This window comes from Marmota flaviventris, chromosome 4 (assembly GCF_047511675.1).
Source record: "Marmota flaviventris isolate mMarFla1 chromosome 4, mMarFla1.hap1, whole genome shotgun sequence".
NCBI classification, from domain to species: domain Eukaryota; kingdom Metazoa; phylum Chordata; class Mammalia; order Rodentia; family Sciuridae; genus Marmota; species Marmota flaviventris.
In genome coordinates, this window is record NC_092501.1 from 28,545,853 (window position 1) to 29,579,567 (window position 1,033,715).

At 39.0% G+C, this 1,033,715-nt stretch overlaps 5 protein-coding genes, 1 long non-coding RNA gene, 1 other non-coding gene and 1 pseudogene across 20 annotated transcripts; 6 read left to right on the plus strand and 2 right to left on the minus strand.

The window, feature by feature from the left end:
- Positions 1-20,425: 20,425 nt before the first annotated feature.
- On the plus strand, positions 20,426-684,979 carry Hpse2 (heparanase 2 (inactive)). 3 transcript variants are annotated; one of them, XM_027930190.2, is made up of 12 exons: positions 20,426-20,715; positions 23,752-23,909; positions 103,050-103,211; positions 419,533-419,706; positions 435,103-435,274; positions 460,520-460,567; positions 528,567-528,660; positions 543,619-543,725; positions 550,796-550,910; positions 659,181-659,326; positions 666,393-666,539; positions 684,814-684,979. In XM_027930190.2, exons 1-12 carry the CDS (start codon positions 20,426-20,428, stop codon positions 684,977-684,979), a joined length of 1,779 nt encoding a protein of 592 aa, XP_027785991.1. The 3 variants fall into 3 exon arrangements, with proteins under 3 accessions (XP_027785991.1, XP_027785992.1, XP_027785993.1); XM_027930191.2 differs by lacking the exon at positions 419,533-419,706; XM_027930192.2 differs by lacking the exons at positions 103,050-103,211; positions 419,533-419,706.
- LOC114088721 (small nucleolar RNA SNORA18) lies at positions 55,669-55,805 on the minus strand. The gene has a single exon (XR_003582041.2). It is a non-coding gene; the product is annotated as a small nucleolar RNA SNORA18 (small nucleolar RNA).
- Positions 286,798-287,180, plus strand: LOC114088551 (cAMP-regulated phosphoprotein 19 pseudogene; annotated as a pseudogene).
- A 7,966-nt stretch (positions 684,980-692,945) lies between the features above and the next one.
- Positions 692,946-716,262, plus strand: Hps1 (HPS1 biogenesis of lysosomal organelles complex 3 subunit 1). Of its 4 annotated transcripts, none has more exons than XM_071611011.1 (20): positions 692,946-693,009; positions 694,380-694,494; positions 695,937-696,053; positions 700,043-700,225; positions 700,447-700,589; positions 701,702-701,810; positions 704,041-704,201; positions 704,627-704,732; positions 705,109-705,210; positions 705,364-705,433; positions 707,224-707,273; positions 708,553-708,720; positions 708,802-708,981; positions 709,425-709,486; positions 709,890-710,024; positions 710,114-710,178; positions 711,147-711,292; positions 713,388-713,501; positions 714,950-715,032; positions 715,535-716,262. In XM_071611011.1, exons 3-20 carry the CDS (start codon positions 695,937-695,939, stop codon positions 715,695-715,697), a joined length of 2,157 nt encoding a protein of 718 aa, XP_071467112.1. In that variant the 5' UTR covers positions 692,946-693,009; positions 694,380-694,494; the 3' UTR covers positions 715,698-716,262. The 4 variants fall into 4 exon arrangements, with proteins under 4 accessions (XP_071467112.1, XP_071467113.1, XP_071467114.1 ...); XM_071611012.1 differs by having other exon boundaries at positions 700,088-700,225; XM_071611013.1 differs by lacking the exons at positions 704,041-704,201; positions 704,627-704,732; positions 705,109-705,210; positions 705,364-705,433; positions 707,224-707,273.
- Positions 716,263-718,164: 1,902 nt separating this feature from the next.
- Positions 718,165-743,710, plus strand: Pyroxd2 (pyridine nucleotide-disulphide oxidoreductase domain 2). 2 transcript variants are annotated; one of them, XM_027929956.2, is made up of 16 exons: positions 718,238-718,453; positions 722,413-722,432; positions 724,803-724,896; positions 724,966-725,039; positions 728,877-729,032; positions 730,824-730,977; positions 732,791-732,852; positions 732,944-733,041; positions 734,851-734,992; positions 735,343-735,477; positions 736,751-736,823; positions 737,048-737,204; positions 739,794-739,948; positions 740,815-740,921; positions 742,598-742,718; positions 743,403-743,710. In XM_027929956.2, exons 1-16 carry the CDS (start codon positions 718,327-718,329, stop codon positions 743,477-743,479), a joined length of 1,752 nt encoding a protein of 583 aa, XP_027785757.2. In that variant the 5' UTR covers positions 718,238-718,326; the 3' UTR covers positions 743,480-743,710. The 2 variants fall into 2 exon arrangements, with proteins under 2 accessions (XP_027785758.2, XP_027785757.2); XM_027929957.2 differs by lacking the exon at positions 743,403-743,710 and having other exon boundaries at positions 718,165-718,453; positions 739,879-739,948; positions 742,598-742,712.
- A 1,205-nt stretch (positions 743,711-744,915) lies between these two features.
- LOC139705412 (uncharacterized) lies at positions 744,916-749,860 on the plus strand. Its single transcript, XR_011707301.1, has 3 exons — positions 744,916-745,313; positions 745,419-745,493; positions 749,582-749,860. It is a non-coding gene; the product is annotated as an uncharacterized lncRNA (long non-coding RNA).
- Positions 749,861-841,552: 91,692 nt separating this feature from the next.
- On the plus strand, positions 841,553-861,457 carry Loxl4 (lysyl oxidase like 4). 3 transcript variants are annotated; one of them, XM_071611015.1, is made up of 16 exons: positions 841,553-841,631; positions 844,311-844,483; positions 845,545-845,843; positions 846,473-846,651; positions 847,512-847,717; positions 849,373-849,411; positions 849,542-849,761; positions 850,292-850,475; positions 850,641-850,795; positions 851,504-851,671; positions 852,720-852,882; positions 855,073-855,316; positions 856,413-856,528; positions 856,975-857,111; positions 857,490-857,601; positions 859,590-861,457. In XM_071611015.1, exons 2-16 carry the CDS (start codon positions 844,410-844,412, stop codon positions 859,658-859,660), a joined length of 2,367 nt encoding a protein of 788 aa, XP_071467116.1. In that variant the 5' UTR covers positions 841,553-841,631; positions 844,311-844,409; the 3' UTR covers positions 859,661-861,457. The 3 variants fall into 3 exon arrangements, with proteins under 3 accessions (XP_071467116.1, XP_027786221.2, XP_071467117.1); XM_071611016.1 differs by lacking the exon at positions 841,553-841,631 and adding an exon at positions 843,298-843,733; XM_027930420.3 differs by lacking the exon at positions 844,311-844,483 and having other exon boundaries at positions 841,561-841,631.
- Positions 861,458-862,638: 1,181 nt separating this feature from the next.
- On the minus strand, positions 862,639-956,162 carry R3hcc1l (R3H domain and coiled-coil containing 1 like). 6 transcript variants are annotated; one of them, XM_071611017.1, is made up of 9 exons: positions 956,101-956,155; positions 929,031-929,153; positions 898,977-899,069; positions 894,712-896,514; positions 879,540-879,715; positions 874,306-874,376; positions 872,435-872,530; positions 871,848-871,988; positions 862,639-863,438 (listed from the first exon to the last, which is right to left on the minus strand). In XM_071611017.1, the coding sequence occupies exons 4-9, from the start codon at positions 896,497-896,499 to the stop codon at positions 863,371-863,373; spliced, it is 2,340 nt and encodes a 779-aa protein (XP_071467118.1). In that variant the 5' UTR covers positions 896,500-896,514; positions 898,977-899,069; positions 929,031-929,153; positions 956,101-956,155; the 3' UTR covers positions 862,639-863,370. The 6 variants fall into 6 exon arrangements, with proteins under 6 accessions (XP_071467118.1, XP_071467119.1, XP_027786126.2 ...); XM_071611018.1 differs by lacking the exon at positions 956,101-956,155 and adding an exon at positions 945,353-945,449; XM_027930325.2 differs by lacking the exon at positions 929,031-929,153 and having other exon boundaries at positions 956,101-956,162.
- Between the last annotated feature and the right edge of the window lie 77,553 nt (positions 956,163-1,033,715).

Genomic DNA, 1,033,715 nt, shown 5'->3' on the forward strand with positions numbered 1-1,033,715 from the left:
GAGACATCTGGTGTCTGGAAATGACCAGCGGACATTTCCTCTGGTCAATTGCCCAGGGAGAATGTGAATCTCTATCCAGCTCTGTGGTGACCCACACAGCACCTGACATGGGCGTGACCTGCCAAGATGTCAATCAACCTGCTGACTGCTAGACATCATGGAGTGAGACTCCGCCTTTGAAATATTATCTCTGCTTTTGATGTACCTCCTTAAATAAACCACCAGAGCACTTTGTCTTTGTCTACTTCGAGAACCCTTGTGGACTAGATCTAACAGGGGCTTCGCCTTTTGTAAATATACTTCTGAATGTTTGTGCTTTCTTATTCACTAATTATTTGAGATTTTAAGTTTTAGGGTGGTTTTACACCCTCCTTGGCAGGAAAAAGAACCCCCCCCAATGAGATGCTGGCCATTGACCCTCCCCCCATAGCCTTTCTTGTGTGTGTGTGTGTGTGTGTGTGTGTGTGTGTGATACTGGAGATTAAACACAGGGGTGCTTTACAACTGAGCTCCATCCTTAGTCCTCTTAAATTTTTGAATTTTGAGATAAGGTCTCAAGTTACCAAGTTACCAAGGCTGGCCTTGAACTTGCCATCCTCCCACCCCAGCCTCTCAAGTCACAGGGATTACAGGCATGTGCAACTGCACCCGACTAACCTTTCTTTTCTTTCTTTCTTTTTTACCATTAAAAAACCTTTTGTATTTAATTATGAGTATTTTCAAAAGAACCCCCCCCAATAGAGTTGTCTACTAATCCCTGTGTATCTATCACCCATATTAAATAATTATAATTATTTTGAGAATCTTTTTTTCACTTGTCCTACCTTCCTCTCACTTCTTTTTCCTAGAGTATTCTAAAGCAAATTCCAACGTATGGATTAGAATAATTTATGAATAGTTTTGGATGAATCTCTTATCAAGTCTTTATTATTTTTTTTTAAATAAGAACTATGACAGCACGAGTTTTTGTTTCATCTTTGATGACTTAGTTTTTGCTTAAAGGGAATTTTCACAATAGGAAGATTTTAAGACATGAAAGTTGAAGTGTGTAGATTGGGGCATGGGACCATATTAATGAAGGTCAGTGTTGTTGTTAAAGGGAATTTTAGTCCTTTTAAAATCAGATATAGGTAATCAGATGATCAAAACTCTGATTACTCCTTATATTGCCATATTATGTTTAATTTCTCTTACATGTAAATAGTCTTCTGGGCCTCCCCATCATTGGTCTAGGGCTTGAGGACATTTTTCATAAGACCTACTGGCCTGGTGATTGTTCCTAGGGTATTTCACTGCATAAAACTAGGAAATGTGATTTTATTATTACCAGGGATTGAACTCAGTAGCACTCAACCACTGAGCCACATCTTCAGCCCTTTTTTGAATTTTTGCTTAGCACCTCACTAAGTTGCTGAGGCTGGCTCAAGATACTCCTGCCTCAGCCTCCGGAACCGCTGGGATTACAGTTGTGTGCTACCTTATCCAGCTCAGGAATTTGATTTTTTAAAAAATTAAATACATTCTGAATACTTAGTATTAGAATTTCTGAACTCTTCGTCATACTCCCCATTCAATTTCAGAACTATAGGATTTTAACTTGACCTCATCTGTCTGATCTTTTTTTTTTTTTTTGGTGGTACTGGAAATTGAACCCAGGGCTTCCCACATACTAGGCAAGCCACTCTACCATTGAGCCACATCTCAAACCTGTTTGTTTGATTTGTTTTGTTTTTGTTTTTCATTTTTTTAAGATGTAGATGGACACAATATCTTTATTTTATTTATTTATTTTTATGCGGCGCTGAGGATCAAACCCAGTGCCCCAGGCGTGTGAGGAAAGCATTCTACCACTGAGCTCCAGCCCCAGTCCTATGTTTGTTTGATCTTTAATATTAGGTGTCGTTCTAATTATATTTCCTTTCTTATATGCTGAGGATCCTAGTTTTTGTGAATGCTGAATATGATAGAATAAAATAGAATGTCTCAAGGCAGGGGTTGTGGCTTAGTGGTAGAATGCTTGCCTTGCATTTGTGAGACCCTCAGTTCAATCCTCAGCACCACATAAAAATAAATAAGTGAAATAAAGGTATTGTGTCCAACTACAACTACAAAATAGATATTAAAAAATAGAATGTTGCTTTAAAATTAATTTGCTTTATCCCACATTTTACATGTACATGTACCAGTTTAAGAATAATACCAATACTACCACTAACAATTTTGATTACTAGACATGTATAATACTGGGCTTCACAACCACTTGTAATAGTTCTTCTCTGTGTGGTTATACCCTACCTGTGTACACATTTGGGTTGTTTTATTTCATTTTATTTTCAATTTTTAGGGCTTACTTTAAAATTTGGTTTTCTTTCATATTTAAGCAAAATATTTATATGGTTCTAAAGTCAATAAAAAAGCTACATTTAAAATTTCAATATTTTTATTTAATTTCTTAGTCTACTTGTACTTTGCTTTTTCTCAGTTGGCTTCCTAATATAAGTAATATTAAATCAGCTGGTAACTTGCATTCTCTCATTCCTTTTCTCCCAGCATCTCATGTGAAGTACTGTCTTTTTGCTCCTGGTTAATGATTATGAGCCAGTCAGCAGACTTACTCTGTATTTTTTCACTCTCTTTTCATTTTTTGATAGTTGTTTTGGATATTCATTATTAGAGTATATAGCTGTTATCTACTATGTTCTATCTCATAACCATTTTAATTCTCTAAAGTAGATATATAATTGATGCTTACAATCAGTTCTTAGAAGTCTGTAAAGTCATTTGAGTTGACTAGAGTTTATTTTCTAATGTATTTCCCTGGAAGGGCTCATGGGAACTTTCTCTGAGTTCTTACATGTCCCTAATAGTTTTTCTATGGCCTTTATACTTGAAAGTCACTTTGGCTTTGATGTAAAATCCTTGACTCACATTTTTTTTTTTTGTCCTGGAGTATCTGTGTTATTTTATTATCTTCCAGAATAAAACATGTTTGTTGAGACCTGATGATAAATTTGATTTTTTTCCCCTCAGAAGTAATTTGGTCTTTTTCCTATCCCTGAAGGACATTTTCTTTTTGTCTTTATCCAGTACTTTATTAGAATATATTTAGCTATTGGCTATTTTGTGATATAGTGTCCTTTCTATCTGATGTTTAGTTTTTTTGTGAGGAGTTTTATTTAATTATCATTTCCATATTTATTTTGTTCTTGGTTTTATTTTTTAGCAACTTCTTTTATGCTTATGTTAGATCTTTTAAAATCTGTTTTCTTTACTTCTCTGAAATTCTTTTTTTCAGAATAATAAGCTACTTTATCTCTTTTTTAATTGGTTCTTTTTAGTTATACATGACAGTAGAATCCATTTTGATACAATTATACAAGCATGGAATATATCTTGTTCTAATTAGGCCCCCAGTGTTGTGGATGTACATGATGCTGAGATTCACTGTATTCATATATGTACATAGAAAAATTATATCAGATTCATTGCACTGTCTTTCCTTTTCCTATCCCCCTCCCTTCCCTTCATTTGAAATTCTTTTTATCTTTTACTTTTCATTTTCATGTCTTTTTCTTTTTATCTATTTCTTTTAAGGCAATATATTTTTTATTGATTCAGTTCTTTTGAACTTCATTTCTGAAATGATGTTTTTCTTTTACTTCTAAATCTTTTCTGAGTAATTGTGATTTATGCTTTTTCATATATTTCATCATTTTCTTTTGTGTTTTAAAATATTAGTTTTAATTCTTCATAGTTTTCATGGGCATGTATTTTCTGACATGATTTTATCATTTTGGGGAGATTATAAACTTCTGTTTTCTTTTTCTTATTTTTTTTATGAGACTGATTATGATTCTTTTTATTATTCATTTTTATGCAAAATTAGATTCTCTGAATAAAAATTTAGAGAATTTTCCTAAAAGGAAGGAGTCGTGGAGACCCGTTCTAGCTTTACAACTCTAGGGCTTCCTCATTTGTGTGTGTATGTTTAAAAAGTTTGGCCTTTGGCCTAATGATTTTGTTTCCCTTCTCCAGTTTTATCTGAGCTTTCTATTTCCTTTGCTTCAGTTCTCTATGTACTGCCCAATATAGACTCTATTCTTAAATGTTTCTCAGTATGTTGTTTTTTTAAATTTGTGGAAGTTTTAGCTGGTTGGTTTTGAGTTTACAGGATGCAGAGTGCCTCAGGCCCTTCACATTTCACATGGATGCTTGAAACCACTCAAAAATCAGGGTATATAAAACCTGCCCACTTTTTTTGCTGTTATTTTCAAATATATCTACTCTTCTTTCCAGTGGGGGGGTGGGTGGTGCGAGTGTGTGTGCAGAGAGAAAGGAGAAGGAACATGAATAGGAATGTTAACACAGGTGATTTCTGGGAAGATTTCTTGGAGTCAGATTCTCTGTGTCTTACTTTCTAACTATTTCAATGAAAAGTGCTCAATGAAAGTGAATTTAAATATTGGGGGAGACTTAATCTTTATGTATTAATATATGTTGTATATTAAATTAGAAATCTGTAGAGAAAATAAAATAATCAATTTTACTTTTGAAAAAGCAAATTAATTTTAATTTATTCAAAAAGAAATTTTAATTTTGGGGGGTCTTTCACTTTCTTAATTTATTCCTGAGTATTTTATTTTTGTGTATGAGGCCACAGTAAATGGGATTGCTTTTATGATTTCTTTCTCAAAAATTCTGAGAGTTAATATCCAGAATATATATAGACAGCTCAAAAACTTAACAAAAGAAATCCAATTTAAAAATAGGCAAATGATCTGAATAGATAATTCTCAAAAGAAAAAATACTAATGACCAATAAAGATGAAAAAATGCTCAATATCATTTGCCATAAGGGAAATACAAATCAAACCTATAATGAAATGCCGTCATCCCAGGAGAATACTTACTATAAAAAAGACAAAAAATAACAAGTGCTGGTGAGCATATGGAGAAAAAGTAACCATTAAACACTGCTGGTGGAAATGTAAATTAGAATAGCTACTATGAAAACAGTATGGAAGTTCCTCAAAAAACTAAAAATGCAACTACCATATGATCCAGCTATATCACTCCATGGGTAAATATCTGAAGGAAATAACAGTCAAAGGAGATACCTGTATACCCATGTTTATTGCAGCACTATTTACAATAGCTATGATATAGCATCAGGATAGATGCCTGTCAACAGATGAATGGATAAAGAAGATATGAGATGTATACACAATTGAGTATTATGCAGCCATAAAGAAGTAGTGAAATCATGTCATTTGCAGGAAGACAGATGGAACTGGAGGACATCTTGTTAGGTGAAATAATCCAGACACAGAACAAGTATCACATGTTCTCTCACATGTGGGGGAAAAAAGAATGCCTGAAAGTAGAAGAGAAATTACTAGGGGCTATAATGAGTGTTGGGGGGTGGGACTGGTGGGGGGAAAAGGGGAAAAGGGGAAGGGGAAACAAGGTTAGAAGAAGGGAGGATTGATATCACCAATGCAAAATGTATGCATGTATGGAAATCTCACAGTGAATCACATTATTTTGTACAATTGATATGTGTTGATAATTATAAAGAAGGGAAATAAAATTTGCTTTGTGCAGATGAGCCAAGTGTCATTTAGATATGGAAATAAAGCTTAATAAAAATGTTAAAAAGTGAATTTCAACATTGTGTACATTGACAAGACTGGAATCCTAATTAGAATAAGGTATATAAGATATATTTTCATGTTTGTATAAATATATAAAAATAGAATCTAGTGTCAGGTACAACTGAAAAGAACAAATAAAATTTTTTAAAAATGTTGCTGGGTGCAGTGGCACATGCCTATAATCCCAGCAGCTTGGGAGGCTGAAACAGGAGGATTGCAGTTTCAAAGCCAGCCTCAGCAACAGTGAGGCGCTAAGCAATTCGGTGAGACCTGTCTCTAAATAAAATACAAAATAGGGCTAGGGATGTGGCTCACTGGTTGAATGTCCCTGAGTTCAATTCCCAGTAACCATCCCCCCCCCCATTTTTTAAATGGTAAAAAGACATGCTACATTTATTTAAATGTTCATTAACTCTAAATATAATCAGAATATCCCAGTGATTAAGAGCCTAGCCCCTGAAATAACAGACCTTGATTTGAATCCCCAAGCTTCTACTTACTAATCATTGACTTTCATTGACTTAATTAATAGATCCAGTTAGTTCCTTTTTTTCCTTTTAAAATTAGGCAATTAGAACCCATTTATGTTTTTATAAGGATTAAATAAGGTAATGCATTAAAATGCTTTGCATAGTATCTATACTTAATATGTGCTTTAAAAAGTCGAATAAGATGGGCCAGGTGGTACATGCCTGTAATCCCAGAGGCTGAGGAGGCTGAGGCAGGAGAATTGGTGAGGTAGAAAAATTGCAAGTTCAAAGCTAGCCTCAGCAATTTAGGGAGGCCCTAAGCAACTCAGTGAGACCCTGTCTCAAAATAAAATACAAAAAAGGGCTGGGGATGTGGCTTAGTGGTCAAGTGCCCCTGAGTTCAATTCCTTGTACCAAAAAATTAAAAAATAAATAAATAAAAAATAAAATTGAATAAATATTATCATTAGTCTGTTGGCTGGAGATGTATTTCCTATCTGAGATGATGGAAGAAGGGCTTATAGTGACATCAACTTTATTTTCATGTTGAATTTTCCTTCAGCAATAATAGTTTTTTTGCCTGCTTGCATGGTATTATACATATGTATGCTTCCTTCCTTTCTTTTCTTTTCTTTTCTTTTTTTTGTGTGTGTGGGGGTACCGGGAATTGAACTCAGGGGCACTCAACCACTGAGCCCTATTTTGTAATTTATTTAGAGCCAGGGTCTCACTGAGTTGCTTAGTGCCTCGCTGTTGCTGAGTCTGACTTTGAACTTGAGATCCTCCTGTCTCAGCCTCCTGGTATGCTTTCTCTTTAATAATGACTTTGTTTTGATTTTATCATGCTTTGTACAGAGTAGGTACTAAATATTTGGTAAATGTTTTTTCTTTACAGAATATGAGTAGCACATTACATGTCTTAAAATAATTTTGTTCTGGTGAAAATTTGGTTCTGGTGGGCTGTGCCCAATATTGTTTTTGTGAAGCTCATGCTTTTTCATCACCATGACTTTAGGACTTTCAGCATCTAGGATGGCTACTGCTCAATTTGAGATTGCTGCTTCATCTACTAGTATGTTTCACAAAGACACATACGCACATCTGTAAGCCTTGACTTTCTTTTATTTATATATGCAGCCGAATGCATTACAATTCTTATTACACATATAGAGCACATTTTTTCATAACTCTGGTTGTATACAAAGTATATTTACACCAATTCATGTCTTCATACGTGTACTTTGGATAATAATGATCATCACATTCCACCATCATTTGTAATCCCATGCCCCTCCCTTCCCCTCCAACTCCTCTGCCCTATCTAGAGTTCGTCTATTTCTCCCATGCTTCCTCTCCCTATCCCATTATGTATCAGCCTCCTTATATCAGAGAAAACATTTGGCATTTGTTTTTTTTTTTTGGGATTGTGTAGGCCTTGATTTTCATATTTCTGATTAATCCATTCTATATTTTACAAATGCTTATTTACCATCAGTAACAGAAACCCTGTAATTCCTTATTCTTAGAAGTCTTCATCAATTTCTTTTTTCTTTTGGCTTTGGAACATCATCTTGTTGATATATTGGTATTGCATATTTCTGTCTTCTTTCTACCAGGCTGTATTAAGTGCTGTGTGAAATAAAAAGATGAGTTTCAGTGGAATTTTAAAGAAATGAAGAAGTTTCAGTACTTAATTATTAAAACTTAGATAAATTTAGCTTAGAGAAGCAGAACAAAGATAGTTTTGTAAGGTCTTGTAAAATACTGGAGCTAGGTTCTGTTTAGCATCCAGATGATTCTGATTCTACTGGGTCTGTGGATGGAACTTAAATATCAAGACCTTAGAGCAAAATTATGATTTGCTGAGGTGTGTAATATGCTGTTAAAGTACGTTTTGACTTCTACCAACACTTTTTATATGACTCACTTTTATAAAATGTCTCAGATCTGGCAAATTATTTGTATTAAATATAAAGATTAAAGAAATCTGGTATTGCTATACCGCCTGATTCATACTTCCTGCTTAGAGTTGCTTTTGCTATTCTGGATCTTTTATTTTTCCATATGAATTTCATGATTGATTTATCTATTTCTACAAGAAATGCCATTGGGATTTTGATTGGCATTGCATTAAACCTATAGAGAACTTTTGGTAATATCGCCATTTTGATGATGTTAGTTCTGCCTATCCTTGAACAGGGTATATTTTTCCATCTTCTAAGATCTTCTTCTATTTCTCTCTTTAGGGTTCTGTAGTTTTTATTGTATAAATCTTTCACCTCTGTTGTTAGGTTGATTCCCAAGTATTTTATTTTTTTTGAGGATATTGTGAATTGGGTGTTTTTCCTCATTTCCATTTCAGAAGTTTTGTCGCTGATATACAGGAATGCCTTTGATTTATGCGTGTTGATTTTATATCCTGCCACTTTGCTGAATTCATTTATTAGTTCTAGTAGTTTCTTTGTAGACCCTTTTGGGTCTTCTAGGTATAGAATCATATCATCCGCAAATACTAATAATTTAAGTTCTTCTTTTCCTATTTTTATGCCTTTAATTTCTTTCGTCTGTCTAATTGCTCTGGCCAGTACTTTGAGAACTATATTGAATAGAAGTGGTGATAGAGGGCATCCCTGTCTTGTTCCAGATTTTAGAGGGAATGCCTTCAATTCTTCTCCATTCAGAATGATGCTAGCCTGAGGCTTAGCATAGATAGCTTTTACAATGTTGAGGTAAGTTCCTGTTATCCCTAGTTTTTCTAGTGTTTTGAACATAAAGGGATGCTGTACTTTGTCGAATGCTTTTTCTGCGTCTATCGAGATGATCATATGGTTCTTATCTTTAAATCTATTGATGTGGTGAACAACATTTATTGATTTCCGTATATTGAACCATCCTTGCATCCCAGGGACTGCAAATTGTTGCAGCCAATTTGGAAAGCAGTATGGAGATTCCTTGGAAAGCTGGGAATGGAACCACCATTTACTCAGCTATTCCCCTTCTTGGACTATTCCTTAAAGACCTTTAAAGAGCATACTATAGGGATACTGCTACAACGATGTTCATAGCAGCACAATTCACAATAGCTAGATTGTGGAACCAACCTAGATGCCCTTCAATAGATGAATGGATAAAAAAATGTGGCATTTATACACAATGGAGTACTACTCAGCACTAAAAAATGACAAAATCATGGCATTTGCAGGGAAATGGATGGCACTAGAGCAGATTATGCTAAGTGAAGCTAGCCAATCCCTAAAAAACAAATGCCAAATGTCTTCTTTAAGGATATAAGGAGAGCAACTAAGAACAGAGCAGGGAGGAAGAGCATGAGAAGAAGAACACCATTAAACAGGGACGAGAGGTGGGAGGGAAAGGGAGAGAGAAAGGAAATTGCATGGTAAAGGAAGGAGACCCTCATTGTTATACAAAATTACATATAAGAGGAAGTGAGGGGAAAGGGGAAAAAACAAGACAGAGAAATGAATTACAGTAGATGGGGGTAGAGAGAGAAGATGGGAGGGGAGGGGAGGAGAGGGGAGGGGAGGTGGGATAGTAGAGGATAGGAAAGGCAGCAGAATACAAAATACACCAGTATGGCAGTATGTAAAAAAGTGGATGTGTAACCGATGTGAATCTGCAATATGTATAAGGGGTAAAAATGGGAGTTCATAATCCGCTCGAATCAAATGTATGAAATATGATATGTCAAGAGCTTTGTAATGTTTTGAACAACTAATAATAAAAAAATTAAAAAAAAGATTAAAGAAAAATGAGAACAAGATTTATTTCCAGTTTTTAGCTTCATTGAGGATAGATTAGGAAGCATGTTTCAATTTCTTATTAAGGCCTTTAGTTTATAATAACTATGTTCCTAAACATTTAAAGAATTTGGATTCAGAAAATTAAAAAATCAGAGCTTCTTAATACATAGGATGACTGAGATGAACTTATATCTGACCTGAGAGCTGCTTCTTTTTCACTGGAGTAAAGGAGTAAACTTCCTTCCAAGATTGTTTTCCTGATAAATGGAGTTTATTTAAAGGTTTTAAAATGCTTTCTGTAACCCTTTAAAGGAGTTCTTTGGTGCCTACAGTGGTGATTGAATGTAGCATGTGCAAGTGTGAGAGCATGTTCAGGTGTGCTTCCGTTCCTTAACTGAGACGAAATCTTATTAGGAAATATTTCCTAATCTCTAAAACCAGGATAATGTATTTAAAAAAAAAAAAAAAAAACAGATTGTGAAATAGGTAAAGAAGAACTCAAACTACCACTATTTGCTGATGACATGATTCTATATCTAGAAGATCCAAAAAATTCCACCAGAAAACTTCTAGAACTAATAAATGAATTCAAGTAGCAGGATATAAAATCAACACCATAAATCAAATGCATTCCTATACATCAGCGATGAATCTGCTGAAAGAGAAATTAGGAAAACTACCCCATTCACAATAGCCTCAAAAACAAAACAAAACCTGGGAACAAAAGAGGTAGAAGACCTCTACAATGAAAACTACAGAATTCTAAAGCAAGAAATTGAAGAAAACCTCAGAAGACGGAAAGATCTCCCATGTTCTTGGATAGGCAGAGTCAATATTTTCAAAATGGCCATACTATCAAAAGCGTTATACAGATTTAATGCAATTAATATTAGAATCCCATTGACATTCTTCATAGAAATAGAAAAAGCAATCATGAAATTTATTTGGAAAAATAAGAGTCCCAGAAAAGTCAAAGCAATCTTTAGCAAGAAAGTGAAGCAGGAGGCACCACAATACCAGACCTTAAACTATACTACAGAGCTATGGTAACAAAGATGGCATGGTATTGGCACCAAAATAGACTTGTAGACCAGTGGTACAGAATAGAGGACACAGAGACAAACCCACATAAATACAGTTATCTCATACTAGACAAGGGTGCCAAAAAATTCACTGGGGAAAAGATAGCTTATTCAACTAATGGTGCTGGGAAAACTAGAAATCCATATGTAGCGAAATGAAATTAAACCTCTTTCACCTTGCACAAAAATCAACTCAAAGTAGATCAAAGACTTAGGCACTAGAACAGAGACCCTGTGCCTAACGGAAGAAAAAGTAGACCCAAATGTTCATCATGTCAGCCTAGGATCGGATTTCCTTAACAAGACCCCTAAAGTGCAAGAAATAAATTCAAGAATCAATAAATGGGATGGATTCAAGTTAAAAAGCTTCTTCTCAGCAAAGGAAACAATCAATAATGTGTAGAGAGAGCCTACAGATTAGGAAAAAATCTTTACCACATGTACCTCTGTTAAAGAATTAATCTCTAGGACATATAAATAACTCAAAAAACTTAATACAAACAAACAAATAACTTAATCAATAAATGGACCGAGGAACTGAACAGACACTTCACAGAAGAAGAAATGTGATCAATCAACAAATATATGAAAAAGTGTTTAACATCTCTAGCAATTAGAGAAGTGAAAATCAAAACTACACTAAGATTTCTTCTCACTCAGGTCAGAATGGCAATCATCAAGAATACAGGCAACAATAAATGTTGGTGAGGATGTGGTGAAAAAGGTACACTTATACATTGCTGGTGGGACTACAAATTGGTACAACCACTATGGAACTCAGTATGGAGATTCCTCAGAACACTTGGAATGGAACCATCGTTTGACCCAGCCATCTCACTCCTTGGGTTATACCCACAGGACTTAAAATTAGCATACTACAGTGATACAGCCTCATCAATATTTATAGCAGCTCAATTCACAATAGCTAAGCTATGGAACCAACTTAGGTGCTCTTCAATAATGAATGTATAAAGAAAATGTGGTATATATACTCAATGGAATATTACTCAGGAATAAAAGAGAATAAAATCATGGCATTTGAAGGAAAATGGATGGAGCTGGAGAATGTCATGCTAAGCAAAATAAGCCAATCCCACAAAACCAAAGGCTTAATGTTTTCTCTAATATGTGGATGATAATTCACAATAAGTGGGGGAACTAGAGAGGAATAGAGTTACCTTATATTAGGTAGAGGGAAGTGAGGGTAGGGGAGGGGAGGGGATGTGGAGATAGGAAGAATAGTGGAACGAAAGAGACATTATTACTTTGTGTATATATATGACTGCATGACTAATGTGATTCTACAATATATACCCTCAGAAAAATGAGAAATTATATCCCATATATGTATTATACATCAAAGTGCATAAATGTATTCTAGTGTCATGTATAAACTAATTAAAGCAAATTTTAAAAATTAAAAATTAAAAAAAAGATTGTGAGGTTGATGGGTGGGGAGAGATGGTGGTGGCGGAATGTAAAACATTTCGCCAGCAGATGGCACTCTAACATTTCTACAGCAGGCAATCCTTAACTATTCCCAGATAAGAAAGTAAGCAAAACTGTACACAAAGCATGAAACACTCCAGCCATTATTGTATGCAGAATTACATATTTATCAATTAATAGACAAATTGATATTATTTCATAACCATATATGATTCATACATTTTCCACCAAACCATTAATAGCACTTATTAAATGGATATATATTTTTTAACATGATCATTTTTCCATCCAAACTGCGAGGTTAAGAGAAAGAATGCTCTTATTTATCTTTAGATCTTAATGGCAAAAGGGAAAAGACACAATTTTGGCTTACAGTTAGCACTCAATAAACATTTCTTTCCAGAAAATTTGTTAAGTATTGCCTTGAATGCAGGATAAAGTTTATGAACATTGGTCCATGAAAAGCATTTAAAAAATTGTTTCCGTCTCACAGTTACATCATAGGCATAAGCTCTAATATGTTTGATGTATGTATGTCTTTTGATATTTTTGTTTCATTGTAAAAGATGTTTTGTGTGTGTATTTAATTTGCATTAACATTATTGTGCTGTAGGTACTGGGTTATTTTTGTGTTCCTCATGAATCATTGTATTTAAATCCTATCCATATTGTTGTATGTACATTAAGTTCATTGCTTTTAACAGCTACCATTCTCATTTTGCCTATCCATTTCTCTTATGCTATACAGCTAGGTACCTTCAGTTCTCAGCTATTCAACTCAGTGCTTTACTGATCATTCTCATTCAAGTCCTGTATGAGCCTTTGTGAGTTGCTTTGAGTTATGCACAGTAGTGGGATTTCTGGGTCTTAGGGAGCACACATACTTAATTTCATAAAATACTGCAAGATCTCACTCTTTCAGAATGGCCCAGCCAGTCTACATTCCCCTTAATCTCCCTTTATCCAGAATTAGGCTTTATCTGATATTTCAAATTTTACCAATCAGGTGATGTAACATGAAATTCTTGGGTGAAAATTATCTGTTGAAAATCTATTAAAACTAATGGGATATTTCACATTTACTTTCATATTTCTTCCCCTTTGAGGATGGTTCCTCACTATCTAAGCTTTCACTGTGTAAATTTAGGAATGAAATAGATTTGAATATTTTTTAATACATTCCTTAGAATCTGAACTCTTTCTCTTCATTATCTTCTCAAAAACTAGGAATCAAATAGATTTAAATAACATGTATCCCTTGCCATATAAATTTGCTGTAGGAAAGCAGAAACTAAATTGAGTTGAATAGGGAGGGATCTAGGATATGCTCAGGTCCCATTCCAAATCAGCTTTAAGAAAACCTCAGGTGGGCTGGGGTTGTGGCTTAATAGTAGAGTGCTTGCCTAGCACAGGTGAGGCACTGGATTCAATCCTCAGCACCACATAAAAAACAAATAAGATTAAAAAAAAATCTCCTCAGGTGATTTTAATGTGCAGCCAGGACCTCGTGACCTAGACTCTCACTTTATTTTCTTATCCACCTCAAAGGGAAAAAGATGATGATGATGTTGATGATGATGATGATGATGATTTTTGGATACTGGGGATTGGATTCTCAGGGGTACTGAACCACTGAACCACATCCCCAGCCCTATTTTGTATTTTTATTTAGAGACAGGGTCTCACTGAGTTGCTTAGTGCCTTAATTGTTGAGGCTGTCTTTGAACTTGAGATCCTCCTGTTTCAACCTCCCGAGGTGCTGGAATTACAGGCATGTGCCCCGGAGCCTGGCAAGATTATTTTTAAGTAGCACATAAAATACTATTTTAATGTTTTGTCTAGGCTTCACAAAATTTGAAGAGGAACTTAAAATTTAAATGTGTGAAATTAAACATACTTTCTAAGAGTCATCAGCATGTCATTGTTTCTAGGTGACTGAAAGGCCTAGAAGAATTGGAAAATTTTGGTGAGAGTTAGGACTAGTAAGGTTTACTATAACTGGCATTGAATTAAGGAAAGATTTGGATCTGCTTATGTGAGGACCTAACAACTCCAAAGAATTAGGAATATAGATGTTAATTCAGGTAAATTAGTCAAAATGAGTAAGTATGTAACAGTAGAGTCTATCACCCGTTTTGATCATTGAGGAGAGGACAGGAGAAGTGGCAAGCCTGCTATTATCAAAATTTGTTTAACTCTCATTATGAACATGGTGTTATAAAATGTCAAAGTATGCCATTTACCCAGGGAACCAAAGAAAATACAATCACAGCTAGTCAACACAATTATGTTCCTGGCAAACATTTTATTTATACATCCAATTTCTAAATTTTGAGACTTGATATATATATATCTATATATCTTTATAAATATTCATGATTTATATATTTCACCTTCTTAGAAGTCATCTGTACCATTAATTAATACTCAATTGTCTGACTAGGAAAATGGTATGAATAAATAATGAAGCTATAAGAAATGTGAAAGACCATCTGAATTTGTTTCTCTGGGACATTAAACATAAAAATGCTCAAATGTTTTCAATAACAAACATAACAAAAACAGTAGTCATCAGAAGAGCTGACTTTAGTTTTAAATTCTTCAAGAAATAGCTTGAACTTTTTGACTCTATTTTCTTACCTAAATTATGAGGATTAAAACCTGTCCTAAGTACTATGAAAATAAAATTAAATAGTAGTCATGTAATAAATAAGTAGTATGCATGTAAGTTATTACAATAATTGGGGCTTAGCGAAGATAAATTACTTGTTTATAAAAGTCATGCTAGCAGATAGTAAATTGTGAAATAGATTTTAATCCAAGTCTGTCCGCCTCCACTTCCATGCTTTTTCCAGTATGTGATGCATTTTCAAAACTGAACGGGTTAAGAAGGGAATATGATTGATTCTTCAATGGTCTTGACCAAGACGTAAGTAATTTTAATCTGTTTTCCTGTTTATTGGTTTTTCTACATACAGCAGTCCTTTAAATAACTGTCATCCCTACCCTGAAACCTGTTAAGGGATTCCAAACAGAGCTTATTATTATTATTATTTTTTTGCAGATGTCTTCCTTCACATATTTATTTTCATTTTCTTTTTTTAAAATTTTTATTTATTTTTTTAGTCATACATGACAGTAGAATGCATTTTGACATAAAATACATACATGGAATGTACACACATCAATCATATTGTCTATTCTATTCTGCTGCCCTTCCTATCCTCCCTACTCCTCCCCTCCTCTCCCATCCTTTCTCAAACAGAGCTTTTTAGAGTCAACTACATTTATTATGGTTATGATCTTCCCTACAAAAGTTTACTGCTTAATGGCAGTGATGGGATGAAAGATCATACAGCCTATTGGCTTATATGATGAGGTGGAACAGCCGTGGAGTTACAAATTCCTTTCTCCTTCAACTTGCCATATGAAGCAAGTGGTGTCATTCCTTGCTCTTTCAGACAGGATGGAGGTAGTCTTTGATGATAACATAACACACTTTGTAACCAGTACTGTCCTTACCTATTCCTGTCCCTTTCTTAGTGGAAAATTGAAGAAGGCATGTAGAACCTATTTACCTTTTTTTTTCTTTTAGGTACAAATCACTGGAAGAGTCTGTGTGGTTAAAATGTGTGGTATTTTCTTGTTTTAACTGCTGCCTTCACTGACAATGAAAGTTGACCTTTCATTTTAAGCTTACCATTAAGATACATACATATTGCTTTATTCTCACCCCAGTCATCAGTTAAGATGGTATTTTTTGTGGCAAGTGTGGGAAATAGGTAATAAGAACCAACAATAAACAAGTAGCACAATTGCATAATATATTAGAAATTATAAAGTACTTTCTTCCTACATAACCTTACTCCATTCTTATCCTGCTCTTGGATATTATATTAATTTTATGGAGCAGAGAGCTGAGGCTTAGAATGGTTTAAAAATTTACTCAAGACCACAAAGTCGGATTTGATAAAATCAGGACTTAAATTTAGGTTTTCCAATTCCTAGTTCAAGGCCCCCCCATACACTGATAAGTAGAGTATGGTGATTATGAACACAATATAGGCTTTGGAGTGAGGCAACCTTGGCTTTCAATTCTTTGTTGCCACTTACTTGCTACCATGAGAACATTGCATAACATCTGAGTCTTGATTTCTTTGTATGTATTCTGTATGTAATAAGGAATTATATCTACCTCTCAGAGCTTTTGAAGAAGATTAACGAGATGGTAAATGTATAGGCCTGAGTGCCATGATTGACCCTAGGGTTTTGATAACAGTCATCAGGGACAAAAGGCAGGTGAATGATGAGACACTGAACTGATGCTGTATCTTCATGCTTTCTAGTCCTGGTTACAGTGGCACATAATTTTTCTTGGTATTTAACAGCTAAGTACAATTCTTTCAGAAGGAAAAAACAGACAGAAATAACTAGGCTTTGATTGTTTAGAATGAAAGGGAGATGGCATATAGAATCAATTAGTGTGACAGGCTGAAATTGAGAAAAAGGAAGAGGATAAAATCAGAAGAAATCATTTTAGTCAAGATGACCATTATTAAAAAGCACTTACATCTTGGAAAAACACTGGATGTTACCAAGTAGAATTTAAGTCATAAACACAAGATACACTGGTATTTCCAGTTACCAGTCCTAGTACCCATGTTGGTCACTGATACAGTTCCACTTGTCAGATAAAATGATAATATAGTGATTTTTTGAATAAAGCTAAATTTGTTTGGTTTTAACACTTGCTCTCTATTTGGATGTAGCTTTTCAGCTTTTTTTAAAATGTAAACTGGTTTTTTTTTTTTTTGAAAATGATAGTGATAAGTAGTTGATAGATTTTTTTTAAGGTCCTTACTAGACAAAATAAAAAGTTGGCAAACTAGTATGTTTCTCCCATTAACTAATACTTATTTTGAAGCCCCAGAATCTAGAAAACAGTGAAACAGTTAAAGTTTTCTTTCAGTTCTGAGAATCTAGTCTCCTAGATGTCAAAGCAACCTATACAGATCATTAAAAAATTAAGCAGATTGTCTCTAAGGAGATATCAACATATCTATTTCTTAACAGTTCATATTTTATACAGACATTATATTCTTGTCCCCTAGGAAATTATGTAAGATAGAACAGAGAAGGAGATTATTGTTATCCAACACACAGAAGATAGGGTAAACACACTAATCTAATATATAAATGACTAACAATCATTAATTTAGGGGTAGATGACAGACAAAAACCATGATGGGGGAGAAGTAGATGCAAAGAGTAGCTGGGAGATCTATACCCAAAGTAGACTAAAGGCCCAATCAGATCATCTTGAAATCAACCAGGGCTATCTGGAACTCCTTAAAACATCCCCTGATGTATTGAGGTTGGATATGACTATAGAATTTCAGTGGTTAGACTAGAGATGGTTTTCATCAGTAATTAAGAAAACAAACATTTTGTTTTGTTGGTTTTGACTTCAATCCCATATACAGGTTCTGATGTAAACATTAAATACAGGTTAAAATAACTAGGCACCAAAATATTCTAGAGTAGTTGAGTCAGTAAAATTGTGAATATTTGTAATTAAGCAGGTTCTTATATATTCAAGTTCATCCTTAGTCACAGAAGTAAGTATTTTTGAGAGGAACATTTGTTATAGACATATAGTGGGCAAGTGATTTATTTCATTCTAATGATCTCTGCTGGTCTCAATTAATGTGGCTTGTAAAATTGCATTCACTTGTAAGCCAGGGAGTGTTTTGGCCTTTGGAAAATCTGGCTCATTGTTAAAAATATGTAATTTGTTTCAATTCTGAACATAGCAAATAAACTAATGGCCTTGCAAAATAAGTATTTCTGAAGTAGATGGCCAGGAAAATGCTAATAACTGGGAAAACAAATTACCAGAGTCCCAAAACAATTTACTGACAAATAAAAGTATTTTTTTTTTCATATTCTTAAGAGCAGTATATGACTTCAGTATTTTGAACATGAGTTGATTGCCCATTAATATATTTTACAGATATTTATTGAGTCCCTACTAAGTGCCCAGGTTTGTTTGATACAAAAATAAAGGTTATTTATTACTCATCAGGCTGTCACCGTCTCTGGGAGGTTCTCAATAAGCATTTAAAAATTAGCAAGTTTCTACTGGAACTTACACCAAATACCACACCTACAGACACACACATACACATATCTTAAAGGATCTGGGCATGTTCGAAATTTTCAGGAACTGAAGGAAGCAGGCATTAGAACTGGAGCCAACATCTAATACATGTTGTTACAGCTTGGTTTTAAAAATCACTTTTAAGTTATGACTTGGAGCTTCTTTCTCCTTTAACCTCATTTCATGTGGTCATGCTTCTGGAAGGTCCTCATGGCACAATAAAACATTAACTTCTAGATTTCGTGGGTACTTGGGTTGGTAGAGGTTTCTCGGGGAGTAAGCTGAAGGTCATCTACTTCAGCCCTTTTCAGATTTGATAATACTATCTAGTTGAGGGAAAACGGAGACAGGTTGGTATTACAGTGTTTGCTGAACTCTGAGACTGCCCTTTGAACACCCACCTCTGGGGAAAACCTATCGAATTTGTTTGTGTGTTTGATACCAAGGAGACCCTGGGATGCTTCTGTGTACTCATAACTGCATAGAGTAGTTCTCTTCATCTGCCAAGTAGAAGGCCTATTGTTTTCCAGAAAGAAGCTGAAAGTGGGGCCTACCACAAACTCTGCCTGGCCTTTTGCCTACGTTGCAGGATGGACCTAGAGTGCAATCTGCTGTTGTGGATGGGAATTCCGCGCTGAGGGGGAACCACGCTGTTCAGGGCTGGTCTCTGGCATCTGGGAGTTGCCTGTGGACCAGCTTTGACTAGGGGCTGAGTTTAAAGCCTCTGTAGCAGCGTCTTTCTGTTCCTTTCTGGCACAATACAGACTCACTTCCCTGCGAAAAGGCAAAACCCAAGGGTCGTCCTTAAGGAGGGGCAGATCTGCCTGTGCAGCGAAATAGCATGGCCAGAGAGCATCTCAAACGTATGCAGAGCTGCCCTGTCTTAGTGCAGTCCAGGTCGCTTTGACTTAATCAAAGCCAGAGTATATTGAAGGCCTTAAAACCGTTAGTTCTTGGTGGCTGCAAGAAGAGCCCAGCAGAGCTATGGCACAGATTGGGCGTTGTTTTTCTTTCTCTTTTTCCTTCCCTTCTCCGAACAGAGAATCCCTTTGACTTGGATATTCTGTTTTTACTCTCTGGCCACCCTTTGCCATATCAAGGTCAGAGGATACTTCTGTGGGGGCTGCCCCATTCGTCGCGGAGGTCCTGGCTCCTAGTCACGGAGTTTCCCTCTGTGCTCTGTTCTTTGACAGGAATCACAGTCGCCTCCCCCAAATCCTTGCAACTTAACAACCCTTGCGTTTGCTGCTTCAGCCCAGAGAGAAGGGCCCGATCGGATGCTATGCCTGATGCTGTCAGGACAAACAGACGTGCAGTCTGTGCGAACTCTTTGCGCGGTAGGAGCTTATGCTTAAACCGCTTTCTCCAAAGCCTCCCAGCAAGGGAAGTAAAAAGACGTCCCGACGCCCAGTGCCCAAGACTACTACTGTACTGCATCGGTCCCACCGTCCTCTTTCCTGACCCTGGAGGGTTAAATCAGGAGGGTACAACGCCACCCCTTCCTCCTACTTCCCGCCTCCCCCCACCCCTCACCTTTAAAAAGTTAAAAAATGTCTGCAGTCGAAATCTCTTAAAGGGGCGGTGCTGGTGAACGAGTACTCTTGGCACGAGTTGCTGAGAAGGCTGGCTAGGGGCGTGAGTTCGCTCCACCAGCACCAAAACACTGAAGGAAAAAAAAAAAAAAGAAAAAAGAAAAAAAGAGAGAGAGAGAGAGAAAGCGCGAAAGAGAATGGGGGGGGGGGGGAGGAAGGGAAAAGAGGGGGGAGGCAGACAGACACACACTTTAGATAAGGACAATTAGTCACCAGCGAGACCCAGTAGGGAGAGAGGTTTAAATCAGAGGGATTTAATGAGGGTGCTCTGTGCCTTCCCTGAAGACATGCCCTCCAGCAACTCCCGCCCCCCCTCGTGCCTAGCCCCGGTGGCTCTCTACTTGGCTCTGTTGCTCCATCTCTCTCTTTCCTCCCAAGCTGGAGACAGGAGACCCTTGCCTGTAGACAGAGCTCCAGGTTTGAAGGAAAAGACCCTGATTCTTCTTGATGTGAGCACCAAGAACCCAGTCAGGACAGTCAATGAAAACTTCCTCTCTCTCCAGCTGGATCCCTCCATCATTCATGATGGCTGGCTCGATTTCTTAAGGTAAGGCAGGGGCTTCGATGGATCATTTTTAATTTTAAGTAACCCCCACCCCCATTCTCTTTCTATCCTCCACTTCAAAGGGGGAAGAAGAAGAAGAAGGAAAAAAAAGAAGAAGAAGAAGAAGAAGGAGAAAATAAGTCAAGCGGATCTCTCTCAGAAGAGAAAAAAGGAGGTTTTCCTCCTCCTGGAATATTTGCTGTGAGGCTGTAACTAGTGATTGAGAAAAGCAGTGTTTTCTATTAAGATGCACATGTTTGCAATGCAGAAGGCATTTCAGAAACTTATCAGTTATGACTGAAAAAATGTTGTGCTTACATATATCCACAATTAGCCTCCCCTTCTCCTTCTGAAAAAGAAACAAGAGGTTCAGGGCAGTTACAAAAGCGAGGAAAAGATCTGGAGCAACAAAGACCTGAGAGGAATGGGTGTGTGTGTGTGTGTGTGTGTGTGTGTGTGTGTGAGAGAGAGAGAGAGAGAGAGAGAGAGAGAGAGAGAGTGTTTTTCCAAGCCGGAATTGCACGAAAGTGGAATTTTCCACGGAAAGATCTTCGTCAGTTGTCTCCCATTCCCAGAAAGAAAATGAATTTAAGGAGAGGCTTGAGCAATTGCAAGTTGGATCATAGCTTTAAAATTTTATTTTATATCCTTCACTGTCATCTCCAGACTTCAGGATTTTGCAAGGCGCTTTTTATAGACAGAACGCACACCCCACCCCCGATCCCCCTCCTTCAGTCTCCTGCAGTAACTTCATAGTTAAAAAAAAAAAAATCCTCTCGTGGGTCATAGCGTACATAAGAAGGGCGATAAGGGTCCTAGAAATGCTCGGGGGAAGTTTCGGAGGTTTGAACCCGGCACCGGCACCAGCACCAGTGGGTTAGCCGACAAGGGAGAGTGTGATCCCCTTGGAATCTAACTGGGCTCTCACTCTTCCCGGTTATTACTATTAAGCAGTTAAGCAACCGCAGTCGTTTCCCATCAGGGACAAAGTTGCAGTATTAAAAAAAAAAAGAAAAGAAAAGTAGAATAAATAAATCATCTAAAATATCAAATCCAAGTGTTGATTTTTAAAAAAATTCCCTCCAAATTGGAGCCTCAGCTGTGGGCTCCACCAGAGTCCTGAGAGTTCTCCATGCCATTCCTCTGCCTCAGGGCCGTGTCCGCTGCCGGTCTTTCGTGAGTATTTTTCACTGCTTCGGAAATTCGAGTTTTGTTTCTCCGGATGCGTCCGCCCCTCAGCTTTCGGGCGTCTTCCTCTGGCCTTGGCGGAGTCTGCGGACGCGGCAGGTAGCTGGAGCCGCCACGTGGAGCGCTCCTTTCACGTGGGGGGAGCTAAGCCAGATGACTGAGTGGATGTTGCCGCCGCAGCGGAGGCCGTTTCGGTCCTGCGGGTGCTTATGGTGGGAGGGCGGGAACAGCTCTGCCCCGCCAGGCTTCCTCTTCGAAAGCTCTTGTGCTGTAGAGCGTGTATCATCAGAATATGGGGTGCAGCAGGGTTTCCGAAATGCACGCCCCACTTGCATTGCGCTCCTCCAGGTGCGCAAACTCCTCCGGGTTTTCTTTTCTTCCTTCTTTTTTTCTTTAAAAAATATTAGCCCGTTCTCCCCAAGTACTTGCCCGTTGTAGAAAAACTACTGGAAGGCAGCTTTTCCGGGAAGAAACCCGGACGGGAGGGGCGCATTTGCATTGGTAGAACAGGCTTCTTAGAGGAAGGTGGTTGGAAATGCCGCGTTTCCTTGGGGCCGGACTGGCGCGTACTTCTGCTCTGCCCGCAGCGGGTTCACGCGACGCCCTAACTGCGCGCGCCCTGGAACTGGATCCTGGAGTCCACTGCCAAATCGTCCTTCTTGCCACCGAAACTCTCAGGCTAGTTACGTCTCTTCTCAAAAATTCTCTATAAGCCGACTCTCCGTTTAGTCTCTCCTGTGTCCACCTCCTTTATCATGCTCTTTAATTTCTGCATTTTGATTTGGAGTTTTCAGAACCGTAGCCAGCAAAGCTTTAAAAATAATTTACAGACCTGGAACTCTCGTTAACAGCATCTGCATGGTTCCTCACCTACTCTTTCTTAAAACAGCAGCGTTTAGTTTCTAAAAACCTGTTGGTGGAAATCCTGAACTTAAATAGATGTAAATGTTGTTGTTTTGGTGGTGCCCCACCGAATTTCACCCAACCGGCAGTTCCACTTTTCTGCAAACTTCTTTACTCAGCACTCCCAAACTGACCAAGTGGGAAGGAAAAAAAGAGCCCAAATTAAGGTGTTTGAAGAAAAATGTTACCTTTCTTGCAGGCTGAGCTATCTCAGGGACCAAAAAGACATTGCTTTTACGGTGTGCGCGCGCGCTCGTGTTCTGGAAAGGCAAGGATTTACTCAGAGAATCTCTCCGCCCCGGGATTTGGGAAACAATGAAGTTGTTATAATGTAAAAGGAAAATCAAAATTTTCACTTAAAAAAGTCGGAATCCTCTTGACCTCAGGTGCTAGGCCTTCTCCGAGAGAAAAAAGTCAAGGTTTCACCTTAAGAGATTCCCATGCTCCTGGGGCCGGGGAGGCGATGCAGGCTTGCTGTGTGAAAGTTTGGCAAAGGTCGGGGGCTGGCGTTTGGTGGGTTGCGCGTCTAGGTCTGGAGCGCTTTCCTGGCAGTGGCAGAAGCCAGGCAACTGAGCGTTGGCCCCATGTTCTCAGTACAAGCAAGTGTCCCTCTAGGCACATACACACACTGTAAGCAAATGTAATCTCTAACCCTTTGGAAATCAGTACCTTGGGCATCCAGGTGTCGGGTGGGAAGGGGCCGTAGTGGACAGCCGGGCACCGGAGGCATAGCATGGGGAAGTTGTGAGGCCGAGGGCAAAGTGGACTAGGGCGCCAGGCGCATGCAAAAGACGCCGCGGAGCAGCCCCTGGCCGTGTGACCCTGAGCTGGGGCGGGCACAGAAAACCCGCCAGGTCTCCCTCAGGGAGTGAGAAGAGGGCCTTGCTGGTGCCATGCCCGCTCTAGCCTTCTCCTGGGATCCTTTCCTCTCTTTCTCTACCCTTGCAGCTCCAAGCGTCTGGTGACCCTGGCCCGGGGACTTTCACCCGCCTTTCTGCGCTTCGGGGGCAAACGGACGGACTTCCTGCACTTCCAGAACCTGAGGAACCCGGCGAAAAGCCGCGGGGGCCCGGGCCCGGATTACTATCTCAAAAACTATGAGGATGGTGAGAAACTTGGTCCCCATTCTTGCAGGGTGGGAGAAATTTGGGAGTCGGAATTGAGCATCCGGGGTGTGTGTGTGTGTGTGTGTGTGTGTGGATGTAGGGGGCAGATTTGGAGGACGGCCTGTCCCCTGAAAAACTGGAAGTCGAAGGCCAGGGACACCCACAGTGTGAGACTCCTGACTGTGCAAAGGAGGATCTCCAGGTCGTCCTAGTACCAGCTGCCTGGCTTTTGCTGGGCGCAATCTCCAAGGCCAGAAGCTGATAACTAAAACTTAAGGCAGGCTCTGGATCTGGGGGGAGAAAGTGCAGCAGCCTTCTTAAGAAAATTCAGACAGGTTCACAGATTACTGAATTGTCAGAGTCATAATTCATTCCCTAAATTCTAGGCACACGTGCCTTTTTGTTTTTCTTATTTCTTGCCTTCCTGGAATGAGGATACAGAGATTTAGTCTTTTTAGAACCCACTCTAAAGTTTTCTGGAGCAATGCTTTGCCTTTTACACTCACCCCTTTTTGAGGAAGGTTTGAAAACCGCAGTACTGGATTATTCTCTGCCCTTCAAAGAGCCTAATCTTAGAGTCCTATTTTCTCCCTTAGCTGAAAAAAAAAAAAAAAAAAAAAAAAAAAAAAAAAAAAAAAAAAAACCACACCGCAAATGTCAGCCTTCTTTCCTGCCAGAGTCAGATGAGTTTGGTGTTAGAAGGGCTTTGAAAACTACAAATTCTATTCCACGTGAGAGGCCGGTCTTTTTAGGTTTGAGCAGTCTCATTTTTTACTAAGGGAAAGATGAAAATGGTACTTAAAAATTTTTGTTTAGAAGGTTTGGTGTTAATATCTATCAGCATTCTGTGTGACTAGTGGGACATTCTTTCAAAGAGGTGTGATGGGAATCCATGTGTCCAGCCACTGATGCTGTTAAAATTGGATAGAAGATGCATTAGTGTTGGTTCTTGGAGGGTTCTTTCCTGCTGTCCCTTCTCACAATTATGTAAACCACAGTTTTATTTTTTAAGGGTAGAGGATCAGGTTTTAAGTTTTGTAAAAATCTTGTCCTTACACACCAGCTACAAGGAAATATCATTGTGTTTCTAGGATTTTACTGAATGGGACTTCTGGAGAAATATTGGTATCTATTTAAAGAGTGGCTGAGAAACATTTTATAAAAGTTCAGAATAGAGACAGCAAGGCTGAGGCTTCTTGAGTTTGAAGCATGAGTAGTACTTAGTGTATTTTTTTTTTAAAATAACATTTGCCAAAGAGTGGAAGTGTTTAAGGCTACATCTTTTCAAAGGTAAAAGTCATTGCCATAAAAATGTGGATTGCAAGTAGATTTTGCTGTCACTCAGCATAAAATACTGAAAGGAAAAAAGATAACCCTAAACAGCAGCTCTAATGGTAATTTGACCCAGAGCCTTATAGCTCCCAGGGTCACTGTCAGCTCAATATCAGACGGACACAAGAAAGGCTATATTAATGATTTTCCTGATGGGACAGTTTTTCTTTGAATTCATTTAAACTACTTCCCCTTTAGTTTGTGGAAAATCTTGTAAGAGCCTCTGGGATTGCTGTGGGGAAAAACAACTTCATAAATTAGAAATTGGCCTTTTTCTCCCAACTTCATACCTAAGATTATATTACCAATTCATTGAGAACAATGAAATTTGCTTAAAATGAAGGATACAATTTATTTCCCTTTGTAGAAGTAGAAAGTGGGCATTATGAGGAGAAAAGAAATTGGCAGAAGGCTGTGCCACATAAAACTTCATGGAATTAAAGTAAGCAAACAAACCAGGAGTAGAAAACATCTAATAGGCCATCTTCTGTCTTCTTGCAACTTCAGGGTCCAATGCAGGATCATTTCTTATTAAATCTTTTTTAAAAATTTTTTTCATCTAACCTCATATTAAATATCTCTAAGAATGTAGTTTTTACCACTCCTTGAGGAGAGAGTTCTGTCCCATAAATTTTTGCCTGGAATTTCTCCCGAATTTTCTTTTAATAAATATTCTCCCAAATATTTACAGTGATTCATTTGCATGTTTTAGACATCTCTCTTCAAAATATTTTTTTGTCTTTGGTGTGAATGTTAGCTTCAAATAAAGATTTCCTGTTAGCTGATTTTTAAAAAATCTAGACTACCTGGATTTAATTCTTAAAACTTTCTTTAAAGTCAGTCCTTCCAGACACTAATCTGTTTTATTGCTCCTTGCTGAACTCCTTTTGATTTATGTCTCCCTGGTAATAAGATGCTCTGAACTATATCAGTATTTGAGGCCTTAGCAGAGTTAAAGAGAGTAGGAATGCCCTACTTCTGCCCTTTGATGCTCACATATCTTTAAATCACCCATGTTGTCTTTGTTGTTGCATTGCAGAAATCAAGGCAAAAATGTTTTTGGTATAATCTCAACAATTTTGCAAGCATTATATTTTCTTTTTGACTTTTTATCCACTGGTAATTCTCATCATGAGCATCTAAAAATAATTTGGTTGTCTTAGTAAGTGGCCCTGTAATAGGCACTTTGGGCATCAAGGCACTTTATTAAAAACGTGTGTACTTATACATAATACAGAATAACAATGTACATTTTGAGTAGTAAGATACACCTGCTGGTACATTATGAAATTCAGTGATAGAACAAAGAGAATATGGAATTTGGGCTTAGTAAGTTTGCACTACAGGCCTGGCTCTATCAGTTATGAATGTATGGCCCTCAGCTTGTTTGCTTCTCTGTAACATATGGATGATGATAATACCTGTTGTGCATTGCTTCTGTGAGGGTTCCAAGAGATAATGTGTGTAATGTGTTGACCGCAAAACACAAGGTGAAGGATTCATACTTTATTAAAGACAACTTCTGGAAATTTGTAACATATCATTAATGTTTTAAAGTGGGATTAAGAAGTGAAAAAGATTAGGTAAGACTGAAATTTATACAGAATGAAGCTGGTTGATTTAATGAATCATTTGAGAAAATTAAGACAATATAGGAAGACTTTAAGGCACGGAGGTAAGAATATCAAGTGGCCTTTTTTGTGGAGATGAGAGAAGAGATTACTTTTTAGTTTTATATATTGAAATTGAAAGGAAGTGATAGTTTTAGCTTGGGCAAAAACCATTTTTTTCTCTCATTAATTCATTCATATTGCTTTCCTAATGTGATTTTTTTGTTGTTTTCTCCTGAATTAATAATTCAATTAATGACATGTGGCTTCCATTTTCCAAATACTTTTTGAGCACATTAAAGCAATTGCATTTTCTCTAACTTTGTAAGGCCACTGTTTATATATCACTTTGGCAGTTTCTCTGGTTACACCTTTAATTCAATTACTTATTCCACTCTATGCTTAGGCACTTTGGATTTCATACAAACATGGTGATGATCATAAAGGAAGTAAAAATAGGGTAGTTCTTCATACCCTGGGAGTTGTGCCTTTGCCTGACTTTCTGTCTTTTCTGTGGTATGTTATGCTTTACTTTTTCCCAACAAAGAAATCTTGGGCTAATTTTTTGTTCTTAAGTTTATTTTGCTCCGTCTGACCCTGCTTATAATATAATCAGTATGTTTCATTTGTATGCTTGTCTCTTTATGGCCATAACCACATATCTAATTAAGATGTATAGCATTTATTATATGCATCAACAACCAGCTTAATATTTCTAAAATTTTGTATCGTGTCACTCTTTTGCTCAAAAACCTTTTGGATTGCTTATAAAAATTTTTCAAATTCTTTTATGTGGCATTCACACCTTTCACATTTCACTCTTGGCTTACTTTGTTTTGCTCTATGTTTTCATTACTTTTTAATATAGGTCTCCATCATTAGTCACTGTCCTTATAACACCTTCACTATCCCAACCCCCTACTTAGGATAGCCTATGTATTTCTGCCTTTAATGACATTCTCTTAACTCTTTTCAAATCTCAGCCTCAACCCACCAATTCTTAAAGGCCCATTGCAAATGTTTCTTATTTACATAAATTCTTTCATGAATAGGGTGCTCCAAGTAATCTTTTCCCCTCTGGACTGTTGAAGGTTTTACTCTGTGATATTCATTTGGACCTTTCTGTGTTGTTTTTATATTTAACTTCTCATATTTATATTTATTTTGCCTTTCTAAATAATGTAAATTCGTCATGGTAAGGGACCACAACTAATTATTGTATAAATGTCTGGCATTATATATGATACATGGTAGGTCTTCAATAAATAGTCTTGGGTACATGGTAGTTTAAGAATACAGTGGAAGGCCCTGGGAAAATGGAGGTAACCAATAAAGAAATGAAAGAAAATACATGAAGATCCCATTCATTTTTTGCCTTGAGGGTATATTCCCATGAAGTCCATTGTTGATGTTTATTTTAATAACATTCTTCTTTTTAAAAAAATATTTATTTTTTAGTTGTAGTTGGACTCAATATCTTTATTTATTTATTTTTATGTGGTGCTGAGGATCGAACCCAGGGTTAGTAATATGTTCGGCGAGCGCTCTACCGCTGAGCCACAACCCCAGCCCTGGCATTCTTCATTCTTTTAATCATATATTTTTATCTTTGATTGTCAAAGTTGTCTTGGTTTTGGGCTATACATTAAGTTAACTTTACCATTCTATTTAAAGCTTTGCATTGGAACCACAGGCTTTAAAATTTTTTTCTTTTATTTATTTATTTTATTAAAGCTTTATGGTTACACATAGTAGTTGGATTTGTCCTGATAGACTCATACATGCATGGAAATCGATTTAGTTCATGATCCTCCCTTTTCCCTCCCATCCTCCCTTCTCGCTCCCCTCCTTCCACCACTCTATAAGGCTTCCTTTCCTTCATGTATTAATTTGTATTTGATTGGTTCTTTTGTAATCTTATCCTTCCCTCTCCCTTTTCTTTATTTTACTCTAGCTTCTGCATATGAGAGAAAACTGCAGGTTTGTTTTTGATTGTATCTGTTTTTGTTTTTGCCTTTACTTTTGCTTTTCTCTGTTAGCCTTCTGTGCCAGATTTTCCAATTCTTGATGTAACAGTGCTTTCCCACAATTTTCTAGTTTTTTAAAATCTTCATTTGAAGACTTTGTCTTGAAAGAGCTTTTGAAATGCTAAATGATGAATGTGAGTATACTTTGCAAACCTTAAAGTTTAAAGTTTAACAACCATTATTATCGTTCTCTTTTCTTCAGGAAGTTTTCATGAAGGTGGAGTAATTAACTTTTTCTTTCTATTCCCATTTTATCAATCAAGACGCGTCACATAAGAATAGCACAACTGCTGTCTTACGTATTTGCTTTGAATTTATCCAACTTTCATTATCTTATTTTATTTCACATGTTTCTTGAGATTCAGTTACATTTAAACATATTTATATATCATCTATTCTTTATTTAGTTTTTATGCAGGACAGAGAATGGCAGAATATGAAATAAATAAAAGATATTGTCTCAAATCACCATTAGAACACATCAGTAATAATTATTTTAAACAAAATCTGCAAATCATTGTCGAAATTAGTATTTGAAATGTCAGAGAAGAACAGAATATTTGCATAATCTCAAAGCATATCTCCCGTGATATTTATTAATTAATTACTCTGATAGTTTTAGTACATGTTCATAAATTTTCTTCTTTGGTGAAGAAGAGTAACACAAAGAATGTATAGGATGGAAATAAGTGGAATACAATAGTTTATTACAGTATAACAAGAGATAAATCCTGTCAGATTTAGGTGGAAGTTAGGTTGGGCTTATGAAAGATGAATAGATTTGAAGAGGTAGAGACTGAAAGAGAGGACATTTAACTCAAGAGAAAGCCTGGGACAAAGCCTGATATGTGTTTGTGCAGCAAAATGACCCCCCCCTCCGCTGCATGTAACGTACATGTTAGAAATTATCTTTAGTTCATGTGCTAGAACCACTTTAAATTCTTTTCTGTGGAAGCCTATTTGCATATTTTTGTTCATTCAGAAATATTTGTAATTAAAGAAAAATATGGAAAGTAAACTACATGTTTAAATTTTCCCAAGCAAAATTCATATTGCTAGAATTATGTCTTAATTAGGTTTTAAGATGTTCTAATATATATTATATATATATAATATATATTATATATATATTTGAAATATTTTGTTAGTTGTTAATGGACCTTTATTTATTTCTATGTGGTGCTGAGAATTGAACCCCGTGCCTCATACATGCTAGGCAAGCACTCTACCACTGACCCATAACTCCAGCCCCTCTAATATATTTTTGTTAGCTTTAAAATATGTAATTAAAAAAGGAGAGTCTGGCATGGTAGCACAATCCTATAATCCCATTGATGTGGGAGGCTGAGGTAAAAGGATCACAAGTTGGGGGCCAGACTTGGCAATTTAGCAAGACCCTGTCTCAAAAAAAGAGTTGGGGGGCCTTGGGGTGAAGCTCTGTGGTAGAGCACCCCAGAGTTCAATTTGCAATACCCCCAAAAATGGGGTGGGTGGGAGAGGGAGAGGGAGAGGAAGAGGGAAAGTAAGTACATGTGTGAGTGAAAAAGTTGGTTGGGTAAATTCAAATCCAATTTTAGGAATCTAGATTTTAGGCATAGAAAAATAGAATTGATTCTACAGCAAAAAAAATTGTGTTATGACTTATTTTACTTCACTGAAGAAGGGAAAGGCACATTTTCAACATGAGCTTTCAATGTTGCTTGCCTTCCCTTATCTTCCCTTTCCCATTCTTGTCCTCTAGCTAAAGGGTGTTATAATAACTGTACTTGAAAAGATTTAAGTTATGAAGCAATATTAAAATATAGATAATTTAAAATTGAATTATTAATTAGATTCTTATAATGCAGGGTTTATAAAATAAAGGTTTTGGAATTTATTTGATACTTTTAATGTTATGCTTCCTTCTTTTGTACAGTTAAAACAGATTTGTACCAGGCACAGTGTGGCACATGCCTGTAATCCCAGTGGCTTGGGAGGCTGAAGTGGGAGGATTGGGAGTTCAAAGCCAGCCTCAGCCAAAGCAAGGTACTAAGCAACTCAGTGAGACCCTGTCTCTGAATAAAATACAAAATAGGGCTGGGGATGTGGCTCAGTGGTCCAGTGCCCCTGAGTTCAATACTGGGTATCCCATATCCAAAAAAAAAAAAAAAAAACCCAGCCAAAAAAACAAAGAACCCCGATTTGTGTTTTCTAATATTCATTCATTCACTCACTGAGTAAGCATCTATTTCTGAGCTTCTAGTTGATACTGAGTCAGGCATGATAAATGAGATCTGGGTATCATTGTCATATCATTTACTACCAACCTCTTATCACTTTATTGGTACCAGCCAAAATTAGTTTTAGAGACTTTTAGACCTAAGAAAATCTTCAGCTCCATTTGGCATTTCATGATTTTTCTGAGAGTAACTTTTAAAGAATTTGACATAATTCAATACTGTGTTTATGGGTGATAGTAATTACCTGAAGTTTTATTGTATGCTGGAAACAAGATGGATGCATTTTCTGAAATATCATTGAAATTTGGTACCTGGGTCCTGAATATGAGTTGCAGTTTATTGTGCTTCTGTGAATCTGAATGTGGTATCTAGCTTAATTATCATGTCATTTAGTTATGTCATTTACTCATAATTTAGTCATTGTGGTCATGTAGTGCTGGAAGAGGCAGGGACAAGGAAACATTAGGCTTTAGTTTTTTTGGGTGGCTTAATTTATTCCAATGAATCAAAAAAGCCAGCAAATAACCCTTCAAACACAAACTATGCTATTTTCATCAGTATCAAATATCATTATTTCTCCTGCTAAATTCATTTAAATTCTCTCTCTTCCCAAGCACTACTGATGGTATGGGGATCTTTTGATAAAAGCAGTTTCTTTCAAAATTTCCTGGGCCTATTTAGCCTGCTAGTCTCATGGTCTGGGCTCCTGGAGTCAGGTGGCTTTTCTGGGACCCTTTAATCAAAATAGATTAGATGTTAACAACCTTAGCTTCAGTCCTTCTTCATGCCTTAGTTAATCTCTCAGCTGTCTCAATGGATTGGAACTTTGTGCACTGTGTATACATGTATTTGGTGACAGGGAGAGGGAGAGAAAGGGCAAGAGAGACAAAGCAGGCAGGGGAAGTATGGGAATGAGAGAATCTGGCATTTTATTCTCCTGTCCTTGTGTGTGGATGGTGATTTAGACAAAATGAATACAAATTTCCAGACAAGTGGCTAGTGCGTTTAAGGTATAAATATCCTGTACAAGTTTGTTGAATTCCTTTCTTCTTTCACTTTCATCATCTAATTGAATTGGGTCAAATTCTATTCAGTTTTCTTCACTTTATTTATTTATTTTTTTTTTTTTAATTTTTTTTTATTGGTTGTTAAAAACATTATAAAGCTCTTGACATATCATATTTCATACATTAGATTCAAGTTGGTTATGAACTCCCAATTTTACCCCAAATACAGATTGCAGAATCACATCAGTTACACACCCACGTTTTTACATATTGCCATACTAGTGACTGTTGCATTCTGCTACCTTTCCTATCCTCTACCATCCCCCCTCCCTCCCCTCCCTTCTTCTCTCTCTACCCCATCCACTATAATTCGTATCTCTCCTTGTTTATTTTCCCATTCCCCTCACAACCTCTTATATGTAATTTTGTATAACAATGAGGGTCTCCCTCCATTACCATGCAATTTCCCTTTTCTCTCCCTTTCCATCCCACCTCATCTATCTGTTTAATGTTAATCTTTTCTTCCTGCTCTTCCTCCCTGCTCTGTTCTTAGTTGCTCTCATTATATCAAAGAAGACATTTGGTATTTGTTTTTTAGGGATTGGCTAGCTTCACTAAGCATAATCTGCTCTAGTGCCATCCATTTCCCTGCAAATTCTATGATTTTGTCATTTTTTAGTGCTGCGTAATACTCCATGGTGTATAAATGCCACATTTTTTTTATCCATTCATCTATTGAAGGGCATCTGGGTTGGTTCCACAGTCTAGCAATTGTGAATTGTGCTGCTACGAACATCGATGTAGCAGTATCCCTGTAGTACGCTCTTTTAAGGTCTTCGGGGAAAAGTCCAAGAAGGGCAATAGCTGGGTCAAATGGTGGTTCCATTCCCAGCTTTCCCAGGAATCTCCATACTGATTTCCAGATTGGCCGCACCAGTTTGCAGTCCCACCAGCAATGTACAAGAGTACCCTTTTCCCCGCATCCTCTCCAGCACTTGTTGTTGTTTGACTTCATAGTGGCTGCCAATCTTACTGGAGTGAGATGGTATCTTAGGGTGGTTTTGATTTGCATTTCTCTGACTGCTAGAGATGGTGAGCATTTTTTCATGTACTTGTTGATTGATTGTATGTCCTCCTCTGAGAAGTGTCTGTTCAGGTCTTTGGCCCATTTGTTGATTGGGTTATTTGTTTTCTTATTGTTTAATTTTTTGAGTTCTTTGTATACTCTGGATATTAGGGCTCTATCTGAAGTGTGAGGAGTAAAAATTTGTTCCCATGATGTAGGCTCCCTATTTACCTCTTTTATTGTTTCTCTTGCTGAGAGAAAACTTTTCAGTTTAAGTAAGTCCCATTTGTTGATTTTTGTTATCAACTTTTGTGCTATGGGTGTCCTATTAAGGAATTTGGAGCCCGACCCTACAATATGTAGATCGGAGCCAACTTTTTCTTCTATCAGACGCAGAGTCTCTGATTTGATATCTAGCTCCTTGATCCACTTTGAGTTAACTTTTGTGCATGGTGAGAGGAGGGCATTCAGTTTCATTTTGTTGCATATGGATTTCCAGTTTTCCCAGCACCATTTGTTGAAGATGCTATCCTCCCTCCATTGCATGCTTTTAGCTCCTTTATCAAATATAAGATAGTTGTAGCTTTGTGGATTAGTCTCTGTGTCCTCTATTCTGTACCATTGGTCCACCCTCCTGTTTTGGTACCAGTACCATGCTGTTTTTGTTACTATTGCTCTGTAATATAGTTTTAAGTCTGGTATCGCTATACCGCCTGATTCGCACTTCCTACTTAGAATTGCTTTTGCTATTCTGGGTCTTTTATTTTTCCATATGAATTTCATGATTGCTTTATCCATTTCTACAAGAAATGCCGTTGGGATTTTGATTGGCATTGCATTAAACCTATAGAGAACTTTTGGTAATATCGCCATTTTGATGATGTTAGTTCTGCCTATCCATGAACAGGGTATATTTTTCCATCTTCTAAGATCTTCTTCTACTTCTCTTTTTAGGGTTTTGTAGTTTTCATTATATAAATCTTTCACCTCTTTTGTTAGGTTGATTCCCAAGTATTTTATTTTTTTTGAGGATATTGTGAATGGAGTGTTTTTCCTCATTTCCGTTTCACAAGTTTTGTCGCTGATATACAGAAATGCCTTTGATTTATGCGTGTTTATTTTATATCCTGCCACTTTGCTGAATTCATTTATTAGTTCTAGTAGTTTTTTTGTAGACCCTTTTGGGTCTTCTAGGTATAGAATCATGTCATCTGCAAATAGTGATAATTTAAGTTCTTCCTTTCCTATTTTTATGCCTTTAATTTCTTTCGTCTGTCTAATTGCTCTGGCCAGTGTTTCGAGAACAATATTGAATAGAAGTGGTGATAGAGGGCATCCCTGTCTTGTTCCAGATTTTAGGGGGAATGCCTTCAATTTTTCTCCATTGAGAATGATGCTAGCCTGAGGCTTAGCATAGATAGCTTTTACAATGTCGAGGTAAGTTCCTGTTATCCCTATTTTTTCTAATGTTTTGAACATAAAGGGATGCTGTACTTTGTCGAATGCTTTTTCTGCGTCTATTGAGATGATCATATGGTTCTTATTTTTAAGTCTATTGATGTGGTGAATAACATTTATTGATTTCCTTATATTGAACCATCCTTGCATCCCAGGGATGAATCCTACTTGATCATGGTGCACAATTTTTTTGATGTGCCTTTGTATCCGATTCGCCAGAATTTTATTGAGAATTTTTGCATCTAGGTTCATCAGAGATATTGGTCTGTAGTTTTCTTTCTTTGAGGTGTCTTTGTCTGGTTTCGGAATCAGGGTGATGTTGGCCTCATAGAATGAATTTGGCAGAGCTCCTTCTTTTTCTATTTCCTGAAATAACTTGAAAAGTATTGGCATTAATTCTTCCTTAAAGGTTTTGTAAAACTCTGCTGTATACCCATCCGGTCCCGGGCTTTTCTTGGTTGGAAGTCTGTTGATTGCTTCTTCTATTTCATCTATTGTTATTGGTCTGTTTAAGTTGTGAGTATCCTCCTGACTCAGTCTGGGTAAATCGTATGACTTAAGGAATTTATCGATGTCTTCACTATCTTCTATTTTATTGGAATATAGGTTTTCAAAATAATTTCTAATTGTCTTCTGTATTTCTGTAGTGTCTGTTGTGATATTGCCTTTTCCATCCCGTATGTTAGTGATTTGAGTTCTCTCTCTTCTTCTCTTCGTTAGCATGGCTAAAGGTCTGTCGATCTTATTTATTTTTTCAAAGAACCAACTTTTAGTGTTTTCTTCACTTTAATACAGTGAAATATAATAGTTTTGCTCAATTCAATAGAAATTTTTTGATTATCCATGATATGCCAAGATTGTGCTAGATATTGGGGCTACCAACAGGAATAAAATGTGAACTGTATTCTTAAAGTGCACAACCTAATTTCCTAGTACTTTCCAGGATCATCTTTCCATCTCACTCAGACTACTCTTGGCTTAGTCTGTTCACTCTGCACTTTGTAAATGCTGTATCCCTCACCTTGAAACATACATCTTCCCTTCTCGAATTCAATTTTTTTTTTTTTTTTTTTTTTTGTCTTTCACAGGTCTAAGTACCCTTTGTGAAAATATGTTAATCTCTTCCTTTTCCTCTGTATTTCTCTGGAGTTCTTCTATAAATATGCAATTTTTGAGTCCAAGTGCTCCAGAATTTATGTTTGACTCACTTAAGCACATGAATTTTGTCTTTAGAAATTTATAATGCAAACACACTGGCATTGATAAACATGAAAATTCAGATAGACATAACCATCATCACACTACCTGGAACAGACCCAATAAGTCAAAAGAAGTATTTATGTTATTTACATAGTTAATCCATTTGTTTTGTTTTTTTGTGGGGCAAATAATGAAGAATGAAAGACAGGAGACTGCATATTTAGAAAAGATGAGGTGCATGTACCATCTGATAAGATAGTTTGAGAGACACAATATTCACATAACTTTTATTATAATGTATTGTTATAATGGTTCTATTTTATTATTAGTTATTGTTGTTAATATCACTACTCCTAATTTATAAATAAAACTTTTTTTGCCGGTGTATATGTGTAGGAAAAAAAATAGTATATGTAGAGTTCCATACTACCCATAGTTTCGTGCATCTGCTGGGGATCTTGTAATGTATCCCCTTCAGATAAGAGGGGATAATAATGTGTCTAGTTTGTGTTAAGGGAATTGGGGATTAAACTGGCACTTTATTTTCACTGCGTCTGGAAAGACAAAAGTGCCTTGAAAGATGAAAAATGAGGTTGGAAGGTTGTGAAAAGGCAAATTATCCAAATTTATGGCATTATTTCTGAAATAGTGTGAAAGAAGGGATATTTCTCAGCAGCTTAATAATAGTAATAGTATAATAATTATATTCAACTTTATTGAGTGCTTATTTGTGCTAGGTAGTCTTAATTTATATACATTAACACATCTACTCTTCTCTTCAGTCCTATAAGAAATATCTTGTTTATTTCATTTTACAGGTGGGGGAACTGAGGCACAGAGCAGTTAAGTAAATTGCCCAAGGCCACCTATCTAATGAGTTGTGGGGCAGGGACTCAATGGTGTTGGCCATTAAATAGCAGGCTTAAATGTTGCTTATGCTATGAGCTTTACAAGGAGACCTCAGTACTAATCTCGATTCAGCTGTATGTCATTGGGCTAGTTGTTAACTTTCCTAAATTCCTAAATGAAGAAAAATGATAACATTTTCTATACATAATGTCTAATTCTGATATTCTGTAAATTACAGATGTCAGAATCATAAGACACATAGGAAGTAATGGTGATTAGACCAACATAGGAGATATTCAAAGGCTAGAGGATGTAGAAAAAGCTATAAGGGATGTGGAAATTCAGAGAAGGGGGCTAAGTGAGAACCTATGCTAGTCAGGAGAGGAATCTTGGGAGAGGGATCTGGGCTGGCCTTAGGGAGGAATAATGATAATGCTAATAATAGCTACTGTTTGTTGAGATATTCTTATTTTACATTTGTTTTCTCATTTAATTCTTTTTTTAGGGGGAGGGTACTGGGTTCAATAACTCAGGGGCACTCAACCACTGAGCAACACCCCCGGCTCTATTTTGTATTTTATTTAGAGATAGGGTCTCAGTGAGTTGCTTAGTGTGTCGCTGTTGCAGAGGCTGGGCTTTGAACTTGTGATCCTCCTGTCTCAGCCTCTTGAGCTGGGATTACAGGCATGTGCCACTGTGCCTGGCTCATTTAATTCTTAATCTATAGGAATTTTTTTTTTTTTTTGTGTGTGTGTGTGAGAGAGAGAGAGAGAGAGAGAGAAAGGGGGAGAGAGAGAAAGAGAGAGAGAGACACGTACACAGACATAGAATAAACAGATACACAGAAAAGACATAGGATTTTGATAGATGAGTATATTCACTATACTGTGCTTAGATAAGAGAGGGATCCAGTGTTTTATTCATGTATTGTTTTTATTGTTTAACTTATTCATCCACTCATTTATCTGGAACCCAAAAGTCTTGTGAAGCAAAAAAAGAAAAAAAAATAGTGCTTTAGGTTGATTTTCCCTTCAGTATATTTGAAGGTCTTACAGGATAGGAGACAAAATCATTGTTAGATAAAACAGTGAAAGAATAATTATAAGGAGACACAAAAATAATTGAAAGAAGTGGCTGTCACATTTTTAAGCTCTATTAGAGTGGCATAATAACTGGCAATATGAGTTGAATAGAACTTATAGTTTCTTTTGGAAGGAGGTGTATTTTGGAAGTACATACATTGAAGGGGATTATAAAAATGGAGATCAAAAGTGTGATTGATGTAAGGAGATTGGTGGGAAAAAACAGAAATAAGAATTTTTGAAAAAATTCTGGGGAAACTGAAAATATTTAAAAAATTTCTGGGTAATTTTAGAATTAAGTTATCTTGTATTTACTTACTGGAACCATATTCTACTTTTCTATTCCTTCAAATTCTAAGCCGAGTGATGCCTTATGGAAGGATAGGGGAGCTGGTAAAGGTGATATTTCAAGAAGGCCCTTCCTTCATACTTCCTCCAAGTTCTTGAAGTCTTTGTCTTAAGATTTTGTTAAATTTAAGCAGAGAACCTTATAGTACTTAAAATGAAGTAAATTAAAGATCAAAGAGGTTATATATTCTGCACCAAGTCTCAGGGGTTAAGTAAATGTGCTAGTAATTGACTGAGTTGTCAGTGAATCCAGGACCATCACATTCCTAAGTTTGTAATTTTCACAGTTCCTGTTATAGCACAGTAACACACTGTTCCTTATTTCTCTACCAAGACAGATTCAAAGGCCTTTACTTTAGGTGAAATGCTTTTGTGTTTGCCTCAGTTTGATTTGAATATCTCTTTTAAAAAAGGGCTAAATGATAATTATTGTTGATTTCCCTGTGGCTGTTTCCATGTGGTTTGGACACTTATCATCGCAAACCTATTCTGTAGCCTCTCATCTGGGTCTCTATCTTCATATTCTCTCCACCTTACTGTCCGGTTAGTCTCTGAAGCTCTGCTTTCTTTCTGTCATTGCCTAGAGTGAAAACTTCAGGGTCATACATTCCTTGTCTACTAGATCAAGGCCTCCTTAACTGTCCACCATCTTTTGAGGCTCTCTGCAGTCAAGCCCACCCTCCTTGACCAGCTTCTTCCTTCAGTCTTTCCATAGGAACCTGAGTCCATTCATAAGCTGATGGTGTTGCTTTGTGTTAGTGTTCCTACCTCTCTGCCATTCTCTTCATCTCTAACCCGCTGAATCCCCTGCCCAATCATCCCTATGCCACTTTCTAGCTATTTCTATATGTCACCTACTTTCAAAATTCTGCTTAAGTTTGTCTTCTTTCTCTCTGATTCTTCATTATCTCAGTTCAAGTAATTCTAATAAATTTTTTTTTAATTTTTAAAACTTTTTTTGGGGGCCTGAATGCTTAAAGCATTTATTGCCTAAAAATAATTCCTGTAGTTATTATAATATTCTATCTTTTGCTCTCAGGTTTTTTTTGGGTGTATTTTTATGTAGACTTGTCTCTGTCCCTGGTTTATTGACCATTTGAGCAAAACAATTATATCAATTTCAGCAGTTTCTACAACATCTAAATATACCTTTTGCTTAGTAGCTATTCAGTGAATACTTATTGACTGGTTATTTCCCACTTACTTGGCAGCTTAACATACTAAAGGAAGCAACATCTCTTTCATTCATTGTTCCTGCTTTTATTTATTTATTTTTTAATTCATAGGATTTTTCTGGTTGATGTTTAACTTCTTTATTCATTTCTTTTTAAAGATTTATACTTTTTTATTCATTCTATTACCTACCAATGCAATGTATGCTCATTAATACAAACTCAATAATACATACATCAAATAAAAAGTGAAAGTCTCTCTTTTGTATTCTACTCCCAGTCCCACTTCAGAGATATAATCATTTTTAATAGTTTGGCATATATATTTTCAGATCTTTTGTCCTTCATACAGAAGTATATAAATTTTTAAATATACACATGGGATCATATTGTGTTATCTAGAAAAAATTTTTTAAAAATTTTATTGGCACATTATAATTATACAGAATACTGGGCTTCATGGTAACATATTCATACATGAACACAAGATAACAATATAATTTGGTTAATTTCCATCTTCAATACCTTCCCTTTTTTCTCCCCCTTCCCTTTTCTGGTCTCTTTTGTTTATTCTACTGGTCTACCTTCCATTAGAAAACTCTTAGCTGGTAATTTTGGTCCATTTTTCATTGGCTAAAGAATAATCTGAATGTGAATGAGCTTTATTTAGTTATTCTCTTTCATTGGTACTTTTTTGTTTTTAAGAATTTATCTGTTTGCTATTTGTAGTGTCTAACAAAATGATGCTGAAGTATTACATCTCTCTTCAAATTAGAATTTGATCTAATTTTTCCCCCTAACATCTATTTATATACCCTTATCCATCTTAATCCTTTTGTTATAATACATTCTTTGGGTAAATGAAAATGGCTAGAGCAAAACAAACCCTACCCATCAAAATATGTTTTCTTTTAATAAAACAAGTGCTTTGTAAAGTTATGGATGCAGATGGAAAGTGACACTAAAAATGTTTTGACCTCTTGTTCAAGTAGTATATCACTATGTGATTTGAAAGAGATCCTGGCTGGGAATTTTTGATTCTCTTTGAATGTCACTCATCTCATTAAAGCTGTTTCATAAATTTGAATACTACTCAGCCCATGAAGAGAGATTTATAAAGAGCTGGCATGTTCAATTAGAAACAGACTAAAGAAGACAGAAGGCAACCATTTTTGAATAGTTTCTGATCAGTCATTTGCATGAGAAAAATAATTATATTTTACATTTGTAATATTCCTTAAAAGTTAAAAAAAAGAACTCCTTACATCCTCACAGCAACTATATATGGTAATCTTATTTCACATAGACATCTCCATTTAATAAATGAGAAAATAGACTCATTGAAGTTGTTCATAATAACATGGTTTTAAGTATCAGTGCTGGGATTAGAACTTCTACCTTCAGGCCTGACACTCTTTTAAGTATCACAGCTAAATCATCACAGAACACAAGTACTTATTCCCATTCAGTGGCCATAGGTATTTATGTTCTGTGGTGGTTGATCCAATGTGAAACAGCTTATCTGGAAGGCTAGAATGGGTCTGTGGTTTCTGTGAAAGGTCACGTCTGCTTGTAGGAAAGCTGGGGTTCATTTTAATCATGGCTTCTTGCATGGTTTTGAACTATTCTCCATTGACAAATTCCTAAACAGTTTGTAGAATGCTATTCCTGGAGACATAGAACTTGAACCCCAGACCTTCTTTAGACTGGGGCCCAAACCTAAGATATTGTTAGAATCTAGTCCACAACATGTAACAGAGGAGAATTTGAGAGTACTCTGTGGGATGCCAATATCACTGCTGAGACCTCCAACAAAGAAAAGATGTAAATGTAGACATTCATTAGCTATTACAATGCACCCAGTGAAAGTATGGGATTGTCTGTTTGACTGCTACAAAGGAGGCCCATAGTGAGTAAGCAGAGAAGCTGGAAATAGATCTTGAGCTTTCTGGTGACAGTCACTAAACCATGCACACTTTTAAAATTGCATATAGTCACTATTGAGATAAGTCTGTATATTTTTTCAGTGATCTTGATAGGCATGCTATTCTTGGCTGGGTGTTTATTTCCTTGTAATTTTTTGGAAAACCATATTGTGGACTTATTTGCCTGACCATTGTGAACTGCCTGGGAAAAGTAGACTCAAGGTAAAATCAGTGAGATGTAGATTCAAAAGGAACTATGGTCCCAGGCTTAGCCAAGTTAAAATCCTTAGGTGAAATTAAACACGTAACCTAAAACCATTGAACAAATAAATGCTATTGTTTCATAGAACATTTGTAGACGCAAATGAATGGCACCCCAGTCCAAAGGTCAGGATTTTCAACAACTTGCAGCAGAAAACTTACACTTATTAAATGTCTTCACTAGGGGTTTTGTGTTAGTAGATGACTGAGGTCTTTTGTTTCTTATGTTTTCCTCATGGCAATAAAGTTGAAATTTAGCAAGCTTTCAAAATGAAATTTCTCATAGAAGTTATAACCACAAGTTTTAAGTTTTCATCACCTAAATGTGGAACACAACAATTGAAAACTTTGGGGGAGGGGAAAAGAGTTTATAACACATGTGGTGTGTATCAAGGACCAGTGTAAATCAGGAAGGTGTGGTAAGGGGGATTTCCTGTGTTACAGAACTGTTGAAATAAGGCTTGCCTACCCTCCACCAATAAATTCCAAATGAAGGTGTTGGCCTTTCAGACACCATGTAGACGTGGTTTGCCCCTTACCTGACACTCTGTTTCCTTGAAGCTGGGATCAACAGTTTGTAGCTAGGAAGAATTTGTCGTTGGGGATAATGTGTTCTTTGATTGTGGCAGGTACCTACCTGTAGGATGGAGCCAGACCAGTACATTGGAGCCTGTTTTTAAAATTATTTTTATTCTTTTTTTTTTTAGTCCTTGCTATAGGAATATTCATTTCTAGATTTCCAGGCATGATAATAATAATTACCATTTATTGAGTGCTTATATGTCCCTATTGCTAGACCTAGAGCTTTTTAAAGGTGATAGGATTTAGTTCCCAGAACCCCATTAAGTTGTACCATTTGATAGATGCTTAGAGTTGTTCCCAATTCTGGCCGCCCATTAGAATTAGCTAGGGGAATTTTAAAACATATTGGGTTCTATCCCAAAGCTCAGGAAATAATGCCAAGAGTTAATAAATGGAATAGCATCAAATTAAAAAACTTTGACATAGCAAAGGAAATAAGAATGTGGAGAAGCTACAGAATAGAAGAATCTTTGCCAACTACTCTTCTTACAGAGGATTAATACCCAAGATATACGAAGAACTCAAAAAACTTAATACCTAAAAAATAAACAACCCAATTAATAAATAGGCGAATGAACTAAATAGACATTTCTAAAAAGAGAAATGCAAATGGACAACAAATAAAAGAAAAAAAACGTTTAACATCATTAGCAATTAAAACTATACTGAGATTTTCTTATTCCTGTCAGAATCATAGCCATCAAGAATATGAACAATAATAAATGCTGGAGAGGACATGGAGAAAAAAGGAACATACTTACACTGTTGGTGGGATTGTAAATCAGTACAACTGCTATGAAAACCTGTACAGAGATTCCTCAGAAGGCTAGAGGAACCATATGACCCAGCTATACCACTTGTTGGGATTAATTCTAACAAATCAGATACATGGATACCTATGTTTACAGCAACACAATCCACAATAATCAAACTATGAAACCAACATTGGTGTCCACCATTGGATGTATAGATAAAGAAAATGTGGTATATTTACACAATGGAGTTTTATTCAGCCGTAAAAGAATAATGACATTATGTCATTTGTAGGAAAATGAATGGAATTTGAGAATATTACATTATGCAAACTAAGCTAAACTCAGAAAGTCAAGGGTCCTATGTTTTCTGTCATATATGAAATCTAGAGAGGAAAAGGAAAAGAATGGTGTGGGGAGATCTCATGAAAATTTAAGGGAAATCAGTAGACTAGATGAAAGGGACCAGGAGAAGGAAGAGGGGTGGGAAAGGGGAAATACTAGGGAATGATACTGACCAAATTATACTGTTATATTGTTTGCATATTAAGAATATGTAACAATAGATCCCACCATTATGTACAACTGTAATATACCAATAAAAATATGGAGAAAAAATATATTTGGGTCCTAGACTAGTTAAATATATCTCTAGTATCAGCATTTCAATTAAAAAAAAAACCTTCCCAGGTAACCCTAAAGTGCACACCAGAATAAGAACCTCTGGGTGAAGTGATTTGCCTGAGGCACCCTACCTGGTCTATGGTGGCATTTGGAGCTAGAGCCCAGGCATCAAGTATTTTAGTGATGCCTACACTTTTAATGTACATATGTATTATATGGTGATCTAGTAAAAATGAGATGCTGTATATCTGACAAACTTCTAGGTGATGTCTATGTTGCTGGCAAAGGGGAGCAGCAAAGCTTTGCTACTGGTTACTAATATTAGCATTTATGGGAGCCCAAAGGAAAAAATGTTTACTGGAAGACAGTAGCAAAATGGGGAGCTGGGAGAGAATTCTCATTCATTTTGCTTTAGTGATGATGGCAGGCCAATTAAATAAACATCCCAACATTTTCCTAGGGCCATCCTAGACTTTTCTAGAGCTAAATAATCTGTTGCAGGTAGTTGTTGCGTTCTTGAAAACCCTTTTAAATGTCAAGACTGTAAGATTTCATTTTTTTTTTGCTAAGATTTCATTTGTTTATTTGTCAGGTAAGAGATGTGGTTGTAATTGTTAAATGGATCAGTTGTTAAACTTTTCCTCTTCTTGTTAAAGGGGGCTGAAACAGGAGTTCAGATGGATGAGAAATTTCAAGAAAGCTGTACATTTTCACAATTAAATGTTACTTTCCTTAATTGCCTACTATGTAATCGGCACTTTACTATGTTTCCCTTCTAAGGATACAGAAATGAATAAGACACAGTCTTTGTCCTGATACAACTTAGATTTTAGTGGAGAAAATGACATAAAATAGATAACGATATTGTAGGAATGTGAACAGACAAATTACTGAGGAAGAAGCAGTAATTGTAAGAAATATTTGAGGAATATTTTGTAGGTGTCCCAGATGAATTTATTGCTGATATTGTTTTTGATTATTGTAAACATTGGTTAGTGTTTAGATTATTAGAACATTGTTGATATTTCTAAAGGTTTCTTCTGTGTTTAGAATGGTTTTATAATTTTGAGATTAAAGATCCAGGTGATTCTCATCGGTTACATGCATAACTTTTTAAAAAATTAAATGTATTTCTTATGGAATATCAGTAACACCATCAGTTTGAATTTATTGAATAATTCCAAAGAGCTTGGAATTATGCTAAAAAATTTAACAGCATTGGCTCATTTAAATTTTTTAACAAACAGCTTTATTGAGATATAATTCACATTCTATATAATTCACATGCCATTTAAAATTTACTGTTCAGTGAATTTTAGTATCTTAACAGAGTTGTGCAACAATATACCACAATTTTAGAGCATTTTCATCACCCTGAAAGGAAATTTTGTACTCCTTAGCCATTTTCTCATAATTTGTCTTTCCCTACGACAATAGACAATCACTAATCTACCTTTTGTCTGTCTGGATATTTCATGTGAATGTAATCATACAATATGTGGTCCTTTGTTTTTGACTTCTTTTACTTAGCATGATGTTTTCAAGGTGCATCCCAGTTGTAGTATGCACCAGAACTTAGGTTCCTTATTGCTGAATTACATTCCACCATATGGATACACCACATTTTGTTTATCCATTTATCAGTTTAATGAAGATTTGGGTTTGTACTTTTTGGCTCTTATGAATAATGCTGTTATGAACATTTGTGTAAGCTTTTGTGTAGACATATGTTTTCCTTTCTCTTGAGTCTATACCAAAGAGTGGAAATATATGCAGGGTCTATGGTAATTCTGTGTTTTAAGGAACTGACAAACTTGTCCATTGGCTCTACCATTTTATGTTTGAACCAGCGAGGTATGAGGATTCCAATTTTTCTACATCTTTCCAACACTTGTTATTGTCTCTTTTTGATTCTGACCATCTTAGAGGGGGACATGAAATAGTATCTCATTATGGTTTTCATTTATATTTCTAAAGATGGGTAATGTTGAGCATCTTTTCCTTTGCTTTTTGGTCATTTGTATGTCTTTGCCAAAATATTTATTTAAATCCTTTGCTTAAATTGTTATTTGTCTTTTTTATTATTGAGTTGTTAGAGAATATGTGTGTGTGTGTGTGTGTGTGTGTGTGTGTATTCCAGCTGTAAGTCCCTTATGAGATATATGACTTGCATACATTTATTTCCATCCCATGGGTTATTTTTCACTTTCTTGATTATGCCCTTTGAAGCATGACTTTTAAAAACATTTTTTGATAATGTTTCATTTAGTTTTCGTGATATTCCCATTTTATAGAAGAGGAATTCAAGGCTTGGGAATGTTAAGTCTCTGCCTAAAGCTCACATAGAAGCCAAGTGAGTGATATATACATGTAATCCCAGGGCTGGGGAGGCCAAGGCAGGAGGATGGCAAATTCTAAGACAGCCTCAGCAATTTAGCAGTTACCCTGTCTCAAAATAAAAAATAAAGAAAAGGCTGGGGATGTAGCTCAGTGATAGAGCACTCCTGGGTTCAATCCCTATTGAGGGAGAGGTAGGAAAGCCCTTTATAGATAGTAGCAGAGCCAGGATATTATGTCCTCCCCTAACCCCGCCTATCCCAGCCATCTCAGGCAGTTTAACTTTAGCACTTAGTTCCTTATGCCTCCTTCAGATTAGTTTTTCTAAAAATGTGAACCCAGGGGACAAATGCTCATGGGAAAACATAAGCCTTCTAGGCCTCTTTTATTGGCTTTGCTTGTTGACAGTGACATTGAATACAACATTTACCTCAATTTGAAAGTTGTGTTTGTGAGTACCTCAAAGGGAATTTTTTTCTCTTGTTGAAACTCAGGGAAATATGATGTTTTCCTTTGGCCATGGACTTCCTGTCTTGTGCAGCAGAAGACCAAGGCCAGAAGTGGTCTATTTAATCATTGTATGATTATTTATCAGAGATTATTTAAAAAGGAATTCAGTGTTAGAGACTTCTTTTTTTAATTTTAAACATCAGAAATTTATTGGTTGCTCAAAACATTACATTGATCTTGACATATCATATATCATACATTTGTTTCAAATAGGGTATGGATTCTTATTATTCCCCCGTGTACAGATTGCAGGATCATGTTGATTATACAGCCACGTTTATACATACTATCAAACAAGTGTCTGTTGTATTTTGCTGCCCTTCCTATCCCCTTCTTATGCCCCCTCCCCTCCCCTCCCTCTACCCCATCTACCATACTCATTTCTCTCACTCTCTCTTATTTTTTTCCTCCCCTTCACCTCACATCCTCTTATATGTATTTTTGTATAACAATGTGGGTCTCCTTCCCTCTTCCGTGCAGTTCCCCCTCTCTCTCCCATTCCCTCCCACCTCTCGTCCCTGTTTGATGGTAATTTTCTTCTCATGCTCTTCCTCCCTGCTCTGTTTTGAGTCACCCCCCTTATATCAAAGAAGACATTCGGCATTTGTTTTTAAGGGATTGGCTGACTTCACTTAGCATATTCTGCTCTAATGCCATCCATTTCCCTGCAAATGCCGTGATTTTGTTGTTTTTTAGTGCTGAGTAATATTCCATTGTGTATATATGCCACATTTTTTAATCCATTCATCTATTGAAGGGCATCTAGTTTGGTTCCACAGTCTAGCTATTGTGAATTGTGCTGCTGTGAACATTGATGATGCTGTATCCTTGTAGTATGCTCTTTTTAGGTCTTTTGGGAATAGTCCGAGAAGGGGAATAGCTGGGCCGAATGGTGGTTCCATTCCCAGCTTTCCAAGGAATCTCCATACTGATTTCCAAAATGGTCGCACCAGTTTGCAGCCCCACCAGCAATGTACAAGTGTACCCTTTTCCCCACATCCTCGCCAGCACTTGTTGTTGTTTGACTTCATAATTGCTGCCTTTCTTACTGGGGTGAGATGGTACCTTAGAGTGGTTTTAATTTGCATTTCTCTGATTGCTAAAGATGGTGAGCATTTTTTCATGTATTTGTTGATTGATTGTATATCCTCCTCTGAGAAGTGTCTGTTCAGATCCTTGGCCCATTTGTTGATTGGGTTATTTGTTTTCTTATTGTTTATTTTTTTGAGTTCTTTGTGTACTCTGGAGTAGGGCTCTATCTGAAGTGTGAGGGGTAAAAATTTGTTCCCAGGATGTAGGCTTCCTATTTACCTCTCTTATTGTTTCTTTTGCTGAGAAAAAACTTTTTAGTTTGAGTAAGTCCCATTTGTTGATTCTTGATTTTAACTTTTGAGCTACAGGTATCCTATTAAGGAATTTGGAGCCCGACCCCAGGAGGTGGAGATTAGAGCCAACTTTTTCTTCTATTAGATGCAGAGTTTCTGGTTTGATTCCTAGCTCCTTAATCCATTTTGAGTTAACTTTTGTGCATGATGAGAGACAGGGATTCAATTTCATTTTGTTGCATATGGCTTTCCAGTTCTCCCAGCACCATTTGTTGAAGATGCTATCCTTTCTCCATTTCATGCTTTTATCACCTTTGTCTAATATAAGGTAGTTGTAATTTTGTGGATTGGTTTCTGTGTCCTCTATTCTGTACCATTGGTCTACATGCCTGTTTTGGTACCAGTACCATGCTGTTTTTGTTACTATTGCTCTGTATTATAGTTTAAAATCTGGTATCTCTATACCGCCTGTTTCACTCTTCCTGCTTAGGATTGCTTTTGCTATTCTGGGTCTCCTATTTCTCCAGATGAATTTCATGATTGCTTTTTCTATTTCTGTGAGAAATATTGTTGGGATTTTGATTGGCATTGCATTAAACCTGTAGAGTACTTTTGGTAATATCACCATTTTAATGATGTTAGTTCTGCCTATCCATGAACAAGGTATATCTTTCCATCTTCTAAGGTCTTCTTCTATTTCTCTCTTTAGGGTTCTGTAGTTTTCATTGTATAGGTCCTTCACCTCTTTTGTTAGGTTGATTCCCAAGTATTTCATTTTTTTGAGGATATTGTGAATGGGGTGGTTGTCCTCATTTCCATTTCAGTGGAGAGACTTCTTCAGTGATTTTTTTTCTTTTTTCTTACTGAAGGGTAATGATATTTTATCTTCAGGGTATCTTTTTCTCTTCTCTGCCTTTTGGATTTTCCTTAGAAGTCTCATTTTGCTTAAGGTGGGGGAAAAATCCTATTTTGATATCCAGTATTTTCCCTAAAAGAATGTTTCTTTTAGTTAGTTCATGAATATAATAAAGACTTTTTGATGCAGCACCAACTTTCTTTCCTGCTTCTTTAGCTCCTTTGTTATTTTCTACTTTGACTACCTGTTATTGTCCTGTTCCAGACTTACTAAAATGGTAACCTCCTAAAATGACTCAGTGGCACTAACTTCTTTCAAAGGAAAGGAATAAACACTTCTTGAGCATCTACCTCTGCAAGGAAATTTATATATTATTTTTAATTGGGCAATTAGAAATTGTTTGTATTTATCATATACAACACGATGTTTCAAGATGTACATTGCAGAATGTTTCATTTGAGCCAATTAACATATGGGTTACCTCACACACTTATTTTTTGTGGTGAGAACACTTAACATCTGCTCTCTGAGAGATTTTAAAGAGTATAATACATTGGTAGTGACTACAGTCATCTTGTATGATAGATATTTTGAATTTTTTCTTATTCTAATCAAAATTTTCTATCTTTTGATCAACATCTCCCCACCCTACTACCCTTCATGTCACTCCTGGTAACCAAATTCCTGCTTTCTGTTTCTATGAGTTCAACTATTTTTAGATTCCACTTGTAAATGAGATCATGTTGTATTTGTTTCTCTTGTCTCGCTCATTTCACTTATACCATGTCCTCTAGGTTCATCCATGTTATCACAAATGACAGGATTTTCTTTTTCTTTTTTTTAAGGCTGAATAATATCCATGTATATGTATATGAGATATATTTATATATATATCTATATCTGTCTCTCACATTTTCTTTTATTTATCCATTATGAATAATGCTGTAATGAACATAGGAGTCAAGGTGTCTCTTCAATATACTAATTTAATTTTCTTTCACTTTATACCCTGTGGTGGAATTACTGGCTCTTATGATAGTTCTATTTTTAATATTTTGAGGACATTTTATATTGTTTTATATATACATCTGTGCTAATTTACATTCCCACCAACAACATACAAGGGTTTCCTTGTCTCCATATCCTTGCTAACACTTATCTTTGTGTTTTTTTTTTTTTTTTTTTTTGGTGGTACTGGGAATTGAATCAGGGGCTTGCACATGCTAGACCAGTGATTTACCAGAGCTATACTCTTTTTGTTGTTGTTTTAGTACTGGGGATTGAATCCAAGGGTGCTTTACCACTGAGCTACATTCCTGTCCTTTTTATTTTTTATTTTGGTACAGTATTGCTAGGTTGCCCAGGTTGTCCTTGAACTTGTGATCCCTCTTGCCTCAGCCTCCCAAATTGCTGGGATTACGGCTTGGCAGCTCTCATCTTTGTGACTGGCAATAGTTTTTCCAGCAGGTATGATTTCACTGTGGGTTTTAAATTATATTTCTCTGATTATCAGTTATGATGAACATTTTTTCATGTTCTTACTGGACAATGTATGTCTTCAGAAATGACTATTCAGGTATTTTCCCTGTTTTTAAATTGTGCTGTTTCCTTGCTTCTGAATTGAGTTACTTATATATTTTAGATATTTAACCCCAATCAGATGTATGTATGGTTTTCAAATAATTTCTCCTATTATGTAGCCTCTCTTTTCACTCTGTTGATTATTTTCTTTCCTGTAGAAGGAATGTACCGTAACACAATAAAGGCCATATGTGACAAAACCACACAGCAGAGAAAACATTCAACTTTTGGCTTTCTGAGTCTGGATTATTTAATATACCAGAAAATTCCATAATTTCATTATTCTTTATGGCTAAGTCATATTTCATTGTGTATACATAACACATTTTCTTTATCTATTCAGCTGTTGAAGGACACCTTGATTGGTTCTATATCTTGGCGTTTGTGAATCGTGCTGCTATAAACATTGATGTGGCTGCATTACTGTAGTATGCTGATTTTAGATCTTTTGGATATATACTAAGGAGTGGTATAACTGGATTATATGGTGGTTCCATTTCTAGTTTTTTGAGGAATCTCCATACTGCTTTCCAGAGTGGTTGCACTAATTTGCAGTCTTACCAACCATGTATTAGTTAGTGTACCTTTCCCCCCAACATTCTTGCCAACACTTACCATTATTTGTATTTTTGGTAATTGCCATTCTGACTGGAGTGAGATGAAATCTCAGTGTAGTTGTTTTTTTTTTGTTTTGTTTTTTGAGGTTTTTTTTTTTTGGGGGGGGGGAGGTACCAGGGATTGAATTCAGGGGTACTTGGCCACTGAGCCACATCCCCAGCCCTATTTTGTATTTTATTTAGAAACAGGGTCTCACTGAGTTGCTTAGTGCCTCTCTTTTGCTGAGGCTGGCTTTGAACTCAGGATTCTCCTGATTCAGCCTCCTGAGCTTCTGGGATTACAGACATGTGTCATGTGCCCAGCTTCTGTGTAATTTTGATTTGCATTTCCTTGATTCCTAGAGATGTTGGACATTTTTTTTCATATATTTGTGGGTCAGTTGTACTTCTTCTTTTGAGAAGTGTCTGTTTAATTCTTTCACCCATTTATTATTGGGTTATTTTTTGTGTGTCAAGTGTTTTGAATTCTTTATATATTGTGGATATGATTGCAGTATCTGAGAAGCAGGTGGCAAAGATCTCCCATTCTGTATGCCTGTCTTCATGTTCTTAATTGTTTCCTTTGCTGTGCAAAAGCTTTTTAATTTGATTCCATCCCACTTATTGATTTTTAAATTTTATTTCTTATGCTTTAGGATTCTTGTTACAGAAGTTGGTTCCTGTATCAATATGTTGGAGTGATAGGCCTACATTTTCTTATAGTAGTTGTAGAGTTTCAGGTCTAATTCCTGTTTGATACATTTTAGGTTGACTTTTGTTCAGGATGAGAGATAGAAGTCAAGTTTCATTCTTGTACATATAGATTTCTAGTTTTCCCAGTACTATTAGTTAAAAAGGCTATCTCTTCCCTAATGAATGTTTTTGGCACCTTTGTCTAGTATCAGATATTTGTATTTATGTGGATTTATTTCTGTGTCTTCTATTCTGTTCTATTGGTCATTGTGTCTGTTTTGGTGCCAGTACCATTCTGTGGGATGCCTAAAGCATCAATTTTTTTTTTTTTTTGCTCAGGATTGCTTTGGCTAGTCTTATTTTTTTCAAATGAATTTTAGAATTACTTTTTCTAGTTCTGTAAAGAATGTCATTGGTAATTTGATGGGGATTACAGTGAATCTATATAATGCTTTCGGTAGTATAGCCATTTTAATAATATTGGTTTGGCTTATCCAAGAACATGGAGAGATCTTTTCATCTTCCAAGGTTTTCTTCAGTTTTTTTTTTCTTTAGTGTTCTATAGTTTTCATTGTAGAGGTCCTTGACATCTTTCATTAGATTAATTCCCAAGTATTATACTTTTTTTGAGGTTACTGTTAATGGACTTTGTTTTCCTAATTTCTTTCTTTTAATATTTTTAGTTGAGGATGGACACAATGCCTTTATTTTATTTGTTTATATGTGGTGCTGAGGACCCAACCCAGTGCCTCACACATGTGAGGCAAGTGCTCTACCACTGAGTTATGACCCCAGCCCTTCCTAATTTCTTTTTCAGCAGACTGTTGGAAAACTGGATGGCCATATGCAAAAGAATGGTATTATATCCTTATCTTAAACTATACACAAAAATCAATTCAAAATGTACTGAAGACTTACATCTAATACCTGAAACTGTATTATTTATAGAATAAAACATAGGGTAAAATCTCTATGACATTGATTTTGGCAATGATTTCTTTGTTACACCACAGAAAGTATAAGCAACAAAAGGAAAATTAGACAAATGTGCCTACATAAAAAAAAATTTCCTGCACAAAAATGATACAACATCATGAAGTGGCAAGCTATGGAAGTGGAGAAAATATTTGTAAACCATATATCTGAGAAGGGAATAGTATCTAAAACATAAAAGAAACTCCTTAAACTCAAAAGCAAAAAACCAAATAACCTGATTGAAAAAAATTGGTAGAAGGCGTGCATAGACATATTATCAAAGAAAACGTACTTATGGCCAAGTACATGAAAAGATATTCAACATCAGGGAAGTGAAAATTAAACCATGATGAGCTATCACATCATACCTGTTATAATGACTACTATAAAAAGGTGATAATAAGTGTTGGCAAGGATGTAGCAGAATTGTAACACTACACTGTTGATGGGAATGTAAGATGGTGTAAGTCTTTAGGGGAAATAGGAAGACTCCTTAAAAAATTACAAATAAAACACCATATGATCCATCAATCCTGGATTTTTATCCAGGGTATTTATCCAAAACATCCTTGGTACTTATCCAAGAAAATTGAAATCAAGATCTGAAGAAACATTTGCAATATCATGTTCTTTGTAACAGTATTCACAATAGTCAAGATGTGGAAACAACCTTAGTATCCATTGATTGATGAGTGGGTAAAGAAAATGTAGTGTATACATATAATTAAATATTATTCAGTCTTAAAAAGGAGGAAGTTCTACCATATGTGATAACATGGATTAACATGGAGTATATTATGCTAAGAGTAATAAACCAGTCACAGAACAATATTTAAAGATTTTACTGACAAGGTATTTAAGATAGTTAAAGTCATAGAAGCAGGGTATCAGGGACTGGGAGGAAGGGGAAAATAGGAAGTGCTATTCAGAATAAAATTTTATTTATGCTCTCTGATTCAAAGTTCTAGAGATCTGCTATACAACATTGTACATATAGCTAACAACACAGTATTCTATACTTAAATTTTTGTTTATAAGGTAGCTCTCATGTTAAGTGTTTTCACCACAATAATATAAAAAAGGTTTCAATCATAACAATATTATGAAATGCTAAATTTTATTAAATGTATATGTTAGGGGTTGAAAGTGTTGTTCCCTGTAACTGTTTTTGGCCTCCTAAATTGTAAGCACTATGAAAATAGAGTCCACATCTTTTATTTCTTCCATACCCCATCTTCTAAAAATGGTGAACCATATAGTGGATAGTTGATACTTTTGATTAATAGATGGGTCTATAATTTATGAAAAATAAGGACCTTAAAACTACACAGTGGAACTGATATTTTTAGTACTTTCTGTGTACCAGATACTGTGCTAAAGGTTTAATATCATTTGTTTCATTTAAATATTTATAGAACCCTGAAAGTTGTTTCTCACCTTTTAATGATAAGGTATCTTTTTTCTTTTTATTTATTCTTTTTAGTTATACATGGCAGTAGAATGTATTTTGACATATCACACATACATGGAGTATAACTTCCCATTCTCGTGGTTGTACATGATGTGGAGTTACACTGGTTGTGTATTCATATATGAACATGGGAAAGTTATGTCTGATTCATTCTACTGTCTTTCCCATTCCCATCTCCTCTCACTTCTTCCCATTACCTTCCATCTCCCTTCTCAAATCTGGTGAGTGTCCACTTCCCCCCAACCCCCATCATGAGTCAGCATTCACAAAACAGAAAGAACATTTGGCCTTTAGTTTTTTTGGGATTGGCTTATTTCACTTAACATACTGGCAAATGCCATAATTTCATTCTTCTTTATGGCTGAGTATGCCCTTGTGTAGATACACCACATTTTCTTTATCCATTCATTTGCTGAAAAGTATGAATTGAGCTGCATTGAACATTGATGTGGCTGTGTCACGGTGGTATACTGATTTTAAGTCCTTTGTATGTATGCCGAGACATGGTATAACTGGATCAAATGGTGATTCCATCCCAAGTTTTCTGAAGACTCTCCATACTGCTTGCCAGAGTGGTTGCAACAATTTGCTTTCCTACTGACAATGTATGAGTGTAACTTTTCCTCCACATTCTTGCCAAAATTTATTGTTACTTGTATTCTTATAATTGTCATTCTGCCTGGAGTGAGATGAAATCTGTGTAGTTTGAATTTGGATTTCTGTAATTGCTAGAGATGTTGAACCTTTTTTTAAAAAATATATTTGTTGACCATTTGTATTTCTGTGAAGTGCCTGTTGAGTTTTTTTTGCTCACTATTTATTGGGTTATTTGGTTTTTTTTTTTTTTTTGGTGTGAAGTTTATTGAGTTCTTTATATATTCTGGAGATTAATGTTCTATCTGAAGTGCAGATGGCAAAGATTTTCTCTCATTCTGTAGGCTTCTCTCTTCATGTTCTTGATTGTTTCCTTTGCTGTAAAGAAGCATTTTAGCCTTTTAGTTTGATACAAATCCATTTTAGTTTGATACAATCCCATTTATTGATTCTTGATTTTACTTCTTGTACTTTAGGAGTCATGTTGAAGAATTTGGTTCCTAAGCTGACATTATGGAGACCTGGGCCTACAATTTCTTCTAGTAGGTGCAGGGTCTCTGGTCTAATGCCTAGGTCCTTGATACTCTTTGAATTGAGTTTTTTGCAGAGTGAGAGAGAGGGATCTAATTTCATTCTACTACATTATGGATTTCCAGTTTTCCCACCACCATTTGTTGAAGAGCCTTTATTTTTTGGCATTTTTGTCTAGTATGGGATAACTGAATTTGTGGGTTTGTCTCTGTGTCTTTTATTCTGTACCATTGGCCTTTGTGTCTATTTTGGTGCCAATGCCATGCCTTTTTTGTTACTGTAGCTCTATAGTATAATTTAAGGTCTGGCATTGTGATGCCTCCTTGCTTCACTTTTTATTTTTATTTTTTAGCTATTTTAGCTTTATTTTTATATCTTCAATATATGTATTTAATTCCATACGGATTACTTTCAAACCTTTTTAAAAGAACTGAGGCTTATCTACTTGTTTCAACAGCCTTGCCACCATTCTTTTTCCACTTGAATTATGGAATAATGATGATTTTACAATTCTCTTCCTAGGATATTTGGAATTTAATTTCCTCAAGTACTTGACTTTAGGATCCAAAAAGGAGAAAACAAATAGCCAGAAGCAAAATAAACAAAGCCTTATACTTTGGGTATAGATGGATCTGCCTGGTTCTCAAGTACTGACACTTCTCTAAACATCAGTGAGTTCAAATCAAATCATGTCCATTCTTATTATCACATTCAGTAGTGCAAGTGTGGGATATGCTGATACCTAAGATAAAAAGAAAAAATAGGTCTTTTATACTTTTTGTCTTGTACTTCTTTCCCACGGACCTAAAAAAAAAAAGTCCTATGAGTAAAGCAAAACTACAGAATTACTCTATGAGGCATTTCCAGTGACGAGTGGCTCCAAGAGAAGCTCCATCGGGAGGAAGACCTCAACCTGTTTCACTTTTCTTGCTGAGGATTGCTTTGGCTATTCTGGGTCTCTTATTTTTCCAAGTGAATCTCATGACTGCTTTTTCTATTTCTATGAAGAATGTCATCAGAATCTTAATAGGAATTGCATTAAATCTGTATAGCACTTTTGGTAGTATCGTTATTTTGACAATATTAATTTTGTCTGCCCAAGAACAGGGGAGATCTTTCCAATTTCTAAGGTCTTCTTCAATTTCTTTCTTTGGTGATCTGTAGTTTTCATTGTACAGGTCCTTCACCTCTTTTGTTAGAATGATTCCCAAATATTTTATTTATTTGAGGTTATTGTGAATGGGATAGTTTTCCTAATTTCTCTTAGTTGATTCATCACTGACATGCAGGAATGCAATTGATTTATGGGTGTTAATTTTATATCCTACTACTTTTAGGAATTCATTTATGAGTTCTAGAAATTTTCTGGTCTTCTAAATAAGAATCACGCCATCAGCAAATAGAAATAGTTTGAGTTCTTCTTTTCCTATTTGTAATGATGAAGTATCTTAGTTTCAGAAATAAGTGAGTTATGTGAGATGTCATTAGTAAGGTTTGATTATTTTTTATTACTCCAGAAATATATTTCTTCAGCCTCCATAAATTATTGTTAACCTGGAAAAAATTTACAATAGTGAGCATTTTAAATGTATAATTTAGTGGTGGCATGCCTAGGTAGTATTGAATCTAAGAAGAGGATATGTCCTATCTTTTTTTGCTTTTGTCAGATTAATATTTTACATTAGTATTTCTAAATTGTTTTTACATGATATTTCACTGTTGGCTAAATACTTTGAATTTACATCCATTCCTCTATATCCATGGGAATTGGTTTTAGGAACTTCTGCAGATACTAAAATTTGAAGATGCTCAAATTCCTTATAGAAAAACAGTGTAATGTTTACATATAACCTGTGTACATCATCCTGTATACTTTAAATCATCTCTAGATTACTTATAATACCTAATAAAAGTATATAATTCTTATATTAAGAAATAATGGCAAGGGAGTGTGTATATTTTCAGCACAGATACATTGTTTGAAAATATTTTCACTCAGAGGTTTGTTCAATCTGTGGATGTAGAGGTATGTGTCATCTAATCTTCAAAAAATTCTATTGTGTGGGTTCTCTTAGTATTTCAACAAAGAAGAAACCCACTTAGAAATCAAATGGCATTCCCAGGTTCACACCGCTATTAATTCAGTCAGAGAGAAATTTGAACTTGTACTTTAAACACCATGTTTAGTACTCTTTCTCTTGTAAGGAAGATAGATTGTGCATAGACATGGAATGCAATGCTAATTAATGTTAAACATATGTTTAGAAAACATGAACATATTCTTGTGGTATAAAGTAGACTTGAAGAACTAACTCATTTTCAGCCAGAAAACAAAATTTTCATCTCTTTTAATATATTTGTAGAGCAGTGTATCCCTTACTTTCTGATGACTCCTGCAGAGTTGTGTGTGTGTGAGAATGTTTTTTTTTAAGTGTCTAGGATTTTTTTACTAGAATTTTATAACTGTGTGTTTCATTTTGGTAATAATCTAATGTTATACATTCTGATTCATCTGAATGAACACTCATGTTATGGGATTTTATTATCTATATTATTGGCATTGGGATTGTGTTGGTGCCAAGTTATACTCCTTTAATTGTTTCGTGTTCATGGGAAAACAGCAGGGGCAGACTTAACACATGGACAGTATAATTAGATTGGAGCCTATGAAGGCAAAATCATGTCAGAGAAGGCTCTAGGAATGAAAGTTTAAAATAGTTCATATAAAGAAAAAAATAGTAGAGTAATTGAGTGATTCATACAGGTCACTCCAGATTGATGATGATGATGATGATGGTGATGATGATATGATTATGGTGAAGTTAATACTTATTGGTTACTTGCTTTGTTTTAGTTACTATTCTGTTCAGTTTATAAATATTAGCTCATTAAGTTATAATAGCCCTATGAACTAAGAAAAATAATTTTTGTTTCCCAATCTTCTATGAGGAAACAGGCATAACTTGTGTCACAAGTCTTAGTCATAGTTAGATTACAAGTGGTGATTTATTAATAAAATGGCACCATCTGCCATGTTAAATTGCTGCTGATAATTTAAATGTTATGAGTTTTTCCCTAACTTGTTTCTATTGAACTTACAAATTTGTTTGGTTTTTGGAATTGCTTAAGAACTCTAGGTAAAGGCTGGTTTTTATGTTTTTTAAATGCTAAAGAAATATGATGATGAGAATAATTTATTTCCATCTTCAGGGTAGTCCATGAGAATTTCTTTTTTCTTTATTCATCTTTAAAAAGGGGATCTGATTCTTTGGTTTGGAAGACATTGCTGGGGCATACCATAACTACTCTATTCTACTCTGCCCTCTGTTGTCCTCTGTCATAGTGGCATGCTACTTCTTAGATCTAGAGACTGAAATAGTGGACTCTACACTTTAAAATTTTTTTTTTAGTTGTTGATGGACCTTTATTTTATTTGTTTATTTATATGTGGTGCTGGGAATCGAATGCAGTGCCTCACACAAACGAGACAAGTGCTCTACCTCTGAGTTACAACTCTAGGCCCTGGACTCTACACTTTTTGATAATGTCTTTCTGTTAGTGAAATCCTTTTGAGCATATTCATAAATTTTTATTTGTATATTTATTTGTAAATTATGTGCTTACATTTGGATACTAATTATAATGTATATGCAAAATCAGAAATTATAACATATTAAACCGTCTAAATAGATATTACATTTTTTCCTTTTCAGATTTCCCTGTGCACACATAATTCATTTTGGAGACTGCTACTATAGAAGACAGAGTTAGTTTAAGTCATAAGATTAGATTTTGTTTCTGATGCCAATGGATAGGCCAAGTCATTTCTTGTACCTGAGTCTGTTTATTTTTAAAATTTGAATTCCATAGGCTATTTTTTTTCTGGTAAACAACTTAAAAACTTTGCTCTTTCTTAAAATACTAGGATTTTAGGCAATGATTAGTGTAAATATTAATTGTAGAAATTAGGCACTTGGACATAATCCTAGCCAACACTACCCACATTTTACTTGTGATGGATTAACTCCTTGGAGTTTTTAGCAAATGATGTTTCTGTAATTCTGATTATCTATGGAACTGTCAAATTGTGAAACATTGAGATAAATGAAGTTAAATAGACTTCTTCAAGGAGGTTTTAATATATTAATATGTAGTGCAAATCTCCAAGGGAGAGATAAAAGTATGTGATTTCATGAAATCAGAGTTCTACAGAACATTTTTTGAGAAAGTCTTTTTCTTAGATTTTTTTTTTGGGGGGGTCATAGTGGTATAGCAGTTGAGGACTTTGACTTTAAGGTTAGGCCTATATTTGAACTCTGCTGTATTTTAACTAGCTTGGACAAGTCATTTAAGCTTTCTAGGCCTTAATTTGTTTGTTTTTTTAACCTGTAAAGCAAAAATGATATATGCTGATATTTACTGAGTATTTCATTTCACCTTCAGAGAAAGTTTATGAAATAGATTTTCTCATTATTTTCATTTTATAGATAGATGTGGAAAGTAAGGAACAAAGATTATGCAGCTTTTCCAGTGTCATTCAGCTTATAAGTAGCAAAGTAAAAACTCTAATTCAGGCTGAGCGTGGTAGCACATGCCTGTAATCCCAGGGGTTCAGGAGGCTGAGGCAGGAGGATTGGGAGCTCAAAGCCAGCCTCAGCAACAGTGAGGTGCTAAGCAACTCAGTGAGACCTGTCTCTAAATAAAATACAACATAGGGCGGGGCTGTGGCTCAGTGGCTGAGGGCCCCCCGAGTTCAATTCTTGATGCTCCCCTCCCACCACCAAAAAACAATCCAGTTCAGGTAGTTTGACTCTAGAACCTGTGCTCGTAAGTATTGCTCTATAAAACTGTCATGTTGTGTTATTGTAGAGTTATGTCATGTAAGTATTAGCACAGTGCCCAATGAATAGTAGGTACTTAATAAATGGTAGTTATTGTGTCCTTTTAGATGAGTCCCCACCTTGTTATCCTGTAAAGTGATCCTTGACACAAATGACTCTGTATTGAATAAAGTTGGAAAAACTTCACAGGGAGACAGACAGTGGGGGAAGGGTAACAGAAGGATAGCAGAAGGTAGGGCAGCAGAAGCATCAACCCAGGCTAGTTCTCAGGATTGGAAGTACTCTTTCTGCTCCTGAAGCTGACCTCACTGACTCGTAGGCCCTCTTCTGTTAAGGAAGCAAGAACACTGTCAGGCAGAAGTGGCCAATTAATTCAAAGGAAGGTGATATGTTCTAGGATCTTTCTACTGTCTCAAAAATGATCCATGTGAGATGTACTGCCCCCTACAACCAGTCAGAGCCCATTCAGAAGATAATATTCTACTTAAACAAAAACAGGCATATAGGCAAATAAAACAACAGAAAAGCCTTTGCCTAACATGGCATTGATTATCTGTGCCATGCAGTCAAGTAGGTTCTTTCAAGAACTTTGCTTTGGTGCTTCCATAATTTAGGGTTAAGATATGGGTCTGATATCATTTTTGTATAGCTCACACAAGGGAATCATCAAACTTTGCAACAGAGAGCACTTTATTAAAATTTCCATACAACTACAAAATGACAAAAATTAAGTTTGTGCTTTTTAATGAGGCCTTCACCTATTCTCCCAAACTTACTCTTTTGCTCCTCTGTTGTCTGCTCTGACATGTGGAAAAGGAAAAAGGTAGGTGCTTCTGCCATTTGGGGGAAGTGTGGGATCTTTCGTTTAAAATTGCTCTTATGTGTGTTTTGCTTTTTTGGCCTGTTTATATAACTGTAAGAAGCCAGAAGCCAGTGAAAACAAAAATCATGAAAATATCCATGAGACGTGCAGAAGCAGCCTCCTTGAACGATAAACAAGCTCAGCTGCAGGAAGATCTGTGGTCTGATACTCATTACTGAAAAACTTCCACTGGATGGACAGTTTGTCCCTTTGAGTTAATTAACTTTAAGAGTTCTCTGTCCTCTTAGAAATATACCATTCCAGATTGGCTGAAAGCATGTTTATTTTGAACATTCATCAGTAATTCTGGGTCAGCTACATCACAGCTTGGTTTGTTTTGGTGCCAGCTGCATGTGGCAGAAGTTAATTAGATATCTTTGTGGTGTTAAAACGGGGAAAAGTCATGTGGTGGGAATAGGATTCTTGTAGAGAGAAGTGAGTATGGAATTTCCAGCTTTCTTCAGGCCTGAGAAGTCATGAGCACACAAACTAGTCCATATGGGTCCACGAGAAATTCAAAGGCTTTTTCCAAAAATAAGTTTCTCATCTCTGCAAATGAATTTCCATTTCAATATTCTAAAAATATTTAAACAAATCATTTTTCTTGTCCTAAGATTCTTTTTCTAATCCAGACTGACTCTGTTTTTCAACTTCTATTTGAGTTCTACCTTTGCTCTAAAATGGTCTCTTTGCAATGGCTCTGCTAAGCTTTCTTTTGTCTGGGGCTCCCCCATCCCCACCATGTATTATACTGTTTGTGCTTTTTCAAGTGTATTTGGTATGTGTCTCAATTAGATTTAGGTGAGAAAGTACCTTGTGAGTAGATAGAACAAGTGACAGCTTTTGAAAATGATTTGAAAAAAAATTCTTCCTCCTCCTCACTTTTGGTCAGCATTATTCTGGTAAAATTTGCCTAATTTTAAGCATATACTTTGGTGAATTTTGACAGATATAGTCATTTGTTGACTCCTGCTTCAATCATGATGATACATGATTCAGGAAGATTTCTATTCCTCAAAAGTATCTTCTATGCTTTTCACAGTTATTCCTCTGCCTGACTCCTGGGCTTTTTTTTTTTTTTTATTTTCCACTTTGTATGATGCTTTGGAGATTCATCAGTGTTGTTGCAGTTATCAGAAATTTGTTCCTTTTTATTGTTAAATAGTATTTCATTTGTTGGATATACTGCAAATACTTATTCATTTACCACTTGATGGACATTTGAGTTCTTTCCAGTTTTTGACTATTTCAAATAGAACTGCTGTGAACATTCATATCTTTTCATGAACATGTGTTTTTTTATTTCTTTGGGGTGAATACACAGGAGTGGAATTGTTAGATTCTGTGGTGGGGTTTATGTTTAACTTTTAAAGAAATTAATAGACTTTACCCCAAAGTTCTTGGATGGTTTTGCATTTCCCCAACAACATTTGAGAGTTCTGATTGCTCCACATCCTAATCACAGTTTTTTTTTTTAATATTTATTTTTTAGTTGTAGTAGGACACAGTACTTTTATCTATTTATTTTTATGTGGTGCTGAGGTTTGAACCCAGGGCCTTGATTGGGCTAGGAGAGTGATCTATCGCTGAGCCACAACCCCAGTCCTAATCACAGCTTTTTGTAGAGTCTTTTTAATTTTAAAAGTACTCTAGTGAGTGTACAGTGGTACCTCATGTTTTCATTTGCATTTTTCTAATAATTGATGATGTTGAGCATTGAATTATTTACTCATTTCCCCCTACTTGTGTTCTTTGGTGAAATTGCTGTTCAAATCCTTTCTTAATTGTAAATTGGGTTGTTTATCTTATTGTGAAAGTTTTTAATGGATTTCAGATACAAGTCCTTCATTAGATATTTATTTTATAACTTCTTCTTTTGTATCTATTTTGTCTTTTTGTTTTCTTTTTTAAAGAATTTTTTTAGTTGTAGATGGACACAATACCTTTATTTTATTATTTTTTATGTGGTGCTAAGGATCAAACCCAGTGCCTCACATATGCTAGGTGAGTTCTCTACCACTGAGTCACAACCCCAGTCGTCCTTGACCCCTGTAAAAGTTTTAAATTTTGATGATGTCCAATTCATCATTAAAAAATAATTTGTGCCTTTTGTATCCAAGGACTTATAAATAATCAGAGCCAACTTTCAAATACTGTTTTTACTGCTTAATGCATAGTGTAAATTTATTTCTTTTTCTACCCCTCATGCTGTTGATATAATTTCACCTAAACATATGCTATATGTTTTTATTTTGTATTCAGTTATCTCTTAGAGTAATTAAAAATAAGAAAAATTACTTTGTTTTACTTTAATTTATTCCCCTATGAACCCTATTTTCTTTCATATTTAGGTTTTTGATATACATCATATTTCTTTTGCCTGAAGATCTTTTCTTTAATATTTCTGAAAGAGTAGGTATGTTGGCAAGGAATTTGTTTGGGGAAGCTTGTCTTCACTCTTGAAGGATAATGGAATTCTGGGCTAACATTTTTTATTTTAATTTTTACTCCATTTCCGCACACTCCTTTTTTTCTGGATTTGACTATGATAGGCCTATGGTGTGTGTGTGTGTGTGTGTGTGTGTGTGTGTGTGTGTGTGTTGTAATTGTTGTTGTGGTATTTATCCTGCTTAGTGTTATTTGAGTTTATTGAATCTGGCTATGGCTTATTGTCTGTCATTAGTTTTAAAAAATTCTCTGCCATAATTTCTTTAGGCCTGTTCCAGTTATGCATTTAACATCCCATTTAATATTGGTCTGTCCTTGGGATATTTTGTTCTGTTTTTGGACTTCTTTTTCTCTTTGCATTTTATTAGTTAATCTCTATAGACCTATCTTCTCTTACTTGCATAGTTCTAATAAAATATCTACTCTTCTTATATATATTTTCTATACTTAATGTATACTTTGACTACTTTAAATATTTTCCTCTTTATCTCTAGTTTTTCAGCTGTTTGATTTTGAAGTGACTCAGTGTTGTTTTCTTTCTGTTTCTTCATCCTGGGACTCTCTGGGTTTATAGTTTCCACGTAATTTAGAAGGTTTTGACCATATTTTTTCAAGTATCTTTTCCTTCTATTCTCCCATCCCTTTTTTTTTTGTTGTGGGCACCAATTATTTGTATGTTAGGCCCATTAGTATTGTCCAATAGCTCAGTGATGCTCTATTAAAGATTTTCCAGTATTTATTTCTCTCTCATATTTTGGATAGTTTGTGTTTCTATGTCTTCAACACCATTGATATTTTCTTCTGTAATAACTAAATTGTTGTTAATCCATTTAGCATACTTTTCATTTCTCTCATTTATGTTTGTTTTTGAAATTCAGCTTTTTATATCGTTTAGAATATTCATCTTTACTCTTGTACTTTATTTTCTTCTTGAGCATACATATTAAATATAATTTTAATAGCTTTTTTTGTATCTTTGTCTACCACTTTCATCATTTGTGTCATTTCTATGTCTGTTTATATTTCAATTTCTCTCCTCTGTGGCTAATATTTTCCTGCTGCTTTTATGGCTTGTAATTTTAAATTAAATATCACATTTTGTACTTAATGTATTTAGATGCTGGATTTTCTGACAGTTCTTTAAAAATGTCTGTGGGTTATGAGGTCTTTTCAGTTGGCTGTCCAGACTGTGTACTGTGGTATGAACATGAACTATTCCTAGTCCTGTGTTAACTGTGATGATTGTTCTACTTAATCCTGCCTGGTAGTTCTTTTCCTTAACTTGGCAGTTTTCTCACATACATGTATAGGTTACCCAAAGATGGGAAGGGACTCTTCTGCAGATCTCTGAAGGCTAGAAGTTCAAGATCAAGGTGTCAGTCAGTTTGGTTTCTTTTGAGCCTGTCTCTTCGGCTTGTAGATGGCTTCTACCTTTTCATTATCTTATTACATAGTCTTTCTTCTGTGTGTGCATGTGTCTTTGGCATGTGTCCTAATCTTTTCCTTCTTCTAAGGAAACCATTTGGATTGAATTGGATTAAGACTTACCCTAAGGGCCTCATTTAAACTTAATTAACTCTTTGTGGCTCGGTTTCCAAATACAACCATGTTCTTCTGAAGTACAGGGGTTAGGGCTTCAATATATGAATTTGTCAAGGGGCACAGTTCTTCCTATAACAGCTAGTGTTTCCATAAACACAGCAATGACACACATCCATTTATTTACTACAAATATTAATTTCTGTGACTTGATTTATAAATGTTACCAATATAAGACTGGACGTGGCTGATCATAAGTATTGGTGCATTTATTAAATTTACAAGATAGGGCATAGCATGATGGTTATCACCATAACAGAGAGGCTTGCTCCCATAGTATGACCAGTATTGTCCATACATCCCTTCTCTGTGTATCTCTGTTGTAAGAGTTATAGAAGCTACAGAACTAGTCTATGCCATAGTCCTTAAGGAATTTAGATATAGTTGGAATTTTTTAACAGAACTTCCTTAAAACTCAAACAAATCATAACGGGAGAATAGTAGAGTATTACTTTAAAATAGTATTGGAATTCACATGCATCCACATATGTTGGATATAATGAGGTCTGAAGAAATAAGACTTTGTGGCAAAGATGGAATTCAAGATTTTCTTTGAAAGACGGGAAATTTTAAATAAGCTAAAAAAGAACAAAAGTAAGGGAAATAAAATATTAATCTTTGTTAAAAAATTTTCATTATCTAATGAGAGTGGATCAGAGTATCATTTGTGAAAAGTGGAATTGTTTCCACTTCCCTATCACTTAGGTATGCTACCTTATTATTTTCATAGTGATTATAACTCTTCTATGCTTTTTGAGATGCTGTAGTACAGTTGTTTTCAGTTATGAGTTTTAAATATACTTTTTAGTGTTTATTAAACAAATCTCAGATCTTAATTTGTAAGCCAAATAAAATTTTCTGAAGTTTCTCTTAACCACAGTAGTTGAAGGGATGAGTGATAAACCTGCCTTGGTTAAGGGCATCACTGTTCACCTAGTATCTTAAGGAAATTTTGAACTTATTTTTGACTCTTTCCTGAGACTAATCTCCATGTTAGTTTGGTCACCAGGTATAGCTGTTCTTACTTCTAAAATCCTCTTTCTTGCCACTGTCGTGGTACTAGCTCTTCCTATGGCTTTCCTGAATTATCATAACAAAATAGGCTTCCTTATCTCCTAGTATGTTCCTCAGATTGCTGTCAGAGTTGTTCTAGTGAATAGCCTTCAGTAGGTCACTTCTGTAATTCAGAGCTTCTGACTTCTCTTCAGAGGCTAGAGGATAAAGCTCAAACCATAAGTTTGTTCTCAGCCTTTTTCCCCCAACTTTCTTTCTACTCTTCTATACTGTAGTCTTATTATTCTAAGTATGATGGCAAGTGGAAAAGGAGTATTCTCAGCAGGGAGCAGAATTAGCAAAGTCATGAAAACACATTAATGTGTTTGAATTCTCCCAAGCACAACTGAGGACTTCAATTTACTCTTAAAGGCAAAAATGTCATCCCTTTTTATTACATATTCCCTGACTTCATCCACTTTTTTTTTCATCCACTTCATCCACTTATACAATTATAAGTACTTGCTACATTGTTTCAGAGTTATTCTTGTTTTTGTGTGTTTCCATAAGAGGCTATGATTTCCATGGAGGAGGGACAAGTGTTTATTCAACTTTTTATTCCTCTAATATAGTACACTGTAGGAGCTCATATGTTTATTTGAATTGATCACTGGCATATATAACTAATATTTTCGCTTGAAAGCCTAGTCCAAGCTTGTCCTGTAGGTCCCCCGAGGCTGCCACTAGGAGGCTCCAAAACCATCCACATGAAGAAATTTGATTTGCCTCCAGGTTAGTCAAGGAACTGATAATGCTTGACAAATTTTATCAAAAGTTCAGATGTCTAAAATCTAAACCTGTTGTTTTAACTTTTTAGAATTCTGTTTTTTTTGGTTGACTTTGGCATTGGTAGCTTTCAATGACAATATCCCTTTGTATAATTTACAACTAGATGTTGATAAAACAGTAATATGAACATTCTACTCCTAGCCAGTCTATCCATGCTATGGAATGAAATGCAATTCTCAAAGAGGCTAAGTGGGATATTTTTTCTGGCACAGAACAAAGGCAAGGGATACTTACTTCATAATCCAGGACCTAAATATTTCTTGTCTTCTTCATCAAGAAGGATGTATTAAGGTTCTTTTCTATGCCTATCATTCATTTAACTTCCAAAGACTTTCAATATATAGAGTCCAACAAAAATTACCATCTAGGATTACTGCTTGCTCAGTCACCAGAGATGTCAAGCTGTTGTCTGTAAGTGGCATTCATGACTGCTGTTTTGGTGTAGCCAATTTTAAATCATTTTTTAAAAGATTGTCTATGTAGTATACACAATGGAATATTACTCAGCATTAAAAGAGAATAAAATTATGGCATTTGCAGGTAAATGAATGGAGTTGGAGAATATCATGCTAAGTGAAATAAGCCAATTCCCCCAAACCAGGAGCTGAGTGTTTTCTCTGATAAGTGGCTGCTAATCCGAAATGGAGGGATGGGGCATGGGATGAGTGGAGGAACTTTGGATTGGGCAAAGGGGATGGGGGAGGGGGTAAGGGGATAGGAAAGATGATGGAATGAGATGGATGTCATTATCATAGGTACATGTATGATTGCATGAATGGTGTGACTATACTTCATGTACAACCAGAGAAATGAAAAATTCTGCTCCATTTGTGTACAAAGAATTGAAGAGCTTTCTACTGTCATGTATAACTGATTAGAACTAGTAAAATAAAAATATGTATTAGATGAATTAAAAAAAAGATTGTCTATGTAGGGTGCCATTGATATTGAGATAATTGAAGAACTTTTGAGTGATTTTTACTGTTGGAGGTGAACTTTCAGAGTTACAGCAATATCTTCACATATGTTTGTTTTTTCTCTCCAGATCTAAATTAAAGACTTAATGGAGGAGCTCATCTTCCTTGAGGGTTTCCCCAGATTATAACAGCCACTCTTTTTTTTTTTCTAAATTTATAATAAGTAAATCTTAGAATTGAAAGATCTTTAATTCATGTAGTTCAGTCTTCCACCCAATGTGTGAATTTTTCCAAATATGGTTTAAAATGGCCTGGGTACACTGAGTGAACCAGGAAATGTCTTGTTTTGGCCTAAGTAGGTTATGTAAGGTATTCTTGTTTGAGCCCAGTCTTCTTCTAAGAACTAATTCTTTGCTTCAGGCTTTATATATCAGTGCTGACAGTAATTTATGGTTACTCTGAATTCTTTTATTTAACACTATTGTGAAGAATCAGTCAGGCCAAACAAAATAACTTTGTGGATGGAATCTCAGCAATTGCAGATGAAAGAAATGAAGTAGATGTGATACATACTGATCCTTTGCTTACATTAGTATTAGATTCAGTTCTGAAAAAACTTTCACTTGAAAATAGACTTCAAGTTGATTGGGTATAAGTTCTGGTATACAGATGAAAAAATCAGAGCTGTGGTCAATACTGTGAGGAGGGCCTTCAAAATATTTAGCAGAGGAATGATTTATGCTGATTAGTTGTGGGAAGGCTCTGCTGCTGGGTTCAGCCTCAAACCCAATTGTATTATATGTTTTCATGAACATTCTTGAGATGTAACTGTGATGTCTTCATCTGGGAATGATGCAAAACTAGAGAAGTAATGCAGACCACAGAGGAGGGAGCTGGAGCAGAGACTTGAATATTCATGGACATCTGCCAAGTATTCATATATATTTGCATACATTTAGTTAAAGTGGATAAAAATACTTGCTGAGGCAGATCCTGCCAGAGTGTCATTTGTTCTTCTGGGTGATGTAATGGGAAGAGCACCAGCAGTCAGGAAGCTTGGATTCCAATCTTTGGTACAAAAGCAATGAAACCTCAGGCAGAGCTCTTCATCCCTGGTCCCAGTTTTTTATTTGTGAAATATAAATATATTTTACTACCTACTTTTTAGTCTAGTAGGGGAATCAGCAAAGTATAACTTGAAGACCAAATTTTGTCACCACCTGTTTGTAAAAAGCTTTATTAGAATGCAACCATGCCTGTTTACTTATATATCATCTGTGGCTGCTTTTGCATATCAATAGCAGAGCTCAGTTATTGTAAACAGAGAGTTGAGGGCCTAAAATATCTAAAACATCTACTGTCTGACTCTTGTAGAAAAATGTCTGCCTGCCTGTGTTCTAGAGAACATTTGAAAAAATTGGGGAGTTTTCAAACATTAAGACGGAGGATACTGTTGGTATTGGGTTGGTGGGGGCTGTCTTGGTCAGCTTTTTTTGTCATGGTGACAAAATACTTGAGAAAAGCAACTTTAAAGAGGAATGTTTATTTTGGCTCATGGTTCCCTAGGTTCATATTTGACTGATTCCATTGCTTTTAGGCCTATGGCAGAATATCATGGTTTGGGTTGTGGTAGGGCATGGTGGAGAAAAACAGTTCATCTCACAGAGCACACACTCACATGTGTGAGCAAAAACGTGTGAGCCACACAGACAGATTTGGGGATAAGATATATTCTTCAATGGCATGTTCCCAAAGAACCATTCCCTTCAATTAGGTCTCACTTCCTATAGTTTCCACCATCTCTCAATAATCCATTTAACTATCGATGAGGTTAGACCCCTCATGATTCAATAACTTACTAAAAGCTGCACCTTTTGAACATTGCTGCTTTGGGGACCAAGTCTTCAACACATGGGCCTTCTTTGGAGGTCATTATAGATCTAAAGCATAACAGAGGCCAAGAATGTCAAATATCCTGTAGGACAGGGAATAATGAAGAGCTGAATTGCCTGAAATTCCAGTAAGTCCCTCATAAAGATTCCTTCTTCCATTTGATTCTAAGGAGAGGCACTTTGGAAAGCTACAACTCTTAGGCCACTAAAACAATTTATTATATCACTCTCAACCTGAGATAAGGTATCTACCTGGGAACTTAATAATTTAGTTGTAAAATGTTATAAGCATTCTATTTATAATCAGGATGAAGCCAATGATGACTTCAGGTTATTTTTAGTTGGAGATTCTAGCCTGCACAAAAATGCTATCAGTTGTGAAGGGTCTGAAATTTTACCTTACTTATAAGCTAACAGAGATAACTTGCCAGAATTTCATGTGTGTTGGCAAGAGAGATGAGACTCCTATGTCAGAGAAAAAATAATTTATTTTCACAAGAGCAAAGATCAGAGTATCAGCATTTGTTGTGCACTGGTTTCTTGAGTTCCAGTTCCCACAGTGCAACAAGAAGAGGCTAGGTGATTGTCTTAGTCCATTTTGTGCTGCTATAACAACACCATAAGCTTGGTAATTTTAATGAACAGAAATTTGTTTGTTAACAGATTTGGAGGCTGGAACGTTCAAATCAATGTACCAGCCTCTGGTAAAGACCTTTTTGCTGAATGAGAACATGGTGGAAGTCATCTTATGGTGGAAGGGCAAATAGAGGGTTAGAGAGGGAGTAAACTCACTCCTGTGATAATACCATTAGTTGATTCACGAGGGTGGTGCCTTTGTAACCTATATGTCTTTTAAAGGTCTCACTTCCAAATACCATCAGAATGGCAGTTGAATTTCAGCATGAGTTGGGGGCATCAGATATTCAAATAATTGCTGCAATGGATTGTATTACAGGAAGAGAACCTGGGTTTAGAGAATACAAATATTTCATAATGGGTAGTAAACAGACTTTTCCTTTAAGGGAAACTTATCTGTATTGTATTGGACAGTAAGCACGTCTACTACCATTTTCCTGGAGGGAGACAATATGTTTATCTTGAAAGGCTGTTTACTATGCAGATATAACTCAATAGATAATCTGAGACAAAAGTAGTTGGTGTCTCTGATTGTAAGATTAGGGTTCTATGTCTTCCAAGAAATAAGAAAAGTAAATAAAATGTATAAAAATATACAAGGAAAAAACCAAATTGTTATTGTTAGCCAGATATATTGCCTGGATCATGCCTGTAATCCTAGCAATTTGGGAGGCTGAGAGAAGAAGATTGCAAGTTCAAGGCTAGCCTCAGCAACTTAATGAGGCCCTAAGCAACTTAGTGAGATCCTGTCTTTAAAAACAAAATAAAAACCAAAAAGGGCTGGGTATGTAGTTCAGTGGTAAAGTGCCCCTGGGTTAAATCTGCAGTACCCCCAAACCCCCAGAAAACAACAAAAATATGTTCCCTCCCCACAGTGAATTTATGAACATTTAGAGACAAATAGCTGGAAATCAGAGTTTACCAAGATTGCTGGATTCCATCTCCATATACCCAAGTTAGTTGATTTTTTTGTTAAGTAGGGACAGAAATTTAGATCATTTATTATAAAAGTTATACCATTTATAAAGGGAGCAAAAGCCAAAGTGCACATGAATAAATCTAACAAAAATTGCACCAAGTTTTAATAGTGGAAATTGCAAAACTTTGTTGAATAACATAAAAAGAACACTTACTTAGAGATACATCATGTCATGGATAGAAAGACTAAGTATCTTGAAATTCTTTCCAACTTAATTTATAAATTGAATACAGTTAAATCTCCTAAAAGCTAGGTGTATGTATGTTTGTGTGTTTGTAATGTATTTAACAAGCAGACCATCTTAATAGATATAGAGAAAGCATTTGATAAAGTTCACCACATCGGAAGAGTAAGGAAGTTCCCTAACCTGATAGAAAGTCTCTACCAAAAGTTTACAGTTCTCTGTGCCTTCACTTCCCAAGTGGGCAACTAGGAATCCCTGCAGTTTACCTTTGTTTTTAATATTTCACTTTTTTCCTTTTTCTTTTTTGTCTTATTATTGGTACACTGAGATTTTTAAATACCCCAGACCAAATTGCCACTTATAATCTACTTTTCACTAGATTTGTGGATACTCTGTGAGTCATTCTGGGTATAGGAGTGAGACTGCAACACAGACTGGGGAGAAACTCAGGGTGATCATGGCAGTTGCCGTTCTTATCAGTCTTCAGAACTGAGATTAAAGTTGGACAGGACACTTTTATTGGAAAATGGTGATCTGATCTTTGGGATAAAGAGCATGGCTGTTGGAGTGGGGTAGAACTGGACAGATCAGAGTCAGGTGGAAAGCAGTGAACTCTGTGCATCACCTCCCCCATGCCCAGAAGAAACTGGAGGATAGATTGATATGTTCCACAAACCTCCCTACAGCACACAGACTTGAGGTTCTCTGAAGACTTGATTCAGATTGGTCTACAGGTGGAGCCAGCGAAGGCTGACCAGCAGCCCTACCAAACTTATGCTCCCACTCCCACACACAATCACAAAGTCATATAGAGGGTAAAGGCTACTTTGAATGAATCAACACTCCCTCACTAGAGGCTACCAGACAAGGACAGGGTGGAATTCACCATTCAGATTCCCCTAACAAGTTTGGCTAATTTGGGTCAGAGCTGAGAATAAATAGCATGATAATTTATACACAAACATTCTCACGGTTGAAAGATTTTAAAATTGCACTCTTGGGAAAAAAGGTCTCCATTTCAAAAAACCTCAGCAAGAAGAAAATGAAATCTCTGTATGACAGCTATTGCATTAACTGCTTGATATTAACTGCTTGATTTTCAGTGTCTTCCCAAAGTTTATCATAGTTTATCTAATTTTATGTTTGATCAAGCAATTAATTCCTTTCTCAGTACCTCTTTTCTTCTCTTCCATCTCCTCTGTTCCCTTCTCATTCATTCTTTATACTTTCCTCATTTTAGCTTCTCTCATCTTTCTGTGACCCTTTTCCTTTATTTTTTCTTTATTTTTATCCATTATTCCAATTCAATTTAGCATACTATCATTAATCTTTCATTCCATATTATTTCTCACATATCTCTTTGGTTAATAGAGTTGTAAAGATCATTAGTGATAACTTTTATAGTATATGTTGATGTATGGTTGCTCTTAAATTATTATCCTTACTGGTGGTTAGTCATTCCTTTCAAAGTGACACTGATAGTCAAAATTAACAATTTGATTACATTGGTCAGATATGTTGAAGCTAATATATATCTTCATCCCAGGACTTATATTATAAGAGACAACTACTTATTAAGGGACCTCAATAGTTAGTAGGGTTAGGGTTAGGGTTAATGATTGTCAATGATACAACATGAAAATGCAGGGAATAGCCCTATGAGCATGTGTTATAGAAATGTACTACAAAATGCCTTCCTAAGCAATGTAATGAAATAAATACTTCCCAAATAAAAAAAAAGAGGAGAAGAAATTCATCTCAACAGACATGCAGATATAGACCCCCTCCAAAATATGAGGAAACAGACCAACAAGACACCTCTAAAAATTTATAACCTCCTGTAAGTTAATCTACAGATATTGATGTGGATGAAACCTAAGAAAATTATAAAAGTTGATTTTTATGATGATCAGCCAACTAATAGAAGATCTAAGGAATGAACTAAGAATAAGAGAAAGTTGCAGGATGTGAAAGAATATTGCAATTAAGAGAGATTCTAAAAAAGAACCAAATAGAAATCCTGGAAATAAAAGACTGAATAAATAAAATAAAAAATTCAGTTGAAAGTCTCACCAATATATTAGATCATGAAGAAGAGAGAATTTTAGTCCTTAAAGAAAAGTATATGAGCTTGAATGCTCAGCAATAAAGAAAAAAAATCATTTTCAGAATGTACAGAAATTCTGGGGCAACATTAGGAAACTAATAAGAATCAATGGAATCTAGGAGGGAATTGATCTAATAACAATGATCACTTTTCACTGAAATAGTAGAAAAATTTCCCAACCTTGTGAATGAGATGAACATTTTATATACATAACTCAAGAAAATCATGAACAGTGAGCTAGCATTGCAAAGGATACTTAAGGGAATACTATACACAGAATATAAAAACAAAGAGCAGAGCTTGGGAAAGCATAAATCTCATTAGAAGAGTAGATAAGCAAATGAGATTTAGGATCTAATTAAATGTTAGAAATAAACCAAAATGACAGGAAATAACAAACACCTCTAGAATACAATGATTATAAATGGTCTCAACTCTTCAATTAAAAGACATCAGCTGGCAGAATGTACTAGGAAATAAGACAACTATATGTTGTCTTATATCTTCTCAGGCCAAGATATCCATAGACTGAAAGTGAACAACATATACCAAAGTCTGAAAGAAGATAGATGCCAATCAAGCATCTTATATCCAGCAAAATTAAGCTTCAGATTTGATGATGAAATAAAAACCTTCCACGATAAACACAAATTAAAAGAATTTACAATGAGAAAGCCCACACTACAGAATATCCTCTGCAAAATATTCCATGGGGAGAAAATGAAGAACAACAATGAAAATCAGCAAAGAGAGGAACTACACTAAAGGAGAATCCAATCAAAGGAGAAAACAAGTCAAGTTAAAAACCAAAAATAAACCAAAAATGACCAGGAATACAAGCAATATCTCAATAATAATCATGGCATTTGCAGGTAAATGGATGGAGTTAGAGAAGATAATGCTAAGTGAAGTAAGCTAATCCCAAAAAACCAAATGCCGAATGTTTTCTCTGATATAAGGGCTGATTCATAATGGGATAGGGAGAGGGAACATGGGAGGAATAGACGAACTATAGATAGGGCAGAAGGGTTGGAGGGGAAGGGAGGGGGCATGGGGTAATTAATGATGGTGGAATGTGATGATCATTATTATCCAAAGTACAGGTATGAAGACGCAAATTTGTGTGAATATACTATGTATACAACCAGAGATATGAAAAATTGTGCTCTATATATGTAATAAGAATTGTAATGCATTCTGCTGTCATATATAAATTTAAAAAATATGCTATATACACCCCCCCAAAAAAAAGAACTCAAAAAACGTAATGCCAAAAAAATCCAATCAATAAATGGGCTAAATGGGCTAAGGAACTGAACAGACACTTCTCAGAAGAAGATATATAAGCAATCAACAAATATATTAAAAAGTGTTCAACATCATTAGTAATTGGATAAATGCAAATCAAAACTATGCTATTATTTCATCTTACCCTAGTCAGAATGGCAGTTATCAAGAATACAAGCAGTAATAAGTGTTGGAGAAGATGAGGGGAAAAAGGCACACTCATACATTGCTGGTGGGACTACAAATTGGTGCAGCCAATATGGAAAGCAGTGTGGAGATTCCTTAGAAAACTTGGAATGGAACCAGAATTTGATCCAGCTATCCTACTCCTTGATCTGTACCCAAAGGACTTAAAATCAGCATACTGTAGTGACATACCACACCAATGTTTATAGTAGCTGAATTCACAATAGCTAAACTGTGGAATCAATCTAGATGCCCATTGATAGATGGATGGATAAAGAAACTGTGGTATATATACACAATGGAATATTATTCAGCATTTAAAGAGAAGAAAATTATGGCATTTGCAGGTAAATGGATGGAGGTGGAGAATATTGTGCTAAGTGAAATAAGACAATCCTCAAAAACTGAAGGCCGAATATTTTCTCGGATTAAGAATGCTGATCTATGATGAAAGGGGATGGGAAGAATGGGGGAACTTTGGATTGGTAAAGGGGAGGGGAGGGAGGAGTTATGGGGGTAGGAAAGATGGTGGAATGAGATGGACATCATTACCCTAGGTACATGTATGATTGCACGAATGGTGTGTCTCTACATCCTGTACAAGAAGAGAATTGAAATGTTGTGTTCTATTTGCTTATGATGAATTGAAATGCATTCTGATGTTATGTACAACTAAGTAGAACAAATAAAAAAAGAAAAATATGATCTATGAAATAAGACATTGATAAATTAGACTTAGACTTTAAAAAAATTGTTCTGCCAAAAAGACTTCTTAAGAGAATGAAAAGTTGTAGTCACAGACTGGGAATGAATATTGAAAAATCACAAACTGATAAGGGATTTGTGTCTAGAACACATGAAGAACTTTTAAAATTGAAAAGATTAGAACATAAATAACAAAATAAAAATGAACAAGAGGTATGAACAGATAATTTACCAAATAATGTATATGGATGGGAAAATATATACATGAAAATAATGCTTAACATTATTGTCATTATGAACATGGAAATTAAATCTACAATGAGATACCACTACAAATCTATTAGAATGTCTAACAAATAAGCAAAACTGAAAATACCAAATGCTTTTGTGGAAGTTGAGGAACCCAAAGTGAACTACAGATTTGATAAATGAATCTAATCATATTGTGATCACCAACACAACCACATTAAAAGCTTGGAGAAGAAAGGATGTTACTTAAGTAACTATTTTGACTGGATATTTTATATGATACAAAAATTCTGTACTATAGTTGGTAAATTTATTTCTTGGGGAGTATGGGTTAGCAATTCTAAAACTATTTCCCATGTATACTGCTGTTGAATAAATAAGCAAATACAGTTGATGAGAACTAGGTCTCTCATTTCCAGAAGAAGAAATTACAAATAAGCTAATAGTAAGGCTTGAATGAACCTGTTAGTAATTAATTGGAGTTAGAGGCATTATGTTTTTTTTTATTTTAGTAGATATAAAGATACATTGATTCAGAGGTACAGATACATACATATGTGTATCTATGCATACATAGATGCATGTAGGTATCATTTAGTAAACATATAAACCTTTTTTAGCTGTCTCTATTCGAGAGTCCTAGAGGTAATGACAATTGTAATAGCAGTGAATACATGTTTTCCCTAGATCTTGTTTACTATATACCATTCTCCAACAAAAGAAACCATTCTTAGAGAAGTGGATGATTCTAGGGTGGACTGAGAAAATACAAGATAAGCCTGAGACATTTGTAGTGCCAGGAAGTGCTTTACAAATTAAAATGAAGGGCAGGCACAGTGGTGCATGGCTATAATTCCAGCTACTTGGAAGGTAGAGGCAGGAAGATTGCAAGTTTGAGGCCAACCTTGGCAACTTAGCAAGACTCTGTCTAAAATGAGATAAGATAAAATAAAATGAAATAGATCTGAGATGCACCGCTGTTGTCAAGTGCCTCTGGATTCAATCCCCAGTATACTAAAAAAAAAGAGAGAAAAAAAAAGATACATGTTAAAGGTCACAGAAACCAATCTGAAAGAACTCCGAGTAGCTAAAGCTAGAAAGATAATGTAGATATATAAGTATACTATTTGATATATGAGTATACTAATTGAAGAACTTGGGATGGTGGTTATCTTTTTGAGTGTAGAGAAAGGAAGGTAGACTGTCATTGCAGAGGTAAGCAGAGTTGGGATGGGGGTGTAGCTTAGTAGTATAGCAGTTTGCCTAGCAGGCATGAGGCCCTGTGTTTGATTCTCAGTTCTGCAACCAAACAAAAGAACAAAACTAGAGAGGTAAACAGAAGACTTCAAATGTTTCTGGACTACTTTATTTCTTTAAACAAACTTGAAGCATATATGGCAAAATATTTTGTAAGGGAATAGCTGAGTATGAGGGTATATGCATGCATTGGGCATTCTTTGTACATCTCTCTGCTTGGAACACTTTGTAATTCAAACTATGTAAAAATGATTTTTTTCTAAAGATGTTATGATGAATGCCTCAGGGATCCATTGATCTGGATTTATGGATACTGTGCTGGACTCTCTTAATCATCCAGATATGAAGTAGACAGTAATAATTGGAGCTGAAAGGAAGGAGACAAATTTAGAGAAATTTCAAAACCAAAGTAGGTAAACTTAGTGACCTAAAGAGAAAGAGAAAGGAATGAGAAATTATTAGGAATTAGAGACTGGGAAACTGGAGAAATTCAAAGACAGGGCAACTAGATGGAGGAGAAGGGTATATAATGAGGACTTGAGTGTGGGCCTGTGCTGGGAGCCATTAGCCAAGTAGGTATGACAATTTCCTTGCCAGCGTACCCCATGTTGCAGTGACATTGAATGTAGGTGACCTTGCTCAAGGACCAAGGCGGATTAGGGTGTTCCCGGTTTAAGGGTTTAAGATAATCGGGTTTAGGGCGTTCCTGGTTTAGGTTCCAGGTTTAAGGTTTAAGATTATTCCTGCTGGGAATAGGGCATATCCTGCTGCCTGAGTTCCCCTTGAGTTCTCACGGGATTCAGACAGTATTTTTTGGGAGACAGAAGCCCAGAGAAGGTGAATTTGGGCAGAGAACGTGGATTTCCCCACAACGTGTTTGTAAAGTGCCGGTGACAGTTCAGGAATAAAGAGTTGCTGTTTGAATCTACAAGCTGTGTGGTGGCTCGTGATTGTGTGCCCAGCCAGACTGCGGCATCTGTGCCCAGCCAGACTGCGGCAGGCCTGCAGGAGCTCTGGATTATTCCAGAGGTCTGTGAATCTTTTAGTGGTCTGAGGCTTCCTCAGGATCTCCCACATCCTGCAGTTGTCAGAGTGGCTTCATTGAGGCCTGGAGAGAATGGAGTGGTTTTAGTCTCAACCTCTGTCAGTTTGTGTGAGGGCAGTCAACAAACACATTTTCTCTCAAGCCTGAATCTCATTTTTCTGGATTCAGTACTGCAATAGCAGCATAAAATATTATTTCAAAGTGGCAATAGCTAATTTCATATACTCTGAAGAGAAAACAGAATGTGCACTGTGTAACAATGGTATTGTGGTTCCAAGGTTGAAGATGATTTGTTTTATTTTATTTTTTTGAGGCAGTTTCTTGTTATGTTGCCCTGACTGGTCTTGAACTTCTGGGCTCAAGCAATACTCAGCCTCCTGAGTAACTGAGACTCCAAATGCATGCCACCATATCTGACTTAACTGGGGATTGAACCCAGGAGTGCTTTACTCACTGAGCTGTATCCCCATTCTTTTTTATGTTTTATATTGAGACAGGATCTTGCTAAATTGCTGAGATTGGCCTTCAATTTGTGATCAGCTTGCCTCAGCTTCTGGAATATCTGCGGTTCCAGGCATGCACCACTGTGCTGGGTTGCAGCTTGTTTTAATATTTGAAAAGCCATGTAGTTCTATTATTTTTTTTATTTAATTTTTTAAAAATTATGGTAAAATGTATATAGTGAAATTTACTATCTTAACCATTTTTAGGTATATGGTTCAGTGTTATTAAATAGATTCATAACATTGTGTGATCATAACATCATCCATCTTTAGAATTATTTTTATCATGCAAAACTGAACTCTGTACCCAATAACATAACACTCCTGTGCCCCACCCCAACCCCTGACAACTACCATTTTACTTTCTGTATAAATTGAACCTCCTCTATGAACCTCATATAAGTAGAATCATAGTTTTTTTTTTTGTGTGTGTGTGTGTGTGCATGACTGGATTACTTAATTTAGCATAATGTTTTCAATGTCATTCATTCATGCTGCAGCATGTGTCAGAATGTCTTTCCATATAAGGCCGAATAATGTTCTGTTGACTATATATACCACGTTTGGTTTATCAGTTTTTTTTGTTGATGGACTCTTGGGTTGTTTCTATCTTTTGACTATTGTGGATAGTGCTTATATGAATATATTATTTTGTTTTTGTTTAAACAGTTTTTTTGAGGTACAACATAATACCAAAAAGTTTACCCATCTTAAGTGTATAGTTGAATTGTTTCCATGAAACATATCGTTTTATAACATTCTTATGCCTGTTTGTAATCACTCTGTAGTCCTGTACTAATCCTAGGAAACTTCTGATATGATTCTGTCTTTAATGATTTGCCTTTTCTAGAAATTTTACATAAATGGATTCATATAATACATAATCCTTTGTGTTTGGCTTCTTTTACTTAGCCTAATGTTGAGGTTATCCCAATCTAGAATTTGTCAATAATTTGTTTCTTTTTATTGCTGAATATTATTCCATTTTGTGAATCTACCACTTTTGTTTATCCATTTACCAGTTGATGGACATTTGAGTTGTTTCCAGTTTGGGCTATAATGCACAATGCCATTATGAGCATTCATGTATGAATCTTCATGTGGATATGTTTCATTTTTCCTGGGTAGATTCCTAGGAGTGGATTTATTGAGTTGTACAGTAAGTTTTTTTTTTTTTTTTGTAAAAAACTTCCAGAGTGCTTTCCAAAGTAGTTGTTCCATTTTACATGTTCCTCAGCAGTGTATGAAGGCTTTACTTCTTAACACCCTTGACAGCACTTGGTATTGTCAGATTTTTGGATGATAGCCATTGTAGTGACTGTATAGTGGTACCTCATTGTGGTTTTAATTTGCATTTTCCTAATGATTAATAATGATGTGAATATTTTCATGTGTTTATTAACCATTTGCATATCTTTTTTCCTAAATGTCTATTCAGGTCTTTTGCCTTATTTTAATCATTGTCTTTTTATTACATTATAAAACTTTATATACTTTTGTATTTACCACATAACATAATTTTCAAATATTTTCTCTCAGGGGCTTGTCTTTTCATTTTATTAATGATACCCTTATTTTGTTTTAATAATATATCTTATTTAACCAAATATCTCCAAAACAGTATCATTTTAACATATAAGGAATATAAAATTTATTAATTACGTATTTTGCATTTTTTCATATGAAATCTCCTGAATTCGGTATGAATAAACTTGCAACATTTTAATTTTAATTCAATTTTAATTTTAATTCAAGCTACAAATTTGATCAGAAAAACTAGATCTGTATTTATATTTCACACAATACATAGTTGAAAAAGTTGTTTCAAACCCAGTTAATAAATGGGCAAAAGAACTAAATAGACACTTCTCAAAAGAAGAAACACAATGGCCAACAAATATAGGGAAAATATTCAATATCTCTAACAAGCAGAGACATGCAAATCAAAACTACACTGAAATTTCATCTAACTCTAGTCAGAATGGCAATGATCAAGAATATAAACAATAATAATGCTGGTGAGGTTGTGGGGGGAAAGGTACACTTGTATATTATTGGTGGAATTGCAGACTAGTACAATCACTCTGGATTATGGAGATTTCTTAAAAAACTGGGGATGGAACCACCATATGACCCAGCTATTCTACTCCTTGGTATTTTCCCCAAAGATCTAAAATTGCTATACTTGAAATAGTCATCTCAATGTTTATAGCAGCCCAGTTCACAATAGCTAAATTATGGAATCAACTCAGATGCTCGTCAGTAGATGAATGGATTAAGAAATTGTGACACACACGCACACACACACACACACACAAAATGAAGTTCTACTTAGCCATAAAAAAGAATGAAATTATGGCATTTTCTGGTAAATGGATGGAAATGAATAATATCATGCTAAGTGAAATAAGTCCAACACAGAAATTCAAAGGTTGAATGTTTCTTTCATATGTAAAATAAAGGAAAGGGAGAGGGAAGGAAAGGATAACATAAAGAACCAATGAAATATAAAGTAATAGATGATTGAAAGGAAGTCTAGTTGAGTAGAGGAAGGAGAATGGGAGAGGGGAGGGAAAAGGGGGAGGGAAAATGGGGGAAATTAAGAACTTGAAATTGGTTTCCATGCATGTATGAGTTGTCGGGATGAACCCAACTACTATGTATAACTCTAAAACTCAAAAAAAAAAAAAAAAAGAAAGAAAAATAAAAAGTAGTTTTACATACCCAATTTATTTCTGACATACTTTAAAGTTTTCCAATAATTGAGTTGAGAGAACTACTTCTGAGTTGATAATTTTCTTTTCTTTTTAAAAATATTTACATCCACATTGTCAAATTTAGTTATTACTTTATTTTAGAATTGATGTAACTTCAAAGCAAAACCCCATCAGTTTCAAAATTGTCAGTTTGAGTAATTCACTAACTTTTGTATCAATTCAGTAATTTTTTTTTGTAGTATTGGGGATTGAACCCAGGGCCTCACACACACTAGGGACAAATGCTAGTTTGTCTGAGTTATGCTTCCATCCCTTCTTTTTTATTTAGCTATTTATATTTATTTATTTTAAGTTTTTGTTGGTGCATTATTATGCATTATAATTGGATTTCATTGTGGTATATTTGTACATGCACAGAGCATAACTTGGTTTATTTCATCCCCTGTATCTTCCTTTTCCCTTGTTTTGTCCCTTTTTCTACTCTACTGATCTTCTATTTTCCTGAGTTAATTTTTCTTTCCTTTTTTCCTCTCTAGTTTCCACATGTGAAAGAAAACATATGGCCTTTCACTTTCTGATTTTGGCTTATCTTACTTATTTATCTCCAGTTCTGTCCATTTTTCCTGCAAATGCTATAGTTTCATTTTTTATGGCTGAGTAAAACTAATAAATGCTGGTGAGGATGTGGGGAGAAAGGAACATTTGTACCCTGTTACTGGGATTGTAAATTAGTACAACCACTAATTTACAGGCTAGTATGGAGGTTCCTCACAATACTCAGAATGGAACCATCATATGACCCAGCTTTGGGTCAACCACTCTCCCAACCCCTAACAACCAATATTTTATTTTTCTGGTTGAATGAATTTGACTACCCTAGATGATTCATGTAAGTGGAATCACAATTTTTTTTCTTTTTTTTTTTTGAGACTGGATTATTTCACTTAGCATAATGTCCTCAATGTTCATCCACTCATATTGTGGCATGTGTCAGAATTTCCTTCCTTTTAAGGTTGAAAATATTCTACTGAGTTTATACTCCACATTTGGATTCATTTATCTGTCAATAGTCCCTTTGGTTGTTTCTGTATCTTTTGACTGTTATGAATAGTGCTGCTGAAAAGAATTAAACTTGGCAAACTATACCAAGATATGCATACACATGTTTATAGAAGTACAGTTCATAATGGTCAAGTTATAGAACCAATATCCATTAACTGTTGAATGAATAAAGAAAAAGAATATCTATCTCTCAATATACAAGATGGAATTTGTTTTATTTGTTCTTTTTAGTTGTACATAGCATTAGGATTCATTTTGAAATAATTATAAAAGCATGGAATATAATTTGCTTGAATTCAGTCCCTAGTACTTCTCCTTTCCCTCCTCTCCCTCCCTCTGTTCCCTTCTCTCTACTGATCTTTCTGCTATTTACCTATAAATACATATTTATATTCATTTATTTATATATTATATATATTTAGGTAGTGTCTTGGGGATATACATAATGAAATTCACTGTATTCTATTCATATATGTACATAAGAAAGTTAGATCAGATTTGTTCCACTCTTCTTATCCTATCTTTCCTCCCTCTTCCTCAAACCCCTTCCTCTACTACATTGATATTTCTTCTATTTTGAAGAAATTGCTCTCCATTATCTTCTCTCTTTCTCTTTTTGGATTAGCTTCTACATGTCAGAGAAAACATTCAAACTGTGACTTTTGGGGGGTGGCTTATTTTTATTAAGCATGTTAGTCTCTAGTTGCATCTATTTGCCAGCAAATGCCATACTTTCATTCCACAATGGAGTTTTTAATGGTATTTTTTAAAGAGTAAAACCTTTTACTTTTGAAGTTCACTTTCCTTTTCCCCCATTAGGACTTACATTTTTGTTTTCACAACTATGGAATATTTATCTAACTTCTAAGAATGCAAAAGTTTTTCTCTTATGTTTTTTTTTTCTAGAAAATTTATAGCCTTTGTTCTTGTATTTATCTCTATGATTCTTTTTGAGTTAATTTTTTGTTTATATTGTGAGATAAAGGTCTAAATTCTTTAACAAATATTCTGTTATTTAACAAAATATTTAATAAATATTTTGAAATTATATTAGATTATAATCTTATAAAACAGTTTTTACATGCACTAATTTCTTCTATGGGTATTCATATATATTTATATGAAATTTTGTTGGATATATGAATTTGTATAACCAATATAACTCAGAATACAGAACTCTTCCACCACAAAAAAGCAACCTCTCCTATGTGCATTTTGAAAATCTGATGTAAATGGTATCATACCCTATTTTATATAATCTTGTGAAATTATTCTTTTCTTCTGGTTTTGATAATTTGAGATTTCTTTGTCATTTTAACTCAAGATTTTTCAATTATTTTGAATTTCTCAAGAAAAAGAAAAATTTCATTTTTTCTGTTTTGTTTCACTGATTTCCAATCTGATCTTTATTATTTTATTTCTTTGATTATTGTGTTTATTTTTCACAGTGTTCTAATTTATAATAGGAGCTTAGCTTATTAGTTGGTTAGATTGGTTATTGATATGAAAGCTTTATTCTTTTTTTAATACCTTAATTTTACTTATCTATTTTTATGTGGTGCTGAAGATTGAACACAGTGCCTCACACATGCTAGGCAAGCGCTCTGCCACTGAGCCACAACCCCAGCCCAGCTTTCTTCTTTTCTAGTATAATGCTATAAATTTCTCTCATAGCACTTTTTAAGCTGTGTCCCATATATTTTTTGAAATTACATATGACAATCTGTGTTTTTTGATTAGAGTGTTTATTTTATTGACGTTTAATGCGATAATTGATACAGTAGGATTTTGTCTATAATTTTGATATTTCCTGCATGTCTTTTTATTGTTGCTTTGTTTCTATTAAATAAATGATTTAGATTTTCAAAAAGATTTTTAAAGATTACTTAATTATGCTGTTAATTTCTATCTGTATTATTTTCAGTTATTTTCTTATTGATTGCTCAGGATAACACCCTGTATCCTATCACAGTCAAATTTAGAAATTTATGTCTAAGTATGTTGTATTTTTTTCATACTTAAACTATTTTTAAAACTATGTTTTAAACAATTTTTCAGTTGTTTGTTGATAGTATATAGAAATATAAATGATTTTTTACAGTTGACCTTTTGCAACTGATTATATGCAGTTGATCTTAATAAATTGACTTATTAGTTCTAAAAAAATTAATATAATTTTTATAAAGTATAGCAATTTTGCTCCAATATAGCTGTCTCTTCTATTCCTCTATTGTGCTACTTTTTTTGGTATATTCCATCTGCATATACTACAGCATTATTTATTTCTAATATAATCTCTTCTCATATTTTAAAGAAATTGAGAGTATAAAAGATAAATGCTTTTTTATATTTGCCTACATGTTTACCATTTCTAGTGTATTTCATTTCTTCCTCTGATTACCTGGTATCATTTTGTTTCAGCCTGAAGATCTTCTTTCTTTATTTCTTGTTTTGTAGGACTTACTGGCAAAAAATTCTGTCAGTCTTTTTTATATAAGAATTATTTTATTTTGTCTTCCATTTTAAAATGATAGTTTTACTAGTTATAGGATTCTTGGTTATCAGAATTATTTTCTTTAAGCACTTTGAACATGTCATTCTACTGCTTTTTGGCCTTCATTGTTTCACAGTAGAATTCAGTTGTGAATTTTATTGCTGGTACCTTTTATGTTTTTTTCCTTTCTGCTCTTAAGATTTACCTTTTTATGTTGGTCTTTCAACAGTTTTAATATAATGTGTCCTGGTGTGGCTCTCTTTGTGATGAAACTACTTGGGGTTTGTTTTACCTCTTGGATCTGTGGATTAATAATCTTCATCAAATTTGGGATATTTTGATCATTATTTCTCCCAGTGTTTCACTTTGTTGTCTCTGGGACTTTGTGTATATGTGTATGCATGTTCCCAGAGAGGACAAAAAAGAGTTATTTAAAGAAATAATACATATATACATATACACACAATCTAATATATATGTACACATGTATGTATGTATAACACATGTATGTACACAATCTAATGTATTTGTCATATATTTTAGTGAGACCTTAGCTTATTAGTTGATTAGATTGTTCATTGATTTGATTATACATGATTATTTAATTTTACATGTTGATTATATATGATGTATATGTTAGATTGCTTCATATAGTTCCATAATTATCCAAGGCTCTGTTATTTTTTTACCTTGATCTTTTTTTTTCTGTGTTTTTTTTTTTAGGTTAGTTCACTTTAATTCATCTATCTTTGTTTATAGTCAAGTTCTCTGATTGTTTTTCTTTTTTTAAAAAAATTATTCTTTTTAGATATACATGACAGTAAAGAATATTTTTACATATTATACACACAAAGAGTTTAACTTATTCTAATTAGGATCCCATTCTTGAGGTTGTACGTGATGTGGAGTTTCACTGGTTGTGTATTCATATATTAACATAGGAAAGTCAATTCCAATTCATTCTACTGTCTTTCCTATTTCCTTGCCTCTCCCTTCCCTTCATTTTCTTTTGTGTAATCTAATAAACTTCTGTTCTTCCCTCCCCACCCATCTCTGAATCCGCATGCAGAGAGAATATTGGCTTTTGTTCTTTTGGAATTGGCTTATTTTGCTTGGCATGATATTCTCCAGTTCCACCCATTTACCAGCAAATGCAATAATCTCATTATTTATGGCCAAGTAATATTCCATTGTGTATATGTACCAAATTTTCTTATCCATTTATCTGTTGAAGGGCACCTAGATTGGTTCTATATCTCAGCTGTTGTGAAATGAGCTGCTCTAAACATTGATGTGGCTGCCTCACTATAATTTTTTGATTTTTAAGTCCTTTGGGTATATACTGAAGAGTGGGATACCTGGGTCAAATGGTGGTTCCATTCCATGTTTTCTGAGGAGTTTCCATACTGCTTTTCATAGTGGTTGCACCAGTTTGTATTCCTAGGAGCAATGGATGAGTGAATCTTTTTCTTCATATGCTCAACAACATTTATTGTTACTTGTATTATTGATAATTGCCATTCTGACTGAAATGAGATGGAATCTTAATGCAGTTTTAATTTGCAATTTTCTAATTGCAGAGATGTTGAACATTTTTTCATATGTTTGTTGGTCAATTGTATTTCTTCTTCTGTGAAGTACCTGTTCAGTTTTTTTAACCTATTATTGATTGGGTTATTCATTTTTTTGGTGTGAAGTTTTTTTTGCATTCTTTATATATCCTGGAGATTAATGCTCTATGCGTGGTGCAGGTTGCAAAGATTTTCTTCTGTTCTGTAGGCTTCTTTCTTCATGTTCATGATTGTTTCCTCTGCTGTGAAGAAGCATCTTAGTTTGGTACCATCCCATTTATTAATTCTTGATTTTACTTCTTGTACTTTAGGAGCCTTGTTGAGGAATTCAGTTCCTAAGCTGACACGTTGGAGAGTTTGGCCTACAATTTCTTCTAGTACGTGCAGGATCTCTGGTCTAATGCCTAGGTCCTTGATCTACTTTGAGTTGAGTTTTCTGCAGAGTGAGAGATAGGGCTCTAATTTCATTCTACTTATATAGATTTCCAGTCTTCCCAGAACCACTTTTGAAGAGACTATCTTTTCTCTAGCGTATGTTTATGGTGCCTTTGTCTAGTATGAGATAACTGTATTTTTGTGGGTTTGTCACTGTATCTTCTATTCTGTACCATTGGTCTTTGTGTTTGTTTTGGTGCCAATGCCATGCCATTTTTGTTACTGTAGCTATGTAGTATAATTTAAGGTCTGGATTTGTAATGCCTCCTGCTTCACTTTTCTTGCTGAGAATTGCTTTGGCTGTTCTGGGTCTCACATTTTCCCAAGTGAATTTCATAACTGTTTTTTCTGTTTCTATGAAGGAATGTCATCAGAACCTTGATAGGAATTACATTGAGTCTGTATAGTACTTTTGGTAGTATGGCCATTTTGACAATATTAATTCTGCCTAACCAAGAACACGGGAGATCTTTCCATGTTCTAGGGTCTTCTTCAATTTCTTTATTTAGTGTTCTGTAGTTTTCATTGTACAGGTCCCTCACCTCTTTTGTTAGATTGATTCCCCAATTTTTTTTCCAACAGCATTGTGAATGGGACAGTTTTCCTGATTTCTCTTTCAGCTGATTCATCCATTGTGTATAGGAACATCACTGATTTATGGGTGTTAATTTTGTATCCTGCTACCTTGCTGTATTCGTTTATGAATTCTAGAAGCTTTCTGGTGGAGTTTTTTGGGCTTATAAATATAGAATCATGTTGTTGGCAAATAGGGATATTTTCATAGTTTGAGCTTTTTTCTTTTCATATCCCTTTAATTTATTTTCTTTCTCTCTCTCTCTCTCTCTTTTTTTTTGTCTAATTGCTCTGACTAGAGTTTCAAGCGCTATGTGGAATAGAATTGGTGAAAGAGGGCATTCCTGTCCTGTTCCAGTTTTTAGAGGGAATGCTTTCAATTTTTCCCCATTTAGAATGATGTTGATTTTCCTATGTTGAACCAACCTTGCATCCTGGGAATGAACCCCACTTGATTATGGCACACTATATTTTTAATATGCTTTTGCATGTGATCTTTCAGTATTTTGTTAAGAATTTTTGCATCTATGTTCATCATTGATATTTGTCTGAAGTTTTCTTTCCTTGATATGTCTTTGTCTGGTTTTGATATCAGGGTGATACTAACTTTATAGAATGAGTTTGGAAGGGTTCCTTTTCATTTCATGGAACAATTTGAGGAGGACTGTTGTTAGTTTTCCTTTGAAGGTCTGGTAGAACTTGGCTGAGAATTCATCTGGTCCTGGGATTTTCTTTTTGGAAGTATTTTGATTATGTCTTCAATTTTATTGCTTGAAATTTATCTGTTTAAATTTTCTATGTCCTCCTTATTCAATTTGAATAGGTCATATGTCTATAGACCTATAGGAAATTTGTCTATGTCTTCAAGATTTTTTATTTTATTGGAGTATAGATTTTCAAAATAGTTTCTGATTATCATCTGTATTTCAGTAGTGTTCATGGTGATATTTCCTTTTTCATCATGAATTTTAGTAATTTGAATTTTAGTAATTTTTAAAAATTTTTTTAGTTGTCAATGGACTTTATTTTGTTTATTTGGCTGAGAATCGAACCCAGTGCCACACCTGCTAGGCAAGGACTTTATGACTGAGTCACAATCCCAGCCCAGTAATTTGAGTTTTTCTCTTTTTCTTCATTAGCTTGACTAAAGCTTTATCAATTTTGTTTTTTCAAAGAACCAGTTTTTGTTCCACTGTTGTTTTGACTTATTTCTGGGTTTTGTTTCAACTTCATCTTTGATTTAATTATTTCCTTTTTTCTACTGCTTTTGGTGTTGATTTGGTTTTCTTTTTAGGGCTTTGAGATGTAAAGTTAGGTTATTTATCTGGTGACTTTCTATTCTTTTAATGAATAAGTTAAATGCAAAGAACTTTTCTCTTAGAATTTTGATATGTCACTCTTCTCAGGTACCTCTGAGTATTTTTAAATTTCATCCCTGATTTCTTCATCTATCAATTAGTTATCCAGTAGCATATTACTAGTAACAGGTATTAGAGTAGCTTCTATTTTTATTTTATCATTAATTTCTAATGTTATTCCATTATGATCTGATAGAATGCAAGATATTATCTCTTTTTTTTGTATTTGCTAAGTGTTGCTTTGTGGCCTAAGATGTGTTATATTTTATTTATTTATTTTTTAAAAATATGTACTTTTATTTTTAACCTTTGTTTTATTTATTTATATGTGGTACTGAGAATCAAATCCACTGCCTCACATATTAGGCAAGTGCTCTACCACTGAGCTACAATCTTAGCTCATATATTGTCTATTTTAGAGAAGTATTCTTGTGCTGCTGAGAAGAAAGTGTACTCAGTCATTGGTGAATGAAATATTCTATATATGTCTGTTAATTCTAAATTATTAATTGCATTTTAAAATTTTTTAGTCTTTATTTAGTTTTTGTTTGGAAGATCTATCCAGTGATGAGAGGCATATTGAATTCACCCAGTATTACTATGTTGTGATCTATTTGATTCTTGAAAATATGAAAGGTTTTTTTAAATGTATGTATATGTTCCATTGTTTGGGGCATAAATATTTAAGATTTTTTTGTTTTATTGATGTATAATTCTGTTAAGCAGTATGAAATGTCCTTCTCTGTCTCCTCTGATTAACTTTGCCTTGATATCCACTTTATCTGACATGAAGATAGAAAAACCCTTGCTTGTTTACGAGTTCCATGTGAATTATATATTTTTCCCCATCCTTTTACCTTCAGTCTGTTGATGTCTTTGCCTATAAGGTGAGTCTCTTGGAGACAGCATATTGTTGGGTCTGGTTGTTTAATATAATTTGTCAGTTTTTGTCTTTTTTAGTTATGAGTTTAGGCCATTTACATTCAATTTTATTATTGAGAAATGATTTTTATTCCATGTTGTTTTGACTTATATCTGGGTTTTAATTTGAATTTGTTTCTCCTTTGATGGGCATTTCTTCTAGTGTAGTTTCTCCCTTTTCTGGTTTTCATTTTTATTTTTCATTTCTTCATGAAATATTTTATTGAGTCTGTTTTCTAGAGTAGGCTTCTAGTTGTGAATTCTTTTAACCTTTGCTTATCATGGAAGGTTTTTATTTCATTGTCAATTCTGAAGCTTAATTTTTCAGGGTTTAGTATTCTTGGTTGGCATCAATTTTGTTTCTTTTGGTACTATTCCAAGAAGTCCTAACTTTGAGGGTCTGGGTTATGAAATGATCTGAGATATGGATTGGTTTCCCTCTAAATGTGACCTGTCATTTTTCTCTGCATTTACTCTCTTATCTCTTTGTTGGAGTGATCAATTATTGCCTGTAATTGCTCTCTTATATTATTTAGTACTTTGCAGATCATTTTAATTATATACATTCTGAACTCCTTCTCTGACATTTCTTCTACTGTACTGTCAATGAATTCTATTATTGTAGCATCTTGGTTTTTTGGGGGTATTTTCTTCCCTTGTTTTTTCAAGTTGTTCATGTGTCTTCCTCTCTAGCAGTATGGATCTGAGGTATTAGTTTCTACACTATAATCTTGTAGTGTCCCTGTAGGTTACCAATACCTCACCTGTGATATAGTAAGGCCTGCAGGGACCTTGGTGATGGTCTTCCCAGTCCTGGCTGTTGTCTCTAGATGGAAGCGGGCAGGGACAGCCACAAGTTGGTAAGTGGATGGCTGCAGCACTGTCGGTTTTCTCCTCCATGCGTAGGGCCAGGGTTGGTCTCCTCCACCTCCTCCACGCATTGGGCTGGGGTTGGTCTCTTGTCATCCTTTAAAATTCTATACTTATGGGTTGAGGTTTTAGCTCAGTGGTTGAGCACTTGCCTCGCATGTGTGAGGCACTGGGTTTGATCCTCAGCACCACATTAAAAAAATAAATAAATAAAACAAAGTTATCATGTCCATTTACAATTAAAAAAATGTTTTAAAAATTTTATTCTTATTCTATATGTTAGGTGTTTTCATAGTAACATGCCTTGGTGTAGGTTGCTGTAATTTTGTATATTTGGGGTCCTGTATGCCTCCTATATTTGATTTTCCATTTCATTCTTAAGGTTTGGGAAATTTTCAGATATTATTTGTTTGAAAAGACTTTGAATTTCTTTGCTTTCTATCTTTCTCCAAGACTTCATCTACCCTGATAAATCTTATGTTTGTTCTTTTCATGTTATCCCATATTTCTTGGAAGTTCTGTTTATGGTCTCTTAACATCCTTCTCCATGGTCAACTCTATTCTTAATATTATATATTTTGTAATCATTTTTTGAAAGTCTGTCTTCCAAGTGGTCTAGTCTGGTGGTGATACTTTCCAATGAGTTTTTAATTTGGTTTATTGATTCTTTCATTTTGAGGATTTCTGCTTGATATTTTTTTTTTCAGAATCTCCATCTCTACTTCCTGTATTTTCTCCCTTACATATATATATATTTTTTACCTTGCAGATAAATTTATTATGAACATTCTAAACTCCTTCTTTGACAATTATTCCACTATGGTGTCAATGTTAATGAAGTATTTTGGTTTGTTTGGGGTGATTTGTTCCCTTGCTTTTTCATGGCCTCAAAACCATCTAACAGTTGGTTTTGAGGCCATAGAGTTACTACCCTGAGGACTTACAGTGTCCTTGAAGGTTTTCAGTATTTCATAGTTTAGGGGGAGAGAGATAATAACAACAACCCGCGCAAACAGTTTACATTATTAAGCCAAATAGTTCTTGCTTTGACATCTACAACATTGATTATCACAATAATCAGAAATTATATGATCAGTTATTGCTCATGGTAAAAACAGTAAGTTTATAAAAGGGTTTACAATTTCCAGTGGTGAACAGGGATATAACCGAAGTGATGTAGGATGTGATAATTACGAGAGAGGAGAGAAAGTAGAAGTGAAAAGTTAAAGGAAGAGTGAAAGAGACATCAATAGATTGGTTGTTAGCAGAGGAAAAGAGAGAAAGAGTTGAGGAAACAGATAAGTGAGAGAAAATAATGTATAAAATAAAAATTGAAAAATAAAAAATAAATAAAAGAATTTAAGAACAAAATTGATATAAATTTATATCTTAGTCTTCAAAATACTGATTCATGAAAAATAATTGCCTTCAAAAAATGTTATACATGGGAAAAAATAAACAGATCTGAATATGTATATGTATCCAGTTAAAGATAGACTTCATTAAAAGGATAGAAGAAGAGATTGGGGGATAGAAATGGGTTTGTAGATTCAAGAGGTGAGTAGGGCAAATGCAGAGGTGACATAGAATGTGTTTATGAGGGTAGAGAAGAAAAAATAGAAGTAAAAGAATTTAAAGGAGGAGTGTATGGGAGAACAATAGAGTTTGGCTGTTAGCAAGAAAAAAGAAAGACATAGAAGCAAAGGAAAACAGTGTTGTAAAAGAAACAATAGAAAAACAATCCAAAATATACTAATTAAAAACCTTAGGCCTCAAAAAACAGAGTTCAGAAAAATAAGTACCTTCAAAAAATGCTAAAAATGAAGAAGCAGAAACAAACATATATGTGTACAAATGTATAAGCGTCCATTACGTATCAATCAGTACATTCAAAAGCAAAACAAAACAAAATCAAAATAACAGAATAGTCAATGAGAGTATGAGCAGTTGTCTGTGCCAAATCGTCTTTCCATGTCTCAGCTTCCCTTCTCAGCAGGATGGTGTGAGGAGCTGTGGAAGATACTTCTGGCTTCACTTCCTGGGTATAGTTGTGGTGGGTTTGTAGGAGATGAGTTTCTGCAAATGAATCTTCCAGGGGTGGGGATTAGATCTGGTATTGTCCCTGGTGTTTTTGTTGTGTGGGGAGTTTTCAGGCTGTTGTTGAATCAATGTACTTCTAGCCCTGGACCCCACTACTCTCCCCAGGGCATCATTTGTGGGAAGGAGGAGTTGGTCCTTCCCTGGTTCTGTTGTTTGGGAATACTGCCCTTTTTGCCCTCCCAAGGACTGTTTCCAAGCACTGAGCTCAGTCACTCCACCCATTCAGATTCTCCCTGTTGCTTGGTCCTGCTGCTGCCATGTTCAAGGGAGCAGGGTAGGACTGGCTTTCTCTAACCTCTCTTATCTCTATTACACCCAGACAAAGTGATCTCTGTGCCAGAAATTCTCTGCGCTAGAGATTCTTCTGATTTGCTAGGCTCAGTTTAGATCTCACAGTTGGTGTCTGCTGAATTTATGTATTGGTTTTAGCCCTGAACCCATGTATCTAAATTCCTGGTCTGAGTTGGTGCTGCCATTGCATGGAGGTACCAAAATGTCTCCAGCTTAGGCTCCGGTGCACCGCAGGCAGTTAAAAGTAGACTTCATTAAAAGGATAGTGACTTTCTTCACAGTTTAATGAGCCGAATAGCCCCTGAGTTGGCCCAGGGCAGGCTGGCCCTCCAATCCTGGGATTCCCCAAGCTAAGGATTTCCCAGCAGTTTTCAGTCTTTTCTGACCTTGAGTATTAATTTTCCCTGCTCTTGCCAAGAGCTCAGCTCCAATTCTGTTTCTTGTTCTTATCTTATGTACCTAAAACTTCCTAGTCTTCCAGGCTGTCTGTCCAATATTGAGTATCAGTGAAGTGCTTTTTTCACTCTCCTCACAGAGTACTAGTTTTCTCATTGTTTGAGTCCCAAGTCACAGAGCTGTAAGAAAAGCCGTTTCCTCCTAATCCACCAGCCTGCCCTGAATCTCTTTTTTTCTTGGCATCTCAAATCTACTTCTTAGCCCATCTGGTGCATTTTTCATTTCAGTTATTCTACTTTTCAACTATAGAATATCCATTTGATTCTTTTTAAAATGTTTATATTTTTAAATTTTGGTTTTCTATTTATTGAATCATTTTAAATTTTTCCCTCATTAGTTAGTTAAGCATGGTTTATTTTATTTTTAAAAATATTTTAGTTGTAGATGGACACAATATCTTTATGTATTTTTCATTTAATTTTATGTGGTACTGAGGATTGATTTATCTACTGGACTCACCTAGAATTAGTTCTATTAAATGCATCTGTTCTTAAGCATGGGTCAGCCCCTGACTTAAAATTTTTTTTTTTTGGCATGGATTGTAATATTTTAACTGAACATGTTGAAAATGTCATAGGCAACCCATTGTCTATTTTTTTCCTATCCCATTGTTGTTGTTTTGCTTTTTCTTTAGTGAATTACTTGGATTTAGTATGCCTTTTCTGTATTTTTTTTGTGGTTTTAGAATTGTAAGACTGAACAAGAGTTGTAAACTATATTCTTTACATATTTTAAAAATTCTTAATTTTACTTTAAGTTTGGCTTCCTATGGTTTGTTACTGAGTCTACAAGATTAGTGATCAACAAATGAGTGTTCATATATTCTATTTCAAACACTTTGAGCCCAGAAGGCTTCTACTCTCTACTGATGAATATCTGTGTGGTAAATACATTCAGTTTTATGGGGAATTTTATGTCTTCTTCAGTTTTTACCTTAGCCCTGGCCTCTTGGGTTTCCCCTGTTTGTATAAAGTCTTTCTGTTAGTCAGTTATGTGTGAAAAACTTAGGTTAATCTCCCCAGTGTGCCCACAGTCTTCTAATCATCCAAGGTTGTATGGAAAGTTTATATAGCTTCTATACCTTTCAGAAAGTCCCTATTAAAATGTTTGGCAGGCCTGTCAGTTTGTTGATTGTCCCAAGTAGAACTACAACCTTAGGCTTGCACAAGTGTGGGATACTAACCGTGGCATAACTCATGAAAAGATTTATGGAAGAAATAATAGAGAATGAAAATATAAATATTTTCATACTTACATATACAGAAGTATTTATAGACACTAACTTGATTCTAGGATATCGACTTTGGTGCAAGATACTCTCTTCCTTGTTGTCTCCATCTGGGTATATGTCAAGTCTTTTGGCATCCTTGGATTATATATCAGGTGAGATCACAGAGAGAGAGGGAGAAAGGAGTATGGATAGCTTTATATTTGGGCCAAAATGTAGAAGTACTTTGATTACAACAAATAATATAAGCAAGAGGGGAGAAGTGGTAGGGTGAACTATTAGAAGGTTAGTGATAATCCTGGTAATCAGCTTCCCAGTTTGATAGGCCAGGAAAGGAACTGAGACTCAGTTTTAAATGTTGAGTCTGTAGTTTTATTTCTATTTGGTAAATTGGTTAAATTCACACCTAGGTCTTCTGGTTTTGAGTCTTTATTCTTTATTTTATATCTAGTAAAGAACACAAGAAAAGCACAGATTTTTCATGGAGACATAAAACAAGAGTTAAAAATGACCTATAAGAATAATCATATATACCAATAATTACTTTTTGATATTATAATTATAGTAATATAGTATTGTTAACAACAACTAAAGCATGCTTAATATGTTTTTGCTACTATGATAAGTTTGCTACAAAAAAGTTAGTCATTTAAATTTTTTAAAATCAGGAAAGGCATTGAGAGAGAGACTCAGCTCGTGTTGTACAACTGAGGTCCAAACTTTGTCTGAATTCAAAACTTTACCTTTTAAAATTTTTTTAAGTTGTAGATGTACATATACCTTTATTTAATTAATTTATTTTTATGTGGTGCTAAGGATCAAACCCAGAGCCTCACACTTGCTAGGCAAGCACTCTGCCACTGGGCCACAACCCCTGCCCCAAAACCTTACCTTTAAACATCGTGCTATCTTGCCTCACATAATAGTACCTAACCCTGTACCTGGCAGGTATGTATGCATGTATTTATTTACTTATTTATGGTACTGGGGATTGAACCCAGGGGCACTTCACCACTGAGCTACACTCCCACCCCCTCTTATTTTTTATTTTGATACAGGGTCTTGCTAAGTTGCTTAGTCCCTTGCTAAGTTGCTGAGGCTGGTCTTGAACTTGTGATCTTTCTGCCTGAGCTTTCCGAATTGCTGGGAATATGGGCATATGCCACCTTTCCTGGCCCTGGCAGGTTTTAATGTCTGTTGTAGAATCATTTTATTGTACTTGTGTTACCTAATCTCTGCTTGAATATCTCTGTGGATGGAAAACTCTCACGTAGCCCTTTTCCTTATCTGATTGTGTCTTTTATAAGATTTTCTCATGTGGAAATAAAGAGCCTGTTTATTCTTGTGTGTTTGGTTGTCTGGATATACACTTGATTGAATTACCCCTTCTGAATGAAACAAGTTGCCTTTTTCCCCCCCTTGATCAGGATCAACACTTGGTTTTTTCACCATTTTAAAAATCAAATTTATTTCCCATGTTTATGATTTTCTTTCAGTGCACTTGAGATAATCATTCTCTTTTTGAGACTATACAGCTAGAAATAGATATAATTCCACAAGTAGAATTAAAAAAAATTTTGTTTTAGTTGTAGTTGGACACAATACCTTTGTTTTATTTTTATGTAGTGCTGAGGATCAAACCCAGCCCCCACATGTGCTAGGCAAGTGCTCTACTTCTGAGCCACAACCCCAGCCCCGCTTCCACAAGTAGAATCATAATAACAAAAATAATAGCTACCCTTTATTGGTTCTTAATATGTGGGATGAATAGTGCAAAATTCTTTGTGTTTTTACAGTAATTTATATGAAGAATTTGAGGCTTAGAGAGATGTTTTAATCTACCCTTTCTATGACAAATAAGTGACCACAAAGACAGAATCTGAAGCAAGTTCTGCTTGCAATTGAAACTCTTCACTATGTTGCAGTTGGCTTGCATTGGATGCAGTACCACTATGTTGCCTCTGGTATTCTAAATGTTCTAGTTCTATTAACTTATATTAAGACTGTGTCAATCATTTTGGTGATAGTACCATAATACTGACATATTAAGGTCATATACAACTAAATCCTACAAATCTTAATAAGATCCTAAATATATGAGCTTCTATTTTTTTCTGACCTTCCCATCTTATCTTTATATTTAATTTTCAATATAAACACAGTGCTTTATTCCATATTTTTATTGGTGCATTATAGTTGTACATAATGGTGGGATTTGTTGTTACGTGTTTGTACATGCACATGATATAACAATATAATTTGGCCAATATCATTCCCCAGTATTTTCCCTGTTCCTCTCTTTCTTCCTTTCTCTGGTATCTACTCTACTAATCTCCCTTTGATTTTCAGAAGATTACCCCAACTTTTTTTTTTCCTTTTTTCTCTCTAGCTTCCACATATAAGAGAAAACATATAACCCTTGACTTTCTGAGTTTGACTTATTTGATTTAACATAATGGTCTCAGTTTCACTTATTTTCCTGCAAATGACATAATGTTCTTTATGACTGAATAAAACTATATTGTGTATATATATATATATATATATATATATATATATATACCACATTTTCTTTATCCATTCACCCATTGATGGACACAGCTGATTCCATAGCTTGGTTATTGTGAATTATGCTGCTAACATGGGTATGCATGTATCCTATAGTATGATGACTTTAATTCTTCAGGATAAAGACCAAGGGGTATTATAGCTAGATCATATGTTGGTTCCATTCATAGTTTTTTGAAGAACCTCCATAATGATTTCCATAGTGGTTATGCTAGTTTACAGTCCCACTAACAGTGTTAAAGTGGTCCTTTTTCTCCATGTCCTCTCCAGCATTTATTATTGTTCATATTCTTGATGGCTGCCATTCTGACTAGAATAAGAAAGTCAGTTCCCGAATAAAGAGCTTAATGATGCATTTCAAGGCCCTTGAAAAATAAGAACAAATTCCAAAACCAGTAGAAAAAGGAAGGAAATAATTCAGATCAAAAACAAAATCAATGAAATTGAGAATTTAAAAACCACGAAGGATCAAGGAAACAAAGAGTTGTTTCTTTGAAAAGATAAACCAAATTGAAAGCCCTTAGCCAAACTAACAAAATGAAAAGGAGAGACAGCTCAAATTAATAAATTTGAGTGTAGTTTTAATTTGCATTTCCCTAATTGCTCATGATCTACTGAATTTTGTTAAAGACTTTCTCTACATCTGTTGAGATGATTATGTGATTTTTGTCCTTAATTCTATTTATGAGATTAATTACCTATACTGATTTGCATATGTTAAACCATTCTTGCCCTCTTGTGATAAAACCAACTTGGTTGTGATGTAAAATATTCTTATATATTGTTGGATATGATTTGTTAATATTTTATTAAGGATTTTTACATCTAACTTCATCAGGGATATTTGTCTATAATTTTCTTTCATTGACGTGTCCTTATCTGGTTTTGGTTATTAGTTTGGTACTGGCTTCATAGAAGTGTTCCATCCCTTTCTATTTCATGGAATAATTTAAGGATAATTGGCATTATTTCTTCTTTAAAGAGCTGATAGAATTCAGCTGAGGATCCATCTGGTCCTGGGTTTTTCTTTTTTGGAAAAAGAATTATTACTGCTTCTATGTTAGTGCTACTTGTTGGTCTGTCTAGGTTTTCTGTTCTCTTAATTCCATTTTAACAGTCATATGTGTTTATATGTATCTATTTCTACTAGGTTTTCCAATTTGTTAGACTACAAGTTTTCAAAATAGTCCTCAATGATCTTTTAGATTTGTGTGATGTCTGTGGTGATTTTTTCGTTTTCATCTCTAATTTTATTAACTTGAGCTCTTAGCAGTAGAAGAAAGGAGAAAAAGAGAAATAGAAGTCAAGCCAAACAAAAATATACAAACCCAAACCTGTAACCCTCCAGACAAGGAAGAAAATAATAACTTTTGTAAAAAAAGAAAAGCTAAAAATGAAAAAAGAAACATATATGTTTATATGTATTTATAAACCAGTTAGCACAGCAAGAACACACACACATACACACCAAAAAGAAAAGAAAAGGAAAAAAATGATTATTAATGAAAAATTAAGGAATAGTCTCCACAGAGATGGTCAAAAACAGTCAGTGAGAATAGATGGTCATTATCTGTGCCCAACTGTGTTTTCCATTTCTTGGGCTACAGAGAGAGAGAGAGAGAGAGAGAGAGAGAGAGAGAGAGAGAGAGAGAGAGAGAGAGAACGCACACACACACACACACACACACAAGGGCTGGTGGTTGTTAACCTCTTCTTCTGTTTGTGTTGCTCACTAAGCTGCCAGCTGGAATAGCCCCCAAACTGAAGCTGGTTGAAATAATTATCAGGTTCTCTCTTACCAGTATAAAGTAGCATGGAACGGGAAATACTGTGGATTGAAGTTTTGTCTGCATGGATGAGATAGATGTACTCCCTTCGTGGGGTTGTTGCAGAATTCTATGAGGGGAGTTCTGGAGCCTGGGGCTTAGATCTAATCTGGCTTTAGGGACTTTGTTGGGTGGTATTTGCTCTGGAGAGATTATAGCAACACATTTCTAGGGACAGGTAGGTTCTGATCTTTGCTGGGAGTGTGGATCTAAGGGATGTCCCAAGAATTCTCCTTGAGGGGCAGGTGAGTCAATCTTTCACAAGCTCTGCTGTTGATGCATGCAGCCTCCCCAGACTTTGTCCCTCAGTGGATTCACACTTACCTCCTTATTTTTCCTACCCTTTTTGGGTGATCATGTGAACTGCCAAACTTTAGAGAGAAAACAAGTTATTCTTTTCTCTTACTTGAATCCGACTGGGTTCTCTGTGCCTGTTTCACTCATGTTTTCCTGGGTATACCCTAGGCCACATGGTATGCACTTGCTGGGAGACTATGGCAATGTTTGCTATGACCTCCCAGGTTTTCTGCAGTAGTAGTCTAGAGTGTGGCTTCCTCAAGATGGCTCCTGCTGTTGTGGGATAGATGAGGCTGGACATTGAGGAATTAGCAGAAAGCAGGTTTATTGGCTGCAGCCAGGTCCAGAGGGGAAAAAGGCTTTTGCTACAGTCAATCAGTCTCCCTGAACTCCGAGTTCAGAAAGTTTCAGAACTTTATATCCAGTGTACAGGGTGAAGGCCTCAGAGTCTCACAATCTACAGTTGTTTACTCCAAAGCAGCTTTTTTCCACTGTTTAGGGTATTGAACCCAGCCTGGAAACAAGAATGCAAATGCCTCTGTGGAAGCCTTGGGTTAGTCTTTCTTATCATGTCCTGCTTCAGCAATACACTTCCCACCTGAAAACTCTATTGCAGAAATTCTTGCTGATAGTCTAAGAACAACAGTTATGGTGAGGGTCTCTGGAGAAGCTTAATTAGGATTTTCTGGGGAGAAAGGGATGCCACTACACTTTCTTATCTGTTTGCTTGCCATTTGAGAAATAGAGAGGGCTTTTCAAACATCTGCTTGCTATACAGCCCCTGAATCAGCTAAATTTTGGCTATTTTTCTGATCTACAGATTTTTCTGTACCAAATCTGTTCATTGTATTTCTCTCTCTGTGTTCTCTCTTCCCTCTGTGGTGAATGAGTACCACTGCTGCTGTCTCAGCTGCTATTGCAATGACTTAGCTCCAGAAACTCTTCTTTAGTGTTCACTCAGTGCACCTGAATTTCTGAGTCTCTAAGGCACTCTGTCCAATATTGAATTTTAGTGAAATTCCTCTTTCATCCACTTTTCTGAGAAGCAGTAGTCCTGTTGCTTGAATTTGAAGCCACAGAACAACTGAAAATGCAGCCTTCCTCTAATCCACCATCTTGAATCTATAAATGCAGCAGTTTGTATTCATATCTTCACCTTCATTTTGAAGATTTCATCCCAAGGTTCAAGGTTACCAAGATAATTTTGAATTTTGAGTCTTTCATCTATGATATTAACTCTTCCTTCAGATATATGACCATGTACATCTTTGATAAATATCCTTGCTTTGTGTTTATGTAGTCTTTGATACAATTTCAAACAGGTAAGGTTGAATAAAGAATTTATACAGTATATCTGTTTTCTTTCCAAATGTTTTTGAAAGGTACTTTTCTTAGATCTAGAACATATCTTTGACCATTTTAGTAATTTTCTTTTCTTAATATTAATGGTATGATAATATTGGCACTTTATTCAAGATTCTGGTTGGAATGATGGTGAGATCAGTTACAATTGTTGCTTCCTATGTGCTCTGAGCAATACATTTATTAGATGGGAAATAGAGTTTAGATTTCTATCAGAAGATACAAGGATAATTGATATTCTTCTTCACCCTTTATGATTTAGTGTAATTTTTGTACCTTTTCTAAGAAACATCATATACATTTCTTTCCAGATAGTCTGATATACTTTTATAATAATATAATTCAGCTTTTCTTTTTAGTTCATCACTTTTGTTGTTTAATATGATTCCAATATTAAGCTCATGAACTATTAAAAAGGAGTAATTTCTTTTTTTCCAATTTTTATTGTTATATTATAATCATGTACAATAGTGAGATTTATTATTTCATATTAAAAAATGTACATAACATAGTTAAGCAATTTTATTCCTTAATGCCTTCCCTTTCCCTCTCCTCTATCCTCCCCCATCTGCTTGCTCTACTCTACCAATCTCCTATTGTTGTTATTTTAATTTGTGTATTATAATCATATATATGTATGGTATGTTCATACATAGATATAGCATAATTTGGTAGATTTCATTCCCCTGTACTTCTCCATGCCCTCTCCTCTTCCCTCCCTCTTGTTCCCCTTCCTCTACTCCATTGGTCCTCAGAAAGGAGTTACTTCTAAAAGAGCACTGGACTTCTAAAATTCCCATATTTGGTTATTGACCAGGCTGTGTGGATTTGAACAAGTTACTTAAGGTTTATGGATCTGTTTCCTCATATATAAAATAGGTATATTATTATTATTATTTATTGTTCAGGATTACAAAAACAGGTTAGGATTTACAAAGCAGGTAATTGACAATTAGTGGCTTATGTGAATAGTGTTTGTCTCATATAAAAAGAAATCAAGAGATGGACAGTCTATTTAATATAGAGATTAGAGAATTTAGGCTCTTTTTAATGTATATATTTTTAGTTGTATATGGACACAATGCTTTTACTTTATTTATTTATTTTTATGTGGTGTTGAGGGTGGAACCCAGTGTCTCACAAGTGCTAGACAAGAGCTCTACCACTTAGCTACAACTCTAGCCTCAACTGTAGGCTCTTTTAATTTTCCTGTTCAACATCTATTTTAGTCAGCTTTTTTTTGAGTTTCTGGGGCCAATGAACCTGATGAAAACAATTTTAAGGAGAGAAAGTTTATTTTGAAACTTATGGTTTTAGAGATTTCAGTTCAAAGACAGATGGCTCCATTCCATGGGTCTTGAGTTGAGGCATCATGGCAGAAGAGTGTGGTAGAGGAAAGTGGCTCAGGATATGATCAGGAAACAGAAAGAAGGTCTGCCCAACAAAGATAACATATATACCTCTAAGGCATGCCTCCAGGACTACCTCCTCCAACCACCCTACCTGCTTATTGATTCCACTATCCCTATTAGGGGATTAATTCACTGATAGGGTTAAGGCTCTCATAACCCAATCATTTCAACTCTAAACTTTCTTGCATTGTCTTACACATGAGCTTTTGGGGGACACCTCACATATAAACCATAAAAACATCCTTAGCATGTAGTTTTTTGGGTTCTAGCTTCTTGAATCATGGGCACAAAATGCCTAGTAAAACCCTGGTCCTTATGTCTATGTTTCATGTATAAAGAATAGGAAGAACTAAAAAACTAAAAGACTTTTCTCTTAGTGAGGCTCTGACTCTTAATTTGGCAAGGGGGGTTCCTCTTTAAGATGTATTTCTGTAACTCACTGGCCAGAACTATGTAGCACAGGCACACTTTATTTCAAGGAAAACTAGGAAATTGTACACTGTACTTTTCAGTGTCTAGACTAGAAGAAGGCAAGGAAGAAGGGATTGTGTTTACAGTTTGGGTCAGCAATGTCTGTCACTTTCATAATATTTTGATGATGAATATGATGAGACAATCTAATTAAAAAGTTTTATAAAGGTATAATCTAAATACACTATTCCTTTTGCCTTCTGTTGAGAGGAAATGACCTTCATAGTCACTAGTATTCAAAGTTGTATTATTATTCTCCATGAAAAAAAGGGGAAATGATATTAAGAAAAGGGCCCTGGAGATAAAAAAGTCTTGGAGGTGAGCTAAGAAGGAGAATGTCTGAGTAGACTCTTTAATGAGGTCAGAGAGAGCTAAGAAACAGAAATCTCCAAAGAATTTGTAAATAACCAGAGGAACTTTGAGTATGTGTCATGGAGTTGAAAATCCTGCAGGGTTAATACTTCTGCATTTCTTTAGTTTGATGAAAACTCTTGTAGCTTACAAATTGTGTTATTTGGGGTAAAATAAACCTTTGATGTATATATATATATTTGTTTTATTTTAGATTTTGCTTTTGTTGCCAGTCTTCTTTCTTTCTTTTTGTAGACATTGTTCGAAGTGATGTTGCTTTGGATAAACAGAAAGGCTGCAAAATTGCTCAGCACCCTGATATTATGCTGGAGCTTCAAAGAGAGAAGGCAGCTCAGATGCATCTGGTTCTTCTAAAGGAGCAATTCTCCAATACTTACAGTAATCTCATATTAACAGGTAAGGCAACTGGAATCAGCTAGAATCTTAGAGCATTATATATTGATGATCTTCATCAGTTAGCAAGTTGATGCTTGGGGATACTAGTGTGGGATTCAGATGAGCCTACATCTGTCTCCACCCACTATATCACATTTTTAATTGTGGTGATTCTTGTCTTTCTAAAACAAATAGTTCTTATAGTTTTCAGATGTATTTTGGCTTGAAGTTATGGACGATTCAGCATGTGTTTTCTCAAAAGACAGAACCAATGACAACCTTGAAGACTTATAAAAATATGACTTTCTAGATGTGTGCCAGTAGATTTGAGAAAATTACTAAATTTGGTATCTTATAAGAAGCAGTTATTTTCCTCTTTCTGTGCATGCCCTTTGTATGAACCCAGTGAATATAAAGATGAAATGTTAAAGAGATAATAATCTTTAGGCAGAGCTGGGAATGTTCTATTCCTGATGGTGTTTGAAAATATTTGGGGAATTTGATTTTTTTTTAACGAGTAAAGAGGCTATGAGACTGAGTCATATTCCCTTACTTCTTAGTTCTAGGACGGAAGTGCCTATGTATCAGAGCTGCAAGGAGAATCAACTTTTGGCAGGGTTGTCTGCAAACTTTGCTAGTAAAGAACATGCTTAGTTGCATGTCTTTATTAGGCTTTGGAGAAGACTATAGTAACAGATTTGAATGTGAGAATCATTTAGAATTTGAGATAAACTAAAAAGAGCAGTCCAAGTTACCTCCATCTTTTTTTTTTTTTTTTTTTGAGAACATGCAAGGCAGATCTACATATTGATCTGAATGAACTTTAACAGGTCAAAGGCATGTGTTTTGCCTTGTTTATGAATAGTTTAAAAACAAAACAAAAATAGAATGTCTGATAGGCTATGAACATTCACACTTACTTGATTTGTGAACTCTAAGTTAGGAAAATTTTAACTTTTTTTACAGGCTTCCTGGCATTTCACCAGGAATTGCTGAGTGGCAACCAAATTGTTTTGCTTTTGAAAAAGCACAAGACTCTTCCAACTTTTCATCTTGTACCTGGTGGAAAACCCAACAGCATGAGATGAAAGCCAGATTTAAATGTGGCTTTGGTGAGCAGAGAAGAGGATTATGGATTTCATAAGTATAGGCCCTGTTTTTTGCTCGTTGATAGATCATTAAGGAGGGCAAACTTAAAAGTGATTTATGGCCAATGCATATATTTCCCTAAATTGGTTAGTGAAACTGAGTTTAAGTTTAGATGTTTGGGAAGAACAGATTTTTCTCCAAGATTCTTTACTCTACCTCAAATGTATACATGTATATATGTTTACTATTCTCCAATTCAGGGATTGGAAATGACACATTTTATTTTATTTTAATATTTTTTGACATGTATTAGAGGGGTCATACCCTGTGTTCTTTAATGTGGCATATAAAGAGCTTAGGGTAATTCTAACCCTAAACTGTGGATCCAGAGTATGGCTTGAAGGCATATTATCTTTGAAAACACAAGTGTTCTATTGAGTTCAATGGAATCTTTTCTAATTCTCAGTAACATAATCCCTTTGGATGTTTATTCACAATTCAAACTGTTGGAATCAACATTGTCAACTTTTACCCTGACAACTTGCTTACTTTCTACTAAACAAACTTACCCTAGAGAAGAGCCTCTTTCCTGCTCTTACTTCTCCCAAGCTGCTTCAAAGAGTCCTCAGGCGTTTTCCACATTTTTCACCCAAATGCCTGTGCAGAGTGGTACCTTGCAGCAGACAGAGCATTTGGTATGCCCTGGTTTGTTTACATGAAAGTTCAAAAGGTTTTGGTTCCAGGTGTTGGGAAGACATGGAGTCATTTCAGTGTAGCACCAATGGTAAAACTATTTTAATGTCCTTTAACTAAGTCTTTGATTTTACACAGTGTGGTTTTCTAATTGTTATGAAGTTTAATCCTTGATTTCTTGTATAAATCTTGAGAACATGGTCTCCAGACAGCTAAACATAATATTTAAACATAACTAAACTAAGTTTTGTAAATATTTCCCTTTTCGGTGATGAATGTATATTGGTAAGGAGGGTGAGGTTGAAGGGGCAGGGACCTCAAACGAAGTGACTTTCTTTACCAACACATTTAGAACACCTACTCTAGGATTTCTACTTGGTGATGATCTACTTATTTTGTGTAAGTCTGGCATAATGTGTGAAATATTTGCAATGAAAGTATTTATATGGGAATATGATGAGGAAACTGGGTCACTAAAATCTAAGAAAACATGAGTTTTTCAAACCCTTCTTCCCCCCTAACCTAGGTATTTACGGAATTTCATATATATGAGGAGAAGTGTGTGATTGTTTCCTGGTCAGCTTGAGGCATATTCTTTATTTTTAAGATGGGCCAACCAAGATTCCAATATAGTAAAAAAATTAATAATGTGTTTGCAATGTCAGATGGTTAAAAGCATGTCCTCCACCTCACAAGCAACTCCTCACTGTTAGGTGTCCCACCCTCAGCTGACATGACTCTCAGCTGCTGAGGTCAGAAGCATGTGTTCAATTCTACATTTTAACTAATAATTCCTTTTAAACAGATAAGGGCAAGTGATATTCCAGCCTTAAAAGTCTTCTAACCACTTACAAAAAGGAGACAATTCTATAGTCCTTGGTGATAACCTAGTTAATAGAAAGTAATAAAAAAATCCCAAACTTTATCTTATTGAAATATTTCTTTTTACATCATATTTTTTAGAAAAGTAGATTGTTTTTATGTGTTTCTACATGGTTTTAGATTTGTTTTAATGTTCTCATGTGAATGATTTACCTGGTTTTAAAAATAATATTAGATTCACCTAACTTAGGGAGTTTTTGAAATAAACTCTAAGGTTACCGGAAGGTGATGGAACTACTGGAATTATTTTAAATGGCTATGAGCCATGTGCTGCACTTTTCACGCTGACTTGATGGCATGGATATGTATGCTTGTCCTGAAGATCCCTGAGTATGAGAGTGTTGTCCCTGTGCATGTCATTAAAAGAGTGACTAATGAAAGGGAGAACTGGTGAGAGCCTTTAAGAAAGAACAGGGATCAGATGTCACACACCTCTTCATGTTATCATGATTCTTAATACAGGAATGCTCTATAAATTTTCTGAAAATGTTACATACATAATGAGTGAATTCACTTGAAGACTACTTTTTAAGGGATAGTGTTGATGTTTTTTTTTTTTATAACTTTTACAGATTCAGATTCAGTTATTTGTCTCCCCTCCTCCTCCCTCTTTTTCCCTTTTTGAAGGTATACATTGAATTTTTCTGAGTGATCCCTGTACCATAATCAAAGGGAAAAGATAAAAGTTAAGTCAGCCTTAAGGGGAATTAAATTTTCTAGGATTTTTGCTTAGAAATTCTAGAAATTTAGAAATTATATTCCTGGAGGAATAGTATTCTGGATAATATGTAGAGCATCTTAGTGAATTACCATGAAATGAGTTTTTTTAAAAATATTTTTTTCTCTGTGAAGTTATCTAGTTAGCCTCTGTAGCCAGGCAACTTGAAGCCAGTCATTATAAATGAGTGGCATTATTCAAGACACATTTTATTTTGTCATGTTATTGGTTGCCACTTTTGGTTTTATACCTTTCTTCAGTCACTAAACCCTCAACTAAAGTGATAGTCCTAAAGTTGGCTTTCTGTGTAACTGTAGCATATGAATTGAATAAGAGATTGCACTTCCCTGTTGTGGCCCATTCTGTTAACTTCAGTGAAGCAAAGGAGCTCTCAGTTGTGTAAAAACTGTTCTTTCAGTTTGCACAAAATAAATGCTCAGGTAACTAACTATTTCTAGCCATGCCTAAAGCTGCAGTAGCCAACCCAGGACAAAATCTATTTTTGACTAAAATTCCTTCTTGGTAGCATCTTTTGTGATTATCCCAAACTAAAGAGCTCTTTTCTTCATTTTCACTGCATTTACCAATTGTTTATGCCATTACGGGCAATTGGTGGAAGTGTAAAATAATTTGTCAATGCATTTTAATTATGTTTCAGAATTAATTTTGTTAATGGTTTGAAAAACATCACCTCCCTTCTTTGATTGACTCTTATTAAAATGAGTTCAGTTATTGTTGTTCTTGAGATCTTGGGAGATCCATCTGCCTCTATATTTTACTAATTTCCCTACTTAAGTGAATCTACTGTAAACTTATCTGCCCAAATTATATCATTAAGTATTCTATATTTTTTTCTACTCTATCCCATATGCTTGGATCAGTTTCATGTCTCCCATTTGCCAAGTTTTCTTTTAGGGTCATTGAAAGCCATTTTAAAATCCCTTCATATAGTAACATCACATCTTAAATTCACGTGAGAGGACAAGGAAAGAAAGTATATTTGCCTATTAACATGAAGCCAGGTGGGTGTGATTGGATGTGTAGCAAAACCAAAACCTGAGGATAGCAGAGTTTTTAATATCAGTTTTTTTCCCCCATGGCATTTACTGCCAACTTTATCAAATAAAATAAAATAATGTTTAAAAATGACCTTGAAAAGTGATTAGTCTGTAGCACTGTGGGCATTTATTTGCATGTTTATCAACATTTTATAGAGGGATGTGAAGTAAAGTACCAAAGAAAATCTTCTACAGGGCTAGGATAGGTATATGATATATATCATACATGTATATATACCATATACACTGGGAACTATTGATGTAAGTTCTGAAGTTCAATGGTTGGAGAATCGGAGCTCTGATGTCCAAGGGCAGGAGAAGAGGAATATCCCAGCTCCAGGAGAGAAAAAGAACAGAAATTGCCTTTCTCTGCTTTCTTCATTCTCTCGAGGCCCCCAGCTAATTAAATGGTGCCTGCCCACATTGAGGGCAGACCTTCCCCACTTAGTCTAGTCAGACTTACACACCAGTCTCCTCTGGAAACACCCTCAAAAACATACCTTTACGAGTTCTCTAGTTACTTTTTAATCCAGTCAAATTGACACATAAAACTAACCATCACACCCTCTATAATGTGATATATTTTATAAGTAACTTAACAAACAAAATCTTTGTATTAACACATTCTTTATAAGTACTAAAAATAATCATCCTAACTCTTCAAGCACACTTGATGGGAATTTGTACTTTTGAAGTAATGTATACATATATTCAGTCTCTCTGAATTCTGATTGTGGTTCTGATTTCACAATTCTTGAATAAAAATTAAAGATTTCATTTTAAAGTCTGGCTAAATATAAGTGAATTTTCAGGATCTTTATCCAAAACAGTGATTCTCAGGTTTGGGAGGATAAAGGCTTCTTTATTAGGGATCAGGAGAAGGAGCTTACTTTTGTTGCTGCTCATTTTCTGCCTGGCTGGGGAATGAGTAATCAAAAAAACTGGATTTAATTTGCAACAGTATTTACTAAGTGCTTACTGTATACCACTATTTCCTGCTACCACTTACAAGTCAACCTTTGGGTACTTCCTCTTCAGACTTCCTAATGCTATTTCCAGGTCAGTTGTCCCCTTCCATCAGACCCAAGCCCCAGCAAGTCTACCCACTTTTGGATATTGGCTTATCTTCTCCAGGCCAAGCAGTTATGGTCAGCGTGTCACTGGCTCTGACATCCAAATTCTTCTTTATCTTGATAATTTGTTTCTTTACTTACTTTTCTCATAAGTAGGAGCTGAGAGGAATGGAAAACTGAAAGGAATTCTCTCATCCAAACTCTTCTGTACTAAGTGTTTAATTAAACCTGTAGAATTATAAGCATGAGACTGATTTTACAAAGCAAATGGTCTTCCTGTTCCCTTTTTCTTTGTTATAGAAAAAAAATTCCCCCAAAGTATATGTCACTGAATTTACCTGAGAAGTGCCTTTGTCTTAGAAATTAACTTTTCTCCCCAGTCATTAAAGTAATACATGCTCATTGATGAAAACTTTTGAAATGCTCAAACTTAGAGATAACAAATGATGTTCAGTCCTCTGTAGCAATAGGTTCCATATCCACAGATTTAAACTGTGAACTGAAAATATTTTAAAAAATTTTGTCTATACTGAAAAGGTGCAGATTTTTCTTGTCATTATTCTGGAAACAATATAATGTAATAATTATTTACATAGGGCTTGTGATGTATCAGGCATTAGAAATGTATTAATCAGCTTTCAGTTACTATAACAATACGCCTTACACAAGGTACTTAAAAGAACTTTATTTAGCTCATAGTTCTGGAAGTTTAAAGTCCAAATGGAATTTTGCAGGCATAGTGGTAAGGGCTGCCTCTTGGCTGAGTGACCTCATAGTGGATAGCAATGGCAGGAGCATATGCAAAGCAATAATATTACATATCAAGTTAGGAAGCCAGGCAGGGGGTGGGGGAGAAGTGAGTGGGGCTACCCTTGCTTGCTTCATCATACTCCTCTCACAAGAACTACCTTTATTAGGGCAGGTCCCTCACTCCATGGCCTAAGAACCACTCACAAGACCCCACTTGTAAAGATTCTACCACTTCCCAACATTATTTACTCTGGGGTACACTTGAATCATAGCAATAAGTAATGTAGAGATGAAGATGATTAGATGATTTAAAGTATTTAGGAGATTGTACATAGGGTATATTCCATTTTCTATAAAGGTCTTGGGTGTCTATGATTTTGGTATCCAAAAGATATCCTGAAAACCAATGTCTCATGAATACTGAGGAATGAGTAAATATGTATTTTTATATATTTAAAATATAATTAAAATATTATATATCTAATTCCTAATTAAAATTCTGTGTTGAGAAATCCCCATCTTAGAATTCTTTAAAAATGCTCTGAAGGCCATGTGATATTCTTTGTTATTATGCTAAGTGTATTTTTAAATGATATTGGTTTTTAATAGTTTACTTGTATGATATATAAAAGTTATGTAAATTCATTGCATAAATCAAAAAAATATAAATCATCCCAAATCCGATTACTGAGAGACTGACTGGCATACTTTATGTATGAATTTTAGCATACTATAACCTGTTTATTAAAGGATAACTAATTTATATGTATTTAAATTATATACAGTCATATACCACATAACAACATTTCAGCTGATGATGGATCACATATATGATGGCAGCTACACCATATAGCTGAGGTATAATAGGCTGAACCACATAGATTTATGTAAGTACAATCTGATGTTTGTTCAATGTGAAATTACTTGATTCATTTCTCAGAAAATATTCTCCTCATAAATGATACAGGCCTGTACATATTTAAAATATAAATACAGTTTCAAAATTTAAATTATTCCATGTGGAGAGTTTTAAAAAAATTTTATTATATAGTTATCCTAATTTGTTATACATGACAGTAGAATGCATTTCAATTCATAGTATATATATAGAGCACAATTTTCCATTTCTCTGGTTGTACACAAAGTAGTCACACCATTTGTGATGTAAATAGTTTTTGATGGTTAAATAGCATATAATGGATCTTTTTTTTACTTTATCAAATGTTTTAAAATTATTAAAGTCATAAATATTTAGTTTTAGTAGTTAAATAAATAATCAGAGATAAATAGAGAAAGTAAAATAATTTCTTTCCCTAGACTTCAGTTTCTGCTTCTAAAAGCCAACCATTTTTTGATGTTTATATGTCCACACTTTAAAAAAATATTATAATATCAATATAATATAATTATATTATGTTTGCATGTAATGGTTTAAAATTGTTCTTAGTGAAAAGGATCCAAATATAACCATTATTTTATAATATTTTTCCCCACATATATCATGGCATATCATAGGCATCTATCTAGGTCAATTCATATAGTTCTAACTGCCCCCCACCTTTTATTTTTGTAGTACTGGGGATTGGATCTATGGTTTCTCTGTCAGTGAGCTGTACCCCAGCTCTTTTAATAATATTTTGAGACATGTTATTGCTGAGTTTCCGAGGCTGATCTCAAACTTGCGATCCTGTTGCATCAGCCTCCTGAGTTGCTGGGGTTACAATCATGTACTGCCATGTCCAGCAAACTCATTCTTTTTAATGATTTACATTATATTCTATATAGTTGAATATAACAATTTATTTAACCATTTACCTATTATATACATTAGTACATTATTCTCTTCCTTACTCTTCACACATTTATGTACATGCTTATTTTAGTAAATTTCTCACAGTGGGATGTTTGATTCAAAAAAGTGTGTATTTGAAAATTTTATAAAGTCATATTTACTGAGGCATAATTCAAATGCAGCAAAAAGTAATTTTGACATATGTATATTCTATATAGTTATGTAACCCACCACCACCACCATAAAGAAATAGATTTGTTACCCTAAAATGTTCTCATGTTTCTCTTTGCAGTCTCCTCATACCCATTTTTTTCCTGCATCTGAACTAACATCTGTTCCTAAATGTTATGTAAATGGAATGAAAAAGCAATGGTCATGTGTCGCTGATTTCTTTCATTTAGCATGATATTTTTTGAGGTTCATTCATTTTTGCATATGTCACGATTTCACTCCTCTTTTTTACTGAGTAATATTTTATTTTATGGATATTCTATAATTTGTTTATCCTTTTACCTGCAATGAGCACATGGCTTGTGTCTAATTTTTAGTGATTATGAATAAAGACACTATAAACATTTTTCTCAGATCTTTCTGCTGGAATGTATTCATTTCTCTTGGGTAATACCTAGGAGTAGGATTGCTTGGTTTTATATTAAGTTGCTTTTTAACTTTTTAAAAAATTTGTTCTTATTGGTTATACATGACAGTAGAATGTATTTTGACATATTACACGTATGTGGGATATAACATCTCATTCTTCTGGTTCTACATGATATAGAATTATATTGGTTGTGTAATCATATTTGCAAACAGGACAGTAATGGCCAATTCATTCTATTATCTTTCCTATTCCCATATCCCCTACTTTCCATTCATTCCCCTTTGTCTAATCCATAGTACTTCTATTCTTCTCTAACCTTATTCTAAGTTAGTATCTGCATATCAGAGAGAACATTTAGACTTTGGGTTTTGAGGATTGACTTATTTCACTTAGCATGATAGTCTCCAGTTCCATCCAAATGCTGTGATTTCCAAATTATGGCAAATGCCATAATTTGATTTCTCTTTATGGCTGAGTAGTATTCCATTGTGTATATCTATCACATTTTCTTTATCCATTCATGTGTTGAAGGGCATCTAGGCTGATTCCATGGTTCAGCTATTGTGAATTGAGGCATTATAAACATTGACTTGGCTGCCTCACTGTAGTATGATTTTAAGTCTTTTGGGCATAAACCAAGGAGTGGGATAACTTGGTCAAATGGTGGTTCTATTCCATATTTTCTGAGGAATCTCCATACTGCTTTCCATAGTGGTTGGACCAGTTTGCGTTCCTACCAGCTATGTTTGAGTGAATCTTTTCCCCCACATCCTCATCAACATTTATTGTTACTTGTATTCTTGATAATTGCCATTCTGACAGCAGTGAGATGGAATCTCAGTGTAGTTTTAATTTGCATTTCCCTAATTGCTAGAATGTTGATGTTTTTCATATCTTCCTTGACCAATTGTATTTCTTCTGTGAAGTGTGTTCAGTTCCTTTGCCCATTAATTGATTGGGCTATTTGTTCTTTTTTGGTGTTAAGTGTTTTGAGTCCTTTATATATCCTGGAGATTAATGTTCTATCTGAGGTATAGGTAGCAAAGATTTTCTCCCATTCTGTAGGCTCTCTCTTCACATTCTGGCTTGTTTCCTTTGCTGTAAAGAAGCATTTTAGTTTGTTTCCATCCAATTTGTTGATTATTGACTTTCTTCTTGTGCTTTAGGAGTCTTGTTGAGGAATTCAGTTTCTAAGCCAACACAATGGAGAGTTGGACCTACTTTTTCATCTAGTAGGCAGGGTCTCTCATCTAATGCCTAGATCCTTGATCCACTTAGATTTGAGTTTTGGAAATCCATATGTAGCAAAATAAAATTAAACTTCTATCTCTCACACTTCACAAAACTTTTTAACTTTAAAAGTGTCAGCAGTATGTGTTAGTTCTAGTTCCTCCACATCCTGCTCATAGTTGGTATTGACTGTCTTTTGAATTTAATAGTTCTTTAGTGTAGGTAATGGTATGTCCTTGTGATTTTAATTAATTAGCATTTCTCCCTTATGATTAATGAGATTGGGCATCTCTTCATGTCATTATGATCCGTGTGTCTTCTTTGTTGAATTGCTTGTTCATGTCTTTTATGCATTTTTTTAAAAATTTTTTATTGTTGGCTGTTCAAAACATTACATAGTTCTTGATATATCATATTTCACACTTTGATTCAAGTGGGTTATGAGCTCCCATTTTTACCCCATATACAGATTGCAGAATTACATCAGTTACACATCCATTGATTTACATATTGCCATACTAGTGTCTGTTGTGTTCTGCTGCCTTTCCTATCCTATACTACCCCCCCTCCCCTCCCCTCCCCTCTTCTCTCTCTGCCCCCTCTACTGACATTCATTTGTCCCCCTTGTATTATTTTTCCCTTTCCCCTCACTTCCTCTTGTATGTACTTTTGTATAACTCTGAGGGTCTCCTTCCATTTCCATGCAATTTCCCTTCTCTCTCCCTTTCCCTCCCACCTTTCATCCCTGTTTAATATTAATCTTCTTCTCATGCTCTTCGACCCTACTCTGTTCTTAGTTACTCTCCTTATATCAAAGAAGACATTTGGCATTTGTTTTTTAGGGATTGGCTAGCTTCACTTAGCATAATCTGCTCTAATGCCATCCATTTCCCTGTAAATTCTATGATTTTGTCATTTTTTAATGCAGAGTAATACTCGATTGTGTATAAATGCCACATTTTTTTTATCCATTCATCTATTGAAGGGCATCTAGGTTGGTTCCACAGTCTTGCTATTGTGAATTGTGCTGCTATGAACATCGATGTAGCAGTGTCCCTGTAGCATGCTCTTTTTAGGTCTTTAGGGAATAGACCGAGAAGGGGAATAGCTGGGTCAAATGGTGGCTCCATTCCCAGATTTCCAAGAAATCTCCATACTGCTTTCCAAATTGGCTGCACCAATTTGCAGTCCCACCAGCAATGTACAAGTGTACCCTTTTCCCCACATCCTCGCCAGCACTTGTTGTTGTTTGACTTCATAATGGCTGCCAATCTAACTGGAGTGAGATGGTATCTTAGGGTGGTTTTGATTTGCATTTCTCTGACTGCTAGAGATGGTGAGCATTTTTTCATGTACTTGTTGATTGATTGTATGTCCTCCTCTGAGAAGTGTCTGTTCAGGTCCTTGGCCCATTTGTTGATTGGGTTGTTTGTTCTCTTATTGTCTAATTTTTGGAGTTCTTTGTATACTCTGGATATTAGGGCTCTATCTGAAGTGTGAGGAGTAAAGATTTGTTCCCAGGATGTAGGCTCTCTATTTACCTCTCTTATTGTTTCTTTTGCTGAGAAAAAACTTTTTAGTTTGAGTAAGTCCCATTTGTTGATTCTAGTTATTAACTTTTGTGCTATGGGTGTCCTATTGAGGAATTTGGAGCCCGACCCCACAGTATGTAGATCGTAGCCAACTTTTTCTTCTATCAGACGGCGCGTCTCTGATTTGATATCAAGCTCCTTGATCCATTTTGAATTAACTTTTGTGCATGGCGAGAGAAAGGGATTCAGTTTCATTTTGTTGCATATGGATTTCCAGTTTTCCCAGCACCATTTGTTGAAGATGCTATCCTTCCTCCATTGCATGCTTTTAGCCCCTTTATCAAATATAAGGTAGTTGTAGTTTTGTGGATTGGTTTCTGTGTCCTCTATTCTGTACCATTGGTCCACCCGCCTGTTTTGGTACCAGTACCATGCTGTTTTTGTTACTATTGCTCTGTAGTATAGTTTGAAGTCTGGTATCGCTATACCGCCTGATTCACACTTCCTGCTTAGAGTTTTGTTTTTGCTATTCTGGGTCGTTTATTTTTCCATATGAATTTCATGATTGCTTTCTCTATTTCTACAAGAAATGCCGTTGGGATTTTGATTGGTCTTTTATGCATTTTTAAAAAATTAATAATGAGTTTTGTTATTTCTGGGATAGAAGTCCTTTAACAAATATGTGATGTATAAATGTTTTACTTGGTCTATGATTTGTATTTTAATTTTTAACAGTTTCTTTGAATCAGCAAAGCTTTTAACAGTGCTCAAATATAAAATTATGAATTTTTCTTTAATGGTTAACAATTAAAATTTTAATTCCTCTTGCCAGTTTTCAGAAAAGATTGTGGCAATTCCTGTTCCCATTATTCGTGTGTGAGAGCAGTGGTTTCCCAGCATTCTCATTAGCACTGGATGTTAGTGCTCTTTTTAATTTGTTCCAGTCCTACAAGTTAAAGCCATCTCAGTGTTGTGGTTTTATGACTATAGCCTGGTGAATTTATTTTCCCATATTTATCTGTGATTTACATTTCCTCTTTGGTGAGTTACCTATTCATTTTCTTTGCATTTTTATTGGGTGTTGATATTTTTCTCATCGATTTATAATTGGTCTTAGTGAATTAAAAATGTTAATGTATCGCAAACCATTTTCTTCCCCTAGGTAATACTTATTTTTGTGTTCAACTTACAACTTTCAATTTTTTTTTCTATTACTGGAATTTGTTTGTATACAATGAAATGTAGATAACATAATTTTCTTCCAAATGGCTATAACCACTTTTGTTTATACCGTTTTGCTGATAGTTTTTGAAACTGAATTGAAACACTATATATGTTACATATTTTACTTTCATATATATTTATACATAATTATGAACTTTCTTTTCAGTTATTTTGTATTCATTATTTCTGTGTCAATGCTATACTACTTTGATAAGGCTTAGATAAGGCTTTTCTTTTTCAAGGTTTCTTGGCTATCCTCATATAATTATTTTTAAAAATGAATTTATGATTTTCTCTAGCTCAAAAAAATTCATCACTGGATTTTGATTAGAGTTTCCATCAGTTTATATCCTAATTTGGACCTTTGTTTTTTATTTATTTACTTATATGAGGTGCTGAGAATTAAACCCAGTGCCTCACACATGCTAGGTGAGAGCTCTACCACTGAGCTACAACCCCAGCTTTATCTTAATTTGGAAAGATTAATATTTTAGAGTGCTATATTCCATTTAACTACATGTTATTCTTTCTGTTTGTTCAGTTCTTGTTTTAGACCATGTGATAATAATGTATAATTTTATTTGTATGCCTTTCTTATTAAATTTATGCTTTAATGTATTATGGTTTTATTGATAGTAAGAGTGAATTTCTTTCTTTTTAGAATTTTTCCATATTATATATTTATCTTATATATTTCCTTCACCACATTTTATTATTAGTTTAGGTATTGAGTCTTTTGTGTGTTTTTTTTTTTTTTGTTGTTATTGTTGTTGGTTTTGAGGATTGAACCCAGGGCCTTGTGCATGCTAGGCAAGCACTCTACCAACTGAGCTACATCTCCAGCCCAAGTCTCTTGTGATCTATAGGTACACAAAAGTAGTTCTATTTATTTTCTAAATTTTAACCAATTATTTTCCTTTTAATATCTTAAAACCTCTAAAGCCTCTATTGAAAAATAGCACTTATGCTTGCTTTTCACATGATTTCAATGAAAATTGAATCATTATTTTGTTTGCATAGACTTCTGAATGTTTTCCCCTTAAAACCAATATGTTAAAGTCAAAATAAGTTTATATATTTATTTAAAAAATAGAAATGGTTTCTGTTATTTCTGATTATAATAGGTATAAAATATTTTATTAATATATTCCAGACTATATTTATTCATACTTACATACAAATGCATACATAAGTCATAAACATAGAAACTCATGCATACATGTACTTTTATACATATCAAAGTAATTAAATATGCCTGTTATTTTGTAACCATTTTCTCAGTAAAATTTTGTGGATATATTTCTGTCAATAATTATAGGTACATATTATTGTTATTTTTTTATTAGAGCATTATAGTTAAACATAATGGTTGGGTTTATTGTCACAAAATTATACATGCATTTACTGCATTTTAGTCCCCAGTGTTCCCTACTTTCCCTCTCACTCAATCCTCCTCCTGTTATCATTCCTCCTGTTATCATTCCTTTCTTTCACTAATTTATTGATTTTTATTGGTGCTTTATACATATACATAAATGTAAAATTCACTGTGGTATATTTGTACATTCACATAGTGTGATTTTGTTAAATTCATTCCTCATGTCCTCCTACCTCCCTCTTTTTTTTCTAGCTTTATTTATTTATCTTTAAAATAGTTTTTAGTTGTCAATGGACCTTTATTTTATTTATTTATGTGGGGTGCTAAGAATTAAACCCATTACCTCACACATGCTAGGCAAATGCTCCTCCACTGAGCCACAACCCCAGCTTTTGATCCCCTTCTACTCCACTGTTCTTCTCTGTATCTTTTTTTTTTACTTTTATTTGAAAAATATTTTATATTTTTATTAGTTGTTCAAAACATTACTTAGCTCGTGACATATCATATTGCATACATTTGATTCAAGTGGGTTATGAACTCCCATTTTTCCCCTGTATACAGATTGCAGAATCAAAACGGTTACACATCCACGTTTTTACATAGTAGTGTCTGTTGTATTCTGCTGTCTTTCCTATCCTCTACTATCCCCCCTCCCCTCCCCTCCCCTCCCATCTTCTCTCTCTACCCCATCTACTGTACTTATTTCTCTCCCTTGTTTCCCCCCCCCTTTCCCTCTAGCTCCTCTTATATGTAATTTTGTATAACGATGAGGGTCTCCTTCCATTTCCATGCAATTTCCCTTCTCTCTCCCTTTCCCTCCCACCTCTCATCCCTGTTTAATGTTAATCTTCTTCTCATGCTCTTCCTCCCTGCTCTGTTCTTAGTTGCTCTCCTTATATCAAAGAAGACATTTGGCATTTGTTTTTTAGGGATTGGCTAGCTTCTCTTAGCATAATCTGCTCTAATGCCATTCATTTCCTTGCAAATGCCATGATTTTGTCATTTTTTAGTGCTGCGTAATACTCCATTATGTATAAATGCCACATTTTTTTAATCCATCTATTGAAGGCATCTAGGTTGGTTCCACAGTCTAGCTATTGTGAATTGTGCTGCTATGAACATCAATGTAGCAGTATCCCTATAGTACGCTCTTTTAAGGTCTTTAGGGAATAGTCCGAGAAGGGGAATAGCTGGGTCAAATGGTGGTTCCATTCCCAGCTTTCCAAGGAATCTCCATACTGCTTTCCAAATTGGCCGCACCAATTTGCAGCCCCACCAGCAATGTACAAGTGTACCCTTTTCCCCACATCGTCGCCAGCACTTGTTGTTGTTTGACTTCATAATGGCTGCCAATCTTACTGGAGTGAGGTGGTATCTTAGTGTGGTTTTCATTTGCATTTCTGTGACTGCTAGAGATGGTGAGCATTTTTTCATGTACTTGTTGATTGATTGTATGTCCTCCTCTGAGAAGTGTCTGTTCAGGTCCTTGGCCCATTTGTTGATTGGGTTATTTGTTATCTTATTGTTTAATTTTTGGAGTTCTTTGTATACTCTGGATATTAGGGCTCTATCTGAAGTGTGAGGAGTAAAAATTTGTTCCCAGGATGTAGGCTCCCTATTTACCTCTCGTATTGTTTCTCTTGCTGAGAAAAAACTTTTTAGTTTAAATAAGTCCCATTTGTTGATTATTGCTATTAACTCTTGTGCTATGGGTGTCCTATTAAGGAATATGGAGCCCGACCCCACAATATGTAGATTGGAGCCAACTTTTTCTTCTATCAGACGCAGAGTCTCTGATTTGATATCAAGCTCCTTGATCCATTTTGAGTTAACTTTTGTGCATGGAGAGAGAAAGGGATTCAGTTTCATTTTGTTGCATATGGATTTCCAGTTTTCCCAGCACCATTTGTTGAAGATGCTATCCTTCCTCCATTGCATGCTTTTAGCCCCTTTATCAAATATAAGATAGTTGTAGTTTTGTGGATTGGTCTCTGTGTCCTGTATTCTGTACCATTGGTCCACCTGCCTGTTTTGGTACCAGTACCATGATGTTTTTGTTACTATTGCTCTATAGTATAGTTTGAAATCTGGTATCGCTATACAGCCTGATTCACACTTCCTGCTTAGAATTGCTTTTGCTATTCTGGGTCTTTTATCTTTCCATATGAATTTCATGATTGCTTTATCTATTTCTACAAGAAATGCCATTGGGATTTTGATTGGGATTGCATTAAACCTATAGAGAACTTTGGGTAATATCGCCATTTTGATGATGTTAGTTCTGCCTATCCATGAACAGGGTATATTTTTCCATCTTCTAAGATCTTCTTCTATTTCTCTCTTTAGGGTTCTGTAGTTTTCAGTAGAAATCTTTCACCTCTTTTGTTAGGTTGATTCCCAAATATTTTATTTTTTTTTGAGGATATCGTGAATGGTGTGGTTATCCTCATTTCCATTTCAGAAGATTTGTCGCTGATATACAGGAATGCCTTTGATTTATACGTGTTGATTTTATATCCTGCCACTTTGCTGAATTTATTTATTAGTTCTAGTAGTTTCTTTGTAGACCCTTTTGGGTCTGCTAGGTATAGAATCATGTCACCGCAAATAGTGATAATTTAAGTTCTTCTTTTCCTATTTTTATGCCTTTAATTTCTTTTGTCTGTGTAATTGCTCTGGCCAGTATTTTGAGAACTAAATTGAATAGAAGTGGTGAGAGAGGGCATCCCTGTCTTGTTCCAGATTTTAGGGGGAATGCCTTCAGTCTTTCTCCATTCAGAATGATGCTAGCATGAGGCTTAGCATAGATAGCTTTTACAATGTTGAGGAAAGTTCCTGTTATCCCTAGTTTTTCTAGTGTTTTGAACATAAAGGGATGCTGTACTTTGTCGAATGCTTTTTCTGCGTCTATCGAGATGATCATGTGGTTCTTATCTTTAAGTCTATTGATGTGGTGAATAACATTTATTGATTTCCGTATATTGAACCAGCCTTGCATCCCAGGGATGAATCCTACTTGATCATGGTGCACAATTTTTTTTGATATGTTTTTGTATCCGATTTGCCGGAATTTTATTGAGGATTTTTGCGTCTAGGTTCATTAGAGATATTGGTCTGTAGTTTTCTTTCTTTGAAGTGTCTTTGTCTGGTTTAGGAATCAGGGTGATGTTGGCCTCATAGAATGAATTTGGAAGAGATCCTTCTTTTTCTATTTCCTGAAATTACTTGAAAAGTATTGGTATTAATTCTTCTTTAAAGGTTTTGTAAAACTCCGCTGTATACCCATCCGGTCCAGGGCTTTTCTTGGTTGGTAGTCTTTTGATGGCTTCTTCTATTTCCTCCTTTGTTATTGGTCTATTTAAATTGTGTGTATCTTCCTGCCTCAATCTGGGCAAATCATATGACTTAAGAAATTTATCGATATCTTCACTTTCTTCTATTTTATTGGAATATAGGGTTTCAAAATAATTTCTAATTATCTTCTGTTTTTCTGTAATGTCTGTTGTGATATTGCCTTTTTCATCCCGTGTGTTAGTAATTTGAGTTATCTCTCTTCTCTTCGTTAGCATGGCTAAGGGTCTGTCACTCTTATTTATTTTTTCGAAGAACCAACTTTTAGTTTTATCAATTTTTTCAATGGTTTCTTTTGTTTCAATTTCATTGATTTCCGCTCTGATTTTAATTATTTCTTGCCTTCTGCTACATTTGCTGTTGTCTTGCTCTTCTTTTTCTAGGGTTTTGAGATGAAGTGTGAGCTCATTTATTTATTGGTTTTTTTTCTTTTTTTGAGGAATGAACTCCAGGCAATGAATTTCCCTCTTAAAACTGCTTTCATTGTGTCCCATAGATTCCGATATGTTGTGTCTGTATTTTCATTTATCTCTAAGAATTTTTTGATTTCCTCCTTTATGTCTTCTGTAACTCATTGATCATTCAGTAACATATTGTTCATTTTCCAGGTGATGCAGGATTTTTCCTTCCTTCTTTTATCATTGATTTCCAGTTTCATTCCATTATGATCAGATATGGTGCATGGTATTATCTCCACACCTTTATATTTACTAAGGGTTGCCCTATGGTATAATATATGGTCTATGTTTGAGAAGGATCCATGTGCTGCTGAGAAGAATGTATATCCACTTGATGATGGTTGATATACTCTCTATATATTGGTTAAGTCTAGTTTATTGATTGTGTTATTGAGTTCTATAGTTTCTTTATTCAACTTTTGTCTGGAGGATCTGTCCAATGGTGAGAGCAGTGTGTTGAAGTCACCCATAATTATTGTGTTCTGGTCTATTTGATTCTTGAACTTGAGGAGAATTGTTTTATGAACGTTGCAGCACCATTATTTGGTGCATACATATTGATAATTGTTATGTCTTATTGGTGAATGCTTCCTTTTAACAGTATATAGTGTCCTTCTTTATCCCTTTTGATTAACTTAGGTTTGAAGTTGATTTTATTTGATATGAGTATGGCCACTCCTGCTTGCTTCCGAGGACCATATGAGTGGTATGATTTTTCCCAACCTTTCACCTTCAGCCTGTGTATGTCTTTTCCTATCATATGAGTCTCCTGAAGGCAGCATATTGTTGGATCTGTTTTTTTAATCCAAGTTACTATCCTATGTCGCTTGATTGGTGAGTTTAAGCCATTAATGTTTAGATTTACTACTGATATATGGTTTGTACTTCCAGTCATGTTTATTTATTTATTTATTTTAATTTGGCTTGTTTTTCCTCTTTGGTTATTTTTCCCCCCTTTACTGAGTTACCTCCCACTGTTAGTTTTGGGTGCTGTTTTTCATTTCCTTTTCTTGTAGTGTTTTGCTGAAAATGTTTGCAGTGCTGGTTTTCTGGCTGCAAATTCTTTTAACTTTTGTTTATCGTGAAATATTTTAATTTCATTGTCAAACTTGAAGCTTAATTTTGCTGGATACAGTATTCTTGGTTGGAATCCATTATTTTTCAGCATTTGAAATACCTTGTTCCAGGATCTTCTCGCTTTCAACATCTGTGATGAAAAATCAGCTGTTAACCTAATTGGTTTACCCCTGAATGTAATCTGCCTCCTTTCTCTTGTAGCTTTTAATATTCTCCTTGTTCTGTATGTTGGATATCTTCATAATAATGTGTCTTGGAGTTGATCTATTATGGTTTTGTATGTTTAGGGTCCTGTAGGCTTCCAGGATTTGGCAATCCATTCCATCTTTCATATCTGGAAAGTTTTCTAAGATTATTTCATTCAACAGATTGTTCATTACTTTGGTTTGGACCTCTATATCTTCTTCTATCCCAATGACTCTTAAGTTTGTTTTTTTTATGACATCCCATATCTCTTGGATGTTTTGATCTTGGTTTCTTACCAGCCTTTCTGCGTTGACTATATTCTTTTCGAGTTGGTAAACTTTGTCTTTATCTGATGTTCTGACTTCTATTTGATCTAGTCTATTTGTAATATTCTTATTTGAGTTTTTGATTTGGTTTATGGTTTCTTGCATTTCTAGGATTACTGTTTGATTTTTTAAAAAAATCTCTATCTCCTGGTAGAGTTCATTTTTTGCTTCTTGAATCTGCTTATGCAATTCATTTTCAAAATATTCTTTCATTGTTTGGACTTGCTATCTAATGACTTCTTTACGATTCCATTTCATCTGAGTCAGGTATGCCTTGAGTTCTTTCTCTGTCCATTTTTATGATGCTTCTAGGTTCTCCTGTAGATTTAGGTTGTCCTGCATTGTTTGTAATCCTTTTTTCCCTTGTTTTTTCATATTGTTCACGTTACTTTCCAACTCTGTTTAACTGCTGTGTTTCTATTTTCTCCTATAAATTTGTTTTGTTTTGTATATCTCTGTGGTCTCTCCTTTGTGGTGGGAGACTATGCCTAGACATGTTGGGCTTTATTGTAATTTAAAGCTGATTCATTTGATTCATAAAATGCTTATGGATTCTGTAGGCATACAGTGATCTGTTGTTTGGTCTTAGGACTTTATGTTTAGGTTGGGTGCTATGATGGTGTGAAGTTTAGTATGTCTTGGCTACTTTGGAAGATTGTTCTACTGAAGGGGGATATTAACCGGCGAATGGATCAGGGTATTTGGTAATAGATATTTAGGAGCCCTATAGACAGCCTTGAAACAATCACCTATTTGCATTTAGAAAATTACATGTAATGAAAGTTGTAATGCTTGGGATGAAAGTTAGGGGGAAGGGGAAGGAAGGAGTCCTTAAAGAGAAAGAGGGAGAGAAAGATAGGTAGAATAGAGGAGAATGGAAAGAACAATAAAAATTGAAAAGGGAAAAGAAAGAAAGAAAGGAAAAGATAAATGAAGTTTTAGAGTTCTATTTTCTTCTCTTCCAGTAGGCGCAGCTGTGCCCTCCAAGCCGAGCTTCTGCTCTCTATGTGCCTGCAGCAATCCCTGTAAGGCGACTCCTCTTCCCCTACTGGTCGTCTCTCTAATCCTGTTAGTCCAGAGCTGTTTCTCTTCTCCGTCCCCTCCCCACCTTCCTCCTGCCAGCCAGCCAGGCCCCGCTCACCAGAGGCGATCTTCAAAGATCTGGTTACACTTGCAGCCCCACTGCGTGCCCTATTTCCCGAATGACTGAGCACTCTCTCTGTCATTCATCCAGACCCCAGGGTTGTGGAGCTGTGATCTGGGAACCGACAGTTTAATTTGTCCGGACCCCTTTGGTGGCCACGCCTCTGGGAACTGGCGGCTAAGGCCTTGGGTGTCACCGCTGGTGGTAGGGGGAGTTGGGGGTCGGGAGTCCCCTCTGCTTCCCTCGGCCCCATAGTCACGCCCACATCGCTGGCGGTAGGGGGAGTTGGGGGACGGGAGTCTCCTCTGCTTCCCTCGGCCCCTACAATTACGCCCACAGAGCTCTGGGGCGAGATTTTTGAGGTTTCCCAGCTGTATGTATCTGGTGGGGGTGGGAATCACATACCTGCTAAAGCCGATTCCGCTGGGAAGGGATCCTGTCCGCGGTACTCTGGTGACGTCAGCTCTCTGCTATGGCGGCCCCGGACTCCTTGCCGGAGTGTCCGATGGGAGGGGTGGGTCTGGCCTGTCTCTGGTCTGTCCCAGTCTTGGATTCAGTTCTGGTTCGCTTTTTCATGAAGGCTTGGTTAGCAACCTCTTCATAGGGTCTCTCCAACGCACAGTGCTGAACCGCCTCCTACTGTGCTGGTCGCCAGGCAGCGGCAGCGCAGAGTGGCCCGGACCTCCACGCTGTGTGGCCGAAATTCACCCATCTGGGGCAAGCTGTCACCTCCAATAATCCCAAATTCACCAGCAGGTCTTACTTCAGCAGAATTTTGCTGGGAGTTTCTCAGCAGGTAGAATCTAAACGTTCTAATGCATCTCTCTGTCCACGTGGTTGAGGAGGTACTGAAAGCGCTGCCTCCCCGCCTGCTGCCATGTTGAGTTCCTTCTTCTCTGTATCTTTTTGATATCCTGTTCCCACTTTCTTTTCCCCTTATTTTTCTCTAGATTCTGCATATGAGATAAAACATTTGACCCTTAATTTTCTGATTCTGGCTTGTTATTCAATGGCTACATTTGAACTACATTATGTGTATGTATCATAATAATTTAATTGTTCTGTTGACATATACCATAACTGCATTTAATTTTTTATGACTATAAATAGTGTTATAATGTACATCATTACAAATATGTCTTTGCACAATTCCTAAATGTGTGATAGCTTTGTCAAAGGAGTGTTCAATTAAAATTGTAATATATTTAGCAAGTGGACTTCCATAAAGGTCATGCCAGTTTATACTCAACCAGCAATGCACAAGAGAGATCATTTATTTTGTCTCTTGATAATATTGATTATTTTCCAGTCTTTCATTTATGTCAATATGGTAGACAATAATTTATTTGACATTATTGCTTTTGATTATATATCATTCAATAGTAGTGAGGTTAACTGTCTTTTTACATTCTTTGTTATTTTTATTTCTTTTATGAATTTTCTATTTCTTTAGGTCACTTTTTTATTGAGGCATTTATCATGTCTTCCAGAATTATGAGATCTTTTTATGTATTAAGGGTAATAATTCTTTGTCATGTTATTACCAAAACAATACTCTTGGACTTTTAAATTTTGTTTTTGCTGTATGTACTCTATGTATCATTTCATAGCCTTTATGTTCCCCCATCCACTGCCCTTTTCTTCTTTCTTTACCTTTGCCTTGCTGCAGTTTGGGGATGGTCCTGCCATGTTCTTGGTGTATGAGATCCAGAATTAGGTTTCACAGTGGTGTTTTGGACTCCTGCTCTGTGGTGATCTTTGAGAGTTGCACACTCGTACACTGTCCCTGAGTCACATGGCTTCTTGCCTTGTAGGTTGCAAGGCTGTATATTTATCCTCCTGTCCTGCAGTTCTGCTCTCCCATTATCCCTGCCACTTCCTGTCAATGTTGAATCTGGAAGCAACCCAGCTGTACCTCCCCTCCTCCATGTTTTCCAATTAGTGAGTCTGACTCTAGTTCTCCATTTCTCACAGGGAACTTTTATCTACATTATCTCTTAACAGTCAAACTACTGGCTGTTACTGTGACAGTGATGAGTTTGGAAAGTCTGGAGAAGGGACAGGTTTAGATATGGCAGTCAGGCAAGACCCTAACTGAGACTTTCCAGCTGCATAATCATTAGTATATTTTGAGTTTCAACATCTCCATCATTAATAGTTGGGGAGTAATATTTGCCTAACTTTTATCTTGGGGTTATTTTTGGGAATTATCATTTTAGAGGGTGTCAAAACTGAATGAATAGTGTACAATTTTATTTGAATAAAAAGATGATGAAAGTGAAAATACTTCATAAAAGGTAAAAATATGCTTCATCACTTTATAAATGAAGGAATCATAGTGGTTACTTGGTGAAGAAATGTGCAGGTGGTTGCTAGCTTTAATTCCACATAGCATGCTAGTTTAACATGTGAGTTTTGGAGTTAGACTGTCTTGACTTTGAATCTAAATCAGCCACTTATTAGCTCTGTAAGGAAAGCTATGGAAAAAAAAATTTTCAACCTCTCTGGCTTTAATTTCCTCAGGAGTGAAATGGTGATTGTATTAGTACCTACCTAGAAAATTTCTTGAGGATTAAATGGGGGTTATATAGTTAATACATTTAGCACACTGTTTGGCACACAGTAAGTATTCAATACATGTGAGATTTTATTATGGTTAATCTTAACCATGCTTCCAAATGTAAGTATCGCCCTTGGGTAGCTTAGCTGCTTTTCTAGTGCTAAAATCTCTCTGCTTTTAAAATCACAGTTGACACTGTGTGCTCAAGTGGAGCCAGTCAGAAACATTTTGAGTTCTGCTATTATCTTGTAATTTCATGATAGATAAATCTCCCACTACTCTGAGCCTTGGATTTCTCAGTAATCTAGGATGTTTGTAGGGATTCATGGAATAAAGCACGAAGAATCATCCAGTCCCTGGAAAATAAAGATCTGAAAAATGTGTAATGTGGAAGCACTGTTTATAATCTTTTGGCTACGCATTTTGAATTTCATGAGGGCATAATACCAACTAGATGAACATGCGTACTGGAATTTTTTGGCTTACCTAAAATTAATCTGAGAACAGAAATTAAGTGGTATTTTACAAATTTAGAATGAGCATGTTGCTGTTATTAGCAAATGAAGTGTCTTCCTAAGTTAGTGGCCAGTCACAAATGCACAGTCATAAGTTAGAAATTACATGGTTAGAAGTTTCTATTTTCTGTATCCACTTTATAGTTTTTAGGTAAAAATATATAATTTGTTGCTTGAAAGCCCTTTTACAAACCATCACATAACCATAATTTTAAAAAATAATTTTATTTATTTATTTATTTATTTATTTTTTGAGTGGGGCTGAGGATTGAACCCAGTACCTCACAAGTGCGAAGCAAGTGCTCTACTGCTGAGCTATAACACCAGCCCCTGAATAATTTTTTAAAAGATCAAATTCTTATTAGATTTTAACCTTCATACAACTACATTTTATAAATATGTTCAGAAAAAAACAACTTAGGAGCAAAAGATATATAAGAACAATAGCTGTAAGTTGTACATTAAAAGCATTGTGTGGGCAATTAATATAGAAAATCACTAAAGGATACATTTTTTAAAAAGTGCTCTTGTTCTGCTTTTCTTAAAATTAAACTTGTGAGCATTGATTGATTTATCTCCTAAGTTGATATAAAAAAAGTTGGTCTTTATGAATTCCAGAATGAGCTTCTTTGTTTATAAGAGCATTGGTTTGTTGGAGATGTTTTACTTCTCCCTTTCTACCTTAGTTTGTAAAAGATGATGTAGGAGGGAAGGAGTCCTTTGAGTTCACTTTTAACCTTAGCTTTCATGTTCCCAGGCTGAGAAGCAGTTTCTTGCAGGTTTCTTCGTTTAGTATGATGGCACTGTTTCAAAGCACCATTAAACAAAGTCAGCAAATTAAATGCAGACAGGTCTGGCTGAATCCAGAGGTGAATTTCAGAGTATTTAGGTCATTGCTTTCCAAGGTCAGGATGTGGGGGGGAGAGGATATAGAGGCACTCCACAAAATATGCAAGGAAGTTCACTGGGTATGGGAATTTTGTTAATAATTATGCAAATTTTCAGAATATTACTAGTTTTGTATATTTCTGTTTTATTCTGAGAATAGAGTGGGAATTTCCTAAGTCTCTACTTTCCAATGTAGTTCAGCATACAGCAGTCCACATTGCCCAGCTAAATGGATTTAAAGGGATTTTTGAAAAGAAATTGGATTAAATGTAGTACTAATAATGTCAGCACAAGGAATAAGAAAATTGCAAATTTGATGGTTTGCTTTTTTTATATGAACTCTAGTAAGTCACATAATGGAATAAAAATAATCTGACAAGGAGATGATCAAAAAATGTCTATATTATCAAAAAGACCATTTGAGATTTGGATTTACATAAGCTGCTTTTAATGAGTCTTCCTGAATGCTTTTATAATGCCCAGAACATAATTATTACTACTATTAAAATATAGGAACAAAAGAAGCTTTTGAACTTATTAAAATAAAACATGAAAAATGTAAAATATTGCGTAATTTTAGCTGATTAATTTAAAATTTCTTTTTAAAAAATTTTTATTATTAGTTGTTCAAAACATTACATAGTTCTTGACATATCATATTTCATACATTTGATTCAAGTGGGTTATGAACTCCCATTTTTATCCCATATACAAATTGCAGAATCACATCGGTTACATATTCACTTTTTTACATATTGCCATACTAGTGTCTGTTGTGTTCTGTTGCCTTTCCTATCCTCTACTATCCCCCCTCCCCTCCCCTCCCCTCCCATTTTCTCTCTCTACCCCATCTGCTGTACTTCATTTCTCTCCCTTGTTTTTTCCCCCTTTCCCTTCAGCTTCTCTTATATGTAATTTTGTATAATGATGAGGGTCTCCTTCCATTTCCATGCAATTTCCCTTCTCTCTCCCTTTCCCTCCCACCTCTTGTCCCTGTTTAATGTTAATCTTCTTCTCATACTCTTCCTCCCTGCTCTGTTCTTAGTTGCTCTCCTTATATCCTTAAAGAAGACATTTGGCATTTGTTTTTTAGGGATTGGCTAGCTTCACTTAGCATAATCTGCTCTAATGCCATCCATTTCCCTGCAAATGCCATGATTTTGTCACTTTTTAGTGCTGAGTAATACTCCATTATGTATAAATGCCACATCTTTTTTTATCCATTCATCTATTGAAGGCATCTAGGTTGGTTCCACAGTCTAGCTATTGTGAATTGTGCTGCTATGAACATCGATGTAGCAGTATCCCTATAGTACGCTCTTTTAAGGTCTTTAGGGAATAGTCCGAGAAGGGGAATAGCTGGGTCAAATGGTGGTTCCATTCCCAGCTTTCCAAGGAATCTCCATACTGCTTTCCAAATTGGCCGCACCAATTTGCAGCCCCACCAGCAATGTACAAGTGTACCCTTTTCCCCACATCGTCGCCAGCACTTGTTGTTGTTTGACTTCATAATGGCTGCCAATCTTACTGGAGTGAGATGGTATCTTAGGGTGGTTTTGATTTGCACTTCTCTGACTGCTAGAGATGGTGAGCATTTTTTCATGTACTTGTTGATTGTATTTTGACTTGTTTATGATGTAATTATATAGTAACATAATTGGTGCCTGAATAGTGTGTGTTTATATGCCTATTATATATGAATGATATCTGCTCAAAAATATTTTACTGATAAGTATATGCAAGCAAACATATTAAGAGGCCCTCTAAACAATCTGTGAGGTCCTTTGTTTCTCAAAGCAACATAGGAGACTGACTATGAGCAAATCTGGGTTTGGATCCTGTACTTACCATGTACTAGCTGGGTGAACCTTGGGCAAACTACTTAATCTCACTTCCATTTTTAAAATAGGGAAAATAATATAAGATTTTTAGAAAATAATATAACATTTTTAGTAATGTTATCTAGTGATTACTATAAAGCCATACACTCAATAAGTGGTAGTTGTTACTGTCATTATTATTATTAATATAATGTTTGCTCATACTTTAGGAAATCATCTATCATGTCTCAGATACTATCATAAAACAAAGTGAAAAAGAATTGATTGAATCCCAAAAGATGTTAAGTCCTTAAGTTTTGTGGTTGTCAGAGCTATTTTTATGTATTCTGAATGATGTGTGTGTCTTTCAGTGTAAGGATCTAGGCTTTATAGGAAATTTCATTATAGAGACTATGTGACTCTGGACACATGAACATAATGTTCTACACTTCTCCTGAGCAATTTTAGTCTCTGCTAAGGTTCTCAAGAGGAGAAATGCAGTCATTCTACAATTGTCTTTTTTAGTACTTTTCCTGTTCCTTTTGAGTGTAATGGATTTAGTTGTTCTATTTTTCCTGTTCATTTTCTTAGTCTGAAGAAAATTTACAGATCTGCAGATAAAGCTTCACATATAATCTGAGGTGAGAGTGGAAATTGATTGGAGTCAAAGTGATAAATTGTACTATGCAGCAGGGAAAAATAATTTTTCTTCATTTGGAATAGCCATCTTATACTCCTGTGGTTTATGTTATAAAATACTTTATTACAGTATTACTGTAGTAGGGAGAAATTGTTGGAGTTGAGAGACCTGGATTTCAACTTTTTTGTTTGCTTCATGTGTATTCTGCAGCAAGCCTCAGCTTCCTCTTTTATAAACTTGGAATAATATTATCTGCCTTTTGTGATGTTTATTCAACCCATGTTTGAGTACCTGACTTGTGCTAGCACTGTACCACTCACTAGGGACATATTAATAAGACTTGATCTAGTCCCTGTCCTAATGAAGTAGTGTAGTTCAATATGGAGATAAGTGTGCAAATGGTTCAAGTTCACTGTAATTTTGGCTGTCTCAAAGGGCCAGGAGTGTGAGTTGGCCTAGAGGAATTTGAAGGAAGTAGTGCTTAAAATTTCCCACTGTTACAGTGAAATATTCTGGTTGGTAGCCATTTTGAAAATTAAGAAAAGTTTTTGATAGTCTCTTATACCTTCAAATAAAAAAGTAGTTTACAGGTATTACATTTTTTTTTCAAAATTTTCAAGTATTTAATTTGAGTTTTTATAGCTTTTTTTTACCATACGATTTATTTTTATTTTTTTTAGTCATACATGACAGCAGAATGTATTTTGACATATAATACATACATGGAATGTACATACATCAATCATATTGTCTATTCTATTCTGCTGCCCTTCCTATCCCTCCTACTCCTCCCCTCCTCTCCCATCCTTTCTCTCTATCCAATCTAATGTGACACACTTTTTTTTCCCTCATCACAACATCATATATGTATTCTGTATAACAATGAGGTTCTCCTTCCATCTTCCGTGCAACTCCCCTTCTCCCTCTTTTCCCTCCCACCTCTCTTCCCTATTTAGTGGTAGTCTTTTTCTCATGCTCTTTCTCCCTATCCCATTTTGAGTCACCCCCCCCCCCTTATATCAGAGAAGACATTCAGCATTTGTTTTTTAGGGATTGGGTAACTTCACTTAGCGTAATCTGCTCTAATGCCATCCATTTGCCTGCAAATGCCATGATCTTGTTATTTTTTTAGTGTTGAGTAATATTCCATTGTGTATAAATGCCACATTTTTTAATCCATTCATCTATTGAAGGGCATCTAGGTTGGCTCCACATTCTAGCTATTGTGAATTGTGCTGCTATAAACATTGATGTGGCTGTGTCCCTGTAGTATGCTCTTTTTAGGTCTTTTGGGTATAGTCCGAGAAGGGGAATAGCTGGGTCAAATGGTGGTTCCATTTCCAGCTTTCCAAGGAATCTCCATACTGCTTTCCAAATTGGCCGCACCAATTTGCAGTCCCACCAGCAATGTATGAGTGTACCTTTTCCCCCACATCCTCGCCAGCACTTATTGTTGTTTGACTTCATAATGACTGCCATTCTTATTGGAGTGAGGTGGTATCTTAGAGTAGTTTTAATTTGCATTTCTCTGACTGCTAGAGATGGTGAGCATTTTTTCATGTATTTGTTAATTGATTGTATGTCCTCTTCTGAGAAGTTTCTGTTCAAGTCCTTGGCCCATTTGTTGATTGGGTTATTTGCTTTTTTGTTGTTAACTTTTTGAGTTCTTTGTATACTCTACAGATTAGAGCTCTATCTGATGTTTGAGGGGTAAAAATTTGTTCCCAGGATGTAGGCTCCCTATTCACCTCACATATTATTTCTCTTGCTGAGAAAAAACTTTTTAGTTTGAATTCATTCCATTTGTTGATTCTACATTTTTTTAATCACACTGAATTAGAAGTACTGTATATATAAGTACCTTCAAATATGATTTGGAATTAATATTGTTGAATGACTATCTTTTCTTCTTCTTTGTGCTCCTTTGCTTCATTTTTAAACAAATATATTTATTCTTTTTAGTTGTGCATGATATTATAATTTACTTTGATATATTTATACAAGCATGGAATATATATTATTCTAATTAGGATCCCAGGTGTGTGGATGTACACAATGTTGATATTCTCTGTGGTGTATTCATATATGTACATAAGAAGTTATGTCAGGTTAATTCCATTGTCTTTTCTATTCTATTCCTCCCCCTTCCCTTCATTCTCCTTTGTCTAATCCACTGAACTTTTATTCTCTCCCCTACTCTTACTGTATGTTAACATCCACACAAAAGGAGAAAGAACATTTGAATTTTGGTTGTTTGGGATGGGCTTATTTCATTTAGCCTAATAGTCTCTAGATCCATTCATTTGCTGGCAAATGTCATAAAGTCATTCTTCTTTATGGTTGAGTAATACTCCATTGTGTATATATATTCATTCATCTGTTGATAACATCTGGGTTGGTTCCATAGCTTAGCCATTGTGAATCATGCTGCTATAAACATTGATGTGCTGCGTCAATGTAGTATGTTGATTTTAATTCTTTTGGATATATACCAAGGAGTGGGATAGCTGGGCAAAATGGTGGTTCAACTTCAGGTATCCCCATATTGCTTTCCAGAGTGGTTGCACCAATTTGTAATCTCACCAACAATGTATGTGTGTACCCTTTTCCCCACATCCTTGCCAACGTTTATTGTTACTTGTATTCTTGATAATTGCCATTCTGTTGGATGAGGTGAAATCTCAGTGTAGTTTTAATTTGCATTTCTAAAATATAATTGCTAGATATGTTGAACATTATTCCATATATTGTGGATTGTTCATATTTCTTCCTTTGAGAAGTGTTTGTTTAGTTCCTTTGCCCATTTATTGATTGGGTTATTTGGGGTTTTTTTTGTTTGTTTGTTTTGGTGTTAAGCTTTTTGAGTTCTGTATATCCTGGAAATTAACACCTTATCTGAGATGCAGGTGGTAAAGATTTTCTCCCATTCTGTAGGCTCTCTCTTCATGTTCTTAATTGTTTCCTTTTCTGTGAAAAAGCTTTTAGTTTTATACCATCCCATTTATTGACTCTTGATTTTACTTTTTGTGCTTTAGGAGTCTTGTTGAGCAAGTCTGCTCCTAAGCCAACATGTTGGAGTGTTGGGCCTACAATAGTCTCAAAAACAAAACAAAACATACACATATAAAACCTTGGGAATCAATCTAACAAAAGAGGTGAAAGACCTCTACAGTGAGAACTACAGAACACTAAAGATAGAAATTGAAGAAGACCCTAGAACATGAACGATCTCCCATGTTCTTGGTTAGGCAGAATTAATATTGTCAAAATGGCAATACTGTGAAAAGTGCTATAGAGACTCAATGCAATTCCTATTAAGGTTCCGATAGTATTTTTCATAGAAATAGAAAAAGCAGTTATGAAATTCATTTGTCAAAATAGGAAACCCAGAATAGCCAAAGCAATCCTTGGCAAGAAAAGTGATGCAGGAGGCATCATAATATAGGATCTTAAATTTTATTACAGAGCTATTATAACAAAAGCCAGCATGGTATTGGCACCAAAACAGACATGAAGACCAATAGTACGGAATAGAAGACACAGAGACAAACCCATATAAATACAGTTATCTCATACTAGATAAAGGTACCGTAAGCATACATTTTAGAAAAGATTGCCTTTCAACAGATGGTGCTGGGAAAACTGGAAATACATATATAGCAAAATGAAATTGAACCCTTATCTCTAGCCCTGCAAAAGACTCAAAGTGGATTAAAGACCTACATATTTTTCTTTATTTCTTTCTTTTGTCTCTGTGAGGAGATTCATTAGAGTCTCAGCCCTCTTCCTTCTTAGGTGTTAATCCATACTATTATTCATTACTTGAAGTGTCACACAGAGTTGGTTCTGGTTTTGTGAGATCTGTAGCTTACAGAACTTCTGAGGTTCTCTGTAAGAAAAAGCATACAAAATAATCAAAAAAATATGAAAGCATATAGAAAGATCTTGATTACTGTAAAACAATAGTAATCAAGATTGTGTGTTAATGTGTGAAAAAAATAGACAAATGGACCAATGAATCAGAATGAAGAGGCCAGAAAAAAAAATTAAATTAGCTGATCTTTGACAAAGGAGCATGCTGCAGTCTGGCTGGGCACCAAATCACGAGCCACTCAAGCAGGAACAAACTTTATTTTTGAAACTGCCGCCAATGCCCCGTAAGCTCCCGCTCCCGGCAAGATTGCCTACCGACCCATGTGGTGTTCTCCTGGACCCCAACAGGAAGTCCCTCCTCCGGAATTCCCTCCTACCGCACTTCCCCAACCAATGGGAACTCTCCAGGAGTCCGTAGCAGGCCGAGGTGGACAGCAGGAGTCCAATATCCATATGAATGCAGATCTTAACATAATCATATCATCTCAATGGCTTGCTGGTGGCACCTTTCAACCAAAAATGCCATGCATCATATTACTTGGCTGTGGCTCTTAGTAGGAGCAAAAGCAAATACATGAAGAAAGGATAGTCTTTTAAACAAATGGTCTTGGACAAGCAGGCATCCACTATGAAAAAAAAGAAAGAGTTTGGAAACAGATCCTGTAACTTTTGTAAAAGTAACTCAACACAGATCATAAACCAAGGTGTCAAAGGCTAAATTATGAAACTTTTAGAAAATAATATAGTAAAAAAATCTAGATGACCTTGTGTTTGGTAATGAGTATTTAGACACTCATGATCCATGATGGAAAAACATTGATAAGTTGGACTTCATCAAAAGTTAAATCCTCTGCTGTATGAAAGACACTGTTAAAGAGAATGACTAGTTAGGTCCAAAAATTCTTTATTTTTTGAATAAAGAACTCTGAATTCTATATTTTATTATTATTATTTTTATTGATGTTATTGTTTTAGTACTGGGGATTAAACCCGAGGACACTCTGCCTCTGAGCTAGACCATCTGCCCTTTTTACTTTTTATTTCGAGACAGGGGCTCACTATAAATTGCTGAGGCTAGCCTCAAACTTGTAATCCTCCTGCTTCAGCCTCCCCAGTTTCTGGGATCAATTATTTATTTTTAATTTGGAATAAAATAATATTTTATGTTTGACTTTATAAAAAATGATCTTTCCTTTCTTTAAACTATAGTATATATTTCAAAAGTGAATTTATTTATCTTTTGTAAACTTATCAGAAATTTGTTTTATGAAAGGGATAATGATCAATAATGATAATTTGAATGATACTTTTATGAATATTCTTGGTTCAATTTTTAGATTTTCTAATTTTAGGTTTTCTAGTCAATTTTTGGATTTCCTAATCCATTTTGGATTTTTCTAATCTGTTTATAAAAAGAGATGAAACAAAAGTAGCATTTTCTTCTGTCATCAGGATTTAAGTTTATTTTAGTCAATAAAAGTCTTATATTCAGTTGCCAATTTCCATTTACTCTGAATGGGATTACTGTTTCTTAACTAATTTCCTGAAAATTGGACTTTATACATTCTCATAGATGAATCTTCCTTCTCCTTGAATCTTTACCTTTCCAATGCATAGAAATCATAACTGAAGAGAGGAGAATGCTTATTATTCTGTTCTTCTAAGGCAAGGAGGACATGGTATACCTTTCAAGGGTGGGACATTTGCATATACCCTGAAGAACAATTTTCACATTTGTGATATGGCTGCTGCTCCATTCTCTTTAGAGGGCTCTTAGAAGAACCAACCAGGAGCTGAGAATGCAACCTCATTTTCAAGTGGGCTGAGCCAAAGAAGAGTATATACTATGTAAGAAACAGTACAGTAAGCTAATGGTAATGAGCAGGCGTTCTTTTAAAATAGCTTTAAATTTATATTCCCTTAGGAGAAAACACCCCCAGACTAACATCCTTATGTTCTGGAATCAGATAATCCTGTTTATGTCATAGACAGATGTTTATTTTGGATACAAATTTATTTCCTTGTATAATGATTTTTGGAAAACAAATTTATCTATCTTTTCCTAAAAGATTTTAAAATGTATGCTTTCATAACCTTTATTGCATCACAGATTCTAGGCCTACACTTTTTGATTCTCCATTTGAGTAGATTCACAGAATCTGATTTTCATGGGACCTCACACAACTAAACAGTATCATACTCAATAGTGATGTTTACTGCTTTTATGTCTTCCAACTTAAATTTTGTATTTGTAATAACTCTTATGATTTTTCTTTATGAGCTAGAAGTGCCTAACCTAGTGTTTCAGTTTTATTTTTAATTATTCATGGCATCTTCAAACTCTTTGTAGAAGGAAAAATGTAAAAGAAGAACAGGGCCCACATTGGTTATACAGCTAAAAAACAGTTTGAGATATTAGGTGGGTAGTGAATGCTGCCATTTTTGTTTTTTAGAAGAACACTTTTCACGGGAAAAGGCAGTAAAGGGACAACCCCATATAGCACAAGAGCTTCCTGTTTAGCATTATTATTCCATTATTGGAGTTGCCCCAGTTTCAGCTGGAAAATAATCTATTCCACCCCATGCTTGTTGGAAATGACCCTTGTTTGCCTGGATGAAGTTCTCATTTCAGCAGTTAGTACTTTGGGGAAGAATTTCAAGAAATTCATTAAAAAAAAAAAACTAAACAGATTAAAAAATCTTCCAAATTAAGTAAAATTTGTAGCTGAAAGAGTTATTAGAAATTAAGTCCAACAATGCCATATTATGGTAAATAAACTGAGGCTCCTTGTTCAAAATCAAACAGCTAGTTGCTTAGGCCAGACTAAAATCCAGTCTTTGGTTTCATGAGTTCATAATTCTTACTAGTATACTGCAAAATGCTTTCTCTTCTGCATATGAAATATTATTTTTCCCAACTGAAAAAGAATTATAAACTTAATTTGTATATGTATTCTTAAAGTTTTGAGTCACCATTCTATTGGATGCTGAGGTACATACTCATAATACATACTCATAACATACTTTCTCATATGTTAGTGTTCAGCCTTAGATGAGCCTACTTTATGGACAGGCAGATTCAAGGCAATACACATATTAAAAGTGTCTTATTTTTAAGAATAGGGAAAATATGCTGTGGGACTCAAAGTAATTCATTCTGGAGGATATGGAAAAACTTCACTAAAAGGGTATCTAACCTATTGTAAAATTTATGAGAGGATCCAGTTTAATTTTATTGAAAATGTGGCATACTTAATCCTTTAGGACCTCTTGAAAATTTCAAATTTGTATAGTAAAAGTATCACTTATAAGAGTTTTTAGTAGAATTGTTCACCTAGGTGATAATACAAATTACCCATGAAATCTTAGGTATAGGGATTGGAAGAAACAGATTTCCAAATATGAGGGATATACTGTATGTGTTAGTCAGTTTTTTTGTCACTGTGAAAAATACCTGAGAAAGTCAAATTTAAGGAGGAAAGATTTATTTTTGACTCAGTCTTCAGAGGTTTAAGTCCATGGTCATTTGGCCCCATTATTTTCTGCCTTTCTTGAAGTAGAATGTGATGACTGGGAGCATGCAGTGGAGCAGAGCTGCTCACTTCATGGCAGCCAGGAAACAGGAGAGAGAAATCAAGGAAAGGTCTGGAGACAAAATATCCCCTTTCAGGGCATATCTTCAGTAACCTACTTCCTCCACCTAGGCCTTTCTGCTAAGGTTTCCACCACCTCCATTAGTCTATTCAATTATGAACCCAGTAATTCATTGATGAGGTGAGATCCCTCATGATTTAATCACTTTCCCAAAGCCCACCTCTGAACATTGCTGCATTAGGGACCAACCCTTTAATGAATGAGCCTTTGGGGGCTATGCAAGATCTAAACTAAGATACAGTGTTACAAAAATAAACTGTTTTTGTCTGAATAATGTCTTTTCTCTCTTTTTAACCCAGCCCTCACAGGTAACTTAGTATGCCTTCTCTGTGTAGTTTATGCCTATTAGTTTGAAGTTACAGAATACCTGGTCAATACTTTTTTTTTGTTATTGTTACCCTCAGAGTACACTAAGCTTTTTTTAAACTGATTTTTTAAAAAAAATAAATGATAGCAGAATGCATTACAATTCTTATTACACATACAGAACACAATTTTTCATATCTCTGGTTGTATATAAAGTATGTTGACACCAATTCGGGTCTTCATACATGTACTTTGGATAATGATGTCTATCACATTCCACCATCCTTGCTAATCCCCTGGCCCCTTCCTTTCCCTCCCACCCCTCTGCCCTATCTAGAATTCATTTATTCCTCCCATGGTCCCCATTCCTATCCCACTATGAGTCAGCCTCCTTATATCAGAGAAAACATTCGGCATTTGTTTTTGGGGATTGGCTAACTTCACTTAGCATTATCTTCTCTGATGCCAGCCATTTACCTGCAAATGCCATAATTTTATTCTCTTTTATTGCTTAGTAAAATTTCATTGTGTATATATGCTACATTTTTTTTATCTATTCATCCACTGAGGGGCATCTATGTTGGCTCCACAGTTTTACTATTGTGAATTGTGCTGCTATAAACACTGATGTGGCTGTGTCTCTGTAGAATGCTGTTTTTAAGTCTTTTGATATAGACCAAGGAGAGGGATAGTAATCTTCATCATGTGGGATTAGGCCCCAATTTCCTGATTAAGACTCCTATAGTGCAAGAATTAAAACCAAGAATCAATAAAGGAAATGGAATCAAACTAAAAAGTTTCTTCTTAGCAAAACAAACAATCTATGAGGTGAACAGAGAGCCTACATCCTGGGAGCAAATTTTTACCCCTAACACATCAGATAGAGCACTAATCTTAGGGTATATAAAAAACTCAAAAAGCTAAGTACCAAAAAACCAAATAATTCAATCAAAAATTGGCCAAGGACCTGAACAGACACTTCTTAGAAGAGGATATACAATCAGTCAACAAATATATGAAAAAAATGTTCATTATCTCTAGCAATTAGAGAAATACAAATCAAAACTGCTCTAAGATACTATCTCACTCCAGTCAGAATGGCAGCTATTATGAAGACAAACAACAATAAGTGTTGGCGAGGATGTGGGGAAAAAGGCATACTCATACAATGCTGGTGGAACTGCAAATTGGTGCAGCCAATATGGAAAGCAATATGGAGATTCCTGGGAAATCTGGGAATACATTAAGCTTTTAATGGATGCTAAAATTCATTTCAGGTAGGTTTCCAGCTTCCTGTTTTTTTTGTCTTTGTATTTCTTTGTTTTTATCTGTTTTCTTTCTAGTAGCTAAAAATAGCAGGTCTTTTTTCTTTTTTAAATTCTACAGTAACTCTGAACTTTCTTTGGAAAATTCTTCATCTAGAGAAAAAGATAGCCTGTTTTATTTTATAGGAGTTAGATCTGTGTTTTTTATATCCTGCTTGAAAAAGAGAAACAGATTTAAGCTGCTAAAAAGATCTCCTTACAGTTAGTGTCCTCTCACTTCTCAGTGGAATGTTAATATTTACAGAAGACTAATAGGATGCTCTCTTAGAATGAAAAATCTAGGAGAGACTTACTGTTTACTTTGTCCTCTTTCTTATTTAGAGAAAACCAAATATGCTAAATGAGCAAATCCTTGGGAGGTACATCTAGAAGTTTATGAGCTCCCATAAAAATTTCAATAATATGCTATTGTTATTTTGAATAGTTTTTTTAAAATCAGCCATTTATTAACTGAAACGCAAAGGTATGTAAAGTAAAATGCTAGGTGCCTTAGAGAAAAAGAAGTTGAATATATGTTCTTGATTTTCAGGGTAGCTACAATAAAGCGTTAAATATTGATCTAAAAATAAATGCCCATTGAAAAATATGACTTAAGATTCAAAGTTAATAGATAAATGTGAAATTAAATTATAATTTTACTTAGGGTTGGTTGGGGGGGCAGTAAAAGAGTCTATGGTGAGACTACTAATTTACTTTTCAAATTAAGTGGGAAATAGGAGGATAAATTGCTAAGAAATGATAAAAGGGTAGAAAACCCATGGCAAAATTAAAAGAGTATCAGAATAGCTGATTAGTATTGGAAGATACGGTTAACCTTACAGAACTGAGGATCTCTGTAAGGGAAAACTTAAAAGATTTTATTCCAAAAGATGTCTAGTTTATTACCAGATTGATGTCAAAGTAAAATAAATTTTCTAAAAATGGTACACTTTCTAGAAAATTTAATGAAGAGTAGTGAATTATTTTTTAAAATTTTATTTTTATTTCTTTTTTTCCATTTTTTATTGGTGCATTGTAGTTGTACATGATGTAGTTGTACATGTTACATATTCGTACATGCACACAATATAAAAATATAAGCCAGTCAATATAATTTCCCATTATTTCTTCTTTCCTTTCCCTGTCCCCTTCCCTCTACTGATCTCCCTTCAATTTTGATGCAGTTCTTCTGCCTCTGCCATCTGTTTTTTCATTTTTCCTTTCTTCTAGTTTCCACCTATGATAGGAAACCTATGCCCTTTGACTTTCTGAGTTTGGCTTATGCCACTTAACATAAAGTTCTCAAGTTTCATCCATTTTCCAGAAATTGACATCATTTCATTCTTTATTGCTGACTAAAACTCCATTTTTGTGTGTGTGTGTTTGTGTGTATGTGTGTGTGTGTGTGTGTGTGTGTGTATCATATTTACTTTGTGCATTCATCCACTGATGTACATCTAGGCTGGTTCCAGAAAACAGTAGTAAATTCAGAAAGTCTATTAGGTATAGAATCCTGGCTTTAACACCAGCAGCGGGACTATGGAAGATAATCTCTTTAAGCCTTCGTGTTATTGGTATAGAATATGGATCATGGTAGTATCTCCTTTACAAGATGGTTGTGAAGATTGAGTAATATGTATGCGTAGGGCTTAGCACAGTGCCCAGCTTATAGTAAGCTCTGAAGCAAGTGGCAATCATTATAAATATTATAGAACAAAAATTTGGAAAAAGAGTAATGGTTTAAAATATAATAATAATACCACATTTTAATGTTAACATTGTTTTACTATTATGTTAAAATTAGTATTGTTTTTATACTGACATTTTAGATAGCTTTTGCAGATTTTAAAAAAGGTGAAATATGGGGGATCCACGATGGCAGGCCAGAGGGAGGTAGCATTCTGTGTCACTCCATGACCCAGGTCTCAACTAGTGGGAATACTGCTTTGCTGAGAGTGATAGAGGACCCCTCCAAAGCTGATCCCATGCAGGAATCACAGCCGCTGTGCCACAGGGGGCCCCAGGCCTCAGTGTTAGAAAAGGACTCCAACTCCCAACTACTCACCCACGTAGGTCTCATGGATGCCTTAGTGGGACTACCTGCATCAGCACTGGTGCAGAATTCCCAGGTGCTGCTCCCACAAAGGACACTCAGCTACCCATGTGCAGGAACTCTGGCCACCACTCCCGTGTGGACCCCCATCTACTAACATAGGGCTCCCCTGGTCGCCTCCATCTTGAGACTCAGCAGCTACAGCCATAGTCCCCTACCCAGGAGCCTGCGTGCTCCTGGGGACATCACAGGCTCTAAAGAAAGCCAACAGCCACACACTGCATGCTACAGAGGTCATCTCTGAATGCATTTCACAATGCCATCGCCCCACTCCCACCACCTGACCCAACACCCCATCACTAAAAGCAGCTGCCTCCATCTTGGGTCGCCTCCATCACCATCTTCAGTTGGGGCAACTACCAGGTTGGAACACTGGTTAGCCAGGTGAGGTATTGGAATGCTACAGGGGCACTATAAGCCTATAGGGTAAAAAACGATAACACCTCAGATCCACAGAATGAGAAAGGAAGACACAAGTAACATGAAAAGACAAGGAAAGGAAGTGACCCAAACAAATCAAGATACTACATTGTTAGAATCCATGGCCAGCACAGCAGATGAAATGTCAGAGAAGGAGTTAAGGATGTACATAATTAAAATGTTCTGTGAATTAAAGGATGATGTAAGAGAGCAAATACAGGCAAAAAGCGCTACATAAACAAATACAGGAAACAAAAGATTACTTCAATAAGGAGAGGGAGGTCCTAAAGAAAAACCAAACAAATCCTTCAAATGAAAGAAACAGTAAACCAAATTGAAAGCATCACCAACAGATTAATGCACTTGGAATATAGGACCTTAGACAACAAAGACACAATATATAATCTTGAACTGAATGTAGACCACACAGTGAAGATGGTAAGAAACCATGAGCAGAACATTAAAGAAATATGGGATAGCATAAAAAGACCAAATTTAAGAGTTATTTGGATAGAGGAAGACATAGAGTTCTAAACCAAAGGAATGAGCAATCTATTCAATGAAATAATATCAGAAAATTTTCCAAACATGAAGAATGAATTGGAAAACAAAATTCAAGAGATGTACAGGACATCAAATGCACCAAAATCACAAGAGATCCACACCAAGCCACATTATACTGAAAATTCCCAACCTATAGAATAAGGAGAGAATCTTAAAAGCTATGAGAGAAAGGAATCAGATTACATATAGGGGAAATCAATTAGTATATCTGCAGATTTTTCAGCCCAGACCCTGAAATCTAGAAGATCCTGGAAAAACATGCACTAAGATCTGAAAGAAAATGGATGCCAACCAAGAATTTTGTATCCAGCAAAATTAAGCTTTAGATTTGATGATGAAATAAAAACCTTTCATGATAAACAAAAGTTAAAAGAATTTACAACTAGAAAGCCTGCACTACAGAACATCCTTGCAAAATATTCTATGAAAAGGAAATGAAAAAAATAGTGAAAATCAGCAGAAGGAGGTATTACACTAAAGGAAAAGCTAATCAAAGGAAAAACCAAGTCAAGTTAAATAACAAAAATAAAAATGTCTGTGACTACAAATCATGTCTCAATAATAACCCTGAATATTAATGGCCTAAACTCACCAGTCAAAAGACATAGACTGGCAGATTGGATTAAAAAAAATAAAAAGGCCCAACAATATGCTGCCTCCAAGAGATTCATCTCACAATCTATTCAATGAAATAATATCAGAAAATTTTTCAAACATTAAGAACGAATTGGAAAACAAAATTCAGAAAAATTTCCAAACATGAAAAATGAACTGGAAAACAAAATTCAAGAGGCATACAGGACATCAAATGCACCAAAATCACAAGAGATCCACACCAAATGACATACACAGACTGAAGGTAAAATGTTGGGAAAAAACATACCACTCACATGGACTTCAGAAACAAGTAGGGGTTTCCATCCTCATATGAAATAAAGTAAACGTCAAGCCAAAATTATTCAAAAGATATAAAGAAGGACATCTCATAGTGCTGAAGGGAACCATACATCAACAAGACATAACAATTTTAAATGTATATATGCCCCAAAAAATGGAACATCTGTGTTCATCAAACAAACACTTCTCATGTTCAAGAGTAAAAATGACTGCAACACAATAATTCTGGGTGACTTTAACACACCTCTTTCACCACTGGATATATCTTCCAAACAAAAGCTGAACAAAGAAACTATAGAACTCTATAATACAATAAATAACTTAGACTTAACTGACATATATAGAATATTTCATCTTTCAATGAGTGAATACACTTTCATCTCAGTAGCACATGGATCCTTTTCTAAAACATACCATATATTATGCTACAAAGTAACTCTTTAACAAATACAAAAAATTGGAGATACTACCATGCATTTTATCAGATCACAATGGAATGAAATTAGAAATCAATGATAAAGCAAAAAATAAAAACTATTCCAACACCTGGAGACTTAATAATATGCTACTGAATGAACAATGGGTTGCAAAATACAACAAAGAGGAGATTAAAAAAATTCTTAGAGGTAAATGAGAACACTGATACAACATACCAAAATCTCTGGGAAACTATGAAGGCAGTACTAAGAGGAAAGTTCATTGCATGGAGTTCCCTTAAAAGAAGAAAAGTCAACAAATAAATGACCTAACACCACACCTCAAAGCCCTAGAAAAAGAAGATCAAATCAACACCAAAAGCAGTTGAAGACAGGAAATAGAGACCACACTATCTCTAAACTATAATTGATTATATTTTTAGATATATTTTTAGATTATATTTTGAGATAAGCAGTGGTTTGTTTAGGTTTCCTATAGACTCTTAGTCTATGGAAATTTTGGTAGGTCAGATGTGTCTAGATAGTGTTCAATTTCTTCTATATTTTCCAATTTATTGGAATATAGGTTTTCAAAATAAGTTCTTTGTGGTCCTCTGGATTTCAGAAATATTTGTGATTTTTCCTTTTTCATTTCTAATTTTATTAATTCATTAATTAAATCTTAAAATTTAATTAATTTTAAGATTAGTTTGGGTATGGATTTATCAATCCTATTTCTCTTTACAAAGAACCAACTCTTTGTTGTATTTGTCCTTTGTATTTTTTAATTTTAATTGAATTAATTTTAGCTTTCATTTTTATTATTTTCTGTCTTCTACTGATTATGGAATTAGTTTATTCTTGCTTTTCTATGGCCTTGAGATACAATATTAGATGATTTATTTCCTTCCTTCCTTCCTTCCTTCCTTCCTTCCTTCCTTCCTTCCTTCCTTCCTTCCTCTCTCTCTCTCTCTCTCTCTCTCTCTCTTTCTTTCATACTCATTGCTATATACTTAGGTACTCCTTGCTATCTACTCCTATATACTTAGGTCTTTGTACTGTCCCAGATTTTTTGATATGTTCTATCTCTGTTTCCTTTGTTTCAAAGAATTTTTTGATTTCTTCTATGACTTATTCCTTGTTCAAAAACGTATTATTCAGTCTTTATATGTTAAAAAAGATTTCTGTTTTTGTCTTGTTATTAATTTCTAATTTCATTTCATTATTTTTCTGATAGGTTTTAAGGAATTATCCTTTTTTTATATTTACTAAGACTTTCTTAATTCCGAAAATATTATCTGTTTTGGAGAAGGGTCCATGTGCACCTGAGTAAAAAGCAAATTCAATTGTCAGTGGATGATTTTCTATAGATGTTTATTGGATTCATTTGATTAACAGTGTTTTTTTAGGTCTGAAGTATCTTTACTTAATGTATTTCAGGATGACCTGCCTATTTTTGGGAGTTATGTTGAAATCACCTAGTATTATTATATTGGGGTCTTTATTTATAATCATTGTATCATTGTTGTTGAATAGTTCCTGTAACTAATAAGAAGTGACTTTTTTCTCTTCTGTTTAATTTTGGCTTGAAGTTTACTTTGTTAGATATGAGAGTAGCTACTCCTGCTTGGTTTTGCTCTCCATTTGCATGGTATATCCTTTCGTCTTCAGCCTTTAGATATCTTTGCCTTTAAGGCGAGTCTCTTATAAACAACATATGGTAAGATAGTTTTTTTAGACCACTTTGCTAGTCTATGCCTTTTAATTAGAGAGTTAAGACCACTTAACATTCAGTGTTATTACTGAAAGTGATTCAGCCTTGATTGTCTTTTAATTCGCTATTCTTCTGTTGAGATTCAAGCATTTGCTGGCTCTGATACTTTTTTTTTATTCTTCTGCATGTAATATTTCACTAAATGCTTTCTGTGCCTCTAGTTTTGTAGTCATGAATTCTTTTAGATTCTGCTATCTCAGAAGATTTTTAATTTCATCCTCAATTCTGAAAAATAGTTTTGCCATATTATAGCAATCTTGGTTGGCAACCATTATCTTTTAGGGCTTAGAATATCTTTTTTTTTTTGGTACCAGGGATTGAATGCAGGGGACTTAACCACTGAGATACATCCCAAGCCCTTTTTTATGTTTTATTTAGAGACAGAGTCTTGTTGAGAGTTGCTTAGAGCCTTGCTAAGTTGCTGAGACTGTCTTTAAACTTGTGCTCCTCCTGCATCAGTCTCTGAGTCACTAAGATTACAGGTATGCACTACTGTACCTGGCTCAGGGCTTAGAATATCTTTCTTAGCCTTCCTGGCTGTTAAAATTTGGGCTAAGAGATCACAGAAAGTCTAATTTGCTTATCTGTAAATGTGATTTGCTGTTTTATAAATCTTTGGACTGAATTGTGCAATCTCCTTCAATGTCTTTGATGCTTCTCTCCTGTTTTAACTTGGTCTGTTTTTTGTTTCAACTATTAAGGAAGCAAGCTTGTGAGTTTTCCTAGGACTATTGGTTTTAAAGAAATATTTAATGTCATTGATAAAAATGTTGGTCTGTAATCATATTTCTGAAGGATTATTAGCATAAAAAGAAAATATAGTAGCTTTTAGTGCTTTAAAATCCATAGTTAGGATAAAATCCAGTTCTTGATTTAAAAGATTATTTAGACCTAGGGAGAGCCCTGTGGAAGGGAGACATGGACAGAGATGGCTCTGGTGGGTTGGAGGACTGATGGACTAAAGCAATAGTTTGCAAACTTAAGTAAGAATATCCTGGGGAACTCATTAGAAAAATGGAAATAAGTAGACCATGGTCTCAGAGTTCTTGGTTGGAGGCAGAAAATTCCATTTTTACTAATAAGCATCTCAGATATTTGTGAATGCAGATAGGTCTTTGATAATATTGTGAAAAATCTGTGCTATAACCTATATAAAGTTTACATCATAATAATAGAATATGACATATAGAAGAAAGAATGTTTTTTAGAAACTTTATTAATAACTTAAATACTTGGGCTGGGGCTATAGCTCAGTAGCACTGGGTTTGATCCTTAGCACCACATAAAAATAAATAAAATAAAGGCGTTCTGTCCATTTGCAACAACAACAAAAAATTAAGAAATATAATTTGAAATATTTTATCACTATGTTAAAATATTCTTTAAAGTATCTTTCTTATTTATACATTTACTGATTGGCTTATATATTTCTCACTTGAACATTTACACTTCAATTTGACTTAGCATTTATAGATTAATATTAAATTTGTAAAAGGAGAGTATTCTGATTATGAATTGCTGCTCTCCAAAAGCTTTGTTGCAGAAGAATGTCCCTAATGCTCTATGTTCTTCTTAGGCATATTCCCCTTATTTATCCTGAATGTATTTATTGAGGATCTGCTATGTGCCATGCAATGTTTTATTTTTTTAGAGAGAGTGAGAGAGGGAGAAAGAGAGAGAGAGAGAGAGAGAGAGAGAGAGAGAGAGAGAGAGAGATTATTTTAATATTTTTATTTTTCACTTATCGGCGTACACAACATCTTTGTTTTGTATGTGGTGCTGAGGATCGAACCCAGGCCCCACGCATGCCAGGCAAGCATGCTACCACTTGAGCCACATCCCCAGCCCCCATACAATGTTTTAAATGCTGTAGAATATAATAATGACATTTTTAGAAGAAAAGAGAAAATGTACTAAACAAACAAAACCCATATTCTGTTAAATGATGATGATTGCTCTGAAAAAGTAAAGTAGGAAAGAGAGCTAGGGAATGCTGGGTAATTGTTCAGTTTTAAATAAGCTGTTGAGGGAAGACCTAAAATAGTTGGGGAGTAGATCATAAAAGGTAATAGGGAGAAGTGTACAAGGCTGATAGAGAATCATGGGGAAAGACTCTGAGCCATGAGCATGTGTACTGTGTTCCAGGAACATATAAGAGCCCAATGTGCTTGGAGGGATGTAAACAAATAAAGTGTAGTTGGGGGATATGTTCAGAGAGTTAATGAGAAGAATTTGGGAATTTGGGAATGGGAGGGAACAGATAGTTTATGGTCTTGGGAATTTTTCAAGTGAGAATAATGATCTTAAAAATCACCAGAAGGCATCACAGCATTCTGAGTTGAGTTTTAATAGCCTGGTTAAGAATTGCCACATAGGACTATTGATGTAATAAAATAGTTTTTTAGGGTAAGGGTCATATCTTATTCCTCTTTGAAAAATCCAGGGCCTGCTGAGTAAGCATTTAATACACATCAGTTGAGCCGCGTTTCAAATGAACTGCCAGAAATAGGGTTTAAAGTTGAATCTCAATAAGAATTTTTAGAAGAAATTAAATTGATTTTGATAATAAATGGCATAGTTCAACCAAGTTTTGGTAATCCATTCTTGATATAAACTCCTGTCCTCAAATTAAAGTTCAAGGCCTAACTAGTCACAAAACATTCCTTTTGGATTAAAAGATATGTCTTTTTGTTAGTAATTTTGAAAACTGAAATAGTGCATGTTTTAGGTTTTTATTTTGCACTGAACATATTGCATTAAATAGCATGTTTATTGTCATTAAGAGATGTCTATGCATTAAAAACTTACAAGGAATCAGGGCTTAATTTAGCACTTCTTAATCTTATTGAACTCGATGGATAGGTTGGTAGAGGGATATAGATAACTATTGAATTTGCAGTTTGGGCGAGATCAGATAATGGGTTATCAGGTATTTCCTGAAGACAATGAGAAGCACTTGCATTTTATTAATGAGAGTTTCATTATCAGATTTAGAGTTTAAAAGGATCACTCTGCCATCTGTATGGAGGCTGCAGAGTATTCAAGTTAGGGAGACAGAAAACCAGAGTAATAAGAGACAATTGCAGCTGTCTAGGGAAAAAATAAACAGATCTAAAAGATTGTTGAACTCAAGAATAAAGAAAGAACCCAAGATATATTAAGGAGATAGATATGAGAAGTCTTGGTAACTGAATGCATACATGTATTTGTGTATATGTATGTGGTCAAGATCAGATGGAAAATGGAAATGAGGACAACCACTCCATTCACAATATCCTCAAAAAAATAAAATACTTGGGAATCAACCTAACAAAAGAGGTGAAAGACTTATACAATGAAAACTACAGAACCCTAAAGAGAGAAATAGAAGAAGATCTTAGAAGATGGAAAAATATACCCTGTTCATGGATAGGCAGAACTAACATCATCAAAATGGCGATATTACCAAAAGTTCTCTATAGGTTTAATGCAATCCCAATCAAAATCCCAATGGCATTTCTTGTAGAAATAGAGAAAGCAATCATGAAATTCATATGGAAAAATAAACGACCCAGAATAGCAAAAACAATGCTAAGCAGGAAGTGTGAATCAGGCGGTATAGCGATACCAGACTTCAAACTATACTACAGAGCAATAGTAACAAAAACAGCATGGTACTGGTACCAAAACAGGCGGGTGGACCAATGGTACAGAATAGAGGACACAGAAACCAATCCACAAAACTACAACTATCTTATATTTGATAAAGGGGCTAAAAGCATGCAATGGAGGAAGGATAGCATCTTCAACAAATGGTGCTGGGAAAACTGGAAATCCATATGCAACAAAATGAAACTGAATCCCTTTCTCTCGCCATGCACAAAAGTTAATTCAAAATGGATCAAGGAGCTTGATATCAAATCAGAGACACGGCGTCTGATAGAAGAAAAAGTTGGCTACGATCTACATACTGTGGGGTCGGGCTCCAAATTCCTCAATAGGACACCCATAGCACAAGAGTTAATAACAAGAATCAACAAATGGGACTTACTCAAACTAAAAAGTTTTTTCTCAGCAAGAGAAACAATAAGAGAGGTAAATAGGGAGCCTACATCCTGGGAACAAATCTTTACTCCTCACACTTCAGATAGAGCCCTAATATCCAGAGTATACAAAGAACTCCAAAAATTAGACAATAAGATAACAAATAACCCAATCAACAAATGGGCCAAGGTCCTGAACAGACAATTCTCAGAGGGGGACATACAATCAATCAACAAGTACATGAAAAAATGCTCACCATCTCTAGCAGTCAGAGAAATGCAAATCAAAACCACCCTAAGATACCATCTCACTCCAGTAAGATTGGCAGCCATTATGAAATCAAACAACAAGTGCTGGCGAGGATGTGGGGAAAAGGGTACACTTGTACATTGCTGGTGGGACTGCAAATTGGTGCAGCCAATTTGGAAAGCAGTATGGAGATTTCTTGGAAAGCTGGGAATGGAGCCACCATTTGACCCAGCTATTCCCCTTCTCGGTCTATTCCCTAAAGACCTAAAAAGACCATGCTACAGGGACACTGCTACATCGATGTTCATAGCAGCACAATTCACAATAGCAAGACTGTGGAACCAACCTAGATGCCTTCAATAGATGAATGGATAAAAAAAGATGTGGCATTTATACATAATGGAGTATTACTCAGCACTAAAAAGTGACAAAATCATGGCATTTGCAGGGAAATCGATGGCATTAGAGCAGATTATGCTAAGTGAAGCTAGCCAATCCCTAAAAAACAAATGCCAAATGTCTTCTTTAAGGATATAAGGAGAGCAACTAAGAACAGAGCAGGGAGGAAGAGTATGAGAAGAAGATTAACATTAAACAGGGACAAGAGGTGGGAGGGAAAGGGAGAGAGAAGGGAAATTGCATGGAAATGGAAGGAGACCCTCAGGGTTATACAAAATTTCATATAAGAGGAAGTGAGGGGAAAGGGGAAAATAATACAAGGGGGAGAAATGAATGACAGTAGAGGGGGTAGAGAGAGAAGAGGGGAGGGAAGGGGAGGGGAGGGGGGATAGTAGAGGATAGGAAAGGCAGCAGAATACAACAGAAACTAGTATGGCAATATGTAAATCAATGGATGTGTAACTGATGTGATTCTGCAATTTGTATACAGGGTAAAAATGGGAGTTCATAACCCACTTGAATCAAAGTGTGAAATATGATGTATCAAGAACTATGTAATGTTTTGAACAACCAACAATAAAAAATTAAAAAAAAAAAAGATCAGATGGAGATCAGGCCATTAAGAATGAAGAGCCTAGGATATGTCTCAGGTTTCTGAGCAGTTTCAGATTGCCATTCTATCTTTTTCTTCCATTTGTATTCAGGTGTACAAATGTCCTGGAATTATTAGAGTTTGCAGTAAAATTCAGAAAGTAATAAAAAACAAGAGAAAGCACAACAATTTAGTGGCTAAACACTAACAGTCAAGTTTTAGAGTTGAGTATAGTTTTCATTCTAATACTATTAACTATTTTTAAGATTATCAACATTAATTGAAATATCAGTTTTATTTTTTCTTTAATTAGAAGATGGTTTTATATATTAAAAAATCTCATTTGGTGTTGTTCACTGGGAATATTAGCAGACCCAGGAACTTAAAAGACATAAAATCTCATTCTTTGCTTAGATTGAAAGGCCACACAGGATGATGTTACTCAGCTAAGTAGTTCTTCATTTGATCATAGCCTTCCTGCATCACTTCTAGTATTGTGTGCACATTTAAGAGAAAGAAAGCCAAAAATCAAACCAGTCTTAACAAATAGAATTTCAGCAGTCAGTTTAGGAATATGCAGAGGATGGTAGTCTGCCCTCACATGCATATCCAGAATTTCCATTGACGTCAATACTTATTGCTCACACGTATCCAAGGGCAAAATCTGGCCCTTAGAAATTAAATTAAATAATTCCCTCTGTGGTATGCCAGAAAGTATCACAAATCTGCTGAGAGGGACAAGCTACTAACCATGAAAGGGAAGTTTTTCTATGGTAATGTCAACAATGACAAATTAAAATGACCCAGGGATGCAAAATAATGGGCCCTCCCTATTACTGTGTAAGTTTACAAATATTATGATCTGCAAATGTGTTTTCAAGATACACATAATTTTTCAAATATGCAGGAGATGGTTTCAGTGATGTTTTTATCCTTTGCCTGTTGTGTGTATTTAAATGTAATGATATTAAAATTCTAACCCCTAAAATTCCCAAATCACTTTCGTTCTATAATTTTTGACTTGGAGTAATACAGAGAAGACCAAACTTTCTCTAAACTAGTGCTATATTTCATACACTGGTGGATGCATTTTACATTATGGATGTATCTGGAGTTTAAGAACGACTGGGGATCTTAAAATAAGAAAATAAAATTCTGCAAGATTTTCTGATTTGCTGGTTAGATGGAAGAAAGTGCTTGTTAATACTCAGAAGGACAGAAATGGTAAATGGGAGAGAGTCATCATTTATGTCACAAAATATGGCAAACACATTTGCTTTTTGATTGAAAGATGGAGTTAGGATAATATGTTTTATATATGAAATCCAGTTAAAATATATTAAGAAGTCATCATTTAAGTTCTTTAGATAAAGTACTCTTCTTTATTATCATATATAGGATTTCTAATGCTGATTAATAATTTGTCCTTTCCCCTAAACCTTCTATTAACAGTTACATTCTAATGTCTAACTCTTTTAGGCTAGTTTTAGGGATGGCACCCTAAGCTAAAAACCAGTCCCTACTGGGTAGTCAGCATCTGTTGAGGAGTCAGACATACTATACTCTGTACAGAAGACAGAGTATTGTAAGTTCTGTGAAAAGACATGTAAACAAAATTCTGGGAAAGAATGAAGTGGGGAAAAGAGCTCAAATGTATCAACTGTTTTGCAAAGTTCTAAAGTAATCTGGATCATCTTTGATGAGCTTTGGAAATGAATGAGGTTCTGATTGGTAACAGAGGTGTAGCCCAGATAATCTAAATTTACCAGTGGCTTGGGAGGCTGAGGCAAGGGGATCGCAAATTCAAAGCCAGCATCAGCAAGAGCGAGGTTCTAAGCAACTCAGTTAAACCGTGTCTCTAAATAAAATACAAAACAGGGCTGGGGATGTGGCTCAGTGGTTGAGTGCCCTTGAGTTCAATCCCTGGTCCCCCCCACAATATAAAAAAATAAACTTAATCCATCAGGATGCAATTCCAGTCATTTTGTAAAAAAAATGGTCTCACAGATATTACCTCCAAGCCTCTTATACTCACACTTGATTTTTTTTCATCTTCTATTTACACTTTTAGTTAATATGACCCTCCACCCATCAAGTAAACTGGTTTATGAACCATATGATGGATATCATAGAAGGGATTTATGTGAAAAGACTGATGTAAAAGTTCTTTGGATGAGAAAAAGACAAATGAAGGAGGAATCGCTTTCAGCTTGATCTTCTTGTTGGTGTTTTTTTCTGCTTAGATATGATGTAGGTTTCTAGCACAGGCAAGTAGCTAGTTCCAATCTGGCAAACTTTAGTGCTGGGAAATAAGCTTGGGCCTTGGTGTTAGTCCCAAATACATAGTCTTGAACAAATTACTTCTCTGGACTTTATTTTCTCTACTTTGAAAATGAGGAGTTGGTGTAAATAAGTTCCAGACTCCCTTCCTCTTTCATGATTCAATACTGAGCAATCATGGCTATACCTAGGAAGAGGTTTTTTCTTTGCAGCTGCTGGGATGCATCTCACCATGGATCTACTGCTTGTGACATGCCCTCCTCCTTCCTTTTGTCTCACACCTCCCAGCCAAGTAAAGGCTGTTGGAGAAAGGTAGTAGAATTAAAGGGAATGAGAGTTGCTAGAGGTAGGGGGAAATTTGTTAGTCGAAGGTGTACTTTGAACTGGAGGTTTGATAGATAATAGGCCAGGAGAGGAAGAATGACAAAATAGGCAGGGCTGATCCTTCTCACTGCTGAGTTGCTTTTTCTTTCTTTATGTACTTTACCTTTGTCAGGCAGTGTTGACCAGGGCGGGTTGGTCCATTGGTTGTGTGTGTGTGTGTGTGTGTGTGTGTGTTTCTACTCTATTAACTTCTTTAGATGCAATCACTCTGCTGGAAACTAAAGGCACATATTTAGAAGGGGTGCTATCTCTGTTTTACTAGGTTTTTGTTTTTTGCTTTTATTTTTTGTTTCTGTTTTTCAAAGTTTTGTCCCTTGAGAAGAAGAAATTTGAACTATTAACCTGGTACAAATCCATTTCTAACTAGTGAAGTCAACCTCTACAGTAGAAGTGGGTGGTGCCCAGAGAGGTTCAGCATTGGGGTTACTTGCTGAAGTGTCTAACTTTAAAAATAATCCTTTGAGTATAAGGGAAAACCCACATCCTGAGAAGGTTTGGATTCTTCCTCTGTGAGGAACTTTGATCTACCTAAGAACTAATGTGTACCTGGTGGTTGATTAGTGAAAGAAGCAATGCATAAACAAAAGGCCATTTTACATCTTAGTTTTTCCCCAGAACTTTTTGTAGGGGAATAAATGCATGACATCATTGTTTTTCCCTAAATTCTCTGAAACTGAAAATATGGACTTCAGTGCCCTTAAATACACTGGTTACCAAGAAAAGCAAAAGCTTCTCTGTGGCATTCTGTTGACATTCTGAAGCATTACTCTGCTTAGCATTTATTTCAGGATGGGGAGGAATTGAATTTTATGATCTTCATTACAAAGGGCACAACAAATAAATCCTAGACTTCTGACCTGGCTGTGAATGGCAGCCTTTTTTTCAATATCTGCATCTTTCATCACATTAAAAATGGGGTAACTAGGTCTGAAATGACTCTTGAGAGAAAATCTTGAGCAGTTACTTAAAAAAAGACTTTCACACATTCCCATAAAGCTTTGTGGGTCTTTAGTTCAAATTTGCATATAAACAATGCTCTCTGGCTCATAGACATTTTCACCCTTTTGCAAAATTCACATTTGTCTTCTTTGATTTTTGTTCTTCTTTCAAGTTATTTTCTTTCCATTATTGACACCCGAAGCATATTTATTGGAGGAAAAGCATGTCTCTCTTAAATTTTTTTTCGTAGAAAAATAAATGAAAAGATAGTGGAAACAGGATGGATAACTTGGTTAATTTAAAACCACTTCTGATCTGCACTCCTCCTTTTTAATCCTTTAAGCTTAGGCAGAAAATCTGGGGTATGGCATTACTTAAAAGAGGTAAAATACAGAAGGCTGGCTGCAAATTGTGAAATGCTATCTACCCGTAAGATTTTATAAAAATAAAAAGGGTAGGGCCTTAAAATACCTCCTAAACTTTCTATGTGATTTACTTTGGGTACTTGAAAATGTCCTATTTTTCACAGACATTTTTGATTTAAAAAATTGTAGGTTAGTGTCCTTGAGATATCTAGTTTACACTTTCCTTTGGGCAGAAATTCACTTAAATCATCTTAGAAAGATACTTCTGTTTTAATGAAAATCTGCTATTATTTTCTGCTGTTGGAGAAAGGTAGTAGAATTAAAAGGAATGAGAGTTGCTAGAGGTAGAGGGAAGTTGTTAGTCAGAGGTGTACTTTGAACTGGAGGTTTGACAGTTGCAGGTCAGGAGAGGAAGAGTGACAAAATAGGCAGAGCTGATCCTTTTCACTGCTGAGTTGATTGTTTTGCTTTCTTTATATACTTTATTTTTCATTTCCCTTTTTGCAGGCTTTGCCAATATTTCACATTCTTTGTAATGTAATTCCAATTTTTGATGTAAGAATTTTCTGCCATAATTAAAGGATATTCCTTTTGTACCATTCTTAGTGGAAATAGCCATATCCTGGTATTCCTATAATGGTCATTTAAATTCTTGAAGGCTCAGATTCTCTGGATGAAATATGCCTGATTTCTTTAAATTTTCTATGTAGTGTCTGTTCTCTAAAACATTATTCCTATAAATGTCTTCTCAATTCCCCAAATAATGTTTTAGTTGTAGAAATTTCTAATTAAGGCTTGCTTTAGTGCTGTAAGTTGAATTTGTACCTCTTTGTTATTCTTTTCTTTTATGTATTTCTCTGTAGAGTAATTTTTCTTGCTATCAAATGATATAATTTACTTTTAGACATTCAGGTATTTTAAAATTTTGTATATTAAGGCTCTAGGACTTAAATTAGGACCTGGGTAAATGTGAACTCCAAGGTTTTTAGAATGTGGGGTGAAAATAATAGCAGAACCAATAATATTTTTGTTCACTGTGAATCCATTTTTTAATTCATCCAACAAATAATGTGTTTATAGTATGTGCCAGGTACTAGAGAGTTAACAGTAAGCATAGAGAATAAAAACATCTGCCCTCCTCTAGCCAACATTCTAGTCAAGAATTTCTTATTTTCAAATGTTTTTGTTGACACTTATGAGGTCTAAGATTATAAGTAAGGCTACATATGTAAGGTGGGTGATGATAGCATATCTGTGCAGCATACCTCTCTCAGTAATAGAGTTAAGTGGACCCTTAGCTATTAGTTTCAGAGAAAGCAATAGCAGCAGGCTGATTGCCCAATATTCAGGAGCTTAACTGTGTTGCTCAACCTCAGCAAAAACATGGAGCAGGCTGAGTGACAACTTTTTTCCCTTTATGTCTCATTTTTGTGTTCATGAATTATTCCATTGTAATTGTCTCTACTGTAATTGTCTTTTGGGAAGTTTCCAGGTGCTATACAAAATACTTGAAATCTATTTGATTTTCTAGTATGTGTGCATTTTATTTTTCTTTCTTTATTTACTTTTTATTTTTTTGTCACTGGAGATTGAACCCAGAGGCATTTAACTCCTGAGCCATATCCCCAGCCCATTTTTGTATTTTATTTAGAGAAGAGTCTCACTGAGTTGCTTAGGACCTCGCTAAGTTTTGTAGGTGAGGACTGAGACTTAGAGAGGTTTTGAGTTCTCAATTCAGCATCTAGACTAGAGGACAGATGGTTATGTTGTAAGAGAATGAAGCACTGCATGGAAGAAGTTGGGCTGCCATTAGTCTTTATATTGTGTAATGCAAAGTTTTAAATACAAATAGAAGAGCATTAAACCTGTATGCAGAACCACAGGAATTAAATGACTTGTATTGTGGTTTGTGTATGCATATATATTTTGTTTCTTTACCAGGGGATATGCTGTACAAGTCTAAATCATCAGGTTTTTTAAAAAATCATTAGATGTGTGCATACTTTTAGCTTACCAGTGAATAAGAGGCCTCAATGGATAAGGAACTTGGGGTTATACTATCTTTCGCCTTTTTATGTCATCGTTTTCATTGCAAGTGCTTGGCTAATACAGGGAAGGATTTTAAATAAAAAAGGATCTGATAGGGTTCCTTGATTGTTTGTTTCTTAGAATGCCACTGCTTTCTTTCTGTGCTTGAAGAAAATTCCAGTTTGAATGAAAAGTGAGACCATTCATGCTTATTCAGTCATAGATGTTACATGTTTATTTTGGACTCTGATTCTTACTAGATATCATCATATTGTGGATCTGTTGAGATTCGGTGCTCACAAAAGATCATGAAGACCATATGTGAAAGGGTTAGAAAGGAATGGCAGAATATATGCGTATTGTACATATCTTCTCTACTCATATTCATACTTTACTGTTGGATCTCACAAGACAAAAGTTCAAAGATACCATTATTAAGAATTTCAAGGTGACAACAGCAGAGCATTAAACCAAGAATGGAGCCCATTTAAGCACAGGGCCTTGAGTATAAGGTAAGCATGTTATGGAAACTGCAGAGTGTATGGCATATGCTATATACTGATGGGACAGCAAGAAAAAGTGGAAAACATACATATCATGTGCATCCTTTCTGTTCACATGCATGTTCTGTTGTCATATCAGTCGTCACTTACAAAAGCTTAAAATATAAAAATATTGTGAATTTTAAGATAGAAACAATAGAGAAGTAAACAAAGCATGAGGTATTTTTGAGATAAGTCCCTGTGTGACTGCACATGTTGCATGACTATGAAGATTTTCCTAGTGTATTCATTAGCATTTCTGATGCTTGGAATGATATGACTCAAAGGTTGAATTTAGTTGGGACTATTGACTTGTGCACCTATACCTGGCCTTTCAGTGTGACTTGGGCTTTTTCAGTGTGGTGGTTTGGTTCCATGTGATCTCTCCATTAAAGTGACCTTTCTGAGAGTAAGTATTCCAAACAACCAGGTGGAAGCTTTTTGGCTTTTAATTACCTAATTTTGATATTATATAACCTCATTTTTACTATACTGGAAGTATGGTGGCTAATAATCAACTCAGATTCATGATTATGCACATTTCAGATTCAAGGGAAAGAGACATGGAGCCCAATTATTGATTGAAGAATGTCAAAACATTTGGAATCATGTCTCAAAACTGCTTTAGTGCCTAAACTTATTAGGTGCCCAGGTGACTTAACACTCCTCTTTATTCTTATTTCCATTCTAGTTTCTCTCATCTCTTCTCTCTTCCTCCTCCTCTTGGCATGCAACATTTTTTATGCATGTTGAATAGAAGAAAATATTTAGAGATTTGGAGAGAGACAGGAAGATGAGTAGACATTAAGAAAGGGAAAGAGAGGGCTGGGATTGTGGCTCAGCGGTAGAGCGCTCGCTTAGCATGGGCAGGACCCGGGTTCGATTCTCAGCACCACATTAAAAAAAATAAAATAAAGGCCTCTCTCTCTCTCTCTCCTTTAAAAAAAAGAAAGGGAAAGAGAGAAAGAGTGAGATTGGCACTCATGTCCTTATTTTACTGTGTCAAGTTATGGCAGTAGTTAAGAACTGCAGACATGTAGATTATAGACATGACAACCCAACCTTCATTTTGAGACATATTCATGATTATTCACATTTCCATTTCTTCCTGTTTATTTTCATCTACATGTCTCTGAATATAAATATTTCTATTAACCCTGTTCTTATGTTCTGTGCTCTTTCTTCACTTCTCTACCAACCCTACTACATTTCCTGTCTTCTAGAATTTACGCAACACACCTTCAGATATTCTATAACCAACATTGTATAAGAGATAGAAACTTATTCAAAATAAACTAAACCAGGATGTGGCTGTAAGAAGAATTTTTGTCTATGTGAAAAAATCTGATTGTATATGCTAAGAGAATGCATTTGGCAAAAGCATGGGCTTCAGGGGAAACTGATAGAGCTGATTTGTATAAAGCATCTTTAACCCATCTGTCACTTGAATGATGACTTCTGACTCAGTCTCCTTATTTGAAAGGATATCATTTGAATGTTTCCCTGAATCTCAAATAACACTTTCAAAACAGCACTTTGGTTTGTTGAGTAGAACTAAATCAGAAATATGTAGACTTGGAATCACTCAGTTTACAAGATGACTGAGCATTGTCAGGGTAATTCCAAATAAAATGATATGATAGATTCTAAATATTATTTTCCCACATACCTAAGACTACACAATTCTAGGAATGTTACTGTCAATACCAAAGATGCCCCAACCCTAATAACGCTTATGGCATTAAGAATCAATGTATACTGGTTTTGTATTCGAAGCAATTATTTCCCACATGCCATAGTCTCAGTTATATTATTTACTACATAGAAGGCAACAAACACATTTCATATTGCTGTTATTGGGGTTTTGGACAAGATAATTCAAACTAGTACATTAAAGAAGTTTCCCACAATGACTATTAAGCTAACAACTTAAAAAAATAAACAAAATCTCTTTAAAATAAAGAATTATTGATCAGTAGAAATGAAGGTTAGGAGGGTCTGGATTCTTTTTTTTTTTTTTTGCCATGAACACATCGATTCAATAACAAAAGATGAAGACATCCAGAAAGTAGTTGAGAGGCTATCATAATCTGTGAGAGCACGAAGCTAGCCACATTAAAATGGCAGAGAAATTCAGGAAACCCTCTTACCAAAACTCTATGATGGCAGAACACCAAACAATTGAAAGGAAATTACCCCTGTCCCTCAAATCCCAGTTTGTCCTTGAGGAAGGAAAAAGTTGGATGGTATGTCCAGTATCCCAGCTTGTCTAGGTCTATCCAAAGCACTAGCTTCTGTCTTGAATTTCCCAGGACACTAATAGAATCTGGTATACTCTTGCTGCCCAAGGCCCAGTGTGAACAAAGACAGCAGTTTGAACTAGCAGCCACCATATCCATCCACCTCATTCAGCACAGAGCAACAACCAAAAATACACATCCTAACTTCTCCCTGTAAAGGAAATAATTGGACAATGCATCCAATGATGTAGCTTTTATAGAGGCTGTGTAAGAGACTGGCTTCAGTATTGGATGCTGACTGAACCCAGCATACTCTTATTTGTGGTGTCTTCTAAGAACAAAGAAAGCAGTTTGGATTAGCACAAAGATTTGAAAATCCCCCAAATCTCTGGCTAAGCTGATTGGTGAGGCCATTCTCTATACAAGGTCAATTTATAATGACTGGAGAAGGTAACTGTTTCCTCTAATGCACAGATACCATCACCAAAAAATAAAACAAAGAAACAGGGAATATGTCCCAAACAAATAAGCTAGATAAGTCTTGTGAAACAAATCTCAAATATATATATATATATATATATATATATATATACACACACACACACACACACACACACATCATTAGGATTTGTTATATATATTTGTGTATGTATATATGTGTGTGTGTGTGTATATATATATATATATATATATATATATATATATATATATAATCTGACAAAGAATTCAAGATAGTCATGAAGAAGATCAATGGAATAAAGAGAACAACACATAAACAAAGTGAGAATTTCAACAAAGAGATTCTACATACAGAGCTCTTGGAGCTGAAGAATACAATAAATGAACTGAAAAATACACTAGAGAGCGTTATCAGCAGATTGGATAATGCAGAAGAAAGGACAAGCAAACTTGAAGACAAAAAATTGGAAATTATCCAGTCAGAGAAACAAAAAGAAAATTGAGTGGATAAGATTGGACAAAGCTTAAGAGACTTATGGGACATTATGAAGAGGACCAATATACACATGATGAGTGTCCTAGAAGGAGGGGAAGATGGAGAAAGAATGGGACAGAAAACTTATTCAGAGAAATAATGATCAGAAATTTCACAAATTAAGTGTAGAAAATGGATATCCAGATCCAAGACTCCCAGGGGGCCTCATGTTAGATGCATGCAACCAAATCCATACTGCGACATAATTTATCCAAATTGTTGAAAGTCAAAGACAAAGCATGAAGAAAAACAGCAAGATAAAAATAACATGGCACATAAAAAGGAACCAACAGAAGACTATTAAAGATTACCAGTATATTTTCTAACAGAAACCTTGCAGGCCAGAAGGGAGTGATAGAATACAAAGTGTGTGGCAGGGGGTGGGGTTGGGGGGAAGCCACTGGGTTCCATGGTGCATGCCTATAATCCCAGTGGCTCAGGAGGCTGAGGCAGGAGGACTGCAAATTCAAAGCCAGCCTCAGTAACTTAGTGAGGCCCTAAGCAACTCAGTAAGTCACTGCATTCTAAATAAAATACAAAATAGGGTTTGGGATGTGGCTCAGTGGGAGAGCCCTCCTGGGTTAAACCCCAGTCCAAAAAAAGGCCAATTCTAAATAATGTAACTGATGAAACTATCCTTCAGAAATGAAACAAAGACTTTCCTGACAAAGAAAAGCTGAGAGTACATCACCACCAGACCTTCCCTTAAAAAATGTTAAGTGTTTTTTTTTTTTTAATCTTAAAACAAAAGAGTGCTAAACAGTAGTAGGCATGCATATGAAAGTATAGAACCTGATGGCAAAGGTAAATATAAGACAAACACAGAACAGTGTAACACTATAATAGTATGGTTATAGAGCTTTTAATTCTGTAAAGATTAAAATATAAAAGCATGGGCAGAAGAGGAGCAGCGGCCTGCAGAGAGACAGAGCCGCCCCCTCCCCCTGCGCCGGCAAGGTAGAGGGAACTGTGACCACCCACAGAGCAGGCCCAGCGGCCTGCTGAGGGGCAGAGCCGCCCCCCACCCCCTGCGCCTGCCAGGTAGGCGGAACTGTGACCACCAACAGAAAAGGCCCAGTGGCCTGCGGCGGGACAGAGCTTCCAATCACTCCTGCAAGGTAGGCGGGCCTGCGACCCACCGGCAGAAGAGGAGCAGCGGCCTGCTGAGAGGCAGAGCCGCCCCCTCCCCCTGCGCCGGCAAGGTAGAGGGAACTGTGACCACCCACAGAGCAGGCCCAGCGGCCTGCTGAGGGGCAGAGCCGCCCCCCACCCCCCGCGCCTGCCAGGTAGGCGGAACTGTGACCACCGACAGAAAAGGCCCAGTGGCCCGCGGCGGGACAGAGCTTCCAATCACTCCTGCAAGGTAGGCGGGCCTGCGACCCACCGGCAGAAGAGGAGCAGCGGCCTGCTGAGAGGCAGAGCCGCCCCCTCCCCCCGCGCCTGCAAGGTAGACGGAACTGTGACCACCATCAGAACAGGCCAGACCTGCAACCGACAGACAGAACAGGCCCAGTGGCCTGAGGAAGGGTAGGAGCCGCCCCCCCCCCCTGCGCCTGCAAGGTAGGCGGACCTGCGACCCACTGGCAGAACAGCCCCAGAGGCCTGCAGAGGGGCAGTGCCGCTGCCTGCGCCTGCAAAGTAGGCAGAACTGCGACCACCTACAGAACAAGCCTAGCGGCCCGCAGAGGGACAGAGCCGCCGCCCATGCCTGCAAGGTAGGCGGACCTGCTACCCACCGGCAGAGCAGGCCCAGCGGCCTGCTGGCGTGGTAGGCACATTGCCCCAATTGGAGGAGGGGCAGAGCCGCCGCCCGCGCCTGCGAGGGAGACTTTGCAACTATAGAAGACCAATATAAATATATAGGGGGAAAATTCAATAGCACAACTGTTTCACCAAGTAGAAAGGAACGCGAACAGTATGAAGAGACAAGGAAAGAAAGGACCACAAGCAATGCAGGTCAACTCAATGTTAGAAGAGGTAATAGCTGCAGCAGATGGAATGTCAGATAAAGAATTCAGGATATACATGCTTCAGATGATCTGGAGTCTCAAGGAAGACATCAGACAGCAAAATCAGACAATGAAAGATCACTTCAACAATGAATTACATAAACCAATCCAAGAAGCAAAAGACCAACTATACAGGGAGATAGAGGTTATAAAAAACAAACAAACAGAAATCCTAGAAATGCAGGAAGCAATAAACCAACTTAAAAACTCAATTGAGAATACTACCAGCAGAGTAGAACACTTAGAAGATAGAACATCAGACAATGAAGATAAAGTATTTCAACTTGAAAAGAACATAGACAGCTCAGCAAGACTGTTAAGAAACCATGAGCAGAACATCCAAGAAATATGGGATAACATCAAGAGACCAAATTTAAGAGTCATTGGGATACAGGAAGGGACAGAGTTTCAAACCAAAGGAATGAGCAATCTATTCAATGAAATAATACGAGAAAACTTCCCAGACTTGAAGAATGAGACAGAATCCCAAATCCTAGAAGCCTACAGGACGCCGAATGTGCAAAATCATAAGAGACCCACACCTAGACACATTATAATGAAGATGCCCAACATACAGAATAAGGAGAGAATTTTAAAAGCTACAAGAGAAAGGAAGCAGATCACATTTAGGGGTAAGCCAATCAGGATAACAGCTGATCTTTCAACACAGACTCTGAAAGCTAGAAGATCCTGGAATAACATATTTCAAACACTGAAAGAAAATGGGTTCCAACCAAGAATTGTGTTTCCAGCGAAATTAAGCTTCAGGATGGAAGATGAAATTAAAACCTTCCACGATAAACAAAAGTTAAAAGAATTTGCAGCTAGAAAACCATCTCTTCAAAACATCCTTGGCAAAACATTACAGGAAGAGGAAATGGAAAATAACAATGAAAACCAACAGTGGGAGGTAGGACAGTAAAGGGGGGAAAAATAATCAAAGAGGAAAACAAACCATGTTTAGTAACATAAATAAACAAATATGGCTGGAAGAACAACCCATATCTCAATAATAACCCTAAATGTTAATGGCTTAAACTCACCAATCAAGAGACACAGGCTAGTAGAATGGATCACAAAACAAGACCCAACAATATGCTGCCTACAGGAGACGCATTTGATAGGAAAAGACATACATAGGCTGAAGGTGAAAGGTTGGGAAAAATCATATCACTCATATGGATTTCGGAAACAAGCAGGAGTGTCCATACTCATATCAAATAAAATAGATTTCAAGCCAAAGTTAATCAAAAGGGATAAAGAGGGACACTACATACTGCGTAAGGGAACCATACACCAACAAGACATAACAATCATAAATATATATGCCCCAAACAATGGTGCAGCTATGTTCATCAAACAAACTCTTCTCAAGTTCAAGAGTCTAATAGACCACCATACAATAATCATGGGAGACTTCAACACACCTCTCTCGCCACTGGACAGATCTTCCAAACAAAAGTTGAATAAGGAAACTATAGAACTCAATAACACAATTAATAACCTAGACTTAATTGACATATATAGAGTATACCACCCAACATCAAGCAGTTACACTTTTTTCTCAGCAGCACATGGATCCTTCTCAAAAATAGATCATATATTATGTCACAGGGAAACTCTTAGACAATATAAAGGAGTAGAGATAATACCATGCATCCTATCTGATCATAATGGAATGGAACTGAAAATCAATGATACAAGAAGGAAGGAAAAAGAATACATCACTTGGAGAATGAACAATAGGTTACTGAATGATCAATGGGTTATAGAAGACATCAAGGAGGAAATTAAAAAATTCTTAGAGATAAATGAAAACACAGACACAACATATCGGAATCTATGGGACACATTGAAAGCAGTTCTAAGAGGAAAATTCATTGCTTGGAGTTCATTCCTTAAAAAAAGAAAAAAAAACCAACAAATAAATGATCTCACACTTCATCTCAAAATCCTTGAAAAAGAAGAGCAAAACAACAGCAAAAGAAGTAGAAGGCAAGAAATAATGAAAATCAGAGCTGAAATTAATGAAATCGAAACAAAAGAAACAACTGAAAAAATTGACAAAACTAAAAGTTGGTTCTTTGAAAAAATAAACAAAATCGACAGACCCTTAGCTATGCTAGCGAAGAGAAGAAGAGAGAGAACTCAAATTACTAGCATACGGGATGAAAAAGGCAATATCACAACAGACACTTCAGATATACAGAAGATAATAAAAAATTATTTTGAATCCTTATACTCCAATAAATTAGAAGATAGTGAAGGCATCGATAAATTTCTTCAGACATATGATCTGCCCAGATTGAGTCAGGAGGATATAGACAACCTAAACAGACCAATATCAATTGAGGAAATAGAAGAAACCATCAAAAGACTACCAACTAAGAAAAGCCCAGGACCGGATGTGTATACAGCAGAGTTTTACAAAACCTTTAAAGAAGAACTAATACCAATACTTTTCAAGCTACTTCAGGAAATAGAAAAAGAGGGAGAACTTCCAAATTCATTCTACGAGGCCAACATCACCCTGATACCTAAACCAGACAAAGACACTTCAAAGAAAGAAAACTACAGACCAATATCTCTAATGAACCTAGATGCAAAAATCCTCAATAAAATTCTGGCGAATCGGATACAAAAACATATCAAAAAAATTGTGCACCATGATCAAGTAGGATTCATCCCTGGGATGCAAGGCTGGTTCAATATACGGAAATCAATAAATGTTATTCACCACATCAGTAGACTTAAAAATAAGAACCATATGATCATCTCGATAGATGCGGAAAAAGCATTCGACAAAGTACAGCATCCCTTTATGTTCAAAACTCTAGAAAAACTAGGGATAACAGGAACATACCTCAATATTGTAAAAGCAATCTATGCTAAGCCTCAGGCTAGCATCATTCTGAATGGAGAAAAACTGAAGGCATTCCCTCTAAAATCTGGAACATGACAGGGATGCCCTCTCTCACCACTTCTGTTCAACATAGTTCTCGAAACACTGGCCAGAGCAATTAGACAGACGAAAGAAATTAAAGGCATAAAAATAGGAAAAGAAGAACTTAAATTATCACTATTTGCAGATGACATGATTCTATACCTAGCAGACCCAAAAGGGTCTACAAAGAAATTATTAGAGCTAATAAATGAATTCAGCAAAGTGGCAGGATATAAAATCAACACGCATAAATCAAAGGCATTCCTGTATATCAGCGACAAATCCTCTGAAATGGAAATGAGGACAACTACTCCATTCACAATATCTTCAAGAAAAATAAAATACTTGGGAATCAACCTAACAAAAGAGGTGAAAGACTTATACAATGAAAACTACAGAACCCTAAAGAGAGAAATAGAAGAAGATCTTAGAAGATGGAAAAATATACCCTGTTCATGGATAGGCAGAACTAACATCATCAAAATGGCGATATTACCAAAAGTTCTCTATAGGTTTAATGCAATGCCAATCAAAATCCCAACGGCATTTCTTGTAGAAATAGAGAAAGCAATCATGAAATTCATATGGAAAAATAAACGACCCAGAATAGCAAAAACAAAACTCTAAGCAGGAAGTGTGAATCAGGCGGTATAGCGATACCAGACTTCAAACTATACTACAGAGCAATAGTAACAAAAACAGCATGGTACTGGTACCAAAACAGGCGGGTGGACCAATGGTACAGAATAGAGGACACAGAAACCAATCCACAAAACTACAACTACCTTATATTTGATAAAGGGGCTAAAAGCATGCAATGGAGGAAGGATAGCATCTTCAACAAATGGTGCTGGGAAAACTGGAAATCCATATGCAACAAAATGAAACTGAATCCCTTTCTCTCGCCATGCACAAATGTGAATTCAAAATGGATCAAGGAGCTTGATATCAAATCAGAGACACGGTGTCTGATAGAAGAAAAAGTTGGCTACGATCTACATACTGTGGGGTCGGGCTCCAAATTCCTCAATAGGACACCCATAGCACAAAAGTTAATAACTAGAATCAACAAATGGGACTTACTCAAACTAAAAAGTTTTTTCTCAGCAAAAGAAACAATAAGAGAGGTAAATAGAGAGCCTACATCCTGGGAACAAATCTTTACTCCTCACACTTCAGATAGAGCCCTAATATCCAGAGTATACAAAGAACTCCAAAAATTAAACAATAAGAGAACAAACAACCCAATCAACAAATGGGCCAAGGACCTGAACAGACACTTCTCAGAGGAGGACATACAATCAATCAACAAGTACATGAAAAAATGCTCACCATCTCTAGCAGTCAGAGAAATGCAAATCAAAACCACCCTAAGATACCATCTCACTCCAGTTAGATTGGCAGCCATTATGAAGTCAAACAACAACAAGTGCTGGCGAGGATGTGGGGAAAAGGGTACACTTGTACATTGCTGGTGGGACTGCAAATTGGTGCAGCCAATTTGGAAAGCAGTATGGAGATTTCTTGGAAAGCTGGGAATGGAGCCACCATTTGACCCAGCTATTCCCCTTCTCGGTCTATTCCCTAAAGACCTAAAAAGAGCATGCCACAGGGACACTGCTACATCGATGTTCATAGCAGCACAATTCACAATAGCAAGACTGTGGAACCAACCTAGATGCCCTTCAATAGACGAATGGATAAAAAAAATGTGGCATTTATACACAATCGAGTATTACTCTGCATTAAAAAATGACAAAATCATAGAATTTGCTGGGAAATGGATGGCATTAGAGCAGATTATGCTAAGTGAAGCTAGCCAATCCCTAAAAAACAAATGCCAAATGTCTTCTTTGATATAAGGAGAGTAACTAAGAACAGAGTAGGGTCGACGAGCATGAGAAGAAGATTACCATTAAACAGGGATGAGAGGTGGGAGGGAAAGGGAGAGAGAAGGGAAATTGCATGGAAATGGAAGGAGACCCTCAGGGTTATACAAAAGTACATACAAGAGGAAGTGAGGGGAAAGGGAAAAATAATACAAGGGGGACAAATGAATGTCAGTAGAGGGTGCAGAGAGAGAAGAGGCGAGGGGAGGGGAGGGGAGGGGGGATAGTAGAGGATAGGAAAGGCAGCAGAACACAACAGACACTAGTATGGCAATATGTAAATCAATGGATGTGTAACTGATGTGATTCTGCAATCTGTATATGGGAAAAAATGGGAGCTCATAACCCACTTGAATCAAAGTGTGAAATATGATATATCAAGAATTATGTAATGTTTTGAACAGCCAACAATAAAAAAATTAAAAAAAAATATAAAAGCATGAAAAAAGTACTAATATAAAATCCATGAATAGTCATGCAAAATTGAAAGATGTAAATTGGGTCATCAATAATATAAAGTATGGAGGAAAGAGAAGAGAAAGTTGAGCTTTTTATATGTGATTGAAGTTAAATTATGAGCTTAAAACAATTATATGTTTAATATATTTTATGTGTGCACCATGGTAAGCACAAAGAAAACACCTATAGAATATTTATAAGAGAAAGAAAAAGAAAAGCAACCAAAGTGTATCAATAAAAAAAAGAAAAGAAGAAAAAAAGAAAAACAAAGACAACAAGAAAAGAAGAGGGACAAAAGAACTACATTCCAGAAAACAACAAACAGATTGGTAATAATAAGACATTTCGTGTAAATAATACATATGCAAATAGATTAAATTTCCCAGTCAAAATATATAATGTAGTTGAATGGATTAAAAAAAAAACAGATCCAACTGTATGTTATTTATAAGAGACCCACTTTAATTTAAGGATACATATAGGGCCCAAGTCAATAATCTATGTAAATGACAATTAAAAGAGCAGTGGTGGCTACACATATATCAGACCAAATGAACCATTAGTTATAAACCATAACAAGAAACATAGGACATTATATAAAAATTAAAGGGTCAATTTACCAGGAAGTTATGAGAGTAATAAATGTGTATGCACCCAACATTAGAACACCTAAGTATTTAAAACAAGCATTGACAGAACTGAAGGGAGAAATAGATGGCATTATACTATACTATAATATAGGAGACTTCAATATCCTACTTCTAATAATTGATAGTGGAAGGAGAAAGGGAGATGGGGCGGGGTTGGGGGCCACGTTTAAAAACACTATAGACCAAATGAATCTAATGTACATATGTGGAACATTTGATCCAACAGCAGAATACACATTCTTGTTAAGTACACATTAAACATTTTCTAATAAGCCTTTACAAATATAAGAATATTGAAATCATACCAGTATCTTTTCTTACCATTGTGAAACTAAACTGGAAATCAATAATAGAAGGAAACTTTGTGATAATTAAACAACACACTCCTGAACTAGTATGTTGAAAAAGAAATCAAAAGTTAGAAAATACCCCCAGACAAATGCAACATGTCAAAACTTATAATTTGAATAAAAAGTAGCAAAAAAAGGGAAGTTTATGTCTACATTGAGGGAAAAGAATGATCTTAAGTAAACAACATAAATTACTTTTCAAGAACTAGAAAAAGAAGAATAACCTAAGCTAAAAGTTAGGAAGGGGGGAAATAAAGGCAGAGCAGAAGTAGAGAGTAGGAAAGCAATAGAAAAGATAATCAAAATTGACAAAGCTTTGACTGGATTAACCAAGGAAAAAAGAAGGCTCAAATGAAATTATGAAAAGACAACATTACAACTGATACCACAGAGATTATAAAGGATTGTAAGAGACCATTCTGAACAATTATATGATAACTAGTTTCATAATCTAGAAGAAATGGATAAATTCCTAGCAACATCAGTGTATCGAGACTTATTCATGAAGGAATGGAAATGGAGCAATAATGAATCAGAGGATTGAACTAGTAATCAAAAGCCTCTCAATAAAGATCAGATGGTTTCACTTTTGAATTCTACCAAACATGTACAGAGAATTAATGTCAGTTTTTCTCAGACTCTTTCAAAAAATTGAAGAGGAGGGATCACTTCCAAGCCCATTTTCTGAGACCAGCATTACTTTGATACCAAAGAGATACAAGCACACTATAAAAAGCCTACAAGATAACATTCCTGATGAACATAGATGCAAAAAAATCACCAAAAAGCCAGGAGGGGTGGTGCATGCCTATAATCACAATGGCTTGAGAGGCTGAGGCAGGAGGATCTTGAGTTCAAAGCCAGCCTCAGCAACAGCCAGGTGCTAAGTAACTCAGTGAGACACTGTTTCTAAGTAAAATAGAAAAAAAGGGCTGGATGTGGCTCAGTGGTTGAGTGCCCCTGAATTCATTCCCTGGTACCAAAAAAAAAATTATCAACAAAATACTAGCAAACCAAATTAAATAGCACATGAGTAATATCATACACTATAAGCCAGTAGGTTTTGTATATGGACTCTAAGCATGATTCATCATACAATAATCAATTTATGTGATCCGCTAGGTTAATAGAATGAAGGATAAAAATCACACAGTCATTTCAATAGATGCAGAGAAAGCATTTGACAAAAATCATCACCCTTTCATGATAAAAACTCTCAACAAACTAAAAAAGAAGGAAATTATCTTAACATTATAAATGACATGTATGAAAAGCCAACATCTAACATCTTGTTTAATGGTGAAAAAAATGACTGCTTTTTCTCTAAGACTGGGGACAAGGTATAACCTCTGTTCTCATCACTTCAATTTCACATAGTACTGGAAATGCCAGCCAAAGTAATTAGGAAAAAGTCATAAAGGGCATCCAAATCAGAAAGGAAAAATTTACAATTATATGTTTTTATATTACATGCTCTTACACATTGAAAACCTGAGGGACTCCTCAGAAACTTTAGAATTAGTAAGTGAATTCAGTAAACTGGTAGGATGCAAAATCATTGTACTAAAATATGCTTTGTTTCTTATATTTTAACAATGAATTATATGACAAGGAAATTAAGAAAATAATTACATTTATGAAGCATCAGAAAGAATAAGAAATTTAGAAGTAGACTTCCCTAAGGAGAATATTTTCACACTGCATATTAAAAACATTGATGGAATAAATTAGACACAAGTAAATGAAGATATCCCATGTTCATATACTGGAAGATTTAATATTGAAATGTCCGTATTACCCAAAGAAGTCTATAGATTCAATAACATCTCTACCAAAGTCCCAATGTCATTTTGACATTTTTTATAGAAATAGAAAAAAACAGTTCTAAAATATGTAATTTACCACAAAGGACCCTGAAGAGCAAAAACAATCTTAAGAAATACAAATAAAATTGGAGACATATCACTTCCCAATATCAAACTATATTACAATGCAGCTGTGATTAAAACACTATGGTAGGGCTGGGGACATAGCTCAGTTGGTAGTCCTTGCCTCACATGCACAAGAACCTGGTTTCAATCCCGGGCACCACAAAAACAAAAAAACAAAACAAAACAAAAAACCCCACTATGGTATTGGCATAAAGGCAGACATATATGTCAGTGAAACACATTTAAGAACCCTGAAATAAACCCTGTCAACCCATACCCGATCATCTGAACTTCACCACCTATGCCAAGAATATATAAAAGGGAAAGGATACGGTTTAAACAATGGTGTTAAGAAAACTGTATATTCATATATGGAATAATGAAATTTAATCTTTTACTACATACACAAAAATCAACTCAGAAAGTAGATTGAAGATCTGAAACTGTGTAATTAATAGTAGAAAACAGAAGGAAACCTTTGTGGCAATGGCCTTGTCATTGATATCATGGATAGCACACCAAAACACAGGCAACAAATGCAAAAAGAAATAAGTGGGACCACATTAAGCTGAAAAACTTATGCACAACAAAGGAATTATAGAGTAAAATGTCAGCCTATGGGATGGGAGAAAATATTTGCAAATCTTATATTTTGATAAGTGGTTAATACCGAAAATATATAAAGAAGTCAACTTTGTAGCAAAACAAAAACAAACAACAAAACTGGATTAAAAGATGAACAAAGGACATGATTACATTTCTGAAAAGAATACGAGTGACCCACAGGTATATGAAAAGGTGCTCAATGTCACTAATCATCAAGGAAATGCAAATCAAACTACAATGAAGTGTCACCTCATTCCTGGTAGGATGGTCATTATAAAAGAAAGAAAACAAAAGATTAACAATTTTTGGTGAGGATGTGTAGACATTGGAACTCTTATACTCTTTGGGCAGGAATGTAAAATGATTGCAAGCCAGTATTATATTTCCTCAGAATATTAAAAAATAGAAATATGTTATCCAGTAGTCCTGCTTCTGGGTATATATACAAAAATTGAAATCAAGATATTAAAGAGATATTTTTACTGCCATGTTTGTTGCAACATTATTTACATTAGTAAATAGGGAAACAATCTAAATACCCCAAAACTGTGGGGACAAGTGCATGGAGTACTGCATACATGGCATACGTAAAGGGCGTCTGAGTGGCAAACCACTCCCCCGTGCTAGGCATGTGAGCAGCAGCCCCACTCCTCAATTGGTCGCTACAAGGACAGTTAGCAGAAATTGTATTGGTGGCTCCCTGTAATCTGCGTAGCTACTTCCTAAGTATATATACATGGTAACTGCACAATAAAATCAGACCCGCTTCCTGCTTAGTCTCTGGAGGTCTTAATTAGTGACTCCACAGCCACACACTCCTCTACCCACTTCCGTGGACCTCCTTGCTGGATGAGAGAGCGCCCCCACACACAACAGATGAATGAAGGAAATGTGGTAAATATATTCAATGGAATATTATTCTGCCTGAGAAAAGAATGAATCACTGTAAGGTGCAACAATGTGGATGAACCTGGAGGACATTATGTGAAGTAAGCCAGTTACAGAAGGAAACCATATGATTCCACCTATATGAAGTATCTAAAATAGTTAAACTCATGGAAGTTAAAGAGTAGAATGGTGGTTGGCAAGGAGTAGAAAAGAAAGGGAAATAGGATCTACTTTACAATGAGTGTAAAATGTGATTTATGCAAGGTGAATAAGCTCTAGAGATCTGATATTTAATATTGTGCCTATAGTTAAAAATTCTATATTATGTGGCCCCTTCCAGTCAACTGATATTGAACAGATTTTTTAAAAGACAGAATTCATAGCAAATATTCTTATTACAATCAAAAAGAAATAATTTTTTTAATCTCAGTAGCCTAAGGCAGTATTTTCATTTTTGTTCTTTTTAGTTAATTACAATATTAATACCATTTTGTCTTTCACTTTTCCCACGGACTGTAACAGAGTGTGAAGAACATGGCTTTCAGAGCCAGAAAGGTGTGGAATTAAATCTTGGTACTATCATGTGTAATTTCTGTGGTTTGGGTCAAGAAGGTTACCTAGCATGGCTTTCAGTTTTGATTGTCTGTAAAGTGAGAATGACAACCGACATCCAAATATCCTTATATCAGAGAAGACATTCAGCATTTGTTTTTTTTGGGGATTGGCTTACTTCACTTAGCATTATATTCTCCAACTCCATCTATTTACCTGCAAATGCCATGGTTTTATTCTCTTTTAATGCTGAGTAATATTCCGTTGTGTATATATACCACATTTTCTTTATCTGTTCACCTACTGAAGGGTATCTAGGTTGGACCCACAGTTTAGCTATTGTGAATTGTGCTGCTATAAACATTGATGTGGCTGTGCCCTGTAGTATGCTGTTTTTAAGTCCTTCGGGTATAGAATGAGGAGTGGGATAGCTGGGTCAAATGGTGGTTCCATTCCCAGTTTTCCAGGAATCTCCATACTGATTTCCATATTGGCTGCACCAATTTGCAGTTCTACCAGCAATGTATGAGTGTGCCTTTTCTCCACACCTTCATCAACACTTATTATTGTTTGTGTTCTTAATAGCTGCCATTCTGACTGAATGAAATCTTAGAGTAGTTTTGATTTGCATATCTCTAATTGCTAGAGATGTTGAACATTTTTACATATATTTATTGATTATTTGGGCCTGCTTTTTCTTTTATTATGTGCAGGGTCTCTGGTTTAATTCCTAGGTCCTTGATTCACTTTGAGTTGAGTTTTGTGCATGGTGAGAGCTTGGGGTTTAATTTCATTTAGTTGCATATGGATATCCAGTTTTCCCACCACCATTTGTTGAAGAGTCTGTCTTTTCTTCAATGTATTTTTTTGGCACCTTTATCTAATATAAGATAACTTTAATTATGTGGGTTAGTCTCTGTGTCCTCTATTCTGTACCATTGGTCTACAGGTCTATTTTGGTGCCAAAACCATGCTCTTTTTGTTACTATTGTTCTGTAGTATAGTTTAAGGTCTGGTATAGTGATGCACCTGCTTCACTTTTCCTACTAAGGATTGCTTTAACTATTCTGGGTCTCTTATTTCTCCAGATAAATTTAATAAGTGCTTTTTCTCTTTCTTTGAGGAATGTCATTGGGATTTACTTGGAATTGCATTAAATCTGTATAGTGCTTTTGATAGTATGGTCATTTTGACAATATTAATTCTGCCTATTCTAGAACAAGGGAGATCTTTTCATATTCTAAGGTCTTCTTTAATTTCTTTCTTTAGTGTTCTATAGTTTTTGTTATAGAGGTCTTTCACTAGGTTGATTCCCAAGTATTTTATTTTTTTGAGGCTATTTTAAATGGGGCAGTCTTCCTTGTTTCCCTTTCAGAGGATTTGTCAGTGATACACAGAAATGCCTTTGATTTATGGGTGTTGATTTTGTATCCTGCTACTTTGCTGAATTCATTTACTAGTTCTAGAAGTTTTCTGGTGGGATTTTTTTGAATCTTCTAGGTGTAGAATCATGTCATTGGCAAATAATGCTAATTTGAGTTCTTCTTTTCCTATTTGTATCCCTTTAATTTCTTTCATCTGTCTAATTGCTCTGGCCAGTGTTTCATGAACTATGTTAAACAGAAGTGGTGAAAGAGGGCATCCCTGTCTTATTCTGGTTTTTAGAGGGAATGCTTTCAACTTTTCTCCATTTAGAATGATGTTGGCCTGGGGCTTAGCATAGAGAGCTTTTATGATGTTGAACTATGTTCTTGTTATTCCTAGTATTTCTAGTGTTTTGAACATGTATGGGTGCTGTATTTTGTTGAATGCTTTTTCTGCATCAATTGAGATGATCATATGATTCATATCTTTAAGTCTATTGATGTGATGAATTATGTTTATTGATTTCCATGTGTTGAATCAAACTTGCATCCTTGGGATGAACCCCACTTGATTGTGGTGCACTATCTTTTTGATGTTTTTGTATTTGATTTGCCAGAATTTCATTGAAAATTTTTGCATCTATGTTCATTAGCAATATTGGTCTGAAGTTTTCTTTCTTTCATGTGTGTTGTCTGGTTTTGGAGTGAGGGTGATATTGGCCTCATAGAATGAGCTTGGAAGTTTTCCCTCTTTTTCTGTTTCACTAAATAATTTGTAGAATATAGGTTCTTCTTTATAGGTCTTATAGAAATCAGCTGTGTATCCATCTGGTCCTGGGCTTTTCTTGGTTGGTAAGCTTCTGATGGCATCTTCCTTGCTTGAAATTAATCTGTTTAAATTGTATATATCATCCTGATTCAATTTGGATAACTAGAAATTTGTTGATGTATTCAATATTCTTTATTTTATTAGAGTACAAGTTTTCAAAATAATTTCTAATTATTTTCTGTATCTCTGTAGGGCCTGTTGTGATATTTCCTTTTTCATCATGTATGTTAATGTCTGATTTTTCTCTCTCCTTGTCTTTGTTAGCATGGCTAAGAGTTTGTCAAATTTGTTTATTTTTTTTCAAATAACCAACTTTTTGTTTTGTCAACTTTTTCAATTGTTTCTTTCATTTCAATTTCATTGATTTTAGCTCTGGTCTTCATTATTTTCTGCATTCTACTGCGTTTGGTGTTGATTTGTTCTTCTTTTTCTAGGGCTTTGAGATGTAGTGTTAGGTCATTTATTTGTTGACTTTTTCTTCTTTTAAGGGATTAACTCCATGCAATGAATTTTCCTCTTAGTACTGCCTTCATAGTGTCCCAGAGATTTCAATATGTTGTATCAGTGTTCTCATTTACCTCTAAGAATTTTTTAATCTCTTCTTTGATGTGTTTTACAACCCATTATTAATTCAATAGCATGCTATGTAGTCTTCAGATGTTGGAGTAGCTTTTATTTTTTATTTTATCATTGATTTCTAATTTCATTCATTATGATCTGACAGAATGTAGGGTAGTATCTCTACATTTTTTGTATTTGATAAGAGTTTCTTTGTGGCATAATATATGGTCTATTTTAGAGAAGGATTCATGTGCTGCTGAGAAGAAAATGTATTCACTCGTTGATGGATGAAATATTGTATATATATTAGTTAAGTCTAAGTTATTGATTATATTATTGAGTTGTATAGTTTCTTTGTTCAGCTTTTATTTGGAAGATCTAACTATTGGTGAAAGAGGTGTGTTAAAGTCACTCAGAGTTATTGTGTTTTGGTCTATTTGACTCTTGAAGTTGACCAGAGTTTGTTTGATGAATGTAGATGCTCCATTGTGGGGTGGAATCTATTTATAATTGTTATGTCTTGTTGATGTATGGTTCCCTTGAGCAGTATGAATGTCCTTCTTTATCCCTTTTGATTAACTTTCACTTGAAGTTTACTTTATTTTATATGAGGATGGAAATCTGTGCTTATTTCTGCAGTCCATGTGATTGGTATGTTTTTTCCCAACCTTTCACCTTCAGTCTGTGTATGTCTTTTCCTGTGAGATGAGTCTCTTGGAGGCAGCATTTTGTTGGGTCTTTTTTTTTTTTTAATCCAATCTGCCAGTCTATGTCTTTAGATTTGTGAGTTTAGGCCATTAACATTCAGGGTTATTATTGAGACATGATTTGTACTTCCAGCCATTCTTTTTTATTTTTGGTATTTAACTGACTTGGTTTCTCCTTTGATTATTTTCCCTTTAGTGTAATACCTCCCTCTGCTGATTTTCATTGTTGTTTTTCACTTCCTCCTCATAGAATATTTTGCTGAGGATGTTTTGTAGTGTAGGCTTTCTAGTTGTAAATTTTTTTTAACCCATGTTTATCATGGAAGGTTTTTATTTCATCATCGAATCTAAAGCTTAATTTTGCTGGATATAAGATTCTTGGTTGACATCCATTTTCTTTCAGAGCTTGGAATATGTTTTTCCAGGATCTTCTAGATTTCAGGGTCTGGGTTGAAAAATCTGCAGATATTCTAATTGGTTTCCCCCTCTATGTAATCTAATTCCTTTTTCTCATGGATTTTAAGATTCTTTCCTTATTCTGTATGTTGGGCATTTTCAGTATAATGTGCCTTGGTGTGGATCTGTTGTGATTTTGTACATTCGGTGTCCTATAAACCTCTTGAATTTGGTTTTCCAATTCATTCTTCATGTTTGGAAAATTTTCTGATATTATTTCATTGAATAGATTTCTCATTCCTTTGGTTTGGAACTCTATGCCTTTCTCTATCCAAATAACTCTTAAATTTGGTCTTTTTATACTATCCAATATTTCTTGAATATTCTGCTCATGGTTTCTTACCATCTTAACTGTGTGATCTATATTCTTTTCGAGATTATATATTTTGTCTTCATTATCTGAGGTTCTGTCTTCCAAGTGCATTAATCTCTCAGTGATGCTTTCAATTTGATTTATTGTTTTTTTTCATTTGAAGGATTTCTGTTTGGTTCTTCTTTCGAATTCCCTCTCCTTATTGAAGTAATCTTTTGCTTCCTGTATTTGCTTATGTAGCTGTTTATTGAAATGATCTTTTGCTGCCTGTGTTTGTTCTATTATATCATTCTTTAATTCACAGAAGATTTAAATTTTGTACATTCTGAACTCCTTCTCTGTAATTTCTTCTGTTGTGCTAGCCATAGATTCTAACAGTGTAATATCTTCATTTGTTAGGGGCACTTTTTTCCCTTGTTTTTTAAATTTTGTTTGTATGTCTTTTCTTCTAGCACTGCAGATCCCGGAGTTATGATTTTTTAATGCTTTAGCCTTCTAGTGCTCCTGTAGGATTCCAATACCTCTCCTTTGAGGGAAAGTACAATGTTAACAGATCCCAATACAACCTTAAAACAAAAGGTGGCTATTAAGGCATTTACAGTTTTTTCACAATATACAGAAATATTGAGTTCAATTAATTTCTATAGTATAAACAGTAGGTTTGCAAAAGTTTTTTTTTATGCTATCCAATATTTCTTGAATATTCTGCTCATGGTTTCTTACCATCTTAACTATGTGATCTATATTCTTTTGCAGTAGGTTTCTGATGGTGGACAAAGAACTGAGGGTGAGGTGTAAGAAGAGATATTGAGGAGGTAGAAGGTGAGGTTATAGAGTTGTTAGATCTTGGGAAGTGTTAAAAAGGAATCTAAAGAAGATGTTTAGTAGTAGAGGAAGAGAGATGAAGTGATTTTGGGGAGACAAGTAAATGGGAGAATTATAGAGCACATAAAACAAACACACACAAATATTAAGAAAAATGTAAAAATAAGAGATAAAAGAATGTACAACACAACTGTATAAACTATTTAGACATTCTAATCCTCAGTATCCTAATTCATGCAAAGTACTTGGTTTCACAAATACTGGGGGTGTGAGTGCAGGAGAATAGAGAGGGAGGGAAAAAATGTCTTGAAGGAAGAAATAAGGATTGTTTTGGTTGGAGTTCAGTATGTTTTCTGCTTTCCTTCTCATCCAATAGGTGATGTTTTCTGATATTTGCTGGTAACTCCACCCTCAGGATGTTGAAGGTTACCAAGGTGGGAGGGTTGGTGTTAGGTGCAGGGCATCTGGAAGTGGAGTATGGCATCCGCCAGTCCCCGATAAAAGACTGCACCCCAAGGATCTCCTTTAGGCCTGCTTGTGTAATATGGCCTTATCTACTTATATCGCCTATAGACCTCACCGTTCCTGGTCTCTAATTTAGTCTCTAAATTGTATCTCTCTCACTCTCTCCCTTTCTGCTTCCTAATTGGGGACCCTTCTCTCAGGAGGTCTTGTGGATTATACTCTGGGGGTTGCAAACCTGTCTTGGAGAGCCATTTTGTATTGGGTAGTCACTGTGTGGGGTTAGTGCCTGCTTTGAAGAGGAGGGAGTTGGGGATTATGGATACCTGCCCAACTGGTGCTCCAATCTGGGACTTGCCACAACTAATGATGGCCACAAAGGTGTCCCTAGATGGAGACTGCTACTTTCAGCAATGGAGTGTCAGGTTGGATTGTGAGGGGCAGGGCAGTAGCATTGGGTGATGTGTTCAAAGATGCACCTCAGACCCAGTGTGGGCTCTGTGGATGTAGGCAGGGCTGTCCTGGGCCTGCCTGTGCTCTGTGCTGGCTCAGTGGGGACTCCCCAGCCTCTTTTTATATGTTATTTTTAGACAGAATCTTGCTAACATGCTCAGGGCCTTATTCAGTTGCTGAGGCTGGCTTTGAATTTACAATTCTCCTGTCTCAGTCTCCCAAGCCACTAGGATTACAGGCATGTGCCACCATATCCTGCAATAGTTTCTTTTTATTGCTGAATAATAGTCTGTTGTATCAATGAACTACAATTGGTTTATTCATTTACCTGTTTATGAACACCTGGGTTGTTTCCAGTTTTTGATTATCAAAGATGAAATTGTAATGAATATTCTTATATAGATATTTGTATGAACATATGCTTTTATTTTTGGGCAAATATCTGGGATTGAGTTGGCTAAGTTTTGGTCTAACTTTTTAAGAAACTGATAAACTATTTTCTAAAGTGCTTGTAGTCATTTTACATTCTGCTAGTTCATATGGGAAATCTAGTTGCTTCACATTCACTAATACTTTATATGACCAGTCTTTGTAATTTTAGCCAGTCTAACAGATAAGTAGTGGTATCTCATTGTGGTTTTTTTTTTTTTTCATTTCTCTAATAAGCAATGTGGTGCACACTGTATCATTTTTTTACAGAGCTGGGGCCTTCTGAAAAACCGAGGCAGCGTGAAAATCTCCTCTTTAGACCCTGATTTTTGTGATCAAGTCAGAAAGACTCCAGATATGTTGCTCAGAGTAACAGGCATGAGCTTATTGACAGGATAGAAAAAAAGAAAGGGGAAACTCTTAAGGGAGAGAATGGGTCCTCTTAGAGAGTAGAAGAACAGTGTGGCCCTCCTGCACTCTACTAATGGGGATCCCAGAGAAGTTGCAGAGAGCCCCACCCAGGAACACCTCTTGACTGAAAGCAGGATGACATCAGACTTTAACTGTCATGACAACTCTAGGTCACTTTGGTCCAGTGCTAGTATGATTCTTAACCATAAATTCTTCTAGATTTTATGATTAGGAGGAATAATCCTTATATCTTTGAGTTTCAGGATCTGGTCTATGAAAAGGGTCACAAAAGACTCCCCCTTGAGGATAACTTGGGTTCCTCTTATTTATCTATCTATTTATTTATTTATCTTAATGGATATTTGGGTACCTCTCATCAACATTATTTTGGGCCTGCATTTCTCCTACAGATAACAGATAGTTTACTAAGGAATGTAACATGTCCTGTCCACTTAGGCCAGGTAGGGTTGAAGGTAAATTTCTTCTTGGAAAAGAAAGCATGTGGAGGTCAGTACAGTGGGCTCATTTATGTATATATAACTTTATAGAATTATTCCCTTAACCTCACCCTTCTACACTTGCATTTGTCTGTCCTTTCTCAACATTATTCACCATTAGTAAGCTTCTTTGGTTTAGTACATATTCTCAGTTTTGATGAAGTCCATTTTTAAAATATTTTTTTGTATGTGTGCATAATGCCTTTGGTGTTTTTACATTCTTAATTCTTTTTTTTAAACATATTTTTTTAAAGAGAGAGAGAGAGAGAGAGAGAATTTTTTAATATTTATTTTTTAGTTTTCAGCGTACACAACATCTTTGTTTGTATGTGGTGCTGAGGATCGAACCCGGGCCACACGCATGCCAGGCGAGCTGCTACCGCTTGAGCCACATCCCCAGCCCCACATTCTTAATTCTTTTAAAAATGTTTTTAGGCATCTTTCTCTAAATTGCTCTGGATAATAGTAATACAAAACCTTGCTGTACACTTTCCCCACATCTCCAATACCTAGATATACAGACTCTCCTTTCCCTACCTCTGTCCTACTTTTCCTCTTTGTTATAGACAAAATACCCCAATTTTGTTTCTCCAAGGAAGCAATTTTTTTTTCAGGTTACTAAAAAAAAGCTGCTATACTGATAGTAGTTATAATGTCTATAGCAACCCTCTTTAAATGAGAATAGAAATGACCAGTGTGAGTATAAAATCAGATGATACATGAAAACACTGAGTACTAAGTAAAGGATGGATTTTGCTATGATCACCATTGTCATTTCATGCTGACTTAATCACTTTGTAGCATCACTCATATCTGAATAAAATTGAGCATTGGTGTTTTATAAACATAATTAAAATGAGGATATAATTAATGTAAGCATATAAGAGGGAAGAAGAGAGGGAAGAAAAAGTACCTTTATGGGATAGACTCTTAAATATGTATTTTTTAAAAACTGGAAAATAACTTCTCTTCCATAGAGATAATAACCTAACATACAAGTCACCTAAACCGATAAGGATGTCCAAATGTACAAAATATGTAAAATAACTTGAGAATTGAGAGATCTTTTATGATTTGATCCCAATATTGCCCTGTAAGCCAAAAAGTGTCCCATCTTTTCAGACCTTATAGCCTTTTCAGGTATTTCTTCTTAATTTCCCTGTGAGATGGTCTTAAATAGATAAAGGACTTCTGAGATCAAGGTTGGTTTTACAAATTTCTTCTTTTTTTCCATATTTTTTTTGTTGGTGAATTGCAATTGTACATAATGGTGGGATTTGTTGTTACATATTTAGACACACACACATTATAACAATATAATTTGGCCAATATCATTCCCCAGTATTTCTTCTTTCCCTCCTGTCTTCCCTCCCTCTCTATTCTTATCTTCCTTAGATTTCATGAAATCCCTCACCTCCCTTTTATTTTTTCTTCTCTAACTTTCACATATGAGAGAAAACCTATGACTCTTGACCTTCTGAGTTTGGCTTATTTCACTCACCACAATATTCTCAAGTTACATCCATTTTCCTGCAAATGACATAATTTCATTTTTTAGTGGCTGAATAAAATTCCTTTGTGTGTGTTTGTGTGTGTGTATATACACACACATACTATATATTCCATAGTAGCCAAACTATGGAACCAGCCTAGAATGGATCTCTCTCTCTCTCTCTCTCTCTCTCTCTCTCTCTCTCTCTCTCTCTCTATATATATATATATATATATATATATATAACCTTTTAAAAAATCCATTCTAGGCTGGTTCCATAATTTGGCTACTATGAATTATGCTGCTGTAAACATGGCTATGCATGTATCCCTATAGTATGATGACTTGACTTCTTTAGGCTACACACCTAGGAGTGATACGTTCCATTCCTAGACTTTTGAGGAATCTCCATACAGTTTTCATAATGGTTGTACTAATTTACAATCCCACCAACAGTATAAAAGTGTTCCTTTTCCTCTAAGTCCTCTCCAGCATTTATTAATGTTTGTATTCTTGATGTCTAGCATGTCAAACTTTCCTAAGATGTATTAGGACAACATTTTAAGCTTCTTTGTTGGCCTTACTAATCCATTTGGAGCTGGGTATGGGGCACACTCCTGTAATCCCAGTGACTGAGGAGGCTGTGGCAGGAGAATCTCAAGTTCAAGACCAGCCTTGGCAATTTACCAAGACTCTGTTTTTTTTTTTTTAAAGAAAGAAAAAAGAAAGGGACTAGTGATATAGCTCAGTGATAAAATTAATAGGTTAAGTCCCCATTAATCTCCTCCCCATTAACTCACCAACCAACCAACAACCAACCAACCAACCATCTGGAATCCTATGGTTCTAGGTTTTGTTCAGAACAAGTATCGAGAGTATTCTTAGGGATCATAGAATGAGTAGGGACACATTTCCTCCTTCTCCATTTAGTGAAAGAGTTTATGAAGTATTGGCATTATTTCTACCTAAATGTTTAATAAAAGTTTGCCAGTAAAGCCAGTTGGGTCTGGGCTTTTCTTTAAATGAAGATTTTAATTACTAATTTAGGCTTTATTAAGTATTGGCCTGTTCAAATTTTCTGTATCTTCTTGAGTCAGTTTTGTTAATTTTTGTCTAAGGAATTTGTCCATTTCTTCCAAATTGTCTAACTTGTTTATATAAACTGTTCAAATACTCCCTTATTATATTAATAATTCTGTAGGCTCAGTGGTGATGTGTCCTTTTTGATTCCCAATTCTGGTGCTTGCTTATTTGTTCTCCTCTGACCTGATCACTAGCTCTTGTCAAAAGACTGAAAAATTTTGGACCATTTCAGCAGCATTTTTGGGTTTTATTTATTTTTTCGTTTCTGTCTTGTTTTCTGTTTAATTATTTTCCACTCCAGTCTTTATTATCTCCTTTCTTTGCTTTGGGTTGAATTTACTCCTCGTTTTCTGGGTTCCTAAGGTGGAAACAGGTTAATTTTGTGAGATTATTTTCCTTTTCTAATAGAGGCACTTAAAGCCATAAATTCCCCTTTAAGTACTGCTTAGCTAAAAATGGATAAATTTACTGCTGATTATTTTTACCTCAGAAGATATAGTAGTAGTTTCTAATCTTGGTTTGGCAGAGACTATCCAGATATTTATTCTGTTTGGACACTGGGTGTTGAATATTTACTGCCCTGCCAAAGCTACAATCTTCAGTGGCATACACACTTTTGCTAGGAATTCCATTTTGTCCCAAACATTTGTCCTCTAGAGGAAAATCTTAGAAAACCATTTCCCCAGCTGTCTGTTTATACTTATCCACTTTCTGACCTGCATTCAGGGTTTTCTATGACTTCTTATTTTAATAGTTGAATTATTTTCCATGATCACTTGAAGCTGAAGAGAAATAAAGAAATGAGAGAAATAATATTCCAAATGATGAAAGAAATGGAAGTTACAAAGGTTGGATTTTGTTTCTAACTTCACTACTCATTAGTTTTGTTAAATTTTGTCTAATAAATTTATCATTCATCCAAATTATCTAATTTATTATTATATTATATTAATTGGTGGGGAAGAGGTTAATGGGGATTAAGTTCAGGGGAACTTTACCACTAAGCTACATCCCTAGTCCTTTTATTTTTGTATTTTGAGACAAGGTCTTGGTAAATTGCTAAGGCTGGCCTTGAACTTGAGATCCTCCTGCCTGACATTTGGATTAAGAAGGTAATGTGAATTCAGAGGCGTCTGGAAGTTATTTGTCATACTTGCTTCCTCCACCTCCCACACTTTTGTCTGGTTAATGCCCATTCAATTTTGAAGACTTGGCTTATATAGTTCTTCTAGAATTCTAAGAGCCTTTACACTTTGCTAGAACTCCTCTCTTATAATACCCTTTCTTAAACTCATCATGGCAATTACCATACTTCATTATACTGCTTGCTTTTTTATTTGTTCTCCATGTTCTTTGAGGACAGGGTCTATCAATTTGGTTTTCATTAAACCCAATATTGAGCATTAAATAAAATAAATTTCTAAAATTTAGCTTTATTCCTTTGTATATATTTTACTCATCAATGTAAATTTGTTTTTTACAACCTTTCCTGAAAGCAGATTTTGTTGGGAGGGAGTTAGGGGTACCTTGAGAAGTGGTACCAAATTGAACTGGGCACAGAAAGAGGAAATGGGCACACTGAAGGTAAACTTCACTCCCCCAAGTATGAACTAGTGCTGCTTCATTTACCTCCAAACTAAACATGATTTTTCATAATTCTTGTTCTTTGATAAAATTGTAACTTTTTTATTATTTTCAGTGACAAAGTTGAAATAATATATGTTTAATTTGCTGATTTCATAAAATTGAACTTGTAATCTTGTATTTGGGAGAAATATGTTTAAATTTAATATGATGTCAAAGATGGGTTTATGTTCTAGGAATAATATTAATATCCATTATGTGCTTTAAAAATGATAATAATAATAGAAAAGAGGTTTATAAGGAAATTCTCTTATTATATTTGCTGTGTTTGGATCTGGAATATTCCTCCAAAGGCCCATATGTCAAAGGCCTGGTTCCTAGTGTGTGTGGTGCTAGTGGAAGGTGAGGCCTAACAGATCTTCAGGTGAGTTGGGGCATGCTGTTGAGGGGATAATGGGATTCTGGCCTTTTTATCTTTCATTTTTTGCTCTGGAAAATGAAGTGAGCAGTTTTGCTGTGCCACATACTTCTTCCATGATGTACTGCCTTGCCACAGGCCCCAAACAACTGAGCCAATCAATCATGGAATGAAATCTCCCAAATTATAAGCCAAGAGAAAAACTTTCTCTTTAAGTTGATTATCACAACTATTTGTTATAGTAATGGAAAGCTGACTAATATTCTTCCTAAAGAAAGCTGTAATTCTATCTTTTAAACTGGAATTACCATACCATATTCTTATGCAAAATGAAGCCTTGTAATAACATTTTTAAAAATTTTATGGACTCTTAAATAATCTGGTGAAAAACAATCTTCACATTTGTATATCATCTTAAATTTATTTCGGTTGCTAGGTATAACTTTAGAATAATAACATCTGTAGTATGTTTTACAATCAGCAAACATTTTTTAATTTAAAAATTATGATAGAAGTCTATGTTGGTTGAAGGAAACTATAGGACATACTGTATACATAGTATATCCTGATTGATTCTCCCCCTATTCTCTGCCTTTTTCCTCAGTTGTATTTACCTGGAATAGATATCATTAAGAGTTGTATGAACATTTATACCTTTAACTTACCTGTTAACTTATAAACATATTTATGTGTATGTATGTATATTAATGTGTGTGTGTGTGTGTAATGTTATAGAAAAACTGACCATATATATATAAAGTTATAGGCAAACTTCCTACCTAAATGTTTTTTGCTCCCTCCCACTCTGAATGTATAATTTTCCCTTATATCCTTTATATTATTATCATTAGCTTTTCAACTCCTGCCAAGCCAAAGAATGGTATCTCCCTATCTCCCTGTTTAGTGAATTTTTTTAATTGATCTGAAGAAGTTTTTGAATTGTTAGGTATAGGAAAGTTTTTGTTAAATATTTTCTCTCAGCCTACTATTTATCTTTTTACTTCTGTAGTATATTGTTCAAAAATCATTTTTATTTTGTCAGTTCTCTAAGATATTCACACATATTCTCTTATTCATAAAGAAAATCTGTGAGAGTAAGAATTATCATAATCATCACAGGGTTGAAGGAGCTGAGGTTCACAAAGTTTCAGTGACTTACCCAAGGAGGAATGGCTCACATCTAGACCTACATTGCTAGAAATGCACACTCCATCAGGTGAATAAGACTAGGTGAATAGAAATAAGAAGCCACAGAACTCAAAAGGCTTTAGTACCACCCTTGCTTCTTCCCAGATTGACTGCTCCTCTGGGCCCAGCCATTGGTCAGCAGTATTTAAGGACTGTGTGTCTAAATCAGCAATAATAGTTTTACAATGGCCTCTAGGTGATTCTGTTGATATTAGGTGTTTGTAACTCCTTTGGCTTCCATTTGACACTTTTCCCTTCCTTGCCTCTTCCTGCCAACTTTGTTTTATGGCTCTTGGCACAGATCTTGGATATTAACTTTGCTTACTTCATAACTTCTGGCTCTGACCATTGGCTATTCCTATGGACAGATTATTGGCTGAAATCTCAGTGGCTCCTCTGATTCCAAATCTAAGGTTTTGGCACTGGTTGAAGGCCATAGTGCTGATACTGGTCTCTGAGGTCTTTGTATAAGTGGGTGACAGAGATGGAAAATTGGGAAAGAGAAAAATAAACTATTTTAAAATACTCTCAAAGTGTTCTAATGAAGAGATTTAGCTACTGGATACCAGATATCTATGAGCAAGTAGGTTAGGGCTGGAAGAGTCATACATTTCATAATTTTTTTTTGATTTAAAAGAACTAATTATAGGTAGTTTTTTTTCAGCATGGATTGAAGTCATATAAATTCTCCTTAGTCATTCTGATACCTGTGGTTGAAGAGGAACAGGGAGACTAGAAGCCAATGTGAAATTTAGAAGGCAAAGTAAGACCCATGTGATTATCATCAAATAAAAAGAAAAAGAAAAAGAAAAAGTAAGCTATTAGACATCATGGATGGTACAATACTATTGTTGTAAAATAAAAAACACTACCCTAGAATATTATATTCGTGAGTATTCTTACTTATAAGCAATAAAAACTAACTCTAGCTAATTGAAGGAGAAAACATCTTTATAGGGATTTTTGGAGGCAAATTTTTAGAGCAGTTGTATTTTGTTTGTTTGTTTTCCCTCTGCTCATTCCTCCCTCTTCCATATTCCCTCTTTTATATTCCCTAGCTACCACCATGAGTTTATTGTTAGGCATATATTATTCACTGTCTCTTTCTAGCCATGGGGCAAAGTCAAAATATTCTCCCCAATAGTGTTTAGTAGGTGGAAATTCCTTGTATTTATTATTACCAAACACTTGTATTTTAAATCACTTTATGCAAAATATCTCATTTAATTCTTAGAACAACCCTATTTGTGGATAGAAAACATAAGACAGAGAGAACTTAAGTATGTTGTCTAAGCTCTGACAGCATCAGAGCAGGGGGTTCCAGAGCCTATGCTCTCAACCTTCTTAACCATTATTCTATGTTGTCCCTCTTAGGTGAAAATATGGGAGAAAGTGGATGTTTTCTTCAACAATAGCTAGTTAACATGTATTATGGCTAATAGCTACTGAGTGTTTTTGTATTTCAGGGCATGTACTATGTACTTTGCTTATAAAATGTTACTTAGTATTCATGATAGTTCTTTATGGGAGCCGCCATTATTATCTCTATTTTATATATGTAAAACGAGAGTTAGAGAGGTACAGTAGGTTACTCAAGCCTTTATACTCAGTACTGGCTGTGTTAGAATTCAAGCATACATCATTCTGATGCCTAGAACCTGTATTAATTATTCTGTGTGCTTATTTAAGAACAACAAAATTCAGCTGTATTTAGTTTTCCAAGTAAGCCTATAGTTATAAATTTGGATGTAAAAAAGAACCTTTAAGATATTTCTGAGACAGTAAAAACAGGAATGAAAACATATCACTTGAAGACTTGGTGTGGAACTAGTGTGTTTCAGTGGTCATCAAATTGGGCCATCTGGGAGACAATACACTAGGATAGAGTACTAGACCTGCCACCAATTCATTATGTGACCTTTTGCAAGTTAGCTCCTTCTCTGAACCAATATAAAATTAGTGCATAGGATTATATCTTAAAGGAACTTTCTGATTGTAATGTTCATTGATTAATGCCATAGAACAATTACATGAAGGAGATGTTTCAGAGTTTGACTTTGCCTGATTATCCAGTCTGACTTTGTGTTGTTGCTCTTTTGGGATTCTTTTTCCATTTGGTGGATTACCTTTGCTATTGCAGGCAGATACCCTTCCTGCCCAAGTTTTCCCTAACATCCTCATTCTGTCTCTGATATGTCATCCTTTTCTTTCAATATCTGGATTTCTTCTCTCTAGGCCTCTGTACATGGGACCATGCCATTCTGTAAACCACTACTCCATTCTACAGCAGTCTTTGATTTCTTTGAATTGTTATCTATACCTGTCACTAGATACTTAGTTACCCTTATTCTTTATTGTTGCCCTTTTAAATTTTTTTCTGTAGAATTTTAAATACTATAAGTTTAACTTTTTAATACTCAGTTGACTTTAAAGATATATCCCTCAGTACATGCGTCATGGGCATTCTTTATGGCTATATTATTTATTATATCCTTTGTGATTTAGTTCTATTGTTTTCGTATTTTTGTAATATCATACTGCCATACACTTTTTTAAAAAGATACTCTTATATCTGTAGGCTTATTTTGTTTTTTGGAGGGGGAGGAAAAGAGAGGGTGGCATTTCATTATATTATTGCTTTTTCTAACCTTTTTCCAATTTTCTTCTAATTAGACAGGAAATTAAGTTTTCTCATAATTTCTCCAAGCTTTCATTTTTATTGTATCAATATGGGATTCCATATTGTCATAAATTTTATATATGTTGAATTATGTGAACAATTTGTAGTTATTCTATTACTCTTTAATGTGTGTCTTATTCCTCCATGACTGATAAGTAAGTTTGTTGAAGGCAGGATCATATCTATAGTAGCAGTTCCTGGTCTGGTGTCTTTATCTACGTATGGCTTCTTCAGGAAAAACTGAAAAGCATTTGCCTACCATGGCAAAGGGAACCCACTAAATTGGAAAAGAATCCAAGAAGAGGCCAAACAGCATAATGTTAGACTGGAGAATCAGGCAAAACCAGCAGTTACATCCAACTGTATTTTCTTTTAAAATGACATATGAGCCAAGGTGCCGTGGTATGCCGCAGTCTGGCTGGGCACAATCAGGAGCCACTTGTCAAAAGAAACTAACTTTATTTTTAGAACCACACACGCCAAACAAAACAGCCTCTCAGGAAAAACCCTCAGAGCCTCAACTGCCACCACCGGCTTTTCACAAGCCTCTCTCTCCCACACAAGCTTCTCTCCACCTCCCCCAATCCTCCTGCTCTTGAGGCCGATTGGCTGGGTCACATGGGCGGAGCCAAAAAGGTCCCCCAATGAGCAGCTCCGTGGTCTGAAAGGGCAGGGAAACAGCCCAATGAGCATCACCTCAGAGGAGCCAATCAGCTAGATGTTGCTGGGGCCGCTGTGAGCCAATCATCAGCCGGCAGCTGGAAGTTTGCTGGCAGCTGGAAGTTTGCTGGGGCCCCTTCGGCTGTGGCTCTCAACAGTGGTACACACCAGAAATCCCTGTGGTTTAGGATGCTGAGGCAGGAGGATCACGAGTTCAAAGCCAGTTTAGCAACTTTACAAGGCCCTACGCAATTCAGCAAGGCCCTATCTCTAAATAAAATACAAAAAAGGGCTGAGGATATGGCTCAGTGGTTGAGTGCACCTGGGTTCAATTCCTGGTACCAAAAAAAAAAAAAAAAGACAAATGAATTCATTGTTCCTGGAAAATAGGTCTATCAAGATAGAGATGCTCATTTATTTTGGTGGATGTATTAGTTTTAAATTAAAAAAAGAGTGAGTGAGAGAATAGAAAGGTACTGATACCTGTATTATCCTTTATCATCACCAAAGTAAAGCATTTCCAAATACTTAAGAATGTTCATGCTCATCAAGAAACTACCCTTTCTTGATAACAATGAGAATATAAAAGATATATGAAAAGGATAGGCAAGTAGAAAATTCTTGAAAGTTTTAAAGTGAGAAAGGTATTTATTTCATATACATCTATTTATTTAGACCTCTGGGCATCTGTTGCTCCTGAGAATGAAGTTTACTAGTCCATCACAGTTCAACAAAACACTTCAATTTTTTAAAAAAATATCTATCCTGAGTAAGGTACCATGTGATTCTTGCTGCCACCATTGTTCAGTTCTGGAAGTGAAACTTGGATAATGGTCTTTGCTGGTATAAAACAGAGATTGGTAAACTATGACTCAATCTGATCCATTGTCTGTTATTGTACAGTCTGCAAGCTAAAACTGATTTTAACATTTTTTAAAAAAGAGAATATTTAATGATGTGAAAATAATATGAAATCCAAATTTCAGTATCTGTAAATTGGCATACAGCTACACTCTTTTATTCACATATTATCTATCATTGCTTTTATGCTACAATTACAGATTTGAGCAGTTGTAACAGCCTCTATGGGCCCACATAGCCTAAAGTAATTATTAACTGGCCTTTTAAATATAAAGAGAGGAGACAAAAAGTAGGGAAAAAATGAAGAAGAAGGTAGGGGGCATAAATGTGGATACAGGCTAAATTCCTTTCCTGGTACCTTTTATTTCTTCCCTTGCTCCTGTTACCCAGTAAACTTTGTCCTCCTTTCTTTTTCACCCACACCCACTCAACTCCACCTTCATGATCACAAACTTTTGATTTTAGGTTTTGTGAAAGAAAACCAAAGTCTTCATTATTATGCAGGTTTGTGCTTGCTCTTAATTTTTAAATTATATTTTCCTTTATTGCTTTAAATCTGGAATTTAGACCATCTGGGAAAGAAAATTGAGGATCTTCCTATGCAGGTTCTTCATTTGGCAACAGCTAAAAGTAGCATTAAGCCTAGTTAAGAGAAGTGAGACTGAAAATGAAGTTTTGCTGGCCTGAACTGAGAAATTTGGATCAGCTCCGACAGATTAGAGCCTTTTTGACTACCATGCTGGGAATCCTATTTTGTTACACTGTACAGAAAACTTGTAGAGCTCAAACTCCAAACATGCAATTCTTTGTGAGAAAACAATACAAAACTAGAGACTCAGTTTAGAGGAGAAGCTGAAACTGATTCAAATAAGATTTCATTAACTAATTTGGGGAGCATTTGAAGCTACTCTGAACTATACCTCCCCCTCCTTTTCTCATCTCCACTGGCACTCTGAGAATCAGATCACCTGGGGAAAGCAGATTTAAAAAATTCCAGATGGTGTGTGCGCTGCTCCAGCTGTGTAGAATCTCTCCCAGTCAGGCAATCTGCCTCTCTGCCGGAACCCTCTAAAACTGTGCTGCCCATTTGTCATGCTTCTCCAATTGCAGCCTTCTGGATAGCTTCTCTTTGCCTTGTCTGACTCTTCCTTTCCAGTTTTTATCATCCCCCTCCATGAGCTAATGTAGTAACATCTCTTCATCGGCTATAAATCCATAGAAGAACCTGATATAAAATATAGTTTCATGAAGCGAAATTGGAAAACATCTGTTTTTTTACCCATAAGATTCAGTGTTCACTTGTCTCATATGACGACGTGACTGTGCATGTGTGAAAAAGAAAAGAAACAGGAAGAGGGGAGGGAAAAGCTAGCATGAGGGTGAGTAAGAAAGAATTCATGCAGGTTTTTACAGCCAGCTGGACAAAATAAGTTCATCTCTATGTCAGAGTCCTAGGTTAACATCAGAAGGTCAATTTTATTCGCTTGAATGAACTTGCTGGGACTATCAAAGAAGCATTTGCTTCTGGGTAGGTCCTGGCCATTGCCTTGATGACAAGCTTTGTCTGGAGTTATTCCCAGCTTATGGTGCCAAAGCCTGAAAGGTTATAGTCTTTTTTTTTCTGGTCTTCAGAGGATTCAGGTTGATGTTCCCTAGAAGCTAAGAACTATGTAGATGAACAGGGAATAAGCGATTGGTAGATGAAACCCCCTGTGCTATTGGGTGCCTGCTGCCCTCATTGTGTCTTTCAGTTGTAAATATACCTTTCCTAATCTGTAGAAAAATAAATGAATTTTGGAAACTTTTGTTTAAATGAATGTTGGAATACCCCATTTTAGCTATGTTATGATCTATAATTAGGTTCAGAGAAGGCATATGGGTCACTAGAATTTTATTTAACTTAATACTTGGTATCTTTTGAAATTTAGATGGAAAATTACATAAATTGGTAGGAACTGAAATTTCTTTTCCCATATTTTCACTTATAAAATTGAAGTACAATTTATATGTACTAAAACAATATTAAAGATTGAAGTACAATTTAAATAGGACAATTGGATATCTTGAAGGTACAACTTGATCAATTTTGATAAAAGTATACACCTATGTTACCCACATCTCAATTAATATCTAAAACCTTTCTGTCACCTAAAAAGTTCCCTGCTATTCTATTCCAGTAAATTGTAAGCTTCCAAAGACAACCACAGTTCCACACATTATTTTTCCTGTACTTAAACTACATTTGTACTCTTTGTATCTGGCTTTTTAAGGTTAAGATAATGTTCAATATTCATCCATTTTATTATGTGTATCAGCAGTTCATTTAAAATTTTTTTCTAAGTTGTTTTTTATTGTATGAATATCCCAAATAGTATATGTTTTCTTATGTTAATTTATAATGTGTTTTCAGTTTTGTAGAGTAAAGGTTTTCATTATGATAAAGAACAATTTATCAAAATCTTCTTTTATGGTTCTGTGTCACATATAAGAAATCTTTGTCTACTATCCATGGGCACAAAAGTTTTTCTCCTCTGTTTTCTTCTAGACAATTTTATAGGTTGAACTTTCACACTGAGGGCTATGATCCATTTCACATAAATTATACTGAGGTCTATGATTTAGATTAACTTTTCCAGGGAGAGATTAATGTTTATTTTTGCAAATGTTTATCCAGTTGTTCCAGAAATACTTGTTGAAAAGACTATTCTTTGCTGACTTAGTTATGTAGTTGAGGATTTAGGCTATTGGTCATTAGCATTTTTTCCCCTCTAATGTCCTTATCAAATTTTGGTAAGAACATAAGGTTTACAAATGAGGTGTAAGCATTAGTTTTTTTTCTTTATTTTCTCAAAACTATTTTTTTTTAAATTGATGTTATGTTTTCTTTAAAGGCATAGAATTCACTAGTGAACCCAGTTGTGTCTTAACAGGTTTGTGGGAAATTTTTATATAATTTAGTTTCTTGAACATATATAGGGTTATTCAGTTTTCTACTTCTTTTTTAGTTAATTTTGTTAAGTTATACATTTTTAAAAGTAGTTTTCTCATTTTACTTAAGTTGCCAAATTTATTGGCATTGAGTTGCTCATAGCTTACTCTTAGAATTCTCTTAATGTCTGTAGAATCTGTAGTGATGTTTAAAAGAAACCATTAAAAAATTATTTTTCAGGCACCAATCAAATACTCAAGTTTTTAAAAATTTTGTAGACATTCAAATTGAGCATCAGGAGGTATTTTCAGTGCAGTGGTGTTATTAAGAATACACACCAGTTCAATTTGGTGGATTGAAAGACTTTGCTTTGAGAGTATGAGGGTACTCTGCTCCCAGAGGGCTGCCTAGGGCATTGTTTTCCCAGGATTCCTTTCATCATATTCAGCCATCTAGGTACTGAGGCCATGCAGCTATGGTCTAATGGGGACTGGCTCCTGTTCCTGTTAGCAGCAGACCTTGGTATATTGCATATGGTGCTGATATTGCAGGCATGAGAAATTTACAGATATAGGGTTATAGAAATTTCTACCAAGATTTCAGAGGAAGCCCTAGGAGGATAGGAAATGTGTCAGGGTCTGAATCCTTGTATATAGTCCTTGGGAGGGCAGAGTGTGAAGTTGTAAGAGTGAAGCCAAGACTGGAATAATGACTCCTGAAATGTAGAGATGCCAGGAATATGGAACATCTACCAAGGAATGCATCAAGCAGGAAGCAGTACAAACCCAAGTGGTAAGCCATGTGGGCTTCAACCAGCAAACCAATAATGGCAAGGCCGCTCAAGCCCTTTGTAGTTCACGTCTTGCTATGTGCCCTTGTTGTAAGACATGGAACTACTACAGGATTTAAAGTTTTCCCACTGCTTTGGTTTGATCCTTCCTTCCTATCCCTCTATTCCTCTCTTTTGGATGGGAATGTTAACCCTGTTCCTGTCACACCTTGTATACTGGAAGTATGTAACTTGTTTTTGGCTTTTACAGGGGCTCACAACTTGTTTTGAGTCTTAGGAGACTTCAGACTTGGACTTTTGGATAATGTAGGAACTCTTGAGACTTATGAGACTATTGGAGATGGACCAAATGTATTCTGCATTGTGAGATGGACATAAGCCTTTGAGGATTGGAAGCTATTATGGTTTGAATCTGGAATGTCCCCCAAAGGCTCAGATGTTGAAGGCTTGATCCTCATTGCAGCAATGTTCAGAGGTGGAGCTTTTAGGAAGTAATTGAATCACGAGGGCTCTGACTCATCAGTAGGTTAATCCATTGAGGGATTCATCATTTGAAGGTTTCATTGGGAAGGAGTGGAAACTGTAGGATGTGGGGCCTAGTTGGAGAAAATCAGTCACTTCGGGCATGCCCTGAAAGTGAATAGCTTGCACCTGGTCCCTCTCTGGTTCCCTACTTTCCTTTATTTCTTCCTTCCTTTTTCTCTGTTTCCTGGCCTCCATGAAGTGAGCAACTCTGCTCTGTAATGTGCTTTCTACCATGATGTTCTGTTTTAACACAGTTGCAGAATCAATCTAGTCAAGTGACCATGGACTGAAAACTATGAAACCATGAGCTGAAATGAGTCTTTTCTCCTCTAAGTTCATTTTATTAGATATATTGTCACAGTGATGGAAATCTGACTCACACAGTTGTAAATGTATGAATGTATTTCTGGGCTTTCGGTTCTCTTTCACTGGTCTTTGTGTCAAATTTTAAGCAAGTACCATACTATTGCTTTGTAGTATATTTTAAAGTAGTGTGACTCCTGTAACTCTCTCTCTCTCTCTCTTTTTTTGCTCAAGATTGCTATGGGTATTTTGGGTCTTTTGTGGTTTCATGAAAATATTAGGGTTTTAAATTTTTTTTCTGATTTTTGTGAAACACATCATTAGTATTTTGATCAACTTTGCATTGAATCCATAGGTGATATAGACATTTTTAACAATATTCACTCTTCCATGAACATGAGATGTCTTTGCATTCTTTTGTTCTTCTTCAATTTCTTTGATCAATGTTTAATAATTTTTACTGTACAGATTTTTTACCTCCATGGTTAAATTTATTTTTAGTCATTTTCGTTGTTTCAATTTCATTAATTTGCCTCTGATTTTAATTTTTTTCCAGTCTTCTAATGCTTTTGTTCTTCTTTTTGAGCTCTGAGATGTAATGTTAGGTTATTTATTTGTTGATTTTCTATTCATTTAATGAATGAACTCAATGCAATAAACTTTCTTCTTAGCACTGCCTTCATAGTGTCCCAGAGATTCTCATAGGTTCTCTTACTGTTCTCATTTACCTCTAAGTATTTTTAAATTTCATCCCTGATTTCTTCTGCTATCCATTGGTCATTCAGTAGTGTAATATTTAGTTTTCAAGTGTTAGAGTAGCTTATACTTTTTATTTTATCATAGATTTCCAATTTCATTCCATTATGATCTGATAGAATTCAAGGTATTATCTGTGTGTGTGTGTGTGTGTGTGTGTTTTGTATTTGCTATGAGTTTTTTATGGCATAAGATATGGCCTATTTTGGAGATAGATTCATGTGCTTCTGAGAAGAAAGTGTATTTAATCATTGATGGATGAAATCTTCTGTATCTGTCAAGTCTGAATTATTTTATTTTTTATTTCTATGGCTTCTTTATTTAGTTTTTGGTTGGAGGATCTATCCAGTCGTAAGAGTTGTGTTAAGTCACCCACTATTATTGTGCTGTGGTCTACTTGATTATTGAAATTGAGAAGGGTTTGTTTGATGTATATAGATGCATACATTATTTGGGGGCATAAATGTATACTATTTTTATGTCTTGTTGATGTATAATTCCCTTAAGCATTTTGTAATTCCCTTCACTTTCCCTTATGATTAATTTTGGCTTGAAGTCCACTTTATCTAATATGAGGATAGAAACCCCTGCATGTTTACGTGTTCCATGTGATTGATATGTTCTTTTCAATTCCTTTTACTTTCAATCTGTAGATGTCTTTGTCTATTAGGTGACTCTCTTGGAGACAGCATATTGCTGGATCTTATTTTTTAAATCCAGTCTGCCAATATATTTCTTTTTATTGATGAGTTTAGACCATTTACATTCAATGTTATTATTAAATGATTTTTTTATTCCCTGTCATTTTGATTTATTTCTGTTTTTAAATATCAATTAGATTCTTTTTTGATTGACTATTCTTCCAATGTTGTTTCTCCCTTTGCTGGTTTTTAGTTTTATTTTTTACTTCTTCTTTATGAAATATTTTGCTGAGAATGTTCTGTAGAGAAGGACTTCTAGATGCAAATTCTTTTAACTTTTGTGTATTATGGAAGATTTTTATTTCATCCTCAATTCTGAAGCTTAATTTTTCTGGGTGTAATATTCTTGGTTGGCAACCATTTTCTTTCAGAGCTTGGTATATATTATTCCAAGATCTCCTAGTTTTGAGAGTCTGAGTTGAGAAATCAGCTGAGATCTAGATTGGTTTCCCTCTAAATGTAACCTGTCATTTTTCTCTGGGAGGCTTTAATTTCTATTCTTATTCTGTATGCTGGACATTTTCATAATAATGTGCCTTGGTGTGGGTCGGATATAATTTTGTATGGTTGAGTTCTTGTTAGACTCCTGTATTTGATTTTCCATTTCATTCTTAAGTTTGGGAAATTTTCTGATATTATTTCTTTGAAAAGATTTTATATTTCTTTGGTTTATATCCCTGAACTTTCATCTGTACCAATAAATCTTAAGTTTGGTCTTTTCATTGTTGTCCTGTATTTCATCGAAGTTCTGTTCATGATCTCTTGACATCTTTTCTCCAAGAAAAGATGTCAAGATTTTATATATATATATATATATATATTATAATCTTTCAAGATTATATATTTTGTCTTCATTGCCTGAAATTCTGTCTTCCAAGGAGTCTAGTCTGCTGATGATGCTTTCCAATGAATTTTTAATTTGGTTCATTGATTCCTTCATTTTGAGTATTTCTGCTTCCCCCTCACCCCCAAATCTCCATGTCTTTGTTGAAGGGATCTTTTGTTTCATGTATTTTCTCCCTGAAGTCACCCCATACTTCTTTTTTTATCTTTCCAATCAACTTAACTATAATCATTCTAAACTCCTTCTCTGACATTTCTTTCACTGTAGTATTGATGGATTCTATTATTGAATTATATTAGTTTGTTTGGGGTAATTTGTTCTCTTGCTTTTTCATCTTGTTTGTGTGTCTGCCCATTTAACAGTGTGGTTTTGAAGCAACAGAGTTTATATCCTGTGGATTTACAATGTCCCTGAGGTTTCTAGTACCTCACAGTTTAGTTTAGGGGGAGACAGATAATACCTACAACCAATGCAAACAATTTACAGCTTTAAATCAAATAGTTCCTGCTTTGGCATCTACTATGTTAATTGTCACAATAAACAGAAACGTTATGATCAGTTATTGCCAACAGTAAAAACAGCAAGTTTACATATTTTTTTTAATTTTAAGTTTTGAACAGGGATAGAAAGAATTGATGTAGGATGTCATGGTTGTGAGGGAAGAGGAAAGAAAATAGAAGTAAAAAAATAAAGGAAGAGTAATAGGGAGATTAATAAAGATTGGCTTTTAGCAGAGGAAAAGAGAAAGAATCAAGGGAGATACATAAGTGTGATAAAAATGTATAAAGTAAAAAGTTTTTAAATAATAAAAATAAAAGTAAAATAATACAAGAACCAAACTTATATTTTCTAATCAAACATCTTAGTTTTAAAATACTGATATCTGAGAAATAATTACCTTTAAAAAATGCTGGGAATGAGAAAAAAGAAACAGGTATAAATATTTATAAGTGTCCATGAACCATTCAGGTCACAATTGAACAGAGAGTAGAAAAAGAAAGAAAGGAAGAAAAAAGAAGAAGAAGAAGGATATTGATGAAAAGTTAAAGAATTGTTATTATTGAAGTTCAAGAGATTCTCAGCTTCCTTTCTTAAGTGTTTTAGGTGGATTTGCTGGTGTGTGAAGGTAAATCCCGTAGGCAGGACTCCTGGGGTTGGGATTTAAGCTTAAGTGTCCAGGATCTTCCTTGAATGGCAGATTGGGCTGATGTTTTTAAATCAGCACACCTCCTGGGCTGGGCAGTTGCTGGTCCACATTAGGAGACTGTCCTGCAGGAAACCCCCTGGATTTCACTCATGCAATGGAGGGGCCAATTCTTTTTCCTATTAGTCACTCATCAGCTTGGTGTTTTGTGGACTCTTGGGTTCAGACTTCAAATGCAATCAATTTCTCCTCTGCTCTTTTGAATTTTCAGCCAGCTGCATCTCTCCCAGCTAGACACAACTCTCTCAGCCAATCTTTCTAGTGGCCATTCTGGAGAGGGATGAGACAAGCCTGGTGTCTTTCCCTGACCAGTATTCCCCTTGTATAAACCCCTTCCCACATTTGATTTTCTCCTGGTCTCTTAGGCACACACTATGCTGTGTGGTGTGGGTTTGCCAAACCTGTTTTTTTTTTTTTTTTTTTTTTTAGGTTAAGCACAGTTATGAGGATTTGGTTCCCCAGCTGTCATTTCCCTCTGGTGGCACTTCAGAATGGTTCCTTTGATTTTTCTGGTAGCTGGGAGAAATGCAGCTTCTTTCCCACACAATAATGCTGTTCAGGACAACTTTTGGATTTGTCAGGTGTCTTTTATCTCTGATCTCTTTGTATCCAGACAAAGCTCAGACCTCCTAAAAATGTGGGTTTCTGCCAGGCGTGGTGGTGCACACCAGTAATCCCAGTGGCTTGGGAGGCTGAGACAGGAGAATTGCAAGTTCAAAGCCAGCCCTGGCAACATCAAGGTGCTAAACAACTCAGTGAGACCCTGTCTCTAAATAAAATACAAGATAGGGCTGGGGATGTGGCTCAGTGGTTGAGTATCCCCTGAGTTCAATCCCCGGTACCAACCAAAAAAAAAAAAATTGGGTTCCTTTAATTGACGTATTGCTCTACTATTTATCATAGGGGAGATCACATCTGCTGACACTATTTCAGATGGCTGCAGTGCTGAGTATCTCTTCTTTATTTTGTTATATACAACCACCTGAGTCTGAGATCTGCTTTGAATTTTCAAAACTAATTTCCAGAAAAGTTCCCCTTTCTCATCTTGCTGAGAAGCTGCATGTCTGAATTCTTGGTTCTGTGCCATGGAGCAATCAGGAAAGTGATCTTCTCTAATCCACCATTTTCAGTTGGATTTCTTAATTTCTTTTCAATTTTTTCCTTTTTACTCTTGGGGATAATTTCAAATGTCCCATATTTGAGATTATTTGAGTTTTTTTTTAATAGAACCTCCTGTCTCCTGTGGAAACTTTCTATTGGATTTTTCATATTAGTCATTGTGTTCTTCATTTCTAGAATTTAAAAATTATTTATTTTTTGTCATTTTTCTCTCTTATTTGTATATTGCCTTTTAAATTTAATTTTATTCATATATTCTTGTAATTCATTGGACTTCTTTAATAGGATTCCTCTGAAAACATTGTCATTTCATAGATCTCCTTTTCCTTATTGTCCATTTCCTTATTTCCATATCTTTACTAGTTTGTTTTGGAGATGTCATGCTTCCATGCTTCTTTTTATTCCTTGTGTCTTCTCATTGATGTCTGAATATTTGATGATACAATCACTTTTTCTGGTTTTACAAGTGTTCTTTAGCAGGGAGGGACATTTACTAGTTTTACTTGTGATTCTGTATGGGCCAGCTGTTAATGACCTCTTGTATGAGAGGGCCTATGACTGAATTATTCTGCTCAGGAAGACCACTGGCCTATCTCTGTAATTGTGTAGAACTACTGCTTTCTTGGGTACTGCAATCACCTATGATTGGTTCAGACTACAGGGTGTATTTCTGGCCAGTTGGTACCGTCATTTGAGTTCTTTGATTGGGTAGAGTAGTTGCAGGCTGGGTCCCACATTTAGGCAGTGTTGTTGTTTGGGGGGGATGGGACCAACTGCTATCTAGGTAGAAAGGCATGATTGTTGCCTCCCTGTGAAGGTGGAGAATTGTAGGTTTTTAGGTTGAGCTAAATGTTGTTTAAACTCCAGGATAGGCTGAACTAGCCCATACTCTTTGATGAAGTGTGTTGTGTTGGTTGTTCTGGGTAGAATGTCATTTTAACTCCTGGGAGTGGCAGAATTAGCTTCTGTTTTTTTTTTCTTTTTTGCCAGATTGCACTGTGTTTGGTCTCTGTTTCTCCTGGTGAGAACCTAGGGTAGATTCTTAGAGTATGAGGCTAAGTAGGCCTGTAAGATGACTACTAGGGATTCACCCATTTAAAACTTCCAAACACTTCTGGGAGTGACCACCTTGACTTTGTAGTTGGGTTGTCCTATTGGCTGATGCCTCTAATCAGGTGCCACTGTTGCCAGGTACAGAAAGTTATCACCAAGATTCGCATGCTGGTCATTGAGAGTTCCCATTCCTTGGTGTTTCCATCTGACTTCAGGTGTTCTATCCATGCTTAACCTCCTGTGTTTCCTATGAGATTAGATTAGATTTGGCTTCCTGGAAAGAATTCTAGAATGCTGGGAAACCTGGATTTCTGCCTCAAATTGTCTTTGCTCACTGTAGAAATCATGAGCCCTAAGATTGTCTTGGAATGGCATACTCACTTGAGGGAACTCTTCTAATGTGACTTTATTCCAGATTGTGCAACTGGCATGCAGGTATCTGTCTTATTCTTAAGTTTTAGGGTTTTCACAGGGTATTCTTGTCTGTGGTTAGTTATTAGTTGAACTTTTTGTGGACACAGAGAAGCCTGGAACATTCTATTCCCCCATTTTATTCATGACACTTCTCCAGTTTTGACCTTTGGAATATATACATTTGTGTGTATCCATGTATGTGTGCACACGTGTGCATGTGTATGTATACACTTAGAATGAATAAAAAGTTCATTCCTTACATTGTGCCTGTTTCTCAAGAACCACCCCTAGGACATCAAAGTTCTCTGGAAACTTTATAGTAATGCTTATTTCAAGTGTACCAGTTCTACATCATGAACACTAGGAAAGTGACATTAGAGTTATTGAAATAACATTTGAAAATTAGGGCACCAGTTATAGACTGGTCAGAGATAGACTGATTTTAAAGTGAGAATTATGGCACCTGGTTAAGATATGTTTGTTACTTTTATAAACATCTTCATTTTCCTTTTTTTTTCTTTTTACATTCTCAGGTGTTTTGTCTCTGGTGTTCTCTGAGTTATAGCTATCCTAATAGGGTTTTTGGGAGAATACTATTTACTATAATGTAAGTTAAATAAGAATAGTTTTTGGAAAATCTGGAAATTTAATTACTACATATATTATTTATATGTGTGTGTGTGTGCATATAAACAATCTACTTATAAGCTGGAGTGGCTCATTGTCATTAAATTTAGTCCACAAATGTTTATGTCTATATAAAGTAGAATTATGTTGGGGGATTCTACATATGTCAATCTTGTATGATTATAAAAAGATACATGTGTGTGCATGCACATACATGTATATAGGGGTACTATTTACCCTCATTTTATGGAGAAGAATTTGACAAACAAATAAAAATTCATGAATATTCCTTAATAAAAGATTTAAATTTTAAGATCTTTAGCACTTACATACTCTTTTGATATCTGACTTAAATATCAGCATTCATTTTTTTAAACTTCCATTCCATCTGCCATAAAAATAAGAATTATAATAATCTTACCTTTATTATTAATTATTTTAAGTAAAGTGATGCTGACTGACATTGTTTCTGACCAGCATTATCTAAGTAGAACAACATTTATAAAAGTGGAAGATATAGATTCTCCTGTCAGAGGGATCTCGGTCTCAGTGAAAAAAATAGTAATCTAGAAAACACAATACAGATAGCAACACAATTCAGAGTGCCTGATTTTGTTGTTGTTGTTCTTCAGCGTTATGACAGTACCTTTACCTAATTATTTTAAATTATTCTTAGTCCATATTTACTTTACTTATAGAATACCTCTTTTTGGAATATACTCCAGTCTAACCCAAAGAAACCTTAATAGCAAATGAATGGGTAAACACATGAAAACAGCCTACTCAGAAAACACCTGCAGCAAACACCAGAGGAATAGTAGACAACTTAATTAGCCTATTCACCTGACTTCCAAGGTTTAGTGATTCTAGTAAGATAAAACTCAAAAATCCATTGATAAAACTCATCTCTGAATAAAACTCAAAGACCTCTCTCAGAAAATGACCTGTCATTCTCCCAACAGAACAAAATGCTTTTATCACTTTCTGTCTTTCTTTGAATCCTACTTTATGGATTGGATTGGGGCCAATTGACGTCCTTTTCTCAAATCAGAATCGGCTACTACACTTTTTGAAATTTCAAAGCTCAACTCTTAAAAAAATGCTACTAATTTAAGTTTTAAAAATGTGCTTCTTGGGTGATCTCAGAAGTGTTTGTCAACAACTGAGTTATTAGATAAAACTGAGATAGTCATCAGGTGAGCAACAGCTTATTTTGTATATTTTTTGGTAAAAAAATTAATAGTTCCTGATTAAAGGGACACACATAGGAAAAGAAAATCTCAAATTGGCTCTATTTGCTGATGATATGATTCTATACCTGGAAGACCTTAAAACTTCCACCAGAAAATTCCTAGAACTAGTAAATGAATTCAACAAAGTAGCAGGATATAAAATCAACACCCATAAATCAAAGGCATTTCTGTATAACAGTGGCAAATCATCAGAAAGGGAAATGAAGAAAACTACCCCATTCTCAATAGCCTCAAAAAAAAAAAAAAAACACCCTGGGAATCAACTTAACAAAAGACCACATTTCCAAAAGCACTATACAGATTTAATGCAATTCCAATCAAAATTCCAATGACATTCCTCATAGAAATAGAAAAAGCAATCATGAAATACATCTGGAAAAATAAGAGACTCAGAATAGCTAAAGCAATCCTTAGCAGGAAGAGTGAAGCAGGTGGCATCACTATACCAGACCTTAAATTGTATTACAGAGCAATAGTAACAAAAACAGCATGGTATTGGCACCAAAACAGACTGGTAGACCAATGGTACAGAATAGAGGACACAGCGACCAACCCACAAAACTCCAATTATCTTATATTAGACAAAGGCACCACAAAACCTGCATTGGAGAAAAGATAGCCTCTTCAACAAATGGTGCAGGGAAAACTGGAAGTCTATATGCAACAAAATGAAATTAAACCCCTATCTCTCATCATGCACAAAACTCAACTGAAAATGGATCAAGGACTTATGAATACAACCAGAGACCCTTCGTTCGTGTAATAGAAGAAAAAGTGGGCCCTAATCTATAATTTGGGATTAGGCCCCAACTTCCTTAATAAGACTCCTGTGGCACAAGAATTAAAATCAAGAATCAATAAATGGGATGGACTCAAACTAAAAAGCTTCTCCTCAGCAAAAGAAACAATCTGTGAGGTGAATAGAGAGCCTACATCTTTGGAGCAAATCTTTACCCCTCACACATCAGATAGTGCACTAATCATTAGGGTATATAAAGAACTCAAAAAGCTAAGCAACAAAAAAACCAAATAACCCAATCAATAAATGGGCCAAGGAACTGAAGAGACACTTCTCAGAAGATGATGTACAATCAATCAACAAATACATGAAAAAATATTCATCATCACTAGCAATTAGAGAAATGCAAATCAAACCACTCTGAGATTTCATCTCACTCCAGTCAGAATGGCAGCTATTATGCATACAAACAACAATAAGTGTTGGCAAGGATGTGGGGGAAAAGGTACACTCATACACTGCTGGTGGGACTGCAAATTGGTGCAGCCAATATGGAAAGCTGTATGGAGATTTCTTGGAAATTTGGGAATGGAACCACCATTTGACCCAGCTATCTCTCTCCTCGGTTTATATCAAAGGACTTAAAAACAGCATACTACAAGGCACAGCCACATCAATGTTTATAGTAGCACAATTCGCAATAGCTAAACTGTGTAACCAACCTAGATGCCCTTCAATTGATGAATGGATAAAAAAATGTGGCATATATACACAATGGAATATTACTCAGCAATAAAAGAGAATAAAATAATGGCATTTGCAGGTCAATGGATGGAGTTGGAGAATATAATGCTAAGTGAAGTAAGCCAATCCCAAAAAACCAAATACTGAATGTTGTCTTTGATATAAGGAGGCTGATTCATAGCAGGATAGGGAGCGGGAGCATGGGAGGAATAGACAAACTCTATATAGGGCAGAGGGGTTCAAGGGGAAGGGAGGGGGCATGGGATAATTAATAATGGTGGAATGTGATGATGATTATTATCCAAAGTACACGTATGAAGACACGAACTGGTGTGAATATACTATGTATACAACCAGAGATAAGAAAAATTGTGCTTTATATATGTAATAAGAATTGTAATGCATTCTGCTGTCATATATAAATAAAAAAAATTGCATAAAAATTAATAGTTTCCCACATTCTAATGTTGATTGGTGCCTTGACCTTTCCAAATATTTAACCTGTGAAGATATTTGAGAAGCCTAGGACTTGCTTGCTCTTTCCCTTTCTTAAAAATGCTAGCTTCCACTTGAATTTACCAATGGAAACTCACAACTCTCCATAGCTGCAAAGGAGCAGCTGTCTTAGCAAGTCCACAAACTTTTGGGACTTCCTATTATCTGGATGTTTTTAAGGTCTTAAAATTTGTAGAGAAAATGAAATTTTTGTTTATTTGTTTTTAAATGAAGAGTCTATATTATGATAATTGGCTTCACCTGTTTGGAATCAGCCCTTCCCATTTTTCACTTAACATGTTGCTGCACATGTTTGTTTAATTCCTCACAGAAATGTGAATGTCATCAAATAAGAAATGTATAATATTACCATTTAAAAATAAATAAGCAGTTGGCATTTTCAGGAGAATCATTTCCATGAAATTCCAAACTTTATGAACTAATTTTAAATGTTTTCAAGCCAATTGTTTCAAGGATTTGAAAAAAATATTGCCATTAAATCTTGGTTAGATGACTAATGGTAAAAGATTGTGTAGTTTCAAAAATTTTGTTTTGGATCATCAGAGATTAAGCACAGAAGAGTATTTTCTGTGAAATTGGAAGAAAGGCCAGGGCAGTATAATAAATGTTATATAAATGTTAGCAGTTCTAAAAGAGGTTGGTGTTTTGGAAAGATCTCATTAGAAATAGGAGAACAGATAATACCACTAAAATAGTGTGAGGCAAGTATTTCCTCCAAATGACAATTATAGAATTCTGCCATTTATGACTATAAATTACCAAATAATGACCATTGATCTCTAGTCAACCAGCTCCTGGGTAAAGATATGGAAAGAAAGAGCCAAATTGTTCAGGTTTCCTTGAGAACTTGTCTGGAATTTCTAGCAGGGCAGCATAGCTACTCCTATACCCTTGAATGAAGAATAGTCCTCCTGTATCTGGGAAGGTCATCTTCTTCCACCAAGTGCACAGCTTCAGGAGGGGCACTCATAGAGAGATGAGGGAGGAAGGGGACACCTGCCTACCCAGCCAGATCAACAAAATCAACACTGGCAATCAATGGGGTGACAGATGTCATAGCCAGATCGCCCTTACATCTTATCCAGGTTTCTTTAAAGCTGCTTCATATAATGATGATTCAGTAGAAGACCTGTCCTATGGACTCTTAGAATTATATGAAGATTTTTCATGAAAACTCTATATACTCCACTATAAAGAAGAATAACAACATGTTAAATTGGGGTTTGCTACTAAGGCAACAATATACAATACATATTGCATATTAAAGCAAAATACCAGTCCAAGATGCAGAAGGATATGCTTGGAAACTAGTCATAGAATCTTTCTCTTCACCCTTATGAAGGGTATTATAGTTAAATATTTGAAGAAAATTTTAAAGGAAGTTTTATTTGAAAAAAAGAGTATTGTGAATCTTTTTCCACATCTCTTTCCTAGGGGTGAGGTGAGAATGCTATTCTCTTCATGTAAGGTCAAGAGAGAAGGGCTGTTTGAAGTCATTGATATGAATTGCCTCCCATTGTGTGGGGGAGAGGGACTTAGTGAACTCACTTCTTGGTAGGAAATTTAGATAATAAAAAATAGGTAGGCTTTCTTTATTCATGGTGGGTTAAAGGAAAATTGTTAATGTATTGTGATTGGCTTGCATTCCCAGAGTATTTGTTGGGGAAGAATACAGAGTGTTTCTTGTGGATCCAATGTGTGGTTATAGGAACAGGAGGCAGTGTAGAGACATACAGTTCATCAGAAAGTCCCAGAGTGTCAAATAAGAGCAAATAGCAGAGGTGGACTACTGTTTTCCTAGAGCTTGAGGAGGGAGCAAAGGATTTCCAAAGTAGAATGCATTCTTCTAAGTCAAGGATATTTTGCAGGGGAGGAGAGAGAGGAAGTTTTAAGCCAAATAACAATGATGATGATGATGATGATGATGATGATGATAATAATAATAATAATAATTATTATTATTATTATTAAACAAGAATTTTCTTTCTTCCCCTACTTCTCCTTACCCTTGTGCAATTATTTGGACAGAAGATAGATATAATTTTGAATGAAATGTAAAAGTTTCATTATAACCTGGGATCAGACATATTTGTAAATTTTGAGATTGTGATTGAGTCTTTAAAATGACCATAGATTATTTTATTACCTGAGAGTGAGAATCAAAAGCCATGAAACATCTCAAGATTCTATCCAGGACATAGGAATGCTTGTCCCATGAAATGTATTTGGAAGGGATATGAAAGACAAAAGTTAGGATATTATCCTATTATCTCTTGAGCCTGCTTGTTCTGTTAGATGGTTTTAGAAAGTTTTTTTTTTCTCCTTCAAAGTTTGAAAATCATGGCACAGAATCAATTTAGACGAGAATAGTGTGATAACTAAGTGCATAGGTTCTTGAATTAGACTAGGTTCAAATCCTGGCTTTGTCACTTTTTAGCTTTGTGATTTTGGATGAGTTACTTAACTTTCTTAGAACTGTTTTGCTTGTGGGCAAAATGAGGATAGTAGTAGTAGCTACTGCAAAAGGTTGTTGCTAGATTTAGATTAGATAATGCAAGTGAAATCCATTCCCTGTTGTCTAGCTCAAAATGTTAGCAGTATAATAAGTTTAGACTTGGAAGAGATTAAATTTTGCAGTGAGGGCATTTGGTCTTATAGATTTTAAAGTAATAGCCAATTGTGGGCTACACTATTTAAAAAACTTTTTGCTGTCAAAACTATTGTCAAGGGCCTGGGGTTGTGGCTCAGTGGTAGAGTGCTTGCCTAGCATGTGTGAGGCACTGGGTTCAATCCCCAGCACCACAAAAAACAAAACAAACTAAATAAACAAAATAAATGTATTGTGTCCATCTACAACTAAAAATAAAAAAAAAAAACTATTGTCAAAGTATTTTTTCAATATAAATTATTAAGGATTATTATTTGTATTATGTTTTTAAATTTTCCCATGAAAACCATTTGTGTGCATATACACATATATGTATATCCTTGTTTACTGATGCATTTATTTTTGTAGATTTCTCAAGTGGGATGTCTGGTTAAAAGGTTATATGTATTTTTAAATGTTATCAATGTTATAAAGTCAGATTTATTTAGATATACTTTACATGCAGCAAAAATGATGTTGACAAATTATAATATAGTTAATAGTCATGTACTACATCCACCATCAAGATATACAAGATTTTATTACCCTGAAAAGTTCTCTTTTCTACCTTTGCAGCCACATTTGTAGCCATGTTGTTTTTTTGTGTGTAAGAATGACAACTTGGTTTGTTAAAAAGCATTGTGGTAATAGTCATTTACCCTTAAATTCTATAATATGCAATTGTTTTTCATTTGGTATTATAGAGAATAACTATGACTTTGTTCCTTTATATATATATTTTTTGTTTCTTGAATGATTCAAAGTAATTTTGTCTAAAATTGAAATAAATTTAACCAGAAAGACATGAAATCTAAACAAAGAGATTAGGAAAACTTTACTGAATCTCCTTAAACTAAATCTGAATAAATAGAGCAACATTTCATGTTTCTTGTGATGAAAACTATCATTTATTCCCAAATGCTGTGTATTTCATCTTTTATCATATCAGGAGAAATATACTTAGTTGCTGTACCATTAATAATACAATTCTAATTTGAATCCCAGAAAGTTTTCAGGGGATGAAATTTGGCAAGTTGATTTTAAAGTTCATTTTAAAAAATAAATACATGAGAGTAGCTAGAAAATGTTTAAAAAATAAAACGCTAAGGTCTTTAAAATACCGGAATACTTAAGATTGGTGGGACAGAATATGGAAAAGGAAGCATATATAGGGATTTAATTTATAAAAAATGGATTATAACATTTCAGATTCATGAGGAAATGTAAGTGCTAAATATTTGATTATGCAGCTTATATTTTATTTTCTACTTCACATCTTACACAAAAATCCCAGACAGTTTCAACTCTAAATTGAACTGCTCTTCTAATTAAAGAAATGTAATAAAAACATGGAAGTATATTTTTAAACTTGTATAAATATGTACATCATAAAACTTAGAAATGATGAATGAAATGAGTAGCAGATTTGACTATATAAAACTGTTTTATAAAATGTTTATAAAAATGAATAAAAGATTAGAAGAAAATGCATGCAAATATAGAATACAAAATATTGGTAAGGATGTATAAAATGGCCACTTCTGGTGGGAATAGGAATTGGCATAAAAAATAAGATTTTTAATAATCCTTACTCTAGTACTCTATGGAAATACTATACCAGTTAACAGATACTAGAAATAATTATATATGCATTGATAGAGGAATGATTAGATAAATTTGTACATCCATTCAGTTGAAATAAATATAACTGTTAAAAGGAATGTGGTAGAACTCTATATGCTGATATGGAAAGAGACCTATGATGTACTTGAAAATAAGCCCATGCCTGCCACCGCTGTCCTCACCAGCAGCGTGCATGTGCTCTGGCCTTCCCAGAGCTGCTCCTGCCTGGATCCCTGGGTCCTTGTCCCAGGGTGTCCCAGGCCCCTGCTTTTCCTGCCCACTCTCCTGTCAGTGAGGTACAAGTGAGTTTCTTTTCATAAAGAGGGAGAAGAATTATCTCTTGTCTGTTAACTCTGTGTGGTAGCCCATTGTCCAGGTGATTGTGCTTAGCTTCATTGCTCATTGTTTCTATATGAAAGAAGATTTTTAACAAAGGGAAAAACAACAGCATTTTCATTCATATCTATGGAGCAGCTAACCTGTCCCTACCCTGGCTTTGCTACACAAATAGCCAGTGTAGAGCAGCTGACATGTAAATACTGTCTCATTTTACACCATTGTATTATACCCGTATATGGTGGATTCTTTTTCAGAAAATTTTCTTACCTGTTAGTTGTCTTATTTTCTGGGTTGTCTTTTAACTGAGGCAAAAAATGCTCATCTGCTAGCTGCTGCCTCTGGCCAGCCCTCCTGGCTCCCTGGGACCCAGGTCGATGGGGCTTTTGACACCCACTCTCACCTCCTGGGTGGGGGAAGCACCCCTTCTCTCACTCTGTCAGGGTTCTCTTGTTTTTGATTAAGGAAGCAGACCCCACCTCTACCTTTATAACCTGTAACCCTCACCCCTGTGTCCTATGCTGCTGCTAATGACAATACAATGGCTTACTCTGCTATTGGAAAAACATTTTTTTATGTAATTAATGTGTGCTTTCTTGTTTATACATGCCTGATTTTAAAAGGAAAAAAAATGAAGTTTGGAGAAATATCTTTATGTCATGACCCAATTTTTAGAAAAAGGAAAATATTTGTATGAAGATCTATGTGTATATAGATGTATGTATATAATCTATAATCTACTTATATAATCATATAATTATGGAATCATACATATTAAAAAGTCAACAGCAGTTAGATCTAGTATATGGCTTTTAAGGTATAGAGATATTTATGATTGAAAATAATCTTTGAAGAAAAATTAAGGGTAAGTAAACGTATAGTCCTGACTTAAGTTATTTTAGTTTGGCCAAGTCTAATGTGAGCTAGTCAGATCAAAGAGCTGACTTCTTGTCTTTCCTATCACTCTTAGCATTAATACTAATTAGTGTTAATACTAATTAATACTAATATTGCTTGATTCCACAACTTTCAGAGATTGTTTCCATTGAACTTTCTGCCTTTCACTTTTTCTTTAGATTATCGTTCAATATTATTATTATTTTTCTCAAATTGCCCCTGCTTTGATCTTTGGGAGCACCTTCAGGTTGACTCTGGCATCCTTTTGACATGTCATTTTTTTTTTTTTTGAGCACAAATTGTCTTTCTAGCAACATAAGATGCCCCAGGCTCATCTGTATTTCCCCTACTCTTATTTTGTTGGTATTAACTACAGTATATTTTTCTAATGTTTCCCTGGTTTCTTTTATTGAAGAATAGTATTTAGAGACCACTAACTGGATGCTAAGTGTGCTCATTGCTACTGGGATGTCACTGCTTCTAGTTCTGTTATTGAACAAAGCTTGGAAAATGTATGTCTGCCCACTAATGCATAAATGTGCACACATATACACATACACTCATATCTATGTTTATTTTTGTATCACATTCGTGTACACACACATGCACACACATACACATATAATACCCTTGGAAGTATTTGTCACAGTTTACATTCTATCTTCCTCTGACATTCTGTTTTTTTTTAACGTTTGGAATCAATAAAATTTACTCTTGATGGAATACAATTTTATGGATTTTCGTGAGGAATGCATACAGTCATGTATCCCACCATCACGACACAATTCAGAATAGTTCCATTACCCACTGAATTCCTTCATAGTGCCTGTTTATAGCTAATCTCTCTTCTACTCTTAACCCCTGGCAATTACAGATCTGCTTTTTTATTCCTATAGTTTGACTTTTTCCAGAATGTCATATAAATAGAATCATGCAATTATATAGCCTTTTGGATCTGGTTTCTTTCACTCAACAACATGCATTTATGATTTATCCAGGCTGTTGCATTAATCATAGTTTGTTCCTTTTAATTGCTAAATAATGTTGTATTTTATAGAAGTATCATAGTTTGTATATTCCGTTTATCTAGTGAAGAGTATTCAGATAATTTCCAATTTGGGCAATGATGAATAAAGTTGTTATAACCATGCACATATAGATATTTTGGTGAACATTTAAAAAAATCATTGGCATTTGATTCAGTTAGTGGAGTAGGATTTATGGGTCAAATGGTAAGTGTGTGTTTACCTATGTAGGAAACTGTTTTCTAATCTGATTATACTATTTGCCTTTATACCTGCAGTTTTGAGAATTCCATTTACTCTGTATCCCTGCTAGCACTTTCTATTGCCATTTGTTTTAAGATTTTAAAATAGGTTTACAGTGATATATCATTGTTTTATTTTGCATATTTCTAATGACTAAAGATGCTGTCTTATCATGTATTTATTTATTATCTATATATTCTTTTTGGTGATGTGTCTATCAAGACTTGGGATTTTAAATTGGAAATAATATTTTTCTTTATTTAAAAGTAATAAAAATTTGTTGAATAAAAATTAGCAGATACATTTAACCCTCCAAAAGTAAATAGAAAGCACCATTCTACTACCTGGTAATAATCATATTTTTGCACTTTTCTGTAACTTTTGCTGTTCATGTAGATGCAATATATATGTATTTAATCAAATTCATACTGTGTCTATATGTCTATTGTTTTCTAATATGCCTTTTTGAAACTTAAGTGTTAAATAGGTTTAATAATGTCCCCCTCCCAGGATATCCATATCTCAATCCCCAGAAACCATAAATATGTCACCTTTCATGAAAAGGGGAATTTAGATTGTGAATGAATTAAGGTTTTTAATAGTTGATCATAAAATAGGGGGATTGTTTTGGATCATGTAGGTAGACATAGTGTAATCACACGGATCCTTAAAAGTGGAAGACCAAGTATAAATCATAGAGATTATATGTCTCATGAAAAGGACTTGACTTGTTGCTGGCTTTGAAGACGAAGAAAGGAGGTCATGGGCCAAGGCATGTAAACAGCTTCTAGATGCTGAAAAAGGCAAGGAAATGGATTCTTTCTTAGGGGTTCCAGAAAGGACTGAAACCATCACAATATCTTAATTTTAGTCCAGCAAAACTCACTTCACACTTTTTGTTTCCATTAATGTAATAAAAAGTTCGTTTAAGCCACTCTTTAGGGGGGAGTGCCCCTCTACCCTGGGTGCGGTGGGGGGGGGGGAGCTCCCCCCCCCAGCACCCAGGGTAGAGGGGCAATTTTTTTTATAACACTAATAGGAAGAAAGTCAATATAAGTATCAATATAATTCTTCTACATCAATTTTTCATCTACTATTGATTTTTTAAAATTGCAATATCAGAAGCACAACTAAATATTAAAATAGATAACATGAACTTGAAAGGGAATAGAGAAGGAGATTGTATGTGAGGATTCTGAGGTACTTCAGTGGAATCCTTAGAGTTCCATAGAATTCACTTTGAAAATGATTGATTTTTTTAATGATTGAATAGTAGTGTAATTTTCTACTTTTATGGACCAGTACTTTCATATGTGATGATGTTTTTCTCTTTCTATTTCTTCAAGCAGTAGGTGTCAAGAGGGGGCCTCATGGTCTCAAGAAGTGATAGCACAGGTTGAAGACATTTTCTAAACATTGTGCCATGTGCAAATATGTGTATGCTAAACCTAGATACAACAGCTGTTTCTCACTTTCTTACAGATGTGCTCCAAACATTTAGCAGTGTCTATGAAAAACACTTCTAAAATTTCATATTTATGATGTGGAAAGTGGAGATTAAGATTTTTGTGCCCATACTTGAGTGAGATATATGTGCTGTGATTCATTCAAACAAAAAGTAGAAACATAGATTGATTTGTGAATATTTTGTGAATGTTGTCATTGCTCTTTTATTTAATAAAACAGTGGGAATCCTGGGAACTGAAGTCAATAACAGCTTTCCATATTTTATCTCCTGGCATTTTCTATATAAGCCTAGAAAGTTCTGAGCCAGTTTTTTTTTTATTGCTAATGTGTCACATTTAGATGGACCTATCAACTTAGCTTAAAACTATTTATCATTGAATTGTAGGACTTTATGGCCTTACCTGTTTGTTTCTCAATATTGCCCTGTAAATAATCCAGATAGTATAAAAACCAGTTATTTTCTTGTTTTTATAGGTTTCCATGATTCTACTTAGAATTCTCTCCCATCCTGCCTCCTTCTTAATATACTGAAGGCCTCAGCATTTTTTAAGTCCTAGTTCAAATTCTGTCTCTTTACATTAAACATCTTATTTTCTCTGAATAGGAAGGAAATTGTCTGTTTAATGGATAGGACAGTACCATGTATTATGGAACTTTGAGTATATATATATATATATATATATATATATATATATACACTCTTTGAGAGGAAACTTCTAAATTATTTATTTTCATTCTTTTAGGATCTAATATAAATTTTAGGTTCTGAAGAGATATTCCATAGGGTTACATGAGGTTAATATTGGAGTAGAAAAACTAGGACCATTTACATGGATCCTCACACAGAAAAGTTTTTACACTTGAAATATTTTGCCATCTTAGTTTCAGTTTTCATATATATGCCTTTTATTTTTATTAATATATTTTATATTTTTACCATACCAGTTTTAGTATTTCATATTGAAGTGTAAATGCAGTGGACTGTGTAGAGAAAAACAGTACATCAGTCTCCTTGGTCAATTTAGAACAAAGAATGAAAAAATTTAAATGTACCAGTTATGACCTCATTGTATAATTGAAGGACATCTCAAAAAATTATTGTTCTCTTAAGTCTTGAAAAGCTAAGGAAAAAATGAAGATTCTTCCAATGTTTCTTGTTATACTATGGACAAATTCTTTCTTGTTAAACACATTTCTGTTTCTCCCTTCAGCTGCTCAACATAAGCAAGAACTGACTTTCAAATGAAACCAGATGGGACTTTCACATATAACTTTTATCCCCACATTTCCACTTATTCATGGGGAATAAGGGATTGGCATCAGCTATATTCATTCATTAAGTCATTCAACAAATGTTTGTTGAGCACTCAGTATAATGTCTTATCCATATATCAGTAACTAATGCAAAATCCTTGTCTTCCCTGAGCAACCACTGTGTTGGGGACTTTTCCAGATCATTAATCTATTATTTTCTCATTGAAAGTTCATGCTTTCTTATCTTCTTTTCTTCCCAAATCTTTGCTGACCTCAGCTACCATATTTTATTTACTTCTACCTTTCTTTGTAACTCCACCTCCTTTTTTCCTGTACATTGTACTTTAGAACCCATGTTTTCTGGATGCCTAACATTTTCAATTTATTCAAGTGTTATTCTTTGTCTCCATCTATGCATTGCCATTTCTCATCAGAATTTGGAGGTTGGTATCAAGAGATTGGAGACTTTTGATTCCATCCAAGATGGAGTAATATCTACAATACCAGAAACTACCTGAAGCATCCACAATACCAGACAAAATACATGGGATAATGGTTTCAAAGACAGCACATCATGTAATATGGAATAATGACCTATGAGAGAGGGGTAAAAAATGAGATAAATCCTATAGTTGTGCTAGCTTATTGCTTGGAGAGTTTAGATGTCAGTGCAGGGAGCAGGAAACAAGGTTTAGTCCAGTGCTTCTCCTAAGGTGAGAAAATTACTGTAGAAGTCCAGGAAAACCAAGGTAGCTAAGTTCACAGGTGAAGAGAGAGAGAGAGAGAGAGAGAGAGAGAGAAGAAGAGGAGAAGAGGAGAGAAGAGAAGAGAGGAGAGGAGAGGAGAGATATGATGGGGGGGGGTAGTGAGAGGGCTTCATAGATTTTGGAGAGTCCTTACTGTGTCTTTATCTAATTACTGACCAGTATGTGTGTGTGCTAAAACTGTCTGAGGCCAGGGAATTTCCTCCCGAAGACGTAGAGGGAACAATCTTCAGGGTTTGAGATAATAATATTAATAACTAGTTTATATTCTCACCAGCTAGAGTTAAAAACCTCATAATTATTGAGACATGGAATAAATTACTCAGCAGGGTGTTCCCTCATTGGTGGGGAAAATCATTATTAGACCAAAGTTTGTTCTGATGCTTCTTAAAACTAAAACTCAACCTTTGAAAGAATCAAACTGATTACAGCAAGAAGGAACTCATGAAAGTTGTTGAGTTATTTAAGCACTCTGGGGACTCATTTCTGAGCTAGGCATGCACGATCTAATTCTAAACACTATATGAAAAACTTCAAGAATCCAATTAAGGGATAGATTACTGATCTTTATGATTTGTTGGGGGTACAACACAGAAATATTAAAACAGCACTTAAATGTTTTGAAAGCAGAACTATCATTGAAACCCTATCAAAGGAGAGCTGGTTTGAATTTATGGCCTTAACTCACTTTTTTAGATTGTCTACTAAATCAAAAAATATCAATATTATCCATAAGATTAAATAAGATCCAGAATTACATACTATTCAAAATTTCCAGGATATTATCCAAAATTACATGGAATACAAATTACTAAAACAATCTCATCTTGTGTTGGAAAAAAACCCAATCAATAGATGCAAATGACAAGATGTGAACAGATGTTGCAGTTATTTGGTAAAGACTCCAAGGTAGCTCTTACAATAACACTGTAACAAAGTAATCATTCTTAAAACAAATGGAAATATAGATTGTCATAAAGTTTAAGAAATGGAAAATATAAAGTAGAGGCAAATAAAAAATTTCAGAAATAAAAAATACAGTAATTGAAAATTTAAAAACATACTATTGAAGCTTATTAGAAGAGTGGAGATGACAAAAGTGTCAGTAAATGTTAAGATAAATCAAGAGAAACTGTCCAATTCAAACAATAGAGTAGAAGGACTAAAAAATAATTTGACAGAGCCTCAGGAATATGGGGGTCAATATAAAAACATCTAATATTTGTGTTATTGGAGTCCCAGAGGGAGAGGAGCCAAAGTGCAGTGTAAACAAATATTTAAAGTACTAGTGTCTGAACCTCATCATAAACCTGCAGATTCATAAAGCTCAGAGAACCCCAAACAGTATAAACTCAAAGAAATCTGCACCAGATACATCATATCAATCTGTTGGAAGCTTAAAGCAATAAGGAAATCTTGAAAGTAGTCAGAAGAACATGATGTATTTTTATGAGGGAACTACAATTTAAGTAACTGCAGATTTCTCATTTGAAACCATGGTGGTCAAAAGGAAGTAGAACACCATTTTTAAAGTACTGAGAGAGAACTGTCAACTGAAAATCCTATATCAAGTAAAAATATCCTTCAGAACACAGATGAAATAAAGATATTCCCAGACTAATGAATAATTTATTGTCAGGTGATAACTATATTTATGTGGGTATGTTTCTTTGCCTTCTATTCTGTTCCTTTGGTCTTCCTGTCTTTTTTTTTTTGTAACAATACTATGCTGCTTTTCTTACCATAGCTTTGTTGTATAATTTAAAGTCTGGTATTGTAATATTTCCTGCTCTACTTTTCTTGCTGAGGATTGCTTTGTCTATTATGGGCCTTTTATTTTTCCAAATGAATTTCATAACTACTTTTTCTATTTCTATGAAGAATGTCATCAGAACATTAACAGGAATTGCACTAAATCTGTATAGCACTTTTGATAATATGGCTATTTTGACAATATTGATCCTGCTTATCCAAGAACTTGGGAGATTTTTCCATATTCTAAGATCTTCAATTTCTCTCTTTAGAGTTCTGTAGTTTTCATTGTAGAGGTCTTTAACCTCTTTTGTTAGATTGATTTCCAGGTATTTTATATTTTTTGAAGCTCTTAATTGATTTATCACTGATGCATAGGAATGATATTGATTTGTGGGTGTTAATTTTATATCCTGCTACTTTGCTGAATTCATTTATTAGTTCTAGAAGTTTTCTAGTGAAGTTTTTTTAATCTTTAAAATATAGAATCACCAAATAGTGATAGTTTGAGTTCCTCTTTCCCTACTCATATTCCTTTAATTTCTGTCTTCTAATTGCTCTGGCTAGAGTTTCCAGGACTGTGTTGAATAGGAAGTAGTAAAAGAGGGCATCCCTGCCTTGTTCCAGTGTTTAGAGGGAATTCTTTCAATTTTTCTCCATTTAGGATGATGTTGGCCTTGGGTATATACAGCTTTTACAATATTGAGGAATGTTTTCATCATCTCTAGTTTTTATAGTGTTTTGAAAATGAATGGATGCTGTATTTTGCCAAATACTTTTTCTGTATCTATGAGATACTCATGTGATTCTTGTATTTAAGTCTATTGATGTGATGAATTATGTTTGTGGATTTCTGCATGTTGAACCAACCTTGCATCCCTGGGATAAACACCACTTGATCATGGAATACTATATTTTAAATATGTTATTGTATGTGATTTTCCAGAATTTTATTAAGAATTTTTGCACCTTTGTTCAATAGGGATATTGCCTTGGAATTTTTTCATGTTTTCTTTGTGGTTGTGGTATCAGGGTGATACTAGCTTCATAGAATGAGTTTGGATGGGTTCTCTCCTTTTTTATTTCTTAGAATAATTTGAGGAGGATTGATATTAGTTCTTCTTTGAAGGTCTGGTAGGACTCTGCTGAGAATCTGTGTGGTCCTGGGCTTTTCTTTGTTCGTAGACTTTTGATGGCATCTTCTATTTCATTGCTTGAAATTGATCTGTTTAAATTTTCTGTGTTCTCCTCATTCAATTCTGGTAGGTCATATGTCTCTAGAAATTTATTGATGTTTTCAAGATTTTCTATTTTATTGGAGTATAAATTTTCAAAATAGCTTTGGAGTATCATCTGCATTTCAGTAGTGTCTATTGTGATATTTCCTTTTTCATCATGAACTTTAGTAATTTGAGTTTTCTTTCTCTTTCTCTTCATTAGCTTGACTAAGGGTTTATCAAATTTATTTATGTTTTCAAAGAAACAACTTTTTCTTTGTTGCTTTTTAAAAATTTTTTTGTTTCAATTTATTAATTTTGATTCTGATTTTAACTATTTCTTGTCTTATACTACTTTTGGTATTGATTTGTTCTTCTTTTTCTAGGGCTTTGAGATGTAATATTAGGTTATTTCTTTTTTTAATATTTTTTTAGTTGTAGGTGGACACAATGCCTTTTTATTTTATTTATGTGGTGCTTAGGATTGAACCCAGGGCCTCACACATGCAAGATGAGTGCTCTACTGCTGAGCCCCAGCCCTAGCCCCTAGGTTATTTCTTTGGTGATTTTCTGTTATTTTAATGAATGAGCTCAGTGAACTTTCCTCTTAGAACTGCTTTCAAAGTGTCCCAGAGATTTTGATATGTTGTCTTGTTATTCTCATTTAACTCTAAGTATTTTTTTAATTGCATCACTGATTTCTTCTGCTATCCATTGGTCATTAAATAGCATAATATTTAATCTCCAGATGTTAGAGTAGCTTCTATTTTGTATTTTATTGTTTATTTCTAAATTTTATCCATTATGATACAATAGAATGCAAGATATTATCTCTATTTTTTGTATTTGCCAAGAGTTGCTTTGTGGCGTAAGATATGGTCTCTTTTAGATGGATGGTGGTGATGGTTGTATGACAGTGAACATACTTAATACAACTCAACTGTATGCCAAAACATGGTTAAAATGATACATTTTATGCTATGTATATTTTACCACCATTTTAAAAAAAACTTTCATCAAAACTGTTATGCTCTGAAATAGTTTTGGTAGGCCTAGCTCATTACCAGAATATATTCTTTGAAATACTCTGATAATGAACTAGAAGTCTTTAATCCTTTGATTTGTACTATGATGACCAGTATATTTATTTCACAGCCAGGAAAAAAATAGAGTTGGTCACAATTTGTGTTATGTCCAGATACCAAAAATAAAAAAAAATTACTTGGTTTCACATTAAAAAAAAAAAAGACATGGTCTCATTTAAAGAAAGATCCATGTGCTTCTGGGAAGAATGTATATTCGCTCATTCTATATATGTCTGTTAAGTCTAAATTATTAATTGTATTTTTTAATTCTGTAGGGTCTTTAATTTAGCTTTTGGTTGGAGGATTTATCCTATCATGAGAGAATCATGTTTACGTTATCCAGTATTATGTTGTAGTCTATTTTATTCTTGAAGTTGAGAAGGGTTTGTTTGATGTACATAGATGTTCCACTGTTTGGTGCATAAATATTCATTATTATTATGACTTATTGTTGTATAATTCCCGTAAGCAGTATGAAATGACCTTCTTTGTCCCTTCTGATTAACTTTGGCTTGAAAGTTAATCTGAAAGTTAATCTACTTTATCTGATGTGAGGATAGGAACTCCTGCTTGTTTTTCAAGATCCATATGAATGAAATGTTTTTTCCCATCCTTTCCCTTTAGTCTGTAGATGTCTTTGCCTATGAGGTGAGTCTCTTAGAGAAAATATATTGTTGGGTCTTATTTTTTTGATCCAGTTTGCCTGTATGTGTCTTTTGAGTGATGAGTTTTGACCATTTACATTCAGTGTTATTATTGAGATAGAATTTTTATTTCCTGTCATTTTGATTTATCTGGTTTTTAATTTGAATTAGTTTCTCCTTTGACTGACTATTCTTCTAGTGTAGTTTCTCCCTTTGCTGGTTTTCACTTTTATTTTTCACTTCTTCTTCATGAAATATTTTATTGAATGTTTTGTACCGCAGGCTTTCTGGATGCATATTCTTTTAACTTTTGTTTATATCATGGAAGGTTTTTATTGTCATTCTAAAGCTTAATTTTGCTGGGTATAATATTCTTGGTTGGCATGCATTTTCTTTCATTGCTTGATATATATTTTTTCAAACCACCTAGCTTTGAGGGTCTGGGTTGAGAAATTAGCTGATATATGGATTGGTTTTCCTCTAAAAGTGACTTTTCCTCCCCTCTGCCACCCTTTAAAATCCCATCCTTATTCTGTATGTTAGGCATTTTCATTATAATGTGCCATGGTGTGGGTCTGTTTTAATTTTTTATATTTGGAGTTCTGTAAGTCTCCTATATCTGATTTTCCATTTTATTCTTTAGGTTTGGGAAATTTTCTGATATTATTTCATTGAAAAGATTATGCATTCCTTTGGTTTCTATTGCTGAGCCTTCATCTATCCCAGTAAATCTTGAATTTGGACTTTTCATGTTATTCCATATTTCTTGGAAGTTATGTTCATGGTCTCAACATATTTTCTCTGTGGTCAACTCTAGTTTTAAGATTATATATTTTGTCTTCATTGCCCGAGGTTCTGTCTTCCAAGTGGTTTAGTCTGTTGGTGTTGCTTTCCATTGAACTTTTAATTTGGTTGATTGATTTTTTTCATTTTGAAGATTTCTGCTTTTTTTCTTCCCAGAATCTCTAGCTCTATATTGAAGTGATTTTTCACTTCCTGTATTTTCTTTCTGATATCACTCCTTACATTGTTCCTTACCTTGCAGATTATTTTAACTATGGACATTCTAAACTCCTCTCTGATATGTCTCCACTGTGGTGGTGATGGATTCTGTTATTGGAGTATCTTGGTTTGTTTGGGGCAATTTGTTACCTTGTTTTATGTTATTTTTGAGTCTGCCTATCTAACAGTATGGATCTGAAACAGTAGAGTTTCTACCTTGTAGACTTATAGTCCCTGAAGTTTTCTAATACCTCACTGTTTAGGAGGAGTCAAATAATAACAAAACCAATGCAAACAATTATACAGTATTATACCAAATAGTTCTTGCTGTGATGTCTACAAAATCGTCACAATAAACAGAAATGATATGTTCAGTTATTACAAACAATAAAAATAGTGAATTGTTTACAGTTTTGAATGGTGGACTGGAAGAGAACAGAAGTAATGTAGGATGTCATAATTATGAGCGGGGAGGAAAAATGATAGAAGTAAAAAATTAAAGAAGAGTGAAAAAGAGAACAATAGAATTTGGCTGTTAGCAGAAGAAAAGAGAGAACAAGATTCAAGGGAAACTGATAATTGAGACAAAATATATATAAAGTAAAAAGTTTAAAAAATAAGAATAAAAAATAAAAGAATACAAAACAAAACTGAAATATACTAATTAAACTTCCTAGTCCTCAAAAAACTGATCCATGAAAAATAACTGGTTTCAAAAATGCTAGAAATGAGAAAAGGAAAAAAAACAAATATGAACATGTATAAATATCTATGAGCCATTAAGTTCACAATTAAGCAGAGAAAAAGAAAAGATCTTGATGAAAAGTTTAAAAATTGCTTCCTTTGGAGTTCAGAATATTCTCACCTTCCCTTCTCAGCAGTTAGGTGGGGTTGTCTGTAGTATGATGTTTTCTCCACCCTCTGGGTGGGGTTGGTAGGGAGGTAATCCTATAGGTGGAACACTTGGAGGAGGTGTTTATGCTTAGGTAGGCTCTACTGTGGGGGTAATGGTCTGGAGATTCTAAATCAGCGCACTTCCAGGGTTCAGCAATTGCCCGTCTACGCTGGAAGACTGCACTCCAGGATCTCCCCTGGGTTCCACTCATGTGAGAGGGGCCAGTTCTTAGTTCACTATGTCACCTGCAGACCCCAAGTTTCCTAGTCTCGGGTTCAGTCTCCAAGCTGTCTTTCCTGCCCCCGTCCTTCCGAATTCCAGGCCTGGTGCCTCTCTCACTGCTAAGCAATTGGATTAGAGAGGGAAGGGGTGAGCTGAGCAGATTTCCTTGACCAGTTGTCCCCTGTTTAATTTTCTCTCCATGTTTAATTTACTCCTGGTCACTTAAGTACACTCTATGTTGTGCAGTGTGGGTTTGCTAGGCCTGTATTTTGAGCCAGGTTCGGGTTTGCCAAGAATTGTCTCCTGCACAAGGGCTGCAAAATTGTTTCTTCCTCTGTCTTCAGCATGTCACAGGTAGAGATGCAGTTTCTTTCCCATACAAGGATATTGTACAGCACACCTTTCATTTAATCGAGCAATATCTTTGATCTCTAAACTCTTCATACCCAGACACGCATTAGTACTACCCAAAATACTGCTTCCTTTAATTTTGTTTTCCCTCCATTGTGCTGGTGGAGGGACCACTCTGGATGATGCCTCTGGCTGCGGCAGTGGCTGTGTCGCTGGAGATTTCTTCCTTATTTTATTATATACAGCCTCATGAGTCCCTAATCTGCTTGAGTGTCCAATATTAAATTCCAGAAAAGCCTCCCCCCGCCCCCTGCAACTTTATTTTTATTCACCCACCTTGCAAAGAAGCTACCAGTCTGCTTTCTTGGTTTCACACCATGGAGCAGCCAGGAAAGCAACCTGCTCTATTCCATCATCTTGAAACTGCCCCCTTCACCTTCTAAAATCACCAGAATTTAAATATTTTTCACTTAATGGTTTCCCATAAATCTCAGAGGCTGTCTTAATTCATTTTTTTCCTTTCCTCCAACTGCTTCTTCTTTTTCCTTTTGTTCTGGTTTGGATATTTCAAAAGACTTGTCTTCAAGAAGTTCAGAAATTCTTTTTTCTGTTTTAGTCTGTTTTTCAGGATTTTAAGTATATTTTTACTTGACTTACTTTATTCCAACATTTATCATTCTTTATTCCAACATTTCTTTGTGATGATTTTGTCATGATCTCTCTCTGCTGAGTTTTTTATTTTTATCATGATTTGTTTTTCTAATCTCATCATATTATTTTTCTGTATTCTCTTGAATCTCATCGAGTTTTTTCATAACCATTATTCTGAATTCTTTATCAGGCAATTTCATCGGTATCATTTTCCTCGGCATCTCTTGCTAAGGAGTAATTGTGTTCTTTTGAAGGTGACATATTTTCTTGTTTCCTACATTGTGTTCCTACACTGAGATTTGCATATCGGTCAATTAGTTGTTTCTATGAGTTTCATAATGTGGATTTCATAGTAAATGCCTCTTGTCCTCAGGTCCAACTGGGAGTAGGGTTGATTGAGGGACACAGCCTAGTGTCACCCACTACACTGCAGCATTGAGCATCTTGGGCTTTAGAAGTTGGTGGCAGAACATATAAATTCCTTTTTTGAAGCGAAGCTACAGGGTAGAGCCTAACTGGGCTCCAAGCCTATGATAACTCAGAAACTCTCCTGTCACTAGGCTGCTTGTCTAAAATGATGAGATCCATTTAGAGTCTTGTCTTCACCCTTTTCCCTGCAGTAGGGTGCCTCCTTGCCTGTGGAGCAGGGGTTTCAGTTTGCATTGTGCTTTACTACACTCTCTATGCTGCTATCCCAGGACTCTGTGTCTTAAAAGTTCTTGTCCTCCCCTTTCTGGATTCCAGTGCCCCTTTCCTCAAAATGAAACTATTCATTTGTTGTTCTGGTTCTTCTTTGTAGAGGAGAAGGTGAGTTCTAGGCATCTGTATTCAGCCACCTTGCCAGTGCCTCCCTTAGAACTTTTGAAGTTCAAAACAAACACTTGTTCCCCCACCCTGAATCCTTTTAGCATAAAGAAGCAATTGTAAAAGAAATATTGTTTTGAAAGAGTGAAAATAATAACTGAGCCAGACAACTTGAGGCTTGGAAATGAGCCTTTCAGGATCTGAGGCATAGAGTTAGTGGAGAGACCATTGTGTGTACACCATAATGAACATAATATCAGATATAGAGATTTTGAGATAAAAAAGCTACTGGGGAACCATGAACTCATTTATATGAATGATGTGATACTCATATTCATTCTTTATGTAAACCTTAGGTGTTCTCAGCATATGTTTCCTCATTAATAAGATAGAGAATAATGGTAATAGCTATCTCAAATAGCTTTTCTGAGGATGTAAAAAGATGATAATATAGATCACTATCAGACCTGATATAGTAAAGGAATTATAAATATTAGCTATTAAATTTAATACATTAAAGAAAGCGATTATGTATACTGGTAGCAGAAAATCTTTTAGAAAACATTTGGAAGTTGGGGATGGGAAGGCAAAAAGTGTACCTTTAGGCGGATATGAAGGACTTGGGGAAAAGAAAGATTTACTCATGGAAATTTATATGAAATGATATTAGGACTGCCAGAAGCACAGTCTGATCTGCACCAAAAGATAGGTCTTGGAAGATGAGAGAGGAAATTTCTCTATTCCTACATAATCATGAAAGTAATGAGGTAGAGTATTCCCTGGATTTGGGAACAGAGACATGAAATGGTAACCCTATGTCAACAACCTTTAGGGATCAGTGGCAGGAATGGTTTCCACCTCTGAAACAGAAGTGCAATCTTGGGCCCTAGTTACAGCAAGCAGTTCTTTGTCTTCTGCTAATGGGCAGGGAGTTCTGGAGAATCACCTCTGTGTATTTCTGGGCTCTAGACTCATGGAGAAACCATGATTTTCTTCCTTTGATTTCAGATGTGTAGAAAATTGATTACTTTGGTTGCTTTAACAATATACTCACTTCTAAAGTCTAGAAGATTGAAGATGATTATTCCTTTGCCTTTGAACATAACTAGATTTGAAAGCATTTGTCAAATACTATTTGGAAGTGGCTAGGCAATGCCTCAGTTGATACAGTTTCTAGTTTTACTTATGATTTTGTTAGGATGTGTGGCAGTTACTATTAGTTTTCTACCTAACAGTTATTCCTGCCCTTCTTTATTTTATTTTTTGGTATTGTGGAATGAACCCAGGGGCGCTTAACAACTAAGCCACATTCCCAGCCCCTTTTTTATATTTAGAAACAGGTTCTTGATGAGTTGCTTAGGGCCTCACTAAGTTGCAGAGGCTGGCTTTGAACTTGAGGTCCTCCTGCTTCAGCCTCCTGAGCTGCTGGGTGTGAGCCACCATGCCCAGCCCCACCCTTCTTTTCTTCTAAAATCACCTCAGTTTTGCTCAGGAACAGGCAGCTATGAGTTTCAGAGGATGCTTATTCTTTTCTAACCGTAGGTAGGTAGATCTTGATCACTTTAAGTGAACCATGATTGGTTCTAATATCTTTGTCAATGATTGGTTTGGAAACAGACAAAAAATTTTTAAAACAAAGAAGGTTAGTGTGGGGCTTCTGGGAATGGGTTCTTTCTTTTAAAAATAAATACAGGGGGATATATAGTTCATATTCTGCATCTAGACACACTGTGTGAGGAGGTGATGACTGCAATTGTGGTAGGCATTCTGCTGTTATTAAGGGACAAGCCTGAGGACAAAAGTTAACACTCTAAGGACAGTACAACAAAAATTTGTAACATTGAAGATATCACTGAACTACTCAATTAATGATCCTAAAAAGTGCCTTACCTCATCTTCTCTTTTTATATAAGACACTGCAATTTGTTATATCATTTTTCTCTGTTATTTTATGCCGAAAGTACACACATTACTTCAGAGTAGGACCCTTTAGTGAAATACTGTACATCTTACCCTGTTTAGACCTCCAAGGAAGCAATAAATACGGTGCTCAGGAGTATGAGATTTGAAGTGAATCAGACCTATGTTTAAATCTTTGCTCTTGTCTTTTGTTAGCTGAATAAATTTAGATAAGTAACTAAATCTCTTTAAGCTTTTATTTTTCTCACCTAAGAAATGGAAATAATAATAATAGATATCTTACAATGTGATAGTGATTAAGTACAGGAATGTATTCACAGATTTAATATATTATCTGTCACAAACTAAGTTCTTTAGAATTATCATTATTAATGTTCAAAGATGCAGATTGATGCTATAGTCCATGCCATTTTTGCATTCAGGAAATATTGATTAGGTATGTAATTTGTAGTTTGAATATTGAGAACAGCTTTCTTTTCTTTTCTTGTCTTTTTTCCTGTGGGGACAGCAATCTGAGTTGTAAGTTGTCTTTATGGGAGAAAGTTTTACAGGAAGTTATAAAGCTTTTAGTGGGGGGATCTTGTCTCCTCCAAGATCTGTAGAGGAAAAAGGGTAATACCTGGTTCTGCAACTTTACTTTTGAGATAATGCTTAAGAGGCCCCTGACTCTACTCTTGAAGCCATCAATCATCCTTCTCTGCCATAAATGATTATTCTAGTTTGCCAAGTCATATCCTTGACCTCTGAATTCCCTAGCCCTTAAGCTGTTGTTTCATCATTTTAAACCAGTAGTACACACAAACACACAAAAATAAACACACCCTGTCCCTTTCTTAGGTATACTTCAGCAAAGAGCAAACAATTTATAGTTGTGATAGGAGGTAAAAAAAAAAAAAAAAAAAAAAAATTTGGAAAGCCCTGTGTGGGGAAGCTTCTATAAGACCACCTTGGAAATAGAAAATCAGATCATTTTTCAGTCCAGGCAAAGCACACTGAAATGCACTGGAGAACACAGTAAAAGAGCTTGGCTGGGAGCCAGGTGACCAGTATTCTGTAATTGACTTACTCTGGAACCTTCGAAAGTCACTTTACATTTCTATGTCTATTTACTTATTCCTAATTAATGACTATACATTCATTGAAAAATTACTTGATTTATTTAACATTTGTGACCATTTAATGCATGGATTATATAGTCATTTGAATAATTATTTTAGTTAATATTTTGATTATTTAATTACATATTGCCGAGAGATCAGGGACTGTGTCTGGTTCTATTCACTATTGTTACTGCTTAGTGCAATGCCTAACAGAAAAAGTGCTCTAAAAATAATTATGGAAAAAATTATGAAAAGTAATGAATCTGTAATATGATTTGGCTCTGGGAGAGGATTACTAAAGTCCTTTCTTGTTATATAAATAAAGAGAATGTTATATCTCCTCATGCCCTCCTTAGTGTAAAACTGAATAATATCTTTTTTTTTCCTGATAAGGATACAAATAACATTTTATTTGAGAAAGGGGCAGACCACCTCAAGATAGTAAGGCACTAAGGCTGGTGCAGTGGTACACACCTGTAATCCTAATGGCTTAGAAGGCTGAGTCAGGAGGATCTGGAGTTTAAAGTAACTTCATCAATAGTGAGGTACTAAGCAACTCAGCAACACCCTGTCTCTAAATAAAATACAAAATAGGGCTGGGGATGTGGCTCAGTGGTTGAGTGCCCCTGAGTTCAATCCCTGGTACCCCCTCCGCCCCTTATGTATGTGTGTGTGTGTGTGTGTGTGTGTCTGTTCGCGCGCGCACATGCCCGCGCGTGTGCCCGCACATGTGTATATGTGTATATATATAGAGAGAGAGAGGGAGAGAAAGAGAGGATAAGGCACTAGAAAGAACTTTTGAGAAATCTGGCTATTTTAACCTGACAAGAATGAATTTGGCAAGGCTTGAAAGTACCTGCATACGTGCACTTATCTTAGACTAAAGTAGGATCATATAAAGAAAGGTAAGGCCATTAAACTGGACTATTTGTTCTCAACAAGGAGTAAGAAAACGTTCAATTCTTTATGGGTTGAAATAAATTTGGGGATTTCTGTAAAGGACTATAGGGAAACTGAAGGATTCTGCAGGAGAAATCAAGATGCCTCTGATGCAGAGTACATCTTGAAGTAATATGCAACTCTTGATGACACCTCTTCAACACTTAGTAAATCTGACCCTTCCTTTCATCTGTCATTATACTAAATCACATGGCCCAGCAAGCAACTAACACATTGCAACCAAACTTTAGAATTGCAGACTAGGAACATGTGCTCCCTCAAATTGATTAGTGATATTACCAGTGTTTAAACCCATTTCCTGTCACCTTGGAGGAAGGAGGTTACTTGACAGGAAGTCATTCTGCTGTCATCCAGCCAGGCTGCCAATGCAACTCTTTAAACTTGCTGGTGAGTAGAGAGGCAGCCAGCTTTACTCTGGTCTAAAGCTTTTTACACATGTTAAGTATTGCAGATTTTAGTGTATCATGGAAGTACCTAATTTTGATACTAATGGAATGTGCATTTCCTTGTGATTTCTAAGTTCCCAAAGGTTTTAGCAAATGTTGACATGGAAACTGCTTTAGTTAAAAATGAGCTTATTTTATGCTTAAAGGGTCATTTTGCATTAGCTGTGTCTTCAAGTTGATTTTGAAAAATTACCACTTTGGGGAGTGGGCAAAAAGAAACCCCAAGAGGCAGCACATTTCCTCTAATAAATTCAAACAACTTTTTCTTTGTATTGAAGATATTATTTGTCATACATTTTCCTTGTCATATTGAGCATTCCCAGACCATCATTTAAAACAGATTGGTAATTTGGCCCTTAATTTTGGCACCTGTACATCTTTTAAATCTCTGGGCTGTGTTTGGAGACTTTACTATTCTGTAAGTTAATACCCTTTTAGGGCCTAAACACCACCATTAACAGCAAATTGGCCTCTTAGGATGTTGGATAGAACCATTTTTTATATTTATTTGTTTAATCTTTATTAGCCAAACGTTGTCCTGCAGCTCTAAGGGAATGATTTGCCCATGAGACTTAGAGACATGTTTAAATCTTTCCTTATAACTTCAGGGTTAGGAGAGAGTTTGATCACTGTAAGTACTTTAGGCTGCTTGTGACTTCAACCTCTGTTTCTAGGCAGCCTTGAAAATCCAGCCTTAAACTGCTCCCATTCCCTGGCCTACAGGCCTAATGAGTCCTAGATTTTCATAGCTAGAGAGGACCATCGAGATCATCTCATCAAAGCTACTTATTTTACAGGTGGGGAAACTGAAATCCAAAGAGAGGAAATGATTAATCTGCTAGAGTTTTAAGTTATTTCTCTTCCCAAAGGTTTATTTCCTCCTTTTTTAAAAAATAGTGCTAGGTATCAAACCCAAGGCCTTGTACATGTTAGGCAAATGATCTACCACTGATCTATACCTCCAGCTCAATATTTCTTCTTCTTCCTCCTCCTCGTCTTCTTCCTTCTGAGATTTAACCCAGAGTCATCCTTATCCCATTTTGTTTTTTAGTTTGAGATAGGGCATCCATAAGTTGCTAAAACTGGCTTTGAACTTGTAATCCTACTGTCTCAGCCTCTAGAGCCACTAGGATTACAGGCATGCCCCACCAAGCCCAGCAATAATTGCTTCTTAATAGAAATCTTCCAACAAGTTTTAAGAACCAATAGAAAGAAGACCTAAGAGAAAAGATTGCTATTTATGAGGTTTCATGAATTGTTAGTAGGGAGAAACTATTCATAGACAGGGAAGCTCTTAAGTAGGTACCTATTTTTTCTACTTTTCCTTCTTATTAGTATTAAGTATTCTTCTAATTGTGTAGTTAGATTCCTTAATATTGAAGGTATTTCTTTTCACATAAGTCTGGTGTGTTTACTTCAGAACAACACCTGAGCACATTATCTGGCAAGAAGTAGATGCTCAAAACGTGTATCGAAATATGCACCAAAGTGGCTTTAAAGAAGCATCCAATGAAAGGTAGTATTCTATTGAAAGAAGAAAGTTATACTGAGAAGTCTAGATTCTCAACTCCTGATTGTGACTCAGTCAAGCTTGATGCTTGCAAAGTTAGTTATCAGTATTCTGTAATTGTGCAACTAAGACTCATCCTCTGTGGGGTTAAAGGTATACTCATACATTGTTGGTCGGACTGCAAATTGGTGCAACCACTCTGGAAAGGAGTATGGAGATTCCTCAAAAAGCTAGGAATAGAACCACCATTTGACCCAGCTATCCTACTCCTCAGTATATATCCAAAGGATTTAAAACCAGCATATTACAATGATGCAGCCATATCAATGTTTATAGCAGCACAATTCACAATAGCTAAGCTATGGATCCAACCTGGGTGCCTTCCAGAAGAAGAATGGGTAAAGAAACTGTGGTATACATAAACAATGGGGTTTTATTTTGCCATAAAGAAGAATGACTTTATGGCATTGCCAGTAAATGGATGGACCTGGAGACTATCAAGTGAAATAAGCTTGTCTTCAAAAGTCAAAAGTCAAATATTTTCTCTGATATGCTGAAGCTAGTCCAAAATAATGTGTGGGGGGAGACATAAAAAAGAAAATAATAGAAAAAAAGATCAGTGGAGTTGACAAAGGGGAGGAAGGGAAGGGAGGAGGGATGGGATTGGTAAAGGCAGTGGAATGAATCTGACCTAACATTGCTCTGTACCTATATGAATATACCACGATGAATCTCACCATCTTGTACACATACAAGATGCTACTTAAAAAAAAACAACTATAAGTAAATAGTAGAAAGATCAGTAAATTAGAAGGAGGGGAACAGGTAGGGGGAGGAAAAGAAAGGAAAGGGAAATAGTGGGGACTGAATTAGAAAAAAATTCCATTCCATACTTCTATAACTATGTCAAAATAAATCCTAAAAAGAACCAATAAAAATGAATAAACATTATCAGATAAGCAAACCGTTTAGAAAGTAAAAAAAGAACAGGCCATAAAGCAAAGTAATATTTTAAAAGTATAAAATGCTATTTTACTTTTAAATATATACACAGTTGTACTTCACAGGGAAAATGCTACAAAAATTTAAACTTTTGTGAATTTAACATAAAAGCCAATAAAAAATTAAAATCTTCCAATTTTTCTAGGAAAAACTTCAACTGAAAATAGTATAAAGTCCTTTGTATAGTCATTCTTTTAATTTCATCTTATGAAATCTATAGATCAATGATTTTTAAAATTTCACATGTAAAGTGTTGTAAGATCAGGGCTGGGTGTGGTAGTGCACAACTGTAATCCTAGCAGCTCAGGAGGCTGAGGCAGGAGGATCATGAGTTTAAAGTCACCCTCAGCAATTTAGAAAAGCATTAAGCAGCTCAGCAAGACCCTGTATCTAATAAAATACAAAATAGGGCTAGGGATGTGGCTCAGTGTTGCATGCCCATGAGTTCAAACCCCAGTACCCCCAAAAAGAAAAAAAGTGGTATAAGATCAATATAAATGAACCCCAAATTTTATATATTTAAAATTGAATTCAATATCTTCTCAAATTAAGTTCATATTTCTGCTGTCTCTTCTGAATATCTTTTCCTAGCCTGGTCAAACGTTGACCATCCTCCCAGTCCAGGTCAAATATTACCTTGTGTAACATGTTTTTGGTAGTCTCCAAAAATAAAACTCAGAGAGAGAAAAAAAGACTCATCCTCTTGAGGGCTTTGTTTCTATCCTGAACTGTTTGACTAATCTTTTGCTGACTCCTGACTGACAGGGAATGGAATGGAATGGGAAAGGAATTCTAGATTCTTAGATGTAGATGGTTTTTTTTAGAAGTAGTCTAGGTCCATCTACTCTTTGACCTTTTCTTGATTTCCTTTTGTAGTAAACCTACCAAACTGTTAGCCTGGCTTTGCTTAAACATTTCCATGCTAGTGTGGCTTCCCATATGATGAAGTTGCCAACTCTTTTATATATGGTTTTGACATTGAACTTGCAATCCTGCCTCAGCCTCCTAAATAGCTGGAATTACAGGCATGCATCACAGTGTACAGCTGCCCAGTCATCTTTGAACTGACTTAGAAAGTTATGCCTATAAAAGCGAGTTCTTATCTTTAGCTATGTACTGCTTCCTTTAACATTTCTACCCATTTTTGGTAGTTTTGATTTCTGGAATTATAGGAGTCATGTCTGAACCCTATTCTGAAATATTGCAAGTTAATGAGCCTGTTTTTCCCCAAGCTTGGTAGGGTTTATTATTAACAGAATTACTGCTTCTAAGGGAAGATGATTTCTGAACAGGCTGATTCCATGTTCAATTTTCTTCCCAAGTATGTTTTATTTAGATTTTTAAAAGAGGTAGCCAATAAATACATTTGGATTTCTTCCTGGTCTTTTGGCTTTCCAAAACAATGATTGCTTTATGTCTTGGTTTGTGACTTTGAATTACGGACAATTTTCGTTTGATGTCCTCTTCTAGTAAAGAATGTCATTCCCTAAAGAATCTCACTTGAGTTTTTAATTTTTTTTTTTTTATTGGATGACAGTTGTGGTCACAATAGAAAGGATTCTAAGGGTCTGTTACTAAAAATTGGTCTGTAGGTAATTCCACTTTTCAGTTCAAAATAATGAATAAATAGACAGTGATATAGAGTACAAATTCCCACCTAAACCTTTTTGGTGACCACAACTGGCTAAAATTCTTGTCTAAAAGTTAGTAAAGGTTACAATGCTACTCAGAGTGTGGCCCATAGATTGGTAGCATTAGTAGTATCATCTAGGAACTTGTTAGAAATGAATTCCCAGGGTCTACCCTAGACCTACTGGATCAGAATATTTAGAGAGAGGCCCAAGAATTTGTATTCTAATAACTTTTCAGGGGATTCTTAGGCACATGAAACATTGGTATGAATTAGTGTAAACTTTGTAGATCACCATTCAACATTCACTGAAATGCCCAACAATCCTTTTTGTTCTTTCCTGATTATTCTTTAGCTTTGTCAAAATTCAAATACTTGATACTCCATCAGATGCTAAACTTAATTTTCTACTGAATTTTGCTCACAAAATTCACTGTATTATGAATACTACTTTTTTTCTGTAAGACTCAGCTCAAATGGGGCTTTTCTAAAGAAGACGTCATGAAGTCCTCTGCTGTAAGTGGCTCTTTCTTCCTCTGAAACTGTCATAACATTTGAATTTCCCTACATATTGCATTCATTATTACTTGTCTTTTCTATAAATCTATATCCACCTCCTTACACATCCCTCATCTCAATAATATGTTTTTGTTTTGCTTTGCAGTGTTCGGGATCAAACCCAGGGACTTATAAATGCTAAGCAAACACTCTACCACTGAGCTACATCTCCAGCTTCTAACTATAGTTCTAAAGGAGAGATCTTTTCTATAAGTATGTAGTTAGAGATCAAGAAATGTTTCTAAATCAAATGAAATAATCTATATGGACAGCAACACAAAATTTAGAGATCTGGGTTTTGGTGTACGCTCAGCCATAATTCAGTTTGAAGTCTTTATGTTAGTCTCTTCATCTCTCAGGAAGTCAGTGTTTTTATCAATAAAGTAAAAGAGTTGAACTAGTTGCTTGTTCTCAAACAATGGTCTATAAATGAATGCTAGTCTGTGGTGGAATTTTCAGCAACTTAGGATGAAATAAGAATGAGGTTAAAGATATGTAATTTTCAAGTTTCAACTTTATGCTCTTTGTGTATGTTGTTGTTTTAAAATGTCATAACATTGTGATAATTGATGGTAGTTACCATTTTAAATGGCTTTACCTTACAAAAGTAAATGACAGGAATAGCAACCTTATTTTAGTTTCCCCCCAAATATCTGTATTTTAAAATATTACTGGTGCATGAAATCCATAGTATATGAATTTCTAGCTTCTGTGTTCTTCAAGTCTCCTCCCAAGGTTAACATAACCCCCATGTAGAACCAGATACTATAGGAACTTAAGATGAAAATTCTTTAACAGATTGGCTGCCTCATTTCTCTGATCCACTGATGAATTTGTACTTCTGGGTGACAGAAAATCATGCAGCTGCCAGTAACTCTGCTCTGGGGGAGATTCAAAACTGGGCCTGATGCTTAGTTTTCTAAGAGTGTTCAAAGGAGCTATAAAGGCTCATTCACTGGAAAATTACATAATTGAACCATAATGGAGATTTTTCATAATTCCTTATAGTTTTTGGCTCATATTTAACAGGGCAATTGGAATTTTCAGGTGTAAATTAAGAAAGTGGTGTTAATAGTAAATGACAGTTCTAAAATGGTGCATGTTTTCAGATACAGGGCTGAATTCTATTGTAACAATAAAGGGATCATTTAAGAAATGCTTATCAAACTCTCCTCAAGATTGCTTCATTCAGTTTCTATTTCAGTCCCTGTATTCATTCCAGTCTCCCAATATTGCTTTAGTATTCAAACAGCCTCAGGCTTTCAAGGAACTTTCTGTATCTAATTTTACAGTAGCATATCTCTCGATTATTAACACATTAAAGGCAATATGCTTCTAACCTAGAAATCTGATGCTAATGGGCTTTGGAATATTTTATTTAAAAAACATTTTCCAAATGTGGCTGGGAATTGTTCAGTTTCTTTATTCAGAACTAAAGTAAACATTAATTCTGCCAGGAAAAGACTGTATGGTATGGCAGAAACATTAGAGTTTGGGAGTTTACCTGTCAATCTTGTATTTTCATGTCTTTTGTCCAAACAAGCCTACAAACTAATTGACTTCTGTTCCTTTCCTCTTGGCCTCTTATTTTTCAGAACATAGAAACTCAAATTAAAACAAAGATAAAATTCCAGGAGAAGCTGGTATTGATCAAGGTTTGGATTAAATTAAATTAAGTGCTTTTTATTGAACTCAGCAGGATTAGTTATTAAATCCAGAAGGCTTTACTCTTGCTAGTGTAAAAAAAGAAAACAATGACTCATACTGTGGCACAGATTTTATTGGGAAATTAAAGCACTCGTTTTCTCTTATTCTATTAAAACTTTTGCAGACAAACTCATGTAAACAAGATTAGGAGATGGAAAGCAGTGAGGAGTCCTTCTGGGCTCTGGTGTTTCTTGGGTTCTACCTTTCCCTTGAGAGAATTTGGGGAAAATATATTATCTGGGAAGAAAACAGGAAGGCATACTAAGATTGTTTTGTTGTTGTTGTGTTGTTTTATTTTTTGTGTTTTGAGGATGTAAGTTGCCAAAGTGCTTCTTTGTTTATGAAGGACTTTGTATTATGCATACAGGGAAAAGGAGGGAGCATCAGTATAGTGTAGTATAAAGAGCATTAGCCAGGAAGTTGGAATCTCAACTTTAGGCTCACCACTTAAACATTTGGCCTTGAACAAGACACTTACCTTCATTGCTTCTGCTTTCTTGGCTGTAAAACAAGAGGCTAGACTAGATAGGCTTGAAAGGTTCTGCTCTCATTTTGTTATCTATTTCTGGTTCTGTTTTGTGCCTATGGGAAAACATCATGATCTCTAGTGTCTCTAGTAAATATGGCAGTTAACCCAGTTACCCAGACTGGAATGAGAAAACTGTGATCCCTGGGTATCTTGAGATATGTGTGTGTGTGTGTGTGTTTGTGTGTGTGTGAGTGTGTGTGTATATATATATATATATATATATATATATATATATATATACACACATACATGTACACACATATATGTATGCATACTATATATAAGTACACATACATATATATTTCAAAACTGAATTGAAATCCAGGCTGATATCAACAACAGGACAGAATAGGACTTATCAGTGTTCATTCTTCCACAGAAACATCAATTTGAGTAACTATTCATGCATGAAAATACCTTCACAAGACTAAGGAAACCAGGTAAGAGATTACAACACCTAGATATACCACAGAATAAGAAAAGATACATTGAAGAGGATAGAAAGAACAGTTTTATATTACCTGTGTCTCCTCACCTCCAAATCTAGTCAATACAACATAAAGACAAATATCTTCCCTTTGAGGGAAGGACAGAAAAGTGAGTACTAGATGATGCCTCAGATTCTAACATCAGGCCTCCCCAGTAAAATTTGCCACACAATTCCAGACTCCATAGTAGTATTTACAGACTGAGCTTCTGGGCCCATCCTGGTGCTAAACTGGTACCTGTTGACCGAGCCTTTATGGATATCTGCTCTGCTTCAAGCCTAAACTAGCACCGGTCCAGCCCCATGTAACCCTAATCATTCAAGCTGGCACTTCTAGATCCAGCCTCCAAACTACCTATGGACACAGGCTCCAAGACCATTTATTAACAGGCCAGACTCTGGGGCTGATATCACGCCAGTTCTTCCGGACTCAAATCAGATCATCACCTATGGACATAGGCTACAACTCTGTCCATTGCCAGACCAGTCCCTGTAACCCCATTCTTCAGGCTAGCCCCTATGGTCCCATATTCCAGCAGACCCAGAATTTAGGACTGCTCTAGCAAAGCTTGGTGGCAGTCTATCTGCCACAAGGCACAAGGACCATCCCTATAGACTCAGAACCTAGGAATGCCCCATGGATTTAGGCCTCGGCCTCACCCTGGTGCCAGGCCAGCTTCTATAGATTCTTATTCCAGGTTTATTCAAGTGGACCTATACTCTTTACAGTAACTTGCTGATTCCTGCTGACTTAGGCTTAAGGCCCATCCCAGTATGCCAGGATCCAGTTTTCAGGCCATCCCTCAAGAATAAAAGCTTCAGATCTACTCTTAAGGACCTAGGTTGCAGATCTATCCCTGAGGATCCAGGCCCAATCCCATGGATCTCTAAACCAGGCCTATCTAGAGGATGACTCAATTACTAGTCCAACCTGTCCAAAGACTTTAGCAGTAAGCCCACCCTTGGACTGATAAAGGATTTTCCCATACAAAGTCAGTCTGCAAAGAACAAGGGAACAAGTCCCTAGTTCTTCAAATTCACAGACATCAACATAAGGTAACAAGAAACACAAAATACCAAGGAGGTATAACACAGCCAGAAGAATACAATCATCTTCCCATAGCTGACCCTAAAGTAATGGTTGCAAACTGCCTGAAAAGGATTCAAAATAATTAAGTAAACTCAGCAAACTTCAAGAATATACAGAGAAGTATTTCAATAAAATCAGTAAAGCAATAACTAAAATAAGAAATTTAATAGATTAAAATTATTAAAAAATTAAGCAAAACTGCCAATATGATGAATAAATGAAAAAATGCAATATAGAATATCAGTAGCAGGCATAATCAAGCAGAAGAGAGAGTATGAATGTGAAACAAGGCTGTTTAAAGATAAATAGTCAAAGAAGAAAGAGAAAAGGAATTAAAAGAAATGAAGAAAGCTGGGATTTATAGGACAGCGTCAAAAGAGCCATTTTTTTGAGTTAAGGAAGTTTAAGAAGGAGAAGAGAGACACAAAGGAATAAAAACATCATTTAAAGAAATACAGAAAAATTTCCAAATTTGGTGGCAGATATAAATAATCAGATTCAACCCAAACAAGAATTCATCAAGACATTATAATTAGGGCTGGGGTTGTAGCACATTGGTAGAGCTCCTGCCTAGCATGTGTGAGGCACTGGGTTCAATCCTCAGAACCACATAAAAATAAATAAAATAAAATCAACAACTAAAAAAAGGACATTATAATCAAACTGTTAAAACTCAGTGACAAAGAGGGGCTCCTGAAAGTAGCAAAAAGAGAAGCAGATGACATATAAGGGAATTTCAATAATGGACAGCAGACTTCTCAGCAAAATTCTTATAGTCTGGGAGAGACTGAAATGTTGTATTCAAAGTACCAGAGGGGTGGAGAGAAAACTGCAAACCAAGAATACTGTACCTGTTAAAGCTGTCCTCCAGAAATGAAGGACTAATAAAGACTTCCAAGCAAACAAAAGCTGAGGGAACTCATCACCACCAGACCTATCTTAAAAGAAATGCTTAAAGGAAGTTCTTCAATATGAAAGAAAAGCACTCTAATTAGTGATATAAAAAACAAATGAAGGCATAAAGTCCACTTGTAAAAATAAGTATACAAGTTCTGGATACTATGCTACTATAAAAGGGATGTATAAATCATATCTTTAATATGAGGCTTAAATGACAAAACTAATCAATAATAGAGTAATTTTAAAGGATACAAAAAACAAAAGTTTGTGACATCTAGAATATTAAATAGGGCAGATAAAAGTGTTGAGTGTTTTTAAGTGATCAAAATTAAGTTATCAGGGGTTGGGGTTGTGGCTCAGTGGTAGAGCACTCACTCGCCTAGCTCATGTGAGACCCTGGGTTCGATCCTCAGCACCACATAAAAATAAATAAATAAAGGTCTTGTGTCCAACTACAACTAAAAAATAAATATTTAAAAATTAAGTTATCAGTTTAACCTTACCTGTTATAACTATGAAATGTCTCATGTAAGCCTCAGGTTAGTCACAAAGCAAAACCTACAGTTTATATACAAATGACCAAAAGTAAGGAAACAAAGCAAACCACTAGAGAAAAATCACTTAATCACAAAGCAAGATAGAGAGGAAAGGAACAAGGAATCTCCAAAACAGCCAGAAAAAAATAGCAAAATGGCAGTAGTAATTCTTTATCTATCAATAATTACCTTGAATGTAAATGGATTAGATTATTGAATCAAAAGACATAGGATGGATGAATGGATTAAAATGAATGAACAAAGCAACAACAACAACAACATAAAAAACAAGATCCAAGTATTTGCTATCTGTATATCTGCAGATATCAAGTATATCTGCAGGAGACTCACTTCACCTCAAAAAGTATATGGCTGAAAATGAAGGAATAGAAAGATATTCTGTGCAAATGGAAACCAAAAGAAGCAGAGGTCACATCAGATAAAACAGACTTTAACTCAAAAATTATAAAAAGAGAAAAAGTAATTAGATACAGGGGAAGGGGTCAGTTCACCAAGAGGTTATACTGGTAAAATATATGCAGTCAACACTGGAGCTGCTAAATATATAAAGCAATATTAAAGAATCTGAAGGGAGAGATAGACTACGAGTATAAACAGGGAACTTTAATATCCCTCTACTGCAATAAACAGATTAAGACAGAACATCAATAAGGAAGCATTGGACTTGAACAACATAATAAACCAAATATACCTAACATATAAATAACATTCTCTTCACCAACAACAGAAAACACATTCTCAAGTTCATATGTATCCTTGTCCGTTATAAATCATTGTTAGAGTACAAAATAAGCTAGAGATTGAGTAAAAAGATTAAAATCATACCAAATATCTTTTCCAGCCACAATGATATTTAAGTAGAAATCACTTAACAAGAGAAATGTCAGGAAATTCACAAACACAAAAATTAATAGCATGTTTTTGAACAACCAATGGATCAATGAAAAAAAATGAGAAATTAGAAAATATCTTGAGTCCAATGAAAAGAGACACACCTAATATCAAAACTTATAGGATGAAACAAGTTAGTTGTATGAAGGAAGTTTACAGCAATTAAAAAAAATCTCAACCTAATACAACATTTAAAGAAAACAGAAAAGAAAAGATATGCCCAAAATTAATAGAAGGAAGGAAATAATAGGCTAGAGAAACAATAGAAAATATCAACCAAAAGGAAGAGTTGGTTTTTGGAAAGATAAATAGACAAACCCATAGCTAGACTAAGAAGAAAGAGAGAAGACTCAAATTAGTGAAAAAGAGACATTACAACTGATACCTCAGACATACTAAGCATTCTAAGAGGCTATTATAAACAATTATACACCAAAAATATTGGATCACTTAGAAGAAATGGATAAATTTCTAGACAATACAACACACTAAGACTTAATTATGAAGAAGTAGGACATCCAAACAGACCAATAACTAGTAAGGATATCTGGTCAGTAATAAAAAATAGACTCCCATTAAAAAAATGCCCATGACTTGATGATGTCACTAATGAATTCTGTCACATTTAAAGGACAACTAATACCAACACATTTCAAACTCTTCCAAAAAATTGAAAAAGAAGTAATACTTCCAAACTCATTTCAGGAGGCCAACCATTTCCCTGATATCAAAGGCAAACAAGGGTACCATAATAAAAGATAATTATAGGCCAATATCCTTTATAAAGATAGATGCAAATATCCTCAATGAAATAATAGCAAACCAAGTTGAACAGCACATTAAAAGGATCATTCTCCATAATCAAGTAGGATTTATCCCAGGGATGCAGGTTTTGTTTAATATATACAAATCCGTAAGTATGCCATGCCACATTATTTGAATGAAGATAAAAGATATAATTTCAATAGAGTCTGAAAGAGCATATTACAAGATTTCAACATCTTTCATGATAAAACTCTCAACATATTAGATATGGAAGGAATTTACCTCAACATAATAAATATATGATAAACCCACAGCTAACATCATAACCCATGGTGAAAAGTTCCTTTGAAAGCTAAGTAGATGAAGATGCCTACTCTTGTCTCTTCTATTCAGCAAAGTTTTGGAAGGCCTAGTCAGATCAGTTAAACAAGAGGGAAAAAAATGAAGGACATCCAAATTATAAAGGAAGAAATTAAATTGTCCTGTTTGCAGATGACATGATCTTATATATAGAAACCCCCAAGGATTCTATCAAAAGGTTATCAAAACCAATAAAGGAATTTAGTAAAGTTGCTGGATACAAAAATCAATATATAAAAATCTGGGCTACTTCAATACTTCAACAAAGAAATCTGAAACAGAATCAAGAAAATAATCCCATTCATAATAGTTACCAAAAAAGTAGAAATAAATTTTACCTTAGAGGTAAAAGACCTATACACTGAAAACTATAAAACATTGATAAAAGAAACAGAAGACACAAATAAATGGAAAGATAGAATTGATAGAATAAATATTGTCAAAATGTCCATATTACTCACAGTGATTAACAGATTCAATATGATCTCTGTTGAAATTTCAAGACCTTTTTTTTGTTGTTGTTTTTTGCTGAAATAGAAAAAGCAGTCCCAAAATTCATATGGAACCACAAAAAACCCTGAATAGCCAAAGTAATCTTGAGCAAAAAGACAAATGCTTCAGGCGTCACACTATCTGACTGAAAAGACTATAAAGCTACGGTAATCAAAAAATCATGAGGTTAGTACAAAAGCAGACCAATGGAATAAAATAAAGAGCTCAAAAATAAATCATGTAATTATGACTGATTGATTTTTGACTAAGGTGTCCAGAACATAATGAGGAAAGGACAGTTTTTTTCAATAAATAGTGTTGGGAAAACTAGATATAAACATGCAGAAGGATGAAATGAAACCCACTTCTCATACCATATTCAAAAAATCAATTCAAAATGGATTAAATAATTGACTTAGCTGGGCACGGTGGTGCATATTTGTGATCCCAGAGATTGGAGGGCTGAGGCAGGAGGATCTAAAGGAAGCCAACCTCAACAATTTAGAAATACCTTGTCTCAAAAAAAAAATAATAAAAATAAAAAGGGCTGGAGATGTAGCTCAGTGGTAAAATATCCCTGGGTTCATTCCCCTGTATTAAAAAAAATTAATTATTTAAACTAACTAATGATTTTAAAATGAGAAAAGGACCTGAATAAATAGTTCTTAAAAGAAGATGTAAGATGTCTATAAGGTATACAAAACAGTGTTTAACATCACTAATCAGAAAAATGCACGTTAAAACCACATTGAGATATCACCTCAGACCTGTTAGAATGGATATTATTAAAAAGGTGAAAGGTAATGAGTGTTGGCAAGGATGCGGAGACAGGGGAATTCTTGCATAGTGTTGGTGAGAATATAAATTAGTGTAGTAGAGCCATTTTGGAAAACAGTATGGAGGTTTATTAACAAATTAAAAGTAGAACTATCTTTGATTTAGCGATCTCTCTACTGGGAATATATCCAAAGAAAATAAAATTAGTGTGTTAAGGAGGTGACTTCACACTCACGGCCATTGCAGCACTATTCACAATGGCCAGGATACAGAATTAACCTAAGTGTTTACCACTGGTTGAATGGATAAAGAAATTGTGTTAATATGAACAATGGAATCCTTTTTAGCCTTTAAAAAAGAATATCCTGTCATTTGCAACTGCATAAACTTTTAAATTTATTTAATTATTTATTAATATCAGTATGGACTATGAGTATTTATTTATTTTGGGTACTGGGGATTAAACCCAGAGGTGCTTTACCACTGAGCCATATCACTAGTCTTTTTTTGTTTTGAGACAGGGTCTCTCCAAAGTTTCTCTAAGAGGCTGGTCTTCAGTTTCTCCTACCTTGGCCTCCAGAGTTGCTGGGATTACAAGTGTGTAGAGGTGTGCCCAACAGGATATTTATTTTATATTTTGAGTTTTTAATCACTATTAATTTACATATTTCATTGTCTAAATTGTTTCAGCTTTGATTATGTGATACTTTTCCAGTTAGTTTCTCTGTCCCTTAGAAATACCTCATCATTGGAAGTTTTTGTTGTAGACCATATGGCCTGTAAAGTCTCAAATATTTTACTTATCTGATCCTTTACAGAAAAAGTTTATGAACTTTTTATCCAGACTCTTCTATGTTTTTTAGGAAAACACTGTAGCTATAACTTGATGCAGTATAAATTTCCAAGATTTTCATATTTAAATTCATGTTATGCTTTTTCACTCAGACCTTGAACTTAACCCTGAATTATAATAACCAATGATACCTCAACAAGCCTTTCTTAAACAATCATGGATTTGGGTGATTATGTTCCTTTGGTTGGCTGTTTCTTCACCTAAGTACTTGATTAGTTTTAAAGCGCCTTTTCTGTCCACAGTTTTTTTTCATTGAAAGGAAACATTTTAAAATTTAGATGCATCATGTCTTTATTTCTTTTACTAATTTGTACTAAAAGAATTCATACAATAACAGCCTAAGTTGTTTAAAGAGTTATGTACTTGAGAAATTTTTTGTTGATAGCACCAGTTCCACCATATAGAAGGAATTAGGTAGAAAGTTTAACATGAAGCTAAATATGTTGTCTATAGAGTTCTGCACAAGTCCATCAAGCTTATTTCCTTGGTAAATTTAGTAAAATTGGAAACAAAGTTTCCAGTAGTGAAATGTGAGTACTTTAACCCACTTCTCCTAAGTGTTTACTAAGCCGTATGTATGCTGTGACCTGCAGTGAGAGAAAATAAATATCAGGCTCCATGGTGGTTTCATATGTCTCAACATCTGGGTTTAGGCACAAATCTTATTTTAAAATGTTTTTCACACTCCAACATGATCATCCTACAAAATTAGTAAAATTGTCAATAGAGAGTGATTAGAGAAATGGAGTGATTTATTTCAAATAATAAACATATTAAAGTCCCAATGAAGCAACATTAGTTTTATAAGTTCAAATTGTAGTTCACCCCTATAATGTCACAGATAGGTGGTATGGATAAGGCTGACACTCATATACTTTCTCTGGTATATTGAGACCAATATTCTATATAATGCCATGTGCACAGGGGACTGGATTTGACCCACAGTATAATCTAATTCATATTACAGCATAGTGGTGCTATATAATAGAATTTTACTATAAAAATAAATTTTAAAATAATGGACTGAAAAGGTTAAGGTTCTCTCAGGTACATTAAGCTTAGCACATAATATAAAGTTTTATTTTTTTTCTTGCATTGCCAATCTTTTCAAATGAGTAGTCTGTCCCTTGACTTGCCCTTTCGATCTACACTCTCATTAGCTCTCTGAAATATGCCTCCCCTGTCATTACTTGCATAAATCTGAACTTTGAAGTTACTAGGAGCTCCTAACTGCCAAATCCAGTTTTCTTTTCCTAGTTGCAGTTTTCTTGATTTGTATACACCATTTGTTACTGTTTCACACCTCTGAGTGTGTATTTTGTTTTGTATTTACATCTTAAAGTATTTTTTATTTCTTAAGTTTGGTTCTTGTCTCCTTAATGTCTTACTTCTATTAAGGAGCCTATTATCATCAGGGTTAGTAGAGTCCAACATTTGATTCACCTTTTCTCCTATTTTCGATACCAGTAAGTGAACAAGTTCTAATAATTCTTTTCTTCCACTGCCTTTTTACTGTGTGCTCTGCATTTTTGTAAGTATTAAGTGCTGTCCATTGTGTGTCAGGGATGTTTTATTTTTCTCGTCTCCTCCATTCTCTACTACTTTATTGTTCCGCATCTGCACTGCTACGACAACCACCTCAGACTCTTTTCTCTGCTTTATTCTTTCTCCATTAATCAATTTATCATAACCAAGGACAAATGAAATTTCTTTTTGGGGATGGGGTGAGGGTGGTACCAGGGATTGAACTCAGGGACACTCAACCATTGAGCCACATCCCAGCCATATGTGGCTCAAGCGGTAATGCGCTTGCCTGGCATGCGCGGGGCGCTGGGTTCGACCCTCAGCACCACATAAAAATAAAATAAAGATGTTGTGTCCACCGAAAACTAAAAAATAAATATTAAAAATTCTCTCTCTCTTAAAAAAAAAAGAGAGAGAGAGACAGGGTCTAACTGAGTTGCTTAGTGCCTTGCTTATGCTGAAGCTGACTTTGAACTCACAATCCTCCTGCCTCAGCCTCCAGAGCCACTGGGATTATAGGCTGTGCCACTGCACCCAGCCCCATATGACATTTCTTAAAAGTGAATTTCATGACATACAAGGAACTGTAGTGGCTACCCACTATTGAGAGAATAAAGTATAACTCGTAAACTTAACAGTGGAGTGATTCCATGATCTGGTCTAAGCCTGTCTTTAGTGTTAACTTCGTCCTTCCTATATAATTCCATTTTGTTCATAGAACTCACCTTTTGTTTGGCATTCTCTGATTGAAAATCATGGTAAAGTCTAGTTGAATTTTTTAAAATGCCTTCCCTATTCCATTCCACTGCACATCCTTCAAGTCCCAGGTCACATCTCACTTCCAGTGAAATTGCTTCAGTAGAGAGTAGCCCATGAAAAGGCAGCACAGGGTACAGGAAAATATTTAAGAGATTTGAACTCAGGGGACTTATCTCTGCCGATCATCTTATGAGTGACTTTGAATGAATCACTTAAGACTATACAATTACCATCATATGGATGTTGGGAAGATTAAACAAATAGAAACATGTAAACTTGCCAGGTATCACATCTTGGCACCTGGTAATTGCCCACAAATGTTTGTTGCATCTGAATCTTGAAGAGTCAAATTGTTTGCATGATTGTTTGCATGTTTTTCCTTTGTATTTTTACTGCCTACTATTGTGAATGATCTCTTCATGATCTCTGCTTGCCTCACTCCAATCTCTATACTATAAAGAAGAGTACTTTGGTTACACCATGTGGCCAGTGATTGATAGGCTTTTTTACGTGATGACATAGGCTTTAAATATAACCATTTTTCTCCTTTTCCCTCAACTTTATCATCCTCAAAGGTCCTCATATATACACACCCATGTATTTAGAGTTGAGCAGTAATAGATAAATCTATTAACTTGCATTACCTGGAATTCTCCCTCTGACTTGTCTTGCCCTTTGGGCAGAACCGAAGGGAATAAAAACTTGTTCATCAGGCTGGGGATATAGCTCAGCTAGTAGTGCTTGCCTCACATGCATAAGGCCCTGGGTTCAATCCCCAGCACACACACACAAAAAAATTGTTCACTGATAATGACAAAAGGGTTTTCAATGTTGGAATCATTCTAGTATCCTCTGGTATTCAGGAGATATCACTACAACCTTAAAGGCCTTGTGATTGGGTAGAGCATACCTTTCACACGGGTTTTCTCTTACTGTGGTACAAAACTCTGAGTATTAGGTTATCCTTACTTGACCTTTCATATAATAAGTGCATGACTATCAAGGGAGAGGTATTGAAATTTAACACACAAAGTCTTATGTAATTCTGAGACTGATGGGGGAATTAATGGAAGGCTGAGTGATCTCGTTCAATTACTTTGTTCAGAAAAAAATGATTTGAGGTCTAGCATCCAGAAGAGTTTGGAGCTAAATGAGGGAGGATCTATGTTTTCAAGCAGTTAAAGCCAAGGTGTGATGATTATTTACAGGTGTGTTCATGCCCTTTTTATAAAAAGCTTTCACAGGCAGATAATACTGGCCCAAATTGTGAAGAATCTGTGGTGTTCTTTCATCTCTTCAACACTTAGAATTTCCCTCTAGGCTCAACAAAAACTAGGTGAGCCTCCATTAGGAAGATAATTTAGGGCAAAATTAAATAAAAAACCCACTCAATTGTTCTTTTTTAATTTGGAAAAAAAAGTTTTCAAAAATTACCTAGAAGGAGAGTGTTTGGATGACAGTGTGTTTATCTGTGGTCTCCTACCTCAAATCACAGATTTCTCTGTTCTATTTGCCTGTTATACAATGTATCCAACTAAGTGTTGGCATGACCTTCTGACATTAGAATAAAGACTTTGTCTAATTTCAGCACAGTTAACTTTGCATGTGGTGTAGTACCTGTAATGGAAACTTCAGGACGGAATGGCTTGGGTGTGGCTAGGTAATACATTTTACCTATTGTATTATAAATAAACTACTGCCCCTGATGGAAGGGAAAGATCACTGTGCTGTGCGACATGCCTTCTGTGAGACAAGACTCTGACCACTAATGACACTTGTGCTTTTCATTACGACAGAGGTGTTAACCACATCATGCTGGCTGTGCTCCAGTCCCAGCCATTGCAGCCTTCTGCTTCTGCAGCCTTCCTCATCTTTGCCTCAGTTGGCTGTAGAATTCTTCACTTCCTGTCCTAAACTTTTGTGAGGTGTCATGACTGTTAAACAGCTGCCAGGTTGCAGGCCAGATGTGGCTGTACTTTAGTGTGCATGAAGTGTTCCTCCTATAAAATATTAGATAGTTTTTAAAAATCTGTTGAAGGTTTGTAAACCACTTAGGATTCTTTCAGATAAGAGGGCTACTTGTATATTATTAAATTGTGTGTAAAAAATGCACTAAAGTATAAAATACAAATGGTGGAAATACTGTAGTCCTTTTAATCTCCTGTTTATAAGTTGCCAGCTTCTTTGAGAGGAACAAGTGGATATAATTCAACTAGACTTTTAAAAAAAAACCTATAACAAGGGTTTTAATTCAAGGCCTCTAAAATGTAATAATTGCATTGAGTTTAGAGTGGGAAAAGTTTGTTTTGACTATAGTAGGGACATTATCTAGGGACAGGAAACAAAAGGAAGGAATAAATGTATACTTAGGTTATTATGAAGGTATAATTTACACATAGTGAAGTACAAAGTTGTTAAGTAAGCAATTTGATCAGTTTTCACAAGTGCATACCCTTGTTATCCTAACCCTACTGGCACCCTGTACATTGCCATCACAACCAGAAAGTTCACTTTTGCTCCTTTCCAATCAATGCACACCCATTCCCACCTTTAACCAACCACTGGTCTGATTTTTGCCACTATGGATTAAATTTGTGTCATGGTTTGGATGTGATGTGTCCCCTCAAAGCTCATGTGTGAGACAATGCAAGAAGGTTAAGAGAAGAAATGAATGGGCTATGAGAGTTTCAACCCAATCCGTGAATTAATCCCCTGATGGGATTAACTGAGTGGAAACTGAAGGAGGGAAGGGTGAGGCTACAGGAAGTAGGTCACTAGGGGGAGTGTGCCTTTGGGTTATACATTTTGTGTCTGGAAAGTGGAGTCTTTCTCTACTGCCTGATCATCATATGAGCCACTTCCTTCTGCCATGAGGTTCTTTCTGCCTCACCTGGAGCCCTATGGAATGGAGCCTGCTGTCTATGGATTAAGACCTGAAACTGTGAGCCCCCAAAGTAGCTTTTACTCCTCTAAAATTGTTCTTGTCAGGTCTTTTTGTCCGCAGCAGTGAAAAAGCTGACTAAAATAGAAATTCATACCAAGAAGTGGAGTTGTTGTTGTGACTAACCTAACCATGGGGTTCATAAGTTTTTGGAGCTTTTTGGAATTGGTGGGAGGAATTTTGAGATATTTAGTAGTGGAAGCTGGAAATGCTTTAGATTGTTGTCAGCAGAGCTTAATGGGCGATTCTGGTGTGAGCTCAGAAGACCAGAATGCCAATAAGACTGTGCACAGTAAAGATTGTTCATGAGGTTTTAGAGGAAAAGGAGGATACTATTGGTTATTGGAGTAGAGACCATTCATGTTATGTTTTGGGTGAGAAGTTGTCTTTCAGTTTGCCTATGTCCTGAGACTTTCTCTGAGGCTTATTTTAAAAGTGATGGACTTTGTCATCTGGCAGAAGAAATTTCTAGGCCCCATAACATTCAGGCAGGGGCATGGATATTGCTGGTGACTTTTAGCCTAATTTATTGTGATCAGAAAGCAGAGCAGAAAGATTTGAAAAACTTGGACTAGAAAAGCAGGAGTAAAACTGGGGCTAAGGAATTTGCAGTTGTTAAAGACATTACTGCCATTAAAGAAATGCTTAAGGCTTTGAGATTATAAGAAAGATGGCTTGAGGGCATCTTGGGAATTGGCAAGACAACACCAATCTCAGGCTTAAGGGAGTAAAAGTAAAAATTCTCTTGAGAAGAGAACAGTGGGACACTGTTCTTGCACAAGGGGGCCTAGGAAGTTTTGTCAATGTGCTCAGCCACTCAGACACTCAAAGGCTGCTGCAGCTAGGGTCCACAAGGCTTGTCTGCTGCTCTAGATGGCAGCAGACCTTGACATCAACCATGGGGGGCGGTTCTGCAGGACTGCATGAAGTTGGAGTTTGGGAGTCATGGAGACTTCCATGGAGATTTTAAAGGAAGGCCTGGGAGGCCAGGCAATGCAGCAGGGTCTGACTCCCTGTGAGTGCCCCTGAGAATGCAATGTGTGGAGATTTGAGGAGGAAGCTGAAGTGTCAGTGGAGACCTCTGAGATTAAGATATGTCAATAATAAATGTGGGACATCATCAGGAAAGATGCAGGAACTGAGCAGAGACAAGCCAACAGAAAGGCCACTTGGGCTACAACCAGCAAAGCCACAGAGATGGAGCTACATAAGCCCTTTAGAGAGAATGTCACAGTGCCATGTGCTCCAGATGCCAGTCATGGAACTACAGGACTTATTGCCCAGCTGGATTTCTGTCTTGCTTTGGTCCCATCACTTCTTTCTATGCCCTATTTTTCTGAATGGAAATATTTACTCTGTATCTTTATATATATTGGATTCTTGTAAATTGCTTTTGATTTTTACAGGTGCTCATGAGGGAAGTTTGCCCTGAGTCTTAGAGGAGACTTTGAACTTGAACTTTTGGGCAATCTTGGAACTGTGGACACTACGGGGATTCTTAGAAATGGATTAAGTGTATTTTACATTGCGAGATAGTCATGAACTTTTGGGACCAGGGTCAGAATGTTATGGTTTGCATGTGAGGTGTCCCCCAAAAGTTCATGTGTGAGACAATGCAAGAAGATTTAGAGGAAAAATAATTGGGCTATAAGAGCCTTAACCCAATCAGTGAATTAATATCCTGATAAGTATTAACTGAATGGTAACTGAAGGTGGGTAGGGTGTGGCTGGAAGAGGTGGGTTATTGGGGGCTTGCCTTTGAGGTATATATTTGGTGTGTTGAGCCTAGTCTTTTTCTGCTGTTCAATCATCATGTGAACTGCTTCTCTCCACCATACTCTTCTGTCATGATGTTCTGCCTCACCTCGCACCCAGAGGAATGAAGCCAGCTGTCTATGGACTGAGACCTCTGAAACTATAAGACCCGAAATAAACTTTTCCTCCTATACCATTGTTCTGGTTAGGTATTTCAGTCACAGCAGTGAAAAAGCTGACTAAAAACAATTTGATAATTCTAGATCTTTACATAGAGTCATGTAACATGTACAGTTTTTTTGTGTGTCTGGCTTCTTTTGGTACAATGTTTTTGAGATTCATCTGTATTGCTCTTTATATAAATACTTCATCCATTGTTTTTTGATACTATTTTTTGATACTATTTTTGAGCACTATTTCATTTTATGAATATGCCACAGTTTATTTATCCATTATCCTCTTATGAGCATCTGAATTGTTTATGATCTTTGCTACGTTGAATAAATCTCTGCCATTCTTTTTTTGGGGGGAGTTACTGGAGGTTGAACCCACGGGCACTTAATCACTGAGCCACATTCCAACCTTTTAAAATATATTTTATTTAGAAACAGGGTCTTTCTGAGTTACATAGGGCCTTGCTAAGTTGCTGAGGCTGGCCTGGAACTTGCCATCCTCCTGTCTCAGCCTCCTGAGTTGCTGGGATTACAGGTATGCACCACCATGCCTGGCTCTGTGGCCATTCTTAAGGCTTTTTTCGGCATAAGTTTTAAAATTCTTTTAGCTTACCTCCCTTTGACCAACTTGTAGGGTTAGATGTTCTCTTGGCCTCTGAAAAACATCCTGGCTTTTGCTCTAAGCAGGTAGAATGTTCACAGCCAGTCAGCTATTCTTAAATAGGTCCATATACTTCTTTCAAGTTGAGCAGCATTCCAGCCAAGGCTTGGCTATTTTTATACCCATTCTGCATCAATGTTGTGATTATTGCACTTACATACTTTGGTTAAAAAGTATGTTAACCAACAAAACAAAATCCAAAGTTAGAATTGTGGAGTAATAGGGTAGTTAGACATAGGTTTAATATTTTTAGGAAACTGCCCAACCATTTTCTAAAGTGGTTCCATTTTATAATCTTACCAACAATGTCTGAGTATTATGATTGTTCCACATTCTCTTCAATACATATTAATTCCTTTTTATTTTGCTAATTCTAATTGGAGTATAGCTGTATCTCATTTTTTAAACTTTTATTTTAAAATAATTTTGGATTTACAGAAAACTTACAAGTTCCAATAAAATCTTCACACAGCTTCTGCTAGTGTTAACATCTTACATTTGATCAAAATTACACAGTGAGACATTGATCAAAACAAAGAAATTAACACTGTTTCAATACTACTAATCAACCTATAGATTTATTTGGATTTACCCAGTCTTTCTGTTTCATGATCCAATCCAGGGTACTGCATTTCATTTAACATCATTATAGTTTTAATTTGTACTTTCCTGGTGACTAATGATGATCATATTTTCATATGCTCATTGGCCACTTATAAAATTTTTGGTAAAGTGTCTGTCCAAATGTTTTGCATGATTTCATTTTGTTTTGATGGTTGTGGGTGTTATTTACCTTTTTATTACTTATTTTTAAATATTTCTTTTGTGTTTTTTTGTGTAGGTCCACTGTCAAATATACATGTTGTTTTGTGTATTTTATTTCTGGTCAGTGACTTCTTTGTTTATTTTTTCATATTTTATTTGACTTATTTATTTTCTTTATGTTGTGTTTGAATAAGCAAAAGTAAACACTTAAGAAGAAAGTATAATATTAGAGTTCTCATGCATCACAAAGAAGACTCAGATTTGATATTTTTACAATTAATCTGGAGGGAAGAACATACAATGACTCCCCTCAAAGATCTTATTTGAACTAAGTTTGTCTGGACATTGAAATATAAATGTAGAGTATATCAGGAATAATAATAATAATAATAATAATAATAATAATAATAATGGTAATAGTAATTTCTGATTCTTTGTTGAGTACTTATTATGTAGCACATCCTTTGTACATTGCCTTATATGCATAATTTCATTTTATTCTCACAACAACCCTATGAGATAGGATTATTTAATTTGCATTTAATGAGGACAAACCAAGACTTAAAGAAGGTAAATAATGTGTTCAATTATTGCTAAAAAATGGTGAATTCAGGATTTAAATACAGGCAGTCAGATTCCACAGCCTGTATGCTTAATTTCTGTGCTATTCTGGCAAAAAAAAAAAAAAAAAGTAGTAGTCAGTGAGCTTCAGTGTGACTACAAATATGGAAACCAGGAGATAGAGAATGCTGTTCCTGCTGTCATTTCTGTGGAAAAAGGAGTATATTGATAATTCTCCAGAATATACTCTTTCATGTTTGGGTAGACCTGGTTCCTCTCTATCTAGGACACCATATTCAACTTTTTTTGTCACTATACTTCAAAACAATGGAATCAGAAAGGTCAGATAAATAATATAGCATGAGGAGACATGATGGTGGTGAAGATGTTCCACACTTCCATGTCTACAGATTGGAAGTGATATGTGATGCTGAGAGGGATGAAAGGACCATCCTTGAAGCTTCTTTCTTGGATGGGAGCTCAAGTAAAAGGAAATAAGAATTTTTTAACACAAATTCTGGAACTTCTTAACTGAATAGGTAGTGAAGGGTAAAAATGACATCTTCAAAGGAAAGATTGAAAAGTTTAATGAATGGCAGTTCCATGAGTTATTTAGGGAATCTAGGCGATGAGAGGAAGGAGAAATTCCTAAACTTTGAAATTGATGTTCATCAGGACATTTACCTAAATTTTATGATTAGTGCTAAAATAGAAAACTGCGTAATCTTAAATGCCTGAATTTTCACTGGTAAATGACTGGATGGAGGAACCATCATTCTAACTCAATATGGTTCTAACTCAAATCTTTAGAGGGATTGAAAAGATCAGAGAAGGCTATTATGATTGGAGGCTTGGAGAAATTAGAGTTTGTTCAAGGGCAAACAGCTATAAAGAAATATATCCAGGATTGGAAACCAATGCCATTTTATTTTAAACCCTGTGTTTCCAACCAGTAAAATACACAGACATTTTAATTCTCATATCACATTTCAATTTATTCCACACCTGATTACTATTAAGAATACCTGCAGGAAAGAGGGATACTACTTTTTTTTCCCCTCAACTGCTTTGTGCCTCCTCTATAGACATCATACTACTCTCCTAATACATATACTAATTAAAATAGTATTATGTCCCCCCAAAACCATCACGAATAGAAAATGTTATCAGTTGAAAATGTGCTTAATACACCTAACCTATCAAACATCATATCTTCGCAGCACAGTATCCTGTAGAGTATTGGCTGTCATGTGGCCAAGAACTGCAGTCTACTGTTGCTGCCCAGCATTGTGAAAAAGTATTGTATTGCATATTGTTAGCCCAGGAGAAGACCAAAATTCCAAATACAGTTTCTACTGGATGTGTATTGTTTTTGCATCATCATGAAGTTGAAAAATCATAAGTTGAACAATTGTGAGTCATGGACCATCTATGTTTGTTTCTTACATCATAAGCTTTTGACTGGAAGGGTTTTCTTGTTTCTCTTTATTTTTTCCTTGAATCTAGAAGAATGAACTGTACATAGTAGGTGCTCAATGATAAATTATTCAGTTGAATTAAATCCCATTTTGTGTTCTAATGATTTGACAAACAGGAAGGGCTATGGCTTGGAAATACAATCCTCATTGCCTCAGCTTCCTTATAGATTCTCCCAGTAAATGATTGGCAGTAACATGATTTCATGCTTGTCTTCTGGAATATATTAACATTTTCTATTTTAAAATGTCTTATTTTTGGCCTGTTTAGAGGATTATTACTAAGAAGTTTTATAAAAAATAAAGAAAAGAACCAAGCTAGTTACTATAAAAAATGACTATTTAAATTATAAAATCAGTCCTAAAGAAAAAGAAGAAAGTTAAAAGGGAAAGATATACTACTTCCCCAAAGCCCAAGGGAACAATAAAATATTTTGTACAGTAAAATATATTTTTATAATTTATAACATTTCTTTTTAAAAAGTAAACTTGACTAATATATGAGTTTATTTTGAATTTTGGAAGATGTGGTAAAATACTGTATCTTTTAAGACAGTAAAATGTGATTGGGAATGAAGATAAAGATGAAAATGAGTCTTTTTTACATGGGTATAAAGGCATCAGTGCTGTATCACTTTAGAGAAATATATGAGGAACTGATCAAACTAAAGAGATGGTTGAAGCCTGGAATGGTCAGGGAGTGTTTCAGATACAGTGGAGTCACTTGGGGGTAGTCTGCTTCTGAACTGTTCCCAAGCAGTTTAAGGATGTTGAAGAAAAATATACAACCTTGCTAAGTGATCTCACTTTAATTTCATGAAGTTGAAAAGAATATATGAATGCAAGGATAAAATTAACTTTTTTCCTTTTTTTTAATGGTTCTTTTTAGTTATGCAAGACAGTAGAATCCATTTTGATACATTGGACAAGCATGGGATATATCTTATTCTAGTTAGGATTCCATTCTTATGGTTGTGCCTGATGGTGGGATTCTCTATGATGTATTCATATAAATACATAGGAAAATTATTTGGGGTTCATTCCACTGTCATTCCTTTTCCTGTTCCCTCTATTTCCATTTGTCTAGTATACTGAATATCTCTTCTTCTCTTCTTCCTGCTTATTGTGGGTTAACATCCACATATTGGCAAAAACATTCAACATTTGTTTTTTTTTTTTTTTTTGGATTGGCTTATTTCACTTAGCATGATAGTCTCCAGGTCCATCCATTTACCTGCAAGTGTCATAAAGTCATTCTTCTTTATGGCTGAGTAGTATTCCATTGTATGTATGTATACACACACACACACACACACACACACACACACACATCACAGTTTCTTTATCCATTCTTCTGTTGAAGAGCACCTAGATTGGTTCCCATAGCTTAGCTATTATGAATTGTGCTGCTATAAACATTGATGCAGCTGTGTCACTAGAGTATGCTGATTTTAAATCATTTGGATATAAACTGAGGAGTGGGATAGTTGGGTCAAATGGTGGTTCCATCCCTAGTTTTTTGAGGAATCTCCATACTGCTTTCTATAATGGTTGCACCAATTTGCATTCCAAGCAGCAATGTATGAGTGTACCTTTCCCCCCACATTCTCATCAACATTTATTGTTACTTGTATTCTTGATAATTGCCATTATGGCTGGAGTATGGTGAAAACTCAGTGTAGTTTAATTTGCATTTCTCTAATTGGTAGAGATATTGAACATTTTTTTCATATATTTATTGACCATTTGTATTTCTTCTGAGAAGTGTCTGTTCAGTTCTTTTGCCCCTTCCTTAACAAGACTTCTAAAATGCAAGAAGTAAAATCAATAATCAATAAATGGGAAGGCATCAAACTAAAAAATTTCTTCACAGCAAAGGAAACAATCAGGATCATGAAGAGAGAGCCTATAGAATGGGAGAAAATCTTTGCCACCTCCGCCTCAGAGTGTTAATTTCCAGGATATATAAAGAACTCAAAAAACTTAGGAACAATAGCATTGACTTTTTAAAAAGAGTATTGATGAGCACACAAAAATTGCTATAGAAATACATCACCCAGAAGGGCAATTAGTTTTAGATATATTGGCAATTGAGGGTTGGGGAAGGTCACAGAGAGATAAATAGCCACTAGACAGGTCATGAATTAGATGAGATGTTAACAAAAGTTATCAGTATTGGAAACAGAGTTTTTAACTTTCAGTAGTCTAGTGTTCTTTTACCTAAAAGCCAATTTGAATCTATTAGTAAGGCCAGAAAAGAGTAAATAGAAGAAATTAACATTTCTTAAACCTGTCATTAAATTAGACACTATGCTAGTTTTTCATAAATGTCATTCCAATAACTCTTACGCTAAACTTGTGAGACTGTGAGCCCCACTTTCCAGATTAGGATGTTAAGGGTCTTGTTCCAGATCTTACATTAATACATGGGTAGAGCCAGGGTTAAACATGCCTGCATCTGAAGCTCACGTTTTCCCCATTTATATCACACTGATTCTGACACCTAGAAAAGGGAACTTTGGACAGGAATTTTGTTGATAGAAATTTAAAAAATACAGAGGTACAGGGCAAACGGAGAGCATAAAAGAATAAAGATATCTAAAAAGAAAAGGGAGGAGCTTGGGCAGTCTTAGAATCTGTTTGACCAGTTATATTTTATTCAAAACCAGGTTATGTAAGTGTGGAGTTGATTCTTCTTGAGTTTTTTGTTTTTGTTTTGTCTTGTGGCTGGTGTACTTGAGTTTTTCTCTAAATATTTCATATTCTCAATATTGGTAAATTGCTACGTAGCATAAACATATTCCCATCATTGGCTATGAGGGATAGCTACTGAAATAGTTGGGATTTGGAATGGTTCTAATACATATACTTTTTTCCAGATTAGTAGCTAAACCACAGCAGGAATCGAAGCATAAAGGAAAAACATTTGAGATGTCAACCAGAATGTACAGTTACTAGACATAAATAAATGTTCTTTTTATTTAACATTAAAAGTTGAACAGTGAAGTAATACTAGGTTTGATCATATCAAAGTGCCAATATTCTAGCACTGTTAAAAATTGAAACAACAAAAAAATAATTTAGTGACAGTAAATCTTTATGGTGTGTTTCCATTAACATAATTTTCCCATTTAAGTGTTAAAGCAAAACTGAAAGAACCTTATCCTTTTAGAGATGAAGCTAAGAAATGTTGAGTTGTCCAATGGTGCTTAGGCTGCACAACAGCAGAGTTTAAGTTTGAGCTGGGATCTTTCTGACTCAAAAAAATCTGCCTTTCAGAAAATGAGGATTATAGTTATGGAGAACTACAAAAAGAAAGTGCTTGTAGTGATAATTACTTGTCTGTGGTGTTCATCTCACATGGAATGTATTATTTTCATTTGAATTAAGCCATACAAAAAGGGGTATTTTGCCTCCCTAGTTGCAGGTGACTTACTGGTTTAGAACAACCATCTTCATCTTTTCTGAGGCTAATCCATTTTAGCTTTCCCTCTTTCTACTTGCAGACTCCTTTTCTGGACATTTATGTTATTCAAATATTTTTGGGGGGGGGTGGGAAATAGGGAGAATGTTTGCAACACATTGTCAGTAATAAAGGATTTCTTGGTTTTCTATTTGCTATTCCTTTTTTAGTGATTTCCTATAGTAGTTATTATCAATAAAGCTGCACAAACACTGAATGAGTGGATACTGAACCATTATCACTGGGAAAACAGGATTAGGTTTCTATGAACTTCCGATCACATCTTTAACAACCAGTTGATACATACCTTGTTTTATATATGTGTGTTTAAAGACATCTAATACACAGTAGTATAAGTAATTATATACATTATTTCCTTATAATATTAGCTGAGAGAGGCGTCCTATTTTCTTGACTGAGAGATTTGGATAATATGATTGTAAATTCCTTTAGCTTTCAGCCTCACAACAATGCTGTCCAATAAGCTTTTAGATGGTAGGTCATCATCTCATGAATCCAGAAATATGGTTAAATTTTCTTTCTCAGGTATAAATCAGCAAATTGTTTTTTCCTTTTTTTGGTTGTATACTGTTAATTCCTTACCATTGCATTCATGGCCAACAGCACTCCAGCTCGTGACTGAAGGAAACTTCTCTTGCATACACATTTTTTCCATAAGGTTCATCATAGCTTTCTTGAACTTAGGAACACTATACAGCACTTAAGCACTATGATTTGGATCCATAAATAGTGAAAAATCATGAAATGAAGCACAAAAATATGAAAAATGTGGCACTAAATAGGCCAAGAAAAGGATACTTACTTATATTTTGAGAGTTAAAATAAGAAGGTACAGCTTCCCCTTGTTTGACATCAGTTGGGAACATGCATGTCTCCAATTTTTTGCCATTCTACAAATGTCTGAAAATGACCAAGAAAGCTCAACTAGTATTCACATTGAGGTTACAAATAAATTTTAAGCAAGTAGACAAATTTGCAAGTACTGGTTCAGGGAAAACAAAGATCAGCTATGATGGGATTTATTGCAAACCACAGTTTTTTTATGTTTTGCAATTCTCAGGCCTTTTATGAATCTTTGAATGACCCAGGAAGAATTAAAAAAAGTCTTAAAGTGCTACATGCTTTATTACTATGTATTTCACATAATAGCCTGTAAATAAAACTTGGAAATTTATGATCAGGTTACTATTAAGTGAACAGAAGCTGAAGTTAGCAAAATATATTAATGAGAAGTGCAAATAATGCAAGAAGCTACTGGTTTGTTAAAATTTAACTGTGGCAAAACAGCATCAAATTGCCAGGTTAATTTCACCAGTTATCTTGCTACTACCCTATATGTCATTTTTTTTGAAGGCCTGCTGAAATAAGATGATTCATTTGAGACTATAGCCCTTTTTCCTTATGTTCACACAAAGGCACTTGTTTATTTAAAAAAATTATATAAAAAATATACTTAATATTTGCAAATTTTAACATTTGCATAACAAATTTGGTGTAGTGGCTAAACCTCAGGTTGTGGAATTAAGTCAGATTAAAAATCAACCTTTTATTAGCTCTGTGGATTTGGGCCTATTTACTGTCCTTGAGTCTATTTCTCCTTTGTAAAAGTGGTGAAATAATGGTATATTGTTTTATATATATTATAAATATATAAAATATGTGATTATATGCATAAAATTTACAAAATGTATGGAGTCTATGTTTCATATATACTATAATACTTGACATATAATTCATATTCTTAAATAATTTTAGGTAATATGGATTAATTTGTAAAAATGCTTAGCTTAATACCAACTAAATATCAACATTTCAGAAAAAGTATATATATTTTTATTTTTATTTTTTGGTACCAGGGATCAAACTCAGGGGCAGTCAACCACAGAGCCACATCCCCAGCCCTATTTTATATTTTATTAGAGACGGGGTCTCACTGAGTTGCTTAGTACCTCACTATTGCTGAAGCTGGCTTTGGACTCCCAATCCCAAGCCTCTGGGATTTCAGGCATGCACCACTGCACCTGGTAAGGTATATATTTTTATAAATAGCCTATTTTAAATGAGAATGCAACAATTCTCTATGGAAGGAAAAGTGATTCATCCCTGTTTATTATGATGATGATGATGATTATTATTTGTTTTAGAGTAAAGTCACAGAGAAGTTGCTTGCTTCTCAAATTATACTGCCCATAAGTCTGGGTTAGGCATCCCTCTTATGAGTTTACAGTGAATCCTTTTTTGACAGTTCTGAAGGCCAAATTAAGGTGTCATCAGAGCTAGACTTTATTAGAAGGCTCTAGGGTAAATTCTACTCCTTACCTCTTATAGCTTCTGGTGACTTTAGGCATTCCTTGGTTTGTGACTGTTACTCCAGTCTCCACCTCTGGGGTCATATTGCCTCCTCTATTCTATTTATTTTCCTGTGTGTTTCTCTTATGAGCATACATGACATTGGACTGAGGGACCACTTATAATCCAGGATGATTTCATCTCAAATCTACAAGGACCCACTTTTCCAAATAAAGTAAGATTCAAAATTTTCAGAGATTTGAGGTGTATATTTTGAGCAGCCATTTTTAGCCAAGCACAGAGAGCAACAGCTGTCAAGTCCATTTTTATGATAGTACGAACAGTTCCTTACTTCAGGTGTGAGGAATGGTTATGTTGCCAACTTTCAACAGAGAAATGGCAGTGTGTACAAAAACAGCTCAGCTAAACTTAAGAAGTTGTCATTTTAGAGTATATTACATTCTGAATATCTTCCCAGCCACCCAATTTTTCTTATTGAAAGAATTTAATATTCAGCTTTCACCCCTATCCTAGAAAGATAGAAGGCAGGCTCTGGAACCAGATTGCTTAGTGGAATGCAGGCTCGGTACCCCATTGTTTACTAGCCATATGACCTTAGGTAAGTCTTACCTATAAAATGGAAATCATAACAGTACTTACCTCATTAGGTTGTTGTAAGGATTAAATGAGCTGAAACATGTAAAGCATTTGAACAGAGCTGACACACAGCAAGTACTTAACATGCAATAACTATTATTAGCTATTGTTGTACTTCCTTTCTTGGGGATACAGAGAAATATAAGACATTTTCCCTTTCCATGAGGTCTGTAATATCTTCTAAGATAAAGGGACTAATATAGTTGAGTCTTGGTTGTAAGATGATAGAACAAAATTCTGTCCCAGAGGTTGTTGTCATAAATCTTTAATCAAATAAGGAATCCTGAACTTGGTAGGGGAATAAACTAGAAGGGTTAGGCAATTGAAGAGTTTTAAAGAAAAAAATGGACAAAATGTGGCAACTTTATTCTACCTTATTATGATGGGGGAGAGGAAACCATCTTTTTCTTAGCTTCACTCTATTTCTAAAACCTGCACTGGTTAACCTTTTTCCTTAAGGTGAATGAATTATAAGTACCTGTAAGGGCAAATTGTTTACCTGAGAAGACAACAACAGAGACTGAAATTAGAATAGGCTTTTTCTAATTTGTTAAATCTGAAAAAGATTTTCTGAATCTGAACCTTCTAATTTTTGAAAAAGTATCCCAGGTTCAAGAGTTTGTTCTACTTATAATTGCTAACTGAAGACTGATTGCATAGATACTAATAACTTCTGCATAGATACCAGAAGCCTATTCTAATTTCAGTCTCTGTTGTTGTCTTCTCAGGTAAATAATTTGCCCTTACAGGTACTCTCCTGCTCTTCAATTTCTTGAAATACATGAATGAGATCTCAAACATCTCTGATATGAAAGGGGAATTTCTTGAATAAATTACATATAATGATAGTTTTCTATAAATATTTTTTCTCCTTCTCATTCCTCCATATTATGGAAATACAAGAAAAAGCCAAGAAAGAAGAGCAAAGCCTTATGAAAAGGTGGCTGTTGTTTCTTTGAACAGATAGTGTGATCTCACAGTAGTTTTTCTCCTTTTCATGTATGCAGCAGAGTGCACATTGATCAGCCAAATATATTAGCATTATAATCTAAGCAACTGTTTCAGTTTTTCCATCAGACCTAAGAAAATTTTGTGAAAAGCAGTCACACAAACACAAGTGAAACTGGACTCCACTTAGGAAATAATGTTGAAGAAGATAAAATTGAAACTAAATTTGAAGAACACTCTTATTTTCAAAGTTCAGACTTCATCTAGTTGTTGTTCATTCAAAGAAGAGAACTCTAAAATTTCATCTCCTATATTGAACACTAAAATGCTAAAACTGATATGGTGAGGATCAGAATGACAACACGAATAGCATTAAGTTTCCCCACTAATACAGATTTGGTTTGTTCTTAGTCAACATTAGTTCTTGCTTCCAGAATATTAGTATCTATGCAATCAGTCTTCAGTTAGCAATTATAAGTAGATCTTTTTTAACAGCCAAAGAGAACAAGGGAATATAATTTGTGTAATTAATAGATTGTGCTGTTCATCAACATAATGGATATTCATGATAAATATATTTGTGCTTAAAGTTGAATTACTATGCCTAACATACAACTCAACATTTTCTACAATTTTAAAATATAATCTATTTATATGATTACCAGGTAATACTTTTCTCTAAAAAGATGCATCATTCTTTTAAAATCCCACATTAAAGATAAAGATAAAACTATTTGGTATTACAAATCATCCTATTTACTGGTTCAATTCCCCTTAAGTTTTGAATCCCTCTTTTGTCAGGGATTTTGTTATATTATCATGGGCATGGTGGTGTTAGTAGTAGCAGTAAGGAAGATAAAGTGATTGGATGTGTTTTTTAAAAATTATTTCATGTTTTCCACTTCATACGTTATAGGTAATTTGAAAAGTAGAAAAATTAGAAAACATCACCCAAATATACTTTTGGAAAATTCCAACATAAAGCATAGGCTGCTTAATTTTTTCCCCTGAAAAAATTCTATATTCTTGTTCTTATAAGTTGTTCACATTTGGTAATTCTATAAACTATGAATTAGTAAAATGAATGGACAAATGAATATGACTAAACAGTGATGGCAAAAACATAAAATGTTTGGAGGCAAGGAAGTATCAGTGAGAGGATATAGGGGTGTTCATGCACTGCTAGTGGGACTGTACACCAATATAACCATTTTGGAAAACAAATGGAGTGTGTTGACTTTGAAATTCCGCTATGAGTTTATTCCTGTATGGAAATTCTCATGTGAGTGTGTAAGGAGACACATACAAGGATATTTGTTGGAGTTTTATTCATGCAGGGAGTTGGAGCAATCTGCATGTTCATTACCAGGCGAATACATAGATAAAATGTAATTGCATAAATAAGAGTATTATGCAGCAGTTTCAGGCAACCTATTTGTTGTTATATGTCGCAATGGTGAATGGATCATAAAAGCATTGTGAAAGAGACAGTGGTATATAATATCATTTACATAAATTCAAAATACATGTTTTCACAGTAGTACACATTTATAAAAACACATAAAAGGAAAATATATTAAAACACTTAAATGGTTATCTTTGTTCAGGAAGGGGGATTGAATGTGATATGGATATAAAAAGAAAAAAATAAATGAAAGAAGAACTGGTCTTTGCAATGATCAGTGAAGATAAGGTGCCATAAACAGAGTATAATTAATAAAATCTTCTGCATTTTAAATCATGAATGAAATAAAACAACAAAAGCAATGTTATAACAATTACAGAAAAAAATTAAAATATGTAAATACTCTACAAATTCTAAATTGTTTGAAAGAATAGATTTTGTTTTTCTTGTTAGTCTTTGTAACTGTTGTGCCTGGCTCATAATAGTAATGTTAAGATTTTTGTCAATTTAATTAGTAAAATGAATGGACAAATGAACATGACTAATAATTTTTCATGAATTCTGCATTTCTTATGGTTATTATTATCAAGTTTTAAACTTCTCTGAATCAGGAAAGCCTCTTAGTTTTGGTGGCTTTGTGCACTGTATCACAAACTGTGCAAATGGGATCAGAGGCTTCTTTCTGAAATACAGATTTGATTACACCATGACTAAATGCTTTGTTGGTTCCATCTAAACTTTTAGTGGGAAAATGGCTTTTTAGAACTTAACAAGAGCATGATTGACTTCTGACTACACTTATTTTTTTATTTTTTCAATATTTCCTTTTTTATTAGTTCATTTTAGTTCTATATACTATTAGAGTTTATTTTGACATAATTATACAAATGTGGAGTATAATTTGCTCTAATTCAGTCCCCAATACTTCCCCTTTCTCTTTTTCCTCCTTCCTCCTCTTTCCTTTCCTCCACTGTACTGATCTTTCTTCTATTTGTTTTAAGTTGTTTAAAAATTAGTATCTGTATATGTACATAGGAAAGTTTGGTCAGATTCATACCACCATTCTTCCCTTTTCCAGTTCCTCCTCCCTTCTCCTAAACCCTCTTCCTCTACTCTTTTATTTTCATGCCCTTTTCCCTTTACTTCTTCCCTAATATTGGTCTACCTTCTGCATATCAGAGCAAACAATCAACCTTTGATTTTCCTGGTCTGGCTTATTTCACTCAGCATGAGGACCTCCAGTTCCATCCATATACTAGCAAATGCTATAACTGCATTCTTCTTTATGACTGAATAATACTCCATTGTGTAAACAAAGCACATTTTCTTTATCCATCTGTTGATGGGCACCTAGGTTGGTTCCATAACTTGGCTATTATGAATTGTGCTGTTGTAAATGTGGCTGCATCCTTACAGTATGCTGGTTTTAGGGTTTTGGGTAAATATTAAAGAGTGAGATTGCTGGGTCATATGGTGGTTTCATTTCTAGATTTTTGAGGAATCTCTAAACTGCTTTCCAGAGTGGTTGCACAGATTTGCAGTACTACCAACAATGTATGAGTGTATCTTTTTCTTATTCACATCCTCAACAACATTTATTATTATTTGTAATCTTGGTAATTGTCATTCTTACTGGAGTGAGATGAAATCTTAATGTAGATTTGATTTACATTTTCCTGACTGCTAAAGATGTTGATCATTTTTTTCATGTTTTTTTATTGTCCATTTGCCTTTTTTCTTTTGAGAATTATCTGTTTAGGTTTTTTTTACCCATTTATTGATTGTGTGTGTGTGTGTGTTAAGTTTTTTGAGTTCTTTATATATTCTGGATATTAATGTCCGATCTCAGAAGCAAGTGGCAAAGATCTTCTATCCTGTAGGCTCTCTCTTCATGTTCTTGTTTCCTTTGCTGTGCAGGAACTTTTTAATTTGCTGTTGTCCCACTTATTGATTCTTGCTTTGATTTCTTGTGCTTTAGGAATCTTGTTAAGAAATTTGATGCCTGTGCCAATATGTTGGAGTGTTGACCTTAGGTTTTCTTCCAACAGTTGCAGAGTTTTTAGTTTTAGTTTTTAGAAGACAGTTGTCTTCTGTCTTCAGTTCCTTGATCTAATAGTGTAATAGTTCTTTGATCCATTTTGAATTGACTCTTTGTGCAGGGTGAGAAATAGGGATCAAACTTCATTTTTCTATTTATGAATATCTAGTTTTTCCAGCACCATTTGTTAGAGACTATCTTTTCCCAAAGTATGTTTTTGAGACCTTTATTAAGTATCAGATGGCTTTTTAAAACTTAACATGCACTTAATTGGCTTCGACACTTTTTTTTCCTTCATCACTTTCCTGAAGCACCCTGTCCTCCCTGCCAAAGGGAACTTCTTTCATTTTGCAATATATGACTTTTTGTTAGATGACTTCTTGCCTCTCCACATCTGATCTTGCAATAATGCTTTTTCACTCTCAAAATTATGGGATGATTGCAGGTACTTGGTACAATAAACAGAATCTATTTTAGGTGACTTATTTGTGATGAGCAGTCATTATTCATGGGATACAGTGATAATAGAAAAGGGTAAATACTTAAGTCAATGGACTCTTTAAGTATCACCGTGTCCTTCATTTTCACTGTCCCTAATTAACCCTTACCTTGATTTCACTACTTAGAGAGGCTTCAATAATTATAAAATGTCAAAGGTGACCTTTGAGGTCACTTTTGGTGTAAATTCCTAGGACACTAGTTAGGGACTGAAGGCAACAGGGGAAGTAACTGGCTTAATGTCACAGTGTCTTCTGTCTTCAATTAAAGGTACTTTCTAGGAACCATATCCCACTGCTTCTTAATTAACCTGAAGTGAGGACCCAACACAAACACTTACCTAGGAAAAATTTTAAAAAGAAACACAAAGAAAAAAGGGTTAAAGAGCAAACTTAACCATTTGCTTCTTTGCAGAATATTTCTTTTCCTACTGAATAGGGGAAGTCTGAACAAAAGTAGTTGGCATTGGGCATCAGAAAAAAGCAACTGGCTTATCTGGTCTAGAAATGAAATATGGACATTTTCTTTGTGATGCTGAAGAGCAGGTGGGGAAAAGAAAATGTAACAATGGAAAATCCTTGGGTTACTAAGACTTGACTTAAATAAAATGGCTTTACATAGTTTTCTCTAAGCCAAGGTAAATTTTTCTTGGTGCATAAACATATATGACATGCTTATTCTTGAGTAGTTTGTTGTATGAGGAATGAGAAGATCAGACAGGAGTCTCATTGGAATTTGTGCTCTCTCATTTTTAAAAATTACAAATAACCATTTAATTATCCAGTAATGTAAAATGACTTTGATGTATGTAAAAACAGAAAACAAAAACCAAAACAACTTATCCCAGAGTTTCCACAATAGTAAGTTTAAGGAATTCAGGAAATAGTAATGGTAAGAAATCTGAACAATGTTGTTACAGGGATCCAGACAGTGCTAATTGCCCTCAAAGTAAACTAAGTATATACTTAGAGTGCCAGCAAAAATAGGGTCACCAGATTTTTTTAAAAAGAAGTTTTTTGTTTTAAAAGGCATAAAAATGGCAACCATGGAAAAATCAGAAATTTGTTAGGCTTCCTTATTTTTCCTTTATAGCTTAGTATTGTTTTTATTTAATTACATGGTGGGGGGTATGTAAGGAGAGAAAAGTTCATATTTTTCAGTGCTAAAAAGGTCTTAGTCCTTAATCTGAAAAATTCATAATTCAAGCCAGGAGTAAGTGAGTCATGTGTGATGCACTTTTTTTCCAGTATTCTCCAGGGACTAAGAATTTAATCTTGACTGGATCAGATATTCCTTCCCCTCTTGCTTCTAGCCCCTGGTCAATTTGGAAAGACACCCACCATAATTGGGTTGTTTCTGAACTCTCCCAAGTTAAAATCTTATGAGGCATCTATTCATAACAAGTGGTAGTTTGGGGTCACTAGTTGTTGCTCAGCTGAATCATCATCCAAGTATTTTACTTTATTTGCTTTACCAGTTCATTATTTAAATTATTCTTTTTCCTAAACTTAGCTTAGCCTCCATGCAAGGCTTGACCACATGTGAAGTTTGACATTTTAAAGGTCAGCTGGTTTGAGTTATTTGTATGTAAGAGTCAACAGTTTTAGTTTTTCTTTTTAAATGGGGAAATGTCTATTGTTTTTTCCACTTGAAAAATTAAATAAAGCATACAAATATCTCATGAACTTTTCTCAGACTTTCCCAGAAGGAGTTTAAATTTGTGCTGAGATAAATCACAGGGAATTTACAACCTCAGATGGTTTGGAGGCATTTCACATTTTATAGTTGAAGGGTTAAATAAGAGGAAACCTGTGGAAGGAAGACTTCCCTTGGTTAAATGCCGAGAAGAAAATATGACTAATTGGTGTCTGTGTTATAGCATCTACAGTATCGAACTCCAGAGAACCGACCACATTTGGGTTATGGCTGAGGTTGGACTAATATGGTTGTATATGCTAAGCTATTTCTGAGATGTTCTGTTCCATCTGAGCTTACTCTAAGCTCCAGCATCCATATCAGTTTTTAGCTAAACCTCTGTGGAAACTGCCAGCTAAGTGCTCAGAAGAAAAATGATTGGATTCTACTACCTTCTAGCTCTCTCCTCTAAATGGTGCTTCTGATGCAAAGGGTAATCTTAGAATATAAAGCAGATATAAGCTTCCTATCATGAAATCCTAACTTTTCACCATACCCTGGAAGAACTTTTCATGATCTGAACTCTGGCCTGGAAGGATTGTAATGTCAGCTGAGTTGAGGGGGATGGACAGAGAAGGAGCGGAGAGCATCTCCATTGGTTGGTAGAAAGCAGTGATCAAAATATTGCACCACCATTTAACTCTCTTCCCCTTTTGTCACCCTGGTAGTTTCTTTTCTTTCTTTCTTTTTTATTTATTTTTTAGTTGTAGTTGGACACCACACCTTTATTTTGTTTATTTTTATGTGGTGCTGAGGATCGAACTCAGGGCCTCAAACGTGCTAGGCAAGCACTCTACAGCTGAGCCACAACCCCAGCCCACCCCAGTAGTTTCTGTGCTACTATGAAGTCTTTCATTATAGTAGCAACAGCTCACGTTCAATGCTATTATTGGTACCTTTAAAAAGAAGTTTGCCATTTGGTAGAATGTACTCAGGAGAAGGAACTTCTTTTCCCCTTCTCTGCCATTGGACCTAGTTTTTGTTGGGAAAAAGTATAAAGGCAGCCGCACCCCAGGAAAAAAACCCAATATGGCACCAATAGCTTCTCTTCCTGCTTTTCCCTTTCCCCACCGGGGGGAACTCTCCCTCGGGTGCCAATATTTCAAATCCCGCTGGCGGGGAACCTTAGCCCCAATAAGAACTAATTTCGTGGGCTCCTTAACTGATATCTGGAAGAACTTGCCAATAAACAGGTGACCCGTCATTTATCTAAGCCCTGCCATCTCTCCTTAGATCTATATAAGCCCACAGCCTTTTGCAATAAAGTGGAACTTTCTCCCGTGATTTGTCTCGTGCACTTCTTCTTTCAATTTTTGTCTAGTCCCTTTCTTTCTGTCTACCTCATCACCTTTTAAAAGTTACTTTAATCTGCTGTTATTTCTGTCCTTAGGACCTTCACATAAGCTGTTCTTTCTGTTGGAAATTTCCTCCCTTCTTTGCCTTGCCAACTTCTCCTTATCCTTTGAAACTCAGTGTAACTCAGTCCTCATCAAAGAGGATATTGAATGAATAATGAATGAATGGGGAATAGAAAAAATGACAATGCAGAATAGCAGCCTTCAAGATATATTCTGAATATGTAAAAAGTTCATAATGTAAGACAGCTAATGTGTTAAGAGACTTGCGTGCTTAAGAGGAGGCAGTGACCACTTTTAGCTGAAGGTTGTTTTTTTTTTTGTTGTTGTTGTTGTTTGTTTGTTTGTTTGTTTCATATATAGGCCTCACAAAGTAGGTGAGTTTTGAAGCAAACTTGTTGGTAGTCTTTGAATAGGCATAGAAGAAGGGTATATACAAATGGAAGAATGTGGGAGTTGGACTCGAGTTGGAGAGGCTGGAGAGAGTGATTTAACTTTAGAGATGGAAGATACCTTATATTCAGATTTCAGTGGCCATGATTGAAAGACTAACCATCTGTTGCAGAGGTTAATTTTTAAATTTAGCGTATATTTATTTCAAATATATAAAACATTATTATTTATCTTTATAGTCTATGAAAACAAATTGAGATTCATAGAGGTTAAGTAACTTTACTGAGATTCACACAACTAGCAAATAGTATAAACTAATATTTGAACCCTTTTCCTCCTTACTAAAAGTCTATTTCTCTTTATATTTTACCATACTATTTCTTGCAGATAGTCCCCAAGTAAGAATCTTGGATTGGAAATAGATTATGGAGAACTTGAGGTGAAAATTGGAGCTTCTCCTTGGGATGACATTATCTGTTAAAAATCTTATTTCTGATCAGGGGAATTACATGTTAAATATTTCTTTTTGATCAGGAAAATAATTTATGGTAGGCATGCATACCATAAATTAGAGGCAGAGTTTGTTGACAGAGATACTAGTAAGAAAAGTATTTCAGTGGTCTCTGCATGAGGCAATAAATGATCCTATCTGGAAAATGGAAACATGGGAAGCAGTTATGAATCTTAGGAAGAAGAGATAAGGTGTAGCTCAGTGTGCTTGCCTAGGATGCAAGAGGCCCTGGGTTCAGTCCCAACAATACACACACACACACACACACACAGAAATATTAGGAAGATCAAAGTAGAGTTAATTCATAAGGGATAAATATAATGTGCAGGAGAGAGAAGCCAAAGATGATATTGAGGTTTTGAGTGAGCTAAGGGAAATAAAGATAAACCAGGGAGTGGCATTGATTTGGAGGAAAATATAATAAAATTGGGTCATTCTTTTGATGATAGCAAGACATGTAATTATAGATGTTCTGCAAGGGTGTTAGGATACTATTGGAGCTTGGAAGAGAAGTCAGTGCTTGAGAGATTCATTTAATAATTGATTAATAAAAGAGGTAGCACATGTCTTACACACAATTGAAATCACTGAGGAATACAGGGTTTTGATATAGAAAAGAGCAGAAGACTGAGAATAGATACTTAGGGAATACTATCATCTACAGAGAAGGAGAGGATGAGATACTTAAAACATAAATTGAATGATTAGAAGGTCTAAAAGTCAGACTAGAGGAATATTATGGAAAAGAAGGAAAAGCTTTAAGAAATCAAATGTAATCAGTAAGGTAGCAGATCAGATGCTTGATATTTGCAGATAAAACGGCTTCTAAATTATTTTAAAACAATAATCTATTAGCTAGGAAAAGAGCTAAAATGAAAGTAAGGCCAATGAATACCAAGTAACTCAAATCAATTCCATTTCCAACAAACTCCTTTACTTATAATGTGTAATTGTTGTTTTCCTTCAAGGAACTTAGATCTATATACAAAAACAAAAAAAAAAAAAAGAAAAAAAACTTGAAATAGGAATTGCTTGTATTATACATTCATGAGAAAGAAAACAGAAAGTAACTTGAAATAAAATAAAATCTACATTAGGAAAGTATAGGCAGTTGAGAGAAGAGCAAAATCAAAATTCAGGAGGATCTGTCACAAGTCCTTGAATGGGCACTTTAGAGGGGAAAACCTTCTGTGTGGATTCATTGAGCTATGCGGGTATCCCTTGGTTTTTATTCCTTAAGTTGTGTGTACATTCACCTGTGTTTCCCATTGACTTACATTATGACATGAAATATTTTATCTCTACTTGACATTGTCTGGAATAGATCCTAATGAGAGTTCTTCCCTAGGTTAATAACTGTATCTTGACTTTCAGTCCCTAGCTTATAAAGGTATCTCTTAAGCCTTTTACAGTCTATACTGTTTATGGTTCTGTGACTAATTCTGTACTGGCAGTAGTCACCATTGATGTTCTTCACCTAAAGAAACATTTGGACACATCTTTTATGAAACTCTTTGTTTACTTTTAAGTTATGGAATGCTTCTACCTGGACAGAGTCTGTAAGGGGATGTTGATACACATATTTCTATATTTCTCAATGTTTCTCCATTACTAGTAATTCATGTGGCTGATACATAGAAACCCAGTACAAACCAAGATGGCAGAAGAATGATAGGATGAGTGAGAAGATGAAAGCCAGGGACATTATTCAATATACAAACATCCTCAGTGCTGAAAATAAACAGAAGAGACTGGAAAAAATATTCTACAATATTAGTGGCAATTTGGGGCTGGGGATGTGGCTCAAGCGGAAGCGTGCTTGCCTGGCATGCGTGTGGCCCGGGTTTGATCCTCAGCACCACATACAAACAAAGATGTTGTGTCTGCCAAAAACTAAAAAATAAATATTGAAACTCTCTCTCTCTCTCTCTCTTTAAAAAAATATTAGTGGCAATTATCTGAAAATGTGGGGACTGTGGAATTTTATAATTTTATTTTTATACCTTTTTTCCTTCACTTTTTGTATTGTCTAAATTCTCTGCAACTATCATGATTTAACTTTTAAGATCAGAAGAAAAGTTTAAAAAGAGCCTTGTTTATTTTATTCCACATTCCCTAAAATGCTTGAACATGATGGAATGTTAGGAAAGCACATCTTTATTGTCTATTATCTGATCTTAAACATTGAGTAATGAAAATTGGACTACAAAGAAATCTCATTGCTCTGCTTGTTGTGGAGGTGTTTAAAGTTATTACTAGTATTCCACAAATGGGATTGAATTATGCTTCTAATTGTTCCCATATCAAATATTCCCAGAGAATGCATTCTGTATAACCTAAAGGACATCTTCAAAACAAGACAAAGCAAGGTCTCTGTCTTCCAGGAGCTTACACTCTATTTAGGGAAAATGAGAAATGTACGTAGATAACTATAATTCAGAGAAGATTAATTCATGCTATATTAGAGGTTCAAAGATAGCTTTGGGATTGCAGAGGAGGGAGAGATTAGTTCTGCATTGGGGTAATATAGAGATACATTTAAAAATTTTCTGTTTTCAGATTATATTTAGTAATTCCCAAATTTAATCATTCTTAATTCACTTTCATGTTTTTTACTTATTTTCATATCATTTTATACTTGATACATCTTCTTTAATAGTTCAAATAAATGAATTTAGAAAGTTAACTTTATTTTACTTCTATAAATGGAAAAACAGTTTGCTCACCATAAATAGACAGTAACTAAAAATAAAGACAGTATAAATAAAATGGTGTTGTTAAATTCTATCTAGGTAATGTTGCCTGTTCCTTGGCTCTGAGACTGAGTCCTTATAAAAAGAAAGCTTAGCAAGTGTTAGAGAGGTGCTAATGACATATTAGCATGGCACTGAGACACGATTCTTAACAAAAGAGAAATTCAAAAAGATCTGAAAATGGAATGACTTTCTTCCTGTGTGATTCAATGTTATTTAATGCCTTGCCCTACTGCTGTGGTACCAGTCTCACTGTTTTGGAAATACTTTGGTGGATCCACAGACCATATTTTAGGTTTGATGGATATGATCTCAGAAGAAAAGAGGCAGAGTTCACCAAAAAAGTGACATCAGAGGCTATCTGTGGCAAGGATATCCCTGTGGAAAAACTGCAGAAACATACTGGCTTTTATGATGACAGTAGAAAGAGGAGAAAAGAAAAGAGGAGGAAGACTTGTATTTTGTGTTCTTATTTTCCTGCTCTTGTAGTTCCTTTTATTTAAGAAGAATGAATTGTGTCAGCTTTTCTGTACCACTAATGCCTTCTCCCTAGTTGCCTCAATCTAGAAGAAGCCCTCTACCTCCACCCCTTTGTGTATCTGCTTTAGACTATAAATGCCTCTGCAAATATGACTAATGGTGCCTTTTTGAATGCAGATAAAGTTTGTATACTGAAAATGGACTTTATTAGTGAGGTTTGTTGGAGTTTATCAGTTCAGAAATGCAACCTCTCAAATGCAGATCATCAAACACATTGGTATCATTTCACAAAATATCTTGGGCACAAACAGTGCTTTGATGCTTTGTAACCCAGATAAAGCTGTCAGTCAAGACAGAAAGTGTTATTTACTTTTTATGGGATAGACCTTTGAAGAGATATGGGTGTTTGGATTTGGCAGGACATCAGCAGCCACTGGGATTCCTTTCCCACAGGACATTTCACCCACCAGAAATAATTTTGACAAGAGACTAGAGAGAATCTCTCTTAGTTCTGTGAAGAATGTGAAATTATTATATTTATAAGATCCATTTTTTTATCTCAGAAGGACCCAACTTTAAACTTGTTATACTTTAGAGCAGAGTAATAATGAAAGCGCTCTTTTAGAAAGTATAAATTCACATCTCACACTACTGTTCATGAAACATGATCAATATCCTAGTTGTCCTCTTCTTGGAGTAATAATAAATATTACCTTCCATGCTTGCTATATTAGACACTGTTTTTCACTTTATATACAATATCTGTAATCTTCACAACAACTCTGTAAAGTAGGTATTTTCCTCACTCTCTGATGAGGAAATCGAGGATCTTACAGAATTAGTTAGAGCTAGAAGTAGTGAGAGTCACTATTTTCTAACTCTAAGTCTGTGTCTTTAAACTTATTTACTAATTTGATATGATGTTTCAGGTTAAGCATGGCAAGAATATAGTAAAATAGAAACATTATAAACTTGTAATATCAATGTAGCTTAAGTTTACATCTTCCTTTATCCTCTTTTCTACCCACTGTGGCATATAAGCATCACACAAATATAAAAAGCTGTTAGAGCACAGGGTTGAGTTCAGTAGATTTGATTTGAGTCCAGCTTATTAGTTCTCAGGCACTGGCAAGAAATTCTATTTCTCTAGTACTCAATTTCTTTAGCTATAAGTCAAGTACAAATAATGCCTATCTTTTATGGTTGTTATTAAATGAGATAAGGTTAAGTAAAGTGCCTAGTACATTACCCAGCATATAGTAAGTACTCAATAATAAATAGCATAAATAATTATTGTCATCATTAATTTATTTAATCCATGTCCAACTTTTCTTTTCCATTAGATTCTTTTTTTTTTTTTTTATCCTCCACAGGTCTCAGTGTGGACTCTTGTGTTTAAAAAAAGTCTCATTATCTGTTCAAGTAATCTTTTTACAATTCCCTCCCAGGTTCTACATATATATTCAAAATGTTTTCACATGCAAATTACTTGACCTGTTTTACCTTTTGTATATGCATATAAATAGGTGTATGTGTAATGTGTGTGTGGTGTTTGTGCAAATGAGTGATGTATAGAGACAATGAAAGCCCTCTGAGACACTACCATCCTTATAGGGCATTATTTTTGTTATAAACCTGCTGATCTCTTGGGAATAAAGATCCATCTTTAAACAGATGAACTTTTTAGAAGTTCAGTCACTGGAAGATCAGTGAATCAGATTGTTAAAGCTTACAGAGAACAAACGCTGGATGGAGAGATAACCCTTCCAGCTGTTTCCTTTCTTTTCTTTGCCAATGTGAGCACTCCCCATAAACCCCTGTATGGAATCTAGAGGAAACAGGAGGGAAACTGTTGAGGTGCTTATTTTATTGCAAACAAAGGTTAATATAGTCTTTTCTGAATATTTTTCTTGGAAGCCACAAATGTAATCTTGACTGATATGTTTATTTCGAGGGAATTTAAGATGTAACTACCTTGAATTATATTTCTACTTACAACAGGCTATATGATCTTCTTAGAGCCCAAATGCTTCAATGCAACAATTGGGAAAAGATGATAAGGAAGTTGGGGGAGGAGGAATAAGACTCAAGAACCAGAGCTGTTTTATTGATGGAGTGTGTGGAATCAGTAGACAACTATGTGGGCATGCATTCACAATGAAGAGACTTAGGTAAATTGAATGTTTGATGGTCTCAGGCTAAAATGACCTTATCCCAGTATGGATGACTTTTTCAAAGGGATTGGAAGGACTCTAATCTCTTACCATGACCTTTTATAAAATCTAACAAGACAACTTACTGACAACATTCTATGCCGTTCTTTTCTTCATTCAGTTTTTGCCAGTGCCCTTCTTTCTTTTGATTCCAAAGATACACAGAGTTCTTTCCCAGTACAGGGATTTTATACTTGTTATTTGCTTTTACTGAAATATTTCACCTCCAGATCTTTCCATGGCTCCCTCCCTCCTAATTGAAGTCTCAAAGAGGCCTTTCCTGACCTCCCTCAGCATGAATTATAGTTGCTTCCCAATGTCCTTCTCCTTTTCTTCTATTGTTTGGTATTGTCACACATTGAACACTATATTCTCCAGCCACCTGTGGAGCTTATGTTGCCCTGTGATTAAGTTCTGGTCAATGAAATGTGAATCAAAGTGTAATGGGCTTTTGAAAAGCATCCTTGAAAGGAAAGGGTTCATTCTTTTCCTTTTTTCTGTCCTGTTACTTGTAACATCTGTTGTGATGACTCTGCTCTAGCTGCCATGTTGGACCATGGGAGAAATGTCATTGACTATATATAGTAAGCTGAGTCCCAATGAATTTTTAAGTCCCTAAAGTAGCCCTGGACTGTCTACCTCCAGAATTCTTTAAATGACAGAGGAATAAACTTTGTTTACTTAAGCCATTGTTATTTTGCAGTCTTTTATATATTCAGATAAATTTACTGCAAACCAATTTAAGGTGTCCTTCACCTGACATAGCATTATTCTTTGATTTGGATTCTACATGGCACCTTCAATAACTTGAAATTCTTCCTTTCTTCCTTTCATTTGTCTCTTCTACCTTGAATGTAAGTTCTGTAAGGAGAGACCTCATCTTCCTTGTTTATTGTGGTGTCCTTAAGGAGAAAAAATGCATAATAAGTACTTAAAAACATTTTTTATGAGTGAATGAATACTGTAGGCTAAAATTCCTTCTATTCATGTCTCTACAAGCATTTGTCTCTGTGATTCTGTTTTTAAGTTGACCAGTGAATCACACCTTCTTTTTTTATTAAAATAGGTATTTCTAGTCTTAGAGTTTAGTTGCTACATATCACCAAGATTGTCTTAACCATCTCCCCTAATTCCTCAAGCCCCCAAATAGTCCATCTCATCTTCATGCTCATTATGAAGTTTTGTCCTTTTTCTTTCAACCAAGCAGGCTCAAAAACCTTCAGTTAGGCTAAGTGAATGATACAGGGTACAACAATACAAAGACCTAGGCTAAGGGTAGGGAGGGCCAGACCTAGGCAGAATGAAATGCAGAGTAAAGTGGCTGATAATATTCTTCCTAGGTACCTGCCATGGTGGACAGAAGCATGGCAAGGTAAGCCTGCATTGATAAGGCTGAAGGGTCATAGAAAGAACTGGATTAGACATGTCTGATGTAGATAAGGCCAATCAACAAAGTGAAGAGTCTCCTATGCCAAGGACATCACTAATTGAATAATAGATTTCACTGAAATCTTAGAACTGAAGCCTTTTGGGGGCCTCTCAGAATTGCCAGGTCAGCCTTCTACCAAAAAGAAGCCCAATTCTGATTGCTTAAAAATATCCCTCTTGTCCATCAGGAGAAGACTTTGGCATCCCTCACCCCCACCCCATTAAGCGACAGTTTCTTACACTTATCCTAAGCTCTGGTAGAATATGGGGAGGAGAAGGTATGGGTGCAGTGTCATGAATCATTCTTCTTTGTTAGAGCTTATTACCACTACTGCTGTGGACTGAATTGTGTCCTTCCTGTCTCCCCAGATGCATATGCTGAAGCCCTAACTCCAATGTGACTGTATTGATGATAGGAATTTTAAGAAGTAATTAAGGCTCAAAGCAGTTATGAGGGTAGAGTCCTAATCCATTAGTATTGGTGGCCTTAAAAGAACAAAGGGGAGGGTAGAGAGATAGAGATAGAGATAGATTGATAGATCCATAGATAGATAGATAGAGAAGGAGGGAGGGAGAGAGAGAGAGGGAGGGAGGGAGGGAGGGAGGGAGAGAGAGAGAGAGAGAGAGAGAGAGAGAGAGAGAGAGACATACATGCTGGAGAGATCCATGAACATGCACCAAGGAAAGGCCATAGGAAGATATAGGAAGGAGGTGGATATCTATAAGCCAGGAACAGAGCCCTCACCAGGACCCCATCACACTGGTACCCTGATCTTTCTTTCTCCAGAACTGTGAGAAAATTAATTTCTGTTCTTGAAATCACCCAGTTTATGGTATTTTGTTATGGAAGCCCAATCTGTGACCACTTCTTTATCATCAGAGCCTTTGTTCTCTGTGACTGATAATATTCTTTGGCCAGAGCAGTGGGAATTCTTTCTATGTCTAAAACGAAAGCAAACATATCAAAGTAATTCACATGAAGTTGTAAATGGCTAAGTTTAACCAAGAGAATGAAGGATTTGTTATTTTAAAATGAGTTTTGTTGCAATCTATCTCCCACTGTTTTTCACCCTCCCAATACTGACCCATCCCCACCCCCCACACACTACAGATGTGTATAAACACACACACACTTGCAAATCCTTTTGATTAAGAAATATTCCCTCAATAGCCCTTGGCTTTCTTGAGCACTTTCTTTTACACACAGGGGAGTGGTGGGACAAAGGAAAAAGAGGTGATCTGCATAGCACCTCACTTATCAAAGAGTGCCTACCTCTGAATAATAGATTATTCTTTTCTGATCACAAAAAGTGAAAAACAAATTTCTATAATACAGAATCAGAAGGAAGTCACTCATCACCCCCCTCTGAACCTTTATCAATCAAATAAGCAACATTTAGTGTAGGGCAAAACATTTGGTGTAGTGCTTTTAATGTTGGAATCGGCTACCTGGCTTGAATTTTGGTGTCATAGTATGTCTGTATGAACTTGGGCAAACCATTTTACCTCTCCAAGGCTTTATTTCCTCATCTATAAGATGGGGCTTCTAATAATACCTCTTCAAAGGGCAGTGGGGATTTAGTTGTATAATGTGTATTAAGTTTGTAGCAGAAAAATTTCACTCAAGTATGAATAAATGGTAGCTTTATTATATTTTTAAACTAATCATCTCCTGTTGAGGACAGTATACTTGGAAATAAAAAGATAAATAATATTCTTTTCCTGTCTTCAGGGAGCTTACATGTATGAAAAACAGCATGCAGAATTCCTGTGAAATCAAGAGGCACTCAGAAACCAAATCTTTAAAGACGTTTTCAAAATTCCTGTTTTCCAGTAAAGTTGCTGTCATGTTTTCCTGCACACACAGTTTATCTGTCTTCTTAAACCTTTTGAAGTCAGCTACACTAGGCTTTTTTGCATCTTTCCTCCTGGCCTTATATAAAATATGGCCAAATATTATACTTCATGTATTATTTTTTTGTCACTTCCCTGGTGTTTCTCCAAAATAGACCCTTTTCTTGCATACAAAGTGGGGAGACTTCTTTGGAAGAACATCCAGTCCAGAGGATTCATGTATCACACATGCCAACTTTGTCATTTCTTCATAAAGACAGTATTTTTTTTTATAAAAGCAAAATGAAATAGTTCTGTAAGAATGATCAGAGAGTATCATAATGGTACCAATAAAAATACTTTTTCTATTATTCTCCATTAGAATTGACTCTATAATATTTCTGAAGTCAAACTGCTTTCATCTTTTGGATAAACAGGATTATTGCAGTATGATTTTTGGTTTTAAGAAAGAAAAAGGGCCAGAGTTTGTTTCCTTAAACTGATAAAATGGTACTTTCATCTTCTACCCCATCTTGCACCCCTGTTCCTTCTCTAATTAAACTTGCAGTATAAGAAAGGGGCTATCCACAACTTCTTTTCACTTATACTTTCAGGCCTGACTTGGATAGCCATCACATGGACTTTTCTTTATTACAGTCTCTGACCTAAGGTGGCACGGAAAGGTAGACAGAGGTCAACATGTTTAAACAGTAATGCCAATAATTAGAACAAGTCAGGGGGTTGGAATTATTTCTACTTCTTAATGGGCTCAATGGTACTTTGTAGTTTTTGGAAGAGATTTCATGTTATCAGGTAATGATTTAACATTTGAACTGCTTATCTCTTTGAATGAATTATTTGAGATGGGAATGTTGACTTGTTTGTTGAGGATACTCATGACAAAATTGCACTGAAAATAGAAAGGTGCTGTATTTTCTCACATCACGTAATAACATAGTGAAATGCCAGGTTAATTATATTGTCTCTGTAATTGCATCCTTTTTGAAAATCAATGTGAGTGAAGTTGGTACCATCAGATATGGTCAGAAACATTTAGAAACATTGATAATATAGCAGGAATATTATATATGTGATTGTGTCAGAAAGGATAGGAACATTTTACCTTTTTAATTTTGATCATTTGATGAACATTTACTGAGCACCTCCTATTGTATTTAGGTGAGTCTAAGATTTCAGTTGTGGCTGCACCATTACTTTGAGTACCACTAGTGTCTCAGGCAACATATTACATGGCTCCCACTGATTCCTGCATCCTAGTATTCGTGCCTTTTGGTACCCCTGAAGTGTAGGTTCAGCCCTAGTGATTTGCTTCCAAATAAAAAAATATGGCAAACAAAATATGGGAAAATATGGCAGAACAAAATATGGGAAGTAACTTCATGTAGATTACAAAAGACTATGGCGTTAATCTTGCTAGGTGTTTCAAATTTTTTCACTGGTATGACCAAAACACCCATAAAGACAACTTAGAGGAGGAAAAGTTCATTTGGGGATCATGGTTTCAGAAGTTTTAGTTGGCAGCACATCATGGTAGAAATATCCAGTGGAGGAAAACTGCTTCTCTCAAAGTAGCAAGGAAGCAGAGAGGGGTTGAGGCAATGAAGGGGCCATAGGGAAGATGTACCCTTCCAAGGCATACCCCTAGTGACTCACCTCCTCCAGCCATACCCCACCTGCTTAAAATTACCATCCAGTTAGTCAGTTCAAATTATGATGGACTGATTAGTTCACAGCTCTCATAATCTAATCATTTCACCTCTGAATATTCTTGCATTAATAGGATCTTTGGGGGACACTTCATATCCAAACCACTACAAATTCTCCTCTGCTCTCTGCTTCTTTCTGTGTGCTTCTCTCACTCTCTCTTTCTCTCTCTCTCTTCCCCCCTCCCTCCATCTCTTGCACTCTTCTTTGTCTTCTTGCATTTTTGTTCTGTAAAAGCAAGCTACCATGTTGTGTCTTGCTTTCAGGCAGGAAAGGCCCATATGAGGGACCCAGAAGCAGAAGGCCCAGTTAACACTAAGATGGAATCACAGTTATTACTGAAGAGTCTCAAGAGTTTTGTTTTCTAAAATAATATAGAAAACCTGATCTTTCTTTGGTTTGAATAAATAAAATATGGTTACAACCTATCAAGTATTTTTACAACTTTTTTCCTCCATTTGCTGCACTTTGGCTTTCTTGTTATTATTTTTCTACTTGATACCTGCTGGGGAGTGATATTGGCCAAATTATATCATTATATTGTGTGCATGTATTAACATATAACAACAAATGCCATCATTATGTTCAACTATAATGCACCAATTTAAAAAATGTGAGAAAAAAACCGAAATGACCTTTTTATTTCAAGTGACAGAAATACAGCTCAGATCAACTTAGGCAAACAAAGTAGAAACTTGTCTTCAGAAAGGGATGAAATTAAGGCTAAAGGATTACTAACACCAAGGACTATAGTGTCATAAAATTGTCACTTTTCATGTATAAACTCTGCTATTCTCTGATCTGCTTAATTTATTAAGACTGGCTTTTGATATATCATATTTCACACTTTGATTCAAGTGGGTTATGAACTCCCATTTTTACCCCGTATACAGATTGCAGAATCACATCAGTTACACATCCATTGATTTACATATTGCCATACTAGTGTCTGTTGTATTCTGCTGCCTTTCCTATCCTCTACTAACCCTCCTCCCGAACAACCAACAATAAAAATTAAAAAATAAAATAAAATAAAATAATTTGATGAAAAAAAAAAAGACTGGCTTTTATATGGCTGGAAACTTGGTTACAGCAGCTCCTATTTCTTACATCTGTAACAGCTCTGCCACCAGAGTGGGACTGAATTTGTTTCCTGGCTCCTATTTAATAAATGCCAGGGAAAGACATTGAGTAACACTGGATTCAGGAAGGGTCAGGGGTCCACATTTGGCAACTCTCAAGTAAAACTCCCTGGTTAGTAAGAGTGTTATGGTGGGGGGGAGTGGGGGGTATTGCTCTCTCTCTCTTTTTTAAGGATTATTATTAAAGTTAGAAAAAAATTCATCTGAAGAACTTGGTTATATTATGTTGTTATTTCTTTCTATGGCTTTAAAAGGAAGTCTCACCTATATATATCTAAAATAGAAACTATAATCCATCTTCTGTCTTTATCACTGGCCAATTTTGAGGATTGGACAGTAATGAAATATTGCAATGTAAATGATAAAAGCAAAGTAAGACAGTATTGCTTAATTGTTTCTCTTTCAGTATCTTTAAGTTTCCACTAACAAGAAAAAAAAGATTTAAGAAAAACTTTGAAAAGAGAAAGTTATTACCCTAAATCCCATTTACTTAATGTGTTTTTGCACATTCTGTTCTGAGCCTATTTTACAACCCCAAAATATGTATAGAGTTATAAACATATTTGCCTATCACTTTTTATTGTGCTTTTATTAGGATGCAAAAAATATTTTCTGACTTTTTAGATGGCAATTAGAATGATCATATAATGACTATTTATTATTCCATAATGTTAATAGTTTATAAGTTATACTGCATTGTTGGATTGAGGGTAAAGGAAGAAAGCAATGGAGAATCTTTCTGCATCAACTATAAATGTGATAAGTAAGGAAAACTATCAGTCAATCAAATGTCAGTAAAAGGTCATTTTAAGGCAAAAAGAATGGATTCTGGAAACAACAGAGTGGTTTTTATGTTTCCATATCTGTAAAGACAATTTGAAGAATTATAAAGCTTGTGCTTTGTGATCATTTAGAACAAAAAAAATGGGGATCAGTAAGAACCAATTTTGTTCACTAAGGAGAAACCCTATCAAACTAAGTTTGCTTCTTTTTGGGGTGGGGTCAGTGCCTTGATTTATCTGGAAATTCCATAACCAAAGGATATATTGATTTCAGCAAAGCAATTTTAAAAGGCTTCCCTGTCATACATCTTGTGGCTAAAATGATGAATTTGCACCTAAGTGAGTTTGCAGTTGATTGAGCAACCATTGTAGTATGACAGCAAAACAATCTAAAGCAATCTTAGGCCCCATTAATAGATGTGTAATGTCCATAAAAAAAAGGGCATAATGGTCCCTCAGTTGTTAAAATTAATAATGCTTGGTAAGGTCCCTGGCTGTCAGGTACCTTTTTTCTGTTCAAAGTCAGCACTATGGGGAAGATAAAAGAACAGATGAACAAACTTAAGAGGTCAAGGTGAAGCAACTTGAAGCTAACTAAGGATTTCAGATATGGATGAAGAGTGGACTTTAAGCCAATTGACAGACCTTGGTAAGAGTGTCAGACTAGATATAATTAGTATATTATGGTTTCTCTGAGGAATGGTATTGTATCTCATTGACTTTTTAAATTTCTTCTCATCCCTAAAGCCTAGAACAGAGAAAATACTCAGTAAACAATTAAGGAATAAATGGTAAAATGTATATCACAAATTGGATTGCCTTCCCAGCTGAGAAGATGCTCTATGAAATTCCTCTGTATAATTCCTCTGAATTAGTGTAAATGAATGCTACTACCTCTAGCATTATGCAAAGAGAATGTTCCAATAACGGAGTGTTTATAATTACCCTATCAAACTCTTCCCTTTTTTGATAAGAAACTGAAACCCTAGAGAAGCCAATATGCTTGTTAAGGATCCCATAGCTAATTAGAAACATAATTGGTTAGGAAATGCTGGTATCTTGGACCAGCAGCAGCAGAGCTCTTTCCTTGCCTCCTTCCTGCTCTCTTGCTCCCTATATCAGCTGCTTTAGAGACCATTCCTTAATACATTTTCCATCTGATCACTTGATATAAATGGACTCATGTAATCCCTGTCATTACACTTTGCCTTCCAAATTAATCTGCATTCTTATTGTTATACCTATTTAGTCATCAGCATTCTCCCTGAACCCTTCATTTATCTGAAATTTTGGTCATCAACCATATTTCTAGTTTTTTTTCTCTTAAAAAGCCAAAGATAATGGTTTCATTAGTTATCTCTTATTGTATAACAGACTACTTTAAAACTAAGATGTTTTAACTACAAACATTTATAATCTCAGTTTCTATGGAGAAAGAATCTGAGAGCTACTTAGCTGAATACATCTGGTTTAAGCTCTCTCACGATATTTCAATTAAGATATTGGATGGCTGCAGTCTCATCTGAAGGCTCAACATGAAACATCTATTACAAACTCATTAACACAGTTGTTGGCAGGCCTCAGTTCCTAAGTGACCATTGGCCAAAGGCTTAAGTTCCTCACCACATGTTCCTTTCTGTAGGTTGCTGAGTGAGATGGAAGTCATTGTCTTTTATTACCCAGTCTTAGAAGTTACATACCATCTGCAGTTCATTATTTGTCACACATACCTTCTTGGTACAATGTGAGAGGATGTGAATATCAAGAGTTAGTGATGGGGCTGGGGTTGTGGCTCAGCAGTAGAGTGCTCGTCTCACATGCGTGAGACCCTGGGTTCAATCCTCAGCACCACATAAAAAATAAATGTGTGAAATAAAGGTATTGTGTCCAACTACAACTAAAAAATATTTTTTTTAAGTTAGTGATAATTGGGACACATCTTGAAGTCTGGCTCCCACAAGGGTATAGGGATGCTCTTTGTAGAAAAATTAAAAATGTATTTTAAAAGGTAATACATTTATGAAATCCAAAAATCAAAATAATATAAAAATATTTAATACAATTTCCCGTCTGACCCTCATCCTTTCCCGTTTCCCAGGTAATCACTTAATAAAGTTTCTTGTATATTGATTTAGAATAGATGCTGGAAAATTTTGTAAATAAAGAGTCAGGTATTTTAGGCTTTATGGACCATACAATCTCTCCTATAACTACTCAGCTCTATTCTTGTAGCATGAAGGCATTCATTCATTTGCAATAGTAAACAAGAGAACAAATAAAACATGACAAATAAAATATGACAATAAAACTTTATGTATCAACACTGACATTTGAATTATTAAAAATAACTTTCTAATTTCCTGTGTTGTAAAATATTATTCTTTTAATTTTTAACTGACATTTTAAAAAATGTAAAAATCATTAGCTTGGAGGCTATATTAAAATAGGCTGATATTGCCCATTGGCAATAGTTTGCTTACCTTTATTCTAGACTTTCTTTATGCAAAGAATATATGAATATATAGCCAAGAATATATGAATATATAGTCTTATAAGAATATATGAATACAAGAATATATGAATATATAGTCTTAGTTTTTCTCCATTAGGGTCATTAAATGATTCTGGATCTCTCCAGAGCAAGCCTGTTATCTACAGTTTCTGAATTTTTTGTTGCTGGAAGTTCTATTTGCCATAGGTGTTCATCAGCTGTTCAACATGCATACCTCTTTATAAGACTCTTCCCCTTTTTTTAGGATGAGGAAATACTTAGTATATAATATCCTGAATCAATAGGGCCAAATCATATCTTGGAGCATATCTTGTAGACTCTATCAGGTGTTATCTTGTCCACCTCCCTACTCCTTTCTCTATTTTAGACAATGAATCTGAAGTATAGAGTTTAAGGAAAATTTTTATTTTACTAAGGGGAGAGGTATTACCACAACTCAGTCAAGAAGTCTTATGTTGGTATAGGTCATAAATAATGGGAAAATGAAAAATTAGAGAATTGCAATGTCCATTGTCATTGAAGCTTCCAATTTCTATTCCTTCGCCTGGTAATTGACAGTGGCGTGTTTCTAGAAGCTTGTGTCTGCAATTCTTGTTTAAAAGACCATGTTGGATGTAACATGACTATTAATAGAAATGTGGCTAATAGGAAGTTGATGGCTTCTAGGGGACATCAGAAGTCACAGAGGACCCAGGAGTGATGGGTTTGTGCTAGAAAGGGGGATTTGATGGCAACTGCATAAATAAAGCATAAGTTTCTGTGTCTGGTTCTTCCTTTTCTTTTCTCTTAAATTCATGGTTTGGGGCAGGGTTTTAGTGATATGGAAAGAAAAAGGATGAGTAAGGGACAACATGTATTATAACTTTTCATTTAATGTGTCCTAATAACAGTCTTTTTTTCCACCTTGTGGGCTTGGTAGAAAAAGCATGTCTTGTATTTAATAGTGCCTTGAAGACATGTTGATGTTTTGTTGTTAACAACTGTTGTTGTCAGTGCTAGGAAGAGGATGATTAAAAGGGAAAGCAATAAGAAGCTAATAAGGCAAGTATGTTGGTGACAATTTGAGGAGACCAAACTTTTTGTACTATTCCCAAAGCTAATATGAAATATGCCTCCTTTTTCTCATGCTTCATGTATTGATTGCTGATTGTGGAGGTGGGGGTGGGGAGTAGACTATATCAGATCTGTCTCCAAGAGTGGAAAATCCTGGCTGTATTACACCATTTTCTTCCTTCACTTGAGCTGTGTACTCTATATATTTTATTATTCTCTAGTAATATTTTATTTAAACTTTGCTTCCTAACTTTAATCTATTTTTTTGGGGGGGTACCAGGGATTGAACTCAGGGGCACTCGACAACTAAGCCACATCCCCAGCCCCTATTTTGTATTTTGCTCAGAGAAAGGGTCTCACTGTGTTGCTTAGCACCGCACAGTTGCTGAGACTGGCTTTGAACTCGCAATCCTCTTGTCTCAGCTTCCCAAGCCACTGGAATTACAGGGATGCACAACCATGCTTGGATACCTTTAATTCTTATATAGTGGTTTTCTTCCCTCCACCTATTCTTCCTACTGGCTTAGTGCCAATTTAAAAATCAAACTTCTTTTATTATTTGTTTTTTGGTAGCACTCATTTTTTTGCTTCATAAATTCACTCAACAAGCTATTATGTCCAGACTAAAAGCATGACATTGAGGAGAGGGTACTGAGCTACATCTCCAGACCTTTTTACTTTTTTAATTTTAAGACAGAGTTGTTGTGGCTGACCTCAAACTTGCAATTCTCCTGCCTCAGCCTCCTGAGTCACTGGAATTACAGGCATATGCCACTATTCCCAGCTAAAACATACATTTTGAGGCTCACTTTCTAGCAAGGAAAGATATAACATAAAAATAGATATTATCACTAAATAAATATCGTATTTTGAAAAATAGTGTCTCATCTCTTACTTCCAAGAAGATAGTATAAAATTTATTTTCCTTATTTCTCTTGACAACTCTAACTAAAAATCCCTGGATATTGCATATATAATACAAATATAATGGAAAAGTGAAGAGAAGTTGTCAGACAGACCTCAAGGAATGACATGATGGTGAGTTCTCTGGAGTTTATTTTCCCCTTATATATCCCAGACTTGAAACTGAAGCATCCAGTAACCTGGAAGTACCAATGACTGTAGACCAAAGAAGCTCCCCTCAAAATTCACTTATCTCTAGCCAAAGGACTAATAGAACAATGTAGCTAGACAAAAAACTTACAGAATAACTACTCTGTCTTAGCCACCACCACAAAAATTTGCCCTACTGTTCATAATAACAAAGGCCAGATGGAAAGCCTAGATTTCCACCTTCATGAGCATTTAATGTGGTTCCCCACCACTCTTGCCAGGATGGTGTCTAAGTAGGGAAACTGGACTTTCATTCCCATCGCCTGGTATTGATATGACTTTTTCCCCTTTTGCTGCAGTGTCAGCGGAGCCTTTGGGCAACAATAACTAATACCCCTACCCAGAATTAATGAAGAGCCTTCCTTAGGCATCAATATAGGCTTAGTGGTCAACTTGGACTTTTAACTACACTTGGCAATAATGCAGCAGTGCCCTCACTTCCCATGCCAAAGCAATGCATTTAAAAAGCCAGTAAAAACAGGTTTAAACTGGGTGCAATGGCATGCATCTGTAGTTCCAGCTATTCAGGAGGTTGTGACAGGAGGATCCTTTGAGACCCCCATCTCCAAAACAAAATTAAAACCAAGAAAAGCAACAATAACAAAACCAGAATGTTTAAATAAGATCTAGAATTTTATAACATGAAAATTTCTAGGTTTCAATAGAAAATTGAAAAGAAATCAAGATCTCAAAATGAACAACAACAAAATAGACAATCTATAGATAAAAAATTAGATTTAACTAAGAAAAATATTATAATAGTCATGAAAGAAATGCTTCAGTGAGAAGCATTTCTCACTGAATTTTGAAACAAACGAAAAAAATATAAAATCCCTACAAAGTAATGAAAGGCATAAAGAGGAACCAAATGGAAAATTTAAACACTAAAAAATGCAACAACTGAAACAAAAAGCTTAGTTGATAAGATTAAGAGCAGAATGGAGAGAAAAGAGAAAAGAACTTAATGAACTGGAAAATATCAATAAAACACAACTTCAAAAAGGTGGAAGAGAAGAAGAGAACATCGTCATTAGAGTTTTGGAGAGAACAGGATGAGGATGATAAAGTACTTGAAGATATAATGGTTGAAAATTGCTAAGATTTAAACCTGAAGATTCAAAAAGCTGAGTGAACTTCAAACTAGTCTAAAGAATCCACACCAAGATACATCATGATTACACTCTGAGAACTAAAAATAAACAAAATGTCTTAAAAGTAACTAGAAAAAGTGACATCCTATGTATAAAGAAAAGCAACTCAGAGAACAGCATATTTCTCATCAAAATCCCTGGAGGCAATAAGGAAGAGGCATGATATTTCTCACGAACTGAAGAAAAAAAAATCAACTCAGAAGCCAATACCCAGTGAGAGTATCCTTTAAGAATAAAGAAGAAATCAGGACATTCTCAGATCAAAGGATAAAAGAAAATAAAGAGAATTTGTGGTGAGCAGACCTATTCTAAACAAATGGCTAAAGGAAATTCTCTAAATGGAAATGAAATGACAAAACAAGAAACTTGGAACATTAGATAGGGAGAACGTAGAAAGCAAAAACATGAGTAAATACAATAGGCTTTTCTCCTCTTGAATTTATTTTTTTTGCATATAAAGCAAAACTTATAACAACTCTGATGAGATTCTAATGTAGGTAGAGAAAATATTTGAAACAAAACAGAGGAGGGTAAAGAGATGTAAAGCGAGTAAGATTTCTTTATTTCACTTGAACTGGTAAGATGATAACACCAGTAGACTAGGATAAGCCACATGTATGTATTTTAATACCTACAACAACCAATAAAAAGCTATAATGAAGAGATACATTCAAAATCACTGTAGATATGGGCTAGGTAGAGGGAGTGCTATGCCTGTGGAAGTCCCTGAGGCAGCCTCAGCAGAGGAGAAGTAGGAAATGGAAAATAAAATGACTAGTCTGGAGAAAACTGAAGAAGCAAAATTGAAAGCAAGGTATCCTCATCCGGGACAAAAGTCTGGAAGTTCAGATTTTTTTAAGGAAATTATTGTAGAAAGGGCAAAAAATATTTTGACTCTGGGAATTGCAACATAGCAAAAGCAACGATGAAAAACAAGCAACTTCCCACTGTAGCCCCAGATAGTACAGAGGTCACTGGTGACCACATTCCCTCTCCACAGGAGCTTCCTCAATGGAAACCATTCCTTGTTGCTAGCAAGCTGGCTGGCTGATTAAAAGAGCTGACCTGCATGAATTTTCTAATTCCCATTATTTCTCCTTCATATGTTATTTATTCACTTTTTATTTCCTTTCATTCACTAAATCATTTGAGACTGTTGGCTTTGCAGGTAGTGATAGTATATGCTGTGATTGTAAGGGAAAATACATGTGAAGAGGTTTTGATTAGTTTTAACAGTGCACTGATGAAAAGGATGCGTTAGAGCAACATAAGTAATCTACTTGAAAATATATATCAATGTATAAATCCCTGAGGAAAACTAACATAAATACCTATACATGAAACTAAATCAACATACAAGACATTGAAGAGGTGAAGATTACTATATGATTAAGAGCTGGCTTTTTGAATCTCAACACTTGGAAAAGGGAAACAAAGACTTTTCATGTCATTAGAGAAAAACACAATCAATTTGGAGGAAAATAAATGTAAGAACAAGAACAACAACAACAAAATTGTATATATTACCTAAGTCCTAGTGTAGGACTGGTTCCAACAAGTAACAAGAAAATTTTACAATTTTAATGTTTGGGTCTTCCTCACTTCATCTTAATTATAGCTATGTATGTTTCTTTCATTTAATGTAGCCATGTAACCTCTGTATTGATTTTGATTTTTTTTTTTTGATACTGGGGATTGAACCCAGGGGTGCTTAACCACTGAGCCACATCCCCAACCTTTTTTAATATTTTATTTAGAGACAGGGCCTCTGTGAGTTGCTTAGGGTCTTGCTGAATTGTTGAGGTTGACCCTGAACTCAGGATCCTCTCACCACAGCCTCTTAAACCATTGGGATTACAGGCTTGTGCCACCATGCCTGACTGTATTGATTTCTTCTGATTTTCCTTTTGGATTTTGTAAAGCAGAAGTTTAAGACCATAAGTTGGAAGAAAATTCACATAATTCAAACATAAATAGAAGGGACTCCAAAAGATTTGTATAATTGTGCTTGAACTTGAATGGCCTTAAGCCTGTTTGAGTTTTAATAATAGAATTTTGCTTGGGCAATATTTGTCCATTCTGGTGTGATTTATGTGACTTCAGTACTTAACAGCTGCCCTTGAAGCTGGTATTCTTATTTAGTTCTTTAGTGTTAAAACCTTTTATTGTTGAAGATGTGAATGAAGTATGCATGTGCATCGACTGTTGAATTCACTTTTGTGCCATTTTTGTACATACAGTAGTTTTACACAAAAATCACTATAAATAAAATAGAATTCTTTTTAAAAAAAGTTTAAGTAGGGGCTGGGGTTATGACTCAGAGGAAAAGCACTCATCTAGCAAGCGTGAGGCACTGGGTTCGATCTTTAGCATCCCATAAAAATTAAATGGAGGCATTGTGTCCACCTACAACTTAATGTTTAAAAATGTTTAAAATGTTTTAAAACAAAAATGTTAATAAATGTTTAAAACAAAAAGTTTAAGTAACTAAGAAAGGTAAGAAGAAAACAGAGAAACCAAAAATATAACAGGAAGTAAGAAATGAAATGGAAGGCTTTTAAGCCCTAAGATATCAATAAATATACTAATTAAAAGACAGAAACTGGAGCAATAGATTCTAAAACATGACCTAACAACGTGTTATCTCCAGGAAACTCATTCAAATGCAACAATATAGGCTGGTTGAAAGTAACAGAATGAAAAAACAAAGTATACCATGAAATATTTAATCAAAGGAAATCAGAACTAGTTATAATAATGAAACCAGAATTGAAGACAGGCAGTCAGTGCAGATAGGCAAAGGTTCCATCCACAGAATGGAGGTCAATTTGGGTCCAGGAGATGGGGTCTGAGGAATAGAAATGTCAATGCCTTCAGAGGCCTTCCTCTACCCTTATCAAGATAACCTGCCCTTGCTCCAACCTGTTCCTAAGATAACCTATTCCAGGGATTGTCTCTCCCTACAGGGAGTTGTGAAAGTTGTTAATTAATGTGTCCTGGGTCCCCTTCCTGCCAGAATCACTCCACCTTGGCCCCTCCAGCCCATCTGCTTCTCACGTTTTGGCCAACTCATCTGGGCCATCTCCTGGGCCTAGTCACATATGCAGGAAGGAGAGAGATAAGAGGAAGAGAGCAGGAGAACAAAGGAAGCCTAGGATATATAAAAAAGGAAAAATGCTCTCACTTCTTGGAATACCAGGATACCAGTTATGTCCCCCTTCTCTTTCCCAGAAGAAGTCTATGTTACCCCTTTTAAAATAAAACCTGCTTTATATGCTTGCCTCTGTGTACTCCTCTAATGTTACACTTCAACATGTGAGGAATCAGAACTTGTTACTGTTAACCGGCAGTATCAATAATATCAGACAAAAAAGACTGAAGCAAAAAAAGAAAAATTACCAGAAACAGAGAATACAGAGTGATAAAGGTTCAATACACCAAGAAAACATAACAATTCTAAATGTATATGAACCAAATAATGGAGCTGCAAAGATATGAAGCAAAACCTTATAGCACTGAAAGGAGAAATAAATTAATCCACAATTATATTTGGATACTTCAACACCCTCCTCTCAAAAATTGGTGGAACAACTAGACGCAGAATCAACACTACATATATATACACCTCAGCAGTACCTAACCAAGAGAATTTAATAGATTTTTAATAGACTTTTATAGAGCATTTCACCCAACAATAGTAGAACACACATCCGTTTCCACAACCCACAGTCTAGATACTCAAATATCAACGTAGACCATATCTTTGGCCATGAAACAAACTAAACAAATTTAAAAGAATTGAAATTATACAGATTGTGGTATTCAGCTGTAATGGAAAGAAACTAGATATCAATAGCAGAGGGATGGCAGGCAATTTCCCGAAATTTTGGAAAAAAATCAATAAACAACACACTTTTAACAATTCATGAGTCAAAACAATAAGTTCCATGAAGTTTAAGATAGTGCATTATTAAACTGCATAAAAAAGAAAATAAATCAACGTGTTAGATGCAGCTGAAGCAGTACCTAGAGGAAGACTTAAGCGCTAAAATGCATACATCAGAAGAGTCTCCAGTCAATAATAATAATAATAATAAAAAAACCTAGAGGGAGAGCAATATAAGCTAAAAGTTTAAGGAAGAAAATAATAAAATAAGAGCAGAAATAAGTAAATCTGAAAAAGAAAAACAATAAAGACAAATCAGTGAAATAAAAAGCCAGTACTTTGAAAAGAACAATAAAATTGACAGACTAACAGAAAAAAAAAGAGAGATAAAACACAAACAACTCTATACACATAAATTTGACAAGTTAGACTAAGTGGACCAATTCCTCAAGAAACATAAATTACCACAACTCAACCAAAACAAAATAGCTAATTTGAGTATCTGCATAGCAATGGAGAGAATTGATTTTATAATTTTAAAACTCCAAGACAAACATTTCTATTATCTGATGATTTATTTGGAGAATTAAATTGAGTTAACATCAATCTTACATAATTTTTCCAGAAAATGAAAGAAAGCATTTCATATTTTATTTTATGAACATTTTTATTAAAACCAAAAAGTACAAATAATTTACAGAACAAAGTCTAAAATTAATATAGATGAAAAGAACTCCTTAATAAAATATTAACAAATAAAATCCAGCAATATATTTTAAAAATATACTTCAGAATCAAATGGGGTTTATTCCAGGGATGCAAGACTCTTTCAACACTTGAAAAGCAATCAATGTAACCCACTCTATTAACAGATCAAAGAAGAGATTTGATATATCAAGTGATACAAAATAGCATCTGACAAAATCCAATATTGCCTATGATAAAACTCAGAAAAATAGGAATAGAGTGGAACTTTATTAACTTGATAAAAGATATCTACCTAACCTATATTTAATATACTTAAACCCATACTTAACAAAACCTATACTTATATGCATTTAGTAATGAAAGACTATATGCTTTTACCCTGAGATTAGGAGCAAGTCAAAGATGCCTGTTTTTACCACTCTTATTCAACACAATGCTGGAAATTTAAAACTCTGCAATTAGGCAAGAGAAGGAAATAAAATCCATATAGAACATAAATTAAATAAATACTGTTCCTATTTACAAATGACATGCTTGTCTACGTAGAAAATCTGAAGGAATTTACAAACCAAAATCAAAACAAGACCTGAAAAATGGGCTTATCAAGGTTGTAGGATACACAGTCAATGTATAAAACTTTATTGTATTTATTTATATACACCAGCAATGAACATGTAAACATTAAAATGAAAAAAATAGAGTATCATTTATAATTGTTTGAAAAAGTGAAATGCTTAGGTATAAACCTAACAAATATGTATAAGTTTTGTATATTGAAAATTATAAAATACAAATGAAAGAAATAAAAGAAAATCTAAGTAACAGACAGATACCATGTTCATTGATTGGAAAACTAGATATAGTAAAGATGTCAATTTCCCACAATTTGGTATACAAGTTTAACACAATTTCTATCAAAATTTCAGAAAAAATTTTGTAGATACAAAAGAATTATTCTAAAAGTTACATAAAAATGTAAATAAAGTAGAATAAATAAATGAATTTTGAAAAAGAAAATAAAGTAGAAAGACTGACTTACTAACTTCAAGATTCTTAGACAACTACATTAATAAAAAATTGGCAGAGGGAAGGACAATAAACCAGTGGACAACAACAGAACCTAGAAATAGCCCCACACAAATATGCCCAATTGATTTTTGACAAAGGTGTAAAAGCAATTCAATAGAGGGTAGGTTTTTCAGCAAATGGTGTTGGAGCTCTTGAGCATCCTAGGGGGAAAAAAAAGGACCTCAAACTTCATCTCATACCTTATATAAGAATTAACTCAAAATTGATTACAGAATTAAAGTGCAAAACTTAGAACTATACACCTTCCAAAACAAACAAAAAATCTTCAGGATCCAATATTGACAAAATCCAGGATCTAGGGCTAGGCTGGAAGTTCTTAGACTCAACACCAGAAACCACACCTAGAAAAATTGATAAATTGTAGTTGGAGTTTGTTAAAATTAAAATTTGTTCTGTGAAAGGTCTACTTAAGAGGAGAAAGAGACAAACTATAGGGAGATGTCTTTTTGTTTTTTCTTGCCTTCCTTTCTTTCTTCTTCCCCTTCCCCTTCCCTTTCTTCCTTTCACAGTACTGAAGTTTGATCCTAGGCTCCCACATGCTAGATAAGTGCTCTACCACTGAGCTACATCTCCCAGTCTAAAGAAAAACTGTAGGTGGGAGAAAATATTTGTAAACCACATATCTGACAAAAGACTGGATTCTAGAATACAGAAAGAACTCTCAAAATTCACCAAACTAAGTTAGAAAACTATCAAAAGACGGATATTTCAACAAAGAGGAGATACAGATGTCAAATAAGCACGTGATATCTGATATTATTAGTCAGGAGGAAATGCCAATTAAAGCCACAATGGGATATTAATGAGATATCTGGACCCATCAGACTGGCTAAAATTAAAAATAATGATAACAACAAATGTTTGTGAAGATGCAAAGAAATATTAATTGCTGATGGGAATGTCAAATACACAGTCACTCTGGAAAATAGTTTGGCAGTTTGTTAAAAGAAAATTAAGCATGTTTTTTAATTTGGCAGTTTGTTAAAAGAAAAATATAAGAAATATTATCCAATAATTATATTCCTGGACATTATCCTGGAGAAATGGAAATATATTCACACAAAAACCTATGCAAAATTGTAATAGCTTATTTGTAATAGTTCAAAACTTTAAACAACCTAGATGTTATTCAGTAGGTTAATCTTTGAACTACTATGGTGCATTCAAACCACGGAATACTGTTCAGCCCTGGAAATGAATGGACTATTGACACACAATATCTTGGATGACTTTCTGGAAAATTATACTGAATGAAAAAAACAACTAATCCTGAGAGGTAAACATATTATGAGATTGCATTTACATAATCTTCTTGAAGCTAAATATTATAGAAATGGAGAACAGGTTAGTGGTTGCCAAGGGTGAAATTTTTGATGGAGAGCAAAGAAGAAAAATGGATGTGGCTATAAAAGGAGAACTTGAGGGATCCTTGAGATGATGGAAATGTTCTGTTTTATTTGTATCCATTGTCAGTGTTCTAGTTATGATGAAGTACTATAGTTATAAAATATATTATCATTGGGGAAATTGGGTAAAAGGCACATGGGATCCCTATGCATCAATTATTTCAATTACAAGTTTAGTTAAAATGAATTTATAATTTAGTTAAACAAACAAAGTAGTTCAAGGTAAAGGGGACTGGGGATTCTGGACTTATTTGAAGAAAGAGGGTATGATTTTAGAATGTTCAAAGAATGTCTAATTCAAACAGTGACATATGAGCTAGGATCATCATAGTTCATTTTCTGTTGCTAGTAACACAGTGTTACAGACTAGCAAAATTTAAAGAAAAGAGGTTTATTTTGGCTCATAGTTCTGAGGGGCTAAATTTGAGGGGCCACACTAACTAGTTTTCTTTATCAGTTTTTCATTACTATGACAAAATACTTGAGATGATCAAGGTTTCTGAAGAAAAGGTTTATTTTGACTGACAGTTTGAAAGGTTTTAGTCCATGGTTGGTTGGTTCTGTTGATTTTGGGCCTGTGGCAAGACAGAACATCATGGTGGGAAATGTGTAGTGGAACAAAACTGCTCACTTCCTGGCAACTGGGAAGCAGTCCAGTATCCTATTATTCTCTTTTAAGAGCACATCCTCAGTGGCATAAGTTCCTTCCACTAGGTCCCACTTCCTAAAGGTTTCACCCTTCCCGATTGTGCCACAGACTGGAGATGAAGCTTTCAATATATGGGCCTTTGGGGAACCTTCCATATCTAGACCATAGAACTAGAATATAGAAAGAAATAAAGGATAACAGGTAGCTCAGAGAGCCAGGTTTGGATTCTAATGGAAACATTATCCAAAATTGAAGTAGTTCCATAAAGCCCCACTTTCACTTCTACTGGCCATTGTTAAAGCAGAACATACCTGTATCCATGGGTTCTGAGTATTAGACTTCAGATCACTCCTGCTGGTGCCCATTAAAACTACATGCCTTCACCATCACTTTTACGAGAACACCAGTTCCACATACACAGTGCCACTCTCTTCATGCTTTTCTCTATATAATTCAAATCTCATGTGGTTGTTTCTGATTGGCCATTATTTGAAGGAGAATCTGAGAAAGTAAGTTATTTCTGCTATTTTCTTGAAATGATATTCATAATGTGAAATTTCCCTTAACATAGGAAGAATTTTCAAAAGATGCTAGGCAGCCCAAAATGACAAACAACCATAACGGTAACCTGGTGTTTTACATAACCCTACTCTTGCCCAGTGCAGTCCCCCGAAGTGCACTATCCAATTTAGTAGCTACTAGCAACATGAACTTAATAAGCACTTGAAAATATTTATTTTGAGAATAAAACTTAATAAGCACTTGGCTAGTGTGTATTGAGATATGCTATAAGTGTAAAATACACGAGATTTTGAAACTTGGTATAAAAAAATTAAAATTTCACTAAAAGTTTTATATTAATTACATGTTGAAACAAGTTTTAGTTATGTTGATAATTAATTTATATTGTTATTTAATGTAATAATTCTTATTTTTACTTCTTGTGTTTAATAGAAATTTTAAAATTACAAACCTAAGTTACATTTGTGACTCACCATTATAATTCTGTTGGACAGAGCAAGTCTGGAGTACAGATCTTGAATTTAGTGCTTCCTTATAGCTAAACACTTGCATGTAGTAAATTTTCGCTTTCTAGTTTATAATTACCAACTTTTACCTTAAAAGAGGAATAAAAGGGTATATAATAGAACATCATGGAAGATATTCACTTAATAAATTTTCCTTCACTCAATGGAGAAGGTCTGTGACTGCACTGATTTCATAAAATTTCATCACAGGGCACTGGTCCCAACTCCTGAAGAATAGACTTTGAAAAAAGAATGTCTGTGCTGATAAGTGACGTCACAGTTGGGCAAAGGAATATGTGCTAATGAACCATGCAAAGCTCCAGTCACTAAAGTTTGGGGTTTACAGATGTGTTTTTATGGATCCTTATTTACCATGAACATTTAGATGGTAATTGGAGCACAAATCGTCTGTTAAAATAGTTATTTCAGCTTTCCCCTGACCATCATAATCTTCTGGTAATCCCTCTTTTGGCCCTCTCCAGCTGTCTGTCCCTTATTCAGAGAGAGGCCAGCTTCCCCTTTGCTATCGTGAGTGAAGGCTGAACCTTAATGTGTGGCCACTTACATAGCTTCTCAGCTTTCTCGTCAAAAAAGAGGCCAAACCATTTTATATGACCACTGGCTTCTCCAAGTGTGGATAAGCAACTCTGTCCACATCCAGAGCAGATGCTTCTGCTAACAATGATGACATAAATAAATAATTTCCAGTTACTGAGTACTCAGTCCATGCCAGGAACTGTACTAAATGCTTTATCTGCCTTGGCAGATAGCAACAATCCTCACAACAAACATGCAAGGAAGGTACTATTACTATACTCAATTTACACACAAGTAAACTGATGATCAGAGAGAAGAAGGGAAAACGTTTCTGAAGTTACCCAGTTTGAGCACCTAATGGAGCCAGGATTTAAACCAAGTGTGTAGGAGAAGTATACTTAACTACTATGCCAGACTGCCTCCCTTGACTGGAATTCTTATGTGTTGACTTGAGGCAATGTCATCCAAATATTCTACTGGCAGCTGGATGAAGCTGCTTGCAGCAGGAAAGGCAAATTCTCCTGAGAGGGTAGATGAATGTGTACTCCGGAGGAGACTATGTTGTCTGCCTGTATTGCCTGTGCCCCTGGGGCTCAAAGAGGAGACTATGATTATTTAAGTTGAGAATTCACTCAGTTCAAAATAAAATTCTTATGGATAGAGTTTTCACTATTTTTAGTTCAATCCAGCTTTTATGGGAAGTTTAATCTAATTTAATTTAATTATATGAAATGTTAGTAAAAGATGTTCTGGAAGTTAGAATAGAACATATGACCCAAGGGAGGTGGGTAAGTCAATAATAAAATGTCTAATTGTGGGGGCTGTTGTAACACTGGGGTAGGTTGTATCATCTTAGAAAACCCTAAGGGTCAGTTAGATTTCTGTTTCCCAGGGGTGGTTTAGGTGTGAGATTCTCTGAGGAGGAACTCACATTTCCTTGTGATTCTTATTCTTAGTAAACTTACTTAAACTGTCAGTTCAGGTCTTTTTGAGAAGCAGACACCAAAAAGGGTGTCTCTCTTGGACGTATGTGAATTTTATTTTGAGAAACATCCTGGCAGAGTTAAGTTTGAAAGGTGTAGGAATAGACAGCAAGAACCTTCAACTGGTGATGCACGTCTGACCCCTATGGAAGGAGAAGGAGGAAGAAAAAGAACTGAGCAGAAGGAGCCTCAAGCCACAGTGAAGTTCTGAGTCCTGGCCAGGCTGGTAGGGAGCTTTAAGCAAAAATTCCCCATTAGTGAAACCCCATATTGTAGGGGACTGGCCTAGCTCTACTGCACCTTCTGTGCTTAGTCATTGTCTGGGTCAGGGGGGAGGGGTTGGGATGGAGAGCCTGGCTTCAGTGTGAATGCTGCCATGAATCTAAAGGTACAGCAGCTGGAGCCCATCAGAAAGCTATGCTTCTAGCAGCAGGTTCTCTTGAAGGGATCTGAGCAGGGCATCTCAATGTCTGCCCAGTTACACATTGCCTTGCCAAACGAACATTGTCTTAAAATTTACTATCAGTGTCAAGTGAATCAAGAAGCAGTCTTTTCATTTCAGTGGAATTTTCTTCTAAAAGTAAATGCCCTAAAATCTAAGTCATTATCTATAAAAATCCCTTTATCTCTTCCTTTCTAGACACCAGATCCAACTTTCTAGACTTTTTTTTAATCTGTTAAAACTTTGCCATGTTTGTATCTAATAATTTTTCTAAGTATTTCAAATTTCTATCTTTATGTGAACAGAAAGAACACTCTTATACATACTTCTCAATTTTATTTTTCTATAAACATTGACTAATCTAAAATGATTGTTAATTTTGTCTCTTGAATATAGTTAAAATTTATCTTTTCTCTGTTCCTTGTGCTGTTACGTTAGCTGTTTCCTCATCCTAACTTTCTTACACTTTTTAGCAGCTTTCTATCTATCCTCCTTGCCTCTAACCTTTTTAGATCTAACCTTTTTAGAGAATTTCAATGACTTACTAGCATTTAGAAGGAAAAAAAAAAAAAACATCCAAGCTCCCCAGCATTAGAGGCCATTCATTCACAAACTTATTTCTGCCCCCCTTACTAAATTTTATCTTTTATTCCTGCTCCACTTTCTCTTCAGTGGTATGGAATCAATTGTATTTCTGCACACTGCCTGCCTATATAAATTTCTTTCACAGGATATACTTATCTTTGTCCATTTGACACACGACTACCAAAAATCTGCTCAGATACCATATTCTTTTTGAAGTTTTTCCTGATTTCTGGTCATCCACTCCTCTGCAGTCTGTAATTAGAAGCTCCATATTTTGTATTATAGCTACTTATTTTCTTCTCTCAAAGGCCCAGGCTGAATTAGTTTTGTTTACCACCCTTGCAAATAGTGCAGTGCTTAGCCCATGAGGGGTATTCAATAAATATTGGTCTAACAGAACCAAAATTTAATTACAGTATTTGTATTGCCCACAGTGTCCACCACAGAGTCTTATTGAACAGATATTTGTGAAATGAATAAAATGAAAATATACTTAAGGAATCATAAGAAACTCAGTTTCAATATTCAGTAAATGAATTTGTTGACATTGAGGTTTACATCTTTTTTTATTGGTGCATTTTAGTTATATAGACTAGGTTTATTGTGGAATGTTTATATATATAATAACACACTTTGATATCCACCCAATATCACCCTTTCCATCATCTTTTCTCCCTTCTCCTTATCCCAACCCTTCCCCTCTAATAGTTTCTCTCTAATAATCTCTGCTGCCATCATGTCTTTTTTGTTTTTTTCCATCTCTCTCTAGATTCCATATGTGATACTTGTCTTTATGTATTTGTCTTATTTTACCTAAATAATAACCTCCATTTTCCTGCAAATGTTCTTCTTCTTCTCCTTTTCTGTTTTCCTTCCTTCCTTTCTTCCTTTCTTTCCTTCCTTCCTTCCTTCCTTCCTTCTTTCCTTTCTTCCTTTCTTTTGATTGAACCCGGGGACACTTAATCACTAAGCCACATCCCCAGCCCCCTCTTCTTTTGTTTTGAGACAGAGTCTCACTAAGTTGCATAGGGCCTTGTTAAGCTGATGAGGCTGGCTTTGAACTTGGGATCCTTCCTCTTCAACCTTCCAAGTCATTAGGATTACAAAATGTTCTGCTGTCTATGTATCATACTTTTTTGATCCATTCATCTATTGTCAGGCATCTAGGCTAATTTCATAACTTGGTTACTTTGAATTGTGTTTCGATAAACATGGGCATGCAGGTATCTCTATGCTGACTTTAGTTCTTTGGGGTCTATATGAAACAGTGGAACAACTGGGTTATATGGTGATTCTATTTTTAGTGTTTTGAGGAAACTCCATAATGATTTCCATTGTGGTCATACTAATTTACAATTTTACTAATAGTGTCTAAGGGTTTCTTTTTTCCTACATCTTGGTCAGCATTTATTATTTTTTATATTCTTGTTGATAGCCATTCTGACTGGAGTGACATAGACTATCAACATAGTTTCGATTTGAATTTCCCTGATGACTAAAGATGTTGAACATTTATTTATATAATGATTGGCAATTTTCCATCTTCTTTTGAAAAATATCTATTTGGTTTACTTGGTTTATTGATTGAATTTTTTTCTGTTAGTGTTAAGTTTTGAGTTCTTTATGTATTCTGGATAGTAATTCTCTGTAGGAAGAATAGCTGGAAAAGATATTCTTTCATTCTGTAGGCTGTCTCTTCACTCTTTAAATGTTTTCTTTGTGGGCAGAAGCTTTTAAATTTGATGCAGTCCCATTTGTCAACTCTTGCTATTATTTCCTGAGCTGTTGGAATCCTATTTGAGAAATTGTTGCCTGTGCCTATGTCTTGAAGTATTCACCCTGCTTTCTTGTAATAGTTTCAAAATTTCTAGTATTATATTTACATCTTTGATCCATTTTGAGTTGATTTGGGTACAGGATGAGAAATAGGATCTAGTTTCAATCTTCTAAATATGAATATCCAGTTTGCCCAGCACTATTTGTTAAACAGGCTATGTGTTCTTCAATGTGTGTTTTTAGCGATTTTTTTCAAGAATAATATGGGTATATTTGCATCGGTTTGTCTCTGTCTTTTATTCCATTGATCTAAATGCCTGTTCTTATGTTAGTACCATGCTATTTTGTTACTATGGCTTACCATTTTCCTTACTTGAGAGCATTTGCCTTATTTGCTTTACTGCTGTGTCCACATCATTTATTTTTGTTATATATATATATCATATATGTTATATATAATATTACATAATATTATATAATTGAGGGCCTGAGCAATTTTGCAAGAATGGCTATCATTTTTGTTTCTATGTAATCTATACTTGAACAGTTATACTGGGGTGTATCTGCAGAAAAATGTTCCTGGTGACGTTTGACTGTTCTTCATTAAAATACCTTATGGGTTTTGCTATCAGAAAGACTTAAAGAGGGCTGGGGATGCAGCTTAAGCGGTAACACGCTGGCCTGGCATGAGCGGGGCGCTGGGTTCGATCCTCAGCACCACATAAAAATAAAATAACAATGTTGTGTCCACCGAAAACTGAAAAATAAATATTAAAAAATTCTCTCTCTCTCTCTCTCTTTAAAAAAAGAAAAAGAGAGACTTAAAGAAATCAAACTTCCTGGTTCCGTGCTTATCATTCTCTCTTATACAAATGTTGCTAGATGTTTATTTATTCATTAATTGTTCAGCTTATAGTGGTAAGTAAATAGTCCATGAAAAAATAATAAATAGTAATCATAAGAGTAGGTGCCTATTATTGTGGGTTTATGAAGACACCAAATTAGTTGACTTAATCTCATAACAACTCTATGAGGAAAAAATATTATTTTTCTTTTAAAGATGAAGAATTTGATACTCAGGGAAGTTAAGTGGTGGTGCTAGGATTTGAAGATAGACTTTTCCACAATTGAGTCTAGAATCATGTCTTTTAGAATAATTCCCACCCCACTCATCTGAATATTACTGATATAATTTATGTTTGTTGAGTTTTTCTACTCAGTCTAGGAATATGATGATAAAAACTACTAAATTAGATAATGCCATACAAAATAAAATTCTGGAATCAACATCATATTTACTGAATACCTAATACATATAGTTAGACCTATATAGAGCAGTTGTAGTTCTTCTCATTTTGCTCATGAGGATTATTACTATACATGCTAGTGTTTCTTTCTCAAATTCCTCCAATTTTCAACAAACTAATAGTGAATTGGTGTGGGAAGAATGTCTACATTTAAATTGACAGTGATAAAATAGTCTTGGGTAGATCTGTCTATTTGGATAACATTTATAAATGGCTTCCTCCTTTTCTACTTCTCTTTCCGAAAAAAGCAAGAATCAAAAAGCCTGGCATAATCTGGAATAGTTGCCAAGTCCCCATGTGAGGCCTTTATTTTGCTTTTAATAAAGACAGACCACAACACAGCCCAAGGGGGACTTCAGCCAGACCTATAGCAACCTCATTTCCTCCCAGTATTAGGCATGGTGAGAAACAAATGGTTCTGAAGATATAAGCTCTAGAGATGACTGAAGAGAAATTTGGACAAGAGTAGCTGGGGCTGAGGTATGTGTGGTGGCAGGGGCCAAGTCTATGTGCTAAGGTTAATCAGAACATATGATCTGACTATCTCCTAGAATATAAACATCCCCAAACTTAATGGTTCTATTTATGTTGAAAGAAATTAAGAAACAAACTTTGTTATGTTATTTGGAATAAATTTGTGCAGATGGTAAGCAGAGCCAGACACTGTTTGAAGTTTTGTGACAAGCCAGGAGCATACATAAATATGATAACTTTTCCTTTTAGAAAGTACTTGATTTTATCAGCTTGTTTACCTATCTGTCACAAAAGAGGATAAAACCAAAAAACACTTGCATAGACTGATACCTGAGAAATGTGTTTCTGGTAGCTGAGAAGCAACAAGAGAATCATATATCAGTTTCCTGCTCTTTGTTAAGTGCAGTAATAAACTAGTTCTTTGAAAATCACCTAACTAGATGTCAAATAGAATGTGACAGTGGACAGATTTATAGCAAAAAGTAGACATTGTCTGTGTAACAAATTGCTTTCTTGCACCAGTATTTCATGCTCTGTGCAGATAAATCAAAAGCAATTTGTCACATTCTCAAAATTCACTCCCATTAAGTTGTTAAACAAAGCAAGTAATTTCAGTACAGAGTTTTCCATTCTTTAATCTTCAGCCCAAGGACACCACTTAGGCCTCTGACAAACCTGGATAGTTATCACAGTCGGAGCAGAACTGGTTAAATCTTATTCTTCCTTCCAACAAGGAGCTAAAAGTAATTGCAAAATATTTCATCCCCCTTGGCTCTGTGTGTAGATTTAAAATTAAATTGGTTCTGGTAAGCAAGCTAGAACAGGGCAACTAAATTGAATTTTCTGAGGAATGTTGTGAATCCTATGTGAAAAGAAAAAAAAAAATTAAAGTTTGTATGTTTCCTGCTATCCTTTCGTTTTATTCTTTCTCCTGTCCATTACATTCTTTCTGTACTCTTCTTCCTATTAGGATAGCCTCCATATTACCTCCTTTGGAGATGTTTTTTTTAATTATAATTTGTTCTTTTTAGATATACATGACAATAGAGTGTATTTTGACATACATACGGAGTAAAACTTATTCTAATTGGGATTCCATTCTCGTGGTTGTACATGATGTAGAGTTTCAGTGGTCGTGTATTCATATATGAACATAGAAAAGTTATGTCCATTAGATTAGACAAAGGGGAATGAAGGGATGTGAGGGGGCATGGAAATAGGAAAGATTGTAGAATGAATCAGATGTAACTTTCCTTTGGAGTTTTATATGCATTTCTGCACATGCAGATTTCTGTGAAAGTTCCTCTCACTCTTTTTGGTCCCCCTTTCCAAATATTTATTCTTGCCACAACTGCAAATTTTTCCCTTTCTCTTCTCATTCATACAGTTTCTATGGAATGAAATTATTGTGAACATTTTAGCAAGTTTGCAGAGAGGAAATGCAATTATAGAAAAGACCAGAGACTGGGGCATGTTAGTCTGTTGTTATGTTGGTAAAGCATAGTCACATACTTTTGATGATATTAACAGTCAGTAGATCATGACATTCTGAAGAAAATTCTAGAATCATTCCCTTAAAACTGAATTTTTCCTTTTTTCCATTTTTTTATTTTAAAATTTATTTTCTTACTGCTTGTTCATTGTATAACATGAAAACTTTAGAAAAGGATATAGAATAATATAAAAATTGCATGTAAATTTGTTGAGGTACAAAGAAGTATTTAGAAGGCAAAATAATCTTGCCATCAAAAACAGAAGCTATTAGTGATTTGGCACATTTCCTTCAGTGCTTCCTGTTCTTTTCAGAACATATTACTTTGTAAATTGTTGAGATTATACTGTGTATACACTTTTGGATATTGCTTTATAAGTTCTATTAATTTTTTTTTAAGTTGATCTTTGACATAGGGTCTTAGTATGAAGCCTGTCACATTACCTCCCTGCCTTGATTCTCTGAATGCTTAGTTAGTAGGGAATATGGAATGTGCTAAAATTCAATCAAGTTTGACAGCAAATGGATATCCATCTTCTATTTTCCTTTTGCCTTTGAGTATAGAGGGAAGGTATCTTTATGTTCCTATGGTTCAGATTTCTTGGCTTTAACTAGGGTGATTTTTCATGGGACTGGGTAACTTTTCTTATTAAGCATTCATTCCTTATGTAAGAAGATACTGGATCAGACATACATCTGATGTTATAGCAAGTTACTAAGTGTGGCTGTCCTGGATTAAGAAGTGCTTGCTATTTGGCCTCTGGGCAACATGTTGGAGCAATCTTAGTTTTTATTTTATGGTTCCTTCCAGCAACATAAATGCCCCAATTGATTCTAAATTGTGTTGGTTGGAGAATTCATAGTGATTTTTGTTTTGTTTTGCCTCTTATTTTTATTGAAGAAATATTACTAGTTTTCACAATGATTAAATCTTCAGTTTTCACTTTCTAAAATTTTATTTCCCTCAAAGATCCTATGGGAAAATGAAAAAAAATAAATTGACTTTATTCCCCTCAATTATTTATGGATTTGAGCTCTACCAATCATTCAGTAGATTGTTTATTTTTATTGAAGAATCTTCCTCTTACATTTTAGTCCTTAGATACTTCCCTTTCAAAAGATCTGTTTAAATTTTTTTAAAAGACCCATCTAAGATGCCCCTAGTGACAGCTTTAATTTTATTTCTTTTGCTCTGATTCATGTGTCTTCAAACCATGGCGCTCAATCAGTATTCTACATTCCTGGGCATTTTGAGTGGCGTTTGAACTGCTAATTTGGGTAGATTTTAGACTATTTTTCCTCAACAATGGAGAGTTTTTAGGTTGGTATTTTCTGGGTTTTCAGGAAGAACCCCAAAGCTAGTGTTATGATTTAGATATAAGGTGTTCCCCAAAACCTCATGTGTGAGACAATGCAAGAAGGTTTAGAGGTGAAATTATTGGGTTGTGAGAACCTCGACCCTCTCAGTGAATTAATCCTTGATAGGGGTTAACTGAGTGGTAACTGAAGGTAGGTAGAGTGTGATTTGAGGAGGTAGGTCTTTGGGGATATCGCTTAGGGGAATATATTTTGTCTCTGGAGAGTGGAGTCTCTCTCTCTGCTTCATGGTGTCATGTTCCCAGCTCCTCCACCTCACTCTTTCACCATGATGTTCTGCCTCACTTTGAGCCCAGAGGAATAAAGTCAGCCTTCTAAGGACTGAGACCTCTGATACTGTGAGCCCCCAAATAAACTTGTCCTCCTCTAATTGTTCTTGCCAATCACAGCAACATAAAAACTGACTAAAATGGATAGGAATATGTCAGTCTTCTTTGAGGCCAGTTCTGTTTCCAAGTATTTTTGGGCTCTGCTTCATCTCTGCTGTGCACTCATAAGATTTATACATAATTTACTTCACTACATGAAGAATGGTTTATGAGTGATTTCTGTCCTAAAAACTTATCTAAAAATTGCTTCCATTAAAAAGATGAACTTGGGACTAGGGATGTGGCTCAAGCGGTAGCGCGCTCACCTGGCATGCGTGCAGCCCGGGTTCGATCCTCAACACCACATACAAAGATGTTGTGTCCCCCGGAAAATAAAAAATAAAAAAAAATTACAAAACCTCTCTCTCTCTCTCTCTCTCTCTCTCTCTCTCTTTAAAAAAATAAAAAGATGAACAAAATATAATTTTGTTTAAATTTTAGGGACAGAGGCTTTAGTCATCTCATTTTGGTTTGAGCACTTCTCTGTGGGCTATTAAAAGTTTCCTTATAAAGAGATAGGGTTATTTTATCATTTTTGCAACTGATGTTGTTGCTGTTTATATTACAACTCTACATTAAATCTGAGTTACTTAATATAGTTCTTTAATATTTTTCTTTTGAGGATCTCAAATCTTTGAATGGAGAATCTTAACTGTAGAAGGAGATATAAAAAGGGAGAATGATCTAAACTCACCTCAAATCACATTGATAGAGGATTCTATTCTATTTGTCATGATGCTTCAGAGATAGATGTTCACAGTTCAGTGGGTTGACATTAGATGTTCACAGTTCAGTGGGTTGACATTAGAGGTGTTTTTTGTAGAGAACAAAGTACTTGTTATATTTATAGGATTTTCCCTTCCTCTGTATCTTCCTTAAAATACCCATTCAATTCATCTCCAAATCGTGTTGATGGTAATTATCTCATGAGCACCCCTTGAATCTGTTTCGTTAGCCTCAGTGCCACTGCACTACCAATACATTTGTTACTAAAATTTATTAAATAATATCTAGTCCGATACTACAAAACATATTATCGGCTTGAGTCATTGCCACTATGGTCAGTCAGTTACAGGGAATCTAAGAGCTGTAGCAGTTGGAGAAGTGGGATCATGGAAAAGGTGTCCAAAGATCACCAAGTGAAACAACAGGTGGCTGCAGCCAACCAGAAAGCTCAGGCTGAAATTGAACAGTACCACTTGTGGAGGGAGAAAGAATTGAAGGCCAAGGAAGCCGCTTCACTGGAATCCATGGCAGTTGTAATACTGAGGTGGAGAAGGAGACCCTTGAGAAGATGATCATCCTCCAGACAAGTTTTCAGCAGAACAAGTTGAAGCTTAGATGACCTCTTGGCCTTTGCCTGCAAAGGTCAGAAATCCATGAAATCTATCACATATATGGATGGAAGAAAGAAGTACCTACTTCATGGATTGGTATTGTATGTGTCCTCATGTAATATGAATCTTTAGCAAAGCTCATGTTCTTTTCTGATCAAAAGACATTAAATTATTTATGTATGCAATATAGTGGGTCTCATCACTTTTTGGAGAGTAGCAAATCTAGCTTTCTTATACAGACTTAATACTCCAATATATCATCTTTTAATATATTTCTTAGAGTTTTATTAATAGAGGCTGTCTGGTTTCCTATGACATTCAGCACAAATAACATATGTATTAAGTTGAGTTTTTCTTTCTTAGATTGAGGAGAAAAATTATTTTAAGAAAGAAAGGGATTAAATAATTATTTTTCCCTTATACTTTCTTGAAGTTTAGGGGATTTATCTAGAATTAGTGTTAAATAGTTGTTTATAACTTGTGTGAAGCAATAGCAGCTTTAAGTTATCCATTCTGACTGATTTGAACAATGCATACTAGTATACTTGTTTTGCCTGCTTTTAGATGTTATTTTAATCAAAATAACTAGGAGATAGAATATAAGAACTTGCTAAACATTATTATTTGGTGTACTGATAATCCACTTAGAAGTAAAGACAGTCAAGTAAAAATAAAACAAAACCCACATTATCATATTCAATCCTCATAACAGTTCTGCAAAAAGTATATTATTATCTTTATTTTACAGAAGAAGAAACAGAGGTCTGGGAATTATTTAAGTTGAATACCCCCCCACACACCAATTATTTAAATTAAATAAATTAAACACATTTAAGTGACAAAGCAGGTTTTAAATGCATATCCACTTGGCTCCACAACTACTTCAATATTGCCTTCTAATTTCCATAGCCTTCTAATTTTCCTGTTACCACCTCATTCCCATTTCTCTTTCCAGTCTTATTTTGCAGTGCTATTGTATATTAAAACATACGAACATCAGTGAGCCTATTATTGCTTTTACAATGAACTTCAGACCTCTTGTTCATTTCAGCCTGATTCTAGCTGGACCCCTACTGCATCTTTGACTACTTTCCTTTCCCATTCACTATCTTACTACCTCCCAGGTCCTTATGCTTTAGCTGCACCAAACTTGTTGGCATTATCTGAATGGTTAATTTTATCTGCTGTTTATGTTGCCTAAAACACATTCCACATGCCCATTATGATGTGGTGACTCCTATTCATCTCCCTAGACCAAGCCCCTATGTCACTTCCTTTATGAAACTAAAAGTTTCAGCTTTCCTAGCAGAATTAGTAACTCTGATCTCTGCACTTCCATTACACATGCAAAGAACTTTAGTTATCTATGTGTCTATTCTCCCTCACTAGACTGTGAGCACCTTAAGGGCAGGAGTTATCTTATTTTTGTACTTCTTTCAGCTTCAAACATATTCTGCAATGGGCACTGATTAATGTACCATCCCTAGAAAACTTGGAACCACATCATGTCTTGGTCAAAGAAATACAATTCAAAGACTAGAATAATGTTTGTCAAGGTCTTCGTTCCCCTCCAAACTACTTCTATGCCCAACAACTTGTTTCTCATTGCCATCTGATTTTTTCTCCTCCTTCTTTTCCCTCCTTCTCTGCTAAACTTGTCTTGCTTTTCTTTGGCCTTCATTCTGTCTTCCTATTCTAATTTTTTATATTCCTCATCATAAAACCTCAAAGAATATTTTTCCAGCAGAGGTAGAAAGTTCTTCAGTGATACAGTAGCAAAGTGAAGCTGAGCAGGCAAAAACTCAATGCCTTCAATTAGGCAAAGTCTTAAAGGAAGACTATGAATAATACACCTTCATATCTGTAAAGATTCCCTCCCCCCCTTGTTCACAATGTGTTTTGTGTTGAATTTGGTCTAGTGGAAGGGTAACTGGATATGACTGGCTGACTTCAATTCTAGATCTTGTTCTGCATCATCCAGAGCCTTAAATGAGGTATGTAATATAAAAAGTACTTTGTAAGATATAAAACAATACAAGAACATTGAATGATTACTGTTTCTCTGGGCCTGTTCTCAGTTGCATTGAGAATTCTCTCTTTCTACCCTGACTTCTTCTGTCTCATCTAGGAAGATGCTGCTGCAGAGATTTTTTTAAGTTTACATTTTGTTTAGCATATAAGCTGAAAAGTGCATAAAACATGTACATATGATTTAGTAAATGAAACCATATAACTCTCAAGAAATAGAACACTGCTGGCACTCCCCAAAGGCCTCCACATATCCTTTTGCTGATCTTTCAAACTTTTGGCACTGGCCTTTTTCTATTCCTTTCAGTCATAACTTCTCTTTCCTGATGACTCAGAATTCTTCTTGAGCCCGATGATGCATTGAGGTCAGTGAAGGTATCTGGCCAGGGAAAGTTTTGTCTAACAAAGTAGCTCTATCTCATTCCCCCTCCTCCTCCTGGAGTTCAGGGGCTACTCCTCTTTCCCTTCACAACTATCATCTTTTTTCCTTGTGCTGGGGAAGGTAAGCAGACTGTGGCTCACTGCCCTCCTATTAGCCCCGTGGCATCAATACTATTGTGGTGCCTTTCTTTCAGCATAATTAGATACCATTTTTATGAGCACTTCTTGCTTCTCACAATAGCATTAGAGAAAACATTTGAAAACTTGAAAAACAATAAGAAGTATAAATGAGTGTGAAGTGATTATAGTGAAATAGTTTATATTTCTGTGTTTTCTGTATTTGAACATATTTTAATCTTGCTTTTTTCACATATATTATAAGCCTTTGCTTATGCCATTTAAATTCTTTACTAAAATTATTTTAATAGTTGCCTAATATCCTGTCACATGGATATAGTTTACTAAACATTTCTTTATAAATGACATTTGTGTTCTATTTTTTAATTTTATGAGTAGCCTCGAAGTAAATATCTTTGTGCTTAAGTTTTTCTTACATTTCAGTTTTTTGGCTTAGGTACATTACCCAAACTGAAATTATTGATTTAAAAGGTAAAAGTTTCCAATTTTTTTTAACCAATTGTAGAAGTATTAAATGTTCCTTATTGACATTCTGGAAAATAATAAAGAAAATTACAAAAGTTACCTTATCAATTTCTGAAGTAACAAATAAATCCTGAAATATCAGTGGCTTGACACACAAAAAAGGTTTATTTTTCTCTTGGAGAAATGAGGATCAAGCCTTATGATCCAGGGACACAAGATACTTCTGCATGGGGACCAGGATACTTCTCTTTGTGGCTCCACCATTTTGTGGCCTTAAAATAATCTTGCTATCACAACTGATAGTAGGAAAATGTTGAAGATCACACGTGTAATGAGGCTTAGAAGTGACACTGACTTGGAGTATATATGTCATTGGTTTTTAACATGTCACTCAATTTTGTTTACTGGAAGTAACTCCTGTTAATATGTTTCATTTTAATCTCTTTATATAAATATATGGAATATTAAGCAAAGAAGTGATTACTTTGTATATACTTTCTTGTATCCACTATATTGCCTATCATTTTAGAAATCATTGATCTTTTTGTTATCTTTATAGCCTTGCCTTTTTCATAGCATTATGCATTTAGAATTCATTTATGCCTCTTGTTTATTACTAACATATTTTCATCACTGAACAATATTCTACCATATGGATGTACTATGACTATTTATATATTCATCTATTGAAAGACAACTTGGCTGCTTCTAGTTTGGGTCAAATATGCATGAAGCTATTATAACATTTACATGAAGGTGTTTTGTGGACAGAAATGTTCAAATTAGTTGGTTTAATATCCATGAATGTGATTTTCCTATTTTCTCCTAGAAGTCTTCATTTTTTCCTGTTTGTCCTAGAAGTTGTGTATTTTTGCATTTTACATTTAAATTTATGATCCATGTTGGGTTAACTTTTGTGTAAGGAAAAAGAACTGTATCTGACTTCAGTTTTATTGCATATGGATGCCTCGTTGTTCAAGCATTATTCATTGGAAAGACTATCCTTTCTTCATAGATCTGCCTTTGCTTCTTCATTAAAGATTAGTTGACTATTTGTATGAGTATACTTCTGGACTCTATATTCTGTTCCACTATTTTATGTGTCTGTTCTTTTCCCGTACCATGCTTGTCTTGATTATGGTAGCTTTACTGGTCTTGAATATTGTAGGCTTATGCAGACATACTGCAGTCTTTAAAATGGATAGTATGAGTTTTTTGACATTGTTCTTCAGTATTGTGGTGGCCAATATAAGTCTTTTGCCTTTGCATGTACATTTTAGAATCAGTTTGTTGGGATCTACAAAATTTCTTGGTAGAAATTTTATTGGTATTGCATTGAATCTATAAATTAAATTGGGAATCTTAACAATGTTGAATCTTCAATCCATGAATGTGGAATATCCTCTTATTTATTAAATCTTCTATGATTTTTTTCTTCAGATTTTTGTAATTTTCAGCATATAGATCCTTTACATATTTTGTTGAAATTTTTCCTAAGTATTTAATTACTGATGCTTTTATAAGTGGGTTTTTTTTAAATTTCAAATCCTGACTATTCATTGATGGCATAAAGCAATTGAATTTTTATAATTCACTTTTGAATCCTGTGTCCTTGGTATCCTCACTTGTTATTTCCAGGATTTTTGTTGTTGTTGACAACTTTTGGGATTATATACTTAGACAGTCATCTCATCTGGAAGCTTACATAGTTTTATTTCTTCCTTCCCCATATGTATGGCTTTTATTTCCCCTTCTCATCTTATTACAATGGCTTGGACTTCCACTATAATGCTAAATAGGAAAGCTAAGAAGGAACATTCTTGCCTTGTTCCTAATTTTAGCTACAGGAATTTTTTAGTAGATCAAATTGAGGAAGTTTTCTTCTATTCATACTTTGCTCAGGTTTTATAAAGAATCACAAGTCAATATTTATTTTTTTCTAAATACTTCTGTATAAATTAATATGATCATATGATGCTTTTTTCCTTTTCAGCCTGTTGATGTGGTAGATTATAGTGTTTTCTGAATATTGAGCTAGCCCTGTACACTGAGGGTGAATTCTACTTTGTTGTGATGTATATTTCATTTTATGCACTTTTGTATCAATTTGCTCATATTTTGTTTGGAAATTTTGCATTTAGGTTCATAAAAGAGCTTGACCTTTAGTTTCCCCCCCCTTATTTTGTCTTTATATGACTGATGTTAAGGTAATGGTGACCACATAGAATGAGTTAGGAAGTGTATCTCCTTCTATTGATTACAGCAAATTGGTATAATTTCTTCCTTACATGTTTGATAGGCTTTACCAAGGAAATCATGTCTATATGGTGCTTTATTTTTTTTGAAGGACATTAATTATCAATTCAGTTTCTTTAATAAATATTGGGAAATCTATTTCTCTATCTGTGTTGGTCACTTTTTCCTCACTTTAGCCAAAATACCCAACAAAAACAACGTAAAAGAAGAAGCATTTATTTTGGCTCATCATTTCAGAGATTCAGATCATAGTGGGCTAGTTCCATTGCTCTGGGCCCTCAGTAAGGCAGAGCATCATGATGGAAGCTAGAAGCCCCTGGCAGAGGAAAGCTACCTGTATTTCATTGCATATCATTGCTACTGCATTAATACATACTCATGAGTATTCCATGCATTCTAATCTTTCACCAAAGACAGTTTAGTAATAAATGATTTTTAAGTAATGCCAGCACAGTTTTTTTAAAAAATAAATAACTTTACATAATGGTCATATCTCACATTTTTGCAAGTAAATACAGCATAAAATCTGCTACAATGATGTGGTAAAATATAGGACTGACCTTATTGTGATAGAGAAAGAGAGAGAGAGAGAGAGAGAGAGAGAGAGAGAGAGAGAGAGAGGGAAAATGAGGTTGTAAGGAAGATGAACCCTTCTAGAGCATGGCTCTAGTGACCCACCTCCCCTAGCCATGTACTACCTGCCTGAAGCTACCACCCAGTTAGTCATTCAAACTAGGAGGAACTGATTAGTTTACAGCTCTCATATTCCTGCATTACCACTGGAGCTTTATGGGGAGACCTCAGATCCAAACCATAACACCTTCCTTGTTTGGATTTTGGTAATTTGAGTCTTCCAAGAAATTAGTTAATTTCATGTCAATTATCAAATTTTGGACATAAAGTTTCACCTAACTTTCCTTTATTATCTTTTTATTACTTATTGGTTTAGTAGATATACCCCCTTTTTTCATTTTATTGGTAATTTTTGTCTTCTTTCTTTATTTCTTAGTTAGCCTGGCTAGAGGTTTATCAGTTACTGATAATCTCCAAGAACCAACTTTTGGTTTCATTAATTTTTCTTATTGCTTTCTTGATTTCAATTTAATTAATTTCTGCTCCAATTTTTATTTTTTCTTTTGTTTTCTTTAGACTAAAATTGCTCTTTATTCTCTAGTTTTATAAAATTGAAATTTGATTACTGATTTTAGATATTTTTCTCTTTTCTAATATATTTAAATTTCCCTTAAAGTAGTAGCACATTTTCTAAATCACCATTTTTTTCCAGATTTCAGACAACCATTTGAACATGATTAGAACTACTCCCTGTTGCATTGGCTACTTCATTAAGTACAGCATTTCTGGTAGCATTCTCTATAGCCAAAAAATCAGCTGATTTTAAAAGTATTTTTCTCTCTCTCATCAAGCACCATAAGGATCTTTCCCCCTACATATTCCCCAAAAGGCACAGTTAACAAGGCTTTTGGTGCACAAACCTTTTCCTTTTGGGTTCGACTTTGTAATTAATTGACCACCTGGAAATAAACTCAGATGTGTTGTGGGGAATGAGAGGTATTTAGATGAGGCACAAGAAAAACTAATATCTCCTTTCAAGGAAATTCCTTTAGAAGAGATATTTTGGATGAGTGTTTAAGCAGTTTGGGGTGACACTCAACATTGGGGTAAAGCTCCTCTTGTTAACAGCATAGTCAGAATAGGTTTAGGAGAGATCCCGGTAAAATGAATTAAATGACAAAGAATTGAACTCAGATTTCAACTACATAGACCTTGTGGCTCTAGTGTGATCTTTGAAACCCCAGTTAACAACTGTATAAGTTTAAAACATTGAGCCTGTGTTGATAACCAACAGTTTAAAATTTTGTTCAGCTTTCTCTATTATCTACATGTAATGATTTCTTACTTGAAAAATGAGTTTTTTAAAAGCCTTGTATTTTTTTTTGTACTGGGTGAACTCATGGGTGCTTAACCCTGAGCCACATCCCCAACCTCTCCCCATCTTTTTAAAAAATTTGAGACAGAGTCTTGCCAAGTTGCTTAGGACCCTGCTAAGTTGCTGAGGCTGGCCTCAAACTTGCAATCTTCCTGCCTCAGCTTCCTGAATTACTGGGATTTCAGGTATGTGCAACCACCCCCAGGCAAAGCAGTGTACTTTTAATATATGTAGTTTTAATAATTAACTTTTTGTTATTCATAATTTCAGTGTTTTACTGTAAGAAATTGTGATGGTCTATAGATGGTAAACTCTCCTAGTTTCTTTCTTTCTCTATTTTTGCCATCAAATTTATTTCATCCTCAGTTTTGAAAAAATTGTTTTATTTTGAGTATAATGCCAGGTCAGTAGCTATTGTCACTTTAAGGTATTATTTCACTATTTTGGTGGGGTTTTTTTTGTTGTTGTTGTTTTCTGCATCTGAGAAAGCCAGATGACAATCTACTTGAAATTTCTGTGTATTCCACCTTTTGGTTCTGCCAAACCTTTTCAGTCTAACCACAATGTTCTCAACATAGAAAACATATTTATCGTATTTTCTTCCTGATAATTTCAATATCTGACATCTGGTTGGGTCTGATTCTGACATCTGTTGTTTTGCTCATTGCTTGTTGCTCATGCTGCCCTATATTATCTTGATACTTATTTGGGGAGATTCTTTCAGTCTTGAATTTTTTTTTCCTACAGAGAGCAAGTGTTATTTTGCCAGATATCTTTGGGCATTAGTAGTTCATGACTACTTAAAATAATTTCTAAAGATTGAGGAATTTTTTATCATCCATACCACTAGTGTGAATTTAGTTTACGTGCTCATGTGAAAGCAAGTCTGTGGCATGTGTTTTCAGAAAAGATATATTTTCCTCCATCTATTCATTTCTTGTCAAGGTTACTTTGTTTTGCTGTCGATTTGAGGGGAAGTATTATTTTCTGTTTTAATTTTTTTCTCATTAACAATTTACAATGGTATAACCCTTGAACAACCCGGTTTTATGGAGGAAACTTCTGATTCTCTCCTTTGAGAAGCTCTAGTCATGTCCTCTGTGCTCTACTCAGCAATATCATATCAGGGCTCAAGGTCTCAGACTTTGGTGGATGTTTCCAGGGTTTATGGCGTTAGTGCTTGCTTGTCATATTGAATCCCCCAATTTCTGCCCTTTGTGTGACTGTGTTTGAATTACTTAACCTTTTTAACTGCATTCTAAAACTGAAGGTGATAATGATACTTACTTCATTGCATTATTTGGAAGAGTTAAATGAGATTTTATACATATACTCTCTTACGCACACGCACACACACACACACACACACACACACAAGCTTCCCCCATCCCACCCTGTGCTAGTAGAGAACACAATTTTACAAAGGTTTAATGCTAAAAATAAAAGAGTGTTAATGGCTTTTTCAACAGTGTACTATTCACTTCTGTCACAGAAGTTAGTCATAATTTTTGGCTTCAGGGATAATTAAAATCATTCAGGGGAATGAGAGACTTGTCACAAGGCAATTTATTTTAGTTGTCAGTTAACCAGTTGATGAATTAATTTGTGGTTTTAGGAAGTTGGAACTGAAACACAACTCAGCAGAAGGGAATTGTCCCAGTTATGTCTTGTTTGTTCCACAAGATATCTCTAAAGGATAATGAAGAGCTCTTTCTTCTGAAGTTCGTAGACTGGGATGTCCAGAGAGAAAGGTTCATGTTTGCTCATTTTTAAATTGTTTTTTTTTTTTTTTAGCTACTCCCATCCCTTGCATTTGGTAAACACCCAGTAAATAGTTGTTGAATTAAGTAGAAGATGGACTTGGTGTGGTCAGGATACACTGAAGAGTTTTTATTCTAAATTTATTCTGAAGCTCATTTAGGATAATTAGGATTGCATGGGGGCCTTGGTTGTCATGCTAAGTGTTGGCAGTTAAGGATTTGGATAATACAACAGAGATATAGTGCAAGTAATCCTGAGGACACTCATTTTTTTGATAACTTTCATTTCTGTAATTTTCTTTTTTCCTCTTCCTTTCATTTAATTTTGAGAAGATTTTTCAGTTTTTTCTTACCTTTTTCTATTCAACATCCCCAGTTTTGTGTCTGAAATATCTGTGACATAATGCTGGAAATGTAAATAATATTTTTTAAACTCTCAATTTAAGAATGTAACTGTTAAGGATTAACAGCTGCTGACCTAAGACACCCCTGCTGTGCCTGGAGGTCTTTTCCCTGTGCATGGCCGCTGCTAACTCTGATGTTACCTGTGAGGTCTCTGTTGCTGATGCCCAGAGGTCTCTTCTCCAATCCGTTGCCACCTACACTGCCACCACCAACATCACTGTCTCTGATATTGCTGCTCCCACCTGGAAGTTGCCTAGAGGTTTTCTTTCTGGGCTGCAGCTGCCCTGCCACCACAGACACTGCTGCCACCGTCCCCCACCCCAGAACACCTGAGTGACACTGCCCCCACAGCTGCAGTTGCAGCCGCTGCTGCAGCTGCTGCTGATGCTCAGTCTGCTGCCACCATACACCACGACTTCTGCTACCACTGCCTAGAGGAATGCTGTAGGGGAGACTCCAGGTCTGGTTGCGCATGGCCGCACCCATCTTGGGACACTGGCCAGGTCCTGAGGCCAGAATGCCAGCAAGTTGACCACTACAAGAGCCTCTGTCTGTGGACTCTGGCTGCAACCGACCTGCAGGTTCAGTGTGGGGGTGCCTGCGGGTTTGGAGGTGCCTGAGGTCTTCCTGCTGGGAGTGCTGGTGGCCCCTGTCTTGCTGCTGCATCTCAGGGTTGCTCCTTTACATGAGCGTATCCCTGGTCTCTCTGAAACTAGGAGCATCACTGAGATCTTGGGACTGCAGGGTGGCCAAGCCTGAGGTATCTGAAGCCCAGATCAGTGGGATAGTGACTGGGTCTGTGAGGGCTGATGACAGACCCATGAGACGTCAGAGACACAATAAGAAACTTCTGAATGCTAATGGAGACAGTTTGATTTTCCATGGAGATTTATTTTATTTTTTGATTCATTTATATCTCTACCATAATTGGAACAAGGTGTTTTTTATGCGTCAGTGTGTGGAGGATAATGATATATGAATAGAATTTTGCATTTTTGTTGTATTCTTATGTCTTAATTTTTTTTCTTTGTTCATGTTCTTCCTCACACTTGTCTGTTTTTTTGGATTTTCTTCCCAACTTTTCTCCAACCAACAGCCAGTCTCTGTCAGCTCATCTTTCACTCTTCCTGTGAATTTTTGCTTTTAGCCTCTCTCTTCTACCCTTGCAAACATTGAGTACTTTGCTTCTTCTATTCTCTCATCCACCATTTGAAATTGTAAACTGTTTTAGCAAATTTCTATTTATACCATAGATAGTTCAGAGATGAAATCAATGAAATCAAAACAATTGAAAAAGTGACAAAACCAAAAGTTGGTTCCTAGAAAAATGAATAAAATAGATAAACCCCTGGTCATGCTAATGAAGAGAAAAAGTGAGAAATTTCAAATTACTAAAATATAAAACGAAGAAGGAAATATCACAATGGACATATCTGAAATACAGAAGATAATTAGAAACTATTTTGAAAATTTGAACTCCAATAAAATAGAAAATATCAAAGATATCGACAAATTTCTAGAGACATCTGACCTACCCAAACTGAATAATTTCAACAGATCAATTTCAAGTAATGAAATAGAAAACACCATCAAAACCCTACCAACCAAAGAAATCCCAGGACCAGATGGATTCTCCACTGATTTCTACAAGACTGTCAAAGAATTAACACCAATATTCCTCAAAACATTCTAAGAAATAGAAAAGGAGGGAACCCTTCCAAACTCATTCTATGAAGCTAATATCACCCTGATACCAATACCAGACAAAGACACATCAAGGAAAGAAAACTTCAGACCAATATTCCTGATGAACATAAATGCAAAAATTCTCAATAAAATTCTGGCAAATCACATAAAAAACATATTTTAAAGATAGTGCACTATGATCAAGTGGGGTTCATGCAGGGTTGCAGGGTTGGTTCAACATATGGAAATCAATAAATGTAATTCATTATATTAATAGGCTTAAAAGCAAGAATCATATGATCATCTCAATAAATGCAGAAAAGGCATTTGACAAAATGTAGCACACATTCATGTTCAAAACACTAGAAAAACTAGGGATAGTAGGAACATATCTCAACATTGTAAAAGCTCTCAATGCTAAACCCAAGGCCAACATCCTTCTAAATGGAGAAAAATTGAAACCATTTCCTCTAAAAACTGGAACAAGGGGCTGGAGTTTTAGCTCAGTGGTAGAGCATTTGCCTCGCAAGTGTGAGGTACTGGGTTCCATCCTAGCACCAAATAAAAACAAATAAAGCCATTGAGTCCATATACACTAAAAAATAAAAAAATTAAAAAAAAACTGGAACAAGACAAGCATGTTCTTTTATACTGCTTCGATTCAAAATCATCCTTGAAATTATAGCCAGACAATTAGAAGAAATTAAACAGATACAAATAGGTAAAGAAGAACTCAAACTATCACTATTTTCTGGTGACATGATTCTATATCTAGAATATCCAAAAAGTTCCACCAGAAAACTTACACAACTAATAAATATATGCAGCAAAATAGCAGGATATAAAATCAACACCCATAAATCAAATACATTCCTATGTATCAGCAATAATCCACTCCATTTACAAAAGCCTCAAAAATAAATAAATAAAAAATATCTGGGAATCAATCTAACAATAGAGGAGAAAGACCTCTACAATAAAAAATACAGAACACTAACAAAAGAAATAGAAGAAAAACTCAGAAGATCTCCTATGCTCTGGGTTCAATCCTCAGCACCAACTACAAATAAATAAGTAAATAAAGTATTGTGTTCAACTACAAATAAAAAATAAATATTCAAAAAAATGCTCATACTGCCAAAAGCGTTATACAGATTTAATGCAATTCCTATTAAATTTCCAATGACATTCTTCAGTGAAATAGAAAAAGCAATCATGAAATTTATTTGGAAAAATAAGAGACCAGAATAGCCAAAGCAATCCTTAGCAAGAAAAGTGAAGCAGGAGGTACCACAATACCAGATCTCAAACTATTCTACAGGGCAATAGGAACAAAAACAGCATGGTATTGGCATCAAAATAGACTTGTAGACCAATGGTACAGAAGAGAGGACACAGAGACAAACCCACATAAATACAGTTATCTCATACTAGACAAGACTGCTAAAAACATTCACTGGAAAAAAGATAGCCTATTCAACAAATGGTGTTGGCAAAACTAGAAATCCATATGTAGCAAAATGAAATTAAACCTCTATCTCTCACCTGCTCGAAAATCAACTCAAATTGGACCAAAGACTTAGGCACTAGAACAGAGACTCTGCGTCTAATAGAAGAAAAAGTAGGCCCAAATCTTCACTTTGTCCGCCTAGGATCTGAATTCCTTAACAAGACCCCTAAAGTGCAATAAGTAACATCAAGAATCAATAAATGGGATGGATTTAAATTAAAAAGCTTCTCCTCAGCAATAGAAACAATCAATAATGGGAAGAGAGAGCCTACAATGAGGAGAAAATCTTTACTACATGCGCCTCTGATAAAGTAATAATGTCTAGGATATATGAAGAACTCAAAACACTTAACACCAAAAAACAAATAACCCAATCAATAAATGGGCTAAGAGACTGAACAGACACTTCACTGAAGAAGAAATACAACCAATCAACAAATATATGAAAAAGTGTTCAACATCTCTCGCAATTAGAGAAATGCAAATCAAAACTACACTAATACTTCATCTCACTCCAGTCAGAATGACAATCATCAAGAATATAGGCAACAATAAATGTTGGCGAGGATGTGAGGAAGAAGATACACTCATACATTTCTGGTGGGACTGCAAATTGTTATAACCACTATGGAAAGCAGTATGGAGATTCCTCGGAAAACTTGGAATGGAATCACCATTTGACCCAGCTATTCCACTCCTCAATTTATACCCAAAGGACTTAAAATCAGCATAGTACAGTAATGCAACCTTGTCAATGTTTATAGCAGCTCAATTCACAATAGCTAGACTATGGAAGCAACCCAGGTGTCCCTCAATAGATGAATGGATAAAGAAAATGTGGTATTCAATAGAATATTACTCAGCTTTAAAGAAGAAAATGAAATTACAGCATTTACCTGTAAATGGATGGAGTTGGAGAATATCATGCTAAGTGAAAGAAGCCAATCCCCCCAAACCAAAGGTCTAATGTTTTCTCTAATATGCAGATGCTTATTCACAATAAGGGGGGGCGGACGAGAGAAGAATAGAGTTACCTTAGATTAGGTAGAGGGAAGTGAAGGGAGGGGAAGGAAGGTGATGTGGAGATAGAAAGGATAGTAGAATGAAATAGACATTATTACTTTATATATATATATATATATATATATATATATATATATATATATATATATATATATATATATATTACTGCATGACCAATTTGATTCTACAACATGTACATGCAGTAAAATGAGAAATTATATCTCATCTATGTATGATATATCAAAGTATATAAATGCACTATACTGTCATGTATCACTAATTAAAACAAATTTAAATTTTTTTAAAAAACTACTTAACTGCTAATATAATTTCTTCACATTCTATGAATCAGTTAGAAATGAATGATCCATATCTGTCATCTTTAAACTGATTATATTCTATATGATTTGCATTATTTATTCATTTTATTCTTAATTATTTCATGCTTATGGGATCATTTTGTGGTTTTGATGATTTGCTATTCAAATGATTTTTGTTAGTTATTGGTACTGATTTGGATATGGTTCTTGATATTGTATGGAAAGCTCTGAGAAATAAAACATTTGAATGCACTCTAGAACTCAGATCATAAAAGCTTTGTCTGGAATTTTTGAAGTAATAAGATTTTATGAAACAGGGTAAGGTTTTTCTGATATTCATAAATTTTATTAATGTATCTCTATGAGAAAGTAGAGTGACAGTAAAATTAAGGAAATATTATATGCATTGAATGTGTACGTGTGTGTTTATTGCAGTCAAATTACATCAAGAAAGTTACTAATTTTTATTTCTTTCTGAGTTCAGTTGACATTTGGAGTAAGTACTTTGGTGGATTGTCCAGAAAAGTTTAAAATCTAGCCCTGTCACTAAAATAGCCATATCAAAAGCATCTCCTATAAACACTGTGTGCACCCAGTGAAGGGATGTATAAGGTTCTACCTAGGTATTAGACTTGGTTGCTTTTGTAACCCCAAAAGGAGTCAGAACTTTCAGTTATTAAATATCCTTTACCTAGAAAGTTTTGTGCTGTCCTTTCCTTTCCTTTCCTTTCTTTATTTTTGTCTACTCAATTAATTTTAATTTTTTTGGTGGGGACGCATACAGGGGATTGAACTCAGGGGCACTCAATCACTGAGCCACATCCCCAGCCCTATTTTGTACTTTATTTAGAGACAGGATCTCACTGAGTTGCTTAGCACTTTGCTTTTGCTGCGGCTGTCTTTGAACTCAAGATCCTCCTGTCTCAACCTCCAGAGTCACTGGGATTACAGGCATGCACCCCTGTGCCCAGCTCACTCAATTAATTTTAAAATGCATTACATAACAATATCACACTAACCTTGAAACAATTTAAAAATAAAAACATGATAATTCAGTTTATTCAAATATCAATTAATTTCATTTTTCTGTGCTCCTTCTTTTGCCCTCAAATATAAGAATGCATATTTATACACCAAAATGTACAGTTTAGGTCATGCTTTTTTCACTTATATTTGTATTATACATATTTTCCCATAATATCATCTACCCTTTATAATAATCACTTCAATGGCTTCTTAATTCCTTATCAGGATTTTACACTTTTTGGTTGAACATTCTGATTTTTTTTGCAGTTTTTTCACCCACTACAGTCAGTAGTATCACAAACTATCTCATTAAGTATCTTTGTTTCTTCTTCATAATTTTATCTTAAAAATAAATTCCCCAAAGCAAGGTTATTGGGTCAAAACATAATAAAAAGAGTAGCTTACACATTTTTAGTACTTTCCAGTTGTCAGGTTCTGAATAGGGAAGGCTTTAAACTGAATTTAATTTTCACAAAACCCCTTTGAATAGCTACATTATTATCTTTATTTTACAAACGGGATAACAATGCTAAACAACATAAGTAAATGGGCATTGGAACCATTCTACTCTGAAAACTAGAGATTGCATCTGGAACCACTGTGTGAATCTCATGTTCTGGATATATTTTACAAAATTCTTCTTCTAAAGGGCTTTATTACTTTATAGCAGTTCTCTAACCTGTCTTATCCACCCAAGCTGTGAATGAGAGTACAGAATCTCATGAACCTTAGGAAGGGTTATAGAGCCCCCTCACCCTACCACCCCCTGCCCTACATTCTGCCCAGTTTTGTTAATTTAATAGAAGCCAAAGGTATCCCATGGCTAGTAATGGAATTTCAGAACTGAACAAGAACTCCTTGAATGCCATCTTACCAGTTAATAAACAGGATCAGAAAAGTGTAGCCATTTGTTCAAGACCAAACAAGATTGCTCAATTCCCTAAGCAAGTGCCTTTTGCAGTATACTGTGCTGCCCTCCAACTGTTTGTGTCTTACTTCTTGGTCCTTGCCCACAAATAACAACCACAAATTTTGCTGAGTGAGCCCAAGAATAAAAGTTTAAAAGCCCAACCAAAACCTCATGTCTAAGACTGAATTGACCTCATTTTCAGTTCATGTATAAAAGGAAACAAAACAAAAAACCCATTCATATTATTTTGAAAAGAGAATGTGGTTGATCTGACACTGATGAGACTGGCATGATTACTAATTCTGAGGATATAAATAACTAGTTTTCACATATTTTTAAAGCAATTCCAGATTCAAAGAAGTCTCAAATTTAATTGGCTTCTCATAATTCCTTGTTTTTGTTGGAGAAATCTATTTCATAGTTAGCAAGAGATTTACTTAATAAGGCCATATGGACTATAAAGAAATACTTTTTGATAGATAGGTGAATTATGCATGTTCAGTGTGTTTATACCAATAGGCTTGAGGAGAAAATGGAAAGGTAAATGAGCACTTAGTATGTACTGTGTTTGTGCTTAACATATCTTCCTTTATATAACCCCCACATAGAATATATTATTATCCCCATTTTACAGACGAAGCCCACAGAAGTTAACTGACTTATTCAAGGTCACAACATATAATTAGGAGTGAGTTGTTATCTATATGATTTCACTACAATTTTTTCTCCCATTGAAACTCACTGATATTTTTCCTTAATTTTCAAGTCTGAAAATTGAAAGTCAACTATAATTATAATTTTAAGTAAATAGGCAAAAATATTTATCTTTTCCTTTCCTCAGAAAAGGTATTTTTTGAATAATGTTCCTAAGAGTAATTCTGAAGCAATTTTCTTAAGTAGGAGGATATAAATTATCAATTATAACAACAGATTTTTATGGAAAATAAGTATAAATATAACAGAAGGTTCTGTTTACTGCATTCCTTATGGTCTGATTACCAGGCACTGTTGGACTTTATTGAGATCATATTATCGTGGGGTAGGTTTGTATGTGTGTGTTTAAAGGCCTGTCCCTATTAATTTCTGTAATAGTTGTTTGTGTGTGTGTGTGTTCACACTTTCATTTTAAATTGCTTTAATTATATTTTCCTGTGTTACATTATTTTCACCATGGCTTAAATTTCCTGTTTTCCAAAGGATACATCTGACTAGGTTTGGTAAAAAAAAAAAAAAAAAAAAACTATTTTTTTTTTTATCTCTTCCCTATGCAATTCCTCTTACTTTCCCCTTGCTGGGTTGTCCCTTTATGTCTCAATATTACACCCCTTCTGCCCCTTCTCACTTTTTGCTATTTTTGTTAGTTTCTGATCTGCTGAATTGTTTTCTTTAAAGCACATCCTCATGAATATTTCTTAGATTAATTCCACTTTACTTTTGACACCTCTCACCCACCCCCACACACACCTCAGTGTTCCTTCTTTCCTGATCCACGACTTTCATAATGTCTGTCTATTACCCTTCTCACTTCCTCATTTACTAGACTTGCTGATCCTGTGTTGTCAGCATGGTTCACATTTTTTAAACCAGAAACATCTGCATGGGGGAGGAGATGCTAATAATGACTAATTAAATTTAGCACTTTTTATGTCTTAGACCCCTTAACCAGTGTGATTTAGTGCTTTCATACAACAATTGAGCTAGTAGGTAATATAAATTTTTCCCCACTGTAGAAACAGGGGCCTAATGATTTAAGGAAATGGAGGTAAACTGAGATTCAACTCTAGAATTCACTTGGCATTAAAACTGACATTATGATCCTTAGTCTTGCCCTGAAAAAAATTAACATACTGTATGTTTTTGTTCTGAAGAGTATTTAATCAGAGGTGATAATGCAGATTTTGTGATATAAGAAAACTCATTATTTGGTATGTTAATTATTTGAAATTTGTGGTATTTTGACACTCGCTATTGAGGCTCAGTACTTTGGTATCTCTATATACTTATAAACTGTTTACACTCAATTAATTGCTGCTGTCTTCAAAATTCAGTAGATTGAGAAAGATCTAATCATATTTATTGCTAATTGCAAATAAAAACCATTGAAGTTGATATTACTTTTGAACAGTTAATTATACTATTAAATGTACCAGATACTTGATTTATTCTATCACTGCCCTGTTCAAAAAATGTTCTGCCTTCTCATTCCCTGCTGATTGAAGGAAGCACTCATAGAACAGCACCTGGTGAACTCTGCATTAAAATACACGCACATCCATTCTGTTCATGACTTGGACTTCTTTGAGCTTCTCAAACTTTATCTTCTCTCCTATCTCCACTCATTTCCTCTTCCTCCTCCTTTCAGTACTGAGGATGGAACCCAGGGCCTCTCTACCACAGAGCTATAACCCACCCCTTTTTAAATTATTATTTTAAAAATTTGAGACAGGGTCTCCCTAAGTAGCAGAGGCTTGTCTTGAACTTAGGATCTTCCTGCCTCAGCCTTATTACAAGTGTGTACCACCCAGCCCAGTTCCTTATCACTAATTCTGATTAGCTTACTCCTCAGTTTATTCTTTTACCTATCACTAAACCTGTAATGTGATAGGACTTCATAACTTTGTTGAATGGATGAATCTTGATATCCCTCTTAATGAGTCCTTTGTTTTTCTCCTTTAAACTTTCCTCTTTGCATGAGCTTTCTCAAAAGCCTTGGTAGGCTTTGTATGTGGGTCATTAATATGTCTCTCTTTTGTCCCTTAGTAAACCTTTAACTCATGGCTAGACATCATATGTGTTATAGTGTTAAGAATCTATACATGACAGATAGAGTATAATTTATGTGATGATAGGTAAATGTTATAGTAATGAATTATCTTTTAAAAGTTTTTTTATTAGGTTAGATTGACATGCCTTTTATTTAAGCAAATAAGGTAAAAGTGGTTTAACTTGTGTGTTTGGGATACGTCTTGTATATAATGCATGTATATAATACATATATAATATGTGGATATCTATTCTGTTTCCTCCAATGAATGAAACACCATGTGGCAGGAGATTTATGATTAAGAAATATGAGAATTCATTGCAAAAGTAGTCGTATTGGAAATAATATTTTATCCACAAACACCTTTCTAGAATTATTTTATGTATCTTTATGTCCATACATCACATGATACTTTTGAGTGTCTTTGTATCCTGAAGTTTTAACAAGATGCACATAGTTTGTTTACTCTTTTGTAAAAATTATGGCTACTAAGAATATTTATTTTTCTATTGCAGGCCCTTCATTTAAAACTTTTATCATCTTTCAGGGTTTGTACTCTTGTCTCCAATTTCACCATGATTATAGAGGTCAAAGTAATTTGATAGTTTGAATGGACAAACAAAACCCAAACCAAAAAAACTGCAGGTAGCCTTCATTTCACATGCTCTGCAAAACTGAGTAGATGTTTTCCAATTCTCCTATCCATACCAAAGCACATCTTTTTTAGTCTCTCCTCTACTATTTTGATTATGTGCCTAGTTAATACTTTAGGGCTTATGAAAATGAAATCTATATCTACATAGATAGATAGATAGATAGATATAGATAGATAGATAGATAGATATCTCCATCCCACATATGGAAAAATAAACCACCCCCTTTTGTCTACATCCCAGTATAAGTGATAGGAAAATCACTGGATTTCACATGGTACCAAGATAGAATCAGGTGCTTTCTCAAGCTATGGAACCAACCTAGGTGCCCTACAACAGATGAATGGATAAAGAAAATGTGGTATATATACCCAATGGAATATTACTTAGCCATAAAGAAGAATGAAATTATGGCATTTTCCAGTTAATGGATGGAACTGGAGACTATCATGCTAAGTGAAATAAGCCAGTCCTAAAAAACCAAAGGCAGAATGTTCTCTCTGATATATAGATGCTAACCTACAACAAAGGAGGGGAAGACTAGTAGTTCACTGGACTAGACAAATGGGAATGAAGGGATGTGAGGGGAGATGGGAATAGAAAATACAGTAGAATGAATTGAACATATCTTTCTGATTCTTATGTATAAATACATGACCAATTTATCTCCACATCATATACAACCACAATAATGGGATCCTAATTGGAACAAGTTATATTTATTCTATGTATGTATAGTATGTCAAAATACACTCTATTGTCATGTATATCTAGAAAGAACAAATTAAAAAAGCAAAGTTTGGTTTAAATTAAAATGATCTCTTCTTTGTTAGTGATGTTCCAAGATTTTTAATATAAAGTATATTTATGAATATTTAGCCACATCATTATTGCAGTGCCAGTTATTACATAAATATGAAATGTCCAAATTAACAAGCTCAAATATTTGGAAGGAAATCTCATAGTTAGAATGAGGAAGAATTAATATTATGGGAGTTTTCTTAATGCAAACTAATTCAATCTGTTTAATGAGCAGTACTAACTTTCCTATACCCTACACATGGTTGCTCAACACCTTGCCTATAGCAAACTCTAGGAAAAGAGGCCCTAGTTTATCTCTTCTGCCCGTCTCAAGAGGCAGTTCCTTTTGCTTCTTTGCTAAAAAGGACATCTGGCTCATTAATGACTCTGAAAAAAAAAACTGGAAAATGGTAAATCTAGATAAAAACTATAAAATATTTTGTTTTCTGCCTATATTTTGTCTTTGTGTACATGTCTAAATCATATTTTGTGTCCACATGGTACCAAATTGAGTCATAAATATGTACACATAAAATTAAAATGATGGATCCAAATGAGGAAAAAAAAAACAGGTGCTTTCTTTCCCTGACTTCCACAAAAATGTTAATATTACTGGGTTCTGGTCTGTAAAAAAAATTCTGTGTACTTTTTAGGTAAAATAACTAGATTTGTAGGCAGGTTGCCATGTTGGTTGGCTTCTACAACACTGACCAATAATAACAATTTAGAACTGGGAAAGTTTATTTGGTGCTCATGGTTTCAGAGGTCTCAGTATAGAGATGGCCAATTCCATAGCTTTGGGCCTGAGGTGAGGCAGCATATCATGGAGGAAGGACCCAACAGAGAACAACTCAAGGCAGCAAGGAAGCAGAGACAGTGCCCCCAGTGACCCACCTCCCCCAACCATGCCCCACCTGCCTACAGTCCATTAATCCATTCAAACTAGGATGGACTGATTAGGTTACAGCTCTCACAAGTCAATCATTTCACCTCTGAATATTCCTGCATGAAAAGAAACCTCAGAGCTACACTTAACAGTTGGTAATAGTTTAATAGCACTTAATTTATTTACAATTTAATGGCATTTAATAGTAAACATTTTAAGTTAAGGTAGTTATATTATGTATTTTATTTTTGTTTAAAATAATTTTCCCCTTGATTAAAAAATATTTATTCACTTTGAAAACAAAATATTGTGGCATTTAATCAGAGCCTTGAAGAAGGATTTAGATATCAGATTTAGTAGGACATGCCATTCCAAGCAGAAAACAGCCTAAGCAAAGGATTCTGGAAAACTCTGCACTATAGGCAAACAGGTAAAATGTTGGCTGTTTTTGATAGAGTTGACAATTCTGTGATCAGGAATCCACTGTGCCTTATTAATAAAATTGGAGACTTTCTATTGTAAAGACATCAATAATAAACAGAAACTCACTGAAGATACAAAATAGTAAAAGCGAAAGGGTAAACTGTTGTCTAAACAATACAGTTCTACCAATGGACTTCTTTCTCTTTTTGTCTTACCTCTCTATTCAGGAGAGAAAAAATTAAATCTACAATGAATCATCTTCCCCTTCCATCACTGTTCTCAACTATTTGGGCATTTTGTTAAGTCTTTTCTGTGGACTAGGATTAAAGACTAGTTAGAAAAGAAGTATGTAGGTAGATAAGAAGTAGGACTGTTTTCTGTTGAGGCCTTTTCCATAACTAATAAATGTAATATAATCAAATACCTCTAAAAGGACTGGAACATAAGATCATCCTGTTCCACTGTCTCCTAATATCTGGGTAAAATAGAATGAAATTCCTCTTTTTCTTCTTACAATTATTAGGCCCATTTCTGGTGATCAGTACAAGATAAAATCACTGTTATAAATTTTAACTATTCTTAAAAATAAGGAAAGTGAAAAATGAGATTTAATTATTATGAAGGGTAAACTGATAAAGAACTAAAATAACCAAAAATTAAATGTGCAATTTTTTGCAGTGCAAAGGATTGAAAATGCACTATTTTATATACTTCCAAAATCAATGTTATCATTTTTTTAGGATTTTCAAAGGCCTATGTCCTACTATAGGTTAAGTAGCAAATATGCAATGATTGGGGATATTGTGGGGGCAGGTTTCATTCAACTTCTAATTTATACAGTGTCTACTGTATTCTCCACGTGTTGCTCTGGGCACTGCATATACAGAATTAAACAAAACAAAGTCCTAGCCAATGGAAATTACCTTCTAAATTTAAGGGAGTTAAAGGGAAGAAGACTAACTTTAGGGAGAAGTAGAATCCAAACCACAGAGAATATAATATGTAATAATTCCAAGGGAAAGTATGTGAGTTCTAGTCTTTAAAATTGACCTGGAACTTTCACTTCCAGCCAAGATGGAATAATAGGAACCAGAATTGCTTTCCTCATTTAAACAACTAAAAAGCTGGACACAGGATAAAAGATAGGTTTCAGATCTTGGACAACAGGGAGCATAAGACTGTGATCACTAAGAAAGGGAAATAAACTTCTTCCACTTGTTGCCTAGAAGTAGTTTTTAGGTTGCAGCCTACATATAGCATGCTATGGAATACATAATGAAAAGATCTAATTTTTTCTTGTAGTCATTGAAAGCCTCCTGAAGGAAGCCATGTTTTTGCTGAGACCCAAAAGATTCTTTAATTCATTCAGTAAATATTTATTGAGAGTCTGTCATGTGCATGCATTGTTCTAGGTGCTAGGGTGGCCGAATAGAACAGAAAATTAGGTTCTTACTCTGAGGGAATTTATTTTCTGGTAGATGAATAAGATAAACAGGACAACATGGTGAAGAGTAAAAGAATGTTCTAGTCTGAAGAAAGAAGTTCAGTGAACCAGAAACTATTGAGATTCTAGTATATGCTGGTGATTAAATATGTAGTTTGATTAGAATGGAACTAGAAGGAATTAGTGGTTAAAGAGCTGCAGTGAACCTGAAGAATGATGCAAGGATCAGAGCATGCCACAGCTTATAGGCCATATCCTAGTAGTAATGGGAATCTACCAATGCTTTCTAGGATAAAAATAGATTGGGTCTATTTTATATTATTAAAAGATCACTTGGAGTCATCCAGGTCTAGAATGAACTGGAATGGGCTAGAGGAAGGGAGTTTAGGAAACTAATATATATACCCCAGTGAGAGATTACAGAGACTTGATTACAGTTGCCAGTGGGTTGTAAAGACATAGACAATCGGGTGATACATTAAATATCTAGGGAGAGATGAAGAGGAGGCAGAAAAGTCAGGAATGATTTTCCTGTTCATGTCTTTTCAACTGGGAAAATGATGCTGTTTATCAAAAGAGATAAGTCTGAAGAAGAGCATATTTGGAAGGAGGAAAAATAAGTGTAACTTTGAACATACTACACTTGAGATACCTCTGAAATATCCAAGTAGAGTTGTCACGGTGGGGAATACATAGGTCTAGTGCTCATCCATCAACATATGGGAGGCTTCACCATATAGATGATAATAGATGCCATGGATTTAGATAAAATTAGCCCTGTCACTCATGGTATGTCTAAGTATACTCATTTTGTTGTTGTTGTTGGCTTCTCTGTATGCTCAGTAGTTCTTTTAAGGTGTTTCACACATGTCTGTATACTGTAAGAGATACTCCAACTCTTTGATTTCCTTCAGAGTACTTCTACTTTTTAACTCTTTGTATACATTTTTATATATAGTGCTGATATCATCAATATTTTTAATAGAGGAACCAGGAAGCATTATTCCTGTTCAAGCTGATGACTGGTTTCTCTAACAGGTATATCATTCCACATTTGAGGCAATGGATTTCTTAGTAATTAGCAGGAATTCTGTAGGACTGTTGAAGGTTTTTTTCCTGCTATGATGTGTATCCTGGCAAAATAAATATGCATTCTCTTATTGGAGGAGGCAGCCAAGAATGTAGAGATCTGGGAAATCCCTGAAGTAATGAGCTCCGCAGTGTAAAGACCCATGTGAATCATTTTTAGGCACAAGTTGATTGAGCTTGTGCCTGGATTGGCAATGTTTATGGAGCAAACATCTATGACCTTGGTGAACCTCATGAAAATGGACTTATAGCTAACAGTTTTTGAGTTAATACTGGAAAACAACTGTAGCCAACCCCCCTCCTGTGTGTGTGTGTGTGTGTGTGTGTGTGTGTGTGTGTAAGATGCATTTCTGCAGAATTTGACTCCAACAGAGAACATGAGTTTTACATTATGGTTGTTTGCCTTTCTGTACATGACTTTGCCTTCAGTCTTGCTCTTGCTAAAGCTGCAGTGCTGGTCTACTCTGATGTTTCTTCAGTGCAGCTGGAGGCATGTCTTTTGGCAAGGTTCTGTGTTTATTATAATCTCTGTGATGTGCAAAAGTAAATTTCTTCTGTAACTTTCTCCTTAAATACTTAGAATTATGAATGTGGTTTTAATTAAGGATTTCAAATTGAAACATTTCCTTTTTCTTAGGACAGTTTTCAGTTAGAATATTTTAGGATTTTGAGAAATACCAGATCCCTGGCTCAAAAAGTGCAAAAATATACATATATGTATATCATCAGTCACTCTTTAAGCTGCCATAGTGTGGCTAAGGTCATAGGGCATGGATTTAGATCATAGTTACAATTAAGTATTCTGTAATTAATTTTCCCCTTTATTTTTTTAAAAAATTCATTCTAGTTTGTTATATATGACAGCAGAATACATTACAATTCATATTACACATATAAAAACAATTTTTCATATCTCTGGTTGTATACTAAGTTTATTCACACCATTCATGTCTTTATACATGTTCTTAGGGTAATGATATCCATCTCATTCCACCCTCATATCTACCCCCATACCCCCTACCTTCCCCTCCCACCCCTTTGCCCTATATAGAGTTCATCTAATCTTCCTTTGCTCCCCCCTTCCAACCCCAATAGGAACTAGTCTCCTTATATCAGAGAAAACATTTGGCATTTGGTTTTTTGGGATTGGCTAACTTTGCTTAGTATTATCTTCTGCAACTCCATCCATTGACCTGCAAATGCCATGATTTTATTCTCTTTTATTGCTAAGTAATATTCCCTTGTGTGTATATACCACATTTTATTTATCCATTCATCTGTGGAAGGGCATCTAGGTTGCTTCCACAGTTTAGCTGTTGTAATTATGCTGATATAAACATTGATGTGGCTGTGTCCCTGTAGTATGCTGTTTTTAAGTCCTTTGGGTATAGACCTAGGAGTTAGATAGCTGGGTCAAATGGTGGTTCCATTCCCAGTTTTCCAAGGAATCACCATACTGCTTTCCATATTGGCTGCACCAAGTTGCATTCCCACCAGCAATGTATGAGTGTGCCTTTCCCCCCACATCCTCACCAACATTTATTGTTGTTTGTATTCTTAATAGCTGCAATTCTGACAGGAGTAAGATGAAATCTTAGAGGAGTTTTGATTTGCATTTCTCTAATTGTTAGAGATGATGAACTTTTTTCATATATTTGTTGATTGATTGTATATCATCTTCTGAGAAGTATCTGTTCAGATTCTTGGCCCATTTATTGATTGGGTTATTTGTTTTTTGGGTTTTTGTGTGTGTGTGTTTAGCTTTTTGAGTTCTCTACATACCTTAGAGACTAGTGCTCTATCTGATGAGTGAGGGGTAAAAATTTGCTCCCAACATGTAGTCTCTCTGTTCACCTCACTAATTGCCGCAGTCTGGCTGGGCACAATTCACTAGCCACTTATCAAGCAGAAACGAACTTTATTTTTAGAACACACATGCCACACCACACGAGCTCTTCAGGAATTCCCTCAGAGCCCAACTGCCACCACTGGCTTCCCACAAGCCTCTCAACCCCCCCCCCCCACTCCTCCTGCTCTTGAGGGCAATTGGCTGGGTCACAGTATGCAGAGCCAAAAAAAGTCCCCCAATGAGCAGCTCTGTGGTCTGAAAGGGTGGGGAAACAGCCCAATGAGCATCACCACAGAGGAGCCAATCAGCTGGCAGCTGGAAGTTTGCTGGGGCCCCTACTGCTGTGGCTCTCAACAACTGATTGTTTCTTTTGCTGAGAAGAAACTTTTTAGTTTGAATCCTTTCCATTTATTGATTCTTGATTTTAATTCTTTCATTACAGAGTCTTATTAAGGAAGTTGGGGCCTAATCCCACATGATCAAGGATTAGGGTCTACTTTTCCTTCTATTAGACACAGGGTCTCTGGTCTAATTCCTAGATCCTTAATCCAATTTGAGTTGAATTTTGTGCATGGTGAGAGATAAGGTTTGATTTCATTTTGCTACATATGTATTTCCAGTTTTCCCAGCACCATTTGTTGAAGAGGCAATCCTTTCTCCAATGTATGTTTTGGGCGCCTTTGTCTAATGTAAGATAATTGTAATTTTGTGGGTTAGTCTCTGTGTCCTCTATTCTGTACCACTGGTCTACAAGTCTCTTTTGGTGCCAATAACATGCTGTATATGTTACAGTTGCTCTGTAGTGTAGTTTAAGGTCTGGTCTGGTATAGTGATGCCACCTGCTTCACTCTTCTTGCTAAAGATTGCTTTAACTGTTCTGGGTCTCTCGTTTTTCCAGATGAATTTCATGACTGCTTTCTCTATTTATATGAGGAATGCCATTGGGATTTTGATTGGAATTGCATTAAATCTGTAGTGCTTTTAGGAGTATGGTCATTTTGATAATATTAATTCTGCCTATCCAAGAGCAAAGTAGATCTTTCCATCTTCTAAGGTCTTCTTTGATTTCTTTCTTTAGGGTTCTGTAATTTTCATTATATAGATCTGTCACCTCTTTTGTTGAATTGATTCCCAAGTATTTTATTTTATTTTTTTTAGGCTATTGTAAATGGTTAGTTTTCCTGGTTTCCCTTTCAGAGGATTTCTCACTTGATATACAGAAATGCCTTTGATTTATGGGTGTTCATTTTATATCCTGTTACTTTGCTGATTCATTTACTAGTTTTCTGGTGGCACTTTTTGGGCCTTCTAGATATAGAATCATATCATCAGCAAATAGTGCTAATTTGAGTTCTTCTTTTCCTATCTGTTTCATTTTAATTTCTATGGTCTATCTAATTGCTCTGGCCAGTGTTTCAAGGACTATGTTAAATAGAAGTAGTGAAAGAGGGCATCCCTGTCTTGTTCCAGTTTTGAGAGGGAATGCCTTTAATTTTTCTCCATTTAGAATGATGTTGGACTGGGGCTTAGCATAGATAACCGTTATGATGTTGAGATACATTCCTGTTATCCCTAATTTTTCTAGTGTTTTGAACATGAAGGGGTGCTATAGTTTGTCAAATGCTTTTTCTGCATCTATTGAGATGATCATATAATTCTTACCTTTAAGTCTATTGATGTGATGAATTACAATTTATTGATTTCCGTATGTTGAATCAAACTTGAATCCCTGCAATGAATCATACTTGATCATGGTGCACTATCTTTTTGATATGCTTTTGTATTTGATTTGCCAGAATTTTATTGAAAATTTTTGCATCTATGTTCTTTAGAGATATTGGTCTGAAGTTTTCTTTCTTTGATGTGTCTTTGCATGGTTTTGGAATCAGGGTGATATTGGTTTCACAGAATGAGTTTGGAAGTGCTCCCTCTTTTTCTGTTTCTTGAAATAAATTGAAAATATTTGTATTAATTTTTTTAAAGTCTTGTAGAACTTGGCTGTATATCCATTTAGTCCTGGGCTTTTCTTGGTTGATAGGCTTCTGATGGCATCTTCTATTTCATTGCCTGATATTGATCTGTTTAAATTGTATATATCATCTTTATTCAATTTGGGCATATCATATGACTTAAGAAATTTGTCAATGCCTTTGATATTTTATATTTTATTGGAGTACAAGTTTTCAAAATAATTTCTAATTATCTTCTGTATCTCTGTAGTGTCTGTTGTGATATTACCTTTCTCATCACATATGTTAGTAATTTGAGATTTCTCTATCCTCTTCAGTAGCGTGCTAAGGGTCTGTCAATTTTATTTATTTTTCAAATAGCAGATTTTTTTGTCAATTTTTTCAATTGTTTCTTTTGTTTCAATTTCATTGATTTCAGCTCTAATTTTAATTATTTCCTGTCTTCTGCTGCTTTTGGTGTTGATTTGTTCTTATTTTTCTAGGGCTTTCAGATGTAATGTTAGGTCATTTATTTGTTGACTTTTTCTTCTTTTAAGGAATGAACTCCATGTAATGAACTTTCCTCTTAGTACCACCTTCTTAGTGTCCCAGAGATTTTGATATGTTGTGTCATTATTCTCATTTACCTCTTAAGAGTTTTTAAAATTTCCTCCTTGATGTCTTTTGCAACCCATTGTTCAATATGGTGCATATTATTTAGTCTCCAGGTGTTGGAGTAATTTTTATTTTTTATTTTGACATTGATTTCTAATTTCATCCCATTATGGTCTGATAAAATGCAGGGTTGTATCTCTACTTTTTATATTTGCTAAGAGTTGCTTTGTGGCATATTATATGGTCTATTTTAGAGAAGGTTCCATGTGCTGCTGAGAAGAAAGTGCATTCACTTGTTGAAGGATGAAATAATCTATGTATGTCAGTTAAGTCTAAATTTTTGATTATATTAATGAATTCTATAGTTTCTTTGTTCAGCTTTTGTTTAGAAGATCTGTCCAGTGGTGTTAAAGTCACCAAAGATTATTGGGTTGTGGTCTGTGTGACTCTTGAATTTGAGAAGAATTTGTTTGATGAACATAGCTGCTCCATTGTTTGGGGCATATATATTCATAATTGTTATGTCTTGTTGGTGTATGATTCCCATGAGCAGTATGTAGTGTCCTTCTTTATCCTTTTTGCTTAACTTTAGCTTGAAGTCTACTTTATTTGATATGAGGATGGAAACCCCTGCTTGCTTCTGCAGTCCATGTGAGTGGCATGATTTTTCCTAACCTTTCACATTCAGCCTGTGTATGTGTTTTCCTATCAGATGAGTCTCTTGGAGGCAGCACATTGTTGGGTCTTTCTTTTATTTTTTTTTAAATACAATCTGCTAGCCTATGTCTTTTGATTGGTGAGTTTAGGCCATTAACATTCAGGGTTATTATTGAGACATGATTTGAATTCCCATCCATTTTTGTTATTTAACTCGACTTGATTTCTCCCTTGATTGATCTTTCCTTTAGCGTAATACCTCTCAGCTGATTTTCATTATTGTTTTTTGTTTCCTCTTCATGGAATATTTCACCAAGAATGTTTTGTAGTGCTAGTTTTCTAGCTGTAAATTCTTTTTTGTTTATCATGGAAGGTTTTTATTTCATCATCAAATCTAAAGCTTAATTTCTCTGGATACAAAATTCTTGGTTGGCATTCATTTTCTTTCAGAGCTTGATATATGTTGTTCCAGGATCTTCTAGCTTTCTGGGTCTGGGTTGAAAAATCTACAGTTATCCTAATTGCTTTTCCTCTATATGTAATTTGATTACTTTCTCTCATAGCTCTTAATATTCTCTTCTTATTTTGCATGTTGGGCATTTTCATTAAAAATTTGCCTTGGTGTGGATCTGTTGTGATTTTGTACATTTGGTGTCCTGTAAGCTTCTTGAATGTAGTTTTCCAATTCATTCTTCATGATTGTGAGGTTTTCTGATATTATTTATTTGCATAGATTGTTCATTCCTTTCGTTTGGAACTCTATGCCTTCCTCTATCCCAATTACTCTTAAATTTGGTCTTTTTATGCTCTCCCATATTTCTTGAACTTTCTGCTCATTGTTTCCTACCATTTTCACTATGTAATCTACATTCTTTTCAAGATTATATATTTTGTCTTCATTGTCTAATGTTCTATCTTCCAAGTGGTCTACTCTGTTGGTGATACTTTCAATTGAACTTTTAATTTGGTTTATTGTTTCTTTCATTTCAAGGATTTCTGGTTTTTTTTTTAAGAATCTCTCTATCTCCTTATTGAAGTAATCTCTTGCTTCCTGTATTTGTTTATGTAGCTTTGTTGAAATGACCTTTTTCTGCCTGTATTTGCTCTCTCATATCATCCTTTAATTCACAGAACATTTTAATCATCTACATCTCATTCTTCTCTGTCACTTCTTTTGCTGTGCTAGCCATGGATTCTAATAATGTGATATCTTGATTTATTTAGGGCACTTTCTTCCCTTGTCTTTTCATGTTGCTTGTGTGTCTTCCCTTCTAGTGCTGTGGGTCCAAGGCATTATTGTTTTTCCTATAGGTTTATAGTCCCCCTGTAGGGATCCAATACTTCTCCTTTGTGGGAAAGGACAATGTTAACAGATCCCAATATAAACAATGTACCACCTATAAAAAATCCATTGCTATTAAGATATTTACAATTTGGTCACAATGTACATAAATGTTGAATTTGATTATTATCTATAATAAAATCAATAGGTTTGTAAAAAGGTTTACAGTTTCTGACAGTGAATAATAAACTGGTAGTGAGGTATAGCATGATATGCTGAGGAGGTAGGATGTGAGGATATAGAGTTAGTATATATTAGGAAGTGTGATAGGGAAATCTAATGAAGATGGTTAGTAACAGGAGAATAGACAGGAAGTAATTTTGGTTAGACAAGTACATGGGAAGACAGTAGAGTTCATAAAACAAACACACATATGTATTTAGAAAAATAAAGGATGTTAAAATAGTAAAAATTGGAGGAAAAAAGGGGCATATACAGCACCAGTATAATATTCAGATGTCCCAGTCCCCAAAATCCTAGTTCATGCAAATATTTTGTTTCATATATGTTGGGATATGAGGGTGAGAGAATAGAGGGGGAGAAAAAAAAGAGAATAAATAAATAAATAAATAAATTCTCAAAGGAAGAAATCAGGATTGTTAATTGCTTCGGTTATAGATCAGTCTCTTTCCTATTTCCCTTCTCCTCCAATAGGTGAGATTTTCTGTTGTTAGTAGGTATCTCTACCCTCAGGATGGTGCAGGTAACCAGGGTGGGAAGGCTAGTCCTGGTGCAGAGCACCTGAAAGTGAGGTATGGCACTCTCCAGTCCCTGAAAGGAGACTGCACCTCAGTGGTCTCTTTTTGGGTCTGCTCATATGACTTGAGTGCCAGATCCTATTTTCCTATCTTGCCTGAAGATTTCCCAGATGGTGGTCTCTCTGTTAGTTTCCAAGCTGTTGCACCATCTTCTTCTAGGGACCTCTCTCTCTGGGGCTATCATATGCAGCACCCAGGTTGCACTGTGCACCCGTCTCACTGAGACCTGTTTTGTGTTGGGTAGTTACTGTGCCAGGTTACCAGCCACTGGGAATAGGGGGGAGTTGGAAAGCTGGAGTTCCGATCTGGGAGCTGCTTTCACCAAAGATAGCAAGGAAGGTGACCCAAGATAGAGGTGGATCGATTCCAGTGCTGGGGTGTCGGGTCAGGTTGGGGGAGCCGGGCAATGGTGTGCCATGTGTTCAGAAATGAGTTCTGTGGCATGCAGAATTGGGGATTTGGTCATCTTCAAAGCCTGTGGGATGTCCCCAGGTATAAGCAGTCTACCACTCACAGGGGACTTGGCAGTAGCTGCAGAGTTGTAAGATGGAGGCAACCAGGGGAGCCTCACATTGGTAGATGAGGGTCCACATATGAGTGGCAGCTGGAGTTCCTGTGGGTGGGCAGCAGCTGATTGTGCTGCATTTGTGCAGAGCGGTGTCTGGAGGTTCTGCGCCGGTGCTGATGTGGTGATCCTGCTAATGCACCTGCTAGCTCTGCATAAGTTGGGAGTTGGGAGTCCTGCTCTAACACTGAGGCATGGAGCCCTGTGCACTAGCACAGTGCTGGTGATTTCTGCATGACAGCAGCTGTGTAGGAGTCCTTTATCACTCTCAGAGAAGCAGTGTTCCCACTAGTTGATACCCTGGTCACAGAGCAACACAGAATGCCGCCTCCCTCTGGCCCACGATGTTGGATTCCCTTGCCCCTTTTCAATAACTACAACCTATTTGCAGATTTGGAAAACCTTTCCTAAATTATGTGATGGGTGTTTTTCCTTTATGTAACCTCATGCCTGTTAGGAATAGGTCTTACTATCCTAGCTTTTAGATCAGATACTGTCTTTTCATCTTACAGCCTCTGAGAACCTCAGGAGCTTCATATATGTAAATCAGATGCCCTACTCTTACCAGGTGCAAAATGAATGTTGAGTATTAAATGACTCCATTTGCTTTGTTTCCTTCTGATTATTAAACATATAAATAAATGTGCTTGTTTTATACATTGAATTTACTGCAGAGTTTTCACAGAACTCTTCTGGAAGTTGACTGGAGGTAAGGAGACTTGTTTTTCAGTATATTGCCTTTTATACCATTAGTTCCCCTTATGTTTAATTTAAAAAACAACAAAGTTGTTGTTTAAAACAAAATCAATATGAATATAAGCATTTAGCTGGTGAATTATGAGAAATAGTTTCTCTCCTTGGAGTTTGTCTTTTTGTTTATTCCTGACATTGCTTTTTCAGCCCTAAGTGGTCAATTCTCTGTAACATCAATGAGAATAAAAAGAATTCAGTGTCAGAAATTAATGCTGGAAAAAGATTTGTACCCGCTGCTGTTTCTGCTCTCTCTATTCCATAGTTCTGCTCCCTTGAGAACAGCTCTTTTGACCCAGTGATTTTTTTTTCCCAGGAGCATAGCTTCCTCTGATTCCGGGTTTGGGCCTCCACTTCCCTCTCTCTGTAGTCTCATGACCTCAGCACAGGCTGCAAGCAGCTGCTCAGTAAGAACACATAAAGAATGATGAATTCATAGAATTGCCTGGGTTTTCAGGAGGTCTACTCTTGCTGGAAGCAGTCAGCTCTGTGTTTATGGATAGGGGTTCTATAGCTTCCCTTAGTTGATATAGTCCAGTCAAGTCATTACCTTTTGTAGTGGGAGTATAACATTTCTGTCAATGACTTGGATGAAGGTAGATAATGTGTATGTAACAGAAAGGTGGGAGGGCTATACTGATTTTAAAAATCAGTATTCCAATATTGTAACCATAGTTCACATTGCAACTAAATTCAGTATACCAAGATGGACTTAAATATACATATAACCAAATGACTCATTACTTGATGGAATAGATGATTTGAGTATGGTCTGTGTGGAAGAAAATGAGGGTTTTAGGTGGGGTGATGAGACTTAGAATATTAATGTTTAGGCTGGTTTGAAGTAAGAATACATAGAATGGGACTATGATAATCCCAACCAACCATACCCTATGTGAACTGTTGATTTCTCTATTGACCTATTATTTTTGAGGGTAATACTAATAAACTACATTAATAGTAGGGTAGTAAAAGTTGAGAAGAACTTGAATCATTATGATGATGTTTAATTATGATAGTTGGTATTTATCAGTTTTTATATACCAAACATTCTATTGGGCACATGGATTAACTTTGTTACATAAAGGTGATAAATTATTGTTTAGCAAATATTCACTTCTCTCATCCCCTACATCCACTGGAAGATTCTGTTTCTCCAACCATTGATATTGAATGTGGCTACGTGGCCATGTGACTTTTTTGGACTACAGAGTTTACTTCCCCTCCTCTTGATTTTGAGCTTAGGCACACGGCTTTTTGACTTAACTTTTTGTTAAGCTAGCAAATGTGACAGAAAAAAAACTCCACCTTTTTTGTGTTTTCTTAGTTATGTTTGCTTTCTTACACTTCTGCCTTTCACCAAGAGATGCATATGCCTTGGGAAGTTGCTGGCTTGAGAAAGATGTTTCTTTTCCTCCACATACTCTCCAGCATTTATTTTTATTTGTATTCTTGATGGCTGCTATTCTAATTTGAGAGATGAAATCTCATTCCTGGACCAGACTCAGACCTCAGACCCAATCTGCAGCTTTTGGAGTATTTTCCAGCCTAGAGCACCCTACATCAGTCGAACTACAGCCAAACTATAGACGAGGTGCTAGGAGTAAATGCTTATTGTTACATTGAGTTTTTTAGATGCTTTATTATGCAGCACTATTGGGGCAATAATTAATTGATGAGTATGGCAACAACTTCGGTGTCTCAATGGCTTATAGCATGCACTGAATTGTTTATTTTTTTTTCTCAAAAGTCTGAGCTTCAGTTGTAGCTTTGCTAGCTTTGGCTTCAGACTGAAGACTGGTTTCAAATCAGCTTTGTATATTTTATTATTTTCCTTGTTTGAATGACCATCTGAGATATAGTCCAGTATCATCCCTCAGTACTTCCCTTTTCTTGCCTCAATTCCTTCCACCTGCTCCTTCTTGTCTACTCTACTGATCTCCCTTTGATTTCCATGAGATCTCCACCAACATCTTTCTTTTTCTTTTTCCTCTCTAGCTTATATATATATATATGAGAGAAAAACGTATGACCCTTGACTTTCTGCATTTGGATTATTTCACTTAATATAAGGCTGTCAAGTTTATCTATTTCCTTGAAAATGACATGATTTCATTTTTCTTTGTGACTGAATAAATCTTTAATGTGTATATATGCCACATTTATATATATATATACCTTCTTGGAAGGTTTTTATTACTGCTTCTATTTCATTGCTAGTTATTGGTCTGTTTAGGTTTTCTATGTCCTCTAGATTCCATTTTGGCAGGTCATATGTGTCTAGAAATGTAACCATTTCTACTATGTTTTTCAGTTTATTGGAGTATAAAATGTTCAAAATAGTCCCTAATGATCCTCTGGATTTCTGGGATATCGGTAGTAATTTCTCCCTCTCATCTCTTATTTTATTAATTTGGGTCTTCTCTATTTTGCTTTTAGTTAGTTTGGTAAAGGGTTTATCAATCATTTATCTTTTCAAGGAACCAGATCTCTGTTTCAATGCTATTTTTTTCTATTTCATTGATTTTATCTCTGTTAATTATTTCCTTCCTTTTACTGGTTTTGGAATTGGTTTGTTGTTGATTTCAAGGGTCTTGAGATACATCATTAGGCTGTTTATTTGGGATCTTTCTGATTTTCTTATGTAGGCATTCATACCTTGAAACTTTCATCTTAAAACTGCCTTCACAGTGTCCCAGAGGTTCTGGTATGTTGTGTCAACATTTTTATTTGATTTTAAGAATTTATAAATTTATCCTCTGATTTATTCTATCACCCATTCACCATTCAAAACTGTATTATTTAATCTCTGCTGCCAAAATCTGCTTGGCTCCAATGTAGTCATTCTTGTTCTGTGTTCAGTGTACCTGATTTGTGAGTCTCCAAGAGAGTCTGACTCTCTGAAATTGAATATCAGTAAATTCCCTCTTTCAGAAAGCTCATCTTGCTGAGAAGCAGTTTTCCCATGGAGAGCTGAATTTTGGACTACAGAGCAACTGGAAATGTAATATTCTTCTAGTTTGCTATCTTCTGGGGATTATTTTTACAGAAGATCAAGATTAAGCAAACTGTGCAAGTATTTTTAAGTCTCTGATAATATCACTTCAGCTAACATTTCACTGAGTTAAAGCAAGTCATTTGACTAAACCCAACATTGTTAAGACAGAAAGGAATATTTCTCCCACACTGGTAGGCCCTGGACAGATGACAAAGAGCACACATGCTTAATTCTAACCCAGACAGGGGATGAGAAGTTTGCATCAATGATCATTCAATCTAGCCTACTACTATACACAAATAATCTGAATCTTTAAACAGAACCTTAGAATCAATACCATTACTATTCCTTTTTAGAGATGGAAGAAATAAATACAGAGAAGATAATAAGTATCCAAATATCATACAGTCAGCAGGCTGACTATAGGATTTGAACCTTCAGAGTATGATGCCAAACACTGAATGCTTTCTTACTATGATTCACCTCTTCCCAAATATGTTCTTTGAGCAACATCTAAAGCATTCAACTGTTTTGCTTGGAAAGGAGAAGTCATGTGTTGACCATCCTCCTACTTTTGAAAGGCTATCATATGGCAGAGAGAGATAAGGTTTGTTTTATGTTTGCTAAAAATACAAGTACCCTTGGTAGGAGTAGTAGAGAGTGGGATCAAAGGGATATAAATCTGAGCACAATTTTTAAAAACTATAATAGTCAAAAATAAAAAATTCATTGTTCCCAAGCAAACACATAGGTGACCACTAAACCTGAGTATTACAGAGATTTCAATATTGTATGGAGAATCAGGTTAGCTTATGAAAGGGTTAATGCTTTAAGGATCCTTTCAGTCAACAATTTTTTTAATTATGTGAAAATTTAAATTATTCTTAAAGTAGACATTCTCCCTCAGTTAATAAAAGCTTTTGTTACAGTAGCAATAAGCAGAGTTTTCTAGTATTCAAAAATGGTAAGAAATGTTTTAGAGCTAGCTAATAATTAAGAATCTTATCTTGTGCTCTGAGTCAGCCACGCCCCATTTCATAGTATTCCAGATGTGGGGAACAGACTTAGACATAGATTATTTATGATACTAAAGTACAAAGGCAGTTCTTTGAACTGGAAGCCACTAACTTACCTCCTTGTCTCAGTATGGACACCAGTTTCCTCTTAGTGCAATGGGAGTATTAGACAAGATACTCTCCAAGGACTTCCAACTTGTCTGTGAGTCTGCATATTAAATATAAAGAGCTTAAGGATTTTTTTGATCACTTAAAAAATAAAAGTAACTTAATGCATCCAAAATTTACACTGTTGTTCTTTAAAAAAATAAAATAGCCTCATCCATACACAACCATCTTGTAGAACATCAAATGTGCAAAACAAAATATGATTTTTATGTCTTCTAGATAATACACAGGAGTCTTTTTTCCTTTTCTTTATCACTTTCTCTGCTTATTCCTTCTCTCCACTGAATTTTGAGAAACTTTTCATTTTAAAGTTGATAATTGGAACAAAACTACAATAAAAAAGCATTTAAAGATTCTACTAAATATTTCAAATTAAAGAAATTTTAACAAGAAAATATGCTAAAATATGTGTCTGAAGCAGATTCCATATTTTCATGAAATTCTAGCCCAGCAGAATAATCTGTTATGTGATCTTTTCTTTTGTTGACAGGGTCACATGCTAATAACCCCCAGAGTTGCTATACATGACCTTTCCCTGTTACAGTCTTTTGCATTTACATATAACAGAAGCAGTCAGCTGAAAGCCAGAGGATGTCACAAGACAAAGAAATGTTTGGTAACAAAAAAAGCACTACCCTCCAATTTATATTTTTCGGGAGAGAGATCTTGAGATCGCCAATGCAATGACATTTCAACCTTTTGTTGCTACTGAATGTGATTATTGGAATAGAAGTATTAATTTTTTCGAGCAGATGTGTTGTAAGGTTTAAGTAGCATCCTTAATATAAAAAACTTATTTGTTACAACAAATATGAAAGGGCTAGCCGGGCACAGTGGTGTACCAGGCTCAGGAGGATCGAGAATTCAAAGCCAGCCTCTGCAACTTAGTGAGAGCCTGAGCAACTTACCAAGACCTTATCTCTAAATAAAATATAAGAAAGGTTGGGGATGTAGCTGAGTGGTTAAGTGCTCCTTGGTTTAATCCCCAGTACCTAATAATAATAATAACAATAAATCACTTTACTGAAAGTATATTATGTGCCAGACACTAATATGTCCTATCATTTCATAGATGAGAAATCTGAGATCCAAAGAGGAAAAACTATGCCCTTAGTATCTTCTACACGTAACTCATTCATTCAGCACAGCACACTGCAGAGTATCAGTTGTTCATCTTTTTGATGACATGGCTGACAGGGACCTGCTACTTGCTGCTACCACCTCACATGTTGGAAGAGTTACTGCATGTTGCTAGCCTGGGAGAAAAGATCAAATTCAAAATTAAAAGTAGAGTATCTAATGAATGATTGGGTTTCCTGACTTGTTTATCATGTTGTGTTCTCTTGTTTCCATGGTTGTAATAAACATCTTTAATTTCCATTTAGTCACAATTTTTAACATACAAATTAATTCAGTCAACTTCCCCATTTCTGAGTATAACTTTTAAACACAGAGTTAAGAATGAATCTATTTTTTTGAAGAAGTGAGATTTTGGAAACTTCACTGCTTTGGTTTGAATATGGGTACCATCATCCAAAGGACTTTATGGTAAGGTCCTTGGATCCCAGGATGGAGCTATTAGGAGGTGCTGTGAATCTCTGAGAATTGGAGCCTACTAGGAAGTTCTTAAGTCATTAAGGGCAAAGCTTTGAAGGAAATTGTGGGACCTTGTCCTATCATCCCTCTCTGCCTCCTGATTCAAGATATAAGTGGTTTGCTCCAATATGTGCTTCTGCCATAGTGTATGGGCTCAAATCAGTGGAACCACCTGATTTTGGACTGGAACCTCCAGAACCATGAGCCAAAATAAACTTTCTCTCATTATAAGTTAATTTCTTCAGGTATTTCATTATAGTACTACAAAGCTGACTAACAAGCACATATGTAAAATTTACACCTCTGAAAGAGGAGCCTCATCTTCTTTGCTACAACTTCTTGTGAGCCAGTGGCTCCAGTTACTAGAGGCAGTTGGGTAGATTATGGCAGGCTTCCTCTTGGGATAGTGGGATGCCATAAAATTATAGCTGTAAGTGACCTTACTGATTTTTTCATTTTGTAAATGTATAAACTTGGGCCCAGAAAAGTGACTTGCCCAAAGGAATGTACTGATTAGTACATCTACAAAATGAAATTGAGACTAAAATACCGTGTTTCTACTATGAAATCCTTCTTGTTAGTAACTATAGACTCTTAGAGGCTTTAGATAATGCAGTAAAGACAGAGACCAGGATGCTTTACAGAATCTTAGAAACATTCTTGTCACACATCAAGAGTAATGAAGATGATAACTTGAGATTGTAATAAAGGAGCTGTTTTGACAAATGCTTATATAAATTTTAAAATTATATGAATGAAAACTATCCCTTTGTAGTATTTAATAATTATCCCTAAGATTAGCCATTTTCTACCTTGTCTCCAACTCACATCCCATGAGTGGTGGCAACCCTGTTATTGGAGTAATGGGAAGAGCAAGCTTGCTCTTAAGATCTACCCTATCAGTTTGGAAATATTTGCTTTTGTAGGGTCTACATAGTTAATCTTCTTGTGAGGTCTTGGGAACTTGTGATACATCCATGTTTGGGAACTGAAGAGAGCCGTATTCACATATGGCAGTTCCTTGGCATTAAGGATGCCACATATGTAAGTCAGAAATATAGCAAAACTGCCAAAGTCCTACGTATCTACTAAATCAGAATCTCCAAAAATGTGTGCAAGGGAACTCTAACTCCACAGAATTCTCCACAGAAAGAGGTTGAGACTTGAGACTTGCTACAAATTATATTCTCCCCTTGGAAATTTTTAATTCTTGTTCACGTATTACGGGGTCTGAGAAGTCCTTTAATAAGAAATTTTAACTTTTTATTTACTGTTTTTCTCAACATGTTTTGATGTTTGAACTTACTTTTTTTTATCTCCACACATTATCTTTAACATTCTGTGAAATTTAACATTCTGTGAAATAAGCATACGGCAGAATATATTTTGGGAAATAGTGAACTAAAAGAAATGTAAAGGCAAATTACTCTAAGACACAAAGGAATTTATGTAATAACCACAGGCACTATCCATTGATGTGGAAGTTAAATATTGATCCCCAAATACATACATGTCCTCATCACCAGATTCTATGACTTCTAACTTGTATGGCCAAAGGGAGTTTGCAGATGTAATTAAGTGAAGGATTTTGAGAATATTATCCTGAATTATTTGGGTAAAACCTAAATGTCATCATAGGACCCTTCTTTATAAGAGGGTAGTAGAAGGAGGTTTGACACAGATTAGGAGGTAGGAGATGTGACAATAGGAGCAAAGTGTTGGAATGTTTTCAGGAAGGGATCATGAACCAAGGAATGCAAGTGACCTCCAGAAGCTAAAAAAGATAAGGAAAGAAATTCTGTTCAGAGCCTCCAGGAGGAACCAGCTCTGCCAATACCTCGATGTTAGCCCAGAGAAATTGATTTCAGACTTCCAAACTGTGGAACCATTAGAGACTATCTTTGTTATTTTAAGCCTCTAGGTTTGTGATAATTTGTTACAGCAATAATAGGAAACGAATATAACTGATAAAGAAAAGCGGTATATTAGAAAATTAGAACTAGTCTTAACCTGAAGAATGGTTAGCAAGGAATAGTAGATATTTTTGTTCCAAACACCATGCTTTAAATTGGGTGCCTGATATACCTTATCCCAATTCCAGTCTATTACACCCCTTTATAGACTCCTTTATAAAACCTCCTGATTTTTAGACTAGTTATTTCCTCCCAACATCAGATGGTAAATGGAAAATATATGTGCATAATAATAAATATTAACATGAGAAAAGTAATTTTATAAAGATGTTTTTACATTCATTTGAGACTTCAGTCCCCCTATTACAAGATGTCCTCAAATATATATGGTTGATATTGGCTATGCACTAAACAAACAATATTCTTCTTACATAGATTTACTATTAAATTTTAAACATATATACATTTACTGTAAACATACTGAATTCTGAGAATCTTTTTATTTTATATGTTTCTTAATCAACAGACTTTAAAGTGTGATTGCCACACACACACACACACACACATACACACACACACACACACACACACACACCCTCATCTATACTTAACATTAATAAAGCCTGTCTGACTTTATGTCTTACCTTGGCCTTTTACTAGTTGTATGGTTCTTCACGCTTCATATAACTCATTTGTAAAATAAGGAGATTAGTAATACCTATCGCGTTGCTTTGTTAAGGGATTAAATGATAAAATAGGTACAAAATGTTGATGATGGGACCCATACTATAGTAAGTTTTCAAACATATCAGTTATTGCTATTAACTAGTTAGTACTCAGTAAACACCCACTAATATTCAGAGCTCTTTTTGTTGACATTCAACATATAATACTGATTTCTGATTAGAAGTCATGTGCCTTTGTACTTATTGTGTGGTTGTTTACTAAGAATGATGTATGATATCACTTTAGTCACGAGAAAGATGATACTTCTCTTTTATGTAATTATTTTTATAAAACTTTGACCTTCTACTAACAATAAATTAAAATGCGGCATAAATAACAGATATAATGGATGATATGTTCCAAATTTATTCCCTTTGTGCATTTCAAATTAAAATTCCAGTTAAATTTTAATTCAATTTATGCATAAATCCAATTAAAACAGGGTGAGGTCTGCTGATCCTTTAGTTTTCTGAAATACCTCTTAGAAATAACTCCTTTGGCTCATTTTCTAGAATAGAAGCCAATTAGAAATTTTTTTAAAAAGCATCAATGACAATTTAAAATATGGAATCTATTTTTTTACAGAAAGTAAAAACAAATATCATCCTGAAAGCTTAGTATCCCTCAATAAAGCTAAAGAAAAGAAATTATTCTTATTTATTTTCCTTTTTTGCATAGTCATACTTTTTAAAATAAGGCAATATCCCTTATGAACATTATTAAACTGCTTTTTCAAATTTATTTTGATTGCCTTTATTAGAAAAACACATACAAAACGAACCCTTGTTACTTAACAAATTTCTACTACTATTCTCAAAGTTCCTCTAAGGAAAGAAATAGTGCATTTATAGTATCTTACCCATCAACAAAGTTTTCTGCTAAAATTGTTTATGTATTCTTTTACCCACCTTAAGTGCTATTTATTCACATTTGTCTTTTTTGAAAACAATCTTATTTAGTTACATTAATTAACATAAAATAAACATAAATATCTAATGTGTCCAATTGATAACTTTGGATATGTGCATACATTCATAAAACTATCACTATAATAAAAATAGGGAATATGTCTATCGCCCCAAAAAGGTTTCTATGGCCTCTTTTTCATCCTTCTGAATACTGGATGATCATGCCACCTTTGTCAAAGTCATTTTTCCATATATGTGCATTTATTTCTGGACTCAATGCTGTCCCATTGATGTAGTTGTCTTTGTAACAAGACCATACTGCTGTTAGAGTTTAAAATCATTCTGTGCATTGTCTAACCAGTTGTTGATCCCACCCACTGTGTTTTTCATCTCCCACATTGTAGATTTTATCTCTAGAAATTCAATTTGTCTTTTAAAAAAATCCTTCATGTTTCTACTTAACTTTTTGAATACGTAGAATACAATTACAGTAATTGCTTTGATGTTCTTCTTTGCTAATTCTAACATCTGTTAATTCTGGATTGTTTTGAACTATTTTTCTTTATTTTGGGTCCTGTTTTTCTGTCTCTTTACATACTGACTAACTTTGATTGAATGCCAAACATTATGAATTTTATCTGTCAAGAGGTGTATTTTTGTATTCTCATACCTCATTTTGAGTTTTGTTTAGGGATAATTGAGTTATTTAGAGTTGATGTGATCCTTTCATGCTTTGCTTTCATGATTTGTTAGGCAGTTCTAGAATGTTAAGTCTAATCCTGACGTTCTCTATAATGGAGGCAAGACTTTCTGAGTATTCTATCTAATGCCTTGTGAAGTGTGAATTTCCCCATTATAGCTGGTGTGAATAAGCTTTATCTTCAGTGTTGGCGAGCATCATGCACTATTCCCCTTAGCACTTTTGGATGGTTCTTTCCCTGCTCTCAGGTAGTTTTTTTTTTTTTTTTAATACCCATATGTTGATCTGTATCCTGAATATTTGAGGACCTTCTGCAGATATCCAGTGTTCTTTTCTGTGTAGCTCTTCCTTTCCTAGTACTCTGAAGTGGGTCCCTTGTTTTCCCCAGACTCTCATCTCCATATCCTCAAGTCAAGAAGTCTATCAGACTCCCTCTTGCTTTGCCTTGTACCATGACCCATGAACTGTTTTAAGGCAGAATACTGAGAAATTATAGTACTTGCCTTATTTGGCTCTCATTTTTCAGAAGTCACTGTTCCTTTCTTGCCTAATGTATACTGTTTTGAAAATTATTATTTCATATTTTGAATCTGGTCCTTATTATTCCATACTGGCTGGATTTAAAAGACTCACATTTTCTTTTTCTTTTCTTTTTCTTTTTTGAGAGAGAGAGAGAGAGAGAGAGAGAGAGAAAATTGTTTTTTAATATTTATTTTTTAGTTTTCGGTTGTCACAACATCTTTATTTTATTTTTATGTGGTGCTGAGGATCGAACCCAGCGCCCTGCACATGCCAGGCGAGCGCACTACCACTTGAGCCACATCCCGAGCCTTCACATTTTCTTTTAGAGTACACTTAGAGACTTGGAAATTTGGAAATATTTTACAAATCATTTCATCTACCTCCTATTTTTAAAATCTATAATTTTATTTTATTTTTATCATCACTTTAATTATTTCTGGTTGAAAAGAAAAGCTTCACAATTATAATTCAGTTCTTAGTTCTCTAATTAGGGATATGATTATTGTGTTTCAGTTGAGATTATTTCTTGAACAGTTTTTTAGTGTTAATGTTTCATGCATCTATCTCTTGTGACATTGATAAAAACTGTACAAAAATTTAAATTATTTAACAATTAAATATCATTGCTACCTGCTAAAATTACCCAAGAGTAAAACCTGTTTTATACAGCCTCTAAGGAGTTAAAGAAGTAAATGGTCTGAGAATCACATATATCTTTAAATTATTTGGACTACTAAGAAATAAAAACTTTAAAAGATTTTTTGTGGGGAGTGGGGAGGGGCACTACCTGGGATTGAACTCAAGGACTTGACCTCTGAGCTACATCCCCAGCCCTATTTTGTATTTTATTTAGAGACAGGGTCTCACTGAGTTGCTTAGTGCCTTATTTTTGCTGAGGCTGGCTTTGAACTCGAGATCCTCCTGCCTAAGTCTCCTGAGCTACTGGGATTACAGGTGTATGCTACTGCATCAGGCTGAAGACTTTAAAACATTTTAAAATGTGAAGTTAAATAATTCACATTTATTCACAAATGTTGAAAAACTCTTTTACTGACAAGCCAACAAAGACTTTCCAGGCCTAATCAAATAATGAGTATCAGAGAGAAAACCCAGCACTACATATAGCAGATTCTCCTAAAGCAGAACTCATGGCTTTCATACTGTCATTCTTTAAGGGCAACTTGTATTTGTGCGTATCCTATTGGCTGGCATGGGGAATTTAACATGTGTAGTGTTTCTATAGTCCTTGTGTAGTATTGGTGGATCTGACATACTGAAAAAATTTGTTTAGCCTTTTTATATTAGTCACCTTCATATTACTACACCAAAATACCTGAGGCAATTAGGTATAAAGAGAAAAGGTTTATTATCATGGTTCTGAATGTTTCAATCCAAGATCTGGTGGCCCCATTGCTTTAGGTCTTTGGTAAGAGTGCCTGATAGCAATAATAAGGAGTGCATGTCAGAGGATACTGCTTACCTTATAAGCCAAGAAGTGGAAAAAAGAAGAGGAGACTGGGATCTCACAATCCTCTTCAAGGGCATGCCCCCACATACTGAAAGCCTCTCATGAGACCCTACCTCCTAAAGGTCTACAGAATCTTCCAGTAGTGCCACCCTGGGACCAAACCTTTAAACATGGACCATTAGGGGACACTCATCTAAAGAAATCATAACAGACTCTCTCAACTTGGTGTGTTTATCTATTAAATGGGCAAAACAAAAGTCATTATAGTGTAAGTGTTAAATAAAATAATGAATATAAAATTCCAGTGAAAGCAATATAGCCCTCAAGTTGTTTAGAAATTGTGGGAGTATGTATGTGAAAAGGCTTAGTTATTTCAGTGACTCTGTAGCCCTCCAAAGGGCTATGGTATAAACAGTATAAAAGATATTTGTAGTAAATATATGGTATTAAAATTTATGGATAAGGGAGGATGATTAAGAAAAATAAATGTCCAAAGGGCTTCTTGGGTCAGTGGTGGGGGTGGAAATAATTTTTAAAATGTTGAGAAGCCCTACTTTAGTCCAATGTTTAGCTATTATCATTATTAATTTATTATTTGGTTGATCAGTTAGAACCCAGTACATTTTTTATGTGAGATTAATGTTATAAATCAATAGTTTCAATGTGGACTACAGGTTTCTGGAGCCCTCAGAACTAGAGGAGGTCTTTGAATCCACTTACACAAAAATTCTTACCTATAGGCTAAGCAAATTTTATTTTTTTATATAGTATGTATAATATATATTAATATATGCACATATTTTGTAATATGTCAAATTTCAAGTGTATTTATTTCTATTATAATGACTAAAAACAAAATTCATTCAAAACTTTTGAGTTGATAGCAGCTTTCTTCATTGTGCATTTTCTTAAGAGATTTTTTAAAAATCTAGCTATCATCATTTGAGAGCTTAAATATAAGATGCTTTTCTATTAGAAAGGTCTCCTTATACTTGGTGTAAGTTTGGTAAGCACGAGAGTTTTTTAGGCCAGCCATTCAAGGATTACTTAACCCACAGGGTGGCTAAACTATCCTACTAATTGTAGGCTTGAGCACTTCCGAGCTAAGCCCCTTCTAAACTTGAAACAGGAGGCTACAGAAGAAATGGAGGCGGGCTGTAGGTTTCCTCTATTCTCTGGTGTTGAATAGGGTGAGTAGAAGAGCCAAGAAACAGCAAAGCAGCAGCTATATGTATGTTAATAGTTACAGGGCAAATGTTCCTAAATTAGGACATGCACACACACACACATGCAAGTGTGTTTTGTTGATTTTGTTTTTTGTCAGGTCTACTTGTATTCTCTAGCCACAGAATTACTGACAAGATCTACCAGAAGTAATATCAATGATTTGGTGTATTGGAATTTCCTATATCCTATTAACTGCTTTGCAATTTTCTTTTTCATATTTCTTCCAAGGCTTGAGTCTCATTGTCTGTGGTATTTGGAGAACTCTGGTCATTGGGGAACTCTGGTCAACCAAAATTTCTCCTTTTCTGTCTCTTTTCAACTAATGTCACATGTTGTGTTCCTAAAGGAATCAAGAATTTCCTTTCCACTTACAAATAGCATTGTTTCTATGCTGATCCCAAGAATCCTAGTCAGATCTTCTTGACAGTGGTCTCTTCCCTACTCTATTCTTTAGGGACTTCATTGCAGAATTCCAGTGTTTTATTTCAAAATTTTCCGTAGAGATTCTTCTCTGTTTGCTGAACTCTAGTATATCCTTCCACAATCACTCTCCCTTAGGCAGAGAAGAGAATAATTGATGATTGATAGTAACCTTAAAAAGCTAAATAGTTAGAATTTATCATACATATTTTAATAACAAGTCATTATTAAAGAAGTTATTATTAAAATTTTTATAACAAGTTATTATTTGCTGTGCTCTGTGTCCAAGTTCTACTGTACATAGCATAAAAGTTAAATAACTGGACATAGATCTAGTAAGTACAAGTAAGTGCCAGGACTTCAAATCAGACTTTTTGAATCAAAAGTAGAAATTTTTTTAAAAAAATTTCTGGTAATTGAAATTTGAAATGAAATGTATGAGACCTCTAGTTGCTACCAATGTGAAGATCATACATAAAACCATTTAATTCTCTCCTATTTTCTCCCTCTGCCTCTCTTCTTGGACTTATACTGTGGGCCTGGGCTTATGGTATGCATGTGAGAGCCAGGGTACTGAAGAAGTCACCAAGTTCCACACAATGGTTATCTGTCTAAGTCTTGGCTTCAACCCAGCTAATATTCCTGTTATGGAGTATTTCTTGAACCAATATAAAATTAAGAACACATTTTTTTCAGTTTGAACATGTATTTTTCACCTTCATATTATAATGGACAATTCTCTATTCCTGCAAACACTGGAAAGCCTATGTTTTAAAGATCCACTCCTTCCAGGTGTTATTTGAATCATAAAACATCTTGCAGTAATAACTAAAAATTACCACATTCCTTTCCAGTGGTGATACAAGGTCAGGCTGCTGCCCTCTGAATCCTTCATTCTGTATCTCTTCTTGACAGTGCCTATGATCATTATCTTTTGACTGTCCAGTGACACTCTGGGGTGGCTGCCCTATTATGTCTGTTTTATCCCAGATTCCACTAGATCCTTTCTTGACCTCATAGCTATCAAATTTTATCTTTTACGTTATGTCAACAGGCAGGGGTTGAATTCTGCTAAGGTCCTACCTTACTACAGGGATAACTGATGACATAGTAAGTAATAATAATGGATGAGTTACCATTTATTTCAATATGGTTTTCAAGGCTTTGCTGTGCTCTGTGTCCTAGAAGTCCTATGATAAACTAGGGGTCTCTTAAAGATGAAAGAATTCTAGAGTCCCCTTCAAAAGGGATGGTTTCATCTATTTTGTAAGTTGGATTTCCATGTAGGATTTCATTAAACAAAATATTCAGTGAATAAAATAAATGCTGGCTTATTCTCAAAGAAAGATGAAAGCTGGAGCTTCTGTTTCCCTGGCTAGATCTTGTGTGAATAAAAGAACTTTTCAAGCTCCCTATTTGGCTATAAGTAAGGCTTGTTTCATTTGGTTGAGAGGGTCAGGAAAGATTACCTTGATTATGTTTAACTCTGAACAGCAAATAAAATCCAGCTATCTTTCACAATAAGAACGTGTTAGTGTCATCGTTGTCAGCTGAGGAATTGTTTCCCTTACAATGTTTCATTTAGTATCAGGAGCCAGCTGCCTCTTCATTTATCCACTCATCAGAATACATTTATCAAGAACCTATTATGTATGAAGAGTGAACCATTTGCTTCCTGCCCTCAAAGAGCTTGAAATCTACATTTTATTTGTGTATCTACCTGGGGTGAGGTGATCAGACAAGCAAATTAGAATACAGAATAAAATGAACAGAGTGCTTTTATAGGTACACAGAGGGCTGTTAACATAATTAATGTAGTTATTTTGAATTTGTGGGTATAAGAAATCTGGGGAAAGACTTTCATCAGAATGTAGGCATTTGAATTGAGTCTTAAAAGTTGAAAGTACTTTCATAAGTTGAAAAGGGGTTGCAGATGCTTCTTCATTTATATCCCAATAAGCTCACTGTAAGCTCAATGTATCCTACTTTGAAAATGCATCTAATTCACCTAGCCTATTGAACATCATAGCTTAGTCTAGCCTACCATAAACAGAATGCTTCCATTATCTTCAGTTGGACAGAATCATTTAATGAAAAGCCTATTTTATAATACAGTAGTGAATATCTCATGTAATTTATTGACTCCCCATATCCAAACATACCACAACATAGTACACTGTAACATATCAATGTTTAACTTCATGATTGTATAGCTGGTAGAGCTGCACTCACCCAGCACCATAAAAGAGTATTGTACCACAAGTTGCTAGCCTAGGAAAAGATAAAAATTCAAAATGTAAACAATGTTTTCTACTGTATGTGTATTCATTCAAAAAGCAAACCATAGTAAGTTGGAAACCATCTGTATGTCCTTGTGCTTAGTGTCTAAAAGCAAAATGTCTGAAATGGGCTAGGTTGCCAGTATTTATATCCTAACGCTAGCACTTCTTAGAAGTGTAACTATAATAAGTTATTTTACTTTTCTGGACCTCAGTCTTCAAATTTTTTAAGATTATAAATGTTAGTTCTTTTATTATTTTAATGTAGAGGAAGGGTATTTCAAATTGATTGAATAGCATAAGCGAATCCTTGGAAGGATTTGGCCTGATATTCAGAGCTTCCTCAACTAGAAGTGCTGCCAAAGTTCTCCAAAGAACTCAGAGCACAAACATGAGATTCTATTAACACCACAGCATAGTCACATTTTAAATGTTATAGGCTTTTGTCCATCAACCAGGGAATGTAATAATCCTTTATTATGAGAACGAGTATTTTAGAGTTCTCTACTCTAGAGGGAGAAAAAATTCTTATGGGAATTGTCTCACATGGTTATAGAGACTGAGAAGTCCCATGATACACTGTCTGTAAGTTGGAAACCTGGGAAAACTAATGGTACAATTCAGTTTGACTCCAAAGGCTGAGAACTATGGAAGCCTGTGGTTAACCCCTAGTCTGATTCTGAAAGCCTGAGAATCTGGAATGGGTGAGGACAGATGGTATAAGTCCTAGAGCTCTTCAAGAAGAGAGAAAATTTACTCTGCCTTTGCTTTTTGTTCTATCTGGGTCCTCAAAAGACTATATGATATCCACTGACATTGGTGAAAACAAATCTTTATTTAGTCTACTGATTCATATGCTAATCTGTTCCAGAAATACCCTCATAGACACACCCAGAAATAATGTTTTACCAGCTATCTGAGCATCCCTTAGCCCAGTCAAATGGACACATAAAATTAACCATCAAGATCAACAAACTTTTAATGTAAAGGGTCAGATAGTATGTAAATATATGTGTTTAGGCTTTGTGAGCCATATGGTCTCTGTTGAAATTCCTCACTTCTGTTGTTATATGTGAAAACAACCATAGACAATACATGAATGAGCATGGGTGTAATTCAATGTGATTTTATCAGTGGGCACTAAAAGTTAAATTCCAAGTTATTTTCATGTAACATGAAATATTAGTCATTTATACAATTTTCAGCTACTTAAAAATGTACAAACCATTCTTAGCTTGTGGATTAAACAAACAAACAAATAAAACCCAAACAGGTGGTAGGCTTGTAAATCATACTGCTGATCCCTGTTTTGTAGCATGATTCCCATGGTGAAATGAATTATGCATAGTGAATAATTGACTTTGAAACAGAATTTCAAAAAACAACCTGTTGGTAAGTTGGGATCTGTGTGGCCTCTACACTGACTTCTTCCTGCACAGTCCCCTCTGCTAGTTGATATATATATATATACAGGCACTCTTATTATGAACATAGATTTCTTGGGAATCATTCCACTCAGAAATAATCTGCAGTACCAACTCAAATTTACTAGTAACACTGAGTTTAGAATCCTTCTGTAGAATTGCAAAGAGTATTTTTCAGCAGCTTTGAATCTCCAGCTTTCAGCTTTTAATATGGACCACTGTTTCTTCTCTAAATATACTTTAACTTCTTATTGATTTATTAATGAAATCTGTGGCTTTAAGTCTATGGAAGCCAAGCTACCAAATATAAGAATGCAGCTAGTTGCCAAACATAACACAGATCTATAAAGTTGCCAAGGAACCAAAGCTTAATAATTATGCCTCAGGTTTTTTGTTTGTTTTTTCTAGCTGCTAATTGCCAGCACTTATTACTCTATTCCAGACTATTGGGCCCCAAAGCAGCAGAATTTAAAGTTTTGGGGTCTCAATACTTGAAAAAAGAGCTGAAAAAGTCTTTCTTTTGCCTTCATATCTTTTTAAAAAATTTCATTTGTTTTAATTAGTTATACATGACAGTAGAATGCACTTTGATACATCATATATAATTGAGTATAATTTCTCATTCTTCTGGTTGTACATCATGTAGAATCATACTTGTCATATAATTATATATGTACATAGGATAATAATGTCTGATTCATTCTACTATCCTTCCTACCCTTATATCCCACTCCCTTCACTCCCCTCTACCTAATCTAAAGTTACTCTATTATTCCCTAGCCCCTGGCCCACTGTGAAATAGCATCTACATATCAGAGAGAACATTTGGTTTTTGTTTTGGGGGGATTGGCTTATTTCACTTAGCATGATATTCTCCAGCTCCATCCATTTACCGGTGAATGCCAGAAGAAGAAATACAATTGATGAACAAATATATGAAAAAATGTTCACCATCTTTAGCAATTAGAGAAATACAAATCAAAACTACTCTATGATTTCATCTACTCCCAGTTAGAATGGCAATTATCAAGAACACAACAACAATAAGTGTTGGTGAGGACGTGCAGGAAAAGGTACACTCATACATTGCTAGTGGGAATGCAAATTGGTACAACCATTATGGAAAGCAGTATAGAGATTCCTTAGAAGAATTGGAATGAAACCACCATTTGATCTAGCTATCCCACTTCTCGGTTTATACCCAAAGGACTTAAAATCATCATATTACAATGATTCAGCCACACCAATGTTTATAGCAGCTCAATTCATAAGAGCTAAATGTAGGTGCTCTCCTTCATAATTTTAAAGATAATTTTTATTATAGTAAAATAGTCATAACCTAAATTTCAATTTTAATAATTTTTAAGAGTACTGTTTATTGGCCTTAAGTACAGGCACTTTGTTGTGCAACCATATATTTTGAAAGATGCTTTGCATGTAGAATTTGAGGCTAACAATTCCCTTTTCATACCTTGTCTTCTGGTTTTCAGGGTTTCTGATAAATCTAACACTACCTTTGTTGTTATGTAATACAATCCCCCAACCCCATCTGGTGCCTTTAAGATTTCTTCTCTCTTTGGTTTTCAGAATTTTGACTATGATGTGAGTTTGAATAAATGTCTCTAGAGGATTTTTGTTTGTTTGTTTTAATCCAATTTAATGATTTTTTAATCAATTTGTTCCTGCATTTGTCCACTACTGTCACTGAAGCCTTTTATATGCTAATTATAATTGTTTAAAATTTCCTATCTGATAATCCCAATATCCGAATCATCTCTGAGACTGATTGTGTTGATTTGTTTCTTGATAGAGAATTACTTTTCTTGCTTCTTTGTCTCATTTTTTTTTATTGAAAGCCAGACAATCATATGTAGGACAGTGGAGGCTGAGCAAAGTAGTGTTCATGCTTGAAAATGGGTACACTTCTCTTTCAGCTAGGCCTTTAATATGAGTAGGGAGTGTTTCAGTCACTTTCATGAGGAGTTTAGCTAGGTTTGGATTTTATCATTGATGAGGCTACCTCATTATAACACTAAGGTCAAATTCCTGTAAAGATCACCTGCTCTTGAGTGATGGCTGGCTTACCTGAGGGAGTTTCTTAATGTTCTTCTTCTACCTTCAGCTTCAGTCTTTTCTTGTGAGCTGACACCTCAGAAAAGATCTTTCTGCCCATTCTTGCCTCCTCAAAAGTAGACTGTTGATATTTAGTAGTCAGTGTTTACTAGCTTAGTTGGGAAGACAATGTGTAGGAAGTTCAGCCTGTTTCCCTGGTTCAACCTTAGTTTTGGATAGGCACTCTGTTTCTGGGTGTCACAGGCAGGATTTTCTCACTGATCATCTTGTTTCATTCCAGGTGATAGGAAATCTAATGGTCTAGATCCAGGATTGTTTTCCTGCTTCAGTGATGTGGGAGTGGGTATTTTCTATACTCTTTCCTCAGTTGCAATGAGTTTTCAGCTATGCCCTGAGAGTAATAGAGTATACTCCCCATCTCCTTGTAGCTGAGGACATTTGTACCTTTGAGAAGATAAGGCAGAAGAATATGAGCAGAGCTTTTTCAGAATATTTGTTATTCTCCCTTCACCTTCCAGGCCTGAACCACCAAGTAGGTCTCCTTTATCTCCTGCCCCATCTCCTTCCTCCCAGCAGTTAACCCCCATGCACCCAATCATTTTGAACCATTCCCAGTGAGATACATTGAAGAAGAGCCCACAAATGAATGCAAAACTTCCTTTGTGTCTGAGTCTCCCAGGGGGTTAATACTCTCCGCCTTTTGAAATTTGTTGAACTTTAGTTTTTAATTGAGCTCTTACAAGCTTCACATTTACTATTCCCATGCCCTGTCCCAGGTCAGTAAGTGTAGGCAATTCATCTCTCCTTGGAAATGCCTGTGTTTCTGTAGAATTCATGCTTGCAGATTGCCCGGAGAGTCTTGAATTTTCTCTGATAGGTTCAAGAAACAATTTTGTCTATCATATGGGTTTGCTTATCATCAGAATGGGAGCAAAGCTCTTGTCCAGCTTCTTGTATCTAAGCTGACATTAGAAGTATAATGAGTGGATTACTAAACTTTTTAAAAAGATGTTTAATAACTTCTCTCCCTGTTAGCTTTATTTGTTCCTATAAGTAAATATGATATATAAGAATAATTTAGAATTATTTCCTATAAAACTAAACCACAAGTAAAAAAAAGTCTGGCTTTATTTGCCCCTCAGCTGATAGTGAGTGTCCCTCCCTCTTAGTGTCTGTGGACACTGACACTAAGGAATGAATATATTCCTCAGTATGTTTCTTACAATCAGAGGCTCTCTTTTCTTCTCTCTAGTGAAATTTCAGCTCTTTAAGGGCAACAGTTGTGTATCTATTATTCATATTTGTTCTTCCTCACTTCCCCCTAACATAGTATCTTATGTGTAGTAAAGGTTCATACATATTTGCTGAATTTCAATCAAAGAAATTTGTCCTCAATTATAGGTCACTGCACCACTGGGTCTTTTAGAGTGTCATTTTATTTTCTTAATGGAATGCTGAAAAGTCATGAGTTGGCCTTGACAGGCAAAGAAATGCTGACCTGCTATGGCTAATGATATATTTCAAAAAGTAACAGAAAAAAAATGTATATCAATCCTCTCTGTGTAAGCAGCACATTTAGCAATTCATAATTGAATTTCTTGTAAGTGAACCTTGAGACAGTTCTCTCTCTGCTTGATTATGCAGTAAACCATTTCTCATAAAACATCATCAATTCATAAAACAGTCTTTGTGATACAAAGTATGCATGAAACATGTAGCCTTGAGGAAATAAGAGGAAGAGCAGAGGCATTCCAGAAACCTTCACTTTTAGATTCTCATTATTGTCTTTAAAACCTTTAATTCTCAGAGTAAAGGAAGACAGGCATTTTTTTCTAGTTATATTATTCCAGAGCACTTTTCTTAATATAATTTTAAATAGTTTTTTGAATTATTGAGATACATAAGTCTTGCCTAGTATCTTGGTATTATTGATTAGCTTACCTCAATAAAAGAACAGAGGGAAGATAATAATCCCTTTCACTTGTCTAGCCCTTTGCAGTTTAAGAATTTCACATACCAGAACATGGAGTAATACATGACTAAGCCACTCATACATTGGTAAGAAGTATGATTTGGACCATCTCTTCTGGTTTAGCATCATAAATTCCCTCTTTCCAGTTGCTCTGTTTTTGTTGGGACTCATATATATTAATGTTTCAAATGTATAAAATAGTTGATGCTGAGGAAGAGATTACTATGGGCAGATAGATGGGTTCATGAGGAAGATAGAATTTTGTTATGGTTTAGACATGTGGTATCCCCTACAAGTTCATGTGTGAGATAATACAAGAACATTCATAGGTGAAACAATTAGGTTATGAGTGTTGTAATCTAATCAGTGGATTAATTCATTGATATGGATTAAATGGGTGGTAATTGTAGGTAGGTAGGGTGTGGCTAGAGGAGGCAGGTTACTGAGGGTGTGTGTCCCTTTGGGGAATATATTTTGTCCCTGGTGAGCAGATTGCTCTCTCTGCTTCCTGGTCACCATGTCATGAGCAGCTTTCCTCCACTTCGCCTTTCTGCCATGCTGTTCAGCTTTACCTCTGGACCAGAGCTATGAAGTTGGCTGACCATAGACTGAACCTCCCCAAACAAACATAAGCCTCAAATAAACTTTCCTTCCTCTACATTATTCTTGTCAGGTATATTGGTCACAGCAGTGCAAAAACTGACTTAACATAAACTTACTTTTTATTTGCCATTTTAATCAAGACTATGCATTTCATTATACCAAAACATTTTTCCTAATGATATATGTGGAAAAGGGAGGAGGTGAGAGTAAAAGGGTAGTAATAAGAAAGTGAGAGGAAAAGAAGAGAAAAAAGAAAATGAGAATAAGATAAAGATGGGAAGCTTTATTTCTATTCACTGTCAATATTAAAAGTAATATGGGAGGGGGAGGGAAGAGGCATGGGAGTAGGAAAGATGGTGGAATGAGATAGACATCATTACCCTAAGTACATGTATGAAAACTCAAATGGTGTGACTCTACTTTGTGAACAACCAGAGACATGAAAAAATTGTGCTGTATATGTGTACTATGATTTGAAATGAATCCTGTTGTTATGTATAACAAATTATAATAAATAAATATTTTTTTAAAAAAAGCAATATGTTGGCTGGAGACCTGGAATCAGAACTGAAGTATTAGAGAGCTTTGTTTGCAGAAGCACCTTACTTCTCAGAGAGGAATGGAACAAATGGACTCAATGCTTTATGGCAAACTTAAGACAGGAAACATTTCCCCTTTGAGCTTTCTTCAGAAGTCCTACACAAGTGCCTAGAACTTTGAGAGGAAACTTGGCTATTCCTTCTTGTTTAACAGTGAGAATAAAATGGCTTGGCCTTTCATCATTTGCCTTTTGCATAATAATTTTCAAAAAGATTAATAACATGGATATTTTTGAAATTTTCTCTATGGATTACATTTCTAACTATTCAGATATGTGACTTTTACCATTTGTGCTTAATTTATATTTTAAAGCATTTGTTTTGGAGCTCAGCCAGATATACATATAGCCTGACAGAGGGCCTGAAATAGACAAACAAATAAATAAATGATAGGCAAAAAAATGAGGCAGTGAATGTAATATGCATACGAGTGATTTCTCAGATCTTTTTTAAGGAAATCAACAAGCCTCTACTTGCAGATGGTATAAGAGTTCATCTTACTTTTTACCAATTTATTTTTTCAGTTTCTTCCTTCAGTTTGTAAGTTACTAAGGGGGAAAAAAGGAGTGCCATAAGGTTTACAAAACTGCCATTAAAGAGGGTTCGTTCTTTGAATGTAAATTTAAGTGGGGGATGCTGTAGCTGGGTATCAGTATTGTTTTCAAACTCAGTCTGATATGGGTTCACAATAAATCCTAAATGTCAGAGTCATTTTTTGTTGCTCCCCTTTGATTACCTTCTAAATTACAACATCTATTTCTCCCTGCTCTCTTGTAAGGCAATTTAAGGAAAAAGCATCATCTGATTGGTGCAGTTTAGCATTCGCTTTATTTGGACATAATTTGGCAGGCTTCAGCCTGGGATTGGCTGAGTGGTCAATTGCTGAGGTTCTCTGGGGCTCAGTTGCTTAGCTACAAGAATATATTCTTAGGTTAACTCATATATCTCTGGGTAAACCGCTTAATAATTCTCAGCGTCATCATATGCTGATCTTGAATCTGAAGGTGAATGGTGAACTGAAGGGATGACTTTGCTAGACCATGCAAGAATGGGCTTGGCTAACTTGACCCATCAGTTCTCTTCTTCTATAATTTATATTTGCTTGAAATTTCTTGAAGATTTTGAAGTTATTTTGCCTCTGTAGATTTACACTCTCTGACTTGCATAGATCAGTGTTATGGAATTCATCTCCTGGACTCATCAGTGTGAACTATGTCATTGAGAAAACAATGTGCCACTGTAATAATTGGCAACTGCCTTAACGAAACTCACTTAAAAGAAGCATTTGTTTACTTTAATATGCTTCTTTGTTGGCTCAAGTTTCAGTAACTTTTTGACTTTGCAGGTCTTGCTGAAAGTTTTTTTTTTTTTATTAGCGTTGAAGCTATTCAAATTGTGCATTTGTTATTCCAGAGAGAGTTCTAGCAGATGCTACCCGATTCTTGGATTTCCTGGATAACAAGAAATGGCTGTGTGCAGGAGATACGAAGCAAAGCATATCTTCATGGGTGACATATTCACCTAAGGCCTTTTGCTTTATTTTCCCCCATGTTCCTTTTAATCTAATCACAAACTTCAAACTCAATTTTAATTTTCTTCATAGTCAAGTAATTGTGTGTTGGATCTACATGGAACATTTTGCATTTTTATTTTTATTTTTATTTTTATTTTTTTTTTTGGTACCAGGGATTGAACTCAGGGGCACTCAACCACTGAGCCACACCGCCAGTCCTATTTTGTATTTTATTTAGAGTCAGGGTCTCACTGAGTTGCTTAGTGCCTTGATGTTGTGGAGGTTGGCTTTGAACTCTCAATCCTCCTGTCTCAGCCTCCTGAGCCACTTGGGATTCAAAATGCTTTTAGATAAATAGATCTAAAGTAGTGATCCCAGGAAGTTGGCAGGCAAGGCATGACATAGTTATTAAAAATTTAAAGTTTGACTTCCTTCCCTTTAAAAATTAGCAAGTTGATATAAGCTTTTGACCCAGCTTATTTTCTTGTTAAGTTATAGAAAGACAAGTCAGTTAGTTTATAATAATATCATATTCTCCTACAGAATCAGCCATGACAAAAACCCATCTGATGGTGAATAAACTCTAGCTGTACAAAGAATCTGTAAAGTTATCGTGCTTGATAGGAAACAGAAATCCCATACCACATGCCAGGCCCAAGGTCTCTTATTCTGCATCTGTTCAAGGGGAAAATACTCTGAGTGGAAAAGAATTTCTATTGGTTGGGAAACACAACTATTGATAATTAAAAGCTTTCATTCCTCTACTGAGCAGTCCCAAGACAATCAGTAGGAGCTTGTGCTCCAAAGACTCCAGCTGCTTTCAGCCTGCAAATGACCCAGTTCCCAACTTTATTTTAGTCCATAACACACCTGTGCACTAGCCAGGACACACTGGAGAGTAGACGGGAAGTCCCCTGTCCAGCCTGCTCCCAGTCACATCAGAGACAGACACCAGGTGTGACTGGAAAATAATGAGGCTAGCTTATAAGCAAAACAAGATGATCAAACCTAAGATGGGATTTATTCATCCAATTGAGGATTGTTCCTCAAAGTGATCACCATGGAAAACATAAAAATAATGCCATTGCTCATAATACTTTTTGAATGTCTCCTTGAGAATGGCCTTTAGAGATTATGGTCTTCTCATGAAAGTTTGCTCAATTTTATACTCAAATACCAATGAATAAAAACATTGTGATTTATTCTGCAGATCTGGTGCTTGGAACAGAGGTAGACAGGAGATGCCACTAAAGACGTCATCACTGCCACCAACTACCTGTAATAAACAGTAAAAGTAGTTGAGAAACTGATGATGAAGGACACTTTGGGGATACTTATCCACTCTTCAGCTCTAGTCTTGATTTGAGTGAAGAAAAAGGAGTAAAGGAATGAGCTCTCCTGCCCTGAGCCTATGCTCTTAACTCAGTTGTCAAGTTGCCTTTTACTTCCCTTTCTCTAAGTCTTTCTCATCCCTACTCAGGTCCAAGGCAGAGACAATTGCCCAGAATTATCCTCCCTGTCTTGTTCCTAGCTATCCCCTAACCTTTCCCTACTTAGTTATGACCCTGGAAGTTACCTTCACTTTACTTGTGTCACATTTGACAATGCTTTCAGCCAAGAAATTAGTCTTAATAGCATTTAGCAGCTGACTTATCTTGCATATAATTGAAATAAATATTTTTGATTTGATATAGTTTACTAATGGAGAAATGTGCTTGAAAGAGGTTGGGATTTTCAGTCAGAACACCAGAGCGAGAATGTTGCTATTCTCAGTTAATGTCACTACTCTCAGCTTCAGAATTCTCACCTGTAAAATGGGAATAGTAATACCTACTTCTTAAGAACCATATAAATTTTATATAGATCCCAAATGTCTCCAAACATAAGGATTAAATATTAAAAATATGAGTCAGATGTCATTATCCTAAGTACATGTATAAGACACAAATGGTGTGAAAATGTTTTGTGTACAATTAGTGACTTGAAAAATTGTGCTCTATATGTGTAATATGAAATGAATTGCATTCTGCCATCATATATAATATAAATGAATAAAGAAAGAATAAAAACATGTTTTTAACATAAACCAACATAATACCTGGAACATATTGTACATTTAATTAGCTAAATTAAAAGCAAGTTCTTCAGAGAGGCTAAGTGATTTTCTTAGTTTATATGACTGATTGATATCCTGCTATAGACATGGATTCAAGTGCATTAAATTTGTATGATAATTACTAATCCAGGTGCTGACTTTTTCATTTCATTAACTTTCCTATGAACAAGTCAAATACTGACAGAAGTCTAGATTCTCTAATCTGTTGTCTAGTTCTAAGGATATTATTGTTGGAATACCAGTATCATTTAAATAATAATCAAAATCATATACAAAAATGAATACCATCATAAACTCAAGCATAGCCCACAATAAAATGCAAGAAAATTTCTAAATGAAGATTCCTATAGTAGTGAGACTAGCCACTTCACAAACATCTTCTTATTCTTCTGGAAGCTTTAACCTTGCATGTGCCTTCTGAGGAGGCAGATCACGTCTGAGGCAACTCTCTCCCCCTCTTTTATTCTACTCAATCCAGAGAATATCAAAGCTGGAAGAGACCTCAGAAATCATCTATTCCATTTCCTTAGTTCACAAGTGAGGAAACTTAGGCCCAGAGTGGGCAAGTGACTTACCTAAAGCCACATAGTTTACAGGTGGAACCAGATCAATTAATGAGTGATTTAAATGAGCCCCTACCACGGCAGTCTTTAGAAGCACAAAGGAGTTCCAATTTCCTGATGAAACTACAATCCTAGGAATGAAAGAGAATCTGTCTTTAACCAGAATTAGACTTGAAGTAATAACACTTTCTAAAACTGGAAGATATATATGCATCTAAAATTGAGTCAGGAGACTCGGGGTTTTATTTGCTTTTCCTCACCAAGCAATAAGCTCTGCACTTGGAAGCCTTGGAATCGAAACATTCCAACACACTCTTCCCAACCTGGGAAAGGAGTAATGCACAAATACAGCCACTAGAGAAGGGGAGATTTGTTGGTAGTTTTGTTGTAGAATGCTAGTTTTTCATGAGAAATGTTGTTATGTCTACTTTCAACAGTGAATATTGGGATGGGAATAGCTTTTAGCAGGAAGTAGTTTAGGGAATTTGAAGAACTTTCCATTTCTTTTCCTGTTATTCTTTATGTTATGGTTTAATTTAATTATTGAAATTTTATATAGTTCCCAAACGTCTCCATTTTCAAAAATAAGTACCCAAATCCCAAAGCCAAATACAAATGCCTTTTGAATTAGCTATATCATTGTTTCACTCCAACTTTGTAAAATAATTGAGAATGTGTTGTGTTCTATCTTGGAGTGTCTTTTTTGGTAACATCCATTTACTATATCCCCCAATATAGTATTTTAACATACAACATGTCTTATTGACATGACTATAAAATAGTGAGGCAGAGTATTTGACAAGTCTATCAAAAACATTTCATCCAACTGGACATCGTTCCTTGTAAGAGTAGCCTTATGAATATAGAAACCATAGCCATAACAAGCTTGGCGGCTGTACTGTGTTGCCTCTTCTAGGTAAGCATGCACAGGAAAAGTTAGTATCTCCTGATTACCTGCTCCATGTCTGCCTTTAGACCACACTGTTTCTGTATACTAGTTTCCATTGCTTTAATATATGCAAATATTTCGAGAAATCTGTAATGAGTCAGACAAGGAGATATAGTAGTGAACAAGGAAAATTAAATTCTGCCAACAATCATGGAATGTACATTCTAATAGGGGAAGACAATGTAATTTTTGCTATATCCTAAACAACTCTCATGATAGCATATTACATTAAAATTATTGCAAAGACATCTTTATTGAGAATATGCTTAGATGAAGTGATTGTTAGTCCTAATTCACTCACTGCTACATTTCTGGAGGCAATGATTCTAAATGTGCACCCAGGATGCATAGAAATTAGGATGAACCTTACCAATACTATCAAGGGCAAACGGTAAGTTCCAGAAGATTACTTATAGTATGACTATAAAAAGTCTGGATATAAGCTGGGTGTGGTGGTGCACACCTGTAATCCCAGTGGCTCGGGAGGCTGAGACAAGAGGATTACAAACTCAAAGCCAGCCTCAACAATTTAGCAAGGCCGTAAGCAACTTAGCAAGACCCTGTGTCAGAATAAAAAATAGGTTGAGGATGTGGCTCAGTGGATAAGCAACCCCTAGTCAATCCCTTGTATAAAAAAAAATGCCAGGATATATATTTTTTATAAAAAAAAGTCCTGTGGAGTCTATTTCTGTCCATCTAACCTATCTAACCCATCTCCTCTGTTCCTACCAGAATAAACCCTACTTGGGCCCTTATTATCTTTTTCCTATTAAAATAGTCCCCAACTGCTATTTTTATTTCTAGATAATTATCTCTGCCATCAGTTTTGTCCTGTGTTGTCAGATTAATTCTCCCTTTGTGTTTTAATATTTTATGGCATTCCTCTGCTCAATAATATACCCATAATATCTATGGGAATCCATAGTTATTAAAAAGTTTAAACTCAATTGCTTGTTCTTTAGATCTTTTGCCATCTGCCTCTCTACCTATTTCTAACTATATTTTCTACTCTTATTTATCCATCCTATACTCCAGCCCAGCTGGAGTATAATTCACTTTCCTTTGTAAATATCCTGTGAATTGCTGCTCCATCCTGATAGTTAGGAGATTTTCTCAATTAAAAGATAGTTTATTTACTGGAATTATTAATAGACATGAAATAAGACAACTTGAGTTTAAGATCACCAGCTGTAGGATTTTGGATTAGTCACAACTACAACTCCCAATGACCTTATCTATGAAAAAGGAAATCCAACTAAAAAACCGTCATAAGGTTTTAATAAGAATGTACATATTTTTAAAATGCTTTAAAATATTTTTACATGTAATTAGTTTCTCCCATTTCTGCTTTTCATAGATTATCTTAACTGCTATTCCTGGAAATTTTCTTTAACCTTTACCACTTCTTCCTCCATCTGAATGTAGATCTTCTTTGTGAATTCTAGTAGCACTTTCACTATGCTTTAGTATATATGAGCTCCACAGATGGACCCATATTGGGCATTGTCAAATCTCTGCCTCATAGAGGTCAGTAAGGGTTCAGGAGGCCAGTAGTGGATAAGATGGGGAAAGGACACCTTCCCAGATCCTCTTACAATTGTTTGAACTCTTATTTCTGTGAGGAATGCAAAAATGAATCAGGTCTGATCACTTAACCTATATATTTCTTATTTTACTATTTATGTGTATGTTGTTTTCCTAATAAATTGTAAGGATTTGAAAGACTGGGTCCCTGGTAATTTCATCTCTGTTTCCCCCTTCTTCAATTTAGTATGGAATCTTGAACATTGTGAGTGTGCTTTTATACTTAATAAATGAATGATGAAGTCAAACTCATAATTATAAAAGTACTATTCGCTTTTTTATGCTCCATTTCTTTGTCTAATCTCCATCTTGTCTTTCAAAAACAGAATACTGGTGAGATTGTAGAAAGGGTTTGAATCTTATAAGATTCATAGTCTATATCAAATACAATAGCAGTGCTAGGTGAGTTGGACTGCCAGTCATCAATATTATGAGAAAATTATCTCTCCTAAATTCTGCATTTAAATTTTCAGCCTTAATGTTGCATGGATATAGGTTTCAGCTTTAGTTTATAAAGTTTCCATATTTTAATTATGTATAGATGAATAAGTGAATGTTCTTTATATGGCTCATTTCCTACATTAGTAAGATATATTGTAGCAAAATGTGGATCCCATATTTTTCACTGGCCTAGTTCTAGGGTTGATATATTATAGTTTTATATTAACTTTTCTAGATGGTTTATAAATTTTAAATATAAACTGTATCATAAGTTTTCAATGTCCTCTAACCTCATGAAGACTATATGGGATCCACAGGTGGACCCATATGTGTATTGTGGGTAGAGCTCTGCCTCATAGAGGTCAGCTGAAAGCTTAAGGACAGTAGTATGGATAAGATGAGGAAATGGGCATCTTGTCATATTTCTTTTTTTAATATTTATTTTTTAGTTGTACACAATACCTTTATTTTGTTTATTTATTTTTATGTGGTGCTGAGGATAGAACCCAGGGCCTCGCACGTGCTAGGCGAGCACTCTACCACTGAGCCACAACCCCAGCCCCATCTTGTCATATTTCTTTACAATCATTGGAATTCTTAGCACTGTTTTAGATGCTGTGAGGAATAGGAAAATGAATCATGCCTGGATTCTTCTTTAAAAAAAGAGAACAAAACTGTAAAAAAGGTAACGATACTACAGAGGAGAAATAATACAGTGCGTTCAGCTTTTATGTTCCCTATGCACATTATCATTATATTTTAGCGTAGTCAATCTTTACAATAAGAGGATAAAAGGCACACTACTATCTCAATTTTACAGAATGGAAAGCTGACACTCAGAGAAATCATTTGTCTATGGTTACACAACAAGTAATCTTTGGATCTGTAATTTAAACCTAGTTATATCTGATTTGAAAGTGAATTATATACAGCAGGATTTGAGCTGCAGGTGAGTAGTACCAACTACTTCAGGAAATACTCCCAACTTGTATTTTTAGAAACATTTTCTAAAGGAAAAATGCCATATACTTTCTTAGCATCTTTTAAAAGTTATTAAATATTTCAAGCATACAGAATAACAAAGAATAATATAATAAATATTCATGTATCTGCCACACAGCTTTGTCATATATTAGTATTTTACCAAATTAGCTTCAATTAGGTTTCTTTGTGTTACTCTTTGATCCATGCTTTTATCTCTCCCTTGTCCTGATTTTGGTATTTATTCTGAATTTGATATTTTTATTTCTATGGATAGAAAATAGAAAGCAATAGTATTGCCAAGGAATGGCATTGGATGGCAGTTTTATTGCCTTCCATAATTTTTCAGTATCTGCCCTATTCTTTAAAACAGGCGATTGCTATTTTTTTTAACCTTATGTGAAGTTTAGCCCAAATGCTATTCAAGCTCCAATTCTAACCAGCTTCTGCTTCTAAGGCTCCCATACAAAAATTCTTGTAATCAATGACTGAAAATAATGCATCCATTTTTTTATGTTGCTGTTTCCATACTATGAGTATTAAAGACTGCTGTCTTACACTGTGACAGTATTTAATGGGTCAATTTAGTTAGGCTAAATTTTCCAGCTATTTAGTCACATACTAATCTATATATTTCTATAAAGGTATTTTGTAGTTATGATTAAAGTTCATAAGCTACATACCTACATAATCTGTGTTGGTGTCCTCAGAGATGAAATTTTGTTCATGGTCAGCAGCTTCAGTCTGCTCCTATGAGGTCCAGCCTACCTTTTCTAATGGTCTATCTCATATTTCAGACAGCTAGCCAGATCCCTTAATTATATGAATCTTGAAATAAACCTCTTAATATTCATCTCCTACTGGCTCTGTTTTTATAACTCTGATCGATACATATACTGTACTGAAAATTCTGGTAGGGTATCTGTTTTCTTCCTTTCATCTTTAATGATAGTTATGTCATTATTATTTGTTAATAATTCAAAAATTATTATTTTGAGTTATTTGTCTCCTCTCTTACTTTCTTATCTTCTAATATTGAATAGTGTATTACACGTAATAAGTACACAAACATTTGTTGAATTGAATGTCAAGAGCCATTTCTAATGTGTTAGTTCTAAAATACTAGAAGCTTATAAGCAAGAACCAAAGAGTTTGTAAGAAAATAGCATGAGATATAAGAATAGATACTCTCAAATGAGGTTTGAAGGGAAAGAGTTAAGTGCATTAGCTTCTTTATATCTGGCCCAAAAATCTGTGAATTCTTATCAGAAGCTCTTTGAAAGTTTTTCAGATTCATGAGGTTTCCCAAGAACCCACCGTGTGTGCCAATCTGCTGCAAAGAGGCAGATATACAGATAAATACAAGGTTTGGTGCTAGAAATTTGGATAGCAGACTTCAACAATCTGAAGAAGGGAGGAGATCACTTTATAACTCAGATCCTTTTCAAAGGTGGGTTTCAGATTATGTTAAAGAACAAAATTTCAAAAATGTGTTTTAAAGTCTTAATTGACTTTTATTAGTGATTCATGAACTGTACTGCATTCCATCTGTGAAACAGAAAAGCACTTCACTGAACTTAGCAGAGGGCATGGACTTTACAGGCAGAAAAAGGCTGAAGAAAGCAGAAAAGCAGAAACAAGGAACAGACAGCAGACTGGTCGTTTCAAAGTTACTGTCCTTATATGAGTTAGAGCAGAGGGACTTCTTTATGATACCAGCTCAGGTTGACTGGACTCTTTTTGAAGGTTTTCTGTGAATCTTTTTTTTTTTTTTAAACTGGCCTGTTTTTAGTTCTGTTTGATTATGTGCCACCTATCATGAGCAACTGTTTGATCTGGTCTGTTGGGGGCTAGTGTAGACACAAGGTCTAAAACAATGACCTCCATAAATTTTATTTAACAAATCCAAAGAAAAGGTGTGAGAACCAATGATTAGAAAGTCACAGATAGGGGCTAGGATTGTGGCTCAGAGTGAGAGCGCTCACCTCGCACGCATGAGGCACTGGGTTCAATCCTCAGCACCACATAAAAATAAAGATATTTGAAAAAAAAAAGCCAATGGAAACCTTTAAAAAAAAGTCACAGATATAGGAAACCAAGAGCTACATAACTGTTACCTAATCTTCTTTTAAATATATGATTAAAGAGTAGTCTCTTCAAGTTGTAATACATCTATCATTATAGTATAGTGGCTAGCCATACAGGCTCTGGGACACATTCCTCTATTTCCAAATGGCTGAATGACATGGTAACTTAACTTATTTTATTCATTCTAAGAAGGACTCTTTTGGCTTAATGTGTCATTATAAGGTAAACACCTTTAGGTCAAGTAGGAGAACCATTTAAGTCATCCTGAACCCCCCTCAGTGTTTTCTGCCCCAATTAACCTTCTCCTTACCTCTAACCACTTTCTTTTATTTCATTTTATTTTTATTACCCAAGTGTCCATACCCACACACTATAGTTTGTCTTGCTTATTTTTAAAAATAAATTTCATGTTTTTGATGTCTTTTAAGATTTCTCTTCATTCTTTTCTGTTCCTTACAGTATGTCTATGGAAGAATCCAGGGCAGAATGAGCTTCCTATAGTCTGATTCTGCTGACTACATATTTATATTGTAGTTCACCATGATTTCTGTTCTCGGTATTTCCTGAAAATTGATAGCTTGATTTGGAAGATTGATCAGACAGATTTGATCTATTTGTCCAGATCAACAATTCTCAAACATAGTTTCAGTATTCTCTCTTTGAAGACTCCCCAAAGCTTTTGTTTATGTGATTATATTTATCAATATTTGCCAAATTAGAAATTAAACAGAGATTTTAAAATATTTATGTAATCATTCATTAAAAGTAACCATAATAAACCATTACATACTAACAAATCATAATTATAAAATCATAAGTAATTTTGCAAAATGGGAAAAAGTGGCAAAAAGACTGACATTATTTTGCATTTTTTGGTAAATTTCTTTAATGTCTGTTCTAATGGAAGACAGCTGGATTATCCTATCTACTTTTATATTCAATTTGTTATAGTATCTTATTTGAAGTATATGAAGAAAACCTGGCCTCACAGAGATGTGTACTGGAAATATAAGGACCCCAGAGATTTCTTAAAAGGGTTTCAGAGTCCTTAGACTTTATCTTGAGAACCTCTGAGAAAGTCTGTAGGTGGATTACAGTTTTTTCATCAAAGGAGATATGATGTCTGGTTGTCTCTCTTGTTTATGGTGAGAACAACTATTTATGCTCAGTGCCCAAATGCATTAATTCATATTCTCTGTCTCTGTCTCTCTCCCCACCCTTCCTGGCCCATGAACAGAGCAGTTTCCTCTACCAAGCCTTTCTGCCATGATGTTCTGCCTCACCTCAGGCCCAGAGCAATGGAGACAGTCCATCATGCCATCATGGACTGAACCTCTGAAACCATGAGTCAAAACAAACTTTTCCTCTTCTAAGTTGTTCTTGTCAAGTATTTTGGTAACAGTGAGGCTAAGCTGACTAACACATGTTACACAAATAAGATTTATTTATTGTTTAAGTTTTCCTTAAAGCATGTTGGGAATCCCACTTTATCCTGTTAGATCATCTAAAACACTGGTCTCTAAGCTTACTTTTGCCAGGGCTATAAAAAAAATCTGAGGATTGTACCAGATGTTTTAAAGGTCTTGGTTCAAAAGTGGTTTCTATCACTTCTATTTACATTTCCCATTAGATGAATTGAATTACATGATTACAACGAAAGTGCAAAAAATGCTGGGAAAAAGCAATCTTCCATTGATCCTACAAAAAGGTGCTGGGATGAATACAGCAGTGCCTTAACATCTGTGTCTCAGTTTCCTCATCTATAAAATAAGGATAATAACAAGACCTACTTTATAGGGTCATGTTAAGTATTAAATAAATTAGTATATGTGAAATGTTTCATACAGTACCTGACATATTATAATTGCTCAATAAATGGTACCTATTAGTAACGATATCATTTCCATAGCAGTGTTTTAAAATGAATTCCTAATATGTTCCAGAAGTGTGAAGCATGGTTATTCCTTAAAAGGTATTCCTCAGAACATGCTCAGATTCAAGAAGCACAGAAGGTTTTGGCAGATATATCCGTACTCTAAATGACGCCCATAATGAGGACGTCTCTTTTGAATTCACCTTGCATTGTCAGGTCAAATAATAAAGATATCTAGGAAGAAAACTAGTTGGTAGTCATCTTAGGTTTGCTTTTTCCCCAAGGAATGAAGTTCCATTTTTCTCTAAGAGCCTCATGAATTTTTAGGTGCTTGGAGAGCTGTCTGCTTCTTGACTATTTGAGAATGCTTTTAAAGTTTTCCAGAAACTGCTGTTTGTTGATAAATCAGAATAATCAGAAAGAAGAGTATTAGTGAAACTGTAAAAGTAAGAACAAGACTTTATGCAGTGGTGCCAGCTGTCATCCCACTTAGGAACACACATCATAGATTTCAATGCTTTTCAGACATCTGCTCTCTTAGCCATATAAAACAGTCGTTCTGTCAGCAAAACTCCTGGCAAAAGAGCTCCATTATTTCAGAAATCACATTCCCAGGCCTGGTGCCTGTATTCCTCTCCATAGTTGTGGATATGGAGAAGTCACATAATATTCTCTTGCAAAATTAGCTCATGACCTAGTACTTGTATGCACATTTTCTTACCCCATAGCTGAAATTCAAGCTTCTTTCTACATTAGCTAAATATGTAGCACCAGATCAATGGTATCTGAGCACCCTCTCTCCTACTCTAAAAAAGAGTAGCCACCTTCTAAATCCTTTCCCACATTGATCATGACCACAAGTTGTCTCTAATCATCTGGTACAGATTCTTAGCTACCTCACCTAGACTTTTAGAATCCTCCAAGCTGAACTCATTCCTCATGACAATTATCTAAACCCTTAACATTTCAAGATTGAACACAGATCTTGCAGTTTATTTCAAGCTGTTTGTCAGCTTTCACTTGAACCTAGAAACCATTGTTGTCATTTGAACTCTTTACCATCTGACGATTGAAACCAGACCCAGGCTGGTCTTCCAAGCTTTTTAATGACAAGAGATTGAACCCAGACCTCATTCCTGACATCCAAAACTCTTACCATTTGAGAATTAAACTCATTCCCAAATATTGTCCAAGCCCCATGCCATTTGGGGACCAAACTTTAGGTCTTAGAACTTTTATTTAAGTTCTTCACAGTTTCTGGATTTAACCCATGATGCTCATATGTTATCAAAGCATTGTATCAATTGGATATTGACTACACACCGCAAGGCAGACAGCCAGCTCTTTAGCAGTTAGATATTGAACCCAGACCTCACTGAGGATTGTCTTCCAATTTTTGTGCCAGCTGGATTTCGAGCCCAGTCTGTGGCTGCCTTCCAACCTCCTTATTGATGGGGGAGAAATAAAGGTCCCCAAACGATTTTAAGTATTCTATCCCAAGGGATCAAACTTATCTGTGGTCATTATCCAACCTCTTTACCAGCTGCGGATTGGACTCGGCTGTCAAAAACCAAGCGGAAAGATTGGTTGAAAGCCTATTTATCTTTTTCAGCTGCTAAAGATCCTGAATGATGATATTAGTAGCTCTGAGGAGCAGTACTTCTCAAAATGTGGTTTTCCACCACCTGCATCAGAATCACCTGAGGCTGCTTATTAAAAAGCAGATTTCTGGGTCCTATCCCAGATCTTCTGGCTCAGAATCGTCAGGCCTGTGGCCATGGAATCTGCATTTTTAGCACTCTATTTGATTCCCATGCATAGTAAAATTTGAGAACCACTGGCCTTTAGCAAGATCTCCCATATCTGTTGAAGAACAATCCCAGATCTCTCAGCTGCCATCCAGCTGCGCACCAGCTGGGTCTAAAATGCAGGTTCTTATTAATATACTCTATCAGTGCATTACTTTATTAGCTTGAATGTATAAGCCAAGTTTTTCCCAATGGTTACTCAGTTGCGCTAGTTTATAGGATGGGGCTCATTCCCCTGGTTCCATAAATATGGAGGGAGGGAAATAGGTTGACTTTGGTACAGTACACCAACTCTACCACAGGGTTCTGTCCTGCTCATAGAGGACCACCAGTATTGCACTTTGCTTTGAGAGAAGCACACCAGCAGGCCAGAATGTGTGTCCCTCAGGAATATCCCCTTCCACAAATTAAAAAAGGCTAGTACAGCTGCTGTAAAATTGAAAACTATTTCTCCCTCAGCTTCCCTCCAGTAGACAAGTTGGTCAAATTGGCATAGCAGGTGGGACCTTAAACTTCTTGCCCATCCTGTTTCTTCCTGTTCTCTTGTTCTACCCCTCCCCCAATATAAAAAAATCAGAACATTTATAAATGTACTATTTTATAAGGAAATGCAGAGGAGTAGAGAATGAAAAACAAACAATCGAGATGTTAACATCTGGAGCAGACCAAATTAAGACCTAAGAACTCATTACTGTGGCAATTACTTACTAGGTCTGGGAAACTTAAACCTAAATCTGGGTTGAAATTTTTCAGGCATGCCTTAATATAAAAATAACTTGGGAAAAAATTTGCATGAACTATTGTGAATCAAATTGAATTTCATGTCCACTATTGAAAATGCATGGCCTGCTTTCCCATTGATTCTGAGGAGAGAATCATATTCTCCAGGGCCAAAATGTGTGTGTTTGCTTTTGACCAAGGGAGGTTAGGTTCAAGAATACTTTAAATCATAGTCTTTTTCCCACACACAATATGGCTGTTTTTTAAAAAAAAAAATCTCTTGATTAAAGCACAGTTATAATTCTCATAATGTTAGGAGTTTTGTTAATAAACCTTGCATGAGTCTACACAATGACTTTTCCTATAGGATTCAATTTAGTAGGTGTCAAACATAATTCTTGTAAATTCCTTACCCTCTGCCAGGAGGATGTAACCGCTGAGGCCCAGTGTTCTGTTATTGAACCCACTATTTTCAGGCTAAAGCTTTTTATTTCTAAATCATAGGTGTCCTTTTCTCAATAGGTATGATGGTCTAAAATAGTCCCCCTTAGGTCCTATTCCTTATTCTGGTTTCTTCTTTTTCTTCATTTTCCCTTGCTCTTTCACCCCTTCCCAATCCAATTGCATTTTTATTGTTTTCTGTATTCCCCACTGGAGATATAATCTCCTTTATGACAGGGACTAAGTCTACCTCATTGATTGCCATTTTCTCAGGTCCTGGCACATAGTAGGCAATAATATTTATTAATAAACTTCCTGACAGCCTAATAAATTAATGAATGAATGAGAATAGTCAGAAAAGAAAAAAGTAATTTTTAAATTCCTGGTAGTTATCAGAGAAAAATGAGAGGTAAAAATTTCACAAGCAAAGATCACATTACAAAAATCACTTTGAAAATGCAATCCAATCCTTTTACCAAAATTATTAAAGCTGAATCGGTTTTGTTTTTTCTATGAGTGTGTGTGTGTATGTGTGTGTGTGTGTTTACTTTTTAAAATTTTTGCTTTTAACTGTGGTAAAAATATGCTAACATAAAACTTACCATTTTCATCATTTTAAGTGTTCGGTTCACTGATATTAAGTATAAGTGATTGTTGTACAACCATCACCATTTCCCATTTTCAAAATCTTTTTCATCTTATGAAACTGAAATTTTATACCTATTGAAAAAAACTCTCCATTTCTATCTTCCTCCAGCCCTTGACAGCCACCATTCTACTTTCTGCTTCTATGAATTTGACTACTCTAAATACCTCATATAAGTAGAATCATACAATGGTTGTTCTTTTATGATTGGTGAATTTCAAGGAACATAATGTTTTTAAGGTTCACTCATGTTGTAGCATGAGTCAGAATGTCTATCCTTTTAAAAGCCAAATAATACACACACACACACACACACACACACACATATATATCACATTTTTCAATTCATTTATCCATTGATGCTGCTATAAAAGAGTGTAAAAATATTTAAATTAATAAATAATTTAAATCTTTGCTTTAAATTATTTTGTGTAAATGCTCAGAAATGGAATTGCTGGATCATATAGTAGGCAGAGGCAACATTCTATCACCGAGCTACATCCCTAGCCCCTAATTCTTCTCTACATCCTTTCCAGTTAACATTTGTTTTCTCCTTCTCCTTGTTCTTTTCCTTCTCCTTTTTTTCCTGACAACTCTCCTAAATGATATGAAATGGTATCTCACTGTGGTTTTGATTTTCATTTCATTGAACATCTTTTCCTGTGCTTACTGGCCAATTACATATCTTGAAAAAAAAATGTATATTCAAGTCATTTGCCTATTTTTGGAATGAGTTGTTTTTGTTGTTGATTTTAGCGGTGCATGAGGCTTATTCGTGATAATGTATCAAAGTTAATACAGAGGGCAGGATAATATAGCACAAATAATCTCTACGAGAAATCACATGGTTATGAATTCTAGCTCAGGCTCTACCACTTACTTAGTTTTGCAACTTTGGAAAAATTCTTTATTCTTTCTAAGCTTCACATCCTTGAATTTTTCACTCTGCTTGACTTTCAAGGTTGTGGCCATCCCAGAAGGCAATATATATGAACATTCTTTGAAAACTACAAAGCCTTACCCAGAGAGGAAGTATTGTATGTTAGGGTTCTTTAGAGAACTGGAACCAATAGAGTGTGTGTGTGTGTGTGTGTGTGTGTGTGTATGAGAGAGAGAGAGAGAGAGAGAGAGAGAGAGAGAGAGAGAATATATATAAAATATATGACAGAGACAGAAAAAGTCAGAGAGAGACAGAGACAGATTTATGTTAAGGAACTGATTCGTGATTTTTAACTCCAAAATCTAGGATTAGACTAGTAGGCAGAACATGCAGGGAAGAGTTACAATTTAGGTCCAAAGGGAGTCTGCCAGCAAATTTCTATTTCTCTGGGAAGATCAGTCTTTTTATCCTGTTGAGGCCTTCAACTTGTTGGGTGAGACCCATCCACATTATGGGAGGTAATCTGTTTTACTTAAATTTGCTGATTATATGTTAATCTCATTACCTTCATAGAAATTTCTGGACTGATGGCAGATATATTCCTTGGTGGTACCACTGCCCAGCAATCTTAAAGCAACTTATAACTGTTAATTTTTGCTACATGAAAAAAAATCTGTAATTCACCTAGCCTTTCATTTCCCTAGTACTTGAATAACTGTCATTACTGTTTTCCCTTTGTAAGTATATTTAATCTGTCGTTTTCTCAACAGCTTTCTGTCCTTTTCTGTTGAAGGTTGTTTCTTTTGCCATATAACAAACCACTCTACTAAACCTAATAATTTCAAAGAATATAATAGTGAACAAGATAGACAAGGTCTTTGCATTTTTTTTGGAGCATAGATTTTAGTTGGAAGATAAGTACATGAAATACTATAATAATATTTCAATGATTAAACTATAATGATGTGTTAAAAAGACTGAAAATGAATGCATTCAGCTTTCAGGAACAGGTGAATTTAATTAAGCATAACAATTAATGAGGAGTTTGGAGTGGATAGTTCTGTATGGTTAATTTAGTGTTCAGGGACATCATCAAGAACACCAGGGCTTTCATCTTTTCCTTCTTATGGTCATACAGTGGCTGTAGCTGTCTAGCACCACAAAGTGACTGAGTGAAATTTTTTTCAGAAATAGATTTTCCTCTTATTTCATTGATTACAACTGTGTTACATGCCCAGGGTTACATTCATCCTGGCAATGGTAAAGAGCCACCTATAACTGACTTAGGCCAATTAGGATTCATTGCCTGGGGCTGGAGCCGGTTTTCTCTCAAACACCAGTCTGCAAAGAAGGAAGATGAACTGGCTTCAATTTGAGAGATTAAACTTTAAGTTGGAGATTAGAGAATGCCTTTTCTGAATAGGTTTTATTTAAACTAAAATATGAATGGCAGGAAGCAATTAGCCTTTCTCAAAAAAAAGAAAAAAGAAAGAAAGAAAGAAAAAGAAACACTCAGGGTCCAGATAATTGTCTTCTTACCTAGTTCCCCAGCCTTTCCTTAAAATCATTATCCACGTATCTATCCCAGATTTTGCCTGTGAGATTCCCTTTAGCTATTCACTCTTCTCTCTTCTCCCTTCCTTCTTCTGAGAATCTTTTCCACCAAGAAAGTTTAGCTCCCACTTCTTTGGGAAAATTTTTACCTCTCCCCACCTCACAACCATCCAAGAATTAGGTCACATTTGTTTGGATTTATAAACTCTAAAGAGCCATGCATCTCTCTTTCATTGTACTTATTACAATAGCACGGTTAGGGGTATGTTACTTGAGTTGTATCTACTACTCCTGACACTGCTGGCTGCAAGAACACAGCTACCCTATCCATTTTTTTTCCTCCAAATTATGTCCCTAATGGCTAGCACAGTGCCTGACACAGTCAGCGTTTAATAAGTGAACAACAAAGGGAGGAAGGGAAGAATAGAGGTAATCACTATCCTTAACAAACATACAGGCTTCTGAGAAGATAGAGAAATGAGTAAATAATTGCAGTGAGGGTTGCTAAGTGCTATACTAGAAGTAAGTCATTAAGAGTTTTAAGAGTAGAAGCAACAATTAACTCTGCCTGAAAACCAAGCAGACTCATTGAGTGGAATCGATGTGGCAGCTCATATCATTTAACTATGACCTCTGATGGCCCAAATTAATACTTTAGGGAAATAAAATAATTTTAGGAGAATAATTATAGGAGAAGCAGAATGTGACTAAACCGGTCTCCAGTTAATGGAATTATAAAAAAAAAAAGATTTGAAATTAGATAGATTTCTGAATCATTTAAAGATTAGCTCCTTCATTTTAAAGATAAATGAAGTAACACTTTTTTAACCTAGTCAGCTCTCTATGATAGTAAGAGGCATCAGTACACACACCCCAATCTTCAAGTACCGTGAGAAACAAAAATGAAGTTGTTTGAAGTTATTTTAATTAAATTTTAAGAAAATAAAATAAACATGCAGAAAAGTAAACATACCTGTGTAACAATAGCCCAGGCGAGGAAACAGATCATTACTAGCACTAAGCTCCCTTCATGACCACTCCCTCACAATGAGCTTAATCTCCTGTTCAAAGACAGCCATTTTAAAAGCCACAGATTAGGGCTGGGGATGTAGCTTAGTGGTAAAGTACTTGCCTAGCATGTGTAAAGTCCTAGATTCCATCCCTAATACTGAGGGGGGAAAAGAAACACAATAATTTTGAACATTATACACATGAAACACTGAGTATGTGTTCTCTCTTGTTGGGCTCTTTTCACAACATTGTTTTTGTGAGATTCATGCACATTGTACCATACAAATATAGTTCTTTATGCTTGCTATGTTGTATTCTGCTATTTGAATATATCAAGTTAATATATTCTATCATTGATGAACATTTGGGTTGTTTCCAGGTTGAGCTATTAAAATTGTACTTCTATATAAGAAGGTCTAGAGACATCTCTGGTTTTTGGTAAACATGTCTTCACATTTCTCTTGAGTAAATCCCTAGGAATGAAATTATCAAGGTATAATATGATACATCTATCAATCAGATATATAACCACTTTATCCATGGTTTTGCTTCCTGCAGTTTTAGTTAACCCACAATCAACCATGATTTAAAAATATGAAATGGAAAATTCCAGAAATAAACCATTTCATAACTTTTAAATTGAGTGCTTTTCTGAGCATTGTAATAAAATCAAATACCGTTCCATTTCCTCTGGCCTAGGACATGAATCATCTCTGTAAGCATCCCATGAAGGCTGTACATGCTACCTGCTCATTCATCACTTAGTGGCCCTTTCAGTTATCAAATTGCCTGTCACAGTATTGCAGTGTTTGGGTTCAAATAACCCTTATTTTACTTAGTAATGGCCTAAATTACAAGTGTAGGCATGCTGGCAATTTGCATATATCAAGGAGAAGCTGTAAATTGCTTCCTTTCAATGAAAAGGTAGAAGATCTCAACTTAATAAGGAAAGAGGTGGGGGGAGCATATACTGAGGTTTCAAGGATCTACTATAAAAATGAAACAGTATATCTATTGTTTAGAAATTTCTGCAGTTTCAGACATCCACTGAATGGATGTCACCTTCTACTGCATTAGGTTTTAGATATTGCCTAGTAGTTTCCCAAAGTAGTTATCTAGCTTACACATATTACCTCATGGTTTTTCTGCATCTTCACCATTGTTGGGTATTCCTGGTCTTTCATTGCAGCCATTCTGGTTATGTGCTCTTAATATCACATGCTCTTAATTACTGTAGATTTATAAGTCTCCATATCCAGTAAAATATATTCTCCAACTTTGTTTTTCTCCTTTATGATTGCCTTGGCAATACTTGGTCCTTCATATTGCCATATAAATTTTAGCATTAGCTAATCAATTTCTACATTTCTACATAAAACCTGCTCATGATTTGATTTGGCATACATTCAAAACATAAATCAGTTGGGGAGAATTAATATTGAGTTTTACAGCCCATGAAGTGATTTGTGCATTCATTTACCTGCAGTATTTCATAGTTTTTCTGCAATAATATTTAGCAACACTTTGAATGTTATTTTTGTAGATGTATTCTATATTTTTAAATTTATTCAGGTAGTTTATATGCATTATTCTATTGGAAATAGTCTCATGTTTTTGTAATTTCATTTTCTAATGGTTGGTGGAATTATAGAAATAACAATCGATTTTTAAATATCCAGTGATCCTTCTTAATTCACTTACTCTAAAAAATTTTCTATAGTTTTTTTTCTTTAAATGTATACAACAGTGTCACCTGTAAATAATGACAGAATTTAATACCAATGGGCATCTTCATTTTATTTCTAATCTCAGGAAGAAATCTTTTACTTTTTTATCATTAGTTTGAGATATTTATAGACACTCTTAATCATGTTAAATATTTTTTCTTCAGTTCTAGTTTGTTCAGAATTCTTATTGTGAATGAGTATTGAATTTTAGCTATGTTTTTGCTTTAAGACAATTATGTAATTTTTATTCTCTATGGTGAATTACATGGGTTGATTTTTGAATATTAAAAAGCTTGCATTCCTAGAATAAATTCAATTTAGTTTTGATGTATTATCATTATACAGTACTAGATTTTGTGTGTTAAGCTTTTATTTGGGGTTTTTACATCTAGTTTCATGGGCCTGACCTTTATTTTTTCTTTCTTGTCATGCCTCTATATAAGGATTTGTATCAAGATTATGTGGGTTTAACAAAATATATTGGGAATAGTTTCTTCTTTATTTTATGCTCTGATAGAGTCTGTAATACTGGTATTATTTCTTCCTTAAATTAACAGAAGAATTTTACCAAGGAAGCAATCTAGATAGAAATATTCTTTGTGAATAATGTTTTAAATTACAAATTAAACATATAAATGTAGAAGTATGAAAAAATAAACTAGAAAACAATCCCTTTTGCCATAAAATTTGAATTAGGACACATGTTAAGTTTCCAAATATAATTTTATGGATTAGAAGGCAAATATCAAAAAATTTAATAGAAGCCGGGTGCAGTGGCACATGCCTATAATCCCACCAGCTCAGGAGGCTGAAACAGGAAGATATCAAGTTCAAAGCCAGCCTCAGCAAAAGCAAGGCACAAAGCAACTCAGTGAGACCCTGTCTCTAAATAAAATACAAAATAGGATTGAGGATGTGTCTCAGTGGTAGATTGTCCCTGAGTTTAATCCCCAGTATTCCCCCTAAAATTAATAGATAATAACTACTCATTTTTATTTCTTTTTGTGTCTATTTTGATAAGTTCATTTTATAGGAATTTGCTCACTCATTTCATCCATACTTTCAAATAATTGAGATTGTTAAAATTTATTCTCATTATATTATTAATATATACAGGATCCACAGTGATGTGCCAATTTTAATACATGATATTGTTATTTGTGTGTTCTCTCTCTTTCTCTTGTTTAGTGTTGCCAAGAGTTCACCAATGTTATTAATCTTCTCAAAGAACTATCTTTTGGCCTTGTTTTTTATTTCATGTCTATTTTCTATACATTGATTTCTGCAACTGTGTTTATTACTTTCTTCATTGTACTTCCTTGGTTCTGATTTGCTTTTATTTTTGTAACTTTTTAAAATAGAAGCTTAGAAATTTCTTTAGACCTTCTTCTTTTTTTGTTTTTGTTTTGTTTTGTTCATTTGTTGTTTGTTTTTGCTGACTGGTGATCAAACTCAGGGCCCTATGCGTGCTAAGTAAATGCTCTACCACTCCAACTCAACTTTCTTATTTTCTAATATTCCATTTAACACTAGAACTTTTCCATTTCCTTCTGTACACTGGCTTAACTGGACCTCCCAAGTCTTCATGTAATTTTTATTAATATTCAATTTAACTTTTGCCCTTTGAAATATTCCTTAACTTGTGGACTATTGAAAAGAATTTAGCTTAATTTATAGTTACCTTTTTCATTTAATTCTACTGTAGATAATATACTCTTCAGTTTTTTCAGATTTGTTAAGGCTTGTCTTGTAATCTAGCATATGCTTTGTTTTGTAAATATTTATTGAAAAGCATATATTTTTCTGTTTGAAGTTCTATAAATATCAAAAAATGTGAATCTTATTGATTTTGTCCCTTAAACCCTATGTTTTTTATTGGTAGTTTATCTGTTTCTAAAGGTTTTGCCCACTCTCAATTTTGGACTTTATTTTATATCCTTTCAGGTTTATTAACTTTTGATTTATACATTTTAAGTCTATGTTTTTATTGACATGAACACTTAGAATTACTTAATCTTCTTGGTAGAAGATTAACTTTTTAATCTTTAGTTTTCTTTATTAATTATCCATTTTCTTTATTAATTATCCATTTTAACAAATCATCACAAATTTAGTGACTTTAAACAAAATAAATTTATTATTTTACACTTCTAGATATCATAAGTCTAAAGTGAATCCCCCAGAGCTGTGTTATTTCTGGAGTATCCAGGAATGAATCTGTTTCCTTGACATGTCCAGGTTCCTAGAGGCTGTCTATATTTTTTGGTTTGTGGCTTTCTTAAGCTATAAAGCCAATAGTATAAAATATTCAAGTCTGTTTCTTTTTGTGTTGCTGTTGCTTTTGTGACATTGCCTCCTAACTTTGACTCTTCTTACATTCCTTTCATGGGAATCTATGATTACATCAGGACCATCTGGATGGATACTCCAGAATAATCTTCCCATCTCAAGATTCTCAATTCGATCACATATTCATAATTCCTTTTGCCATATAAAGTAACATTATATGTTCCAGGGATTAGCATGTGCATATTTTGGTGGGGAAAGAAGAGGCATTATTCATTCTACCACACCATCTTTAAGATTTCATTATCTGATAGACATACACACATAACTTTCTTTTGTTAGCATTTGCATGAGATTTATTTTTCCATCCTGCTACTTGTATCTTTCCCTGTCCTTAAAATTTGTCTCCTTTTAGCAATCTATGATGAGTATTTTTTTTTGTCTGCTGTCAGTGTTGGTCTTTTGATTTGAATTCCTATTCCATTTACATTAAATGTTGTTACTGATATATGTGGGTTTACAGAAATATCTTAATGTTTATTTTCTAATAATCCTGCCTTTTAATATAAAATAAAATAACAAATGCTGGTGAGCATGTAGAGAAAAAGAAACACTAATACAGTGTTGATGGGAATATAAATTAGAAAGTATGGGGGTTCCTGAAAAACTAAAAATAGAACTACCCACATGATCCACTTATACCAATTCTGGGTATTTATCCAAAGGAAATGAAGTCACCATACAGTAGAGATACCTACATGTCCATGTTTATTGTAGCATTATTCACAGTCATCAACATATGGAGCTAGCCTAGTTGCCCGTCAACAGATGAATGGTTAAATAAAATATGGCATGTATATACCATGAAGTGTTATTCACCCATAAAGGAGAATGAAATTATGACCTTTTTCAGGGAAATGGATTGAACTGAAAGACATTATGTTAAGTGACATAAGTCAGACACAGAAAGACAAGTGTAGCATGTTTTTCTCTCTTATGTGGAAACTAAACTAAAAATGACCAGGAAGTAGAAGAGGTACTATTAGGGAAGGGGAAGAGAACCAGGGGCAGTGGGTGGGAGGGAGGGCAAAAGTGGATAGAAAGAAGACCCAACATGATCTAAACATGATATATGCAAGTATGGAAATGTCACACTGAAACCCATTAATTTGTACAATTAATATTTATGAATAATTATAATAACAGTTAACCAAATAACATTTACAATTACAGCTTAAATCATGAAATGATTATAGATGTAACAACACAATATGTATAAGATCTGTAAGCTGAAAACTATAAAATACTGATAAAATAAATCAAAGAATATTTGAGTAAATGGGAAATATTTACTATGTTCTTGGTTTTCAGTAATCACTGTTAAGATGTCATCCTGATCTTTAGAGTGATCTTTAGAGCAATCACAATTCTAACCCAAATTCAACAGGATTTCTTGTAGATATCAACACACTTATTCTAACATTTACTTGCTTATGGAGTTGTTCCGAGGATCAAATGAGATAACTGTACATGAAGAGTTTACAGCCCAGCATTCATCAAGCAATAAAAATTATCTATTATAATGAAAGTTTTCATCATTCCCTTTGGCCAGTGGATGTGTTTGATCTTAATTTCCTGTAATACACAGAATTCTATCTTCTTGGGCATTAGTCCTCATTCATTTCTTTTTTTTTTCACTTTAAATTTTTTCCCTGTACATAATTAACAATGTCAAATACATTATTCTAACTACATTGTTTAACTTCAAGACTTGCATCATATTGTAGTTTGTTCTGTAGTGATAACCTTATTGTTTTTATAATGAATAGATGACTAGTATAAATAATTAAAACAACACAGAAAAGAATAAAAAATTGGTAATGATCATGAATAATCCCTCTCTATAAATAACCAATGAATCTGGAAAACAAGATTCCAGACATTTCTGTATGCATATGCATAAATTCAATGCCATGTTGTAGGAGTTTTTATAAGCAGTGTTGTAAGAGTTTTAAGCAAAGTCAAATGCTTGCCTTTCACTCTTACAGATATAATGTGCATACCTTGGACTGAAGTGAGTAACCAGAAAACACACCAGAGTATGTAGTGTTAGCCCTCATTCATTTATGTCTTCATTAATTCTACAAATATTAATCAGGTACCTACTATATACACAACATTGTGGTAGACTGAAAAAACAATTAATAAACACCTGTGAAAACTACCTTCATGGAATTTTCATTCCATTAGCAAAATAGGTATTAAACTACTTTTTACAAACTCTGTAATTACATTGTTGAAAAGCATATTGAAGAAGTAGGGAATACCATCAATGAGATGAGAAGGAGGTTTGACCTAGGCTATAAGTATTCTTTGAAAAAAAAAAAAACATTTGAAATAGATGTATGGGTGAAGTTGGGAGGGAAGAGGATCTAGGAAAACAAACGACCCAGGGATAGGTCCTGAAGCACTAATAGAAAGGCAGTGTACTTGGAGTACAGGAAATGAAAAAGATATCCTTGGAGAGAAAGGCAAAGGCTGGATTAAGCAGTGCCTTTGTTTTGTTTTGTATCAGGGATTGCTAGCAGGGCACTTAACTACTCAGCCATATCCTCGTCCTTTTTATTTTTTACTTTGAGACAAGTTCTCACTAGGTTACTTATAGCCTCACTAAGTTGCTGAGGCTGACCTTGAATTTGGGATCCTCCTGCCTCAGTCTCCAGGGTTGCTGGGATTACAGGCATGTGCCACCAAACCGGCAGTGCTTTTGAGCACTCATTATTTAATGAGCAACGGGCAGCCATTAAAGGGCTTATAGCAGGTATTTGATAAAAGGATGATTAACCCATCTATCCCTGCCTTCCTGCATCACAGCCATATTTTGAGAACCCAGTATGTATAAGGCACTCAGTTGAGTGGTGAAAATAAAGCAATGAAGTCTCACATACATTTATATGAAGCTAATGAAATTTAGACTTCTAGATCCATCACTTGCACAGGCTTTATAAATACTTGTATTGGGAAGGGAAAGACTAGTTGCAAACCAGATACATTTCAGTGTGAACATTGCTGGTAAATTCTCTACAGACACCTCAGAAGAGAGGGATCTTTGTCTCTAAATCATCAATGATCTGTTATGATTTATTTTCTCACTCTAAGTGTATATACATGTTAATGTTATTTGGTATTTGTAATTTTATATTCTCTTTTAACTAGGCTTCCTAAGTTGTATTTGTTTGAGGATCCACAAAACATACATTTACCCTGATTCCAACCCTCTTGCTGTCTTATGAGGGAGGCCAATAAGTAAAGAACTTCAATATAGTTTGACATTGCTATGATAGGGAAAGACAAATGATCCAGATATGGGCAGCTGTGGGGATGATGGAGGGAGACAGCTAAATGCAGGGAACATTGGACCCAAAGAAAGAATCAGCATTAGAAAAGCGAAGAGAATTAGGATAATTGCAGATTCTACCTAGGGGAATAGTAGGCGCATCTTTGGGCCAAACAGAATGTAGCTCTTGGTTGCCATAGAAATACAAATCAACTTCCATTACTATTTTACAGAAAATTATGAATCTGGACTAAACTAAAGGGCAAGAAAATCTTTTATGTTTTTTCTCCATCTGTTCTGCCTATAATGGGAAAGATCAAAGAATTAAGTAAAACCTTGCCAGGAAGTAACAGAAGGCAATCCTAGATAAGGCTGGTAGGAAAAGCACTTAGTTAAAGTCAGTGCCTTGAGAGAATAGGTTAGATAAGTGCATTGTGCCTTCAATATGTAGCATACTTTGAAATATGGACATATACTTTTTCTATTCCTTAGCATTTAATGCTCCCAATAATATAATTCTTCAAGTCCATGCAGTAGTAAATATTTTAGTTGTTAATATTATTTTTAAAAGATATTTTTTCAGGTTATTACAGTATATTGAAGAGTAAGGCATGATTGTTTACTCTTGTTTCTCCTTGTTGCCAGGGTTAGGCTTAGTTTGGTTGGCCTGTCCAGTCATCTATGGATCTACAAACATGTATCCCTAAGTTCATAGACAGAAACAGCTTTCAAAACCCAGAAATGGAGTCTTATTATACTTATTGTTCATCATCTCACTTTATCTGTCTTATTTCTGTCAGTATAGGTTGATCAATCTTAATTGTTTCTATTGGTTACTTATATCAATAGTGTGTTAATTTCCAAAAGCTTAGAAAACATTTTAAACATTTGCAAAAAAGCAAAGAGAATTTGTACAACTCAGGTATCACACAATATAAACATTATCAGTTTATGACAGTTTTGTTTCTTCTACATTCTCATCCTCTATTCTATCCATTTGAAAATAGACATTAAGGTTATGACTAAGATTTTCCCAAACAAATGCAACAATAGTAAATATAGTTGTAAATTTGCCTTTAGATGTTTATTACCAAAGCCTTGAGCCCCAGATCACTGGGGTCAATTAGAGTATTCTCCAAAGAATCATCTGGGAAGGTAGGTGTCTTGCTTATATGAGATTACAAGAGAAAAACTTAACAAAAAACTAAAATCTGAAATTTAGCTGTTTTATGTTGCTGGGGGCTTGGTTTTAATGGAAACCAGTCATTAGAGATAAATGTTCTCAGTTAAGATAAGCTGTAGCTTACATGTTAAACTAATAAACTGGAACTTCAGAGCTATGTAGCTAGGATACTAATTGGAGACTATCAAGACTGGAATTTTATGGCACCTTTGAAGGGTGCTCTAAATGTAATTATGGGAATATAAGTTTTTATATAGAGACTGTAAAAATTAGGTAAATGTGAGCTGTATTTGTGAGAGTGCAGATTGCATTCAGATTTTGTTAATGTGATTTCTCTGAAGATTATCAGATGTTTGCATTATTCAGACCTAGTTATAAAATCACATGCTTTACCAATAAAGAAAACTTTGTATTTTTCTGGCTCAGAAAAAGAATTTATGTCTTTTAAATCTTTGTTGTTAGTTGAAGACTTGTAAAGCATGGCTCTTAATTCCTAGAGGAGTTCAAAATTCTGATTAAACATTATAAGCTACAAAATATATTTTATTGACTAAGTGAGCTATCGCATTAATTATGTTGTGAAATTATAATGCTTCAATTAGTGAAGTTGGGAAAAGAGCAGAGCAAATAAAAGAGACATTTTTAAGGAAGAATTACTCTTCTTGGAGTTGAGTTGAATGAAAAGAGAGCATTTAAAATATGGAAGAATGAGGCTATAGTTTAAGATAGATATCATCAAAAGAAAAGAAGATTTCTGGGAGGGTTGATGATGAGTTAAGTTTTAAATTTTCTCCTTTTGAGGCTCAGGAGATTCTTGGAGCCAGAGAATTGTTGGCTAGAAATGTTGATTTTAGAGCACCTCATTTAGAGATGTAGGCTACAGTAATTTAAATAAGTCATCCATTGGAGCTTGTAAAAGTATTCAAGTCAGAGGAGTAGGTCTTGGAATATCTCCATGTGTAGGGCACAGAAAGTTAGGGTGAGTCTGAGAAGAAACTGTCAGAGATGAGAGAGTCTAGTGAGAGCAGTGATCCTCAAGAGTGTCAGCCCTTTCCTGTGTTCTTTGCAATGACTTTATCATTAAAGGGAAGTCAAAGGTATTTTTTACTTTCCCACTTGAATAAATAGTTGCAGTGACTGGAGAAAATCCCTATTTAGGATACTGAAGCTTATTTTATTGCTTTTGTAATCATTTTATAATTAAATACTATCACTACAATATAAAGAACTCTTCATTTTTTCTACAAATACCATTATCATATTAGAAATTTAACTTAGTTTATATGTCTCACCTAGATAAAGTACAAGGGAGCAATAAAGAAATGTAAAGAAAATACTCCAAGTAAAACTCCAGAGCCATCACATTCATAAAATGGAATCCATCAATGAGCACAAGTTCTAGGAACTATGTGAATACTGGGGGCAAGTGAACTAACATTTATTGAGTACTTGTGGCCTGATATTACAGAGTGTCCTTTAAATTTTACAAAAGAGGGGTTATATGATACTCATTTTTCTGAGGAAACTGAAGCTTAGATGCAAAAGAGTCACATCCTACTTGGATGAAAATTGAGGTGTTAGATGTTTGATGTAAAAAGTAAGATTCTCATAATCATTGAATGTGAGGGTCAGAAGAAGTTTAGAAGATATAAGAAGAGTAAATACAATAGTGTGAGTGTACTGAATGCCATTGAACTATGCACTTAAAGTGGTTAAAATGGTAAATTTTATTCATTTTTATTTTAAAACTCCCACAAAAAAGAGTGGCATATTGAAATTGAAAAAAGAGTGAAAATATTGAAATTGAATGTGGGAATTTTTTATATTTTTATTCACTTTTATGTTTAAATTTACTTACAAGTTTAAAAAATTTAATAATCTTTGAGAGCAAACTTAAAGGTTTACAAAATCTTTTTCAAAGCAGAGAATTAGGGACATAAAATATCTATTGTACAATATCCATGTAATAGTATGGTTACTTGAGAAACTTTACCCCTCTAACCAAATACTGACCATGAGATCATCATCATAATAGATTCTAATAGTTTTAGTACTTAATGTTTTTTACAAAGCACTTTTATATTGAGTACTGTATATATGTAATATTTTTATGAAGTAGGTCTTATCTCTCTCCTTTTACTGCAGTGAATTGCCCATGGTCTCCTGGGAGTTAAGAGGCAAAGCTAGGATTCAAATACAAATTTCTTGACTCTCATGTTCAATGAATGCTCTGCTTCCTGCACTCCCTGCATGGTGTTAATTTTGTAGTGACATCTTTATGATTTCTCTTCCAGTGTTCTGGAGCTCTAAGCCTAAACTGTTTGCTCATCAGTCGTGTCTCTGGAAAGTCAGTTAACTTTAATGAATTTTATTTTCCTCATTTGGAAACTGACGGCCCTGGACTAGATGAGAGTTTGGTTCTTTATTTCTAAATATGTGCAGATTTGATTTGATCATGATTTAGGCACTGTAGGGGTATCAGTGATCTTATGGGAAGCCGTAGTCCTGCTGCATGTTCTAGGCCACATGCAGAGAGTTTTGTTTTTATTTCTGAATACCCTATTTTAAGGGAAATATAGATAAGACAATTTTACCAGAGAACAACCATAGTCCATGTCCTCAAGGCCATCATTATCTACTAGTTACATTCATGTTTTAGAAATTCATGCTCAATTCCTATCCTCTTTCACTCCTTATGTTTTCTATATGAACTTTTCCCCCTAATATTTCCTTTTCTACTATTCCTACTGACAAAATTTCCAACCAAACTTTTTTTGTTTGCCTCTTTTTTGCTTTTATTTTCATGACCAAATAAATTATACAACCATTGAAGAAAAATAATCTTTTAGAGACCTTGTGATTGCCACAAATGAATTTAAATTTCCTAAATGTTTAACACTTTTTTTCACATTGCCTAAATAAAGGCAACTTATTTATTTACCTAATTATTCCATGCATTTTCTTAATGATATAGATTTATATTCAACATTAGTTATTTTTGTTAGAAGTATTTAAACATAATTTTTTCCTTATCATTAATAACTCACAATCTGTTTTCCTTCTCTTTTGTTATTTATTTTTTTTTTTAGTAACTTGAGACTTTTTTCCCCCAAGGATGTATTCAGGATATTGAACAAGTACGGAAATCCTTCCTGTATTTGTATTTACTTCATAGAAATTAGCTTACAATTACTCTTATTTTTTAAATTAAAATATTTTGTCTTCTAAAACATTAACATACATTGTTTATTCCTAGAAACATAGATTTTAAAATTCCATCCCTCTTAGTATATGAGTTATGGAAAAAACTGACATTTTGTACTTCCTTATATGAAAAGGAGACTAAAGAGGCATGAAAATTAAATGGAACATGTGATCTTGGGTTTGATCAATAAGATTTCTATAAAGGAGATTTTTGGAACTAATAGCAAAATTTAAGATCTATAACAGAATATAATATCTATTTTTTCCTTGAGAATTATATTTATATTTAGAAAGTCTTTTATGGAGAAGCAGTATAAAAATCCAAATGTTTAACATAATTTTCTGATTTTGATCATTATATTATGGTTATGTTAGTGAAAACTTCCTGACTTTGACATTTGTACTCCCGTAATTCTCCTTGATCTTAGAAAAATACACTAAAATATTTTGGGGTTGGGGGGCAAAAAGCCATTCATTTCACCTCCTGAGATCCCCCACTTATAACTTTTTCATGATCTAGCAGCCTCAGCCTGCTTCTGTGATTTTTTTAGAACTCATGTCCTACTTCCCACTTTTTTTCATTAGGATTCAACAACCTTGGCCTTCTTTTTGTTTCTCAAGCATTCCAAGCTTGTTCTGCCTTAAAGCCTTTGTACTGCTATTTTTTTCTGCCTACAGCATTCTCCCAGATCTGTACTTGGCTGGCTTCTCTTCATCATTGGGCCTTGGCTCAAATGTGACACTTCAACACCTCACCTCAGGGCAGCATTCTCTGACTACTCAAACAAAAGCACTTCTCAATTACATTAACCTGCTTTCCTGTCTTCATGGGATTTATACTTATCTGAATTTATCTTGTTTATTTATTGCCTGTCACCTCCCTTACTTCCCATTCTTCCATCCTTACCTACTTAGAAAATAGGTCAATACAAGCAGGACCTTGTCTGTCTTAATAACTGTTATCTACTCACTGTTCAGAATCATTCCTGGCACACAGCAGGTGCTCAAAAATATTTGCTGAATAAATTTACATGTACAAAGACTAGAAAAATAGCAGCAGAAAGTAATGTAGGGAGTGTTAAAAAAAAAAAATTGAACGCAATTAGCCAGCTGACTTCACAATGGAAAGTGCCATGACTCCAGAAGAGTTAATTCCTAAAGTGCTGTCTGCCATACTGATGGCAGCATCTTCTACCTAGAGGGAGGGCTGAAGGGATAAAGGCATAAAAGAATTAGGGAGAATAGAATTTCCAAACTTAACCAGTGTGACAGTTGGAGAACATCTAAAATCCAAACAATCCTGGGGTATATGGAGCAGTAGACAAAGGGATCTCCAGGTTTGAGGAAATAGGGCATTCACATACTTAGAGAACAACCCATTGGCCTGAAGGCTCATCCTAATGAAAAATTTCACATTCCGACTTATATTTTGTCTGTGAAGTAGGCATGTCATTATTACTTTGCCACATTTTGAGACGTGCTGGAGAAGAGCTAAGGCAAGCATTTGTTTAATAAAGGCACTAAGTAACAACATTCCTCATTTCATCTTCTTCCGACCTTTTCAAAGCCCTCCTTCAAAGCTGTTCTCTTTGAGGCTGTATTTACTCCATATTAAATGTCTCTCTGAGTAAATTCTTTGGGGAAGGGCCAGTCTTCATGGTGTTCTTGCTAATGCAAGACTTTGGAGTTATCTATAAATGACAGGTCTCCTTTGTAACAATTGGTTGGAGCAGTAACCACCACTCTGACCCCTGGGTGGCAGGAACCATTTCCCATTCTTCATTTTTTTTGTAGGAATTTGTATGGAGCTGGGCTTCATTAGACTCTTTTTAATGCATAAAAATGCCAACCACACTTCGAAGGCATGATTTTTTCAGGCACTTGTAAGTTCAAAAATACCCTTTATTCTTTCCAATTCAGTAAGAAGGCTGTTCCCCATGGAGGCCTAGCCACAAAGCAAGTTTGAAGTTTTCTTTTGTTTGGTTTATGTGGAATTATTGATGAAGTAGCTATAGAAGCCCCTCCACCCTTTTTTCTATGTTTGGGGTCGGGGAAGTAAACAGGAACAAAACTAAAATTGTCTTCATTTTATCTTTCCTTATGTTGAGAGGAATAAAACAAATTTTGCTTAGATTTATACAGATACAAAAACCAATACTATTTTCACCTTGATGACAAAAAGATACAAATGAATGGCTAAATATTAGATTTAGCTGGGAATGCAGCTCAGTGGTAAAGCCCTTCCCTAGCATGTGCAAGGCCCTGGATTCAATTCCCAGCACACCCCCACCCCCATAAAAGAAAGAAGAGATTAGATTTATTGGTTAAAAATAAAGTTGTATTGCATGTGATGAGATTGTATTCTAGCAGAAATATCTTTCTACTTGAAATAATATGTATAGAATTTTGCCCATGTTTTCTTTTAACATTACATTATCTGAGATAGCATGGAAAATATTCAAACTAGTATAATTTCAAAGAGCTATTATCATTTTATACATGCTAGAAAAATAAAGTTTAAAAATAAGTAGAAAACTTAAACTAGAAATTACATAACAGAAAGAATAATTCCATTAGAGGAGTGTGGAATTAGAAATCAGAAACTTTGTTCCATGAGTCTGTTTCTGTGCAATGCTAGACATATCTTGTGATCTTTCTAGACCTTGAGTCAGACATCCACTCAATGGGCAAAATAATATGAAAAAGAGGTATGGAAGTATTTTGGAAAGAAATAAGTGCTATAATACCAAGGGACTGAATTGTTATTTAATTAAGTAGAAGTAGCTGTGCAACACAACTGCATTTGTTTTATAGAGGTAATTTTTCTGTGAGATTATTGTTATTTAAATAATATTTTGATCAAATATTTTAAACTTATGTATAAGGCAAACAAACCCTTATTCACAAAATAATTCCTTAAAGAAAAAAGTCCACTTATTTTCCCTCCTTTTTTTTCATAGTAGATGTACTAAACATATAGACTGTATTCACTGCTTTGTCTTTTGCAACACACTCAGTCCTAAACCTCAAACAGTCTGGCTTCCACTTCCATCACTGTTCCTAGTTTTCTTGGAGTTCATTAGTCATCATCTGATCGTCAAATCAGACAGCCCTGTTAAGGCTTTATACTGAGTGTCTGCAATAGTATTGCATTGATTCCTTCTCCCAGGTTCTCATGCTCCCACCCCCAACTCTTGTTAATTTGGCACTGATTATATTTTCATGTTCTAAAGGGAAAAACAATGATACATTGTGGGAAAACGATAAACCTGAAACAATGCTATATATAATTTATGAAACATAAGATAGTCTCTTTGTTTTTTTTTTTAAATCTTTTTATCTTTTAGTTGTTTATGGATCTTTATTTTATTTACTTGTATGTGGTGCTGAGAATCGAACCCAGTGCCTCACATGTGCTCGGCAAGCGCTCTTCCACTGAGCTACAACCCCAGCCCAATCTCTTTGTTTTATGGCAGTAAATAAAAATTTTAAAAAACAAAAAACCTTTCAGAATATTTGATAGAAACTCGAGAAAAAGAGGAACTATGAGTGCCATCTTGTGGCAAGGCATGCCCTACCACATTCAATTTGGCATACCTTGTCCTCTACCCCTAAAATTTCAGCAGTGTCCTTTCTGTCTCTGGGTCATCTGACACTAAAGACCACTAATTTTTAAAACTGTTTTATCCCTAGTCTGTGACTAGTTCTCAGTCTTTATCTTCCATTTTGTTCTTTAGTTTTTCAAAATCCAATATTATATCACCTTGCTATTTTGAAAACCTTCTTCCTTAAATATCACTGTTATTACCTCAACTTGGTTCTTCATTCTGACTTCCTGTTATGTGTTCTTGATAATTCCACTTGTTTCACTGTTTGCCCATGTGGCTTTATACAAACTCAGCCCTTAGTAGAGTTGCTAGATAAATACAGATGCCCAGTAATATATGACCCAACTATTACATGTCACGTGTTTATATTAGGAAATTATTTGTTGCTTATCTGAAATTCAAATTTAACTGGGTATTTAGCCATTAGTCTTGTCTTCTTTTCCCATTTGTGGTAAACACAAAGCTATAGTGCTCAGATTCCTCTTCATAGAAGTACTTGCTGCCCCCAGCTCTCAGCTCCTTCAGGGTCTGCCTCAGCTGCAGAAAGCTGCCTTATCCCAGGTCAGCCCTTTTCCAGGCACCCCATATCAGTGATTGAATGGGATGAGGCCATGAAGTCCCAACCGTTGTGGCCTGATTCAAGACAACTCTGACAGGCTATATATACTTCAAAGTTCCCCACCAGGTTGGACATTTTCAGTTTGCCTTGCAGTCTGAATTCTTCCTATATCCAACCTACTTTCCTACATTCACTTTTTTTTTTTTTCTTGTGATGCTGGGGATATAACCCAAGGCCTCACACATACTGGGTAAACACTCTACCACTGAGCTATATTCCCAGCTTTTACCTTCATTTCAAAGGTATTGATCATTAATAAACATTCAGACTCAGAGTTTGCTCTTGAAGAACTCAATCTGCAATACTCATCATCTTCCTCTTTCTTATGACTGTGATCCCCTCCTTTTTATTCCTCATCCAACAAGTATCTATTGAGTTCCTACCATGTTCCAAGAACCAAGAATCGTATCACTTGGGTTATAACAGTGAGCAACACACATGCACACACACACACACACACACACACACACACAGTCTAATAGAGTTCACGTTCTATTGGGGAAGACAAATAATAAAATAAACAGGTAAAATGTATTCTAAGTTGTATAGTGACAAGTGCTAAAGAAAAAAAAGCAAGAGAAGGATAAAAAATGTACATGTGTGATATATGTGGGTATTTGTTTTCTGGGGTATCAGATGTGTGTGGACATTTTGGATATGGTATCAAAAGAAGATGTATTATTCAGAATAAGTTATGCTTTGCTATAACACTAAATCTAGGTATTAGTGGTTTCACCCAACACAAATTTAGCTTTTTTCATAAGAAGCCTGATGTAGGCAATTCATCACCTCGTTTGGCAACTCAGGAACCCAGGCTTCCTCCATATTGTGATGCTGCCACATAGACTGAAGGAAATGAAGATAGATCAGTATCCAATAAATGCTTTGGCCTGGGAATGATGCATCTCTCTCCTGCACACATTTCCATTTCCAAAACTAAGTCATGTGCTTCCAGACTAGCTATAGGGAAGCCAAAAAAATGTCCCCTTGCCTGCACGAGAAAAAGGAAATGGTACTGTGACTATACCATTTTTGTTTCCTGCCACAGAAGGCTTTGCTGAAAAAAGTGACATTTGAGTAAAGACCTACAAGAATTTTCCCAGAATTTTTGCTTTATTTTAAGATCTATTTATTTCAACTATATTATCACTCATGACCCCTATTCTATTGAATTCTTGCAGTGCAGTCACCTTGAATTTTTTTTTTCGGTTCATGATATTTATTATGGGGGGTTGTTTACATTGCATTATTTTTTCACATTTTCTATCTAACAATCAAAAGTCTATCTCATGTCTGTAATATTGCATTAACCTCCTATATTCTATTTCTGTCTCAAGTCCTTTCCCACTCTTCATCCCCCTGTCTATCTTCTGTGCCATAATTGTAGTGAAAGTTCTGGAGCAAAAATCCTGATTTATGGTTTTTCTTAAAATGTATTTATTTATTTATAACAATCCAATGTATCTGTGATTTACAACTAACTACTATTATTTTTACATGTCTTAAAAGAGCAAGATTGAAAAAATAGGAATAAATAACTTCCTAATTAAAGTTAGCTATTTATTAGTCCTTCCCAACACTGATAAAATTTCTCTAAGAATTAGAATTTTTTTTTTTTTGCTTGACTGTGGTTTGATTGTTAAATTTAAACACTTTGCAAATTTCTCTCAGCTCTTAAACTATCCGCCCATAATTTACCAGAGAAGACACTGCCTGCTTTCTGAGCACTCTGTAAATAGCTCTGAGAATCTCCTATTTTGCCTTCCTGTGTATACTTTCTTTCCCTTTCCCTCTCTATCCTATCCCTCCTTTTATTCTCATAGAGAAAACATTTTTAAAATATTTTTAATTGTAGTTGGACACAATACATTTATTTTATTTATTTTTTTAATGTGGTGCTGAGAATTGAACCCAGAGCCTTGCGTGTGATATTATTTCATTAAAAAATTGTGCATCCCTTTAGTTTGTGGTTCAGAGCCTTCTTCTAGCCTAATGAATCTCAAATTGGGCCTTTTAATATTGTCCCAGCTTTCTTGAATATTCTGTTCCTGGCCTTTTAACATCTTTTTTTCTCTATAAACCTCTTTTTAAGATAATATACTTTGTCTTTAAGGCCTAAAAATCTATCTTTAAAGTGGTCTAGTCTATTGGTGATGTTTTCCATTGAATTTTTAATTTATTTATTGATTCCTTCATTTCAAGGATTTTCATTTGGTTCTTTTTCAGAATTTCTCTTTATTGAAGCAATCTTTCAACTTCCTGTATTTTCTCTCTGATTTCACTCATTACATTGTCTTTTACCTGTCGAACAGTTTAACTATGAACTTTCTTAGACATTTCCTCCATTGTAGTGTCAATGAGTTCTATTTTCGAAGTTTTATGGATTGTTTGGAATGGTTTGTTCCCTTTTTTTTTTTCATATCGCTTGTGTGTCCATCCATCTATTGGTATAGTTCTAACTTTTTCTTTTTAAGCAAAGAACTACTTTGTGAGCTTCTTTTTTAATAAGAGCCTTGGGTTGGGTGATTATCCAGATACTGATATTTTAATTCAGTGTTTGAACTCTGCTGATCCCAATATCAGCACCACTTTAAGAGATGCTACTGTGCCCTATTTAGTATAATCACTTCTGAGCCAAGCCTTGTTCTCTTCAACCTTATAAAAACAAAATCTTGTGATTGTTCTCTGTTGGTTCTCCAAATTCAGGTATAAATCTATAATAAAGTTCTGGAACAGGTCAAAAATTAGTTGTTAAATTTAGTTATCTTACTATAAACTTAAGTGAGGGCTAAAAGGAGGAAGAAAATAATGGACAAATAGGAGAGGGAAATAGAAGGAAAGAATGGGGCAGGGAGGAAGGAAAGAAGGAAGGAAGGAAGGAAGGGCGGACAGGAGGGAGGGAGAGAGAAACAGAAACTATAAAAGGGTAATTTACTCCAAGGTAGAAGGAGAAATAGAATTATCTAAGGTAGTAGTGGATAGTAAAGAGGATGAGTAGAGACTAAGAGAAGCAGGTATAAACTAGAGTTAGGTAAACAAAGACAGGAAGATTGAGTACAATTAATGCTTTCAACCATTAGATGAAATACATTCAAATGGGTTGAGGATACAATGTTAGATATTGGGTTAACAATTATCTTTCAAGTTAAGGAGTTATTTATCTGATCAAAGTTGACAGAGTCCTTTACAGTATACCATGTCAAGGTGAAGAAAATTCTTGTTGAATCTGGGTTTGTATTTCATTGGGGTTTGGACATTTAGCAGATGTCCATCAGTTTTTTGGGTACAGGTTTCTTCCAAGTTGCAGGGGCACAGGAGCCAGTTCCCTAGTTCCTATGAATCTCCTATGAGCAGCTTTGGGTTTGTCAGCTCAGGGGCCTGCAGCTGACTGCTCAGGGGGTGCAGTTTTGTGAGTTGGCTGTTGGATGCAGGCTCTGAAAGCCAAAGCTGCTTCATTGTTGTCTGAATCCTGCAAGTGTACACTGCCCAAGGCTTTCTGTCCTTATCTGGGTTGCAGAGGCTGAGCAGGGTTAGGTGCACTTCCTTGGCACAGGTCCCCACCAACCCATTCATTCCACTTCACAGTGCGTGGGAGGGTGGAGGGATTTCAGCAATTTATGGCTAGCAGAAGTTCTTCTAGAAGTTCTTTCTGGCTGGATTCTTAAGAGGTTCCACTGCAGGGGACTTCCCACTGGTTTAATTTGCAGCTGTCTGGCCGTGGAAAGATGCCATGCTGATTTAAGAGGGGGACTGGTGAGCTGAGAGCTCCACAAGATGTCTGTGGACCCCCGCTCAGCTTTCTTTTCACAATTTGGTTTTAAGCTGTTTGCGCTGTTTGAGGAGCCTTCTGTTACCTTTGTGCTTTAAATTTTGTCTGTCTTTCCAACAGACAAAAGTAGATGAGCTTAAGAGAATGTCTGCTTCCCCTCTTTCTCTCTCTTTTTTCTTTTATCCCTTCCCATCCACAGGTTCAGGTTCAGGTTCAGGATTAGGGCACCCTGAGTTTGTTTTCTACTCTGGTAACCTATCTTCCAGTCTCTCTACATTTCAGACGAAATAATAGAAAACCTTAGAGCATTTGTTTTTTCACCCACCTCTCAATTCTGCTTTTCCTTCACTGCCTCCTTTCTGTGTCGAGGAGATCGGGACCCACTGCCTAGCTTGCGTCCATGATCTTTACCCCAACAAGTTGTTTTGTTACGAGGAAATGTCTCCTGGAAGAACAGTTTGGCAATGGTGACTGACTCCTCTCTCTCTCTTTCTCTCTCTCTCTTCTCTCTCATTCCCTCCAAAAATTTTTATTCTGAAAAATGTAAACCCTTGAGGAAAGTTGAAAGACTACATTCATCAACTGTGTACATTGTGCCACGGGTGCTTTCTCTCTGTAATTTTTCGCTTGAGAATAAGTTGCGGACATGATGACAATTTTACTCCTACATACCTTAGCATGTGTCGCCTATCAATAACCACAGTTTTATCTTACTATACCTAAGAAGCCTAACATTTATACTCAATATCATATAATACACAGTTTGTACCCTAATTTTTTCTATTTGTCCTAGTAGTGTCCATGGTAAATTTTCCTACCTCCTTCCCTGCCACTTCCAGTCCAGGTTCATGCATGTATTTAATTTGCTTATCTCTTTAGTCTTCTTTCAGTCTAGAACAGTTCTTCCAATTTTATTTGTCTTTTGTGACACTGATATTTTTGAGAACATTTTTGAAGAGCCCAGCTCAGTTTTCTTGTAGAATGTGCCTAAGTCAGATTGTTTACTTATGGTTAGATTCTTTTTAAATATATTTCGCAATACTGCATAGGTGATGTGTAGATGTGCTTTTTATAAAGCACCACAGGCAGCAGTGTGGAGAAAAGATTACTGGGTGCCCAATGGTGGGGGGCCACATGGAGTCTATTCAGGTGAATGATATAATGGTTTGAATGAGAATAATGGTGGGGGAACTTAAGAAGGTCAAATTCTGGGGAAGATTTAGAAGACTTAAAGATCAGTTTTCACTGTGGTAGGTGATAGGGAGAAACCTATGATAATTTCAGGGTTACTAAGAAATGAATGCATCCATCAGTTCAGGAAATATCAGAAAATAAATAGGATTATAGGCATGGCTGATGAGGTTTTTTTTTTTTTCCTTTTTCTTTTTTCACATGTACCATTGGAAATGCCCAAGAGTCATTTGGATGAGGTCATTGATATGACCAGTCTGGAGTTCAGAAGAGCCCTAGACTAGAAATTTAAATTTGGTACTAAAACACTAGCATATATGTAGGAGGTAAAGTCATAGAGATGGATCAGATTGCCACACTATGGGTGACAAAACATTCTTAATTAAGATTTAGCAGTCCAATGCTCCTAGTCTAGTGCTGTTTACCAGTAGTTGTTGCTCCATTTTTCAGACTTTTTAAGTTCTAAGGTTGTTCCATTAACTTGTGTTTTAGACATCAACTAAATCCAGCCAGATTTATTGGGCTTTGTTGTGGATTGCATTTGCCCCAACGACTAGATAATCACTGGCTTTGACCTCTTAATCACAGTGATCCATGTTTCATTCAGGTACCCTTAAGTAAGTGTGAGGCTGTTTGGAGAGTGACAGCTTGGTTAAAATGGAACTGCCAGACCTCCCCAATTTTGTTTGGTTCAGTCTCACAATGTGCTGAGGCACATTATGCAAATCAACCAAACACAATAAAGATGATCATACATTCCCCGTGCATGTGCAGATGTGTTTCTGCAATCTGGATTGCAATTCTATGATGGAATAGTTCCAGACTGACCTAGCAGAAGAAAGGAAGAATGTTCTCTCAGCTCCATTCAATACTTTATCAAATCTGACTGCTGTGTTTTTGCCTGGAGCTGTTAGCAAATGGAGAAGAGTCAAGATTCAATTGTTTCTCTCTACTCCAAGAAATTTTCTGTACTCTCTTCACAGGTGAAAACATAAGTCACCAACAAGACTTGAGAGTGTTGTATTTGACAGTCGTGGATTCTATTACCAAAAACTTTGTTATTTCTGACACACTTAGAATCGTGTTGGATGAATATATTCAAAATGGAAATAATAATTATTATTCTCTAAAGAGGAGATGAAGGAGACTGGGCAATGGAAGAGGAAAAGAGAAAGCCTAAAGACTTCTTGCAGCAAAAGAGGAGGCTGAGTGTAGAGGGGAAGGATGAGTGTTCAGCTGCCAATACCTGTAACTTAACAGCTGACATTTTCCAGATATCACTTCATGGAAGGCAACACCTGATTTCACTTAAAACTGCAACATCTGCCCTGATGCTTTCCCCTGACCAGCCCCATGCCTGACCCGCCAGCACCACAAGGCTAAGAGAAAGGAGGATGCAATTATCGGGTGAATGGGGGTTGGGATGAGTGGGAACTTCTTGAGAGCCAACATTAGAATTCTGATCTTATTGTGCAGCTGACTTTGGAGGTTTCTCCCACATATTAACAACGGAGACAAGTGCCAAGAAGCAAGAAGAGCTGGAACAATCATTTCAACATAATGGGATTTTTTGTTTTGGTGGTATTGTTTTAATAGCTGTGGCTCTCTCACTTCTGCTTTCTTGAATCATCAATACTGCTTGATAATGTGGAGCAGTTAAGCATTTTTCTCTTCAGTACTATATATCCTTGCCAAATAGAACTGAAAAATATGATCAGGGCACTATTATTCAATCATTTTCTTCTTTCCTATTTTGGTCCTTACTATCTTCTCTGCTTTACACACATGCATAAACATAGCACATGCATGTAGGAATATATATGTATACATACAAACATATAAAATATTAAAAGTTTACATATATATGTATACACACACACACACACACACACACACACACATATATATATATATATATATATATATATATATATTTATTTATCCAAAAATGATCTGAATTTTCTGTTGATAGTTTTACTCTAAAAGATCTTCATTTTAAGGCTGGACTAAGACAAAAAGCCCAGAATTGCAGCCAATGCAGAAAACTTCAAAATCACAGAACTATTTGGTGATTTTTTTAACAACAAAAATATATTTGTTGTTTTTGCAGTCTGCTGTTTTTCACTTAGCAATATTATCAGTATTTTTCTCATATCAAAATGTTTTTCTCTAGTGCCTTTATTGAGTTCCATTCTACAGATTTATTTATTCACTCCTCTATTTCTGGAAATTTAGGTCCCTTCTTCTCCTCCTCCACTACTACTTCCTCCTCCTCCTCCTCCTCCTCCTCCTCCTCCTCCTCCTCCTCCTCCTCTTCTTCTTCTTCTTCTTCTTTTTCTTCTTCTTCTCTCTCTCTGTCTTCCTCTTTATCATTAAACAAAGCTGTGATCAACATTCGTATGCACTCTAGAGTCTATTTCTTTATATTTCTTGTGACAAAATTTTTAGAAGTTGTGTTTTTTAGACAAAGGGTCTGTACATTTTGAGAGCTTTTGGTACATATGGCCAACAATTCCTTCCCTGAGGAGTTCTTAAAGTCTTATTAGGATTATCCAATTTACAATTTTCATATGTGGATCCATGTAGAAGCAGGAGATTACAAGTTACAAAGAAGATCATTATTATGTATCCTAAAAGTGTCTAAACTGGGGCAATTGGAGTAGCCATCACTGAAGACTATGCAAGAGTAATAACTGTTTAATCTTCTGGACTTGCTTAGAGAAAGAGAGCCCATCTAAGAATTAGGCCTCTGATTCTCTATTGCTGGCACACTAATTGGAGCATAGGTAGTGCTCATATCTAAATGAACCAACCCACAGGAAATAAGATGCACAGTACTTAGATTCTCATTTGAAAAAACAAATCAGGAAAATAACATGGAGATAATATTATAGTAGAAAATAATATACTATAATGAGATAAATTCTTTCATATGTCCCTACTGCGTTAAATATTTCCAACATATAGAATGTACTTGACTGCTAGGTAGTAGTTCACTTATCTCTGGTAAGAATCTTAGAAACAGACTACCATAAGTAAGTTTTTAAATGGAAGGCAGGCAAGTGGAAGTTAAGGACTTCCATAATAAGAGGAAATAGATCTTCTCTAACCAAAATCTTCTCTTAATCAAAACTTTTCTTGGACTCATGAACTTACTTCAGCCTAATGAAAGAACTATCCTTACAATCTTAGTCTTTCCTAGAAATCTCCAGTATTTAACAAATTCTGTGTTCAGAATTTCAATCTTCAAGCAATAATTCTCATATTCAGCACTCTTTGTTAATGATGTTTTGTCTTAAAAATTAGTACACACACATGTTCAAGTGATATAATATTCCTCTTCCTTTTCCACACACATTCTTGTAATGAGTCAAATCAATTTACAAATAACAAGCATCTAGTTTGCATTACACAATTCTAGGATTCCACTTATCACCTGACCTCTAGAAGTTCTACTCTAATATTAGGACAATGATGGTGCTTTGGGTCTCAAGGAATTATTGTTCATTCAGACACTGTGTTAAATATTACTCAGAATGTCTGGATGTTCCCTTTTCCTCAGTTTAGTCACATGAATAAATGGGCACAGATCCGTTTGGGGAAGGAGAATTATTATAATATGTAATATTGCAGCATTCTTCATAGAGACATGGCTATGTCTTCAAAGGATTCTGTATATAAAAATTGGCTTTGGACCAGGAACTTAGCAAGAGATCAGGATTTTTCATTGGGGCAATGACACTCATATTCTTGCTCATCCATTTTTGACATTTTGTGATTGTGACATTAAGTAACACTTATGTTAGCTGCCCATCTTTTTGCTTCTATGGATATCATGCTCTGTTAACTATCTTCACTACTCCTTGCAAGTCAAGCCCATTGGTGCCCCAACTAACCTTGCTAGCTGTTACGGTAATTGCAGCATTTTGGCTTCTAGAAGTTAAGCATCAACATCTGAGATCTTGTGCTCTTTTCCCCCTCAAAATCATCCCGTAGTTATTGATAAGCCTACACTTAGCCTGCAGATGGAAGCCATCACTGAACTTCTTAGTGATTTCATGCTCCTCTAACCAGCACAATCATAAAGGATGTTTTGGTGTGAATGGTATCCTTTGGGTTCTCTCCTCAGACATAAATCTCTATTGGGCCTTCTGGCCTTATTAATATATCCATTCTGACCTTCCATGAGTGTCTTTTATATCTCCCTCTACCATATGTCAGGGTATCTGAGGCACTTCTCCTTTGCACAATGTAGCCATTCCTTTTTTCAGGCTTCTAAGTCATGCTAGCAGCAATTTCCCCATCTCCTGATATTCTTGCCAGGGTACTAGCTCCCATGTCCAAGAAAGCAGTCCAAACCCAGTCTTATATCCTGGGCCCCTTGATCAAACACCTTTGAAACCCAGTTCTAGAAATACTTGCCTGGCTCCTATTGATGACTCTCACAACCCCTCAACTGCATAATTTCTACATTTCATTAGTTGGGTTATTCTGGGCTTTAATCTTAATTATTATCCTGGTAGCCAGAAAGATATTCCTGGTCTTGTAGATGGAGGCAACTCCTGAGGTGTCACCTGTTGCCTTTCAGAGGAGAGGATTCTGCAGTGTCTTCTAGCACAGGGTGGGTCCTACCTCTTATAAGGGAAGTAGGAGCCACCTTGTAAGCTTTGAGAGTTTAAGGGGTCTTCAGCTTTGGTACCTGGAACATGTACCCAAACATCCCTGTCCCATATTCAGGGTACCAAGCATTTCAGTAGTTACCTGATAGCATAACAAACCAGCTTCGATTGAACATTTAAACACCTCTGATCCTATAACTCCATCATATGTCCAAGTGTCTGCTTAGCTGTGTGCATTCTTCTACCACATAATAAGGAGCCCTTAATGACTAGGGAAGTCCTCTAACTTTCACCTTTACCCATTTTTTACTTGTTAATTGCCCTCAGTTTTTTTATTTTTCTTCATGGCCTCAACACAATTTTGTATAACCTGAAACTGCTGTCTGTACACATTTTTCACATATTTCAAATCCCTGAGTTATCTCAGTTGCATCCCTCTACCTGGCTGTTTTCTATGATCACCACCAATAAAATCCTTAGCAAATAAAATGTCACCTTTTGTTAGGAACTATATTTATCTATCCCATTCAGGATAGCCTTATTTTTTGCCTGCTGGTTGGTAGAAGAGCCATTCCCAAATCTTCTTCTTACTTCCTGTTTTCTTGGACCATTTTCACTATCATATGCAGTAGTTTGTGTGTTCCAAGAAGTGGACACCAAGAGAGGATTAGATATACCAAAGATTGGGGGCAGTGGAGAGTTGGTGATGATGAATAAAGCTTCAGACCAATTTACTATGATAAAATGAGTCTTACAACACAGTTCCACAATTGTCTGTGGGAAGAGTTCTGCAACTACTAGCCTACCTAAGGATACCTACCTAAGGATCCTTGGCTATCATTCTCAATCATTGACCGAAAGCAGCTCATGGGAAGTGTGACATTATACAAACACAGTGGTAAAGGCAGAAGAGTAGCAAGTGGAACCATTAATCAATTATGAGCTCTGCAGAAGGAGATCTGAGTGGTACATTTTCATGGTGGCCCTATGCATGTGGGTACACACCACACATACATGCACAGATTGTTATAGGGATAAGACTCCATCATACCATTACTACTATAATTTCTTATTCAGAATGGGTTCGAATAACCATTCTTAGCCAGTCTAAATAAATGATCCCCTATTTGTGCCTTTGTTTCAAATGTGATGAGCGTTCAAATTTTCCAATAGCTGACTGACAAGTGAATGTTTGGAATACAACAAAGATTGCCATTGTCATGAGAGACGACTTTGTCTTTGACAATTTCTGGGCACTGTGAGATACAAATTACCAAGTGTGTGCACTACCACTATTTCAGTGTCTTGAGCAATGAGAACTTTTTATGTCCTTTCTGGAGAGATACCCTTTAAGCTTAGCAACAATATTCTACTTTCACATCCAAAAGAAAAATATAAATGTGGCTTTCCTAGATGACCAATATGACCAGAGCATATTTTTGTCTCATTATTCTATCCCATGTTGATAATCTGCTGGTTGTGTTCATGTTACTGTGACACAGCCTATAAATTCCTTGAAATTGAGGACCATGTCTTATTTTTTATTACACTTGGTATTCCAATAATCAATTCACTGCCCCAAACTCTTTGGTGACCTCTTTCTTTATCCCTCTTCTTCCTTCCATGGGCCAGATTTTTATAGTTTTAGAACCACACTCTTTGGAGAAATGCCCCATATCTCTGTATAATCATTGCTCTTCCCTGCATTATTTATAACTCACTTTCCTTGCTCATGGGAGGGCATAATCTGTCCTAGACCCTAAATGGTTTTAAGTAAAGTAAGAAGTGTTGTACTTCTTATTGCTCTATGGTAAAAATATCACTATCTCAGTGGGACCTCTGCCAAAAGACGGGTCAGTGTGTCATAATGACATCTTAAGAAATTTTGTCTTAAGAAAATATTTAAATTTTTATCAGGCATTTCATCAATATAATTTTCTTTGGCATTTGTTGCTAGTGAATTATTGGGTTCTTTTGGAAGTATAATATTACCTTGTTTTTCATTTTGTGTGTGTATGTATGTGTGTGTGTTTAATCTTGTGTTGAAATTTGTACATTTGGTGAATCAGTTATCTCTATCACTTTTATGGGGTGACCTTCATAGTAAAGAGTTTTTTCTTGAAGATGTGTCTTGGGGTATCATATGGTATGCACTGTTGACTTTGGTTTCAGCTGAGCACCAAAATTTTGTCTCTCTATAGCATCTTTGACTGAAATTTATGATTATGAGCATAGTTCATGCCATGTCAGAGTTGAAGAGACCCACTATCTCCAGAGGGTCCCCAGTGATAGTTACTCTAGTGACTCAGGCAAGTGTGGTACACACAGGAGTGGGAGTGGGATGCCCATTGCATAACCACTCTGACAAGGGGAGTGGTGGCACCAGTCAGATGATGGACATTTCCTTAGGCACTGTTGAGGCAAGCTGTACTTCTGGCTTGGGTCTCTGGCACTGGCAGCTCCAGAAGTGGTGAGGGACTTGAAGCACATGACTTCAAACCAGAGGGTAGCATTGGCATACAGACTGCATGAGGCGAAGTGCCAAGGGAATACACATGTCCACTCTGTGGTGTCTGTGGTCATCCCTGGCACCAGTGTGCACCAAGACAGAGCATAGGGGTGGAGCAATAAGAACTATGGTGCTGGCTCCCCACCCTGGCAAAATTCTGCACTTAGATATATCATTATTTGTTTTGTCATTTAAATTATCTCAGCTTTGATCATTGGGGAAGGACTCCTTCAGACTAACTTCTATATCCTTGTGATATACTTCCATCATTTCTGAGCACTTCCTTAATTTTGGGTACCCTAAAATGTCTGAGGTACATCTTGTAATCTTGTATTTTCTCTGACCTAATACCCCTGGCATCAGCCATTTCCTTCTCTCTCTCTCTCTCTCTCTCTCTCTCTCTCTCTCTCTTTCTGTGTGTGTGTGTGTGTGAGTGTGAACTGTTAGTTCTACTGATGCCTGCAATTCCAACCCAACAGTACAGAGTTTATGCTGGCCTTCTCCCTTTGTAACATCTTTCTGCAATATAGATTTTTTTTCTAATTTATTTATTCGGTTCCCATTTGACAGAGATTGTTAAAATTATTAGCAGTTAAAGAGAGCACTGCAATGATGTTCTTTGTACATTTATTTTGTACAACTTTTGCAAGTATTTATACTAGAAAAATGTCTAACAGTGAGTGGCTTTTCTTGGTCTCAGACTGTCCATTTAAAATTCTGATAGATATTTCTAAACTATCCTCTAGAACTACTTACTATTCATATTTTTTAAAAAAACTTGTTTCTTAAGGGTACATTTCATAAAAGCAGTATCAGTCTCTATTGTCTGTGTCTCTTATAATCTTCTCTTTTTGTTACTTGGATGGGTTTCTAATGGGATCCAAAGGTCCTACTAAATTCACTGGCACTCAGTTTCCCTTTAATCTAGTTGATTAATGCAATAATTACTCTCAAGCACAGAGTCTTCTGATAATGTTGTAATTTTTATTCACACACATTTCCCAAATCTCATTCTCCTTCAAACAGCTTCATTTAAATTATAGGCATTTATGCTGATTTCTTTATAACCTAGTTAAGGTTTTAGTGCCCTGACTAACTTGGAGACATTTTTCTTCCTATTAAAATTAGCTCTCAGTTTAGAGATAACTTCACTCTTTCTGAAATGTTTCTGTTTTCCTCCTAGGCAATTTTCAAGCTGTTCTGTCTTAATAGCTACAATTAAAGTACTCCCTCCCTGCATTCGTTATACTCACTAACTCAGATGATTCCTTATTAACTGAGAGTTCCTCTCTGAATTACAAGAGGCTGAATCAGTTCAGTTTGCCACACTCTGCTTTCACTCTTGCATTTCTCTCACTTTTATGGCTTCCTTTGTTTTTACAGCCTTTTTAGATGTTCACTCATGCCTCATCAGTATTATTCACTCTAAATTGAACACTTAAAGCAATGAGTATATTATTTTAGAGCATTTAACAGCATGTGGTAATAGATATAATCTAAAGAGAATTTGCTATAATGAATATTGATAATTGAGGTTGGATAGTTTAGGGTACGAATTTTAAGTGGCATTGAATGGGCCTAAATAACACCTGTATGAGTTGGATATTTAATAAGGTTTATTAAGTAACAGACACTGAATTGGATGCTAAAGAGACAGAAGTGGTTCTTCTCTCTGGCAAAGGTTCCAGTGTGCCTTGAGACTGAAAAACAGGGCTGAACAATGGTAATATGATTGGCTGTTGCTGTAATGTGAGCAGGCAACCAATTGGGAGAGATCAGAGGAAGAAGCCCCAAGGTCTCTGGCTTGGGGAGTCAGGGAAGCTCTCACAGAAGCCACTGATCTAAGTTATGAAGAGTGAAAAGAAGAAAGGCTATTCCAGGCAGAGATAACAAGCATGGAGTCAAGGAAAATGTGGTTTGTCAAAGAATGACAAGGAACTCAAACATGTCCCAAATTTCCTCAGACTCTAGTGTTTGAGAAACTCTTTGGACCAAGGGCAAGCATGAATCACACAAAATTTACTTAATTTGTTTTAAGGATTCAGTTCAATTTGGTTTTTTTGTTTTGTGGTGCTGAGGATTGAACCCAGGGCCTCATGCATGTTTGGCTGGCATTCTACCACTGATCTACTGACCTACATCCCCAGTCCATTTTTACATTTTTATTTTGAGACAGGATCTTGCTAAGTTGCCTAGGTTGACCTCAAACTTGTGATCCTCTTAAATCAGCCTCCCAAATAACTGGGATTACAGGCATGTGCGACTGAGCCACCAATCCTGTTCTTCTCTTAACTGGTAAAAAGAGTATAGTATCACTCTGTGACTTTGCTTCTCTCAAAACTTTCACATGAAGGGAGATAGCATTTTCTTTGTGATTAAGGATTTATGCAACTGATCCTTAACCTTAACTCTGGGAAGACAGTGCTGGTGATTCCAAAAAGAGAAATGGTTGCAGTAGTGTCCTTTATTCTACTTATGAGCACATGAGAATCTGAACAGGTTATCAAACCACATGAACAACAGGTAGAGCTTAAGCAGTCCTAGATACTTTGCTTCAGCTGTCTCCTAACCCCCAAGGAAAAAAAAAATTATGTAATGGAAAAGGGCTTATTTGGGGTAGGTTTAATGCTGGGAATGACTTATAAGTATTGAGTTATGAAAAATGTTTAAATGCCTCTTTTTGATAGAACTCAGGAAACAAAATTGGAAGCAAAAATTACTGAGAAATTTACTATTAAATTCCCAAAGGATACCTATGGCTCCATAATTTCTATAGAAAACAACTTAGAGTTGGTCATGAGAAATGGGGCCATGTCTATAAGCTTTGCTTACATAAAAGTTTTTGTAAAATAAAAACGTATGTTTTCTCTGTCAAAGTGGGGTTGGGAGCAGGGTAGCCATTGCTTTAAGGAAAATAAAAACAGGATGAAAGTGTGAGAAGCTAATCCTAGATAGGGAGTCAATGGAGGTGAGAATTAGGAAAGGTTTAAATGCTCTGCAGAAAGAAGAGCAGGGGGCACAGTGGGGGAAAGATGAAGCTCCCTTGAGTTTGCTGCATCTGTAAATTTAAGAAACCTTATGACAGCTATTTCCCTTCTTTACAATAAGAGTCTCCCTGCCTCTCCCAGTCTTTCAAAATGTTTTACTCAGTTTTATATCTTCAGTTGATACCTCTTCCCCTACCTCAGGATTTACATATTTTGTCCATACAAATTCTTTACTTATGTGTCTAAAAGCATCTCAAATTGATCCATGTCCAAAGCCAAAATTCTGATCTCTTGGTTCTCCCAATCTTCCATATTTCCTTATAAATATCAAAGTCATCTTTCTTTTGTCAAGCCAAAATCTTTTGGCCAAAAAGTTTTCCTTGACTCATTTTCTCCTCGCCTGATCCTACACATCCAACCCTTCAGGAAATTTTACTGGTTATGTTTAAAACATCCCTGGAACCCAAACACTTCCACCACTCCTGCTATCACCTGGCCCAAGCCACTGTAATCCCTTACTTGAATTATTGCTAGAGACTCCCAACTCATTTCCTTGCTTTCACCCTTACTCTCCCCACCTCTTCCAGTCTTTTAAATGTGAGTGGGTCATGCTCAAAAACACCTAGTGGTATCTTGTGTCATTCAATATCAGAGCCAAAGTTTATACAGTAGCTAATAAGGCCCTTCATGATCTGGCCCTCCTACCACTGTGACCTCATCTCTTGCTATTTTTCTTTTATTCATTCTGGGGCAGCCACACTGGACTCTGCTGTTTTTAATATCCATCAGTCTCATATCTATCATTGGCCTTTTCCCTTATGGAATTTTTTCCATAGTTATCCGCTTGATTTACCTGTCTTGGGTCTCTGCTTAAATGTTACCTTGTCATGTGGTGTTTACTTAAAATAATATTGAAGCCTGTCTTGGCTCTACCAATCTCCTTCCCTCCCTTGCTTCCACGCTAAATATGATCCCCATGTGGGTAGGGCCTGTTTTCTGTTTTGCTCATTGCTACAGTGCTTGGTGCATAGTAGGTGCTCAGTATATATTTGTCAAATAAATTGATGAGTTAATGAATGTCCTACTTTTGTTTGTTGAATTATCTGTCTCTCTTATTTCTGAAGTTTGAGGTCCTGAGGAAACTCAAAGAAATAATCTGTCACTCATATTTTAGTCTGAATTCATTTATCCTTGTCTACTTTGTCTTAATATAAAGCCTCATTGAAGAAACAGCTTTTTGCCAAAATAGGGCCTTGGATATTGAATTTTTTAAAATCAGTTTCTGGTGCTTCTCTAGTTACTAGTTTATTCTTTTTTTCCTTTTAATGCCATAGAACTCTGACAAGCAAGTTGAAGATACATAGTCTATACCTGGTTCTCCCTCTAGTCATTCTTTAAGTTCTCATCTTCACCTCACATTAGTCTGTAATCTCACTGCTTGATTAATGTAGTAGACCCCATCCTTTTTCCCCTCTGTTTGTCATTAACACCTACTGTTATTGACCAGCACCTGCTTGTAACGCTCTTCTTTAGAGTTCTTAAAACTGGATTTCTGGATCTTCTTCTTTAATGTCTCCCCCCCACACACCATTCTGACTCTTATGTGTGGACATTTCTTAAGGTTTTGGTTTTGGCCATCTTTCTACATGTCCTTCAGAAGTCTCAAGATCTTTCAGAAAATCAACTACCAGCACTATATAGATGGCCCCAGAACCTATGCTGTCTTGTATCTGGCTTGACTCCAGTTCTTCCCCTTCCCCTCCTGCTCCTCAAAAGTCTATCCTATGAAATATAAAGGCAGCCTAACTAGAAGACAGGGAGGCACTGGCATCCTGGTGGAGAGAGTAGAAAATCATCTTTAAGTATCTACTTGTTTGGAGGGAATCTGTATATTTGTTGAGCATCTACTAAATTTTCTATCTTCAAATACTTGTACTTCTCTAATAAACTCTAGATCACATCTCTTGCCCCAGCAATAGTTATTTCAGATCTCTCTTTCACTCCATTTAATTTTTTTTATTGTTGGTTGTTCAAAACATTACATAGTTCTTGACATATCATATTTCACACTTTGATTCAAGTGGGTTATGAACTCCCATTTTTACCCCATATACAGATTGCAATCATTTAATTTTATAATAGATCACTTTTATGCAAAAAAAAAAAGCTATAAGAACTCTTCAGCATGACTTCAAGGCAGAAAATTGGCATGCGTGTTAGATTCTTTGAAAGATATGATGAGATATAGCACCTGACTTAAGGATTTATCAGTTTAATTGAAAGAACAAGCCAAATCACTCTTTGAGAAGTGAATGAATCAAAAGGCTAATCCCAAGATAAGACAATGTCTGTCACAGGAGATGTCACAAGGCAGATACCAACAAGTGGTATAGACCCTGTGTTTGAGGTCACTTTAGGGGGTTCATTGTTTCTAAATGGTTTCACAGAAAAGGCAAAACATAAATTTATCCTTAACAAAGTATTCCCCAAGCTTTTAGCATTCTAGTTGTTGATTTTTGTCTTGTTAACAAACCATTTAAATAATTTCTCCACATTGTTCATTACATTGACTTTTATTTTTTTCTAAATTACATTTTCCTTGCCTTAAACCATCAAGTCATGAATTCACAGGTTTGGTGTGCTTTTGTGTTTGATGTACATTCACTTTCCTAACACACATGCAGTAAATATAGGCACTATCATTATGGTTTTTTAAAATTAATTTATTTTTTATTTTTTTCTTTAGAAATGCATGACAGTAGAGAACATTTTGACATATTATGCATATGTGGAGTATAACATTCTAATAGGATCCTATTCTTGTGGTTGTACATGATGTGGAGTTATACTGCGCATGTATGCATATATGAACATAGAACACTTATGTCTGATTCATTCTACTATCTTTTCTATTTCCATCCCCCCGACTTCCCTTCATTCTCTTTTGTCTGATTCAATGAACTTGTATTCTTTTTATTTATTTTGTATTTATATATGACAGCAGAATGCATTACAATTCTTATTACACATAGAGAGCACAATTTTTCATATCTCTGGTTGTATACAAAGTATATTCACACCAATTCATGTCTTCATACCTGTATATTGGATAACAATGATCATCATATTCCACCATCATTAATAACCTCATGCCTCCTCTCTTCCCATCCAACCCTCTTCCCTATCTAGAGTTCATCTATTCCTCCCATGCTCCTGCTCCTTATTCCACTATGAATCAGACTCCCTATATCAAAGAAAATATTGGCATTTGGTTTTTTGGGATTGGCTAACTTTACTTAGCATTATCTTCTCTAGCTCCATCCATTTACCTGAAAATGCCATGATTTTATTCTCTTTTATTGCTGAGTAATATTCCATTGTGTATAAACTTCTATTCTTTTCCCCTCTCTCTTATTGTGTATTAGGATCTGGATATCAGAAAGGACACTCAGCCTTTGATTTTGGAGGATTGGCTTATTTCACTTAGCATGTTAGTCTTCAGGTCCATTCATTTACCAGCAAATGCCATAATTTTATTATTCTTTATTGCTGAGTAATATTCCATTGTGTACAGATATACATTTTCTTTATCCATTTTTCTGTTGAAGGGCCCCTAGGTTGGTTCCATAGCTTAGCTATTGTGAATTGTGCTGCTATAAACATCAATGTGGTTGCATCACTGGAGTATGCTGATTTTATGTCCTTTGGGTATATGATGAGGAGTGGGATAACTGGGTCAAATGGTGGTTCTATTCCAAGTTTTCTGAGGAATCTCTATACTGCTTTCCAGATCGGTTGCACCAATTTCATTCCCATCAGCAAGGTATGAGTGAACCTTTTCCCCCTGACATTCTCACCAACATTTATTGTTGCTTGTATTCTTGATAATTGCCATTCTAACCAGAGTGAGATGGAATCTTAGTGTGATTTTAATTTGCATTTGTCTAATTGCTAGAGATGTGGGACATTTTTGCACATATTTGTTCACCATTCATATTTCTTTTTCTGTGAAGTGCCTGTTCAGTTCCTTTGACCATTTATTGGTTGGGTTATCTGGGGTGTTTTGGTGTTATTTTGAGTGTTTTATATATCCTGGAGATTACTGCTCTATCTGAGGAGCAGCTGGCAAAGATTTTCTACCTTTCTGTAGGCTCTCTCTTCATGTTATTGAGGGTTTCCTTTGCTGTGAAGAAGCTTTTTAGTTTGATATCATCCTATTTATTGATTCTTGATTTTATTTCTTGCACTCTAGGAGTCTTGTTGAGGGATTTGGTTCCTAAGCTGACATGATGGAGAGTTGGGCCTACATTTTCTTCTAGTAGGTACAGGGTCTCTGGTCTAATGCTTACATCCTCCATCCACTTTGAGTTGAGTTTTATGTAGGTGAGAGGTAGGGGTTAAACTTCATCCTACCACAAACCGATTTCCAGTCTCCTCATCACCATTTGTTGAAGAGACTATCTTTTCTCCTATGCATGTTTATGACGCCCTTGTCTAGTATGAATAACTGAATTTATGTGGATTTGTCTCTGTATCTTCTATTCTGTTCCATTGGTCTTCATGTCTTTTATTTTGTGCCAATACTAAGTCTTTTTTTTTTTAACTATAGTTCTGTAGTTTAATTTAAGGTCTGGTATTTCGATGCCTCCTGCTTCACTTTTTCATGCGAGGGATTGCTTTGGCTATTCTGGGCCTCTGTTTTTTCCAAATGAATTTCATGACTGATTTTTCTATTTCTATGAAGAATGTTATTGGAATTTTAACAGGAATTGCACTAAATCTGTATAGCACTTTGTGTAGTATGGCCATTTCTACAATAATTTGGCCTATCCAAGAACATGGGAAGTTTTTCCATCTTCTAAGGTCTTATTCATATTTTTTTCATGTTCCATAGTTTTCATTGTAGAGGGCTTTTACCTCTCTTTTTTAGATTGATTCACAAGTTGTTTTTTTTTTTTTTGAGGATATCGTGAATGGGGTAGTTTTACTAATTTCTCTTTCAGTTGATTCATCGTTGGTATATAGGAATTCAATTGATATCTCAGTGTTAATTTTGTATCCTGCTAATTTGCTGAAAGTGTTTATGAGTTCTAGAAGTTTTCCAATAGAGTTTTTTTGGGTCTTCTAAATATAGAATCATGTCATTGGCAAATAGGGATAATTTATGCTCTTCTTTTTCTATTCATATCCCTTTAATTTCTTTCCTTTGCCTAATTGCTCTGGCTAGAGTTTCAAGGACTATGTTGAATAGAAGTGGTAAAAGATGGCGTTCCTGTCTTATTCCAGTTTTTAGAGGGAATGCATACAATTTTTCACCATTTAGAATGATGTTGGCTTTGTGTTTAACATATATAGCTTTTACAATGTTGAGGTATGCTTCAACTATCCCTAGTTTTTCTAGTGTTTTTAACATGAATTTATGGTGTATTTTGTCAAATGCTTTTTCTGCATCTGAGATAATCATGTGATTCTTGTCTTTGGGATTGGCTTACTGACTTGGAGTTGGCTTATTGATTATCTATTGATGTGATTAATTACACTTATTGATTTCTATACATTAAACCAACTTCACATCCCTTGGATGAACCCCATATGATAAGCATAATGGTTTTGCCCCTATGACCAATAGCCCGGATAAGAGCAATTTTAGAGAAAGCAAAGATTTTTTGATGCTTGTGGTTTCAGAAGTCCAGTTCATACACTGCCAGCTCCACTGCTCTGGGGCCAAGATGAGGCAGAAATTCATGGGAGAAAGGTGTGGTGGAGGAAAACAGCTCAGGACTTGTCCAACCAGAAGGAGAGAGCTCTGTCTGCTCAACAAGGACAAAATAAACCCAAAGGCACCCCTCAATCATCCACCTCCTCTAGCCACACCCTACCTGACCATAATTACCACCCAGCTAATAGAGTAAAATGGATTCCTGCACCAATTAAGTTAAAGCTCTTCTAACCCAATCATTTCACCTCTGAACATTTTTGTATTGTCTCACACATGAGCTTTGGGAGGACACTTAATATCTAAACTATAACACATTATATAGAGATAATTAGTTCTAGGAAAAAGCTACATAAAGCAAATTAATCTCCCTAAAATTAATATCAGTCATTCATATCAAACAAATCTGCCAGAATTTTAGTTTATAATTAAAACTAAAAATTATAAAAATAAGAATGTTTCAACACAGCTAACACATTGTAAGCTGTTATTGAAATTATGAAAAATTTGGATAAGCAAGATGTGATTTAATTGAACATTGAGTAAAATAGCAAAAGTTCTGTGGCAAAAATATTAATGGACTTTAAAATGGACTTCTCCTGATCTTTAATATGAAAATTATGTTTGAGATCGTATTATAATAGTTATCAGGTATTAGGGAACTCCTATTTAAAAGTGATCATATCTAAATCTCATAGTATATTAATATGAGTATTTAGTTGTAGATATATTAATCCAATAATAATTACCAATTCTCTTTTATATACAGAGTAATATTTTCCTGAAAATATGTTTAGTCTGGCCAATTTCTCAGCCTGTTCTTTTGTATGGTTTCACCACCTTCCTCTCCAATGGTCCCAACCTCATTGGTACAGAGAGAAGAAAACTTTTTCTTTTAAAAAAAAAGTTATAATTTTTTTGTATCTTACCCAAGTAGGCCTAAAAGTCTTATCAAAACTTTCCATTGTGCAAATGGTATTGAGGTATAATATGTAGTATATTAAAGTACAGGTATAGGTTTTTTCCCTCTTCCTATTTAAATTTTTAAAAATTACTTTTTGTACAACAATTCTTGAAAAAAGTTGTTAACTTTATCTCTTGAAATTAGTCCAATTAGTTCCTTTCCATGAATTTGAGAATCTGATAAGGCAAATAAATATAAGTAGTGTTTATTAAGTAATTTGTTTAAACCAATATGAGTCACAATTTTTGATAGGTAGGTTTTTAGGTTTAATTTGAATAAAGTTTATAAATTTTCTTTAATTAACATTATTTTGAATATGAAAAATTTATTAGTGGCATTTAAATTAAATTATAGCCTATGATACAGTTTACACAAGACTTTTAAAAATGCCATTTTCTTACTGAGTTGCATGTATATAATTATAAAATTATTATACACATGTGTTGGTTTTATGATGATTTTAATAGGCCTATAAATGCATTTTGCTTTTGCTGTTTTGGAACTAAAAATAAATAAGTTTGTCTCTTTAATCTGAATCCTATGCTCTTTGTTGTTTTGCCTAGTTGCTCAATTCTGGGTAGAATGTGAGATAGTTCGAATGGATTTTATTTTCAAATGAAATGAGACAATTTCAGTGCTTATTCCTAATGCTTCTTAAAAAATGCCTTCTTGCACATGTAAGAAAGTGAAAGTCACAGCCTTACTGCATCTCACTTCAAATACTAATAATGAACTCAATCTAATGACCATAGTTCTACTTTAAAAGACTAAAAGATCTATAACAAAATTGCTTATAAAACAGCCTTATTCTCTATGCATCATCTTTTGCAAACCCCTGGTGACCTCTTGTGGAACTTTTGTGTTTCATGAACCTCATTTGACAAACTCTGTTCTAGGAGCTTGGATAATGAATATGAAGATAATGTGAACCCCTGTACATAATTATTAACCTAAAATATTTTTAACAATAACATATCACCCTAAGTCATGTTACCCATACCTTAAGAAACACTGCCTAAAAGAACAAGTAAAACCTGGATATGCTACAAAACTGAATAAGGGCAAGCCAAATGAGGAAAATATTTAGAGCAAAAGTCAACAGGTCACAGAATTCTATAATACATTGAACTGGTTGACATCAACAAAGAACCCTGAGAGAAATAGAAATGCCTAACATTGTAGGAAAAAAAAATAAGGGTGATTCATAGAGGTCTTGAACTGAGGAAGAAAAGGGTTTTGAGAATATGCTAAGGTTTCGAGGGGTGAGTGAAACTGATGAGGGTGATTGAGAGAAGATTTATTGGCAAGATGGGAAGAATCTAGAAGGAGACAGGAAAATACAGACATAGTTGTAATTCATGCAATTGGAAACAAGGACCGGACAAGAATGATGGCAACAGAAATGAAATGAGATGGTTATGAGACACGTGGGGTTATAGAGTTGATGTTATTTGGGATCAGCTTGAAATGAGCATATCCTAGTAATGGTTATGGTATTTCCATACTCAAAAATATTAGAAACATGGACTTGACTGGCATTTTTTGAAAGTCCTGGTAGGCTGCGTTTTTTCCTAAGACTCATCAGACACTATTCCTGCCATGTCCTGCAGGATATGCAACAGTGGCAGATCTTCTGATTTTTCCTGAAAAAGTAAAAAATTCAGCTACTCTGGAATTGTCTCATTTTAAACATCAGCAATTCAATTGTTTGTTAACAAAATAAGATGGCAATAAGAGTAGGTTAGACATGATTGCCAACTTGCAGCTTCTGGAATTCTCTGGGGGCTTTTTGATTGTTTTTACTTTTACTTTTTATTTTTATTTATTTATTTTTGCTTGTGCTGGATATGGAACCCAGAGCCTCACACATGGTAGGCAAGCACTTTACCACTGAGCTACACCTCCAATCCCCTTTGTGCTTCTTTCTAAAATCACCTTAAACTGCATCTCACACCAAAAGGAAATTGTCCCTTTTAGAAGCCTGTCTGTGCAATTTCTTATTAGCAGGAAGCTCATAGAAAGGCCTTTTTTTAGCAGCTAATATTTTCCTTTTGTTGGATATTGATTTGAAAGTTATAAGCCTTTCTCTGCTTCTTCCCAGCCAGGTCTCTAGACAAACTTTATAACTTTGCTGATTGCTCTGGACTCCACCTGATATTTGCTCTAAATGCACTGCGTCGTAATCCCAATAACTCCTGGAACAGTTCTAGTGCCCTGAGTCTGTTGAAGTACAGCGCCAGCAAAAAGTACAACATTTCTTGGGAACTGGGTAATGGTAAGTAAGGATATTATTTCCTCTGAATTGGCAAGATAAAGGAGAAGAAAATAAGTTGGTTTGGGATATAATCTCAATCATCAGACCGTCTCTAGTATACTAGTCCAGAAATTATTTGGGATATTTAGTCCACTGAGTTAAATATGCATATAGTAAAAGACCAAATAGTTAAGGACAGTAGACTTGGTGAAGCCACTCCATTTGCATTTACAGTTATCTTTCTAAAAGATAAGGAAAATGGTACAAAAATGAGGAAAATATGGTCAGTGACTTGTGACTAACAAGTTGATGTTAACTAGATACAAACTCTCAGCACAGCCTGAGCTTCAATGTACAATGTTCATTCTACAGAATATTGGCCTTACAAGATGATCCTTATAAAATCATAATTCAAAAGAGCTATGCTCAAATATATTTGAGGAATGCTGTATGGTACAAGAACCTCTTGAGGGTTCACAATGTACATTAGCATGTAAAGTCTCTGAGAAGTTCTGCTACACAGAAATCTGTTCAACATTATTTAACCTAGCATTTTGTAAGCTGTTTAATCAAGGTAGGTTTTTCCCCCGATTGGTACCCAGGGGCTCGTAATGACTGAGCCACATCCCCAGATGTTTTTACTTTTTATTTTGAGACAGGGTCTCGCTAAGTTGTTTAGGGTCTTGCTGAGTTGCTGAAGCTGGCTTTGAACTCTCAGTCCTCCTGCCTCAGCCTCCTGAGCTACCGGGATTATAGACATGTACCACCTCAAGACTATTTTCAGGTGTATGTAACCTGTGTAGTCATATAGGACCCCTCAGTTAGAAGAGACTCATTCTTGGTTTACTGTTCTGCTGTTGCCATCTTGAAATTTTTGATAACTTTTTAAAAAGGGGATTCACACTTTTATTTTGTATGGGGTCCTGAAAATAATGTAGCTATTCCTGATTAACCACTGAATTATTTGTATGTGTGTGCATGTGCATGCTCTATGCTGTGTGTGTGTATGTGTAACATCTGTTATTGTTCTTTCCATGAAACAATAGTCCATGGCAGAGTTTGATATTTCCAAAATTATGTTTTCTCAATAATATATGTTTGTGCATGATATATACACTATTCTGTAGATTCCATGACTCTCTAATATTGAGTCAATCGATATAAGTTAGTTAAAATTATGGACAGTTATAAATCTGAAAATTCTGTTTCTCTAATTTAAAAAAAAAGACTTTTTGGCAAAACTTAGACAAAAACAATTTGGTCTAACAAAAGACTTTTCTTAAAATTACTATTACAAATTTATTTCAACATTTTTGCTCATGGCCTTGCATGTCTGTAGCTAATTCATATTTGTTTGTATGTATGTATGCACATGCACACATATGTGATTTATATTCACACATAAATTTACTGCATTCCAGAATGTGAAGTTCTCATAAGATGGTAAAGGAGAAGGGTCTTGTAGGGATAATGTCCTGTTTTCTTATCAGTAGCCATTAATTGGAATGCGGGGAATGTAGCTTTAATGTTACCCCCCTCATTCTTTTTTCTTTCATCTTCCCTCAGAATGGGAGAAATCTTGGGAGAGTTCAGGTAGAGAGCTGTAGCCTCTGCTGAACAGCACAGTACATGGTCTGCCTTCAGTCTGTCTTTATTTGTTTGCTTTGTAAAAATCCTGTGATACCTAAATAAAACTGTTTTGTAAAAAAATCTCAACTAGTTATAGATAAGTCTAAAGCAATTAAAACTTCTCTATGAGCAACTGATGGAAATGATTCCTCTAGATGTTTTGGGATCTCTGAGTGTGAGAGCTTGTTAAACTTAATATTCAGTTGACATACCTGGAGTGATTTGGTGTTAGGATGGGTTGAAGGACCCATATTTCTATATACTTTTATGTCTTCTGAGATTTTGCCCTTACCCATTCACCTTCTCCCCTCAAACTATGCTAAACAGCTCAGAGATGGAGCTAATTACTTTAAAAGAATGTTAGTCACTAAGCCCTTCAACTCTTGATTCCTATCTTCAAGAAGGCCACTTCAGGCCCTTAACAAAGAGAATCATTTATGAGAAGGAAAGGCTCTGTCATAGATAAGACAATAGGAATATAAATAAGAATAAATAGGAATATAATCAGATCCATTCAATGAGGTGGAAAGAATGCAGTAATGCTGTTGAGAGCATTCCTGTAGGTAATTTTCTGTCTCTAGTCAGGAAGTCTAGAGTTAAGCTGCATTGTCAAACCCCACCCACCATCCCCACCACCTACTCTTTTAAAAACTTCATTTCTATTTTTTATATGATTTTAATAAATTATCTGCCCATCTAAGCTTGCCTTTTAGGAACTGAACAATAATCATTTTGTTCTTTGTTTAATTAATTTATCAACTACTAATAGTTTTCCTTGTGCTAGAATCATATCCTTTCTGATATCCAGTGTATTCTGCCCACAATTATTCCTGTCAGAAATGATCTGCATGGTCATCCTCTGGCCTAAACGTATTTCCCCAGTCTTCTTTCCATTTCTTCTTTGTAACCTTATTTTGTTTTGGACAGAGGTAATAGTGTAATCTTTATGTTCCAATCTCAAGAAGGACAATAGAACTAGTCAGTCTTCATCACTCATTCTTTCCATATACTTATACCCTGTTAACAAGCATTTTATCTTTAGAGAATATCTGGTGTTGGAAAAGCCAAATAGGCATTTCTTTGTTTGCTTCTCCTAGAGTGGCTAAATTTCAAGTGACTAACCTACTTTTTTTAATCCTTTGAAATTAGTGAATATCAAAGCAAGGTATATGTAATATCAAGAGATAAAGCTTAAGAACATTTAGGATGTCAAAAATCTATGAAAGAATGACTTTCCTGATACAATATTTCATTCTGTGGTAAAAATGTTTCCTTAAATATCCATAAATTATAAACTTTGTAACTGATTAATAGTAGGTGATGATTATAATCTTTTGTATTTCTGTTAACCATCAATGAATCAAAAATAAGGAAAAACTGAGAAAAATTTGAAGTGGAAACCCAAACTGTGGACATATATAAGAATTTCAGTCAAACTCTGAGGAAATAGCGTTTGCTCTTTAGAAGAGAGAAAATAATAAAAATTACCTTAAGATAATGTGAAAACTTTAATTGAATGACCACCACAATACATTATGAACTATAAATGTGCTTCTCAAACAGATCTGCCCATTTCTATAAGAAAGTATAAACTACCATAATTAATTACTCAATTAGTATCATATATTTATACCTACATCTCACCTATATATATTTACCCATTATTCTCTGATTTTAATTTCATGACTCAGGTCCTTGGAGCCTGTCCTTTGAGTGATTTGATAAAGTCAAATTTATTACCTTAGCAATTTTAGCCCTTTAGAGATGATGATTCTGCTTATTCTGGAAGTCCAGTTTTATTTATTCTGTCAACATCTATTGAGCTTTTACTCTGCAATAATGTGGATAACTGTATAATATATTTATGCACATTTAAAATCAAATGTACATTTATACATTTTGAACACATGTACTTGTGTATATATAACAATAATAGCCTTGTAAAAGCCAAGGGTTGAACCACAGTCCTCAAATACATTGCCAACTATTTATGAACCTAAGTCACAGATCAGAGCTTTAGAGAACTGTCTTTTTAGAGGTGATAGTTTGATGGTTAAAGAAGGAGAGGAAGGGAAAAGAGGCTTACTCTTCTCCTTTCCCTCTCCCTGTGGGCTTCTCACCCCCTTCACCTTCTTCCTCTCAGTTCTTTCCCATATACTCTGTCCACATGCATACTCTCATGGCATTTAGTCATTCTTGTGTTTCATATGTATGTATTGGATATGTGCTTTGCAAAATATTATGCCAAGCTGAGGTGGAAATTGGAAGATATCCTTGAGCTCCTGCTCTGCTCTCTACTGTCTGGCTTGGCAGAGCACCTTGGGACAGAGTTAATAAACAGAATCAAGATTCTTGTCTCCTGAAGTTTATTACCTAAATGTAAAAGCAGGATAATCTTAAAACTGTTGAACTACATAAAGCTTCCTGTGCTAAAACTGGAGAAAGCATTTATACTTTGAAAGGAGTAAATAATAACTCAGGGAAGTTGATAAGCTGACAATTAATGTATGCTAAGAATAAAAATTGATGCACATAATTTATGATAAATTCATCATTTACTTTTGTAAGCACTTAAGTTAATTATCCTTTGGTTATTAAGGGAAGTTAGTAATATTTTAATTACATAAGTTCTTTATCTGAGTTTATTATTATAGTGGAGAATCTATATGAGATACCTAATTTAGGTATCTCACCTAAATTCTGGTTAGTGTCATGGTCAGGTAGTTAAGGAAAACACTTGTAATGTAGCTGCTCTGTGTGTGTGTGTGTGGGGGGCTATTGATCAATCATTGATATGACAAGGGCTACATTTGTTATTTTCACCAATCTGAGTCACTGTTGCAGTGTAGTAAACATGTTAAGGGACATAATAAATACTTTTCATCACCTTCTACTCATTTCCTAAATACCTGCCCTTTTTTGCCCAGCATCATTTACTGTGAAAGGGGACACAGCCACCTGACATGATCTAATAGAACTCTTGCCTGCTTTTTTTAAATAGCACATCAGTGACCTCAAAGACATACTAGCGATTTCTCTATCCAGATGAGGTCAAAAGGTATAGCAATCCTGATTTGATCTTTTTTTTTTTTTGGCCTATATTGAACACACACCACAGGAAGTGAGGCCAAATTCCATATCATTTAAAAGAGTGTGAGCTGTGATTAAGACTATGTGGCTTTCCCAAAAAAGCAAAGCCGTATAAAGAGGTTAAGCAGTTTAGTTGTTATCAGGAGGGCTTTGCAGGGAGGGGAGGATGGGCAGGACAGATAAAGAAAGGAATGAATACACTGAGCTCGTGGGGTTTCTCATATGGTGAACTTATTCTATGTGATGTTGTAATAATGGATGCACAATATTATGACCCTTTTAGAACATGGAATAAACCCTAATGTAAACTATGGACTTTAGTTGCAAAATAATATACCAGAATTAGTTTATTAATTGTAACAAATATAGTACAAGAAGGCATCATAATAATAGGGAAAGTGTTGGGGTAGTGGACAAGCTACTCTCTGTACTGTTCAATCAACTTTCTATAAACTTAAAATTGCTCTAAAAATAAAAATAAGTGCATTAGTTAAGAAAGTTGACTGTGAGCCATGATGAAAACCAACTTCTTGGAAATATGAACAGCATTTACTATATCGATTTCACTTTGTATTAAGTACAACAAAAGAAGCAGTTAAAAGAATGTTGTTGAATGAAGGTTATAAATAGACATGCCTCTAAAGAAGGTATACATAAGGCCAATAAACACATGAAAAGATGTTCAACATCAATGAAAAAGTGTATCAAACCCACACTTAGATTTCACTTCATGCTTACTAGGATGACCAGATTTTTAAAAAATAGAAAATAACAAGTGTTGGAGACAAGAATGACAAGAATGTGGAGGAAGTAGAACCCTGACACATGGCTAATGGTAATGTAAAATAGTACAGCTGCTATGGAAAACAGTGTGGCAGTTCTTCCAAAAGTTCAACAGAGTTACCATATAACCCAGCAGTTCCAATCTTAGGTGTACTGTTTATCCAAGAGAAATGAAAATATATGTTCACACACAAAGAAAAACTACACGTGACTATTTAGAGCAGTATTATTTGTAATAGCAAAGAAACAGAAATGGCCTAAATTTCCATCAGTTGGAATGTAAATAAAATGTGGCATAGCCATCGAATGCAATATTATTACTCTATGTTCTAAAAAGGTCATAATATTATGCATCCATCATTACAAATAGGCATGTCTATTTATAACCTATAAAATGTAATGAATTATGGTTGGACACATTCTATAATATGGATGAATCTGGAAAAGATAACATTAAATAAAAAGGACAGTCATAAAAAAACACATATTATATCATTCCCTTTATGTGACATGTCCAGAATAGACAATTTATGTAAATAGAAAGTGGATTGATGGTTGCCTAATGGGAGGGAGGGAGGAAAGCAGGGGCATGGGGGTTTAATCTGGGATGATTAAAACGTTCCACATTTTGTTATGATTGCATAACTGTATAATATACTAGAAACAACTGAATTATATACATAGAATTTCCAAATTTTTATGGCATGTGAATTATATCTCAATAAAGCCATCACCACAAAATTTCATCTGTTTATTTTTATTTTTAAGGGCATAACAATGCATATTCCTTACCACTGACTAGTGACAGAAGATTTCCTTAGGAGTTTTACATTTGTGATTATTAACTATCATCATTCTATAGTGCACAATATAGTGCATAGTATTTAGTTTATGTAGCACTTCCAAATAGACTCTTCTATTGGATCTCAAAATGCTAATTAAATAAGGTGCTGGATAAAGTAAATGTTATATAAGAAAAAATATATACTTCAGAGAAGTGAAGTGAATTTCTAAAAGCAGCAGTAAGTATTAAATCTATACTAGGAACTTGAGAATTCTAATAGAAATCTTTTTCTATTACCCTATGATTTTTTTTTTGTTTGTGGGTGGGGGGTTATTTTGTTTTATTTTAATAGTATTAGACTCCTTGGCTTTCTTCATTTTGTCTACCTTTCATTCACTCAACAAATGTTTTTTGATTGTCTAGTATGTTTTTTAGGTTGGAGAGACACAATAGTAAATAACAGATACAGCTGCTTACCTCTTGGTAAAGGAGATAAATATTAAATAGCACTTGGAAACAATTGATTATTGTCTTTTCTCTCACACCATTTTTGCCCTTTAGTAATTCAAACTTAAATGTTCAATTTGACTCTATTGTTTTTCTAACAATAAACATTAGTGTACATATGAAGATAGTTATGACCCCTTGTTTCCTTTTCTTACTATTTAGAGAATATTTTTATGTCTACCATTTGTCTTTGTGTTAGTCAGCTTTTTATCACTATGACAAATACCTGAGAGGAGGAAAAATTTATTTGGGCTCATGGTTTTAAGGTTTCAGTCCATAGATGGCTGGCTACGCTGCTTTGGGTTTGAGGTTAGGCAGAACATCATGGTAGAAAGATGTGGCAGAATAGAGCTGCTCAGAACATGATGGCTGGGAAACAGAAAGGGGAAGGGGCTAGGGAAAAAGTAGAGTCCCCATAGTATGCCCCCAAGGACTGGTTCCTGCAACTGGGGTCCACTTCCTATAATTCCCAGCACCTCCCAATAGTCTATTCAGCTGTGAATCTCTCAGTGAATCTCTCATCCATTGATGAGATGAGAGCCCTCATGAATCAATCACTTCCCCAAAGCCCCGCCTCTGAACATTGCTACACTGGAAACCAACCCTTTAACTCATGAGCCTTTGGGGGATACTTCATAACCAAACCATAACAGTTCCTTTACTTCCCATCCCTTCTTTTCATTTGATAATTAAATTATTCTTAATAAATTTAAAGATTTATACAATCATTTCCACTTCTGGAAACTTTCATCACCCTCAAAAGATCCCCATAAAGCTTTCATCTCTTTCTTAGGAAAATAACCTAAGAGGGGCGGAGTTAGTAGGTCTTAGGATAAATTTATTTTCATTTTTTAAGAGGTGGTCAAACTATTTTACAAAATACTTTTCCAAAGTTTATGAAGTTCCTTTTCACATTTCTGTCACCAGTGTATGAGGGTTCCAGTTTTCTACATCTTTGGCATGATTAATTATTGTCTATCATTTTCATTTTAGCCATTCAAGTAGGTTTGAAGTAGTATCTTAATATAACTTTAATTTGCACACTCCTGGTGACTAATGATAGTGAGTGCCTTTTCATGTATTTATTAATCATTTGCACTTTTTTGGTGTAATGTCGACTTAAAGTTTATCCTATTATTGAGTTGTAGGAATTCTTTTTGTTGTTGTTGTTGTTTTTTTTTTAGTTGACGATGGACACAATACCTTTATTTATTTATTTATTTTTATGTGATGCTGAGGATCAAACCCAGTGCCTCACATGTGCTAGGCAAGCGCTCCACCACTGAGCCACGACTCCAGCCCAGGAATTCTTTATATACTTTCAATATGTTTTTAAATCAAATATATGACTTGAAAACAGTTTTTTCTCATTTATAACTTATCTTTTCACTTAGCTAATGGAATCTTTGGGAGTACAAAAGCTTTGAATTTTGATTAAGTTCAGCTTATCTATTTTTAGAAAATTTATGGATCATGCTTTTGGTGTCATCTCTTTGCCTAACCCAAAGTCACAGAGATTCTTTGCCTTATTTTCTTCTAAGTTTTATAGTTTGTAGTTTTGGCTCCTGTATTGGGCATGAATCAATTAGGAGTTAAGTTTCGCATGTGATATGAAGTAAGGTTCTAAATTAGTTTTTTTGCATGTGGATTTCAAGTTTCCCAACACTTTATTTAAAAGACAACCTCTTTCCCAATTGAATTACTTTAGCACCTTTATCAAAATTTAATTGACTTAAGTGGTTCTACTTCTAGACTCTTACTTCTGTTTCACTGATCTATATTTCTGTTCTTCTGTTAGGACTATATTGTGTTTTTACAACATCTTTACAGTGTTAAAATTGTCAAGTGTTAAGTTCTCCAACTTTGTGCTTTTTTGAAATTGGTTTGGCTTTCCTGCATGTTTGTATTTCCATGTAAATTTTAGAACTAGCTTGTTAATATCCTCGATAAACCTTGCTAGGGTTTTAATAGAGTATTGAATCTACAGATCAATTTGGGGAGACTTACCATCTTAATTTAGTGTCTTCCTATTCATGAACCTAAGTTATCTCCCCATTTATTTAATTTTGGGGGGAGTACTAGGGATTGAACTCAGAGGCACTCAACCACTAAGCCACATGTCCAGTCCTATTTTATATTTTATTTAGAGACAGGGTCTCACTGAATTGCTGAGCACCTTGCTTTTGCTGAGACTGGCTTTGAATTCATGGTCCTCCTATCTCAGCCTCCCAATTGATTAATTTTTATCTCTAATCAATATTTTCTAGCTTTCAGCATATACAATTTGCATTGCTTTTGCTAGGTTTATTCTTAAGTATTATTTTTAATGCTAATGTGAATGGAATTATTTTCTTAATTTCATTTTTGAACTGTGTATTGCTAGTATTTAAAAATAACAATTTTATAAATTGTTCTTATATTCTCCAACCTTGCTGAACTTGTTTTTATATATTTAAATTTTTCCCCACACGTGTGGATCCCTTAGGATTTTCTGCAAAAAAGATCATGTTGTTTGAGAGTAACGACAGCTTTATTTCTTCCTTTCCAGTTAGGATGCTTTTAATTTCTTTTCCTTGAGAAATTGCACTGGCTAGAACATCTAATACAAATGTTGACTGTTAGTGGCAAGAGCACATTTTTGCCTTGTTCCCAATCTTAGTGGAAAACATTCAGTATCTCATCATTAGGTATGATGATATTAACTGTAAGTTTTTTCTGATATCCCTTATCAGGCTGAGGGTTCCTTCTATTCATGGTGCATTGAGAGTGCTTATTGGGAATGGTGGTGACTTTTTCCAGCTGCTTTTGTACCCATCTATTGAGATGATAATGTGATGATATTGGTCTTTCATTCTATCAATATAGTAATTTATATTAATTGGGTTTTGATATTAAGTCAACCTTGCATTCTGGCATAAATCCTATTGGGTCATGGTTTATGATACTCTTTCTGTGTTGCTGGATTTGATTTGTAAATATTTTTTTGAATGGGGATTTTTGCATCTATATTTAAGAGACATATTCATCTTTAGTTTTCTCATAATGGCTTTGGAATGGGAATAATATGAGTTGAGAAGTGTGACCTCTTTCTCTATATTCTGGAAGAGTTTATGAAGGATTGGTATTTCTTCTTTAAACATTTGATGGAATTCACCAATTAATGTACCTGGGTCTGGGCTTTCTTTATGAAAAGATTTTTTTAATTACTAATTCATTGATTTTTATTGTTATATGTCTATTTAGACTTTATATTTCTTGAGTCAGTTTTAATAAATTGTGTCTTTCTTGAAATTTTTGCATTTTACCTAAGCTGTCTAAATTAGTAATATAAAGTTGTACATAGTATTTTCGTATCAATTTAATCACTACGAAGTTCTTTGTGGTGTTTCCTCTTTTATTCCCTATTTTGGTAGTCAGTGGCCTCTTCTTTTTCCCTTGGTGGCTCTGCCTAATTGTGTGTCAATTGTGTTGTCATTTTAAAGAACCAATTTTGCTTTCATTGACTTGTCTCTATTTTTGAATACTATTGATTTCCACTCTAATTTCTTTTATTATTATTTTATTCCTTCTTCTTATTTTGGATTTAGTTTTCTCTTATTTTTCTCATTCTTACAGTAGAATCCTTGGTTGTTGGTTTGAGATCATTCCTCATTTCTGACTATCATATTTTCCCTAGCCACTGCTTATGCTGCATCCCATATGTTCTTATGTTATATTTTTATTTCACTCCAGTCTAAATATTTTTATTTCCTTGTGATTTCTTCTTTGACCCATGGATTATTTGTTTAGTTTTCAAATAAATTTCTCAAATTTCGGGTGTTGGATTCTAGTTTAATTCAGTTGTGGTCAGAGCATATACATTGCATGATTTTAATCCTTTAAAATTTATGAGATTTGTTTTATGGCTTAGCATGTGGTATATATGGAAGCATATTCTACCCTACATTGGAAGAGTGTATCCTGCTGTTGTCCAGTAGAATGTTCTATAGATCAAGCAGTTCATTAGCCAATGATGATACTCAACTCTTTTATATCTTAGATGATTTTCTGTCCAGTTGTGTTATCCATTATAGAGAATGTAGTACTAAGTATCCTTGTAATATTTTTGAATTTTCTATTTCTCCAATTTTTTCAATTTTGCTTCCTGTATTTTGGTGGTTTTGTTAGGTATGTCTATATCTTCCTGAAAAAATTGAGGTCTTTATTCTCATTACCAGATACCCTTTTATCATTATAAAATGTTCTACAATGTTTCTAGTAACATTTGTTCTTAAAGTCTATTTTGTCTGATATTCAGAAGTGTAGTTGTTCCCACTGTCTTGATAGTTACTGTTTGCATGATATTTCTTCTTTTCCATCCTTTTGCTTTCAATCTATTTGTTTATTTGAATCTGAAATGTGTCACTCTGTTAGGATTTTGTTTTTGTTTTAATTCAGCATGACAATTTCTAATTTTAATTATAGCTTTAAATCAATTTACATTCAATATTGTCTATATGGCTGATTTACATACGCCACCTTGCTATCTTTTTTTCTATTTATCTCATGTTTTGTTTGTTTCTCTGTCTCTCTGTTACTGCCTTTCTTATGCAAAAGAAATATTATCTAAAGTACCACTTTCATTTTTTGTTTTGTTGTTTTCTTAGTAGTTTCTTGGTATAATTCATCTTAACTCATTACCGTCCACTTTAGAGAAATACTAACTTAATTTTAGGTTAATATAGAAACTTTGTTCAAGTATAGTTCCATTTATCCCCTCCTCTGTGCCATTATTATTCTAAATATTGCATCTTTGTATGATAAAGACCGACAACACTTTATCTATTTGTTTTGTGCAAGTGTCATTTAAGTCACTCAAGAGAAGAACAAAGTCATGTATATTCTCAACTTTTATATTTACCTATATAACTACATATACTGATGTTGTCTATTTGTGTGGTTTTGAATTGCCATATGTGGCATTTCCTTTCAATCTGGACTTCCTATTTTATTTATTTATTTATTTATTGTGGTACTGGGGATTGAACCCAGGGCCTTGTGCATGCAAGGCAAGCACTCTACCAACTGAGCTGTATCTCCAGCCCTCCTTTTTAATTTCTTATTTTTTTTCACGTGATTTAAATGGTTTAATTTAAATTGGGTAAACAGCTGTTGAGGGTTGTTTTAAATGTAAACAAATAAGGAGGTTAACAGATCTATTTGTTTACTTTCACCTTTCCTTTTTATTATATTTAATAATTCTGTTCAGGATAATGTAAATTTTTCAGAAAATTGTTTTCTTAGTACCTTTTGGAATGTTACATATTTTTTTTTTAGCCATCATTGCCAGAATTCCTATCTTCATCCCAGTGCCGGTAAAGACAAAGATAAAACCAAACTACAGCTTCTTCGATAGCTATCACAGTAAACTGTATAAACTGATGCATCAATGAATAATAACTCAACAAGTAATGCTCAGTCAAGGAGTCAATTTACTTTGGGAGGAAATGGACATATTGATAGATTCCTCCGCTTTGAACTGCTTACAGAACTTGCCTGGACTATGTATCACTTGTATACATTGTGAACTATCTGTTGGTGCAGCGAATTGTGGTAATGCTGGAGTATCTTTGCTGATGGTGTCACCGGTGGTACAATTTTTCAGAGGAGCAGTCAATTGGCTTAGTGTCGTGACATTTCTGTATCCTCCTCCCTTCTGCTAATGATGGTCTAAAATTTGGGGGCCAACAGAGGTGAGGCAAAGAACCTCACCGCCCCACTGGCACCAAGGCCAAATTTGGGGGCCAACAGAGGTGAGGCAAAGAACCTCACCCCCCCACTGGTGCATAGGCCTATCCACAAGTATGGCTGTATGCTGGACCAGTAGTCAGTGACGGGTAAGATCCAATTGCAGTGGTACCAACCTAAGACAGGAGGCTGACGCCTTGAGGTCAGCTCATCTGATGACAGGTAAGAGCCATATGTAGTATTGGACAGCTTAACAGGCACGGTCCCTAAGCCACATGCTTGGTGCTTAATTAAACAGAAGGGGGGAGATGCTGAGAGCCATAGCCAAGTAGGAATGATGCATGGCATTTTTGATTGAAAGGTGACATCAGCAAGCCATTGAGATGATAATGGTTATGTTAAGATGTGTATTCAATTGGATATTAGACCCCTGCTGTCCGCCTTGGCCTGCTACTTTGGAGCTCTCCCAGGGATTCTCGGAGAGTTCCCATTGGTTGGGGAAGTGCAGGAGGAGGGATTTCTGGAGGAGGGATTTCCAGTTGGTGTGGTGTGTCCTGGGAGAAGGCCACGTGTGTGGCGTTCGTGGGAGTTTTGGAAATAAAGTTTGTTCCTGCTTGAGTGGCTCGTGATTTTGTGCCCAGCCAGACTGCAGCAGTAACCCAAAGTTCTTGTTCTCTATCAGGTGGGGCATGGATAGTTAAGGGCATTCAGCATCAAAGCAGTCCAGAGGTCCATGGTGGCAGTTGACAGGTGACTGGACAAGGCATACATATGGCAGGAATCATGCAAATGGCCAAAGTTGTAGTAATTTCCTGAGTTCAGTTTCCTTTTTCTCAAAGTGTACCATGATGCAGCAACCTGTACTGTTCAGGCAGAGAAAGTGGGAGTTTCTCCAAAGCAAAAAGAACTCCCCAGCAGCTGCTGGGATGGTCCTTCAGTCCCTTCTTTGCTTACAGGAACAGTTCCTCTGGTTCCATCAGAGGCAACTCTCCTGCAGCTGGCTTTCAACAAGTTCACCAGCACCAGGAATCCTCAGCATGGAAGTGTGGTTCCTTGGAGAGCCAGGCCTTCCCAAGAAAGCTGGAGTGGGGGCTGCTCTGGGGTCCCTTCTAGGTGCCAAATTTGTTGCCAAAATTTGGTCCTTGTCCCTGAGACCAATCCAATAACAAGGACATGGGTTTGAGAAAAAGGAAAAAGAAGGTTTATTGCTTTGCCAGCAAAAGAGAAACATAGAGGACTGCTTTCCCAAAGCAGGAACAGGGGGCTTTTATAGAGGTGATTTAGAGAAAATGAGATTAGGGAGGAGAGATCAGGAAGGAAAGAAGGTCGGGGAAAGAAGATCAGGAAGGAGAAGGTCTTATAACACACATTTGCTCACATGTTTTTCTTGGAATATATAAATTTTGCATTCAGTTCTGAAGAATACTTTGCTGCATGTAGAATTCTTGGTTAACAGGGTTTTTTCTTTCAGTATTTTGAATGTGTCATCCCACTCTCTTAAGGCCTCCATTGTTTCTGGCAAAAACTCAGCCATTAATCTCATTGTGTTCTCTTGCTTATGATGAGTCAGTTCAATTCAAGAATCTGCCTTCTTTTCTATAGTTTATTTCTCTTATATTCCTATTTGATAAGTCAATAACATTATGCTTTCCTTTCATTCTTCATTATTCTCTTTAGTTCTTTGAATATATTTATAATAGAAATTTTGAAGTCCTTGTTTGCCGAGTGCAACAGTAAGACCTCTTAAGAAATAATTTCTTAGAACAGTCCTCCTCCTCCCAATATTTGGGTTACACTTTCCTATTTCTATGCATGTCATAATTTTTTGTTGAAAATAATATATTTTAGATAATATGTTGGAGAACCTCTAAATTATAAATCCTCCATACCAGAGATGTTTTTATTGTTTCTTTTTGTTTGTTTGTTTAGAAACTTACATGGACTAATTATATATAGAGTCTGTCTCTCTCACATTATGTAGCTACTGATAATTCTACATTTTTTAAATTTATCATTTAAAAACGTTTTTAAGGCCAGCTTCTAGGTATTCCCTCTAGCCCACTCTAAATTGAGGACTCTTCATCAAACAATGGAAGAAATTCTCATCTCTGCAGGCCTTCCAGAGTTAGAAGAGATGGTGTGAAGAAGGCATATCACAATATAGCTTAATTGTGGGTCAATGTTTGATCAGAGATTGTGCTTCCATCTTTTGCCAGTAGATTGTAGGTGGATTGTGGAGTGGGGGGAGTACAGTCAACATTTAGGCAGTTTACAGGTCTGACTGGTATACTTGTGTATGTGTGTGTGTGTGTGTAAACTTCCTTCTCCTTTCTGTTATAACCGATGTGATTCTGCAATCTGTATTTGGGGTAAAATTGGGAGTTCATAACCAACTTGAATCTAATGTATGAAATATGATATGTCAAGAGCTTTATAATGTTTTGAACAACCAATAAAAAAAAATAAAATAAAATAAACTTTAAAAAACGATAGCAATCAGTGAATTTAGGGCCAACCCTAATCCAGTGAGACTGCATATTAATTGATTACATCTTCAAGGACCCTATTTCCAGATAATGTCATGTTCTGAAGTTCTGGTAGACATAAATTTCGGGGGACACAATTCATTATGAAGTATTGCCTGAAAATCAGCATGGTCTCCTTTGTGGATTAGGTGATCTTTTGTGAAGATTGCTTTGAAATGAGTGAAACTGTACGAGGACACTGCTAAATTGACTTCTTTCCTGGGATAGTTCTTCAACTTAGATACACCACACTTCCTTTCTTTGGTTATTTTATTCATTCTGTTAAGGAAAAGGCAGAGGTCTATGGACAGGAAAGGGTTGGCAGAGTCTGGCTCTTCCCAAAGCTAACTTATATGTCTGTTTTTAACCTAGAGCCAAATAACTATCGGACTATGCATGGCCGGGCTGTGAATGGCAGCCAGTTGGGAAAAGATTACATCCAGCTGAAGAGCCTCTTGCAACCCATCCGGATTTACTCCAGAGCCAGCTTATATGGCCCTAATATTGGGCGTCCAAGGAAGAATGTCATTGCTCTCCTAGATGGGTATGTCAGATTATTTAGGTTTCCTTATGACATTGTTCATTAAATGTAATGATCTAAAGTATTTGTACTTTTTCCTGGTTATATTCAATCTTAAGAGTAAAGGAGATTTTTTTTTTTTCCATAATGGCTTACTCCAGTCTAAACTAGGGATTATTCATCAAACAATGGAAGAACTTCCATGGTCAGAAGAGAGTGGTATGATGGGGGAGACACATCACAATCTCTAGGATGGATTGGAAGGGATGCATTGTTTGAAAATTACATTTAATTATAGCGTTACATACCATCATTTTGAATTTTATAAAAAGCAAAGCAGAGCAAAACAAAACTTTATTCTAATGGCCTCTATAAAAAGTAAAGTTTGACAAGCAGAGCTAGGTTAAAAAGTTGAAAAGCACTACAAATATTTGTAGATTACAGAACAACTGAACTGGTAGATTTATTAGCAGATATTCTGGAGAATTGCTACCACTTGATTTCTTTGGTTGTGAATTAATCTTACAATCATTTTTTAAAGCTTCTTCCTCAATCCTGGTGGTGGACCAGACTTGATCTGGATAATCTGTGTACATTGGGACCAATCATTCAGGGTCAGAGGAAATGCCTGATCATGAATTTATTACCAGTAAACATGTAGAATTACATTACAGGGAGCCACTGTGGTGTGAGGAAGGCTGAAGATAGATACAACTTTAATCAAGATCTAAATTAGAGACTAGAGCAGGAGGGGTGGGAGCAATGAGATTGGGGGATTTAGGAGCTCTTCTGGAACACAGTACCCTGTGTACCAAGGCACACATTGTAAATGACATTTTGCAATAGTCGGGAATAGGATAGGTTATTCCTACAAATCAAAGATAAGTAAGACTTTTTCTAGTGATGTGCACAGACCAAGTGAAGTTAGAGAAATGATATACAAGTAGAAACAGAGATATACAAGGAAAGGGAAAACTTTGTCTCCTGAATGGCCCTTATAGCTTGATGGCCCTTGTGATTTCTCTTTTTTTGGTTCTTGATAGAAGCTTATAAAAAGATTAAACATTACTGAAGGTTTGAAAAGGCAAAAGGATTCATACTGTAGCAACATTAACAAATTGAAATTTAATTTTAGGTGTTTTTCTCACCCACGTCCCTGGGGCTGGTGGAATTTGGGTTTCCTCTACATGATGCAGGTTGGCTGTGAAATAAAGCTAAGAAAAGAAGGTGAAAAAAAAAAAAAAAAGCACACAGAAAGTAATTTTGAAAAGGGAGGGTGGGACGACTCTTTGACCTTAGGGGTGGAGCTTCCACACTGGAAAGAGAGAGCAAGACCCCACGTTTGCTTTTTTATATGAGAGAAGCATCAAATGTTTTTCCATAGAATGTTCTTTGCCTTTTAAGGTAGGAGGCCCAATGGGTTACGCCCAACTCTGGAGCTACTGCAGCTCTCTCCCTGGCCCAGCAAAGACTGAGTTCATGTGCATTGTGTAATCCATTAAGTGGGAGGAGCCACTACTGGGAGCTAGCTGGGCCGGTGACCTGAGCTGGGTTCACAAGCGCTGGCTACATCAATAACTAGAAAACGGGAAAGAAGCTCCCAACGCACAGAAATACCTTTTACTTGCCGGAATCAGGGACGGCTCTTGACCTTAAGGGTCTGTTGGAAAGAGAGAGACTATGCCACCATCCTATTTATTGAAGAAACCCAAATGAGGCAAGGGATTGGGTTTCAGGGGGGTGTATCCCATCTCATTGAGTGACACCCACTCCCAGAGCTTCATTCCCAGGCTGAGCGGAGGTGAGGTCCACCTGAAGCCTGTTCAACACCTCCATCGCTCAAGGCTAAGGGTGTGTGCTTATCTCCTTTGTGGCTACCCACAAGCTACAAAATAACTTGCAATGCCAAACCAAATCTCCTGGCTCAAGGCGGAGTGAAGACACTTAAATAGTTCAAGGGTAGCCACCCTTATTTCAATGCTGCTGTCTTCCCCACTCTTCTCTTCTTGCCTTCTATTATGATTTAGATATGAGGTGTCCCTTAAAAGCTCATGTGTGAGAATGGACAAAGGTTTAGAGGTGAAACAAATGGGTTAGAAGAGCATTCACTTAATCAGTGTGTTAATCTATTGATATGAATTAAATTGTAGGCATGTGGGGTGTGGCTGGAGGAAGTAGGTCACTGGGAGCATGCCTTTGGGGTTTATATTTTATCCCTTGTGAGAGGAGCTTTCTCTCTTTCTCCCCCACCTATTCCTGATTTCCTGATTATCCTGTCCTGCAGTGCTTTCCTCCTCCACACCCTTCCCCCATGATTTCTGCCTCCCCTCAGGCCCAGAGCAATGGAGTCAGCCATCTGTGGACTGAGACCTCTAAAACCACCTGTGCCAAATACAGTTTTCTTCCTCTAAAATTGTTCTTGTCAGGTCTTTTGGTCACAGCAGCAGCAACAAAAACAAAAAGCTGACTGAAACACCTTTCATCTCACGAGCAACTTCTACTTTTTTTGTAAAAAAAATTCATGACCTTACCCACAGATCAGCTGAGCTTCCCTTTGCATACTTTCACTGAAGTTTGAAATTATTCTGTGTATGTGTGTAGTGGAGGAGATGGACAGGTTGGTTTCATTTTGCCTATTATAATTAGGAGATAAGGATCACGAGTGTAGAATTTTACTCACATTTCTTAGATAAATAATCAAGCAAAGCTAATGACTCTATCATTAAGTTCACATGGTTATTCTTTTAGATTATCATTCTTTAATTATTAGATTAATATATTTTCACAGGACCTACAACATCCTTTCAGTAGCGTGACACTCTAGTACTCATACATTTGTTCTGCAGATGTTTCTTTTTTCTTTTTTTTAAAGAGAGAGAGAGAATTTTTTAATATTTATTTTTCAGTTTTTGGTGGACACAACATCTTTATTTTATTTTATGTGGTGCTGAGGATAGAACCCAATGCCCCGTGCTACGGCTTGAGCCACATCCCCAGCCCCCCTGCAGATGTTTCCTGAGAAGCTATATTCTGGGTACTATATTAGGAACTGGTAATAAAATAATAAAAACAAAAACCTGCACAGAGTGATTTGCTGAGTTAAGGGAGACACAGGCATTAATCAACTAAACTTAAAACTAAGCTAATACCAAGGAGAGATACATGATTCTGTGAGTGAGTATAAGTGCTGTACTTAAGTTAGGGAAGTCATGGAAGGGTTACCTCAAGTGACATATAAGGGGAGGATGAGAGGTATTTAAGGTCTAATTTAAAGGATGAATAGATGTTAACTACACAAAGTGAAAAGTATCAGTGTTTTTGTTAGAATGAAAAGCATGTGCAAAGGCCCTGAAGATGAAAAAATGGCTAGGTTGGCTAACAAAAGATATAGCTAGAAAAGAAACTAGGAGTCATGTTACATAGGAGCTAAAAGGCATAATGAAGGGCTCGCAATTTCTTCTAAGCACATTCTGAAAAACGCTGAATGTTTTTAAGCTGGGGAAGGAAATCATCAGATTTATCCCATAACTAGTATGTTGTGCCTAGTATGTGGCAATTGGGTTGGACAGAAAGCAGGAAAATTAGTGAGAAGTTTTCTACAGCAATGCAGAGAAAGAATGATGGGACCTAGACTAGGATGGTGGCAGTACAATATACTGTTAACAGTAGAATCCATGGGATGTGATGGTGTGTTGGATAGGACCATAACGATGCGACAGAGATGTTGTTGGGGGTGGAGACTCAGACCCTGGGAAACAGATTCAGAGTCACAGCAGGGGGAGATGATGCAAGGTGCAGTTGGAATAGTAGGCCTTCTTTATTCAGAGGCAGCAGCAGCCCCCAGCCTCCAGCTCCAGCTTCATTATTAGCCCAGCCAGTTCCATTAGCCTCCTGAGCCATTTCCACAGACCTTTTCTATATGCAGGTCAGAGAAACAAGGCACATTGCCAGCAGGTTACATAAGTGGGTACATGCTCACAAGCAAATGTTTATGACCTTGAGTACATAAGCTGGATCAGGATGTTCATGACCTTGGCCTCATAGTAAGGCTCAGTGAGGGAGCTTAACTGTAGCGTCTTGAGCCTGCCTGAAAATCCACTCCTTTAGGATCCCTCACTGTATAATCTAAGCGTTTGAAGTCTTCTACAAGATCCCTTAGTGAGGAGGCCACAGCACTGTATCCATATGCATTAACAGCTATATAAGCCGCCACAGCATACAAACAGCAAAAAAGCCCCATCACCTAGGATTACTAAAAACCGGTTTTATCCCATGTTGTTGTGACAATAAAAGTCTTTTTCCCAGCCATGTCAGTTGTCAAGGGGACATAGTCTGGCTGTCCCTTGAGTGGTCTGGCAGTAGGACTCACAGGCACTGCAGAGCATACGCAGCAGGCAGAGGTGTTTGCTACTCTGGCATAGGCATGTTCCCAGTTCACAATAGTGTTGGTGAGGACACACCTATAGACAAAAGGATAATGCAATTAGGGGGACTAGTACAGATAATCCTATACATCTTGGAGAAGTCAGGCCAGCTTTTAGTCCCAGGAAAGCCCAGGAACTGCCTGCGGAGGCCTCCCTGGGTGGTGATACCATATACTCATACAGCTTGGTCCTGAATTTCAGCAGACTCTGTGTGCACCCAGCACTGGGTAGCTCATAATTGGTCAAAGGGAAATAACAAAGGTACCTTTTAAAATCTATGTCCCATGTGCAGGATCTGGCCAAGATACATGTATGTGCGTTGGGAGGCATTCACTAGTCACCCATGGTGTCACAAGGAGATCACATTCTAAACCTTCTCCCCATGGGACTAACAGAGCTACCCAGGGAAGGTCAGGGGAGGACTTTATTGTCAAGGGCCATGTTGAATCCACAGTTTCCTTCTATTCAATCCAGTGGGAGCAGGCAAAAGAACATCCTCTTGCTTTCCAAACCCAGACTTAAGTACAACATTCTTTGTTGTCACCTAAGCCTGTATTGATGCTGCTGTGCAGTGCAGCAAAGCCTCCACAAGAGCTGGTCCTCTTATCAGGGATGGTTATTCAGAGCTCTCACAACTGTCCCCAGACACTGTGACCACTCCTTCCTAGCAGGTGAGTTGACTGCAGTCCTAAGTCCTCTCTTACACAGGCCATTATGACTTTCTATCATGCCTGCAGCCTGTGGGTGATATGGGAGGTGCAGCTTCCATTGAATCTACAACTGAGTACTAGAGTCACCATGCACATCTCAACCCATGAAATGGGTGCCTTGATCACACTCTATTGTGATAGGTTGACCATATAAGGCCGTCAAAACAGTCAGGCCATGAACCATAGTACTCAGATTTGCTTGATTACTGGGCCAGGCAAACAACAAGCCTGTAGCCATATCCCCTGTCATCAAGGCAAACATGGCCCCTTTCTGACTTTGGTAAAGGGCCAATGTGGTAAACCTGCCATTGTGTCAAGAGCATGCATTCATGCATTACCTGGCCATCTGTGACTTCAAGGCATCAGAGGTGTGGATATTCCTGGGCACAAACCACACATGCCTGGTAGGCCTCTACTAGGGTACTCTGCATTAAAGGCAGACCCCACTGTTTGGCTAGGTTCCACATAGTTTTCACACCTGTATGCTGTAGGCAGTGATGCAACCAAGATGCCCAATTGGTGAAAGGTGCCTGCCCTAACCACCACATCCTAACCATCATTCCCTGGGCTAGTCAGGGAGCATGGCCAGTAACACAACCTACAGTCACCAGTTCCTGTTGGTTTAGCTCTCAGAGCTCTTGCCACAGAACTTGCCCCCAATACACCACACAACTGTCATACATACCACTATGGAGGATTCTTCATTTGCTATCACCAGTTAGTTCAGCTCACTGACTGTTTTGTCTTGTACTGATATTAAACTAGACAGGGTCTGTCTCTGGTCCCACAGCTACCAACATCCACACAGGCAGTTGTCCATGGCTGGCATCATCAGTGTACCAAACACTAGGCAGTGTAAGTGCTTCCAAGGTATTTGCTTCTTTCTGGTTCAGTTACATAAGTAATAAGACCTAGGCATCTCCTGAAGTCTCTTATCTTTGCCAGCTCCTAGAACATCTGGCCTTTTTCTTGGCTGCTGCTGGCTCCTGCACACCTAGGCTCTCTCTTGGCTTCTGCTAAGTCACAAGGTTGTGCAGGATCAATAACGTATAACACATAGGGTGTCTTGCCCCTGTCGGCTACCAGTGCCCCTAAATCTCACAGATATAACATCAAAGCAGCCAGGGGCTCTCTTGGCCTCTGTCCAAATTATTTTCCGAAGTCCACCAACTTTGCTTGACAGGCAGAATGTGGTGAACTTAGTTAACTGGGCTGGCACTGTGGGTGGCTGCTCATTTGAGACATGGCTGCTGTTGTTTCATTTTCTGTATTATCATTGGCTGGGCTTATAGGTTAATCTTCTCCTCCTCCTCCCCAGACTCCATCAGCTCTCTGGGGAGGCCAAGGGGTGTTTCCAAGGGACAGAGATCCTCCTCCAGTTTCCAAGGTTTCCAAGGCCTCTTCCATATCTCGCAACTCCCTCATCTTGGCAGTCTCTGGTAAAGCTGCATCACTGTTTGCTCTCAGAGCTGTAAGAAACATTTATCTCATGGCTCCAGCGGCTGTGTGCACAGCTCCTCAGGCAGTTTCTCCATTTTCTCCACACTGCTGCTGCCACCTTTCCCCTTGGTTGTGGACAATGCCTCAGCTCCATTACTTTATTCACAGTCCACTCTGCCAGGTCCATATTTACCACGGTCAATCAGAATCTCTATGCTCACAGGGAAACCTCCACCGTATCCCATCTCTACACAGGAATCCATGCTATTGGGACCTTGGCAACTGAGTGCTGCTTGGTAGCCACAGGGCCCTCCTGTCTACTGAGGTTGATGCATTTCTCACCTGTGGAATAGCCTGCCCACTACACCAAATTGTCAAGGTGGAGGCTCAGACCCAGGAAAACAGATTCAGGGTCACAGCAGGTGGAAGGTGATGCAAGGTGCAGTTAGAATAGTAGGCCTTCTTTATTCAGAGGCAGCAGCAGCCCCCAGCCTCCAGCTCCAGCTTCATTAGCCCAGTCAGTTCCATTAGCCTCCATAGACCCTTTTTATATGCAGGTCAGATAAATAAGGCATATTGCCAGCAGGTTACATAAGTGAATTCATGCTCACAAGCAAATGTTTATGACCTTGAGTACATAAGCTGAATCAGTGTGTTCGTGACCTTGGCAACATACTAAAAACATAGCCTGTTGTAAGGGCTCAGTGAGAGAGCTTAACTGTAGTCATCTTGGGCCTGCCCGACAGATGTGCAAATAATTGGGTAGATGGTGTTGTCATTCACTGGGATGAGAAGACTGGGGAGTGACAAGATTCTGGGAAGAAAATCATGATATTTGATTTTATGTCATATTATTATGCTTGAATCTAAATAGAGATATCAAGAATGTCATTGAATGAGTGAAGAAATCAAGATCTCTACTAGAAATACCAATCTGGGGAATCATTAGCATTGAAAATTGGATTTAAAGCCATAGGAATGGAGGAGATAAGTTAGAGAATTATAGAAAGAGCAGAGATAGTGGCTTAGGAGAGAACCCTGAAGAACTTGCATATTCAGAAATGAAAGAAAAGAGGAATGCTCTCAGTGTGAGATAAAAAGGGAGGATAATGTGCATTAAGAAAAAAGAATTTTGAATATATAAAAAGTGCTTCTAGGAGGTCAGGAAGTCAACTCTTAGGAATATAGAAAAGTACCTTTTTGGTTTGGCAATATGTAGATAGTTGGTGGCTTTGAGAAACAGTTCAGAAGAGTGGTAGGAACTGAACTTGGGTTGCAATAGTTTGAAAAGTAAGTGGAGGGTAAGAATTTGAAACCAAAATGTAGACAACCCTAGGGAGATTCTTTTTTTACTGTGAAGAAAAATAGGAAAATAAAGGGAGAACTGTAGTCAAGGAAGATGATGATGTTTTTCCTCTTTAATGTGGTAAATAGTAGAATAGGAATGTAGGTTAAAGAGATAAACACCTGTTCTGGTTTGGATATGAGGTATCCCCCATATTTCCTGTGTTAATGCAGGGATATTCAGAGACGAAATTATTAGATTATGAGAGGTGTGAACTAATGAGTCTATCATATTTTGAACAGACTAACTGGGTGGTGACTGTAGGCAGGAGGGGCATAGCTGGAGGAGACCGATCAGTGAGGATGTGCCCTGGAAGGGTGTGTCTTTTCTGCAGCCCATTCCCTTTCCTCACTCTGCTTCCTGGCTTCCATGAATGGAGCAGTGCTTCTCCACCATGATGTTCTGCACACCCCAGGCCCAGAGCAGTGGGTTTGACTCACTGTGGACTGAACTTTGAAACCATGTGCCAAAATAAATTTTCCTCCTATAAGTTGTCCTCATCAGGCATTTGGGTCACAGAGATGAAAACTGACTATTGCAACTTTTGAGAGGAGAAGAGCTAGATGATACAGGAAAAAGAGAATATAGCCAAAGTTAGAAGTCCTTTAGGATAGAAATGATGGAACCTAAAGGGACTGACTTTCATTGAATTAAGGGCAATTCCTCAAGGGTAAAAGAAATAATTAAGAAACAAATGTTTCTTTATAATACAGATTTTTTAAGTCATAAGAGAAACCTATCACCACTACATTAATTGTAGTTAGGGCATCTAGTTTGTGTACATGGTACAAATGTGAACACACAGATATTGGTTTGTATGAATAAGTTAAGCAACTTGGATGCAATAATAAGCAAAGAGGAAAGAGATGAGCATGTGACTGGGGTGTCATGGTGGCAAAAAGTGGGCTCCACTTCCTTCATATCAAAAAAACTAAAGTAGGACACAGAAGACTAGCAAAAATCTTCTAGGACAAGAAAAAATATTGATAAACAAGTTTATTTTTTTAATGCCAGAAAAAAATGGAGAGCTATCTTTCTTGATGTACATTACTAACTATATAGTGAAATATAACTAGAAACATATAAACATCCCCAGCAACTTGAACTAACAACAAAAATGTTAGCACTCTAAATTACCATCTCTTTGGTCTTTTCCAATCCTCCTGGTTACACAGATATAAATTTACATAGTTTTAATCATTGTATATGCATCATTTTGAGTTCTGCATTTTTTACTCATTGCTTCATATGGCCCTTTCCTTATTTCTACATAATTCTCATATTTGTCATTCTTAATAGCAATAAAATATTCCATTGCATTAATGTATAAAAGTCTACATAAGCATTCCCTCACTGTTGGGCATTTGGGCTGTTTCCAGTTTTTGCCTGTAATATATAGTCCAACTATAAACATCTTTATACAAATAGTTTTTTATTTCTTTTGAATTATATCCTTGGGCTATGTTCCAAAAACTTGGGTTTCTGGGTTAAAATAGATGATAATTTTTATGGCTCTCATATTTTCTGCCAAATTTCTTCATAATTTAACTAAGTTGTAGGGCAGCAAGGTATTAGGGGGTATGTTTTTCACCAATCTCCCACAGCAATGAGTATTGCCATTTTTATTAATTTATTCTTTTTTAAATCTGAGCTTTATTGTTGTATATAGTAGTTGGGTTTATCCCTACAAACTCATACATGCATGGAATTTGATTTCAGTTTATGATCTCCCCTTTTCCCTCCCAAATTTTTCTCTCCATTCTCCTTACTCCACTCTACTTCCTTTTGCTCATTTATTTATATTTGATTGGTTCTTTTTACGTATGTATAAAGGTGAAATTCCCTGTGGCATATTTATATAGGTACATAACACGATTTTTTAAGAATTCATTCTTTTTTTTTTTTTTTTTGATACCAGGGATTGAACTCAGGGTCACTTGACTACTGAGCCACATCCCCAGCCCTGTTTTGTAATTTATTTAGAGACAGGGTCACACTGAGTTGGTTAGTGCTTTACTTTTGCTGAGGGTGGCTTTAAACTCTCTTTAAATGATCCTCCTGCCTCAGCTTGCCCAGCTGTTGGGATTACAGGCGTGTGCTACAATGGTTGGCTCATTCTTTTTTTTTTTTTTTTAATTAATGAAAGATCATGCTGCATAGCTGTTTAAATTTGAATTCTGTTAACAATGAAAAGAGCTGAATATTCTCTAAATCTTTATATTGTCTTTTTTCATCCTATCCTGTTTGTTTCATAACATGATAATGATTTTTCCTGAGTCCCAGACCAGATTATTTTAGATTTAGTCCTCTTCTTTGTTCACATAATTAATTAATACTGTTATTTCTGAATTCTTAGTATCACTCATAAATCATTTTTTTCATTTTATTTTAAACTTTATCATTTTTCCTCTAAACAATTTTCTGTATCTAGTCTCAGATTCTAATAAATTCCCCATATAGATTTCTGAATAGTTTTTTGTTTGTTTTGTAAGGCAGCATCTGGTGAAGTCATTTTTGTCTGAAATCAAAACCCTTTCAGGTGCATTCCTGGCCTTCAGGGTCTCTGCCTGCCTACATTTGTATCTAATAAGCAGTTGCACTCCCTTGTACAACCTGCCTGCTGGCTACATCAAAATGTATGTGAACTAGAAGACGCCATATTCTTTTTACCTTTGCACCTTTTTATTTTCTGTCATTTAGTTTGGAATATCAGCCCATCCTTCTTTCATCTTTCCCTAGACTTCCCTGACATCTTCTGGCAGGATTTCTGTGGTCCCCTTTGGCCTTGCAGGACTTATAACATTTTATTTATTTATTTTTCTGTTATAGTATTTATCAAATTGATGATAATTTATATGTTTACATATTTGCCTTCCTTATAGACTGTGGACTAGGATCAGGACCCTGATACAATAGGCATTTTATAAATCTTATTGAATGAATAGTATTTATCTTATTCAACAACTGTCTCTAAGTTTATCTAACATGAAAAATAGTATGCATAATTGTGACTGAAAGGAATTGTAAATTGTTAGATAGTGATTCAATATATTATGGTGATTTGTATAATTCACAATGATTTCCTTTAGTTTATACAGCCAAGTCAACTTTTAAGCTGTTTTACTTGGATAGTTGAGGACTAAACAGGTCTATCTTCTTCCCCATGAGGATATGAACTCCATTAGGACAGAGAGAGAATCTTCATGTTTATATTTATAGGGAGCAGCATATTGCCTAGAAAATGGGGAGGGCTTAATAAAATGTTTGTTTTATTGTTTTCATTTCCTTATTCATGAACTGCCTATTCCTAGTTATTGTGTTTTATCTAAACACATAAGTAATTGTTCTTTAGGGTTACATCAATTTCCTCTGTTTTTCTTTTTGTAAACTTTTATGTATTATTATCCATATAATGATAATTTTATCTTAATTTATTATACTCTCTCTGTCTTCTTTATTTTATTTTATTTTTTATTTTTTGGTACTGAAGATGGAATCCAGGGACTCAGGCATGCTAGGCAAGCACTGCCGCTGAGGTACATCCTCACCCACTTTTTAAATTTTCTTTTAGTTTGAGTCAGAGACTCACTAAGTTGCCAGACTGGCCTGAAACTTTCGATCATCCTGCCTCAGCCTCCCAAATACCTGGGATTACAGTCACATGCCATCATGTTTGGTGCTTTTCTTTTCACCTTGAAGCATTTTTTAAAATTGTTTCTGAAGTTTATTATAATTACTCCTATGTTGATCAGCAAGTCCTGTCCACAAAATAGAAATCCCAGTCAAAAAAGAGACTTATAAAAATCTTGCATATTCAACAACAGAGAAAAATCTGCATTTTCAGCCTTAGTTCTTCACAATTTTAAAGTATGAATGGATAGACAAAGATCACAGGTCAAAGAAAGAAACAAATAGCACAGATGAAAAAAGTAAACAGAGCTGGGCGTGGTGGTGCATGCCTACATCCCAGCAGCTCTGGAGGCTGAGGCAGTAGGATCACAAGTTCAAAGCCAGCCTCAGCAAAGGCGAGGTGCTGAGCAACTTGGTGAGACCCTGTCTCTAAATAAAATACAAAATAGGGCTGGGGATGTGGCTCAGTGGTTGAGTCCCCAGTACCAATAAAAATAAACAAATTTAAGTAAATTAAACAATTGACCTGAGAAGAATTATAATTCAGAGTAGTACTTTAAAAATATATAATTCATAAGACATTGTAAGATATTGCACTTATAAAATAAAATTAGATTTATATGAAAAAGTACAATCAGAACAAAAGATATTTTGGAAACTAAATATATACTTGCTACAATAGAGTCTAATACAAGTTAGGCAATGCTTTCTTAAATCCAACACTGTCTCGGTATGTTTTGTGCTTCTATAATTCAGTAACTTATGAAGAACAGAAACTTAGTTTCTCACAGTTGAGAAACTAAGTTTCTGTTGGGAAGATCATGGCACTGGCATCTGGTACAGACCTTCTTGTGTCATCCCATGGCAAAAGAGCAAAGAGAGAGATGAAGTCATCCTTATATAAGGAATCCACACCTTTGTTGATAAACTTGTTCCCTCAATAATAACATTTTAATCTGTTCACCTCTTAAAGGTCCCACCTCCAAAGATCCCTCACTGTTGCATTGAGAATTAAGTTTCTCAAGGTAAGGCTTTTGGGGTACACATCGAAACCATAGTAAATACTTAAAAGCATCCAATAAGCATATCAATAGAATACTGATAAATTAGGTTTTATAAAAATTAAGAACTTTTGTGCATCAGACACTACCACTAAGTATCTGAACTGACAACTTAAAATATGGGAGAGAATATTTACAAGTCATATATATGATAAGGGACCTGTACCCAGAATATGTATAAAGATCTTTTATAATTCAACAACAAAAAGACAAATAACCTAATTAAGGTATGGGCAGAAGTCATTTGAATAGACATTTTTTCCTAAGGAGAGATAAATGATAAGCAAATAGATGCTTAACACTATTAGTTATTAGGAAAATGCAAATTATTTGTTTCTTCTTATTGTGATGAAATGCCACTTCACATCTATTAGTATGTCTGTAACCAAAACAGCATCATATAACATGTATTAGACAGTATGTAGAGAAATTGGAACCCTCATACACTGCTGGTGGGAATATAATATGGTACAGCTGTCTTGGGAAACAGTCTGGTAGTTATTCAGAAGGTTAAATATAATTACCACATAAGTCAATAATTTCACTCCTAAGTACATATCTAGGAGAAATGAAAGCATATGTCCACATAAAAACCGTTGTATACAAATATTCTTAGTAGCATTATTTGGAATAGTAAAAAATGGAAACAATCCGAATATCCATCAGCTGTTGAATGGAATATTATTAGACAATTAAGAAGAAATGAAATTCCAAGACATGTTACAAGCATTATGTGAGCTGAAAGAAGGTAGTCACTAAAGGCCTGACATTGTTGATTGTTTTTATATGAAATTTTCAGAATGGGCAAACAAATAGAGACTAAGAATAGATTACTAGTTGATTCTTATTAATAGGGATTGTAGGGAAATGAGGAGTGACTGCTAATGTGCATGCAGTTTCTTTTTAGAATGATGGATATCCTAGAATTAGAGTAGGTTTATGGCTGTACAACTCTGCAAATATAATAAAAACTATTGAATTGTACACTTATATAAGTGAATTGCATCGTATATAAAATATACCTCTAAAGGCTACTAAAATTTCAATAAAATAACTGGAAGATACAGTCAAAGATATATTCCAAACCAGAAGCTTTATACAAAAACAAAAAAACTTAACATAAAATGCTACTGATACAGAGGATTGATTCAGAATACTCAAAACTGTCTTGTAGGAATATCTCAAAACAGGAAGAAAAATAAGGTTACAGAAACAGTGAAAATCTTACCAGCCTTGAAAATGAAAAGTAAAGAGACAGTTGATAGGAAATAGAAGGTAGAAATAGAGAGAAGAAATAAAACATAGGAAGCTGATATTCTCATGTTAAATATGGGGATTCAGAAATTACTATCTAAGCCACTGGAATAATAAAAGGAGAGGTAGAAAATATGAGGGCCCTGCATCTCAACACATGGAATTTGCTTAACTTTTGATTATAATGACTTATGGCATTACTTCCTTAAATGTGCCCTGGGGAATATTAGTTTTTCAAGATATTAATATTATCCAGAGGAGGGAAAATAAAAGGTTCCATGGTCAAGTAAGTTTGAGAAATCACACATTTACTGAAATACTTTATGGAACTTTAAATACATTAGTTTACATTGTGAATCTCCATGAAGCAGATTTAGGTTGCAGAATTTCCTAAATTTATCTGACCACAGAGTCATATTTTCAGAAGCCTTCTTGAGGGACTAGTATTCCACCAACATATTTGTACCACATCAATGTAGAATATGAGCTCTGGTTTGGGTGAGAGTTTGCAATAGAGCAGAATAAAAGAATTACAATTTGGAGGATTCAGAGAACTTAGATGACTTCAATAGTTTTATTATTTGTCTATTGGCTTCTATCCTTGTCCTCCTTCAATCTATTCATCAACTCAGTCTCCAAAAAAATCTTTTACATACATAATTCATTTGATGTCATTAACTTGCTGAAGATTTTTTAATGACTTCTCCTTCTTAGAATAAAATTTAATCTCCTTATTATGCCCCATGAGGCTCTACTCTGAATAATCTGGCTGCTGCCCAGCTCTTTGTTTTCATCTTCTACCACTAACCCTTTTTCTTATTTCACCCTGGCCTCACTGGCTTGGTACATGCTCAACTTCATCCTCAGATCTTCTGTCCATCTGATACATGGTTGGTTTCTTCTTATCAAGAGTCCTTCCTTGAGTATCCTAGCTAAATAATTCTGTATTAATATACATACACTGTTAGTCTTTTTATAGTCTTTATCACAACTTGTGACTGTATGTTTACCATTTACTTGTGGGTTGTAAATTATAAGCTCTGTGAGGGCCAAAAGTAGAGCTGTTGTATTTACCATTGTAGATTCAATACTGGCAAAAGGCCTAGTACATAGTAGGTGCTTGTATTTGTTGAGTGGATACATGCATGAAGAATGGAATTTATTCCCATAGTCTACAGAATTGCTAGCAGAACATTCTAATGTGAACCTATGTTAGAACAGAAGGCTAGATATAATGTTCTGCTCCTGTGGTGGCACAGAGAGCTCTGGAAAACATGCAAATTTGAGGAAAGTGTATAGAAGCAGAACAGGACTGGGAAGCAAATAATGGTCTTTTTCAAACTGCTGTATGTTAAATGGTCAACAAACCAGAATAGAAAAATTATTCTTTTTTACCCAAAGTTTCTGTTTTGGGTTGTGTTTAATACCTCTGCTACGTGTCTAGTGCCATTTTATAAACTCCACGTTGTACTCAAAACACAAATTCTTCTGAAGGCTATACAGGTGGGCAAGGATGGAAATTTCACAGTCTTCCATTATGATTTTTGCAGGCCCAAGACACTTTGACTTCCTGCGTACCTTTCTTCTTAAAGTCATACTAACATCTACATTTTTTTACTTCACTGGTATAAAATATAAATACTCAAAACTCTTTCTTCAACTTAAAACTTCATTTTATTTTTTTCTTCTGATTTTGACTAGAGGCCTCTAAAAGTATTGCAGGCCCTCGGCATTGTGCCTGCTGTACCTAATGGAGAAGTTGGCCTTCCCTGTGCCCATTGAGAGGAGATTGTAATAGAGACAAAATTGTGGATATTTATTTGCTATCACATCCACTCTGGACATCAGTCTCTTCATAGGAAGATAGTAAAAAATTGTTTCTGAGGTACTTTTTCACTCCAACCATTTTAAATTCTCACATACTTAGTTTGGCGCACACACATACACAGACACACACACACACACACACAAAAAAAAAAAAAACCTTACAAAAACTTCCCAATTAATTTCTTACTATGTAACAACAGGCTTTTGTTTTCTCTTTGTTGAGTGTTCACTCACCACAACAGGATAATGAATAGCATGTATTTTGGAACTAGATCAGATTTGGATTACCTACTATGTGGATCATTTTAAGGAATAAATTAATCTCTCTAAAACTTCTGATTCTTTGTCTGTAAAGTGGAACTAATGAAATGTTGTGGAAATAAATGAGGTAATGAATTTAAAGTGCTTAGCACAGTTCCTGGATCACACTGACATCCAAAGAAATGATAGCCACAGTCGTTAAGAAAAACAGACATGTTTTAAAGATGAAAAGGCAGGTTTTAGTCTGCTTTTCCCCTATTTAACTCTGATGTAGGCTGCTAAGCAGTTCAGAGAATTGAGTGAGGAAGGAAACTAGGAAGATTAGCTACAATAACATGTCAGTAGAGTGAGAGTGATTGCAGCTCTACTTCCTGCCCAGAAACCCACTTATGCCACATTCTTGCCTGGAGTGAGAAGATGCACAGCTGGGGACAATTTGGTGCACACAGTAATTATCACAATGTTATTTCTAATAATTGTTCTGTTTTATTTCAACTGTGAAAGTGTTATACGACTTCATCACTACAGGAGGAGTGTAGTTCATAAGAAGAGAATTTACGTTGCTGCCTCAAGAGAGAGACCAAAGCTGTTTAGTGCTCATTAACAGGAAACACTGGCTACTGCAAGGGTCTACTCCCTAGTCAAGAATTATGTTGTGAATAGTTACTTATAAATTTAATGTATTTTTTTTCTAGAAAGGAGTTCTTTCCTAACTAGAGAAACAGCCTAATTCCTTACCCAACCTCAAGCTTATGAGTTTTTGCTATTATGAAGGATATTTCTCTCTGCCTCTAATATCAGAAAAGTCAGTCTGGAATGAAAGTTAGAACATTGGAGAAGGAGTATAGAGTCCTGGAACATACACTAACATTTGACATTTCACAAGTCAAAAATCTTGGGAAATATTCTTCCTTACTTCTTCTTTTCCTTATAACCATACATTCTCCTTCGAGAATGCTCTACCCTCACAGATGCTGCTAAAATCAGGATTTGTCAAAGTAGCAGTCCATGATTCTCCTGCACTAGAGGAACCTAGAAGGATTATTGAAAATGAAGCATTGATTTTTTAGTATCCAGTTCAGACTTGCTGAACCAGAATGTGTAGGGATGGGGCTCAAATTTTGGCATTTTGAACAAAGATTTGTATACCAAAATATGAGAATGATTAGTCTGTGTGATAAACAGAGTAGGTTTTTAATCTTTATTTTGCAGATCAAGAAGTAGAGGTATAAAAATGTTAAGCTCACAAGCCAGAACCAGGAAGAGGAAATTCACATTTATTGAGTACCAGCAGTATACCATGCACTGCCCTTGTCCCTTCATGTATGTTTTCTGGTTAATCCTCACAGCATTTTGGGGAAGCAGGTGCTTTTCTTTCCATGTAAAATGCTCTAGGGTGGTTAAACAACTTACCCAAAGTTACTTGGCTAATGAGTTGTGGAGCCAGATCTCAAATCAGGTATCTATCTTACCCCTGAGCCCAATTCTCTTTCTATTCTGTGATGTTGTTTTACTGAACTTTCATCTTTCACCTAAGCAGAACAGTAGAGAATACAAAGTAATAGAAAGTCCTCTTTACCAGAAGCCCACAGTGTTCATGCTCATAGAGTCAGCTTATTACCAGGGCTTTAACTTTTGGAAAGATTAGTTTTTCTCTGTGAAATTCATAATGACATCCTGATGCATTTTTCCTCCCTCCCACTGGGCTCCACAGCCAGGGAAAATCATATCAAGTCAGTTGTAGCCGTCTTTGCTTGAATCCAGGTCTTTGCAACTTGCTCAGCAACAGTTTGGACTGTCAAGCCATGTCTGTCATGTTCTCTAACCAGCCTCTTACAGCTCCAGCCAGAGCCTTCCAGGTATGTTTCAGCATCTTCTCTCATCATTTCCCATTCACTGCCTTTTTCTTCATTCCAGTCAAGCAGACTTATTTAGTCCTCCTCTGTGTGTTAGTTTCTGACATCTGCCTCTGTCTTATTCCAGACATTATCCTATAGCCTTCTTCTTCCCAACCCCCACCCACACTGGAGCAAATTGGCTTCATCTTGGGGGTCAGTTCCAAGTAACTGTGCCTGGCACCCTATCTTGAGAAGGATTCTTAGGCCAATTCTCAGACAAGGGAGAGAATATTGAAATCTACTTACTACCAGTGTTTACTATGGACTCAGGAAAAGGAGCAGCCCCACACAGATCATAAATCTGACATCTCTGCATGGTTATAACAAGAACTTTAGAGTCAGAATTGGGTTTGAATTCCAGATCTGCAACATATTACCTAGATTTTCTTGAGGACAGTCTCTTCATCTATAAAATGAAAGTGATAGTATCAACCGTATGGGGTTGTTAAATATGTAAATTGCTACCAAGTACCTGTCAGTCAGTAAATAGTAGTAACTTATTTTTTCCTTTCTTCATTCAGGATCCTCCTTAAATTAAACCTCCTGGATGTCATTTTTATCGATAAGAGAGATTGGCTGAAGAATCTCATCATCTCTTTTGCACATTAGACTCCTATATTTATGAAATGAATGAAATATAAACTCCCAAAGATGAGCCTAAATAGAGATGAGCACTAGGCATCAAAGTCATCATAAAGCTATGCCATTTATCAGTCTACTGCCAGTGTGATATTCTATATAAATAGGGTAGGGAGGGGAGAGAGAGATAGGAATGAGGAACAGAGAAAAGAAGGATTGAAGGGAGGAAGGGAAGGAGAGAGAGGGAAAAAAGACAGATGTCAATATTTCATTTGTTCTATGCAGTACGTAATATAGCTCAGAACATAATTAGCCATGGAAAAATAAGTGGACCAAATGGAAATGCCCATAAATTTACTATTTATCTAAAGTTCAGTTCGGTTTACTCTAACCCAAGATGAATACTTTTCTTGCAAGCTTTTTCTAGACTTTTGTATAGAATGGCTGTCAGATGTTATATTCATGTTAGTTATGTAACCAAAACATTCTCTTTGTGGACAAGAAAGTTCAGGCTGCTGTCCTTTTATTGAGGTATGTACTCATTTAGATCTCCAGTTCCCTGTGAAGGATTTATCCTCTTTCCTGGGAGCAAAATTCAGAATCTAGTTTTTAGGGTTGTACTCTGTGGTGCAGGAATAGAAATCAAACCCCCAAGACCATGAATAAAGATGGTCCTTATTATAAGAGAGAGTTGTGATATGCCCTGGGAGAGAAGGCTCCACAATATTTCAGATACGTCATATGTGCAGGTGGATAACAAAGGAAAGAAATTCTCCCAGATTTGGAGTCCTCTGGGGGAAGAAAGGAACTCTTGCAATGAAAGGGGATATTTTGTTCTTTTCTATAGCAGCAGATTGGCTCCAATAGGAAAGACCCCCAAATACTGAAATGTCTGCCTGGCACTGGTCAGTTTCTTTGGATACAGGTCCCTGTCCCCTTCCATCTGTTATCCTTCTTTTTATGACTAGAGGTCATCATAAGGACATATACTCCTTCTCCTTTGGGATTATAATCCAGATTTCTGCCATAACAACTTAGGTATGGAAACATTTAACCTTGGAAAACCAAGATCTTCCCTTCTTGTCAATATTCACATCCTGGATCATCTTTTGCTGGTACATTCATAGGTCTCCATCAAGAGATTAGACTGGAAATGGGTGGTTGAAAATCCTAAACTAACACCAGACCTTAAACAGAAATTCACTTTTCCAGTGGTATTTTGCTCCTGGCAGCATTGTTCAGTGTTCATGTTATTCTACCTCTAACATTACTGTTGCTGAGCATTTTGCAGCTGTGTTGAAGTTACTCGTTTTATGTAGCTTAGGCCTGTTTCTGAGAAATAGCAGAATTAGAGAGCAGAAGAATCCATCAGCATTTGATTTGAACAAAGAAAATTATGATATCTTTTTTTTTTTACTTCGTGTCTTCCACAGTGCCAATGTAGATATAAAAATAAAGTATGGAAATGATATAGATACAGAGTTGATATTGAAAGCCATAATTTTCTCAGAAGGATCATAGAGATGGGAAGAATTCCACGAACTTGATTTTGTCTAATCTTGTTTCCTTCATTTATTTTATTTCTATGATTGTTTTTCCTTTTCTAGTTTAAAACATTACATATATATATATATATATATATATATATATATATAAAGAGACTTTGGAAAACAGAATATTTGCACCTATGATGAGTTTTATACACTTCTCAAAAAACAAGCGTTTAGCTATCTTGGTAGTATTTGGAAGTATATATTTTGTTTGACATTATTTGCAAATTTGATTTTTCCTCCTCAAAATAAGTGTAGAAATGCTTCCAGATGTTTGGTCTCATCATTTTGCTAAAAAAGAAAAAGGAAGAGTATAGTTTATAGCAATTTTCACATGAACACATAATTAATAATGATGTTTCCTCAAAGTTAGCTGAAACAACTTTTTTACTGCTTCAATATACTACTGAAATTTAAAAACTAATATAACATATTAGTTTTAAATTAGTAAATATTTTTGCAATTAAAATATTTTTAAAACTATGTGAGGACATGACTTTAATTTCTTTTCTAAATAAACAACAACAAATCACATGGTACCATTAAAAAAAATGCCTCAGGTTTTTATATACTGAATCCCTTTTCATGCAATAAATTCTTAAATATAATTTTTTAAAAATCTACTCTGTTCCACAGATTTACTTACTAATTACTAAAATAAAAATGTTTTAATCTTTACAACTTTTATAGCATATTTTAATAAATGATGGAGTAAATAAATATCCCTTCATTATATTAGTTTTTCTGAATTTTCTCGGTTTTTTTCCATAGGAAGATTGGGATGATTTTGTAAAATATCAAAAAGATCTGCTGAGGCCAGGCATGGTGGTACATGCCTGAAATCCTAGCAACTTGGGAGGCTGGGGCAAGAGAATCACAAGTTTGAAGCAAATCTCAGCAACTTGATGAGGCACTAAGCAACTTTGTGAGACCCTATGTCAAAATAAGACATAAAAAGGACTGTCAATGTTTCTTAGTGGTTAAGCCCTCCTGGGTTCAATTCCAAGTACCAAAAAAAAAAAAATAAATAAATATATATATATATATATATATATATATATATATATATATATACTGGTATTTTTTATTATAATTTCATTAAGCCTATGATTTAGGAATAATAATTACTTTTCTTTTCAGGACCATGGTAGACCTTCCCCTGTATTTAATTTTAAAACATTTCTCTATAAACTATTTAGTATTCTATTTATGAGTCAAACATTTCATATTAATTTATAGATGTTGTAAATTTTCCATAAAAGTTTTCTTCAAGGCATGTAAGGTATGGGTATAAAGAGAAATAATCAACATTACTTTAAATGTCACTAATATGATAGTTTTCCCATTTGTTTTCTGTTATTTTTAAATAGATGGTTATTTATGAACTTGGTTAACATCTAGAGCTGAACAAACCATCTGATGAATATGAGGATCTCCAAATAATATTCTCTTGAGGAACTAGTTTCCAATTTCCAGCATGCCAAATTAGAAGCATTCTTAATTGCCAGTCCACAGCCTTTTAGCCAAGCAGGGCATGAATGATTTTTCTGTCCTAATTTTCTTGTGAATAATAGCTGTTACTATCAATGGCTATTTACTTCACTTTCTTTGAGGCATGCTAGAGAGGGTAGAATATATTCACCAAAAACAGCATCAGAAGTCCTCTCTGGATCCCCCATGTTGGGCAATTGCACTGCTGCCATTAGAACTTGAACGTCATATCTTTCTTTAGCACACCAACATGTTTCTCAATTGTCAATTTGTGTGTGTGTTGGGCCCTACATTTCAAAGCCTCCCATCTCTCTGCAGTAATCTCTTGTCAGTTTATCTACACTAGTTCCTTTCATCTTACTTTTGCCAGAGTGATCTTTCTAAAACCCAAATTTGATCCTGATACTACTTTGGTTATGTTGTAAACATATGGATGCTAATCATACAAAGAGAAATAGAACTTGGACTTGCATCTTGTGATTAAGGGATAAAAGCCAGAACTATTAGCACTATAGCCCAACTTCTAGAGGCCTGATCAGCCTGAACTTTTGCCATTCTCTACCTATTCCCTGACATCCATTCACTCTGGACCCTGAGAACATGGCTCATCTGACTCTTCCTGCTTTGTTCATGCTGTTCTTTTTTTTTTTTTTTTTGGTGTGTGTGGTGGGTGGGGTTCTGGAGTTTGAACTCAGGATCATGGGACCATTAAGCCACATCCTCTATTTTGTATTTTATTTAGAGACAAGGTCTCACTGAATTATTTAGCACCTCACTTTAATTATTTAGCACCTCACTTTTGCTGAGGCAGACTTTGAACTCTCGATCCTCCCACCTCAGCCTCCCGAGCCATTGCGATTGCAGGGGTGGGCCAGTGCACCCAGTTTATTCTGTTCTTTGACTGGGCTTCTCCTCATGGCAAAATCCTCCTTTCAATGTCAAATTCAATACAATATATATGAAGCTTTTCTCAATCTGTATCCCATTTTCTAATACCACAGTACTAACTGCTCTCTTGACTGATCCAACAGCTGTTAGTTTGTCCCAGCCGTACAGCACACAGGAACTTTGATAGCCAAGTGTCTACATGTCTGTTTCTTGGGCTTCATTGTGGTTGTCTTATACCAGGGGCCCTGAGTCAATCATCTTTTGATAGTTGCATGAAGCACATTGCCTTAAAATAAGCACTGTAGTGCTCAAGTCTGTAAGAAAAGGCCAACAAGTGAAGAAAATAATCAAACCATTTATCTTTTTCTGATATTACCATGTTTCCTCAAGACAAAAATCAACTTCTTTTTTTGCATTTTAGAATTGTACTATTCTTCTTAGCCTCAGTGAATATAACTGAGGTAGCATAGGATGCTAGAAAGTAGGGAGGATTTGGAATCAGAACCTAGGTTTAGTCTACACTAGCTCTATGAATTGAGCATGTCAGATAACTTATATGAGACTCAGTTTCCTCCACTGTAAAACAGAAATACCTTCCTAATGGGTTTTTGTGAAGATTGTTGAAATTATACATATAAGAAGGTGAAAAACATTTATAATGAGTAAGATCTATTAATATCATAATGAAAATGCATCTATTTTCACTCTGGTTATTTTATATGAATACAAAGACAGTTTTTAATAAAATATTTCTATTTCAGAGATTTGACAAATCATTTTAGAAGAGTAAATCTCATGTAAATTTATGTATATATTGAAATTTCTATTTGTTTTTCAAAATGATACTTGCATCTAAGATCATCTAGGTTTTCTAACTTTTATAATATCCTGGGACGAGGTACAAAATCTCATCTTCCTCTCTTTGTTTCTAGCTAACCTACTCTAAGAGCACTATTGGGTTTCCACTGCTTAGAGTGCATGTGTGACAGGGATAATGTTTTGAATATAAATTTTTTTTTTCTTTCTCCCAATTCCTTTTTTCTATTTCCTCTCTCTTTTTCCAGCAGGTATTGATTGTGTACTTAGTGATTCAGAATAGCACATGGCAGGATGGAAAAGACAAAGTGCACAAGCATGTCTGGCTGTTTAATTCCTAAGTGTAGGGGCAGAAGTAGTGAAGAGAGTGGAACTACTCTTCCAAACTAAAAAGAGATTTTTCTGAGCTGGGGAAGGGGAGATGAGGTGAAAAGAAAGAGAAGTCCATAGGTCGCAAAGTAATGCCCCTGCTTCCCAAGGAGTGCTGCTAGGAGGGGTGGCATGACCCCATAAAAACTGGCCCTGTGGGGTGTCTGGAAGCTTTTAAGGAAGCTAGTCATCTATATAATGGGATAATACCCACATCACCAAGCAAAGCAATTTTGAGAAACATAAGGAATAACTCATACAAATGGGTGATCCTAACTAGATACTCAGTAAGTGTTGTATTCCCACCAACCCACATTGACATTTTGGTCCTGTCCACTACACCAATTCCATTCCTGGATCATTTTCATGCTCTATTATTTCCCACATTCTCATTCTTGGACTGCAGAATGATCCTGGAGAAAAAAGCAAAACCATGCAGAACAGATCCCAGCTAGGGCCTTCATGGTAGCTGACTCTTGCTCCTCCTCTTCTCTGTCCTCCTACTACTCCTCCCTTCCCAACCCCCCTCTTCTTCCCCTACTTTTATAAACTTTACTTTGTTGCTAATTGAAAGTCCCGGTATCTAGCCCTTATGCCTTCTCTGCTTATACTACACAGAGATTCATTCTTTCCACCAGTATAGCAAAGCAGAGCCTGGAAAGTGACACAGTAACAACCCCTTTGCCCAGGCAACTGCCTGGCAAGATTATGCTGGGTTAGGGTAGCAATAGGGCATTCCAGACAAAACACAATGTCCTTCCATGGTGGAAGAGTCCTTTGGTTATGAGGTACTATTAAAGATTGTTTCCTTTGAAGAAAAGCTCTCCTCTAGGGCCTCAGGGCCAAGGAATTAAAATGTTCCTTTGATTTCCTGTGCCTGGGTAGTAACTGTCTCAAAGAGTAATAATAGCCATGACAGCACATGGCCTCAGAACATGTGGACCAGAGAAGGATAGGCAGATAATTGAGTTATTCTCAGACATGTGATTTATGATACTCTGTAGCATCTGTGAGTCCCAGATGCATCCTCCTGGCCTTCCTTCCACCACCAAGTACACAGGACACTGAGGAATTCCTAACAAGACTTTGCTGTGTGCTCAGATGCACAGAACCAGGTCTGGGTTTCTTTTTGAGCTGAGCATACGCATCAGAGGACACTCAGTGCTCTTCATAGCTGCTCCAGAAGTGGATAAGTTCTCTTGGTTGGTTCAAGTTTCTACACTCAAACAAGTGTGGCAGTCCTTCATGGTGGTATATTTGATAGTGCCTTATAGTTACATAAATAAATTGGGGTTTCCCATGCTTTCTTCAGCAGTTTTTCAAGGGCATCTATTGTGATGTTATCCTTGGGAAATGTTATTATTTTTTTGTTTTCTAGCAAACTATAAGAGTCCTTAGAGAATTGGAAATGGTATAGTAAGTTTTGATTATAGGAAAATCAATGTGAGAGCCAGCAGGCTTGGACATGGGAAGGTCGACACAGGTAGAATGCTATATTGAAGTCTTGATTTGTAGGTGGTGAGGGATGTGTGGGGAGCCTAGCCTTAACCTTCTTTATTTTGGCCTTTAATAGCAATGGTTAGGCCATAATTATGACTGTGGGTCTCTTCAAAGAGCATAGCTGCTCAGGAATTGATCCAATCTATGTCTTGGTTTATCCTATTTTAACCTTGAGGATGTGGTTTACTTTATGTTACACTATCCTCTTTTTCTCTATTCTTTACAGATTCATGAAAGTGGCAGGAAGCACGGTGGATGCAGTTACCTGGCAACAGTAGGTATTCATCATTTTTGCTCTTACTTACTATCACCTGTGTGAAATGAAAGATAATTAGTTGCAACCGAGTTCATAGCTGATGTTTAATAAACTTTTATCTTTTGAGAAAAAAATGAAATTAATTCCAAAACTGTTCTAGTACTATAATTTTGTTTTCAAAACACACATACACACACAAAAAAATACTGACATATTTTGGGGAGCTTGGCTATTTTATGTACACTCTTAATCTGCTGTGAGTGAGAGGTAATGGAGATCTAAACGTGCTACTGTTTCCCCCGTGGACTTTTCTTTTGGGAATAAATGTACTTGTTTAAGAGAGAAAAATAGTTTTAATTGTTCATTATGTCATGTGAAAATAAAAACACTTCATTACATTAACAGCTGTGGTGTTAATTAGTGCTAAGTGATTCACTAATATGAAGTAGGTTAAAATAAAAAGAAGAATATAATGAGATTGCAGCAGCTTCAAGAGAGGAGATTAAACCCCGCATTACAGGAAGAAGCCAGTGGTAACAAGACTGCCTATCCCAACGGTACCTGACTTGTAAGGATAATTGTCTGATATATAAATTTAAACATTCTTTAAATCTCTGTTACTTGTGACAGGATGTCCAGTATTGTGCTACAGTGTCTCACCAATTTCATACTGGAATCCTGCTCCTCTCTGTTGAGAAATCTATCTGGCAACATCTCAGTCGTCTCTGACATGATTTGGTGCTCACAGCTCAGACATTTATGCTTCCATTCTGCTGGCACTGACTATGTCCATCTTTCTCCATTACTCTAAATCTTCCTGCCCTCTTGTCTGTCCTTTGTTTTAAGTGGGTCGCACTGTCCATTGAGGATTCATGACTGGTGTGAAAGAAAGAAAAGTAGATGAAATCTTTGTTAAATATTACCAAAAGGATTTGGGGTTTATTGGTAGCTTCAGTCATAATGGGAAATATTTGTATCTATATTTATACTTTTAGTCTATATTTATACTTTCAGGTTATCTAAAGAACAAATTCCAAATGTTTTCAGAAATTCTTAGCCTTCTTCAATTTGTTTTTGTGAGTCATGGATTAAGTCTAAAGATCTTGTCATTCCCTTGCTCAAAAACCCCACAGTGTCTTCCTTGCTTTGCACTTAGACCAAAAGCTGAATTCTCTACTCTGGCATTTTGTGTTTGGTCTCTGTTGCTTTCTGATCTCATTTGTGCCATTCTGTCCTTATTTATTCTGACCCAACACACTAGTGGCTTTTCAGTCCTATGACAGTTCCCATGCATGTCTACCTCAGGATCTTTGTGTATGCTCTTCCTTCCACCTGAGATTTTCTTCTCCCTCTGTGTGGCTGGCTTTTCCTCTGAAGTCTCATTTTATATGTCATCTCCTCAGAGACTCCTTCCCAACAATCCTAACCCAAAATAGGTCCCCATGTAATTCTTTTTTTTTTCCACATTACATAATAACTTACATTTTTTTCTCCTAACTTGTTTTTCTCTTTCACTAGAGTTGTACTTTTTCAGTTCACCAAGTGCCTATTCAGGAAATTCTTTATAAGGGATTTACTATGTAGAAAAATAACAATGACAATATACAATAAATGTGTCAGGAACTGTTGTAGAACTTTATATGCCTTACCATATTTAATCCTCACAACAGTCAAGTAAAAGGGAGACACTTTTTTTACCTCCATTTTCCTGTAGCAGAGGAAATTGTAGAAAATCCAAGGGTAATGAAGGAAGTGGCAGATTTTGAACTTGATGCCACGTCTGTGTCACTCCAAAGGTTCTTTCTTTTGTTGCTTTAACAAGACAATGCCTCTTACTGAAACCCTGCTCAGCATCCTCACCAAAGCTATCTGGATAATGTAGCATAAAGGCTGAAACTTAAAGAATTTACAAGATTTGTAGGGAGAGATCAGAGTAAGAAAATTATTGACTAGAAATGTATGGCTTCAATTACCATGGCTGACAGGAAGGGATCAGAGAAAGCTTTCTTCTCTGTTCAAGCACTCCCCCGGCACAAATGGAATGAAGCAAGCATAGTATATGTATATTTTTTAATAATGGAGAAATACATTTTTAAAATACATTTCATTTATTACTACTAAAAATAATTAACCTTGTGTCAAGATAAATATCACATATTTGCAACTATGCCAAAAATATCCTCCAAACAGGCAGAAAGTTGTATTTCTTTTAGCTTCAGATCAGCCCTTATTTGGTGACAAATTATACCTGGAATGTACCATTATCCCTCTCAACCATATTTTTCGGTCTAGATTTGGAAATCATGGAAGAATCACAGGAAATTCTAACTAGGAATTAGAAAGCTCAGCAAGAATTAGTGAGATAAAGTTCTTCTTTCCCATATTTTTATTGGTGCATTATAATCATACATAATAGTGGAATTCATTATTATCTATTTGTATATGCACACAATATAAAATGTTACTAGTCAATATCATTCCCCAGTATTTCCCCTTCTTCACCTTCCTTCCTCCTCCTGGTCCTCTTCTTTTGGTTTCTTTTCAAATTTTGGGAGATCTTCATTCCCACCTTTCTTTTCCTTTACACATATGAGAAAAAAACATATGCCCCTCATATCCTGAGTTTACACATATGAGAAAAAAACATACGCCCCTCATATCCTGAGTTTGGCATTTTTACTTGACTAATGCTCATAAGTTCCATCCATTATTCTGCAAATGATATAATTTCATTCTTTTTATGGCTGAATAAAATTCCATTGTGTATATATGCCACATTTTCTTTATCCATTCTTCCATTGGCAGACACCTAGGCTAAACAATTGTAAGTTTGTCTATTATGAATTGTGCTAATAAAGATGGGCATGGAAAAAACAATAAAGCTGGGCATCATGTCACTATGGTATGATGACTAATTCTTTAGGATAAATATTGAGGAGTGGTATAGCTAGAGATTACATTTGTGGTCTTTTGAGGAGCCCCCATACTAATTTCCATAGTGGTTATATTTGTACACTCCCACCAACAATGTAGAAATGTTCCTTTTTCTCCACATCCTCTCCAGTTTTTATTATTGTCTGTATTCTTGATGGCTGCCAATCTAACTGCAGTGAGGTGAAATCTCAGCACAGTTTTGATCTGCATTTCCCTAATTGCTAAAGATGTTGAACATTTTTTCAACTATTGATTGGCCATTTGTATTTCTTTTTTTGAAAAGTGACTCTTCAGTTTATTTTCCCATTTATTAACCAGACCATTTGTTCTTCTGTTAGTTTTTTATTTCTTTTTTTTTATTAGTTACACATGACAGTACAATGATCTTGACAATTCATACATTTGAATCAAATGGGGTATAATTTCTCATTTTTCTGATTGTACAGGTTGCAGAATCACATTGGTCATACAGTCACCTATATACATACAGCCATAATAATGTCTATTTTATTCTGCTGCCCTCCCCTCCCATCACATCTCTCTACCCAATCCAATGTGACACACTTCTTTTTTTTCTCCTCACAACATCATACATGTATTCTGTATAATGATGAGGGTCTCCTTCCATCTTCAATGTAATTCCCCTTCTCCCACCTTTTCCCTCCCACCTCTCTTCCCTATTTAGTGGTAATCTTCTTCTCATGATCTTCCTCCCTATCCCATTTTGAGTCACCCCCCTTATATCAGAGAAGACATCCGGCATTTGTTTTTTAGGGATTGGCCAACTTCACTTAGCATAATCTGCTCTAATGCCATCCATTTCCCTGCAAATGACATGATCTTGTTATTTTTTAGTGCTGAGTAATATTCCACTATGTATAAATGCCACATTTTTTTATCCATTCATTTATTGAAGGGCATCTTGGTATCGCGATTCCAGATTTTTAACTATACTACAGAGCAATAGTAACAAAAACAGCATGGTACTGGCACCAAAACAGGCTGGTAGACCAATGGTACAGAATAGAGGAAACAGACCAATCCACAAAATTACAACTACCTTATATTAGACAAAGGTGCTAAAAGCATGCAATGGAGAAAGGAGAGCATCTTCAACAAATGGTGCTGGGAGAACTGGAAATCCATATGCAACAAAATGAAATTGAATCCCTTTCTCTCACCATGCACAAAAGTTAACTCAAAATGGATCAAGGAACTAGGAATGGAACCAGAGACTCTGCATCTAATAGAAGAAAAAGTTGGCCCTAATCTCCATCATGTGGGGGCAGGCCCCAAATTCCTTAATAAGACACCTATAGCACAAGAGTTAAAACCAAGAATCAACAAATGGGATGAATTCAAACTAAAAAGTTTTTTCTCAGCAAGAGAAATAATATGTGAGGTGAATAGGGAGCCTACATCCTGGGAACAAATTTTTACCCCTCACATATCAGATAGAGCTCTAATCTCTAGAGTATACAAAGAACTCAAAAAGTTAAACAACAAAAAATAAATAACCCAATCAACAAATGGGCCAAGGACCTGAACAGACACTTCTCAGAGGAGGATATACAATCAATCAACAAATACATGAAAAAATGCTCACCATCTCTAGCAATCAGAGAAATGCAAATTAAAACTACTCTAAGATACCATCTCACTCCAATAATAATGGCAACACAAACAACAATAAGTGCTAGCAAGGATGGGAAGCAGGGGAGGTACACTCATACATTGCTGGTAGGACTGCAAATTGGTGCAGCCAATTTGGAAAGCAGTATGGAGATTCCTTGGAAAGCTGGAAATGGAACCACCATTTGACCCAGCTATTCCCCTTCTCGGACTATACCCAAAAGACCTAAAAAGAGCATACTACAGGGACACAGCCACATCAATGTTTATAGCAGCACAATTCACAATAGCTAGACTGTGGAACCAACCTAGATGTCCTTCAGTAGTTTTTTTTATGTCTTTATATATTCTGTCAGAAGAGTAGCTAGCAAAGATTTTCTCCCATTCTGTAGGTTCTCTTTTCACATTCTTGTTTATTTTGTTATGCAGAGGCTATTTAATTTTATGCCATTCTTTTTTAAAGATTTTTTTAAAAATATGGACACAATATATTTATTTATTTTGTTTGTTTATTATGTGGTGCTGAGGATCGAACCCAGTGCCTCACACATGTGAGGCAAGTGCTCTGCCGCTGAGCTATATCCCCAGGCCCTAATTTTATGCTATTCTATTTATTAACTCTTTGCATTATTTCCTGAGCTTTAGGAGTCCAATTTAGGAAGTTATTGCCTGTGCCTATATGTTGCTGACCCTACTTTTTTTTCTTTTTTAAGGAGTTGCAAAGTTTCGGATCTAATTCCTAGATCTTTGATTCGATTTTAGTTGCCCTTTGTGCACAGTGAGAGAGATGTATTCTCATTCTTCTGTATATGGATTACCAGTATTCCAGCAACATTTTTTGACCCTATTGTATAATTTGAAGTTTCTGTTGTACAATTTGAAGTTAGATATTGTGATGCCCCCAGCATTGCTTTTTGGCTTAGAATTGCTTTCTTTGGCTATTCTGGGTCTTTTATTCTTTCAAATGAATCTTAGGACTGTTTTTTCTAGTATTGTGAAGAATGTCATTGATATTTTGATGGGGATTACCTTGAATTTGTACATTGCTTTTGGTAGTATGATCATTTTAACAATATTCATTCTGCCTATCCATGCACATGGGAGGTCTTTCTGTCTTCTAAGTTCTTATTCAATTTCTATCTTCAGCATTCATTGTTTTCATTGAGAGTATTGTAAATGGGATTGTTTTCCTAATTTCTTTCTCAGCAGATTCATTATCAGGGTATAGAAAAGCTATTAATTTTTGTGTGTTGATTTTGTAACCTGCTACTTTTCTGAATTTATATATTAGCTTGAGTGGTCTTTGGTGAAGTTTTTTGGATCTTCTGGTTATTGGATCATACCATTTGCAAACAGTGAAAATTTGACTTCATCCTTTCCTGTTTTGGCCTATGCTGCCTTCTGATCTCACCTAGTACTATTCTGCCCTTATTCATTCTGTTGCAACACAGGGGCGTTTTCACTCCTGTGACTGAAGGCAAATGTTTCCTTCTCTTGCCTAATTGCTCTGGCTAGAATTTCTAGTACTATATTCAATGGCAATGGTGAGAGTGGACATCCATGTCTTGTTCCTGATTTTAAAGGAAATTCTTTCAGTTCTCTCCCATTAACTATATTAGCTTTTGTTTGTTGTATGTAGCTTTTGTGATATTAAGGTAAATTACTACTATCTCTAGTTTCTTCAGTGTTTTTATGATGAATGCATGCTCAATTTTGTCAAAAGCTTTCTCTACATCAATTAAGCTATGTGATTTTTTTTCTTGAGCTCTGTATGCGGTGAACTACATTTATTAATTTGCATTAAACTATACTTGCATCTCAGAAACGAAACCAACTATCTTCTTAATATATTGTTTAGTACAGTTTTCTAACATTTTTCTTAAGAACTGTTGCATGTACCTTCATTTGGGATATTTACCTGTCGTTTTCTTTTGTTGATGTGTCCTTAACTGGTTTTAGCTTTAGGGCAATACTGGATTCACAGAATGAATTTGAAAGTGTTCTACCCCTTTCTATTTCATGGGATAATTTGAGAAGCATTGGCATTCGTTCTTCTATAAAGGTCTGGTAGAATTCAGCTGAGAATCCATCTGATCTTGGGATTTTCTTTGTTGGAAGCCTTTTTGTTACTGTTTCTTTCTGATTACTTGTTATTAATCTGTTTAGATGTTTTATATCCTCTAGATTCTATTTATCCAGGTCATAAATGTATAGAAATGTATTCATTTCTTCTATGTTTTCTAGTTTATTTTGAGTATAAGTTTTTAAATGATCCTCTGGATTTCTGTGATGCCTGTGGTGCTTTTTCCTTTTTCATCAGTATAATGAAATTCTAATTATTAGTATAAGGGAGTATCTTATATCAGAATCACCTTCCTATAGATAACAATGATAAAATCTACACACACATTTACAAAGACAAACAAACACTGGAGAGTGATCTCAAAGAGATGGAAACTAAAAGAAGTTATTCTATGACTTTTCCACTATGGGTCCTTAACAATTTATGGATCATAAAGTACCTAGAACTCACAGATTATACAAGGTTGTATTGACTAGAGGTGTCAGAAGGAGAGAGAAGCTGGAACTTCAGGGTGAAAAATCCCAGACTGAAGGAACTACAGAAGAATGATACTAAACACGCACATAAACTTCCTCAAATCTTTGTCTGCTACCTGATCTCCCTCCATATTTGTGGAGAATCCAAGGAGTTTGTTGGAAGGCAACAACTGGAAGCCTGAAAAAGTTGAGTAGAGGTTTCAGCTGGTGTCACATGAGAGATAGAGATTGGAATTTAGACCTCACAAATTTAGAAGAAACTAACAAATTTCTTGTTCTTTCCAGTGAGACTAAAAGAGTTACAACTAGGAGTAAAGTCTATGTCCCAAGACTAAGGACTTTCCCTAAGACTAAAGTATAACAAACAAAACAGACTTGCCCAAAATGTAAATTGATGTCTCCACAAGAACAAGATGATTAGTCATTCTTCGATCTCCTACTAGGTCCAGAATCAATGCTCCTCTGTCTCTGCATATGTGTTGCAGTACACAATTTAAAAATATTACTACACATATAATAAAACAGAGAAATAGGACCCATGGCCAAGAGAATAAGTAACTAATAGAAATGCTGAAGTGACCCAGATGTTAGAATTAGCTGATAAAGATCAGAATTAAGGGGCAAATGTTCACATTGGTGATTACATAGGGAAATATTGGCAGTGAAGTGAAAACTATATAAACATTAGTGACCACTATTCTATTGTCTAGTTTTTTCAGAACAACTTTTCTAGCTTCTACATGAGAATATGCATTATTTGCCTCCCTGTGACTGACTTAAGTTGCTTAACATATTGTCCTCCAGACTCATGTATGCTGCTACAGATGACATGATTTCATTGTTTTTATGGCTGAATAAAATTCCACCAGAAAAAAATTATTTAAAATGAATATGAAATAGAGATGTTTTTGATAAACAAAAGCTAAAAGCAACACTAAAGTTCTTCAGACAGAAAGGCAGTAAGTAACACCAGAAGGAAATTTGGATTTCTAAAAATAACAAAGAATATTGGAAATGGTAAATTTGTGGTTAAATATACAAGTCTATTTTTCTCTGACTTTATTTAAGAAACAAAAAAAAAAAACTCTAATACAAAAGTATAAGTTGTATTATTGGTTTTACAACAAATATAATAATATATGGCAAGAAAACCACAAAAGTTGGGAAAGGGAAAAGTCAATTAATGGACTCATACCATTCCAAGGATTTTTGGGGTTTTAGTTTTGTTTTTTTTTACAGGAAATAGTATAATATTTACTTTAAGAAGATTACAAGAAGGTGAAAATTGAATTCCTAGAAGAATCACTGTAAAAGTATTCAAAAAAATTATAGCTAAAAATCCATATTGGAATTCTAATGGAACACTGAGGAATAGTGAGTTAACCTCAAAAACAGCAAAAATGGAGTAACAACGGAGCAAAAAATAACTGGAAAAAAATTAAAATACATTAATGGGAAAAAATAGATATCAAAGAGCAGAATGGTAGACCTAATCAGAATCAATAATTACATTAAGTAATTATATTATTTTTAATAATATTAAGTATAATCATTCTAAATAGTATAATAAAAGACAAAGATTATCAGATTGGATGCTATGGAAAACCCAAATGTGTCTACCAGAAACACATTTTAAATGTAAATACGCAGATAAATTGAATAGAAAATGATGCTAGTGATATCCATACATGCAGTAATAATAAAAAGTGAAACTATATTGATATTAGACAAAACATACATCAAAAAAAGAGTGTTTTCAAAGGAAAAGAGTATTCATAGTGTTAAAAGGTCAGTTTATCAGAAACACGTAATAATCATAAATGTATTACCTGTGACAGCCGAATAATGGTCTCCCGCAAGATGTCTGTATGCTAATCTGTAGAACCTAAGTATGTTACACTGCACAGCAAAGGGAATTACGATTACTAATCAACTGACTTAAATTATGGAGCTGATGCTATATTACCTGGATGGATCCAGCATAAACACAAGAATGGAAAAGGGAACAGAAAAGAGGATGCATAGGGAGACTTAACTATGAAAAAGGAGAGTATAACAATGCCATCCATGTAAGAGGCACTTGACCTACCACCTCTGGATTTGAAGACAGGGGAAGGGGGCTGTGAGTCAAGCAATGTATGTAACTTTGGAAGCTAGAAAGGCAAGGAATGGATTCTTCCTTAGCACTTCCAGAAGGAAAATAGCTCTCCCAAGCTCACTGAGACCCAAACTGATGTCTAACCTAGAACAATACATTTATAAAGTCGGATGTTTTAAGCCACTGTGGTAGTTTGTTTGAAACAGTAATAGAAAATTAATATGGTATTTAATAACAGAGATTCAAAAAAAAAAAAAAACCTAACAACTAAAGAGGGAAAAGAGTCAGATTCCCTTTCATATTTGGGGATATACTTTTAGTAATAGGAAAACTAGATTAAAATAAAAATAGAAAACAGAGAGTCAATTTGAACAGCACTGTTAATCAGCTTGAATTAACAGACATTTGTAGAATACGATCGAACATATTCTTTTCAAGTGTACGTGGAATATTCAACAAGATAAACCATATGCCTGCTGTTAAACAAGTCTCAGTAAATGCAAAAGATTGAAAACATACAGTATATTTTTGATGACAAGGAAGTTACATGTTAATAATTTAAAAATCTGTAAAACATGTAAATGGGGGCTGGGGTTGTGGCTCAGTGGTAGAGCACTCACCTAGCACATGTGAGGCCCTAGGTTCGATCCTCAGCACCACATAAAAAATAAATAAATAAAAATAAAGGTTAAAAAAAACTAGTTTCCCTTAAAAAAAAAACATGTAAATGTTGAGAAAATGACATTTAAAAAAATGTTCTATAGGCCAGGGATGAAATAAGAGAATGTAGAAAATATCTTGAAATTATTATGGATATACATTATGTTAGAATTGATATGTAGCAAAAGCAGAATCTAAAGAAAAATTTACATCTAATATGGTTATAGTAGAAAAGAAGAAACATTCTAGTTTCTATCTGAATAAGCTAGAGAAAGAACAAACTAAATCCAAACTAAGCAGAGTAAAGGATTGCTTTGAGTTTTTCCTAAAAAAAGATTAGGGAAAAGCCTAAATTGTTAAAAGAATAATCTTACCAGTTATAAAACAAAATGTTGCTGTTAAATATTTGAGAAAAACATAAATGGGAAAATGTTTTTGTTAAGTGATTAAAGTAAAATTTAAAATAAATCATATTTCAACAACATTAAAATTAAAATTTAAAATAAATAATATCTCAACAACATAAAAAATGAACATAAATATAAACCCAAAGAAAAGGCAACAATAGGTTAATAATATTAATCCCAAGATTTCAAGGATATGCAGATTCTTTTTTCTCATTTTTACTTCTCTGTAGTTTCCAAATTTTTAGTAATAAGCATATAATGCATTTTTGTTATAATAAAAAAAAAATCATTAGTGCCAAGCTCCATTCTTTACACCCTCAATTCCCTCATTCCACAAGCAACTTTCACAGTTTTGGCCACTTCTGCCATTGGTTCACATATTTCTAAATAACAATCTGAGGCAACTACTTCTTGATTTTTTTTCCAATTCAAATAACTATTCATTTCTCACCAAAAGATGAGAATTTAGCTCTCGTAGCTCTCTAGGTCCTCATGCACCCCAATGTTCTTACTCACCTGCCCTTGTCCTCCAGTATCTTATATCTTAATTATTGGTTAGCTCAGAATTCAGTGTTTACATGTGTATTACCATGTAAATTTGAGTCACAGCAGAGACTTGTGGTGTCCAATGGTTACATTTTCTTTCTTTCACAACTTTTTGTTTCCCTTGGAGTTAATAATTCTTTTTTTTTTTTTCTATTTCTTAGTGTCCTTTAATTTATACCTAATGCATCCCTAACTTTACAAAGTGGTAAATCTCCTTTCTAGATGCAGACACCTTGTGTAACCATCAGTTTTATCTCCTTGGAGATCCCCTTCTGGAGCCATCCTCCTTCTGTTTCCATCTGGACCAGCTGATTTCTGTGCTTCCTGAACAGCTGTTGTCCTGGGATCCCCCTTCACCAGTGTCCTGGGGATTCTTTTCTACTTTCTTATTTATTGGATTCATGCCCTTCTTTGAGGTTCACTCTCTCATTGTGGTGGAGTGTTTCTCCCAGGAACATCCTGAGAGAAGATAAATGGGAGGTAAACATGTTGAGACTTTGTATTACAGTTTGATTTATATTTGGATGCGTATAGATTTCCCTCGGATTTTGACACCTGTTCTCCATTTTATTCTAGCTTTCCTTGTAACTATTGAAAAATCCAGTGCCTTTTAAAATCTCCAATCCTTTTTGCCCTTCTTTTTTCTCTCGACACGTTTAAGATATTCCTATCCTGTGATTCTTTGCGCCTCTCTTTTTATTCTGTCCATTAGGTATGTGGTAGACCCTCTTAGTCTGAAATTCGTGACCATCAATTTAGGAAAAAATTTCCTCCCAATTTTTTCTTTGATGTTCTTCATTCCATTTTCTTGTGCTGTTTCTGGAACTGCTAGTAGACAAATATTAGTATTTCTCAAACAGTACTCTAATTTTTACGTATTTTCTCTCATTTATTATTGTTCTGTTTTCTGATAAATCTCCTTAATGACCTAAATTGTCTGTTAAAATCTACATTTCTGTTATTACCAAAAACTCTTTTTCATTACAAAGAGCAACCTTTTTTGTTACTCCTTTCCTTGTTTCTGCAATGCAGTACCTTCTGTTTCCTCTCTAAGGATATCAATTTTGTTTCTTTTCCTTCTTTTCTTTTTTCCTTCACTCAGCCCTTTTGTTTTTCCAGTAGTTTTTAAATAGTCCTTTCATTACTGTTTCTCTATGTGCTTCCCTCCTCTCCCCATTTATTTTTCTAAGTCTCTAGCTTTCAAACTAAAGCTTTTTACCCAAATGTTTAATGACGTTTGAGTTTCAATTCTTATTTAAAAGAGAGGCATAACAAGCTGATTGGGTGATTTCTTTCATGGACATTTCTTCTCAACTAATATATGGGATGATCTGGTTGGATCATTGGGAACCCCCTAACTGGCTGTATCTTCTCCTTTGAGCAATTCAGTTGTTCTAGAGAAGAACTCTCTGTCCTCTCAACTTAGAAGTATAAATCTGCTAGCATCCTCACATTAGAGGGAAGGGGTTGTTTTCTCATTGTATAGAATTCCCTAGCTTTCAATATAATTGTCCTCCACCTCCCCTGTGCTTGGTGGCCTGACTGCAGCTCAACTTGTAGTACTTTGCTTTATTGGGGAAAAAAATTATTGTAGTATTTTATAAGGCAGTTTTCTAATTATTTAGGGCAATGGTTCATCAACTCTTTTGAATTAGAACTCTGTTCACTCTTCAAAAATGTTGAGGACCTCAAATCCCTTTTTTTGTATATCACATTTACAGATAATTAGTGTATTAAAATTAAAACAATTTTTAAATTATTTATTTAATTAAAAATAAACCCATTATATTTTAACACAAAAATTTTCATAAAAAGTTAACTATATTTTCCAAAAACAAAAATAAGTGAGAAGAGTGGTGGGGTGTTTTTTTTTTTTTTTTTTTTTTTTGTATTATTACAGATCTGTTAATATCTGACTTAACTGAAGTCATATGGATTCCCATATAATGTTCTGTATTTTGTAGAAATATATTGCTTGGTTTAAGAATATGAAGAAAATTTGGCCTCATAGAGAGATGTAGCTGGAAAAGGGAGGAGTATTTGAATGTCCTTTTCCAGATTATTTTATCCTTTCTTCCCAGATACTACAACAAAATTCAACAAATGATAGTTCCTTAAAAGTTATTTACACTGTGAATAACCTTCCCATACTCTGATGTATTAAACTTCATTGGTCTTATACTTCAAACAAATCTTTTTACCCATGCATGATACTGTAACATAATTTAATCATTTGGAAAATATTGCTTCACTGAGTTATGAGTTATATAGATCCTTAACACCACCACTGACCTAACTGCAAGTCTTTATATTTTGGAAAGCTGACAAACTCATGGTGGCAAATACAAATCTACTCAAATTTTAATTTTAACTTAGCTCCAACAACCAGCAACAAATTCCGTCAAATATTTTCCTTGATATGACAAGCTCACTTAGTTCATTTTTGAAAAAAATGTCATCAAAATACTCAGTAAAAGTAACTTTAATTTTTCTTTCAAGTAAAAATTTTGTTCCATTAAAAAAATAACTATTTTTATTTCCACTTCAATCATAGAAGTTTTAATCTTTGTTTTGGACCAGGGTATGGGTATTTTGTATTACATGGAATATTTCTAAAATATGTATTCAAGGGTTGTAATTTAACAAGCCTAATTTTTATTACTTTATCAGGTACATGCTTAAGTGAAGCTTACAATTTTTGTTTTATCACAAACATGTGACAGTGACCAACAGTGCAGTTTGATGCTCCTGACCTGATTTGTGCTAAGGTACCAGCAGTTTTACCCATTGTTGCATTAGACCATCAGTTAAAATATCAGCAGTTTTTCCAGTGCAAATAATGAGAGTCAATTTATGCTTTATTCATTTCATTATCATTTGTATTTATTTTCAAGCAATCATATAATGATCTTCATTGATGATAAGTTGCTGCTGATACTGGATAAATACAAGAAAAAAGCTATGTCTATACATATATGCATTTCTGAGGCAAAAGTACTTTTAATAATGTGATATTAATGTTTTTCTTCATATTTCCAGCAAAATCTTTAATTTAACAAGTTACTGTATTATTGGGGAGTGCTTCTGGTATGATTTCCTTTACTGACCTTTCATCCAGTGGACACTCAGCAATGTCCACTGCCTGGCTTTATTAATCTCTCAGTTAACCTCTCTACTTTTTCAACCAATGTAGTTCAATAACATATCTCTAAGATGCTTCCTAAACTTTTAATTTCAAAATAATTTTAAATCAAAACAAGATAACAAGGTGTTATTATTTCTCTGTAGACACATAAAAAAACATTAGGTTTCACAATAACTTGTTGGATAATTATGAGGTTACAAATGTTATATCAGGTATAATAGAAAATAGCTTGTAAGAACAGAATGGGAAATATTGAAAACAAACTGATCTTTGAAAATATACATATGTGTACCCCCAAACCATGCCTCAGAAAAGTCTAGGAAGAATATACTAACACACCTTCCATTAACTGTCAGAGTATTGACATTTTCATGTCATATAGACTCTGAAAAATGCCAATCTACATTTCTGAAATAATCAGAGTAAAAAATGCAAATAATGACTTTGTGTTGTTATGAAAAATAATTTTGATCTTAAAGACAGCTGAAGGGGTGTTGGGAACCCCCACATATTCTTGACCATACCCTAAGAACTGATGATGTAGAGTGAGGATGGGAATCAGAGGGTCTAATTGTTCTCAGTTTTCCTGTTTCAGTCCATTTATCTCCTCCTTCTCAAAGGCACCTGGTATTTTCAGCTGCTGGGACTTCCTGGGGTTCTGCAGCCTGATTTGAGGTTCCCTTCACCACAGGTATAGAATTCAGTGTTCTCTTGTCACTTCTGTTTATAGTCTCACCATTGTACTTGCTATTTTTTCTTGTACTTACCTTGTGAGTTAACACCTTTATATTTTATTTTTCTATTCTGTTACTGTTTTTGTGGGATTTAGGGAAGGAGCTTTAGTAAATGCCTATACTTAAACTACCATGTTTAACCTGATATCCAGCTGTTTCCCCCATCTAGATTTACTTTTAATAAGATGAATTTAAAATTCAAATTCCAAAAAATATGAAATTCATTTTTAATACTAATCAGGTTAAACGCAAGTGTTCCCAATGCCTACGTCCCACCAGAGACCATAATAATAATAATTTTTAAAATCTCTGATTGTTTCAGTATTCTTATGAAGTTTGTCGGGTAATTCTGAGGGTTGGTGAGGATTGAGAATTACCACTTCCCTGGAGTTTCCTGATTGAGCACAATAATCCTGGGGTGCTGACATTCCATAGAGCCACTCAAAGTGTGGTTTCCAGACCAGCTGCATCAGCATCACTTGGGAGCTTTGTAGAAATGCAGGTTTTCAGGTCCCCTCCCAGACCAGTGAGTCAGAAACTTTGGAAATGGGACCCAGCAGCCTGTTTTTAACAAGACTTGCAGGTGATTCTCATGTGCTTGAGTGCTTGAGAACCACTGCCATAGCAGATGTCTGCCTGTATCTGATTTCAAGAATACATCCATGATTCTAAGAATTCTAAGATTCTAAGAGTATATCCATCACCATATTTTTTAGCATAAAACTTGCTTCAGTACCTTCTTTTCTGACATGTGGATAGGGGAAAAGATGAAAGAAAAATTGTCCTGGGAATTGGCCTTTAGAAAATTCTTTCACCTTGTTGTCAAAACCATAACTTCAAGCCACTGACTTTTCAATAAGTTTTTCTCTTATATAAAACTCAGCACATTTTTCCTCTTTGGTCTCACTTCATGCTTGTATACATCATTCTTTACTTCTGCTGTTGCAGAAAAACAAAATATGGTGGCTATACTACAGCTGGAAGCTTAAAGAGATCAATTTTATAAGTTAGATTTTTAAGCTACATTTAAATGCATAAAATGAACATTTTAAAAAGTAACTGCAAGAGCAACTATGAATTTGCCCATAATAAAAGTAAATGTGAATAAAATGACTCTGAGAATACATCTATTGGAAATTCATGAACATTTCCAGAGGTAATGGGACATTAGAATGACTTCTTATGCAAAGATTCTGCAGAAAAGGGAAGGCTGAAGAATCTATCACATAAATAACAATTTTAAAGCAAAAATGCTAACAAAATGTAGACCTTATATAGAAAAAAAGTTAGAAAAAAGGTTCAACAAAGTGATTCACAGGATTGTTAAAAGCTGCTTAAAACACTATTTTGGAAGCAAAGAATCAAGAAGCCTATAAGGCTGTATTGTACATCAGGGTTTGGTAGAAAGAACAAAGCCTTTGAAATCAAACCGGCCTGGATCAAATCCCTCTCACCCTTAGTAGATGTGTGGCCTTGAAATTCTTCAGAGCTCAGTTTTCTCATTTATAATGTGGGATCAATGCCTTCCTCACAAAACTACTGTGAAGACTAAATGAGGGAATAATATGAAAAGCACTTGCTCTTGGCTCAGTTCACACAATATACTAGTCCTCACAAAATGTGAGTTCCTTCTGTCTTTCTATGGTCCCTTATAATCTCTCTGTGTTTATGAAAGTAATCTCACTGTGGAATGTATAGATGTTCAGCATATATTCTATTTCTGAGCATTTTTATAGCACTCTACAGAAGCCTCATAAATTTTGTCTGTAGCCCTTTCAGCCTAAGGAGGAAACTGAGTGATTCTCTGTGATGACTCTGTTATGTTTTATCAATTCATGCAAATAGTTTCTTGAATCCCTACTATGTATAAGCACTGTGCTAGATGTTATGGATAGACAAGGGAACAAGTAAGAGATAATATGCTTTTTCCTGGGGAGCTTAGTGGGCTTCTAGAGAGCAAGGAGTTTATCCCTCTAGTGACCACTTCTACAAGCAATTTCTTTCTTCTGGAAGAGAGGGTAGAAAGAGAGAGGTGTTACTGATCATGCAAATAAGGACCACAATAGAAAGAGTATTCTTCTGGGTCCCCAAGACAGCTATTCCTAGACAAATACCTGCTACAGAGGACTTAAAAAGGAGAGGATAAGGAGGAAAGGGAGCCATTAATGGCATATGGAGCTTAGCTGAAAAGAGAGAGATATGCAGGGGAGAAAAAGAAAAAGAAAAAACCCAGGAAAATAAAAAAGGGAGAGAAAGGAGAGACAGTTTTCTAAAAGGATATTAAAGTATTAAAGAGCTATTTGTTTTAATAAAGGGAAGATTATACACATACACTCCTATATGTGTGTAGTTTATAGAATCTTTATGTATGATCCAGAACATGGCTTTTGCCATATAACAGACTTGAATTCAAGTCCTAAGCACCAACTGCCTGTGTAAACTTAGCCAAGTTGCTTGACACCTCATTCAGCCTCCGTGCCTTTGTAAATTTGCTATTATTAATACCAGTGGCCTAGGTACTGGTTCTCCTTATCATTGGCACAAAGGGTTCTTATAGCTTTCCTGCCAGCTTAATTTTGGAAGGCAATGGAGTCTTCATTGTTGCTCCCTTTACCTCAGTCATCTCCAAAGAAGCTATCTCAGGTATCTGCTGTTGATATGGGTGAAAAAAGCTGAGCTCTTCTCATTTTTTAAAGTGGTTATACATACATAAAACTCCAAAGAAAACTCAATCTGGAATTACCTCCAAGTTCCCTGTAACAAAACTTTAAACCACATTGTTAAGGGAGTAAATATTGAACTTTGTGCCCTCTTCAAATTCCCTTGGACCCTAAGTTCTAGATAGAAAAATGGAATATCATGACCCAAAATTATAACAGGTCTCCTATGGTGACTCCTTCAGTGAGTGAACAGTGTCCAACATTAACCAATCCACATCCTCTCAATCCTTTTACCTTTTTCTCCAGATTCTTGCCTTCCACTTCATGCAGATGTTCAGATAGCCAAAAGAGAAAGATCCTACCTCATAAGCTAGTTGATCTTATTTTTTTTTCTGGTTCATCAAGTAGCATAGTATCCTTAGGAAATTGTAATTATCCTTATAGAAGCCCCTGCCCAAGAGAACAGTATTTCATGGAGAACTAAATATTGGCCAGCAAGTATTCACAGACATAGGCTAAACAAGGTTGTATCTTCATGTAGATTATTTGAAGATGAAGAGTAAGTGAGCAGGGCCATCAGGCTATGTGAATGTCTAAAACTACAAAAGAGAGTTTGAGCAAGCTCCACCACTGTCCACAGGTATCTCCTGTCTAAAGAGAGAGATTTGAGAAATACTAGTCTCAGGCATTGCACATAGCTAATAACACTTGCCATTCTTTAAGGCTTTCCAAGCACATTATACACATTTTAATAGGGGCATCTTTTGAATGTATGGATATAAAAATGACTACTTCAGGAGAATTACTAGGTTTGAAATCCCCATCATCTCCCCTTATATCTCTATGCCAGGTCCTAATTGTCCTTGTCTCTATAACCATGGAGCCCAGGTGAGAGATGCTGAGAGGTTCAATTTATCTGTCCTGAAACTTCATGGAAAATTAAGAGATACCAGTTTAGACTTAGAAATTACTAACTCTTTCTTTGTTCTTCTGTTAAACAAGTTTTGCACTTGTCTGGAGTCAGACTGTCTCGTTTTGAATCCTCTAACACTTGGACAAGTCATTTAACTTCACTGAATCTCAGCTTTCACATCTATGAAAGATATTCATTCACTCAAATAGTATTGATGGAGCATCTACACTGGGTCAGGCACTGTTTCAAGTGCTCAGAATATGTCCATAAACAAAACAGAAGAATCCCTGCCCTGAAAGGTTTGGGAGTGGGTAGGTAAAAAGACAATAAACAGTAAATATGATAAATAAATTATTAGTATATTAGAAGACCAAAGTCAGAATACAGGAAGTGCTTAAGGGAGGAAAATAGAATGCAGTATTAATAGATTAATCTTTTAGATGATAAGGTGTGAGCCACGGTATAAGAGAAGTAAGTATGTTCCAGGCAGATGGGGCACCTAGATCAAAGGCTGTAAGATGGTAGAGGGTCTTGGGTGTCATAATACTTTCCACACCCAGGGTTGTTGAAGGGATAAATGAGATGGTGAATATTTAGCATGACACTTGTGATTATGAATGTTTCATAAGTGTTAGTTATGATGCTTATCATTATTATGGAAGTCATATTTCTAAATGTCAATTAGTTGTAGAATCTTTAAAAATTATACACATAGCAAACTCATGCAATGTTGCCTTTTTGAAGTTGCTCTCTGCTTCTATGTGTATTATTGACTTTTAAACAGAATATCTTGAGATTGAAAAATATATTTACTATATCTATTAATATCTATATTATATCTCTATCTATCTATCTATCTATCTATCTATCTATCTATCTATCTATGTATCTATCTGTATATATTTTCTTCCTTGGCAAAAAATATACAAAGAACTGTTTTATATTAAGAATTTTTATGCTGCTAGATGGAAGCTGTGACTCATGTTCCTAGGTCTTTGGTTGCTTTTATCAAGCTCTCACTGGATTTTTTTTTTTTTTTTTTTTTTGTACCAGGGATTGAACTCTGGGGGCAGTCGACTACCAAGCCATACCCCAGCCCTATTTTGTATTTTATTTAGAGACAGGGTCTCACTGAGTTGCTTAGCACCTTACCATTGCTGAGCCTGGCTTTAAACTCCCAATCTTCCTCTCTCAGCCTCCTGAGCTTCTGGGATTATAGGCATGCACCACCATGCCCAGCTCTCACTGGATTTTGACAATCACAGTCAGTTTCGAGAGATGAGTTTCCAATATTTCCAACAAACCTAACCATAATTCCTTTCCATTTCTCTTTACAGTTTAGAATAAAAATGGGAGATTTTTTAAATTGATTTTATTTTTTAAATGCATGACAGCGCAATGCATTACAATTCTTATTACACATATAGAGCACAATTTTTCATATCTCTGTTTATATAAAAAGTATGTTCACACCAATTCATATCTTTATACATGTACTTTGGATAATGATGTCCATCACATTCCATCATCATTGCTAACCCCCTGCCCCCTCCCTTCTCCTCCCACCCTTTGCACTATTTAGAGTTCTTCTATTCCTCCCATGCTCCCCCTCCCCACCCTACTATTAGCCAGACTCCTTATATCAGAGAAAACATTCAGCATTTGTTTTCTTGAGATTGGCTAACTTCACTTAGCATTATCTTCTCCAACTCTATCCATTGACCTGCAAATGCCATAATTTTATTCTCTTTTATTGCTGAGTAATATTCCATTGTGTATATATGCCACATTTTTTAATCCATTCATGTACTGAAGGGCATCTAGGTTGGTTCCATAGTTTAGCTATTACGAATTGTGCTGCTATAAACATTGATGTGGCTGTGTCCCTGTAGTATGCTGTTTTTAAGTCCTTTGGGTATAGACCAAGGAGAGGGATAGCTGGATCAAATGGTGATTCCATTCCCAGTTTTCCAAGGAATATCCATACTGCTTTCCATATTGGCTGCATCAATTTGAAGTCCCATCAGCAATGTATGAATGAGCGTTTTTCCCCACATCCTCGCCAACACTTATTGTTGTCCTTCATAATATCTGCCATTCTGACTGGAGTGAGATGATATCTTAGAGTAGTTTTGATTTGCATTTCTCTAATTGCTAAAGATGATGAACATTTTTTCATATATTTGTTGATTGATTGTATATCCTCTTTTGAGAAGTGTCTGTTCAGGTTCTTGGCCCATTTGTTGATTGGGTTATTTTTTTGGTGCTTAGCTTTTTGACTTCTTTATATACCCTAGAGATTAGTGTTCTATCTGATATGTGAGGGGTAAAAATTTGCTCCCAGGATGTAGTCTCTTTGTTCACCTCACAGATTGTTTCTTTTGCCGAGAAGAAACATTTTAGTTTGATTCCATCCCATTTATTGATTCTTGATTTTAATTCTTGTGCTTCAGGAAGTTGGGGTCTAATCCCACATGATGAAGATTAGGGTCTACTTTTTCTTCTATTAGACGCAGAGTCTCTGGTTTAATTCCTAGTTCCTTGATCCACTTTGAGTTGAGTTTTGTGCATGGTGAGAGATAGGATTTTAATTTCATGTTGTTGCATATGGATTTCCAATTTTCCCAGCACCATTTGTTGAAGAGGCTATCTTTTCTTCAATGCATGTTTTTGGCGCCTTTGTCTAATATAAGATAATTGTAATTTTGTAGGTTAGTCTCTGTGTCCTCTATTCTGTACCATTGGTCTACCAGTCTGTTTTGGTGCCAATATCATGCTGTTTTTGTTACTATTACTCTGTGGTATAGTTTAAGGTCTGGTATAGTGATGCCACCTGCTTCACTTTTCCTATTAAGTATTGCTTTAGCTATTCTGGGTCTCCTATTTTTCCAGATGAATTTCATGATTGCTTTTTCTATTTCTATGAGGAATGCCATTGGGATTTTGATTGAATTGTATTAAGTCTGTATAGTGCTTTTGATAGTATGGTCATTTTGATAATATTAATTCTGCCTATCCAAGAGCAAGGTAGATCTTTCCATCTTCTAAGGTTTTCTTTGATTTCTTTCTTTAGGGTTCTGTAGTTTTCATTGAATAGATATTTCACCTCTTTTGTTTAGTTGATTCCCAAGTATTTCATTTTTATTTGAGGCTATTTGTAAAAGGAGTAGTTTTCCTCATTTCCTTCTCAGAGGATTTGTCACTGATATACAGAAATGCCTTTGATTTATGGGTGTTGATTTTATATCCTGCTACTTTGCTGAATTCATTTACTAGTTCTGGGAGTTTTCTGGTGGAGATTTTTTGGGGTCTTCTGTATAGAATCATATCATCAGCAAATAGTGCTAATTTAAGTTCTTTTTATCCTATTTGTATTCCTTTAATTTCTTCTGTCTGTCTAATTGCTCTGGCCAGTGTTTCAAGAACTATGTTAAATAGAAGTGGTGAAAGAGGGCATCCCTTTCTTCTTTCAGTTTTTAGAGGGAATGCCTTCAGTTTTTCTCCATTTAGAAAGATGTTGGCCTGGGGCTTAGCGTAGATAGCCTTTACGATGTTGAGATAAGTTCCTGTTATCCCTAGTTTCTCTAGTGTTTTGAAAAAAAATGGGAGATTTTATGTTATTAGAATTCTGTTTTGTTATCTCAAAGTGCAAATCCTCAGAGGAACAGAAGCTCTTGCATGCACAGTGTTTTGTATGAGGATGAACAGATGAAAATAAAAATTAAAAAGTAACATAAACTGAAAACATTCCATGGGTCAAATATTGTTGTAGCTTTTTTATATAAAGTTAAATCCTGGTAAACCCTTTTGACCTTGTTGCTAAAGGGTGCTCCAGATCATCAGCACCATCATCACCAGGGAGTTTTTAGAAAGGGAGATTCTAGGAATCCACTGAGTTAGAATATGCATGTTAATAAGACCCCCAGGTATTTAATATACACATTAAGAACTGCCCTAATAAAACAAACATCATTACCACCATATTCTTCAGATGAGGTAAGTTTGTTTCAGAGAGAGTACATACATTGTTTAAGGACTCACAGCTAGTTAACAGTGGTCCAGGATTTAATTGCAGTCTGTTCACAAAGCAGAGTTCATGCTCTTTCCACTACAACATTTTTCTTAGTAGGTCTTTTTAATAGGCATCCTTCACAATCTGTTTTATAGAAAAAAATAAAATAAATAGCTCAGCTTCCACTTGAATGCATTTTGAAAGATCTGCTCAGACAGGCTGAGTACAGACACCTGGTCAAAAGAAGCAGGCTGGAAGAGGACAGTTGAATGGGTGAGTTGCTGTGGGTGGAGTCATGTGCTCCCCTGCTCTTCTAAAGGAAACTGCCTTTCTGTTGAATTAGGGAACCCAAGTGTAATTATTGGCAGGATTCTCCCAAAGTCCTACTCTGATGAGCATATGAGAAGAACGAATGGGAAGGGCATAGCCTAAGGAGATGAGCAGTCTGGCGTAGGAGACAGGGAATGTCTTTTTATGAGCAAGGAGGTATTTTTATGGTTTGCCCTGAGTGAATAACCTCTGATGTTGGGGAAACACACTGGGAACAGCTGGACCACACTTGGATCAGTTGCCACAACAACTTGATATATTTGTCTCTGGTGTCATTTGATCCCTTTGAAAGCTGTGTTACCTCAGTGTGGATATTTGACTTTCAGCCTTACTCTGTGCAGTGAGCATGTCTGTTTGATTGTATTCCTCAAATTACATGGATTGTTGGTTATATTCATTTGGGAGTTTGGATTCTACAATACAGAACATGTAAACCTCACAGGTGATTGGAACCCAGGATCTCATACAACTATCATTAAATGGGGCAAGCTGTACCTGATAGCAACTGCAAAAATCATAGATATATTGGAAGTCACCCCAATTTTTCAATTTTGGTAATATATTTTAATTTCTCATCTCAGGTAAACTTTGTAACACTTTTCAAATTTAATCTCAGGTTAAGTTATTTTTAGTAGTTACTGTTAGTAGTTCATTGGTGTCAGTTCTCCATGTTTCTGACCATCGTCTTTGGAGTGGATCACAGAACTAAGCATCAATGCATACTGACACAATGACTTGTGTTTCAATAGAGATACATGAGCTTGGAATATTAACTGCTTTATAGAAAATGAATGTTATTTATCAATGTAGTTAGATTTATTTTACTATTTTATTGCAATTATTATTTTATACTTGTGCTCTGTATTTTATATTCCTATGTTATTCACTTTTTATTTTGGGGAACATATTGATTGAATATTTTTTATAATTATGAATTTCATATTAACTTTTAAAAAATATAATTTAACTTTTTCTTAGAAAAATTAAACAAGAGACACTCACCATTTGAAGTTTTATAAGGTTAAATAGAATGCATGTATATGATAGCAACAGCAATTAAATTTTTTCTCCTGAGAAACTTTGTAGTGAAAGTTATCTTGATGACATGAGTGTAAGCCTACCTACTGTCTTTAGAGAAAGGGCTGAGTACACTCTGAGAATCATCTACCCTGACAGACATTTGTTCTCATTAGGAAAATTGTCCAATTTTTTACTCTTTTTGGCAAAAAAATAGTCATGCATCCACATGTCATTTGAAAATCTTCCAAATTTATGGCTGCTGAAACTGGAGGTCCCAACCAACTTGCATTGCCATGTCTCTCCCCACCATCTCTACCATCATCACCTCTGAAACTTATCACTCTTTTCTGAGGAACAAAATCTAACTCAAATTAAGTAGCTCTTGGAATTTGTCCTGAGGAAAGTTTTGCTGCCTTTAAACTTCAGAAAATTGTATAATTAATAAAAGATGATTTTTTTATTAGTTGCTCAAGACAATACAATGATCTTGACATATCATATATTATTTTTAAAAGTAAAAAAAAGAATAAAAGTGAAATAATCACAATGTCATTAGAAGATCCGGAGATGGTTTTGAGCACGTGCAGGATATAATTTCATTATTGTTTAGAGGAATCAGGCAGTTTCTTAAACAGAATATATTATTGTTAGATGACAGCATAACTCTGGTTTTCTTCTGGTATTTTGGTGAGGGGTGGATAGCTGTGTTTTTTTTTCCCTTCCCACTTAATTTCCTATAAATAAAAGGAAATAAAGTTAAGTGTAGCATAAGAGAACCATCACCAACACACGTTTTTGTTAAAGATAGATGCTTTCCTATAGAAGTCAAGAAATTCAAAATTTCTGTACTTTTTACAAAATAAGGCTGGGGTTGTGGCGTAGTGGTGGAGTGCCCCTGAGTTTAATCCCTGGTACCAAAAATAAAATAAAATTCACTTATATTGTGGGTAATTATAGTTTTTCCAATACATATTCAACTTTCACATATGATATTTTAATATGAATCATTTGAAAAGTGTGGCCAAATACTATGAGCACTTTAACATTTGCATTTCCTATTCTATGTGGCTAATTTTGTAAATTTGGAGTTAGCCTAATGGGCTTGGGGTGGGTAAGGGAAGGCCAGCTGGGTTTGGAAAGCACCTTCTCTTTTTGAGATTTACCATGAGCTGAGTGAAGGGATAGTTTTTTCCACATAGCATACAGGACATTTTCATTTCATAAAGAGCCAAGTTTTGCCATAAGGAAGGCACATAGCCTCTGTTCTACCCAGGGCACAACTGGGAGCATCCCCACAGCAGCAGACTTTCAATACTTCAGAAAACAAACTGACTCAGGCTAATCAATGGACAGGCTGTGGATGGTGGCACTCAAAATCCCAGGAAATCTTATCCCTTACCACAGGAGCCAAAAGTTCAGCACCACTTATTTGGGTTTAAAACATTCTTCAAGGTAATCAATCCTTTTCCAATTCTGATGAAAACTATTGATCTTAGAAAAATGCCTATATATGTGGGCAAAATTACACACACACACACACACACACACATAATTTTCCATAATTCTAAGGTTTTTATGGATTCCCTAGAGCCCATCCACAGATCTCATAAGGAATCCAAGGATCCTTATTAAGAGTTAGGATTGAGCATGACTTTTTCCTGCCCTCATTCCTTCACACCAAACTACTAACTCTCAGGCCCCCAAGTTCCTTTGACAATGCTTTTGAATTTGAACAACAGAAATATAATATTATTATAACAATTTATTCCTGAATAATAAGAAATACAAAGGATGGGTTGTAGATGCCAGGCAAAGAAGAATCTTTCTTAGTTCACTCCTCCTTTGTTTTAATTTTATATATAACTAGTGCTCAAAAAATAACTTAGAAGTCTAATTAGCAATGACACACAGAAGAGACACTTAAGACTGCCTGAAGACAAATTTCTGTTAGATGCTTTATTTTGCCTGGGACTGATGTTTGCCAGAGTTTGGATGTGAGAGGGAAGAAAAGACAGTGAGCTGTTTGTATAATTTCATAATCTGTAGTTTCTATGACTTTCTCCATCATAGGTTCTTGAAATATTGCAGGATGGCATATTCACCATCCCAGCACTTTGGGAAACATCTAGGGGACAAGCATTTTTACTACAATGATATTAAGAAGTTTAACTAACAGAAACTAATGCACAACCTATATAGACAGATTGCAAAAATAAAAAATAAAAACCACTGAGTATTCTGTCACAGCATACTTTTACAGAATTTATCCAACAATTGCTTTCTCTTCAGTTGCTTCTGTGTTTAACAAGCTTTCCCAGACTGCACTGTGTAGGAGTTTTAGCAGATTGAAAAAGGAAATAACAAATGTTACAGTTTTAGATTGAACCATGTGAAACTGCCAGTATTCAACTGTTTTGACCCACAAAAAGACAATTTCATATGCTTTAACCTAATACCAAACACTAACCATTGTAAGCAGGAAACAGTTCTGACAGTGCTAAATCTAAATCTATTTTATTTGGGGGGAAAATAGACCAATGATAATTTAAAAGGTTACATTTAAGAAAATGCCCTGATCATGGAATAAAATAAAATACATGCTTTATTCCTGAAGAACACTCTTAACACTAGTAGGAGATATTTCAAGGACTAACCTATATCATAACCTTCCCCTGATCATAAAATCCAAAACGTTTCACAGTGTTATATAGCAAGAAGATTTTCAAGCCATTTTTAAAAAGAAAAAAAAGGAAGAAAGAAAGAAAAGGAAAAAAAGACACTTAAATAAAACTTAAATACAATAATTTTTAACTTTCCAACAGTTTAGACAAAATTAAATTATAACAAAAGTTATGTTTGTTATTAATCATGTTGCTTCTGGAACTTTGGATCAAAATATTATTTTTTCTATATTGTGAATGATGAAATAGAGGTTGAGAAAGATTAGATAATTTAATAATATGTTGTATTTGTCATAATAATCAATCAATATATTTGGTAGTAAAGCCTTTACTAAAACCTAGTTTTCTAGAATTTAAAACTTTTTTGTTTTAATTAGTTATACATGATGGTAGAATGCATTTTACACATCATACATAAACGGAGTATAATTTCTCATTCTTCTGGTTGTACATGATGTAGAGTTACACCAGGTGTGTAATAATATATGCATGCAGAGTAATAATGTCCAATTTATTCCTCTATCATTCCTACTCCTGTACCCCTGCCCCTCTCTTCACTGCCCTCTGTCTAATCCAAAGTACCTCTATTCTCCCCTAGACTTTCCCCCTTATTGTGAATTAGCATCCATATATCAGAGAAAAACTTTAGCCTTTGATTCTTTGGGATTGTCTTATTTCACTTAGCATGATATTCTCCAGTTCCATCCATTTACTGGCAATTGCCATAATTTCATTCTTCTTTAAGGCTGAGTAATATTCCATTGTGTACATATATCCTAACTTCTTTATCCATTCATCTGTTGACAGGCACCCACATTGGTTCCACAGTTTAGCTATTATGAATTGAGCTGCTATAAGTTTTATAGAATTTCATGTCTTCTTTCATTTATTTACTGATTGGAAAGATACTTAATGAGCACCTGGTATGTAACAGTCTCTATGCATCCACTGTTCAGTCCCAAGGTATGATTTATTGGTTTGACCTGCCAATCCTGCTCTCCATCTGACCTTGAGCTCACCTTGTGCAAATCTCTCTCTTAGATTACTTCAAATTTGTAAAATTAGTTTATTAATTATTAGTTTATTAAGTCCATTTTTTTCTTGGTATAATTTTATTGTTTTAATCTTTTAGTTGACATGTAATATTTGTACATATTTTTGAGATACGATATGTTAATTCATATATCTATTGCTATAATATATGATAATTCATATCATATATTGCTATTCAATATATAATGATATAACCAAGGTAATTAACACTTCCATTTCCTTAATCATTTTTCTTTGTATTGGGAACCTTCTAATTCCTCTCTTCTAATTTTTTACAAACTATATAATAAATCCATTTGAAATATATAATAAGTTAATGATAAATATATAATAAGTTAATCTTGTCACATTACTATGCTATAGAATATTAGAACTTATCTTCCTATGTAACTGCATTTTGGTACCCATTATCCAATTTTCCTCCATTCCTCACTCCTCTATATTTCTAACCTCTACTGATGACTAGTCCACTCTCTAATTCTATGAAATTAACTTCATTAGCTTCTACATGTGAATGAGAACACACAGTGTTTGTCTTTCTTTGCTGGGCTTATTGCATTTAACATAATGTCTTCCAGTTCCATTTTGCTGCAAAAGACAGGATTTCATTTTTATGAAATTTTACATATTAGAAATAATTTAAAAGATAGACTTGACCAAGCTAAGCTCAAGGGTGGGTGGAGAGCAGGATTGGCCGATTAAACCAATAAACCATACCAGGGAACTGAATAGTGGATGCACAGATACTGTCACATACTATGTCCTTAATAAGTATGTGTCCATCAGTAAAGAAGTGAAAGAAGACATGAAATTCTAGAAAACTAGGTTTTACTGAAAGCTTTATTATCAAATATATTAATCAATGAATTATGATATAATAAAGATACATTGATTAAATTAACCTTTCTTAATCTCTATTTCATCATCTACAAAAGAGAATAATAATATTGTTTTGATCAAAAACATATGGCTGAATAATATTCTATTGTGTATATATACTACATTTTCTTTATCCATCATTGGTACTTTGGTTGATTCCATGTTTTGATTATTATAAATGGCACTGCAATAGACATGGTAGAAGTATGGAAATTTTCTGGACATTACTGATTTTAATACCTTTAGATATATACCCAGTAGTGGAATAGCTGGATCATATGGTAGTTCTATTTTTATTTTTTTTTGAGGACCCTCCATGCTTTTATCAATAGAGATTGTATTAATTTACATGCCCACTAATAGAGTATAAGAGTTCCCCTTTCTCCACATCCTTGCCAGCACTTTTTCCTTATCTTTTTGACTGTAGCCATTCTAACTGGGGTGAGATGATATCTCATTGTGATTTTGTTTTGCACTTCCATGGTGATTAGTGATGTTGATCATTTTTTCATATATAAGTTGATCATTTGTGTTTTGTTTTTATTTTTTCAGAAATTTCTGTTCAGGTCATTTGCTAATTTTTAGTCAGATTATTTATTTGTTTTTGAGCTGTTTGTTTTAGTTTCTTCTATGTTCTGGATTTTAATTGCTTATTGGATAAATAGTTTACAATTTTTTGTCTCATTCTGTATGTTGTTTTGTCACTAAATGGAATGTTTATTTTGTTGTACACAAGCTTCTTTGATATAATTCCATTGGTATATTTTTGTTTTTATTGCCTATACTTTTAGGGTCCTATTATAAAGCACTTATGTGCTGATATTTTGAAGTATTTCCCCTATGTTTTCTTCTAATAGTTTCAAGTTTTACATTTATGTCCTTGATCCATTTTTAGTTGATTTTTGTACAGAGTGAGAAATAAGGGGTCTGGAGTGTTTTGTTTGGTTTGGTGGTGGTGTTGCTTTGGTATCAGGGATTGATCCCAGGGGCACTTAACTACTGCCCTTTGCTATTTTTTATTTAGAGACATGGTCTTGATAAGATGCTTAGGGCCTCACTAAGTTGCTGAGGGTGGCTTTGAAATTCCAATCCTTCTGCCTCAGCCTCCCAAGCCACTGGGATTACAGGTGTGCACCACTGTGGCCTGCTAAGAGTGTATTCTCATTATTCTGCATATAAATGTCAAATTTCTCCACACCATTTGTTGAAGAGACTGTCCTTTCTCCAATGTATGCTTTTGATGCCTTTGTCAAAGATCAGTTGGCTACAGATGCATACATTTATTTCTGAGTTCTCTATTTCATTGGCCTATATGTCAAATTTTAAGCCAGTACCATGCTGTTTTTGTTAGTACAGCTTTGTACTATGTGTTGAGGTCAGGTATTGTGATGTCTTCAGCTTTGTTCTTTTGTTCAAGATTGATTTGGTTATTTGGAGTCTCTTATACTTCCACACAAATTTTAGAATTATTTTTTATATTTCTATGAAGAATGACATTGGTATTTTGATGGGGACTGCATTGAATCTGTTAATTATTTTGAGGAGTGTGAATATTTAAATAATATTGTTTCTTCCAATCCATGAGCATGGGATGTCTTTCATTTTTTATGTATTCTTCCATTTCTCTCATCAGTGTTTCTTAATTTTCATTGTAGAGATCATTATTTTTCTTGGTTAAATTTAATTCTCAGAATTTTTTTGTTTTGCAGCTCTCATCATTGAGGTTGCTATCTTGACTTCTTTCTCAAAAATTATCTTTTATTTCTTTCTCTTGCCTTATTGCTCTGGCTAAGACTTACAATATTATCTTGAATAATAGTGGTGAAAATGGACACACTTGTTCCTGATCTTAAAGGAAATGATTTAACTTTCTCCATTTAATATGATGTTGGATGTAGATTTGTCATAGTTTTTATTGTGTTGATGCATGTTCCTCCTATACTTAATTTGTTGGGAGTTTTTATTGTGAAGTGATGTTGAATTTTTATCAAATGTTTTTTCTGCATCCATCGAGATGATCATATCATTTTTGTATTTTATTCTGTTGATGTGATATATTACATATATTGATTTGCATATGTTGAACCATTCTTGCATTCTTGCAGTCAGTCTCAATTGATTGTGGTGTATAATCTTTTTGATGTGCCATTAAATTTAGTTTGCTAGTATTTTGTTGATATTTTTCTGTCTATGTTCATCAGAGATATTAGTCTGTAGTTTTCTTTTTGGTTGTATCCCTATTTGGGTTCTTTTTGGTTGTGTCCTTTTCAGGGTAATACTGGCCTCATAGAACAAGTTCAGAAGGGTTTCATCCCTTTCATTTGTTGGAATAGTTTGGAAAGAATTGGTTTAATTTTTTTGTGTTTTTAAGTCTGGTAAAATTCAGTAGTAAGGCCATCTTATTCTGGCTTTTCTTTATTGGAAGATGTTTATTATTGACTCAAGCTCATTATTTTAGTGGTCTGCTAAAGCTTTCTGTATATTAATATCTCAATTTTGGTAAATTTATATGTGTCTATAACTTTTTAAAATGTCTTCTGTGTTTCAAATTTGTTGGTATATAGTTGTTCACAATAGTCCCTAATGATTCTTTGTATTTCTATGGTAACAGTTGTAATGTCTCTTTTTTATTTGGGTCTTTTCTCTTTTATTTATGTTTCACCTAGCCAAAGACTATCAATTTTATTTATCTTTTCAAAGAACCAACTCTTTTTCATTGATCCTTTGTGTTTTTTAGTCTCTGTTTCATTTATTTTTGCCCTAATACCTGTCATTTCTTCTTATTAATTTTGGGTTTGCTTTTCTTGTTTTTCTAGTTCCCTGAGTTGCATCATTAGGTTGTTTATTTCAAATCTTTCGTTTTCTTGGCTTTTTCTTCTTTTTTAAAAAAAGTAGGCACTTTTTGCTGTAAAGTTCCTTCTGAGTGCTGCTTTTGTTTTATACAATATGTTTTGATTTATTGTGTTTCCATTTTCATTTGTTATAAGAAATATTTTCCCTTTTGATTTCTTCAGTGACTCCATTGGTCTTTTAGGACAATTAGGTCATTCAAATGCATGTTATTTAATTTTCATGTATTTGTACAGTGTCTAAAGTTTCCTTAGTTGTTGGTTTTTTGTTTTATTCCAGTCTAGCCTGAGAAGATACATATGACTTTTTTTTTTTTTAATTTATGGAGCCTTGTTTTGTGGCCTAACATGATCTTTCTTGGAACATATTCCACATGCTGGTAAGAAGAAAAAATGTGTATAATGCAGCTGTTGTGTAAAATGTTTTGTAAATTTCTTCTTTAGTATAGTTTTATTTGTTTTTCTTTATTGATTTTTGTCTGGATGATCTGTCCATTGATGAAAATCGGGTTTAGCAGTTCCCATTTATTACTGTATTGGAGTCTATCTCTCCCTTTAGATATAATAATAATTGGGTCCTCCTAAATTGGGTACATACATATTTATAGATTGTTTTTCCTCTTGTTGACTTTTTTGCTTGTGTGTGTGTGTGTGTGTGTGTGTGTGTGTGGTTTTCAATGTAAAGCCTATGTTAACTAAAAGAAATATAACCACTCCTTCTTACTTTTGGTTTACATTAGGAGAGTATGTCTTTTCTCGTCACTTTCAGTCTCTGTGTGTCTTTACCAGTGAAGTGTGTTTTGTAGGAAGCATATTTTGAGTCTTTCTTTTTAAATACAGTCTGTTATGAGCCTGGAATGTCCAAAAGTCTCATGAGTTGAAAGAATGATCCTCAATTTAGCAAGGTTCCAAAGGGGGCTTTGGGGAAATTATTAGATTATGAGGGTTCTCACTTAATCAATGGATTAATACATCAAATGGATTAATAATTTAAATGGATTATTGGCAGATGGTGGAAATATATGCATGTGAGGCCTAGTTATAGGAAGTAGATCAATGGAGGCATGCCTTGGAAACATATTTTGTCCTGCCTCTTCTCCTCTTCCTCCTCCTTGTCTTTCCCCCTCCTCCTTCTTCTGCCTCTTCCTCCCCTCCTCTGCTTCCTAATTTCCATGAGCTGAAAAGCTTTTATCCACTACACCCTTCTGACATGATGATCTGCCTTACTTCAGGCCCAGAACAATGGAACTGGTGGATCACGGACTGAAACCTGTGAAATAATGAGCCAAACTAACCTTTCCTCTTCTAAGTTGTTTGTCAGATATTTTGGTTACAGTGACAAAAAGATAACACAGACTCTAAATCTTTTCATGGATGAATTTTATCCATTTACATTCAAGATTATTGGTAAGAAATATTCATTATTTTGTTAATTTTTTTCTGGTTAGTTTGTATATCCTTGTCCCTTTATTCCTCTTTTTTACATTTTTATGGTTTGGCAATTTTCTATGTTGATAAGGTTTAATTCTTTTTTATGTGTGTATCTGCTTTACTAGTGAAGTATTTTCATAGTGGTAGTTATCATTCTTTTGTTTCTAGTATAGGGCTTCCTTAAGAATTTCTTATAATCCCAGTCTGGTGGTGATGAATTTTTAAGTTTTTTCTTGTCTTAGAAATACTTTTTCTTCATTTCTGAAGGATAGCTTTGCTGGTAATTTTTGCTAGTTGGCAGGGTTGTGGATTTTTTCTCCTCCTCCTCCTTCTCCTTCTCCTCCTCCTCCTCCTCCTCCTCTTCCATTGTAACTAACTCCTCCTCCTCCTCCTCCTGTCCTCATCCCATTCTCTTAAATCTGAAAAGGTTTTGCTAAGAAGTCTGCTCTTGGTCTAATGAGGATCATCCTTCATTGACCTTACACCTTTCTGTAGCTGTTTTTAGAATTTTCTTTTTATACTTTTGACAGAGACTTTTTATGGTCAAATCTATTAGAGGTCCTTTGAGTTTCCTGGACCCGGATGTCTGTATCTTTTTCAAGATTTGGAAAGTATCCATCTATTATTTTGTTGAATAAATTTTCTCTACTTTTCCTCTTCTTTTCTATTTTTGGAACACCCTTTTATGTGTGTATCTGCCTCTTCTCCTCTTGAGTTGAAAGAATGATCATATTCTTCAATATTAGAAGATTTGTTCATTTAATGATGTTTCATAACATCATTGTTGGCTTTCCTATTTGTTTTAAATCATCACCATCACCATCACCATCATCACCCTGGCTGCTTCACAGGATAGAAGTGGATAGTCTCACCATCATGTAGTACATCTCATCATCTAACTGGATTATTTCAAAAGACTTGTCTTCAAGCTCAGAAATTCTTCTGCTTGATCTAGTTTTTTACTTAGGCTTTCAACTATATTTTTTATTTCATTTATTACTTCTTTAGTGCCAAAATTTGTTTGATCTTTTGTTTTATGATGTCTAACTCTGTGATGAATTTTTAATTTGAGATCATAAGTTGATTTTCTAATTTCACTGAATTGTCTATATTTTCTTGTATCTCATTGAGTTTCCATGAAAAAAAAATCATTGTTTTTGCATTGCTTTTTGAGGCAACTCGTTGATTTCCTTTTCTTTGGACTCTTTTGCCAGATAATTATGGTGCTCCTTTAGATGCGTATTATACCTTGCTTTTTCATTATTCTTGCATCCCTACATTGATATTTGCATATCTGGTAGATTGGTGGCTTTTACCTAATTTATAGGGCAGCTTTTATAGTAAAAGATTTATTTGCTCCTGGAAATGTGTCCTAGGATATTAATTTAAAAGGCAATGTTGGCTTGGTTCCAGGTGAGCTTGATAGGGTAATGTCTGTGTAGCTTTTTCAGCTGTAATCAACATCAATTATGCCTGTGAGTGCCTCAATAGCTTAGGCTTTAGGAATTTGCGAAATTTATATGCCACCCATGGTACAGCTCTTTAGGCAGGATAGGTTTACCAAGGGATCTGGGTATGGTGTGACTGACTGCAGGTACAGAGTGCCCATCAGTTGCCATGGTTCATGTGAGAGTAGGCACAGTACACTTACCCTGGCCTTGACAGGATAAACCATTCAGAACAGACTACCTGGCTGCTTCCAGGTTGTGGTCAGGTGGACAGAGCCATCTGGCTACTTCTCAGAAGCATTGGCAAGCCAAGCTAATCAGATCAGGCCTGCATATCTGCTTCCAAGGGCTGTGAGAAGGTGAAGAGAACAATCTGCTGGTTCACAGGTGCAGGCCACTAAGTTACTAGGAGTGGTCCCCTGGCTGCTTCACAGGATAGAAGTGGATAGTCTCAACATGGTATTGTGCTGCCTGGAGAAAGAGGGCACAAATTGGGTTGGGCTCCTTCTCTGGGGAAACTCAGCAGTGTGGGTTCCCCAGCAGTACCCCGAACTGGTCTCTAGTAGCCCTTCATGTGTCCATGGTATTAGTGGGGACTACTGAGGGCCTTCTGCTTACCCTTTCCCTGCCAAGAGAAATCCATCCTGGTTGGGGATTGATTGTGACTAAAGAAACAGCATAGTAAATGCGGTGTACATAGTTCCCTTCTTTACCTTCACTTCTTAGCTTTTGCAATTTTATGACTTTGATATCATCTAGTAGACAAAATATATGTAAATCATATGCTGCTGCAGGATAGTGGTAACTGTCTTGCAGATATCAGAGAGAATATTATACTCTAAAGTAAAATAATTAGTTATAGCAATTTTGGTGTTATTATTATTGACCTCTCAGCAAACAGAGCTGATTAGAAATGTAGAATTGTATCTTTGTTACATTAATTTTACAAATGTCTATTTAATTCCCCTGGATATTAATTTTTTTTAAATTAGCATTCATTTATTTGAATTATATTCAACAATCCTATTGCTAATCATAAACATCACTGTAAACCTGGCCTTGCTTAGTCTCATCTAGACTGTCAATAACCAGCCCACTGGTCTCCTTGTCTAATCTGTCACACTTCTCAATCCCTTCTCATCACTGCCACTAGTTATTTTTCTAAAATACTTATCTGATTATATCATTCTCCTGTTTTAATATAGTGGCTCATTCAATAGAAATTTTTTCAATACATATCATTACCAGGCCATATAATAGACACTAGCATACACTGGAGAATAAGGCTGACATAAAGACCTACTATTGAAGAGATTGTATTCTAGAAATAACTTTTTTTTTTTTACTGACAAGATTAACATGTAAAGCCTGTCTGTCAGAATCTGGAATCATTTACCTTCACAGCTTTATGTGTCTCCATTTTACTTCCTTCACCCTTGACATGCTGTGCTTCAATTGAGGCGGTCATTCTTTTCCCACAGTGTACACTTTCATACTGATGCTAGGTTTTTTCCTCCTTGGAATGCTTTTCATTCCCTTTTCCATGTTACGAAGTACTTCTACTTTATATCTGAGCTCCTATATCAAACTTTCAACTTCTTTACTTAAGCCTTTCTTAACTAGTCTGTGTACTTCAACACAGCAGCTATTCAACTGGAATTTCTTTGTTTTATTCTCTTAACTTTCTTGCTCTTTGAAACTGAAAGTTATTCTTAAGCACTTGATTTAAATATATATATGAAAAGAAGTAGTGGGGGGGTGAAGAATTGCAAAATTCATTTACAAATTGAATTTAGCACTAAAATTCCCCTAGATGTATTATTTGAGGATTGGTTGTTCACCATTAGTTGATAAACATTGGATGTGTGTAAGAATGTGAGATAAGATCTCATTTTCCAAGGGGTTCATAATACAGTGGGGAAGATGCAGTTCATTATATGAAACTGTAATGAACAATACAAAAGACTAGGTAATGGTGTGCTCATTTTTAGGCACAGACCAAACCAAATATATAGATCTTACAACTGAAGACACATAAAGAGATCACTTGACTTGGCTCCTAACCCCAAGCAAGGGGACTTCCTTTTATACATTGGTCAATAAGAACCAATATCACATGGCCAAACTGTAACAGAGGATACCAGAACTCAGGATTTAGCCCTCCTTTGGCAGAACTTTATCCTGCAGTGCCATCTGATAATCCATCATCAAATCTTGTTAATTCTACCTTTGAAATAGATTCAGATTCCAAACACTTCTATTTCTACTACCGTCACTAAAATTTAAAATGATTTTCATTCTTTCACAAACTATTGCAATAGACTCCTAAATTATTTCCTGGCTTTCACCTATTTCATGAGGGAACTGGAATGACCCTATTATTCCTCTACTCAAAGTCCTTCAGTGTTTCTTCATTGACTTCAAGTAAGAACCAAAGCCCTTAAGATGGCCTATATAAGTCCCTAGATTAACTGGTTCCCTGAACCCTTCTTCTGCTACCACCTTCCTACCACTGCCCAGCTCCACTCTGACCTGTTCCTCGTTCCTTAAAACATGAAGTCATGTTCTTACCTTAGATTTTTGCATTTGCTTCTCCCTTTGCCTAGAATACTCTTCCTCCAGAAATCTGATGATACTCCACGTTTTTCAGGGTTCAGCTCCAATGTCACCTTATGAATGTGGCCTTCCCTGGCTGCCTTTTGTAAAAGATCAGTCTTTTCCCTCAGCTCAACACTCTCTGTAATCTTTATCCTCTTTTTTTTTTCTTCTTTGCACTTATCCCCATTGTGAAACTGTTTATTTTTCACTCTTCTAGAATGTAAATTCTATAATATACAAAAAGCTGACTTTTTCATTGCCGTATCCCCAGTATCTAGAATGCTCCTGGTACATAGCAGTGTTTAATGATGACTATTGAGTGAGGGAACTAAAGAAAGAAAGATTGGTAAAGACTAGAGGCCTAGTCAAACTTATTTCCAGAACATGTTGTGTGTTTTCTTGTAATGTCTAACCCTCACACCTCTGTACTTTGGGGACTTATTTTAAGTCTTACTTTCTCTATAAATGTTAAATAACCTTTTAAATAAATGGATAAGACTGAGTTCAGAGACAGATAAGTGGTCTTTTCATGTCCTAACTCAGTCTTATCCATTTTTTTCTTTATTGTTATTTCAGTCTTTCCAAATGTATTTTACAGGTTTGTTTTCTCTCCCTAGATAGTTTTCTCACTGATTAAAGAAAGTCAAATAGTATTTATTGAGCTGTTCAGTTCAAACATGTGTTATGTGCTGAATCTCTAAAACCTCTCTGAGTCCATAGCTGTAAAATAAGAGGATATTGGAGTTTCTTAAAGTATATTCTAAGGAATATTACTTCAATAGTATGTTAATAGTTGGGCCCTGAAAACAATGAGTCTGCTATTAAATAAATTTGTGAAATTCTGAGTTAAATCATGTTGTGTGGTCTTCTCAGCCTAATATGTGCTGTCAATTTCCAGAAGGCATAGTTTGGGAAGAGTATTCCATGCACATGCTAAGAGAAAATACTATAACAAATAGTTATTAAAATTCCTTCCATTTCTAAAATGTCAAAATGCTAATTCACTTGCCCAAGGCCACATGGCTACACAATATGAGAACTTATACTGAAATTTGGTTCTCATAGACAACCATACACAAGGTTATTTATTGCAGTTTTGTTTATAGTAGCAAAATATTTAAAATAATGAGGGTCTGGGGTTGTGGCTCAGTGGTAGAACACTCACCTAGCACTTGTGAGGTGCTGGGTCAATCCTCAGCCCCATAAATAAATAAATAAATAAATGTATTGTGTCTAACTACCACTAAAATTTTTTTTTAAAAAAATAATGATTTAGTTAGAGGACCATGGCTAAATAAAAATCATGGTATATGCATGTAACAATGCAGATTACAAAGATAGGAAGCTTTGTGTACACTAATATGAAATGATCTCAAAGATATTGTTTAGGGGAAAAAGGAAAGTCAAGAATGATGTGTATAAAATTTTTCCTTTGTATAAAAATATGTGAAGGAAAAATATATGCTCTGCTTATATGTGGTTAAAATCATGATAGACAAGAAACTGATAACATTTGTTTCCTCCAAGAAGGCAAATGAAGTCACCAGGACTTAGAAGTGGGAGGGAGAGTTCTCACCATATACCCTTGGTTCTTTTTGATTTTCTGAGCCTTGTGAATCTATTAGCTACTCAAGAACTAAAATTAAGAAAATGAAAAGCAGTCCTGGGCAATTCTGATGCAACAGGGATTTGGAAACCACTAGACTATATTTTTTTCTTCTAGACCAGAATCCTTTGAGACTTCATTAGTTCAAGTTTTACCATACTGCCTCCACTGACTTTCTTCATGTATCCTTTGAAGAATATAATCATTTTCCACTCCCTTCACTGCTCCCCATACTTCTCAGCCTGCATTCAGGCTTGCAACTCCCAGGGGAACATTAGTGTAGGTTAGTCTGTGCCAGACAAGCTCATTTAACCTATGAGGAGGCTGTGTCAGGGCAAGGAGGGACTAAGGAATGGCTAGAAGCCCAGATTCAAGGTGGGTGTCCTGAGATTAGCTCTTGCTTTAGTACCAATTTAGCCTACTCTCTTCTTACATTCTAGTTTTCTTTTCTGGAAAACTGGGATAATGGAGCCTGACTTAGGGAATTCTGAGGGTCATTGAAACTGTAGATGTAAAGTTGTTTGCCAAATACAGTGGGTTCCATATAGATGGAAGAGAAGGATTCTGTGTGGAGAGAACACATCTCAAGAGTCATCCAATGATACTACCATATACCATATGAGAGCATTGCAGCCTCTCTGATTGTACCACCATCCATCCTAAAGGAAGCAGAAGGTGCTTCTGTATCTTTTTCAAGCTCTGGGACCTAATCATGAGGGTTTAAGGGGCATTATAAAAAAGCTGGAATGCAGAGACATAGTTGATGCCAAGTTCAAACTGGCTCCTTTTGCCAAGAGCTTCCCTATGACCAAGAGGGACGGTGGTATGCCAAGGTATGTATTTAAGCTGCCCTTTTGATAGTGGCGGACTACTTTAGAAATGGAACTTAGAATTATTTTCAGAAGCATTGGAAGGAGGTCTAGTAATGAGTTGTATGGCTGTAGTAATGAGTTGTATTTACCTCTTTGGGTCTCAGTTTCCATGTCTGTCATTGAGGACACCCTTAGGGTCATGTAGTCCCTTCCAGTCCTAAAATAAGAAAACTACCCAGCACAATTGGAAAAAGGAAAGAAAGAAAGAAAGAAAGCCCAGGCATTTGTGCAACTCTGCACACATACTTTCATCAAATTTAGAAAATAAATTTGTGGTGAGAAGACTGTGCTGAGAACCCCTCCAGCATCAGCTTCCTCTTACTCATTAACACGTGACTATTCTTTTCCCCTCAGGTATATTTCAGTTTGATCATCTCCATCAGCAGTACTTCTTGTCTTTATTCAGACAGACACACAACCTGGTAGCCAAAGATGAAATCAATATCAGGCAGAGCAGCTTAGTTTCAATGATGCTGCAACCGAATTATAATTGAACAAGGACTCTGACTTTCCTTGTTCTCAGCCCATTTAATGCCTCACAAGTACTCAGTGAACTTTAGCCATACTTCTGTCCCCCAGGGAGGAAAATACAAACCTCTTGGTCTCTATATTGCCAGGTCTCCTTTCCACCTGTACAAATGGACCTGTTGTGCTATATGATTTCATTTCATTTTGGCCCAGATTCTGTTTGCTAGTTTTTATCTTTCAAAATTTTTGCATAGAATGTGCTCAAAAAGGACTCTACTGACTTTTCCTGAGGTGAGAGGGTGGTTTCCATCCATAAGACTCTCCCATTATAATCTTCTAATTAAGTCAGAAATGGAAGAAGAATTATATGAAAACACCCATGTATCCACTTGCATAATTTATAAGTTTAATATTTTCTTTCAGTTTTTCATATATTTTCATGTAAAACAGAACATTATAAATATAAAATTGAAGTCCACTTGTTTCCCTGCCTAGTCCCATCATTTTTAAGAGCCAACTACTTTTATAATTTTAGTTTGTATCCTTCTAACCCACATTTCATATTTTTACCACATATGTAAGACTCTATAAACCATATATAGTCTCCTTTTATGTTTGAAAAACTACATAAATTACATGAATATAGAGTGATAGCACTTTACATAATTGGCAAATTACTATTTCAATCCACATGTTTTTAAGATCTAGCTATTGTTACATATAAATTTATTATGTCTGTTTTATAATATAATTAAAAATAATTTCTGCCAGGCACAGTGGCACACACCTATAATCCCAGCAGCTTGGGAGGCTGAGGCAGGAGGATTGTGAGTTCAAAGCTAGCCTCAGCAACTTAGCAAGATGCTAAGCACCTCAGTGAGACCCTGTCTCTACATAAAATACAAAAAAGGGCTGGGTTAAGTGCCCCTGAATTCACTCCCAGGTACCCCACCCCTCCCAAAAAATTTTCTTCCATTACAAAATAATAGAGAATTCTCTCACTTGTTTTTCTTAGAGTCTTAATTTTTTAATATTTAGGTCTAATTCCATCTGGGATATAGTTTTATATGACTATGAATTAGGAATCTGATTTAGTAATTTTCTCTATATTTTTCTTGTGCATTTGAATAGATTTGTTCCAAAGATCTTATAGTTTTGCTACTATAGTAAATGTCATCTTTTAAATACATTTTATAATTAGTTATTTTTATTATTTTGGACCACTAAGAATGTCATATGTTCATTTATTATTTAACTACTATAAATTTCCTCTTGAGTTTCAAAATTTATAGTGTTTTTTAGTTTTTCTATAGGCTGTCATATTACTTTAAATCATAATGCTAGTTTCTTTCCAATAGTTATGTTTCTTCTTTTTCAAATTAGTTAGGACATTTAGTACAGTGTTAAAGAGGAAAGGTGACAAAGGGCATTCTCATCTGTTCTTGACTGGAATCAGAATGACTTAATTTTTTACCATAAAGTACAATTGTTGCTTTAGGTCTTTGGTAGTTAACTTTTACGAGGTTAAGGAGATCTTAATTTCTCAGCCTGTAAGGAGTTGTTTTATCAATTTTTTAGTAATGAAAGTGTCATAGTGGATCCAATTCCTTTTCTGTGTCTATTGAGATCAACAGTTTTCTTCTTTAATATGTTGAAATAGTATATTGCATGGAAAGAGTTTCTGATGTTGCACTGTTTTTTTTTTTGTTTTTTAATGGAATAAACCCTACCTCAACTATAGTAATTTTAGTACTTGGTTGAATTCTGTTTTCTGATATTTGAAGAATTTTGCTACCATATTCATCAGTAAGATGATTTGGTAATTTTGCTTTCTGATTTTGTTATTTGTTGCTTTTAGAATAGGATTCTATCACCATGACATGGTGGCATAATATCTCTCTGTTCTTTGCATATATATAAAGGCAGGCTTCACCTAATTGCACTTTGCTTGATTCACTTTGCTTTACTGCATTCATAGGTATTGCAATTTTTACAAATTGAAAGTTTGTAGAAACCTTGAATCAAAGAAGTCTTTTGTAACAGCATGTGTATGTGTCCTATCTCTGTGTCACATTATGATAATTTTCACATTTCAAACTTTTAAATTATCATTATGGTTTGGATACAGAATATTCCCACACGCTCATTTGTTGAAGGCTTTGTCCCAGTGCCACAATGTTCAGAAGTCTAACTTTTAGGAAGTGATTGGATCATAAGGGCTCTGATTTCATCTATAGGTTAATCCATTAATGGACTCATAATTGAATTGACTATTGAGAGGTGGCAGAGACTAAAGGAACAGGGGACTGGGTGGAGGAAGCAAGTCGCTGAGAGCAGGCCCTGAAAGAGCTCATCTTTTCTCTAGACCCTTTGTCTTTTTCTCTTTTTCTGCTTCCCCATCACCAGGAAGTGAGTATATAGTGAACACACAAGTGATTAAGAAAGCAAAACAGCCTTATTGCAGATATGGAGAAAAATTTAGTGACCTGGATAGAAGATCAAATCAGCTACAACACTGCATTAAACCAAACCTATTCCAGAGCAAAGTCCTTTAGTTCTGTGAAGATTGAGAGAGGTGAAAAAACTGCAGAAGTTCATGAGGTTTAAATATTTGGGTCATTTCCATAAACTAAAAGTTCAAGGCATACCATCAAGTGCTGTTATAGAAACTGCCACAAGTTATCCAGAAGATCTAGTTAAATAAGTGATGGAGATGGCTACCCTAAATAACAGATTTTTAATGTAGATGAAAGTCTTATATTGAAATAAGATACTTGGGACTTTCACAGAGGAGAAGTCAATGCCTAGCCCTAAAACTCCAAAGATAGGCTGATTCTTTTGTTAGGGGCTAATGCAGCTGGTGACTTGAAGTTGAAGCCAGTGCTCATTTAGCATTCTGAAAATCATAAGGCCCTTAAGAATTATGCTAAATCAACTCTGCTCTATAAATGGAACTAAGCCCAGATGACAGCACATCTTTTACAACACATTTTAGTGAACATGTTAAACTCATTGTTGAGAATCCTGCTTGGGGGAGAAAAACATTGTTTTTTGTTTTGTTTTGTTTTAAAAATATTACTGCTCACTGACAATGTACCTGGTCAACCAAGAGCACCAGTGGAGATGTACAGGGAGATTAATTATTTCATACCTGCTAACACAACATCCATTCTGTAGCCCATGTTTTAAGGAGTCAATTTGACTTTTAAATCTTATTATTTAAGAAATATATTTCATGATTTTGTGGATAGTCACTAAATAGTGATTCCTCTAATGGATCCTGGCACAGTACATTGAAAAGCTTCCGAAAAGGACTCACCATTCTAGATGCCATTAAGAACATCTGTAATTCATAGGAGGAGATCAATATTAACAAGAGTTTGGAAGAAGTTGATTCCAACTCTCATGGATGATTTTGAGAGGTTCCAGACTTCCGTGAAGGATGTAACCACATATGAGGTAGAAATAGCAAGAGAACTAGAATTAGAAGGAGAGACTGAAGATGTGATTTAATTCCTTTAATCTCTTGACAAAAGTTTAAAAGATGAAGAATTGAATCTTTTAGATGAGCAAAAAAAAAGTGGTTTCTTGAGATGGAATCTATTCTTGGTGAAGATATGGTCATTATTAAAATGACAACAAAGGATTTAGAATATTACATAAATTTAGCTGATAAAACAATGGCAGGCTTTGAGAATATTGACTCCAACTTCAAGAGAAGTTCTCCTGTGGGTAAAATACCATCAAACAGCATTGCATGTTTCAGAGAAATTTGTGGCAAACTTTGTTGATATCTTATTCTAGGAAATTGCAACGGGTGCTCTAAACTTCATCCTCCACCACTCATCAGTAGTAGCCATCAACAGGAAGGCAAGACCCTTCACCAACAAAAAGATAATGACTTACTGAAGATGCAAATGATTGTTGGCGCTTTTTAGCAATAAAGTGTTTTTAATTCAGATATGCATATTTCTTTCTGAGACATAATGCTACTACACATCTAATAGATTATAGTATAGCATAAACATGACTTTTATATGCACTGGGAAACCAAAAACTTCATTTGACTGGTTTTATTGTGGTGATTTGAAGACAATCCCACAATATCTCTGAAGTACACCTGTATAAGGATTATTTGTTCTTTAAATATTTGTTAAATCTGTTTGAGAGTGGAGCTGTTTTGGGCCATATATCAACTGGCCCTCCCACAAAAAATAGTTCCAAAGCTGATTGAATATATGAAACAACCTTTTGAAGGCACTGGAGTACAACTAATACAAGTACACCTGAGAAAATGGAAGTTCAGAAAGTAAGATCCAAACTTCCCCCACAACCACCCACCCTAGACATCTCCATGAGAAAATGAAAAAGTGTATTTTCTAGGTTATAACCAAGGGCAAAAATGATCTGGGAGGACAGACTTGGTATTTAGGGCTGCCAAAAATGACTAGGTGTTAAAGAGGAAAATCCCAGAGAGGAAGAGCCCCCAAAATTTGAAGACAAATTATCCACAAGTTATTGGCCAACTCTTCATCATGTGTTATTGGCATATATACATGATATGACCCCAAGAAACCAAGCTGAAAACAGCAGATGGAAGACTAAAGTGTGATACTAAGATATCAGTAGCCACATAGTGATAGATAGAGTCTTCTCAAGGAGGGGGGTCTTTTTATACATGTTCTTGTCTTTGAGTTGAGATTCCAGAAGGCTCACACTTTTAAAAGTGACCAGACCCTAGAAGTATGGACAATGTCTCAGGAGTAAGGTCAAATCTAAAATAGACCAAAATGATTAGAGTCATCCTTGCAGTCACCTGCTTCTCCATGAAATAGATCCAGAACAACAGGTGTGTGGCTACATGTTAAGGTAGGAGGACTTCACAGAGCACTGGCTTTCAACAGTAGAGAATAAATAACCAAGTGAAACCCAGAACTTGTGGACATCAGGATAATAAAAGAAAGAGAACACCCAGCACCAAGTGCTCAGGGGCTCTGCACGGGGAAGAAGTACCCTCTCAGAAGGGGTAGAGGTAAAAGAGAGAATCCTGGCAATCTCAAGAGCACCTTGCAAACAGATAGTCTAAACAGACAAGAGACCTAGGATCTGCACTATTGCTATAGAAGTATTCTCTGCATTTCCCTGCATCTTCATACTATGTCGTAACCAAAGTCATTTTGAAAAGGGTTCTATCTCCTATGCTTTTAGAATCAGGAGCACCTGCAATTTTTCTGACTAAATAGCCTCTTTTTTCCATGGCTCAGCTGACTCCCTAAGAGAGAATTGGGGATTTTTTTTTGTTGTTTGTTTGTTTGTTTGTTTTGCTACAGGAGTGACTCTGACACAAATCCACTGAGAAATTCATTTGGTGGGAAGCATGAACCGTGAAAGGTCCTTCCCTTTAAAATCAGTGTTTTGAGGGGGTTGGGGGTGGGGCTCAGTGGTAGAGCACTCGCCTAACATGTGCAAGGCCCTGGGTTTGATCCTCAGCACCACATAAAAATAAATAAATAAGATTCAGGTATAGAACAGCTAATTTCAGGCTGCCATTCGCCTGCGTCTCGCAGACAAATTACTCAGGCTCAGTGCTAAAGAACCCGCGGAAACTGCTTCTTGGAGCCTGCTACTATCAGAACATACACCGAGCCCGGAGCGGCCGAATTCCGGCTCCCGGAACTGCTCTGGCCCAGGGCTAAAGAACCCGCGGAAACTGCTTCTCGGTCCGGGTCCTGCTGAATACTGTGGAGGTAAATACCAACCGAGCCTTCGTAGGCAGTGGCAACAGAATTGAGACGGGGCTTGTGAGGGCCGGTCAGGACCCACCCGTTGCTTTGGTCACCCGGCAAAGGGAACAAAATGCTGCCATTCGCATGGGATACCAACATGGCAGTGATCTGATGTCATCAGAAAGCGGCGGAGGAGATAACTTCATCAATACCAGCGGTGACAGAAACAATTGGTCTCCTGGTAAAGAAAGTGAGTCACAAACACCCGAGTCTCCCTCACTTTGTCATCAAGCCACAGGGGCAGAGCAGAGCCGCCGCCCGCGCCCGGAACAGGCCCAGCGACCCGCCAGCATGGTAGTCACGTCACCCCAATTGGAGTAAGAGCAGAGCAGAGCCGCTGCCCGCGCCTGCAAGGTAGGCAGACCTGCGACCGACCGGCAGAACAGGCCCAGCATCCCGCCAGCGTGGTAGACAGATCACCCCAATTGGAGGAGGAGCACAGCCGCCGCCCGCCCCTGCAAGGGAGACTTTTCAACTATACAAGAGCAATATAAATATATAGGGGGAAAATTTCAATAACACAACAGTTTCACCAAGCAGAAAGAAACACGAGCAGTATGAAAAGACAAGGAAAGAAAGGACCACAAGCAATGCAGGTCAACTCAACTTTAGAAGAGGTAATAGCTGCAGCAGATGGAATGTCAGATAAAGAATTCAGGATATACATGCTTCAGATGATCTGGAGTCTCAAGGAAGACATTAGACAGCAAAATCAGACAATGAAAGATCACTTCGACAATGAATTACATAAACAAATCCAAGAAGCAAAAGATCAACTATACAGGGAGATAGAGGTTATAAAAAACAAACAAACAGAAATCCTAGAAATGCAGGAAGCAATAAACCAACTTAAAAACTCAATTGAGAATACTACCAGCAGAGTAGAACACTTAGAAGATAGAACATCAGACAATGAAGACAAAGTATTTCAACTGGAAAAGAACATAGACAGCTCAGCAAGACTGTTAAGAAACCATGAGCAGAACATCCAAGAAATATGGGATAACATAAAGAGACCAAACTTAAGAGTCATTGGGATACAGGAAGGTATAGAGGTCCAAACCAAAGGAATGAGCAATCTATTCAATGAAATAATACGAGAAAACTTCCCAGACTTGAAGAATGAGACAGAATCCCAAATCCTAGAAGCCTACAGGACGCCGAATGTGCAAAATCATAAGAGATTCACACCTAGACACATTATAATGAAGATGCCCAACATACAGAATAAGGAGAGAATTTTAAAAGCTACAAGAGAAAGGAAGCAGATTACATTTAGGGGTAAACCAATCAGGATAACAGCTGATCTTTCAACACAGACTCTGAAAGCTAGAAGATCCTGGAATAACATATTTCAAACACTGAATGAAAATGAGTTCCAACCAAGAATTGTGTATCCAGCGAAATTAAGCTTCAGGATGGAAGATGAAATTAAAACCTTCCACGATAAACAAAAGTTAAAAGAATTTGCAGCTAGAAAACCATCTCTTCAAAACATCCTCGGCAAAACATTACAGGAAGAGGAAATGTAAAATAACAGTAAAAGCCAACAGTGGGAGGTAGTACAGTAAAGGGGGGGGATAATCAAAGAGGAAAACAAACCATGTTTAGTAACATAAATAAACAAATATGGCTGGAAGAACAACCCATATCTCAATAATAACCCTAAATGTTAATGGCTTAAACTCACCAATTAAGAGACACAGGCTAGTAGAATGGATCACAAAACAAGACCCAACAATATGCTGCCTACAGGAGACGCATTTGATAGGAAAAGACATACATAGACTGAAGGTGAAAGGTTGGGAAAAATCATATCACTCTTATGGACTTCAGAAACAAGCAGGAGTGTCCATACTCATATAAAATAAAATAGATTTCAAGCCAAAGTTAATCAAAAGGGATAAAGAGGGACACTACATACTGCTCAAGGGAACCATACACCAACAAGACATAACAATCATAAATATATATGCCCCAAACAATGGTGCAGCTATGTTCATCAAACAAACTCTTCTCAAGTTCAAGAGTCTAACAGACCACCATACAATAATCATGAGAGACTTCAACACACCTCTCTCACCACTGGACAGATCTTCCAAATAAAAGTTGAATAAGGAAACTATAGAACTCAATAACACAATTAATAACTTAGACTTAATTGACATATATAGAATATACCACCCAACATCAAGCAGTTACACTTTTTTCTCAGCAGCACATGGATCCTTCTCAAAAATAGATCATATATTATGTCACAGGGCAACTCTTAGACAATATAAAGGAGTAGAGATAATACCATGCATCTTATCTGATCATGATGGAATGAAACTGAATCAACGGTAAAAGAAGGAAGGAAAAATCATGCATCACTTGGAGAATGAACAATAGGTTACTGAATGATCAATTGGTTATAGAAGACATCAAGGAGGAAATTAAAAAATTCTTAGAGATAAATGAAAACACAGACACAACATATCGGAATCTATGGGACACACTGAAAGCAGTTCTAAGAGGAAAATTCATTGCTTGGAGTTAATTCCTTAAAAAAAGAAAAAACCAACAAATAAATGATCTCATACTTCATCTCAAAATCCTAGAAAAAGAAGAGCAAAACAACAGCAAAAGAAGTAGAAGGCAAAAAATAATTAAAATCAGAGCTGAAATTAATGAAATCGAAACAAAAGAAACAATTGAAAAAATTGACAAAACTAAAAGTTGGTTCTTTGAAAAAATAAATAAAATCGACAGACCCTTAGCCATGCTAACGAAGAGAAGAAGAGAGAGAACTCAAATTACTAGCATACGGGATGAAAAAGGCAATATCACAACAGACACTTCAGAAATACAGAAGATAATCAGAAATTATTTTGAATCCTTATACTCCAATAAAATAGAAGATAGTGAAGGCGTCGATAAATTTCTTAAGTCATATGATCTGCCCAGATTGAGTCAGGAGGATATAGACAACCTAAACAGACCAATATCAATTGAGGAAATAGAAGAAACCATCAAAAGACTACCAACTAAGAAAAGCCCAGGACCGGATGGGTATACAGCAGAGTTTTACAAAACCTTTAAAGAGGAATTAATACCAATACTTTTCAAGCTATTTCAGGAAATAGAAAAAGAGGGAGAACTTCCAAATTCATTCTACGAGGCCAACATCACCCTGATTCCTAAATCAGACAAAGACACTTCAAAGAAAGAAAACTACAGACCAATACCTCCAATGAACCTAGATGCAAAAATCCTCAATAAAATTCTGGCGAATCAGATACAAAAACATATCAAAAAAATTGTGCACCATGATCAAGTAGGATTCATCCCTGGGATGCAAGGCTGGTTCAATATACGGAAATCAATAAATGTTATTCACCACATCAGTAGACTTAAAAATAAGAACCATATGATCATCTTGATAGATGCGGAAAAAGCATTCGACAAAGTACAGCATCCCTTTATGTTCAAAACTCTAGAAAAACTAGGGATAACAGGAACATACCTCAATATTGTAAAAGCAATCTATGCTAAGCCTCAGGCTAGCATCATTCTGAATGGAGAAAAATTGAAGGCATTCCCTCTAAAATCTGGAACAAGACAGGGATGCCCTCTCTCCCCACTTCTGTTCAATAGAGTTCTCGAAACACTGGCCAGAGCAATTAGACAGATGAAAGAAATTAAAGGCATAAAAATAGGAAAAGAAGAACTTAATTTATCACTATTTGCAGTGACATGGTTCTATACCTAGCAGACCCAAAAGGGTCAACAAAGAAAGTATTAGAGCTAATAAATGAATTCAGCAAAGTGGCAGAATATAAAATCAACACACATAAATCAAAGGCATTCCTGTATATCAGTGACAAATTCTCTGAAATGGAAATGAGGACAACCACTCCATTCACAATATCCTCAAAATAAAATACTTGGGAATCAACCTAACAAAAGAGGTGAAAGACTTATACAATGAAAACTACAGAACCCTAAAGAGCGAAATAGAAGAAGATCTTAGAAGATGGAAAAATATACCTTGTTCATGGATAGGCAGAACTAACATCATCAAAATGGCAATATTACCCAAAGTTCTCTATAGGTTAATGCAATGCCAATCAAAATCCCAACAGCATTTCTTGTAGAAATAGAGAAAGCAATCATGAAATAAATATGGAAAAATAAAAGACCCAGAATAGCAAAAACAATGCTAAGCAGGAAGTGTGAATCAGGCGGTATAGCGATACCAGACTTCAAACTATACTACAGAGCAATAGTAACAAAAACAGCATGGTACTGGTACCAAAACAAGCGGGTGGACCAATGGTACAGAATAGAGGACACAGAAACCAATCCACAAAACTACAACTATCTTATATTTGATAAAGGGGCTAAAAGCATGCAATGGAGAAAGGATAGCATCTTCAACAAATGGTGCTGGGAAAACTGGAAATCCATATGCAACAAAATGAAACTGAATCCCTTTCTCTCGCCATGCACAAAAGTTAACTCAAAATGGATCAAGGAGCTTGATATCAAATCAGAGACGCGCCGTCTGATAGAAGAAAAAGTTGGCTATGATCTACATACTGTGGGGTCGGGCTCCAAATTCCTCAATAGGACACCCATAGCACAAGAGTTAATAACTAGAATCAACAAATGGGACTTACTCAAACTAAAAAGTTTTTTCTCAGCAAAAGAAACAATAAGAGAGGTAATTAGGGAGCCTACATCTTGGGAACAAATCTTTACTCCTCACACTTCAGATAGAGCCCTAATATCCAGAGTATACAAAGAACTCAAAAAATTAAACAATAAGAAAACAAATAACCCAATCAACAAATGGGCCAAGGACCTGAACAGACACTTCTCAGAGGAGGACATACAATCAATCAACAAGTACATGAAAAAATGCTCACCATCTCTAGCAGTTAGAGAAATGCAAATCAAAACCACCCTAAGATACCATCTCACTCCAGTAAGATTGGCAGCCATTATGAAGTCAAACAACAACAAGTGCTGGCGAGGATGTGGGGAAAAGGGTACACTTGTACATTGCTGATGGGACTGCAAATTGGTGCAGCCAGTTTGGAAAGCAGTATGGAGATTTCTTGGAAAACTGGGAATGGAACCACCATTTGACCCAGCTATTCCCCTTCTCGGTCTATTCCCTAAAGACCTAAAAAGACCATGCTACAGGGACACTGCTACATCGATGTTCATAGCAGCACAATTCACAATAGCAAGACTGTGGAACCAACCTAGATGCCCTTCAATAGATGAATGGATAAAAAAAATGTGGCATTTATACACAATGGAGTATTACTCTGCATTAAAAAATGACAAAATCATAGAATTTGCAGGGAAATGGATGGCATTAGAGCAGATTATGCTAAGTGAAGCTAGCCAATCCCTAAAAAACAAATGCCAAATGTCTTCTTTGATATAAGGAGAGTAACTAAGAACAGAGTAAGGACGAAGAGCATGAGAAGAAGATTAACATTAAACAGGGATGAGAGGTGGGAGGGAAAGGGAGAGAGAAGGGAAATTGCATGGAAATGGAAGGAGACCCTCAGGGTTATATAAAATTACATATAAGAGGAAGTGATGGGAAAGGGAAAAAAATACAAGGGGAAGAAATGAATTACAATAGAGGGGGTAGAGAGAGAAGAGGGGAGGGGAGGGGAGGGGAGGGGAGGGGGGGATAGTAGAGGATAATAAAGACAGCAGAATACAACAGACACTAGTATGGCAATATGTAAATCAATAGATGTGTAACTGATGTGATTCTGCAATCTGTATATGGGGTAAAAATGGGAGTTCATAACCCACTTGAATCAAAGTGTGAAATATGATATATCAAGAACTATGTAATGTTTTGAACAACCAACAATAAAAATTTTTTAAAAAAGAATACTATTAAAAAATATATAAATAAATAAATAAATAAATAAATAAATAAAATAAAGGCTTTGTGTCTGACTACAACTAAAAAATATTTATATTAAAAATAATTTTTTTAAATCAGTGTTTTGGGAGACACGCTGTCAGAGCCCAGAAGAGAAAACAACCCTATGAGATTTTACGTGGGATCCAAGGTTGGAGGCTTCAAGATAATATGTGGCAGATCACAGAACCTGCCACACATACCCCCCACAGCACAAATATTTTCAGTTTGGGTCTCACCCTATTGGGGAGGCATACCTGGGGAGCACCCCAGGGTTTGTGCTGTCCTTGGAACATACAGCCTATGGAGCTCCAGAAGAAAACTCTTCTAGGTGACCTCAGCATTCTCACTGGCTTATTAACTGCAATGCAAAGCCCAGAAAGTTCTAGAGAGAATCTTAGCTAAGTGAGATCTGCATTCTGAGCTGGCTCCTGAATGCACTGCAGCATAGGCATTGCCCCGCTTGGAGAGCACAGCCCTCAGGATTAAGAAGACAACTTTGCCAAGCAAGTTCCACACACCTTGCTAGCTCTATTAGCAGTGCAGAGCAGCTGAAAGGGACTCCAAATAGCTTCAGCCACAATTCACTCCCACCCATCACCTGGGCAAGCACAACAGAAGGAGCCTGGTGGGCTGGGGGGTAAATCCTAGCCTTCATTCTATTTTGGTTTTCTTTTTCATTTTTCTTTGTAATTGCTTTGTTCCTGCTTTCTCTGTCCCTTTTAAATCTTTTTATTTTCTTTTACTTATCTTTTTATTTTGCCCTACATTTTACTCTTCCTTTTCTGTTATTGTTTTATCTTTAAAATTTTTCTTATGCTTTCTTTTGTCATTTTATTTAATTCTTTATTTTCTTATCCTTTCTTTTCTGTTGTTGTTGCTGATATTTTTGTTTTTGTCTCTTTTTTCCTCTTGTGGTGATTGAGACTGGATTTTGTGTGTGTTAGAGAGGTGCTCTGCTACTGAACTTTGCACCTCGCTCAGCTGAGAGGAATTGCAATAGCACCAGCTCTGACCTAGACCCAACCACATCTTAGCAGATACTTCAACTTAAAGAACAGGGTCGGGGGGCTGGGGGATGTGGCTCAAGCGGTAGAGCACTCACCTGGCATGCGTGCGGCCTGGGTTCGATCCTCAGCACCACATACAAACAAAGATGTTGTGTCCACCAAGAACTGAAAAATAAATATTAAAAAAAAAATTCTCTCTCTCTCTTTAAGAAAAAAAAAAGAACAGGGTGGATGAAAGCCCCCAACTTATGATATACCCTCAAGTGTTCATAGTTAGGGGACTCTGACATTCTACTGCTGGAGAGTTGTTACCATGGTAATAGCAAAAAAAAAAAACAAAAAAAAACCCACAATTTCCATGAGGGTCCTCGGCATCATTTGTTCCAACACCCTGTTAGGTAATACATCATTAACAATTATGTGTATCATAGCTCTGATCCTGGCCCTTGCCTCTCCACATGAAGCACCAGGAACTGCACTAGTGTCTAAACCTGTAATCCGAAGCTTGGTCTCTGTCCCCAATGCCAATCAATGCCAATTTAATAATGAGGACACAGTTTTGAGAAAAAGGAAAAAGTAGGTTTTTCGCTTTGCTAGCAAAGGAGAAACACAAGGGGACTCCTGTCCCATAGGCTGTGACTCTTTAGATCAGGAGGGACAGGGAGGTTTTAAAGGAATTCTTCAAGCATTACATTCCAGGTGTGCTCTTGTAGGGGGTCCCAGGGCGCCCTGATTCACTTGTTCATCTGGGAGATATTCACTTCCAAGATCCTTAGCAGGCCTCTTCTTCCTGTAGTGGTGAGTTCGAGGGCAGTTAACTAGAGAAGAAAAGGTAACACTGTCTCCCAAATCTTGTTAGGGACTGGGAGATAATAATCCTGAATATAAATGGTCTTAATTCTCCAAATAAAAGATGCAGACTGGCTGAATGGATTTTTTTAAAAAGATCTAACAATATGCTGCCTACAAGAAACTCACCTCACCTTCAAATCCATACACAGGACTTAAAGTAAAAGGATGGAAAATTATATTCCAAGCAAATGGAATCCTAAAGCAAGCAGGAGTAACTATATTTATATCTGACAAAATAAAACTTTAAAACAAAATCAGAAAAAAATAATACTATATATTGATCAAAGGAACAATTTATCAAGAAGACATAATGATTATAAATATACCAAATAAGTACCAATTATATAAAATAAACACTACTGAACATAAAGGGAGAGATACCACCCCCATACAATAATAGTGGGAAACCTGAGTATCCCACTCTCACTAATAAGTACATCATTCAGACCAAAAAAGAAAAAAAAAGAAACATCAGAATTAAGTTATATTATAGGTCAAATTGACTTAATATATATGTAGAATGTTCTCTTTAATAACTGCAGAATACATATTCTTTTCATAGAACTGTTTCCAAAATATATCATGTATTAACTCCTCGTCCAGATGAGTATCTAATAAGTGAAAGTTCTGTTTGAGGAACTATTACTTTAGTTAGTACAAATGCAGATAGGATTAAGAACTACTGGGTAAAGGATGGAACCCAGGTGACATTTTAGCTAAGACACCATTCACACAAAGCTTTGTGTGGAAAAGGCTGATCAGGCAAAAGCCTCCAAAGATCAATCATGTGGACCTTGCAGTTTTGCTTAGAAGGGACTCACTGTCTAGGAAATGGAATTGGAGGTTGAGGTTGGTATTCTGACCAAGGCATAGATCATTCAGGAAGTAGGAGTAGAAGATAGGTAGTGGGAGACTGGGAGTGGGGGTTAAACATGAGTTTGTTGTGGCTTATTGATGGAGGTAGGATTAGGCAGGTGGTGGTATAGAACTAGCAGAGTATGGGAAGTTAAGGATTTGGGGACAAGAAGAAGCAGATACCTGGAAGGCTGTATATGGGCTAACTGTTCACTGGTGAAGCTTAGTGGGGTGCACAGATGTAAAGAAGAAAGGCAGTGAGGGTGAACTGGGGGGAATGAAAATATGAGCAAAAAATACAATGTTAGTGTTCTTTCATTTGGCTCTTGCTTTCTTATTCTGTATTTGCCTTTTATCCTTCTTTTCTTTTTTTGCCTTTTCTTTTGCTTAAGTTATCCAAAACATGGAACCAGAATGTATTAAATGCAGTTTTATACATATTAAATGCAGTTTTTTAAAATCTTAATTTAGAAAGTAAGCTATCATTTTCTCTCTCAAAGAAAAAGAAACTGAATTTGTTTGCTTTTTATTTCTGTCTTTAGTTAGTATTCTTAAGTGGAAATAATTCTTTAAAAGGAGGCTATTCTTCTGCCTAAAATACTGCAAAATGATAGCAGTCAGCTTGCTTTCTCTTTGTGTTCAAACAAAATCTTTCCTTAATCCTAGAAAAGAAGACAATGTGCTGATATGTTCTCTGATTCTCAGACCCTTTTGGGTTCCGTAACCAAAGATTTGTAGGGTGTTAGAAGAAAATAATGGGAACTTTAGGGTTCCACTATTTTAAATTCTTTGAGATTTTTCTCTAAAGGGAAGAAAGGTAAGGGAATGGAAACATTCTATTCTGAAGGGATGTGAAATTTGACTTTGAAATTGTGACATTGAAATTCCTGATAGCTGAATAAATCTGATTATTTCTATCAGCTAGAAATAATATACATTCCAAACACTAGTCCAAGGAATTTAAACTCTATGTCCTGGTCCTGATGCAATTTGCCATATTTATTCATCTAGAAAAGCAGTGCATATTGTGATTAAACATTGTTAGATCTGAATTCAAATATTGGCCTGTGATATTTACTTCTTTGTTTTTATTTACTATTTTTAAAATTTTTTAGATGTAGATGGACACAATACCTATTTGTTTATTTTTAATGTAGGTCTGGGGATCGAACTCAGTGCCTCATGCATGCTAGGCAAGTGCTTTAGTACTGAACCACAATCCCGGCCCCGGTCTGTGATATTTGTTAGCAAGGTATTTAACTTCTATGAGATCCAGATTCTCTACATATAAAACATACACACTAATAGACCCTACATAGAATCCAGAACATACCTGGCTTATATTAAACACTCTATAAGTATTTATTGAAAAATTATTATTATATAACATTGTGAGGATTATATATGTGGTATCTGATACATAAGCATTCAATGTATATTAGCTTCTTCACATCATCATCATAATCCTTATCATTTACTTCCTTATTTAAAAGGGAACATTTACTAAAATGAAAGAGAGGGTTTTATTTGTTTCTAGGATAGTGACAACGTCTAAGCCTTTCTTCTAAGTAATCAGAACTGTCTATCTAATGTATACTTAAAACCTTTAATGTAATCATAAGTACTTAAAATTTTAAATCTGATACTTAATATTTCTCATTTACTACAAACAACTATTGTTTCAATCAGTTATATACATCTCACTTGTTTTTCATATATAGAGACAGCAGCAGAAAGAAATTTTTAAGCACACAAAAGATTAGGGAGAATTTAATTAATACACAAGGTATATAAACCATTTTGTGAAACAATTTAGGATGAAGCAGCCAACCATAAAATAGATCAAAACAGGAATCATGATGGAGAAATGGGGGTAAAAGGATTTACTATAAATATAAAAGGAATGTAAAATTTCTATATTTAAAGATAAAGGTTAAATAGGTATAATTATAGTTTAAAATAAATATTAAAACTTTTGCTTTAGGAAATATGGGTTACAAGTACACCAACATAAAAAAGACTGAAAGATGGAAAGAATAAGGCAGACTAAGACCCAGGGAACAACATGTGTAGTGAGTTCCATGGTTGCTGGCTTCTCATTGTTGTTTTTTCTTGTATATCCTGTATTTGGTGTTAGAGAGGTGGTCACCGATAAGCACAGAGGGAAAAAAATACCCTGACAAAAGTCAGCCCTTTCTAGTTAAAGGATCAGAAATAGGAACAGTCAAGTAAAACAGAAAACTTTTGAACAATAACTATACTATTCTAGTCAAATACCACAGAAAAACTGTAATCCCACCCCAATCCTAACCCCCATCAGCAAAGATTTCTACCCTCACAACACAATAAGCCACTTCAGTGTAGGCCAAATGAGGAGGACTGAGACTTTTATTCCTGCCAAATAGAAACATAGAATGACTCCCCACACTCCCCACTCAGGTGTCAGAGGGGACCAAGTGGGGAGCCTGGACTTCTAATCCCAGCTGATGGTAATGAGGTGTCTTCTTCCCCACCCCAACCTAGGACAATGTCAGAAGAGGCCTAATAGAAAATCAGGACTCTCATTATCACAGTGGGAATGAGGTCATTCCCTGGCCTCTTCCCTGTGACAGTGGAAGGCAGGTGGGGAGCAGTAACGAGACAGTGAGGGCCTTGTAGGAAGCTGCAACTCTCATGCCCATCCACCAGTAATGAGGTTTCCAGACCCCTGAGTATCAGTGGAGGCCAAGTTGGGAACCTGGAGGCAGTCTCTCTTCTTGACCTGCCAGAGTGGTATCAGAGGAGGCCAGCTGAAACAGAAGATGTCACAAGATCTTCAAACTCATAGCATAATACCTGAAATGTCCAGGTGTTATCTAGAAAACATTTGTCATACTAAGAACCAGAAAAATATAAACTAATGTGAGAAAATACAATCAATATATGCCAATATTGAGATAAGAAATATGTTCAGGTTACCTGAAGATTTCAAAACAGTCATCATAAAATATTTTAATGGCAACTACAAATACTCATAAAACAAATTAAAAAATAGGAAGACTCTGCAAAGAAATAGGAAGTCTCAACAAAGAATTAACAGATATAAAGAACCAAATGGAAATTTAAATTTTTAGTACTGAAAAACACAAAAACTGAAATAGAAAACTTGGTGGATGGCTTCAACAGCAGATTGGAAGAGATAGAGCAAAGAAATCAGTGAACTTGAAGATCAAATAACAGAAATCATTCATCTGAACAACAAAGAGAATGTAGACTGGGGAAAACCATGAACAGACTCAGGGATATGTAGGACTAAAAGGAGCTAATATTTATATCATAGGGGTCTCATAACAGGAGGAGAAATAGGGTAAGACTGAAAGAAGTACTCCTCCAGGAAATAATGGCTGAAAACTTCCAAATTTGGCAAACAATATAAACCTATAAATTCAAGTAGTTGAGCAAACCCCAAACAGATAAATTCAAAGAAATCCAAACCAATGCACATCAAACTTGTGAAAACTAAAGATAAGGAAAAATCATGAAAGGCTCTCTCTCTCTGACAACAAAAACAATTAAAGGATGCCTGCTCTCAAAACTTATAGACAAACAGCAAGAGGGGTGCTACCAGGGAAACCAGGAAGAAAATCACAGTATTCCAGACCTCAAAGCAAGCTCACACAGCCCCAGACATTGAGGCAAATTCAAGGACTCTACCAAGCAGATACAAGTGGGCACAGAGAGGGGAAATGTCTATCGGCAAATAATAATAATAATAGTAATAATAATGATGATGATGATGATACAAATCAATTCAAACAAAATCGGGCTTTTCTGTAAGAAACTATGGGCTAGAAGGAAATGACAGGACATCTCTTAAATGACAAAGGAAAAGAATTGTTGATCTAGAATCCTACATCCAGTGAAAATATCCTTCAGTAAGGATGAAGAAATCATGACTTTTCAGATGAAGAAAAACTAAAGGAACTTGTTAGCAGAAGAATGACTAAAGTAAATTTTCTAAAAAGAAAGGAAATGGCAAAAGAAGGAAACCTGGAACATCAGATGGAAAGAAAGAAAAACAGAAAGGTAAAAGATGAATTGACACAATGGACTACTTCTCTTTTTATCAAAAAAACTTATGTTTTAGTTGTAGTTGGACACAATATCTTCATTTTATTCATACAGTGCTGAGGACCGAACCCAGGATCTCGCAGGTGCTAGGTGAGCGCTCTACCGCTGAGCCATAACCTCAGGACTACTTCTCTTGAGTTTTCTAAATTATGTTTGATGGCTGAAGCAAAAATTTTAACACCCACTGGTGGGTTGCCAGAGAAAGGGAAATAATACCATTATCTTTCACAACAGGCAGTTGGAATATATAGTCTGAAGTTGAATATAATTAAACCAAAAGCTAGTGACTCCATCCTTTAAATTGTTTCACTAAAAAAAAAAAAAAATGCTTTCAGGAACTAATATCTGATATTCATCAATTATTTTTGAAACTACTTACTTCTTTTCTTACTTTCAAATACTATTACATTTTATTGCGAAAACAGCATCTATGGTATCATAACATTGTTCTAAAATTATTTATATCTTTTCGTTATGCATATATAAGTGTGTATATATAGCTATATGTATTTATACAAACAGATGTCTGTCATGATTTTACTAAGTGTTGGTAAAAGCATATTGGTGTGATTATTAAACTTTGTATTTTTTGTTATATGGTAAAGTTTCAAAATGCATATATATTTTTGTTACAGGATCATGAAGTTATTCTATTTTAAATCATAAGTTAAAAGAGTATAGCAATTAATCTAAAGGAAAATGTAATTTATTTTAGAATACTAATGATTCTCAAATTAACACAAAATTACAAATTCCGAAATATAAAATTCTAGCTATCCTACCAGAAATGGTTTCTTTGGAGATCCATTCGCATTCCAGGTCAATTCACATTCCATACAACACAAAACCCAACTTTATATTTATCCTAGTCTTGAAACCTAACTGGTAAATGAATCTCTCACTCTTTCAGTCCCTCTCTCTCTTAGCACGTGTATAAGCACATGCATGTGTGATATACACATATATTCATAGCAAATTGTTCCTTAAAAGGTTTCATATAGTGAGAGCTAGGTTTTCTTTAAAAGTAGAGAAGTGGAAATTGTAATGAAATAATATTTATATAAGATTTTCTTTTGATTCAATATTCCACATAATGAGCATCCATCAAGAAGGTATAGCTGTATAACCTTGAGTTTTCTTAGGGAAAAAATTATGTGCAGGAACTAAAATATGCAGGGTGTTGGTGAGTATAGCTAGAAAAGGGGGGCGGGTTGTGCCTTTATGAATACTGAGTGTCTAGATATAAGCATCAGAATGCAGAATGAACCTCTGGTTTTCCTGCATATATGATGCATGCAGGTTAGCACATGTGATTTATGTCCTCACTGAGAAACTGAAACAACCACAATGTCTCCATAAATCTACCTCAAACAGGAGATGTCCTGAGAGTAAAAACTAAGGTATTTAGAAGCCTAGTAGAGACTACTAGATGTAGAGTCAAAAATCTGTACTGGTAAGTGACCTTTATTAATTGACCTCCCTTCCAGCATTCTGGATCTCATGTCCTCTTTGGTCATTGGTAATCACCTGGTCAGTGTGTTTTTACCAAGGCTCAGTTTGTCTCTTTGTAGAATAAGAATGATCTTTCCCCTCAGTTAATTGTTCTTGTGTGGTATTGGAATGAATATTGTTATTATTCAGCTAATCTCTGACAAATACTCATTCAGTTTGAACAAGAATTAGAAGTGAGTTCTCCAGGTTAACCTTTTTAATTTTCATACCAATAACCATATCCTCTCAAAGGAAAACCTCTTTATTATAAACTCTTGGAAAAACAGTGTAATGGAATTTTGCTGTAATGAATACTTATGTAGTACTTAATATAACATGAATTGCTTTCACAAATAAGTCCCCATCTTGTGGCTTCTCCTCAGACTTTTCCATTCATCAGGCAAAACAGGGAGGCACTGTTAAGGAAGAGATAGCTTCTTTATCTCTGCTGAGAATGTCACACATCTCCAGCTAACTTGGGCCCTGAAGGGACACATGACTTCTTCTCACATTACTTTGGCCTGTGAGAGGGGCAGAAAAATACAGGTTCAGACCAGGAAGCTCCTTTTTAGCAATAGCTCTACACCATGGAAAGGAAGCACAAATCATTGATAGTCAGTAAACTATCTCCAACCTAGTCAAGGGAGCAAGCCCAGATGAATATGGAAGCACCTCATGTGCTTCCCCAACCTCAAAATCCCAGCCCAAGTTGGTTGCTGTATAATTCTTACCAACAGTTTATATACACATTTTGTCTTAGGTTTCTGGTTGTTTGTGCCAGATGGTAATTCCAATACCAGCTATTCTGTCATGACTGGACAGAAAGTACTTCTTAATTTGGTTTTAACCCAGAATTTTCTAAACTTACTTGACCACAGAGCCCCCTTTTCTTCACATAACAATAACTAAAATACATTGAACAATATTTGTGGGGGGAAAAAAGTAGAGATACACTGCCTCCATGCCTTTACTTAAGTTCCCCACATTTTTTATTCTGTCATTGTTTTGGTTTTGCTTTTATTGTGTTGCAATTGTTCTGCTTTCTTGAGAAATTTGAATTTAGTCCAATATTGTTTAGGGGTCAAGATGGTTGAAATAGGCAAGACTAAAGGCATTTGAAAAGCAATTATACTTGATTTTAGGACAGAGTAAGCACAATGCTCAGATGTGCTCAGACACTTGGCAGCTCAGAGTGCAGGGAGGGATTTAGGGTATTTGTTACTTAGCATCAACCTTATGTCTGGTTACCTACTGGTTACTGAATCTCTATGAGCCAGAGTTTCTAAGTATTCATGAGGATTAAATGACACTATATGTAAAATAGCTAGCAAATAAAAAGAAACTTGATACATTAAATGTTCCTCTCTCCAAGTTCTTCTAGTTAGTATTGCACTAATTTAATTATAGTTAAATTGTGCTGTTCTGCCACAAACAATGACAATTATATGAAAAGAGGTCAGGGAAAGGATGTGGGTGGTAACTGTATAAATAATATCAATTTACAAACACTGAATTTTTTAAAAAAGTACTACACATAGATGGTTGGATTCTGGCAACTTAGAACCCTGTTATTCCTATTATTGATACCCCACAGTTAAATTTACCAGAAAGTTAATGAATTAAGCTTCAGACCCCTCTCTTGCTTTGATTCCTGAGTGCTGGCAGTTGCTAAGAATTATAGACTATTCTAGGGTGGGAGGAGAGATTGCTATCAAGAAGCATTTCTATGTACATATTTCTGGTAAGTTACCTAAAGGGCTCCCAGAAAGAAGAGATTTGATTCATTAAGTTTCAGGGAGTTTGTTGATTTATTTTGTCATTCTATGTAAATATTTACTTTTAAGCCTAAATTTGTATTCTGTACATCTTATCTCTTCTTAAAAAGGACCCCACAAATTGTGTTTTAGACCCAAAACATATGATCTGCTCCTGTCTGCAACTCTGGTGCCATTACCTGCTGCTACACTGAAAAACCCCAGAGGTGCCCTCCTCAGCGCCCACTCCCATGACAGGACTTCCCTACCCTGTTCTGTTCTCAACTTCCTGTACAGCTCTCCTCAGTACTGTTGGGATCAAGGTCCAGCTGTTTGAACCTCTGCCAAGACATAGCCTCTCTTCAGACACAACCCTGGATACGTGAGGGGAAACAATCTGGACTTTAGGGTCAGCACCCAAAGTGTACAAGGAGTTGAGGGAGAGAAGATTGGGAGTGGGGCCCTCAGCACTGCACTTGAGCTTCAGAGCCATCCCTTTGGCTCCTGTGGCTTAAATCATTCAGGCACTCATTGTTTCATTAAGTAGTTTTGAGTACCCTTTATTTGCATGTGGGATTGCCCATAACCCTGACCTTTACTTGTACCATTTGCCTACAACATTTTTCCAGAATACAAACTCTTTCAAATTCCTGAACTCCAACATTCTAGCCTGCTGTATGACTCCTGCATGGATTTACACATAGCGATTCAAGCAAGTCACAGAACACATCTATATTGTCTAGGATCTTTCTTTGTAACTGTATCATTTCATTTAAATTTCCAGCCCAAATAGTTCTCAATACAAGGTAGGAAGTTTCACCCATTGAAGAAAAAATGAAGAATAATGTAGCCTAAGAAGGAAAGCCCCATGGCCAGCTGGCCCATGAAGAATGTGCTCAGCAGGAGTCCAGGGTGATGCTTTTGGAGGAGGGGCAAGGGCAATTTATAAAGCTTTATAGAGACTTAAATCAGCCTTCTCCAGTGTTGGACTTCGAGGTGTCAGAATAGGTTTTATATGTCAACAGGGTTGTTCTAATGATTATCCAAGCTTCTCCCCCTTCAGTGGGGAAAGCCCTGATTTTTATGGAATAACCTGCCCAGTCAGCAGGCTTGGTGTTAAAATTCTAAGCAGACTGCCCCCCCCCCTTTGTCCTTGAAAGCAGCAGGCAGCAAAATAAGTCCGGAAATTCCTAAGCATTGGGAAGCCAGCACTAATGTAATTACCTGAAATAAAAGAAGGGGTCAGAAAATAAGGGGCAAAGGTTTTTCCTCTTAAAGTAAAAGGCCAGGTAAACAAAACCAGCTGCCCTTGGAGCCAACAAACTTCCCTCATTAAATGTTTTAAGAGGCTAATGGGCATAAGTGGCTAATTGTAGCACAATTCTGAAGTCTGCATGTAGGAGATAGGGAAGTGGGTAGGTGAGGTGGCATTGGGATTAAAGCCTGGCTGACAGAGTCAAAAAGAAGGTAAGACCTGAACCTGGTAGAGGATCTATAAGTGTCCAGAATGGAATTAAAATAAGAGTAAGATGCTTTGACCTTTCGTTCTTTCAGTGTCCCTCTAGATGGTTTTGGATATCTCAGTTGGGGCAGTTTTAAGTTTATATGCTAATTGAAATAGGATCTGGAATAGATTTTTAAATAGCTAATTAGAGGAAATTTTATGTGTATTAACTTTGAAAGCTCTGGAAGGTTTTATAGAAAATTTTGACAGTGGTTCTCTCTAGGTTTTGAGCTTATAGGTGATTTTTCATTTTATATTTCAATTTTGTGCTTATTTTCTAACTGGTGCACAATGAGCATTCATTTCTTTTATAATAAAAATTAAAGGGCACTATTTCAAATAAACCAAAATGAAGTGTATTATACAAGGAATAAAATTTAAATCTCAGATGGACAATAGAGTTGGTAAATAAATTGGTAAGTGGTTAAACTTACTTTGTATACTCTGCTGTCCTTGCCACCTCCATGATGTATGCTTGATAAAACCTGCCAATCTGGAGACAGAAATGAAGGTTGCTGTCATGAGCAAGACAAATTATTTGATCATGCATGAAGGTTTCAACCTTATTGCAGTTGTAATAGTTGCCAAAAAGGTTATTACAGCACTGCCTCTCTTAGCTTCGGCTTTTAGTTGAACAGCTTAGTCACTAGTGGTGTGACTGTAAGAGATGCTGAAGTTTCAAGAAAACTTGAAGGAGGACCGTGATTTACCTAAAAGTAACAGTGTAGGTGATTCTAAAACCATTCTGTCAGGATTTATGTGGAAGTTGTCAGAACACCTCTAATTGATCATTCGTTTCCCTCTTCCTCCCCCCAATTTTTTTTCCCTCTAATTTATTTGGTCTTCAGAGACCTTTGTAGCCATTACTAAATTAGTTAATTAACTCTTGGGGAAACTGGTGAGATAAAGGTGAAAATCATGTTTATCTTCCTAATGAGAAAGAAAAGCAGAGAGAGTTGGTCCCAGATCACTGGATGTTCAGTCGTAATTTAGCTCTACTTCCTTTTCATCATTGGAGCTAGGCATTTAGCTCTGTGATAGAGTATTTCTCTAGCATGTACAATCCTCTGTACTCCCCCACCAAAAAAAAAAAAAAGAAAAGAAAGAAATCACCAATATTATATTTTTTAACAATCAGTTACCAAATGGTCACCACAGACTACTTCACCTCCTTCATATCCAAATCTAAGTGATATATTGGGTCCTCACTACAGGGAGCCACCATCAAAACCAAACCTCTGAAACAGGAAGGAATTTTTTCATAGCCACAGATTGCCCATACTAAATGTTTTCTTAGAAGCTTCACCATTACAAAGGATAAATTCAGAAAGCTAATTGTTCAAGAGTCAAGAAAGAGGCTTAGGAATTTATTAGATGCATACTCAATGCTTAAATCACCCCCTCTATTAAAAATAATACCAAATTCTGGTGACCAAAGTTCCTATTTCCATACAATATAAATGTAAGTATGAAGTTGTAAAGAAAAGTTGCTGAATCTTATCAATATAATATGAGGTTTCCTTTGACACCCAAATGTGAATTGAACTCAGATCAAGTTTATTTAAAAGATGCTGTGAGGGGCTGGGGTTGTGGCTCAGCAGTAGAGCGCTCACCTAGCACGTGCAAGGCCCTGGGTTCCATCCTCAGCACCAATAAAAATTAAATAAATAAAGGTATGTGTCCAACTACAACTAAAAAAAAATTTTTTTAATTGTTTTTTTTTTTTTAAAAGATGCTGTGATGGGAAGGGATCCTTAACTGGGTAAAGGTGACAGCAATCCCCTGGGCTATACTTCAGAAGCATTTCAAAGGGTCTCTGACACCCCTGTTAACTTCCCTCTGTAGCCATGGTTTATGCATTACATATAAGCTGGAGAAGAGCTCCAGGTCAACATTTCATGTCTCAACTTTTCTGTGTAACTCCTCAAAAATGCAGCGACTTGGTCTTACTTGATATTCTTCATTATCTTTGGTATCTCAAACAGAATCCTATTTGTCACCTCTGAAAATCTGTACCCCAGACTGACTAGCCCACATGTCCTTGGCATCTGTATTCTTCAGAACATTCTCTCTCATGAGCATATACCCCTGGGTCCTTTCCTTGCCCTCACCCTCACTAGGCAATGAGTTCTTCCTTCATAGCCTCTCACTTTTACTTCTTTTGTGACCTCTTATTGAGACCCAGATCACTACTTACTTGCATTATTAAGATAACTTTGTCCACTGGTTTCCATACCTGTAGCTTTTCCTGCTGTTATCTAATTCACAGCATTCAGGAGTAGCTCAAAACCGACTGAGAATCATTGAATTCAGCTTGGTAGGTTAAAAATTAGGTCAAGAATAGGCTCTAAAACCTCAAGTCAAAGTTTTAATAAAAAAATAGGTGCTCTTCTCTGAGGTGTACATGAAGGATGAATTGGACTTTTTCTGGGTCCAGAAAAACCGAATATTAGTCATTGAGTACACAGTACCAGGCAATAGACTTCCCTCTGCCTCCCACCTGTTGGAAATCCTGCTCTGTTCTTTTCTACTTCAAATCCTATAGTGGATGATTATGCTCCTCTCTGGAGAGAGGCTTCCCCTGCACACCCCACCCATTGCCTCTCTGAGTTTCTGCTACATTAATTGGTAAGGAACCTGACAGAGGAGATTTAGTTATTTGCTATTCATCTTTGATATGCCAGGCCCTGTGGCCAGCATTTTTCCTTATTTGGTCAGTAAAGTAACCCTGTGTAAATAATATAGGTCTGGATTCTTTTTAAACCCCTCTTAAAGAAAGGGAAATCCAGTATCACATAGGTAGTAGTAAGTGGCAAAAAGATTGAGCCAGGATTTTTTAATTCTAGAGTCTGTGTACTTGAGAAAAGTGATAAAAGAAAGGTGTAAAAAAGTGAAGGAAGCTGCACATTGGGCCATGTATTAGATGGACTAGTGAGGGAATCCCACATACTGAAAAGCTACATCTGGCATTTTTTATCTCAATATATATTAAACAATATGTGTTGCTGGTAAAAATTATGAATTTTGACCCTTAATATTATTTACTGGGGAACTAACAAAAGGAAAAGAGGAAATTATATGTTTCATTAAATAATAAAAGAATAATTACAGTGTTTGGCATATGCCTACTCACTGTATGATAGATAACAAATATTCATGTCTTCAACCATGTGTTAAATTAGTATTGCAGAAACTATTATTAATTTACACTGTCACAATATGCCTAGCTTTTATGTAATACACCATCTATCTCAACTTTAAAAAAAAAAATCAAATGTGCTAATATTGAAGACTAACAGGAAGAGGTTGTAAGAGATCTTAAGGAAATGGCCATGCCTGGCACTGTGCGTTGCATATAATAAATGTGTGTTGAATCTGAATCTTAGCTTACCATGGATGAGGTGAAATACCATATCATTGTTTGTTTTAGTCCCTAAGTAACCATTAAAAAGTTTAGAAATATGTACCCTTTAGGATAGCATTTCCACTTTTTTAAAACTCTATACTTACACATATCTCATTAATCAGTTCTCTATTCCTTATAACCCCATATTTGTGAGCTGAAAACTAGAAAAAGTAGAAAAGAACTAAAAGCATTTGAGTATCTATTGTATGCCAGGTATTTTAGTCTTGTTATATCCTTAATTTGCAATTGATCCAGAGAAATAGATGTGTTAACCCTTTTTAAAAAAATAAGAAAACTGAGTTGGGCATGATTCGGCACACCTATAATCTCATCTATGGGAGGTTAAGGCAGAAGAATGACAACTTAGTGAGACCCCCATCTCAAAATAAAAAGGTAAAAGTGCTGCAGATGTAGCTCAGTGTTAGAATGTTTGCCTAACATGTGTGAGGCTCTGGGTTTAGTCCCCAACACCACACACACACACACATACACACACACACACAGGAAGAAGCTAAGGAAGAAGAGGAGGAGGAAGAAGAAAAGAAGAAAACTGAGGCCCATAGAGACTATGTAACTGTGTAAGGTCTTCTTACCAATGATTTAAACATTGAATACTGTGGAAATGTCTTGAAGTGGTAAAGGAGGCCTAGGGGATCTCAGTAAGTAGGACTTAATCAAACACCTATTTTAGCAAAAAAAAAAAAAAGGTTTAAAAATCTAACCATTCCAATATACCACATGTTGTTTGGGAATTTAACATTGAAAACAATTTTCACATAGTTCTATAATATGAACTGATGAGTGGATCTCCTATTAAAGGTGAAAAAGAATCTATCACTAGTCATCAACCAAAGAGACCTTAGTGGGTCATAAAAGGCACCCAGGAATCATAAGTGTTTAGAAACTGACTCAATTCAGTTCAATTCAATTTTGCAAAGATGAGGATGAGGGAAGGTTTGAGGTAATGAAGGTCACCATATCCTGGGCCAATCTCAGTTTAGTTTTCAGAAAAAGAGACTCACAAAGGAGGCCCCCATAAAACTGCATAGTCCTGTTTTGGTCAACTGTTCACAATATCATGTCAGCATTTGATGTTTCACTTTAGCTAATAAAAACCCAATGGGTACCAACTGTTTACTATTTTAGAAGGGGGCTCTTGGCTTTAATTTGTATTATTTATTTGTATACTTGTTCATTTATTCACTCATTCATTCATCCCAGAGGTAGTGGGAGAAGGTTGACTAAGGTATTTTGCCAGGGAAGCAAGCTGGAGATGTTTGAGACGCTCCTTGCTGCACTGAGTCAGATTGCTACTTTGGTGTTTATTTTATTTAAAGGTTTGAAAACCTATCAATATGTGTGAGTATTCCTTGGAAAGTCTTCACATATTTTATCACTTTAAGGTAGGGATAGGGATGGGCAAAGAGATGAGTAGAAAGTCACTTTCCCAAAGGAAAAAATGCAGCTTTTTCATGTATCCAAGTTGTATTATGGAATTCCTGTCAGTTCTCACAGAGCCAGCAAGGGACTTTCACATAACAAAGGTTGGGAAAAATATCACAATATAGCCTACAAATGAAAATGGAAATAGAGAAGATAAAAAGCCTATGATTGGTTTGAAAAGCACTCCGGATCAAAACCTTTTAGGATAAGAGCCAGGTAGATGCCTGGGCTGTTTCCTCAGCATCCTCAGCAACAGAGACTTCTGACTAGAGAAGTATACTTATAACCCCCCGCTCAAGATTTTATCTGATTCTTATTTTATTTTTATTCCAGTTGCTACATTGATGGCCGGGTGGTCAAGGTGATGGACTTCCTGAAAACTCGCCTGTTAGACACACTCTCTGACCAGATTAGGAAAATTCAGAAAGTGAGTAAAAGTATCCTGGGAAGAAGAGTGAGTTTGGGGATAAAACAAGGAAAAGATAACAGGGTCTGAGCTGTATTTCAGCACTTTGGGAACCAGTATAGAAAACAGTACAATCTAGGGGCAAGAGCTCCCTCTCACAGTTGATGATTACTGTTTATTGATTTTCAAATTCAGAAGGGTTTGTACATGCTACATCAAGGTTTCGAAACTTCTTTCTTTTAACAAATGTTGGTAAGGATATGGAGAAAAGGAAATTTTTACACATTGCTAGTGGGAATGAAAATTAGTATAGACATTTTGAACATGAATGTGAGGTTCCTCAAAAACTAGAAATACAGCTACCTTATGATCCAGCTAGCCCAATTCTGGGTATATATCCAAAGGAAATGAGATCAGCATATCAAAAAATTACCTGCACTTCCTATTTATTATAGCACTATTGACAGTAGCCAAAATAGGAAATCAACCTAGTGTCCATTTATCCACCAACAGATAAATAGATAGAGAAATTTTGTAGCATTCCATACACAACAGAATATCATTTAGCCATAAAAAAATAATGAAATCCTGTCATGTATGGCAAAGTGGATGGAACTAAAGGACATTAAGTGAAATATGCCAGACCCAGAGAGACAAGGGCTGCATGTTCCCTCTTATTTATAAAAGTTAAAAAGTTTATCTTCAACTAGAAAAGTATAGAATGATAACTACTAGAGGTTAGGAAAAGTGGAGAAGAAGGGGGATAGGGGAAGCTGCATAATAGGTACCAAAACACAGTTAAATAAGAAGAATAAGTTCTAGTGTTCTACAGTACAGTGGGGTGAGCATAGTACAAAACAATCTGTTATATGTTTTATGAAGACAGGATCTTGAAAGCTCCAAACATAAAACAATGATAAAAAAATAGAAATGTTAATTACTCTAATTTGATCAGTACAGGTTTTATACATGTACTGAAATATCACACAGCACACAGTAAATATGTACAATTATTAAAAGTTAATTAAAACAAAAATAAAATTAAGAAATAAATTGTCCACATGGGAAATATTTCAAAGTTAAAAAAATTAAAGTTTTTTGCATCCCTCCAATTAATACTTCTTTAAAAATTAAATGCAATTATAAATTATTTTTAAAAGTTCTCTATTTTAATAATACATATTTTAATAGTTTGTTTCTAAATTGTGAGTTTAGCAAGGGAAGAATAGGTTTACTATGTTATTTTCTTCTCAGGAATTTGTATGTGAGATCTCTATATCTCATCTATACTAAAATAGAGATCACAGAGATCTGTCTTTAATAATGGTCTAGTAATTCTACATGCATATTGTTCTAGGGTCACATTTTGAGATACATTGGATTAGTTAATTCTGACTTGTGAGGATTTTACATATAATTTCCACAAGTCTCTATAAGATAGCATATCTTTTGTTGCTCAGTCAGTTTATTTTTTAGGAAATGGAGATTCTATGAATGCTCCACTGTCTTTTGAGCAAATAAAACAAATCTCAACAGGTAGAACTCAGTAAAGATGGAATGAATGAATAAATAAATGGATAAATGAATTAATAGCTCATGTCTAAAATTAGCTCTGAAAGAAAATCCTATTTGAAGCAATCATAGACAATCACCTTTGAAAGCTAAAGTGGAAGTCTGTACCTTGTTTTCCTATTCACACCAATAAATATCACACTTAGATTACAGTCTCTTGAGTCTTCTTGTTCTCATGAGATTTTAGAGGCTGAGAACCCCAGGACTTCTGATTTCTAATCTAACTCCTCCTGGGACCAGGTACATTGGCCAGCATCCTTGTTTTGTCACTGCCTCCTGCCATTTACTAGGCAAGAGGAAGTAAATGATTTAAAATATTTCTACCAGTCTCTGTTTGACATTCAATTAGTGAAAATATGTACTAAACACTTAGCAAGTGCCAGGCAAAGTGGCAGATGCTAGGGATACAGAATTGAATAAAATGTGGCCTCTGCCCTCAAAGAATTCAGTTTTAAGTTTTAATATTTACTTTGAGCAACATGAAACATATTACCTACTGTAACTGAATGTCAACTTATTAAATACAGCAGCTTCCTAATCTCACTGTGCTAATCTAATATTGTATATTGCTCTCTAGAAGGAGGGAAAGATTTTCTTTCATTTGTTCATTAATTTGTCCTTTTTTAAATTCAACAAATATTTATTGGGTATGTACCATGTTTCAGGCACTATTCTAAGTGTTTAGAGTATAAAAATATACAAGATAGTCAACTCCCTTTATCTTGGCTTTTAAAATTCTGAGTCAACGAGTTGTGATTAAGAAGTGATATCACAGTGCTAGAGTGAAGGTTTTACTGTGCTCGTGTTATTAGGTAAGTATGGCTTTAGGTCCTAAGTAAATCAGAGGTGCTGGGAGTTAGGTTCTTCTCTTTCTCCCCACTTTCCATCACCCTTCACCACTGCATATTCCTTAATGGTTACAGAACATTCAAACCCCGAAACTGTGACTGAGCTTACCTCCTGATTTATCTAGGGCTTGCTTTATCTAGAGGCTGAGAACCCTCAAGACCAAAGAAAAAAGGCTAAATCCTGCACAATTGAGATTCAGACCTTTAAAAACATGTCTGATGAACTTGAAGTGGGAAAGCCCAGTGCCATTGCAAGTAACTAATTAAAACAAATAAAAAATTTTTTAAAAAATGGAGCCCCTGAAAGATATGACCTATAGAAGACACCTGGAAGAGGAGGGCTTAGCAGAAGGCAAAAGGAATGTGCCCAGAGATCCCCTCAAGCCAAGGTTCCTGTTCTCGTTATTTCTTGCTTGCAACAAATTAACTAAAAACTTAGTGGCATAAAACAAACATTTATTATGCCAATGGGTTATATGGGCCAGGAATTCCCAGCACAGGAATGGTTTGTCTCTACTCCACAATGTCTGAAGCCTCAGTTGGAAGACTTGAAGACTGGGGTGAGGCAAAGGTTGTATCAGAATGGCCAGAAAGCTCAGCCAGGCCACTCATCTAGCAGGTAATGCCAGCTAACAGCTAGTACCTCAGCTAAGGCTGATAGCCAGAGAACTTGCATTTGAATTCTCTATGTAGCTTAGTCTTCCTCCCAAGGTTCTAAATTCAGATGTTCAAGAGAGAGGGCCAAAAATAAATAAATAAATAAATAAATAAATGGAAATGTGTGTGTGTGTGTGTGTGTGTGTATTTCCTTTCATTGATTGATTGATCTAGTTACTTGATCTCCCTGTTTGTTTATACACACACACACACACACACACATATATAACTAAAATAAATATTAACTCGTACTACATGCTATGTAAGTAAGTTTTGCCTTGAAAATGTATATAAAATGTAAAGATAAAATTTTACATTATCAGATAGTAGAGGATAGGAAAGGCAGCAGAATACAACAGACACTAGTATGGCAATATGTAAATCAATGGATGTGTAACTGATGTGATTCTGCAATCTGTATACGGGGTAAAAATGGGAGTTCATAACCCACTTGAATCAAAGTGTGAAATATGATATATCAAGAACTATGTAATGTTTTGAACAACCAACAATAAAAAATTTAAAAAAAAAATTTTACATTATCCCAACAACAGAATGGAGATTCAAGGGTTGTAGGGAAATAAATTGAATATATTTCAAAAAGAGAGAGAGAGAGAGAGAGAGAGAGAGGGCCAGGTGGTAACTCTATGACCTTTTCTAACTCAACCTCAGAGGTCACAGAACATCACTTCAGCCACATCCTTGAAGGAGTTGCCAAGATCCACAAAGTTCAGACAAGAAAATAAATAAATTCCTCTTGATGAGCAAGTGGCAAGATTCTTGAAAAGCATATAGGACCAGAAATATTTTTGCAGTAATTTTTGCAAAATACTTTCTGCCACAGTCCCATCCTCCCTGTTTCATTTGCAAGCTTTAAATCATTCCCCTGACGCGTTTTAATTTCTCAATTCTCTTTTTCAAAGCTTTTGCCAGATATTACCTTAAATGGGTATCTGTGGGAAATGCTGCTGGGTCACAGATTCTCTGAGATTTGACTCCTTAGGTAACCCTCCCACTGGCCACAGCAGCCTGGACTCAGTTGTCAGAGCCTCCAGGATGAGAGTCTCACTCTCACATTCCATAATGTGCCTGTCCTCAGGAGATAAGAGCTGGGACCAAAGCAGGGTCACCAAGCTATAACTGATGAAAAATTATGTTGATTGTTTCTGACATCCTTGGGGTAGGGAAGTTGGGGAGGAGGTCTGGAGAATGGGAGCCCAAAGTGAAAACTTGGGCAGACTGGCTCAATGTTTTTCTTGAAAACTCACAAACCAGCTCAGAGATAGGCCAAGTAAGTTTTTAATGTCTGTATACCTGAAACCCCCACCCAAAAACTAGAAGTGGAATCATTGTTTTTTCTCTAAACCCCCACCCAAAAACTAGAAGTGGAATCATTGTTTTTTCTCTATTAATAGAAGTTAAGAGAAGTCTTAATGACCATCCCGGCCCCACCCACCGGGCCATTGAGGAGGAAGCAGTTTGATAAATCTGTGCTGAAGCTGTTTAAATGGGAGGTAGAGAACAGAATTTCAAGTCTGATGACCTGAGCTAGAACACAGACTTAGCTGTGTGGTCTTGGGCTAGTTACTTGATCTCCCTGTTTGTTTGTTTGGGGTTTTTTGTCTGTTTTCTTTCTCTGTAAGATTAAGAGGCTAAGAATCTTGTGTTCCCTCCCTCTTAGGGAGATTAAGAAGGTCACAGGAAGCTGTTCTGTTAATTCCTGTTGAATGCTAGTTCTCATAACTCTTATAGATATTCTTACAGTTCTAATAGTTATTTTAAATAATAATTTCTGTGACTAAAGAAGCTTCATGGTACCTTTATCCTTTACTTGTTCTTTTTTTCTCTCTTCCCTCCTACTTGAACCCTGGAGAATATGATAGGTGATATTTTTGGCACCTGAAACACAATGACTCAATTGCTAAAAACAGCTGTGGTTTCCAAATTTGGACTGCCACTTAGAGAAGAATTCTCAGTGTTCTGAGCAGTGAACAAATTATCTGGTTATATGAAAATCTGCATGATACTTTTGGAAGCCAAACAGAGACATGTTTGGACAATGTTTGGACAACCCACTCCTTGGATGTCTCCCTTCCGTTAGACTAAGGATAATCATCTGGACATGGGGATATGAGTCAAAGAAAGGCAGTGAGCATCTAACAATGAAGGGAAGAGTCAGGTGGGAAAGTGAGATATTTAGAACACAGTGCAGATGGTACAGTGTGGAAAGCTGGGCAGACTCCAAAATAATGATGTAAGAACCAAGAAGAACCACTTTGGCTTAAGTCATTTGGACTCTATGATTTGTGTCTTCATCTCCTAGAGGAATCAGAAGAGGAAGTAACACTTTTTGATATTATTTTCAGCAATTCAATAAGCAGAGAAAAGAGTTGGTGAAATCCCAGTCACAAGGGAAGTATTTCCAAAAGTCCTGTCCATGTGATTGCATTTTGAATACTTAATAAACTGGAGTTGGCTTCCTGGATATTTGAAAAGTTCTTTCCTTCCTCTTTTTCTTCTTCCTTTCTTCCCTTCATTTATCAACTGTTCATAATGTTGTTAGAATTTCCTTGGCCCCTGGGAATAAAATGGTGAGCAAGACTGATGTGATGCTTATCTTCATAGACTTTATGATCTAATGGGAAAAATAGTTAATGAAACAAGCAATGATAATAAAATGTGATGACTCCTATCATAGGATGCTATGAGTGCCCATGGCAGGAAGTGTCCATCTTACTTTGTGAAGTCAGGGAAGCCCTCCCAAGGGAAGTGACACATGGGTTAACACCTAAAGGATAGATGCCTTCTCATTTTCACAGTTCTTAGGGTGTGATCAGAGGATCACTGATGTGGATGTGCATTGGGAAGGGGGATGATTTATGTGATTCATAATCTGACCATTATTGTTTTGTTAACATCATCATTGCTTCTGGTCACTTATGATGTTAATGAAAGTCAACTCTTTTGAAGTCTCCATAAATGCAGTAATATTATGCTGCTTCTTCCAATATGTTAGTTGCAGGACCATGGAAGTAGGCAGAAAGATATGCAATTCTTTTAAAGTAACTAATACATTAAAAAAGAAACCTTTTTCCTCATTCAAACTTTCAGTTTACCCTTGTATTTGAGCCTCTTAGCTTATCAAAAGGCAGGGATAAATAACTGTTATTCTTGAAGATCATAGAATAACTAGGGGGGCAATTAAAGAGCAACTGAGGACTATGATAACATCAATCTTCTCTAATTGAAGAAAACTGGAAAATGAAAGCACATTATTAGGGTAAGAACAGTAGTATCACCAAAAATTCAGTGTTTGACTTATTCATTTATTCACTCACTCATTCAATACTGTTGAATGCTAATCTTGATGTGTCAGTGCCTATCATATCCCCTATCAATTGACATGCTAGAGGGAGAGGGCACAAATGAAGGAGCAGTGAATTGGCAGAATAAAACAGTAGAAGTAGTAAAGAAGCCATGTCTCATTCACATTGTATGGGCTCTCTGGTGTTCTTTCTGAAGAAGAACCTCACGATGTTCCTAACTTTATACTATAGTGTTAAATAGCCCTGTAGGCTACTTCTACACAAGCATGGTAGGAAAATGTCTTCTATGTTTGTGTTTAGGGGAAAGGAAAGGTCTCTTCATGGCCCCAAATAACAATTCAGTCTGTTTGTAAATGCCAGATATTTCACTGTAAAAAAAAACATTCTCTACATTAGGAAAATGCTCTAAACTATAAACAGAGGTTTAGGACACTGGCTGAAATTCACACTAAGTTATTAATGTCAATAGAGGATCCTTTCCCAAGAGCAGATTTCAATGGAGGGGAAGAAGAACACAAGCCAAGGAAGTACTCAGAGTAGGCAGAGGACTCCAAATACAAACTGTATCACATTAATACATGGGGATGACATCCATGAGTGATTCTAAATTTTATAGAGCATGAGGCTTATACAATAGGGACCTCTATAAGAAAAAGAAGACGAAGCAAATTTTCAAATTTTAAAGGTATCTAATCATATGGTACATTAATAGAGACCTTCCCAGGATATTGATAAAAGCCTGTGGGAGTGGGAGGTAAAACTTTAAGCCGACCTAAAGGAAAGTCTGGCTCTTTATTTTCATATTAAGACACTGATATTGGGGCTGGGGATGTGGCTCAAGCTGTAGCGCACTAGCCTGGCATGCATGGGGCGCTGGGTTCGATCCTTAGCACCACATAAAAATAAAATAAAGATGTTGTGTCCACCAAAAACTAAAAATAAATATGAAAAAATTCTCTCTCTCTCTCTCTCTCTCTCTCTCTCTCTCTCTCTCTCTCTTTCTTTCTTTCTTTTAAAAAAAAAGACACTGATATTACAGGGGATCTACCCTAAAAGTATGTTTATCACAAGAGATCCAGATTTTTAATCATGAACTCTGATGTCCTTAATTCTTGGAAATAAATATTCTCTTGATTCTTTTTTTAAAAATTCTTTTGGTAGTTATAGATGGACAGCATGCCTTTATTTTGTTTACTTTTTAATGCAGTGCTGAGGATCGAACCCAGTGTCTCACACATGCTAGGCAAGTGCTCTGCCCCAGTCTTCCCTTGATTCTTAATCCACACAAAAAATATGGATTGCACCATCAATTGAATAACAGCTAGGAAGAAACAGCAAGCAAGTTTTGATTGATAGTGATGACAAAAACCATTCTGATTTCAATAGCATTAAAATGGAAAAATGTATCATCAACATACAAAAACATAGTAGACCTATTATTTGAGGGGGGGTGTTTTTTATTGAGTGCATAGATGTTATTAATTCAAAACCAATAATTTACACAAGGTTGCAGAGCTTACTAAGTAGTAAAATTAGAATCCAAACCAAGGCCCATTTAACCCCAGAACCTATCCTCATCCCTTACACTTTTCTATGTCTCCCACCCTTATTAACCATTTCTTTTATAACTCATGTAATGTTTATTTTTCTAACCACTCAGGATTAGAAAAGCTTTCAAAGAAGAATGCTAGCCATGCGTGGTGGTGCACTCCTGTAATCCCAGCAGCTCGGGAGGCTGAGGCAGGCAGGAGGATTGTGAGTTCAAAGCCAGCCTCAGCAAAAGTGAGGTGCTAAGCAACTCAGTGAGACCCTGTCTCTAAATAAAATACAAAATAGGGCTGAGGATGTGGCTCAGTGGTCGAAAGCCCCTGAATTCAATTCCCAGTATCCTCCCACCCCCAAAAAAGAAGAATGCTGAATTTCCTTGATGAGAGAACATCAATTTGACCCCACAGTCAGTTGATAATCTGAAATGACTGCTCTAGAGGTGAGGATTGAAGGAAAATTGGGTATCAAGATATTAGGCAAGTAAAGGTGGAAGAGGACAAGGCTTCTCAAAGTACGACTCTCATCCATTGGACTCCATCCATGTTTTAGGAACACAGGCTCTTGGTCAGTATGTCACAAGGTCCTGCTATATTGCAAGGGAAGGACAATGAGAAGGAATGTGCTACTTAAAGCAATGGCCCTGGGAACCAATAGCTACTTGAGGGAAAATGCTTCTTCAGAAGGGAGAGGCAACCTGGAAGTGGGAGGATTCTAGAGTTTGTCCTGAGCAAGAGCAAGATTACCACTGAGGCTGGTGGACACTGTGACTTATAAGTGGGCTAAGTGTGCAGTAAACCTGAGGAATTGATTAGTCACCAAAAAGAAAAGGGAGAGGGAGGAAGAATGATTTAAATGCAAATAGCTGCTTTCCAGTCTCTTTCCACTAGCACTTATCCCTTTGAGCACAGTCATTGCTTTGGGCCTCTGAAACTTTCTTCTTCTTTTCTTGCATCTGTTCATAATTTCCTTGCCTCCCTAGCGACTTTATCTTGTTTATGTATGTTCTTATTTTAATTTTATGTTTTGTTGCAATTACATTCAATTGCTTTTCTGTGGTTTGAGATAACAAGAGCAGAGAGTACAGTTTTAAATCTTAAAAGTGTCGTAGAAACAGAAGCCACAAATTAAAAATTGATCTGATACCAAAAGAAAATGGACAAATATGGCACAGCAGAACACAAAGATGATAAAAAGAAATTACACAGAAAAAAATTAATGAAACTGACAGAAAGTACATTAGACAGAAGAAATAAATCAAGTGAAATGTGATGAGATATTGGAATGACTGTGCTCAGAATAGCCTGGCTGTCTAACCGAAGAAGGACATGTTAAATATGAAGGCAATTCAGTGAGCCAGACGCTTGTGGGTCTTCTAAAACAGGAAAATTCAATTAGAAAGTATCAGAACCCTGAACTGGAACTGTGAGCATTTGGTGTTTCTTTTTGTTATAGAGGTTGTTAGTTACCTTTTCTGAAACTTAGCTTTTTCAGCAATAAAATGCTGCCTCTTGTATGTTCTCATTTATTTAACAAATATTTAATAAGCAAAGTAATCCAAAATGTCCATTAGATGTGACAAAATTTTTTAAAAAAATAGAAAATTACAATTAAGTCTGATAAGGTCAAGATAGATCAGATATAAGTTCAAAGAATTTTGGAACCCAGAGAAAAGAATAAATAATTTCCTGAAGGTTTGAGGAATGTTTCACAGAGGAAATAACTTTTTAAAAAAAGTTGAAAAAAAAATAACTTGAAAAAAAAAATATCAGATAGTGTTGGTGAGAGGAGGGGAAGGGAGAACATAACCAGTAAAGACTTAAAATAACATTGCAGAGTTGAAAGGTGGTAAGTTTACTCTGTGTAGTGAACCATAGGCCATGTGGGAAGGGATGGGAGAAGAGGTAGCTAAGAGGTAGTTCTGAAGGGTCTTAGATACCAAGTTAAATTAAGCAGTTGGCATCTTAACATGCGGGTCACTGAACATGGCTTTCAGTAAGACCAGAAACAAACTACTTGTAGCACATCTGCCAATTGATCAACCAGATCTTTCAGTGGGCAGAAAGAACTGAGTACTGTTACTGTTCTTAAACTGGGGAGGGATTTCTGTTAGCTTAATGGCATCAGTACGGAAGAAAGGCTGGAGGAGAAAGAGTACAGGCAGGAAGACCAAGGAATAAATGATAAGCTGCAAATCACAGGAAGGAGCAGTGAGGAAGGAAAGGACAGATGAATATGAGCCCCTCCTGGTCTAAGATTGTAGGTAAGCACAGAGTCAAAACCTACACAAGAAGGCTGGAAAGAAACAACATAGAAACAGTAATAAATTTTTTCCCAGACCGTTTTTAAATATGATAAGGGAACAAGACTGCCAGAGGCAAGAAACAGCTGTGTGGGTAAGGTTTAAGAAGCTTCCTGAAGCTATCCAGCTCTTTGTAACCAGCTACATCAAGGACCACTCTGGTTATGTAAAGAGCTGTTGCTCTTCTGAGGTCCTGAGGAAGGTCGATTTCCAAGTGGATGAGATGCTGGAATTAATGGACTCCAGCTTCTTTTGGAGGATGGGCCTCCTGCCAGGGCTGATTAGCCCAGCTGGCCTGTCCACTACTTCTGTTTTATTGCTTCCTTTCTCATTAAGGAAGGTGTTGGTGTGGATAACCATAAACAACATGCCTGCTGTTACAGTGCTACCATCTCTCACACAGCCAGTGGCTGGAGCCAGGCTCTCAGGAGTCTTTTAAAAAACTTAGGTCACAGTATTGGAGGCAGGATATCAAGAAAATGCAGGAAAAGGAAACCCAGTTTTGAAAAGGTGTCACATTAATGGTTATTTTCCTATTTTTCCTGTTTTTCTTTCCCTTTTTAAAATTTGAAGTCATAGGGAAAATTAAACTTTTTTTTTGAAAAATCAAGGATGTTTTGCCTAAGTGCTCTCTTTTTCTTCTTTTACCCTCCTCCCTCAGTGTATCCACATGAAACAGTTTTGACAGTCCCTGACCCTAAAATCTGAGGGAAGGGAGCTGGAAGAGATTGTCTTTATGTCATTCTACCTCAACCAGGCCCAGGGGTTCTAAGCAGCCATTGGCCATTTACTGAACAGTTCTGTGGGTGCCTCAAAGCTCCTTTTACCACATGGGGCCAAGGACTGAAGTATTTAGCAACAAAAGAACTGAAAAGGAACTAAAAGCCCCACTTCCCTCCACCCTCACTTAAATCATCTCCCCAGACAATGTATACCTTAAAATAATCTTCACTGGCACATCATTTCTCACCAGGAACGCTTTTTCTTTCCAAAGTCCTCTAATTTTCTCTCTTCCAACGTAGGGAGAATCATATTCTCTCAGAAAACCACAGTGGTGAATTATGGCCTTTGGTTTCTTACAGTTTCACTTTCTAAGGGAATTTTGCAGCTGGTTCCATCTGTTTTTCCTAATTTGTTCTCTCTTCTTCTGCCCATACAGATTTCATCCCCAGGCCCAACCAGCACGCAACTTCAGTCTCTGTAGCTCCACCACACGTCACCATGCTGGTCTTCTCTGCTCATGGAAGACACAGCTCATCAAGCCTCCCACTATGTCCCAAACAGAAAATACTCTGAAAATAGTTTTTGATTTGCATTGACTGCTCCTAGAACCAGTCACATTAATGCTTTCTAGGACTGTTTTACCCACAAGATATTTCATATAACTGATGTAGGTTTTGTATCAAAGTTCTACCTCACTGTGATTTTTATTTGTGTGGCTTGACAGGAGTTGTCTGTATTGAGAGTAGATAAGTGAACTACTCTGAATGTTAATTATGTTGATGTGAATTAGCTATATGCATTTTATATTCTAAAGTGGCCTTTTCTGCAGCTTAGCATACATCTGGGACATTCCCCATCATCCCATATGGTGTGTGAAGGAAAATAACCATAGCTGATGTTAGATTCATGCAGACACAGTTACATGTACCTTGGACAAGGAGAGTGATCTAGATAACATTTTGGTTTATATTTCTAAGTGCTTACTATATATCAGACACTATTTCAAGTGCTTTGCAAATATTAAGTAGTTTAAATAACATAAAATCCTCTGAGGCAGGTAGTCTTATTATTCTAATTTTACAGCCAAGGAAACAGAAATGCAGAGTAGGTACTGTGCTATACTCAAAGGCACACAATGAATGGACAGTAGAACCAGGGTTCAAATGCAGGTGATCTGTCTCCAAAGACTATTCCCCTAACTACAACAGTGCTATCTCCCCACTAATAATTTGAGGAGGATGAGGCAACTGGGATTAAGCCCAGATCCATTAAGGGACTGGCTACTTCTTCACTCAGGTCTCAGCTCAGAGATCACCTCAGGGTGCTTTCCCTGACCACTGTTTAAAGAATTGTACCTCACCACCACCACCACCAAGTCCCATTGACCACAGTGTAAGCCAGTGAGAGCAGAGACCTATTTTCATTGCTGTATACCTGCTTGGCATTGAGCAGGTGCTTAATCAATATTTGTTGAATAAATAAATTAGTGCATTTGGTAACACCTTAATATAGTTGGATAGAAATCCTGATTCCTTTCCTAGCCTCATTTTTATATGTTCTCTCTAGACAATTTCATATTCTCCTCCGGCTTTTTCTACCATTCTGTGGACCTTCCTCTGATCTAGATCTTTGATTCAGAGGTGACCAGTTTTCACTTATATTTGACTTTTTTTTTCCTTTTATTGTTATTTGATTTTAACTTCCATAATCAAAGTTTCTCTTAATCTTTGGGAGCCAAAGGGACTTATATTCATATCATAGAAACTAATATATTTTAACATTTTATATTTAGAATGGACTTACAGTTCATCTATTCCAAATCCACTTATTTAAATGTTGATGAAGAAATTGAAGTCCAAGATAAAGACTTCCAAAAGTCTCCAAATTAGCATCTGTTGGAACCCAAAATTTCCAGCATATATATTTTTCCATATGATGGTTCACTGCCCTCCTAGACTCTACCTCTCTTTTTGCTAGAGTGTTCATATATATATATATATATATATATATATATATATATATATATATATATATATATATTAGATACAATACACATAACATTCACCCTTTCAAAGTATGAAATTTAGTGGATTTTACTATATTCATAGAATTTTGATATCATTACCAACTAATTTTAAAACATGCTCAATTCCAATCCCAAAAGAAACCTCACACTCATTAGTAGTCACTCCCTATGCCCACATACCCCCAAACTCCCTCCTCTTCAATCCTGTTATTATTTAGATGTGGTGTCCCCCAAAAGCTCACATGTGAGATAATGCAAGAAGGTTTGGAGGAGAAATGATTGGGCTATAGCCTTAACCTAATCAGTGACTAATCCCTGCTAGGATTAACTGAGAGGTAACTGGAGGCAGGCAGAGGTGGCTGAAGGAAGTGGCTCAATGGGTGCATGGCTATGGTATATATTTTGTATTTGGAGAGTGGAATCTCTTTCTCTCTCTGCTTTCTGATCAACTTGTGAGTTGCTTCCCTCTGCCACACTTTTCCACCATGATATTCTGCCTCACCTCGAGCCTCAAGGAATGGAGCCAGCCTTCTATAGACTAAAACCTTTGAAACTGTGAGCCCTCAAATAAACCTTTCCTCCTTTACAGTTGTTCTTTAGTTACAACAGCAAAAAAGCTGACTAAAACACTAAAAAACCACTAATCTACTTTCTCTCTCTCTGGATTTGCCTGTTCTAGATATTTTATATAAATGGAATCAGATAGTGTTTTGCCTTTTATGCCTCACATCCTTCACTCAGCTTAGTTTTTTCAAGGTTTAATCATGTTGTAGTGTTTACAGTTTTGTTTAGTTCGACAAAATCCTCTTTCTCCAACTATCTCACTTTAATATCTGTCTTTGAACACAAAACTAAACTGTGAATATCCTGGAAGCCAAAGGCAAAAAGTTAAAAACAAATCTATCACTCAGTTATAGTTAATTATAAAGGAAGCATGAAGTTTATCATATGCACAGATGCATTCCTAGCACTGCATTTTAAGGGAACTCACAGATATAGTCCTTTAATTTTACCTTGTGATCATTTAAGGTATTTTTCTTACTTTTCCATCATTATGATTTCCAGCTTCCCCTGGGTGGGGCACTCTGAGCAGTGATGAAAAGGGTGAGAAGACTGCCTTGTGGCATCCTCAAATGACTCTTATTTTTCTGTGTGAAGGGGTTTTCCTCCTGCAGGTTTGGGGATTGAACTCATGGCTTTACACATACTAAGCATATGCTTTACCACGGAGCTTCAAACCCAGGCCCAAGGGTGAATTTTAACAATATTTCAAATCAACCTCCACTGTTCATCCTCAGGATATTTCTACCAGTTGCAATCCTTACTTCCATCTCAAACTTGTAGATCAGAGATTGAGCCACTTTAAAATTTTAGAGGGCAACATTTTGACAAGAGGCTTTGCCTCTGCTGGGAAGGCATGCAGCTGTGGTTGCTCCCTGAGTAGGATCTGACCTGTGGGTCAGTGACTTTTCTTTTTACACTTACTACAGTTATTTTCAAACTGTGGCTACAATATCCAAGCCATTACTATTACAAAATAATTCTCTAAAACATCATCCTCTACTCTCTCATGATTAATGAATTCTAACATGTGGATAGTGCATAACAGAATACTGAAAACTTTGCTTCTCAATACTTGTTAATATGGAAACATAATATGATTTCTGTTTTGGGACCTGTACTGACAATGAACAGTGTTTTCATCCCTAAAGTCACCTCACATCCTAGAATATGCATTTGTTCTATCACATTGTTACTTAGGTCTTCCTGAGGAAAAACAATAATTTCTTTGAGGGGACATGTGTCAATGTTAATGCTTTGGTGTGTTGTATGCCAACAATTGTGTGTGTGCGTCATCAGGGAAAAAAGTACCTGGGAGCAGGGAATCAGAGAAACTTCCTTTAGGGAATGTGTGTTGCTTCTCATCTGGGAATAGATTTTAAAAACTGATTATCCCCTTCTGCTTTGTTGTTTGACCAGGTGGTTAATACATACACTCCAGGAAAGAAGATTTGGCTTGAAGGTGTGGTGACTACCTCAGCTGGAGGCACAAACAATCTATCAGACTCCTATGCCGCAGGATTCTTGTAAGTAACACAATTGCATTCCCAGGGACTTTCAGGAAAGAAGGACAGTGATGCTGTAACATGCTTGTTATTCTGCCCATTGCTGGGTAAAGCTTGCTTCCCATTGAAAGTTCTTCATCTGTTCATCTGTGAATACTTTTAACCATTTAACAGTTTTAGTGCCTTATCTAAATACTAAAATGTCAGACTAAGGTGTCAGAGCAAGAATGAGAGAAGCAGGAGGAGGAGTAACAGTAACATAATAATGAGAAGAACTTTATTAATAAGTTTACAGGTTTTGTGGGGAGGTACCGGGGATTAACTCAGAGGCATTCAATGAGCCACATCCCCAGCCCTATTTTGTATTTTATTTAGACAGGGTCTCACTGAGTTGCTTAGCCCCTCGCTTTTACTGAGGCTGGCTTTGAACTCAGGATCCACCTGTCTCTGCCCCCCAAGCTGCTGGGATTACAGGCATGGCCCACCATTCCTGGCTATAAGTTTACAGTTCTAACCACAGAACAGGCAGTGTACATTTTCTCATCCAATTTTTACCATAATTCTGGGAGATAGTTAATAGAAGTCGTGGTTTTTGCCCTTCAGAAGCATATGATTGGATGTACTAGGATTAGAGATAACTATATCATAAAGTTATCAGAGATAAGTGCAACAATAATAGTAGCTTTAATTTACCATGTGCCAAGCACTTTATGAAGTATTTTATATACATTTAATAATTTAGCAACCAGTGAAATTGATGTTATGGTTTCCATAATGAGACAGTAAAATAGGAACTATTATTATCCTTAAATTACAGATGAAGAAATTGAGTGACAGTTGAAGTAACACCCAACCAAGGTCACTCGCTTTAACAGCAGAGCTCAGACTTAAATCCAGGTGGTCTGCTCCAGAGTTCAGCCTCTTCGCCACTCTCTTTTTGTGTCACATGGTCTTTCCAAGAAAGTGACAGGCCTGTAAAGAAATAGAGAATTTCTCTGACTGGGAGTTTCAGGAAGGGTTTCATGCAGGAAGTGGCATTTGAGTGGGACATAAGATTACTCCAATTTCTGTAGGTAGAGAGTGGCCCTGGCTTTCTGAATGAATAGTGTTCTCCTAAGAATTGGAGTTTTGCCCTCAGTTATGTGTTTTACTACTAACAGCTATTCATAATTGTCCAATGCAGTTCTCCTCTATTGAGCTAGCTTCTTTAATATGTCCATGAGGGACAATCAGGCCAGCCAACAGGATTGCCTTTATAGATGGAATCCTGTCTAATGTAGATGAGAATAATAAGTCAGTATGATTCATGGTGATACCTGGGGTCTTTCATCTCTGTATCCTTAGCATCTAGCATTGTGTGGCATAAAGTTATCCAGAAGTATGTTCAAGTGAATAAAATGGAGTGAATCTGCATTTAATACAGACTTGCTGAGAGTTTTCTTTCCTGTCAACACTGGTTTGATAGGAGCCATGTTGCAAGTGAGCACCAGGTTGGCAGTCATTGGTGCAGGGTACTTCTTGGAGTGAGCAAAGGTAGGGCCATTGTTCAGCCATCACCAAATGACTCTGCTTTGGGGTCCATCAAGCAGCCCAGTTGTGCTGAGGGTTTGTATGAGCATTCTTCCCTTTAAGGAATGCTGTGAAATGAGAACTACAACAAACCTTTATGGAGGTGTAAAGAGCTATCTTTACATGAGCATCAGCCAAATACCCATAAGGTATGATGTTTCTGTATTCACTGCACAGCACATAGATAAACATTGTTGTTTAGATTTGAGTTACCTTTCAGATAATAAATGCTTGATTGATGCAGATCAGATTAAACTAGTCCATTCTGCTCCTAGTCTTCTCTCCTATCTCTTTGTTACCTTTTTGGTCTCAGCTCTTTCTGCACCCAGCAATATATCATTTGAATCTAGTTCTCCAAGTGGCATAAATTGGAGAAAGAGAAAAAAAGGAAAGGATTCTAGGGAGGGGAGCTCCAAGGAACTAGCAAGAAATTGAATAGATGGTATTTTCTCAGTATTTAACATAACTATGAGTTCACTAGGACACATACAAATGCATGCATGAATCAGAATTTTCTGCTAACAAGTATTCAAAGGTAGCATTTCCAGTCAGGGATTTGAGATTCTGTGGCATATGGCAGATATATCTTTGGCATGGTACTGTGTCTCCAGCACCTAGTGTTGTCTGGCACATAATAGATAGTCAATAAACATTTGTGGAATGGAAAATAATGGCTGGGACAGCATCCTTGTTGGGATATGCAGTCATTTTACCATGTTTCTCTACCTGAGCATAGAAGGAAGACTAACAAAAAGCCCCTCTCCTGGGGCTTATCATTACATTATTATTATCATCTTCAGAAAGATGAAGATAACTTCAGTACACCATTCTACTGTGAAAGCCATAAGGCAGCAGTGGTCTTGAGCATAATCATTTTCTTCAAGAACTACCCATACACTAGCAAAACATTAGGTTTAGTTATTGATAGTTATTTGCTTAGTACCTATTCTGTGCAAGTCCTGTGTTAGACTCTGAAGAGGTCACAAATAAGAATGTGATACTGTTCCTGTAAATGTGTATGCACGGGTATTTACACACCCAGTGCTTTACCAATGATACACATGATCACACAAGCATAAGTAGGTATCCTCAATGTTGAAAATAATTCCCAGGGTTTATAGTTCATTAATTAACACTACTGAATGAACAGTGAATAAGGGAATAAATGGGATCTTTTCACAAATAAAATCACCAAGATACAACCCTGTATGATACATAGACGCTGCTGGATGGAGGGGCTCTCACATCTGTGATTACCTGTATACTCGTTGTTTTGTTGCTTCTTTCATCCAACAAGCATAAGGCTAGAAAGGCTAGAGAGACATACTTCTTCTTATAGATAACTACTTGCTCCATAGAGACCCCATTACATGTGTGCTGTTCCAACATGGAAAGAGCACTAGTTAAGAGGCACTTACTCAAAATTCCACTATAACTCTACCACAGGACATGTTTGACAAGTTAACTAACTGCCATCCCTCTATGCCAAGGGAAAAGTTCGACTTGTTATCCTGATTTCACAGGATGATAATAAGGCAAGTGACTTAGCCACGTGACATTCCAAAAGTAATTTCAAATCACTATTTGCGGATGATATGATAATATATCTAACAGACCCAAAAGGGTCTACAAAGAAACTACTAGAGTTAATAAATGAATTCAGCAAAGTGGCAGGATATAAAATCAACACACATAAATCAAAGGCATTCCTGTATATCAGCAACAAATCTTCTGAAATGGAAATAAGGACAACCACTCCATTCACAATATCCTCAAAAAAAAAATAAAATACTTGGGAATCAACCTAACAAAAGAGGTGAAAGATTTATACAATGAAAACTACAGAACCTTAAAGAGAGAAATAGAAGAAGACCTTAGAAGATGGAAAAATATACCCTGTTCATGGATAGGAAGAACTAACATCATCAAAATGGCAATATTACCCAAAGTTCTCTATAGGTTCAATGCAATGCCAATCAAAATCCCAAGGGCATTTCTTGTAGAAATAGATAAAGCAATTATGAAATTCATATGGAAAAACAAAAGACCCAGAATAGCAAAAGCAATTCTAAGCAGGAAGTGTGAGTCAGATGGTATAGTGATACCAGATTTCAAACTATACTACAGAGCAATAGTAACAAAAACAGCATGGTACTGGTACCAAAACAGGCGGGTGGACCAATGGTACAGAATAGAGGACACAGAAACCAATCCACAAAATTACAACTATCTTATATTTGATAAAGGGGCGAAAAGCATGCAATGGAGAAAGGATAGCATCTTCAACAAATGGTGCTGGGAAAACTGGAAATCCATATGCAACAAAATGAAACTGAATCCCTTTCTCTCGCCATGCACAAAAGTTAACTCAAAATGGATCAAAGAGCTTGATATCAAATCAGAGACGCGCCGTCTGATAGAAGAAAAAGTTGGCTCCAATCTACATATTGTTGGGTCGGGCTCCAAATTCCTTAATAGGACACCCATAGCACAAGAGTTAATAACTAGAATCAACAAATGGGACTTACTCAAACTAAAAAGTTTTTCTCAGCAAGAGAAACAATAAGAGAGGTAAATAGGGAGCCTACATCCTGGGAACAAATTTTTACTCCTCACACTTCAGATAGAGCCCTAATATCCAGAGTATATAAAGAACTCAAAAAATTAAACAGTAAGAAAACAAATAACCCAATCAACAAATGGGCCAAAGACCTGAACAGACACTTCTCAGAGGAGGACATACAATCAATCAACAAGTACATGAAAAAATGCTCACCATTTCTAGCAGTCAGAGAAATGCAAATCAAAACCACTCTAAGATATCATCTCACTCCAGTAAGATTGGCAGCCATTATGAAGTCAAACAACAACAAGTGCTGGCGAGGATGTGGGGAAAAGGGTACTCTTATACATTGCTGGTGGGACTGCAAATTGGTGCGGCCAATTTGGAAAGCTGTATGGAGATTCCTGGGAAAGCTGGGAATGGAACTACCATTTGACCCAGCTATTGCCCTTCTCGGACTATTCCCTGAAGACCTTAAAAGAGCGCACTACAGGGATACTGCCATATCGATGTTCATAGCAGCACAATTCACAATAGCTAGACTGTGGAACCAACCTAGATGCCCTTCAATAGATGAATGTATAAAAAAAAATGGCATTTATACACAATGGTGTATTACGCAGCACTAAAAAATGACAAATCATGGAATTTGCAGGGAAATGGATGGCTTTAGAGCAGATTATGCTAAGTGAAGCTAGCCAATCCCTAAAAAACAAATGCCAAATGTCTTCTTTGATATAAAGAGAGCAACTAAGAACAGAGCAGGGAGGAAGAGCAGGAGGAAAAGACTAACATTAAACAGAGACATGAGGTGGGAGGGAAAGGGAGAGAAAAGGGAAATTGCATGGAAATGGAAGGAGACCCTCATTGTTATACAAAATTACATATAAGAGGTTGTGAGGAGAATTGGGGGGGGGAACAAGGAGAGAAATGAATTGTAGTAGATGGGGTAGAGAGAGAAGATGGGAGGGGAAGGGAGGGGGGGATAATAGAGGATAGGAAAGATAGCAGAATACAGCAGTCACTAATATGGCATCATGTAAAAATGTGGATGTGTAACCGATGTGATTCTGCAATCTGTAATTGGAGTAAAAATGGGAGTTCATAACCCACTTGAATCTAATGTATGAAATATGGTATGTCAAGAGCTTTGTAATGTTTTGAACAACCAATTAAAAAATGCTAAATAAAAAAAAAGTAATTTCAGGTGTCTGGGTCACAATGTCCCAATTTGAACAAAAATAAACACAAAGAGGGTTCTGTTGTATTATAGTCAGATTTTCCTTTTGATTTAAAATTTTTGTTTTTGTGTTTTGCTTTGCTTTACTTTTTATTTTGTTTTTGTAATTCTATCAGTAAATATGTGTTAGATTTTATGAGAATAAATAAAATTAAAAATGTGAAAAAGACTATAAAGTGTGCATAATATTTAGAATATAAAAATTAGCAGCACTTTTTATTTCAGCAAGGAAAAATTTTAATTCTTATACAAGTCATGGGTTTGGGGCTCCATAGGGTTTCAGATTTGGGAAATTATAACTGTGTAATTTCCCCCATGTGATGGATGGTCATTCTTAAGGTTCCTAGAATCTAATTTTATCCAGATTTAAAAAAGAAAGAAAGAAAGAAAAATTCAACCTAAAGAGTACTGAGCACTTACAGTGTTCCAGGAACTGTGATGGGTGTTTGGGGTATAAGTTTAAGTATTGTGTCTATGCTTGATAAGCTCACAACTGGTGGGGGAAGAGGTGATAAGTAGTGATGATCCAGTGGGTTAGCAGAGGGCATGGCAGAAGTAAGAGTTCTGGAGAAGTCTAGAGGAAGGTGCTATTTTGGGGCAGCAGGGTTTAGAAGAAGAACCAGATTTGGAGATTAATAAATGGGAAGAAATTTGCCAAATGAAAAGACATGGGTTGGAGGAGGACAGGAAGAGAATTCTAAGCAGAAGCAAACACACATATAAGGACTTGGGTAAGTACAAGAAATCGTGGTGCATTTTGGGTAATCAAGAGTAGTTTTATGTGGTTTAGAGCCTTAAGGAATAGGGTTTAGGGTGAGAGAAGAGGGGAGGTGAAGCCAGACACACATGTGCTCGGGACAGCCTGTGAAATGCCTCATCTTTCATCTGAAGATTGAAGTTTGAAGTCACATTTATTACATATGCACTTTGTTGTTACAGTTAAATGTTTCCCTGAGTTTCAGAAGAATGCAGAGTGAGAAAGGAAAAATGAATGCATGAGAGGATGAATGAATTGAATATATAAATAAATGCAAAGTCACTGGTGACTGTTGGAGGAATCAAGAGGGCAGTATTTTTGAAGGATGACAGCCCCTCTAGGAAAGGTATAAGATAAGTGTGTGAGCAACGCAGGTCTTCCATTATAACACATGTGGAATAGTAGTATACTTGAATCCCTCAATAGTTGATTATAGTGCCAAATAAAATGTTATTGAATTGGCTATTGGTGGGGATATATGAAAGATGAAAATGGCTGGACAACTGTTGTGTAGGTCACAGGTCTATATAGGATAGAGTCCCATGAAAGGTACATGTACAGTGACAGATGCAAGCAGGGGAGTTTGAGGATGTTCTCCTGTGACTGCAATAGCCTGTGGCCATGGAAGATGACATCAGGTTCACAGGTGGCTAGGTTGTTCAGTTTTTAGTATTCTAGGAATAAAAGTCATTATCAACAGTGACTTTATGACCAAGGGGGATTCATCTTACTTCCCAGGGCCTCAGTTTCTTTTCTTATAAAATAAAGAGATTAAATTTGGTCATCTTTGAAATCTCTTACAGCTGTGTATTCAATGCATAGAATATTTTTCTCCTTTATACTACTAGGTAAATTTGATGAAGGAATGTTAGTGTATATGTGTGTCATAGTTAATCTGTATAGATCTGTTGCATGCCATTTTAGAAATGTACTGATGTAGCTTTTTTCCCTCTACCTTATAGATGGCTCAACACTTTAGGAATGCTGGCCAATCAGGGCATTGATGTTGTGATACGACACTCATTTTTTGATCATGGATACAATCATCTGGTGGACCAGAATTTTAACCCACTACCAGTAAGTGTGGCATAAAGATTCCCACTTTCTTTTCCATATCGTTCAGTTCTTTGTAGAGAATATTTCTCCTTTTGCTGTTGCCAGTTAATTTCATAAATCAGACAGAAACATTCTTGTCTCTGTTCCCCTGACCTATTTCATAGACTTTGGGCTTCACCACACACACACACACACACACACACACCTCTACCTCTATATAGAGACTCACGCATACACATACATATGCATGGATGCATATCTACATATATATTTACATTATATTTATTAACATTTATTAAATATTTATGTATTGATTACATTATTTTAACAAACCTAGTGCAGTTGAGATTCCACGTCTACTTGTGGCCTGTTTGAACTCTGCTTGAGAGTGAATTTTTCCAGATTGTTTTCTTTTAATGCTAATATGAGACATTAGTTAATGTCAGATGCAACATGTTGAAAGCAGATGGGGGAGTGTTAGCCAAGATTAGATACAGTAGGAGCCCATCTCTTAGGGAACGGATGAAGTACGCTTACAGTTAGATATCAATCTCTAGAGCACCATCTTCTCTAGGAAAGTAAATAGAAGAATAAAGTGAAATGGCAAAAGCAGAGTTCTGGATTTGTCTGGCGAACTCATTGACCAGTCAGAGAAATCCTACAAAAGCTGCTTTTCATAAATATTTCGTAGGTTATTCTTTTACACAGATGTCATGGTTATGATGAAATGTCAGACTCCTCTCATCAACTCAAAGAATTTCCAAGCGGGGTCTCCCCTTCAAGATGATCAAGTTCTGCCTTATCAGGGACTGATAAGCAGGGGTGAGGAGGAAAAAGAATATAGAGCAGCCCTAGACCCTGTACCTGTGCCTGGTCCAGTGTTCTTCCTACCACATTACTGTTGCCCTAGCATCCACAGGAAACAAACCCAAACTGGAAGTGATCCTGCCATTTGCCTCCCTGGTTCTAGCCAGGAGGTCTCCAGATCAAGAACAGGGAACAAACTGGCACCCAACAGCACCATTTCCATGTCTCCAAAGAATCATTCTGGGTTAGAATACTCAGAAATTATTGTGTCACTGGATGCACATGACTCCAAGACTTCAGATAAATCACAAATACTAAAACTAACTGGTACAGTTCCTTTTATTCACAGAACAGGGATACCTCTTCCAAAATATGTGTGAGGAGTTGGAATGGGAAAGGATGGAGAGGAAATTTTCAGTTTGGAACCATAGGGGTCTGTTCTGTTTTCTTTTAGCTCATATGTTTGCAGAAGTAAAACAAAATAATTAGAAAAGTGTCTATGAAATGTAAGCATTAAACACATATAAGACCACATGTTCTATTTGAAATAAATATCTATTGAACATCAGGAGCTGGGGCACTAGTAATGGATAAATGAATAAATAAATTATAATAAAGTCCTGTGGAGGCTCCTCTAGAGTACATGCGCAGGAAGGGCCCAAGTACAGTAAGAAGCCTGCTTTGCAGGTTTCACAGAAGAACCTTCCAGGCAGAGCAAGACTCTAACACAAGGCTCCAGGGCAAGAACAAAGTTGGCATGTTTGCAGAAAGACAAACACCAGAGTGACTGGGGCCTGGCAGGGAAGGGGAAGACTGACTGGAAAGAAGTAGGTAGGTAAGGGTCAGATTATGCAGGGCAGTTTGGCTTCAATTATAAGTAGTAAAGAAAGCCATTGGAGGGCTTTAATTATGGAAGTAACAAGATCCAACTTACATTTTTACAACCTAGCATAATTAATGCATCAAATATTAGTTACTTTAATAATGTATTTTAAAAACATTTACATTTAAAAATATTTACAGATCACTTTTATAAATTGTGGATCAACAACGTTCTAAAATTCTGTCACCCCTTTCAATCTATCTTTCCTTTTTCCTTTCTATTCTTTCCTTCCTTCATTCTAATTTCATTCTCTCTTCTTGATCATATACTATGTACTGATCGCTATTCCTGGCAATCAGTCACTGTGGTAAACCAAAAAGACAAGGTCCCTGAACTCTTGGAGCTTATAATTTAATGCTGTGTACTGAGAAGTGGAAAATACATAAACATATGAAAAAGATAATTGCAGTTTTCCAAAACTGCTCTGAAGAAAGCCTGGTAAGTTAAATATAACTTTCAAATTTACTTTTCTGAAGAGAAACTAAGGTCCTAGGAGGTTATTAAGTGAATATACCAGGCCAAACAAGTAGCCAGAGCTGGAAATCTCAGGATTTTCCAGCTTTAAATTTCCTTTTCTTTTCACTGAGCCATACTGTTTCTTGCAGCATTCTCTTAGGTGTCTTTGCAGGGGCCTAGAGAGAATTTTGCCTTTGAATTAAATAAGAAGATAAAAACAGGCCTATTGGGAAATTGAAAAGAAGAAACAGTCTAGAAAAGGTCTTTGGATGACTAGACAAGCTTCATTTCCAGAGTTGGACAATCCTGGATTCCTAATCAACCCTCCATCTACTTTTACACTGCCATATATACATTAAAGATGCAAGTTCCCATGACTTTGTTCTCCCATAAGAGTTATTGCCAGTGACTTCCTTTAAAAGCCTGGCACAAAAGACCTCCAGTGATACATGATGGCAGCAGAGCTCATAGAAGACCATAGGAAACTAAAACAGGTTCCATGGATTCAGCACAGAGTCTCAAATGAACTGAGCAGCTGTATTTCTGGAAACACTGAGCTCTAATAGAGAAACCACATATAAAAAGCACTCTTAAAAGGTAGCAGGCTTTCTTTTCTTTCTTTCTTTCTTTCTTTGTTATAATAAATTCTGTACCTTATAAGTAGAGAAGTTGGCAGCTGGGAGTGTGTCCTAAGTCTCGCCTGGACAGAATTTAGAAGGCTAGGCCCTGGGCACCAATCTGACAGACAGAGCCATCAGTCCCCTAAAATGTGTAATGAACACAAAGCTGGGAACCCTATTGGTTGCCGCTTCAGAAAGTTGCGCAGTTGATAACGCATACTGCCAATATAAACTTGTGGATTTTGTATTGTGATTAAATCTTAAAGAGAGCTTAAGGAATTAGTGAGTTGTGTTTTGGTTGTCTCCCAGAAAAATAAGTTAATTTCTATTCTGGTTCTTTAAACCCAGCTCAGTACATTTCAGGAAAGGATCTTATTAACAAAAAAAGTCTTGTTTTTGTTTTTGTTTTTGTTAGAGCTCTTGGGTAAATTCAGAAAAAAAAAATGACCATCTTAGCCTTATGGCTCCTCAAGCCATATCCCTACTGCCCCTCCCTAGTCAAGTCTGATCCCAGTTTGTGATAGTTCAGCACAGCTCTGGCGTAGCCCTTCCAATAGCACCAATCCAAGGTAAGAGAGGATGTGAGGACAGCCCTTTAAAAGAGAAACAAAAATGATGAGTGGTAGCCAGGAGTTAATGGGGAGGGAGGGCAGAGCACAGAGGAGTTTTAAGGCAGTGAAACTACACTAATGATAGTATCTCGGTGGATACATATTTTTATACATTTATCCAAACCTCTGGAATGCACACTATGGGTGAACCCTACTGGAAACCAGGGATTTTCAGTGTTAGTGATTTGGCCATGCTGGTCCATCAAACATAATAAATATACCATTCAGGTGGGGAATGTTGATATGGAGGAGAATGTGCACCTGTGGGGACAGGGTTATGTGGGACATCTCTGTACCTTCAGCTCAATTTTCTTGTGAGCCTAAAACGTTTTTAAGAAAAAGTCTTAAAAGGAAAAAAGAAAAACTTTTGCTCAGAAAAGACAATTTTCACCTACAACTCCTGCTCCTCAGGGTTGTTCCTCTAGAAAAGTGGCAGCCCTCCCCCTGTTGTGAGACTTTATTTTGCCTGGGAAGAGGAGAACATTTAGTTCAGCCATGCTTCATCACTCAACTCCCACCCGTTTCCCCTGACCCCCCTGCCATTGGGAAAGAGGGAACGCCTGAGTCTCCACAGCCAGCCAGCCAGTCACGGGCTCCCCTGGGAGCAGGCGATGTTTGTGCAGAAGAGATCTGCACATTCAGTGGACATAGTCCAGACCCCACCAGCCATGGGCATTTCTCCTCAGAGAGGGTTTTGGAATTTTGCTTGCTGCTTTTTTTAAAAGCTTGATTTACAGAGCCTTCAGGGAAAGGAATGGTGAGTTACTAGACAACATCTTCCTAACTCCCACGCCAGGCTTGCAAATGCAGTCTTCACACAAATATAATTCAATTCAGAAAACATCAACACCTGAAATCTATCTGGCTCCGTGTTGGGCATTATACGAATACACACTTAAGTAAGATATAGTTCCTCCATCTGCAGAGCTAATGACTGGTGTGTGTGTGTGTGTGTGTGTGTGTGTGTGTGTGTGTGTGTGATTACAATTAAATCCTATATTTAGAGTGAGATAAAAGCTAGATAGACCATATTGTACTGCCTCTTCTACGCTGGCATAGTGGTGTGGATATTCGCTGTTGGGGTTTTTTTGTGTGTTTTTTTTTCCTACTATTCTTGCTGAATAATAAATATTTAATTCAGCACCTTTTATGTACATTGCTCTGGAATACAGTCATTGGTCATGGATGGAGCACAACTCACTAGTCTATAGTGAGATTGAACCTATTGTTGCAGTTTCTATGGCATGGAAACATGTCCTGAGCCAAATTATCACTATTTAGATGTCATTTGGCCATTGGAAAGAAACTCTAACTCTTGCTGCTGTTGCCTGCTTGGCTCCCTTGGTTAGCTTCTCATGAGATTCTAGCCCAAGATCCTACATGCTCCATCCTTGCTTCCTTTCAAAATGTTAGAGACAGTAACCCTGCTGCCCTGCATAGCTCCTGTGTGGATAAAGGGTCAGCTTAAATCTGTCCTTTTCCTCAGGAAGAACAACAAGTAACAAATGGAGTCCCACTTATGCTCTATTGATGTGAGAATGCCAGCTAATTAGGAAGCATCAGAGGGAACAGCAAGAATTTAGTACTATGACTAGATTTGTGGATTCTAAACCTAACTCTGCCATTAATTATATGGGTATTTGGTTCCAGTTTTCCATTGGTTAAATTGAGATAAAAATGTCTTCTCTATCAGCCTCCAAAAGTTACTGGTGCTGTCTTTGAGAAAATTAACTATGGCAATAAGTTTCTGATTTTTTATATACATATACATGTAGAAAAGCATTGGAAGGGTCTATAGCTAAATGTTAAACATGGTTTTCTTTGAATAGTGGGATTACAGGCAGTTTTTATTTTTGTATGTAAAATTGCTGCAATCAGCAATATTTCTTTAAAAATCTAAAAGAATAAAGGCTAGTTTTAGAATACAATGTAATGTTTTGAAAGGATTGTTTTACATAGCTAAATAAATATGATATCAGACTCATTCATTGATCATTCATGTTTAATTCATTCATAAGCAGTTATTACCTCATCCTATGTGCTGAGATACTGTGCTAGACACTAGAGTCCCTGTCCCTACCCTCCAGACGCTTACAGCATAGAGGGGGAGACAGGTGAGTTAGCAGGGAAGATGAAAGATATATTTTAAAAGGATGGAAAAGGAACACAGTGGCCAGAATGGGTGGAGGGCAACATGGGCTTCCAGAAAGATTTCTGGAGCAGAAAATGCCTGTGCTGGAGCCTGAAGAAGGTCAAGTTATCCAGAGGAAGAAGAGTTTGGGTCTGGAGAGTTTCTTCCCAGCACAGGCAGTAACTTGTGCAAAGACATGGAGACGTTACTTTTCTAGTGAGTCATGGTGGATGAATTATGAAAAATTATTTAGGGAAGCTTTTCACATTGCTAAGCAGTGGCCACACAGGGTGGGCAAAAGTTAAAGAATTCCCAAACTACAAACCTGGAGGTGGTATGGCAGGGGAAGTACAAAACCCAGCCAAACTAGCCTGTGTCCTGTTTCTTGGTGTACCCTTTTCTCTCTTTCTTGTCTTTCCCGTGGGAGCCATCAGGAAGATGAAAGAAGCAAAGTGTACCTGCTTAAGGGGAGCTGTGATGTGAAACCCAATCCTCTCATTAGGGGCCCTGACAAAGACTTCTCCATGTGCAGCCTTCCTTTGTGGGAACCTGCGGCTGCTGAGAGAAGGGCATCTTTGGCTGCAGGATCAATCACTGAGACTCAGGCTGGCTCCATGTCAGTGGCCAAAGCACCTGGGCTGAATGCCCAGTGGACATGATTTGCTTCTTTTCTCCTCTGTGCCTCTAACACCTGGCCTCTCCTCAGAGCACCTTCTGACCAGGCAGACAGCTCTTTTGCCCCTAATGCTTTTACATAGAAGTGCCTCTGATATTTTTACTACTAATTTTCATCCTTTGTTTATTTATCAATCTGAGCAATGTGCACAGTATGTCAGCAACCACACCTGCTGTCTAACAACTCACCCCAATTATGACTGCTTTGGGAAGTGGAGGAGCTCTGGACCTGAAATCAGAAGCTGCAGGCTCATAATTCAGCGTGATAATTTTCTAGTCATAGGAGTCTTTGTTTACTTCTCTGCAAAAAGGGGGAAGGGTCGTTGGAGAGCAGGGAGTATTTGAATGTGCTGCTGGCTTGGACTCAGACTGACCAGCATTTCAAACCCAGCTCTACCACTTACTACTTACTAACTACATGGCCATCGATTTACTACTAGATCTCAATAAACATCAATTTCCTCTCATATACTGGAGGTAATAATAAGGTCTATCCCAGAGGGTTCTCAGAAAGGATTAAATGAGTCAATGCAGTGTATCTTTTACCACAGAGTAAATATTCAGTAAATGTTAACTTCTGTCATTTATGAAATCACTTTGTAAAATGTAAAATTATATAAGTCATAATAATAATTATCATTAATAACTTGAACATAACTGTGGTGAGACAAATATGCATTTGAGTATTTGTGCAAATATCTGGAAATCAAGTAATGACTAAAATATGAAAAATAGATTTTTTTAGTGAAAGTTAAATTGCTAGAAAATTAGAAGAACCAAAAGGTACAATGGTGATTCCTGAACTTTAGAGGAATTGACTGCAACTAGTTAAAGGCAAACTAAGAATTACATTTTATTTCCCTCCAGAAAAGATGCTGCCAACCTTTCCCAGTGAAAGCAATTAAGGCAGTAACAAAGCTGCAATACTAGCTCTAACACCTTCATTTGGTATTTATAAATGGCCCAGTAAGCTCTGGAAACCATGATATGACACATCAAAATGGTAATGATAGCACATTATGTGAATCACTGAGAAGCAACAATTGAAAATCTTACTCTGCCATCAACCATTTATATTATTCCCAGACTGTAATACTGAGAAATCACAGCTACAGCAAATTGTGCACAAGCTAAATAAATCAGTGAGAAGAAACAACTACAGCCTCACTGTGCCTGAACTTAGGAGCATAGTTCACCATCCTTGAAGCAACCTGCAGGTGAGGAGGAATAAGGTCAGAATGAGAAGAGCTGCACCTCACCTACCTACCAAACCAATACAATTAATCAGACAAGAGAGGGAAGTACTATAAACATATGAATGCATGTATCATTACAATATTCTGATTTTAGTTCTTTTGACTATATACCAATAAGTAGGGTAGCAATTGGTTCATATGATGGTTCCATTCCTAATTTTTTGAGGAATTTCCATACTGCTTTCCAAAATAGTTGTGGAAATCTATTTCCAAATCATTGCATTTTCATCAACAATATAATTGTACCTTTCCTTCACATTCTCACCAGCATTTATTGTTATTTTTATTCTTGATGATTGCTTCTAACTGGAGTGAGATTAAATCTCAGTGTAGTTTTGATTTGCACTTGCACCTAATTGCTAAGGATATTGAACATGTTTTTACATATTTTGGCCATTTGCATTTATTCTTTTGAGAAATGCCACTTAGTTCATTTGCCCATTTATTGATTAGGTTATTTGTTTAGTGGTTTTACTCACCCATAAAGAACAAAATTATGTAATTTTCTGGTAAATGGACGAAGCTAGAGAATATCATGCTAAGTGAAATAAGCCAAACACAGAAAGTCTAATATTGAATGTTTTCTCTCATATGCAGAAGCTAGGAAGTAAAAAAAAAAAGCAATAAAAATATGGGGACCTCATGAAAATAGAAGGGAGATCAATAGAGTAGAGGAAGGGGATCAAGAGGAGAGAAGGAGGAGAGGAGGGGAGGTCACACAGGAAGTACTGGGGAGAAAAATCTACCAAATTATGCTATGTCCATGTAAAAATATACCACCTTGAGTCATATACATATGTATATATGTACATATATATGTATATATATACATATATACATATGTATATATGTATATATATATGTATATATATACATATATACATATGTATATATGTATATATATATGTATATATATATATATATACATTAAATGTTATATATATATATATATATGTATATATGGATACATTCCATACCAAAACCATAATACTTTGTATTATGTTAGAATGTATCCTAACTCCATTAAATTTTTCTTGCTGCTTGTTTAAATAAGAGTATATATATATATATATATATATATATATATATATATATAAAATGAAAGTACACTAGTTAAAATAATGATGATGATGATAGAAGGGAGATCAGTAGAGTAGAGAAAGTGGATCATGGGGAGGGAAAAGGGAAGAAAAAGGGAAGGTACTGTGCAAATTATGTACATGTACAAATGTGACATAATTAACCTCACTATTATGTATAATCATAATTCACTGTTATGGCTTGGATATGTGGTATCTTCCAAAAGCTCATGTGTGAGACAATAAAAGAAGGTTGAGAGTCAAAATGATCAGGTTATGAGAGGTGTAACCTTATCAATGACTTAATCCACTTGAATAGATTAACTGAATAGTAACTATAGACAAGTGGGGTGTGGCTGGAAGAGGTGGGTCACTGGGGGCATGCCTTTGGTGCTTATATTTTGTCCCTAGTGAGCGAAGCTCTCTCTGCTTCTCGTTGTCAGTGTTCTGAGCTGTTTTCCTTCTGCCATGATGTTCTGTCTCACTTTGGGCAGAAAACAATGAAGTTAGACCTCTGAAATTGTGAGGGCCAAATAAACTTTTCCTCCACTATGTTTTTCTTGCCAGGTCTTTTGGTCTCAGTGGTGGAAAAAACTGACTAAAACATGCACCAATAAAAATAAAATTTAAAACTTTTAAAAAGAAAGAGGGAGGGAGGAAATTAGAGGAGGGGAGGGAGGGAAGAAGGAAGGAAAGAAGGAAGAGAGGGAGGGAGGGAGGGAAGCCAGGAGAGGGGAAAAAATAGAACGCCCTCTTACAGATTCAAAGGCTTTAATTATGAATGCCACAGTATGACAAATCTAAGGTTACTTTATCTTTTTATTATATTTGAAAATATTAAGAGCACAATGATTCTGTATGACCTTCAGGAACCAACAAATAAGCCTCTGATAAGTGATCATGAGAACCAAAGTATTATGGTTTTGGTATGGAATGTATCCACAAGGCTCATGTGTTGAAGACTTGTATCTGATGCAGCAATTTTCAGAGGTGGGTCTTTTAAATGATTGAATCATGAGGGCTCTGATCTCATCAATGAATTAGTCCATTAGTTGGTTCATAATTGAATGAACTGTTTATTGAAAGGTGGTGGAAAATATAGGAGGTAGGGCCTAGTTGGAGGAAGTAGGTCACTGGTGAGGGGTGGGTACCTTGTCCCTGGCCCCTTCCTTGCCTTTCTCTCCTTCCCATCTGCAATGAGGTGAGCAGCTCTGCTCCATCATTCCTTCTCCACCACAATGCTCTGCCTCACCACAGACCCATAGCCATGGAACCAATCAAGGACTAAGACCTCTGAAACTATGAGCCCAAATAAATCTTTCCTCCTTTAAGTTGTTTGTCTTAGGGTATTTTGTCATAGCAATGGAAAGATATCACACAAAAATAATTTTTCCTAACTCCATTAAATTTTTCTTGCTGCTTGTTTAAATAAGAGCAAAAGTATTTTTAAAATAAAATTAGAACAAATAAATTGAAATTGGTTTAAAATTCTTATTAAATGCACTACACTATCTATAAACTTAAAAAAATCTATCAGTCATTAGGTACCTCAGTCACTTTTAACTATTATCAATCTCTGCTTATTTTATCTCTGACTGGTTTCAAGTATTGAATGGATTGAAGCAGAGTATACCACTTTCACTTATTCCAAACTTGACTTGAGAAGATCTGCTGTCTACTCTAGAATTCATTGCCCTCATCTGAATATTGAAATCTTTATCTTTTCTGTATTAAAGCACTGGTTCTCAAGCCTGGCTACACATTGTAGTCACCTAGGGAGCTTTTTAAAAATAACTGTGCCCAGGCACCAGGTCCAGAGATCTCAATTCATTTGGACCATAGAGGATTCCAGGTGTTGGTATTTTTTTAAAGCTCCCCAAGTGATTCTAATGTGCCGCCAGGCATGAGAACCACTGAGTTAGAAGCTTTTATTTACCCTGGTTAAATTAGAAGTTACCTTTTCTCTTCTCTTTTATACTCAACTCTTGGTTCAATTACTGAGATATTAACAAAATATTTAGTACTATCCTATCATTTATTTATTTGAAAAATATTTATTGAATATCTGTTATGTGTCAGTAATCTCTAGTTTTAGTGGAAATAAAGGTGAAAGAGAAAGACAAAATCCCTGCCCTCACTGGAGATTATAATCTAGAAGGAAAGACTACAAATAAACTAAAAAGTAAATTATTACAAAATTCAGAATGCTATTCAGGAAACAAAAAGGTTGCTAAGTTGATAACAAAGAGGGGAGACTTAAAAGTGGAGTGAGGACAACATACATATGCCATCAGTTTGAGAGTGGATATAATTACAGTCATAATACTGGAATAGCGGGATAAGAGTAACAACTGCATTCAGCTGGGGACAATCCACCATAGGTCTCCAGTTCCAGTTCTTCTGGACATGTAGGGCTGTGGACTGAGATAATGCACCCCTTACTATCTCTCTTTTAGAACTTAACCAGTGCTGTGATTTCCCTTTCTCTTCTGGAACCATTTGGGATAGGCTTTGGAGGCTGATTCAGGAGTGATTTACATACCCTAGTAACATGTGGTATCTGCCACATGTCCCACTACTCCCCCACATGAGACTTTTCTCAATCAGGAGAATCTTTTCTGGATGTTATGAGCATTCACAGCACATCCTGTAAAATAGCAGTAAAAGCCACAACAGGACACTGAATTGGTTCAAAGGCCTTACCCACAAAGTCACATTCAATTTATTTTTCCTTCTGGGAAAGTTGCTTAAGCTTTATCAATTGGATTCAAGAGCACTCCTCACCAACAAAACTGGTAAGATAGTGGCTTGGATACCTTTATCCAATAGAGCCATAAAAGTTTTAGTTTCTTCATCCCAAAGTTTTCCTACATACTTGAACAGATGTACATTGCTTTTGGTCCTTCTTAGAGATAGGGAAACCTCAGCTTCACACCTAGTCATCTTTCTCCCTGAAACAGGTAGTGAGGGTAGCGGGAAGAGAAGGCTGTTGGCACTAAGAGAAAGCACAGCTCCAGGCCAGTAGGCAAGGCTCTGCATTGACCTTAGTTTCTTCTTTTAATAATAGCTTTATTGAGACATAATTCATATACTGAAAATTTCACCCTTTAAAAATGGATCATTTTAGTGTATCCATGGAGATGTATAACTGCCATCACAATCTATTTTAGAATATCATCTGAAACGTAAACCTTATGCCTATTAGCAGTTATTCCTACTCTTCCTTTTCCCCAGCCTCTGAAAACTATGAATTGACTTTCTATCTCTACATTTCATGTGAATAGAATCATAAAACATGTGGCCCTTTGTGTGTGGACTCGGCTTAATGTTTTCCAGGCTCATCCAAGTATCAATACTTCTTTCCTTTTATTGCTGAATAATATTCTATCATAGGGATATGCCACATCTTATTTGTCTATTCATCTATTGGTAGATATTAGGACTGTCCTAGCTTTTGGCTACCATGAAGAATGTTTCATTTAAACACTGTGTACAATGCATAATGTATGTCTTCATTTCTGTTGGGCATGTATCTAGTGTTATGGTTGGAATAATGGTGTCCCCTCCAAAATACCTGCTGAAACTTAGGCCCCAATACAGCAGTATTAAGTAATGTGGTCTCTGGGCCTGGCATTGTGGTACACACCTGAAATCCTAGCTACTAAAAAATCAGTTGATTATATCTGTTTATCTATTCTGTCCCATTGATTTATTTGTCTATTCTTTCACTAGTATCAAACTACCTAGATTACTATAGCTTATAGTAAGTCTTAAAAATGGATATTGCCAGTTCTCCAACTTCAATATTGTGTAGGGTAATTTTGGTCTTTTGCCACTCTATATAAACTTTAAAATCAGTATGTTGATATGCACCAAAAAAATTGCTGGGATTGGGATTGTATTAAATATTATATCAAACTTGGAATAACTGATGTCTCTCCATTTGTTTACAGTTTTTTTTTTTCTTCATCAGAGTTTTGTAGTTTTCCTCATATAGCTCTTGTACATATTTTGTTAGACTTATACCTGAGTATTTCATTTTTGGGGTGCTAATGTAAATAGCAGCATTGCATTTTAATTTCAAATTCCACTTAGTCACTACTGGGATATAAGCAAGCAATTGGCTTTTGCATATTAACCATTTATTCTAAAACCCTGCTACAATTGCTTATTAGTACCAGGAGTTTTTTGTTGATTCTTTTGACTTTTTCATATAGATAATCATGTCATCTACAAACACACAGAGTTTTATTTCTTCCTTTCCAATCTCTGTACGTTTTATTTCCATTTCTCATTCTAGTGCACTAGTTAGGACTGTGGTATGATGTTGAAAAGTAGTGGTGATGGGGGATATCCTTGCCTTCTTCCTAATCTTAATGAGAAAGCTTCCAGTGTTTCACTATTAAATATGATGTTTTTGTAGACATTCTCTATCAAGTTGAGGAAATTTCCCTCAATTCCTAGTTCACTGAAAGTTATATATATGATGCATGGGTGTTGAATATTGCCAAATGCCTTTCTCTTCTGGATCTTCTGGAGACTTACTTTTTATGTGTTAATGTGACAGATAAGATTAAATGATTTTCAAATGATCTGCATACCTACAATATATCCCATTTGCTTATGTTAATAATTCTTTTCATATATTGATGGATTTAATTTAAGTGAGGATTTTTGTATCTGTGTTACTCATTCCATGAGTACATAACTAATCCCTGTCCTTCTATCCTCTGACAAAGACTATAAGGAATTGGTACAATTTCTTCCTTAAATGTATGATGGGATTTGCCAAAGCTGCTTTCTGTTTGGAAATGTTATTAATTATTGATTTAATTTCTTTAATAGATTTAGGCCTATTCGTGTTGCCTATTCCTGTGTAGTTTTTGGCAGATTGTATCTTTCAAGGAAATGGTCCATTCAATCTAGGTTATAAATTGAGTTGTTTGTAATTTTCCTTAATTATATTTTTAATGTCCACCAGATCTGCAGTGATGGGTCCCTTCTTTCATTTCTGATTCTAATAATTCATGTCCTAATTCTTTTTTTCTTAGTTAACCTGGCTATAGCTTATTGATTTTATTAATCTTTTCAAAGAACCAGCTTTTGTTTTATTGATTTTTTTCTATTGATTTCCTGTTCTTTCTTCCATTGATTTTTTTAAAAATTTCATTCATTTCTACTGTAATTATCATTATTTCTTTTCTTCTACTTACTTTGGATTTAATTTAATCTTCTTTTTCTGGTTTCCTAAGATGGAACTTTAGATTATTGATTTTAAGATCTCTCATTTTCTAATCTATGCATTCAGTGCTACATATTTTTCTCTCAGCACTGTTTTCACTGTATCCCATAATTTTTGATAAGTTGTGCTTTAATTTTTGTTTAGTTCAAAATATTTTTAATTACTCAAGATTTCTTCTTAAGTTATGTATTATCTAGAAGTGTGTTGTTTAATCTTTACATATTTTAGGATTTTCAAGTTATCATTCTGTTATTGATTTCTATTTTAATTCCTTTGTAGCTTGAGAGCAGACATTGATTGTATGATTTCTGTTTTTAAATTTGTAAAGATGTGTGTTATGGCTCTGAATTTGATTTATCTTGATGAGTGTTTCATGTGAGTTTAAAAAGAATGTGTATTCTGTTGTCAGATGAAATAGTCTATAGATGTAATTTATATTCAGTTGATTGATGATGGTGTTGATTTCAACTATGTCCTATTGATTTTCTGCCTGCTAGATCTGTCCCTTTTGAACAGAAGATATTTAAAAGTCTCCCTCTATAATATTGGACTTACTTTTTTCTCCTTACAGTTCTGTCAGTTTTTGCCTCCTATAATTCGACACTCTATTATTAAATGTATACAAATGGAGGGTTGTTGTCTTCTTGAATAGTTGAACCTTTATTATTATGTAATGCTTTTCTTTATGCCTGATAACTTTCCATGCTGTGTCTGAAATTAACATAACTACTCCTAAATGCTTTTTTAAAAAATTAAAGCTTTAGAGTTATACATAGTAGTTGGGTTCATCCTGAGAAACTCATACATGCATTGAATTGGATTTCAGTTCTTCATTCTTTGCCTCCTTTTCCTTCTCATCCCTCTCCCCCATTCTCCTTCCTCTACTAGACTTCCTTTCACCTATTTCTTTATATTTGACTGGTTCTTTTTACTTGTGTATAAAGATAAGGGCCTTGTTGTATATTTGTGTAGGCACATAACATGATTTTCTAAGAGTTCATTCTGCATTGCCCCTCTTGCCCATCCCTCCACCCTTGAGTCTTGGTCTCCTTCTTCTACGCTACTGATCCTCCCTTATCTTTATGTTAAGCTATCCTTCCCTCTCCCTTTCTTTTATTATACTCTAGCTTCCACATAATGAGAGAAAACTTTCAATATTCAAGTTTCCGAATATGGTTTATTTCACTTAGCATGGTATTCTCAATTTCTATCCATTTACTGGCAAATGCCCTGATTTCATTTTTTTTATGTCCTGATTTCTTTTGGTTAGTGTTAGTCTGGCATATTTTTTTCCTTACCCTTATTTTTAATCTATATTGTATTGTGTCTTGTATTGAAATTGAGTTTCTGATAGACAGCTATAGTTAGGCCTTGTTTTTTGATCAACTCTGACTGTTCTGACAATCTGTCTTCAATTGGTGCATTTTGACTATTGACATTCAAAATCATTATTGATATAGTTGGATTAATATCTATTACTTCTGTTTTCTATTTGTTGCCGTTGTTCTTTGCTTCTGTATGTTCACTCTTTTTCTTGTGGTTTTGAGCATTTTGTATGATTCCATTTTTTTTCTACTTTCTTACAGTATGAAATATATATTTTTAATCATTGCCCTAGAGTTTACAATATATATTTACAACTAATATAACCCCACTCTCAAGAACATTAAACTTATGGTAATCTGAGTGCCTTATAATAAAATAATTTTCATTCCTCTCTCTTGTTCGCTGTATCATTGCTATTATTCATTTCACTTACTTTTAAGTATGCATAAGCTTATATGATATAAGCATAAGCTTATATGCATATACATACCTAATCATATACATTATTGCTATTATTACTTTGAATGAAGTGTTATCTGTAGACAATTAAGAATAAGAAAAATAATGTTTTCATTTTACCTTCACTTCTTTCTTTATTAATATTCTTCCTTTGTTTATATAAATCCAAGTCTCTGGCCTATCTTGTTTTCCTTGTCTCTAAAGAACTTCTTTTAACATTTCTTGCAAGGAAGATCTACTGGCAAGAATTCCTTCAATTTTTGTTTGTCTGAGAAAATACTTCTTAACTTTTGAAGGTTTCTTTCTCTCTCCCCCCACCCACCCTCCCATTTAAATATTTTGCTACACTCCCTTCTTGGTTTCTGAGAAAAGCTCAGATATAATACTTACCTTTGTTCTTCTATAGATAAGATGGATTCTTTTAGGACATTTTAATATGTCATTTTCAATAGTTTGAAAATGATATGCCTAGGTATAGTCTTTTTTGTGGGGAAGGTATGTCCATTTAACCTCTTCAGTGTTCTCTGAATTTACTGAATCTGCAGTTTGGTTTCTAACATGAATTTGGAGAAATTCTCAGTCACTATTGTTTAATTATTTCTTCTGTCTCTTTCTCTCTTTCTTCACCTCTAGTATTCCCATTACTTACATGTTATACCCCTTTTTAATTATTCCATAATCCTTGGATATTCTGTTTTATTTTTTCAGTCTTTATTTTCTTTAATTTTCTGTTTTAAAGGTTTCTATTGATATATCCTCAACTAAGAGATTCCTCAGCCATCCCAGTCTACTCATCAGTCTACCAAAGAATTCTTTATTTCTTCATTTGATTACAGTGTTTCTGACTTTAGCACTTCTTTTTTGTTCTTTCTGAAGACTTAACATCTCTCTATTTACTCAATTTTTTTATGCTGCCCAATTTAGCCATTTGAGCCCTTAGCAGATTAATTAGTTGTCTTAAATTCCTAGTCTGATAATTCCAGCATCCTTGTTATGTCTAATGTTTCTTCTGTTTCTTAAAATGTAATTTTTGCATTTGTCATGCCTTCTAATTTTTCTTTATAGCTGTGGAATGATGTACTAAGCAAGAGGAACAGTTGTAAATAGGACTTTAGTAACATGGTGGAGTATGGGAGGCAAAAGTTTCTATAGTCTTATGATTAGGTCTCAGATTTTCAGTGAGCCTCTGCCTCTGGCCTGTGAACTTCACAACTGCTACTCAGTACTATTCGTCCCACTTAGCTGTGACAGGATGACCTGAGTTAGCTGAAGTTGGGTATTTTCGTCCTCCTATATGGAAGGCTGGAACTGACTAGAGTTGGGTATTTCCCTTCTATCAGGTCAGTTAGGCTCTGACAATACCCCATCAGGATCGACTCTGGTTCAATAGTTTCTCCTATGGGCAAGCCTTGTTAAGAAGAGAGTGTTGGTATATTTTTAAATGATCCAGTTCCTCTTCCCCTTCCAGAAGCAGGAAGGGATTTTTTTTTTTTTTTTTTTTTTTTTTTTAGTATTGGCCATGAGAACCTGGTAGAGCTCCTGGAGATAAAACTCACAAAGGTGTAGGAACCCCCTTATTACTGAATCCCCTGGAGTGTTTCACTCTCAGACTTGCCCATAGTGAGCCTCCAGCATTTCATCAGTTGTAGTTCCGACTGTCTACTCTGGTAAGCTGCAGCTCCTGTATCTACCTGTCCCTCTGTCCAATCCTGAAGGCAGCAATTTACACTGTGTTCTCACCTCTCTTATGAGTCCAAGAAGAATTATTGCTTTTGGGTCAGTTCAGCTTTATATTTGTTAGGAAGTAATGGTGACTTCCAAGCTTTGAACATATGGAACTAGAAGCTAGAAGTTCAATAATCTGTGTGTTGTCTTTTCATTATCTTTATGGTGTCCTTTTAAGCACAAAATGTTTTAATTTTGATGAAATCCAATTTATTTAGTTTTTCTTTTGTCCTTTGTGTTTATGGTATCCAATTGAAACCCCTAAAGATTTACCCCTATGTTTTCTCCTAAGAGTTTTATAGGTGTGGCTCTTATATTTAAGTCTTCAGCCCATTTTGAATAAATTTTTACAAACTTCCTTCTTTATGGTTGTCCCAGTACCATTTGTCAAAAAGACTGTTCTTTTTCCATTGAATTGTTCTGGTACTCTTATTGAAAGCTGTTTGACCATAAATTTAAGTGTTTATTTCTGGACTCTCAATTCTATTCCATTGATCTGTATATCTGTTTTTTTTTTTAAGAGAAAGAGAAAGATAGAGAATTTTAATATTTATTTTAGTTTTCTGCAGACACAACATCTTTGTTTGTATGTGGTGCCGAGGATCGAACCCGGGCCGCACACATGCCAGGCGAGCGTGCTACCGCTTGAGCCACATCCCCAGCCCTGTATATCTGTTTTTTATGAAAGCATCATACTCAATTACTGTAACTTTGTAGTAAATTTCTTAATTAAAAAATGTGAGTCTAATAATAAAGACATTCTTTTTCAGGATAGATTTAGCAAGTATTTTTCAGATTTGAGAGGTGTGGCAGCTGTTTCCAATTCAACCAAATGAACTTCCAATGTTTTCAGTCCATCCAAAGCCCCATATCAAGTAATAAGTTCATAATTACTCCCACCATCTATTTTATCTTGGGGAACCCTGGGGCTATATTGACTTGTTCTAATATAAAGTCAAAGAAGGACACAAGGAGGAGGAGGAGGAAATTAAGAGGAAGAAGAGAAAGAGGAGGAGGAGGAGGAGAAGGAAATTACAGATAAATATCCCTAATGGACATAAATGTAAAAATTCTCAACAAAATACTATCAAACAAAATTAAACAGAACATTAAACGTATCATTTATTTTGAACAAGTGGGATTTATACATGAATACAAGAATAGTTCACCATATGCAGATCTGTAAAAGTGACATGTCATATTAACAGAATGAAGGACCAAAATCATATGATCATTTCTGTATATACAGAAAAGAATTTTGACAGATGTCAACATCCCTTTTTGTAAAAAAAAAAAAAAAAAAACCTTTAAAAATTAAGTATTAAAGTAATGTATTTCAGTATGATAAAGGGGCTGGGATATAGCTTATTGGTAGAGTACTTACCTAGCACATGCAAGACTCCAGATTTAATCCTCAACACACACACACACACACACATTAATACAATACAAGCTGTGTATGACGAACCCACATCTAACATTATTCTCAGAAGTGAAACATTGAAAACTTTTCCTCTTAAGATCAGGAACAAGAAAAGGATACCTACCTACTCTTACCATTTCCATTCAATATAGAACTGAAAGTCCTAGCCAGAAACTTAGGCAAGATAAAGAAATCAAAACATCCAAATTAGAAAAGAATAAGTTAAATTGTCCTTGTTTTATGATAACATGATCTTATATATAGAAAACCCTAAGGACTTACCAAAAAACTATCAGAATTAATAAATGAATGAAGTAAATTTACAGGATATAAAATTTATAAAATCAGTAGTGTTTCTAAACCCTAACTGCTGAGAGCCACGGCTGAGTATTGATTGACAGGCGCCTCTGCCTGTCCGCCTCTGCCGCAACTTTTGAGTTCTAGCACTATTTTGGAGTTCTCGTGGGGATTTCCGGGGATTCCCCGAGAGTTCCCATTGGTTGGGGAAGTGCAGGAGGAGGGATTTCCGGGAGATATAGTTCCGGCTGGGGGTTCCTGGACAAGCCTCGTGGCGCGTTTGGGAGGATTTCCCCGGGAGCTGTGTGAAGTGTTTTTCTGTGTTTTAAAAATAAAGTTTGTTCCTGCTTCAGTGGCTCGTGATTTGTGCCCAGCCAGACTGCGGCACCTAACAATGAACTACCTGAAAAAGAAATAAAGTGAAGTCATTTGTAACATCATCAAAACAAATAAAATACTTAGAAATAAGTCTAAACAAGGTGGTAAAAGGTCCATACACTAAAAATAATCATTAATGCAATAAATCGAAAGAAACATAAATAGAAAGATGTTCCATGTTCATGGATTGGAATAATGAATATTTTTTAAATATCCACATTACCCAAAGTGATATACAGATCCAGTGCAACTCCTATCAATCCAATGACAGTTTTCAAAGAAGTAGAAAAAAAAAAACATAAAAGACCCTAAAAGCCAAAACAATCTTGAGCAAAAGAACAATGCTGGAAGTCTCACACTACCTGACTTCAAAATGTACTATAAAACTGTAGTAATCAAACAGCATTATACTGGCATAAAATAGACACATGGATCAATGGAAAAAAATAATGTGCCCAGAAATAAATCCATGCATTTATAGTCAATTGATTTTCAACAAAATTGCCAAGAATACACATAGAGAAAGGACAGTCTTTACCATAAGTGATATTGAGAAACTAGATTTTCATGTGCAAAAGAATTAAAATAGATTTCTATCTCACATTACACATAAAAATAAATTCAAGGGCTGGGGCTGGGGCTCAGTGGCAGAGCACAGGATCACATAAAAATAAATAAAATAAAGGCATTCTGTCCATATACATCTACAAAAAAATTTTAAATGAATTCAAAATGGATTAAAAAATTTAAATGTAATATCAAAAAATATAAAATTTCTAGATGAGAACATAGAGGAAAATCTCTATGACATTGGTCTTGGCAATGATTTTCTGGATATGGCTCCATAAGCATAGGCAACAAAAGCAAAAATAGATAAATGGGACTGCATCAAGTTAAAAACCTTTTTCACAGCCAAGGAAAAAATTGGCAGAGTCAAGGACAACCTATAGAAATGGAGAAAATATTTGCAAACTGTACATCTGATGAGGGGTGAATACCCAAAATATATAAGGAACTCAGTTCAATTAAAAGTAGCAAGTAACCCAATTTTAAAATGATCAAAGTATCTGAATAGACATTTCTCAAAAAAAGATATCCAAATGATGAACAAGTGTATGAAAAAAATGGTCAATGTTGCTAATCATCAGAGAAATTCAAGTTAAAACCAAATGAGATATTACCTTAAACATACTAGAATGGGCATCAGCAAAAAGATGATAATGGAAAGAATATGGAGAAAAAGGAAACTTTCTAAACTCTTAATGAGAATTTAAATTAGCTTAGCCATTATGAAAAACAGTTTGGAGTTTCCTCAAAAGATAAAAATAGGACTATCATATGATCCTGTATACCACTACTGTAAGATGCGTATCCAAGGGAAGTGGAATCAACATGTCTAGGAGCTATCTGCAGTCCCGTGTTCATTGTAGCATTATATAGAATGGCCAAGATATGGGATTGACCTAAATGTCCCTCAGTAAATGAATAGAAAAAGAAAATGTGGTATGTGTCACAATGGAATGCAATTGAAACTCATAAAAGAGGAAATCCTGCCATTTGTGACAACATGGATGAACCTAGAGGACATTTTGTTAAGAGAAATAAGCCGGCAATAGAAAGATAAAAGTCACATGATTCCACTTATATGTGGAATCTTAATAGAATCAGAGAATAATTGTTACCAGGGGCTGCTGCTGCTGTTTCTGGTAGAGGTGAGATTTTAGTCGAAGGATACAATATTACAGTTAGCTGTAAGAAATCTTTTCAAGAAAGATCTATTGTGAAACATGGTGACTATAATTAATATAAACATTCTTAAAAATTGCTAAGAGCCAATTTTAAGTATTCTCACCACAAAAAATATGTATGTAAGTTAATGTATTAGTGCATGTGTTAATTCCCTTGATTTAGACATTGCACAATGTATGCATATTTCAAAACATGTTGTACATAATAAATGTATACAATTTTGATCAATCAAAAAATTTGTAGACTGGGATATAGTTTGGTGGGCAAGTGCTAGACTAGCCTAGTATACATGAGACCCTGTGTTCAATCTCCAGTGCCACAGAAAATTTTTTTTAAAATGTGAAATGAGCCAATAACCAGACATTTATAGAGACACATATGAAAGACCTTGAGTAAATACACCAAAGGTTCAAAGACCCAAGTAGCATGAGTATTGAATTGTTCTAAAAATCCTAGTTTATGAACTTCATTATCATCCTTTTCTTCTAAACAACTATGAAAGGAAAATGTAGGAAGGAAGTGGGTAATTTTATACAATGTTTTTAAATTCTTAAATCAGGTAGAAATATTATATTCTATCTACTGTTAAGGGAATGAATACCTAGAGAGTGTAAACACTTTACCCAGAGATCACTCACAGCCTATAATCTTCATATCTGTCTCATCTCTGAACAGAGTAGAGCCCATCTCAGTGATACATCTCAAACTGAAGTCGCCCACTGTCATAACTCTAGTCTCTGTCATCATTCAGAGCCTTTCTAGCTCTTGTCTGGATCTTCACAGCAGTCTCCTAAAAGTTCCTCTACCTGTATTTTCTCCCATTTCCAATCTTTCTCCCACAATATCAGAATTAGAGATATGATCATGTCATTCCACTCTTGTTATATCCCTTTTGTCTATATACTCCAAGGCCCTGCTCCATGGCCACCTTCTCTAATGTCCCCTGTAGAGATCTCTTAGCTTCTTTCTCTCATAGCACTTTGATTCCTTGTCACTTTTGCTTCTTGCTATACAGAGTTGGCTATCACAACTATACAAAATAGTCTTTCCTTTTAAACAATGAGAAAATTGAAGGCAGGAAATATTTATGACTAATTGTACCCAGCACATAATAGGTACAGAATGAAAGATTATTAAATTGGCTGGAATTAAATTGAATTTGAACTTTGGGTAAATCAGGCATTAGAAGCTAGATTCCACTCTAAGAACAGTTACAGCTGCTGCCTGAAGGGACACTGAAAATAAATTTTTAATCACCCTCTCTTCTGTAAGGCATCTACTGTGTAGACAGTTGTGTATCAATTGTAATGTGGACAGAATGTCATCTCAGATATTCAGGACTACTTTTCTACATGTTTTGCCACTTCTGAAAAGCACCTGGGTGCAGTTTTATACCAACTCAAATAAGAGTTGGGAGGGGACTTGAAGGGTGAGAGAGAAGTAACTTGCCAAATGAAATGTCTTAGAAACACCAATTTAATGACTTATATATAAATTAATCATAAACACATGGATTAAATTTCCCCAGAAAAGGCATGTTTGGGCTCTCTCTGGACCACAAATGATTGAAAAATGATTGGAGATATTTCCTGAGCCCAAAGACCGAGAAGGAGTGGGTCTATAGTTCTTTAACTACAAATATTAGTGCAATAGATAAATTATCCAGGGGGTCTGGGGAAGTTAGAAATATGGACAGGAAATAAGAAAATGAGATTTGGCTTGAAAATATGCTCCAGGTACATCTGAGGCAAAATAATCAGAAACAGAGATTTTGTTTGAGAAAGAACTCAATGAAGTTATAAAGATTATAAGATATTAAAAGTGATCTCTAGTTTGCATGGCCCATGTATAGAAGGCTGGTAGTTGTTATTCCTGGAGATACATGAGCAAAGGTCCCAGACTATGAAATACAAAATGGTACTCATCACCCATAGAGTGTAAACAAGATCTTTCATTTCTGATTTTATCAAGATTTACCTGAGAAAGGTTTATCTAAAATTGGACTAATTTTTTTATGGAGACTCAAGGAAATAAATGACCAAAGTCAAGAGCATGGATTTCAGAGGCAAAAATGGAATCTGAGATCCAAAGTAGGAGAAATCAAAGCTCAAGTTCAAACAGTTACAGCTGCTTCCTAAAGGGACACTGATAATAAATTTTTAATCACTGTCTCTTCTGTAAGACATCCACTGTGCAGACAGTTGTGTATCAACTATAATGTGGACAGGATGTCATCTCAGATATTCAGGACTACTTTTCCACGTGTTTTGCCACTATTGAAAAGCACCTGGGTGCAGTTGTATAGCAACTCAAATAAGAGTTGGGAGGGGACTTGAAGGGTGAGAGAGAAGTAACTTGCCAAATGAAATACTTTCTCTAGGAAAGGACACAATCTGTGTTTTAAAGCCCCAACCACATTATGGGCCATTCACAGGAGACCTTCCTAGAAGTGTTTTGACCTCCTTTATCATTTGGAAACACTTATTGAAGAGATCAAATATTCACCCAAAAAGGCCAAAGGGAAGTTTAGTCATTACAGGTAAGCTATCTGGAAACTGGGCCATGCTATGCAGTGTGGAACAGGCAGACACCCTGCCTTGCTTTCTTATTTTTCTATTCTTGCTTTATAAAGAAGTAGCAACCAGGGGACTTGGGCTCGATAGCTAATTAACTCATCCCTTTGTTTAAATCTACCAACTTAATGGAGATAAGACAAGGAAAATTGTAAGTCTGTATAGTAGACTCAGTTTCCAGAAGGCCTTTTCCTGACAGGCTGGCTCAATTCTTCAGTAAGTCTATAAAGAGTTTAAGCAAAGATGAAGATTTAAGGGGAATGAAAAGAACTATTCCAACTGTGGATCAATGTGAAAGTACAGTCTCATGAAGCAGTGATGTACATCAGTATGGAATTAGTGTGAAGGGAATATAGGTGACTTTCAAACACCTTTAGAGAGAGCAATCTGTATGGTGAAGAGCTGTGGATCATATGATCTGATGATGGACTGGAAGTTCTAGAAAATAGTCTACGAAAAGGCAAGTTCAGGATATGCAAAGAAAGGCTGTCATGAACAGAGGTTTAGATTTCTTCTGAAAGACGTAAATTTCTTATAAGGCATAGAACTGCAACTCTGGGTAGAAACTAAAAGGATGATTTTTTAATTCCTGTTAAAAAGTGCTGAGCCAGGATTTAAAGCGTGAAGTCTGACTCTAAAGCCCTTCATGTCCACTACTATTTTATCTTAACAGGGGTACCTGAATTCATACTCTACAGGTCAGATACTTTAAAATTTTTTATTTTATAAACTGGTCTTTTTTGAACCTTGGTTGGCAGTAACAAAATCACAACAACAAAAATCAACTTTATGGATAAAAGCAACTCTATCTTTTCTTCTTGGTAATTTCTTAGACTTTGTTAAATTTTCATCTCTTTCTTCTTTTTTCATTCCTACATATCATCTGGGCACAACGAGGTGCTTATACCATGTTCTGGCACTGGGGAGGGGTCTCTGGCTCATGTGCTGTCATCTGATGACCAGCGGACCTCACTCAGCCATCCCATCTCCTGATAACTTGACACATTACCCTAATATTTAACCAGGTGTAGTGGGTACTTCCAGGTCTTTTGGTGTTGTATTGAGCACAGGTGTTACCATTGCTACATGTTAAGCTTCCCATACTCTGGGACTTCCTCATGCTGTCATCAGAATTCTTCCAGAACTCTTCCCAAACTCTCCTAGGCAGTTCTCTGGCCTCACAGAGCACATGGGGACTTGTGGATCGCTTGCAGTCAAGCACAGGTCATGACAGATGGGAAATACTGACTCAGGCCTTCCGTACTTAGAATCACACCAAGCCACCCTTTCTATGCCCCTGTAGCTGCCCTCAGTTGGTATACAAAGTCTCCCCACAAGCTCCAGATGAGAAGTAGGGCACTTGTGTCCTCTTCTTTCAGTTTCTCATTCTCCCTAGCTTGAGTGCTGGTGGGTATTGGGGTAGGGGGTTGAACACTGGATCTCTTTCTATGATTGCAGGCAACTGCCTGACCTTGGTCTAATCCCCTCCAAGCCTTCTCTATATTGAATCCTCTGTCCTCTCTACATTTCCCAAATGAAACTTTATATTCAGACCTCTAAGCTTTGCCATGTCAGGAAAAGCTTTAAGAATTTCAGTGGGGGACTGGGGATGTGGCTCAAGTGGTAGCGCGCTTGCCTGGCATGCGTGCGGCCCGGGTTCAATCCTCAGCACCACATACAAACAAAGATGTTGTGTCCGCCGAAAACTAAAAAATAAATATTAAAAATTCTCTCTCTCTCTCTCTCTCTCTTTAAAAAAAAAAAAAAGAATTTCAGTGGGGGAAGGGGGCAAGGGAGAATTAACAAAATCTGTTTTCCAATACTTGTCCTTAATAAGTTTTTCTAGGCTAATTTGAAACTAAAAGTTGAGCACTGACTCTTTTGTTCTTAGTAGTATCTGATCAGCAGAAACTTGAATGTCTTTGATTTACTATATAAAGACTGGAGGGCAGCAAGATTTATAGAGAATGAAAACTAGATTCATTATAGAGAATGAAAACTAAATGGCTTATTTCATGTATTCTTTTATTTCAATGAAATGTTTGTAATACATTTTTAAAATATTAGTTTATTAAGATCCCCAAATATTATTCTCATTACATTTAACTCCCTTATGTGATAAAAAATAAATCAACTACAGTCTGTTGGCATAAGTTTTTAATAAAAAATGCCAGGCAAGAGAAGGTTCTGAGGAGCATTCTAACTTTGGAAAGGAAGGCAGAAGTTGTTACAGGACTTCAGCAGGAGAGGTTAGCTGAAGTTCAGCTGATTTCGGGAATTGTTGGATCAGGACAGTTCTCAGAAGAAGGAGGAATTGTACTTGAGAATTAGCAGCCATTGTTTGGGAAATTTGCATTTTATTAAGAGGAGTAGGAAGGAACAGCTGTGGGAGACAAGGACTTGCTGGGGACATAGTGGAAAATTCTCTGGCTTCAAGTGTCTCTTAATTTACAAAGTAGAAAAATATCCCAGTTGCTCTCTTCAGCATGTATGAGGCTATTTCCTGAGCAGTAGTTCCAATAACCATATTGGAACCATAACCAGCCTAAGTATTCAATCTCTTGATAGCTAAATTTGTAATTTTTTTTCCAAATTATGATATGGCTCACAAAGCTTTGAATACAGTAGGCTTTCACTCAGTGTCTGCTTTCCTGGGCTGAGAAGAGGCTCTGGCTTTGAAGAATTCACCAAACACTAGTAAGATGGATATAAGCAAATTTTTCTATCAAAACAAAGATGTGTTCAGAGTATTGTGAAATTTCAAGGAAAGAAGTTGCATTTTTGCAAAGGGGATGCTTGATCCACACCTTGAAAGATGATGACGACGACAATAATGATGATGATGATGATGATGATGATGATATTAAAGATCCTATAAGCTACTATTCATTGAGTCTTATCATTTGTCAGCTATTTTATAAATATAGAATACCAAATCCTCCAAATATCCCACTGAGACAGAACTTACTCAATAAGCAAAAAGGGAAGCTCACAGGGTATGTGACCTGTCTGAAGCCAAATTTATAAATGTAAAGTCTCAAATTTGACCCCAGAACTATGTGACTCCAAGGCTCACCATTGTTCTCTGCATCAGTATTTCCCAAAGTGTGAGATGCACACTACTGATTGAGGGGAGAAAATCTAGGCATGCTGACTGCAATCAGGAGAAATACACTGGAGTATTATGTAGCATTGAAACCCATACGGAGAATTATTCTGTTTTCATTGTTCTAATAAAGTCAAAGAGGAAGTTTCAGCTTGATAAGTATAGTCTTACCTCTTTAATCTTGCCAGTTTCTCATCTTACAAAGGGATTCAGATTCAGAGCAGTTGGTGACTTTCAGCTAGAACTTTTTCTAGCTAGTATTTTTTTCATAATATTTATTTTATGATTATTTTCCAATGATGGAAAATGATGCTTCTTGTGTTCTTACAAAATTTGATGTGAATTTTCCCATTTATATACTTATTTAAGTTAAAAACTATATATTTACCTAAATATAAGGAAAAAACTAGTGAAAACGGCTGATGGAGGTATAAGAGCAACCCAAGTGAATGGCACTTAGGACACTAAAGAACTGTGCCTAGTGAATAGGAGTCATGAGCAGTGAGGAGAGGAAGTAGTCATTGGATACAAGAGAAGAAAAGAGCACTCCAAGGAGGGAAAATAACTCAGAAAGCCAGAAACATATCACAATGCTGTGCATTTGGAAACAATGAGTAGTTTGGCGAGCTAAGATGCACGAGGTGGCAATTGAGGCAGGAACCTGGCAACGTCACGATTACATGCGAAGACTTTGCTTGCAGTTTTATAGGAGACATTTGATATTCAGTAGTGCCTCTTTCTGTAATCCACTGCGAGCCCTCCTTCCCTTGCTTGTAAAAAGTTGCCATCATCTTGGTTAAATATTAGGGAAGCTTCATTCTGAGCATGTAGGTAAGAGATGAAGGCCTTTTAAGCAAATAAGCCCCCCTTTCAGATTTCTGAAAGGGAATGTGCTTTTAGCTTTAAAAAATATGAGATATGCTATGTCTCCTTGAAAATATCTATTTTTAGGAAATTTTCTATTTTAAATCTTCTACCTCCAGTTGTTTCAAGGAAAACAATAGAGAAAAAATATGTGAAAATGTAAAGTAAGTTACGTTCATTTCCTATCTGAGAAATACAGTATAAAAAGGTGTTTGTGACACTTAAGCCTTTGAAGATGGCAAAGCCTGACAGAGCACTGTGCTTCCTGGAGCACACTGTTGTCTCATGCTTTATTTCTCTCTGTGATACACATAGAAAAGGAGGATCTTTGAAAAAATGAAGACAGGAAGGGAACTGAGAGGCTTCTCATGATTTAATTCAAAATTGTTAGACAAGAAATAGGCAAACAGCAAACACCATGAATAAAGATATCCCTACGTGTTGACACTGAGCCAGCCTAAAGGTGAGGACGAAAAAGAAGTAAAGCTATGTGTATGTATGAATATATCTCAGTTCATTCCAATTTCATATATTACTATAATGCACCAATTAAAAAATAAATAGAAGGAAGGCAGTAGAGTAGAGGAAGGGGCTGGAGGAGGGAGGAAGGAAGGGAGAGAGGAAGCACTGGGGGTTGAATTGGAGCAAACTACATTACAGGCATTTATGAATATGTCAGAGTGAACCCCACTAACAGGTATGATAGAATGCACCAAAAATATGTAAAAATGAACTGAAAAAAAGAAGTAAAGCTTCAGGTCTTCAAGATTATGTCTTAACTCCAGGGTTGCTGCAGCTCCCACTCTCATGATGTAATCATTAATAAATTTTCACTAACTAAATCAAGTAAAATATTACCTTTTTAATATAAAACATTTAGCATCAAATAAATATCAGGCAACCTTTGAAAAGATACCACATTGGAACAAATTTTAAAATAAAGAGGAATTTATGGTATGATTTGGCACCTTTCTTACTGATAATAATTTTTTACATAGTGACTAACCCCAGGTTTAGGGTAAACCATATGACTTAAGCCACCCTATCACCATCTGGTAGCAACAGACCTAACTGCAACTTTTTTTAAGGGATTGAGTAGTTAAATCATTGGAAACCTCTCAGAGAACCTATATCTTATAGAAAATTTAAATTATGGTTTATATATTTATTTTTTTCATTTTACTACAATATTTTGTGACAATTTTTAACACCCTCATTAGTAATACAGGATACTACTCATTCCTAGGTAGTCTGATCTTCCAGATAGGGAGGCAAGACCCTGCTGGCTTTTTACAATGATCCACTGTCAAATACTAGCAGCCCAGAATCTCTCCAAAGCAACCTGCTGATAAGATAAAACTGAATTTTGTTTAGTCTTTTATTAGTAGAGAAAACACTGCCTAAGCAGTCTTGGGGGACATCTCATAGCAGAAAGGGTAAAGTCAGAATATTTGTGAGATTTTTGAAATCTGTTAAGGTGAGTCGTTCATTGTGGAGGATTGGTTAGGACTTGGTAAGGATAATGATTCAATAGTTTAGTACTGATGGACAGCCAAGTGGGGATTTTGAAGTGAGAGCTTCAAAGGAGTCTATTGTTTACTGCTTTCTGTTGAAGAATCAGTGGATTCTTCAGGAAGTTCCTGGAATGCACACTTAAATTATTTAAATTAATTTAAATGGGTGAATTTTATGATACATGAATTGTATCTCAATAAAGCTGTGTTTTTTTAAGTCTCCTACAAAATGCAAATGTTCTGTGAAAGCCTTACTTTAAAGAAATGTGTTAGTTGACTATTGAAAGCAAAATATTGAATTTGTGAAGGCTGAGAAGGGTGCTCAGAAGGGGAGGAGCCTGAGAGGGGAGGCACAGGAGGAGTGATATGCTGTACCACCCTCACCTGTTCCCTGCACCCCCTGGCCTTGCAACCAGCCAAGTCACAGGCATGATTGGTGTGATCCAGAGGGACACCCAGAGGGGAATCATATTTTAACATCCCTTTCCTCAATATGAAAAAGTTATTTGTAGTGATAGTCAGTAATAGCATTATTTTTTTTATTCCTTTTACAGTATTAAAACAGTTGACAATTTGAAAGAGTGAATGCATTCCTATTTTAAACATAGTTCTATTTAAACATTGTTCAAATTCAGTAAAATTATTTTAGTGTAAACTAAAATTTGCACTTGTCAAACAGAAATAGTATACCTCACAGCTCGTATTCTGTTTTACTGTGTGCTTTCTCAACACAGAGTCCAGGTAGTCACATAAGAAGGCAGAATCAACTCCAGTCCTGAATCAACTCTGGTTCTGTTTCCTCATCTTCAGGATCACCACACAATCGCTTTGTTCAGACCCCTTTGTTTACATGTAGGAACACAGAGCCCTGTAGGGGTTGGAGATGTGAGATGCAGCTGGGGGAGGGCCTGCACAGTGCCAAACTGATCACACTGTCACAGCTTATGCTCACAGGGAACAGTGAGGAGGGGACAGCTGACTACTTGGGAGTTCAAGGAATTAACTTTCATGTAGAATATGGTGTTTTCTAAAGGATAAGTGATTAAAATGTGCTAATTCGAGGCTTACACATGTATTATTAAAACTCAACAGTAACCACAGGGACTGTTTAGAAGTTAGACCAACAAAAGCCTTTTTCCAGGAGGAGTAGTGTATCACCGGCCGTGTTTAGAATTGTTGGCACATGGTGATAATAAAAAGCAGACTGATTCTTAGTCAGTTTTATTATTGTTTGGAAATCTCAGTGCCTGCACTCAGGGTGGGTTGTTCCCACCACCTTACACGTGGGACACCTAAGATTGCAGATTCAATGGTATCCATGGTGAGTGGTTGCTTACATAATCTAACAGCTGTAATGACTATGATTCGAGTATTTTAACTTAATAATAAAGAAAAGTTGTATCATTTAAATCTAAATTTGCTGTTAGCAAGTTATATGATCCTATTCCTGGAATTAATTTTTGATCAAATCTCTGAGCTTACTGAGGTTCTAATGCCCACACTAAGTCACAATAGATTTATCAAGGTAAAAATTGTTTGTTTGGTTTTTTTTCCATTAAGAAGAAACGATTGATGGGCTGAGGTTGTGGCTTAGTGGTAGAGAGCTTACCTGGCATGTGTGAGGCACTAGGTTCAATTCTCAGCGCCACATATAAATAAATAAAGTCCATTGACAACTAAAAGAAAATATTGACTTTTACAAACTACTTATAGTCAGATGTTGAGCTTTTGGGACACCCAACACACACACACACACACACACACACACACATTTTTGGACAGGTCTTGCTCTGTTGCCCAGTCTTGCCTCAAACTCCTGGGTTCAAGCGATCCTCCTGCCTCAGCCTCCTGGCTAGCTGTGACTACCAGCATGCTCCATAGTGTTCAGCTCACAAATATTATTTTTAAATGTTGAATATTTTAATATAAAAAAGTACATGAAAGGAGGTGATTTTATCTATTCCATTTTGTAAAAGCATTTGAAACTGTAGTTTATAATGATATACTGAGCTCTTTTTAACAGAAATGTGTAAAATATAAGACAAACTTTTGTAAGGAAATTAAGATCAGTTGACTCTATAACATGAATCCTGAGAGTTCTTAGAGACTTCTTATATAATTTACTCATATTTTAGAGGTCTAAAAGTTTGTTTGGAGAACTAAAATGTCCCATCATCCCATCCACCCATCACTGGTCTATTCTCTCGCCGGCCTGCCTTTCTGCCTTCTCTCCTTCCATTTTTTGTCTGGTTCTCTTACACTCCAGGCACTGTGCAAAGTGTGGGTTACAAATAAGAATAAGTCATTTCTGCCCTCAAAAGTCTCTCTGTCTCATTGGCAAAGACAGACACATAAACAACTTGTTGTAACTCAGGGTGATTAGTGCTGTAACGTAAGAATGTACAAAGCACTGCGGAAACATCAAGGCAGGAGTAATTAGCTCTGTATGGGCAGGAAGAAACTCTAGATGGGAGCTGACATCCAAGCTGAGTTTTGAGGGCTAGGAAGGAGTTCTCCAGGAGGCGCTGCATGGGGGGGGGGGGGGCGGGGAAGGTGACAGTGGAGCAGAGAAGCCATTCTATGGTCAGAGGGCAAGACATGCTTTTCTTACTTCTTTTATTGATTCTTAATCTTAAATTGAGGTAATTTTAAAATTATCATGGATTCAGTATTTTCATTGGCACATCATAAATTAATAGGAAATTTCCAAATTATCATTAGCTCACCATCATTAACTGAATTTTGTAGCACAGATTGTCATTCTCACTTAATAGGATCTTCACAAATTTGAAATTTTACCCTAAAATATCCCTTTATATCTTCTTGGCTCTATATAAAAGAGTGAGTTTGGATAAGCATTCTTTTTTTTTTTAGTGTTTTAGAATTTTTCTTTATTAAAAATCATTTTTATTTCTGGTACACACAAAGGGCCTATCAATTCTTTTGAACTATCCTATAATAGAGATAATACAGTTCTGTGAGTTTTAACAAATAGAGTATGTAATCCCACCACCAACAATCTGCACATGGAACAGTTTCACCACTCTGAAATATTTCCTCCTAGTCTACCCTAGTAGGTTGCCCTTTCCTGCAACTACACCCCAGGCAGCAACTGACCTGGTTTCTGTCTCTATAGATTGCATTTTTTAGAATTTTATAGAAGAATACATATATACTCTTTGTCTGGTTTCTTTTGCTTAGCATGGATAAGCATTCTTAATAATTTTTCTCCATCTTCATCTTCCAGATTTAAGGAGTCCTATTAATTCTAATAGTCTACAACTTATGTGTGAAACCTGCTTTACTTTGGTTGATTAGCCCCTGCAAAGCAATGTTAGGGAAGTCAGTAGTCCCCATAGCACTTCCTTTCCTCAGAAAACTGTTTAAGGGACCTATTCACCGCAGGCCCATCCTAGAGGTACTTTTCCCACTCTGAAGTTCCCAATCAGAGCAAAATGAGTCAGTTAAGGAAGGGAAAGCTGCTTCTTAGAGTTATACTCAACTGGACTTAGAACATTAAACATTTGCTCAGAAATGTTTGCTAATGCTTTACTGTTTTCTAAATGACCACAATATCTTCCATCTCACATGCCCTTCTTACACCCTCGCAGAGAGAGGAGGGCTCTGCCCCCATCCCTAGCCTTCGAATCTGGGCCGACATTGGCTGCCTCCACTGAGAGTCAGTGGAAAATCTACTGTGTGACTTTCAAGAGGAGATCATAAAATGCTGGGCACTTCTGCCTGTTCTTTCGGGATACTTGTTCTTGTATAACAACTTCCATGCTGCAAGGAAGCCCAAAGTAAGCCACACAGACCACATGGAAAGGTCTCAGACAAGGGTTCCAACCAATAGCCCAGCTGAGGTCACAACCAATAGCCAACAACTACCAGACACCAGAGTAAAAGTGCTTCCAGATGGTTCTAGTACCCAGACTGTAATTATTTTATTCATTTTGTTTTCTAAATTGATCTGATACTCTTAACCTATAAATCCATATGACTTAGTGTGCTAAAAAAGCTTAGAGGATGAATCTATCACGAAAAATATTTTGCTTCTGTGTTTGTATTGGGTGAATTTAAGAACTCACTGAAACAGAAAATATCACCTGAATATCTTTTTAAGGAAAATCTCTGTCTTCATATCTTCCCTGTTCACATCTGAAGAGAAGGGCAGGCAGGAAAAACCCTAGTCTAGTCATTCTGCCCACTCCTGAGATTATAGTGCTTTCATTATGCCTGAGCATCTGGGAACTGCAGATGGAACCCAGGAATGATTTAAGGTAACTCTATCCATCATACTATCAGCCCAAGATTGGAATTGGACACTACTCCATACCCCCACTTCCTGACTCTACTCAGCAGGCCATGTCATGCCATTATCTACCTGACTTCAACGTAATCACAAAGTCATTCTGTTTTTCCTGATGGTCAGCCTACGAGAATGGCCTAATGGATAGACATTTCAGGAGCTTAAAAGAAAGAGAAAAACTGGCATTTCTATGGTTTTGAGGAAAATAATAACCTAATACTTTGCCTGTCTTTAAATTGATATTTCAAATGGCTTATGGTGCTGGTGAGGATGCAAAGAAATTCAACCTCTTATACAATGTTGATGGGATTGTGAGATAGCACAGCCACTATGGAAAAAAAATGGCAATTTCTTAAAATAAACACACACTTACTTAACCATAACAATCCAACAATCATACTCCTAGGTATTTGTACCAAAGAAATTAAAATATCACATGAAAACACATACACTATTGTTCATAACATCTTTATTAGTAATAGCAAAAACTGTTAACAAACAAAATGTCTCTCAACAGGTAAATTAGTTTAAACTGCAATACATCCATACCATGGAATACCAGCAATAGAAAGGGATGACCATTGGAACATTCAACCATCTAGGTAAATCTCATTTTAGTCTGTTTTGTGTTACTATAAGAGAATGCCAAAGACAAGGTAGTTTATAAAGAACAAAAATGTATTTATCATAGCTCTGGAGACTGAAGGGCTCCAGCAGATTTGATTGCCTGCTTAAGGCTGCATCCTCAAGCATGGGTGTGAAATTGTGGACACTGGGTCCTTACATGGCAGAAGATAGAAGAGCAAGTGAGCAGACTGCTGCATGGAAATGAAACCCAGGGCCTCACACATGCTAGGCAGGCACTCCACCTCTGAGCCATATCTCCAGCCTCTAGTCACTTCTTAAAAGCCAACATCAGAAAGTCAGATAATTTATAATTAAATTTAGATAACAATCTTGAAATGACAAAATTACAGAGATGGAGAATAGAGTCCCAGATTCCAAGGATTAGGGATGGTGGAAGTTTATAAGGCGGGAGTGACTATTAAGAGAATAGTTCTGTTCTTGATTGTAGTGGATACGCAGATGTACATAGGTGACAAAATGGCATTTAGCTATATATATAATGTGCTACTGTCAAATTTCTGATTTTATTAAATATTTATTTTTTAGTTTTATCTTTATTTTATTTTTATGTGGTGCTGAGAAACGAACCCAAGGCCTCACGCATGCTAGGTGAGCACTCTACCACTTGAGCCACATCCCCAGCCCCAAAATTTCTGACTTTTATGTTGTATTTAGCTACATTAAGATGTAACCGCATTAAGATAAAAACTAGGTAAACAGTATTTAGAAAGTGTGAAGTGAAGGTAGAGGGTGAGAACTAGGTAAGAAAGTCAGGACTCAATGTGAACAAACTAAAAGTTGATCCGATTTTCAGTGGGTGGTTTTCAATATGCAGAATATGCCTTTTGAATAGGAGTGGAAGATAGTCATCATTACAGAATAGATCATAATATTATTCAGCCTTAGAAAAATAGGAAAGTAAATGCAGTTCACAGAGTCTGGGAGGTTAGGAGGTTAAAGATAGGAGGAGAAGTAGAGGAAAAGATGGAAAAAAAAAAAACTACTAAATGACCTTTTTTCACAAAGTGGAATTGAGTGGCAGCTTCCTGAAAATACCACCACAATAACCCAGCAATAAGGCAAAGCTGAGTGGCTTGCTTGCCACAATTAACAGAAAACACTGCCGTGGCAACTCTTACTCTGTTTTTGTTCTAAGGCTCTTGTGAGATGGGGACTTCTGGCAATAGAACTCTTCCCCATTCTAGATTTTACTTGCCCATTAATTCCCATATTTCTGGTTTATGGCTATGCATAAAAAGTGAGGAGAGAACTGGAGGCTCCCCTGCTTCTGGATCTACTCCTGAACGCTGTCTAACAGTGCTAAAGAACTTACCCTGAAAGTCTTAAATGGACTCATACTTTCCTTGCTTATAGGACTGAATCAGTTTCCAATGCAATTCCAAGGCTTTGAAATCATCCTCAAGATCTTCTGCTTTGCCTTTGCTATCCATTTTTTTTTTAATCTGAGGTTCTCACCCCCATATGAACTAATGGTTATAGATCTAGGAGTCCTAAATGATACATGATTAAGACTATTCTAAAGTCCTCTACAGTTTTCACAATAGCTTGCATAGGCTTTAGAAAGTCCTTTCAATGGCTCTCAGCTCAAATTAAATACAGAGTCTTAGCCAGGCATGGTGATGCACACCTACAGTCCTAGCAGTTTAGAAACCTGAGGTAAAAGGATCAAAAGTTCAAAACCAGCCTCATCAACTTAGTGAGATCCTAAGCAACATAGCGAGACCATGTCTCAAAATATAAAAGGGATGGGAATGTGGCTCAGTGGTTAAGTGCCCCTGGGTTCAATCCCTGGGACTCCCCACACAAAAAACAAAAAAACAGGGTGTTGCCTATTCTGAGAGGTGTTTAACTTTCAGGGGTGGTTGAGTTTTGAGAGCTTCTGACCATCTAGGAGAGAAGGGAGAGGATCTGAAGAAGAAAGAGGCAGAGAAACATGGAAGAGCATAGAATGGGGAAAGAGGAACAGCAGGTAAAGTCCATTTGATTCAAGTTATGAGGTGTTGGAAGCATCAAAAGATTTTTTTTTTCCAGTTCCAGGCATTGAACTCAGGACCCCTCACATGTGCTAGGCAAGTGCTCTACCATTGGGCTACCTCCTCAGCCCTTTTTATTTTATTTTTGAGAAGTACAGTTTGTTCAAAAACTGCCAGTGAAGAACTTTCTGGACTTCTAAGTCCTGGGGACTAGCCTAAGGAACAGATTTTGGGTCTCTGTCTTCTCCCCTTTGAACTTTCTCTTAAAGATGTAGGACAGGAAATGGCAAGGGCAGACAGAAATAGAGAGTAGTGTTAATAATGAGGCAGGTTTCTATCAAGGAATAAAGTTTTCCCAAACTGATCAGATAATGAGAGTATTTTTAAAGAGTTTCTTAATCCTGGCGTACAAAATAAACTCAGCATTTGGAGAGCTCAAAGAAGTGAAATAAAGTAATCAGAGCCTGGCCTGATACTGGTGTGGGATGGAAACTTCAATGAGGTCAGAGAGCTCCCAGCAGGAGTCTGCAGAGCTCAGCAAACTGAGATCTTAGTTAGTGATGCCCAGGAGTTCTCTTACTACCTCCAAATTACCACTAAACTAACCTCTTGATAAGGCAAAACTAAGTTTATTGCCTACTGTGGTAAGAAAGAGGAAAAATACCTTTACAAATGTTAGTAGCCTCTCAGACCAGCAAGAACAAAGGCCGTTTTTTGAGGACTGATTTAAAGTGGGTGTTTCATTGTGGGGACGTGATTAGGAAGGAGTAAGAGTGATAGTTTAGGATTAGTGGACACAGCAAAACAAAAATTTAGAGGTGAGGGTTTCAAAGAGGCTTAGAGAGCCAACAGTCATTTGATACTAATATTGAAAACGAGAGCTGTCTGATATTCATTTAAGTGGGGTTTCAGGAAATCCCTGAAACAAGCAATAAAGATAGTCTCAGGTTGAGCCCTTCTGGGTAATGCCTTCTTGGAATAGTACTCATGTTGATGAAGACAGAGAAACAACAGACATCAGTAAGCTGTTGGCCTGTGGATGATTTCTGCACCCAGTGGACTATCATACATAATTGCATGGTTGCTGGCAAAAGAATCATAAGTTCAAATATGTTGCTTGAAATTGCAGAGGTTTGAAAGAAAAAGTGAGAATATAATTTTATCATATTGGGAAAAGGAAAGAGGGAGTAGATGGTGAACACTTTTAAAAAGCTAAATCCTCAGCTTTCTGAATTCAGAGATAGTTTCTGAAGGTGATAATCAAGAAATAGTAACATCTTTGGTGTGGGAGGCAGGACTCTTCAGGATAAGGCTTTTGGTATTTTATCCATGTGAATGTATTACTTTGGCAAAAATGAAATATAGAAAAAGAGAGAAGGAATGATGGAAGGAAGGGAGAGAGGGAGGGGGAAGGCAAGGCAGGTATGCTGATAAGCAATTGAAAATTCAGTGGAATGTCTATAGGGAATAAGGGCTGTGAATCCAGATCACAGGGTTTTGTTGCTGACCTGTTTTCTCTGAGTGGTTGGGGGAGTGATGAGAGAGATCTTGGTGGGGGCGGGGGTGGGGTATGGAAGCAAAGGGCACTGGAGATGTTTAGGCCTCAAGGAGGCAGAGAAATAGGATAGCTTAGGAGGGCACTCTGGAAAGGGAGGGCTCTGACAGTGACAGATGCAGAAAAGTGCCTGGGACCCTGCTGAGCTTCCTCTCTTCTCTCTCCGGCCCTCCCTCCATCTCTGCTGCTTTTCCTCTTTCACTCGCTGTAACATGGGCCTGAAGTAGTTTTTATTACAGTTTTTGGTGCATTTATTGAATATAGTTTTATGTTTCCTGTTCATAATTGAAAAAGCAGATGAGTTCAACATTTTTTGTTTCTCATGAAAAAGAAAAAAAAAAAAAAAAAAAATATATATATATATATATATATATATATATATATATATATACACACATACATACACACCAAATTGAGTTGCTTTTTATTTCTCTGTGGTCTTCAGTCGACTTCATTCTGTGGGTGAGTGGCCTTTCAAGACTCACCCCTCCCATTCCCCAGCCTACACAGTTCCCTGTGGTAAATGCAATCCACCTTCTCATATGCCAGAATTTTTATGGTTTCCCTGGTGATTTGTGCTTTTCTGTGACACCTTAGATTTTTTTTAATCTACTGTAGGTTTTACCTGTGATAGCATAAATTGATCACTAAGTAGTTTAGTATATATTAGTCACATTATTTCTGATCTCATTTTTTATCTTTACCTATATTTCTTCCAGTAAAGAGTGAAGCAGAAGCTTTATTCCACTTAGAAATTAAGGAATCAATTTCAATTTTTAGCTAACTAGTAACAGTAAATACCTGAATTATAACTTTCCATGTATGAAAATACTAACTTGATGAAATTTTATATTATTATTTACTCTTATCTTTATCAGATGAATTTAGTTGAAATATACAATTAATGACAAGAAAAGATTAAGCAGTCTTCCTCAAATTGGAAATGCACCCTTTTAGAGGAATAGAAAGATGTTCTATGTGCTGGTCTCAAGAATGAGGCTCACCAATTTTTTCTCATAAGTACTAAAGATGTCTCTAAAAGCTTTTCTTAACAGAAATGAGCTTCAGATTTTGTATAACTGACTCTAGGGTCCTAACTGTAAATGCTGCTATTATGCTTCTCTCCCCTTTTGGAGGTCTTCACTTTGATAATTTGGTGTGTATTCTTTCAGATTTCATATTTATATACATATTTTAGAGAATTTTATTAAAATATACATATAGATATATACCCTTTTCTTTTTTTATTTTTTGTAATGAGGATTAAACCTAGGGTCCCTCTACGACTGAGCTTACTCCCTCATCCCTCTTTATTTTTTTATTTTGAAACAGGGTTTGCCCAGACCAGCCTTGAACTTGCAGTCTTCTTGCCTGAGCCTGCAAAGTAGCTGGGATTATAGGTGTGCACCAGTTCAGTCAGTTTAGATTTTCCTAATTTTTAAAAATTCTCTATTAATCCACAGTTTGGTTGCACTTTGCTTCATTTAGCAATTCCCCTTTTGACAAACATTTAATATTGAAGTACTAAGTGAAAGAAGCCAGTCACAAAGGACCATGTGTTGTATGATTCCATTTATATGAAATGTCAGAGCAAGAGTCAAACAGGAAACAACGTCACCCTGTTTTACCTGTGGTTCTAGAATGGAGGTCAGTAAACCCATCCTTGTCTTCTGTCTTCATCCTAAAGCAATAAGCAATCCAGAGTGGTTCTCCAAAGGGTCCTCCCTCAGTTGCCCCATTGTAAAAATGTACCCTTTAAGAGGAATAAAAAGATGTTCTATGTGCTGGTCTCAAAAATGAGACTCACCATTTTTTTTCTCATAAGTACTGAAGGTGTCTTTAAAAGCCTTTCTTAACAAAAAATGAGCTTCAGATTTTGTATAACTGACTCGAGGGTCCTAACTGTAAATGCTGCTATTATTTTTTAAAAGAATAGTAACAGTAAATAATGAAAAGCCATTTATTGAATGTCTTGTATATACCATCCACTGGTGAATCCTTACAAGAACCTCTGTGAGATAGGTATCATTACCTTTTGCTGTTGAGAAACAGGAGGTTAAGTGACTGGCCCAAGGTCAGTCACATCCCCTTGCCCAAAGCCAATACCCTTTCAGCTACACCCTACACCATGCTGTCTTCTGCATGAGTCAGCCTTGAATATCACTAAGGACCATCAAGCTCTTTTTTCAGGATTAAGATCCATTGGTTCCTGTCCCATTCTGTACACCTATCAGGGTGGTCAGCACACTGTTGATTCCTAGTTTATGTGAGAAATGTGTTGTGAGACCTCTGGTTCACTTGGTCCTTGAGAGTCTTGTCTGAGCGTCTCATTGTACCACCTGAGGTGTCTGAGCCCTGTGGGGGGAGTTCACATAGGAGGCCATGCGGAACCTCTGAGTAACTCCAAGAAGAGATTTTCTTTTTAAAAAGAGGATGTTAGGAAGAGTCTAAAGGGAAATGTTAGGAAATTAAAATCTGTGGAATCAGCATGAAGTCGGCTTACGGATTGCATTAGTCATGGAAGGTGAGTTCACTCTCAAGAAAGCAGGAAAGTGGAGAGATGGAGAGAATGCAGTTGGAAGGATGCAAATAACAGGTACAAGAGTTCATAAAGTACCTTCAGAAGAAAGAACTCCACTCCAGGCATCCCAATGCACATGAGCATGTGTGGATCAGATTAGGAAAGAAAAAATTAGAGCAAGTGGCCAAAGCAGAAGGATGCACTTTGAGATACGATTATATGTTCATAAAAAGAAATAAAATTGACCTCTGGAACATGCAGATGCTACCTCTAGAGAAAAAATAAATCATTAACTATATAGCATGTTGCCTCAGTGGAATAAATATACTATGTGTAGAAAGGCAGTTTTGTTTTGCAATTAGATGTAAAGTTCTATAAGAAAGAAAAAGAAAAAGGGAATTCTTTTACTCTGAATTAGAACTCCAAGGATTTAGTGTCCCAGAGTTGACAGTATAGTAGTTCTAGTAAGCCTCACAGTTATGAAAATAAGACTGGCCTAGCTACCAATGCCTGAAATGAATCAGGCTCTCCCTCTCTTGCCTAACAATTATTTTGTGTGAGATTTTCATGGAATTTTGTCTTGGAGGTATCTTTGAATGCCCTCATTTCTGAACAGAATTTCGTAATCTCATGAACTACATCAGCAATCCATGAAAGCTGTAACTTCAAAATTGGAAAAATCTTCAGAGTAAGAAATGAATTAGGTCCTGAGTCTGGTAGGGACATCTTGGAAACAGGAGATAGTTGCTTCATTTTTCTGTTTCTCAGTTTCTCTTGTTATAATAGAGAGAATGTGGTTTTATTGGCCAGTTATCTCAAGGTAAATGCTTTTTTAAAACATAAAATTATTTTACTCTTTTGAAACCGGGTCAACAATCGTTCATTAAATATTGGCCTCCTTTGTGCAGGGAACAGGGTTAGTCTGTGCAATATGATCCCTATGCTTAATCCACAGGATTATTGTACCAGGCAGTAAATGGACCAAGCGCTGATATACATTAGGTCTTTCTACTTTCTTTTCTAGAAATATCTCTCCTGGAATCTGGCTCTGGAATTTCCTGACTTTTCAAAGTTTAGATAATAAATCTTCCATTGCACTAGTATAACTTAATGCCTTTATTTGCCTGAATTATATTTTTAAAAGAAAGCTGTATAGTCCCACTGCCCTTGGTGAGATCACAACAAGCTTATGTCATTAGATTTATACACTTCAGATTGTACACAGTACAGTACTAAAAACTATAAACATGCAATAATTAACACTATGTGGTTGAAAACAGAATCTGGGAGGAATATTACTTTTTAAATTGGACAGGACAGAGCATTTCAAACTTTGAACTTATAGTCAGAAGATACAAAGTACAGTTTTAAAGAAGGGATTCCAATTCACCTAACCTAGTTGGTTGTCCACCACTAGACCCTTCATATGTGGCCATGGCCAGGATCATATTGTGCAAAATGTCTGCTTCTGTGGTCACCATCTGGCTTGCTTTGCTTTAAGTGAAAAGTTAAGGAAATCAGTAGGTGGGGACTGAGCAGGCATAAGAATGTATCTAACTACCAAGGCACCATAACTGCTGGTTTTCCTATTCTAACAACCTGGTAAAAAGTAAAATAAAAAAGAGAAAAGAAAATAAAGAGTGTGTGTAAGAAAAGAAATAGTTTCCACATTGCCTAGCATATGGATAATTCAGAGCTAATTAAGTATTAATTTATTGGTAGAAAAAAAAAACTTTCCCTTTAGTCAAAAGGGAGAACTCTGAAGCGGTATATAGTGTTTCTTAAAGGATAAAAGTCAAGGGGTTGAGGATGTAGCTCAGTGCTAGCATACTTGAAGCCCTAGGTTCGATCCTCGGTGCCACAAAAAATAAAATTAAATCAAAAATCAAGTCAGCAAACACCATTTGCATACCTGTTGGGAACAAAGCATCATACTGTATAGGTATAAAAGCCTTGCAATGCAGATAGTACTGGTGAGGGAAAAATAACAGACTATGAGCTGAACAGAAATATCAGCTAAATATCAGGTAAATGGAATGAGGCTCCTTAGGGGAGGACTTCCTGCAGGGAGAAGGAGTGTTCAGATCTGACTTTGGGAAGAGGCCAGGGGCAAGGAAGGAGTAGCTTGGGGTAAGGATTCCACCTTCCAGGAAGTACCCCTGCAGAGATCCCCCTTCCTAGAGTACAAGGGTTAACATGTTAGAAGCCAGAAATAAAACAGATTACTTAACACTTAGATGCACCCCACGAGAAATTGATGTTATATTGGGTTCCTAATTAGAACAACAAAGCAATGGAAATGTTTGTATGAGGAAACTTCTTTCATGGAAGCTTTTTGGAAGTCACTGGAGTGGGAGGATCCAGGAGGCAGGGAGGCTGCCTCAGCCTCAGTCCTGGTCTAAGATGGAGACTGGGAAGCTGTCCTGAAGAGCTGAATGAGAGAACTTCTGAGCAGAGGAGACGTTAAGAGTGGCGTTGTTAATATCCTCCTCTACCCCTTCATCCCTGCTCCCAAGAGCATGTGGTACATACAGGAATAACTTAGCACAGACTTGATAAGTGATTCAAGAGGAGAGACCAGTAAATGTTTTATAAGATAAATCTAGAGACGTAGGATTTTGATAGATGGAGTAGTGCTTGAAAGGAAGAGGACTAGAGAAGGAGAGTGAATATGGACCTGGAGAAATAAGAGTGTTATTTAATCTTAGTTTGAAATGCTGCGTGGTATGTTATGGTCCTTTATATTTTAATTAAATTATATTTTATATTTTAATTAAAGTATAATTTGCATTTTAATTAGAACTGGAGAAGGACAGAAGAATAGAAAGCTAACTAAATAGTCTGACCTGTTTTATGTAACAGCTTTCTTGCGATGTAACTCACATCCCATAAAATTCACCCTTTAAAAAAAAAAGCTACACAATTCAGTAGGTTTTGGTATATTCACAGAGCTATGGAACCATCACCACTATCTAATTTTAGGATGTTTTCATCACTCCCAAAAGAAGCCCCATGCCCACTGGTCTGACCTATTATTAATTTAAAATTCACACACGCAGTGAACGCAAGGCTCTGACTGCCAGGAATTCTGTCTCCTTTCGCTGGATGGAAACCTTGAACGATCCTCATTAATCTTCAAGTCCCACATCACCTGCTGCTCTAAGGAAAAACATCCTGGTGTGGCTACGCTCTGGGGGTGGGAGTGAGATAAAGGACCTGGAGCCTAGAAAGGAAGGCTGTATGAGAGGCCAAGGGAGAGAACAGAGCTGTTGTGCCCACAAAGAAAGAGAAGTCCACCCGTGTAGCAGAGAGGGCAACAAGGCAGCATGCTCCCAGCATCCCCAGTAACCAGACAGTCTTCCACTGTCCTGCATCTCTGCAGACCCTGGACCCTGGCTAAGCAGGAGGTTACTTCCCTTTTCCGATCCTTCCCTGGAGCAGTATGCATTGCCCTCCTTTCTGCCAAGGCTCTTTGTGCCAGGCCCTGATCTAGGGGCTTTCTCTGTGGTGTCTCATTGAATCCACACAACAGACCACTGAATAGGTGTAGCTGTACCCTGTTTTCATAGATAACAAACTTAAGTTCATAGAAATTAAAGTAACTTGCTCAGGATGATACAAGTGCCAGAATTGACTTTGAACCAAGGACTTCAGCCAGGATTCATTTTGCTTCTGGATCTTTACTGTCACTGCCTCAGTAAGATCAACATGCTTTCTTTAAGAGTCCAATCCTTTTGCATTTTTATTGACACTCCAGGGCAGAGAACCAGGGCCCAGGGAAAGCCAACTGCCCTAGTCTGATAAAAGCAGCATGGCAACTAAGTGTATAAAAAGCTTTGAGTCCTGCACTAATGTTTTTGAGAGCTATGTGGCCTTCCAGCAGTGTCTTTTCTGTGTTAGCCCTTTGCACATCTGGCACGCTTGATCCCAGATGTGTGATTTTCATCCCATGGGGGGGGGGGCATAGTACTGGGGATCCTGCCGGCTCAGCTGTGCTCTCAAAGGCCTGTTTCTTTGACAGGACCTGCAGGAGGTGGCTAGTGGTGGTTTTGTAACCCCTGATTTATTACTGTCTCCAGCCAGAGACAAGTGCTGCACAATTTGGCACTTACACACACACACACACACACACACTCTCTCTCTCTCTCTCACATAGGCACACACCATCTATTTGGAGAGGAGCACAAAGAAGGAAGCGTTCACAAGGCAAGGCATCACCGTTGATTTCTCTTTTCTCTCAGATCAACTGGTCTGACTTCTCCCTGTTGCCTCCTTTGCCTGTGGTCTGTCAGCTGGAGGTGATGACAAGGAATATTTCAGACTCTTTCCCCATCTGCTCCAAACACCAGGAAGCTGCAGGCCTGCTTCCCTCCAGGCCAGCTTAGAAATCCTGGTGTCAGGATAGAGCAGACTTCCAAAAGCCAACCACAGAACATTTAATACCTGTGCAAACCCCACGTAGAATTCATATGCCATGGGGTCATGGCTTTATGAGTGTTTCCATGACATGGTATTATTACACCCCAGATCTCTCACCTCATATGTCACTCAAGCATTCTCTGTCAGGAAACCAAGGAATAAACATCCAAAAAGAAGATTAATATTAAAAAGACTGAGAGAGTAAAGTTCACCCAACCATATGGTTCAGCTCAGAAGGGATGCATGTGAGCCCTTCTCCCTATCCCTTCGACCCTGCCTTACACCTCATCCTGTCTCACACTCCAACTGGAATCCCTTTACAGCAGTGTTGCTTGAGCTACCTGCATCAGAGGCTGCAGGGAAGCTTGTAAGAAATGCAGATTCCTAGGGATCATGCTTTCTGGACTATGGCTTAGGAATCTGCAATTCACTTGCTCCCCAAGAGATTTTTGTGCACTGCAGATGACCTAATTCCCTCCCTGAGAAGCAAAGTGTGCTGTCTGAGTACATTCAGTCATGTAGAACTCACTACTTTCTTGGGCAAAGTCTAATGAGAGACGATGGTAATGAGGTAATTGTGTAGCACTTGTCTCTGACTGGATTTATTGAGCTGAATTTTTCTTTCTATACTTTTATCCTTTTCTCTTTCCATTTTTCCTCTTCCCTCTGGAGCCACAGGGACTAAGTCACCTCCCCTTCCATGGGAGAGCCTTGTGTGTTCTACTTCAGGAAACAGGAAATTGAACTCCCCTGCTGGACATAAACACCAGGTCTCCAGGAGCAAGCTTTCCTATAGTTCACTGGCTCATGCTCTCTTCAGTCTCTCTAACCACATAGACAGGTCACTGATGGCCTGATGCACTGCCTTTTCACAAAGGCTTGGAGAAAATGAGCAGAGGAACCATTTACTATGGAAAATAAACTGGACTTAGAAAAATAAAAGTGTGGTTGCTCCTAAGTACCTAGATTTTTTTGCCTGGCCTCATAGAAAACAGGTAAGGACATTGGTTTGAAGGCCACTGGAAAGACTCTGCATCCCCAAATGCCTTCCATGCATGTGCATGGGGACTAAAAGATCATCCTCCATGGTAGGCTTTGCTTTTCCAAGGCATCTCAGTTAAAATAGAAATACCCACCAGGATGATCACAGAGAAGAACATTGCCTGTTGATGAAAAGAGCAGTATGAGTTAAGCCATAGATCATAGTATTACCGCTGTTGGCCTTGCTTCCCCAGTGTTGAAGAATAACACCAGAGAAGCACGCCGAGGCAAGGTCAGAGTAGAAATTAGAAGTTTATTAAAGGACAGCAGAAAAGACTTCTCCCGGAGGAAGAAGGGGACCCAAGAGGTGGAATCCGTGGAAGTGTGTTGTCTCCCCTTTTTATAGTTCTTTCAGTGATGGAATGTAGGTGGGAAGGCCCGAGGGGTGGGACACAGGTGGGCCAAAGAAGTAATCTGGGCAGGAAGGACTGCATTAACACTTCTTTGGGATGGGCTATCTTCAAATGTGCTGGGGCTGTTCATTAACATTTCTTTGGGATGGACTTTGGGCCTAGGGGCTTTTCCAGTACTTTATTAACATTCCATGAGTTGTCCTGCGTTTCCCGGAATTATTGTCAGCATGGCCTCCATTTTAGATTTCACTCGATATTAGACCCGATTTACCTAACTACACTGACTACCTAACTTTAAATCTGGCTTCAATAGGGCCACTTGCTCTCTGTAGAGTTTGAGTTTTTCTTCTGAGCCTTGATTTTCTTCATTTATTAAATGGGAAGAATGATAACCTTCATTGACCACCTCACAGAGTTGCAAGGATTAAAGAAGATAATGTACATTTCATACTTTAAAACATTCTGAAGTGTTCTCATTATAACACAGTATTATAGGGATAGCCAGGCTGGGCAGGGCACTGCAGCAAAAGGTTTTTGCTGCTAGGGTCATCCAGAAGGCTGGAGGTGAGCACCTTCATTAAGAGCTTGGCCTTCAGACCTTTCTTAAGGAAAATCCTAAGCTCTGTTGCCTTAGGTGAAACGTGCTTTCTCTCTGTCTCTCTCTCCCCTTCTTTCTTCATCCATAACACAAGGTTATATGATGATGATTGAACAGGTTTTGGTGAAGATTCAATGGAATAATACATGTGAAACACTCCCCATGTGTCTGGTATGTATTAAGTGCTCTATAAGTATCATCATCATCATCATCATCATCATCATCATCACCACCACCACCAAGGAGAAAGAAGACAAAAAATTTCTTCAGTTTTGCCTGGTTGAGCTTCTGCTTCTTTTCCCTCCATTTCACAAATTGACAATAAAAAGTGTTTAAGAATGTAAAATTGCTATGTAGACCATTGGAACCAGTCGTTTTTTTCTGTTGTGTGTAAGTAAAATGATATGGGCAACCCTCATAAGAAGAGGGACTGCCTCCAGGAGAGTGGCATAAGTTCCTGTTTGACCAGAACTGTCCCACCTTATTTCAGTGGTAATTATTAAATGTCCTGGTTTGGATGACAAATTGTAGAGTCACTCTAAACATTAGATTTTCAGAAGAACTTTCATAGGGTTTAGAAATATTAAGACAGGTTACTGAGAGAGCTTGTGAAATGTTCTTCTTTGGAAATATTTAAAACATGCCCATCTGGATGAGATGATTTAGAATCACTGCAAATAAGCACTCATTTATAAACTCCTAAAATGCTTTGTTTGGTTTGGTTTAACTAAACTGCCTTGCCCTGCCTCCAGGAATACATAGGTAATAAAATTAATGGAAACAACATTCTTAACTACTCAATTTGCCAAACAAAAATTGCTTTGTGCTGTGGGTTAGAGGATGTGGATGAGCAACAGTTATGCATTTCAAGCCAGTAAAATTCTGCTTCAGATTGTAGGAAAGAAATATTGTCCTACAATTTCCTAGGTTTGGAAGTTAACAAATACTTGGACAACTGTATGTTTGAAAGAATAAAATATAGAGTACTACATAAAGAAGTTTTAACAATAGTTAACAAGGTGCCGGTTTGTGTAAATATATGAATATACTTCATCTCCAAAAAAATCTTATAAATTTAGTTCTACAATTAAGCTTATTTACAGATGAGAAAACTGAGTCACAGAGTTAAGGAACTTGTTCAAGTTAATGACAAAGTCAGAATTTGTCTCCGGCAGTTTGGATCTAGAGAAACAATCTTAACTACTGTGCTCTATTCTCTTAGGAAAGAGAGAACACTTGAGTCTAAATGAAAGGTCAAGAGATATAGCAGTACCCACTAGTTTTTGTTCCATTTTTTTTTGTTTTTTGGCTACTGCTGAGAGTAGTCTGCCTTGCAACTGAGGAAAACTAGCTGATCTTCACTAAGGAAAAAAGAAAAACAGTGTTTGTTAAATTTCATATTTAATCCTCATGGTATCTATGGAAGGTAGGTGTCATTATTTTCATCAAACAGTTAAAGAAAGGGGAGCTTAGGGAGGGTAAGGAGTTTGTCTAAACCTCACATAAGTCAGGAACAAAAACAAGATTCACACCAAGGAATTCTATCTGGCCAATACCCCTACTCTTAGCATCTCTGGAAAGCATCTATGATTAATATTAAGTCAAACAAACATGTTTTAGAATTGAACGTAGGAAATGACCCTAATTATGTGTGTATGTGTGCATGTGGATACACAAAAAAAGGATAAGAAGGCAGTGTAGCAAGAATATCAACAGTGATTGTCTCTTGGAGTAGAACAATGGGTTATTTGTTTCTTCTCTATGTCTTCATTTTCTAAGTTTTGCTTAGTGAATGTGTCATTTTTATAATAGCTTTATTTGATATTTTCATGACATACAACTCACCCATTTAAAGTGTACTATTAATGGTTTTAGTATATTTACAGAATTGTGCAATAATTGCTTTTAGAACATTTTCATCACCCCAAAAGAAACCTCATAATCACTATCACTCACTGTTGTCTCTTTACCCCCAACCATCCCTAGCTAGGTAACACTAATATACGTTCTGCCTCTATAGAATTACCTGTACGGCCAGTTCATATTAAGTAAATCATACAACATATAATATTTTGTTAATGGCCTCTTTATTACTTAGAATAATATTTTCAACATTTATCCAAGTTGTAACATTGGCTCTTATTTCATTTATTTTTGTTGCAGAATAACATTCCATTACATAGATATATGCATATTTTTTTATCAATTCATTAGTTGATGGACCTTTGAGTTGTATCTACTTTTGGCTGTTGTAAACACTCATAAAGGTTTTGTGTGGACATACATTGTCATTTCTCTTGGGCATTCATTTAAGTATGAAATTTCTGGACCATGTGGCAACTTCCTGTGTAACCTTTTGAGGAACACGGGTGTTGTTTTTAAAGTTATTTTCTTAAAGTCATGTCCCAGGAACCCCTTATATGATAATTGGATGAGAGAAGTTTATCTTAAAATTAGAGGCTCCATATCAAGCCTCATATAAAATAAAATCATCCAAATAAACAAAAAGAGAATAAAGAATAAGAAACTATTCCTCAAAAGAAATTCGAATGCACATTGAAACATTTTTTGTTGTTGTTCCAACTATAAATATTATATATAAGAATAGACAAATGGGTTTTAAGTCAAAAGACCTGCTCACTGCTTTTCCATTTTTGAAGGGTGTCTGTGAGAATTCAGCAGGATCAAATACTTTGTACACTGAAAATGCTGTTCAACTCTGAAGAAGTTATAGTAGGAGATCTAAGCAAAAAGGGAGGAAGCATCCTCTTGAGATGTGCTAGGAAAATATGCTCAGTAAAAGAAAAAAAAAGAAAATGACCTGATTGTTCTCAGGTTATTCAGGGTTCATCAGGACATCCTAAGGACAACAGGGCACAGGACCTTCTGTGAGGTGCATCTTAGGAGAGGAACATGTTCTGTGTGGCTTTGCCCCCTCCTCCAAGTCACACTCTAAGGAGAACCATGGCTTATCAGCAAAGGTGTAGGAAGAAAGCAGGAGATTGTGACCATCACTTCCAGGAGCTAGAATTTGCTGTGCTGATTGGAGGAGGAGATTTTCTATGAGACTTGGGGATGATATTTTGGAGTTCTGGCAGGAAGAGCTTAAGGGAGTCAAATGTATGAAATATGATATGTCAAGAGCTTTGTAATGTTTTGAACAACCAATAATAATAAAAAAGAGAGAGAGAGACTGGATAGATGAGCATGGATGAAGCAGATTCTTCATCCTCCCAGCTCTGTGTCTTCATTGTCTGTGTACAATGAAGTCCTTAGTGAGACATCCACGGCCCTCCATGGTCTGACCACAGTTTAACTTTGCAACCTTACTTCTGCTCCCCTTTAGCACATGCAGCCACGCCAACACATTTTTTCCCATGTGAAACAGAATCCAGCCTTTGTCTTGAATAAACTCCTTTACTCTCTGCGTATCCAAATCCAAATAACGTCCAGTTCTTCAAAGGACACTCACAAACCATCTTGCACAAGGACTCTTCAAAACCCCAAGTCTCTTCCTGACAGAATTAATCTAAGAATTAATCTGAGTTCTTATAATGCTTTATCTGTATAGTGACTCTAACAGGTTTTCTTTACTTCTCATCAGAGGGTAAGCCCTTTGGGGATAAAGATGGCTTCTTAATTCACCTGCCCTCGATACAGAATCTGTTATCTAATAGGTACTCAGTAAATGCTTGCCGAATCAGGGGGCAAATGAATTAATAGAATAGGGACGTGAATAGAAGAGAGAGAAAAAGAGTTGGGGGATATGAGGATAGATGTAGTTAAATGAGTGCCACAGCAGGCCAGGAGAGTGGAGTTGGGTAATGGGAGGGGGTAATGGACAAAGGAAGGAGTATGCATGCAAAGAGCAAGCTCCATCGGAGGGATTCAGATGTGAGCTGGAGGACCAGTAGACAGACTGCTTTGTTTCCCAGGGACACAACTCAAATGCCTGTAGGGTCTAAGTAGGGAACACTAATGAGCAAAGTTGGTAGAGAATGCTGCATCCTATCGGAAGGGTACAACTTTTGCTCAGCTCTAAAGGATTCTTGGAGGTAAGCCACCATGAACAGAGCTTCAAGATTTTTTAAGAAAAGTCAAAAATATATTTTTGGTGAAATCTTCCATTTGTAAAATATTGGAAACAACTAAGATTTTAAAACTTTTAACTGAAATATCATATACAAACAAATGTATTTAATCCTAAGTAAATTTTTACAAATTGAACATGCCCACATAACCAGTATCTTAATTATCAGAAGATAATCAGCAGCCAAGAAACCCCCAACCAAGAACATAGAACAATTTTGTAAGTTTTATGCTCTATATAAATGGAAGAGTATTTAATTTTTTGTGTGCCTGGGATTCTTTATTCAGTATTATATTTGTGTGACACATCCTTCTGGCTGGGTATAGCTGTGGATTGCTTGTTCTCACTGCTGTACAGCATCCCACTGAGTGAATACCACAATCTATATATCCATTTTACTGTCTGTGGACATTTAAGAGTTTCAGTGTTTTAATTATTGCAGAGTGCTGCTCAGAACATCTAGTAGATGTCTTTTGATAAACTTATGCACCTTTCTATTGAGTATGCACCTAAAAATAGAGTGGGATCATACAATAGGTATATATTCAGCTGTCACAGATGCCCAAGCCCATCAGCAGGGTATAAAAGTTCCAGTTTCTCCACTCAACACTTAATTTTTTTTTCATTTTAGCCATTCTCATAGATGTGCAGAGTGACATTGGTTTTGATTGTTATTGCTCTTATGACTAATGAACTTGAGCACCTTTTCCTATGTCTTATTGTCCATTTGGATAGCCACTTTTAGAAGTGTTGGTTCAAATTTTTTGCTTACGTTTCTATCAGTTTGTCATCCTGTCTATCAGTTTGTACATTCTGGTATGGATCTTTTGACAGATGCCTATGCTCTGAATATCTTTCCCTCAGCCATTTGCCTTTTCATTCCTTCAGTGGTACCTATTGATTCACAGTCTTAATTTTAACGTTATCCAATTTATCAATTTTCTCTTCATGAATTGTCTTATTTAAGAAATATTTGTACACTCTACTGTCACAAAGATATTCTTCTGTGTTGCCTATAAGAACTTTTTTGTTTTGCCCTTTATATTTATATCTGCAATGAATCTGGAACTGTCTTATTGACCTGTATAAGATAGGAATCAATAAACATTTTTCCCTATGAATATTCAGATGACTCAACACTGTTTCTTGAAGAAGATCATCTTTTCCACAAAGTTCTAAATTGGTGCCTTTGTCATAAATCAGATTATTATCAATGAGGAGCTGCTTCTGCACTCTGTATTACATTTAACTTGTCAGTTTTTCATTTCTTACACCAAAACCTCAATGTCTTAAAGACTGACTTTATAATAAATGTTCATATCTGGTGGTACAAGTCTCTCCCAGCTTTGTTTTTCGTCTTCAAGAAGATGTTTGTATGTTTGGTTATTTACATTTCCTCATAAATTTTAGAATCAGTATGTCCTTTTCTGCAAAAGAATCTGCTGAAATTTTGAAAAGGATTGCAATAAACCTGTAAATTAATTTAAGGTGTATTAATGCCTTTATAATATTGTCTTCCATTCAGTGAACACAATAAATCCTTTCATTCAGTTAGATTTCTCAGTTCCTCTCACTGAGTTTTATAATTTTCAGGGTAGAGGTCTTATCCACTTTTTGTTAGATGTCTTCCTAGGTATTTGATATTTCTTAAAGTGTATCTTTTTTTTCCTTGATACTAGGGATTGAACCCAGGGGTGCTTAATCATTGAGCCACATTCCCAGGCACTTTTTATATTTCATTTAGAGATGGGGTCTCACGGAGTTACTTAGGGGCTCACTAAGTTGCTGAGGCTGGCTTTGAACTCACAATCCTCCTTCCTCGGTCTCCCCAGCTTCTGGGATTAGAGATGTATGTCACTGCACCCAGCTAAAGTTGTATCTTTCTTGAGCTTTTATTTTCTATGTAGTTGTTGCTAACGTATAATAGTCAAATTGATTTTTGTATATTGACCTTATATCCAGTGACCTTGCTAGGTTCACTTATTAATTCTAGTAGTTTGTAAATGCTTTTGAATTCTCTATATACATGATAATATTGTCTGCAGATTCTGACAGTTGTGTTTCTCCTGATGATTATTATTCTGATGATTATTCATCTTTGACTGGGGCCATCTATTTGCTAAAGAGAAATGTATATGGGAGCAGTGTTCCATTTGTATTAGAATTCCATGTTCACAGCTCCTTCCACTAAGTTCATGCTTCTTGTGCTCTAGGAGTGTGTCCCCTTTCCTGTTCACTGCATTCTAGAGGTCAGTGTAGCTTTCAGCAATTTTCTTCAGATGGACTGATAGGGAGCTGTTGCTGTCTGGTGAGTTCACTCCTCTCTATGACCACTGGTCTTTCTTGGCTAGAAAAGCATGTGGTAAACAATGCAAGTGGGAGAGCACTGTGTTCCCTCTTCAACTCAGTCTTTTTGGTGGGGAGGAACTAAATATGTAGGGATGCTACCGACTTCTCTTCTTCACCTATGCCCTCAGATTTCTCAGTGCTAGCATGAGTCTGCTTTCAAGGCTGTGACACTTTCTGGGACTCCTTATTCTTCCTCAAGCCAAGATGCCTAACACTTGGTAAGCGTGCTTTTTGTTTATGGTGCTTGGTATTGTGGCTATTTCCTTATTCCATCAATAATGAGCCTTCTTCTTAATACTGCTTTTCGTTCTTTTTCTTCTTGTCAAATGGGTTGGAGAGAGGAAAATAAAGTTAAAATACCTTTATTCCATCATCTTGGATCAGTTGTCCTCTTTACATTTTTTTAACTAAAATTTATGGGCTTTTTTATTATAAACTTTATTCATGTTCATTGTAGAAAATCTAGGAAGTAAATGGAAATACACAGAAGAATCATTCAGAACAAAATAGTGTGGACCGACTTGCTGGAGGCAAGAGTGCAAAGACTTTGGTATAACTGCGAGACAGAGGTGTTAATGGACGAAAGAATCCCCTAGAGAGCCAGACTATGCCAGAATATACAGCCTCAAAGGGGAGTTTAGTTAGAGAATCCACAGGACAAGCCGAGTGCGCAAACACTAACAGCCCTCAGCGGGGAGATCTGGGCAGCAAACACATCCATGGCCCTGCAGGAAAATGGAGACTGCAAAAAAGACAGAATGCGCCAACAGCTTCAGACTCAGAAGGGAAGCATAAAGAAGGTGGGATCCTAGTCATTAGAGGTGCTAGAAGGCCTGTTAAGTGCCACTCTGAACCCTGGGGCTAATGCTTGGATCATTTTCTGTTAAAGATTCATTTAATGTATTTTGTCAAATGGCTCAAGAGGGGGCATACCTTCCCCATGGGAGGCTTCAGGGTCCTAGGGACTGGAAGGGACCTCAGGGAAGTCTAGGTTGGCAGTGTCTCCTAAATCATGATTGGTGTGCCATTAGTAACAGAGGAAGTTATTTTAATGATACATAAGGTTTTTTATCAGTATATTAGTTATATTTATTTTAACTTGTGTTAACAGAAAAAAAAAAATCCTAGCTACCACCATAATTTTGTGGATATTCTGATATGTAAGATGTGGCTATAGGGTAGAAATGTAAGGCCTGGGGTGATTTAAAGAAAACTGTTAGCAAATAAAGCACAGGTATTGTTCAAATATTTCAGAAATTAAGTTATGGGAAATACTGGTCTAGAGCAACTCCCTCATTCAGCTATGAGGAAACTATGCCAGAGAGAAAACATGACCTGCCCCAGGCTGGACCAAGACAAACACCCAAGCCTGTTATTTCCCAGACCAGTGTGCTTTCTTCTTCAGCTGAGAGGCTTCCCTGTTAATTTCAGAGAATTCAAAATTGTAAGGTTTCTAGATATTCAACTTACCTTTTTTGACTGCTTACCTTTTTAGACTGCTGCTTATAACAATGATACTTGTATCTTTGTAAACAAGCTCTCTGCCTTAATGTAATCACTCATTTAATAAATATTCCAAAGCACTGTTGGGGTGATATAAGGATTAAGATAGGGTCACTGACCACAAAGAACTTATGATATTATGGAGAAGTGGATATTTAAGTACAAAGAATTATTCAAGACACAATAAAGTAAGTATAGATACAGCAATGTGAGAAAATTATTGTAGAAAACCAGAAAATTATTTTCAGGTGGAGACAGAAACTTCATAAAGAAGGTGCTATTTGAGTCAGGTTTGGGTGAATGAACTGGATTTCAATGGGCTAAAAGGAGGGAAGAAAATTCCAGCCTGAGATTCTAGAGTCTGTGGGGAGTTTAGTGAAGAGTCAGATCTGGCTGGAGGCCTTGGGAGAGGGAGCAGTGTGTAGGATGCTGAGAGAGGAAAGGCTTGGAGAGTAGGCGGAGCCTGAGTCTTGGTGGGCACAGCAAGAGAGACTGAGGAACCACAGATGTCCATGGTGATGACTACATGCTTATATCCTTATTTAATTAACACTAAGATGACTCAAAGTACCCTAGGATCCTTCGTTAGTTCTGAGGAGGAGAAAGTATTAAATGAATAAGACCATGATGCCAGTTGAACAATAAAAAGATACATGAGCTGCAGGCCTGACCAGACTGAGACTACCCCAACCATCCCACTGGAGAAAAGAAGTCCCAATGGAGATGAAAATCAGCTTCCTGACCAAGCATGCAAAGAGCCCTAGGCAGAAAAGAGAAACAAAATAGCAGTCATCAGTGACAACAGTAAATTCCTCTTTCCTATTGTGACACTGGAGAGAGTTCAGCAAGCTGTAGCCTGGAAAAAATGGTGAGGCTAATGACTTCGTGTGATCTGAGGATCAGGTGAGAGTGAGATCAGGTCTTGAAACAACAGGATGGCAAGGCCAGATAGGATGGAGAGAATAGAGGTAGGAAGTTCAGCTGGGACAGACCAAGAAGGTCTTCCTGGCCGTGGCCAAACCTTGAGGTATGTTCTGTGCAGTGGGTAGGCTTGGGGAGGAAGTGAGCTCTTCAATTTATGATGTGCGTCTGAGCATGTAGTTGACCCCTGGGGCTCCTGGGAGACTGAATACACAGGTAATAGCCACATGTAAACCAGGGAAAGGACTAGAGCTTCGTTAGCAGGTAAAAAGAACACACAGTGCAAAGTGAGATCACTCAGAAAGAATCTGCATCTACTGCAATTTCACAGTTAATCAATAATATGTAATATTCATACACTAATATGTGTATGAATGTTGTTCTCTATTCTCAATGTAATTTTGTGGTAAGACTTTTGGTCCCATCTTAAATATTCCCTTAAATAAAGTATTCTTGAAATAGCTTAGATAATCAACTACCTTGGGAATTCACATGACAGACAATTTCTTTGAATCATGTGTAAAGTTAGTAACCTGAAAACAAGTGTGCATTCATGCATGTCAAATTAACTAAGAGATGGCAATAGCACTAGAGCTAATTGCAAAATATCAGAATTTTTAAAAAAAAAATTTAGATCCTGCTTGGAATTCAGTTCAATTTGAACAATTTTATTGAGGTATCTCTGCAGACAGAACTATGTAATGTTTTCTTAGGGAAACAAACAAACAAAGTCAGGGATTTCTTCACCCTCAGGGACCTTTCAGTCTAAATCGATAGACAACTTTAATATAGGGTAGACTAAAATAAATATTAAGGGATGACTCATACAGAGTGTCTTGGAGATTCAAAGAAAAGAGATCACACTTCTCATATGTCTCATCAAATATAAGATCTAAGATGCTATGAATTGAAAGAAACACCATTGTATCATGACCACTAAAAAAAGAAAAAAAAAGAACTCTAATAATGAAACTATTACATGCCTGGAATGTCATTGATGATAAGAGGCATCCCTTCTTCAGAGATATTAAAAATGTGAGGAAAATCATTGTAGAATCGTTGAAATGTGGCAATTGAAGGATTTTGACAGGTTGAAATAGGAGAAAAGCCCACAAAGTAGGGGTCCTTCTGTTTTTTATATACCACACACATTCTTTGATTTTTCTTGTCCATGACTTCAAACACTCCCTCTAGGATACTAACTCACAAGTCCCTACCTCCCTCCAGAATGTCTCTCCTAAAATGTGAACTCTTATATCCAACTTTGCTTCACTTATTTCCTTAACACTTACGTAGTAGCTATCAGATGCCAGGCACAGTGTTTTATATTATGCATCATAAGAAATCCTGCCAGTATGTATTGTTGTTGTTGTTAAGCTAAGCAACATGCCTTATGTCACATATCTAATAAGTTAAAGCACAACTTACTAGTTAAAATTGTCTCTCAAATGTCCTGTAATATATAAAAATCAACATACCCCCAATCCAAATTCACTGTCCCTCCATAAACATGCTTCTCCTCAGCTTCCACAGCATGTCCTCCTAACAATCCCTCATTCAACATCCAAATTTATCATAATGTCTGTCAGTTTATTCCTTTTTCTTTCCCTACACCTTTGCCCTAGTTTAGTGTTGGATGAATTATCCTTTTATTAAAACTTACTTAAGGCTGGGAATAGTGGTGCACACCTATAATCCCAGCAGCTGGGGAGGCTGAGACAGGAGGATCTTGAGTTCAAAGCCAGCCTCAGCAACAGCGAGGCTCTAAGCAACTCAGCAAGACCTGGTCTCTAATAAAATACAAATATTGGGCTGGGGATGTGGCTCAGTGGTTGAATTCAACCACTGAGTGTTTGAAGTCAGTGGTTGAATTCAATCTCTGATACCCTCCCCCCCCAAAAAAAAACTCAAGAAAAAAATTCTTAAGAGTAAAAATTCCAAGGTCCTTCCCCTGGAGTTTTTGATTCAGTGGTTTGGGTTGGGATGAGATCCAGAAATATCCATTTATTTATTTTTAAATAGTTTGGTTTTTAGTGTAGTTGGCATTTTTTATTTGTTTTAATTAGTTACACATGACAGTACAATGACCTTGACATATCTTACATTTGAATCAGATGGGATATAATTTCTCATTTTTCTGAGTATACAGGTTACAGAATCACATTGGTCATGCATTCACATATATACACACAGTAATAATAATGTCTGTTACATTCTACTCTCCTTCCTATCTCCCCAACCCCTTCCCTCCCCTCCCATCACTTCTCTCTACCTAATCTAGGGTAACGCTATTTTTTTTTCTCACATCTTCATACATGTATTTTGTATAACAATGAGGGTCTCCTTCCACCTTCCATGCAATTCCCTTTCTCCCTTTCTTTCCCTCCCACCCCTCTTCCCTATGTAGAGGTAATCTTCTTCCCATGCTCTTCCTCTCTTCCCCATTTTGAGTCACCCCCCCTCCTTATATCAGAGAAGACATTCGGCATTTGTTTTTTAGGGATTGGCTAACTTCACTTAGCATAATCTGCTCTAATGCCATCCATTTCCCTGCCAATGCCATGATCTTGTTATTTTTTAGTGCTGAGTAATATTCCATTGTGTATATATGTCACTTTTTTTTTTATCCATTCATCCATTGAAGAGCATCTAGGTTGGCTACACAGTCTAGCTATTGTGAATTGTGCTGCTATAAACATTGATGTGGCTCTGTCCCTGTAGTATGCTCTTTTTAGGTCTTTTGGATATAGTCCAAGAAGAGGAATAGCTGGGTCAATTGGTGGTTCCATTCCCAGCTTTCCAAGGAATCTCCATACTGCTTTCTAAATTGGCTGCACCAATTTGCAGTTCCACCAGCTATGTATGAGTGTGCCTTTTTCCCCGCATTCTCGCCAGCACTCGTTGTTGTTTGTCTTCATCATGGCTGCCATTCTTACTGGAGTGAGATGGTATCTTAGAGTAGTTTTAATTTGCATTTCTCTGATTGCTAGAGATGGTGAGCATTTATATTTGTTGATTGATTGTATATCTTCTTCTGAGAAGGTCTGTTCTGATTGGGTTATTTGTTTTTTAGTTGTAGTTGGCATTTTTAACAAGCACCTTAGATGATGTTTATATCACCTAAGTTTGGGATCTAGTGCTGTATCCATTTATGGTTCCTTAGGAGTGGGCAACAGTAACCAACTCTGGCTAACTTAAATGAAAAAAAAAAATGATCACATTGGAAAAATACAGATAACACACAGTTTTAAAAGCTAAACAACCAAAAAAGGGTAGGAAATTAGATATCTGTAAGGACCTAGAGAGCAGTCACTAATGAACAGTCTCCTCAGAGGCCATAATTGAGATAAATTAGCTTCATTCTTTATGTCATTCAGTTCAAATCTCAGATTCCAGAGAGAGAATATTTGATTGGCTTAACTTGGATCATACTCCCGCCCCTTGGTGGAAGGGCAGGACATCTCTAATGACAGTCCAAAAATTGGCATCCACTGAGAAGAAGGCACTCTTCCAAAAGGAAAATGGAGATGCTATTGCCAGAAGAAATGGGAGTTCATATTGGGCAGGCAAAACCAGCAGATGTTCGTGACTAACAACCCAAACGTGTAGATGGAGAATTCATTCTCTGTCTCACCTGGGGAGATATACACCTCTCCAATATCTCTCTTCCGTAGCACCATCAGTGTCATCTTCCTGAAGCATAACTCTAATTGGCTTACTTTCCTGATTAAAACTTAGTGGACCCACTCCCTCCAGCAGGATCTCATAACAAGGCATATAAGGCCTGCAGTGAGCTGAGGGCCCCTGCATAACCTCTTCGGTTGGCTTTCACAATTCCCCCTTCCCATCCCTTACTTGTTTCCCAGATACACTTCAGTCATAGTCACCACTCAGTATCCTTCCACAGACACCAAAATCTACAGATGTTTCAAGTCCCTTCTATATAATGGTGTAGTATTTGCATTTCCTCCTATATATATTGAATCATCTCTAGATTACTGTAACACCTAGTACAGTATAAATAATGTGTAAATAGTTGTTATACCATATTTTTTAGGTCATAATGATGAGAGAATTTTTTGTTCAGCACAGATGGATTTTTTTCTCAAATAGTTCTAACCTGCAGTTTGTTGAATCTGCAGATGTGGAACCTCTAACTAGAGAGGGTCCACCATATTTGTAGTTCTTCAAAAATACTATACTGTTCATGCCTTTGAATTCGTTTATTACTTTGTTCATCAATGGATAGTTACTGAAGACTCACCAGTAGACAAGTACTGGAGGGACAACTGGGAGCCAACATACTAGCCCTGCATCACAGAGCTTATATTTGGGGGATTAGATAGATGTTAAGCAAATAATCACAGGAAAAAATATAATAACCAGTTGTTTTAAGTGCTTTGAAAGAAATATAAATGTTATCATGAGAAAGTATTAATAAAAATGGGGGAATATTGAGGGTTACCCTTAGAAAATGACATTTAAAAAAAAGATCTCACAAAAATAAAAGGGAGAACAATAGAGCAGAGGAAGGGAGAGAAAGAGGAAGCATGGGGGAATGAAATAGAGCAAATTCTATTCTGTTCCTGTATAATATGTTCCAATGACTCACTATTATATGTAACTAAAATACTCTAACAAAAAGTAAAGTGAAATTTTAGCTGAAGAAGTCAACTGGGCAGGTAAAAGAGGATGTTTCCAATAAAGGGAACACAGGCTGGAAAGCGACACTTTAAAGGAATGAGAAGGCCGGCGTGGCTGGACCTTAGAGAGAGGGGATGTTACAAGAAAAGGTTGCTCCAACAGGAACAAGTAATTAAATAAGAAAATCTCCTTTCAAAGGAGGATATTTAAACTCGGACACATTTTTTAAAAGAAAAATAGATAATTTAATAATTATAATTAGAGACTTCAATCAATACCACCCTTTCAGTAATTGGTAGAATAACTAGATAGAAAACCAGTAAAAATATAGAAACCTTGGATAACGTCATCAACCAAATTGACCAACTGATATTAATAGAGCACTCCAACCAAAAACCTAAGACTATATATTATTTATAGATACACATAGAATATTCTCCATAGACCATATGATAGGCTATAAAATAAGTATCAAACAATTAAAAGATTTTATGTCATCCAATTATGTTTATTAGCCAAAGCAAAATTAAATTAGAAATCAACAACAGAGAAATAACTTGAGATATCTTTCTAATATTATAAAAACAAACAATATACTTCTTTTTTAACAATGGAAGAAAATTGATTTATTAAATATATTTACCAATTTGTCTTTAATTTCTGAGAGATACAGAATAGTAAAAGCTTCTGTATTTGTGTTTTTTCCCCAGTATTTTTTTTTAATTTTGATTTGTTATACATGATGGCAGAATGTAATTCATTTCATATTACACATATAGAGCACAATTTTTCAAAACACTGGTTGTACACAAAGTATTTTCACACCATTTGTGTCTAATACATGTACTTAGGATAATGATGTTGAACTCATCCCACCATCTTTCCTACCCTCTTGCCCCCCCCTTTCCCCTCCCTCCCCTTTGCCCTATCTAAAGTTCCTCCATTCCTCCCATGCTCCCCCCACAATCGCCATTATGCATCTGCATCCTTATATCAAAGAAAACTCTCAGCCTTTGGTTTTGGGGGATTGGCTTGCTTCACTTAGCATTATATTCTCCAGCTTCATTCATTTACCTGCAAATGCCATGATTTTATTCCCTTTTAATGCTGAGTAATATTCCGTTGTGTATATATACCAAAGTTTCCCTATCCATTCATCTACTGAAGGGCCTCTAGGTTGATTCCATAATTTAGCTATTGTGAATTGTGCTGCTACAAACATTGATATGGCTGACTTGGACACATTTTTAAGCAAGAAAGACATGCAGGGGCAAATGACCTCTATTCAACTAGAAAGACTAGTGTGTAGATTTCATCAGCTATCATGCCAAGGATATTGATTCAGGAGTCAGAAGCGGAGCTGACTGTGGGAGTAGATGATTTTGCTGAGGAGTACATTGGGTAGAAGCAGACTGAAGACCCCTTGAGAGAAGACCGAAGATAAGAGAGAGAGAGAGAGAAGGCACAGTCTGAAAAGTAAGAAGAGAACTCCCAACATTGTAAATATTTTTTTCAAGAAGTCTGTCAGTTCTCACAGGAAGAGCCACAGGACAATAATAGGAATGAGAAAACAGGGTTTTTAATGGAATTTTCAAGTAATGAGAGAATAGATAATGGAAATAAGTCAAGATATAAAGTGCAGATAATTAGAAGAGTCAACTTACAAATGAGACCAGAGGAAAGAGGACCCTTAACAAGTATGATATTTCTCTTCATTCTCAGCAATGAAGAGAAATATGCTGTTAAAAAACAGCCATGAAAGAATAATAAAAATATTTATTAGTTTACATCTTTGTTAAGTATCTGGAACTATTCCAAGGGGTTTAAAAATATTTAATCTTATAACAACTCTGTAAGGTAAAAAAGTTCCTAATTTTACAGATGAAAAACAGGCTCAGAGTCTCAAACAACTTGCCCAGGGTTTCAAAGGAAATAAGTTGTACATAAATAAGGTTTAATTCCAGGTAACTTGAATTCAGTATATGTAATGGTAAATATTTTGAGATTGCTAACATGGAAGTTTAGGATACTCATATCAGATGTTCTAAAACTTTGTAGGAAAATAGAATTTGAGAGCATCTACTGTAAGTGGGCAAAAAAAAGAAAAGAAAAGGAGGCTTTGTGAAAATAGAGATGACTTGGGAATCTGCTATGTGAGAAACTCAATAGCAACTAGTAAAAGATGAATCAGAAGATTGAATCTGTGGATCTTGCCTGCCCCTGGGAGAGAAATGCGGGTATCATGGTATAATTAATGTGCTGATTTTTCTTGACCCTTTCAGAATTAACAGGTGCTTAAGCACCTACAAATAGAATTAAAGGCCAGGAATGGACCTGGCATCTCAACTTCCCACTGTACTCAAATGGGATTCCCACCATGATAGACCTATGTCAAAGGAGTTCTTGTTCTCCTTTCCCAAAGGTTGAAAATAATAAATATCCACCTCTGTTTCTCTGAAATTATGCAAGGAAGTAGAGGAGAAAGGAAGTTTACCAACCTATTGTTAACAATATATTTTTTTCTAACATTATTCACTAAGTCATCAAAGAATCAAGATTACAGCCAAAGTATTATAAGAGTGATTAGAAGTGAATAATATATTCTTCTTCTCTGTAGACATAGGGTTTTGTCCTCTTATTAAATATATAACTGGCCTTATAGTAGTTATTCGTGGGCATTTTCTGTCCCCTGTGAGATAACAACTTTGTAAGACAGGGCTATGTGTTGTTTATAACTATATTTCTAATGCCCAGGACAATGCCTAGAATCTCAGAAGTTTATAAGTCTTTAAATTGGATTACTGTGGGGGAGAAAGACCTCTTGCCTAACTTCTTGGGAATTGTGCATAATTTGATAGTTCCAAATTTAAACGAATGCTTGTACATGGACAAATCAGTTTCAATAACTTCACTTTGGTTTTTATTTTAGTAATTGTGGAGACAGTTGCAATGTTTTAGTAAATATAATACTTTTGTATAATTCAGATTTTGACGTATGCAACATATTTCAGAGTAGCAAACTTAAGCTTTGAAAAACTGAATTTTAACAATTAAATTCTAGTGATATACTGTAAGGATATCCTAGTGTTAAATGTTAAAGCCTTTTAAATTATAATTGAAAATTGGAAAACTACTACAAGGATTCTAACACCCAAGTTAAATTATTACATTATTGTACTGTGTTTTTTAATTATGTGAAAGGGAACTAATGAATAATTCTTTATTTAATGAGTCATCTGAGTCCTAAATAAAGACAATTTCTTAAAAAACAGCTATTTCTCTTCCTTACATTATACTTGTTTCTCCCTTTTAATTTGATACAGTTTATAGTATAGTCCTTAATTTCATATAACCTTAAATTTAATTATCTTGATTTTTCCTTTTTACATCTTGAATCCAATTATATCATGGTGAATGCATGTGAAACAACTATATATTTCAAACTTGCCATTTCCTAACTGGATTATAAGTCTTAATGTTCTGGGGATTCGTTGCTTTTGTTTACTTAATTTTCTTGCTGTTTAACTTTCCCTCCATCTTGCAAACTATATTTTCAGAGAGCATACATTATCTATTTAAGTTATTTATGTGCTTTTGAAGGAGTTTATGTTTTATATCTTTAGTTTATTACTCCAAGACCTTTTGGATTCTGTTGTCTATTCATGCAGTCTTTTTAAAAATGATTCTTTTTCTTTGTTCATATGCTCTTCATTTTCTCAAAAATGTGTTTAAGGCACACTTGTAAGTGGTTTTAGAGAATGGTCAAGCCAACCATAATTGCATTTGGCCTACTACCTCTTTACGGTCCAATGATGGTCAAGGTCATAAGCCCTTTACCACATGGGCCAATTTATGTCACACCATTTACAGATGACAGACCTTACTTATGACCTTGTTCAGAATTCACACAAATGTATATTTTTATGCACCAGAGAAACTAGGAGAAAACACATGTATGAATAAATTCAAATCCAACCCCACTGCTTAAAAAAAGAGTAGTTTGATGTGTGTACTCTGCCACTGATGACTTAAACAAGCAACAAATTTATTCATTTATTCAAAAAAAAATATTGACTTCCTCCTATGTTCCTGGCCCTTTTTTAGTTGCTAGGGACACATACTAAACAGAAGAAACTATTCTAGTCCTCATGGAATTTTTACTATTGTAGACCTCTTTACCGCCATCATATATAATTAACGTGCTAAGTAAGATATTAGAAATAGATACTAAAGATAAAAAATCAAGTAGGATGGTTAGGAAATATTTGAGGAAATGGTAAATGTTTTAGCATAGTGACTAGGGAAGACATCTGTGAGGATTGCTATGGGGCACCTGCTCTGTTCCCCAGATCCAGTATGAGGAAAAGGCAGACACAGTTCCTTCCTTCAGGAAACTCACAGCCCAGCAGGGAAGACAGATAATGAACACGCAATCACCAGCCCAATGAGTGTCCTAAAAAGGGGAGAGTCTAGTAAAACCAGGTATTACAAGGAGTGCTAACCTAAAGGTTTGGGAAAAGAAGCAACTTTTAAAATGAGAACCAGCAGATGATGAGTTAGGAAGGTGAAAATGAGGGACAGCATTTCTGGTGACTCACTAGTATTATCTCCTGAAACCAAGTCAAATGTATAGCATCAAAGAATTCAGAGAACTCCCAGACATCACTCTTCCCAAATGACTCATTTTATGTATGGAAAAATCAAGCCCTAGGAAGAGTAAATGCTTTACCCAAGTTACACAACCAGGTAGGGCCAGGATTGGGGCTGGAACATCAACCCCTAGAAAGAAAGCTCAACAGGGTGGGGATTTTTATCTATTCTCTTTACTGCCATTTCTTAGTGCCTTAAAGAGTAAATATTTAGTGAATCAAATAATAAATGAGTTTCCTGTCTGGCTTCTTAGTGTTTCTTTTTTTTTTTTTTCTTTTCTTCACTCTGTCATAAAGCTCATATATATCATGAAACTGTACTAGGTCCTCAGGGCTGATTGTGATATGTGAGATTAAACAGAGATACTCCCCGTGTTCTCTCTATTGTACTAGAGCAGTGAGTCTCCAACCTTTTGGTCTCAGGTCCCCTTTACATTTTGTTGAAGTGTAATAATAAGAATTATTGAAGAATCCAAAGATATGGCAATATTTATCTTACAAAAATTAAAACAATTCATAAATATTTATGTATAGATTCATTCAAAAATAACAATAATAAACCCCATTACATGTTAATATAAATAATATATCTTATGAAAAATAACTACATTCTCAAAAATAAAAAATAGTAAAAAGAGAGACATTGTTTTGTATTTTTATAAATCTCTTCAATGACTGGCCTAACAGATGACAGCTGAATTCTCATCTGCTTCTGTATTCAGTTTGTTGCAATGTGTTGTTTTGTTTGAAACATATGAAGAAAATCTGTACTTACACAGATATGTAATTGGAAAAGGGAGGAGTACTTAAAAGTGCATTCAGATATTCTTGTTTGATACTACACCAAAACTCAGTAGAGTGATTTTTCAAAAATTAATTGCAATGTGAAATCCAAAACCCATATCAATGAACTTTCAATACTCTTAGGTTAAAATCCACTGTTTGTCTTGTCACTTGAATGGCTCTTTTATCCACACAGTAACATCATTCATCAGTAATTTGGAAAATATTGGCTCTGTGAGTTATGTGGATCTTCTAAATGTTGTATAATTTCATTATAAAATATTTTAAAATGACTTCATCAAAATCACCCCAAATCTCTTCAGAAAAAAAAAAACCATTAATTACTGGGAAGTTGTGAAACTTATAGAGATAGATTCACGTTTTCCAAAGTTCTAACTTTCACTTTGAAAGCTCAAATTTTTATTATTGGCCACAACTACTAGCTGTTGTTTCCCTTAAAGTGAAAAGATGACTTCATTAATTTTGGAGAAAATTTCTGCCAAAATACCCAAACCTGAAAATCATAGTTTGTCAATAATTTTTATTCAAAAAAAAAAGAGATGTTCCATGAAGAAAACAGCTATTTAGCTTACCATTCAAATGTCACATCAGTGCTTCTCAAGAAAACCATTGTTCCTCTGAAGGCACTGTAAAGCCTGCATGTGCTTTCTATTTTGTCACAAGGAATAGTAAAAAGATGTGTGCCCAGGAAGTCAAAATTAAGAAAATAAAATTTTGTTACCACTTCATCAAGAACATCGTGAAGTTACACTCGAGGCAGTGAAGACCAAGGGAGGCTAGTGCATCTGCGTGGCACTGCCTCAGCCTGAGCCCCAGCAGTTTCACCTCCCCCCCCTTGCTTTTCCACCATCAGCCAAATGCCAACAGAGTAAATGAAGCAAGCAGCCTCCTAGAATTGCTGTGAAAATGGTTTTGAGTTTAAAGAATCCCTGAAAGGGTCTTGAGGATCCCAGGGATCTGTGGACTGTCCTTTGAAACCTTCTGAATTAGTCTAGTTGATCCCTAGCAGCTCTTCTCTATATCAGTAGTTCTATAAAACTGAGATTGTTGGGGTTATTCAACATTGTTAGCTTTTTATTCATGTCAGCATTTCTGGTTGGCCCTTACAGATGTGTACATGTATTCCTTCCTGTGTGTCATTGGCCTTGTGCAAGTCATCATTAATGTGATTTAATTAAATGGGATTTCCAGCCGATTCTTTCAGATTCCTTCTCTGTATCCTTAGTGCCATTTGTCCATTCCCCTTATTTACACTCAGCCTTAAAAACCAAGAACCTTGAAAATATGAAATTGGGAAGCTTCTCTAAAGTAGAGCCAAACTTGCTCTGGGCAGAAGAAGATGGGATTGAATCTTGGAGTTTCTGAGCATGGTCTCCCTATACCTCACGAGCCAGAGAAATGGGACCTGGCCTTGGTTCCATCGCCATGTATTCTGATTTTACTGATCTATAATGAGCTCCTTCCATTAGTATTTTTTTTTAATTCTCTGTGCAGTCAGGATTGAGAACCACTGATCCACACCAACTTTATTTTCTTATGGAGAGGCCAAGGCCTGGATTGTATAAGTGGCTTATCGCAGGTAATACAGCTGTCACTGGCAGGGCAGAGCCTGAAACCTGTGTTTCATACTTCTCGACTCAATGGCCTTTCTCTCATAATGACTTTCCTTAAAGATGAAGGAAGAATGTTGAAGGGTACAGAAAGACGGTGGAAGACAGAGCTATGAAAGATGTGCCTCTGGGTAGATAAAACCAGTAATGAGTATGGAGGTTACAAGAGGAAGGAAAAAAAAAGTGGCAGTGTACTTAGGGCAAAGTGCCAAGAAACTGAAAGAAAAGAAAAAGAGAAATAAAAGCAAGTAGAAGGGAAGAATGAAGCAGGGAGGCATGGGGCAGAGTGAACCAGGAAAGAAGAAAGAAAATACAGACGAGATAAAAAAGAGGTCAGTGGGAAAGTCACTGGAGTAGAATGCCACCCACATGCTTTTCTAATAATATAAGTAAAACGTTAAAAATAGGATCATACAAACAGCTTTCTTAACACGCCTTTTAAGGAAGAGTAAGCATCAAGCCTTGCAGTTACCAGACTGTTAAATATTGTGGAGTTGATTTGTTGATAAAATGGCTTGACAAGAGAGAGCCAAAACCAGATTTCAACTTCTTCACCACTCTCCTGAGCTTAATATTAAGCTGCCACCTATTGGTTTCCCCCATGGAATAGCTCAATGACTCTGGAGAACAGTATTCCGATCCTCTGTTTGGTGCTATTACTAATAGGCAAGCCTATGCGGCTGGCCACCTGTACACAATTTAGACATAATGTGTCAAAGTACTTGACAATACTCATGAACCAATCTTCTACAGCCCTGAGTGTCCATAGTGTCCCCCAAATGAGTATGCTCATGCATCCACTCACTCACATCTCTCAAGAGCCTGCATAAACTTTTCACTTTTCACTTAATGGTAAGCTAAACAAATAGTTCTTAAGAGATTAATGTGTCCTTTATCAGGAAGCACTAATGCAAAATCAAAAACTACCTCAATTAAACAAGATCTAGGTCAGTTCTTCTCAAGCTTGGCTACACATTGAGGATCATCTGGGGAACTTCTTTAAAAAAATCCAATCTCCAAGCAGCATTCTAAGACCAATTAAATCATAATTTGGAAAGGATAAAGATCCAATTATGAGTATTTTTAAAGCTCTCCAGATGATTCCATTGTATAACCAAGGTTAAAAACCACTGACCTAGACCTTCTTAATGAGAGATATGCCTGGGGACATTACATAACCTTGGGGAATAAATAATGTGCTTTGTTTGCTCCCAGCTGCCCCAAGAAACTAACATAAAATATTCATAAGCCCATTCTCATAATAATTCCAGATTCACAGGAAGATGAAGAAAGTCCATTGGAAGAAGGGGCTAATAAGTTCTTGACTTTGAGCCCACCATTATTTCTTGTCTTTGTGCCTAACTCTCTGTCCACTCTTCATTTCCCTTTGTAAGTTCTTCTTTCTCTACCCATCCTTAAATACCAATATTCTTTGGAGTTCTTTTGTAGACCTACTTCTTTTCTCATTCTACATATTACTCATCCACTCACAAATCTCCAAATATCATACATTTGTCAGTTACTCACAAATACACGTCTTGCCCATTTCTCTTCTAACCTTGCTTCCTACTTCATATATCTGATTAAGTGCTTCACAGGCATATCTAATGTAACATTCCGTGTCCTTTCTTTTAGTTTGAATCTCCTCTAGTATCCATTTCTAAACAAATGGCACCATGTCCACCCAATTGCTTGACCTCAGTGCATCCCTTTCTTACTCTCCAAGCCTCCTTAATTTCTGCCCTTCTGCTGTGACTCTCTTCAATCTATTTTTTCTAGTGTAGTCAAATTGATTTTCTAAGACATAGTGCTTATTAACACCTGCTTAAAACTCTTAATTCATTTCCTCTGGAATAAAATTCAAATTCCTTAAAATGGTCTCAGAGACCTGTATGATTTCTCCTTTACCCACATCTCCACTCTCATCTCTTGTCATCCTTCTTGTACTCTGTTCTCTAGCCAAACTGAATTTATTCCAGTCCCTTGAATGCGGTTTATTTTTCTCTGGGTAAACTCATCATGTTAATTGATATAACCCCAGTGCCTACTGCAGACCATGGTACAGAGTCAGCACCCAGGAAGTGCTTGTGAATGTGTGTGAGCAAATTCCTGTTAGTGAGCAAATTCCTCAGCACTAATCTACTGATTCAGATCTATAATGCTTTTCTTGCCTCATCTGACTATTTTTCTTGACCTTGGAGAGCAAACCTGACTCTGGACCCCTGTGCTAATCTTCGCTTCCTAATGTTTTATCGCCAGTCCTTATCCCCCTTTTCCCATCTCTGGTTTTCAGATTCATCTCTACTTAACTCTGCCTTAGTAGGTCAATGAGAAGGATCGCCAGTATTCTATGCTCACATCAGAAATGTCTCATCCAGCCATCACCCCATTGGTTTCCATCTCACCTGCTTTTAAAGTAGTTTTCTTTGGATTCACCACCAATTCAAAACAAATCAATAAAGGAGTAATTATATCTGAAATGATTTTTTCTAATGATAAACTAAGACTGTCTTTCAGCTCTGCCTTGGCTTTGATTCTCATTGAGTCTTTGCTTTTGTAACAAGTGGAACTTCCTTTGCCCACTTCTGTTGAGCCTCCAAAGCTGAGGTCAATGAGCATAAAGTGCTTGTTCATCTTAAAGAAATATTAGAGTTAGAGCATGCTTCCAGAACTTCCTGGATTTCTTTTTCATTTGGGTCCATTGCAATCTGGACCCAAATGAGAAGGGAATCTATTGCCCATCTACTGCTTACATGTGAGACACAGCTGGACAGCTGATGAGAGAGAAGACAGTATCTATTTCTAAAGAGAGCCCTGTTATCCTGACACAGGGACAGGAGGAAGGCTTTTGATCTCCACCCCTGGCCCAGTGATAGGTTCTTTGGCCTTAGAAGCACCACAGGAGTATAAGGAAAGTTCTTGGCATGTGTCCCCTGGAGTTTGGTAGTTCAGTGCCTAAAGAAGAGGCAGGCTGGGATCTTTCAATTGTCCCCAGTAATTGAATGAGGTAAGAGAATTGTGTTATCAAGTTATAGCTCTGCTGAGGACAGAGCAAGCATTCCTATTTTTCTTGGGCTAGAATGGAACCACACAAGCAAGCAAGCTTCAGTTGTCATAAAAGAATCACACCCCCACAGAAAGAACATGTGGGATACAGAGCATCAGTATAAGCCTAGAGGGGTGTAAGTGGTCAGCAATAGAGTGTACTGCCTGCATAAGAGAACAGCATAGGGAAGGGAGTGTAGCTGAGCGGTAGACCATTTGCCTGTCATACAGAGGCCCTGGGTTTGATTCCTAGAACTGGGGGGGGGGGGGGGAAGCAGTATAACAGAGATTCCCAGAAGGAATCCCACAAAAGAAGCATCCATGATTTGGCAGAGAATGCCTCAAAGCCAGTCAGTAAGGCATTTTTGTACCCATTTTACCTTTCTTGTTTCCCTTTGCTCCTTCCAGAATAGGCTAGGAAGAGGATTAAAGAAAAGACAAACAAAAGTATGTATCTCCTTCCCCACTACAATTTTCTGATATTTATTAAGACTGAACTAGCCAAGATATGAATTGAATTAGATTTAAAAAAAAACTCAAGTCTTGATATAAGATTGGCCAGACTTTTTATACTTGAAAATAAAACTGCTCACTGATATAGGAAAAGTTAGAAATTTACATTGAGATGACATTAGGGATAGGGAAGTGGGGTTGAAAGGCAGTAGGTTTTTTAAAACTGTAAAATTGTTTTCTGGGGATTCCCACCAAGTTGGATCCTTTCAATAAACTGCTGCACTTATACTCTTACATCTAAGAATGGACAGAGTGTCGGCAGGTACAGATGACCTCACATATAAGCTGAGGAGGTAACATACTAGATTTTTATAAAACATTCTGGATTTATATACCCAAAAAAAGGAGTTCAGTTACAAGAAAAAAAAAAAAACACCCCAGAAGACTGCAGTTCTTGTATTGGTGTTGTGTTTGCTCAAAATATCTGGGAAATATTTTTTTTCAGAATTGCTTTCCACATTCATGACATGTTCTTTGGTACCCTATTTGTCACTAATCTTTATCCCTTAGAGGTAAGGTTGATTTTTTTTTTTGAAATATCCAAAAGTTATCTGAAGCCAAAATTAATGAATATAATGGATCGTTAAACTGGGAAATTTTACTTGGGGTTAAAAATAAATCCAAGGTTATGACTATGAAGTGGATTTCTTCCATGACTTTTACTGGCTCAAAAGGTAGTTCCAATTTAAATATCTCCTGGTAGATAAACAGATGGTAGTTGTCAGATCTTCAGAGCAGATGCCCCATCCCTCAAGGGCCATGGCCTTTGCTAGTTCTTCTGCTTGTGATGCCCTGGCATTTAAAGCCTTATGTCTAGCCCTTATTTATGTTATTTTTTAAACTATAAATTTCTTCTTCCCCTGAAAGACTAAGTCATCTTCCAGCCTCCTTTTCTTCAGACAAAACAACAAGCACAATTGTTGGACACCAATAAAAAATCTGGTTAATTGCTCTCTGAGGACCAAGTGAAACTGTTTCACATCATTAGAAAAAAATGAAAATGGTCATTTTGAAATTCAAAATGACTATTAATGACCAACAAAATCAGTATGTTCTCCATCTGCATTTAAAGTCCCCACGAAAGGGTTCTCACATTGGCGTTCATTGTTCTATCCAATTTTCAAATTTCCAGATCCTACCAAAGTCTGCTGGACAGCTTCCTAACTCTCTCCATTCCTCAGAGTGAGCAGTATTCACTGAGCTGTCCCAGGCCTTCCTTCCTTGCTTTGGGAAGTAGCCTTCCAATTTTTCTGCTGACCCCATTGCTGGAGTGATCTAAGAATCTCTCCCCATCTTGAATACCAATTAGAACCACCCCTGGAAAAAATCAGACCCAAATTTCATCAAAGAGTTAACTGGTGTTTGGAATCACACAGGTCTATTCAATATAAAAAACATATGTTTAAAATTGACATTTGGACCAATTTTTGCATCCATTAGATCCCAGATTTAGAAGAATTGCATGTGATTAACATTACGAAACATAAACACTGTGTTCCAGTGACTCAAAAGAAAGCCAGGAAATTTTGTATTAAGGTATTATTATATCTTCAGAATGTCCCATTGTGACTCCAATAAATACCTCTGAAAGTCTATCTTTTATAAAATTCTGTTTTATGCTGTTTGAACCTCAAAATGTGGTGATGCTTCTTGACATCACAGATGCTTAATTTGCAGTCCTAGCCTATTGGCTGAAATCTTTGTTACCCACACTGCCCTTGAATGCATCCAGCTTTGTAGCAGTAAAGCCAAACATCAGCTGGAAAGGGTACCAGTTAAGATCCAGAGACTCATAGAATGCTGGAATTAGAAGAGACCTTAGATATCACACAGTCCCTTCAACTGAGAATATTGAGGCTCTAAGAAGTGGCATACCTGGTCCTAGTAGATGTCAAGATATCAAGGGATCAGAGTAAGCCCAGAGCATCTGCTGAAATGGGAATGAACTCAGGCCCATTAAAAAATGAGTCTCTACCCATCAATAAGGCCAGAAGCAATGAAGTTCAAAATAGACAGATGTGAGGAAGGTTTTCCAGAGTCTACAGTCCATTTTCTGATTCAGAGAGCAAAGACAGATCTGAAAAGATAGATCACAGCAACAACTACCAAGTTAGGAAGCTGGCAAATGCCCCTGGAAAGTAGGGCTGCATCTTGAAAGACGTGATGTTCTTGATGGCACTATGTAAAAGCTTGTAAAAGCTAATGCCCTTTCCCCACCCCTTCCCCTACTCCCATAGCACAGAAGGGCACATACTGATGAGAAAATAAGCATTTTCTATTCCCTCAGAAGCATAGACTCCCATTTTCTTCTGTGGCCACTGAAACGGCACCCTTTTTTGAAGTATTCCCTAATTTCTTCATGCAGAATTCACTGTTTCTACCCCTGTGTTCCCTGTACTTCCAAGTATTTGCATCTTAGTACCTATTTGCTTTTGATCTTGTGCTTAGCTATCTGTCAACAATATAAAACCACATAAACAGGGCTGGGGATGTGGCTCAAGCGGTAGCGCACTCGCCTGGCATGCGTGTGGCCTGGGTTCAATCCTCAGCACCACATACAAACAAAGATGTTGTGTCTGCCGAAAACTAAAAATATATATATATATATATATTTTTTTTTTTTTTAAAAACCCACATAAACAGAGGGTGGGGACTGAGTTTTCCACATTTGTTTTTCCTAACTCGCATAGTATAGAGCCTGTCATTGAGCATATGCTCAGTTAATACTGGAGGAATAAAGGGAAGGAGCAAGTGGGGTAGGGGACAAGAAAGAGCAGAAGCGAAGAGTTGACATATCAAGGCCCTTAACAGGGCCCAGACCCCTTTCTTCAGTAACTCATCCCACATTATAGTCCCTTTGCTCACTCCCAGCCTTCTCCAGGAGGTCACCTTTGGGACAGGAGACATGATGCTGGTGAGGGAATGAGGATGCAGGGACTTCCCTCCCACATCTGACATCTAAGTCCTGCCAGAGGTAGGCATGGAATGCTGCACAAACAGGGTTGGGGGCTGGAACCCTGGAGATTCTCTGAAGCAGAGACATTCCCCACAGCCACCTCTGCTCACCTTTCTAAAGTAGTGATTGCCGGGAGCCGTAAGGCAGGGAAATCAAAGGCTTTTGGACTGAAAGCCAACAAAAGGGATGGATGCTGTCCTGTATGACCTCACAACACTTGCCACTTGTGCTTAGAGAAAAGAAAGACAAGGTTACTCCACTGAAGTAACATTTCTAAGTACAGCCCCAGACCTGGAAACTTGTTAGAAGTACAAATTCTCAGGATCTCTCCAGTTGTACAGAATTGGTGAGGATGGGACCCCAAATTCTGAGTTTTAACAAGCCCTCTAAGTGATCCTTTATGCACGCTAAAGTTTGAGAGCCACTAAAGGACTTAAAGGTCAAGTGTACTAAAATAAATCTGGCTTAGTACCTCAGAGCAAGAAAGAGCATAAACCCCACCCCACCCTTGTCCCCACATACATACACTCTGCATCGTGTCTGTCTATAAATACAAATGAAGCAGCCAGAGGGAAACCAAAAGGAGCCAGTGGGCACCAATTTGGGCTGCAGATTTTTCCAATCAAAGCCCTGGCAGTTGGTGGGGATCCAGGAAATCTGTGCCAGAGGCACCAGGGATGACTCCAATCATCTACGCACTCTAACAGAATACTATATAAGTATTTATGTATGGCATAGACCTTTTTTAAATATTATGTTCTGCAGTTTGCTTTTTTCACTTGATGTATCTTTGTCAGCTTTCCATACCTGTGCAAATAGATCCACCTCTTAATGTTCCAAGGGTATGCCACGATTTACATAACCTTTCACTTATTAATAAACATTTTAGTTGTTTATATTGTTTGCTGTTATAACAATGCTATAACAAACATTTTTTGCATTCGCTCACTCATTTACTTACTCAAAATATTCCTCAATATATATTGATCTCCTTTTACATGTGATATATTATGAGCAGGGCTTGGTATACATATCAGATCCTTGCCTTATATAATTTACAGTCTATCAGCAGAAATATATACAAAAAAATGAGGAAGTAAATGTATGATTATAAGAGGGTGTTTTGAGAAGTGGATCAAAATGATGGTAGAACATTCTCAGCATGTGGAACAACAATTGCAAACCCCCAGATGGGAAAGCACTGGGCACTTTCAGGGAACTAAAAAAAAGCCAATGTGGCTGAAAGGTGACAGATGAGGGAAAGTAGCATGAAATGACATTGGAGAGATGCAGAGACCAATCATACAAGATCTTGTAAGGAGTTTGAGTTTTATCTGAAATGCTCTGGGAAACCACTGGGGAATTTTAATCAAAGGAGTAATATGCACTACAGATTACTCAGCTATTTTTTTTTTTTAAAGAGAGAGAGAGAAGAGAGAAAGAGAGAGAGATAGAGAATTTTTTAATATTTATTTTTCAGTTTTCAGTGGACACAACATCTTTATTTTATTTTATGTGGTGCTGAGGATCGAACACAGCGCCCCGCGCATGCCAGGCAAGCGCGCTACCGCTTGAGCCACATCCCCAGCCCCAAATCTTTTTTTTTTTTTTTTTTGTAGATGGACACAAAACAATGCCTTTATTTTTTTATATGGTGCTGAGAACCAAACCCGGGTCCCGCTCAGCTATTATTACAGATGGGAAAGGAGCACGGGTAGGTGTGAGGCCAAGCAGGAAACTATTTCAGAAGTCCACTCAGGATGGTTTGGACATGACAGTCAGTTTCAAAATATATTCAGAGGGAAAAAAACCTAACATGTATGACAGGAATAGATGTGGGGATTGAAGAAGAAAGACATAGAAAACTAATGAATGGGGAGCCATTCACTGTCATGGGGAAGTCTCAGAGGACAAATAGTTTTAGGAGGAAGGATGACTTAGGTTAATTTTGAACATGTTAAGTTTGAGATGTTTATGGATGTCCATGCAGAATATCAAGCATGCACAGGTCTGGGGCTCAAAGGAGATGTTTGAACTGAAGATATAAAAGTGTCAGTGTATCTAAAGCTCAGTGAAAATAAGAGGAGTGACAATTCAGGAGAGACCACAGACACAGAACCTAAACGGGCTTGGAAGAAATAGCACGTACAACTTGTATAAGAAGAAAGAGAAAGGTAAAGAGGCAGCCATGAAAGGTTGGGCAGTGGGCAGAAAAGGGAGCTCCCAAACCATGGTTTATGGTACTACATAAGGCAGCCATTGGCTAAGAGGAAGAGAAACGAATGAAAATGTTTGGGGAGGAAAAGAACTGTACAAAATAATTATCTCAGAGATTAGAAAAGCAAGCTGGATAAAGCAACTAAAGAAACATCATAGAATTGCTGGCAAAATGGGAAGCACATTTGAAGTTTAAGACCATGTTAAAGTTTAAAATCCTGTCTGCTTGAATGTGTGCTTTTCTCCAGCTACATGCAGGGGCTTGAGTACAAAAAAGGAGAAAATGAATTAATAACAATACCTTTGTGTATTTTTACAAGTCTTTAGTAAAAATATTTAAAAATGGAATTCTAAACATACTAAAAAGGTATGAACTAGTCCATTTTGTGTTGCTGTAGCAAAATACCTAAGGACAGGTAGCATATAAAATAAAGAGATTTATTTGTCTCACAATTCTGGTGACTAGAGTCTAAACAGCCTGGCATCAGTGTCCTGGTGAGGAGCCCCTGGCTGCATCACAACATGTCAGAGAAATAGAAAAAATACCAGGTATATGCAAAAGGGGCCAGGTAGTGGGTTGGCCTCCCTTTATAACAACCTACTCTCTTGAAAACTAATCTAGTCGCAGGAGACCTAACCCACTTCAGAGATCCAGCATTAATCCATTCATAGAGGTGGGGCTCCTATGACCTCTTTCTGACTTTTCATTAGATCCATCTCTTAAAAGTGTTACCTCCTCAAGACCCCAACACTGGGGGCCAAGCCTCTAGCACATGAACTTCTGGGGGACAAGCTGTATCTAAACCATAGTAGAATATGTTTATATAAAATGTTGATAGAGAGGGAAGGAAGATGGCGGCGAGGGGAGTGCATTGCCCCCGTGTGCTGCTTCACTGTGTGGGAGTATGACAAGTCAGGACGGCTAAAGGATATCTTGTTAGGAATTTCCAGCAATAGTGGGGTGCTCCGGAACCTGGAGGAAGGATTTCCATCGCACAAGGATTGGCTACGGGGACTCAAACGCGAGAGGTTTGTCGCACGGAGGGTAACACTGCTTATTCAGCAAATCGCCCCGCGGCTAGAGTCTGCAGTGCGCGCTGGGAAACGAGGAGATAGTGACGCAGGGATACAGCGCTGCAGTTTCTGCCAGCCGTGCAAGCACCGTACTCAGGGCTGAATTCTGGGTTCGAGATGGGGGAAGGAAGCGGTCCATCTCGGTTCTCCACACCGGTCAGACCACAGAGGAGGTCAGCAGCCACCATGTTGGAAAGCTGACGTCACCATACCTGTTTTCGACTGACCGCAGCTCATTCAGCCATAGAACAGGTAATTTCAGGCTGCAATTCGCCTGCGGCTTGCAGACAGATTGCTAGGGTTCAGTGCCTGGGTGCTTCTTAGAACCTGATCTTATTGGAGCGAACACCGAGCGCGGGGTGGCCGAGTTCCAGCTCCCAGAACCGTCCCGAAACCGCCCTGGCCCAGGGCCGCGGAGCCTGCGGAGGCTGCTTCTTGGACCCTGCTCCTATCAGAGCATACACCAAGCACTAAGCGGCCGAATTCCGGCTCCCGGAACTGAGCCCGCGGGGACTGCTTCTTGGAGCCTACACTTATAGGAGCTTACACCAAGCACGGAGCGGCCGAGTTCCGGCTCCCAGAACTTCCCTGGCCCGGGGCTAGGAGCCCGCGGAAACTGCTTCTCGGTCCGGGTCCTGCTGAGGGCTCGTCAGGACTCACCCGTTGCTTTGGTTGCCCGGCAAGGGGAACGAAATGCTGCCATTCGCATAGGATACCAACATGGCAGAGATCTGATGTCATCAGAAAGCGGCGGAGGAGAGAACTTCATCAATACCAGCGGTGACAGAAACAGTTGGGCTCCTGGTAGGAGGGGTGAGGCACAGACACCCGAGTCTCCTCAATTTGTCATTGAGCCAGAGGGGAGGAGCCGGGCCGCCGCCAACGCCCGGAGCAGGCCCAGCGGCTCGCCAGCGTGGTGACCGCGTGACCCCAATTGGAGAGGGGGCGGAGCGGAGCCGCCACCCGCACCCGCAAGGTGGGCAGACCCGCGACCCAGTGGTACATGGGCGTGGTAGGAGGGGCAGGGCAGAGCCGCCATTCGCACTTGCAAGGTAAACAGACCTGTGACAGCCTGGCGGGTCAGGCCCAGTGGCCTGCCAGTACGACAGACACGTCACCCCATTTGGAGCAGGGGCAGAGTAGAGCCGCCACCTGCGCCTGCAGGGTAGGCAAACCTGCAACCGACCGGCGGATCAGGCCCGGTGGCCTGCCGGCATGGTACACTCGTCACCCCAATTGGAGTAGGGGCAGAACAGAGCCGCCGCCAGCGCCCAGAACAGGCCCAGTGACCTGCTGGCGTGGTAGCCACGACACCCCAATTGGAATAAGGAGAGAGCAGAGCCGCCGCCCGGACTGCAGGAAAGATACACAAGCAGTATGAAAAGACAAGGAAAATAAGGACCATAAGCAATGCAGGTCAACGCAACTTTAGAAGAGGTAACAGCTGCAGCAGATGGAATGTCAGATAAAGAATTCAGGATACACATGCTTCAGATGATCTGGAGTCTCAAGGAAGACATTAAACAGCAAAATCAGACAATGAAAGATCACTTCGACAATGAATTACGCAAACAAATCCAGGAAGCAAAGGATCAACTATACAGGGAGATAGAGGTTATAAAAAACAAACAAACAGAAATCCTAGAAATGCAGGAAGCAATAAACCAACTTAAAAACTCAATGGAGAATACTACCAGCAGAGTAGAACACTTAGAAGATAGAACATCAGACAATGAAGACAAAGTATTTCAACTGGAAAAGAACATAGACAGCTCAGCAAGACTGTTAAGAAACCATGAGCAGAACATCCAAGAAATATGGGATAACATTAAGAGACCAAACTTAAGAGTCATTGGGATACAGGAAGGTACAGAGCTCCAAACCAAAGGAATGAGCAGTCTATTCAATGAAATAATACGAGAAAACTTCCCAGACTTGAAGAATGAGACAGAATCCCAAATCCTAGAAGCCTACAGGACGCCAAATGTGCAAAATCATAAGAGATCCACACCTAGACACATTATAATGAAGATGCCCAACATACAGAATAAGGAAAGAATTTTAAAAGCTACAAGAGAAAGGAAGCAGATTACATTTAGGGGTAAGCCAATCAGGATAACAGCTGGTCTTTCAACACAGACTCTGAAAGCTAGAAGATCCTGGAATAACATATTTCAAACACTGAAAGTAAATGGGTTCCAACCAAGAATTGTGTATCCAGCGAAATTAAGCTTCAGGATGGAAGATGAAATTAAAACCTTCCACGATAAACAAAAGTTTAAAGAATTCGCAGCTAGAAAACCATCTCTTCAAAACATCCTCGCCAAAGCATTACAGGAAGAGGAAATGGAAAATAACAATGAAAACCAACAGTGGGAGGTAGGACAGTAAAGGGGGGGAAATAATCAAAGAGGAAAACAAACCATGTTTAGTAACAGAAATAAACAAATATGGCTGGAAGAACAACCCATATCTCAATAATAACCCTAAATGTTAATGGCTTAAACTCACCAATTAAGAGACACAGGCTAGTAGAATGGATCACAAAACAAGACCCAACAATATGCTGCCTACAGGAGACGCATTTGATAGGAAAAGACATACATAGGCTGAAGGTGAAAGGTTGGGAAAAATCATATCACTCATATGGACTTCGGAAACAAGCAGGAGTGTCCATACTCATATCAAATAAAATAGATTTCAAGCCAAAGTTAATCAAAAGGGATAAAGAGGGACACTACATACTGCTTAAGGGAACCATACACCAACAAGACATAACAATCATAAATATTTATGCCCCAAACAATGGTGCAGCTATGTTCGTCAAACAAACTCTTCTCAAGTTCAAGAGTCTAATAGACCACCATACCATAATCATGGGAGACTTCAACACACCTCTCTCGCCACTGGACAGATCTTCCAAACAAAAGTTGAATAAGGAAACTATAGAACTCAATAACACTATTAATAACCTAGACCTAATTGACATATATAGAGTATACCACCCAACATCAAGCAGTTACACTTTTTTCTCAGCAGCACATGGATCCTTCTCAAAAATAGATCATATATTATGTCACAGGGCAACTCTTAGACAATATAAAGGAGTAGAGATAATACCATGCATCTTATCTGATCATAATGGAATGAAACTGAAAATCAACAATAAAAGAAGGAAGGAAAAAGCATACATCACTTGGAGAATGAACAATAGGTTACTGAATGATCAATGGGTTATAGAAGACATCAAGGAGGAAATTAAAAAATTCTTAGAGATAAATGAAAACACAGACACAACATATCGGAATCTATGGGACACATTGAAAGCAGTTCTAAGAGGAAAATTCATTGCTTGGAGTTCATTCCTTAAAAAAAGAAAAAACCAACAAATAAATGATCTCATACTTCATCTCAAAATCCTTGAAAAAGAAGAGCAAAACAACAGCAAAAGAAGTAGAAGGCAAGAAATAATTAAAATCAGAGCTGAAATTAATGAAATCGAAACAAAAGAAACAATTGAAAAAATTGACAAAACTAAAAGTTGGTTCTTTGAAAAAATAAACAAAATTGACAGACCCTTAGCGATGCTAGCGAAGAGAAGAAGAGAGAGAACTCAAATTACTAGCATACGGGATGAAAAAGGCAATATCACAACAGACACTTCAGAAATACAGAAGATAATCAAAAACTATTTTGAATCCTTATACTCCAATAAATTAGAAGATAGTGAGGGCATAGATAAATTTCTTAAGTCATATGATCTGCCCAGATTGAGTCAGGAGGATATAGACAACCTAAACAGACCAATATCAATTGAGGAAATAGAAGAAACCATCAAAAGACTACCAACTAAGAAAAGCCCAGGACCGGATGGGTATACAGCAGAATTTTACAAAACCTTTAAAGAAGAACTAATACCAATACTTTTCAAGCTACTTCAGGAAATAGAAAAGGAGGGAGAACTTCCAAATTCATTTTATGAGGCCAACATCACCCTGATACCTAAACCAGACAAAGACACTTCAAAGAAAGAAAACTACAGACCAATATCTCTAATGAACCTAGATGCAAAAATCCTCAATAAAATTCTGGCGAATCGGATACAAAAACATATCAAAAAAATTGTACACCATGATCAAGTAGGATTCATCCCTGGGATGCAAGGCTGGTTCAATATACGGAAATCAATAAATGTTATTCACCACATCAATAGACTTAAAAATAAGAACCATATGATCATCTCGATAGATGCGGAAAAAGCATTCGACAAAGTACAGCATCCCTTTATGTTCAAAACTCTAGAAAAACTAGGGATAACAGGAACATACCTCAATATTGTAAAAGCAATCTACGCTAAGCCTCAGGCTAGCATCATTCTGAATGGAGAAAAACTGAAGGCATTCCCTCTAAAATCTGGAACAAGACAGGGATGCCCTCTCTCTCCACTTCTGTTCAACATAGTTCTCGAAACACTGGCCAGAGCAATTAGACAGACGAAAGAAATTAAAGGCATAAAAATAGGAAAAGAAGAACTTAAATTATCACTATTTGCAGATGATATGATTCTGTACCTAGCAGACCCAAAAGGCTCTACAAAGAAACTATTAGAGCTAATAAATGAATTCAGCAAAGTGGCAGGATATAAAATCAACATGCATAAATCAAAAGCATTCCTGTATATCAGCGACAAATCCTCTGAAATGGAAATGAGGACAACCACTCCATTCAAAATATCTTCAAAAAAAATAAAATACTTGGGAATCAACCTAACAAAAGAGGTGAAAGACTTATACAATGAAAACTACAGAACCCTAAAGAGAGAAATAGAAGAAGATCTTAGAAGATGGAAAAATATACCCTGTTCATGGATAGGCAGAACTAACATCATCAAAATGGCGATATTACCAAAAGTTCTCTATAGGTTTAATGCAATGCCAATCAAAATCCCAACGGCATTTCTTGTAGAAATAGAGAAAGCAATCATGAAATTCATATGGAAAAATAAAAGACCCAGAATAGCAAAAACAATGCTAAGCAGGAAGTGTGAATCAGGCGGTATAGCGATACCAGACTTCAAACTATACTACAGAGCAATAGTAACAAAAACAGCATGGTACTGGTACCAAAACAGGCGGGTGGACCAATGGTACAGAATAGAGGACACAGAAACCAATCCACAAAACTACAACTATCTTATATTTGATAAAGGGGCTAAAAGCATGCAATGGAGGAAGGATAGCATCTTCAACAAATGGTGCTGGGAAAACTGGAAATCCATATGCAACAAAATGAAACTGAATCCCTTTCTCTCGCCATGCACAAAAGTGAATTCAAAATGGATCAAGGAGCTTGATATCAAATCAGAGACGCGCCGTCTGATAGAAGAAAAAGTTGGCTACGATCTACATACTGTGGGGTCGGGCTCCAAATTCCTCAATAGGACACCCATAGCACAAAAGTTAATAACTAGAATCAACAAATGGGACTTACTCAAACTAAAAAGTTTTTTCTCATCAAAAGAAACAATAAGAGAGGTAAATAGGGAGCCTACACCCTGGGAACAAATCTTTACTCCTCACACTTCAGATAGAGCCCTAATATCCAGAGTATACAAAGAACTCAAAAAATTAGACAATAAGAGAACAAACAACCCAATCAACAAATTGGCCAAGGACCTGAACAGACACTTCTCAGAGGAGGACATACAGTCAATCAACAAGTACATGAAAAAATGCTCACCATCTCTAGCAGTCAGAGAAATGCAAATCAAAACCACCCTAAGATACCATCTCACTCCAGTAAGATTGGCAGCCATTAGGAAGTCAAACAACAACAAGTGCTGGCGAGGATGTGGGGAAAAGGGTACACTTGTACATTGCTGGTGGGACTGCAGATTGGTGCAGCCAATTTGGAAAGCAGTATGGAGATTTCTTGGAAAGCTGGGAATGGAGCCACCATTTGACCCAGCTATTCCCCTTCTTGGTCTATTCCCTAAAGACCTAAAAAGAGCATGCTACAGGGACACTGCTACATCGATGTTCATAGCAGCACAGTTCACAATAGCAAGACTGTGGAACCAACCTAGATGCCCTTCAATAGACGAATGGATAAAAAAAATGTGGCATTTATACACAATGGAGTATTACTCTGCATTAAAAAATGACAAAATCATAGAATTTACAGGGAAATGGATGGCATTAGAGCAGATTATGCTAAGTGAAGCTAGCCAATCCCTGAAAAACAAATGCCAAATGTCTTCTTTGATATAAGGAGAGTAACTAAGATCAGAGTAGGGACGAAGAGCAGGAGAAGAAGATTAACATTTAACAGGGATGAGAGGTGGGAGTGAAAGGGAGAGAGAAGGGAAATTGCATGGTAATGGAAGGAGACCCTCAGGGTTATACAGTGGAGGGGGTAGAGAGAGAGGAGGGGAGGGGAGGGGAGAGGTGGGGAGGGGGGAGGATGGAGGATGGGAAAGGCAGCGGAGCACAACAGACACTAGTATGGCAATATGTAAATCAATGGATGTGTAACTGATGTGATTCTGCAATCTGTGTATGGGGTGAAGGTGGGAGTTCATAACCCACTTGAATCAAAGTGTGGAATATGATATGTCAAGAAATTTGTAATGTTTTGAACAACCCACAATAAAAAATTTAAAAAAATAAAATAAAATGTTGATAGAGATGACTAGAATATTTGCAGATTTAGCTGGAAAATTATCAAAAATACTATTTTCATCCCTGTTAGCCTATTTCAGCACAACAAATATTAACTGGATAATAGTATTATTAAGACTAATAACTCAGAAATTTCAAAACAGAAATGTTTGATGCAATTTAAAGGAGGGAAACAGATTTTTATATGATCCATCTTGTGTGAAGCTGCTGCTACATTGCTTGAGTACTGGGCTGTGAGTGAATGTGTGTGTGTGTGTATGTGTTTGAAAAATTTGGGTGACCTACCTTGCCCTGAATGAACGAACCCAAAAACATCATGATTAAGACCAGGGTGCACCATAAGTGGTTTGTGGTTGTTACCACTGATTTTTCACAGTGCCTTCCCACTGTGCAAGTGTCTGTCAGGAAAATAGAGTGGTTTGGCTGGAGATGACTGGGATTTGCTATGAGTGGGGTGGAGCTGTCAGATTTATATGGCTTTTTCTCTTAAAAATATATGGCTTTCCTTTTTCATTTACAGTAACTGTAAAGCCCATTTGGAGCCATGACTTCCCAACTGGTTGGCTCCCTGTGTTCTGATGAATGCACAGCACATCTCTCAGGAGGGCTGCCCTTCCGGCTGATGCATCAGATAGGAAATTCAGAGTGGTTCAGTCCTGAAATTCGCTCTGGGTGTCCATGTTTCCATAGTTCTTTCCTTTCACTTACCAGTCAAAGGTTATTACAACTAATTGGGTGTCTGTTCTCCACTGGCTCTTATGGTTTGATCTGCACACACTTTGCTTCACTGATGGAATCACCATGTGGCCTGGGAAATGAGTGTTGATCAAAGTACAAGCCATCCTCTTGCTCTCTACTCTTCTCTGGAATTCCAGCTCTGCCTCCGGAAATGCTCTCTAAAACTTGCATCATGTGTTTTCTGATACCATAACACGACTCAGAATGTAAGCATCTTGAATTATAAATCTCGGCTTTCAAAACTCAAGTGTGCTTGAATCTAAGCCAGTCAAATGAACTGAAAGCTGGCTGGGGAAGGCACGGGACAATGGTGAGTGAGTGCCTCTGGGCTGAGCTGGGATGCCTGCTGGGAGGCTGTTGGGGATGAGGAACCCTTTAATTGTTGTTTCTGTCATCATCATTGGGGATCTAGAAAACAGATGTTAAAGCCACTTTACGAAAAAGTAAATGATACAAAATTTAGAGGCATTTCCAAGGCATAGAAAATGTAGGTGGGAAATATACAAAAGAAAAACCTTGTCTTTTCAGAACTACCACTGCTACAACAGAAAGCTCTGGGATCACATGACCATGCACAATACCCACCTTTCCCACCTCTAAAGAGCCTTACAGAAGAAACTTGGGAGTCAAAAATATAATTTTACTATCCAGATACATTCATCGGCTTTGTGATTTCAGACATAGGAATGACCATAGGATTCAGAGGTCCAGTTTTGGGGATATTTTTGCCCAATATTCTGGGCACTGCAGTGATCTTGTAACAGGAGACAGATTTAGTTATTCCACAAATATTTGCTGAGTGCCAGCCTTGTGCCAGCACTATGCTGGGTTCTGAGAACATAGCTATGAAGAAAATAGACATGGGCTCCTGCTCTCAAGGAGCTCGGAGTTGACCTAGGGCAGCAACAAGGAATAATAAGTAACTGAGTCAGTAAGGCATTGGTCCAGATAGTAGGAAATGTAATAGAGAGGAGATTCTGGGCAAGTGGCCATTTTAGGTAAAGTGGTAAAGATAAATCTCTGAGGAAGGACACTAAGGGAGATGACTGAAGGATGAGAGTGAGGTGTCCTGGAGAGGAGCCAGGGGAAGCACTGACTTGTGCCTTAGGAGGTAGGGGTCTGAGGAGTCACGGAACAGAGCAGAGGAGAGCTAGATATTGTGAGGCAGTAGAGTGATCTGAAATGGTGTTGGAGAGCTAAACAGGGGCTAGATCATAAAGAGCATGCAGATAACCCTAAGGAGCCTGGAGTTCAATCTAAGGGCAGCCAGTGAAGGTATGAACAAGGAACCACCATGGTCAGATCTAAGTTTTGGGAAGATGACTCTCCTGGTCTACAGAGAACAAATCATATGGAGTCAAGGGTGGCGGCAGAGAACCTGGGTGGAAGACTTGGCTCTACTAGGGCAATGGCAATGAAGAGGGCAGAGGGGAAAATGCAAGATACCTTAGGAGATAAAGATAAAAGGACATGGAGAAAGATTGGATGAGGGAGGGTAAAGGTAAGAGGGAACCCAAAGATTTTTCATTCTGATCCCTTTGGTGTGGCCCCCAGCACAGTGTTACCATAAATCACATCAGTACTACACAAGTCCCAGAGTTGGTTTAAGCCTGTGGCAGGGGAAGTCACTACCTCTACCCAAGCAAGAGTGGACTGGCTAAAGATCTTTGCAAGGGATTTGAATTGGACTCAGAATGTTATGTCCCAGAAATATGTACTAGCTTAATTTCCCCAACCCCAGTAGGTCCTGATCCTAATCTGGTCATGAACACAAAAAGCCATCTATTTTATGATTAGGATGTTCTCTCCAGGCCTTTACCCTGTATTTATCCCTGTTTGGAATTCCTTCCCCACCCTTCTTCCCATTAGTTTCATCTGTAAACATGATAATGACCAGGCTTGTGTATTAGCCTCTGGTCCTTAAAAGCAGTGTTCTCTGTATTTATTTTTGAAGTCATGAGCAGATGGCCACGCTGCATAAGTACAAGCACTGAAATTTGAACCAAAGAAATGTGACTTTTGGAATGAGATTGGTTACCCATGAATATTGCTAAATTTTATATTATAGGATTTGAGTTTAATGTAGGTGTTGCTGTCATAATCCAAACAAAATGTATATCCAAGTTGATCTGATACATCTAACAATATGTTTGCTGTTATGCTGTGAGAGAAATGACATTTGTGTAAATGACTTATACACATTTCTGTTTTACAGCCACACCAAAATTGTAGTTTTCTCTATAATTATGCAAATGCCAACTCATAGTAAAAGACAAAGATTCTATCTAGGCTACTTCTAACAATTGTACACACATTTGCTGGCCCAGACTTCTAAGTATTCTTCCTGCATCCAGGTCCGTAAGTAGCACATATTACTGTTTGCCACATCTGACCATCCTAAGAACCTAGAAGTAGCAGAAACCCTAGATACTGAGGCTATGGGCTTTTTGTCTGAGGAACAATAACCATTGTCATATCCCTGTTCTGTGGGATAATTAAAGTGTGTGTAATGTTGGGAAATATATCTTAGACAATGCATTCTTAGATAACTCTAAGTTTTGGGAAGATGACATAAGTTGGCCTTGCACTTATAAAAGCATCTAATATACAGGATAGATTCTGTTTCTAAAGCATGACATCATTTGTAGTTGATATTAAAAGTTACCAACATGGGCTGGGGCTGTAGCTCAGTGGTAGAGCACTTGCCTAGCATGGGATCGATCCTCAGCACCACATAAAAATAAATAAATAGAATAAAGGTATTGTGAAAAAAAATTCTTAAAAAAAAAGGTTCCAACACTACTTTTCTTGTGCTGCCAAATTTCTGAAATCTCTTGGGGTAAAATATTGAAGCATTTTTCTCACAATCTCACCCTTCTGAATCCATGTGCCACCAACCATCCCACTCCTACGTTTCACTTTCTGCTCCTCTGAACTCCAGAGGTCACATGAGTAGACATTGGTCACTACAGCAGCCCATGGGCCTGCTTTGCTTTCTCTGGACCTTGTGGGTCTTACCCATCAAATTCTATTTTCCTTAATTACCAGCTGCCATCTTCCCCTGAACCAACGGCCTTTCCTCTATTGTCAGAAAGCCATTGGAATCTCTCTTAGCCCTGTCTTCCCTGGAGGCAGTCCATAATTCTCTGTTCTGGTTTTTGGCATATTCCATTTGACAGTATATGGCTGGAAAATAATATAGCAAGAAGAAGGGGCACAACATGATGGCATGGAGTTAAGAAAAGTGAGGACTGAACAGGACATGACAATGTGGAAACTCCACTTCAAAAAAGGACCATTAGAGATACTAAAATGTAGAGCTTTGTTTTTTCATTATCTCTCTTGATTTTTCATGGCATCTTTTTCTTTTTTTAATTTTTTTTTTTAGTTGTCAATAAATCTTCATTGTATTTATTTATATGCAATGCTGAGAATTGAACCTCAATTCTCACAAGTGCTAGGCAAGCACTCTACCACTGAGCCACAACCTCAGCCCTGTCATGGTTCCTTTTATTTGCCATTTAATGCTATGCTAAGTAAAGAAAAATGAAGATTTTAAATAATTACTATGAATTTTTACCACTCATCTTTATAATGTGACTTAAAGATTAAAATTTTAATATAAGAGCATTTAATTCTGCATTGTTAAAACACAGAACTACCAAAATTATATAACTTATATTTCACAGCTCTCATGTATATCTGTATTTTGTTCCACCAGACCAGTGGAAACACTGCACAAAACTAATTCAGCTGTTTTTACTTCGCTTCTTGATATGTGCACTTTCTGCCAGCACTCCCTACCAACACTCCCTACCATCCGATTATTAAGTAAGAAAGTACTGGAAAAAAAGGATTGATGTGTGGCCCTAGCTTGCCTTTTCCTTCCCTGTTATTATTTTCAGCAAAGTGTGCGACTAATACAGAGAAGAAACACTAGTAAGAAAGGATTTGATCCGGTTCTTTGGTTATTTGTTTTTCTTAGAATGCCGTTGCCTTCTTCCTGTATTCTTAAAAAATTCTGGCATGAACAGAAAGGGTGGCCTCTTGGGACTGTCAGCCCCTCCATTCCCACTTGCACACCTTCCCTTACATTCACTTGAGTCTCATGGAACTCCTGTGCATTGTGGCTCCACTGGAACTCTGTGCCTCTGAGGCATGGCAAATGCTGCATGTTAACTGGGTAGCAAGGAGCTCCAGTTTGTGCCCATCTCTACTCATATGCATATTCCATTGCCCCATTGGACCTCACTTATCAACTACAAATTCAACCATAGAATTGAACCTCAATTCTCACAAGTGAGAATTTCACAGTGGCAACAGTAAAGCGTAAGCCAAGGGCAGCACTCTTTTGAGCACAGCCTTTCTGAGTTTGCAACTGCACAGGTTGGTAGCATGCCATCAAGCTGGACCTGGGACTGAGAAAGGGTTATAATTGGGTGGCTGGAAGGAAAAAAACAAACAAACAGATGGAGCAGAAACCTTGGCTCTGGCAAAATAATAATAATAACAATGATAATAATAATTATTATTTTTAATCTTCTTATTAAGAAAGGGCCCTAATCTGTTAGGTATTCTGGTCTGATTTCTCCCAAAAACATCTGAAAGTATTGTTTATATCGTGGGCTAACAGAGTAGGGAAGATTGGAGGTGTCTTTGTCATTTTTTTCATTATAATTGTTAAGGAAACTTCTCTGAAGTAGAAGCAAGAGACCTAATGAACCTACACTATATAGACTTAAATTCCTTATCATACAGGAAAATTTAAAATACATTTTCAGTACCCCACTTATACTTTTTAAACAACTACTGGAACTTAAAACTACAGAATGGTTATGAGAGTAAAACTAGAATAATATTTTCCATCCCACTTATTTTATGTAGAAAGTTTGTGAAATTCAAGACTTCTGCCATTATGCTTTTGCAAATGTCAGGATAATCAAGTTATATAATGAGATTTATAGTAATGTCTTCATTCAGAATTCAGTAAGCTATTTTCCAGCTTGCAGTTTACTGAAATTGGACTCTCCTTTGAATTTTGAAAATTTCACACATTTAAAAGAGTTCATATTATGTTTCATACTAGGTTTCTATGGCAAGATTGTTATTCTTTTTAACTTTTCCATCAACTACTAGTTCTTTATGCAAAGTCTGTGAAACCACATAAGTGAAGTTCTGTAGACTAATAATGATTGATTTTCAATATTGAGTAATTTATGAAAGTATCAAAGGTAGTTACTGTGGCTTCCTTTTTGCAGTAATTAAGAATAAGAATTTATATTGGCAGAGTACCTGCTCCAAAGTGTTCCACAATTATGTCCAGAATGGTAAAAACAAAATGAAGACTGAAAAATTTTAAAACCCTTCCAATGGAGTATGTCATGCCCAACCAAGAGAATTACCTGTTGTCCCTGGCCATAGGTCCATATACATATTGGAAAAAATGAACCACAACCCAGAGAAATCCTGCTTTGACAGGATTTGGTTAATATTGTTTCTAGTACATATTCCGTTAGAAATGATTCAGTTTGATAGAATGTGTTTGCCAGTTAACTAGCAGGCCTCCTCACTTGGTGTCAATAACGGGTCAGTTATACTCAAGGCCCAGAACAAAAGCCAAGCTTTCTGCCTTTTCTCTCCACTGCTGCTGTCTCCTCCTGTCAAGATCCCCTGATGGAGGCAGGCTCTACTCCATAGGCCTGTTTTCTCTCACCCAGTAACTACTTGAGCTTGAGCCTTGTAGAGCAGGGTCTGGAGTCCAGATAATCTTAGTGGACCCTAAAAAATCACAGGCAGCAAATTCTACATTTAAGAAGTGAAATGTGAAATAATCTGGGAACATTTACTGAAAATCTAGTTTTTAAATCTTTTGTAGGTGGCCATAGGTTCTATAAGCTGCAATATATATTCTGCTCAGAAGCAAGGGGAGAGATGGAGGGACTGGCCTAGTTATCTGTACCTAGCATTTCTTTTCCTCAGGAAAGAACTTAGACGTGCCTCAAGTATAAAAACTCCTTCTTTGGTGTTCAGAAAAAAATGAAGGGATATGGCCGTGTCTCCTTGACCCCAGTGAATTTTGGGCGTATTTGTCCCACAGAGGGTGAATTGATAGGCAGAGCTCCTCTGGTCATGCTTTCCCACCAGTTACACATTGTAGCCATTTCAGGGTCAGCCATGCGTGCCAGATTGAATTAAATGCTTTTTAAAAGTCTCCGAAGCAGGAAAACATCTTTCCCCAACTGGTATTTTTTTTAACATATTTGTTAATGAATGTCTGCACAATAAAGATGTGGTCTGTAGCTTGTTTTCCAAGGAAGAATCTAATTTGGCTCTTGTAGATGTTGCTGCTTCTCAGATATAGTTTAATTCTTTAATTGAAGCAGCTGCAAAATAGCTCGTGGACAACGCAACGTTCCCCAGGTTTTCCTGGAGCTGTCTGGGTGAAGGCCACCTTCACTTGTGTGTTCTGAATCCCTGATTTTGTCAGAGAAGCTGTCAAGAAAATATCTCCTCTGGGGCCATTGAGCCTGATGTTGGCCTATTAAAACTGTGGTTAAGTCTGTGGCTGATTTCACAGGCTTAATTCTACTTTTTGTACTCAGAAAGATGTTATCTTGATGCCACCCTGGATAAAGGAGTCAGTCAACTTCTCTCCAACTTCCCTTCCAGAGATTTCTCCCCGACTCAGTTTCTATAGCCTATTCAGAAGGCAGTGTGCGACGTAAAATCTATTCTCCAAGCAACTTAAATGCATCTTAATTTTTCTAACTTATACAAGTACTTTTGGTGCAGCAAAGCTTAAATGGTAAAAGAGAGAAAAGGTGTCCAGGGAGAGAAAGGACCCATTATGGGGGCTTGCCCTTTTCTGTCCATGAACATCAAAAGGATGAGTCAGTTAAGGAAAGAAACATGGAACCTCAGAATTAGCTCAGAAACATCACTGGCCTTTGAAACCAAATTCTGAGCTCTTCAAAGTATGAGAATGTGTCATAGCTGGTTCGGTGCATCACAAGTGCCCAGCAATGGTGGATGATGATGACAGTGATGGTGTTGTTGTTGGTGGTGATTGTGGTGGTGGTGATGGTATCTAGCCAGAAAATCCTTCTAAAATATTATCTGTTTATTTCTTGTCAAGGACTTTGTTGCACACAAACACACTGGTCCCTAGCTTTCATATTGAAGTTCCACTATTCACTTTTAATCTTTGTCTTTCTCCCCCATTTTCTCTCTCCTTTTCCTGCATATGCCCCTTTGGATACTTTATCCTCTGCTTACTATCTTTTCATTAGTTAGCTGTTTGAGTTCTCTCTTATCTGCCTTGAACTTTGTTTTCCCCACTGTTCAGCATTTCAAGAATATACTCAGATACAATACACATGTACACTGGCAGTTATAGAAATGACTGTTAATGATGATATCAGTGAGTATTTCACAGTGGCACCTGCTCAGAGGCATTAGGTTGTTCCCTTTCACACATTATTTTGTTAATCTTCAGCCAACCTTATTAGGTAGGCCCATATATTATCCTGTATGAGAGATGAGAACTCCAAGGCTTAGAGAAAAATATTTGCCAGGGTGGCAGTCTCACGTAAAAAGTGCTAAAGTTGAACTAGAATGCAAGTCTAACTTCAGTTACTACCTACCTGCATGACAACATTCAGAATGACTTGAAAACAAAACCTTGACACCAGCTGCCCTCTGACATGCCTGAGGACACTCTCCCTGAGAAGCTCTGCCCACTCAGGCTCAGTCTTTCATTTCTGCTTTCCATGTTGCTTCTGAGCAACTATGAGGAAATCTGTGAGTCATGAAATTCAAGAGCTTTCCCTGATTAGCTGATTTCCCTGATTATCTAGCTACCTTTCCTCACTGTGTTTTGAGAAAGGCTGAAGGAGTATTCTGGGGCACTAGACACTGGGAGGGAAGCTTTCCCCTCACTCCTACTTCGGGAGTAATAATCTAGCACCAAAGGTAGAAAACTCTGATGGGCAGGAACTGGTTCTACCTGCCAGGCCTGGGCCAGGTATTTTCCCAGGCCTCTTTTCTTCCATTGCTTAACATGATCAAGTAAAGAACTTGCAACTTAGAGCAACTGAGTGACTCTTGATGAACACAAGTAAAAAAAGAGTTTAATTAACTTAATTTCAAATCCAGGTTTTCTGACTCCAGAATTTATGCTTTTCTACCTTTAGTAGGAAAGAGCACAAGCATCCAGAAATCCAAAGTGGTCCAGGAAGACAACTCCATTGCAAAGGCAAGATTGTCTTGCAGGCATTCCATGCTTAGAAACTTTAGTTGGCTAGAATGAATGGAAGGCAAAGTTCTTATATGAACCTTAACAAAATATTAAACATTCTCTCATATCACCATTAAATATAAAATGCAAGTATGTCTATATGTATATTTTTGAGAGCCTCTGTGATTTGTGTGGGAGGGGATACCCCAGTGTTTTCCATTTCCCACACTCTAGGTCAGTGGCTCTCCAAATCCAAATGAGAAGATAGAGAGTGCTGTAACCAGAGGAGGAAGAATTAATATCAGAGCACAAAACTGACCGTGTCCACTCTAACCATCCTACAGATAAATCTTTGCATGTATCTATGATTATTTCTTTGGAATATGTTATGAGAAGTAGAATTATTGAGTCAAAGGGTAAGCAGCAATTTAAGGCTTGGGATATATATTGCTAAGTTATTCTCAAATACATTGATATCTGGTAATTTCTTCATTCTTTTCTTTTTTAATTGTTGTAAAATATATGTAACACAAATTCGCTCCTGACAATTTTCAAGTCTATAATTCAGTGACATTATGTTCACTCACAATGTTTCACATCAGCTCCATTATTTATTTCCAAAATTTTTCCATCTCTCCAAATTAGTACTCTGTAACCAGGAAACAGTAACTCTCTACTCTTGCCTTTTCCAGCTTCTGGTAATGTTATTTTACTTTCTGTCTCTATGAATTTGCATATTCTATGTAGTTCATATAAGTGGAATCATATAATATTTGTCCATGTGTGTCTGCCTTATTTCACAATTCAGTATATTATTGTTGAACCACATATCAGAACTTTATTCTTTTATGTGACTAGATAATATATACTTTGTTATCCTAAGTGGGCATTTCAGTAAATTTCTATCTTTTGACTTTTATGAATAATGCTACTGTGAATATTCACATATAAGTATCTAAGTCCCTGTTTTCCTTTTTATTTTTTTCATTATATACTTAGGAGTCGAATAGCTGGGTCATATGCTAATTCTGTGTCTAACTTTTTGAGGAGTGCCAAGTTTTTCCACATCGGTTACACTATTTGGCAATTCGTGCTGGATACTAAACACCAAGGCTAAGAATGTGGCTTAGTGATAGAGTACTTGCCTAGCATGCCTGAGGCCCTGGGTTTGATCCCTAGTGCCACACCAAAAAAGAAAAAGCATTAAGGGGTAGGACATACTATACACCAGGAAATGTTTCAGTGGCATTCTAAACCTCCATGTCTGCTATTCAAGTTGCTGAAACAAGAACAGTTCAGATGCATTTTTTTTTTTTGCCTGAGATAACTTTCACTGAAAACTTTGGCATTTTTTACATGATATTTCCCAGTTCTGCCCTGACCTTTTGAGCCCAGACAGCATTGCCTGACTTTTCCCAGTGAGCAGATGAAGGCACATCTTCATGCAAGCTCATAATTGTTTTCAGTCACAGATGCCTGTAATTCTGACTTCATGTCCTGGTACTTCTGATACCCCTGTATGAGGACCCTTTGGACTGTGGTTCTGGGTTGGAGGCTGCATGGATCTCCATATCACTCAATTCTCTGGCTTGGGCATCACCACCATTGTATTGGGTTAGAAATTCCTCATCACTACCTCTGGCTACTCCAAAGAGCCCCCAGCAGAACCAATCTCCAACCCTTACTAAGGCCTAGAATTTATGAGTCTGAATAAAGAAAATATCTGTGAATTTTTTTCAAAGTAAATTACCTGATGACCAGTTATAGATTAGATTGTATGAAAGAAGCAGGGGATGAGATTAAAAGGAAAATGGGTACCTTTGGGTCCTCCTAATTTCACCCATTTATTGAGTACCTTTATGTTCTAGGTGCTGTGTTAGGCTCCAGGGACTTAGCTATAAATATATATATATATTTTTTTTTTCCAATTATCATGGAATTAATAGTCCAGAAGAAAAGAGACATATGAGTCAGATAATCCTAGCAAAACATTCTAAATACAAACTGAGTCAGGTGTCCTAAATGAAGGGAACGGTTCTTTAAGAACATGTAACACAGAAGTGAAATGGCAGGGTGGCTCAGGGGGGCTTCCTTGGAAAAGTAGCTCCTAAGGCAATTATCTGTGTTAACAAAGTATGTGTGAATTGAGGGGATTGTAATAGGAAGTAATTAGAGAAACAGACTCCATCAGTCGTGGGAAGAAAAAAAATCCCCATCCTTGAGCATAAAAAGCCAGAGAGAGAAAGATGAAGTGGGAAGGGGCAGTTTGGACTAAAACCCCTGGATTTTCTTCTGTGGTCTACAAGCAGTGGGAAGTAGAATAGTCAAACAATGGACCAGAAGGAATTTTTTTCCCTAAATAGCAAAGGAAGCAGAAAATTGTAGCTTTTAGAATTTCCGAAGATGCCTCCCTTACATGGGAACTTTCTGGATCTGGCTGGCAGCTTTTTCTCTATGGAGGAAGATGGAACTGTGGGGTTGTTTCCCCTACACGGTAGCTCTGGCAGCCCACCACATCTGGTATAAAACCAACAGTAATATTCCTCTCATTTCTTCTTGGCTCTCCACGGCCAAATATCTAGATGAAGGGTGGCTACTGGTGTAGCATCTGTGCCCACTTAGGATGAACTTGGTTTTTGTGACTTTGGAAGTAACACAAGAGGCTCCATGAGGAAAAATATTTGTAATTTTGCTCTCAAATGTCAGAAACAGAAAATACTGAGATTAAACAAGCTGAGGCACCTGCAACAGGGCCTGTCAGAGCTCAGGAAAACCAGATTCTCTGAACTTTCTCAAGTTATCGTTTCACTCCTATTCAACCCTAAAAGCCCGCCATCAGCTCCAGGTGAATCCTATTTGATTTTCCACTCAAAGAATACCAACATCTAGGACAATGGGGATGCAGGAGATCCCAGATCTCAAGGAGCTTCTTTCCAGCCGTACTTTACCTTCCCAACACACACACACACACACACACACACACACAGTGTCTTAGGGGCAACCTGAAATGTAACTGTGTACGTGGAATACTTTCATGAAGCTAAAAAGTCTTTAAAGGAATAAAGAGAAGAAGAAGCAACATTTATTAAATACTCTTTTAAATCAGGCAAAATGATAGATGTTTTCAGGTACATTCTCTCATTTAATCCCTAAGAGGACACTGAGGTTTAAGGGCAATCAATAACTTTCCAGGATTTGAGTGTATATCTTTCAGCTCTAAGTAAATTAATTTTCTACTTTTGTTTCTCTCTGAAGCCTTCCCTGAATTTCCCAAGTCATTTAAAAAAAAAAAAAAAGTTTCCCCTTCTGAATTCCCAAAATGCTGCAAGCGGTTTCTGCTCACATGATGTTTACTTTAGTCAACTTAATTTTACAGAGAGTTGTTTACATGTGTGTTGGCTCTTAAGTCCCCAGAGGACAGAAAGATGTTTCATCATCTTTGCACCCCTCAGGCTGAACAAAACACCTTGTACACCACTCGTATGTACTCATAAAATGCTTATAGTATAAAAGAATCAACTAATGTATTTACAGATCTCACTGGATTGGTCAGTGCCTAGGGCCACAGACCAGCCCACTCTTTTTCAACCCCAGCTCTGTAGTATATCATCAGAGGTCTCATGAGTACACAGTATAGGCAACCCCTCCACAAACCCAAGCCCTGATCACATTTGAATATGCAGGTTCCCTTGCCACCTTTCGACCTATTGGAACACACCCCAGAGCGATGGTCCACCAGAACTCACGTTCCAGGTCTGAAAGCCAGACTATAGTTAGCAGCCAATGCATGCTCTCGAAACATGAAAGAGGTTATCTGAGCAGAGAACACTTAGGGTTCTGGATACTTAGAACATGGTCTAGAAGAAAGGGGCTCTAGCTGGGGGGGAGGGTGTTGCACCCTTGAACTTGTGGGTCTCTCACCCCATAGAGAGGGCCTCATAGAAGGAGGGCCAGAGCTTGGCCTTCTGAAGCAAGGGTCCCCTTGTCTAGCTCTAGTTTATTGGAAATAGTAAATGTCAGAAATTCTGAGTGAAGTACATAGATATGTATTAAAAGTATGTATTAGATTAAGATGCACTAAAAATGATAAAACAAACCCAGAACCAAATCGTACACACTGGTTCATCATTGTTATTGTTCTGTTTGACCCTTTTTTCCCTTTTTGGTGTTTACTTTCTGGCAGAATTTGCCATCACTAATTTTTAGTGAGCTAGGCTGGGTGAGGAGGAGGTGGGACTGAGGGTAGAAGGGAAACCCACGATTGGCAACCAGCCGCCATCCCATCCTGCAGAACCAGCATGTGAGCATGCAGAAGCTATGAATCCTGGCCCATGCTCGTTCTCTTGACCAAATCAATCACCAGTCCCATCATTGTTATCTCCTAAGTATATTTCAAATCCTTTTTCACTTCAATTTAACGTCCTCAACCCAAACTATCATTATTCTTTTAAATTAACCTCCTAAATTTCCTCCAATCCATTTTCTGCGCAGTTGTGAAAGTCAACTTGCTAAATGTTAAGTGGAATAATCTCACTATTTCCCTTCAAATTTCAGTATGGTTTCCCATTTATTTTAAGATGAATTCTAAAATCCTTAGGTCCACATGAACTGATCTACCTTTCTCATCTTGTCTCACTCTTTGCCTTTGCTTGCTGAAAACCAGCTGAATTGGTCTGTGTTCATTTTCCCAGACATGTCAAACTCTTTCCCAGGGCCTTTGTAAATTTTCTTTATCTTGCCCAAATAACCTTCTGTCCCCTCCCCTCTTTTCCTCAAATCTTAAAAATCACTCCATGAGAGATACCATCCCCAACCTCCTGAACTGGATCAGACCTTTGGTTATGGGATCTCTTGGAATCTATCATTAGCACCATTGGCATTAATTAACTGAAGCCAACCAGGCCAATATAGTTTCATGCACCTATAGTCCCAGCTGTGCAGGAGGTTGAGGCAGGAGGATGCTTGAACCCATAAGTTTGAGGCCAGCTTGGGCAACATAGTAAGACCTTGTCTCAAAAAAAAAAAAAAAAAATATATATATATATATATATATATATATATATATATATATATATTGTCTAACTCATTGGCTTTAAGGACTGTCTTTCCTCTAGGTTATAAGCTTACTAGTGGCAAGAACTGTATTTGACATGTCCAGTACAGTATCCCGAATGCCTAACATGGAGCCTTGAACATAGTAGGCATTCTGTGATTGAATTACAGCACCTCCTATAGCAACTGGGCTACAGGAATTGGCCCATTAGTTTCAGACCTCAAGGAATGAAGAACTCAGCAGTTAATCCAGTCAACCCTTAACCCTCTGTCAGTTCCTGTTTTCCTAGTTATTTTGGTTTTACTCACTTCATGTACTCTCTTGTCTAGCTTCCAGACAGCAATTGAATTTTTGACAAATATTGAAGAAAAAGAGAAGATTAAAAACCTCCGTCTTTTTAGTGTCATATGCTATTAGTTTTTCCCCTCCAACTAATTAATGGACTCTGTTTTTCTTCAGCTTCTCATGTCTGATGCATTTAAGGAATGTCCGTCTTTGTCTCTTTTTGTCCCTTGAAAATTGCAATACATTTTCATTGGATAATTTTTTATTATTGATATAAAAAGTCATTATATTTACATTTCTTATTAATAACTCATATTATATGGTAACATCTCATTATGTTCTTTCATTCAAGGTCTTTTTTTATACATGTATGTGTGTTTATTTTTCACCTTTTTGTTTTAGGCATAAAGATATTCTTCCTACTTTTTCGTGTCTTTCCCTTAAAAAATATTCAGAAGTCGTTTCATTTATTTAATTTTATTTATGATTATATAAATGATATATATAAATAATTAAAATAAAAATTGAAGGATGGGAAAAAGGGAAGGAAAGAAGACAAAGGGAGAGAAGGAAGCAGAAAGGAAACAATTCGATTCTGCTGAGAGCTAGTTTTCATGAGAGAGAGTTGAGAATAGAAAGAGAGGATGGAGTTTTTAAAAAGAGGCAGGATAAATGAGAAACTGAGGCAAGAGCAAGGATGAAAGGGGGTACGAAAATGGTCTCTGGCACTAAGTAAAAGTAACACTCTTCCATGAACTGGATCACCAATAGTCCTCCATTCCCCTGAGGAAGAGATGATAAACTAAGAGCAAATGACCACTAACCCATCTCTCTTGTGCAAAACAGTTAAAAGAGATGCCAGCCAATGGGCAGGTCATCAGTATCATTTGCCCAAAGGAATGTCTAATAAACAAATCATACAAAATGTTCTATCATTTATCTTTTTAATGTATTGTCTGGCACATACAAAAGATTAGCTGTGCCAATATGTTATTTTTAAAGCAAAATGATACAATCAGAATTGTGAGTCCATCATGCAACCCCAAAACTACAACATTAGCAATAACTCCCCTCAATCTATGAATCCCTTCTCCATCCCTTCACCATTCCTGATTCCTCCTGTCACATCCTCAGTAACCATTGTCCTAAAGTTTGTTTATTCATATATAACACACACAATTTGATTACAGCTTACATGTGCTTTAAAAATATATTTGAGCTAATTGTGAACTGATGTTTTCAAAAACATAAAGCAAGTATTTGCCTTCCAAATGTGAGAAAGGCAGTCATTGCCAGATCATAGGCTTCACCTGGGTACAGACCTTTGAATTGAAGGTGGGATGTAGGCAATGAGGGCTTTTGCACAGTGATGCACACTCTGGAAATGGAAGTGAAGAGATCCTGCACAGTTTTCATAGACTATCGAATGGATAGACAGGGAGAAGAGGAATATAGAAGCACTTTCAAAGTGTTTTCTCTAGAGATGGAAAATCAGCAAATCTGCCAAAAGAGCAAGTTTAAGGCTTAACACTGGGTTCTCTGTTTTGCTATGCTTACTACCAAATAGTTACCAGAAAACTCCTAAAAATAAACTTTTCTGGTTTCATTCACTGAGATAAAAAAGGTTTACATGGCTTTTGTTTTGTTACAGATTTATTTTCTTTATAACATATCTATGATAATTCCTTAAGAGAAATTACATGATTGTGAACTTTTACCTTCAAGTAGAGGAAGTTTTTGTTAATTCTTTTTATATTATGTGTAAGACGTTTTAATAGCCTAAAAATGTAAATTCTTTTCATCTGAGTTTTAAATGTAATGCGATTCCAAAGTCCCAATAGATTTTGTTAAGACACTGAATAAACTGATTCTGAAATGTCTTTGACTGAGCAAAGGCCCAAGATTAGCAAATCCATTCCTAAAGAATAGGATAGGAGGACATGCTCTACCAGGTTTCACGATACAGAATAAAGCAGTAAGGAATAGTGCAGGGCAGTACTGTATTAGAGAACTCAGAAACAGACCAATGAATGTATGGGCATTATGTATCACTAAATAACAGAGAGACTAATTAATAGATGATGCTGGTACATGGAAAACATAAAATTATATACCTATCTCACACTATACCCCAGATCAATTCTAGACTGATTAAAAACTTAACCATGAAAGAAAAAAATAAAGTTTTAAATGAAAATATAGATTATCTTTCTGAGCTAGACATAAGAAAGAACTTCTTTTTTAAAAAAATATTTTTAGCTACACATGGACACAATATCTTTATTTTGTTTATTCATTTTTATATGGTGCTGAGGATCAAACCCAGTGCCTCACATGAGGCAAGTGCTTTGCCACCAAGCCTCAACCCCAGCCCCAAGAAAGGACTTCTTAACACACTAAAAGAAAGTGATAACAAGTACACAGATACTTCTGGAAGTAATTTGGAATAATTTATATCACTTTGAAAGGCTGTTAGGCATTACCCTGTAAAGTTGAATATTTGTATACCTATAATGGCACAATTCCACTCTTAGGTATAAATCTAAAATAAAGATTCTCCAACTTTAATGAGCATCACAGTTACCCAGAGAGCCACACTATTTGGGAGCCCCACCCCTGGAGATTCTAACTCAGTAGACCAAGAATGATTTATTTCTGTGGATTTGTATTTCTTCGAAGTCCTAGGTGTTGAGGTTGCTGCTGGTCTCTAACACAGTTGCAATAATAGTACCCTAGGTTTTTTCATCTGTTTATTAAGAAATAGGAACAATAATTTTAAAGCCATGTTGCTTATACTAGCAAAAATTTGTACACAACTCAAATATCCATCAGCAAATGAATGAATAAATAAGTTATGGAATGTTCACACAATGAAATAATATACAACATTAAAAATGAATGAACTATACATGCATATATCAACCTGGCTGAGTCTCAAAACATTAAATGAAAAAAAAGACAAAATTATGCACATCATGTTATCATTTTTAAAACATTAACATCAAGTACGTGTGATATGTATCATCTATAAACTTGTTGTATGATAAAGATGGACTTAAGAATAGCTTATTGACTATATGATTCTATAGTAACCATTTATTAAGTTATTTAAAAATAATAAAGTCAGTACCATATATCAAACCATTTCTAATGAATTAAAGGTTATATTTTTAAATTATATTAAAAAAGAACTAGAGGAAATTTAAGTGAAGATGTATCTGATCCTTGCATGCAGAAGACTTTCTAAGAATAAAAGCAGAAGAAATCAAAAGAAAAACATTGATACATTTCTGTAATTTTTTTTAATTCTTCATGAAAAATTATAAAAAGTAAACTAAAAATTTGACAAGCATGCTAAACAGGGTGATGCACATCTGTAATCCCAGTGACTCAGGAGGCAAAGGCAGGAGGATTCGAGATGGACCTGTGCAATTTAGCAAGACCCTGTCTCAAAATAACAAATGTAAAGACTGAAGATATAACTCAATGTAAAGCACCCCTGGGCTCAATCCCCAGTACCAAAAATAATTGAATATGATATGTGTATCATATACAACTAAAGGATTCTTACTACTAATATTAAAAATATTTTGTAGAGGATTCTGGAAGATGATGGAATAGGAAGCTCTAAGAATCAATCTGTCTACCTAGATGACAACTGCACTGGCAGAATCTGTCTGATCTAACTATTTTGGGTACTCTGAAAGCTTACAGTTCCAGAGAAAGCTTGGATGATGAATTGCAGTTAATTTTGTCCAATTTCAGCTCTGAGTTCATCAGTGACACTACCCATTCCTTATTCCTTAGCCCTGTGGCAGGCATCTGTGCACAGTTCCTGAAGCAGCTGAGACACAGCTTGCAGACACAAGAAGAGGCCAAAAAGACACTGTCCCCCAAGTATCAGGGATGTCTCTGTCACAAGCAAATGAGTGAGCCAAAGTTCCAAGCCTCGGTTCTTGTGTCCCAACGAAATCAAATTTAGAGTTAGATATGAAAAGCCAAGCAAGAGAATTTTATTATAAGTCATATTAAGGTTCAAACAAAAAACACCTTCAAGAGGGAAAAAGAGTGGGTCATCTCTGAGTAGAAAACAACAAATGAAATTTCATGCTACTTCCAAATTTATTACCATTTGACATTCACCAGGAGATCTGGAGTTCACCTTCTGCATTCTTCACCAATTCAGTGTTTAACTCCTGCTTCATATTGGGCGTGGGAGTTTTGGATCCTAGTTGGTCTTGTCATGTCAACCATCCCATTCAAGAGGCTTCATCTACAAGTCAATCCTATGTTAATGTGGGTGCTGGGGTCAATTACCAGGCAAACTTTATCTTATGGTGCCTGTACTAATAAAGAAATTTCCCTTTAGATATACATTGAGAAAAACTCAGCCATAAATTCTAACTTTACAATGATCCTTGTTGACCCTATCAGGAGTTAGCCCTGTAGGTCTTTTCCTTCTTGACGTATTTCTTAATTGGCTCCCTTTGTTTCCATCTATTTATTCTCAGGGTTAGTACACCTGTTGTTTTCCTACAAGTTACTCAATTATTCATTAGGCAATTTAAAGAAATCCCAGGTCCCTGGTACATTATTGGATCACATTCCACTACTCATTACAAACTACTACCTAATATCTCCTCTGGTTGTTGATTGCTGCTTCAGATCTCTCCTCTGATGGCTGATTGCTGCTTCTGATTACAGAGGTATAGACAGAGAAACAGGCAGTCATTGTTTTTGTACCATTATTATAAACCCCTCCCTCCCAACTGAAGTGACTTAAAGGATTTAAAAGATCTGTGCTTTTTTATTTACCACCTTCATATTTTTTCTTTTTCCCTTTTGAGTAGCCAGACATTCAAAAAACAACTGCATATGCAGAGAAAATTAGAAATTAACTAACATGCCTAGGGAAAGGTACAGGATCAGATAAAAAAACAAGAAAACCTTAAGTTTATATTTCAGGCTGATCCTTGGCACAGAGGAAAGTCTACAACAATTTAAAGAAATAATGAAAACACTAAAACAACACACTGTGGGGAAGAGGAGAATGTGATTTCTAGAATTACCACATTATTAGATTCAAATGTCTGGTTTTCAATAACAAGAAAATCACAAGGCATACAATGAAACACAGAAATTGGCCCATTTAAAGAATAAATAAATACAAACTGTTCCTGAAAAATATCTGATGGAAGATTCACTAGACAAGGACTTTAAAATAATAGCTTAAGGTTCCTAAAAATGTGAAGAAAGTAAAGAAAATCATGTAAGAACAAAATAGAAATAGCAATAAAGAGCCTAAAAACAAACCAAAAAGAAAATCTGGAGCCAAATAATACAATAACTGAAATGAAAAAAATCAGTGGAGAAATTCAAAGGCAGATTTTAGCAAGCAGAAGAAAGAAAAGCAAACTTGAAGTTAGTATATTGGAAATTATCAATTCTGAGGAACAGGAAAAAAAAGATTGGAGAAATGTGAACAGGTATCTATCTAAGGTATCTATCTGTGAGATACCATCAAATGTACCAACATATGCATTACGGGAGTTCCAGAAGAAGAAAGTAAGTGATAGAATATTCAACAAAGTAATGACAGAAAACTTTCCATATTTGATGAAAGACATGAACATAAACATCCAAGAAGCTCCATAAACTACAAGTAATAAACCTAAAGAGACCCATACCAATACACATTATAATGAAACTTTGGAAGCCAAAGAGAGATTTTTTTTTTTTTGGTACCAGGGATTGAACCTGGGGGTGCTTAGCCACTAAGCCACACCCCTAGCCCATTTTATATTTATTTTGGGACAGGGTCTTGCTAAGTTGCTTAGGGCCTCATTAAGTTGATGAGGCTGGCTTTGAACTTAAATCCTCCTGACTCAAAGAGAGAATCTTGAAAACAGCGAAAAGCAATTCATAACATACAAGAGATTATCAGAAGATTTCTTATCAGAAACTTTGAAAGCCAGGCTGATGTATTCAGAGTACCAAAAGAAAAGAACTGTCAACCTATATTCCTCAATTTTTTTTTCAAAATTAAGGAAGAAATGAAGACTTTCCGAGATAAGCAAAAGTTGAGGAAGTTTGTTACCACTAAACCTGCCATACAAGAAATGTTCAAAGGAGTACTGCAGGTTAAAATGGAAGTACAGTAGACAATAGCTAGAAGTCATACAAAAAAATAAATATCTCAACAAAGGTACATACTTGGGCAATGCTAAAAGTTAGTATTATTGTAACAACAGTTTGTAACTCTGTTTTTTATTTTCTACATGATTTTAGAGACTAAAACATTTTTTAAAAATAATTATTAGTTGCAAAATTTGCATTATTGTAATTTTGATTTGTAACCTATATTTGTTTCTACATAATTTAAAAAAACTAGTTTTTAAAAGAATCATTAGCTTATGTTTTGGAGAACACAGTGTATATAATGGTAATTTTGTGATATAAGCCATTGAGAGGTAGGGACAGAGCAGTGAAGGAGCACTGTTTTTTTGTTTGTTTGTTTTTTGTTTTTTGTGTTGCTGAAGTTAAACTGGTTTAAATGGAAATTAAAGTGTTGTAATTATGATGTTAATTGTAATACCAATAGTGACCACACACACACACATTATAGAATACACATGAAAAGCAATGAGAAAGGAATTTAAATATTCCCTACAAAAAGTCAGCAAAAACACAAAAGAAGATAGTAATGCAGGAAATGAAAAACAAAAAGCTAAAAGACCTATAGAAAAGATTAACAAAATGGTAGAAGTCATTCTTCATCCATGATTATTGTATATATAAGCGGGTTAAATTTTCCAGTCAAAAGACAGATTGGCCAAAAGGATTCTACAAAAAAACACAATCCAGTTGTATGCCATATATAAGAGACTTTAGTCCAAAGACAAACAGATTGAAAGAATGGAAAAAGAAAATTCCATGCAAATGGTAACCAAGAGAAAATAGGGGTGGCTACAGTAATATTAGACAAAATGATTTTAAATCAAAAAAGTTTATAACAGACAAGGAAGGCCATTATGTAGTAATAAAAGTTTGAATACAGCAAGAGAATTTAGCAATCATAAATATTCACACATTTAATAACATCAAAATTTGTATGAGGCAAAACCTGACAGAAATGGGAAGAGAAATATACACAGTTCTACAATAGTAGTTGAATACTGTAATCCCCACTCTCAGTAGTGGTTAGAACAACCAGCAAGAAAATAATTAAGGACACAGAGAATGTAAGCAACACAATAGACCAACTAGATCAAACAGAACATTCTACCCAACAACGGTAGCGTAACATTCTTCTTGTTGCACATGGAATATTTTCTTCAAGATAGACCACATGTGAGGTCACAAATAAAGCCAAAACATGGAACATAAAGAATGGAAATTTTGACCTAGGGTACAACATAGATGAACCTTGAGGATGTTATGCTACATGACATAAGCAAGTCATGAAAAAGTAAAATAAGGTATGATTCCACTCATATGAGGTACATAGAAAGTAGGATAGTGTTTCTAGGGGATTAGGAGAGAAAGGAATTGGGGAGTTTAAGTTTAGTGGGTATAGAGTTTGAGTTTTAAAATTGGTCAAGATAGTAAATTTAATTTAATGTGAATTTTAAAAATTCACAAGAAGAAAAGCAGGGGGGAAATACTGGTCATTAAGAATTAATTCCATCAACTTTTTTTTTTTTTGACTTTTTTTTATTGGTTGTTCAAAACATTACAAAGCTCATGACATATCATCTTTCATACATTTGACTCAAGTGGGTTATGAACTCCCATTTTTACCCCAAATACAAATTGCAGAATCACATCAGTTACACATTCACATTTTTACATAATGCCGTATTAGTGACTGTTGTATTCTGCTACCTTTCCTATCCCCTACTATCCCCCCTCCCCTCCCTTCCCATCTTCCCTCTCTACCTCATCTGCTGTTGTTCAATTCTCTCCCTTGTCCCCCCCCCCCTTTCCCCTCACAACCTCTTATATGTAATTTTGTGTAACATTGAGGGTCTCCTACCATTTCCATGCAATTTCCCTCTCTCTCCCTTTCCCTCCCCCCACTCGTCTCTGTTTAATATTAATCTTTTCCTCATGCTCTTCCTCCCTGCTCTGTTCTTAGTTGCTCTCCTTATATCAAAGAAGACATTTGGCATTTGTTTTTTAAGGATTGGCTAGCTTCACTTAGCATAATCTGCTCTAATGCCATCCATTTCCCTGCAAATTCCATGATTTTGTCATTTTTTAGTGCTGCGTAATACTCCATTGTGTACAAATGCCACATTTTTTTTATCCATTCATTTATCCATCAACTTGTTTTATGTGTCAATTCAAAACCTCTTTGGTATTTTGCCCAAGAATCCTCAACTCTTCTTAGAGAATATTCTGACACTAAGCTGTCCCATAGTTTGAAGTTAATAAACCTGAATGAAAATTCAACCCTATCACTTAATAATGGCAAAGAGTATTCATGTTGATTTCTCTAAAATACATATCTTTACAAAATTATTGAGAATTAAACATAATATCTCTTTTTCCTAAATGTGAGTGGCTTGCTATAAATGTGTCTTAAGTGAAAATCACCATGATGCAAAAATCATAGCCATTCCAAAATGCAAAGTTTCAGAACAAGCCTTTATAGCTTTTTAATATTTCCTAAATAAAAACCAGGTGTTTGTGATAAGACATTGAAATGAAGGATAAGAAAAAGAAACATGCTGCAAGTGAGTTGGAATTGGAGAAATAGACGAGTTTTGTACTTTCATCTTTCTTGTCTTCAGAATGCTCTGAGAATGCAGGAATCAGAAATTGAATCACAGTAATTCCATATACTACAAATAACTGTCCCTTCCAGAGTACATAAATGTATTGTACAGCCATGGGGGGCAAATAGATCTCTGTTTTCTTTCACAGGTTAGCAACTGACTAGTTTTGTGGCCTGAGATACACCTTTAAACATTCTGAGCCCATTATCATATCTATTGATCAGGAATAATAATCCCTAAGAATCTTTATTATTTTTTTCAAAAGGCATGTTGTGAATCAGTAAGAAAAAGGTGGAAATTCCATTGGAATGTAATAGATATTTCACAAAGTAATTTGAAAAACAAAGAAACTATAACCAAATAAGAGTAAATTAAACCAATGATATTTTCTCCTTCTATGTGATTGACAATAATTGAATATTTGTCATTTTAGATATTAGGAGACCATATTTAACAGCCATCCAAGGGCCACTTAAAATTAATTAAGGTAAATAGTTGGGCAGGGCTTAGATCCTGCTACTCAGAGAAGATTTAGAGCTATTCTGGTGACAAAAGGAGCTTTGAGAATTTGTTCTTATTTATACAATTCACCAGAAATTTGGGGGAAACTAATGTTATAGATGACCACACAAGAAAAAAACAAAGATGTAAAGATGAGGGCGGAGAAGATGAGGATGATGTCTTGAACACTCTAGAGTATGCACTGAATAATGTTCACTGAATTCCAAGGTAGGTGGGGCAAATGAATTAGGAAGCCTTATTTACATGATGAGTTATAAACAGTGAAGTCATTACTCCATAGTAGTTGTTAAGAGCTTACACAATAAAAATATAAATTTTATGTGAAATATAAATTTTATATGTGATAATAGCAACAACTGAAATTAAGGTGGTGATAGGCTTTTCTAAACTCACACACGCCCAAGTTATAGAAAGAATATTTATTAAGCAGTTATGTATGGAACCTGGAATGGTAAAATTATCACATTCTTTTTAGTTGAGAATTATTCTTTTTATTGTAGAATACGAAGGATAACCAAGAATGGCATGCAAACATGATGTTTGCCTATCTGGCTCTAGAATCAAGGACTCTGAGTTCCTTGCTGGAGAAGCTTCATCTCCCTCCCCCTTGGCTAGTGGGTCCCCATTGATGATATTTGGAGAATACTATTTTGGATTTTCATAATTGGTAACAATCCTAAGGTTAGAATGCTTCCATTCTTCAGTTAAACCAAAGCCATAAACCACTTAAAGCCATAGGAAACAAAGTTGAAAATAGAAGGCCCTAACTGGTTATTTCATATATGAAAAGCTTTGATTCATCTGTTGGTGTGCAGCTGTGGGTCCACTCCACTTCCCTTCCTCATTTAGTCAGTGAAAAAGGCCACTTTAGACAGAACCCAGTTCATTAGCAACCCAGAGCAAGCATTTCAGTGGGTGACCATGCTGGACCCCTGGTAGGAAGTGGTTTCTGATGTGTTTTTCATGTTCACTCAGAACACCTAAACATGAGGTCTCTCCCTGACTCTCCTCCACCTCTCTGTTCCCCTCAGGACTACTGGCTGTCTCTCCTTTACAAGCGCCTGATCGGCCCCAAAGTTTTGGCTGTGCATGTGGCTGGGCTCCAGCGGAAGCCAAGGCCAGGCCGAGTGATCCGGGACAAACTAAGGATTTATGCTCACTGCACAAACCACCACAAGTAAGTCTTAACAGAGAGGGAACAGAAAGGCCACCATGGCTCTGCCCCCATTTGGTATACCTTCAAGGAATATTTATGTTCATTATTCGTAGTTAAAAACTGCCTCTAGAATCACCATACTCTGCAGGTTTCAAATGATTTTTGATAAGTAGATTTTTCTCCAAGTCAACTCCCCTTCTCATATTTACAGGTTTTATTCATAAAAGGTTAATAAAATACATGCTATTCATTCATTTGCTTATTCATCCAATAAATTTTTATTGGCCATTTTCTCTGTGCCAGTTGATATAATGCCCACAAGGTTTTTTCTGTGTGCATAAGACTCAGGCAAGGTGAGTGGCCAAATCTCACCCTATGATCCACCAGCAGAATTTGAGAAAATAAGTCTCCATTTCTAAGATGTATGCTGGAGAGCTACACCACTAGAATCCTAGCCCTAGACCAGACTTTCTCAAACTGGAGTCCCTAGAACTAAAAGAGTACCCAAAGGTAGTCATGCCAGCTTTAGAGCCATTTCTGTATTTCAAAAATCTTCTTCATTATTTTAAGTGTTAAAAGGCTAAATAAAATGTAGGCTTCTTTTTCGGGGGATGGGGGTGCTCACATGTATAACAATCCAGTGAGGTAACATGGTGTTATCATTAGAGTTGTCTTTAAAATAAATAGGAAAATTAATTATCAGTAAATAAAGTTTGTCAGGTACAAATTTTAAAACATTTAGACCATAAGGGAAAAACATAAAACTGGGCCTAAAGCAAAACTCATCTGGCCAAGTAGGTCTTTCTGACATAACTTCCTGTTTAAGGCAAAGTAAGCTGCTCTGGACAAGAGAATTCTTTCTCTTACTGCAGAAAAAAACCTTGGGGCAGGGACAGGTAGCTAATGCCTCCTGCTAGACCTCCATTCCTGGGCCTATCAGGACTGATCAAGTGGAGGGGAAGCCAAAGAGCTGCCATGGTCAGATTACACCAGATGCTACTTCTCTGTCCTTGATGAGACAGGAGCCAAACCAGTTAATTCCTCATGATAAGCTATTTCAAAGAAGCACTCTGAGCAGTGGGGGTTGGGGGCAGTTGTCATGCCTGTAGATACAAGTGCCTATTGTAGGTGAGGGGAGGCTGTTTGGGCAGAGGCCAGAAGCTTTCAACATCCCTTTTGCTCAGCAGGAAGCTCGATCCCATACCTGACAGAGAGTGACTGCTTTATGGCCTTGGCCTGAAGTTATCTGATCATCACACAAGGCAGCATTGTATTTCTTGTCTCTGCCTAGCCCTGAGGTAACCACCAAAGGTGGACCCCCAGCCTCAAGACAGAAAAATTGATCTTTGCACCTTCCTTCCCTGTTGGAAAACACACCAGGCTGTGGCCTTTTCCCTGAGGACCCAGGGAAAAACTGTCAGTAGCCTTATGGATTTAGCAGGAGTTGTATGTCCTCAGGGAGGGCCACTCACAAGGTCTCAAGTCAATGTTCATTCCAGTGTTCTTTGACATTCTCATGGAAGTTGTTACAATATTCTCGGGATGCCATGAACCCTGGGCCAGTGTCTCATTCATTTTTATAAACTTTATGTCAAATATAGTGACTGGCATAAAAAAGGTCTTATAAATATTTGATAAATGAAAGAATAACTGGACAAATGTAGAAATAGGGCTTTGAGGTGTTACTGCTGGTTAATGGTTCTTTCCCCTGTGGTGTCACCACATTAGCTAGGGAAGGTGGTGTGGTAGAATGGTTAGGAGTTCTCCCATTTACCACCATGAGACCTCGAACAAGTGAGTAAAATCATCAGGATTGGATCCTCTCTCTCTCCACCCTGGCTGACCTCCACTTTCTATGGGAAGTCACTGAGGAACCTTTCCGGGGAAGAGGTGCCACCAGGTTTCTATCGATACCTCTTCCATTCCCTGTTAAAAAGAAAGAAAAAAAAAAAAAAAGCTTTCATAATCCATGTCACACGTGATGCTAAGGATAAAAAAAAATGAGGCAAAGGTCTTCTTGTTCCTATTAGGTCTGGAAGGAAAGACCACAGTGGACCCACTGAGCCACAGAGGTTGCAGGTCTCCTCCCTGTGGTGGGTGCAGGTGCCTGGAGAGGTTTGTGCCCCCACATCCACCCTCCACAATCATCATTAGGAAGCTCTACTGACTCATTTAGTTCAGGTGTGGCCAAAAAAGCCAAAGTCACAGAATTATCCCAAAGTGAGCATGTTCCTTTCATGCAAATCAGCCTTGACCAGTACTCTGAAAATGAATGTCCTGGGACAAAACAGGAATTGGATGAAAAAGTATAAACTTACTAGTAAAGCAATCCAAAGAAAGTGTCTATTAGAACAACAACTCCTACACTCCAGGGTGTATTGGACACTTGCTCTGTGACAAGCATCCTGCCAGATGTTTGCATTTACATTATCTTCTTGAGTTCTTAGGGTTCTGTGGTATCACCCCAGTATGTGAATAACAGCATTAATGATGCATTGTCCCAATGCTCTATTGAACACAGGAGTCCTTTGTCTCCTTGAAATTCAGACATAAAACACTGACTTAGACACCTCACCACCTTTGAGGGAAGCCTCTTGCATTGAGGATCATTTCTGACCTAGCAGAACCTTGTCTCGTAATTGATTTAGGGAACAAAGCTGCTCATATCAACACCAGCAGGTGCTTTTCTGCTTTCTGTTCTGGAATTAACAAATTAGGACATGGGCAGAATGGCAGATCTTGTTCAGAGAACAATAAAGTTTTGACAGAGAAATCTTTTTATGAGCCATTCTGCTGAGACAATGTATGTTTCTGGGGTGGAATTGAGGTCCTTAGCCAAGTTTAGAACCAGTTGGAACCTGGTGGATGTTGAAGCAAACTTGAGCCTTTTGGGGTTCAAGTTCGTTTATTATTGGCAAAACACAACTTCCTGTTTTTCAGAAGAAATTTTTTTAAAGGCTCATAAAAAAGGTTCCTGAGGCTTCTTGGACATCAAATGACTGTTACAAAACAATATTTTGATGAGTTAAGTGTAAATGAATCAGAAACATGTGGATTAAATTTCCCTTAAAATACACAGGGGCTTTGAAATTAAGGGGAAAAATGTTTGGCAAAACAGGACCTGACTTTTACCGAACCCAAAACCTTTGAATTAGATTTGGAGACAATGGAGCAACCCAGTTTTCAAGCACATTGCCTTTCACTGGGAATGACCATGGACTGCAGAGCATCATCCTCTCTTCCTTTTCCCAGACTCCTAGCTTCACTGGAGATGTTTCTAGAACACAACTGTTTTCTATCTGGAACTCAAGATGCACTTCCCATATGACATCTCCCACCTCTTACTTTCAAGATATTCTGAGTACAGCCTCCTTTCCCTGACTCACTTCCTCCTCCTCCCATGGTAACACAGAGAAGATGTCAGGCAGGAAAGGAGCAGCCAGAAAAGATGAACTCCAGATACATGGATTGGCTGCTGGCGAAAAAGTTTCACCATGAGTGAGACATGGAGTAAGAGAGAAGTTCTGTAGAAACAGTTTCTCTCTGGAAAGGGGCATTTACTAAGAAAACCAAAAGCCAGCTAGACCTGACAACATCAGGAGTCAAAATGGCCTGCTGACCAAGCCTTCAGACACCAATTTCTTAAGAAACAGATACTCTCCAGGGTTAGTTTTCTATAGCAGAGAATATGCATTCTTCAAGAATCTGCATTCTCCACACATACTGTCAGGTTTGATGTCATCCCCAGCCAAGCATGTGTCTTTGTAGCCATAAGTCCTCTGCTTCATGTCTTTGCCCCTCAGCCAGGCAGGGCGAGGGGGGATGGCTGAGGTAGTGCCAATTCCTACCTGAGGAGGCTCCTTGAAGTTCTGTGAGAGCCTGTGCACTTTAGTCCCCCTGGGCTGTATGGGTTTGTCTCCCCCAGGGGATCTATGTAAATGGAAATCAGACCACTGCCAAGCAGCTTGAAAAGACAACTTTCCCTGCAGCAATGCTGTGATTTCAGGTCTCCCTCCCACCCACCACTTCCCCACATTCCCACCCTTCTTTCTGAAGTCTCCAAGGGCTCGTTCTGCCCCAGCTCCGCAGAGGAGAAACTCATAAATGCAAGCATGTGGCTCTCTCCTCCTCCAGTGCTGGCTTTTGAGAGTGTTGTTTGATAGTTTGCAAAAGGGAATTACTGCAGTCTGGCAAAACTGGTGCCCACCCATGCATATTTTGCTCACACTCTAAAGCCCAGAGTACCTGCAGCGAATGGTATCTTCCTCAAGTTTCCATGTTAGCTAAGTTAAGTTGGAAGCCCAAGAGGAATCTAGTTGGTATTCTTCTTTAGTGATGGTCAGCACCAACACAGACCACCAATATCTTTCTTTAGAGCTCTGGTGACACAAGTCTGCTCACATCATTGATATTCTCTTCTGACTCATGTAGCTACAAAAGCTAGTTCATGTGCTCCAGGGGATTCCGAAAGACTGGCAGAGGAGGTACTACTGCATAAGAGAATCATTTAATAGCTTATCAGAACATAAATGCAGTCATCCAGAAAGCTTTGAACACAATAATGTTCCCTCCTAAGAATGCAAAAAGGATCATCTGATGCACAGCCAGCAGAATATTCTGGGAATTCTCCTCATAATTTTAAATGGAATGTTCTAAGTGAGTGTAAGCGCATGGCACACAAATGACAGAGGCAGGAAGCAGATCCCAGATCAGCAAGCATCTCTTTATTCAGCGGAAAGGTCTATTTGACAAACACCTGGTGTGGCTCATTTTCAGGGATAAAATGGCTGCTGGCCACGAGGTTCTGGGCTTTATATACAGCCTTAGCAGAGCCAGGCCATGGGACGAGTTTTGGTGGCAGAATCATTTAGGCCAGGGTGGAAAGACAGATAGATAGGTAACCTTATCCTTCGGTAAGAGGTTATCAAACCCAAATCATTGACCAAATATCTCAGAAAGACTTTTTAAAATACAGGTTCACAGGCCACAAACCTAAATGGATTGAATCCGAATCTCTAGGGAATAGCCTTGGAATCTTGCATGTCTTTTAAAAATTCCAAGTTATCATACTGACCTGCCCTTGGCTGCTCAACTCTTAATTAGCACCTTTAGAAGCAGAGATGAGTGACCCAGGGAACCAGGGGTGCTATGTCGGTAAGGAACAATGTTCTCCTCTGGGCAAAGTTGACTTAGAGTTTCTCTGAACTCCTTCTTTGAACATGGGACTGGGTCATTTTTCTCTGTTTCCTCTCATTAACCCATCCAGATGGGGCCCTTAGGGACCCCTGAGAAACAAGGCTTTTTTTTTTTTTTTCTTTTTCTGCTGAGAGAAGGAAATCATTATAGTGTCATCAGTGCTTGCTGAAAAGTTCTTACACATAAGCATATAGCTCTTTTAGGCTTCTGGACATCCTGTGCTGGTTTAAAAGAAATCCAAAATGGTGAATAGTTTATAATCTTGAGGCAGGTAAAATAGCAAAAGCAGGAGTCAACAAAGATAAATAAATTCAACTACACAAAATTTCTTAACTTTTATATATCAGAATACAATGTAAACAAACTGAAATGCTCAAAGAAAACTGTGTTAATCTGTGCAATACACTTGTATACAAAGGTTTCCTGTGTTTAATAAGTACATAATTTTCATAAATGAATAGGAAAATGGGCAAAAGACATGAACAGGCAGTTTACAAAAGAAGAAAGGTGATGGAAATGGGCAAATGAAGAAATGCTGCACCTTAGTATGAATTGGAAAAAATACAAATTAATAAAACATCAAGATCCCATTTTCACCTCTCAGGTTGACAGGGTATTTTAAAAGGTTAATATTTGATACTCTTAAAGTATGAGAAAATGAGTGCTCTCATTCAGAGGCTGGTAGAAACAAATGGTTGCAAAATTTCTAGAGAGTTAACATTACCAAAATGTGTGTACCCATCAGGATAAGTGAGGTTATGCTGTGATAACAAAGAACCCCCAAAATCTCCACAGCTTTCAATAAGGATGGTTATTTCTGATTCATACAATTTGTCCATCATGGCCCCCCTGTAGCTCTGTTTTGCATAATCTTTATTCCAACACCCAGGCATAGCCTCTGTCAAAACATTGTCAGTCTTCTGGCAGAGAAAAAAATTAAGGGCAAAAACATAGGCTGGCCTCTAAAGCTTCTGCCCAGAGGTCTTAGCATCCACTCACATTTCACTGGACAAGGCAAATCATGTAATCACTTTGGGGTTCAGCAGATCAAGGACGTAAAATCTTCTCATGGGGAGGGCACCACTAGAAATAGACTGGAACGTTTGGTGACAAAACATACAATGTGCTTTCCCTTGGCCTAATATTACAACTTCTAAGAGTTTAATCTATCAGAAATAATAATGATGTCCAAAAAGTTTATGTACAATTAAGCTTTTCATGACATAATTTATAATGGCAAAAAATTGAAAGCAACAGAAGTTCACAAAAGTAGGGGATTAGCTAAATAAATGATGTTACAATTCTATGGTTGAAAAATTTACAAGTAGAAGAATATATAATAGCATGAGAACATGTTTAAGATTATTGTTAACTGAAAAAAGCTGTGTGAATAATGTGATCCCAATTACATAAAAACTGAGTAATATATTTGTATGTGTCAATGTACTTAATAAATATTTTTCAAACTAAAAAAATACTGCAAGAATATTTTCCAAAATGTTGTCATATCTCAAGATTAAATGATTATGGGGAATCTTCATTGTATTTTTATATATTTTTCTAGGTTTGTTTGTTTGCAATAATCATGTTTTACTTCCATACTTAGAAAATATATGTATTTCTATATACATATATCTCTATATCTGTTTTTTTTCTAAAATCACTGCCATACGTTTTTAAAAATACAAGAAATGTGGTGGGAAACAGGTATCTTCTCAGGAAACCACAATATCAAGGCCTTCCTGTCTTGAAGGTCTGTTGTGACAAAGAGCCATAAAACCAGTGTCCTTTTCTGGGGTGGTCCTCTTTTGTGTAGCATATAAATAATTTAGGAGCATCTAACTGACCACTTTGTTTCCATCTTTTCCCTTCTGTCTTTTCTGGATCTCAGCCACAACTATGTCCGTGGCTCCATTACACTGTTTATTATCAACCTGCATCGATCAAGAAAGAAAATCAAACTGGCTGGAACTCTCAGGGACAAGCTCGTGCACCAGTATCTGCTGCAGCCCTATGGGCAGGAGGGCCTGAAGTCCAAGTAAGTGCCAACCTGGAAATAACTTAGGAGTAAGTGTGGCAGGAGCTGAGCGGAGAGGAAGCTGGAGTCAACCCATTGCTGATGGTAGTGGTTTGCTCTGGGCTTCAGTGGCATAGAGTAGAACAAAGAGTGGTCTGAAGTCAGAAAACTGCTGACTTTCAGTGGCGTGGGTCAAGCCCGTCTTTGTCTCTAGGTTTAGTACAGTCAAGGCAAGTGGTGGACAAAATATTTATCAACAAGGGTACTCTTGAAATTTGAGCAAGGCAGTTCTTCATCATGCCAGGTTATCACACTGCCAGCTATTTAGCATCCTTGGCACCTGCCCACTACATGCCAATGGTGCCCCTGGTCATGTGACCACCCAAAGTCCTGGTAGTTGATTACAGTGCCCCCTCCAGCTGTAATATTCTGTAATGTTATGACCCCTTTTCATCACCATCTACAAGCCTCATGAGTGTTAAAGGAAGAAGCATGGAAAAGGGGTCAAACGGTTCTGTCCCCCACTTTTCAACTTTGGGCACATCACAGCTCAAACTCAGTTTCTCCATCTAAACAAAAGCAGGGAGATTATATTCTGGAGACTCTGTGGCCCTTTCAAACTGTAAGATTCCATGAGAGCTCCTACCTCCCTCAGTCTCGGCTACAGCATATTGACAACACTACTCTACCAACAGAAAGCAGTTCCCCCCGGAGTGAGAAGGACCTGGTCAAGGGCAAGGCCATCCCCAGCTCCCCAAGCAAGGCCTCTCAGGAAAGGCATGGGATGCTCTGCAGACTGGGGGCGTTCCTGTTCCATTTTTAATGTTTACCAAGTTTAACAAAGCTGTAAACTTGGAGCAGGTGGCTTGCACTCCCACAGCTGCCCACAAATATTTGTGCTATAATTGTTCACTGTTTCACTGCAACCTTGGTGGCTTGCATTTGGCTTCCAACTGTATGTGCAATGGGAACAAAACACAATCTGGGAAGTCACTTACTAAGTCTCTTTAGCCCACCCTAGATCTGTATTTTCACATACTGGCTTTTTTCCCCTGGCTACGTCCATGGCCTCCATTTTTCTTTCTTCCCAATTCTACCCATACCAGCAGTATTTTTGAGTAATTTTGTCCCTTCTCTCTCAACTTCCCAGTAGTTCATGAATGGTATGCTGAATTTCCAGCCTTTATTCTAGGCAGAAGACCCAGTTCTAGTCCCAGTTTCACCACAAAATAATTGTATGACCTGAGCAAATCCTCATCTCTTGGCCTCAGTTTCCACACCTGCAAAATTCAAAGATTACTGTATATTTGGAAACATCCCTCATAGCCCTAAAACTCTCATCCTGGGCCTGATTTTCTGAGGACCATGAATGCATTAAAGTCTCCTGCTACCATTCAATAATGTCCTGCAAAGCCATTACTGGCAGAACAACTGATCATCTGCAGTGATTGTAACAGGTTAAGGCTCCCAGAAACCAAAGAGCTTAGGAACTGAGCCTGCCCAGTGTCAGAAAGACCATGTACACTATATGGAGGCAACTGGCCAAGTGTTTTGGTCTAACAGGTCAAGAGTCCTAAACACATCTCTGAGTCTGTTCCTCTCTTACAAACTACTAATATATCACCTCTCCTAGTCTAGAATGCAGTGGCTTTACCCTGTGATATGCCATTTTGGGCTATAAGCTTCTGGGCAGAGACTGTCAGGTGCATGTCCAACACCACGTCCAGTGTTCTGCTCAGTAACTACTGAAGAGCCGGAGTCTTCAGTGGTTCTGGCTGGGGGTCTCTAGAAAGGGTGTGGTTTCAATGAAACAGACATGCAGAGAAAAATGAAAGGAAATAAAATAAAGTGGTTTCAGTCTTGGGTGTCTCTTGCTTTTATAAGCCTCTGGGGCCAAACTCTTTGTTCTATGTCTGCTAGTTCCTTGAAGCCTGAAGCCACATTAGTTCAGAAGTGGATGGAAAGTTCTGGAAGTGAGGGAACATGCAATTGCTCCTATCTGGAGGCACCAGGAAAAGGATATAGACCAAGTAGTGCCCTATTCAAGCCACCAGTTAGGCATTTTGGACTAGAATTTCAGAAGTAGAAAGATGCCTGAAAATGTTTTTGATTGGTTGAGGTAGAGTGATTCTCATTTTCTTAGAATTGCCATCCCAGGGTGTAAAGATTTGAAGTCTCTGAAAGGGTTTCTCCATGTGAACTCAGAACTAAGGTATGTCAGCTCTCACAGGAAGCACCCTGGGCCACTAATCAGACACAGGCTAGGCATCTGGATTCACAAAGAAGGTTCCTGCTTCCTGTCTCAGTGGTAAGCCAGTTGTAAGACCTCACACACAAGTCTCAACTCCTTACATAAGAGATTTTTCTCCTTCTAGAAACCAGACAAAAGGTGGGTGCTCTTTACCCTAGAGGATAGAGGTTTTAGAAACTGCAATAATGTGTGCAAGAGAAGGGTATTCTGCATCTGGAATACATATTTGTCAAGGAATGGCTGAAGGCAATGGGGATATTTTGTTCAGAGAAGAAAAGTAAGGTGACTCGTGAGGACTTTTTTTCAGATACTCACAGAACTGCCAAGCAAAAGTAAACAGATTTGGCCTAGAATACTCCAAAATGGCACAAAAACAAGGAGTTCAATTTAAAAGAGAGATTTTGCTAAAAAAAAAAAAATTAATTCATTTTCCAAAGGCTCACCTTGTCTGACCAAGGGCAAAGAAGGCTTTGGGAAGGTGAGAAAGAGGGCAGTATCTCCAGAGATGCTCTGATTCCTTCCTGGGTGGGAGGTTGGGTAGGAGTGCCACTCCCTTCCAGCTCTAGAATTCTATAATCTTCTCTTCTATTCCCCTTTACACCTGCTCCCAGAGGAGAAGTCTCTGGTCACTAACAAAGGAGCTTCTTCAAGCCACTAAAGGACCACACAAAGAGGTTGTGCTACAAGAGCAAATTGTGGTAGTATCTGGCTAATTGTTTTTCCAGAAAATCCCCAGCTGTGAGTTCTTCCCTGGCCCTGTTCCCTGGTTTCTCACCTTTCTGGAAGATGGCCCCATTTGCACCAGGAAATGGTTTCATTATGGATAAGTCAGAGGAGAGGAGTATCTTTGGGGAAGCTCTATCATGTACAAAAAAGAAAAATCATGTGATCACAAATCAAGAAACATTACCTCTAGGGAATCAGTTCTACCTGAGACATAAATATCCCCTGTGTTGTTCAACAAATAGAAGCAATATGAATCTGTACCCCCCAAAAAGCCAACTTATATCCAAAAATAGAAGACCTCATGGTGCTCACTTTCCCAGGGAAAAGTCAAACCCAGAATAGATGGTAGGTCAGATCCTAGGGTTCTTCCCTGTGTGTCTTGCTCAATCCCATTTGGTGGGAAAAATAATCCAAAAGATAAGGAAAAAAAGGAAACAATGTTTATCACATTGGCTGTTCTAACACACTGACCTTAGTGGATGCTAAGTATTCTGAAGTGAAATGACATTTTGAAGTAATTGGTTCAATCCCCTGCCCTCAGACAATCTGTGAGAAGCTATCTGGACCAGAGGATGCTCTGTGTGTAGAGAATCTAGGGGATGGAGTGGCCATAATTTCAATCTATTTAGTGCTTCATCATATAATAACACAGGGGCCCACTATCCCTATGGCTGTGACTCTATGGATATTAGCTTTAATAGCCAGTATCTCACTGAACCTCTGAACAATACCATGAAGCATGTAGAATAATTCTTGTCTCCCTTCCAGTTGAAGAAACTTAGATCATTAAGTGACATATTCAAGCATCCAGTTCTCCTTACTTCTAATCCAGAGCACTTTCTTCAACAGTGTGCTACTCCAACAGTCCAGTAACAAAATTATAATTACAGAGGACACATAATTTGGATAACTGAACTCTGTCACGACATTGTCTGGGTTCATTTCATTGTAAGCTCGTTAGAGAATGAGCACATTGGAAGAGTATAAGGTTGCCTCTCTTTTCTCTCCTCCAGGCTAATTCATTTTAGTTTCATTAAATTTTCTTCTCAGGTCCTGGTTTCTGACCTTTCTTAGAAGTTCTCTGAGCTGTTTCTAAAACTACCTTCCTGTCATGGAATTCTAATAAAAGCAATTTTTCCCCTCAGCAAAACTGGGGAAGTCCCTTCTGTTTCTTCTATTCTGTTAGACAAAGGGATTATTAAATACCAGGACTCACTATAAAGCAGTTTAATATGAGGTCCATAAAAATCAATCTCAGTGTATTATATTCCAACCCCATACATATAGGTATTGCCAGCTCCCCTATACCTAATGGAACCACCCTCAGAGGTATATTTCTGAGAGAAAGACACCAATAGGGGAGACTTTGGGGAAAACTGGAAAGAAAAATCATGTGATCACAAATCATATATCTTCGCCAATTATCAATTTTATATTGAGATCCTATCTTATGCTAGAATAGTTTGTTTTTGCAGCAATCTAACTTGAAGTGACAGTTACTCTGACTCCAATTTTAAAAGAATGGTGGTCTTATAACTTGAAATGCTCAGGAATTATAGGTAGACAAATTGGGAGAAAAGTCTGAATGTCAAGTTCAATGTGAATGCTCCAGATCAGTATGTCCCTTGATCTTCCTAATGCTAAATCACACCATCACCTGATCTGCAAGAGTTATTTAATGTGTAGTGCGTAGGGGTGAGGCTGGGGGAGTGAATTCTGAGGTCCCTACCTTCAAAGAACTTATCCCTATTATTAGAAACAAACATCTAACAGGAATCAACTTGTGGGTGGTGCCATAACAGAGGCTCAGAATTTCTGCTTTTGGGCTAATAGGTTCCATATTAAGGCTTGAACTTGCTACCTGCTTGAGCCTCCTCTTGAGCCACCAAGAGTTTGGCTGAAAGACTCTCAAGGCCTCTATAAACCCAGAGCCTACTCTGTGAAGAAATGAAAATTTTCTTTTTCTTCTTTTTCCACATACTGCTCATTTTTTCCATCTCTCTGAGATATATAACTTTTGCTTTGATTTAACCCTCATTAAATTCTATATCAAAGAAAAACATTGGCATCTAACTACATGCCATTAGAGAGGTGTCATATGATGTTAGCCAAACAGAATGGTTCTGAAAATACTCAAGTAATTCCCAGGTGCTAAGACTAAAAATATCTTTGTGTCCCTGTTGGAACAGACTATATTGTGATAGTTCATTTCTGGATTCAAAACTTGGCTATTATGAAAAGTCCTGAGAGCTGAACTGGTCACCACCTGACCCACCATAATCGCTCACTAGTAAAAGGAAGCACCATCTTTCATTTTTGGACATGGACAGACCTGGCAAAAGGAGCTTGGCCTTTAGTCCATTTATTTCTGCAGATCCAAGACATCTATGTGCCTGCATTCTGTACTGCTGGTAGTAGTTGGTATCTGGATGATTTGAACTGTGGTCAACCAGATGTCCTCCCTGCAGGTTTCCATTATCTTCACTTGTCTGGGATCATTCAAATGAGTTTCTTTTTAAAATAAACCTCTCTATTAAAGTTCTTTAGTTGTTAAAAGGCAGCTTTCTAGAGGAAAAATTTCAAAGGATGCCTACAGGTCAAGAAGTTTCTTCTACAATGTCCCTGCCAAAAAGCCTTTCAGCTTCTGTCTGATGTTTCTGAGCTGGCCCACTTTAGGACTAGACAGCTCTGATTGTAGGGAAGATCCTCCTTACATAAGGCCAAAGGGTGTTTTCTTGCCATTTCTATCCCTCCTTTAGAAAAATTAAGCAGAGAAAATTTGTTTTTTTTATAACAAGTTTTCAATATGTCTCCCCCTAGATGGCTAGTCTCCACACTAACCACTCCAAGATCCTTCAACCATTCCTCAAATAGTCTAGTTTCCAGCCAATCACCTTGGATTCCTGATCACCCAGGAATCCATCACCTTATAGGATCTGATCTCACAGGATTAAGGTTTCAATTGTTTTATCTCATCCAGGCTAGTTTGAAAAGGTCAGAGAAGGAATAGGAAATTTAGTATAAACAAAAAGAACATTTTACTATGATTCCTCTCACCAATACAGTAGAGAAACATTTTAACATATCTGCCAATTTCATAATCAAGAATGGTATTCTTATTTTAATTTATAGTCTTTGAGTATTTGTGAGATTCAAAGTTTTTTCATGTCCATTAGTATTGTGTTGCTTTTATGAATTTTCTATGTCCTTTGATTATTTTTCTATGGGAGTGTTCATCTGTTTTATTAATAATGTATAACTTTGACTATTATCAGGTGATTTTCCCCTTTGATTATTTGTATTGAACTTTTTTGCCAAGATTTTATTTGCTACTTTTCCAACTATTTTAATTTTCAAGTATTATCTTGACATTTAAAAAAAAAAAAAAGTGTTCCCTTGAGCCAGGGATATAGCTCTGCATGAGAGCACTTACCTAACTGGTACAAGGCCCTGGGTTCAATCCAAACTTTTGTTTTTGAAAAAATTTTTTTAAAATTAAATCTTTGGCTTTGTGGTTTCATCCATTCCACTTATATGTGTATGCATTTATATTCCTGAAATCAGATAAATATTCATCTCTCTCTTTTTTAACTTCTTTTTGTTTCATTTTTTATATCTATTTCTTTTGTCCATTTGGAATTTATACGGTTGAGGTAAGGAACCTCAATAGTTCAATAGTACTGATGTTCAAGCTGAGAGTGTATGAAGAAACTTATTAACCCACACGGGGCTTCAGGTATTTGTTTTAAAATATCAGGAAAAATAAAAGAATCCATTATAAAAAGCAAGGCTTAGATTAAAGACTTCTTTTACGTTGGGAGAAAAAGTCCTGCTGGGGCAGATGCAACCCTGTCAGCTGCAGCCCTTTTGAAAGGTCATTCAGAGCCCTCTGGAAGAAATACAAGCCTCAGAGACAGGGCAGCACTGAATGGCAAGAAAAGACTGGAGATTTACAAGCTGGCTGTGAGTGAACAGGAAAGTGGTACTTATTCTAAACACTAACATTTCAGTTCATGTTCCAGTTCAGAGAGCCTGAAATAGACACTATAAAAAGCAGAAATGTAAATATATGTGAGCATATATATTTCTAAAAATGCTTACACTTAAGGTTCTGAGGCAGTCTATAGGAAAAAAAAAGAGAAGTAAATATGTAAAGAAATGATCCTTAAACATCTTCAGATAATGCAAGCTTACTCATTGGAACGTAGAGGAGTCCAGATCTTGTGCTAATTTGGGGGGGCAGGGGGGATTGGGCTCACTAAGAGATAGTGGTTATAACAGTGTATATGATGTTATCTAAGTAAATGATTATATGTGTAGCTGAAAAATATATTGAGGGTACCAAGGAATAGATTCTTCTCTGCCTAAAGAAACCTTGAACCACTTTCTATACACTCTCTGACATATCCCAGAATTTGGGAGAAATCTAAGAGGATTTTATAGAACTTGCCTGTCCAAAAAGAAAAGTTTTTATTTTCAGTGTTCAGAGTTTGTTATCAGTGCTAATGCTTCATCTGATTGGGTTCTTAATTCATCCTGTGATGTGCTGCCCATGTACTTCCCTTGTACATACTGAGGAGCAAATTCATCTCATGGTGGTGTGGTGGGGGTGGGGGGGTAGTGATTAAATGAAGTAGTTCTACTACAACAGCGAAAATTCTCATTTCAGTCAATTCAACCCAAACCAAAAACCCTTGCCTTGAAAAATTCATGTCTTTCTTCTGGGTTAAAATATGTGGCCTCCTAATATGGTACTCTGAAAGAGTAAGAAAAGCATTTTTTTCTTCAAAATAAATTCAGAAGGTAATGGTTAGAAAGTTATTTGATTCCCTTCCACCCCCAGCTGCAAATATATTCCCACCCCTTCTTCCACCAGTGCTGCTCAACCTTGGCTGCACTTTGAATCACCTGGGGGCTTTAAAACCCCAATGCCCACGCTGCACCCCAGACCAATTAAACCAGAATCTCTGGGCTGGGACCCAGGCACCAATATTTCTTAAAGCTCCCCAGGTGATTCAAATATGTGGCCAAGGTCAAGAACCACTGTCCCTCTATAAACCTCTAGAACAAGGTCCCAGATGATTTGCATCTTTGATTTTCCCCAGATTTTGTTCTTCATTCAGGCACCAAGCCATTTTGCCAAAGGTGTGAACATGCCATGAGCCCCTAGAGTTTTCTGTGGCTGAGTGGAAGGATGAGTGCTGGCTTCCCAGAGGTTTTATTGTTTGTTTGGTTTTAACTTCCAGATTAGTAATGTGCAGATCACTGTGCAGATTAGAGGATTATAAAATGCTTTTATATTTTACAGAGACTTGACATCTTAAACCAAGATGTTTAGGAATTCAGAGTTTTCACTCTTTTTGTTTTTCCTGAGTTTTCCATTTGTTCCCAGTTCCAGAATATATTTCCTTCTAGCTCGCTCCACCAGCTTGAAACTCTCTGCATAGCTGTCCATCAAGGTTGTGATCTCTCATCCTCAACCCCCACTCATTTGGGGACCCTCTTTGGAGGCAGGATTTCCATTCTGTCCTAGATGACCCAGATGAACACTGGCAAATGAGCATTTTAGGGCACAGCTAGCATGTTTCTGCACAGTTGATTCTAATCTGAAGGGTAGGGAAGCAGAAAATATAGGCAGTTCTTGGGGACTGAGAAGTGGCCCTTATCTTCTTTCTTTTCACCTTCCAGAAGCTGTGGTTTAGTGGTGGACAAATGCAAACCTCAAAGAACTACAAAGTTCTGATGCAGCTCACCCCTATAGCAAGGCCTGGGCCCCGAACCAATGTTCTTTGGCTGCCAGGGCAGGATGTGGCTCATTCCAGACAGGGGGCCTGGAGCACAAAACTGTAGACCAACTGCCAAACATCAGCAATCACTTTGCAGACCACCCCTTCCCTGCTAATCTTTGCAAGAATGGTCCAGAGTCACCACACACTTTGATCTTTGATAGCTGTGAACCCTGGAACAGAGCCTGTGCCACCTGAGACATCTTATTTTTTACTTTGGAGAGTATACCAAAGCCTCTGATGTTATAGGGAACACTTTGTCAAAAGCCAATAATACCAAGGTATTTATCTCCTTTAACTGATTAGAATAGGTATCCTGGGAGCCATGGCCATAGAGTAATGGAACTGGTTTGGGATGTAGCTTATGGACTACCTCATATGCTTTTCATGTGGAAAACGTATCTGCACAATGTACACAAATCTTCCCTCCTCTCTTCACACCACCTGCAGACTGCCTATAAAGCAATGCTGCTTCCCCCGCCCTGCCTCTTCCTGCTCCCTGCAAATAGAGCTGGGGAAACCAGGTCCCTCCCCACGAACGCGCATTGACTCTTACCCCCATGAGGGTCAGTACAAGAGACTGAGAACAAGGGAGGGAGAGACAATTCTGACTTGGGAAATGGGAAATGGGAAGTTCTCAGTGCTGAAGGCCCTGATGGAGCTGGAAGGATGCACCAAGCTCCTAGGAAATGCTGTAGGGAAGGTCATTTGAGGCAGTAGGATAAGCTTACTCCAGGTTTGGAAGTACACACGTTCAAAGCTCATTTTGTCTTGGAGGTAGAAAAATCATCTCATATGACTGGAATATAGGATGTTTTGTGGGGTGAGAAAAAAGCCACAAAGATACACTGGGGCCACACTGCTAAAGGCCTTGAAATCTAGGCTAAATTTGATTTTCCTTCTCTTCCTGCTTTTTGTGTAATGCTTTTATTATGGTGTGTTTGGCCATGCATCTGTATGTTTCAGTGTTTTCTGTCTTAGAGAGCAAGGACTAAGTCTGTTATAATTGAATTTGTACAACACAAAGAACAGTGGAATATGAGTAATGGCCCTTAAACACTGTTTGTGAATGCTGGTGATCATGGCACCAGTTCTTTACAATGGGAAGGGGACAGAGTTAACCACATACTAAAGTCTCCATGGTTTTTATAGCTGGTTCAGATTGTGTATTGTGGTTTGAGCATGATATGCCTATGACATGGAGCTTTGAGATGGTTGCCGAATCAGATTTCTTCCCAAACTGTCCCCAGATGATTCCCTCATCTGTTGGGAGTTAACAGTATCAGTATAAATCTAGGTTTCTTAACTAGGCTCTCATCTTGTCTGCCAAGTGTGCTAAGTTATTTTAAGCCATTAGAAGCACATGGTGGAATCCCATTATGGCTTGGACCATTATTACACAAACTTGGATAGAACGCAGATCAAATCATGACCCCTAACCTAACTACATACAAGAAAACCCTATATCCCTTACAATTTGCCTATAAACCCCCCAGCTCTGCTTGAACAAAGAAGTCCTAGTGTTTGCTCTGGTCAGTGATATAGAAGATAGATCAAAACTCTTCATTGTCTTGGTATGCCACTCAGAAGGTAGAATGCAGGGCATTTGATTTCATCAGCTCAAAAATATCTCAGTGGCCAAGAACTTCACATAGGGTGTGGGCCACTGGAGGGGTCAGGGGAACAAGAAGCTTTCTTTCCTCCCTCAGACAGTCTCCTCTCCCAACAGTGGTAGGAGATTGGAATGTCTTGCCAGCCAAGTTCCCTAGGGTGAACTCAAGTGTTAATTGAACTACTGTGGTAGGCAAGAAGGCAATGAGCCAAATACTATTGAAAATTAAGAAATGAAAACAAGTCAATCTGGCAGACAAAATGACTCAAGCACACAGATATAAAAAGGCTGAGGGGGACCTGTAGGTGCAGAGGATGTGCCCCTCTCTCTCCCAGCTTGGCTACCAGATAGGCCCCGTGGAGGAGGTTACATGTGATGGCCCTGGAGGAAAGAAGCGGCTTTTTGGTAGATTATTAAGGACAAAAAAACATACACAGGGCATACTTGAACGGAGGTAATTCTCCCCGTGACTGTTGAGGAGTGGGAGCGCCCAGAGAGGATCAGGCCTTTGCCCCAGCAGGGCCTGTGTGACCAGCCGGCGGTCTTGCGCAGCTCTCCTCAGCATGGTAGCCTTGGCTTAGGGCAGTTTCTAATGAACTTCCTCCCTAAGCTGCCCCAGATGCGCAGCCTCCCCCAGAGCTGAGCGGAGAGGGGAGCAGAGCCCTCTGTCCGGAGACCTGGCTGGGCCCCTCGGGCTCTAACCTGCCCCTGACCCGGGGAGGGCAGGGCAGCTGCGCATACCAGCTTCCTCGCTCAGCGAGGGGCCGAGGCCTCGGGGGCCTGCAAAGCACAACCAGGTGCGGGCCGGGGCCGCGGGGCCCGAAGAGCCTGGCGCTGAGTCGCGCGGACGCCGACCCCGCACCTGCGCCGGGACCCCCTCTCGACCCCCGGCCGGGAAGCTGCACCCCGGCAGGAATCGCAGACGGCTCCCATGTTTCCTTAGCTCTAAGGCCCCATTCCAGGAAGGGGCCCTGCCAAGCGGCCCTCAGTGAAGCTGCGGTTGGGATTCGACGGACTCTGTGATTTGCTCCCGAGAGGCCAGGCGCAGGCTCGCTCGGGCCTGGCCGGGACCGCAGCGAGCGCAGCGAGGTCAGAAGGACGCCTTCCAGCTTCGCCGGAGCGCCGCGAAGGCTCGCTCTCCAGGCACTTGTTAAGTAGAACAAGAGTGACCTCTGGTGGCTCACAAGAAAGGGCGCTGGGACTAGGAGGGTGTGCGACCCTCAGTCCTCTCCATGCACATATTTATTCATATCTTCATCCTGTGGCTGGTAACCAATCTAGACCAGCACATTTTTGTCCCGAGTCTGAACTAAAATTCAGCTTCTGGCCTTCTGGTCAGTTTCTTTTCCTTCTAGGTTGTAGTTCTTCCACCCACATATTTATTTCCAGTATGTCTTTTATTGACTTTCACCGTGTAAGTGGGTGGACAAGAGATGGAAGGGGAGACAGTCACTTGCTCTCCTACCTAGGGGACAGTCTGACGAGCAGTCACAATATTGGTGATGGATAATAGGAAAACACTTTGGAGGAGCACTTAGTCCTGATCTGAAGAACAAGTAAGGGATAGCTAGGAAAAGGAAGCTAACACACAGGGCCAGAATATGGAGGAGGTTCAGGGAAGTGGGAACAACTCAGACAAAACCCTGAGACTAGAGGCTCTGACTGGAGGAGCTACTGAATGGGAGAAAGGAGTGATGAGTGATAGGGAGCTAGAGTGGGTGGAAGAACTTAGAGGCAGCCAGAAGTGGGCAAAAGGTCCTGCTCAGGGGCACTTTGGACAGTGTTCTAAGAACAACCCAAAGCCACTGAACATCATGATCAGATTTGTTTGTTCAGGATCATTGGTATTAAACTCTGCCATAGCCTACCTATTAGGTATAAGCCCCCTGAATGAAAAACAGTCAAGCAAGAAGGGACCTTAGGATTCTACTGATGGCACCTTTCCTCTTACAGATAGAGAAACCTAGGCTCAGAGAAGGCAAATTGTACATGGCTGAGGTAGAACTAGTTTTCTTCATCTCCCACTCAAGTCCTCCAAATCTTCCAGCATGTACAGACATCACCTACCAATAAAACTCACACTTTCTTACAAAAGTCATCCTGGGCCAGTCCAGAGTCCAGCAAGTTATCTTCAAGATTGAGTAAAAGGACCTGATCATTAGACTTGTACCTCTGAGACTCAGAACAACCCCTGAGACTCAGAACAGTTAAATCCTTGCTAAAATGTTCCTGGCTATTGAGAACCATGATAAAACATGAAAACCAGAGATTATAGACAGGTTAGTGGTGGGTGGAGGGAGAATGGCCTGGCCAAGAGGCTCCCATGGAGACCTGGAGAGCAGAGGTCTTGACTCCAGATAGACCCATCGAATCCCCTTTCAAATAGCATGAAAAATTAAGAAAACAAGTTTAGAAATTGGAAAGTAACTTAAACTTTGTAAAAACAGATGGTGATAAAATGCAGTTGTCCTAATATTTGGATAATTTAATTGCCCTCAGCAGCTCAGGCAAGCTAGGGAATTAAGAGAAATAGTTCAACCTAGGCTGGATCATTTAGCATTTGGTTTGAAAAGCCATAAGCCAATAAGGAGATCCAGGCATATGATGAAAATGTGATAAGAAATGTTTTCAAAGAAAGAAACATGATCCTGGTGAACACCACCTGGAACTGGAGAAACAACATGAAATAATAGCAGGAGGTGGTCAGGAGGCCAAAACTGAGACCTAGCTTAGCCATTTATTAGCTATGTGACCTTTCCTAGGCCACTTGACCTTTCCGATCATCTCATCTCAATAGTGAAGTTACAAAAATAGTAGTATTGCCCTACAAATCGCACAGGACTCTTAGCAATTACATGTGGCAATGGAAGCCAGATAGGACTGCACTTAAGGCATCAGTGCAGATCTCAGCCCTACCACCTCCTGGCTGTGTGACTCAGGTAAGCTCTAGACACCTCTGAACTTTGATGTGCTCATTTGCAATCTAGGAATACTAACACCTGGACTGAATGAGACAAAATCATAACACATAGTGCCTTTCACATAAATGGTGCTCCATAATCAGTGATTTTTTTTTCTTTGCAAGCTTACAAACTGTTCAATGTATACCAAGAATTATTGGTATATTTAGCATGATTTGATTTCACTGAGTAATCAGATAAATAGTGAAAGAAAACTATAAGCAGGAAGAATAGAATGGAGACCATAAAGCACATTGTCTATGTTTAAAATAAATATATTTGTAGATAAGGACATATAAAGACTTAAGGTCTCCCAAAACCTTACTCATAAAATTAACTCACATTGTTTTAGCTAAGAGATGATTGTATGGATCATTTTTAAGAATGAAAAACACTAGCCATGACCAATGGTCTTGTGTCAGGTTGGGTTAAGGTATCTAGTGAGTGATTGTGAGAATCGGTGATAATTCAGATTTTATCTAGCACCTCCACTGAGAGCAAGAGTAATTGGTCTATTAATGAAATCTGTAAAGTCACTCAGTGAACCTCCAGGGAGCCTCTTCAGAACTGGAGATATTAACTCAGGAAGACTAGAAATAATGCAAAAAGATTCCAAAGTTCATTCACTTATTCAGAAAACATTAAGCCCCTTCTCTGTTCTTTTGGGCACTAAGGAGTCACAGCCCAGTGCAGAGTAGAGCAAGCAAATCACTACAAAGCAGTGAGAGAAGGGCCCTGGGTGTAGGTAAGTGTTGGGCACCAAGACAGCCCAGATGTGGGGCTCCTGACCCAACCCAGGGGTCAGAGGAGGTTTTCCAGAGGAGGAAACACCTGGGCAGACTCTGCAGACCCATTGCACCTAGTCTGACAGAGGAGGACTGGCAAGTCATTCCTTTTGGCTGTGCTGGCATAAGGGTGCCAGCCTCTCCCAGTGTGAGGGTTCCTTTGAAGTGTCAGTGTGTGTCATGGCCTTCCCACTTCACAGTAATTGTCCTTTTAAAATATTTATTTTTCTTTATTTTAGAAGTACTGGGAATTGAACTCTGGGGTGCTCTATCACTTAGCTACATCTCATCTTTTTTATTTTTTGAGAAAGTTCTCAGTGAGTTGCTGAGGCTAGTACAAATTTACAATCCTCCTGTCTCAGCCTCCCATATTGCTGGGATTACAAGTGTTTGCCACTGCTCACAGCAAAATCTTTTTTTAAAAAAAAAGATATGATATTTTTTCCTCCCCACCAAAAAAAATCTATCAGTAATTTCATAACAGTTTTAAAAGAACTCATGTCTTGTTAGTCCCAGTGTCAACTGATATTTATGCTAGAAAAATATTTACTGCACTTAAATGATGCATGTATTTTAATCCCCACAGTATATAGCTATTTAACATTTTCACTTGAGAAATAATTATCTCATGTGAAAGACTTTTTTCCATTCTAATCTTTGCATATGGAAATCTTTACGATTTCCTCAATATAACCATATGCAAAGATTAGAATGGAAAAAAGTCTTTCAGCAACTCTGGAGACTGAAGTAGGAGGATCAAAAGTTTTAAAGCCAGCCTCAGCAATTTAGCAAGATCTTCAGGAACTTAGCAAGACCCTGTCTCAAAGTAAAAAATAAAAAAGAGCTGGGATGTAACTCAGCAGTAAAGCACCACTGTGTTCAATCCCTAGTATAAAAGAAAAAAAAAATAGAAATCCTTGTGATAACTGCCAATTCATCCCTTGCCCACTGCTGACATCTGTGGTCCATAGTTAGGTTGCAGCCTGGGGAGACTGGCAGGATCTGAGATTGGATAGGTGGAGCCAGCTCCATCATCCATAGTGAAGTCGAAGGGATGGCCAGTTGATAGGGAGTTTGAGGCACGCAGTGACAACAACAGATTGCTCTGTCCGCAAGATGGCACAGGGATAGAGTAGGAGGCAAGTTCTGAACTACCATCATTGCAGTGAATGGAGAAAACATTAACATTGAAAAACATGAAAAAAGAAAAATATGAACAGAATTGATTTTACTTCATGACATCAACTTTTTGACTTGGGTAATTGAATAAATGGTGGTACTATCACAAAGGTGTTTTTAAAAGCAGAGATAAAGACAAGGCTTGAGGAAAAGATTTTGGATTTGGATTGCATGGAATTCAAATGGAACCCATGGAACTGCAAAGTAGAAATACCCAAGTCTGGAAGGAGGATATAGACTAGAGAAATGGCTGTCAACAGCTGGATAATAGGCAGAGTCACTGCACCCTGGGAGGAGTAAACAGTGTAAGAAGAGAGTCCAAGAACAACGTTCTGGAAACCCCCACATCTAAGAGGCAGGTAGAGGGGAACAACATCCAGAAATGAAGGATGAAAACCTAGAGAGAAAGATCATGGGAACTAAGGGGAGAGAAGATTTTCAGAAGGAAGCCAGGAAAAGGGTCAGTTCTACAGAGCAGTCAAGTATGATAAGGACCAAAAAGTGTATCTGTCTATAAAATGAAAAGAATAACAACAGAAACACATCTCTTACTTACCTAGCTCTTTAGGCTCGCAAAGCGCTTCCATATTTTTTTTATTTCATTTCATCTGCACTATAGTCCATAGAACATGCTTACAGATGCTAACGCTGCAGGGCCATGAGTTTAAGGGATTTGCCAAAGCCATCTAGCAAGTTAGTGTCTTGGCTTCTGGAATTAGAGATTTCAGTCCAGGGTCTTGAAGGTGCTCCCCAGTCACCCACACTCAGGGACTTTTTAATCACCCAGGGAAGAAGTCAGAATAGGGCCTGTTCCAGAATAACTACTGGTTGATAGTTATTAGATTTTTAAAGACTTGCTTATCACATTGTTTTGCTCTTCCCAGAACCCAAAGATGTCAGTGTTCTGGGACCTTCTGGATCTAAAAGGGCATTACCTAATTTCTTGCACCTAATTTTGTATGTGAGAAACCATTGAAGGTTTGCAAGCAGTGAAGTGATACACATTGGAATGTGTTTGGGAAAGGTTAATCAGCATTATTGAACTTGCATTTGACTGGGCTTATGCCTGGTTGTTGGATATTCACTTCACCTGAAATATACTATGAAGACGCAACCTGTCTGGGCTTTTTTGCAAGTGAACCCTTCTCTTCACCCTGCTTCCCACTCCAGTGACAAGAAGAGAGCAAGAGCTGTCTCATATTTGGAAGCAAAAGCTCCTTGCATATCTGATGATGCCAGTGCTGACCGTCAGCTCTCAATTCTCCCACACCATCCTGTCTGGAGGCAGCCCAGGAGTCCCCTGTTTACTCATTCATTCCTTAGTCATTCCATCAAGGAGTGGGGATGCTGCTCCTTCTATCTTGGCAGGTCTGGACCCAGTCCAAAGTTATCCAGGTGGGACGAGGCCTGAACCTCTTCTCTGCCTAGCTCTTCATTGGGAGAAATTTAGAAACACACTTATCTCTGGGAATTCACTGCTCTCTTGGGCATGGGGATGATTATCTCTCTGTAAACCTGTCTATCATTTATAGCACAGAAGGAATACCAAACAAAGGCCTTTATATTAATCTATAATATTTTATTCTCCTTACGACTCAGATGATATCACTATAGTACTACCACCTTGGAGGCCGGGCAAGGCCCAGAGACAGACATCACTATACAATATAGATTTTCTGGGGATGACTCACAACCTTTTTTCCAGCTGCTGGCCTGAGTCTGGCCTTTTCGACTAATCCATAAAACTGAGATACCACTGGGTGCATGGCTGTCAGGAATTTCTGGGAAATTGTCTGGAGTCTGCATCATAGGCATGACAGGTGGCATTTCTCTCCCATCCAGCCTAAGATTAGCTGTTTCTCTTTTCTTCCCAAGTTTGAAATGGATATGATCTCCTTTCTCTGACTTGAACAAAAAGCAAGCAGGATAGGTGAATTGTGACCATAGATGCCTACTTTATTGCCTACTTTTTTGTGGTGCTAAAATAAAAACACCTGCCCCATCCTGTTAAATATCAAATATAAAACTCAGATTAGAGAAAGTAGAGTTGCTAGGTATATCTCTGACCCCCTTAAGAATAACCCTCTGGGGGCTGCAGTTTGTGGCTCCAGGGTGAAGCACTTGCCTAGCATGTGTGAGGCACTGGGTTCGATCCTCAGCACCACATAAAAATAAATAAATAAAATAAAGGTATAAAAAAAAAAAAGAATAACCCTATGCCAGTAACACGTACAAGTAACATGATGCCAGTTATCTAACCTGTCAAATTAATGAAAGATGAAGTAAATGGAAGATTTCTGAAATCATCTTGAGCTTGTTCATCATTCAACCAGAGAAAACTCTTAGAAGTTTTAGAAGTGACAGGCTGAGCTGCAATTATGATTTTAAGACAAAAAGGCATGAAACATTTCCACATTTCCAGCTTCTGTATCAGAGACTTTTTTTTAATACCAGGAATTGAACTCAGGGCCATTCAGACACTGACCCACATCCCTAGCCGTATTTTGTATTTTATTTAGAGACAGGGTCTCACTGGTTGCTTAGCACCTCACCATTGCCAAGGCTAGCTTTGAACTCGTGATCCTCCTGCCTCAGCCTCCTGAGCTGCTGGGATTTCAGGCGTGCGCCACCACACCCAGCCTGTATCAGAGACTTTTTACTGATCTAAATGATACATCTCTGGAGTTAGATTCCCTGGGTTCAAATCTTGGCTCCTGAACCTACAAGCTGTATGACCTTGGACAGGTCACTTGCTGCCCGAGATAAGTAGGGATGATGATAGTTACTTATCTCAGAGGGCTGTCAGAATGTTTGACAAGTCATTATGGTACAGCAACTAGGTCAGCACCTGGGCATAGCCAGCATCATGTAAAGGCTGGCAAAGCACGCACCAGACTGAGGGGCGTGCACATACAAGGCAAGCTGGGCTGCAAGGCTTTGTTGAGAAGTCTCCTTGATAATCCAATAATGAGGTCCGTGCTGTTTCCCCACTGCAGGTCAGTGCAGCTGAATGGCCAGCCCTTAGTGATGGTGGACGACGGGACCCTCCCAGAATTGAAACCCCGCCCCCTGCGGGCCGGCCGGACATTGGTCATCCCTCCAGTCACCATGGGCTTTTATGTGGTCAAGAACGTCAACGCTTTGGCCTGCCGCTACCGATAAACCACCCCCACTCAGGAGCTGCCGGGGGGCCTGCTGGGCTGCTTTCTCCCTTCCACCCTAGTATCTGCCTCTGCTGCCCCATCCTGCTGGAATCAACATAGATTTTTCTCTCCAAAGAGACTAAATGTCATAGTTTGAGCTTAGCCTAGGTAGGTTGCATCCATCCCTAATGACATCCTCTGTACCCATGTAAGAACAAAGGTATGTGTCTAGAGCTGTATGTTTTCATTTACACGCACCATGAAAGCAGGCTGACTCCCCACTTCCAGGACAAATGTTTCCAAACAACTCCCCATGATTCTGGTCACACTACAGCATAACTACAAACCCCCAAGCTGAGCCTATGGCTACTGCCCGCAGCAGAAGATGAGGAAGGAAAATACTGGGAGGACCTCCAAGAACCCATTCCTCTTCTAACCCCTTCTCTCTTGTCTGTTTCCTGCTGCTGCCCTGGGTTTCCTGATACCTCTCTTCCTGTAGGAGAGCAAATGGTGAGTCAGCTCTGGCCTGCTGGGTGAGCTGTTTATGTAATTTCCTGGCTGATGTATGAGTGTGTGCATCTGGGTTTCTGACAGTGGCATCCATCACTGGCCATTCCTCCGGGAAGCGGGTGCTTCAAAAGTAGAATTATAATCATACTCCAGATTCTGTAAGAAGGTTCTTTCTATTCCTTTGTGAATCCAGATTCCCCCAGGCTTGGAACGGGAGTCAGGTAACAATATTCATTGAGTAGAGAGCAATGTATCAGGCACCACAAAAAGCAATCATCATCCTTCATGTTGCCAGGAGGAGAGAGTTGTAGTGCAAAGGAGAAAGCACGAAGAGACATCACACATACCCTGGCTAAGCAAAGCCAATCAGACCTGCCCCCAAACTGAAGACCAGCAGGGCCTGAGAGGGTAAGCCCTTAGTTGTTTGGTTAACCAAAAACCGTTCAGAAGGTGTGAATCAAAGCTTAGCACTGTAAATCACGATGAGATATGGCCTTTCTGCCTCTTGCCACGTAGAGGAGCCTCTCCATGGCACTGGCCAGGTGGAAATTCCAACAAATGTGCCTCCTATCCTAGGCCCGCTTATTTGAGCAGAAAACAAAGCTTTGAGTAGCCATATGGAGGAGAACAAGAGAGCTGGAGACAGGTCTGATGGCCACACTGCGGAATGTCGGTGGGAAGCTTCTGAGTGAAGTGATATAGAGTCACAGTAAGGACCTCTATGATTCAGGAAGCACACGAGTCTTTGCAAAAAGTTGCAGAGACTTTCTTTTATGTGGATGTGATTGTCCTCAGGATAAATTACATAAATGATGCTTCTTTTAAAGGAGAAGATACTTGACGCTATCCTAGGGTGTTGACAGCCATACAGCTCTGCTGTTGTGAAAGGCTAGAAATGGGGTGGGGATGGGGTTGTTGAGGAAGTACCAGAGAGGCTGCCTAAGACAGCCGAAGAGTAAGGATTGGGGCCAAGTCTGCAAAGTGAGAGACGGAAGATTCAACAAGCAAGGTGGTAGTGGATTCTCAGCTTCGAGAATTGAGAATTTGGGAATTTAGAAAGCCAACTAGCTAATTTTATGTAGGAAAGTAGTGGACTTGGTTTTTGACACACTTATTATTAGGTGTGGGATAACATCACACTGGTGTACTAGAGCAAGCAGGAAAGGGAGAACCCAAGGATGCACTGGACCTGCTCAGTGCAGTGATTAGCATGGAAACCTCTGGAGAGAGCAGAGCAGACCCTGAGACTGCCCCCTGCCCCAGAGCTCCCCAGGGTGCTTCCCTTAGCAGGAACAGGCACCTCCTGCTGAAGCTTCAGCTCTTAGAGGACAGGAGAGAGAAGTGCCCAGACTAGGCGTAGGAAGGAGACAGGAGGACAGGCCAAAGTAGGGAAGAGCAAGGAAAGGAGAAATGAGACAAAAAGTTGTTTCCCCAGACTCTGGGGAAGACATCTGTATCTCCTCGAGATGCCAGTGCAGATGCCGCCTCAGGACTTTCTGATAATAACAGGTAACCACAAGTCCCTAATAGCCAGGCCCTGGCCTAGTTTGCTTTACATATATAAAGCCCCAAGATGGAGTTACTATTGTCATCCCCATTGTTTTCTTGAGGTCCTTAGCTTGCCCAGGGTCACCCAGGGAATGGTTGCTAATCCAGAGCCTGTCCACTTAATCAGCAAGTTCAGTGGTACCCAAGTCACAGACTCACCCCTTTCACCTCCTGGTATGTTCTCACTCAATACATCCAGGACTTTCAGAGCTCCATTCAGACACACTTGCTGTAAATAAGTGTTGATTCTTCACTAAGCCTTGCAGAATATAGGTAATTCCTGCTTCTTTTGTCTTTCTCTGTATATTAAATGCTGCACCCAAGAAGTTTAAGTTTTGTTTATTTTTTAGTTAATAAAAGGGGAAGAGGGAAGCACTGAAATTTATCTTTGGAATATTGCAGTTCTAATTCTGCAACTATCTCATGAAGAAGTACTTACATTGTTCAAAGGATACCAAGAAACCCACTCTGTCATCACATTACGTTTTAGCACAGGGCATCTGTCCTGGTGCCCTTGAGGAGTAGGAGGAGCAGTTACTAAACCAGTGGGGGTTGGTCCATCTAGGAATCCCCGTCACACACACCCCTAAAGACTGCCTGTGGCAAACAGCATCACAACCCATATCAAGAGAACCATTTTCTAGGCCAGCCAGAGACAAAAGAGCAAAGTGCATGTACCCCAGACTCTCCTCTTCCTCAAGCAGGACACTGTGGAGATCATCTGAGACTTAAGAACTGCTTTATTTTAAACCAAAGAATGGGCTGGTGGACATACTGATTTGAAAGAGTAATGATGCAGAATGAGAATCCGTGCCTTTTGTTGAGATGGTTTTGTGTTCCTTCTGCCTCTAGGAATGATTTCCTTTCTCATTTCTTATCACAAAGGCTCAGAATAAATTCTCATTGTTATTTGGAGAGAAAGTCCCAATTCTTCTAATGCCCTGTTAAAAAAAAAAAAAAAAAAAACCTGCAACTGTGGGATATTAGTATTATCTCTGGCTGGAGAAAAGCTTGAAAATACCAGTGGAGGGGGAGGGGGCTCCAGTGGGACCAAGGCCTGGACCTCCTAGAACCATGATTCCAGCCCCAGTTCCTCCCCAGCAGGAGTGTGGGCAGTCCCCAGGCAGGGAGGCCCAAAGCCACACACTCTCAGGTAGGACAGAGAAGCCTGATGGATTCTACTGTTACCCACTCCCAGAATCAGGGGCCAGCACTCAGTGGGCTGTTAGCCACCGAGCTTCCTGCAGGCGGCATCGTTGGGGCCGGGCCCAGCATCCATGCACTGAGGCCCGGTGCCTGGAATGGATGTAGCTACAGGATTCACCTTGGAAACCCACTGAGAGTGGCTTTATTTCTGAAAACAAAATGTCAGCATTTAATCTCTGCAGAAGCAAAGGCAAACCAGGTGGATCCCTCTGATGGTAAAAACACTAGGACAAGGAAGGACTTTCATATTTTGAAATATCAATGGAGCAACCAAAAAGAATTGAGATATGGCTTTGGGAAAGCCAGAGAAGGAAGGGCAGAGTCTTGTACCTAACAGTTTCCTCCACACCCCTGTCCAGCCGGACACCATTGGGCCGCTCTGGACACTGACTTGCTCTTCCCGCACTCGCTCTCCTGTTCCACAGCCCCTCCCCTGCCAGCCTCTCTATCCCCAACTCTTAAACTTTAATTTTAGATTTGTATGTGCTCTTTTCCTTAGCATGTACCTGAGTTGTAAAGAAGATAGTAAGAAGTACTCCCAAGAGAGCCAGTGCTAAAATACAGAATTTTATTGTACTATGAGGTCCAAACAACCGAAGCACTTGGAATCCCTCCCTCTGAGTTCCACTAACAATGAAATGATTGCTTCCATAGCTGTCCTTCCTTTATTGAATGCCTTCTTCTCATCAGACATCTTATTTATTCTTCATTCTGGGTGGTGTGGTGAGTATTTTGACTCTATTAGAGATGGGGAGGATTAGAGAAGGAGCCTGTCCATAGCCATCCAGGTGAAGAGTGGCCGAGCTGAGGTTTGGACCCAGGTCTTTTGGGTTCCAAAGTTGGCTCTCACTACACTGTGTTGCCTCTCCTCTGTCTGACAATAGACAACCTTTTCTCATCTTTGTTTGCCCATAGCTAGCCGCCTTAATACCCTGTGCATGTCCCACAGAGAACCCTAGCATGACTTCCCCCAATGCCTTCCCCTTGATCTCTGGTTTAAGGAAGCCAACTAACAGCCTTGGCCAAGTCCAGATTCATCTTGGCCCACCAGTGACTCTTCTGGTCTCCCCCTCTATATTTTTCTATGGAACAATCTAAGGACAATTCCTGCCAGCCACCACCATGGGTAATGAATGGTTCTTGTATTTCTAGGTCCTAGGAGGTAAGTGACTGAGCTAATCAGAAACTAAACACACTTTGTCCTCCTCAGAGGATACCACTCAGAGCTTCGGAAGTATTTCCTCACTTTCCCAGACTAAATAATAAATCCATGGACCATTGACGAAGGGGGAGTATTTGCAAATACCACCCTAAAAAAGAGAATTAAAATACAACAAAGAACTACTTGGCACCATTTCCTTCTATAGGCCAGAGCAGCCCATGTAAGCACTGGGAGCATTTGGTGGGAGCTGAGAAAGTTCCATTCGACTGGCTCATGAATCAATCGCACAGTCCCATGACCCAGCAGAGAAAAGAAGGCACTTCCAACAGCCCACATCAGGAATATTACTCTTCTAATTATTATTCATGAAAATATTCTAGGATTCTTTTTCAAGTTGTAAATATTATGCAATAAATTATAATTTTGGAAGAAGCAAAAAGAAATCTTAGTTTTATTCATCTGGAAGTTGGCAAAATGAGTACAGGACACCTCATAGGAAAAGCTTTGTCTCTATGGGGAGGATTTTAACAGGTGTTAATATTTCCTTCTGGAAAGCAGATTATGTTATGGTATATATGAGCCTGGTGATCGCAGGGATTTGGGTCCATGAGGTAGTTTATATTTGGAGGTAATGTTTTGTGAGTAATAAAATGTGACTACTCTAACTTTCTGTTCTCAGGGTTTTCTGTGGGGAGAGGGAGGCACCTGTTGTCCACATTACACCTCGACCTTAAGACCTATTGCTTGATGAACCAGCATATGCTGGGAACCTTTGATTGAATGGTGTGTTGCCCTCCCCCCTCCCCCACAAGCTCTGTTTCAACTAGTCTAGGTAGAAATTAAATTCTATAATTCAAGTTAGATGTCTTTGATTATATTATTTAACAGTTAACTATAATAATAAGTAAATCCTAGAATCTCCATGGCTTAACATAATCAAAGTTTATTTCTTGCTTATAACCCACATTCAGTTCATTTGGTGGTAACAGGGAAGGGGGTTGGTAGCTCTATCTTCCCAAGTCCTCACTTAGAGATCTGGACTGACACAGGCCGTCTGCCATCTGTGGACTTCCCTCCAAGGCTACTCTGGCATCAACATCAGTTGATAGATGAGAGAAAGGATCACATGGGGGCAATTAGGGGTCTCACCTGGAAATGGCACATGTCCCTTCCCCTAAGTTCTATGGGCCAAAAGTTAGTCACATAGGCCCATCTAGATACTAGGGCTTCAGGAAATGAAGTCCTTAGCTAGCAGCTACTTCCCAAGTACATTTCATGGGAAAGGAGCATAGAACTTAGATGTTGGGAGGCCAGAGAATGAGTCAATGGTTTTAGGTCCCTGCAGTTGATTTGCTATCAAGTAACTGTTGCATTTGTGTGTGGTAATATCTAGATCAGCAGGACGTCTTTGCAGACTCCAAAATAACCTTTTTAGGTTAGGAGCTTTCTTCTCCTCCCCCTGAACCCCCTTTTTAGGTCCTGCCTTTTCTAGTATTTGGCTGATTTTTATCAAAAATCTGTCTCTGAGGCTGGAATTGTAGCTGGGTGGAACACTCATCTAGCACGTGTGAGATACTGGGTTCTATCCTAAGAATCACATAAAAATAAATAAATAAAGTAAAGGTGTATCCATCTACAACTAAAAAGAATATTAGAAAAAAAAAAAACTTGTTCCACTACTATCCAGTTAGGATACAGGTAGCACTAGGTGCTGCGCCCTCTACTGGACACATCAAAAATAAAATTTGAAAACTTACATAGCAAAGCAGGTTATAAGATCACTTGTAGAATCAGAGGCCAGACTCCAGACCAAATAAACACCCACATCCAGAGATCACAGCAATGCTATCCCACTGATTCTGTGTATCTCAAAAGAAAATTCACTCAGCCTCTATGGCTCTCAGTGTCCTTATCTATAAAATGAGGACTTCAAATTAAGTGAAACCCGCAGTTACCTACTTCCCTGTTGTCCAATTCTATGCGAGATGGTCCCTATTTGATCTGCTGCTGTTTTTCCAGTTCCTCTCCATGTGGTCTTTAGATATATTAGATACAAAGTTAAGTCACTGTAAACAATAATAACAACAACAACAAACAGACATAGACTGCCAAAAGAGAAAAAAAGAAAATACCTGATAAAGTGGCTTATACCCAAATATATTAAAACGTCAAATAAACAATAAGAAAAAAAAATTAAAATTTTATTTTTTTCTTAGTTGTGGTTGGACATACTACCTTTATTTTATTTATTTATTTATCTATCTTTTTATGTGGTGCTGAGGGTCGAACCCAGCGCCTTGAATGTGCTAGGCAGGTGCTCTACTGCTGAGCCACAACCCCAGCCCCAAGAATTAAAATTTTAAATGGTCAAAGGATTTGAACACTTTACCAAGGAACAGATAAAGGTAGCATATACACACATGGAAAGAAGTCATTAGTCATTAAGAAAATGATTAATTAAAACTACAATGAAACGCCAGCACATCCCTAGCATGGTTTAAGTTTTAAAAGGACCATATCCAATGCTATCAAGGGTACAGAGCATCTTGAGGGAACACAAAATGGTACATGCACCTTGGAAAATGGCTTAGCAGTTCAACATAAAGTTCAGCATGGACTTACTATACAGCCCAGCAACCCCACTCCTAGGTGTTCACCAAAGTGAAATAAAAACTTCTGGTGAACCACCTCATACCCATTAGGATGCCTGCTGTCAGAGAAAAAAAATAAATGACAAGTGTTGACAGGATGTGGAGAAATTTGAACTTCATGCCCTTTTGGTGGGAAAGTAAAATCATGCAGCCACTGTGGAATACAGTATGTACCTCAAAAAATTAAATAGAATTACCATATGATCAAGCAATTTCTGAATATATTCCCAAAAGATTTGAAAGCAGGATCTCAAAGAGATACATGTTCATATTCACAACAGACTTATTAATAAAAGCTAAAATGTGGAAGCAAACCAAGTGACCATGGACAGATGAATGAATAAGCAAAAGATGATTATACACATATAAAGGAAATTATTTGAGTTTTAAAAGGAAGGAAATTTGCTGGCCGCTGTGGCACAGGCCTGTAATCCCAGCGGCTTGGGAGGCTGAGTCAGAAGGATCCTGAGTTCAAAGCCAGCCTCAGCAATGGCGAGGCGCTAAGCAACTCAGTGAGATCCTGTCTCTAAATAAATACAAAATAGGGCTGGGGATGTGGCTCAGTGTTTGAGTGCCCCGAGTTCAATTCCTGGTACACAGGGGGGAAAAAAAAGGAGGAACATTTCAATGTACACTACAATATGAATGAACCTCTAGGACATTATGCCTAGTGAACTAAGCAGTGCGGGATGTACAGCAAGTGCCTCGACCACAGACGCGTGCGTGGGCCCAGCGCCCTCCTGGATGCCGGGAGAAACGCGGCTCGGCACCACAGGACGCCCAGCTCGGCGAGCAGAGGCAGCGGCCGCCTGCGGGCCAGGCAGGACCAGGCACTGCCAGGCAGGGCGGGGCTCGAACCCGCGGAGCACAGCTCCCGCCTCCCGCGCAGGCGATCACGTGGCGGGTCACGCGATCCCACCCGGAAGCGCGCCCGGGTGCTAGCGCCGGCTGGGCCGTGGGGTCTGCTATCCGGTACGTGGGCCTCGCGACAGTCCTAGTGCTGCCCTAGGTGGATCCCCCAGCGGGCGGCGGAGCTTCCTCCGGGACCCGGCGCAGCCCTCTCGGAGGGGACTCCGTGGGGGTCCCCGAGAGTGGGCCCCACCTCCCCGTGGGCCGGGGACCACAGCCGGGCCTCCTAACTAGGGTCGCCGGAAAGTTCGGGGGGAACCTGGGGTCTTGGGGGTGAAACCAGTAAGTAAATTGAAGTGCCTGGCGGGCAGAAAGGCCCGGTGGCTGCAGGGGGCCGGCTCAGGCTCTGTCCGGACACAATGCAGGCCCTCTGCCCGGGTAGGGGCAAGGCCCGGCCCCAAGTCAGCTGTGGAAGACGGGACAAAAGTCACAGGAGTAGTTTGCTGGAGAGGACCCCTGGTCCAGATGATGAAAGCGCGCTGGCGCCATCTGGAACTCCCATTGCCAGAAAGCCCCCTCCTCTGAGTTCCTCTATAGAGCAGGATAGCAAGGAGAAAAGGAAATTCCAAAATGAAATGGGTGAAGTTCACTTCCAAACAGTCTCATCCTACGGAGAATAGAGTAGAAGCTAATGCCCACCGAAAAGCATTCCCATGTTTCTAGACTGGCATTAAGACCAACCATGCTGGAATGCAGCCTTTAGTCCCCAAGAGCCCTGCTGCTTCCAGTGGTTTCCTGTGTAGCTTTATATTGTTCCTGTCTTTTGTTAAAAATTGAATGATTCTGAAACCTGCTTAGTTCATCCTGTTACTTGAAGAAGGACAACTGGAAAACAATAATGATCCCTTCCCCATTTATATAAGAAAGCTGAGTTTGCTGAGCTTTTTTAGCAATCTAGCTGATTACTTCCAAGACTCCTTGTAACCCTGTAGGCAGATTCAGCAGAGGGTTGTTCCCTCCTTTCCCAGTGGGAGTTTGAGGCTCAGAGTTTAACTGACCTGGCAAAGACAAAGCCAGAACCAGATCTCATGCCTTTTCAATTAATTTACTGCCCTTTGTGGCTTCCCCCAGGATAGCCACTTTCCATCCTTCATACAGGGACTGCTCACCTGCCAGCCTGGGATGTACTGTGCTGTCTCCACTTAGTTACTCAGCCAGCTCCCTGGGACTGCTCAGGATTTGCTGACCACACCTCCTCTCTGAGTGACCCATAGTGAAATGAGAGCTCTCAGGAGGAACCAATGTTTGTGGGCCCTGCTCTGCACAAAGTGCTCTGCTGGCTAGGCTCACGTTCTCCATTAAAGGGGGAAGAGGGGAGACTTCTGACCTTTCAAGCCATCCCTAGCTTGTCCACTCCTAGGAACAGGCAGCTAGTGGGACCAGAGCCTCTGCTTGCCCTTATTTTTTTTTTTTTTTTTTTTTTGGGTATTAAGCATTTGCAGGACTGAGAATGCTGTGCTGTTGTTCCATGAGCTGGTCATCAAGTCTGCCTACCACTACCCCTTCTGAGCCTCTGGCTGCCTGGAAGCTCCACTGCTACTTACAAAGGTAGATGACCTTGCCCTCTGGGCATACAGGGAGGCTGGAGGCACCCACCCTGGGACTGTGGGAAGCATATAGACAGTAGACTGAGCTTTCCTGGCTCTGCAAACCCTCCCCATCCCACTCCCCTTCCCCAGGTCTGCATCCTTATGTCACCTTTGCCCAATCTTCTTCATCCCCCACATCCTAGCAGTCATCCGAGCCTGCTAAATCTCTAAGCTACATCTCCTTAATTGGCTCCTTCCTCTCCACAATCCTGGCCTCCACCAAGGAGCAGGCCCTCGTTACCCCACACTCAGATGGCTGGCCTTCGTGACCTTAGAGTGGCCCATCTCCAGCCAGCCTGCCACAGCCTAAAGGGCCCTCCTGCTGTCAACCATAGACTCTGATCATAGCTCACTTCCTTCTGGTCAGACCAACCCCACACAGTTCCAGAGTCCCTGAGCAGCCTCTTACAGGTCTCCTGCCCTCTCCCAGCAGCCTCTTCTTCACACCCTATTGCTCTCCCAGTTTCTGTGGTAGTGTTTAGCAATCCTCTCCCCACTCTAACCTGTAAACATCCTGGGTGCTCCAGAGTAGATAAACCAGCAGGAGATTTGAGATGAACACAGTGAGGACCGCTGAGCTGCACAGGCAGCAGTTCCTGGAGACTACAGCAGAGGCCAGGACCTCAGGATGCTGTGAGCCTCCTGGGAAACTGGACACCTTCTCCTACAAGAGTCAAAGCAAAGTTTTCTAAGCATCATCACAGCTTAGCACTTTACAGCACAGTCACATCTGTGTAGCACACTGAGGTCCACGAGGGAATTTGAAGCCTAAACGAATGTAGCTACGAACACTGGCCCAGAGCTCTGGCCTTGCGGGTCTTGGTCAGGTTACCCTACAGGTTGAGAGGATCCAGATCTCTGAACTCCAGGGCCAGGGTATCAAGCTCTGTGTTAAGAATCTTGTTGGTAACAAGAAGTGTTTCTTATTCTCAAGCATTAAAACTTGTGGCACAGAAGGTGCAAGTGTGGGCAATGGGGAAGAGTTTAGAAGGGCTGTAGACCCTGGAGGCGGGTGGCTGTGCAGTTCAAGTAGGAACTGTGGACAGGGTCCTTAGGCAGTCCACTGTGTCCAGGCCAATGTTAGGGTCCCTTCCTTGTTTTTCAGTAGGCCCCATGGTGAGTCTGATGCTATGGGGACAGGGGTTCAGCATCAGACACACCTGGGTTGGTTCTAGCTCTTCCACTCAGGCTGTGCCCCGGTCCTGCTCTGTAAAATGGCAGCAACTGGAGAGTCTTATATCACGGTACAACAAAATACACCAAGAAGGCCCTCATGATAGTGGCTAGCATGCAGAAAGGGCTCAGTTAGAGTTTGCTGGGGTTAGGATTCTCTTCATTACTCAGGCTGAGCTCATGGATATCAGAGCTGGGGTTGACCTTGACCTTGCTTCTTCCTGGCAGATGAAGTGTGTCTTGGTGGCCACTGAGGGCGCAGAGGTTCTCTTCTACTGGACAGATGAAGAGTTTAAAGAAAGTCTCCGGCTGAAGTTCGGGCAATCAGAGAATGAGGAAGAAGAGGTGAGTGCAGCATAGGTGGTCCCAGGAGCTGGGGTGGCAGGGAGCAGCGCGGATTTCCCAGAATGCAAGGATACAGGAGGACCCAAGGAATTAGGGTGTGTGCATGTCCAGTGTCCTTCACAGCCAGGTGCATGTCCCTGGAAGTCAGCCTGTTGTTACTGTGGGTACAGAGACCTCAGTGCCTGCTCCCTACCAGGGCTTGCTGGGAGTGAAGGCAAGAGGAGATAGGATTTTTAACCATGTGACAGAGAAACTTAGTGTTATTAGTTTTTGTACCAAAAATCTTTAGAATAAACCGTGCATTATTTTTTCATAGCTGTCTTAAGTTATAATCAACACACCATTATCTGTACATATTTAAGTATTCAGTTTGATCTGCTTCAGAGTGTGTGTGTGTGTGTGTGTGTATACCCATGACTCCATCACAATCAATTGAAAAAAGTAATCTCTCCTTTCCCACCTCCTCCCCTAGCAACCACTGATCTGCTATCCATTGTGAATAGTTTGTATTTCATACAGTGTATATCTGAGTTTAGTTTTTTTGTTTTTTTGTGTTTTTTTTTAGTCTGGCCTCTTTTGTTCAGCATAATTCTTTATCAGTTCATCCACATTGTATCATATATCATTCATTTATTTTCATTGCTGAGTAGTTGTCTATTATATCAATATTCCACAGTTTGTTTACTCATTTACCTCTTGATGGACATTTGGATTGTTTCCAGTTTTTGACTAATATAAATAAAGCAACTGTGAACATTCATGTACAAATCTCTGGACAAATGGTTTCATTTTAATGTATGTGGGGGGTAAATACCTAGGATAGAATGACTTGCTCACATAGGTGTATGTTTAACTCTTTAAGGAACTACTAAAGTCTTCCAAATGTTTGGATAGTTTCAAGTTTTGGAAGTTTCTGATATGTTTTGGATATAAGTCTTTTTATTAGATATGTTTTTCAAATATTTTCTTCCAGTCTGGTTTATCTTTGCATTCTCTTGAGAGTATTTTTCATAGAGCAGAAGTTCTTCATTCTGATAACTCTAATTTTCCATTTTTGCTTTTATAAATCATGCTTTCTATGTCATGTGTAAGACATCTTTGCCTAACCCAAGAGTTTTCCAATGTTTTATTCTGGAAGTTTTAGAGTTTGGTGCTTCATATTTGGCCTAATGACCCATTTTGCACTTCTGAATATGGTGTGAGGTATGTATTAAAGTTTTGGGTTTCTATATTGCTCATGGACATCCAGTTTACTACTTTAATATCAGAAATTATTGTCATTTTCACTTATATAATTCTGGTCTGCATTTTGAACAAGCGATATATGTTAAATGTTTTCATTAATTTTGAGTTCAAAAAAATTTAATTGGGGATGCAATAGTGAGAGTTCTTGAACTTCCACAGCAGCAGAGAGAGAGCCTGCCTCTCTGCCCTCACTGCTAAGAAGGGCTTGTCCTCCAGCTGAGCCCACTCCACTCCAGTAGGCTGGTTCACCAAACAGCACTGATATTCTTATTAGTTGCTAAGAGAAAATAAGGTATTGGAGCTCAGGTACATTAGAGTGATTTTATTAGGGGAGCTTAACCACAGAGCCACATCCCCAGCCCTTCTTTATTTTATTTATTTATTTATTGTATTCTGAGACAGAGTCTTGCTAAGGTGCTGTGACTGCCTTTCAACTTTTGATCCTACTGGTTGGGATTATAGGCGCCACACCTGGCAGGACATCTAATTTTTAAATTACGAATTTGTATTAAGTCTAGAACTACTATTTCAACTCGATCAATTTAAGAAGCAAACTATTTTGTGTTCCCCACTTTATTAAAAACCTGGTACTGAAACAAACTCCTGATATTTCAGTTCCTAAGTATATTTCAGTTCCTAAGACTAGTGTAAAGGAAAAAAGTCTTTTTTGTATGCTATACTCATTTGTTCTGATCATATAAATAACATGAGTTAATTGAAGGAAATTTGGAAAGCAAAGAGATAGTTTTTAAATGACCCATAATTCTGCTACCCAGAGCTATTAGCTCTTTAATATACTTGCTTTGAGTCAGTATCTTTTATATAGTAGGAATCATACCACATTTACAGTTTTATTTCCTGTTTTTTTTTTCATTTCCCATTATATCAAAATCATTCTTCCATTTTGTTGAATGTTCCCAAAAGCATAATTCTTAATGGCATCATTATATTCCAGTACATGAACAAATGTATCATCATTTATTTAACCATTTTCTAATGCTGGACATATATATTCCGTCTAGTTAGCTATCACTTGCTGTATGGGGCATTTGTGCTTGAATTTCATCCCATTTCCGATTATTTGATATTATGATTATTCCTAAAATAGAAATGAGTCAAAAGCTATTCAAATATATTGTAGCACTTTATAATCCCACCAAATAGTATGTAAGAGTGCCCCTTCCAACTCTACATATACCAAAAATTTTCCTTTCCCCAATCATAAAAAGATTGTTCCTGTGTCTGTAGAGAAAGCTATTCTTCACAGTGAGTTGCTCTATAGAATCAGATTTTAAGTGGCTTTTCTATTTGTAGAATTGGTGACAATTTAAGAAAATCATAGAATGTGAATAACTCAACAAGCATTTGTTCCTGTCTATGTGGGAGACTATCCATTCAGCAAATATTAACTGAGAACCTACTGTATGCTGGCCTATGGGGATAAAGCAGTGACCATAGCCATGTGATCCTTTCTGTCAGGGAACTTAGGGTCTAAAGAGGGGTGATGTGCAGTGAACCAGACTGCAAAGAAATACTCCAGTTCAGGCTGTGGTAAATGGAGAGAAGACATTGAACAGGGTGTGGGATGGGGGGTAGCTGGGGTGGGGTGGCCACCAGGAACGGAGCCCTCTGGGCTGGGATGGGAATGATGTGAAGGAGCCACCATGAAAGCCTGCAGGACACACTGTTGGGCTGGGTGCCTGCATGTTGAGAATGTCTGCAGAAAATGTGCACCGTCCTGCTGCACCCAGGCCCATTCAGGGCTGCACAGGACTCCTCGCCAGCCGCCTGGTTCATTTTTCAAGGCGAGCACTTACTTAGCTCCTTGTAGGACGTGCCAGCTCCAAGTGAGGGTACAACTTGCCCCTTATTCCATTCCAGTCCTCTGAAGTCCCCTGGGGGACATCAGCTGTTTCCTCCTTTATTTCACTGCAGTTTGGGGAACTGGAGGTACCGAGCTCAGCTGGCTTCCTCCCACATTCATTCACAGGTTCTCAACAAATTTGCCTCATTCCTTTTTGCTTTTGTTTAGTTGTTTTGTTCCTTCTTTTGGCGGCCGGGAGAATGGATAGGGAGAGCTTATCAAAGCAAATACATGCTTGTTATGGAAAGCACAGAAACAAAAAATAGAGGAAAAATTCACTTATAATTCCTCTATCCAGAAGTAATGACTTAACAGTGTTGGCTTTCTTAATATTCTTCAGTACTTTGTTCTAAGTATTTTTAAATACAGAGCATTCACATCTTTTAAAAATATATGCATAACCTTGTATAAGAGGAATTTTTCTTGTCACCGAAACATTAATATTTTAAGTGGTTCTGTAGACTCTCCCATCACTTAGAGGTACTGTTATTTATTTAACTCTTTCCCTAGTACTGGGCATTTATGTTTTTTACTCTGTTTGCATCTGTAAATTGTGCTATAATGAACATCTGTGTGCACATCTCCTATCACCAGTCATTTTCCTTAGGATAAATCCCCCATGCCAATAAACAGTGTTGTAGACTTCCTTAGAGTTGACAAGTTCTCAGTTAAATGCCCCAGACATTCTACTGTGGAAATGTGGCCAGTTCCTTGGTATTTCCTTCCAGATTCAGAGTCTGATCAGCACAGATACTGGGCTGACTCCCCACCTTCCTACCTATCACCCAAGGTGGTGGTGGAAGTTCTCTTTGTCCCCTCCCCATCAGGACAGTGATCCCCTCCCAGACGGGTCTAGTCTTATTTACTCCTTTGTCCTCAGCATCTGGGACACACCAAGCAGTGCTGTTTCCCTGACCCCTTGCAGCTTCCTGCCCTGGAAGACCAGCTCAGCACCCTCTTGGCCCCAGTCATCATCTCCTCCATGACGATGTTGGAGAAACTCTCAGACACATACACATGCTTCTCAACAGAAAATGACAACTCCCTGTATGTCCTTCACCTGGTGAGTGTGAGGCCCTGTGGCCCATGTTCCTGTTCCCTCAGCTCCATGGGGAATCCACATACCCTCCCTCATCTTAGACTGTAGACTTCCTTGGAAGGGCAGAAACAGCATATTATCAAAATCCCCTGGGGCTCAGGCCTCCTCTCCCTTGTCTGCTGAGATCATGGCAGATAAAAAGTGGTCCCCAGGGACTAGCTGACTTTGCCTGGCTGTCCCTACAGTTTGGAGAATGCCTATTCATCGCCATCAATGGGGACCACACTGAGAACGAGGGAGATCTTCGGCGGAAGCTCTGCGTGCTCAAGTACCTGTTCGAGGTGCACTTTGGACTGGTTACTATGGATGGACAGCTCATCCGAAAGGAGTGAGTCCTTGAGTCTGGTCCCTTCCTTGTCCTCTGCTGAGCACCCTCATTGGGCCAGGCAGCCATATGCCTAGCCTCTGAAGTTGTGCTTCCATATTCTGCCCCACCTGTGGCCCTCAGAGGAGCAGAGCTCAAAAGAGCCTTGGAGATTAGCTGGTCTGATTGTTTCATTTACATATGGGGCAGAGAACATGAATATTTACTCAGAACCATCCAGCTGGTTGGTGACAGCATCAGCCTGGAAATCTGACTTTAGTACTCTCACTCCCTACTTTGTCATTTCCACCCTGGTTTGAGCTGGTCCTCTCTCCCCTCTCAAAGAAGCTTCAGGCTCATTTTCCAGAAAAATGCATGCCTTCATACACCCAATCCTATGTTATCTGAGGGGTCAGGCCCCCAAACCCACCTCTGGACCTGCAACAAACTTGGCAAAAGAGATTATTGGTTCAGAGTGTACACTGAGGTGAGAAGGACCCCAGAAAAGGGACTCGGTTGAAACATGGACCCAGAAGAGCAAGGTTCAGGGTGGAATCATCCCAATTCCCTAACACAGGGGAAACCCTGGAATCTTTTGGTTTTGAAGTGATGTAAGCAAGTAGCCAATTGAGGATTTACCAAATTGTCAAACATGATCTCATGAGTCATTTGCCCAGGTGGTCACACTGTCGGCAGCAAGTGCTACAGGCAGCAGCTACCATTACACAAACCATCATTACCTGTGCAGCATTGAAGAGGGCTGCACCCCCGTGTTCTGCCCTGATGATAGACCAGAGTTTCTGTTTCCAGGGCCTGTGGGAGGTGTGAGAAGCTTAGGAACTTCAGACACCTTCCTGATTGCTTCTAACTGCCTTTGATACATCTGTATGAAGGAGTCTAAGGAGTGAAGTTATTTGTTCAAGGGCCTGTCTTCTGGTTCCCTGCCCATGTCACACCACAGTGTAGCCAGGGCACAGTCTGAAACATGGCCTCTGTTCTCGGTGGGTGTCCCACTTAGATGGTCACATCTCCTGAGCTTGCTGACTCTCATGCTGACCTGAGATGGTGGTCCTAAGCTTGAATTGAAAATACTACCTTTCTCATGGGCTTCCATTCTCCCTGGTTCTACCCCCCAGGTTGCGGCCCCCTGACCTGGATCAGCGCGTCCAGGTGTGGGAGCACTTCCAGAGCCTACTGTGGACCTATAGCCGCCTACGGGAGCAGGAGCAGAGCTTCGCTGTGGAGGTGACTATGGGGCATGGATACTTTGGGCCTCAGAGATGTTGAGTCAGAGGGGGCATCAAGCTGTAAGACCTTGTTTTGGGCACAGGAAGACCCTGAAATTTACTTGTTTATGTTGAGTCATTCTTTCTGGCCATGTGGTGGGCTGGGAACTCTGATGGACCACTGGATTCTGGGTAAGAATTTTCCCAGTGCAGGTTTGGGACTCACTATGTATTACTGAAATTCCTGAAGATAACCTTACCACAAGAGTGGTAAGAAGTGGCAAGAGGCCCTGAGAGCAGATGATACCAACACCGTAGCCAGAAAATAGCATCCAGCCAGCAGGATGTTGGGAGCTGAACCTGCCTCTTCCAGGCTGAGCCCAGGCCTGGGGGTTAGGGTAGCTTTGGTCAGTAGCACTTCCTGGTTGCTCATGGCAACAAACACACATTCTCTCACACTCTTGTGTGCATCAGAATCATCTGTCTCTGCCTGTCCTGCCTCAGCCTCAGCTCACGCCTCTTGTCCTCACTCACTTTGCACTGGTTACCTGGGACTTCTTTCAGTTTCAGGAATATTGGATGAGTACAGGTTGCTGGGCCTCACCACCAGTTTCTCATTTATTGGGCCTAGGATCAAGGCTCTACAGTTTGCGTTTTTCACAAGTTCCTGGGTGATCCTGAGTGTGCTGACCCAGGAACCATACCTGGGAAAACACTGCCTTAAAGGACAGACTAAGATCAAATAGAAATGAAGTCTCAGTTAAAAGAAGTCAGATACACAGGAAAATAATCCATTATAACTTGAAAGTCAGGGAATCAGTTACCAACAAAGAAGCTTGCTATATTAGAATTATTAGGTTACAGAATATAAAATAACTAAAATATACAAAGATATAACAATTAAAATCAAAAAAATGAACAAATAGCAAGAGACTAAAAAATGGCCAGGCAGATTTGAAAAAGAACTCATGTGGACATTTAGAAACAAAAGCATAATTAGTAAAATGAAAACCTTAAGGGATGAGTTAAGTATCCTGGGTGTCATCTTAGGTTTCTCATCAAAATATATGAGACATAGCTAAAGAGAGAATTAGTGAACTAGATGATGAAAGGAATTCATTCGTACATCCCTACTTATCCATTCCTCCAGTAAACGTATAGTTTCTGCTATACACTAAGAGGTGGGCCAGGCCCTGATGAATGAAGACTCTTTCCCTGCCCTTGGGAGAAAGTCATTCAGAATGTGTATTAAAAATACAAATATCCTGGGTATCATAATAGGTTTCTTATCAAAATTCATGGTGGCACAATGGTTGGGGTAGTCAGTTGTTTCCAGGGATCAGGAAAGACTTCTTACAGTAAATGACCCAATGGAGGTGAGAGAAAATCAAGACTCCTCCCCAGCTCCACCAGCCCCGTCACCATCTGTCTCTGCTTGTCCCACCTAGACCTCAGCTCACGCCTCTCTTGCTTTATTCACACAGGACTTCTTTCAGTTTCAGGAATACTTTATGTTTAGCTCTGTCCAGTCATTAGTGATTAACTAACTACATGTGGTTTTGAACACTTGAAACGCAGCTGTGAGTCATGCTGTACATGCCAGACTTTCATGTGTTAGCACACACACACACAAAAAGAATGTTAAGCATCCAATTCATGTCTTTATGTTATACATTGGTAATATTTTAGGTATGGGGTAAAATATACTGGTAAGATTAATTTCATCTCTTTATTTTTACAAAAAAAAACAACAAACTTAATTATGCCTAGGACTTGCTTTCCATTTCAGCTGGACAGCCCTGCTCTGAACATCACACCACAGGGCCTTTGGATTTGCTTGGTCTTTGACTTGTCGCGTTCCCCCTCCCGCTCTCTCTAGCAGGCTTTCCAGTTCTTTAGGTGGCAGTTTAAAGGTCACCTCCATAGGGACACTTCTTTGAACACACTACTCAAATAAGCCTCTGTTCACTTTCTCTGGCTCAGCCCTCTGTGTTTCCTACTCAGAATATATTACAATTGACACTTATGTCTTCTATTTCCTGTGAATTATTGGCCTCATCCACCAGAGTCTGGGAACAGCCTGTGAGCCTCAGGCAGGCTGGGGTCATGTCAGTCCGTCTCCCCATTCCCAAATATCTGGCACCTAGTATGAACTTAGTTTGGACTGAGTGAACGTGCCCACCAGCCCTGGGCCCAGAGCAGGAGAGGTGGTGAGTGACATGGCTCCCTCTCTTGCCCACCCTGGCCAGGCTGTGGAGCGGCTGATTCACCCCCAGCTCTGTGAGCTGAGCATAGAGGCGCTGGAGCGGCATGTCATCCAGGCTGTCAACTCCAGCCCTGAGCGGGGCAGTGAGGAGGCCCTGCACGCCTTCCTGCTCGTTCACTGCAAGCTGCTGGCCTTCTACTCCAGGTGAGCCCGAGGCCCTGCTGCGGGAGGGCCTCCACATCGTCCTTCTTATTCCCTCCACCTGGAGAGTGCAGCTGCCCAGCAAGCAAAGCTTCCAGGCCTGTCTCTTCCTGAAGCCCCAGGCTCAGCTCTTCCTCCCTCAGCCCACTCGCTTCTCTGTTATTTCTCCCTGGAACAGTCTGGAAGCCTGCATCTAGGAGAGCTCCTTTTATAATGTTATTGATCCCTGGAGCTTCCTCATTGCTAATTTTTGTTTTTCTACACAGCCACGTTTTATTTTTAAAATAGAAGAGTTAGTTTTATTTGTACCTTGCCTGTCTCCAGGAAAGATTAAGTCAGCCAGCAGGTAGGCATGCTCCTTGAGGGCAGAGCTGCCCCCGCTGCCTCTGGGCATGTGTTGATGAGATGCCCTTCTCCTGTCCCTATAGCCATGGTGCGAGTTCCCTGCGCCCAGCCGACCTCCTCGCCCTCATCCTCCTGGTTCAGGACCTCCACCCAAGTGAGAACACAGTAGAGGACGACGATGATGGCCAGGTCTCATGGCAGTGGAAGGGAGGCCATCAGGGAGATGGTGTAGAAAACCTTCCTTGAGAGTGGCAGGCAGGCCGGAGGGAGGCTGTGCAGTCGGCTAGACAGCTGGCCGTGTGGTTGGGCATGACTGTTTTCCTGCTCCTTTCAGATGAATTTGGGGTTCTAGAATACATGTGGGTTGAAAATGCAGATTTGTGGAGCCAGTCCTGGTTTGAAATCTAGCTTCACCACGTAGTTGTATGAGCTGGGCAGGTGCCTGTCCCCTCTAAGCTGGGTGGAGGGATGGAGGGCTTCTCTGTGAGGTGCTGGGATGCAGAGGATGGTGGGGAAGAGCTGGGTCAGATGCATGCTAACCAGCAGCTCCCCTGCCCTCTCACAGCCTTCCCCAGGGAGGAGGCCCCACAGAAGCCAGAACATCCCTATGCAGCAGGCCCGGAGCCCACGTGTCTCGGGCCCAACCAAGGGGAGTTCTGCAGAAACGGTGTGTATCGGGCACTGCATGAAGGAGACAGGGTGGCCCTGTCTCATCCTGGGACCAGGTCTTTCCTGGCCTCCCAGGAGAGCAGGGTGGGGGTTGAGCCCTCTGGGAGAGTCCCCTGTGCCCTGGGTCTGAGCTGCCTTCTTCCCCACCCAGGATACAGACAGCTTCTCTCTTCCTGAAGAGTACTTCACACCAGCTCCTTCCCCTGGCCAGCAGAGTTCAGGTGAGCCCTGGGGAGGAGCCTGGGTAGCAGCACAGGTGCTAGGCTGCAACCCTGGGGATCTGTCATAGGGTTCAGTGGATCTCCACACTCAAGGGATCCGAGGGCCCCGGGCAGATATTCAGATTCCCAGAGCACAGGCTATGGGATACAGTCAGTGTTGGTGCTAGTGTGTGTTCACGGACAGCTGAGACCACTCAAATGCACCTTAAAGCATTTTGTGACAAGTTGATTTCATTTTAAAATTCTGTATGTTTATCAACCTCATTTTTCTTTTTTGTAGTGAATAATTGTCATTAAGTAAAATTATGTAATTTTTTGATGTTAAGTACATTTTAAAATATAAATAGTCTCTATAATTTATACTTTCCCTGTTTTTCCAGAATATGTGGGGTAACGATAAAAAGTTTATCTTAACATTCAAAATGTTATTAACAAAAAATAATACACATTGCTTAGGAAAGAAGATAAACTGAAATCTGTATTGTCATTGTTACTGCAAATGAGCATCACATTTATCTATGAAGTTTGTAGGATAAAAGGAAGGATCCTGTGGCTCACACCATTTCATAGAATAAAGAAGGCCAGTGTTGCAGGAGGAGGAACTTGTTGGAGTCTGTTTTGAGGGATTCGCTGTTTGGTTTCTTTAAGCCAGTGGCTCCCAGCTCTGGCTGCACATAGCATACCTGTGCCTCAAGTGGGACTGGCTGCTGTGGGCAGTTAAGACTGCCTAACTGGACTCATCTTTCACAGCTACTGAGGCTGAACCTGTTCCTGGCTATTCTGACTTGGTCTGAGCAATGGCTAGGGTGCCAAATGATATTCATATGCGGCCAAGGTTGAACACCCAGGGTTAAATGTTCTCAACTTTCAGTCCTTGGACCAGCTTTAAGGAGCTTAGGAGCCCCTGAGATTGTGTGACAACTCATGCTTGGGCCTTTTTCTGAGACAAGGGTCCATAGCCATCTGCAGATTCTTTAAGCACCCCTTGAGCCCAGGGCACGATGAGAGGTGTGGCTTTTGGATGAACTTCCAAATTCCTTCTTATCACTCTCTTTCCTCAGTCATCAGAATCCTCCTTATGGTCTTTCTCTCTTGGTGGCTAGGTATTTTTATGCCTCAGAGGTGTAAGTGTTCATCCACTGAGAACAGAACTCAGGCCTTACAAACTATTGAGTTGTGCTATCCATTTGTAAATCAGGCATTTGAAACCTAGGAGCACACTTCCTACCCCCAAAGAAGCATGATTACAGATGAAGACTATTTGCAATTAAATACAAGAAAGAACAATTATTACTTATTGCAAACATGTAATATTTCAAATATATAGTGGGTTCCATGTGTTGTGAGTTATGCTGGGAAGAAAATCTACTCAATTCCTGGCACATAGTAGTGTTAAGTAAAAGACTGGTGATTGGAGAACTGGATGTCAGCTGTGTGCTGACAGAAACAAGGAGAAGATTAAGGGTTCAAGGAAGAGGTGCTAAGGAAAATGCACCCCCCACACACTGCCAGGTACATACTAAGGAGCTCCAGTCCCAACAGCCAGCTCTTCGGGAAGCCTCTCTTCCCATCCCAGGCTGCTTTAGACCTGGTAAAGCAGAGTTCACCCTGCACTGGTCAGCTTGGGAGAAGGTAGCTAATCTGGGGCTACAACCTGTGCTCCTGCCTGGGGCTTAGAGCTGACTGTCAATGGACAGGGCCCTCTGGGCTCCAGTCCTTCTGACATGCTAAGGTGACATCATTCTGTTCTCACAGTATTTATGTTGTTTATTCTTACCTGTGGCCCACAGGTAGCACCATCTGGCTAGAAGGGGGCACCCCGCCAACTGATGTTCCCCAGGTGAGTCTCCAGAGGTCTACATGGGTATAGCTCCTCTGCAGTGCTGGGGATGCTGAGTGACCTCATGACTCCACCAGCACTAACCCCACGCTGACCCTCAGGCTGGTCAGTCCCAGCTCAGCCCAGAGGCAGACCCACCTGGGGAAGGGAGTGGGTATGAGGGTGGCTTCCTCCAGGTACCGGACCTCAGGCCTGATGAATTTTCTTTCCCTCCTCATTTTCTTGGGAGGGAAAGTTGAACATAAGTTTTATATTTTTAAAAAAAGAACTTAAGTTTTGATATTTAGGGAAAAAAGAAACCTAAACATATTTATTCTAGAAAAACGAGAAATTCAAAATTCAAGTTTGGAAGAGAGACCAAAAATCACTCAATCCTATCCACAAAGTGAAATTAACATTTTTACATGTTTCCTTAAAGTATTTTATTCCTTTGATTTTACAAACACACATTCTTTGTCTGTCTCTCTGTATCTATCTCTCTCTCTCTCTCTCTCTCTCTCTCTCTCTCTCTCTGTATATGCACACATACTATATATATTTTTTCCTTACATTTGGATCCTAATGTAGTTCATTATTCTTTCTTGCTTAAGTATTTTCTGTTTACCAAGCACTCTTCAACAGTATGATTTTTAAGAATTGCTGAGGGTCCACCCACGCATATGTTACTATTTATTTAGCAAATCCCTGGAACAAGCCGTACATTGTTTCCAGTTTTTTGCTGTTATATATAACTGAAGTGACATCCTTACAGAGAAATTTTTTTGGCATCTCTAATGATTTCCTTAATTCTCTATAATTTTTCCAACTAAAGACTTTCCTTATTCAGAGCCCCCACTAAGGCGCGAGTCTTGCTCATTTAGTCGTCTTATGCCTAGTTACCCAGTTTGGAAGGTTGTCAGGAGATTCTGGGGGAGTTTGAAATGACGAGCATACTGAACTTTAGACACTTTCCTCTAAGGGATGCAGGAGAGGGAGCCTCTCTCCATCCCCTAGCGTCCATCCATCCTGCCTTCTCTGCTCCTTCTTGCCTGCGCCCTTTCCCACTGCCTTGCTTGGCATCCTGTCCCGACCGTGGGCAGAAAGGCCCAGAAGAAGCTGAGAGCAGAAAACTGGAGTTGCCGGGGCAATGCATGGATTTAAGAACCAGCATTTCCTGCAGCTAAAATTTTTTATTCTTCATACACAGGTGGGGGAGGGAAGGGACAATTGACCGTGGATCCAACTTGGGGAGGAGGCCAGATTTCCTACTCACCTCACTAATAATCTCCTCCCTCCACAGATAGCTGAGGACACCCTCCAGACCAGGGTTCCTCACTCCCCAGTGCCTTCCAGCCCCAGAAGAATCTTCCTGGATGCCAGTATAAAAGAAATTTATTGCCCTTTGGTGCCCCACACCATGTACTGCCTACCCCTGTGGCCGGGCATCAACATGGTGCTCCTGACCAAGGTACAGGATCTTCCACCTTGCCCTGGTGACACTTAGACCCTGAATAGCTTCTCACTGTGACCCCTTTGCTCCTTCCCATAGAGCCCCAGCACCCCACTGGCCTTGGTCCTGTACCAACTGCTGGATGGTCTTTCCCTGGTGGAGAAGAAGCTGAAGGAGGGCCAGGAGGCTGGCAGTGGCCTGCGGTCCCAGCCCCTCCTGGGAGAACTGCGCCAGAGGATGGACAAGTTCATCAAGAATCGAGGGGGACAGGAGATTCAGGTAGGACCCAAAGCCTGCATTCACCCAGCCTCAGAGGAGATGAGCAAGGCTTAGCGGCAGGGCCATCTTGTCCCAGTAGAGCAGGGGCCAGTGGTGCTGGTTCCTGTGCCTGCTCCCCACAGATCCACCTTCCTTGTTTTCCCCATTATGAAATGGGAACAGAAAGCAAACAGCCACACTTTACGTTTCCACAGCCTGTTTATGTGAGTGTGGCAGAACACGAATTGTAATGCCCACACATGGCCTGTGGAAATGGCTCTTAAGTAAGGCCTACTGTGTGAATAGGACGGTGTGGACTGTGGTGCTCAGAGTGCTGGTGGGGGCTGCCAGAGAAGCCCACCTGGGCTGTATAAGGGCAGAGCTTGTGTCCTCCCAGAGCCGCTCTTCTGGACCTCACTGTGGGACATGTTTTGGAGGCTGACCTGCCACTGTCCTCCTTACAGAGCACCTGGCTGGAGTTTAAGACCAAGGCCTTCTCCAAAAGCGAACCGGGATCATCCTGGGAGTAAGTGGTGGGCCCAGAGGACAAGGGGAGTCTTTGGAACAGGGAGATGTTCCCCAGAGAGACTGCCATCCCTACATGCCCAGAGAGAGAAAAGGCTCCAGGGTCTCTGGGAAGCTGAGGGCCAGCCCACAGGAGGCCACAGGAAGCAGAGCTGGAAGTGGAGGGCCAGGGCATGAGGACCTGACACCAGGCACCCCAAGACCTGAGCCAGCTGCAGTACTGACTGGGTGCCATCTTGGGCAAGTCCTTCCCCACATTAGTCAGCAAAATAATGAGGTTGGTGAGGTGCACAGTGGCAAGGAGCACCTTGCAGGGGAAGCGGGGAAGCTGTCTCCTGGCGCAGTGAGGGACATGCAGTGCTGCGCTCCCAGTCCCACTGTGACACACTCGTCTCTGTGCCCAGGCTGCTCCAGGTATGTGGGAAGCTGAAGAGGCAGCTCTGCTCCATCTACCGGCTCAGCTTCCTGACCACAGCGCCCAGCAGGGGAGGCCCACACCTGCCCCAGCACCTGCAGGACAAAGTTCAGAAGCTTATGCGGTAGGTGGGGCAGAGGCCCTCACCAGCGGGAGCGGAGCCAGAGCAGGAGTGCAGGGCGCCCCTCTCAGCAGCCCTCACTTCCCCCACAGGGAGAGGCTGATGGACTGGAAGGACTTTCTGTTGGTGAAGAGCAGGAGGAACATCACCATGGTGTCATATCCTGACATCTGGGCAGCCAGCCCAGGGAGGCCTCTCTGGGGAAGAGAGGATGTGTATTCCACCACCTCAGCTGCTTCTCTCTGAAGAAAAATAATAGGGGATTGTGTCGCAGTTGCCTCATCTATAGGACACCCCCAGGCTGAAGTTTCAGAAATGCCACTGTCCCAAAGGTAAATCATAACAGCCTTAAAGCTCCTTATGCCAGCAAAATGGTAATAGCTATTGGGGGCAGGGACAGAGGTTGCCATGGGCTGGTTGGTTCACAAGGCCCCTGTCACCTTCCTTGGATTGCTACCAGGTACAGTGGCATGTGAAGATCCTGGGAAGGCCTGTGGTGAATGTGTATCTCTGTTTAAAGAGCCATTCCCAAGTTTTATTTGTCTCTTGTATTACAGAACACTAGTTTTAGAATACCAATTTTACAGGGAACTTCAAACACTTTTTCTGTATTAAAATTTCCTAAGTGTCAGACCTCTATCTCATGGGACTTTGGTCTTCAGTAGGCAGGACAGAGGGATACCTGGGGGCCTCTTATCCACCAGCTACTGCCCTTCCATGGGGGTCAGTTCCCATCACTGGGAACCTTCCCAACCTCTTACGTGAATGGTGAAGAAGAACAAGATCATTGTGCACTTGAGCGGTCAGCCAGGTTCTGCTCACACATAGCTTTAAGGTGTGTATAATTTAAATTCACTCCCAAAGTGACCAACTGTGAAACTGCAGTGTTTCCATAGAGTCCAGAAGTGCCTGTGTTACTATGCTACCTGTGCAGGTATCCAGGATCTTGAGGGAGGTGGGACAGGTGGAGAGATCTCTGGGGCAGCAGGGATCCTGGAGGCTAGGCTGAAATGGAAGCCTATGGGGAGGGGCATCCTGGGCACTGCTTCGCAGAACCAGAAGCCCAGGAGCCAGACAGGGAGGCTTATAATCCCTGGCTCTATAAGCACCTTAACTCACCCTTCACCTACCTGGAGGACTTCCCAGGCTTGGTGCATTTCATCTACGTGGACCGAACAACTGGGCAGATGGTGGCGCCTTCCCTTAGCAGCAGTGAAAAGACTTCATCAGAATTGGGCAAGGGGCCCCTGGCCGCCTTCGTCAAAGCCAAGGTAACTTATGCTCCTCTGGTCCAGGCACTCTGCACTGCCCATTGGGTAGGGTGTGCTGAGGTCTGACTCCCACCCAGGAAGAATGGACCCTGCTGTCCTCTGGGCTCCAGGGACTCTGATCACCCTCACCTTAACCCTTACTGTACCTGACTGCCAGGTATACCTGCTGCAAGCTCCTCGGGGACAGCACCTTGTCTTCCAGAGCTGAGAGGCCCAGCACCTGGGACCATGTCGGCCTCAGTCCGTGTAAGGCAGCACCTCCTAGCATATCAATGCACCTGGCATTAGCAGAGTGCTCTTTGCTGTTAGGTCAGAGGAGGAAATGACCAGTGTCTGGCATAAGTAAATGCTCAGTAAGACTTTGTTGAATTAGCTGAAATGGAAAGAACTCTAGGGAAATCAGTTTAGGAGTCAGAATTTTTGTACATGTTTAGTTTTTGTAGTGCTGGGGATGGAACTCAGGCAGGGCCTCACACATGCTAGGCAAGTACTCCATCTCTGAGCCACACCCCCAGCCCCACCAGAATTTAAAATTAGGTGGAACCATTTCTACTAAGGAACCATTCTCCTAATTTAACTGATTCTTTTTCATGACAAACTTGTTTGTTTTGTTTTTATGGTGAGTAAGGGCCTCTGCCACTTTCTAAAAACAATTTTTTGTGTTGTTCATATAAAGTATACCTACCAGTTAAAATAAGCAGGATGACAGAAGGCCATGTTGGAAACCCATCTTGCCTCCCACTAGCTATGTGGCCTTGGGCATGACTTAGTTGAAGTGTCAGTTTCAACTAAGGAGATAGTAATAGTTACATCATTGGATCATTGTAAAGATGACTTGAGATGATGCATGTAAAATATTTAGCACAGCATGTGGCACAAAATATAGATATAAGCCATAGAGCATTGGCCAGTGGCCCAACCCCACCATCTTCATGGCTGTCCCTCTCTGGACAGCCAGGGCTCCCTGGCATGTTGCTTTTTATTGTTTCCTCTGCATACTTTGTTGCAGTTGAGCTCACTCTGCATGTGCAGTTTTATTTGACACGTTTTCACTTCACATTATGTTAGATGCATTTCCTTGTGCCATTAATTCTTCATATGCGTGATTTTTAGCAACTCTATAATAGTCCATTATGTGAATGCAACAGAGTTCACATAACCATTTCCCGATGTTTGAAGTTCTAGACTGTCTCCAGGCTTGCCCTGTTAAATAATTCTGCAGAACACACCTTTTGTGTATACATCTGGGTCCTCATCTCTGATTATTTCTTCAATATGGATTCCCAGAAACAGAATTACTAAGTCAGATGGCAGGAATGTTTTTAAGGATATTGATGCACATTGTCAAGTTGCTTTCCTGGAAAGTACAGCCAACCTGTGTATCTGTGGATTTAATTAGACAGTAAATTGTGATCAGCTATGGAGTGAATCCTCCATCCCCCCACCCAGGCTTTTAATAAGAGAGTTCACGGAGTCTTTTCCCAGCCCTGGAAGTACGGGGAAAGCTGAGTAGTTGGCCACCTTCCCTCTGGTAGCTCTCAGGCAACTCCATGACAGTTCCTGCTTTAGGCAAGATAACATCCCTGGAGGACAGGGACCTAAGGCAGGTGATCTCTCAGGTCCACTGTTCATGTCCACCCCAAGTTGAATCCTCACTTGGATCTTAACCCAGTAGCGGAGGACACGCCTGGCTTCCACGTGTTGTGTGTTTAAACACGCTCCCCCCAACTCCTGGTGCAGAGCTGAGCCATCACCTCCTAGCCCATGGGGGCCCCTGTACAGAGGAATTTTCTAGGGGCCACACCTCAATCTCCTGTCATGCACATGACACTGTCCTTGGCCATTTTCTGGCCTGAAGTATGGGTTTACTATTTATGACTTACGTGTGTAGTAGTTCTATAAAGTCCTTAATCCTCACCACAGCTGGAGGGATGGCCGGGCAAACCCTCTGACAGAGATTGCTTCCAAAGCTCCTGCTCTGAGCCAAGGCAGTGCCCCTGGCCTTGGAGCTCCTCAGCCCAGCACTTCTGCTTCCTTCTTCCTTCACCTGAGCCACGTGGCCGCAGGGCAGTGCTGAACGCTCTTCCCTCCCCAGGTCTGGGCCCTGGTCCGGCTGGCGCGCCGATACCTGCAGAAGGGCTACACCACTCTGCTGTTCCACGAGGGGGACTTCTGCTGCTCCTACTTCCTGTGGTTTGAGAACGATATGGTGGGTGTGCCAGGGCCCTGGCAGGAAAGTCCTGAAGTGCTGTCCATTGCTGTCACCCTCGGATTCCTTTCTTCTGAACTGTGTTCAGTCTATCTGTCCCTCATCTCTTCTTGTCCCTGGTGGAATGACAGGTAAGTATAGCGATGGGGTCCCATAACCATGGTCACATTATCACGCCAGCATTTAAGTTTGCTTCGTGATCACCTGCTGCCCGGCCAACTTGTGCCATTGCTCAGGCAGCGTCCTGATGAACACACGAAGAGATAGTCCCTCTGAGATGGGCCCTCAGATCACAGCTGGTACCTCTGTAGTGCTTCACATTCTTGCTTCTGTATAAAGTGGGGTGCGCCGTCACTCCCATTTGGTAGGTGGAGGTTCAAAGGGGTTAACAGCCTGCCTGAGGCGAAGCTGCCACAGCATGGCGTGGGTCACAGATTCTGCTGTCCACAGCACCTCTCTCCCCTTTCCTTTCCCTCTCTTTCTCTTAATGTTTTCTCCTTTCTTGTCACTTGGCATCATTATTCCAGCTCCAAGGATCGTCCCCTCCACCCCACAGCCCCTTGGTTTCTTGTCCTCATGCTCTAGTCTCCTCCCTGCTCAGGTTGCCCACCCACCCCTTCTATAACTCTGTGTACTTTGGGGGCCTCCACCCTTGTTCCCTCCTTCAACCCTCACAGTCCCATGTAGTGGGTGGGGCAAGCTTCCTTGACCTCATTGTGTGATGCTCATGCTTCAGGGATCAAAAGCCATGGCCAAGGCCATCGAGGCCTATGTGATGAAGCCAGAACCAGAAGCTACCCTCAACAACCTGCAGGCTCTCAGCTTAGCTCTCTGCCCTCGGGAGTGCTGGAGAGCTCCTTGACCTTTACCTGAGCTGTGAGAGAGACAAGGAAGCGTGTGCTGAGGGGGCCTTAGGAGTGGTAGAAAGCAGCAGAGCTGTGGGGTGGGAGGCCCAGGACAGGCCACTGGCCACAGCACTCAACCTGGGCAGAGTGGACAGTCCCTTAACACTGCTGGGCCCGACTCCTCACCACAGGGTGGGCCTCTGATGCCAGGTGAGCATCACGTGAGAGCTGCTGTAAGAGCACATGGTGGTGCCTCGCATGCTGTCCATGTCTAGGGATCCCAGTTTCCTACCTTATCCCAGCATGGAACTCCTAGTTCCTTCAAAGCAGAGACTTGAGCCTCTTAAGAGCCTCAAAACCCGGCCCAACACCCCCGCCCCCACCTTGCCCTCCCTCGGCCTGCTGGGTCCCGCAGGTCCAGGTGCCACATTCTCTCCGAGGTTCATGCATGGACTGTTCCTGCACCTCACAGGGCAGGAAACCAGGTAGAGAGGTGTATTCTGCAGCACTGAGCACAGCAGGGCCACGCCAGGCTCCCTCGAGCCGGGTTCCTCGCCCAGCCCACCACCTTCTGTCCTCAAGACCCTCCTTTTCCTTCCACAGGGCTACAAGCTGCAGATGATTGAGGTGCCTGTCCTCTCCGATGACTCAGTCCCCATTGGTGTGCTGGGAGGTGACTACTACAGGTGACACTGACTCAGGGTGCAGGATGTCCGTGTTCCCAGATGTCAATGATTTAGGGCACCCCCGTGGGGACAGTTCCTCCAGAATTGCCCCATTCCACCCCAAGAAGCTAAATCTTGGGCTGGGGCCCCTTGCAGGCTGGCACAGCAACCTGTGAGGGAGGAAGCACCAGGAGAGCCTCCTCGAGCCCACCCACCCTGATGTGGCACAGTCTTGGTAGCACAGGGAGACCTCCATGTGGACCCAGAACTTCCCTGCTGACACCTCTTAATTAGAATGCAACCGGCTGAGGAGGAAGGACCTTGAAGAAGGGACCATGACCTGGGGCCAAGCCTAGAAGCTTAGGTCATGAGGAGCAGGAGACAGAATCACCGGCCTGGTGCTGGGGCCTAGTGAGAGGACCAAGGGTGGGTGTCTGGGTGCTTGTGTGGCCCAGAGAGGCCTCTGGCCTGGGAGGACTGTCGTCGCTCACTCCTGAGTCTTTGTCCTCCTTTTCCCTCTTAGGAAGCTCCTGCGCTACTACAGCAAGAGCCACCCAACGGAGGCCATCAGGTGCTACGAGCTGCTGGCCCTGCACCTGTCAGTCATCCCCACCAACCTGCTGGTGCAACAGGCCAGCCAGCTCGCCCGGCGCCTGGGGGAGGCCTCCCGTGTGCCCCTGCCCTAGGCCAGGTTGCAGGCTGCTGCCAGGGCACCTGTTCTCCAGCCATCCCTGCTTGCAAAAGTGCCCCACCCCATAGCAGAAACTTTTCTTCTGTCCCTAGTAGCCTCCTGAGGATGTGAGGAGGCCCCAAGGTTTATCACACCCCACTTGGACCACCTCCACACGGGGTGATGAACAAACCCCTAAATCCTGCCCTCTGGAGGCAGAGGCTTTGGGCTTCCTCTTTAAAATAGTGGTGGCTGTGAGGTCAGAGACGGCAGCAGCTCCTCTTTCAGAGCTGCATCCCCACTTGTCCCCAGAAGAGAGGGAGGAAGACCCTAATGCTCGGGCTGTCTGAAGACCGCCCTCTGCCTCTGCTGTTCTGAGCAGAAAAGCCTGTTTTCTGCCCCAGATGAAAGGTACGCCATTGGCTGATTGAGTTCCACCTCTGCAGCCTCGTCTGCAACTCGGGGCATTTTCAACACTGTTCCCCCACATTTCAAGTAATTACACCCCCCCTCAGGTGGCTGAGAGGGTCACCCAGCACATGATAGGTGCTTAATAAATGTCGGTTGTTGTCATCCTCCAAGCCCAGCATGTCTGTGCTTCAGGACCCTTTTGTCAATACTGAGAAACCCTTGCTAGGGTCTGGCCCCTCCATGCCGGGCTTGCTTCTCCCCTACGGCTGTGGTTCTCAGTTCCAGACCCTGGCCCAGAGATTCAGATTCATGTGCTCAGTGTAAAGCCAAGACTGATGTTTCTAGAAGCTCCTCAGGTAATCTGGTGTTCCCCAGACTGAACCCACTTCCCAGGGGTACAGCCCCTCTCTTCTAACCAAGAGATTCTTACCACAGGATGGACACCAAGATGAACACTGGGACACAGGTGTGGGCTCCTCAGGCCAAGAGGAGGCATTGGATTGAGAGAGGTAGCAGGGCAGAAATAAGCATCCACCCCAGAAGCAATGGACACACACACCCTGGTGTGCGGGCAGGAGCCCAGCCTTCTGCATCTCAGTCTTGGGCAGAAACTCTGTGAAGGACACTGGTCTCTCCCTTGCAGGGAACTGCTTTGGGGAGGACAGAGGCACTGAGGGTTAGAGTCCTTATGAGGAGGCGTGAGGACAGTGTCCCAGAGACAACCTGATCTGTATTCCTTAATATCGTGATTTTATGGGTGAAAATTAAAAAGAAAAATATCAAATGTGGAAAATACAGAAGAGCACAAAGGAAAAAGAACTTAGCCTATAAGCCCACCACTGTATAAGACACCTACTTTTAAAAAATTAATGTTTTCCCTTGATTTTTAGCCTCTGTATGATGTGAAGTATCTGGTTGAGCCAATCTGCTGACTGTTCTGTACAGTCACCCACAGGGGATTGGCTCCAGGACTCCCTGACAACAGGTGCACAGGCAGCCTATCAAAATCTGCAGAGGCTCAAGTTCGTAAATAAAATGATGCAGTGTTGGCTGATAACCTTCATTCTCCCCTACACTTCAGATCATCTCTGGATTACTTACAATAGCCAATACCATGTAAATGCAGTGTAAATAGTTACATTTTATTGCTTAGGGAATAGTAACAAAAACGTCTGACATGTTTAGTACAGATGCAGTTTTTTTTTTTCCAAATATTTTCAATCTGCAGCTGATTGAATCTATAGATGTGGAACCTATGATGGGTAGGGGGAAACTATTATTAAAACACTGGGGCATATATCCTGAATCAGATTTTAGCAGATTGACACAGTGTGAACTTTGGTTGTGTGTAGAGGGGTACCTGTGCTGAGAGAAGGGTTCTTAGAAAGCCTGCTTACTGGGACGGTCTTTCCTCTTCTGGTTCTGAGAGTCATTTAGTAGCAGGCTCCTGTGACACAGGGTGAGACTAGTGCAAGAGCCTTTTGCCTACAGGGGACCATCTGGGGAGGAGTGGCCAAGGAAGAAAGGGGCTCCTGACTGAAGACAGCCCAAAGGGACAGTAAGAAAGCACTTCAGCTGAGGTTATTTGCAAATGTGAACTTTAACCCTTGAGGATTCTTGGGAAATGGGAAAGATGCCAACAGAAATGTGCAGACCTTAGGAAGAAAAAGGCAAACCCCAAGAATTACAGTGAACCTGGCCCTAAGTGGAGCAGACCGCAGCAGCCTGTTGAGTGGCCGGTGTTTAGGAGACGTGTAGCCTTCAGTGCAGCTGGCTGAAGGCCTCCCGCAAAAGGTGGCCCGAGGCTCTCCTGGGTGGGGAACTGTCCCTACCTCCGACTGTGACTCCACCCTGAAGCCTGAGGACGAGGAGGAGCCGGGGTGGACTGACTTGACGGTCCCTCTCCCACTTGCTGTGCCATCCCCACAATCCCGACAGGGCACGCGGTGACGGTGACCAGAAGCGGGGGAAGCGGGGCCCGCCCCGTCCAGCCCAGCGCCCCCCACGGAAGCCCTCGGGACCGACGGCGGGTCCTCGCTTTCGGAGTCCTGCGGAAGGCCCCGATTCCGCGGGGTTCCCAGGCAACGCCCCGGGGCTGCCCTGCGCAGACGCAGCGCGAGGAGGACCTGCGGGCCAGGCCGGGCCAGCGGCGCTCCTCCCCTCCGCCTCCCCACTGCCCCCGCTGCCTGGGGCGGCGCGAAGGGCTGGCCGCCCGCGGGTTCCTGGAGGCAGAAATGGCTGCGAGCGGCCGGGGTCTCTGTAGGGCCTGGGGTGCCTCTCGCTGCCCCGCTTGGAGACATGCTCACTGGGAAGCTGGCGCACGCCCGAGGCCTGAGTACGATGCGGTGGTGATAGGAGCAGGTAAAGAAGGCGGGAAGGCAGCGCTGCCCAGAGGCCCGGAGAGGCCCTTTTGCAGAACCCCACTTCTCCCTTCACTCTGGGCACAACCTGGTCACAGTTTGGATGAGAGCCGGGGCTGTGAGGGAAGACCTTCTGGTCTCTGAGTAAGGCGCCTCTCTGTTCTAGTGCTGGCTCTGCCGATGGCTTGCTGTGTGGTCTAGGAAAATTTCTTGCCCTCTCTGGGCTTGAGTCTTGTCACCTAGAGTGGCATTAGGTGAGTGCAGAAGCTTCCCTTGTCTCCAGCTAAATGAACTAATGAGCTAGCTCTCACCACGTTCTTGGAAATCATGGTTCATTGAATAGAAAGAACCCTGGGACAACAGCAAATGTCACCACTATCTCACCATTGAGATCTCCCATCCCCAAAGGAAACCAGAATCACTTCACAAAGGGGAGTTAAGAGAAAAACAGAACTGAATCCCAGAGACCCTACTGTCCACAGAGGATGACAGCCATGTTTTCCTCTCAAACATTTGGGGACATGCTGTGTGGTCCTGGGACACCTTGCTGACCCCTAGCCTCAAAGTACTCAAGTCTGCATGTGACTGGGTGACCCGTTCACACTCTCAGAAGGCCTGAAGGCATTATTTCCAACTGGGCTCATTTCAATGTGATGCCTAAAAAAAGAGGATGCCCAGGCTCCGTGCTGGGCACAGTCCCAAGGTGCCCTCTGCTTGGGCCTTGTCTCTGTTACCAAGAGCAGCCATGAGCTGGTGAAAGCCTCCATCCGCTCTCCAGGGAAGGAGTGTTCGCATACACACATTTACTGTAAATACTGAATTAAAAAATATGTAGCACACAGTTCTAAAAATCAAGTAGACAGTGCTCTTAATTAAAAGTCCATGTGGCCAATTGATTCTGATCCAGTACTCTTTGATTTTTGCCAAACTCAATTGCCAAGCTGTGGTCACAGTTCCGGAGTGGTCATAGCTTGGAAAGGGATGCTTGATGTTTTCATTCACTTTGAAGAAATGGGGGAAAAAAGTGAAACAGTGAAGATTTATGTCCCAGCTTCATTCCTTCTTCAATAACAGGAATGACTTTGCTTGGTCAGATAATATTTTTTTCTGATACTGGAAGAATATCTTCTCCATGTTTGGTGCTGTTCATTCCCAATGTAACGCTACCGACAAGCATCCCATTAAATTTCATCTGCGTTGTTAGATTTTTCCCATCTCTTTCCTGAGCCTGCCAGTCCACAGCACAGTAGATCAAGCCCTGCTGTGTCCCGAGTGTAAGTCCTCCCATGTGGCCCCACCCTTGGGAGGTCACTGAATGTGACTTAGGGGAGACACACAGTAGCAGGCCACATCCAGGCATGTAGAGGCAGGTGACCTCAAGAGCATGGTTATAGGCCAGTGTAGCAAAATGACAATGGTGATTTTGAGTAGTTTTTACTATCGCTTTTAATATATTTAGTAGGAAGTTATAGGATTTAATTTTTAGCAATGGTCTGTTTGATAGTGGGCTCACAAACTTCCTGGAGTCCAGCACCCACGGGAAGCACCCAGGGGGAGCGCTCCGTCCTCTGAGCCTCCCAAAAGCCCCTCCTCCCCTCAGCTCTTGGTCACAGCCCCCCTGGGCTCCCATGGGCCTCCCATGGGCCAGCTGCCTTGGTGACTCTCCCACAGTGTGACTGTCTCAGTGAGGTGGCTTCAGTTACCTGATTTAGGGGCGTTCCAGCCTGAGTGAGGAGCAGAGTGGCATCTTCTGAGATGAGGGTTATATCTGAGTCCCTGAAGTCATGCCTGGCAGTCACCTCAAAGAGACCCTGATTGTCATTTGACTAAGGTAGCTAAGAATGCCCTGAGGAGCTTGTTACAATGCAGGTACCTGGGCTTTGTAGCTGGTGATTAGGGCTGGCGGAGGGGGGAGGGGCGGTGGGGTGGGGGGCTCCCAGCCATCAGCACATCTGCCGGCCAACGGTGAGCAAATCTGATGCTGGCAGCACAGAGCCCTTGCCAGGTCAGCTCATATAAGTCCCACACACCTGCTATCTGGGGTGAGGATCCCCAGAAGTGGCTAGGGGTTCCCTGAGCCTGCAGCAAAAGACCCTTCAAGGGGACAGGTCATCTGAAGCCATAGGAGAATGCATCCAGGATGGGGGAGGGGGCAATTCTGGAACACTAGATCCTGGGCCTTCATCCTTCTGGGTCTGTGCCCTTGGGGGTTTACATGCTGTCAATGGACTGGACTCTGTTGCCCAGAAGACTTGATTCGTTTTCCAGAATTGATGAGCACCACTAATTAAAGGCGAACAGCTGCTGTGTTTGTTGTGGGCCTGCGAAGGGCCAGGTGCTTTATGGATATTATTGGTCATCCTGCCCACACTGCGGCAAGATCCCCAGCACCCTTTCTGCCTCACCTCCTGGCTGCTAAATGCCTCTCTGTCAATGGCAGAGCTGGGCTGAGCCCCAGACAGCCTGCCTTCTTGAATTTGCTTTGTGTATTAAGAGAAGGGCTTCTCAAACTACAGGTTCAGGCAAATATTTATAAGTCCCAGCATATTTTTTAAACTTTCTTATGGCAATTTTCCAGTGCTTTTTAAAATGAAATATAACCAAATAGATCATCACATTGCTTATCACACAGTGAGAGTTAGTATTAGTACATGAAAGCCTTTTCCTCTGAAATGCATTTACTCACGTGGCATGTGCCAGATCATGTTGTTAGATTCTTCCTGTGGATCATAGTCAAAGGGGGTTGAAAAGCCCAGGTTCCATTAGGAACGATAAGAATGCAGTTGTGACCCCTCACATCCTGGGAAGCCTCCATAAAGCAACTGACTCAGCCATGAGGAGATGCATCACATGGCCATCGCTGCCCCTGGTTAGGGACATTTGCCAGGCTAACAGCTGAGTAGTTCATTTGAGTCAACACTGGATTCAGGTCGGTGCTCAGGATCATGGTCATCCACTGACATCTAAAAGACTCAGAGTGGTGACTGTCACCAAGGAGAGAATAGACTGGGGGTCACAGGAGCTGGCCGACAAGCACTGGGGCCTGTTCTCTGTGTGCAAGTGATTCTTCACCAATAGCCTCATTTCCTCCTAAGAGAGGGGAAAGGAGGAGGCAGGCCACGCCCGGCTCCAGGGCCCGTGTGCTCAACATGTGGATCTGAGGTCACCTGGGTGGGAATTACCTGGGATCGAATGAGGAATCAGCTCTAGCACACACGTGCCCTCCCTGACCTGCTGAAGGACGCACTGAGGAGGGGAGTTCTGGGAATCCATACTTTTGCCCAGGGTGATTCCGAGCTACTTAGAGCTGCGCTCACTACCCACTTGGTGGGGAACATGAGATCCCAAAGCCAAATTCAGGGCCCATGGCCAGGGGCAGCCCTCCTAAGATTTTAGAAATCTTTTTAGAAAAAACTAAGGTAACAAATTCCCCCCAGCCAGCTAGCACTGAGGCACACGCCCATAGTAGCTGAGTGTGTTTGATTACTTCATTTTTAACTATTCAAACTTCATTTTTAGAGCATGAGACTGACAGGGACATCCTGTGTGGATAAAGCCTTCTTAGGCCAAAATTAACAGCAACTCTGCCCCTGAGCAGTGCTCACCTGGGTGGCTGGTTATTCCAGGTGCAAAAGTGTGCTGGCCGCCTTTCTTTTGCTTCCGGTCCCCACCATGTGAACTGGGATGCTCCCTCGGTCACCTGCTCCTTGCCTAGTGATGGAAGCCCCTGTGACCGTGACTCTCTCCTTGACCCTCACTCCGGCATGGAGCCATTGACAGAGCCAGGGGCCAGCACTTCTTTCAAGTCAGGGCAAATCAGGCAAATTGCTCCTCCCAGTGCAGTGGGTGGGACCACCAGGGATCTGCCTGGGTGGGGCAGAGATGGGCCCCTCTCCCTCAAGGGATGTGCATCTGCCAGCTGACCAGTGATCTGTCCTCCCCTCCCCCCTCTCATTGCAGGACACAATGGGCTGGTGGCTGTGAGTACCTTCCCTGAGTCCCACTGCACTGACCCCAGAGCCTGTGGCTCTCAGCAGCCACAGGGAGAAGTGAGCAAGTGGCAGGAGAGAGGAAAGAAGCGTGCTCCGGTGCCGACCAGGAGCTGGGTTGAATGTGTATCTGCAGCCACTCAGGGAGGATATCATGGGCTCCCTTTCCTGTCCTTTCCATAATACTTGGGACCCCACCTGTGGCCTGCGGAAGAGTCAGGGAGCTTCAGAAGCAGGCTGGTGAAAATGTGGGGAAACGTCTATCTGGCATAGAGGGAGCAGGTGGGACCCTGGGGATCAGGAGCATGAGGCAGGTGGGGCCTCTGACTCCAGGTTAGGGGGCAGTCCTTGCTCGGAGAGGTTCAGGTGACCCACAACCTGAAGCACACTGCTACTGCATCTCCAAGTGCTCACGTGACAGCAAGAGCTCCCTAGCAGAGAGGCCAGGGCTCATGTACCCAGCAGGTGTCTTCTAGATCCCAAGTTCAGCCAGGCCAGAGTCACTCTGGGGCTCTGCTTCTAAACCCTGAGTCCAGGTACTTCCAAGAGGCCTTTGAGAGTATTAAACAAATATGGAACCTCTTCTTTAAGCATTGGCAGCTCTAAAGTATCAACAAAGGGGGTGCCCAGGGACTACGGTAAGACCTTAATACCTTAAACAACATATCAGTTTTACCTGAACATTCTACAGGGGACCCTTTGCAGCTCAACTGATCGGTAATTTAAACACTGATTTGATATTAATGTAAGTGCAGGTTTGTCTCCCAGCTCTGTCACTTTCTATCTGTCAAGGTTTAAGTGAGTCACTCAGCCTCTCTGAGCCACATAAAATGAGAACAGCCGTGCCTACCCTCAAGAAGCCATTTGTGAAGGCAATAGTTAATGTGCTGCAGGGACCTGGCACATAAAACTTGACCTGAATGCTAGCTCTTACTATTGGAAGTTTCCAGCCCAGGGAGGGCTAATGTCAATGCCCTTTAGCCAAAGACCACCAGAAATGCACCTGTGCTTAATCAAGTCGTCTTGATTACTCTTGGCAGTGAGGGAGAACCGTGGGGTGTCTCAGCAAGGTGTTAGAAAGAACCTAATAGAGGATTTGAGCTTTGGTTGGATGACTTGGGAAAAGGCCTGAGAAAATAAGGGTTTGGAGTCAGAGGCCCCACCTTGTAGGTTAGACACTGTCAGAAAGTAAGGACAGCCTTCTGACTGGGAACTCCAGTACCTCTTATCTGTAGGGAGCAGAGACTGAGATGAGGACATTGAAATTTGGTGAGGAAGTAGCAGTCACTCAATCTGGCCAAGAGAGGGGCATTTCATATTTTGTGGATGACACAGAGACCTTGGATTTGTTTGTGCTTAAACAAAATTGTGCAGAGAGCTTGCTCCATCTCATTTTATCATAGTCTCTCAGTAATTATTTCAGGCCATTCTGTGAAGTAGCTTATGTCTAATTGGAGAATAACATGGCTTACCCTTGCATGTCAAGGCAGCTTCCAGATGTCATGCTCTGGGAGCTGGATTCAAGCTTAACCACACAGAGCCTCAGTTTTCTGATCTGTAAAACAGGGAGAACCATTGTGCCTACCTCCAAGATGGTGGACTGTAATAAGGTGCATCTGATGTCTGGCACATAGTTGCCCAGTGAACCAAGGATGGTGACTTCTGAACTTCACCATTCCTTGGTGTTAGTGGTAGTGGGAAGACCAGCACTGTAGGATTGTAGGCTCAGGACTAGCTCAGTTCAGCAAATATTTATTGATTTCCTCCCTAAATGTGAGAAGAAAAGTATCAGAAACCCTTGCATCATTTGTTGCCCCCAATAAAGTTCTGCTGTAGACACAGCTTCAGTTATTGTGTGTCTCCTGTGCCAGGGACCAGCTCAGGGAATCCTCGCAGCAGCCCTATGAGATAGGTAGAGTCAGTCCTATAATAACAACCCCATTTTTGCACATGTAGAAACTGAGACAGGATGGATCAGGCACCGAGGCTGAGCCAGCAGAAAGGGATGCAGAGTTGAACCTGGGGTTTGGTTTCACATTCTCAAGTTCAACTTCACTGTGCCACCTCTCACTGGGCTTGTAAGGGGAAGGAGGCTTTCTCCGGCCTGGAGGAGAGGGACATCTGGGACAGGGTTAGGATGTGACGAGAATTCCTAGGGCACCAGCCTTCTAAGGAGAGAAGGTCACCTTCCGCTGGGATGTGGAGGGGCAGGACAAGCAAGCAGGCCTTGGAAGACATCTGAACAGCATGAGCCACAGGGTAGTGTGTTGGCTCTGCACTGAGGAGCCCAAGACCATGGGTCAGCTCCCAGGGATCTTGGGTGTTCCAGAGGGATGAGAGAGGGCCTTATGTGACCCCCAGGCGGCGTACCTGCAGAGACTGGGGGTGAACACGGTGGTCTTCGAGAGGCGCCATGTGATTGGGGGTGCAGCAGTCACTGAGGAGATCATTCCAGGTGAGCCCCAAGAGGTGGGAGGGGCTGAGGAGTGATCACTGGTGACTGGTTTTTCTGATTTTGTTCCAGGGTTTAAGTTCTCCCGTGCATCCTACCTCCTCAGCCTTCTGAGGCCACAGATTTACACAGACCTGGAGCTGAAGGTAGAGCAGCCCCGTGGCCTTGGTGGGTGGGTGGTTGTGATCACCTCTCATCTCCCTGACCTGGGGCAGGGGCTCCCTACCTTGTACCCAGGGTGATTCCCAGTGCCTGAGATTCCTTCCATCCCAGGGTTGGGCCACCCCCAGGATCTTCTGCTGCATGCCATAGATTGTGTCACCCACCCTACGTCTTAAAAACTCAGAAATCTCACACAAAACTCAGACCTCATTTGAAGACTGAGCTTTGTCAGCATCAGGCCCTTGTTCTATATGGTGGCACTTTCAGCCTGGTCCCTGTCATCTTCTGGCATCACCTGCCTAAAGCTTTGGGCTCCTGAGTTTGCAAAGCCTCCTTAGACTGGGCTGTGTTTCCACCCTTATTAAACTTTGGAGCCTGGCAGCGTGAACAGGACGTTGAACCTGGACTTTCACCCCTTTGGGTTCCTGGGCTATCTGGAGGAGATCCTGAGAACTCTCCCCTGGCTTGTCCAGCTCTGCCCACTACCCTTCACAGGCTCCACCTCTCATGGCCTGTTTCATAAGCCACCAAGTTCCTGAGGCTGACTTGGCTCCCACCTGCTAGGGCCTCTGTCACCCACCCCTCAGGAAAAAGATCCTTGGTGTCATGTGTACGAGCAGCTGCCGTGTACTTCAGTGCCAACTTTGCTCTGAATTCAAAGTTCAAAATTAATTAGATGCTCAGCTGCTGTTTACACCCCTTGGCTTCTGTAACTGGTTCATGTAGAGGAGTTCTGTGAATTCGGTGACTATAGAAACCCAAATGAAGAAATTATTACTTGAGAGAAAGAATGTAAGCACCCTCAGGCCAGCACTGGATAAATTTAGCCAAGGCCCAAGGGTGTGTCTGGGATCCTCAGCCCACACCACACTACAACTGGAGGCAGTTTGTAACTGTACCCATAGTTGATGGAGGCAGATGTTGGGCACCAGAGGCAACTTCTGACCTCCATTCCTCCCTTCCATAAGTCTTAGCTATGTTCCCTCTCCTGGTGCGTTATTCTGGGAAATCTCCCTAAAGTGGGACTCTTGGACCTACATGTCCAGAAGAATGACCGGGGAAACTAAAGGGGAAACAGAGATGCCCAGGGGTTCTTGCTCAGAGGCCTGGTGCTGTAGGAGTCGTGGGGCCTGGGAACTGGCATTTTGTACCAGTCTCAGGTTGTTGTGAGACAGGAAGCCACCAGACACCCCTTTGAAAAACAAACCTGTAAGTCCCCCTTGTCCATGGTCTCTCAGACATACCTACCTTGACCTCCCCAACAGTTTCCACCTGGGACAGCTAGCCTGCTGAGAAAACTCATGGGTTAATCAGAGGAAGTAGTCTGTTCTTGTTTTATTTGTGTTTTTAAAGAAAACTGGATACTTGAAAAAAAATCTCATGGAGATAATCTCATGGCTGTTTAATGCTCCCCTTCTTATTTCAACTCCATGTAATTAAAACCATCAAGAACAACAAAGGTACCGTTTTTTAAAATACTTTTTAGTTGTAATGGACACAATACCTTTATTTATTTTTATGTGGTGCTGAGGATCGAACCCAGGGCCTCACACGTGCAAGGCACGTGCTCTACCACTGAGCCACAGCCCCAGGCCCCCAAAGATACCATTTTTTAAGGGTGTCCTAGAGGCAGTCAAAAAAATGTTCATTTTTGACTAGTTATACTTGAAATAACTCCTGGGCTCCTCTCGGGTCCTTATGTGGAGGGTTGATGGATTCCTTCATCCAGTCAGTGTTCCTGAGCACCTGCTCTGAGCCACACCCTGGGGAAGCCCTGGGAGACGTGGGCTGGGTGGGGTGAATGAGGGAGGGAGACAAGGACCCAAGAGAATTTCAGGTAGAGGTAAGTGGCAGGAAGAAAGTGAAGCCATGTGATAGGGACAGGCTGGAGCTCCCAGCCTAGACTGGTGAGCAGGAGCTCCTCCTTGAGGAGGTGACCTGGGAGCTGACATTCTAATGTCGAGAAGTCACTGGCTTTGTGCCTTGTGGACACGTGACCAAAGAGAGTTCTAGGCAGAGGGAAGTGGGGGTGGACAGGCCAAGGCAGACTTGAGAGGAAGGCAGGTGTGTGACTACTGCGGCCGTGACGAGGGGACTGCATTTAACCCAGGTGCAGGGGGAAACCAGTGGAGGCATTTAATTAGGAAGGAGAGTATGGGATTTATGACCCTGTGAAAGATCAGTCCCCTGGATCAAGACGGAGGCGGGTTGCAGGTTGATTGTTGAGGCAGCTCCTACAGTGATTCACAAGATGGCAACTTGGGCCAGGGGCAACAGACATAGAGGGAAGTGGACAACTTCTGCAGATGCAGCTGATGAGACTTGGCTGTGGACAGGATGTCAAGGGAGAGGGAAGAAGAGGAACTCAAGATGCCCTCTAGGGTCAAGAGTTCTCTATATTAAGAGGAACCAAGCTGGAAGTTCCTCCAACTTGGAATCAAATTTCTCTATCTTAATGTTAGAAAGGACCCAAAGGAGTCCCAACCCAAACTCCTAGCCATGTTTAGAGTCTCCTGGGCAGCATGCTCAATGCCCTGGGGATCTTGTCCATCTGGAATGTCTCTGGTTTGAGCAACCCCAGCTGTAGTGGTCAGGAAGGTCTGTTCTAGTTTCCATGTACTGTCCTAATACTTCTACTCACAGACCTCGTTTCTGTCCCCTGGAGCTACACCTTACTTGCAAGATATAGTATTCATCCACTCAAGTCAACAGCACACTTAGTGACTACACTGAATCTACACCTGGTGGACATAATAGTGAGCAAGACAGATAATGCCCCTGACCTCATTCTACTCTGGGAGGTGAAGAAAAAATTGAATGTATAATTACCATGTGCTGACAAGTGCTTTGGAGAAAAAAAAAATGCAGGGAGATGGGACAGGGAGTACTGGCATGGTTAGGGGAGGCCTTGCTCATAAGGGTCACTTGAGCAGAGATCTTCAAAGAAGTGAGAGAGCAGGCCGTGGATCTAGAGAAAGAAGTCTGTAGGTGGCGGCCACGGTAAGCCTGTGTTAGTAGCCCAGGCCCCTTTGTTGTATCTGTGGAGAAGTAGATGTGTTCTTAGAAAGTTCTGTGTGCTGGTCAGGCCCCTCTAAATCAAATCATATTTTAACTGCATCAAGGCAACTTCCATTTAAAGTGACCCTGGAGTAAATGAGTCTGTAAAGTAAATAAAAATTTTTGGTGTAAATAATTTATCTACCTTGTGCCTATGGATTTTCACATAACCATTGCTTTATTGTGTCTTTCTAAATTTTAATTATTTATTTCTCAAGTGGGACAGTTATAGATTAGGACTGAGAGCCAGGGCCTGGGAGTCACAGAGATGTGGTTTGGAAACCCAGATCTGCTTCCTACAGGGACCTGAGACAAGTTATTTAACTTCTCTACCTTCGGTTATGGCATTCGTACCAAAGAGGATAAGAATACCGCCAGAGTTGTTGTGAGGTAGTAATTGTAGACCCCAGCACTGCCTTTGGCACAGGGTAAGCATGATATGCTGCAGCTTGGTGTAGCAAGGTATGGCATAGTGTGGCGGGCACTGTGCTCTGGTGTGGTATAGTTGGTGAGGTGTGCTGTGCTCTGGTGTGGTATAATATGGCAAGATGGTGCATGTGCAGTACCGTATGGTCTTCTTGAGTGCCTGAGCAAGAGGGCTTTTATAAACCTATATTTTTTTAAAAATTGGGATCCAGGATCACATACCTTGGGAACCTGCCCACAGGTACCTAAATGGTCTCACAAACACTGTTGGAGAAAGGAGACTGGGGACGGAGACCACAGACCTCTAAAATGTTGCCTGCGTTGTTTGTATTCTGCAGAAACACGGACTGAGGCTTCATCTCCGAAATCCCTACTCCTTCACCCCCATGTTGGAAGAGGGCACAGGGGGCAACGTGCCCAGATCCCTTCTTCTGGGAACAGACATGACACAAAACCAGAAGCAAATTGCCCAGTTCTCACAGAAGGATGCCCAGGTAAGGACGGTGTCCAGAGACCCGGCTCCTCCTCCCTCGCCAGCCTGGAGGGGGCTTTTGAAAGGAAATGGGTCTGGTTGGAGCCATCCTAGAGCAATGTCCCAGTAGATGGGCTGCCCCGCCTTCCCTGCAGAGGGCTCCAGTCTGCACTTGCCTGTGATCTTAGGCTGTGAAGGAAAGGGACGGAGGATGGCATTTGAGACCAGTGGACACTGCCAGCTCTTGAACCTGCTTGTGCTCAGTATGGGGTCAGACCGTCTCCACCTGCTGTGTGAGGGTGTACTTTGTAACCCAAGTGGTTATCCATGTTAAAGTCGCAATGGAGGCTGACGGGCAGATCAGAGATCACTCAGAACCGACTGTTCTGCGTCAGGAGGGCTGGAGTCAATATCGTTCAATTTGGCTTCATCCCGGGCGCTCCAGGCAGAAAGCGTCCATGAGGGTGCATAGGTCTGGGGAAGGAAGCACACACACCAGACAATGTGCAGTCTCTTGGGATTACTGCCCGGGAATTCTTGGGCAGCCTTGTCCACGTGAGTCACTAGATGATGGGACGGGCCTGGTGTGACAGGTTCTGTGGACATGGAAAGGAACTCTGGCCACTTTTGTACCCATCCTGCATACAAGCTAAAGGTGTAGCATTAAGTCACATCTTGGTGGAGGCGTTTTATAAGAACCTAGGTGAATGCCATCCATGTGCATTGCTTCCTGTGGCTTTCATGAAAAACGGGGTAAAATCTAGAGAACCACGGGCCACAGGCCCAGTGCACATCTCTCCAACCAGTGCTTTCCAAATCTGGTGGAGGAGCAGGATCTCCTGGGGACTTAGCTTTTTTAGAGTATTTCTCTTGTGATCTTTTTGTGCAATGGGCTCAGGACCACGGCCTCCACCCTCCAAATCCTGCTCGCCTCAGGTGCACTAGGCAGGAGTCAGCACAAGGCCTGGTCCCTGGGCCTGCAGGACACTGGTGGTGGCTCTGCCTTCTAATGACCACATAAGCAGGAGGCCAGGGCCTGTTTCCCATTGTGGAACTTAAGGAGCCTGATTTCTGGTTTTACAAGTTGTCATCTTAAAGGTCTGTCCTAGAGAAGTGTGTTTAATTTCATTTTTACCAAGACTTCTCAAATGTTCCTCAACACAGAACCTTTCTGTATGTGACACTTAAAGTTCGTGTGTGTGCCCATGGGTACAGCTGAGCCCAAATTAAAAGTTCTGGGCTGAGAATCAAGAGAAGGCCTCTGGTGGCTCCGGCGTCTGCCCCTGCCCTGTTGCCTGTCCAGCAAAGGGAGTGTGGGAGTTAGAAACCGGCCATGGACAATGGGTTCCGTGTGGGAGCTTGAGGAAAGAGGACGCAGACCTGGTTGCCGCAGGTGAGGAGGCGACATGTCAGACTGATGGGCCAGGAGAGAGCAGACGGGAAGGGGTCTAACTTCTACCAGTCACATGTGGAAGGACAGAAGGACAGAGAGAAAAGCTTCAATGTGGTTTTATCACAGAGCCCAGACCCTGAGCAACTTGCCAACTTCCTGTGGCTGGTGTTGGCCCATGCTGACCCTGTCCTCGGTGGCTCTCCTACTGCCCACCTGGCACTGACCTCAACTCTCAGACCTAGAAGTGAGAGGACCCAACGGAGCTAAGCTGAGCAGCAGCAGGGGCTGAGGCCTGTGGAAGCATCCGGGCTCCTCTGTGGAGTGCAGCATCCTTGTGGGAATGGTGTGGGGGCAGAGCATGAGAACCACATCCTCGTGGGATTCCTCACAGTGGAGCCTTGACCTACATCTCTGTTCCAGGCCTTTCCCAGATACGAGGAGTTCATGAATCGCTTGGTATCAGCCATTGACCCTCTGCTGGACGCAGCCCCAGTGGACACCGCGGCCTTCCAGCGCGGCTCGATGCTGCAGAGGCTCAAGTTACTGTCCACCCTCAAGCCCCTGCTGAAGGCTGGTGAGTCCCGAGTGCAGGCATCGGGGCAGGAGGAGTAGCCTTCACGGAGGCATGTTCTTAATGCCTGGACAGAAGGTTGAACCGCCATGGCAGCCTGCCAGTGGTGACCAGTTAAGGCCATTAGGACTTCTCCGAGCACTTTACTGAGACTCGGGCTGATGTGCCCTTAGAACCTGAGACAAAGGCCTAAATACAAGTAGCTGATTTAGAAAGGTGACCCCAAGGCCCCAAACTAGGGGAAAGGAGGAATGAAACTGGACCGAGGGAGAGCCACTGCCAGGGTGTGTCATTGCCCTGGCCACCAAGATGGGCAACGAGGCACTGGACCTGCCTGGACCCTCTGTGAAATGCATTTGAGGACCATTCCTGGAGAAGGAAGAGAGATTTATCCAGCAGGCTCTGTCCCCCAGGGTCAAGGGTTGCCCCTTAGGATGTCCTGGTCAGTGGGTCACCTGGCATAGTACCAAAGGAGCCCAGGGAATAAATGAAGCAGCACACTTTATAGGACTGAGGTGAGATTGCTGCTGGGGTTTCAGTGTGTGAAGCTGATCAAAGCTGCAAAAGGTGCTTATCCTGCTGTGGCTGGAGTAAGATTGAGGGGCCAAGAGAATGTAAAGAACTGTCTCCACATAAAGTGGATACTAGATTTGAGTGCAGCCAGGAGAAGTTCTGTGATGAATTAGTAATGTCTGCCATGGGTATGAGAAGGGACGGTCCACAGAGTGTGCTGTTGTTTACTGTGACCCTGTAGGATGTACAGACCAAGTTAGCGTCAGTGTCCTAGAAAAGTACTGAATCAGTTAGTTATGATCACAAGGGGGAAAAGCCCATAAAACCCCCATGGCATGCATATAAAAATAAACCTTTTTTTCTCCCTAGCATGTGTGGTTTAGCTCATCCCAGCTGGTTCAGCTGATCCAGTCTGATTTCATGCATGTGCTTGTGGCTAGGACAGGCCATCATGGGCAGCTGGGCCTCAGGTGTCTCATCCTCCTTATGGAAGCAGCATCCTACTCTGGGTATGCCCTTCTTATATCAATGGAAGACAACATGGGGCTGATTCCTGGTTCCCAGGCCTGTTATAAGGCTCTGTGTCACATCTACAGACCTGCCATTGGCCAAGCAAATCACATGAATAAATCTGGAGTCAAGGCTCAGGTCAAACCAGTTGTGGGTAGAAGGAACTGCAGTTATACATCAGAGTATAGATACAGGGAGGATCTACCCTACATGCCCCCAAAGTAGATGTTCCTTTCAGACTTCCAGCCCAAGGAGTTTTGAACAATAAACATTTGTGTAATAAACATTTATTGAGCAACTACTATTGTCAGACACCAAGCTGCACACAAGGACCACAACTGCTAAGACCATGATCTCTGCCTTCAAGGACTATTGGCCAGTGGCTGTCTGAATTGGTCATAGGAATGGTCCTCTCCTAGGGTATGGGCCTTACAGAGTTCAAAGTAAGAGAATAAGGTACAAGATAATTTTTTTAAGTAGTAGTAAGTGCTAAATAAAATCAGTGCCCCTGAACTTGCCAATGCTTTGCCTATCTCATTGAATCGTCAGCTAGCCTTTTGGGGTGTGAGACAGGACTCCCATTTTACAGATGGAGGAGCAGGTTCAGAGATGTTAACCTGTGTCCAAGGCCGTGCAGTTGGTAAGGGAGGAAATCATAGCCGGCATCCACCCCGCTGCACTGCCCACCGTTGGCAGATCTCAGTCTCCTGCCATCCTTTCATCGCCTGGGACCAGATCAGAGTGTTTCCTCACAGCCCGTCTCTGTTGATGTTTTGGGGTTCCTCTCTTTCAGGTCGCACCCTGGGAGCTCAGCTTCCCCAGTACTACCAGGTGTTCACAGCTCCCATCACCAGGGTGAGCAGCTCCCAGCCTCAGGCCCCCCCGCCCTCCAGGACCTCTCCTGCCAGCCAGGCCCTGAGCGCTTCTCCTGCGGTTCTTCATCCAGGTGCTGGATCAGTGGTTTGAGTCTGAGCCCCTGAAAGCCACTCTAGCAACGGATGCTGTTATTGGAGCCATGACAAGTCCTCGCACGCCGGGCAGTGGGTGAGGGAGAGGGAGGAGGGCCGCGCGAGGAAGCGGAGGCTCTGCTGAGAGCCAGCAGGAAGGACAAAGGCAGAACAGCAGAGCTGTCATTTATGGAGCTACCAGGAACCAGGCACTTAGCCAAGCACCTCACACCCGGTGAACCTCATAGCTCCATCCGAGATCTGTGGTTCAGAGAAGGGAAGTGACGTACACAAAGTCACACAGCTAGTAACTAGCAGAGCCCTTAGCTACCACTCTGTGCTCCCCTAGGAAAGGCCTCCCAAGGATATCAACATACTTCCTGCCTCTCGCCCTTCCCTTCCTCTCCCTCCTTCTCTTTCTCTCCTCTCTCCCCTCCCACCATGCTCTTTTCCCTGGGCTCTAAGACACTCACAGGCACCTTCTACGGACAGGAAGCTGCCTCTCTGAGCAGGGCACATGCCTACAGCCCAGTCCAAGGAGGGCATCACACACAGTGAGGGCTGTGGTCATGGTTTGACCTAAGGATCCCCTTGTAGGACTAGGAATGGAGGAGCGCGCACATGCGCACGGGTTGGGATGGAGGATGCTGCCAAGTGCAGCCTTTCCAATGTACCGGAAGACGCAGCTAGAAGCTGTCAAGGTGGCTTTTCTCTCAAGGGATAAGAGCATCCCTCGGAAGTAGCTTTTCAACACATATTGAGCCAGCCCCAACTCCCCCCGGGGCCAGGGAGAAGAGGGCTGGCCGCAGCTGCTGCACCCTGGCCCAACTCTGCGATCTGCCAGCCAATCGGTCTCCAGCTGGATTCCTGTCCTTTTCTCTGGGGAGTGGGGCGGGAGTGTCTGTGGGAGGCTTAGAGGCTGCTCAGTGGGCCATGAAGGTACTGGTTCCTTCTTTCTTTCAACAACTGCTGATGGAGCGGTGCCTGTGCGAGGTGCTGGGGAAGTGAACAACCAGAAACCCCGATGGCAGAAAGAGACCCAGGGCTAGTGATGAGGATGAGGGTTAAGATAGGAGGCCCCCAGGGAAACTCCAGCTGACCCAAATGAGACGCCTGATGCAGACCTGGGGGACAAACTATGAGGCAGGAAAGGCTCCAGGCCAGCCGCAGCAGCTGGACAGGTGAGCAGAGTGCTCCACTCCAGGAACCGGAAGAGCTCGAGGCTCCGTTCAGTGGGGGTGTGGGTCAGGACAAGGATGGGAGGCCTGAGGCCACCTCCTGAGGCGCCTGTTCCCCTAAGAGCAACAATGAGCCGGTGAAGCTTTGAAAGGAGAGGAGTGGTGGGAACCAGCTGGTTCTGAGGTTGCCTGCGTGGAGGAGACTGCAGTGAGCAAATGTGGGGAGAAGGCGATCCCCCTGGGGGCCCTCCTGTGGCAGTTTCAGGAAGACCAGAGCGAGGCACCGGGGGACAGTTGCCTCTAGAGTTGCTTGGAAGGAAGAGTTGACAGAGGTGGAATTGGATATAGAGGGTGAGGGACTGGCAAGGGTCAAGGTTGACACTTGGGTTTACTGGGTGGGGGATATCAGGGAGAAGCAGCTTGGGGAATGGGGAGAGGCGATGCCTGCCAAGGAAGCAGGGGGTAGCTACTCACAGTACGGAGCTCAGGAGCTGGGGCGGCAGGTTTGGGCTTTGCTGCCATGCAGGCAGCATAAAGCTCTGCTGCAGACACATTTGCATGGAGAGGGATACAGATGAGAAGGCAAAGGGCTTTTCCAAACTCATTTCAAGTCTCATGGAAAGGGCTGGATGGGGGCAGGAGAGGCTGAAGGTATGGAAAGATATTTGCATCTAAAAACTGGGAGATGAAACCTCACCTCCAGCACCGATCCTGTGCTCTGCCCTCAGGTACGTGCTGCTGCATCATGTGATGGGTGGTCTGGAGGGGATCCAGGGTGCCTGGGGCTACGTCCAGGGTGGCATGGGTGCCCTCTCTGAGGCCATTGCAAGATCGGCCGTTGCACATGGAGCAAGTATCTTCACTGAGAAGGTGAGGGTCCCTCTCCCCCTCCTCTGGTTGGCCTCGGATTCGGGTAGTCCCTAATGGACAGCTGGGCTCAGAGTCAAGAGACGACAGTTCTGTAGCCTGTCAGTGGCTGAGCTGTTGTCACCGAGGTCCCAGTTCCTCTGACCACCCTTTGGATTTACCAGTCAATAACCACAGTCAGCAAAGCTGGGGGGTGGGGGGTGGAGGCTCCCTGAGTAGCTGCAGACTTGGAGGGTGGGACAGGGATGAGGAAGCTGGGAGCTCCCAGGAGCGGTGCAGACAGTGGAAATCCCACCTGATCCTACGCCGTTTCCTTCTGGGGGTTTCTGGGACCTCTTGCTGGTGGGCTCCAGACAGTGGCTAGGGTGCAGGTGAATGGCGAAGGCCACGTTCGAGGAGTGGTGCTGCAGGACGGCCTGGAGGTGAGGAGCAGAGTGGTGCTGTCCAGCGCATCCCCGCAGATCACCTTCCTGAAGCTGACCCCACAGGTGAGGCGGGGTGCTGGGTGGACAGGAGTGGAGATCTCTGCCAACACAGGGACAGGAAATTGTAGGGGGGTGGGCTGCCTAGGGCAGGAGGTGCACGTGCCAAGTCTCCTTATTTGGAGAAATGGGAAGGCAATGGGCAGGTAGCAAGCAGGGAGGGCCTCACAGGTGAGGAGGAAGAGCAGAGAGGTGAGGTGACCTAGGTCATGCAGCTGGAAATTGGAGGAGCCAGTGCTGGAACCCAGATCTGACTTCCTAACTAAAGTTATTTCTACAACTTTCCTATTCTCTGAATTCCTCTCCTCTTACCAACTCTAATTTCACTATCTTGTGTCAGAGATCTGTTGCCATATTAATGTTGGGCATATAAGAAGAAATATTAGCTTGCAGATCTGGAGAATTCAATCTCTTGGTTGAATTCAACTGATCTGGGCTTGCTTGTGCACCCACCGTCAGCTGCGGGGCAGCCAGTCAGCCCTGTTGATCTGGGGCTGGATGTGTTCATGTGCCTGGGAGCTGGCTGGCTGTGGCTAGTCCAGGATGGTTTCTGCTGGAATGACCAGGGTGACTGAGCTCTATTTTCATGTGTCTTTCAAACTTCAGCACAGCAGTCCTGGCATGTTCTCAGGATCTGGCCAGGGACAAAAGGAAGCAAGCTGAATCATGCTCATGCTGTTGTTGGATAACTTTGTATCTTATTTGATAACTTTGTTTAAAACAAGTCTCAAGGTTCAGCCCAGAGTCAGAGTGGAATGCCTCAAAGTTACATAGAAAAGGGGTGTGCACACAGCGGGGGCTGAGGATTTAGGGAAGGTATTGAAATTGGCCACACTTCCCTTGTCCCAAAAGAGAAGATAATGTGTTTTTGAGCTTGGATCTCCCAACCATTACTGGGCTGTTCCTGGGGGCAGCATCACTTTTTTTTTAAAGTGTTTTCACTAAAAGCATTCCACCCAGATCAGTGCAACACATCTTAAGGCAATTCTGAGGTATCGAGACTTCCAAGAGCTTATAGACCAGAGAGAAAAGAGGCATGCATACTTGGCCCTGGCCCATGTCATCCAGGTGTGAGCTGTGTACCCAGGACAGCTGGCAGAGCGCAGAGGAGAGGTGGTGAGCGTGAGTGGGAGGGGATCCAGGAAGGCTTTACAGAGAAGGTGGTTTTGACTGAATGCTGAGGAATAAAGAGGGTTTCTAGAGGCAGAAGTTGAAAGACCAGTCTGAGCAGGAAAGATAGCCGCTCTCTGAGGCCTTTCTCTGAGACTTCCCCTTCCAGGAGTGGCTTCCAGAGGGGTTTGCAGAGAGAATTGCTCAGCTGGACACCCAGTCTCCTGTTACCAAGATCAATGGTAAGAGGCAGAACTGTGTTTTTTCATGCTCTCTGGGTGGGAAATCCTCAAGTCTGGGAAAATCCACCCACACCATCACCTCCATGCCCTGCCCTCCAGCCCGGCCCCCTAGTTTGAAGGTGAAACACTTTCAGACTCCCCATCCACCACCCGGGGAAGCATGGCGATGCTCTAGAGAAAGGACCCTGGAGTGGGTGGGCCTGACCGTCTCTTTGGTCCCTCAGTGGCTGTGGACAGGCTGCCCAACTTCCTGGCAGCACCCAATACTCCCACGGGCCAGCCGCTGCCCCATCACCAGTGCTCCATCCACCTGAACTGTGAAGACACCCTCCTCCTCCATCAGGCCTTTGAAGATGCCATGGATGGCCTGCCGTCTCACAGGTGGGTGGCCCCCGGGACTTTACATCCCCTGGAGGTTCTGACACAGGGACCTGGAGTGAGGGTGACTGTTCAGACGCAGCAGGGATCAACCTCTTCCACCTGGGGCTGAACCTTCCCAGTGACCTGGAATCTGCCTCAATCCATACATGAGTTCCAAGGACAGGAAGTGCACCCCGGGCAAGAAAGCTGTGGACCAGGGCAGCTGGGGTGAAGAGTGGGCCATGCCCAAGAGTGTCACGGCATAGCCCTCCAGAGGACTGCATTTGTGCTGGGAGAAGAGAAGGAAACGCTTTCTGGGAGAGAAAAGGAGGATTTCTGATTCCGTCCAATAGAGGGCACCCATTTGCTGAAACCCCGTTCCATGTCCTGTGTTGTGTCTTATAAGCTGCCTTCATGCAAAACCCCTAAAAGTGTTCCCATCTCCTGCCCTGGTTGAGTCTCTATCCTACCATAGCAGGTGGGCCCACCCTTCCATCCTGTCCACTGTGCAATGGACGCTTGCTGAAATCTGTGGGTGCCAGGCTCGGTACTTGGCACACATGGGGGGAGTGGGGTGTGAAGCAGACACAAAGCTTATGATGAGTGGCCACACAAACATTTGTGGCATAAGGTAAAGAAGACCTGGGGCTAAAGAGAAAGGTGCAGGGCAAAGTTTACCCATTCTTAAATGTTTTGAGGCCCCTATTCTGTGTCAGGTTTGGTTCAGGGACCTGGGCACAGAGCAGCAAGCAAAGTCAACAAGGCCTCTGCCTGAGTTGCTGACCTTTCACTGGAGGGAGACAAGACAGTCAGCATCACATGCTGGTGATAAGTGCTAGGGAGAAAATAAAGGCAGGGGAGGGGAACGTTTGCTATATAAAAAGCTAATTCCTGTGATATTGGAACAGAGACCTGAAAGAAGTGAGAATACTGGTTTTGCGGATATCTAGAGAAGAGCATTCACATGGTGGGGTGCAAAGGCCCTGGGGCAGGAGTGTGCTGCTGTGTTAGAGACAGAGGTATGAGGCCAGAGTGACTGGGGAAAGAACCTGGGAGGGAAGGGGCTGAGAACCGCAGCAACTCCATCCTGTTGGGTTTTGTCACAGCTCCTGGCTTTCACGCCAGGAAAGTTTATGCTGAGCCTGACTTATAACCTCTGTCCTGGCCACTGCGTGGAGAAAAAGGGAGGGCATCTGTTGCAATTGATTACTGATGCAGAATCCAAGGGAAGGGGGACAGTGGCTTGGACCAGGGTGGGAACAAAGGAAGTGACGAGAAGTAGCCAGATTCTGGGCATATTCTGAAGGTTCAGTGATGAGACTTGCTGTTGAACAGAAGTAGGGTGGAGTGAAAAGAAGGGCAATTAGAAAATTATGGTTGTATTTATTGAAAAGGGTGAGAGGCTTGGGGGGAGGGGGGTTAAGAGGCATGGAGGTTGAGGTTGGGACAAGGTCACTGGAGATGCTGGTAGATGTCCAAGTTCAGAGGGAAAGTTGAGGGATGTGGGGGAGGGGCATTTCAGATGGTCTGAAGGATGCTCACAAGGTTGGTATTCATGGGCACCTGGTTCTGGGACTTCCCTTCCTCATCCTTGGGTACTGAACTCTCCAGAGGCTCAAGTCCCTATATACTATGATGTAATATTTTCATATAACCTATGCACATTCTGTGTACTTTAAAGCACCTCTAGATGTTTTTTTTGTGTGGAGGTTACCGGGTATTGAACTCGGGGGCACTCAACCACTGAGCCACATCCCCAGCCCTTTTTTGTATTTTATTTAGAGACGGTCTCACTGAGTTGCTTAGTGCCTTGTCGTTGCTGAGGCTGGCTTTGAACTCGCCATCCTCCTGCCTCAGCCTCCTGAGCCACTGGGATTACAGGCATGCACCACCGTGTCCAGCTAGATGTCTTATAATACACAATACAGTGAAATGCTATCCAAGTAGTTGTTATACTGTATTGGGGGAAAGCCTGTGTGTGTTCACAGACACGAGTCTTGTTTGTTGTTAATATTTTCAACTTGTGTTTGGTGAGTCCATGGAACCCTCAGATATGGAGGCCTGATGTTTTGGGAGGTCAGAGGGAAAATGTGCTCCGGGTAGAAAAGGTGTTGGTTGCAGGCAAAGGCACTGGGGCTGGACGTGGCTCACAGTCCACGGTTGGGTGCTGGAGCAGCCCCAGCAGCTCGGTTTGTTGGGCCGACTCAGGAACAGGTTCTGGTCAGGTGGGGTTTGCTGGTTGAAACCAGGCCACCTGGGCACCTGCTGTCTGGGTCCTGGCATCTTCTTGTTCTCACTGTATGTCCAGACCCTGGAGACATGGAGTTGGGGGCCCTGGTTAGAGTTCAAGGTGTCTGGGGAAGGAAGGGGCTGGGTCAGACCAGCAACTCGGGGGCCTGAGGCCTGGCAGGGGCTGGGGCTAGGGCTGGAGGTGCTCCTCAGGGGTGGTCTGGACTGCCCTGGGGTTGGGTAAATAAGCCCCCTGGCCTTCGAGTGACAATGGGCCCAGCGTTGGTGTCATCTCAGGGCCTTCATTTTGTCCCAATTCGTCTCAGAGTGGCTCCCCAGCCCCTTCTCTTCAGCCTGACCGTCTCCTCCCCTGCATCGCAGGCCCATGATTGAGCTCTGCATCCCTTCCTCACTGGACCCCACCCTGGCTCCCCCCGGCTGCCATGTCGTCTCCCTCTTCACGCAGTACACGCCCTACACGCTGGCTGGAGGCAAGGTCTGGGATGAGCAGGAGAAAAATGCCTACGCAGACAAAGGTAAAGAGGGCTACACACCAGCCAGCCTCCAGGTGACAGCTGGTCCTGTGACCAAGTAGACCCCTCCCCTCCTGACCGCCTCATTCAAGATGAACACCTGCAGGTGCTGTCCCGAGAGGAGAGAGGGTTGCCCAAGGGAGGCTCACGTCAGCATGGTGACCGTCTGCTGGGTTGGGTGCTAGGCTAAGAAAGCCAAAGGATGTGGTTCCTGCCTCAAGTGCTGGAAGTCTAGTGGGGAGGCCATTAAGAAACCGAACACGGGGCTGGGATTGTGGCTCAGTGGTAGAGTGCTCGCCTAGCATGGGCGGGATCCGGGTTCGATCCTCAGCACCACACAAAAATAAAATAAAAATTAAAGATGTTGTGTCCACCGAAAACTAAAAATGAATATTAAGAAACTCTCTCTCTCTTTAAAAAAAGAAAAAGAAAGCAACCGCTATCTTTCAACATATTTTATTGAACAAAATGAGGAAGCCTTGAGCCAGAAAGAAAAACTTGCAAAGGAAGGGACTTTTGAACTGGGCTTTAAAGGATGAATAGGAGTTAGCCAGAGAGCAAAGGGCTTTGCAAGCAAAAGAAACAGCTTGAGCAGAGCAAAGAGGTGAAAAAGAGGAGACAAGCAGCTTAGAGTGAGGCCTGGGTTGGCTAAGACCCATAGGCCTTTGTGATGAATTTTTTATTTACTGTGGACTGTTTCTTGTTTTGCTTTGTTTTTTACTTACTAGGTATAATTTGCACAGGATAAAATGAACCCTTTTAAGCATATGCTTTAATGAGTTTTGGTAGATTTTCCAAGCTGTATAACTCTAACACCTCCCTCTTCTTCTTCCCAACACCATCTCATTCCCCTGCCACTGGACACCCAGTGTTGGACTGCATTGAGGCCTATGCCCCTGGCTTCAAGGGCTCTGTGGTGGGCAGAGACATCCTCACACCTCCTGATCTGGAGAGAATCTTTGGGCTTCCTGGAGGGGTGAGTCTAAGCCTGGGTCTCTCATCATATTTCTCTTCCTGCACCCCACTTTGTGGCTGTGTCCCCTGGGCCTTACTTGGCCTTCTTCAAATGGGAGGATAGTGGCAGAGACCGTGGTTGAGAGGGGACAGAGAAGTGGTCAGACCTAGAGAATGGGGGAGGGATGGGGACATGGAGACATAGGTGCCACCTGAGAAGGCCACCAGGGTTATGGCCCTTCTGCCTCCTTATCCACATCATCCTCTCCTATCTGACTTTCTTTAGAAGGAGCTCCCTCCTTAAAGAAGCCTGTCCTTGCGCTTCCCTTCAATTTATCAAATTCCAGAGGCCAGAGGCAGGGAGCCCAATTAGGAGATCAGCTTCAATATGGCAGCCACCAACCAGGTGGTTATTGAGCCGGAACAGTGGTGAGGCCAAAGTGAGACCTGCTGCAGGTGTGCAATGCAGAGACGGCATGGAAAACCATGCTACTGTCTCATTAGTGCCTAGTGTTGATTGCACAATAAAATGGTGATATTTGAGATTAGGCTAAATAAAATTATCATTGTTATTGTTTAGTTACTGAGGATTGAACCCAGGGCTTCCCACATGCTAGGCAAGCACTCTACCACTGAGCCACACCCCACCTCCTTCTACTTTGTTTTAGGACAGGGTCTTGCTGAGTTGCTGACGTTGGCCCTGAACTTGTGATCCTCCTGTCTCAGCAGCTGGAGTAGCCAGGATCACAGGTGTACGCCACAGTACTCAGATCAATAAGATAGATTATCAACATTACTATTATGGACCAGTTTGCTTTTACCTCTTAAACATGGCTACTAGTAAATCTAAAATTACCCGTGTGGCCCTCGTCAGGGTTTTCCTGGGCAGCACTGGTCCAGATGCAGAGTGGAGATGGCCAGGCAGCGGGAAGGAAGGAAATGGGAGGGAGAGCACGCCGCGGGGCAAGTAGGGCTCTGTGGCCTTGGTGACAGTGCACTTGAGGAGGTGCAGGCAGAGGGCGGAGGTGATGCCAAGGGTCCAGCCTGGCGGCTGAGGAGAGAAGCAGACTTGGGGGAGAGCATGGCTCAGCTTGGGGCATGGTAAGGGGGCAGTGGGAGCAGCATCTCCAGCAGGGGTTGGTGTCCTTGTCCAGGACTGACACATCTAACCTTGCCTTGTCCACTTCTAGCCCAGGGATGGTCTGACCCAGGCAGGTGGAGCAGAACCTCACTGGGGTCCCACTGACCCTTGTCTGTCTTTGACAGTGATCCTGATGGAGCCTGGACCCCAGGAGTCCAGGGTGGCTTAGTCTAAGAAACGAGGTCCCACAGAAGCAGCCTGCAGTCAGACAAATCAAATGCTCCTATTTTTCAGACATACTGAGGGAGATTCATGGTTTATGGAAAATCCCTTACAACCCCCCATTTCTTTCCCATTCAGTTTCCTCACCCTCTGAGGATGCCCCCCTCCTGGCCTTCTTTTATCCTGAAAAATGTCTCTGGAAAACTTCAGCCCCAGCCCTAGGACACGTGCTTTTCCTCTCTCATCCTCATCCCTTTCTGCACTTTTAAGAACCCAAGAAAATATCTTGGAAGGAGAAGGACTTTCTTTTCAGAACAGGGGAAGGGAAGAAACCTCGCCAGGGCAATAAAGACCGCAGCACTCGGATGTTAATGGCCACGGCCCTGCCTCCACAGAACATATTCCACTGTGCCATGACCCTGGACCAGCTCTACTTCGCCCGCCCGGTGCCCCTGCACTCCAGCTACCGCTGCCCTCTCCAAGGCCTGTATCTGTGTGGAAGTGGGGCCCATCCTGGTGAGTGAACCCGCTTCCCTGTGTGGGCTGTGAGGGATTGCAGGAAGAGGAGGAGGCTGCAGGATGAGGGCGAGAGGGGACATGGACCCCCCCACCCCAGCAAGCCAGGCCCATGTTCAGAATTCTCTGTGCAGGGTGAGCCCACAGGGTGCCTCTGCCTGACTGTCCATGACCCTCAGTTCAGCGCACACCGCCCACTCCTTGGGTTTAGAATGTGTCCCACTGAAGGCATCTTACCCAATTCCAGTTTTGTGTTAAGGGAGACCCATGTGCCTAAATTCCCAGCCCATATATGAGAACAGAAAAGCTGACTAAAGTTCTTCAACTTTAAAATTCTTTCCTGTGCCACTTCAAGCTAACTGGTTGGGATGAGGCTGCTGCTTCCTACTGACACTTCCTCTGAGCTCTGCGGGCCTCAGCCTCTTAGAAAGGGCTCTACTCACAGGTCTTCCCCCTCCAACCTCATGCTGGTGTTTTTTATTTGCCTGCTAAGGGTCTCACCAGGTAGCGTAGCATTCAGACTGCAGAGCAGACTGAGGGAGGTGGTGGGAACTGTGGCCCTCCCCTGCTGTGGCTGGAAGCCTGGAGGGAGCCCAGAGTCTCTTGGAGCAGTTGTCCTAGGGTCTCTGTAAGCCCTGCCTCATCCCTCCCTGCTGGGTTTTTTGAGAAAAGCTTTGGTTCCAGGAGGAGGTGTTATGGGAGCCGCTGGACGAAATGCAGCCCAGGTGGTCTTGCAGGACCTCAAGAGCGCAGGACACTGAACCAACTCTGACGCAGGACGAAAATTCAGCCCTGAGCCTCTCTGTCAGACCTGGGCCCGGCTGCCCAGGAAGCTGTGCTCCAGTGGACACTGCTTGAGGCAGCCAATCACAAGACTCAAGCCATTATTTTAGAAGAAGTGTGCAAGTTACACGTAGCACAAGTTAACCCGTGCCCCATGCCTCCATGAATGAGCTGGTTTGTTTTATTAAAAAAACCATGTTTTACACAAATTGTTGGCTTGTGCTTTGTTTGTGATAGCAGAACTGTATCATAAGAGGTGGGATGAGCTCATCTGAGACACGCAGTGTTCTCACACCTGTTCACATCAGAAGAGTGTGATCCCGGCATCCTCTTCTGCGTGGCTGGGTCCCCTGACCATCGGATGGAGGATTGCCTTGCAGAGACCCAATCAATGGCTACCACATTCCTGTCACTACAGGAAGGGTCCACATCCCCAGTGACCCACTAAGTCACCCACAGGGGCATGGGCCTGAGCTATGCTTGTCATCTCAAGCCATCAAAACCTCCAGTCAGGCAAATGGCAATCAAGGGTGACTTTGAAGTGGGTTCAGCCGAGGCCACCGCTCCCGATTCCAAAGCACCCAGGCTTCTGCTTCCCATGACTTAGGCCTGTGCAGCACCAAAGCCTTTCAACATAAAACTATGTTGTCCTAAAGCAAGTTGTTGTCAGAAAGACTCATACAGATATCCCCCTGGCAATGCACCCCCTCCCAGCCACCTCTCAGATGTCAGCAGACAAGGCCACCATCCAGAGCACCCCCCTCTGTAGAGGAGACATAAGCTTCCTGAGCGTCTCCTCCCTTCTTTCCCCAGGCAAATTTACACAGGTGGAGTTATCCTCATCCTTACTTAATGATGATAAACCCAGATTTCTCAAGTGTAAAGAGTTGTTTTAAAGATCCAATAAGACAATAGATCATGTTTTAGTTCAGCACCTGGAGCATAATGAGCATTCAGTACAGAGCAGAGGGATTGCTGCTGATCTTAATGGTGAAGATGTCACGGTGGTTTCTGTCATCTTTTCCATCCAGCCTTGAAACTAGCCCATGGCAGGCACTGTCACCAAGACAGTGCACAGCACTTTTTGGGTTCACCAAGCTTTCTCCAAATTTCCTTGCATTCAAAATAGGTGCAACAGACTTGAGTTTATTGAAAATTCAGTTTGGATCAGGATTGCTGGCTTGTTGAGATTTACTTTTCTCAAAAGATCTCTTGGGGCCCAAATGGGGAGGAAGATATAGATATAGATATAGATATATGCTTGGAAAGAAAGAAAGGCTGGAAAGGGGGAAATGAAATAGACTCCCTTTAAAACCAGAAGCAACTTTGTAATAACAGCTTTTTTTTTTTTTTTTTTTGGTACTGGGGATTGAACTCAGGGGTGCTCTACCTCTGAGCTACATCCCAAGCCCTTTATTTTTTTAATTTTGAAATAGGATCTTGCTGAATAGCTTAGGGCCTCACTAAGTTGCTGAAGTTGGCCTTGAACTTGTGATCCTCCTGCCTCAGCCTCCTGAGTTGCTGGGATTACAGGCCTGGGCCACTGTGCCTTTTCTACATCCAGCCCTTTGTACTTCCTCCTGCTGAGGACAGACACCAAGGAAACTGAAACTGACTAAATCTACATTAGTATACTTCCTGCCCTTTGTTCCCCTGAGCCTCCTCTTATGTCATAATAACTTTTCACACACCCCCGCACACTTCCCCTCAAGATGGAGATTTAAGACAGAAAAGTCTTTATCTTCCTCAAAGTGGGCTTTGAATAAACCCATTTTCCTCCCCAACCTGTCTCCCAAGTTTGGAGTGACAGTGGTAACGCTTTCCCCCACGGTGAAGGAGGGATCCGAGGAAGGGAGGGAGGAAGCAAGGTCCAAAGCTGACTAGTATCTTACTTAAGACGTGTTTTTCATCCTCCAGCAGAGCACTTGTACGTCACCCTGGGCCCCCACAGCAGATGGTCCTGGACGTGCCCTAACAGAGAAGAGAACAGAAGTGAGTAACAAACAGGAGCTTGGGAAATTCTCAGAGGCCTGGGGTGGATCACATCAGACTTGGTCTTTAAAAACACTAGTGATTATTTCTCTGGTAAACAAAACTCACCACAACTTAATGTAGGAACTTTTAAAAGTATAATAAAAAAGAAATATAAAACTCACACAGGTTCTGACCTGCAGAGAGAATCATGGCTACCATTTTATAATATTTCCAACTAGTCTTTCACACAATAGGGATCATATTCTCTATTCTATCTGTGGGCTTTACATGTCTTTCTTCCATTTTATTTCATGTTGGAACCACTTTTCAGAATCACAAAAAGTCTTTGAAAACATTTTTTTAAAAAACTGCTGAATATTCTCTAATAAGGATGAATCGTAATTTATGATGAGTTCATCCTTGGGCTTGATTGCTAATTACCACCAGCCAAAGGCTGGCCAGCTACTCTTTTATGGTCTTAATTCTCTTTTATTGACTCTGATCACAAGGATGCAGCTGCTGTCCAGCCGAACATTCCTTCTAAAAGAGGAGGACCTTGGAGGAGGTCGGGGGAGAGGGAAAGAGCTGTTTTAGCACTGTGAGGAAGAATTTCCCACTGTTCAGTGATTTCCCATCCTGTGTCTCATGTCTCTGAATGATAACATTTGGTCCAGATGGAGAGACAGGATCAGGCCTTCACACTATAGGGTGCCTCGTCTCCTACAAGCTCCGGCTTATGCCAACCCGCTGAGCAGGGTGGGTTCGTCTTACCCAAAGTGATGGTTCGGCAAATTGGCTATGAATCAAGCAAATGGGTCCCTTGCTGACTGCAGCACATAAAACTCTTACAAGGATAAATAAGTCAGGGCCATATCATTTCCTGATTTATGGTTGCCTGTTTCCCTGGAGCAGGAGGAACCCTTCTTTGGAGGCCCTCCTATAAGAGCCTGAGTTCTCAGGAAGCTCACCTGGCTAAATCATTACGCCTCAGAGTACTGCTGCACTGAAGGCCCCAGGATATGGTGACCAGAAGCTCAGGGACATGCAAGGTTTACAGCTCTGGGAGGGGTTCAGCTGTCCTAGTGGGAGGAATGAGAGATGTGTCTGACCAGCTGTGGGCTTGAGTTGGCAAAGCTGTTGACATCCACTGAGTTCTGAGGGATGCTGACTTCACTCCCATGGTAAAGGCTGGCATGCAGAGGGCAGCAGAGCACAGGGTGGCATTCACTGGGGGAGAGGGGCACATGGAAAATTAATAGAAACACAAAGGGAAAGAGAGAGAGAAATGCACATGGGCAGCAAACCTGAAAAAATATTTAACTTCACCTGCAATCAATGAACTGAGATTAAAGGCAATCATGTTTTACCTACAAGATTATTTGTATTAGAAAATTACCATGGGAGGGGGGACACTCTTGTATGCTGTTAGCAGTGGAATAAATTTGTATTTGAGACTCAAAATTTGAGACATCCGTGTACTTTGATGGGTTATTCCACATCTTATCACTTTGCTTAAGAAAATATCATTGATGTCCCCAAGGATTTAGGTACAAGGATATTCAAGCAGTTTTATTTGCAGTGCTAAAATATTAGGGATAGCCTAAATGTCCCTAAATAGAGAATTAAATTAAATGTGATAACTGCATGTGACAGGATAGCAAACAGCAATTTAAAATTTACATTTTGGAAGAAACTTTTTGTGATCAAATGGAAAAATGTTAGTAAAAAGTAAGATGCGCCAAGATGCTAATTTTGCTGATTGGTTGGTAGATCTAGATAGAAATAGAGATAGAGATTGCAGCAGTCTGGCTGGGCACAAAATCACGAGCCACTCAAGCAGGAACAAACTTTATTTTTGAAACTGCCACCAATGCCCCGTACGCTCCCGGGAAAATTGCCGACTGACACACACAAGTGTCACACACAAGAAGTCTCTCCTCTGGAATTCCCTCCTACCGCACTTCCCCAACCAATGGGAACTCTCCAGGAGTCCTGTAGCAGGCAGAGGTGGACAGCAGGAGTCCAATATCCATATGAATGCAGATCTTAACATAATCATATCATCTCAATGGCTAGCTGGCGGCACCTTTCAACCAAAAATGCCATGCATCATATTACTTGGTTATGGCTTTTAGCAAGAGATAGATGTTTTATACATTTGTAATTTTTGCATATACATATACATACAGAGAGAACAGAAACAAGGAAGGAGAGACAGGAAAAGATGGAGAAGAACAGAAATGGGGGAAACTGAGGTGGGGCAAGGTACAGCCCAGTGTTAGCACTAGCTCCAAGTCTTTCCAGCCACTTGTAGGCAGTTTGCCACGGTCTGTCCTACCCGCATTTAACCTGTTTTATCTCAAAAACAAGCCCCAAGTGAATGGATGGGGCTTTGGAACTTTGTCTAAAATGATGATCGAGGCCTGTTCCAAATGATTTGTGCATTACTTGTGCTTTGATGTATATTAACTGGTCAGAAATCAGAGGATTTCAGACATGGTGGGACCTTGGAGACCCTCTGTGGAGGCGTGGGTCCTTAATCACCTCCTGTAACATCATCAAGGGGAAGGCTGGGATGGTGTTTCAACAGCCCACCAGGGATCCTGTGTCGCTGGAAGGTGATTGGAGAGGTGGACCCATGCCTGGATTTCCTCTGGTTTTATCTGAATCTTGTCAGTTCTGTAATGCAAGTTGTCCCATCAGTCCTCAGTTAGTTAAATATATCTTTGAGTAATAAGAGAACTGGAAGATGAATTAAATGATCCCGAGCAATGGACCTTTCCTCAGTATGCAGAAATCTTCCAGAGCAATGCTCATCTTAAGAAAAAGCAATAGTGAGAAGGTATCTGAGCCAGACCTCCCCTTTGTCTTCTGTATCAGTTGGCCTTTCCTCCTGTTTGCTCTTTCAGGACCTGCAGAGAACATGTAGTTGGCTCAAATGCTGTTTCATATATAAAGATGGTGCCTTCCTCACAGAGAAGATGTGAGGGTCATCTGTTAAACTTAGCTCACCTAAATTTGTATGCCATGTGACTGTATGCCCCAGAAATTCCACACCCAGGTGAACAGCCACCAGAGTTATGCTTATGCGCTCACCAAGAGCTATGCACAGGTTAATTATCCCTCATGGGAAGTGCATGGTACTAAAGAACTTCAGATTTTGGAGTTTTCTAGATTTTGAAATATTTTCATCAACCATACTGGTTGTGCATCCTCACTCTGAAAATAAAAAATCGGAAATCTCCAAAAATCTGAAACTCTGAGTATTCTCACTCAAAAAGTGTAGAATTTCATAGCATTTTGGATTTCAGATTAGGAATGCTCAACCTATGACTAGTCTGTTTATAGCTGCAGCATTGTTTGCAATACCACCAAACCAGACACTACCCAAATGGCCACCAATAGTGGAATGGATAAGAAGACTGTGGTACATGGAATGAGATGCCTTTCAGCATTGGGAACTGGCTCTCCAGAACCAAGCCACAGTACTGTGTTGAGGCAGAGGCCAGATGCAGAGCAATTCATGCTGCAGGATCCATTTATAAAATGGACAAAAACAGGCTGAAGTAATCTTTCCTGTAAGAGGTTCCCTTTTGAGGGTGTTGGGGCCTAGAAGGGGGCCTAGGGAGGGTTTCTGGGTGCTGGTAATGTCTGCAATCTCATCTCTCTGATGGTTACACTGCTATACTCAGTTTCTGAAAACTTGATCAGGCTCTACACTTGGCATATTGCAGCTTTCTGTATGTATGTTTTAAAAACCCTACTCGATGCCTGGAACATAGTGAGGTTCCTTATTAGCGTCATTACTACACAGCTCTCATTTACCAGCAAAGCCCTGTACTGAGTCTAGACTCAGAGGGAGAATGAAGGAGGAGAGTAAGAGGACAAAGAAAAAAGGGAAGTGGAGAACAGACAGAACAGACCCACAGTGCCTCATCCATGATCCCCACTTGCTAGAGTCCCTGCCCTCGTGTGAACCCCTGCCCCGAGTGTGGGTGAGACCCGTGACTGCTTCTAACCAACAGAATACAACCAGGTGACGGAATGGAGATGATTATGTCACATAAGAGGACAGCACCCATCTTATAGGACTCTGGCTCTTACAGGACTCCTGGCTCTCTGTGAGGAAGCAAATGGCCACACTGGGAAACCCCATGTGACAAGAACTGAGTGGCCTCCAGATGACCAAGGCTCTTGGGCATCAGCCTTGGAGAACTGGATGCTGCCCACAACCACGTGAGCAGAGACGTGGACGCTTCCCCAGTTGAGCTTTCAGATGAGAACATAGACCAGCCAACCCTGGATGACAGGCTTCTGAGACCCTCCACAAGGGATCCCTGACCTCTGGAAACTTTGGGATAATAAATGTGTGCTGCTTGACACCACTAAGTCTGTAGCAATCTTAACAGCAGCCAATGCCTCATATAAGGGAGAAGGCCACACAGCCAAGCACAGGGTGGATGCAAGAGATGTCTGACAATATGAATTAAAATTGTGCCCTAGATTTCTAAGTAGTCCCACTCATAAAGGCCTTGTGTTCTGGAATTTGCTCCCTTGGTCCCTGGGCTCCATCCTGCAGAAGGGTGAAGCCTGGAGTCAGCCATCACTGAGGCCATGGAGCTGGACGGCCAGGGTTGACTTACAGCTCTGCACCACTTGTCCTCAGGATCGTCCCTCACTCTTCAGAGTCCCCACTTCTTCTGTGACTAAGGGGGTGGTGCTCTTTTGCTGGCACAAGATACATAACAGAAACTAGGGCTCTTCCTTTCTGAAAAAAAAAAAAAAAACGATTTGTTACTACACTCAAAAACAGACAGATCAGACAGAATGAGAGGCCTTTGGAATATTCTGGGACCACCTGAAATGAAAGCCATCACAAAAAGAGAATGGGTAAGATTCCCTTCCATTGAAGACACCGAACGTGCCTTCGTGTGAGGGCCCCAAAGTTGGGAGCTTCCATTCTGTGCATGCACACACACACACACACACACACACACACACCTACCTCTACAGTCAACTACCAGCTCACACATACAGATCAATATACCAGGGCAAGAGGGAAGGAAGCAGGCAGGGCACTTTGCCAAAGGCAGAGATCTGTGTGGGCTGTTGTGCTGTATTTCTGGTCCAATAAATCAATCTGCTTGAAAGAGCTCCTCCAACTCTGTGACTGTAATTGGAACTACCTTCCTCAGAGGCTGTTTGTTGTATACAAGGTCAAGAGACAAGCACTGGTTTTCAGAGTCAAACACAGTTGCTCTTCACAGGCCTCTAGGGAAAGCTATGTGCTGCCTGGAGGGCCCGCTGAACACATCGGTCTGCAGGCTGCTGAGAGGCTGGAGAAGTGGGATGTGTTAGCCTCTGATTTCTCTCCTTGTTGGATTTTCTAAAACTCATTTCAACGTTCTCTCTTGAATGCCTCTCTTAAAACCAGCATCTCCATTAATTTGTTTTTTGTTGGCTCTCAATGTAGCAGATACCAGCCCCCCATCCCCCCAAAAATCATACTAATAATGATCACTGTTTCATGAGCCCTGATTTCGTGTACCAGACCCACATGTCACATGCATTACTTCACTTAAATCTGCACGACCCCGGGTTCTTAAACATGGGTCTTCATTGTACAGATGAGGTATAAAGCATAATGATGCCACACAGTGTGTCCATAGTCACAGAGCTGACAGGTGATATAGTTAAGATTTGAACCTTGGGCTGGGGTTGTGGCTCAGTGGTAGAGCACTTGCCTAGCACGTGTGAGGCACTGGGTTCAATCCCTAGCACCATATAAAAAAACTAAATAAGCAAAATAAAGGTATTTTTAAAAAATAAAGATTTAAACCTCGGTCTTTCTGATATCAAAAGTCATGGTCTAAGCAGGAAGCTACAGTCCGGATCCAATGAGGACACAGCTGGTTTGTGGCGTTAAGTCCCATGATTGCTCGCCACCTTCTGTGAAGGGTGGTCCATGAATCGGAAGCCATGGTCCTGGGCCCCAGTGTTTACAGTCTAGTGGGGAAGACGAGGACACCCATGTGAAAATCATGAACAGCTCCAGGGCCCTGACTGTTCACACACACTGGAGAGACAGGGAAGGAGGGTGGGCTGCCTGTGAACTGCGGGGCTGGAGGTAGTTCTCACACTGCGGGGCTGGAGGTAGTTCTCACAGCAGAGAAGGTGGAGCTGGAGGGAGCCCAGGAGGGCGAGTTGGTGAGTGTGAGGGGCGAGGGCGTTGGAGCTCTGCCAACTCCACTGGGACAAAGACAAGGAGGTGGGAATGGGCACACAGCAGGTGGGGTCAGGAGCTCACAGTGGGATGGAGGAGGATGTGTGAAGAGCAACAGCAGAACCAGGACCGGCCACCGTGCACTTCCCAAGCACCTGGCACCTGGCTGAAGGCAGGCTTCGTCTCCAGCCAACGTGGGGTTTTGGGGGGATGTTGGAGATTTTACACATTGCCAATCCCTTGACCAGTCTAAGTGACTACTCATGGTCAGACTACTGAATGTGAGTGGCCAAGAGGCAAACTCCTGGCACCCCCATGGCTCTCCCAAGAACCCAAATGAGCTCTCCAGAGGTGGAAGTGACTTAGGAATGGGACCTTGTCATCAGGACACTAGAGCAAGATCTTCAGCACATCACACCCCACTGTCTGTCCTGGCCAGGAGCCCAATGTAAGGATGTCACCCGGAGTCCAGCATGGTCCACTGTCATCCCTGTACAAGAGCCCTGCCCCCAGCAGCCTCAATGCAAATGCAGTTTGCCTCTGCCAAACAACAGGTGAGAGACCCTGGCCTTGGGGCCTGGATTTGAGAAGCTGTAATTGCAGCTCCTGGGAGCTTTTAAAGGTGTCTGCAAAACCTTGAAAGTAACAAACCCTAGGGCAACAGACATCTCTCCACCAGAGCCTTCTTGGGGACTGCGAGAATGACCTGCATTTTGTCAAGGGCTGGGAGCAGATGGGAACCCAGGGACTGGGTTTGTACTAGAAAAGTCACAAACTCATCTGCACTCTGCAGAAACTGGGGCAGCCCATATTTGGAGTTGGGAAGTAGTTTAATAATAGTATGCAGAGTTCCTCGGACAGGGATGGCCTAAAGAGGAACTGGTTATTAGGAGGGGAAAAAAGCCAGCACTGTTTTTATACTAACCCTCCTCCGTCTATAAGGAGAAAACCTCTCTTCTGTCTAAGGCAACGTCTTAATGTGAGTCACCCCAAGACTCAGCTTCCAACCTCTGTCCCTCAGCCCAGGAAGTGGGGACATAATGGTGCAGTCAGGTGTGAATTATAGGAACCCATCAGGACAGGAAGCAGGGTGAGTTATAACAGTGGAGTAAATTCATTCCACCATAGTGGGATTAGCAGGTAAATAAATAGCGGTCCCAACACTAACACTAACTGGAATGCTATGTCTGTCCCCTGCCAGGGAACAGAAAAAGCTCTGGGCCGAGCAGGAATCAGGTCACAATATGGTCACCTACCCACGGTTAAGGACAATTCCTCCAAAAAAGATATGGTAGAAATTCTCCTGTGTTAAACAGATACAAAAGTTAGGAGAAGGAGATGGTATGCGAAGGGAAACCTGCCTCACGCTGATGTTCCGCAGCCTCTTATGGTGGCTGGCATGCTCTGTCCTCAAGAGCAGCCTCAGCAGTGGGCTTGGGGTCACCCAGGGTTTGAGGTAAATTGGGAGCAATGAATTCTCAGGATGGACCCGTGAGGAGCTTCCGTTCCAGGCTGGGTTCATGTTGGTTTTATTTTTAAATTGTCAACCTCTGGAAGTTGGTTTGTTTGGGCTTTTTAAGGCTCCGTGCCTTTCTGGTTTGAAGGTGACCTCTGCTCAGGTGAGTGGAGTCCTGGGTTCCCTGGGACCACAGAGGCAGCTGATCCAGTGGGAGAGACCAGGGCTTGAGGTGAGCCGTGTGGAGGAGGCAAGAAGGCCTGAATTTCAGTTCAGGTCCTGACCATCACCAGGGCGGACAGCAATATGTCACCGCGTTCTTCCGAGGACTAAGTTAAATTAAGTCAAAAGCAAAAGCCCCTCACCCAAGGTCTGACACACTGAAGATACACATGTAAAAAAGGCAAGCTCTTTTGCCTCCATCCCCTCCTTCCTATGACCCCACGGAGCCTGGTTAGACCACCCACAGTGGACACAAACCAAGGAAGCCATCCTGGAAATCTTCCCAAGGCGAGGAGAGCTGCCTACCCTTCAGGCACATCTTAGCAGGGACCTTGGGAGATGCTTCTTGAGGCTGATTCCTATCCTCAGCATGTGCTAGAAGCTTGATCTAGGTCAAGGTGTAAGCTGTGGGGTGGGGTAGAGAGGGAGGAGCACTCCAAGTCCTTTAACCAGTGGTTCCTAAACTTTTTGACGAGGCTTATCACATGGAGTCAAAGGACACCAATATCCCCACACACACCCCGACCCGTTCCACTTCTCTCCTGAGTGTGGGAATTAGGTGAAGTGGGGCTGAGAATTGCAGAGGAATCAAAGGAAGATGTTGCCCTAAACCTGTTGATCAGGCAATTCACATGACTCACTTTCTGTGTATGCTGAAGGAGAAGAGCCTGCCACTGGGCACTTGATTTACATTATAGGTGAATTCCCTCTGACGGCAAAAATAACCCTACTCATTTTATTATGCTAACCTTGATCGTAAGGTGAGAGTGATTAGAATAGTTCAAATCCACAGGTAAGCAAGCCATCGTTGTGACGCCCCTATGTAATAGAGTGACAAAATGTGGCAGTCACCCTAGGATTTCCCCCATCTTAGCACTGATGCTCTGGATCCTGGCAAATCCTTCAGCCCTGGGAAAACTGAGACAAATGGTCACCCTGCCATACAAGCAAACTGTAAGTGGGTTATGTATCTATTTCCTTTATCAGTAGGGACACATGAAAGATTAATTATTGAGCAGTGATTCATTTACATATCACATCTAAGTATTGGACAATTTTACAGACCAAAAACTCTCTCTAGAAGTAAAGACTCATTATTACCCACTCTAGGACAGACCAAAAACTTTCATCAGGCTACATGGATAATGAGGGCTCAAGACCAATGGTAATTTATAAATAAAAATATGAGTAACAGTGACTAAAAACCACAGCAGCTCAAAACAACTGCCAAAGAGCCCATTAAAAAGAAAAAAAATCCGCCTATGTAAAGTATAGTGTATAAAAAACAAATCTGAGTCCTCAGTAAACTCTGGGAACTGCATTTTTAGTTTATGAATAGCAAATTCTTGTGGGTTGCTGGCAAGAAGCCCTTCATTGTACATAAGAGGAAGAGTCCGTGGGACACGTGTGAGCCACCTGTAGGAACTACACAGTTTCCCAGTGTAGCCTGGGAAAATATTCCCGATGGAAGAACAGCATGCTATGAATAATACCACGGGAAAGATTTGTGTCCTGGGGTCAGTTTCTAGTCGTCAGAATGATGCTCAGTTCCAAGGCCAACATCTTGAAGGTCACTGCTTTAGTTTGGTTAATAAATTAGAAAACGGAGTCCAGAGAAGTCAAGTGACTTTTCTAAAGTTATAGTTGTCATGGTCCCACTCCCACTCCCCACCCCCACCCCCGCTTCCAGAAAAAAAAAAAAAAAAACTTTCTGAGGTGCTGGGCATGGTGGCATGTGGTTCTAGTTCCAGAGGCTAGGGAGGCTGAGGTGGGTGGATCTCAAGTTGGAGGCCAGCCTGGGGAACTGAGTGTGTACCTGTCTCAAAATAATAAACTTTAAAAAGGGTCAGGGATATAACTCAGTGGTGGAGCACTTGCTGGGTGTGTGCAAAGCCCTGGATTCAAGCTGCAATACCACTAAATAAATAAATAGAACAAAAAGAAAGAAAAGACTTTCTGAGGGCTCTGGAAGTGTGTTAGGGAAATTTATAGGATTTTCAGGTATTTAAGCTGTTCGATTTAGTTGATCCCTCCAGATACACCTGAAGTAGCAAAAGAGGCTTCCTACTGTAGTCCTGTTACGGGTTGAATTGTGGCCCCCAAAAAGACAGATGGAAATTTTAGTCCCTAGTACCTAGGAATGTGACCTTATTGGGAAATAAGGCCTTTGCCCAGGTAATCAATCAAATGGACTCATGAGAGCGGACCCTACCCATATGACTGGTGTCCTGAAAAAATGGAAATTGGGACAGAGGCATACACACAGGTGCCTGCCATGTGGAGACAGACTCAGAGAAGATGGCCACTGACAATAGAGGCACAAACTGAGGTCACCTGGGGCCACCAGGAATGGAAAAGGCAGGAGGGACCTTCCCCTAGAGGTTTCAGAGGAAACATGGCCCAAGTGACACTGGACTTTGGACTTCTGGCTTTCAGAACTGGAAGAAAATACATTTTTGTTGTTTTAAGCACACACCGCCCCACCCCCCCCCACCCCCCACCCCCCCCCACCCCCCACCCCCCCCCACCCCACCCCCCGCATCTTGGGCCCTTTGTTGCAAAGCCCAGGGAACCAATGCAGGGCCTCAGTGGCTAACAGCTCTCTGGGCTGGAATTTCCCTCTTCCAGTCTCTACACCCAGCTGGGAACAGAAAGAGGCTTCAGGGGAGGAGCAGCCCTCACTGCCTCTCTCCAGGTGTCCCTCCTGTCCCAGTTGCAGAAGCATCAGGGAGCTGAGGGTGTCCCTTCCCTTTCCTGAGAGGACTCCCAGCTTGAGCCCAAAGCCGGGGACATGGTGTCCGCTCCTGTGTTATGCACCAGCAGAGCCTCTGGGAGCCTGGCTGACACCCCTTTCTCAGCGGGGTGCTGGGAAGATGCAGGCCTGCTCCTGGTCAAGTGCGTCTGCAGGGCCACTTGACATTGGGCAAGGACAAGGGCTTCCCTGAGCCAGGTTGCCCTTCACTGCTTTGTTCTGGGACAAAAGTGAAGAGCTCATCAGATTCTAGGGGAAGGGGCTGCCTCTGTGAAGCGGAGCAGGTCGTCCATCACATTGCTTTCTCCTCTTAACATCTGCTTTTGCAGCATAGAGACCAGGTCGGGTTACAGACCACTCTGTGATCTGACTGCCCATGAACTTCCACCCAGAGGACAGGACGGTGCTTATAAATATTCATCAGCTACACAGTAGAATCACAATCGAATAAAGTAAGTGAGCTGACATGTCTATCCTCATATTAAAATGTCAGGACAGAAAACACCAAGACAGTATCTCTCCAGGGTAGAATTATGAATGTTATTTTATTTTACTTTGGTTGATCTTTTTTCTAATATCGCTACAATAAAGAAGGACTGATGTAATTGAAACTAGCAAAAGAAAAAAAAATTACCCAAGGTTATATCTCTTGAGCACGAATGTTATCGATATTTTGATACCTGATAGTTAAAAAAAAAAAACATCTAGAGAGACCTGACTACATATGAACATAGCATTTACCCTTAGCCCAGAAAGAAAGAAAGATGGCTTTTTCCTGTGAGACACTTTTGTCCCCTGGTTTTGATCATCCTGGTTCAAATTGTCATCCTGACAATTCCGTGGTTTCACTTATATTCATAACAAGCATTCTCCATATTATTCTCAACCTCCATTCAGAATAAGTCATTTAATATACATGCAATAGCCCGTTAGGCATATATGACTTTCCATACTTAAAAAGTCCTTATAATGGTACATTTTAGCTTTAAATTTGAAATTTTAAAAATAGCCAATTTATATTTTACTTCTAACATCAAAATTCAGAGGGCCACGCAGTTTACAAGGTGTGTTACTTTTTATCCCATTGATTTATTTTGATTGATGAGCAGTGGTTTTCTCTGTAATTCTCTGTGGTGAATATCTGTAGTTGTGTCTTAGCACAGTATCATTCTCTTCTCTTCTTTAAATTACAGCTTTTGAAATGGCTTCAACATTTAACATCCCAGGACCCAGTTGATTTGTCCTCATGGAACCACAACTTCCCTTCTGCTGGATCTGAAAGAGGGTTTTGAAGGAACCTGTTTGGAGTCAAAGTCCTCCTAACAAGTCTGACCCATAAAGTCCACTGTACCTGGCCCAAGAAAGAGGGGGTGGGTGGTTTATGACCTCCAGGTCCCCATGACTCCTGCTGACACTCAGGACGGGACTCAGCTGGAGTCCCAGGTGGTTGCTTCACTCCTGTGTGGATTTAGACCTGTTTTGCCCCAAACCAGTCATGTCAGGGCCAAGCATTCTTGTTCTTATTTTTCAATTTGCCACCAGCCTTGCTGGTTTGAAAGTGCTTTTGAATATCAATTGATATTGAGTAGAATAAACACTATTTTTGCCATCAGGTTTCTATTTTCCTAAACTACCCATGCTCTTTTCAACTTGACCCCTGCCCTCTCTTCATCTATAGAACATCCCTCCTTTCTGTAAGGAGGGCAAATAGATGACCTATCCAGGAACTCCTCATCCCTCCCTGGTGGCCAGTGTCACCAGATGATCATTGTATTCTTTCTGGAAAAATCTGAACACAGCATTGATTGGTGCTGGCCCCTGAGATAGAAAACAATAGTCCCTGGACTCAATTATGTTTAATATATCTTTTAACTCTAATATTCTGTGACCTGTTGTCCAAATCATTCCATTTTCATCTTTTTAATTTAAAATCTGAATTATGTATGAGTGCAAACAGGACCTAAGAAGGTCTTGCGATTGCTAACAGAAGGATCCTGGTAGGAGGAGCTGAACATTCCAGTACCGACCAGTGTGGGGCAGAAACAGCCTGGAAGGTGGGATCCCTAACCAGGGGGAAACAGGGTCACTTCCTTAACTGCACTGAGCTAAAGATTTTCATCAATCTTTGGGTGAGGAGTGACTGGGAATTAATATCAGAATCCCACTGTGTATCTTTAGTTCACAGCATATAATTATGCTTAAGTTTATAGTAAACCGTATATGATTCTCTCTGTAGAGTAGGTTTAGACAGTCTCACAAGTCTGCTATTGTCTATAGAAGCTTATGGCAAAAACCTCACTGGCTATCATTATAATTATAAATCTGTACTGGAAATTCTCCCAGGGAACTTGGGGAAAAAAAGATTGCTATTCCCCCAGTGAGAAGGCAGGTAAATAAGATGCCTTCCAGAATGTTGCTTTAATAATGCTTAGTTTTGACTGGGGGTGCTATATGTTACAGCAGCATAGGAGGACTTGTCCATGCAGCCATTCATTTCCCAAGCATGTACTGAGAGACTACCATGTACTGAGAGACTACCATGTGGCAGGTACAGTGTGTGCTAGGTGCGAGGGGCAGAGCAGAAAATAACATGAAGTCCCTAACCTTTCCGGAGTCTTCCGGAAAGCAAATAAGCAATGGAGATATGTGGGACTAAGCCTGGAGCAGTCATTGAAGGACATGGATGAAGAGAATCATGAGAAATTAGTAAAGGACTGGTGTAGACCACACCCACATTGTTCCAGGTCCCCAGGTTCCATTTCAAATGTTTGGAATAAAGAGAGGAGGGGGCCGCTTTTTCTATTTTGTGCTCCAGCACCATAAATAAGACAAATGGTGAGATTCTGGAGGATTTGGGTTGGTTTGGACATCGAGGTGTTAGATGGCAAGTGTGCTGTAGCAGGTACAGATGGCTGGGAGTGGGGCACATGATCCAGGAGAGGAGTCCATGCACACTGGGATCAGGGGGTGATGGAGTATTAGGGAGCCATGTCTGCATCACCTTGAAGCAAGGAGAAGCAGGGGGTAGAGGGGTGCATTTCATCAATTCCTCTTCCCCGTGCACTGCCACCCTGTGCAAGGGCAGAGGACAGTTTGGAGACAGCCCACTCTGCAAGTGCTCAGTCTCAAGAGGCTTAATTGCTAGGAAGGGCTGAGCCATTGGGTTATCAGTAAAGAAGACAAAATTTAGACAGGACTAATCAGGGCCTTGAAGATTACTGGTTGAATTTATAGTTCTTCCCATGCGCCACTTGGCCTTAGGGTGTGTGAAGGGATGTGGGGGAGCCTCGTTTTTCTTCCCAAGGCTCTAAGTGAAGAATAGTCCAGATGACTGCATTGCCCGGACTCCAAACCTGCGCTCCTGTTACCGACATTGGCCTCTGGCCTCGATTTCCTTTGTTCTCTTTCTTCTCTATCGTTCTTTTAATGGGAAGTAGGCAGTAGAAAGGAAAGAGCCCTGGATTGAAGCCCAAATTCTGCTAGATTCCAGACTCTGCTGCCTCGTAGCTGAGGAATATCCGATGAGCCGATTAACCTTCCTGAAAACTCCATCTCTTCACCAGGAAGGATGGAAAACAATAAGAATGTCATCTGTGTGTTGTCATCTGTGTGTTGTAAGGATTACATAAGAAAACACGCAGAGGCTCTGGGGTAGGACGTGACATGTGGATATTTATCTCATTTTCTTTCGTTCAGTTCTAGTCCCTGGCCATCTCCCTGCTTGTTACCTCCACCTCCAACTCCTCCTTCTCAGCCTTCTCTCTCCTCTCCTCTTTCATCTTCTGTGTCTCCTTCCTCTGCTAAAGCCAAGCCTGTCTTCCACCTCCTACTCCCCATCCCTCACCAGAACCCCTCCGTCCCTCCCCTTCACCCTCTTGCTCTCATCAGTAGCCAGCACACGGGTGACATTCAGGGCAAGGCCACGACTCAACAATTAACGGTGAGTTATATACACACGGGACACTTTTAGTGGTGCTTTGATGGACAGATCATGAGGTAGCAGGTCAATTAAAAATAGCTCCTAAGACCAGTAAGACCAAGGAAGGAATTCATAAAGCTGAGGGCAGCTGTTTATCCCGGGGGAAGAAGACGGAACTAGAGAAGGATCTCTGAGCCTCCCTTGGCCTGTAAAGGGGCATTGTTCTAGTTACTTTGTGAAGAGAGAAAAAAAAAAAAAAAAAAGGACACTCCCAGAAATATGCTCTTCAAAGAAGAGTAAACACGGGGCACCTGGGGATAAAGAGGGCACTGAGTTTGTGACCAGGCTGAGGGTGGGTTGAGGTGAAGTCGGAAACCCTGGCTACATCAGGCTGGCTCCAAGTCAGCTGGCGAGTTCGGGGCTGAACAAGCCTCCTCTGTTGTGCATCTGCCCAAAGCTGTGTGTGCAAAGAAGGGTCATCGGGGCCATGCACAGGCCACTGAGCCTTCCCCAGAGGGACCTGTTGGTCCCTGGGCTGTGATCAAGCCTCAGGATGTCAACAGGCAGCTCTAAGACCAGGGCCTGGCTCTGGCTTAAAACGTGGAGCAAAGCCCAAAGCCAGACTGGACTGGGTCCTAGCACCTTGGTTGCTGTGAGCATATTGTGCTCAGTGCTCTCCACCTCCACCCGCTTCTACCCGCATCCCTTTCCACTGAACTTGAAAACAGCATTTTTATGGGGGCTAGGATGATAATTAACCATTGGCTCACCCCCCCCCCCCCCGCCACTGCTTCCAGCAGGATTTCAGGCAGGAGCCTTTTCTGCGGGCCCCCAGAGGTTCTGATGGGGAGGGGGCTCCTCCTCCTGTGCTCTCAGCCAGAATTTCACTCCGATAACTCTTCCTAGATGATATTTAAAGTCCTTTTGATCTCTAATAGTCCATGACTAATGGCATTTGTTTTTAGATACAGCCGAGCGCCTGGAGTCCACGTTACTTGGGGTGGTTCAGAGGAGAAGAGAGGCAGGTACTATCCATTTTTGTCTGAATTTCTCACCCAGAAAACTGAGAAGTTTTGTTAGTCTGGTCTAGAATCCTCCCAACTACAAATATGCTGGCCACTATGAGCAAACAAACAAGCAAACACCCAGAAGACTCTGAAAACAATAGATACAGAGGAATTGTAAGGACTGCTTAACATAAAATTCAGAATTACCTTTGGAAGGAAGAAGGGGTATTCAGCTAGTGAGGGCTTACAAGAGAAGCTAAAGTACTGGCAATAATCTGGTTTCTGAGCTGGCTGGTAGGCACTAGGTGTTCATTTTATTATGATTTGTTTGGATTGGACATACACTTTTAAATGCATGATATATTTTTATCTGCATAGGCACATATGCACGCATACACACAGAAATTATCAGGTCAAGTGAGAGAAATAATAGACTGGGCACAAAGCACAGTGTTTTGCACTGTTAAGATCAAGCATTTTCCTCCAGAGCCTCCCCCATCTACTTACTAGTTTAACAGTCCGTTTCCTACACGAATCTGTCACTTCCAGTGTTGTGTGGTGGTAAAAACCCGACTTGGAGATGCAAGAGCCTCTCTGCTGCTCATTAGTTATACCACATTTTATTTATGTTGGTATTATTGTATTCTCATCTGTAAAACAGGGATAGCAGTCTCCTACATTAAATGGTTGGCTCAGGTTAAAAGGGGATGAGGAACGCCAATGTTCTAGAAAGTTCTGTATTTTATCAGTGGCTTCCCACATGGGTATGAACACCATCTCCAAGGATCCCTTGATGTGCTTTTGTGACATTTGTGCATTCTTCAAGCCTCCCGATGTCCCAGTTTACCTCAAAGCTTTGGTATTGGAGTCATCAGACCAAGGTTGATATTTTTCTTCTGATCAAGCTGGGGAGCTTCTTTCTCAACAAAAGCTTTGTCTTCTGCAGCTCCAGGCTGTCAGAGAAGGGAACTTCTTCTCTGAATATTGTTTCCACATCTTTTGTTCCTATGTGAATGGTCAACCCGGGGCCTGGAGTCCCCAGAAACCAGGCATTTGTGACTTTTCTGGGTGACACCCTGATCCCTTTGGAAGATGCTCATCTCAGGCTCTACATGCTTTCAAACCCCTTAGGAAAGCACATAGTGATGGCCGTGACCTTAAGAACCACTTTCCAGGGCTCCAAAGACACCTACCATCCCAATGGACTTAATTTACTCCCAAGAAGCTCTGGGGCATGGGGGACAAAGACTCACTCAGCCCACCCAAGGTCACCCAGTCAGGAACAGTAGTCAACTTGAAAACCCTGGTTCAGCAGTCCTCAGAGTCTTTCTCCTTCCCAGCTGCTGTATAATGTCTTCCGGACGTGCACGCCAGGGCTGGGCCTCCTCTACTTCTCTGCTCTCCGTGCCACCTTCACCTGATCTCTCCCCACCCCGAAGGTACTAGGGACTGAAACCAGGGTCCCCCTATCTCTGAGCTATACCCCAGGTCTTGCTAAGTTGCCCAGACTGACCTTGAACTTGCAATCCTCCTGCCTCAGCCTCTGGGGTAGCTAGGATTATAGCCGTGTGCCACCGCACCCAGCTAGCCTGGTCATTTTTAAAAATGAGCTTCCTCAAAACACTCAGAAACACATACAAAGGTGTCACCAGCATTAGTTTGCAGTAGATCCTGCTGCAGGACTTGGGTTGTAGATGCCTATAGCAGACAGGCCCAGCGGGATCTCTGTGGCTCAGTAATCGTTGTTGCTAAAGCACATCCCTAAGGCAATGAGCCGAAATTCAAAATATAACCCGATACATTTTTATTTGCATTTTATAGTTTATTTTGAATAGCTGAGCTCCTTAATAGTTCTCCAAAATATATTATTTTCTTTTAAAAACACACTTCAAAATATTTCACAGCATCGAATATGATTTTATTACATCTTGGACTCAAAATGCTTTCTAAAATTAATGTCTAATCTTATGACTCAAGACTATTAGAAAATAAGTGTAGTTACACATTCAAAAATTACATTACTGGATACTTTTATGCATACTCATTCCAAAAAGAGGTGTAATCCACCTCTCCCTCTCTTCCCCTGCTGGATTTCAAAAACAGTCAGAAACTAACTAGCATGATGGGCCAAGAGACAAGGGCAATATTTTTGGCCCTTAAAGAAAATTAAAACCATTTTCAAACATTTAGTTCCTTGTACCTTTTGGAGAGGGAGAGATTTTGAAATCTGGGGCTTTTTCACAATTTTAGCATTGGCTATTCAAAACAGCTACCGTTTTTCTCTTTTAAAACACACATACCAAACCATAGGGCCAGGGTTGGGGCTCTGTGCTGTAGTTACCTCTATCCCACCTCCTAATCCCTGAGCATGTTATGTTTCTAGGGAGGACCAACATACTGAAAACCCAATTCACCTAGCAAAGCTTCGGGCAGATACAGAAAAGCAAATGGATCCAAGGCAGAGTGCCTCGTTTATTTTGCTGCATTTAGCTACTTCCTGGACCCAGGTGGCTGACAAGTGCCTCCAGGACACAAGCTTTGGCTTAGAGAGATGCCTGCGTCTCTCGTAGCCTTCTACAGAGGCAGGCACACCAGCATCCCTCGCTTACACAGGCTAATTGGTGAGCCTGGAGGCAGCAGCTGTCCCAGACCAGACACCTTCCTGCCTCCAGGTCTCCCTGCCTCCTCTTAGACTCCACAGCATACACAGAACTTTCTGGAATGCCCACACTACTTTTCCCAGCTTAAATCACTCTGATGGCAACAAAGGGAGATGATCAGATGTTATGAACCTCCTGAAGTAATCTTAGGAGGAAAAAAGTGTGAAGAATCAAACCTGAATCAGATGACATCTGTAGTTCAAACTCCCAATCTACAGGAAATAGATAGAGCGGAGTGTTAAATGATACCACGAACACACATCCCTCAGGATCCAGACTGTGTGAATGGTAGCACAAATGAGCAGGTTTTTTTCAACAACAACAACAACAAAAAAATGTCAAGGAGAGAGAGAAAGAAGAGAGGGAGATGGGCACCTATGAATTAAAAGGGATTTTAAAAGGCAATGTTTGGGTTTCATATGGATTCTAAATCAAATTAACCAACTGTTTTTTTTTAAAAGAGTCATGAGACAATTAGGGAAATGTGAATACTTTTTGCTGGATATTTGGAAACACACCGACTATTTCCAGTTGGAATTATAAGACACCTAAGATAAGCATCAAATTAGGGGTGATAAAGAGGTGAAGACAGCTGAAATGAGACTGGCTCTGGTTTGATCACCATTGACAGTGAGACCCTGATGGGTCTCCCATGATCTCCATCAGCAGTGAAGGCTCTGGATCTCATTGAGACCCTGATGAAATATACATTGGACATTTGCATACCATTGGAGTCCCAGATCCTTTACTCCCCCCGACCCAACCTTGGACCTTGGCCTTCAGATCCAGGTAGGAGTCAATGCCCTTTGGGTCTAGGCCAGCCATCTCCCCAGCCCATCCTCACTGCCTGCCACAGGCTCTGCCCAGACCTGCTCCTCCATGCCCCTCCCATGAGGTCCCCTCTGTCTGAAGACCTTTTCTGTGTTCACATCAAATCCCAGCTCCTTCTATAGTTCTCCCTAGACAGCTGCACACCCACAGTCCTGGCTCCTGGCCCCAAAGAGTGAGTCTCCTCCCCATCCCCCATGGCCCCCTCTAGCATGCTGCTCGTTCGCCATCCTGGGGTGGCCCACACCTACCAAAAGCCTGGCTCACAGGTCTGCTCCTGATGCACCACTAGCTCAGGCTCCCATGAGGCCAGTTCTCTGCTTTCTCTGCTGAGCTGGTAGCTTTATACACAGCCCAATAAATGTTGGTTAAAATGAATTCAGTGGAAAATTTAAAGCCCCAGGGTCTGGGGAGAGCTAATGGGATCTCACAGCTCAAATGCCAATATTACCAATATGTCAGAACAAGGGAATAAAACGCTGAGCTCACCACAGCCAAGTCTTTGTTCACATTTGTCGGAAAAGGAATCTGTGCCCTGGGGGAGCAGGGCTGGAGGTGGGGCCTCTGACAGGTTGATGACCTGCATGGCCTCAGCCCACAGGAACTTTGTCCTTGACCTGAGCTGAAAAGTGGAGGCTACCAGAGGGGGCCCCTTGACTCCCACATCTGGTATTTCATCTTCTCGTGACAGCTCCGGAGTATGTGTCTGTGGGGTTGGGGGTGCAGGTCCCCTAGGGAGAGAGGCAAAGGTATCGCTCCTGAAGATGTGAGCTGGCCTGCACACACCGCACACCTACACACACCTCACACCCTACACACCTCCACACACACCTTCTGGGCTCCTGGGCTGCACACTTTCCCGGGGTGAAGCCTCCTCAATGGAGGAGCCGGCCCTCGTTGTGAATCAGCACAGCCTCCCTGGAGATGGAGGAAATGGATATCCAGGAGGGACCCAAAGCTTCTGGGACGGCGAAAGCAGGATGGGGAAGAAGGGCGCAAAAAGAAACGGTCCCACCAGGAGAGCTGGGCAAATGTTACATAAAGGGCAGAAGCCACCAAGGCCCCCAGAGAGGGTGTAGGCAGTGTCAGGAACAGATGGGGCCAGGGACAGGGCCTGAAGAGGCTGCTAAGTCCTCTGCACACCCACCTCGGCATTTTCCTGGCACTTGGTATTTCCTTTAAGGGGTTTGGCCTTTCCTGTTTTGTAAAAGGCACCAAAGGCACCCTTGGACTTGACAAAATGAGAGTAAGAGAAAGGGGAAGGAGGCAGTGCTTTTTTTTTTTTTTGCCTTGATGTCTAAGTGACAATGTCAGGGACAGTCTAGGCAGCTGTGAACTATGATTCTATCTGCCTCTCATCTTGGTGGCCCTTCATGCACTGGAAAAGAAAAGCTTATGGAGGCATCTTGAATGTGACCCTGGGCACGTCACCTGCTCTCTCAGGTGACATTCATTATCATCCTCCAAGCGGGGGCAACACCATTCCCAGTTTATGGTGGAGACTGGCGTAGTTTGTTGGAGAAGGCAAGTACCCTGTCCATGGAGGTGCGGTTGGTAGGGAGTGGCTCTGGGCTCAGAAGTTCAGGCCTGACTTGCTGGAAGCCCTGGGCCTGGTCAACCGTCACATCTCACTGTGGCTTCTTTGAGGCCATGGGGCTCCAGCCTTCTCCCGGCAACATACTGGTACCTGGAATCATTCTATTGGCTCCCACCACTAACAGTGATGCAGCCTAATTAGACATCTGCCCTGCTCTCAAGTAAAAATTCTTACCAATATAATATGGTATCATCAGGGGAAGTGGGCCCACTCCAGCAGGGGAGTGTGGGGTCACCTACCACTGCCACTTGGCCCGTATCTGCTCTCTCTCTTCTGCTCTGCTCCTCTTCAGACAATGAGGCAATCACCAGCAAAAAATTCTTTAATAAGCTTATCCATTCTGGAAGTGGCACTTCCCCCACAGGACTTCTGTGTCCCTGGGTGATATTTCTGCTTCTAAACCCCCCCCCATTTCCTCTTCCATCAGCAGCTTCTTAGAGGCCACCCCTAAATTGGGTTCTAGTTTTAGTCATGCCCGTGTTTGTTGACAGATCTGGAAATTGCTCCCATTAACTTCTTATTAGCTCCTCAATGGCTTGGTTTCTACTTGCCCCACTTTGTCGGTCCGTGTTCCCCGCTCTTCCTTCCTAGGACCTCCGCCTCTCTCGTGGCACCGTGGCAATGTTAACAAACATTCGAGAGGGCGATACAATTTTCAAAACCTGGCTGTTCCCAGGGAATCCTCCCAGCCACCCCAGGAAGGAGGTTTTGTTATTACCACCCCTGTTTCTCAACCAGGGAAACTGAGGTTCAGGACTCCCCCAGGTTTCCCGCTGGTGAGGAGCATGGTGGGAAGCACAGGGCAGGCACTGCAGTGTGGAGGTGCCTGCTCCTTTCATCAGTCATCGCCAGCAAATGCCAAGAGAGATGTGAGACGCAATCCTACCCCGTGGAACTTGTTGTAGACTTGTACAGATCTGCCAAACTGAATTCCTGAAGCATTGCTCCTTGTATGTCACCATCCCCGCAGTGGGAGGTCCTGCAAGGGTAGACTTTGGCCGACTGTTTGTTACTCATGAAAAGGAGGAGTATCTTCCTTCTTTAGCCTACATTTCTGGGCTCCAGTTCTTCTCTTCTTTGCAGGGGACAAATGGGAGAAGAAATGGGGCCACAGCCCCTCTATATGCTTGTCTGTAGCCAAAGTTCTCCTCTAATGGGGGTGTCCTCTTACAGTCGCCTGCTATTCTGCTCTGCCCTTTCCTCCAACCATAGCAAAATCTGGAGGTGTCTCCTCTGCAGACAGCAGACCCCCTGACTTTTACAAGCTGCCACAGACAAGTCCATCTTCAAACAATTCATCTCAGATCCAAATGGACGCTTCTTGAGTGACCTGACTTGCCTGTGAACACCTTTGAGTAACATTGCCCCACCTGACACCTCTCCACTCCTTCCTAAGCCTATATGCTTCTCTTGGCTGCCTGTACTTCCTGGAATCTCACCCTGGTTCTTAGCACCCTGGTTTGGCATGATGTGTTTGGCTATGTGATGGAGACACCAGGACTACGGATCAAGCTCTCTGCTACTTACCAACTGAGACACGGTGAGAAATGAGACCATCTGGAGTCCTATCTTCTGAGGTGTGAAGTGGAGACAGTTATGGACCCTATTTGGTAGAACAAGATCACACTTAGTATTGTACCTGGAACACCCTGAGGACCCAATAAAAGGAGTGACTATATTCTTTGTAGTGGCAGGATATGCTCACAGTGGTGGCTACACAGATCTACATATGTTAGGAAATGGCCCAGGACACACACTGACCCAGTGTCCATGTCCTGGTTCTGATTTTGTACTGGAGTTGTACCATTAGCCATTGGTGAGGCATACAAGGGACATCTTGATCATTGCAGTTTTCTGCAAATCTGATAAACTTTCCTTAACTGATGGCTTCTCTCTGGATTTGGACAGACCTGGGCATTTTCTCATTCTCACTGGAAGAGATTCCCATGGCTCACACTACATCTTTTAAGACATGACTTTCATGGTGGGTTGTACTCATGAGCTCAGTCCCTCCCCACAAGTCACAGCCTGTGGCCACTACCAACAACCAAACTCCTCTGCTACCTCCCAGGGCTAGGCCTGTGGACGCAGGGAGAGCTGTGATCACTCGGTAAATAACCTGATGGCATGGGACTCTCCCTGAGTGACTTTCCTCTTCCCTGGATCTTGCTGAAGGCATTGAGATCCACAGTGCATGTGTGTTGGGGAGGGCAGGGTGGAGCAGCTGTCTGTAGGAGTGACACACGGGAGCCTGGAACGTGTGCACAGGAAGGGGCAGTTTGATGCGTGTAGCTGCTGAGAGTCTCAGTCTCCTCTGAATGCCACAGCAGTGATGCTGTTCAGAACAGGCTCTTGGGATGCCTCCCTCAGTTCCCCCTCACTCTGTAAAGAACTTTATACTTGCAGGAGATTTTGCCTCCAAGATATCAAATCTGCCTGCTGTGTTTCATGCCTTCTGATTCTAACCGGGTCTGAGAAAGGACCATAGACTATAAACAACAATAGCACATTGGACCTAAAGGAAGATTCTCTTGAACAGTGAAAAAAGGAGCTTATTTGAACTCATCATGGGCCGACTTATGCATTCATAGTATGGACTTATGGATTCATTCCACCCTATCCAGGCTATAAACTTGAATCCTTAGTTAACAGTGAAACTCTCCTCTCAGGAACATAAAATCCCCAGACTCTTTGCCACCCCAAGCCACTTGTGGGTCTCTTCCCTGGGGCAGGTTCCCTCACAAGGCACAAGGTGAGCAAGGGATCCTGGCTTGCTGGTCGCTCACTGTTGCTGTCTTTGTTCTTTAACAATTTCTTTCTCTCCCACTCGGAACATCACTTGAGAATACAAGTGAGATGATGTTTACTATAGGAATAATGTCCAATATGTTTTCCTTTTTGTTTTTCCTCTTTCCTTCACAGCATGATTTCTTTACCTTGGAAACAAATTAGTTGTAACACCTAACACCTGATCATGACCCTGCCGAGGAGCGCCAACCCCCGACATTCTCCCTGCAGGGTGTATTGCATTTTTTAAAGTCAAATGCAAGGATGTTTGAGACTGTGGTCAGGATTTCTGGTGCAATCGCTTAGAGTGGCTCCAGGCAGAATGTCACTAAATGTTGTATGTCGGTGGAGCAAGATGACTGCCATTTAGTGAGATGGGGCTCTGGGAGGTAGCTTGATGTGGCCATTCATGCAGCCATTACTTATGCATAACTTCTCTCCCTTCTTTTTTTATGGCTGCAACATTTTATAGTTACATGTTAATCACATTTCCTGCTTCCTTCTCCCCTAAGCTCAAGCCAGGCAGTGATATGTTTAAAGTCTCCTCTCAGCACGAGGCAAGGAGGCTGGAATGCTTAACTGACAGCAGCCTACAGACTTTCCCTTCTGTTCTCCTGGAGAATGTGGCTTGTTTGAGGTCAGGATACAGGAAGTGTCTGTGTTGGCCCAACCTGCAGGGTCCCCCGGGAGCCATATTTCAACAGCAAGAAAAATGTAGACCTGTCCCTCTTAGTTGCAAGTCCAGATGTGCACACACTGGAGGGGCTGCACGCTGAGAAGTGCTCCAGGCGAACACCCAGGGCAGCTGCTCTTCAGAAGCAAGGCCTGTAATTTGGCACGGAGGCCCCTCTCCTACTGTTTGTCTGGAACTGACATTGCCAGTCAGGATGTTTGGAGATAAGCTCTAAATCTCTGCCTGCCGCTGATTGGATCTAACGGGCTGGCAACTTTGGCTCATGGGACTTGCAGGTAGATTGGCTCCTCTGTGGGGGACCTCCAGCTTCCCTTCACAGAGAAGTCTCAGGGTGTGAATTATGGCCCCCGAGGACCCATTGGTAATTGGGATTTTGCATGTGGAATTGTCACCTGTGTCTGCCAGTCCCAGGAGGGCAGAAGGACTCAAATGTTCATCAGACTGGTTGATTCCCTTAGCTGTGATCCCAAAATTCCATGGAGAAGAGCATAGACTTTGTTCTTGGATGTGACACTACAGACTTAGGAGACGCTGGTGCTGGCAGGAGATCAGTGTTCTGCTACCAACCTGAAAGGTAATTGAAAAACAAGTGGGAACTTCAAGTTCAATGTCCAGAGGAAGCGGCCTTCATGGGGAATGGGGTTTACCTTAAGGCTGTTACTGTTTGTTTGTTTGTTTTCAAGTGATCACACAGAGAGAGATAGTCTTGCCTCCTTAAATCCTACATTTCGTAGGTGTCTTACTGTGCTGCAGACACCCCAAACTTCTCATTTGATTCTTATAATAGCCGTCAGGCTCTGAAATGAGAAATAACCTGTCCGAGCCTCCTCGGTTAGTCAGCAGCAGGATGGATCTTCAAAGCATGTCTCCTCCTGCTAGAGGGGGTCTTCATCTGCATGTGCTGCCATAGCAGAACACTATCACTTTCTCACAGTTCTGGAGGCTGGATGAGCCAGCTCCTGGCATGGGCTGCCCTGAGGCTGCCTTCTCCCTGTGTCCTCACATGGCGTTTCCTTAGTGTGTGCTTGGGAGAAAGGGAGAGAGAGATTGATGTCTCTTCTTATAAGGACACAATCCTACCAGGTTAGGTCCCCACACTGATGACCTCACTTAACCTTAATTACTTCCTTACAGCCCCCCTTTCTACACACAGCCACACTGAGGGTAGGGTTTCAGTGAACTGGTATAGGGGGAGGCAGAGACAAAAGTGCAGTCCTTAACAGAGGGCTACCAATTCCTACTCCACATATGCATCTTGAGGTCATGCATGAAGAGCCCCTAGCAACTAGTGTCTTCCCTACACCAAAGAACACCTTACTGAAGACTGGGGTGATGAGCTGAGGGCTAACCCCAGACCTTGTGTCCAGGGAGAAGCCTAGGTCTGACTGAAGGAGCATGTAGGTCAGGAGTTGTCCTGAGATGGGTGCTGAACATGACGGAGGTCCCCTGAGGGGGCCTTGGACCGAGAATGGAGAGGATTTTTAAGGAAGCAAAATGGCAGAGCTTTCTAACTCCTCCCTCTCCTTTTCCTACCCACTTTGCATTCATGTTTATTGATTTATTTTGGACTTTGCCTCCAGAATCCTGCAGGTTATGGTTAAATGGGACCATGGGACCATCTACCTTGTGCAACACCATAGTTCTTCAGTCTGTGTACAACATTAGCACCACGAATTCATCCCATCTCTTCTTGAACATCTCCCCCCCTCAAGAAACTCATCTCCTCCTGGGGCAGCCTATTTTGTTTTTAAAATATCTTTGACTGACATAAACCCCAGCTTCTTTCGGTCCCAGTTCCACATTCTGGGGTAACACAAATGGAGTCAGTCCTTTAGAAGACATTGAGAATGAATCTTCTCTCCCTGCTCAAAATTCACAGAGTCCCTTACCTGTTATTCATGCCCAGTGTTCCCTTCCACATTTCAGTCTCTAAGGAGCTAGTCACTTTCTAAGATACAGTTTATTTCTAAACCAGCAGCAAATTCTAGTTAAACAGATTGCACCCACCAGAACTAGGCCCATATTAACTGTTCCTGACATTGCTTTCTTCTGAGTCATAAATCTCCCATCCATTTCCTCAAAACCACTGAATGAGCATTTCTTTATGCCAAGACTCCTCAAGGTACAAGGAATATAGTTCTGAGTACCACGGACAGTTCCTGATCTCATAGGGCTTATAGTCTAATGGCAGAGGTGGGTATTGAACAGGCAAACAAATATGAATACCAAGTGGGAAATGCTATGAAATAATAACATTTCACAATCCGTCTGCAGCCCTGAAATCTAGTGAGCACTTATTTTGAACAAGACAATTTCCAATTATGGAACTGATAGTCTTGTATGCAAGTATAATTTTTCAAGAAATAAGATTTTTAGGGCTTTGTGGTCTCTGAGGCACACAAGGACCTTGTAAAGCAAATTAGATGTGCATTATTTTGACTATTAAGCCTGTTTTGCAAATGAGAACTGAGAATCCCCCCCCCCCAGTGAACATGGGGAACACTGTTCTCTGACATCAGCAGTCTGTTCACAGAGGCTTGCTGCGCAAATTAACGAGATTGCCGGTGGCTTGTACTTGTTTCCCAGGCCTGCTCTAGTTCTGTCACCAGCAGTGATGTCTGCTGGTGTGTAACATATGTACGCTCTTTGTGGTTTGAAAAACATACCTTGCAACTTACTGTCATCTCCCATCTCCTAGGAAGGACCCCACCTTGACGCAGGGAGGCAGGAAGAGCCCGGCCAGCATCAGGAGACTCTGCCACAGCGCAGGGGCTGTTTTCCATGTGAGAAGTGCAGAGGTGACATCTGGGAAGGGCAGGTCACCCCTCAGTTAATAGCCAGGATTTGGTGGTGGAAAGACAAGGCCAGTGCAGGTGGGAAGCCCCATGCAGGGGGTCACAGGGCACAGCTGTGGGAGAGCAACCACACTGAGCCAGTAGGTCATGAGGGCTTTGGGGACCTGCAAATGAGGCTTCTCCCAGCAATTAAGGAGGCGGCAGTGTTCGGAAGTCTGCTCAACGAGGTGACAAAAAATGCTTCTTTCTGCCTCCTTGACTGAAGCCCTCCCCTGGCTGCTCAGTCCTCATTAGGACTCTCGGCAACTTTGTTCCTCCTCTGTTTGCTCATGAAAGGACAACCCCAAAAAAGAATGTACCCATCTTTTGTAGGGTTTCTTAGTCATCCTCTAATGAGTCCTTTCATCATTCCACGGTGTCACCTTCTTATGTGTATGTGCCCATCCCTGGTGCTTGTAGGCACTATCCAGTTACCTAGAACAAGGCCAAACAGGAAAGCTCGAGGGGGTGCAAGCCCTGGTCAAAGACAGCAGAGTAAACAGAGGAGTGGCAGGAAGCAGACTGCCTACAAGTAACCACATAAAATTGAAGGAAATTAACTTTGCATAGGAGAGTCATTTGATGCTGCTCCACAGTAGAGAGCTGAGGCTATTCATCTCTCTCCCTCCCGCCCTGACCTGCAGAAGGTCGTCCTTTCCAAAGTAGCCTGGTTGCAACAGCAGAGATTCAAGGGGTCTGAGCCATGGTAATCCTTATTATAAGGGCCCAGAGGCAGTTGAGTGAGCATCTTTCCATGTCCTCAATACTTACACTGAACTTTCAACAGTGACCAGCATGACTTGTCCTCAAAATGAAAGTGAAATAAAAACCAGAGAAGTAAAAGAACAAAGTAAAAATAGAAGCCAGGTTGTCCAATTCAGACAACCTTTGATGTGTTGGATGGTGCTTTAGTCAGGTTTTCGTTGCTGTGACTAAAAGACCTGACCAGCACAATTATAGAGGAGGAAGTTTATTGGAGGGCTCACAGTTACAGAGATCTAAGTCCATAGAAGGCTGGCTCCATTCCTCAGGGCTGGAGGTGAGGCAGAACTTCAAGGCAGAGGGAACCAACTCACATGATGATCAGGAAGCACAGAGAGCGGTCTCCACTTGACTGATACAAATATATACCCTAAAGCCACGCCCCAATTCCCACCTCTTCCAGCTACACTCTATCACTTCAATTACCACTCAGTTAATTCCTGTCTGGGGGTTAATTCACTAATTGGATTAAGACTCTCACAACCTAATAATTTCTCCACTGAACCTTCTCTCATTGTCTCACATGCGAGCTTTTGGGGGACACCTTACATCCAAACCGTAACAGATAGCACTTGATTTGTTCTTCAGTCATGTGTGACTTTAGCCCTCTGAGCTGATTTTCTAGTCTATAGCATGACAGGAATGGTCCAAATGAACCCTATGATCCCATCAAGTGTGAAGATACTGAGAAGGCTGAAGAATACTTGTAAGGAATTCTTTAATTTACACTGCTTTCTCAAATATTAGCTCCCTCATTTAATTCTCACAATAACTATGAGCCACCTTGCTTCTCCACTGATGATGTGGCTCCGTGAAACAAAGTGAGTTGTCCAAAATGGCATCCACCACAACACCAGGACGCAAGCCCAGGATGGCTGACTTGGCCGCCATGATTGTTTACCAGCTTGGTCTTGAACCCATCATGCCATCCTGCTTTGTTCTTCTCTTTCTTATCTCATACACCTTCAACCTCTTACCTTGGCTTCCTGCCTCTGGCTCATATTTGTCCCCCATTCACATGAGACTGGTTTTATTCTCTTTTTACCACCTCTGGGCTCCTCTCCCCACTGCAATCTCTACTCAGTCTTGGGTTGCCTCTGTTTTTGTTGACTCAGGTAATGCTCAGCTCAGAACCTGAGACTTTCCCCATGCTGGCTGATGGGACCAGGACCCACGAGATAGGAATTCAAAATAGCTGTGTAAAAGAATTATGCACAGAAATCAGGAGGGTCTTTCTGCCATGTCTGTGAACAGGAAAATCAATTCAACAAATATTTATTGGCACTTACTCTGTGCAAGGCATGGTCTGTATATTAAAAAGAGAAATGGTCTGGCCTTGAGGTGGTGGAAAAAATAAAAACATGCTTCAACCAATTTGTAAACGTCTGAGAGAGTGCAGGGAACAAGGTGGGCTCCATAAAGTGCTTGTCCAATCAGACCAATATCTCTATTTATTCCACGATAAGAATAATGTCGGCTTGGAGGATATGTCATCCCTTGGGACAGTGGTATGACTTTCCTTTAGAAGTCAAACAATGAGCTACTCCAGGAAGTGGCACCCTGCCTGAGGGAATGAGCTGGGTGGGGAGAAAGCAAGCTACCTCTGGAAAGTGGACAGCAAGCATGTCCTGGAGTTGAGCTCCACAAGAAGTGGACCTAGGGGTAAAGACTGGAGGTCAAGGCTAGCTGGAAAGGCCTGTGCTGACTGTCCCTGTATGTCTGGCCACTTTCCCTGGAGACTCATCCTCCTTCTACTCTTTTTTTTTTTAAATAGGATTCTAATTTTTTAAATTTTTGTAGTTATAGACGTACAGCGTACCTTTATATTATTTGTTTATTTTTATGTGATGCTGAGGATCGAACCCAGTGCCTCACACGTGCAAGACAAGCGCTCTACTACTGAGCCACAACCCCAGCCCTCCTTCTACTCTTAGTATCTAATTGGACTACATGTAGAATTCCATAGCTGCTGTTCATACCTTCTGGGACTGTATTCGCCTGATGAAGGTTAAAGGTGGGAAAGGGGGAAGCAGAGAGTGACTAGGTCCCTTGGAGAATATCCCCTGAGCAATTAGGCTAAAAACATGTTCCTGGCAGGATATCACATCAGTCACAGAACTGCATGCAAGTCCCCTCCCTGACACCCTGCATCCCTTCCACCACTTCCCACCTAGACCCTGCACTGACCATTGGTCCCTGCCAATGCAGCCCACCTGTCCATCTCCAGGCATCTGGGCTCATCAGCACCTCTCCCTGAATGTTCCTTTCTCTAGTAATTTCCACTTAGTGACCATAACCTCTGCTCCTCGATGCTAACATGAACAGATGTAATCCCTAGAATTTTTAGCACCTGGGACCCTACTGCAAGATTAAGAGCTCCTGGAGGGTAGGGACCACATTATACATTTGAGATTCTTTTAAAATCATGAAAGAAACACAAGCTCACTGTATAGAATTCAAAACCACATGGAGGCAGGCATGGTCAAAACATTCAGGTCTCTGTTCAACCCCTCCCCAGAGACTCTATTAACAGTTTCCAGGCTCTTTAAGATACATCTGTATATTAATCAGGCTGTGGTTCAGCCCTATCGGCACTTTTAAAAGTCTCTCTCTCTGGCTGCGAGGATGGAGGATGGACTGGAGGAGTCCAGGTGAAAACGAGAAGTGCCCCTGGCCAAGGTGGAAAACAAGGGCAGACGAGATAAGGGGACAGAGCCAAGTGGGCAGATTCTGTGTATTTTGGGGCAGTAGGACTAGTAAATAATTGCTGAGTGGCTCACTGGACCCATGTGTGGGGCCACCTTCCCATGGCCGCGCTGCTGTCTTCCCCACACTCTCCCTGGCAACCATCAGAAAACCAGAAAGCTTTAAAAATAAACCCGCGTTCCCCCCACCTGCTGTCTAAACCCGGTCCCTCGTGGCCGAGCAGGACGCACAGGGAGCAGCCCCCAGACACAGCGGAGACGTTGCCTTTTAAATACCTATTTTTAAACCCTGAGCACTTACTAGAAAGTGACCCTCCAACGTCCATGGATATTTATTTCTTGATGGTTTCCAACCCATGCGTGGAAATTTGAAGAGGCCGGATATTTGGGGAACGAATGGACTCTCGCCACCTTTTCAATTGCCCCAGATTTATCCCTGGGGTGAGAGCCTATTTGCAGATTTCTTTTCTCTTCCCACTTGTGTTTAAATTGCCGAGCCATCCCTATACATAGCCAGGGAAGCGGCTGACTGAAAATAGCTTTTTAGAGAAACAGAGCAATTTGGAATAAGCAAAAATAGCTCTTTGTGGTAACTCGAGTGTCTCATTTTCGATATTGATTTCCGCGCCCCCTTGAGTGTGGTTTTCTAGAACCGTGTGTGCGGGCAGGTGATGGCACGCCCTTGTGTATTTCCTGATGCCCAACACGAAGTGGCTCTCTGGTCATTTGTGTTTAGAGGACTGAAATAAACCCAGGAAGAAGCCTTGTTTGCATGTGAGATCGTTAAACCTGTAGGCACAGGTTGAGCGTCCCTGATCCAAAATGCTTGGGACCAAACATGAATTTCAGAATATTTCCAGATTTGGGAATATGTGTATATGCATAATAAAATATCTTGGATGGAGACAGGACCCAAGTCTGAACATGAAATTCATGTGTGTTTTGCATATATCTTAGAGACATATCCTGAAGGAAATTTTATACAATATTTTTAGCATGCCTGTAACCAGTCACATGAGGTCAGGTGTGGAATTTTCCATTGGTGGTTCATTTGTGCTCAGAAAGTTTCAAATTTGGAGGCATTTTGGATTTTGGATTTTAGATTTTGGATTTGGGATTAGGGATGCTCAACCTGTACCATAATCACATTATGGACCTCGATTGTCTTACGGGGTATTTCAGGCCACACTGAACAGCCCATTCCTGCCATGGAATGTGACTCTGACCATCAGGTGCTGTCTGACTCCCTTATTTTGCTTTGGTGTCCATTACAAAGGTTATTTTTAAAATTAGAAGTAATAAAGGTATTGTTTTCAAGGAGGTCACACCTCAGACCTATGAAGCCCTGGGGATGGGGTCTGGACAGGGGCAATGAGGAAAAGCTGTTGCAAGATCCTGGGATGCTCCCTGGTAAGTACTGTGGCTTTGGAACCATCTATGGGAGTGTCGGAGTGCTCAAAATGCATGTCAGGAACCCCAGGCAGCTGCAAGCCTATAACTAGTAACACCAGCCACGACCCTGAAGAAGAACCCCCTTGGCCTGAGATCTCTTAAGGAAATGCTTTGTCTATTATGTGTTGGAAAAGAATATTTTAAAAGGTCAGGTCAGTAACAGATAGGATAGATGAATCTCAAAATAATTATGCTGAGTCAAAGAAGCCAGACCAAAACCGAGTGCATGTGGCATTTATAAAAATTCTGGAAAATACAAGCCAATCTACAGTGACAGAAAGTCAATCAGCATTCATGAGGGTACAAGAAGGGGACATGAAGGATGGAGTACAAAGGACACAAGGACACTTGTGGTGGGGGGGGGGGATCTGTTCATTGTCCTGATTGTGATGATGGTTTCACAGGTGTGTGCCCATGTCAAAACCCATCGAATTGCAAAATTCAGTGTGGGTGGTATCAGGCACACCAGTTATATCTCAACAAATCTGGTTATGGGGAGACTATTCCAAAAGAACTGGAGGGGCCATATTATTCCTGAGCCACAGAAAGAGCAGCAGGTGCAGGATCAGCTCATCTGCAGCATCACGCCAGCCAAGCCAGGTGACGCTTGCATTATCTCAGCTCATCCTCATACAGCCTAGGAGGAAACGAGGTGTCTAGGCAATCAGTGGTTTCCACATTCCCTCAGTGAGTGGGTGGTGGAGTTGGGATGGGACCCACTTCAAAACAAACCCACAGCCCAAGCTCGTAAATCCAAAGAGGCATTTAGTTCTGGCTTTGTGGCTAACTGGCCATGTGACTGAGCTGGGAGTGTCCCTGGGCAAATATTCTTTGGAGGGCCCAGATATTCCCCCAAACAATATCTCTTTATAAGACACTCATTTTTAGGGGATCACTGGATTGTTCCAAGAATTAGTCAAAACCTATGGGTCTTAAATTATAAGACGGTTGATGCCACTTAATTATAATGTAGCCATTAGAATTTGGGAGTCACTGCTGTGCTTCAAACATAGAAGTGCATTTGGCTGCCAGCCGCATCCTGTTGGAGGATGGTGGATTATTTGTGCCCTTCTCTGGGGTCACTTCTCTGGGGAAATTGAGGTCGCCAACCATCCACACAGCTGGTGCTGCCTTCTGAGCTCATGCACGGAAAGGGTACTCCACTTCCCACCCCCCAAGAAGTGCATCTCAGTGCCCTGCACCTGTCTGGTCCCCGTGCCCCTGCCCTGCCCAAGGAGGAGTGAGAAGCTTTTCTTCCTTTTCCTGGACCACAGGCTTGGGCCACCCACACTCAAGAAGTCACCAAGTTTTCTCCAACTCTGCTCCCTGCCTTAGTGGGGAAAAAAAAACTTGCAGCAAATTTCCCAAAACAAGTATCCCTTAATCAGAAGGACGCCATGACCTTGGGTGAGGCACTGCTGTTCTCCAGTTTATTCTGATGTAACAAAAATAATAATTCATTAGTTAAGGGACATTGGGGAAATCACCTAAACTCTCGGTTTAGCCTCATTTTCCTCCTCTGTAAAATGAAACAAAAATAGTGCCTGACTCAGATGGTTGCAAGGACTGACTGAGATAGCATGAGCCCCATACGTACTGTCAGCTGCTGTTGCGTTGTAGTATTTGCCATTTACAAAGAGCTTTAGGTGTTGATTTTTGCATCCATTTTACAGAAGAGGGACCCAGTGTTTAGGAAAGTTAGGTAACTTGCTTAGAGAGTGCAGTTAGAATTTAAGCCAAGAACTGTCTAGACAGTGAAAAGATCCCTCCAGCACTCCACACTCCCACTCCGTGATTTTTTTTTTTTTTTTTTTTGGTACCAGGGATTGAGCCCATGGGCACTCAGCCACTGAGCCACATCCCCAGCTCTTTTTATTTTTGATTTTGAGACCGGGTCTTGCTAAAATTGCTTAGGGCCTCACTAAGTCGCTGATGCTGGCTTTGACTTGTGATCCTTCTGCCTCAGCCTCCCAAACCACTGGGAGTACAGGCGTGTGCCACCATCCCTAGCTGATTTTTCTTCTTTTTTGACATGTGTAATAGCCTTCATAAAAAGTCTCCAAATCACTTACAACTCTTGGTTGTCAAGGCCGCAGGGAGAGGGGGAGTATGCAGGAGGGAGCCCCCCCTCTGCGACCCTGCCATGTTAAGAATGAGGAAGTGGGTGGGCAGGGGGATCTCCAGCTTACACTGCCCCCTGTTGGCAAACCGGTAACCCTCTAATTAGCAGTCGCCTAGTGCCCTGGGGTCCATCACCTCCTGCAGAAGGGGTTAACTTTCACTTCTACAAAAAAGCGTCTGCTGCCGGTGGGTGTGCAAACTTTTTCTGATTTGGACTCCACAGTTCTTTGGAACTGCATGTAAAGCACCCCAGTAATCTTGAACTAACAGCAATGCTGAAGGACACCCAGACACTTGATTTAGAGGGCATCTGTGTGAATCAGACAAAAAGAACCTAGAATAGCAATGCCAAAACTATAACTTCTGATTCTTCTTTATTTATGGCTGCAAAATCCCAAACCTTATCTGGCAATTCAGTGGTCTGCTTAAGAGGAACATTTTTCAGGGACAAAAATGTTGAAAGGAGTTAGCCTTCAGAATCGAGAGGAAGAAAAGCAGCCAGTTTGTTCCTCATTGGTGCCCTGTGCTCAGAAGGCTGACTTCTTGGTGCAGGAAGTGGAAAGCTACTTGGGCTAATTTCAATACAACAGTTACGGAAAGGGCAAGGGACATCTAAAGTCTATGGGCTTATATACTCATTGTTGTGACATGAGTATTCCCAGTGAAATGCAAGTTGAAATTTAATCCCTGTTGTGAAGTGTTAAGACATGATGGGAACTTGAAGAGGTGATCAAGTCATGATTAGGTTATTCATGGATTAATGGATTATTTTGAGAGTGGGTCTGCTATTCTAGTTTCTTTTTGTCTGAGGCTGGGTCTTTTGCCATTAGATGCCTTGCAGAGACTCTGCAGAGTCCCCACCAGCATCATTGGATGCAGTCCCTCAAAATCCTGGCCTCCAGAAACATGTGCATTTATAAAGAATATTTATAAAGAATACATTTATAAAGAATAAAACCTTTATTCTTTATGAATTACCCAGCCTGTGGTGTTCGGTTATAGCAACAGAAAATGAACTAAGGCACTCACTTTTCCATTATTTTTCTTCAAAAGGATCCCCAAGATGTATAAGCTTCAGGTCCTGAAAAAGCTGGATCCATCCTGTGCTCCTTGCCTCAGTTCTCTCTGCAGATAGGCCCCTGCTGGACCACCCACCAGTGTGCTGAAGGGCTTCTCAGGCCAGGCTCTCTGCTCAAGCCCCTGCTTCACTGCCTTAAGTCTCTGCCACCCCCAGCTCAAGCTCTTACTAGAAAAGATCGAAATGGTGGCTGGCCACCCCCTGCTCTGGCTGCCCCCTTCCAACGACCTGCAAGCATGGAGCAGTAGGGAGCCCTTTGGAATAAAAAGTGGTTCATCATTTTGTCATTGCCCGAGAATGAGCCTGGTGGCCTGAAAAGGTGACTTCAGATTGTGCTAACTACAGAGGAAACCAAGACAGAAAGACCCTGCGGAAGGCAGTCAATCCCCAGGTCACTCTGCTTCACTTTTCCTGCTTCCTCTTTCTTCCCTTCCGTTGTAGGTAGCAATGGCCTCGGGCTCAGAGGCAGCAAGGCCAAGGAGCTGGCTGGTGGCCAGGGCCCAGGAAGCCTCAATGGGCTGAGATGGGTGTGGCGGGGCGGCACCTGGCATCAGTGGGCATTGTCAGGATGTTTGTTACATAGGGGGGCTGAGCAGAGAAGTCAACAAATCCAGGCCGACTGGAGCCAGTGATTTTATCATTGAGAATGGAAAGAGAGAATCCAGAGGTGACAGGATGCGATGGGCGGGTCAATGACAGACAGCGCGTGTGTTTACTATGCACACACGGATATGTAATACACACACACGTGATTCCTAGCTTTGTCTGGCAAGAGGCCCTGAAAACAGTCACACCCCAGAGTGTATTTGGTTTTAAACACCCTTCACCAAAAGGAACCAGAGCTCCTCTGAGAAATGGCTGCTTCCTGAGGCAGGGAAAGTACAAAATGAGGGTAAAACACCATGTTGTTCCAAAAAACTCGTTGACATTCTTTGTGTCAAAGGATGACAGAGAGCTGTCAAAAGGACATAGGAGCCAGCATGAATGGATTCAACAAGCCAATTCTGGAACAAGTGAGCACCAAAACAGAGGGTATGAATGGATGGCAACCCCACAGTCTGTACTGATAGGATAGGTAGGCAGGTGGCTAGAAGACGAGTAAGTCATAGGGTAGCTCCTCTTTACCATAGTGTCAGTGAAGAAATGCGGAAGGAATGATGGGAATCAATTGTCACCACGTGGCCACCCTTATTGGGTTGTGGGTGTTGGGTTGTGGATGCTCAGGCTGGGAGTTGGAATAGGATATTGCACAGCCTCAGAGGACCTCTGACAGAGGGCTTGTCAGTCACCAAGGGGGAATTGGTGAGTTCCCAGTAGAGACGCCTGGCAGCCACTTTGTCCAGACAGATGATCAGGTTTACATCATGAGGGGCGGAAACGGTGGGTCGACCCCATGCGCCCCTGGTGAGATGCACTGACAAGAGCCCAGCCTTTTTTCTGTGGTTTTCCTGTCCAAATCCCTGGCCTGAGGCTAGGCCTGAGGAAGCCCTAGACAAACCCAGTGAAAAATCAATATTCTTTACAAACTATCAAGGTGCCTGGTACAGAGGTGCATACCAACAATCCCAGCGACTCAGGAAGTTAAGGCAAGAGAATTGCAGCTTCAAGTCCAGCCTCAGCAACTTAGGGCAACCTTCAGCAACTGTGAAAGACCCTTACTCCACATAAAAAATCAAAATGGTTAAGGATGTAATGCAGTGGTAAAGATCCCCTGGGTTTAATCCCAGATTGGATCTTGAACAAGAAAGGGTGGGGAGAGGGAGGAGGGGGAGGAGCAAGGCAGGCAGACATTGATGAGGCTGTGGCAAGTTTTGAATAAGTCTGAATCGGATGGTCCTGTGTCCTTGTCACTTCCTGATGTGGAGGCTTTGCAGCTAGGAGAGTGCCCTTGGTTTAGGGAAGCACACACTCTGGGATATCCAGCCTGCGAACTGTTTTCAAATCGTTCAGAAAAAGAATGATGATGGTGGATGTCCTTTGGGGATGTGAGCAAGGGACAAAGGAGCTCTTGAACCTCTTCTTGCAACATTCCTATAAGTTCGAAAGTATTTCAAAATAAATTATTTTTAAAGTTTGTTTATAAAACAACCACTTCCTGAAGTTGCTCTCAGTGCCCCCCAGACTCTTGACACCAGGGAGAGAGCTCTTCTTCAACATCATAGCAGAGGCTCTGGAAAATTCCTTCCATTATCCACTTCGGTGAACCAAGCATGTACCCCTCTTCTGCTGAGCGTTGCAAAAAAAAAAAAAAAGAGGCAAAATAAAATGCATTTTTAAATCTCTCACAAGAATGAGAATCTAGTACTGCTTCAGTCAGACTCTAGGAAGTAACCCTTTGCTTACAATCTCAAAAGCAAACAACTGATCCATGCCCGAAATAGAAAGTACTTAAAATTTTTAAATTAAGTGCCTCTGGCAAACAGTTGGGAGTCTTTGACAGTGCCAAGGCAAAAGCACTGTCCTGATCAATTTTCATAATTTATTAATAACAAATATTGGCACTGGAGGAGATCATCATGGTGGAATATTAAGGGGTCATTTTTGGAAATCAGAGTTCTGGGCTCAAATTCTGCTCCTTTATGTTCTAGCTGTGTGGCTTAAGGAAAATTACTCCACTCTTCGGAACTTTGGTCTCTTCTCCTATAGGTACTTCCTATGGTGCATAAGGCTTGGTGAGCTATGCAAAACATACTGCATCTGGGAGACCTCAATCTATCCTTGTTTCCTTTGCTTTCTGTAAAACACGTGCAGAGCTGGGCATGGTGGCACATGCCTGTAATCCCAGCAACTCAGGAGGAAGAAGCAGGAGGATTGCAATTCCAAGGCCAGCCTTAGCAATTTAGTGGAGCCCTAAGCAACTCAGTGAGACCCTGTCTCAAAATAAAAATTTAAAAAGGCTGGGGATGTGACGCAGAGGTTAAATGTCTCTGGGTTTAATTTCAGGTATCAAAAAAAAAAAAAAAAAAAAACCCAAAACAGGAAAAACAATTGCATGGAGAAATTTTTCAGTCCCCCCTATATCCCTGGGCTATATTTTAAGAACTATCCTAACAGACAATGAACCATTTGGCCAGCTTGATTTGGACCTCTCCAAGCCCAGGACTCCCACAGCCTGTCATTTCTTTCCTTCAGTCAAATGATATTTTTTTTCTGCCTGTCTTTATTTCAACCAGACATCCCTAATCTCTCGGCACAAAGTCCAGGCAACATTTGTGACGTGCCAAAATATATTCTTCTCCCTTGAAGACACGTCCCTTCACTTCTCAGAGCTCATAAGCTAGAGAAACCAAGAGGAAAAATGTCCCCATGTCTTAGCCTGTCTGCAAAGAGGAGCAACATGGTAAGAAATTGGACTGAGATGAATTTTCCAAGGGCTGAACTTGATAGCAAAAAGCCAAATAAATCTCATGGAGTGTATACACTAGACACAGGGGCACTGCTTGGGGTCCTTGTCTCTTAGAAACTGCTTTATCCTGAGAAGAATGTGTCATTTTTTAAAAGCCAGCCTGATGTCAGGGGCGGCAATTGTTCTTGTTCTTGCCTCCTGTCATTTTTCACATCCGGGTAGGGTGCATCACCCAGGAGCCAGTGTCTCAGAACGAGCCCCATAATCATCCCGCAGCTAATCCTTCACAATCGTGTCTGTGAGCCGGGGAGAGCCAGGGGAGAAGGATGGATAGCGGGGACTCTGTGCTCTCATACCAATTGCTTCTAACTCAGGAAGGGACCAAAGGGAAAGGGCTTAGGAGACAAATAGCCTGAAGGTGCCCTCATTCAACCCAGCTCCTAAAACCAGGGCAAGTCTCTTTCCAATATGCTCCCTGAAGATCCCCTAACCCTCATGGTGTCCCTCCAGTTTTCCTCCAAAACACAGAACTGCGGGTTTTTTTTTTTCTTTTTTTCTTAGTACCAAAGAAATACATAGTTCATACTAGAAACTTCAGTAAATACAGAGAAGACCCAAAGAAGGAGTAGGAAGAAAGTCGCCTATAACCCTAATGATAGATGCTTTTTTTTTTTCTTTTTTCAAAAAATAGAACAGTCTTGTGCACAAACTTTTCAACCTGCACTTTTTGTCTAACAGGCCATAAAGCCGGAGCCCGGCCCCGGAGCCTTTCCAAGCCGTCCTTCGTGATGGAGGCACTGCCTTCCCAGAGACCAGTGTGTGCATCTAGATGGCCAGTGGTGAATATTTAGGTGGTTCCCACCTTTTCCCATTTAGATGATGCTGTGAGCAATGTGTGGCAGCCCAGGCTTCACGTGGAGCTGTGATTATTTCTTTAGAATGAGTTCCTGTATGGAGAAGGAATGTAGCGGGAGGCTGCAGGCTTTCGAGGCTTTTGCCACCAGAGGAGAGGTGCCAGGGAGGCAAGCCGTTCTTAGGTTCAGCAGATCGCTGCTGCCGTGAAATGAATGACATGTGACTAACTGACACAATTCAGAAAGGTGGGGTTAGATGGGGAAGCGTGTGAGGGAGGCAGATACAGATACAGGGGGCTCCCGTCCTCCAAGTCTGATCCCCATCCTCCAAGTCTGATTCCTGTCGGCTTGGAAAGGGTCAAGAACCATGGATTGCATTCTCTGGATGGCATAAGAACCTCTTTTTTTTTTTCCTATTTATAAAATTTTACCAAGTCACTGCAGAAGATATGAAAAGTTAAGGCAAAAACAACAACAACAAAAACCCCTTCCAAATCCCCACTGCCTGAGATCACCACCGTGAACTTTGGTGACACCTTTTCTTTCCTTCTTTCTTGGCACATGTTTTATAAATGAAATCATATGGTCATACTCCACTTGGCAGACTAGCTCTTCCTCTATGGAGGGCTTTTCCACCCTCCACCCACCCAGGACGCTGCCTCACCTGGCTCTCAGGCTTCCAGGAGGACACAGTCACGTGGTCTCTGGTCCCAGAGTCCTTTCTCGGCCTGGATCCCAGGAAGAGAGCCACGCACCTCTCCAAGGCTTACACGGCCGGCGCCAGCGCTGGACTTCTGAACACTTTGAAGGCGGCCTGCCGCTGTAACAATCCATAAGCCATTAGCTGGGGCTGTATTAAATCTAGCAGGGTTCATCCCTAAGTCCGCAGCTCTTATCCAGGGTCGATATAATAAACGACTGTCTGAGGAATGTTTCTGCATCTTCTGCAAAAGTCTTTAAAGAAAGCGTCTATTATGTGCCTTCTCTGTCCCTTCTATTGAGATTCTAATGATAAATTTGTGCTCACAGAGAGTGTCAGAGAAAAGTTTGGCCCTCCTGACAAATGGCTATCCTTTCTTTTATCCAATAACTCATCATATTTCCCCTTTCGCTTTAGCTCAATTTAATGCGCAATTGCAGTAACTATCTTCTGCTAGGTTTCTGGTTTAATCATTTCCTCCCTTCATCCATATGACTTTGGATATTTTGTCTTTAATCTTGCTGTCCTGGGGCTTACATTTTTAATTGTCAGTCATCTCAAATTTGTTTGGAAGTTAGGAGGAATACAAATAGTAAATAACTATCGCCTTGACCCCAAGTCATCTCTTTAAAGTCATGCCTGCCTGAACACTTAATAATTCCCTTCATTAATCCCAGATTCCCTCCTGGTATTTCCAGGCAACTGCTCCCAAGGAGCTATTATAAGATGCACTTGGGAACATTAGGCTTGTCAGAGAGGAATAGGGTTTTTTAAAGAATAGATTGCCATGTATTGGTGTCATTTAGTCATTTTCCTGTGCAAGTGAGTCCTGGTAAGTGTCTCTGATCAAATGCACCCTCTTTCTGAGGTAACAGTGGTTCATTTCCCTGCAAGGGTGAGAGCCCTCTCCACCTTTATACCAGCCCGCTCGGCAATTGATAGAGGAAAACAGAGAGGTCTTAGACAGCAGGCTTTTTGTCAGGGTCCTGGGACCCGTGGGAGTGGACTCTGCCTTCTCCTGCAGCAGGTCAGCCACTTAACATTCCCTACCCACGTAAGCTCCACCATGAACTTCCTCTGTGTATGTCTGCCCACTTTGGTGTATGCCCCCTTGGAGATCTCTCAGCTGTCTAAAAAGCCCCTCTCATTGGGGGGCCTGCTGTTAAAGTGATAGATCTAATTAAAGACCACAATTCTTCAGCCCTCCCTGCAACTACACCTTGCTGTGCCCTCAACATGGACAGAACACACTTCCCTGCTTCTTGACTTTAAGCTTGGCTCTGTGACTTGCTTTGGTCAATGGAATGGGATAAAATGTATGCCCCATAAGCCTAAACCTTAAGAGAACTGGTGAACTGGTTCAGCTTGTTCCCTTGGGCTTCTGCCAAAGCCATGAGCAGGTTTTCCACTGGGGAGCTGCTGCTCCTCCAGCCTGGGGTCCTTATGAAATAGAATGTCCACAGATGACTCTTACATTCCAGTAAAGCAAATACTTAGTGTTGCATGCAGCTGAAATGCTGTGGTTGTTTGTTACACGGCAAAATCTGACTGACACACTCTCTAACAGTCTTCATGAAAGATCTGGTTCTGATTCTTGTCCTTATCCTTTTGGCCCTGATTAGTGAGATAATTCAACTAATTCCCCCTAGAAATGAGACTCCACTCCTTTCGCAGTCCCAGCCTGTCCCAAGGATCACAGTTCAGGGATAGTCTTCATCCTCCAGCTTGTCCCATGGGACTAGAATCTCTAGGGTGTCCTAATAATGAGTAGGTATGAAATGTGTACCCCCTTAGGCCCTGGAATTTGGATTCTAGACTCTAAAAATAACCAGTACTTAACTGAGCATGTGCTAACAGCACAATAGGCCCTTTGCTAAGTGCCGATGGGCGTTATTTCAGGTACCCCTTGAATTATGTGGCAGTTATTGTTATCATTGCTATATCCACAAGGAGACTGATGTGCTCAAGCATTTACCCATGTCCCAAAGCCCTGTGGAGAAAGAATGTGCACCAGCTGAGCCCACTCCAGGGCCCACACCTTGCTGCTGCCTTGTTTGCCTCAAGCGGATGAATCACTCTGTGTTCCACCAACTAGGTGAGCAGACAAAGCAATTCCAAGCGTGGCTGGGCTCTCTCTCCTTCTCTGTGTTCAGAGCCAGGAAGCAGGCCCTGGATTCCTGGTACCTGCCATCTTTGCCATTGTTCCCTCCCCCACAAGGAACCCACCTGCTCCATCGCAGGTGGCTTCCTAGACAGGAATTGGGGGCAGGAACCTGCAGATCTCCTATGCTGCATCCTGCTGAGCAGTAGCAAAGCCTTGGGGAGCCCTTCTGTGGCCAATGAGACTAGAGAACTTGAAGCAAGAGTCATGAGATAATTGGGGTGATTTTCTAGAAGCTTCTGGGGGGAACTCTGTGTGGCTTATGGAAGCCTGGATCCTGCTGTCTCTCTAGGGCAAAGCCTGAGCTCCCCACTACGGCTGAAAATCATCAACCTGCAGCAAGGCAGAGCTGGCCTGGCCTAGAGAACTTTGTTTCCAACTCCCTCATTTTACAGATGGGGAAACTGAGGCCTGTTCTTTTACAATCTGATATTTCACTGCTCACTTCCCAGGAGTATCAGCAAGGGGGACAATGCTGGGACAGCCCACTGGTCCCTGTTATAGTTTGTGTGTGGAATGTCCCCGAAGACCCAATGTTAAGGACTTGTTCCCCAGAGTGGTGCCATGGGCCAGCAGTGGAACCCTTAGGAGTGGTACTGCTGGGATGCCCTTAGTTCCTGGGGTGCCTCTGAAGGAATTGTGGTACCCGGCCCTTCATCTTTTGCTTCCTGGACATGAGGTGGCAGTTTGCCCCACCATGCCCCCTCACATTTGCCATCCGGTACCCCCACCGGAGGCCTAAAAGCAATGGGTGCTCCTGATCGTGGATGGAACCTCTAAAACCGTGAGCCCTCTCTCTTTATAAGTTAATTAGGTAGTGACATAAAGCCAGATAACATGGTCCCCTTATTAAAATATTTCTACAGGGCTGTGTTCAGTTGAATCTGAGATGATGTCCCCTCACACAAATTCTGCATCTCGCACACGTATTGTGAGTAGTGTGCTAACTCATTCACCTGAGACCATGTGCCAGCGACACTGAACCAGACGCGTTGAGGAATCTGTGTGTTCAGAAGTGATGCATTTGCCTTTGAATGACCTTGAGGGGCTCTTGTTGAGCCAGGTGGATATGTTCATATCAGGAGAAACGACCCGCTCTGGGCCCTCCTCACTCCACAGTCTCCTGGGACAGGTGAAGTTGTCCCTCCTAGAGACTCCCAAGAGGGGACTCTGTTGTGAGCAGACAGTGCCACTGTTAACCTGCTGAGAAGGAGCCCTTGCCTCTGTTTATGTTCCACACCCTCACAAGCCCCTTCCATATCCTGATGAGATGTTTCACGTGAGCAATGGCGCCCATGTTTTAAGAAATTTGCTCCTTGGGCCAGGCGGGATGGTGCATACCCTTAATCCCAGCGGCTTGGGAGGCTGAGGCAGGAGGATCCAGAGTTCAAAGCCAGCCTCAGCAACTTAGCGAGAACCTGTCTCAAAATAAAAAATGAAAAAAGGACTGGGGACATGGCTCAGTGACTAAACACCCCTGGGTTCAATCCCTGGCACCAATAAAAAAAAAAGAAAGAAAGAAAGAAATTTGCTTCTTGGGATGGACACCAAAGGTGGGCTCCATTTCTGGTAATAGCACTTTGGTTGTCTTTTACTGATTCCCTGGGAGCAAGGAAAAGTCTCACTCCATGCACACCTTTGCCCCCACCTGACACCCTAGAGCCTCCTGGAGAGACAGGCCCAAGCTCTGCTCAGCAATGCCCCCCCAGGGGCCATTGCCCAGCTGCTGTGCCTCAGCCGGGACTGGATGTCCTCACTGCCCTTCCACAAGTCTGCTGGAGGTGACAGTCTCACGGTCCTCTGGCCCTGACTTTTGGAGCCACCGCCTGGGCCTCTCACACCTCCTCTGATGGGCGTAAATTGGTTCACAAATCCTGCAATTCGTTTAGCTCATGCTCCACCGAGTTTGCTCTGCGATTTTCTGGTTTATTGCCCGTTGCCTGGCTGCTGAGATTCCTTGTAAATCGCGCTGCCCTCTGCTCTGTTCTGCCATTTGTCCAGACCAATGTGGAAGCTGTTGTCCCGGCACTCGCCTCGCCACGTGCTGCTCATGAATCGCTCCAAAACAAAAGCCCTGCGGCAGGCGGGCGGGCCACCTGAATGGCAAGGAGGCGGCACAGCGACACAAAGCCCAAGGGCACGGAGCTAATTTATGCCACCAGGCAGAACTCATCTTTCTCTCCTGTCTCATTCCAGAGGAGGAATCAATATATTGAGGTGGTGGGATTGCTTGGTGCTCTTGAAGTGTATCTTGATGCCCTCACCCCCTAGGGACTGCAGATGACTGAAAAACAGATGGATGGGCACAGAGACAGAGAAGATGTGACCCGGAAGAGGCTAAGGGTGCAAGCCTGCATCAGACCACCAAGGTTCAAATGCAAACTCTGCCACTTCTTGGCTGTGTGAACTTGGCTAAGTTACTTAAATTCTCTGTGCTTTAATTGCTCTTGTACAAGAGTACCTATGGCACCAGATTGTTGTGAGGTTTAAATGGATGATCTATGTGAAGCATAGCCCCTGAGAATATGTACTCAGTAAATGTCAACTAGGATCACTATTGTCATCAACAACATCATCATCCCAAAGTAGCACATCAGAAGCCTCGTCCCCTCCCCCGGCCCGTGTCTCCAGGCTGCAGCACTGCTGCTGTGACCTTTGGTGTTCCGTCTCCTCCCTGCCTCTCTGGTTGACACCGTGGCTTCGTACTCCTTCACCCTTTAATTAGGAAAGATGAGTCACTTGACCTGATGGAAAGAGGGGCCCGCCTCTTCAGAGCAGAATTGTATATTACACATCACATTTATATAGATGCCATAGAGGTATGTGATTACAGCCACACTGTCATCACACAGACCTATGACTTTCGTATAGACGAAATCTTTCTATAAGTCCCTACAGAAAAGTCAGTGCGTGTCCTGGTGGCAAGGGCCACTTCTCAGTGTTCTCAGCAGCCTGCAGAGTCCAGAGTGTCAACGGGGGGGCCTTCTTCCAACTAGCCTTTTCAGCAGTCTTTCCAAAAGAATGTGACAGGACACCAGGAGTCTTGGGGGACACTTTTGTGGAACTCTTCGCAGGACCATGGAGGTGAAAGAGCCCTAAGAAGTCATGGAGCCCGCTCCTACCCAGCCATGGACCCTGGGCGGATCCTGAGGGAGGGAGGCCTGCTCTGCTAGAGGGGCCCAGATATGAGAAAGTCGCTGCTTAAGTTGAACTGAAAGGAGTCCCTTTCCAGCCTCACTACTCACCCTGTTCCTTCTTGCCCTTGGCCAACAGTGGGAAAGTGCAGCCTTCCTGGACATAACGGGATTTTCATTTGTTGGAAGTCCCTCTTCCATCTCTCTTCAGTCTCCTCTTCTGCAGGCTCAACCTCCCAAATTCCCTCACTCTGGACTGTTCACCAGCTCCTCTCTGTCCTGTGCTTCCCCCCGACCACTCTTGCTCTGTAAATACACCAATCTGGGCCTCTGGACCTCCAAGGCTTTGACTGAGACGTGCCCAGGGAGCTCGCACCCAGTGACAGGATCCCAGAGTGCTCATTCCGTAACCTAAAACTGCATTGGCTGTTCCGTAGCACTGACAGCCACAACCGCTAGATCTTTTCCCCTGGGACCTAGCCAAGTCATGGCTTCCTTAACCTACACTTGCAAAATTGATTTTTTAAACCTACAGGTTGTTCTTTGCAATTTTTCCCTTGTAGCCTTTGGTTTGGCATCTCCATTTCCTCTACCAAGCAGGGAAACGGGGAGGGGGCTCAACAGTGAAGCTTGAGTCTTTACAGGGACCCCGTGACAGTCACATTTCACCAGCGTCTACTGTGGTACTGTGTCTAGAGTCAGCACTCAGCCATAGCTAAATCTGCATCAGATCTGCTTCATCCCCTAAATCACAGGTTCAAATCTATGATACATGGGAAGAGCTCTTCAAATATTGGGCAGATAAAAGACCGTGCAGATATCAGTTACCGCTCACAGTACTGTTTACTAAGTTCATTATAGGCAAGAGCTGGGTTATTTCCCTCCCTCTCCGTAGCACCTGGTGTGAGGTCTTTTACATAAAAGGAGTCCCATAAGTTCTGGCTCAACTTAACTGAAGGGGCTTGCACAATATCTTGGGTATGGGCTTAGGAGAAAGTTCAAACATAGGTGGAAGGCTCTGGCTAGGAAGGCAGGAGGAGGGCATAGGACATAAGAGAGAAGGAAAAGACCTCTTGAAGTTGAAGCAGTAGGGCTGTAGGGCTGTGTGGGGTCTGGAGAGCGGAGCTTGGCCGGGTTTCTACTTTGTATCGGTTAGCTACTGCGACATAACAACATAACATACACATCGCCACACATAGTTCAGTGGTTTAAAAGCCACAAACATTCATTGTCACTCATGGGACTGTGGTTCAGTAGGGCAGATCTAAGCCAGGCATGGCTGACCTTGGCTCATCTCACTCTTGTATCTTCTGGTGAGCTGAGGGGATGGGAAACTTGAGGTCCCTCACCCACACGGGTGATAGCATAACTAGCCACGTATCTCTCATCACCACGCCAGCTCACGCCTCCTCCTTTGGCAGCTCCACAGTGTTCCAAAAGAACAAGCAGAGGTTCCAAGAGGTCTTGGGGCCTTGCCTTGGAACTAGTCCATATTCATTTCCACTTTATTCCATCAGCCAAAGGAAGTCACAAGTGCAACCTAAATTTTTAAGGGGTAAGGGGATAGACCTTTTCCCACTTCATACAAGGAGCTGAAAGGCCACATTGAAAAAGATGTGGATCCAGAAAGAAATGGGGATGTTTTAGTAATCCACATACACTGTCCTTCCTTTCCTGTCTCCCAACCCTCCTTCTATCCATCGGTCCTTCCATCTAATACGCAGTGATTAGATACCTCCTATAGGAAAGGATCATGCTAGGTGTTGGCGGCCTGGCTGGAGAATGTAGATGTTGGGGACATTAGCTCTTGACTTTGGAAGGGGGGCTCTAACCACAGGAAAGTTGTCACTGACACAGCTTAAGGGCCAGAGGGGGAGGGCACTGCTGGTGGACAGAGTTGCTTCCATGGGCCTGAGTGTCGGGCTGTGGCCACAGGAAGGTGCTCCTTGAACAGATGCCCATCGGTGCTAATTTGCTTTTTGTGACCAGGCTGTACCCAGCATTGCTGCTGCTGCTGGAATCCTGAACAAGGTACAAATCCCATCAGTCGCCACACACAGGGCCACTTGGCATGTCATACTAGCTCTGGGAAGGACATGAGAGCCTGACAGTCCCCTTGAGGATGGGAGGAGCCCAGCAGCTTTAATTGACTACAGAAATGTCTCAGGGTGACTTGGGACAAGATTGGGACCCCTGGGCCAGGGGCAGCCCAGGATAGAGAGCCCTGTACAGAGCTCTTGGCAGGACATGTTATAGCTCAGTTTTATGAGCTCTTAAATCTCAACATTTTCTAAAATGAGGGAGCCCGGCAGGAAGATTAAGCACTGCTAGGCCCTTTAAATCATCGGCACCAGCCATCCTGGGGGCTAGATTTGTTTTAGACCCTGGCATGATCTCCGTGTCAAAGACCCAGGGAAATGAGCAGTGGTTAAGAGCTTGTGTTTCTTGCCATGTTCTACCACTGAGCAGCTGTGTGACCTTGAGCAGGCGATCCATTATCTCAGTGCCTCGGTTTCTTCTTCTTTACATGGTGCTGTACGCACTTGAGAGTGAGCTCAAGAGCATTGTGCAGGGTCTAATGGGGACTCTTGAGGGCTTCTAGCTGCAGGAAGCACCCTCTACTCCCACCTCACCCCCAACTGCCCAGGCCCAGGACTGATGCTTCTGTAAGGAGCCTTCAGCTTGCAAATCAGCCAGAGTCAGAAAGAGACGGCCTGAGTCGGCTCAGACAACCCAGGCCCAAGAATATTCTGTAATTACTTGAGGATTCCCTGAGCCCAGCCGTTATCATGCTTCTAACTTGCTGAGTGACTCCAGACAAGTCACTTAGCTTCCCTGGGCCTCTGAGAAGCATCACCATGCTCCCAGGAACTTCAGTGGAATAAATGGCACATGGGGCATGAAAGTCCTTTGAGATCATAAATCTCTATGATACATTCATTCATTCAACAATGACCCCCAGCTAAGAGGTGGCCCTGGAGCTAAGAGATGAGTGAGGCTCCATCCTTGCTCACCAGATGCTGATGGCTCTGTAGAGAAGGAGGGGGCCAACAAGCTCTGCAAGATCAGAGTAAAGAGGACCGTGTGGCCACCATAGATAGCCACAAACTGTGCACTGGAGTCCATACCAGCAGCAGGGAGGACAGGATGGAGGAGAGGGTAAGAGCCAGCCCAGGAAGGCCCCAGTGGCCCTGCTAAAGGGGTCATGTTCTAAAACAAAGGCAAGGGGTGGGGACAGTTGGTAGCAGCAGCACCTTCAGCTATGGCAGGAGCCCACTTGCTCCAGGGAGAGAACCAAGAGGTGCTCGCAGCCAGCCCTTCCTGAGCTCCTTCCACAGCTCAAGCAGGAAGGGAGGCCAGCATTCACGGTGTTTTGCAGGTGAGATGACTTTGTTCCAAACCCGAAGTCACCCAGTGAATCAGAAGCACAGCTGCCTCCAAGTACCTGCTCCTCATCTAGATGGTTTAGCATCTCTCCAGGAGCCAGGATGATATACAGACTCCCTGCTCTGCCACCCCCAGGGAGCCCCTAGAAGAGTCTCCCCACTTGGATGTGCAGCATAAGCGCGCCCACCTGTTTCTGAGCACCCCCATTCCTGGCCCACCCGTCTCCTTCCCTGAGCTGGCACCACCTGCCCTGCACTCGCCCTCTTCCCCATGGACGAGCGGGAGCCTGCCAGTAAGCCCTGTCCCCAGAGAGTCCACTCTGGAATCCTCTTCATTAGCCTCCTAATATGGGAAATTAAACTATGAGGTTGAAGCTTTTCAGGGCAGCAAATAATATTTACGGTCATACTGTTTTAGAAGATCAAATATTTATAATAGGGTTGACTCCATCATATTGCCCGTTGTCTGGGTGGCTGGGGCTGCAGCAGCTACATTATGAATGGGCCCAGTCATTAACGTGCTTTCAAAACCATTTGTGCTCCTGGTAGCAAAGGGGGTTGGGGGGCGAGAGATGGTGTGTCCCAGGGTGGGAACTGCCGCCCAGGGGTGAGTAAGCCAGGGTTCTTTGTCTCCCAGTGATCATACGGATGCCCTCATTCCCCTGATCTGGGGTAGATGACCCTTCTCATTGGGACCTTGGGTTTCCCACCACAGCCCTGGTCACCTGGTGTTGCAATCACCAACGTCTTATTAGATCACCCACCAAAGAATTCGTTCCTTAAAGGGCAAGACCTCTCTTCCAAGCAGCTGTTTCTGCAGGGCCTAGGACAGTACATGGAAGGGTCTGAATAAACTATTGCTGGATGCACAGTATGTCCCCCACGCTCACTATTTCCTTCAAGAGCCAGTTGTAGTTTCACTGAAGAGGGATCCTGCTCAAGCTTCCCACCCACCTCTAGCTCAGGTTTCTGTTTGTGCTCTTGTAATATACTCCATTTTACAAAGAAAATGTTCTCTTTGATTGATTTGAAGCCATCTTTTTCAGGTCTAAAGTGTATCCCTTGCTTTCTTGCTTTTTATAAACGTTTTCTTCTTTCCAGTCCTTTTCTTATGATAGTACCATATTATTATTAAAGGGATCCTGTTATTACTGTATAGTAACTATTTTACTGTCTTCTTATCCCAAATCACAAACTTCTTCAGCAAACTTCTCCGAACTGTCCCTGGCTTGGGGATGTCCAGCGGCCAAGCAGTACACACATTGCAGTTGTGGAGAGTCCGTTGCTGAGTTCAGAGGCAGAACAAGGTCTTCTGACAGAAGGCCAACACCCAGGCTTCTTGGTCTTCACAGAATGTCCTCCTGTCAATAACTGCAGAGACGTTCTCAGGGACTCTAAGTCCCCTCTGTTTTCATGCTCAGTAGGATGCAATTCAGTCAGGGAGATAATGGCCCTGGTCCCAAGATGGACCTTTCTCTTGGGAGACCCCCCAAGGCAACTGAATGAAAGGTGGACCACATGAATTCTGGCACCTGGAGCCAAGATCTGTGATGTGGCCTTCACACATACAACTTGGCCAAGCTGGGACAGACAAATCCAAGGGTGGCCATGACATAATGAGATTGTTTGACTCATGATGTAATGAATCTGATTTTCTGGCCAAGAGAGTCCTAAGGCGTATTTCGTGTCAACCCTATTAGAAATGAAGTGTAATCAAATTCTTTTTTGAAAAAATTCAAATAACTTACATTTATCAGATTTGCCTATACAATCCCCCAGAATGCTGATAGATTAGTGACAAATGGCTGCTTTCAAACATCCTGCTTACTTACTGTTCAATGATTTTACCCTTCATTATAGATCAGTGGTTCTCAAACTTGTCCATGTGGCTGAGCACCTGGAAGTTATGGGGCTTTTTGCGGAACACCATGAAATACTGATATATGTAATCCCATTATATGAGCCAGGAACAATTTTACTAGCAGAAAATATGACTATATTAATGTGTGCAATATAATATCACAACCACAAACACACGTGTCCTAGAAGAAGAAGACGAAAAAAAAAAACAAAACACCAAGCTGAGATTGGCTGTGTGAGACTTCTTAGCATTTGCTCATTCATGCTGTTACCTCCTAACGCTGCCCAGTACGTATCAGAGCTTAAGGGATTATGGATTGTGGAAAATGACTGACAGTTGTGAGTAGGAATCCAGTCCTCGAGGGTTCAGAAAGCCACTTCCAACTGCCCAGACCTGGACAGCTCCCCCAGAGCCACCAGCACCGTGCTGAAGCCCTGCAGCTCCTAGGACATCTGGCTGAAGTACTGGATTCCAATGGGACCTGGCTGCTGTTGAGGGGATGTCACTGTGACCTCATGTTCTCATGCCTCCTTAAGTCACCTGGGCATATCTCGTCCTTGTGACTGACCATGAAGAGCCAGGGAGCATAATCAGAAGGATGGAGAAGGGAAGGTCACCCAGGAAGGGGCTCACCCAGGTCATCCAGGGTGACTCATCCCTGGCCTGAGCTTATTCTGCTGGAGGATGAAGAGGCTCTAAATGTCTCCTCCCATCTTTCCCTCAACAGCCCACCCTGGCCCCTCTGCCTCAAAAGTCCCTGCCTATTTAGGACCCACCATCTTCATGGGTTCAGCTTTTCAACTGATGTTTTCACCACTTACTTCTTCTAGACCCACTGCATGTTTACATAACAAATTACCCCACACTTAGGATTTTAAAAAAAAAAGAGAGAGAGAGAAATTTATTCTCTCACAGTTCTGGAGGCCAGAAATCCAAAATCTCCCTCACCGGGTAGAAATCAAGGTGTCAGTAGGACTGCACTCCTCCGTGGAGGGGTGGGGGGAGCCGTCTCCTCCCCCAGTTTTGGGTGGCCCCACCCGTTCCTTGGCCTTTAATTGCATCCCTACGGGTTCTGCCTTTGTCCTCACAGGGCCACCTTCTCTCCTATCTCATGGAAGGACTGGGAGCCCTCTTACATAACCTAGGGTGATCACACATTAATATCCTTAATTTATCATATCTGCAAAGACCCTTTTCTAAATAAGGTCACATTCACGGGTTCCAGGGGTGAAGTTATAGAGATGTATGGAAGGGAGGGCCATCCAAGCCGTTCTGCCCACCAGGACAAGACCATCCTAGCGGGAAATCTCAGCACTTGGATGATGCTAGTTCACTCACATTACCCCTCCTCTGTGGTTCTCATTCCTCATCCAATTCTTGCCCATGATTACAATTCAGCATCGCCGCAGGGACAAGATCGTCCCTTGACTCTGTCAGTAGCACCGTAAGGAATGGACCCACCAGCAGACAGACCTAAGAGTCGCATTTGGCTTCAGTCCTGTCTCATCCTAAGTCCAGCCCAGTTCACCTCCCAAAGGAGGGCCTTCCACCAGACTAAACCACTCCAAGATGATACTTCAATTAAAAAAAAAAAAAGTGTTTTTCAAAGGTAGCTCCTAGTGGTGACCCTTTGGGGTACAAAGTTGACAATAGTAAAAACAAAATTCAAATTGATTTCTGTAAGTAGGATCAGAGAGTAAGATGGCCACAGGTTTGATCAAAGCTGAGAATTTCATCCTTAAGAACAATATCACCCCTAGGATCATGAAGTCAATGAAGCAGGTGATGCTTAGGGACGGCTCTGCCTCTGGGTGAGTCTTTCAGGTGAACTGACCCAAATCTATACAGCTGTTCAGACCTCTCCCCCAGAGGAGCTGCCCTGGGCCAGGGGCGAGGGACCCCACTTCACCCCACTTCACCCCCCTGATCCCTTTCTGCTTTGTTGCTTCCAAAATTCTTATCACCTGCCCAGGGATGCTCACTTCACGTGCGGCTTGTCATCACGCCATTAATTCACTAAACTTCTCTCTTTGATGTCTTCATTTGGGCCATTTGGATTTTCCACCTCATTGTTTCTTGTCTGCAGTGCAGAATCGTAGAGGGGCCTCAGCCTTCCTTCCAATCCTAGAAGTTTTTCTCTCTTTTCAAAAGGTGAAACCAATCGCCAGCAAAGGTTGGGGTGCTGTCCTGGTTGGGCCCCACCCCCAGGGGGCCCAGGCAGAGGGGCTATTTGCTGCTGGACTCCGGCTCCAGAAGAAGCCCAGAGTGACCTCCACATTTCACAGAGGGGGGAGACAGGAATTCTGACCCCATCACTCGGAGGACTTTGACCTCACTTCCTGGCCTGAGTCATTAGGAGATTATCTGCTTCCTTTAATGTCTGTGTCTCGCCAGTGAACTCCCAAGGACAGGGACGATAATAGCGCTAATAGCCACCATTTATTCTGCTCTTACCATGTGCCACGTACTGTCCTGAGTATTTAATATACATAAGCTCATCACAGCCCAGGGAGCTGGGTGCTGCTGCCAGCTCCAGTTTGGAAATGAGGACACTCATTTCACAGAGAGGGTTAGTGACTTGCCCAGGGTGGAATTCGAATTCAGTCCGGTAAGCTGCCCCGTCTCTGTTCTTCACCCTAAGCATCAACGACAGTGCCCGGCACACAGTAGATGTTTAATAAAATGTGCTAAGAGGAACAAGTGGGTAAGCGAATGCCTTCTCCCTGCGTCCCTGGGCTCAACCTGTGCAGACACCTCCACACCATCACCCCTCTAGCGGCTTCTTCCCAGACTGGCTCTTCCAGCCACACCTCCGAACTGTGTCCTGACCTTCCCTGTGAGGTCCTGGGCCTGGCCCTTGTGTGCTTCAGCGTATCAGCGAGGGACATGTGGCTATGAGCAGTGAATAGCAGGGTGTAGATTCTGAACAGGGAAGTGTCTAGAAGCCAAGAAGAAAGTCTCTGCAAAGACTGAGGGGTGCAGCCATCAAGGGGTCAGATGGGTGATGTGGTTCCCTATTAACCCAGGTCCCCCTTTCTTCTTTCTACCTGCCCTTGGTCTGCACCATGGGAGAAAGAAGCCTAAAGCAGATGGAAGCAGAGACAGGCTCCCGTCCCCAAGGACATCGTGAGGCTGCATCGTTCTAAGAACCAGAACCTCAGAGAGCAGAGGGCTCCTATGTAGAGGGACAAGACAGGCAGGCAGATCCAGAGCTCCTTCCTGGCTGGGCAGCCTTGGACAAGTCCCGGAACACCCTCCAGGTATGCCTGTGCCCCTCAGCAAAAGCAAGTGGGCGAGGTCCCCTCTATTATGAGGATTCATGTGATGTAAATACGAAAGGGCCCACCTCTTCCTCTCCAGGCCTGGACCAGCCACATCATTCCCCTTGGGCCCTTCCAGGGACCCAAAACACCGACATGATGTAGAGGGAGATGGGCTCTGGGGCCAACCCTCCTGGGTTTGGGTCTCGGCTCTGAAGCTTGCCCGCTGCATGGTGGGTGTTGCACGACTTTTCCCATGCCTCAGTTTCCCTGTGAAATGCGGTGTTCTGCTGTCCCTCTCTCATAGCTGTTGTGAAGGTGAAATAAGATGAAAACAAATATCCCTACCACTAGTGATTTCTTCAACTGACACCCCCACCTCCATCACTGGGAGGCAGGGAAGGACCATTGCGTGCAGGGGCCAGCGTGAGAAGGCTGTTCTTCACTCCCCATGCCTCTCTCAGGGACACCTGACAGAAAGACCCCAGGAAAAAATGTGGAGCCCCTAGAGGCCTGTGCCCTTCTTGCACATCCCCTCCCAATGGAGAATACTTTTTTCCTAGAAAAAAAAAAAATTGAAGAATTGAGGTCCGGAGCTCTAAAGAAAAACAGACCTGGGCAGAAATCCCAGTGCCTCACAGGTACCTTTAGCAAGCCACTTAACTTGGCTAGACCTCAGCTTTCTCATCTGCAAAATGGGGAGAATTATATCTTCTCTCTTAGGGTTGATGTGAGTCTTAAGTGAGATAATGCATTCAGAACAGACTAGCAAACAATGAACACTTGGTAAAGTTTAGCTAGAATCCTTTCCATCTGCATAGCACTTTACAGTTTATAAAGCATTGTCACATACTCATGACAATCCATTCCTAAAAACAGAGCCCAGGGGGTCTTTAAATTCCCCAAGTGGGACCTTCCAAGGTGAAAATATCCCTGTCTGCAGAAGAGCCCAAGGCTCAGAAAGCTTATGTGACAGCCCCAGGGCAGGACACAAGAGAGTATCCTCTCTGTCACTGTGCCAGGCTATTTCCCAACTAAGGAAAAATGTCACCACACCCATGAAGGCATTTAATTTTGCCACAGGCCTGGCAAGTTAAGTGACTTCCTTGCACTGCCGTGCTGGGTAAACAGCCCTAGCTACGTGTCACCTTGGAGAAGGGCCACAGTTATAAGGCGCAGCTTGAGTGTTGTTGTAAACAGCTGCCCTCCCCCTCCCCAGCCTGCAAATGAATGCCTACAGTCTGGCTGGTGGGTAGGGTGACCTCAGGAGAGATGAAAGCAGGGCTGTGGACCAAGCCCCCCTTGCTGGAGGCAAATGGTCCCTCCTCTGTTGTTTTCCAGTACGTTCTTCTTATTAAAATTCAGGCTGTGTCAACACCCTGCTGGAAACTGTGCTCTTGCATATGTTAGGAAAGCCATGCCCGGACTCACGGACTCACATGCCCCAGACGCTTGTTTGGTGACCCGAGGGACCCCTTCGCTCAAAGGCTGAACAGCCTGAGAATCCTCCAGTCTGGAAAGACACCCTTTTCAGAAAGCAGCCCCAGCTAAGCCCCAGCATTAGCAGACACTTTTTCTACCTAAGAGCAAAGAGAAATGCTGACGACCCCCAACCACAGAACCTTGTGGTTTACTGAAAGATGAGGATGTGTCCATCAGCCTGCTAGGCCCGACATGGGGCTGCTCACAGGCCAAACTGGACTCCATGAATTATTCCAAAGGTGCTAAGAAATAACTACCAGGAGCAAGAGGGTGCTGGGGAAGGGGGACCCGTGGTCAAATAAGGCTCAGGGAACTTGGACTGAAGGAAATCAAACCACTGTCCTTCCTTCAAAGGCCTCTGAAAATGCCAAAGCAGGTTATCTAGAAGAGAAGTGTCCAGAGGGTGGTGAGGTCAGAAGTGCCCCACCCCATCCAGAGAGTTCCACAAAGGCAGCAACCCGGGTTCCTCATCTTTGCTTCCCCCAAAGCACCTGGCTCAGGGTGGCAGCAATAAAAGTTTGCTGACTTTAATTGAATTCTAAAGCTCCTTTCTAGGTGTTTGTCAGCAGCTTTCCAAGGTTCTTGTCCTTGGAATTCTAAAAGAAGATTTCAATGCCCCCACATGTTCTTGGTTTTTTGGAACAGTTTCTATCTTTGCTTGAATGTGACTTAAATTCCTGCCCTGGATATTTCTGGCTTCTGAGAGCTGCTCCCTGGGATCTACGGCCTTTATTAACAGGCAAAGGAAAAGCCATGGGCCACAGGAGCTCAAGACCCAGGTCCTGCCTTCCCCAGTGGGTGACTTCGGCAAGTCCAGACTCTGTTTTCTTATCTGGAACATGAGCTTCATTCCTTCCTAGGCTCCTGCTGAGGATTTAATGAGTGATGGAAGTGACAGAAGGGATGCATAGTAGGCCCTTACTCAATAGAAATTCCTTTCTTTTGTTATACTTCTAACCTGAACAAGGACAGAGACTAGTTCAGCCTCCAAGGCTGGGGAAGGATCCTGGCAGGAGAGGGGAAATGCAAACCTTCCACAGCAAATACCAAGGAAGCTTCTCAAACGTTGGCTCCAGTGACAGTGAAGTCACACAGTATCCCCAAAGTGATGTCCTGGCAGAGCCAGTGCAGCATGCAGAGGCCCCCTCCCTGCGGGAGGGCATTCACACCAAGTCAAAGCCACAGTGGGCCTAGTACTTAGCCTGAGGTTTGAGCAAATCATTCACAGCCCTCCTCACCAGGCTGCTTCCTGTTCAGAGCACCTAAGCTTGGGCTGTGCAGGCCACAGACTCTGCCAAGAGGGGTGGAGGCTGTAGGGACAGAGAGGCAGACTATATGTGCCTGGCCCAGAGTCCCCACTCGACCAGTAGGTAGTTGTGGGATTTGGAATGAGTCTCAGTTTCCTCTCCATAAAATGGGAATCTTGATGCCTACCTCCTAAGAATGTCAAAAATGATCAAATGGGGTTAGAGCAGATTGACAGGATATTAAAGACATAGCATTCTGCCACTCGAAGACAGCTGCTAACTGTTGTTTCTGGAAGAAGCCCGGTGGCACATCAGGCATCGGATGTGTCACATGGACGTCGCCCCAGAGGAGGCTCCTCTCTCTGTCTTGGATCCTGCAACATCCCCCATCCTAAGGGGGAGGGAGAGGAGCAGTGAGGACCTTGGTGTTACTAACATCGCTGCCGCCTTGGCCCTGGGAGCAAACCCTACAGGGCATTTGTGAGGGGCACCTGTGGGTGCCTGCGGCTTAAGCTAGACCCCGTATTCATTCTTCACCCACAGCTTAGGACTGAGGAACCGTGCACTCCAGTCAGCCTGGGTCATACCTGTGGCCCCTGCAAATTTGTAACTGAAACTCCCTGTTACCCTCAGAAGCGCCCCAGTTTGGATGGTACTTCACATGACCCCTGACTTAGTGGACTCAGGTTGCTGATGCACGATGGAGCTCACCCAGTCCTGGCCACTCTTTAAGGAGCAACTCAACCGTTTGCCCAGCTACCAAAGTGACTTTCACTGAGCACATACTACACGCCAAGCCTGGCACCAGGTGCTGTAGAGTATCCCTGTCCCCACACAGTGCCATGAGCTATGCAACCGTCTGCACTTCATACTAAAGGAGGTAGGACCCAGAGAACATGTTGGGGAATGAGGGAAAGAGGCAAAGAAAGAAAAGAGAGTGTTTTTCAAGGGTCAACTACTATTTGGAAATGAAGGTGAGATGGGCAATTGTTCAGGAAGAGAAAGAAGAGAGATGGAGTCACTTAGGCTTTCCGTGACTAGCTGACCCTAGTGTGCTCCGCCTGCAATGTCACCGACCCTGGTGGAGTGGCTTGTGATAGCTTCATTTTGACATGCAGAAAACATTGAGCCAGAGAAGCTAAGGGATCTATCTGAAGTCACACAGCTTAGCAATGGTAGGGCTAGGGTCCAGACCTGAGTCCCCTGAGTCCAAGTCCAGAGCTCTTCCATGTACACCAGGCTGCCTTTTCCTTGAAAAGCCACCCGAGTACTAGATGCCATGCCTGGGGACCCCTAGCATATCTCTCCCCAGTAAAGACTCCATTGAAGATTCTGATGGGAGTCATTTCTGGGACGAGGATTGAATGAGACAGTGGCAGTGGAGGGCATGGGACAGGGTTGAAAGGGGAACACCCCCCACCTGGGTCCTGTCCTGAGCCCAGGAAGTGGGCCAACAGTGCCTATTTCATCCCAGAGCTCATTATAAAACCCTTCCCTCAGCAACCACTCTCTGAGCCCCCAGGAGACCGGGCCCAGAGGTGAGGAGGTGGTCCTGGCTCTGTCCTGCCAACACAAATTCAGTAGCAGAACCTCTGCTCTTCCCTGATGTGCTGAGAAACTCTGAACTTGAACTTGCCCATCCAACCTAGACATGTCAGAGTTACCCATGGAGCAAGCTTTACATTTGACTCCACAAGTGAGTACCTACTGTGTACAAGACACATTGCCAGGCTTTGAGAGGGGCAGGACCCGGGATTCCCTGACTCTTGGGAATCCTGTTCTAATAGAAGGGACATGGAAAATGCATTCCCTAGAGAACTGTGATGCTGAGGGGTGGGGTGGGGGGCAAGGAAAATGCTGAGGAAATACTTTTAAAAGAAAAAAGTCTAAACTGGGAGTAGTGGCATGGGCCTGTAATCCCAGTGACTTGGGAGGCTGAGGCAGGAGGATCAAAAGTTCAAGGCCAGTCTCATCAACTTAGCAAGGCCCTAAACAATTTAGTGAGATCCTGTCTCAAAATAAAAACCAAAAAAACCAAAAAAAAAAAAGACTTGGGATGTGGCTCATGATAGAGCACCCTTGGGTTCCATCCCAAGTACCACAAGAAAAAAGAAGGAGAAGAAGGAGGAGGAGAAGGAGGAGAGGAGGAGGAGGAGGAGGAGGAGGAAGAGGAGGAGGAAGCAGGGAGGGGAGGGGAGAGGGGGAGGAGGAGGACGTCTACATATACAAAATCATCTTTGAAACGGTACATTTGGTCATGCACATATTTGTGAATCTACCTCCATGATTTCTAAGTGTTTTAAAAGTACAGAATTTTTGCCAAATAAAATCTCCTAAAACACCCGCCCGTCCGGCTGTGTTTCGACCACTATGATAATGAATGAGGCCATGAGAAGGGTAAGAACAGAGTTCCCGTGGTTGAATGGCAGTTGAGTGTCATCCCTCCGAGAGCCCTACACCCAGCTAAGAACCCCAGTACATACCACGAAGAATCACACGGCTGCTAAATTATCATAAGGATTATGTAGCAGCCAAATAAGACAATTACTTGTCTTATTAATAAAATGATAACGAAAAAGGAAGACTTCAGTGTCAGGTGCAGGAGGCTCCTGCTAAGGAATTCACACCTGGCTGTGAGTCCTGGGGTCTGGGTGGCTTCTCCCATTAACAGTTGTATTCAGTGTAACTGTGTCTCGTCAGGGAGGGGTCTGCTGTTGTGGAGAGGGCTGGGACAGGAGCCAGCCCTTCAAGGGAAGCAGAGACTGGGGACTGTCCTGTCCTGGGATTAACTGGAGCGTGAGGAAGGAGGGCATGAGGTTAAAAAGAGTTTGAGGAAGGAAACTGGGAGGCGAGAGACATAGGAACCACAGCACAGGAGGGTCCATCACTCATGTCCTCTGACAACAGCCAACGAAGGAGGGACTCTTGGAGACGTCTTTGTTTCCTGGTGGAAAGAGAATATAAAAGTCACCCACCAAGTGGTCCCTGGGGAGGGAGTTGTCCCAGCTCTGGGCGGAGTTGAGCCACAGTCCAGGGCACCCTTGCCAGGGTCATGGCCAAGCCCAGCTTCCCTAGGCTGTACACACAGGCCTGAGGCCTGGGAAGGCTCCTAGCAGAGACTGGTCATGGGCCGCCATAAGAGGGCAGGAGAGGCCTGGTAACAGGCCAGCCCAGTAGCCTCTGCAATGGGCAGGCACCCAGGGCAGCCCACGGAAGACCCTGGGGGCCAGCACTGCACTGGATAGGGCGGGGTGGGGGGGGAGAGGGAGAAGGGAGGAGGGAAGAGGAGCAGGGCTAACGGGACAAATGCCACCATGAGAACTGAACTGTGCGTGGGATTCCCAGGGGACCCCTTCCTGGCTGCGGGGGAACGAATGAACTGGCCTCCCTGCGTCTAACAGCCTCCTTGGCAAACTGGGAGATGTTCAGAGCAGAGTCAACTTGATGGTCACACAGAAGGAGGTGAGGGATGATCCTGTACTCACCCCAAAGTGCTGGTCACGTCTGTCTGCGTAGCTGCACAGCTAGGGTGTTGGAGTGGTCAGGGAGGGGAGCCTCCTGCCTTTACAGGAGCACGGGGGCTCCCGGGACCTTTCTCTGCTGCTGGGTCACACTCCTGTCCCCCTCTTTCTCTCTCACTTCCATCACTTTCCCAAGCAACACCAGAAAACACCCCACCTCTCTGCCCTGACTGCCAGGAACCGGTCTCCAACCTGGTTCAAGCAGTTTCAGAAGGCACCACCAGGTATGGGCAGGGGGGCCCTCTAAGAATTTCTAAGAACCCTGAGTGGGCCACTTCCCTCCCACTGAGTAGGATACACACACACACACACACACAGGACACACACACACAGGACATACACACACAGGACATACACACACACACACAGGAAGCCTTTCTGGGGAGCTGGGAGGCAACTGGGGCCCCATTCTCCCTCCTCTCCCCCAACACTCCCCCATGTTTGTCCCTGAGGACTTTGCTCCCAAACTACAGGGCTAGGGAGAGAAGGTGCTGGACCCTCCTTTGCTGACTGCCCCTGGGAAGGGACAGAGTGGGGGTGGGGAGTGGTCTGAAAGGAGCCCCCCCAACCAGAACAAATAGACCAGAACTTCCTTGCTCTCCCGTGTCCCCAGCCCCTAGTGGCCCATCTCTCAGTGCACATTTAATCAATATTTGTTGCCATAGAGTCACCTGATGATGTGCCTATGACCTGGGAACACCTGGGAGCACAGAGTCCCACACTTGACCCTGTACCCTCCTCATCCCCTGCCCTCGACCCAGACTGAAGCCAAAGCAGCTAGTCCTGGGACCTCCTTCAGCCACGTCTGGGTTCTTAGAGTTGAGGGTCACGGACCCTGTGAGCCTAAAACCCACCTGTGCACACTTCTCTGCAAGCAGTTTTACAGAATGTGTGGCTCTCCCCAGGGGCCACTCTGAGGCCTGCCTTCCCAGCACCAGCTCCTGGGCCAGCCCCGCTCAGCCTGAGACTTGGGATGAGATTTGTACCTTGAGAACCTCATCTCTGCAGGACTTGGATGGCTTCCACACCTAAGGCCGATCAGTTGGCCCCGTGGGACTGTTTCCTCATCTGCAAAGTGCCCTTCTTAAGCTACATCATAACCAGATGCACTCAAGTGTAAATCAGAAACACAAAGTATTAGTGTCTAGGATCAGCCTCCCTTCTAGGCCCTGGAGGAGCTCTGCAGCCCCTACCCTTGCAGGGCAATGCTAGAGGGCCCAGCATCTAAAGCACAAAACAAGTGACAGTATCCTTGGTCCCACTTCCTCATGCCCCAATTTCCCTGTCTCCAGGACCATGGGCCACCCAGGCAGGAAGCATGGGCTTTTCTCCTGCATCCACACTATCTCGTAGCCTTGCTTCTTCTACCCCTGAAATGCCTCTTGAGTCTGTCCTGCTCTTTGATTCCATTGCTGAGATGATTCCAACAGCTCCATCCACAGCTCTGTCCCTCCCATCCACTCCCAAATGGACATCAGAGGGTCTTCCTAAAATACCAAAATGGTCATGCCACTCTCCAACCTAACACCCTTTGTGGCTCCCCATTGCCTCCAGGATAAAACTCACCTTCGTGTGGCCTCTGAGGTCCGCCCATCTCTCCATACTGCCTGAAGACCTCAGGCTTCCCAGTGTGAGCTGCTCTATCTGGCCTCTGGACCTTTGCACATGCTACTGTCCTTCCTAGAATGCTCATCCTCAGCCCCTTTCCACCTGCTCCCCGGCCAGCTCCTATATCTCCCTCCTTTCTCCACCTAAACCTCACATCCTCTGGAAAACTCTTCCTGACCCCTCTGCCCAGGCCAGGTGAGCAGCCCCTGCCCTGTGCCCCATAGCTGCACTTCTAAAAGCAGTGAGCATTCTGAGTGGGTTTTGATCACTCATTGTCCCCCTCAGTCACAAGCTCCATAGAGGCAGGGTCGGCCCCAACCTTTAGCCGCCCGAGGCCTGTGGAAGACGTGTGCTTCAGAAGTATCAAGTGAATGAATGAATAAATGAACAAATGCACACAGAGGGAAGACCAGATGGCCTCGAGGACAGGTGTAGTTCTCCTCTGTCCCCTTCCCTGCTCTCTCTCTCTCATGTGACATGTTCCTTTTTCTACGGAAAACCCTTGACCCACCGCTGAGCTGAAAAGATTCTGGGAACCCAATTACTTATGTAATGAAGTAACCAGAGCTGGCACTTAAATGCCCCAGGCACTCTTCTAAACCCTTTGCGTGGGGCACTTTAATCCTTAATATGGAGCTGCCGTCCCCATTTCAGAAACCAAAGCACAGAGAAGGTAAGTGGTTTTTCCCAGGACCACCAGCTGGCTTTTGCATCCTGACAGTCTGGTCTGGGAGTCCACTTGCTTATCCCCCCACTCCACTCCCTGTTCTTACCCAGCCTTATGTTTCTGATAAGGAAATTGAGAGCCAGCCACCTGAGGTCACGTGGCACACCCACTGGGGGCTGGGACTGGAGCTCAGAGTTTCACACTCTGTGTCTAGGATGCTCGGCCTCACCACCTGCCTCCTCTGAGCAGCCCCCAAGCCCGGAAGATTCTCCCCTTTCCTTCTCCCTCACTTCCTGCCACTGCACACTCAAAAAGAGATGCTCCCCGGGCCAGGCGCGGTGGTGCACAACTGTAATCCCAGCAGCTCAGGAGGCTGAGACAGGAGGGTCGTGAGTTCAAAGCCAGCCTCAACAACAGTGAGGCGCTAAGCATCTCAGTGAGACCAGGTCTCTGAATAAAATACAAAATTGGGCTGGGGATGTGGCTCAGTGGTTGAGTGCCCCTGAATTCAATCCCTGGTACCCCAAAACAGAGAGAGATGCTCCCCGGAAGCTGAGCTCCTCTCCTGACTCCTGAGAGGCCCCACAGACTCACCAATTCCTGCACCCAAGAGCACAGCTGTTGGTGAGCTCCAGCTGAGGACCCAGCGAGCTCAGTTCTTCTTGAGGCTTGACTGGGACTGTCTCACTGCCGAATCTCATCCAAGACCCCTTTCCACCCGTGGCCCTGCTTCCGTCTGTGTCCCATCGCCCTTTCTGTGTGCCCTCCTCTCCAGCTCCAGCTTGGGCTGTCAGAACTGGGAACCACGCTAAACCCTGAGCAGGTGGCTGGGCGGTGGGGCTGATGTGCAGGGGAAGGGTGCAGAGAGGGGTCCTGGCCCAATCTTCACTTCAGCTAGAAACACAGCTGTCAATATGTTCCCAGTAGCAGAATTCCACATCTGCTTTGATTGAACAGAGGATTTTGACTTCAAAGGTCTCTAAGCACCTGAAACGGGCCCAGACCCCCAGCAGACTTTGTGCTCCCTCCCCGCAGGGTCCTACAGTCGTACCCAGTGAGACGGATTTCACCCTCTCTCTTGTTGTCACCTTGTGGATATTTATAGCATTATCGTGTCCAGCAGAGAGCGTAATGGGCTTTTTAGGCTAAACCAATTAAACTCTCCTCCCGTAAGTCATGTCTCCTGGATGGCTTCTGCTGCCCTTCGGTGAACTTGTTCTATCTTCATTATCTCAGCTCTTCGTGGCGAGGGAGGGCACAGCCCGGGAGCTCACACACTGGTGGTGGGGATGCCTGCCTCTCTTTTCAGCCCAGCCAGGTCCTTCTGACCCAACCTCCCCTCCCATTCCCTGAGCTGTGCAGACACAATCCAGACCTGGGCAATGCAGCCCACTGCCTTGTAAACTGGGAAGCAGAATAGACTCAAGAAGAGGTATTGGGTCTTTCCCTCTTTATTTTCTTTGCTCCCTCCAAATATCAAGCAATATCAATAATTATCTACAAATAGCAAGCATCTAAGCCTCCGTGCAGTGCACTGGGCTGGAAGCCAGGAGGCTGTGATCTGCCAGATAACTGAGCTCCAGATGTGCCCCTGGTGCCTTCAGCCTGATGGAAAGTGGTACTGGGAAGCACTTCCCGGGTTTTTGTTGGTGATTCCCAAGGGCTCCTGATGATCTTGCAAAGCACCCCCCGGTGCTTAAAGGTAAAGATAGTTTGTTTCCATTTCTTTTCTAAATCAATAAAGAAATAATCACTTTTTCCAACTGAAGAAGGAGTGCTCTGAAGCCAGCCTTGAGCACACTTCTGTGGGCCAGAGTGAGACCAGGTAAGTTTGGCCGTGACTCAGTCTCTAGCCCCTGAGTTCACCACTTGGCCAAACACCGCTAAGCATCTTGGTGAATTTCACCATCATGCAATATTAAATTCTTTTTATGTTGAGTCATAGTCAGTTTAATTTACACCTGGTATGGGCCATTGGTTTAAGACAAGAAACATAAGGAACACTGAGATGGAAATACAATACCAAGTTGATGAGGAACATAAAAAATAGAATAATTCTAAAAATGTTCCTAGTACCCCATAAACCAATACTAAAAAAGGAAAACACAACGGCAATTAGAGCCAATTTGGCCTTTTTATTTATTAAGAATAAAGATAAACTATTCCCATAATGCAGTTTTAAGAAAGGCTTGTAAACAGGGTTTTCAAACTTTCCCTTTAATCTCCATATCCAATGGAAGAAAACCATTTACATTAAAAAAAAAAACTAGTTGGTTTTTCAAAACAAAAACAAACAAAAAAAATTCAACAGCTCCAGATATGAAATTTGAAAAGTAGTTTTTTAATCTATTCTAATTTGTTATATATGACAGCAGAATGCATTTCAATTCATAGTCCACATATAGAGAACAATTTCTCGTGTCTCTGGTTGTACACAAAGTAGAGTCACACCATTTGTTTCTTTATACATGTACTTAGGGTAATGGTGTCCATCTCATTCCACCATCTTTCCTATCCCTAGGCCCCCTCCCTCCCCCTCCATCCTCTTTGCCCTGTCTAAAGTTAAAAGCGGGATTTTGTATGTTTGGAGTTTTTTTTGTTTTGTTTTGTTTTGTTTTTTGCTGCAACTTATCACTACAATCTACACTTTAAAAATACATTTGGTCTTCAGTGAACCATAATATATCAAGTTAAGATTTGTCAAAAAGTCTTCATGATTAAGTAAATTAAATACTTATTGCTCACTTAATAAGGAAATGCCCCAATTCATCTTTATATATTATGGATATAATGAATAATTAAAATAAATTTCATTGTATACTTTTAAATAACATACTGACAAAATAAAATTCTTATATTTAAAAACTACTTTATTGCTACATAAAAGTTACAATATGATTTTTTTTTAAAGTCATTAGTGTTGCTCTCTAATTTTTTTTTCACATTTCCTCTTTGTGGGTTGCATGGTAGATTTGCACTTTTGGGGCCCCCATGCTTGGATGAGGCTATGTGGCCACTTCTGGCCAAAGAGTTGTGCATGGAAGGTTCTAGATCCTTCAGAACTCCTTTTCCCTCTGGTAGTGATTGGCAACATTTGAGATGGTGGTTGTTCCATCAGCCGGCTCCCTGAGCTACTATTATGAGCACAGTTCTTTTGCTGACCCATAATGGACATGTTGGCTAAGCAAGAAAGAAAACATTTTAGTCTTAAGTCACTGAGATTTGAGGGCTGTTTGTTACTGTATCTTAACCAAATCTGTCCTGACTGATACAATCCCTGAGTGAGAATATATGAGATTATCTATCAGTTTACTCCTAGTATTAGACCATCTCTATCACCAGGAATAATAGAGGCATGGCACAAGACTGGGCCTTATGGATAAACACACCTTGAATCATTGGACTAGCCATTTACTAGTTATGTGGTTTGGGTAAGCTACTTAACCTCTCTGAACTTAGTTTTCTCAACTTTAAAAAATAAGACACATAATTTCCACCTTGATTATCTATTTAAAGAAATTAGAAATAGCATACTTACTCCATGTATAACACATAAACACTCTAAAAATAGAGACATATAAGCTAGTCTAGTAAAATTCTACTATGCTTAACTTCCATGTCCCTTTCTTTTGGCAACCTACTCTTCCCTTCCCTATCATGTGGGTCTAGTAAGGTTGCCAATCACAGTGGCCTCTGCCCTGGCTCAAGGGTGGACATGTCAAGTCTTCATCCCCCTTTGCATTCTCAAGGCCTGGCCAAAGGGCTGGCATATGAGCCACACAAGGCCAATCAGGACATTTCCATGCAACTTGATATAGGACGATGGGCGAGAGGCTTATCCTGCATGAACAGTGACCAGGGATATGATAGGTCTGAGACTGGCAGTGATCATATGCCTTACTACATAAAGGAAATGCTTCAAAGGAAGAGAATAAATTTCTTATAGAAAGAGAAGAGCCAGGAGATGGGGTAATTGGGGGTAGGAAAAGATGGAGATAGGAAAGTGGGGGGAGAGAGGAGAGAGAGGCTGTCATCAGAGCTGCTGCCCGTGTCCGGCCGCTGGATCTTTCTCCTCGCGACTTGCCCTGCCCCAGCTCTGCCTTTCTTCCTAAATACATTCCTAATGGGTTACACCAGTTTGACCTGAGATTCTGTCACTGACAATCAAAAGGATCCTGAGGAACCAGATATGCACACTTGTCACAGAAGACAAGCACACACCGGCTGGGCACAATCCAGGCAGTATGTGATTCGCATCTCAGAAGGCATGCCAAAGGTGCAGCAAAAATGCAGGGGGGAGCCAGGTGAAGTGGTGCCCAACTGTAATCCCAGCAACTCAGGAGGCTGAGGCAGAAGAATCGTGAATTTTAGGCTAGCCTTGGCAACTTAGTGAGACCCGGTCTCGAAATAAAACATAAAGGTCTGGGGATGTAGCTCAGCAGTAGAGCACCCCTGGGCTCAATCCCCAGCACCACAAACAAAAATGCAGGTGGCTATTCACCTGACTGGCTACGGAAGGCGGTGATCAGCAAGGTCTTCCTGGGGGAGGTGGCATTTGCAGCAAAGCCTTGGGGAAGGGTAACCTGTCAGCGGCTGCTATATTTATTACTTTGTGTTTTCAAGCACCAGCAAGAGCACACGTACTCCACCCGCCCCATCTCTAGCAGACGGAGACAACAGCATCAGAGGTGATATGAATTTTTTCTCTACTTTCCATGAATGCAGAGTAAATTAATATCATGGAAAACATTTCAGAAAGTTTCTGGATATTTCTGAAGCCCTGTAGTTTTCTCTTGTCTCCCACCACCCCAAATGCTGATCAGGTGTGAGCAAAGTGGAAGGTTCAGGGGCTGTAGAGGTAAGCAAGACTGATGGCCTGTTCCTCCTACCTCACGGAGCTGAGGGCCCACTGAGAGCCCTGGGCAGTGGGTGGGGTGTGAAAAATGTCACAGAGACTGGTGAGACCTATGAGAGAAAGCAGCAAGGAGCTGAGACAGAAAATAATTGTGGGGTAGAGTGTGAGGGCACCTGCCTCAGATAAGTGTCCAAAGCCTCGTTGAGTCCCTCCCTTAGAACCAAGAGGAGAGACTGTTGAAACAAGAGGAAGGGCTGGGGAGGTGGCTGAGTTGTAGCGTGCTCGCCTAGCATGCGGGAGGCCCTGAGTTCCATCCCCTCTGAAAGTGAGAGGAAGCTCCTTAGGGCAGAAGGACCAGTATGTTCAGATGCTCAGAAGTGGGAGCCTTCAAGGATGAGGAGGCTGGAGGGGGCCAGGCCAGAGAAGTAGCAAAGGACTCCATCATGCAGAGTGTGAGGGCCTTGGAAGGGGTTTAGATTTATTCTAGGGTGTGGGAGATCTCTAAACTTTTAAACTGAGGAATTACAAGATCCTTCTCATTCCCATCACTTCAAGCTTGAATCCTAACTCAACCCCACATGGAGATATCTGGGAACCTCACTCTGCCAAACTGGGGGTTTTCCCCGAGGGCCCAGTGTCTATCCTCGTGGCACCTGGCCCTCACCTCGTGTCTGGTGACCTGACTGCTTACCCGGCTGCCAGTTTTCTGAGTAGTTGGGAGCTACCCTGCACTCATCGATAAGCTTCCTGAAATATGGTCCCCAAGACATCTGAATCAGAATCATCCAAGCAGCCTGCGCAAGACCAACTCCCAAGGCCCTTCCCAAAGGCTCGTGGGGCAGTCCTGGGGTTCCAAACCTGTAGAAATTTCTAAAGGCGTCAGAAGAACCCTTGAGTGTGAGTCTGGGGTCTCCTCACCGGCATCCCTCCCCAGGGATGACCACCTGCAGGCCACCTGAACAGGGACCACCTGCACAGCATTCCCCAACTCCCCAGGCTCCCAGACACTGGGGCACATCTGCTGGGCCCATAGTCATCCCCTGTATTGAACATCTTGGGAACTGAACAAACATCCATCTGAACCACCAACACCTATCACTGTGCCCTCCTCCCTAGGGTCCCTAGCTGGGCAACCTCCTATCAGCTTGGATCCACAGACAGGTCCATTGCCCACATGACCCCATCGCTGAGCACGTGGACTTGATGGTTGGGTAGGCACAGAGTTGGGATCCTGGCATGAATACAGACCAGCTGGGTGGCTTCAGGCAAGTTACTGACTCTCTTGGAGCTTCAGTCTCTTGTCTGAGAAATGGAGCTGGTAACATGAATGAGTGTTTGTGTCCCCTCCCCCCACCCCTAATTCTTCTGTTGAAGTCCTAATCCGCATGTGATAGTATTAGGAAGTAGGGCCTTGGAGAGGCGATTAAAAGGGTCTTGAGGTCATGAGGGTGAACAGGATTAGTTCCTATAAAGGGGACCACAGAGCGCTTCCTTTCTCCCCCTCCCCATCTCTCTCTCTCTCTCTCTCCCTCACACACACACACACACACACACACACACACACACACATTCTACCACTTAAGGAAATGAAGAGAAGTCAGGAGTCTAATCAGGAGGTCTGATCTGGAAGAGAGCCCTCACTAGAACCAGCCATGCTGGCACCCTCATTTAGACTTTCAGCCTCCAGCCCCCTTTCTGTTTTCAACACCCCCAACCCTTCCCCCAAGTGTGGATCTCCTATGGCATCCCAAACCGACTATGACACTATAACCCTGATACTTTTGCTATGAGAACTAAGTGAAATAACGCATGTGACAGTGCCTGGTGTATAGCCAGTGCTGAATACCAGTGGGTTATTGCCACTATCCATTACCAGGATTGCCTGGTAATAAACCTGGTTATTATTATTACCTGGACAAATGTGATCTTCTTGACATCAAAGCTCTCCTTCTCTGTTAAATGATGACATAAGCCCTCCTTCAAGCTCCCCTGTCCTTCCTTGAGAGACAAAGCTGGGGCAGGACACTAGTTAGTGGTTCCGGAGAGGGAGGAGGGCAAGGAGCAATTGCCCCCGACCCCTGGGGTGGAGCTCAGAGCCTCTTCTGATATTTCCGGAAGGAAAGGGACTTGTCCCCTCTTCCCATTCCTGCCACTGTGACGGAAGTCTATTTTTATCAGCTTTGCACTCCCTTGAGCTGAGATGTTTGGCTACAGGGAGCAGCTTCTCCAGGGGAGGGAAGAACACACGCGACCTCGAAGTCTCTCTCTCAAATCAACCGCATGACTGGTTTTGCTGCTCTGGCACCTCTGTGCTCCAGCTGGGAGACCAGCTGTCTGGGAGCGGGGGCCACGGAGCTGGGCTGGGACATGCCCAGATCCCAGATGGGAAAGGAATGCATTTTCTTCCAACCAAGCTGCCTGGGGGGTGGTCTGAGAGCTGTAGCTCCCAGACCAGGGCCAAGGTGGACACAAACCCACATGTGAGCCATCCCATTCCCTGGCACCTGCGACCGTGCCAGGAGGTGAGCTGCCCAGAACCACACCTATCCAAGTGGCCAGGACCCTCAGAGATCACCTCTCCCTGACCTTCTAGAGAACTAAGGCCCAGAGTCAAGACACTCCCTGAGTCCATGGTGAGTCCAAGGCACAGTTCCTGACCTCCCCGTGACATCCCCGAGGGATGCTCCAGTTGGCTGCTCAGCAGGACTGTCTGTTGCCCACAGGAAGAGCTCCACACCTGGCCCCCAGTGCCCCTCACAGCTGCCTGGTTGGCCCCTGGTCCCGCTGTTTACTGCCAGGTTTGCCTCCCTGCTTATTTTCTTACGGAAAGAGTCAGAGGGGCCAGCCAGGGCCAAAGTTACTGAATGGCCTTCTGAAGAGCAGACTGTTATTCCAGCAGCTCTGGAATGTCTAGAAAGATGAAATGGAACTACTGTTTGCAGGGGTGGATGGAGTGGTCTGGCCCCTGCTCTAGCCCTGTGTATATTATGGGGCCAGAGTAATTAAACAACTCTAAATCCCAGATTCCAGAGCACGTGCACATCGTTTTCATGCCTGTGCCTCCTAATTCCCCCAGGACACAGAGTCACTGGACCACAGCCGCTGCAGTCCACAGAGGATCAGTGGAGGCTCAAGCAGTCACGTGACCGTTTCCAGAATACACAGCCGCCGCATCTATGGCTCCCATTCTTTTTACCCTCGATGGAAGTTTTAGAAACCAGTTTAATCTCACATGACTAGATCCCAACACAACTGGCAGACTAATATTGACTTCAGGCATGATGCAGAAATCCTCTCAGAATGTATGGGGTTCCCAGTGTAGAACTACCCCAGCCTAAACAGCGTCTCTGTGCAACACACTTCATTCCCGGGTGTTGAAACAAGGTTGTAATCTATTGATCTTGTTAGTGGAGGATATCTGGTTGCCGGGAACCTGTTAACAACTCTTCTGCAGACCTACTGTGTATGAGATATGAATGGACTTCCCGGATGGTACAGTGCACCGTCTGCACAGTGGGGTGTAGTGGCCTAGACGGATGGCACTGCTTCTTTCTGCCTCATCTCTGATCCACTATGGTTCCATGGAGACCTTGAATTCTCCCCTTCCATTTCTTGAATAGCTGGCTCAGCCTGGAATGGACAACCCACAGAGTGCCTGAGCAAGGTCCCCAGAGTCTCCTCCACCCTCTACAGTCCAAGGAAATGGCCCCAGGATAGGGGTGGGAGCCTAGGTCCACCTCTGACTGGAAAGGCCAGGAGGCTGGGAGCTGCTCCCAGCAGCATGGATGTGCAGTGCCATGGGCCAGCATGGGGGTGGGGGACTGTAAGGACAGCAATAAGGAGAGAGAAAAGCCAAATGCATTCAACAAGCATCAAGACCTTCCCCCCAGGTCTCTCTCTAAGCATGGAAAGGAGAACCCTAGCTAGCTTCTCTTGCAGGAGAGCAGACTCAGTCTTATTTTGCTACCCAGGTTGGGGACAGAACTATTATACTCCTGGATTCTCTCCACCAACTGTCTCCAAATGGAGGCAGAAAAGGGAGACATGGTGGGAAGAGGGATCTCAAATTCACCTTCTCCTTCCATTAGGAGCCAGAAAGACAGCTTTGCCCACACTTCCCCTCCGCCACCCGCCGCGCCCTCTCTCTGAGCCCTCACCCTGTGTTCATTACCTGCCCACTGATATTCAGAATGCTTTCATTAACATCATCTCAAAAGCAGTCATGAAGAACTTATTAAGGAAACCTGAACTGGTCAACGCTTCCCACAAATAGCCAACTTAAATACCGAGTCAAAGATCCATTTGTGGTGACAAAGAAAACCCCAATGTGTAAGGTCAGGGAAATATTGTTGCTCCTGGTCGATGCACAGGGTACTGCCAGGGAAGCTGCAGGAAAATTATTAATGTCTATTTTGGGGAAACACAGCTTAAAAATAAACAGCCATAGTGGAGGGCAGACGTGTAACGATGGAGCAAATGTGAAAGGCAACGGCAAGGGTGTTCAGTCACAGATTTCAAGCCTGAATGATCAAGCTTTATTTGTTCCCTGTGTGGCTCATAATTTTAACCTTTTATTATGCAAAGCAGCCAGTTTGGTTTTACATTGCAAAGCAGCCAGTTTGGTTTCACATTGCCTAAGGAAGCTTGGCGTGATGAACGGATCGCATTTGCCCATCTCTTCATCTATGAAAAGGTGGGTGAGCCTGAAAAGAGATTGCTTAAGTTATTTTCAACTCTTTGGAGATGAAAGCACAGGCACCCTACATCAGCATTCCCTCCCATAAAGCTGAGGTGGTAAAAACTCACAGTGGGGTAGGCTGGGGTATGAGCTACAGAGGATGCTCCAGGAGAGTCCTTAGGGTCCCAGGGATGAGCTTTCCTGAGTATGCCAGAGAACAGCCTTCAACATCAGAGGGTCATCAGAGGGCTGAGCTGCTAGTTGGGCAAACAGGTTTAGTCTGTGATGCTCCTTGGGAGCTCTCCAGGGTACTGGACAGCCTCTGCTTGGAGTCTCTGACCCCGTGGACCCTCAGGTCTTGAGCTGGGTCCGCTACCTCTGCTTTCCTAGATTTTTGTCTTCGAATCCAGTTATATCTATTATTAACAGCCTATCAGGGTCTACATCTTCTTCAGTTTTACAGCACATGAAAAAAAAAGTAGTGTAGCATCGTTGAAAGAGGGGACATTTCTTTGGGTTTGAAATTCAGTTCTACCCCCTCAATATATGAGTTGAAAAAATTATCTCTTTTCCTTAATCTCAGCTCCCTGATCTTGAACATGAGATAATAACACTTATATTTTAGGGTTGTTGTAGAAATTTTAAAAGTTGGAAGTATAAAATACTTATCTTGTGTCTAGCACATAGTAGGTGCTCATGAACAAGTGCCTAATATTAATATCCATATGAGCTGTGACTAGGATGCTCCTATCACCAGTCAATATCTGGATTGGTAACTCATATTCTCCATTTTTGAGTTAGGACTCAATGGTTGCAAGTAACAGAAAAAGGAAGTGAGCTTGTGAATAATAATAATAATAATAATAACAGGGTTTGTGCTCCAGGACGTGGTGGTGTCTCATGGAAGCCAAGAGCATGAACTGCCACACAGCTGGGCAGGGTTGCAGACTGGGAGCTGTAAACTTACCAGGATCCTGCACTGTCTCTGCTCTTCTATGGAGTCTCCTTATTTCCTCTGTAGGCTGATTGTCCCTTTGTCCCACCTGCCCATGTAGATCCAGAATAGACACTTGACCAGATTGGCTCCATTTTATTAGTCCCAACTCCAATTTTTTGGAAGATAAACTTTGAATTGACCTGTTTGGAATCACCCCTGATTCAACAGTCAGACGGGGGACAGATCCCACAGCAGGAATATAGAGACTGAGCAGGGAGGTGCCATTTACAGGGCGTGTGAATGCCCTGTGCCATTCACAGGGAGGTGCCATTCAAGAAGACATGATGAACTCACATCCAATAGAGTCACTTGAACTTCCAATGCAAACAACTTTTAAATGTTTGTTGATGCAAAGAAGTTCTTAAGTAGTTATATGATAGACACTCGAGAGAGACAGTAAATGGCTAGATAGAGGATAGATAGATGATAAGACTTCAGGAGTGATAGAGGCAGAATTACTTTAGTCACAGGTTTTTCAGTGTATTTTTCTTTTCACTGGACTTTCCAAAAAATAGAAAGTAATAGGGATTGTCAGAGTGGGACCTACGAGCGTCATTCAATAACTGTGGGGCAGATTTCACAGACATCATATTTGCACAGAAGCCCTTAAAGGCACATGCAGTCCCAAAGTCATCCAGAAAGATGTCAGAGTGAACAGGGCTCCTGGTTCCTCAGCCTATGTCTCAGAGGTGGCAAGAACCTGCAAGAGAAACTCCTGCCCAAGTAGGACTAGTCAAAAAGAGCTGAGCCCAGAATATGTCTCCACACAGCCTACTCCAGGACAAATGCTCAGCCTCAAAGTGTTTAGTTGTGGAAGCTCATTCTCTGGACCCTCCAGACCCTCCCCTGCATCTACCCAAATGTGCTAACAGTCTCGAGGCCTCCTGCGTAATCTGTGAAGTCAGTGTTTCCCAACTTTGTTCAACAGAATCATTAGGAGAGTGATTTTTTTAAATATAAAGATCCTTAGACCTCACGTCCCACCCCCCAGGACTATGTCTGCAAGCCCAGTGGAAGGGACAGGAGTTTATTTTGAAGCAGTTTTCCAGGTGGTTTTGATTTAGTCCCTGAACCAGGGTAAACAGTCTTGAACCACAAACCCAAGTGGAGGTTCTATCATGCTGTGATGGGGACGGAGTCTTTAGGTGTGATTTCTAAGAACAGCCTGTACTGTTCGGAGGGAAACCATGCCTTCCCTTTATTCTGCACACAAGCTCGTGCAGGAAATGGTTTGGGGAGCAAGTCAGACGGAGCAGAAGAACTGATGTGTCTGCACAGATGTTGCCCCGTCTTCCCAAGGACACCCAGAAGAAAGGTACCCAGGAGGCTGCAGGCAGAGAAAAACGGTGTTTTAGGGAAAGGCAGCTAAACCAGTGTCCATGGAGCAGGAGTATGCTCTATATTAAGCCACGCTTTACAGAATCCTGCAGTCAGGACTACTTGCTAAGGGTTCATTGGTAATGGGAAAGTGAGAGCCCCCTGTCCCCTTAGACAGCCAGAAGGGCTTTGGGGCTGGTGGCAGGTAGGACAGGCAGAGAATCAGGAAGCTGGAGCTTAAGTAGAGAGTAAGAAAGAGCTTGAGGGGACTGGAAGAGTTAAGCCAGGATTTAGCAAAGAACTCTGCTGATTTCTCAGGAAGGAGGACACTGGGCAGAAACAGACTGACCTCAACTGACCTCCAGACTTGGAGACCACGTGATCTCTGTGTGGCCAGAGGGAAGAGCTGGGAGCTCTCCAGAGACAGAATTTGGCCTTCGTCACAGTTTGTTTCTAACAGCTGTGGGACTTTGGACAAGATGCTCACCCACTCTGGGCCTTGCTTTCTCCATCAGAAAAATGACAGGGTGGGGACAGTTGATCTCTTCCAGCTCTGAGACTCTGTGGATGGTGATGTTACCAAGCGTGGAAAAGTTCAAGCCCAGCTTCTGTGTGTGCTGGAACCTCCCTTGCTCTTGGTCTAGGCTCTGAGGGACCCCAAGACACCACAGGACCCTGCACTGATAACTGGTTAGGAGGAGGGAGGTGGGTACCAGGGGCAGGGGGGCAACCTAAGAGGGAGCCATGGAAGTTGGAAACTGCCTAAGGAGACCTGAGGTCAGACACTTGCTTCCTTTCCTCCAGTGATCTCAAGGGTCCCCACCAAAAGTTCTCACTACTTCTAAGTACAGAAGGGGATCCATAACTTTGCCCGTGATCAGGTTGCATAGGCTAACCAAAATATCAGGGAGTTTTGCTTTGGGCTGGAATGGCCTCAACATGGTGAGGTAACTGGGTAAGATTACAACCACCTACTTCTTGGAGGGATGAAAAACAGATGGTAAATTATAGCTTCCTTATATCCTGGTTGGCAGCTGTGGGGTGTGTATTAGCTGGTGCCTGGTCCAGAAAACAGAAACCATTGCAGTTATTTTAACAGAGAGAATTTAACCTAGAGGATTTGTTAAACTGGTTTTGGATGGCAAGAAGGAAAAAAGGAGGGAATAAAGAAAAAGGAAGCCAGGTACGGTGGTTCACACCTGTAAACCCAGTGACTCCAGAAGCTGAGGCAGGAGGGTCACAAATCTGAGGCCAGCCTGGGAAAGTTAGCAAAACCCTGTCTCGATGATATATCAAGAACTATGTAATGTTTTGAACAACCAACAATAAAAAAAAAAAGCTAAAAATAAGTAAAAATAAAAATGGGGGCTGGGGTTGTGGCTCAGAAGCAGAGCACTTGCCTAGCAGGTCCAAGGCCCTGGGTTTGATCCTCAGCACCACATACAAATAAATAAACAAAATAAAGGTATTGGGTATGACTAAAAATAAATAAATAAATAAATATTAAAATAAAATAAAATGCTAAAATTTATTATGTGAATTATATCTCAATTTAAAAAAGAATAAACCAATGATACAAACAGAAAAAAAATAAATAACGAGAAAGGACTGGGGATATAAAACAGCCCTGGGTTCAATCCTCAATACAAAAGAAGGAAGGAGAGAAATGAAAAAGAATAAGGACACACTGAGATGACAGGGTGGTTAACTGCAAAAACCAGCCACCAACCCCAGGGCAGGAAGACAGGGAAGGGCTGGGATTCCCAGAACCCAGCAGTTTGGAAGAACAGCTCCCTGGGGGGCAGGAACTGGGACCCAAACTTCCGAGGAGGGGTGCTGCCAGGCTGGCACATCTAAAGGGACTCCGGGAGGTTGATTCTAGAAGTATGCAGAAAAGCTACAGACTGGGACTGCCTTCTGCTGCCCAGATGAAGGACCGTCGCGGGGTGGGGGGGGGGTGAGTTTACCAGAAGCAAGAAGAGATTCAGGAAGGAGCAAGGCCCAGCTCCCGCCTCCTGCATTCTTGTCTCCTTCTAGCCTCCCCATTGGCAGGACCTAACAGGAAATGGCTGGCCAAAGGAACATGTGGCTTGCAGAGTCCTGGCCCTGTACCACAAAGTGGAGTACAGAACAACGGGTTGGGGCTGAGAGATGTTGTCACCAGGCTGTTTGACAGCCTCAGGCCCCATGAAAAGTGAAGGAGAATCGAGCAAGCCTAGGGGTGGAAGGTGAGGCTGGGCTGGAGTTGGCTTCCATGGGATGCTTTGGGACCCATGGAACTGCAAGTGCTCCAGGTAGCTGAATTTGGGGTGACCCAGGCTTCTCATGGCAGTGGGTGCTCAGCGGAAACCCGAGAAAGACCGGCCTGAGAGCTGTTCCTTTCATCCTCAGCATTTTCCCCCACTGTTTCCTTCTATAGGGAGTCAGCTGGGAGGAAGTCACTCAGGTATGCCTGAGACCAGGTGTCATCCTTGCTGGAAAGGACTTGCTAAGCTGGCAGAAGAAAGGATGGCAGTTCTTTTCCTTGTCATAGAAATGCCAGCAGAGTGTGGAGTATGGGAGAGTGGTGTGCAAAATGTTGTCCTGGCCCACTTTTGCTGCCTCTGTTACCATAGGAGTGTGGAGTCTGGGAAGTACCTGCCTGCGTGGACCTGATTGCAGAAATGTCATCTGGAGGAACGGCCTCGCTGGGTGATTTGAGGTCACTTCCTAGGTTTCAGCTTCCATGTCTGGGGAAACTAAGACATCCCAAAAAAACAGAGACAGGGGAGAGAGGCCTCCTGTTGGGACAGGAGCTGTCCCCAGAAGAGCCAGCCAGGGTCTCGGGGTGGGCTCAAGTCTCACCTCCTGCAGGTGTCCCCAGAGGCACCACATGACTACCATCGCAGGCTGACCTTTGGAGTCTGGCCTGACTCAGGCCGAGGTTTATCCTGAGTGAAGCTCCAGCTGTCCTTTGGTTTGAGTTTTCCCTGCAACTCTGTCACGCCCACGTCGACATGACACCCGGGTCTTTGAGCTCTAAAGCGTATTTTTTAAAACAACAACAAAAAAATCTAGGTCAGGCAGTCAGCATCCAAGCCAGGTTTCAAAGGACTTTCCACTCTCCAGGCCCTTCCCTTTGAACTTGGCCAAAACCTTCCTCCTGGGCTGATATTTCTTCCCTGATTTGAGAACCCAAAGGTGAAAAATGCAGGCCGAGTTCACCACAAGTGGGTGGAGTTGTTTTTGAGCTTGATGAGTAAGTGGGAAAAGTACTGGCAGCTGAGGCCAACAGCCCAGACCCACCCAGGATGGCCCAGCTCTGCCCAAGACCTTGCCAGTCACTCATGCCACCAGCTGCCCCTCTGAGAACTATTCCCTTGGAACTGCAGATGGTTCAAGTCACCACCCGGCCTTTTCTCCTCCTGCCTCCTAATGCGATCCTATGACATGTGGGTCATCGGGTCTCAGACTTAGAAACAGTTTGCAGCCCAGGCTGGGCCAGAGGTACTTTCAACATTGGCATCATCACCCTGGGAGCTGTCACCCCTGGGCATCTCTTCCCGGCACCCTCCCATTATTCATGCCTGTGGCCCATGGGGCTCCCAGCAGCTTGGCCAACTCAGGCTAATTCAAATCTGGAGACTTTCCTAGTAGCAGGGTGGAGTGATTCTGGTTGATGAATGATTTGGGGTGGAAGTGGAGGTTGGGCTTCCTTTCTCTGGAATCCCAGGAAGTGGAGCATAGCTCCAAAGAGCAACCATGTGTGAGTAACACCTCTGTCCCCAGAACCAGCCATCTGTTCCCCAGCATCTGAAGGGAAAAGGGCTTTGGAATTTCTTGGCCAGTCTCAAAGAAGTCAAGAAAAAGCCTTGGAGCTTTCCAAGCTGGGTCCAGAGGAGAAGATGCACATTTCTCTAGGCTGGAGGTGACAGCTTAGGATGCACCAGTGCCATGCCAGGACTGGAGCCTTCCCCAGGCTTTGTCCTGCTGGTCTGGACAGGAGAAAGGGGCGTCTACAACAGCTGGTCCTCCTCATGAAGCATCTCTTCCTGATACTGATCTAGCAGGGATGGATCCTGTCCTTTTTGGTTTTTATTGAACTTTATTTTATTTTTGCTGAATACTTTTAGGTTTTATTTTTTCAGTGCTGGGGATTAAACCTAGGCAAGCGCTCTCCACTGAGCAGATTCACATACCCACAGTGAGGATACAGGCAGTCCCAACTGCCACAATCCGTCTGCAGCAAAATAACCGGGGGGTGACGAGCAACTTGTGTAGATTGATACAGCAGGAGTGGGAGCTGTTTATTGTAGGACAGGAGGGGTATATATACATTCCACACAGCTTATCTTAATTACCATAAACTAGATACAGCAGTCAACCAATAAGGAATCTCCACACTTAATGGCTCACTGGCGTTACTTCACAAAACACTCCCTCTGGCAAAATGCCAGGCGCCATCTTGACTTGTTTACAGACCCTAACATTTCCCCCTTTTGTTTAATTTAAATAATGACCATAGTGGTTTTTACACAAACACCATAAATAATCTGCTACAAGCAGAAGGGGAGGATACAAAATGCCACAATACCAAGCCAATTGATGGCTCCATGCAAGAAGCCCTTGGAAAAATTATACCAGCAATGACACCATTAGCAAAGATACCGAGTTACAATTTGTTGTAGATTACAGTTTGTTGTCTCAGTTCAGGTAAAGCAGTGTCTCAATAGATTAACTAACAGTCCAGGTAAATCACAGTCCAGGTAAGTTCTGCAGGCAGCTAGCTTGATCCAAAATCTCGTCCAGTTCTCAGCAACACTGGAAATTCTTCCACCCTCGTCCTCACCGGCACTGGGACGAAGGCAGGAACTCCAGCAATGATGCTAAAGAAAATCCTGTAGTATTCCACTAAGAAAACAACCTTCTGAACAATTTAGTACATTTGAAATAGGCCTTAGTGGCGCTCATTACTCATTAGCCTCCAGGTGTGGGAGAACCATTGTAGTTATTGACATTGGAAATGATCAAACTTCAGGGACACGGCCCCCTCTTCCGCCTGCAGTGTCCCGGGCAGCCCCAGATGGCCCCGGGGAGAATCTGGGGGGTGTTCCGGACTCAAACTGCCACTGGGCACAGGGAGCAAGAGCCTGCGAGACTGTGCCTCCGGGTCAGGTTTGGATTTGGGCTCTCGCAGTGGCATCCCGCTCCCTGGGCGGGGGGCAGGGAAGAGCCGGCTGTGGCCGCTTGGAAAGTCCTTGCTGCACCATGACCGGCTCGCACACGTGGCAGCCGCCGCGCCAATTCATGCACCCTCCGGTAACGAAAAGTATTCAGTAATAGCCTTTTGCTGCAACTTTTTTCCTGGTAATCCTTCCTCCTCTGAACTTTTTTCTTTCTGACTAGAGTTCCTGGGCTTCCATCAACACATGCCCTAACTGCTCTTGGTTCCACTGGGGTGCCTTCTTCCCTTAGTAATTTACTTCTCACCCCTTCCATATTTTCGTCACAAAGACAATACAACATTTCAAGACAAAACAAGACACAAACATACTGTATCAATCTTCTCCATTTTCTCAAAATGGCCATTTTTCCTCTCGCCCTATCTGCCTAGGGATGAGAAGATTTGCTCCCGTCCTATCTAGGGACGGGCAGCTTTTTTTCGTCACTTACCCCCGAGTGTCCTGGGGCTCCTGGTACGGGCCACCATCTGCCGCAGTCTGGCTGCAGCAAAATAACCGGGGGGTGACGAACAACTTGTGTAGATTGATACAGCAGGAGTGAGAGCCATTTATTTAGGACAGGAGGGGTATATATACATTCCACACAGCTTATCTTAATTAACATAAACTAGATACAGCAGTCAACCAATAAGGAATCTCCACACTTAATGGCTCGCTGGCGTTACTTCACAAAACACTCCCTCTGGCAAAATGCCAGGCGCCATCTTGACTTGTTTACAGACCCTAACACCCAACACCCCAAAACCTCATGCCGCTCTTTGTAGTTACACCATGTCCCATCCCCAGTCCCCGGCACCCTCTGATCTGTTCTCCCTCACTGTGGTTTTGCCTTTTCCAGAAGGTCCTAGGTCTGGAATCCAGTCTCTAGCCCTTGAGGCTGGCCCCTCTCATTGCACACAATGCCTTTGAAATTCACCCAGGTCGTTGAACTTTTCAGTAGTTTGTTCTGCGTGTAACCAAGGAGCATTCCACTGCATGGCTGCACCAACACTTCATTCACCTGTTGAAAGACATTTCGTTTGGATTGAGGGTGTGTTTTATTTATTTATTTATTTTGTGTGTGTGATTATGAATAGAGCTGCTAGAAACCTTCATGTGCAGGTTTTTTTGTGAACATAGGTTTTTATTTCTTTAGGGGAAATACCCAGGAGTGAGCCAGATCGTAGGTATGTCTGTGTTGAACTACTCAGGAAATCACCAGTTCTCCAGAGGAGCTTCGCCATTTTGCATTCTCCCCAGCAGACATTCTCTTTTTGACTTTCACCTGATGACAAAGTTACCTTCCCTCCAAGGTGGAGGGTGGGGACCCAGGAACCGAGACCAACCTGAGTCCAGGGATGAGTTAAATGGTGGAGCAGAATGATTGTGGCTAGGTGGGCCTTCCCCCATACACCAGGCGTGCCTAGGGCAGAGAGCACCTCGAGTAAGGGCTTCAGGGGGACATGTGGGATATTGCGAATGGGGAGAAGAAACTGGGCTGGGACTCAGGAGCATGGGGGCTTAGCGGGGACACTGCCATGTGCCTGTGGGCAGGTGCTTCTGCTTCTCTGAGGCCCAAGTTTCTGCTAGGATTGATCCCAGCAGGTTAGGTAAGGCCATTTGTGATATTTCAATTGTTGCAACGTCAGGGCTTGGGGAATGCCAGAAAACGCTCTAAATAAAGCTTAGACTCACAGGAGGCCACCTCCAGGTCACACTGGAGAAAAAGAAACCTCTGAGGTGAGGAAGATACTTTGGAGTCATGCAAAATCTAAAAATGCTTTACTTCACAATAGAGAAGTTTCCAGTAGCTCGGGAACTGTTCTCAGACTTGTGGACCAGGGAATATTCGGACTCAGAGGACAGCGCTCCATTCTGGCAAAAAAAGGCCAAATACATTTGTTCTCACGTCCCTGGATCACTCTTGTCTTCCGCCCTTCCTCTTCTCCCCAGGTTTGGATCTCTGTGATCTAACCCTCCCACCCCCATTCTACAGCGAGTTTCCCAGGCCACCAATGGAGAGCTGGGCTTGGGATCAGTTAGATCTCATTCAAAGCTGCACCACCTTCGGCCCTGGTAACTGCAGACAAGTTATTCAGTTTCACCAGACCTCACTTTTCTGTTCTGTAAATGGGGATCATAGGAGTGCTCCCTCATGGGGCTACTCTGAGGCTGAATAAGACTGGAAGTAAGGAAGGCCCAGTTCTGTCCAAGTTCTATCATGGAACCAAACTAGCTTCGACATCAGCTTTGTTGGTGGTAAACCAGAAATTCTAGAGCTTCTCCTAGCTGGTGCAAGTCACTCCGGGCAGGTGGAGGGCTTCTGGAAGGCTGAACACATCACTCACACCCCCTCTGTTCTACAAGGAATCGTAAAACTCATGTCTTAAATCTCAGAACCTTGATTCTGGACATTGTGTTGGCCACAAGAGGTCAGAGGGCATTCGGCCCTGCACCCCTCCCCTGTAAATGTCCTAATGGCCTCACATTTTCCTCAATAGATTCCTGAAAGCTACATAATAAAATGGTTGGTTGTAAAGCAGTCCCAGTTTCCCACAGGCGTGGGGTTATTATTGGTGGCTATGGCCTGATCAGCAGTGACTCAACAGCAAATTTATCACTGTTACAACCAACAATGTCATAAAAGCAAAAACTGAATGTCTCTATAATCACTTAAAATACTCAAGTTATGCTCCAAATCCTATAAAATGGGCATAAATATACTGAACACTTTATTATATGAAGGGAACCAATAGCCTATATGGGTAATATATGGGTAGCTATAAAAAATACAACCATGTCATAAATTTGAACTAAAACCAATATTCTAGCCTTAATGGACATGAATTAAATATTTAATTAATGCTGGTTTCCCCTACTTGCTTAGAATTCAAAATGAATTTGGGATGGATGGTTTGGGTAGATTAGGTCTCTTTTTAAAACTGATCAGGGAGGACTGAGTTGTTACCTTCATCCCTCAATAAATGAAGGTCCCCAAGAGGAGCAGTGGCATTCAGCTCAATGCACTGAGTGGCGGTTTTAAGGATGCTGTTAAAACCCCTGGTGAGCACGTTCAGAGGAAGGGCTGCCGGGCCAGCACTCCTGCCAGCCTCTCCCACCTCTTGCTTTACATGAATGGAGGGAAGTTTCCTGCCCTGTGACCCCGCAAGCCTGGGGCTGGGCGGTCTTGCTCTGAGCTGCGGGAGGGAAGCAGTTTAACGAGCTGTTGCAGGTGCTTTCAGGGAGAGCTGGCACCAGAATCCAGGGGGGCTGGTTACCATGCTGAGCCTGGGCTGTGCTTGGACACCCTACTTTAGAGGGACCTGGGAATCTGCATTTCCAGCAGCCCCTGGGGGATTATGGTGCACACTGGGGGCAATCCCTGCAATAGAGTTAATTTTCTTCTCACCCTCCTCCTGGCTAGGCATAACCGCTGCCACCATTCTCCCAACTACACAATAAAACGAATGATTATAGCTCTCCTTCCACCCATTCCAAGACTACTCTTTAATTTTTAAAAGTCATTTTAATTATGCAAGTAACATAGGAATGTATGTTAGATGTCTAAAAAAAATAAGTAAAACAAACACAAAAACAAAGTCTAAAGCATTTTCTTAGAAGTGAATTTCCTCCTCTCCCTTCCCCGCCCCCTTCCCCAATCTCACTTTCTTCTCTGGAGGGAAGCCCTGTCAATCACTGCTTGTGCATCTTTCTAGAACTTTTAAAAAATGCATCTGCACACTCATAAATAATTGGAGGTTTGGCATAAATGGTGTCCTTCTAGCTGCATGTGGAGTGGCACTTTCTCTAGGAATCAAACCCAGGACACATACTAGGTAAGCACTCTACCACTGAGTACGTCCCCAGCCCTGTACTTGATTTATTTTTTGACTTTATAATATGCCTGGAGACCATTTCATGTTTTCCTCATTCTTTTTCTCTGTTGCACCATATTCCATAACAGGGCTAGGCCGTGGGTTATCCAATTACTTCTCTACCGAGAAACGTTTTCTCTGCCTTTTCCTTTGTAAATATTACAAAGAAATATTTACCATATTTCTTTGTAAATATCTTTGGAAGCACTTCCATACCCAGGAACTGGACCAAGGAATTGGGCTACCTGGCTCCAGAGAAGGGAGCAAACAGCCGTGCAGATTGTCCATGGAGGGTGGAGAGCACTTTGCTGGCACTCCATACCAGAGGTGCTCAGACATGAGCATCTCTAACTTTCCTATATCTTATTGAGGGGCTTTATTGCTTCATACCTGGGGTGACTTCCCAGCTGTTCTCCCTCATCCAGGTATCTCCAGTTTGTATTACCAGATTGCTCTTCCTAACCCACCATTTGATGTATCCATTAACCCTGCAATTTAGGCAGGGCCCCAACACCTCCCCAGCACAGGTGCTCACTCCATCTAGAAGTGGACCTGCCTTTCTGGCATTCCCTCCCCTGGGGCCCTCTATCGATCTTATGCCCCAGAACGCTCTGCTCCTGGGTGAGTCCCACAGTGTAGACAAGCTACTCTTCAAGTCCCCTGCACGGTCACTCCCACGAGACCACTCTGTACCCTCCCCCTGCTGCAAGCCTGTCTCCAGCCCCATACACTGAACTCTTCAAGCAGGTTACAGCTCAACCGTGTGCAGATTTCATCTTTCCCATTCAAGGCTCAGCTCCTCCAGGGCAGGAACTGCCATGGGCTGTGGACATCAGAGGCCACCATAAAGGACTATCTCAGTGCAGAGGATCCTAAAGGACTCAGATTCTCTTCTCCATCTCTTTGCACTTTCCCTGAGTGACAAACCTGCTTGCTGATTACATCTCCAGCCCTAACCTAGACAACTTTTCTTAGCTGACTGCTAAAACCATCTACACGGAGACACAAAGCTTGCTTCCTGCCTCAGCCTCTGTGTTCTCTAATCCAGTAAACGAACACGGCAGCCCAGTTCTTCTTCTTGTCCAGCCACAGGCCTCTGCAGGATTTCAACTCTCAGCCTTTACTGGTTGGCTCTCAGCTCTTGGCACTGAGTTGGATCAGCCTGCTTGATGGGCCTCACCCAGACCCTCGGCTACCCTAGGACAAATCTATCTGTAGACAAGAAGGCCCACCCCCTGACAGCCGTGGTCTAAACTCCAGTGGGCGTGAGAACCCTTCCTGTGGGGACTTTGTTAGAACTCAGCTGCTGAATCCTGTCAGAGTTTCTGATTTAGGAGGTTGTGGGAGGGACCCCATAACTGGCATTTCCAGAAAAATTTCCTGCAATGCCGAAGTTGCCAATATAGAAAATCACATTCTGAGAACCACTGACTTACAGGGTTGGGAAGTGGCTCCTGCCACCTAAATTTGGGGTGATAAAAGCCTGGGGCAAGTCCCTAGTTCCCTCATATTCACTTCCCAATCTTGTCATTCTCCCTCTCCACAGCTGGTTTTATGCAGCTGACAGAGGAGTCACCCTGCCCAGTTCCCCTGAAGGCTAGGGGTGGGACATCAGGTTGCTCAGCTGAGGGAGGGTGGACAGTTTCTTGGGGCAGCAACAGAAGTGCTGGGGAGTGTGTGTTGGTGGGGGGGGGGGGGAGGACACTAGCATCAGAATCACCAAAGCCTAAGTCCGCCTCCTCGGCCCCAGCTGGTCTTCTGTCTCCTCTGCTTCAGAGCTGTGTGTCCCCTGCAGAGCCATGGGACTCTGAGAATCTGATGAAAGCAATGCGTTCCTCTCCCTATAAATACATAGAGACAGACAACTTAGGGAACATCCCAGAGCCCCCCAAAGCCCAGGCTCTCTGCTTTAACTACAATCCCCTGGGACCTTAAAAATACAGATGTCGGGAGCCCCACTGCAGAGATTCTGATAGAATGAACCTGGGGGAGGACTGAGGCTTGGGCCTGTTTGAATGTACAATCAGGTTGAGGACCACAGCAACTCGCCTCCTTACCTTGACCTCTAAGCCCTTGCTCCCTTTTCCACACTGCCCGATGCTGCTCAAGGTCCTCCTTGCCACCTTGGCACCAGGCCAGGCCTGAGCCGCTGTGGCCCACCATGATGATTGTGGGTGGATGGAGTGCTTGGTGTCTGTCCAGGGTCACCTCTCCTCAATTCTCATCCTCACAAGAGTTCACGGCCAATCTCTAGACCGTAGCCGGTGTCCTCTCAGAAAGGGCATCTGGAGCAGCCAACCCAATCCTTCCCACCTGGGAACAGCTGTATGCCCCATTAACTGAGACTCTCCTTCCCGCTTAGGTTCAGATTAGTCATAGAAGGAGCTGCTATTCTGTTCTGTCTTGAGAAACAATTAAGATGAGGAAGGATCTCTAGCATCCACATGGAAAGGTCTGCTTCAGCGCAGGGCATTGACACACGTATGACAGCCACAGTGGCAGCGGCGGCGTCTCAGGAGGGTGCTTTAAGATTTCAGAACAAGAAACACTATAATCAATACCAGGAGACAGCAGAGGCGATTGCAATTGATTAAGTGAGGCCTAAAATAGAATGATCACAGTCTAATTATTGCTCATCACTGATTGAAAGCATCCTCTAAAGTTATTAAAAAAAAAAAAATCTCTGGTCCTCCCTGGTCCCTGTGGGAAGCAAGAACAGGGCAATATTTCACTGGGCCAGGAACAGGCTCTCTCGTCCCTTGCTGGGCAGCTGTTGTCCTGGTGTCCTTCCCCTCTTCCTGGTACCTGCACCTCGCTCTCCCCTTGAGGACCTCCCCCTCCCATTTCATGGTATCTGGAGGACTGTCAACATGTCCTCTTCCCACTTCCATCCCCCTTGCCCCTGAGTGAGGCCTGGCCCACCTAGGCCTTCCCCAGCTGGGGATTCCATCTGAGTGGGACCAGCTGAGGCACTTGGCCAGCAGCAGCCTGGCTCACTCACTTGCTTTTCATTCTGGCTAATAACCAGACACTTATTCAGCTTTTCCTATACCCTTCCAGTAAATTTCTTTTTTGTTTCAGTTAACCAAAGCTGGTGTCCCATTGTTCCCAAACAAGACAAGCTAACGGATCCACCCACGTCACTACCAAGGCTCCTACTGGGAAGGACGCCTGGTAATGAGGCTGTGTCTTTGGGCAAAGCTGGACCTAGCAACTAAGCCACTTGGGGAACTAGGTGGGGAGCCCTGAGGGCCAAAGCAAAATTAAGAGGATATAAAGACTTCAGAGGTGGCCAAGTTCCAGATGCCTAGGGCTGAAGTCCACGAGGTCAGCAGAGGGCAGACCACAGGAGTGACGTCTCCCCGCAACCTGAGGTAACAGCAATGAGGTGGCTGCTCATCAGGGGAACTGGAGCCTCTCACAGCACAAGTTGCCCTCTGTGGTGTTGTCCTAGTTTCCCAGGGCTGTCACAAGAAATTATGACAAACTGGGTGGCTTAAAACAACAGAAACGTATTCTCTCACAGACCGGAGGTCAGAGGTCCAAAGTCAAGGTTTCAGCAGGGCTACGTTCTGTCTGAAGGCTCCAAGGAAGAATCCTTCCTTATTTCCTCCAGCTTCTGGTAACTCTAGGAATTCTTAATCTTTTTTCTTCTTCATCTTCTTCTTTTTGTTAAAGTACTAGGGATAGAACCCAGGGGTGCTTAACCCCTGAGCCACATCCCCAGCCCTTTTTATTTTTCACTTTGAGAAAGGGTCTTGCAAAGTTGCTGAGGCTGGCCTTGAACTTTCGATCCTCCTGCCTCAGGATCCTCCTGGGATTACAGGTGTGCATCACTGTGCTCGGCTGGTTGTTCTTAATCTTACAGCAGCATCATTTAGCTCTCTGGTTCTGTTTTCACGTGGGCTCCTCCCTTGTGTCCGTGTGTCTTAATCTCTCTCTCTCTCCTTTATTTTATAAAGACACTAATCACTGGATTTAGAGCTCATCCTAAAATCCAAAATGAACTCATCTCAAGATCCTTAACTTAATTGCATCTGCAAAAACCCTCTTATCAGATAAAGTCACCTTCACAGAATCCAATTGTTAAGACTTGGACATCTCCTATTTAGGGCCACTACTCACTAGTCCAGCTGGTACCCGCAATCAGATCTGTTTCTGCCTCCCTCTCCCCTCCTTACCCCTTCTTAGAGGAAGGCAGGGTATCAACACCCCACAAAAGCAGGTTTCATCTCATGGGAGAGAAACAACACTAGAGGAAACCTGCTTAATTAAGAGGCCAGCACAGTTGGGATCAGGTTAGGAGAAACCTAGGCACAATGGTAGGGGTCATGGCACAAGGTCAAAATATACTCAAAAGACTGTGGATATGGCTGCCAAGGCACCCAGATTTCACGTTCATGGAGGCCTGGCAGATCCCTTCTATATTCCAGGCTATAACCCCAGGTGTGGGTAAAGCCCCATCGGCAACCCTCCACAAGACAGGACACAAATGGAGGGAGAGTTGATAAACAAACGCCCCAGACTCCTCTCTTTTATGAGGGGGTTCTTAGGTCCTCGTTAGATAGAGCCCCATTGCTCACTGTGGGGACCAGCCTGGTGTCTGGTCTTCTGTTGGCTTCTCTCCCTTACTTGGGTTATCCTTCTCGGTCTTTTCTTCTGCTCCCTGGGATGACCTCCTGGGTGAACAGTTTTCATCCCTGACTTGTCTTGGACCTTGCCTTCCAACTAATCTCATTGGTACCAAAAGAGGTGCTAGACAGCACACCTCAGGGTGGGATTCTAGAACTGGATTATTTACTTCTGCTATGTACCTGAGTAAATTCTGGAAGCATTTAAGGAGACCCAAATCCCCTGCAGCCATATGACAGACTGCTGAAAATGAGTCGCAGGATTTAATCACAAGGGCGGCCGCAGAGTTTCAATAGACTTCTTATGCTGAAGTCGGGACCCTGAGAGGGAAGGAGTGGATGCTAAGACCTAGGGATGGGACATATGGTGGATGTGTTAGATTCACCTGAGCCCTCTGGGCTGGCAAAACCTCCCTTGGCCCTTAGTAGGGAAGAGAACTTCCCATGGAGGTGATCCCACCCATCAAATAGATGCCTCTCCAAGTCCTCAGCTCAAAGGCTCATCCTCATCAAGATCTGACCCACCAAGTAAAAAGGAGAGAAGACGCAATCTACCAATATTAAGAATGAAACAAGGCATAAATCTAACAAAATCTTGTCATGTGTGGGATCCTTATGCTGAAAACTTCAAATCACAGATTAAATACATCGTTAAAGGCCAAAATAAATGGAGAATGATACTTTGTTCATGCGTCAAAGGCCCAATTTTCTTAAAAAGTCATCTGATCTATTAATTCAGTGGAATCCCAATTAAGATCCCAGCAGGCTTATTTTTTTTTTTTTTTGGTAGAAATTAACAAGCTGATTATAAAACGTGTGTGGAAACACAATAAACAAAGCAGCTTTGAAAAAGAACCAAGTCAGAGGGCTCGTGTTATGCGATGTAAGACTTCATATAAAGCTATCAGGCTATGTGACATTGGTGAAGATGGGCCGTGGGCCCCGCAGGGCAGGACAGAGTGCAGGTGGCACTCGGCAGCATGGTGGGGGCATTTCCCTCCCTCCTGAAGCAGGTGGTACCATGTTGTGCCTGGAGAGGTGGCAACTGCAGAGCATCATGAGCTGGTCCCTCTGGCCTGGAACTTGGCTTCCCCGCCCCCCGATCCCCCCCCCCTCTTTTTTTTCCAGTGGATATGAGCCACAAAGATTTGAAAAGTTTGTCCAAGAAGCTTCCTGGATAATAAACATTGATGGCAGGGAGGGAGGGTACAAGTGGCAGTGGAAGATTGTGGAAGGTGCTACAATCTAACCGCAGTGCACAGCCTGTTTGTGGGTACATGTTGATCATCCCTGAAAACTCATGGGTTAACCTTGGTGAGGACCTGATTGGGGTGGGGCATGGTGCTGGAAGTGCTATTAGAAAGAAGAACCCGGAAAGCATGGCCGTTATCATTCATGTGACCCCAGCAGCACCCTAGACTCTGGGAAACTTGGGTTACATTTTCTTTTTTAGGTCCCCAATGTGATTACATAATTAATAGATGCTCAATAAATATCTGTGGTGTGAATAAGTAAATGAATGACCTCACCTATATAAACAGATGCCACTGGCTTTAGTGATTCATATTTTTCATATAACCCTATGAGCAGAGTTCACAACCAAAATGACATACACTGAGGACAGGAACTGAGTCTTTCCCTCTTTGTGTCCCCACAGTGCCTAGCAAAGTGCTCTCTTTACAAGTGATGGACCCATGCCCAGGACTGAGTACAGGACAACACCCCACCTTGAATGAGGCACATTGACCCATTAGCTCTGATTGACAAATCCTTGCCAAAGGCGTTACATGAAGTTCCCATCACACCACCTGATCACAGTGACAGTAATTCAAAGAGGGCTGGTGGGCAGAGCTTATGCTCATTAATTGGTAATGAAGGGAGGAAATTATTTCCCCTCAGAAGTGAAGTTTCTACTGATATGTTTGTGGAATTCCTTCCCTCCCGCCTTGTTTACTAGCACTCAATGCTAAAAAGAGACGTGGTTTATCTACATTTTTTTTTTCTGGATAATTCAGGCAACACATTAGAGGTCAAGCTGTCCTGAGAAAAGTGGTTTTCAGTTAATGGCTAGGAAATGAAGCTTTTCTTGTCCTTTCTTGGGCAGTTTCCTTTTATGAAAATAATCAACAACCTTGAAGCTATTTAACTCTTCTTTGACTACCGGGATATCCACTATGGTGGGAACTAAGAATTATTTCGACAACTCTGGGTCACCTGTGAGTTAGGAAAACAAGGACCAAACTCCAAGGGGGAAGGGGAGCATTTGGAACAGGCTCCAGGTAACTTCTGCCTGAGCAGAGCTGGTGGGCGTCTATGGCACCGGGTACCAATTGGCCAGCTGGTCTCCAAGATGCACTCAGACTTTAGCCTGATGTCCACAACAGTACTAATACCTACGGTGTCAAATAGATGTTGAGTTTCCCATCATTCAGGAAGATCCCACAAGATCCTAGACTTCCCGTCCCTGGCCCAGCAAAGGTAGGGCCTCCTGAGGACAATAATGAGGACTCCCCACCACCATGTGACAGACTCCTTGGGGACATGGAGGTCCTTGTAGAACTCCAAGTAGGACAGTATGGCCTACCCAACCCACCACGAAGAGATTGAAATCCATTGGGGGATAACTGGGATATAGAAGGCTGTGATTCCCAGAGACTCAGCCCATCATATAGGGAGGAGGCCTCCCAGAACTTAAGAGGACCCCCAAGAGGGCTGAGCCTACCAGACAGTTCTGGGACTCCTAGGAAAATGGCATCTGCAAGGCTCTAGATTCTGTCAGAGCAAACATTTTCCAAGGGTGTGACCTAGAGAATCAGTTCTCCAGTGTCAGCAGACGTTTGAATTATCCAGAGAACTTGTTTAAACATGGATGCTGGGCCCTGTCCCCAGAGTTTCTGATTTAGTGGGTCTGGGATGGATCCCGGTAATTGGTACTTCTAACACAACCCAAGTGATGCTGATGTTGCTGGTCCAGGACCACACTCCGAGAACAGCTGGACTAGAATGTGGGATTGCCAGGTGTGCCTCCTGCTCTGTCTAGTATCGTCTGCACAGGCCTATTAGACCCAGGGGTCTCCCTTGACATCAGTCCTGGCAGGTTCTTCCCTATCCCACCCTAGCAAGCCAGGTCATGGAAATTTCCTACCCAAACAGCTCATTGCTGCCCCCTCCTGGTTCCTGGAGACTGACCGGAGGCTGGACACTCGGAAATTAACCCTTTGGAATCTATTAGTCCCAACGTTCAAACAATTTTAATTCTAGCTGGGAAGATAAAACTAATACCTCACAAAGAATCTTCAGAACATTTGCAAAAGTCTGGATCAACAGAATCCAATGCAAGAGGATATAAAACTGAAGATGTCTGAGTTAAGGTTAGATGTGGCTGTCTTTAATCAATAGCTCTGAGACTGAGCTCCTATGTCCCACTGAATATGTCAATTAATTCCAGAAGTAATTCTCCCTTGATCCAGTGCTGGGAGTGAGCGACTCCTAACACATAAGTGTTCTATTTGGCTTTGTTCCCAATGATTTTCCCAAAGGGGCTGAGAAGAAGCAAGACCCTGGGCTAGGAGAGACATCATGCAGGTTTTAAAGTTCCCAGGCTAGCCCACTAAGGCTTGTTGACCTCATCTCCCATGAGAGACTGGAAGAAGCAATGCAATTACTATCACTATTGCTGTCAAAGGCTCAGAAAAGCGCCGTGGAATAAGAAATGTCTTTTAATTTGTCTGGTGCTGCTTGAGGGAAAAGGGGCTCAATTACTAGCCGGTGAGAAGGTCAGCATAGGCTTTTGTGAGGTCCTGAAGGGACCTCAGGGGCCTCTAGGCTACGTACGGTGCTGTCTTTATTCCATCTCATTTCTCCGCAGGACTTATGACTTTAATTTACCTGAACAGAAGCGTGTCCAAGCATTGTGCCTGTGTTTAGCTGCTGAGACAGAGAATCAGGAGGTTGCAGGTGACACTGGGCAGGGACAGGGAGGAGGAAGACATTACTAAGGGAACTAGAGAGGAACTGGAATTTAAGGGGGGGTGTGGCTAAGAGGGAGAGGAGAGGAGGAAAGGAGGGAGGTGGGAAGGGGTTTGGGGAGAGAGGAAGAAGGGCTGATGGGGGTAGCAGCTAGGGAGACAGCAAGCTTTCTCACTTGAGGAGTTAAATATGAGAAATGGGGGTGGGGAGGGAAGGAAAGAAAAGATATATCTTTCTGAAGGGACAGGAAAAGGCTCTGGGGGAAAAGATGAGCATTACATTGTTGGTGGTGAATCAAACTGAAAGTCCAAACATCTGTGAGAAATTCCGGCATTTGCCCTGGGAATCCCAGATGTGGAGCGGAAGTGGAGGGTCGGGGAGCCTGAGTCCTGTTCCCTGCCTTTAAAGACTGACAGCTTCTACACGCCTCCCCATGCCTCTCTGACCAGGCTCCCTGACTCCCTGCCACCAGAGACACGGTCTGAGGAGTTAAATCCCAGACCCTCAGTGTTCCACACCAAGGGGTGCAGAGTTCTGATTTTTCAGACCTGAAAGTTCAGGTCAAAATTATATTTGCCAAAGTAGGAAGGTGGGCCATGCTTTATTTAATAAAGAGTCCGATCTTATGATTTTTAAATGCTTAGACAAATGCATAGAATAAGGCCTCCTTTGACTCTTGCCCTGGGCCCTACATGTTGGTGTGAGCCTGCCCGGCTCTAAATCATATTCCAGAGGAAGAAGGGAGAAGGTAACATTGCATGTCACAAAGCAAGACTTCCTAAAATTTCTATTTAACCACCTCGGCTCTACCCCCAATCTCCTCCCCTTCCTACAGCCAACTCCTCTCTCCTTTCTTACCCAGGGACCATCTCCCAGGTCAGCTAGCCTCCCCGGCCTTGCTAGGTCTTCCCTCCTTTCTCCACTACCCTCCACCTCTTCAAATCCCCTCAGCTCCCAACCTTCTTTGCCTAGATCAACAAATCCCACAAAGGAAAAGCCAAGATGGCTTGCGCTCCCCAATGTGTTAGACCTTTTGTCATCAGACCCCGTTTCCTTCACAGTGGCATGGGTCTGAGCCACCCCTCCCACAGTGGGGTGACTCCTTCAGGGCAGAGAGAGTGTCTGGTTCAGTCAGCTCTGTGAGTTTTCCAGCACCTTCTAGTTTGAGAGCGTCTATGCAGGGAGCTTCCATGGAAGACCCATGCGGGAACTGGAATCTGGGTTGGGCCAGGACAGAGGGAATATGGAAAGTGAGGTCAGAAAGGGAAAGGATCTCTAGGGACAGGCAGCAGTGAATCCCCCGGATCCTGGGGCAGGCGTGCGCTACTGAAGGGTCTCAAGCTAGGGCAGGACAATGTTAGGAAGACCCTGTAACGTCCAATGAAGTCAGGCACAGAAAGTGCAGGGAAGAAAGGAAAGCAGTTTCAAGGCCATTGTCGTGGCACTGGACGTCAGAGGGACAGGGACATGAAGACAGAACAATGGATGTAGGAGATAGTACACGCCTCGGTAAAATGACTTGCCTGAGGCCACACAGTCAGAGCTAGAATTTGAGTCCTCCAGTGCCCAAGCTGTACAATTTCTTCTGTACTGAGCCTCAAAGGAGGGGAGTCTTGCAGGCTGCAGAGGAGGAAGTGGTCTACCTCCTGGGCACAGGCTACTCTCCCAGGTCCCCCACAGGAGAGGATCCTGCAGAATGTTCTGGCCTTAACATTTGCAAGGACAATACAGTCCTGATTTGGGGCAAGGGGCTGTTGAGAATCCTGTGGCCAAGAGATTCATGTTAGCTCCTGTCCCTGGGTTGGGGACTGGATAGACAGTACTGCTCACTGCCAAGGTCCCTTGGGACCAGCTTCGAAAGCAAACTTTATTTCCTACCATCCACATAGTCACCTATCTGGGAATCAGATGGATACTTCCAGGCACAAGATGCTTCTCCCACTCTTCCTTCTTCTGTCTCCATTGCAACCTGTGCCTCTATTGCAGTTTTCCACCCACCACCCTCTGCAGATAACAGCTGTGTGACTTTAGCTGTGTCACTGAATTCCTCTATGCCCATTTCATCATTTGAGGTGAAGGTGATGGTTAAGTGAGAGGGTACAGAGAGCACTCTTCACCTCCCAACCCTTAGGATGTCACTGATGTCTTCTCTTGCTGGTTGATTGTGGGTGTGTCTCCCCTACTACTCAGCAAATTCCCCAAGGACAGGGCATTATTACAACTGGCTTGTTTGTGTCACCCCAAGACCAGCTCAGAGACCGGCGCATACTAGGCCCGACTGTTCATTCCATGAGCGCTGATTAAGCACTTGCTTTGAGCCAGACCTTGTGAGCAAATCTGAGTTTAGGGTTAATAAGAAGGTCAAGGGCCCCATTTATATGGGCACATACCTGTATATAAAAAGAGGGTTTAGGGTGCTATGCTGGGGTCCTATGAGCAGACTGGCACGAAGGAGTACACAGTGGATTCGATCAAATCAAAGCCAGCTGAGATGATTTGAGTTGTCCTGTTTGACCCTCACGGCAACAGCATTTAAGGATGAGATGATGACTGAAAATAATCCCACCACTAGTCGGTCATGGGGCTTAGCCTAGGCCCAAGACCCTTGCTTCTCAAGGAAAAGGACTCACAGCAAACCCTTTTAAAAACCCCCTCCACCTCTCCACAGCCCTGGCCTCTGCCCAGTCTTATGAGTTAAAGGACTTCCAGGCAGCATCCATTCATTCTCTGGGCTCTCCCTGGTTCCAGCCCCTGGGCTCCAGGGTATTTTTAGTTCTGAGAAACTGGGCCTGGGTGGGTGATTGGCAGCAGGCGGAGCCCACGTTTTCCAGACCTCCATGTTGCTCCTGGCTCAACATTAGAGGTGGCTGGGCACAGGGAGGGAGCGAGGCATACCTGGCACCCACAGCTGCTTCATTGTCCCTGGGGGAGGAGCTGGGCTGCTGCTGCTGCCACTGACCCAAGGCTGGGAGCATTCTTTCCTGTTGATTCATCACAGGGAATGTTTTGGGCCCAGCTGGGGCGGGGCAGGGGCACTGGGGGGACATCTTAGACATGAGCAGTCAGGGGTGGACCACAGGCCCAGGCAGCAGAGTGAGCATGACTTGGCCATCACCCAGGGATCACTGAGGTCCACCTGGCCACAGGGCCCTCATCACACTCTGTCTTTCAACAGCACTTGTTTGCACATCTGCCTCCCCCCACCAGTCTAGGAAGCCCCCTCCTAGCATCTACCCTCCAGTGCCCTGTCTAGCACATAGGAGAAAATCAATAAAAGTCTGCTGGATGAATGAGCCTTTGGAAGGACACTCAGGCAAGGTGGGGGTGAGAGGGGGAACCAGGCTGGACTGCTTGGGCCTAGCCAGGAATCTGAGAGGTGGCAAACCTCTACCCATTTTACAGATGGTGTCACAGAGGCACTGAGGGTACCAGGACTATAGGAAAGAACCTGGGCATGGTGGGACTGCCTCTCTCATCCATTTCTACATTTGTTTCATTCCGCCACCCCACCTCACCCGACCCTCCTCTTGCACCCGTCTCCAAGAGCCTGATAGGGCCAGGACCACATCATTCAACTTTGTCAAGGGTGTACTGAGGATTCAAGTTCTTCCATTTACTGTTTATAGCCTGGGGGAGCAAGTCGGGTCTCCTGGGGCTCAGTGTTCCCAGCTGCACAGCAGAAACAATAGTGCTTCACCCCAGGTAGTATTCCATAAACTGGGGACGGGGCAATGAAGAGGCCACCTGTTACTGAAAAAGAGCACGGAAGCGCCCTGACTTCATTTGAACCGAGCCTGCACAAGGCCGCCTACATCGTCCTAACGGGCGCACGGGAGCCAGACCTGCCACGAGAGGGGCACTGTGCTGGGGTCTTACGTGGCAGTCTCGCGGGTGGGCACCATCACCCAGTTTGACAGCTGGGATACTGCGCCTGGAGGGGGACTCAGGGGCCCCTGAGGCTCCTCCAGCCAACGCCAACGCCGCCCTCTCCCGGGGTCCCAGGGCGCCCCTTCCCTCCCGCCGCAGCGCGCGTGCCCGCGTCCCGGGGGAGCGACCGCCCGGCCTGCGCTCAGCCGGGACTTGCCGGCCTGGGCCGAGCCGAGCCGCGCGCCTGGCAGAGGGCCTGCCGGGCGGGGCGCGCACCGCGGCGCCCGGGGCGGGGCCTGCGGCCTCCCCCGCGGCCGGCTGGGGCTGGGGGCCGGCTGCAGGCTCCGGCGGATAAAAGGCCCCCAGGGCCCGGGAGGCCCGCTCGCGCTGCTCGTCGCGGCGCCCGGCCCAGCCCAGCCCCTGACCGTCCGCGATCCAGCTGGTGAGCTCGCGCTGGCCCGGCCCCCCGCCCCGGGGTCTGCCTCTTGCTGTGCTGTCTGTCCATCCTTCTGTCTATCCTGACTCTGCAGGCCTCTGGGGGGGCTAGTGGTCCCTAGTCCGTGGGACTGTCTGCCTCGTCCCCAGTCTCTCACAGTCTTCTTCCAGTAGGACAAGTGACCAACTTGGGGAGGTTGGCTCAAGGCCCGCGTGGGTGGTGCGCCTGGCCCCGGGGGTGCCTGCGTGTCTAGTGTCTAGCTTTTGAACCCGAGGTGTGTAACACTTCTTCTGCCTTTTCACCCAAGGGGGTTCAGATGGGCAAGGTGAGTTCAGATGTCACTCTTGTGACTTGGGAGACTAAGAGGCAGATCTGTGCCCTGCAACTATAGGTTGACTATGCTGGGAGGTGAGAGGGGACAAGGAATGGAAGGAGGGTCAGAAGACTTCAACCCCTATCTTTCCTAGGGCTGCAGGGGAAATTCAGGGCCCATTTGCTGGCACTACTTCAGGCCCACAGAGATGGATTCCCAGGGAGGGTACAGGACCCAGAGAGGAAGCCCCACCACTAGAGAGCCACAGAGAAGGGACTGGGAGGCATTCCAAAGCTGGTGTTCCTAGGACAGCACCCTCCTGCTCTCCTGCATCCCCTTGGGCATTTGCCCTCTTCCAGCTCTCTCTACCTGGGCAAGGTGAGACCAGGTGCCAGCATGCCCTGGCAGCACCTGGAGCAGGTGCCTCTTTGCCTTGAGCTGGCAGAGTCCTGGATCTCTCACTTGGTGGCACTCAGTGCTGGCACCCTCCCCAGAGCCCTCACATCATGGCCTGGGTCATAAATCAACCAGCAGCAGGGTGTAATTTCATTCAGCTCCATGCCTGCCTGCCTTCTTCCACCTCCTCCTCCAACATCCATCTCTGTTGGTTTTGAGAGCCCTGACTTCTAGCCAGGCTGCTGGGTTTAAATCCTGGCTGGGCAAGTTATTTCACTTCTCTGAGCCTCAACTACTTATCTGTAAAATGGAGAGGCATATACAATAAATGTATTATTATTATTATCCTTCCCTCCCTTCTTCCTCTCCTTTCTCCTTCACCTTCCTTCCCCTCCTTTGTCCCCTGCTCCTTCACTTGGGAAGAGAACCACTGTTGAGGCTGCCTCCCTTTCTAAGGGCTATTCAGTCTACTCCTCTGCTGTGTGCTCAGAGCTGGGGAAACAGATATGTGGAGATTGCTTGGGGAGTCACAGAGCAAACACACCAAGTGCTAGGAAGCTGGGGGGTGAGAAGGCTTAATGGAGGGAATAGCATTTGAGCCTGGTGTTGAAGGTGTGTAGGAGTTTGACAATCTGAGAGAGGGAAAGTGCACTCCAGATAGAAGGAGCCATGTGTCAGCTGGGAGCTGGAGGTTATGTCCTGGGAAGGGTGAGAAGATAAGTTTGGTGGGAGCAAAAGCTATAGGGATGCTGTAGTAGATGGGACAGCTGAGAGGAGAAGCTGTCCCTGTAGCAGACTCTAGCTCATACCGGTACCCATTCACTTTCTTGCAGCTTGCAGGGAAGGGAGCTGCCCTGGCCAGAATCCAGAGTCCTGAAGCAGTCCTGGTGACCTGGACTGTCCACACCCTCTGTGCTGTGGGGACTTTAGCCACAGCCCAAACAACAGACCTGCCCGGGACACCCTAGACTCCATCAAAGCATGTCTCCCCCTAGTGCTACCCCCTTATTTTAGAGATATTGCAGCAGAGACTCAGAAGAAAACAGAATACACAGCAGTTTGGTGGCAGAGTCAGGAGCATCCTGATTCCTGGGGGTAGTGAGAGAGGCAAGGTCATCTGTCAGCCCAGACCCAGTGTGTCCTAACAGATGAGGGCCCTAACCTATCCTCTCTTGTCATTTGGAGAGTGTCATTCCTGTAGTGACTGTAGGGTGGCTCAGTCTCTGGCATCTACCTCCTCATCAGGGAAGCAGACAGCGGGGAAAGCAGAGAAGGGAAGCTGGAGGTGATCGCCAGTGGAGAGCCTCCAGGGTTCCTGTGTGGAGAGTGACATGAAGAAAACAGTGTTTAAGTCTGGAAGAGGACGTGCAGGAGGGGACAGTGGGAAGAGGCTACTGTGGTGAGAGGAGGGAGGCAGCTGCCCCCTAGGGTGGAGGGAGGAGGATCTGGCCAATACTGAGCTTGGAGGGGACAGGGGCAAACCTGGAGAATATTGCAGAGAATGTTCCAGAGAATGTTGCAGTTGACAGAAGACATGGCCTTCATTTCCTTCTTTGTACAAAGATGGGGTGAGATTCCAAAGATGGAGACCAAAGGTTCTGTTGTAGCTATTAAAGTAGCTGGTAATTGTAGTCCACTGCTCTTCAGAGGGCTTCAAGTCTTCATTCATTAATCTTCACAAAAATCCAATGTGGCAGGTAATGTTATTATCCCTATTTTTCAGAGGCGGACACTAAGGCCATGAGAAATCGACCCACTTATCTAGATATGAATGGGGGAGGTGGATTTTTTAACCCAGGCAGTCTGACTCCCCCGTCTGTACTCAACCCTGTGACATGTCACCTCCCATCCATGCAACTACAATTATTTTTGAGTGTCACCTATGTGCCTGGCACTATTCTGGGCTCTGGGGACATTACACAAAGTCCCTTTTCCCCTAAAGCTTCCTTCCCTGAGCTTATCCCGTATATTTGTAGCCCACTCCACCTAGTCCTGCATTGAATGATGGAGGAATAAGGAGTGACTCTCAGCTGTGGTGACAAGAGTGGCAGGGGCCTGAGACACTTCCTGCTTAGATGAACGGCGTGATCCCCAAGAACAGCAGTGCCAAGGAAGATGCCATCACATCAGAACCACCTCTAAGACACAAGTACTGGGCAGAGAGCCAGGGACCAGCCTCTCCAGCCTCTCTTCCTGATGGGCCTCAGCTCTTCATCAGCATAAAACCTGGGGTGGAGGAGTGGCAGCACTGGTGGCTCCAGAAGTCTCTGGCAGCTCTACAAGTCATGACTCTCCTGTTTGCCCTGCTCTCTCCTCTGGTCCCAGGACCCAGCTCATTCACTCTGAGGACTCAAATAGCATCTCATTCCAGCCTCATGGACACAAGGGCCCTCTCTATGATGTTCCCTTCCTAAATCCTCATATGGCCCCTCGTTTCCTACAGTGATGGCGCTGCCTCAAAGGATGAAGCACAAACCCTGTGCATGGTCCATGAGGCCCTTGAGCATCTGGACCTGGCCTGCCCCTCCTTCCTTGCCCCTCCAAGCCCACAACACTGCAGAGTCTGGGGAAAAGAAGGGCACTCCCTGCTCTTGCATGAATTCACCTCTTTTCTTCTTCCCTCTACTCATCCTGTTCTTTCTACCTGGAATGCCCTTTTTCCCACCTGGGAGATCTTTTACTCCTCTGACCCCTGATTCCTCTTCTCTGCATGGAGAGGTTCAGCAGGGTATTTCATGTCTTCATTTCTTTGTCTCAGTATTGGCCTAATAACTGGCCTGAAGCACTCCAACAGTGTTTGTGGCATGGATGCAGGAATGATACACCTGGATGGAGCTGGAGCTGTGACTGATGGGTGTCACAGGCTATCCATGCTGCAGGAGAGAGCAGACAATATTTGGCTCAATCTCCTCACTTTAGAAATAAAAAATCAGGGCCTAAACAGTTTAAGAGACTTGGCCAAGCCACACTGCAAAGTGGGGGAGAACTTGACTCCTCTAATAACCCTTTCCTCCCCAACATTCCCCCTCTGTGGGGAAGGTGGCATTTGATACCTTTGATCCGGATGCTGTGAACATCAAAGGGTAGAGATTATTGCCCTGAGGGCATCCCCACCACTCCAAGGCAATGCCCCTTCTCTACCTGCTACCAATGCTGAAGAGGCCCAGGGTTTGGGGTGGAATTGGTGATCATTGTTTACTCATCCCCTAGGTACCCTGACGTCACCAGGATGTGGTCCCCACCAGCCACCTTATCCCTGTTTCTGCTGTTGCTGCTGTTAGGCCAGACCCCTCCCTGCAGGCCACAGTCACTGGGCACCAAGAAGCTCCGGCTGGTGGGCCCAGGGAGCAGGCCAGAGGAGGGCCGCCTGGAGGTGCTACACCAGGGCCAGTGGGGCACCGTGTGTGATGATGACTTTGCGCTTCAGGAGGCCACAGTGGCCTGCCGCCAGCTGGGCTTTGAGTCTGCCTTGACCTGGGCCCACAGTGCCAAATATGGCCAAGGGGAGGGTAAGTGATGGCACTGCCCCACAGGATGACAAGGATATGGTAGCAGGTGTCTCTCAGGGGCTGCACTCACTGATGTACCTGGTGTCACCCTATCCTTTAATGCTCAGCTCAAATGGTCTCCTCTGTGAGTCTTGACCTGAATGTCCCAGCTGCAGATGACCCTGGCATTCCCCCTTGTGATAAGGTGCCACTGTCACCAACACTGAGCTCTAAGTTCCTTGAAAGTGGTGACTGGCACACAGGGGTGCTTAGCAAACATTATTGAATGGATGACTGGATGGATGAGGAGTGAACAAGTCGGCCTAGTTACTAGGCTACTTGCCAGTTTCCAAAAAGAGATTCTATGGGTCTGACACCAAGAGAAGGCAGTAGGCAGAGCTGTTGATACTAAGACTAAAGGAAAGCCAGCTGCCCTGCTCCTCCATTTTTCTTTTCAGATAGAACCCAGGCCCTCATGCATGCTAGGCAATTTCTCCACCACTGAGCTATATCCCCAGCCCTTCTCCCCACACTTTTCTCTCAGGGTTTGGAAGAGGAGACTTGATAAGTGTGGATCCCATGTAGGAAGCAGAGCTATAACCAACCTCTCTGAGCCTATCTGTGAAATTTGCCCCTCCCCTTCCCCATAGGCCCGATCTGGCTGGACAATGTGCGCTGTATGGGAACTGAGAACTCCCTGGACCAGTGTGCGTCTAATGGCTGGGGTGTCAGTGACTGCAGCCATTCAGAAGATGTCGGGGTGGTATGCCACCCCCAGCGCCAGCGAGGCTACTTCTCTGAGAGGGTCTCCAATGCCCTTGGGCCCCAGGTAAGGAGGCTCTTCAGGGCCTGAGCTGAGGGCTGGATCCAAGACAGAGAGCCATCTGAAAGATGAGCCTGGAGGAGGAGAAAGAGATGGGGCAGAAGTGGGCTGAACAGTGTCCCTGAGGCTCTGACCCATAGCAGGTGCCCAGCTTGATGCAGGGCAGCCTGGGGATCAGAGGCCAGGCCTGCTGGGATTCCCAGAAGCTGCTCCCCATGAGGGAGGTGCAGGGGAGCGAGGGGCTGTTTCACCCACAAGGCCTGGCCACAATTGCTGCCTCTTCCCAGCACAAACAACCGTGAGCTAAAAACAACCCAAGCCAAACAACAGGGCAGGGCAGGGCTCTGGCCCCCACCATCTGCTGCCAGGCAGCCTCTGCCTGAGGGCAGCTAGACTACAATGGGGTTAGGGAGCTCTGCATTGGTCCAAGTCACCCCAGGGCTTGGGTGGTGGGACTTGTGGGCCAAAGGATCATGCCAGTCTCAAGCAGCTGTGCTGTGCCCATCTCAGCTCTTCCCAGGGTGGCATGAAGAAGGCCCCTCCATGCCCAGCAGAAGCCTCCCAATCCCCAAGGGCTGCTGGCTTGCTGCCAGGGAGGGCACATCCACCTGGTCTCTCCAATTTAACGAATTGGAAAGGCGGAAAAGGGCCTAGTGAAACTGAGGTTCTGCTCCTACTCACTATGTGGCCATCAGCGAATACCTCCTACCCTCTGAGCCTCGGTTTCCTGGCCTGACCTATAAGGGACATGGGGGATGGTCCTGTAAGAGCTCCAAGCCTGGCTCTTCTGAGGGAAGACCTGCAGCAGCCCAGCAGGAGGCCCAGGAACCTGGGGGCCCATCCCATGGTGACTATGCACACTGCAGGGCCAGCGGTTGGAGGAGGTGCGGCTCAAGCCCATCCTCGCTAGTGCCAAGAGGCACAGCCCAGTGACCGAGGGAGCCGTGGAAGTACGGTACGAGGGCCACTGGCGGCAGGTGTGTGACCAGAGCTGGACCATGAACAACAGCAGGGTGGTGTGCGGTATGCTGGGCTTCCCCAGCCAGGTGCCTGTCAACAGCCTCTACTACAGGTAGGAAGGTGGTGAGATTGGGGAGCCAGGCTGAGTGTATACATGTGTGCTATGTGAATGTGTGTACGTGGGTGTGTGTGTGGCAGTGGAACTGTGCAGGGTACAGTGAGGGCTGTGGGGATGGACTGATAGGGATGGGTGTCTGCAGGACCTTGCACGTGTTGGGATCAGGAGGAAAATAGCCCAACTGAGGAAAAGGGTTAAGGATCTTGAGTTAAAGATCCCTTCAGAATAATTAAGAAAATTATCAAATACAAACCCTAAGATCCTGAGAAATACATAGACGTGGCCAGAAAACAAAGTTTATGCTTGGCAATCATATAAAAAGAATTGACTATGGTATAGAATGCCCCACAATAAAAACAACTGTATGTAAAACTGTGTCCCTGATTAAAAGATGGATTTTACTGAAGATACAGTTTCACCCGCAAGTGTAGATGAAATGCATTCTGGTCGAATCTCTACCAGAAACTAGCCATGGGACCTTGGGCAGAGCATCTGGACCTCCATTATCATTCCACTGAATTGTTTCAACTTTGTCCCACTGAATTCTCTCAACTCTGGTCCAAGCCAGGCTTAATTTTGTTGTATGTCAGCAAGGTATGTGGTAGGCGGGTTTTGGGAGAGGAGACAAAAGTATTCTGTTAGAAATGTGACCAAACTGGGCTGGGCTCGGGGGCGTATGCCTGTAATCCTAGCAACTGGGGAGGCTGAGGCAGGAGGATCACAAGTTCAAAGCCAGGCTCATCAACTGCGAGGCATTAAGCTACTCAGTGAGCCCCTGTCTCTAAATAAAATAAAAATAGGGCTGGGGATGTGGCTCAGCAGTCAAGTGCCCCTGAGTTCAATCCCTAGTACCCCCGCCACCAAGAAAAAAAAAAAAAAAGAAATGTGACTAAACTGTCATAGCAGATTGTGTCAGCCCAATAAATAAGGACACAGTCACAGCCCCACTGGCTCCACATCAGTGAAAGCCTGGTTTCTCATGGAGGGAGAAATCTCCCTTGGTATCTCCAAGTCATTTGCCCTCAACCACTCCAGTTTGTCACACTTCAATGAAGCAGCTTCATGTCCCTTGTTCTGTCCTTGTATCTCTGGCTTAGATGGTCCTGGTCCTGAAGAAAGAGGGGTGGTGGGTATCAATGTGGTTCCATCCTTGGGGATGATGGGGTGCAGGCCCCTGGTCCACCACTGCCTGGTAATTACACAGTTTGGTCCTGCTGACTCACCTGCCACCCACGAGGAGAGCAGCCCTGATTATAGCTTGGGTGTCTCTGGGTGGCAGTTCCCCCACCCGCAGCAAGTCCTATGACTTGTGCCTGTCCCCATATCCCTCCTCTTAGGGTACTCCCCAAAGGATCCCCTTCATCTGGACTGGGGGAGCAGGTTTGAATTGCCTAGTCAGTACATACCCCACTTCAGGACAAGCCCCAGAACCCTGCCTGCCTTTTCTATAAAATGGGATCATCGTTATTTGTGAGGTGCTGTCTTATCAAGGCTGCTGTGAAGCTCAGCACTGAGATAATATTTGTGAACAAGTTTACACACTGTGAAGTCCAGTGCAAACTTAATGGCAACTATGAGGAATCATAGTGGTAGCAAGAGAGTGGGATTTCCACACTTCCTCCACCTCCTGTCTGTTTTCTCCACCACAGAAAAATCTGGAATCTGAAGATGAAGGATCCCAAGTCTAGGTGAGGAGTGGAACCCTCAGGGAACATGCAAATAGATGCGGCACCCAGGGCTTCCTTCCCTTCCCCTCCCCTGCCCTCTCCTCAGCCTCTGCTCAAGCCCTCCTCCACCCACATCTCCCTTGTCCTCCAGGCTGAAGGGCCTGACCAGTAAGAATTCCTTCTGGATCCACCGGGTTGACTGCCTGGGGACAGAGCCCCACCTGGCCAACTGCCAGGTGCAGGTGGCCCCACGACGAGGCAAGCTGCAGCCGGCCTGCCCAGGTGGCATGCACGCGGTGGTCAGCTGTGTGGCGGGGCCCCGCTTTCGATCGCCCAAGGTGAAGCCCTGGCGCAAGGAGTCCCGGGCAGAGGTGAGCCCCAAGGGACTCTGTACCCTGACCCAGAGGCACAGGCAGGACTCTGCCTGGAGGGGACAGGAAAGAGGAACTAGATCAAGAGGAGAAACTGAATCAGAGAACGGGAGAACCTTGGAAGTTATCTAAAAGAGATCATTTATAACCGTACATAAACGGCAAGTTGACATCACTTGCCAAGAATAGAAGGTAACCGTAAAAACAGTAATTAAATTGTAGTTAGGGCCCTCTGAGGGCCGGAGGTATTGAACCTGCCCTTTATTATAAAACGTAGGGAAAAACCTAGTGAGGTGTCACACACATACTAGCACCACACAGGGACTGTCTCCTTGATGAGGTCGTGGTGGTAACTTGTATTGAAGTGGAGGTCGAGAAACACGGCTTCTTCAAGACGATGGCTGTGGGCAGTCAGTAACTCCCGGCCCTAGCTCTGGCTCTTGGAGCTTGAAGGAGCCTTGCCCTGGTGTCCCACATTGGTGGCTTAGTCCCTCTGGCTGCCTTCCCTGAAGCCAGTTTTCTCCCAGCAGGAGCTGAAGGTGCGCCTGCGCTCTGGGGCCCAGGTGGGCGAGGGCCGGGTGGAGGTGCTGGTGAACCGGCAGTGGGGCACAGTCTGTGACCACAGGTGGAACCTCATCTCTGCCAGCGTTTTATGTCGTCAGCTTGGCTTTGGCTCTGCACGGGAGGCCCTCTTTGGGGCCCAGCTGGGCCAAGGTAAGTGAGAAGGCCTTCCAGGGGGTGAGGGGGTGGGAGGGCCTTGTTCCTCTCTTGAAGTCCCTGGGGTGTCAGTGCCCAGAAGTTCTCTCCTTCTGTGGAGGGACAGCCACAGTGTGAGGTCACAGAGATGGAGCCTCACACAGCATCTCTTCCCCCACCCAGGATTGGGGCCCATCCACCTTAGTGAGGTGCACTGCAGGGGATATGAGCAGACCCTCAGTGACTGCCTCGCCCTGGAAGGGTCCCAGAATGGCTGTCAACATGAGAATGATGCTGCCGTCAGGTGTAACATCCCTGACATGGGCTTCCAGAATCAGGTGAGTTCAGGCTGAGCGTGTGGCCAGGCAGGGATCTGGGAAACCTAGGGAACCCCAGGATACCAACCTTGAGCCAGTGGGGAGGGACTCAGGAGGGGCAGCCAGGGCTTCAGCTGTGTACAGTCCCCCTGCCCTATTTGAGCCAGCCTGGAGAGTCTATCACAACCCCTCAGAGGTGTCAGAGGGACACAGGGGCTCTGCAGGTGTGTCTGTACACTCTCACCTACCCTCTCAGGTTCCTTGTGAATCTGCAAAAGAAGGTGCCTGAGGGTGAGAACCACAGGCCGCAGGCACTGGGGAGTGGTAGTGGAGGCTGTGCCAGACACTTAAGTCAAACTGAGGGGGACTGTGGGCACATAGCTAGTGTTTCATAAAATGAGGTCAACTCTTGGGGGCTGTACATACGCAGTAGAAATGAAAGCCCTTTGCAAATTGTGCATCGCCATGGTAGGATTTTAGAGATAGGAGGAGGGCAAGTTCCGTGGCAGGAGCTCCTGTCAGGCACTTTTGAGTCAGATTGCTTAGTAGACAAGGACATTAGGGATTATCCATTAAATGGTGCTCACTTTACAGAGGAGTCAAGCCTAAAGTGAGAGTGTCTGGTCTAAGGCTGCACGTGAGCTGGCCTGGGCAGGGCCCCCTGCTTGCAGTCCTCTGTTCTCCCCTCCCCAGGCTGTCCCATCCCTCACATGCCTCTGACCACTGCAGGTGCGCTTGGCAGGTGGACGAAGCCCAGAAGAGGGCGTGGTGGAGGTGCAGGTGGAGGTGAATGGTGTCCTACGTTGGGGCACCGTGTGCAGTGATCACTGGGGTCTCACTGAAGCCATGGTGGCCTGCCGACAGCTTGGCCTGGGTTTTGCCAACTTTGCTATCAAGGTAGGTCCCTGTCTTGCTCCTTCCCTATAAATTCTCAGCCTCCTGGATGCAGAGGACCAAAACTTCCTGTGTTAGGGCTGCTGGCCCTTCATTCTTTCATTCAACATTTAATTATTAAATGAAACTATGGGCTGATGCAATGCTGGGTGCTGGGAATACTGTAGTGAACAAGACAAAAACACCATGAAAGAGGCTGTCATTAGTAAAATATTCACATACCCAGATACAAAGTTTCATCTGTAGGAAAGATGAGTAGAAGTTAGCAGATGAGGGGGAAGAAAAATAAACAGTGTGTGCAAAAGCTCTGTGGCCAGAGAAAGCTTGATTGATTCAGTTGAGGAAACCAGGGGCCAGAGGTTGCAGAGTAGCTCTCAAGGGAGGTTTAAGGGTGGAGACAGCAGGGGCAAGACCATTAACAGCCTAAATCCTACAGATTTTTAAAAACTTTCTTCCTTTGCTGTTTGAAAAACAGCTGGAGTGGAGACTAAGCTGAATGAAGGGAGATAATGATGTTGGACTGAAATAATGTTGGACTAAACCAGGATGTGGCAGTCTGGGAGAAACAGCAGAATCAAAGACCATAAGGAAACAAACAGAAGATACAGGCCTGGCTGCCCTGATACCAGCCTGCTGGGCAGGCCTGTGTAGACTTCATGCCGAGAACTGGGCACAGCCCTGATCACAACCCACAGCGGGCTGTGAGGAACAACAGGAGAAATGGGAACATGGCAGTTGTATGAGGAGGAGGGGAACAACTCAATCCTCTTCAGATCGTGAAGAACTGCCACCTGGGAGACGGATAGGAGCAGTCAGATGGAAGCCACAGGCAGTGGGTTTTTGTCTCCACACATGGAAGAAACTTCTAATATCAGAGGGGTCATACACTGTTCCGGGGTAGGGTTCATCAGTGAAGATTTTCAGGCCCAGGCAGGGCACACCTTGGTGGGAGTAATGGGATGAAGAGGTCTAAGCCTCAGATGGGCCTCAGAGGAGATGACTCCCAAGGCATCTCTCTACTCTGACCGGGTAATGTGGGCTGTTTCCTTAGGACACATGGTACTGGCAGGGGACGCCTGAAGCCAAAGAAGTGATCATGAGTGGAGTGCGTTGCTCAGGCTCAGAGCTGGCCCTGCAGCAGTGTCAGAGGCATGGGCCTGTGCACTGCTCCCATGGCACTGGGCGCTTCTCAGCTGGAGTCTCCTGCACAAACAGTGAGCAAGGGAGGGGCTCAAGGAGCCTGGATGGGTGGGCCTCTGCTCCCCTCAGGGAGGGCCTGGAGGGCTGGTTCAGCTGCCTGGCAGCAGGGACAAGGAGTGGGACTACCACTTCTGTGTGGCTAAACCATGGGTCACATCAGGATACAAAACCTGCCCTGCCCACCTTGTGCAGCTACTATGAGAAATAAAACAAGATGGGACAGCATAAGGAAAAAGAACAGAGTTTTTCAATTTGGGGTTATGACCAAGAGATTTCAAAAACTGAAACGGTAGAAAACATGAGAGTACATTACACTTAAGAGTCGTGTTGCTTTTTCTTGGCACTATGTGAGTATTAGGTTACAACATAAAATATATTTCTTGTTTGTAAGAAAAAAGTTTGGAAGCCATTGCAGAGGATATATAAATATGAGGTATACTACGGTCTAAAGCTTTAGGTATGTGTTCTCTTCCTGAGCTGTGGGATTTAACCAAATGGCTTAAGGACAAGAAAGACTACTTTTTGGCAAATGTCTGCCCCACAAACCCAGATTCTCAGGGTAGCAGCATCTCTGTTTGACAACTGCCAACAATGCCTGTGCCAAGATAATTATATCCAGTCCAAAGGCACTGCCCAAGTGACCTTTTTCCCTGCCAAACTTAACCCCAAGATATTCTTAACCTCTGTCAGGGAGCTCTAGGCTTCCTCTCTGTGCAGTGTACCCTGGGGGAAAGCACTAGGCCCATCCATTACACTCTCCCCTGCAGAGTGACAGGGCATCAGAGCGGGTCCCCACAGCATGCTAGGACTCATAGCATGCTGGGGCTGCTCACTCAACTCCCCTTCCTAGAAACCTTGGAGCCTTCCCTCTTCTGCCTCCAGTGGCAGCTCTCACAGATGCTTCCTAACAGCTAATGGAAGCTGGGCAGACAGCCAGTAGGCAGCCTCTGCCATCCCTGTCTCTTCTCTCTGACTTTTCCCATGTTTTTGCTTTATCCCCTCTTCTTACTGCCTCTGAAAGTTCTCCTTTGCCTCAGGAACTTTGGAATTTGTCAGTGAGTATATCCTGGCTCTCTCCAAAATATACTCTAGGAATTTCAGGAGCACTTTTAGTGATAGTACAGGCATTATGTAGCAAAGCATCCTCCAAATCCAGCCACTGAAATGAGTCAGTGAAAAGAGCTCACTCTCGTCAGCACATGGGCTCATGTGGAGGATGCCTCTGTTTAAGCTGCAGCTGTGTGCTTGTATGACCGAATGTATGACCGAACACTAAGAGCAATTTTCTCCTTCAAGGTTGCGCAGCAACAGCTATAGATCTGCACATTTCTGTACTGACACGTAAGGGACAGCAATGGTAGAGGCATGTGGCTTCAAAGGAGGGTAAAGCCCCTGGAACAGGAGAGGAAAGAAAGGGCACAAAGCTAAGAGACACAGGTACCAGTGTGTCGGATTTTCCCATATGGAGAAGCACCAGAATGCCTGGATGCCTCAGAAGCAGCACAGGGAATACCCTGGTAGCAATTAGGCTGGAGTAGGAGCCCTCGAGGAAGCAGGCTGAGAACTTCAGCAGCACAGACTGGAATGGCAGAGTTCAGGAGTGAGCTTGGACAACCTTGTCCAATTCTCCCTTCCAGCTTGCCCTCCTTGGTCTCTGACACTGAGGAACTGAGGCCCAGGGACAGTGACTTGGTTAAAGTAACCAGGTTAGGTATCTGTAGAGCTTTTTGAAAGGACTGTATGCACTAAGCTACATAAAAGCACTTTATAGACTGAAAAGCATTTTACAAAAAACACCATCTTACACCAATGAGTGTTTACTGTGGTAAACAACCACCTAAGCAACTTACAGGTACCACATTAATATCACTACATTTTCTCCATCTTGAAGATGACAAAAATGATAACACAAAAAGGTTAAGCAGTCATAGAACTGGGAAATGGCACAGTCAGAAGTCAAGAATGAACCCTGGTGGCCTGGCTCCAGAGCTGGCAACCTTAATCATGACCCTGGAACTACCTCCCAGGTTAAGTTGATGGGTTATTCCTTTTCTTAGTAGAACTCTCATCTTCTGGCTGAACTGCGCTCTTTTCTGGGATTTTCCCAGAGAGCTTGATCTGGGGGAAGCTTGTGCTCATGCTGGGGAGCAAGACCTGTTGCCTTCCTACCCCTGGCCTCCTGTCTCAACTCTCTGCCACTTCAGGTGCTCCAGACCTAGTGATGAATGCTCAGCTGGTGCAGGAGACAGCCTACCTGGAGGACCGCCCACTCAGCCTGCTATACTGTGCCCATGAGGAGAACTGCCTCTCACAGTCAGCCGACCGCATGGACTGGCCATATGGACACCGGCGCCTGTTGCGCTTCTCCTCACAGATCTACAACCTAGGCAGGGCTGACTTTCGTCCCAAGGCTGGACGCCACAGCTGGATTTGGCACCAGTGCCACAGGTTGGTGCCAACCTGTGTCTTGGCTCTAGAGGGGGCAAACTTGCCTGGGTAAGGTGTGCACTCTGGATAAGTCTTCCTTCCTAGATGCTTATTGGCCTTGCTCCAGGGGCAATACAGTGATCCCAGTAGTATTCACCTGCCCCATGTCTCTTTCTTCAGTGAGACCTATGTTAATGGTGGTCATGGAGCCTGTTTGCCACAGTGACATCCCAAAGAAAGTCACTGCTGTGGTTGGTCTCTGCTATCATGGTATTATGCAATTTTTCTGTGTTGGATCTTAGGCTTTGTATTTTAGAAGACAGAAGTTAGGAACCCACAGAAAACTGGAGGCCTAAAATAGGATGCTAGCTCTGTGAAAACAGCTTGTTGGTTCCTACAGCAGGCAAGGCAACAAGGCCAGGCCTCCAAAGAATAGCATGAACAGTTTGGTGCTAAAAAAGAAGACAAAGGAGCATTCTTTCCTATCAGGAGCCTCCAGAACAGAGAGCAAGACAATGCATTCTCTGACAAAGGCAGAATGGGAAAAAAAAAAATTTTAAAAAAAGCGTTTTTCTTTAGGACGCAGACATGGGTAAAGGAAAGCTGAGAGGAATGGACAATGACTTTGGGACTTGGCCTTGCCTGAGATAATAAGCACCTTTCCCTGGAGCACCAACAGAGTTGTCATTATAACTAGATTGGAAACTATGGTAGCAATTTGGTCCCAGGCTGACAGAGTAGAGTAAGCTTCCTCCCCAGCAGCCACTTGGCCCCTAGGCTGGTCCTTGGGTCAGGTGCTCCTTCCTTCCACCTCTGCTTCAGGCCCTGCAGCCAGGCTACAGCCTCCTAGAGGCTACCAGGGCAGCTTTTACCCTGCCTTATGTGAGTTTAGAGCCTGGTAATGCAGACAGCTGTGCCTTGCTCCCTGTCAGGGGTGCTAGCAAAGTGGGCTGTGGGTCATACTGACCTTGAGTTTGGGAGGCAGAAGGGCACAACCTGCTATTATAACTTTGCTTTCTGGGTAATGATGGGGCCCAGTCCCTCAATCTCTCCTGCTAACCCTTTCAGAGGAGATCCTCTCCTATTGCTGTCGGGCTGACAGCTCTGTCTTCTGCAGGCATTACCACAGCATCGAGGTCTTCACCCACTATGACCTACTTACACTCAATGGCTCCAAGGTGGCTGAGGGGCACAAGGCCAGCTTCTGTCTAGAAGACACAAACTGCCCCACAGGTATGTGGTTTCCCATCAGCATCTACCAGCATGCTCTCCTGTTATACTCCTTATGAATTCCTTAGCTCCTGTGGGGTCAGGTCTTCTCTGCCCTGTTCATCAGCTTCAGGTACTGGCTTGGCAACAGAACTCAAGGAAATTTAAAAAGGTCAATTTCTTACTTTATGAAATCTTAGGTGAAAGGTCGATTTCCTCTGAATTCCCATCTCACTTTGTACCACTTTAAAAAGAGTTAACACTTTTTAGATAATAGTTGCAGGCTCCTGAGCTCTCTGAGGGCAGGGACTGTCTCCTACTTACAAACTCCATCTGTGAACTGAGCATATCTGCACTAAACTGGAAATTTGTGGGAGGCTTAAGACAATAAAGTATGTGAAAGACCTAGCATGGTGCTGGGTCACAAGTACCTACCCAGTGCCTCAGTGACTGTGTATCCTTTCTCACAGGACTTCAGCGGCGCTATGCATGTGCCAACTTTGGGGAACAGGGAGTGACTGTAGGCTGCTGGGACACTTACCGGCATGACATTGATTGCCAATGGGTGGATATCACAGATGTGGGCCCAGGGGACTATATCTTCCAGGTAAGGATGCTTGGGGAAATCTCCACAGGAGCCCTGTTTCCTATAGAAGTTACAAATCGCGCCCTGAGACCAGATGATAGCAAAGTATTCCCCTTTGTAGTCTCCAGAAGGCCCATAGCTGCAGCTGTGCTGGGAGAAAAGAACATTCAACGGGAATCCCAAGACCCTGGGTTTTAGTTCTGAGTCAATGGACATTTGGCAATTCTGAGTTTCCATCTATAAAATGGGGACATTAATGCCTACTGCCTGGGGTGATTCTTAAGGGTAATGAAGCAAATAATATACTTTTAAAAATATTATTATATATGATGTAAGGGATCTTACATGTCAACTCAGAAATCAAATCACTCATTTTCATCTGTCTCCCTCTCACTCCAGGTGGTTGTGAACCCCACAAATGAGGTGGCAGAGTCAGACTTCTCCAACAACATGATGCGCTGCCGCTGCAAGTATGACGGGCAGAGGGTCTGGCTGCACAACTGCCACACAGGTAAGTCTGAGGCACTGTGGCCCCAGTTTTGTGTAGGCTTGGGAAGCTGGAAGGACTCTAATTGTATTCCCAAGTGTGACTTATGTGGGTGTGTAAATGGCCAGGGATGGAGGGATGGGACAAAGACAAATTTCCTGTGACACTCTTACAGTGGATTTCTAGAATTGATCAGACCATCCACCTCATCCAATAACTACTTCTACATCCCTATTTGCCTTAAGGACTGTCACAGAATCCTTCCGACCCTCAAACCACATCAGGATTTTCTTTTCCAGTATGTTCCTTTTCCCCTGGCCTTCCTGGCTTGCCTCCATTCTAAGCTTGACTGCCTCACAGGCAAAAGCAGATCCCCTTGGTGTGCATTACTATTCCCCCAACTGAAATCATACCCACTTGTAAGAGGATCAAGGAGAACAGGGACATTTACAGAACTAGTAGTATCACACAAAGGAAGAGGTGGTGAGGAGGTGGTGGTCTCTGTACTTGTTTTTTGTAGAGTCCTTCCATCTTAAAGTTTTGAAATGCCTGTATTTGCTAAGGGGTGTGTGCATTCACAGCCATATTAGAATTTACAGGGTGGATGGCGCAGAGTTGTTTCTTCAGTCAACATTAAGACCTACTACAGTGCTAAGCACTGTCAGACACTTTAAGATGCAGGAGCTTAATGTCAAGTAGGGTGTGCAGACATACAAATGGGTGATCCCAAGACTGGCAAGTACCCTCAAACAGGCATGAACTAATCAGAGTAAGCATAGAGTCGGGGGCTAGAAAAGGTTTCAAAGAGGATGTATATTTGAGCAGGGTATGAAAGGAGGGACAAAAGACACAAACGGGAATAGGAGGAGCATATGATTTGGTTTCAGACATCTTCACTGGGTTTCAAATCCAATTTCATCACTTTATAGCTGTAGGAAATGAGAAATCTCAACCTGAATTTTCTCTTTTGTTAAACAGGGCCATGAACTTCCAACCTACTAAAGTTCCTTCTGGTTATGGTAGTTCTTAGAGAATGGACTTTATCCTGTGGGCTTCTATTTATCACTGACAAATTTTGGTCAAGGGAATAAAAAGATCACTTGGTTTTAAAAAATAACTGGCAATAGATGAGAAATAGAATGAGAAGAGGAAGAATAGCTGAAGGTTTTGGATTTGGTGATTAAGTAGATTTTTGCTGACATTATAATGAAACAAGGTGAGAGGAATCAGGAACTGGAATCCACGACTGTGCATATAGATAGCAGATTCTCCATAATCAGACTACAAGGGATCCAGAGCATTGAAAAAGCAAAGAAAAACAATGCATCTTATAGGTTCTTTTTGCTAATGATTAGAGACTACCATTAGAGTCCTTGCAGAAAACAGAGGGCACATCAAATGGGTCTGAAATTACGTAACAAAAAAACTATTTATAGAAGTGTGCATAGGACTAAAGAAGACAGGGATATTGAGGCAATATGAGTAGGAGAACTGTTACCCCTCTAGGCTTGAAGGGGGAAGAGACATCCCAGAGCCAACTGAAAGCTAGATCCATGGATCTAAAGAGCCCTTCCATCTTAAAGTTTTGAAATGCCTATATTTGCTAAGGGGTGTGTGCATTCACAGCCATACTAGAGTTACATGGTAGACCTGGACAGAGAGGAAATGTTTGATGCCTCTTCTCTTGACTTCCTGCAATTGTTAACACATCTCAGCCAGAAAGGATAAGGTAGCCACTGTCATACAATCTCTGGGGATCAGTTCCCTGGAGCTCAGAGAGAACAAAAGGCACAGAATGAATCTGGGTCGGCAGCAAAGGAAGAACCAGCACAGCCCCTTCCACTCAACAGTCTTGATTTCCTGGCCAGGGTCTGTTCCTAGCAAATGACACTTCATGTCTATGCTCACAACTGAAGAAAAGGACGAGCTGGACAGAATGGATCTGTGTGAGGTTGTCAGGGAATGAGACTGCGGCAAGGTTGGCTACTTAGCTATTTTCCTTTTGCCCACAGGAGATTCATACAGAGCCAATGCAGAGCTTTCCCTGGAACAGGAACAGCGACTTAGGAACAACCTCATCTGAAGTCATCACTGCACACTCCCAGCTGCTGCCCACACACATCAAATACCTCAGCTTATTGGAGCCATGCCCTTCACAGAGCTCTGACCTACAAGGAAAGGGGCCCAGTGTCAAGGGGCACCAAGAACTTGCTCAGGAAACATTTTGATGGCAAGATCACCAAACCAGGATGGTATCACTCCCTCAGGATGGTTCTGGGTCTGTCCCCTATGGCATACATAATAGGACCTCCAGGCTTTGGTCATCTAAGCTCCTCTTCATAAGGAGACCCAATCTTTCCTGAAATTTGCCACAGGGTTCCTGGATTCAGAAACTCTCAGTTTCTTAGGGGTGAACTATGGCCCAGACCTCCGCATAAACAGTGCTTTGTAAATGTCCTCAAAGAGCAGAAGACAGAGGACCAAAATATGCAAGAAGTGGGATTAGTTCTCTGCTAGAAGCTCAATGCAACATAACTGTCAAAATCACAACTTGCAGAGAAGTTGGTGAATGCAGTCCCTTGCTTTATCTGTCCTTATTTAGAACTTGCTTCTCACACTCTGCTCCTTAGTGTGTTACCTTTATCTTATTGCACATAAGGCTGTTTGTAATACTCCTGCAATCTCAGGCCTCAGGCATCCCATTATCTACTGATGGGTCAACATCACCAATTATTGAGTACTTGAGAAAAGACAAGTTTCACAGAAGTGGCCAGATGGGGCCTTCCTGCAGAACAGCAAGAGAAGATCAAAGAAAGACTGCTGAAGTATATGGACCCCAGTTTCTATCAGGGTCTCTGCCAAGGAGAGAAATGTGTCTTACACTTGGCAGACAATCCATTTTCTCTCAGGATCACCATGCATCTCAGGATTGGCCTAAATTTCAGGTCTCAACCAAGTCAATTTTGCATCAAATACATTTTTGTAATGGAAAGAAAAAAGTCAAGCCACTCTCTATAGAAACATGAAGATAGGTCTGGTAGGGTAAGGGACACAAGAATGGAGAAATCAGAAGGGGAATCATTTAATTTAGTGAAGGACTAAACCTGGGAAAGGCCACCATCCCTGCTTGATGTGGCTCCAGTATGCTGTTGTTCAGGTGGTATAAAAATACCAAGGTCTTCTTGGACATGATTCTTCATCTTTTCTCTACTGACACACACTTAAAAGAGATGATCCTTATAATTCTGACACTCCTAATGCCAATAAAGGTTGCTCATTGTGGACTGCTCCAAAGACCAGACCAGCTATGATTATGTAGTTCCTAGCATACTAACTCTTACCTCTTAACCTCCCACCGTACTAAGGACAAAAATGCAAAGGGCACACATTTCATGACAGCCCCAGTATGTTTCTCTAACAAGATGTCAACCTGTCTCCTTCAAAGTTTCCTTCCCCAGGCTCAATGCTAAAAGATTAATGAGGTATAAAAGGTTGGGGCGGGGGTCAGAAAGGTTAAGGGACACAAGGTAGGAGCAAGAAGGTCAAGTTCCAAGACTGTCAACATTGTAGCAGACAAAACAGATTTATGACTCCCCTCCCCCATCACCAGATCTACCCCTTTGTAGAGAGTCAAGTGGGACAAATTCTGAGGTACTCTCAGTGAATACAAAGAAGTGCTTTCTTCCTTCCTCTCACCCACCAGCTCTTCTTGACTCCCTCATCTCCTTCATCAGGCAGAGGGAGCATTATATTTTGGCGTGGCAGTTTAGGTAAACAAGGGAAGGACTGATTTCCTGTTGGATCAGGCAAACATCTCCCAAACAGTAACAACATTATACTCACGCATGCAGCTAATGGCCTGTGAAAGAATGTGCAGCTAGTGGGGGAGCATGTGGTGACTGATGACTAGATTCAGACAGGGAGGTTACCCTTTGCTTCTTGCCAGATCTAGTTTCCAAGAAGGCCGGAAAACGCTGGCCAGGCAGACAGCCATAGCTCTGGTCTCAGTCTTGCTGCCCACATCACACGTTTGATAGGTGCAGCTGGTTCTAATTCCTGGAAAAAGCCATACAAGGGCTGTGCTGTTACACCTCTGAGTTGAAAGGGAAAGGCATAGGAAAACTGGTGGCTGGCATGACTTATAACTAGATGAGGAATGTTCACAGAATACCAACCACCAAATTCCAGACAGAACCAAAACCTCAGAAGACTCCTACAATAGCACACTTTGGTCTTGAGAGGAACTAAAGTACTAGAAACCTCAACATACTCTTCAGAAGGTAACATACCTTTGTTCTACAAAGACTTTCACTGTAAGGAACAAATAAGAATTCAGAGGGAATGTACTTCTCTACTATAAATTTCAGGTGATCCTAGGATTTAGATAGTTCTAGGCAATGTTAACAATCTGTTACTGTCATGGGTACTTAAAAAAAAAAAAGCAGCTTCTGCTTCAATAGCACAGGACACCACTTCTTGCCACTTTAGCACTTTAAGGCCCACCTAGCACTACCATTTCTTCAGCGTGGAACTACTTTCCAAAACCACTGAGATAAAGCCAGAGTTGATGGCTCTGACCTGTCTGTGTCCTTTAGGAAATCTCACACTGCTTAGAGGTGTTTATTTCAAACTGGCTGATCGTCCCTGTAATGGATGGTCTGGTGCTGTTGCCAAGTACCTCTGGCACAGGCTGATAAGATCATACCAAGCACATGCTGTGTGCCAGATGTTTTCTGCAGGATGTCAGATTTGAGAGATGGGAAAAGGCAAGAGGTTGTGTGTGTGTGTGTGTGTGTGTGTGCGCGCGCGCGCGCGTGCGCGTGCGCAAAGAGTTATACTAGGAGGTCAAGAAAGGGAGAGGAACTACCACATGTCAATCTAGGATAGTCACTGTGGAAATATATTCTGGGGCAGACAGATGATCAGCTCTCTACTCACTGGGATTCAATTAAAGAAACAGATTCATTTAACTCACGCAAAGCATTATAGGCATGAAGGTAAGAGGAGAGCTGCTCTCCTGTTTCTTTGTGGGAAAGACAAAACTGATAAATACCAGAGTGATACGTGTCATAAAATGGCCTTTAATCTCTCTCTTACAACACATTACTGCTTAAAATGAAACTGGTACATAGCTCCCCAAGACTGGCTTATGATGAGGAATGAAGCTGGCAAGCCCCCTGGCTGCTATGCAGCTGGAGCAGCCCCAGGCACTGAGCTCAGTACAAACTCTGGAGTCCAAATACCCACATCTGCTGCAGTTCACCAATTTTAGAGTTCTGGAACTGGGAGTGTAGATTCTGTGTATGTCAACTACAGCAGACACTGTTCTGTCTCTTTGTATTAAGTGTTTCCTACTTGCCCCCTGGTATTGCTGTTCTTAGCTTTGTGAGGTACTAAAGAATGCTCCATCTTTGCAAGGCCTAAATCTCCCATCATTGCAGGTTTGAATCCTCTTTTCTGTTTTATATTTGCTTTAGACATTTTAGGAAGCGTGACCCACACTAGTATGACTTGCCCTGTTTAGAGGACTTTTGGAAGTCACATCTTCCATGTTTCTTCCCAACAGATGGCTCCCTTTTATATACACTACAGTAGGGCACTTCCAAAGAGCTGCATTTAGGAGCGAAGACAGGAGTTTATCTTCTCTCTATATATAGACTCTTTGTCTTGATCACTTTTTCTCTTTCTTTAACATGCACATCTGCATGTACACAGCTCTGGAAGGATCCTCTTATCTGAAGACTATGAAAACACTTTTTGATTCATGGAATTAGCTCTTTCATTGTGTGATGTTCAAACTGCAGACTGGTCTCTACCTTCCCAAATGTCTTCCCGTTGCTTGGCTTCCAACCGTTTTCTCTCTGTAAATAAAGGGCAATGTTAAATGTGGTAGTATACTTCATACAACTAGTGACTCTCACTTAATCTAAAGTACAAGGCAAATTTTAATCATGATTCAGGGGGATTTCACAATCACCTTTTACCTTGCTGAAGTTAATGTCTTTAACTTATCAAACACTTTGTAAGTGAAAACAACATTGTTTTGTTTTTGTTTTTGCAATGCTGGGGATCAAACCCAAAGCCTTGCACATGCTAAGCATTTACTCTATCACTGAACTTCACTCCTAGCCTCACTGTAAGGCTTTTATATAGTCAAAAGAGGGAGATCTGGGAAAATAGCAACTTGAAGTATATGAAATAAGTTAGAACCTAGCACGATCAAGATTCTGTCTTGCTTATTTATTTTAATTCTGCTTTTCAATTGTGCTCAGTGCTTTAATACAATTCTCTATCATTCCTATGAGTGTACTGATCTTCATTAACATTTCAACAGGAATCAATAATGTTTTAATATTCTCCTTCTACTCTGTTGCTCAAATGGAAACAGCAGTGACTTGGCTTTACTCAGATCTCCCTATTACCACCTTACTGAAAACATATTTTAGAGGCAAATCAAATTTCATTATTTTGCACAATACTTCCAGGAGCCAGGGGCTGGGGACGTGGCTTGAGTGGTAGTGCGCTTGCCTGGCATGCGTGCGGCCCGGGTTCGATCCTCAGCACCACATACAAACAAAGATGTTGTGTCTGCCGAAAACTTAAAAATAAATATTAAAATTGTAAAAAACAAAAAAATACTTCCAGGAGCCAAAAATCTTGGGGCATATGCAACTCCAATATGGTAAAATAACCACATATAATGAAAGGAAAATAAGGACTATTTTTTTAAAAAAAGTATAAATCTGGGTAATCCATCTTCAATTTTTAATACAGAAGTTTGGTTTTTCATATAAATCTTTCACCTGAGAAAATACAGTGGCATGTGCCTGTTAATCCCAATTACTTGGGAGGCTGAGATGGGAAGATTATGTGAGCCCAGAAGCTGGAGACCAGTCTGGGTAACATAGCAAGATCCCATCTCCAAAAACAGCATCAACAAAAACATAATATAAATGATACCTTTGTAAGGTGTCACAACACAAGTTCTAATTTTTTGGCCATTTATCTTGACACTATAAGATGCATGATAAGCCTAAATGCTTCTTTTCAAGGACTACTGTTCCAGATTGATAATGTCTTAAAAGTAAGACTTTGCAAGTAAGTCATGAACCAAGTGGATTGCAGAAATCAAGGTGAGTGTAAAACTTGGTATTTGAACATACCTTTCCAAATCAGCAGAAGCTTTTACAAAATTCCGAACTATACGTGACTGTACTTTAAGGCCAAAAAGTTGGTCAGGAAACCGCCTGGTACTTGGAAATGAGAAAGAAATTCCCTGCTATTTGGGCACCATCTTGTGGCATGATTTGAATACAGCAACAAAGTTATAAGAGGCAAAAAAATAGGTTTCTGCAAACTGTGAACTAAAAGCTGGTTAGTTAATACAGTAAGTAGCCTGGGCTATAAGACAGATTTGAATTGAGTTGAGATTCTCCAGGAGCCAGCATGAAGGATAACGGGCTTGCTCACGATTCCAGGATTTCTTGGGAAAGCAGTGTAGTTTCGATTTTTATAAACACAGAAAATTAGGAGGAGATCTCAAGGCAAAAGCACACCTGGACCAAATCAACTAAAAAAATTAAACTAAAAAACTAGTTCTAGATTCCAAAGAAAAGTGAAGAAACCAGAAACCTGAATTATCAGAACTCAGATTTTTCAATAAGGTAGGAATCAAGTCGGAAAGGTAATATGAGAGTTAAAGAAAAGATACCCAGGAACAGCAGAAAAATATGACTGGCCCATAATCCACAATTCCAAAAGCAAAACAGTTCTGAAAACAAAAGTGTTGTGTATTTTGCTTTTGTAAAAAAGTATGGATTAAAATTCAATGATAGCAAATCTAACCTGAAACGATACGAGGTGAGGCTGTTCTTATATATTCCACTTAACATAGAGTCACACACTGCTATAGAAATGTTAATGTGAATTTGGTGTCAACATACCTTATATACAAACAGAGATATGATAAATTGTGGTATAAAAGTGTATTAAGAATTGTAATGCAATAATAATAAGAGAGCTCATGTATAATGGCATAATTTGGTGTGAACATACTTTATATACAGAGATACGAAAAACTGTGCTGTAAATAGATAATTATGATTGTAATGCATTCCACTATTGTCATTTATGTAAGAAATAATAAAAAAAATAGAAAAAAAAGAAATGTTAATATGTTTTACTTTGATGTTATAAAACATGTTTTAGAGATTATATTACCTTTCTAAATCTGGAAAGTTCAGAATTCTAAAACCGGTCCCACACTAATGCTTTCCAATAAAAATCTAGCTCTGATTACCAAATATATGTAAATGTAAGAGGAAATCTGGGTGGTAAACAATATGAGAAAACTAGCAACAGAGGAAGACAAACTGACAAGCAAACAGTGAAAATGTCAGGCATAAATTTAGAAGTGCAGAATATGAATAGCATAGAAAAATACAGGTTGGATAATAAAAGTAATTTCTTAATTTTTAAGTGAGGAAACAAGACACTTGGGGAACTTAAGTAACTTGTCTAAGGTTAAATAATAAGTGAAAGAACTGAAACTGGAACCCAGGTCCTTATTTTAACCAGCATACTTTCCACTAAAAAGAAAGGGGGAAATATATGAAAAAATATACTGACAGAAAGATAAACATACTGTCCCTTCATTAAAGAGAAAAGAAAGCAGATAACAGCTGACAGACTGCAAGAAACAAAGTGATTAACTTTACCTCTAATAATTAAAAGAAGTAAACAAAGCCCAACAGAAACCATAAGGGCAAGTAACTAAGGGAGAATAGAAGATAATCAGGAAATGATAAACCTAAAACATTCAGATAAACGTGGCCCTGAACACTTTTATTCCGTAGTATAATGAACTGACAAATTACTGTATTAAATGAATTGACTGAAAGCATGAGTGGTCAGTTAACTGCTTCTCACTGAGGGAATAGAAAGCATTGAAGATTGAAAAGGGCCAGTTTGGTGTCATTTTTTTTTTTTTTAAATAAAGAAAAGGATTGTAAAGACTTTCAAAAATTACTTCTAAACCTAAGATAAATTATCACAAAATTCATTTGCAGCCACCTACAAAGTAAAAATCAATATGCTTTGTATAATAATTTGATTGCCTTCTTGGATGGAGTGATAAACTTGGTACATCAAGGAGAAGTAATCAAAGTAACCCATTTTGGGGCTACTGGGAATTAAACCCAGGGGTGCTTAACTACTAAACCATGCCCACAGCCCTTTTTATTTTGAGACAGGGTCTCACTAAGCTGTTTAGGGCCTCATTATATTGCTGAGGCTGGCCTCATATGTGATCCTCCTGCATCAGTCTCCCAAATTTTGCTGGGATTACAGGTATCTGCCACCACACCTGGCTCTTCTAAGTAACCTCTTAACTTTAGCAAGATTTTAGATTTTAAATTTACCAAGTATTTATATGATCATCAGTATACTAGAAATTATCATTCAGATCTCATAAGGAGGCATTGGATTCTCGACAGAATTTAGAAAGTAAGTTTATTAAACAGCAACTGACACCAAAAAATTGGAAAACACTGCCTCTCAGGGAAAAAAAAAAAAAAATCACATTAAAAAATACAGTTAGAAACAAAACAAACTTCAGACAAGAGAAAAAAAAAGACACCAAGAAAAGTACCTGAAGGTCTAGTTAGGAGTCAACATCACAGCACTGTCCTTGAAGGGAGAATAATGGAATGCCTACAAAGGTTTTCAGAAAGTAGCAACTGTGCCTAAATTTGTTTTATACAGTTGACTTAATAGAAAGATGGTTTTAAGGTCCTTAATGATTTAATTAATCAAACTAGGTGATCAACTGTTTAGCCTTTTAGTTTTGTGAACCAAAATATGGTCTTTTAGTACTAATTAATCATCTCCCCTAAGAGTAAAATGAAAATTATAAAGTAAAATTATAGCAGGCTTTGAAAATGAGAGGGCAGCTTGTTTTGAAAGGCAATGATATCTATCTTTAATTTCAGGTAGGTATCAAGTGTTTGGATAAGCGAACATGAAAAAATTTTACATATATTCCTGAGTTCCATCTTATTTTAAAATGTGTTTTTTTTATCGTTCAGTATGAATCAGTTGTTTAAAACACATGATTAAGTCAAACATAAAACACTCAAGGATGATCTATACCTTTCATTTTCCACTCTTAGGGTAGCTCTGATTTGTTATGCACTCTGCCAAAGTAAAAAGATACTTTTCTCATGTTCAGAGACTATGTACTACTAAAGCTCTCTTCCTCCTAATATGCACAATGTGGTGTACTTTAAATGATTTGGGTATCTCCCTTTTCTTCAATTCTTTCAGAAGTAGCTTGTATTTATGAATCTGTTCTTCAAGGCATAGCTTTCTCATTAAAAGGGTAAGAAAAATCCATGTAGGGTGGAAAATACTAGCAGGAAAAGCATTTAAAACTCAAAATGACAAATTTCAAACTCACTCATTAGGAGGGTTTCATATGCAGTGTTTAACTCCGGATTTTAGAAAAGAAAAATATAGAGGACTTACGAGTTCAGAGTAAAACCACAAGATTTATGAAGAAAAACTGAGGTAACCAATGTCATTATTCAGTCAGTGAATACGTTGAATTATCTTTTTATATCCTAGGCAACAGAACTCTTCCATGTAGGAGATATAAAGCTGGAAGAGTATTACATAGTATTAATTAAAGTACCTACAACCATGCTAATTCTGAACAACTGGAAGTGGTCATTTCAATACTCACCAAGAAACAATATAATGACCGATCAGCAATATTGTCATGTGTAGTGGATGAGGAGCAGTAGTACATAATACTAATTGTCATTACTTGGCTGTTATTTAGAATATTAAATTCTCATTAGTCATTTGAAAGAACAGTATCTTAAATTTGTAAAGTACCTTGCTAAACATTTTTACATAGTTAAAAAAATTTTTTTAGTTATATATGGACATAATATCTTTATTTTGTTTATTTATTTTCACGTGGTGCTGAGGATCCAACCCAGTGCCTCACATGTGCGAGGCAAGCACTCTGCCACTGAGGTACAATCCTAACCCCATTTTTACATATTTTAACTTATGTTGTACTTAAAAAATTCCCCCTGGTAAGGTAGGGAAAGCATTACTTTCACTTTATTGGAAAGTGGGGCAAAGAGAGGCATAACTGAGTTGCCTATGGCCACACAGCTAGTTAATGGGAAAAAATCTTTATTAGAATCCAGATTTCCTCATTCTTAAATGAGCTGCCCTTAGTCTTTATAGTGAAAGGTTGTTCAAACACAATGTTGTGCAGATGTTCTATATTTCTACCAAGGAAAAAAGTAGAGGAAACTGGTTTAAACTAAACTACCATGCAGTCTTTAAGTCAGACCAAAGGAAGATTTTTCTAACAGCAAAACTGCTAACCACTACTAAGAGATAACTAAAAAGAAGACTGGTTATATAAAATTCTCTGGAGACTAAAAACATTTATATATAATGTTTAGATACAAATGAATGTTTTAAGTCTCCAGAGAATTATGTATGTTTTTGTGTGTAATTTTTTTCCTCCCTGGGAGAAAAAAATGTCAATTGTCCTAAAAGTTCTTCAAAAGAGATTGGTACAGTGGGTTTTAATTAACAAGACCTATATTAAAGTCTCTCATTTTACCAGGTGTTGAACTTAGGCAGTTACTTGCCTTCTCAAAGCCAGTTCTAAACTGAAGATAACATCACTTATCACAAAATTATCATGAAACAATACCATCACAACAAGTTATACCGACTGTCTTGAATTTCCAGTCCCTTTTCATTAAAAAAACAAAACAAAACACACACACACACCCCTTTTAATTTTGAAACGATAGGAAAACTGGAGGTATAATTCAATGGTAGAATGCTTGTCTAGTATATGCAAGGCTCTGAGAAGTCCAACCCCAACACGGTAGAAGAAGAGAAAAAAGAAGAAAGCAATGAGAGGAGAAACAATTGCTTCAAATATCTGAAAGTAGTCCATATTTTCTTCCTTACTCAAGACACATGTCTCCACTAGATTTTTAAGTCTTAAAGAGAAGAGGAATCAAACTATGCCTTCTAATTCTAAGGATGATGCTTGGCACAGGGTAGGTGCTCAGTGAATGCCAAATGGAGGTGATAGAGCATTACAGAAATTTTAAAATAAGAAGAGTAATGACAAAAAAAATCATGTACTGAAATCTATCCTGGATTCACTATATAATGACAATGCTACTATTATTAATAAAAACAGCAGCAGCTAATATTTATCACATACTTATTAGACCTACTGATATAGCAGTGAGAATTTCTATAGTTTTCAAAGATGACTAAGTACTTTTCATGGATTATCTCATCTGATTTCCACTTTATGGAAGAGGAAACAGAGGCCTCCAGAGAGTATTTTGCCTTAGGTCACAGTTAATAAATGTCAGAGTTAAAGCATGGACCCAAGCAATCTGATTCCAGGATAATGTTATCCACTGTGTTGAACTGATTCCACTGAGAACAAGAATATAGGTTCTGCTTAATACCTAATCAAGGTTTATTTTTAATTTTCACAGGGGAAAATAACAAATTAAGTAAGAAGCCATGTAGACAAGTACATGAGTATTGGCTCAATACAGAAAGATGCCAAAGAGAGACTCACCAGGAAATTTTCCATATGCATGTTCTCAGACATAAAGAATAGGAGAGCTCTGAAGCAAAATAAAGGAAGAGTCCTCTAAATCCATAAAGCCCCTGTTATCAATAGATAGGAAGAACCTATCACAAACAAAGACTTTCTTTAGAAAAGCAACAGGGTATTTAACCAACAGTCTCATTTTAAAATCATCACTGAAATGTCCTTTGTAAAGCAAGGCATTTAAAAACAAATGCTTCCAATGGAGTTGCATGCTGATGTGCCTATAGAGAACTAAAGGGAAATACTCACAATGATATCTATGTGAAACAAATGCTGCAATATTTGTAGAGATACAGGTAATAATACAGTGACAGAAGCATGGTACATTGCTAAAGGATTACTATCTCCTTCTTCAGATACCACTGTTGTTACCCTATACTCATCTTCTGAGATAGATGTAGTTATCATGCAGATGTCATTTTCCTCAGAGATAACCAATTAATACAGGGTTTAGGACACTGCACACTCTTCTTTAATCTAGTTCTATTATTGTCATATATAAAAACTAGGGGGAATCTTCTCCTGTTTCAATAGTTTGTAAGAAGCCTTGGAGTGAACAATGTATTGGGGGTCAAAATTAAAACTGCCTCATTATAATCATTAAGGTTTCAAAAATTATTTCAGTTCAACTCTGAAACTCTAGCACCTGCCATGACACACTCTGTCACTGGTTATCTGGCCAGTGCAGCTGAGAGTCTGTGGATGCCTGCTATCACCAAAGCAGAGTGGACAGGAAGTATTAATGGCCTTGTTAAGACTGGCAATAAACAAGCAGTCTGAAACTTCAATTCATTTAATGGAAAAATGAAGTTACTTTTCAGTAAGTGGAATTTTCAGAATAAATTGCCTCCACAGATTCCACAGATCTGGAGCTAAGGCAATGAGAGTGTCTAAAGCCTGAAGGTTGATAAAAAGTACTTAAGTGCCAAGCCCAAGGACTAAGTCTTTACATACAATTCAAAAGCCTATAAAGAGGAGATGCATTTTAACCTCAACTCCAAACTATAAGAAAAATCCTACTTATGGATCAGGGAAAATATTTTCTGAGAAATCTTAGGTACCAGAAAATCATTAGAAGACAGGTGAATCTAGATGTCTTCTAATTGAACCACTCAGGATGATCTTAAAAAGACAAAACTTCCTCTTACACATATTACTACCAATGTCGATTGCTGATTTTTCCTTAATTTGTCTTTTACCAAAGACTGAAGCCATGTGATAACAGCATGGTGATTTCATGGCAATTACAGTCCAATGAAACCATGGCAAACACGTTTTTCTGTCTGAGTAACTGAAATGTCTTCAGAGGAAAAGTTTTCTGAGTTTGGAGCAAAACTGTAGGAAAAAGCCAAGAATGAGCTAAACAATCTCTTGGAAAACAACAGTAGGAACATGGATTAGGGTGCCTTGGTGTATGGAATAGGAAACAAATCTTGATCCTAAAAATCTTCCTCCTGAATATAAGGCTTGAAAACAATTTCTCTACATGTGAGAGGCTTCTAGAAAATGGAAATGACAAAACAAACAAAACCCCACACATGCCTTACAGTGAACTGTAAGGGGACTAGAGAAGAACACTATTGCCTTAGCTCACCTCGGGCTGCTTGCAGTTTCTTTAGCTCTGCTTCCCGTTCTGTTTTGCTCTGTTTACTTCGGACCCCAAGAGCACTGATAACTAACCTTCTGGCTAGGGCTGCTGAAGTCTCAGGTCGCTCCTTTGCTGGCTGGAGGAACTCTAAATGGAAGAAAGGGAGGAAGTCGGAGGGAGTAAGGAAAAAAAAGAACTGCAGCACCAAGTGACTTAACTCAGTTATTAACACACAAAATATACTAGCATCAAGCAGATGACAGAGGAAATTAACATGGCAAAGCACAATCTTGGTTTCACTATCTGCATTAACATAATTTCTTACAGTGACTATCAAACAGCTAAAACAGATGTAAACTAGTTAAGGTTGACATCAGAAACTGGTTGCTGCATTGCTTTCAGGAAGTATCTCCCATTCTCCAAGTTACCATTCAGATGGCATATTTCCAACATAGTGGTTTTCTTTTGTCCTTAATTATACTTTCTTTAACATGAAAAATAGAAGTGATGTCTTTAGAACTCTGAATGGCATACTCGGTTGGAAAGAATAACATCACCATGACCAAGGAAAGCATTCAGAATTAAAAGCTCACCAGCATAAGCTCTAGCTTTGGCTTTGGCTGCTCTTGTGGCCTGTGACAAGGGCCTGATCTTCACCATCGTATGTTTAATACCCAGAGCATCACGAGCTGTAAGGAGGAATAAATATAAAGAAGAAGAAGATGTGAAGTGAAGTGATACAGAAGGAAATTTAGGACTAGTTCTTAGAATGTATTTCATAGATGTTACTTTTTTCCTTCAAAGCAAGAAATACATATAAGATATACACAATCTGTAAAGAATTAACTTTACATAAACTATGGCTCTATGACCAAATCCAGGCAACCCACCTGTTTTTGTAAATAAAATTTTATGAAACAGAGGCATGCCCATCTGTTTGCATATTGTTTATTGCTGCTTTTTCTTGCTACAACAGCAGAGTTAAGTAGTGACAAAAACTTTCTGCCTCACAAAGCCTATAATTTAGTTTACTATTATTACTTATTTTATAAAATAAGTTTTTGAGCTCATGATCTAGGTGGTCCAGACATGAACCAGCCTTCCAACATCTCTAACTTCTCTGAATGTTTCTGCATCAAACCTATCATGAACTCCATGACACATGTGCAAAGGTCCAATCACATATCCAAAAAGTAGGTATTAAAGTTTCTCGCTGGATAAGTTAAAGGAATACTTCAAATTCATTTGTCTGAGAAAAATAAATAAATACTATAAGATTCAGTGCCACTGTCTTCTTAAATCTCAATCTGTAATCTGTTCATGCACTATGTGCAAGTAACCCTGGAAGGAGTTGACCATCTCTCCAAATACCATTGAATAAGGTGAAAAGAGATAGGGGGAAAACAGGTATGCCTTAAAAATCTTTATCAATTCTGTTATCTATAGGAGCTGGCTGAGTAAAATACCAACTGGTTGGAATAGAGAAATAAAAAAAAGTAGCAGATGAAAATGGACAATAAGAAAGGAACACTGACATCAAAAAAACACAAATAATCCAATCAATAAATGGGCCAAGGACCTAACAGACACTTCTCAGATGATAATGTACAATCAAAGAATAAACATATGAAAAAATGTTCAATATCTCTAGCAATTAGAGAAATGCAAATCAAAACCACTCTAAGATTTCATCTCTCTCCTGTCAGAATGGCAGCTATTGACAAACAACAATCAGTGTTGGTGAGGATGTGGGGGAAAAGGTACACTCATACACTGTTGGTGGGACTGCAAATTGGTACAGCCAATATGGAAAGCAGTATGGAGATTTCTTGGAAAATTGGGAATGGAACCACCATTTGACCCCAGCTATCCCTCTTCTCGGTCTACACCCAAAGGACTTAAAAACAGCATACTACAGAGACACAACCACATCAATGTTTATAGCAGCACAATTCACAATAGCTAAACTGTGGAACCAACCTAGATGCCCTTCAATAGATGGATTTAAAAAAATGTGGCATATATACATAATGGAATATTACTTAGCAATAAAAGAAAATAAAATCATGGCATTTGCAGGTAAATGGGTGGAGTTAGAGAAGATAATGCTAAGTGAAGTTAGCCAATCCCAAATAACCAAATGCTAATGTATTCTTTGATATAAGGAGGCTGATTCATAGTGGGGTAGTGAGGGAGAATGGGAGGAATAGACGAACTCTAGATAGGGCAGAGGGGTGGGAGGGGAAGGGAGAAGGCATGGGGTTAGCAATGATGGTGGAACGTGATGATCATTATTATCCAAAGTACATGTATGAAGACACAAATTGGTATGAACATATTTTGTATACAACCAGATATATGAAAAATTGTGCTCTATATGTGTAATAAGAATTGTAATGCCATTCTGCTGTCATATATAAAGTTTTTTAAAAAAGGAACACTGAAATGGATTGGGTATGAATACCTGTAATTGGACTGGAGAATACTCCTAGGGCATGTGTATCATCCACCCATTTAATATCAAATCCTTTCTTTCTGTAACAACAACAACAAAAAATTATTTCTTAAAATAAATTTTCCTTTTGTGAAACATCTTTCAAATAGAGTTGTATAAAACATTTCATGAGAAAGAAACACTCAATGAAAACACAGGTGGAATGGAGATAATGACAAAAAATAGTTTGGAGGACAGAAGAAGCCATTGAATTTTAAAAGCAATAATACCATCATAAAGAATTATCTCAGAGTATTTTACATCCCCAGCCATTTTATAGACATCAACTAATTAATCCTCACAAGTCTCTTGGGGAGTTAAAGTATTTAATGCCCTATTTATAGGAGCTGTTCTTATGGGGAGAGAATGAGAAAAGATATAAAGAGCAAGCAGGAAAGGTAGAATAATACAAGAGGAGGAAGAAGTAGTCAGAAGGTCACCTAGATTTAATGCAAATATAAACTCTGCCACAAGTGGTAGGCAGGAGGATATTATGCAAGATGTCATTAAAATTCTAAAATAAGGAAGTAATGGGCAAAAAGACAGCTATAATCATATAGCTTATAAATTCTCTTTTTACTTGTAGAAGGGAGGTAAGAAAGAATATAGAAAAGATGGTGGCAACATCAGAAAAATGGAGAAAAAAGAAATCATGGTAAGAAATATCAAACCAGGTTACAATCAAAAGAATGAACATTTACATACTAGAAAAGTACTTTTATTTTGGAACAGACCTACATAGTGAACACAAAGTCTATCAAAATGATGACATACACTTCATATTTTTTTCATCTAGAAACTGTTTGTAGAATCAATAAAGGTTCATTGGAAAGAATATGGGTTTTGAGGGTCAAGCATAAATAGATTCAATGTTTCCACCTTGAGACCATGAACCATCTCTCGAGGCTAGGTCTGCTCATCTGTAAATCTAAATGCAGTATCTTTGTTACTGAGTTGTGAAAACGTAAATGAGATCATCTCTGACAAAACCAAGAACGTGGCGTTTAGCACACAATGGGCATCTTATAAATGAATGATGTACATTATTATTATTAATAGCAATGATCATCAGAAAGATTATTAACACTGATGAAGATAGTAATGAAAATATGAAGTTGGCTCTGGTATCTGACTGAGGCATTTGCACCATGACCCCTTTTAAAAAAATTTTATGAAAATATAAAAAAAATTGCTTAAATATTTTCTTCTTTAATGAGTCAAAAAAATTCCTTTAAGGGAAAATGAATAAAGAATGCTTTGAAGATTAGTCAGAGAATTTCCTGAATAAAGGTAAGATTAACCATGGCATAAAATGACCACAAGGGTTGAAAATTGAAAAAGTTCAATAGTAAATCTATATTATAAGATAGTTTACAAAACAGATGAATTTCGAAGGGCCTTTCAGACTTTGAGATTTCATAATCTTTAAAATTCTTCTCTTTTGGGGGAATAATTTTGGATTTGACAGAAAAAATGGTTTTATAGGTAAGATTAGGAAGAAACAAAACAAAGGAAAGAATTCAATTCACAAGAATTAATTATTTTTGAAGAAATTCCAGACATCAACAAAATGATCCTTGGTTTTACAAACTGTTACTATTAATGACAATCTAAGGTAGTTCTAATTTGGACTTTCATTGACTTCTGATACTGGGTCTTAACATGATTGCAATCAATTAAATTGACTGACCTATACTACCCATTTAGAGTCAGGTTTATGCCAGAGAGTAACTGTCCCGAAGGATCCATTTATCCCTTCTTTCTTTCAGTTACAGAACCAGAGATCGCCCCCAGCCAAGTTTAACTGATTAAACAAGCATGTAGCTGCTTGCTGGTTTTGTGCATTCTATAATATTATGTAAAAACCAAATGTTTGTTTTTATAAATAAATAAATATAAAATAAAGTTTTATTTTATATTTTACAGCTACATTCACTTGTTTACATATTGTGTATGGCTGCTTGTAAAGAAACAATATAGCATCACCTAAAATATTTACTATCTAGTCCTTTAAGAAAGTCTTAGGTACTTTACCCTAATACATAATCTTATGAATTCTAGATGTAAATAAATTGAATTTTAAATTTATAACATCAGACAACAGTCTTGACACATATTTAATATGAGTATTGAAATATTAAAGTGTTTACTTCTTGATATTGACTTTTCTCAAGACCCTGACCATCTTTATCACAATAACTTTTTTCCTGGATTACCTCTTTATTCCTACAGCATAATTTTTTCTTGTAAGCTAGATGTACAGAGGTATACTTCTGACTCCTTTATCTTCTCCCTCATGTCCCCCCAGCTCCACTTTTATAGTACTAGGATTGAATCGCAGTCTTTCATGTGGTAGGCAAGCACTCTACCTCTGAGCTACATCCCCAACCCTATTTACTGTATTTTATCTTTTTTGAGACAATCGAAGATGCCCAGGCTAGCCCCAAACTTGCAATTCTCCTGCCTCAGACTCCTGAGTAGCTGGGATTACAAGTATACATTATCTCTCCCAGCTATCTTCTCCTATAAATATATCAACTATATGCATATCAAGAGTTAGCAAAAATGTTCTCAGCTAGACTTAATATTTTCATCACATAATTTAAATTATAATAAATCTATATAATATGAATGTTAAGAATAGTTATATCTATAAAAACTGTTGAATGCTTTTGAAGACTAAAGAAAGGTAAAGTCACTAAGGAAAAAAAACTATTATCAATTATGTTTGGGTAAAAAGAGTTATAGAAGAAAGTTTAGTCTATAAGGAATACGCATTTAGGTAACTATGAAGATATAAAGTTCTTGCTTCACTTTAAAGAAATCAAATTATAAATTGCAGATAAGGCATTATGAGAGTGACTTAAAGGAAAGAATTCTTTTATCAACACATCAATGACTTAAAAGGCTGGCGGGGTGGGGGGTTGTTGGAACCACATCAAAAGACTGGCAAGTGAGTGAATTCCATAAATGGAATTTATGTATTAAATTAAAATAATTGTGACATATAACAATTTTTAAAAAACATTCTCCATTTGACTATTTCTAAGTGGCCAGAAAAACCTCAAATCAATAATTTAATTTAGAGGTCTCCAAGTGTCCTTGGCACTTGGCAGGAAAAAACACATCCTTCTCAGGAGAAATCCTCTTCTTTCATTGTATGCCTCAATTCCCATAAATAAAATTCTAAGAATTATTAGCATACAGTAAAAAATAACTAAGACACATGCCCCCCCTGCAAAAAAAAAAAAAAAAGAAAAGAAAAGAAAGTCATTGTGAGCAAAGATTTGCAGAAACAAAAGATACTAAAACAGGGGCTGTGGGTATAGTTTAGTGGTAGAGAACTTGCCTAGCATAAGCAAGATCCAGGTTCAATCCCCAGTACCACCAAAAGAAAGATAACAAAAATTGAACTAAAAGGACTTCAGGTAAAGTAAAACTACATGTCAAACTTCAGGTTAAAAAACACTTCAGAAACAAACATTTACGTACTTAATATATTATGTTTAATGTACTTAAAATGAAAAAAAATTGGAAGTATCTGGAGAAAACAAACTATGAAAAAATGAAGATGCAACCGGTACGATAATGTATGTCTGTAATCCCAGCAACTCAGAATGCTGAAGCAGGAAGAGGCCAGTCTAGGTAACATTCTGGTCTCAAAACAAAAAAAATAAAAAGGTCTGGGGATGTAGCTCAGTTTGTGAGGCTCTAGGTTCAACCCCCCCAGAACTGCAATCAATCAATCAAAAAAGTAAATTTTAAAAATGCCATGTAGATTTAAAAAAATGAAAAATTTTAAGAACTGGAAAAAATAATAAATGAAATTTTAAAACATAATGGATGTACTAAATAGCAATTAAAGCATAACTGAAAAAAAATGAGTGAACTGTAAACTAAAACTAAAGGAATTATTCAGAATGCAACAAAGAGCATATGAAAGAAGGAACATAAGGATTAAATGAGAAGGTCTAATATATATGTAATTGGCAGCATGTTAGAGGAAGTAAAAGAAAGACTGGAGTAAAGGTAATATTTGAAGAGATGATTTCTACTCCAAAAGTTCTCCAAAATAAATGAAAAACAATGATTAAATAAGTCCAAATAATATAAACTCAGGATAAATAAAAAGAAACCTACATTACAGTGAAGATGAAGGATAACAAAAACAAAGAGAAACTCTTTTTTTGGCAGGGTAGGGGCGGTGGGAACCAGGGATTGAACTTAGGGGCACTCAACCACTGAATCCAGCCCTATTCTGTATTTTTTTTTATCTAGAGACAGGGTCTCACTGAGTTGCTTAGCGCCTCACTTTTAAGAGCATACAAAGGGAAAAGAAAAATCACAAGCAGAAGTGACAGTTGTCAAAATGTCAGCTGACTTATCATTAAGAGGAAGTCAGAAGACAGTAGAACATCTTCAAATTTCTGAGAGAAAAATAAATTGACAATGTAGAATTCTATATCCAGCCAAAATATCTTTCAAGAATGAAGTTAATAATTTCGGATGGAAGATATAAATGATACCGTAAGGAGATAATTCTAAATGCTGATATATAAAATAAAAACAATGTCAAATGGAACTTAGAGAAAAAACAAAAAGGAATTAAACAGTCGTAATAAGTTGAGGAAGGGAGAAGTGGGAAATCGAATCAAAAGTTCTTATAGTGTTTAGATGGAGGGCGGAAAATTTGCTGTAGCCACTGATAAATTACACATATATTTTATAATCTAAAGTAACCAAAGAATAGAAACTGATTATCATTAAAAAAAGGGGGTAGGGGGTATAAAAAATACCTACTCAATCCAAAAGAAGGCTAAAAAGAAAAAGGATAAGTAAACACATTGAAAAAAATGGTAAGTAAATATAAGAGATATACTTGGACATAAATCCAAATATATCAAAATTACAATAAATATAAATGCGATATATGTACCATGAAGACAGTTTCAGAAGTCAATGATGATGATGATCTTCTAAAATGATAAAATATAGTTTAGAAAGGCTACCTGGCATTTTTAAAGAACTTAGAAGAGTAGTAGTTGGAAATAAAAGATTTCTAATGGACATGGATAATAAAATTTAAAAATCTGATGCTAAAATAAACAAAAGGGAATATGAAAACATGATGATTTTTCAGAAGACACATTAAAAAGACTTCATCCCACTTTCCCTAATATCTGTAACCACTAGCAAATACTTACTGGTAACTGCAGAAAACCCGTAGAAGGTCTTCTGTACGAAATTCTTGGGGGAAGTCATAAATTTCAATGACATGTGGAAACTCACATTCACTGAGATCAATATCAGGAACTTCATGGTTGTAATAATCAAATCTAGGTTCCTGGATGCTTTTCCTGTTCTTCATATTCCCTGATAACTAGGAGGAAGAAGCATATAAGTTACTGCTGACATCAAATCAAGGTATTATAAAATATCCTCCTATATATAAACAATCCTGATTCCCTGTCTCCAAGTTCCCATTCTTTAACCTTTCACACTGTCTCTGTATTAATGTTATTCATAATACAATAATGACCAGATGTTTATCATCCAGTTTATGTTACAAACATGGGATAGCTGAAAAGGTGTTGAAATTCCAGCAGATGAACAATGCATGAAACTTGTACCTATCAACCAGTATGTGAGCAAACTCATCGAGGGGCTGGGGATGTAGATCAGTGATAGTGTTTATCTAGCATACAAGGCCCTCGGTTTAGTTCCCAGTACCACAAAGAAAGGAATTTGTTAAGACGAATGTAATTAATATAAGTAATTATACTAAAAATTTCTAGCTTAAGAGTTACCTAAAGGATTTCTCACAACAGTGGGCTAGTGAAGGAAGTAATGATAATGCAAAGTATCTAAAATTCTACTATCCTATTAAAACTCTCTGTTACACACACACACACATACACACACACACCAATCCTGAAGGCTATTAATTATTTCACACTAAAACAGAAGGGGAAGGGAAAAGGAGGAAGTGGCAGTAAGATCATGACAATCTCTGCTCACTCACTTGTTATAAGACCTAGGGTATCTGCTCTTTGTTAATCAAAATTCTAACTAGCTCCCTTCAAGTTTTCCCTCTTTTAGGCTGTACCTCTTTTCTAATCAAATAAGGAAAATGAGAACTTACAATGCTAAGGATACATCTTCTCATCTTGGAAAAGTGAAAAATAGATTTATTTTATTAGGGAGGAAGGAATAAAAATATGAATTAGACAATACCAATAAAAGTATTTATTTCTGTAACTCCAATTCCTTTTCTCTGCTTAGCCTCATTTTTACATCTAAAAAATGAGAATAACAATATTATCTACACTTCATAGACAAGTATATGCACTAAATGAGATGATGTAGTAAATACTTACCATACTGCTTAGCATTCAAAAAAATGAATCTATTTTAAACAAGTTTTAAAGTGCCAACTCTACCACATCCTAAGCACCTAATGTTAGTTCCACTCTACTTAAGAGGTAGAAGCAGGAAAAGACAGTTCCTTCCACTGTAATAAGAAAAAAAGACCAGCTGTTCTATAAAATTATTTTTTTTCTTGAGTTCACAAGACAGCTGTTTGCCAGACAGCCAAGGGAACTGAAACCCATAGAATGACAAGTTCTTCCAAGGTGAAACAGAAAACACAAATAGTTTTCCCTTTGGCAGACCATGGAAAGAAATGACCATCATAAAAGTGGACAAAAAGGTATCAGCTAAACTTTCAACAAATTCTTAAAGTCTGGGGCAGCTAGTGTTAACATTTCAGAATTCAGAGCTCCACAGACAAGAGGAGTCTGCAGTCACTCATCAATCCTTATGCCAGTGCCACCCTATCTTTATTATCATAGCTTTATATCAACTTTTGAAATAAAAAAATTGAAGTATTACAACTTTGTTCCTTTTTAAAACCATGTTGGATACTTGGGGCCTCTTGTATTTCCACAGGAATTTGAGGATCAGGTTATTAATTTCTGCAAAAATGGGTAGCTAGGACTGCATTGAACATATTATCCAATTGGGGAAGTATCTTAACAATAGGAAGAGATGAACATGGATGACTTTCTGTTAATTTAGGCACTCTTAAATTTTTTTCAATAATGTTTTCTAGCTTTTCTAGTATAAGTGTTATACTTCTTTTGTTAAATTTATTTCTAAGTATTTTATTCTTTTTGATTCTACTATAAATGCAACTGTTGTCTTCATTTTATTTTTTTGACTGCTGGCATTGACTTTTTGAGTTATTTTGCAGAAACCAAACCAAAAAAAGCACTGCATATTTGAGCATTTGTAATAGTACAATCTGAAAGGTACAAAGCAGACTATAAAATACTTTGGAAATACAAATCCTAAGAACGGATTACCAAGAGGAAGGAAAACAAAATCTGGCAAGAAAATCATCATGGTTCCTTACTCTAACTTGGTCAACAATATTAAATTTGTACACCTACATTTCATTTCGGAGGTAAATACTGAGCCCTCTGGCTCCAAAGGCTGATATACCTCTGGCAAGTTTTTCCTATAACACAAACTATTTTTATCACCAGGGATTCCTAACTTTTCCTAACAGGAGAAAGAACTTTTCATTTCCCCCAAGGTATGGATATTATCAGGAGCAGTTTACATTTCTACTGGTAACATTTTTTTGTGTGTATGTGGAGGTAGGAGGTCAAACTGTTAAGAGCACTTTTTATCCTAAGGATCTCAGCAAAACATGCAAGGGAATCTGATAGAGAGGAGGAAAGAGGAATATGTGGCATAAAAGGAGGGAAATCTCAGAGGATAAAATGGTGTGAAGATGGAAGTGAGGACCAGAGTGAGACTGTGAAAAGGGATGGGAAGGTTGGACAACTGACATAGAATGCCTAGATATGGTAGTGTAGAACTTCAAGGAAAGGTTCTGAGATCTGAGGTACTGATTATATAGATATTTTTGTAGTAGGCCTGAACGGTCAAATACAGTAGCTGCCTGGCACAAGTGGCCATGCAATCCAAATGGAGATGTGCTTTAAGTACAAAATATAAATCAAATTTCAAAGATTTAATGCCAAAAAATGTATCTTATTAATAATAATATATCTTATTAATATATAAAATAATAATATATAAAATATATCTTATTAATAATTTCTTATGCTGATCACATGTTGAAATGATATTTTGGACATATTAGATTAAAATATATTAATTCCACCTATTTGTTTTTATTTTTTCTAATATGGCTGCTAGAAAATTCAAAATTATACACATGGTTCACATTTATAGCTTCTACTATTCTACTATAGACAACTAAAACATTGTTACATGAGACAATATTTCATACAATCAAGGTGAAACCTTCATACTGTAAGTTACACATACACACACACACTCATATCCATTATTATGGCTAAGGAATGTTTGATAGAGCAACAATAGAGGTGAGAGGTTTAGAATGATTCATTGTGATGTATCTATTACGGACCAAGGAGAAGTTTGCAAATGACTCAGAATAAATCATTTTTGAGACATGAATCACAAACATTTTAGGATTTTTACCAGTGGTCTTTCTATTTATAAAACATCAATGATGGCCAAGTATTACTCATATGTATAACTAACTTACACAAAACCATTCAACTAAATTAACTTTCTCAAAGTAAGGCCTTGAAGACTATAAGTCTTCAATTATGACATGACATAACTGCCCTGATTTCTATTTGCGGGTATGTAGTGGGGGGAAAATAATGGGGGAGAGTACAAAGTCCGTGAGGCATGGATCATTGAACTTTTTAAGTTTTTGTTTAATTCCTTGTTCATTAAGATATAAAAGGAAAACAAAATGTCCTGAATTATTTTCCCCATAGAAAAAAATACTACATTATTTTGGAATAAGGTTATCTTTATATCTGTCAGATGGGCATGTTGGATTGGCTATTATAATTATCCTGATCACTATACACAGAGGGAAAACTGGATCATAGAGAGACTAAAGGATACCCTTAAAGTTACAAACAAAATTACTGACAATGTTTGAATATCAACTCTAGTCCTCTGTTAATCTAGTACTACTTCAATATCATATCAAAATGGCATTATAGAAGACAATCAAAAGTAGTGACTGTAACAACATTTGTGGTAACTAATTCCCTCTGATAAAGACCTATGGATACAAACTGTTATGGAAGAGATGAAGGAAAGGAAAGAAAAATATCAGCGGCAAAACTGAAAAGACAACCAATTTTTTTCTAATCTTATATTCCAGACAGCATATTGACCATAGAATAGATTACAGATTAAGCTTCCCCCCAAGTCTTCAATGCTGTACTAAAGCTCCTATAATATGATTCCAACTACTCATGTTAAACTGAACAACATTCTGACTTCACCAACATTCTGACTCTATAATTCAATCATAAGGGACATATCTCTAGCTCTATATTTCTCTACCACACACATAATCTTGCACAAACTAGATACTCAATATATTTATCTATGGAATGAATAAACACATATGAGCTAAGTTAACTAATTATCCAAATGCATACTTAACAAGACTGAATCTATCAAGAGCTTTTTGTCGATAAGGATTTGATTTATACAACACATATTTTAAAAATGATTTTTGAATAACACTCTGAAATTTTGGGGAAAATGATACTCTTTTCTTTACCTTTGCCAATAAATTTAATTGCTGTTAAATAAATCATGAAGAAAATCCAAATAATAAATAATCTAAACTTCTGATAGTGTCAATGGAGGATCTATCCAGGAGTATTTTGTGTTTTATAAGTTTTTCTCACAGCCTGGAATGCCTTTTCTCCTCATGATCCTTCCTTTCCCAAGACCCAGCCTTAATCTTTACCTCCTCTTGACGTTTTCCCTATCAACTCTAACTTAGGGTTTCTTTTTTTTTTTTTTTTAATATTTCTTTTAGTTGTTGATGCACCTTTACTTTATTTATTTATATGCAGTGCCTCAACATGCCAGGGAAGCACTCTACCACTGAGCTACAATCCCAGCCCCTAGGGTTTCTTCTTTTCCTATTGGATATATATCTCATCAGTTCTAAGATGCACCTTTCTTCACATTTTAACATTCCTGACATTGAAATATATCTTATAATCACACATATTATTACTGCTTGCCTACACACATGCAATAAGTATCAAAAGCACCAGTACCAAAACCAACAGACAATGGTCAGCAGTGTGGATGGAAATTCCAGATGTAAAAATAGCTGTAAGTGCAAAGGTGATTCATAATCCCAGCAATGATGACCCTCATTCTTTTATGTAGTCTTTTTAAGAAATGATGCGTCAAAGTCCTTGATAGCACAGTGAATGATACTGGATGAAAAAAGTGTCAATGACTCAATCAAGAAATTATTATAAAGAGGTAGACAGTGAACAGGAAGTTTTAGCAAAATCTTTTTTTTTTTAATATCACCAACAAATTTAATGATCAAATAGACTAAAGAAAGGCTGATACCTACACCAGGAAAAAGTGCCCATGGAGCGCCAAACGCATGTACCCAGGAGACATTCTCATGTCTGGAGCTCCTCTTTCCCAGCAGGGGTCCCGAGTTCAACCAGCTGGATTATTCTGAGCCTTACTTTTGCATCTCCTCTGTGAGACAGAATTAGTGATACTGACAACAAACATCCTGCACAGGACTGCTGTGCCGACCAGTGACCCCAGCACTGACTTAGCAAAATCTTAATCATTTTACTATATTCACCTTTTGGATGTATATAAAAGAGATACAGGATAAATTTATGTCCAATTAGGTCTAAAATTTTTTTCAGTATGTATAAAATCAAAAACTTAAGGGAAAAGTACTATGTCAAAAGTTTTTTTTCATAATGATACATATAAAATAATGGTGCATTTCACAATCAACAGCATTTTTAATACAATGAAACAGAATACTACTTAATTTTTTTCTAGTCCTTTCTGAGAATGAGTCTCATGAGCTACCAAGACTGTAAGCTCCTTAAACATTGTTTTCTTTTACTTCTAACAACACCAAGATCACAGCCAGGAACGGAATAGATACTTAATATCTGTTGATTGGCTAAGAACTGTCAGGTAGTGGCATAAACTCAAAGACTTGGAAAGCTTCCAGGGATAGAAACTAGGAGGCATGGATTCTAGTACCAATTCTGACATCTGACCAACCCTTAGCTGGGTAAGTATAATCTTTCTGAGCCTGAGTTACCTTATCTATAAAATAAGAGGGGGCCAGATTAGATTATAGCCTAGAGTAGACCCCTTAAACAATGGTTAAGAAATTTATAGTCTTAGCTGAGCACAGTGGCACACTCCTGTAATCCCAGCAATTTGGGAGGCTGAGGCAGGAGGACTACAAGTTCAAGGCCAGCCTCAGGAACTCAGCAAGGTCTTAAACCACTTGGTGAGACCCTGTCTCAAAAAAATAAATAAATATGGGCTGGGGATGTGGCTCAAGCAGTACCACGCTCGCCTGGCATGCGCGGGGCGCTGGGTTTGATCCTCAGCACCACATAAAAATAAAATAAAGATGTTGTGTTCACCCAAAACTGAAAAATAAATATTAAAAAAATTCTCTCTCTCTCTCCACTAATAAATAAATAAAGAGGCTGGGGATGTAGCTCAGTGGTAAAGTACCCCTGGTTTCAATCCTCAGCAGTTCTCCGACAAAAGGAAATTTATAGTCTTGTGGTACTAATGAGACTTATTCTCAGAAATGTCTTTTGTTTTAAAAATTATTTTAATCGTACCTACTTATGAGATGCAGTGTGATAATTTGACATATGTACGCAATGTTTAATAATAACATATGTATACAATGTTTAATAATAAAATCAAATTAACACTTCCATCATCTTAAACATTTAAATATATATTTTGATTAACACACAGCAATCGTACATACTTATCAAGTACAGGGTGATCTTTCAATACAGGAATACAATGTGTACTGAACAAATCAGTGTAATTAACATTTCTATCTCCTTATTACTTTGTGTTTGGAGTCTTCAATTTCTAGTTATTCATAAAATATGTAATAGTTTATTATAAATTAGTCACCCCCTATGTTGTGGAACACTAAAACTTACTACTTCTATCTAACTGTGTTTTTGGCACCTGTTATGTAACCTCCCTTTATTTCCTCTCCCCTGTTTTCTCAGCCTCTAGTAATCATTGGTCTATATTCAGACCAACTTTATTTTAGCAACCATATTTTAGAAAGAACACACATTGTCTTTCCATGTCTGACTTATGAAAGGATATCATTCTTATGGCGAATAATATCCCATGGATAGTGTATAATTCCTTTTATTCATTTATCTGTTGATAGACATCTAGGCTGACTCCATATCTTAGTATTGTGAATGGTGCAGCAATTAACATGGATGTGCAGGTATCTCTTCGATATGATATCATTTCCTTTTGATACATATCCAGAAGTGGGACAGTTGGATCTTACAGTTCAGAAATTACTTTTAATACTAACATTCCATTTTTTTAAAGTCTTGTGCAGTTCCATCTCTAATACAATATAAAGTTTTGGTTCCTAACCCTCATAGTTTTAAGTGGTATAACATAATGCTGCTGGCTCACATCTTAGAAGGTAGGAATAAGAACACTTTGTGAGTACTTTTAATTAAACTCAGTTTTAAAAAAACTACAGTCATGGCTATACCAATTTAAATATGAGAGGCATCAGGGATAAGGACAGTGAGACTTGATCGTAAGTTGGTACTTATAAAATCAATACAGCTGATTCAAAAGTTACTATTTATATGGAATTAACCCATACAATCAATTATGTAGCTTAGCTTATTCCATCCCTTTATTTCTATTTATTTCTTCTGTACTTGTGACTACTTACCTGCCTGCTAATTAACAATTTTCTACTGAAGAAAATTCATTTAAAATTTTATAAATTACTATAAACTTTGATAAAATTTTGGCTAGAGAACACTTAATTATAAACCAAAACATGGAAGCTTCTGGATTATTTGAATTTGAATCTATCAAATTATTATTATTATTGAGAATAATAATTAATATTGAGAATAACTACCAAGAATTTCTCATGTTTGTTTATATTAATATTGTGAATAAATTTTACTCATTTAACTTTCTTATCTTTGGCAAACAGGGAAATAACATAACTTATTTAAAAGAAAAAGTATTTTAAATCTTTTCAACTTTTTCATGACCTAAATTCAAAAACGTTCCCTAAAAAGAAGTTCCCTAAAAAAGACTGTGATACTATAGTGTATAATGTTTGGCATAAGTTATATATCTAGTCTTATACTGCTATGAAAATAAATCCTTTTCAATAGGGGATAAATTCAGGTATTTCTACTCTAATATTTTATACATTAAGTGTAAAAGTAGATAAGGTCTCCAATGTTTATCCCTATGTGCAAATAAAATTATCTAATATATCTAGGCTATGTTTCTACCGACCTTATCAAGAAACCAAGGTCAGAAATGCAAACTTCAGCTTCATAAAATTTCTGACCATGTGTCATACCACGTGTCACCTAGAGATGCCTCTAGAATAGACATCAACAATATCTCTGATTATCATCAGTAGGTTATTCTCAAGGCTTGGGACAAAGGCATAGGCAAGAAAGGGGAAAGTGAGAGAATCAGAAAAAACAAATAGGAAACAAGAAGAAATGAGCTACAATACTGACACATGTATACTGACTGTCCCAAATGTTTCAGATAATCATTTACTGATCCTAGTGCCAGAGGACAAATTTGAGAGACTAGTCCTTTCACATGAATGATAGTATACGGTACATGAATTACAAGAAGAGACCAAGTAAATATACTGAACCAACATGAACTTGGACCTGGCTCCTATTCAGACAGGTTAACATGACAGACCAACCTTGGCATTCTTGGCAAGGCGCTATACATATTCACTAACCGTGTAAACACTATAGTAGAATAGATTATATTTAAAATTAAGAGAAAGACTGAGAAGGCAGAAAAACATCTGCTTTTTCCCTCTTCTTCCCAAAATACTTGAAAGGACTGGATGAAGATATATTACTGATGAAGAAGAATGGTAAGAGTAGAGTAGGCTGGAACAGTAAAACGAAATCAAACACAGGAATGCTAAAAAGTTTGAATCTTACAAACTAGTCCTGCTGGTTTTACTCAAGTAACTGATAGGATATTCAGTGACAACAGCTGTCTATAAGACATAAGAAAAATTGCAAAGCAGACAAAGATGGGATTTATTGTCATTCTGTTTCTTGCTTGATTTCTGTAGGCCCTGATCCACTTTTTCCTTATGCTACCTTGAGCTACCTATAAAGGCCTCATATGTGGGCCTGTTTTCTCTTAACAGATTTATCCTTCTTAATTACTTAAGAAAGTATTAGTCCCTTGCTATCTATCCTTCTCAGCAACAGGTAATAGATATGTACCTCTGACCTTCAAGAGCAGACTCAGACCCACTGGTTTAAGAAGCAAGCCATTCTTGACCCAGGCAAGAAATATAATAGCATGACCCACAATCTGAAGGATCAGAAATTTATTCTTGCTGTTTTAAGCCTGGTATCCTGTATATCTGGGTATCCTTTGGGTTTTTCTTTAATAATCTCAGACTCTGGCCAATCTACACTGAATAGTACTTACATTCCCTCTGTACTGATTCTAGGCCTTATTGTAAACTTATATCTTCCCACACTCCAACCCCAATCATCACAACAAACAAGAATTCTGAATTTGAGTGTATTTAGACTGTTGGCTATCCATTTTAGCAGTCAGGCCTAAAAACCTGGGTCCTCCTTTCCTTTTCAGCACTCTTTTTGAAATCCCTGCCAACAGAATAACCAGCATATTAGTATCTTATGATACAAAATGATAAAATTAATTCAAAACAAAGTGTAGATAAGATTTAAGTCTCCCAAAAATATGTTTTTGCCTTTAACCAAAGTTTTTAACAGGAGCAAATCTTTAATTTTTGGTTAGAACTGCTGTTGTCTGTTTTTTCCTGACCAGGGTAGGGCATATATTCTGGTTTTCTATATAGACCCTAGCCTTCTCCCTCCCCACTATTGTCATGAAACAGGTAATAAATTAAATAGAATAAACATTATGAGTTACATCATTTACTATTCCTCTTCCACCTGCCCCAACTATGCCCCACATACCACATCTCATGGAGTTCACTGAAACAAAAGCAATGCTAAAGACAGGACAAAGCACACCAGCAATCTCTGAAGCTTCAGAAAAGGATCCTTAAATAAAAGCCTCCATTGTGTTGACAATATAGGCCCCAAACTGTTGACTTTTCTTTAGTTTTAAAAGGGAACTAGAATTAAAATGCAGACATGAATGCTGACTCAGAAGAAAAAATATTATGAAACAAATCTAATAGTTCAAAAGGTAGATTTTTATTTTTAGCAGTCACTTAGCTTTAAAAAAAAAAAAATGGAATCTTCTTAATGTTCTCTTTCTGTATGAACCAGAGATCTAGCTATCATTCACCAATGGATTGAACAACAGAATGCAAGAATCAATCAGATTTTTCACTGGATGGCCCAAGTGACTTCATTAAAATACACAGGATCTAGAAGATAACTCCATAAATCCCCACACTTAGGCAGTCAATTGTATATCAATTCAAAAATTTTTATAAAAATGTGAACTATGAATCTATTAAAATGAACTGAAAGTAAGATACACTGAAACTGCATACTTTATTCATTTTTCCTGTAAATGAAATTGTGCAAAAATAGTCTATTAATTTTAAAAAATTAGGAACACAAAAAAATACAGAATGAGAATTACAATCATAATCTCTTTTTTTTAATCCAATTTGTTCCATCATCCTAGATAGGCAACATCTGTAAAAACTTAAACTAAGCAACAAATATACCACTTGTGGTAAATTAGAAACAATTATTATGTTCACAGAATTGAAAGCTTGTGACTCAATGGGTTAACTCTATGGTGTCACCAACATGAAACTATGCCAACCAGTTTATTATCCTGGGGGGATTTAATCTCCTTTTGGAGCTGCTATTTATGTCACTCATCAGACAACCAAACAGTTTTAGTACATCCTTTTTAAAAAAAAAAAAAAAATATATTTTTTTTTTTAGTTTTGGTGGACACAAATCTTTATTTTTTTTTATTTTTATGTGGTGCTGAGGATCGAACCCAGTGTCTTATGCATGCTAGGCAAGCACTCTACCACTGAGTCACAATCCCAGCCCTAGTATATCCTTTATACGGTTGTTTTATATTAATTACCGTTCAGACTGCCATGTAAGTATGTAGTCATTTGGTTACATATTGTCTCTTCAAATAATATAAACACCTTTACAGGAAAGGCTGGCATGCAGCACAAAGCCTTTAGTATAGGGTTTTGTTGTTCTTGTTCTTGTTGTTGTTTTTTACAATTTATAGTTCGTCAAACTCTTAAGTGCTCAGTATTTGCTATTCAGCTGAAAAGCAATCAGATGCCAACTACTTATAAGGCCTCCAGGGGAGGGTATACAAAAGGCTTTCCTCCCTTTGTATTTCATATAATTTAAGTGATTGGGTTACCAATTTTTCCTATTTTGGGTTTTCCACTTAAAAATGGACACTTTTGCAGAAGATAGAGAAAGTGGGCGTGAGAATGTAAATACACATAGAAAAGAAAGATGGGTAGGGAATGGGTACTATTACTTTACTTTTCTTCCCCATGGTTACACAATGTTAGAGGTTTTCAGTAACAAAAGGATTTTTCCAAATGGAAGCCTTTAAAGTACAGTAGTACCGCTATCTAAAAACTCAAAATTAATTATAACTAAATAATTAATAAAACAAACTCAAATCAAGATGTTTAGCTAATAAGGAGCCAGATGCTAATACTGATCATCAGTTGATAAGTGTTACGTTGCTGGTACCCCCACAAGCTCTCCCACGAATATATCTGCTGGTCAATACTGGAAGTGGCAAGGACTATCAAAGTTTTCTCTATGGAACAATAAATTCTTGTGATCCTGTACCAAGTTTTTGGAGGGTTAAAAGAAGTCATGTCAACAAAATCTCCTTTATCAATTACCAACTTAACTTTCTGGGCATTCTATATCACGGCTTTAAGAGATATGGGTGATCTCTAGAGACTCTGATCCAGAGTTTTAGTTTGGGGAGTTTAATAATGGCTTAACTAAGCTCTACCCCCCTTTGTCAGTTTTAGAAGTTCAAATATCACAGGAAATTGCTTTACAATAGTTGCCACAACATACTCTACAGTATAACTTCCCATCTATTAGAAGTATTAGATATGACTCCATAGTTTAGCCATTATCAAGAAAAACATAGGCCAGCTGGGAAAATTGCGCAAACTTCTTAAGTTTTGGAAAATTTTAATGTAGGCACTCTAGTATATATGGAGCAATATAAATAATAAACTAAGAGTAAAACTCACCAAAGGGCTATCAATGTTAATGGATCTGTGACATCTTTTAATAACATTACTATTATGACATTTTCTAAAACTCAAAGCAGAAGAGAACCCAGTTTGGAACTGGATGTGCCACCTGCAGTCTACCCAACTCCCTCTTTTCTGCTTTCATCCATCCTCATCCCTCAACAGAAACTTCACTCCATCTCCAAAGACATCCAGGCACTGGCTATCTTCATCTTCAAATGCTACATACTCTGTTTTCATGCCATTCCCAGCTTTAAGTCATGACAATGTTCTCTCTAACTATTATTATGCTCCTTAAGTACTGAGTTGTTACCTAAATTATTTTTTTCACCTAGACCTGAAAAACTGAGTTGTACATCTGATCTCTTCCCTCTAGTACACAAGTAATTTCAAGCCCCTGGTAGTCACCCTAAAAAAAAAAGAGAGAGCCCAAGTTCTGCCCTATTATCTCCATCTGTTCAATAAATATTTGCTGAATAAAAAATGTGTAAAATGCTCTGCATGCCATGCCTTTCTAATGCAGGAAGGTGTTCCTTCTCTCCTATATATACATGTGCTCTATACTCAGGAAGCCCTTTTGTCAACACTGCTTCCTTTCTTAACTAAGTCCTCTCCCAGTGCTTTGACCTTTAATAACTTCTCTATATTCACCCAACTTCCTCCATTATTGGTATTTTTTTTTACCTGATTTGGATCTCAAAAGTCTGCCTAACAGTGATTTTCTAACTCTCACAAAATAACATGGAAGAAAAGTTGTCTTCAGAAAAGAGTCCAAAGAGTTTCCAGAGAGAAGGGGGAAACTCAACTCAGGACTAGCAGAGGTCTTAGCTATGTAGCACCAGTCAGAACACACATTTATTTTAAAAAGTAAATACACATTAAAGAGAGAACTTGGGCCATCTCAAGAATGAGAGATACATTTTGGGAATCTCCAGCTCTTCTTTTAAAAGAAATTTGCTGAGGGGTAGGTATGAGAAGGATGTAGAGTGATCTCAAGATTGTTATGGTGGTCTGGTCATTTTCAGCATCCTTAGGATGACATGGTCTCTATTAGCTGACCAATAGGTAACAAAGGAAAGTTTCTTAAAATGTCAAAAGAAAGAGCTGGGACTGCTTGGTCAGTTCTGTTCAACAAGTTGGCCTCTTTAGTTTCATGTGGCTCTTTCACAGGCAAATGGTAATTTTTCTATACTTATATACTTTTCTAGTTTAATTCTCAGACAAAAGGATCATCACTTAGAATGTAAAAGTCTCTTTGGAATGGTTCAAACAAAACCCTTCAGGTGGAGAAATGATCTGGTAGAAAGAATGTAAATGATGGATTTAAGACAGAACTAGACTGAAATCTTGATTCTGCATTTCCTAAAGGTATAATCTCTAAGCTTAAATGTTTTCATTGGCGTGTACAACGGCACACACCTGTAATCCCAGCAGCTTGGGAGGCTGAGATAGGAGGACCACGAGTTCAAAGCCAACCTCAGCAATCCAGTGAGGCCCTCAGCAATTCAGTGAGACCTGTCTCTAAATAAAATATGAAATAGGGTTGGGGAAGTAGCTCAGGAGTCAAGTGCTCCTGAGTTCAATCCCCAGTGCCCCTTTGCAAAATGTCTTCATTTATATAAGTGGGAATGTTACAGGGAAATCATTTTATCCCCTCCCTGCAAAGGTTATGTGAACCCACAATAAGAAAAAAAAGAAGTGGTTTTACTATTTTTACCCTTCCCTTCTCTACTTCCTTTCCTTCAAAGTGTCTAACAACATTCCAACATCCACTAGAAAGACAAATATGAATAACAGTTGTAATTCTCCTTCCCCCAAATGAGTTCATGTAAAATACACACCCAAAATCTCACTGAAAGTTTCCCTCTGTCTTTCCTAAATGCACGGCTTGAATCCATTATTCTGTTTATGCAGTAAGATCTCTTAGAAGTTGGCTATTACAAATACAGCTCAATTCTGTGTGTTAAATTTTAAATATCTATCAAGATGCTCTTTTCTCAATATACAATCCTATTAGGTTACTGCAGAAAACATTAAATTGAATGTGAATGAATGTGTCAACACACACAAATGTCTTATCAAAATTACCTCCAAAGAAATGTAAATCAAAAACACTCTAAGATTTCATCTTACTCCAGTCAGAATGGCATCTATCAAGAATACAAGCAAGAATAAATGCTGGTGAGGATGTGGGGGAAAAAGGTATATTCAATACATTGCTAGTGGAACTGCAAATTGGTGCAACCATTACGGAAAGCAGTATGAACATTCCTTACAAAACTTGGAATGGAACCACTATTTGACCCAGCTATCCTACTCCTTGATTTATACCTAAAGGATTTAAAATCAGCATACTTCAGTGACACAGCCACATCAATGTTTATAACAGCTCAACTCACAACAGCTAAACTATGGAACTAACCTAGGTGCCTTTCAACAGATGAATGGACAAAGAAAATGAGGTATATGTATATACACAATGGACTATTAGCCAGCCTTTAAGAAGAATAAAATTATGGTATTTGCCAGTAAATGGATGAAACTAGAGGATATTGTGCTAAGTGAAATAAGCTAATCCCAAAAAAACAAAGGCTGAATGTTTTCTCTGATATGTGGATGCTAATTCATAATTAAGGAGGTAGGGGGGTAGGGAAGAAACAGGTACTTTGGAATAGACAGAGGGGAGGAAGAGAGGGGAGGAAGCATGTGAGCAAGAAGGATAGTAGAATGATAGTAGACATTATTACCCTAAGTGCATATATGATTATATGACCCGTGTGATTCTACATCATGTACAACCAGAAGAATCAATTATACTCCATTTATGTATAATGTGTCAAAATGCTTTCTACTGTCATGTATAACTAATTAGAACCAATTTTTTAAAAATCTCCAAATCTAGGTTTTATCCAATTTATAGTGTCGGAGCATCAAGCAATTTCAATTAAACATACCTCTTGTAGAAGACGTGGATCCACGCAATCACCATCATCGTTAAACATAGATTCCCAGCTCTCTTCAGTAGCAGTATTTCCCTCTATCTGAGAAGTTTCAGTTACATTAAAATCCATGGATGTTTCTATAGATGATTCTCCACCAGGAACTGATACACCAAAGCCTATATTCTCTGAGTCATCCTGCTCTTTTGTTTTGAACTCTTCAGCAGTTCTCAGTTCATGTAATGCCTCTGTTATATCACCAATACTATCCAGATCATTGCCCAAGGCATTCTCTAAAAGTACTTTTGTCCCATTTGACAAACTGAGTTCAGAGTCCAAAAAAATGTTACAATTACTACCAGTAATCTTCTTTATAGGTAAGGAGGAAGCACAATCTGACAAGCTCTCTATCAACTTTCCTGTTGACTCTGTAAAACTAGATGAAATACTCTCAACATAAATATCAGAGCAAGCAGTCAGGCTGCTGAAATTTTCTGAGTCACTCTCACTTTTAGCATGAAAAGGGGATGCATCTGAACTTATATCTATATATTTTGAGAAACTATTCGTATTGCTACAAGTTTCATCAGCTAGTGTAACTCCAACTACACAAGGGCTGCTTACAGTTATATGATCATGTATGGCACCTGTAGTGTCCATCATACAAGACTTACTGGTAATGTCACCTATACTCTTGGATCTATTATCTGTATCTGTTTCATGAGCAAGGACAATTATATCAGAAGGTTCACACTTTACACATAACTCATCAGCAGTGCCGTTATTCTTCTCATACTCTCTAATCACTGCTGGATCCATAATGCCATTTGTGTTCTCTGACTTGCTGGCCATAGTCATTTTATGAGAGATGAGACCCACAGTCTCAGGAATGGAATCTATACCTTTCTGACACAAGATGAAATTTGTAGCATTGGCTTTATCACCTATATTCTCAACTTCAAAGTCTATACAAGTTTGATCAATGACACCATCTGGACTTCCAGGAACAGTAGGGATGCTTCCATTGCTGAGCTTCAGCATTCCATCTGATGTTTGCAAACCTTCTAGTACAATTTCAGAATCAGAGCTTAGTTTTACTGGTATACTCATATTCTCAGGTTTCAATATAGTTGTGAAAACTCTAGGAAACTGGGATAGTATCTCTACAACTTTGGCATCAGTTTCAATTCCACTTTCTGAATCTCTGCCTTCAAAAGTTTCCCCACTTGATTCAAGTCTACTGAAGTTACATAAGTCTACATTCTGGAATGGTTGTTTTAGAACCTGAGCCTCGGTGATTTCTGAACAAGACTGTGATAGAAGTATCCCTTCATGTCCTGTCACAACTGTAGTTTGAACCTCCAAACACTCCACGCTCTTTGGTTGTCTTTGTAAAGAGGAAGTGGGTATAATCTCTGTATTTGGAACTCTTTGCTGATGTTCTGGGGATAATACTTCACTGGATTCTGTGGCTCCTCTCTTACTACAAACCTTATCTTTTTTCCTTTTTTGAAGGTATGTATCTTTTCTTTTTGTTGAAGATTTTCTTCCTTCCCTATAACTATGCTCCTTTCTATCAGGATTAATACTTAAATGTTGAGCTCCAGGTTTGTCTCCAAAGATCTCCTTTTGGGACAGACAAACTTCTCTCTGTTCTTCTTTTATCACAGAATTAGAAGGACCACAGCTTTTTTCCTTATCACATGTATTGAGGAGTACTGTACCCCTTCGAGCTTTAGGTACATAAAGTGCCATGTCAGGCCTTTTGGCTCGAACTCTACATCTCTCTGTTTCTTGCTGCATGGTACCAACTTCAATCTGAAAGAAAAGAGAGAGTGATTTAATTACCAAAAACTAATTACAATGTATTGAACTTAGAGATTCTAAAAGATTAGTTAGAGGACCTAGTAATCCATCCTGTAGAAATCCTCAAGTTTAAAAAAATAAAATAAAACCTGCCATAAAATAATTAATGCTATCAGGTGTACCACTAAGGATATTTAAAAAAAAAAAAAAAAAAAACCTCTCATGAGATCATGAATTCGATACAAATACCCTTTTTTTGTATTCAATCTCTGAACCATTGAGCTCTACCTTCCAAATTCTTCTCTACATTTTTAACAAGTAGTTTTGTCTTAAGCTGAATTAAAAAAAGATATATGAATCAGTAATTGCCACCTATCAAATACTCATAAACACAATCACTTTCATATTCTAGGAGCTTAGACTTTTATTTTGAAGAGTATACTCAAGACGGATACCAAAAAAGCCATATTTGTCAAATGAATAAAAAATAATTTTAAAGAGTAACTTGAATGTCAGCTATAAGATAAACAACAAACGAGGGAACATTTCCTACAAGAAATGGCTTTTGACCTGTTTTTTTGTTTGTTTGTTTGTTTTTGTTTTGTTTTGTTTTGGTACTGGGAATTGAATCCAGGGCACTTTACCACTGAGCTACATTCTGGTTCTTTTTATTTTATTTAAGATTTTGAGACAGGGTCTCGCTAAATTGTTGAGGCCAGCCTCAAACTTGCAAACTTTCTGCCTCAGCCTCCCAAGTCACTGAGATTAGAGGCTTGTGCTATCATGCCCAATTTGAACTATAATTCTGCAGAAAGAAAAAGACAGCAGAAAAGAGAAAAGCATTCAATTACTCTGACTTGATCATTACATATTGTATATACGTACTGAAATCTTACACCTTCCCTCCAAAATATGTACAATTCCTCTGTGTCAATTAAAAGTAAAAATATGCCAAGGTGGGTGGCATACAACTGTAATCCCAGTCTCTCAGGATGCTGAGGCAGGAAGATGGTGAGTTGGAGGCCAGTCTGGGCATTTTAGCAAAAATTCTATTTCAAAAGGAAAAGAAGAAAAGAAAGGGTTAAGGATGTAGCTCAGTGGTGGAGTATTTTTCTAGCAGATGCAAGGCCCTGGGTTCAATTCCCAGCACTACAAATAAACAAACAAACAAATAAATAAAGGGGGAAAGGTACTATTATTCTATTAAAGGTTAAGCATTTTTAATCCTAAAAAGTTCAAAATGCTCCAAAATTTTAAACCTATTGAGTTTCAGCAACTCGGTTTTGGATTTTGAAGCATTTAGGATTTCAGATTTTTCAGTTAGTGATGGTTAACCAATAAGACAATACAAACATTTAAGAATCCGAAAAGCTCTGAAATCTGAAGCACTTCCAAGTCCCAATATTTCAGATAGAAAAAAAACTTAGCCCATAGCACTATTTAGTCAAGAGATCTACTACAAATCTTTGTTTCCAGCATAATAAAACAGATCCAGGTAAAATGAAGAAGGGTGGAGAACAATAAAATTATGAGACAACTCACACTAGTAAAAACTGCCTGGAATTGCTACCATGGCTGATCAAGAGAATTGAACAAGAAATTAAACAGAGGTTAAATAAACTTTATAAATACAAGGAATCATGCCAGGTAATTTCATGTTGAGTTATTCTTTAATCTTCAAAATAATGCTCTGAAGTAGGAAGGTATCAGTTTGTCCAGAGCAGAGAGAAGTACTTTATATTAGCAAAGAAACACCCTATACACACATATGAACCCACTGTTAATATTTTGTAACATATACTTCAAAAGAAAGAGAAGGAAGAGGGATAGAAAGGCTAATGAATCCTGTTCAATATTAGATCCCTAATATTTAACTTGATCATAGAATACATCCCTCAGATTGTGGTTTGGATTCCCAGTACAAAACACTGACGCACTTCTGGATATAAAACGGTACATTGTAGATTATGTAATAGAACTAGTAAGTGGGCTCACAACTGATTAAATAAATAATGATAATGGGTAAAAATAAATGTGCAGGATGTTATTTAAAGGAGGACCACAGCCCTTGAGAATCAATATTTTACCAATATGGATGTAGACAATACATACTAAATGTTTATAAAATACACAATTGACACAAAACTGATGGGATTCATAAATACCAAAAATGAGAAGATTATAATTCACTCTCATTCCTATAATTTGAAATGCTACGCTAAAGGCAGTATGAAGGCAAAACACAACAGACACAATAATCTGTTTTAGGGTTTAAAAAAAAAAACAGCACAGAAGAGTTGACTTTGGTACAATTTACACAAAGAAATACTTAAAGACTTCTACTTTGTCCACAAGACCAAGAAAAACCAAAAATTGCGAAGAGAACATTTAAAAAACCAACATGGTCTTTGATTACAGAGTACAAAAATATGATTAAAAGAACTAAATAAAAAACATTACACTTAACTTTATACCTGAAGGATTGGTTGCTCTGTGGAAGAGCCAAAATTTCTCTTCTATATATTTCTATACTTCTATGATTCTCCAGAACTCAGTGCCAGAACCCACTGGAATAAATTAAAGGAAAACAAAAGGTTAATTCAATATAAGAAAATACTCTACTTCTAAAGTTCTTCAATGCTATTATCAGATAATGAGTTGTTTTTAGAAGAACTTAAATAAAGCATAAATGAATGATCAAACATAAGACAAAGAATTTCTATTTATAATTATAGACAAGTGCTCTAGATAAATTTTAAGCATTCATCAAACCCTAAATTCTTTGATTCTATTTCAAATCTGCAACAAACCTACCAAAGGCTTCAAATTATATATTTTAAAATTATTATGATGTGCTATGACTAATGGCTTTCAAAACTCAAAACTTTTTTTCTTAATGCTCATAAAGCTGAACAGCCGTGTAATAAATTCAATATTGTCTATTTTCTACCAAAACACTGAATTCAACTGTTCCAGGACCAGCAGTGTGTTGGTAAATTATCAACTAACTCACCCAGGGTATTTTGGAGTACTGGCTGCTATTTTTATCTATGTCAACAATGTGACTTCTTTGTTAAGATGCACAATTTTTTCTGAATAATGGAAGAATATATCCTCAGATTTTTGAGCTCTTCACAATATAGTAAAGACATGATACATTTATATTAGTAGCATTTTCTCCGTCACTTTAAGTCTACACAATCAATGAATAATAAATCAAGCCCTGATTTATGGTGTTTGCCATTGTCTGCACTGTAAATATTCTTAATGTGGCTTACTTTTAAGCTACTGATATGACATCATTGAACATGGAGTTGGGAAAAGATGTATAAAATCACACTATTATACAGGATTATCAACCACAACGATACAAGATACATAATAACTTCAAGAGCACAGATCAAAATAAAATGCAGAAGTAATGAGTTTTAGGTATTTATTCCCTTAAAAATAAAATGTTTAATTGTAAGCCTATGTAGTTTAATTTTTAATAATGGCTGTGTTTAACAATCTGTGCAAATTTCCTAAAATTTTAACTATCAGCTCTCAGGCCATTAGGAGATACTCCAATATACCTAGATGTGACCATTTTTTTCATAACTTACAGACACAAAAAAAGGAGAAGTATCACCATCTTGTGGACTTTCAAGATATTGTCAATTTATTACAGCTTTGTTGAATTTTTATAAATTTCTTTTGCAAGAAATTTTGTTGAAATTTTTATGACGCATTCTCCCTCTTTCCACCAAAGCCATTTTTTTTTTCTTCTGAACATTCTTAATGGCAAAGTATAGATATCGTGGGCCTTTGCCCTACATACTTCACAGTGTATTTGTTATAAATAGGAATATTCTCTTTTATAACCACGATACAGTTATCAAGGTCAACAAATTTAACATTGAAAGTTCTAATAAAAAACAGATGTAATACAATGTTACTGCATCAAATATAAGTATATCTTCTATTGCATATTTCCCTCTCCAATACAGAATACAGTTTAGGGTTAGGTGCTATACTAATTTTCAAGCCTCTAGCCTCCTATACTCTGGGAACATTTCCATAGCCTGTTAGGACACTGACATTTTGGAATAATAGCTCCCCTATCCAACCTTTTCGAAAACATTATTCACTTAAGGTTTGTCTTATGTCCCATGATAAACCCGAGATTATATATACTCAACTAAAACACTAAAAAGGTGGTGATGTGTACTCAGGGAATCACATCTGGAGACACATGATTTCCATCTGTCCTTCAATGATGCTCTTAACTTTTATCATCCAGTCACAGTGTTGTCCAATTTCTTAAATTAGTGTGCATTTTCTTCCTTGTAAGAAAACAAGCAGTCTGTGGGGTGGCACTTCAAAAGCAAGCAAATACCCTGTTTTTTCATAAAAATATCTCCCTACAGTTAGCACTCCGTATGCTAAATCTGATGATTTTTATCTAATCCAATCTTTATTATGATGGTTGCAAAATAATGATTTTTCCAAATCCAGCAGTCCCTCTACATTTACCAATCAGTCCTAGGCCTTATTCTGAAAACAAAAGTAAACCATAAGGGCTGGAGTTGTAGAATGCTTGCCTAGCACATGTGAGGCAATGGGTTTGAACCTCAGCACCACATAAAAATAAACAAACAAAATAAAGGCATTGTGCCCATCTACAACTAAAATAAATAAAATTTTTAAAAATTTTACTCATGGGATTCCAAGATGGCCGCGAATATAGTGCATCACACCCCGTGTACCGCGACACTGCGCAGGTGAATAACGAGTTAGAACGACAAAAAGCTATCTTTTCAGGAATTTACAGCAAAATCGGGGTGCACCAAAACCTAGAGGAAGGATTTCCATCACCGAGGACCGGTTTTTGAGTCTCAAACGCGAGCCAACTGTGCGACCGGAGATCCAGGCTGACTGATCCGCCACTCGCCACGCAGCCCGCCCCACGGCTACAGATGGCGGGGCGCCGCCGAGAAGCGACCAGCAAGCAGAGAGAAACGGTGCTCCGGATTCTGTGGAGTCCTGCCGGCTGTGCCCTCACTGAGCTCCGGGCTGAGTTCGGGGTTTGAGACGGGAAGGAAGCAGTCCAGTTCTATCCCCCACAACGGAAAGTCCACCAAGGAAGCCAGCGGCCACCATCTTGGAGAGCTGACGTCACCACTGCCAGTTTCCGAAAGATTGCAACAATAAAACAGGTGTGTGTTACTCAGCCCATCTCCCATACAGCGGGGAATTCGCATAAAATCTCTCCCAGGCTTTCTGAGGGAGGGATTATCAGAATGAGCCTGCATAGAGACGCGGGGAAAGGTAGAGACACCTGACCTCCAACTCCCCCTCCCATCAGCGGTGAAAACGAAAACTGTCTTGCCAGGTCTGGGGGAGGGGCAAGCGGAAAAAATCAAAACAATAGGGTGCTAATTCCCAATAGCCACCCTCCACATCCAGCAAACCGCAGGCCCAGAGTACAGTTTGAACTGTACTGCCAAGAGGCATCACACAGGGGAAGGCCGGGCTAGCAGGAGAAGCCAGGGGACTAGAGGCCAGGCCCTCGCAACTGGGCAGCTAGAGACCGCCCGCCCGCCGGCGACCGCCCGCCCGCCCGCACGACTGCGCGGCTGTAGTCCGACCGCACGACCGCCAGCTACCGGGCAGCTAGACCCCGAGGTGCGGCCCAGCAGGTACGGCGCAGAGACTCTAGGAAGAGGTCTATAGCCAGGCCTTCATGAAGTAGACAACCAGGAGCTGAAACCAACCAGAGACAGACCAGTCCCACCCCTCCCTTCGGACACCCCGGCAAGGAGCCTGGGGCCCTCCATAGCAGAGAGGTGACATCACCGGAGTTCGGCCGACGGAATTCCTTCCCAGCGGAATCCACTTTAGCAGGAGAGAGCAGAAACACAGCAATCAAACAGAGATGGAAAGTAACGTGAACAACATAAAAAAAACAAGGGAAAAAAGGATTACAAACAATGCAGGACAACTTAAATCTACAGGAGGACCTAGAAGCATCAGAAACATGGATAGGGAAAGAACTCAAGGCATACCTAACTCAGATGGAACGGAATATTAGAGAAGACATGAGACAGCAAGTCCAAGCAATGAAAGTATATTTTGAAAAAGAATTAAACAAACAAATTCAAATGACAAAGAACGAGCTTTACCAGGAGATAGAGATTTTTTTTAAAAAATCAAACAGTAATCCTAGAAATGCAGGAAACCATAAACCAAATTAAAAACTCAAACGAGAATATTACAAATAGACTAGATCAAGTATAAGTCAGAACATCAGATAATGAAGACAAAGTTTATCAACTTGAAAAGAATATAGTCAACACAGAAATGATGCTTAAATCTCATAAGCAATCTACTCAAGAGATATGGGATGTCATAAAAAAAACCAAACTTGAGAGTCATCGGGATAGAAGAAGGTATAGAGGTTCAAACCAAAGGAATGGACAACCTATTGAATGAAATAATTCTAGAAAACTTCCCAGAGATGAAAGATGAAATGGACTGCCAAATCCTGGAAGCTTACAGGACCCCAAACATTCAAAACCGTAATAGACCAAGTCCAAGACATATAATTATGAAGATAGCCAACATACAGAACAAGAAGAGAATATTAAAAGCTACGAGAGAAAGGAGGCAGATTACATTCAGGGGTAAACCAATTAGGTTAACGACTGATTTTTCATCACAGACTTTGAAAGCGAGAAGATCCTGGAACAATGTATTTCAAACGCTGAAAAATAATGGATTCCAACCAAGAATACTGTATCCAGCAAAATTAAGCTTCAGATTTGAAAATGAAATTAAAATATTTCACGATAAACAAAAGCTAAAAGAATTCGCAGCCAGAAAACCAGCACTGCAAAGCATTTTGAGCAAAATACTACAAGAAGAGGAATTGAAAAATAGCGCCCAAAACTAACAGTGGGAGGTATCTCAGTAAAGGGGGAGAAAAATAACCAAAGAGGAAAAACTAGCCAAACTAAAATAAATAAATAAATAAACATGACTGGAAGTACAAACCATATTTCAATTGTAACCTTAAATGTTAATGGCCTAAATTCACCAATCAAGAGACATAGGCTAGTAACCTGGATTAAAAAAACAAATCCAACAATATGCTGCCTTCAGGAGACTCATAGGATAGGAAAAGACACACACAGGCTGAAGGTGAAAGGATGGGAAAAATCATACCACTCACATGGCCCTCGGAAGCAAGCAGGAGTGGCCACACTCATACCGAAAAAATCAACTTCAAACCTAAGTTAATCAAAAGGGATAAAGAAGGACACTATATACTGTTAAAAGGAACAATCCACCAACAAGACATAACAATTATCAATTTGTATGCACCAAACAATGGTGCTGCAATGTTCATAAAACAAACTCTCCTCAAGTTCAAGAGTCAAATAGACCACAACACAATAATTATGGGTGGATTCAACACACCGCTCTCTCCATTGGACAGATCCTCCAGACAAAAGCTGAATAAAGAAACTATAGAACTCAATAACACAATCAATAACCTAGACTTAACCGACATATATACAATATATCAACCATCATCAAGTGGATACACGTTCTTCTCAGCAGCACATGGATCCTACTCAAAGATAGACCATATATTATGCCATAGGGCAACTCTTAGTAAATATAAAGGTGTGGAGATAATACCATGCACAATATCTGATCATAATGGAATGAAACTGGAAATCAATGATAAAAGAAGGAAGGAAAAATCCTGCATCACCTGGAAAATGAACAATATGTTACTGAATGATCAATGGGTTACAGAAGACATAAAGGAGGAAATCAAAAAATTCTTAGAGATAAATGACAATACAGACACAACATACCAGAATCTATGGGACACAATGAAAGCAGTTTTAAGAGGGAAATTCATTTCCTGGAGTTCTTTCCTCCAAAAAAGAAAAAAACCAACAAATAAATGAACTCACACTACACCTCAAAACCCTAGAAAAGGAAGAGCAAAACAACAGCAAATGTAGTAGAAGACAAGAAATAATTAAAATCAGAGCAGAAATCAACGAAACTGAAACAAAAAACCACTGAAAAAAATTGATAAAACTAAAAGTTGGTTCTTTGAAAAAATAAATAAGATCGACAGGCCCTTAGCCATGCTAACGAAGAGAAGAAGAGAGAGAACTCAAATTACTAACATACGGGATGAAAAAGGCAATATCACAACAGACACCACAGAAATACAGAAGATAATTAGAAAGTATTTTGAAACCCTATATTCCAATAAAATAGAAGATAGTGAAGATATCGATAAATTTCTTAAGTCATACAATCTGCCCTGATTGAGTCAGGAAGACACACACAATTTAAACAGACCAATAATAAAGGAAGAAATAGAAGAAGCCATCAAAAGACTACCAACCAAGAAAAGCCCTGGGCCGGATGGGTATACAGTGGAGTTTTACAAAACCTTCAAAGAAGAATTAATACCAATACTTTTCAAGCTATTTCAAGAAATAGAAAAAGAAGGAGCTCTTCCAAATTCATTCTATGAGGCCAACATCACCCTGATCCCGAAACCAGACAAAGACACTTCAAAGAAAGAAAACTACAGACCAATATCTCTAATGAACTTGGATGCAAAAATTCTCCATAAAATCCTGGCGAATAAAATACAAAAGCATATCAAAAAAATTGTGCACCATGATCAAGTAGGATTCATCCCTGGGATGCAAGGTTGGTTCAATATACGGAAATCAATAAATGCTATTCACCACATCAACAGACTTAAAGATAAAAAACATATGATCATCTCAATAGATGCAGAAAAAGCATTCTACAAAGTACAGCATCCCTTTATGTTCAAAACACTAGAAAAACTAGGGATAACAGGAACTTACCTCAACATTGTAAAAGCTATATATGCTAAACCTCAGGCTAGCATCATCCTAAATGGAGAAAAACTGAAGGCATTCCCTCTAAAATCTAGAACAAGACAGGGATGCCCTCTCTCACCACTTCTATTCAATTTAGTTCTTGAAATACTAGCCAGAGCAATTAGACAGACAAAAGAAATTAAAGGCATAAAAATAGGAAAAGAAGAACTTAAATTATCGCTATTTGCGGATGATATGATAATATATCTAACAGTCCCAAAAGGGTCTACAAAGAAACTGCTTGAGTTAATAAATGAATTCAGCAAAGTGGCAGGATATAAAACCAACATGCATAAATCAAAGGCATTCCTGTATATCAGCAACAAAACTTCTGAAATGGAAATGAGGAAAACCACTCCATTCACAATATCCTCAAAGAAAATAAGATACTTGGGAATCAACCTAACAAAAGAGGTGAAAGATTTATACAATGAAAACTACAGAACCCTAAAGAGAGAGATAGAAGAAGATCTTAGAAGATGGAAAAATGTACCCTGTTCATGGATAGGCAGAACTAACATCATCAAAATGGCGATATTACCCAAAGTTCTCTACAGGTTTAATGCGATGCCAATCAAAATCCCAACGGCATTTCTTATAGATAAAGCAATCGTGAAATTCATATGGAAAAACAAAAGACCCAGAATAGCAAAAGCAATTCTAAGCAGGAAGTGTGAATCTGGAGGTATAGCGATACCAGATTTCAAACTGTACTACAGAGCAATAGTAACAAAAACAGCATGGTACTGGTACCAAAACAGACAGGTAGACCAATGGTACAGAATAGAGGACACAGAGACCAATCCACAAAATTACAACTTTCTTATATTTGATAAAGGGGCTAAAAGCATGCAATGGAGGAAGGATAGCATCTTCAACAAATGGTGCTGGGAAAACTGGAAATCCATATGCAACAAAATGAAGCTGAACCCCTTTCTCTCGCCGTGCACAAAAGTTAACTCAAAATGGATCAAAGAGCTTGATATCAAATCAGAGACTCTGCGCTTGATAGAAGAAAAAGTTGGCTCCGATCTACATATTGTGGGGTCAGGCTCCAAATTCCTTAATAGGACGCCCATAGCCCAAGAGTTAATAACAAGAATAAACAAATGGGACTTACTCAAACTAAAAAGTTTTTTCTCAGCAAGAGAAACAATAAGAGAGGTAAATAGAGAACCTACATCCTGGGAACAAATTTTTACCCCTCACATTTCAGATAGAGCCCTAATATCCAGAGTATACAAAGAACTCAAAAAATTAAACAATAAGATAACAAATAACCCAATCAACAAATGAGCCAAGGACCTGAACAGACACTTCTCAGAGGAGGACATAAAATCAATCAACAAGTACATGAAAAAATGCTCACCATCTCTAGCAGTCAGAGAAATGCAAATCAAAACCACCCTAAGATACCATCTTACTCCAGTAAGATTGGCAGCCATTATGAAGTCAAACAACAATAAGTGCTGGCAAGGATGTGGGGAAAAGGGTACACTTGTACATTGCTGGTGGGACTGCAAATTGGTGAGGCCAATTTGGAAAGCAGTATGGAGATTCCTGGGAAAGCTGGGAATGGATCCACCATTTGACCTAGCTATCGCCCTTCTCAGACTATTCCCTGAGGATCTTAAAAGAGCGTACTATAGGGATACTGCCACATCAATGATCATAGCAGCACAATTCACAATAGCTAGACTGTGGAACCAACCTAGATGCCCTTCAATAGATGAATGGATAAAAAAAATGTGGCATTTATACACAATGGAGTATTACGCAGCACTAAAAAATGACAAAATCATGGAATTTGCAGGGAAATGGATGGCATTAGAGCAGATTATGCTAAGCGAAGCTAGCCAATCCTTAAAAAACAAATGCCAAATGTGTTCTTTGATATGAAGAGAGCAACTAAGAATAGAACAGGGAGGAAGAGAATGAGGAAAAGATTAACATTAAACAGAGACGAGTGGAGGGAGAGAAGGGAAATTATATGGAAATGGTAGGAGACCGTCAATGTTACACAAAATTACATATAAGAGGTTGTGAGGGGAAAGGGGGGGGAAACAAGGGAGAGAATTGAACAACAGCAGATGAGGTAGAGAGGGAAGATGGGAGGGGAGGGGAGGGGGGATAGTAGGGGATAGGAAAGGTTTCAGAATACAACAGTCACTAATATGCCATTTTGTAAAAATGTGAATGTGTAACCGATGTGATTCTGCAATTTGTATTTGGGGTAAAAATGGGAGTTCATAACCCACTTGAGTCAAATGTATGAAAGATGATATGTCATGAGCTTTGTAATGTTTTGAACAACCAATAAAAAAAATTGATCACTACTAGACAATAGGATATTATTTAGCACTAAGAAAAAGGAAACTTAAATGTGCATTACTAAATGATAGAAGTCAATCTGCAAAGGCTACATAATAAGATTCTAAATAGATGACATTTTAAAAAAGGTAAAATTATAATAAAAGGATCACTGTTTGCCAGGAGTTAAGGAGAGTGGGAAAGATGAAAAGGTGGCTCATGCAATTAAAACTACTCTGTCTGATGCTTAAATGGTGAATGTTTATCATTTACATTTATCAAAACCCACAAAAGGTACATCACAAAAGGACCTTAATTTAAACTAATAGACTTTAGTTAAAAATGATATGTCAATGTAGGTTCACTGATAAGAAATGTACCGGCCTAGTGCAGTATTTTGATAGTGGGAGGGAGGTTGGGAGGTACATGTGGGCATGGAGTATAGAGGAAGACTCTACTTTCTGTTTAATTTTGCTGTGATTCTAAAACCACTCTAAAAAAAATAGTTTAAAAGGAATTCACAATTATAACATGAAAATAAGCGCAAAATGAATAAATAAACTCTAAAAATATAAAAATCAGAAGCTCTAAGCAAAAATGCAAGATGTAGTCAAAAGAAAGTTCCAACCAACTAATGTACATGAAACAGCTACTAAGTGAATTAAAATACTATTAAAAGGCAATGCAAGGCACATCTTCTGAGAGATGTGTAGTATTCTTTGGTATTAGAAGGTCAGAATTCAGGTTTGGGTTCAACAGTGATAAGCTAGAAAAGTCACTGAGATGCTTATTTTACAAGTTAATGGATATTTTATGATTATAACATTCATAGTTTAAGGTATACAAATATACAATGAGTAAGATAAGACAATTAGTGTATTATTTTAAAGTCTTTATCTTTTAATTATGCACTAAATTCTTTATAAATCTATACACACAAACTTACAGAATTATTACATTTATTGAGCTATTTTTTTCCCTTTGAACATTAGAACAAAGTAGTCTCCCAATGTTAATGGAGTGAAGGAAGTCTCTACCACTCTATAATCCTCAGATTACCCACTGGAGTCTGTAAACTCATTGCTAATTATTACTGCACCCAAACTCCAAAGTACTGTCAAAAATTGGCACACAAAGTATTTAGTCAATAAGTGAGTAAGGGTGATTACCCTTCTTCCTGCTTTCTGGTCACAGAAGACATCCTGGCCTTAGGGATAAAGACAATTATAGTGCTGTCAATCACATTATATCACTTCACAGATAGTGATACAAGAGTGCTACATGGCCTAAGCCAGGCCAACCAAGATTTTCTTCCATGATTTTCAAAGCCAAAAATACCAGCAAAAAATCTTGTACCACCTGTCTAGTTGCCTGGTTGTACAAATGAATATATTTAACCAAAATATTTAACAACAATGCTATTAGTAAAAATAATGATTCAAGAATAAAATTAAAACCACAGTTTACAGAGAAAGAGAGAAGGGAGAAAAAAACATGAGTACGAGCACATAGAAGCATTATTTCCAATTAAATTGAAGTAAAATTACAAATGAATAATAAATCAAGCTTAAGGATTTTTTGAATGTTTTTTAATCCTATCAACATCCAAAATAGAGCATAATTTTGGTGTCTTTAAAAATTCTTGTCTTACTTTGCTTCTCAGAACAAAAAATTTATACATTTTAATTCAGTGTTACTATACCTCTGTCATGAGCCATCTGTGGGCTTGTGTGTGGACTCTGTTGCGCATAGTAGCCTCCTGAGGGAATAAGTCTGGGACTGGGAATTCTCTGGGGCACCCCCCACAAGGACTGACTGCCTGATGCAGGTGAACTTCCCCATCAAGCTCTGCCTAAAATCTCACACAGCACCTGAGATGGGTGGGACTTGCTGAGATGTCAACCAACTTGCTGACTACAAGACATCATGAAGCAAGACTAGGCCCTTGAAACTTTATCCCTGCCTTTGATGTATCTTCTTAAATAAACCACCAGAGCCATTTTCTCGTTGTCTAGTTCAAGAACCCATGTGGACTAGATCTATCAGGTGCTTCAATGTTTATAAATATTAAAAAAAAAATTTTATTCATAATGGATGCTAAGATTCATTGTTATAACCTCAGCTCTCCATGGCTGGTCAATACAAGAAATGTCTACCTGGAAAATATTTTCTAACTTTTACAAAATCAAAGGTAAGGCAAATTTCATCCAGTCTTCCATTTATAACAAGAAAGAATAAAAGCATATCTCCCAAATTTATGCGGTTCTTTGTATAGATCAAGAATGTGTCTCATTCTGCTCCCTTTTCTGCAAAAAATAAAAATTTAGTTTGGTATTCAAATGTAAAGATTAACCCATTCCAGATATCTGCATATCTGGTAGTATTTACTCCTCTGTCACTTTTTAAAGTCATCTCAAATTCCTTTGAGGAGGAGTCAAGACACAATTAATTCATACATATTAATAAACAAAAATATAAAGGCAAGGGAAATAGGCAATATATTTACTTCAAATCTCTTTTCAGAAGATATCTTTAAGCTTCATCAACTTAAATTTGTTTAAATTATTTTTAAAAATTTTAGGATAAAGAAATACCTCAAATGACGTACACATTGAGTTCTATCCATGACATCATCTTTAAAATAGTTTGCAACAAACTATGCAATATAAAGATATTTATATAAAGTATATACTACCAGACCATTACAATTCTCATTATTAAAATACCAATCTATCTTGAATGTAAGATTCAACAGAAGAATCTAAGCACAAGCCTCAGAAATGGACAAAAATCTATACGCGAACTCATTTTATAATAAATGTGGCATCTCAAAACAATGGGAAAACATGGAGCATTCAATGCTAGGAAAAATGTCTGGCTGTTTATTTGGCTTGTCAAGACTGAGGATTTTACACTATACTCAAGTCTATGATTGGTCTATGATTTTTTCCTCCTATTGAATATGACATAATTGGGTTATCAAAGTTCCTGCAAGACATAGGAAATTAGTTAAGCATTTTTTGGTGAAGATGTTTAAAAATGACTCATTTTTAATGTCAAAGATAAGTTTTTCTTCTTGACCTAGTTTGGCAAATCTGTTTTTCTAGAAAATTTGACTTTTGACCTAAGTTTTTACATTAATTGATACAAAAGTTGCTCACAGTCCTTCCTTGCTATATATTGCTTTATCTTTGCTATAGTTGCCATTATGTTCTCTATTTTGGTTCTTAATAGTATTTATTTGTATTTTCATTCTTTTGAATTTGATCAATCCTGCCAGAAATCTCTCCTATAAATCTTTCGAAGGGGCAAATTTGGGTTCTATAGATCATCTCTACTATTTATTTTTCTACTTCATTAATTTCTGTTCCCATCTTTATTTTCTTCCTTCAGTTTTCCTTAGAATTATTCTATTTATGTTTTATTACCTTCTTCAGTCAGTGATTTCACTGGCTATAACCCAAAGTTATTTGTAATTGCTACTTTTATTTGTATTACAAAAGATTTTCAAACATAAAATAGAGAAAATATTACAGTGAACTGCCAAACACCCATCACCCAGCTTCAAATTACAGTTAATGTTTCTTCATTTTATCTATGCACACTTCTCAACTACTGTATTATTTTAAGTAATTCCCAGATATTATTTCATTTCACCTTTAAATATTTCAGTATATATATTTAATAAAAGTTTTTAAAATACAACCAAATTAGATTACCAAATTTCACCTTTTTAAAAAAGAAAGAATTCTTTCTATTGTCCTATATCCAGTATTCAAATTCTACCAATTGCCTCTCATTATGATGTCCACCAATGTATTGTATTTTCCAGTCCTGACACTTAAGAAAATGTTATTTGTTCTAATGTCCCACATTCTGAATTTTGATGACTGCATGGCTCATGGTGTTTTTAAATTAAGTTCTTACAGTTTCTGTACTTCTAGAAAAGTGGTGTTTGATCCTAGAAGCTTAATGGGAGTTGGATTCAATGTTTTTATAGCAAGTATTCTTCATAGCTGATGCTATAAACTTCCTATTATATCACATCAGGGAGCACAAAACCTGATTGCCTCCCTTTTGTAATGCTAACATTGATCAGTTGACCCAGGCACTGTTAGCCTGAACTATCCATTATAAAACTGCCCACCAACCTTTCACCTAAAAGTTTTAGCAACCTTTGATGAAAAATGCTGATTTTTTTAAAAAAAAGGAAAGAAAAGAAAAATGCCAAGATAGACTATTTCATCAGGTTTTACAAACTTATGACAGATATTTCATTAGGTTTTACAAACTTATGACATTCTGTCATTCTTTCTGGATATGTTAGCTGGGATTTCAGAATGAACTTTCATAAACTATTTTGTGACTCAAAGGTAGATCTTATATAGGTAGGACAGAATGATTCTTAAGCAGTTTCTGAATGAACTGGTCATTTGGAATCCTCCAAAGATGAAAAATATAATTATTTTGTCTTAACAAAACAAAGCAAATAACAACAAAAAAAAAATCCCTTATGGATTTTTACATATTTGCTCTGTTTCAATCCATTAGCTATCTTTGGCTAATGTCAGCCCCTTCAATTCTGACATAAGCACCAGTTTTTTTGTTTTCTTGATAGTTTCATGCTTTCCAGTATGACATCTTATGTAAGACTTACTAAAAGTTGGAATCAGTCATTTCACAAAGTCCTGTTTCATTTCAGTGAAAAATAGTATTTTAAAATCACAATCTGGGCACTAAGACATTTCACTATTTCTTGTTAGTTCTGATTCTTTTTTTTTTTTTTTTTTCCGGTGGACACAACATCTTTATTTTATTTTTATGTGGTGCTGAGGATCGAACCCAGCACCGCGCGCATGCCAGGCGAGTGCGTTACTGCTTGAGCCACATCCCCAGCCCTGATTCTTGGAATTAAAGAATTATAAAACATTTCCATGTTTTCCCCCCCAAAAATAAGTTATTTAGAAGTATCTGCCAAATGTATATATTAAATTGATTTCCAAGTTGATTACACTGTAGTCTAAATGAGACCAGATCTTTAAAATTTGTTGACTTTTGTTTTCATGGTCTAGTAAATGGTTAATTTTGGTAAATATCTCATCTTTGTCTTAAAAAAAAAATCATATAAATGAGCTAAAGTACTGTGTAGGGGTTTAACAGTGTGGCAGAACTAGCTAGCATGCACAAGTCCCTGGGGTTCCATCTTCAGCACCACACACACAAAAAAAGTATTATTCAAATCATATCCTTAATTAACTATCTACTGTTTGTGGATTTGACCTCTCCTCCTAATTTTGCCATACTTTTATGTGATTTTTAAAAGTTATGTTATCAGGTACTTTTACAGAGAATTGACCTAACTTTTTGGTAAACTGATACATTTATCTAAATTATGTAATGACTCCTTCCATTGTGAATTTTGGGGGACAGGGCTAAAATCTACTTTGTATAAACATTATACACCTTCATAAACTTTCATTTGGTTATGTATCTTTGCTTATCCTTTCATTTTCAACCTCTCTGTTTCATGTTTTAGGTGGCTTTCTCACAAACAGCTACTACTGAATTGTGTATTTTTTTTTACCCAATTTGTCAATCTCTTTGTCTTTTAATTATCAAATTTAGTATCCATTTATAGTTATTGTGATTATACAAGCATCAGAAAGTGCTTTTAGCTTTAAATTCTGTGTCTCCTTTCTATTTACCCTGCTTCCTTATAGCCTTCTTCTTTTTCTGCTTTCTTAGAGATTGAGCAAGTTTTTATTTTTCCTCAATCCTAGCAAAATTGTATAGTCTGATTTGAGTATTTGAATTCAGAGTCTTTCACTGATTTTATTCAATCAGGGCAATAAATTCAGATCTATCTTCCCTGCCATCAGTCATCTTCTCACATGTGCCTATTCTACATCTTAACTACACAACTAGTTTTTTAAATTTTAATAGCCATAATCTGTGATACTGGGGACCAAACTCAGGGGCACTCTGCCACTGAGCTACACCCTCAGTCCCTTTATTTGAGATAGCATCTTGCTAAATTGCTGAGGCTGGCCTGGAACTTGTAATACTCCTGTCTCAGCCTTCTGAGTCACTGGGATTACAGATGTGCACCAGTGTGCCTGGCTGGCTATGGTTTCTACCTATCTCACACCATGTCTCTGATCTCCCTGGTCATATTTTTTTGGAAGTTTTGTTATTGTGGTTGTTATTCTTTTTTAAACAATTTCTCTTTTCATCTATCTTTAATTATTTTTAATAGTTTTACACTATGGTCAAAAATTATAATTGCGGCATTTAATTTTTAATTTATAAATTGCACTAAATTTTTATTATAATTTAACACTTATTTTTTGAATTTTTTGAGGATTTAATTCTATTTACTCTGTTTTGCCTAATGCACTGTCTTTTTGCTTTTTGTAATTTGGGGTAATGAGCTGAACTTTAGTGGGACTTTACAGAATCCCATTCAGCCAGACTATTTATGTCCTTCTAGAATGGTTCTGCAATAATGTTAAATTTTCAGTTTGGAAAGTTCTGGACCATACATGTAAAAAAATAAACCCACATGGAGGTAAAGCAGTAGTTATAAATTCCCAGAGAAAACTTTTCCCCTTCACTCAGAGCTCAGATTAAAAACTTACTTATTTTCTTTCTGTGAAACTGAAAAAAATATTTTTTTTCCTAGTCTACTCTTTGAGTAAGCTGAGAGTTAAGGCTTTAGGGGCTTTACTCAGTAACTTAACTCTTCATCTCTTCTAGGCCCAAGGCCTTTACTCCTATTTACTAGGAGTAAAATTCAAGCTTGTTCATTACTAAAAACAGCAACCATTAGCCATTAGTAAAAGTAAAATATAATCCCAAATCATAAACAACCTAAATAGGAATGTTTTTATGATGACACACCCACACAATGAATGGACAGCCAACACAAGTGAAAAAAAGAAATTACAATTCCAATCCATTTTTTCTTACACTAAAGTATGTGCACGTGGGGTGTGGCTCAGTGATAGGTGCCTGGCATGAGCAAGACCCTAGGTTTGATCGACAGCACTGCTAATAAATAAATAAATAAATTCATGATCCACAAATGACTAATCTTTACCTTGGTCAAAATAGTTATATGTGTGGCACAATGGACTTTTACTCAGTCATAAAGAAAAATGAAATTATGTCATCTGCAGGAAAATGGATGGATCTTGAGACCATTATGTTAAGTGAAAAAGCCAAACTCAGAAGGTCAATGGTCATATGTTTCATCTCTATGTGGAAGCTAGAGAGGAAAAAGGAAAAGAAAGGTAAAGTGGGGATCTCATAAAAAGCAAAGGGAGATCTGTGAGGCTGGGGCAAAAGGACAGTCAATGTAGGTAATGAATGATTGGGTCAGGAAGATGAGGGCTGATCCAAGAGGAAATAAAGTACTAATACCTTCAGAACTCTTCCCCTCCTCCAATCCATTGCCAAGGTTACATGTCTCCAGAGAACAGTTTCTCCCTGCAAGGGGTTGTTAACGAGTAGTCTCTGGGTGGCTCCCTTCCTGCCTGTACCTGTGGGTGGCTTCATTCCTGCTCTTAGGTCACTCTCATCTTTTGGGTCAAATAGGCAGGATGGGAGGGAGAGAGAACAAAGGAAATCAAAAATATATAAAAGGGGCAGGACAGCTCCACTCTCTCAGGCAACACCTAGGGTCCCCTCTTCTGCAGGAGTCTCTCTGTGTGTTCTATCCTTTAAATAAAACTTTTGCTCTTGCCTCAGCGTTTCTTGGGTGTTCAATCTTGAAATGGGATTCCAACCTGACTCTCAACACCAGTATCATCAGTAGAACAGAGGAAAGGGTCTGGGGCTAAGAAGTGCTGTGGAGTAATACTGGCCAAACCGTATTGTTATATTGTATGCATATACTAATACATAAAAACAAATCCCACCATTATGCACAACTATAATGCACCAATTTAAAAAAGAAAAGTAATTAGGTGTGGTGTAAGTTACTAAGCCTCGAGTTTACTCAAAACATAAAATGAGAATAAAAAAAGTATTTCAAGCAGATTAAATAAGATTGTACATGTATAAAAATTTGTCAGGCATGGTAAAGTCTCTATAGAAGTTAGCTATTCAGTAGGCAATTGAATTCCATAAGTTTTAAGTTTCCAAGGGAGTAAAAAGTCCTTAAAATATTACAACGTGTACTGGCTGCTTGTAAAATCCATTACTGGACACTAACATCTACTTGCTTATATATCCTAGCTTTATCCATCCTTCTCCCAATAATAGCTCAATGTTGTAAACATGTAATAATACAAAGTAAATTCAATGCAACCAATTGTAACATGAAAATTCAATCCTGAAAAGAATGTGAAATTTCATGAAGACTATGAAAATACTGAAAAAGATACTCATCTCACAGCTAAAAGGGGAAATTCAACAAGAATGAGCTACAACAGGAATCAAGAAAAAAAGGAAATAACAAGGGATTAAGAAAATCTTTTGAGAAACTGGTAAATCCTTTAACACTTTTGAAAAAACTGATGCACTAGCTTGGTCCATATGATAAATGCTAGGAAAACTGAAGACAAAATAAAGTATGCTATCAGACTATCACCAATTTTATTGGAAAAATTATGCCCAGAAAATATCATATCATTCTTTTATTCACCCAGGGGATTAAATCCAGAGCTTCACAAATGCTAAGCACACACTGTACCCACTGAGCCACAACCCCCAGGCCCCATTCTTTATTAATTCTGAGAATCAGCACAGCTACAACTACAACCTACATTTTGTGAACTATATGGTAAAATAAATGTTTCCATTTCTGAAGGTCATCTCTAATAAATTTTTTTTCTAAAGTTAATAATCAAAAAATGTTAGTCTCCACTTTTAAATAGGCCAATTTTAAAGAAATGTTTTCCAAGTACCAATTTTCTCAACTGGCAAAAGTTTCTCATAAATGTACATTCCTAAGGAGAAAAAGATTATTTCAACTGCTAACAGAGGTTATAACTTGGAGAGCAATAAATGAATGAGGAAAAAAATAATTTTAAAGAGTTACTATTTTTAAAAAAAATTTTGTACTTGTAAATGGACAGCATGCCTTTATTTGTTTATTTTTATGCTAAGGATCAAACCCAGTGCCTCACATGCTAGGCAAGTGCTCTGCCACTGAGATATAGCCCCAGCCCGAGGATTACTATTTTTTTATACTATCTTTATCATAGTATTGTTTATTTTTTTTACAACTAACATGGACTAATTTTGCAATTAAAAACAAAAACCACTAAAATTTATAGACAATTTATTTTAGTAAACTAGGACATTACAGTAAACTGATACAAGAGAAAGCAAAAGCAATGAACACTGATAAACAGATCTTTATTGGGTAAAATTACTGTAAGTAGAGAAATGATGAGTGGAGAAAAGGAGAGGAACTTTTTAACGTACCTGACAGCATAATAAAACCAGCAGCACACAATACCTGATGTTGGAAAGTACCCTAAAATATTTCAGAATGCTGAGCAATCTCTACTTCTTGGTCTAAGAATGATCTAGGACTACACTATTGAATATACTATCCACAAGCAGCTACTGAGCACTGGAAATGTAGATGGCCTGAACTGAGATGTGCTGTGCACATGAAGCATACCTGGATTTTAAAGACTTGGTACAAAAAAAATGGGGGGGGGGGGGAGATTTAAAAATCTCATTTTTATATATTGAAATGATACAATTCTGGATATACTAGGTCAAATAAAACATTAAAATTTTAACTTCCTCTGTTTACTTATGTACTTTTAAAAATGGTTTCTAGAAAATTTAAAATTACATATGTGCTTCACATTTGTGGCCCACATTACATTTCTAATATTATAACACTAAGATCTTGCTGTATCCCTGATGCCACAGGAACAAATACAATCTGCTTTTCTTCGTCTTGTTAGCCTCAACAACATGGGAATATACCAAATCAGAAAATCAACCAAAGCATGAGCATACATATAGATAGATAAGCTTATCTCTAAACACTTTAATGTTCCCTAAATTCATAATGATTTTTAAAAGGTCTCAAAAAAGTCTTTAATGCTTCATAAATCCAAAAGACCAATTCGACAACATTCCCATGAGATAAAAGTTGTCCTCAACAAATTTAGGAGCATTTTTTTCCAATGTAACTTTTTCTCCCCCTGAAAGTGAGGATTTTGAGCTTATTATCTGAAATAGTGGAGTGCCTTAGATTTAGAAAAAGAAAGCAACTTCCATGCTAGGCATGCCCTTGTAACCCCAGCAACTTTTCAAACTCAAGACCAGCCTCATCAATTTATTGAGGCCCTAACTTAATGAGACCTTGTCTCAAAACTTAAAAAAAAAAAGGGGGGGGGGGGGCCTGGGGATGTAGCTCAGTGTAAAGTTTCCCTAGGTTCAAGTCCCAGTACCAAAAACAACACATAAAAATAGGTTTTGTTTTTGTTTTACTATACTATCAAGAACATTCTTTTTAAAAAAATATTTATTTTTTAGTTGTAGTTAGACACAATACCTTTATTTTATTTATTTTTATGTGGTGCTAAGGATCAAACCCAGGACCTTGGACATGGTAGGCAAACACTCTACCCCTGAGCCACAACCCCAGGCCTCAAGAGCATTCTTTATCCTCATTGGTCTAATTACAAACCAGCAAAATTAAGAGATGCCCGGTTCATCAGTATAAATGCCCACTTGTAAGGAAATGAAAGTGTCTTAAAGAAATTCAATATATTTACAATTAAATGTAAAACATATTGTATAACAAAAGCAAACCAAAAGACTTCTGCATTCTACACTAAGATAATTAAATGCTTTTAAATTATAGCCATAGCCTCAAAAAAAATTCGACTGTTCTTCCCTCCCTGCACCTCAGAAGGAAAGTCATCTCCAGGATATATAAAGAACTCAAAAACTTCACATCAAAAAAACAAATAACTCAATCAATAAATGGGCAAAGGAACTGAACAGACACTTTACAGAAGAAATACAAATAGTTAACAAATATATGAAAAAAATGTTCAACATCTCTAACAATTAGAGAAATGGAAATTAAAACTACAGTGAGATTTTATCTCACTCCACTGAGAATGGCAATTATCAAGAATACAAATAAATGTTGGTGAGGGTGCGGGGAGAAAGGTACACTCATACATTGCTGATGGGACTGCAAATTGATGCAATCACTCTGGAAAGAAGTACAGACTTGGAATGGAACCACCATTTGACCCAGTTATGCCACTCCTTGGTATATACCCAAAGGACTTAAAATCAGCATACTACAGTGATGCGGCCACATCAATGTTTATAGCACCTCAACTCTAATAGCTAAACTATGGAACCAACCTAGGTGTCCCTCAACACATAAATAAAGAAAATGTGGTATATATACAAAATGGAATATTACTCAGCCATAAAGAAGAATGAAATTATGGCATTGTCAGTAAATGGACGGAACTGGAGGCTATCATGCTAAGTGAAACAAGCCAATCCCAAAAAAACAAAGGCAGAATATTCTCTCTGATATGCAGTACACAATATGCTAATACACAATAAAGGGGTGGGGAACAGAAGTATAGAAGTTCATTGCATTAGACAAAGAGGAATGAAGGGAAAGGAGAGGGGATGAGAATAAGAAAGACAGTAGAATGAATGGGACATAACTTTCCTGTGTTCATATATGAATACATGACTGGTAAAAAATCACATTGTATACAACCACAATAGGATCCTAGTTAGAGTAAGTTATACTCTATGTATGTATAATATGTCAAAATACTTGTAATGTCATATATACTTAAGAAGAACAAATTTTTTTTTAAAAAAGTAGGATTTTGTAGGCAAGAGCCTTGGATTTTATTATCAATGTGTTGGGAAATTACTCAAAGGTTTCAGCAAGAGAACTGACATGATCTAACTGAAGATCATTCTAATAACAAGTAAGTTATAGGGGGATAAGGGAAGTGTTAGGAAGTTATTGTACCATATTTAGGATAGACACATAGGAAGTTATAAGTAGTAGTCAAATTAATAAAGATTCTAAAACCAAAACAAACAAAACTTGGTGAATTCACTGTGGGTATGAAGAGAAGAAACGAATCACTCTGAGATTTTTGGTATGATTAATTTGGGTGATAATATTTATTATATTTTATTATAATATTTATTAAATTTTATTAAAATGGGGGAAGACTGAACAAGGAAAGAAAAAAAGAGGAACCAAGGGTTTTGATTTGGACATGTTAAATTTGCCTACTGGACATTCTGGTACAGTTGTTAAGGAAGCAATTAGCATATAATTCTGAAGAGCTGATGGGAGGTGTAAGCATTGGAGACAAAAAGAGCCACTGGTGCTTAGGGTTGAGAGGGACTCCAACACCTAGAAGTGAAGAGGAAGAGGAGGTACTACCATCAAAGAAGACTGAATAAACACACACACAGAAAGTAAACAGAAGCATGTCAGATCCCAAATGGAAAGTACACAAAATACTTTTTAAAAGGCAACAGTAACAACTAAAAACAGTAACAAAGGTTGGTGAAAGGTCAAGTGGGAAGAACAGAAAAATCTCTACTGGATCCGGCAGGATAGAAGTTGTTAGTAACATTGGAATAGCTTCAGTGGAGTTAGGGAGATAAACATCTCACTGGAAAGGGCTAGGAAACAAGTATGAGGTAAGGAAAAATGATCCAATGGGGAGGAAGAAACTGGTGATGCAAATGGGGGATGGGAGGTTAATTATAAGAAAGGCATAAACAGGTTTTAAATCCTAGAACATAAAGTTACCAACTATGAGATTAGAAATTCTAAACAATATCTGCTTCATCATTTTTTAGAAACATGAGGGGCATATATGATATTCTGTACCATTCAATTACTCCCCAGAGGGCCATTAAAAGCACTTTAGCTTCATTATTTGTACATCGATAAAGCCCACATATTCAAAATCCATTTAAAAGTTATTTTTGACTTAGAAAAGTTCAGGATTAAAGCCTCTACAAAATAGTTCTTTAGTCATCTGAATTCAATCAGTAAGGCACATATACTTCTTTAGCAGCAATATATGTCTTCGGAGTACTAGGCACCCTTGCGAATGTAGCAGTTAATGTTGGTAAACATTTATACAGTGCTTAGTGTTCTGCTAACTGAACTACATTACCAAGTTTTTTTAAATATATTTTTAGATGTTGATAGACTTTGATTTACATGCGATGCTGAGAATCAAACCCAGTGCCTCACGCCAGGCAAGAGCACTACTGCTGAGCCCCAGCCCCAGCCCACCAAGTTCTTTTTCTTCATCACTATGGGCTATTTATTACTTAAGAAATAAGATCCCCTAATAGAAAAAATGGGGTTTCTCTATACAAAACCCATATCAAAGGTCTACAAAAAGAGGAAATTTTTAAGAAAAAAAAATTAAAGCAGTATAAAGCTAATAAAAAGTAAGGATGTTTTTGTATTTTTTCTCAGTACAAAAGGTTTACACAATAAATCTAAAAATTTTTTAAATGTGTGATCTCACCTTTCAAAGTTAAGAACAATGATAACATTTTGTCATATACACTTCTAATGATTTTTATATTTTCAAAACCATGGTTAAAAATACATAATAAATTTTCTCTTGATTTTTTAACCATATAGTACACTACTTTTAACTATGTGCACTCTGTTGTACAACGTATCTCTAGAACTTTTTCTTTTTTATTTTTGGTACTGGGGTCACTTAACCAGTGAGCCACATCCCCCTTTTTTTACTTTTTAATTTTGAGACAGGGCTTCACTAAGTTGCTGAGTCTGTCTTTGAACTTGCAATCCTCCTGCCTCGGCCTCTGTAGGCTCTGGGATTACAGGCATGTACCAACATACCCAGCCTAGAACTTTTTCATCTTGCAACTCTATACTCACTGACCAGCCACCCCTTGTTTCTACCTTCCTGTAGGCCTTAGCAACCACCACTCTGCTTTGTTTTATGAGTCTGACTTTTTTAGCTATGTCATATCAGTAGAATCAGGTAGCATTTCTTTTTTTGTGATTGTCTTACTTCACTTAACATATTAATGTCCTCAAGGTTCAACCATGATGTAGCCTAATAGTAATTCCTTCTTTTTTAAAGCTGAATAATATTCCACTATGCATTCTTTTCTTTATCCATTCTTAGGTGATGGACATTTAGGTTCCTTCCATATTTTGGTTACTGTGACTGATGCTTCAATGAATATGGGGCTGCAGACATCTCTTCCAGATGCTGTTTTCAATCCTTTTGTGAAACTTACTCAAAAGTGGGATCACTGAATCACATACTACTGTTTTTAATATTTTGAATGATTTCTACACTGTTTATAATAGCTGCACCATTTTACAATCCCACCAACAATGCAAGGGTTCCAGTTTTCCACATCTTTCCTAACTTTTCTTATTTTCTGGGTTTTTTGTTTGTTTAATAGTGGTTATCCTAACAGGTGTGAAATGATATCTCACTGGGGTTTTGATCTACATTTCCTTGAATGATTAGTGATGCTGAGCATCTTTTCATGTAATTGTTGGTCATCTGAGTATTTTCTGGGGAGAAATGTTTATTCGAATCCATTGCCCATATTTTAATTGAGCTGTTTGTTATTATTAAGTTGTAGGAGTTCCTACATATTCAGGATATTAACCCCTTATCTGATAAATGGTTTACAAATATATTCTCCCATTCTGGAGGATAACTGTTTCTGATAACTGTTTTCACTCTGATAACTGTTTCCTCTGCTGAGCAAAAGGTTTTCAGTTTGATGTGGTCCATGAAATAAATACTTACCCTCAATATATGCATTACTCTTTATTTCTTATTTACTTTATTTCATTTTTTAAATTTAAAATTCTTAAAATTTAAAATCAATTCATTAAAATGATTTCACTTACAGAGTTTAAAAAATACTACCAATAGCATATTCAAGTGAAAAACTTATACAATAGACACAGAAGTTATTCTCTATTTCAAATGATATGGAATTCTAGTTGTAAATACAAGGGAAAGTTATACATGAGTAAAAAAATCAGATTTTATCAACTGATCAGAATTATTCTTTAGCACAATAATAAAATTAGGTATACATTCAGTGCTTCTACACTCTCAAGGTGTTCCACTCCCAGTCACATAGTATTTGCAAGTAACCAATCTCCTTCCAACCTGAATGTAGTAGCACATGCCTGTAACCCAGCTACTTGGGAAATTAAGGGAGGAAGACAGCAAATGTGAGGCCAGATATGGATACTTACTAAGTAAGACTCTCTCTTAAAATAAAAAGAGGCTAGAGAGAGGGGATGGGAATAGGAAAGACGGTAGAATGAATCGCACTTTCCTATGTTCATACATAAATACACAACCAGTGTAATTCACCATCAGGTACAACCACAAGAATGGGAAGTTATACTCCATGTATGTATGATATGTCAAAACACACTCTACTGTCATGTATATCTAACAACAACAACAACAAAAAGAGGCTAGGTATAGCTCAGTGGTAGTGTACCCAAGGGTTCTATTCCCAGTACTTGGGGGGGGGGGGGGACACACAACCAAAACATAACAAAGAAACACTTGTGTGTTATATAAAATATAAAAAATTATTATTGGACAACAGAGAAATGCCTTCGTATTTTAAAATCTATAAAATCTGCTAATGAACCATAACCGACTATGCTGTAGTTTTCTTAATGCATTCTTTCATAAATGTACTTACACTTTCACACATGAAGACACAAAATAATTCTCACTTCTCTTCAAACCTGATTGTACAAAACATGTACTACAATTTAAATTAACAGAATAAGACAATAATCTGTAATGTTAAGTCTGTAGTAGAAGAAATTACTCTAGGCCTTCTCTTTAACATACCTGGACTGAGGAGAAATAAGTGAGATAGATACTCTTAAAATCCTTTCACAGACTTTTCTCAAAGGCATGCAAGAAATAGATTAATAAATAGAAAGCAAAACAAAAAGTCAACAGCTCTATGCAAACTGCCAAACTGGTCCACTTATAAAGTAACACCCCAGGCATTATTCGCTGCAAAAAGCTGCCCTTACCCCTTATACTAAATAACAGTATGGACTTTGTATTTTTCTTTTTTTACTTTTGAGATTGTGCAGGGGGCTGTCTTACTGTTACACAAACTGCCCTCAAACTCAGGATCCTTCTGCCTCAGCCTCCCAAGTAACTAGGATTATAGGTGTGCACCACCTTGACCAGTAAAAATAGTAAAAATATTACTATTTTTAAGAATAATACCTAATTTTTATCATTTTTTTCTCTTTACCACCTGTGATTTCTTGTTACTCTAAGCATTTCTATTTTTTCTCAATCTATATTTTATCTTAACCAAAAGGCCAAGTAGCAATCTACTTTTCTCAATCTAATGGGCAATGCAAATTCCAGTATGTTCAAATTATACAAAATAAAAGGCTTCTAAGTGAGAATCTGAGGGATTTCTTATGTCAGCAAATTATGTGAACTTTAACATACTAACTTTATGATACCTATTTTTGCCACTTAACCAGATTTTATTTGCTCACTTGATGATCTTGGTTGCATTCAAAACAGTATCATTTTATCCTCCCCAAAACTCTATGAAGTAGTATTATTACTATTCTAATTCTACAATTGAGGAAACAGAGTTACCAGAGGATATTAAACAACATGTCCAGAGCTGAAGTGGTAGAATATGGCAGAGGATTATCTCAATTCTAATACTGACAATTTGATGCCCATGTTTGTGTTCGTAAATGCATTATGGCAATGTGTAAATAACAGTTTGCTGAGTACCCTTTACTTTAGTACCTTTGGCAATTCTCTGGAGAAACAAGAGTGAGGAGTAACTACATCAACCAGTTGATACCTAGGTGATCAGAATTCCTAATTTCTCCCCTTTCATGTCTTTAAAAGCTGTTCTAAGAGACATGACTAAGCCATGAGTGGAAAGCCAGAGAAACACCACTGAGTAAACAAATGCTGATCAGAAGTTTTCAGGGGTTTAGCTCTTTGGGGCAGGGGGTACTGGAATTCATGGGTGCCTTACGACTGAACAATATCCCCAGCCCTTTCTTACTTTGAGACAGAGGAAATTGCTGAGGCTGACCTTTAACCTGCGACCTTCCTACCTCAGCCTGTCTAGTGGTACATGCCTGGAAATACAGGCATGTGCCACTGTGCCAAGATTCAGAGGTCCAGTCTTAGGTAAGATTATAGCATGCCTATCCTATTCTGAATCGAAACCCTAGACTTTCCATTGCCATTTGAAGTATTTACCAAAGATATTTAAGACTGTTCCTTCTGAGATGAAGTCCCAAATAATCTTTGACTACTTATAGAATACTTGGGTATAGTGGTTTTCAACAAATATTCCTTGAGTATATGTAGGTTAGGTCTTCTCTGTTCCCTGCTGACATAACAAAATATTGGCCTGACTCCCAATTATCCCTTGAGTTCCTTGAAAGCAAATAAAATATCTTATGATTTTTACATTCTCAATAGTTGGCCCCTTCCTGACACATGAATGGCTGTAAATATACATTCAGTAAACAAATGAGTATGAAGCAATGTGTTTAACAAAAGCAGTATCAATTAAATTTTGCTCCTTTTTAGACTGTGTGTACATTTTTTAAAGGTCTGTATATTCTTTAATAAATTTTAAAATTCTATTGTGTTATTTCTTTGACTCAACTCATTAACTATTTTCCTACTAAAGCAGATATGACAGGTGTTTTAAAAAAAAAAAATTTTACAGAAAGAGACCTTAGGTGCACACTAATGGTAATAATAAAACTAAACCAGATCCAGATTTAAAGGATTTCCCTAATCAATGCCTGGTTCACTCTTGAAAATCACAATTTTATGTGATCAAAGAAATAATACTCTGTATTTTTAAAATACCACATATTTTTATAGATGGGTAATATGTAGACATATTCTAGTTATGAGAAATGCTGAAAAGCACTAAGACTTCAACTGTTTCTGAGCGTATAAAGATCTTGTGGATTCAGGAAACATGGCTATATCATTTAAATTTGTGTTGCACCAAAGAATTCAGTGAATGAAGCACTAGGGTAAGTGCTCATGAACATCATTTCATTTAACCATCAAAATTACTCCTTCAGGAACATTATTACTGCCACTATTTTACAGATGAGGAGGACACACATCTAGTTAATAAGTACAGGAATCACAACTGATATCCATACAGTTCTAATATAACATCCATGCTAGTAACTACGCACAATTCTATCTTAGAGTACACCCTCAGCAAAGCAACTCTTAAATTTTCTCACTCATAACCACCTAACTAATATTGAAACAAAATACCATATTTGTTTCTAACTCTATCACTGAGAAAATCGTTCACCTTCTTAAGTTCCAAACATTCCCCCATCTTGACCACTGAGGGCTGTTTGTAACTGACATTTCGTTTTCTGAAAATTGTATTCCCCCCCACCATAAAAATACTGCTGGCATCCACAGCTGTGTTCTGTATAAAACTTGTCACAGCTGTCAGTGGCAGTGGTCATGATCTTAGGTGACTGGAGTTTTGGAAGACTAGAACTCTCAAACACAGGTTGTAAATATTTATGTAATATTCACCACACCAAATGCTGAATAAAACCATCTGGGAAAAACAAGGAAGTTATGTGATTAAATGTGTTAAGTATCTATCTAAATGGAACAGCTATTTGAAAAGATCAATTTTATGCTATTTTTGTTCAAAAGGGTAAGGAAGCCATTTTCCAGATTTTATTTGTTTACAAGCCAAGTGGCTAAACATCAAAACTGAAAGAACCAAACCGTCTTCTGTTTTTCTCAACACTGAAAGATAATCAGGCAAAAGACCTGTATTCAAATGACGTTACAAATTATTTAAACGTTTTTTTTTCCTTTTCTGACTTACTTCCACCCAAAACCTCAATAAATTTTGAACCATGGGTCATGAATGGTGAAGTCAACCAAGGATGTTTTTATTCTAGTCTCTCTCTCAAGGAAGAAAGGAAAACTGAAGCAACATACCAAGACTTTTACTGAATACACTGCAAGTCTTCCTTCTCCCTTGACCTCCATATTCAATCAACGGACAAGTTCTACTGACCGTCATACCTAAATATCTCTTTAACCTGGGTTAATTCTCCCTATCCCTAATGTCACTGCTCCAGGTTAAACCAACACATACAAATCCCTATATTGTGGTAACAGGCCATCTCTCTGTCTTAGCTTCCTTTCCATCACTCCTCACCTTGCATCCAGAATGACCGTTTAAAAATAATTCCCTGCTTAGCTATCCCCCTCAATAAAAACCATTCAACGACTCCCCAATATTTTTATGATAACAATCAACCTCTTAACATGGTTTACAAGACTTGTTTTATCCTGGCTCTGGTCAATTTTCTCCACTCTTACCTTCTGTCACTTCTGTCCCTGTATACCATTTAGCCATAGTGGGCATCTTTCAGCTTTTCAAACTTTCCATATCTGTTTTGCAGGGTTTTTGTTTGTTCGTTTTACATATTAGCCACCACATGGTCTCTTCCTTCTACCTATTTTACTTTCCTACAACTTCCCATCTTTACTAATCTCCTCTATTCTCTCTCTCACAAATTTCCTGAGAAAATCAACTTAGGAAAGATTTTATTTTTGGCTGGTGATTTCACAACATGATTACTTGGTCCTGTCACTTTGGGCCTTTGGTGAGGTATAACATTACCCAGTGAAGAGTGCAAGGTGGAGCAGATGCTGCTTATCTCACAGCTGCCAGGAACTGGGGAGGGAAGAAATCGAAAAAAATGGACCCTTCAAGGATATACCACCAGTGATCAACACCTTCCAGTTAGTAGCCACCTCCCAAAGCACCAACTGGGGACCAACTATTAACACCTGAGTCTATGGAGGACATTCCAGATCCAACCCATAACATTAATTATTTAAGATTATATATACTCTTCTATATACTCCTATTGCAGTTCTTATCAATACTTTGGTAAAATTAGTAAATTACTTAACTATTTAATCTTCTGCACTACTAAACGAATGAATGAATGAATGGTGGGTGGATAACGTGCAAAATCACAAAATTTCCAAAACCCTTACTTTCTTGCTGGGTTCAGGAAATTTTGTGATTTTTACACATTTCATAGCAATATACCTAAAATTTTAAGGGCAAACAACTACCTCAAATTTAAGGAAAGACAAGACTTCTCAAAGGAAAGATGAGACATGAGGACACTTCCTTACCTATAGTAAACAATGGATATCATACAAGTCAGAAGAATTTTAATCAAAATTAAAATTATTTTAAAATTACTACAGGCCAAACATGGGCTACTATGACAATATAAAACCCTTGGTAACCACAGAAACAATAGGATTCTCACTCACCCATAGGAATCTTCTCCAAAGACCTCAATGCAGGCTGAAAAAAATGACTAGGGTACATTTGGAAGAGAATGGAAGCTCCTTTGGGAAAAATACCAAAACCTACCTGGATTCTTCTTGCCCACCTCTCCTATAGGAAAAGTCTTAAGTGGTAAGGGAAAAAAGGCAGTCAATGCTATTGCTCTCAGGAAAAACGCAAAGACCTACTGTAGTTGATTAAGGGAAATGAAACAAAACCAACCAAACCAAAGTCCTCTACCCTTAAAGAACCACTGAAAAAGTCTCAAGTGAGTTCCAAGGGAAAGTAAGACACCTACCTAAAATGAAGACTGAACCATACCAATGGTATCAACAAACACCTACTTGGGAGAAGAGCTAGCACATGGAGAAATACCCTCTTTAAGATGCAAGTTCAGCAGGAAGACATAAAGGTGAGGGTAGAGGAGACATTAAGAAAATCCCTCTGGCAGGGTGAAGGTACAGTAGTCAGAAATATGCTTGCCTAGCATGCTAAGCTCTCTAGTCAAACTCCAGCATACACACACCTGCACCCCTTAGTGATTCACCAGAACCTACAAGATATAAAATAAGGAATTTAAAGTTCGCCATGACTTGGTGTCAATGTACTGTTTTCAATCAGATTCCTGCTACTCACAAATAAAATTCTCCATTCCAGGCAGGATGGCCTCCCAGCCTCTTTCATTCAACATCTGAAATATCCCCCTAGAATTATCTCATTTTAAACAGCCCTAGTTACTATTCATTCAAAAGACGTATATCAAATTTGGCTTTTTCCTATAACCATTTGAAGGTACGCTGCTTTCATCCTTCTGTGAATTCATATACATTCATTATCTGTGGTATTCATGTCATTAGATACTACCTTATACTGTTGTTTAAGTGTTGCATTTATAGCCAGGCATGATGATGATGCACACCTATGGTCCCAGCTACTCAGGATGCTGATGTAGAAAAGATCAATTGAGTCCAGTAATTCAGGGTTAATCTGGGAAAAACAGAAATACAACCCCATCTTAAAAAAAAAAAAAAAAAAAGTTGCATTTATGAATATTATCTCATACTCTATAAGTTTCTTGAAAACAGACATAATTCCTCATGTGCTCCTTGTATCCTTGTGAACACAATTACTAAATATACACTCAGAGAAACAAATTAATGCAAAAATTAATTCAACAAATCTCTGGAAAGTTCATACTTTGAGAAACTGAGGCAAATGGCATTGGTTTTTGCTGAGATCTGCAGCTACATTAAACTTATCTTCCAATTTCTAAAGTTGAAATTAGTATCTGACACATGGAAAACAATAAAATAGCTAAATATTTAACTAAATTTCATCTTCTAAGGCCACAAAAAAATGAAACCCTAGAGTTCTATTCCAGTCCTCCTCAGATTATACCAATATCTTGAAATAGTCTACATTCTATTTGTTCATTTTCTCCCTGAATAGACTACAAATATCAAAGACAAAAGTTGTACTGTCTCCTCTTTTTAAAGCCTGCAACATAACTACCACAGCACTAAGTACAGACATAGTAAGAAGACAATATTCCTCCCAAAATTTTAAAGGTAACATAAACGCAGCTCTTATATACTTATCTGCCCCATGTAAAAACATGTTAGTTACTCTTCCTACTGGAAAGATTTATTTTTCATCATCTTTGGCTCAAATTCTTAAATGCTATCTGCCAGGTCTCATGCCCCAATAAATATGCATCCACAAGCAATTATGGAGATAGATAGCTTATGGGGAGGGGGCACTCTTTGGTCAGGTCCCAATGCTGGCCTGTGGTTAGGGGAAAGGAAAAATGGGGGGAGGGGTATAGCCCTGTGATTAATCACTGCCCACTCTGCTTAGGGGTATTTATCACAGCCCACTGTCAGGTAAATCACTGGAAAAACACCTCTTCAGTAATTAATGTGAAGTGACGGATGGACAGCCCCTGGGCCCATTAATCAGGAACATCAGCAGCCTACTGAGATTATGAATGTCAGGATGCATAAACTGCCGGTGGATCAATAGGCCCAGGAATTCATCCAAGGCTCTCATTTCCGAGGCATCTCCGGTACATTAGGCTCCCTTAACCCCTCCCTCAATCTGAGGTGAAAACCAAGGCTTCAGAACAAAGAGCAGGAGCTGAGGTCTGAAGTGACCATTGTAAGAAAACAGTCAAGGAAGCTGTTCATGCCTAGGAAAGATACCAGGATAGTCAACATGAGTACAAAGTGCTATTTTGACCAACAGGGTCTCTCAAAATGTTCAGTTATAGGAAAAGTAGAGGAACCATAAAGATATAGTTAATATTCATCTATTCACAGCTTGATAATCCACTTTAGGGATCACCTAGGTTCTTGCTTTTAATCTTTTACCCATTTTCCTATCCATACTTTCTTTCCTTACACATTAGCACCATTAATGTAGAAAGAAATAAGGATGAAAATTCAATTTTTACTACGTATGAATATAGGCAGAAATTTTAATTTAAGAATAAAAAAAACTTGTATAAAATAAAATCAATGAATTATCTTTGAATTTAATTCAACATCATCCTTATTACCATGATGAATAGGGAATTGCCAGCAGAAATATCTACAAGTATTAAAAAAATATTAACATCAAAAAGGTCTGCTCAACTTGTTAAACAGTCTGGAGTTGAAAGAGAGTTACTGTCTACTCATCATCAAAAGTTTAGCCAAATTTTTGTATGGGAAGTAAGGCTGGCCAATGGCTTCATATTGAATACACTCTAGGCTGGCAGTGACGGGAAGGAGACTGCTTGCTGCCACATCCCGCCAAACCCCAGTGCTGTGCTTTGTGGTGAGACTCAGGCCAGGGCTGCAATTGTTGGTTAGAAAGTGTCTCAGAGTTACGGCTGCCTGTTCCGCTAAATCTCATTTCATCCTGCTGATGGATGGATGGACAGATGGCTGCTTGGTGAAAGCAGCATTATCAGCCAGCTTCTATGGGGCCTCTTAATGATGGATAGCCCTCTTTCTACTTTCTCCAAACCACCATCGATCCAAGCCATATTTCAGCGGTCAGAAGCCCAGTAATATTAAGACACACAATCAGGTTAAGTTACTTTCAGTGTAAACCTCTAAAACAGAAATCCTAACACCTCTGCTTTGCTGTCATGAACTAGGCTAAACATGTTACAGTTTCATTCCTTCTAGAATTCCAACAGCTTAAAGCCCAAAGGGAACAGCTGGGCTCCATTCCTAGCAGTACTTGAAAAGCTAGCTTGTTTGCCAAATTTTTTACTAGCCAGTTCGTTTCTGGGAATGAACTCTACAGTACTGGTGAGCAGATCTGTGAGTATGTGTATCCAGTGGAGTGTGATGCTATTAGAATCATCAAACCACCTCGAGTTTGCCAGTGATATATCACTGTCCTCAAACATGTATAGAGTCCTGCCTACCAACACCAAGGATGGTGATTAAAAACAGGACAATTAAATTCTATCAACTGGCCCAGCCTGGTGGTGTATACCGGTAATCCCAGCAGCTCAGGAGGCTGAGACAGGAGGATTTCAAAGCCAGCCTAAGCAACTTGGCGAGACCCTGTCTCTAATAAAATATTAAAAAGGGCTGAGGATGTGGCTTAGTGGTAAAGCGCTCCTGGGTTCAATCCTTGGTACAAAAAAGGAAAAAAAAAAAATCTGTCTTCTATACAGAATGCTAAAATCCTGTTTCTATCTAGTTCACTTTTACTTTCCTGAGTACATATCAAAGTGTAAGTACTAATCCTTGCCTACTTTCCAAAGCACATTCTTATGTCCATTTGCTTTGCCTTCTTCTAGTCATCTCATCTGTATTAGACTCCATGCCTTTCTTTGTTCCTTCGATGCTATCCTGAGCTCTCAGACAACTTAGACTCTATCAAAGTTACTTCCATTGGTGTGGCTAGAAGAAATGGATACTGTGATATGAACTCCTAGTACCCACATACTCTCTCTTTTTCTATGCTCACTTATTCCCAAATTAAGACCTCCTCTAAATGCTTCCTTATCTCCTACATCCCAATCAGGTCAGCTTGGATCCTAGTATTGACCAACTCTTTTTTTTTTAATTTGTTCTAATTAGTTATACATGACAGTAGAATGAAGTCTGGCACATCACACATAAATGGAGTTTAACTTCTCATTCTTCTGGTTTTACATAATGTAGAATCACACCAGTTGTGCAGTCATATATGCACATATGGTAATATCGTCCAATTCATTCTACTATCCTTCCTAGCACCATATCCCCTCCCCTCCCTTCATTCCTCTCTGCCTAATTCAAAGAAACTCTATTCTTCCCTAGCCACCCCCCTTATTGTGAATTAGCATCCACATATCAGAGAAAACATTCTCTTGACTAAACTACTGCTACCCTAAACCTATAAGTAGAGAACCTTTATATTTTTGGGGTAAGAAAAATGATTCAATGAAATAGCAACAGTCTTTCTTCTTGTTGTTAATAAATGTTAATGTTTTAACATTTATGCCTTAACAACATCTGTATCTGTTTCTGTCAAAACAGAAATAATATGCTATGTTTAAAAGATCCTTCTTTAGCAGGGCCCAGTGGTTCATGCTTGTAATCCCAGTGACTCAGGAGACTGAGGCAGGAAGATCACAAGTTTGAGGCCAGCCTGGGCAACTTAATGAGACATTGTCTCACAATAAAAAATAAAAAAGGCTGGGATGTAGCTCAGTGGTACAGCAGCCCTGGGGTCAATCCCCATTACTGCAAAAATGAGTGGGGGTGGGGGGAGTAACCATTTTTTTATTATAGTTCTGTATTTAAGAAAAAGACTTCCCCTTATAAATATCAAAGAATTTTTTGCAGTATCTGTAGACTACTGGAAGGGATAGTATAGGCCACAACATCCTAATTTTTCAGATAAGAATACCAAGGATCCAAGGTTTTACTCTTCATGGTTACAAAGATATTAAATGGCAAACCCGCAAAGCAAGCTGAAATTTAAGATTACAATTACAAATACTGTCTCATTCTACTGTATTTCTCAGACATTTTGTCTTCATCCTGGGATTTCAGAGAGGGTGGATAATGATAGTTGAGAAGTGCTTATGTGTTTATATGCGTGAGAAGAGTGCTACAAATAATTAAATGTGGTCACCTAAACTACTGGGCTTCCCACTGAAGTTGCACATAGGTTATCTGATAGTCATTCACCATCTTAGAGAACAAAACCAGATGTCAGTGAAGCCCGGATCATTAGAAACCACTACTCTTCTCTTTTCCTTTATTTGCCCCAGTCCTATCCAGAAGGTTGAAAAAGAAAAGGGAAAAAAAAAAAAAAAGATACTGAATGCAAGTAGTATTGACTTAGCCTAAATGGACAGGGAAGCAATGTGTCCTCTTCATTTCCAAGAATGCCAAACTCTGGTCAACAATACAACACAAGATGACTGACTGGATTTCACCCTCTGGTGGCCAGAACGTGTCACTGCTACATTTCCTCATTCCCAACCTACCTCCATTCAGATTTTACAGTCTTATGGCTAAGAACCTTCAAAAATCATGCTGTATCACCTCCTCATCTTAAAGATGAGAAAACTGGTTGGGGAGTGTATCTAAGACTTACACTTATTTGACTGGAAACTGAGACCTGAATCCAGATCACCTATCTAAACTAAATCAGTAATGTTGTCACCATTATAGCTATATCACTCAGTTTTCTACCCAGTATATCATCAGGATATATGCTGAGTAAAGTTTAATCAGAAAGTTAATTGTGCTGCAAAAATAATCACATAATGCACATCAAATTCAAATATATTATCCACATTAATGCTCATCTCCATTAGTGTAAATGATCAGGATGACTTTTCCATCTCATTCCCACAAAAATATGTTTCATACACTGGACAAAACCTCTACCACAACTATTGTTAGCACCAGAAGAAAATCATTTCTCGGGGCTGGGATTATGGCTCAGTGGTAGAGTACTCGCCTAGCACGGGCGGGACCCGGGTTTGATTCTCAGCACCACATAAAAAATAAAAAATAAAGGCATTGTGTTGTGTCCATCTACAAAAAAGATTCCCTCCCCTCCACCTTTAAAAAAAAAAAAAAAAAAGCAATGACTGTTTTGAAGTCTTATTTCAATATAATCCATAAGAGTTCACAGAAAGGCTGTTTTATTTGCATTAACCAAATACATTTTAGAATAATCAATTTTTATATTCATTTGTACAGCTATCTTAAATCAATACAAAGATCCCTAACTTTCATTTAGAAAAGCTATTTTGAGATTCTAGTTTGGTTAAGAAAGGACTATTAACCCATGCCTAAAAGAATAATAACATAGTTTTCAAAATCTGTTCTTGTGAACCATGTCCAGTTATATACATATATATTTTTTTTTTGGTTCATTAAGGTTTAAGCCCTACAAACAGAAGTCAAATAGTAGTAGAATAGTACCAATAAGAGTAGTAGAAGGAAAATAAAAAGTAATAATCAGCTAATATTTAATGAATGCTTACTATGTCACAGGGACTGTGCTAAATACCATATATATACTATCTCATTTGATTCCAACTAAATATTATGAGGTAACTAGTATTATCCCAATTTTACAGATGAGAATTAGGAAGCTTAAATAACTCAAGATTACCCAGCTTCTTCTAAGTGGGTGATCTTTTGTTAGGATTTCAAAAAGTCTCCACACTTAACTACTATGCTAGAATGCCTGATGGTCTAACATAGTACATTCTGTCTCACAATAATGTATTAATTTCATAAATATTTGCAATTCACTTAGAATCTGTGTAAACGTAAAGCAACTGAAGAGAGCTCAAAGATTGCTTCAGTAAAATGAGAAAACCAACCAGAATAAGAATGAAAGAACTTTAAAGCTTTCATAGCATATCAATTTCCAATAACCTTCTAGACTTAAAGTGCTGACAATAATAATTCACTATCGTCTCTGAAACTTCCTCATTCACCTTGCCTCACCTCAAAGCCATATGGTAAAGAACCTCACCAGGTGTCAGGAAAGGATCTCCCTCTCTTCTATTCCCCAAGAGAATAATTTATATACTTCTTCCCTGCAACTTCCCCAAGCATTTGAAATCATCTAGAGGCACATGTGAACATGGGAATAACAACCAGTGGAACTGACAGCACAGTTCTTAGAGTAATGGAAGCCTTAAAGTACAATATATACTTTCAAATCTAAGTCTTAGAAGACATTTGTATATCAAATACCAACTGCAAATGGTATTTTTTTACATGCAATATTATACAGAAAAATTATAGTATTAAATATTAGCTTTCCTTGAGCTTTTCTAACCTTTGTGCCTCTGCATGCAGTTGGACGAAAAATGTAGCCCACACAATGGGAAGAAACATTTCATGAAAAATATGAGTATCTGGACAAGATAATCATATTATATATGAGTATAATATGAGTGTATAAAGGATACACAATTCCAGGAGGATCTTGGGAGCCCTAAAATACACAAATTATAGCATTAAAACGTTATTCTCAAAACATAACACAATTAATACCCCAAACTTGTTTTACACTCAACTGGCTATATATAGTCACCATGAATTAACACCAACTGATTTCACACTTTATAGGCTAGGAAACAGGTTGCAGCTTAATCTCTTTCACACTCCAATGACATGGGAACCTCATGGTTCACCAAGTTGACTATTCCATGTTTAATGTTAGCACCTACTATTGATTACCACTAAAGGCAGTAAGATCAAAGCCTTAATATAACTGAACAATAGCAATATAATATATAATAAAAAGGTATAGGGAAAAGCCTGCTTTCTGCTCTGTGTGTGTGTGTGTGTGTGTATCTGCTGGTAGGGATCAAAGAAAAAAACCTGCTAAAACTTCTTCCCCTAACTAAACATCGGAAGGATAGTCTGTATTTTAGAGTTATTTGAAATTAGTTTCTCTCCTGGGCCTGTCCTGAGTTAAACTGACAGACTATAGTTGAAAATAAAAGAGATCAAATGGATAAGGCCTTGGGGACTATACCTCAACCAAGATATACATTACTATTTGATTTTTTTCCTCTCTTTAAGATGCAGACTAAAGCTAATAAACCACTGAGAAAATTTTAAAAGTTAAAGACTATTACACTTAATCTGTGCTTAGTGTCTACACACATACACGTATGTATGTGTATATATGTATATTATCTTGTTTGATCCCAAGTATAATACTAAGGGGTATCTATTATTATTCCAACTTCACAGATGAGAAAACTGAAAATTACATTACTTAAGATCCCAGAGCTTCCAAATGTTAATTAACTGTTAAAAGTCCCTGATATAACTACTACATTAGACTAGAATGCATACCTTCTAAAAACTATGAAGTAAAACAGTAGCAGAGAATATTAAACACCAAAGTGAACTAGCAACAAAAAGGAATAACTATAAAGGAGGTAGAGTCTATATATCAGCAATATGTTTCCCAGTGAAAAATAAACCAAAAAAGCAAGTTTCACTTCAAGGCAGGCAAAGAAAACATTAGGAAGTTAATGAATAATAGCTTCTATAGTTTGAAATTTGCTAATTAAGAGTTTCAATAAAAATTACCTTAGAATAAATAACATTTTCAGAGCTATGTTACTTTAAGGATCAGCAAGCCTATATAGCAGACTGCAAAAGGCTTTCAAAGAAGTTATGATCTACTGCTCAAACTTTTAAATTGCTTTCTAGTCTATTATTCTTATGACTCAAAAAGAAAGATAAATGTTAAATATTGATATGAGCTAATAATATGTAATGGCTTTTTCTCACATCAAACAATACATGAATAAAAATGAAGTTTTCCCACTTAAGATATCTCTATCTAAATGAAAAGATACTTTAAAAACAGAAAGGTAGTAGTAGTTGTTGTTGTTATTGTAACTGCCAAGTAAACAAGAAAAACAGTAAATGACAGAAACCCAGAGGACAGAGATATCACTAAAGGTCTGAAATGGTTAAGGAAAATGTGATGAAGCAATGGTATTGAGGCCAGAACTACAGAAGCTGACATTCAGACAGAATTGATGTAGAAAAAAGAGGCTGAATATGTGAAGAAGCAGTAAGTTAGAAAGCATTATTTTGAAAATAGTTAATACAAATTTTTATTTCAGTTCAAGATGTTATCAAAAAGTATCAAGGAGTATGTAGCTTATCAACAACAGAAATTTCTCACAGTTGTAGCAGCTGGTGGTTAAAGAACAGAGAGCCACCATGGTCAGGTTTTGGAGAGAGCCCTATTATAATTTGCAGATAGCTAACTCCTACTTATATCCTCACAAAGGAGAAAGTAAGTGAGACAGCACTTTGGCACCATCATATAAGGTCATTAATCCCATTCATAGGGGCTTTATTCTCATGATCCAATTACTTTCCAAAGGCCTTGCCTCCAAAATACCAATACATTAAGGATTAGATTTCAACTTATGAAAGGGGGGGTTGCACAAACACTTAGTCCACAATACTAGTTTAGGTAAAGCCAAAGGTTCATTGTCAGAAAGATTATATTCAGCCTGGAAGGCCTTCAACACTAGGATAAGGTGGAGAATTGAGTCTAGACTCTACAGGTAAGTCCTGAGAAGTTATTACAGTGTCTACACCTTTCCTTTATCACTACATTTGCCTTTCCATTTAGCCCTGGTATCTTTTTCAGTATGTATCAATGATATAGAGGAGATAACAAGTATCCTTGACTAAAACCTTTTCTCATGATTACTTAAATCCAATTTCATCAATGAACAAACAGTAACATATTTAACCTAAAACTAGTAATAGAATTAACAGAAGGAATGGGGTCAAAAACAATGGGTCCCAAACCTAATTCCACATTTATACTTAGGAAACAATCAAATACATTTACTGGTTGAGTTTCTCTTAGCTGAAATGCTTGGAATCAGAAAGTTTCAGATTTCAGAGTTTTGGGATTCTGGAATATTTACTTAGACTTAAATATAAGTCTGAGTACCCGTAATTCAAAAATTTGAAACCTGAAATGAAAAACTTTTTGAGTGTTCAACTTGTACTTTGTATAATCATCCTTAAAATCCAAGAAAGATCAGAATCATAACTTGCCCTAGATTAAATTATTCTACATAATTCAAATAATAAGCCAGAAATTTATTCCTTGATATCTGACACAGATGGCTCTAGCTGGTCATATATTTCTGAAATGAAACCAGCTGGTGGTAAATGTACATATATGTTTGTAAATCAAATCAAAAGATGTATAAATACATAAGATACATTTGCCTGAGATAAAGACCCAGTCAATCATTTGGGATTTAGATATTCTAGAGACTGTCCTTAATATCACTACAATAATTCCTGGAGAAGATAAGACCCAACTCCATTACCCCAACCCTTTTTATTTAATTTTCATTTTCAGTTTCATTCCCTGGTACAAAGTGATATGTCTAGTCTCTTCAAAAGAAATTTTTTTTTAATTTTGGCACCAAGGATTGAACCCAGGGATGCTTAACTACTAAGCCACATCCCCAGCCTTTTGAAATGTTTATTTAGGGACAGGGTCTCACTGAGTTACTTAAGGCCTCATTAAATTTCTAAGCCTGGCCACTGGGATCACAGGTATGTGCCACAGCACTTGGCCAAAATTTTTAATTCCATCTAATCTTACCTTACAGTTTTAATAACAGAATTAAACAATAACATCTTGAAATGATAAGTATTTATGCCTCCAAACACCTCTGCATGTTTTGCTTCAGTTTTATCAGCAGATCCTAACAACTAGAATAGCCTGCATTCAAACTGCCCACAAAACCAGAGTTGCCCTGATCTTTTCTCATTTCTTCCCCTTCCCATCTCCTCTTTAACTTACAATCACTTTACCCTGCTGTCCACCTTCCCCAACTGCTATTCAACAATTCATAGGCTGCCACAGATTGTCAGCACTGCGTTTGGGGACTTAAGAAGTACTCTTGTGGGACAGTACAGTGTGTGAGTATAGCATTTTCCTGGACACAATGTCACTCTTTATGGCTAGTTGCAAATTAGCTTCTTAAAAAAAAAAAAATAATAATACTCCTAATAAGACAGGTACAAGGAGATTTTAAATAACCTAGATTAAAACTCACTTTGGGGCTGGGGCTGGGGCTCAGAGATAGAGCACTTGCCTAGCAAGCATGAGGCACTAGGTTCGATCTTCAGCACCACATAAAGCTATTGTGTCCACATACAACAAAATATAAGTTAAAAAAAAAACTCACTTTGGTTTGCTCTGAGATCTAGGCTATTTCAGTTATGTACAATGAAATCCCATGCATCTACTTATATGAGCCAAGCATAACATTTAGAAATGTCTGAAGAGAGCTTTCTGGTGCTAACCAAAGCAAAAAACTACCCAAAAAAACTTAACAAAGGAGAAATTTATTTCCCCCTTTTATCTGTGCCCATGACTCCTTAACCTTGTATTCTTTTTGAGAACACTGTTTAAACTCAGGTCTCAACATCAACATTTATTTCTCACCATGTCTAGCTGTGCTAAACAATTTAAAATGAATTCTGCAAATCACCAGTATCATGTTATTACAATTTCCATTCAATTTTTGCCATGTGCTTCAGCAGCACATGAGTACAATTATTCTTCTGACAGTTGCTGTGACTGACCCTCTGATTACCACTAAAGCCTTCACCCTGTACATCAGCTTCCCAGTTGCCACTGGCAACACACAAGAGTCAGAAGCTGGAAAATACTGAAAATATCAGAGGATGGGTAAAACAGCAAGTCATATCGACTTACTGTCTTTAAAAGAAAAAATGTTGACTGAAAATAAATACCTACAGGGTAATATAAAAATCAAAAACAGTTATCTAATTGTTTTTTTACTCCTATATTTTACTGAAGATTTATGATCATCTATTCTTTCTGAATAAATTAATTAAATCCCTATAACATTTATTTTATTGTAATCCCTACAATAAAACTGCATCTTTGCTGCTCCCTATGTGAATTATAGGAAAGTTAGAGTTTAATAAGCTCAATTGTTACAATGGAAAGAGAGTAAACCGACAAAGCTAGTAATTAACTCTGAAAACTAATTCCAAAATTTAACCAATCTTTACTATCTCCACAACAAACACCAAAATTAAGAAAGACAAAGACAACAGAAGAAAGAAAATCTTCAAAAGATCCTAAGTCTTTCAGGAAATTGACACTTTCAAACTTATTTTACACGGGAGTAACTAGATAACACTGAAGTAACAAAATGTAAGCAAATGTTTAAATAAACACAAAAATGTGCCTAAGTATAGACTACTAACTTGCCACATTGATGTTTTGAATAAAAAAAAGTCTACACCATGCAAACAGACTGTGTGTGAAGGCAAATTGTACAAAATTCCCTCTGACAGACAGCAGCCTCATCTGGATATAACAACAGCAAAAGTTACTTTTATATAAATATACAGTATTTCTTTTGACAACTGGGCATTTAATTTTCATTTTCTAATTTTGTAACTACTAAGAGTTTAATAGTTTAATAGTGATTACCATAGAATGTATAATGAAAACAAATACTTTTTAGAAGCTCATTAACAAAACAGAACAGGAAATGACATCTAAGGACTGATCTAGAAACTGATCAGAAATTACTTCTGTCATCAAAACAGATAAGAAACACAATAGTATAAATGACCAAAAACACAAAAAGATGTTCAACTATACCCTGTCATCTATAGTTCCAACACAAAGGCTAGTTGGGCAAAAAAACAAACCTCATCAGTTAGCAAAGAAATGAAAAATAAAGATGGTTTTATCCTTGCCTATTTTTCAGGTAAAAAAAAAAAAATGAATGGTGACGTCTTGTTTTGATGATGCCAACAGAATGAGGTTCAAGTACACTGTTAGTGTAGGTATACATTTTATTACTATAGAAAGCATTTTAGATGTGTTTAAAGGCTTTTAAATGATCACTTTATAACTCTTTTGTTAAATAAGCAACTGTTATTTTAGGTTGTAGTATGCTTGGTATTATGTATCTATATCTAGAGATATGTCTACATCTGAGTGCTAAACATGTAGAATATCTGAGTTTTGTCTAAATGTTAGGTGGATTTGTAGGATTAAAGGTACCTAGGGGCTGGGAATGTGGCTCAAGCGGTAATGCGCTCGCCTGGCATGCACAGGGCGCTGGGTTCGATCCTTAGCACCACATAAAAATAAAGATGTTGTGTCCACCAAAAACTGAAAAATAAATATTTTTTAAAAATTCTCTCTTTCTCTCTCTCAAAAAAAAAAAAAGGCACCTAGATTTAATACATACAAGGTAATCACTAAGTGGTCTCTTTTATATAACACACATTGTATCTGGACCTTAAATATATAAAACAGTCAATGAAATTTTTTACCTTTCTGCCATTTGTATTCAACACCATTCAGATGAAAAAAAAAAATCCACTATTTGGGCACTCCTGCCATTTAAAACTTAATCTGTATCTACCTGCTTTGAATGAATGGAAGGGAAGGGAAGGAGATACTTTAGCAATGCTTCAGAAACTTTAAAATCAAAGGGCATTTGACCAGGCAATTCTCCTTCAAGGAATGTAATCTAATGAAATAAAAGAACTTGTATATAGATACTTATTCCAGAGCTATTTACAATAGTGAAAAATTATAAGCAAATTTAAGGTCCACTGACATGAGCAAAGTTGAATACATTATGGTATATTCAGACCACAGGAAACTACAGGCAATAAAAGGAATGACATAGCTCTATAAATGCTGACATGATTAAAATCATTACTGAGTTTTTTTAAAATGGAGAGTTTAACAAGAAGTGTACAAAAACAAAATGAAGAAAACTTAAAACATTCCTAAAATACACAAAAGTAGATTTGGGCAAACAGATATTTCTTGTTACTGAATAGAAAACTCAGAATAATTCAATATCATCAAGTCGGCGAATTAAATAAAAATACTGGAAAACTTTTTTTAAAATGGAGACAGACAAGGTGATAACAAAATTTAACAGGAAAATAACCATGTAAGGATAATCAGGAAAACATTAAAATTTTTAAAAGCTAACCCCTTATATACTAGTGAGAAAATAATAAAAAGTCCAGAAATAGATCATACAAAAATTGTACATATGATAAAGGTGAAATCTCAAAATCACTGAAGAAAACTGGTCTTACTGGAACAATCAGTTTGCAAAAACGATTATAATATTAAAGACAGAGTTCACACTCCTTGTTTTGTAACAAGTTTTCAAAATCCAATGCATATTTTACACTTAGAACACATTTCAATCCATGTTGTAAAAGTAGCTACCCTACTATACAATGAAGGATTGGACTATATGCCCTAAGCTAAAGAGAATAAAAACTATAACCAAACTGAATTCTACTTACTAGGTGTCCTTTAAATAATGGTAGGAGTTAGCAATTCTTAAACTATTTTTTTACATTCTAGGATTGAACAAATAAGCAAAAATTTTTCACTGTTGGATGGAGCCATAAATGAGAAAAGGGGAAGACAAAATAAAATCCTATAGTGTTTGTTAGATCAAAATCAAAGGTATCAGTATAAACTCACTGCATTTAGTAGTCAAGAAAAGTTCTATGGGTGTGTATATAAACACACACAAATCACATATATGTATTTCCTAGGTGTCTGCTGAGAGGGCTTTGAAGCAATGATATCCAGTAGCAGCTAAGACTTTCAGAATTTAGACTATAGCTTACAAAGCTATTCATTACTCAAAAGGAACAAGGGATCCTTTAAGAAAGCACTCATTCCAGGGCTGTGCCTGGGAGAGTGCAAATATGACCCTAAAATACCTCATGTGGAAGCAAGAAGTGCTTAAAGAATGACTGACTGGCATATCAAATGGAAACAGGAATCAGTTGAAGGGGCTCCAAATGGCCAAATCAGAGAAAGAGTAAAAAAATAAATATAGTACTATTATAAATAAATGAGAAAGAATGATACAATCAGAAAATCACCATTTAGGAACCATTTTGAAAATTATTCAGGCAGACCTCATCAATAGATATTAAAATCAAGAGCAGCAAAATATTTTATGAAATCTCAATGTATGTTTCCTGAGATAGTTTGAAATTACAAAGGGAATGTAATGCCACTGAACTATATGTTTAAAATGGTTAAAATATGAAAATAAATTTTGTCATATACATTTTGCCACCAAAAAAAAAAAAAAAGACTTACAAAAGGAACTAGGTGTGGTGGTGCATGCCTGTTAATCCCAGCAGCAGGGAGGCTGAGACAGGAGGATCACAGGTTAAAAGCCAGGCTCAGAAACAGCAAGGACCTAAGCACCTTAGCAAGACCCTGTTTCAAAATTTAAAAAATAAAATAAAGAGGGCTGGGGATGTGGCTCAGTGGTTAAGCATCCCTGGATTCAATTCCCGATACCAAACAACTGGGAAAAAATTATGAAAGGAAAAACTGTAACTTCACCATGAAAAGCCTGGGAGATTCAACCTTAATGAAGCGATCCAAGATTACATTACCAATATTTCAAGATTTTGGACCTCCTGAGCTTATGCCCTGAGAAGCACAATACTAGTTTTGTGGTATTCCTGACAAAACTGGATAACTTGAATCTAATTATGAGAAAATATCAGATAAACACAAACTAGATACATTCTACAAAACAATTAGCCTGCACTCTTCAAAAACGTCCATGTCATGAAAAAACAAAGACTGAGGAACTGCTCTAGATTTACAGAAATAATAAAAAATGAATACACTCCATGATCTGGAATTTCCTTTTATTCTCAAGTACATTATTGGCACCATGGGTAAAATGTAAACAAGTCTGTGGATTATAATATCAAATTATTATTACCAAATCAATGTTAATTTACTGATTTTGACAGCATTACATAAAAATGTTCTTGTTTTTAGAAAATGCACACTGAAAGATTTAGGCATAAAGTAAGGGGAAAGGTCTATGCCTTTCTTTCACAAGAAACAGTCATGTACCACATAATGATGTTATGGTCAACCACAGACTGCATATAGGACAGTAGTCCTATAAGATAAAAATGGAACTGAAAAATTCCTATCACTTAGTGTCAGCGTTGTGTGTTTGTGGTGATGTTGGTGTAAACAAACCTACTGGGCTGCCAGTTGTACAAAAGTATAGTGCACAATTATGTGCAGAATGTATTATGTGATGATGATTATCAACAACTGTTAATGGTTTACTATATTATATATGGTACATACATATGTAGTATATTTACTATACTTTTCATCATTTTAGAGTATATTCTTAAAAAACTTTACTGTAAAACATGGCAAGTTATATAGGCAGCACCCTCATTCATTAAGTTTACCATGTCTTTTGATTGCTTCAATAGTTAACATCAAGTGATTGACCTATACCATTTAGGTTTATGTAAGTATTCTATAATGTACACAAAATGATTAAATCACCTATGGATGCATGTCTCAGAATATATCCCCATCATTTAACACCACCTAACTGTATACACCTACATTATAAAAGGGAAAAAAGAAATACACTAAAATGCTAACATCTGGGATATCTGGGTGAATTCTACCTACCATTCTTAGACTTTTTTCTATAGTCTGAAATAATGTCAACATAATAAAACTGTTTAAAAAACAAAAATATCAGCACAGTGCACGGCACAAAAGCTACAATCAAATAAATAGTACTTGTCAGACGTTGTTAATGAAAATATAATCCCTTAGGATTCTGTGCAAAACAAAATTCTCAAAAAATATATACTTTTATAGTGAAAAAAATGAAGGGGGAATAAAAAAAAAGTGTAGTATATCCCATTTAAATATACATGTACGAATACACAGGTAAAGACATAGGAAATTACTAGAAATATACACTGCACTATTAACAGTTGTTACCTCTAGGTATGGAATTAAAGTGATTCTCATTTTCTTCCTCAAGCTCAGTATTCTCTAGTATTAATATAATAAAGAAGATTTTTGTGTTTTTTTCCAAAAATTACTTTTAGAAATTCAAGTGATAGCTCACAATCAAGAAAAATGTGACAGTCTTCCTTTTCTATAGCAATGCCCTGTCTAGAGACCAATGTTTAGTTACTACATTTGAGTACCGTATTATTACTTCACCTTTACTTATTAAAATAATAATAATCACATAGTATAATTTCACATAAGAATATTCTAGTCTTGACCAGACATGTAGCACACACCTGTAATCTCAGTGGTTCAAGAGGCTGAAGCAGGATCACAAGTTCAAGGGCAGCCTCAGCAACTTTGCAAGGCCGTAGCAACTTAGTGAGACCCTGTCTCAAAATAAGAAACAAAATGGACTGGGGATATGGTTCAGTGGTAAAGTGCCCCTGGGTTCAATCCCTGGTACCAAAAAAAAAAAAAAAAAAAGGATTATCAGCAAATAATATTTGCACAAGCATGATAGTATAAATATAACATTAACTATTTTTTTTAACCAAACATTATAATAAAAATTAGGGGCTGGGGCTGCAGCTCAGTGGTAGAGCATCTGCCTCGCACAAGTAAGGCACTGGATTCGATCCTCAGCACCACATTAAAGATACTGTATCCATTTAACAGTTTAAAAAAAAAAACAAATTGGGAGGCTAGGGGCAAGGTAACAATGGAAATTGTTATTTAAGACAGTGAAACTTTCTGTGCCATCATAATGAAAACGCAATACATAATGAATAAATAAGTGAATTAAAAGATAGCATTATAAAAACATTATTTTAAAATGCAGAGATATGTAATGCCAGAAGAAACAGCTTAAGAAGTTGAAAGTGGTTACCTTTAGGGACTAGAGAGAATAGGGAAGGTAGAAAAAAACTACTCCCTGTATTTTGTTATGAATTCTTTTTTTTTTTTTTTTTACTATTTTACTTTTTAAATTATGTCTACTATAAACTATGTCTACTGATAAAAGAATTTAGAAAATCATTTCAAAAAAACAAAAGTCAAATAGCAACATATAATCTTTTTTTTTTAAGATTTCTTTTTTAGTTGTAGATGGACACAATACCTTCATTTTGTTTATTTATTTTTTTATGTGGTGCTGAGGATTGAACCCAGTGCCTCACACATGCTAGACGAGCGCTCCACCACTGAGCCACAACCGCAGCCCCTCTTCTTTTTATCTTAAAAAAAAAGAATTTTTCATTCAAACTTGTTATAACATTTTCAGATGAAAGTGACAAAAAATTCTAAGGAAAATGTTATCTTTTTGTTGGAAGAGCTTCATATTTCTAACACTGAAAGCGTATAAACACAAAATACAGAAACCTTAAAAATAAAATAAAATTTAAGTACCACTTTAATGGATAGAATTCAGTAACTGTAATACTATGAAGACTGTAAGTCTGACCTTACTTACAAATTCATTAATGATCAGGAGACAATGCAAATAACACATTTATAAATTTACTCATTTAACTATTTTGGGAAATACGATTAACAGCAGTGACAGAAGTAATATAAAGACAGAGATGGATTAAAAACACTGGCCAAAAACCAACCAAATTGGAGAATGAATGGAGGACTGAGTAAAAATTGCAGGCTTTAAATCAACCGAAGAGGGATACCAGAGGCTTACTTATCATCAATTTTTCACATTGTTGCCATGTGAAGTAATTTTGTTCAACATTGTTAAATGGAAATATACACATATGTACACACACATACACACAGGACTCATAAAGGGATTATACCCTAAAAACAACCCACTGGTTGAGTGTCCCTTATCTAAAATGCTTGGGACCAGAAGTGTTTCAGATTTCGGAGTTTCATATTAGGGATGTTTCACCTGTACTATTGATGCAATTTAAGAATAAATTTGTACTCAATTTCAAAATTACAGAAATTCTATTGAGAATTACCAATAATTAATTAAACTGTCCTAAAGACAATGAACTATTATCTACCCTGTATTCCTCTTCTAGCTACACTTATCTGAGTATTCCTATTCTTTATTCCCAGGCACTGACCATTCAAATAAAGTATACATTTCCCAAATCGTCCAAGCTATGGCTTCGTAATTAAATTTCACCAATGGAATATGAACAAAAGTTGTGTGTGTGTATTTATATATATAAGATATATATATATATATATATATATATATATATACACACACACACACACACACACACACAAACACGCACACACACACACACACTATTTATTCATTCATTTATTTATTTCACAGGAAATATCTTTTAAGGGAGGCAGATGTGTTCTCTTTCTCCTTTCTGATGAATGGAATGTGGATGAAATGGCTACTCGAGCTCTAGTAGACCCTACAGAGACTCTGGAAAAGGACAGAATCCATGGCAAACCATACCAGCCCTGGAACTCTTCACCACAAGAGAAATAAACTTCTATTCTGTTTAAGTCTCTGCTACTTGGTTGCAATCAAATTAACCCTAATTAATTTAACCTCTATATTAATATACACTCCTTGTTTTCTCTCTCTAAACAACCTCTGTTCCTTTGTAGGCTCCTTTTCTGCTTCCCACTCCCCTACTGTGAGTATTCCTGAATACTCCATCCTTAGTCTTCTCTTCTCCTGCCAACCTCTAGGACAAAATAGTCTTTTAAAAAGGCCATATCTCTGATCATTGGAGCTCCAATTTTACCTCCAACAGTCTATCATTCTACCGACATGAAAAAAAAAAATAACATAAAGGAATACAGCTGATTTTTAAAATGAGAGAAATAAACAGATGAAATGGTAGTGGTAGCAATAGCAGCAACAGTTGTGGTGGTAATAAATAGGTATAAATACCAAACATTGTTCTAAATCTAAGAACTAGTCCTCACAATTCCACAATACAAAAGTATTATCACCATCCCCATTTTACAAATAAGGAAAATGAGACCCAAACAAATTACTTGCTCAAGATACACAACTAATGTACTAAAGAGATCATTAAAACCTGGCTCCTACAACACATCCTTTAGCCAGTGCACATAACTAGCAACCTTGTTCAAAGGTGCTAACACAGCTTAAGACTTTTTACTATCTTCAGCAACTGCAATAATCATTTAACTATCCTCCATGGTAATAAATTTTATGTCTTTGCAGATTAATTTTTAGAAACTGCCAATAATCACTTAGGTAGAAGTATGGAAATAAGATAGGTGGTCAAGCAAAATAATACTCTTTGGGAGAAAAGGAAGAGGACCATCAGGTAATGAGACTGGTTTTCTTACATGGCTCTACTGGTTCTAAAAGTAGTACTGAAAGACAAATTCCACAGAACATTTATTTGCTAGAATAAATGTGTCACCTCAAAAACAGATTAAAAGGGACAGCACTCATTGAGATTAATTAATGTTTAAAGCACCAGATTTTTTAAACCACTTAAGTTATATAATACCTGGCATTTAACATTAGAAATTGAACTCATTATCTTTCTCCTACACCTATCTGAGGCCCTTTCCCAATGTTACTATCAATGACACAACTACTAAATACTTTCAGGTATTCCTGCTTGAGGTTATTTCAAGCACATAACCACCAAGACCACCTTTCTCAAATACTGTTATCACCATATGAATCTCAACAGAAGTACTGTCATCTATTGGATCACATCCAACCAGGGTGTAGAAAACACTTTGTAATTAAACACATTAAAATCTCAGGATGTAGCTTAGTGGCACTTGCCCAGGCACTGGATTACATCTCCAGAACCAGCAAAAACAAAATAATATTAATATTTCTGTGAAAGTATGAATTGTTATACTACAAAGGATAAACACCATGAATAGCCTTACAACAGTACAGATTGGCTTTTGCTACCATCTGAGTTAGCCTCAAAATTGTTAAAAAAGATTTTCCATTTTCAAAACAGTATAATTTAGGAATCATAAATAAAAAACTATACATCTGAAACTGGTCAATTCTAAGAGGTGAGATTACAGGTTAATTGGGTACTCCTCCCACAAGAAGCAGATTCCATGTAACTGCTGCTCTCCTTGGATCTGCCAAGTTGTGACAGACACTATTATGACTTCCAAGCCTAGCTCAAAAAAGGCGATGCAAGCAAGGCACAGTGGTGCACACCTGTAATCCCAACAGCTAGGGAGGCTGAAGCAGGAGGATCACAAGTTCAAAGTCAGCCTCAGAAACTTAGCAAAGCCATAGCAATTTAGCAAGACCCTGTCTCAAAAAACATTTTTAAAATGTGAAGAATGCTGTGGATGTGGCTCAATAGTTAAGTGTCCCAGAGTCCAATCCCTAGTACACCCCACAAAAAAAAAAAAAAAAAAAAAAGGTAATGCAGCTTCCACCTGGTTCTCTCAGGGTGCTTACTCTGGGAAAAAAGCTATCACCAAGCCTTTGCGGAAAGATCTGCCAACATCAACCACCAGACATGTCAGTAAAGAAGCCGCAAGATTCTAGCTCCCAGTCATCAAGTCAGAACCAGCTTTCCACCTTACCCAGTTAAGGCTTAATTAAGTGCAGCATCTCCACAGTGTCCTGATTCTTGACAAAATCCATAAGCAAAATAAAACAGTTGCTTTGCATTAATATGTTGTATTAGCATGGCTTGCTACAAAAAACATCTAACCAGAAAAAGCACCCTTATTCTAGTTCAACAGCTTCATATTAAAACATACATAACTCCCTAAATATCAAGCTTTTATCAATTGGGCAGCCTGTTACTAGGATAATTCTACTTAGAGGGCTTAATAATTCATCTCAAGTATATTCTAAGAACCTATTATATGCAATACTATGCTAAAAGTGTAAGACCTAGGATGGATTACATAGTTTACAATATAGGGAGAGGAAATAAAGAGGTATACAAATATTTATGAAAGTATATAAATGCCAAAATAGATATGTAAAGATAACTCTACCATAAATGGTTAATTGATAGTATAATTTTGGACTTATAAACAGCTTTGTTACTCCTTTAGGAAAGCACAACTTTAGTAAACACCTGGTGACGGGAGGGGGAAGATTGGAGGAAAACATTGAAAAGGTGGGACTTGTTATTTTATGTTTACATTATGAGATTAAGAGTATTTTCTGGAGCTCCAGTGGCGCAATCGGTTAGCGCGCGGTACTTATAAGAGTATTTTCTGTTGTTATCCTTTAAAGCTTTCTATATTTTCCAAGTTTTCTATAGTGAGCATGTATTAGATTTTGAGAAAAATCATTTCAAAAAGGAAATAACACTGACTTATTTTTCTTTAAATGTATTAAAAATATACTATGAGGGGTCAAATAAGTAGTTAACAGGACTGTAAAAAACTGGTTTGGTAGTTGCATGTTGAATATACAATACAAGTTTAATATTAAAGGGAAAATGATAGTGTAATAAAAACTGCATAAGCATTTTACTTGATTTACTATTAATATCCGCTTTTCTTTCCTAACTATAAGTATTTACAAGTTCTCCTCTTATAACCAAAACCAAATGAATACGTTCTCTCTCTTGATCAAACCCTTCCTGCTTTTCCCTCATTCATTTTCTTTCTGTTTTTAATTTCATACCCTGAGCTTCTAAATCCACCCTTCTCTTCTCATCTGATCACCTTACTTTCTAACTACCTATGAAACTGTCGCACTCAATGTTTCTGACTTTTCCGTTTCTGTATGACGGTGTTTTTTTTTTCTGTATGACAGTGTTTTTGGAATCTACCTTTCTTTCTTTCCCCTACAGTTACCCACCCCACTTTCAAGATATCCTTATTGTTTACTTTTTCCTTTAATTTTTAGAAGTAAGAGTTAGTATTATCCCTATTTTATAGTTAAGAAATGGAAACAGGACCACCAGTATAAATTTGAGAGGATTTAAAGCCAAGCGCTTCCCTTCTTTATTACTCTTCTAACGTTCCATCACAAACAACTTGAAACAGCTTAAATACAGCCAATATTAACACATTCAGACTCTGTTCTAAGAAGCATATTTGATATTAAGGAATGCTATACATCTTTGGCCCATATTTTTAAAAATATTTTTCTAGTTGTTGATAGACCTTTATTTTATTTCTTTATAGGTGGTGCTGATAATCAAACCCAATGCCTCACACGTGCCAGGCAAGTACACTACCGCTGAGCCCGAGCCCCAGCCCCAGCCCCAGACCCTTGGCCTGTTTTTGACTGTCAGCCACTTTCCTATTCCAGAAATTCATATCATGTTCATAGGTAAGCCCATATTATTTGGAAATTTCACAATACTAGACACCAGAACCTGTTGTTTCTAACAATACTTCTTTGCTTCTGTTTTTATCCCTTGTCCCAAATCTGCCAGGTTTGGCATTAAAAGAGACAAACAAGAGGAACAACAAATATTAATAAAACTAAGAGTGAATTTGAAGAATGGGAAACTATACAGACTAGCATGTCAATGAGTAATACACATCAAACTGGAAGAAACTGGTCTATGTTTTATTGATAGAGGAGAAAAATTCTATTCAAATGCAAGAGTACTGCTGCTGAGCAACATACTATACTTTACCCCTACCTAATGCTCTGACAACTGGAATTTCTCTGTAATTCAGTTAAATTCTCAGGAGTCACTCAAGCTTCATCCATCCTCCTGGGCTCATTAATAGAGAACTCTAAAGCACATTTTCAGGTAGGTAGCATAGAGGTGTAGGGTACTCTTTCAACACATGAATAGCCTACTTCTATTTCTTGTTATTTCTCCTATAGGTAGGAAGTCTGTAACAAACATAACTCAACAACTTATAGTTCTAGTTAGCAGCTGTCAAAGATCATCCTGTAGGTCACCAGTTTTACACACAGTATGAGGGTTAGTCTTAATAAATTAATTAAAAATCTATACTTTTACTCCCTTAACCCTAGTTAATTTTCTTATGACTAATGAGCTGCAAGCTGAAAATAAAAAATAAACCAGCCTCTTCATTTATTCATTTCATTTGATTAATTTATTGGTGAGATATTTGTGAATAGTTAGCTCATGAAAATAATGAGGACAAGGTCACAGATTCAATGCTGGCCAATTAGCTTTTCAGTATTTCATGTTCCACAGTCACAGTCAACAACCTTAATCTTGGGTAAACACTAATCTTGTGAAGCATTACCAAAATCTATGACTTTAAAATAGTAATAACAATCCCTATTTTTTACCAAGTTTAACTAGAATATGCCTAGTTCAAATAATCTTAAATCTTTTCAGCCATGCTTCCATCTTTAAAGTTTTATAGATGATGAGAAGTGGAATTCAAAATGATCTTCAGTACTACTTCAGCAGTACCTAGTCTCATACTGACTTCAAAGCTTAATTTATTTTCACAATACAGTATGGCCTCTCCTGAATCCTGTGCCTCAGTGACACAGGATATCAAGAGAATGCACCTATTCAGAACTCTCTAGCACAGTCATTACTGAACATTCATTATGCCTACTCAGATTCTGCAGTTGAGAGTGAAGTCTACCTTCCAAATTCCTTGTAAGTAAAAACGAGTCAAAGAGCAAAAGTGTTTTAAAACTAAGGAAAAAATAACACATTAGATAGGCTGGGGTAGATGTGGCTCAGTGGTAGAACAATCGCCTCAAACGTGTGAGACCCTGGGTTCGATCCTAAGCACCACATAAAAATAAATGAGTGAAATAACGGTATTGTGTCCAACTACAACTAAAAAATAAATATTAATAAAAACACATTATAGCACACAAAGTAGATTCTAATGAAAAAGACTGTCTATCGTCATAGCTTTTTATAAATTCTGTTGTAGAAAAAAGTTTTCTTGCTAATTCATAACTAAACTGAAACTGAAAAAGGATATAGCCAGGGGATATACAAATCAAAAAAAAAAAGAACAAAGACTTCTTGAACATCTAAATCTACAGGCTTCTGCTGATTCCATTGCAGCACTTGAAGAAAGTAAAAGTACATATTCCAATTCTTAACCCTAAGACTTTGCCTTAACCAACAAATCATTTTTCTCTATAAAGTTTTCCTCTCTGGTTTCTCTAAACTAACTCCTTATAATTATACACCCCCATGCCAACAGCAACAGCAGACACTAAGTTTCCACTTTTACAAAATGAGGTCACTGGGCACCATGACATACACCAGTATTCATACACAAGAGGCTGAGGCAGGAGGATCATGAGTTCAAGGCCAGCCTGGGCAATATAATGAGATCCTGTCTCAAAAAAAATTTTTAAAAAAGGGCTGAGCATGTAGCTCAGAGGTAGAACACTCTAGGTTTAATTCCTAATGCCAAATTTAAAAAAAACAAAAAACAAAAAAAACTCTACCCATTTAATAGCCTAACTTAAAAAAAAATAAATAATAAAAGTTTTTATAGAAAAAACGTTCTATAAAATTCTACCGTAGTCAATATCTGAGTCACAAACGTTATTGTTCTGCTACAAGCACAGAAGTGCACTCTCACTACAGATCATAAATGAAACACCAGTCCAATCTCAACTAAGTATGTACAAAGCAACATTTGGAATCTCTAAAAACGTAGAAATCACAACACAGCCCAAAAACTTTTTCACAACAGCATTAAAGAAGTCTTTAAAAGTGGGGGGGGCGGGGGGATGAACCCAGGGCTTCATGCACCTTATCACTGAGTTACACCCCTAACCCCATAATTCTTTTTATATAAAATAACACTGCAAAAAAAGAAAAAAAGCCTACAATCTAAATACTCTATTTAGAAGTTTTTGTTGTTGGTAGTGATGGTGGTGGTAGTTGTGTTGTTTTGCTTTGTTGCCAGTACTGGGGATTGAACCCAGGGGTGCTCTACCACTGAGCTACATCCCCAGTCCTTTGTACTTTTTATTTTGAGACAGGGTCTTGCTAAGGCTGGTCTTGAACTTCCGATTCTCCTGCCTTAGCCTCCCCAGCTGCTGAGGTTACAAACAAGTACCACTGCACTAGCTATTAAAAGTACTTTTTTTTAAGTCTGTAGGTTAGGGATAATTATTCTCATTTTACAAACAAATGGAGTCTCCAGAAAATACCTAAAGTTTTCATCATTTCTTATTATCATAATAATTAATAAAAGCAGCAACAAAATAATAAGAACTTATTACTAAACCCTTAAAAGATACACCTCATTTAATCCTTACAGACACATTATGAAGCAAATGTTATCACCCCTGTTTTAAAAACGAGTAAACAGGCTCAGAGAGGTCAACTAATTCATACAAGTTGAAAACTGGTAGGTCACAACACTGGGATTTGAACTTATATTTGTTCTACTTTGTACACAGTTCTAAAGCACTTTACTGCCATCCTGTGTTTTCTGACCTATATTCAAGTATTTTCCAATCAATAATTTTGGAACAAATACAAGCTAACATACCTAATTACTACAACCCAAAACCCTTTTAGAATTGACTGCAAAAGCTCTATTCTCTACAAGAGGGAAAAAAAAATAAGTCAATGAGCAACCTGCTTAAGTCTCAGAGCTCAATAGTCAGAAAACTGACTGAAATATTGGCTATTGATATTCTGAATTTAACTCTAAGGAAACTCCTAGCACATACACCAATGACAGGTGAAAATAACAATATTTCAACTAATAGACACACAGGTTAATGGGACTGTGTTAGAAGCAGAGCTACAGCCAGGAGCAGTTTGGGAGGCTGAGGCAGGAGGATGGAAAGTTCAAAGCCAGCCTCATCAAAAAAACGGAGGCCCTAAGCAACTCAGTGACACCCTGTCTCTAAATAAAATATAAAATAGGGCTGGGGAGTGGCTCAGTGGTCAAGTGCCCCCGCCCCAAGTTCAATTCCTGGCACCCCCGCCTTGTTCCCGCCAAAAAAAAGAAGCAGAGCTAGATTTAGTGCATGAGTAGCATCAGGGGGCAAAAGACACAAGAATTGCTAGAGATTGGTCATTGGTTCAACACCATACTTGTGGATCTTTAAGTGCTTTCTCAGATGTTGGTACCTGTGTGGTGTTGAGAAAAGATTAAAAGACCAAGTGGGGCAGATACTTGTGTGCGCACTGGAGAGAGGGAAGTTCAAATTCCCGTGGGCCTTAAAAATCCAGATGAAGTTTAAAATTGACTCCACAGGTGGTAAGGCCCTAATGTCACTTCTTCACTGGGAACCTAGCACAAGACCATTTGTGTGGTTCATATTAGTTTCCAAAGAGACTCTCCCTCGATTTATTAACTCCTCTGCTTCATAAAGATGTAGTTCTTAAAATTTAACGACCTGAACTGGAAACTGAATTATACTATGAATTTCTTAAACATGCTATAATTTACAGCCCAAACAAGGAAAAAAGATTACTGTTCCCATTTTTCAGATAAAGAAAACGAGGCGACAGGAAACACTGTACAACAAAAGACCACAGGTCCAGTAAGCAACAGACCCAGACTCCTCCCGTGACATCAGACTCCAAACCCAAAGCTCCTGCTCTTAGACAACACAGAGGCAGCTGTACAGGTGCAGAAAACTTGGACGACAGGACTAGAGTTTTCCCAGGGCAGCCCCACAAGAGAAGGAAGTGCATCCTCCCTTACAAACCGTTCACTTCCAGCCCATAGCCCCGGACACTGTCACAAGGCTCGCGGCCTGGAAATCACCGGTAGCCCCCAGGTGGTCGCGAGGTTGCCTAGGCCGCCCACGCCCCCGCAGCCCTGCGGGGGACGCCACAGACCCCAGCTCACTACCTGTTGAAACCCTGGAGCGGGACGACCCACACGCTGGGAGCGCTTAGGGTGAGTCCCCAAAGCGGGTATGTGGCCCCTGAAAAGACAGAAGGGTCCCCGGAGGGTTTCGGTCGACCCAGGGCCCAGCAGGGTCGAAGGGCAAGAGTTTCTCAGTAACCTCCGCCCCGGGCGGGGGCCGGACCTGCACGTCACGTGAGGAAGAAAATACCGGTAACAAACACAAGAAAAAACAAAGTCGCGTCCCGGGCTGCGAGGGGAAAAGTGGAGTCAACGAGCCCCAGCTTGGAGTGCGAAGGGGTCGAGGGGAAGTGGGGCTTGTCGTTACCGGGACACAGTAGCTCTCCGCTTCCGCCGCCTTCCCGAAGCTCAGGCTCTTCCGCTCGCGCCGTTGGAGCGCGCTCCAGGTCTCAGCGTCGCCCCCGCGCCGCGAGGCCTTCTGGGGGCTGTAGTCCACGCGAGACCTGGCCACGCCCACTTCGTTGGGTCACGTGGGGGGCTGGCAAATCACGGGGGCGGGAGAGTGTTTACGCTCCTGTCCTTAGAAGCCTCCCTAGTTGCCCTCATCTGTAAACGGGCTCACATCTCTGCCCGTCCCAGTCGATTGTACGTTTTCTCTTACGTTCACAGCCAAGTTTCTTGAAAAAATAATATACACTCTATGTCTCCATTTCCTCCCTGTGCGCACTCCATTCTGCCCTGCAGCTTCCGCCCCCGTAGAAAATGTCTTTGTTGCTGTCAGTCCCTGTTGCCAATTTACCGGAGGTATTTCCAGGCTCATCTTAAATCTTAGTCATTTGACGTTAATGGACGTTATCGCTTATTTTCTGTAATACTGTCCAGATTTGCCTTTTCCTTTCAAGGCATCCTACTCAGTATCTTTCAAGAATTCTTTTCCTAATTCACCTTTTAAATGTTGGTGTTCTCCAGAGCTCTTGATACTGGGGTGAGAGAGGGGAGATTCCAGCCCCTTCTCTCCTGAACTCATTGTACTTCCAACTTCCTAGACGACTCTCCTCGTCCGGGTCTCACAGGCATCTACAAAGTACTTGAAAATTTGGGGCTGGGATGTAGCTCCATGGTGGAGCACTTGTATATCATGTATGAGGCCCTCGTTTCAAGCCCCAGCACCCCAAAACAAACAAAACTTATAAAGTGAACTACTGCCCCTCTTCCCAGATTCATCTCTCTCTCTTCCTCTTCCACCCATGTACAAATGGTCACCGATTTGAGTAGATTCCCTTGTTCTAGTTCCCTTATTCTCACTGTTGAATCTGTTCCCTCTTCACACAAAATGCCAGTGATTTAATTCCCACCCGCACCATTTCTTAGCTGATTACTTGGTGAACTTCCTTAATGCTCTGGCAACCTCTATAGGGTCCTCCCTACTTCCCTTAAGCCAATTTACGTAAATAGTAAATTTAATCAGGTCACATTTGTGGTAAAATCCTTTAAAGGGCTTCATTCGATTGAGATTGAGAAAAGAAATGAAGGTGAATACCTTGAATGGCTTTTACAAAATATGAATCCCAGACCCACCACTCCCTCTGGTATTGTGGGTGGAAGACTCAGGAAATGAGGATTTACATCAGATCTTATTGAAAGTTGGGTGACGATGGACATTTTTTAAAAGTTTTCCAGGTGATTTAATCATTCAACAAGAATATGTTTTTTAAATATTTTTAGTTGTTGATAGACTTTTTTCTTTAAGGTTTGGCAGTTATTTTTAATCTTTATTTTGTTTATTTATTTTTATGTGGTGCTGAGCATGGAACTCAGGGCCTTACATGTGTGAGGCAAGCGCTCTCCCACTGAACCACAGCCCCAGCCTCTGTTGATAGACTTTTATTTATTTACATGTGGTACTGAGGATCAAACCCAGTACCTCACAAGTTCAAGGTAAATGTGATACCGCTGAGTCACAGCCCCAGCCTCAATAAGAATGTATTTTATTACTTACTATGTACCAGCACTGGTACTGAGAAAATAACATAAGGAATGGTCTCTGCACTTGTGAGTTTATTTTTTTTTTTTTGCAAGAGAGAGAGATATTAATCAAATGATCCTATACCATGGGGGCAGGGTTGTGGCTCAGTGGTAGAGTGCTTGCCTACCATGTGTGAGGCACTGAGTTGGATCCCCAGCACCACATAAAAATAAATAAACAAAATAAAGGTATTGTGTCCATCTATAACTTTAAAAAAAAGGTCCATTAAATGATCGTATACCAAACAACACCAAAAAATACAATTACCAGGTGTAATAAGAATTATGAAGGAAAAGTAATCATTCCCTTTCCCCTTCTGTCTGCCACAAGCCCCAGCCCAGGTTGGGAATTAATATATGTCCCTCATCCTATCAAACAAAGCCTATCAAGAACTTAATCACTGCCCCACCCCACATCCCCCACCCCACATACATGCAGATTTACCAAACTGCGTCTTGTGCAGCTCTTTTAGCTTTACACAGCTGTCCCTCTATTTGGAAAATCCTCCCCCTTCTTCCTTGACTAACTTCTGTCCTGCCCAATTCTCCTTTTTGGGATTCAAGACAAACCCAGCAGAATACCAGCCACATGAGGGGATTTTAAAAGGATTGAACTGAGTTGTGTAATAATTTCCAGGCAAGCAGAAGAGGCCTTTGTGGGGGAACCAGGTACTGCTGAATGTGTGCTGTGTTAGCCAGTTTAGAGAGATCCAGCCTGGGGGTGGGATGGATAGTGTCACACACCTGTAATTCCAGCAACTCAGGAGGCTGAGGTAGGAAGATTCCAGGTTCAAAGCAGTCTCAGCAACTAAGTAAGGCCCTAAGCAACCACGTCTCAAAATAAAAAATAAAAAGGTGTGGAGATGTGGCTCAATCTTCAGTACCAAAAATAAAAAATTTTAAAAAAGGAAAAAGAAAAAAATATATATCCAGCTTGAGCCAAAAACCCCACAGATCCTTCAAAACACAGATTAAGTATCACTCCCTCCAGGAAATCTTTGCTTAGCATGCCCCAACCCATGAACTGGTGAGGTCAGTATGCTGACCTTTGATGACCTCACTTCCAGAGTAGACTACTTCAGAGCCAGCTGTGAGATTCAGAAATTTCTCAAGTCAGCTTTTAAACCATTGGTAGCTTGAGAGCAGCTATAATGGTATATCAGCAAATGACATATGGGAGCATTTTGTTTGTGTTTGGAGAGTTGGTTTACCAACTGCCTTTGTCATGACCACACCCCTCTTAGATGCATTCCATTCATCAACTTCATTTAGCAAATATTATTGGCATTTATCATTGTAAATCAGAGACTTAGCAGAGTGCTGAGGGGCTATACAGTACAAACTAACAAATATGGTCCCTGCCATAGTGGAGTTTATAATCTAGCAGAGAAGTCAAAAAATATGAAGTAATAACTCTATACTTTCAATTTGAGCTGGGGTGGGTCTTGGCAATGAATTGTGGTGGACATAGACTGCTACACTACTTAAACAAGGTCATCCAGGAAAGCTTCTCTGAGGAGGTGACCTTTCCACTAAACACTGAAGGATGAAGAAGAGATGGTGAATGGGAAAACCACAAAAAAAAATGAGTGTTCCAGCCAAAAGAATCATACCAAAAGACCTTGATTTAAACCAATATACTATAAAGAGCTGGTCAGTTTTGGAAAGAGTGTGGGTTACATGGTCTGGATGATTTGAAGAGGTACATAGGGCTAGGTGTACACATCCTTGAGGCCATGATGAGGACCCTAAATTAAATTATAGGCACCAAAGGGGGTTATATAAACAAGGGAGTGATATCATCTGATTCACATTTTAATACAATGTTTGGAGGACCAGAGTAAGTAGGAATGAAACAAAGTTCTGCAGTAGGATGGAGAAAAGTGGGTGGGTCTGGCATATTGAATCAACAGGATTGAATATAGTGGGGGATGGACTGGTGAAAGACTAGGACCCCAAAACAGTAATTGGTTATATCCTTCTCCCTAACTTTAGCCCTTAGAATTGGGCCTGGCACCTAGTAGATATTAAATAGCTGTGTTGAATGATTTTATCCGTTCACTATGCCAATCTCTGTGCCCCATCACTGTCAAATTATATTTAATACAGTACCTCTATCAGCCTACATAGCACTATTGTGCAAATTAGGAAAAAGCACCCCCTCCTTCAGAGGAACATGGCCCATCACCAGAATGCAGACTGATGAGCAGAGTGTGGATCCCACTCCATCCCCCACCTACCCCCCAGCTAGTGTTCTTGCTCAGGGCAGCCTGTGTAACCACATGGGGTGGCCCCAGCTTAATTTAACATCCCTGGGAGATGGTTTCGTGGCATCAAAACCAGTATTCATGTGGAGAATCTGAGTTCCAGGGGAAGGAAGCTACTTGCCTAGGGTCACCAGAGCATCTCTTTTGACTGAAATTCAAACCTTCGGCCCTTTGAATCCCTGCAGGCTCTTTAGTCCTGGAGCCACATTGTCTCTCCCAAATCATTCAGCCCATCAATAAAAAGCTAAATTCAAAATGGTGACTTTGCTTCCTTGAGTTTCTCATCTGTCTCTGTTACTATTGTTAGAGTATTTTACATTTACATAGTATCCAATATGTGCTTGGTGCCTTACAAAATACAATAAGGGAACATGAAACCAAAAGACCTTGATTTAAAAAAAAAAAAAAACAGAATAAGGAATGGCTGGTTTAAAGAGCCCTTAGCTCTTGGATGAAAATGAGCTGTAGTATATTGGTTTAAGGGGACTCTGTAAACAATACCAAAAAAATAAAATGAGACAAAAACCGCTGATATGCAAACTGCTTTTCTTTTGCTCCCAACCAGAAGGATGGGATATTGAAACATCTGGCTCCAGAAATGGAAGCTACAGGGAGTCAGGGATAGAGGTCAAGGACATAAGGACAAGGAAAAAAACACCCTGAAGGAGGAAAGGTGTTTGTTTGTTTGTTTGTTTAGCAGTACTGGGATTGAGCTCAGGGATACTCCACCACTGGGCTACATCCCCAGCCCTTTTTATTTTTTATTCTGAGACAGAATCTCACTAAGGTTGCCCAGGCTGGCCTTGAACATTCGATCTTCCTGCTTCAGCCTCCCAAGTAGCTGGGATTACAGACACGTGCCACCCTTCCCAGCTCAGAAGTCCTCTTCCTTTAATCCTCTTCCTTTAACCTTTTTTTAGGACAATAGGAAAGAAGAGCATTTAGCTGGGCGTGGTGGCCTACACCTAAAATCCCAGCAGCTCAGGAGGCTGAGTCAGGAGGATCACAAATTCAAAGCTCGCCTCAGAAACTTAGCAAGGCCCTGTATCAAAAAATAAAAAGGGCTGGAAAGATGTGCCTTAGTGGTTAAGCGCCCCTGGGTTCAATCCCCAGTACTACTAATAATGATAATAACAACAGCAGCAGTTAACAAGTGTTTAATGTGTGTGAGAGCTGCGCTAAACCCTTTACATGCTTGATCTGAGTCAATCCTCTGATCAGACTCACATGTGCCATCATTTTACACTGGAAGAAACTTAGATCCAGATTGCATGTCATGCCCAAAGCTATGCTGCTAATAAGTGACAAACCTGAAATTTAAACCAAGACAATCTGGTTCCAGCATCTGAACTTTCAACTACTATATGATATCACCTCTAAGTTCCTCTAAGATGTTCCTGGTGCCATGTCCTCCATTTTAGATAGTGTGACCCCATAGAGCCATCTGGTTCTCAGACTCAGGGGTTTCCCTGTTGCCTGTCTGCTCAGTGATTAGGACACGGTTATCTCTAGCCTAGGTTTCAAATGAGCAGTTGGAACAAGGCATGTCTAAGAGATGGGGCCTATATAAGGTAAATAGGAGAAAAACCTATAAAGAGCCCTGAGAGGGGCATTTCACAATCTCCTATGAGTTTCAGTATTCTCCCAACATAATACCATAATTACCCATAGGGTATGGAAGATGGAGGAGAATATGTTACCAGGAAAGGACTAAATAAATTTTCCCCTTGGAAACGAGAGTCCTGATTGGTGCCTTCTAACTTGAGGATTCTTTCCTTTCGTGACTTTCAACTCCTAAGCACAGAGGATCCAGATTTTACTGGGCTTTTGAGCATCGGGCTCTTCCCTGGTGACTAGCATCAGTATGTGCTTCTATTTAGAATTGCATGGGTTTCAGGCATCCACTGGAATCTTTTTAGGAAAATAGGAGGGAAGAGCATCAATAGATGGCTCCCATTTAATTCATGAAGAAAAGTGGAACTCTGACACGTGGAAATGACTCCAAAACCTAACGTAGCAACCCAGAGGACTCTCCAGCTCTAACTGAAGCCAACCATAGAAAGGGTATAACAGCAGCATTATTTTAACTGAATCTCTGGGCTCTGAGTTAAAAGCATGGGTAGTGCCAGCACCCACCACCACACCACTGTACACCCACACCTTCGTAATTAGCTTTTCTTCACCAAGCTGTTCACCTGCCTCTTGATCTTAAGGCTTATATGGCAAAACTATCCAATGCCACAATACCCACTTGGAGGGAAGGGCTTGGTGATATTGTGCCCACATTCATTCTGCATCATCTGAAAATAACTTGGCTCCGGAGAGCTGTAATTGATAAATACTCTGGACATTTTGACTCCAACATGGCATTATCTATGCCCTGGTTGTGACACCCTCAACGCCTACTTAGGATGTACAGCGAGCCACACCTCCTACTCCAGGGTGCTGCAGGGGCCTCCAGCATTCATCAGAGGCTGTGCTGAACACCTAGAAGGAGTTGAAAAGCAAAGTGGTATGTGTAAGGGAACAAACTTGAGACCAGGGCCCCAAAAACTTCTGTTATAATGCATATTATCCTAGATGATTCACTTAAACTCAATTTCCTCGTTTGTAAAATGGAGATCCACCAAGACCATCTACCTCATCGGTAACTGTGAATAAATGCTAAGTTATATGGTGGGTGGGAAATGGTTTGGAAAACTATAAGGAGATAGAAAGGAATGAGGGTATACATTGTGCAAAGTTTTGCTCATAAGGGATAGATATGCCTAAGGAACAAATAGACATTTTTATTGCAATACTAATTCTTCTTTCCCTTGAGGGAGTGGTTGCTGGTAGCAGGCCCGCCCTGGCCCCTGGGGACTCAACCCCCAGTTCTTTGTTATGCATGTCAATGTGGCCAGCTCACAAGGCCGTGTCGCGGGCTTGCGGTTCCCTGTTTATCTGCCTCGTGCATATGTGTCTCTCGGGAACATCTTGACCTGTTCGAGCCTCCTGATAGGGGACGGTGACATGACGGTAACCCAAGGACGCAGTTATTACTCTTCCCTCCTCACTTTTGAGTAATTTCCCGCAGCTGTTAAAAAGATATATAAGGGGAACAAATTTGGCAATAAAGCGCGCACATGCTCCCTCCTGGATGAAGAACCTTGGTGTCCTGTGTATTTTTTAACCCCGCCGTCCCTCGCCGGACTCGGCTCCGTTAGCCGGACGCGGCAAGTGGTAGCGTGACCTTTTCTTCAGCATTCCTTCTCAGGATACAGTCCCTCTGTCCAGCCCTTTCCCATGCCCCCATAGCATTCAAAAGGGCATGATTCCCTATTAAGAGCTCCTAGGACAGTACCTTGCATAGAGTAAAAACTTGTTAAATATCTGTTAGACAATTGCTTACTCTATTCAACTGCAGAATCCCAAAATGAGAATTTAGCTAGACCTGTCACAAGAGTTACATTTTCAGGCGTACCATAGAATTTATAACCCAATACCCCTTCTAGGACTGCAGGGCCCCACATGGACCTACTGAACCCAAGAAATCAAGAAGCACCACTGCAGGCAGACAGGACTTCTTGCTGGTCTCCAGACCATGTTATTTCACACTTCCCTTCCTTTGCTGGTGTTCTCTCTTCCTTCCCTTCGTCCACCTCCATCAGGATCTAACTGATGTCGCCTCTACAAAACTTCTCCAACTTCCCCGGACTAACAAATTACTCCTTCCTCTTCTCTCCTCCTTCCTCCCTCCCCCTTCCTCAGTGAGCACTCATAACCCTTGGTTCCATTGCTCCCCACTAATCATAATTATTTATGTGTCTCTACCCCACCACAGCGAGTGTCGTCATTAAACACGATGCACGTCGTCTGGACCCCACACTTGTTTACTGGATGAACTGTTCCTCTCTCTGACTTTTCAGAGAGGGCTGAGAATGGATAGGCAAAGGAAAAATCGGAGGAAATCAAGAAACCAACAGCTCTAGTTTACACTCTCATTCTTCAAGAACACTTTCGCAGGCAGCTTCCCCCCTCCCTAATACCTTTACCTCCAGAAATAATCTTGCAAAGCATATGATGAATTGCCTGGGAGTAAGCAAGCAGAACTTCAGAAAGAGTAACTCCACTTGACCTTGTTCACCTACCCACACCCAAGCTGGTTCACAATAGTTCAGATGTCCAAAGCTGAATAGCCTGGGTTTAAAGCCTACTTCTACTAATTACTAGCTGAGCAACTTTAAGCAAGTTACTTAATGTCTCTGCGCCTTAGTTTTCTGATGCAAAAAAAATAATAGTGACATCACAGAAGGTAGACAAGATCATGAGAATTATATGAAACAATTCATGTAAAGCGCTCAGCTCCTGGTACACAATAAATGTTCCATAAATGGTAGCTGGTTTGTAAGCAGTTCAATCTTAAAAATGACAAACCTGTTCTATTTAAACCTTCTGAGGGCTGGATTTGTTCCAGGACATCCTGCTCAGGGAGGGGTGTCGTGGCCACTCTAGAGTTCTGTCTGGAGGCTGAGACAATTGGTGTCATCGACCTTTGGTTCTAATCTGGATCCATTGCTCACCAGCCATCGCCCCAGCCTAAGTAGCTTATCTTCTCGAAGCCTTACCCAGTAGGGCTAGCAGTACTGAAGTGCCTCACAAGGGGGTGCTGAAAAGATCAATTTGTGTTAGCAAAGTGCTTTGGAAATGTAACATGCTAAATATTAATAGGTCTTTCTGAGTGTCGGGAAATGTGCAATCTGAACTCTGCTCAGGGCAAGCTGAAGGTGGGGGGAGCAATTCTGGGCAGCCCGATTGCCACATCCTTGGTCTAATTGGAAGGTGGTGCTGGTGAGGGAGGATAAGTACCACTGATATCTGGGGGTGGGGCAGGGCTGCGGGACAGTGGCCCTGGAAGGAAGGATGCTCTGAGGAAGCACCTAATCCACAAATAGACAGAAACCTGGAGTGGGTCATAGGCAAACCCAGAAAAGTCCTTGGGTTTCTTTATGATGAGCAAACACAGGCTCACTGTTGGCCGTTCTCCTCTCTCTCTCTCTCTCTCTCTCTCTCTCTCTCTTTCTCTCTCTCTCTCTCTACCCCTCAGTATTGTGGAGGACAGCTCTGTAAGGGTCTGTTAGCCATCTGAGTTTTTGTCCTGCTTTCAACCTCCTGACCCCCACAGGTAGGGTAATCAGTAGATATGTTATTAACCTTTGCCAAAACTCACAATCTGAAATCTTTAGTGTGGCCAGACATCAGGGTCTATCTCCCTGTGTCATCCATCACTGAACTCTGGAGTAAGATACTCCTCAGGGGACTGCTCCACAGTCACCTCTTCCAGGAAGACCTCTTGGACTCAACCAGGTTGAGCTGCGAGCTCCCCTTCAAGGCTCCCCTTATGCTCTGTGCATGGAACAGACACTCAGCACTCTTGCCACATTCTCTTGGCACCAGTGTCACCTATTCACCCATGACTTTCTGCTGCCTGTGGCCAACCACATGCTGATCCAGAGGTCAGGGAAGGCCAGAGGTTGGAGTTAATGAGCAAATACCTCAGATTCTTACCCTGAGAGAGCTTCTTTGCTGCATCTGAGTGACCCCCCAATCCTACTGCATCCCAGTCACCCAGAGCAATAATCTGCTGGCTAACACACTGGTATGGGTTTCTTTCCTTCCCTGTCTCAGCTTCTCACTCCTCTACAGGTTATTCCTGGAATAACTGCTTGTCACTGCTTCTGGGGGCACTGAACAGGAGGTGACTTACCTTGCTGGAGGAGAGTTATCTGTGCCTCTCCTTCTCCCTCGACATGAACTACTCCAGACAGAAGACTGCAGTGACTTCATCTTTTTATCCTTAATGTTTTGCATTATTCCCGGAATATAAATTCTCAGAAAATATTTGTTGAATGAATGCATTGATGAATGAATAAGTCAGATATGAAGCCAAAGGATGATATTAATAATATCTGGTATGTATTGAGCCTTATGTAACATTTGTTTCACTAATTTCAATATCAGCTCAGGAACAAGGGATTCTGTGCCAGGGCTTAGAAGGAAAACAAATACCTGTAATAACCGAACTTTCAAGATGTGGCCAAAACTTGGCTCATACCCTCTGGCAGTCAGCTCGAACGCCAGGCAGGCTGCCCCTGAGAGGCCTGTGCATCTCCAGCAGCTCTGGGGAATTCATCACCTGGAGCAGGACAGCAGCTTCTGCTGTATATAACAGAAAATGCTCCTTTCTCCTCATGCCAACTTCTCAGGCCTCGCTCTTTTCTGTTCTTCACATAAAAAAAAAAAAAAAAAGAAGAAAGAAAGAAAGAAGAAAAGCCTGGCTGGCCATTTTTCACACATTTTCTGCAGTGTTGCCCTTCCTCTTGACTTTTTTACTTTCTCGGTATTAAAAGAAAGGGAAGAGCATGAATCTATAAGAAAAGTGTCCAACGGCTGAAGCCAGAGCGTGAACCAGTGCCCCAGGTAGAGCTAGATGCAGCCGAAGGTCTCAATAGCCACAGAGGGAGGAGGCCATCCAGAAAAGGCCAAACCCACTGTTGGTGGAAAATGTGGCAATGTGTGTGTCACAGATGAAGAGATCTAACTATTCCGTGTTCATTTTTTTTTTTAATATATATTTTTTAGTTTTAGGTGGATACAATACCTTTATTTATTTATTTTTATGTGGTGCTGAGGATCGAACCCAGTACCTCATATATGCAAGGCAAGTGCTCTGCCACTGAGCCACAATCCCAGCCCCCGTGTTCATTTTTTTTTTCCTCATCTTCCTCCATCTTTAGAAAGGTGTTCAAACTAGAAACCATATGATAATATAAGAATGCATAAAATTCCATCAGAGGAAAAACACCTGAGCAACTTATGGCAAGGTCACATCATACAAACCCAACTCTTGGCATTTGGGGAAAGAGAGAAATAAAAAGGAGGAGAGAAAACAAGCAAGAAATTACAATGGAGATAACCTAGTACATTCTGCCTGACTTTCCACCCACAGAGTGTACGCCCCAGCATGGACATGAGATGGGATATAATGCTTGCCAATGTTGGTGGAAATTCTTACTGTGTGCTAGGTGCTATTCTTAGGAACTCATATACTTTGAGGAGTTTGGTCTCAATATTACCCTTTAAGGCAGGTGCTATTATTATCCCACTTCACAGATAAGGAAATGGGTGCAGAGCGGTGAGTAACTTGCCTGTAATCACTCAACATGTAAGTAAGTGTTCGAGCTGGGATTCAAAATTAGACAGTCTAGCTCCAGTGCCCACACTCAAAACCACTTGGCTATACAAAGGGATGTAAATTGCTGCTCTCTCAGCCTTACTTCCCAAACATCTCCCATAGAAAAAGCACCTAGCCGTGCTAAGAGCGAGTCAGGTATTCAGGGATTCATATTTTTTACACCACATAGCTCCTAATGCAAATAAAGCAATTCCTTGGGTGCCCGAGTACAGAATCAGTTATCTGTTGTGATGCTAGGGATGTTCAAGGAAAATTCTGGTGATATGTCAATTTTACCTCCACACGCTGACTTGAAAATGAAACCTCTTGCTAGATGAGAATCCTCTGTGCGTGCAATTTGTCGGCATCTCGGCCTATGTAGAAAATCTCCCAGATAACTGGAAAAACTTGCAGATCTTAGAGCCACAATCAGAATCACTGAGAAATCATTTTAAAAAAAATAGGCAATGCCATAAGATTTCAAACTATTTGGGCTCATTTTCAACTACTTTGTAGTTTTCTCGAAACTACAAAGTATACTGGATGTTAATGTCCACTGCTATAGTATTTTAGAATAGGTTATCAAAAAGATTAACTCATTTGTTCACTCCACCGATATTTGTTGGGTCCTTGTTATGTGCTGGGCACTGAGGACACAACAGTGAACAAAACAGACAAAATTCTTGCTTTCTTAAGCTCATGTTCTACCAAGAGACTGACAAATAATAAATAAATATTAAGGTCTAGGTAGTGATGGATGCTAGTAGGTAAGTAAAGAAGGGTCAGGGGATAACAAGCAATGAGTCATGAGATAGGGGGACTTGAGGTCTCTCTGTGCAGCTGAGACTGAGTGGTGTGAAGGAGGAAGCCATGGGGAGGCCCAAGGGAAGGAGCCAGTGTAAAACCCCACGTTAGGAATCTGCTAGATAGACAGGACAGCGTGGTCAGTGTCACCGGCATAAAGAAATTCAAGAGTTCACATGAGCAACGAGAGGTGGCCAGATGCCAGGTTGTACAGGGTCCCATAGGCCACTATCAGGAACTCAGGTTCATTTCTGAGTGTGATGAGAAGCCCTGAAGCAGGAAGTAATGTATCTGATTTGGTCTTTAAAGACAGAACTCTGGCTGCTGCATAGACAGGAGAACAGGTCATCTCTGATCTCTTCAGGGGAGGTAAATAACTTTTTCTCTATTCCACCACATTATTTAGCACATCTTGATTATAGCATTTGTTTCATTTATTTATCTGTTTGTTTGTTTGTTTGGGGGTGAGTTGCCTCACTGGAGTGTAAGCTCTTTGGAGACAAAAGTCTGAGCTTATTTATCCTGTTCCTCCACCTCGATGACCCTTAAAGAGCACTCATGTTCCCCCACCACAATGCCTAGAATAGTGCTGAGCAATTGAAATGTTCAATAACTCTGAAAAAATGACTAACATTGCAACAAGGCTGGTTTTGACTCCAATGGAGGAAGTTAAGAACAGGGGAGTCAAAAAAATTGAATGGCCTGCCTTCAAGTGAACTGAGTTCCCCATTATAGAAGATATTCAAGACTCCTAATATTTTACTAGGAAATGATGTAGCCTGATCATTCAATCATTAGATGGGTGATCATGCTTTTAAGTATCCTTGTAACTTTGAGCTTCTATAATTCTCAGAACAGTTTTTAAGCTGTTTAATACAATAGGACTTCGTTCATGTAAGAATTTGTGTACTCCAGCCCAAACAAGTCACAGCCACACTTCCAGACTTCTCCCTGCCTATAAAGGTCTTGATGCACCCGGTCAACTTGGTAAATTCTTTTTCTTCTTCAAAACTCACATAAAGGTCCCCCATGTGCTAACTTGTTAAATCACAGATGAAGCACTGTATGCATTCTGGGTCCTCCCGTTTCAGGGAATATGGACAATTTGGGACAAGACCACAGGTCTGGAGGCTAACCAGAGAGCCTGAGAACCAAATACTATAAGGAGCCATTACCACTTCAAAAACTTCCTCTAGGAAAACAGAAAGACAAAGGTGAGAGGGGGTAGAAGCCACCAGAGTCAACTTCAGGTATTGGAAAGGGCTGTCAGGTGCATAGGGAGGGCCTTAAGTGCTGTCCAGAAGGCACATGTAGGACCAATGGGAAGGAATTACAAGGAGGAAGGTTTCTGTCCCACTTAAGGAAGTGCCCTCTCGGCACCCAGCCCAGGGCCTTTCCAATGATAGGAACACAATGTGTTTTAATTGAATTGAAGGTTGAACTATTTGAGCTATTCAACAGCAAAACCTTCAGAGCCGCTCTCCAGAAAGCCATAGGGAGGAATCCTTCTGGAATGATGTTAGATTGAATTAGATCTGGAAAGGCAGCGAGTTTTCACACTGAAGGCCAAGCATGACTCTTCACCACCTGACACAGTGGTGAGAATGTCTGGAACCTGCATCTGTGCTCAGCAAGCTAGCGTGTAGGTGTCAATGAATGATGTCTGCTATGGTTAGAGGAGCAGAAAATGACAGCAGGGAATGCGGTGTGCAATATCTAAGCACCCTTTCAACTGTTGGGTCGTATGTTCCTCTGTGGCTGTATGCTTGCACATTGGGCCTTTGGTGGTCCAGGTACAGTTGTTGGTATGAAATTCAATCAAGTGTCTCCTGGTCTCCCAAACAGGTACAGATGGTTGTATTCTACAAAGTCAGCATGGCGCTTTTGTCCATGGGCCCTGTGGCTTTCAGATCTGCTTTGAGACCTGGGCAGCTGGCATTGATTCTGTTTGTTTCCTTAGAAGGAACAGTATTGATCTACTGCACCGTGAAACCTGCTCCTGGGTCGCCTAGTTCCAACAAGCAATTCCCTTGTCTTCAGCAGCCATTTCAAAGTCCCCTGGACACTCTACTTCTATTTGGCTCAGCCTCCAGCTAACAGGCTACTTACGCTGGGTACCAGTGAGCAGCCTCAGTTCAATCCATGTCACTGTCCTTTACTGCACTGAGTGTCAACCTCTTCAGTGCTGGGAACAGCTGGGCACTTGGATGAAGCTGGCCTCTCACCTCAGTCTGCTGTGGACAAATGATAAACAAGTAAAACTAGCCAGCCTGACATAGGTGATGCTTGTAAAGAGAAGTGAAATTAGGGCTGGGAGATGGTAGAGGCAGGAGGCCAAGCTTTGCTGGGGGAAGAGGGGGATGGGGCTGGTGACAAGTAACAGCATTTGGAGTGGGGGGAGGCTTTGATGAAAGGTTCACAAAGGAGGGGGGTGGGTCTTAAAGAAAGAGCAAAGACCTCTCCCAAGGTAATTAGTGCAATGTTAGAGTTTGGAAGTCACCTCTAACGACCTGACAAGAATTTCAAAGATTGGTCAACAAAGTGTGAAATCAGGCCCAGCGCTGGACAAATCGTAAACTAGATAAAGTTTGGCATTTCTCTTCCTCTCAGATCCTCTCCCCTGTGCGTGGATACTCCCTCAGGCCCAGGAAACTGTCTCCTCCTCTAATCCCAGTCTACCCCAGAGGAGGGTAACCTGAGCTCTCCTAACCCAGGGATTGTCTGTTGGGGGGTCCTGTGAGGTCCCAGCCTTATCTGAATTCTGCTGAGCGCTCTAGAGTACTCAGGCTTCTGCCATCAAAACTGATCTTCTGGGCTGGGATTGTAGCTCAGTGGTAGAGCGTTTTCCTAGCATGTGTGAGGCACTGGGTTCCATCTTCAGCACCATATATAAAATAATAATAATAAATAAAATACAGTTTAAAAACCCTGATCTTCCCCCCACCATGAGTATAGCAGCATTACTCATAATATCCCAAATGTGGAGCAACCCAAGTATCCATTGACAGATGAATGGATACAACACAGTGTGGTGTACATGAGCAATGGAATGTCACTCATCCTTAACAAGGAAGGAAATTCTGACAAATGCTACACCCTGGATGAATCTTGAGGACATTATTTGAAGTGAAATAAGCCAGTCACTGAAAGGCAAACACTATTAGGATTCCACTTATAGGAGGTACCCACGTAGTTAAATTCATAGAGACAGAGGTAGAATGGTGGCTTCCAGGGGTTCAAGGGAGGGAAGGAGGGAGGAATGGGGACCTGTTATTTCATGGATATAGAGTTTCAGTCTTGCAAGATGAAAAGGTTCTGGAGATTGGTTGCACAGCAATGTGAGCGTACTTCACACTATTGAACTATACCCTTAAAAATGGTTTAAAATGATTAATGTTATGTCATGTGTATCTCACCACAATTAATAAGTTTTTAAAAATACAAAAACAGAAACAGAGCCCAAGCCCCGATTTTACCCTTGTGCCTGTGCCAGAACTGGGCACAAGCTTCTGAGGGGAGTTGCCTTTCCACCTCCTTCATCTGAGTCTGATGCTATGATCTTCCAGGAGAGGCCAGGGCAGCTGACGAACCTATTGTGCCAAATGGGTGATAACAGAATAAAGTGAAGCTCCGCCCAGCAATATGCTGGAATCAGGATCTTCTGGAAATTAGATTAGATTCCTTGAAACAAAAGGAATCTATTTAGAACCCTATTTAGTGGAGGGGACTTTAGGAACGGTGGCAGTCCGTGTAGTCACAGGGTTTTGAGCCTTCCTTGGACTGAAGCTCTGTGGGAGGAAGTCTGTGTTTGTCTTCAGGATGCCTTTACCCCAAGTCTTGTCCTGAGAATTAGGAGACACTGAAAAGGGTTTTATTTTCCCCAATAACCGTAAACGAATGAATTCATGAGTAAGAGAAGCTGGGCCTACCAAATCACACAGAGTAGGCAGTTGACTTATAAGGCATTGTGATCGTTGGAGGGTCGAATGTCTCCAAAGTCTCAAGTGTTCAAGACTTGATTCCCAGGGTAGCACTATTGGGAGGTGGTGGAATCTTCAGGAGGTGGGAATCAGTGGGAGATCCTTAGGTTATTAGGGGCATGACTTTGAAGAGGATTGTGGGATCTCAAGTTCCTCCTCTTCCTCTTTCCATTTTGAATCATGGTGTAAACAGTTTGCTTTATCATTAGAAGCCCAAAACTATGGGAGTCTCTGGATCTGGGACTGGAACCTCCAGAATCATGAGATAAATAAAACTTTTCTCTTTAAAAGTTAAATTACCTCAGGCATTTTGTAATAGCATCATGAAACTAATAGAAGGATCTCACAGGAAAAGGAGTGTTATTTTCTACTTATGCACTGAACGAGTTGGTTCTGTGTGCCAGGACCCCTTCTTCTGAAGGAACTACTTCTCCCTCACACCTTGAGGTCTGAGTGGCTGTTCACCACTGCGTCATGCCCACTGGCATGGGATCCATGCTGACTAAACTGTGGTACTACATTCTACACCTCTTGCACCCACTTACTAGCTTGGATGTGGGCATAGCACCCAAGCAGGAGAATCCTCCCAAGAGATTTGTGCATAGATGAAAAGATAGAAAGGAACTTTCCCTTTTAACCAGCCAACTATCCTTCCCACCAGCTGAAGAGAGCATGCCAGAGAATGAAGCCACAGTGATGACCCAGAGCTGGAGACAAAGAAATAGCAGCCAAACTTCAGTATTTAACTCCTGGATGCATCTGTGCCTAAAGCCAGATCTGTTCCAGTACTTCCCAATTATGAGAGTCAATAAATTCTTTCTTTCCACCTTCTCCCCTTAAGCTGGTTTGAATTGAACCTTGCAACAAATAATTCTGACAAATAATACAGTTTGTTCATTTCAGTTTCAATGTTTTCCATACTTGCTTCACCTTATGACATTGGCTATTTTTGAGTCCACAAAATGTATTCTGCCCACTTTGTATGCCGTGTACCAAGGCACAGCATAAAATCTGGAGAAAAAGAATTAGAAAGGCCAGTGTTTGTCCTTAAAGGTACATTTTAATGGAGGTGAAGTTTGGGGAGAAGGAAATAATTCCATTTAACAATTATTTTTAAATAATCTTCTATGGGCCAGGCATTTTCACAGGTGATAACAGCTAATTACCACAGACCCTGAAAAGAAGGTATTTCATGTCTACTTTATAGATAAAATCATGGTTCAGAGAGGTTCAATAATTTGCTCCAAACCACCAGCTATTAAGAGGTAGCACACCTGTAATCCCAGCAGCTCAGGAGGCTGAGGCAGGAGGATCACAAGTTCAAAGCCAGCCTCAGCAAAAGTGGGGCACTAAGCATCTTAGTGAGACCCTGTCTCTAAATAAAATACAAAATAGGGCTGGGGATTTGGCTCAGTGATGAAGTACCCCTGAGTTCAATCCCCAGTGCCCGCCCCCCGCCCCCCAAAAAAGAGGTGGAACAAGGCTTCAAATTTAGGCCTCTAACTCCAAGGTCAGTGTCCTTACTTCTGCACAACCCTACCTCCTGGACAGGAGATGAGACAGTGAGGAATTCACTCACTGATCCATTCAGAAAACACTTAGTGTCTGCTTTTCTCTAATGATTGTGACAATACTTCTTAAACTCATACGTACCACATTGATGTAAAATATTATCATCACATGCAAGGCGCCATGCTCGGTCCCGTAGAAGGAGGCACGTAGAGATGAATAAAATAGCCTTTTTCCTCAGGGGCGCACAATAGAGCAGTCCTAGAAATATTACATGGCAAAGTATGATTAATGGCGTGAGAGAAGTTCAGAGTGCTGTGAGAGTTCTGGGCAGGAAACGTTTCCATCTGAAGGAGGGAGCCGGAAAGACCTGGTGGAGAAAAGTATATTAGTAAGTGCAGATGAATGTGCAGATGATGGTGTATTTACCCTGGTGCCATGGGATTGGGGGATGGAAAAGATACAAGGGAGGGAGGGAGGGAGGGAGGGAGAAGATAGAGTAAGGGGGGAAAGAAGGAATTGAATAGGTAGGGAGGGGAGAAAAGGAAAGGAAAGGGAAAGAGAAGCAGAGAAAGGAAAAAAAGAAAGGGAGAGAAGGAGCAGGGATGAGAGAAAGGCCCGCAGGTGGACAGGCATTCGGCTGCAGCATGGCCCCAGACCTACGGCCCAGGCGCCTGACCGTGGACTACAAACCCTTTAACCTTTCTCTACAGAGACTTCTGTTAGGGCGAAATATGCCTGGACTACTCACTTGTCCATTTTTCCCACTTTTTTTTATTGGTGCACTATACTTGTACAAACTGATGGGGTTTGTTGTTACATATCCCCATGTGTGCACATCACCCAATGTAGAAATATAATTTGGCTAATATCGCTCCCCAGCACTCCCCTCTCCCTCCAGCCTCCCACCCCTTGGTCCCTTTCCTCTGCTGACCAACTTTTGATTTTCAAGATATCCACCTCCACCTTTTCCTTTTTTATTCTCTAGTTTCCACATATGAGAGAAAACATACGACCCTTGACCTCCTGAGACTCACTTCTCCTTTCTACTTGTCACTTTTGTCCAGGGAATTTGTATCTTTTAAAGCCACTCAGGTGAACCTGATGCTGTGTTCTGAGGGTCACGCTTTGAGAAACATGGCACCCCAGCCCAAGTGTTTACCAGGTAAAAAAGGAATACATTCCCAGAAAAAAAATTTAAAGACTTGTTTTAGGCTGTCCAGCTAGTTAGTAAAAGACACAAGCCCAAATCTGGTCCTGTGGCACACGCCTATAACCCCAGCCATGCGGGAGGCCGAGGCAGGAGGATCACAAGTTCAAGACCAGCCTCAGAAACTTAGCAAGGCCTTAAGCGAGACCCTGTCTCGAAATAAAAAAATAGACATTAAAAGCAGGGGGCAGGGGCTTGGGCTGTAGCTCAGTGGCAAAGCATCTCAGGGTTCAATCCCCAATACCAAACCAAACCAAAAAAAAAAAAAAAATCCCTCAGGTCATTGGGCTATTTTCCCACTAGCCTCAACAACTACACAGCTGAGTTTTTTCTAAAAACTGATATTGTAGGAAGGTAGATCCTCCCTTAGTTTCCAGACCATCTGTATGGACCATGCTCTGAGAACCATAACCCTGAAACATGAAGGTCAGGATGAAGGTCAGAGGCAGCCAGAGGTAGAGATCATGACAGCTGACCGAGGTCATAGAAGACTCTGAAGAAGGGAAGGATGTGGAAACTCTGAAGTTTCCAACTTGGGCAACTGAATTATCAGATATAGGGGAGCAGGGAAGTGAGAGTGACTTGGCTTGGGTGGAGGTGATGGAGATGTTAAACAGGCTAAGATTAAAGCTTCATAAACGTCCACATACTCATCAAAACACCAGCCATGCTAGAGCTGAAGGTGACTTGTTAGTTAAGGGTGTAGAGCAATCACCTGCATAGATGTGATCATGAACAGGTGAGAGCTATGAAGTATATGATTCCATGGCGAATAAGGGAAAACAGTAAAGAAACCTCTGATGGTTATATTTTCAAATTGCAGATAACAGAAATCCCTACACATTATGGTTTAAAATAATGCAAGGAATTTATTGGCTTATGGTTCAATCAGAGATCTGGATCCATTATGTATGTTTTCTAAAGTCTGCTGTGTTCTACATTTTGTGTCATTTCATACTGGATTCCCTGAAGGTTGTAAAATGGTGTCAATGACAATTATGTTTACCTGCTTTATCACTTATACCCAAGAGGAGAGAAAAAACTAGTTTTCCTCAACTCTCAGACAAAAATCCTGCATTTTGCTCTAACTGGATCCACAGGTCAATTGATCCAGCCTGGTTTTCCCTGAGCTCTCACTGTGGAATGGGAGTCATAGCTCACCACTAGAGGAGGGGGCAGGATCTATTCCACCCCATTCTCCTCGCTGCGGCATAATGGAAGGCAGAGATAATGAAAAATTCTCCAGAAGGTCCAAGAACAGATTCTTATAGAGGTACAATCTTGGCAGGCTGGACGGAGTGCTAAGGAAATCGCACTGCCATGGAGACCCAGGCAGGAGGGTGTCTCTGGGAGGACATGACAGCCAACCAGGTGGTGGGGAGGATGGCTGATAAAGGGTCATCTGTTTGGGTGATTAAGAAAATTATTGGTGGCCTGGGGATGGCCGCTTCAGTTGGGTGTTGGTTATGAATGAGCGAGAGCAAACAGCTGAGAAGGAGCTGGAAAACAACCAGGGGACAGGTAGACTATTCTTTCAGAAAGATGAATGGTGATGGAAGAAGAGAGCAGTTGGGAGCGGGTTGCAGAGGGAGATGAGGATATTGCAGGCCGAGGGGGGAAAGCAGGAAAGAGGGAGAGATGGATGAGGGGTGAAGAGTGGGGGACGGATGCTGTAGGGTCTTGAGGAGACAGCAGGAGGACAGGAGGCGACGTGCACCAGAGGGAGGGCTTTTGGAGTGTGAATTGGGCACCTCTTCCTTAGAGCCTAGGAGGGGAGCCAGGGTGAATGTTGACATGGATGGGAGTTGAAGAAATTCAGAGACATGCCCCTAATTTTCTCAGTAAAATCACCTCTGCAGGGTGAGGGTGGCTGAATGCCCCAAGCGGGCCCAGGAAATCTGGAATAACTCTTTGGGGGATTCATTAGGAGGCTACAAAACATGAATAAAAAAAAAGACTAGAGAACTGCAAATTAGCCCAGTCTTTCTGGGGAGCAGTCTGGCACCTCACGATAAAAGCCATACAAGTGTTTCTAGCCTTTGACCCAATAATCCCTCTTCTGGGAATATATACCATGAAAATAACTGAAAAATAAAAAAGAAAAACAACCCACAAACTATTTGCAAAAAGGTGCTTATTGCTGCCCTGTTTATAATAGTAAAATCCTGGAAAATACCCAAATTCTCCTCAATTAGAGAATGAGTAAGCATGCTACAGAGCATTAATATGATGGAATATTATACAACCATCACGAGTGTTACATATGAGAATTCTCTTAATACATGAGAAAAATAAATACAGAAAAATGTTAGGCAGCCAGGGTAGAGTGTGAAAGAGAGTGGAAAAGTTTATGACTACTCTGGAAAACGAGGCTCATATAATGGCATGGTTCATAAAAGGTCACTGAATTATGTAAATAGTTGGTGTGTGGAGGTGAAGATATTTTTCCCCCTTTAGAAAATTGTTTAAATACACATTTTAAAGAGAGTTTGGCAAGCAGCGGAAGCTAGTCGGCATGCATTTGCAGAGATGCTGATCTGCAGGACTCAGGGAATCTCCCTTTCCAAAGAAACAGAGGGAAATGGGGCATTCTTAACCAAAGACTGTTAAGGTGGGTAGGTCACCAGGGGAAGGGTCACCAAGAGATGACCAAGTGCTGTGCTTAGATGGTTTGTCACATTATGGACTTCGTGGGGAGAGAAGCAGAGACAGAAGATCGGGGCCTTGGAAACTGGGAGGAGGGGAGAGAATGAAGACGAGTTAGGATTCAAATGATCAGGAGCTTTGGGCTCGTGAAAGGGTTGTTACAGAGCTGGGGACAATGGGGATGAGGAGGACAAAGGAGGGGGGTGGTTACAGAAGATGGATGGAGGTCCCCGGAGTAAAAGAGGTTGAAGGATAGAGATATTAGAAAGACATCCGGAATGATCAGAGAAGTACAGAGCACACAACAGCCATTCATCCATTTCTTCACTCCCCAATAACACTTATTGCTCCTTCTGTGAACCAGGCACTGTGCGGGGCACTAGGAAACCAACAGCGAATGAAACACACGGTGTAATCTGTCCCACCATTGACAGTCCCCCTAGGTCTTGAACCATATCTCTTCTCTATTCCTAGCATAGGGTTGTCACTGTGCTACCTTTTGCTAAATGAATATAGAAATGAGATGAACTCTGTTGGCTTTTTAAAGCAGAGGACAATCAGTATGCCAGGACCCTGGGAGCACACGGAGGGGTGGTTGTCAAGGTCCACTGGCTTGCTCCAAGGTCAGTGTATGGGGCAGTTGGGAGGTGGGCACCATAGAGACAGAGAAGAGAGATCACCCTTTCTAGAACCAGAGAGAAGAACAAGAGAACCGATGTGGGGACACAATGTATTAAAATTGGAAGTGGTGGATTTGAAAAAGTATTTGCAGAGCATTCTTGGTGTTTTCCAGGAGTCACTGTTGCCTGGGCACCCACCTGGGTGCACAGCTCTTGACTGGGGACTGTGGGGCCTGTTGAATTGAAAAAAAAAAAAAGTCATCTGCTAATCTCAGGAAGTTTACAAGGTCGCAAAATTGGAGTTGGTCTTGAAACCTGGGGCTTAGGAGGAGAGGAGCTACTGCAGGACTCCCCTGTGGAATTGAAGTTCTGACAACAGCCCAGGGCTCTGTCCCCCTCCAGAGTTATGGGGAACCTGGGGACCGAAACAAGAACATGGTCCTGAGCAGGTTTTCCAGGGCTTGGCTGGAGGCCAGAGGGACACTGGGGACTGCATTGCTGGAGAGAGGAGCCAGATGCTGACTGCAGAGCAGGGACCGGGAGGCAAGCAAGGAAGGATGGCCAGCAGGGACTGCAGGAATGGAGAGAGTGAGAGCGGTCAGTCAGTGACAGGGCGAGTCCTGGGAAGGTGACAAAGAGAGACCTTTCTCTAGGGCCCCGTGTCATCCAGAAGAAAATGACAACAGACCTCAGAGTCCTAGTGTGATGCCTTGCAGCAGAGAAAGCCTGAGCACACAGACATGGGGAGGGGCTGGGTTGATGGCATCTGGCTCAGTCACTAAATGCCACCACAAGTCCTTCTGCTGGTCTACCCGAGGGGCAGCTGGCACTCAAGGGGAGCAGGTAGAGGGTTGGAGGGAGGACTCATGCAGTCAATCAGCAAACCTCCACTGAATTCAGACCTGTTTGGTTTCTGACCCCCTGTTCTGCCACATACTAGCCATGTATTCTTGGACAGGTCACCTTACTTCTCCAAGCCTCAGTTTCCTCATTTGTAAAATGAGCTGAAGAACCCGTCAGGGTAGTTCTGAGAATTACATGAAAGGATGGGTATGAATGAAGCCCCCCACCCCAAGTGTTTTGGGTTTTGGTTTTTCCTTGTCTCAAGAACTATGCTTAGGGCTGGGTGTGATGGTGCAAGACTGTCATCCAGTGGCTTGGGAGGCTGAGGCAGGATTGCGAGTTCAAAGCTAACACTAAGCAGCTCAGTGAGACCCTGTCTCTAAATAAAATACAAAACAGGGCTAGGGTTGTGGCTCAGTAGTCAAATGAAATTGGGTTCAATCCCCGGTACCAAAAAAAAAAAAGGAACTATGCTTAGTTCTGGAGGAATCCAAAGAGTAGCAGGCACCACCCTCCTCCCCCTGCTGCCAGAACTCCCCACAATGAGGGGAGACAGATGCAAACAAGGGATTACAACCAACTAGAATGTGGTCAGCATGCCTGCTGTGGGAGCCTGGAGAGTCCTTAGTTCTTCCTGCAGAGGTCAGGGAGGGCTTCCCAGAGGAGGGGACATTTGAGCTGGGCCATTAAGCTGGTCACCTGGCAGAGAAGAGTGAGGAAGGCATCTCAGGCAGGGCAGCACCTTGTGCAAGACCAAACCGTGAGGGCTGGGGAGGAGCGCCTGTGGGGCTAGCCTCAGCCTGCGCCTGCAAGAGAAGTGAGCAGCAGGCCCAAGGGGGTTGGGGGCCAGTCTGGGACGGGCCTGGGGGCTGAGCCGCTGGTGTGAATGTGTTCCTGCTGTAGTGGGAGATGCCCAGGCATTTGTCAGCAAGGGATGACACGCTCCAGCGACGTGGCTCTGGTGGCAAAGGATGGAAGGAAGGAGGCCAGAGCAGATGCAGTGAGAAGGCTGTGGCTCAGGCCAGGCCCCGGCCCCTGTAGCCACACAGCAGCCAGCGCTGCTCCCCTGTGACTTCATGGTTAGGGATCCAGGGCCCTCCTGCAGCAGTCAGTCATTGCTAGTTCCCACAGCGTCCTCTCAAATACTCCCTGCGGCAGGAGAGATCCCTGGGTGCACACAATACTAAGATGCTGAGGGTCCAAAGACCCTCCTCTGCCATTTTGGGGTGCTCTGTGGGACCCCACACCAGCTTAGAGGCTGATAGGATGCAGGCTTGGTCTCTTTCATGGGAGGAGTGAAAGGACAGTCCCCACCTGTTAAGTTGCTTTTCCTTTTCAAAGAGAGAGCTTTGCTGATGAAGAGCGATAAGTGTCTTTCACTGGTGAGGAAAGGATTTTAATAACGTCTGCTGATGACTCTTGCCCTGCTCTGCTGAGATACAGAGGCTCATTCTTCTTCCCTTTAATAACCCGACGAGACTGTGCTGCGGAGGGAGCCGGCTCTGGCTCCCTCTCGCCACAGGGTTGCCTTGGCCCCCCCCGGCCAGGGTCCTCAGTCCGTCTCTCTCCCCTGCTGCTAGATTCCTCACCCACTTTCCTCTTCTTCTTTCTCGGTTCCTCCTTTCTTTGAGGGGCCCAGGGGGCTGGGAGGGACCTTATTAACTTGGTCCGACAAGATGAATGGATTGGCCAGCAGAAGGATGAGCTCCCTGTCACCTTGTGGTGATGACATTGGCAACAGATTTTCCCAAGGAGTAATGTGGTTACCAGACTTTCGTTTGCATTAGAGTCTGTAGGACCTAAGAAAAGCAGACTCCCCAACCCTGGCCTGAGCTTCTGCTCTTTAGGTCTGCAAAGACCCTGGAGAATCAATCACAGTGCCCTCCAGTCCTGGGGAGGTGTAGGCAAGAGGCTGTCTGTTGGCCACTCCAAGAAAGTCAGGAGTGGAGTGGGGCAAGTTACTTCCCCAGACTCTCTTGCTAATCCCATCCAAATAGCCTTTTCTCCAACTCCACTTTTTTTTCCCCCCCAACAATTTACCTAAGTCCTGAGCCGTTTTGGTTGTCTGAGAACTTGGACTGTAGGCTGTGTTGACATTGGTTTTATAATAAAGGTAGCTAAAATTTACTGAGCATATGTGCATAAGGAACCCAGGTAAGCACATCCATGCTTCTCCTGTCACCTGCAATGATGCTGATGAGATCAGCACCTCTGTTGCCTTCTAATGAGGTGCCAGGGACTTGAGGCCAGTAAAGGGAACTGGGGCCGAGGTCTGAGCTACATTTACTAAGCCCATGCCCCCAACCCCCTCTACACTGCTCACTGTTTGAGTAGGTTAAAGGAGCGGAGACTGGCTATTAAAACTTCTTTTTCCCATTCGAAGTTCAAGGGGAAAAGATCCTCAAGAAAAAATGGCTGTTTTCTCAATTGCTATTCACACCCATGCCCCCCGCCCACTGCCTTCCTGTGTACAGACTTGCTGTCCCTCCTAAGTCTCCTCTGCAAACTACCCAGCTTGCTGCCATTCTCCGGGGCTCTCAGGCCTGAGACATAAATTCCAGTTGATGCCCTTCCTCTTCAGCCCTTATGCCAAACCCTGGAGATTCCACTATTGTCACTCTGTGGGCTTTATTCCTTGATTTTCTGGTGTTCACACCTGCAAACTGTGTCCCCACCCCACCCCGTCCCCCCTACCACCACTATTACTATTACAGGCCTGGTGGCTTTCCTCTCTACCTCCCTAGCAGGATCCAGGCCCCAACCTCCAGGATTCTGAGTTATCTACGAATCGGTTACACTTCCTAAACCGACCGCTGTCATCTCGCGTCCCCCTGCTTAACCATGCACATGGCTCAGCACTGCCTTCCATGCTGGTCTAAATCCCCCACACCCACACCCACCCCCTGCTTCAGCAGGGAGAATTTTCCTTTCCTCCAGGTCCAGCGTACCGTGTTATGTTCTTTCCAGTCACCAGGCCTTTGCCTACACGGTGTCCGCCATGGGAAATCCTGTCTCCATTCTCTCTCTTCCCGATCCTTCCTTGATTTTAGCAGCCCAGTTCCAAACCCTTCACCTCCACAAAGCCTTCTGTGGCTGAGCCTAACTTCCTTCACCTTTGATTCTCTGCCGCTCAGTGTATGTGGTTGGGGTCACCCACTCTCACACTTAATTATTTGTTGTCTTGGGGTTATTCTAAGGTTGTTTCAGGTCTGTATGCTTTTCTCTCCCCAGCCAGATGGTGTAGGTGTTTAAGAACAATAACCAGGTCTTTTTTGCTCTTTAGCACTTACAGACCCAGAACACTGCGAGCGGCATTAGTAACTTCACATCGAAGTGAAATGACCATCCCTTTAATTACAATGGATGACTCTAAAGTCCAAAGCCAGTGGAGTGTGTGTGCTCTTGGATGGAGAGGATCAGATGATATAATGGGGACAGCGAACAGAACTAAAACCATATTTTCTACTGACCAGTTATGTGATTCCCGGTAAGTCCTTCCATTTCTCTGTCCTAAGGGGTCAGGCCAGATGCACTGTGAGACCCTTTTCAGCTTTTCCAGGTCCTGTGAGTTGCACTAAGCCATCCTCCCTCTCTCTTGGCCAATGACCAAGGGCACACAGATCTCTCTGGGCCTCATTTTACTTACATGTGAAATGGAAACGATAGCAATGGTGGCTAATTTATAGAGTTGTTGTAAGGATTAAATGCAACGATTCAGAAAGCTCTTAGCCTAGAGAATGGCCCATACAAAGTGATCAATAGATGGTAGCTATTATTAAGTCACTTGGCCACGGTTAGGAGGGTGGAGTATGCCCAAGGGAGAGAAGAAGTCCATTCCCCTGTGTTCTGATCTAAGTAGGGAGTCAGAGCCCACAAGGCCATCTGAGCTCTGAAGAGGTCAAGGTGGGGCTCTGGGGCTAGAGCCCTGCCCTGCAGCCTTGCAGTGTCTACAGCGCCAACAGTCCCATTAATGACAGCACTGCTGGCAGTTGGGGTGACCCTGTTGTATAGTCCCATCGATTTTCCCATTACCCTTTAATGCTGTGTATTAAGGGCTTTGCAGATCCACTCTGTTACCTTCTTTATTATCTCCAAGGCTTGCCCAACCACTTGGGAGGATTAAATTGCCTGGATGCAGTAAACCTCTCCACAGGGTGAGAAACCTCTTCTTGGGCAGAACTTGGAGTATAGGAACCTTGGTGTCCCTCCTGGCTTGCTCCTTGGGTCATGCGCTCACTGACAAGGACACGCAGGGAGCCCCAGAGCACTTGAGGCTAGTTTGCAGCCCACTGCCACCTAGAGAAGGAGGACCAGCGCAGCCAGGTCTCGCCCCTCTGCTGGTGGCTCTTCTGGTCTTGCCTAGTCTCCGCCTGCTCCTGGTTAGGAGTTGTCTTTCCTGGATTCTCCTCTCCTGGTTTCCCATCTTGCTTTCTGTTGACCCCATCTGTCTCTGCCCAGATCTCAAAATCCATCCCTGTTTGCTTTCTTGGTCCAGCAATTCCATCTAATATTCTGGATCCAAATATATACGCAGCTTCACAAAGGGGCTTTATTGGGAACTTAAGTTAGCCTTGCTATTCTTATTTGTGAAATGGGAATATGTGTCCTCCCATTAAGGCCACGGGGAGATGAAGTCCATATGGTTCTCTGAGCAATAGAGGCCGAGGGAACAAGCACCACTGTTATTTTTGAGGTATGACCAAAGATAATGAAGTTGATATTTCATACTACAACTCATCTATGCAAATTAATTTTCTCCCATTCACCTTGAAAAGCAAAACACAAATTCAAAAATGTGCTGCCTGCAACCGGTTCTCAGCAGACATCCTCGCCAGCAAGTCTCCATGCTCTAAGAGGAGAGGAGTGTTGGAAATGTTCAGAGTAAGTGATTCCAGCAGAATAATCTCCTCCCTCCCAATGATACAAAATGAGGAGATGACTTTATTATTATACTGATACTAAGGATTATCTCACTGAGGAGTTCTAAAAAGTACTTTTCAGTAAGTTCTAAAAAATATTTTTCAGCTTCCCAAGGTGACAGTCCCAAGGTGATGGCTTTGAAGGGAAATGCACTTAGGTGATTAAGCTTTGATCTACTTACATATTAAGCAAGAGTTTATTGCTGGAGGTGAAAGAAACTCAACAACTGGCTTAAGAGGAAAAAATAATTTATTGGGTCAGTGATTGAAACATCTAAACTTAGATATTAGGGTTAGGGTTTCAGACATGGCTGGATCCAGGGGCTGGCCTTTCTTGATCTCTCAGCTCTTTTTCCTGTCTGATCTTTTCATTCTCAAGCAGACCTTCTAACACAGTGGGTCCCAGGAGTTCAAACTTCAAATCCAAAGGAAAGAGAGCTTTGCTTTCCCACTGGTTTCAATCAAAGTCCGAGGATAGAATCTCATTGGTCTGGCTGATGTGATAACTTTCCCTGGATGATGACATGGCCAAATGTATGGAATTTCCTGGGTCATATCCACATTCTTGGAAAAGATTGACCCCACATGAACCAAGAGCAGGGACAAGGAGTGGCTCCAGAGTTGAAAAGTCGTGTTCAGGTACCAGAGGAGGGCAAAGGTGTGGCTGGTGAAAACAACAGATGTCCACCATGGTTGTTGTTTGTTTTAATTATTATTTATTAAATGGGTTTAATTATTGCCACATTAAAGTGATAGAATTGAAAAAGATTTTCTTTTAAAAATTTATTTTATTCTCTTATTATAGTTCATAAAATTAATTGAAATGTAGATATCCCCTAAAAAGTGATTTATAACTTGGACAAAAAATTTTTTTTTTTAAAGAAAGCAACGGCTTCATTCATTTCCAGTTCCAACTTATTGTGTCCTTGCCCTGAAGTGTAGGGCATTTGTCTGGAGAGGCTTTTCAGGAAGTTCTAGCCAATTAGCATGGATCTGTTCTCATTTGTTTTCCCTTTTATGCAATATCTGACTGGCATGTTGGGCAACACTCTGCTGTTACCGAACAGAATAGTGATGTTCACACCGATTTTGGAAGCAGAACCCTTTTTCCAATGTCATCCCTGCCCTCACTTTACAGATGAAGGCAGAGCTGCTCTGGTTGATCTGGGGTAGGAAGCCCAAATCCCAGCTGCTAAGATTTCTCCTTTCCTTGTTCTTCTTCCCCTTCCCCTCAGCCTCTGATTCATGACTGCAGAATCCTGAGGCTCCAAGAAATGCAATTTGAAAACCACTGGAATATAGCAAAGCAATGGTCTCTCCAGAATCAGTGCTGTCAACTGTCTGGGGTGTTAGTCCCATAGATGGAAGGGACACAGAATGGACATTTATTGAGCTCTTATGGTCAGGTGCTGTCACTTTATTATCTCATTTAACCCCTTTGACAACCCCATGGGGTAACAATTATTATTATTATTATTAATTTTTAACAGATGGGCAGGTTGAGACTTAAATTGTCACACAGCTGGCAAGACACAGAGCTGGTGTTAAAGCCAAGTCTTTCTGATTCAAACGCCCCATGCCTTTTTGGATATTCATGAACTGCCTACAGTATGACAGGTGCTATACTAAGTGATTTGATATGGACTGTGTATTTCATTTGATCCTTACAAAACTCTGTGAAGGAAATAATCCAGACACCAAAGAGGACATACTGTATGATTTTACATAAATTTGGAAAAATCCATCAACCTAATTAATTTATGATTATAGAAATCAGAAATAGTGATTATCCTCAGTGAGTAAGGTTGGGGTGGATGGTGGCACCAGCTGACAAGGAGCCACAGGGAGCCCTGAGACATGCTGGCAATGTTCTGTATTGGGCTGGGTGATAGTTACACAGGTGCACATGCATATAAAAAGTCATTGAGCTGCACAGTTGTGATTTATTATATGGAGTTCTATCTGTTTGTTTTAATTTTAAGCCCTACTGTTTTTTTAAAATTATCTTCATCAGTATAAAAGAAATTCTGATTTAGGAAGGTAACTACTCTAGGATCATGCTGTCAGGACTGGAATCTTCCAAAGACTATGTGACACAGCCCTCCTGACATTTAGATCCATCTAGGACATCTTCAATGACCTATAGGGCAGTTGTGTGCAGGGATTGTGAGCCAGAAAGAGCTGTGTGTTGCTATAGGTGGAGGTGGATCACTTCTGAGCCCATGCCCGGGACATGACCTCACCCCTGTCCTGCCCTCCCCCAACCCACCCTCATTTTTTGCTCTAGTCTTCGGGTTTGATTTGATGGCTCCTTCCATCCTTCCATCGTGTGCTGGCTTGATAGCTACAGAAGCCTTTCCTAGGGACGAGAACACTGGGCAAGGCACAGGTTCACAGCCAGGAAAGGTGCAATGAGAAATTGATCCAAGGGAGAGAGAGAAGCCAGTCCTTCCCAAATGCAATCAGAACCACTCTGCTCCTGCCAGGAGGTCTGCCACTTGCACTCAGAGCCTCCTGTGGCAGTCCTCAAGCTCCCCAGAGAGCTATCCAGGGATCACTCTGTCTATTGAAACATTGCCTGGGTCCTTTGCCTTTTCCCTTACACTAAAAACACAGGTTCTATTTTTAGGTTTCATTGTAAGGGAGACCCTGGGATTCAGGCCAGGGATCCAGGGAGCTGGGAAACCACAGTCCCGGGGGCCGGATCAGAGCATAACTGAGTAGATGAAATGACAGCAGCCTTGGCATCAACTGGGTGTAAATCTGAGTCTGATGATGGATCACTATGAGGCCTGAGCAAGCCCCTAGCTCCATGGATAGGTAGGCTCTGGCCTCCCTCCATACCTCCCCCCTCAGACCTATCCCCAGTGCAATTTTAGGAACACTTAACCCAAACCCTAAACTGCCAGTATTACTTTTCCATATAAATTTCTCCAATGCCTCCCTTTCTACCTGGTAGTAAATGGGAACTATTGTGTATGTGTGTTTGTGTGTGTGTGTGTGTGTGTGTGTGTGTGTGTGTTGGGGGGGTGTGTTTGAGCAAGGATACACACATGATCTAATGGAGTTGGCATTTGAGCCCAGCCTTGAAGGATGAGCAGGATTTCAGCAGTGAGTCCACTGAGAGGACTTGTGAGATATGAACATGGAATGACTAAGTGACCTAAGTTTCTACTGTCAGGACCAGATTAGGATATTTGGACTTTTGCACAGTTCTTGGCAACTACTAATGATTTTCGAACAAACAAACAAACAAATGAATAACCTGGCCATGGCATTTAAAAAAATTTATTCCATGTGGGAAGACCCAAAGAAGTAAGAGCTGGAGGCAGTAAGATCTAGTCATTCCATAAGCATTTATTTATTGAACACCTACTATGTGCCAGGCCTTGTGCTGGATCTTGAGTGGCAAAGAAGATGTGGATCTTGATCTCCCGAACTTCATCATCCCAGGAGTTACCAATGAGATGACTGACATGAGGATCAATGTAATAAGCAATGGGGTAATTATCAAGGAAGTCTTATCAAGTCTGGGAGGAGGCTTGAGCCCAAGGCCTGTGGGAAAGCCCACCTTTGGTTTAAAGACCACTCTGGCTATAAGAGAATGGATAGAGGTGTGGTAAGAGGGACCCAGGGCAGCCATTTAAGAGGTTGTTGCCATGTAGGGGAAGGATGATGGAGGCCCGAACTGGGTCACAGAAGGAAGTAGAGATTCTAGGGCCTGATTCTAGGGCCCTCATGGACACGGAATCTGCAGGACCTGGTGGGGAGGGAGAGGGCAGAGTCTAGCACTCCAGTATCTTTGGCTCGGAGGTGACTACAAAAGAGCAATGAAAGCCTCTTTCCTCCTGGTGTTTCCTGAACACTCAATGATGTGTTCCCAGCTTTGCCCTTTAACTGGATCTTAAGTAACTTAAAGCCACCTACCGGGTCTTGCTTGGCCCTGGACAGTACCTGTCCCAAGACCTTCCAGCTAAAAGATGCTCTGTGAACAGCTGCTTAGTGAATGAATGATAACTGCTGAGGACACATTTGAATTGATCTCAGTCGTGGTCAGGCCCAGTTCTCCCACCTACACCCATAGCCCTCCCCCCACCACTGCCCTGCACCCCACTAGTGACAGGCAGAGCCCGGGGGCAGGGGGCAGAAGTGGCTTGTGGGCACATTGCCACCTGGAATACTTAAAACATGAATTGCGAGTCAAGTGGCCCCTCTCACAGTTAATCGATGGCAGCATATCCTGATCGCTTTCATTATTATTATTTTCTTATGCATGTGTGATCGGGAGATTTATTGTTGAGGCTACAGAGGCAAAATCAATTATTCATGTTATAAATTAGAAAATGATTTATGTCTACAGGAGACGGGGCCTCAGCGAGCCGAGCCCATTACAGATAAGCTTTGCTGAAAGGACCAAGATTTATCTGTAAACTTCACAAATTGCAGCTCACCAATCCAGTCCTCTCCCCAACCCCTCCCCCAGGGCACCCATCCCTCTTCCTGAGTCATTCTGTCTTGTTCTGTTGTCCACTATCCCCTTGACTCCTGTTTCCTTTCCTCCAGTCCCGCTGACTTCTCTTTGTTCTTCTGTCCTGTTTTTCACCTTTGACAAATGCCCCATGGCTTGCTCATATCTCTTTTGGGTGCAGCCTCTCTTGAAGCTTCTGAATAAACTTTCTGGTCTCAGGGAACCGGCTGCCCTGTACAGGGGAGAGTGAGGAAACAGGTTGGGGATGAATTCCTTCTGGCTCAGTTCATCTGCAAATGCCTTGGGAGGATGCAGGACTGAGCCATGGATCTCAGAGCAGCTGACTCCTACCTCAGGTAAGAGGCAGCCATTGTCCAGCGTCTGTGTGCTGCCGTCCTCTGGGGCTATTCCCAGAAAATGTGGTCATAAGCAATGTGATGACATAGAAAGCCCATAGCTTTGGAGTCAACAGACAGGAATTGAATCCTAGCTTCGCTGCCAATACTGTGTCTGTGGGCAAGTCACTTATGTTCTCTGGGCCTTGGTTCTGCATCTGCAAAATGGGTTTCTAGCATGAGCTCTACCTCACAAGGTAGTTAAGGGATTGAAGGGGTAACAAGGATGACAGCCTAGCACTATTTCCTGGAATGATATTATTGGAGAAAATTGGAGGGGGAGAGATTGATTTTGATCAGAAGGATTGCAAGTTTGAGGCCAACCTGAGCGACTTAGCGAGATGCTATCTCAAAATAAAAAGGGCTGGGGATGTGGCTCAGTGGTAAAGTGCCTCTGGGTTGAATCCCTGGTATTGCAACAAACAAACAACAAATCAGTCGCTTAATAGTGGAGTTGATGCCCCTGGAATGCCTTAAAATAGCCCTAAAGTCCTCTGGCAGCTCCTCATGTCTCTCATATCTCTCAAGGACCTTGGCAGCCTTATCAATCCATTAATATCTGAGTCCACAGACTCAAGGACCTGAGGTTAACATGAAGGCACAGGGCACTCTGTCACTTGTGCCTTGGTGCTGTGGCAGGAAGTGCCAACCACAAAGAGGGTAGCTTTGACTCAGTGCCTGTTATGTGCCATATAAAGAGATACTAGTAAGTGAACTAGACACAGAACATATGATCTATTGGAAGAGGCCAATACAAAACCCACACACACACATCTATATATTGAAAGCTTTGAGAAATCCTATGGCAAATAAGTGCAGGAAGCTGTGAGATCCAGGCAGAGGGATGGGCTCTGGGCTGGGGACATCTGCTGAGTCTCCACCCTTCAAGGGATCTAACACTAAAAGACAGACTCCCCCACCTCCTGCCCCTGGAGGAATATGGGAGACCAGATCTAAGGTCTATGAAGTCCACTCAGCACTGCCCCCAAAGCCCCAGACAGCCCTGGACACTTTCCTGCTCCCACAGGAGCCTGCCATCATGACCTGAAAGTAAGTTTTTCAAACTCTTCTATGTCTCTTTCCTGAAGTCCTGATACCTACTTTTTGAGTTGACAGGAACTCTTCCTGTCCCTGTTCCCATGAGATAGTCCCTAAGCCCCTAGACCCAGACAAGGGCCAATTGCAAGTGCCTCTTGGGACACATAAGTCCTCTGAAGCCAGTCTCCCTCACTGTTGACCATGAGGCTTCAGACTTGCCCCAGCTCCAGTGATACCATCACTGGCCACAACCACTGGGTTCAATTTTAATTCTTTCATTTGATTCTCCAAAGACTGGAATGCCATCTGTTTTAGAAATCCTGCCGACCTTCCACCCTCTGCCACATTACTTGTTCACCATCAGAACACTAATTGTGCATCATGAGCAGCTCAAACATGGCCTTCAGGAGCTCCCTGCAGGGAAGGGGACAGCACTGTGCAGAGAGGACCCTGGACTTGAATCTTGGCTTCTCCACCTAACAACTGTGTATCATCAGTCAAGACTTGACCTCTTAGAGACTCAGTCTCTCTGTGTGTTAAGTGGGTCACCCCGTTCCCTTTGCTCCTAACTGTGGAGTCTAGCTCTCTGGGCAGAGCTAGGGCTTGGGGTTCAAACCCAGCCAAGGAGACAGATGAAGGCCTGAATCCAGGCAAGGAGACAGCGAACACGCGAGCTGAGAGGAAATGTGTGAAGATGCCCGGTACGTACCAGGTGGATCACCAGAAGAATTGTGGTCCTCATCTCCAGATTATCAAGAAAGGACCCAGGGGCCCTGGGAGAGAAAGAAGTGGCAGGCCCAGGCACACGACAGGAGCCAGCAGCTGCCTCTGGGAAACCGACCTGCTTGGATGGGGACGGAAGCTTCAGCTCCTGCTAGAGAGGAAAGTGCCGAGTGATGAACTAGCTTTGGCAACGCTTGGTTACCTTGTCCTGCCAATAAAGTCACCAGGATTGAAAAATGGAACCAACTCCCTCCCTTGCCCTTGTCCTCGGGTGTTCTATGTGTCTGAGCTCTGTCCTTTATGCTGCCAAATTACCTTTGCCTCCCCTCACTCAGAAAAGCCGGTGGTGAAGTGTCCCCCACCCCAGGTAGGTAGTGCGGCTGTACCTTGATGGGCATGGAAGGTGTAGATGGAAGGTGCTGGAACTGAGGGGAGGCATGGGTCAGGAGGGAAGGGGCCTATCTGGTCTCTTGTCCCAGGCAATAAACACCTGCAAATTTTTATCTATAGGTCTGCAGTATTTATTCGCACAAGTCCAGAATCAGGTAGACCTGGCATCACATATTCTGCTACTTAGTAGCCATGTGACCTTGGGCAAGGTAACTTAACTCTGAGCCTCAGGGTGCTCATCTCAAAAATAGAGCAAATAATACCTATCTTGCACAGTTATTATAAGGACTGAATAAAGGTTTTTGTTTTACATAGTGCCTGGCACTTTATAGCTGCCACACTTTTATAGTGGTCACTATATTATTATTAATACTCCTCCCAGTTGAACTGTCCTGCTTTCCCTCAGAGCTGTGTGCAGAGACTGGGAATGAAACAAAACAAACTGAAACAAAGTGAGATGGACATTAGGAAGATAATTATAGCGGAGAAGAAAATAGATTTGTTTAAGAAGTAGGTTTTGTCCAAGAAATTGAGAGCTCTACCCTGAATCCCTCTGACATGCCATCGACCATGGGAGTGGGCATCAAAACAGAGGAGTCCCATGAGATTTATCCTGCCCAGCCCACGTGGGGTGCAGATGGGGTCTTCCAAAGATTCTGGCTGGGAGTCAGGATGAGGGGAATTGGAACTGGGCCTGAGTTTTTTTTTTTTTTTTTTTTTCCCCTTCTTTAAAAGGATCTCTAAACCTGGTACAGAAGAATGTAATGTAATAAACACTTAACGCGTATTTGTTGCAGGGGAGGAAGGGAGGAGGTAGAGAGAATGAGAGGGAAGAGGCAGAGGCAGGGGTGAGGGGACGCAAAGCAGAGTCTCTGGGAGGAAGCCAGTGGAGCAGCGTGGGGATCTGGGCACACACCTGGTCCCTGCCGTGCTACCTGCCAGGTGAGCTGTCTGCATCTGCTCAGCCTTGCTGCCTCGGGGCTAGTCTGCTGCATGTGTTCTAGTCTGATCACTCCCCACGCTGCTCAGAGCCCCAGGGCTGGTCTGCAACCCAGGAGTGCAGATCCTGGCCAGCCCTGCAGTCCCCTCACCTCCAGCCCCAGTCCCCAGGCCCAGCCACGTAGGGAGGAACTGAGGACTCTCAGGTGCTCCGCCTCCCTCCTTCTCTGACCCTGCTGTGTATCTTTTCGGCTGCCATCTCGGCTCCTTTCTCTGCTTCACTGCCCAAGCAGCTCATCAGTCCGCTGTCCTCAGGCTCCAGAGCCTTCCATGCCTTTGCGGCTTGGCCTGCTTCACCCTTCTGAAACAGCAGCTTTGTCTGAAGCCTCCCACATCCGCCTGCCTGCTTGTGACTGGCTCTTCCCCTGGCTCCCCCTCTGGCTGACCCCACCGCCACCGCCGTGAGTAGCTTTTCCCATCCCCTGGAGAGGGGCACCACGGAGCTTTGAAATAAATCAGAGTATCTGGTCTTGATCTTGTCCTGTGTCAGCACTAAGACATCCAAGGTCATGTTAGAAGATGCCCCTCGGCCTTCTCCCAAACCACCTCCAAATTTAATCACGCCCTTGGCCCATGACATTTTCCACTTCCCGTGCTACCCTCTGCCCTTCTCCTCCTGCCAAAGTCTACAAATGATGCTTCAGTAATTCCTGGAGTTTTGCAAATAATATCTGTCTTGCACAGTTATTATAAGGACCGAATAAAGGTATTTTATTCCAATATCGGTAGCAAACAAGGCCCGGCTCAAATGCCACCTCCTCCACGAGGCCCCTCAGAGCTCAGTCATCAGAATAACTCCCGAGTACTTAGGTTACCATACTGTATTCCTGCAATCCTCAGGCCCACGTCTGTCTGCCCACCCGGCCCCGCTGTGATTTCATGAACAGGGACGCTGTCTCATTCATCTCTGCATCCATGGCACCTAACTTGTTGCTCAGACCAGGAGTATTAAAGTATTAAAACAACATTTGCCACGTTGACTACGTGGTGGGCACTTAGGGTTTGATCGGGCTGCCATGCACTCAGCTCCCTTTGAAGATGAAAAATTACATAGTTAAGAAAGAAAGTGTTTCAGGTTCACAATCCCCCAGGGATAGAACAGTGATCTGGCAATTTTCCTCTCCATCTCTGTGGCCTCCAGTGCACAAGGAGAAAGGCCCCATATGTGTAATTCCCAGCTGTCCTTGGACCTTCAGAGTGCTTTTTCCCACAGAAGTACTTACCTCCTGGTGTACTTCCCACTAGGACCTCCAGATCTTTTTCATCTGTGTGCATCTATAACCACTAAGTATGCCCCCCCCATACCTCTCCCTTTCAAATCATACAGTTAATTTTTTCCTCTTTGGAGGAAAAAAAAGCATAGTTTTGATCCACTTGTCTGTATATTACCAAGATATAATCTAATCTGGGTCAGTGTTCATCTTTTTCCCTTTCCCAACTTCCTTTTTCCTTGTCAATGACACCTTCAGGTTAAAAACCCCAGCCACTTTTTGCCCCTCCTTTTCACTCTTTCTCCATACCAGTCAGTCAGTTCCTTCTTGGGAATGTTTCTGGAATTATCCTTTTCTTTTCATTGCTAGAGTTGCCACTGTTCTGATATCATCACTTAAGGGGCCAGCCCTTAGAGAACGCTAGAGAAGAAAAGGACATAGGAGGAAGTCATTGTCCAAACTTCTTACTTTAAAGATGGGGAAACTGAACGTACAAATACATAACAACAAGTTCTATCATTATGTACAACTATCATGCACCAATCAAAAATGTGGAAAAAAAGAAAGAGGGGGAAACTGAGGCTCAGAAGTGAACTCACTGCCCCGTGTCACACGGAAAGAGTGAACACCCCAAGGGTGCCGGGTTCACATCTTCCGCATGTAACTGTATTCCCGTCTGGCAATGTGGTACAGAGCACCACAAGAAGTATAAGTCTTGATGGACAGAACCGAGTTCCAGATGGCTCCTCCCACCTGCCCTTGCCGTGGATGCCTGGCTCCTCACCCAGCCTCCAGCTGTACCCTTTCAATCTAAACTGTGCTTCAACATGCAAGGAACGTGTCCTTTGGCAGGCTAACCTCCAGCCTCGCACCTTCACATGGGTGCTTCCTTGCTGCCTTGTAATGAAACATACTTTCCCTTCTCCAATTAGATGGACATCATTTTTTTTTTTCTTACAGAAAAAAAAAAGATTGAATAATATATGTTGTTGAGGCTGATAAAAAAGAAAAGGGGCTTAGACATCCAAATTTATGAAAATCCAGATTTGATCTCCTGGCAAGAGGATCCTAGGCCAGGAAACGATGAGTGTCTTGAATTGGTCTGTTGGGGATGCCAGGACAAAAGTAGGAGCGGGTGCAGGGCCAGGCAGCAGACCGTGGAGGAACCACTGGGGAACCTTGACCTTGTCTGGAGAAGTAAAGGCAAACTATTAGGAGGGGAGGCTGGACAAGCTCAGCTCTCGGGATGGAGCAGGAGGAATGTCACACACATGTGGTCACCTCGAGTGCTTCCCTGTCTGGGTGTGGAGCTGCAGTGCTGAGGGGAGGTCAAGATTCAAGCCTCTGGATGCCTTTGGTGGAACGTCCAAGTTCAAGTCTTTCCCTCTGTGTTAGTTTCTATGGTGGCTGGAACAAGGTGCTATGGGCTGTGTGGCCCAAAAGCAGGATTCTGTTTTCTCAGTCATGGAGACTGTGGTTCTGAGATTGAGGCGTTGGCAGGATTAGGTTCTCCTGAAGCTCCTGACTGTGGCTTGTAGTGGCCATGTTCTCCCTGTGTCTTCACATGGTCTTCCCTCTGTACCTGTCTGTGTTCAAATTTCCTCTTTTCATAGGGACATCAGTCTAACTGGATTATTGTCCACCCTACAGACCTCATTTTAACTTAATTACCTCCTTCAAAACCCTATCTCCAAATATGGTCATACTATGAGGTACTGGGGGTTAGGACTTTCATATAAGAATTTGGGTTAGAAACACAGTTTGGCCCCTAACATGTTCTCAGAGGACAGAGTCTGGAGTGGTTTGGGCCCAAGATAAAGCATGCAAAAGTCCTACCTGGATTCTCCTTGACTTATGTCCACAAGCAGGAAAGACTTGGAAATGGAGAGCAGTTTATGAATGCCCCTGGGCTTAGGAGTTCCCTGCTAAGGTGCCTTTCAAGGGCACTGCTTCTGGGATCAGCAGGAACATTCTGGGCATTCGGTATCCTCCTAATGGTCTTTGGAAAGTAATGGAGATATCCAAAATCTACCTGAGCAGAACCAGGGTATGGGACTCAGTTTGTTTTCCCATTGGCAGATAGGCTGAGGGACTCTGCACAGCAGTGAGCTCTGAAAGCATGAGGATTGGGAGCCAGAGGAGCAGGTCACCCAGGAGGACCAAGTAGATGGGAAGTAGAATTAGGCAGCAGAGTCAATGTCCTTGGAATAGTGGCATGGGAGTGGACCAACTGAGCTAACAGCTCCAAGTAATGGCCTTGCTGAATTATGCCCTTCAGCCTAAAATTGTGTAGTCCTGCCCACTCTGACTCTAGACTTGGGCATGTAATTTTCTTTGGCCAATGAAATGTGAGCAAACAAGCAGAACCTTGAAAAGCACCTGTGTGCCTCCGTTCCTAGCATGACAGAGCTTGTTGGTCATGCATCTCTGCCATGCCATGAGAATGTGCCTGGGTTAGCCTGCTGGACCTGGATGGAGAGCTGAGTCATTCATCCTAATCATCCTAATCATCCGAGCCATTCAGTTGAGGACACCCTAGATCAACCAACAGCAAGCCAACCTCCCCACAATTGGGAAAGAACCCAGCCACTGCAGGACAATCTCCCCTCTGAGTCCAGCCTCAGTCACTGACCCACAGCAAGTTAAGTAAATGCTTACTGTTTTAAGCCACTGAGTATTGCGGTAGTTTGTAAGACAGCATTATTGTAGAAATATTTAGCCTTATGGTGCAAGACACCAGCAAGACAGGCACCATCCAAGCACTAGGCAAAAGTCATTGATCCAGAGACCTTGAAATCTGGGGGAGTCTCAGACCTAAGACCCTGAAAAATCAGACTGGTAGAAGACTGGAAGCCAAAGCAAGAGCAAGACCCAATCCCTGATGCAAGGCAGCTTACTCCTCACCGTGTGTCTCTGACCTTCTCTAAACCCTGCCCTTCACCCTGGCTTCAGTCGAGGTTATTTGTGCACTTGCTCCTTCCTTCCTTCCTTCCTTCCCTCCTTCCTTCCTTTCTTTTATGGCACTGGGGATTGAACCTAGGGGTGCTTTACCACTGAACTATATTCCCAGACCTTTTATTTATGTATTTATCTAAAATTTTATTTATTTGTTTGTTGGTTTATTTGTTTCTTTTTGTATGTGGTGCTGAGGATAGAACCCAGTGCCTCATGTGTGCTAGGCAAGCGCTCTACCACTGAGCCACAACCCCAGCCCCTATTCCCAGCCCTTTTTAATTTTTATTTTGAGACAGAGTCTCTCTAAGTTGCTTCAGGTTTCACTAAGTTGCTGACACTGGCCTTGAGCTTGCTATGCTCCTGCCTCAGTCTCCCAAGTTGTTAAGATTACAGACAAACACCACCATGCCCGGCCCACCAGATTTATATGCCTTGGCTTATCCGTCACTCTCTTTCTCCTCCCCATGTCCCATGGGTGACAGAAAAACTTTGCACTGACAGCCAGAAGCCTAGGGTCTAGTCCTGGCTCTGCCAATACTGTGTGACCTTGGACAGCTCTCTCCCATGGCTGATTCTCAATCTCATTGTCTGTAAACTAAGGGGACGGGGCAGATGACATCTAGGACTCCCAGGCCCTAAAGGTGACCCCAGACTGTTTGTTCCTTGCAGGTGCTGTCCTTACTCTCCATCCTCTGCTTGGTGTCCTTGCCTTCTGGTCTGGATGCAGTTTGTTCCAGCTTCCCAAGGAACAAAGCATTAAAAACCTATGCATTTCTGGTGTCATCTATTATCAGCTTTCTCTCATCATCTATTAGGAAGAAACATTCCCCCTTATCTTTCTCTTGTTCCTAGTGTATTTTAAAGAATGTTTTCCTATTTCCTTTTATGTGTTTTGCAGGTTGCATCTCATTTCTTTCTTTGATTTTCCCCTTCTTATGCCTATAAATTCCAGCCATTTCTTTGTTCTTTTCTTGGGCAATGGGGCCAATCTTCCTATTTCTGCCTTTCCAACTGGCAGAGATGTTCCCTCTGCAGCTTTCTGTCTGGCCAATGAGATTTGTCCTTTATCACTTAACCAATCTTGTTCATGATGAAGTTTTTTTTTCTTCATAGGATTTTAATTAATTCGGTACGCTGGAGAGCTGGTGGATTGCTACGGTGCTGCAAATTAACTAAGTGAATGACCTTGGGAAGGTCATTAAGCATCCCAGACTCAGTTTCCTCACCTGTAAAATAGGGAGGTAACACCTTTCTTTACTACCTGTTAGGAAGATGATCACACAGCCTTTGGTAAATGGCTGAGAGCTGGATAAAGACAGACGCTATTATTCTTATGAATATGCTGGATTACCTTATAATGGTGAGCTCTGTAGTGATCTATGCAGACCAGAACTGCCTTTCTGTCTCCAAAAGTCCATTGAGCAGGGGACCTGCCTTTTCTATGCTCTGCTTCCCACAATCTCCCCGCATCTGTCTCAGAAGATAAACACCACTTAAGGAGCCCCTGACCTCACTGTCTGGGCCTGTGTATTTCCATTATAGGGTCCCTGGGTGTTTACACCATTTTGTTTGTTTGTTTGTTTGGTTGGCTTGATTCTCCATCATCTTCCTCTTGTTCTTTAGGAAGTTCCTCCCTCACTTCAAAGGACACCATTTGCCCCATGAGCCCTTCCCCCCTGATAGGTGAAGCTGTGAAACTCAGGCTGATCAACCAGTATGGTGGTATTGGCCTAAGCAGGGCCAAACCGAATTCCACCTATGATAGATGTGTGGAAATGGAAAGAGAAGGTCCTTTTCTGCTGGTGTTGAAGAGTAGGGAGGTTGTGAGTCTATCGTTCATGGCCATCTTGTTTTTCTCTTCAGAATAAAGCAAAACAGAGAATGAGATCTGGAAACAGAGTTTGTTGACAGCACATAATAAACACCCCTGCCCCAAGATCCAGCATATCTGAAACTAGATCTATATCCAGACCTCCTAGCCTCAGAAGCTAATGGCTTTTCTGATTAGGCTTCTTTGAGTTAGGGAAATTCACCCTACTGAAAGGTCTCTGACTAATGCACCTCACGCATTTCTGCTGTGGCTATCCCAGGGCCAACACAGCAAGGAGGCCCTTAGAGGAGGACAGGGAGCAAAGGAGCTGATCTTTCCTTTCATGAGCTCAACAACAAGCTGTGTGGAGATTAGAACCTTCCTTCCTCCCATAGTGGCCTTATGGGGGGATCACAAGGCTATAGAAAGAACCCAGGCTTTGAATGGAATGGACACAGGCCTCAATGCTATGTATAAGCCATGTGATTTTTAAACCCATATCTTCGCCAAGTGCCTATCTTATGGAGCTATTTAGAAATAATGTATTACGGAGCCTGGCTTACAGTAAGCACTCAATACTTGATGTCTATTATGAAAATTTTCCTAATCTTTCTTAATTTGACATTCTAAACTAAAACCGTCTTTCTTTTGTGTTTTCTGTTTTTCTTGGAAATCTATGTTGTAATAGCTTCTGGTCATTTCCTCCAAGGTGATATTCAATTTTAATATACTCAAAGACTTCTCCTTCCCTACTGTATCTGGATGCTGCCTGCATGTAAAAGGCCCTCAGTAAATGTTTGTGGTATGAATGAATTGGTGAACACTGAATTGGAAAGGAAATGCATTCACCTCATTATAGCTCTACCTTCAGCACCATGGAGCTGTCCACAGTGCTCCCTGGAATCAGAGGGAGAGTTGGAATTGAGAACTTAAATATGGATTGTCTAACAGACTTTGTTAACTATTTCAAGTACTTTCTCCAAGCTGGATGGAGCCTATTTTCATATGCTATTTATTCCTCTTTCATTTATTAATTGATTCATTAACAAAACTACCTGTAACTTTATGCTAGGAAAACATCTATTGTCCTCAAAAGAGTCTATAGACTTCCCCAAATCAAATTTAAAACAAAAACTTTCTAAACCAGATTTTAGTACATTTCTATTTTATTCACATGGGAATAAAACATGATCACATAAAGGGTAAATTCATTAGAAATCATTAAATACCGCTCTCAGTACCCTTCTTTCCCACCATAATTTATAAATGCAAAAACTGATGCCCCATTCCTTTTTCAAGGAGTAAGACTGTCTGTGCCCTGTGTTAAAGGCCAGGTCACTGCCTCTTTCCCTTTTGAATGTATTCCTTGTCCCCTATTCTCTCAGATTAGTCTGGCTGCAGAGCTGGCCCAGAATTCCATCATACAATCACATCATGGTCACCACCTCAGGACCATAGGAAGGATGGAGAGGATGTTTTACAGATTGCTTCTGGGAAGTCATAATCCTCCAGAATATTCTTTTGTTTTTTTCCCCATCACCTTTGGATACAGGAATGTATTTGCCATTCTCTTCTTTCTTGGTTAGAACAGAAAACTCCTCCTTCTCCCTACAGTCCATACCATTCAGCAAGGAGTGCTATTCAAACAGGACATGCATCTCATCCTAAAAAGAGAGCTAGAAATCATGGTGGGTCAAACAAATAGGAACTCAGGTAAAATTGCCCATTATTCTTTCACCCAATGAACTCCAGGCTTCCTACAATCATTTTTATATGTTACCCCACCCCCTTTCTCCATCTTCCATTTTGGCAGAAGCTTCCCAAGGGAAAGCTGTTCTTGGAGAAGAAGAGAAGTATGCATATGTCGGTTAGCTTATTTGGGGCTGTCTCCCCCAGCAGACTATAAGCTCCGTGAAGACAGAAACCAAGTCTGCTTTTTTAACATTATCTTCTCAGTACCTGGTGCAGAGCAAGTGTTTCAATAAGTACTTGTTGAATGGAGAATTAAATACAAGCCAAAGAAGAGAGAAACCAGAGAGGCAAGCAGAGGAGGGATGCTTCCCTGTTCTCATGTCTCTGTCTTGTAGTTAATGGAATGGGATGGATGAGAGGGCAGCCTGTCCTCAGAGGCTTGTCCTGGGAGCCCACGTGCTTCCTCCCCTCACCCAAAGGCCAGGGTTGCTTCCTGTGATTTCTGATCCAGTGCTGACATTAGTCCTCAGAGGAAGACACAATGGGCGGACGACTCTCTCTCCTTATCCTTGTCCAATCATCTGTAACTGTGACAGATGGCAGCCTGGGAGGGCTGTGTGTGAAAAGGGGCAGAGGCAATGAAAAGACCAAGGCAGAAAGAAAGGAGCCGCCTCAGGGCTTCAGAACCAGGTCACTTCTGAGTTCTGAATAGGCAAGATGGACCAGCCTTTCTCTGCTCTTCTGACGCAGGCTCAGCTCTCATCAGCCCGCCACTCAGGACTCTGGAGACATGGGTGTTCTGGGCAGTCTGTAGCCGTCTACGTGCAAGGCATCACAGACGAGTTTCTTCAGGGAAGGCCTGGATGCCAGAAGTTATCTGGGCTTCTTTAGAAATGCCCAGAAGTGCTGTGGGCTCTGCATTTCTTGGCTGGACAATCGAAGCCTCCATTATTTGACCTTCAAGCCTCATGGCCCATTACATTCCCTCTATGCCTCATGGCATTCTCTTCATGCCTTTTATGATTTTTCAGGGAATTTGATTAGCAACTTCTAAAATTTGTACGGAGGAGGCAACGTGCAAGAATAGCCATAACGATTTTGAAAGAGAACAAAGAAAAGGTGCTTGTCCTACTAGATGTCAAGACATATTACAAAGCTATATGAATCTAAATAATGTGGTACTGGCTCAGGTACAGACAAAGAGAACAATGAAAAAGAACAGACTCCAGAAACAGGCCCAGGTCTCTAAGGGAATTTGGTACTTTCAATTAGGGGGAAAGGATCAGCAATTCATTAAATGGTGTTGAGACAATTAACGATACCATATAAAGAAAAATAGATCCCTACCTCACACCACATAAAACACAAGGGTAACAACTTTTTAAAACTCTCCATTCAACTGCTTGTATTTCTTTGAACTATACATCCACATCTCTTGCCTTTGCTGATATTGTTCTCTCTCTTTAAAATATTACAAATTCTAACAATGCTCCTCCCCTCCAGCAAACAACTCTTGCTTGAAGGCCCAAGCTAAATATACCTACATATTGAGGCCTTCCCTGGCTTCTCAATTCTATTTCATTATATCTATCCCTAGAATCTAGAAAAGTATCTTACAAGCATAAAGATCTCTGTAGATTTATATTGACTGAGGATTATTATGGTGATGGTGATGGTAGGGTGGTGGTGGTGGTGGTGGTGTGATGGTGGTGTGGGAGATGGGGGGTGGGGGGTGATGGTGATGGTGGTGGGGGGGTGATTTGGGGGTGGTGGTGGTAATGAAAGAGCCTAGCTGAATGCCCTAGGTAATGGATGGATGACTCATAGTTTGTAAACAAAATAATCAGCATCAAGCTCTCTAATTAGATTGAGAGTCAGGAGCTCTCCATCAGTTAGTTCTCTGACATCTATCAATTAATTTCTGATTATTCCTTGAGTGACCAGGGTCCTCCAAGATCTGCTATGGCTTCTACTCAAGAAGGTTAAAAATGTTGCTACTTGGAAATAAGTAGTGAAATCATAGGAATCAAACCATGAAAAAAGCAAAACTTCACCATGAATCAATTAATTAAGAAGCATATATTGAGCGTATTCTATATGCCACGATCTGTAGAAGATACAAATAGCCAAGTTCAAAGAAGCCAGTCACAAAGAATGTACAATAGCATGTGTCAAGTGTCAGTTCTATAATTAAGAACATGAGTTTTGAAATCAGAAATATGTGGATCTAAATCTTTACTCTGCCATTTCCTATTCATGTGGCCTCAGGAATTATCTTACTTCCCTAAGCATACGTTCCCTCAGCTGTAAAATGGAGATAATATGGATATCTATTTTGTAAGCTGGCCATGAGAATCAGGTAGAATAGTACCGGGAAAACACTTAACATAGTGACAAACATGTATGAAACACTCATTATAACCTCCCAGAACCATTTTTTTTGTTTGTTTGTTTAGAAAAGCATAATCCCGTCTGTAGAAAACAGACCTAGTAGGGCTACGGTTAGTACAAAGGAACCCCAATTCTGCATGATAACAAAGAAAAAATCTATAGAATGATTAAATAATGTCTTTCATACATATGTCTTACTCTATTTCAAATGGATACAAATACCGCTCTAATGGGGGAAAAAACTGATCTTAGATGAGAAAGGAATGTCATTATTCATTTTATCACTTGATAATGTCCCAAGCTCTAAGCTACTGGGGAAAAAAAATCCAAAGGCAGATGAAGGTTTTGCTTCTTTTTCCCATAGGAAACTCAGAAACGTGTAGGAATAGTGGGTAAAGGATTCCAAAAGACCATTCTCAGCATAGGAGTTTTAAGAAAATATCCCAAACTTAAAAACTTGAGCTGAGTGTGGTACCCTCCTGTCACTCAAGACCTATCCTTGCCTTGTAATTGTTCACAGGTGGGAACCAAATGACCAGGACTCTTCCTGGCACCAGTGTTCAATATAGGATGGCTTTGTGACTAACATTCCTTCCTCCGTCCCATAACTGACTTTGCAGAAGTAAAGTCTCAAGGTTGAAAAAGGTCCAGTTGCAGAGGGTCCTGGTGAACAGAGACCCAAGGAAAGTTAAGGGGCCACTTCATATTAGAGCATAGGGGATTTGGAATTGGGGAAGGCAACATTAACATTGATTTCTCTGAAAGTATCTTTTTGTAAATGTGTCTTTGGATATTTAAGAGGATAATCTGTATTATCAAGAATTTTTCTGAGGGAATTTGATTTGAACCTCTTAAATGTTGAAGTTTCATTTATTGGAACCCCTGTTTGTCTCCTATGGCCCGACATGTTGGTCTCTTCCACAGTTTTCGCCAATTTTAGATTTCCCAACTAAAAAATCCTGGCGTCTACTAGGAAGTCTGATGAAGAGAGCCCATATAAAAAGCAGGGGTCAGTTAAAGGGATCATAGACATTTCACAAGGCAAGATCCAGACATGGAGCCCAAGTGTTCTGTCTTCGCAGACCTGGACTACTTCATTCCATTCACACACACCCAGACTCTAGTTGGGGGAGAATGTTTCTCTTTATATCACTGGTTTCCAGAATCACAGAATCAACAAGCCACCAAAGCTCAGGGAGGGAAGACACTTTTCCAAGGCCAACGGTCTCAGGTCTTGAAAAGCTGGAATTAGTATCTGGGTCTCTTGGCTCCTCAATTATACCCTTTAAAATTCTCCATGAAGAAAAAGAAAAGCTAAGCTAATACTATACAGCTCTTGATTGGTACCAGAGTAAGGATTTGGTGGGGGTCAGAGAATGGAGAAGAAGAGAGACTGAATAAGCTTCCTAGGGATGCAGTCAAGAATTCTAAAAAGGACAACCACTGATGGCTGGTTCCTGTTCCATGATCCCCACAGCTTTCCTGCAGTGCCCATGGCTCAGTTTTATTAAATTCAACTTTCTTCAGCCACAGGGAACCTTCCCTACCCCTACTCAGGAACCCTGTATTAGAAATAGACCCTCAGGAACAGATTCAAGGGGTTTGATGATAGAAGAAGTGATTCCTGCTCATAGTGTGTGGAGGTCAGGGATCCTGAATTGTGTGAAAGGTAACGTGGCCTCTTCCACTTGGGAGGTGGGAATGACACAATGACTCGGCCACTGGGACTGATGTTGGAAGACAGGAGACCCAGCAGGGGCTGCTCCCTGAGGCTGTGTAGGATTGGAATCATCTTGGATATACTGTGAAGCATGGAAAGCCCATGATTCACTCACTTCCAAGCTAATTCACCTCTGTGAAAGGAAGAGTTGGAAGAGACGTATTGACAACTTCTGTCAACAAATTCAGAAGTTCCAGAAAAATGGTAAAAATAGAGAATGCCGTCCCTGTTACCCTTCCTGGGTCCAGCCTCCTGGGAAGGCCCCCAATAGTATTATTCCATCTGGCCCCCTTTGAATGAGCCTGACCTCTCTATAGAATGCCACATTGTTGATGTTGACTTCTGTCTCCAAAATCCATCCAGTCACCTCCCATTTTGACCTCTGGACATTCATTCTTGCTTTTTCTGATCTCCCATCTTCCATTTAATCCTTTATCTCATCTCTGGATAATAACATCACACACACACTCTCCTTGTTGATGACCATTGTGAATATCTTTCCTGCATCTCTCTCCACTTTCTTCCTCATAATCTATTTTGATATTTTACCCCAAACCCCTTGTACAATGGCCCATGACAGACACTTCTCTTCAGCTCATCTCTGCCCTAGAGGTACAAGATAGATGTTCTCATTGTTCAAGTTCACTTTGCTTCAATTGAACCTCTTAGCCCCTTTCCTCTTTGGCTAGTAGAACTCAATACTGAAGCTCTATCATGATAGATACTGAGGATACAAAGAGGAATAAGACAAAAGTCCCTGTTTTCTGTAAGCTTACAGACTGAGAAAGAAAGTAATACACATGTAAAATATATCAGTCAAGATTTGGTTTCAGGCCAGGCACAGTGGCACAGGGCGGTGATCCCATCAACTCAGGAGGCTGAGGCAGGAGGATCACTAGTCCAAGGCCAGCCTCAGCAACTTAGTGAAACATTGTCTCAAAAAATAGTGCCCCTGAGTTCAATCACTAGTACCCCCCCCCCCCAAAAAAAAGGTTCAATTTTAGGTGACAAGCTTAGGCCAATAAATTAATTAAGAGATTAATTTATTAGTTGGTTGTATCATATAACAACTTTAAAGCTGGAGGATGAATTGGCTTCAGGTGTGGCATGATCTAGGGCTTCTAATGACATCCTGAGGAATGTGTTAGTGTCCTCCTACTGTTTTGGCTCTATTCTCAGATAGGCTCTCTCCCTTATGTCCTCTACCCCGACCTAAATACTCCAGTTTCACATCCTACCAGTTTAGCCACCCTCAAGAATACAAATTTTCCCCACCAGCTCTAGCACATTGTAGGTTAGGCTCTTATGGGCTTGATTCAATTCACATGCTTATTATTCTCAAACCAAATATGGTGGCCAAGAGAATGCAGCACTCTGATTGGCTAAGCCTGGGTCATATGACCACTGAAATTTCAGGGACTGAGAGGAGTAATGATTCCCCAAAGAATAATCAAGATCTGTGCTTAGGGGAAAATAAATGCTAATAGGCAGAAACAACAAGTATTCACCCCTTGGCCAATCCATACTTTATCACCTGCACTCTTTCAGGTTTTCTAGGCCATCGGCCTGCTAGCTTGACATCTGAAATGACTGAAGTCTTATTGTGCACTGCATTAATGGGCCACCGTTTTTATGCCCTTGATCCTTAATACCCTTGATCCCCAGTGCCACGCCTTGTACCAATGATCCATGGTGAAATGTCACAACCCCCGAAGCAGAGCAAGTGTGGGAGTATCATGAGAAAGAGCAGCCTTTGTGGTGCCTCTCAAACCCTGCACCCCAACAGCAGTTCTTCCTCTGTATCTCCACGAGCTGACGCTGGCTGAGGCCACACTCCACTTACCTGTAACACTATTTAACTTGCATCATTTATAGGCAAACACAGCTGTTTGTACAATAAAGACTGAAGTTTTTCATCACAGATTGTTTGTGAATTGGTGTGCATGCCTGAATCGTATTTTAAGCGTGCGTGCACACACACACACACACACACACACACACACACGAAAAACCCTAGCCTGAATTACTAAAGGACTTAACATTTGCAGTTTACAGATAGACTGCTCTCATCTTCCACCCACCTCTGCCCACTCTTGAGATGGTGAGAGCATTCTGCTGGGATCAAAGGACAGCCACTGCTCTTTCAAAGACTCCCCAGAACACGGGGTAAACTCTGCGGCATATAAAGAAAACCAATAGGTTAGCTAACTAAGCCATTTGGCCTATATCAATTGTCCCAGCTGCTACAACACTGGCAATGTCCTGCCAAGAAATGACTCAACATTGTCCAGAATTCAGGAGCAGCTAAAAAAAAAAATAGAAAAAAGAAATTAAGAGAGGTCTACCTGCCAACCAACGATGATTCACTCAACCTGGAAAATAATATGCTGGCAATAAAAGTCAATGGGCTTAAGGCACGATGTTCGTGAGGCCACACTGTGCCCAGACCGAACTGAAGTAACCTGATACTTTCTATAACCAGCGGCTAGATGAGTCCTAAGACCATCAAGTCTGTGCCTGCATCCAGCGCTCTCCCTACGGGCAAGAATGATGCGGTTGCAAAGAAGCACCTTGGGGCAGCCTTAAGCCCCCGGGAATCTGGGTCTAAGCCTTCACTCACCACCCATTTGCTCTGTGGCTGTGGGCAAGCCTCGGTCTCCGTGTTGGTAACATAGGGATGATAAACAATACCGCCCTTCCATTTGATTGTGATGACTTAACAAATCTCTACTGAGAACCTTCTCAGCACCAGACCCTGAGGGTACAGCGTGGAACCAGATACAAGTCGTGTCCTAACAGAGCTCTAATTATTTATGTTATGTAACATTACATGCAAAGTATTTGCCCCCCAGGAAGAAGGAGTTAATAGTCACGATGGACACCTAGGGTAAAGGAAATCCACACTCATGCTGCAGGTTGTAAACAATGAGTAACTAGGGGTGAGAAAGCGTGGGAAAGGGTCCTAAAGGCCCTGGGGAGCTGGGCTGAGCTGAAGCTCTCCCTCCACAGGAAAAGTCATTTGTTAAACCATTAGTAAGCGCTGCCTCTAAAATGGGAACAGTCTTCATCAGAGTTTAGCTGAGGTCATCAGAATCCTCTCAACCTTAAAACCATTCTGACAGTGGTAGATTTTTGTCCTCATTTCACCGATGAGGGAGCTATGGATCAGAGACAGTAAGTGCCTTGCTTAAGGTCACACAGCTGTTAAGTGATGGAGCTGGAATCAGTACTTGCTTCTGTCCAGGGTCAAACCCCATGTTATTAATCCCTGCACCCACAACACCTTCCTCTCCAGCTCCCAGAAAGAAATGAGAGGCTCTCAAACTCTAAAGAAGACTGTCTCCTTTCTGAGGTCTACCCAGCTTCTGGAGACACTGAGTCCAGAAGTTACTCTCAATAATAATCATGTTCCTTTCTATTTATTCAACAAATAGCTGTCAAGAGCCGGACACTGTTTCGTCTTTAGGGATTCAGCACTGAACAAGACAGACAAAAATCCCTGTCCTCATGAAAATTATGTTCTGGTAGGGAAGAGAGAGAGAGAGTAAATTCCCCAAATCAAAAAAGTAGATGGCAAGTTAGATAAAGGTAAAGAGCTGGGCAGGGGGAGAGGGAGGGACAGGGAAGGACTGTGGATGGAAAGTGGCGGCTCAGGAGGAGAAGCCAGGGGAGCCTGGTGAAGAGGGGGACAGTGGGAATACACCCTGGGGACATCTAAAGGAAGTCTGGAGAACCAGAGTCCACCCAAGGGCAGGCTCAGTCTGTGAACTGGCCGCAGGCATGCCTCAGGATCACGGCCACCATGAGAACATACCTGGCAGACCTCCAGCCCAGGGAGCAAAACTGACCGAGGCCCCCAGTACAGGGCTGTGAAGTCCATCACCCACTCGTACCGTAGTTCCCAAGAGCTGCTCCCCGCCCAGGGCCAACCACGCAAGATGACAAATGACAAAGCAGAGCCATTCCTGGAAGACAATGAACTCCCCTGAATGCCCACTTTGGCTGGAGGACCCTCCAGCAGCCTTGCTGAACCCCCCTGGGACACCGGGAGGAAGCCCCCAACTAACACAGGGCAGAGGCACAAGGGCTGTTGGGGTGGACCGAGCGGCTGCAGGGTCTGGGCGACGGGAGGCTGTGCCCTGGGCTGAACTGCAGGCGCCCTGCCCTGCGCCCTCCTCCATCTCCCAGCCTTTGTATTTTTCTCTGATTTGTTCTTGTCATTTACTAGCGGGGTCCCTTTTAAGGAGACGACGACAATAACAAAGGCTCCAGTTGTCTCAGCAAATCTAAGAGGGTGCGGGTGCCCATCCACATCTCCGCACACGGAGGGAGCCTTGATGAGAGCAGCAAGGGGGACCAGAGGCCAGATGTGGTGGTGGCAGCAGCCAGCCTGCGGGAGGCTGAGGACAGCATCAAGGCTGGGCGCCATCCAGGGGAGAGGGGGGAGGCAGGCACAGGCCAGCTGTGAGCGCTGACTGTCTCCCAGGACGGGCTTTCGGTGGGGTGGTGGTGGGTGGGGAGATGTGAGGGTATTTCTGGGAGTCGGGGGGTAAGAAGGGCTGGGGACACAAAATCCTTTCCAGGGTTCAGCAAGATCTGTCCTAGGCTCATTGACTTCAGTTTCCCTATTGGTTTTGAAGCCAAGTAAGTCATTTCCGGCTGTTCTGCAAACATCAGCTCCAATCGATAGCATCGGAATCGTTTCTTTGCCCCATTTGTTTTCAACAGCCTGCCACTGGCGGTCCCCTGCGCTGGCTTCCTCCAGCGGCAGCTGTGCTCTGGGGCTCCCTGTCGGTGTATGGCAGAGTCCCCAGCCGAGCAGCAATCACAAGTTCAGGCCTTTAATCTCTTGCTCAGAGGGATAAGGCCCCGGGTTCGCCTCCCTGAGCAGATTATAGGCACTTACTGTGCAAGCGACAGCCAGCTTCCTCTCCCCGGTTCCGTCTGCTCTTGAGAATAGCATTTCTGGGTTCAGCAGGACCTTCCCTTGCTCAGACACTCCTGAGGATGTTGTAAAACTCAGCAGCTGCAGGGAAGGCCAGCAACGAGGTTTCCAGGAGGAAGAAAGCTAGCAAGAAGTAGAGGGCCACACTCTGTCCCCACAGGTGGAGGCTCAGGACCATGGCTGCGGGAGTGAGACATCCCGCGTGGAAGCCGGGCACTACCTGGTGCAGCCCTCACCCACACAATGCCAAGAATCCCCCTCTACCCAGGCTTATTCAGCAAGTCTTTTTGAGCCCTATTGTCTGGCCGGCACTGTTACCCACAAAGCTGTGCCCCCAATGGCCCTGCAGAGAGGCCCATGTAGACAGCCAGTGGCCATCACTGGTGAATCCCAACTGAAATGGCCGTCAAGTCCTGGAAACCTGCAGGATGGGAAGGGGTCCTGGGGGAGGGGTCATTGACTTTGCCACTTCCTCTGATTTCTTCTGCATGTTCACCAAGTAGACTCACAAGAACACACATACCTATCAGCCAAAGAAGAAAGCACTGAAAGTAGAGACTAAATATATTCAGTGGGCACTGAGGGTGGAAGTGGATAATCAGCCCACTAGAGGAGAAGCTGCATGTGGGCAGGCAATTTAGGCTGCTTCGTCCACGGCTCTAACCTCAGCTCTAGGTTAGGTGGGCAAATAGCAGATGCTCAATAAATTCTCATTGGATGAATGGGTATTGAAAAAATTGATAGGGAGAGCAAGAGAGAGAAAGAGAGAAAGAGGGTGATTTTAAAATTCAGATCAGGGGCTATAGTGTATTATTCATTAAAAACAGAAAGTAATGATGAATGCATTTCTATTTATGGCTGAGTAAGAGTGGTCACGGGAGGAGACGCAGGAAGGAAAGTCATCAGGACGGCGAGGAGGCAAATGAGAAGATCAAAGTGTGGGGCAGGGGAAGGTCCACACTCTCTCACACTCTCCGGCCCATCGGTGTACCCACCTCTGCTCTGCTCCCAAACACTTGCCCAAATCCACCCTCAAAATGACCCAGATTATTATTAATCCTTCAAGCCTCAGGATCCCTGAGATGGTTGGGCTGCCAGTGGGGAAGATCATTGTATGCAGTGGAAGGAGGACAGAGCACCACCTGGATTGTCACATCCAATCCTCAGGTAGCCTGCAAGGTCAGGGTCATCATCACCACCTCACTGAAGGGGAGTGTCTAGGCTTGAGGTCAAGGCATCCACCTCCATGCAGTGAATAAGCTTTGGAATTGGGAGTGAGTCCAGCTCTGACATGAAACCCAGTTCTAGTTTTAGCTCTGCCACTGCCCATGCAGTCTGGGCCTCAGTTTCCCCATCTGTAAAATGGAGGAGCTCATGGAACACCCACCTCCTACAGTTTCACATCCAGATCTATCTTTCCATCAGGGCAGGACCCCACTCTTGCTCCTTTCCCCTGGCTGGATACCCCACATCCCTTCACAGCTTGAATCCCTGTCCAGCACACAGTGAGGCCTTCCTCATTCAGAGCCAGCCTGACTCCGAGGGCCACTCCCCTGCCATCAGTTTCCTCTCCTCCATTTCTTTCCTTCATTGAGACTACGGCCAGCTCTTTACACCCTGACCAGCTAGGAACCATTCTCCCTCTAGAAACACCCCACTTTAGTGTGAGGAGGAGCCTGGGTGTCAGGCAGCCTCCTCGAGGGCTGGAGTCTCCCTTCAGGTTGCCTTTGGAGTTAGCTGTTGGCCAAATAGACAGATACTCGACTAAATCATTGCTGTAGACGGTGGGAGGTGGACTGGTTAGGACAGTTAGGAAATGTGACACAGGTGGGCTACCATTTTCTTTCTTCCCTTCTTTGTTCTGTAACGCATGTCTCAGGACCCGGAGTTCAGCCTTGTTAGTCATGCAGCACGGCATCCATTTGTGACAGACACCAGGGCTACGCAGCAGGATGGGGAAGGGGGTGAACGGGAACAGAGGTGATAAAGAGCTGCAAGTGGCTGGGGGAGGCTGGCAATGATTGATTGCGGCGTTGGGAGCTGGCCAGGGCACCTGGGCAAATGCATTGGCAAAACAGGTCGGTGTCTTGGCACATCCTCTCCTCCTGGGATTTGGGTCGAGTTCTGGGCTAGAGGACAAAATGCCTCCTGTCGACTCCTCTGAAGGAAAACTGAGGGTGGGGGCGGGGTGGCTGGGCTCTGGAGAAACAGGTGGAGAGGTCCCCAGTCACCTGCTCTAAAAGGATCATAGGCTGCACATTGCCCCAAGCAGCGGAGACACTTACAGTTGCTCAACCAGTAACAGAGGCAACGCCTTTATCGGGCAGCGTTCAGTGTTTACAAAACATTCACTCCCGGGGGCTCATTTGATCCCCACAATAATTCTGTAAAAAAGAAGTGAGGAAACTGAGGCCAGGTAGACCATTCAAATGAGAAATGCATAAATTGTGCCTTGGCCTTCCTCCTGACAGGACCCTGAGACAGATCTGTGCACAAATGAGTCGGGGCCAGGGGGGTGCTGCTCCCCTCCCAGGGAGGCAGTGAGTCACAGTGATTAAGCACCTGTGTTTGCTGAGCTAACTTGACTGGGCTTGAATCCTACCACCACTACTTACCGCGCGACCTTGGGCAGGTCATACACTTCCCCTCCTCCTGCCTCGATTCCCTTCTCTCTTGGAATGGATTATGATAGTATTGATTTGATGTTTTGGGGAGAATGAAATGCATTTAATGCTGGCAAAACCATACTATACAGCCACATAAATACTAGCCATCACTGCCATGATTCGTGGGGACTTTGAACTTGCATCCCTGTAGCTGGACTGTGCAAGGGACACTCTTTGAAAGGACACTGTGGTGAACATCAAAACTTAGGTCTAAGAACATGATGTTCCTGTAGGACGCAAGGCCACACCAAGCCAAAGGAAGGATGAGAGAGCGAGAGAAGATGCTTGTCCCAGTGTCTAGGGTGACGCTAAGCTATGGGGCCTCCCTGAGGCTCCTTGGGTCTGGGAGTGACCCCATGTGTGACTTGCCATGGGGCAACATGAAGGCAGGGAAAAAGTCGTGGCATCCTCTCATAGGAACTTCTGGTCCTGGACCACGCCCAACTTCACCGTGCTCAGAGGCAGGTGGAGAGTGAGGTGTCCAGCACTGGAGACCATCATCTGACAGGGGACCCCAGGTGTCCTCTGCCTCTCCATCAAGTCTCTGTAGCAGCCAAAGCAAATCAGTCACGCATCTAGTAGGGCAGAGCCTGGTCTGTCACTCAGCCCCTCTTCCTCTCATCCCACTGCACACTGCTAATTCTGCTGTGCACAAAAATCTCCATTGGCCACTGTTCCAAGCCTCTCTGAGCTCTTTCACATTTAACAAAGCAGGGGCCATAATGCTCACTGAGCTCACAGGCTTGTCTGGGATTACTCTGGGCAGGGTATGAAAGGCCTTTTGCAAATGGGTAGGGCTTCATGGAGGGAATGAGTAGCTGGCTCTGCTTCTGTGCAGTGCTTGGAGAAGCAAGCAGGGTCTGGCAGGTCTGACCTTGGCTTCCTGGGTACTGGACAGAGATCCATGGGAAATGGACCCACAGCTGGAATTGCCCCAGATGTCCACAGTGCTCACTGATTCTTGTCTCTGCACACCCTAGGGAACCCCACACACCCAGACTGAACAGCAGCATTGGGAATCTATAGCTTCTGTATAGTTTCATTGCTCCCCAGGAAGTATTTCCTGACATTTTGGGGACTATGTGTCCCTTTGAAAATATAATTAAAGCTATTGACTCCTCGCCGGGCGGATATGCTATGCGTGTGTATGCTCACCATGCTTTGCAAACAGTATTGAAGGCATCAGAGAGCCCCCCTGAAGACTGTCCCTGGATCCCTGACTTAGCCACCTTTTGGGTGGGTATATAAAATAGTGAGACTTTCCTAAGCTATATTAGCAACCTGCAAGAAATATCCTTTTTTTACCCTTATTTACACTTTACAAAATGTATTCCATTCCATATCCTCACAAGTCTTTCTTATGTTCATGAAAATGAGACTCAGAGGAGTTAAGTGACTTTTGCCCAAAGTCACTCAGTTAATAATAGATACAGTTTACTACAACTACTCGCCAGGCATCTTCGATGTGTTCAAAATAGCTTCCAACAGTACCATAAGGTAGACATTATTATTATTCTCAGTTTGCAGATGGGGTCACTGAGGCTTAGAAAAACTAAGTAATTTACCCAAGATCACACGTCACAAGCAACAGAGCTGGGATTAGAATCCAGGACTGCCTTAGCACAAAGTCCAACCTGGCTTGGAATAGGAAGGGGGCATTTCTCCAATATGGAGCAGGGGAAATGGGTAGGCAGATGAATCTACCAGTCCTAACAGCCTGCCCAGATCCAGGCCTCCCACCGGGCCAACCCACTCCCAGCCTGTGCAACAAGCCAAGAACAGCAAGCTCTGAGCTTACCTGGAACATTTGTAGCAAAATCCTGGACCCTCTCAGAGTATGCCTACTTTTGCTCCTTGATTTTTTTAGCATTTACTTGGCATCTGCACTCTTGGTTTGTCCCCTACCCTGAGACCCAGGCCCATCTCTCAGTCCTGATGACCACTGAACAGGACCGCCTTCAGAGTCTTGGCCTTGCTCACGTGCAATTCAAGCTCATCTTCTGCTCATACTCTCTCTGGGATCCCTTGTCCCTCTCCCACACCTAATCAAGCCTATTTGGTCTACATCTTCTGGCCAGGCTTGTACGTCTCCCCTGAAAGTGGGGTCAGACAATAGCTCCCAGAGCAAATTAGTATGCTGCGTTCTGGTTTAACAATTGGCCTCTCGTCAAGTTGGTTCAGTTGACACGAATCAGACATGCACTGATTAGATTCAGCTCAACTATAAACCTGACTTCCAAGTCTCCTGGTCCAATCATTCCAATGCCTTTACTACATCAGCATGAATGCCAAGGAGACACTAGACATCCACCTCCATTGTAGTCATCCATGCATTTATTAAGCACCTACTGAGTGTAAGACTCTGAGCTAACACAAAGATAATTAGTGTTTTTTAAGCTTCTACATTGGTCCAATATGTGAACTGGGTATTTTTCATACATTCTTATTCAATGATTAAGACCGTCCCTGACTTAAGGTATGTATTTTTTAAAACCCTTGGCGACAAGATATAAATGTGGCCTAAGAAAAACAAAAAAAATCCAGAAGTTCTTGGGGGAAGATAAAAACACATGCAATAATTGTGATGCATAGTAGATTATCTTAAGAAAACAATATGAATGTCTGGGAGAATGAAATGGTACTTTCTAGATGGAGAGAACTTTCTAGAAGGAAAGGTCTATGTACCAACCCTTCAACTTTAAATGGGCTTCTCTATATTTTCACAGTCAATCTCTATCCTCTCTGTCATTTACACACTTATTTTTTGTCTCCACCCTCCAGACAGGTAAATATCTTGCCATCACATGTCAGCAGCAATCTGTTCAGGCAGAAGATCAAAACAATGATAGGGATCCAATGTGTCTTGATTTTCCTGTAGTGTTTGACAAGTGCTTTACCTGCTGCCCTTGAGGACGTGTTGGGGAAATGAAAATTAGGTCAGAGGACAGGAAGTGGAGTCATAGCTGGATGAACAACTACAGTCAAAGAATGTTGATTAGTTTTTCTGTGTCAACCCAAAGGAGGTCTCTAGTGGCATGCCATAGAGCTCTGTCCTTGGCGTTGACCTCATTGGCATTGTTATCTGTGACTCAGAAGACAACATACAAGGTGCTCTAATCAAGTTTTCAGCAGACACGAAGCTGGGAAGCATAGTTACCACTTGAGATGACAGAATGGAAATAAGAAATGACCTCAACAGGAAGGAACATAGGGCTGAAACCAACATGATGGAATGGAACAGAGAGAAATGCAAAGTCCTACATTTAGGTTAAAAATTAATTGCACAAGTACCGGATGGGGTAGACCTGGTTTGGCAGCAGTCCATGTGAAAATGACCTATTTGTTTGTTATTCTGTAAGTTGGCCACTAGCTCAGCCTGGTCCAACTGTGTTATGTGGTTGATACATGATACGTAAAGTGAATACCATCTTGGTTACATTAAGGGAAGTAAAGTGTCCCTGGTCTGGACTATAACGTGGTTCTCAATGTGGTCAGTCTTGTCTAAAGCATCATGCCCAAACTGGGGCATGCTGCGGTAAGGAGGACATTGAGAAATCCGAGCATGCTCTGAGAATGGTAGCCAGATGGTGCAGGAGTTGAAAGCTGTGCACATAAAGGCTTGCAGGAGCTGGGAAACTGGTCCAGGAGAACGGACAACTCGCAGGCAATACAAGTGCTGCTGCAAACTCAGGCTGGATCGACATGTGGAGACCAGAGTAGATCTTGTCACTGGTACCTCCCACCTCCATCCCCACCTATGTTCATCTGCTGGGATACATGCGACAGAGAATGTTCATGTGCCCAACACCATCCCATGACAGACCCCAATTTTATACTTCCTGATTTCAGGAAAATAAAGAACCAATGATAACTTATCATTATCACAACAAAGTCGGGTTACTTGGGATTGGGCCTCTAGCTTCTGGTCTGGTGGCTAGTGAAGAGTCACAGCTTCACTTCCTCCTTCCTCATCTGGCATTCCAGGTAGGTGGAGCCTGGGACCGGAAATGAATGAATCCACACCATGCAACCCTGTCCCTGGTCTCCCAGGCTCTCATCTACTTCTTGCTGGCAAGTATGGCTTTCTTCAAATTGAACTGCTAAGAGCCAAGGACTGGGCGGACACATTGGCATGGAAATCTGCAGGTCTTTGGGCTGATTTCAATTCTGGGCTATTCTCACGGAAGTCTAAGGTTCTCCAGAGGGTCCAGCATGGCTCAATGCACCCTGTACTGGGGATGGGGCCAGAATCCCAAGAATAATAACCCACTCTTTTGCCTTTTCTGGGTTTGTGTTCCACATCTCTTGGGTCCTCTCAAGAAGATGTGGCAGGATTCCCTTCTCCAGGTCCCTGGATGAGGATCATACAGATCTCCCCAGCCACCCCTTGACCTACCAAGAAAGACAGTTGCCTTCCTGTTCAGACCTGGTTCTGGTTTGTTGGTTTGTTTGCCAGCTGAGTGACCTTGAGTGAGTCACCCCAAACTTCCTTCTCTGTTCTTCATTTGTAAAATGGGAGTCAGTTTCTTCCTCCAAAAATTAGTGGGAGGGCTAAAGGAGATAATACACATAAAGTCCTTGGCACATCATTGGTCTCAGAGTAAGCCCAATACTATTGGTGAATGCAATAGGAATACAATTGTTGACCCCTGCTTCCCTCTCCTGGACTACGGACAGACACCCTTGGGCAGAGACAAGACAAGGTGTGGGTGTGCACCAAGCCCGTCTCTGGCAGCCACCCAACCCTTTTCTTCAAGTCCAGATAGCATCCTGGGAGGCAAGTGAGTACAAGCAACAGTACTTGAGGAGTAATCCTGAGTCAGCACAAGTTGATTTAAGAGGTAAATAATTTGAAAAGTTTGACCACATTATTTTTAGAAAATATGTCATAACCAATTCCACTGTTGGGTACTGTGACAGCTGGACCGGGGAGCCCCTGCTTGTGTTTGTTTCCCACAAGACTGGGGTGTGTGTGTGTGTGTGTGTGTGTGTGTGTGTGTGTGAGAGAGAGAGAGAGAGAGAGAGAGAGAGAGAGAGAGAGAGAGAGAAAGGGAGGGGGGGTTGAGAAGAGAGATGCAGATTTCTGGGAATCACCCCAGGAGAGTTTGGTTCAGCAGGTCTTAGGGGCATTAATGCCATGTTTTCTAGAACTTTGAGAAACATAGTTCCAGAAAATAGAACTAGGAGTTATTTATGGAATTTAAGATCCCTGTAAAGAGAAGCTCAATAAAAAGAAGAGCTTTATAAATAGTAGAACTCTCCAACAGTAGGCATGAGCTCTCTGTCACTGGAAATACTCACACAAGGATCTAGAGAGCCCAAGGACAGGTCACGGGGACCCTGAGAGCCGGTCCCAGGGCAAGAGCCTGCCTCCCTCTCCCACCACGGGGGTCTCTAGGCCACTGGTGAGGATATGGATTGCACCTGACGGGAGCCCTTGCCCCACCTGGGGGCAGAACTGAGAAGTTAGCCCTCTTTCCTTTCAATACCTCCTGCAGTTTGTGTGGCAAGGAGGTGTGTAAACACTCAAGGTCAAGGACAGTCTCTGCAAGGCCATTCCTGGACTGCCCTGGAGAAGGCGTGGAACTTGGTTCTCTCAGAGGTGTCTACACCTTCAGAAGGGAGCTGCCCATACTGACAATACTCTAAGGACCTACATTTAGGATCTGGCAGCAATTTTGCTCTCACATCGTAGCCTAGCACTTCAGTCTTCCCAAATCCTCACGGCTGGTGACAACAGAGTAGGTGGTTATGAGCAAGGAACCTACACCATACGGTCCAGTGAGAATATAATGTGAGTCACATATGTCATTCCATGTCATTTTAACTTAATTCTTTCATTTCCTTTTCTTTCTTTCTTTCTTTTTTTTTTTTTGGTGCTGGGTATCAAACCCATGCCAAGCATGAAGCATGTGCTTTACCATTGAACTAAAATTTCCTAGTAGCCAACATTAAAAACAGGACAAAGAGTACTGGGGTTAATAACCCAGCGGTAGAGCATATACCGAGCACGCCTGAGGCCTGGCACTAAAGGGAAATAAATGACAAAAAAACAAGTGAGATTAATTTCAATAGCATATTTCATTTAACTAAATATATATCCAAACCTTATCATTTAAAATCAGTATAAAATTATGAATGAGCTCTTCTACATGCTGTCTCTTGTTGTACTGAGTCTTTAGAATTGGGGGGTATAATTCACTAATCTCTCTCAAGAACACAATAACCACATCTGGCAAGTGGCTACATCATTGAATGACATAGGTAGAGGCCCCCAAATGACCCTAAGAACTTGCCAGCTTTTCTTGTACTAGCACATGACCTTAGGCCAATTATTTAACTTTTTCTTTATTTGACTTGCCTACTTCACAAATGATAATTATGATGATCATAACTAATAAATAATAATAATAATTTGAGTGTTATAAAGTCATTCTAGGAATTAAATGAGTTAGTATGTGTAAGATATTTAGAGTAGTGGCTGGCACACAGCGACCGCTCAAAAATTCAACCTCTTTAGCTTTGTCACCTAGAAATAACAGGGATTTCTTTTCTTTCTTTTTAATGGATAAGACATGAACATTATTAAGTACCTGCAGTGTGTCAGTCTCCGAGCAAGAGATCATGATCTCATTAACTTCCACAATATTCCAGAGAGAGAAAGATTACTGCCCTGTTCTAATGATGGGACTCAGAGAGGTCATCTAACTTTTCTAATGCCACACAGTAAGTACACAGCAGAGCAGGTATTCAGACCCAGGTTTCCTGACTCTAAACAAGATTCCTTTCATTGAACCAAGTGGCTTGAGATGAAAGGAGGTGATCAAGGTCTCACAGAAGGTAGTGACAACTGTGAGCCTTGAGTTGTCACCTGATAGCCCTGGTGGTCTTTCTGCTCCTCCAAGCCACTTTTGTAGAATAGAAATATGGTACTATAACAGGAGGGACACCTAGGATGCTTTCAAATTATACCTCTTTAGGTGGCTCCCATATTGCCAACAAATAGGGGTCCTAGCCCCTGACCTGAAGACGGAAAGAGGGCAGAAGGAATGAAAGTTATTTAGGTTCACAGAATAATACCTCAGAACACCAGGACCCAGATCTTGCATGGGTTCTGCCCCACTGCTATGTCTCAAGTCCTTCATGCTCTGGCCAGAATGACAGAGCAGAGGACGTGCCCAGGGGCTTCCCCCTGGCTGCCCCTGCCCCAGGACGTGTCAGCTCCCCAGGCTGCAGGTGAGAGGGGAGCAGACAAAAGGGACTAAACGGAAAACAGGAGAAGCAGGAACCAGGATTCAGTTACAGAAAGAAAGAGAGGAAAAGAGAGATAGGGAGAGCACTCGAGAACAGCAATGCAGCAAAAAGGGCTTTTAGTGATAATTAATAATTAACATTTCTAATGATGTCCCGGCGACAGGAAGAGGCCAGCACAGGGCTCTGGGGCACAACTCGGGGTGACAATGACCTCCAGAAGGATGAGCAGCCTGAGCCTCATTAATCTCCACAAGCCCCCCGTGGCATGTCGCTGGTGGGCTCCCACTCCGGACATGGGCTTTGCCGAAGCAAAGCCAGCAGAAGGGGAGGGGGAGCCATTGGGTGGGGTGAGGCTGCGAGATTGAGAGGTTTCAGGGAATTCCTTTTCTGGGCTTCCAGATCCAGCTCCTATGGAAGGCAAGTGGCCAAGGGAAGTGAGATTCAGAAAGAGAACTAGAGAGCAGCACGATGCTAAAAGCCAAAGGAAGGAGGGAGATGATGGGAGAGAACAAAGACAGGGAGACGCCTGTGCAGAAAGAGCTATTGCAAGAGCCAAAAGGGATGGTTACCCAAGGTTCAAGTTATGACAGTGGTGGCTGCAGTCGATGGTGGTAGTGACTGAATGCTTGTGTGGCCTCAAAATTCACACACTGAAGCCCGTGTCAGTCAGCTTTCATTACTATGACAAATATACCTCGGATAATCATCTTATAAAAATAAAAGGGTTAATTTGGCTTATAGTTTCAGAAGTCCCAGTCCATGATTGGTTGGTCCCATGGCTTTCAGGCCTGTGACAAGGCAGTGCATCATGGTGGGGGCATGTGGTGGAACAGAACCACACATCTCTTGATGAGAAAGTGAAAAAGAGAGAGGAGGAAAAAGTCCCACAGTCCTTTTCAAGGGCAGGCCCCTAATGACCTAAAGGCCTCCCATTAGGCCCCACCTCTTAAAGTTTTCCTCACCTCCAAATACCACTGAGCTGGGACCAAATCTTTCACACAGGACTTTGGGGAATATTTCATTTCCAAACTATGCCAATGCCCCAGCCCCAATGTGACAGTATTTGGTAAAAGGGCCGTTTCAGAAGTCATTAAGGTTACATAAGATCAAAAAGGTGGGGACATCAGAGGAGACATCAGTTTCCTCTGCTTTAGGGAGCATAGAAGAAAGGCTGTGTGAGGACACAGTCAGAAGGCAGTCATCTACAAGCCAGGAAGAGAACCTCGCCAGGAACCAAATGAGCCTTGATCTTGAACTTTCCAACTTCCAGAACTGAGAGAAAATAACTTCCTGTTGTTCCAGTCCCCCCCTATCCCCCGAAGCTTGAGATATTTGTCATGGCAGCCTGAACCGATTAATACAATGATAATTTCAGAGACTGTGGCAACTGGAAGACTGGGAATAGGTTCCGGAGTGACAGGCCATCCTAGGTCGCACAGAATGGAAGAGTTTCCCAGGAGGCAGGACTTTAGGTGCTAAGATTGGGATAATTCCAGGCAGACCAGGAGGGCTGGTCTCTCTACTTAGTAGGAGGAGCAGCAGTAGATGTGGTCTGATATTTAGTGGGTGTCTTGGAGAATGTTTAGGTCCTTCCTCATTTTTAAGCTGCTTCATTCCCAAAGGATGCAAAGTGTCTTAAGCCCCTCTGCATACACAGTGCTTTATGAATACAAAGTGTTTCCACAAACACATCTGCCCTGCCAATTCAAGCCAGCTCTTTGCCCGCCAAACACAGGCCTGGCCCATTTTACTCGAAAAGCCATGTGGACTCAGCCAGCTGGACGGACCCTCTCCTGCCAAGGCCCTGTGGTTCTGGGGAGCCCTGGCTGCCTCGCAGTGCAGCAAGTTGATGCCCAGGGTCTCACCCCAAGGAGCTTCCGATTCCTTCAAGCTGGGCAAGGCCTGGGCTTTGGCAGGGTGAATAGACCTTCCAGGGGATTCAGAGAAAGACGAGCGTCCGAAGTGCTCACCAGGATCTCTAATCACTGCTATTTATGTTTATTTTATTTGGTGTAAGTTTTTATTTTGACATAATGTCAAATTTACAGAAAGCTTTCAAGAACTGCACAAAACCCCCCGAAGCCCCTTTACTCAAATTCATCAACCTTTCCTAATTGGTCTGTTTCCTTAATGATTTTCTTGCATTTATTTTTATCAAAAAAAAGAAAGAAAGAAAAGAAAAGAAGAAGAATTTAAGCTTTCCTGGAACACTTGACACAGATTGGCAGCAGGACATATATAAATAAATGCATATATACGCTGGGAAGTAGATGTGCTTCTTGGTGCCCCAATGAATGCTTACTGAGAGAGATGGACCATTATAACCTTTGGTGGCAAAGGTCAGGGAGACCTGGGCTGGGAATGAAGAGGATGAGGGAATGGAGGTTTGTGCAGTGATAGAAAGACTATCCTGATCATGGGGTGGTTGTACAAATATATACATTTGTCAAAACTCATCCATCTAAACGTACTTACAATAGGTACATATTATCATATGTGGTTTGTATTTCAATAAAGTTGGTTTAAAAAATCTAAGCATTTTTTAAGTATAGGGAAAACGTGAAGCCTGAAGTATGGATTTTTTTTGCCCTTAATTATCATACATTCGTATAGCACTTATACATCAGGCTCTGTCCTCGGCAATTTGCAAGAACGAACTCATTTAATCTCCACACCATGATAGTGTGTGACGGCCATCATGGTCCCTGTTTATCAGGTCAGGGAGAGAGGTTAGCTAGTGGCCCCAGCTAATGAGTAGCAAAATGTGACTCTGAACCCAAACAGGCTGGCAACAACACTCCTGTCCCTCCACACTGTGTTCAACTGGTGCTTGGTGTGATAGCTAGAGACCAGGTGCTATCTAAACATGACCAGTCTGTCCCTGAGCTCCTGGGACCAGCCAGTGGATGCAGCAAGGCTGACTGTCCTTGGGACTTCATTTTGAGCACCCAAGCACGCCCCAGTCTGTCCTCCACTGAGCTCCATCCTCCACGCCCATCAGCTTGCTGGTTCCTTCTCTTGTACTTTCTAATTGCCCCGTTTCAGGAAGCATCCAATGGTGCCTGCAAGCCTAGCACTGCAGACAGAGTTGGTTGTCTGAGTCACTCTGTCTGTCCCTGAGAGATATTAACAGAAAGTAAGTATCAGCGTGTGACTTCCTGAAGCTCTGTGTTTCGGGAGCCAGGGCTGGTTTCCTGGGGATCTGAATGCTTCCTGTAAACCAAGGCTCCGTGGGGGAAGGGTGCATGCAGGACCGGATCTCAGGAGAGGCTCCCATATGGACTTGCTGCCCACTTGCTATGAGACGCAGGACAACTTACTTCTCTGGGTCTTAGTTTTCTCGTTTAAGACGCAGGTTCAACCAGATCAGGACTTCTGGGCCCATGGATTCCTGAGAAGTCCGTAGATGGGCTATAGACGTTACAAGAAGCCCCCCTAACTGTATGCAAAGCGTATGTATATAGGTAAAGGGGCCCATAGATCTTATTTAATTTCCAAAGGGATCACTTCTCCTCTAAAAGTTCACATCTCTGGCCTGCCAAGGCCCTTTCCAGGTCTAAAATTCTTAAGATTCTTTGTCTTAATAAGGCCTAGAAGCCTCACTTACAGTGATAAAGGAGACCCAGGACATTAGTGGCAGAGCCAGGGCTAGCAGTGTCTCTTGGTTCATCCATTCCTTCATTCAACATTTATCTTTTATGTTATTTAAGTAAAAAATTTTGACCTTAGTCCCAAATGTGCTCAGAGTCTTTGCAATGCCCCAGGGTCCAACACAGTCCCCGGAAAACAGTAGGAACTGTACAAATACTTGATGAATGATAAATAAGAAGCCTAGAGTGGGAACAGGGTAGAAAAGGCTGAATCCCAAAATCAAGAGATCCAAGTCTTATCTCAGCTTGGACTTTTCGCATCTGGCCCTCCTTTTTCCATCTATAAACGGAGGGACCTGAACTAGCTGAGCACCATGGCCCCCCCTGGATCTGAGATCCCAAGATGTAAAGATACCCCTGATCACTCAGACAGGGTGCAGGGAAAGTGCCCAAGGGTTCCCCACCCCAGGGAGGTTGCTAGTTAAGTGTATTAGTTATCTTTTGTTTCATAACCACTTAGACTAAATTTAGCGACTTAAAAGAAGAGACGTTTATCATCTCTCACAGTTGCTGAGGGTCAGGACCCTGGGAGGGGCTGAGCTGGGTAGTTCTGGCTCACACCTTCCTCATGAAGTCTTTCAAAGGCTGGGCTGGGACTGGTGGCTCTTCTTCCAGGTCACAAGCATGGCCATGGGCTGGTAGCCTCAGTTCCAGCCACTTGGGCCTCTCCACGGTGTTAGCTGTGACATGGCAGCTGACTTCCCTCAGATCAGGTGATCTGAGAGAGTATTACAAAGATGAAAACTGCCACCTTAGTATCCCAACCCAAGAAATAACATCCTATCACTTTTACTGGATTTCAGAGGTTACTCAGACCAACCCTGGTGAAATATAGGAGGGGACTAACCAGGGCATGAATACCAAAGGTGGCAATTATTGGGGGCTCTCTGAGAGGCTGGCTTCCACACCCAGTCTTGAGCCAAATACAAACAGTCCCCCTAATTTGTTCATGATTTGTTGGGGGTGGGAAGTCCCAAGGGGGAGAGTTGTGAACAAACCATTCAGTCAGTGTTATCAGTGAAATGTCCTGTCTGCTCCTTTCCAAAACTCATCAGGGCTCTTTGCTGAAGCCCTACTGCCCAGAACAGTCTTGCAAAGGGGGAGGCCAGAGTTGTGCTAGGCCTAACACCCTAAATAACTCAGCAAAACCTCAATTAGCCAGGGAAAGTCATCCAGAACTCTTACCTTGATCATTTGCTTTCTTTAATCAGCTACCCACACTGATAAATAAGTCTAAATACTGTAGGTGATGATAAAGAAATAAATAACAGGCACTATTGCTATTAAAGATTTAAAGAACCCCCTCAAGGGTCTATATGTACAAGCTTATATGTTCTATAGAGCTAAAATATTGAGATATTGAAAGATCCAGGATTATCAATGACCCAACGGTTACCTTCATTTTGCTTGCTAAGGCAGGAAAGTGAAATAAAACATTTTAGGAAGTTTTTTTTTTAAATCTACATTTCTAACAAAGCAGCCCTTCTGCAGAACTTCCATCTAATTAGGAAATTAAATTAACCAGACCATTTCACTTCCTCAGTAAGTGGGATTGAATTTCTTGCAGCGACACAAACTCCTCTCTCCATTTCTCTGACATCTCTGCACTTCCCCACCCCAGCCTCTCCCCCTCTCTCAGTCTGGGATTCTTAGTGAGTCTAGAGTTGAAGCAAGAAGATGTGGGTTCCAGTCTCTGTCCCAGCACTTACATCTCAAAGCCCCCCTTTCCTCATTTATAAGGATGAAGTAAAAGTGTGAATGATTCTTTAGGTTTCCATGTCCCTAACTTTGTGGGGCTCATTCTGTCCCCCTTACTTTCTGAAATCTGAATGGCTTTTTCAGGATGTAGGTCACATGCTAGCCTCACTATGGAGCCTCCCTTATTTCTGTGGACAGAAGTAACTTGCCCATTCTTTGTGATCCTATAAATACAAAAATAGATGTTAACCCGTTGTGTTGTGGGTTATGTATGATATATGTGCACATGTTGTCTCTTCTACAAGACTCTAAGCTCTTTGAGGACAAGGGCCTAGATTCTTCTTATCTTATATCCCTAGCACTGCACTTAGCACATAGTAGGTGCTCCTACCTTTGGATGGAAGGGAATCCAAGGACAGGGTTGTGATTTTTGCAGCACACTGGTGTATTGGCTGACCTCCGCCAGCAGGGGGAGCACGTTGGTTCCTTAAATGAAGAAGCCGATTCAGAACAGTTATTTATTCTTGGGAGAGAGGGTGGATGGATTTACCTCTGATGGTGAAAGAGACTGAAGGGATTGGGTGGAGGGCAGAGATGAAGAAGAACTTGTTATTTCTGACTAAGCAAACTCCATTTATTTTTCATCTTGGTAAACAGGACAACATCCCAATAACAAGAGCACCTTCCATGATAAATTCAGGGCACTTCCTATCTCTAAGGCTGGGAAGCTGCATGGAGTTACAACAGGGATACATTCTTAATTAAACACTGTGTAACTTGGGGCATTAAATCTATGATAAATTGGGAGATAGGGACCTGCAACCTCATTTCTTTTAAGGATATTTAATTACAAAATTCTGTAACAAAATTATAGCCCTTATTAAAATGGTTTCTCACGGAAGAGGGGGTTTTGAAAGGTGAGATGATGCCAACAGTACAGGTGCTGTGGGGTTTCCCAAGGATTCTCCCTGTGCCACTGCACTCCCTTTGGACACCAGGGAAAAAACAAAGGAGATAAAGCATCTTCCTTTTGAAAACAGCCCCTTGGAGAGGTGACCTCCCTTTCTACCTAGCCCCGTAACTTACCCCCATGAATCTGGAGTGCCAGGCAACTAGACTCCCATAAGACAGAACTGCCTTGTGGATAAACTAACATCTATTTTAAAAAGATGGACACCTGCCAGTACCAGGTAGCTTGTCAGTTATTCACACCTTAGTACACATCATATCAACCAGCTATTAGCGTTAATAAATAGGGAGAGGATTGCCTGAAAATGGTCAGTTCTGTTATAGATTAGAAGTCATAATTTTGGAGCATGGGATACTCTGGGGGTGGGGGGGAGATCAGAGCCATGATACTTTGTAGGAGAACTTTGAGGAGCTAGAGAGTAGCATGGCAAACATGAAATGTGGGTAGGGGGGTAGAGGGGAGGGCATCAAGAAGCAGGTAACGAAGTTTAAAGGCAGCTTCAGCAACTTAGTGAGAAATGAAAAGGCTAGGGATGTGACTCAGTGGTTAAGTGCCTCAGAGTTCAATCCCTGGTACAAAAAGGAAAAAAAGTCCCTATGCTGAGAATCATACGGATAGCCACTGCTTCTGATTTTTCGAAGATAATGCTCCAACACCAGCCAATGCATCAGACAGTAAGTCCCAATTTTTCATACAGAAAATGTGACCTCCTGACTAATTCAGCAAGTGAACACCTTCTCCACCATTCTGTGAGAAACGTCAAAACGGGCAGTTCAGCCTGTGGTACTTGTTTAATCTCTCAGAAAAGAAGACCCAAACTCCTCAGCCAGATATTAGGGAACACCATCTTACTCCCCTTTTAGGTAGCATGCTTGTAAGTATATTGCCATGCCTAATGCAGAGGGAGCCCTCAATAAATGGCACTGGTTGCTGTTGCTGCTGCTGTTGTTAGTCTCAGCACATACGCGACCCACGATGGACCCTGGGTGATGTAATTACAGAATCGCTCCGTCCTGTAGGGTCGGCCTGTTGACACCAGGTCTACTGCCTGTTACTTACATCCAGGTCAGCTTTCACCCCCGGGGCTGCCTAATTAGGGACTCAGGAATGGTGCTGGAATAAACCAAGCAATCTGACACCCAGCTGAGATGTCCCTTTCACGGTCACCATCTGGGTCAGAATCGTGCTCCAGAGGAAGTGAGTGCCACCTGGAGGGATGAGATGTTTTGGAGCAGAGGTTGGAGTGGTAAACTGGAGCCCACACCAGTGGGGTTGCTGTGAGCCCTTGAAACTGCCCCGCCCAGTTCAGAGCCAGGAGGTGGCACGAGATCCTGTTCAATAGACATCAGCTTCCTTTCCTCTAGGGCCTTCTCCCACCTCACCTTCCGAGAAAGGCCTAGAAGATCAGGGCTGTGGGGAATCTGAATGATCATCCAGCTCTAGTATTTTTTTCTAGAATAAGGAATGACATGGCAGGCCCAGATGAGAGGCTCCATGTTCACCCCAGTTATGGTTCCTCCACGATTCCACCATAGTGGAGCGGACCACTCAGAGATATTTTCCCCTGGCTTTATTTACCTGGGACTGTGGTTCTCCTCATTCTCTGAAATTGCTCCAACTAGGCTTTGATGACTATCAGCCACCAATGTTTCTCCTTTCTGAGCGGCTCGTGTCTTTGGCTATAAACTTACCTCTGTAAGCATCTTAGTCCCTCCTACTTCCAGTGGATCATCGGGTGTGGAACCTGGTTCTGAGCCTTTCCCTGCAGGGGCAGAACTCTAAATTCAAATTCACAAACCAGAGTCTGCTTCCTGGAGCACATCCAAATGTGGGTGAGTGAGAACAGGCAGTTTATAATCCTGAGATGCTAATCTACCTTTCCAGGTTCTGAATGTGGTAAGGAAAGTAATAAAGTGGGAGAAGAGAATAGTTTCCAGGCCTGAATGACCAATTAAGTCCCCTTTTAAATGACCAAGAGCAATATCTATAAGATACAAGGTAATTACAAGAATTAACAACAACCACTACCCAGGAAACTCAGACGCTCCAACTACATCAAATACTGAAATGCTGAGGACTAGAAATGTGAGCCATCTTTTTTTTTTTTTTTTTTTGCTACATCTGATATTTTAACGAATATCTGCAAGTTGAACCAAGTCCTAGCTCTGGCCTCAGTTCACCTCTGGTTCTAGATATATAGAGGAGGACATAAAAAAGAAGGAGGCCAAGATGACTGGAAACCACAGGAGGGATCAGAAGGCCTCTGAGGCAAAAGGATAAAATACTAGAGTGCCTCTTCTCTCCTGCCACCGTCCTTCCAATCAGCGTCCAGTGAACAGTTATGGAGCCAGTACCCTGCAAGCACTGTCCTAGGCACTGAGATGCAGCCTCCATGTCCCCATGGAGCCAGCTTTCCCAGTGGGGGATACAGACACCAAGCAAAGGAAGTACGATTCCAGAGGGATCTTCTAAGAAAGATGTGCAGTAGTGGATGGGATAATGAGGAACTGGGCTTGGCAGGGTCAATCTGGATGGATGGTTGGAATAGCCTCTTTGAGGAAATGACCTGGATGAACCAAGCCCCATATGATGAATAGAAGTGATGGGTAAATCTGAGAGACCATTGCAGGCAGAGGCCACAGCAACTGCAAAGGCCCTGCATGAGGGTGCGTTCAAAGTCAAGAGAGGCGGTCAGAATGGCTGCAGTCATGGTATGAGACAGGAGAGGTGGGCAGTGGCCTGATGGCGTAAGGCCTGGGGAGGCAGGTTAAGGAGTGGGTAAGTGGAAGCAAGACCTGGAGTCAGAAAAATCTGCATTTGAACCCCGGCTTCAGGACAGATAGCCGTGTGACCTTGAGCAAGTTACTTAACCTCTGAGTCCCAGATTCCTCATCTTTGAAATGGGGCTGATGATAATAACAGGACCGAGTTCACAGGGTTGGTGTGAGGAATAAATGAAAGGAGCCAAATAAAATGCCTAGCGGAGCACCTGGCATGTAGTCTGTGGTCAATAAATCCATCCACTAATATAGACTTCTGACTTCCAAAGCCACGGCTCACAGGCCTAGTCCTGTTTCTGCCGCCACCACTGAGAAAACCACCAGGTGGCGGTCTTTCCGGCTTTTCTGGTTACAGCCTGGTCAAGACTGATTTGTCCTTGTTTTCACCCAGTAGGAAAGTACAAAGCCCCAGTCCTCCAAACCCAGATGGGCACAGGGTTATTGAAATATACAAGGACTATTTTCTGATTACTGGAAACTGTATTGTAAAGAAGTCAGCTAAGAGTTAGACCTGGGTTCTAACATCTGCTTTGCCTACAGATCAGTAGAACTTAGCAATGCGCTGGATCCTTCTGAGACTTGACTTCCCCATCTTCTCCACCATGGTATTATTGTGAGACTCACATGAAGTACTGTATATGGAATGGCTAGACACTGTCTAGAGTGGGCTTGAGTGACAGTCCCAGCTTTGCTCTTACTTGTTATTCCTTTAACCTCAGCTTTTCATCTATAAGATGGACATGTAGCAGAACCATAGACTGGTTGTGCAGATTAAAGCAGCAAAGCTCTTGAACAGAGCCAGCCCGTGAGTGCGGACTCTGTGTGAGCTGTCATCATGGGGAAAGCACCATTTCCATGGATCAACTTGGGACCTCAGGCTGTGATGGCTTTGGCTGGGGTCACTGCTGCAGAGAAAGAACATTTGACAGAGGATGGAGGATGAGACAGCCACAAATAAGCAGAGAGAGGGAAGAGTTCCACATGGAGATGGGGAACCAGGTAACCAGAGGGAAACATCTCTTCCCCACAGTGCTTTGGTCACAGGGGGTCAGAGGATACAGAAGGGGCATCACCTGGTGGTACATCTCTCCAGCCTTTGCTAGTCCTTATCTGTTTCAGCAGGAGTTGGGCATCAATTCCCTGCTGTATTGGAAGCTCCTTGAAGGCAGAGAAAGTCTTATTTATCTTTGTTTCCCCACAGGCCTAACAGAGCCCGCACCTAACAAGCTCTGGATAAATGCTTGCTGGTGAGCAATCCATCCTGGGCCATATGCTGAATTGGTTACATCCCAGACGACCCTGGGCTATGCACTGAGCCGGAACTCCACCAGCCAAGCTCAGAATTGGATGCTCTGCGTATGACCTGGGGATGCTGGTTACTCTGTGCTAATGTCCTTACCTGTAAATGTGAGCAGACTATATCATGGACACCGGCAGAAGGGGAAAAGGTGCAGGCACCAGCTGGTGTTCCTGGGTTTCCCATTTGTCTGTGACCTGTCTCTCCTGTCTGGAAGGCTCTTGGGAGGCTGGCACGTGGCAGAGAGTGCTGGATAATTGCTTAATGGAAGGAATAGTGTAGGAGGAACTGCAGACGCACAGGGAAGGGCAGCGGGCATAATGGAAGAGGCTGGGCATGCCAAAAATGAGCACCCACATCCCTAACCCCAAGCTGCCCACATGAGAACTTAGGGAATCTTTCTGAGCCTATTTCCTCATCTCCTCTACAGGGAAAAATATAAATACCCACGTCTTGATCATAAAGAGCATGATGCCTGCACACAGATGCTTGTTGACTATCTCAGTGAGATACTGCATGAGACAATGCTTTGTACATACTAAAGCAGCCCTGCTAAAACTTTCCCACCAAAGTGTTCTAATGCAGCACAGAGGGTTATCATGTACCCCAACCCTGGGGCCCTGGAAGACTCACCCACTGGGAAGGCTGAAGGTCTTATGAAAGCTCCTACTTTCTCTATAATATCCTTGCGTGATTTTGCATTCCACTCCACAATATACCCAGATTTATTAAAAGTGATTTTGTATTTTTAAGTTCTTACAAGTTAAATTACCCACCACTCCTCCTCTTGCCCCTACCCCTAGAAGATTTTCTAGTAGAAGTGGATACTCTAGGAAGGTGTAACACTTTCATCTGGAGCATGCTGTGTTCCCAGAATACTCCAGCACCCCTGTTTAAAGGAGCATTGGGAAAGACCACTCTGCCGGCTTAGTTATTTGTATTTAGTATTTTGATGGGCCAGCCTCTGCTACTTTCCTCATTAAAAAAAAAAAAAAAAAAAAAAAAAAAAAACACTTGGCTTTTGTCCATCAGGTTCCAGGCGACACAAATGCCCAGAAGGCACTCTTTCCCTCCAGGTTGCCTTGCCCACCACCCTAGCTGCAGGCAGCAATGGACAGATCAGAGGACAGACAGCCTGCCAGGGCTCTCCACCAGGACCTGTTAAGACTGCTGTCTGGCTGTCTGACTCTGACCCGCCTCACTGAGGCTTTCTCCTTCCTGGCCCTGCCCCTTCTCCACCCGCCCCGCCCCACTCCCATCTCTGAGTTCTTACCTGTCCTGGGAGGTGTCTGGTCAGGCCTGCTGCATACCAAGTCCTCCCCGCTGCCTGTGCACCAGTTCCGCACTCAGGCCCTGAGACCCGCATTCTGCAAAAGCGAGTTGCTCTCCAGCTCTTAAAGACCTCCAGGGGAGCAGTTTCTACAACCTCTGCAGGAATCTGTTCTAACATCTCACAACTCTCTCGCAGAAAGGAAAGGCTTCTTTCCCTCAAGTCGCAATTCTGTTCTGTTGCAATGAGCATGGAGTTGCTTCTATTCTCTACCAGTTTGAGCTGCACATAAACAAGTCTAATTCCTCATGATTTTCTCCTGGTCTTGCCAGAGTGTGGAAGAGAGGCTTGGTCAGCCCTCATCTACCATGTACACAGCACTGCCTCCAGGCTGGGCTGCTGCCTCTGAGGTGTGAGCAGTGGAACAGTGAAGCCCCACAGGGATGAGCCAAGGGTGGTCCCTGCTCCCTTGGGTGCCTGGAAGTGAATCAACTGACACTGATCAAGTGCCTCCTGTGGGCCAGATCCTGAAGATGTTTATGAGAAATATAAAATCAGGTCTCTATCCTCAAGGATAGCACCGTGGAAGAATCGATGACTTACTCAACCCTGGACAGTAAGAAATGCACTAATTTTGGCCCAAGAGACTAAATTTGCACACCAGCTCTGCTATTCAGTAGCTGTGCTATGTTGCGCAAGCCACTTCACCTCTCTGAGCTTTTGTGTATATGTCTACCTCATAGGTGAGCATTAACAAAGATTTTCTTATTCTGTAAAGTGCTCCACAAATTAAAGGATTTCTGTAGATCGGAGTTGGGAGATATGAAGGGCAGAGGATCTACAGATCAGCTATGATAGGAAAGCAGACATGCCATGCTGAAGGGCTGCGTGAGAGAGAGGGATGAAATGAGTAGCATTTCACAGGAGGGAAAGGCAGCAGGAGGTAACAGCTGGGCACAGAGGTCAAAGCAAAGAGAAGGGAAGAAGAATGATTGTTAGCATTTGTGGCACACCCACTACGTGCCAGGAGCCCTACTAAGTGCTCTGCACGCTTGATCTCACATGTTCCTTACGCAAACCCTGTAGTGAGGTCTGGTCACTATCATGGTGCCCCTGCATCTGGCAGGTCATAACATAACTCAGGACCCTGGGGCTGAACCTTTAAGAAATCTATCCTATTTTCAGTAGAACTTGGTGTCAGGGTGAGGGTAGAGTTTCAGAACAAATCAGAAAAGAAACAAGAAAGAAAATGCTCAACAAGCCCTGGTTAATGAAACCAGGGTGGAATAATCAGAAATAATATCCCTATTATTTGTAACATGGGTTCCTTTCCAGAGAGGCCATCAGTTTTGTTGACCTGTTCTCATTAGCCCTTTTAAAGTCCATCTCCTCCTTCTTCCCTCCCTCACCCCTTGGGTGTGTGTGTGTGTGTGCGCGCGCGCACCCCTTTCTATCTTCTTTCGTGTCAAAGCTTGACTCTTTGTTGCTGACAAGATCTTCAGGCTTGTTTTAGACATTGAAAACAGACTATAAGCATCTCGCCCAACCCTCCCTCCCCTTTCCCTCTTCTGATTCTTCCCCTCCTTTTCCTTTACTCCTTCCCGTTCACCTTCCTCTCCTGTCCATTTTCACGCTCTTCCCTTAGGATGAAGTTGGCAAAGGTAGCCCAAGCCCAGGACTCTCCCTGGCACTCGCTGCTAGTGAATGTCTGGTACCACTACCCAACTGCTCAAAGGATTTGTGTTCCTTTTCTTCTCTAGACTGGGATCATGAGCTCACGTCTGTCAGAAATCTGGCTGAGTTGGCAGCTGGACATGCCAGACCAGGAGGGGCTGGAACCTGGAGCAAGATCTGCCCACTGAGGCAGGGCCAGGATTTGAGGGGGTCCTGGCAGCTGGTGGTAGGAGGAAGCAAGGCCAGGCTGGGGGGTGTCAAAGGAAGCTGGCATGAGGCAGTTGGCAGAGACTGAGAAGGCAGTCGATGTCAGCAATATGGGGCAGCAGGTGGCAAAGACTCAATCACAGGGAGGAAAGTAAGGTATCTGGTCCCCAGACTCCTAGACCCTGAGGACCCCTGTCATAGGGTAGAGTGCCAGGAAGAGAGAATGAGATAGAGACGCAGTTATTGCAGCTGGAGGTACCAGACAGAGATCTGTCAGAGGAAAATGGAAAGTCAGGTCCTGGGACCAAGGAACAAAGGCAAAGCATCCCTGCTACTGACATTGGGGTCCAGGGAGCCCCCTTACCACAGAGGGCATTGCTGTCTGAGCATTCTGGGCAGGTATGGAGAGTTGTGCATTCAGAGGTCCCCCAGGGCGGCTTCTTTTCCTGTTTCTCTCCCTGCTTCATACTCTCGGCCAGCCCCTGGGATTGCATAGCCACTCCAACTATAGTGTGGAAAACCCCCAAAGCACATTCCACACGGGGGCAGGACAGTGCCTGGAACCCAAATCATCTCAGGCACAAACACAATGAGCAGGATATGCCTGCATGTCTCCCCCAGGCTCTCCTCCAGCCCTGAGCGGCTCTGACTGATTGCTCCCAGGATTCTATCATGTCCTCCATTTCTAGTGTTCCTTTCCTGGTCTGTGCTCTACCTGTAAGAGTTTGCCTATAGCTGTGGTCCCAATGCAATCTGTGCTGAGCTAACTCTGGCCACCTGGAAGACTCGCCTTGGTGTCCGCCACAGTCCTATCCCTGGAAAGAACTTCCCCCAGGGTCTGTGACTTCTCCAAAAGAGCTTCTGCCCCCCTTTACCTCTTCTTGCCTCACCCAACCCCACCCTCTACATCTGCCACTTACAAGTTGACACAAGTACATATGAAACTCACCGGCCATTTGATACACATGTACTTGGTGCAGGGATGAGGGGATGGAGGGGGAAACTATGCTGTGATACGGTTTGAGTTGAGAAAGGGTTTCTTCCTTGTACCCCTTAAACTTCCCATCTTTAACAGCTTCTGCTTTCCCATTTTCTACTATGGCTGCTTCTCTACACCCTCACAAAACATCCATTTCTTTTGGGACAACCAAGCCTAAAATACCATCCTACAGTCCCTTATCTGCAATTCCAAATCCCCAAATCTATCTTTATTCATTTACTTATTTTAGTTGTAGTTGGACACAATACCTTTATTTTCATTTATTTATTTCTATGTGGTGCCGAGGATTGAACCCAGTTCCTCGCATGTGCTAGGAGAGCACTCCACCACTGAGCCACAACCCCAGCCCCCTCCCCAAATCTTAAAGTTAAAAGATTTGTTTTTTTTTTTTGTTGTTGTTGTTGTTTGTTTTTAGTTCAGTGCCAAAACTCATCTGGTGACAAATCTTGACCTAAACTGATGTGAAGACACTTTATCTTCACACCCACTCAGTGTAAAGATTCCTACATTTGATCGCAGAAGTAGGAATGCATCTGATTTTGAGATGTTGTTCCTAGACCCCAGGGGATGGTTCCACATGTTTGGTCCCTTTCTGAATTCTAAAACACTCCTGGCTTCAAGGATTTCCAAAGGAACCTGGAGGGCATTAGAGGAATTAGAAATTTCAGGACCACAATTGCCTGGCCTGTTGAACCCTACCCTCACAAGTGCTGAAACCAGACTGCTGAAGAACTCCCCTGATA

Excerpts from the sequence above, each read along its gene's own strand:
- Hpse2 (XM_027930190.2), top strand. The coding sequence starts at position 20,426 with ATGAGGGTGCTCTGTGCCTTCCCTGAAGACATGCCCTCCAGCAACTCC. Across the intron at positions 103,212-419,532 it reads CAGTAATCTCATATTAACAG|CCAGGTCTCTAGACAAACTT; the intron begins GTAAGGCAACTG and ends GCTTCTTCCCAG. Across the intron at positions 435,275-460,519 it reads GTCATTGCTCTCCTAGATGG|ATTCATGAAAGTGGCAGGAA; the intron begins GTATGTCAGATT and ends TATTCTTTACAG.
- Hps1 (XM_071611011.1), top strand. The coding sequence starts at position 695,937 with ATGAAGTGTGTCTTGGTGGCCACTGAGGGCGCAGAGGTTCTCTTCTAC. Across the intron at positions 704,202-704,626 it reads CTGCTGGCCTTCTACTCCAG|CCATGGTGCGAGTTCCCTGC; the intron begins GTGAGCCCGAGG and ends CTGTCCCTATAG. Across the intron at positions 710,179-711,146 it reads GAGGAACATCACCATGGTGT|CCTACCTGGAGGACTTCCCA; the intron begins CATATCCTGACA and ends ACTCACCCTTCA.
- Pyroxd2 (XM_027929956.2), top strand. The coding sequence starts at position 718,327 with ATGGCTGCGAGCGGCCGGGGTCTCTGTAGGGCCTGGGGTGCCTCTCGC. Across the intron at positions 722,433-724,802 it reads GACACAATGGGCTGGTGGCT|GCGGCGTACCTGCAGAGACT; the intron begins GTGAGTACCTTC and ends TGTGACCCCCAG. Across the intron at positions 736,824-737,047 it reads TCCTGTTACCAAGATCAATG|TGGCTGTGGACAGGCTGCCC; the intron begins GTAAGAGGCAGA and ends TTGGTCCCTCAG.
- Loxl4 (XM_071611015.1), top strand. The coding sequence starts at position 844,410 with ATGAACGGCGTGATCCCCAAGAACAGCAGTGCCAAGGAAGATGCCATC. Across the intron at positions 844,484-845,544 it reads GAACCACCTCTAAGACACAA|GTACCCTGACGTCACCAGGA; the intron begins GTACTGGGCAGA and ends CTCATCCCCTAG. Across the intron at positions 849,762-850,291 it reads GCAAGGAGTCCCGGGCAGAG|GAGCTGAAGGTGCGCCTGCG; the intron begins GTGAGCCCCAAG and ends TTCTCCCAGCAG.
- R3hcc1l (XM_027930325.2), bottom strand. The coding sequence starts at position 896,499 with ATGCAGCAAGAAACAGAGAGATGTAGAGTTCGAGCCAAAAGGCCTGAC. Across the intron at positions 874,377-879,539 it reads CGGGTTTTCTGCAGTTACCA|AAAGAAAGGATTTGATATTA; the intron begins GTAAGTATTTGC and ends TTGTTGTTACAG. Across the intron at positions 872,531-874,305 it reads ATTCTCCAGTCCAATTACAG|CTCGTGATGCTCTGGGTATT; the intron begins GTATTCATACCC and ends TCCTCCTTACAG.